The sequence below is a fragment of the Peromyscus eremicus genome, chromosome 2 (genome assembly GCF_949786415.1).
Source record: "Peromyscus eremicus chromosome 2, PerEre_H2_v1, whole genome shotgun sequence".
Taxonomy (NCBI): domain Eukaryota; kingdom Metazoa; phylum Chordata; class Mammalia; order Rodentia; family Cricetidae; genus Peromyscus; species Peromyscus eremicus.
In genome coordinates this window covers 82,571,524-83,724,956 of record NC_081417.1, presented here as the reverse complement: position 1 = coordinate 83,724,956, position 1,153,433 = coordinate 82,571,524, and the positions used below count along the sequence as shown (strand labels likewise).

Here is a 1,153,433-nt window from a genome sequence, read left to right as displayed (position 1 = left end):
AAAATTTTGGTATTTGACTGCTACGTGATGTTTTGATTCATTTTCTTCTTTCTTTATCTAGTAACATTAAAATTTGAACTTTATTTTACAAACACAATACTTGAATCTTCATTTTCTATATAATAATCAGTCCTAAAGTGGTATTTCTTCATGTAAGCTCTGCTCATGGAAGTCATATTCACAACCAAATGTCATCTGGCTTGAGCTTTACAATAGAAATTGAATATTAATATGGAAAGTGTGCTTCTATTTCACAGGTTAGGCAACTGAGATTCCAAACAGATAGTCAACCAAAAATCTATAACTATTAAAGTGCAGTAGCAACATTTAGGGCCTTTAACCATGTTCTCTTCTGTGTAATGTTCTAACACTATAGTCCTGCGAGAACCATGATTCACAGAAAATCAAGAATAGAATATAGAAGTAGTAAATAAAGTGTTGGTATATTCCCACCAAGGAGTAAATGGTACATAAAATTCACAAATGTTGGCTAGAGTGAGATATCACTTTAGTGTTTTTTATTGTCTTTCTATCTCTGATTCCTTAACCACCAAAACAAAATTGGGAATTAATATATTCATACTATAGGGATGAGGCAGTAGAAATGGTACCCTTTCTTCCATCCATTCTGGTTTAAGATACTAGAATTCCCTTCTGGAGCTGAGATCATCCATATTTAATCTTCAAGTTTAGGGATGTAATGCTTCCTCCAGAACAGTGAAGCTAGTCTTAGCAGAAATAGCCAGAAATAGAAGCAGAAGCAGTGCTGCCACCCGTACACATTGTTTAATGTCTATAATGATAGGTTTCTAATCAAAGCAAAATCACTTCTCAGAGCAATATGTATTCTAAGCTGCACAGGCTGGATGAAATATGTCCAAGGAATGCTATTCACAGAGTACAAAGGTGTAGTGGGTAACTGTTCCATCTTTGCCCTGGAAGTACTAACCCCATTGAGGTTTCTGGTAACTGTCACACCTGTCAGGCAGGGCCAAGAGAGGAACCCTTAAGACCCAAGATCCGGATGTGCCGGCTCTCTTGGTTCCTGGATCCTGGACACTGGAGGTAGATCGAGCAGAGTTCTATAGAGAACACCGCTGGACTGCACTTCACCTTTCCCGGACCCTGTAACCTATCCCTTTACTTGTAAGTTATCCCACAAAATAAACCTCCCTTTTAACTACGTGGAGTTGTCTTAATACTTCCACCAATACAAAGAGTTATGCAAATATTGATTTTTGTTTCATCCATATTGAATTTCCCTACAAGGCATGCATTTTATTGTAAAGAATGGGTTAACTTGTTGAGCTTCCAAACTTCAAGCACATATCATAGTAGTAACAGCAAATTAAAAACAATTTGATCTTGACCTTATAGCAACTGTTTAACTTTTCTGTGTTGCTGTATTCCTCATAGAACAGTCAAATAACATCTTGAGATAGCAAGATTGAATACAATTAGGACTATCTAATTACACATTTACAAGGTGTGTTCAGACACACATACATATTTTCACTTTGTAAGTGAAATGCAAGTTCCTTGAAGTAAGGAATCACATTTCTTCTGTCTGTAGCTTTCACAGAATTACAGATTGAAAAAAATAATTACTGTTAGATCAGGAAAGCTTTGGTGTCCTTTAGAATAACCCCCCTAATTTTACAGGTAATGAAATAGGAATCTAGTATCTTAGCAATGGAGGACTTGCCTAAACTTAGATGGAAACTGTTCTTTGATGTCCACTCCATTATACTTTGTAGAAGGTATTGGACATACAATTTTCCAATAAATGAGGAACAATCAAAAGGAATTTTCTCTTTGTCAGTGGTCCCCTTTTTTCCTTTGGGACTGCATTTTCCCCTCATTTCATTAATATAATTTCAAATAAAAATATTCCCACTGATATCAGCCTGGCCCTGTAGCAGGAGTTAAGAGTTTTATCTGTGTGTGCCATACCCAAGCTGTAGCCCCCTGTCTCCTCACTAAGATTTTCTCCTTGGAGACCCTACTCTGCAGCTAAAGCTGGTCTCCCACTGCTCTCCACCATTTTCATTTGTCCCCTACTCTCTAGACACAGTCCTTAAATATTCCAAATTATGTTCCCATTTCCTGGTTTTTCTACTTATTTCTTCTGCCCTGGAAGTGCCTTTCCTTTAGAGATTTGCTGAGCTAATCAGCATGTGTTGACCTTCTGACTTCTTTACAGAAACAAAGCCTCAATAGACATAGTCTTTCCATAAGGACAAAAATATTTTGACATATTCACCTTAATTTCTCCTCAGAGTGTAGCCTAGCTCATATTCATTAATTCATACGTTGACTAGAAATCTCCATGCTCATAAAACCTCTCAAGGTAGACAGTGTTGCTTTCCTTTTATAGTGGGAAAATCATAGACTTCAAGGGTGTAGTCATGCAGGTATGGAAGAAAGAAAATACTGGTCATCTCCAACAGTGTCAGAATGGTTTTTCTAGAATCCATCCTCTAAACACTCACTGACTTCATACTTCTGTTTGTATAGGAACCAAGGGGAGGGAGACCTCAGAGGAGATATTTGGGCAAAAGAGTGAAAGATCTGAACAGAAGCCAAATTCCAATCAAGGTATTTAGACTGTGTTGGCAGCACAAAGGAATGCAACCATACAACCCAAAAGGCTTTTATCCTTTGTCTGTGCCTAGGCGTCATTCTGCAGCAGTCCCTGCTCTCAAGTCTGGGCCTGGAATATCCTGGAAGGCCTTAGATATTGCTCCTCTTCAGCTGCCAACCTCTAGCACAGATAACTGCTTTCTTGTCAGCAGGCTTGGATATGCATCAATAATAAAGGGAAATGGATGGAAGCCTCTGGTACTCCCTGCTTTCATGTTGAGCAACAATGGGTCTTGCTTTACTAGTGAAATATACTTTTTACACATCCTCAAAAGGAAGCCAACAGATGGCAGAGCAAGAGTGACCACTGCACATGCTTCTTCCTGTGGGGATTTGGAATACAATTCTCTGTGTTTGATTTTCCACAAAGTTGGACCTCAATGAAATTGGCAGAGGGAATTATTTCTGCTTTGACATAGCCAAATCAGAAAAAAAAAGCTGAGTTCTCTCCCATTCTTCATGTTGAATAAAAACCTAAACAGAGACTTGGAGTAGAATAAATTCAAAGTCAACAGAGAGTAGGATATTACTAATCATCTAGAATGTTTTAGTTAATGTCTGATACTCAACACATTTAATGTTTATAGCAATCTTGCAAAATTAACTTTGTTAATTTAAAGAAAGTTGGAAGCAAAAGAAGTTAAATGACTCATTCAAGATCCCACAGCTAGAAAAATAACACTGAACTTCAGACTGGGATCCCTAGGTTATATCTATGTCCCTACCTAGGTCAAGTTAATTGGTCATGGCTTTTGGAGGAAGTATCACTTGAGATCTTTCCTCTTTGCTACAGGGTCACATTTGAGTGCTCCTTTTACAGGCTTTTGTCACTGTCACCACCCAGTAACAGGGCTGCACAAAGGTTCCTGCATCTCCATGGCAACTGCCACCTCTGTTCTCATTCCCAGTTTCACTTTCCTAATCTCAAAGCAGTTTTGTAGACAGGTGTGATTCCAGGTTACAGACAGGGTGACACAGATGGTGGAAACAAGGTAGCCACAGATCTCAGGTCTCAAATGTGTGGCTGCCCTCCCAATACACAGGAGCAAGAGCCAGCACAGTTTATGACTCAGAGCAAACAGCCAGAAAAATGGAAGTTTCCCCAACAGCCCTTCTCTTCAAGACAAGTAATTGGCCTGGAAGTCTCCTAACCCGAGTACCCTGTGACCCCCCCCCCCCAAGTAAATACTTTATTCTCTTCAAGTCTTGGCTTCTCCTCTATAGAATGGTAACAATGGCAATAATAAATGAGAAGATCAAGTACAACAATGCTTATAAATACCCAAGGTGATATCTGACATTTACTCAACAAACTCTAATTTTTTAGTCTCTCTCTCTCTCTCTCTCTCTCTCTCTCTCTCTCTCTCTCTCTCTCTCTCTCTCTCTCTCTCTTTCCTCTTTCTGATTTTATAAGCCTGCTACTTAGAATGACATAGAATGACACTTCCAGTATTTGTTTTCATTGTTCTGGCCAAATGTTTGCGCTTTGTTTCTCTGAGAAGTTCACACTGTCTGCTTATAACTTCTTAAGAAATAGCACAAAACCACGGGGCTCTGCTATTTCTAACACCCGTAAGACCAGCCCTGGCCTAGTGCAAGTTTCTAGGCTTCACCTGAATATGCCAAACCCAGAGACCAAAGTCAGCAGGTCTCGCAGGACTTAATTAATACCCAAGACATCTCTTTTCCAAAAATACTTGTTGTATTGATTTCGGTACATCAGAGATTAGCTCAAGCGTAAGAGAAACAGAGCACTCATATGAGTTGTTGAATTTCTGTGCAAGGCCATATCTTTTTATAAAGTCCTTGATGGCAGTAACAACAACAGTGCAGCAATTGAACAATAAGCATGGTGAGACATTTCACGTACATCATCTGCGAGAGTACTCAAAGCAAATCCATTGTAGAAGCTGGAGAACTGACCTCAAGAGTGGACCACAGTAACAGAGCCAAGATTGACCTTGGACTATCAGATGTCAGAGAACTCCTTCAAAGATCATTTCTCAGTTTTCACTCAGGGCCATTCTCCTATTGTTTCCAATCCAGCTAGCAGAAAGTCAGCACCTCCAGTTGCGGGGAGCTTGCTACTGCACAAGGCAAGAAGGGCTTGCCTCACTTAGTGCTGACTTGGTGGAAAGTTCTTCCTTTGGCTGTGCCTGATCATCATAGTCTAGCTTTTGTCCTCCTCAGCTCTGGCTCTGCCCTCCAGAAGAAATAGAAACAAGCTTTCTTGCCTTTCCCATCTGCTAGCCGTATGCCAGAAATAAACCAGTTCCCCTGCTGACTCCACTTGGGAAGGAACATTCAAAGCAGAGAAGGTGAGCATGTATTAACAACAAGAATTGCTTAACAAAATATGCACAGACTTGATAATGCCTAACACGTGATCAAGTGTTTATTTTTTTTAAGTGTGATTCTCCAAATAGCTAGGTATCTACCTGCCAGATCCCTAAGAAAATTCTTCCATTACCAGATCCCTAGAAAATTCTTCCATTACTATTGAAAGAGTCATCTCTTTTATTATTGGAGACCTAGGGTCTTTGGCATAGCAAGCAACAGAAGTGCGATGCAGCAGAATATACAAAGAACAAAGAAGGGCTTTAATCAGACTTTAGCTCCTGAGCAGAGAAAAGCCAGTAGTGACCAAACAGATCAGAATCCTCTAGCAACAAAGAAAAAGGCCAGCTTTTAATGATTTACTGGGATGGACTGGTGGGGTGATCAAATGCCTGAAGAATTTCAGATGCCTGGGAGCACAAGGCTGGGATAGAAGATGGAGAAGTCCAGGTGTAAACATCTGCTGCAGTTGCTGAAATTGCAGGAGAACGGAGGAAAAGCTCCACCAAGCACTCCACATGTTAGCAAGTCAGGCTGAATGGAATTTGACTCACAAATGAAGGCCATATAAAAGGAAAAGGTATCCATCCCATTCTAATCACAGACCTAGTCTCTGCAGGCCAAGTGAAGCTAGAAGTTTTATTTAGGTTTCCCCTCAATAGCAATTTTACCTGTGAGTCACAATTCCTACTGCTTTTTACCTCTTAGTCAACCATGCGTGTGTATTCCATGAAGTTAAGCAGATTGGGTACAGTTTAGTGGATTGGAGTTACTTAGCTTTGGTTTCTTTTCCCTTAAACTTTTCCATGCAAGAGTGGATAAAAAAAAAAAAAAAGAATCTTTGTATTAAAAATAGGATCTGACAAACTGGTAAGGACGTGCTCATGGGAAAATCAGAATGACTAGTTAATAAGCCTTTCTGGAAATTGACTCTAAACTTCCTTTTAATCGAGGACTGATGATGGTGCTAAGTGAGAAAACAGTAAGAATAAGGGGGATGATTCAGAAATTGCCTCAGTGACAGTGGCATATGAGCGTATACTATGACGCTCCTCCCATATCCCCTTGGCTCATGCCAGAGGTTACCAGACACTTCCTTTCCAACATGCTTGCATTTACCCACAAGTTCTCTGAAACAACAGGAATGGTATCACCTTCATTGCTGGGTTGGGGTGGGAAGAAAATGGAAGAATCAAAGGGTTAATAGCTCAGAAACAAATTTAACAAGCAACAGATGGGAATTGAAAGCCCAAGTACTTCAGCTTTCTTGAACTTCAGTGGGATAGTAAGATATGTGTTCTGCATTTTCCAAAAGTGTCCTATGAAAGATTGGCAATCAATTCCCTTTTCAACAGCACATCTATATTCACTCCACCTCCCCTTCCTAGATGTCTAGTGTAGTCCCTCACCTTGTTTTCTAGGATGGTCTTGGAGATAAACTGTTTGCAATCTAAAGCTTGTCCAGTGTCCGCCTGCAAAGAAACCTCACTACATGGTCCCTTTAATATTAAAATGGTGGCTGTAGCCTTTCTGTTTAGGATGGACATGAAACAGTATTTGCCATAGTTTGGCAAAGCATGGACCATGACTTCTATTTAGTCTCTCCTTTATCTTCTGCTGGCTTCCTTCCTTTCTCATCACTTCAGGTGACCGAAATTTAATCTGAAGGGGAGAGGCAATTAGTTACTGTGCAGAATGCTCAATGAGCATTCAAGATAAACCAGTGGATACAAAAATAGGTCTGGAATAGGAACACATATTCATAACTTTAAGATAAGAGGCTGTCATGTCACCTTCACTAGGCACCTACTGGACTGCATATAAATTTAACTGAGGAATTCCTGAAATGATAAATATCCCTCTGCTCTGTAAGCCACATAGTCTATAGAAATTATCAAAGAAACATTGTTCAAGAGGGCAGAAATATAAAAAAAAAATTCTTTTTGATATCAGATTTAGGGGACTTGGGAAAGGGTTAGTAGACTATAGTCGGTCATCTGTTCTTATATATAAAGTTTTATTGGGACACAGCCATCATCACTTGTTCTTATGCTGCATATGACTATTTCTGCATTACAAAGAAAAGGAGGTGTAAATATTTGATATCTGGTTCTTTGAAGAATAACTTTCTTAAATCCTAGTCAAGGACACCACTTTCATTAAAAAAATATGTACACAGTAGAAGACAGAATAAATATGAATATATGCGGGTTCAGGTGATGGCCTAGCCAGTCATCTACCTGCCACGCAAACATGAAGACTTGAATTGGGATTCCCAGCACCCATGTCAAAAGCTGAAGGGAGTGGTGTGTGCCTCTAATACTAATACCAATGAAGCGAGGGCCGTGATTAGGAGATACCTGGAGCCTAAATGAACTGTGGCCTCAGGTTCAGTGAGAGACACTGTCTCAAAATACAAAGCAAGGAGAGATAAAAGACACACAAAAATAAAATAAGTATATTATAAAAATGTGCATATGTATGTACCCCTTCAATGTATATATTCCTTATATATACATATTCCTTACATATGTGAATAGTTGTTTTTTTTATAATTACACACTGTGAATTGTGCATGATGTTCCAGTTTCCCAGTTGCATTTTTCTTTACTTTTCTTTTTGTTCCAAAGAACAATTTAGTGGGCAATAGAACAACCATTTAAAAACAAAAACAGAACTGGTTTTGCCTTTTTTAATTATAAAAGAGACATAAAGATTCACACTGGAAATGACAAGATGTGACAAGGCAATATTGTTGAGCAATGGCTAGCCACTACACCCCCATCTCCTTGCTAATGGGCAAATAAAATCTATTCCAAGCGATGCTCAGGCCTTAGCAGTTCTATATATAACAAACACGATCCTTTTAAAAACAACCAAATTATACATAATACATGCTCATATTCTTAAACTGATCTGTTAAAGATGCTAAAAAAAGATTGCATATATTTCCATTTTCCCAAAATGTCTCATTCTCCAACACTATTTTTTCTCCATATAGAGCTCCCAAAAAGTCTGGAGATGTTTTCCTTAAAAAAACATGCAAACCAGGTCTGAACATGTTATTCCACTGTGTGAAAAACTCCAACGATTACATCTGTGGCCAGGATTACTTTAAAATATTTTGGTTCCCCAGGTCTGCTGAATGTGTCAATCTTTTATCCTGATGGTGACATGTCCATACTATTCTACCCTGAATACACAACGTCACTCTTTCCTTCTGTTCCCTCAATTGTATCCTCTTGTTTTAGTTCACATTGCTCTTTTTATCCACAACATACCACTTTCTCTCATCTTAGTCTTTTTTTTTCCTTTTTTATTTTTGAGATTATAGTATAATTATAACATTCCCCCCTCCCTTTCCTTCCTTAAAACCCTCTTACATATTCTTCCTTGATCTCTTTCAAATTCATGGCCTCTATTTCTTTTCATTCTTGCTACATACATATATGTATAAGTACATACAATATATTCCTAAACACATTCATCTCAGTCTGAATAATGCCTAATCTCAAGACTGACCATTTGGTATTGGATAAAAATTGTTGTGCTCTCCCTTGGACAGGAGAAGCTACAACCACTTTCCTAAACCAGCACAGTCCCTAATGGCATTCTAGATGTTTGTCCATACACCCACAGGTACGGGTAGTTCTCCCTCTGCAACCAGGAATTTCCTGTTTCCCTCTGAGTGTTTTTGAATGTCCTCCTTCCTAACTTCTGTCCAGATATTACCTACCTCAGGGGACTTGCTGAATTCTGTTGTTCAAAATTAATTTCTACTCCATCCCTCTCTACTTTGGTTTCAGTTCTTTCACTTACCCAGTTGTTTAAACCTGAACTTAAACTCATTCATAACATTCCTCTCTATTATTTTTTGTTTCCAATTAGTCTCCCAGCTCTGTCCACCTACTATAAACTGTTATGTGACTGTTGGGGAGCATGTTATCTTTCCACTACATTCTCACTTTCTTCTAGTCTCTGTCCACTTCTGTTGATTAACCTTTCATAAAATACAGATCTGACTACTTCAGTCCTCTTTTTTCAGCTTTCTTATGGTCTCACTTTATATTTGGAATGAAATTCCTATTTCTTAACAAAGCCTTCAAGGTAATGCCTGACAACGAACTCTTCTGATACACTTTGCTCTTATGGTAAAGGTCAGTCAACAAATCTGAGATTCTTAATTCAATACCCAGAATAGTCTTTCCTTCATTCTTTATATTCTTATCCTAAGTTTTACTCATAACAAACAAAATGTCAAGTTTTTTGAGACATATTCCTCAACTCCTGAAACCAAATCAGAAACACCTCCATAACCATGATGCTCTTCATTCACAGAATCATTACAACATTTCATCACGTGTTTACCTATATGGTATTTGTTTGTCCTACCTTTCTGTAAGCACTATACTTAAATATAGTATTGTCTTCTTCAACAGTCTTTATTCAATGCTTCAGTGTTTCATATTCAATAGGCCCTTATGAAATATCTGCTCCAAGAAGTGATTGAATAATTAAGGGAACAAGTTATAGCATTCACATACCTTGATGAACTCAATTTATTGCACTTATACTAGGTTACAGAGATTCAGATATCTTTAAATGCAGTTACCTGTTCCCCTTCTTAAATGCCATGTGTAAATAGTATCAGTTACTAAGTGTACTGTCTCTCATGAGTCCTAGAAGTTGGATCATAAATACATAACCAATAGGAAACATATGCCTTATTTATTCAGCCATCATGTAATCTCCTAGAATATAAGCATAATATATATAGTTTTTATATTTACTTTTTGAATTTCACAGATGAGTACTGTATTTATATCACTTCCATCCTCCTCTCCCCATTCAAATTTCTCCAATTTCCCTACTCCTTTCAAATAATTAACCATATATGTATATATATATATATATATATATATATATATAGCTTTTAATCTTCAGTATCTGATACATACTATAGCTTAAATAATTACTTGATTAAGGGTCACATGTAACTTTCAGAATGTTGACAAGTTAGCCTTCTGCCAATGACCTCAGAAATTCAGAAACAAGGAATTTGACCTCTTTCTTATCACTATTCTGGGTCATTTTGTTTGAGATTTAGGACATTAAGCATGAAAGTTGCTGATACGAAGCACTTTGCTAGTCATAAAGGACATAACACAGTAGGATCTTCTGAAAATGGAGAGGGATACATGAATGAATGCCAAAGATAATTTGGAGTAGGAGATTGTTTGGAGCCTTACCCAGATGCTGTCTATAGTATGGAGTGCAACCAGATTCTAGGTTTTATGAATGTTGACTGTTGTTTTGAGTTCATGACTTCCTGTATTCTCTTCATAGGAGAACTACAGTTGTCTGTCCAGATCCACCATCTCTACTACAGGAATACCTCAACCAATTGGATGCTGAGATAGCAAAGACAGCCAAGTTGCTCCAAGGAACACAACCTTGGAAGAGTTTTAGCTCTGGTAGCCTGTCTCTTTGGACCATGCCAAAGCTAAACTATGACTCAGACTATACCTGTGCTTCATTACTTACCCTTTCTTATACTTCCTCACTACATCTCTTAGAGGGTTTTTACTGAAGTTTTGTGAATACCTCTGAAGCCATCATGTCATAGATATTTTCATGGGATACATGCTCTGCCATCACATGGATGAGGTTTCAAGTATGGCTTAGAGGTCAAAAGCCTAAGACTTCCACTAAGGTGAGTGGTATTCTGTGTTCATCTTGTTCATAGGGATGTATTTGAAGTGTATAATGAATTCTGGTTGGCAGAAAAAACAATATAAGGAAACATATTTTCCAACTGCACTATTTGTATTTTTCACAGAAGCTTCCACACTCAAAAAGAATTAGTGAAGGCTGGGTGTCAATGGCGCATGCCTTTAATTTCAGCACTTGGGAAGCAGAGTCAGGCAGATCTCTGTGAGTTCGAGGCCAGGGTAGTCTGCACAGAGCGATCCAGGACAGGCACCAAAACTGCACAGAGAAATCCTGTCTCAAAAAAAAAAAGAATTAGTGAAGGGGATGGAACAATGGCTTAATGCTTAAAAACACTTGCTGCTCTAGCAGAAAACCAAGGCTCGGTTCCCAGAACCCAAATAGTGGTTTATAATCATCTATAACTCAAGTTCCAGGGAATCCAGTGCCCTCTCCTGGCCTCTGTATGCACAAGACCATGTGGTGAACATGCAAGTATGAAAAAAAGGTCACATAAATAAATAATATTATTAAATAAACAATATTTTAAAACTATTTTAAAGACATTAAAATTACCAATTCAGTATAGAAGTTTTATGTGGCCACTTTTAGTTCTAAATTCCTCTATCTTAAAATGATGTCTTTTACTTGTGACATGACAATTGTATTCCTTTATTAAAATACCCACAATGTATAGCACAATTGAATGTTCTATAAAAAGTACATATATATTTTTTATAGAATAAGTAATTACCACATATAAGCCTTGCCAGTTTTCTCCTTTAGCCTGATTACTATGTTCTATGACCTACCCATGTAAATTCACATGAGTCTAGACATGCATTTTGATCAGAAGATAGCATTCCATCAAGGTTTCTTGTCTTGGTTTCATCTTCCCTCTCTTCTTACCATGTACTAGATTTACAATGTTATTCTTCCTAAGTTGAAAATTATGCATTAAACTTAGATTTAGAAAATATTCTTCAATTTGAACATGCATTCTATGTTTAATAAGGCTTGGAATTAATCAACACTTCTGCTTCCTGTGTGGCATATAGGACTATAACTATGAAATTCCTTTGGCTAGCTTCCATGTAATTGACAAGTACTTTACTTCTGGATCTTTGTAACCTCTTTTTAGTGCACATGCCTATGTATAGATAGCCTGTGAATATGCGCATATTTGAAGCTTATACTAATTTACAGAGAGCTAGTTATTTTAATATTATTTTTCAGAATCGAATCTCATATTCCATACTTTTAATTTTTGTTCAGTTTCAGTTTTTTCCCCAGTTCCTCCCTTAATATCCCCTTTTTAAAGGCCAATGAGTAAACATCTTAAATTCTTGTTTTTCTGTCTGTATGAAGAGGCTATCATTTTAATTTTACTTCCAAATGATACATAAATGTGGGCTGACCACTGTGAGGCAAATGATCATCTCTTGCTGGTGATCTCTCTGCCCTTTTGTTTCTGCTTTAAAGATTTTTTTCTTTGATATTCTATCATATTGATCTAAAATTTCTTATGCATGGGTTTGTTTTTACTTATCTTGACCAAGACTATGTATGTTGTTTCATACATTTTTTAGAACTAGAAAAGTTATCCTGTTTCTGTTTGAATAACACTATGCCCTGTATTCACATTCTTAGTATCAAGATATATGCAAGCTATCCTTGGTCTTTCTTACAGGTATATTTTTAAATAATTCTTTTGTTAGCCTCATAGCTATATTTCAGTTCACTAACTCTTTTCTTTTAGTCAGCTATACCATTCATTTTTAACATTTACTATCTATACTAATTAATTTCTAGACAATTGGTTGCTGTTAACTTGTGTACTTATTTTCTTATTTTTTCAGTACTCTAGATTGAGCATAGGGTCTCTAACATGTTAGAATATATTCTACTGAGTACATTACCAGCCCCCCTCATACTTAGTTTATAGAATTTTCTTTCATTTTGGAGAGGTTTATCTTGCACTCACTTTGTAGGCCAGGCTGTCTTTGAATTTATAATCCTCTTTCCTCACTTAACCTCACAAATAACAGAAATTATAGGCATATACCACCAAGCATTATTCTTTTTAATTCTTTTCTTCTTACCTTACCTTCTTTTCTTCTTAACTTACGTAGCTTTAAATGCAATGAAATAAAATCACAACCCTCTCTGACAAGATATGCTCACTGGAAAATAATGACATGGATGTCATGGGAGTAACCATATAACATTCAGATTGGATTTAGGCTCATTCCAACAGTTGGAACCAATACCTTGCATGGTTATCAAGGCTAAGAACCTATGACCCTATAAGCAAGTCTTGAAGGGAGAAGCTAAAATTATAATTCTTCAAAATGGGGATGGTATTAAAACAAAACCTAATAATATGTTTCTACACCCATACATAAGTGCTTTGCTCATCATAGAAGCTTCTTTTTGCAGTAGATAACAATTAATATAAAGACCCACAACTGGTTATAGTACAGAGAATATGAGATTTAGGAATTCTCATCCTTAAATGTACCATTTATATCATATGCCTCCTTAGGCATTGGGATCATTGAGGTAGAGGATAATGGAAAGATTCTAAGAGCCAGCGGTGTTGGATGACTAGGAGGAAATTGTTTTCCACACATAGCAGGGCAACCACACATATGAACTCACAGCAGTTGAGGCTGCATGCATAAGACCTGCATAAGCTCAAGCCAGATAAAACCCAGCAGAGCAGTGGAAGGCTGAACAGGAAGTCCTATGCATAGCTGAGGAGCTATTGGCAATTGTTAGCAGCTGAAAAATGGAATGCCAGTTTTCTTTAAGATTATGCAAATAAAGAAATGGGAAAGTTTGTTCCAGTTTTTAAAATTGAACTAAAATGGGTATGACATATGATTCACCCTTATAACCATTTTAAATGTACCATCTAGTGGCTTGCCACAATTTCACCATCCCATAAAATTACAAACATAATATAATCCCAGGATATCAGCATCACTCAAGATATACCTGTACCAATTAAACAGTAGTTCCCGTCTGCTGTGGGATGTTCTGTATGTCACATGTGTTGCTAATTAGTCAATAAATAAATCACTGATTGGCCATTGGCTAGGCAGGAAGTGTAGGCGGGACAAGGAGGAGAATAAAGCTGGGAACTGGAAGGCTGAGTCAGAGAGACACTGCCAGCTGCCATGATGACAAACAGCATATGAAGATGCTGGTAAGCCACGAGCCATGTGGCAAGGTATAAATTAATGGAAATGGATTAATTTAAGCTGTAAGAACAGTTAGCAAGAAGCCTGCCACGGCCATACAGTTTGTAAGCAATATAAGTCTCTGTGTTTACTTGGTTGGGTCTGAGCGCCTGTGGGACTGGCAGGTGAGAGAGATTTGTCCTGACTGTGGGCCAGGCAGGAAAATTCAAGCTACACCCGTCCTGCCTCCAGTCTCCCAGTGATATGGGGTGGTGATATTTTATTTGTATTAAAATGTTATTTGTATGTTAATAAATAAAGTTGCCCGGGGGTCAGAGCTATTAGCAAGCCATAGGAAAGCAGGGCAGTGGTGGCGTATACTTGTAATCACAGCACTTGGTATGCAGAGCTGGGTAAGTCTCTGTGTGTTCAGGGATACAGCCATTATTGGACACACATGCCTTTAATCTCAATACCAAGCAAGGAAAACCTGGAGGCCTATACAGACAGGCCATGACGAGGCGGTCATGTGGTTGGGTTTACAACCAATGAGAAGGCAGAACAGGAACACTATATAAAGACATTAACACAGGGGTAGTGAGTTCGGAAAGGTAGGACCACTGCAGGAGGAAGGGTAAGGTTTTAGCTCTTAGCTCTGACCTCTTGGCTTTCTTCTTTGCATTGGTTCTGTGTTTCTTATTTAATAAGAAGGTTGGTTACATCTACAAATGGCATCCAACGTGGTGGCAAGAGTTTCCACCTAAAAACTGAGAAAAAAGATTCTAAAACGGAGCTAAAAACAGCTTCCTAATTGTCTCTCTCAAATGAGCAGCAGCTGCTGGTTTCAGCTACTGGTGGGTTCCTGGCATGCATGCTCAACCTGCAGTATGGCGGGAATCAGGCCTCTGCAAGTGGCATATTAAGCTGCGTGGTGGATTTAGCCTTTGCTAGCACAAAACAAGAAGAGAGGTTTCTGGGCTACACGCTGCTTGGATAAAAGCATAGACCCACGATAGCTCCCAGAGCTGGCGGTAAACGTAGCCATGTTGGGAAGCTGAGGTGGGCGGAGCCAGTAGCCACAGCTGCTGCAGTTTAAGGCAAGAGATTCACAATAAGACAGATTCAGATGAAATAGTTTACAATGTGTGTAAAAGATACGTAGGCTTGAAAGAGACAAAAAAGGTGATATATAGAGTTATAGAAACAAATACATAGTTTTAAAAAATAAAGTCATTAAAGAGACAGTAAAGGTAGTATAAAAAATAAGCCACGTAAAAATGGATATTACACAGAGAATCTGGATTGTGTTGTCTTTGGGATTTTTAACTGCAGAAAAACATTTGATTGTAAAAGCTGTTGAGTTATGCCAAAATGTATATTTTAAAGGTACCTTGACTTCAAAATTTGGATGTAAGGATATGTTACTTTGGAAAGGAGTCTCTGCTTTTCTTTCCACAGAAAGTCAAAGGCTATGGAATTGTTCCAGATTAAGGTACATCAGGTTTGACCAGCCAAGACCCCCTGAAGGTCTCCAATGACACCATGGCCCAGATGATCCAACATCCAGAATGGTTTGAAGGCATCTGGTTCAGACGATACAGCCTCATGGACTATTCCATAATTCTAAAATTTTCTTTGTTTCCCCATAAGATACAGCGCCCCCTTCCAGCAGGAAGTAGTAAGAGAAGCTACGCCCAAATTCCCAAATTATATGTAATTTTACTTTGTTAAGGTTAAAACCTTCCTTTTTGAAAAAAAAAAAAAAAAGGGGGAAGTGCTGTGGGATGTATGGCAAATGTGTTGCTGATTAATCAATAAAACACTGATTGGCCGTTGGCTAGGCAGGAAATATAGGCGGGGCAAGGAGGAGAATAAAACTGGGAAGTGGAAGGCTGAGTTAGAGAGACACTGCCAGCCGCCATGATGACAAACAGCATGTGAAGATGCCAGTAAGCCACGAGCCATGTGGCAAGGTATAGATTAATGGAAATGGATTAATTTAAGCTGTAAGAACAGTTAGCAAGAAGCCTGCCATGGCCATACAGTTTGTAACCAATATAAGTCTCTGTGTTTACTTGGTCGGGTCTGAGTGGCTGTGGGACTGGCAGGTGAGAGAGATTTGTCCTGACTGTGGGCCAGGCAGGAAAACTCTAGCTACAATGGGGATTCCAAATAAATGAGACAGTGTAATACATAGCTTATGATGACTGCAACATCCAACTGGCAAAATGTCTTCAAGATTCATACATATTTTGGCATGTCTTAGCACTTCATCTATTTCCATTGCTAAATATTATCTCTTTGTATGGTTACTCTGCATTTTGTTTATTTATTCCTTGGTTCTTGGATATTTAAGTTGCTTCTATTTTTATCTGATATATATATATATATATATATATATATATATATATATTCTTTTTTTCAATATAAATTTGTGCAGAATATTTTGTCTGAACATGTTTCAGTTTTCTTGAGTTTAAAGAAACTTATGGAACACTATTCCCCAGCCCTACTTTTTATCTACCTTGTACTCAAAATGTTACTTCACCCCACTGCCATAGAAAATCATAGTATAATTAATATTGCATTTTATTTATTTAAATTGTAGTTCAAATAGTTTTTCTTAAGTAAAAACATGAATTGGAATATCTGGGGTGCTTTTGATATTGTTCTAATGGTCACAGAACTTTGGTTAAAGTAAAAACATGCATAAACTGTTTGAAGAAAATTCATGTAACAATTGGAAGAAAAAGAAAATGATGATTTTTGCATATTAAATATAGGCAACACACACTTCACTGATTCTCAGATATACTTGTTTTAGCACCTTTGAAACCAGGATTCATTTTGTAACCAATGCAGGACAACAGTTTAATTTGAAGTGATTTTTTTTTCTTAATGAAAAATTAAAATAGTAATGTGTTAGAATAAAATACTTTGGTCTTCACAGATTGTGATATGGTGGAGCACCATCTACAATTCACGAGACATATTAAGATTTTAAAATGGAGACATGAAAGCTCTTCCTGATTGGCCTGGGCATTTGTGAGTTCCCCTGCCCCTGTGCTATGAGATCCTGAGATACAAGGGAGCAAGCTGCTTGGCACAACAGGGAGCCCCAAAGCCCAGTGTAAATTATTTTTCATGGCCCACTCTGTCTCTGACTGTGTGGCCACCATCACCATAGAAACCCTCAAAGCTCCCATCATAATAGTTCAGTACTGGATAATCTCTCATTTCTTATGGTCCCTCATGGTATCTTAGACATTTAATTTTTTTCATTCATGTACCCAATACTCTGTTTTACATTTCCGTGCATCCATAGCACTGGATGCTTGGCATGTCTTCACCACACCCATACCCTCCTCTGTCCCTCCTTCTCTTTTGTTCATTCTTTCCCTCCTCTTCAATAGTCTCACTTTACACAGATGGAGCCATGGGAAAGGAAAAGAAAACAAAACAAAGATTTACAAATAGTGTGCGAATTGTGAGGTTTTTAATGACTGTGTTTCTCCTACTAGGATACATAAAAGGAAAAAGAAAGACCCCAATTTTAACAGAAGCTAACAAATAATGATCATTAGGAAGTCTTGGCAGATACTCTAACCTAGTCTGGGGTCAGCTGTGCTATTCGTTTTTTTTTTTTTTCCCTTTCCCACAAAGCAAGAGAGCTGGCTTCATGATTTCTTGGATCCCTCCACTCCTAACTTCCTACAGCTAGGCTCTTTCAAAACAGTTCTGGCCCAAACAATATGCCTGTATCTTTTGTCCATAAAACAGTTCAGAAATCATTTGACAGACTGGAAAAGTGAACTCCCTTGCCAAAAACCTTAGAAGAAAAAATAAAAAAACAAGTTTTATGTTTAAACTCAACAAAATTAGCTGTCCATTTTCAAAGTGTTTCACTCACTGAAAGACGATCAGTTCACAGATAAGGTGTAAGTTTGCATAGTTTCCTAAAAGGCCAATCATCTTGGCTACACCCATTCAGTTAGTGCTTTGTTGTTGTTGCTGCTTTTTGGTTTTCCAAAGTCATCCCTCGAAAGAAGTAATTTCAAAACTGATGAACAAATTCATAAGTCTAATAAAAACAACTACAGAAACTTAACATGAATTATAAACCAGAGTATTCAATATCCCAGTGTCTTCTCTCAAGTAAGATGAAGGAAACCACAGTGGCTCACCCATCCCGTTAAGTGTTTCTCCATCTTTTGACTTAAGTTTCCAATAAAAGAATGAAGTCATGTTTTCAAAAACAAATGACTTTTGACATCAGGGCTTGCATCTTATCTTCTAAGAGAAGCACAGTTATTCTAGGAAGAAAGGAACACTTTACCTTTCATTCTGGTTGGCTAGCAACTAAAAGAAAGACATACATGGGTTGAGGCAAGCTTTCTAAATTTCTATTTCAATTCTGAGTGAATTTTAAGCTGTCTATAGAAAAGGTTGAAAGACTGGATTATTTAAATGAAGACTACTCATGATGTGAGTGATAGGACTACAAAGAAAACCATCTGTAAATACTCAAAACACAGTAAGTGAAAGAAAGATTTGACTCATTCTGCAACCTGAAGGAAAAAGCTATTGGTACAACACGAAATGGACTGTCTGCAAATGTCTGCTAGTCAACTTTGCCTGGGAAATTATAGTGTACTTTAGAGAGAAATTGTCAACTTAAAATTGCCCACTGTCAATCAGTCTAGCTCCTTAATTGAATTTTAATAGTCAAATGACCACACTTCTTGACATTTAACACCCCTTTAAATCTGAGGTCTTAATGACTCTCAAGCTATGACAAGCATGCTGATTCTTCGCTGCCTCCGATAAAGAAGAACAGAGGCTTTCTCAGCATCCAGGGGCCTCTGATCCAAATTGCAGAACCACTAAACAAATCAAATCCTTTGAAACCAAGGAAGCAATGGTCAGCCTCCCTTTCTCCAATAACCTTACAGTTGCAACTCATAGACCACTCCTTTTCAGTGGCTTTACAGCTCCCTCCTGAATCCTAGCCCTCCCTGCAATTGATAGCTAGCCACTGAAACACCTGCACAGCTCCCACATCCTATTTGGAGGTATATTACTGGCCATGGCATGGCACCTACAGGGTTCAGACAAGCTGAGTTCTTTCCTAGTGCTGCAACTCCAGTAAAAAATAAATAAATAAAATGTTCTCTTTCAAGATTGATGGCCCTTTTGCCAGCAATTACTTAGATGGAGTGTTCATTCCTATACTCTGGGCTACTTACCAGCTCTGAAATTGTGCAGGTAATTTCTACCTACCAATCTGCTGCTTGCCTACCTCACACCAGCTCCCATTCTGTCCTTCCCAAGATAGATGTAACATTATAAACACCACTTTAGGATTTCTAACACAGAAGGTGAAGTTAGAGACCTTCAACACCATATTAATAGGAGTTCTAATGAAGAACTCAAATAACCTACCTGTCACAGGAGTTGTGTCTCCCCCAGGGAAAATTAAAGTGGCAAGGCACTCTATTTATGGTCTATTTTTATTTTTTTCCCTTCGTTCTTCTGCCTGATCTCATTCTTTTCTTCCTTATGTAGTATTAGTTCTTGCAGGATGATTTCTGCAGATCTCAGTTGGGGTTGCAAAATTGCCCATCCATTTGTGTGTCATTGGTGAGATGTGCACTGAGCCACTAAACTGAAGAGCTGAATAGGAGTTCCCAGCATCCTCTGTAGCTCTCTGTCCAGCAGGAACCTGTCATTTTAATAATCTACCCTGAGCTAAGATTAAATGATACTGTTATAAAGATAGAAGATGCAAATTCTCATCAGAATGACCCAATGTCTGTGATGTTGACTGCTGCAGATTCAGTATTGAAGACCAAGCTTCTTGACCTAAAATATTTTGTTTAGTGCAAGTGTCAGCAAACATTTTCTGAAAAGAGACAGGTAGTAAATAATCGAGGCATTACAGGCCATAGATTCTATGATGCAGCCATTTAATTCTACCATTATATCCCAAGGATAGCCATATACAATATTTTGGCATGTATCCATTGTGGTGGTTCACTAAAGCTTCAATCAGGCTGTAGGTGTAGCTCAGTGTAGAGGAGCACTGGTTTTGCAAGGGTAAATCCCTAGATTCAATACTTAGTCGTGCCATAAAATGAAAACAATAAAAAGCTTTTCACAAAAATATGTACTTGGTTGCATTTGACCTTCAAGATATTATTTTACAAGTCCCCAAGATAATGACTTGCAGTAGTTTGAATAAGACACACTCCCAATAAGTCTTAGGCATTTAAATACTTGGTCAACACTTGGTGGACATTTGGGACGGATTAGAATGTGTGATCTTGTTAGAAGAAGTGTCACTGAAGGTACATTTAAGGATTTTAAAGCCTCCCTTATCCACAATGCATCCTCTGCTTCCTCTTTGTGGATCAGAAGGTGAGCTCTCAGCTGCTGCTCCAGTGCCAAGCCTGCCTGCCTGCTGCCATGCTTCCACCATGATCGTGATGAACTTCTAGCTCTCTGGAATTGCAAGACCCAAATAAACTCTTCCTTCCATAAACTGTCTTTGTCATAGTGTTTTATTGAAGCAATAGAAAACTAACTGGTACATGACTCAACTGTTGAAATTGTGAAGTTCTCAGAAAAAGAAAAGCCATAGGGGATTGATTGATTTGAACTTCTGTGTTTTGTGAGAACGGAATGTTGTATGCCCAGAGCCAAATTATCTTGGGCTATCTTAACCCACCAAATAGCTATGTGTTGCCAACCCCTATGTGTGACCTAACATCCTGTGATAGATAGGTAAAACATTTGGAATATACAAACAAACACATCCCTAGTTTCTACCAACGTAAAACCAAGAATATGATCAGGTATCTTTTGAAGCCTTTACCAGAGCTTCTCTGGCTCTTCTGTAAACCACCTGCCTGATGTTTCCATCAATGCATGTTTAAAATTATCTTGATTTATTTTTTTAATTCCATGACTATGAGGAAACTTCATGTAACAGTTACCACAGGAGAACACAGTATTAGGTATAACTAGCATCTGTTCACAGCGTATGCTCACTCACATTTGACTTCATAAGAAACTATCTTTCATTTCCTTGGAGGTGAAAGCTGTGTTTTTAACATTGACTCAATGGTCAACAATGGATAATAGAATAGAAGGAAAATTGTAGAAACCATTAAGGAAAACTTCTGTTCAACTAATGCACAGGTACTGGATTGAAAGGTATAAAACACTCTCCTGACACTGTCCAAAGATGGAAAGCCTACTCTACTCCAAACTACTACTGAGTAGAAATTTATCTGTGACAGAGAGTTCTTAGAGATTGCTAGTTCTTAGTACAAATGCTAGAGTAAGGAGACACCCAGAAGCATGCTCTCCTGTTCAGTAGGTGTGTGAGCTTAGACAAGTCACAAATCATTCCCAAATTTCAGCATCTTCTTCTGTTAAAAAAGAAAAAAAAAACATTAAAAATGGGAGATTTATCTGTGGGAAATCACTTACATTGCAAACCTGGAGATCTCAGTTTTATCTCCCAGAAGCCATATAAAAAGTTAGTCTCTGTGCCATACACCTGATTCCAAGTACTGGAAAAGTGGAGAGCAGTGGATCCTTGGGGCTTGTAAGCTAGCCAGTCTTGCTCCAGGTTCAGTGAGACACACTGACTAAAAATTAAGGTATAATATGATAGAGGAAGACACCTTGATTCCACACTCACAGGCACACATGTGTACACCCCTCATTCACATCTGCACACCCACATGCACACTCATCCCCAGTCATGCAGGGAATAATTATAGTATACCCTGTAGCATATTGTAAGGTTTGATTCCACTATTTTGAGTGGTTTTAGCATAGAGTAAAAGATCCTTATATGCTTGCTGTTATTAACATGACAAAACCAAGTCTAGTTCCTCCATAACAACCGTGTACTTCCATGGTGGAAGGGGCCAAGAGAAACTGCTGGTACATGTTAAAAATCATTTGAAAATTCTAACCAACTTCTTCACTCCAGCCTTATTTGTTTGTTGTTTTAATCTCTCTGCCCTCGGCTGCTGCAGGAGGAGAGGAGTTGATTGACAGCTTAGCTGTTTAAAATCAATATGAGAAGCACTTGAAGATTAAAGCAATTTGAGCAAGGTACTTGCTACAGTTGGGAGCTAAAACTGCTCTTGAAGGAAGCAACAAAGTAGATGAAGAAAGTGGGTCAGAAACAGCGTAAAACTGTGTGAGTGGAGGTGAGATTACAACAATAGAGCAGTGAGACTTTGCCTTCAAAGACTTTCTTTTTATAAAAAAAAATAAAATAAAATAGAATCCAAAGACCTAATCTCAAAATTGCCCCTGCCTAGTCCTCACTTGCACTAATTTAAACACACCTGTCTCTAACCTCTCCTTACAGCCATGCCCCTGCCCACACATGTACTCACTCATCACACCTTACCCCACCCCGTCTTTCATCTCTACAGGAACTGCCTGTTCTCCATTGCCTGTTAGCAATGGAGAAATTAGTATAGATCACCTTTGGAGTTCATGCTATATAAGACTGAATTCCATGGGAACTGAGCCATGGAAACTAGGAGGAAATGAAACAAAAGAATGGTGGATCACCCCTGCAACCATGCCTAACTCAATAGACGTTTAACATTAACCTAGTCTGATTCCCATAGTTAGGGACACCATTAAAGGAAGGTAATTCTGTGCTTCATTCAAAGATTTTAAAGAAGCAAGAAAGTCTCACTGTCTCACTTTCCTACCTATCTCTGATATCCATTGAAACTTCATTTCTTGCTCATTCCCCTCTGCATCCTCTCATGTAGTCCAGGCTCACACAATCAAACTTTATTGACTTGATAATGTTTGAGGTAGTTCTTTACCTACAACCATGCCAACCTAGCCTCCTAATATTTCTTGCCATATTTGTATGCCAAAGGGGTTCCCTATCAAGTTCCACTCATCCTGTAAAATGAATCCTGTACACACTTCACAAAGCTGTTTTCTGTTTTGATTATATAGATGACATAAACTCCTCAAGCAGCTTTGGTGGGGTGTACTTATGACCAGAAAGGTAGAAAGAAGAGAGCATCTGCGGCACTGATCAACCAAAAGCTCTTGGAAACTTTAGACCACACAAAATACCAATCATTAAGGAAAGAAACCAGCCACATATAGAGTATTTTGAGCAGAATGTAATCAACACTATGGGCTTCATGATTATGTACTTTGGGCTCTTATTTTTTTAATATCATAAAATATGCATGTACACACCTGAAATAGGAATTGTTTTTTACAAAAGAAAACCAGTCAATATATATCATGTAACTAAGAAGAAATAATAAAAATAGAAAACTTCCTTTGTTAAACATCAAAGAATTGATTTGCTTAGCAAAAAGTCTATAGAAGTATACACTGTTGTGTAAAAGTTATTGACAAGCAGTATGCTCATTCAAGACTATCACCCTACATGTTGTTTAATTGCTGGACAAAAGTAATCCCTTTCATTGTAGATGTCCAGCAGCTACCAATATAGCCAACTGATCAAATATAGCAATAGCAATGGTGGGATGAACTGACATTCTGAACCTGCAGGTATGACTCAATGTCAATTACAGAACATCTTGTCTTAAACCTTTAACATGACTCTTGTCATAATTCTTCATGACAAAACCCCACAAAACCCAACAATTTTGAGAACACTCTTAAGGGCATTTCCCTAATTAGTCCAGACTCTCAAAAATTTCCACTGACAAGACAATAAATACAGTATTGATAGATATATACAAACATAGATTGCACTTCTTACTTTTCTGTTGCAGTGATAAAATACAATGACTAAAACCAACTTATGGAAGAATTTGTTTGCCTTACATTTCCAGAGGAATGAGAGTACATCATGACAGGGATGTATGGAAGCACCAGGCATGGTGGTTGGAACAGGAACAACTCAACCATGAACATGGAGCAGAAAGCAAACAGGAAACAGAGTGTTCCTATCTAATCCCAAAGCCCTCCTCTAATGATGTACTTCCTGCAAGAAGCCCACACCTCCTACACCTTTACAAATGGAACACTAACTGGAAACCAAGTGTTCAAATACCTGAGCTTATAGGGGACTTTTCCCATTCAAACCACCACCTAGGTAAATAACCTGTATGCATGACTAGAGTAGATGACTGTTACATATTAAAAGAGAATAAAGAACTGAATAAAAAGAAAGTGCAATAAGAGTTATATTTCTATTTAGTTGTATTTTGGGATTAATCCATGGAGTCTATTTAATGAGCAAAGGATTTTATTTGGGGGTGAACTCACGAGACAGAATAAAGGAATTTGTCACAGGATCCTGGAAGGGTGAGGCACAGTCCAATGCAGTTCTCTGGCGAGCTCTGCCCTGGTCTGTACCAGCATCCAAAACCATGAGGTAGCAAAGAGAGGAGAGCAATCATAAGTGCATTCTAGGTCTTAAGGGTCCCCCAGGGGCCATGCCCCACGGGCATGTACTTCAAGGTCATAAGCAGGTGTAACAGCTACCTGCTTCCTCACTAGGGGCATTGCTTTAGGGCATGGCTCAAATAGCCACCCACCACAGTTGTGTCCTTGTTTTTTTAAATCACTGTGAAGGACATTTGAAGAATAATACTTGTGGAATTTTGTAGTTGTAAGGATCCTCCAATCCCACCCAGCCCCACAGTCCCACAGCTGCTTATCAAATAATCACTCAGGGGCTTAAATTATATTATATTATATTAAACTGTATGGCCTATGGCAGGCCTCTTGCTAGCTAGCTCTTATATTTTAAATTAACCCATTCTATTAATCTATGTTTTGGCATGAGTTCCGTGGCTTTACTGGTCTGATGGTATGTTGCTCTTTGGGCAGCAGGTTGGTATCTCCCTCGACTCTGTCTTTCTGTTTCCTATCTCTCTCCACGGATTTCCAACCTGCTTCTAAGCTGCCTTGTTATAGGCCAAAGTAGCTTATTTATTAACCAATAGTAACAACATATATTCACACCGTACAGAAAGATATCCCCCAGCAGGATTTGAATATGAGGTTATATATTAGACAGTTACTATCTCTGTGTAATTTCCTGGATGTGATAATGAGAGCATATTCATGAAAGACAAGGTCCTCCTGCTCTGCAAATACATCTTAAGGTATTTAAGGTTGAAATGTTATGTTATCTACTAGTCATTTTCCAATGGCTCACAAAGAAATTTTCCTCTGTGTCAGGGTGTGTACATGCATGTCCATGAGCTGTGAATCTAGGTGAAGGATAGAAATGCTTGCCATAGTTTATTTTCAGCATATCTGAGGGCTGGACATATCTGATAAAAGTTTAGAAAGATAAGAATACCACCACCTCTTCCTCACAGGTATAGTGTCTTGAACTCTGAGACAAAAACCAAATAAAACCACAACAAAAAAACAAACAAACAACAACACAACTCCTCTGAAATTCCTGTGTCTTGCTCCTTCCTTTCCCAATTATTAACAAATGTTTAGACTTTGTACCAGATTTTCTCCATTTTCTACACTGTTATATCTTACTATGTGCGAGATCAGTGATAGGTGTTGTACAGCTGATGCTGAATAAGAGAGAGAGGAGGTCAAAGTATATAGGATGAGGCCACAGAAGAACAAGACAGAAGACAAAGATCATGGCTTGTAGTAATGGGTTAGAAATCATTAGGGAGGAAGGAGGGGGATACCAAACATCTACCTCAAGGTTGCCATCTCATCTGCCTGTTACAGATGCTTTCCTCTCCCTTTCCACTACCTTTCTCTCTTCTTCACCCTTCCCCCAAATCTACTCTTATTGCCATATTGGCCAGATGTTGTTCATTGCATGCACTGTACCTGAATGAAGCTGGGTGTATGGACACCAGCTTGTGTATCTTCAGATGTGATTATAGATAAAGTCTGACTGTTTAAAGCCCTTCTTCTGATCCTACCCTCCATAAATTATAGTTTGCTCCATCTTAAGCTGCAGTAGACAGGCATTCTTCCTGATTGGCCTGTTTCAGAGGCAGGAGACCCCAAAAGTATGGAGCTGCCATCTCTCTCTCTCTCTCTCTCTCTCTCTCTCTCTCTCTCTCTCTCTCTCTCTCTCACACACACACACACACACACACACACACACACACACACACACACTGTCCATTTAAGTGACAGCTCACATGGTCTTAGCTCTACTTGCCTGGGTTTTAAAAGTCTCCCTGAACGTTGTGTCATAGAGAACAAGCAAGGTCTCGGCACTTTTCTGCTTCTGTTGCTGTTGCTATTGTTTTGGCCTTTAATTAAATCTGACAACTCGGCAAGCATGTTTGAGCTGGAGGCAAAGCAAGGCCAAGCAGAATGAGGGCAGGGTGTTCCCCTGCTTGAGAGCTGGAACCGCAGAACAAAGCAAGGAGAAATCAATAGTCCTCAGCCAACCCCATTCATAATTGTGAGTGGGGTTTACGATGAGTAAGGAGGCGTGTGCTAAAAAGTTTTTCTCAAATTGTATTTGTCACATTCATAGCTGTTGTTTTATTGTTTTTGCTGATCAGTCCAATTCACCATTAATGTGAAATTTAGAGCTGAATATTGACCAGCTCAGAAAAATGACATATATTTAGGATATCTCCTCCTGTTGCATCATTCATCAAGTAATTATTGATATCTTCTGAGTCATGTAGCAGCATGGTGGGCTTATTCTCATCTGAAGGGAAATTGTTTATAGAAGGTCATTTCAAGTGCATAGTTACTTACACAAATGGGTGTAAACCACTAAAGGTGTCCCAAGAAAAGTAGCAGTCTACATGGAACAGGGACAGAAAATGCATGGGTGAGGAGATGATAATAGACTGAAATGTACAAAATAACAGCTCTGAGCTAGGCATGGTATGTCTGTATGTGTGTGTTCTCTTGTCAGGTATGTTCAGGGTGTGGTAAAGACTGTGGCTGGGAAGTAACCAGTGGAATATGCAGACACAGCACCTACCCACGTAGAAGGGAGGAGAAAGGGTAGATGGTGTATTAGCAGATTCACTCTACTGAGAGGAGCTGTGAGAGCTGAGAGATGGTATGCATGTGTGACTAAGTGATGGTGGCCTGAGGTTATCAAGAAAGGCCTTTATACCCCAGAAGTATCTTCATTGTCCAGTATCAGCTGGACCTTAAATTCTACCACTAACCTATATCACCTTTAAATTATTATTGTTATTTATTTTATAGTGCAAAAAATAAGCCATTTATTCATTAATACTTCTTCCAGCCAATATGCATGAAGTGCCTTCAATGGGCCAGGAAAAACTAATAGTATGAGTAGAGGTTTTGGTAATGACCTTGACATGAATATTACCTTCCTATATGGAATTTAAAGTTGGTCTTCCCACTTTGTAATGTCCCTATTGCTTGAAACTGTTTGTAAGGGAGCAAGAAGGTAGGATAATCTCTTTCTCATGTTCTAGTTTTTCCATTTAATCCAGTGGTTAAATTGATTAAGAATAGGCAATGTGCTATCTGGGCCATGATGAAAAGAGAGATTAATTCCTCTGAATTAAGAGGACTTTGATTTTATCAGACCAATTCCAGAAAAGAAATGATGGGCACACTATATCAGTTGAATAAAAGGTGGTACTGTGTGGTATGTGTGTTTTCCTGGTGTGTATGCATACATACATTGTCATGGATTGGATATTAGTCCAGAAATGACATTAAGAATTTCATGCCATAGGGGTGGGTATCCAATGAGAAAATGCAGGTTTTATCATGGCCAAGGGCTTTAATTGAATAATATGTTAAATTTACATAGAATTCGTATTATAGATTGAGAAAGATGTAATTCCTGTCTTCCACAGAGAACAAAGCACAAGACAGAATAGTGAAAGTTAACGACACCCCATCAAAATACTTTACTACCTTCCAATTTAGTTTATTTTAGTTAGCTTTTCTCTACTGTGACAAAACACTTGATATATATCGGCTTAAAGGACAAAAGGTTTATCTGGTTCACAATTTAAAGGTTTCAGCCCTTTGGTAGTTAACTCAATTGCTTTCAATTCTGAGGCAAAAGAGTCCTTATGGCAGGAGGACAAGGTAGAAAACCTGTGCTCAAGTCATGTTGGGCAAAAAGTAAAGGAATCTATGAGGGTATCCATAGCTAAGATTCCTAGTAATGGTGAGATGAGCCAGAAGCAGCCATATCTTGTAACCAGGCAAGACTTCCAATGGAAGGATTGGAACACCAACTCAGCCACAAAAACCTTAGACCTACATTTTTTTTTATGCCTGCAAGATATGCTGGGGTAAAGGTAGCACAGATATTGCAGGAATGGCCAACGAATGACTGGCACAGACTGAGACCCATGCCACAGGTTGAAGCCTACCCCTGACACTGCCTGGAGGGCCAGGACCCAGAGGCTGGATAGCCCAGAGATCTAGGATAGAACCAAACTCACCCAGCAAAGAAGAAGAAGAAGAGGAAGAAGAAGAAGAAGAAGAAGAAGAAGAAGAAGAAGAAGAAGAAGAAGAAGAAGAAGAAGAAGAAGAAATGAAATGAAATGAAATGATTCCTGGTAATATTCTGTTATATTCATAGACAGGAGCTTAACATAATCATCACCAGAGATGCTGCATCCAGCAAATGATGGAGACAGGTACAGAGACACACAGCCAAACATTAGGTAGAACTTGTTGAATTGTACGGCAGGAGGGAAGAATTGTAGGAGCCCAAGGGTTGAAGGACACCACAACAAAACCACAGAATCAATTAACTAGGGCTCATGGGAGCTCACAGAGACTAAATCCCCAATCAGGAGGCCTGCATGAATCTGACCTAGACCCTCTGGATATATGTTATGTTTGTGTAGCTTGATGTTTTTGTGGGATTCCTAACAGTTGGAGGTGGAGGTGTCCCCAGCATGCCCTTCCATAGCATGATCTCCAGTGGTCTGACTTCCTTCAAATGATGTCATATGCTAAAGCATCCACCAGTAGTCCACTAAGCTACAAATACATAAATGTGGGTTCATGAAGTGAATAACTCATTTTTTATGAGGTCAAAGATCCCATGACCCAGTCACTTCCCAAAGTCCACTCCCTTGAAAACTGCTATATCAGACACAAAACCTGCAAAATCCCACATTCGAAAAGATGTTTAAAATACAGAGCAGAGTAGTTGACCATGATATGATTGAACTCTGTGAGAATGGTGTATTTCTTCAAGTGAGACAGATGTGTGAGGCCGATGATCTCATGAGAGGAAGAAAGAGAACTTCTTAAGCAGTATGATAAAATAATGTTATTTACATGCACGTAGTTAAAGGAAGATGTGAAAGGAACAGTGTTGTAATCCCAGGGGCCTAATCATATTTTATGGTTCACCAAAGACACATTTGCTTTTGTTCTAGGGTTGAAAATGAACATGGTAGAATTCTAAGAGACACTTGAAAGGAAAAAAATAGCTTCTTGAATATAATATGAATATATGTAAGTTTCTTCATATCAACATCTCTGACAGTATTAGCTGTTTATTCATTTCCACTTCCAATAAGCCGCTTTGTCAGACATATTTCCTTCTCTGTCTCCCGGAAATACTACTGAGTATATGGAGTTTTGCCTACTAAATAATAGGAAAAAAACAAAGTGGCAAGCATGCAAAATATCATGGCAATTCCAGAGAGGAAAAGATTACAGAATAGCTCAATGATTTTCCTCCATATTTACTGTAACTTATAGAAATTATCTCTGGAGACCTAAATGTCATAAACCTTGTGGTCTGTGTTGTCCAGGTGAAAATACATCCTGTTGATTCAGCCACGGGGAAAGCAATGCTTGTAACCATGGAATGAAGTCCTCAGGAGGATTTTCTAAGACATATTTTACTACTTAAAATTTTCTTACTAATTGGGAGAAAAAGGTGAAAGAAGTAGTCTTCAACTCTCAGAGATACTGATACCCATGTATTTGGCAAGAACTAAAGTTTAATTCAAGAAAATTGGTGTTTCTTAGCGGCATAGGGACACTAAACTGATGATTAACCCAGCAGCATCCACATAGCCAAATATAGGAGGGGAGAATGTATCTCAGAAGCATAAATATATGCTCACTAACAGGGTTTCAATCATTTGTTAATTTCTCACATATATATAAAACAGAGGTATATAAATATATGTGTGTATAGCAATGTTTCATATATATTTGTTTATATATAAGCAAATGTATCTTTGTAATACATATGTGTACACAAATACCTAATGTATATGCGGTTCATATAATAGGTAGTGAGCATCTGCGTTTTATGTAAAATGACTACAAATGAAGCAATTTCTAGTTGAACTTAGGGTGTTCCGTTCTAAATAACACTTTTTAGCCTGGGGAGATGGTTCAGTGTGTGAGAATATTTGCTGCACTAGCACCAAAACCTGAGTTTAGATCTCTGGCACCCAATGAACCACTGAGTATGACCAAATGCGTATATAATCCCATCTGTGCTGCAGGTCAGGAGTGTGAAGACAGGAGAATGGCTGAAACTTGCTGGCGACTAATCTTGGCAAAATAAAAAACTGAGCTTCAAATTCAATGTGGGGTTGTCTCAGAAGCAGAGAAGGAAAGAAGAGGATATCTGATGTCTTCCTTTAGCATCTCAGTATATATGTGTACACATGCACACATACATGTACATACATACTACTCATAAACTAATGATAATAAAATAATAATAGAACTCCTTGACATGACACTATGTAGTGGGTAGCCACTCCAGCTTTGATCTGGAAGTTCCAACCCCCATTGAGGCTTTGGTAACTGTCAAGCCTACAAGGCGGGGCCAAGGGAGGACCCTGAAGACTCGAGATCCGGATGTGCTGGCTCTCTTGGTTCCTGGACCCTGGATGCTGGAGGTAGACTGAGCAGAGTTCTCCAGAGAACACCACCGGACTGCGCCACACCTTTTCCATACCTTGTAAACTATCCCTTCACTTGTAAGTTACCTCACAAAATAAACCTCCCTTTTAACTACGTGGAGTGGCCTAAATAATTTTACCATTAACACTATCTACTTTAAAACTTTGATATAAGTACTGTAGACTGTCTAAGACAGGCCACTTACCTTTAGATAGTATGATGGAGCTAGCAAAAACCTCATTACCTTGAATATAGATCCTTCTCAGGAGCATTGGTATTGCATGTATTACCTTATTTGGGTTTCACTGAGTTTCAGACCCAAATACTAGAGTCACCTTATATTTCCTTAACATTAGAGCCATGGTCATCGATAGCACTCACTCTTCCTTAACCACAACCAGATTGTTTCATATAAGCCCATATGATTGGGTGTCTGGGACTCTAAGGTCAGCTGGGGAAATAGAACCTGACATCTGCCAGTGCACACTCAGACTATGTGTGTGTTTGGAATAGCTACAAATTTAGAAATTGCATGGAGGGACAAAAGTAAAATAATATACCTGGAGGTCATGTGTAGACTACCTTGTTTCCCAGCCAGAAGTTTACTTTTTATACCAAGTACAGATCATTGTAAATAAAATCATACCCAAGATATAAGAGAACAGTTTTTATCTAGCTCTCTTATTAACTCCCTAGCTGTTACAAATTTTTCTTCTTGTGCAGACCTACAAATTGTATGGTATGACTCATTTTGAAACAATGCTTCCTATTTTTCTAAGCCTATAAAACAGTTTTATTATCCCTCTGGTTATTTCGCCCAATTCACAAGTTCTGTACTTTGAACACTGATGTCTTATTGGCGAATGTAGCCCATTATATAGCACCTAAACACTACCTGGCTTGTGTAGTGTGAGCCTGGGTACAATTTCCCATAGCAGTGCCCCTGCCAACCATGACCTCCAGAGCAGAGCTGTTTTCCACACTCAGGATTTCAGTGCATCTACATGGTGACTTATTTCAGTTTAACACTGTCCTTTCTTACATAGAGTTTTTAATAGCTGGATGGCTTTGAGGTAATTTGGTATGATTTTATCTACCCTGAAGCCATGTAGATCCAGGCAGAGATTCAAAGGCTCCATCCTTCTGCCACACAATTCTGTTCTCCAACGGGGTCAGAAGGTTGTGCTCTTTGCTGTGTGGGATTCCAATTATCTTGGCAGGTTCATTACCCCAGACCAAGTTGCACAGAGTGATTTCTTGAAGGCTTCCACTGCTTAGAGTTCTAGTGAACACTCTGCTTAACATTCTCTCATGTTAAGAAGTACTGCCCTTAAATGCATGTATCACTAGCAATACTCCAGGATACTCTTTATAAGTTCAGTTTGCACATCCATAAGCTAATGATTGTCCTGTTGGTTCAGCACAGGAATTATCATTCACCCATGGACAGCCCACTTATCACCTTCTCCACTTAAGAAAAGGGACAAAATAACATGACTGAGGTTTCTGTGTATGTACACATCTTTTTCTATCCCCAAGCACACAGATATTACCATTCTTCCTATTGCCTTCTAGTGAGCCAGGATCATGTGTTTAGCGATGACGAATGGAATGTGAAAGGGGATGGTGCCATTTCTGAATAAAACTTACTTCTGAGACTCTCTATATTCCTTACCCTGTTGACTATGGAAGCCATGCTTGTTCAGTAATACACCCATGTTACCATCAGGAGACCAGTAACTTTAGCTGGCCACTTGGAATTTAATGACTGAGTTATATCTGAATTTTGCTAAACTACTGAGATTTTGAGATTGCTTATATTTGCAGCATGATTTGTCTTTTATTGAGAAATGAAGATTTTTCTCACAGTTGGAGATCATCTCATATGGCCTTCCCTCCACAGCAGTTTGCTTTAGGGTTTTAACAGCATGTAGCTGTAAGTTTTATACTGCTGAGTAGTACTCCATTGTGTATATGTGCCACATTTTCTTTATCCATTCTTCAGTTGAGGGGCATCTAGGTTGTTTCCAAGTTCTTGCTATTAAGAATAATGCTGCTATGAACATAGTTGAGCATGTGTCCTTGTGCTAAGACTGAGCAGTCCTTGGGTATATGCCTAAGAGTGGTATAGCTGGGTCGTGAGGAAGACTTATTCTAAGGGGAACACTCCTCCACTGTTGGGAAAACAAAAGTCTTTTTTATTTAAAATTATTTTTAAATTATGTTTCCCAGAGTACTATGGAACTACATGTTCAGTATTTCTTAGCTCTAATTTCTTTGCTTGTATTTACTTACTAAACCTTTTTTGTTATTTATTTATTTATTTACTTGTTTATTTGTTTGTTTGGCCTTGATCACTTAGGAGGTAATCTTTAGCTTGCCTCCTAATTTAACAAAGAATATTTTCACATCATTTTCTATTTATTTTTAAATATGTATTTACTGATATGTATGGATTTTTGTCTACATTTCTTCTGTGCACCAAGTGCCTGCCTAGTGCCCTGGAAGGCCAACAGAGCCACCTGGAGCCTAGGGACTGCAGGAAGAGTTATGAGCTGCCATGTGAATGTTGGGACTTGAACCTGGGTCCCCTGGAAGAGCAGCCAGGGCTCTTCATTGTTGAGCCATTTTTTTCTGTCCTGACTTAATTACTTTTTATTAGTAGAAAACTGGCAAATAACTCCTGATTTATTCAGTTTATTATCATAGTATTGCTCCCTGAGTTGTATAAACAAAGATACATATTATATTTTTTCCAAATTTACTACTGTTTATACTATTGTTTTCATCTATATACCAGCTAATTACAAAAGTTATTTCAACTTCTCTTCCAGTTGTGATTTTACAAAGAGAAATTTAAGATTACTTTTTGGGTTTTCATTAGCAAGATCCCTAGGACCCTCTCCTAATGAATGGCCATCTGAACACTTACCTTCTTTGGATATAGAAGCAGAAAGCAAATCTGCTGCTTGGAAAACTTGATGAAATGGCTAATTAGAAAATTCATGGTCTTAGAACCCTAAGCACCTTGCTAAAATCTCAGGTTGGATGTTTTGAAGTGAACAGACCTTACTGTGACCTCTGCATGGCTCCTCCAGGCTGCTATTTGTTAGTACTGCCCAAGGTAGAAGAAACTATTGACATTCAGAATGGAGCCAGTTCTTTGTGTGTGAGTGCTGGGAAATGATTCCTCTCACCTTATTTCCAAATATATTTAGGAAACACCTGTGTGTTAGGCTCTGCTGTGAATTACGATGACAGAGAAACAGACAAATTCCTAGCCACTATGGAACTAAGATTTTTAATAAGATACTAAAGAAACAATATATATATACATATATATATGTATGTGTGTATTATATATGTGTATGTATGTGTTTCTTAATATCATATATATATATATATATATATATATATATATATATATATATAGAGAGAGAGAGAGAGAGAGAGAGAGAGAGAGAGAGAGAGAGAGAGAGAATCTCACTATGTAACCCTGACTGGCCTTGAATTCACAAAGATCCACCTGCTTTTGCCTCTTGATTGCTAAGATCACAGGCATAGGACACCATTCCCAGCTGTGAATATACATTTTTAATCATTGTCTTGAGTCCTCATGCATTTACTAGAAAAGCAGTCTAAGGAAAATAATAAAAAGTGTCTTCCTTTTGTATATTAATTTTAATCTCAGCTGAGTGTGATCCCAGCAGCCTGAAGTATTTTAAGACTCTAAGAAGGTTGTTGCTGAAGATATAAAAATGGTAACAGTGTTGTGCTTTGTTTCCCAAGTACTGCTGATTGTAACAGTGCACATCCCTGGGGTTTTCCTCTAGAGGTATTGATTCTCATGCTTTTTGTGTGCCCTGGAATGATGATAATTTACCAGAGGTGGAATGGTGATATTTATGAGCTCCCCAATTTGAGAAACACGACTACAGAGAAATCAAGCCATGGGCCCAGGCTCTGAGACTCATTTTCTTTAACCATCCAACCTTTTTTCCAGACAGTAAGTCAAAGTCTCCAACCTGTCCCCCAGAACCATACACTTCCAGCATACCACACTCTTTATTTGCTCATTATTCATTCATTCACTCTAACAGTTCATTAAAGAAATGTTTATTGATTCTTAGTCCTGGGGATATGATATGTGAAAAGATGAATGAAAATGTTAAGAAATTTAAGGAACTCAATGTCTACAAGGTACTCACATTTGATTCAAATTCTTAAGGCATGCCATAGTAACACAAAGGAGATGAAGGACCAGCCACAGCTTGAGAGAACCTTCCTAGAAAAGGTAACATTTCAGAATGTGGAGAGTTGGGGCTAGATTGCCTAGCATTATATGTAGTAAGAATAGCATGTAAAAAAGACCAGAGATTAGAAAACACAAATTACAGAGAATTTCATAACTAAAGAAGGGAGATTTACACACAGCCATACACTAGTTTGCAGGTTTAGCTTTCTGTTGGGCATTGTCTACTGAAGCTAAGGCAGCACTCACACTTGTACTGTTTGCTTGAGCTCCCTCCCTGATGAGGGTAAGAAGTAGAGTAATGGCAACAGGAGAACTTAGAAGACAGGTGGGGTAAGCACCTGCTGGTTCCTTACCCCAGGGGAGAATGACAAGGGTGACTGATGGTTCTTAGTCTGTTGTGAGCTGCTTAAGTAAGGCCCTACCTCTGTGGGTCAGTACAGCCAAGATACAGACACATCCGTAGATAAGTTCGCTCCTGCTTTGGGATGTATTGTCTGTTAATCCCTTCAGGCAGGTTGTTCCACAGACAGGAAGTGAGAACATGGACAGGTATGGGAAGTTTGGGAATGTGAACTTAACTGAACATTTTCTGACCAGGTAAACTTAATTGATGACTATGGAGTGAACCTGTCCATTATCACCTTGGGGCCTCTGCAGTAGCTTAAATGTTAGCTCACTTCAGCCAGCCAGGAAGGCAGAAATGGTTTTCGGTGAAGGGATGAGATCTACAGCTTTCTAAGATTGCTTTAGCATTCTTTGAATCTAGTGATAAATGCTCACACGGAGCAGAGGGAAGATAGGGAGGCTGAGAAAGACTACGTAAAGGAGATAGGGAGAAAGAAAACTGCAAAGAGAGAAAATTTCAACAAATATCTATTGGGCCTGTTTTATTTGCAGAGAACCCTTCCTAGTGGTCAGACTATAGCCAGACAGGTTTTGTGTTTTCCCTTTTGTTCCGTTCCAGGGCTATTTTGTTTATTTTTTTTCTGTTTAGTAGATCATCAGCACTATAGAAATTATTTGTCACAATAAAAAAATACACATACATGAAATCCCCAGGTGAGTTAAGCCACAAGCAGGTAGAAGTTCCATATCAGAAGCAGCCAGTTGTGTTCACCTAAACGTGCTTGAGGCTGATTTTCATACTAAGAACTAAGTAGAGGGATGGTGTTTTACTTCTGGGAAGTTGGGGCTATGACAAGAACATGAGTTTTAGTGCCAAGTTCATGGCAAAAAGCTGTACCTCCTCATGCTCTGCAGACGTCATAGGGCTTCCTATTTTGTAGAAGAGGCAATTGAATTGTCTCCTTTATTATGTAATATAATTTAAGTGAGGAGTGGAATTCACTGCAGTATTGTTCTTGATAGTCAAATTGTGGAGCCAGTTAATGTATCTATCAACACAAAAACAGACAAAGACAACATTATAATTATACTCTATGGGATTTTTTCTGTCACAGAGAAGAATATAATTATATCACTTTAAGGAGATGGGATAGAGCTGCAGATCATCATGTTAAATGAAATCTGTCCGACTCAGAAAGGTAAATATGTCTTCTCTCATACATTCATCCTAGACACACACACACACACACACACACACACACACACACACATATATATATTTATATATATATATATAAACACATGTATACATGCCTTATTTATCATATATTCACACATACGTATATTATTTATATGTGTTATGTGTGGCACATATATATGCTGTTTATATATGTTATATATGTATATATATGTGTGTGTATGTATGTGATACATACACACATGCACACACACACACAGAGCAAGATGACTATTTGACACAGGAAGGGAATTACTAGAAGGAAAGCCAAGAGTAGGGGTTGTTGGTTATGGTCAGAGTACATGAAGCGATACTCTTCAGTGGAAAAAAAAAGTCTTTATGAAACCCATTACTTTGTACCAAGTACACATGTTAAAAGAGTTAAGAAGTCACATTTTAAGACACACAGTAGGCATTTTGTACATAAGACCTCATTATTCCTTTCTAGCTTTCTTAACAACATTGCTTAAATCATTAGCTCTTCTGACTATTTCTGTTCAGTCTGGAGATTAGAAAATGGAATGAATTCAGGTCTCCCAACCTCTAAGTGAAAGCTAATGAAAAATAGATGTTCTCTTATTTCCTTATTTGGCTGCCTGCAAATTATGTTTCCTACTGCATACTGGCTCTGCTGCTATTCCATGACTTCAGACACTGAACTTTGAATCTTTGTCACATCAGCAGTGCCGAGTAATTCCATACAGAAGTCTGACATTTCCAGTTGAAAAAAATAAATTGATTAAAATTCAACAGGCATGTAGTGTTCGGCATTTAAAGGTCGAGGAATCTAGAGAACTATCAACTGTAAGATAATTCAACATTTAAGGTGGGTGGGGGCAACAGGCATGTGTTTCTTTCCTTCGCAGCCCTAACATTTGACTGCTGGGAACATAATTGTGGCAAATTTAATTACAGCCCCAGACAGGCTATCCATCTTTGGCGTAGGGGTGTCCTTGGTGGCTATGCTTCTCAAGAGATGAGTAAGATCGATTTAAATTTCCATAGACTATGGCTTCACCTTGTAGAGAAACAAAGATTTTCCTCACCTAAGCTTGATGGATCTAACCTTTTCATCCTGGAATTCCTGGGGTGATTGCAATCCAGCTGGTCATTTGCTTAAGGAGAAAGAGGAAATAGACATCCTATAGAGCACCAGTTCTATTCTGGTTCTTTAACTTCATGCTTAACATGGTATGGGCAGGAGAGAGTCCTGTTCCTGGTTATGGAGCAGATGTGTAGCACCATAGTGGCATATCATATTAGGTAAGGCTACAATAAATACTAATGAAATTAATTAAAAGGCTAAGTTGAAATCTAAGCTTTTTTGGATGTTGTTATGTCTTACACAAGTTACCTACACCAGGCCTCAAATTCCACCTTAGTAAAATAGAAACAATAATACTCATTTCAGTTTTGATGTCCATATACTGGCTTTTAGCTTTGTATTCCTCTCAACCAGTCAGTGAGTTGCTATAATAATGGGACTGGGCATGTAGGTTAAGGAAGCTTTCCACTCCCTACAGTGCTCACCACAGTATCAGGAAAAGGGTAAGGGTTCAATCAATACAACATGAATTATAATACACATCACAAAGCAGCAAAATACTGACATGGAAGTCTGAAAATATAAGGTTTAAATCTTCATTATGTCACCAACGTATCACAAGACCTCTAGGTTCCAGTGAATATTGATATGCTTTAATTCCCATTTCTGTTTTGTGGGGGGTTTATTCATTAAATAAAATTTATTGATTCTTAACAGAGATTTCAAATTACAGCAAATAGAAGAGTTGTTTTGTGAAAAGGTGAGATAACTAAGAGATGACATAACTATTCTCTGCTAATATCTAAAGAGTCTTCCTGACAGGGCTGCTGATGGCTTGCTCTCATTTTTACTAAGAGGTGTGGGCTTTGGTTATTCCAGGCAAGGATGCAATTAAATAGAAGGAGAGATTTCTTGATTACTTCAGGGACGTCTACATTCAAACTTCTCTACAGGTGAAAGCTGGAGTCCCCAATGAATTAATCAATGAATCAACAAATATTTGCTAAGCCTGCTTGCTGCTCATTTCACTCCGTATGACATTTTACCCCAAGTATGGATCATGAACCACCTGCATCTGAATCACCTGGAGCTCATGTTCAAAATGTAAATTCTTATCCTCGCTCCTGCTGAATCTGACTCTCGGGGCTAATGTCTAGAATCTGTATTTTAATAAGCTGCCCAAGTTAGATAAACACCATCCTTGAGTTCAAGAGTTCTCAGTAATGTTTTCTCCCAACCACAGGCTATTAAATTAATAATAATGACAGACACCACTGTCTTATAAGTGCATGTATAACATTTAAATCTGCCCTAAAGTAGGCATTATGTCCACCTGAGAAACAGACAAATTGACACCAAATGACAAAGTGACACCATCAAAAATCTTCAACATCAGGAGTTGAACCCAGCTCTCTCCATTCTCAGCCTGCTCCTCCATAGCAGCCTTCCTGACATAATGACATGAAGGCATCTGGTGAGCACTATATTCTGTAGGCATGACCTTATTTGGGACTGAAAAAAAGAGATGAGTTTGAAGAAGGTCACAGAGGCAAGCTCACCCATATTCACTTTGGTCTGTTAACTTTGACTTTCATGGAGGTGACTGATTAAGAACCTGATGGCAAACTCCCCCTGTATACCTCCTAGGATAAGTTGCCTTAAAATGAAGGTTTCCCCCATTTCTATCAAGGAATAAAAGGGTTTGGTGTGAGGCCTTACTGTGACCTCTACATGTTATTCAAAACAGAATAATGAGACCTTGGGGCCCAAGGAGGACTCCAGAGAGTGACTGTCAAATGGCCCCATTTGTACTATTCATTATAAATGCAAAGCAAGGACTCCCTCTAGACACTGTGTCTGCAGATCAGCAAAGGACATGAAGGGCTATCCCATCCTTGTGTTAATCAAGGAAGTTTAACAGATTATTAGCTAGCAAAACTGACATCATTTACAGTAAAACTACCAAGTAATGATTTACATCATCGTCAGAGATTACTTGTATGTATATTGGCAGTGAAAAACAAGTTTCACCCAAATAAAACAGGTCATATTCAAATGCAGGTGGTTTTAGAAGGCACCTCCTCATTCTTTGTTCAGCATCACTGAGGTATTTAGTAGACAGACACAGAGCATCAGCGTGTTTCCAGTCTGAGTTTTTTTTTTTTCATTTTTAACCTAGAGCTACTGTTTGTTTGTTTGTTTTTTGTTTGTTTTATTTTTAATTCATAATTTTATTTTTCTTTATTTTATTTTACAATACAATTCAGTTCTACATATCAGCCACGGATTCCCTTGTTCTCCCCCCTCCAGCCTCTCTCCCCTTCCCCCCAGCCCACCCTCCATTCCCACCTCCTCCAGGGCAAAGCCTCCCCCCGAGGACTGAGATCAACCTGGTAGACTCAGTCCAGGCAGGTCCAGTCCCCTCCTCCCAGGCCGAGACAAGCGACCCTGCATAAGCCCCAGGTTTCAAACAGCCAACTCATGAAATGAGCACAGAACCGGTCCCACTGCCTGGGTGCCTCCCGAACAGATCAAGCCAATCAACTGTCTCACCCATTCAGAGGGCCTGATCCAGTTGGGGGCCCCTCAGCCTTTGGTTCATAGTTCATGTGTTTCCATTTGTATGTCTATTTGTCCTTGTGCTTTATCCAACCTTGGTTTCAACAGTTCTCGCTCATATAAACCCTCCTCTTTCTCGCTAATTAGACTCCCGGAGCTGCACCCGGGAGGAACTCAAGAAATTAGACATCAAAATGCCCAACAGTCCAGTTAAGAAATAGGCTATAGAACTAAACAGAGAATTCTCAACAGAGGAAACTGAAAGACATTTAAGGAATTGCTCAACATCCATAATTATCAGGGAAATGCAAATCAAAACAACTCTGAGATACCACCTTATGCCTGTCAGAATGGCTAAGATCAAAAACACTGAAGACACCTTATGCTGGAGAGGATGTGGAGCTAGTGGAACTCTCCTCCACTGCTGGTGAGAATGCAAGCTTGTACAACCACTTTGGAAATCAATATGGCGCTTTCTTAGAAAATTGGGAATCCATCTCCCCCAAGATCCAGCTATACCACTCTTGGGCATATACCCAAGGAACGCCCAATCATACCACAAGAGCACTTGCTCAGCTACATTCATATCAGCATTGTTTGTAACGGCCAAAACCTGGAAACCTACTAGATGCCCTTCAACTGAAGAATGGATAAATAAAATGTGGTACATATACACATTGGAATACTACTCAGCAGAGAAAAACAATGACATCATGAGGTTTGCAGGCAAATGGATGGATCTAGAAAAAATCATCCTGAGTGAGGTAACCCGGACTCAGAAAGACAAACATGGTATGTACTCACTCATAGCAGGATACTAGATGTGGAACAAGGATGACTGGACTGCTACTCACATCACCAGGGAGGCTACCTGAAAAACAGGACCCCAAGAAAGACATGGGGATTGCCCAGTGACGGAGAAATGGATGAGATCTACATGAACAGCCTGGACATGAGTGGGGGTAATGAAGGGTGAGGGTTGAAGGAAAGAGAGCTTGGGGGAGCGGGAGATCCCAGCTGGATCAAGAACAGAGAGGGAGAACAAGAAATAGGAGACCATGGTAAATGAAGACCACATGAGAATAGGAAGAAGCAAAGTGCTAGAGAGGCCCACAGAAATCCACAAAGATACTCCCACAACAGACTGCTGGCAATGGTCAAAAGACAGCCCGAACTGACCTACTCTGTTGATGCGATGGCCAAACACCCTAATTGTCGTGCTAGAAACCCCATCCAATGACTGAGGGATCTGGATGCAGAGATCCAGTCTGAGTTTTTAAAAGCCAAGATACCATCTAGAGACTATAGGCAACTCATGAGAGAAATACGATGGGTAAAATATCATTCCTCTGTGTAGTTCTTTCATTCAACTCCCCTTCTTGTAGGCAAAGTGTCAGTGGAATTCAGGGGTTGCTTCATAAAATTCTCATTCTGATCTGGGGTCTTCCTTGTGGATTCCTTGAAATTTCCCTAGCACCATGTTTCTCTTTTAGCCCATAATGTCTCCCTCCATCAAGATGACTCTTTCATTGCTCTCCCACTCCATCCCTCCCCCATCTTGGCCATCCTACTCCTTCATGTTCTCATCCTCCATCTCCTCTCCTCTATTCCCCCCTCCCTCATCTCCAGTTTACTCTTGGAGATCTCATCTGTTTCCCCTTCCCAAGGTGATCTATGCATCCCTCTTTGGGTCCTCCTTGTTACTGAGCTTCTCTGGAGCTGTGAGTTTCAGTCTGGTTTTCTTTGCTTTACATGCAGTATCCACTTATGAGTGAGTACATTTTTGTCTTTCTGAGTCTGGGTTACCTCACCCAGGATGATATTTTCTAGTTCCACCCATTTGTCTGCAAATTTCATGATGACACTTTTTTTTTTTAACAGCTGAGTGATACTCCTGGTGTATATGTATCACATTTTCTTAGACTACTAGCAATAGACGAGAGGGTGCCTGAACTAGCCTACCTAGTAATCAGATTGGTGAATATCCTAATTGTCATCATAGAGCCTTCATTCAGTAACTGATGGAAGCAGATGCAGAGATACACAGTCAAGCACCAGGCCAAGCTCTGGGAGTCCAGTTGAAGACAGAGAATAGGGATTCTATGAGCAAGGGGCATCAAGATCATAATGGGAAAATCTACAGAGACAACTGAACCAAGCTAATAGGAACTCATGAACTTTAGACCAACAGCTGTGGAACCTGCATGGGACTGGACTAGGCTCTCTGCAGACAGGAGACAGTTCTATAGCTTGGTCTATTTGAGGGACCCCTGGTAGTGAGATCAGGATCTATCCCTGGTACGTGAGCTAGCTTTCTCGAACCCATTACCTATGGTTGGATGCCTTGCTCAATGGGGGGTGTAGGGAGAGGATAGGTCCTGCCTCAACTGAGTGTACCAGGCTTTGCTGACTCCCCATGGGAGGCCTTACCCTTTTGGAGGAGGGGAAGATGGGTGGGTCCCTGGGGGAGGAGGCTGGGGGGAAGTGGGAGGAGGGATGACAGGGAGATCTGTGGTTGGTATGTAAAATGAATTTTTTAAAAAATTAATTAAAAATAAAACAATTCTCATCCTGGAAGCACTCATGGTTTTGTGAGGAAAAAAAAGAAGTAACTTATACAAGAGGAACTTTCAATATTAGAAATGATAGCAGAGCAGGATTATCACAAGAATAAAGGGTGAAATAAAGGTTATGAAGAATGGACAAAGAGCAGGCCTCTCAAGTAGCCAGAGAACCTTTGGGTGAGTTGTTTCACCTCCATGGACTCTGGCTGTGTTACCTCAAATGGAAAGGAATCATACGAGGTGATTTCACTTATCTTTTCATGCTTTAATAGTGCATGATCTTGTTTCTATTTTTATAACATAAATGCTACTGTAGTTAGATGTATGATTTGTACAAAAGATTAAAAAAATAAAGAATTAAAAATGGCCAATCTGAGTATCTTTATGAAATTCTTCCTCCAAAGAATGAAAACAGGGACTGGGAATATAGTTTAGTGATAGACTACTTAACTAGCCTACTACAAAACCACTAAAATCCATTTCTCCACTCTCCAGAAAAATTGATACCTGCTTTATTATCCAAGACTCCTTATTGAGTAATTGCACTAATCACACACATTTAAATATGAGTATACTGAAGTTTGGAGTGAGAAAATAGCATGCCCAAGGTCATATGCAAATTAGCTATTGGCACTCTAGGAAGGCTGACTTCTCAGTTCTCAGTCAGAAGGAAGTTGACCAAATGCATCTCCACCCCCATCTTGGTAAGTTTATGCTAAGTCCTTGTGCATTTTAAATATTTTGTTTTAACTGGGCTTTGTGATCCCAGATTCTGAGGAGGCAAAAGAAGGAGAATCTCAAATTCGAGGTCCGCAAGTATACTTAGGATACAGAGTAAATTCATACCTCACTAGGCATCTTAGTGAGACCCTGTCCCAAAGAGTAGAAATACAGACAAGGGAATATAATTCAGTGGTATATTGCTTAACTAGGCTAGAATAAAATCATTAGTTTCAGAACATAAAATGCTTAACACAACATAGCCAGGATTCCATTGTGAACCAACATGTTTACTGATATAAAGGTGAAGGAAAAGAGGTTTTGTTTTGTTTTGAATACTTAATTTTTTCCATATAGTATGTTTTGACCACATTTCTTCCTCTCCATCAAGGGCTCCAAAACCTTACCCACCTCCTTAGCACCCCAGTTTCATGGTCTTTCTCCTCCCATTTGATCATTTAAGGACAGCTGTTGAGAGACTAAAGGCAGAAAGATAGAGAGGCTTGGTCTGACCTTAGGCAAGACCATATTTGTTCACTGTGAGGGGCCATCTTTGTCACCGATGTGTATGAATGGCCAAAATGTCTTCAGAGGAAGATGGGATGAGGCAACTTATAGGGGCATATATATATATATATATATATATATATATATATATATATATATATATATATATATATTATAGTCACAAGTGAAGGAGCAAAGTGTAGTATTTCTGCAGGAAAGTATCATTCCTAACTCTAAAAGGATATTTTTTAAAATGCAGGACAGAGGTGTTATAACTGTTTGCTGCTGAGGAAGATTTTCAGAGGGTAGTTCTGGGTCTTCTGGTCATGTACCAGTGGAGAGTCTCAACTTAATCAGCTGTGATGAATCAGGCAATTGCTATCCTATATTCTTGAAGAAACTTGGGAAATCATTAGTAGAAGGCTGTAAGCGGATGATTTGGTAGTGGAGTAAAGGGGCCAAGGTAAAATTTAACATTTGGCAAAGATCCAGAGTATAAGTCCAGGGTAATAACTGTATATCTTTGTGGGGAACATTAAGAAATAAAGTTACATGAGGTAAAATTTTGCATCGAGATTAACATGTTTAAATGCAATTGTAGAACTGCCTGGACCATGTACCAGTGTTCTGTAGAAGGATAAAGTAATTATAATTCGCTGTTTGTTACATATCAGTCTCTTGCATAAGAGATAAGCACCTGGAAGCTTTGTGAAAGAAGTCAGTCAATGTCTGTGTCTAATGAATGAATCTGAACAGAAATTATCTAACATATTCCCTGTGTTTACATATGATAAATTTTATGTATTTGTTTTAAATATTAACAATACCAGCTATTATTTAATGAACAAAATCACAGTATCTCAAGTAAAACATAATTTTGATTAAAAGCAATTTGATAAGGTAAAATTTTTAAATTTGGGGCTTTTATATTAAATGACTGTATCTAGTATTTGAAAAGATGAAAATACATATTTTTTGTTAACATCAAATTGTTAACAATATAATTTTAATTTATATTAAAAAACTATTTTGAATTTTCAATTTAAAAATACTCCCAGAGATAATAGCTGCCTTGCTTTCATTTTGATGTGTGCTTCTCTAGAACATTCTAGAACATTAAAAGTTACTACCTGAGTCAGTGACTCATGTCAGTAAAATATTGATTTTACCAAGTTTACAATGAACAACCAAAATGTTTTAATTTTCCCTATTAATATAATCTTTTAAAAAATCCTCCATAACATTTTTCTTCCATACACTCAACCAACAGATGAAAGAAGAAATCAGTCAGTCATGTCAAATCTGTAATAAAGTCATGTCAAATCTGTAATAAATGATTTATATGTAACCGACTGTGTTGGCAAAGAAATCTAAAGCCAACTCTTTAGTCCTTTTGTCAATGGGCACATCTCTAGGTCACCATATCCTGACAGCATTAATCATATATTTAACATTATTTTATTTAAAAGTAGATTGGTTGTTTAAGGGCATAATTTGTCCAGCGAGATAACCAAATTAAGTGAGCTTTAACAATTATTGGCTTTTGGAATATTTTTTTTACAAAACAATGGCAAGCACAGCTCAGCTCTTGGGAAAGAGTGATGTCTCCTTTTCATTCACGCATTTTATTTCACTGACAAAGCCTGTATACACTTTGTAGGCTTCAAGGGAAGAGTGTCAGCACTGGCCCTCAAGTTCTCTATCTGAGTAGGGACTGGATTTTATTTTCGAAGCACAAGTGAGCCTAGGTTGGGGACAATCTCCTTCATCTAAGTCCTTTCCTCCTGAAGAATCTAGGGGCTTGGGATATCACTTAAGAGAATTGTTAGTTACTCTACAAATACAAAACCAGCTGTCAAAGACACTGCTTGACTACTCTGAATAACTTGCTAAAGCTGTGCATTTGATGACAGAATGTCTGGCATCCTCCTTAATCAGGGAATATGGAATTAGCTTTTACTAGGAGAAAGAGTTGAACACCAGTGTAAAGGATACCAGTAGTTAAACTAGCATGCAGGCTTAGGCACAAGGTTCCCCTATTCACAGCACCCTCCTATTTACATTCAGGAACAAGTGAGGACAGAGTAATTGATGTTTTCCTCTTCGCTGTTTGAGACATTTAGGATGTGGGTTCAGATTCTGATGTCCTCCACTGGACAAGGAAATACATTCCGCTGCCATGTGAGATATAAGGAGTAATTCATCTTTTCTGTAGATAAAGAGGGATTTTTTTTTTCTGATTTGGTCCACATGGCCAGAGATGGTCAGGCCTACATAGCTGGAGCTGGTCAGCCCTACCCAGTCAAAGGCAGTAGCAGCAGAATTCTGGCATATCTGCTTTGCTGTGCATCATTGTCCTGTAATGAGGCTGGCATGAAACTTACTCTGATGGGATTGTGCTCCATCAAAGGGAGTTTGTACTCCATCCAAGGGAATAACTATTTGAAACTGGAGGGTTTTCTTCTATTGAAGAGTATTGTAAATTTAACCCATTTTATTTAAGCATTCAATTTTTTATAACCATTTTTTTTTTCGAGACAGGGTTTCTCTGTGTAGCTTTGTGCCTTTTCCTGGAACTCACTTGGTAGCCCAGGCTGGCCTCAAACTCACAGAGATCCGCCTGGCTCTGCTTCCCGAGTGCTGGGATTAAAGCGTGCGCCACCAACGCCTGGCAATAACCATTTTTGTATACCTGATTCTGAATATTAAACAAACTTTAAGCTCACCTTAAAATTTTTGCTTTCATGTTAATTTTTACAATAGATGCATAATAGTATATGATGGGGGACAAAAGAAGACTATGTGATGAAAGATAAAAATTGGTCTCTCCCTCCAAGTTTGTCTCTGTAAATAAGTTACATCTGTATTTAGCATGACTGATTATAAACCTGTGAGTCTTAATTATCTTTAACACTTTGCAATTCATAAGTAGATTTTTATAAGATTGGGATTTTACAATTTTGTCCCGGTTAGGTTTGAGCCTTAAAGACTATAATTCTTGAATTAAAATCTTTTAGTATCAAAATAAACTTTAAAACAAAAATAGAGTCCAAAGAGGGACTTGTGATGATATATTGTGTACCCCAATAAAGCTTGCCTGGGGATCAGAGGACAAAGCCAGCCACTATATCAACATAGAAGTCAGGCAGTGGTAGTACACACCTTTAATCCTCACATTGGGGAGGCAGAGATCCATCTGGATCTCTGTGAGTTCAAGCCCACACTGGGAACAGAGCCAGGCATGGCAGCACATGCCTTTAATCCCAGCACTAGGAAGGAAGGAAGATGGCAGGGCACAGAAAAGTATATAAGGCGTGAGGAAACAGGAAGTCTCTTACTTGAGGCTGAGAATTTCGTAGAGGTAAGAACGTGACTGACTTGTTCTGTTTCTCTGATCTTTCAACTTTCACCCCAATATCTGACTCTGGGTTTGTTTTTTTTTTAATTAATGAAACCATTTAGCAATTTGTGTTACAGAGACTGACCTTTTTTAGTGTACTTTTACAAAATGCTATTTTTTTATATGACTCAGTTTCTCCAAACAGCTAAAGCATAATAAAGTTTGCAAAAATTTCACAGTTTTTATATGATTCAGTTTCACCAAATAGGTAAAGTTTAACTAATGATAGCAAAATATCACAGTTTTTTGTATGGTCCAGTTTAAAAAAAAAGAAAGAAAACGAAATCTTGGAAGCCTAGTGTTGCCTCCTGAGTCTAAAAACAGGAAATGTAATGGCGAGTAGAGGGACATCATGTGATCACATTAAGTAAGATGACAATAAAGTCTTGTGGCATGCTTCCCTTCTGATGAGGTCACCAGACAAGACAGAGGAAAGCCCCCCTGATTGTTAGTTACTCCAAGGTGAGCCCATCAGGCACACATCCTTTTCCTAAACAAGAGTTGAAGTCAGGTTGCAAACATGGTATGTTAGAAAGTATCGGGTACCTCCTACGAAGCAGGTATTAAGGCAGACAAAAGGAAGCTCCAGTGGGCTCCCAGACCTAACAAAGGCACAGCTGAGTTAGGTCCACAGGTACATTTTGCTATGTTACATTTGAGTTCTGGTCAAATACAGAATGACCTCCCACCTAGCTCAGACTGTGTCAGAGAAAGACAGGAAGGTGAGAGAGAAAGGGCAGATATAGTGAGTGAAAATAAAAAGATGCCTGAGAAAAACTAGTGACACCACTGGGCCTTAAGGTCCTGGAGCAAAAGCCTTTGCTTAGAGCTTTCAGTTAGGGGTGGAGAGTGGGAGGATGCTCCACACATCTTCCATTATACTAGATTATTTAAGGACAGCTGTAGACAGTTGGAAGGCAGAAAGAAAGGCTTAGTGTGACCTTAGGTGGGATCATGTTTATTCACCAACCTGTGCCTGTGAACAAGATGCCTGCAGAGGATGATGAGATGTGGCATTTTATAGCAGCAGAAATGACTTCTGTAGTCTGAAATGGAAGCTGGGAAATGTAGTCTTTTACGAGGAAACTATTATAGTCTATGTGTCTGTCTGTATACTCTCTGTCTGTGTCTGCCTGCCTCTCTCTCTCTCTCTCTCTCTCTCTCTCTCTCTCTCTCTCTCTCTCCCTCCCTCCTTCCCTTCCCTCCCTTTTCCTCTCCCTCTTTTTCTCTCCCTCTTTTTTCTGTCTGTCTCTCCAAAAAAAGCCAAACATACAAAAAAAAAAAAACACGAAACATGAAAAGCACACTCAAAAATAAGTAAATAAAAATAAAAGTAAAACACATGAAGTAAAAACACGAACATCAAGAAAAGGAACAGCTCAGTTTAAAAATGGGGTATAAAACTAAAGAGAGAATTCTCAGAAGATAAAACACAAAGGCTGAAAAAGACAAAGAAACACATTTTTAAGTTTGTTCAACATCCTCAGCCATCAGGGAAATGCAAATTAAAACTACTTTGAGAATTTGTCTTTACCCAGGTCAGAATGGCCAATGCTGGTGAAGATGAAGGAAAAGAGAACACTTGTCACTTCTGGTAGGAATATAAACTTGAACATCCAGTATGGAAATTAGTGTGGCAGCTCCCCGGGAAGCTGAGAATTGATGTACCTCAATATCCGGCTATACCATCTTAGACATACACCCAAAGGACTCTGAACCATACTACAATGATAATTGCTCATCCCTGTCCATTGATGCTATAGTTATAATAGCTAGAAATTGGAAAAAGGGGCATTTCAAAAGGCAAAAATATTAATAAAAAGCAAATATTTTCTCCACATAAGCCTTTACTTCTTTCCTTCACAATTTGTTCTTTCAAGGACTTTGAGAAATAAGGCTGTGGATATTGCAAAGATAAGCTTAAAAATGATAGCAGTTAAGGAATAATGATATCAATACTGGTAATGTTAGCAAAGTTTCTCAATTTGACTATACAAATTTCATATTTTAAAAATGTCAGGCTCAGAAAATAAAGGCATTCATTGCATCAAATACATAAAATGTGGACAGATATACGGATAAGCTTCAGGTTAGGATAGTTCTATTAGAACTCCTAAGTCACCAAGGAAAATGGCTGTGTGATTCTGTTTCCTCTTTCTACATCAACATAGGTTTTATGTTAAGGTTGATTATGTTTATGATCTTTAATCTGGGGTACATACCCAATTCTATTATTCTGTTAAAGAAGACCATTTCCAATTTTGATTGTCCTATAAAATTCTAATTCTGCTCCCATTCACTAACTTGAATCACTTAATCCATCTCTGAACCAGTAACTACATAATTACTATTGTTATGTTTATTGAAATACTGAAATACCTGCCTTGTTTTTTTTTGTTTGTTTGTATGTGTGCTTGTTTGTTTCTTTTGTGAGAAATGTAGTGAATTGTCCAATTCTGTGGGTTCTATAAAATGGATAGGAGGAAAAATAGAGGCCAGAGAGATCATGTCACAATGCCAAAGATAAAGGCTGTAGGTGCCATGGTATGGATAATAAAGGTGCTTATGATGAAAGAGACAGTAAAACCACTGAAATGATAAAGATGATGATGATAATAATGATGATAAAATTGAAGTTGATGGGAGTGGCAAGATTAGCAAGAAAAACTACGTCAGTGAGCAATGAAGGTCAGTAAATTTACATGTCTGGCCTTTGCACACATCTTAAAATGTGTCCATTTTATTCCTTTGTATAATGTTTATATAAAAAATAGTATTTTACCACAATTAATAATCAATTGTCTTTAAAATGGACAATTCAGGAAGACTAAGTCATTATTTGGGCTATACTAAATGAATATAAATGAATAAGTCATTCCTATCAAGAATTTTTTAGTATGATACAACTTACAGATAAATTTGAAGAAATGGCATGTTTGAGGTGATAATGCCAATGTGTTTTGTTATTATAGATCATACTGTTTGTTCCATTTCTCTGTTTCTTTGTTCACCATTGGCATGCTCCCTCACCTGTTGACTTGGGATGCTGCCATGTGGAAACCCATTGGAATTCAAAAAGTTAAGCTGCTAAGGTCCCCTGAACTTCTTTCTTCTGCTTCAATCTGCTTGTGGCTTGTCTGGGTCTTTATACTCTAGGCCAGTCTATGAGAGAAGAATGTTCCAAGTACTGGCTTCTCTTTGAGCCTGGATTCAAGAATAGGAAGGCAGATAGAGCCCAGCTGAATATAACAAATGTTTGGTTGACAACATCCTGAACAAACCTGAGTGAGAATTAAATGAATGTGGATGCAATTTTGAAGTGATTTGTTATACAGCATACCATATATAAACCTGACTGATACACTGCTGTGGATATCGCTCTATATAAATAAAGCACTGATTGGTCAGTGACCAGGCAGGAAGTATAGGCAGGACAAGGAGAGAGGAGAATTGAGGAAGGAGGAAGGAAAGGGGGACCAGCTGGAGCCACCGCCAAGACAAGGAAGATATAAAGTACAGGTAAGCCATGAGCCACGTGGCAAAATAAAGATTAATAGAAATGGGCTGAATATAAGAGTGAGAGCTAGACAATGATAGGCCTGAGCTAATGGCCAAGCAGTTTAAATAATGTAAGATTCTGTGTGTTTATTTTATAAGTGGGCTCCGGGACTGGTGGGACTTGGCGGTGGGAGCTGGAGAAAAATTCTCCAGCTACAAATGGCGCCCAACGGCTTGAGTTTCCACCTTAAACCTAACAATATTTAATAACCAATTCTAAACAGAGCCAAAACCAGGTTCCTGCTTCATGTCTCATATGGGCAGCTAGACGCCTCAAAACGCGGGTTTGAGCTCCTGGCGGGTTCCTGGCTTGTGCACTTGACCTGCAGTATGGCAGGAATGAGACCTGTGCCAGTGGCACAGGACACTGTGTGGTAGATTTAGTCTTTACTAGTATTTAAAAAAAAAAAGAGAAAGAGAGGTTTCTGGGCTACATGCTGCTTTGATAAAAGCGTAAACCCACTATTTCTGAGACTTGATGGCTCCCAGAGCTGGCGGAACCGCCATGTTGGGAAGCTAAAGTGGGCGGAGCCAGCAGCCACAGCACCATTTCAGGCTTAGAAGGCTGCAGTTTAAAGCAATAGGTTCACAATAAGACTGATTCAGATGAAATAGTTACCAATGTATGTAAAAATGTACGTAGGCTTCAAAAAGAGATAAAAAGAAATATATGCAGTTATATAAACAAATAGTTTTTAAAAGTAAAGTCTTTAAAGAAACAATAAAGGTAATAAGCCACGTAAAGATGGCTATCACACAGAGAATCTGGATTATGTTGTCTTTGATATTCGTAACTGGAGAAAAACATTTGATTGTAAAAGCTGTTCAGTTATGCCAAAATGTAAATTTTAAAAATTTTGACTTCAAAATTTGGATATAAGGATATGTTACTTTGGAAAAGAGGTTCTGCTTTTGTTTCCACAGAAAGCCAGAGGCTATGGATTTGTTCAAGATTAAGATACATCAGGTTTGACCAGCCAAGACCCCCTGAGAGGTCTCCAATGACACCATGGCCCAGATGATCCAACATCCGGAATGGTTTCAGGCAACTGGCTCAGATGATACACCCTCATGGACTACTCCATAATTCTAAAATTTTCTTTGTGTCCCCATAAGATACAGTGCCCCCCTCCAGCAGGAAATAGTAAGAAAAGCTATGCCCAAATTCCCAAATATACCAAGCTGGCTTTAGAGATGGAATTGGCTCACTCCCCCTCTAAACCCAGACATATTGCTTTAAAAAAAAAATGGTTAAGAGATTCTTGTGTCCCAAATCAGAAGAGCCCTCTCGTGTAGGACAGAGAAAAAACAATATTTTTATTTAAAACAGGTTGATTATAAATACAATCTCCTTCTAAAGGAAAAAAGGAGATAGTTTAGATATGATAGGATGAAAGGGTAGATTAATGAACCTACTTATAAAGAGCAACAACTTGTTTAAAATGTTTTACATTGCTATAGATTTTAGTTTATTGATACAAGTTTAAACTTAATTTTGTTATACTGTATATATATTTCTATTCTTGTTTGAGGTATTATGTTTATGTAACTCATTTAAAATTGTAATGGATAATTAAAAAATAGATTAATAATTAGTCATCTATGATAATCATATTTGTAGCCATGTTAGTTAAGTCTTCTAGGTATACATAGATATATTTCAGATAGATAGGTAGTCTTCAAACACTTCAAAGACCTACAGAATATGGCATTTAAAATGTTTTAAAAATTTGGACTTTCTGGACAGTGAGACATGTCTGTTCCTGACAGCACCAATTTACTTCAAAGAAGAGTATGGGCATCAAAGACACTCCATATGGAGTTTATCTTCACCTTGACGAAAATAGCCATTTGGACAAGAAACTGTTCTTGCCTGGACTTCTTGATCAACTTGACATACAGGACCCATAGAAAAGTAACCACTGAACTTTGCTTGACAAAATGGTCCTTCAGGTTCCTGATTTGCAGAGAAAACTGCAAGACATTCTACAGGACACAGCAAAAAGTAAATGAGAGACTCTAGGCCTGCAAGCTGAAGACTGATGCCCCAACTTTACAAGAGAACTTTGAATGACTGTCCAGTCAGCTGTCTCTGTCTACTCTACAAGACTCCCGAAAGTTTCTTGCATCCTTCTCCCATTCTCAGGTAGTATTATATCCTTCTGAGGTCTTTGATGTGGTTAAAGACTAGATACTTATAATTTTCCTTAATTGTGATAAAAGATAAGTTAGATATAAAACCTTAAACTCACAAATATAAGATAGATATCTTCTTTTATATTGTAACTATAATTCTTACTCGATAATTATTTTGTTATATGTAATATTACTATGTTGAAGTTAAAACCTTCCTTTTTGAAAAAGAAAAAAAAGGGGAAGTGATGTGGATCGCCCTATATAAATAAAGCACTGATTGGCCAGTGACCAGGCAGGAAGTATAGGCGGGACAAGGAGAGAGGAGAATTGAGGAAGGAGGAAGGAAAGGGCGACCAGCTGGAGCCACTGCCTAGACAAGGAAGATGTAAAGTACTGGTAAGCCACGAGCCACGTGGCAAAATAAAGATTAATAGAAATGGGCTGAATATAAGAGTGAGAGCTAGACAATGATAGGCCTGAGCTAATGGTCAAGCAGTTTAAATAATGTAAGATTCTGTGTTATAAGTGGGCTCCGGGACTGGCGGGACTTGGCGGTGGGAGCTGGAGAAAAATTCTCCAACTACAATACACTAATGGGTTGGAACTGTAATATTTTATGGAAAAACACATGCAAAGAACAGTTATGAGATAATGGAGAATCTCTAGGAACTTGAAGGAAGTTGTTCTGCAAAACAATTAGGAAAGTTTAATTTCTTTCCCAAGAAAACTGGAGGAATAAAATTGTGCAAAATACATATAGTAGCAGGTAAGATAGCTCTAGTCTTCAAACATAGCTGGACTTTCCTTCCTTCTTGGGCAATGTGAGAAGATTCATTTCCACACTGAACTAAGGAGCTTCCATAGTAAAAGAAAGCTGACTGCTCACTGATGTCTTTCTCTTTCAGGGTAAGCCAAAGAATAAGGCATCTCACCCCAGTGTACTCAACTGCTTTCCCTTACCAGTCATAATGTATTCTATAAATCAACATTGATTGAACCACATTTAATATTTCATAAATCAAATATCCTTTAGTCTGGGTCCAGTTTTGCAACACAAAATTGTCTTCTGATTCATTTATAGATGTTGGTAAAACACAAGCATTCGGTTAATAGCTGCATTTTCTCCAAGAGAGAACTTCCAAAGATAAGTTTCTATACACAATCAGAAGCCTTCCCTCATTTTTTGAAAAGATCACATAAATACTAGATAATCTCCAGCAGAAATTTCAAAGATTACTCTAGACTCTCAATTTCACCTGTAGAAAAAAAGGAATAAGAATGCTTGTCTTGAGTATCCTGCGCCTAGAAAGTTTTCAAGTGCCTGTCAAATATTAAGTATTTCATAAACAAAAACTGTTACTAAAATTGAGAGAAACTATAAAGTGGGAGAGATACAAGAAAAAAAAGAAATGGGATAAATTTTGGAATTGAATAAAAAAAATACAGAGATCTACTTGGGAGCTGTTTAGTGGAAAGGAAATGACAAGTTATGCAAACAGCAAACCTGTCCAATGCTAAAAGGAAAGAAGCTCAGAATGGATCCCATCTGTTCTCTGCTTGCACCTGCTATTTATTTACTTTTAGTTTCATCAGTAGAGGACACATTGTTGTTATTCTAAAACCATAAAACATAAGGAGGGAAGAGTTTAGGGGAAAGGAGAGCAAGTAGGGAGAGAAGAGGAATAAGGCAATTGTGGCTAATACTTGCTGAGCTTATACTATGTGCCTGGTACCTGTAAATGCTTTACATGAATTACCACCCTTACTAACCACAAATACAGGAGCAGGTTACTCTTGTCCCTATTCTTTAGAGAAGAACTGGCATAGAGATACAAATGTTTTTCATAAAATTTAGTAGCTGGGAAGCAGGAGAATTCACATTTATCCTTAACAATCTCATTCCAATGAATGTTTAAAATTCAGTATCAGGATGAGAGGAATGGCTAAGCATATAAAAATGCTTGCCACCAGGTCTGAGGATCTTGAGTTCAATCTCTGGAAAACACGTGATGAAAAGAGAGAACTGACCCCCCCACCCCCCACCCCCCGCAAACTGTCCTCTGATCTTTGCAGACTTGTACATACACACCCAAACACAAGCCAATAGATAAATAGAAAAATAGAGAGATGGGAGATACAGACAGACAGAGAAATAGACTGACAGATGTAAAAGAATTTAAAGCACCCACGTCACAGAATGAGCTAGTATGGCATCAGATATTGTGTTCAGAGAAAAAAGACAAAGGAAAGGAATATTGTATATCAATTATCTGTGGTTAGGCAGATTTTTTTTTTTTGTGCGTAGGAAAAAAAGAAATTTGATCTAAAAGCAATATAGTTTGCAGGTTAGAGTCCATTCTAGGTGCATTTCTCTACAGGTGACATTTAGTCAGTCACACTTGGGGGTTCAAACACCTTTGAACCTCAGTTTCCTAGTTGCTAAAATCTGTAATATTCTAGTTGAACTTTGGATAACATATAACAGTAACACAACATTTTTGCAAATACAGAAAAAAATAAATCATATATTGTAAATAAGGAAATTAGTGCTCAGATGCTACTCAATAAATGGTTACTATTGTGATAATTATATGTTATTGTTAAATTAGTTGAGTAGAAATAACAAAAAGGCTCACCACTTCACAGGTTCTTGTGGGTGGAGAAAATATTTTCTAAATGCAAATAAGGGATTGCATGTTCTAGAGGGGAGTAATGAGCATGAGGACACCTACAATCAAAGTTCCAAATTTCTTAGTTTAAAAATTAGAAAAGTATGTGAAATGCAATAGTCTAAAACAATTTAAAGAAGTGCTGAGTAGTAAGGCTGACTGTAGTAGTCAAGATTAGTCGAAGGAACAGTAGCAATACTATGAAGTTACATTCTGAAGAGTTTTTATTAGATTGGCTTACTCACTGAAGGCTAGGTAGTCCAATAATAAATGTCCATACACTGGCAATGCAGAAAACCCTGTAGCTGCTCAGCCCATGAGGCTAGATGCTTCAGCAGTAGCACTTTAGTACTAATGGCCCAGAGGATTCCTGAAAAACCTCTGGTCTTCAGTCCATGCCAGAAGGCCAAAGAAGCTGGCTTCCAACATAGACAAAGGATGGCAGCAGTGGGATAGATGTACCCACCAGCAAGGAGTGCAGGTAGGCCAGCCAAAGAAGCAATGATTAATATTTAGAATAACACCGGAAAGAGCTGCCCACTTTATAGGGTCTTTCCATCAGTAGTCCTTCCTGGGAAGACACTCAAGCTTAGAGGCTTGTCTCTTAGTAGAATCCAGGTTAAATCACACCAACAGTTAATACTAAGTATCACACAAACGTTCAGTTATTTACTGACTTCCATTAAATAAAGGAAGAATTGGGAAGGGGCATGTTTAGGGGAATCTTGAAGCTAGAGGGTTTTATCATAACAAGAAAAAAGAGATCCAATACATATTTCTGCAGCAATGTAAAAGTCTTTCCACTTAAGTGTCTGTTCCCTCAGAAATATTTTGACTTCTCTATTTACTTTCCACTGGCTTTATGGAGATCCTCTGGAAAAAAAATAGGTAAGATGCAAGTTCTAAGAAGTTGTGTTTAAATCAGGATCACATATAATTGAATTTATTTAGATCCACCCATTTTTGTATCACACTTACAGGGAAAAATGCCCTTGATAGGAACAAGCAGAATTGGCCTTCAGTGAGAAGCAGCATGCAAGGATGAGCTAGAGACCATAAAACCACACAGGACAACCCTGCTTCAAAGGATGAGAAACTGATGTCACAATTCTGGATGTTGCTTCACCCTCCTCAACTTAAAGACAGGTGATGTTTTCAATGGACATGGAGTCCAAACTGTGAGAGCAGCTCCCTGGTTTACCCTGGCTTTTTCTTCTCTTCCGTTCAGGACTTAGCCAGCTGCCTCCAAACTCCAGTCCCTCATGTGCTCACCCTGCTTTGTACAAACAGTCTTTGTTCAGCTCTCAGTACACTTCTTAACCAACTTATTGCCTTCAGGCAATTGAAGGCTTGGGTATCTTTAAAAACAGGAGAATCTTTGCTTCTTTTTTTTTCCGTATTAATGATATATTGCTGATATAACCCCCTCAAAAGCCTTGTGGACTTCTAAATATCAGATTACAGTTCAAACATTTGACAAATCCCATATCTACCAACTTTTTAGCATTGCCTTCTTTATGGTAGCCATGTTTTGTGTGTTATGCTATTGTGGAAAAGATACCTCCAGACATTAAAAAACCCTATCTCTGAGAAGATTAAATATTCCAATGCCCTACACTCTTGTTTATATAAAGTTCTTACAAGTTTTGTAAAACATAATTTTGGCTCCAAATTTGTCACTTATGGTCATTTGAGTGCAGCATAGGTGTGACAGAACACATTTTACACATCTTTAAGCCCTTTGGTCTATACATCACTGTTACAGCTCTATACAGCTTTTGAAAAAGTCTCAATCCAGTATTCCCACAAATAATGTCAGGTTATAATGCCCTATTAATCATATTTTATTCCCTGACTTAGCTTCACAATTACACTCCTAAAATAGGATTTTAATTTCAATTTCACAGCTAGAAAAAGAAAAAGAATTGCTTTGAGCAATTAATGGACATTCCAAACTCACACTGCTATCAGTGTAACTAGTATTTAAACTCCCATTTGTCTGTCTTCAGAGCTGGGAATTGACCACTTTGCTCTGCTCTATTTCACCTTCTTAAACTCCTCCTCTGGCATTATACTTTACCATTTACCAAGGATAATCTCATTTGACCTTATTGAATCCAAGCCTAAGATGAGAAAGGGAGTTCTCCATCATGGACAGATAGACAACTATTGTAGAGTATAAAATGCCCTGTTCTTTTGCCCTCATTTAAAACAAAATAATGTTGTGGTAGAATATTTTAAGGAGTGCTACTTTTGTTTATATGGCATTTGTTTAACTCTGTGAAGCTCTGTTACTGTGCCTGTGTAAAACACCTGATGATTTAATAAAGACCTGACCAATAGCAAGGCAAGAGAAAGGATAGGCGGGGCCAGCAAGCAGATAGTATGTATAGAAGGAGAAAGCTGGGGAGAGAGATATAGGAGCCAGAGAAGGGAGAGGACTCCTTGGGCCAGCCATCCAGCTACACAGCCAGCTACAGAGTTAAAAACAAAGAAAGGTATTTAGGAATAGAAAGGGAAAAGCCCAGAGGCAAAAGGTAATTTCAAGGATAATTTAAAGTTAAGAAAAGCTTGGCTAGAAACTAAGCCACGCTAAGGCTGGGCATTCATAATTAAGAATAAGCTTCCATGTGTGATTTATTTGGGAGTTGGGTGGCAAGGCCCTATAAAAGAGTAAAATACCAACAACGTAATGTACCTCTAAGCAACTTCCCTGGTGTTCCAGAAAAGTTATTTTACCTAATCATATCAACCATCTCAATGTCATTCCCAGGAGGGAATACCTGATAGAAACAACACTAGGGAAGAAGACTTTATTTTAGTTCAGAATTTAGTCATCAAGGCTGTATTTATCCTGGGTCTGTGGAGAGGCAGAACATTCATTATAAGGCAGAAGCAGGCAGGAGAGGAGACTGCTTACTTCCTGGCTGACAGGAAGCAGAGTGTAAGGAAAGACGCATGAAGTAGAAGAAATGTAACCCTGAAACAGTGGGACACTCTTCCTGCACAGATGTGAACAAACGTCTACTCTCTTCCCACAGGGAACCAATGACAAACCAAAGTACAGGTACCACCAATGTCCAAATCAGTGAACCAGTTGGCTTTCTTGGAGGTGCTGACAGGAATAGAAATGATTCAAGGACAGCTGCACCACCAAAGCCCATTCCAGCCAGGGTACAGTTTACAGAAGTTAAAACCTGGAACTCACTGCACAACATGCAGGCAGCTCAAACGGTTAGTGAGTATCATTTCTCAGTGGCTTAGTTGGTCTGAGCCTCTTCTAGGGAGCTAAACTGTTCTCTGCCTCTTCCAGGTGGCCTAGCTTGTGCCTGTTTCTATTTTTCCAGTAAACATGGCTGGACTGAACCTCTTCTTTATTTTATAAAACATTCTATTTTTTTATATAACTGTCTATATTCCTCTTCCTATCTCTTCCAAGCCTATGTATATTTTTTACACACACTGTAAACTGTTTAAGGTTTATCCCATCTGAATCTGTCTTATTGAGAATCTATAATCTTTCTCTGACCAGAAGAGATTTTAAACTGCTAAACTGCATGTTTAGGACTGAAGTAGCAGCCTTGGCTGCTGACTCTGCCCACCTCAGCTTCCCAATATGGAAGAGGTATTTCATCAGCTCTGGGAACCATGCTCTCTGCTGACTCTGGGAGGCAGTGGGTCCATGCCTCCATCTAGTAGCGTGTAGCCCAGAAACTTCTTTTTTCCCTGGTACTAGCAAAAGCTATATCCACCAGGTACCATGCTGCACAGCTTTCAAACACCACTGTGTACAGTGGCATGTATCTGCCATGCTGCACTCAAGCCTATATACCATGAACCCGCCATACTGTAGCTCAAGTCCACATGCCATGGCATCTCTATACCTTGGAGTCTCTATATCTTGACATGCATGAGATATGAAATAGAAAGCTGTTTTTGCCTCTGTTACCATGTGTTTATAAGCCCCCTTTAAACTCTTTGAGGCATTATGGAAATTCGAGAGCCCCACATTGGAATGCCAAATGTAGCTGGATGCTTTCCTGTGTACAATCCGGCCCGCGGTCTGGACAAATCTCTCCCACTCACATCCCCCAAGTAAACACACAGAGGCTTATATTAATTATAACTTCTTGGCTGTTAGCTCATCTTATTACTGACTAGTTCTTATGCTTAAACTAACCCATAATTTTTATTTATGTTTAGGCACGTGGCTTGGTACCTTTTCTCAGCTCTACCTTGTCATCTTGCTTCCTCTGTGTCTGCCTAGTGACTCCTGACTCTCCCTTCCTCTTCCCAGGATTCTCCTCATCTGCTTACCATGCCTATCCTTCCTGCCTGGCTACTGGCCAATCAGCATTCTATTTATCAACCAATTAGAGCAATACATAGTCACAGTATACAGAACTACATCCCACAGCACTTCTTGCTAGCTCATCTAGTCTGAGGGTGTTTCTTAGTAGTCCTTAAAGCTTATTTGTTTAGAGAGGAAGGGACCTAATGAATCTGGTCAGTTTCAGGGACTCACAAAGCCATTGAGTTGTTCATTTCCTGCGCTTAAAGACCTTTCCTGTCAGGTGGAATGTTCCATCTCCCTTTAGAAAATCCTATTGTATCACCTCCCTTTTAATATACAGTGTCTTGACTAACTTCCCACAACAAAGGATGATTTTAGCTCAGAGGAAATTGTTACACAACAGTGTCCTATTTCCTCCAGAGACCTCACCTTTTTTAGGTTTCCACAACCTCCTGAAAAGAAGATATCTGGCTGCTCTGAGACATTTCACATCTAAAATATAACATATAGGGAAAATATCACTCACATAACTACTATGGTAGTCTGCTAGAAGGCTGCTGTAGTTCACCACAATTTATTTTATTATAGCCAGGATGGAGTCATTTGAAGTTTACAAACACAAGGGCTAAGAGGGAGGTGGAAATGATTACCCTGGTTTGTTTAGTGTGCAATCTATATGTCTATCAATTAATCACACTGTACTTACAAATGTGACCCATTATTAGGTACCATGTTTTTTGAAGAATGGGTACTCTATGTGATGCTAAGGACTCATATATACCCAGATTTAAAAATCAATATCAGCAATCTTCAAATATTTATTTAATGTTGTTTGACATATGAAAAACTGAATACAGAACTCTGTATATTTGCTGATCAGTCAACATTTAGACCTACCACTTAGGGGCACTGCCTGTCAGCAAAGGCTCTCAGTAGGCAGCTCTCCCATGATCTCTACACATCAGGCTTTGTTTGCCCAAGTGATTGCCTTTATTATTGAATTTTGACCCTTGCATTCTGTATTTGTGAATGGAGAGTGGAAAATGCAAGATCTACAGCTTGCAGTGAAGGCAACGATATAATAAGCTTAATATACCCAAGAAAAAGGTGGAAATCACTTCAGCATAACACATGTCAGTAATCACACAGATTGTGAATAGAAGCTCTACTTTGGATTTATATGCCATCAATTTGAAGCTTGATAATCCTAGCAAATTATGTTTCCTTATGCTATAAAATGGCAACTATAATCCCTGTATGTTTCATGAGGATTAAACTGTATAATTGTGAACAGTGTTGGTAACACTTAGCAGCAGTATCAGTGTATTCTGAGAACTTTTCTGAAATGTGATTTCTCAACCTCCACTCCAGAATTCCCAAGACAGATACTTTGAGGATAGCTACTTCAGACCCAGCCTTCTGGGTGACCTCAGGGCTTCCCAAAGTTAGAACAGTGCTGCAGAATGTAGAGTCCAGGTGGTCTAGGCTTAAGTCACTCTGCTTTTTACTACAAGTAGATTCAAAATGAATTATGTCAACGTTATTGCCTCAGTTTTCTCATCTGCCAATTACAATGATATGCTTCTCTAGGTCTGTAATGAGAGAAGAGCTGGAGAGAGGTGGGGAGAGGAGAGAGAGAGAGAGAGAGACAGACAGACAGACAGACAGACAGACAAAGAGACAGAGTCAGAGAGATCACAGTAAGACCTGAATAAATGGTAGCTGGTTATTTTATCATTCTCATTCTTTCATTCTTTCTGATTTTAATTTCACTTAACCCAATTAGTATCCTGATAAATTGTGAAAGAAAATAAAAATGAAAATGTGCTTATGGAGTATTGAAAGTATATTATGAAAGGAACTTTTCTAACAATAGAAGCAATTAAATTTTGTTAGTCTTTCTGATTATCCAGGGATGGACCCTCCCCTACAGCATGATAGCCTGTGGTTTTAATGTTTCTATTTTGACCATCATATGATTTGGGGAACATATCATGCCAAAATGTACTGTGCTAGTAACACATTGCAGGCCGGGGGCTACGGTATCTCACCAAGGATTTACTGCTCTACCAAAAAGGAGAGAAAATATGGGCAGAGGTAGAGGGAGAGTGGCCAAGTTTTGTCAATCAGAGCCCTGAAGGCCAGGCCCTCCTGCAGTGTACTTGCTTGGCTAGAGACTATTCCAAGAAATACCACTGGGACAGGAAACTCTGTATCCTGCCTCTCAGGTACAACCTGAGCAGGTGTGACCGGCAGGTGGTCAGATGACCAGTGCACCTGGGCCCAGCAGGGAAATATCACTAGGGGTCCAAAAACAGAGGATACTGGAGTGAGAAGGCAGCTGCAAGCCAAATCTCAGGGAGGGATGGAGATGGGTCAGAGAGCAGAGTACAATGCCCTCTTTGGGGAGGGAATTCCACAGAGGATGAGCTCCAAGAACCCAGTCCTATATCTGCTACACAGTTCTTGTCAGGCTTTGGACAAATGATTGATACCTGCAAGTTCTTACACCTGAAAACTAAAGGAATTGCTGCTGTGAATACTCATGATTTTAACTATTTATATCTAAGCATAAACACTATCCAGAGTGGATATATTTTCTAAGAAATGCCCTTAACTGTGATATTACCTTCTGTAGCTCAAATAACCACCTCCATCGTCAGTGTTGGTCCATATCACCACAGGTATCATTGCTGTTGTCATGGAAACCCTCGCATCTCTACATGCCTGGCTACAGGTCTTCTATCTACATGATGGTGTCCTAGGACTGCAGTGTTATATTGTCCCCAAAGTCTGGCCCATCAACAGCCATTGTCATATATCCCAAGATATACCTTTGCCCAAAGGTTTAATGATAACTCTTTATAATATTTTCTAACTCTTAAATTTCCAGAAGGGTTTCCTTCTTGATTTCTCTAAGTCTTTTCTTTCTGTCTTCTCTTTGCTTCCTTTCACTCACATTTACTCTAAGCCTGGATTTTGAAGAGACTGATTACAGTTATGAATCATAGCTAAACTTCATAAAGTCATATAACTACAATCCTCAACTTGCCTGTCTATAAAACCAGTAGAATTACGTGTATTCCTTGCAACCTCTAGGAAGAGTAAATACATAAATAAGCACAGTATACTTAATACTGGGCCTGTTTGCTAACCATCACTCAAAAATAAGCAAGCATTAATCCCACCATATTCATCTTCAGTGTCATCATAGACTTACCTACACACACACACACACACACACACACAAACATGCACATGCACACACACACACACACACACACACACACACACACACACACACACACACCCCTTTGACTGGTTCTGCCTTTTAACATGAACGCTATTAAACTTACTTCTGGTTCAAGAACCAAAGGGAACAATTTACATACCTATTCTCATGGAACATGATGTAAGTGTGTGTGTGGGGTGTGTGTGTGTGTGTGTGTGTGTGTGTGTGTGTGTGTGTGTGTGTTTGCATGCATGTGTGTAGTTGTGTTTGAAACACAATTTCATATAATCCAGGCTGGTTTTGAACTCTTCACTTGTCCAAGACTGGCATAAGCTACAACCTGATCTTCCTGTTTCTATCTCCCAAGAGCTGGGTTATGCCTGAATGCTTGGCTCCAGGCGGACTCTTTTTTTTTATTTTTTAATTAAGAAATTTTCTACTCACCCCAAATACCACCCACAGATGCCATCTCCTCCCTCCTCCCACCCCCAGCCCTCCCTCCCAAGCCACCCCACATCCCCTAAATCAAGGTCTCCCATGAGGAGTCAGCAGAGCCCAGCACACTGAGCCGAGGCAAGTCCAAACCCCTCCTCATCACACCAAGGCTGCACAAGATGCCACACCGCAGCCACTGGGTTCCCAAAAGCCTGCCCATGTACCAGGGATGGATCCTGATTACCTGCCCCTCTGTCCCCCAAACAGTGCAGGCTAAACAATTGTCTCCCATATCCAGAGGGCCTAGTCCAGTCCACCACAGCCACTAGTCCACAGTTCATGGGTCTTCACCAGTGTGGCCAGTCATTTCTGTACATCTTCCCATCACGATCTTGAAGTCTCCCACCTGCAGAATCCCTCCTCTCTCCCATCAACTATATTCCTGGAGCTTAGCTCCAGGCAGACTCTTAAAGTATAATGTGAGCATGCAGGTAGGTTTGCGTGTGTGTGTGTGTGTGTGTGTGTGTGTGTGTGTGTGTGTGTGTGTGTAAGTACCTGTATATTGTGTGTCTGTGTTTTTGAGCCCTGGAGAGGCTGCTTTTATCCTTTCCTGCATATGTAGCTCAAACTCACTGTATAGTGCAATCAGTTGGAATGGCTCTGTGGGAATGCATTAATGCCACTCTGATTTTGTGCCTTCCCAAATCATCTGCTTTGTCTATCTCCTTGCCTAGGAAGTACCTCATGGCAACTGGGAACACTGATTGCATGTGCTTACAAAGTAATGTGAAAGGTTATGGCTAACAACATGAATCTAATAAATAGCCAGCTTATCTATACTTAATGCTTTATAGAAGGAAGAGAAAAATAAAAAGAACTTAGGACCACTTATGTGATATTTAAAATCCCAAAACACAATGCTTTAAAAAATAATTAGGCATGTCTTCAAAATATGCTAGGGTATTGGTGGCACAGAACTCATGTGAGTAGCCAACCAAAGTCTGATTTGATTTGAAGTCTCACTCCATGAGGTGTAACCCGTACCTGAAATTGTTTGAGTGAGCAAGAGTCAGAGACTTGATAGCCTAGGACCTAGGGTAAAACCAAACACTACTGGTTTAAAGACAAACAAATAAAAAGTAACAATAAAATGATTCCTAATGATATTCTGTTATGCTCATAGAATGATTCCTTATTCAATCATCATCAGAGAGGCTGTCTCTTATAGCAGATGGGAACAGATACAGAGACCCAGTTAAATTTTGCAGAGAGAAAAACACACACACACACACACACACACACACACACACACAGAGAGAGAGAGAGAGAGAGAGAGAGAGAGAGAGAGAGAGAGAGAGAGAGAGAGAGAGAGAGAGAGAAATTAAGACCAACAAATAGACAAACAGATCTTGGAATGCATAGCTCTAAGTGAGATATCTACATAAAATAGCTCCCCACAGATCTCAAGGAACCATACAGAACAGGAGATAGAAAGAGTGTAAGAGTCAGAGGGGATGGAGGATACCAGGAAAACAAAGCCCTCTGAATCAAATAAGCAAAGTTCATATGAACTCAGAAACTAAAACAGAAAGCACAAGGCCTATAAAGGTCTGCACCTCGTAGGAGACCTACAAAGTTCCTCTGTGTACATATTATAGCTTTTAGCTTAGTATTTTTGTGGGACTTCAGTGTGTGAATGAGTGGGTCTCTGATTCTTGTTCCTGGACTTGGGGTTCTTTCCCTTCTCTTGGGTTGCCATGTCAAGCCACAATGTGATGGTTTTTATTGTATATTATAATATTTTATTTTGTCTTGTTTGGTTGTTATCCCCTAGAATCCTGTTCTTTTCTAATGAGAGTCAAAAAGGAGTGGATCTGTAGGGGAGGAGAGGTGATGAAAGAATGGGGGGAGTAGAAGGAGAAACTGTGATATAGTGTATGAGAAAGTAATCTATTTTCATTAAATGAAAATTTTTCAAAAAGTTTATGCATGTAACCCTGCTCATTTTGCTTCAGCCATATTGTTGATGCGTTAACAAATGTGTCTGAGAATCTCATGTGTGTCAACATGGTATTAAGTATTGTTGTTATGAAGAAAAGTAATATGCCATTGGTGATAGAAATGATGATTTTTATGCACACACACACATACACACACACACACACACACACACAATTACAATAAAATATAGTGAAAGTGACAATGAAGAAAGCCCAGAAGACTAAAGAGCAACCATTTCACTGAAAAAGTCAGGAATTCTTTTCAAAACAGAGTAATACCTCAGCTACATTTCTTGGGAGAGTCTGAGTCACAGGTCATGAGAGCATGACATTAGCTGAGAATTTCAATTAGCTCAATATGAATGCTAGCAATGATTATAATGGTAATAGTAATTGAAGTGTACTAACTACTATGTGTATGTGTCAGGTCTGTTTTGAGTATTTTGAATATATTAACTCATGGCAGGCTAGATAGAAGTAGAACACTGGGGCTTGGAATAAGCTGGTAGAGGCAAGGCTTCAGAAATAGAGATGGGCCATAGCTTGATATCCTCTGAATAGAGCAGGCATGAGGCTTAGAGTTTGATTATTTGATTATAGATGTTGAAAATCATAGATGGGTATGAGTTGATCTTGGCCAATTTCCTATTCTCCAGTAATCACTGTTAATATGTGTGTGGTGGTCATGAGGGTCAGATGGATAGTGGTCAGACTGGAAGTTCAGAGGGCAGCAAGCAGAGTTCTGAAATTATTCTCTTAAGAAAGTTCAACATCTGAATTAGGAAGCTGGTCAGGAAAAAAAAAGGAAATAACAGAATCTGACCTTTCATATATTAACTACAGAGAAAACACACACACACTCAGAGAGAAAGAGAGTTGGCTATAGAGCATGAATGAGGATTCTCATTTACACAGGCATCTTACCAGTTGCTACACCACTGAGGAAAATGTCCCTTCTTCCCCCCATCAAGCACTATCTTCATATAACTTTTCACAGATGTGTGGAAGCCCAGAAACCTCTTCTTTTTTTATGTCAATGAGGGTTAAGAAGTCTAATATTACACAGATCTTGTATAGATAATTACAGGTGCTGAGTTCAAGTGTGCAACCGCCTGACAGTCAGCATTCTGCACAGTTCCTCCTCTTACATCTTTCCAACCCTTCTTCCATGACTTTTTCTCTGAGCATTAGAGGAAAATTTATGAATGTTCCATTTATAACTGGGCAGAAAATTTTCTTTTAGTCCTTGATTACCCCACTGAAATGTGAGTTCAGTAGCCTATTCTTTGCACATATTTGTAGTCCTTCTAGAAGATTGAATCTTAGCAGATGATTGCTGATAGCAGGTTTAAAAACCTGAACTCCCCAATATCCAAGTGTATGGAAAGAATTTTACATACACATACCCTTATGTTCAAACTTGTAGGCCAGAGCGTTTCAGTTTTTGTCTTACTTAATTATTCGGAGCAGAAGTTGCCAGCCAGGGGAAATGACTGCTTGAAACATGTAATTTGCCTTCCAAAGAAGCTCATTTGGGCTTTGACATTTGACAGAGAAAGGTCTAGGGAGAAGGGCTGTTCAGAAAGTGTGTCTCTGCAATCTGACACTGCTTGAACTTTGGTGGGTTGATTTTTATAATCGCCAGATCATCAAAGGTTAAACTCATTTAAATTCTTACTTTACTAACAAAGAAAGAAAACAAAATGCCACAAGCTGCCTTAACCTACTGTCCTCAGCTACACATACTCTCTGGAGACTCTCAGAACATTTTGAATGTCTGCAAAAGGTGTAATGAAGTTGGCCAAGTTAATCTACCATCATCTAATGGCGTTCACTTTCTGCATGATTTCTTCTCTTAAAAGATCCAGAGACCAAAATCAGCTTTGCATAAAGTTTTCTTCTCTTCCAGTAGCAAGCAATCCACTCTTACCTTTCCCTCTAGGACTATCTATTGCACTATTTGATGCCAGGCATGGAGCTGGGCACTAGATACAAACCACTGAATATATGTTTGTTTATCTGGCTACTTTCCAAGCTCTCTCTGATGAAGATATAATAATCTTCTAATTTTCCTCTCCCACTGACTCTAGTCATTCCCTCACAGCACCCTGGAATACCCTAATAAAGCACTTGTGTAACATCTTCCCACTATTGGTTGGGAATATTTTTGGTTGCGAGTAACTCCAGGAATAGTTTAAATAAGCTAAGGCTAACTATTCTCAGTTAGGCATTTCATGTAGTTGACAGGTGGTATTTTTCTGGCTTAGTAATTAAAAGACCTGGTGGTCACTCTTCAGTGAAGAATAAAAGGTGGGGGGGGGGATGGATTTTGGGTCTGTTTCAAAAGAAAAATACCTCCACTATTTTATTGGCCATTTCTTTAATATAAGCCATCCTTAACTGTAAGGGAGGCTGGAAAAAATCAAAAGTGTATATGACTTGATTGTCTTAGATATATCATGCCTGTCATCTCAGGCTTGGTGCTGGGATTCTGTTCAAAGAAATAAGAACAGATAGCTATTATATATAAAGCAAATACTTGATACCTTAAACTGGTAAATGAAGCCCTGTTGACTATAATAAATAAAATGTGTGTGCAACACTAGAGATATTACAAAACCAGGATAAGTAGCTCTAGAAGTGACAAGATGTAAAATGTAATGAAAGTAGTTCTTGCCTCAAAGTCCTCATGAGCTGTTTGAAGATAGAGAAAGTTGAGGATGAATGACAGTAGGAGTAGGAGCTCAGTGACAAGGAGAGGGACTTCTTTGTGAAATGAAAAAATGCTACCAATCTGACTGTCTACTTGGTAGTCTATGGATTAGAGAGATGTAGAAAATCAAGAGAACAGTAAGGATGTTCTATGGGGTGTCTTTGTGACTGTTCGTAGAGAATTTGAGCTATAGAAAGGTTCTGGTAGGTAAGGAAGAGATTCTGTATTGAACTCCTGTCTTAACTGTGGAAATCTCTATAGATTTTAGAAGAAGTGCATATCCAAAAAGGTATGTTGCAATGATGTTGGTATTGGAGGATAAAGCTGCCCTTAATGGTTCCACCTTCCTTTGTGATTACTATACATGAAATCCCAGGAAGGAGCCACTTTCTTCAAATGATTCTTTTTAGACCACACATTCATGCTTGGACTGCATCCCCAGATGTTCTCAAGCTTAGAGGAAAAACAAAGTATTCTATTCAACTTTCTTTCTATTGTGAATGTAAGAATAGATAATAGTTTCTTACTTTAGGAAAATGAGTGTGCCTTTCTGCCAAGAAATGTGGATGAAGTAGAAGCTTATCAAAATCCATTTCCATTCAGATCTTGTATTACTCAGCTTTGTGTTACTACAACAAAACACTGGAGGCAGCCAACATATAATGAGAAAATATTTATTTAGGTCACAGTTTGGCATGTCCAAAGGCTAAGATCCTATTGGTTTGGTCTGTACTATGGTTAGCAGGACATCATAGCAGAAATCGGTGCAAGAGCAAAAGATCACATCTTAAATTGGAACAAAGGAAAAAGAGACCACAGTTTCACAGTTCTTTTCAAGACAACTCTCTCAATAATTTAATAGCCTCCTTCTCAGATCCACTTCTTAAAGGTACACAACACTTCCCTGTAGTAGAAAAGATTTCTGTGTCCTGCCTGGCCCATGGTCAGGACAAATCTCTCACCCACAGTCCTGCAGCCTTTTATAAAATAATCACACAGAGGCTTAATATTAATTATAACTGCCTGGCCATTGGCTCAGGCTTATTTCTGACTAGTTCTTATACATAAATTAATCCATAATTCTTATCTATGTTTATCCATGTGGCTCAGTACCTTTTTTTCAGTTCTGCCTTCACATCTTGCTTCCTCAGTGTCTGGCTGGCAACTCCTGACACTGCTCTTCCTCTTCCCAGCATTCTCCTTTAGTCTGCTAGCCCCACCTATACTTCCTGCCTGGCTACTGGCCTATCAGTGTTTTATTAAACCAGTGTATAACAGCATTATCCCATAGTACTTCCCTAAACTACAACACTAGAAAACAAACCTTTAATCCATGGGCACTTAGATGACCTAAACTATTGAGCTTTACCTATGCCATACCAGCTCCTGACTCAGGGCTCATGTGTAGTTATAATTCCATTTCATTTTTCTATAATTCTAGATACAATAACGTCTACTATCACTTGAACTGTCCCAGTAAATTCTTATTATCTCAAGAGACAAGTTACATAATTGTCATCATTTTTTTTTTTTTTTTGCATGAAGGAGCAAAAACAGAGATTGGGCATGTCTAACTGAAGTGGCTAAAGTTAGCCACTGTAGGACAAGAGCTTATGATTTTCACTGGTATATTACTGATTTCAGTAAGTTCACTATAGTACAATTACTCCCATACGGAATTTTTACCTCATACCTACTTGAAATTTACATTTCATTGACTTATCTAAAGCCAAAGCAATTATAATAGATTCATAGATGCATCCCACCCATCATGTGAACAAAAGCCACCAGTTGAGCCACACAAAAACCTGAATAATTTTAGTTGTCTCCTCTCTTTCCCCCATGTGCTTCTGACTTCCCATTCTGTTGCTAACTCAATTTCTCTTCCTTGGCCTTTATCTCTTACTTGTGCTTAGTCCTCAAGTTATGCTAAATTTGGTTTCTGGGATTTGAATCCATTATGTTTTTATAAGGGATATCTGACATTCTGTCCTCAGATCAGGTCTCTTGAACACTTTGGCAAATTGATGGAATCAAGTTAAGCTCCTGCAGCCTCAATTTTAATGTCAACCTAAGTCTGCTGCAGACCCTCAGAAAAGATACGCTTTGTCTTCCAGATAGGTTTTAGTCATTCTTACTGTTTATTTTTGCAGATAATATTTTTTGAGCTCTTGCTCTGAATCAAGTACTTAATCTGTCTTTTCTAGGCTCATCTATCAACACTCTGAACCTATAGATAGGATTGGTTTCATTGTGCAGAAAAATGATTGAGTCAAGTGTGGTTTGGTTCACTCGTATAAGGTCAGAAGGTTCTGTGGTTAGATAGAAAACAAACTCACTTTTATCTCTTTAAGACCAAATTTATCCAAGTGGAGTTTCATAGAACAAGCTTAAATCCTCTTTGGCAGATAATACTTCCTGATAATTCTTGCGTTTCCAGGAAGCTCCCCTGGGACGCATCAAGTGCAGGTCTTATATTTACATGATTTTACTTTCATCTCTTCATTCTGTGTTCTTTTGCATTAGGTTGTTTTTAGATTTTTGTGTAGACTTTCTCTCACTTCTCCATGTGTGTTCTGATTATCACAGCATGTACAGTTGGCTAACATTTCTTTCTTATATCCTTTATGGTCTTTTCTAGGCAACAAGGCCATATATAATTCTTGTAGCCCCTAAGGCCTCCATCATCAGAAATGATAGCAGGAGAAAATCACTGCTGAATTTGTCTACTATTAACTATGAAATTGGACAAAGTATATGGAAGTTGAAAATATGTCAGGAGAAATTGTACTTAGAATGAAGTGTACCTAAGGAAACTTGCAATGGAAACAGAAGTTTTAACAAGTGTGCCTGTCTCTTATGCAAGATACTGTTCCACACACAGATGTCAATGATTCAGCTCTTCTCTGAAAATTTACATGATGGTAAAGCTACCCCAGGACCATCTCCTGTTCTTACCTTTGTGTTAGACTTAGCAGTTAGTGTTTTGAATGCTGGGCTCTCTTGGTCCTTGTGATCTGTGACATAATGGAATCAAATTAAAGGCCCATTTACCAGCTTTATTGCTGATTATTTATAATGCTGGTGGTTCCAAAGTGCTTCTTTATAGAGTGCTTAAGCTGCCATCTCTGGAAAGAGCTTGCCATAAATGCCTCCACATGTACTGAATGTTATGCCCCACAGTCACAGTAAGAAGGCAAAAAGATTATTCTCAATTACTTCATATAGTCTACTTTATTGTTTTATTGTAATAAATTGTCACACCTTATGCTACTTTAAAATCAATAGTTTGCATTAAAAATAATGAAACAGGACTATTAATCTTGCTTAGCATTTCTATTACTTTTTGATAGTGAATACATAATATAGAAAAGATAATAATTATTCACTTCCAATCAATCAGTAGGAACATTTTCACATACTTTTCTGTGTCCCACTGTTATTGTACTTGTGAGAGCTGATGACAATGGGGGAATATATTTAAGAGCTCTTCGTTGGCATGAAATTCTTCATGCTATCCAAGCACCTGTCTTCATAATTCCTGGCATACCAAATATCATTTTAAAGTTTCTTAAGACAATACAATTACATGGATAAATGGATGGATTTTAGAGTCACTATTTTGGCTTAACTTCAACTTCAACTTGTCACCAGTATGATTTCAAAGATGCTGGGAATGTGTGGTGATTAATCTTAATTGTCAACTTGATGGGATCTAGAATCACTATGGATAGAAACCTCTAGACCTATTTATGAGGGAGTTTTTAGATTAGATTGACTGATGTGGAAAATCCCACATTAAAGGTGGACAGTACCACCTCTGTGGGTTCCAGACTGAGTAATAAGAAGAAAGCAAGCTTGAGTAGCAGTATTCATCTCTATCTGCCTCATATTATTCTAAATGCAATGTGACCAGCTGCCTCCCACTCCTGCTGTCTTGCCTTCCTGCCCTGATGGACTGAACACTCAAACACTATGTAAAAATAAACTTTTACTTCCTGTGGTTGCTTTCGTTAGGTAATTAGTGAAGAATGGCTGTTATTCAGTGCCTCAGAATATATTTCTACAGAGAGATGATAAGGTCTACATTGCAAAATTATTGCAAACATTGTTTATAGAACTTTTTTGGATATATCTAAACTGCCAGCACTCTGCTCCTGGGTGAAATTTTTGCAGAGAACACTGGGATGAATATGTAAGTTTGCCAATAAACTCTAGTCACATAAGAGGAGAGCAGAAACTGGGAAATGAGTACGCCATAATTGATGGTTGGACTTTATTTATTTATTTTTTTAATGATTCTATCTATCTATCTCAATTTACCAGTTACTTATTGAGCAGCTAAAGTATGCCAGGAGAAAGTCTGAAAGACAAATAAGATATAATATTTACTGCTTAATTATCTTAACATTGAGCCAAATAAACACATGTCACCAAAGTAATTTGAGTCCAAAGTTCAGAAAGACTGTTTTCTGGCTTGAAAAGGTTATTTTAAGTAAAGCATTAAACAGCACATAGACCTTCAATAAGTAAAAGTGAAGGAAGAAAATATTATGGGGAAAGAGAACATCAAAGGCAAATATCAAAAGGTTGGCAAAGATACGCCTTAATATCAGCACAAATTCCTCCCAGAGTCTTCATTGTAAAAAGTCCATCTCATGGGCTCTGTAATCTCTCTTCCTAAGCTTCTACTCTGTGTACTATTCTTTTAACCCACACTATATTCCATAATAAATTTTCACTTAAAAAGAAAGTATGTAACCTGTTTGTGCTTCTGTAAGTTTTCACTTATTGTCAATTTAACTAGAGTTGATGTGTTCAACTGAAAATCTATTCTCCTGGAAGACCCAGTTCATACTTCATATCACCTAAGAAGTCTTCCTTGACAGTCTCTGGTAGCAGCTCATTGTAGTGAAAACTGTTCTATGTCAGATTCTGTTTCTTGGCTCTATAAACATATAAATTAATGAATAAATGAGCAGAAGTATGAAATCATGTATAGTATATTGAGAAAAGATCAAGTGAAAGAGAATTGAGACACCATCTATACAATGAACAGGGATTGATGATTATCCAAAAAGCTCCTACATTTTTTCATCTTTTTGGATAGAACCATTGGAGACCTTAGCTGAAGTTACTTAGAATTGTTCTACATGAGAATAAATCTAACCATGTTGTGCAGAACATCTTGTCATCGAATAAACTAGAAGCAATATAAACAGTTCAGTTAATGAGATAATGAAATGAAATACTTAATAACTGCAATGAAAAGAAGATGACAGTGGAGAATGTTTTACTGGAAGAACATAGAAGTTGGATTGATTAGAAGATGGAAGAAATGTAAAAGGAGATGAATCTTCTTTTACAGTCCCTCTTTGAACTGAAAACATTATTGGGACAGGTTGTTCTCAAACCACTATCAATTTTACTGCACCTTAGAAAGTGGGTTGCTAATTGCATCAAAGCAGACAAATAGCGTACAGATTTTTTAATGTATCCCTGTATTAGGGTCACTTGAGTATTAATAGTTTATGCCTGAAAATGTGATGGTCCTATATATTCTTGCCTTTCACTCAGTCTAATCTGTAAGCTAATTTCTTTATCTCTCTTCATCAGCATCTCTAGGGCACTGATCCTGAAAGCATAATTTGTAAGGTGGCAGCATCAGAAGTTCCAAGGAGCTTGTAGAAAGCAGAATCTTAAGTCCCAACTCAAAGCCATTATGTCAGAGTCCCCATTTTAACAAATCCCAAATAATTCTTATGCACATTATGGACCGATAAGTACTACTTCAGAAATTTAGCACTTTGATACCATAAAAGTAGCTGGAAAGAATGAAAACAATTACTGGCATACACTAGAATCATTTGGAGAAAAAATTTAAGCACTTTTATTATTATATTAGTATTTATTAATTATATAAAATAATGGTTTGTTAAGACATTTTCATACATGTATATAATATACTTAAACCATATTAACATTTTATAGCTTGTCCCCACTTCCTCTGACCCTCTTGATTTTTCCAAATAGTCTCCCTTCTGTTTTCAAGATTGTGCTCTAGAATAGTTGTAGTTGGAAGTTTTCCTGTGTCCTACCCAGCTGGTGGTTGGGACAAATCTCTCCCACTTGTATCTACCAAGTAAGCACACAGAGGCTTAATATTATTTATAACTGCTCAGCCATTAGCTTGGGATTATTACTGACTAGCTCTTACACTTAAATTAACCCATAATTTTTATCTATGTTTAGCCATGTGGCTTGGTACCTTTTCTCAGTTCTGCCTTGTCATCTTGCTTCCTTTGTGTCTGGCTGGTGACTCCTGACTCAGCTCTTCCTCTTCCCAGAATTCTCCTCATCTGCTTACCCCGCCTATACTTCCTACCTGGCTACTGGCCAGTCAGCGTTTTATTTATCAACCAATCAGAGCAACACATATTCACAGCATACAGAACGACATCCCACAGCAAACAGTTAAATCCAAATCTTTTGAGGTGAATAGCAGAGAATATATCCTTAATGATTGTCATATGATTCCAGTATCCAACCAAGGTTAAATGTCACTTACCTAAAAGTAAAATTTGGATATGGTCATAAAGGAAGAAGCTGTCTTCTTTTCTTCTTCCTCCACCTAGCTTTCATCCCAAGCTATGGGCTCTAGCATAGTTTAGCAATTACATCATTTGGTTTCAGAAATAGGCCCTGAAAAAGGTAATGTGAAACTTTTGATTTCATATTTGCTGTTATGATTTGTGGCTTTTATCCTCAGAGTTCTTACAGGCAGGAAGAATAGGTGATGTCAGACAAGATTCAAGGATTGCCATGTATCTCCTAGGACATATTAATGGCAGTCCAACAGCCAACCATTGCTAATGTGAAATGTGAACACTTGTCGTTTGAATATGAAGTATCATTTAAAGACCCATGTGTCAAAGACTCAGTTCCTAAAGACTTGTTCAGAGGTGGGAAATTTGGAAAGTGGTCAGATTATAAGAACTTGGACTTATCAGTGATTTATAACTTGGTAGCATTGGACATGGTGGAATCCAGACAATAGAGTCTGGTTGGAAGATCACCAGAGGCATGCCTCGGAAGGGTATGTCTTATACCCAATGCTCAAGTTTACATCTCCGCTCTCTTCTTCTTCCCCCTCCCTATCTTCTTCCTTCCTTCTTTCCCCACTCCTGCCCTCCTCCCCTTCTTCCTGTCTGCCACAAGATAAGCAGCTTTCCTCTTTCTTCCTTGTGTTGATTCTAAAAGCAATGGAGCCATCTCATAAGAAACTGAAATCTGTAAAACCATGAACCCAAATAAATCCTGGTTCAAGTCATTTTGCTCAGACATTTTGTCATAGAAATGTGATGAACACAGATTTTCATGCTCATGAAAATAGATATTCCATGGCAAACAAGGGAAAGAGAATAGCTTACTTAAAATGAAGCCTCAAATGCAGCATGTTCTTCATTCCTTTCTTTCAGATAAACCAACACAATTCAGAAGATATATACCGGTATTCCATACTAAATTTCACCTGTTGAACTCAGCTGATTAAGTTCTCTCCCACCCTTCAATATTGTAGATAAAACCTTCTGACCAGAGGTCCAAGTTAATCCATACTTCATACAATGTATTGTCAATTTTTAAAAAGAGAACATTAATTCTGGGATGTTATTATCAAAAATGGAAGGAAAATTCATTGGAAGGAAAATTAAAGGAAAGTTGGTTTCACTGTAATAATAAAAGACAATCTTTTATCCAAGTCAGGCTCTATAGCTGATTGTTCTAAACCACTGTGCTAACAAAGAACAAATTGAATTATCTTCACCCATGATTAAAGAACAGATAAGGGTTTTTAATTACCCAAACCTTGTTTTGCTTTTTCATAAGTGGTTTGGGTTAAGCTAGCTAGCTGAATGGTGAAGGAATGTGAAGACTTTTCTATAAATTAACCAAGTAAGAAAGAAATTCATGGATGGCCAAATGTATGTGTAGATGGATGGAAAGTTATACGGTTACAGAAATAAGTTTCAGAACCTATGGCGACAGAATCTTTCAAATACCTTCAAAGGATATGACAGGACTCCTTTTGGCTAAAAATATGTTTCCAACATAAATAATAACAACATGTATCCAAGATAAATCACAACAATAACTGTCAGTCATCATTTTCTGAACATCATTTCTGTGCCAGGCACTGAACAGATCTGCAGGGTAGGTATCATTTTTTAAAAGTAGTTTAAGGCATAAAAAAATCATAATTTGTTTAAGAAACTCGTGGAGTTAGGATTTAAATGGATGTTTATCTTACTTTTAAAACACGGAGTTCCCTTTTTTTTTTTTCCGACATCTTAGGGAGGCTGCAGTGGTCATTGCCACTCTCCGAGCTACATCATGCCGCCCAAGGATGACAAGAAGAAGAAAGATGCCGGAAAGTCGGCCAAAAAAGACAAAGACCCAGTAAATAAGTCTGGTGGCAAGGCCAAAAAGAAGAAGTGGTCCAAAGGCAAAGTTCGGGACAAGCTCAACAATCTGGTCCTGTTTGACACAGCTACATACAACAAACTCTGTAAGGAGGTTCCCAACTACAAGCTCATCACTCCAGCTGTGGTCTCCGAGAGACTGAAGTTTCAAGGTTCTTTGGCCAGGGCAGCCCTTCAGGAGCTACTTAGTAAAGGACTCATCAAGCTGTTTTCAAAGCACAAAGCCCAAGTAATTTACACCAGAAACACAAAGGGTGGAGATGCCCCAGCTGCTGGCGAAGATGCTTGAACAGGTTCAATCAGCTGTACATTTGGAAAAATAAAACTTTATTAAATCAAAAAAAAAAAAAAAACACGGAGTTCCTTTCATTGTACACTATTCCATTCGATTAGCATTAATGTTTTTCACTGTTGGGATGGAGGACAAGAAGACAGTCTCACACATCCCTGTGTGTATATATTTATCTCCCTGAAAAAAATCATTTCTACCAATATGCACCATTTATAAAATTTTATAGTTTTCTGACCTCTAAATTCAAATGAAAGTCCACACTAAGAAACATTTTGACAAAGACTAAAAGCAAAGCAGTAAGTAGAAGTAGAAAAAGAGAAAAGCAGACAAAAAAATGCGAGATCATTTACAAAGAATGTCTAAAACATACTCTGTTTAGAACAAATATATTTTTGGAATTCTGTTCTCTTAAAATTCTCTTTTAAATTATCATATTATATGCATATATTTGCATAATTGAAAATTAATGTTTAAACACTCCTATCAGCCAAAATATATCTGAAGCAAGGAGAGAATTTGCACCTTGCCAATTTGACTTTTGTAATGTCATAGTCATTGTTCAATTCCAGACCATGTTGTGCATGAAAAATGGTGTCTGGGTCACATCTATATCAACCACCAGTCTTTTTCTGCTCATGAGATTATGCTGTCATCAGTCTCCACTGTAGTCAAGCATGCTTTATTAGAGTGGAATAATTTTTTAAGGAATGCATTCTTGAAATGCTGCTTTGTAAATAGACTACTGTCTACTGCCCTACACTTTCTCTTGGCTGTTTTGAAGCAATGCCATGTCATATATATAAAAACATTCTACAACATCTCCCAAAAGCCACAGCACCAGAGCAATGACTTTCCCTACTCTTGAATGTATTTTGTACCATACATGTGATATTCTGTGGCTTCTCTTATGTATAGGCATGTGGATGCTGGTGCCTGTGCGTTCATGTATATATGGAGTCCAGAGGTCAACAGCAGATCTCTTCCTTTGATTGCTGGCTTGATTGCTTTCCATCTCATTTTTGGGAAAGGGTCTCTCATGAGATCTGGATCCTTCTGTCTCCACATCCCAAGCACTAAGATTATAGGTGAAAGCCAGCTTAGGCAACTTTTTACATAGGTTTTAAGGAATGGAACTCAGGTCCTGATGCTTGCACAAATACTGAGCCATCGCATAGCCCACGACTTGTCTTATTTGCATTCAATTCTGCTTAACTCATTCTATCTCCTTCTCTTCAAGGATGACTTCCATTTATCTCTCAAGCTGAAGCTATCTAGATTAATTCAACTTATATTTGAAAACATTTTGATTAGACATGACCTCCTCAGCTCTTATAGATAGTGATAGAGTTGAGAAAACCATTAGTGACTTTTAGACATATATGCCATGATAAATAATGTAGACAATGGAATGAGGAAAAGTTCATCTGAAATTTTGGAATTACAGTTTGTACTATTGGAAGATGCTGTGATTAATGGCACTTCTTTGATTTGATTTTTATATTATCAAAAGACAATTTTGGGATTCCGAGAAAATCATGGGGTAGGAAGCACCAGGAGTCTGTCTCCATATCTAGACAACTGCACAGGCAGAATCTGTTCACTAAAGATAGATGTTTGAGAATTCTGAGTTGATTGAAAGCTTGTAACTTCTAGGAGAAGGAAGGCTGGATGGAAAATTATGGTTAATTTTGGTCAATTTTAGCTCTTTTCATAGTAGCCACTGCCTGTGTCTGCCAGCTATGCACTTACTCCTTGCAGGAGCCAGGAAACAAAAAGCATTCTTTCTTCCAAATATCAGCAATTTATGCACTGATCACTAATTTCTGCTTCTGGCCACAGTGGTGCAGTTGGGGAGGTCAGTATTCAATGTTGTTACCTAGCCTTCCACTGTTGCAAGCCCCTCTTCTAGCTGAAGTGACTACTAGACAATGGGAAGAATCAGTGTACTTTTTAAAGTTTTTAATTAAAATAAAAATGACATCACTTTCTCCCTCCCTTTCATCCTCCAGCTCCTCCCAGATAACTTTCCTTGAGACTATTCCATGCTCCCTACTCTCAAACTGATTTCCTCTTTTAATTTGATTTTTTATTGTTCCCTGTGTATGTGTGTGTGTGTGTGGGGGGGTGAATGGATGTATATAAACACAACCTTGTGAGTCTGCTTTTGGTTTTTGTGCGTAAGTGGTTTCAAGCCTGATAACTCTGCATTGGCTCAGGGAACATCAAGGAAGATGGTGTAAGATCCAGAATACCTGGAAGTTTGCTATCAAACAGTCTCTTTAACAACGGCTGCACTGTTCCAAACCTGGAGCAATGACAATATCCACAGACATTTCAACGTTGAAGAAAGAAACATTTTCAGGGTCCCACCCCTAGACAAAGGACTACAGGCAACTAAAGACTGCTAGGAGAAGGAGAGTTAGCCTTTCCCCGCGATGAACCCTGCCTTACTGGGGTTTTTTATTTGTAATGGCCTTCATCTCTTTATTGTTCCTCTTTCTTCCTTTGAGATGCAGATAATCCAAGACCAGAACACTCAGAAGCAATTCCATACATAGATTTATTTCTAAAGGACCACATATGCCCAGGAAAAGAAGGCGGCATAGAAAAGGCCTGGGATGGCCTTAAGATTACAGCACAGGCTAATGCTACAACAGCCTCAAAAGAAGAAAACTCTGAAACAGCCAACTCTGGGGAGTGAAAGAATCGGACTTCCAGACATACTGTATAACTCTATTCAAAAGGTCCTGTTTCCAACAAGTAGAACAAAAAGCATACAAGGAAAGAGGGAGGCATGGCTCACTCCAAAAGAAACAAGAAAAGCACAGCTGTCAGCAAATTGTCTCCCTGGAAAGGGCCTTCTACCAACTCCATTGTACAAAGGCTTTAAAACAACTTCTTAACAAATACTTTCTTTTTAGAGGAAAAAAAAAAAAACAGAAAATTTGTTATACACTTAGGTTATGTTTATGTTTTTCTATTTTTTGTTTTGTTTTGTTTTGAGACAGGGTTTCTCTGTGTAGTTTTGGTGCTTGTCCTAGATCTTGTCCTGGCCTCAAACTCACAGAGATCTGCCTGGCTTTTCCTCCCGAGTGCTGGGATTAAAGACATACACTACTGCCGCCCACCCAGCTGTTTTTCTATTTTATTGTTTGACACTTTCATACACGTATATAATGTAATCTGATCTCACTTGTGCCTCTATCTTCTCTTATGACCCCTGCCACCAAGTCACCATCCATTTTTGTGTCATTTGCTTTGTTTACCATTTTGCTTTGAGTCCCACTGAGGTTAATCTGGGTTAGTCCTATGGGCATAGGTGTGAAGCCGCGTCTACTAGAACATGAGTAATTTACCAAGGCTCCGTCACAGAAGACAGTGACTTCCACTCCTTTGGTAGCTTCCGACTGTCACTGGCTCCCCTGAGCAGAGATCCTTAAGCCCTTCATTAAATTGTGACTGAAAGGTGGCAATTCCAGTCTTGTACAGGCCTATGAAGGCTATTGCAGAAGTTGTGAGTTTATGAGGGCCATCCTCCTCTGCCTCTGACATTCTCCCTGCCCTCTCTTCCAGAATGTTTATTGAGCCTTAGAGTGAGCAATATGGCCAATCACTCAACCATCACTTGTTCTCAAACCTTCCCTGACTATAAGTCTCTGCATTAATAATCATTTACTGCAAAAAAAAAAAAAAATAGCTTCTTTGATCAAAGCTGAAAACAGCACTAGTCTATGGGTGCAAACATAAATAGGAGGGAGTTTGACAACATTTCCAATGAGCAGAATGAAAGTAGTTAATTGCATCCCTCGTGCTTATGACCTCTCTAGTCATGGGACCTTGACCCGGTTCCACAATACCAGGCATGAACTCTCTCAATTGCTGCAGTAAATACCTCTTGCCTGGCAACCTAAAACAACAATTAACTAAACAAAGATGAGGATAAAGGTAAGAAAACTGTGTGAATATCAATGAAGATCTAAAAAAACTTAAAAGGAAGAAAAAAATGTCTGGAGCTGAAATTCAGAGTAAGTGAAGGGGAAAACTCGATGGAGTGATTCACAGACTAGAGCAAAAGAGCCAAGAAACTTGAAGATGGAGTATGGAGAAGGAACTCACTGACGCATTGGGCAGAATTGCTCACATCTGCTCAGATTCAAAGCCTGTCAATAAACTTCAGTACAAGAAGTGAGGGTAAGTCCTGGGGACTGCAGCTCCAATAAGCACAACTGGTCAATAAACGCCAAGTATCTTGTGGCCTCAGGACCTTGGGCTAAAGCTGTCCAACCCAGTAGGAAAGATATATGTGGACACTCAATTGGTAGACCCTTGGAAGCTCCCAAATCCAAACTAGCCCTCTCTTCTTGCTGTGACCACATTGAGTGATCCTGGTTTCTAGGAAAAGAGAATTGTGGGGGAGGGTCCAGGGCAATGCAATATGCATGCTATTTTTCTAATTTCAATGCTGACATAAAAAACATTAAATGTTAAAATGTGGATTCTCATTCTGGTCTTAGTTGGCCTAAAACACATATTTTTTTAGATGCTTGCAGAATTCCAGGTAATGTTGCTCAGTAGGTTCATGAATTACATTATGAATAGCAAAAATACAATGGAAAAGGTCTAGCCTCACAGGGCCAAGTGATTTAATTATGATCAGCCTACTTTCTGTATGGGAGAATGGTACAGCTATTAGGATTATGTGAAGATTAAACAGAATAAGAGATAATACTTGCTTACAAAGTATAACAACATAATAAAATAAAGACAGAAAAGTCTAACATGCTTCTTATGCTTCTACTTCTGCCAGTTCCTTGGGAACCAATCAGATGAGCTATTATAAACAGGACATTGAACTGGTCATGTCCACTGGATTACAAGGTTGACGGTGTTCCCATCTGGGTATATTTTGCCTTCTTAAAGACAAACCAAGTCTGTACCTGTAAATACACTTCATTTCACTTCTATCTATAGCTGAGTATCTCACAGTAAGATGCCTCTAATTTATAGGGGAACATTATCATATTGTCTTAGATGTCTAAGCCTCATTCATTAAATTAGCTTTTTTTTTCAACAGTACATTGCTCAAGTGCCAGTTTGACTATCAGTCAAGACAAGTTTTGTTTCCCATATTAAGATTTTTTTCTTATGTTCATAATCCCTTAGGCTGAAATCAAGCAGCGTGTGTGATCAGGTAATGGCAGGCTACATTGAACCATCTTAATAGTGACTTCTGTCTTTCTGCAAACAGCTCCATCATTTTCCCAGTCATCACCATCACCATCTTCATCATCAAGACACTGCAGTTCTGCCCTTGGTTTACTGGTGGGTGGACCAAACCATTTGAACAATCTAAGGGGGTTTGACAACTAGGCACTGGGATATACCAGCAAACTCATTTTTTTTTTTTAAATTTAGAAAATGTTTTCATTCATTTTACACACCAATCAGCAAAGAAAAACAATGACATCATGAAATTTGCAGGTACAAGATCCCCCTCTTCCCTCCTCCTCCCCCTCCCAAACCCCTCCCCTCCCCTCCCCTCCATGCCTCCACTTCTCCCCACAAGAAGGAAAGCTAGTAGAGGCAAGTCCAAACCTCTACCCCTGCCTCAAGGCTGCATGAGGTGCCCCATCATAGGTAGTGCACTCTAAAAAGCCTGCTCATGCACCAGGGATGGATTCTGATCCTACTGCCAGGGGACCCCCCAAGCAGATCAGGCTACACAACTGTCTTGTCATGAAGAAGACCTATCCCAGTCCCATGCAGACTCCACAACCATTGATCCAACTTTCATGAGTTCCCACTCTACAGGTTTCCCCATCATGAACTTGGTGTGCTTGCTCATAAAATCCCTCTTGTCTCTCTTTGACTGGACTCCTGGAGCTCTGCCTGGTGTTTGGCTGTAGACCTCTGCATCTGCTTCTGTCAGTCACTGGAGAAAAGTTCTGTGATGACAGTTAGGGTATTCACTGATCTGGTCACTGTGGTAAGCCAGTTCAGTTCAGGCACCCTCTCCACCTTTTCTAGTAGTCCAAGCTGGGGTCATCCTTGGGGATTCCTGACAACTTCCCTAACACCCAGTTTCTTTCTATCCCCATAATGTCTCCCTCTATTATGGCACCTCTTTCATTGCTTTCCTACTCCAACCCTGTTCTAGCTCATTACAGCTTGACCATTCCATCTCCTTATGTTCTCATCCCCTATTCCATACCCTTCATTGCCCTCCTCTCATCCCCAGTTTATCCATGGACAGTTTATCTATTTCCTCTTCCCAGGGCAATCCATGCATCCCTCTTTGGGTCTTCCTTGTTAGTTAGCTTCTCTGGAGTTGTAGGCTGTATTCTGGTTATCCTTTGCATTACATCTAGTATCCACTTATGAGTGAGTCCATACCGTGTTTGGCCTTCTGAGTCTGGATTACCTCACTCAGGACGATATTTTCTAGTTCCATCCATTTGCCTGCAAATTTCATGATGTCATTGTTTGTCTCTGCTGAGTAGTACTCCATTGTGTATATGTACCACATTTTCTTAATTCATTCTTCAGTTGAGGGGCATCTAGGTTGTTTGCAGTTTCTGACTATTATGAATAATGCTGCTATGAATGTAGTTGAGCATGTGTCCTTGTGGTATGATTGAGCATTCCTTGGGTATATGCCCAAGAGTGGTATAGCTGGGTCTTGAGGAAGATTGATTCCCAATGTTCTGAGAAACCACCATATTGATTTCCAAAGTGGCTGTATAAGTTTGCACTCCCACCAACCATGGAGGAATGTTCCCCTTGCTCCACATACTCTTCTTCATAAGCTGTCATCAGTGTTTTTGATCTTAGCCATTCTGACTGTTGTAAGATGGTATCTCAGAGTCATGTTGATTTGCATTTCCCTGATGACTAAGGATGTTGAGCAATTCCTTAAATGTCTTTCCACCATTTGAGATTCTTGATTTGAGAATTCTCAGTTTAGCTCTGTAGCCCATTTTTTAATTGGATTGTTCATTATTTTGATTTCTAGTTTCTTGACTTCTTTATATATTTTGGAGATCAGCCACTCTTAATCTTAAGGATAAAGGAGATCATAAGCAGCAGTTTAACTCAGTTACTGGACCTAATACAGCTCTCAGAGGGATGGTTTCCATTAAGAAACATAAAGCATGGAGGAATGAGAGATAAAAGCTCTAATTTCTCCCCATCTTACAAGATAAGATTGGGTTAGGAAGGAAAGGGAATGTTGACCATGAGCAACCAGGGTGCCTGCTCCCACTTGCTACTGGATTCTTATCAAGCTTGGACATTATCTGAAATTAAAATCATACCTGACATATGAGGCCCTAGAAGAAACACACTGCCTTCCTGCCTGAGATCTTATGCAGTAAGAAGGCTGACAGAGAAAGCTCAACTTCCTTTTTTTATTTCTGGCAGGTAAGTGGTCTTCCTCATGTCATGGCTTTTAGAGAAAAATCTTCTGACGACAGCTCTCTTGGCCAGAAAGTTATGCACAGGGACTTTTGTTAGGAAGAACTCATGTGTCTAGACCAGAATAAATGTCACCACCCACCCTTGTCTCTAAGTCTCTCTTAGAATTAGCATGATGCCTAATGATTATTCTTTGTGGCACCAGGCCATTTACTACTACATTTCTCACTCAAGCTTTCGGAAACCTACAATAACCATTAATGACTAATTTAATGTTACAAATGAGTTATGGATTTCAAATGACACATACATTTTTTTTTAAATGAACAAACTTTAAATTAAAACTCAAGTCCTTTTACTGAAGCTCAATATTTTTTTTCTTTATAAAATGGAGTTGATAAACTTATATTTAAAAGATCATATAATAACTATTTGAGAATTTCGGCTGGAGATATATCTTAGTAGAGTGCTTGCTAGCATGCACAAAGCCCTGGAGTCAATCCTCAACTTGCATAAAACCATGCTTGCTTGGTGAGGTAAACCTGTCATTTTAGCGTCCAGGAAACAGAGGCAGGATAAGAAGTTTAAGACAATCCTCCACTACAGAGCAAGTTAAAGGTCACTCTGGAATACAAGAGATCTGGTCTCAAAAAATAAAATAAAATAAATAAAAGCCTAATAACAAAAAGATAGTTGAGGCTTGGTGGGCCACAGGGTCACATCAGCAATTGTTCAACTCTCCAATTGCAGTTGGGAATCACCATAGATAACAAATAAAAGAAGGGATGTTACTATGGTCCTATTATGTATTATTTTGTTATTTATAATAGAAGTACTCATCTCATTCTATACTAGAATGTTTTTTGGAATCTTAACTCTTGTAGGGGTAACATATGAGGAAAAAACAAATGAATATTAGTCGCCTCTTTATGACAAATAATACCTTGTTATCCAGGCCTGATTTAAAAATCTTCATTTTCACACTCATAATCCATGCATCAGACATGCCTCACATCAATTATCGACCCTATCGTATTTTTCCATTTAGACACAGACATAAATATAGAAGATGGATCATATGCTCTTTGGATTCTTGGTATGGCCTATTAGTTAACTTGAGGACTTGTATCACATAAATAAAGAATTTGAGGACCATTGAGTTAAACAGGAGATTCAAACTTGCTTTAACCTTTTCAGAAACAAATTAATGCAGATGTGGTTTTTTTTGTTTGTTTTGTTTTGTTTTTCTACTGGGAGGTTTTTCTATCAACCTTCTTTAAAGGCAAGGAGCAAAGTATTAACTTGTAACTCAAAAAAAAGTGTGCCATGGACCGAAGAGTATTTCCTTACTAGCAGAGACTGGAGATAAATGGCTAGTTCCATGTCTATTAGACTTTACCAAAAAACAGATACTGTGAGTGAGCCTCTGAGAAGTTCTGGCTCTCATTTGATTAAAAATCAAATCCTCTAATAAGGGCTGAGATCACAGATAATTTCATTGTGAATCAAGGTAAAACTCACAGAATTTGGCTACTCTGTCATACAGGTAGAGAAATGCCAATATTCTACAAACACTTAAGAGTGTATCATTCACTTCCTACCTAGTGAAATGGCAGCTGGAATGGTACAAACATCATGGAAAGCCTTGATTTGAGATGTCAAACACCATCCTCAGTGTGTAGTGTTGAATACCAAAATCAAGGAAAAAAAGCATGTGTATGAAATGGAAGCACAGTAGGGATATGGAAGAAGATGACTTGAGAAGTCCCATACCATTATTGACGTACTTTGTTCCCAGTTTCAATGTTTTAGTGCAAAAACAGACCAGCCTCACCTGAAGGGCCAATATAGAAGGACAATGTATTTGTTGGATATAACCATTAATATTCAAGGTTATCTTTTTATTATTTTTATTTTATGGTTGAAAATATTTTATTCATGTGTATGTCTTTACCACATGCATACACTGCCCACAGAGGCCATAAAATGGCATTGAGTCCCCTGGAACTGGAGTTACAAACAGTTATGAGCTGCTATGTACATTCTGGGAATTAAATCCAGGTCCTCTGGAAGAGCAGCCAGTGCTCTTGGCCACTGAGCCATCTCTCCAGCTCTATATTCAAGGTTCTTAACAAGTAAAATCATTAAATACTAGAAATTTGGTGGTAATCTAGTTCCCTTGCAGTATACAGCAATACCTTAGTCAGCTTCTCACTGAGAAACATTTTCAAGAATCAGAAATCCAAGTATTTTGGTCATTCATTCACAGATTCATATATGTGTTTTTATTCATTTATGCATACAAGCATTCATCTATTCCTGGGTTAATTTGCATAGTGGCCTCCCAAGATCTATTTGAATGCGTAAGTATAGGAATTCATTTATTCATCCATGCACAAAGTTATTTATTCATGCATCCATGAAACTTTGATTCACTCCTTCAATCATAGATTCTTAAAAGTACTCATTAATTTGTGCAGAAAATTGCCTTTTAAAACTTGCTGTACAAAAAGCATTGGATTAATCTGTGTGTAGAATGAAGATTATTCCCTGTACTAGCAGACTGGAAGGAAGGAAGGATAGATAAAATATGACTTTCAAAATGCTAAATATTATACCAATACAAAACATGTGTTGCATGTAAAGTTTGCAAGAAGTTCACAAGCCAAGAAGGTTTATGTCCATTTGAAGCAGATGGGTGAAGACACATCACTCAAGAGAACATAGTCCTCAAACTGATACATAGTAAGTAAATATAAGTTGGGAGCCAGGATTGTGCTGGCAAATTTTATGTCAGCTTGACAGAAGTTTTAGTCCTTTGGGAAGAGAAAAATATAATTGAGAAAATGCTGCCACCAGACTGGCCTATGGGCAAGCCTGTGCTGCATTTTGTTGATTGATGATTGATGTGTGGGAAGTGCCCCCCCTGGGCTTGTGATACTGGGTACTATAAGAAAGCAAACTGCACAAGCCATGGGGACAAGTCAGTAAGCAGCACTCTTCATGGCCCCTGTATCAGCTCTCGCCTCCAGATTACCGACCTGCTTGAGTTCCTGTCCTGACTTCCCTTAGTGAGAGACTGTTCCCTGGAGATATGAGAAGAAATAAGCTTGCTTTTCTCTGGTTGCTTTGAATTGTGGCATTTTATCACACCAATAGAAATGCTAATTGAGATCATGAATATGTTCAAAGAGATAAGAAAGCATAGAGACATGGAGGAGAGTATGTTGAGTAATTACTGGGTTATTGTGTGATTGGAAAACAGGGATTAGTCATTGAGGCTAACAGAAGTTTGGAAGGCAGATGGAAGCCCTTTCATGAAGGATATTGGACACTAAATTAAACTGGAAAAGCTAGCCTTGTAGGTACAAACAAGCTTTGGGAAAACTTTCAAGAGAAACTGTTCTGTCAAGAATGAGTTGAAGGGGGGCCTTGAAGAGATGTCTCAGTGGTTAGAACAGTTGCTGCTTCTGAAAAAGACCTAGATTCAGTTTCCAGCACCCACAGAATAGTTCACCACAATTTGCCCTTTGTTCCCAGGGGATTCAATGCCATCTTCTGATCTCCAAAAGCACCTGGCATCCATGTAATATACATTCATACATGTAGGCAAAACACTCACATACATAAAATAAAATAACTAAAAATGATAATGAGCTGGAGGGATTTTATTTAGGTGGTCATAGGTATGAGAATTAGAAGGAACTACTGTGACGAGAGGGAAGACAGAGAAAAAAGAAAGGGAGAGGTAAGAGGGAGGAGGTGGAGGGGAGGGGAGAAAGAATTGAAAGATGGCCAGAAAGAGAGAAGAACCTTCTTACTCTTCGAGGTCTCTAATCTTATACGTCTATAAATGGGATGCCATTTGAATATAATGAGGATGAGGGGAAGAGGTACTGGGCTGGAAAGAAGAAATGAAGCTTAGCTTGATATTCCACGATGTCCTTGAAAGCAGGGATGAATGACATGAGCCAGTCCATGATCTTCTTCTTCCTGTGGATCCTTGAGCTGCACCCTCAGCTTCAATCTCTCTCACTTCCTTGTAAGAACCAGGCCACTGGCAGCCTGAGAGGGAGAACAGGGCAGGATGGGGCAGTAGGGAGAGAAAATGTACCCCAAAGTGACTTCTGAAGCTTGCCTGTTTCCAGCACCTCATTTCCTGCCGCTTCTCAGCCTTGGCCTGAGCTAATGAACCTCAGAGAACAAAGCTGTCTTTTGTTTGTTTGTCATTTTGAAGTTTTCTGGTTGATTACGCTCTGGGCCAGCAGGAGGACATAAAATCCCCAGCAATTCTTAGCTGAGGATCACAGGGCGTTTTCATCCCCTCTGATAAAATGCTGAACTTCATATAAAAATGCTGTCCTCGCCACTTTAGATGAGAGACACTGGTAAAAGGATTTTCCTCTATATGCGTTTTTCTTTTCATCTGAATTGTTATTTCCCCCTCCTCTTATCATTTTCTGCTTTGTTTCACACCCCCTATAAATCAGGTGCCTTTTTAAAAAGAGCAAAAATTGAATTCCTACTTACAGGCAAAAACTACAAATGAATCTCACTCTGCATGAGCCCAAAGGAAACAACAACACAAATCTGCTACCCGGTGACACTTTGAGGTTGGTTTGACCTCATCAAACCATGGTGGTCTCTCTTTCCCACAGACCATTTTGCTTCTCTCTCTCTCTCTCTCTCTCTCTCTCTCTCTCTCTCTCTCTCTCACACACACACACACACACACACACACACACACACACACACACACACCTAACTTCCATCTTCTAGACTTCTCACTTTTCGTGGAAAAGGAATTCTGCCTTAGCAGCTTTAGACTTCTGGGGGAATATAATTATCTAAACTGGCATGGATCCAGAACTCAGCTCCCCCATGAAAATGATTCCTTATTAAAGATTAAGTGGTAACAAGTATGTCAACAGCACTCCCAGCTCCAGAATAATTCTGAGCAAAGAAGAAAATGGCAACAGTTCTTGTTTTCAGTCTGGAAACCCTCCCTGGGCCTCCTTGTACCCCAGGGGGCACAGACTTCTCCAATTTGTTCAGGTGTGGTATCGTGGGAGCCAGTAGACTGGTGATTGGGACAGCAAATTTATCCATGGTGAGGATGCAGAGGATGGAAGTCAGGAAGCCGCTGGTTTTGAGGCAGGCTTGTGAAGCTTGACTGTTTTCAGGGATGTCAAGCCAGGCCACTAGGCCTGCTCAACCCAGGCCTCCTTCCTGTTTCCTGCAGCCTCTGCCTTGGCTGACATGGCAACACTGCCCTCTGCTGGGACATCACAGTCATCACATGCCATCAGAGTTCCCATGGCCAAGGACAATGGCTGGCAGCATGATGGGGAGCAGAAAGGTTCCACAATTAAGAAACTTCTAGGGTCAATTCTTGTGTGGCTAGAATGTCAAGTCCCCACATGTGACATCTACCGCAATCCAAGCTTTTAGAATCAGACAGACAGATTTGCCATGTATTTGTTATGTGACCCTGTGCATGCTTTACCTTTCTAAGAATCAGATGAAAGAGAAAGTCACCTACAGTGTGTGTCTATTGTTCATAAAAATCGAGGGTTCACTTTTTAGACAGGGTGATCATACCCCAAGGTTTCCTCAAGATTTTCTAAGTGTATACTGGTTATCCTAATGTAATTATTAACAACACCTTTTTTTTGTTTGTTTGTTTGTTCTCAAATGACTCCACACAAATGACAAATTATATAATAAGACTGTCCAAAGCACAGGACACTCTTGCCTGAAATAATGGTCAATTGGTGGATCTAAGTTTTTTTCTTCTTAATTCCAGTGCTGTTGTTATTATGGATATGTCTGTTTGTCCTACCACTATCTCTCTCTAAGTAGCTCAGGCTAGCCTAGGACTCTCTATGTAGCCAAATATGACCTCGGAATCTTTGACCCTCCTACCTCTACCTTCTCTGTAGTGGTATGACAAGCATCACACCTGATTTGTGCTGTGCTGGAGATCAAACCAATGCTCTATGCATGCTAGGCCCTCATGCTACCAATTAAGCTACATCCACAATTCAAGTGTCCATTTTGCAAAAGGACAGGTGTAGGGATGGATAGACAGCACAGTGGTTAAGAGCACTGGCTATGTTTCCAGTAGACACAGGTTTCATTCCTAGTACCCACATGGTGGCTCATAACTGTGTGTCGTTTCTGTCCCAAGGGGTTTGATGCTTCCTTCTGACCTCCAGAGGCACCAGAGATGCAGTGCAAACACAGGCACACATGGAGGCAAAGCATCCACACCTATAAAATCAAAATAAAGGAAAACTTAAAAAGATAGACATTTTATTTCCTTTTCTTTCTGTGAGTCAAACTGGTTTTGACCTGCATCTAATGAAGAAAGCACATGACACCATTAGGAAAAATCAGTGGTAAAAAGGCTGAGGAAGGCACAAAAAAAAAAAAAAGAAAAAAGCTTCAGTGGGAGCCTGAGCAAACCCCTTCATTCTCGCATTGTAGGGGGAATGCTATCCTTCACATGGCCCCACTGCAGGATTGCAGCAAGGCCCAAAACAAAGAGTATGAAAAGGCAAATTGGATAGCAGCAAGGTATCAGGGTCTCCTTCTAAATGAGTTATCAACTACCTACAGCTGAAAACCTGAGAAAGAAGATAGGACATTAAACATGTATAGGCACAAACTATGTGAATGTATTTATTGCTTCCAAGTCTGATAAATGTAGAGAGTTAAAGAAATGTCTACTAATTTGGTAGTTCAAATCAGTGACAATGGCCAAATTTTGTTACATTGACATCCCTGAGGGGAAGTTGGCACCAAATGCCAGGGTAGCAGCTGATCTGTATGTGTATTTACATAAATTTGCATTGGCCTGGTGTTAAAATATAAATGCTGATATTAAGGAAAGTCATTTTCTCCCAGATTAAGGCATCTCAATATAGCACAACCACAAAGATGCACACTGGTCTTTTACCTTGTATTTGCATGACCTTGAATGAGTGATGACCTCATAGTGCTGTTTCCTTATCCAGAAGTGGGAATTATAATAGAACTCATCAAAGAAGGTTGGTGCTAGAATTAAAGGAGCTAATGTGACTGAAGTATTTAGAGCATGGTGTGACTTATTAAGCGCTCAGATATTAGCTACTATTATTATCCCAGAACCTGCCCATTGCCCTTCACTATCAACCCCAGTTACACAGCCTCTGCCTTTTCCTTTCTGAAAAATCAGGAAAACTGGACATTTCAAGCTAGGAGCAATCTCAGAACATGTAATCTGTCACTTTCAAACTTTTATTTTATTTCTTTTAAAATAACCATGGAACACTTTTGGAAAATGAAAGCTTACATGTAAACCCAGCATGAAGAGCTGCGGAGCATTGTGGTTAAGGAAATGGGCTCTGCAGACAGACAGGCCTGATTTCCAGCCCTGACAAAGCTGCTTATTAGCCTTCTGACTTGGGGCAAGTGATTTACCTTGGCTTTAAGCCTCTGTTTCATAAAGTGTAACATGGCAATAGTCGCTGTAAATATTTCATAACTTTGCTGTAGAGCTCAATGACTTCACAATTATTGAGTGTTTAGTGCTATTCCTGGCACATTATAAGGGCCCAATAATTACACTAACTCTTGAGATTTTAATCAGTGAAGTATATGCAAGCAGAAGCACTCCCATGTAAGTAGGCAAGAAAGCAACAAGTACACAGGGGGGCTCCATGGCTCCCTATGACTGTGCTAAACCTAGTATAAAAGCTTCTGATAGAAGCCAACATTTAGAAACCAAGATTTAGGATGTTCTTGCCCCTACTCACATAGTACATTGATTGATACTTTCACCTGCTTCTTGCCAGGGTTCTAACTATAATTGGCATTTGCTGGCTATAGTTTCTTTTCCTTTTGAATCCAATCTCTTTGAGTTAACCATCTTTTCCAGGGCAGATTAAGCTGAATATTGTATGACATCTCCTGCAGTTGGTTCCCAATGGTGTAAAAGTGTCCTGAACTTGTACTTTTTACATCCCCTGCTCTCTTCCTCTGCTTTTCACAGCTCACAACCAGAGGGAGGATGAGTCACTTTGTTAAAAATAAAACCACTACCATCTTCTCTCTTTGTTCATGATCACTGCAGGCTGGCACTGATACACATCCCAAGCAGCCAAGGACAGGCAGGGGGCAGCCCGTAAAGCTGGCCTATCATAGCATTGTTATTACCTTTGTTCAGCTAAAACATAGGGATCAAGCCATGCTCACTTTGGTTAAGATCTAGGAACATGAGAATCTGGCTTGTATTAGCACACTCATTGTAGTAGCCAAGTTCCAGAAGAAAAGGAATGTGATAAGCCCAGAGTATCTTGGAAGTTATAGGATTTGGGGTATAGCCCATCAGAAGATAATCTATAATAATCATGTAGCCAAGACCAAGAGTAGTATAGTAACTTCTCAAAGGTGACATGGTTGTGAGTAAAATAAAGCAAGATACAGATCCAGGGCTCCTGTCTGCCATAATTATAACTACTGAAAACACTACTGTTCTTGTTCCTACTTGCTATTCCCACTATCTAAGGTTTTATATTAATTTTATCATTTAATCATCAGCACAGTTCTATGTAGTAGGCATTGTTACTTTCCCCCTATTGGAGAAGAAACAACTGAAATGTACAGAGAGGTTATTTGCATATACTCCAGTAGAAGGTACATGGTGAAAGTTACATGAAATAAGTTCACTTGAATGCAGACAAAGCACAGTCTCAAGCTCTAAATCATCAATGTTTGAGACACAAAGAGTGTTTATTCCCAGATGTTTGTGGTAACAGAGCAGGACCATGCTTTAGTTGCTGAATCCTCAGATCTTGGTACATGATTAGAACTATGCACCATCAGAATCTGTGCAGTTCATATGTGATGGTGCGTCTCCCAAGGTCAAGCCATTCCTTCAGATGTAAAGAACTGGTGATTGCCATGTAACTGTGGTCAGGACTGCTCCTTCTGGCTATTGTGGAGTGGCATTTTTTCATACTCTATCAGATACTGTCTATACACCCGATTTATGTAGAAGCTAGTGACAGGGAATCACTGGTAGGGCTTAACTGAATATCAGTGGACTCATGACACAAGACTTACTTCTGCTGTAGGGCTTTGGAAAACTTCCCCGTATTCGTTGACTTCATTTAACTAGCGTAAGGAAGCCAAATTATTTTCAAGATCCACTAAGAGTTTGATTTCACAATGACATGAAACAGAGTTTCTCAACACAAGACGTCTTTCCGATGGGGAATCCTTCATTGTCAGAACCTATCCTGTACCTTGAATGAATCCGCAGCATCTTCAACTTCAGCCTAATAGATGCCAGTAGCTATTCTCCTGTGACAAGTGAAAGTATCTCCAAACATTGTCAGTATCTCCAGGAACCAGAATAAAAAGCTCTAGCATGAACCACCCAGGTTCTGCCCTAGCTCTGACATTATCTTGCTCAGTGTTTCCACTGAGTTAGGTTCCTCACTTCCTCTGGGCTCTCGCCTGTAAAAGGAGGGAGGCTGCTCTATTTAGCCAGGATGACTGAGCCACTAAAGCTTCAGCTGTGATCTTTTGCTGCCTGTGTGTGTGGGTAGAGGTAATGATTAGTCAAGAGAATTGGTGCTGGGTGCTTTGATGCAGGTATACACCTGTCAGATTATATTGCTTGAATCAAGGGCAGTGTGGAGGTGTGGAGGGAATTATTATGTTCACTGTAATGATAAAACCTCACAAGCCATGTTTGTAACAAAAGGAAAATTGGATAAGCCTCATTTCAAACCAAGGGTGTGCACTCCAAGCTCTTTACCTTCATTTTCATGATATGAACCCTGGTTAACTTTGTGATAGATGCTAGATGGACAGATAGATAGACAGACAGACATAATAGGCAGATGAGATAGATAAATAGACAATGGATGTGCATATGGATGTTTAAGCAGAGATCTGTAAATATCTAGATTTAGATTTATCCACTAAGAACTAGATGATGGATGGATGGGTAGTTGGATAGATGACAGACAGATAGACAGACAGATGATAAATAGATTTTCATTTGTCTTTCTTTGGCTAATGCAAACTGTCATCATCACCAACAATATTATTACATTATTAAGTCAATTAAATGTAAATATCAGAAACTATCCTAGTAGTAGTCATGATTTCTCTGATGAGAACAGAGAATTTTGGTTCTATATGTCTCAGTCACATGACATGGACTTCCCTTTTGGACATGTTTATAACATGCTTTCTAACTACATCTCAGATTCTGATTAAGCTCTCTATAGGTGAGAAGTGGAGCAGAGGTCTATGTGCTTAGACCTCATTCTTGCTTGGAAATGATGTTTTTCATGGGAAAATCTTAATACCTATAGATTGTATGCATCCTTGCCTAAGTTGTATACTTTGCCCATGCTTTAAGTTCCTAGTCCTTATCTGAGTTCTATTTGGTACATAAACGAAATATCCTACATTCTTAGTGACCATCTTGAAATACCAAGGCAGCACCTACCCATGCTCACACTGAATATACAGATGTACAGCATTCATACAAGAAAACCAAAGCAAGTCCAAAGTAGGAGAGTGCTTTTTCAGTTTCTCTTGAGTAACTGTTCTCAGATTTTCTTTGAGAAGCAGAGCACTGTCCAAATGGAAGCTTATCAGGCGTGCACTGCAGAACGTTCAAGCACCTAAGGCCAAGGAAACATGGTGGAAGGCAGGTAGAAAGATTGTAAGAGCCAGAATGCCCAAATTTGATCTGAACAGTGATGACACCAATGAACATGCCAAACTAGACAAAGAAAAGCCCATGAGACCTGAACCCTGCACAAAGAATTGCAGGCAGCTGAGAAAGTCAGGACTAGAGAGCTGGCTTCCCCATGCAAAAAGCAAAACAATCTGCCAAATGGTCAGCGCTGAAAAATATACATACAGACAGGAATATATGGACTAGATAGGTTATATTTAGCAATACATACGTATATACATGTATGCATGCAATAACAAGTAATGATAAAGAAGCCATGAATTTGAAGGAGAGTGGGGAGAGGGTTTGGAGGGAAGAAAGGGCACAGAGAAATTTTGTAGTTAAGTTATAAGATCAAAACTTTTAAAATAAAGTTAAATTTTAAAAAGTGCACACTGAATAAGAGCTGGAGACACAGATCAGTGCAAGTGCAGTTACCTAGCCTGTGAAGAGTCCTGGGTTCAATCCCTAGAACTTGAAAGACTATATAAGACACTACACAAAATAGGAGCTATTTTTGGTTGAAGCATGTGTGTGGTGGTACAGGAGATAAAATTAGATCCAAAGAATCCCATCCCACCCACTCTGTCCCTTCTTATACTTTCTCAACTTTTTATTTTCTCTCTCCTACCCCAACACCACTTTCGGCTTTTATTTAAATCTTGAGTCACTGAAAAAAAATATAATTAAAGAGAAGGGAAAAGAGATAACAAGATGGCTTACCAGGTAGAGATATGTGCCATCCAATGACTGATATGTAATTTCTAGAATCTATATTATGGAAAAACAGAACGGACTCAGACTCTAGAAAGTTGTCTTTTGACCTACACATACACACACACACACACACACACACACACACACACACACACACACACGCACAGACTAAATAAATATAATCTGTTTAATGAGAGCTGGAGAGATGGCTCAGTAGTGACGAGTACTTGCTGGTCCTGCAGGGGACTCAAGTGTGTTTCCTACACACAATCAACTCACAATCAGCCGTGACTCTAGCTTAGAGATCTGACACCACCCTCTTCATGCTTTTAGGGGAAATTGCATATACACACAGAAATAGGTGTACTGTACACATGAATAAAAAAATGAATATTTACAATTTTTAAAAGGAAAATATTAGCTACACAAAACACCTAAGGAAGGAAGGAAAAAGAGAGGAAGAGAAGGAAGGAGGCAGGGAGGGAGGGAGGGAGGGAGAAAGGAGGCAGGGAGAAAGGAGGCAGGGAGGAAGGGAAGGAAGGAGGCAGGGAGGGAATGAGGGGATGAAAGAGGGATGGAGGGGGAAAGGGAGAGAGGGGAGGGTGGACAGGAGACACGTAGGAAGAAGAGGCAGTTGGTGACATTGACAATGAAGTGATAGAGGGGAGTGGGGGGTAAATATCATCACAATGCATTGTATACAACTATATTTTCAAGTTTTTAACTAAACAATAAAACGCTGGAAGAAATCCTGAAAAAAACTTTAAAACTCTCAAAAAATTAGCCATAAATGTTTGAAGAGTCAAAAGAACATTCTGAACAGAATTCAGCCTAGCCGGTGTCTGCCTTTGGCTCTCTGTGAGACCTCTGTCTAGGTATTTCCCTTTTTGTGCCTCACTTTTCCTTATCTAATGCAGGGCGGTCAGAATAATACTTGGTAGTTCAAACAGTGAAACTGCTCATGTAAGCACCTGCAAATTTTGTAATATTCTCTTTTCTCTTTCCCTGCTGCTTCATCTCTTCCTCCTGAAGAAATCTAGGGCCAAGGGGAGCCCAGTGTCATAGTGTCACATGACAGAACACAAACAGCCATCACAGCATGACTTCCTGTGGTTTCTGTGGCAATGCAGGTCCCAAACAATGCAATCAGATATCCACATGCAATGATCAAAAATGATGAGCAGGACAACAAAAGACCCAAAGTTGAGATGGGGTCTGGAACTCTACGTCTGGCTCCGGCAGATGGAAACACAATACTGGGGCTATGTTCCAGGCAATTAAAGAAAATATCAGTGTCTATTTGCCAACTAATTGCAAAACACCATTCAAATATCATTCAACCAGAACCTGCTGCTGGCCCTCACAAGACCTTGATGGGTTTGGTTATCCTTTGAGTCTTTACATTACTCAGTTAATATTAGATGAGCATCTTGGAACTACTCTTGGCAGCATCAGCATGGCTGTGACTGGGACCTGCTTTCTCCAGAACTCTCTTATCCTACATTTATATGCACATTTTGTCTGTGCGGCTGTTCAATCCCAAGACTTCCAACTTCTTGCATTTTTATGCGTCTGACAACTAAACCCATCCTTGAAATCTCTGGATGATGTTAGATAACTTTTCTGAGCCTTGGATTTCACAGTTACTATTGACGTCTTGGTCAGGTTCCTAAGTTTGTGAGATAATCAAATTATATTGTGCATTTTAAAGTACATTACAAATTACAGAACTATCATTCAAATGTTAGTGGGTTTTGTGGTCTAAACAGCTATTTACATTTCCAAAGCCCTTTCATCTCTGCAATCATTTCCCAAATTGGGTGCCAGGGAAATCTATTCCCATGAAATTATAATGAGAGTGCTTGCGGGGGGGAGGGGGGGATGTTTTAAAAGATTCAATAAAATTGAATTTTCAATTATGCAAATATGTTTATGCAGACCTTCTCAGTACCTTTAAGCTAGTAATGGCATCTACCCACCGAAACTTGGGGTTTTTACTTGTTTCTCTCAGATATTACATATTTCAATTTCCTGGAACAAATTTTGCAGGAAATAAATTTTGAGAACTATTGATCAATAGCAATGTCTATTAAAGGAAGCACATTATAATGCATTATAATGGCCAGTTTATAACTAGAAATATTACAATCAGGAGAGCAAAAAGGGTAAGGCATATGGAAATTAAGTAACCTCGTTTCTTCTAGGTGGTGTTTATGGTTGGTTCTCTCTCTCTGTGTGTGTGTGTGTGTGTGTGTGTGTGTGTTTCTTTTACAGAATTACCTGGGAACTTGCCAGAAATTCAAACTCTTACTCTCCCCTAAAACTGAAGCAAACAGAAATACAGGGCACAGAAATTTTTGTTTTCAGAAGTAAGCTAAAGTAATTTTTTTTGTTATACATTTTTGATTGTCTGATTCTGAACCACAGATTTAGTTATTTATTATTACTAACTTTTGAAAATTATTTAAGTCCACATTTGGATAGTCAATTGGAGGGTTACACCCCATATTAACTATGGCAACTAAAATATCTTGCTAAATACTCCATTTCATTTGGTAGATATTAGCTGCGCAAGCACACACACACTCACATACACAGACACACATGCCTGGACTCAAAGGTCTTCCTTCTCTGTAATGTGCTGACCTCCAGACAAATGAGACTAAAAAAGAACCAATGTCTTCACTGAAGAGTCTCCTCACAAGAAATCATCATCAGTATTTAAGGACAATTAAATAGCAAACGATAATCTTGGTACCTGCTATCCAAGCAGAACTCATAAACAATACTTACATTTCCAGTTTTATAAGTACCTTCTCTATGGTATAACCCATGGTGAGTTGGAGGCATTAAAATGTCAAGAAGACAGCCTGAGCCCATCTCCCAGGACTCGGAATCTAGCTGATGAGAGTGGCCACAAATGATCATGATACAGAGTGACATATTTGGCTGGAAAAATTACAGTTGCACAGCACCTCAGAGGACAGGCAACAGCGGGATATGGGGAGCTAGGAAGGCTGTAGGCACCAACAATGACATATGGGGGAAAAGAGAACATGAGAGCAAGAGCGGGTATCACGAATCTGAGGAAATGGGAAGTGCCTCAGGTTGACAAAAGCTAACTGTTATGTTTGGGATGAAATGAGGAATGAGAAGAGATGAGCCTGAAGACATTGGTGAAGGCTTGATCATCAGAAGCAAAATAATTTTGAGGGCAGCAAGGAACCATGAGAGGATTCTCAATAGATGAGTGGTATGTTTAGATTAGTATTCTATAGCTTGTTCTGGCTGTTGTACAGCTGTGGCAATAACTGAGCTAGGAGCAGTCATGGAGATAATACTTCCTTAGGTGAGGTTAGTGGGGGGGGGGCATGAAGTAAGGTCTCTGTAACCTCATTTACTGAATCTTGCTTCACACACTTGGAATGAGTATTTACTTAAAGTCTTTTGTTTTGTAAAACGCAATAGTTTCACAGTAGTTTGAATACTTTGACCTTGTCATTGAGATCTCCTCGCTTGGTTTAAGTCTCTGATGGATGTCATATGTGCTGTTACCTAAGGATCTATATTACATCCTTGCTAATAATTCATTTTTGCTTCTCATTTGATCCACAGCATAAATCGATGAGTAAGGGCAGGTAAATTTGGAGATGGATGCCCTGAGAGAGTGGACCCTGATGATGCAGATAGAAGGATACTCACTGCTCTTTGTTGGTTAGTTTGTTTGTCTGGGTTCCATGCATTCACTGCAGCACCGTGCTGCTGTCTCCCAAGTGTTACTGTGTTGAGGAAACTCTGAATGAGCTCCACTTTGACCGACAGAGGCCTACATGAAGGTTTGAAGTGAGCTGCTATATTTTTCCCCAATATCTGCATTCTACTTGGGCTTAGAAAGAGAGAGGTTAAGCAAGGACATAAATGGAGAATGGAGAAAGTGGGAAAAGGGACAGGTGCTGGTGCTGCCACATACTAACACCACAGGGCAGTCAGTGTCAGAAGGCTCATTACAATAGATACACAGCTCTAAGTGGGATGACAGTCACCAAAACATGCCCGAACTCTTTATATAAGAGAGCTAGGAGCACATTAGCAAGAGGACTCAGCTGAGCCTAATTCTGCGATTAACCAGCTAGACAACCTCACCCTGTCTGAGCATCAGTTGTCCTGTATGTAAATGAAGACAATAATATCTACTCAAGATCTTAGCCAAGACTGTTGGACACACTCAGTGAAACAGCAACTGCAATGCTCCTCCCCTCATTGGCTACCTTTCCTCAGATGTCTCCTCTTCACAAGTCTATTATTCTTTTTTTTTTATTGAAAATAGATTTTTTTCATACAATATATTCTCATTGCAGTTTCCCCTCCCTCAACTCCTCCCAGGTCCTCCCCACTTCCCTCACAGACCTAATACAGGGCTAATCTTGTCCATTGCATTCAGTGGTAACAGTAGCATAGAGATTTAGCTCAGTGTAGAAGCCCTTGGTTCACTCTCACTTCAAAGAAGAAAAAAATTGCAAGATAGTTCTCATTTTTTCTTTCTATTACCCTTCTAACTCACACACACACACACACACACACACACACACAGAGGCAGGTATGCACATGTGCCCCTGAGATACAGATTTTTTTTTCTCTTCCTCTATCTATAGTGTCTCATCCTTTCACATAAAATCAAGGATAGGTTGTATGCTTTGATCTTGGCTAAATCCCCAGTTCCTAGTACAGTTCCCAGAACAAACTATGCAACAGACAGTGACTGAAGAACACTCATTTTTTTTTTTTTTGCATTTTCAGAGCTATTCGTTTTCTTGTTGGAATTGGTGCTTTTTAAATATACAAATGGGGCCATGTGAAATCTATTAACCTACATGTTCTGTTTCCAGACCAAACATGTAATAGTTCACCTTGACATTTAGGTTTAGAATCTTCTCTTTCCACAATCACTTTAGAATACTGTAGAACAGTGGTTCTCAACCTTCCTAATGCTTCAACCCTTTAATATAGTTCCTCATGTTGTGATGACTTCCAACCTTGAAATTATTTTGGTAGCTAGTTCATTATGAGTCAAAATGTAAATATCTGATATGTAGGATATCTGATATGCGACCCCTACGAAAGGGTCATTCAACCCCCAAAGGGTTCATGAGCCACAGATTGAGAACCACTGCTGTAGAAGATTCATTCAACCTAAACCACCTTACAGTTTTATAAGTCTATTCTTAGACCCCTTTTACCAGGGGATGAATTGAGAGAATAGCTGTATCTTTACTATTCCTAAGTGTCCTCTGCAGTGTCGTCCTCATTCCTCCACTGTCTACAGCCTTCTACTATCAGGTTTCAATCATCTCCTTTATTCTGAAATAGGGTGAAAACCTCCTTTTTAAATTCCTGTATTGATCCCAAATTTTTATAGGTGCCATATCTTGATTCCTTGCTCCTTTGCATCAAGGAACAGATAACCTTCTTCTAAATAGGAATGTCGGAATGTGGAAAAATAATGACTTCAAACAGTCTTTTGAATCAGCAGATACCTAGAGGATCATAGTGACTCACACTTTTAATCTCATCATGGAGGACACAGAGACAGAAAGGCTCTTAAGTTCAAGACCATCCTGGGCTACATAGCAACGCCCTTTCTCAAAACTCCAAGGGCTGAGAATGTAGCCAGTAGTAGAATGCTTCTCAAGCACACCCTGTCTTAGTTCACCCATTGTGACAAAATACCCAAACAAAAGTAATGTGGGGAGAATTGGTTTGTTTTAGTCTACAGGAGCTGGTTACAAAGTATCATGGCCAGGAAACCAAGGCATCAAGTTCTTTGAGCAGCAGGCGACAGTGTGTCTACAGTCAGCAGAAGAGGACAATGAATGCATGCATACATGCTAGTTAGTGTTCAGCTCACATGTTCCACTTTAATCAAAACAGGTTCCCTTGCCCAGGGAATGGTACTGCCCAGAGTGCACAGGCCTTCCTATCTCAACTAATATAAGGAAGGTAACTCCCCACAGGTTTCCAAGGAAGCTACAAGAGAAAGCTGTTCTGACTACATTGGGAATGTACAAATGGTTGGTGCTTTCCTACAAATCTTTCTACCTCTCTGAACCTTCCAGTTTTTCACAAGTTAAGTGATATTATCTCTCACCTCAGCACATCACTTGTCTAGCATCTAATATTACAAAGAATTTGACATAAACTTAATGAGTGTTAATCCTCACACTAGAAGAGTGATTCACAATTTACATGGAGTGCAGAGAAGAGAGTTTTTTCCTTAACATATAACACTGCAGAGGTCGACCCTAGTAGCTGAACACATCTAGCAAAAATTCCTAAACTCTCTTCTCACTCCCTGGCAAGAAGAGTCTAAAAGGTGGAATGCCAGTCTGTGAACTTGTCTCAATATTTCAAAAATGCTAACGGGAATCATATATTACTTCAATAAAAATCAGACTTTAATTGCTTTTGGTGGGAATTATATCAACTAAAATCAGTACTTATTGGAAAACTAATTATATTTTAATGCAAGCAGCTTAATATACATACCTCTTGAGATGTCAGCTATGAAGAAGCATGTCACAAGAGGAGGACTTAATAGAACAAAGATGGGGGATCTTGGGCCTAGGAATATGAAGACTTAGCACATGAGAAAAGTAGAGTCCAGAAGTGACTTATAACCTGACTTTCCGGGCTTGCTTCCTCACCATGCCATCCCTAGACAAGACTTCTCTTATCCTCTGTCAGGTGTGTGCATTCAAGTCCCATCTGGGTTTACTCTGCCCCACACACTCCAAGCTACCCTTCAAACTTCAACCAGAACGGACTTTTGACATATAACCCTACATGCACATATACTCAGATAGTGTAACATTCTTGGATGACTTCTCCATTGGTAGTTCTGTGGAGGAAAGGCTATTATTAAGAAACTAAACAATGAAGCCAGTTCCCATGAAGGTATTTTAAAAGTAGGGTTCAGGTACCCCAAACTGCTAACCTGGAGTGACTGCTGCCAAGGAGCCCTATGCCTTGACCTTTGACCAGGACTGGACTTTGATCAACCAAGACTGTTGTTTACATGACCATGATTTACATGGCTCTTATTTGAATGGCAAAGACTACAAAACTAAAAATCACATGAATAATCGCCCATACTCACTGCTATAAACTAAACACAGACCAATCTAGACTCTACTCTTATGCATGTATTCCATTCTCAGTAACTGTACACAGAGAAACTCACACTACCTAGAGAAGTAGTTCTCCCAAGTGAGACAACCCTCCCTCCCCAACAATGTGTGTACATTGCTCTGTGCTGAAGGCAGTATTTTCCAACCTGATGTAATTTCCTTTCACAGGATGTCTAATAAACGTATCTTCTTATTCAACCTAGAAGGGTAAATTTACTTATGGCTTGCACATAACATGGGCATATTATTCTTCTTGGAATACAGTATTTTCATGGTCTTACCTGATTTATCACTGAATACTATTGGTTTATTTCCATTCTATTCGTGTCTCAGCTCATGGTTCCTTGTTCTCTATGCAAAAGGCCTTTCTCTTATTAATTTACTTCTTAACATTGATTCATCTTTCCAGTCTCAGCTTTGTCACCCCTCCCCCAGGAAGTTTTCACTGCTAGCACTACTTTACTGCAGGAGAGACTGAGGGCCCACTCTGAGCTTTCCACATACTCCCTGCTTCCCTGTGACATGCACTTCTCATACTGAATTTCCATCTTCTCAGGAAGCATGGATTTCTGAATGAATATGACAATTTCAGGCAGAAACAAAAGTTAACCGCTGGGCCTCTGACTCCTGGCTGAAGGACATTTCGTGCCATCAAACATCACATGTGCTTTGAAAACCTCAAGCACCTGGCTTTTCCAGCCGAACAGGGAGAAATGATCTAACATTGAATTGATTTAGTAACAATTTTAGAACTAACAGGGAGGGTAAAAGACATACTTTCAGAGACACTAGCAGACAAATTCTGTCTTCTAAAATGGAAACACAAGGAGTGAGCTTAAGGGCAGAAGCCTAAAGTGGAAGAACCTTCTAAGCAGAGGTGCTTAAAGCACTTTCACTACAAATATTGTTCAGATGCAAACTGGGCAGTTATTTGGATGGCAAAGATTGCACAAAGGAAAATCATATGCTCATCCTAACTGCTAAGAAGTCAACACAGGACAGTCTAGACTTCACTCCTTTGAGTGGTATGTATTCAATGCCAAGAAACTATAAGCACAGCAACTCACAAGAACCAAAGAAGTCATTCTCCCGAGTGAGATCCCCAAAGCACGCTCCTCTGTGCTGAAAGAAGCACTTGTTATTTTCCAACCTTATGTCATTTCCTCTGCTGGCAGAAATGAACTGAGCCAACAAGGTCCAGCACTGAGTCCCAGATAGTGAGTAGGGTAGCCTAGTTTCATAATGCCAAGATCAGTTAACGGACATTTTCTATGATGCCCCTGCTTTCCAGAATCCATCTAGCAACGTGTTCTCACTCCTATTTATAGGTGCTTATGCTGTGGATAATTGATTGATAAATAAAATGCTGATTGGTCAGTAGCCAGACAAGAAGTATAGGCGGGACAAAGAGGGAGGAGAATTCTGGGAAATGGAAGGCTGAGGCAGAGAGACGTGGCCAGCCACTGTGAGGAGAAGTATGATGTAAGACACTGGTAAGCCAAGAGCCACATGGCAAGGTACAGATTTATAGGAATGAGTTAATTTAAGATATAAGAACAGATAACAAGAAGCCCGCCATGGCCATACAGTTTATAAGTAACATAAGTCTCTGTGTGTTTACTTGGGGGACGCTAGTGGGGGAGATTTGCCCCGACTGCCAGCAGGCTGGGACACAGGAAAACTTCAGCTACATGCTTGTCTATGATCCATTGTGTTCCCACATGTTTATTCTGCCTCAGCCTCACATCCTCTAGGACGTGGCCACTAACTGCTATTTCCAGAGATAAGAAAATTAGTATCAAGTAGAAATTCACCTCCAGCTTAAAATGAGGGCAACTGGAGACTTGGGAAATCTGGAGTCTGTGGTATCTGGGAGGAACATTATTCCCATTTTAGGGTAGTCCCCTTTAAACTCATTAATATATGTACATACATCTTTTTATATAAGATATATGTGTTTATCTTAGGAAGCTTCTACAGAAGTAAGTCTCCATATGGATTTATCTACTGTCATTATTGTTAGTTATCCCCACTCTCAATACTCCCTCTTCTACCTTGTCCTGCCATTCCCACCTCAGTTAAGCCTTTGTGTTCCAAAATTGGATTTAAGGCTTGTGCCACAAGATGGAACCATTAAATGGGTCAAAATCCCATGGCTGGTTGTCACAGGGGAGAATGCAATATTATTAGTCTTATAAATGATCACAGTAATAAACTGGACCCTAAGTACTGTACCTTTGTACTCATAAATTAGGGCATCTCTCAACCTTCATCAGACAAGTTGCTCATTGCAATATATGGTGCCCAATACAGAGACAATGAATCTCTGTATATGGTGATGAATACAGAGACATCAAGACTCGATTCATCATCTTACATTGCAACAAGAAACTTCTCTGATGAAGCACTCTGTGGAGTGTTCACCTCTAAATGGGACATCTGTGTCACATTCCCTCCCTGCAAGGATCATGGATTATGGAGAAACATGAGGTGGAATTATTATAAGAGCTGGAAGCAATGGACATGTGCAGCAAAATGGTATTTTCTGGGCATGACAAGGCTGTTGAATACATGAGCTTACAGTGGCAGTGGCTCCATGCACAATATCTGGACAAGATCAAACTGGCCCAAATCCCAGCATGGATAGGGAAAGGGTTGTAAAGCCAAATCCCTAGCTGAGAAGCCACTGACAATCAATGACTGCTTGAAGGAGCATGAGTCAATTTTCTCCAAGGGTGTGGTCCCAGAGAGGCCACACATGTTCGAGTAGATGGTCCTTATACACATACATATTCATGCAGCACTAGAAGGACTCAGTGGGCTTTAAAAACAAAGAACATGGAATTGAGAGGAAAGGGAGAGGAATTATAACAGAAATATTAGGGAATAGATTTCACTAAAACTTACTATATGTATGTATGAAATTCTCAAACAATAAAAAATGTAGTTAAAAATATGTAGGGCCTATGTACTTCACATACTAAGCACTTTTTTTGCATTGTTGAGATCTCTAATAATCCCACTCTAGTGGCAGGCTAGGGAAACTTTTTTTTTTTTTTTTTTGGTTTTTCGAGACAGGGTTTCTCTGTGTAGCTTTGCACCTTTTCCTGGAACTCACTTGGTAGCCCAGGCTGGCCTCGAACTCACAGAGATCCGCTGGCTCTGCCTCCCGAGTGTTGGGATTAAAGGCGTGCGCCACCACTGCCCTGCCTGGGAAACTTTTAATACTACCTGCTTTTGTCAAATAAGGAAACAAGAACTAAAAGGAGGTTGAATTTTCTGAGATCTGATTCAAGCAGAGACGTTCTGAATGTATTCACAGGACATCAACAATAATTAAAAGTTAAAGTTTGCTTCTGCTTTTCTAGAAAACATGAAGCAAGTTACTAAAACTCTCTTCTCTTCTGTTTCTTCATCTGAAAAAGATGAGAGGACTTCTCCTAGTCTTCTTGGAGAATCTTAAACCCCATTCTTTCAGGTATGTCTTAACTTCTCAGCCTCTTCCAAAGTCATTGGAAGTACAATGAGACAATGCAACTAGCAGAGTGTAAGATATGTACTGAATATCTTACATATGGTCTTTGCATAGGACCCCAGGCTTGAACTTTTAATATCTCCTTTTCTTTTCTTTTTTTTATTCATTTTACATACCAACCACAGATTCCCCTCTCATTTCTCCTCCCACTTCCTCCCTCCTACCCCCTAATTCTTTATCCCCTCATCCAACAGGGTAAGTTCTCCATGGGGGGGGGGGCAGCTAAGCCTGGTACATTCAGTTGAGGCAAGACCAAGACCCTACCCAGTTTATCAGGAGTGAGCAAGGTGTTGGACCATAGACAATGGGATACAGAAAGCTGGCTCATGCACCAGGGATAGATCCTGATCTCACTGCCAGGGCCCCCTCAAACAGATCCAACTACATAACTGTCTCCCATATGCAGAAGGTCTAGTCCAGTCCCATGCAGGTTCCACAGCTATCAGTCTAAAATTCATGAGTTCCTTTGAGCTTGGTTCAGTCTAACATCTCCTTTTCATGACCATCTTGGCACAAAATGTTCTGAGATTATGGGTGAAGGACTTTACCTACTGAGTGCAAGTCTTCCATCACTAAAGGAGGTCTTGTCACTTTACACAGTCTCTTTCATCCCCTTTAACTTGGAAGGAAAAAACTTTCTCTCTGACAAGATTATTCTCATAGATAAAGATAATGCTTTGCAAGGGCTTAAATAAATGCTTGGACTCATCCAAGCCTAAACATAAATTATCTACCATCTTTGTGGTTGTTATTTGCATCACTGGTTTCTTCTACCATAAAAGAGGATGTATACCCTCTCACTCAGTGAGGTTATCAGACTCCAGTTCCATTTGGATAAAAAAAAGAGAGATGTGTTTCCAGTAATTATACTACCAACTGTCCCTCACATTTTTTGTTTTCTTCAATTGACAAAAAAATCATGGTCTCTCTCAGATCTAAAAAAAAACAAACAAAAAAACAAAAAAAATTTCAGTTGTGTCTTAGTTAGTGTTCTATTGTTGAAAAGAGATATTATGACCACAGCAACTCTTATAGAGGAAAGCATTTAATTGGGGCTGGCTTACAGTTTCAGATGTTTAGTCCATTATCAGCATGGTTGGAAGTATGGCAGCATGCAAGCAGACTTGGTTCTGGAGAAGTAGCTTGAGAGTTCTGCCTCTGGATCAGCAGGCAACAGGAAGAGAGAGAGCCTCTAGGCCAAACTTGGGCTTCTGAAACCTCAAAGCCCATCCCTAGTAACAAGTTTCCTTCAGCAGGGCCACACCCACCCCAACAGAGTCACACTTCCTAATCTTTTCAAATAGTGCCACTCCCTAAACTTTCAAATTATGCGTCTGTGAGGGCCATTCTTATTCAAACCACCACAAGTGGCATCCACCTAATATTCACTAGTATATGCATCCTCTCTCTGATGTTTCTGATGACCCTTAGACTTATATTTTAATACCATTCGTTATGGGGGATCTTATCAACATTTAAGTCAGCCCAAAATCTACATTTCTATATGCCAAGCTTCCTAACATTCAGTTCATCTACAATACACATTATGCTGGCTTCTTCCTTTCTCCCACATCTCCTCTTTACCTCAACCTAGATCCACAAAAGTCACAAAGAATTTACAGAGCCGACCTTCTGCAGCATTTTTCTCTGGACTCTAACAAACTTCATTCCTATTTGTTACTCATTTTTCTCCCTCTCTTCTTCTGAAAAACATCTTAAGCACATTTTGCCATTGGAAAGATTTTTTTTCTTACCCTTCTGCTGGTTCCCACTGGGATGAAAAGCAATAAAAAGTCAGAAAGAAGTATAGGTTTGCCTTCTGGCTTTGTCACTTAGACAAATAACACTGTAAAAAACAGTGAATGCTATCGGTTAAAGTGAACTCCTTCCTCAGTCCCGTACATTTCACTGGATTCTGATGCAGAGGCTTTGGACAGGGAAATCTTTTCTGGAGATGGATTAAGTTGGTGAGTTAAAGATTTTGCATTAAAAACAGATTCTGGTTATAATATCCTCTCCAAGGTTGCATTTGGTCCCTTGGTATTGAGAGTCATGTAAATAAATCTCAGGGGTTATGGGGGGATATCTCAGAACATCTTGAACTCTCTGCCAATCAGGACATAATAAATGGCATCAGCTCTCAGCCAGCCCATGCAAGATATCAGAAGGTCTGTATGCATTCTTTCTCCCTTCCCATCCTTCCAGTATGGGATTTTCTTTATTTATGTGATGCCTTTTGTGTTTTAATCAGTTTCCTGGATCTACTACTGACTTCAGGAAGTCACATGAATACACATCATGAGAGGATCTTGTAATATTTCACCTTCCAATGGAAGCTAAGTTGGCTGGGAATGTTAATATTTAATAACAGATAAAGTATCTGAAAAGTTGTGAGAGAATTTTCCATTAAGATACAGAGATACTTGGAAAGAATTCTCACTTTGTTAGGAACCCTTATCAGGCAAGTAGGCAGCCTAAGGTGTTAGGAGAAGATTCTAGCAGAACTCTATATCTTCCCCTGTTGAAGGTTAATTGTGAATTTCAAGTTCAGAGCAAATGCAAAACAGAGAAAAGACTTGATTCCTCCTCTTCTGAGTAAGATTGGGAGCAGAAACATGGACACTGAAATGTTGAAGTAGTGGGAAAGGTAGATGAGGGATTGACTTTATCAATTGTCAGACTTGAATTTAAACTTTTTCCCTGGAGAATGTAGCCTCATTGGCACAGTGATACACCGATACACTGTAAGCAGAGATTCAATTTGTATCACAACATGTAATTTACTATATCTTCTTTCTGTTACATCATAGGAGACTCCATTTGGGGTTATTGATAAGAATCCCCATCTTTTTTCATCCAGGAGGGTGCCAAAGCTCAGAGGCATGAAGTTATGAGCTAAAAGTCACAGGCTGTATATAGTTTTGGGTTGAGTAAGAGCTCTCTGACTTCAAGCACCTTACTTCATCTCTTTTGTGTCTGTTTTCTTGCAGCAAATAAAAGAGACTGCAGTCTGCTTATGAGGGAAAAGGACGGAGAGAGTGAAAATGGAGTTGATGTCTGAAATGGTTCTGGCAACACCTTACATTATATTCAGGTTTTGAATACCACAAAGTGCCAAGTACCATATTAGAAATCTCTCATTTCACTCTTACAACAACCATAAAATAAACTTACTCTGATTATCTTTTAATATTATAGCTAATCAAAGTGTTAATCAAAGACATTTAGCATCTTTCTCAAAGCTATAAAGGATATAACCAGTTTTGAATAAATTTATTGTTTTGACTACCCCCCCTCCACTCACAAATGTATGGGGCGGGTATAACTGTTAATTTCATCTGCCAATAACTGAGCTAAGAGTTTCCAGATAGCTGGTACATTAATTATTTCTAGTTCTATCAATGATGGGGTTTCCAGAAGAGAAGCCTTTTAGTATTTAGACTGAGTCACCATTGTGAGCAGGCATCCTGTATGTTTTAACTGCAACAGCCACCTTCTGATGGTTTTGGAAATCATCTCTCCTGATTTGGACTGGAATCATCTCATTGGCTGTCCTTGGGCATGTGAAATTCAGAGGTTGACAAGGAAAAACAATGTTAGTACTTAATCTATTCAGGGTTTTGTTTGGTTGAGGATACTCGAAAGAAGCTAGCAACTAACAAGGCTTGGAAAGGATGTAGGATATAGACCAATAGAGACAATTAGTCCCCAAGCAATATACAAAACAGCAAGTCAGATGTGGATTTCTGAAAAACACTACATTTTAAAATAAAATCATTTACTAGCCTGGATATGTATCATACCTGCAGAGGCAAGGGGCTAGATTTGTTGAATAGCAGTCATAAGGCTAAGTGAGAAAAGTCAGGCAACAGCAAAGCAAAGTTTGTAGTTAAAAAAAGTGGGGGCACTGTAGTAGAAAAATAACTTAAAGGTAAGGTAAGACTTGATGATTTTCATGGGTTAGAGAAGAAAACAGTAGACAGGACAAGATTGGAGTTGTAGGAGAAAATGACTAATTAATGGGAGAGTGAAGTCTACATGGGAAGAATGCAACTTAAGAAAGACAGTCACCCCCTTCTGGGGATTCAGGTACATTCAATGAATTCTGTCAGATTTTTGCAGAGAGACATCAGAGCATGAGCAAGGGAAGTCTACACTCAAACCCTGATTGTGTCACTGTCTAACTCTCTGAGCTTGCACAAGTCAATAGAACTCAGTCTCTCCATTTGTGAGAGAGGTGAGAAGTATATATGACATCACCCACCTCCCAAAACCAAAACATAGATTCCCAGGCTTTCTTGAATCACAGCATTACATTAGCGTGTCCATAGTTCCCTTAGCCTAAAGCAAAATCAAGCAGTTTCATTGATTAAGCAGGCCAGAACAATTTAATAATAATGTATATTTTATCATTTAACACACATAATTGAGGAAAAACTAACATTATTATCTCATTCTTAATGCAACTGCTGATGGGTTGAATGAACTGTGAAGATGGTAAAGTTTCTCAAAGGTTAGTATTAGACTGGTATTACCTATCTCCTCTCTTTCTTTAATTAACATTTTCATCATTAAAATATGATCATGTAATCTGATGTTAAGACCATGAGTTATCTTTTAACTGTGAATGCCATAGTAGCAGTATAGTGTCAGTAGGTTATTTGGGCTGGTTATTTTGTCAATTTGGCACAAGCTAGAGTCATCTAAAAAGAGGGATCAATTAAAGAATTATATGAATCAGATTTGTTAAGCTAATTAAAAAAATAAGTTAGATCTATATATATATTGACCAAAAGAGATACTAGTGAAATAAAGACAACGTGCAGAGGAAATAGGGACAGTGCAGAATTTTTATATATAAAAAAGAAGCAGGCTGGGACATGATTTAGTTGATAAGGGGCTTTGCTGTGCAAGCATGAAGATCTAAGTTCAAATCCTCCACACCTATGTAAAGACTGGGCACAGCTTACACATCTGTAACCTCTGAACTGAGTAAATGGATACAGGCAGATCTCAGGGGCTGGCTGGATATCCAGTCTAGCTCAAACAGTGAGCTGCAGGTACAGTAAGTGACCTTGTCTCAAAAAACAGGGTAGAACACCTGGTATCAGCCTCTGGCCTCTATAGATTCACATGTAAACACATGTCCCCACATACTCATATGCAAGCACATATTGATGTGCAAAAATATATCAAAGAAAAGAAAACAACATCAGGCTTGCAAAAGCAACAGGGAAACTAAACAGTATAAAAGCTATATTTGATTGATGATATTTATTAAAATATGTGAAGGTGGCAAGATAGTGAAGATGCTTCCCACCAAGGCCAACAACCTAGTTTTGATCCTTAAGACTCACTGTCAACTGCAGTAAGCTGTATCTGATCTCCACACATGTGCCATAGCACTGTGCATGAATTTATGCATGCATGCATGTGTGTATCACAAAAAATAGATAAGGAGAGAAAGAGAGAGAGAGGGAGAGGGAGGGAGGGAGGGAGAGAGAGAGAGAGAGAGAGAGAGAGAGAGAGAGAGAGAGAGAGAGAGAGAGAGAGAAAATCCAACAAAAAATTATGTGGCTGGAAGCAGGCAGATGCATATGAAGAGAGAAAAGGGAAATTGCTGACTTAATGTGTTTATATAGAAGTTGTTTTGCAGGTGGCAAGCAGCCTTTATGACCCTAAGCAATTCAAACAGTAAATCCAGTGATGTGCTTGTGTGCTTCTCCCTTTGTAGGTGCACCAGACACACCTACAGCACTGTGTCTGGCAACTACCAGGACTAAGTGATTTATGTGGTCTCTGTTTTCCTCCCTGCACACTCCCATTACATAGCTGTATTTCTCTGTATGCTTACATCTCCTTTCCGTTCATCTCCCATCTTCTTCCTTTCTACCCCTGGGGTTTTATGCCAAACGATGGAAACACCCACAGAGAATTAAACAGGGCACCTGCCCTTAAGGGGTTTGCAATCTGCCAGGCCTAAGCTGAGCACATTTTCAGATAAAGAGGAAGGTAGTCAAGGGGGATTGTGCCAGATGGATGTAATTTTAATGAAGGACAGGGTAAGTCATCTACTTAGGAAGGGAGGGAGTTGAGGACTTATAGGGAATAAAAGTGGCTTATATTGCAATATGGAGTCAACGGGAGATGAATAAAGGGATTGTCATTCTGTGATCCTCTCCGGGTGGTTTTGAAATTTATCTTTCTAAATGTAGGAGTCTTGGCTCTGGTGCTTCTGAAAGCCTCTGTGGAGTCTGATTGCTCCCTTCTTTAGGTCTATATCTGAGACACATGAGCAGAGGCTGAGCAGGGGTCCTTCCACTGACTAAAGCTCCATTTATCAGTTAGGTGTACCAAGAGAGCACCCACCCACTCCTGCTCATGTTCCACACTCACTCCTGCTTTACACAAGCACAGAAACTCAGATTTCAGCCACCTGCACCACACACAGCCTGATTCCCTCCACTCACCCTTCCCTCTCAGCCTATTCACTGACCTCTTTTTAGCCCCAAGTCGACTAGTGTTCCTGGCCTGTTCCACCTGCCTCCTTGGACAATGGTTCTGGCAGAAACACAAGAAAGGTCAGATAGCAGGACCGCTGGGCTGGGTTCTCACAAGCTGTGTCCTAGTTTTTAAAACTAAGCTGTCAGGGGTTATCTCTTATGGTCACTCCCCTTCCCTTTCCCAAATCCCTTTTCTGAGCCTGAAGAAACAGTTTTGCCAGCCCTAGGAGAAGCCTTCTGCCCCAGGCAAACCAGGCCTAAGGAGCTGCCATTGGTCCCCATTGTCTGTGTCCTGGGACCACTGCCAAGGCCTGTGCCTCTTGGCTGGGGATGCAAGAGGGCCCTGTTCAATCCCATCTGTTCAGAGGTGGAGAGAGAAGCCAGATCTCCTCCTTCTCCCCCTCCCCTCTCCCCTCAAACCCCAAGCTCCATGGATGAGTGGCTTTTCAGAGAAGAAAAACTGGAGCCCTGTCAGACAAGTCTTCTTGCTTGACAAAGATAGGATCTAAATATAGTAAGGTACAGCTTAACTCCACAGCAGAGCAAGCAACCCAAACTAGCTCCCGGCTTCTGGAGTTTCCTCCCTTTGTGGCACTTAGCCAAGATCCAGTATGGGCTGGGACTAAGGAGGAGTCAACAAACATGCCAAATTGACCTACCTACATTCTGCCTAGTAACCCTCCTCCCACATAATGTAAATATCTATTAGGGTCAAATATCTATTAGGGTCTACTAAGGCATTCTGGAACCCCCTCCCTTCAATCCCCTAATACCCTTGGACTCGCTTCACTTACAAGCATTATAACAAAGAAATCATCAACTTTTAAGGGGCCATCTCTAAGATGATGTTGAGGGTCTACCATACCACACATATGTAGCTTTCCCTTACAGAAGACACTAAACATGCATGACATTGTTCAATCTTCACCATTACCAGGATATAATGACTCCTGTTTTAAAGATATGAACACTAAGGCTAAGCAGTTACTGATTCATCAAAGCCCACCTTTTTGGGAACTGTTCATCCCTTGCTCTGGAAAAGCTCAAGTAGATAGTGGAACTTGCTTTGATGGTTCCTTTTATAATTTACTTGAGGGAATATTTCTTTAATTTCATTCTTAAATTATCTTTTTTTTTTTTTTTTTTTTTTTTTGGAGACAGAATTTCACGTAGCCCAAGCTAGCCTCAAATTTAATATAGCTAAGATTGTTACTATACTCGATTCTTCTGTCTCAGCACCCTGGGTGCTAAGATTAAATATGTGTGCCAGAGGATTTGGTCCACTATGGCAGAAAGTGTGTGGTGGAGGGGAACCCACATCATGACCATGATGGGCCAAGATGTAGAGAAGGGGGAGTGCATACACTACACTGGTTCTCTCCTCCTCTTTTATTCTGTCTAAAGTTTCCACCCCAAAGAATGGTGCCAACCACACTCAGGGTGGGCTAAGTGAGTACACTAAGCACAATAGAAATTAATAATAATAATTAATAGTAAAATAAATATAACAACATATTGTAGTAAAAAGTATGTGGATGTGGTCTCCTTTTCAGAATAGCTTACTGTACTGTATTCACTGTTCTTATGGTACTATGACATGTCACAAACAACAATGTAATGAGATGAAGTGAGGCAAATGGCAACGTCACTATGACTCATTGTTAGGCCACCACATAAAATTCCTTTGAGCAAAAATACTGTCAGTCTAATAAGCTATATGGTTATGATCCAATAAATGAATTGTATATACAAAGTAGATACTCTAGTATACAAAGGATTAACCCATCTAGAACAGGACAGAATGAGAGAATACTAGATTTCATCATAATATTCAGAAGGGTAAAAAAATTCAAAATATTTATTGGGCTAATAAGTCTCCATTGTCAACTTGACTTGATTAAGAATCAAAATGTAAACATACCTCTGGGTGTAGCTATCATGATGTTTGCAGGAAAGTTTAACTGAGGAGGAAAGGCTGCTTTTGAATATTAGTGGCACTATCCGATGGGCTGAGGCACCAGACTTAATAAAAACAGCCTTCATCTCTCTCTACTTCCTGACTGTAGTGGCAATGTGACCTGACACCTCAAGCTCCTACTACCATGGCTTCCCTTCCATAAAGGACTGTGTTTTTGAACTGGAAGCCAGAACAACCTCTTCCTTCCTCAAGCTACTGTTGTCAAGTACTGTGCCACAGTCATAAGAGAAGTAAGCAATGCACTTGTGAGCTGTTTAGTTCTAGGATCTTTCCATTCAATCTTTTTAAGCTGGAGTTGAACATGGGTCAATGAGATGGAAGAAAATAAATATGGGGGGCATAGTTTGACCCAAAATAGAAAATACGAAATGGTAACTAGGAGGGTGAACTATAATTCATGACCTGCTGCTTGATCATTATTTATAGTAGTATATCTCTTAGCCTCTCTGAAATCAATATCCACACAGCAAATATAAGCATAATAGTGCACATTTAATAGGCTAATTGGAAGGAATCACCAAGATAATCCATACAGGGCACTCAGCACACTGCCTGGTATGTAAGTGTGTGTCATATTCACTCTTCTATTGCTGTGAAGAGACTCTATGACTGAGGCAACTTTTTGTAAAGGGAAAGCATTTAATTGGAGGTTTGCTTACATTTTCAGAAGCTTAGTTCATTATCAGTATGGTAGGGAGCAAGCAATATCTGAGAGCTACATCTTCACCCACAGGCATGGGGGTGGAAAAAGAGACTGACTGAGCCTGGCATGGGCTTTAAAGCCTCAAAGCCCACCCCAGTAACATATTTCCCCCTACAAATCCATACCTCCTAATCCTTCTAATCCCTTCAAAGTATTATACTCCATGGTTACTAAGCATTCAAATATATGAGCCTATGGGGGCCATTCTTATTCAAACCACCACAAGGTACAAAGGAGCTTCTCTCCCTACAGGCTGCTAGTTATGGCCACAGACTCACAAGTCCACTGCTAGGGTGATCAGATATGGAGACGTTTCTTCATCCCTAAAAGCTTCCATGTTATCATTATAAAATAGGACTAAGAATTGTATCTATCTTCATGAATCATAGATATGTAAGAGGATTTTGAAAGTTTCCAGTAGTTGTAGCTTTTATGATACTAATGTTTCCCATTTGAAGCCATATGATGAACTGTTTAGTTGTAATATGCTCATCCATCTGATGAAGACAGGCAGGGATTCTGGAAAAGAATGACCAGAGCAGACCTCTGTAGGCCAGTATGAAATAAACCTTTTCTGTTAAGGGAAGGAGCTACAGGCCTGAAGTTCCGGAGGTAACCTTGTTTGTGATTGGTTGTAGTCAAGGAGGCTTTCTCTATATTTCTCTGTATTTGGTGAAGTCACAGGGTCACAGGAATGTGTAATTGCTTCTAGGATGATCATATACAGAGACAGACACGAAGACAAACACCCAATATACACATAGGTCTCCAGCTGCCAGATGAAGGTGACCTAGGAGCTCAGGGTAGAGGATAGCTGGGAGCTGGGGGTGGAGAAGCAGCATGAAACTCATTAGTAACTGACTACTCTGGTGGAACAGTCCTCTCTCGGGAATCATAACTCTGTCTCCGGAAGAGAGAAGGATGAGTGGGAAGTGGAAGAGACTGTGGCAGCACATAGCTGAGCCAGGCTGGGAGAGCAGAGCCGAGTCCCTGCTTCTCTACCCCACACACTCACCAAAAGAAAAGAGCTGCATCATGAAAAAAAAGAAGGTGGGGATGGATTGAAAGAAATCTGGAAACTGGGCCACCCTTCTTTATTTAAGTAAGCAGCCATCTGGAATGGCACCTGAACAATCAAGATTACTTCCCAGGCATGAAGAGAGAGTGTGGTGCAAGGGAACATCAAGGATGTTGCAGCTCAGTTCCTCTGGATCCTGTTGAGTCTCCACAGTTCTGGGTGTTTTTAGACAGCTCAGTTTTTAAATCCTCCATGATTACATCATATCTGTACAATGGAAATATTGTAGAGTGTTTCAGAGTTGTCATAATAATTAAATGATTTGACTTAAATTCATTCTTACCAGCCCATCAAATTCAGATTAGCTTTCCCCTTGGCCAGGATACCTTCCTAATGAGGTTTGTTTGGGTCTCTTTGATCAATGCCCTGCCAAGTCTTTATATCTCTCTCTGCCAGAACATTAACACTTGTCATCCAATTAAAATTCTATGTTTACTGCTCTGCCTTCTCAGACATGAGACTGAGAGGTCACAGGGGACAGAGGGTATCTTACCTTTAACATTAGTGCTATCCAGAATAACTCCTGGAATAAACTGGGTGAGTAAGTCAATGAATTTGTCTTAAGTCGCTTTGGAAAGGTTTGTGGGCTTTTTGTATTACATTTATATATTTTTGTGGGGGGGGATGCATATTTGCTACAGGAAATATGTGGAGTCAGAAGTAAACTTATAGTACTTGTTCCTGTCCTTCCACCAAGATCCTGGTGATCAGCCAAGGTCATCAGGCTCGTCAGTAAGTGCCTTTATCCACCTGAGCTATCTTGCTGGCTAAAGGTATTTTAGGCAGTTGTTATAATCACAGCAGGCAGAAAGCACCATGGAGGGATATACTCACTGATAAATGTTTCTCCCTTTCTTAGGGAGACTTTAAGAGAGACTCAGTAAGGAAAGGATAGGTTCATTAGAAGTTCTAAAAAAAATGAAAAATGCTACTGTGTATTAAGTACCCACCTCTGAAATTTACGTGAACAATTCAAGCATTTCCTATCCCCCTGTCACCATCCTTGATATACTCAGGAAGAAACAGAGGCTGAGAATGATGCACTAAACTTACTAAGATCCCAAAGTCATTGAGTGGCAGAACTGTCGATTGTACCCTCATATGCTCAGCTAACAGCTTGGGTGTTTTGTTTTTTTTTTTCATACATAAAAATTGAAGTTTCCAATTGATAACTGGAGTTATATGTGGCATTCAATATAGATTAAAAATTGTTGGTGGGATTGTATTTAGACATACAAACATAGTCACATGATTGCAATATACGTGTGCTTATCTTTATAAGTGGGTGATAAAACCACATGGCAAACAGCAGTACAGGTGGTTTTTATTTCTTCTTTTAAATAATTAGGATTTTTCCAATGTTCTGTAATGAATGCCTTTGGTTTTTGAAAAGTGGAAAAATAATTAACACTTCTTTAGAACATGCATAACAAACATTCCAGCCACAAATCTCCTTTGATTGCATTAGTAAAAAGACCAGTTTACATGCACACAAAAGGGAGAAAAGAAATGTTATGTCTGCAGAGAAATCTGACTAAATAATTGGCATCTGCTCAGGGAAAGAAGAGTGTCTGCTTTGTGTCTCCCCAAGAGTGGATGTGTTTGAATGACAGCAGGATGGATTTGGGTTGAATACAAGGAAGGATGATGTGGATGCAATAGTTATCACCGCCCAGTGCAGACATATCTCCTGTGGATGCTGGTGATCCACACAGACAGTAAAAGGAAGGCCAGGTTTGTCCAAGTAACAGGAACAATGTCAGTCATTGGGTGCAGCTTTTCTTATGAACTCCAACTGTCATTGGTCCAAGATAGCCACATAAAGATGAAGAAAACAGATCAATTAAATGTGTAGCATCACATTTCTAAAAAATTGCAGAGGTAGACTTTGATCTCAGGTCTTCCAAGCTTCCAGCCATCTACACATGATGCTGACCTTGGTTTGTTTGTTTGGCCTGAAAGTATTCTCACCAAAGCTTGCTGTGGTGCCAATTATTACTTCAAAAATTGCTTTAAATTCTAGAATACACCGTGATTTATACAAAATCATGACAACAGTACCGAGTTCCCTTAAGTCTATATTCAAATTACTTTAACTATGCACATTGCACACTGAGGATCACAGTTAATGAATTCATACTGACATGATATTACTTGTTAGTATTTAAGTGTTGTTTAGATTCTGTTAGTTAGTGCTGTGGATAGCTGTATGCTGTGAATGTGTTGCTCTGATTGATTGATAAATAAAATGCTGATTGGCCAATAGCCAAGCAGGAAATATAGTATAGGTGGGCTAACGAGAGAGGAGAATTCTGGGAAGTGGAAGGCTGAGTCAGGAGACACTGCCAGTTGCCACCATCAGTAGCAACATATAAGATACCGGTAAGACACAAGCCACATGGCAAGGTATAGATTTATAGAAATGGGTTAATTTAAGATGTAAAAAGTAGATAGCAAGAAGCCTGAGCCATTAGGCCAAACAGTTTAAATAATATAAGTGTCTGTGTGTTTATTTGGATCTGAGGGACTGTGAGCCCAGGCAGAACTGGAGATAACTCCAGCTACAAGTTAGTCTTGGCACTTTTTTGTCTCAGTGTCCTGTGGTACATTTATTTATCAGATCTCCTTAGGTTTGTTCTCACTGAAGCATTTTCTCAGGCTTCGTTGTTTTTTATTATGAAATCAACAAGATATCACTGAAAATATCGAACTAGCTTACATGGCCACAATGGTATTTCTTTAGTTTCTCTACTACAATTTTACTCTGTTTTTATGTGGTTTTTTTTGATACTAAAATAGATTAAAAGGAAGCCATTATTTGCAGCTACCATTTAAGGAATGAAAGAAGCTGTACTCATCCTTGCTGAAGATAAAACCTATACACAAATTATTTAGAAAGCTACATGGGATATATCTATATCCTCCTCTTTACTTAACTACCTCTTCATTGATTAAATCCACACAGATTCATGGCTATTTATCTTATGCTTTGGATTTAGCTCAATACAATATAAACTTCTTGTATTTCCCAAATTGTTCCATGCTGGGCCATTGGGAGCTCTCACTATTGGCTCTTGTGTCTCTCTGACATGCCTCTATTACTGTGTGTGCTTGCTTAAGGGAGCATCCTATTTTCTGGCATTATGAGATGCTGGGGGTTTGCCTTGTATAGTTTATGCACTACCCTTAAATCAGACATTTCTCCAAGAAGCTCTGGTTTCTTTCATTAGTATGGTGTTAGTAAACGAGATACAGATATTAGGCACACTTGTCACTGTTGTGTCGCAGGAGTACCACTGTTTCTAAAGCCCCTTAGCCAATAAAATAAGAAGCTATGTTCTATGCTGACCTACGTGTGCATACACATGCACACACATTAATTCTTTTAAAACTTTGCATTTGTTTATTTTGGGGGGGGAGAGGGTACATGTCACAGTCAGAGGACAACTTTGGAAAGTTGGTTCTTTTCCTTTCAACACATGGGTCAAGAGTTCAGAACTCAGGCTGTTACACTTAGGGACAAGTGACACTAATAGCTGAGCTATCCTGCTAGCCCAAATATGTGTATATGTTATCATCTTTACCTATTTTCTGCAAAGCAAGACTTTATATGCTGATGTCTCCCAGTGTGACCCATCACCATTTTTAACTTAGTAATTCAGTTCCAAAAGAGATAGAAGATACACACAGACAGTCAGAGAGACGTGTAATAGTTTACCATTGTTAGCCTATTTCTCCTTGAGAAACAACTTTTTCAGCTAGCATCAGATTATTATTCACAGGGTGTTTGGACCTGTAGTCTCAGAGACTCCAGTCGTTTGCAAAATAACCTGTCTCCCCGCACTCCCCCACACTTTTCAGTGCCATCATTTTTTGTATTTGTAACATAGTTAGATCCCTTTGTCACTTAATGCATTCATCCTAGGATTCTTTGAACCTCTAAATTATTTTTTTAATGTGCATATATCACGGTTCAATCTGTGTGGTGAAACAGTTTCACCAAATGTGTATTTTAATGAGGCTGTGTCTTACGTGTCTTACTGCTATAACTTTCACACATTCCTTCCCAGTTCTGTAACTTTAGAAACTATGTTTAATTGACACACGATACTGTGCATCTCTCTGGGGTAAAGTGTGACAGTGCTTTGTGACAAGACTTTTCCTGGGGAGACACAAAGCACATGTCTACTTACCCCAGATAGGGAGCTAGGACCAACTAGAGTACAGATACCAACAAAGCCTTACTTACAGGACTGTGGTGAGGGGTCACATATAGGACTATAGTGAGGGGTCAGTTACAGGACTGTGGTGAGGGGTCAGTTACAGGACTGTGGTGAGGGGTCAGTTACAGGACTGTGGTGAGGGGTCAGTTACAGGACTGTGGTAAGGGGTCACTTACAGGACTGTGGTGAGGGGTCACTTACAGGCTGAGGTGAGGGGTTACATACAGGACTGTGGTGAGGGGTCAGTTACCGGACTGTGGTGAGGGGTCACTTGTAGGACTGTGGTAAAGAGTCACTTACAGGACTGTGGTGAGGGGTTACATACAGGACTGTGGTGAGGGCTCACTTACAAGACTGTAGTGAGGGGTCAGTTATAGGACTATAGTGAGGGGTCAGTTATAGGACTGTGGTGAGGGGTCAGTTACAGGACTGTGGTGAGGGGTCACTTACAGGACTGTGGTGAGGGCACACTTACAAGACTGTAGTGAGGGGTTACTTACAGGAACAGAAGTGACTGAGACAGCTGCATCAACAAAGCCCCCACCACAGCATGGGTGACAGCTCATAAAAGCTGGAAACTTGGTGTATACCACCCAGCCTGCAGACAGCTTAACAGGTTGGCAAGTGTCTTTTGCCAGTGACTCGGTTGATCTAAACATCTTCCAGGTAGCTCTGCTCATTTTGCTTCTTCAGGACAGCCAGTCTGGTCTCAACAGTCTTCTTAGCTGCTTGGCTTGTCTAAGAGGAGTGGCTCTCAATACTTCATTGTTTACTCTTGGGAGGGAGGAGCTAGCGAATCTGGTCAGTTACAGGGACTTTCTGAAGCTCTTTTGTTGTATTGGGTTTTGGTTTGTTTGTTTGTTTTGAGTTGTTTATCTTCTTTCTTAAAAAGCTTCCCTGCAGGATGGAATGTTTCATTCTTTGAGGAAACTGCTACACAATAGGTGTTTCCACTTACTGTTTATTCTCTTCCTAATCAAATTTTGCTTGAATCCCAGACCCCACAATTGACTATGTTCTCCAATGCCCTACTTAGGTAAGATATGAATATTAGGGGACAGGACTAATATGAGTGACCTTCTCCCAGTTAGGTAAAGACCTGGTAAACTTTACAGCCTATCTTATCTTGCTTTTAGTGCTATAATATAAACCATGACCCAAAGCAACATGAGGAGGAAAGGATTTATTTAATCTTAAAATTCCAATGTCGTAGTCCCACACTGACTGAGTAAAGTCAGATCAGGAACTCAAACAGGAACCTGGAGGCAGGAACTGGTACAGAAGCCAGAAGCCGTGCAGGAATGCCATTTACTAGCTTGTTCCCCATAGCTTGCTCAGCTTACTTTTTAATTAACTCAGGAACATCTATCCATGTGGGGTACCACCCACAATGAGCCTGACCCTTCACCATCAATCAATAATCAAGGAAGTGCTCCACATTCGTGTCTACAGGCTGATCTTATGGAAGCATTTTTTTTTTTTTCTACTGAGGTTCTCTCTTCTAAGATAGCCCTAGCTTGTGTCAGGGTGAAGGAAAATCTAACCAAGACATTACCTATAGCACTAGCTCTTGCTATGGATAGGTGCTAGGAAATTTTATTTTTAAAAAAATGGCTTGTGCTTTCAACTACCTTACTAAGATACTAGGGTCCTTAAAATTTCTAACAGGAAAATCTAGTGCAATTCTTGGATGTAAAAGTACATGGACCCTTCAAAAATTGAGGGACCTCCATTATATCTAACCCTCACACTGGGCTATGTTAGGGTCTATGAAGAACTACCACTCATGTATGCAAAAGCAAGAACATTTATTTCTCGAGAGAAAATTCTGCATGCAGGCAGGGTTCAGCCACACAACAAAATGGCAGCAACCCTAAAAGAAGGTCTCAGGCTCCTTTTATATATCACTAGGGGAATTCCAGGGACAGTTAGGTCATCTCCAGAAAACATAATTGGCTAACAAAGCAACAGATACATTAGTTTAAACTTAACTGGCTGTGTGAAGGCAGGCCCAGAGCTGTATCAAAAAGAAACGGGGGGGGGGGGGGGGGAGTGGGGTGGGGAGGGTGGTTTGCAGGATCTCCCTGGGAGGAGACTGTGGTCCAGGCCTCACTGGTGAATGTCAAAATGGCAAACCAGAAGTAGGGAGGTGGGGGCCCATGCCAAAGGCTAGGGAAAGACAAGCAGGAGAAGAGACTGGGGTCAGGCCTCTTGCTCCAGAGCCCATACTCACCTAGAGTACCCTGCCTCACCACGGCTTGGTGCCGGCTCCACACTGCTTCCTCGCTGTTGTTCGTACTGCTGCTGGGTGCCATCTCTTTCCCCCCTTGAGTAGTGGGTCATCTTAAATCTCAGAGATGATTCTTCCAGGTCTATAGGCTTATACTGTTGTCTTAAATCCATCAGCTGGCTTGTAGAAATGCATTCCTTAACAGACTTGACAAACACATTAATAATGCAAGGTCCACAAGTTAAGACCAATAGTAAAAGGACTAGGGGAGCAGCCAAGGATGATTGGAGGGTAGTCAACCATGGTGACCAGCTAAATATGGACTCATACTGTCCTTCATTTGTTTGTTCTTCTATCTGCCTAGCATGTAGTCGTTTTCTAAGTAGCACCACGGAGTCCTTTATAACTCCTGAGTGGTTAGCATAAAAGCAACATTGTTCCTTAAAGCTAGGCATAGCCCTCCTTGCTGTAGAAACAACAGGTCAAGCCCCTTTTGTTCTGAAGGACCACTTCAGCTAGGCAGCAGAATGATTTCTTCTAAATAGGTGATAAATTTTTCTAGGGTGGCTATATCTGCATCTATAGCCATGCTCAGAGTCTTAAAATTTTGGTCTTGGAGAATGAACGCTGAGGTCCCAGCACCTTTGGCTCCAGCTAAACCAAGGCTTAGAAGGAAAGACAGCAGTACGGCTGTGAAAACATACTGTTTGGCCTGTTCTGGCAGTTACAGATGATTGAGAATTTCTTTTTCAGGGTAATAAGCTATTTTAGTGACCAATTGTACTAAAACAGAGAAACCCTGAGCGTTATTGAAAACTTGAGCATGTACACAGGGGGTCAAAACTGTAGTGCAAGCCCATCACGCATCATCTGGAGAAATTAAATACTCTGTCCCTGTTGGACTCTGAGTCTCATTGCAGAGATTGGTGTGATTTAGTGGGGACTAGCCCATGTAGAGGCCATTTCCTGTCATTGACTACAAGGTGAGCCTCCCTTTGCCTGCTTGTTGCCATCTGCATGACTGGGTGCCAGAGGAATAGATATAGTTTCCCATTATTGCAATCCCCTCATACTGCGGGGTAGGGAGGGGGGTATGTCAAGGCAAAGCCAGCACATTTTAGTAAGACTGGGCTTTGGGTTTAAGGGTCTTGGATTGGGGAGTAGGTCCACAGGGGCAGTTTTGTCTGTAAATGGCAATATTTTAATTTTTGTAGGCCTTGGGGTGGGGGCAGGCATGGGTCTGATTGGGCTTATTACCTTGTTGGGGTGCAGGGGCTGCTGTACTTGTAGGGGCCGGACATCTAATTGTAGGGTGAATAATGCTCCCACATCTGCAGGTGCCTTTCTGGCCTTGTCATATAGCCTTAAACCCCAGGTTTTTCCTGATGTCCAGTAAGAGGCCTTTTTACCAGCATCAGTGAATTGAATCAATACTGGGTTACATGCCCCCTTTCCACCACACCCAGGGTGATAGGCAAATTCATATGCCCTTTTTTCCTCTGATAAGGTCCCTGGTGTTTGGAGCCTTCTACCAGGTGTGACCCATGAAGACACAACTCCATGAGACACAGAAATAGTCACTGGCTCCCCCACAGCCCTTTTCCTGGGCCTTAATTATATCATGTACAAGGCAAACATAGAAATGGAGATAATGTTTTTGAATAAATGAGTCAGTATAGATGCACCCATGCAACACTCATTTCATCATTTCTTTGAAAAATGTCCCCAAGTCAAAGTACAGATCAGGAAATCAGGTCTCTAAGGGAGCAGAATGAGAGGTCTGATTAAGGACCTCCACCATGTCTGTATTGATGACCTTCCAAGTGAGGTTAAAGGGCTAATGGGGGTTTGGGCCTGGTTAGAACACCCCAGCAGATGTGAACCAAGGAAACTAAGAAAGCATAGGAACAAGCCCATATTATTTAGCAGGGTTGGTGACATTCTGGAGTCTCATTAGAGGGTCTTCTGGATGTGCAACTGCCTTCCAAAGTCCAGGGTTGGCTTACTCTGAAGCATAGTGCTCAGGGCCGGTGTGTAGGTCCATCCAGGTGGGGACCCTGCTGACTTTGACAGCTGTGGGTGTCGTTAGGTTAGGGTCACTTCCAGCCAGATTCCAAGGTTTCTTTTTAGTGTCTTTCAATGATCATCAAGTCCACTGGCCAGAATCTGTGAGGCACAAGAGGTGCCATCTCATAGACTGAACATAGCTGAGGCCAGAGCTGTTTCTACCCCTGAAACAAGACTTGCAAACAAAAAAGAAAGGAACCTCTGGTCATCAACTAACAGTTCTGCCATAAGGTTGGGTAATAAGGGTGGGGGGTCTGGCATACATAACTTTGAACAGGGTTAAGCTCAGAGTGTAAGGAGAATTGTGAACCTGAAAAAGAGCAAAGGGAAGGAGAGATACCTTGTCACCACCAGTCTCAAGTATTAATTTAGTTAAGGTCTCCTTTAGGGTCCAATTCATTCTTTCTATCCAGCCTGAACTTTGGGGAAGATAGGCACAATGAAGTTTCCAATTAGTCTCCACAGCCTTAACTAGCTTCTGTGTTACCTGAGAGATGAATGCAAACCCAAGAGCACTGGAAGGTCATAACTCAGGATGATTTCTTTTAGTACTTTCTTGACCACTATCACAGCCATCTTGTACTTAACTGGAAAAGCCTCAATCCATTTTGAAAAGGTATCTATAAAGACTAACACATATTTTTAGCCATACAGTCCTGGTTTTACCTCCGTGAAGTCAATTTCCTGGTTGACTTCAGGTTGTGTTCCTCTTTTCTCTGCTCATTCTGACACTCCTGTGCCTGATTTGGTATTCACCAAGCAACATGTTCGATAGTGGGACATGGCTTCTTCTGTTTTTAGTTTCAGGTCAAACACTTTGAGGTATGCTCTTCTTAGTAAGTCTTGCATTTTTCTGTCTCCAGAAGGGGTACTTGGATGTATCTAATGGGTTAATTGGCTGGCAAAGTCTGAAGGGTGGATAGTCCACTAATCAGGAGTCCTATACATCTGTCTTCTTTGTAAGCATTGATGCAAGTTCGAATCCTCTGAAGTTCCTCTTTGGTATAGGTGGGGTTTTCAGGCAAGGTTGGGGCTGCTAGTTTATGCAGGTTGACTATCAGAGTGGCTGCCACCTGGAGGACTCCTTCTTGAGTAGCTACATCTGCCCTTCTGTTTCCTGTAGAGACAGAGTCCTCTCCATTTTGATATCCCAGGTAGTGCATAATGACTACTTTCTGGAGCAGTCATATGGCATTCAGAAGATTAAGGAACTCTTGCTTGTTTTTAATAGTCTTTCCTTCTGCCATAAGGTGGCCCCTTCGATTTGCTCAGTCCATGTTAGTGGAGTCCCTCCCCCACTTTGGTTGCTTTGTACAGTGGTTGGGCAAACTTGGCAAACCTGGGGATCCAGAACCTGTAGATTCCAACAGACCCTAAGAACTCTCTTACCTCCTGGAGATTGATGGCCCAGTGGATCCTTAGAATAATCTCTTTCTTGATTCTGACAGCTGTCTTCTTCCCCCCTTGAAAATGTATCCCAGAAAGGTTACCTCAATTTGGCAGAGTTGAACTTTTTTTTGCTGATACACAATACCCCAATTCTCCCAGGGTTTGGAGCAGTTCCTTGGTATCTGTCCTGCAAGCCTCCAGAGTGCCCACTGTGATCAGGAGGTCATACATATACTGCAAAAAACTGATGTTTGGGTGGGCCTGTCTGTACTCATCCAAGTCCTCATGCAGGGCTTCATCAAATATGGTGGAGGAGTTCTTGAATTTCTGGGGGAGCCATGTCTAGGTGAATTGTCCATTTCATTCCTTATCTGGGTCCTGCCATTCAAAGGCAGGATGGGGCCAGGAACAGGCTGAAGAAGGCATCCTTTAGATCCAGAATGGTGTAATATAGTTGCTTGGGGGAAAGTGTGCTGAGGAGAGAGTAAAGGTTGGGGATCATAGGATCAATATCCTCTACCCACTTGTTTACCTCCCTTAGGTCCTGCACAAGCCAATAGTCATTGGATTAGGCTTCTTGACTGGCATCAGGAGTGTATTCTCAGCTGACTAGCCGAGATAAAGATGCCTAGGTCCCTCTGGCATCTAATGTAGGGGGGTAATCACTTGCTTAGTATCTCTGGGCACTGGGTACTGTCTGATGTGGGCTGGCATTGAATTGGCCTTCAGTTGTGCCACCACAGGGGGTCCAGTGTTTGTCCAGTCCTGACCCTCCAATCTCCATCCAGGCTTGAGGAATTTCCTGGAGCCATTGTTGTAGCAGGCTCCCTGCCTACCCATTTCTTTCCCACCCTGGGACTACAGCCTCTCTCAAGGTAAGCGAGCCCCATCCGGCAGGAGTGACCTGCTCTGTCCCACCTCAATGGGGACCCAGTCCCCCTCTGGCTAGTCCAAATCATCTCTCCACCCACCTGGCATGGGTGCCAATAGCATGTCCACCTGACTCACCTGGGCCTTGAGGATCAGCTGGAGCCTTTAAGAGTAAGAGTTAGAAAGACAAAGACAGAGGACTGACATAGACACACAGCAGATGATGGGTGATGCCGTTCTATATGCTGTGAATATGTGTTGCTCTGATTGGTTGATAAGTAAAGCTGTTTGGCCAATGGTGATACAGAATAAGGTTAGGTGGTACATTCCAACTAGAGAGAGAGAAATGAGAAAGATAGAGCAGAGGCAAACATGGAGAAGCAAGATGTAAAGTACCCGTAAGCCACAAGCCAAGAGGCAAAGTATAGATTTATAGAAATTGGTTAATTTAAGATGTAAAATCTAGCTAGAAAAAAGCCTGCCATGGGGGGGGGGGGGCGGGAGCCAGGCAGGGCCTGGAAAACTTTCAGCTATACACAGGACTCACTTACCAGCCCGTATTCTAAACAGTCGATTTCCAGCCAATGGACCAATGTTAGGGTCTGCCGGTCACTCCACAAAGACCACGACTCACACAGGTGATCCATAAGAGCACTTACTTCTCAAGAGCAAATTCCAGCATGCCGTGGCCAGACACACAACCAAGCAGCAGTGACCCTGAGAGAAACTCTCATTCTCCTTTTATACACTGCTGAAGGAATTCCAGAGACAATTAGATTATCTCCAGCTAACATGACTGGCTAAGCTAGCAACAGTTACACTAGTTTAAATTTGATTGGCTGCGGCACCTTTGGCTACATCATGGCAAGCCTGGACATGTATCAAAAAAAGGGGGGGGGGTGCAGCTTCTGTCTTTTTCTGATTGGTGGGCCCTAGCCTGCCAGGCTGGTAAGTGAGTCCTGTGTATAGCTGAAAGTTTTCCGGGCCCTGCCTGGCTCCCGCCCGTCCCCCCCCCCCCATGCTGTGTGGCTCAGCAGCTGGTAGGAATAGGCCACAGTGCTGGACTCAACCAAGAATGACAAAGTGACAAACTGAAGCAGATCTGGGGGGTCAATGTCAAGGACATGGCCAAAGCAAGTGGGAGCAGGATGCCAGAGTTGAGCTTCCAGCTCCATGTCCATACTCACCTAAGGTACCCTGTTTCACTGCAGCTTGACACTACCTCTGTCATAAAACCCCTACTCCATCACTGATGCAGCTCTCCATCCTGCCTTCACTGACATATCTTCCCAGGACCTAGCAACATGATGGACCTAGCAACTCATACAATGCAGAACACACGTGCACATGCATGCGCGCGCGCGCACACACACACACACACACACACACACACAAAAAAAAAGACGAAAGAAATAAATGTGTTTTGGTTCAGGTTTTAATTCGATCACTTCATGGCTTCCTGCATATAACTTTATAAGTAGGCAAGATATTTTCTGCACTGAACAACAAAACTAGTTATATATTTATTTTATCATTGTTTTCATTCAATATATTTTGATCATACTTATTCCTTTATCTCAACTCTTCCAAGATACTTCCACCTCACCACTACCCATCCAACCTCATGTGTGCACCATCTCTCTCAAACAAAATCACAAAAATAAAAAAGAAAATTAAAACAAACACAAAGCTCATCAGACAAAAATATTAAATTTATTTTTAAAGATTTATTTGAATTTTGTGTGTATGAGTGTTTCCCCTTCATGTAAATGCATCATGGGAATGTAGTGTCCAAGAGAGGGTGTCAAGATATTCTGAAACTGGAATTTCAAATGGTTGTAAACTACCATGTAGGTGCTGGGAACTTAATCTGGGTCCTTTACATAACAGCTAAGCCATCTCTCCAAACCTGTCACTACATATTTTCTTTAATTTGGATCTGCATTATCTTTCAAGGCCTGTGTGTTAAAATATTGGCCTCTAGAATAGTGTTATTTGAAAGTAATGGAATCTTTGGGAAACATGTAGGATGCCCATGCATTATTGAGAACATCACACTCAAAGAACTGTATGGCCTATCTTGTCCTCTTTCTCCTTCACCCCTAGCTCATGATATAAGTAGTTTTGCTCTTTTATGTGCCCTTATGATGATACAAAGTTTCACCACGAGTTTTAGCAGTGGGTCTGATGGATCATTGGACAACTCCAAAATTTTCACTCACAGTCAAGCCTTTCTTGATTTACCCTAAAAACATATCATACCACAAGTAAACATTCTTTTGCAAACTAATACACTTAAAAATTAAACAAACTTGATTACTGGTTAACTCATGCTAGATTATTTTGAGTTTACTTCAAGTTAGGTAGCCCATCCCCTTTTATTATATTTTTCATTCACAAAAATTACAAGAAGAAATGGTAGACTTGATAATTTTCACAGCATATGTATGTAACTTAGTAATTGCTGCCTAGCCACTCCAAACATAGTGACCTCTAGTGGCATTCATAATTATTATTCTTGACTTTGTATATATCCAAATAATGGATCTTGTCTTGGTTTGCCTACAATACCTGCCTGCAGTACACCTGCAGTCAGCTGTGTACCGGTTAGTCAACTCCAGTTCCAGTAAATTGCTCTTTGACAACCACAATTGTGTTTTCCTCTATAAAGTAACTGATCTCACATCAGAATAGACATGAAGTTAGATAGAACAATAGCTTAACTCCCAAGAGCGTGAACAGAAGGTACCCTACAATGCCTAGACTCTGTCTTTTTGCATTTCTACTTCCACTTTATGCTCTTAGCAAATGTAAGTCAATGGCTGCACTTAAAGAACAAGGACTCCATCATTTATAAAAGAGAAAGTCAATTTGTTTGTTTTGCAAAGTGTATGTCCTGGGGGAAAATGGCATATTTTGGCTATGTTTACATTTGCTCTACACTTTTATAAAATTGTAACTATTTATCTTAAATGTGCAAAATGTGAGTTAGTGTTACATTATATGTATTCTGAGTTAAAAGTATCAAATCAGGGCCACTTTTCTGGTGAACTTATATCAAAGAAATTTATTCAATAGCAAACTCCACTAAGAAAGTTATCATGCTTTGTATCTTAGTTACTTTTTCTGTTGTTATATACTACTCTGAGAAAACAACTTAAGGGAGGAAGTTTCAAGATCATAGTCTACCATGCTAGAAAAACCAGAGTGGCAGGAGCTTTAAGCAGCTGGACATACTGCACCCACAGTCAGGAAGCAGAAAGCAGTAAGAGTATTTGCTCAGCTCACTTTCTCCTTTTGATAGAAATCATGATTCTAGAAAGGGGATTGGTGTCATTCATAGTAGGCACATCTTTCTACTTCAATTAACCTAATCAAGATAATCCTATATAGTCATTCACAGAAGTCTGTCTCCTAGACTGTTCTAGATCTCATCAAGTTAACAATTGATGTTCATCATTAAATTTTCTCAATCTCTGGCACACTGATATGGTGTAACATGATGTCTGATGAGCTGCTTATGCATCTAAGATAGATGGAAAATACAAGCCCTAGGTACTCTGTGGCTGAATGGTCTTATTTTCAGGCAAGTGAAGCATCATTCTGCAATAACAAGTTGCAAATTTCAGATCCAGATTATTTCTTTGATTTTGCAACTCACTAATTATGAATATTTTAATAAGGTATATGATTTATATGCATATTCATGATTCAAATTGTTTTGTCTTTTGGACCACCATTGAAAACTGAGCTAAAGATCATCAGAAATTTTATAAAGATCCCATAAGTCTTGAAAATATCTTTGTGACTTCTCTTTCTGTATGCTGTGAGTACGTGTTGCTCTGATTGGTTGATAAATAAAGCTGATTGGCCTATGTCAAGGCAACTTAGAGGCAGGTGGGAAATCCAGGATGGAGACAGAAGGAAGAAAGGCAGGCACATGAAACACCATCTCACCACCCAGAGAGCCGCATGTAATGGTACACGCAGGCTGCAGCTGGTCTGAGAGAAACACTAGGAAGCTGTTTTTAGCTCTGTTTTACAATCTTTTTTTTTTAAGCTTTCTCAGGTTTTGGGTGGATTCTTACTATCATATAGGGGTGCCAAATGTAGTCAGAAGTTTTCTCCAGTCCCATCCGGCCCCCTGCTCCTGCAAATATTTACAAAATAATCACTCAGAGGATTAATATTATGTACAAACTGTATGGTCTGTAGCAGGCCTCTTGTTAGGTAGCTCTTATTTCTTAAATTAACCCATTTCTATTAATCTGTATGTCACCATGTGTTCCATGGCTGTAACAGATTTTCTTATGTTCTTGGATTTGGTTTGCAAGTATTATACTTGCATATTCAAGTATTTTTGCATCAATGTTCATGAAGGATATTGGTCTGTAATTCTCTTTCTTTATTGAGTCGTGTGGTTTGGGTGTCAGGGTGGCCGTGGCCTTGTAAAATGAATTTGGCATTGATGCAAAAATACTCAGTATAATACTTGCAAACCAAATCCAAGAACACATCAAAAATATCATCCACCATGATCAAGCAGGCTTCATTCCAGAGATGCAGGGATGGTTCAACATAAGAAAATCGGTCAGTGTAATCCACCATATAAATAAACTGAAAGAAAGAAAAACACATGATTATCTCATCAGGTGTTGAAAAAGGCTCTGTCAAGATCCAGCACACTTTCATGTTAAAAGTCTTAAAGAGATCAGAGATACAAGAGACATATGTAAAAGTAATAAAGGCAATATACAGCAAGCCTGTAACCAATATCAAATTAAATGGAGAGAAGCTCAAAGCAATCCCACTAAAATCAGGAACAAGACCCTCTCCATATCAATTCAATGTAGTACTTGAAGTTTTAACTAGGACAATAAGACAATTGAAAGAGATCAAGGAGAAACAAATTGGAAATGAAGAAGCCAAAGTACTGTTATTTGCAAATGATACCAAAATTCTTCCAGGAAACTCCTACAGCTGATAAACACCTCCATCAAAGTGGTTGGATTCAAGATTAACAAAAAAAAAAAAATCAATAGCCCTCCTATATACAAAGGAAATTTGGGCTGAGAAAGAAATCAGGGAAACAACCCCACTCACAATTGCCATAAATAATATAAAATATCTTGGTATAACTCTAACCAAGCAAATGAAAGGCCTGTATGCCAAGAACTTCAAGTCTTTAAAGAAAAGAATTGGAGAAGGTATCAGAAGATGGAAAGATTTCCCATGCTCATGAATTGGTAGGATTTACATAGTAAATATGGTCATCTTACCAAAAGCAATCTACGTATTCAATGCAAACCCCATCAAAATCCCAGCACAATTCTTTACAGACCTTGAAAGAAAATATTCAACTTCATATGGAAAAACAAAAACCCAAGATAGCTAAAACAATCCTGTACAATAAAAGAACTTCCAGAAGTATCACCATCCCTGGTTTCTAGCACTACTACAAAGCCAAAGTAATAAAAACCACATAGTATTGGCATAAAAACAGACAGATGGTTCAATGGAATAGAATCAAAGACCCAGATGTAAATTCACACACCTATGGACAACTGATTTTCAACAAAGAAGCCAAAATTATACAATGGAAAAAAATCTTACAAAGTTGTGCTTGTCTGTCTGGATGTTGGCATGTATAATTTGCAAATAGATCCATATCTCTCAGCCTGCTCAAACTCAAGTCCAATTGGATCAAAGATCTCAGCATAAATCCAGATACACTAAACCTGATAGAAGAGAAAGTGGGAAATACCCTTGAACATATAGACATGGGACACAACTTCTTGAACAGAACACCAATAGCTCAGGCACTAAATTCTAAAATTAATATATGGTACCCCATGAAACTGAAAGGACACTGTCACTAAGACAAAATGGCAGCCTACAGAATGGGAAAAGATCTTCATCAACCCCATATCTGACAGAGGGATGATCTCCAAAATATATAAAGAAGTCAAGAAACTAGACCAAACTAATTAACCAGACCCAAAACCAATTAATCCAATTTAAAAATGGGATGCAGCTCTAAACAGAATTCTCAACAGAAGAATCTCAAATGGGCAAGAAACACCTAGAGAAATGTTCAAATCTTTAGCCATCAGAGAAATACAAGTCAAAATGACTATACGATTCCATTTTCCATCTGTCAGAATGACTAAGATAAAAAAAAAAAGCACAAGTGATTGCTCATGATGGAGAGGATGTAGAGCAAGAGGAAGACTCCTCTATTGCTGGTGGGAGTACAAACTTGTACAGCCACTTTGGAAACTATTACAGTGGTTTCTCAGAAAATTGGAATCAATGTACCTCAAGACCCAGGTATACCATTCTTGGGCATATACCAAAAGGCTGCTCTATCATACCACAATACATTTGCTCAACTATGTTCATAGCAGCATTACTCATAATATCCAGAACATGAAGACAATGTAGATGTCTCTCAACCAAAGAATAGATAAAGAAAATGTGATGCATTTACACAATGGACTATTTATTATTCAGCTGTTAAAAACAATGACATCATTTAACTTTCAGGCAAATGGATGGTACTATAAAACAATCATTCTGAGTGAGGTTATTCAGACTCAAAAAGACAAATATGGTATGTACTCACTTATAAGTGGATATTAGCTGTAAAGTAAAAGATAACCATGCTACAATCCACAAACACAGTGAAGCTAAGTAAAAAGAAGTCTCAAGCGGGTGGGGTTGCTTGGATCTCCCTGAGAAGGGGAAATAGAATAGATTTTTGTAGGTGGACTTGGGCAGGTAGAGATGAGAACAGGATAGATCAGGTGAAAGGGATATAGGAGGAGAGTACTGAAAGAGATGACTGGAAAGGGTGGGTTCATTTCGGAGTGAGATAGAAACCTAGTGCAATGAAGACTTCCAGGAATCTACAAGAATGATTCCAGCTAAGACTCCTAGCAATGGGGAATATGTATCCCAAATTGACTAGCTCCTGAAATCAGGCAAAAATTAGTGGAGGCATTGGGACACCAGCCCAGCCACATAACTTTCAATCTACAATTTGTCCTGCCTGCAAGGTATGCTGGGATAAGAGTGGCACAGAAATTGTAAGAGTGGCCAACCAATGACGGGTCCAGGTTGAGAGCCATTCCATAGGAGGTAGCCCACCCATGACACTGTCTGGAAGGTCAGGAACCAGAGGCTGGATATCCCAGAAACCTAGGATAGAAAGAATAGAACCAAATTTACACAGGAAAAAAATAAATGAAATGATTCCTAAATATATTCTGCTATACTCATATACAGGAGCCCAGCACAATCATCATCAGAGAGGCTCCATCCAGCAACTGATGGAAATAGATGCAGAGACCCAGAGCCAAATATTAGGCTGAGCTTATTGAACCCTGTAGAAGAGGGGAGAAAGGATTGTAGGGGCCAGAGGGGGTCAAGGACACCAGGAGAAAATCTACTCAGTCAACTAACCCTGTCTCACAGGGCCTCACAGACACTGAACTGACAACCAGGGAGCCTGCATGGGACTGACCTAGGCTCTCTGCATATAAGTTACAGTTGTGTAGCTTGGTCTTCTTATGAGACTCCTAACAGTAGGAGCAGGGCTGTCTCTGATTCTTTTGCTGGCTTTTGAGACCTTTTCTTCATACTGGATTGCCTTGCCCATCCTTAATATGAGGGGAGGTGCCTATTCTTACTGCAATTTGATATGCCATGTTTGGTTGATTTCCATGGGAGATCTGCCCTTTTCTGAATAGAAACAGAGGAGAAGTGGATGGAGAGACAGAAAAAGTGGAGGAGGGAATGAGAAGAATGGAAGGAAGGGAAACTACAGTTGGGATGTAAAATAATAGTAATAGTAATAATAATAATAATAATAATAATAATAATAATAATAATAATAACAATAACAATAACAATATAAATGATTCTTAAAAAGATAAAAATTTTTGTGAGCTGAGCTAAGTGACTCATAGCATGGCCATATGTGGAGCTGGAACTCTCTGAAATTTCCTCATCCCTGGGCTCCCAATTTTAGAAGGTATCTTTCTGACAATCATCTTTTTCTGAATTTCACAAAATAACCAACATTTGCCAATGTCTTAAAAACTACATGTTGCAGCCACTACCATTATGGGCTTTAAAATGAATTTTTGCATACTGACTCATTTATTTCATTATCCTACGCAGGCCTTTGGGAATATTAGGAGAAAGATAAAGGAACACCAAAACAGGCAACAAGTCCAAATCCAGTTACATTTGGTTTAAAGAAAATATTTAAGTTTCCTCTCTACTTTCCCTGTAAAGATTTGAAGAGGTGAAGAACTTTCATTAACCCTATTTCTTATCCTTATTTATTATCAATAATAATAATCAGATCTGGTGGGTCAATAGATCATGGATTGAGTTATGAACTCAATAAGGATGATGTTATTATTCTTCATAATTATGATGGCATGATTAGATGCTACTCTTCCATGTTCACCCCCCTTTCTGAACCTGCACTGATTAATTCTCACAGCCCATCCTATTTAATTATCTCTGTTCTTATTTTGCACATGGTAAATTAAGGAATACAGAGGTTAAATGCCTTTTTCACTTCCACTGAAGGAGGCTGTTTCTAGATGCTGGTGTCTGAGCTCTGTACCCTAGGTAACCTGGAGAAAAAGAAACAGCGATGAATTTACAGTTAGAATAAACAGCATTTGCAGCCTGTCTCTACTCTATGGTGTTGAGCAAGAGGCAGATGGTGTGAGCCTCAGTTTCCTTTAGGTGACTTGGCAGGATTATTATACAGAACTTCTAAGGAAGGAGTATCCTGTGGATATTGCTGGCTCTGTATGCTGTGAATGTGTTGCTCTGATTAGTTAATAAATAAAGTGCTCATTGGCCAGTAGCCAGACAGGAAGTATAGGCGGGACAAGAGAGAGGAGAAATCTGGGAACAGGAAGGCTGAATCAGGAATCACCAGCCAGACACAGAGGAAGCAAGATGTGAGGGCAGAACTGAGAAATGGTACCAAGACACGTGGCTGAACATAAGTAAGAATTATGGGTTAGTTTAATGTAAGAGCTAGTCAGTGGTAGGCCTTAGCTAACGGCTGAGCAGTTTTTATTAATATGAGCTTCTGTGTATTTACTTGGGTCCAAGTGGCTGCAGGACTGGCTGGTGAGAGAGATTTGTCCTGACCATGGGCCAGGTGGGACACAGAAAAACTTCAGCTACAGGAGTAGGAGACACTCTATAAGATTCTACTACTTCCCTTCAAGTTTGCTTCCACAAATTCTTGAGATACAGAGATTTTAAAACAAACAAAAATTTTTCCAAGGGATATATACCTAGAAATTGCAAACATTTTTTTGTGTTTTACTCATGTTAATTCAGAACTCATTACATTTATTTTGTGTATAAGATAATTCTCAAAGCCACCAAAAAAGTGTTCTTAGTTTTGTTTGGTGTGTTGCTCTGTTTTTAATGCAAGGTCACTTGTAGCTCAGGTTAGCCTGAAACTTACTCTATCTCTGGCTTGTCCTAAATTCCTGGTCTACCTACCTCCACTTCTACAAGGTTGGGATTACAATAATGCACCACCATTCCCAATACTAATAAAAGCCGTTCCCTAAATATAGTCTTCAGATATATTTTAGAATCATCTGAGATAATTGCTATGAATCCAGTCCCACATGCCATCAGGAGTCTACTGCATCAGAGTTTCTGTAAGTCAAGACTAGAAATCTGTATTTTAGCAAGAGTACAGAACTAAAATTTATGTGTATCTTTAGAATTTCAACTTATTATTAAGAAACTTACTTTTCCAGAGTCTTAAAGGGGAGTGAACCATATGTAAAAATTAATATAAGACAGTGCATATCAGTTAAACACTCTAAATATTGTTAGAGAGTTTGGAATAAGAGTGATCACTTACTTCCAAGAGCAATAAATGAATTCTCTCAGCAAAAGATGATATAACATTTTCTTTAAGGTGTGACTATAACCAAAATTATTAAGTTTGTTTAAAGCCAGTTTTATCCAAAATCACAAATTATTGTGTTTACTCTATTATGACCTTTAACATCACAGCAGTGAGAAATGAATCATTTACTTACCTCTCAGGCATATTGGGGACACTTATATTTAATGTCTAGAATTGTGAAATTCAAAATTTAATCATTTTAAACTGCTGTTGAATTATGGGCTCCAAAATCTGACTCTGAAAATTAAAGGCTAAGAAGTGAGTAATTGTTTGTTCACATTCTCTTAGAATGATGTTTCCTAAGAGTATGGAAGTAGAATTCCCCATTCCTGGCCTAAAGAAAAGTTACAACATGTAAAACAAAGCCAGATAAGAAACATTAAAAGTCCCAAATACTACCCATTACAAAGAACAGTATAGAACAACTCCTTTCCACAAATTTAGTCAAGATAATGTGTGGTGGTATTGTGTTCCCCAAAATATTGTGCACCCTAATAAACTTATCTGGGGTCAGAGACAGAACAGCCACATTATTAAACATAAAGGTTAGGCAGTGGTAGCACACGCCTTTAATCCTAGCATTCCAGAAGCAGAAATCCATCTGTTTAAGGATACAGCCAAACATGGTGACTCATGCCTTTAATCTCAGAAAGTGAGCCTTTAATCCCAGGGAGTGGTGGTAGAAAGCAGAAAGATATATAAGGCATGAGGACCAGAAACTAGAAGCATTTGGTATGGTTAAGCATTCAGGCTTTTGAGCAGCAATTCAGCTGAAACCCATTCTGCATGAGGACTCAGAGGCCTCCAGTCTGAGGAAATAAGACCAGCTGAGGATCTGGCGAGGTGAGGTAGCTGTGGCTTGTTCTGGTTCTTTGATCTTCCAATTCACCCCAATACCTGGCTCAGGTTTGATTTTATTAATAAGAATTCTTAAGATTCCTGCTACAATAATGCATTATGCACATCCATTAAGAATTCTGTGATCATTTAATAATAAATATATCCATTCACTTCTTACCCTGTAATATGTTCTTCTGCAAGCACACAAATATATTAACTGACTCAATTAATTAATTTGAGCAATGGGTCTAGGAGGAGTAAAATCAAGAGGAATTCTCATCCTCTACAGAGACATTTGTACTTAGCATTCTCATCCAGACATTTTCCTGGGAACAAATAGTTCTGTTTAGTGGATATGATAGGCAGTAGCAAGCAAGAAGCTGAAAATATTTTTCTTCTAAATTCTGATGATAAAAAAATGAAAAAGATAAATATTAAATAAAGTTGATCTTTCTCAAATCCCTGCCAGTAATGCATGGATGCTGTTATTGCAGCTCTACCTTTAAATGTGTATTTCCTTACTCTTTTTGAAACAAAAGAAGCCAGGTACAATTCACAAAACTGAAAATGTGGGAAGAAAGAGTGTTGAAAAGAAAAGATTAATTTAAATGGACTAAGACATCATCTTGCAACAACATCCATTCCATCATCTACCTTTATTAGATTTTACTGTGTGTTTTAGACAATAAAATCTTTATTCTACATAGAAAACTTACAAGAGAAGCACGGTTTCTATTGTTGTATCAATGAAGAGTCAAATACTCAAGGAGTCTGTTACTTCATTAGAGAAATGAAAATCAAAAGCAAAACCATCATGACACATTATTTCACCTAGTAGAATGGCTAAATATGAATGAATGAAAGAAAGAAAGAAAGAAAGAAAGAAAGAAAGAAAGAAAGAAAGAAAGAAAGAAAGAAAGAAGAAAGGAGGAAGAAAGAAAGGAGGAAGAAAGAAAAGAAAGAAGGGAAAATAAGTGTTGGCAAGAATGTAAGGAAATGACAGCTATTGTATATTGCTTGTAGAGATGTATAAAAATGGTGCAGTTGTTGTGTAAACAGATCCATGGTTCCTCATGAATGTAAATATAGAATAATCACAGCATTCAGTGAAAGTAAGCATAGAATGACCATATTACTTAGGAATCCTATTCCTAGGCATATGCCCCAAATAAATGAAAATGTGCCACAGACTTATACACTAGAGTTTACCACACATTACTCATCATTACTGAAAGGTGAGAGCAATCTGTAATCACTAACAGATGAATCTAAATGCAAAATGTGGCATGCACATCAAAAAGAGATGTATCTTAATAAAAAAATTCTTACATATGCTACCACATGAATGATCTTTAAAGGGATTACCTTAAGTGAAATAAAGGCAGAGCAGAATGACAAAGAACTTCCTCTTTCTACAGAAAGAGAATTACACAGACAGAAGGAGATGAGAGCTTATCAGAGCCTGGGGTCTGAGAAATGGAAGTTATTATTTAATGAATAGGGGGTTTCTGTTTGAGACGATGGAAATACTTTTAAAATAAATAGTGATGGTGGTTTTTCAATATTAAGAATACTAGTGAGTTTCTATGCATTCATGTCTACAACATGGATTGGAGATATTTGTCAGTAGGTCAAAGTGCATGATCCTCTAAGGTGAGAGGCTGATGGTTTGAATCCCCAGCCTCCATGTAAAAGCTGGGCAAGTCTGTCCCAGTCTTTACCACTAGTGTTAAGAAAGAGGTCAGAAAAGGTCGACCTTAGAGACTCAATAGCTAACAAGCATAGAGAAAACAGAGAGCTCCATGTTCAGTTTTCACTATCAAAAACATAACAATTTCACTGTCAAAAAAAAAAAAAAAACAGGTGGAGAATGATAATTGTGAACAAGGGCCTCCAAGATATTTAGTCACCACCTTCATCAAATCAGCTGTGCCTGTTTACAAAAGACCATTAAGAAGAGGCATGTGAACTATTAACATTCTCTCAGAGAATGAGGAGTGAGAGAATGTCACTGGACCCTCACCTGATATTTCATTCACTCCTCCGAGCTATTTGTAAGCAATTCTGTCTTAAATGCATATGGCCCCAGGGTCTCCAGAGATGCTAGAGTGTAGAGACTATGGCAGATTAACTGACAGGATTCCATCTACCCAGCTATAAGGAAGCAATCATCTATGTAAGGGGAAGGCTTTCCAGTGAGAGGATGATTTGGGGTTCCCCACAGCCATGCTCCCCTCACTCATGCTCTCTAAGCAACTCTACTAAAACTTGGTTCTAGAAGAGCCTCATCACATGGAAGAAGGTGGCTTGACCAACTTAGCTGCCACCTGGTCCCAGATCCAGCTCTACAAGTCAGTCAACCCAACACCTATTCCATTTATGAGTTGCTGGAGGAGCTAGTGCTGCATAACCAGATCCAGGAACATGACATTGCCACTGATGATAAAAACCCGAACAATGGCTGTGATCAAAGACCATGGCAGCAATTGTCCAGTATTTATGGTGCTTCAGAGACCAGAGACCTTGAGCCTGACCAATGACTTGTGGCAATGAGCATTTGCACAAAGAACCATGTGAGAAAAAAAATACTGAGTGAGGTGCTGCAATTTCCAATGGCACTGTCATGGATGATTTTGTGATGGGGTGGGAAGGATGTAGGAACAGAGTGGTGGGTACACTGTGGAGAGGAGGCTGAATCATGTCAAATCTGAGAACTGAGCAGCTGCTGGAGGCCATGTTGATATGCATAGCTTATAGTACCATCTGAGGTCATATTGATGCCCATGGGCCAGGGTGCCACTGGGGGCCATGTCTGGGTCAATGGTCCTGCTGCAGTGTATGTAGCCCTATGGCCGGTGTTACCACTGAAGGCCATGTGGATGGCTGTGGTCTTTGCTGCTACCTGAAGCCATGTTGATGTCTTGAACTGTGCTGCCACTGGGAGCCATGTCGATATCTGTGGTCCATACTGCCAATGAGGACCATGTTGGGGTTCGTGGTATTGCTGTAGCTAGGGCCAAGTTGATATCCATCCCATGTTACCACTGAAAGCCATGGGGATGTTGTGGTCTGTGCTGCTGCCTGAAGCTATATTGATGTCTGTGGGATGGGCTGCCACCAGAGTCTATGCAGAGGTCCTTGGTATGTGCTGAACACCAGAGGCCAGGCAGATGTTCACAGTAAGTGCTATTGCCAGATACCATGTGGAAAATCATGAGCTGTGCTCCTGCTAACTGTAAAGGACAAGGAAGATTCTCCTGCAATGGTGTCTATGACTGTAGACTCATAGTTGAGAGAGAGAGAGACATAGAAGTCTTCTGTGACAACCTCCACCCCACCCCCACCTCACCACCCAAAAAAGTAGCAACCTAGACAGGAAGTCATCTAAGATAACTCTTAAAAATTGTGATAAGGATGCTGAAGTACAGCTCTCCACAATAGAGGACTACAGGTGGGGGTGGAGGTGGAGGTGGGGAAGGACTTGCTTTTCTTTAAAGGGCTGCCCATGAGGAATTTGACCATGCTCCAGTTGCTGTGGGATAATACTCTTGTACACTGTAAAGATTTGATACTCAAATTAGTTTAATAAAACACTGATTGGCCAGTAGCCAGGCAGGAAGTATAGGCAATATGACCAAACTAGGAGAATTCTGGGAAGAGAGAGGGGCAGAGTCAAGAGTTGCCAGCCAGACGCAGAGAAAGCAAGATGAGAACGTTGCACTGAGAGAAGGTCCCAAGCCACATGGCTGAACATAGATAAGAATTATGGGTTAATTTAAGTGTAAGAGCTAGTTAGAAATAAGTCTGAGTGACTGGCCAAGCATTTATAAGTAATATTAAGCATCTGAGTCAATCATTTTTTTAAATTATTTTAAAGAAATCTTTTTATTCATTTTATATATCAACCACAGATCCCCTACTTATCCCTCCTTCCACTGCTCATAGCCTCCACCCCCCTCACCAACCCATGCCCCATCCCTTCCTCCAGAAGGGTAAGGCCTCTCATGGGGAATCAACAAAGCCTGGTACATTCAGTTGAGGTAGGACCAAGCCCCTCTCCACTGCATCAAGGCTGAGCAAGGCATCCCACCATTGGTAATGGGCTCCAGAAAGCCAGCTCATGCATCAGGGATGGACCCTGATCCCACTACCAGGAGCTCCTCAAACAGACCAAGCTACACAACTGTCCCCTGTACGCAGAGGACCTAGTCCAGTCCCATGTAGTCAATTATTTAAGAAGCAACTACCGAGTATTTGGGAACTGGTGGGCAGGAGAGAACCATCTGTCTACATCCAGTCACTATATTGACAATATAAATTGGACTTGTATTTCTTTTATCTTTTTTGGGAGGGGGGCACAAGATGGGGTGTAGACCTGGGAGGGCTGGGAAGTAAGGGTCATCAAGCGAATTATGTGAAATTCTCAAATAATCAATAAACATATTGTGTTAAATTAAAAAAAATAATAATTGTGTGTTTCCCCTATGGTGAACTTTATTGTCCTCAAGCTTTGGTTTGTCTTTAGGACCATATGAGGAGTGCTAGACATTGTTTACAGCTCCCAAGGGAAGGAATTCTCACTACAATAAATGGAGATTTACTTTTCTAAATCATGCAGTGAAAAAGAGGTGGAGATGAGAAGGAAAGCCCGAGTGTCTCAGGCAGCTCTCTGTAACAGCACACCGCTCTCTCTCTTTACACACTCTGAAGGAGAGACAAATCACACATCGCAGTGGAAATGCACACCCATATTAACTCTTTTATCTTGTGTGGGAAGTATCCAGTTACTTACTTGTCATCAGAACCTACCAATTTGAAACAAATGGTTACTTTCTGTCACCTTAGATCCCAGGGTCCATGAACTTAGCTCCTCTCCTCCATCATCCCTAGAGCTGAGAACACCAAAAGCTGAAGAATTTTTTGTTATTCTTGTTGTACAGCTTTGCTTGAGGAAAGATATTGTGCTGGTTATGAACTTCCTAGTTCTAACATTTGCCCCTTAATAAAGGATGAATCAGTAACTAGTCTGTGGTAGGAAAGGCCATACTGTACAACACACCAGATTAAAATACTGTGGTCTGTCCTGGAGTTCAAGAAACCACAGCGTTTTTATTTTGTTGTTCTTTGAATTGTTTATAGATAAAAATAATAAATGAAACAGATTTTTTTATATAGTTCCCACTTAATGTAGGATTTAGTGTATAAATAATAGCTATGGGACAGGCTAGTTTTCAGCTTATTCTAACACTGACCAACTTGGAAACATGACTGAAACATAATCAATACTGAATAAAATAATAGTTATTATGACTCTTAAACCCTGAGAGATGCTATAGTCACTATATCAATAAGCTAACATAGTGTGATATGAGAAGCCCAAAGGTCCCATTCTACCCATATTTTCTAGAATTCTAATATTTTTATGAGTAAAATTAGGAGAAAATCAATGCCCAGATCTATATCTTTCAATCCCTCTCTGCTCTTGCTGGGGAAACTATTTTCCTTACTTCTAAAGGTTGTTGTTGTTGTTAACCGCAACTTATTGTTTCCACACTTGGGCTGGTTTTTCTTCCCAGGTCCCATTATCCCTCAGGTGAAATTGACACTTTCATGGCCTGGTGAGTGGAGTGTGAAATAATTAAATGTGACAAGCCTATTGCCTTCAAATTGAGTCCAACTCCCAAATAGTGGGATAGATTTTCCTCCAACTTATGACAAGACATGGGTCTGACGTGTTACCACCAAAAAAAAGGTATTTTTTTTTGTTTTTGTTTTTAGAGAATTACAAGCAGGCATTGGGCTTAGTGTGAAAGCTGTCCATCATGTATCGATTTTGCTTGCATAAGCCAAGGCTAGAGACATTTACATTGAGTCAGACCATGATTTGTACTAAGTAAGAGAAGGTGAGAATACGTATTAATAGTCTATGTATTGGAATTAAATTGAAGTCCCCATTGAGCCCTAATAATGGAAATAGAAGAGCATTCATTGGTAGCTAGAACACTATATGCTAGTTGTAGCACAGTGCTCAAAAATCATGCTCATTAAAACTCTAATTGTACACTGGGAAGTCCACCAGGATCCACTGGACAATACCCAGGATCATTCAGTGATCTGCTTAAACTCGGTGCATCAAAAAACAAAGCAAAATGTTGAGACCCTGGGAAAGGGACCCACATGTAGGAGGCAGGGATAACTGGGGTGAGAGAGAGACAAGAGACAGTAGGAGTGAGAATAGCCATAACTTCTATACATGTATGAACTTGTCAAAGAATAAATTCAAATAAGAGAAAATACATCAGAATGCTATAATTTTTCTGCATACTCGTCTACATAGCTTTAACTTGCTGAGCAACCTTAACAGACATTGCAAACAAAGATCTTCATATGCTGTGAGTCAGGACCCTGAAATGATTGCTTTTAATTAGACTCACCTATTCTCAGCTTTTCCAGTTTTAATTTGGAGAAACTTCTCCTAGCATAATAGTCCAAGTTTTCCAAATTTCCATCCAGAAGTTTCATATCTGATCAGTGAAATTCACCCTAAAATGGAAGTACCAATGCATTCCTAATTTTGGTTTGTGTGTTTGTCGTATATTGGTTGGTTTCTGTGTTTGTCAAGTGTTTGTTTATTTCAGGTGTGCCTGATGGGAGATGAGTCCATTCTGGCCTTTTATTGTATGTTTAAAGTTAACTGGCCAGAGCCTATCACAGACAGTAGAGGCCTGCAGTTGTTCACTGTACCAGCATGCAAGCAGGTGAGCTTAATATGTTCAGAGACTAAGTGTCATCGATTTCACTTGGGCAACAGACTCCAGTCCCATCTGAGGTCCATAACAGTAAGAGAAATGATAGCCTGAATTTTTCTTCTCATTCCTTCTAAATGCATGCAGAATAAAATAAAATGTTATTTATTGGAACAAGCATTATATGCTCTACTGGTATCCAGGACAGAAGACTAAAATTAGCTCACTGGGTCTCTTTGTGACCTGGAAAGAGTAGACCTCTGGATTTCACACATTAGTGCAAAGGTCACAACACTTGGAGATTGAAAAACACAAACTGAAGTAGTGTTTCTAACTAAGATGGGAGCTGCCCTGAATTCTGTGGTTAAGCTTCCTCTACCCACCAAGTTTCTCTAGCTTCAGGTCCATTGTATGACTTTTCTGTAACGTTCTTTCCTCTGTAAATGACAGAGTGTGATGCCTACTAAAGGAGATGGCACTAGAGAGTAGATGTGATGGTTAGTGAAGAATCTGGCCTGTTGTTAGCATATTGTAATTGTTACCGTAACTAATATTCCTATAAGCCCTATTTGTGATTTGCTTTTGCAGGCTCAGGATAAAAATGTGGTGCATGTGAATTTCTGTTTTTATGTAATTGTGCGATTTATTTGGTGCCTCTGGGGTTTATGTCCTTGCCTCACAAATTGTTGTCTCCTTGCTAAATCACCAAAATTTTATCATTACTGAAAAGCACCAACAGAGGGCATCAGGATTTAATTCTGGGTGAGTTGCTACTGGAGGCAAAGGTTCTTGTTGTCTGACAGGTCGCTAAGCAAAGCTATTTCCCAACAGGAACACTAACAATTTCACCCTCCTAGCACTCCAGTAAACTCTGATTCCAGGGTGGAAGCTTAGGTTTCTGTTTCTGCGGTTGCTGTTCTAGCCCTTTCTGCCTTTGCCTGCGGGACAGTGGTGATGGCACATTAGGAAAACAGAGCCATGATTAAGGATATCTGAGCACTGCTGAGTACTGAACTGAGACATGAGGGTTACAGAACTGATCTAACCAAGGGCTGCTGTCTGGTCTGATGCTAGGGACTCTTTCAGCAAGTGTACAGAGTGGGACAGCTGATGCAGAGGAGGAAGTGAACAGGAAAACTGTGTCTTCACCCATTGCACTCATAGTCCTGTCAGACATGTGGCAAGTGGCTGGACTGTTTCACGATTCCTCACTTTAATCTCTTACTAGAAGCTCAGTTTCACCTTATATGGAAAACAATTCAACATTGCACTAAGGAAAAGAACTACATTGGAATCAGAATTTTATATTGGGAAGTGTGTTGTTACAAAATCAATAAACTCCTGGAGACTCGTTTTGTTAATCTGAACAATGGGAATGATTTCATCAGAACTTCCTATGACAGGAGGTTGAGAACAATGGGAAAATTTATAAGAAAAGTCACAAGTGCCTACATGAAGGAAATCAGTACCCTCAGTCCTTGTAGATTGTGATGGTATCGGCAGGACCATTAGTAGTGTGTATTGGGCTATAGTTAGACTCAGCCATGCTGAACCTGGCAATTATTACGAGTACCAGCAGGGTAAGTCATATAACCTCTCACATTCTTCCTTACCGCACATTTTGAAGCCTGCAAAATGAGATTCATAATAGTACTATCCATCTGTTTGGTAAGAACCATGTCAGAGACTATATGTCAAGCACTTAGTGCAGGTTGTGAAGTTGAGTAGTGATTTTTACTTGGTAGTTATTATTAGTACAATAACTAGTATTTCTTCCCAAGAAGAGGCATGCTTGAGGAACTTCCTAACACTTCCCATCCAGAAACTGACTGTGCTTATTAAAGGGCCCTCTGCTCCCTGCACTATTCCCACAACATTCAAATTAAACCTCTGGCCAAAATTGTAACATTAGAAATATCCTTATCTAACCTACTTCTTCCATCTGACAGATAGGGATACTGCAGACCAAAAAAAAAAAAAAAAAAGCATTTCTAGTCCACAATTATCATGTGATTTGGATAAAATATGAAGTCAATTTGGTTTATTTTTTTCTTCTCTCTGCACTACACTAGTCTTTAGAAGATAATGAATTCATTAGTGAACTCTAGCAGGTCTTCAATTTTCAGAAGCAAACCCAGACCTACCTTCAACATTTTCCTTTCTGATCATCCCAGACACCAACACAGACACAGGTAATTGTGAAGACAAGTCACTATATGCCTGATGAAAGATACATGGTGTAAGGGTTAGATTTGGCATAAAATGAAGAAAAGAGATTGAGAAGGAGGGGAGAAAAGAGAGAAGGAAAAAGTGAGGAGAAAATGGAAAAAGAGGTCTAGACAAGAAGGGAGGGAGGAGGAAGCAAATTTCCCAGTGACAGGCACTGTGCTCAGCACATAACATACATGTTAATTATTTAATCTGCATCACAGTCTTGAGCTATGACACCTACGGTTTATTAACAACAGCAACAACAACAACAAGAAATGCTGCTTAGAAAGGCAAATAAGCTTTCACTGAGATTCCCAACCAAGCCTGTCTAACTACAAAATCGGCAGAGCTTCCAGCATTATGCCATCTCAAAGGAAAGAACAAGCATTTCCAGGAACACAGATTTGTCAGCCCTTGACTTTGGATTTCGAGATATTTCCCTCAGCTTCCATTTGAGACACTTGTGTTTATTTGTTTGTCACGTACTCATTCACTCTATCATCTATTTATCCATTCATTTAATAGACATGTGCTGCACACTTACTGCCACAGACGATGTATAAGACTTGGTGCCTTTTGCCTACCTATGCTGAGTGTGTGCATTTGTCTGTTCTGTGACTGTAGATGCATGCATGCACAAGTACCCACACATATCATATCACCCATATTCATACAGACAAACCTATGAAGCCAGAGCACTCATAATGACCAGGTGACTGCATTTGGTCGCTACAGGAAAGGGCTCGGAGAATATGAACTAGGAATAACTAGAGCCAGGCTGTGGATCAGACACACTCTGTGATTCACCATGCCTGTGCCCCTGGGACCTGAATTGAGGACTGGCCAGTGTCCAGAGTGGCTTTGATGAAAGGCCAGAGATGGTGTTTGCTTAAGTCATGACAGGATGACCTGAAGAGGACAATCAAAGAAAGAAAATATCCTAGCCAGGTAATTCATCTGCTTACAATAATGATAATTGTGATTGGTAGTTTGATTAATAAGTTAAATTTAAAAAAAAGAGTATTTTGAAACAATTCCTTATATTCTTTTTATGTAAGAAAATTAGGTGCAATGCAAGCATATGAGAGAGTCAAGGGTTTTAAATATTTTGTTCACTTGGGTCAAGGTCTCACAGTCCTGACTCTCTGGAAAGTCACTATAAAGTAGGAGATATTTTTTGAACTCTTGCTTCCTGCTTTCCACCTCCCAAGTTCTGGCAGCCTGTCTTTAACCACTCTGTGTGTGCTTGTGGGAGAGCGTGCGCGCGTGTGCGTGTGCGTGTGTGTGTGTGTGTGTGTGTGTGTGTGTGTGTGTGTGTGTGATGCATACAATCATGCCATGAGTGCATGTAGAGACCAGGCAAGTTTTGTGAGTTGGCTCTTCCTTCCAACCTGCTGCAACAGTCCTCCTCTCTTGTTTCTGATGCTATGCTGTGTACTCCAGACTAGCTCCCCCTGACTTTACAGGCATTTCTCCTGTCTCTGCTCCCATCTTGCATTAGGAGTGCTGGGCTTCCATATGAATGCCCAATACCTGGGTTTTGGTTTTGTTGCTGTTCTATCTTGGTTTCTAGAGACTGAACTCAGGTTGTCAGGCTTGAACAGCTGACATTGTCTGTGACCCAGTGAGCCACCTCTCTGACCCTTGACTACCGTTGTGTGCTGCTTTGCCTCTCTTGTTTCTGTGCTGCCATTTTGCCATCTGTGAAATGTAAGTAACTTTCTATTGGATTCACTTGAGCGTCCCCCACCTGGATGATCATCAGCCACCACCCAAATGTTATTACAGAGACCACTCCAGCGTCTCTGGACTCTTCAGTGGGAATCAGTGCATGCTTTATATGGTGCTCCCGATAATCAGGAGAAGCAATTACAACTGGAAAATCCATTGGCATGATCCAAAGGAACAAAAGTCCTGAGATTTCAAACTTCTACCGTCCTTTTACCTGTCAACTGGGAAGTCAGAGAGTAAGGGCTGGGCCCCATTGGAGCCCTTGAAACTGAGCCTAAAGCTATTCTCAGCTCTCCTCCCAGCAGCCTGCCCATAAATCTCAGCAATTTGGGAACAGAGCCAACTCAGATCAGAGGTATTTTTCCCTTGAAGCATCTAATGTCTGGATATGTCAGGTAAGTGAGCCAGCAAGACTGTACAGGCATCACTGGTTTTCCATGGCAGCTCATCCAGACTCATAGGACATTAATTAACACTGTGTAGACTCTCTGTGCAGAAGACAGTCTCCCTGAATGCTGGTATCTGGCCTAGCTAGAGAGGAGAGCCAGCTGCCACTGTCTCCTGCTTTCCATGTCCAACACAGTCTATCCCAATCAGCCTTAACTTTCTAGACTGTCATCCCAAGGTAAGATGATCTCTCTCGCATGGGCCAAGAGAGCTAGGTTCTGTTTCCATATGTGCCCAAAGTCCTGTTGGTGTCACTCAAACAAGTCACTGCTCCCACTTCACTCCTATATCTTCACTTGGTTTTTTGAGCGTTGGTAAGAATAATAAAAACAAGAGCTGGTTTATGCAGCTAAAATGAGGCCATACGTCATCATAACCAAGTGTTTAAGAGACTTCTGAATCATGCATACCTGAATTTGTGCCTCTTTTCGGCTGCTTCCCAGCTGTTTAACCTCAGGCTAGTCACTTTACCTTTCTGGGCTTCCCATTCATCACCTGAAATGTCAGAATCATAATGCTACCATAGTACGGAGGCACTGAACACATTAACTCATTATGTAAAGTTCTCTTTTTGTCTGTGGCAAAAATCTAACTACTTCTGAATCGTTGGTTTGCCGTCAGTCCCAGCTGGTGGAAGTTGCATGGTGGCTTTCTAGTTTTAAGAGCCGCCATAGAAACAATCCCAAGTAGAATATGCCCTCCATGCCTGAGGCTATGGACCCCACTGCCTTGAACCTCACCAACTTTCTCGTCATGCTTGTCATAGGCTCATAAACATGCTTCAGGGCCTTTGTACATCACCTTTCTTTGCACAAGCCCTAGTGTACAATGAGAAAAGTTGCTTATTCATCCTTCTTCCACCTGGCACTACCCTCTGGAGACTTGTTTCTATCCTTAGCTCCTGCCCCTGTCTTCTCTGTTACCTCTCCTGGGACTTGAATTCATCTCTTCAATAGAACAGAAACCCCTGGCACCCAACTTCCCTAGTAATGAGTTTGTCTTCCTTCTTTAGGTACAAAATTCTCTGCTTTACTTCTTTCTCTTCTGGGTATCTGGACCCCTAATCTGATTTAAACCAGCTCTTCCAGGAAGCCTGGTACTCACAGACACATGCTCTGAGCTTAAATTATTCTGAGTGAAGGGTCCTCATGATCAGAGAACCGTAAAAGGCACTTAGAAAAATCTTCATTTGTATATTTATTTAATCAGGAAATATTTATTGAACAAAGCCATGCAATAGAAGCTGGGATATTATCTGAAGAATGCATACTTGCTCCCAGGCCTCAGGAAATTGATGCTACAAAGAGGAGGATGATCAGATAGAAGAGTTCACAACGGGGAATGAAAGAGAGATAGAAGACTGCCGGCACAGAGGAGGGAGTGCTTCCTCAGTGGATGTTCCTAGCTGAAAACAACCTTTGCAGGTTATTTAAACAGAAAATTAATGAAAGGAATGTGTTAAACATTTCTCACAGAAAGCCAGTCATGTACACCATGGAAACCCACATCATAGTGTGCAGTGTGCCAACAAGATCATACTGCTGTGTGGTGATTTGAGTCATAGGTACCCCTTGTAAGTTCACATGTTTAAACATTTGCTCCCAGTCTAGTAGTGCTCTTTGGGGAGGTTATGGGACCTTTAGGAGATGGAGTCTTGAGGGGGAGGTAAATCATCACTGAAAGCAGGGTTTGAGAATCCGTAGCCTCACTGGACTTCCCATTCACTTTCTCTGCTTCATGTTTGTGGTTAAATACGTGATCTCTCAGCTTTTTTCCCTAGCTAACTGCTGTGATGACTCCCTAGTCATTGTGATTTCTCCCTCTGGAACCGTAAGTCAAAATATGCTATGCCACACATTGCTTTTGATCATAATATTTTATCATAACAACAAGAAGCAACTAACATTCTCTGGCCCCAGTCAGAGATGAGCCACCTCCCTGGATGACAGACACCACTGTAGCTATGGTTTTCCTACCTGGCCCACAGTCAGGACAAATCTCTTTCACCTGCCAGTCCCATAGCCCCTTAGACCCAACCAAGTAAACACAGAGACTTATATTGCTTACAAACTGTATGGCTGTGGCAGGCTTCTTGCTAACTGTTCTTACAGCTTAAATTAATCCATTTCCATTAATCTATACCTTGCCATGTGGCTCGTGGCTTATCGGCATCTTCACATGCTGTTTCTCATCGTGGAGGCTGGCAGTGTCTCTCTCTACCTTCCACTTCCCACCTTTATTCTCCTCCTCGTCCTGCCTATACTTCCTGCCTAGCCAATGGCCAATCAGTGTTTTATTTATTGACCAATCAGAGCAACACATTTGCCATACAGAACATCCCACAGCACACCACAGTTTTCACCTTCTCTCACTTGAATGTTGTACTCTCTATCATTCTGGACAGGAAAGCCATTTTGTGGATCTCTCTTTCCTCGTATTATTGACTAGGTCACTGACAAAGAAAAACTCAGTCAAATTAAGAATAAGTCTGGGCATTGCCCAATAAAAGAAAAACAGAATGTGTTTTCAAGCTGCTGAATATTCAGAAAGCAAGTATCTACTGGGGAATTTAGAGGCAGTAAGAGTGGAAGGGAATATTAGAGGCTTCTGGAAGTTACTGCAATCTCCATTAAGCCTTGAAGAAAGAAAAAAAATATTTTAACCAGTTAAAGACTGGCCTGAGGAAATACGCAAGGTAGATGTAATTCCAGATGCATGAACTTGGACTTGTGTTTAAGAGAGCTATATTAAGGGAACTGCAGCAGTTTTCTATGACTAGAACATGGATTTGGAAAGGGATTGGAGTTGAGGCTGAAATGGTGAACAGAATGGCCTCCAAACCTTAACTCCTCCAGGTTAAGAAAAAAGACTACAAAACAAAGGAGCCAACATTCTCCAGAGACTCATGGCAGTTACAAAATCCAAGACCATTTTTAAGCATCTTTGTTGTTTCATTTCTTCTTTTATTGAAGACATATCATTGCAACTCATTTAAAACCTTCATGTAAGTAGAAATCCCTCACCATTATGGAGAATTTCTCCCATAAAATCGTACAGGCGTAGGCTGTTTATGGAAGTAGGAAGCATTCCTTGCAGAAAGCATTGTTTCATATCCTCAGTGAGAAAAATATCATCAGGCTCCCTTTGAAAATCAACCCAGGGGCTACGCTCTTCCACCTCTCTGGTCATCATGACTACCTCAGAACTATCTTCTGCCTGTGCAAAGTGTGTAACTATCTGCATACCCACTTCTACAGCATTATTTCTTTTTTTTTAATTTTTATTTTGCAATACAATTCAGTTCTACATATCTGCCACGGATTCCCTTGTTCTTCCCCCTCCCGCCCCCCTCACCTTCCCCCCAGCCCACCCCCCATTCCCATCTCCTCCAGAGCAAAGCCTTCCCCGCAGACTGACATCAACCTGGTAGACTCAGTCCAGGTAGGTCCAGTCCCCTCTTCCCAGGCCGAGCCAAGCGACCCTGCATAGGCCCCAGGTTTCAAACAGCCGACTCATGCAATGAGCACAGGACCCGGTGCCACTGCCTGGATGCCTCCCAAACAGATCAAGCCAATCAACTGTCTCACCCATTCAGAGGGCCTGATCCAGTTGGTGACCCCTCAGCCATTGGTTCACAGTTCATGTGTTTCCGTTCGTTTGGCTATTTGTCCCTGTGCTTTATCCAACCTTGGTCTCAACAATTCTCACTCATATAAACCCTCCTCATTCTCACTAATTGGACTCCCAGAGATCTACCCGGGGCCTAGTCATGGATCTCTGCATCCAGATCCCTCAGTAGTTGGATGAAGTTTCTAGCACGACAATTAGGGTGTTTGGCCATCCCATCACCAGAGTAGGTCAGTTCGGGCTGTCTTTTGACCATTGCCAGCAGTCTGTTGTGGGGGTATCTTTGTGGATTTCTGTGGGCCTCTCTAGCACTTTGCTTATTCTTCCTATTCTCATGTGGTCTTCATTTACCATGGTCCCCTATTCCTTGTTCTCCCTCTCTGTTGTTGATCCTGCTGGGATCTCCCACTCCCCCAAGCTCTCTTTCCCTCGACCCTCGCCCTTCACTACCCCCACTCATGTCCAGGCTGTTCATGTAGATCTCATTCCATTTCTAACCCATCTTTCCCTAATCTTACTTCATCTGACCCTGAGAACCTCACATATCTCTTTCTTTCAAGTACATATGAATAATAATCTCTTATTATGCACTTTCTCAATGAAAAACAGAGAGTTCTTGCCACTCTGTGTAGATTCCTTTTTGTGAGATCTTTCCAAGGCAAGATGCTCAAACCTAATATGTTTACTTGTCATTACTGTTTGATGTGAACTTAAGGCTACTGAAAAGAGATTCTGTGCTCCTACAGAATTTAGCCTCAATGCCAAATTACACTGAGAGCAAATTCAAGGTGACCCACAGATATGTCCTGTCCCCCAAGATAGAATTACATCAATAAAATCACAGGGATGTGCCCACTGTTTTGAAACCTACTGCTCCAACCATCCATCATTGCAAATATTGGGGTTCAATGGGTAACATCATGGTCCCCAAGCTGTATGACTCTTTCTCTTTCATAACATTTAGTAGATTTGAATGAGCATCTGCCTGGAGAAGTCAGTTGCCTCATTTATGCTCCTATTTGTTTCTTGGGAGAAATATTTTCTCTATGAGACACAATGGGGCCATGTGCAAGCCACTTTCTCTAAGTCATTCTATGGCTGTAAAACAGAGATGGCAAAAAGGTGTATTATAGACACCATGAAACACTTTCTCTTTGAGTCAAGTCCAAAACCCTGCCTCCAGGTAAGTATCCAAACATCTGGATTTACAAACGATTTTTGAAGTGGATCTTGAACTCAGGATCCTTTACAACTTAGAATCATTTAAATCAAGGAATCTGGAATTTCTTGAAGACCAAGCAGTTTGAGCTGGCACAAGATAATCTTGAGGAGTTACTGAGATCCTTCTGATCCCTTTGACTTTCCTTTTCTCTCTTATCCCTAGATAAACAATTTTCTCATCAATACCAGGACTAATAGCCTTTTGCGTTCCCTGGGTTGTAGGGCCTAACCCAACCTCAAACTTTTTCTTTCTTATTTAGCAGCTTCCACCTGAAATTGACTCCATCTTTCAGTAACACAAACGCAAATCCCTGAAAGACCTGGGCGGAGCTCTCCCATAGTGTCTATATCCAACTGCTTGTCCCAGCCTGCTGTTTCATTTCAAAGTGCTCGCAGATGTGTTTTTCATCATGAGTCCTACTCTTACCATCTCGAACTAAGGATGGGGCTGAGCACATTTTAAGATGTATTAGCTACTTGTTGCATGTCAATTGGCTGGGAACATAGATATTTATACTCATAACCCAGAGTCAGAACTAAAACATTGGTAGCATCTTAAGTGCATTATTGTAGCCCCAAATTTTCCATTCAGCTGGTGTCAAGATGTCAATCATTTAAAGAGGCTGGATGAAGGGTTTGGATAAATCTACACTGATTATGGATCCTCAGACTCTTAAAAGCTGATATTCACTATTGCCAGAAGGAGTCAGCATCTCTCCATTCTAGTCTATTAATGGGCTAGTCTCAGTGAGTGATATTGTGATATGGCTTCTGGTTTTCCCCCTGAGTAAGCAACCAAAGACAGACTATAGCAGAGGCTATAATATAATTAAGAACCAAGTCATAGAAGTCACAACTTGTTGTTTCTGCAATATCCTATTGCTTGTATGAGTCATCCCTGTTCTTGGTGAGCTGGCACTATGCAATGGCATGGATACTAGAAGTGAAGGATGACTGTGGGGTATTGTATAGGCTGGTTAATAAAGAACTAGCCACTGAAGAGGTTTCCAGGACAAATATGCAATATTCCCTTGGAGTGGCTTCTGCCACTCTTTTTTCTTCAAGTGATCAAGAAGTTATCTTTGACATTCAGTCTGGATCCTTGTTGTTTGAAATGCAGAGTTGAAACCAATTGTTTGTGCCTATGTGTGTGGTAAGATGTGCAGCTGACTAATTACATAATAATGATTTGTTGGACATTATTCACTGAATAAATCTGTTCTAATTTCTCAAGAAATGTGTTATAGTAACCTCTGCAGAGAACAGTGCCTAGTTCAGTGTGAAATTCAACTCAGGATGCCTACATGTGTTCATTGATGGCAGTGATTGATTGATCATTGGCAAGCAGATACTCTTAAAAAAAGTAGAGAGGGAACAAAGAATTTCAGACCTCTACATAGTGACTGTGAACACTCAAAGCTTTGACATCTCCAACACTGGACACTTTTCCAGAATCCAGAATTGGCAGAGAAAGCAAGAAGCTCAGGTGGAAAATAATAAAAGATAATTGTATGTGCTCAGTGCCGAAGAAGAATGATTGTAGGGAAAGTGTTAAAATCAGAAGCTTGTACTGACAAAATAATGTATACTTTAGACTCTCTGGATGAACAGAGAAAGGTTTTGTATAAGATGAGAAATCAGGAGATCTGACTTTTTATCTTCACTCAGGTATATTGTCCTTGGTTGATTTGCTTGTGCAAAGAGACATTGACTAAGAGTTCTGCTAAGTGCTGGTCATGTAAAGTTAAGCAAGGAGTAGCTTTGTAAGCCTATTGTATATTCAAATGAATAACAGCCCCATACTCACCTTGCCTGCTTCTCAATACTGTTAAACATGCCAGATTCTGTACTTACACAGCTGTAGGAAGTCCATGGGAGATCCTCATTGGTTCAATAAGCTTTAGAGACCCATGCAACCCTAATACCTTGAAAAATAGTGGCTCTTACCCATGAGTGCTAGAGTGCAAATGGACCATTTCAAGTACCAGACACATAAATCAATATTGCTTGCCACCACAAGGGCCTGAGAAATGACAGTCACCATCATTATCGTCATTATGGCCATCATCAGTATTATATTTATACTTTGGGCCCTCTAGAAATAATAGAAACAAATGTTGGTATCATTTTATAGTGTGAAGAATAAAGCTAAGAATCTCTGGGCTTTTGCTCCAGGGACTTGGAAAGCAAAACTTTGCACAATAAGGAAAATGGGGTGAAAAAAAATGAGAGCTTTGAGAGACACCCAATTTCCATTGTTTCTGAAGTCTAGATGCATAGCTGACCTTGGGTTTCTCAAAAGACTTCATTTCTCAATGAATTTAAAATATTTCCTCTTCTTGTATAAGTTAAGTGTGTGTTTGATTTCTGTTGTTCTGAATCAAAATAGCTTTAAACTATGCCATTCTTATCATAGAAGTCTATTTTTGAATTTATGATTCCAATGAAATTGATTTTTTTACTTTCTCACAGCAAGACTCTCTATTGCATTATTGAGAAACAGGGGAGCACAATGATTGGGAGTTTAGACTTAGGACCCCAAATATCTAAACTTAAGCTCCCTAACTACTCCATGACCCATCTTCTTCATCTAAAAAATGATGGTAATAACATTCCAACATTCAGGGCTGTTCTGAGGATGAAAAAAGCGGTGACTTGATCAAAATCATTTACAGTTGATGCAAATGATGGAATGAAAATTTCTGAGTTCCCAGCTTTGGCTCCATTCTGAACTTTTCAAAGGCTAATTTATCATGTATACATTCAAGGGAAAAGAATACCTTTTGAAGGTTGAAAAGAGTCATTGTTCCCTGTGATAGTGGGATGACTTCAAAGTAATCAAAATTTCATTTTAAGATGTTTACCACTGTCATTTGGAAAGCAGCTGAGACCCCAGCCTTCCAATAAGAACCCCCAAGTGAAAATTCATGTTCGTGTTCAAAACCCCTGAAAATAGAGGTTGATAATTGAGATTCTAGTGGAAGCAGGATGAACAAAGATGCTATAATTAAATTCTGCATATGAGCTAATTAACCCATTTATGTGTTTTCTTCCTTTGTTCGATAAAGAAATCACATTACCTGCATCTATATATTTGCAACTAATCAATATCTTATGTGTGATTACACACACACACACACACACACACACACACACACACACACACACACACCTAGAATCATGTGGGAAGGAGGGGATACACTCTGTGGGATCTCCCAGACATCCTTCATCTGTCCAAGGCTTTCGCTTCAATTTGATGTTTAGCTCTGGAAAGCTGGTACATGCTTTGCTTTTCGTGCAGAGCACAGAAGTCATCCTGCTTGGCTGTGACCACTAATCAGATCTGTCTCCTGACACAGGGTACTTCAGATAATGCTGTGGCAGGTAAACAGAGTCACCTTGAAGAAACAGCCTTGGAGCCTCTGTCCAGCATGGACAGCCCTTCTAACTACTGCTCAATATGCAAAAGCTCGCCTTGTTTCTCTGCTACATGATTGGCAGTCAGGGTGAGTATTGTAGGAGGAAGAGTCCTCTCGCCCACTCTAGCCATGTGGCAAAGGTATTTGCTTCCTTGGGAAGGAAGTGATTTATCAGTGTAAGAACAATGTCTCAGCAAAGTTTGCGTAGGAACAGCCTCTGTGTCTGCAAGCTTGTGTGTGTGTGTGTGTGTGTGTGTGTGTGTGTGTGTGTGCGTGCAAGGCAGCAGGAGTGGAAGGAAGATAAAGAACAGGCACTTCTTTATACAAATGCTGGAAAATATACAAAGCTGGGAGATTTCTGACCCTGTAAATGAATTGATATCTAGTTCAAACCATTCAACACACTCTCATTTCTTTAGAATTAGAGAGTCTGAGTTAGCAGAGTCTATTATGTAAACCACCACAGAGATGGAAAAGGTCTTATAGAGAAATAGGTGGGAGAAGAAGAAAAGGGAATTAAAAAATGATTGGTGGGGATAGAACAAAAGGAAAGCAAGTACGGACATCTTTGCCAACCTTCAGGTGACAGCATTTTGAAGAATCTGCTGGTTGTCATGCCTCTTGCTGGTAGGACATATTGAAGACATGAAGAAATGAGGTGGGAGGGAGGATCAGGAGTTCAAGGCCATCCTTGGCAACACATTTGTTCAGTGTGGTGGTAAATGCTTTTAATTGTAGCACTTAGAAAGCAGAGATAGGCAGATCTCCATGAGTTCTAGACCAGCCTGAGCTACACAGTGAAATCCTGAAATCCTGTCTCAAACACAAACAAACAAACAACATACATACACACAGACACACAGATACACACACACACACACACACACACACACACACACACACACACACAAAGACATACCCTAGTGCATCTAGTTAAGGATGGGCATGACTGACTTTTACCAAACTGGTGTACAAATTTAAGGAAGAAATACCTTCCTTGGAGAATTTTCTTTTTGAACTGGAGATTCACTTTAGCAGATTTCAAGGTTAATCTACATATGTAAATAACTGTTTTTTTTTTTTCAATTAAGTTCATGTCATGGCCATTCACTTGTTTGTATAACTCATTCTTAACATGATTCTAAACTATAAGAGTCTTGGCTTTTATCTGATGAAACTAACAACTCAGGAGGTTAGTTAAGAAGATAAAATATCTGAGTAAATACGATTTGAGTATGAAACAGTCACATTTTTAGACTCTACTCAACATTGCACAGAATATTGCTGTTCTAGATTGAGACTTTACACCAGCAACTGCTGTCCTCAATATACAAGAATGTATCTTTTTCAGTGGGTGGAGTTTATATTCAATGGGCTAGAAGATATGAACTAATTAGCAACCAAGAGGTCTGGAAACATCTCTGGGGGGCTGACAATGGTCGTGTTTTAGGAAAGTGGTGTCTCTCTATATACAGTGACTTTCTCATTTGTAATATGAGCATAACATTGTATTCTTTACTTAGTTGGGATGATTGCTATGCAGAAGAAATGAAATATTAAGGTTTCTTAGATTTATTATTTTTATTTATGTTTATGAGTGTGTTTTACATGCATTATATATTATTTACCTGCACCACATGCGTGTCTCTTACCCACAGAAGTCAGAAGAGATTGTCTGATAACTTTAAAAGTCCATAACTTCAAACTAGCTTTATGGATGGTTATGAACCCCAATGTAGATGCTGGGAACCGAACTCAGGTCACTCACAAAAGCAACAAGTGTCCTTAACCATTGATCCATTTCTCCCACCCCAGAAATAGATTATAGTTGTGCAACCTCTTTAAGAAATTTAGCCTGGAACAAAATGGAAGTTTTAATAAATCCACACAAACATCTAGTATTCATTCATGAATACATAATGGTCACCACACTGAATATGCTGCAGGAGGTATTTTGTGCTTTGAGTGTGTTTGCCTGGAGAACCCAGCTTGTAACAGCACATAATAGGTGTCCTCTGTGGAATGTAACCTAGGTGACACTCTGCTCGTTAAGCTGCTCCTGAGCTCTAGCAGAACGTAGTGTGCAGAGAGCAGTAAGGCATTCAACATTATGACAGGCTGAGAGAACAGCATCACTGGAACCTGTCTGCCCATCAAGAGCAAGCTAAAATGATACCTTCTTCACATGCTTTTCAAGCTCCTGTTATCCAAGGAAATTCCTTCTGCCCATGCCTATGTAGTTACGTTATTTTATTAGTTTATTATTCCTTGCCTTCCTATCCTCTTAGCTCACAGTTGAAGAATTCTGACCATAAGCCATATCTCTGATCAGATTCCTCCCTGCTCTGTTTGTGTTCTCCTGTCTTCCAGTACCATGTCACATTAATACTTGATCTCTTCTACCTATGACTTCTTGTCTATACTGTTCCTTTCGTTCACCCTGGTCTGCTCCTCTACTTGTGTTAATTCATAAGATTGCATCTTATGTACCATTTCCAAGGGGAAGTTTCTCTGACACTAGATGACTTCCTTTTGCCACAACAGGGCACTTATTTTGCTTCATTGAAATTGCTTGTTCAAACATTTGTCTCTCCCCCTGCGAGTATCTCAGCATCATTACTGTTGACATTTCAGAGCTTATAATTCTTTTTTTTTTAATTTTTATTTTGCAATACAATTCAGTTCTACATATCAGCCATGGATTCCCTTGTTCTCCCCCCTCCTGCCCCCCTCACCTTTCCCCCAGCCCACCCCCCATTCCCACCTCCTCCAGGGCAAAGCCTTCCCCGAGGACTGAGATCAACCTGGTAGACTCAGTCCAGGTAGGTCCAGTCCCCTCCTCCCAGGTCGAGCCAAGCGACCCTGCATAAGGCCCAGGTTTCAAACAGCTGACTCATGCAATGAGCACAGGACCTGGTCCCACTGCCTGGATGCCTCCCAAACAGATCAAGCCAATCAACTGTCTCACCCATTCAGAGGGCCTGATCCAGTTGGTGACCCCTCAGCCATTGGTTCATAGTTCATGTGTTTCCATTCATTTGGCTATTTGTCCCTGTGCTTTATCCAACCTTGGTCTCAACAATTCTCGCTCATATAAACCCTCCTCATTCTCACTAATTGGACTCCCAGAGATCTACCCGGGGCCTAGCCATGGATCTCTGCAAATAAGTCCAAGTGGATCAAGGACCTCAACATCAGAGCTTATAATTCTTTCTGTGGGTTCTACCCTATACATGGAAGCATGTTTAACAGTGTCCCTGGCCTCTACCTACATGAACATAGTGTCATTTTTCCCCAGTCATGACAAGCAAGAATGTGTCATGAAAAATCCCTAACTGGACCACTGTGTCAGATTATTCAAAAGGCAAAAACATTGTCTACTTCATTACTATGTCCCCCCATTTCCCTCAGCCTGACAAATATTAGAAGGCTACTAGCACGTGCTGTATGAGTGAACAGAAATTCCTATAAGCTCCTTGGAGAAGATGGATATAGGTAAGAAGGTTGTATAGCAGGCTTTGGTAGTTCTGAGCTTGTGACTAAGTGGATCGTACAAACAGGGTGCTCCTCTTTTGGTAACTGACTGTTTGTCTGTCCTGACAGATAAACCAACCAACCTGTCCGGACTCTTTCAAATATACCTATCTGGGATGCTTTTTCCACCTGTTTTCCCTCTACAGAACAGGAAAAAAAAAAAAGGTGCTAGCTCTTGGAGTTTCCTGCTTCAAAGGCATTTAAGCTTTTAATGCATATCCTGATTAATTAACAAGGGCACAGGACTTACATGCATTTCAAGCTGCTTTTATCTCTGGGAGAATAGAAGGCTTTTTGGCGGATATTTTCCGTTCACTATCTAGTTCCAGCATTTCAAAGGGCAGACTTTGATGGGCTGAGCAGGTTACCTTTGTGTGTGTGTGTGTGTGTGTGTGTGTGTGTGTGTGTGTGTGTGTGTGTGAAGTGCAATGACTAGTAATTAAGGGACAGGCCCCTGTATCTCAGCTCAAAGGGAAAAATTCAAATTGAATCTCAATTTCATCCACAACTTTAGTGTCTGAACTGAAGGACTCTGCTTGGTGTTGAAAAGCAGAAGCCAGAGAGAAATAAGTGTGGAGCAAGAGAAAGCTAAACTCCTTCAAGCTCATTCTCATAGACAACATAACTAAATTTTACAAAAAGTGAGTTTAGGAGATGTTAAGTATATATAAATATATATATATATATATACTTATAAGTTATAAGTATGTATACATATCATATGTATGATAATATGATATACATACATATATATATATATATATATATATGATAAGCACTGAGGCATAACCTGATATATGGGGTCATCTCACTTATTCTTTCCTACAGTTCTTCATTCCCTCAGTACACAGGCATTGTCCATCATTCATGTGTGCCTATCAGGGTAGAACAATTAAAATCAACGTTCTTTCCACCAGGCATCTGGTCAATGTCTCATCCACTTGGAGTTTCTAACACCCTTTACTCACACTAGCATCGATCTTATCACAAATTTTTGGCAAGTAATATTTTACTCTTCTTCTCAAGTCAAGTATTATGTCTTAGCAATTGGAAACTTTACCTTTCTTGTTGAGATATATATCTTTAGTGTTTCATATAGAAAATATCACCACATAAACTCTAATAATTTCTTGCTAAATTTGTTACTTACTTAAGATGTAGTGTGGTGAAATCACTGGTTATTTCAACAATAGATACCCTAATTACCCCCCTTTTCTTTAATAACATAATCTTCCATTTTTAACTTCAAGGCTTAACTCATAACTAAATGGTTAAAAAGCCTCCTCTAGATTTTCTGACATCAATAACAAATATTTATCTATATCTGGTCCATGGAAGATAAGCAGGGGTATGCTATTGTATTTTTGTGATTCCATCTTTTATTTTGTTCCACTGAACAGCTGATGCCTGTGATGTCTGCAACTCGCAGTCACTTTGAACTATGAAGACCAGACCCACATCTTGGGGCTGATGCAGAGCTATAGAAATGATTCACATCCATGAAGACTATGGAATTGATGGGACAGTTCTTTCCTATCTGTCCCTATGCTTGCTTTATGTGACAGACAAATGGATTTCTGTCTTATGCTGAGGCTTGTGAGGCTCGGTGACACGGATGTCTCATGCTTGTGTTAACCTCACAGTTTGACAGAACAACAAATAGTGCCATGTCTCTGAGATCAATTGACACCTTGTCTTCCATTCATAATTTTTACTCAGTCTTCAAATAGCCATAACTGCAAGAAAAGAGAAGAGAAAAGTGTGCATCCGAATCTGAATCACAAGACACACAGAGAATTGTCTTACAGGAAAGGTCTATGATGATGGTCTTAAACACTGACTAGACTTGGGATCTACAGAAAACAAATGAGGTTGGAATGAGGTCAAATGTTTCAGGATCAAAACCTGAAGGAGACACTTAGAAGAAAGCTAGAGACCTCCTTTCACAGACTACAAGAAGAAAGCTAGCTGTATAATACTCATCAGCATGAGTCTGGAGGTAGACTGCCTGGTTTTGACCCCTAACTGTATTGCTTGCTAGCTTTGTGACTTTGGCTGTGGACTAACTTCTTTGAGCTCCGGTTTTCTCTGTGAATAATGAGGATGGTAGCTTTTACTTTCATGGATTATTGTCAGTATTAAGGAGTCTCCCTGTGTCAACATTTGCCATATTATTGTGCCTTCTCTCCTGTTCCATGTCATCAGCAGCATGACCCAGGGGCCTTTCCCTCCCAGGACACCTCAGCCCTTGGCTATTTCCACAGGCTCCTCCCTGTCTCCACAACTCTCCACCTGATGACTGACTTGGGCCAACTTGGCTGCTTTGCAGGGCCCTGGGGAAGGAAGCCCTGGGCTCACAACCCATGGCTCTCATTCTTCCCTTGGGATTTGTTGAAGTATGTGATTCCTTCCTGCTCTCCCTGTCTTGGCAGACTGATGTTACCAGCGCTGACATTCTGACTCAGTCCTGACATACAGGCCACTGATTGGGTCAAGCTGGGAAATTTGAACTTTTCTTTCCTTGATGACAACGGGAAGCATATGATGTTCCTAAGAGAAAGGCAACTGCACGGTAAGCTGTAAACAAGATTCACATGTGAAAATCAGCCAGAAGACCTCAATCTAGGAGACAGGGCCCTTGAGTGGGTAGGGGGATTAAAGTCCAATGTGATCAACATGATCGTGGAGATGAACTCTAATCTGGGCTACTGTAGCTTTATGAGAAGAAGTTTCTCTCTCTCTCTCTCTCTCTCTCTCTCTCTCTCTCTCTCTCTCTCTCTCTCTCTCAAACACACACACACACACACACACACACACACACCCTGTTTCCCTCTTCCCCTCCCCAGCACATGTAACATACATGTAACATGCACCAAAGAAAAGCCAAAGGAGAACAGTCAGAAAGCACGCAGCCACCCAGCTAACTCTTGGACATGATTTTCAGCCTCCAAGAAAGCGAACATATAATTTATTTTGTCTAAATAACCTACCTTGTGATACAGCATGGGGTCACCCTGAAAAAGGCTAGCACCATGCGCATACAGCTGCAGTGAATGGTAATGTCTGCTACTGCACGTACCTAACTTCCAGGCATAGGAGCGAAGGGAGGGCTACCTGAGGCAACAAATCCTCTGTTGATTACCCAACAATAACCTCCTAGTCTCCTAAGCCAGTTGATAAAAAATGTGTTAGATTCTGTGGTACACTGCCTTGGCTGCCAAGTTCAAGGTCAAAGAGGTAGTCCACCTGTGACCATTTAGCAGCTTTGAAGAGCTGCTTCCGCTCCCACCCACCCACCCCCATACACATGCACCTCTTTGCCAACTTAACATTGTCTTGATATTTTAAGCATCTTCTACTTAAGCGTAAGGTATCTGTATATGTACACCCAGTGAGACATAAATCACAGCTATAGAAAAAAAATATTACAAGACATTCTCAAGAAGGTGCTAGCCCTTATACAGGTAAAATAGGAAGGGGGAAAGGAAATGCTCCCTCCCCACCCCCAGCAAATCACATGGTGGTGTTTCACTCAATTTTTGTTCTTTAGAAAGTTAACATAGGAATGAATATTCATGGTGGGAAATGTGAGGCTCTGGCCTTAGAAGCATAATTATTGTTGTTATTTCGAATTTCATTAGCGCTTTATAATTGTAAAGCCCACTTTAGTGTGTAATTTTTTTTCCTTCCTTCCTTGCCATTCTGATTCTGCTCCATGTTCCCACCCCTCTAAAATCTCCATCCTTTTCCAGGAGCTAACTCAGAGCCTCTCATTTTAACAGAAATGAAAAATCTGGAGCAAAGAGGAGAACTGTGTGTGGCATGGAAATAACCAACCATAGCCATGGAAATCATCAGTCTGTGAAAACCTGCCCTGGGCTGTTAGGATAGGCAATGTGCTGAGGTAGAGCTCAGTGCTTTGTATGCCCACCTCCAGCAGGGAGCTAAACTGGAAGCATTAACAAATGCTATCCCTGAGTGCACTTCCCCTACCTTTGTGTAGGTGATTTTTAACATGATTTCATCATTTCAAATTGGGAAGACGTGAGTCTTTTCTCATTGAAGAAAAGCACCTTTATCAACAGGTGCTGTGTGACAAAGACTAGAGATGTGAATAGTTATTCTCTGTTCCAGTTGTATGTTTTTGCATCACACATTACCTAAAACACAGTGGCTTGAAACAGTTATTTATGATTATAGAAAAAAAAAAAACATCAGTGGGTTGGTTGGAGATTGACTGAGCTGGGCTGGGGTTATGAATGGTTCTGTAAGCTCCCCAGAGATTAGCTTTAGAATGGGATTCATTACGACTGTGACACCCAAAGTAAGAAATCTTGGCTCTATGCATCCTCATCCTCTGGGACTGGTAAGCTAACACTTGCAGGCATACTACAAGACAGTGTCTTCTGGATATGTCAGGGATGCTGCACTTGTAAACTCTCAACAATATAGTTGCCTGCAGAAGACCACAGTAGCTGACACACTGACATGGATAGGGAAAAGTTCATAAAGTCCAATACTTAAATGAAGGGCTAGACTTTCAGTGGCTTTCAAAAGAGAGATAAACAAGTTTCTTTATAGATGAGCCCACTGATATATTGTCCAATCCTAAGTTATCATTCCTAAACACATGCACACACAGGCAACTAAGTGGACTCAGAAAGTTGTGTGTATGTATTCAATCATCCACAGCACACACACACACACACACACACACACACACACACACACACATATATATATACACACATATGTAAAAGAGATCCTGAATTTGAGTGGGTGGGAGGGGCATGGGAAGAGTTGGAGGGTGGAAGAGGGATGGAAATGATATAGATAAAGTGTACCCATGAATGAAATTATCAAAAATTAAAAATAAAAACTGACCACATGGTATATAATTTCCTCTTTAGTTATTGTGACAAGAGTAATCTCCAAGAGCAAACTAATGGCAGAAGGACTTACTTTACAAACAATCTGAGAGGGTACAGTCTAACATGGTTGAAGAAAGTGTGAAGGACTTTATGGCAGCAGAGATTGTGCCACTGGCAACCTCATATCTTGATAGACAAGAAAATAGAGAGCTCAAGTCTGAAGTGGAGCTGGCCTACCTGGAGGCCCCTTCCTCCCAACATTTCCACCATCCCCAAAATAGCACTTGTAGCTGAGGACCCAGTGTTCAGACACAGGAGCCTATAGATGTCATTTCACATTCTAATTGTATCCCGTGGTATTTTAACCAAACATTTTTTGTTGTTATAACGAAATACATGACATAAATGATTTAAGGATAAAGTGGGGAGGGGTCATGGTTTCTGAGGTTTCTCTTTGTAGTTCTTGGCTTTCTTAATTCTGGGCAAACAGTGAGGAAGACTTTTATGGACAACTGGTACAGGAAGATGCAGAGATAAGATACACTCCTACTGGCTCTTGAGAACTTAGTTTTCATGTTGGATTGCCTTGCCCAGCCTCAGTCCAGGGGGAGGTGCTCAGTCTCATGGCAGCTTGATATGCCATGCTTTGCTGAAGCTCATGGGAGGTCTGCCCCTTTCTGAGCAATTATAGAGAATGGATGAATTGAGGAAGGGTGGAAGGGAAGAGGGGGAAGGGAGTGGGAGGGGAGGAGGGAAGGGAGGCTGAAGTCTGGATATAAAATAATAATAATAATAATAATAATAATAATAATAATAAAAGATAGAGTCCTACTGTACACATGCTTAGTGAGCTATTTCCTTTTGCTTGGCCCCACTACCTTACAGATTCAAGGTCATTCCAAAACAACACTACTGGTAAGGGGACCAACCTTTAAATACCTGGGCCTTTGTGCCTTTTGTGAGGAAAGCATTACTTAGTCAAACCACAACACACAGACAACCTCTGGCTAAAGACATGGTGCAATAGTCTCTACTACTTTTTAAGAAGAGTCTCTTAAAGTTTTAATTTATGTGTATGAATGTTTTGCCTGCATATATGTGTATGTGGTTTGTGCCCACATGGGACAAAAGAAGATTTTGAATTCCCTAGAACTGTTGTGAGAGACAATTGTCCTCTGCAAGAGTGGCAAGTGCTTTCAAAGGCTAAGCTAACTCTCAAGCCCCTCCCCTCTTCTTCCTTAGGAAGATAAATGCAAAGTCACATAGCAGAGGTCACAGATGAAGGGAAAGGTGACATTAAAAACAACAGACTAGCAGTACAAAACAATGCATAGGTATATTTGCAGTACATATTTTATACTTTCTGTAGGTAAGGGGTGCCTTCGTTGTACCACCTTTTAGCTTACAGAAATTTATTTGAAATTCTGAAAAGAAAGTGTATTAAAACTGTTTAGCATACATCAGACCTTGGGTTCAAGCCAAAAGACCATCCCAAAACGAAACAGGCTTGAAATGACATTGGCATTTGAAGTATGGATAGACACACATGATGGTTAATTTGTTTAACAAATGAATAGTAAAAGTCTGTTTAGTAAAATAATAAAGTAGATCTTAGTTTGATTCATTTAATTAAAGATGAAAGATTATCCAGGCATGAGCTCAGCATTGAGACAGAAGGATCTCAAGTTCAAAGCCAGACTGGAGTACAGAGTGTGACCCTGTTCATAAAAAACAAAAAAAACAAACAAACAAAAAACCCCACAAAATGAAAGGGAGATAGTTCAGTGGTTAAGGCCTTTGTCCCCTAAGCCTTGACACTGAACTTTAATCCCAGGACACATACAATGGAAAAAAAAAAAAAAGAAAACTGACTTCCAGAAGTTGTCCTCCGACCTCCGCCAACCACACACACCATAAATAAATGTAACAAAAATTATGAAAATTGTTTTTTCATGTTTTTGTCAACATATTTTTATGTGAAATCTTAATTTTAACATTACAAGTTTTGTACAAGTTTTAAAGTTGCCAGTTTTTCACTAAGTTTATTAAAGATGAGGATATATGCTGAATTAAAGTAATTTTACTAAGGAAAAAAAGAACACAACAGACTTGCTTGCATTATACGTGTGTGTGTGTGTGTGTGTGTGTGTGTGTGTGTGTGTGTGTGTGTGTAGGTCAGCATGTGTTGCAACAAACATGTGAAAGTCAGAGGACTGTTTGTAAGAATCGGTTCTAGCTTTCCACTATGTATGTACCAAGTATCAAACTCAGATCATCAGATTTGGCAACAAGAGTCTTTACCCACTGAGCTATATGACTGGCCTCCCAGAAGGCCCTATTTTAAGGGAATTCTTTGCCTGCCACCAGGTGGGTGAGGCAAAAAAACAGAGGCTTTTAAAGTCTAGAAACATTGTTTTCCTTTTAGCCAACTTTTATAGTTTGGCCCTAAAGGCCACATGTAAACTCACATCCTGGCATTTTAACCAAAATTTTCCCTTAGTAATACTAGTCAAGACAACCATGCTCATTAACATTTCTTGCTGTGCTTCCTAACCATTTTTGATTATGGTTTTAGGTTTTATAAAGTGGTCATCCTGTTGATGGTGCTGATAGTGACAGGGTATTAACTTCATCTCAACCGTGAGAATAAGGACTTAAAGCCAACAGCTGCAGTAAGACTACACAAGACTAAATCCTAGGTGTTCCTTCAAACAAAGACTTTCCCTTTTCTTAATTTTAGGTTCCTTGTGTATAAAATAGCAGTGCAGAGTTCTAGTTTTTAGCATTATTGAAAGGGCTAATTAAGATGGGATTTCTACAGTGTTTTGCACACTGGCTGCCATGTTAGGACCCAGTAAATGTCACTATCATTACTGTTGTTGCTAACATGCTAAATGGTGTGCACAACATACACCTTCTCATCTTTAAGTTGGACAGTGATTAGAAAATAGATACCTGTGATATTTGTCTTCTCCACCGAAAAGTATATTTCTTTACAGCCACTTTCCTCATTAGGATCTGTTCGAACTTCAAGGCAGTAGTTATTAAAACTTGGCAATATGCCCCAATTTATTTTTTCAAGCTGAAAGGTGCTAGGATAAAGCCATGTGTTCTTTTTGGAGTATCATCTGAGCCCTGTGAAAGTTGTCTTTTCTAATCGTCCCTTTGTCTTAACCACCTGCTTCTTCAAACACACACACAAATAAACAAGAATTTCATTTAATAGTTAAGCACATGCCACATGCTGAATGGGAAAGTTTTACCGCCCAGTGGCTGCTGTCCAGGGCAATGGAGGCTGGATGTATGCCTGGGCTCTTTTGATGCTTTCCATGTCCTAAGAATTTCAGCCTACGGCCCTGGCTCCTGGGGTTATTCTTGTTCAAATGAAAGGCATCAGCCACATGCTACCTTAACTGTATCTCTGGAGTGGGTGATGACAGATGCAGGAAAGTGTGACCCAAATGCCTAGTCATCTGGAAAAGCTTCCAGAAAAGGACACAAGGTGATTTCTGTCTGAGTTCAGAAATAGTCCCTGGTGGACACTAAGGTCATTGTCACATCTGGATGTCACAGATCCAGGTGTTTTTTTGTTTTTTTTTTTTTAACCTACATCTGATGATACACTTAGATTCAGGAAGCTGAAAGCCTCTTTGTAACTGTAGAAAGGGACAGAGGTAGCATGCAGCAATCAGAAGATGACCAACCAAAGCTTCTTCCGGTGGCTTGTGGTGTTACCACTCGGGCAGCTTCTACTAACTCATTTTCTTCAAATGAATGCAAATGCTTCTCTGGGATTTGCTCTTAACCTGAGATAATGGGAATCAGCAGCAAGAAAGGGATCCTCGTGCTCTGTTCTATCCATTATCACTTCTCTGATTACTTTGGTGCCCTAGCATATGATTCAAGGATAATCAGCATTTGCACATTGACTGCATTATGAATCCTTGCTTCTGACATTCAGATCACCAACTCACATCTGCAAGCCAAATCTAGTGTGTTCTCACTCAATACCCTACTAGTAATACAGCATAGAACTACTATTCAATAAATTCTTACTTGACTAGTAATTACCTTCTTCTCCATGGATCTTGACTCGTTCTCTAGGATTCTTTCACCATTTGCACCAGGAATGTGCCCTGGAAGGTCACATGAGTAAAATGTGGTGAATCAGAATGTAGCTTCAAGAAACTCAACAATATAAGATGGGAGTTATGACTCTGGATCCGGCACAAAGATGTTGTGCAATAAAATTACCCTAAAACTCCTGGCTGAATAACAATCAAATGTTTTTCACTCACATCTCTGCAGGAGGTCTGGGACAATCTGTGTTTAATACTGGCTGAGTTAGGCTTGTCTTCAGTTTTAGGTTAGGTCCAGGTGCATTCTCACACATATCACCCTATATGGACCAGCAGGCTAGTCAGTGCATGCATGTCTCATGCATTTTACATCACATCAAGTGCATGTCACACAGTCATGCCCATCACGAGTGGGCACTGGAGAGTAAGAACAAGAAGGAAGTAAAAACATGCTAAATAAATAAATAAATAAATAAATAAATAAATTAGAAATCATCACAGTCTTAATTATGAACAGCATGTGTAACAGAAAATATTAAATGTGGGAAAATACATATGTTAAAGTCAAAAATAGTATGTGAAAAATGTAAGAACTGGAAGTGATCCTGAGGGATTTCTGCCCTTCTTTTCTGCACATGCATCAGAGAAAAATAACCTACACAGAACTAAAAAGGAATATTGAGTGTTTAAAGAACAGTAAAAGCATTTATAAATTTACATTTATTTGTGAGCATGTGTGTTTGTGTGTGTGCATGCGTGCACTATAGGGCATGTGTGGAGACCAGAGGAAGACTTGTAAGTGTCACTTTTCTCATTCTGCATAGGTTTCCCAGGATGGAACTCGGGTTATAAGGCTGGGCAGCAAGCCTTTTACCCACTGAGCCATCTTACTAGTCTATATTTTTGAGAGCATGGCCTCTTAGCAGAAAAGTAGTGAGAGAACAGACCAGAATGGGTCACATAAGATGCAGAGCAACAAAATTAATTAAGGAACAACAGTTGAGGATTAAATCTAACAACAACAACGAAAAAGCGTAGTGCCTTGGCAGGGTAGGTGTTGGACAATATATTAGTTCCTAAGAATCTCCATAGTTGTCAGGCAGAATGAACTACCAGTAGGCTAAGGTGATAAATACCAGACATTATACTTTTTTCAAGTATTATTTTTTCTCAGTGAATCTTTGTGGGCATCTCAAACCTCAGACTTAATGCCACAGCTGCAGTATATCTCCTCCTTCTGCAGCTCCCTCCCCCTTTCCTGTCCTGTCACCTTGAGGGAGAGTTTCTCTTGCCTTGCAAGGGGAAGGAATCTCTGCAGCTGCAAGGGGAGGGCACCACCTCTGCAGCTTCTGGCCAGTTGCTTAGTTAGAAGTGCTTGTTACTGAGGGTCTAAGAAATACTTGACTCACATTTTTTAAATGGCATTGATAAGTTGGAGTTGTAGCTCAGTGGGAAAGTACTTTGCTAAGTATATATAAGGCTCTAAGTTCAAGCCACCACAAAAATTAACACAAACTTCTAGCTTATGCAGGAATGTAATAATGTTTGATTTAGGGGTTTGAGAGATGGTTCAGAGGTTAAGAGGGTATACTGCTTATATATATGTCCCATATATATACATTCCAATGCCCCCAGTCAGGAGGTTCACAGTCTCCTGTAACTCCAGCTCCAAGGGATCTATCTGACACCCTCTTTTGGCCCTTACAGGTATCTATGACACACACACACACACACACACACACACACACACACACACACACAGAGAGAGAGAGAGAGAGAGAGAGAGAGAGAGAGAGAGAGAGAGAGAGATGAATAAAATTTTAAATAATATACGATTTGAACTAGATCATTGTTTTTAAATTGCAAATTACACACAATAGTTAACAAATAATGTGTATTTATTCATTTATTTAACAAATACTTATTGTGTTAGGGCAATCCTAAGTGCTGAGTACACAATAGTGAATAGGACAGGCAAAACTCTTTCTTTTAAAGCTTGCTTACATTTGGATGATGGAAATCTGTCTACAGATCTGTGAATCAGCTCTGATGGGGAAAATATGATGTCAGAAATCATGGAAAATGGGTGAGTCTTTTGTTATGGGAGTTATGGGAGTGCCCTCTTAGGACATCTCTGTAAGGCTGGACAAAAAGGAACAAGTGAGCACCCCTCTATTCTGGCATGATAAGCTGAGGCACGGAGCTCAATGTGCCCTAAGCTTGTTTCTTAGTCAGTATGATGGAGGATGAGTGCATTCCTCCCATACAGGGTCCATGTGAAGATGGAATATGGTATTGTTTGCCAAGTGCTTAGCAGAAGGCTGCCACATCCAGAAACTTTTTTCTGAAGAAGAGACAAAGGAGTCAATATCATTAATACAGTGTGGTCTGTGTCCTACCCCAAGTATGAATGCTAAAAGCAAAATGAAGAGTGTCTGTTGCAGCCTTCAACATGAGAGAGGCCTCTCAGGGGAAGGATGCAAAATCAAAGCAGAAAGAAGGGAGATGAATACGTATTAAACACTGCATTTGTTTATTTATTCATTCATTTGTTCGTTGAGAATTTATTTATGAATATAATGTGTTTTGATCTCATCCATCCCTGCGCCCTCCCTTCTCACTTTTCCCATACTACCACCGCCACCACCCCCCCCCCCACCACCACCACCACTTTCCCTTCCAACTTCATGTGCTCTCCTTTGAACCCACTGACCCCATTCAGTTCTGTCCGTATGTGCATGGATGTAAGCCCATCCACAGGATCAGGGAAGCATGGAAGCTCCCGAGGGGCCGCATATGAAGGAAACTGATAACCTCCCCTGGTAGCCATCATTCTCAATAACTTCTCAGCTTAGAAGTGAAACTTGCTAAGCCCCTTCTCCATCTGTGCTGGAATTTTGTCTGATCTTTCTCAGGTCTTGCACATGCTGTCACAGCCATTGTGAGTTCTTGTGTGTAATGTCCCTGTCTTGACCAGAAAGCACTCTTTCACAGAAGTTATCCCCTGACTCTGACTCTTACAGTATTTCCACTTCCTCTTCTACAATTGAGCCTTGAGGAGAAGGAGTTCCGTTTAGATGTCCCATTTATGACTAAACATTCCACATATCTTATTCTCTGTAGTTTGACCACTTGTACAAATAGATGGAGCTGGAAATAATCATTCTGAATGTTCTCTCGTATGTAGATCCCACCTTGGAATTTTTATATATGTGTGTTTAAATTGCAGTACACAGTCTTATGGTTAGTTAATTTCTCCTATTATTTCTGGAATTTACTTTTGCAACAACTTTAAGGTCTTTGGCATGATTATTCCTGTGTTATAGAGAACCAGGTCCCCAATGAAACACTATACCGTGACATTAGGGCAACATTAATACTTCCAAGACAAGACACCAAACCACCCTATACCAAACACACAGCAACTTCCAATTCATTCACTAGTCTCCTGACCAAGAAGTTGAAGTATGATAGTAACAGTAAATACTTGTAGATAGTAAATTTACTGATTATTGATGTGCACTAGACACTGTTTCAAGCTTGTACTCTGTAAACTCATGCTATCTTTATCAGAGTCCACGAAGGGTGCACTCTTTTTATTCTCAAGTCAAAAATCACAGCCCAGAGATAGAAAATAGTTTTCCTAAGTTTAGACAGGAAGATTGTTACAGTGAATGTCTGAACTTAGAGAATAAGCCTTATAGCAGAACCTATGAGCTTATTATGTGTCCATGGTCCCCTTGACTCTAGGGTAGAAGAAGCTGGATAAATGGAAACTGATGCTAATCAGTTTTGTTTGTCTATTTCTGTGTGGTTTTGTGTTTGCCTTTATTTTAATACCAGAGAACGGTGAGGGAGCAAACAGGGCCAGTCATTCTTTGATAAAGAGGCAAAGATAAAAGACCTTCAGACACATGGAGGATCGTCATGAAAGTTGTTCTATGTAGCTTCCTTAGAATACAAAATTTGAATCAATAAGTAGTAGTTTCAACAAGGAAGATATAAATCAGTACATAGTATTGGTCAGAGCAAGCAGGGTAGAAGCAATTTTCAGTGGAGATAATACCTTGCATTCTGTCTGTAAGCTAGCTTGGGGGCCTCCATGGTGGGGGAAGACTTCATTGAGCAAGGCTATATTCTGCAAAGAGTAGTACCTGAGCAGTTTAGACTGGGTCTGTGTTAGGCACCTCTATCTACTCTCTCTCTCTCTCTCTCTCTCTCTCTCTCTCTCTCTCTCTCTCTCTCTCTCTGTGTGTGTGTGTGTGTGTGTGTGTGTGTGTGTGTGTGAGAGAGAGAGAGAGAGAGAGAGAGAGAGAGAGAGAGAATTGTTTTTGTGTGGGTGTATATGTATGTGTTGTATGTATGTGTGTTTATGTTGTATGAACACACACGTGTTTGGGGGGCATACCAATTGTGCACATATATGGAGGATAGAGAAAGATATACGATGTCCTTCCTGCTCTTTTAAACTTTACCTTATTGCCTTGAGACAGGATCTGCCACTGAGTCTAACCCTTCCTACATATCCCAGGTTGGTCCCAGGGAGCATCCTGCCCCTGCCTTTCAAGCACTGGGGTTACAAGTGGACATGTCCATGCTTGACTTTTTTAGGCAGATTCTGTGGGTCAAACTCATGTCTTCATATTTACATCTAAGCTCTTTACCAACACAACTATCTCTCCATCATTCCAACTGATCTTAACTCATGCAAAGCCATTGTCTCCAAAAGACAAAAGAGCATTTTAAAAATGTACATCAGACCATGCCATCTCTTCTCTTAAAAATCACCATGACCTTTTACATAAATTAGAATTAAATCCAGATGCCTCATCAAGGCCTACATGGGCCTGAATAATTAAAGCCACATTCATTTCTGGGTATTATTTCAGTCTCTGCTTGTCTTCCTTCTTAATTCTTTACCCATACCGGCGTTAAAAGTATGGCCCCAAGACTTCTCATGTTTCTCTCAGGGTTCCTGTTCATTGCTCCTGCTGCCTTAAATCCCTACTTCTTTGCCCTAAGTACTGCTCATCCTTCATGTCTTCTAACTAATGTCACTTTTTGGCAAATTATTTCTGCACTTAGCATGCTGTTTCATAGAATCACGTTCTTGTTTAGCACAACACATTTAGAAACTTCCAATTATGTGTTCTCTTTGTTGTCATTGGTCCCCCCTCTCTCTTTCTCTCTCTTTCTCTCTCTCTCTCTCTCTCTCTCTCTCTCTCTCTCTCTCTCTCTCTCTCTCTCTCTCACACACACACACACACACACACACACACACACACACACACACTATAGCCTAGGCTGGAATTCATAGCAATCCTTTCTCTTCAGTCTACCAACCTATATTTATTTTTTATTACTGTGTTTGCTCTTGATTCTACTAAGAGCTAAATGAGGAGAGGGAACACTTTAGATCCTTTCTTGGAATAGTATTTCACAGTGTGCCCCATGCCTAGAAATAGTGTTTCCTGGTGTTCCATGACATAGAGGAGAGGAAGAGAAGCAGGGAAGGAAGAAGAGAAGAGAGTAATCTTGAATTTATTTTTCTTTTTGCCTTTGCAGACCAGAGCCTAAGTTTAAAAACAAAATGCATCCCAGATCCAGACTTTCCATAATTTCTTTTGAATTTCACCACCAGCCTCTTAGAAGAGGATGGAGTGAAGCTTCCCATTCAGGGGACACAGAGAACATGCAGAATCTCAGCTTTGCTGAGTCTGCAGATTCTCACACAATAGTCATCAAATATAGCTTGCTAAGTGGGTCAGCAGCAGGAGTGGCCTCTGCCTCCCTGAGAAACATGCAGACATGGTCCTGGGAGTCAAGTCTATGTAAAGTTCCAGAAGATACCTGGAAAAAGGTGAAGGGTGTCTTTAGATTTGAAGGTCAGGGCAATGAGATTCCTGGTGTGATAGAATGGAAAGAGGCTTTAAAATCAGACCATTTTGGAGTTCCACCTCAGGCCACCAGTTAATTAACATCTACCATCAAAAAAAAACAGAATCATCGAGTTCTTTAGATGAAGTAAAGATGTTTGCAGAGACAGAATACTTGTCTAAGGCCTCAAGGCTACCAATTGGAAGGGCTGCAGTTTAAATCCTGGTTCGCTTGCTACTGACAACTATTACATATTACATGAAAATTGAAAAGAACATGCATACAACAGTACACACCACTGCTGGGTTCTCAACCTTTAATAAGTCATACATACATCATATTGTAGAAAATAATCAGAGAATGCCGAGAACCAGGCATGGGGGAAGGGAGTAGGTGAGCAGCTATGAAACACTACCTTCTGGATATATGCCATGGCCATAGTAATCATGACCACACAGCAGTTGTGAGGAGCTATAGTAGACATGTACAAAAATTCACATAAAAATGGAAGGGGGACTAGTTGGAAAGCAGTAGTGTGGAGGTAATGGACAGGGAAGATAATCAAACTACATTATATACACATCTGAAATTGACAAAAATAAAAGTAAAACAACAACATTGATATGTACAGGATTTTAGAAGCTATCTTCTCTCTCCCTACTACATTGAAGTGCACTGTAGTAAATGGTACAGTGGAAATACAAATTCAGTTTGCTCTTATGTAAGAAATCGTGTTTCGAACCTGTAGGCATGCATTCATTGATCTATTCAACAATCATCATTGATAGACTCAGATATATGAGGCAGCTGGTGGCAAGAGTGATAGGACTATTACAATTACGGAAACTATAATTTACAGAGAGGACAAATATTAAATGACACACCTGTGAAGGACTCCTGACCATCTCTGCTATAAAAGTATGACACTCTTAGCTTGTGCACTCAACTCTCTCTGTATGCCCCGAAGTTGGAAAGGCTTTAATTCATTTAAATTGCTGCACATCTTTCAAAGCCTGTATTTTGAGTGTTCTCAAATGCTTCACATGTAAAACAAGGTTTTTAAATCCCCATTTATAGTCTTTCAAGAATTCTATGTGAAAAAAAAATATGGTGCCTGCCTAACACATAGTAGGCACCCAGTCAATGTTGTGGAAACAATGACCGTATGCTGATGTTCTTTTCTGTTCAAAATATAACAATCAAAATAATGTGCTGCAGGCAGGGAAATGGCCTAGTGAAGAGAACATAGCAGAGAATAAAGCTTACTCTCTTCATCAGCAGCATGCCTTTGAATGTACCAGGTTAGCAGTTCAGCTTGAATAAATACAAAGAAAGCACTGCATCCCCCTCCCCCAAATCAAACAGCATCTCAGAAAAGACTCCAGAAAGAAGTCTGTGGGACTCAGAAGAAGGACTGTGAAAATGCGCCAGGATTAAGATTTGTAAGAAGAGGTCCAAACAAGCATCACCCACTAATGTGTGTTAATGATGAAAGATTCCAGGAGTAAGAGAGGAGGAACGTGGATAGGTTAAATGATTAAAGAGGCAAAGAGGTACAGAGATTTGGGTACAAGCAAATGAATGATGGTAATGAATTAAAGATGAGTGGGCTAGAAAAGGGAAATGCAAAAGAATGAATGAGGACAGAGAGACTCTCACGGAGTACTGTGAGCATTTTGACTGTAAGAAAGATGTGAAAAAATTGCTGTAAATCACGGAAGAAGAAGGGGGTGATTTAGAGGAGCCAAGACAGGGAAAGAAGGAGGTGGTGAGAGGTAGGAGTTGAAGGAAAAAAATAAAGATAATAAATTTGAGAATTGTTAAGGGAAAGAGTAAGAGAAGTACTGAGCTGAAGCAGAAATCAGTCAAACAGCTGTAAGTGGAAATGAAGAATGACATCAGTGATTAAAATATCCTTTGATTTCTCACGGAGAAGTTGGAGACAATGGTAAAAGTTTGTTCTAAAAGAGACCTATCAGGAATGGTCTGAAAATGGAAGTGAGAAATGGAGAGAGAAAAGTAATGAGACAGAGGTCACAGGAGGACCAAATAAATTGCTATATACAGGTGGAAACAAGCTAATACTACTATTACGGATGACTGACTGTGTGTCGAACAATAGTGTGGGTACTTCCATTTGTACCCATTCCCTCATTCTATCTCCTCATTACCTTCTCCTGTAGGTAAAGAATGAAGCCTGGACAGAGTTAGGAGTCTTGACAAAGAATTTAGCCAGCTAGTGAATAGTAGAGAGAATAATTTGAACTTATATCACCAGGAGAGACCTCTGTCTGTACCAAAGAAATAGATAGCAGCAACAGATATATTTATAGTGATCTATTTTAGATCCAGCAACAATAAATGGACAAGCTTCAAGATTGACAGTAATATTGTCATTGATCCTAAACCTGCTGATGGGGCTGGGCTCAGCACAGGTCCCGATGGCCAGGGATTGGCAGAACTGAGGGAAGGAGAGGAAACAGGCTATGCTCACTGATGGATGGAGACAACGTGCTGAGGAGAGCAAAGCAGGATTAAAAGGAGGAGGTGAGTTACCTAGAAGGCAGTGATTGAAACCAGAGAAAACAAACGGTGGAGATCCTGAGCACAAAGAGGATTGATGGAAGACTGAGCTCAGACAGAGCAGAGATGGAAGCTAAGATAGTATTTCTTTGTCCTGAACTGGAGTTTATTTGCGGCCCACTGATCATCTTGAGGCTTAAGAAAGAAGGGCTATTTTTATAAATTACTTGAATCATAGAAAACAGGGAGAGAGTGAGGAAAAGAGATAGTGGGACATGCAGACAGACAGAGGGATTTGTTTTTGTTATAGAATTTTTAAGAACGATGGTCTGTTTTAGTCTTTGTAGAAGTATAGTTAATGGCTATTTCAAAGACGTCTCACAGTAAAATTTCAATAAATCGCCCATCATTTCTGGCACAATACTTTGTGTGTCTACTCTCTGGTGATGACTGCACTGGCTCAGGTGTACACAGAGTGGCAACTAATATAGCTTTCATATATTTGTGTGTGTTAGTCTTCCTGTTTAAGCATGTGTGAATAAATGTATGTGGGTGGGCACACGTGCACATGTGTATAGGTACATGCAGAGACCAGAGAACACACTTAGGGATTCATTCTCCAGATACCACTTACCCCACCCCCACACACTTTTTTTTTTTTCAGATACAGTCCTTTAGCTTACTCAGTAGACTAGGCTAACTGGCTGGTAAGTCCTGTAGATCCTCTTGTGTTTGCCTTCCCAGCACTGGTATTACAAGGACATGCCACCGTGATTTGTTTTTTTATCTTTCCTGGGAAGCGAACACAGGTCCTTATATTTGCAAGGCAGCAGTTTACTGACTTATCTGTCCACTCTCTGCAAGTCCACATGCTTGGTATATTAAGGTTCACTGTTCTAGTGGGAAAATATATACAGAAACAACACTAGTGAATTGACTCATTAAAATATTGAATAAGCACACACACACAAAAAAAACAAAAAACAAAAAACAAAAACAAACAAACCAAAAAAAAAAAAAACTGTGCTAAACCATAAAAGGATGTGGTGATGGAAAACAGAGAGTAGCAGAGAGTAGGTAACAGGCTGTTGCCCACTGGGGATGTCATATTAAAGAACACACTTTATTAATTGGCAAATAGAGAGTGGGATTTGTTAGGTGAAGGAGAGAGAGATCTATGTAGGCAGAGAGGGGAGTGGTTGGAGGTATTGGGTCCAGGAGCTTGAAATACTTGGATAAGAGAAAAGAGATCTCTATAAAGGGGGCCAAATGGTTGTGGTGAAGACTCTCTGACAAGAGGCTGGAGGAGAAAACAGCAGGTAAGATGCATAAGATGATTGGATTTACTTGTAACACTAACAAGAGCTTCATAGGTGCGGGACAGTTTCCTACGCATGGTCTCATTTAATTCCTATAATGACCCTGAGACATGGGGAGTACCTTGCCTGTCTCACAAATGAGAAATCAAAGGTCCAGTAGGTGCCTTTAAATGGCCTAACCTAGTAGATAAACAGCAAGACTTATGTATAAGCAAAAGTTCCCTTCCCAGCCCCTGGTTTGCCAACCACTCCAGGTAGTGTAAACAGAGAAAATAGGTGAGGTTATGAAAAATAATGAGAAAAAGAAAGGAAAGAGAAAGAACCCTGAAAATTTGACCTCTATAGGCAAATGTGAAATACGAGAGATTAAGTGACAGGAAATCTCATGGGGGAAGAAAGGAAGGAGTTGAAGTCAAATGGTATTTTAGAGTAGTGGAGTCAGAAATGGAGATCTAGGGGACTGTAGACAAGGAGAAGTTAAATCAACAATGAAATGAAACTAATTAAACCAATAATGAAGTGAATAGAGGACAGGAGGAAAGAGAGATACTGTATGGGAACGGAGCAGTGTCCATCAAACACAAGGACAGGGATTGCAAGAAGGAGGAGGGGACTGCCTATAAGGTGTGGGTGGGGCTGTCTAAAGCAGATAGAATTAACGTTGAAGAGTCAGAATCTTCTGTTTTCTGCCTCTTGGAAAGTGTGAGATTAAAATCAAGTTTCCCAGTTTTTTTATTTTTTATTTATTTATTTTTTTTTTAGCCTCAGAGCTCACATCTGTGAGTGAATTGTAGACTAACATGTCTTATTCCAGATGTTTCTATGGTCATGTAGCAAAATAATAATTAGAATTTATTGAGCGCCCACCAAGTGTAAGACAGAAATTATGATCATCCACTGATATACATTTATGGTAGTTCCTGGGGTCAGAGGTCATGTGTGCTGAAACCCTAGTTCTTTTCCTGTGGTCACTCATGATTTGACACTAAAGTTGCTTCTGTGCTCTGTGGCAGACTTTTCTGTATTGCCCCCTTCTTTCTCTCTATTTCCTCTTCCTTGTTGGACTGCCTCCATCTCCCATCACAATCTTTACTCTTTCTGCCCTCTCTTTCTACATTCCTGGGTTCTCAGACAGATAGATGTCTGGATGGCAAGCAATAGAAACTAATTCTGAATAATTTAAGTAAAAAGAGAATCCAAAATTCTGTGAGATTAGATCACACAGAATCACCAAATGAGTCCAGGGTTTGGTCTAAGAATCCCTGATGTCCAGAGCACAGATAAAAATCACAACGTAGAACCAGCCTGGTGGAGATATGATTGCAACAGCTACCATGTTATGTACCAGCCAGAGAAATTCACCAAGGATTTCCATTGGTTTATACCAAAAACACCAAGCTCCAAACAGTGAAACCTATTCTACAAGCAATGAAATCTGGATGTAGTTGCCCCCAAGGTTGGCACTTTAGCCCTTGATGGATTCTGTGTGATGCCACTTTTCCTCCCAGAATCTTGAGAAGCTCAGTCTGATCAGGAAACTCTGCATCATGTGCTCAAGCCTTAACTGCAGTGGAGCTGATACAGTATCTAGAAATATTTAGATTCTTCTTGATCTGTACCTCTGATGATGAAACACTTTCTGATTCAGGGAAAAGATCCATTTGGAGACTAAACAGTTGCAATTGGAGATTTAACCTACAACACCTACCAGGTGCTGCCAGCCTTTATGGCTTAACTCCAGTGCTTGGCACCACCTCTAGGAAGCTTTCTCTGATTTTTCCAAATTGTAATCACAAGACACCTCACAGAGTCTACCTTCCAGCCTGTCTGCCTGTGGTACCTGAGATATTTCTGCATAGGTGCCTTCTCTAGACCTCCCCTATCCATCATTTCTTAGCTCTCTAAAGGCAGTAGTTGTGTTTATCCATCGCCACATGCCCATATAGTGCTTGGTAGGACATTTGTTGGTGAATGAATGAATGGAAGTGTTCGTCTCATTTGACAGGCCTTTGTATCAGAGGTCCATGAAGGACTTGCACAGACTCTGCCTTACATAAGGGAGCCCTTTTTTTTTCCTAGTGTGCACTTCTATAAATGGACTATGTCAGCATATTTGAAGAAAGGGACATAGAGAATCAGAAAGCCCCATGGCAGAGGATAGTGGCGGATTGTAAGGGTACAAAGGAGAGACTGAGGGAGGCAGGGCAACATATCTGGAGAAGTAAATGAACTGGAGCAGGCATCAGAGAGGCAGGAGACCATTTAGAATCAGGACTTGAAAGGCTGGATGCCACTCTCCGCCCCTTTGCTTCGCAGATAAGTAAATGAGGACAGGAGAGGAATCCTCACGCATCTCAAAGCAGAAACAGACTCAACTTTCAAGGTCACTGAGGACAATCCAATTTCATAAAAACAGCCTTGGTTTAGAGGTTGAGAGTTTGAATCTAGGTTCTTAGCCAAGCTACCTTGAAAAGTATCTTCACTTCTCTGACTCCCTGATCTCAGTTTTCTCATCCAGAAATTGGAAATAATGACACCCACCTCACTAGACTATGATTATGTAGGAAGCTTATGTATGCATATGTCTCAGATCTGGAGAAGGAGCACAGACCTGTATTTTCCCTGTGTTTTTAGTTATCTGCCTTTATCCAAAGGCTTAGAAACAGATTTTAAAAATAGTGAAGGGAGATGGAAAGAGCAATCCACATGAAAGCTAACAGGGAAGAGTCAGGAAGAGAAAAGTTAGGGGGAAAAAAATCCTCCGATGCTAAGACTGCAGAAAGTACAGGTGGCCAAGCTAGACAGAGGAGGGAAATGGCTCATAAATTATAGGGAGGAAGCGTTTATAAGATTAAAGTCAACGCGAGGAAGGAGGAAATGGGTGCAGAGATGAAAGAGAACAGAAAGAGGCAAAAAGATGAAGAAAAGCCTGAGTCGTCAAAGGAGAGTATGCAGGCTCAACTCTTGAAGAGGGGATGGCTCCCTTTGGGGGCAGGTCTGAAGTATCTAGGTTAGAAAGTGGAATCAGCCCAAGGCCACAGGGTGTGATATTCGAAGACCCAGATTTATAATTAAACTTGAATCTCCAGGGGAGAGAGAGAGAGTGAGAGAGAGAGAGTGAGAGAGAGAGAGAGAGAGAGAGAGAGAGAGAGAGAGAGAGAGAGAGAGAGAGAGAGAGAGAGCCATGAGCAAAGTTGGTGAGTGAACAGCTCTTTCCTATGGGAACTGGGAAAGGACCCAGAAGCTTAGGGAGCCAGGATAGGTCCCTACCTAGCACCCTTTTCAGGAATTTCTCACTGAGAGAAGAAGCAGCCAAGTAGAGCTGCTCCAAGCTTAGAGCAGGGATCCAAAGTAAAAGTGCCTGAGTGGGCTGCCTGGCATGGAGGCAGCTAGGTGCCAAAGCTGCCTAGCTGGAGTCAGCTGGTGGGGAGGGTATTAGAGAATGAAGTTCAAAGCTTATATGTTCACTAACATTTAATGCAACAACCCAGACCTGGATGGAGGAGTTAGGTGGTGCCCTGATAGTGAGATTGGAGATAAGTGGTTGGGGAGGGGCTCCTGATGCCCACCAGAACTTATTTCAGACGCTACAACTGGGTAGAAGATTGAAGAGACTTGTTTTTGAGATTGGTGTGGGGAAGAGAAAGTTATCTTGGCTATCCAGGGGCGCGCTTAACCTCCAGGAAGGCAGGGCCCTGGTCAAGGCTAGGTTAAGGTGCACCCCAGTTGCAGCCTGGGGTTTGAGCCAAGGGAGAGTTGAGTTGACCTAGGAGGGATTGGAGGAGACACAAGAGGGCCCTTAAGTGTTAAGAATTTTAGAGAGGGGTGTTGGAGCTGAAGAACCTTGAGCAGGAGGCATAGGGGGGATCCTGGGAAAGGGGAGGGAGCTACTGGGACCCGCACGAGGCCGGGCGGAGCCTCCAAAACGCTCGGGGTCCGCCTGGGGAGCAGGTGAAGGGGGGCCGGCGGCGGGGCGCGGGGAGGCGGCGCGGGGGGGCGGTCCAGGGCCGATCGGGAGGCGGAGCCCAGAGCTGGGGGCTGCTGGCTAGTGGCTCTCTAGGCTCCTTAGCTCGGGCGTCCTGGTTCGCTTCAGTGTCCGCCGTCTCCACCGCTGCTTCTTCTTCCTTCTTCGCCACCGCCGCCACCGCCCGCAGCACCGCAGCCCCTCCCGCCATGGCCGCCGCCGGAGCCCGGCGGAGCCCCGGCCCCAGCTTGGGGCTTCGGGGGCGGCCGAGGCTTGGCTTCCACCCGGGGCCGCCGCCGCCGCCGCCGCCGCCGCTGCTTTTGCTGTTTCTGCTTCTGCTGCCGCCGCCGCCGCTGCTGGCCGGCGCCACCGCCGCCGCCGCCTCGCGGGAGCCCGACAGCCCCTGCCGGCTCAAGACCGTCACGGTGTCCACGCTGCCCGCCCTGCGGGAAAGCGACATTGGCTGGAGCGGTGCCCGCGCCGGGGCCGCGGCCGGGACCGGGGCCGCGGCCGGGGCCGGAGCCGCCGCTGCCGCGGCTGCCGCGTCCCCCGGCTCCGCGGGCTCAGCCGGCGGCACAGCCGCGGAGTCTCGTCTCCTTCTCTTTGTGCGTAACGAGCTCCCCGGACGCATCGCCGTGCAAGATGACCTGGACAACACCGAGCTGCCCTTCTTCACCCTGGGTAAGGGTAGGCGCCACACACGCGGAGTCCCAAGGAACCCAGAACCCCTAAGTGATGCCAGACGGGTGGGGGCGCCCTGGGGATCCCCGCTCCAGGCTGCCCCATCTAGGATGTCAAAGGGCAGCCGAGGGGCCCGCAGGGCGCACAGGTGGTTGGAAAGGAGTGTGGGGCAGGAGGTCCTGGAGTGAGCGCTCTGGGAGCCCGGGGGCGTGCCAAGGATCCCGCAGTGGGGACCTGGCCCTCCGCTTTGCAATCTATTCTCTGAGCTCCGCCCCTTGCATCCCGGACTTAGGAGACCCCAGGTCTCTCAGTGTGTTTTGACTAGGACCTGGGCAAGGAAGCCCCTTGTCCTAAAGCCAGTTCATAGTCAAGCTGCGCACTGCTCCTCTGGACAGCTCCACTTCTCTACCCCCCTCTCTCTGGCCTCGGAGTTGTAGATTGTGCCTTTTCAGACCGGTTTTCTCAGGATTATAGCAGAGTAGCTACGCGTACAAGGAAAGCTCCAGTACGCAAAAGCTCTGCTTCTATATGGGCTTGGTGACCTTGGCTAAGTCGCTTCCCCTCTGAGCTTCGGTTTTGGTCTTCTGTGAAATTGGGCTAGAATCGATTGAGTAATGTTTGAGGCACTAGGTTTCTGAGCCCAAGCTCTCCACTTTGGTGTTCTCCCTCCAGCCGCGTTATCCGTATCACCGTCTCCCTTCTCCATTCCTCCTAGTCGCGAGCAGGCTTGTCCTTGCTGTTCACTTACTGGGCTAATAATAAGAAAAGCAAGGAAAAGGACAGGAGAAGAAACTGGTGGGGGTAGGGGGGCTCAAATAGAAAAGTTAATCAGAAAGTTCGCCAGCAGCTTGCCGCCTGCTGATTCCCGGCGCGAATCCCGGAGGAGTCGGCCCTTCCGTGGAGCCGTGGGAAGCGCGGCTGATTTCCCACCCGGGTAATTGATAGCTTAATTATCTCAGAGAGCGTTTACAAAAATGTTGTTCCCCTTAGCTCTCCCGCGCTCGCTCCTCGCTCGCTCTCTCCTCCCCTCTTGGGGGCGCGGGGCCCGATTGGTTGTCGGAGTCAGGCCAACAACAGTGCGGGAGAGGTGCCAAAGGCTCCCATGGAGAAGCTTCTGCAAGACCCCTGTTTTCTGGGGATCTAGATCTGGTTCCAGTGTCGTGAAGTGGCGGGCTTTAGTGGTTGGCATTCTTAGGAGCCCTTCCAGAACCTCCTGGGTTAACTCTTTGCTTTCCGGAGAAGATCTATAGAGTAATGGACTAGATAGACTTCACTCCCCTAGGAGCCCTGATGTTTTCAAATGTATTTTGCAATACCCTCCTTCCTCTCCTTTTCATTTTGGCTCCCTTTTACGCGTTTGAGCCAGCAACCAGTCTGGCCACCAGGTTTGGGGACCCTGTGCCTTTCCAAGTAGCTGTTACTTGATATATGGAGCTTTCTGGAGGAGGGCAAAACAGGAGAACGCCTGGCAGGTTCCCAGGGGACTTCCTATGGCAGTGCATCTGGAACGACATGTGACACACAAGCACACACACAATCTCTCTCTCTCTCTCTCTCTCTCTCTCTCTCTCTCTCTCTCTCTCTCTCTCCCATGCAACATAAGCACTCATAGACACACGCATACAAACTCGCAGTATCCTTTCCTATGTGCACCCATGGGCTGCTCACATCCAAGGAAGGGGGTGCATAAGGGTCTAGGTGGAGTTCTTGAGGGCACTGAGCACCCTCAGGCTCAATATTAGCTTCTGTTACTTGGTGTGTAGGTGTGTTTTCTCCAAATACACAAAAGCTATCCTTACCACTTTCAATCACGCCCCTTTTTCTCCATCCTGACAAACCTCTCTACCGGATAACGCATAGCGTGAGATGCCCGGAATGGAGGTTCTCCTGCATGGCCATCCAAGTGAGGGAGAGAGGGAGAAAGAATGCTGGCCCTGGCCCCCGAGTAGTGCCTGAGTTGGCAGGCAGAACTCCAGAGCATTCCAGTTCATCAAAGACGTGGGAATCAAGTCCAGCTAGCTTTAGAATTCCCTCAAAATTCCTGGAGCTAGCAGTCCTTGCCATTTTTAACTTTGGCTTTCAGGAGGATGGGTACCTCAGTAAGAGTCAAGCAAAACCCTGAGCCGGAAGTCTTGAGCCCCTCAGAATAAGCTTGAGAGTCCCTGGTACACTCCTTTTGGAGCCTTTTACTGATACACAGGCAGGAGCTGGGTGACTGGCGACCTTCTGCCCCCTGGAATGGCCAGATACTTGCCTCTTGGGCTGCACTAAGCTTTTTGGGCCCACACTGGGAATTGGGTTCCCAGCTCCACCCCCTCCCCACCCCAGAGTCCTGCATTGGCAGCTCAAGAGCTCCCGACAGGGATTTGGCTAGCAAGGTACTCAGCAGATGGCAGGGTATAGCAGGAGCTGTGTAGGGAGACGTGGGCTTTTTATTTGTGTTGGTCTTCGACTGTTTGCGTGTAAACACGGAGTGCACAATGAGCTCTTAGAGGGCCAGGCTGGCTGGCAATGAGGGCTGGTGGCAGCACCAGGAGGGGGTGGGCAGTGTGAATTATTTATGGTCACTTCTTTCCCAATGTCCTAAGGCAGCTCTATTGCACCTCTGAACCTTTATTCACGCTCTCTCTCTAGTATTTGCTTCTGACCAGTTAGGCTAGATTTTCACCACAACTTGTTCTTTTAGGGAGGGGTCATAGCTGTGTGTACAAAATTGAGGCTCAAATCCTGCCACTAGTGGGGAGTGTGGAGCCACCACTAGGGTATGGTGGTGTTCGGTGCTTGGCAAAGCCCTCCCTGCCATGATTTGGGTCCTGGGCTCAGAGATGTTGACTGGATGCATTAAATGTTGCAAAAATTTAAAAAAACCTAGGTGAGGACCTTAAGATACTTCTCTGTATACATTGTCTATCATCCTTATTCATTAAAGTCATCTTCCCTCATTCCATTCTGTCTTTTAATGGAGTTATTGGTAATTCCTGAGAATTTTTTCCCTCTTTGGATTCATTCCTTTTTATAGCTCTACATTCTCCCATGAAATCAAACCTGCTATATGGGAGTTCGTATTTAGATGTGAAAGATGCCCCGAGTTTTCATGCTTGGGCCTCTTATTTTGCATTTGATTATGTCAATGGCATTGATAAAGTAAATTTTCCCTAAAAGTGATTAAGGAATAGCAAGTAGTTATTGAATCTTTAATGTCATGCTGAGAGTTTTACTCTTGCCATGTATTATTAATTCATGCCAAATAATATGGAGTATGAACTACTGTTATTCCCATTTGATAGATGAGGAAGCATTCTTAGATATTCCAGTACCAATGACACTGTAAGTAAGCAGTAGAACTGGAACCAGGATCCTAATCTATTGGCTGCTTATAATCTCGGCAGTTGTCAAGCTGGTATTCTGAAGGAAGCATACTATGTATACAAGACAAGTCCTGGGTAGAGAGACATTCAATGCATCAACAAGAAAAGAAAGCATTTTAGTGGGAATCTCCACTATGTCAGTGAGCTGAGTAGGAGGGTTTGAAAGTAATGTTTAAATTAAATGATCAAGTGCTAGAATTTAGGGCTGTCTAGTAGGGCTGATGAGTGTGGAGATGATGTGACGTCAGGGAAGAAAGGCATCTCTACTGACTTGAGGAAATTTAGGGACACTTTCTGTACCAGAAAAAAAAAAAAAGACTTGAGATAGTGTGCACTGAGGATTGTAAAAGGAAATTTGAAGACAATCTGAGTGCTAAAATGTAGCAGGGGAGCTTATTTAGTGCTAGGTTCTAGTAATCTCTGACAGGGCTCCCTGTGACCTTGAATAGGTCACTTATCCCTCCAGAGATTCAGTTCTTTGTGCTATAATATGAGTGGGTAGATGAGCCCTAAAATAATCCTTTAGTGTAAAAGCTTCTATGAACTTGAAGTGCCCTGACCTACTCTGTCACTTTGACTAGCTCCTTGTGCTTCTCACTTCTGTTTGCCTTTCCTGGTAACATGGGGGTGTTGGTAGGGATAGATTGAAAAGAACGGGTTTGAATAGGAGCAAGTGCTAGTGCAGGGCTTCTGAGGTGAATCTGCACGTCACACGGTCCTTGTCCACCCCCTGGCAGCCCTGAAGTCTGCTGCTGGATTTAACTTCAATGCCCATGGATAGGGAGATGTAATCCTTTTGTTCTGTTCATGATATTTGTGTGGCCAGACTGTTTACCACCTGCTCTGATTCAGCCAAAGGAGAAAAAAAGTGCTAATACTGAGTAATCACCATTGTCAACATTTCTGAGTCATTTGATTTGCTGTGTAAACCTGACAGGAGAGCAATGTAATGTATAGTCAGTAGGGATGTAAAGAAACAACAATCTTTCACTATGTCTTTAAATACACCTTCATGAGTAAGTCTGGCCAAATCCTGATGGTTAGTCCTTGAAACGATGCTCTACACAAGAAAGTGACCAGGTTGGGTGGAGAAAAAAACATATAATATGAAATGCCAACATGATCTGTCCAATGGTCAGTTCAGTGAAGGTTTCTTGAAGTCTTCATAGAAATTGATACTCAAAGGTTGGGTAAGGGACTAGGCACCTAACTGAGGGTGGGTGAGAGCAGAGAATTTAATCAGAGAACAGTCTGCAGAGGGCTGAAGAGGTCTCCTTCAAATGTCACCAGTGTACAATGAGGAATCTGTGCTTTTGTGGGGAGTCTTTTTTAAAGAACATCCAAAAGGCTAAGATAGAAAGTAGGTTGAGGCTGGGGGAGCTGTCCAGCAGCCTTTGGGCTGACCCCAAGGTTATAGTACAAACGTTCTGAGAGAGGATGAGATCACTGCTCACCAAAAAACCAGCAGCTTTTGGTTAAGTATTTGAAAGGGGGACACAGGGCCTTAGAGACTATGTATCTGTTTGGGTTTCTGCTTTGATTTTAAAGAACCATACCCTTCATTTGAAAGGAGGAACAATGGCTATGAGTGAGCTCTATCTCCTAAGGAGATTTCTGCCTCCCAGAATATTTGTTAACATCAATTCCATTGTTCAGTTGTGAGAGATTCTGAGATGGAAAAGAGGGAGACTCTATCTCAAAATAGTGCTATGTTTCCAGCAATGTTTGTACTCCACCAGCCACCAGGTTGGTTGTCATTAAATGGGTATATTTGGGTAAGAGTCAAATTTCAGTATCGGTACAGGGATGGGGGTAATTGTAAACAGTGCCTTAGGCTGCAGCGAGACAGGCCTGTGTTATGTGAGCTCTTGACCTGCATGTTTTTCCCATTTCCTCTTCCTTCTGTCACTCCCCATCCTACTTCTTTCCCGTTCAAATCTAATGAAACCTACGTAACACTCAAGGCAGAGAGAAAGGCACCGTTTGCTCTCAGAGAGCACCGTGATAGAGAAAAAGGAATGGAGTCATCAGTAGGGAAGGCCCCTTTCCTCTTCAATCCAAGTCAGCCAGATTTGGTGTCTGAGGTGCTGCATGTATGAGTGTTGGGGGTGGTGTATACAGTAATGAGATAGCAGGCCTGTGCTAGCTTGTGTGACCCAGAGCTTGACTGTGGTAGGAGGTGTGACCAGGCTTCTTGCAGATAAATCTGCTTGTTTCTCATCCCTTTGTTTGTTGTACCTTGGGTTTTATCTGATGTCAGAGGACATGAACATGTGTTGTGAGAGAAGGAGGGCTGGAAACTGACAGTGACCTCTTAGGTGATGTCCTGAAACTAATAGCATATTGTCTTCTTTGATTACAAACTGTCAGAAAGCATTGAATGCACTCTTTCCATGTCATATCATACAGCAACACCAGAGCCGGACGAAGGAAAAAGCCCCCCCCCACCCTCATACACAATTCACACTTAAACCTAGGGATCCTCTTACATAAAGAACTAGCTTTGATGCATCTCAATGCACACAGTGTTGTTGAGCATCATAAAGTACACCAGTCTTTTCTCCTCCCCTCTCATAAAAAATAAACAAATAAATACCTTAAGAGGAAAAAAATCTCCTTAGGGAAATTGAATTTGTTTCCTACCCAAGTATCCAGCTGGTTGGCTTCAGTCTCACCAAAAGAGCCCTGTCAGGTGATGTATTTTTGTCCTCGAGGAGAGGACCCTCTCCTTAGAGGGTGGACAGGAAAAGTCTGCTCTTCTCTAGAAAAAAAAAAGGAATGGTCATATTTCACCTTGGGGTGGAGTAGAATCAGAGGCATGCTTGGCTTCCTGTGCTGATACTTTGCCTAGTTCTCTTACTGACCAGCTAGTGGCAACAGAAGATTAACTATAGCTGTTTTTCCCTTCCCTGTAGCAGAGCAAACAGCTCTCTGCCCCACTAGGAGTCAGAGAGCAAGCAGTGCTTAGCAGGGCTTGCTCTGTTTGTTACTACTTACTGTCTGCTTTCAGCTGCCTTTTTCTACTGTCTGCAGGTATTTTTGGACAACAGCCTCCAGAAAGACTTCTCTTTAGAACGGAAAAGGTGGACACTGTCCACAGAAATGTTAAGTGCAAGACTGACATAGCTGTAGTTGCATTTACTGGCATGCTAGAATATAGATGGAGCCAAATCTGTAAGCTGAAGTCTGAGAAGGGCATCATATGTTACAAACGTAAGGTTTTAACCATGAGAGGGAAGTACTCCCTCCTTTGTATTGCTGCAGCTGATGGGCTCAGCAACACTTCTCTGTGCTACTACAGTTTCAGTAGTCCACCCATGTGTTTTCTGCTAGAAGTCTCTTTTCTAGTCAGTTTATCCTGTCCACTTGATTTTAACAAAACAAAACAAAAAACAAATATCATAATGGGAATTTTCACTTGGCATTTCCTTCTTGCTCCTAGACCATAGTTCTATACTATACTAGTGCAAGTCCCATGATCACATTATATCAGGTTGTCCCACAAGGAGATTTCCCCTCTAATCTCTAAGTGCCCCAGTCCCTACCCTTAGCAAATTCCTATTTACCATCTAAGACTGAGTTCAAGTGCCAATTTACCACTGAAGTCTATCCTGAACTTTTTGCATCAGCAATGAACACTCACCATCAGCAGAAAAACCATCATGGTAGCTATCAGTCCCTGGAGAGCTACAAAGCACCTATGATGTGCCTGACTGCTCTGGTATCATGGGATATGTAAGATCATCAATTACAATGTCTACTGCATTCAGGATTTTTCTCTGTCATCTGCATGTGTGCATACGTGTATGTACCCATGTTACTGTTCAAGGACAAAAAAATAAACATGATAAGTAAATTCTGAAGTATATGAAAGATGGTAAGTTCTGTAAAAGTAAACAAATAAAAGAAGGAAAGGGAATTCAGAGTTCTGAGATGACGGACTTAGTTTTAATATAAAATACCATAGACAGAGGAGTTTATTGAAAATGTGAGATTGGAACAAAGGCTTAGGAGAAATGAATTATTGTCCAAGAAAATCTAAGAAGGAATATCCTAAGTAGAGAGCTATCTCAGAAATACCCGAATCAGGAGCACACCCTGGTTATCCAAGGCACAGCATAGGATGGTGAATGGAGTTGGAGTGGAATGGGCAAGCTGGCAGGCAGGAACCAAATCACATATGGCCCTGCAGAAAACTTTCAGGATTTCAGATTTGATTCCCTGTGCCATGGGATGTGCATGATTTGAGCAAAAGAAAGCCAAGCTCTGGCTTTCATTTCAAAAACATTATACACTTCTCTCTAAAAAGAAGGACCTCAGGATGATGGCTTGGAGTAGAACAAGAACAGAGCTTATAGCACATATTTCCTTGTCTGCCTTGTGCTACTTTGCTGTGCAATCTCCAAGCAGCCAACAGACCTCTTTCTTTTTGTACTACAGTGACTCACTTTGGTTTTGGCATGGCATAGTGTACAGAAGATCATAGATAATGATAACTTCATGTTTGCTACATCCCATTCCCAAATCCATATCTGAAAAAACTGGAGAGGCATTTCAATCACACTTTTCCTTTTACAGATGAAATTGGACAGCACCTCTTCTTACATGGAGCCTTCTTTCTGCTGAGCTCCAAGAACCATTTCCAACATTGTTTCCAGGTTCCTCATCTGCGTTATGTGTATATTACATAAGAGATAACATGATTAGTGGGAATAGTGCTGGATTTGTGGAAAGGCCTTACTTTAAGAGTTTGGAAACCAGGTAAAGCATTAGAACTGGGTATTATGGCAAATAGAAAGAAATTGGACATTTGGGAAGATAATGTGTTCTGGAGTTATCAAGTATCAGACATAGAAAGTCAAGATGTCCTTAGCAAGTCAATGGTGGGGCAGACGTCAAATCTTATATGTACTGACTTGCTAATCTGCTGTGTCATCCTTCTGCTTTAGGGAAAGGCAACCACCAGGCAACCAGGGATGGGAGGAGGGCAAATCCAGTGATGTCAAGTAACCATCATTATCCTAGAAATAGTGACCACATACTGACGACGATTATGCTCCATGTAACACCTGCTCCTGCTGCCTTTTTTTTTTTTATGTGTTCTGCACAGTGTTGAATGGCAAATGTTTTTTGTGTGTCACAAGCAAGCATATACCTTAAAGGAGTTGAAAAACATATTCAAAACTGCACAGCTCTTATGAAGCTAAGCTTGGTCCAAACCCAAATCAGTTCTGCCTGGTTCTTCTGGTTCTGCATTTTCTCTGACTTTCATGCTGCACGGATTTAGGGGAACTGTCAAACGTTGGTCTCTTGGTCCACCCCATTTTACTTCTTGCCACTTCTCATTAGCAAGAAGTTTCAGCCATTTCTCATATAGGAACTAGGGTGTGACTGTCTTACAGGCACAAGGGAGCCAAGCACCTTGTTTTTGTGCTACATGGGGCTGACTCAGCATCTTTTCAGTAACCCCCCCACACACACACACACACATACACACACACTCACACAGCTCAGTGCTGCCTTGCTATGAGCACTGGGCCTTGGTTCATATACTGTGGATGTTCCTGTCACCCATAAACTTGCTTGGGAAGCAAATTCCATTTCTTCTGTACATTCTAGGGTGCCTCCCTGCCCCTGTTGTCTCTTTTCTCTTCCTATCTTTCCTTTGCCCTTATCTTCCCTGCTCTTCCTTTCTCCCATTCCTTAGGGATTCCCCACCTTCATGCTGTGTAGCCTTACAGAAGACTTGTGACCTTGTCCTTTCAGGAATGTGTAGAAGTTTGATGTTCTCTTTCTAGCAATGACCAGGTCATCTGGTATCTGTGATACACAGTTCCTATTTGACTGGGTGCACTTTCTTGTCACACCTCTAGACCCCATAGGTAACCAGTGCAAGAGGAACACTAGATAAGGTTTTCTGATAGAGAGGAAGTAATCTGAAGTGAAGCATGTGCCAGCTTTGAGCATCCAGAACATGATACAGACTCTCCAAGGCACTCATGTCTGAGCTAGGACTTACATATGCCATCTCTGTAAGTCAGCCTCTGATTGCTTATCAATAAGGAGAATGGAACAGTGCAATGATGTGTGTGGTTTTCTGCACTGTTTTTCTTTGGTAAACTCTCCATAAGCTAAACATTAGTCAGGACCCAGCACTGTGCACAATTTTTACTTACAGTAAGCCTTGTGATCCTCATGAAGGTGCCGAGTGCCCAGCCTAGCCCAGCATGTTCGGTGCCTCTGACACCTGGACTCTTTGTTGTTTTGTTTGGGTGGGGGGTAGAGGTATGAATAAATAATGAATGTGGATTCCACTTATTCCCTCCTCTTCTTTCAATATCTGGATTCATGGCCTATGCCTCTCCTCTCCCTCCCTCTTCCTCTCTCAGTAAGGCACAAAAGCATGAAACTGGCCATTGATCTCTGCCAGCTATGGGGAGGTGGGGGCAAGAGAGAATTCTGGGGTTGTCTGAGGACAGTTTAGGCAGAGAAGCACTGAGACACTGAGTTTAAGGCTGGTGAGTGTTGGCGTAGCAGGTGGGGGATATTCCTCTCCCTTCTGGTGGTGGCTGGCTGACAGAGCCTTACTCTCAGGCACGCAGGGAAGTCACGAGTGGCTTTGCAAGCAGCTGAAAAGGAAAGGAACATTTCCATTAGCAGAATCAGCAGTAAAGAGATTTCCAGTCACAGTAATAGCTGCATTTGGGGGAATCATTTCAGTGGTGGCTGTGGGCGGAGGAAGGAAGGATGTGGGATGGCAAGGAGAGGCACAGAAGATGTCTGCTTTACTTGATGGCTATGTGAGAGCCAGGTGTCAAAGGAAAAGTACCTGTTCAGTAGGACTCATCCTGTGACCAGCATTCAGGATCTTCTGATGCCTTCCATATGGACAGTACTCCAACTAAGGGGTCCCTATGAGAGGATTCCTGCCTACTGTGTGTTGTCTTTGTTCTAATTACTTGGGTTCCTCCTTTCAAGATTATCAGTCAGCAGCAGCCTCCTGGGCTCCTGAGATTTGTACATGGAAAAGGATTATTTAACTCAAATTTTTCTGAAGTTAGCATCTCATATGGGACACAATCTAACTCAGGGCCTCAAAAGAAGAACTTCTGGGGCAAGTGGGTCAACAAGGCTTGGGAACCTGCATTTACACAAGGTGCTGACTTGGGCATGTCTCTGGAGGATTTCTGAGATGTCCTGGCCCATGCATGACTCCAAATGACCTTTTGATGTTCAGTGCCTTATCTAAGGCCGTAGCCTCACTGAGGATGTGCACATGGCTGAATTCCTGACCTTAGGGTGGGAGTACTACTCCCTTTCCCCCTAGATTACACCTTAGCTCTGAGTCACCTGGAGAACTCCTAGGCTTGACCTCAGTATTGCTTCTTCCAAGATGCCTTGCTTCCTTCCCTTCCAGTACACTTAGATCTTCCCACTGGATACTTACACCTCCCTGGTAGGATTGCTACATGTAGCAATGGTAATTCAAAATGCCTAACTGAGCTTTTAGATGAAGGACGAATACGCATTTCACATAAACATGTCACATGCAGTATTTGGGACACAGCTATGGTACTGTTATCTCAGTAGTTACCTAAAATCTATATGTGAATGAGCAACTTGTATCTTACTTGGGAACCTTAAGGCCCAGTGTGTTTTCATTCCTGTTGGTGAACACACTGTTATTTGATTTGATCCCTAAACCCACTAAACCTGTAGCTCCCCATCTCAAGAGATCAGTTATCTAAGCTAATGAATTACCTCCTATCCTTCCCCTTACCTCATGTTGTTTTAATTACCTAGTCCTCTAGGAGAATCCACTCGTAAGTCACTTTTTAAAGTCCCCTTCTCCTAGTTTCCACCACTGTCATCTAGGTCCAGACCGTGGTCCCTTCTAACATAGGCCCCCGGTCTTCTGATATTTTCTTCTTTGTTGTTTGTTGTAGCCCATGGCTCATGGGCCAAATATATTGCTGTGCTTGATTTCATATGACTCGTAAGCTGATTAACTCATCAAAAATAAGAAAAACAACATGTTCTGATACATGACAGTGACATGGGACTGTGATTCCTCTGACCATAAAAAAATAAATTGCTAGGACACAGTCACACTCATTTGTTTCTGGGCTGCTTAGAACCACTGTTGCTCTTTGGTGGCACAGTCTGGTAGCCACAGAGAGTGTCTGGCCTGTGAAGCTGAAAATATTTACTAATTGCTCTTTATGGAAAAAGCTGGCCAACCCCTACTGCACAGAGTAGTCAGAGTAATCTTTTCCAGGAAGCAAATTGCTTTTTGCTACTTCCTTGTTTAAAGTCTTCAATTACTCTTAAGATAAAATCCTAATTCCGCTTCAAGGTCCACAAAATCTTAAATAATTTGCCTTCTTCCCAGTTCATCTTCTACCATTTTCTCCTTGCCTCACAAAACTCAGTTATTACCTCCTTTAAGATGTCCTCCCTATCCAAAAGCAGCACCTGTAGTCACTTCCTTCCCTGCACTTTCTGTACCATTTGTTTCTAAATGCCTTGACCCAGCAGCTTCTGGAAGGTAGGGAGGATTCTGTTTGTCAATTTTCTCTGTAAGACCTGAAGTTTAGGACACTGTACGTAATGTGTTCTGATTAAAATGTACAGGGATGTAGGAATGTTTGTTCACACCAGGAAGCCCTCTGGGTAAAGGCCTCAGCAGGCAGGTGGAATGGTCATATACAGTCGGGGTTCCTGAGTTGGTACCCACTCTGCTTGGCGTTAAAGTTGAGCCCCTCTTCTTTTCTGGCCTGTCTCTGTCTCGAATGTGGTGTGATTAAACTAAGTCATCTGTGAAGCTCTTCTCAGCTATAGGCTTCTGCAGCAGCCCTGGAGGGTGAGGGGTCTGTCTGAGAGCTGCCGAGGCTGGAACCTCAGCCTGCCTGCAGCCTTCCTCCTTTCCCACTTCGCTTCCTTTATGGGGCTTCTAAGATCAAACCCTCAGCTCTGAGCCCAGGTGTGACGGAAGTTTCAAGTCCAGTCTCACTAATTTGTGAGAGAACCTTCTTCAATTCCATCCTTTTTAGCTTCCTCCAGGGAGGGAGAGTGCAGAAGCTGACCACTCAAAGTAACCAATTACCTGACTGCCAATAGTGGGCCTCCTACTGTCCCTACCCCCTCCTTTTCTTTCTCCTCTTTGTTCTCTTGCCTCTTTAAAACATCTCTCCAAACTCCAGAGGCCTCTGGAGAGTTGCTCCCCATTCACCTCCCTCCTTGCTTCCAGACAGAGAACTGAAGGTGTCTCCTGCCCTCAGAAGGACAGCACGTGGGAACGCAGGAGGCCGGGGGAGTGGGGAGGATGAGAGTGGTCTGGGGAGTAGTGCAGGGGCTGTGGTTCTGCAATGGCTGCAGCGAGGATTAAAAAGCAGAACAGGTTTGCTGGTCCCAGAAGCATGCAGCTCCACTCAGTTTAGAGACAATGCAAGTCTGGTTCTGCTTCTGCCTCTGCATTTGCTCTGTGATTTCAGATGAACGGCAGTCCCTCTTTGAGTCCCAGCCAGGATTAAGCAAACTTCAAGAGGCTGCCCTTCTTCAGGGAGCCGGGGAAGATTGGGTCACATGGGCTATTCTGTCAGGAGAAATCATGCAGGCTGCTCGGCTGCTGGAATCTCAGGTGCCTGGAATGATGCCCAATGTGCAGTCGTCGACAGTTAATAAATGTTTGCTGAGAGAAAGAATGAATGAATGATGAATGGAAAATACGTGTGGTCGTACTGTCACTCTCCACTTCTGAATCCATGAGATACATTGCTAATCAATCACTTAATCATGGCTCCAGATTCCATCCTGATGCAAGAACTCATCAGTCACTACCAGTCAATGGAGGTTAGCATGGGTAATGACTTTAATTCACATTCCCTCAACTAAACCAGTTTACCCAAGGACCCTCGCCTCTTTGCCTGATGCTTACTCCTTCAGGCATTCATCAGCTCAGACTGTGCTGTAGCCAAGGTTTCTGTTGCTATAATGAAACACCATGACCAAAGCAACCTGGGAGGAAAGGGCTTATTTGGCTTACTTTTCCACATCATCAAAGGAAATCAGTACAGGAACCCAGACAGTGCAGGTACCTGGAGTCAGGAGATGATACAGAGGCCATGGAGAAGTACTGCTTACTGTTTTGCTCTCCATGGCTTGCTCATCTTACCTTCTTAAAGAAGTCAGCACAACCAGCTAAGAGGTGGCCCGCCCCACATACGATGATCTGGCCCTCAATCAGAAATTTAAAAAAAAAAATGCTCCATAGGCTTGCTGATAGCCCAGTCTTATGGAAGAAGTTTCACAACTGGAGTTGCCTCCTCTCAGCCTATGTCAAGCTGACATAAAATTAGCCAGCACAGACCTGTGCCAGGGTCCCTGGAACCTGGAAAATGCATGGAGCTCTCAGTCTATTGGGATAATCACATTTGTATGTTTTGATCTGCAAAACACTTTTTCATGAGTATTTTTAGCATCCCCACATTATAAATGAAGAAATAGCCATTCAGAGAGATCAAGTCCATTACCCAGGGCCACACAATAAATAGTATTAACTGCATTTACTTTGAAAAGGAAACTTTGTATCACTGCCATGAATGGAACTCCAAAATAATGATATAGATAGAAGATAGCATTTAAAAGTAATTATATAAGAATTAGTGACTGTTGAGTACTCAGACCTAAATGGGGCATCTATACCATATTCAAGGCTCTAGAAACATTGTGGAGGAGAGGGTGGAAAGAACCACAGGATAGGAAGGGATGCTTGGAAGTGTTTTCTGGAGATGGCACAGCTATTATACTCATGAAATCACAGAACCTGTGGTTACCTAAATAAGACCTTCTTGAGGCGCTATTGGCAATTAATGCTTACTGAGGAAGAAGAATCATTTTCTCCAGTGGTGGATCCACTTTTAGGGTGCCCATGCCCCAGTAAATAGTAACTCCTGTTCATGCTCATGGGAGCAACCTCAATTCAACACAGCTATTTGCCAAAATAATATCAAGACCAAACTGACTTAACCATAGGAGAGGGGCTTGATGGAAGGAAGGGAAAGTTCAGTGAGAGTTCCCAGGGTGATCAGAGGGGGTAATTAAGGGTGAGATGGCCAAAGCACTTTGTATAAATAAATGCAACTATCAAATAGTAAATTAATTTATTAAATTAAAAAAGGGTATAACTATTGCCACAAAAATGCAGTCAATGCCACCTAAAGTTTTATCTCATGCATCAAGAAATAATGACCAGACCCAACATGAAGACATGGATGTTCTTCTAAAATTCACATTTGTCCACTTCTAAGATTTCTTCTACCACATATAGTATATACACAATACATGTTTTGTTTAAAAGATTCATACTTCATACTACTACCCCCTTTAAAGATCCAACCTGGATTTCATGTCCCCGGTTCAAATATTGTTTTCTTTTTGCTTCTCTAAGAAACAGCTCCTGAATATATTGTATATCCCTTCAGTACAGACACCCTCGTTTTCAAGGTGTGCTCTTCAGTTTTTTCATCAACTTGACATAAGCTAGAATCATCTGAGAAGAGGGAACATCAACCAAGCAATTACTACCATCAGACTGGCCTGTAGGCAAGTCTGTGGGGACATTTCTTCATTAATGATTGATGTGGGAGGGCCCACACTGTGAGTGATGTTATACCTAGGAAAGTGTTCCTGGGTTATGGAGGAAAGGTAGTTGAGCAAGTCATGGTCAGCAAGCCAAAAGCAGCACTTCTTGGTGGATTTTGCTTCAGTTCCTGCCTCCAGGTTCCTGACTTGGGCTCCTTCCCTGACTTTTCTCAGATATAGAGTGTGATGTGAAAGGGTAAGCCAAAAAATTATTTTCTCCCTGGGTTGCTTTTGGTCTTGGTGTTTAATCACAGCAATAGAAAGTTAACTATGACACAAAGGGAAGATATTTGTCTCTCTTGCTAGTCTATAAGCTACCACAATTCAACATCATTTTTCTTTAGTAATTGTAACTGTAGTAAGCTAGTGTTTGTTGCATTTCTATCCTTAATTTTTAATTTTAACACAAGGAATACAAACTTGTTGTAGCCTTTATATAATTCAGGAATACTATGAGAAGTGTATATGTTTCCTTCAAGTTCATCCCAAGAGGTAGCTTGCTGGGATCCATTTGCAGAAGTTTGCCTGAAAAACCATTTCTGATGCATCAGCAAAGGAGAAGAGACTCATGTCAGTTCACTCTGCACAGCTCTTGCAGGCAGTTCCTGAATGTGGAAAGACTGTCGTTAGTAAGAACCTGGCTTTTTAACTGGGTTCCATCCTAAGTCAGAGAAGCGTATTCAGTTCTGCAGCTCCATGAAAGAAACGCTCTCCTTTTATCTGTCTTTATCATTGGGATTCAAATTTCATTTGCACAAAAGTTTCCATAGCTTAGCAATCTACTTTGCAAGCACATCACTTTCCCTCAACCACTGCATTGATACCCACTCTCCACATGGCAGATGAACACTAGAAAGATGGCAGCTGATGTTTCTGCTGGGTTTTTAAAAGGTTGCATGACTAGAGAAAGTTCACTGACAATCTTATATTTAATTGAATTTATAATCTAACTTTAAATTGTATTACAAGGAATACAGTCTTGTGGTAGAGTTCATACACTAGAAAAGAAATACTGAGAATACCAGAAACAGTACATCTTTCCTCCGAGCTCGTTCCTGACAGGTGGTTGTGCTGGGAGCATTGCTAAGACCTTTTTGGAGAAGATATCTGCCTAAAGAGCCATTAGATGCGACAATAAAGGAGAAGCAACCCATCCAACTTCACTGCACTTAGCTAATTATACAAGACTTTCATGAAAATGTACTTATTGTACACACACACACACACACACACACACATGCACACACGCACACATGCACACACACACAGGTACCTTAAAGTCACGTATATATACATTTATATTCTGCATCAGTTAGCTTATTGTTACAACCAAATATATGCGAGAAGCAACTTAAGGGAGGAGACTTGACTTGGCTCCTGGTTAAGAGGATATATCCATCATGGCAGAGAAGACATGGTGGCTGAAGTGGCTTGGTCTGTGCTAATGGGAACTTGTGATACAGCTGGTTCACATCATGATGGAAAAGAAAGCAGAGAACATTCAGAAAAGAACCAGGGTTGATCTATAACTCATAAGGCCTGACTCCATGACTAGCTTCCTCCAGCTATCCCCACCTGTTAAAGGTCCCATGATTTTCCAAAACAGTACCACCATCTGAGGACCAAGTACGCTAACACTTGAATCTGTATAGGACATACATATATGTCTATATACAAATCATACATATATGTACAAATGAGATAGGGGGATGCTCTGAGAATATGATGATTCTTCTGTCTGGAGAATTAAAAGAAGAAACTGAACGTTTTGGGGAAAAAAATCCTGACAGAAAGGGAATGATTGTCAGGAGTTCCTAGAAGAGTATTTGAGTATTTGATTTATGATTGATAAAACCCTTCTTTTATTTCCTTAAACTTTTTACTTGAGTGGGAAGGTAGACTATTTTGGGAGGAGCTGTCTGGTTTAAGACTGAACCCTTGTTTCTGAGACCATTTGTATTTGCACTTAGAAAATCTATTAAAGCAGTGCACCATAAAAAAATAATAGATGCACATTAAAGATTTCATTTTAATGTGAAATACATAAGTGAGCATACATTTGCCAAGTTTGGGATGCAGGCATCAGGTCTCGTTCGGAGTCTGGGTCATCTGGTTGTAGTTCCTTGCCATCTTTCATGCATAAACCATGCTCATAATGCACCAAAGATGATCTCCAATGTTGGTTTCATTAAAATAGACTAAGGACTTAGGTGCTTGCCAAGTCATTCTTTTAGAGTTTTATGATTCCTTCCTAAGTCTTTATGGTTGTCATGCCTGACCTAACTCACGAGCAGTATTTAAGTGACTTTGGCTTTTTTTTTTAATACAGTAAAATCATCTTAGCCTCATAGAAACCACTTTCTTTGGATGCTCATAAATTTTTAATTTAGATTCTATTTCATGAAAATTTAAAATTGTAAGAAACACAATGAGCATAAATAGGTTTGGGAAACAAACTGATTCCCCATGGAGTGTGTGTGTGTGGGGGGGAATAAAACTCAACCTGTGCTAAAGTCCTTAGCATACTAGAGAGAAAATGCCTCACCAGTCTGCCCCATCATGGTCTATAAACCTGGGATGTGCTACCTGTAGATATAACCTTTGATCTTGCAACATGATGTTGTCAGCTAGAAAGTTTATGCTTGAAAATTACACAATTGAGTTAAAGAAGAGCAAAAAAAAGGAAAAAAGAAATCTTGTAGTGTTTTATGTAAGTTTACAATTTTGTGTTGGGCTGCATTTATAGCTAACCCTGAGTGCAAGTAGCTGGACACACCTGCCAGGGATGATGTGACACAGAGGCTAAGCTGACAGTGGGTGAGGCAATGCCAGATGAAAGCTTTGTAAGTATATTTGGTTCTTAGAACTACAGTATAGCAGTCTGAGCCCCTAGATACTGTTTTTTGTTTTTGTTTTGTTTTGTTTTGTTTTGTTTTTTTTCTCCAAATCGTGATGTTAAGAAGAGGAAATAACACCTCAGAGATGAGTCAGAAATTTAATCTCTGGCATCTTAAGATTCATGACCCCCACCCACCCACACACACACAGACACAGTTGGGATTCCACTACAGTTGCTCTCTCCTCTGGAGTTTGAGTGGTCTTTGGAGCGAAGCATCCTAATGCTTTCTCTGTCTTTTGAATTACAGAACTGTGATATAACCACAGAGGTGATCCAAATCCATAGCTGTCAGGGCTCTCAGAGATCTTCCATACCAGTCTTCTGGCTTTGCAGAGTGAGGCCAAGGCCCAGAGAAGGCTATCACCTTCCTGGAAGCCAGGGGCTGGACTGAGGATGCTTCTTATTGCAGATGTGAAACAACAGACCTAACTTCTTTCACATCCACCACATTTTCCTGGATGGGAGAGGTGGACACATGATGCAGGAACAGTGTATGTGTGTGGGGAGGGCTGCTAAGAGTTTTCCTGTTTTATGAGGTGCAAAGTATAATTCAAAACTCATTTTGGGGATGTCTCACCCCATAAAATCTCTTCAAGTAGATACGGCTCAGAATTTGTTTTGACTTCCCCAGCACGTGTTTTTTAAATACCTCTTCTCTTCACCTCTTTTTTCTTCTCCTTTCCTTCTTTCTGGTCTCTCACCAGTTTCTCAAGGCATCTGCCCTGGGGTTTTCTGAGGGGACTTGGCTAGTGCAGGTGGCCTTGAAAAAAAGGTTCCTGCAGTTTAAGTTAATGGGCTGGCAAATGGTTGTGAAGATTCTTGCCTTTCTTGGATGCTTCCTGGGCAAGGATATTGGATCAGGAAATGACTTCAGTGATCTGCTTTCTGCAGCAATAGTTATACTTTTAGAAGGCATTCGTGTTTGGAGCAAAATAAAACTCTTTTATGACCTACTACATTGCATCCTTAGAGCAGCTACTCCTTCATTTTCCCTGCCTCTTTGTGGTGTTCCCAGTCTCTAACACTACTCCAATGCCTTCTTTAAGAGTCATCCCCACATGTTTCCTCGCCCTTGACTTGAATCTCCAATGGAGATTATAAAATCTGGTTATAAAATCAAGGGCACATTCTGTGGCATCTGAGACCTCCACATAAGAACCACCTCAGTAACTGTTCTTTCTTATAAGTTTCTGCCTATACTTCAGCCAAATTGGACATTTAACTGTTCTGGGAAAATACACTATCTTTCTCCATGTCTATTATGATGTCCTTACCCACCCATGTTAGGATGTCCTCACCCATATGTATTTCTGCTGTTGGAAATCTGTTGGTGGAAACTTCCATTGCTGGTTCCTTCCTCCCTCAATTAATCTTTTTCACACTCTGTTTTCATGAAACTTTATTCTAAATCTCTTTAAGCCCCGTCTTCTCTGTTAAAACATTTGTGCTCATTGTTTCTTTACCCCTCTACTTGTCACAGTGCAGCATTGTATACCTATGGTGACTGAAACAAACTCTGCAGAAATAGCCACGTGTGGTCAGTGACTTCCCCACCGAACCACAGAGCAGAAAGTTCAGTTGTGCGGCCATGTTCATGAGATTCTGAAAGGAGTGGAAGGAGTCTTGGGTTTTTGATTCTGTTACCTCAAACAAGATCTTTTACTGTAAATGTTGGTAGAACTGATTTTTGTGACAAATGACTATGTAAACTCATAACTACCAAAAGATCTGGTTTTAAGTGCAAAGCAATTAATTTTTCAAACATACCAAGGTTTGCTAATAAAAATGCTACATCACGAGATTTCATTTGCAAAGTCTAAGATGTTTTCTAATCTGGGATATCTTATATTAATCCATTAATCACACTCACCAGTAGGAATTCTAGGCCCCTGGTGGGTCATTTCTCAGGACTCCTTTGCTTTCTCCTCTCCTTCTCCCCTGCATCACAGCTCTGCTCACTGAAGCATCTGGACCTTCCAGGGGATACATAGCTAAGGGGCCCTGGGGCCTTTTAGTCCCTGCAAGAGGAGTGCAGATGGATCTGTCTAACCTGAACACACAGGTTTGAACGTCCATCGACGTTTTATGGAAGATTTATGAGCATTTCTTTGAGAGAGAACTCCTAAAGCCTCTCCCTGTGAGTGACGGCATGCAGCCTGAATACACCCGCTCTTCTCCTCTCTCACCTCACTTCCCTTCTTCCTCAGCTTCTTCTTCATCCACACTTTCTGCATTCCTTCTCCTGTTTTCATTAGACTCCTTTTCTCCCTCTTTCATTTTGCTCTTTAAAAAGTCTTTTCTTCTCTCTTTACTTCCTTTCCTACTCTTTGACGTGTGTCCTTTTGGGCACCAGTATTTCTCCTCATTAGTTCACGTTATTCAGTGTCTTTATGTCCTGTGCCCATCATCTAGAGCATAGCTCCTCCCATCTCCTCACCTTGTCCAAGAGAGCTCATTGTTGATCAGTTTGCATTTCTGCAAGCTGAAATGCATACATACAGTTTAGAGCCAGTGAACCCTTCCAGGGTGGTAGAGAAGATGGATGGACCTGGGTTGAGGGTGGCAGTGACTTGCAGGGGCAGCCCACATTCCTTCTGATTAGATGTCCTCCTAACTTCTAAGCTACCTCTACTGTCAAACATGGTTCCAAATGTGCTGAGTGACCTTAGGGTCCTCCATGACCACTGGAAATGTCACCCACAAAATTCACCTACCTTTCAAATGTGAATTTTTTTTTTTGAAAGCTGCTGCTGGTAGAAAGGACCCGGGGGTTTTATTCCTGTTCCACTAAATATTCAAGGTTCTTTTTCTGTGATTCCGATGGCTCCTCTCTTCGCCCCCTCCGCTGTTCTTGCACTATTTATCACCAGCTCTTTTTAAAAGCTGTTGTCCTCAGGCCATGAAAACATCTACTGGAAAATTTCAGAAGAAAACTTGCAAGACTCATAAGTCCTTTTAAGAAAGCATGGCTTCTGATGGGTGGTGACACAGGCCTTTATCCCAATACAGTGTCGGGCAGGTCTCTATGATTTCTAGGCCAGTCTGGTTTACATAGAAAATTCCAGACAAGTCAGTAGGAGTGAGAGACAGATAAACTGAGAGAGAGAGAGAGAGAGAGAGAGAGAGAGAGAGAGAGAGAGAGAGAGAGAGAGAATATGAATGAAAATGAATGATTTTAAAATTTCAAGCCTTGAAATAGCCAAAAACTCTAGGAATGAGCTGAGACAAGCTAATATATAAAATATCATGTATTTTTTTTTATTCTGGGCAGAGGAATCTGATTTTGACCTTAAAGGCCAATGCCCAATTGGGGTGCAGTCTAGTGGTCCTTTAAAGTAGCAATTGTAATGAGCCTAGAAAGTCTTTTCAACACTGAACAAGCAAACAGAAGCACAAATGAAGTGTGAGGCGAAGGAAAAGAAGACGGTGCAGACAAAAGCAAGTGAGTTACCTCCCATGCCTTCTAGAGTGGACTTAAATTTACCTTTCTAGCAGAACTGGGGGTACTTGCTGTAATTCTTTAATTTTTTCCTGTGTTTTGTTCCATTTTGATGTGTAACACCATCGACTCTACTGATTTTCCTCCCATTAGTCTATCCTGGTACGCGCTACTTTTGTGTGGGACCTGTAATTCAATAGTCTCCTATTTGCGCTCTCACTCTCTTGTTCTTCCTTTCTGTATAGTCTTATGAGTCCCATCCTTCCATGCTGCCAGAGGCTTTAGAAACATATGCTTCAGGGACTTGGAACATCATTCAATCAGTAAGATACTTACCTCGCAGTCATGAGGACCTGACCTCAGAACCCATGTGAGAAAGAATTGAGATGGTGTGCTTCTAATCCCAAGGCTTCAAGGGTGGAGGCAGAATGAGACTTGGGGCTTACTGGCAAGCTAGCCTAGACTAATTGGTGAGCTCTAGGCAAATGAGAAACTCTGTCTCTGTCTCAAAGGAAGTAAAGGGCACTTTTGTGGATGACAACTAAGGTTGTTTTGGACCTCCATAAATGTGTACACACAAATACACACATACACACACACACACATTTTAAGCATTCATGTGTGCACATATGCATTCATAGTTTTGATAATGTGTTTAATTATGCCTCTGGCTACATTCATTGTGGCTTCCCACTGTGCTTATAATAAAATACATTACCTTTTATCAAGGCACAAAAATATTTAACCTCAGCTGTACATTAGAATAATTGGGATCTGCCCTGAGATAATTAAATTAATTAACTAATTAATTAATTAGGACTAGGCAGCTTGGCAGTTTCATATGAAATATTGTCTTACCATACGATCCAATTATTGTAGTTCTTGGTATTTATTCAAATGAATTGAAAGCTTATGTCCACATAGCAATCTGCATGCCTGTTTATAACAGCTTACTTGTAAGAATCAAAATCTGGATAGAAACAATATGTCCACCAATAGGTGAATAGATAAACCGTGGTACATGTGAACAGTGGGGTATTTTCAGTAATAAAACATAGAGAATAAAACATAGAGGAAATAACATTGAGGAACCTTCAAAGCATTTTACTAGCTGAAAGAAACCAATCTGAGAAGGCCATACACTATGAATTCAACTTTGTGACATTCTGGAAAAGGTATAGCTATTGAGATAAGGAAAAGATCAGTTCATGTCAGGCTTGAGGAGGAGGGAGCTGGGAGAATGTCCTGACAGAGCCATTGAGGACTTCCAGAGCAGTGGAACCTTCTGTACGTCATGGAAATATTGGATGTGTGTGTTTCCACACCCATTCAAAGCTGGAGAGTGCGTATGTACCAGAAAGAGGGAGCTGTAGTGTGAGCTACGGACTTTCATTCCTGACAGAGTGCAGATGTGGCTCCGTGGTTGCAACCAATTCATCACAGAAAATGCAAATGATGTGAAAAATGGTTGAGGTCAGGAAGGACAAAACCTGGAAACCTGGTGTATTTACATCCAATCCTATGTAAATCTAAAACTCTAAAAACATGCAAAATGCAGCACACACACACACACACACACACACACACACACACACACACACACAAAAGGAGGAAACAAAATTCCCTAAAATACGTTGAGATTTGGGCCAGTCAAATCAGAATAAAGGAAAACTGGGCCAAAGAATTATTCTGTTTATTTTGTTTGTGATATTTCCAGTGATTTGTGTGATGCAAAAGTCCAGTTAGTTAGAAAGTCAGTGTCCACCCACACCTTGTCAGCCTTGACCTGCACCTGGGTTACTTTCCTCTTCCTGCTGGATCCGATTCCTGAGCCCTTTGTCCATCTGATCTTAATCCATGGCCACACAGACTCTTCTTTCACTATATTCAGGAATTTGAATTGTGTTACAGTACATGCATGTTTGCGTGTAAGTCTAGAGACATTACTAGTTTTCTTCAACATACTATACCTCCTCTATCTCACGGGGGATGGTTCACAGTCAGCAAATATTTACAAAACAAATGATTGAGTGGACCATTAGGTTCAACCTGCTTTCTCTCTCTTGTGGCAGGATAGGTCAGAGCAGGTCCCCAGGGGAAAGTGGTGGATGGCAGGAGTTAGGAAAGACAGGAGTACCTCTACGAGAATCTTCCGTTCCCTGAAGGGGATTGTAGAACATGGAAGTAATTTCCTTCAGGACTCAGGAACATTTCCCTCAACTTCTTATTCCCTGCAGTTGGTGACCAGAGTCCTGCAAGTAAGTAAGGGGAGTGATGAGCTAAATATGTCTCTGTCATTTTTATTTTCTTTCTCTGTAATAAAGTTAGTGATTGGTCAAACTGCTGTATAATACGATTAAGCTTGTGTGTTCCCATTTCCTTCAAGGACCTTGGGGAGGGGCTTGTGCTACTGTTGGAAGCAGCTTTGTAGTCAGCAACCAAGCTTAAAGAAAACAAACAAACACCCAAAGTCCCCCCACCCCCATCCCCACCCCCACCAGTCTTCAGTCTCTTTTGCTTTACTTTTTATATAGGAAATTAAATTGCTTTTAGATTGTGAGCCAAGGAAAGAGTGATGTAGAAATTGGAGACTCACATGTGCTTTCTGAAGCAGGATAGATTGCAAAAGATTCCTTTAATCTCTACCTGGGTGGAAGAGAGAGGAATGAATATGCCATGGAGCAGCATGGTAGGATGCAGTTAAGAATTTATCTTGTTATTATTTGGCTTGAATTGCAACTCCAGCATAATATCTATGCTTGCTTCTCTGCACACTCAATACATTCTTTTATGGGCAATGAGGGGTAACTGATCTGAGATATATGAGCAATGACCAGAGGGCAGGATAGCCTGTGAGTCTGTTGTAGGATACATGGGAAGAAATGCAGTTATACTTTTAGTCTGTGTGTGTGTTGTAGAAAAAGGCTGGGAATATAGGACAGAACACTCAGGATTAAGGGTCCAATTAATATGCGGCTACAAACAGTTTCCCTGAAGCCATAGGCTGTGGTAGAGGACTGTGGTTTCTCTTTTTGGTAGTACTTCCTACTGAATGCACTGAGTAATCCTTCCCACATTCTAGCATTCTAAGCTAGCAGTCTGCTTTCAACTCCATTTACTTTCATTATTTTTAAGCAAAGGAAACCTTCTGGAAAGATTTAGGACCATGCTGCAAAGGTAGGTAAAAGTAGAGCTTCTCTGCCTAAGACCTTTCCCTGATCCAAAGTCTTCCCTTCCTTTTCCTGAAGTGGTTCTGGAGCTCCAGGAAGAACAGGGAGACACTGCAAGGCTGTAAAATCCTGTCTGGACTAGCATTTGCAGGAAAACAAGGACTGATCTAGAGGATGGAGTAGTTCTGTTCCACAGGGATAATACTGGTCCACAGGGATGATACTCCACAGGGATTTCTGGCCACCTTTGTGTGTGTGTGTGTGTGTGTGTGTGTGTGTGTGTGTGTGTGTGTGTGTGTGTACACAAGGGGTGGGGGCCAGTGTACACATGCGTGTGTGTGCGTGTGTGTGTGTGTGTGTGTGTGTGTGTGTGTGTAGGTCAATGTTATTTCTTAGAGAAAAGGTCTTTCACTGAATCTGGAGATCGTGGATGGAGCTACAGTGGCTGGGCAGCGAGTCCCAGAGATTCTCAGCCAGCACAGAGAGTGCAGGTGTGTATCAATGCACCTGCCTTTTTTATCTGGCTTCTGAGGAATCAACCTTGGGTCTTTATGCTTGTGGAAGAAGTACTTTAGTCACTGAGCCATCCCCCCTGCCCTACTGATAATCTTTTGATGCCTCTAGTGTAGCACATCTGTGTCTGCCTTGGGGCCTTGTACAAGGTGGCCTTGAAAGGTCTATTTTTTTTTTTTTAATGCTGGATGACTTGTGGTGATTTTTCAGATTGAAGTTGATGTCAACCTCTCAGAGAAGCTTCTTTTAATACCTCACGTTAGAGAGCTGTTCTTCCTGCTTTAGGTACAAGCTTCTGTGACGGGTGGCACCTCAATGGATGCTTCAATCGTAAGTTTATCTCATTTGATTTTTTTTTGCACTAACCACTTAGAAACTCAGTGAAGATAAAAATAATATTTTGTTATATGATGGATACTTGCGGAATGAAGAAATGAATTAATATTATGACCAAATTATAGATAGCACTTCAGCTCTGTGAACGTTTATAGAGATCCTGCTGTGTACTAGGTCCTCTGGTAGAGGCCTAAGAAGGATTACTGAATGGGTCACAAATCTAAGCTTAGAAGTTACTCACTTCCTTAAACTGGATAAATCGTCCAATTCAGCCTATATGCAATCCTAGGAAGTCAATAGAGTAAAGACTATGAGACCCTGAGAGTACAAAATCTCTGCTTCCCCACAGTTAGTTGGTGTCAAGGTAGGATTCAATGCAAAAGTGATTTTACACTTTTCTCACCAATTAATGGACTTTATATAAAAGGACTATCTTGTACACAGCCCAAAGTTTCACCCTGCTTCCTCTTGGGAGAAAGGAGATTTGATTAGGCCAGGATGAGTTGTATGGTGCAGGAAGAAGAAAGGAGGGCATGCACTGCAGTGGATGTAGAATGTGCTGACCATGAAGTGTCTAGTGTGGTTCAGTGGTACCCAAGGCAGTTGAGGGACTGAGAGTCAGCATCCACAGCAGCATGGTGAGAGGAATGTCAGTCACCTCTGTGGTAAGAGAAAAGCATTCATCTGAAGTCTTCAGTTGTTTGTACTCACTAAACCTTTTACTTCCTCCTTTTTGCCCCCTATCTGTTCTCTCTACTTCATATCTCTTTCTCTATATTCAAATGCTGAAGAACAGTCCCAAGATAATACATGATCCTTTGTGGTCTTAGAGTACAGTATGGATAAATGCATCAGCTTGTCTTAACTTCCGCTGTTTGAAATGGGCATCCCTTTATGGGATAATGAGGTTTACAGGAGGAATTTGCAACAGAATGTGTGCACAGTCTCTCCCTCCTGACTTACCTATCTTACAGCCCGATTAACCTTATGAAAGATGTCTGCAGCTCCCTGCTAACTGGGAATAACTGTGGGTTCCCAGCAATCTCCAAGTTAGTGACATAATACAGTCCTGCTACAGACAACATAATCTTTGACTGTAGGCAGAGTGTCTATGAATGTGTGACCCGGTTTATAATTTTCTTCTTGTCTAAGAGTATGAAATGTCTGCTTTCACTTTTTCTTCCCTCTTGATCTTTGTCAAAGAGTGACAGCTTCTCTAATTAGGCAGTTGACAAGGTAACCTTAGCAACTTAGAGCTGGCAGTGAAGGGAAAGACAGGGTTCCAGGTGTCCCCTTTGCCTCAGCACTGAGCACTCTGGGCTAGGCACTGTTGCCCCTGTCTCGCTTTATCAGCTTCCAGTGTTCTCCAGCTAGGGCTGCTTCTTCCTGCTAGCCTTCGGGCATCCAGTCATTGTCTTCTCTGGTCTAGGAACCAGAACTCCCTTGGGCTCCCAGATTTTCCCACACATGTCTGTCTTTTGACTCTACTGAACCCTTCTTTCTCTTCACAACTTCCTCAACTATTGTTTTATGTCTGCATTTCCCTTTAACTTCCTTTAATCTCAACTCAGAAAGACAGAGGGCTAGAGTTGTGTGCATGCTTCTTTGATCTGAATAGCCTACAACTATCAATGACTCTCCTTGGTCTGAGTTAAGCAATGCTCACTGCCCCTGTCTCCCACCTTCCATCTCCTGGCAGTCTGGTTCTTGACCATCTTTGAAATTTATTTTCTGATCAATATCTTTCATGTCCCCAATTTTTACAGATTCATTCAATTATTATTGTTTTAACCATATACTTTAGAGATCCTTTTAAAAAGTTATTTTTTAACACTATATAGTTTCTTGAGTGTGTCTGATACTTTCCAATAGGTCAAAGGGACCATAAAGCCCCTTAAGTTCCTTTCACAGGTAGAAAATTAATAGGCATGATGCTTGCCTGCAATTCGGAAACTTATTCTAAAACACGAGGAGTGTGATGGTCTATTTTCTGAAGGTAAGGCCCCAGAAAGCTTCAGAAACCCTGCAAACTTATACATGGGGTTTATCCTAGTGAGTTCTCTATATCCTGGAATTAAACGGTGAAAAGGCAAAGAGTTCTGGTGGATGGTCATGCTCTCACATTTCTGTTGTCTAATATTTTGCCAGGTCATTTTACTCATTTTTATATCTGTCATTCTATCACCGATCAGTCCATCAGTCCTTTACCCAACCTTGCTTTCCCTCTCCCTTCCATTACCCTTCTTTTTGCTAATAATTAAGATATAAATGGAAGAATGATTTGTATTCTACTATACCCCAAGGTGCAATATGGCCAATGCAATGAGATAAATATTCTGCATCTTCTTTGCAGACGAGAGTAGGGAGTCCCAAATCTAGGAAGACCTTTAGAAATAGTTTTGTTCACCCCTTAGACCACAGTCCAGATGAAATAACTTACTCAAAGCTCATTAAACTATTGCGTCAAAAGAACTTTCAAGGGCTTGAGAGGACATTCAGTAGTTAAGAGCATTTCTCTTCTAGAGGACCTGGGTTCATTTCCCATAATCTACATGATATCTCACAACTGCCTGTAATTCCAGTTTGGGGGATACTGCACACATGTGGTCCACAGAGATTCAAGCAAACACAGACACAGACACACACACACACACACACACACACACACACACACACAGACACACACATCTTAAAATATAGCTTTAGCACCAGAATGTATTGCTCAGTCTATCCCCATCTCACTTTCCTAAAATGGTAGAGCAAGGATCAGAGGCAAGAAGGAGCTCATATTCTCTCAATTCATTTACTTGGTAATAAGACCAACATTTAAGCTGAGATTTCCCAACTTGGTTAGACTCATGTCCTATGCTGAAAAGAATCAGGGAGTCACTCAGGAGGAGCTTGCCTTTGTGTGGTGCTTTGAATAATAATGGCTCCCATGGGCTGATTATTTGAATGTTTAGTCACCAGGGAATATAACTCTTGAAAGAAGAATTAGGAAGTATGGCCTTGTTGGAGTAGATATGACCTTGTCAGAGGAAATGTGTCACTGGGCACAGGCTTTAGGTTTCAAAAGCTCATGCCATGCCTAGGTCCCCCCCCCTCTCTCTCTCTCTTTCTCTCTCTCTCCCCACCCATGCAATGGAGCAGGATGTAGCTCCCAGCTACTGCTCCAGAGCCTGACTGTACGCCACTATATCCCCCAACATGATGATAATGGAGAGAACCTCTGAGACTGTAAGCAAGCCCCCAAAGAAATGCTTTCCTTCATAAGAGTTGCCTTAGTCACAGTACCTCTTCACAGCAATGGAACAGTGACTAAGACCAAAGTTAGTACCAGGCACCAGGTTATTGTGACAGGCCTCTGCTCATACTGCTTGTTGCGAAATGTGGACTTTGGTTTAGGAAACCAGTTGAAGACCTTAAATGTGGATGAATGGGTCATACTAGTAAAACATGGAAGACAGTGGTGCTGAGAGCTATGCAAATTATGGTTGCCCAGCACAAGAAGTTTCAGAGGTGAAGAATATTAGTAAATGGCCTAAAGACCATTGTGATATTGTGGCAAAGAATGTCACTGTTGTTTGTCCTTGTTCTGAAAATTTGCCTGAAGCTAAATTGAAGAGTTTTAGATTAATGGCATTGGCAAAGGAGATTTCACGACAGCCTATTATTGACTATTTCAAGCAGTTATTAGTGATTGTTCTCCTGCAGATCTATAATGAAAAGGGGAAAGGAGACAAAGAAAAATAAAAATGTACAGTGTGAGGAGAAAAGTAGTGCCAGGAAATGTGTTGTTAGAGTCAAGTCCAGTCCTCCAGAAGAGGAAAAGTTTAAAGAAAAGCCCAATGCTAAATAAAACGAAGGGAGTGGTGGCCTCAAGGCAAGACCCTGCCCAGCTAAGCTCCCCACTTGTAAAAAGGAATTGAAAAGTTTAAGCAGTGGAGGAAACCATCAACAACAGAAAGCTGAGGCAAATGTAATTGAAAGAGGCTGTGTTCCAGGCCCAGCAAGCAGCAGAATTTTGCATATTTGACCATGTGGTTCTGGCTTTATAGTCAAGGATACAAGAAAGTGGTTATGGAATTTCCTTTCACACTAAGGAAAGCCACTGAGGTCAGGCATGTGTCAGAGGTGTCCCTGCATGGAGGCCCAGAGAAGCCATTGTGTGAAGCTGTGAAGGGAAAGCCTGGATTGTTTTGGAGCCCCCAAGAGGTTGGAGATGACAGTTGTAGGATACCTGTTAAGGAAAACTGAAGACTAGGTATAGAACCACCCTAAGAGAAAGAAATGTGTTTCAGTCAATGAAGCTGAAAGGAATTGGAGATCTGAAGATTGCTTTGACATTAAACATGGACATGCAGCATCTGAAATTTGCCCTGCTGGTTTTCCATCTTGCTTTGGTTCAGTATTTCCTCATTATGCTCCTTTTCCTCTGTTTTGGAATGGTAATGTATATTCTGTGCCACTGTATGGTTGGAGCATGTGATTTTTTTTTTAAACTGGGGTTTACAGTTTAAAGAATGCTCGAGTCTCAAAAGAGACTGAACTTTAAACTTTTACAATGTTGAGACAGTGATAGACTATGGAGACTTCTGAAGTTGAACTAAATGCATTTCTGTTTTATGATATGGCTACAAGACTACGGGAGCCAGGGAGTGGAATGTGGTGGTTTGAATAATAACGGTTTTCATAGGCTCATACATTTGAATTATTAGTCCAGGGAGTGGAACTCTTTGAAAGGATTTGAATTAGGATATGTAGCCTTGTTGGAGGCAGTGTCACTTGGGTGGGCTTTGAGATTTTAAAAGTTCTTTCCAGGCCTAAGCTCCCCTCACCTCCACCAGTGAGTCAGGACTTAGCTCTCAGCTACTGCTCCAGCACCTGCCTGCATGCCATCATGCTCCCCACAGTGATGATAATGGACTGAATCTCTGAAACTGTAAGCAAGCCCCCAATATAATGCTTTCTTTCCTAAGAGTTGCTTTAGTGATGGTGTCTCTTCACAACACTAGAATAGTGACTAAGACACCTGTCTAGAACTTTTATCTTTGAATCAAAAGCCTCGTCCACTATCCACAGGCCACCCTACCCCTAGACTTTCAAGGTACCTCATGCTCTGTACAAAACCAAACTCTTCATGCATCCATTTGCTTTGCAATCTAGCCTATCCTCTGTGGCCATGCTGTCTTTGCACTTTGTCAGAACCACCTTTTTCCCAAGCCTAGCCTCGCCCACCAACCCTATACCTCTGGATACTCTTAGGTTGCCTTGAAGCTAGCTGCCAAAGCCAGATTGCAGGCGCAGAGGGAATGAATTGTTGGACGGTGCAGAGAGATAAGTGGAGACGTAAAGGGTGATTTTCTGGCCTGTAAGCCCCTGTTCGTGGATTTCATCTTTTAATGGAAGTGCAGTAAATAAAAGCAGTTTTTACAATATGCCAGGCAACAGGTCAGGAATATCTGAGCCTGTGGAATTGATAGAAGGGAACTGAGCGTAACAAATCTCCCCAAATTGCACTGGGCTCCTCTTGTGCCAGCTCCCAGAGTGTATCTCCCAATTATTGTGCAGAGCAATTATTTCTGAGCTAGAGTCTTTGCAGAATAAGGCATGTTGGTGAGGATATACTTCCATGGCTTCTTGAGAAATAGAATTTTCATCCTATTTTTGTGATTACTGTTCATTATTGAGCTTTGATTGAATTTTGCCCCTACTTTCGAAGCATCCACATTTTTCTTCCATGCCTTGGAGGCCTTAGTCCTTCTTCAAGGATCATCAGATGATGCCTCATCCAGGAAGTGATGTCCCTGCTCCCATGTGGTTTCTATACAAAACTATACTTTGCAGTTGAGATTAGGTTCATACACAGTGCAATGCAAGCCACTAAATATTTATGTCAATAAGTTTTGACAAATCTGTTCATCTGTGTAAAGGAGAACATGTCCACACACCACCAAAAATCTCTGCACCCTTCAGTTTAGTTTTATCCACCCAAAGACCAACACGGGAAACCTCACCCAGTCCAGACATGGACAGGATTGACAGATTGATAGCTCTTTCTCTACATTAATCTGATATCTATAACTGTCCCTTTTTAAAAAACATTTAGATTTTATTTTATGTGTATGGATGTCTTGCCCACATAGATGTCTATGTACCATTTGAATGCTTGGTGTCCCTGTTGGCCAGAAGAGGGCATTGTCTTGAACTGGAGTTCAAAGCTTGTGAGCTGTCATGCAGATGCTGGGAATTCAACCAATGTCCTCTGGAAGAGCAGCCAGTGCTCTTCGCCATGGAGACACTTCTCCAGCCCCTCTAACTGTCCTCTTTATAAATGAATACACATGGGGCAAGGTCAGCGAGCTGTTGCTTGTTAAAGGAGTGCTGCCCATTGCCTCTTTCCTATGACTTGCACATAAAGAGTAGCTTTTACATTTAAATGGCTGGATAGAAAATGCAAGGAAAGATATTTCATACACAAATTTATGGTGCTCTTATTTGGATGTTTATAAATAGATTCCTTGGCACACTGCCAAGCTCATTTGTTTACAGACTGTCATGGCTGCTCTCATACCATTTTGGCAGAATTATGTAGTTGTGACAGAGAGTGTCTGTCTCCCAAAGCCTAACATATTCAGTCTCTGGCCCTTTAGACAACAAGTTTCCTGGCTTTCTATGGAGTAGACACTCTGCTGTTTCTGATGTCTTTGCTCAACATCACGTTCCTGAGATTCACCGATGGCTGTGCGTGCCATTGGTTCACAGGCAGCCATTTGTGATGCTCTCAGCCAGATGTTCCCTCTTCCTCCTCTGAGCTCCCTGGCAGGAATAGCAGAGATGCACTTCCCCACCACCACCACCTCTCTGTGCCCATGGCATGCATTACTGATCAATCATGGTCTCTTTTCCTGCTGGGACTGGGCTTGAGCTCAGAATTTGTCTCAACTCAGTGCTTCAGGCAGCCACTACTAAGAGACTGGAGTCGGATCTATATAGAGAATTATTTGTTGTCTCTAGCTTTCAAGTTGCAGTGCAAGGCAGTAATGTAAAGAACAGTGGCATCAGACACCTGGATTTTATCCCTCTGTTACTACTTGGCTCTATTGGGAGGTTGCTTAGCTTCTCTAAACCTCTGTTTCTCTCTCTCTCAAGCAGTAGGGATAATAAAAATGAGCTTATTGTTTTTGTATGAGCATTAAAAGACGTATGGATATAAAATGCCTTATTCTGCTTCTGGCACACAGTAGGTAGTAAGTGAATGATGCTGCAGATCAGACTTCTCCTAGTTAGTGAACTCTGAACTCTGCTAGTCATCCATTTCCCAATCTCAGTCATCATCCATTCTCTCCATGTATCCACCCCAGCCCCATTTCCTCTTGATCTTCCATCTTCTCTTGCTTGGCTCCATGCCAGCTGGTCAGCTCTTCTTGACTCTTTTTATTTTATGCTGCCCAACACAGGCAAAGAATATAATTATGTTATTTTCCTATATAACACTTTCTATCTGCATTACATTAGTGTGGGACAAAGACCAAGCCTAAAGGATATACATGATCTGCCCCTGTATTTCTGCCCTTATGCACTGTTACTCTCCTTTGTTTCCACACACTTCAGCCACGTTGACCTTGACCTCGACACTCTCTATCAATTACATTTCTTCTCCCATAATCATGTATACTTTCTATCCCCTCTGGATGGAACGATATTTTTATTTCACCCTCTTTACCCTATTGCTATTTAAAACATACTGAGAAATATTTCATGTGGGCTAACAGTCACTCTTTTAAATAAAGTATACAGTCCAGTGGGTTGCAGTGAAATTGTAAATGCATGCAACTTTCACTACTGTATATGTCTGGGACAGTTCATTGCTTTAAAAGAAATACTAATCACTTCCTTTCCCCCTTCGTAGCGACTAGATTTTGTGTTTTTATAGTTTTGCCTATTTTGAATTGTTTTATCTTTAACAAAAAAAATTTATTTTATTTTTCATTATGTATATGCATATGTGTCTCTGTGGGGTATGCACATATACACACAGTACCCACAGATTCCAGATTTATGATTTGGCAGTGCCTGTAGTCTATTCTTTAATATTATGGACGAATCTTCCATTGCTTGGATACATCTGGTTTTCTTTATTCATGCCTGTGCTGCTGGACATTGCGTTACTTCTAACCACCTTGTGGTATTATAGCTGATGTGTCTGTGAACACTTGTGTAAGTCTTACATAAATATATACTTTCGTTTTCCTTCAGTATATATCTATGGGAGATTTTCTTGGTGGTATGATAATTTCATGCTTAACTTTTTGAGTAACTGTCAAAATGTTTTTTCATTTTCAAAGTAACTGCACCATTTTAACTTCACACCAGTGGAGCACGAGACTTCTAGTTTCTCCAACACTGATTGTTGCCTGTCTTTTTGACTGTAGCCATCTCAGTTGGATGAAATGGTGTCTCGTTTGCTTACTTCATTTAATTCATCCATTGCTGGGATGAAATCCGGAGCATTATGAAAGCTAACCATACACTCTACCACTGAGTCACACCCTCAGCCCCGGGTCTTTCATTCTAATTTATTCTTTAGGCTTTACTCCCTCAAGGAACACATCTTAATGCCCCTTTCCAGAAGACCTCAGTATTCTCCCTTAGTGTGCAATGATACTTTTCTCTAAAGTACTTATTATGCTTTCTGACTTATATATTTACTTTTATGAGCTTGGTGTACTCCCACACTCAACTTTAAGCTCACTGTGGGTAGAAGACGTTCCAGTGCATGTATTGTGCTTTAGTCTCTTCTGAGCTCACCTTCTCTTCTGGCCTGTACTCACAAACTTGTTTCTTTGCTCTTATTTCTTGCTCTCTAAATCCTTTCCTGTTCTTCATATTTCTCCCTGGCAGTTACCCCTGCTTTTTCTTAAACATTTGGATTGATCTTTCTAAAATTCCCCTTTTTTTCAGAATCATGCCATTCCTTTTGTTTGTGTAGAAAACACATATAGCTGCCTGTGACATTTCAGGCAAAGAACACAGATGCCACCTCTTTCAATAGAAGGTGAGGCTGTAATCTGGCTTTTGATAAAATATACAGAAAAGGAAGAATTAAAGAGCTACCGCCCCACTCTGTCATGGGTTTGACTGAGCTGTCTTGTTTAAGGTTACTTGGAACACATCCTCCTTCCTACTCCTTGTGAGCTATAAGCTCCTGGAGGACTGGGAAGTGTCTTGTCCATCTTCACATGCCTTACTATGCCTCACAAGTGCCTGTTTTGAAACTACTGTCAGTAAATGTTTGTTCACTTGAATTGAGTTTTATTATTTCTCCCCAGAGAAACATTTATATGCTAACAGAGGCCTTCAAAGGCTTAACTGGAAGGATTAATGGTGGAATTTGGGGCTTTTAAAGCAGGTTGTTTGGGGAGATGTTCTAAAGCTAGCCAGTCACCATTGTCTTACCTTGTCAAAACCTGTCCTAAACACAGACTTAGGGAAAGTTGGGGACAGCTAGATGATACATGCCTCAAAATGAATAGTTCAAATTTCTAATGCCCTTCACTCATATGGTAGGGTTTGGGAAACTGAAAACATTTTCCACATTTTAAGCTTATTAACTTTATTGAATTCCTTAGATTCTTCCTACTTATGAAGAAGAAAAACAAATATGTCTTTGGGTAAAAATATGTCATCTGAGCCAAAGAGTCCAATGAATTCCTAGTCACTGTAGGGAGGGAATCAGCAGAGAAAGGAAAGTATGAGGCAAAAGAACTGCCTGGAGGAGAAAGAGACTTGATATCTAAAGTAGGCAAGGAGATGCACTAGACTGCTTATAGACAGAGCAAGAACCAGCCCCAAGATCATGGACAGTACTGTCTTGTCCTTATCCATTGTCTCTGTCTGGGACATGAAGGTCATCAATCACCTGCCAAACCTCTCCCTGCTCTCATGTATTGAGATACATCTCATTGTTTCAGTTCTTTTGGAACTATAGACAACTGCCACCAGCCCCAAAGGTAAACTTATTGTTCAAAAGTATGAAAACAACCAAATCACATGGTACAAAAGGGACAGTCTTCTGTCAGCTCTTGCCATCTCAATTCTCTATTCAGACATCATTGTTAACTATTTTTTGTGTTATCTTCTCCATTTTTTATATCCATAACTGTGTGTGAAGCCCAAATGCATCGGTCTTTCCTGCTACATTGAGTATCATTGCTTTATTATTCTGAAACTTGTGTGTATTTTTTTTATTTAAAATGACAGAAAATCTATTAATATCAGAACATTTAGATTTACCTCATTATTTTTAATGACCTTATGCTATTATATTGATTACTATAATTTGTATTTCTATTGATATTTCCCATCATGGGCATTTATGTCAGTTTCTAAACTTTTATTGCTATGCATGCTCTAGAGTACAATCATGTGTGTGTACATATGTGTGTATGTACATATAAATCTGTTAATATTTCTGGGGTATTTGCTTTTGACTGCTAGATATCAAAAGGTGATATTACTAGGTCAAAGAATATGGACATTTTCAATTTGCATAAATGTTGTCCTCCAAAGAACTGTATCAATTTGTCCTTAAAGAGAGGCAAAGAGGAATTTTAGATTGTGTGGCAAAGGATAGAGATTTTTGTGAGTCTGGAACACTGTCCATCACCCCTTAAACTACCCTCTGCAAGCTGTTAGTAATTTTGTTTACAGGTGATTCAGGTCCTGCCCCATACACATTCTGGGCCTGGCTTCCTACAGTTGAGTGCTTGCATGGCTTCCAAAGCAGAGTTTAGAAAAGGTTTTCCCAGAATGGGGATGTGGCTTGATTAACCTCCTGCCCTATTCAGAGCCCTATGTTTCCTGAAAAGTTCCCAGTGGATTGTCAATGGCTGGCAAACAGCTGTCTAATAGGGGCTATGGCATCTGGCCTTGCTCGGAAACCAGCCAAGTCCTGAGGAGTTCAAAGACCTCCGGTTCCCTTGTCCATTCCTAGCAGAGGCCTACCACTGAACTCCCTGAATAATGCATTGCATTCATCCTCTGCATCTGATGGATGGCTGCATTTTCCCTTCCCCGGCCTGCTTTCGCTCCTTTGTCTGCTTCGTGACTTTAAGCCTGTGGCTAAGCTTTCAGCACAGGCAAGAGGAAGGACCAGTGGGTTTCTGAAAGATTGGTTGCACAACCATTGGTCCTTTTTCAAATGAAGCCCCGATGTCTTTGCTTCTTTCTCTTGTGCCAGCGCAAAGGATAAGAAATAATAAGGCCCACCTTTTATTGAGATCCCACTTGTGCTAGAGGCAATGCTATGTAACCCACAGGTTCCAGTTCAGTCATCCCTCCTAAGATTGCAGCCTGACTTCAAATTCAGACATTGATTTCAAAGAAATATCATTATGTTTTTATGACTAGCACTAGAAGAGCTGGTATGTGATCTTATAAGAAGCCCTGGCTTTATTTACCCTTTCTGTGTCTGGTTGCTGAGAAGGACACATTTACCTTTAGTCAAATTCATCAGCGTTCAGCTAAATCTTTGTGTGTGTGTGTGTGTGTGTGTGTGTGTGTGTGTGTGTGTGTGTGTGTATTTTTTGGTACATCAAAGATACAACCTGGCAGATCATCTACCCTCACGTCCTGTCAACACAAATGACCACCTATTCTGTTTTAAACTGCCCCCAATGACAGCTTCACTCATTTTGATTTGCTATTTGAGTGAAATATTTTATCTGTGCATGACATTCCCCCAGAAGCTGCATGTTGTAATAAGGTCAAGAGGGGGTGGACTTAGATGATATACAATGTTATGTTCAGATTCCAGATTCAAATCTCACCACTTTAAGCTCTTAAAAATTGTTTATTTTATGTTTGAATGCTTTGCTTGAGTGTGTGTATGTGTGCACCACAGTGAGCCTGGAGCCTATGGAGATCAGAAAATGGTGTTGAATGCCCTGAAACTGGAGTTACAGATGGTTGTGGGTACCCATGCAGAAAATGGGAACCAAACATGGGTCCTATGGAAGAACAACAATTGCTCTTAACCACTGAGCCATCTTCCTTGTACCCACCCTTACCATTTGGATTCCTTTCCCCATACACTCTCTATATTACTGATGTGAAACTCAGTATTTACTTTAGGAAAATGTGTATTAGTTTTCTCTTATAATATTCCCCATCTCTTTTTTTTTTTTTTTTTTTTTTTTTTTTGGTTTTTCGAGACAGGGTTTCTCTGTGTAGCTTTGCGCCTCTCCTGGAACTCACTTGGTAGCCCAGGCTGGCCTTGAACTCACAGAGATCCACCTGGCTCTGCCTCCCGAGTGCTGGGATTAAAGGCGTGCGCCACCACCGCCCAGCTTCTCCATCTCTTATTAGGCTGAAAAATGCCATCCTTAACATGTTCACAATTTAATCCATTAACCTGTAAACATGCTGTGGAACATAGGAGCATGACATATAGGGTTAAATCAAAGATCTTGGCACAGAAAAATTATCCTGGGTCACAGGTACCTCAGTGCTTCCAAAAGAATCCTTATCAGATTCAGATAGTTAGCATAAGAATCAAAGAGGGTCATGTGAAGACGGCAATGAAGGGACTTGAAGATTCTGTGCTGTGTGTTTTGATGCTGGACGAAAGCACAAAGATATAAATGGTGAAACTCTACAAGTTAGAAAAGGCCAAGAAACAGATCCCCTCTCATGCATCCAGAAAGGAATATGACCCTCCTGACACCTTGATTTGGACCCAGTAAAAGCCATTTTAGATTTCTGACCTCCATAACTGTAATGACTACATGTTATTTTATGACTCTAAGTTTCTGGAAATGTATTATAGCAGACTGAGAAACTAAAACACAAAACTACACTGTGGGCATCCTATACTGTAGAATTGTGCTTGAATGTCTTGCTTCTCCAAAAAAGACTGTGTGGGACCTTTTGCCTCCTTGAGCCTTCATTTCCTGGAGTTTGGTATGGGGCTAATGATAATTCTTTAGCATAATTGATGAAGAGCATATGAGATCATGTGTTAAAGAGAATGCCTTGCATACAATTGGCATATAACCTTGAAAGTGATTGGCTTTTTTGGCCTATGGTTGTGAATTAGTAATATAAACATCACTTGTGGAGGCTCTGGTGAGTGTGCATAGTTGAGTGGGAAAAAAAACCATGAATTGTTGTGCAAGAAGTTACAGTATTGAAATACCTGTTCTGATGTTTGCTTACTCTGAACTTTAGATAATACATGTAAATCTCTATGACAGATGATGCCTTCTGACCCTAAATTTAAGCAATGTTAAACAAATGTACCATGTAAACTATGGTAAACACCCCCAATTTGAATCTGGAGAGCTGGGCAAGGACTTTTTGTAGATCTATGTCTTAAGGACCCAGTCCAGAATATGCCACATTCTTCTTCCAGGGGGTGTTGGTTGTAGTATCTGATTCATGATAGGAGAGAGTTACAGCTAGTGGTATCATAATGCACTGTAAAACTCAGATGGCAGTCTAGGCAAGGTGATGGAGAAGAATAGGACTGGCCTTAAAGATGACCCATTAAATTTGACAATGAGAAAGGAAAGAATAGGGACTGGAGAGGATAGGTGGGACCTGATATAAGGGTTTTGAATTCTGTGTTGTTGGTATTTGGGTAGTTCATGTAGTCAGGCAACACACTTTTCTTTAGTGCCTTGCATATAGCTCCTCTTTACCTATAGTAGGTTCTCATGGTGAGAAAACAAACTAGATTTTGTTCAGCAAGATTCTGCTTATCTAGTACCTTTGTCCAGTCCTGTTTAGGCAGTGCCTGTTAATCAGAAGTACTGATAAAAATCATACAGTGAGATCTTTGAGCTCTAGTGGACTTGAGGTTTTGTCTTGCATTTGAATTCTTTCCCACCTCAATTCCTGCTTCTTGCCTTTCAGTTAACTCCCAACCCTTGCAGCCACTCAGCCTCTCCCAGTCCATTTGAATTAATTTTGCACGAAACGTTTTTGAGTTATTGTGGTCCAGCTTAAGTCATCTTGTAATCTTTTCATCTGTTGTCTTTGTAATTCTACTGACAGCTATAATGTTTGTAGGCTATGATCTGTGACTTTTTTGTTTATAACCCCAGCCTGATGCAGTCTCACTTCTTTTTTTTTTTCCCCTGGGTTGTATCCAATTTGTTAATCCTTCTCGTAGAAGACCAATTTAGAAAAAAAAGCAAAGCAAAGCAAAGCAAGGGAAGACATGGGCTCTGCCAACATGAAACATCGGCCCGAGTTGAATCCCAGCTTAAGTAATTGTCCTAGTTAGGGTTTCGTGACGAAACACTATGAGCAAAAAACAAGTTGGGGAGAAAAGGGTTTATTTGGCTTACACTTCAGCATTGCTGTTCATCACTGAAGGAAGTCAGGAAGGACTCAAATAGGGCAGGATCCTGGAGGCAGGAGCTGATGCAGAGGCCATGGAGGGGAGCTACTTACTGGCTTGCTTCCCATAACTTTCTCAGCCTCTTTTCTTATGGAACCCAGGACCAGTAGCTGCAGGCTGGTACCACCCACTATGGCTGGGCCCTCCCCCATTGATCACTAAATGAGAAAATGCCTTACAGCTGGATCCCATGTAGACATTTCCTCAACTGAGACTCCCTCCTCTGATGACTCTAGCTGTGTCAAGTTGAAACACAAAACCAGCCAGTACAGCAATGATCAGTGGCTCTCCTCTGACAGTGACCTTCCTATCTAGAGACCTGCTTCCTAGCCTGGAAACCATGAAGAATACATAGGGATTGTATGGTATGGTGTATTTGAAAATGTCTATCACATGCCCATTGGAAGTACTTTGCCCTTCTCTACACTCTTAAAGCTATTTCGTGTATTTTTTTCCTCTGTCTAAAAGATCAATATGACATTCAATGTTTTTAGAAATGTTAAGTGTATTTTTTTTCTCCTGTGTTCTTCTGTGACTTTTCAGAAATAATTGTAAGTGCTTCAGTAACTGTATTAGCTCTCGCCTGGAACACCTCAGGATGCATGCTGTCCAACCCGCTGATTTGTGTTTTCCCCCAATCGCTAAGTATTCCCTTAACTGCATTCTGTCATCGTTGCTTCTGTGAGATCTTAATTACTTCCTAATTGTCCACATTTCTTCTCTTTCTTTCTCTTTTCCTCTGGCTGGCAAACGACAGATTATCAAAGATGAGTTCAGGATCTTTGCCACCTTGGAGTCATCATTAATTTCCTCTTCCCTCGTTATGAAGGCAGGGATATGTTCCAGTTTGCTATCTGATTTCCCACCTGGATTACTTCTTAGAACTCTTGAAAATCTAAGCATCTCTATAATCACATTTCCATTCAAAATAAGCCATGCTGAATGACTGCTTCTAACACCACAAGACGGTTCTATCCCTGAGTTTGACCTGAATATTTTTCACTGCAGTGAATGACAATGCCTTTCTCTTTATTACACACAAGTCATACAAAATATGAGGGATGCCCAAGTAAAGAATCCTGTTCCTGTTCTGAGCATCTCACATGGAGAGATACACACTCAACTAAACAATAACTTGATCAAGATCTCATTAGCAACCTGGAAATACAAATGAAACAAGCATTAAGTTCATGAAGTTTGAGCAAGGGGTATCGCATTGAAAGCAATAAATATTCTATTTTACTCAACGTATTTTTTGTTTCAGTTTTTCAATTGTTTAGCACAATAGAACATGCCTGTGAGCTAGCTGTCAGCTATATCCATCTTCTTCACTGTGCTGCCTGCCATTGGGATTGCTCTTACCATGGTGGCTTTGTAGTTCTTAGAGGAAATACCATGAGCCAGCTCAGAACAGCAAGATTTAGTGCACATCAAGAGCACTTCCAGTTCTTGGGACCATTCAGAAGTGACTGGGTAGCAGAACATGCTTTGTTTTCTCATTTCTCTAATAGCCAATGTTGTGCATTGGGATCTGGTCCTTGCATCTTTTCTTCACTTTTCTGTCCAGACCTCTACATTACACTTAATTTTGAAATATTGCTTTGACCAGTGATGGATGAGATTTTTTTGTCCTCTTTTCAACAATATTGGGTTTCACTAGAGGTCTGAAGGAAGTCATGATGCCTAGTGGAAATGGTAGCCATCTTGCAGGCAGAGGAAGGAGGAGAAAGTCTTAGCCAGTTTTTTTTTTTTTTAAGTCCTAACTTATGCGTTTGTAAAATGGAATTGTTAACACTAACTTTTCAGTTTGAGTATAAAGTTATGTAAAATTTAAATGCACAGCTTATATTTAGTTCAATAATCACAAATTTTTCTGGACTAATAAGTACAATATTGATCACAATGACAGAAGCAAAATAGTTGTACTTCTTTCCCCGTATTTACATTCAGGAGGAAGTTTAGGGAGTATATGTCCAATGTAGAGACGAGGAAACATAAGTCTCAGATAAGTTCAGTGCCTTTTCAGGCATAATATCACCACTGACATGTTCTGGGGAAATCAAGTAGAAATATTTTAGTTCCAAATTCCAGCCTTTGTTTTCTGCCTCTTTATTTAAATGTGCTTGCAGATAGGAACTTGCTTAGTGAATTTGCAAAGGATTCTTTCCACAGAAAACACTAGCTAAGGGGAGCAGAGAAATATGGAAACCAGATGATTTCAGAATTACTTAGTCAGATGCTATTTTAAAAATGGTTTTTAATTTATGAATAATATGTTAAATTAATATAGTAGCATTTAACACCACTGTGTGTGTACCACACGTTATGCTGTATGTCTTGTATTTATAATTTTATATGATATTGCAATCATTTGAGTTATGTACTTGCCAGAGCTATCTATAACTGTCAAGTTAACACAAACTTAGAGTCATTTGAGAAGGGAGAACCTCAGTTGAGGTTGCCTATATCAGATTGACTGTGGCCATGTCTGTGAGTCATTTACTTAATTGCTGATTGATATGAAAGGACCCAGCTTAATAATGGCAGTGCAATACCTCTGCAGTTAGGACTGGGCAACATAAGAAAGGTAACTGAGCATGCCAGGGAAGCAAGCTAGTAAACAGTCCTGTGTTCTTTCTACTTCAAGTTTCTGCCTCAAACTCCTGCTCTGAATTCTCCTAATGATGGATACTGGATAAGTAAATCCTTTCCTCCTCATGATGCTTTAGGTCAGTGTTTCGTCACATTAACAAAGAAGCAAACTAAGATAGCCCTGCTTTTCCCAATTTATGAAAGCTAAGTTGGGATGATGAAACTGAAGTCCAACAAGAAATGGGTTGCCTAAAGATTACTGCTAATAAGTGGCAATACTAGGATTGGAACCATAAAGTCTAATATCCCAGATTGTACAGTGGAAACATCCTTCTGCTCTTAAATGTCTATATGAAGGGGGCATTGTGTGTGAGGCTTTGGTAGATGTTTGATGCAAGCACTTAGTAAGGACTCAATGAGCCACAAAATGACCACTGGATATCTGAAAGAGAAAAGCACAAAAACTAAAGCTAATCCACCAGGGACATAATCAACACTTGAGTCATTGCGTTGGCTGGACATTAATGAGCCTACAATGGCCCTGGGGATTGCAGTCTGGCCGTGTGCTGCTTATCGTTTGAAGATATTCAAGAAGAAACCAGAAGCACAGTGACTACTATGCCAAATAGTATTAGGGAACTCCTCAAAACCTGTTCAAACAATACCAGCGTAGGACTTCTCACAAACAAAAGATGGGAAATTGTGACTAGATTACCAGTCCTTGGATAAAGCCAGATTTTGAAAGAGGTATGCAAAAGCAGCAGTAGACACTGGAATAGGCAAAGGAGACTCATCCCAGGCTCAGAGTGGACTAAGAAAGTTTGCTCCAGGTCAGGGATAGGGGCACACTCCTCTTTCAGAGCCTCAGTAACTCCCTTTATCAAAAAGAAAGTTAAGATTTGTGACTCTAGAAGGGACTCCCCGACTTAGAATCCTAATCCACTGATGTGCCATCAGATCTTTGGAGGATATCACAATGGCAATGACAAAAATATTGTGAAACATTTCCAACTCCCGGGACTAAGAGCTTTGGGTATTAGCCCATGAATCCTCATACTGACTCTGAGATAGGTAAAACTGCTCTCTTCATTCTACAGGTCCAGAAATGGGACCAGAGGAGGTTTTTATATTTGCTGAAGGTCACACAACTACTATAAGGGAAGCTAGAATTCAAACTCCGTTTGTCCAGTTCCTAAGTACACAATAAAATAAGGATATTTCTATTTATTAATATATGTGTATGAATGTTTGCCTGCATGTATGTATGTGCAGCACATGAATGGCTGGTGCCTCTGGATACCAGAAGAGGAAATTTGATTCCCTGGAACTGAAGTTACAGGTAGGTGATTGTGAGCCAGCATGTGGGTTCTGGGAACCAAACCTGGGTCTTCTGCAAGAACAAGTGCTTTTAACTATGGAACTATCTCTTCAGCCCTCAAGTGTACATTTTTAAGTTACCTGGGAACTTTCCTTCAAAATTTGCTCCCCAAAGGGTTGCTGGCAGGTGAGAGGACATGTCTACAAGAATAGCACCAAAGGAATTTAAGGAAGTCTATTTTTGCTCAACTGTTGCTTGGATGAAAAAGACACCACAAGTAATGATGTTGCCTTATTAAAAATATTTGTAACATTTTGCTTCCCCAAATTGGGCTAAGCATGAATCAGAATGGAAATCACTCCCATTTGTGTGGAGCAGCATTCAGGTGGGTTTAGTCTTGGGATCTTTGGGAGGGAAGTTCTACATTTTCAACCCTGGTTTCACTGATAGGTTTTATGTGACCTTGCACAAGTCGAGAAGCCTCCCTCTGGACCTGTAGAGTGAGGATAGCATTAGCCTGTGGTATTTAAAAGGACCTAGGTTCAAATTCTGGCAAACCCATACATTAGCTGTATGTGTTTGAGTATATGACTCAGTTATTCCAATCCAAATTCTCATTTATCGGGTAGGAAATATAATGACATCTACTCTGAAAGACTTTTATATTAAAGGTCTCAGTGTAGATGGGATGCTTTCTAAACTGCAATTTCCTTCAGATATTCAAAGATGACCAGAATGCAGACAGCCTTCTTAAGTCAGCTCATTCTTGTCTTGATTCCTTGCTTTCTCTGTCTGTCAGGCCTACCATAAAGGCACGAAAACAGTTTGGACACCTTGTGCTTTGGTGCTCGCTCAGCCATTGCTGGGCCCCAGAGAACGAGTGTGATTGATGTGCTTGCATTGACTGCGCAAGATGAAAAGTTGTTTTTGTGCCTCCCTTCCTTCTTTGAGTCCTGGGAATTATAGTTTTCTTAGAGTTGTTAATGGAAAGCACTGAACCAAATTCCCTCAAATTGAATTTGGCTGCCTGCATTGTCAGCTCTCCATCTCCTACCCTCTGTCTTCTACCCTCAAGCAGTAGTCTCCATGTTTATTTGTACAGTGATTCATGGGCTCCCAGGCTGAGCTGACAAAGGGTGGGGTACGGAGGAGAGCACGCAAGGTACCTGGAGTAAGGATCTGCCTGCAATTCTCGATCTTGGCTTGTCAACCAAGGTGGTGGGAAACCACACATCAAAAATGCACATGCCTCTGATACAGTAAGGAGACAAGTAGGCCCTTAGATGGCCAATGAGGCTAGAAGTCAGGACCAGGATCATTATCTCTACTACTTAACATGCCTGCCTTCGGGGGAGTTGCTTTTTTCCCTAGAGCCTCCACATCTCTACATATCAGTAGAGAACATACCAAGCCATTTCCTTACCTTGGAAATGTACTCACTTAATCTCTGTTCATTTGCTCTGTTAGAGATATTTAAGCGCCTATAGCACTGTGCTCAGAAAAGAGGTTTCAACTTGGAGCAGGACCTACTTTTCTGCTTTCTGAATCATGAGTCGAAAAGGAAGACAGGTCATGGGTAGTAAAGTAGAAAAAGTTTAGGGTCATTGGAAATGCTAGACAAATAGTGAAAATAACCTGGATCTTGTGGTCATGAAAACAATAATTGTGTGGGGTATGTGATTTCCAGGGGCCTTAAGTTCCTACCTGGTATAACCTTCTTGCTAGTTTGTTATGAAGATCACTGAACAGTGCCCAGACCCTGAAAAGCATACAGCAAATGGTAGCTATTATTAATAATGATGATGGTGTTAATAATGGATGAGAAAGTGCTTTCTAAGCTACAAAACCCTACACAAATATAATGAATCATTATAATCATGTTACATAGAGACTCTTTTCCCAAAAGGTTCTAAGAGCAATCAACATCACAAGGGGCTAGAAAAATACAATAATATTATTATCCAGAAGTAGGACTTCATGTGTGAATAGCACTCCTCCAGTTTTAACATATAGGCCTGGCATGGAGGAGCACTTAGAGACTTATTAATCCAGGCTGGCCTGTACGTTGGTTGGCAAGCATTATCTTCCATTTGTTGTTAAGATTTTCTGTCTTCATTAGTAGCACTTTAGTTTCCCTTAAGTAAACGATGATTTATATAAAATTGCCCCATTTTACTTGACCTAAGTTCAAGCAAAACTGTTCTGTGCTGACACCTGCAATCAGGTTCAGGGTATTTCTTAAGCCGACAAATGACTATTCTTCCTGCTGTGGTAAATGCACAGTAATCCTTTGTCAATGGGGACTTGGCCAACTGTGGATTTGTGATAATGGGATTTGTATTTATAAACCAACATGTTAAAATGTGTGTTATTTTTATATATGGGTTTTTAGATCCAGTCTCTTTAACGGTGTTCTATTCTGGTACTTTGGATACCATGGCATTCTACAGAACAGTATAGAAAAAGAGATTGTTCATTTCCACATTTTGATATAGGGCTAAAATATTGTCTCTCACATTCTGCACCCTCACCATAGCACTACTTTGTTTATCTATTTATTTAGATTTATGTTTTATTTTATGCAGATGAATGTTTGCCTGCATGCATGCATGTGTACCATGTATGTGCCTGATGCCCCTCGAGGCCTGAAGAGACTGTCAAATCTCCTGTATTAGGAGTTAGGGGTGGTTGTGAGTCACCATGTGGGTATGGGGCCTGAACCTAGGAGTTCTGTAAGAGGAGCAAATGCACCTAACTGTTGCACCTCTGTAGTCTCTACAACAGTATTTTAGAAACTTAACTTATCCATGGGCTGGGGAAAAGGTTCAGTTGATAAAGTCCTCACTTTGCAAGTAGGAGGGCCTGAGTTAGATCCACAGAGTACTCATGTTAAAATAAAAATGCACATGCATAGTATTGCACACCTATAGTCCTGGCACTGGAAAGACAGAAACAGAAAGATCCCTGGAGCTTGCTTGATATCTGCTCTGGATGAACTAGTGTCTTCCAGGTTCAGTATGAGACCCTGTATCAACAAAGCTTAGAACAATTAAGGGAAACACCCAATATCAAGTTCTAGCTTCTAAATGTATGGGCACATGTGTTTACATACCCATGCACACACATACACAGAGTCAGTTAAACACACACACACACACACACACACACACACACACACACACACACACATGCCTGAAACAAACAACTTATCCATTATTAACACTGGGAAAACTAAGAAGCAAAACAGAACACGAAATCTTATGTTTACCTCCCTGAGCATAGGTTTATTAGTTTATTCTCCAAATTTCAGAAAGAAGTGCAGGCCCCATAGTAGAAAACAAGTGTTCAAAAATCTCTTTGTCAGTTCTTAACTTCACAGCAGTTTCTTGGATACCCTTTTGTTTTGCTTTGTTTAGATGGTGCCTCCCTTAGCATTGAGCCTAAGATTCAACTGTGAATGTATTTGGTTATGAGTGCATACAAGTATAATACTTACATTTCAAGGAATGCATATTTTGATAAAAAATTTTAGATCTCTCAAAGCTTTTCTTCTTGAATATTGTACTTCTCCAAGGTCGATGAATTGCTACATAAACATTACATGAGTTTTGTTCTTCTTTTATTCTTAGCAGTGGCTTGTGCCCACTTGCAAATTGTTGACTATATTAATGTCATTTTCTATTCACCCTCACTTTTCTTATGGTCCAGTTGTGACATTGGAATTGAAATTCTATTCATAAACAAAACATTGAAGAAATATAAATTGAGATTGTGCATTAAAAGAGCATACATTGTATGGTTTGGAGAAAACTATACAGAGATCAGCCTATGAAAACAAGACAGGTCATTGCAGAGGTTCCTGTTGTAGATGCATGGAGTGTGACCTAAAGGTTTCTGAGATTCTAACTGAGGCTAAAAATAATGCTAGGTACACTCTATATGCCAGGGCAACAGAAGCCTTTGTGACCTTATAAACCAAGTGTTTCCATGAGCTCCATTAAGTTGCATGATAGTTCCATTAGTTTATAAAACATCAAGAAGAACTAGGGAAGTGTATGTATTTTGCTTTGTGGGGCTTGGATGACCTTGGAGTGAACACAGCATCTCAGATCTTGGAATCTCCTCTTTGAGGGAAGGTACATATATGGGAAGGACATAATGCACTTTTTTTTTTTTTTTTTTTTTTTTTTTTTTTTTTTGTTTTGTTTTTCGAGACAGGGTTTCTCTGTGTAGATTTGCGCCTTTCCTGGAACTCACTTGGTAGCCCAGGCTGGCCTCGAACTCACAGAGATCCGCCTGGCTCTGCCTCCCAAGTGCTGGGATTAATAATGCACTTTTTGATGGCTTATCATGATCAGAGATTTTCATAAGAGTTTCATAAACACTCATGAATTGCTACAATAATACTAAAATTTTTATGTATATGTCCATAGGTTACAAGAAACAAATATGAAGCATAGATGTTGGTGAGTAGCAAAAGTCTGCAGAGCTCGTGTGTGATAGAACCAGTGTGACCACCTAAAGCTATCTTTCTTTCATGATGGATGGTTTCCCAAAGTGCTAGATTGCTTTTTCTATTGATTAATCATGATAAACTTCTCACTCCTCATCTGTGAAATGGGTGACCTTGCTTTTCCAGGAAATTGATGAGAGCAGCTGCGCAGTAGCATGCCAGATTTTTATGGTCCTTCACTAGTGTTTATTATGGTTGCCAAGAAACAGCATAAAATAATGAATCTGTAAGACAGCTTTCATTCTGCTTAGAAACCTCCTTGCTTATCACAAAACTCATGGAGGAGGAAGATGTTGCTGTTTGTGTTTCAGAGCAGTTGATATCAAAAATTGTTCTTGCAGATATGGGATACTCACCAAGAATAACATCACTGACATTGCTTGGGAGTTGAACAGGAAGAATGAAGGGATATTTTGGGTCCACACATTACAATAAAGGCCTGTTTTTATATTCCAAGGGTAGTAGAAGAGAATTCTTACCTTCCTTCCACCATGGACTTCTGCTGTTTTAATTAATTAAATTTGTTCATTTATTTCACATCTCAACTGAAGTTTTCTCTCCTTCCTCTCCTCCCATTCCCTCCCCCATGTCCACCACCTTCCCACAATTTACTCCTTCTCTATTTGTATTCAGAAAGGGGCAGGCTTGCTGTGGGTGTCAACAAAGCATGGTGTATCAAGTTGAGGTAGGACTAAGCTCCTTCCCTTGTATTAAGGCTGAGCATCGCAATCCAGTAAGAGGAATAGGTTTAGGGATAGGTCTTGCTTCCACCACTAGGAGTCCCACAAGTAGATCAAGTTCCCCAATTGTCACACATATGGAGCAGGCTTAGGTTGGTCCCATGCAGGTTCCCTAGCTGTCAGTCCAGAGTCCTTGAGCTCCTATGAGCCCAGGTTAGTTGTTTCTGTGGATTTTCTTGTGATGACCTTGATCCTTCTGGCTCATACAATCCTGCCTCCCTCTCTTCAACAGAATTCCCTGAGCTCTGCCCAGTGCTTGGCTGTGGATCTCTGCATATATTTCCATCAGTCACTGGATGAAGGCTTTCTGATGACAACTGGATAGTTACCAGTTTGATTGCAGGAGATGGCTAGTTCAGGCTACCTATCCACTTTTGCTAGGAGTCTTAGCTGGAGTCACCCTTGTAGATTAGTGGGAGTTTCTCTTGTACCAGGTTTCCACCTGACCCCAAAATGCACTCCCCATGAAGATGCTTCTGTCATTACTCTCCCCCTTGATCTACCTCCCCCAACCCAATTCCTCATGTTCCCATCCCTGCTGGTCTTCAGTCTGACAAGGAGATCTCTGAAGAAGAGAATTCTTATGGGACGATCATAGTAAAGGTATGGAAAGCCTTATATTTTTATCCCAGCTGTCTGTTGACTGACTGTTTGACCATGAGGAGAAGCCCACTAGAATCTTAGTTCCTTTCTATAAAGTAGATATTGCAATCTCAGCTTGCGTTCTGCAAGAGTTTATGGAAACCTCAAAAGAGCAACCAGAGGAAAGAGGTCTGTCTGTACATTGGAAGGTGCCCCATATGTATTATATTTATTATTAACAATTTTTGCTCATCATTGACACTGTCAGAGTCATCACTGTTCATTCTAATTAAGACATCTACTGAGCTGGCTGAGCTGACTGCTGGAAGTCACTAGTTTCATGAAATTTAATCTGATCATTTATTAAATAAACATGCAGTGGGTGTCTCCAGTCTAAGGAGCTGTGCTAGGTTTTGCAAGATGAGTAAGACAAGGCCTGTGGCCTCCAGGAGTTTACAAGGGGAAATGAGCAGAGGCCTTGGATAACAACTGAACAGAGCTCGGTTGTGTAATGTGTCAGGAGCACAGAGCAAGCAGAATGCTCCGTTAACTTGTCACATTCTAAAAAGGTAAATCTTCTGCTTGGGAAAAATGCTGTGAATGTACTCACAGAGCATCACCTATACACAGCTAGCAAGAGGTGGAAATATCTGCCAAACAGAGCTGGAGGCTCATAGCCCAGAGCCTCCCTGCTCAGGAATACAAGTAGTCTTCTCTCTTGACAGAGATCAAACGCTTGTTTGGCCACCCTGTGTCATCAGAGAGTGCCAGATACTCCTGGGAGGTTCTGTTAGCCAAACTCTCAGAAACATTTTCTTCAATATATGTGATTTCTACTTTTTCTAAGCACAAATGAAGGCTGAACTCTATCTTATTTAGGGTTTCTATTGCTGTGAAGAGACACTGTGGCCACAGCAACTCTTATAAAGGAAAACACTTGGGGTTGGCTTACAGTTCAGAGGTTTAGTCTGCTGTCATCCATATAGGCAGACAAGGCCCTAGAGAAGGAGCTGAGAGTTCTACAACCAGATTGGCAGGAAGCAGGAAGAGAATGCCACACTGGGTATGCCTTAAGCATCTGAGACCTCAAAGCCTGCCCCTAGTGACACTTCATTCAGCAAAGCCACACCTACTCCAACAAGGCCACAACCCCAATAGTGCCACTCCCTATGAGCCTATGGGGGCCATTTTCCTTCAAACCACCACAAACTCCCAACATTTTCTTCACTGGATGACTTATATATAGGTTAGAAGTAGAAATGGTAAATGACAATTGTGGGCCATAGCATCATCAAGAACAACTCTCCAGAGTTCCCCTTTTCCCCTTCCTGTGTGACCTGGCCACATTTTGGATGGTCACTGTCCCATCTGCCTGCATTATGGAAAAACTGTAATGAGTTGAGGCCCATGCAACCTTGAGAAGTGGATTGGTTATTAATAAAACAGAAGGTATTTTTGTTTAAGCCCCTGAAGATTTGTGTTGTCTCTGAAGCTGGCTGTAACTAATGTTAACTGATGCAGAAACAAAGCTGAGGCAGAGGTGGGGAGATTGCAGTTACTAAGGTCTGAATGTTTCCATACCCCTAGTTTATCTGTTGTAACCTAATCCCCAGTGTGGTTGTGTTAAGAGATCTACCCTTTGGGAAATGCAAATAATGAATGTATAAATTATTAAGCACTCAGGAATGGGATAAATGCCCAATAAAAGTGCATCACATTGAGGGAGGTTGTTTGCTCTGCCCTTGCTATCACATGGAGATGCAGCAAGAAGGAAGGCACTACCTATGACATGCTGTGTCCTGACCAGACACAAAATTAGTACCTTAATCTTAAACATATCTTCTGGAACTGTGAATAGCAATTCTACATTATTTATAAATTATACAGTCTAAGGCATTTTGTCACAGTGACCTAAATGAACTAATACAACACTTGAAATTAAAGTGAAGATTTGTTTTATTCTTATTTATGGGTACATGTGTGTGGTGTGTGTCCATGTGGGTGTATGCTGTTATAGACAAAGGCCAGGAAAGGGCATCATATCTGTTCGAGCTGAAGTTATGGTGGTGAAGTTCAACAACCCACCTAATATGTGTACCGGAAATTGGACTTGGGCCATCTGGAAGAGAAGAAAACACTCTAAATTGCTAAGCCACCCTTCCAGTTCCTAATACTTTATTCAGTATTTATGGTACCATTTTGTTGTCATTTAAAATGAATTTTTAACTGGCCTTGACTTATTTTGTGGTCCAGACTGGCCTCAATCTTGTGATGGTCATCTCAGCTTCCTGAGCACATTTTTTTTTTTTCAGATATAGACTGTAGACTGCCTCACCTAGTTTCTTGCAGAGGCCTTAGTGATGCTGTATGGTGGTAGTGGGGATGGGGGGCTCAGAGTTCCTGGCATACTTGTTCACTCCTCCCCAAGGCTAACTTGTCACACATCCAGGATAGTTTCCCCAGGCTTGCCCGACTAGCATCTTTTCATTTTTGAAACTGTCAGACCTTTGTTTCCTGAAGCTTAACAGCCTCCCATTTGGCAACCACATCTCTAACCCCCTCCCAAAGTTGTTTATCTTCAGCTGTATGCTTTTTATAAAATACCTCATCAACAGTGTTTGGAAAAACTCAGTAAATCTTGCCTACATTTTATGATGTACTTGATTAAACTTGTCAGAGAATTCAGGCAGGTTCCAAAGGCTCATTTTTGTCTTTGCTCACAGATAGAAAGAGCCACCTGGCCTATCCCTTGTTTTACTCTTACATTTCTGCTGATGAGTCAGTTATCCTATGCCTTGCAATACCTGGAAAACAAGCCCTAAGGATGGGTCTGTATTAGAGTGATGTTCTGAAGGAGCCATTAATCTTCTTGAGTTAGACCTTGAACAAGTCATTAACTTCTTGGTATTTGATTGCCTAAGTTATCATAGGGAGAAGATGGGCTGCAATTTACTTTTCTGAAAATATATATTTGGTTGCTATCCTATAGTGAGTGCTATGGATATTTAAAGAGGCAAAATATGATGACCAGAAGGTCTTCATGGTAGCAGTATGTGATATGGTACTCTCTTGAGATACTGGGTAATGTCAGCAAGCTGCAACTCTCAGTCCCTACATCAAGAGGATGAGCAGACCATGATCTGTTGTTGATTTGTAACATTTGGCAGGTCAGGTGAATTAATGCATTTTGATGAATGCTTTTCACCTGATGATGTGTTTACCTGGATATTGCTCTATTGTAAAAGGAGAAGCATTTATATATTGGCCTGTATTCAGTCATGTGGCTTGAAGACTAGTGGAGGCAGGTAAGTAAGAAAATACATCAGTTATTGTGCATCAGTGTCAGAAATTACTATCAGGATCCATTCCCAATTGTCATGCCACAAATAGGTTTAGTCCGTATTTAGTAGGTGGATATGGAAGAAATCGTCCACCTCTTATAGATGATGAGAGTGAGGTCCCATAAAGACCTGATATCTGTGACTACAAAGATCTAGTGTGTTAGGAGTAAAAGTATATTCATGACCGTGGATGAAGCATGTCTGTTTCAAAGGGGCTAATGGTTAGTGATATGCAAGGTCTCTAATGCCAAGACTCAGCCTGTCTGTCCCACATCTCTGTGATATATCCTCAGCATTGATGACAAACCATCTTTATGTATTTCTGTCCCCTTTCCATGCTTCTCCCTGTGTTTGCCTTCAAATACTTTCCATTCTTACATTCTTAGTATGTGTATACTTCTTGCTCTCAGGACTTCAGCTAAAACCAAGTTTATCCATTGCTCTTTTGTCACATGTTCTATGCATGTTTTACACAGGGTCAATGCCATGTTCCAATGACTGTTATCTTTCTTCACAAGGAGACATCACAGGAGAGTAGAGTTACCTGGATTCTTGTCTCCGTTTTTCCATAAAAAATTTGTATTACTGTGAATATTTTTTTCTTATTCCATCTGTACTTTGGCTTGCTTGTAGGATGGGATAATGATGACAGTTCTGCAAGGCTTCTGAGAGAAAGAAATAAGAGGATATTTGTAAAGTTCTTGTTTTATTTATCATACTGCACGTAAGCTAACTTATCTGCTCTTTAGTATTCATCTTCTCTTAATTAACAAATATTTGAAAAGTGAACAAGAATTTGGGCCTCCTTCACTGTTCTTGCATGAACAGTAGAGGATGTAAAGTATATGTGGACAACACTAGGGGAACCAATCAAAGGTAAAATACATTTCAGGCCAGCAGCAGGATGATTCAGTCACCTATAAAAGCATGAGGGAACATAAACATACATTTGATTTAGGTGTTGAGAGTGATGATACTATACCTACCTATGTATATGCACGCTTGTATATACATACATGCATACATGCATACATACATACATACATACATACATACATACGTACATAAGGATGTTCCAGGACTTACTGCTTGCAGAAATGAAAACTTTGGAGAGAATAAGGTGGCCCTAAAATCTGCTCAAGGTGCAGACAAGAAAATATTAACTTGGGCAGAGTTGTTCACACTTTTAATTTCAATCTCAGGAGGCAGAAGCAGGCAAATCTTCCAGCCTGGTCTAAATAGCAAGTTCCAGGCGGGCCAGGATAGTGAAACTCTATCTTTAAAAACAATATAGGAAACAAAACCAAACTACAATTGCTTGACACTTGAGAGTACTGTTATTTCAGAGGTTTCCCAGTTTCATTTACAAAACACATGTTGAGTGACTTATAAACTGCCTGTAAGTACACACACACACAAGAGGGAGAGGGTGAGGCAAGGGTTTGCATGGTTTGGATCAACAGCCAATGCTAAAAGGATAATGTACCTAACTTGTAGGGAACATGGTGCAGAGAAAGATGAGACCTCAAAGCTGTCTGCAGCCTAACTCCATGAAAAAGTCAGACTTCTTCCCTAATCCAAAGTGATGCTCAGAGTGGTTCAGGGAAGAAAAGAATGATGCTCCCCAAGCAGGAGACTCCTTCTAGGTGCTGACAGGAAGGCATTCCTCTCCACTGTTGAGAGCACAAGTCAAAAGAGATGGAGTAAGAGTTGTAAATACTCCCCAACACATTCGAACTGCAGTGCACTGGTCTCATTAGCATCTTTCCTCACAGAAACCCAAGAGAAGAAGAAGGCAAGAAAAGCTGAATGACTTGTACATTCTATGGAGGTCACCATCCTAAGGAAGGAACACATAGCACATAGCGTGGTGATAATTCAGGAGTAAATATATGCTGACAAGATGGCATGCAAAACACAGAAACCAATAAGATCATGCATCTTAATCTTTCAGTTTATGTGATAAATGCTCCCAAGTTCCTATCTTTGAATATTGGCTCACAATGAAGCAGTGTTCAGAGGATCTTTGGGAAGGGAATGGATTATGAGGATTTTGACCACATGAGTAGATTCTATATATGATTTCATAGTTTAATGGACTATTAGGTAGAAGATGGAACCTATTTGGAGGATATAGGTCTTTGGACATGTCCTTGAATACTCTCATCTGCATCTTCTATCCAGGATTTTTACCACTGTGATACAAACACTTTTTTTCCACCTCAGACTTCTTATTATGCTGCTTTGTGTCTGATAGTCCTACCATCACTGAGGCAAGCTGACTGCAACCAAATCATCTGAACCCATGCGGCAAAATATGCTTGCTCCTCTAAACTGATTTTCCCAGATATTTTGTCTTAGAGCCTTGGCTAACATTAATTAGGCCTGTCTGATTATGTACTTGTGTGCCAGGTGTCCCATTAAGCACTTTGTAGACATTTTATTTATTTATTTATTTATTTATTTATTTATTTATTTATTTGTAATATTCTTGAGTAGGCTTTCCATTTCACACATGAGGGTTGGAGGGGTCAGAAATGTATTAAACATGGGTGAAGCTAAAATTTATCCTAAGCATGTAGATCCAATACTCCCACATTTTATTCTGTGCTTTGTGGTCCTTTTCATGTTTAACCATTGTTCTCAACTTGTGGGTCAAGACCCCTTGGTGTTAAATGACCCTTTCACAGGGATCCTGTATCAGATATCCTGTATATCAGATATTGATGTTTTGATTCATAACAGTAACAAAATACAGTCATGAAGTAGCAACGAAAATAATTTTATGGCTAGGGATAACTATAGCATGAGGAACTGTATTAAAGGATGTAGCTTAGAAGGTTGAGAAGCTCTGTTGTATAGGGCCTGGGAAGTACCACATGTGAAGTCTCTGGCATTTCCTGCCAGCCTTCTGCAGAGGCCTAACCTGGTTAGCTTCATCTACTCTTCATTAAATATTGTACGTGTCCTGAGACTTTGATGGGTTTTTCTACATATTAAGATTTTCTTTTTATGTTTACAGCAGCTTCCTGAAGAGGAAATGGTATCTGAACTTTAGATCCAGAGAAACTAAGTCACAGAGAGAATGAAATGACCACTCAAGTCACACATGACAGTGGGGCAGAAATAGATGTCTAAATAAGCCCTCAGACTGCTCACATGGGAGTGATCTCTAACACTTGGCTTCCTCCCACTGATGCCCAAGTTATCTTTCACAAATACTACTCAAAGCATAATGTTAAATGTTCTGCACTTGCTGGGAGTCTTTGAGATAAAAGCAGGGTGAAATGGCTTTTGCTGTCTTTTTAGAAATGCCTAAATTTTCTGCCTTTCTCTACCTTTCTCTTTTTCCTCTTCTTTCTTTTCTTCTTTCCTTTCTCTTTCATTCATTCTTTTCCTTTTATTATTATTATTTTTCAGCTGTTATCCTTCCCCAGCAGTCTGACTTGGTACATTTTCCTTGGGTAAAGTGTTGGAGCCAAATCCCTGATGGAGGTCACAGAAGTGGCAGCCTCCATTTATCTTCATACTCCTGGGATTGAAAATTTATTTGTGATGTCAGGTCTGGGCAAGATTTAGAATAATTCAGGGATTTAAGTCCTGAGGATATGAAAAATAAATGTCAGCCATTCCATGTAAGAGGGAATAATGCAAAAAGCAGAAGAGAAGTGTGTTTCTACTAGAAATGCAGAGAGAGAGAGAGTTCTGGAAAACACTATGTCATTCTAAAGCAGAGAATTTTCACAGAAATGTATGCATGATTATTTGATACAACCTTATCAACTTGGCAGATGGAAATCTCCAGGCAGAGTGGGAAAGGTGGCCCTGGTCACAGAGAGAGACACCAATACAGCAAGTCTTAAAATCAGACTGATTGCTTATTCCAGAGCCTTCCTTGGACCATTCCATGCACTGTGGTGTCAGAGAAAGAGACGCCAGTCAGCTGTTATTTATAAAGCTGATAAACATTATATTGGAATGATTATTTGCTCATCAGTCCTCTATTAAACTGAAGTTCCGTGAGGAATGAAGCCACATGCTTTCCTCTTCCCCTTCACTCTGCCAGGCCATCTTCCACTCATCTTTACATCCCCACATTCCATAGTGTTAAAATGAGAGCTCCCTGCAGCTTCTGGCTAGGTTAGACTCCCATAGTTCTGTACATGCATATTCTCTGGACTCTTCCTTGACTTCCATATTACATTTCATGCTTACCCTCAGTGAATTTTCTGTCTTACCCACTGAGTCAACTATAATAAACTCCATGAAGGTAGGGTTACATTCTTTACTCTTTTTCTTGCTAGCCTCCTCTAACAGGAGGTGGTGGGCACATGCCTTTAATTCCAGAACTAAGGAGGCAAAGGTAGGCAGATTTCTGAGTTTGAAGCCAGCCTGGTCTATCTCAAAACAAAAGAGAAAGAAAAGAAAAGAAAAGAAAAAGAATGACAGACAGACAGAAAGAAAGAAAGGAAGAAAGCAAGCTTTCTTCTGACACAAAGCCAATGTTTGACAGATACAAGAAGAAGTCATGATAGTCCCAAATCAAGAAGGTAGTATAATTCAATGGTCTCTATATACTACATAGTTATCCACAATCCCAAAGATTGAGAGATTAAGAAACCTATTTATTTCTATTACTTTACATTTAATAGCTAGCACATGCCAGTGGGTTCTCATCTACTTTCCTTATTCCTTGGTTTATTCCCAATGATTAAAGCTGCCATCCTTTAGTATTTGACTTTGTAAACCTGAGTGCTATATGTTGTTCTTTCGCCAAGTTTATACCATGTTTATATAGTTGTTCCTCCTTCCTGACATCCAGAGGAACTGAAGCTCAGAGTAGAGGCTGACAGGGGCTTGGTTGTTAAGTCATAGCTGCATATACCATCCCCCACTCCATCCCTACCCTGTGCATCTGACAGTTTATGATCGAAGTGCCTGTACTCTTTCATCAATTCACTGTGTCGTCATTAGAGAATTCAGACTAAATATGAGGATCAGCATTCCTGTTCAATGCCCTTGGATGACACACTGTAATCTACAAGCCAAATAAGCCCCTTATCTCTCCCAGTTGCTTTTGGTCAGAGTAGTTTAGCACATCAACAGAAAGCTAACTAAGACAGAGATTGTTAGAACAGAGTGGTATGTTGCTGGGATGGATCTGAACATGTTGTTTTGGGGGGAATATTGTAGAAATGTTTGGAGTTTTGGACTGGAAGTGCTCAGCTTAATGAGCTGAAGTTGTGGGAGCTTAGAAAATAATGCAGATGGCAATATTGCCAATGGAGGCTCGGTTTGAGAAGCTTCAGAGGGGAGATTTAGAGTTCCTTAAAGACTGTCAGGGCCATTTTTTTTGTGTTATTTTGAATAAAGAATTTGCCTTTGCTTTACTGGGACAATTGATACTGGTTAGCTGAGGCTAAAAAAATCAGCTGTTATTAATAACAGATCAGTTAAGTTAATTTTTTTCTGGGAAGGATTTCCTCAGGTCAACACACAAAAGCCCTAGTCCAGAGGGAGCCAAGCCTACATCTCAAGCTGGCAGCCAAGGTTGGTTATGTGTAAGAGCCTCCCATGTGGTACCAGTTTTGGCAGCATAAGTTCTACAGGACTGAAGGGGCTGTAGAGAACAGCTAAGGCATGGCACTGTGAAAATCCGGAGATGCCCGTGGTAGAGCTACAGCATTTGTTGCATGGGGACCCTAGGACTGGAGAGGTTATTGAGAGAAGCAGAGTCTTGGCACCAGGTGTTAAGGTCAGAATCCCTGAAGAAATCATTGTTGAGAGTGAAACCCTAAGTAGTTTCAGTGACGACCCCAGGATAATGAAGATATCTGAACTGTGGAACAGCCACAAGTATGGAGTTGAGCAGGTCTGAGTCTGTTAGACATACTGTGTGTGTTGAGGATGACAGAGCCACAGAAATGGAGCCACTCTTGTTCTTTGGAGGCAAGAAGATTGCAAATGGCTTCTACAGTATCAGACATTGAGTTACACCTTTGGACTTTGGCTTTGCTTAAGCATGGTTAGTTGTTGTGAGCTTGTTTTTTCTGGTTTGGAGTAAGAAAGTGATTAACTTATTTATTTTACAAGAGTCTATAATTAAGTGAATACTTTAATGAGACATTGAACTTTTAAATAATTAGAATTTTTAAAGACAGAATTTTAAAGTTATACTCAATTATATATTAAGACCTTAATATGAGATTGTGGGGACAAATAAGAAAGGAAAGTGTATAGCTTAAAGTGATGTGTTCATGTGCCAAGTTGACAAAATGTGGACTTGTGATGGCTAATTTTGGTTGTCAGTTTGACATACCCGAGCTGAGAAACTGATTCTACTATGGGCATGTCTATGGGTCATATCTTGTTTGCTGACTGATGCAGAAGATGTGAAATGTAACAGATGGTGTTGGCTTGTATAAGGAAACTGCTAGCTGGCAGAAGCAGGGAGCAAGCAAGTAAGCAGTATTCCTCTTCTTTGGCCCCTGCTTTGATCTTTTACCTCAGCATTTCTCCACGATGGACTGTAACCTGTAAGCCAAAAATAAGTCCTTTTCTCTCCCATGATGCTTTTGGTCAGTGTTTATATAACAGCAAAAAAGAGGGAAGGGAAATAATATATAAGGCTATATCCCTTTTTCCCATTTGATTATCACAGCCACCCAATAAGTTTAAGCACTTTCTTACCATTTCACAAATGAACAACTGAATGCTCAGTGATATGAAAAAAGTTACTTAGAAGCAGAGCATTTTGAAGGTAGAGTTAGAATGAGAAATAGAATAAGATTGTCCACAGCACATGTTTGAGCCTCTTTTTCAATGAGTTTGGCTGATTCTTTACCAGTGTTGCAGAGAAAGGGGTCAGATAGACTTGAGAATTACATCAGAATTTATTTATATGTCATTATATTTAGTTCTAATCCAACCCATGTTTACCTCACCTCAAATTCAGACATGGGGGATTCAGCATCCAAGGAAAGTTATAATGGGTGGGGCAAGTAAGTTGGGCTGGACAGGCTCTGACAGCAAGGTGGAATTTATGAAGGAATGTTTAGAAGGATGAGTAGATATTCAAGCAGAAGGTATGGGTGTACCCAAGACAGTATGAGGGATGTGGAGGAAAGAGATGGAGTGAGCTTTTGAAGGGAGTATACTAGGCAGTTGATGATCCTGGAGATGACATTTCTGTATCCACTCCATGGGATATTTTTTTATTTCTTTATTTCTTTATTTCTCTGCTCTTGAGACTGCTGGAGAACAGATGTTGAGAAAGTTACTTTCAGACATGGCTTGCCATAAATTATATGATAATTTCCCCACTACGTATAGGTACCACAAGAGGCTGGTGGTCTGCTAGTTTGTGATTAGAAGTGATACCCAGAGTGATGTAAAGACAATTACCCCCGGTTTAATGTTGACCATTTCTCATTCAAATGATTGAAAAAAAAATGAGATTTATTTTGCTGTCATGTTCTGAAGCAGAGTTTGTAACACTGAAACTGAAATATCTGTAATATGATAACTCATGCAAGAGATGTAGCCCCACCCTTGATCCACTTTATCCCCAGAACTTGAGCCTGGCATTACTCCCATTAACACTGCAGCCTTGGGTACGTGTATGGATATACATGAACATGTGCATTACAATATGAACTTGTTGGGGTGAGGGTACTGCATAGTACATATCTTGTTTGACTCTTACTGTTGTTCACTCTGAACATTGTTACTAAGGGTGTAGCTTGTTCAGAATCTTATAGGTATATTTTCCTGGCTTTTGAGAAAACCAGAAAAAGATTTCCTAAGTGCATAAGTGAAATGACAGATCTTTACTGCAATATTTATTTTATCATAAGGAAGTCTGTTGTAGGACTGTCCAAAGTACAGCATGAGCTGAGCATTAAAAGAACTTGCTGGGGATGCAGAGATGGACCAGCAGTTAAGAAAAATTTAAGCTCTTGCAGAAGACAGATGTTGAGTTCCCATCTCCCACCTAGTGGCTCACATCTGTAGCTGCAGTATCAAGGAATCCTTCTCTTGGCCTCTTCAGATACCACATGCACTTGGCGCATACACACGCACTGAGGCAAACATACTTGCACATAAAATATAAATAAACAAACAAACAATTAAATGATATTCAGGACCTGAAAATGATGCCTGATTGTGTATAAGCCTTGCCAGCATGTGGCTCATATCCTCTTATCTTTATCAGGAAGATATTGAGCGGGATCTACTATTCTTTTTATGTTTTTTTTTTTTCTCATTTGTACTTTAAACATCCCTGAGGGAACTGCTTTTGATCTTCTCCATGTTTGTTTTTATATTTTAAGTGATAATATTTTATGCAGAAGTCCATTGAAATGAGTTCAATTCAACAGCAGTGCTACCATGTTGTAGTTAGCCACAGCACATTGCTTCAGGGAAAATAAGGAAGCTGCTTTTCTGCTTGACTTTTGCTTCTTGGGCTCTCTGAGTGGAGTCTGCAGGAGCTGATCTGATTTTAACTGGCAACTCCGTCATCTATTGTAAAAAAAAAAAAAATTCCCATTTGCTTTGCTGCTTCAGTTCATCATACCAAACACAGGAGAATCATCATACTAGGGTATGAGTAATGTCCCTAACTTGCCCACACTATGCACCTAAGAAACTAAATCTATATTGATCTCTCAGGGTAACTGTAGCTCCTCCTTCTATTTTGACATCTTTATTTAGTGTTAGGAACTCTTTAGCTTACACAGAATAGCAGGGGCACAGTTGGATTTTCATCCTGGCTCTTTCTACTTCAGCAAGACATTTCCTCTCTGACAGCCTAGGTAAGTGAATACAACACGGTTGTAATAATGACTTTGATGTGACTTGGGAGAGGGTCTGATTGATAATCTATGTTATAGTTACTTAAAGCCTTCTCTACACCTCCAATTGTAAGGAGTTACTCCCATTTTCCCCTGTCTCTTACCCTCAGCATAGGGTACTTCCTTGCTTTCAGTTCTAAGTAAGAAGTAGTTTTCATTAGAGGTGCTGTGGATGGACAAATGAGCCATCTACCACTTTGACTATAGCCTAAAGCTGAGTGAACCCTTGTCCCCCAGCGTCTTCTCCAGCTGCAAGCTAGCTTCTGCCTCCAGTTTTCCAATTCTGGCTGCTCAAAGGTAGCCAGAGGGTGTTTGATTGCTGACAGACTCTGGCATCACAGCAGAATCCAATCAACTCTCTTTCATAAGAAGAATCTCCTTTAGATTGTAATCAGGGTCCATTCTGCCTCTCCCCATTGGTCCTGGCCTATAGAAATCATGAGCACTTGTTTTGCTTCTCTGACTTGGCATCCCCCACTCCCACTCTACGCCTGAGCTTAGGGGCCAAGCTGCCAGCATCTGGCTGGTCACTTGCTCACTGTGGTACTTGTGTATGTGGGCCACATATACTCTCAAAACCCCAGTGGCCACTTCTAAAAGCTTTTTTGTTTTACTCAACATGTAGATTAACAAAAACAAGGTGATCTAAGTGTGCTTCAAAAGCATTTGATGAATGAGAAGAATCATTCTTATCATACTCATAAGCATTGTTATTGTTTCCATTTGCAGCAGCCTCTTGAGTCTAAAACTAAATAAGACCTAAATAGTTTCTGCTGTAAAAGGGCCAGAGACTATGCAGAGCTTTGTGATAAAGATTTCCAAACTTTTCCTTACATTTTTATGCAACAAATACTAAATTTGCTGTCAACTCATTGTGAATTAGGGAGTGTCCTAGGTTCTGGACAGAAAAGATAGATAGTAATTTTGTAAGTACTTATTAAGTATCTACTTGGTCTATGGTAGATAGAAAACTTATTTCATTTTTCAACGAATACATATTAATAACTTCATATTTGGCAGTAACTGTAGCAAAAACTATAAGGCAGGGTCAGAGACAGGACAAGAAGCTTAAATTCAAAAGGAGAAAATAAAGATAAACTGGAAATTTTCATAATTATTTAGTCACATTCTTAGTAAGTGCCTTAGAGGAAAAAGCATTCAGTATTTTGGGAACTTATAAACAGGGCATTTATTCTAGGCTAGTAATTTAGAGACTTCCCTAGGAGGTGGGGTTTGAGCTGAAGATCTGAATTCCCTTTGGACTAGCTGCTCTCGGGGGAATAGACTGTGGTGGTGTTGCCGTTGAGAGTTGTTCTGTGAATGTGGCCTCCAAGACAGTGAAGAGTCTGTTGAAAGTGGATAAAGGGAAGGAGGATTAGGGCCCAAAGAACAATGTCAGGGCCAGATCCTGGGAAGTATGGGTGATACTGATAAAATCTACCCAGAGAATGTATGAACAGATTAGTAATAAAACAATGAGAGCCATGATACTTATTCAAGAGCATAAATACCAAAAGTATGAAATAGTTAATTCTACTTTCATAGTTAAAAGATTTATTGTTTGTTTGTTTGTTTTTGTTTCTGTTTTGGGGAATGAATGGGGAGGGGAATTCTGGTCTTGGAAGAAATGATACCTTCCAGGCTGCTTTAGAAGAAAGGTAAGGAACATTAAGTACATTTGGAAGGACTAGCCTCTTTGTTGAGGAAGAGCTGGGTGATTTAGGGAGTTGGTCCATGGGGACTGGGGGATATGGAATTGGGGGCAGCGAGAAAAGAAATCAGAAGGGAGAGACAGCTGATTCAGGATTACCTTGGCCACAGAACCATAAGTTTCAATATCTTTTAGAAATAAGCTTTATTGTTAGAGCAATTTTAAGGTCATAGAAACCTTGAGCAGAGTACAAAAATTTCGTGTCTGTCCATGTGAACCCCAATCCTCTGATAACCTTCCTCATTCTCAACATTCTTGCTCTATGGTGCTAATTTGTTGCTATCAACAAACCTATATTGATTAAGGCTACAGTTTACACTGGTTCATTCTTTGTGTTGAACAGTCTACAGGGTTTGACAAATGCATAATAACCTGTATCTACCATGATCCATCAGTATTGAGAACACTTTCCCTGCCTGCCAAATCTTCTGTTCTCTTTCTATTCATTCCTTCTTCACCAATAGCCAATGGCAACTTCTGATCTTTTCACTTTCTTCATAATTTTGCCTTTTCCACAATGTCATTTTTCAGTCTGACTGAACATGTATCCTTTAGATATTGGCCTCTCTTTCTGCTAGGATGCACCTAAGGTCTTACTTAGTGGGATTCTAAGAAAGCAGATATCGTTATTAGGTTTGTTATTATCAAGATTGCTCTGAGTGATAGGTGGACTAGAGAGAAAGAAGAAGCAGAGACAAGGAAATAGGCTGAAGGATATGTGAATAAAATTCAGAGATTTTGGTATACATTTTAAATTATGAAGTGTTAACTTGAAAGATTTGAATTTTTTCAGTTGCCAAGATGTCATCTTTTTTGCAAAAACATTACCTTAGATTTCTATGTGTCAACCCTTCAACTGCCCAACATGTAGCTATTATTTCAATTAGATAAAATTAAATTTTAAGTCACTCAGGCACTTTTGCCGTATTTAAAATCCTCAATAGTCATATATAGCTGCAGGATACAGCATTGGGAAGGACAGATAGAGAGCATTTTCATTGTTGCACAAAGTTCTGTTGGATAGCATTAAAATTATGCTTTTGTGAACCTTTTATAGTTTTCTAGACAGATTATTAGTTTTGGAGTGAAAGAAGGGTCTGTAATTGCTGTCAAAACATTTATTATTGATGTAACCTTTTATTATATAAAATATATGATACATACTTTGTCCTTTTAATCACTTTCTAGTATACAACATAGTTGTACTAATTACCATCACTACCATTTACTTCTAAAACATTTTTCTGTCACTAAAAGCAGAAATTCTATAAACATTAAGACTCCCCAAGATCAAGCTAGTTAAAAGTCCAGCATAGATAGGGGAAGAGATTCAAAGGCCTCAGTCTTATTTGAGTTATTGGCAATTGGTAAATGCTAGGAAAGATTCACTTTTCTATGTAGGTGTGTGGATGGAGTTTTTTTGTTGGGACTACTGGCTCCCAAATAACCACCACACTTATTAATTTTAAATGTTTGGCCAATAGCTTAGGCTTGTTTTTAGCTCTAGCATCTTAAATTAACCCATATTTCTTAACTATGCTCTCCCATGGGGAAGCATGCCTTTTTCAGTATGGCATGTTCATCTTGCTTCTGTCTGCATCTCCTTGCAGCTCCACCCTTCTTCATCCTCGTGTTCTTTTTCCCTGTTCACAATTCCTGCCTAACCTCTTCCTCCTTAGCTATTGGCCATTAGTTCTTTATTAAACCAATGATAGCAATACATTGTCACAGTGTACAGAAAGACTGTTCTATAACATGGGTGTGGCCAGTGATGTGTTACTCATGCTTCAGTGTTTGGCCCCCATACCTATGATGCATGTAGGTATGACTAATTGGACTCAGTGGGTTACATAAAAAAGGAAGAAAAGATATGAAATTTTGACAGCAACGTGATGGGGCAGGGTGTAGCAGGCTTTCTTTTGGACCACCAATGAGCTCCCAAATCATGACAGGGAGACTTACTATTAGTTATGAATGCTTGGCCTTACTTTATACTTGTTCCACTAGCTCGTGTAAATTTAAAAAAAAAAAAAAACCTGTTCCTGGAACTCACTTGGTAGTCCAGGATGGCCTCGTTAACCTTTTTTTTTATTTTGTATGTCATATTTCATGTTGAGCTGGCTGGTGGCTGCCTGGCTAGCTGGCCATGGGAGTCTCCCTCTCTTTGTTTCTTGTTCTCTCTCATCTCCTGAACCTAGATTCCTCCTCCTACTTATTCTGTCTGCCTGCCAGCCCCACATATCCCTGTACTGTCTCACTATTGGCCATTCAGCTTTGTATTAGGCCAATCAGATGCCTTAGACAGGCAAGGTAAAACAGCAACACGTATTTCCATAACTAAACAAATGCAACATAAACAAATTAACGCATCTTTACACACATCTTTAAGGTAATATTCTATAACAGTGGGGGGACCAGGAGTTAGAATAGTACATGCATGCACATATGAAATATTTCAAGAGTAAATAAAAATTTTATTTAAAAATGACTTCCTACTCCTACACACATTGAAATTCTGGTAAACTCCAATCATCTTTCTATCTCAATGAAATTTACTGTACTAGAGATTCCAAGTGGGATCATTCAATCTGTAATTTTATCATTTTATTTTACACCTGTCATTTTGTGAAAGCATCATCCTTGTTGAGTGACATATGCATTAGAACTTAGTTTCTGTTTATAGCTAAATGACATTCCATTGCAGGTACCACTCTGCTTATCCATCCATTTGCTGATGGGCACAGGCACTTTCAAACCTTATTTTACTGATGCTATTTGAGCAATTAACTTAATTGTTCTGTTCCATGTCAACAAAATGGGATCTTAACCATTAAATACTAGAAACGTCATCAGAACTATAAGAAACAGCTAAGCTTAAGTCCTACGATAACACTTCCCAGTTTACATCAGTATTTCTCTTATCCCCATAGAACACATTTTCTAAAACCTCTGTATGTATGTCTGAAAATTAGGATTTTTCCCTATCCAGACTCTTTTATATTAACCATTATTAAATAAAACATGTTGTAATTGAAGATAAGCACTACAATACCACAACATAGATTTGATAACTCTGATGGCTACAAAATGATTAACATGTGAATGGTGTATATGGTATGGATATAGTAGGCATCCTATCTCTGATGACACAAAATAGTGCAACATATCATTATTCTATTAAGAATAGTGTATCATTCAATATTTATGAATAGTTTATTTCTGAAATTTTTCATTTGGTATTTTTTTTTTATTCTGGTTGACTACAGATAACTGAAAGCAGAATCATGTATAAAGGGAAATCATTATAGTGACCATCTTCCGGTTCCTCTTTCACCACTTCTATTTATCATACCCTTAGGGCCTGGATCATTGTGTGTTAGAAGTTCCTTAGTTGTTTATGAATTACTGAATCTCCATGGGCCCATTAGCTTAGTTCTGAGTACTGAACTGTAAAATGTGAAAGGGAGATTATATTTGGCCTCTGAGTGTTTATGTGTGAGAGGTTCCAGGTTGGTGAAAATAATACTTCCACATGTCACATGTCCTGAGATGCAGATGAGAGCCCGTATTTCTCATTAAACTAATAATTTCTCTCAGGGGAAATGCTATGAAAATCAGTACTTGGCATTTAAAGGTAGTTGAAATCATAAGGAGATGATATCTTGGCCCTGCATAGCTTCCCTTGCGCCAGACTGGATTTCACATGGGAGAGTAATTGCTTTTGGGGGTCAGACCTATGCTCTCTTTATTCCAGGGCAAGAAAAAGGCATGGGCTATGATTCTAAGGAACAGTTGCTGGCTGGTGATGGTACATTGAAAAGGCTTTGATGTTAGAAAAACTTACACATTTAACTCATTTAGAAAGGTCTTAAGTAGTATCTTCCATAACTACTACAGTCTTTACTCCAGGAAATTAGACAATAAGAACATTCTATTATTTCATGTGACCCAAAACTTAGATATATAGCTCAAGAGGGTGTCTTTGGTCTCCTCAGAGTTTCCCAGAGGAGGTTGGCCCACAAGCCCCCAGCATTAACAGAACATCAGAAATAGCCATAGGTGAAAGTACAAGCAGAAAACAGAGGAGACAACAGAGATCTCCCTGTGAGCTTTCTGTTTTTTAGAGCAGGTGTTTTTTTAGAAGTTCTTCCAAAGATGACTTTGGAACTCTGTCAAAAGTGACTCACACAATCACCTTTATATGCAGAGGAGACTAGGAAAGTAAACTATTTTTCTTTATAGAGAAAATCCAGAAACACATAAAAATTGGCAGAAGGAACAGCTTGTAGTACCTGTGTAGTTAGGGAAGAATTCATGACAATGAGGAAATGTACACAAAACATTATTGAAAAATGGTGTAATACTTGGTTCCAAGAAAAGGCAGATCAGCCTCCAAGCACAGCTTATGAATAGGTACAGGACTGGGAACTCAAATTTATCTTATTTCAGTTCATTTTTTTAAAAAGGATGTAAGACTGGGATACCAGTGGTGAAATTCTACATGGGGAGCAGAATATAAAAATGATTGACGTATGTAATCATTGATATTGAGTGGGAGTTTGCACTTGACTTTGAGATTTTCTGGGTAGATATGAAGGGTTGTGAGTGGGAGTTCCCTGATCCAATATGCAAATTCTATTTTCTCATATTTAGTAATAGATTTTCTGTCAGACTTAACCTTAATTTTTTTTGTTACTCTATCTCATTGTTATGTGTACTTGCCTGTGTCTTTACCCAAAATGGTCTTCTTTGTTTCTAATAAGACCAATAATAAGAACAAGCAGGCTTCCACCTTTACATTTTCAAGTCAGTTCCTATAAAGAACTTCTGTTTTTTTCTCTCCACCGACCAACATTGGGTGTCATGTCAGATCAGGGTACCCAGGGAAGGTTAAACTGGTATGTAACTTGCAAATTCCCCTCATTCCTTCTTTACAGCTGGACACAAACAACTCTCTGCTGTTTGTGCGAACTCATCTGACTAGATATTTGCTTCCGATGTGACAGACTTTCTTTGTTTGAAATCCTTCATCGCCATGCTAATGTTCTTAGTAGTGCCCTTAAGAGTCCCTGTACTGGCATCTGTTTCCAAGCCTTATTTACCACCTGCCCAGCATGCTCTTACACCATACTAAATGCACAAGGGCTCAGAACACTCAGTTCTCTATCGTCCTGAGCATATGTTCCCCCTGACAACAGTGTCTTTGTTTGGTCTGCCTTTTCTCCTCCAGACTGTCTTACAGGAATAATTAATCCCTCTAAACTCTTCTAAGCCACCTTGTGTTTTTTTTTTAAATGACTTGTAATTTTGTAATTCTTATAAACTTATAACAAGTGAGCACAGATGAAATAGTGTTACAGTTTAAATATGCTTAGTCTGCCCCCTCCCAATTCCTGTAGTTTAACCCTTAAAGTCATAGGTTAGTGGCAATAAGATAATAGAAAGTTATGTGATGTGTTTAGATGTCCCTCAGGAGTAGTTGGATGACTGTATTGGATTAGGTTTTAAGGTATAACCCACACGATTTAATCTTGGTGGTTTTATAGGGAGAAGGGATAAGTAGAGAGACTAAACAAAGATACAAATATATTCTTGCCATGAGGTCAAAAGTCAAGGGGCTCCTAACCAGAGTCCTAAACATTATATATGGACTTTCAAGCCTCCAACAGGTGAGCTAAAGAAACCTCTGTTCTTTGTATAGTATCTTACCTTGAATATCTCATCATAGAGATGAACAGGTAAATATAAATATCCTTTACTCAGAATGCTTTAGTGTTAGCATGATACATGATCATGCAGCACATTCAAGCTAAGAAATCAGCATTTGTCACCACACTATTCATTAAACTACAGTTTGTATTCAGATTCCACTTGTTTTTCCCAGTGTCCTTCTTCTCCCCTGTCAATTGATCCAATCAATGTTGATTTTAGTCTTCATGTCGCTTGCTTTCTTCTTGATATGTTTCATTTTCTCACCTTTTCCTTTAAATAAATTACACTGTGAAATTTGGAGGTCAAGTGTTTTTCTCTTGTCATTGGGTTTGTCTGTGGTTTTCTCACAATTAGAATGAGAATATGTATTTTTGAGAAAGCCTAGCACTGAGCTGAAGTACCCTTTTCAACATGCCTATCAGGGTATGTATGATGTCACTTGACTTATCATTGCTGAGACTAACCTTTATTGCTTGGTGTTTTTTTTTTTTTTTTTTTTTTTTTTTCTCCATGGAAAGACTAATTTGTCTCTATTCATTTACTCTGCCCATTAAAAATGAGTCAGCAAGAGCAGTTTACATTGAAGGGAAGAATTAAGTTGTGTACTCCTGAGATTGGCATTGCAAAATAGCTTTTCTGTTAGAGCTTCACTTACTTCTGACTGATAAGCTATTGCCTTTTGTGTGACTTGGATATACTTATCTCCATGGAGAGCATTGCTTAGCACTTTACCATTAAACTGTGGACTCTTAAAGTCAAAGATCACACATAATGTCAAATCCCCATAAGTTTGTCCACAAGAGAGTGAGTCTCAGCAACAAGTTTGATTCAAACTGTTTCTCCTAAATTGGGACACAAGCTGTGTATGTTGCTCAGCCCTTGTTTTCCTCACATTCAGTAAGTGTGCTGTTGAAACTCAATGGCCTGTGAGCTAGACAGAGGTAATCATGGTTTTCTATCTAACTTTGACCTTGAAGATCTTTCCTTGGGCAAGGAAGTACTAAAGTAGAAGGGTTGCTGATTCTGTCTCCAGCTCCCTTCTGCAGAATATGTGCATGACTTTACCATTTGGGTTTGAGGACAGAAGATAAAATCTGTTTTGACCCAGGTGCCTGATGATCAATGAGCTTCCTGACATGTTCCATAGTCCTTGCGGAGCTTGGGCTGTGGCACTAGTTGCCACTTGATAAATCCATATGAAGATAACTAAATTGTTCTGACTGCCCACAGTGATATCTTTTTTCCAGTTAATATGGTAGCTGGAAGAAAGCCCCAAGACCTGAAGCTGTGTACATGTTCTTTGTGGACAAAGACAGATACTTTGGTGTGCTGACAGGATCATAAAATGTGAATTAGGGGATCGTTAGTAATGAAATATCCCAACTTAATATTATATCAAGGAGGTCCTGGCTTTGTGTAGTTTTGTCATTTACAAAATAAAAGCTTAGGCACAATTCTTTACTTTCCTTTTTTCCTACAGTAAATATAAACCAGAATTTTCCACACCCTAGTCTAGAATGAAGCATGGTATACAGTGACCTATACTGAAATAAATGTGCTACATATTGGATGAACAGAGAAAAATGAGAATATCAAGTAAATTAGCTTTGAGCAGCTTTACAGCAAAAAGACTCATTGCTCTTTGCTTATCTCAGTGTTTCCAAAATTTATTTATAACCCTAGAATACCTTCCTTTCATTAATAGCCTATCAAAAAAGGGTTTGCTAAAACGCATTTAAGCAAGGAGCTTTTACCAGCCCTTGCTAAGTACCTCATGGCTACCTGGGTTAGAGAATAGAAAGTTGAAATCTGTATTGTGGAATTTGAAGGGAAATAGAGCTAGTGTCTGATATTTCGCTTTTGTCTTCATGTGTCTCTTGTCTTTCAGAGAGAGTAATAATTCTACACCAAGCTTCTCGGGAAAATTGCCTTGAATCTCTGCTTCATTTTTCTCTTGGCCAAATTGCTTAATCTCCCCTACCCTGGGAGCAGTGTTGACCTGAACTCCAGATCGCAGACTGAGCAGGCCTACCCAATTACCCACCTACGTTCTTATAAATAGATTATGTTCCTCTCTGATTTTAAGCTCAGCGCTGTGTTGGTTGAAAACATTAAAAATAATGAGAATGTAAGTTAAATGTAATCTTCTGATCTGGTGAAAGACTCTGATTAGATATTTTTCATTTCCTCTAGATTCTACCTATGCAGCCTGCACAGAGCTGTGGAATGTAATATGCCATTCTCAGCCTCACAAAGCTGTGCACACTACACCTAGGTCCCTGAGCCTTCTTTGCCCTTTAGCACATGTACCGTTGCCATCCAGGACTGAAGACTCAGCACAGCAAGAGGTGTGAGGGCAGATGCACCTTTTGTTCCTCTTAACAATTCACACCCCCTCTGCACCTCAGAATCTGTGTCTGTATTTATGTAGCTACACCCTCCATGTTCTTACTTTTTAGTTATTTTTATTTCTGATTTCCAGAAGAAATGCTTGCTTTATATTTACCTCTGTTGATATTCAAAGAACAAAGACTTGAGTGTAATTAGAGAGGAGAATTTCCTTAAATAAAGTGCAAGACTTTTTTATCAGCTAGCTGTGTGATGCAGGCAAAATTCCTAACTTCTCGGAATCATGCCTCTTTCATTTCTAAAATGAAGGTAATGGTAGGATCTACACACAGAGTTGCTATGACAATGTGAGAAGGCTGAAAAGAATGCCTGGCAAGTCATATACTCAAAGGAGAGCCATGTCTTAAATAATTGGGTACCCCCCACCCTGCCCAGGTGGTGGCGTGGACAAATGAGATCCTGAGCCAGGGAGCATGGGGAGCTATCTATGTGTGAGCAATCAGCACAATGTATTTATGAAGCAATTTCTGAAGCATCTCACTGCAAAAATTCACCTTTCCACAAGCTTGCTGTTTCACATGGAGAGTGCTTCTCAACTGCCAGACCCTTAGTGATATTGGAGAAATATGGCCATGTACATTTTTTCTCTTGACCTTGCCTCTATTATGTTTCCTGAAGTTTCTACTCAAAGCCCCTCCTCCACTGCTTGCATGTCCTTGGGTGCAAGACATAGCAGTCATACTATCTCAAGTCACACACACACACACACACACACACACACACACACACACACACACACACTGCTGAAGCAGCAGGGTGCCCTTTAGATGTTGGGTAGAGTACTGAGTCCCTCCCAATTTAATAATAATTAACTGCAGCTGTCACTCTTGGTCAGTTACCTTACGTTTCATTTTCCCCTAGAGTCAGAGGGAATATACACATATTGAGCACAGATGGCTAAGTGTTAAAGTCAGTTCTTCATGTGTATTCCCATTTAATCCTTTCAAGCTATTCTAAACAAGCAAGTGTTGGAACTCTCACTTCACAGACAATGAACTGAAGTTCAGACAAACTAAGGAAATTAGTCAAGGTCAAAACCAAGATTTATAGGCTTTGACCAAAGTCTACGTGATGTTGATACCAAAGTAATATATATGTCTGTTCCCTTGAGAGAACAGAAATGGTCCAGGTCAGATTCATCCATAGCTCTAGCAGAAGTAGATGGAGAAGAACATCTTCAGGAATGTATGCCAATACAGCATGAAAGGACTCTGGTGTTTCTTCTGTTTTCCTAATTGTGTTCCAGGAAGCCTAAATTCTATCCTGTCAACTTTTGTGCCTACACAGTGAAAGGATTAGGTGATCTGTGTTAGAATAACATGGTAAGTCTGGAGAAAATAGACACAGTTAGGAGTTGGTTGGGTAGTGTGTTAGTTGCTCTCCTAATCACTGTAGCAAAGACCTGACATGAGCAGCTTAACAGAGAACGGTTTATTTTGGATTGATGGTAACAGATGGAGTTGAATCAGTGTTGGTAGGAAAGGCGTGGTGGCAAGATCTCAGTCCCTGGTGACAAGTACAAGGATTAGCCATTCACAAGGGATGGATTGGGAGCCAAAATTCTAGACAGGAACCATGGGCAACCTAACTTCAGAGGCCTTCCCTTGCTGACCTTCTCTCTGAGAAGGCATTCCACCTCCTAAAGGCTTTTCAGGCTCCAAAGTTGGGGACCCTGAGCCTGTGGGAACATTTCAAATTCAAATCACAACAGTTGGAAAAGTACTTTCTACACAGGTAGATTAGCTCAGGGTTCAGAAGAATACAGTGGCATGAATTCTGTTAGAGAAACCCGCCAATGTTACACAGGTCTCCATATGTTTCCTTGCTTCCTATGCCGTGCTTTCACTAGAGATCCATAAATCATTTTACAAAAATAAATGAAACCCTAGTATAGCAGTATGGCATATTGGACAAGGAGGTGGTACAAAAGAGTTTAACTGTAATCCTCCCCCATCCCCCGATCATGTAGTTTAGGGAAAGTTTACTAGAACTCCCAAGCCTTCACAGCTGCTAAGCATTGAAACACTTGAAAAGTACCTAGAGTAATCTCTGTTCTTTTTTCTTCTACTTTATTGTTGCTTAACTGCAAAATGAAGACTAAAGTGGAGGTCATGAGGAGATGGCATGGTTGGTAATGTGCTTGTTGTATAAGCATGAGGACCTGAGATCCAATTTCAGTACTCAGCTAAAACGCTGGGTGTGGCAGCCTGCCTTTAACATAGCATTAATTAGCAGAGCTAGGGGTATTCCAATGGCTTACTGGACAGTTAATCTAGCTAAATGGGGAAGCTCTACGTTCAGTGAGAGACCCTATCTCAAAAATTAAGTTGGAGAGTGACAGGAGAAGATACATGGTGTTAGCCTCTGTGTTCCACATATACACATGTTCTCTCTCTCTCTCTCTCTCTCTCTCTCTCTCTCTCTCTCTCTCTCTCTCTTTCTCTCTCAAACACACACACACACACACACACACACACACACACACACACACACACACACACAGGCAATTACATGGATATCATAATGGGAGTCACCAGAGAATGTGAGTAATTGAGGCAGAAAACTAACTAGAATAAAGAAAGGAATACAGAAATTCAAACCTTCAGAATTGAGAGTTCTGGGGGTAAAGGTAAGGAAAAAGGTAAGGTAGGGAAAAAAAGTTAAGGCATAAGAGAAAATGTACAAAGGAAGTATGCATATCTATCAAAATATTGTTTTCTGTTGGTTTTACTTCTTTTGGATTCTTTTCACTTCTGATTTAGATGTTACCACCTCCAAGAAGCTTTACTGCCTTGCTCAAAGAAGCCCTCTGCTTTAGTCCCTCTTGGTTATTGAATTCTATTCATATTATATGTGGTGATTGTTGCCTTGTATTTGTTTTTGCATAATTTCATTGTGGACTTGGAATACTGGCCAGGATGTCTGTGTGTGAATACAGTTTGAATAAGGGCCGGCTCTGCCATCTTATAGCTGTGTGACCTTGGGCATGTTCATCATCTCTCTGAGTGTCAGTTTTCTTGTGTGTCATCTGGAGATTATCATAGGGTCTTTGTGAAGATGAAATGATTTACTCTATGTGAAGCACACAGACTCATACCAGGCACCCTGAGAACCCTCACAGAGCAGCTATGTGTCTGATTTGTACATGTTGATGGCTGTTGCTTATTTTAAATCAAGGAAGATAAGGATTCTGTCTTTTTATTCTCCTCCTAATCAGTCAAGAACCATGTCTGACATATATTAGGTACTAATTGTATATGTGTTGAATGGATAAAAAATAATAGCATGATGAAGAAGGACTAAGAGCAAGTATTATGGGCTGGAAGATATCTTGGACCATGGATTTGGCTCCAGGTTGTTACCACCCAAGTTCCCCTATCCTGTTAAAAAATATGGCTTCAATAAAAAACAGCTTCTTTTGCCTCTATACCTGTCTGTCTCTACCCTGACTCCTAAGGATGTCAAATTTCTTCATTTAACCACAACTCTTTCATCCCCAGAGGGAAGACTGTTCTCTCTCTCTCTCTCTCTCTCTCTCTCTCTCTCTCTCTCTCTCTCTCTCTCTTTGCATAATGCATACACCAATGCCTATATCTATATTCTGGAGAAAATACTAAATTAATTTATGGTTGGTTGAAAATGCATCAGGGTCTTTAGGAAGAATGAGAAGAAGGAAGTAACTGTTGAGCATTAGTATTGCATACAATACCTCCACCCAGCCTGTTCCCTCCCCTGCTTTCCTCTTGGCTCACCCTTTTCATTACTCTTCCGTCTGGAGTTGAAAGCATGTTCATTCTTTTCTCTTTTCTTAGCTTTAGGTTCAGGGATGAAGAAATGAAAACATAATCAATCATCAAGGAGTAGAAAGGTGGCCTGCATAAAGGAAACAGAGCTTTCCATAAGGGAGCTATGTCTTCCACTGTGGAGTATGTGTGCATGGATTACATATGCATACATCTAGACACAGCTGCCCTGTTGTTTTCCAGAAGCCAAGGCTATTCCCGCACTGTTTTTTGGTGCTGAGAGTTAATGGCAGCCCCTTTCTGTTAGGTTTCCTATGGTACAGGATGAATGCAGTTGAGGAAGAGTGAAGAGTGGGGGCTGTGAGTTACTTTGGCTCTTGATTTTCCGTGTTGCCTGCTCTTTCATGAGCCTTTGTGCATGACATTCTTCTCTTGTTCAAACCTGCCTTCAGGATTCATTTCCATCTGAAGAAGGCTTTGCAGTTTTGTTAACTGAGTTGTGCTAATTTTCTCTCATTAATGTCTTTGGGAATAGTTTACTTTTAGCTTCTCTCTGTTTGTATGTCTCTGTGTATCTCTCTGTGCCTTTGTGTGTGTCTCCCTCTCTGTTCTCTCTCTCTCTCTCTCTCTCTCTCTCTCTCTCTCTCTCTCTCTCTCTCTCTCTCTCTCTCTCTGCTGAAATGGATGATCGAGCCATGCTGGGAGGTGACTTTTCCCAGGAGTTTCTGTAGTGGTATCGGAGAGGGAAATGCATCTCCTGTCATTTCAGCTCCTCCCTCCTTTCATTTTCTCTCCCTCTCTTCTCTGCTTCCCTATACTGTCTCTGCCTTCCTTAGTCTCTTCCTTCTTCACTTTATCTCAACTTCTTGCTCACTTAGTTATTAATTTATCCATGAAGATTATGCCAGGTGAAAGGGTACAAAAATGGAAAATATTCAATCTCCAAAAAATCTATATTTCAGTAAGAAGTATGAAGATGGCATAGGACTAATTAATGTGTGAGTAGGAAGGGAGAGGATATATGATGTATTGGTAACTGGGATCCTCCAACAACATCTGTGTGTATGTTTGGATACAAAGCTTTTTCCACTCTTTTGTACCTAACCATTGTTGGTTAGTGACCCAACATCTCTATGCCTTAGTGTACCTTTCTGTTGATGGGGTTGAAAACAATAATGTTGTCGTCCCCCTATTGAACTGATGTTTTCTGCAAGCCTATCCCAGGAAAAATTTAACTCAGAAACCGCAGCAACTGAGAAAACTTCTTGGATTAATAATTTTCAAATTGTTTCTTTGGGATGAATAGGTATTTATGGAAATGGGATAGAAAGAGCATAGTTCCAATAAGGAAGATCATTGAGAAAAACATAGCAATCTTAGAGAGCCATCAGCATGTCTGTAGTGTCCTGACAGTGAAACATCAGGTGCATCTGGCTGCATCCTTAAAGGTGATGCTGTGACTCTGAACGAGGAACAGCAGTGGGCTGAATGACACCAAAGGAACCTGAATATTGTTACTTTACATATGGAAACCATGTTTGCAGATCTACATAGGCTAATATTGAGATAAGGGGATCATCTGTATTATCTGGGTGGTTCAAACCCTTAAATAATAACAGCAGCCACTGATAGCCATTAAACGTCAGAGAGACTATTAATAATAACTTCAGGCATATGGGGCAGTGTCAGTATATTCAGAGATGCAGAGATATTCAGGATGCAGTTACAAGCTGAGAAATTTCAGCTATTACCAAAACCAGGAAGGACAGGGAACCCTCTACCCTCCTGGAGAACACCCAGAGGGAATGTGAACCTGCCAGAACTTTGATTTTTGGCTCAGTTGAAATGATGGACTACTGACTCCAGAATCAGTAGAGAATAATGTTCTGTTCTCTCAAGTCCCCAAGCAAATAATAAATTCTTTATAATCACCCAAAGCAAACACGTTCAAACAGTAATGATGTGTGCATGTATTTCCACCAACGCAGGGTGGTCTTTTAGTAGATACACTGCCCATGTGTGGCAATGAAATGACCCCAGAAAGGACTCCTGCTTGCTGCTTGTTGTTTCTTGAAGAACCGCTTATTTCTTCAGCATTGCCGCCTTCCTATGGAACTGAAGTGGAGTAAGGAGGAACCCTTGTTGGCCAGATCCCCCACCCCAGCTTTATGAATCAAAGAGGAAGGAGCTATCCAGCACAGCAAACTCCTGAAATCCCCATGTGTTTCTGATCTGTCGTGTTGACTAATGTCACTGGATGGTGTCTCAGTGTCCTTGAGATACTGCTTCCCCACCAACTTCACTATATTCTATAATGCCCTGGGTTTCTTATAGGAGATGCCATTAAGAATGGTAAGGAACACAGACTGAAAGGATGCTTCTGGCTCCATGACCACTTTATACCTGCTCGCTCGCTCTCTCTCTCTCTCTCTCTCTCTCTCTCTCTCTCTCTCTCTCTCTGAAAGTTTAATTTTTCTATATATTTTTAAAAGTAACTCTCATGGCTGGCGGCATGTCTCAGGTGGTGAAAGTACTTTTCTTGCAAGCCTAAGGATCTGAGTTTGATCCCCAGAACACATGTAAAAAGGCCAGGCATGGTGGTACATGCTTGCAATCACAGTACTGGAGAAGTAGAGACATGGCTATCTCTGGGGCTTACTGGCCTGTGAGTATAGCCTATCTAGCAAGTCCCAGGTCTATGAGACACCATGCCTAAATGAACATTGACTGCATTGCTGAGGATAATGCCTGAGGTTGTCTTCTGTTCTCCACATGTGTATGCATGCAGCATACGCAAACATGTAAACACATAAAATTGTTTAATAATTTCTGAAAATACAGTTTTAAAGTTCTAGATTGGATAGTAAATCTATTTTCTGTTATTTGCTATGTGAAGAAGAGGACCTCATGCAGAGGAGACAAATGACTAATGTTTTTTTAGCAAATTAGGGCAAATACTAGAAGTGAAACTGGACATGCCCCAGATGAACCGTACCCACAAAATCACAGAGAGCAACGTGAGCAACAGTAGGATGCACTTTTGTAACTCCAAATTAAAATTTATTAATTTTTATGATTTCCAAATATATTTTCACTATCTTTGTTATATAAATTATTGCAGCAAAGACAAAACAATTTTGTTGATTTTTCAGCTAGTAATACATGGGTTCACTGAGTATAAGTGTCTTGCCAACAGTAAAGCAGCCAGAAGTGGCAGAATAGGGCTTTCAAGCTTTTTGTGTGTGTTCTCTAGCCTCTGAATTGAATTGTCTTGATCAGAAAGTAGGAATAGCTTTGGCTGGAGTGCACCCTTCAAGCACTATATTCAGCTAACGTCAGTTAATGAATACCCATATTCTGCTTGTGATATATGGTGTGAGATGGAGACACAGAATTCTATTTCCTTTCCCATAGCGAAAGGTGATACTGACCAGGTTTCCACTAGCCATTCATGGCTATCCCTGCAAACTTGGGTCCATACTTCAGCTTGAGTCAAACATCTCATATATTCTTGTTCCTCTAAATGAAGGATGCACTCAAGCAATTGGAAACAACTTCTGGGACAATCTTGTTCCATTACGTTAAATGGAATTGAGTGTATGTGGCACAAAATGTGTGCTGATATTTTGCAGAAGTGAGGTGGGATTTTCCCATTACACTGTGGATGGATAAGACATGAAACTAAGTCCCCAGAGACCTCTTGCCTTGTCACAATACAGCAAGTGAATCATAGTAGAAGATTTAGGAAACAAAATGCATTTTCGACCATCTTTACCTGCCAATGCACTCTCTACCTTCTTTTTCATGAATTTCTCTCTCTGCTAATAAATTTGGTGGCACTAAGCCAATGTAAAAAGACCCCTGTGACAGAATTTGTCTGGCTATTTAAGGAAATGCCACTGCTGTTTGGAATGAAAAGAACCTGCTTTGAATGTGGTGTTGTCTCTGTGTGAGTATTTGCTATTTTCCTTTTTTCATCTTAACCTCCCGCCTCATGAAGAATAGAAAAGTTTTCCTTTCAGCTCGGAAGCTGTGTCTGCCTCTGTCTCTCACCATCTGTCTGTGTATCTCTGTCTCTTGTGAGGAAAAAAATGTTTTGGCAGATCATTCCTATCTCAGAGAATAAAGTAACCACGACAGAATGAAACACAGTGACCAAAAAAAAAATCATCTGTTTGATGCCTGAACATCTACCTCCTCTGGAGTCCGTTTCTACCTGGCCATTGCTTCTTTCTCTCCACCCTCACCTTGATTAAGTTGTTTTCTTCTGAGCATGACATGAGATTTCTTCTCTCAAGGAATTTAAGAAACACAAAAATCTAAGAATAGTATTTCTGAGAGTCCAACAAATACTGTGTGTCTCCACTCTGATCTAATAACCAAGATGACTCAGGTCCCCAGAGAAGCCAGCACCTTGTTGGAGCCACTCAGCAACCGGGTTTCTCCTGAAATCTCATTAGTGTGTGGACACATCCACACAGGCCATGGAGGGCTTTCTAGTAGGGTTCTAACCTGACCGTGTTCTTGGGAGGACTCTGAAGTGAGCTTACTGGAGCATGTCTTTCATGGTCACTTAGTGACCCACTGGCAGAGCTGGGAGTGCAGCTTGTTCTCATTCGTTCTTTGTGTATCACACAGACTTTGAGACAGCTTACATAAATGATAACAGTGTGCCTTCTAAGGTACTTGGCAGTTTATATTAAGAGCTCTCTCCCCATGACATCATTTGAGCCTGGTGGTGATTCTGTAAGACTTTCTAAGGATACTGTTAGCATCACCATTTTACAGAGTCATGAGGTAAAGTACCCTGTCCAAGGTCATCACACAAGGAAGAGGCAGAGGCCAACACTTATATTCTATTCACTCCTTCTGTCTGTGCGTGGCTTCATTTTCCCATGTGGTCTAGGATAGCTGAAAGCAGTAGCCATCACCTTCTCCTTCAGCAAGGCAGGATGAACTTAGCAGGAGATGCAGAGGATTTTTCTGTACAGACACTATCCCACTAGGTTAAGTATCCTCTGCCTTCCTTCCTACAACCCCTTCTCTTGGTGTGGAGTTGAAGCCATGGGAATGTAACAGCAGGCATTTGTACTGTACTTGCAGGGAACAAAGAACGTGCTCTGAACTGCACCTTTCCTGTGTGACTGCAGTTCTCATCTAAATAAAAGTCTACAGCATCAGGTAGCCTCTTTAATTTTTTTTGTAAAAGAGAATATTTCCTGACTTAACAGATTGGTGCATTAAAATCCATAAATATTTGATCAGCATGTGGTCCTCAGAGAGGCTCCTGTCAGAATAGCTGAGTAGTATGTGTGCCTCTCTTCCCCTTCCTCTGACTCCCTTCACCTTCCTCCTCCCTTTACCCCAAACATTTGGGTAATCTATTTACTAATGAACTCAATATTAATGTATCCATTTTTCTCAGTTAGTGTCAGGTTTCATTAGGAAACACGGGAGGCCTGACATTAATCGCATGAAAAATGGGTCTCCGGGAAGCTGTTGGGTTCTTGCTTTTTAACAGGAAAGTTTCCCCAGGAAAAGTCATGGAGAAGCAATTAACTTGCAAAATTTCCAGTGTGATGTTGGTATATCCTGGGTCCATACAGGAGAACAACCTTCTGCCCTAATGTTTGCCCTGACTCTCCTTCTATTTTACTGAACTTTCACAAAGACAGGGCTTAATATTTATCATTATAATATATTTATCATTTCTCTCTAAATCCTAGAGTATGCTGTATAATCTATTCTTTTCTATTAGCCACTGAGCCCCTTAGGGAAATAACGTGTGCTTAGTACAAGGTCGGCCATCTATGAATGTTTTTGAAAGATTTGAAGATGTGACGATGAGTGAATAGATGGACGGATAAGAACAATAGGGTGAAGAGTTCTTTTATGCTAAAAGAAATGAGTTTGGGAATTTATATCAAAGAGGGAACAGAGTTAAGTGTATTGATAATTTAGAAGTTCAATCTACCCAGGTCATCTCAAGTATGGGATTGGGTTAGGACAACTGGTCTTCAAACTATGGTAATTTGAATTTAAAACTAATAATTACAAGGTAGCTTATAATTGCATATGCGATGGGCAGCCTTACCTCCCATTTTTAAAATGACATTCGTTCCATATCTACTTCCTCTATCCTGGTAGTCTCTAAGGACAAGGAGATGACGAGGAAGTATTAAATGTGATGAGGGCACAGATAGGATTTATTTATTTTGTAATATAGTAACTAAGTTGGAACCAGATAGATTCATACGATATAGATTTCAGTAGCAATTTTAATATGATAAAATTCATAGTGTATAGGTTTCAGAAATATTTCTTATATGTCAAAGCTTGATAACATTTGTTACAGTATTTAGCTATATGAGGAAAGATGAGAGAACTTATTGTTCATGTTACACTGACTTTCCCAAGGTCATGAGCAACCCTCTTCATCCATTGTCCCACATATCCTGGGCCTCGGATATGAGGTTGGCAGTATAATCTCTTGTGTTTCCCTTTGACCATAATCGTATTCAATGTGCCCTACAAAGTAGCTCAAAATGCTGTCTATTTGTTGGCATTTGAAGAGAACTTTCCTACTGTTTCTTCTCATGAGGCCTTATGACCTGACATCTGCACCATGGAAAGTGAAGATCAAGAGTAGAAACATACAAATGTGTAGAAGGTACTTGAGGGCTGTTCCACCTCTAGAAAGCCATCTTTCTCTTTAATCCTCAATATATTTCTCAGAAGAATGGGTTTGCTGTTTCTAGGAATTTCCATGAGATTTTAGAAGATTTTAAACAATAATTCTTCTTTTACTCCCAGGCATGGTCATTTACATGACCTCTTAGAATATGTGGTAGATAATAAAGGAAAATCACGGCTCTTTTTTTCTTTCTATTCTAACATTCCAAAGGTTATTCAGACATGTCTTTTTGGTCTACACTTTTTATGCCTAAAACCCAGAAATTACAATTTGCTCCTCTGTGAACAATAAAATCATTTTAATTCCTTGCAGACATCATCCAATATCTGGCCATCTCCATTGGCCTGTGGCCTCCTTGTTAAGTAGGTGCTCTTATTGCTTAGTATTTTTTTTTGCATTGCTCTAGAAGTGCCTTAGAATATATGTGGTTCCTTAGGTTCTTCCCTTTAACTGTGATTTGCATATATTATGTATTTTTAAAACCTGTCTTAATTCAGCATTAGCATTATTTACAATTATTTGTATATGTTGCTTTGCTTTCCAAAAATAATGTCAGATTTCTTATTTGTTCATACTTGACTATGACACAAAACTGATATACAGCTAAGTAGAAAAGTGGAAGACTCATGCTTTTGAGCATGTTACTAGGGTTATTTTAATTCTTTTCACATTCAATCTCTATGAAAGAATTTTTCATGATGACTGAAGCGTCTAATCCTGGGAGAGTGGTGTGATATGGCCCCCCCAAAGGCACAGACTCTTCTGTACCGGGGGGTTTAGAGGAAAAAATGAGGGATGGAGCCATCTGAGAAAGGGGTGAAGCAACAGGATAGTCCTTTGCACCAGATACTCCTTGACTGGAAAGCAGGGAGTCAAATATCCTATATCACGGGCAGTGTATAAAACTTAATCTTTCCAGAACTGCAATAGCATTGGGTTGTTGGGAATTGTCATGGTACTTGCAAATCACTCAATACCAAACAGCTACAGAGTAAAAATGAGATGGCATTATTAGTTCCCAGAATCTGGAAACTAAGATGGGTTTCTTCACACACAGAGAAGACTACAGGAGCATAGATGAGCTTCTCCTTTGTGCTGGGACAGAAACATTGGAACAAAGGCCAATTACTCAGGGTCCTGGGTCCCAGAAGCCCTGTTTTCCCCTTTTCACCTCCTGAAGAACTCACTTTGATTCTTCTTAGCTCTCCCAGGCTAGATGTCAAGGAAACAAAGAACAAATTAATCCCAGCAAGAGGGGGTTGGAGGTTAATTTGTATAAAGGATGAATGACAATTTACAAATGGATTATTCCTCACACAATCTCTTGGGAGCTGTGCTCCAGCAAGTGTGTGTGCATGTGTGTGCACTCAGACACACACACGCACACACACACACACACACACACACACACACACACACACACACTGTGTATACAGCTCCTTCAGAATGTCACTGTACCCCAGCACCTCCTGTCTGAGCCCCTGCTTTCAGACAGACTTAAAAAAGAGCAGAATGGAAACATTTTTTGCATGCCTGGTGGTCTTCTTCTTTTTTTTTTTTTTTTCTCATTCCAGACCTCCTGCCTCCTTAAGCTGCCTACATTTGCTGCCAATTTGTTCAATGAAGCTGTCGTGTGTTGTTAATATTGTCAGGATTTATGAACATCACTAAATGTGTGCCTAGAATAATTTCATTTCCTTTACTTTCTGTCTTGTTTTTCTCCAAAGAGCAACATGAAGGGAGAAGGTCAGATTTCATCCTTGGGTGTATATAGACATTGGCTCCAGTAATAATCTTGACTACTTAAATGCTCCATGATCTTGAGAAAACCTTTTTTTCCTTCTTGCTCTTTTTTTTTTTCATCAATTGAGGGAGGGGTAAGTTTGAAGATGATTATGGTGCCACTAATGTTTTACCTGACTGATTCAAGAAATTAATCATTCATTGAAGAACAAGACTATGAAAAGGTGCATTCTCTTCCTTTTTGTAGATCTCAGTTTCTCCATTAGCAGAGTGCTTAAGAAAGGATTAAGCTAAAAAACATTCACAGGTTTAATTTACTATAGATGATAATGAAATGTCTTTTCAACAATTTGGATGCAATGCCAGTTCTTGGAAACCAATGTCAGTAGAGATACAGTTAGTTTGGGATATATGGTTTTCATGCTCCAGGTTAAGTTTGCACATAACTGGGGCATCATTACCAGACTGACCTTCTTAACACGGGGGTGCTTATACTGTGTTAAAACCAAATATTTCCTAATCACAGAGCTTAGATAGAGTCTATAATCCATGAAATTGTAGCAAATTGGGGGGGGGGTCCATCATTCCTTTTGTTTTTGTCTTTCAACAAGTATTTATTGAATGCCTACTATGTTCTGGGAACAATTTTACATGCTATTCCACCAGAGAGTTTCAATAAGATCCCTTTCTAACCCAGAAAGAAACAAATAATACATCTTAAATAATAAGTGAGGAGATTTGAGCTAGCAAGAGGTCTATGAGGAAACATCAGTATGCTCACTGAAGAAAGTGCCTGAAGATGAGAAGTAGGAGTCTTTAACAAAAAAACAAACAAACCAAGACAAAACAAAGCAAAACCCAGAAAACGAAATCTAGGAAAGTGAAAGCATGAACTGCAGGGAGGTATAAAGAAATGCATGCCAATGTAAGAGAGTGATGGGCATAAAGCCAGCCAGGCTTGAGAGACCTTGATGTGCAAAATAAATTGAGCAAGGAAGATACCCTCACAGAGCCCTAGAGGCAAGGTTATGGGAGTTGAAGGGTTGAAGATCATGAGTGGGTTTAGCTTTACTCATGATTATTTCTGTCCCTTCCATCAAAGGACACACTGGCATATCATTTCTCATATAACCCTTATAATCTCTAGGATGTATACTATTGTTTGTGTGTTGAACATAAAGTCTCAAAGAAGTGAGTAATGTATGCTGCTGTAGTAAATCAGTGGGGGCCTGCCTCCCAAAGCATACTTATCTGAATTCACATCACTCCACATCCCATGGGTACTAAGAAGGGACCATATCCCATCTTTTTTTAGGTCCAGTTAGTAAATGATCTTTTTGGAGAGAACAGCGGCAAACTGACTACAGGCCAAATCTGCCCCCTCCCTGTTTTATTGGAATGCAGTCCTTCTCCCTTTCTGTGTATTGGGTACTTTCTGGCTACTTTTCTCACTTCAATGGCCAAGTAAATCACTACAGAGCCCATATGGCCTGCAAAGATCAAAGTATTTACCATCTGCTCCTCACCAGGAAAAGTTTGCTGACCTCTGGTATTGAACATGGATGGAAGCAAGAACTGATAGGAAAGTCCAGTTGCCCAGCCTGGTCTTGCACGAAGCAGGTTATTAATATGGACTAAGAAAAATATGTGATATGGGAGTTTCAGAATATGGGCCTCATGCCCAGTGCTATCTTTAACTCACCATACAATTCCAAGAGACCTTATTCTAATCCCATTTTGCTTATCTCATATTTAAAACAGGTAAAGTAGACAAGATCAGTAGCTTTGAACCTTCCAAATTATCTTAATAGTATTTCTATTGAATTTTATGTAGAAGCTCCATATCTAAAATAGAATTTAAAAACTACCCCAAGTGAACTTCTCCCATCTTCCTGCAGTAACGCCCAGCGTCTTTATGACCACCAAACAATCATGGCATTTTGGGGGCAATTTGAAAATCACTAGACTGTTTTAGGACTTCTTGTGGCTCTTGCTTTCTCTGCTTATAGTGAACCAGGGTATGTTCCTCGTATATGGAGATGCTGAGAAAATCAGTTTTCTTCTCTGTAAATTAAATTTCCCTTTGGCAAGAGAACACATTATCTTTCCTCTATGGCCCTAAATTTCCAAGTTTATGAAATGAGAATAGTCGTCCACACCTCATGGAGTCATCCTTAGAATTCATTGAGGTGGTGCATGCCAAGGGCCAGGTGATGAGGTGGAATAAATGGCAGTTGGGAGCCTTCCAGGTACCAGGTCTCTCTCTCTCTCTCTCTCTCTCTCTCTCTCTCTCTCTCTCTCTCTCTCTCTCTCTCTCTCCCTCTCTTTCCTTCCTCCCTCTCATACATACCCTTCTCTCTCCTCCTCTCTCCTTTTATTCCACTCCAGCTTTGTTGAGATAAAATTCACATACTATATAATACATAATCAATTCGGAGTGCACAATTCAATAGATTTTAGTATAATTCACAGATATATGTACTCAGTACCAGTGAATTCTAGAACATTCTCTTCACCTAAACAACTTACTTTTACATGCTTCATCAGTGTCTTCTCTATTTCTAGACTTAGCTTAAACAACCACTACATACTTTCTGGACATTCATATATGTGGAATCATACAATACAGAGTTCTCTAATTGACTTCTTTTGTCTAGCATAATTTTCAAAGTTAATCCCTGATATAATTTCTATCAATGCTTTATTTTTTAAATCTTATTTTTATGTGTATGAGGATTTTGCCTGCATGTATGTCTGTGTGCTGTGTGTGGGCCTGGTGTCCATGGAAGCCATAGGGTGCCACATCCTCTGGAATTGAAGTTATGGGCTGCCCTGTTGATGCTAGTAATCAAACCCAGGTCCTCTGGAAAAGAGGTCAATGGTCTTGACCACTGAGCCATCTTCAGCTCTAGCTTCGTTGTTCTTAAGGTCCAGTAATAGCCTATTGTATGATTCTATCACGCCTGGTTGTAGAATGTTCATCAAATGATGGATACTTAGTGTATTATTTACTTTTCCTGTTTCTCTGATAAAAATCCCTTGACAAAAACAACTTAAGGGAGAAGTGGCTTATTTGGGTTCCAATCCATCACATCAAGGAACTCACGAAGGTGGGAGTACAGAAAGAAGCTAGTCACATTGCATCAGCCATCAAGAAACAGAAAGAGAGAGATGAATGTTCACCCTCAACTATTCTCTCCTGTTTATGTAGGCCAGGACTCCAGCCTATGGAGTGACACCACCCACATTTAGGGTGAGTCTTCCCACTTCAATTAACCAAATCAAGAAAATCTCTCAATGGCATACCCAGAAGCTTATCTCATAGCTGATTCTAGATATGGTCAAGTTGACAATTAATACAAACATCACATATGGCATGTCTCCTTTTGATTATAGGGAGTAGTAAACATCTGTGTACACACATTAACAGACATCAGCTACTTGTTTAGAGTAGTATCTTAAGCCCTCTAAAACCCCATCTTCTAGTTCTATATACTCTGTATGTTTGCTTAAAGGTAAGTACACAATGACAACATATTCATACAGCTGTCAAAATGGAGATCCGAATTAATAGCTCCTTACCATTGTTATGAAGCAAAGTAGGATTTAAAAACATTAACAACAATAAAAAGACAAAATGTTTCATCCCTATTTTCTTTTCTTTCCTTCTATGTTAATCTCAGAGCTCTGGAGCTTAAGGATGCTCATCCCTAAAACCCTACAACCCTACAATGAGACTTACTGTTTTTAGCTTTTGGGGCTCTGTGCCCTTGAGACAGAAGCTGAGGAGTCTGCTCAGTGAAGTCTGAAAGAAAATTAGCATCCTAGAATATGTGTGAAAATTAAATGGGGCATGAATGGATGGTTGTTGAAGAGGACTGGAAACACTGACAAAGAAGAAGCTAATCGTCTTTCCACCTTCCACATTTAGTAAAAGGAGAACTTTACTCTGCAATGCTTTTAGAGTGGAACACAAAAATTAAATTCACAGACTTCCTGTAAGAATCCTAGATAGGCTTTTGATTCATCTTTGAAATCTCCCATCAGAGCCAAACATTCCAAAGAGGAAGGCACATCAAGGCTATTCATAATTAATGTTTCAACAACACTGACAATAGACTGTGTGCTCAGTGTACACTACATTTTTAGCCATCTATTCTTTACCTGGGATTTACTATTACTTATCATTGTCATGACTTGTTACTAGCATTGCTAGAGAGAAAAGTCAGTGATCTACAAAATAATCCTTTCTACATGAGGGTGTGGCTGATCTGATTTAATGCTCAGAGCCCCATCTAGTGGATGAGATCACTGAGGCTCTGCACATTCATTCTGCATATCTACTGGAATTCCTATCTTACTTCAAAGCCCTTCTTTTTGTCATGCTATATTGTTTGGAGGTAGCCATAAGAGAAAAAAGTGGAACTCTTGCAAACAAGGTACTTCCAGTCTCCACTGTTTAATTTTCTTTGTGTTAGGACTGATAGTATTATGAGTGTGATAGAGTCCCACATTCCAAAGGCATATGGATCATGAACGTTTGTTTCTAAGTATTCTGTGCTATATAGTAATTGTACTTGGACCATGCCTTTTATTTTGATACTCCTTCGCCCATGGCATGTATTCCCAGTTCACAAGATTCTCTGTCCATTGTGTTACAGATTGTGGTGATAGAAAGGAGAAAAAGTTTCATCAGAAGGATCTGGTTCCTTAATTTTTGGGATTTTCTGCAAGTTAGACCAACTTCCATTTACCCCCCTTTCTGATGACCAAAATGTCCAAGGAAAGGTAGAAATTGTCCAATAGGTTTTGAAGATTCTATTACTGCTGGAAGTAGAAGATGTATTCTCAGTTCTGGAGGGACAATGAGTGACCTATATTATATTTCCTTAAGAATCCATGGAGTTCAACACAGATGGGGTGAGTGGTGAGCATAAGGAAAAAAAAAGGTTATTTGGACTGGAGGCAGCATTCAATAGCAGTGGTTAAGCTGAAGTGTTGAAGTAAGGATAGGAAATGTGAACTTCTGGCTCTTCTCATGGGAGTGAGGGGGGAAGAATTTCATATTTGTCCTTTCCCCTTCTTCTGTTTGGATTCTGGTTACTATACAATGCTGGGAACTTCCTTCAATATAACCCAAAGGGCACTTGAACACCAAGTCAGTGTGGAAATTCTGCTCTGTTTTCCTATTCATCATCTGACTCTCATCTGTTTCACTACATCACAGTTAGGCTAATTGTGTACTATCTCAATTGGATTTCTTAAAAGTCTTCAGAGGAAGTGTGTAAAAAGGAGCAGGGATTACTTTCCAAGTACGGTATAGTCATTCCCTTTTGAAGTTGCTTAGAGCAACATGATAGGAAGGTGTAACTGGGAAAGCCAGAGTGAGCTATGTACTCTTTCCTGCAGATGCTCTGACCACTTGAATTAATGCTTTGATAGTGGGAAACTATACCACAAAAAATCAAGTCCTCAAATGAGTACATAAGCAATAAAGAAGAAGGGCCCTGTATGTTCATACACCTGAGCTTCAGTTCACATTGTACCCATTATTCATGACCTTGACTAAAGTAGTTAACTACTCTGAGTTGTTACAGTTTCTTCTTCTGGAAATGAGAGTGGTAACTCTTGGCTTCATAGGGCAGAGTGTCAGTCACTTTTTCATCATTCCCAAATATCTAGGATAAATATTTGAGGAGGAAAGATTTATTTTGGCTCATAGTTTTAGCCCATGATCACCTGGCTCTGTTGCTTCTGGGATATGGGTAGACAGAACATCATGGTGGGGCACATGTGATAAAACAAGGAGGTCTCCTCATGGCATTAGAAAAACAGAAAATAATACAGGATATACTAAAACAAAGTGTATCCTTCCAGGATGTGGAATGTGGCCTAGAAAGTGGCCTAGTGGCTGATTTCCTCCAAAAAGCTCTACTTCTCACAGTACCACCACCTCCTGAATCATTGATTCAAATCTTGAACATATCAATGAATTAAACCATTTATTAGTTCAGAGTCATCATGATCTAATCCTCCAAAGAAGCATCTTCACAGACACACCCAGAATTGTGCCTTACTAATCTTATAGACATCTCTCAATCTAATCAAGCTGACAGTTAATATTAGCCATCACAGACACTATGAGAATGATAAGAGATAATGCATGAGAAATGCCAAGTGCAAGCTCTGAGGACAGTGTGTGCTTACATATAGTCATATCCATTATCATTTCAGTGTTGAGCCCAGTTCCCGGAACATAGTAAACAATAAATGGTAGCTGTTATCATTACAATCTCGTGGCTTTTTTGTTGCCTTAGTTTCTGACCTCAGTATCAAGAAAGTGTGGTTGTGGCATATTAGAGTATTGAGAGCCCAATGCTCTTACCAAGAGATCTGGGAGGGGGAAATATTGATGAGTCCCACTCTCATCTTCTTGTAGATTTCTTCTACTGTGTAGGTTAGTTGATTAAAAAGCTCATTTTCACCATACCTGATGGTGCATGCCTGCAATCTCAGCAGCTTGGGTAGGCTCATGTAGGAAGATCTCAAGTTCAAGGCCTGCTTGGGCACTTTAGTAAGACCTTGTCTCAAAATAAAAAAGTAAAAAGTAGGATTGAGGATACAGCTTTGCAGTACAATGCTTGCCTTGTATGCAAGAGGTCACCGTGGGCTCAATGCACAGTACCAAAAATCAAAATGGAAGAAGGTTTTCCTCTCCTCAATTCTGTAGGCCCTTCTGCTTTGTCCTCCCTTCCAAAACCCAATTTCCTTTCATTCTCACTCACCATTGACAGGGACTTTAACTGCTTGCCTTTAAAATGCCCTTGGTCTCCTCTTTCAAAGGAGGGAACATGCCCTCTGCTCCAACTCTTTCACCTCCTGCTGACTCCCAGGTGAGTAGCTGTGCTTTCTTGTATCAGTGCGTGAAGAATGCTGAACACTCCCTGCTGCTTAGCTATCAGTGGCCAAGACTGGATTCGCGCACACGTACAGAGTGGATCATAAGTGACAAGGACTGGTCTACGTCTTTATAAATTCTGTTTCAGTCATTTGAAGAGCCAGCAAATGCGTGTGACAAAACCTCAAATAAATGAATGTAGATTAGAAGCAGTGAGTTGGACAAATTAACTGCTGTGCCTGAAGAATGTAGAGCAGCTGCCTCTTGCTTTTAGTTGGAGTAGCAACTTAATCTATCGGCTTTTTCATTTAAAACTTGAAGACTTTTTTTTTGCTAGAATGCTAAAATATCTTCTTTTCCTAGAAGTCATCCCTGATGTCTGGAAGAAGGTCACCCTTCTGTGACCCTGAGACTGCACACTGACCCCCCTATGACCTTCTAGTTAGAAGTCACCTTTCTCTTTCACAGAAAATCATCTTCCCTTTGTCTGATCTGAGAGGAAGTTTAGGTTTCTCCTATAAATTTCTGACTCCCTGGGATGCCTTTCATGCCTTCATTTCTTCTTCCGTCCCCTTTCACACCCTCAGGGCATTCTTATTCTTATTCTTTTTTCTCCTCTCCATGAGATTGTGTTTGATGACTACCTCTGGAATAGACTTGCCATTACTTGATTCTTGCCCTGACCTGTTGCTCAGCCAATTCACACCTATGCTTCTCGGCTGGTTCACCAGGGGGCAGGTGATAAATGGCTGCAGAAAGTTCCCACAGGCCAGTATTGAATTAGCTTCATACTGGCTGAGTGGCCTTGTCAACCTTCAACCCTTTTCCATGCCCATTTCCCAGGGATGAAAGATGAGTCACTCCACAGACCTTGGCAGACACAGAGGTGGTGTGAAATTCATTAACAGTCATCATGAAAGTGCTTTCCCACAGTGTATAGAATGCCTAGAGAACAGCCATGCATTCCCTAATTATAGTAATGAAAGTGGTGGGAAAAGGTGGCCATTCAGCCTGAGGTCTTCCAAGGGTGAGGTCACGGCAGAGAAATGACACTGCAAGCTGGCACATACTCAGTTCACCATCTGAGGTTCTCCAGTCTGGCTTCCTTCCCTTTCTTCTTTGTGACACTCTGTATTTCCAGCCCCAAATATTGTGTTCATTCTTTCTTTCCAACCTATTCCATTGTTTGCTTGTTTTTATTTTTTTGCATGACTTTCCTGTACATAACTAACCCACATTTCTCAAATTTGAAGATTCAGAAACTGACCCCAGCCTGGAGAAGAGGAATTGCTTAGGGTTATAAAACCATTATTGAGATGTGCAACTGAAACCCAGAACCCTAATGTAAGAATAGTACCATTTATGACTCTGGGTCCTACTAGAATCCTCCAGTCCTAAAACTTTATTTATGAATATTCGTTTAGATGCAGCAAACAGTTATTGTATGCTTGTTACACGTCAACCTCTGTACTTGACTTTGCAATGAATGAGACCCAAACTCTGCTCATGAAAGGTTGTTGGCACATACTAGGTGTGCAATAAGTGTTGATTGATTGCTACATTCATCACTAAGTCTCTCTCTGGCTGCTAGGAAAAAAAATGCCTGGAACATGATACTTGTTCAACAAGTATTTGCTAGGAGATGATAAGAGAGCTCTTAGCAGCTTCCCAAGGGATTCCTGCATCAGGTCTTTCATCTTAAAATTCACTGTATAAGCAGTGCCAGGTGAATCTTCCCCAGACACAACACTGATAATCATGCCACCATCTCTATGTCATGTTCAGGCTGTCTTCTTTGCTGGGTGTCCTTGGCCTTCTCACATGTGGGCTCCACTCCCCCACTCCATTCTTCCTACCTGTGGCTACGTTTATGAACACAAAATCTATCAAATACTATTGATTCCTGCTGTGTAATTTCCATGTATTTCTATCTCAGGGCCATTGCTTAACTGTTGCTGCCCCCGAAACCTGTCTCTTATAGGTCCTGCTATATATCCTTATGGTGACTGATAGCGTTCCCAGTCTTCAGTCTTCTCATCTAAACCTTTTCATTCAAATGGAGCAAGTAATTATTGAGTACTTACTATACATTCAAACCGTGTGTTTGGCTCTGAAATTAATGGGACCAAAATCAAAGGAATAATGAGGATGATCTCAAATGCCCCAGTCTTCTGTGTCCCTCAGAGTTTGTTGCTCTGTCCACTAGTAAATATTACTATGTGTATTCTATCTCAAACATAATATTGTCTTTGAAGCTTTTCCAATCACTGCCACATTCATATGAATTTGACAGTGTCTTTCTGTGGCCCACCCTAGTTTTTGGATGATTTTTTCTCTTGACACTTAGTATAATTACTTCTTAAATTCTTTTATGAGTCTGCTTCCTTCTATTTCTATCTACCTTCTGCTTGGAAGGGCATGGGGCATGACTATATCCAGAATTTCATTCTAATTCCCAACTATAAAGGTGAGTGTTCCAGGAGTTTTATATGAATGTGATACAAGTTTCAGTACTTTCTGTACGCAGCCCAATCTCTTCCTGCCTCCCTCCCTGACTAAGCCTCTGGCTTACTTCATTTCTGCTATATAGTTTGCTTACAGTAGTTTGAGATCTCCATAGCACACATCACTATTATTTGTATGACTCTTTTATTTCTAGAACTGGTGATCAGCTTCACGTGTTAATTATTGTAAAAGATGAGAGGATAGAAAGTAAAAGTTTATTTAAATCTTGTCTCCATGATTCACTTGCTCTGTGATTTTGGATAAGACTCTCTCAACTTCCACATACTTATGAGTTCACTCTTCTTTCTAAAAGGCATTAGAATAAAATTAGAGCTCTCCAGTCTGCTGCCCACAAGCTAAGTTTCTCAATCAGATATCATTTTATGTAGCTCTTAATATACTTAAAAAAAAAAAACTCAGGTAGGTTTCCAAAATCAAGGTGGGGGTAGAAAGAAATTTCACACAGCAACTGGATTTCCAGCTTCTCAACAAATGAGAAAAGCAGCCAGATACAGGCTTCCCTTAAAAATGGCAGAGCCAGCAGGGGTCTAAGTTCTGTTGCTTCTGAAGGGGGATTTGGGTGTCCTTCCCCTCCCCTGCAGGACACATGTCATTTGGCTTGGATCTGAAAGTTTTAAGCTTGAGACTCCTGAACTAGAAGACTATGAAGAGCCTATCAGAAATGTAAACCTTTATTCCCTATATCCACCTCTGTTACATCCATCCTTTTCCAGCCATTGCATCTCTAAACTATCCTAGGATCCTGCTGTAGTCATTTGTTAGGAGCCATGGGGAAATGGCATTATCTTGACAATGGAACATTTCTCCCTTCTGTAATCCCTGCATGTCCATCCTAATTACTTCCTTATCAGTCGCCATGAGAACACACAGCAAGTAATTAGTGTGGGAATTGATGAGATGCTTCAACACAAGAAGCACCATGGAAAGGGAACAGGGGAAAGAGAACTGAATCCAAGAAGAATAGGACCCAGGCCCATATGCTTAGCTCCTTTGTAATATGGTCAGGTTTGCTCTGGCCTGCTTTGACTTAGCAATAGGTAATGGCCTTCTCTGTGGAACACAAGAAAGGGTGCTTAGAGAGGCTGTGGCAACATAGGAGGCAGAGAAATTCAGTGCTGTCAATCTCCATGCTTAGGGCCAAAAAGTAAGAGGTGAGACCCTACTGTCTGTCCTATCCATGTGGATATTTCAGAACAATCCTGTGTCTTGAAAGGGAATCCAGGCATAACGCTGGACCAGCGTTCTGGCCTACCATTGGCCTCTCCCTCAGGGACAACAGCCAAAAGCAAGCTCTTCAGATGGCGTCTCTTGTCTGCCTGTCTGCTCGCTTTATTAATAAATTAGTTATATGGACGTTTCCACAGTCTCCAGCCAACCAGCTATTCCAGCAGTATCTAACTCTCCTCTCAAATTCAGTGCTCCTGAAGCATAACACACAGTGTCCTTAGCCTTTTGTTCTGTAGGCTCCCTGCCCACTCCTCCTCTCGATCTCCAGCTTCAGGTGCCCCTGACCAGTCCAGCTTCCCTTGTTTCCTGCTCTTTCACTTTGCTGTCTCCAGAGTCTGTCTTCTTTATTTTATTTTATTTTATTTTATTTTATTTATTTATTTATTTATTTATTTATTTATTTGTTTGTTTGTTTATTTATTTATTTATTTTTAAGGAAAAAAGACAGAGGGCTAGTTTCTTCCTAGGTTGTCTGAATATCTGCAACTGAGATTCCAGATCCTAAGCACTGCCTAGGAGGTCTGCAATGAGTCTTCTCTCACCCTGTTTTCTGCCTCATCATTCAGTACATCTTGTCCCTGCATCCCAAGTCTATGTTTTGGAGGATTTGTAATTAAATTTATTGTTTCCCAAGTGTTTGTCAGTACTCATTGGTAGAAGCCCTTTTTTCTTCCTTTCACTTGAGAAATCCCTACTCATAAGTGTTTCGACTCTCAACGCAGATGTCACATCTACCTGAGACACTTGTCTGACAGTGTGTGGGGTGGTTATTCCTCTCTGGCTCCCACAGCTGCCCATGTTCATTTCATCATTGTTTCTCCTATGGTACCAGGTGCTGTAATGGCTGACTAACACAGCTTTGTCCTCATTTTGGAGGGCACATGAGCACATCTGTCTTGTACCTCTTTGTATTGCCAGAGTCTGAGCATTGTATTAATCAAATCAGCCCTCGGCAAATACCTATAGATTGATTAAATATATTGAACTAAATAGATACATATTGAATTTGGCTTTATACTAAGATTTTTATTTATTCATCAGTAAAATGGGTATGTCCTAATAGGCAGCGCAGCTAGCACACAGACTAAAAAGCAAGAATGTATGAAAATACAGAAAATGATTTAGAATGTTTGCAGTATTCTTCCATATAAGTAATAACTTATATTAGAGACAGGTTCAATACTGGATACATTTTCCATGGGAACATTGATGACTTCTAATATTGAAGGTTTCTTTTGAATCATTAAATCCTCTTGCAACTATCCTTCAACATCTTTTCGTGAATCGAGTGATGTAATTCAAGGTAGGGCCAAGAGACAGGATCACACTCTGCATAGCAAGGGCTAGAATGTCACGTTGATAGGGAAATTTCGATTGTGCCTGGTGTGCCTGTTTGCATTTGAAAATTAGGCTTCAGGTGGTCAAAGATGATGCAGACAAAGGGTCCAGATCAGTTTGATGTGGCTGGTTTTGGAAAATAAACTATTTGTTTCAAGGGAGGGTTCTGTGTGTACGTTTGTTTGTTTGTGTGTGTGTGTGTGTGTGTGTGTGTGTGTGTGTGTGTGTGTGTGTGTAAAAGATCCTCTATCCCTGCATCAGACCACTCATGGGAATGGATACCCTTCAGTCTCCAGAACTGTCAATCTAATATCAGTGCTGAAACTAAATTAAAAAGCAATCTTCAGAGAGGAGGAATTGGAATACTTTACTATCTTTTTATAACATTTATTAAATTCTGAAACCCACTCCAGGAGAGTAGAAGGGAAAGTCGTTGTTCTTACTCCAGCCCCCAAAGGTCCCCATTACTAGGTAGGCTGAAGGGGGATAATAACACCACTAGAGACGGGAGGGAAGAGTATTGAGTATGCTCATGGTCCTCTGCTTTGATTCTTGCTGCTGTGAGGGGATCTTTTCATTGTCCTGTGTCTTTGGTTGCTTGACTGGAATGTCACTTGTGTCTGCTGGGGGCCTGGAGCATGTCTGTTCACACTACTCATGCCCTCTTGCCTGTTTTGTCACTGTCTAGAAAAGAAAGTCCTGAAGTCTGGAGGAGCAGCAGCAGCAGCAGCAACAGCAGAAGCAGAGTAACCCCTGGGGCCCCAGGGGTGCAGCAAGGGACTCTGTAGTCAGCACTGTAGGGAGCAAGACAGACCAGCATGCAAAACAGACAATGGAAGATCAGACTAGCAGAGTGAGAATGCATACACAAGATCATATGTTCCATTGTACTATTTGCTGTGTGTTTCACCTTGGATGAATTATCTCTACTCTCTGGGAGCCAATGACTCTCTGGATATCTGAATGACTCTCTGGATATTATAGGCTGGTAATAACCTATAAGGAGGTCTTCATTTGAATACATGCTGCTGATATCAGAATTGTGGTAGGAATGAAACATAGTAAGTGATCATTAAATGTTAGTATTCTGTGCATTTGTGTGTGTACATTTGCATGTGTGTGTGTGTGTGTGTGTGTGTGTGTGTGTGTGTGTCCACATGCAGAGATCAAAAATTGATGTTGGGTGTCTTCCTCGATGGCTTTTCACCTTATTTTATGAGTTAGAGTCTTTCACTGAACCTGGAACTTATCAATTAGGCTTTGCCAATGGGAACTACCTTCTGGCCTCACTAGTCCTGGAGTCACAGACACATGGTACTACACTCTAAGTGGGTTCTAGGGAGCCAAACTTGATCTTCTTGCTTGTACTTGACTGAGCCATCTCTTAACTTATTATCATTCTCTTACTGAATTTATTTATTCTAGGTATGCATAAATCAGAATTCAGCCTTTACAGAGTATAAGGTTAAGTGTAATAATACCAACATGATCACAGTGTTAGGATAAGAGGATTCAACTTGTGGCTGAACAGAAGAAGGGTCTCCAGGCCCATTTTGGGAACTACTGAAAAGCTTTACAGAAGATAGAGCATGTGACCTAGAGTTGAGGAGCAATGTAGACTTGACAAGTGGTAATCTAAGAAGGGGCAGAAGAGCCGGGTGGTGGTGGCACACGCCTTTAATCCCAGCACTTGGGAGGCAGAGCCAGGCAGATCTCTGTGAGTTCGAGGCCAGCCTGGACTACCAAGTGAATTCCAGGAAAGGCACAAAGCTACACAGAGAAATCCTGTCTTGAAAAAACAAAAAACAAAAAAAACAAAAAAAGAAGAAGAAGGGGCAGAAGAGAAAATTCCAGGTAGAGGGAGTAGAGTGTGTAGGCTGATGTGTGTAGGTGCCATGTTTACTAAAGAACTGGAGATCTGTGCATTTTTATGATTTTCATTCCATAGCTATGGAGGAGGAAATGATGTTGACTCTCAGGAGACATTTCATGAAATTAGGAAGCATTTTTGGTTGTCACTAGTAATGGAGTAATGGAGTAGATGCTGCATGCATCCAATTGGTAGAGGCCAGAGGTGCTGCTTAACATCTTAAAACATACAGTTCAATACCCACAATAGAGACAAATTCTGCTCAAAATGTTAACAGTTCTCAAGTTAAGAAAGCCTGTTCTAGAATTCCAGAAGAAGCATGCCTGTCAGTGAAGGTAGTTCCTTAATTGATTGACATGAATCAGACTCTTACTGTAGTCCCAGTTACCCTTGGCCACTGCTGACCATTCCTTTCTTGGAAGTAAGGATTCATGATACTCAGTGAGATGCCAATGTTGCCAGGGACCTAGCCTCATCCTTCTGAATTATTTACTAGCAACCTATTACACTTTAGCCTGAATCAATTCTTCTGATTTTCCAGTTGTTAAGCAAGGACTACAAGAGTGGGGCACAGTCTTGGCTAAACAGCTGAAGACTTCTGTAACTTGTCTTGTTTAGAAGGCTAGGAAAACCATAGAGGAGCTTGTAGTCTGGGCATGATCCCTGTAGTCACAGTTATTTATTGCTTTCCAAGAGATAAAAATAACTTGTTGAGCCAACATTGATCTAAGCATGCCACTGCATGATTTCCAAAGAGTTTTATGAATGTTTCTATTCTGCAAAATTTGTTCCATTGACTACTCACTATATGCCATACACTATTCAAAATGTTGGACCTCATAGTTTGGCTTTTAACATCTCATTTCACACATTAGGAGACCCAGAGAGGGGCTGCTATTTCCATAACCCTCAGAACCTGCATAATATCCAGGGTACCTGATAACTAGGCCAGGTACCTTTCTATGGATGGAGGTGACTGTGTATCTTTCAGTACCACTTCTAGTGCTTGGGTTTTAGTCTGTATCTGAGAACTGGAAATGAATGAAAGTGATAGTGAATAATGCATGTCTTTGATTGACAGAGTGGTGGAAGATACATGCAATTTTAGACACTCATAATGAGAAAGAGCAAATAGTGACCATCAAGCTACCCATCAGCCAAGGGTGCTTCTGTAAGATTCACATTTTAATTCCAAGGCTTCGTTTGATACCTGAAGTACCAAGAAGGGCAGCAAAATGAATAGGGGACTTTGCCTTCCAATGGGCCATATAATCAGATAAAACTTGCAGAGCATTTTTGGTGCCTAAGGATAGAGGAGGCATTTCTGACTTCTTGGCTAAGAAAGTGAAAGAGCTGAGGAAGGGGAATGAGGAAATCTGCACATCTGAAGACTGATCCAGTGTTGGAAATCTCGAAAATGCTCCCAAGAATGTTGTCAAGGGAGGCTGTGGGTAGTGGTTTTAGTCACTAAGGAAGGAACAGAGAAACATAGTAGTAACATTATGGAGTGAGTATCAACTGTACAGTTAGGAAATCAGCTTCCAATCTCTGTGCTTTTGATCTCTTTACTTAACCTCCCTGAGTTTGTTTTCTTTGTTGGATGAGGGAACACAATTATCTTCACCCTTTACTTTGGTAGTTAGAAGGAACTCAAATATTTTCTTCTTTACTCTGAGAATCATGCAAGATCATTGTGTCTGATAATTTCCCAACTTGACTATGATATAAACCCACCCTAGTAGAAGCTAATTAATATGCAGATTCCTAGGATTCTGCTATACTATTTTGGGGACAAATGCAGTTCTGGCAATTTGTGTTTCAACAAAAAGCATGGCGGCCTTGCTACTTCTAAGCCTCATTTTCCTCAGCAGTTACATAGGGGCAAATCCTCCATGTTCTCTCAAGTCAATGAAGGTTCACTTGTTAACAGTGACTTCCACTTGTGCTGATTTTGAATGAGTAAAATCTAATGTTGACTTAACTTGATTCTATTGTGAAGTAGAAAAAGTACAATGTTGAGAGTTGGAAAGCCTACATGTCTCCCTAACTGTCCTAATGGATTTTTATACATACTACTTCCGTTTTCAGATACCTTGGCCTCAGTTTCCAGATGTGTGAAATGGGGACTCACAGGCAAGAATGAACACAACCACCTCATTAACTCTTGATAATGCCTTGCAAGTTTATTGGAATGAAACTATCACTCCTATTTTATGAGATGGTAAAGTTATTCCTGTGAGATAATACAAGCTACAAGGTGGTAGAATCATGACTTATTTGGCTGTACTAAATGTCTCACTATACCACTGGGAGGAAGGACTGGACCAAAATATAGGTAACCTCACTGACTATTAGACCAAATATATAGAAGATGCAACTCCAGTCCTGCATAAAACCCCTCATTATTGGACCTTGCTGCCTATTTAATAAAAAGCATATCCAGCAAGGAGCAGAGCCCTTAATGATTACTTCGATCTTATCAGAATAAATGGTTTTTTGGAGCAAATGGCAAGGGGAGGGATTTATCCCTGGAGTCTCTGGAAGAAGCAATTTTCTAAGTGGTGCCCAGGATAAAACAAATATGCCACAATTTTCCTCCCACAGTGACTCTCAAGCCTTCCTGCTCCCATTCCCCAGCTGAGAAGAACAGTGGAGACAGCACTGGATTCAATCCATCTGAAGCATTTTATTTTTCACAAAGTGGTTTATAACAGTGAGGTCTCAGAAACTCTGTGACATCAGGACCTTTGCAAAGCAGCAGTACCACTGTGTGAGTGGAACAACCATAGATGGCTCAGACACAGGGATTATGCTGTCCCCTAACCTATGTTCCTGCTTGTGAGACCTCAGCTTTTCTACCAAGAACTGAAGACATTGCATATATTCATTCTGTAGCCCCTCCAATATCATCTTTAGTGGCCTTGTTAGCACACCTATACCAAAAGCCTAATTGGGAGAGTCTCATGTTGGACAAACAAAGATGGTGTGACTCGGGTCTCAACATGTAACATGAAAAAATTAGCCTTGACATTTTTTTTTTTTTTTTAGCTTCCCTTGTATTAGAGATTCTTTAGCACCTGGTGATTCTTATGAGTGTATTCTTCTTCCAGATAGAATGGAGGATTTGCAGTTTATAAATTGTAAGGTTGATAAGGCTACTTTGGATTCTTATGCACATTTAATAACAATGGTTATCATGTACAGAGTAGGAAATTCTTTACAAGGCAAAGTTGTAAGTGCTATTGTGCTTGATAATGCATTGGATCCTCATTTAACCCAATGGTACTAGCATTATTAACGTCACTGTTTTAAACATGGGTTATTTGAGTTATGGAGGATATGGCCACTTTGCAAAGGAGCACCAGTTAGTGAGAATCAGGGAAGAGATTTGAACCTAGTCAGTCCATCTCTTAGACCATGCCTTTGTCGTTTTGATTCCCTGCCTCCTGTTGGGTATGATAGAGCTTGACAATACTGTTCCATTCTGCCTGTGTATCAGTGGTTCCAACAGGAGTTTAAAGAAAAGATGAAAGACCAAAGAGAAAAAAAAAAGATGACCCTTTTACACAACTTTGTGAATCTAGCTCTCTTCCTTGGGTTAAAACCTATCTCTGGAATAGGCAGATAGTTTTGGCAATAAGCCTACTTCATAATGAATCTGGGGCCTGCCAATGCTGTGTCTGGCAAAGCTTGTATTTTCTTGCATGGAGGTCTGGGATTTTATTATCCAGTCTCTGCTGTGGTTTCAATGGTTGGCAATGAATAGAATTGCTATGCCTAACAGGAGAATGTGCAGTCTCACTGGGACACTTTCAGTGCCCTTAAAAAAAAAGTCAAAGGAACAAACAAACAAACAAACAAAACAAAGAAAACAAAACAACAACAAAAATCAGGCCTCCGGTCTTTACAATACTGATGGGGGATTGGCCAAAGAGATAAACTACAAGAGATGAGATTAAAATCTCGGTTCTCCTTTTAATTTACCATACATTCCTGGGAAGGAGACTTAACTGTCTTGGATTCCTGGTTTTCCCACCTATAAATTGAGGTCAAGGAATTATACTCATTCATTGACTAAGTCATCATCTTGGTACCTGGTTCTTGCTGTTTCCCAACAGTGAAGAATATCTGCTTTCCTATCATTCTGGTCTTTAAGAGGTCTGTGGACGGGCATATGGTGGATAGATGGAAAGTATAAGCAGAGGCACAAGTAAGGAATATTTCTGAGGCCCTGGACTCCCTTCTGGGGATGCTAGGTGATTTCAATAGCATAAAGCTCTAAATATCTCATTTCTTCATCTTGAGGAAGATGGTTTGTAGTGAGGTGGGGTGGGGAAGAAGGAAAAGAAGACAGCATAAGTAGAATATAAGAGATAAGAGCAGGGGAGAATTACACAGAGCCAGTATTATCTTACACATGTGGGGCCCAGATGAAACCAGAGTACCTTCCTGTTTTTATGCAGACACTTTCCATCATCCTTTAATTCATCATCTGCATTTTGATAGTTACCAAGCCCCTCTCCCATCTCTTTGTGGTAAAGAACCCTCAGGCTTCTCTCTACATCAGTGAGGTATCCACATGCTGTCTGGATGTTAAGGAGCTGCTCATTCTTCATCATAGTTTATTCTTCTCCCCAAAATATCCACAGGGATGCCTAAAGGCAGTAGGCCCAACAGTGTTCTGCTTTTAGTTTGTCAGACGGTTCTAGCTATTTTGCAGAGGCAAGAGAATAATTATGAGCAACGATGTCCTCTTCCAAGGTCATATTATCAGATACAACATCACCCACATGACTCTGGGGGCCTTCATGTTTATTATAGTGCTATGGTACAGACACTATGGTCCAGTAACTATAAAATGCAAGGGTAAGAGTAAAATCTGTTATTTAGTGCAGAGTAGTTACCTTTCTCCCCCTCCTTTCTTTTATTCCTCTTTCTTCTTTCTCTTTGTCTCTTTTTTAAATTCTAGCTTTCTCTTTTTGGAGTCTCAAAACTTTCTTGCAAGTTTGATTTAATTATTCTCATTTTAGGGATGAGATATGCAGATACTAGTTAAAAGCTGGCTTTCCAGAACATCAAGTGATGTGTTTGAGTTTTCACCTATAATGCCTCTGTCTAATTCCAAACACAGAGACCTTAGATTGTGTGTGTGCGCGTGTGTGTGTGTGTGTGTGTGTGTGTGTGTGTGTGTGTGTGTGTGTGGTGAATTGCATAGGTTGGAAAGCCAGAGTGGAGAACTCAAGCCAAAGCTGTACACATGTTGTCAGGTGGAGCACATCAGTGTCTTTCACTGCAGAGGTGGATGTGGTATCGGAACCTATGCCCTGGCTCTACAGAGGTTACACATATTCATGTTTTATATTTGTGACTCAGAGTGATCACTGTCTGTAATTGCCATCTGCTCCCAGTGTCTTTAGTCAGGGAAGCCTAGAGATCACGCCCATGGATTTACTCTCTTAAGTCTTGCTGTGTTCAAATAATCAATATAGGGTTTTCTTTCACTTCTTGTTGAGAAATGCCCCTCTCTTAAAATTAAGATCTGTGGATGAAGATGAATCCAATGAGACAGACTTGGGGAGAATTGAAACCACTCTATGATGACCTGAATGCGAGGAAAGGAAACTTTAATACACTGAAAGTTCCATTCATGGGTCCAAACACCGCTTTCAGGACAGAGAAAGGACATAAGCTTTTACTGAACATTAGTCTGTGTCAGAGATCATGGTGGCCCAAAGGAGATGTTACTCTTCTTTTATAGATGAGGTGACTGAGCCTTAGACATTTGAGTGGCAAATCCATATGCCCATGGTTCCAGCTGAGACTGTACCACAGCCTGTCTCCCAACCACATTCTCTGCACATGCTCACAGCAGACGTAAGCTGTCAGTCAGCAGAGCTGACAAAGCAGGGAGCCCTCACTGTCTCAACACTCACAAGTTCATAGACAGTGCCTCTGGGATGTGACTCTTAAAGGAACCCAGAAAGGAGGTGTCAGCTTTGCACTGCTGAGGATTGTGTAAGAATTTACTTATCTCTTGAAAAAGAAACAGGAAGAAAAATGGCCTTCTATAGTTTTGAAGGGCATTAGGTCATTAGTTTTGAAAGCTCAGCTAAGGTTCCACTAAAGCTAGAGGTTTCAGATTTAAAAGGTTTTGCTAGAAAACATCAAGGCATATTTCAGTAAGTATTTAGTACTGGTTTCATAAATATGTTTTGAAGGAACTAAGTGTTATATAACTCTGTTTTGATTAGATTTGAGCAAAGAGAGCAAGCCTAGGACTATATACATCCTTGATTAAAGTTTTTGTAAATTTAGGACTGGGTTTTAAATGTTGCAGTAAGGATGTGTATGAGTTTTAGAAGATAGAAGTGTTGGAATGCTTCAAGTTTTGTTACTAATTCTAACTCTAGGAACCTACATCATCAATTCTAATGAAAACTCTAGTTTGTCCAGAATGAGCTAGGCTTCTTATGAGCATGTCATTCTACTTATACATTCACAATGGGGCTGGTCAGTTAACTCTGTGTATTTACCTCTGAGTAAGGTATACATATTGTTAGCAGTGTTTTATGAAAACAACCAAATACAAACCACAGTAACTACGTGTGCCTCTCTCTTTTCAGTGAGATGTCCCTGGAGAGTCAAGCCTTAAGGAGTTGAGTTGTCTAGCAGTGCATAAGAAATCTGCTAAAAGCCTCCCTCCATTCATTAGGGAACTGAGGTATCATGATTTTGTTTTCTTCCTAAAAAGGATAGGGCTGTTAGCAACAGAGGGGTAAGAAATAGAGCTCAGGAGACAGAGATATGTGTCAAAGCACAGAGTAAAAAACAAATTCAGGAAATATATATCAGGCTAAAGAAAGATATTGTTGGGTCTGGTGTTAAAGGATGTCTACATCCTTTCTCAGACTGCCTTCAGATGGTAAAATTTGGTCCTTGGTTCACATCAGTGACTATGTTCTAATAGTTCATGGAAGGATTATGTATCTCCCCATGAATCCTTCCTCAATGTATAACATGTCAAGAATAAATAGTGGGGACCCATGGTTTTTAGAAGTTGGATGACTTCTCTAGGTCAGCAGAGAGATATGGTCTCTATTTGTGAATCAGTAGTATCCAAATAACTTGTTTTTCCTCAACCCCTGCTCAGAAAACACTTACTCACCTCCACCTAGCAAACACCTTTCTATTCTTCATGACTTCACACAGACATCATCTTCTAGGAAACTTCCCAGGGTTGCTTCTTGAGGAAATATCATCCATCCTCTTCTCTGTTCTCCCTCTGTCAAGTGCATACATTTGAGGTTTCATTTCTCATGTTGCATTATAGTACATTTGTTTAAGTGAATGTCTACCCTACCACTCATAGGTAGAGGAGACCTAATTTGATTATTTTCTGTCAATGACCTTCCTACTTCACAGAATGCTTTTAAGCTATAGCTCCATCAATATGAGAATATAGCAATATGGGTATTAAGTCAGAGAGCCCAGGGGTGCTTAACTGTGACTCTCCCATAACCATGCACATGCCCTCATCCAAACTCCACCAAAGTGCTGTACAAGGACTCAAGTGTAGAGAGTAAGGAAGGGGAACTGCATTTGCCCCCCAGAGTTGGGTATGATCACTCTGTTTGATATAATGTGTGAAGTTTCTAAACATGGGTTCTTCATTACTTTTATTAGAGTTAGGCTGCGTAAGAGGAAGAGGGTGAAACCTTGTTAATAAAGACATGGGTGCCAACAAGCCTCCAGAGTGTGCAAATTTTAACTTGGAGTGAGATATCTTAAAGACAGACAGAGGTAACCCCATGGGTGGAATACACTATGTGTTTGTTATGAGGTTTTATTGGCATCTTTAAAGTATTCAACATGTTTCAAGCCTGGCGAAGAATTGGTTTTCTGATCCATCCACTTTAGTGATAGAAGGACTCAGGATCCAGGGAGAGTAATGGGCTTGTTCAAAGTCACAGAACACAGGGGAATGACAGGGCTGGTATAAAGCCTCAGGTCCTGAATCTTTATTTCAAGGATTAAACTAATGTGTCCCAAACCTCAGTTATTTCAGGTTTTCCTTATTATTTTGCCTATATCTACCTTTTCTTTTTTTGTTTGAGTTTCTCCCTCCAAGGCAGTGTGTATATTATCAACAAAGACTTTAATATCATAAGAATAAATAGAAAAATGGTATCACATACTAACATTGAAAGGACACTATAAACACAAGCACAATGAAAGCCAAGCAGTGACATTGCATTCCTGCCAGCTGATGCTAACAGCCCACCTGGGATTTGAGCTTGCGGTCTGCTCTCTTTGGATTGGCAAATACATTGGAGGATCCAACAATATGTCCTCCTTGTCATTAAAAGGGCCTGAAAGGAAGTAGAAACATCAAATTTCCTTATTTTGTGCTTTTCTATTAACTAATCTGATGAAAAAAGCCTGTGTGCATTCATCCCCTCTACCAGCATTACCAAAAAAATTTCCTCATACATTAACAATGAGAGAGAAGTCTTATGCAGGTAAGGACTTTTTCTTTTTGATTAACAATGGTTGATAAACACTGATTGCTTTCCCTATGATTTGACTCTTCCTTTACCTTAATAGTCAGCTACCATACGTAGAGATCAGAAGGCAGAAGAATGGTAACTGGCCCAAGTCCTTATAGGGATTAACCAATGGAGTGTGAATTACTGCTAGTGATGTTGGTGTGATGTAGTGATGTGGCCCTCAACTCCTCTCCTAATTGTACTTTCTGGTCTTAAAGGGGGTGGAATTTCAGGCCCTTTGGAAGTGTTACCTTCTCACAGAGGCCAGAAAGAGCTCTAAATAGGATTTACCACGAATGTGTTAAAGAGAAAATTTATTAACTTAATAAAACTTTGTTTCTGAGCATTTTCTATGTGACAAGCACCATTTTAAGCTACAGGGAGACTTTGTATCAGATAACACCGATAAAAACTTTTGTACCTGCATAGTTTGTGATCTAATGTGCATCTATGCATGGGAAGAGATATTAACAAATAATAACAGTGCATAAATCTGTAAATAATGAATTTGGTCAAGGGCTAGTAGCAGTCTATCTGAGCTCTTCTGCACTTGCCCTTCCATACTTGGTGACTTGGGGTATACCTCAGCCTCCCATTTCTGTGTTTGCAAAGGCAAGGTGTGGGTGAGATGTCTGGTGCTAGGGTTGTGATTCTGGATGTGTTTGTGTACCCTTGTGGCTGCAAAGGCTGATATAGCAACGGAGGACAATTTTATTAGCTGTCATTTTGAACTAGGTCCCAGGAGCCAGGGTGATAGATAATCTAGGTTTGGTGGGAACAGGAGCCTGGATGCCATTCTTCACTGGCCATGAGCAGCATCTGTGGGAATAATTTCATCTGGAGGATAAATTTAGAAGTCAGTTATAAGAATTAACATTATTCTCACATCTCCTTACAAAGCAGCTTTATTGGGTATTCATACCATACCTTGAAAGTTTCGTTCTATGTCTGAAGTTGTATTAACACTCTACATGCAGCTCTGTGTTTTCTAGAGGCAGATCTTGGGACCAGGAGATGAGTACAAGTAATTTATCTAACAGGTAGTCTCATACGGGCCTCAAACAGAAAGAGGGGTGGTTGGTATATGGAGCCAGTGAAAGCTGTGTAAGTGAGCAGGGCTTTCTGTGAGCAGGGATTTCTGTGAGCAGTGAGGACTTCCACAATGGAGACAATAACTGACATAACCTTATTTTTCCCTGTCATTGCCCAAATTTCTTAACTGTTCCTGGTTAAGAAAAGACATGGAAGATATGATAGATAAAGTATATTAAAACCCACTGATATTATTGGCCTGTGAACACGAGGACTAGAAAAACAGTTGTGCAAACATTGTAGGGACCTACAGGAGCAAGTTCTTGTAGCCTACAAAGTAGTCCCTTGGAATCTACTGGACATTGGTTCTCAAAATCTTCTCTTCCAACAAAATGTAAGGATATTCAAGTAGCTTCCATAAATTGATGTATTTGTATATAACCTACATCTATTTTCTTATATACTTTAAATAATTTCTAGATTGTATGTAATATTAAAAAAATGAAAAAGGTATATGCTATTATTGAGTCTTGTAGAGAAAATAACAAGCAAAAAAGTGGATACATGTTTAGCACAGATGCAATTTCTTGTCCAAATGCTTTCAATCTGTTGTTGGTGGGAGTCTGTAGAATCTGTGAATATATGTAGGGTAGAATATACTAGATGGATGAGTGCCAGAGAAGATGTGGGCAAAGTTAAGATTGTGTTGGCTAGACCTCCTGTCAAACCACAGTACTATTTCTCTTTTCATTTAAAGTTGAAAAAACTAGGAGCTCAGCAAAGGACATTGCCAAGACTGGGGCTAGACTCATGTGGTAAAAGGAGAGAACCAATTATTTCAGCATGTTGTCCTCTGACAGCCACATACTTTCCATCACACACACACACATACACACACACACACACACACACACACACATGCACACACAGAGACACACATACACACACACCACACACACTAAATAAACAGATAAATACTTATAAAATACTGGAGCCATTCACAAAGAGATAATATGGGGTCCCTTATCAATAATTCGAAGATAGTGAAAATAGTCCAGAATTAAGTGTGGGTACTTTCTGAGATCTTAGCTGTGACTCTCGTATCCTGTATCCACAAAGCCCTGGTTCAAAATTCGTTCACTATGAAGTAATACTATGGGAACCTGCTATGTTTTCCCTCCTACTCTTGTCTCTTTAACCTCTATATACAGTTGCTTCTTTGCACTGCTCAGAGTGGATAAAACGGAAAAAGATCCTAGGTTTCATTTGAGAGAGCTTGCTTATGTAGGCAAATCCCTTTTTCTCCCTGGGCCTCAGTTGACTCCTCTGTCAAATAGGGTTTTGATCTTGTACCACCAAGGCTGGAAGGATCACTCTTTCCAGCATTTGAGGAGAGCTTCCGGGCATCTGCCTTCCTGGACTGTGGATCAGCAGACTTGGGGTGAGGACTTCTCATTACTGAAAATGCATGCCTTGCCACAAAGCACTCTCTGAAATGCTGACCCTAGTGTTGGAAGGCCAGACCCCAGTCATGGTCCAGTCACCAGCTAAGACATTTCAACTCTTTTGATCTCAATTGTTCTATTACTAGATGATCTTCCAAGCTCCATCCATTTTTGCTGTCTTATGCCAAGGAGCCATCTTGTGGGCATTAGCCAGCTATTATAGGTAGCAGTTGTGGCCATGGGCAGAAGTAGCAGTAAGTACAATGTGTATGTTAAGGAACCAGAACTTTGGCGGAAAATGTACGAATTCTGCTTCCTTCACTGAAATCTTGTGATCTTTGTTTAGTGTTTTCATTCTTCTGATCTAAATATGTTTATGTGGGATACATATACTCATATGTGTATGTGAGCTCATACATTCATGAATAAATAATGGATACAAAAGCTGTATGTAGGTAGGAAGATCGTGTGGGATAATATATGTAAATAGCTTGATAGATAACTAAGGACCATTGTTGGGAACCTGCTTACTTCAAAGCATGACAGTTGGAAGTCATTTTATATCATTCTTCTCTCACTGATTTGAAAAACAAGCCAATATATTTTATCATTTTATTACCTCTAATTTTTTGAGCTTATAAAGCAATTACATCATTTCTACCTTCCCCCCTCTGGACTCTCCCTTACACTCCTCCTTTCTTTCCTTCAAATTCATGATCTCTTTTGTCATAATTTTTGTTATGTGCCTAAATACAACCTGTCTAGTCTGTGCAATGTTATTGGTATGTACATTTTCAGAGACAAACCAATTTATATTGGATAAACGTATTTTAAATCATCCAATCAAGCTTTAGCATCCTCTATAACATATCCATGAATCCTAGTAGTCTGTTAGTTCCATAGATAAGGTGCCCTGTATTGCCCACTCAGTACTGCCAGGATTTCATACAATATCTGGCAGAGAGAAGGGCCTCAGTGCTTCAGCATGGTCTTAAGGAAAAAGGAGGAATTATATTGCCTACTACTGCCCCATTTGCTCTCCTTTCCTATTCCTTTTCTCCCCTAAACCATCTTTCCTTTTCACTACCTTGTTCAATTCTGGATTTTTTTTTTAACCAGGATGAACTGGTCTAGGGACTTCTAGGTATGAAATTCCTACAAAAGCACCTGAAATGAGGCAGATTGAGGCTAGATAGCTTTGTGCCTAGACAGCCTCTCTGTAGATTAGTGGTTCTCAACTTATGGGTCCTAACTCCTGTGGGGTCAAACAACCCTTTCACAGGGGTTGTGTATGAGATATCTTGCATATCAGATATTGACATTACTATTCATAACAGTAGCAAAATGGCAGTTATGAAGTAGCAACAAAAACAATTTTATGGTTGAGGGTCACCACAATAGGAGGAACTGTATTAAAGGATGGCAGCATTAGGGATGTTGAGAACCATTGGTCTGGACCCTGCTGAGCATTGAAGATGCTACAAGACATGTAAAGCTGAGTTTACACTATACTCATGCTCCCTGGTTAACTACAACCAGTGCCTTCAAATAATGCCTTTGCCTGGAGAAGCCTGTTTTTCTCCCTCTCTGTAAAATGGGCTTGTTTATAGTTCCTTTCACATTATGAGTATTAAAGGAATTGAAGTATGCAGCAGTGTCCAAGCATCACTCCTGCCTATACACGTATTGTAAGGAGTATTAATGCTTTACTAATGTTTTCGTTTATCTTTCTCTGACACCCAAGAGACTTGATTCAGCCTCCTGGCTAGGCTTCCTGCACAGTGTGAAAGCCAGCATCCCATGGGAATGTCACCAGGCTGCCTGGGGCTCAGCATCAGTGGGCCTCTTTCTGCCTCATGACAACCTGTCTGTTTCAAGGACACCAGGCTGAGGGGATGAAATAGCAAGTTGGTAGCAATATTTTCCCCAGAAAAAAAAATCAGAAAAGATTAGGTGGATGGACAGCTCAGGAACACAGAGAGCACTGCTCTTCTTTGCTCCACAGTAGTATGTCAGTCATTCTAGAAAACAGGATATAGGTTTCCAGAGGAAATCAGGAGAGGATTTAGATTATTTCCTTGAGTGCAAAGGAAGGACAAATCCATGGTAGATCCTCCAGGAGTCAGAAATATTGTTCAATGTCAGTGTATGTGAGAGCACAGATGTTGGAATTGGGTCTGCTCTTAGGTTAAAATGTACCCTGATCAGTGGGGATGTGCATGTGCATGTCTGCTCATGACAGAACTGAATGCAGACATGTGTAAAATGCTTTTGTGCACTTGTTAGTGTAGAAATTCGTGATGGAACATGCATGACAGAATATATATGAAGATGAACCAGTGAACATATATGTGAGTGTACATATAAGTTATAATGATTTGCCTATGGATGCTGGGTTGTCAGAATGCATGAACATGTACATATGAACACATGTTCATGGTGCCAACACAAGAAATGAGCAGTTTTGCAGAATGTATGCATGGATGTCTAAGACCTCAACCTCTGTGGTACTGGTGTCTATATTTGTATACACACGCATATCAACCTGTGTTTGTGTGCATCCATGTGTGTGAGGTTTCAGTCACATATGAGCATGTAGTCTGTGTCTTAGGCAATGCAATTAAATGGTTTTCTGTAAGTATATAAAAGCATACTTCATGAAATACATGCATTTATGAATGCAGTTGTGCTTTGAGAGAAAATATATACACATGAGAGCTCCACTGATGGGTCACCTTTATTTATAAACTGTGCAAAAATGATTTCTGATGTACCTGTAACTTACCTGACCTGATTATCCTTGCATACTCTCTGTAAATAACTTCTCAAAGTTAGTCTTCACCTCCAACATGAGTAAGCAGTCTACTCTCCTTTGTTACAGTGACATTAGCTCATCATAAAGACATTGCTTTGGCTTTTAGCAACCTAATTCCTTTTAGTATGTTGCATACCACCTATATGGATAAGAACAATGGTAAAACAATGGTAGAAACTATATTATTATGTAAGGCCAACATTCAGAAAATGCCAACTGACTATAATAGAGTCCTGTGGGGTGAGCGAAATCAGGTGGATGAACCTATTTCCCAGTTCCTATTGTAATTCTCAGAAACACAATGCAAGTGAGATACGTATTGGATTTATCATGTGAATTGTGGAGTCTGTTATGTGATTTTCTCTGTAGTATGACCCAATGTGACATTATAGCATGACACAGTATCCATCAAGACACAGACTTTTTTAAAGAGTGTGTTCCCCACTAACCAGTTACCTGTCATTTCTCTACCTAGCCTTTGAAGACACTCGTCTTCTCTAATTTCCAAGGAGAGAACAGTGAGAGTTGGGAGAGAAGAACCTTTACAGGTGACTCAGCTGATCGGTAGTTAACCAGGGAGACAACACAAAACACGGTGGAATAGTGGATCTTTATTCTAGAGGCTAGGCTTCTTAGCTCCTTCAGACTTACCGGGACTTCCCAGTAAGGTTCAACTTTGCTGCTTCTAAATGAAAATCGGAGACTCACAGAAAAGATGCCCAAAAGCTCTCAGCCAAGGGCGGCAGGCTGCAGAGGCTATTTAGAAACATTTGCTGAGTTGGCATAGTCTAAGTTTAGTTTCTGAGGCTCTGGAAATGGAGGAAATAAGATGGGATAGGGCTGAGGGGAGATGTGATAACTCAGACTCGTGATTCCTAATCTGACACGCTGAAGATGCTCCAGATTGTAACCGTAGTTTCCTGCAGAGGACATCCGACAGATGTGATTCTTATTCTCGAGGAATTTACAATCAAAGACAAGCTTGGGTGCTTCAGAGCAAGCGATCCTAAATGTCTGTATTAACTAGAGTAAAGAGCAATTTATTTGTATAGCACAGGAGAAATGGTAGTTGGAGCAGCATTCACTGCTGCAAACCTTACTGAGCACAGACTGGTGCTGATCCCTGAGCTGACTCTGGTCTCAACACTGTGCATGTCTGCATTGATTGTTATCCACAATTAAGGGGGATGTGGGGAAAAGAAATGGGCAAATATGCACACAGCCAGGAACACTATAAATACTAAGCCATTGTAAGTCATTCTATTAATTTTAGGTTGAGTAGTTGTATTCTACCCAGCACTGTTCTAGGCCTTAGGAGGCAAGAATCAGTAAGAATCTAGTCCCTGCCTACCTGAGTCTCACTGCAGACAGTGAGACTTAAGTTTTCCTCTTGAGTTTACATGATGAAAGTGAGGCATGGAGAAGTCAGTTTTTTCACCGGGTAAAGTAGCAAAGATTTCTACTGGGCTGGCCAGTGACAGCGACTGAGCTCAGGCCCTCTGTTAGAATGGGGAAATGAGTGGTTCACAAGTCAGATGGAATTTCAGTCTTTCCCAGTGAGACATTATTAATAGATATCTTCTGTGATATTATTGGTATTAGACATGATCTTGACTTTTGCTTAGAGAATATGGCATTCAGAACTTCTTCTCATACGTGTATCATTGGCACTTTCCAGGGGTCTAGGGAAGGGGTCCAGGAGAACATTCATTACCCCCATTTAGCAGCTGTGAAGACTATTGTCCAGAGATATGAATGACTTAAGGCTAGAGAGTGACAAGAGTAGAATTTCACTTTTCCCATGGCTAATCGTACAGTATAGAAATACCCTTTGATCACATCACCTAGAGACAGGTGCCTGGCATTTAAACTAAATAAACTCAGAATGGTCAGAGCAACATTGCCTATGCTTAGCCCTGCTGGAGAAAGTGTCGTTTACTACTTTTAGGTACTGACTGCCCTGCTCCACAAGGATGCTAGGTTTCCTGATCTGGATTTTTCCTCCTCTGACTCAGTGAGAAATTCAAGAGGGACTATTCTTCCTCCCCAGGATGAGCCTGCCATACTCAAATCGTTCCTTCCTCGCCACTGGGCACCATCTGTGACTGGTCTAAATTGGACTGAATGGTGTGGAATTGCAAGTCAAAAGGGTCCTATAATCATTGCACTGACGCCCCGGGCTGTGCTCCAGTACCATGTTATAAATAAGGGTAATGGAGTAGATGCTGAATTACAATCAAGCCTGCTATGAACACACGGAACAGGCATGGAGCTTATTTAAGGAATATAGAGGTAGATTATGCTCCTCAAGCAGTGCAAGTTGGAACCAATCAATACCCACTCAGTCCTTCAAATCAGGGCCAGGGAGACTTTGATTGGGAAGAGGAGGGGGCTGAAGGAAACAGGGTAGAATGTTGCTTAGGGAAAATCTTCCATTTCTGTGTGTTTTGTGCTACGAATGCCTGTGGAACATTGGCTCCAAGCTGGGCATTGAGGAAGTATCAGGCATCCAGGGAGATGTCTTTAGTTTGAAGAGGCTCTGAGACTCAGGGAGCAGAAGTAGGCGAGGTGTGAAATAACGAAAGAAATGAGTATCTTGTAGTGTGAGAAACATAGCAGTGTGAGGACGTATAGAGCAGGGATATCCAAGCCAACCCTGAAGGAAGCAGAGCTTCACAAAGAGTACATACCTGACTCATTCTTCTCAGTAGCTGTTCCTGTGTAAAACTTGGGGCAGTTAGCTGGGCAGTGGTGGCGCACGCCTTTAATCCCAGCACTACGAAGGCAGAGGCAGTTGGATCTCTGTGAGGTCAAGGCCAGCCTGGGCTACAGAGTGAGTTTCAGGAAAGGCTCTGAAGCTACACAGAGAAACTCTGTCTCAACCCTCCCATCACACCCCAACCAAAAAAAAAAAAAATCTTGAGGCAATTTTTAGCTTCTATTTAAAGAGACTGGTAATTTAGATGAAACTTAATGGATGGTTCTTCTGATGGTCTTTGTTTACCTTTGTAGTCTTGCTCCTGTGTCTCTGGTCAGCTGTAAAGTTTATCAGTAGCTTTTCTCACGGAACTTGTGATTAATGGTGGGCTTTGTCTGGGAAAACCTAGAGAAATGGGCTCTGACACTCTCATCCTCTAGTAAGCTAGCCTTAGCTTCAAAAATCTCTCAAGAACAGTGAGAGAGGTGAGTTTTCAGACATGCTGGTAAGCCTCTTTCTCTCTTTCGTGAGTGTGTGTGTGTGTGTGTGTGTGTGTGTGTGTGTGTGTGTGTGTGAGTGAGTAGTACTCTTAGCATTGGTTCACTGGTCAGAAATGTCATATTGTCTGCTTTGTTCTGGGCAAGAGAAACAATCCTACCTCTTGAGAGGAGAGTCTATACCTGCACATTATTTTTGTTTCTATGTAAGCAGAGATATTCTGTCTGCACAGTCAGCTTAAATAGTTAAGTTCTAAAGATTGAATTAGGCAGGGAAAAGAAAGAGTGAGAACAACCTAGATAGGGAGAACAATATGGACACAGATCTTGGAGCTATGAGAATAAAGGCAAGGTAGCATGGAGGGCAGAGAGAAAGGGAGGACAAAAGGGAGGGGGAAGGAGGGAGGGAGGAAAAGAGGAAGGGAGACAGGTATAGAGAGTGTACAGGAGTACACATGGCTGGCTTTCCTCAAGTGCCTTGATCCAGATTAATGCTGTTTGGATAGAGGCAAGGTTAGGTGGAGAACCGTAAAGTGCAAAGATAATGCAGCAGACAGATAGAAGGACCCTGTGTTCCTGTAGGGAGCTCTTTGGTGCCTCCTACTTCTAGTATCCAATCTGTATCCTTCATTTTTGCTCTCTGTGCCTCAGTTTTCCAATACATGAAATTGTGACCACGTGTCTCCCATGCTTTTCACTCCACCGATGCTTTAATTTTAATCTTGGATGCTCCTGCATTCAATAAGTTCTGGCTGTAGCACAAAGCACTAAGCTGCTGATGGCGAGACAGTGGAGATAACAGTGATTCATGGCCCTGGTGAATCTTATGACTTAGCAGTGGTGATGAGAATTAAGGATGAACAAGGTTAGTGAATCAGTATAGAGATTGGAAGCCTGACAGCTCAGAGGAACGATACTACCTTGAGGGTTGGGCTCTCCAGAGTGCTAGGGTCAGCTGAGTTTTGAAGAGTGATAACACATGTGAAGGCAGAAGGAGAGATGGGGACAGGTGATGAATTATGAACAAACTTGGAAGCCAGGAACTTGCTTGAGTGTGGTTATGTGGCATCCATATGCAATGGATCCTGGTCAGAGTCTGACACTGGGGTAGATTTATCACAGAAAGGTGTTCCTCCAAGTCTTCCTTTCTGCAAATAGCTGGTGGTATTGGCTGCCAGTATGACCATCTTGTGGATTCTGGCTACTTACTTTGCTTCTGCAGCTCTCACCCTCCTCACATGTACTGGGTGATTTTAGGCTCCCCTGACTCATCACAGTTTATTGCCTGTCAGCTCTGAATCCATGCACTGACATTCACATGTTCAGCCTCTTGGGTAGGAGATCAACCCGTCTGTCATAGGAGCAGGGGCATAAAGAGCCTTGTGCAACATCTTTAGGAGAGGCTTTGGATGCCAAGATACAAAATTCCTACGTAAAGTCATGGAGATTTCTTCCTCTATCCTCTGATCTGGTCTTTTTGTAAATCTTTATCTATACACTGTGACAAGAGTGTTCGATTGTGGGGCTATGTGACTTAAGGCAAGTTCTACCCATCTCTGGTCCTTACTATCTGGGTTGGTAAAATGTTTGGGTCAATTTTCCATCTCTTCGTACTCTCTAATGTAATTCCATAATACTGTACATCATTGCTTTAGGGTTAATAAAGGGGCGTGGAGCACTTGGGATGAGTTAGAAGACACTTGGATAGTATCCACAAAAGTATGCAGCTTTATATCTATGTTCCTTCCTTTTTCTTTATTTTGATACTTTCACACACATCCCCATTGCACTCCAAACAGTCTGACTCTTATTTCCTTGACAGAGGTGAGATGGAAAAGAGTGACAAGAAGACAGAAGATTGGCAGGGAATATCCACAGGCTAAATGCTTAGTCCTTCACACATTACATTCTCTAGATTCTCACAACAATCATAAGAGATTTTTTTTTTTATGATTCCCACACTTTTTTCCCTCTGAGACAAGTAAGGCTCAGAGAGGTGAGCCTATTAAAGGTCAACTCAGTGAAGTGTATAAAAAGGAACAGAGTGACCACAGAATCTCTCCGTAGCATGATAATTTCTGTACCTCTTGGGGGCGTGATATTTGGATGTTAAAAACAGAGGGGAGCATATATAACACCAACATGGGACTTTCAAAATGGTGAAACATATAGCCAGAACATCAGGGGACCAAGAGGATGACTGTCCTCGTACTTCTCATATCATGTCCCAAAGTGGATTTGAACTCACTGTCTCTCTTTTTTTTAACTTATTGAACCCTTTCCTCATCCCAGGCAGGAGCGTAGAGAAAAACACTCAGTTTGGGATCAAGAAACAAGGGCTCGAATCCTCTGCCACTTATTAGGTGGAAGTGCATAAAGCATCAGAACTCTCAGCTATAAAATTAATATAGCACTCTCTACCATGCGTACCCATGGCTCTGGTCAGACTAAATAAGGCAATGAACAAAAACTCCTAGCCTGACACTTCAGTAGGTATTGTAAGTTTTCCTTTCTATTCCTCTGCTTTTAGCTACTTCTCTGCATCATTTGGGGGGGACTGGAACCTGTAAAACCCACTGCTATGGTAGACTCAAAGAAGAACAGAAGAATCTTCAAGCACATGGAGAAAACAAGAGTACAGTGAAGCTAAATGATAAAGAAAGACTCCCTGAAAAAAAGAAGCAAAGAGAAGGGGAGATGGTTATGGAGAGAATAGCTAGGAGTAATGAGAATCAGTTCCATCAACCTTCCATCTATTTTCAAATCTAATCTGAAATGATATGCTTTTCTCCCTTGCCAATAACTCTTAATTCTTCTCTTCCCCTCCTCTTTAAACCCAAGCATAACTGTCTTATTTATCTCTACCAAGTGGCTTAGAAAAATAGTTTTATATAAAAGATGCAGTTCCCAAAGGATGCAGAAATGGGCAGATTGGAGACAGAGGCAGAGATGAGTGCTGACAGATGATGGTGGGAGGGGGACTGAGGTACTCCTGGGATGCTCCTCTGCAACTACTGCTTCAGGGCCTCAGCTCTGTCTCACCCTCACCACCTCCTCACCTTCTGTCCCCTCAGGCGACCTTTCAAACCCAGCACACCATTGGTATCATCCTGAAGGCATGTAACCTGCCTGACATCAGGATCTCTTAGAATCATAAGCCACCCAGATCATAAATTCTGCAAAGCCTTGCCCAAATCCCAGATCCACAAGGACCAATGGCTGGCTTCACACATATTTCCTGTAGTATGCTATGCATCTTGTTTTGTGGCAACTACCATACCGTCATCACTTTGGTTATTTTTTCTTTTCTTTCTCTTCTAGATTATGATTTTCTTGAAAACAAGGAATTTAATGAATTCACAGGGAATGGTGCATTTATTTAACAAATATTTATTTTGCACCTACCACATGCTGGGGACAGCAGTGATTAAAGGGGTAGACAAGTAAGCAAGCTGAAGTATTATGGGGGAAGCTGCTGCTGCTTTTTGTTGTTGTTTTGTTTTTGTTTGTTTGTTTGCGTGTTTAAACAAGAACAGAGGAAGGAGAAAATCGAGGCAAGACGAGAAAGTCTGTGAGGGTAGCAATCAAATGTATTTCTCCCTTTAGTCTATTCTCTGGACCAAGCTCTGTGCATGACACATTTTAAATAGCTAATGATTTGTGAGAGGCACGCTGTTGGAGGACCATGGTAATGATGTTGTGCACTTTGGGACTAACTGCAGAACCCTGCAGATTTGTGAAAATGTTGCTATGTTTGGCCTTATTTTTACTCAATTCTATATTAGACATAATGTAAGTAGGGCAGACAGTGACCCCCATTTTTCAAATATGAAAAATCATAAACTCTATGATTTGTCCTCATGTAAACTGGTCAGCTAATATAAGGGAAAATATCATCCTAAGTTTCTTACTCAAAATTCAGTGTTCTTTTCACTATTCCAGGCTGTTTGAGTAGGTCAAAGCAACTGAGATACATCCATCATCCATCCAGATATCAGCTCATCTGTCCTGTTGTTTTTTGTTTTTGTTTTTTTTAAAATGTTATGTGGAGAGCTTCAAAAACCCCTTAACCAGGGCTGACTCTGACTGAATGAAGGAGGCCTAAATGGGACATATATTTACTGTTCTGAACTAAGCTGTTCCATCCATAGGAGGTGGCTGCCCCCTTTCAATGTTTTGCTCTCTATGCAATGGATACAGCAGTCTCTGAGCTTCCATTACAGTGAGGAAGCTTTGTGGTCTCTTCTGGCTTCTTCTCAGTGCATCTCTTCACATGCCTGCTACCCTCTTTCCTCATCACCTTTGTACCTTTACTCCATCTGAAGGTCTTTCTATCTGCTGGGTATTTTTTAAAAATCTAGCTCATCCTTTGGACTCACTCCTCTATGAAGACATTAGATCCAAGCAGAAACCATCTCCTCTCCTCCAAGCTTCTCACTTTGATTTGAACTATCTATAGCATACCTTTGTTCTCAGTCCCTTGGACTGGGCTTCTGAGGACAGAGTATCTCACTGCCAGATCTTAGAAAAGCTTGATTCAATACATAAATCTTTAAAATGAATGTGCATGTATTTGCCTTTACTACAGAGGTGATTTACAGTCAATACAGAGAAAATGTATCTGCACATGATTAAAATCACCTCTGATCCCACCATTTTTTTATTATTTATTATTTTATTATTTATTACTATTTTAGTGTATCTCTTCCCAACTCTATATACATAGGCTCATCTCCAGACAAAATCCTAAGATTGCCTGTTTTCCATATAAACATCCTTTCTCACACTCCGTGACAATGTAATATTTTGAAAGTTAAATTATTTTCCTCTTAATTTGCATTCTCCAGAGAGCCTGCACTTGAACAAGATGATAGTAACATTTCTGTGAAGTTTCTCTATGGAATTCAAGCCATCACTGATGCCCCGAGTTGCTGTTCTTTCCCTCAAAGACTGGGGACGCTTAATGCAAATTATGAAATGTTTGTGGAGCCCCTACTTTGTGTTCATTCACAATATGGGCTACAGATTAAACTAATAATTTCAGAATAGTATACAATGTGTCTTACCACATGCAATGAGAATGAGATATGTATATCAATAACTACAAGAAGTAGTCAACATTTTATTTCAGAATAGGTGGTGTGTGAGAGGATTTTGCTCCACTGTAAGCTAATGAAATCTTCTGAACAGACTTAAGGCTGGTTACACTAAGCTCTGATAAGTTAGGTATGCAAAGTTCACTTCATATACACTATGTGCAGCTTATAAAATATTTATAAGTTTATACAGTCTCATTATAGATTTGGGGAGCATCTGTACATAACCTAATTATAATACTATGTAGTGTGAAGTACTTACAATGTACTTACTGTGTGCTTACTATGTGAGTACAAGCATAAGAGTGAAAAGAAATGAGTAGAGAGGAAGTTATAGTTGGCTCATAAATGGACTTGTGTGTCAGGTTCCTCTAAATATATTCACAAGGAAAATTAGGCACCACAGAAGAGTGTTGAACAAAACAACAACAAGATCAGATTACAAGTTATAAATTTCTTCCTCTTGGCTAATTTGATGATAAGTTAGAAAGACAGAACCTGACAGGTGGTAGTGGTACCAATTAAGGGGTCTGTTGAGTTGTCTCCATTTGTCCTTTGAGATCCATTTTCTATCCATTTCTGGTCTTCTGTGAAACTAAGAAGGCTGACCTATATGATTTGTTGGACTTAAGCCCCCTTGGATGTTCAGTTGAGGTTGACCTGTATGAGACACTTGCAAGGTAGAAAGAGAACTGTGCAGGGTCTGGATTCTAATGCCAGCTCCCACTCTGGGCCATGCACTGCCAGTGTCTGGGCCATTCTATCAAAGGCTAAAGATACTGTCTGTAGCGTATTTGTACACATGTGGCTCTTTCAAAGTTTCAGGATAACAGTTCCTTCTCCACCCCCATGTGATAGTTCCTTCCTGAAACTAACTTTGAGGTGCTTCACTCACTATTATTGGTTTGTTTTAATCCTATCCAAGCCTCTGTAAATGGCCCCTTTTATGAAACAATTTTCAATGACCTTAGTGAATGTGTGTTTTCTGATGAGACCCTGACTGGCACAGACCCAGTTGCAATAGCCCATGAGAGTGATGATAAAGGTTTGCACTAATTAAATATTACAGAGATTAAAAACAGGGTGTGTTTTTGCAAATACTTTCTAGACCTACTCAGAGGGTGCGTGATGATCAGATGTGAAGCTATGGGTGTGAAGCTGGTGGCAAGGGTGATTGGAATTAACATCACTACCTTCCCCAACTCTTCCTGCCTGAGCAGTGAGTTCTTACAGGCAATTGCATATAATGTCTTCTTCCTCCTCAGTGAGGCCAAACCATTTACAAACTCATCAGAAGCTCTCTCTGGATTTCTGCAAATAATCTACTGGAGGGTCAGCTGGTGCTGTGGAAGCAGAAGGCTGGTTAGTTAGCCACTTGGGAGATGTTACCAGGATGGCTGGAGATCAGAAGCACTGCTTATTTTCATAATGACCTTCAGGAATTAAATAAAAATACAATGAGTGCCATAGATTAGGAAGAACAAGCCAATTAAAAGCATAACATGCCTTGGGGATTTTTATTTCTTTTCCAGAAGGCTGAAAGGCACCAGTAGCCTCTGAGGCATGATGGCAGGCTACCCAGAATTACTGATGAAGGCTGATCCTCTTGCTTGGCTTTGTGGGATGGTTGAGGGGATATGAGGCTATTGAATATTTCACAAGTTACTGCCCATAGGGGGAGAACTGAGAAAGGTGAAAAGGCAATCTCTGTGTTTCTTTATGATTCCAATATAAAACCAAGCTACACAGGGTGGGAGGGAGTCAGGCGCTGGAATCAGCCTACCACCGGAAGGCATGGTGCACCAATTCTCCCACTTTAATATCTGCTATTTCATTTTATATTCATCATGTCAGCATAATCTGCCTTTATGGGAATCGTCTTGGTTCCCGACCAAATGCGTTTAGTCCCCCTTTGCTTTAAGTTTGATTGTAATATGACTTGAAGACTTCAATGAAATGTTTATATGGAGGGACCAGGGGAAGAAAAAAGGGAAAATGCAATTGGAAAATCAATCAGCAGGGAATTTCAAGAGCTGGCTTTGGTCGTGCTATAATTTCTTTGACCTGTTTTTTAAATGGACACAGGACTGGCTCTCTGATCAAGCTTGCTCTGCCAGTTCCTTACTGCATGCCAAATAAAGTAGATGCTTTAACACAAGTACTGAAATCCTTACCTCTGTTGGAGTTGTGCTCTATTTTCTGGATTGCCCAGCTGTTCTTGATGTCTTATCACCTCTGAAGATCATCAATGTCTGTCCTCAAGTGTGCCCATGCTACTCTGTTTGTGAGTAGTTCTTGGTCTCCAAGCTTCAAGGGTCCCTTCTTGATATTGAGTTCCCAACAGATATTTTTCTTTTTTTCTTAATCCTCTGATAAGACTTAGCATCCTGGTTTATATTTTTTACTAAGTCTACCATCTTATTATTCATTTGCATAAGTATCTGCATGCATATACACATATGTAAATATACATTTACTTATACTCCAAAGATTCAGTAACTGTTTACTGAAAACTTATGATATGCTAAGTACTTTTCAAAATGCTTGAGAAACTGCAGGACATAAGGCATACAAGGTCTCTTCTCTCATGGAGAGACAGAGAACAAATGCATACTCAAGTAAATATGTTTGATAAATTTCTAATAGTAACAAGTGCTATTAGAAGTTTTTGTGAAGGGAGCATAATAGAGATTGGATATACTGAAAGAGGAGTCCTTCAGCTTAAGTGCTCAGGCACAGCTTCCCAAAGCAGGTGTCATTTGGAGTGGGGGATTAATACTGAGAAGAAACCAATTTTTTAAGCTCTGGGAGGAGAATTTCAGGAAGATACTTATTCCCTGATACAAGAGGGAGCTCGCACGTTTAACAGATATATTAAGGACTATAGGGCTGTAGCTTATGATGAAGGAGATTCAGTAGGGAAGGGATAAGTCTGATAATTCAGAATCTCAGAGATCATGACAGGGGGCTAGGTGACAGCAGACTACATAGAACTTTTGTTGCTAACAGACTCCTTACAGGCAATTCATTTATGTCAACACTCTGAGCTGCTAAGTAGCCTGAAACAGTTAAGGACCATGATAAGCTACATTGAATGAATGGGTGAATGAATGAATGCATGAGTGAGTGAATGAATACCAACCACAGCTTTCTGCTTCCACTAAAGTAGTTTTCATTTTGCAGTCTCCTGCTGCCTCTCCTATTGCCCCAACAACAGTCTCTTTGTAATAGTGTAAGTCCAGAGCTATCCTCTGTGATTCAATATTTACTGTGTTTCACACACTGTTATTATCATTTAACGTTTACTGTCTGCTGACTGTGCACTCATCGCTGTAGCAAACAAAGAGCTCAATCTAGTTTTGTTCATGGGCTAATTTAGTCAAGGAAAAGGAGATGCTGCAAGTGCAATTGGCATTGTAGAAATTGCGTTGACTGGAAATCCACCAAGTCCAGCTGAGAACAGATTCACCAGTGGCCTTAAATGAGTCACTAACCATCTGTAACCCTCTGTTGCCTAATGGAAACATGAGTGAGGAAAGCCTCATGCATGGTGGGATTTCACAGCTTCAGGAGACTGGAGTTCAGATTCCCACCAGTATCCCTGGGCTTGTTCTGCCGGTCTAAACCAGGCTGTATCAGCTAGATGTTTCTTGCTTTGGTGGTATCCTATAGACTTAGACTCCTTGGTGCTGGGTTAGTTCCAACTACTCAAGGGCCAAACATTAGCCTGAGTTCCCTGAATTTCTAGTTCCAAACTTGGATGCACTTAGCAAAACAAGTGAAATGCTAAGCAAGACCATTGATTCTAACGCCTCCATCTTACTGTGTCACAGCTGGCTGCGGCCAGAGAAGACTGCCAGTGTCCCAAGTGTTGATATTGGGAGGTGGGTTGGTGGCAGAACAGACCACTCCACTTCAGAGGAGGGAAGGTGCTGAGAGAGACACAGCCAGGGTCTTCTATTGAAGCACCACAAAAGCTCTCAAGGCCCTTTGGGGTTTATGCCTAAGAGCTGACCAACTTCGGTGATTACCTTCATCTCTGCTTCATCTCTGGCTAATCCTTCAAGCGGTCCAAGACTGTGCACTTGGAGTAATAATTCATCATTTTCTGGTCACTTTGTCTTTTATTTGGAATGAGGGAGGAAGCCCTGTAAGGGTTTAGAATCAGATCTTCAGTAGTATGAGACGACATGTGTTTTAGTTTGTGGTTGAGAATAAACAGGAAGGCAAAGGGGTGGAGGCAATGAAGATAAGAAGCATTTGTAGGAAGCCATAAAATAGGAGGATAATGCCTCAATCTAGGTGGCTGGAGAGAGGGACTGAGAAAGCTGGAATGTTGGCTATCTTTTGAACGTTACTCAATAGACTGGAATGCCAAACAGAACAACATCAAGGATATTTCCAGCCTTGTTTCATAGCAAATGAAAACTGAACTAAATTCTATCCATATTAATAATTATAATGATTATAAATCAGTAACTTATTAAAAAAATTCATAACTAACTTTCTTCTTAGCCCTTACTAAGTGCCAGGCATTACTTTCCTAAGGATTTTTGATTGTTAACCTCAGGAAATTAAAGTCTTTGGGGATTGGAGTATATGAGGAAAATTTAATGGGATTTGGTTGAGCCAAGGAGATTCTTCAGTGTCACCAGATGAAATGAAGGCTGCAAATTTGCCTTGAGAAGAGATGATTGGATAAGAAAAGCTTGAATTTGGCTTGTCACATCAGTCCTTCTCTCTGTGTGAGGGTGTATATAGGATCTTTGGGTATTGTTGGGATGATATCCAAATGTCACTTCTGTGACCACAGTGGACTAAATTTCTAAGGCTCAGTTACTACTAAGACTTAATGTTTTATATGGGCACTACCATGGCTATCTGGCTTCCAAAGTAATTCTTACTTGAGTGCAGACCTGGTAATTCTCCCAGAATCCCATCTCCTTTCTCCTTTATTCATAAGATGCACTCATAGGCTTTGTCTTTTTGAGATATTTCTAGTGATGCCTTGCTTCAGTAGAAAATACTAAGGAAATAATTTATAACATCCAAGCAAAATCATTTTTTAAACCTCTTCCATCACCCTTGTTACCTAATAAGAGACTATGGTCATTAATTATAATATTTAATAAAAGTACTATTCATATGGTAATTTTAAAAAGTATTTACAAAAAGATAAAAGCACAGAGACTTAGAATCTTCAAATTAGGAGATTTGATTTAATAATTTACTAGAAAGGCTTAATTTCTTTCCAGTTACACAATATCAATGAAGTTGCATAATGGCTGATGTGTGTGTGTGTGTGTGTGTGTGTGTGTGTGTGTGTGTGTATGTCTCTGTTATAAATGTATACTTACTCAGGTAAGTGTGTGGGCATTTATGCACATACCTACTTATGTAAGTGGATACCAGAAGTCAAAATTCGGTGTCTTCCTCAACCAATCTTCAGCTTACATTTTTTAGAAATACTCTCTCTCTGAATCTGGAACTCACTGACATGGCTTTTCTGTCTGAGTAGTGAGCTTCAGAGATCTAACTCTCTCTACTTCCAGGCTCTGGAGTTAAATAAGCATGCTACTACACTTTAAAAATTTAAGAGGGGGTTCAGGAGGATCAAGAGCCAGGTCCTCATGCTTGCATGACAATCACTTAACCGACAGAGGCATCACCATTCCCTTTCAATTACTTTTAAACAGTGCAGGCATCTGTCTCAAAGCTCTCTTGATTTGGAGCACAGAACATACATTTCCCCAAATGGAGTTGTGCTCATCACACTTGAGAAAGGCTTACAACAGCACAAATGTCCATCCCCTTCCCCAAACAGGCTTGACCCTACTTACCAAAGCTGAGCCGTATACTCTTTGGGGTCTTTTCAGCTCTGAGCTTCTACCCTGAAGACTTCCAGGTTAGTGTCTGTGAAATTCATACACGAACTTAAGGATGTTTCTCCCTTCATTTTTCTGCTAATTGTGCAACCTCAGAAAATTGGAGCACTATTATTCATTTGCTTAGGATCACTATACTCTGGGAGAAGAATTACCTTTTCAAACATGAGGTCTTGGAAAAAGTGCCCCAGACACACCAAGATCAAGCAGTACCTCTGTTCCTGTGTTACTTGAGGAATATCTTGGCCATGCTTTGCCATCTATAAATAGAAATGGTGACTCCTGGATCATAGGTGGAATAAGGAAAAATATCTTGACACAGTAATTGGCTTCTGAGTTCATGACTGTGTGAAGCAGCTTTGCTCCCTAAGCACAGAAGCCTGGCATGTATCTCACCCAGCTCTTTCGGTCTTGTCTTACAGAGATGTCTGGCACAGCAGCGGACATTTCTCTGGTGCACTGGAGACAGCAGTGGCTGGAGAACGGCACACTGTACTTCCATGTCTCCATGAGCAGCTCAGGGCAGCTGGCCCAGGCCACAGCTCCCACGCTCCAGGAGCCTTCTGAGATCGTTGAGGAACAGATGCATATTCTCCACATTTCTGTAATGGTGAGTGGCTGGGCATGGGATGAGGGTGGGGGACAAAAAGAAGCATGGGATTGGCCACAGATGGAAGAATAGGAGTATGCCAGTAAGAGGGCAGTGTGATGCTCAAAAGGTCAGGTGAATTCTCTGGTGTCGCCTGGAATGACACAATCACATCCGTCATCTGTCAGCTGTGACAAACTAATTGTGCTTCAGAGGAGAAAATAAAGGTTATCTAACTCTTTGGCCTTTTGGCTGACATGTCTGGGAACAGCTGTTTAACATCTGTCACGCACTTGCCTTGTTTGGATGAGGGCTGGGGTCCTGTGCTTCTAAATATAATTGGTCTCTCTAAGAATTACTAAACAAACGAGGTTGGAGCTGTACTGGCACAGGGGGATGTCCTTTCCCAAGTGCCTTGATACTGCAGGTGCTTTAAGGCTCACCTCTACCACCAGGTAGAACCAAGAGAAGGGCCAGATGTAGCCAGTGCAGCACTTAGGATGGTGCCTCTATTTCTTTCAAATTCTAGTTGTTGAGTATTCTAGAAGAGGGGAGAAAACAAAAATCACACCCAGTGTACCATAGCCTGCAAGCAATACTATTGCTCTTGAGTACTCAAGCCAGCACTGAATCCTGTAGGCTCTGTTGTCTCTCAATTGGAGACTTTCTTGTTTATCTCTCATTTGTCCAGCACAGTGCTGTACACATTTCTGAAAATTACCTCACTGTAGTAAACCAAGAATGCATAAAGCATAGCATATCACCTGCATATTGGAAATGAAATTAGGAGCACAGAGAGGCAAAGGCATCTTCTAGGTCTGCTGAATGACATAACTCTGTGAATCTATTTCTCCTCTGAGGAGGCTGCTGGAGTCAACTGAGCAGTCTTCTATTGGTAGTGTTATTTTTTTTAAGTTAGAATTCATGGTGTGCGTGTGTGCATGTGTGTGTGTGTGTGTGTGTGTGTGTGTGTGTGTGTGTGTGCATGTGCGTGTGTGTGTGTGTGTGTGTGTGTGTGTGTGTGTGTATCCCTCTATGTACATGTGTAGGAATCAGAAGTTAGCACCTACTCTATCTCTCTCCACTTTATTTCTTGAGCCACAGTGTCTCACTGGACCTGGAACTTCCTGGTTTGTGAGACTAGCTGACCAGCAACCTCTGGAATTCTTCTATCACTGGTTCCTGGTGCGGGGGCTACAGGCACATGTTACCACACCTGCCTTTTTAATATGGATTCTGGGAAAACAAACTCAGGTTTTGTGCTTCTAAAGCAAGCACTCTACCAACTGTATCTTATCTTCAGCCCTACAATTTGTGTTTTTGCCTTGTAACCAGAAAAGTAGCAACAGACACATCCAGGATACAGAAAGAACATCCAGTGATCTTGGGGTGACATCTGATGACCACAAGGCCAGTTGTCCCCTAATATTATACTCTTTGAAGCTGACCCTAAGTTATTTCTTCAACTTAACTTTTAGAAAGGATGTGAAAAATAAGTAAAAACAGGAAAGTGATGTCCCTAACATATATAAAGAGAAAAGCAGAGCTCAGAAAGATGAGTGATCTGCATAAATGCCCTTTTTACCACTTTAGTTAGTTCTTCCTTCCATCAAGAGTCACTATTTACTGAGATTATACAGTGGAACAGAACCGTGGTTTATTTTCTCCTCAACCAACAAAACTGCGATGGATGTTCTGATTAGGGCTGAGTGAGATCGTGGAATTTTTCTCTTTTTGGAAAAACATGCGCACACCCCAGCCAGATAGAAATGTTAATTTTGGACCTAACGAGTGCTCATCACATGGAGGAACAAATCAAGGCCTTTGTGTTATTCATGGAATGTGTGTGGTAGACTTTTTCCATATATATATATTTAGCAAATGATGCAGCCACATGCCAACCCAAGTGGGTGCCTGCACGCTAATTTTGGGGTGCAAATTTGTAAACACCATTTCAATGTGCTTGCTCAGTTCCCCATGGGCTTTGAAGTACCATTTGATGTTAAGAGGGTGGAAGGTGTGACTGCTCTTCTGCCTTTAATGTTTGGGCATGAGACTCAGCTTTGATTAATATTTATTAGATACTTTCCAACTTATGCCATAACGTTTAGTTACATACATTTTCCCTGTAACCCAGTAACCTATATCAGATTATCTCAATTATAAATGAGCCCTGAATGTATCTTTTCTGACTCCAGGCCTAGTGTTGGTTCCAGTAAATCAGACAGTCTCCCCAGGATCATATCCCTTACCATTTTTTTTCCTTTGCTCAGCAAATTCAGCTTAAAAAGGATAACTCAACATAAACCAGATGTCACTGAAATTCCCTGCAGGATTTACCAGCAAAGGAGGGAATGGAGATGCTGAGATACCCTATACTCTATGCAACACACACACACACACACACACACACACACACACACACACACACTTTTTACTTGTGGTCTGCTAATCAGTAATCTAGATAGATTATTATTGTCTCCCTCTTACCCCCAAGGGCTACTTGGACCAAAAGATGGCTTTTGGTGGAAGGTTGCTTCTGAAACATGGAGCCACACTCTGTGGATATAGCCAGCCCCAGATCCAGCACATGATGTTTGCTTTTCCCACTATCCTCTCTGGGTGTACTTGTACAGTGTTTAATTCATCTGTCCTTGTTTTGTCATGTATGGAACAGAAGCTGTACTGATATGTACAACTACACCAAGCTCTTGAATCAGAAAAGCTTGCATCAGAGCCATATAAGGGCATTCACTTTTGTTACTGGGGGCAGTTCAGTTGAAAAGGTAGAGATGTTCTAATTTAGTATACTCTCCCACTTTATGAATGGAAAAATGGAAGTCCACATTAGACTCATCATTGTCTGTAGTACCCTGAACAGCTGGGGATTTAAGTCATGGTCTCTGTCCTTGTTCTCATGGCTACATAGAGTTCAGCAAGAACACAGAGAGAAACATTTGCTTTTGTGACCATTGAGAATGGATTTCAGGATGACTGGAACCTGTCTTCTCATCTCTAAGATGAGAAATCTGAGAATCAGCAAATTGACTTGCTCATGACAGTGTGGTGTGGAGGCAGTCCCAGGACCATGCTTCGCCTAACTCCAAGCTCATGCCACATGGTTAGCGCATGAGCCATGGTTTTCATTTTTGGTAAATGTTAAAGATGATTTGTGAGAAGACCAAGTCATGCAGGGAAATCTCAAAGAAGGATATGTGGAGGTGAGAATCCACAGTTTGTGTCTCCTTCTCTCATGAAGGAAAATCACTACCTTCTACAGTTCATGGCTATGTAGGTGGAGCCATATGCTCCTTGGGCTTCTTATATCTGGAAATGAGCAGCTCCCTAATCCTCAAATTGCCACCATCTGATTATCAGTATCCCAACGGATGGTACAACAAAGATGTTCTCAGTGAACGTGGTCCAGAGAGAGGCAGTGGACTGTCATCTCGTTCTCCTACACTAGCCTTAGCTGCTGTCAGCCTCAGCCATGCAGGAAGTTAAATGCCCAGAAGAAAGCAGAGGTTTGGAATTAAGCTGAGCTGGCTCTGAATTTAACTTCCCTTCCTCTGCCCTCCTGCCTCTTCTTCTTGCTTTTACCTTGACTGAGTCCTTTAACATTGCTCAGACTTAGTTTTCTTATCTACAAAACCATACTGATTATATCAGTCTCAAAGACTGAAGAGAATATATAAATAGTACTTAACATTAGTATGCATGATACATAGTGAGTCCACAGAGACGATGGCTATTAATATTACCATTGCATCAGTGAGTGTTTGAACAAGTATGAAGACACTGGTCTTGTCTTATTTGTGCTGCTCTGCTGCTATGTGATATAGAGGAAATTGTCATAACATCAGACATTTCTTTTGAGTATTTACTATTTGCTGGGCTATTCTGCAAATTATTTTTATATGTGCATCATAACGCATAGTTTTTGCTAGATCTCAAAGTGCATGATACTTAAAAATCCCACAAATGCTAATGAAAATAGTTATGTTAGACTTTGAGGACTCTAAGGTTAAAGGTTAAAACTAATACTTTATTAAAGCTTCATTTCTGTTTCTCACCTAAGTAATATATTGATTATCATGTCTCTTCTTTGTTCTTTGCTGAAATTCTATGATACCATGATTGAATTCTTAAAATTACTGCCTCTTCTGTGGAATTTATAGGCAGATTAATGGAGTTTACGGCTGAGGAGTCAATTCCAAATTTGAATACTATCTCTGTCATTAGCTTTATATCTTTGGCCAAATCACCTATGTCACTCATAAAATTGGTGTGATATTCCCCACTTCTTAAGAATTTTTCCTAAGTGTCAATTGAGTTCACACTCACAACTGCCCTGTAATATGAGCAGTAATGACCACTGGCATGGGGAACTTTCTCAGCCTGGCAGTCTAAAGGGAACACTTGTATCATTCTGCTTAATTGCCTCAAAGCCTCTAAAAGAAGATGCTGTGGTTTACCCTGTTTGCAGATGAGGAACCTGGCAATGTGTGAGATTTTGAAGCCTGTTCATGCACATCACCAATAAATGCTGAAGCTGAGATTCTGACTCCAGTCTGTACAAATTGAGAGTCTGTGTTCTTGGGCACGATTCTACATGGCATAGTGCCTGACTGTCAGTAAGTGCTCAAAAAGCAAAAGCTGTTATTAAAATGTTAGCTGTAATAAGGGTCTATCATGCCTGATATTTATGGAGTATTCACTCTGGGTGCTCAAAACACTTGATAGAACTTGGAACCTTGTCAGTTTGGGAGAGAGGTGTTGCTCATGCCAGCAGTTTATCGATGGGAGAAAAGAAAGGCAGAGGAAGCTGAGCAATTCACCTTCAGGTACAGAGTCAGAGCAAGCTCTTGGCTTGAATCCTGTAAGGACTTTTTGCATTCTTAGTCAGCACCGACTCTCAGTGTCAGTCACTCTGTCCACTTTGTTTGACTTCTGGATATGCAGATGAATAACGAAAGAAGGTGTTTTATGATTTATTTTCTAGATTATAATATAGTCACATCATTTCTCCTTCCCTTTCCTCCCTCTAAACTCTCCCATAAACTGTTCCTTGCTCTCTTTCAAATCCATGGCCTTTTTTTCATTAATTGTTGATTCATGAATATGCATGTATCTACATATGTATTTCTATATATAACCTGCTCAATCTGTATAATGTTACTTGCATGTATGTTTTCAAGGATGACCATTTGGTACTAATAACCAACTTGTGTGCTCTTCCCTGGATAATAATTATTTCCCCTGCTCTCAACATTCCTTACTTGCCTGGAGTTCTTTGTGGAAGTTTTCTTATTTGGAATGGAAGAGTTCATCTGCCCCAGGTGGCCTTAGGTTAGATGCAAAATCACCTAGCAGACATTATCAGAATTTCTTCTTGTTTCTTTGTATTAATGTATCTATTGTTTGTTTGTTTGTTTTTACATTTTGCTGTTGCTACTGTTATTATTTTGACATTTCAGAATAGGTTTAGTTTTGCAATTATCAGATTCTTATAGCAAAATAGTTACCAGTTGTCATTCACAGGGTTGGACATATAACTCTACTCTATGCCTCCTTTAAACAATGACATCATTTCATTTTGATGTGGCATGTCTTGTCTTAAAGATGTCCACAGAAGTTATTAAAGAAACTACTTGAGATCAATACCTTTTATCACGGACTTTTCTTTAAAAATCTTTGGTCTTTTTTGTGACAAATATTTTTAGAAGAGTGATGAAAAGAAATGTAGTTTGATGTAGAAGAAAGGACTTTTGAAAGCACGTTTCTCTTAGAAAGAGCTCCCCACAGAAAATGCTACAGATGTGTTCTGTTGGACCCCCATGAGATAACACTAGAAGAGACCAAAATTCCAATCCATGGTGGCACAGACCTTCTCTAGATGCTCTGAAACTCCCGAGCAGTGAATGGCTCAGTTATGGTTCAGCACAACCCTTGTCTGCATGGCTGTATCAGCCAAGGTTGGAAGCCCAAACAGTAGGATTCTGAGAGGAATAATAGATGAAATGACTATTGCACTTCCTTCAAATTTAGATGATCTATGATTCTCTGATATCATAATATATGAGAAATACATGAGGACTATAACATGCCCCATAAATCTAAGAGACTATTATTACCATTCTTAATCAGTAGCTTTATTTGAAGGATCTGTGTTATATTGGAATAGACTGGAATAGAACTTATTAAAGCTTTCTCTGCAATATGGCTTTATATCATTGTTCTAAAAAGTACATTCATTCATTCACAGCATATCACTAATTCCTTCAGCCATTGATTTTAACAGTCATGTAATGATAAATAGGTGTATCCATGCAATCTAACAATGAAAATCTTACCTGTTAGGAAGAAAAAAACAAATGAATAAAGCAGCTTTAAAAAGACTCTCTGTCTCTCTGTCTCTCTGTCTCTCTCTGTCTCTCTCTCTCTCTCTCTCTCTCTGTGTGTGTGTGTGTGTGTGTGTGTGTGTGTGTGTGTGTGTGTGTGTGTATGGGTGTGTGAAGATGCATAAATTTGTGTGGATACACATGCACCTAAGTGCACCTGGATGTGGAACCCAGAAGACTACCTTTATTGTCATCCACAGGAGATCCGACACAGAGATTTCGGAGTCTACAAGCCTGGCTTTAAGTTCAGACTCAGCTAGATACCAGCTATGGAGAGATACACAAGTCATCTTACCACCCTGAGGTTCTGTAGTGTTAAGACTTTCCACACAGCAATCGAACTATAAAAGCTCACCGCAACACTGAAGCTGGAAGAACCTTAGCCTTCACAGTACCTGACACTTCCAGATCGTCTAGTTATTTGTTCCCCCAGATACTCTCCTTTCAGTCTCAGGGACTGGCTGTTTTATTTCTCATTCATATTAAGTGTGGGCAGCTATAGGGGCTGTGTCTTAACCCTACATGCCCTGTTACTCTGGAACTTTGGCTGAAGCAGAGACATTTGGTTTAAATGGCAGAGAGAATCAGCAAGACAGCTGGTGGGATTCTAGGAAAATACAGAAATGTATCTGATGCTCAGATGTTGGTTCTTTCACATTCTGTGGACCAAAACACATCACATGACCAATCACAGAGCCAATGGTGCAGGAAGCAGTTCTCTACAGGGGATGTGTGCACACGCCATGGCAACACAGGAGCTGAATGGCGCCATCCTCATTTACTGGCCAGAAAGTGAGTGTTCTGCTTCTAGATGAAGAACTACAGGTGGTCAGTGCCTGTTCAGAGAGGGAAAAATCAGTCTCCTCTCGAAACAAGCTCCCATACAGTTTGACCCATCTCCAGTCAAGCCTGGTATACATGCACATATGAACAAATGTAAATTGGCTCAGAAAGGTGTGTGTGTGTGTGTGTGTGTGTGTGTGTGTGTGTGTGTATGTGTACATGTAACAGTAATAAACAAGGGGTCATGAATTTAGGAGGGTGCATAAAAGGAGCTGGGAAAAAAAGTGGAGGCAGGAGTGACGTAGAAGCAGTGTTTATGTATGAATTTCTTAAAAAAAATAATTAAGCAACAACAAAAAATAAGTCCTTAAAATGAAGAAAGGAAGGAAGGAAGGAAGGAAGGAAGGAAGGAAGGAAGGAAGGAAGGAAGGAAAGAAAGACAAATAGAAAATAAGGAGGAGGTTATCATGACTGTTCAGTAAAGCCCTGTTGGAAAAAGATAACAAAGGCATCCTGGAGACTGAAGAAGTCAGCTTGAGAAAGGGTCCTGCAGACAGTTCCTCTGAGGCTTCTGGAGGATGAAGAGAATGTGTGTAGCAATCAATTCTGTATTATAGAGGCATAAGGGGCAGAGAAAAATCTAGACAGGAAAGGTAGACAACTGTTGGTATTTACTGAGGAAATAGTGTCTACTAGGTGAGTGGAAACTACCAGAGGAAGAGAATGGCAAGGAGAAACCAAACTGAGAGAAAGTGGAGCCAAGAACAGTGAGAGGGATGCAGGAAAATAGGGGACACTGGAGGAACAGACCAATCTTTTAACCACAGGTTTAACAGAGAAGCAATGACAAAGGGAGGCACAGACAGCAAGAAGCAGGGAAGAGTAGTGGGGGGTGGACCGTGCAGGGCAGGGCTGGGATGAGTGGGGGCTCACATGTCAGAGGGAGACAGAAGAATCATTCTGTGGGATGAAGAAGGTGTGTGACTGGGCCTTGTAGACTAGGGATGAGAAGAGGAAACATTGGAGAAGGTGGCTTTGCAGGCAGAGCAGTTGCGGGGAGAAAGGGGAATAGGCAATGCATTCAAATGAGTGAAGTCTGGGAGGGGACAGTGTCAGGAGGCTCAAGGGGACTTGGTGACTCCTCAGGCCAGTTTTACCCTAACCTCTCCTTCTGTAACTTCTTCTCCTTCAAGTACCCAGTGCTATTGTGCGGTATTCCTAGAACACTATAGATTCTCCCTCCCCCCTCCCTCCCTTCTCCACTGTGTGACACTGTTTATTCTTTTACCCATATGATTTGAGTTCGTCCACATTAAACATGGGTGCTGAGCTCAGTTTTGTGGTACTTTTGCAGATTCTGTCTTCCCTTTCTCCCTTCTTTCCTGTGCTCAACAGGCAGCCTAGCTTGGTATAGTGGGAAATAATGTGGCCTTAGAGACAGACAGCTGTGTGTTCAGTTCGTGTCTTCCCTTATTGCTGTTTGTCATTAGGTGTGGTTCTAAATCTCTCTAATGCTCACTCCCGCCTCTGTTGTAAATGAGACCACAGAGACCACATTCTTTCTTGGGCTGAGGGCAGAATAAGTTAATAAAATGCTCTTAGAGCATCTTAGCGTGGAGCTCAGTGAATCCTTTTTTTTTTCTTTAGCCTTTAAATTTCCGTTTCTTTAAATATCTTCTGAGTTAAGTTGGGCTGGAGTTATTAAGAATATCGACTTGGAAATGCTGCTAGAAGTAATCAACTAGCAAAACAAATGGGGCAGATGGGACAGTTCTTCCTTACAGTAGAGCTTCCAATTAATAAATGCAGAAGGAAACAGGGAAACAGAAAACCACTATTAGGCAGTTGCCACTGTAATAATTACTACTGACAAGATCCGCCATGTGTACTAAAATAAATGGGGGAACTTTGAGAACAGCGTATTCACAGTTTCAAAGTACAATTACCCTGGATATTTATGAATTACTAGAAGAAAATAGTGACTTTTCTATGGTCAAATGTGACTGATACTAATTCTATTCATTTCTTGAGGCTGCCCTAACAAATTGTCACAAACTGAAGGGCTAAAACAATATAATTGTGTTCTAAACTGTTGTAGGTACCAGGAATCTGAAACCATGGTGTAATCAGGACAGTGCTTCTTCCAGGGGCTTGAAGGGGGATTCTGTCCTTGCTTCCAGCTTACTACCATGGATCCTGGTGTTCTTGTGCTGGAGGCTGCTCAAATCCAATTTCTTCGCTATCCTAACTTTCTCACCCCTTCTGGTTCCTCTCATTTCTGTGCCTCTCACAAGCATACATACCACTGGGTTGAGGGCATGCCTTGATGCTCTCCTCTTTGAAAAGTCCTTAACCAAATCTTCATTGATTTTGTTTGTTTGTTTGCTTGTTTACTTCTTTTTCCAAATAAGGTAGCACCTGTAATTTCCAGGGATGGGGACGAAGACAGTATCTTCCTGGGCTCCTCTATTCAACCCACCACATTACCTTATTCAAGTAGTCAAGTTTGTCCCAATCAGTAACAAGGTATGGCAGTGGCATAGGCTCCCTGGAATAATGCATTAAAAAGGGTGTCCTAGTCCAAACTTTAAGTACTCCAATCGCAAGAAAATGTCAGACAAGGCCTGTGAGAGATAGTCTCCTAATCAATAACTAGCACTATTCCAAAGTGTCCAGGACATAAAAGGTGAGAAAGACTGAGGAATCATCACAGATTAAAATTTCTGCAGGAGCCAGGACAGTTAAATGCTGCACAGAGTCCTGAATTATACCCTGGAGTCCCTCCCTACACACAGAGTATAGGCAGGAAATTTGGTTAATCCTTGTGTTTTATGTAGTAGTACTGTGTCATTGTTGATTTCCTCCATTATTTTATTATGTAAGGTTTCTTTTACACTGCAGAAGCTTGGTATACACTATATATGTACACTATAATTCTCTTCACCATGATGATTTTTGTAGTCATCTAGTCTATGCTTTGCATTTCAGAGTGAATGTAAACACAAAAGCAGTGTTTCTAGTGATGGAGAGATGCCTCAGTGGGTAAAGTACTTGCTGTGGAATTGTGAGGACCTGAGCTCTTATGCCTAGAACCCATGTAAAAGTAGTACACGGAATACACACATCTGTAATCTCAGGACTCCTTCTGTAACATAGGAGGTAGAAATAGGAGAATTGCAGAGATAGAGACCCCGCCAGGCCATCTAGCCAAGCATATGCTTCTGAGAACAAGAGTCTATCAGAGGACAGCTGAGGTTATCCTCTGACCTGGACACACATACTGTGACATGTATGCATCCCACAATCACATGCACATACACATACCCACCCCTGGCCACACACACAAAGCAATGTTTCTAGTTTTACAAGAGTAGTTACAGTGTTAAGGGGCAGGTTGGTGGCACTTAGGTTTTCAACTGGGTTGGTTTGCAGTGTGTGCATGTGTGTGTAGTTCCTACTATTTCTCACTCTCTGCCCTCCTGTGCTGTAAACTATTATCAGCAGAAAATCTGTTACTGTGGAGAGAGGGAACCTTAGCTAGTGGATGTTCCATGCAACTATATTTCACTTTACCCCTTCACTGGGGCAGTCATCCTGTCTGCACCTCCAGTGATACAGTCAAACAATTACCCAATTCAAGCTTCTGCTCATGTTCCCCAGCTCAAGGGCGTCTTTAATAGCAAAATAATACTTGTTTTTTCTTCCTTCCCTCTCTGTTTTTTTCCTAATCTCTCCCCAATGAGACATAACATTAATTACAGCAGTTAACTGAAATTCTGTCTCTATTACTTCTTGTCACCTTCTTCATCTCGCCTGCCGCCTCCCCGATTTCCCTCTTGAATGAAGGAGGGGGGTGAGCCATGGCAGATGTGCAGTTGTGTTTACCATTTTTCTGCCTGCCTCCTTGGTGCTGAATTTTAAATCACACTGAATCTGTGTTTTCGTGCGCGCGCGCGTGCGCGCACGTGTGTGTATGTGTGTGTGTGTGTGTGTGTGTGTGTGTGTGTGTGTGTGTGTGTGTGTGTGCTGGTTCTGTGATTCTGCTTCATAGTCTCACTGTCGTTTTGAGCTAATTGTGTTGTTTCCTCTTGTGTGGAAGGAAATCTTATCTGTTTTGGATTAAAATTCAATGAAGGTCATAGCGGCTGGAAAACTTACCAGACTGCTGCAATTAATGTTCATTTGGCTTTGATAAATTGGACCGTTCCTTTCAATAGGACTGGAGTGGATTGCTGAGGCAATAATTCTTCTATTAACTCAATGATTCTGCCTGTGAGGAAGGACCTTGCCCTGCTTTTGTTTGTCATCTGTCACTTGAAGGATGTGGGCATATGTCAGAGATGATTTATCCTGATTGCAGTGTCTGGTTGTATCAAAAACACTTAAAGCCACTAATTATTTTGCTCCCTGTAAATTGCTTGATTAAACAAATGAGAGGTTGGAGTTGAGGCGGAGAAATATTTTGGGGCCCTGACTTTCCACCTGTGATTTTGACACTCGTGGAGGTATTAGAAGTTCTTTCCAAGAGCTGTTAGAAAATGAGTTTATCAAAGGAATATGTGCATTATACGCATTACTTAATCCTTACAGCAATTCTTCATGGTAGTTTGTCCACATCACCTTGGAGGAAATTGAAGTCCAGAATGGTAAATGTTTCATCCAATATTAGCAACATAGTATTTATTACAAGCCACATATTTTGATACTAAATGTCCCTGTGTGGTCCATCCTGGTCTGGTTTTAGTCACTGCACATTATGATTTTTAAAATGGTCTAATATTATTAAATTTTACTATTTATTGTTAGTGTGTCATAATGTATGGAGTAAAATATACATCCTACATTAGAACCATATTGGGTGGGGCTGTTTGATATATTTGCTCATTTTCAATTTTCCTTGAGACATATTATTCTTTGCCATGATGATTATGCCAACCTGTAACACTTTCTACTAACAGTGTACCAGGGTTACTTTTCATTGAGGTAATGAATAATAAACTTGTACCCTTTATGCCAGGCACAGTAGAACACAGAACATTGAGACACTGAAGCAGGAGGATCACAAACTATGTAGTTCAAGGCTATTCTGAACTACAAATAGAGATCATTTTGTCTCAAAAACAAAATGAACCACTCAGGCCTGGTAGCATATGCCTATAATACCTGCCACTTGGAAGTCTGGTGTAAGAGGTTCATGAGCTCAAGGCTTTCTCAGGCCTGATGAGTAACTTAGCAAAATTCTGTAGATGGGTGTCTTGTGAAAAGACACCATGACCACAGAAACTCTTATAAAGAAAAACATTTAACTGAGGTGACAGCTTACAGTTTCAGAGGTTTAGTCCATTGTCTTCATGGTGGGGAACATGGAAGTGTACAGACAGACATGGTGCTGAAGAAGGAGCTGTGGGAAGTAGACTGAGTGTCACACTGAGCAAAGCAAAGGAGACCTTAAAGCCCACCCCCACAGTGACACACTTCCTCCAACAAAGCCACATCTCCTAATAGTGCCACTCTCTTTGGGGAGCCATTTTCTTTCAAACCATCACAATAGGCAATGCAAGGTTCTGCTTGGAGTGTGAGCTCATCTATTTAAGGTTCTGAACAGCAGATGTTATAGACTGAATTGTAAAGTAAACTCATAGACTGAAGCCTTTAGCCTCAGTGTGACTATATTTTAAGACAGAGCCCTTAAGGAGGTCATTTGGGTTAGAGGAAGTCATAAGCATGGGATCTGTCTTAGTTGGTGTTTCTATTGCTGTGAAGAAACACCATGACCACAGCAACTCTTATGAAAGAAAAACATTTAATTGGGGTGGCTTACATTTTCAGAAGTTTAGTCTATTATTGTCATGGAGCACCATGGTGGTGTGCAGGCAGACATGGTGCTGGAGAGGTAAGCAAGTGTCCCACATCTTGACTTGCAGGCAGTAAGAGTGACCTGTCTCACTGTGTGTGACTTGAACATATATGAGACCTCAAGGCCTGCCTCCAAAGTGACACACTTTCTCTAACAAGATCACACTTATTCCAATAAGGCCACACCTCCTAATAATGCTGCTCTGTTTTGGGAACAAATTCTTTCAAACCACCACAGGGTCTTATGGTATCTTTATGAGGAGAGAGAATGCAATGAATATATACAGAAGAGAGGCTATCTGAATGTACAGGAAGTAGATGATTCTTCACCTGAAATCTACCTCACTAGAACTTTGATCTTGGCCATGAAACCCAAAGGGTCATAAAGAAACCAGTCCATATTGTCTAAGCCATCTCCTTTACTTTTGTTTTGTGACAATATCTCATCTGGCTAATATAGCAGGGAACTGTGGGTGATGTGCCTCCATCCCCAGTGGCTGCATTGAGAGGGTGATGTGCCTCCATCTCCCATGGCTGCAGTGAGAGGGTGATGTGCCTCCATCGCCAGTGGCTGCAGTGAGAGGGTGATGTGCCTCCATCCCCAGTGGCTGCAGCGAGAGTGTGATGTGCCTCCATCCCCAGTGGCTGCAGTGACATTGAGACTTGGAAGAAAGGAGGAGAGAAGCCAAAAAAGTTTATGGATGCCAGGCTAACTAAGTGTCTGGTATATAACTGGATAGATTGGAAGGGAGGTGACTGATCCTGCCATATACCACCTTGTGACCTTTTCTCAGTTTACAGCACTGAATATAGATTCAGAGCATTCAAGGAGCTAAGCAGATAATGCCTCTCTATGTGGTCCCTGTAGCAAGTTTTAGAGTGTTTAGTATATTACAGCATGGTCTTTGTTATATCTTAGCTACTTCCTTAAGTTTTATGAAACTGCTAGTTAGTGATGAGTAAGAGAGCAGATATGAAAGAATATGTCTGTTTTATGAATGAATGAAGTGAGGAAGACTAAGGCCACTTATAGCCCCCTTCCTGAGACTGACATTCAGCATTGATCTTCCTTCCTTCCTTTTGTTCTTTCTTTTTTTCTTTCTTTGTGCCCCCCTCCTTTAAGACAATGTTTTACTATGAAGCTGGCCTGAAACTTCCTATGTAGACCAGATTGCTCTTGAACCACAGAGATCTTCCTGCTTCACCCTTGCCTCCCCCACAATCCTGAGTATGGGGATTACAAGCCTGTCTGGTCCACTCCTAGCTTGATTCTACATCTTGAGCTCATGTTTTCCCAATAGCATATTGACTGATATCCGTGAGAATGCAAGCATGCTACCTCAGTGGAAGGGCCAGATGTTCTTCAGTCTGGTTTTTTACCTGCTAGAGCCTTATGACGGATCCCAACCTCTTTGAGGCCACTTGAGTCAAGTGGTTGGTACCTCACCTTTAGGAAGTGTTGCACAAATGGGAAGCTGAAAAGTTGTGAATCTCTTCTAAGTGCTGATGCCCTGTTTCTTTTTCTTTCTTTTAAATAATAGTTTTATTATAAACTTTAATGCATGTGATCAATGTACCTTCATGATATCTATTCCCAGATGCCCCTCTTCCTCTCTCTGATGTCTCCCTAAAGTGCTTCCTCCTCCCATCTTCATGCCCCCTTTTTTAAGTTACATACTGAGTCCAGTTTGTAAAACTGCATGCACATGGCTGTGGGGCCATCCTCCAGAGACTAGGCAACCTAATTGTAATCACACCCCTATAAAATGATACCCCCTTCCCCTTGCTGCCTACAGTTCCTCAGCTACGGATGGAGCCTAATGATGAAGTCTTAACTAGCTTTTTTTGTGCAAATCTTACACAGGTAGCCACAGCTGACGTGAGTTCAAAATATACTGTTTATTAGGTTTTACATTAGGAGAGTATCTCAACTCTTAAAAGATGACTTTGGATAAAATGAAATCGCCCAAGTATAATGTCCAGCATGCTGCCTAGCACTTGGTAGGTACTCCAGTTCACTGTAGCTGTGACTATTATTACTCACAGCCACCCAGACACTCCATTGATTGGAGATTCTGAAGTCAGGGAAACTCTCCTATCAATGGAAGACCAAGCTTGTATTTTTCTCGCCAGCTCTATCCCAGGCTGCTGTTATTAGTCTCCTGACTTCCAGGAGGTCAGCAGCCATGGGTAGTGACAGTAGGGAGTCTCAGAACCACCCCAGGGAACCATCTGCTCTGGGGGAGGTGGAAACATGTTAGGCTTAAAGTGAAAAATGGGGTGTTGAAGCCGCGGCATCTGTGTCATCTTTTCTACACCAGGAGGTCAACCGGCGTCGCAAAGCATGCTGCTGCCAGAGCGGTCTTTGTTTAGGAATTAATTAGGAGTGGCAAAGAACTGCTGCCCGAGCACATTTGGGTCTCTGGAAGTTATAAAAAGCAGATGGATTTTACGCAAATGCATTTTTTCACCCTTTAACGCTTTATGAAAGGGGACACATTAGAGCAGGAAACACAGGGGGAGCAGGCGTTGGAGAGGGACACCTGAGCCCTCTCCTCGTCCCACTTTTATATGCTCACATGCATGGCTCCCTCCCTTTGGTTACTGCTGTTTGTGCAGTGTAGAATACTGGTATTAATAGCATGGTATGAAGGCTTTTCTGTGTGGTGTACATTTACCTTATTTAATTGCTGCAACAGCCTAGGGAGGAGGCTATTTTCAACTGCCTATTACACATGAAAGGGGGAAATTATTCTGCCAGAAGTAATATGTCTCAGACTTGAACTCAGGGTGTGGAACCCCTAGGTCTATGTCTTTAGCCAGGGCACCATTTCTGCACATTCATCATAAAGTGTTGTTGCTGGACCAGTTGAAAATGTCTCTTGAATGCTGAGTGAGGAACATGGAAATAGGATCCTGCACAACAGGGGTTTTCATGCATAGGCCAATGAAGAACATGGGCTGTAATGAATGTACCCTACGTTGGCAGAATTTAATCACTGTCAAATACTTAATTTGTTTGTCATTAATAATAATACTGTATTAATAAAACTAACATATCTGTATGGTGCTTTGGCAATTTCAATACAATTCTCTCACATCAGTGATGGCTGGATTAGGATGTCAGATTGACTGGGTTAAGAAATATCTACCACTGGTAAAACACATCTGGGGGGGTGGGGCAGCGGATATCCAGATAGGATTGATGTTTAGGACAGTGACTGGGAGAGAAATGCCTGCACTCAACATGAGTGTCACTTACCTTTCAATGAGTGGCCCAGATCAGCAAAAAGCCCAAGCAAGGTAAATTCAGTGAGCCTGCACTTGCTGAGAGGGTGTACATCTCACTGCTGTAATGATCTTCTATTAACATCACACTTTAGCTTCTTCGGCCTTTCAGTGTGAACTTAATATCCGTGACTCTCCAGAGAGTTTCTAGACTTTCATCCTAGAATGCTGAGTGTCCTGGATGAGGTAGTGACTACGTTTTCTGCCTCTCCAGCATACAAATGGCTATTGCCAGATCACCTAGCCACTATAAGTATTGAGAAACCCAATCTGATGAGTCCTGTTTATACATAAAGAACTGTTTGCTGAAGTACAGTGGAAAAGGTTTGTTTTGTTTTTTTTTTAATGTGAGGTGTTGAGGTTTTTGAATACTGTGAGCAGAGATTAACAAGCAGTTCATAATGCTGTTGGAGGATACAGACAATGAATATTGGACTCATGAGGTTTCAGATGGGAGTGAGTACTTTATTTGGAATAGAGGCCATTCATGTTATATTCTGACAAATATTTTTTCTACTTTTTTTGTCTGTGTCCAGAAACTTTGTGAGAGGATATTTAAAGGTGGTAGGCTAATGAATTTGGTTATTCTAAGACAATATGGCATTCAGACAGTAGAATAGTTATTGTTAGCTGTTTTTAGAAAGTTGTTATTGAGAATCAGAAGGAAAAATGAGAACATAAATATTTGAAAAGCATGCAATATGACTAGAAAAGGATACAGTTAAAAGTTGTGAGCAAAGAGGGTATGGTGTTTAATGGGATCAGTTACTTTAAAATAAGTGAAGTCTTTTGCAATGAGATAATGAGAAACTGGACAGACTCTGTCCATTGTAGGCGCTATGGTATAAAATTCTAAACTCACTTGACAGACTTCCTCCTTAGCAGTGAGGAGTGCTTTGACACTGTGCACCTGCACACCAGGCTTTGTTTGGTTGTTTCCAGGGCATGAAGAGGTTGCTAACCAGTGGTCCAAAGGGGCTCAGATGCTGCTTGAGCTGATGGCAGACCTTGGAATTATCCATGTGGTGCTGCCCTGGCAAGAATGCAAGAGTTCTGTGGTGATGGTGATTCTATCCAGACTTTTAATAAAGGGTTGGGAGGCTAGGTTGCATGTAGAAGGGACAAATTCCCTGCAAGGAGCTACTATAAAGTTGATGCATGAAGAGAACATGGAAATGCTAAATCTATAATGAAAAACAACCAGGATGCTAATTATGCATCCACGTGGAATAGCTGTGGAGGAAAAGAGCAGACAACAGTGCAGCCAGCACAAAAGAGGGGCTATGGAGGCTACAAAGGCCAAGGCCAGAGGACTGGAGCAGCCAGAGCCTGATGGATCGCACATCAGGACACCATGTGTTTTAGATGTTGATCTTGCTTTGATCCCAGCCCTGTCTCCGCCCTTGCTCCTCCTTTGCAAAATAGGAATATTTACTCCATGTCATTTGGCATTGAAGTATACAAACAGTTGTTCGTTTGATTCTTAAAGGGGTTCACGTGTGTTTCCCTTAAGGTCTCAAAGGAGACTTTAAACTTGCCCTTTTAAGTAACATTGGATCTACAACCTCTCAGGATTCTTGAAGTTGGATACAATGTTTTATATGATATGATAGAGCATTTGGGGGATTATAGGTACAATGTTACCATTTTAAAGACAATGTGTTTTGATGTCCAATGGAAAAGGGATGGTTTGTGGTTGTTCTTCTTTGTCATCTTCATTGGGTTTAGAATCTCTTAGGAGATTGGTAAGGCATACCTGTGGGTATGACTTGAGGGTATGTCCAAAAGAGAATTAACTGAGTGTAGAAGACCTATCCTGAATGTGAGCAGTATCATTCCACAGGCTGGGTACCCAGATGTAACAAAAGAAGAAAGAATAGAAAACAAACCCTCCTCTCTCCTTCTTAGCCCATAGAAACTATGAACTGTTACGTTCTATGGTTTTTTTTTTTCTGCCATGATGGACCCTTTGAAAAACTATGAACTCAAATAAATCTTTCATCTCTTAAATTGTTCCTTTCAGAAATTTGATCAAAACATCAAGAAAAGTAACTAATAACCATCCTTGACTATTTAGGCAAAGACATATTCATTTTTTACTATCAGTATTGGTACTGTTTTATAGATAAAAATAGGAGGTGGAGAGATGGTTACTATGGCCAGGATCACAAAAGCACTCGATAGAAAGTCAAATCAGTACCTGGATATCACAGTGAGAACTGGCAGTCTAAAAAGAATGTGTGGGTGCCAATGAGGAATAGCTAATGACATGAATGTTGTAATCTCATGGTATGTGAGATGCAGGGAAGTGCTCCAATGTTTCCATTTGAGAGTTTCTATGACCCTATTGTCACAGAAAGACAATCACTTCTGAATTATACCCATTCTCAAATGTATAAAATGGTCAAATGTATATAACCAAGAAGCTGTGCTTTTGCCAATGACTAGAGTCATGAGAAGTTAACAAGAGGAGTAACTTCTGGACCTCCTTAGAACTCATGTTTACTCTTACAGTCATGGATTATACACCTGAAAACTTAAGAGAGTAGATTTTAAGATCCTATGTTAGTGTCCTTACCATAAAATAGTATTTATTTTTATGACAAAAAACAATAACTTGAGAGTTGGAAATTTCCATCTTTAAATCTCTCTCTCTCTCTCTCTCTCTCTCTCTCTCTCTCTCTCTCTCTCTTTCTCTCACACCCCCCCCACACACACACAAATACACAAACACACGCATATACATGCACACAAAAGGTAATGTAACATTAAGGATAAATAATGGGTGAATTTAGATTTAAATATATTGCTCCTATTTATGACTTTAATACATTTGAACTTTGACTTCCTTCTGTGTATAGTAGGAAGAAAAACAACACTATTAAATGGGCATGAGAATTCAGAGTTCAGTAGATAGGAAGTCAAGAGCCTGAGCATGTGGTGTAGGACATGTGCCTAGAAAGTGAAATGAAAAGCCAAGACCTTGAAGGTGGCAGATAGTCTTGAGTTCAGCTTTAAGCTCCTGTGTTTTTAGGCACCTAGCCATAGGAAAGTGACTCATACCTAATTTCCTCCTCTACAATTTAGAATCATGGTTTTATTTAGTCCACGCTGTTCCTGATTGCATTAAAAAATAGTCTATGACAAGCTGAGCCTAGTACCCTGACCACAGCTAACTTGACCTCTATTGTCCTATATTTTATTGTATGCTTCCTATTTCTTCCTTTTCTTTCTAAGATAGATTCTATTTAAGCAAATGAACAAAGCCCATAGTTCTTTTCCTAAGGCAACATTATTGATATTTTTTCTCTGCACCCTAGAGCTGAGACATGGTTGTGGATTTCAGCCATTTCTATAAAAAACCTTCCTGAATTTGTGAGGTGAGTTGCCCCCACCCTGAAACATAGAACTAGAGGCAGTTAAAGCATGAAGTATAATTAAATATGCACTCACTCTTGAAGTTGGGGAATGCATTGGAGGGATTTGTCTTTAAATTTGTCATTCTCTTAGCAAAGACACCTGTTATGCTAATGGTGCTCCTTCAGTATCTCCACTGGGGGCCTAGATGTTTTCTTAGCAGAGCTACTGTGAATACATTACACCCCTTGCTGTACTTTCTGCTCTAGCATCTTTTTGCTTTTTCTCAAATGTAAGCACCTTGGATTCTTAATTTGGCCTCCTTAATGAAGCACATGGCTGGGAGAAGTGCTTAAGTTGGAGCCCTCACTGGAGAGAATACCTAATGGGAAAAGATTAGAGGAGAAACAAACATTTATTGAGCCACTGCCAAGCACCAGGCTTCCTACTGAATGCTTGTCTGTGTTCTACTATTTAATTCACAGCCATCATGCAGACTAGGTATTTGTATTGTTATTTACCAGATGAAACCAAAATTCAGAGAGGATACCTTTTACTAAATTTTTCAGCTAACATTTCTTAAACAAGCCCCACCTCCTGGCCCGTGTGTCAAGTACCACGCTAACAAACTATGCTTATTGTCTGTCCTAAAAAGTTTAACAGTAATATTAACTATAGTGGCCAATGTGAGATTGAGGTCCCAGAGACATTGTGTCTCCTTTGAGGTCATGCCATAGGTAGTGTCAGAGCTAGAATCCATGTGAATATATGATCTAGGGTTGGTTTGAGTCTTTTGAGACAAGAACACCAGGAGCTTGCCCATTCTCTTCCTTATCTTTCAGGGTCCATCTCATTTGCACAAAAGACTCCATTAAACACTTCATCTTCATGCACTATAAAGGGTTTCATGTCTTTGCCTAGGGCACTGAAACATGAATTCAGCAAAGGCCTGGAGGTGCTGCCAGAGATACTGACCAGTGAGATCACAACAGAAAAAGAAGTTGGTTCCTGCTTGTGAGATCAAAGAAAGCTCCCTGGAGGAGGGGGGTCATTGATTATTGCTTTCAGTGTAGCAGTTGGTTTGGAGCTACATTCTCTGTCATGATGATTTTATAATAGATAATATTGACAAGATCCTATTCAGAGTATTTTATTGAAATAAATATTTCTTTTCCTAAAAAAAAAAAATTGAAAAGATCCTATGGCCAGAGATATATCTCACACTGACTCCCAGCAGCCTACACAAACTGATTTACCTGTTTAGTGAAAGTTTCTTAGGTGCATGTGAGTGTGTGTGCATGTGCACATGTGTTTGCATGTCTATGGAGGCCAGAGGCCAATGATTGTCTTCTTCAACCATTCCCCACCTTACTTTTGGAGGCAGGATCTCTTACTGAACATGAAGCTTGCTGATTCATCTATACTGGCTTGTTAGCAAGCCATAGGGATCTCTCTCTCTTTTCTGTTTCCCCAGTGCTTGGTGTCTGCTGCCCATAACTTTCCCAGTTCATTTCAGGTCCTCATGCTGAAGTGGCTGGTTCTTTCCTGACTGAACCATGTCCTAAGCCTCATAGTCACATGATATTGACCACTCAGTTATGCCATGCAGCCTGAGGATTGATCAATACAGGTCTGCTGCCTGTGAAATCTCTAAGACCAGAGGAGGAGGAAAAGAAGAGAGGATTTATTACACTTGGATAGATCAGAGACTTTTTGTGAGGGAGTGGTAGTGAAGCTAAATTTATAAAGTATCCCTACAAACAATTGAACACAGGACTTCTCGGCATTTTACAGCAGGAAGTTTTCATCAAATGAAACATTTTGTGGACTTCAAATGTATAAGAGATCAAGGAAGATCTGTCCCTCTGTGGAAGTTTGGAGAAGCTGGGGAAAGAAGATCTGGGTTTCTCCTACTTCTCCCTGCACATCAGCAAGATGTACTGTAGAGAACATAACTAAAACGAAGCCGCTCCCTGCATTGCGAAATTGACGGAGGAACTATGAGCAATGGTACCTCCAGTGGGGTTGAAGTCTTATCTCAGGGATAAGCTGTGTCTTATCTCAGGGAAGGCTACAACATCACTCATAGGAGGAATTTTTGTTCATGTTTGTTATATGCTTTATTTTTAATTTGAAATTATTTTCAAAGAGAATATAGAAAATTCCTGATTTTCCCTAGCCCATTTTCTCATAATACTAATATCTTCCATAACCTTGGAACACTGATAAACACTAAGAAATTAACATCTGTGAGCTCCTGTTAACTATGGATTTTTTCAATTTCTAAGATTTATTCATTTGTTTATTTTATGTGTGTGTCTTTTGTCTACCTGTGTGCAGTGCCCACAGTCTAGAAGGGAGGCTCATATCCCCAGGAACTGGAGTTAGACAGCATTGTGAGCTTCCATGTGGGTGGTGACAACTGATCCTTGGTCTTCGGCCAGAGTAGTGAGTGTTATTAACCACTGAGCCGTCTCTGCAGCCCTTATTTCCATAGTTTGTATTCTGATGCCCTCTTACATGCCCAATATCTGACCCAGGACACCAGGTTGCATTTACTACTCATGTCTCCTTAATCTCCTCCTTCTTGGTCTTCCATTGTTTAGTAGACAGATAATGGGATGCCCTTTATTTTGATTTTTACTGATGTTTGCTCATAATAGGACTGAGATTATGGATTTGGAGGAGGAATACCACAAAGTGAAGGGCCTTTACTTATCCAGAAGTAAATGTTATCCAGGATGTTAAATGTGGTCAGTTTTATTTGAGATGGTGTGTTCCAGGTGTTTGGACCTTCAGGTTACTGATTATATATTTTATTCTTTATTGTTTAGAAACAAGTCTCTGAGTGAATATGCATTCAAAGAGAAGGAAATCAAGTTCTACTTATTGTAGGGAAGAAGTTCAAGAAATTTTTGGACATTTTTAAAAACCACTGCAGTCATTAAAAAATATTTGGGTAATAGACGCTGAGATCCTGAAAAAAAAAACTATTATTCCATAAACTTCTCTCCATTAACCTTCATTAATTGACCTTCACTGTAGCTGTTTATCACACGAGTAAAGAAAAGGCATTGTTAGTTGAAAATAAAAACAGAAAAGAAGGCAATGCACCCTTACTGAAGACTGGGTTTGTCAGCTGGGATTAGGATGAATGTCCAGGGGAAGAGGAATGCACTGTCCTCATCAGTCTTGCTGGTCTTGTCCCAACACAGGGATATTCTAACCAACATGACATTGTTACTAACTATCACATTCTCATGCCACAGGTAGGTCTTTACCTTGCAAGATAAAGTCAGTATAAATCAATAAAGTAATACCTCACTTGCCTATTTCTTCCAGTTTTCACCACAAAATAAGTATAGCTGTTTATATATATATATATATATATATATATATATATATATATATATATATATATATATAACATAATATTATATACATATGTGGTGATACTGTGTCCCTCAATATATTGTGCATCATAATAAACTTATCTGGGGTCAGAGAACAGAACAGCCACTAGATAGACATAGAGGCCAGAAAATGGTGAAACACACACCTTTAATCCTTGCATTCTGGAGGCAGAGATCCATTTGGATCTCTGTGAGTTCAAAGCCACACTGGGAATAACCAGGCATGGTGACACATGCCTTTAATCCCAGGAAGTGATGGCAGGAAGCAGAAAAGTATATAAGGAGTGAGGACCAGGAACTAGAAGCCTTTTTATGCTTTTAACTTTTAGCAGCAGTTCAGCTGAGATCCAGTTGAGTGAGAACACAGAGGCTTTCAGTCTGAGGAAACAAGAGCAGCTGAGGAATTGGCGAGGTGAGGTTGGATGTGGCCGGTTCTGTTTCTCTAATCTTTTAGCATTCACCCCAATACCTGACTCCTCATTTGCTTTTATTAATAAGAACTTTTAAGATTCATCTCACATACATATAGTGTGTATGTGGGTATGTGTCTTTCTGTGGCAATATGTAGGCATGTGCTTGTGTGACATGTTTCTGTTTTGCTTTGATGAATATTCGTAGTTGGCCTCATAGTGCTTAGGGAGGAAATGGATCATATATCTTTCTGTTGGATATGCCCTTATCTTTGAGTAGTCATTTAGAAGAGTTTACATCTTTGGATTCTTGGTGAATTTCCGTAAAATCATGATGGTATAGCAGAGTTGACTGGAAAACTCAAGGAGGGGGATGAGCAGGCATGTCTATCAGCCCCCCACCCCAACTGGGAAACCTAGGGTGGGTTACTGGGAGATAAGCATATCATATTAGTTCATTCAATTATTAGAGCAAATCACATGTCAGAGGTAGCCTCTGAGACCATCTTTGAAAACTGATTTTGACTGAAAGAATTCCAGGTAGTTAGCATGCAATATCTGGGTGTAGAGATGGCAAAATTTTGGAAGGAGGGGAACAATCAGGGGACATAGGTCATTGTAGGCTGGGGACGGTGGCTGTGGTTGTATCTTGTCCTGGCCTCTCCTATTGGTGCTTCCTTCAGATTCCTTCCTACCACAATATGAACTACATTGTCATGCTCCCCACTTCCATCACCCCATCCACAATGGATGGAGACCTCTGAAGTCATGAACAAATCAAATCTTTCTTCCACAAATGGTTTCTATCAGACATATTGTCTTAGCAAAGGTAAAACAGACTAAAGAACCTTGGCTCTCAGGGTGCCCCTAAACAGATTTGATGGTTCAACACACATACATAGAGCCATCTTTGACTCTGTGAGCCTGTGTTTCTTATTCATAAAGTGGGATGTTGTTAAATCCCTTATTAAAGGTTTGTTTCTGAGATACCAGTGTGTAAGTACCTGCTCAATTGTGTTTATGATTTCTAGAAACTTATCTAACTTGCCTTAAGTTTCTTTCCCCCGTTTGAAACAGGATCTTACAATATAGCCCCAGGATAGCTTCAAACTTGATGCAACTTTCCTGTCTCAGCCTCCCAAGTGCTGTGATTACAGGCATTGATCATCATGCCCAGCTTTTGGCTGATGGCATTTTCTTTCAGTGCTTCCTACCTACCATCCCCTCTTTATGAAGCTCCACACAGTGTTAGAACTAAGAAAGTCTGTGTATTCTGTTCTCTAAGAGGATATAAACAAACTATGGAAAAGGCTGGTCATGTTTTCGTCTTCTTCATCTTTTTCTTTATCCATCTCTGTGCACTAGATTTTCTTCTTGTACAGGTAGAAGAGGGCTGCATGACATGGAAATCTCTGAGCCCCCCACTCCCTTAAACATTTCTGAATGCAATACTAGGAACCCTATTTTCAGAGCTTGCTATATGCCAGGATTTATGGCAAGCAGTTTCTATGCATAACCTTATATATTTCTACAACAGTGGAATAAAAAAGGTTCCATTATCACAAGAAAACTGAGATTTGGGGAGATAATGCTGTTGTCTAAGGCCATGCAACCATGAAGGACAAAGCTAGGATTTGAATCCAGACTTGTTGGCATCACAATTTTAATGCTTTTCTGCAAGATAATATGTAGTAGGTACAGTGCTAGAGATGTTAACGCATTTCAAAATGTAATTGCTAAGCACTGGGTAAAGATAGAGGCAGGACCTGAGAAACAACTAGTATACACATTGGAAAAGACAGGATCTCTGGACAGTGAGCGAGCTAAGAGAAGGAGCAGTTTATTTGGATACACAAAGCCTTTTTTTTTTTTTTTTTTTTTTTTCAATTTAGATTTCATCAATATATCCACCATTGAGAACAAGGGTATTCTGATCTGGTTAGTCATTTCTTGGAATACTGTGTGTTCAGTTGTGGTGTTATCTTTATAAAAACATTATCAGAATCAACCATGTCCAGAGAAGATTAGCCACAGAATAGTGAAACTGTTCAAAAGCATATTACCAGGATTCTGAAAATAACCTGGAGGATTTAGCCTATAGAAGAGAAGACTTGGAGATGTTGTGGGGAGGATTACTACTTCAGAACCAGAGTTTCTCTGGAGGGAGGCAAGATTTACACCTGACTGGTATGGCTTTGGGACAGAGGGATAAATGGGTAGAAGCCACATGGTAGCTGAGTCTAGCTCTGGTTTCTAAAAGAACAGTAGGAAGTAAGCAGAATTTAAATAGCATATTTCAAGGGTATTTCTTATTCCACCATGCCTGTATTTGTCAGGATTTTGTTTTCTTTGTAAGCTCTATGGATCTAACAGACCATAGGATAAACAACGAATTAAATTCCTCAAAGAACTAAGGTAACTGAAACTTCTCTGAGTCTTAGGAAAGGAGAGATTAAAAACATCCATAGGCACTCCTCAGGAATCTGAATTTCTTCTTTCCTGCTTTATTCAGTGTGGATTTCCTTCTTGGGCACACGTTGCTTGCCTGGTCATACTTTGACTTCTTGTTTTCATATCTGTGGAATGAGGTGGAGAATATTCTTTGTTTGAATACAAAGCAACTGGGAAAACTGTCATTTGTTCATGTGTCCATTATTTATTTTATTTTACTTTTGTTGCTTTAATAAATTGCTACCAACAACACACATTTATTATCTAACAGTTCTAATTGAAAAATTAAAAGAGAATATGTCTTATTGTGTTAAATGTGTGGACAAGATTGTTCTCTCCAGGGCTTTAAGAGATAATGCATTTCCTTTCCTTTTGCAGCTTCAAGGCCACTGGCATTCCTCTGGTGTAGCTTTTCCTCTACTCACAAAGCTAACAGGAGCAAGCTGAGAACTCCCCATGCACTACTGTCTTTCATTTTTGTCTCTCTTCCATTTTTAAGGACCTTTGTGTTCCTTTTATTTTATATACCGACCAGTTTCCCTTCCCTTCTTCCCGTCCCCACCTCTCCACCCCCACCCTCCACCCCCGCTAACCCATTTCCATTTCTGAATGGAAATTTTTGTTTTTCTAAGGGAACCATTCAGACAACGCAGGGTAATTCCCCATGATGATGTCAGATGGGTAGTGACTTTAAGTTCACCTACAACCTTGACTGTCTTTTGTCATATAACTTGACATATTTGTATGTTCTCCTAATGTGGAAGTAGACATCTTTGGGAGTGCTTCTTCAGTGTACTCCAAACGTGAAACAAACTGTTGCAGTATTTTCATAGGTAAAACCAGATTCTAGTCACCATCCTTGAACTTAGACTCTGGCTGGCCAGATCTAAACAAGATAAATTAAGAATATTGGAGGAGATGCCACCTTATTATCAAATGCAACCAGGTCCTTATTACAGGAGAAGAGGGATGCTTAAACAGAGGGATGTCAGTTAGTATATGGTAAAGAGGTTCATTATTAGGTAAGAAATAAAATTAGCAAATGCAGTTTTTCTCATAGTCTCATGTTTGAATACCGTATCCTGCAGTTCTGTCCACCCATGGGGAAAACTAATTACTGATTACTGATACAAATTCTATTCTCTTCCTGGGTGAATCCGTGAGAATTCCTATGTTCAAATTTATTATCTTCTTTACATGGTTTTTTCATTCCTAGATGCCAGAGTCTGCTTGGACAGTATTGTTCCCCTCTAAAAAGAAAGTAAATAAAGGCTACAATAACTACCTTCAAAATAAAGGCTGCTTCCTTACCTGAGAAAAATACATTTAAGGACAATCCTGAAAGTACCCTATAGTAGACTTTGGTAAAATAATTGGAAGGCCAAAGTTGCATAGGGGAATGAAAACAATGAAAATTCTCTTTACCAAAAACTGTTGCTTCTAGGAAAGCAAAAAACATAGCGTTTTCCATAACTGAGCACTTTGCCCTTTCTGCCTGCTGCTAGCTGAAATTGAATGGGACCATGAAATTCTAACCAATTTCATCCCGCCACAGGTGCCTTGAGTGATACATTTCCAGTCAAATGCACAGTTTAGGGCTACAGATGGTAGAAGACTTGGAAAGCAGAGGTAAGAACAAGCAGAGGTCATCATAGACACTTTATAAAAGGGGACATGATGTTAATATTTCTGACTTAGATTCCCAAGGATTCAAGCAGAAAGCTTGGCTAGGAAGTTGGGGGAGATCTTTGGCTGATAAAATGCAACTCTAGAATGATGCCGGCATAGCCATGAAAGCAGAATCAGACTCTGCATACAAACCTTGAGATCACTATAGATACATGATGCTCTTTAAGGTGAGGCCAAGTAGAAAACAGCTGCCTAAGCAATACCTGTAAAGGGACAGCATGTGATCTGAATGGGTGTAAGGCAACATTTTTGCTTGACCTGGTTTCCATCAAAGAGCAGTCTCAGCTTGCTTTAGTCTCTGTGATTGAAAACATACATATGCTTAGGATCCTAGACTAGGGGAAATTGTGGGTTCCTTTTTGTCTCCCCTCTAATATGACTTTATTATCACTGTTATATAATCTTAATGAGAGCAGGGTGTGACTATGTTCATTCATTTTTCTGTAGTATCAGGAATAACATCCTTTATGTATTAGACTTTCAGTATATTTGTGTCAGAAGCATTTATTAATCACATTGTACTCATTTCCCACTCACTTACTGGAATAATAGTTAAAGGTAGCTGGGTGGCAGTGGCGCTTGCCTTTAATCCCAGCACTCAGAAGACAGAGCCAGGTGGATCTCTGTGAGTTCGAGGCCAGCTCAGTCTAGAGAGCGAGATTCAGGACAGGCACCAAAACTACACAGAGAAACCCTGTCTTGAAAAACCAAAAAAAAAAAAAAAAAAAAAAAAACCTTAAATGTGTATTGTACACATGTACATACAAAAGATCTACAGAAAATTGTTATAGCAACGTCTGCAACATATGAAGTGCCAATGAAGTGTCTACTTTCCAATTCAATATTTCCTGTTAAGACTTTATATTCTTTGTCGCTTTATCTGTACTTAGTTTCAGCCCTGGTAAGGATAAGTCAGGTTCCCAGTTGTTTATTTGTTTGTTTTTTATTTGTTCTGTTTGTTTATTTGAACTGAACTTAGCTAATTTCTCATAAGGGATCAATGAATTTCCCAGAGAATTCAGTGACCCAAGCTAAACAATCCATAGTCAACATTGTCAGCTAAAGGTGTTCTCGGGACCTTTCAAATCCTCCTCCTTGGTGACTCAATTACAAGATCCCCTGAAGAAATCACCATTGCTGACCCTTCTGGATGACACCTCTCTTTCCCTGGCACTTGGTAGGATGTGGATTCTTATTATATGTGGCTTATGATATGTTTGGGATGAGATATTTATATTTGTGCTAAAGGTTTTATTTCGAAGATGCAAAGATTGGAATGGAAACCACATTGCTGACTTCACCCAGTCTTAGCATTTACTTACTGAGACATAGAGACAAATGATGGTTTTTCAGGAAAGTATTCAGGATTCCCAAATGCTTTAATTAGTAATGACCCCTCACCTTCTTCTCACATGTAGACTGCTCAAAGGAACTCAGTGCTCAGTACAAGCAGTTAGTGAGTGTCAAATCACTGCCGCTCATGGCTCTATTGGTGGGTTTTCAAGCTGAGTCGGAGTCCTTGAGGTCAAGGCTGGGCTGTGCCAAGAGCTCATGGGAAATCCTGAACTGTACTGTTTGGGAAAAGGAAGATGGATAGTGCTGTAAGGGAGGGAGGAAAGAAGTGATAAGAAGAGGGCAAGGAAAGAAAGAAGAAAGAGGAGGGAGGAGGAAGGGAAGAACGAAATGTAGAATGGAATATGAGATAACAAGGAAAACTCCTATGGAGTAGGTACTCTCCCTCATCCCAGGAAAGTTGTCTTTGAACTCATCATCTCAGTAATTTGGATCTAACATACATACTGAAAGCAGGCATGAGCAAACACACGCTGTTAATCCTTGCAGCCCTCTGGGATTCAGAATGCACCACTCTGCTTACATGAGAAACTGACCTACAAGAAGGAAAGGGTAGGGCTTGAAAGGGCATGCCCACAAACTGATAACTTTACCAAAGAAGGTTGTAACTGGAAAAGGGACATTTAAAAACAAAGAAAGCTGGATGGTGGTGGCACATGCCTTTAATACCAGCACTTGGGAGGCAGAGCCAGTCGGATTTCTGTGAGTTCAGGCCAGCGTGGTCTACAGAGAGAGATCCAGGACAGGCACCAAAACTACACAGAGAAACCCTGTCTCGAAAAACCAAAAAAAAAAAGTGTAAAAAAATGTAAAAACAGAAAATCATCCTTCGTGAGTAGCAACAATGGGATATGTGGAAGAACTAGTCTTTTTTCCCCCCTCTCTTTTCTCATTTTTATGCTGAAGAAAACAGAGGGTCAGAAACTTGAAATGTCTTGTCCATTTGTCTTACTTTTATATCCACTCTGGGCAAAGATTGAAATAGGCAGCCCCAGTGCCTCATTGTTGTACAATTTGCTGTTTTGTTTTTTTTTTTTTCTTCTGGAATGACATTGGCCTCTGCCTTAAGGGATGATAGTTATATGTTAAATGGATAGATGGGCAGATGTTCCCAGCAGAGATAGAACACATGCACACTGAGAAACTTCAAGGTGCAAAGGACAGCATCTATGCAAGAGTGGAAGTGATGTGTTGAGGATGAGGCATAGGATTTATAGGCAAAGCATAACAGGTGGTAGGATGAAAGATGAAGGATGATAATGATGGCTGGAATTTTATCTTGCAGGCTATGTAGGTTCAACATGCCTTAATGTGTGAACAAAGCACAGGCTTTAGCAACTCGAATAGATAGTGATGGAACATGGTTTGGTGAGAAGGCTCAGTGGGTAGAGGTGCAATCTGCCAAACTTGACTACCTGAGTTCAATTCCTGAGACTGATATGGTGGGAGATGAGAGTGGATCATTACAAGTGGCCTTTCACCTATCAGGCATGCTATGGCATACAAGCATGCTCGCACCTCCAATCCCACCCTTCCTTGCCCCCACACACCTCCACATACGAATGATTAAATGAATGAATGAATGAATGAATGAATGAATGAATGTGGGATAAAAACAAAAGAGGGGAGCAGAGTTACCTACTGCCTTATATGACCCTGCATGAATCCTTACCACTGCTCTGTCCTCTTTTCTTTCCTGACACTGTTAACACTGACAATGACCAGGCAGGTGCTTCCAAATGAGCAAGAAAAGGGACTAGAAGCTGAGTTGTGCGCAGAGAGGCTGAGCAGCGTGAAGACAATTTGCAACATTAAATTGAAATGGGCTCTGATTGGCTAGAAAGCACTTGGCCTACATTAATGCCTGCAGAGACACTCTGGGTCTGATTAAGCTGCAGATTTTGCCAGGCCCTCTCCTGGTGATCCATCATTATTCATGTCAGCGTCAGGCCTGCCAACCTCCCTCCTACACCAAAATTAATGAATTGAACTTCCTGACCCATGTGTTTGATGGGATAAGGCTCTCTAAGTCAGCACATGACCATGGGGATGGGCCAGCCTTGCTTCGTCCTTCTCTGTGCAGAAGAGAATAAGCCATCTCTCATTCTTCCTTTCATTTGCTCCAGCTGCTTGGCTGGTGACATGAAGACTCAGGAGTAAAGCAACAGGTTATATCTAGAGCTTGAAAACTTGGAGACACGGTCACCTGTATCCTCCTTCTGTGGCTGGAGAAAAATTGGCTGGCCCTATGGATGTCCCACAATGCAACAACTGTGTGGGAGACAGAACAAATCTCTCCTGTTCTGTGATATATCATTTAGACCTTGATTCTCCTTTTGTTCTCTCTCCCTCTCCCTCTCCCTCTCCCTCTCCCTCTCCCTCTCCCTCTCCTCTCTCTCTCTCTCTCTCTCTCTCTCTCTCTCTCTCTCTCTCTCTGTGTGTGTGTGTGTGTGTGTGTATGTGTGCGTGCTTGCTCTTGTGTGTATGTGTGGACATTAATGCACATTTGTATGCTGGTTTATTAAGGTGAGAAGTCGATATTGGGTGTCTTTCTCCATTGCTGTCCACATTGTTTTTTTTTTTTTTTTTTAAACAGGGTCTCTCACCAAACCTGGAACTTATCAGTTTGGCTAGGTGGACTGCAAGCATTTGTCCAAGGGTCATTTTGGCTTTTTATCTGCAGGATTAGAATTAGAGGTACAATCCACTGGACCCAGATTTCCACATGGATGCTGAGGACTGGGACTTGGGTTCTCATTGCTGCTCAGCAGACATTTTTCTGACTTAGCCATCCTCCAGACCCTGATTCTCTTGCTATTTTACTTACCTCTCCTGCTTTCTGATACTAGAGAGGTGCATGTATTTCCCTGGTTTACCATCTAACCAGAATTTAGCATCACTGTTTTTCTCCTGTGTCTTCTGTCTTCTGATTCTAACATTAAAACCAGAATTTCCTGTGGTGGCTGCTGTCACATAGAAAAAGACATTTTTTTTTTCTGTATTTCTGGCCTACAAAGAAACTTCAAGGTCACCTTCATTCTATCTGCTGCATCCCTGACAGGAGATCCTCAGGCTTGTCCTTGCATGGCTCCAGTTCTGGTGACCTCATTCCTTCCCTAGGCAGTCTTCCTATTCTGGGATCATTTTTGCATATTGAGAAAGACCTCTTCACATTGACCTACAATTGGTGTTCACAGTTTCCATTGTGTGGCTGCAGTTCTGCCGTCTCTGCACATTGTAGCCCTCTGGAGCCTTTAGACTTACTTTCATGCTGCTCTGAAGACAGTAATATTCTCCCTAAACAATCCAGTCTTTGGCCCATTAGTAAGCTATTAAATCCATTTCATAAATCAGCAGCAGCATTTCTGCACTGAAATGGAATGGAGTAAGACAGAGTATCAGAGGAGGTTACAGAGAAGAATAACAAACCAGTTCCGAGTCTGTTGATGGAAGTAGCACAATGCAGGCTTCCCAAGGAAGACTGTGGAAGGTCTTCTGGGTTTCACCTAAGCATCTTTAAGGATGGATCCATTTCAGTTTGGTGACACACGTGTGTCTTCAAAAGTAACTTACCTTCTCTGAATTTCTGTTTCCCTATTTTGTAAAGGTATATGAAGGCATTCATCTTCTGTCCTTCACAACCTTCCTGTGGGGATCAAACATGCTGCTGAATGTGAAACTCACAACGTGAGAGGATTTGAGTTACTGCTATTACCATCCTGGTAGAAGAGTTCTAGTGGTCATGAGAAAAAGGACGACTCTTATTTCTCTTGTTTTCCTTGTATTTCTTCTTCCCTTACTTCTATACTGCCCCTGCATTTTCATGCTTTATAAATACAGTCATTTTTTAAAAAAAATATTATTAGTTCTTACATGAAGGGGCATCACATACACTATCATGATATCAATGCCATGGGCAATGCCAATAGGCAGCACTAAGCTCATGCCTAGTATCTTTTATTCATTGGTTTTCTTTTATCTTTCTTTTTTTCCTGAGATAGGAATCCTTGTAGCTTAGTCAACTACTCAAGACCCTTCGTCTCAGTGTACTACATACTGATCTTACCAGTGTGCGTCATCACAACCATCTTTACTCATTAATATTGACAAACATTTTAACCTTCAGTTGTTTTATCTTTAAGGAAGAGGATCTTGTTGTTCAACTAGCAACAAATTTTGTAATTGAAGTATTTAACATGTGCAGTACATGGGTACCAGGCCCCTCCACCCTTGCTGTCATATTTTTGAGCATTGTTCCAGCTGAGGATGCTCCATGATTCCTGGAATCACTGTGCAGTTCTGGCTCAGTTTTACTACACTCTGCACAAGTACATTAGAACAGGTTCCCTGATGAGCATGGAGAGGTAGAAGCCAAGGCTGCAACATGAGTCCTGACAGTAGTACATCAGGCCTTGGTCCGGTAGCTTCCTGACACTTCCTGTACCCACTGCCCCATTATAAACAGAGAAGATGTTCACATCTGCCATGCCTGTCCTTGGGGACTGGTGTGAGCATATAATGAAACTGAAAATGAAGTAGCATTTTATTAGAGAACGAAATGGAATGATTTCATTTTTCAGGAAATGATTTTTGTTCAGGCAAATTTTCATTCCTTGGATAGATGTCTATATCTAGGTGTATACTTCCAAGCACAGCAATATTTTTTTTTGCCATGAATTCTGCCCTTTTCAAACTGACACTTAAGCTTCATTTTTGCCTGAGGCCTGCTTGAGCCACCCTTTGGAGAAAGGTATGCCCTGCTGCTCCAGGGGGAACTGGGTCTCTTCTCACTAGTCTTCTCTATGGACTGTGTTGCTCCCAGGGCCTTAGCAAATCCTCCTCTTCTGTATTATGTTTCATCAGATCACAGCTCCTCATGTTTCTCCAACGTGCACTATGGCTCAGCCTTTTTTCTGAGTTTTATTGACACCACTGGCCTTTTTCCAACAGGAGGAAGACCTTGCCATAGCCCTACCATTATGTTTGTTTCAGGAAAAACTTCCTCTGTGTACATTTATCACATTATTCTACCTGTAATATATCCAGAGTATCCAGGGCTTACAGAACTTTAGTTTAAATTCTACCCCTAACATTTATCAACAGTTGACATTAGCCTACTTCTGAGCCTCTATCGGTGAAATAAATAGATCATGTCTCTCAAGGGGTCAAGAACAGATCAGCTTTAGAACACGGTGGATGATCAATGTAACCTCAGAGAAGAGAATATTCCTTGTTTCCTGCTATGTGGTAGCTCTACCCTTGGTATGACACACGGTTGGTATCTCAGATTTATACATAAGTAAATTAAATATGCTGAAAATTTAAATAACTCTCCATCCTTTCTGTGGATCATCGTCTCCCTTGAAACATAGATTTACAATTAATATCAGCCCCCAAAGTGTTCTTACATTTTACAGATGAGTGAAGAATACAAACTCTCTCCTCACCCAGAGTAACTTCCATTACTTATTACATTTATTTACTTGGGGAGGGGGCAAGTAACATGGCTTGTGTGTGAAGGTCAAGAGGACAGCCCGCAGAAGTCAGTTCTCTGCTTTCACAATGTAGATCCCAGGAATTGAACACTGGCCGTCAGGCTTAGGGGCAGACAGCTTTCCTCACTGAGCCATCTCACTTGCTTGTAACTTTTATTACTTGTCTTTAAGATACTGGAAGTCCCAAGCTGTAAATAACCCATGACAGCTTCTTTTTATCAGTAGTTTTTGAGGGTTGGATCCAAACTGTTTAATTGGCCATGAAATATTTAGTAGCTCACAGCAAATATTTTTAAGAGAAATAGAAGAGGACATAAAGAGTGGTGTGTAATGGAATATAAACTAAAATAACAGGATGGGAGGTAAAGGACAAAATAGACTAGAAAAGAATAAATTATGACAGAACAGAAAGTCATATGGAATGGGAAAGGGTGGACCTGGACCTAAGTATAATCAGAAGAGAATGATATAGGCCAGAACAGAACATTTTAACATATGGTCATTAAATTATTCACAAATAATTTGTGTGTGCCTTTGGAAAATCTTTAGGTAGATTATACTTATGTGTATACAACTCTATGCAGTTATTCTTGTGGCTTCAGTGGTCCCTGATATAATATTGCTCAACATTATTACTATTGTTATTATTATTATTAGTTCTTTGAGAGTTTTGTAAAATGTGTGTTGACCATATTCACTCCTCTCTCAACTGTTCCCAGACCCACTCACCCTTCCCTATCCACCTAACTTTCATCCTTTTTTTTTTTAAACCTCCTCAAGACATTTGTTTTGCCAAAATATTCTTGGTTGTGTGGCCTTCCAGAGGAGCACTGTCAACTTCTCAGGGGCAGCACTCTTAATGAAAACCAACTATCCCTCTCCCAGCACCTAACAATTGCTGCTCATTCTTCAGGTAAAGGTGGTACTTTGTGGCCAACTGCCCTCTTCATTCTGAGATTTATTCTGGCTTAAGCTTGTTGGGGCTTCTCCATGCTGTCACAACTACTGTGATTTCATATGTGCAACTGCCCTGCTGTGTCCAGAAATCTTGGGGTTTGGGTTGTTTTGTTGTTGTTGTTGTTCAGTTGGTTGTGTTCATTTGTTCGTTCGTTCATTCATTCGTTCCTTCCTTCCTTCCTTCCTTCCTTCCTTCCTTTCTTTCTTTCTTTCTGTAGTTATACACTAACTCTAGCTCTTACACTCTTTCCACCTGTTCTTTCACAATGACCACTGAACCTTGGGCTGAGGAAAGGTGATATATATACATATATACATATCATGTATATATGTAGATAGATATACATATATATACATATTATGTATATATGTGTATATATAAGGTTATATATATTATATTGTATTATTGCATATATTTTATATATATATATATATATATATATATATATATATATATATATATTACTTCAGTTTTTTTATTCTCTGCACTTTGGCCAGTGGTGCTTCTCTGTGTTAATCTCTGACTAGGGTTGTTAGATCCATTGATCTGGGAGTATAAGGATAAGTCATTAGCAATTGTCTTAATACTTTCTCTATTTAGCATAATAATAGTTGTAAGTTCTCCCCTAGAGATTATGATCTGTCTAGCCACAGATTCTTGGCCATGTAATGGTGTCAGGTATGGGTTTCATCTTGTGGAGTGGGAATGAAATCTATTCAGAAAGTGGTTGGTTACTCCTTTACTATTTGTACATATCTTCCAGGTCAGCCTTTACTGTAGCTTATGGGTTCACAGCTAGGGTAATATTGATGAATACTTTTTTTTCTCTAGTAGATTGCACAGCACCTACCATCACTGTGAAAGCTATCTACTGAGGAAAAGCTTCCAGGTCAATACCAGCTTGATTTCCTGATGCTCTGAGACTCAAGTATATGGTATCAGCAATAACTCTCATTCTCAATTCTTGGGGGTAACAAAGAGCATTGATAATAGCCCTTAACACTTGGAGGGTTCTATGGGACCTCAGTGGCCAATAGTTCCAAAAGAAGTAACCCATTCCTGGCACTGATCTTTTTATTTGTTAGCTGTTGGTAATGGGACAGCAATAACAGTGCCCTTGTTTTATTGTTTACATTGATACTACACTCCCAAATTAAGGCATCTGAGCTGAATCCCTGGAATCTGGATCCTTCCATCCTCTTGCCTTGAGTACACTATTCCTGGATTCTCCAGACATAAGTCAAATCAAATACTAGGGACACATTCGTCATTCTTGCCCTCTTCCTTAATTACTACCACTTACTAAATACTTAGGATGTGATTTAAGGCATCCTCTCATGTATTACCTATACCATACTTGGAATGTTACTATTAGTGCTACCCTTCTCACAGATGAGAACGTTTGAGGCTCAAAGAGATGGAGTCACTTGCCCAAATAAGGGAATCTCAATAGAAGAAGAGCTAGCTATAAAACTTATATGCCCTGGATAACCTAACTGTTCCACCTCTCTGATTATGGAAGAAGGCTGCTAGGGTCTGCTAGGGTAATCTGTCCATAGATATTCAGACTCAGAAAGGCTCTGAATACTTTCCACTGAAAAAGCAAAATTCTAGATGTTTGGATGAACAGAGAAGGTGCCAGAAGGTAGGTGTACTAGTCAAGCCAGTTGTACTTAACTGATCTTAACTTCATTCTGGCCTGGAGGTACTCAGACCTCACATATCCTGTTATGCCTTGCCTCCCCTTTCATGGCTGCTGTGATACCAAATTTGATAGTACAGTGATGCCTAGAAGTTGCCTAGTCAGAAGGACAGAGACAGCCCAGAACTGTAGTTGAAATTCTCTTATTTCCATTTCCTTGCTCTTAGATGGAGCTGATAGTCACTGTCTCTGGTAGAGAGTTGACAAGTATAAACAGGGAACATTGGAAGAGGAGCCTAGGATAATAAGAGATCATCTGTTTTCTTTTTGTGGCCAGCTTGGCCAGGATTGCTCGACTTCTGCCCTGCCAGTTACTTCTCTAGCCCCAAGGAACATTTTAGCATAAAGCAGACAACTTTGAAGGCAAACATAGTTTCTGGGAAGGGTCCCTAACCTGAAGTCCTGTTTGCCACAGGGTATCCTTAGGGCATTGCTATTCCTGGTCTGCTGACCCAGCACTTTTTCGATTCTTTCCCTCCCTTCTTCTTGCTGTAGAAAAACGAGTCATGGCGGATGAGTCCTGGGAGATTGCCATGACCCTCTGATCAAAAAGAGAAAAAAACCCAACAGGAATAAAGAGGAAGAAAATCTCATTAAGGAGTTTCTCCTGTGGCCCAGGCCAGGGTTACCCTCCAAACTGGTAGGATGGATGATTAGGGTCTCTGATACTCATGCCAGTGAGTGTTTATGGTACTAAGCTGCAATCTGGACACAGTCTTTGTAATTTCCATAAAAATTCTTCAATGCATTTATGTTGTCAGTTCACAGAGGAGAACACTGTGACTCAGTTTTGAAGTCAGACACCCAATCAAAATAATGAAAACAGCAACAATGGATCAACTCACCTAACTTAGGATCATACCAGGATTCAGTGCAGAGTGCTCCAGCTGCAGACCCTGATTTCTCCAAAGGTGGGAGGCTTTGAAAGATGAAGCACGGGGTTTGGGCAAAATCCTGACACAAATGCAACCCATGTTTCATAACTCAGGCAGCATTAGCTCTGCAAATTCCTAAACCTTGCTGAGCTTCGGCTTCCTTATTTGACGGAAGAGCCTGATGATAACAGCCACATGGAGTTGATGATTAAATGACACAAGATATGTCTAGTGTCTGGCAAATATAAAATTCTCTAACAACATAATGATGGCTCATTTTGTGAAGATCTTGTGCAAAGAACATAGTTGGGAAACACTGGGCCATTCTCACCACGTGCACCTAGATGATATTTGTCCTGTCCTTTGTTCTAGCCTTGCTAGGAGTGCTGTGTCTGGTACTTTGAACATACCCAGAAATAGCAGTTCAATTCTGTTCTAGTGCATTGATTAACTAAATAAATGAGTGAGCAAGTGAATGAAGGTAAAGCTCGTATTTTCTAGATCTTCTTAATTTCTTTCTGTCTAAGCTTCGTAGTGATGAATATCATCATCTTCAGTTCTATCTTTTCTGTTCTCAACACAGATGGACCTGGCTGAAATTAGTGTCTAGGCAGTAGCCTCCTGCCTCTTCGGTACCATGCCCTACCCCTTTGAAAAATAATGTGGATCTAACTTTCAAGTTAAGCCTGCCTTTGACTTCCATATTATTTAGATATATTAAACCCCATTATCATTAGACAGTCTTAAAATCTTCATTATCTTTTTTCAAAAATACTTCTCCTCTTACATCAAGAGAATGTAATTTTATCAGAGGATATTGTGAGGAAATTTAATATGAGAGACTATTCAAGCCATTTGTGTGTATAATATTCAGAAATGACACAGGGTCTGCCTTTCTAGAGATGATACTTTCCATTAGTGGGCAACCAGGTCCTGGGGTGATAGTCTCTGGGGGCTTCATATCTTTTGGAGTACTTCTCTGACTACCAATCTAACTACTGCATGGTCTAGAACATCATCAATCTGGCAAAACTAGTGCTGCTACTATGACATTGTTTTCCTGGCTTCAAGATATCCTCTTTGTGATTCAGTCCTCATACTACAACAAACATAGACTTCCTAAAGTTCAATCTTACTAGGGCAATCTCTTTCTAAAGGAACTCAGAGGCCATCACTGAAGGGTATATAATGTGCCATCATCAAAGCAAGTACTTTAGATGAATTGAATCATTTTCTCATGCATGTACTCAGCCTTTACTGAGTGTTGTCCATTTGCCAAGTGCTGTAATAATTTCCACGTGTACAGCATGAATCAACCAAATATTATCCTGTCTGGTTAATATTTTTATCAGCAAGGATGATGATGTTACAATACGGACTGCCAAATTTATAGCAGCTGTCCTGAGGGCAAATGAAGTAGACTCATGGATATGGAATGGCAGGTAAGGTTTAGTGTTTTAAGAGATGCCTGCAGGACATTTCTTAGAGAAATCAGCACTTGTTTGGAATCATGCATGAAGGATGGGGTAGAGGAAGCCATTAAAGTATCTGGAGAAGTAGCGTTTCAGCAGAGAACAGAAGTCTAGGTTGATTCCAGCATTCACTGTCTTCATATTGACCTTTGTGATCTTCCATTTCTCCTCTGTTAGATGAAGATGCTGAGATAGTTTTGAATTCCTAGCTTCACTCCCAGAAGCATTCATGTTTCCACCCACTTGATTAATCTTGACTCAGCTTCATTTCTGACCACCTTTTGTTTGCTCCATCCCCATGGAGTCACTTATAGCCTCTTCCCACTTACTCATCTCTCCACTTAAATGAATCAGTATTTATTTTTATGTTTTTCTGTTTTTTTCTTTTCTTTTTTGCCCATTGTAACTACAAATTCAGACGTTAACTACGATATCCCTTCATCTACGAAGAAGCCTTTGGTGACCCTCCCACTGCAGTGCTGTGGTATATGTCCAACTCTCTGCTTTCCTCAATTTTGTCTGCTGTTCATGGATGTGACTGTAGCTGAGCCACTCATGAGACTATGGAATTGTAAAGCCATTTGAGCCAATGTTGGACACGTGGCCAGTACTATGTGAGAGTTTGTGGAAAAAATGCGTTTATAAATGACTGATTTGACTTGACAACAGGATCAAATAACAATTAAGGTATCTCTTTAAAAAGCATTAATAAATTAATAGATGAATGGAATTACTTGTTAAGTATTAACCAGTGAAATTGTCCTGTGCATGGGTAAATGATGAAATATTTACCAAATAAAATCACTCCTTACACATGTGAGGTACTTTATAGCCATTCTGTCTCTCTTCACTCATTTCATCTTTATAAGCTGAGAGACATCAAAAAGCAAAGAAAACTGTGTCAAAGAATATCAGCTATTTTAAAAAGCGTAGGATCAACATTCATACCTCCTAGTCCATTGTGCATTCTGCCTGTCTGAGTGCCTATAGCACTAAAGACTAGGCATATGGATAAATATATATGTGTATGTGCACACTTCTGTGTGTATGTATGCATGTACATGTGGTGAATTAGGCACGAAGTTCACAGGAAGCCTTCTGTTGCCACCTGGACTCAAATGTCCCTGCGGGGGCAGTGTGTGATATAACTCATACATCCGCTTCCAAAAAGCAGGGTTGGAAATGAGTGTGGGTGGTTAGTTAGTTGATTTCTAAAGAAAGGGAGAGAGAAGTGAGGAGGAGGTGATGCTCACTGGGGAGAATACCACCTTGAGGGCCCTTGAAACTGAGGTCTCAACAGGCTGGGGCAAAACAGGAAAGAACCCAGGGGATGCGGCTGCAGCTCTGGGACCTGGATTCCAGCTTTAGCTTCCTTGTTTTCCTGCAGTACCGCTTAAGCCAGCACCCTCCTCCCTCTGGGGAGTGGGAAGGAAGAGGGTAGATCTCTGGTTTGTCAGTCATGATCCCTGGGACTCTAGGGACCTGTAGCTGTGCTTTGTGGCCAAGGGTGGGAATGGTAAAGAGAAATGAAATGCCTGCTGTTTTGTCCTCAATCTTGGGAAAACTATTCCTTTACATGTTTTGTGGGGGCGCCTTGTGTGTAAAATTTCATGTGTATGAAGTTTTTCTGTAAAATAAAGTTTGATCATCTCTTGGCAAAATGATCTTAATGGCTTTCCCGACTGTGAAAGGACAATCAGAGTGAAAACAACGTTTTCAATTTTAGACACTCCATTTTCAGGGGATGGAGAACAGGTTATAGGTGGCAGAGGTGAGACAAACAGAGAGGACAGAATGAAGCCATCAACCTTCCCTGGTACTTTGGCATTTAAATCTGCAAAGAACAGACTCCCAAGGATGTTTTCTCTCGCTCTTTTTTGACTTTTTGCTTTATTGGTTTGTTTCTTTTTTCCCCCTCTCTTCTCTGAGCAGCTCAGGAAGAGCCTGTGAGGATTTGAGCAGCTCTGAACTATCAAAGCAAAGCTGTGTATGATCCTTCTCTTAACATATGTGACTTCCAGAAGTAAGTTATGAGAACAGATATTCTAAATAATCATTGAAAGGTTGGTTGGAAACATCCTTCATACTCCGGAAGTAAATGCAATGTAAGAGAGATCCTGGCTCAATCATGGCATTAAATAGACAGGGAAACTGAGTCCATTAACAGAGGACTGAGCAGTGCATCTAGCTCCAGTGAATTCTGTAGTGTAGCAAACAGAGTACAGGAGCCACTGATCTTGACCTCTAGCAAAAAATCTGGCACTCTTTGGTATCCTTTACTTTCTCTGCATCCAACTGTCTAAGGTTGGCCCTTCTATCTTTGTGCTTTTGGTTAGAGAGTGATGAGAGATTCTAAAGTCTGCAGAAACTCCAGGCTCTGCTACTGTGTTTAGAAAGGTATACTCTTACTACACCTGCTCTTGCAAGTGCTTAATAGCATCAGACAAGGACACAAAGCCAGTCTCCACTAAACATCTTTGCTGGGAATGGCCCTCTGGCTACCTAGTCTTTAGGGACTAACCTTGCTCTGTGCCCTCACTTCTGAAGCTCTAAATGAGCTTCAGAACCACGCAACTCTACTGTCTCCTGCCACCCACAACTTCTCATTATAAGGGTAAAATAGACACTGTAAACCTTATAGTATTCACAGTGCTCCAAGGTGTTTAACAAGGACTGAACGGCTCTCTCTTGAAAACCTGCAGCCCTGTCTTGAGTGTGTACTGTGCCTTTCCTGCATGCCATTTTTTTTTTCTCTTTCCCATGGTACATTTGCTTAAGTCCACATTAAAACGATTTCTTAATAAGTTCTAATTCTGTGCCATACTGGTGGAATTTTCTACAGTTGGGGAAGCCCAGGTTCCCGGAGTGGAGCCTGCTGAAAAGAAGTCTTCAGGTTGCTCTAGGCAGTGCCATGGAGCTGTGTCTCCTGTTCCCTCCCAGCTACTATCTTCTCAGGTGTTCCTTTAGGATGGTTCTGAAGCACTGGCTTTCACTAACTGATGATCTCAGAATCTTCTCTACTTAGAGTGATGACCTCTCTTTATGTTGGTTCTACCTAAACCGAAGTATCTACTGTTAAATATTTGGAGCTTCAACTCAAATGTCAGTTTCTCCATTATTGTGTCATGGATTCTGTCCGCCACATTTGAGTCACATGACCTCCCTAAGTATGGATTCTTCATTCTCACTTCACTTCCGTATTTGTACTTATACCTTATCATCATGTTAATTTCCTGTCTGCTAAACTGTAGACAGGAGCTGTTTTGTGACAAGTCCATGCATCTTACTCTTCTGCCAGAGCTGGATGCTCTACCTAACACGTAACAGTGGCAAGAAAGAAGGCCTTCACTAGATGACATTGGTGGATAGACCAGTGTTCCCGTGGGCCTCCTTCCTTGTCTGTTGGGTATAGAGATTTAAAGGCCATGGGGCAGGGGTCTCCAAGCAGTACAAAGGAGACATAGTGTATAAAACCATATACCTCACTGGAATAAAAATTTTACTTAATTTAATATTTATTTATTTACTTCCTTGAGGCAAGGTCTCATGTTCTTTGCTAGTTGTAAGTGCCCTGTATCACTTAGGCTAAGCTCCAGATTGATCCTCCAGTTCTAGCTCCAGAGCACTGGAATTACATGTTTACACCCCACTCTTGGCTTCATGAGTTGCTGGATATTGAACCCAGGGCCTGGTACATACCAGTAAAACAAGCCAAGAAACTCTTGCACAGGAGTTGTTTATATTACTCACACAGAGTTTGTGCCTCCTGTCTATGCTACAGACCCATCTTTAAGATGCCTCATACTTCTCAAAGGGGGAGATAATGCAGATGTCTTCCTCTTCTTCACATTTAGAAGTGGAGCTTTTTATTTATTTACTCAGCTGTGTCTTAGGACCCACCATCTGAGGGGTGGACTGTTATCTTACCACTGCACTGCAGCTTCAAGTTTGAGGAAATTTCTACAGAGCCCTAGATGACAGCATTTGTCCTTTCATTCTAAATACATCAGTATCCTGGATTTGCATAAAGTCTGTCTAGCACCAATTAACCATCAATCACCAAGATCTTCATAACCACGATACAGTTACTGAGCCCTTAACACTAGGAAAATCATAGCTAATCACAATGGCTTCTTTTTCTGGAGGATACAAGAATGCATGGGCCAGATTCCATATCTGGGGAGGGAGTGATACAGAAAGATTGATCAATGGGTGCTAAGTTATACTATAAGAAAAAAATCAGTTCTGGTATGCTATTATATGGTAGGATGACTAAAGATAACAATAACACACTGAATATTTCAAACTGTTAGAGGAAAGGATAGAGAATATTTTTTGCTACATGAGCAGTAACTGAGAAGACAGATACATTTAGTCTAGTTTGAACATTACATGGATCGTTCGTGTGGAGAATCATTGCCAGGTACCCCTGGGTGATGTGCAATTTGCATCCCAATTTTTTAAAATAAATAATTTCAAAGAAAAATTCTAAAGGAAGCCTTTTTCCTTCTGCCTCTTGGGCCTTATCCATGACAGTCACTTGTGGACAGGCTGCTATCCAGGATCCAGGAGGGCAGCCTCAGTGATGCGCAATGCAGCAAGGATTTAGAAACTTCAAGATAAGAAGGCAAGCCATTTATCTTGACTTTCCCTCTCTTTATCTTTACAAGCTTCTTATGAGACATTCTCCCCACCTTTTCAAAGAATACCCCTGCCTGACTCCTTCTTACTCTTCTCTTCCACTTTGGTTAAAATTTTTCCTTTCCTAAACTTTTCTTCAAAATGCCTGGTAGACAGCTGTAACTTCTGGCCATGATATCACTTCAAGGGCTTCTGTCTTCTTGCCTCTTTCCAAAGTGTTCTTTTGGCTGGTGGATCTGGCCTTATATTTTCCTTAAAAAATTGCTCACAAACCAGAATCCATGCCAAGACCTGGTGATGAAAACTTGTGACCCCAGCTCTCCTGGGGTTGAAGCAGGAGAATTATGAGTTCAAGGCTTGCTTGGGCTAGAGTGAGTTCAAGACCAGCCTGGATAACTTATCAGGACTATGTCTCAAAAAAAAAATTAAATGTCTGTAGCTATAACAGTGCTAAAGTACATGTTGAGAAACATGAGCGCCACATAAGCACACTCATACACTCAGGTGGAATGAAAGAGATATAAAGTGTCTATGTACTTCACCCACTGTAGAAGTTTCTTCAGGATTCTCTTGGAATGATTATTATGTAGCAAGTATTCACTATCCATCCAATCAACCCAGTCCCTCACAAATCTGTTAGGATCCCTTGCCTGTGATAAGCATCCATTCATCTGCCTCCTCCGTTCACTTCTTTAATCAATGGAGTCCACTGTGTTAGCAAATGTTAGCTGCCTAGTAAATACTTAATGAATTAGGTGAAACAGTGCGTTGGGTAGATTCTCCGCACTCTCTTCTACCCTTCCTTGCCTTTTCTAGAATTGAGAATTCTAAGAGTAAGGTTTCAATACGACTATCTGTTCCGAAACTGTGCCAGCAGGAAGCTATTGAACTGACACTTCCATAGCATTTTACAGATTACGAACCATTTTACACACATTAGCTCTGTTTGATTCTCACAACAACCTGTGGGTAGTGTTGGATCATTCTGCCGCACTGAAGAAGTCAGCAAAGCTCCAGGGAAATGTGCCACTGGTGTTTGGCCACACAACTAGTATGCATAGTGCCATGATTTGCACCCTGAGTGGTTTTTGTTGCCCTCGGCTGAGGTTTCTCCTATAGCAAAAACACTGCATCTTAATTACATTAAATGGGGAAAGGAAAAGTCATGCTAATTATTGATGACACATTGAAAAACTAACTGTGAGTCTCTTGAAAGAACAGAAATGCTTGTTCCTGTATCTTCAAGGACTTTCCAATTATTTGTAATTTCTCACATTTGTATGTCAATTTAAAGGTTTGAAAAGTGAATTTTTCTAAAACCTCAGTTTCCATTTGCTTCTTGGTCAGCTCAGTGGAATGGGCAGAATAAGATCATAGCAAGCATTCTTATTTTGTCTTCTCTGCACTATGAATTAAGCTAGGCACCAAGCATATAAAGGTGAGCCATTTGACATGGTCCTTGTCAATGTGGAGCTTAGGGTGGGAGGGTAGGCTGTAATCATTTTGCACTATTGGTCAGAATAAGGAAAGCAAACATTCAATACAACCTCGAGTCTTAAGCAACGAGTGACCTAATGTTACCCAGAAAGCAGCAGAGACCTGAAGAGTAGGAAGAAACTAAGTGGGCAAAGGACGGTGGGAGGAAATAGGAGAGAAGCAGAGAGGATATGTGCAAACACCTGGAGACAAAAGAAAGTCTGTTTCAAGGTTGCTGCTAGTTGTACAAACAAGGGAATTGACTGTCATGGAGAGGAAGGGATGAGTTGGATCACCACTGTGTTCAAGTTAGAACCCGAAACCGTAATGGAGACCTCCCGCCTTCCAGCTCTGCATCCTGGATCCTTGCTTGCAGTGTTTATCTCTGCCTCTCTGGAAGCAGACAGGCACTTTAGAGGGAGCGTTTTGGCTGCTTATGTCCAAACACAAAGGCCAGGGACCAGAGGAACCAGGCTCCCATCTGCTGAGCCCCTGGAGCCCCTGAACCTTGTCCCTTTGCCACTGTGAAAACTGGGCCTCCCGCCACTGGAAGATTAGTCACAGATGCTGTAAATGCATCTGCAATATTGTGTCAAAAAAGATGTGCGGCAGCATTCTGATAGCAGGCTTATTAGCCTGTTATTATCCATTCACCCAAATATTCCGGCTAATCAGCCTTCAGATGGGCAGGATTAATTGGTTACAATCCTAGCACTGGGCACATCTAATTGAAATGGATGTATTTGCCTTTCATAATGGACAGCTTATCCATTGCCATTACACAGGGAGCACGCCCCAGCCCGTGGATTTTGCTGTCAGGGCCATTACAGTGGAGGCCACAGAAGGATGAATGGGGCTCTTTGCTCACTTTTGCTCAGGAGTATAACCACCTTCTGCTTGTATCATGATTATGTTTGTCACATATCTGTCTTCCTAAAAGGACTGTGAGTTGTTCGAAGGTGGCTCTGTATTCTTTAGTATTTTGTCTGCCTGTGTGTATAAAAACCAAAGGAGGGGCTGGAGAGGTGGTCAGTTAGGAAAGTGTTTGCCATGCAAGCATGAGGACCTGAGTTCATTTCCCAGCATTCACATGAAGTGTTGAGTGTGAGATCCTGTGTCTCTAACCCCAGTAGTGTGGGGAGGTGTGGTTAGGCACATCCCAGGAGCTCAGTCATTGGCCAGCCTTTTCAAACTGGTGAGCCCTAAGTCCTAGTGAGAGACTCTGTCTCACAAATCAAGGTAAATAGGTCCTGAGGAACACCACCCAAGAGTTTCCTCTGGCCTCCACATATTCACATACTTGTGCATATGTACCTCCACACACATTGCATCCCTAAACATGTGTGTACTTTCACACACCCAAACACACACACACACACACACACACACACACACACACACACACACACACAAAAGCAAAAGTACTAATAACTTTTGAAAAGATGGAATTTGACAGGCATAGTGAAACATGCCTTTAATCCCAGGATTTGGGAGACATTGGCAGGTGGATCTCGGCGAATTCAAGGCCAGCCTGGTTTATATACGAAGTTAAAACCAGCCAGGCTACATAGTAAAAGCTTGTCTCAAACACAACAACCAAACAAACACAGCCATTTGAAACCTAAAATCTTTTTAAAGAGAGAGGGTTAGGGATATGATGCAATAGTTAAGAATGTTTATCGTAAACTGGCTCTTGAAACTGCAGTCCCTCTGAGCACTAGTCCCAGGACATTGGATGACCTTGTCTGACCTCTGTGGACACTGACTACTTATGATGCAAAGACATATATACAGGCCAAAAACGCATAAACACAAAATATACTTTGAAAAAAAATGCTTCTTGCTCTTCTCATGGACTTCAATTTGGTTCTTAGCACCCATGTTGATTCACAATTATCCATATGTCCAGCTTCAGGGGATCTGACATCCTTGCCCTGGCCTCCACAGATAACTACATGCATAACATACAATCACACAAACACATGCATATACACATTAATTAAAAAAAATCTTTCTTACACTGAGAGCCAAGTCGAGTCTGACTCAGCAACTCTGTAGTATGTGGGCAGGAAATTCAGTAATCACATTTGAGTCCCAGACAGTGGGAAGGATCAAAGAGGAAAAAGGGACAAAGTAGAAGCCAGTCACATATTTCAGAGGAATCGGCTCTTCTTTGAAGGAATTTCCTGAAATACCCCTCTGAAGACATATGTACATATGTAGACTAGAATATAGTCAGTTAACTAAGATGCATTTGTTGGATAGAATATACCAATCAGAAAAAATAAGAAAGAAAGGGAGCACATGTATTGGGAGACACCTGGAAATATTTGACAACAGGTCTGAGGTTATCAGTGTCATTGTATTTCATGCATTTTGTGCATACCATAAGGAGGGTTCAGAATTTGAGATAGAAATATAGGTAAGACAAACTCTGATATCTACCTATCTGTATATATATATATATATATATATATATATATATATATATATATATATATATATATATATATATATACAGATAGAGATAGAGACATAGAGAAATAGATATATGCTCTGCTTTTTACAGTCTCTGCCTTGGGCAAGCTCTGTTTAATTTTTTGAGTCCTGTTTCTTGGTTATGGTAATAGTCACACTGACTTTGTAGAATGGCAGCGGAAATGAAATGAGTGAATTCTAATGATCTTCTTAGCAAGGCTTCTGGCATACGTGAGACATCAATAATTGATAACTTTGAGGATTATTAATGAGTGTCATGATCACTGAAGAAGTCATAGACATGGATAATGTACTACTTTAAGTAATTCTGGCCTTGAAGTGAGAAAATCCTTGTTTGAGATCTGCGTAATTGTTGTCTGGCCTCTGGCATGCTGATTAACCTGGCTGAGCCTCAGTTTTCCTTGTGTAAAATGGGACCATTTGATCTGTTCTTGGTTATGAGAATCCAAGAATAACTTCTTGATGTATAACACAGTGTTACACAATCATTTGGCCATTACATATGGTGAGAAAAACTGGGAGCCAAGGAGCTAGAGAACCTGGGTTCACACCCCATCCCTGCTCTCTCTTCCACAAGCAAAAACAAGTTTGGCTACAGTGCGTTATCAGTTTGTTGAACCATGAGTGGGAAAAGGAACCAGTAATACTTTCCTGGAAGATTTCATATGAGAATTATAGGACAATATCTGTGTAAGTACAAGGGACCTGAAAAAAATGAAAGCTCTAGAGACATGTTCCTGGTGCTGGTGGTGGCAGCGGCGGTGGTGGTGGTGGTGATGATGATAATCACTCAAAATTTATAGAATTAATTAATTCATGGAAGAATTTGCATCAGCAATAAACCAGAAGTCTGTGGTTATTGTCTTCTCCCTACAGATGGGACACAAAGGACACACACAGAACTAAGTTTCCTATGGTATGCTGAAAGTGACTTTGGCAAGTCACAGTCCAAGTAATACTTGGATGGTATTACTGGTTCTACACACCAACCCAAACCACAAACTATCAAACTATTAATTGAGGAGGTTCCCTCTTGAACTCTTCTGATCATGTTCCTGGGAGAACATCTTTTTCAAACAAACGTGTGTGTGTGTGTGTATATATATATATATATATATATATATATATATATATATATATATATATATATATATATATTGGCTTGTTGTCTTCTCTATAGGTCTCCAAGGCTGCCTATGTATAAGGTGCTGCTCGAGGTACCACAAAACATTTATTTCTCAGAGTGTGAGATAATAACATTACTTAGGCTTTTCTCTTATAACAAGAGACAAGGCAACTTTCATCATACCTCCAGCAGGTATATCCTTGTTCCATTTCCATGTTAGTCTAAGTTTTTCAACATCCTCCCAACTTTGCTCCATTAAGTATATCAAGTGCTAAAGACTTGGAGCTCATTCAGTGCATGCAGAAAGTCAATTATATCCACCAGTAGAGTGTAAAAGGCATGGAAGCTTGAGATGTATTTATAGGTTACAGCCTTTAGGTGGAAGCTTGCCAATTTTCAGTCCAGCAATCTATAGGAATGCTTAGCAGGATGTCGGCTAAGTCCAGGGGAGCCATTCCAAATGGGAAGCACGCTTTAAGTGGATTTATAGTGATGTGAATGTCAAAGTTAGCTCCAAGTTAAATGAAACTAATTGGACCCTGTAGAACAGAGGTTGTAAACTGGGATCTCAGGACCATATCTAGGGCACAGATGGGTCTCATTTTGTCCATAATTGGGCCACCCAGTTCTAAAGAAGAATTAATAGCTCAAAACTTGAAAACTTGAAAGTCAATTTTATATGAACATGTAAGACTCTCTCTCTCTCCTCTCTCTCTCTCTCTTAATATGTGGATATGTGTGAAATTTGCATGTTCTATCTATGTCATTCCATAATAGTCAGGACTACTTGTGGTGACAGTTGTCTAAGTTTCAGTAGCTGATAGTCCTTTAGGAAGATCATATGTTCTATGGTTTACCACCATCCACACCAATCCTTATTATATATTCTTTTATTATAACTTGATCATGTGCCCATTTAATGCTCTGTGTAAGTATTTGTACTTGGTTCTCCCACAGAATTCTCATTGCTTATAGTGATATATGTGTCAAAATAACCTCCTGCTTGAATGAAATCAGATAGATCCTTTAGAAGGTACTCCTGGATCCTAGAAGTTTAGTTGCCAATGTTTCTTCCCACTGGAAAATGTACTCAGGCAATAGAAGAAGCTCATGAATGCTGCAGACTGAAGAGCTACTGTGTCAGCTCTGAAAAGCATCAAAAGAACATGTTCACCTCTGTGGAGTTTTGTTTATCTATCTCAGTACTTGTCAGAGCAGGTGGTCCCACTAGCTTTGAATGGCCTTAGGCTTAGAAAGAGCAGATGGCATGGACAGAATTGACCTTTTATCCCTCTCATATTGAGTGGCTTTTTAAACGTAGACAAAAAGGATTCCCAGAAAGACTCAGGTAGAAAGAATTGTAGCCAGAACTCAGTAAGTCAGTGAGAGAGTGGGAGCCTTACACTAAAGCCTCATGACCTGCAGAAAATGTCTGAGAAGCAAAGAAAGGGAGTGCTTAAAAGCATGTCATACCCAGGGAAGCAAAAGCTGTAACAGGTCCTAGTTCCAGTCCAAAGTCCACCACGAGTTCTGATATATTCCTTTTCAATTGGGTGGCAGACCCTCATTTGAAAATGTAGATTAGGTTAATGAAGTGCTCAGCCATAAATGGGACATTTATATAATTCCCATCCTATTTCATTCACCCTAAAGGCTTAGGAACCACAGAAGAAGAGGGGATAGAAAGATTATGAGAGGTAGAGGTTGGGTAGGAGTGAACTGAAAAAAATGACTTCTGTAGATCACAGGGCTGCTTTACTCATTTGCTCCAAGCAGGTGTGGTTGTCTGCATAAGACCTACACAAGACCAATCTCATTCAACATCCTAGCATGGAGGAATGCGATGCTCATGAGTTCTTACCTCTAACTGAAGAGCTATGAATATCTGATATCTTCTAGAGGAGGGACAGCCAGTTTGCTTTAGAAGTGTAGTCCCTGATATGTCCACCACAGTGCAGGACATGGCCCTATACTCATCAGTATGGCAGCACAAATTGGACTGGGTAGACTGTTAAATAAAAAACTTAGGCTGGAAAGATGGCCCGGTGCTTAAGAACACTTGTTGCTCTTTGAGAGGACCAAGTTCAGTTCCCAGCACCCAAAGGACAGCTCACAACCATAAAAACTCCAGGTCTTGAGGATACAATGCCCTCTTCTGTCCTTCATGAAGATGAAGCATGCATAATAGTGTATGTACATACATTCAGGCAAAACACACATACACTTAAAGAAGTAAAAATGTAAATATTTAAAAATATTTAAAAACAAAAATAAAAAAGAAGATATGAAGTTGGGAGGAATGGGGGCACAGAAGGAAGGATGTGGAAGAAATTAAAGGGAGAAGTGGGGGGCATATTACAATCACAATGCACACTATGAACAAATTACAAAAGAATTAAGAAGTGTATTTAAAGAAGAAAGTAGAGACTAGACCTTGATAATCTCTCGAAACTCTCTGGCAGATCCTCATCAAAGCAGAGGATAGCTAAAGACAGTTATTTCCTTAAGGGCGGGCCCCAAATGTGTGCTTAACGGTATCCACAGTGTCTGTTTTGGATCTATAACAATTGCACTTAATTCTTCTACAGTCTGGCCTTTGCTATGGCTATAATATGTTCTGATCTACTGACTCTTTCCTCCTTGTCTCACTTAGCTCCAGCTCTGTTCTGGGAATTTGCCAAGCAAATTTCACTGAGGACATTGCTTCACCCTGTAATGACCTTTTCTTTATTCTGGAAGGATCCTATCCAAGGCTCTGTCTGAGTCTGTCCCCGTTCCTTTATATCATCACACTCCCCTGCATATGGTCATTACCAAAGTTGCCTGATTTAGTGGTTGAAGTCCTGGCTCTGTCATGTACTGAGAGTCACACAGTGTTCAAGGAGGAATATAGTACAAGAGTCCTGTTGTTTTCTGTTCTTCCCAAGTCAGTTATCCACCTACATCAAGAAAATTTTATCTTATTCCCAGGTGTGAGCATTGCAGAGCACTTAACTTCTGAGTCCATATAAAGAAGATAAAAATAATGCTTATCTCAGAATGTTACAAACTATGTTAAATATCACCAGCGTACCATGATTCTAGGCCCAGAACCCGATATGCATACAATGAGTTCTTTCTTCCAATCTGAAGAAGGGGCTGCATTCATTTTTATACTTGAAGTTGATGTCTAAGCCTTGCACATGCAAGGAGAGTCAGTCCAGGGGTCATGTGTTTTTATGCCTGGCCTTTGGCATCCTATGAGTGCCATGTTTTAAAGTAGGAACTGTCACTTCTGTGAGAAATGAAAATGGTTCTACTTGGCTTTCAGAGAGCGTATGTCTGTGTTGCTTTGGCTAATAAATTAGGGTGGGATAGAATGGAGATGTTTCTGGAAACATCAGAAAGCACTATGCAAATGTTAGCTCTTCATTATTCTTCCTAACACCAACAGCTTCTTTTCTCCAGTGGCAGCCCAGAGCCACTTGCTGCCCTGATAACAGTGGCCCAGATGTTGTCGACATCTGTCTGTTTCTCTGGGCCTTTTACAGAGAGCTAGTGAACAAAGGAGAGAGGAAATATCTTATTACAGAATCATTGGAACATGTTTTACCACCTCCTTTTCTTGCCCATCCCCAACAGACTCTCCCTCCAACTCCCAGAGGAGGAATAATTCTCATTCATCTTTATGCTTAGGGTGTTGTGTTCAACGTCTGGATTTTGAAGATGCTTAGGAAACATTGGATGTATTAGGTTCAAAGGATCGTGAGTTTTTGCTCAGGGAGCAGAACTGTCAGCCAAGTAGGGCAGATTCTAATTACACAGGTGGATATAAGAGTAGTTTGGGATTTTGGAATTGAGTCTATGACTCTTTTGCTGATAGATCCTGATCAAGACAAATTAAACCTCTGTGCCTGTTTTCATTTCAACAAAATGATGCATCTAACTTTTATGAAGAATTCTTTGCTTGATTCATCTTTATGTGTTATCAAGTATCTTACAGCTGGGAAGGACTGAAGAAAGTTTAAAATTTGCATATAAATTAGGCATCATTTATTTCCTGTTTGTTTGTGTATTTCTACTTGAGAGGTGGTAGCATGGAGAATAATTATTAGTGTCTTTGAATTTCTATTTTGTACCAGGAATTCTATATATCCATTGGTAATCCCATCTGAACATTCTAACAGTTCTTACATGTAGGCACCAATATTCCTGTTCCTCTGTTAGTTAAGAATCAAAGAAAGGCAACTTTCTCAAGTTCTAAGTATTGTCTTAAATATTGTATACAACATTTTGCTGTTTCTTTGTTTGTTTTATAAAGGCATTGTTTCTCAGAGATTAATTGTCCTAATGTTGTTAGGGGAAAGTCTAGTCAATAAACCCAACAGTCCTGAAAGTGGTGTTCTGCCCTGTTATGTTCGGTGTCCTACTCTAAAGATGACTCTTTCCTAAGTGAAAAATCAGTGGAAGAGGAACCCACAGCTCTTCTTGAGTTTTTCTACCCCAAAAAACCAATGAGGTTCTCATGTATCTCTGAACATTCTCAGTTAAAGTCAACAGGGCCAAGTGAGACATGTGTGGCACCTGTAATAGTGACTTAGAATTTATCAGCTCATAATACTTTTATAAGCTGTTCAGCACTAGGATGACCCTTGGAGATCTTCCATTCTAACTACATTCTTTATAGATGGGGAAACTTAGGCTTTGAGACAAAAAAATAAGGACTTGATTACTGCAATTTATCGGCACCAGCATCAAACTCACTTCTGTGTCTTATATCTCTGGTATTGTACTGTTCCTCTCTGTAAATGCTTTCAGAGGGAATGCAACCTTTCATGATCATTCCCTTATTTCAGCCATGCCGTCTCAGATTCTGAGGGGACAGCTCGGAGTCTGGAAAATCACTGATCTGAGCCTAGGGGAGGCTGAGTCTCCATGAATGTACTTCCTTCTTTCTTCGACCGAACCAGGAATAGGGTATCATTATCCTAACACTCTCTTCTCTCTTCCCTGGAGTTATAAGAGATAATAGAAACTTTACTGTGTGGTGACAGTTATACCATTATTTCACAGCATCACAGGCCCTGATCCAGGCTTTTGGGGAAACGAAATTGTGAGTCTTCTGGGAGATGGGCTAGCCTAAGATGAGTAGTCACTATAGGGGCTGTGGAGAGGAGATTCCTGAAGCAGCAAATGTTTGGTGACTTCTTCTTTCCAGATAATGTAAGAACTCATATAAAGTTATGTTGATGTAGGACACATCATAGCATAATGCAACACAGTACAACACAGTACAGCATAACATATGGATGGAGGTCAGTGTTCACAGCTGCTAGTAACTCGACTTTTCCCTAGTGCCCTGTTTTTCCCTTGAGAAAATCAGTGTGTCTGAGACCCAATGTCTTTACACGTAAAACTAATCATAAATGAATATAGATACTAGAACCTAACTTATGAAATGTTTTAAATAATTAATTAACACATGGAAAGGCATGGTGGTTCATGCAAGTAGTTCCATCACTCTGGAGGCCATCATTTGGATTTCCAATTCACAGGTAGCCTGGATTCTAAATATTGAGACATTGTCTCAAAAGAAACTAAACAAAAAAAGAATTAATGAAAACAATGCATGCAAGTTGTTTAAACATGGTCTTCCATAGTTCTGATATTGTTTTATCATCCAAATCCAAAAATTTGGTATCAACTGTCAGACCCATAACACCTATTTTGTTTGCATTTCTAGAAAATCTTTATTGCTGCCTTAATAACACCTTATACTTATGCAGCACTTACTAGATGTCAGACACTCTAACCAAACAACATCTATTAACTTATCATACCCACATAACATTCCTACGAGGTATATGGTGTAATTGTATTCATTTCAGAAGTGAGGCAACAAAGGAAAGAGACAGTCCTTTATATAGTATCAGGAATAGACCTGGGAGTCTGATTTAAGAATTGGGTCTTGCCCTGCCCTGTTGAATCTTGAAGTCCATCTTTCTATCAAAGAGGTGCCAGAGATAAGACATAGTGACCAGAGTTGATATCACCTCTATGCTCAAGCAGAGTAGAAAACAGTGAAGAATGAGAGTCACTGTGAGGGCCATCCCCCAGGATAATAAAAGCTACCCTCAATCGCTCTTTTTTTCATGACAGGTTTTGGACACGTTTCTAACAAACAGTGTGGTTTTCCACCAACTGCCAACTTCTCTGCATTTCTTTCTCAGGTCTGAAGCTTTGTGCTCAGCAGTAGTAACCACAAATCCCAGTTCACACTGCTGCAAGAAGGTGGTTCCATGGCTTTCTGTGTATTATTATTAAGAAGAGAATACTCCTTGAATTTGGAGAATGATAGAAGGTAGTATGGAAAATGGGTCCCCTGAGCACTGAGGTTGGTCTCCAGCTTTGCCTGGCTTCTTGTTTGGTGTCTATGCCTTGGTTTTTCAGTTTGTAATGGGATTTTAGCTTTATTCCAGCACTGCTATGCCCTTACCACTCACAGCTAGATTAAAACATACTTACCCTCTTTGGGGGTAGGTCTGAAAGCCTAGACTCTAGTTTCCTGACAATGGAACCTAATGTCTCTAAGATTCACTTTGCAAATCTGGCACAAACGTTCATTTCTCCTTGTGAACTGAAGGAATGGGGCTGGGGTACAGTGGTAAGTACCACAATCACTTCAGACACAGAACTTACGGGATTGCCCTGAAATTCGGGGGTATATGCATTTTGAATTTTAACAGCTTTACACTAACAGCCTGTCTTTCTTGATTGATGCATTCATTAGAATCCTCTGAAATGCTGCATGCAAGAAAAATATCTGCTACTCTCCTCTTCATCCCAGATATGGTGCTAAAGGAGGGAGAAGCCTCATCCATGCTGGACAGATGCCACTACTATGTGGTCATGATGGTTTTGTTTGTTTTTAAGTTTTCTTAGCCACTAGTTAACAGTAATGCACTTGAAGATGGGAAGAGATTGCCTTGGAGGCCAAGAGAAATTGTATCCCTCTCTCTCTCTCTCTCTCTCTCTCTCTCTCTCTCTCTCTCTCTCTCTCTCTCTCTCTCTCTCTCCTGTTTGAGAGGTCTCTGTTCTAACGTTGACTCAGCTACACATTAATATTTTGACCTGGAGCAGATTGCTTAGCCTGCTTTTTTATCTGCAGAATGGATGTGTTAACATCAACCTCACAAATTTTCAGTGAGGACTGCTTTAGTCATTTAAGGTACTTAATTTATAATTGCCAGTGATTGTCATGTAATAGGGGCTAAGGAAATGGGGCCCAGCTTTTTTCTCTTTATAATACCCTGTAAAGCAGTGAGTACCAATAGTCAACACCAAATCCTTGAAATCATATCATATGTCCATTTCTAGTTTTCTGCTTCTTCTCTTACTGAAACAAGCCTGGAATTGACCAGGAAGCATCCAGACTCGAATCCTGCCTCTACCACAGGCCACAGTTGACTTAGAAAATGTTTTAATGCTCTTGTCCTCACTCAGCCTTGATATTCTCCTTTACAAAATGAAAGAAGAGCTTTTCTTCTAGTCTGTTCTATGGAGCCCTGAAATTGGAGCACCCCAATTTCTACCTAAATTGCAGCAACTCATTTGGTATGATTTTATTCAGAAATAGATTCCCAATAAAACATTTTTCAAAGGTTCAAAATGTGCAAAGGTTCAAAAACTGCAATACACCCAACCATGTCCTCTAACCTTAAGAGCATTCAGGTCCCATGGCTTGTGACATTTGGAAAGTGGGATTTGAGCTGAGCAAAACTAGTCTGTGTCTGGCTTTGCTGGCTTTCCCTCCAGCCACCTTTAAACATCTGTTTAGCATGGTATGGGGCACACGGCCTGTGCAGGAGGGTTTCACTGGCACTGGACGAAGAGACGGGTGACAGGACAAGGTGCTCTGGATTCCAAACACATCTGTGCTGTCTCTGCTGAGTTATTAGTAGTTCCCTCCAAACCAAACACAATCTGTGCCTGCCTCAGGCTCCCCTCTCAGACTAGTGGCAGGCAGCTGGGTACCTCTATAGACTTCTCTGGTCTGTGGAACTGAGGGATTGGCATAAGCCTTTTGCTTTCTGCCAACTCATCCATCTACTCCCCAGCCTTTTGCATACACCACGCTCCAAAGATACTCTCCTGTTACAGAGAGATAAGATACATTAACATTTTTAGCCCAGAGTCGCTGGTCCAAATAGGATATTCCAGGTATCTCCTATTTATAAGACAGATAGAAACAACCATTTATAATGGAGAAGGTCTATCAAGCCTGCATTTAATTAGCATGACTTAACCAATATATATTTTATCAGTAGCACGAAATACAGAAACAATAATATCAGAAGTTAGGTCTGGACCAGTATCCTCACAGTTACCTTCAAAGCGCCTCCATAGTGCAGAGTGAAAAGAAATGTTAAACCCAAAAATGTTACTTTCTTTGGTCACTCTTGTTGCCTACTGTTTATGGTAGATGTCATTGTACTCTGAGTGACATTTTTTGTTAGAACATTTCTTTTTATTTTTTAAAATAATCATGGTGATTATTTCAGACTCTTAGGTAAGTAAGCAAAAACAAAACATTTCAACTAGATGATGGAGGTTGAACTGACATTTCTACAGCATCCTTCATGTTGCTTCAACACAATGTTTGAAAGAACTGAAGGAAGGGAGCACTATTTGCGCTCTTCGATTCAGAGGATTTAGTTAATCATTACTTGGCCCTATTGCTATAGACTTGTACTGAAGCAGAACACGATAGAAGGGAACATGTGGAAGAACAAACCTTGCTTCAGGGCATCTGGAAAGCAGAAAGAAACAGTGAGAGGAAGAGTTCTGCGGTGAGACATAACTTTAGAAACACAACCCAGACTCAACATCCTACAGTCAGGCTCCACTTTCCATCGTTTCCACCCCTACACTGTAGCACATTTGATTATGGATCTGTCAGTGTGTTAATGCACTGATGGAATCCTTATTCTTCAATCGCTTTCTGAATACCCCACTATTGAACATTGCATTGAGGACCAAGCCTTCAACTCTTGCGACACTCCTCCTACCCAGATAACAGTAGGAGACTTAGTTTTTTCTCTGTAATGTAATGTCTTAGTTAGGGCTACTATTGCTTCAATGAAACAAGATTAAAGCAAGCTGGAAAGGAAAGTGTTTATTCAGCTAATGCTTCCACAGTTCATCATTAAAGAAATCAGGACCCAAACTCAAGCAGGGAACGAACCTGGAGGCAGGAACTCAGGCAGAGGCCACAGAGGAGTGCTACTTATCAGTTTGCTCCCCATGGCTTTCTCAGCCTGCTTGCTTGTAGAACCAAGGACTACCAGTCCAAGGGTGACCCTACCCACAATGGGCTGGGCCCTGTCTCATCAATTCCTAATTATGAAAATACCCTACAGGCTTGCCCAAAGTGTGATCTTATGTAGGCATTTTCTCAATTAAGGCTCCCTCCTCTCTGATGATTCTAGCTTGTATCAAGTTGACATATAAAACTGGCCAGTACAAATAGTGATAGTTTTGAGAGTATGTTGTGGTTGTGTTTAGACGCACACTCATATGTACATAACACTTGGTAATTTTCCAATATTTTCCTTTGCATCATCCAATCTGATTCTCCCATTCACCCTAGGAGTCAGGTGAGGTTAGCTAGTGTTGATAGTTGATTGGTGATGAATGTAGGCTATGAGAAGCTGAGTCACTCTCCCAGTGTCTCATTTGAAGGATTTAATTCCCAGTTCTAGCTTCCCTGAGGTTCAGTAGTTTTCTATGATATTTTGCTTTCCACGGGAACTGGAAACAGTTCCTCCTCTCTGTTACCAGATGCTCCTGAGGCTCCCAGCTTTCTCTGCCTCACAGAAGGACAGACAGCCCCATCAGTTTTCCTGGTGACAGTAAAAAAGTTCCCCCAAACCAATCATAGACACCGAAGTGGGCAAGAGAATGGCAGGATTCCTCCATGAATTAGGGACAGAAGCCACACATAGAAAAGGACAACCTCTTTCCAAACACAATGAATGAAAAACGGGGCGGTGGGGGGGGGGGGGGAGGATCTGCACCTGTTTGCATTGTAGTGAAATTCTGAAAGTATATTGATTAAAAAAGGGAAAACAATGTAGATGCTTTTGGAGACAGAGGAAGGGGGAGCTTCCCTAGGAAGGTTTTTGTATGAGTATAATAATAATAACAGCAATTTACTGAGAACATTCTATTGATGCAGTTAATGGATATTGGGTTTTTAGAATTCCTGTATCCTCCTCACCAAAATTCAAAACAGCTTGAAAGATGAGAACAGGAATGAAACAGATAGAGACTAACATTTTGTTTCTATATACTTGAAAAGCTCCATTAAGGAATATGATAAAGACAGGTTCTTCCTTAGTCAAACTAAGTACCAAGTGTTTGATACCCTATCATCTGGACATCGTTCTCTACAAAACTGAAGTATTAGAGCCCTTCCTGCTGTAAAGGAGAAGTGAAGAGAGTCCCAAATCCTCATTCCATATGCTCTCTGTTGCTTTGTGCTCCCTGACCTCTAGCCTCACTGGGAAGCCTCAGAACATGGATAGAGAATAAGGAAGAATTTGTGACCAAGATAAAATAATTCTCCTGGACATACCTGGCCAAGGAATTGTGACTGAACCAAGAGGATGGACATCTTTCTTTCTACTTTCTGCTCACCCCCATTTTCACTCACTCTATCTCTCCTCTTTCAAAGTATCCCCAAATCTCCAATGTTAAGGAGTGTTTTATCCTTCCCATGTCCTGCAAACCTTCCTTTCCGTTTGGGTTCTTCAATCACTGGAGATGAATATTCATCCACTTCATTTGGATAACCTCATGAAGGAGATCACTAACCTTACCCGACTCCCTGGGTGAATTGGAGAATCAGATTGGATGACGGATGTACTTTCACAGACAGGAGAATAAGATTCAGAGAAGTAATCAGCCTACCTATGAGCACTAGCTCAAAAGGTGTAATAGGTGATATTTGAACTCTCCTGCTCCTCACCTGCCATGGTTTTCAGTCCTAAGTTTGCATTGTCAGGCACACCTGATGACCATGCTTCCAATTCTGCAGTTTAGATACTGAACAGGAAGTTCTCTGTACTAGGCCAGTTTGGGGATACCTAGTTCTCTCAGGGAGATTGAAGGGATGGTATTCAAATTGTGGATTTTTCTACACAAAGTATTTTTGCTTATTTTGTTTTATTTGAGTCCTTCTCCTGGATCCTAATGTCCTCTTCCTACAATGCATGTACCATTTGATCTTCTGCTCAGCATGGACACCAGTAATTTGAGAGAGAGAGAGAGAGAGAGAGAGAGAGAGAGAGAGAGAGAGAGAGAGAGAGAGAGAGGGAGAGAAACCTTATTACTATCTCTCTTCACCATTTCATTTTTGGTTGAATTTCTTTAGTTTCCATACTATGGATTTCTTCAGAGAGTGCTGGATTTGAATAATGGACCCAGTAGTCTTTCCTTAGCGTAACAAATTGAATAGTACACTGCCAGGACTTCATGTCCATCCAACCCTCAGGATTGAAAATGAACATTTTCAGATGTCATTGGTAAGGACATTGATTTGAAATTCACTTGAATCCATGACTACTATCATTTTAAAAAGAGAGATGCGAAGAGACAGAGGACAAATGGTGGAGTTAAGATGAACACAGAGATTGGATGCTGCTGCCATAAACCAGGGGTTTTGATTTAGATGGTGATCAGTATAACAGTTAGTAGATCCCCTGAATCAGTAGAAAGAGCACAGTCCACTGGCTATCCTGAAGGACTGATCTCTATGGTCAAGATGAAGTGTGACTTGAGGTTGTGAAATTATTAGCAGTAGTAAAATAAGGGCTTTTTATAACAAGCTTGCAGTGTGAGTATTATTACCTAAATTCAGATCCCCAGCACTCAGTCACAAAGTTGGGAATGATGGTGCTGAGGGCCAGAGACTGGGAGAGCCCTGGGCCTCTCTAGCCATTCTACTCTAACCAATCACTAAACTGCATGTTCACTTGGAGAACCTGCCTCAAAATATGAAGTTCAGATTAATAAAGATACTTGGTGTTGACCTCTGATCTCCGTAGATGTAGGCACATGCAGCTGTACACACCTATGTACACACACACCACCCACACAAAATTAAACTAGTAGGTAGGTAGACAATTCTCTTTGCTAACATTAGGTTCTCAGTATTGTAATCTCTGTTTAGTTTTTTTTTATTTGTTTGTTTGTTTTGTTTAAAAATAGATGACCAAAGCAGAAAGGTGGAAAGGAAAGGGTAAAGCATCCCTACCCTCCCATGAGGAACAGGGGCAAATTTTGCCCCCCTGCTCCTGTCAATGTACACACTGGCCTCCTATTGCGTCTGTTGTCTTTCCCCTTACTATTCCTGAGCATCTCATGCTTGACTCTCTGCCCCTGATAACTAACTGTCCTAGGGATTTCCTGATCAATCTCAGTGGGGGAGATCCTCAGGCCTTCAAGACAATTGTCAGTTCCATCACCAATGGCCAAAAAAATGGCAGCAAAAATGCACCCCTAAAAAGACTCCTATTGTGTGACTGGTAATAGGTTTTGAAGAAGCTTGATGGATAGATGATGGAAGCATCAGAAGCAGTGGAAATCCTCAGGATATGTGGCATTGCTTTTGGTGGTTGCAGTTATCTCTGCCGGAGTTAGTGGTGCTGTTTAGATTCCTCTCTCTTTGGTGACACTTTCTGTACTAAGCATTGTATATAAATCGCTCTGCAGCATACAGTTATTTTATAAGCAAGATCAGAGACAGGGTATTCCTTGCCTGAAGAGACCTGTCATCATGATTACTTTTAAACTATAAAATCAAGGCGACAGGGCTGGAGGGAAGGTTCAATAAGCACAGCCCTTGAGGACTGGAGTTTAGTTTCCTATCATTCACCTAAAAGCCAGATGGGCATGGAAGCACACACCTAATCTCAATACCCAGAAGTCAGAGACAGGGCATCCCTAGAGCAAGTGGGCCATCTCAGTTTGCTGAATTAGCGAGTTCTGGGTTCAGGTGACTCTGCCTCTTTACATAAGATGATTCTGAGTGTCACCCTCTAACATCCACCTGCACATATGAATATGCATGCATACCACCCCCCACCCACACACATACACACAACTAGGGAGGAAAAGAAAGTGGCAACAGTAAGGCTTAAAATAAAGAGGTTGGCCCAGAGCTTTGTAGCCGATCAGCTTGGATTTAGACTCAAGTCAGTGCCTTTGAGCTACATCTTGGCAGTCTTCTTTCATAGAAAGCTTCAGCACTTCTATACTAATGCATATGCAGAAGCTGCAGCAGTTTATAAAGTTTGGAGTTTGGACCAAGTTTTGTTTTGTTTTGTTTTGTTTTGTTTTCCTCAAATATCAGAGACTAGTTAGCCATGTAAATATGATTGCCTCCTAAAAATTCCTATAGCATGCATGTCTTCCCCAGAAAGGAGGATTAAAAACATTAATTTCTTCATTTTTTAAATATGGTCTGGTCTCTGGCTGAGCATACGATTCTGAAATAATTCAGAAACATCCCTTGGACCACTTGGAGAACCATTCACTCATCTATCCTTCCTATTCACTAGTCTATCCTTCCTTCTAACCATACAAAAATATTTGTTAAAAGCCAGGAGTGTATTAAGAGGAGGTATTTTTCATGCTTAAGAAGAAAATAAATTATTGCCATTTATTAATAATCAAAATTCCATTCCTATTGGGGCACGAAACATTGAACTTATTAGCATGTAAGATAATAAAGTTCAGGGAAAATTAGTGCTGTAATGGAAGTTAAGTGAAGACAGGGGAGGGAGGTCTTGGTATTGAGCAAAGGGGAAGGGCACTATTAGAATGGGCTACAAGGAGAAGAATAGGCTCATGAACAGTCCCAGTAGCAGATATCTCCCCTGCCCTGGAGCCATACCAAACCTCCTTTTCTCTGTTATGATTTCTAAAGAGGCCAGCATCAGTCCTGACTACCTCTTTGCCCATAGGAAACATACTTTGCATGCCTTGCCCTTGAGTTGTAGCCTAATTCCTACTCCAGAAATCTCTATAGTTGGCATAGAGCTGATGGTTGGCATAGGGATAAAAATATCTTTGTGGATTTGGGAGCCTAAATTGAGATACTGAGTGAATGATGAAGGCTGTTCTCATCTTCCCCTTCTCACCATCTCCTCTCTGACAGTGACAATTTCAGGATAGTTGCATTACAGGGATTTGGACCCTAAAATCAAATGTGTTCTCTGCCACTACCCAACCTTACAACCTCAGGCAGAGTGCCCTGTTGGAGGCTTAGTATCCTCAATTGCCAAATGAAGTTAAGGATGCCTAGCTTATTTGGCTGCTGCAGCAGACATGTTTATATATTTTAAATAACCATGAAGGTGAGATGCAGATTCTTTGTTGGCTTCTTTCATTTATAAGGGACAAGGGGCACATTAGGTTCTGGAATTCCTTCCTCAGTGCATTTTTCCTGAGCCAGAATTCATGGCACCATCATTCTATGAGCACTGGTGTGTTAGATCCTTTTTTGTGCAGTTGTGCATTTAATCCTCACAATGCTGTTCAGTTGAGACTATTGTCTTTCACTTTCAAATCAAAGACCAGAGACTCCAGAAAAAACATTGACCCACCTAGGGCTTTCCAACTGGTAAATGACAGTGCGGACACTACAACTCTTACCTACTGTGCTCCTCAGCGGGCTCTAGTAATTCAGTCCTATTTTGGGTGTGAATACACTTGATTGAAGGGGTAGACCTCCTCCGTTTTAATTTGTCTTTAAGTGGAGTTACAGGGAAGTGTATTTTATTCCTTCTCCCTCTATGATTTGCACTGGATGCTGTGAGAAACTCTTTGCTCCTCACTGTTTCCCTCTGGCATAGATTTTATCCAACTGTGCATGGTTGTAATTATCTTCTTGCATATCTATCCCCCCAAACAAATGCAACTTTTTCAAGGGCGTATCTAGGCATTTCTAAATCCAGGTAAACAGTTTGGCATGTGGTCAGACTAAGTCCTTGAACAGGAGGATTTTGAGTTTGAGGCTAGCATGGATAACAAACAGTGAGTTCCAGGTCAGAGTCAGGCAACGTTGTGCAATCTTATCTCAAAATAGAAAACATTGTGCCATTCAATCTACTCTCTACCACAACTCATTTAGGTGAGTGTTACTATTCTCATGTTAGAGCTGGGAAAACTGAGCATCCTAGACTTTTCTAAGGTCACAACACTGGAAGGTGACAGAGTGAAAAATTCTGAGCTTGACTCTGTCTGTTTCTATAGGTGTTCTTAAAGCAGTTCAGTGAATGAATAGATCAAAAAATATGGGTATAGCCCCTCCCTGACTGCAGAGCCCATCTGTTTATCTCAATGACTAAAAGAATAGGAAGAAAATCAGTCCTGTTCAGTCTCCTATCCTCTTCATTATTCATCCTTCAGAGTGGGATCTGAGACAGAACTTGAGAGGCCACCTAAGGATATGGAGTGGGGTACTGATTTGTGTTAAATGGCTTGTGTGAATTATCCTCTACTCTCTGTTACTTACAGATGGAGAATTGTCAGACAGCTGTAGGTGTATTTCAACCATCTAGCCTTGGAGAGAGGCTTTCATAATGGACTCATTCATTCATTCTTTCAACAATTAATTGAAGATCTACTAGGTGCCATGTACCATTCACATTCATCCTGAAAGAAATAAAACCTGGCCCTTCCATTCCCTGATTCTCAGTATAGAAATAGAGTAGGTGCATAATGACACCTACTCACTGTCAGACCCCAGAATATATCCTGAGAAATACACAGGTGATTAAGGGTACACTCAAGGGAGCAAGTAGTATTCAAGTTGCCCTACAAATTCCTATGTTCCCTAAGAGAAAAGCATGAGTCAGTGGGACTAGCAAGTGGGCACTTGACCCAGTCAGGGAAAGCATATTTTAGGGAAGCCAGGACTCTGGAGTTAAGGCATAAAGGACTAAATAAAGATGTTAGGTGGGGGCATTTCAGTCAGAGGAACAGTGTGTTCAAAAATACGGAAGCAGGTTATTCAGCTGACGTAGCACCTTCGTCCAGAGTTGCAGTGCCAGGCAAAGTGGCAAAAGCATAGCGATTTTTCCATCTGTCCTAAAGTCTTCAGGGCCAGCTTTGGCTTTCCAATCTTCTAGACTATTAGAGCAAGGATGACTGTTGTCAGCCATTTGGGCTGGTCTTGGTGGCACACACCTATAATCCCAATTCTCGACAAGCAGAGGTAGGAAGATCTCAGGTTCAAAGCCTACTTGGGCTAAGAAGCTAGTTCCAGAGCAGCCTGTGTGACTCTATCTGAAAATATATTAATTAATAAAGAGGTAGTGAAAAGATTTTTAAAAGAACACAGTTTTACCTTCTCACTCCAAAGAAGGGACATGGCCATGCCTCACAGCCTGGAAGCAGTGTGGGATGCAGTCACACTATCAAGACTATCTCATACCATTGTGTATGGGAAAATTTGACTTTATCAATACCTCATATTTAAATTTTTAGGGGAAATAAAGTCTGTCCTCAACAATAAGGGTGTTACCTCTCCTTAGAACTGCTAAATGCAACTCATTATGTTAAATGTGGTATTGTATGACATGATCTCATTGAATTCTCCCCATCTCTTCTTAGTTACATGTTAATAACCCTGTTTGCAGATGAAAAAGGAGGAAACATAAGTGGCTTAGTCACAGTCTACAGCTAAAATGTAGTAGAGCTGAGATCCCATCCATGTCTGACTGGCTTATGGTCAGGACTTTGTGCCTAAGTGTTTATTAGCTGTCCTTTGGATACATTCAAATTGTGGGAAGGTTTAGGTCCTTTCTTGATGTAGCTTAAAGATGATTAAGGATATTTAAACTGGAAAGGCAGTAGGTGGAGGATGAACGCATTCCAAAGAAACACAATGTGTTTCCAATTTTTCCCCCAGTGGCATTGTCTTGGGAGATAAAATATGCATCTAAGACATACGTGATAAATTGGTGACTTGTTTAAAAGAAAATACTTTTTATTTTCTTTAATGAGGCCTTCTTAAACAGGTCAGCCAATGTCTCCCTAGAGGCAAAGAAATAAATGTAGATAAATATAACTAATTATACACATACAGAAGGGTGTGGGTATAAAGTTACAGATGTGAATTTGTATAAGCATTTTATGCAACACCTTATCTTTTAATGTTCATTTATCTTCTTTTAGCTAATTGATTATTTTTGCATGCATATATCTTTCATTCCACTATGGGCTGAGATCTTGCATAACCTAGGGTATTACTCAGGAAATCATTAATACTTAGATAGGTCCCTCTGTGATGCAATGACAGAATCCAGACCTCATTGTCATCATTGTTACTTCCTTCCTCCCCTTTTCCTATCAATCAATCTTCCGATTCTGTTGTATATGTCCTATATCAATGCCAGTAGCTAAGAACTTGACTGCCCACCTCCACTGCCTTAGTTTCAGTTTTCATAATCTTTCTTAAACCTAGAGCTCTCAGTTGCTGGTATCAGTGACTCATGCACTTTGAACCAGTTGATTTTTTACGTGACTTTCCTGTACTTTTAGTTCATTTTCCTAGCCTCTACTCACTACTCACATGATAATAGCAACTCTCTACTATCACTAACTGTGACAACCACAATTGCCCCATTTCCACATAGCTCTAGGGGTGCAAATTTATCCCATATAAGAACCACTGTTTGAACTTGTCATCAGAAACCTCAGTGGCCTCCCTGATTTCTGTCTCCCTACCATACACAGTGTGATCTTTCTACAGTTCACAGCATGTTTTATACTAGCCTATGCCAAAAATAAAATCCACTGAGTCCTCATGAGTATCTCAAAAGTATACATTGGAGACTAGGTTACTCACAAAGATGGAGACCTGTGTGACAAGGACTTGAACTTCATACCACAAGACTCCCAACTGAGTCAATGGGAGATGAACTAGATCTGTTTATAGCTCAGCTTTTATTGTGGTAGAAAAATGGGTTGAGAGTTACAGAAGAAGGGAGATAAAGCCAAGCCCATTCAGTATTAATTAAAAAGATCACAATGAAAGATATTGCAAACTGGGACAGGAGAGAAATGCAAGGTCGTAGAACCTCTTTCATTAAGCAAATTTTCTTGATTGACAAGTTTATTAGCAGCTTCGGTAGGCACTGACGATAAACTGTGTCTCTAAAACCTTTGTAGGACATTCTGTGATCCTGGCCAAATCACTCTCATTTTCTCAGTGACAGAAACAGTTTCCTTATCTGCACCACGAAGGGATTGGACCATTTTCTTACAATCTTCACAGCTTGTGCATACACTGAACCCCCAGAGGGACTTCTCAGACAACCTGGAGGCCTGTCTCACGCTACCATACTAACTCTGCCACTAGGCATTTGGCCAAATAGAACATCCAATAAGTCACCTGCCCAAAGCTATCATGGGGCTGGCCGCCAGGGACCAGAAACAAGTGGCAAGAAGGAAAGGACATTACTTGGGAGAATATGCATGTTCACAGCTCTGAGGATTAAAGGCCCGTGTTCTTATCATTGCTGAACAGAGTATTATAAATCCAGTCTTAGAATACAAAATCCCCTTGCGGCTTGGCCATTGTCAGGGAATATTAAAAAGGCTGGAGACAGAAATAATCAGTTTCCGAATGACACATTGTCAAATAAAGCATTTTCCACATTATCCTCGTCTTTCTTTTCTCTTGCTTCTTCTCCCATGCCTGGATATTTTAACGTGAAAAGTAGATGGAAATGAGGCCAGGCTGAATGACATCCTAACTCTGACTTCTCTGAAGGCTCTTTTGGTAGGGTGTCTTGGGGGTGTTGCTTTTTGACTCGGTAATTTATGAGATTTACTACTGTTAGTGTAAGCAAACTAGGTGAAGGTGCCCAGAGAAAAGGCAAAGCAGCAGTGTGATCAGGAGCTCCCTGGCTGCTGTGGTTAGAGCTAATGACAGGGTCTTATCCTTGCATTTTTCCGACATGTCTAGTGAGGATTTTAGGCACCTAGGTGTTTCTTACAATTTCTATATTAAGTAATACACCCAAGCCTGGCAAATATCAGTTCAGGACCTGGACTGGAAAGCTGTCCAGACAGATGATCGGATGACAGCTGTGTAGTCAGACAACTGATAGCCCTGAAAGACTTTGAGAAAAAAGAAGAGGCAAAGGATCCTGTGATGGTTGATGTCAATTACGGACTTGATTGAACTGAGAATGTGTAAGGCACACCTCAGTTTGTATCTGTGAGGGTATTTCTGAATTCAGTGGGAAAAGACTCATCTCAAATGTTGCAGCACTATCCCTTAAGCTAGAGGGAATAAAGGTGTGTGTGGGGGGAGACTTGAGATCCTGTATCCTCTCTGTCTTCTCCTCACTGCCATATTATGAGTCACTTTGCTTTTGCTATGACGGACTGAAACTATAGCAAAATAAATCTTTCTTCTTCCATTCCTTGCTTTCTCAAGTGTTTATTCATTGCGATGTAAAGGCAATGGAGATGTCTTCAGAAGACATAATCTCCAAGCTGAAAAGCAGGGGTCTCATAATGAGCAGGTCAGCTCCCTGGGGCTCCTACAACCAGCTATCATAAGCTAGTGGCTTAAAACAAAATGAAGTTATTCTCTCATAGCTCAAGGTCAGAAACCTGCCCCCCCTCCTCAAAATGCCAGCAAGGTCACTAATTCTGGAAGCTCTGTTGAAGAAGCTGCCCCAGCTTGGGAAGGAAGGCCCATGGACCAGAAATATTCTATGGTCTGTAGCTGACTCACTCTAATCCCTCTTTCTGCCTTCACCTTACCTTCTTTCTAAGTATCCATGCCTCTGTGTTCTCTCCTCTTAACAGGACAGCAGCCATTTTGTTTAGGGTCCTTTCTAATCCTGTGTGCTCTCATCTTAACTAATCACATCTACAAAGTTCCAATTTCCAAATGAGGTCATCTCTTGAAGTCCCATGAGGGCATGTTCCTCGGGGTACATTATTCGGTGCATTTTGGAGAGTGAAAGGTTTCTTTAGGTGAAGGGGTCAATGAGTTGACATAAGGGACCATCACATTTTGGGGACAGGCTAACCAGTCAGTTTGGCTCTAGGGTGAGATACCCTAGGCAGAACAGGTGAGGCTCGCAGAGAACGGATTTTATGAGAAGGAAGCAGGGGCCCAGTCATGATGGATATTGAGTGCCAGGCTCGTAAGTCTGGGTGTTATTCTGTGACTGGTTAGAATACAGGAACAGAGAAACTAAAGAAAGGAGGCTTCTATTTGTGAACTTTCTGTGGTGGGATGTAGCTAGCGTTTTCCTGCCTGGCCCACAGTCAGGACAAATCTCTGTTACCCACCAGTCCCACAGCCACTTAGACCCAACCAAGTAAACACAGAGACTTATATTGCTTACAAACTGTATGGCCATGGCAGGTTTCTTGCTAACTGTTCTTATATCTTAAATTAATCCATTTCTATAAATCTATACCTTGCCACATGGCTCATGGCTCATCTTCACATGTTGCTTGTCATGGTGGTGGCTGGCAATGTCTCCTTTCGCCTTCCTGTTCTTTCTTTTCTCCTCTCTGTTAGTCCCGCCTATACTTCCTGCCTAGCCAATGGCCAATCAGTGTTTTATTTATTGACCAATCAGAGTAATTTGACATACAGATCATTCCACAGCAGTGGGAACCTTTTACTCAGATCATGTGTTGTCTTTTTAAATTCTTCGCATAATTCTTCATAGTGAGAATAATCATTTCCAAAGGAGTCTATTGGAGCCCAAGGAGGTAAACTATTGCAGTACACACGTCGCAGCCATAAGCATGCAGGGAAACAGAGCATCATGTGTCCTGGACACAGGCTTTTCCTGTCACACTCCTCTATGCACTCATCCTTGCCTTCCTCTGCTGGGGAATCTGTGGCCCATTATCAGTCATGGAATAGGGAAAGTAGAATACTATTGTAGAGCGATACCTGAGGAAGGAAGATTCCAGAAGAGGGGGAGATATACTTCTTTTTTAATCTCTTCCCTCCTCTCACCCTGAGAACACAGTGAAATTATCAGACACATAAAGAAGTAAATTGAATACTTTTGTACACACTTATGCACTTACACACTCATGCAAGCCAACTGCTAACTAACAGACTGCTATTTTTTTCTGGGATTTTCAGCCCTTCACCCATCCTTGTTTTCTTTGAAAAGGACCCAAGATGTTCCCCCTCCAAATGGATTTGGCATCAGGTTGAACCTGAGACCCAACGGCCTCAGTGTACCAGCCCTGAGCCTTGGCTTCTTCTTGACTTGCTTTATGAAATTTCACAATCCTTGACCCCTCAACCTTCCCTCCCTCCATGACTCCTGTTTTACCCTGCAAGATTTTTCAGTCACGAGGGTCTGGGTTTGCTCTTGCTGTGTGCTCAGGGTCTGGATGCCCCAGATCTACTGACACATCAATTGCTCTTCCTTTTTCTTTCCTTGTCCCTGGTGGAAGAAGCTGGAGTAGGAATGTGGCTCCGTGGAGTGGGCCTGTATAGCAGCATTCTTAGCCACTGCTGGTGACTCAACATGCTATTATCACTGCTGAGTTGCTCATCTTCCTTTCATGAGTAGATTGTCCAAACGAGACAACGGTATAGCAGCTCTCTCAAGGCCACTATGCTTATGTACAGCCCTCCAGGTTGTAGTGACCATATTCCTGCTTTTTATTTCTTTGGACACAACTACCCTTTAGGTGCCATGACTGAGAACATTTGTATCCCATGCTTACTGTCTTCCAGTTTTCTGATAAGTTCTCCATATCCATCAGCTCTCATCTCACTTTGCAAAGAAACTTTTGGCTCATACATTTCACATATATCTGAAAAATTATACATATGCATATCTACATAAAAACATGTAATGGGGATCTGTTTAATTTGTGTTATTGGTTTCTAAGTTCTGATATCTAGGGAAATATTCCTTGAGACTTTAATGCAGATCACTGCCAACGTCAAGGCAGGATGTCAGCTGTGTTCAATGCTCCTACCCCAACCTTATACCCAACCATCCTGTGCCCCACCTCCTTCAGGAGGAGAGAGGGTGCATATTTTACTGTAGTGAGATTTTGGTTCTTGGATAACAGAAAATTGTAGTGTTCATTGTGTGGGTAGTCAGAAGAATGTCAGAACCAAGTTAGTGAAAAGAGAGAAGATATCTAAATAATATCCACTGTAGTCACCCTCTCTCAAGAGACTGTGTTCAAGGCCAATTTCTGGCTTCTTTGTGACATGCTGTAGTGACCAGGACTTGGTTGTATCTGCAATAAGATTATAATCTAACTACTTGGGTGACATAGAAAGAATATAAGCTTTAGAATTAAGAAACAAAAACACACTAAATAAAATAATAAATATAAGGTTCCAATCCGATTTTCACACCATGCCCACATAACTGAGGTGACCCCATCTTGTATGGGAACCGCACCACAGAACTGAACAAAGTGGCACCCAGTGTCCAAAAGTGGAATATGATACAAAGTGAAGAAAGAGATAACTGCAACACAGGTTTTTCTGTCATTGTGGATATTAGGGAGAACAGAAGAGTGTAAGACTCATGCTGTCTGCCTTTGGCAGGGACCTGGGAGATAAATGAATATTTGGAAACTAGTTTCCCATTAGAAACTCAAAGACCATATTATTTCATGAATTTTACATGTCAGTTTAGATATACTTGTAGAAATACTGCCTTCATATTTCTCACTCTTGTATATTATGCAGAGGTGGGATGGGTTAAAGATGAATTAGCATCAGTTTACTATAAGTATCTGATTAAAGGAGCCTTATAAAGTGTTGCTTTTATTCACCTGTTCATTCATTCATTCTACAAATATTTTAAGCACCTATTTTGTCCTAGCCCTCTTTTTGAAAAATCAAAGATTAAAGGATTGAAAATGAATAAAATACAAATGGTAGAAACGTTTGGATTTGATAATGCAATCTAATACTCTCTCATAGTTTGTAATGGGTGGTATGGAATGATACTATCACTTAAGCCCTCGGGGAACTCATTTTGTAGATAATAAAAGAAGGCTGAGAGAGCTTGATGGATTGTCCTGGGGCCGGTTAGCTGGTGGGGAGAACAGGAAAGCAACAGCCCGCATTTAACAAGCTAGGTTGTTCTAACATGGCTGTTAGCAACAGCCTTTGCTCTTCAGATCAAACTTGTAAAGAAGGAAGAGTGAGACTCTTACCTATTCTTGAAGGCTAGGGAACTACGGCATAAAGAAGTCAGTTTCCTCAGAGTGTCACAGTTTATTAATGAAAATGCTAGGCTGGGAAGTAGTGTCTCTCTACAACAAATCCATGACTGTTGGAACCCATAGAGCCCAGGTGAAGTGAGACAGATAGGAAAGCAGCCTGGCCCTACAATCCACAAATCAGTGGCCCATACCTTTGCTCTTCTTTCTTCCTACTCCAGGGAGGACTCATTGCACTGCTACTCCTGTTGCTGGTGTTCACAGTGGCACTGTATGCCCAGCGGCGCTGGCAGAAGCGCCGGCGCATCCCCCAGAAGAGCGCAAGCACCGAAGCCACTCACGAGATTCACTACATCCCATCAGTGCTGCTGGGCCCTCAGGCCAGGGAGAGCTTCCGCTCCTCCAGGCTTCAGGCACACAACTCAGTCATTGGTGTACCCATCCGGGAGACACCCATCCTGGATGACTATGATTATGAAGAGGAGGAGGACCCACCCAGGCGGACCAACCATGTCTCCCGTGAGGATGAGTTTGGTAGCCAGATGACCCATGCCCTGGACAGCTTGGGACGGCCAGGAGAAGACAAAGTGGACTTTGAGAAGAAAGGTGAGCCCTTTCAACGTTCTGTCTTTCCTGGGGAAATCCGGAGCATGGAGAGAAGTGCAGGTGTTGGGAACAGAGGCAGGATCTTTCCAGATCAGTCATTGGGAATCTTACACCTATTACTCTGCTCTGTTATCAGACTCTATCTCTCTTGGTTCTTCACTCATGGCAGAACTAACGAATCAGTAACTGGAGTTTTGAGGGCATTAGAGAGTTCACAGTCCAACACCTCTGAATGTTCTTAACTGCCTCCCTTGACAGTCCTCTCACTGTCAAGAATATGGCCCATTTCTACACATTCTTATAAAAAGTTTTTTTTTTTTTTCCTCTGTAGTGCTTGAAAACTGTCTTTGTCCCTCTTGTCCACAAGAAAGTGAGTCTGATCTTCTTTCTCCGAGAAATATGTTGGGAATTCTGTCAAGAGAAAAATAGAAAGTGCCCATTTACTTCTGTAAATCAGCCTCCCCAGCCTTCTCAAGTGAAATACGTTTCAGGCATTTCGTCATCCTGGAACTGTCTTCGGGATGGAGATTCTCATTTTTCACATCTTAGAGTGTCACACCTTGGCTGACACCCTTCCTTGTCCAGCTGAGCATGTTCCAGTGTTGAGCAAAATAGAATTTTCACCTTGCTCTGCCTTAATGACATAGCCCATACCCCTAACATACTCTCTCCATCAAGCTTCAGACGGAAAACGGAAAACATCTTAAAGGGGGAAGAAGCAGGTTTAATGGTCTCGTTTGCTTTCTTCTTCTCACTCCATCCTTCCATGCCCCTCCTGTCCCCTCTCCTGCTCTCCCTAGTATGGAGATAGTACATTGTAATGGAGTCTGCACCGACAACATAGCATTTATCGATAGGGATGACAGTAGAAACAGAGTTGACACAGCATTGCCACTTCTGTGAACCTAGGCAAGTTACACATCCATCTCCCAGCAGATGGTATGGCTGCAAGTGTTCCGCTTTGCAGAGGGGTTGGGAGGTTTCAGTGAGTTACAGCACGTGAAATCTAGGATTTGCCGTCAATGCCCTCCTGCTGCCTGCTTGCTATTGAAGTTACTCATTTCGTATCTCTTCAAATTGGTTCCAATGGGCCAGGTACGGTATTAGACCTACAATAGAAATGGGGAGGACAGAACCTCCATCCCGCCCTCAGATAGCATGGTGGGAATCTTCCTGGAGATAAGTCACAGGGGAATGGTTAAGAAACAAAACCCAAAGCTTGAATAGAGCCACAGGTCTCTCCATGCTGCACAGCTAGGATGTTACAGGGCTGAGAGCAGAAATACAGGCCCCAAATGCTGTAGGAAAACAAAAACAAAACAAAACAAAAAAACTCATCCTTTTCTGTAGACTGTTATCTTCTTGTCTACCATACATGACCAGGGTGGACTGTAGCTCATCTAGCTGATGGTCCATTTCCCTGAGGGATTGGTTTTTCCCTTGAAGTGGATAAAGTTTGTTCATTCCAGATTTCCCACAATTTAGCTACTGAAAGAGAGAAAGAGAGATTGACTATTAGGACTGTCACTGAAAAGACAGAATATTGCTGGATTGAGGTGGAAGGAGGGTTCTAGTCCTCTTGCTTACTGAGATGGCCTAGTACCTGAACTTTTCGGGCCTCCCACCCCTTAACAACTTAGAGTGACTCTTCCTCTAGTGTTTTTTGTTTTGCAAACAGAGCTCTTTCAGACAAAAGGCTATTCTCAGATTCTCTGAAATCTAAACATCAGTGTTGAAAATGCCAGTTGACTGTCTGAAGAAAATGAGTGCATGACTCCTGAAAAGTAGGCAGTATAGTAGAGTGCAGGGGGCAGAACTGTGAGTTCCACTCCTCAGTTCACTGGCCAGATGTCTTAAACAAAGAAACAAATAACAAAAAAAGTGTTATACATTATTTGTCTCCACATCTTTAATGCCCCTGTTTTCAGCTTTTGCCCAAATAATTATTAGTCAAGTTCGTGAGACTCGGGTACAAGAAGAGAAGTGGAGAGTAAAAGCTGGCAAGAAGGGAACAGAACATATTCCTTTTGAGTCCCAACATCACAAAGAGTTCCATCTGTCCTTGAGGAGGCAAATGCTAGAACCTGTCCCTCACCAATATGGTCCTGAGTTCACAGTCCTCCTCCATGTGCCAGGACAAATCCATAGAGATCTAGCTATATCAGTGCAGTTCAAGTCTGTTGTCTCTGGTGACATACAGAGATAACCATGGAAGTCTGTTCTTTAGAAGGTACAATGTATGAGCAATATGTAGAGATGGGAAATCCATGGGCACTTGTATCAGAATGCAGTTAAGGAGTAGGAATAGGCTCCAGTGTTCTAAGGATCATGAGGGGATTACAACTTAGAAGCATTCATTAAGCATTTACAAAGAACCAGTAGAGAAGTGTTTCAAGGTTCCAAACTCAAAAGATAATCCTCAAGGACAAAGAAATACAAATTATTCTTTTTTATCATTGTACATTATGTACTTGTATGCAATCATCGTACTATCCCCCATAAGTATGTATAATTATAAAAACAACACTTAAGGATGCAAAAGTGACCCCACAGTCTTTGGAAATTGTATAGCCAGAGGTAATCCTATATGCACATTTCATTCTTGGAACTTGCCTTGGGCATGAAATTGTCTCAGCCCAGTTGAGTTGTACCAACCTCCTTTTGAGCTCAAATATGCAGCTTTGCAAGAAGCAGTATGGAAACTGAAGGGAGACAGTTTTAAAGTGATACCTCTTTTGGGTTGCATGGCTCAAGGATATTGAGAAGGGCTGATGTTCAAATGGGATGCGCTAATATGACTATATCCACCATTAGATATGGAAAAGCTCTTCTGATGCTAGTGGTATCCAACCTGTGTGCCCAGCCAGCATATAGTACTCTCCTATCTTCCTATTGCCAAGTAATGGCTTTGTGCTTCAGTATAATGCTTGAGTGGTTTTTGGCTAGTTAGAGTCTGTAACATGGATGTTTTATGAAGTTTTTAATGTCTACCACTATTGGGTACACACAGTGGGATATTTGTATACTGTGTGAAGATGTATTGCTGTGATTGGTGTAATAAAAAAAAAGCTGAATGACCAATAGCTAGGCAGGACATATAGGTGGGACTTCCAGGTAGAGGGGAATGCTGAGAAAAGAAAGGTGGAGTCACTAGCAAGACATTGAGAGGAAACAGGAGGTACAAGATGGAAGAGAGGTAACACCACATGGCAGAATGAAGATTAATGTAAATGGGTTAGTTGAAGTTATAAGAGCTAGTGGGACCAGCCTAAGCTAATGCCCAAGCTTTTATAATTAATAAGGAGTCTCCGTGTCATTAATTGTGAGCTTACAGCCAACAAAAAAGCATGTTACATACCACCCTTGACATCAAGTGAGCCAGTTTCTGAATATTTATTTATGCCAATAAAAGAATATTCATCATTATGCTTAATGCAAAAGGAAACTCAGTACACATCAATTCTGATTTTTTTCCTTTCTATAAAGACCTTTCCTTCTTATAAAGATTATGCATGGAATTATAAGGAGGTCAGAATAACAAATGTGTCAGTTTATTGAAGAATAGTGTAAAAGGTAATGAATGCACATTGAGATTTTTAATTGTGTTTTATGATGAAAGAAACATGTGCTGCTTATAATAGAAGAAAAGAGAGATGGGAAAGAAGGAAGGGAAGGTAGAAGGGAAGAGATAAAGACAGAATACTGGAATAAGACTAGAAGAAGAAAGGGGGAAGGAAGGAATTAGGAACAAAGGGATTGGAATTGCATAAAGCAAGAGCTGAATTCTACTTTTGACCAGCTGCTTCCATTCATAGGACTGAAAAATAGACACTTTATAATAGCTTGGTTCATATTATCTTAGCATTTACAACCATATAGGTGTGTGTGTGTGTGTGTGTGTGTGTGTGTGTGTGTGTGTGTGTGTGTGTGTGTATCTAATACCAATGGGGTTCTGTCCCATTATTCTGAAGACGGGGTAGGTCTGCATTGGGTGAGGAGGAGGAAATAGAGATGAATATCATCAAAACTCATTGTCTGAAATTCTCAATGAAAATCTCAATGTATCAAAATTATCTTTCCTTGTCAGTTATACATTCCTACCTTACTCTATAGATGTCATTATGTGGATATGCTTAGTATTCTGAAACTCACTTTATTATTTGCTGTGTTAGCCATCATTTTAAATTTTTGCACTAACAGGGAGATAGCAGGCATCACAGTATGTATCCTTACCTATGTAGTGAGCTAGGCAGATATTCCTGCAGCCTGTCAGACCATTTCTGTAAGGCAGACATGTTCCTAAGTGCTGAATTGCTGCATCAAAGGATATCCACTTTGATCATATTAGAACCAGGCATATGTACTCATTTTCACAATGTATTTTGTATTCTCAAGGGAGTGTACGAAATACTGTCTACCCAGGCAGATTCTAGCCCATCCCATTGAGTGCTCTTGTAGAATCACATCTTTATTCACATGGTTGCCTACATTTTTATGTGAATTTTTCTTTCAATATCTTCTGCCCCTCATTAGCATTGGTACTAATTTCTTTCTTTGTTGATGAATGGTCCTCTTACTTCTCCTATTGTAATGATTCCTTGAATGAAGGAATATTTCAGAAAAGCTTCCCTCTGCTCTCCTACATTTTCTCGGGACCCAAGGTAGAGAAATCAAAAACATTAATAGCATTATTAAATTAAATATATTAATAATAGCATTAGATACAAGTAGTAGCCCCACAGGGATGGATGCAGAGGCATCACAGAGTCCATCAGACACACATCCAGCAGTTTGAACTTTGCTGTGACTCAAGAAGATAGTCTAGTAATTTTCAGGGTCTGTAGGATACTTGCTGGGAGGGTGGGGAATATTAGACTTTTATTGAGTACCTGTAATGCTCCTGATGTTGCCCTGTGCATTCTTTCATTAAGCCACTGTCATTATCATGAATGGGAGATGTATGGAAGTGGTGAATAGAGAATTATTGCTGCTGCTGTTATCAGCTATTACTAGCTGACTTTTACTACTCTTACGGAATTTTCAATGGAATATACCATTTGAACTAAACAACAACCCTATAGGGTGTATGTACTAACATTGTCCCCACACCTCACAGGAAAGAAAGTGAGGGTATATAATGTGTTCAAGGTCACATAGCTTTAAAATGGTTCAAACTTGAACATGAGAGCTTCTCTGGTACCCACGGGGCTGTGACTAAGTGCAGCACTCTGAGAGTTGGGGAGCCACTGAGTTCTTAATTCTAGGGATTTCCAGAACACACAGCAAGGGTTTGCATCACTGACAAGTCTGGACATTAATAATCTTAGTTGTCAGCATATAATCTCTGAGGCAGGAAGCAGTTCCATAGCAACTCTTAACTTCTAAGTAGGTGATCACACTGCTTAGAGTGGTACCCAAGGTATGGCAAACTCATGTCTAATGTCAGTACAGCACACCAACACGTCAGATATGTGTCTCTTGAGACACCCTTCAGTGAAAGTCAGGTAAATACCATCTTTGGATGGCTTTCATGTTTCCTCATAGGTCTTTCATAGCCAAAACCCCCCAAAATGCCATTTTTTTTCCATTCATGCATTTTCCGCAGGTTCTCTGGCTTGTATCTCTAGATCTCCAAACTTAAGCTCAATCATCCCTCTCCACACTACATTTCTCTTGCTGGTGTCCCACAAACACCTCAGCCTCACACTCTTCCCTTCTGGCCCTCCGTCTTCTGTGGTGACTCTCTTCTTGTCCATTATTCACAGAAGCTGCCACTCTGCAGTGATTACTTTTCTCCACAATCAAATCAGTTCCAGAGATCGCACCTGACGGCCATCCTCCACACGCTTACCAAAGTGACATTTTTCTTGGCTCTTTAAAAATGCTACTCTTCTCTAACAGTAGATTGCAGAGCTTCATGTCTTTTATCATCGTCATCATCATCATCATCATCATCATCATCATTATTATTATTCTGTCTGGTCAGTTTGCTTTGCCTTTCACTCAATCCTAAGTCTCAATATCTTGAAACAGATCAATCTGTCCACCCAAGGGACCATTTGCACAAACTTTTATCTTATTATCCTAGGACTCTCTATCTTTAGCCTCCCAAACTCCATCACTTCTAGCTCTCTTCATGAAAAAACACCACCCAACAGAAACCATATCCATCTTTCTAACTTCCTGAGAAGGTAACAGAAAGGAAAACTCTTCCTGACTGCTGTCCATCTAGAAAATGCATGAAGGATCTGTCAAGACTATGCTGGGATAACTGAGGGCAGAGTATGCAGACGTGCATTAATTATAGTAGGGCTATGTTGCATATACTCAGTAAGCTAGTTCAGAAAGATTCTCCAGCCTAAAAAGAAAAGTTTGGAATGGAAATTCTAAAACAATGTTTTGGGTTAGCATACAAAGAAATGGGTCTCACTGTGACGTTTTCATCCATATATAGCATTATGTTTTATGCTTATCCTCCTCCACTCTCTTCCCACATTCCCCCTTTTTCCTTCTTGCTAGGAAGGAAAACAAGAGAGGGTAATGGAATACATGCATCATGAAAACAGAAGGGGGAACCTCTTTGGAGAAAGGAAGAAAAAGAATTTTCTTAACACCAATCTGTCCTGACTTCACTACATTCAATAGACTTCCTGTCCTGTCTTTTAAAGTACCTTTTCAATTCAACATTTTAAAGTGCCCCTTGGACTTAAGATGCACCCCGCGTCATCCCGACTCCTCCATGAGCCACCTGCACAGGCATGGTCAGCCAGACAGGGAGATGAGCTTAGAGCACCTGTATCTTCTCTTTGAGCACATCTCCCCCTCCTAACTCAGGCATTCATTCACCTTAATCCGTGTTGATGGTCACCTGTGTGTAACTGTAGAACAACAAACAACATAGAAAGGGGCCTTCCCCTAGGCACTTAGAAAGGTGGAAGACAGAATAGTTGCTATCTTTTATTGACAGTTTCATATATTTATATAATGGATCCTCATCACTTTCGCCCCACTTCCATCTCTCATCACCCTCTGCCTCTCTCTGAAACCCACCTTTCCCACAAGCCCCCCTACCTTCTTTGTGTGTGTGAACTGCTTAGTTCAATTAGAGGTCTTGGCCTGAGCTCTTTCATATTTTATAGACTAGCTTCATAAATTTGAGTGGTTTGATAAACTCTGTTATTGACATTTTTGAGACACAATTTTACTCCTGCTCGAAGAAAGTAAGTCACTCACCTGTGACATAGCATTTTGATGATGAAGTTTTCTTTGTGGTCACATCACTAAAGTTCATGGTCAGTACTCTCGGTATCCCTGCAGTCTCCTGACTATCATCTGGCAAAATGCTTATCATACCTACATTGCCCTCCCTTGAGTCTTAATTATTATGATCTCATCTATGGATGCATTTAAACAAAAACATGTGCCCACTGGTCCTCAGGGATGGCAAAATTGGGTCTGGGGATTAAACATCGTTTAAGTCATCCTTTCTAATCTGAGCCTGCAAAATTGTAGCTTAATCTGCTGTCATTCTGTTTCCTTTGTTGAGCTGCTAGGGAACCAGAGGGGGGAAAGACCTGTACTTCAAAATGCATTTCTTAGACCTAACCAAGCTGGAAAGTATTCACAGTGCTGTTTTGTACCCCCTGTTATTGCTCCCCAATTGGTAAGAAGAGTAGATGATAGGGATATATTGACAGCAGCTCATTTTCTCCTCGGTTAATCATCACAAGGAATGGATTGGTTAAGTTGGTCATCTTAGAGCAAGTCCTGGATAGTGGCTTTATGGCTTCATGCTCATTAGGTTCTTGTCCCCAGTGTGCAAATGGCTAGACTGGGCAGAAGCAGAGAAGTGGAGTCTAACAGAGAGGAACTTAGTCTTCCAGGCAGATGGCCTCAGCTGTCTCCACACTCGCTAAAATAAGATATAGACAGAGATTTGTCATGGAATCACAAATAGGAATGTCACCAAAGCTGTCACCAGCACCCCTTAAAATGTCACTTTCCAGCATTAATTGCTGTGATAGCAAAACAAACGGATGCTCTCAGAGCCCGTGCTCTTCCTTCCTCCTCCCTCAGGATCCTCTTCCCCTGGCTTTGTCTCCCTCTCTGCACACTCCCTTTGCATCCCTTAGCTCTCTGTCTCTGGGGACCCTCCGGGCATGCTGACTTGATTAGAGTGTGCCTGACTAGGCAGCCCTACCGCACAGTGACAGATGAGGGTGAAGGAGGTTTGATAAATGTCAGGGGCTTCAAGACAGTTCCGTGATTGATCAGGGCTAGAGCAATTTCCCAGCAACCGGGGACTTGTACCCTCCTGTCCTGGCCCACCCTGCAGTAGCTGGAAATGGCCCTGTGGGGGCTGCCTGTCACCAAAGTCCAGGAACGCTAAGCCCCAGCCCCCTACAGGGGCCAACTGACCTCTTGTACCAGCCTCCCCTGCATCCTCTGCTTTGGGAATGTGGAAGACCACTCCACTGCCCACAAATATGTCCTTATCTGTCCTGATATTTGCTAATCATAAAAGCTCTCCACATACTCATTGTAGAATCCCTAAAAATAAAAGAACACATCCTTTAGGAATTTATCACATTACTTTTTGAGACCAATTTTGTATATTTTTCACACATTATTTTATTTCTTTTACTTCAATCTTAGATCATAAACATTGAAAATATTTGTATTTCCATCTCATCATTGCTTCATCTTTTATTAATGATTAGTTATTTGCTTTATTGTTTGTTTGTTCGATATTTTTCAGTCAACAGAAACAACCATGTTTGGGCTTAAACTTACTTTCCTCTGGGTATATTCCCAGGGGTAGAATTACTGGGTCCAATGACTGAATGTTTTAAAGTTCTTGATATGCAATTAGATCATATTTCCATGCACACTTGATAAATAAGAAAATATTTGTTCATTTCTTTCTATATCCACAATTCTAATTAAACACCTACCATGTGTCAAGAAGTATTTAGGCCATTGACAATAAAACAGTGAGGAAAACAGCTTCAAGTCTCTCTCTAGTATGTTTTCTACGGTGAAAAGACTATACATAAATGATAGTTTGGATGGGAGGCAATTAAGGAGAGGACTAGGGTCCTCACTTTACTGGTGATGTGGTATTTGAAGGCAGGGCTATAATGTTTGAAGAAATAAGACCTTTGGGACTATGAAGAAAGACCATTTTAAGGAGTAGAAATAGCAGAAGCAAAAGCCTGTGGCATCAGTGTGCTGGAAGACTTAAGTGATATGAAGGAGAAGCATGGTGAAGAAAGCCCTGGAATCAGTTGTGTCATATTAACACTGGAGCAAAGGTCTTAAAAGCCTGAGAAATTAGCTTATCCACTGTCACATTGGGGACCAATCGAAAAAGAAAGCACCAATTTCTTACTAAAGTGATAAGAAATTGAAGCCAAAATGAAGAAGGAAGATTAGTTAAGAGTGTGTTTAATCTTGAGAGGGGAGGCTTTGATTGAACTGGGGTTACCAGAGGACAGCGACTTCACCCTAGAATCTCACAGATAGAACTCAACCTCCACATATTCAATTTGTTCTTATTCTTGTTTACATACAGGCTGTATTTAATTTTTATCTTTTTCCATTTTGTTTTTGTGTGTGTGTGCTTGTGTGTGTGTGTGTGTGTGTGTCTGTGTGTGTGCACATCTGCCTGTATGCATGCATGTGCATCTCTAAGATTGACATAGGGAGTCATCCTCACTCAATCTTCTACCTCATTCGTTGAGGAAGGATCTCGCAGTCAAACCTAGAGCTCATAGTTATGACTGGTGTTGCTAGCCAGCTTGCCATGCGGATCCCCTTTCTCTGTCTTCTGAGGCTGGAGATATAGGCAGGCTGCCATGTCTACCTGGCATTTGTATTGTTTCTAGGAAACTGAACTCTGGTTCTCATGCTTGTTTAGTAAGTGCTATAACTACTGAGCCATTCTTCCTGTCATATATTTAAATTTTTTGAAACAAGGTGTCTAGTGGGTGAGTACAGGATTTGTCAAATATCTTCAGTGCAAAGGATGCATTGGCCAACTCCATCCCCAAGCAAAGAATTTCTTGGAAGAAAATGTGTATTCAGCTAAGACTGAGAAAAACAGTCCCCAAACCTAAGCATCAAAGCCACAACAGGGGATGTGGATTTCAGAAGAATGCAGATACCATACACAGTTAGGGTAAATGCTTATGTAGTCTGTAATGTACCATGCAGACAAAAGATGGCAAGATTCATGTAGCACTGTTATTCTGCTGCCAGCATCAGTGGGAGTTTGTTTGGAGGTGCTCCTTCCTGTTCTTTGTGTTAGCCATTCTGGCTTTCCCCAGGAGTCTTTATGGTTTATGCCTCCAGTCCTTCCTTTATTTGTCACCTTGTCATCGAATCCATCTCTCAGTACTTTGCCAAAATAAAACAGTACCCAAGATCATGCACATACATACGTAACAACTCCTAAGCTCTTTTAACCTTGTCCTAGTTAATCTTAATTGTCAACTTAAGAGAGCCTGGAGTCAGCTGAGAGGAGCAGCCTCAACTGAGGAATTCCTTGGCTCAGATTGTTCTGTGGCCATGTCTGTAGGAGATTCTCTTGATTATTAGATATAGGAGGATGTGGCCCCTGTGGTTGGTCCTATCACTCAGCAGGTGGTGTCAGGCTGTATAAGAAAGTTAACTTAAGCATAAGCCTGAAAAAAGAGTCAGCAAGCAGTGTTCTTCAGTGGTTGCTACTTCAAGCTCATGCTTGAGTTCCTATCCTGACTTCCTTCAATGACAGAATGTAGCCTGGCACTGTAAGCCAAATAAACTCTTCCCTTCCCTAAGTCGCCTTTTGCCAGAGTGCAGTCCCGCTTTCTTTTTCTTCATTGACTTTGCCACCATTCGGCACACTCTCCGTATTTGTCTGTATGTGGTCTCTAGCCTTAGGAATTCTATGGATTTTTTTCTTCAGTGCTAGATACTTATTGTTTAGAACCTGGACTGTGACAAGATAGATCACAAGTAGATAGTGAAGTGAGTGGATGGACTGAACAAGTGAATCTACAAATGATTGCTCTGATATGTTTTAATTCAGCTTCTTCAAGGGTTGAAAGAACCCAATTCTTTAGTTTAGATAATGGAGGTTATGGTCAGTTGCAGGAGGGATATTAGGCACTGTGGATAGACTAAGACTGTTGTCAATGCTAAATACTTATGAAGTGCTCAAAAGAAATGATGTAGTCAGTAACTCTAATATCCCCATATTCAGAGAGGAAACTGAAGCAGAAAGAGCTCTGATGTCCTCCCCGGGAGCGGGAGGGGGTTAGAGGCAGGATTCCTACCTAGGTGTATACGACTTTGAAGTCATTTTTACCAACAGCCGGCCATCTTTACTGTGGAAAAACACAGCGAACAGGCCTGATATAAAAAATAACCTCAGCCTTCTAAGAGAAAGAGCCATTGCTTGGATATGACAAAAATTTATATACTATTTCTGCTCTGATGAATTCTGAGTTTGTGTGCGTGTATGCGTGTGTGCATGTGCGCGCGCGCGTGTGTGTGTGTGTGTGTGTGTGTGTGTGTGTGTGTGTTTCTCTGTTCTTCTCTTTGGTGGATCTGGAAATAACCTGTCTCTGCCTGCCCACCTGTGTACACAGTTTTTATCCCCTACCTCTGTTCTTGGATCTCCCACACCCCTGCCTGTATCAAGAAAGAATTTATCATGTCCAGTACAGAATACTGTGATGGACAGAGCCTCACACCAGGCTGCATCACCATGTACAAGCTAATGGGAAGCTATGTGACTTCGCTCAAATCACATCAGTGTTACTGGGATTGTAGTGTCTTGGGGCACACAGCAAGGTGTCCTGTAGGCTATGAGGCACCTGTAGCTGCCTTCACTAAAGCAGGCACCTGTGGCTATAGCAGACCCTTAAAGCGTCAGATCCTGTCCAGAACAGCAAGGAGTCCATCTGCTCAGAGAAGGGCTGGTGTGCCCTGCCTCAGAAAAATCTGGTTTGTGAAAGGCTCAGCTTAGCAAATAGATAAATCGGGTACTGACATATTATTTTTCTAAACAGTTCTTTATTTTACAAAAGCATTCTCCACAGGTCTCCTTTCAATATGTCGCACTTCACTGGTGCATGGAAAAGACAAGGGGATTTAACTGACTTTTAGCTTGCTTGGATGTTTAAAGACTCTAGTTTAAAAACCAAAGCACAAACATAGTACAGGGCTTTCTGAGACTGGCCAGTAGTAGGATTTAAAAAGGACTTGGTACAGGGCAGGTGCAGGCATGAATGCTGTCCTCACAGAGTGCCTTGTTCTAGGGATAAGTTGACTGGCTTCTTTTGGTCTCCAATTTTTATCTATGAAACTGGTTCAACAAGAATGCAGACTGATCCAGTTGGTGACCCCTCAGCCATTGGTTCATATTTCATGTGTTTCCGTTTGTTTGGCTATTTGTCTCTGTGCTTTATCCGACCTTGGTCTCAACAATTCTCTCTCATATAAACCCTCCTCATTCTCGCTAATTGGACTCCCAGAGATCCACCTGGGGCCTAGTCATGGATCTCTGCATCCAGATCCCTCAGTAGTTGGATGAGGTTTCTAGCACGACAATTAGGGTGTCTGGCCCTCTGAGTGGGTGAGACAGTTGATTGGCCTGATCTGTTTGGGAGGCATCCAGGCAGTGGCACCGGGTCCTGTGCTCATTGCATGAGTTGGCTGTTTGAAACCTGGGGCCTATGCAGGGTCCCTTGGCTCGGCCTGGGAGGAGGGGACTGGACCTACCTGGACTGAGTCCACCAGGTTGATCTCAGTCTGTGGGGAAGGCTTTGCCCTGGAGGAGATTGGAATGGGGGGCGGGCTGGGGGGAAGGTGAGGGGGGGGAGGGGGGAGAACAAGGGAATCTGTGGCTGATATGTAGAACTGAATTGTATTGCAAAATAAAAATTAAAAAAAAAAAAGAAACTACAAAAAAAAAAAAGAAAAAAAAAAAAAAAGAACGCAGACTGTCTAGGCTTTGTTTTCAGGATCCTGCGCAGTAACGTTTGGAGAATCTGGTATAGTCCTGGAAAAAACATATCCCTTTCCTGAGCCTTACTCCTCCTATATCTTTGATGAGCAGCTTGGATCCCTCCAGGTCTAAACCTGCAGTTTTCTGTTTCCTTCTCTTTTGGTAGAATACATGAGGCATGGACCAGAAGTTCAGCCTCATGTGACTGGCAGGCATGACTAATGGAGTATGTTTGGGAATAGATATTCTTAGGAAACCCTGGCTGTAAGAGGAGACTTTCTTTCATGCAAACTCTTATCTACTCACAGTTCCCTACACAGAAATGATGTAAAGGGGAAGAAGAGCATCTTAACTAGCAATCTGAGCCTTTTAATAAGTGGCAGAATCCAGTCCCCAGCCTGTGTCAACAGCCTCCTGGCTCCAAGCTGTTTTGTAAGTGTCCCACAAGGAGGTCAGCAGAGAGAGAGAGATATCACTTCCTCCTCATTTCCCTGGTGAATGAAGCCTTCAGAGACCAGATGCATCCACTTCATTATAATTATGTTAAGTGCCGCCTGATTGGCGCTGTTCATCACTTTGGGGAAGCAGCCTCAGAGAGTGGACAGACAGGCTGCCTGCTTTGGCTCCCTGCGGCTCCAGCTGTGTCCTTGGCAGTTAAGGCCATGGTTCTCCTTGAAGACCACAGCTCTCTCTCAGGGAGGAGAAGTCAATGCCTGGGGTGGGGGTAGGGCACTATAGTGCGCTGTGCTCTCAGCATGCACATGACTTGATGGCCCTTCCCTCTGTTGCCATGCACTCTACCAGATCTTAACTTGGAGGTTTCTCAGAAAAGGGAAGGTAGACATCCTAAGAGGGAAGGCACACCTGTGTATTTGTTCGGCTTACACCTGAAGTCTACAGTCCTCCTGTATAACATGGAGAAAAAGCTGTTTCCGTATTGTTTTCTCCCATCACCAGGAAATGAAGTCCCCATTTGTAGGAGGGCCAGACAGTGACAGTCTTCTTGCAACAAGGACTTCATTTTTACCACCCCACTTCTTCTTGCATGACATTTGGTACAAGGCTGCGAGTTTTTTGGTTTTTTGTACAAGTAAAAAGGAAAGGGTGATAAATTAGGAAAGATCTCATGAGGTGGGCAGGCTTAAACCAGAGAACTTGAGGTTGCAGAAGATCCAAGCATGAAGAACCAAAATATGACTGCAGAATGTTGGTCAGGAGTGCGGTTCTGACGCAAGGCTGCCCAAGCCAACTCTTGAAGTCTACTGATATTTAATACCAAGGGGGGCGGATTTGAAAATGTCTATGCTTCTCACTGCCCTCATTTCTATATAGGGAAACTAAAAAACATGCATCCCCAAGCTGTCGTAAGACAAAATGAGTTAATGTGTGTCACTAGGCTTTGAGGAGCGCTTATTGAAAAAAAAAGAAAGGTTCAATTACTGTTCCTTTTTTTAGACTGAGTCCTCTGCAAATAAATCAGGCACTCTGTTGCTTCATTTAGCTCTCACAAATATTCAGCAATTTGTTCATTCATTCATTCATTCATTCACACACTTCACAAATAGTCATTAGGACTCAGAGAAATGGAATGATCACTGCTGGTATGGCCTTTGTCCTTGGAGACATTATCCTCTAATAGGGACATCAGACTGGAGTCTTGAGACCTTAACCAGCACATCATGCACTTACTGATTCCATTAACACAGAGCATCCAGGAAGGAACCTTGCTGAGTGATCTTAGTGAGGACAGCGAGTGCTTGCTCTGGGATTTGCCTGTTCAAGAAGGTTTTTCTGAAGGAGGAAGATTTAAGATGGAGTCAGAAGGATATATGGTACCCAACTAAACCAGGGGAAGTGGCTCTAACAGAGAATCAGCTCACCTGATGGCCCAGCAGACAAGTGTGTCTGGGGCGCACACAGGGAGTGTGGGTCAGAGAGTTCTGTTGTATACAGAGGGGAACTGAGGCAGGGCGGCTTTGCAGAGGTGTGACGTAACTGGCATGGAAAGGCTGGACTCGCCTGGGGTGAAAGCCTTTTTTAAAATAATATTTTTATATTTTACACACCAACCACAGATTCCCCCTTTCATTCCCCCCTCCTGCTCCCTGCCAGTTTCCCTCCACTGACTCACCCTACATCCCCTTCTCCAAAGGGGTAAGGCCTCTCATGGGGAGTCAGCAAAGCCTGGTACCTTCGGTTGAGACAGGATCATGAGTAAACTGGGGAGGAGGCAGGCAAGAACAAGCTACTCTTGCAGCCCTCTCGAGAGGCTGCCATGGTAAGTGAGTCCTCTACTTTTACAGGGAGAAGAAGACAGCAATGGACTTGCAGGAGGGTGTTGGCGAAAGTAGTTAGTAACTTAGAGAAGGGGAAGCAGGCTGGCAGAGCCCAGCTAAATTTGCACCTATCTCTTCCAATTCCCCTGGGGTTACAGGGTGAAACTGGATTAATTTCAAAATAACCCTGTTCGTGCTCCGGGGTTTAATATCTCCCATGTCTCCTGGGTCATCATGGCACAAGGAAGCCCTGTTCTGATCAGTGGTATATAAAGTGTTTTCAGTTTTTCATTATTCTGTAAGTATGAGTGTGTGTGGTTCCCTCCACCCCTGAAGCATGCTGAGCTCACTGAGGAAAATGCATGGGACCTGGGTGAAATCTTATTTATTCTTTGGAAGGCATGCAGTACAAAATCATTTCTCTCTTTCTCTCTGCATAAATATGCATGATCCTGGCCTAGTCCTCCCTCCTCAGGAAGCCTGGGAAGAAGGGAGAAAACCTCATGTGGCTGATGTCACAACCCTGCCCCTGGCTGCTGGCACCCCATTAATCAGGGGGAAACAGCATCCTTGTGAACTGTGAAATTAGCAGCCCCCTGACAGCCCTGGGGCCTAGTAGAGCAGGGACTCCATTTCACAGCTGGAAGGTACCAGCATGGAGTGGGTAGGAAGGGAACCAGGCCCAGCAGGGCTAGAGCAGTCATGCTCACCTCTCAGTACTCACAGACCTCAAGTAAGCCTTGCAGAGAAGTTGCCTCTTGATTAAGGTAAGAGTGAGCAAGAAAGCAACTCACAAGCAAAGGAGCATTCAGAATAGTAATGATCTCTGTAACAGGTACCATGTGTCTGCCATCTATCCATCCATTCACCAATCATGTACCCGTCTTTGGAGTCCCTGGCATCATGTTATGCACTCATTGTGGATTTCTTTATTCAATTATCATGTTTGTATCATTCTGAGCCCATTTCACAGGTCTGTATAAACAAGACCTCAGGGAAATACACCGTCTCAAGCACTAAGATATAGTAGAGAAGTGAAGGAACTCTGTCTGCCCCCAGAGCATCTGTCCTGTATCTACTACACAACCTACTCTGCAGGATGATAGGATGTGGAAACAAAAATAGAGGAGAGTTGCACATTCAATGGTCATTTACAAAATGTCTATCTACCCCATCCGTAGAATAATTTCACTATATTAAGTGAGGAGGCTTACAGAGTAATTAATACTTGAGAAGTTCCAGGCAGGGTGTAAGAAATCTGGGACATGGGGGTTGGGGAGATAGCTTAACGATAAAAACTGCATACTGTTCTTACAGAGGACTGAAGTTAAGTTCCAAATGTCCACTTACGTTGCTCACAGCTCCCCATCACCCCAGATCCAGAGGAGCCATCACCCCCTTAACACACATGCACAGTCTGCGCACACATAATTAAAAGTAAGAATAAAATCTTAAAAAGAAAACTGGGTAAACAATCATAGTGGTAACACATCTTTTTAACGGTGTGGGCAAGGTACAATCTTCCCTCTCACATCAGCTTGAAGATTTGAGGTAAGTTGTCTGACCTGTCTGCACCTTAGGTTCCCCATCTCCTAAACATTCACGTAAGCACATCTGCTTTGAAATTGCTGCAATGATTACATGAGACTGTTTCATAAGATCTTTTGAACAGTGATCAGTATGGAGTAAACCATCAGTTATTGATTGCTATCAGAGTGCTGGCATATGGCTATGAAAGGCCATTCCACCCTCACTCAGGAAATAACATTGAAATGTGCTGAGGATGCCAGAGAGGACTTCCCCCAGGAAAGGGCATGTGACCTGAATCTTGAAGATACATTCATCGGTTTATCCAGGGATAGGAATGGGGGATGGGCAAAGATTTCTTTTGGCAACAGAAGGGGAATGACAAATTTAAGATCTATAGGAAGAGGAAATTGGGAGGAATAAGGGGAATAGCAGAGGCAGAGAGGAAGATGGAACCTTGGATTTTGTCAGGAAGGTATGAGGGAGCCACTGGAAAATAAAAACTACAGAGTTCTACACTTAGATATTTTTCTTCTTAGAACATTTAGGCCAGAGTAAGGATAGAGAGAAAAAGATTGATGAAAGACCATTGCTAAGATGCAAATGAGAACTATGGAGCTTGCAAGCCTGCACAGAAGGCACCACAGTATTGACCTCCCATTGGACCACCTCGTATATTATTTAAAGCTCTGTTGCAGATCAGCCACTTGAATTTCACCCTGCCCTGGACCTAGATGTCTGTTAAGGGAGACTCAGTGTTCTCTGAGGGACCATCCACTTCCTACATGCTATGGCTTTCAAGTGAAAGGGCAAAATAGAAGGAAATGTATGAGGGAAGGAGATAACACAACAAAGGGACAGGAGTCCAACCCAGTGAATTCTTAAATGCAGATGGTCAACAGATCAAGGGTGGACACACCAGGGTGTAAAGAGAAACCTGGGGATGGGATTTGAGTGTGAGGCAGCAAAGTACCAGTTCTATTCCCTAGCTCAGAAATTGATTGTGGCAGACAGAGAAGCCCTGATGTCCTCATGATAAATTTTTGTTTGTGGAGGGAAGGATAGGAAGGATAAGGAAGAGCACTCAAAATGGAAAGAAGAGAGCCCTCTCAGGAGCATGAGAATGGCACTGATCCCTTCCTAACTACAAATGGCAGGCATCAATTTGTAGGACATTGTACTCGAACATAGAAGGATATTGCTTTATCCTTCCTGTTTACTACATGGCAGATGGAAATGGCAATGAACTGGGTCACTTTTCTCTATATTATTTTATGTATTGATTTTATGTACATAGTTTTGGAAAATACATAGAGACATATCACCACATATGCACACATGTATGTATATGTATGTGTATATACATATAGTCTTACACATCCTGTAATAGAAATAGAGCTGCCCAAGAACCAGAAGTTTAGATGTGTTTATATATGTACTGTGCCTAGCCATATGACTATTTCTTTGCATATAGCAACTCTTAGTGCATATTGGTTGGATACGTTAAGAAATGCACTAATTATGTATGATGTTAGCTACAAAGCATTGTGTACAATTAACAATTATTTTGATTACAATTCTGAAGGTGTGTCTGCTGCATCTACCACTATACATAAAAAGAAGGAAAAAATAGGAGTGTATTAGGCTAGAGGCATCCTGCTCTAAATCCAAAGCTAACATTGTGGATGTGTGATGGGCTGAAGAACTCTGTCTTAAGTATTTGTGTGTGTGTGCCTGATGACATAACAAGGTCTGTACTGCTCTGTGTGAGCGAGATAGGGCCTGATACTTTGACTCCCATCTTCCTTCTTGGTGCCCTTGTTGATTAGATTGTAATGGTGAGGACTGTAGATCTTGGATGGGTGGGTGGGATAGGTTCTCCCATTCTTTTTCTGATACCAGAGACATAGATCTTTGTCCAAGCATTCTGTTCCACGTAGAATGTACTTGTCTTACTGGATTATGCCAAGGAGTTAATGAGGAGCCTTGGGTAACTTGTTTCTGATCTTTTCAATGTTGGTCCCTTGTACTAGACACAAACCATTGGTCCTCATGACTTCAAGACAGAAAACCATGAGGACATTGAGTTTCAGAATATGGACATTGCTACAACAATATCCAAATACTACATTTGTAAAAACTAAGTGGTCTTTCTGTCTGTCTTCTATCTTGTTTTATTCTGCACAATCACAGACCCTGAATACTGACTCTCTCTCAGACACAATCCAGATGGTGAGGACCAAAGAGAGATCAAAATGGAAAAGATCTTACCTTCACGGAGCTTTCATTCTCCTAGATATCATTGTTCATTAAGCACATGAACCCAATCATAGACACCAGGATGCAGGGTGGGGTTGTCGTGGTGGGAGGTAAAGAATGAGGAGAACTGAGGATCTAGACATGTGTGTCTGAGACAATCTCACAAAGTATAACTTCCATGGTTGAAACAGGTCCTATAGCAAGCAAGCTGTAGCATGGGAATGGAGAGGAGAAAGAAAAAGGGAGAAATATAGATGCTGAGATAGGAAATCTCACTGAAGGCCAGAATGCAACAGTCCACAGTGGTCATCTTGATATCCCGAAGTCTTGCTCCAGTTGTGAAGTGAAACCACTGTAGAGAATAGAGCATATGAGTGACAGGTTGAGATTCATGTCCTGAAAGATATCTGTTACTGCTCAGGTGTGTGTAGAGGATTCAGAGAATGAGCATGGAAGCTGGCAGGACAGCTAGGGGATTTTGCATGTGACAGTGACAGTCCTCATGAGTATAAACACAAGCGGTTATAGTGTCCTGTCTACCAATGGTATTGGCAATCTTCCCAGATAAAGGGTGCCCAATGGTGAAAATGTAGATTCCAGGATTGGCTTCTGAAAATAGGCTATTTGTTCACTCCTCTCTAGAGTAAGATATTTTAAAATATAGAGATCAAGTTTCGGGTTTTGCCTTGAAATATTTGAAAAATATGTGGTATCTTCAGTTCCCTGGGGAGAATATCTATGGTTCTCACATTCAGTCTAGCTGGAGGTCCATACAGGAATAGTGAGCACTGTTTCAAGCAATGAGCTGTTCTACACATGTAACTGATGGAGAAGTCAGACCTAGGCATCTTCACCTGGAGAGCGTCAAGCTGCTTTCATGCTCCTAGTTTTATAGCACGGTAATGGGAAGCCAGGCTGCTCCAGATCTCTTCATGATATTTCCACTTCAGCATTGCAGCATCAAGATGATGTATTTAACGGCTTGGTTCCCAGCTTCTTTAGAGATGAAGTAGGGATACTGAGACACAAATAGCTTATAAAGACTGCACTGCCTACTTACATATAAACTATTTTCTTCTTTTTTTTTTTTTTGCAAATAAACCTAAGAAGCAAGCTAATATAGTAATTTTTATTATTTTTTTTCATTTTACATACCAATCAAAGATTCCCCCTCTTCTCTCCTCTTCCCCCTCCAGCTTCCCCCTCCCAACCCACCCCCATTCCCTCCTACAAGAAGGTAGGGCCTCCCATGGGGAGGTGAATATAGTAGAGGCTAGTCCAAGCTGCTCCCCCTGCCTCAAGGCTGTGTGAGGTGTCCCAACATAGATCCTGGGCTCCAAAAAGCCTTCTCATGCACCAGGGATGGATTCTGATCCTACTGTTGGGGGTGGGGGCCGGGGGAGCACTTTAGCAGATCAAGCTACACAACTATCTCACTATGCAGAGGGCCTACTAGTACAGTCCTATGCAGGCTCCACAGCTGCTGATGCTGGTTGTGGTGGTGTACACCAGTAGGATTTGCTGAAGGAGGCAGAGGCAAGAGGATCATGAGTTCGAGGCCAGCCTGGGCTACACATTTAATGGGCTGGAGGGATAACTCAGCTGTTAAAGGCTAGGCTCATATATGCTATTTTCAATACTAACTCTGCAGCAATTCACTCTTATTACATAGAATATGTAATGGAAGCACAAATGATGCCTCTTATAAGACACAAAGTAGGAACATTGTCCCAGGTCAATGTTTCAGGAGCCAGCTGTCTTCTCTGAGTAGTTAATTTAGTCTTTGGGGCATTTAATGATTATAACCACTGTGTGTGTATTTGTGTGTGTGTGTGTGTGTGTGTGTGTGTGTGTGTGTGTGTGTTGTGTGTGTAATTTTCTGGGATGCTCTGAATCTGCTTGGAAGTTCTACAAAGTATGCCAAGACTTCTAAGTATCATTCTGAGTGCAGCTCATTATTGTAACTTTACTTTTATATTGTCTATCTGCTGCCTTTTTGTAATTGTGCATTTAAACATTTATTATATGACTAAGTAGTTAAGAACATTTGTCTTCCAGAGGTCCTAGGTTCAATTCCCCACACCCACACGGCAGCTCGCAAAAGCCTATAATTCAAGTTCCAGGGCATGTAATGCCCTCCTCTGGCCTCTGTGGGCATCAGGCCTGCATATGGCTCAAATACATACATGCAGTCAAAACACATGTACACATAAAATAAAATAAATTAGTCTAAAAGTCATTAAAAACAAAAAAAAATCCATTCTCAGTGTTGGTTCATTTTCAATTATGAATTGCTATAACCATGTAATAAACTTAATATAATAATACATAGTCTTATTGTTCTATCCTAACCATAGCAAAAACAATTATTGTGGTATATATGTCATTTTTTACAAATGCAATATTAAATAACATAGCTAGTCATTTATGCTGATTTTATTACTCATGATAAAAATATTGTTTTCTACCTATTTGAATATTTTGCTTCATATTCATGCTAGCATCTAGAATTGTCCTGTGATTTTTAAACTTTATTACTTACTTATGTCTACCAGCTTGGATAAAACTTTCTCTTTCTTACATTCTTGATAACACGTATGAGACAATTTATATTTTGCCAATCGTTAGCATGTGAAATTATAACTTTAATGCAGATTTAATTTGCATGTCAGAGATTTCTAATGAGCTTAAACATTTTTCTTACATTAAAATTTCTTTTTCTTGTCACTTTTCTGATGTATAGCTTTCACACATTTTTTTTCTGATAGATTGCTTTTCCTGTTTCTTTCTTTAGCTGATTGGCAAAGATTCTCTATAATTAATGACAATTATAAAAAATTTTAAGGTGAATAGGTCTTTGTCATCTGAAAATACTTTCTAGTCTACACCTTTTAATTTTTGTGATGAGAATAATTTCTAATTTCAGTATTTTCATTTGATGGCTGCATTTTTCTACCTTATGCTTCTTGTGAAATTGCTGATGGTGTCTTCCACTACCCTGATGTGTTAATGATTCTGTTCTGTTTTCTTCTACATTTTTTAAGCCTTTGCCTGTCATTCTTGGTCTTTAACCATGAGATAAGTAGTGTGTCCTCACGAGGGTAGCTAACTGCATCTGTCTCCTTCCGAGAGTTCATCTCTGCCCCACTGCCTCCTAAAAGCCCTGTTGTGAGGCAAGCCTCCTTGTATGAAGAGCTAAATCTCTAAGCCCTTGCTTTCTTTCCCGTGACTGTTCATCAACCTCCCTTCTAGTAACCCACTGCTTTTAGTTGTTATAGCTGTATAATGTATTGATATCACACAGGGCAAGACCTGTACATTGTTGTTTTTATATAACTATATCAGTTGTTCCTTTTCCTTTCCTCTCCTATGGGAATTTTCAGATAAATTTGTATTTCGTGAAATGGCTTGCTGTGATCAGGTTTGGCATTATATTGAATTTACAGTTTAATTTATAAAATTCACAAAATTTCTCATCCATGACATAATATACTTCCTTATCTGGGCTTTCTTTTATGTCTGTGAATAGAGTTTTACATGCTATTTATATACATACCATCATGCTTTTATTGTATCTAATTTCTGCACACATCACTGCATTTGTTACTATTATAAATGATATTTTTCACTTTTATTGCATTTCTTAATTATTGTTTTCTGGCCTATTCCAATGCCATCTTTTCATTGATTTTTGTATCTAGGAGATGCAATTCATTATTTTGCTTCTTTATGCCTGGGTGTTTTAATTTCCATGTGAAAAAAGCATGTAATTTGCTATTAATAGTTGTTTTGAAAGTCTGTATATATTGAATTTGAATTTTGTTTTTATCTTATATTGCATTTACAGGATGCATCTTCTTTCAATTTAGAGTAAAAATTGTGACAGGGCATGTCTTGTACCTGACTTTAAAAAACAACACTCCCCAGTTGTAGTAAATAAATTTCCCTTCTGTTTCTAATGTCCCTAAATACTAAAGAAATTGTGGCCAGGCGGTGGTGGTGCATGCCTTTAATCTCAATACTCGAGAGGCAGAAGCAGGCGGATCTCTATGAGTTTGAGGCCAGCCTGGTCTACAGAGTGAGATCCAGGACAGGCACCAAAACTACACAGAGAAACCCTGTCTCAAAAAACCACAAAAAAAAAAAAAGAAAAAATTTGTGATACAGGGACTAAGTTTATTAATTACTTTTCTTCAACCATCTAAGATGATGAATTTTCTTTTTCAGCCTGATTGCAATACACGGCTGTTAGGTCTATCCATTTGTCTATCAGCTTTACATTTTCTAGCAGGGTTATCTGGTTTTAACATTGACATCATCCTAGCTTCACAAACTGAGGCTTGCACAGTCTTCCCTCTTAGGCTACACTCCTATCACATTTGTCTAGGCAACCGTTTAACCAAATGGATGCTACTTAGCGAAGTTTGCAGCATTTGACTTCAGTATGCAGAGACCCAGTTTCCTAGTCTATTCATCAAATGGGATCATTTGACAACAGGTTCAGTGATTATGTATCTGTTTCATTTCTCAAATTCTTCAGTCAATCTTAGTAATAGTTATTTTTCCTGAGATTCATGGTGATGTGTATTCATGGGCATAATGCTTTGTAGTTTTACTGTTATTTGTTAAATATTTAGCAGATAGTACTACATAAGTAGTGTGTACCTATGTGTGTGATGACTAAATGTGTGCATGATGCATGATGACAGCACATAAGTGTATGTCTGTGTGCATCTCTGACATACCTGTGTTCCTTCATTTTAATTTCAAATGAGAACTCAAAATTTTGATTGGGCCTTATCTCTGACTATTGTTGCTTTTATGTGTGTTTCCTGCTGCTTTTAAAATTAGTTCATCATTTGTGAGTACTTTTCTTGTCATTGACTATGAGGTTTCTATATCCTTCAAAACTCACCTGACTTTTTCATCTAACAAGTTCAATGCCCAGCTCACTCATTTTCTCTCTTCCTTCCTCCCTCCCTCCGTCGCTCCCTCCCTCCCTTCCTTTCTTCCTTCCTTACACCATGTGAGTTGCTCTAACTTTTGTTAAGTCTTCCTTTGTCTTTAGTGGCTAAGTGTGGCTACACTGTGTTAATATTTTTGTTTAATTTTTAAACCTTTTTCAAATTTCTTTGTTCTCTTTGAGCAGTTGATTATCTGAAACACTTTTACTTAACATTCCTAAGCTTTAAAAGCCCAAGTCATTGGCATCCATTCTATTGGATCCTAACAATCATTTGTTAATTGTGAGGTTCATTTTTCACTCTGGGTGTGGAGCTGGACTTTATAACTGTGCCTTAGAAACAGCATGTGTTTCCTAACTATTCAACATGCTATTTCATGAAGAATCATTGATACTACCTGCTAATTTTGCAAAATAAATTTCTAAACCTAATATTTTTTTCTTCTCGGTTTCTCATGATTGCTACAGTTGGTCAGAAGACTCGTGTGAAAAAAAAAATCTGAATCGAAACTAGACAAGTCAATTTAATCTATTTCTATCAAGTTTTCCTTTGCTCTTACCCCCATAACAGATTTATGGAAGTTTTAGATAGCTACTCATTGCATGGTGTTACCTTTCATTGTGGAACAGTGAGGATGTTTTGGTCACAATGCTCCCTGTTTGCTTTTAGTTGCAATGTTTCTGGAATATTTTCTTTCATTTTTTTTTTTGCCTCATTCATGAAAGAGCAAAGTCTGCAAGAACAAGTGTTCAGAGATCTCCAAGAAGAAGCAGGATTCTAACTTTGGGCAACACAATGCTCTACGGTAATGGAAAATGTGTAATGGAATCTTATTAAACATGGTTTGTCCCCCAGCCAAGTCATTACAGGTAGTGGATGCTGAAGAGGTGGCCAGAGTATAATAGGAGCAAAGATTCCCAATTGTTCCATGGACTCCAAAACTTTCTCACCATCCAGAAGGCTGTTTTAGTACATCGTTTATCACCTAGCAGGTGTACTCAGTGATTGAATTACTGAGTGAGATCATTGCACTGGGTCACTTTCATTACCTTATTCCCACTTCTCAGAAGTACTTGGACAGACTCTCAACCCACTATTGCATTCACACCTGTGTGACTCTTTCCATATCCTCTTTGCAGCTTCAAGGGACACTAATGCAGATGTGATAAACAATCTCTTCCCCACACTGTCATGGGTTTCTGAGGAACCAATCAGGAAATGCCTGTAAATTATCACTGTCCTCCTAATTTTGAAGAGTAACCCGTATAGTAAAATTATCTAAATCACACACAGTGTAAATATATTTTCATGAGTTTTTATGCTGACAGATGCACCTGTTCCTCCCAAGATAGCAGCCATTGGCCATGTGTGACTATTTACATTTAAATGCACTAAAGTTCATTAAACTTAAAAATCAAATCCCTTCATCCCATGAGGTATATTTGAGGGGCTTAGGAACTACATGTGCCTCCTGTATTATTGAGTGCCTATTGTAAACCATCAATCTCAACTGATGTACGATTTCACAGTCACAGATTTCTCCTACAAAGCTATATGGTAGAGCACTCTCAGTTCTCCAGTTTCCCTCTGGGCCCTCCTAGATAGTCTCCACCCCTTAGCAGTATGCATCCCAACTTATCTCACCATCAGTTGATTCTGTCTCTGTGTGTGTTCCTGTGGATGTGTCCTGTTTTTTACTGGCTTCTTTTCACTCAGTATATTAACTACTGAATTAGGTATGGATAATATACTTGATCTGATTGCTGAGTATTATTGTTATATAATATATCTTTGCAAAAATATTAATATTCTTCCTTCCAAACACTACCTAACCTTTATGACAGTTTACTGTAAGTTAGGTACGAGGCTACTCTTTTACCCAGGTTTGGTCATTTACTCCAAACCTTGGCCTTTGGTACATTCTTACATTCCCTTTAATAGATATAGAAGTCTATGCACAGGGAAATTAACAACCCTTTATTGAAGCATGCATTTGGGCTAAGAACTCAGGCAGGAGGATTTTCTCTGGAGCCTTGGTTCTAGACGTAACAGTGATCTCATTTCTCCTCTGTCAGACATTTCACACCTGTGAGCATTTCATTTGATTGTACTAAAGAGATTGAGTCTGTACTCTCCCTTTTTATAGTTTTGCTTTTGTTTCTGCCCTCATTTAGTTTAAACTTCTCCTGCAAAAACCTCAACATAATCATACATCATTCCAGCATCTGAGCTCTTGGATCTTGCTCCGAGCTCCATCTTTGAACAGCTCAGGGCCACAGGATGGTTCGTGAGCCTGACTCAGACTGCTCTGGCCTCCTGTGAAGCAGAGGTGGAGTGCAGCTGGGCTCCTGTCTCTTCCTGAAGGCATGGCAGAGTCTGATGTGGACACTAGACACAGCACCCTCCGAGAGTGCTTTTTTTTCCTATGTGGAAAGAACAGGGATGTTCCTGCCTTCCTTCCAGAGGCCAGTGTGGAAGATGGGCTGAGGCTGAGCATGGTCCTGCCCTGAAGCTTTTCACCTGCTCTTCACTCTACAGGGATCTTCTTTCTCTCCAAATTCACCTGAAATTAGTAATCTGTTTGGGCCTCCGCGAGATGTCACTTTATTCATAGCAGCCCACGCCCCCCCCCCAATCTCCCTGTTTTAAATAGCCACTACCTTCCCTAGGAAATTGTACCTTTTTGCAGCCTTATCTTTCTCATTAGTGCTTAGCTTCATGTGACATAGTTTGTTTCTAACTTATTGCTCCCTTTTCCTCACTAGAAGGCCAGCTTCCTTCAGGTAGGGATTTATCTTTCTTCTTCATTGGATGCCAAGTGCCAACACATGTGCCATCACATAGTAGAAACTCCACCAAAACTATTGAATGAATACATAATGCATACATTATGATGCAGATTGACCCTGGGGCCGTCTTAAGGGAAGAGATGTTAGTACTATATACACACTGTGGTTAGAGGGGTTAGAAGACAGGTGTAATTTGGAATGCAAGCAAAGAAAAGGTGGCATAGGAGTTTTTATCATCTACTGTGATGTCTGCGTGCCTTGGATTTCACATGAGTTTCCATACTTAGGAAGTGAGTTTTGCCTGTGAATTTTTAGCACACCTGTGCCACAAATGACATGACTCGTGTGCCCAAGATTCCTGAATCAATGCAGGCTGTGGCAGGACTTCAAACGTGAAACAGCCTAATTCCTAGGCTGTTCCCCTTCTTCACACTAAGATGGCTTTTAAGAGGGATTCTGTGTGCCCTATTCTCCAAGAACTTTGTTCTTTAGTTTGCTGGTAAATCCTTCCTCTGTCCATCACATAGGAGTAGAGTCCCTTGTTTAGGAGAAGAATTTGCTATAGCCTCCAAATTACCACTGGCCTTTGCCCTTGCCATGTCTGGCACAACTACTACACATAGCACATAGGGGTGGGGGTGTTGCCAGGAATTCTGCCAATGACTAGTTTTGGGTGAAAATGTCTGTTGGCAACTCAGGCCTTCTGTCTAGTGGTTTCTTTCTGCTGCATCATCCTGTTGGTGGCGGAAATAGTGTAAGCTATATTTTTTCAGTTCCTGGTTTTAATAATTAATACTTTTTACTTAGAAGTTCATTTGAGAGCAATCATAAGCAAATGAAAGCTAAGCTGTGAAATTTTGGCTGAAGTAGAAAAAGCAGGGAGACTACTTTAAATAAACTCTGTACACACATGACTCTCCCCCACCTCCTGACTCACACACAACTATAAATGTTTGATAAAGCATTTTACTTATTTATAACCCTGTCATAGCAAACAGAAGCATTTGAACTATGTTCTCCTCCCCAGAGCAAGCAGCCATGCTTGGTAGACAGAAAGACCCCCTGGGTAGAAAATGAATGAGTTTTGTTCCCCCTTCTTTATCCTTTGTATTTCCCCTCAGGCAAGAAGGCTTTAGCTATGCTCTAATCCCCCCCACTAGCAACCACTATGTATAGAAGTTACCTTTAATTGAACACCTATTTTCTGCCTAGTAGCTTTTGTAGTTGGTGACTTCCCACAATATTACCTTAATTTTCTGAATTTCCAAGAAGTCAGTGTTAGTCCCCCCTTATAGCTGACAATACAAAGGGTCAGACAGGATGTTTGTTGTACAAATTCATACCAGCAATGGATGGACAGAGGCAAAACTAAAAGCTACATTAGTTACTCTTTAAACATGAATTTCCTAATTATAGGTTAGGTTCAGTTTGTGAATCATAGCTAACATTCTAAATCAAGAAAAAACAAACTGCAATAAAATAAAGTTGGCAACAATTAAGTAGGTGAGAATAAAAGGTAGTTCTTTGTATTTCATTAGCATAATGGGTGAAAGTAAAATTTACTATGGTATATTGCATTAGTATTACTTCATGCAACTTTAGTTCAGTTGGGCAATAATATAAAATGTATATCATCTTAAAAAAATTAATTTACTTTATTTTATGAGTGTTTTGCCCCCATGTATGTTTGTGTAACATGTATATATGCCTGTTCTCTCAGAGGCCAAAAGAGGTCATTGAATCACCTGGAACTAGAGTCATGGACTGTTATAAGCAGCCATGTTGATGCTGGGAATTAAACCCAGGTACTCTAGAAGAACAGCCAGTGAATAGCAAGTTACAGTATCAAGTTACTACTGTAGTGACTGAAGGTTACTAGTCTTCCTGGAGTTCTTAAGGTGGGGTCCATGGATGGGTTTCTGAACTATATGAGGATTGTGCACAGAGTTGTGCTCAAAGTATTAGCATTTCTTTCTTTCTTCCTTCCTTCCTTCCTTCCTTCCTTCCTTCCTTCCTTCCTTTCTTTCCTTCCTTCCTCCCTTCCTTCCACTCCTAGTTTCCTTCCTTCCTTCCGATCTCTCTCTCTCTCTCTCTCTCTCTCTCTCTCTCTCTCTCTCTCTCTCTCTCTCACACACACACACACACACACACACACACACACACACACACACTTTTTGGTTTTGGTTTTTCTCAAGACATGGTTTCTTTATGTAGCCTTGACTACTGTCATCATAGAACTAGTTCTGTAGACCAGACTGGTCTTGAAGGCACAGATATACGCCTGTCTCTGCCTCCTGAGTGCTGGGGAAAAAGGCATGCATCACCACTGCCCAGCTTGATTATTTCCTTAAAAAAAAAAAAAAAGAAAGGTCTACATTTTGACTGGCTTGATGGGGGAGGGTCTCAGGAAGTCCCACCCCACCTCTAGCTAGGGAGCTATAGGCATTTCAGAGCTGCTAGGTGTGGAGGAGTCAGTTTTCTCCAGAGATATGGCCCTTGGTAATATGTTATGCTCTTCAGTAGATGACCCTATAGCTGTGCATGCATAGGCAGTACTAATTGGGTACAGACTCACAGGGTTATAAAAGAGGACCTAAAGTTAGAGGAAGGACATAGAGGTTTGAGAGGGGGTGAAAGGGGGCATGGAGGGTGGAATTATTAAAATATACTGTGTACATGTATAAAATTCTCAAGTAATAAAAAGTAATAATAACAACAAAGCAGTAAAAAGTATTCCATTTTATTAAGTACCAAGGATGCAGAATTCTTGCCCTCAAGTATAAGTTAGCAGCACTCACATTTCATCTAGTTGCTCTTCAGGTGGTCTGACCATAAGGCACCTCATCATATGGACTTGTGGACTTGAAGGTATAGATAAAGCTTTTACTCTCTTTAATTTCATGTTCTGCTGTGTTTCCATGAGATTTCTATCATTCTTTCAAATGTTCTCATTCTTCTTGTAGTCCTTTCTATGATCCTCTTAACTATTCCACCTTCTCAGTCTTATCTATCATCCTCTAGCTCTTCTATCTAGTCTGTGAGCACCTCCCAGCAATACTGTAGCACAGAAACTAAGAAGAAGAAACACTATGAGACCAATGTTGAGGTGAAGACATCAAGTCTAGCAGGAGCTGATTGACTACTGATCAGTATCAGTGGTCCCAACACTGACCAGTGTCTTGAGTTCCTTTCTCCTTTGAGCCAATTCATACATTTTTCTGAGATGTAAGTCATTTCATTCTCTCCTTTAAAAAAGTAAAAAGAAAAAAGGTAGCTCCTATATCAGACCAAAATAGATATTAATCCAACTGTTCCTTCTTCAGAAGAAAGCATAGGCTGATCACCAGATCTATTAATTACCCTTGTTACACTCTTACTCTGTGTTTTCTATCTGTTACAGTATTTAACATGAAGTCCATCCCTTTCTAGAGCATAAGTCCATTAAAAATAAGGTTAATTTTCTAAAGCGATGTGGTCCGTGATGGGTTGGTCATTTTCCAGTGGATAACACTACATCCATGTATATATTGTCATCACTTGTTGTACGAAGTGGATTATAAAAGGAATTACAAAAGAAGATGACATAAAATTGGAAGGGAATTCAGAAAAGTGGAAGAAAGGAGGGGGGAGATATGACCACCCTATATTGTTTTCATGAATGAAGTTACCAAAGAGTATATAATTAGATAGTAAGAATATAATGTTAATGTCTTCTGTGTTCAGAGCTTGGTATATAGCAGATGCTTAACATTAACTACATGTACCATTCACCCACCCCTGGGGAATTCACAGTTGATTTGCCCTACACATTCAGATTCTAAAGAGAAAGTAATATTTTCAGCCAAATTTTCAAACTCTTGGGCAGTTGTTTCTTGGTTTCTGAATTAATGCACCCACAATATTTTTAGTCTTTGGTGTTATTTGATTGAATTCCTTTTTTTTTTCTTTTTCCAGTGTGCCATTGTGTTAGAGAAAGGTAGTTACAGTAATGGAACAAAAAGACAAGTGATTTCAGGGAATTTATTCAAATCACTCTAAAATATCCTGCCCATTAAGTATAATTGCTAAATAATGTTTTAATGATTCAACCATAGATGACTCAGAATTTTATGTATTTCATTTCTCTTCAGTCCATAAGAATTTAGCAATTAAGGAAAGGTGTTTGGAGGAAAATGTTAAGTGTAGTCAATACTAGATGGTAATGAAGAGATTATAGGTAGGTAGATAAGAATGTAAATAGAGCCGGGCGGTGGAGGCGCACGCCTTTAATCCCACACTCTGGAGACAGAGGCAGGTGGATCTCTGTGAGTTCCAGGCCAGCTTGGTCTACAAAGCGAGTTCCAGGAAAGGCGCAAAGCTACACAGGGAAACCCTGTCTCGAAAAACCAAAAAAAAAAAAAAAAAGAATGTAAATAGATAAATAGATGATAGGTTATGGATAAATGATAGAAAGAGAAAAATATAGATATATAAATAGAGAATGCCACTTGCAAGAGTTTGAGATTTTCTTTCCTAGTTCAAATAACGATACATTTTTCTCAATTGTTTTCCCTTGATTGCCTAGTTATGTTATCTTTTGAAACATAAAACACCTATCATTGCTATTTGTGCAGCAATTAGTACTACAAAATATACTTATACATCCTTTTATGTCTACTCCAATCCTATGTGGCAGGGAGACTTAATGTTGTAAGCATCCCTTTGCCTTTGAGGACACTGTAGCTAGGAGAAGGAAGACTACAAATATCATACATTGTTCTTGGTCCCATGATGGGTTCTTAACCATCTTCGTTGATTCTCCAGCTATTTGCCATTGGCAGGAAAGAAGATATTGAATGAGTCTGTGTTATAAAAGGAGATTCAGCTGCTATGGGTCATTTAACAGGATCAACCAGTCCAGAGGGTTAGCTGGAACTTCTCTGACTAAGCAGAAGGCTGATTTGAGATCTGAAAGACATAAAGAATATTTGGTGAAGGGGAAGTGGATGGTTTGAAGTGGAAGAGAGGATGGGAACTCTCCTGAGGAATGGTTAGGGTGGTTGTAGACCTAGCCATGAAAAAAAATGCATTTCTTGTGAGCCATGGGGAAGTACTTGGTTTGTCTAAAGATCAGTGGACAGTATCTGGTTGGTCAAACTGGCAATCTAACAATGCTGTCCATGGGTAAGAAATAAGGAGAAGAGAGAGAGATAGTGGTATCAAGCCAGAGAATTTATAGAGAGAGACTCTTTCCCCCAGAGCCTGCATTTCCTTTATGACCCTTTAGACACCACACTTGCATCTATAATTTTGCTTCCTCTCCTCTCATTCTTTTCCAGTGTACCTAAATGAACACATTCCAAAGTTGTAGTATGCTGTGTAGATACCTGACAATATCATCATAATTGCCATTATTAATTTATTGATAAGAGTCAGTGTCTGTATATTGAAAAACCAGTTAACTGTGTAAGTTAGCTGTGGATAAGTGCTAATAGGCAGATTTGTTTCTCCTTATTTCATCATAGATTTGTTTTGCCATGATAATATTTTAGAGATTTAGAAACTTCAGATCATCGATATGTTCCTTCAAGTGCAGATGCTCCTATGATAATAACATTTTTATTTTATTTGACTGGACACATAGTTCATTTTATATATTATACTACTTTCTCATTTCATCTTACAACCAATTTTATGGGGAGCTGATCTTATCCTATTCTGATAAACATGGTAAGTAGAATTCAAGCAGCGTGAAGTGACTTCCTTAGCAACTTCTAGCTGAAAGTGTGAAGAAAGCAATGGTGTTTTGCCATTGGAAATTCAAATATCTGTAGTGTACAAGGCACAAGCTTGTGGGAAGTATAGACAGAACGCAGATGGTCTTTATTCTTAGGAACACGAAGTCTCAGAGCACAAGAAATTATTCATGAATGTGATTTGACTCTTGACCCAGCATGGTGTGTGGTGCTATGTTCCATCACGAAGCCAGGAATGGCAAAGAGTGTCAGTTGAGGGGTCAAGCAAGGCTACAGCAAAAAACTCTGGAAGGAGCCTTGCACTCGGACTCTCTGCTTTATGCCTTGCTGACCAGGTGACCTCCAGGAAGTTATGCTGTTTCTTGGAGTCCCTATTGCTGTCCCTACTTTGTAAAGACTGAAGGAAGGAACGGAGCATTGTGTGAGAAAACCATAAAGCACTTATAACTGTTCAGGAGGTTATTTGTACACTTTATGAGTGCAAACTCATGATGTCAGAGAGGTAAGAAATAGGCAGAGCAGATATAGTTGACATTTAGAGATGAGCAATGGTGCCCCCAAAACTACTATGTCCCCAACACAAGAGCTTCTGATTTCTAAAGCTTAGTGATGGTCAAGTGACTGTGTCTCTCCTTCTGTTATCTGCCTATGCCATTCATGACACCCAAAGTGAGCAAGCCTGTGGCAATGTATTTTCTTCATCTGTTAAAGAACTACGTTGTTGGGTTATTGTCCACCATGAAAAATAATTGTGTATATTCTCAGCTCACTGCTGACTTATTGAAAGCACTTAATTAACATTGGTCGCCACCTTTTGTCCTTCTGTTTTTCATTTACACCCTATGACAATCTTACCATGTGATGGCCTGTAATGTGAATCTATAAAAAAAACAATCATTTACATGGCGTGATAGGATTGTTCAGCCTACTGAGTGCAACAGAGAGAACATAACAGGAATCCTTGTGCTTTTTTTTTTTTTTAATCACTTGACCATAATACCTGACAGGAATAATGGAGACAAGATTTATTTATTTCTGTTCATAGTTTCAAAGGGTTTAGTCCATATTTTTTTGGTCCTGTGGCCTTTGTTAGAACATTATAGCTATGTGAGCATGTGACAAGGAGAGCTATTTACATCCTGTTGGACCATGAAATACAGGCAGAAGCTAAGGGCTGGGTATGACCTTCAAAGGCCCACTGCTACTGACCTACTTCTCCCAGTTAGGTCTCACTTCCTCACAGTTCCACAGCCTCCTAAAACAGTCACTGGCCAGGAAACAAATTCACAAGGTGGGCTAAGGGGAAATGTTTCAAATAGAAAGCTTATTACCCTGTTCCTGTGCTCAGAGACAAGGGGAAAAGTTTCAAATAGAAAACTTAGTGCCCTGTGCCTGTGCTCAGAGACAAGGGGAGACACTTCAGATAGACAGTACAGTACCCTGTGCCTGTGCTCCAAGCTCCAGCTCAGGCTCATACTGCATAAAGATGTTTCATTAGCAGCCTCCAATACTGCTGCGAATAACACACTTCAGGGGCTACTGGCTGCCTGGAGGGGATGGGTAGCACGGGTCTAGTGAAACCAAGACGATGAAGATCTGTTTTGATTTGAAGATTATTGATCTTTCCTCAAACTTCATGCAACATTAGGCTGGGATTCTCCTGCCTGTTCATTAATGCCAGAGTGGAAGCTTCCTCCAGGCTTCTCTTCACTTTTCATTTACACCCAATGTCAGTCTCACCAGGCAATTCCCTGTAGTGTGAATCTGTAAAAACAATCGTTACACAGGACTACAGGGTTGTTTGGTCAGCTGAGTGCAGCAGAAAGAGCACTAAACTTAAAGGTGGATGTCTGCCAGATTTTTCCAACTACGTTTTGTACCCACTCTCTGGGTACAACATACTCAGTTTCTCCAAGGATAAACCAGTTCTTGCAAAATTTCAGCTACCCACGAAGAGCCAGAGCTCTGCAAGTGATTTTAAAAATGTCATGGAGAAAATGTTTTCACTGTTAATATATTTTAATACAGACATTTATTATAGCAATTGTGTATTGATAAAAACAAAACAAAACACAAACAAAAAATACTTAACACTAAAATTAGTGCTTGGAAACTTATTCAGTAAAAGCAATTGTAAGGGTTTTGTGGCAAAAGTGTATCCTGGTGATCAGAGGGCCCAGAAATGCAGCAAAAAACCTTACCACACAACAGACCTCACACAGGAGATTTTCTGGGGGAGGGGGAGGGGTAAACAGTGACCTCTGAGCAGGGATAAGAGAGAGACTGAGAGCAGGCCATGATGGCATGGGAAGTTATAGGGGAGGTTATTGAGCATGTGCATAGGGAAAATATGTGACAGTGGTTTCATGGAAATGTGTCACCTTGGCCTTTAGTTATGATAATGACTGAAGGTGGAAATGGGGATGGGCGAGCACCTGGTTTGTAATGTGGGTTGTTCTAACAATCCCTCCTTTTGTTTATTATAAAAGGTAAGCAAATAGGAAGGTGTGACTGATGAGGTAGGATTGAGGTCCATGCACTTTAGACTGCTTCCTGTTCTGTGAGGGGCATAGACATCTTTGGGGACCCCAATAAGCTAGGATGCTGGCCAAGTCTAGGAAGAGCAGGCTGTTTCTGTTACATTCCAGGCTCTGTGAGATCATCTCTGCTTAGGGAAGTGCAGGGCTGCACTGGAGCAGTTTGCAGTCTTTAATTGATGGGAAATCTGCTGTAACAGATATACTAGAGGCAGAAAGTAAAGTTAAGAAGTTTAGGGAAATTTTTTTCTTAGGTGTACATTTCAAACTCTTAGGCCCGTGGTCCTGGTAGTTGGGGGAGTGAAGTCCAAAGACCAGGAAAAGGGAATGGAAATCTCACCCTCAGGAATAGGCAGTAAGCAGAAAAACTTAGGCAGCTGATTGGCAGGGGTATTTGACCTGGATGGATGGATCCAAGTAGATTCCCTGAAGCTTACAAGGTTTTTTTTTTTTAATTTACAAAAAGAGATAAAAAGTTTTAGATATATTAGCATTACCACTGTTTGTAATCTTTACTGAAATCCACATTGTAGAAAAGGCAGTAGACTCAAGACTTTGAGTCATAGTAAAAGCTTGGAGACCTAAAAATGATTCTGAGTTAAAAGAATTAATGCTCTTTCATGAGGCCTGAATACATAGATTGGACAGATTTGTTTTTTGTACAATGAGAAGCACTTTTAAGTCTATACATAGAAAACAACTAAAATCTCGAACTTGTGACTATGATAATAGTCACTGCTTACAAGAGCTAGATTAATAGCTTATCAGATTTCCATTGATCATTGTTAAAACTCTAAACTTATGAAGTCTTAATATAACAGTATCAAAGAGAGAGAAAGAAATCTGAAATATTTCTTCATTTTTATATCTACACATCTTAAAACATTTTCTTAGATCAACCAACTTATTTAAGCTTTCATATCCTCAGACCTTTACAGATTGTATTTATATATCTTAGAGTACTTTCCTAAACCCTCAGAAGTTATATAAACTTTAAACTTTTTTTCTGTTCAATTATTTACCATGAGACACAGGTGATTGATTACTGAGAGTAATCATTGTAAAGCAAGTCCCTTTAAATAAAAGAATAATAAAAGATTACTTTGAAACCTGTTTTGTGAGTTTTTCTCTGTTCAGAGTGGTAGCAAGGTCTTGACTGAAGGTCTAGTAGCTCTCCAGTGAGGCTTGATTTTTACATATGAAGAGAAGGCAGCTGTAGCTCTGGGAAAGGAGCTGGTATATATACTTGCTGCTATCAAAGCTACTGTTAGTCAATATCATCAGAGATCTGAGAAGAATAAATTACAGCTGGAAGGATAGTCCAAATGGCCTATCCTATGTATCAATTAAAATGACAGAGGCTTTTCCATTACCTGGAGGGGTTACTCTAGGCTCCTGTGGTCTCCACAGCTTCTTTGGTGACAATGGTCAGTCTTCAGCTGCCATACAGGGCAGCACATAATCTTCAGAAGGCATGAAGAGCACCACTGCCTTTGGCTGTGAGACCCAGGTCTGTGAGACTTTTTCCTGTAAAGGAACTTGGGAAAATTGGCCTAACTTTGACCTGACAGAGTAGGGCAATCCACTCAAAAGTGTCCACAATTTGAGCAGAGCCTTGGCAGCAAGTGACACATGAAGCAGTTTTACCGAGTGGTTAATGTTACCACAATTCAGGTGAAGTTATTGTGCCCTATCCATTTTCTTTGGAGATCTTTAAGGGGTCCTTTTAGAAGGGGGAATTTCTGTTTATTAGGGGAAACTTTTTCTTAAGCATTTTAAATGCCATATTCAGCTTATCTCTGAAGAGTTTGAGGACCATCTAACTATTAATATGTATGATTTTAGGCTTAACCTTGAAAATATATGCAGAAGGCTAAAAAGAAAAGCTTATTCCTGTAATTAACTAGATTATACTTAGTATGACCACAATTATAGTTCTGAACACATTAAAGAATTAGATCACTTATAAGGTGACTATTAACTTGCATGTCCTAATTATCTTTAATAGTTTACAATAAGTTTGTAGTTTTTTTTAAGATTAAGATTTTACAGCTTGGGGCTGGAGAGATGGCTCAGCAGTTAGGAGCACTGGCTGCTATTCCAGAGGTCCTGAGTTCAATTCCCAGCAACCACATGGTGGCTCACAACCATCTATAGTGGGATCCGATAACCTTTTCTGGCATAAGAGGGCATCATGTAGATAGAGCACTCATACACATTATAAACAAATTTAAAAAAAAAAAAAGAAAAAATTTTACAGCTTTATCCCTGTTTGAGCCTTACAATTTTGAGTTGGATATTTAATTGAAGTTCCTTTAGCATCAAAACAAGCCATTAATGCAGTAAACTTTAAAACTTTAAACAATAAATGTAGTCCATAGAGAGGCTGGGAACTCTTTTGATCATTTTATAGTGTATCATTACAGAGTATCATAGTATTTCTGTTGTTTTTGTTTGGTTGGTTTGGTTTTTTCAATACAGGCTTTCTCTGTGTAACTGCCCTAGCTGCCCTAGAACTCACTTTTTAGATTGGGCTAGACTTGAACTCATGGGAACACATCTGCCTCTGCCTCCCAAGTGCTGAGATTAAAGGTGTGTGTCAACACACTCAGTTTAGAATTTCACACACAGTTTAGAATTACTATAAGCTCTCTGAGGGATCTGAGTGAGCAGAAGCTGCTGCTGGATGGCAGACAGGACCAGAGAGATGAGAATCTAATGGTTAGAAAGCAGGTAGAATAAAGCAGCAGCAGCCAGAGACTTGGACTATCAAATTAGGAATCAAATTTGGCTGGTGGCAGAAGTCAGCAGAAACAAATGGTCTGCACAGACCTTAGAAGAGTCGGATCAGCAGCTTGGTTCAGAGTGGACACTGCAGGAAGAAGCAGAGAGATGTACCAGGCAGCCATGGGTGCATGCTGAGTGCCTACTCCTTTGATTTCTCCAGGTCCTGCTAGGTCTGGCTGCAGGCTCCTGCTTTTACAATAAATAACATAACTGAAAGTCAAGACATTTACAGTGTGTCGGGGGTGGGAGAGGATAGAGCAGATGTAGGGGGAGCAAACAAAAACAAACAAGGCTTGGAGCAGAGAAAATAGAGAATGAGGAATGGGGAACCTTTTTCCATTCCCCCTCATTGCTTGCAGGATTTATAAATGTACCAAATAATATTGGAACTTTGTGTACTGCTGGTTGGCCACATTTGGATTGATTATCTAAGGGTTATTGATATTAGAGTCCTTGAGAAGTCCCACAAAAGACCACCATTCACACATGCAATCAACAAGAGTGATTATTATTCCAGCATGCTGGGCCACCTATCCTACACAAAGGCAAAATGACCATGACCCTGGGAGAAGCTCACAGTCTCCTTTTAAGCACAGCCAAGGGGAGTTGCTAGGGCAAATAGGTCATCTCAGATATCATTGGCTTAAGCAGGTGACAATCATATTAGTATGTTCTAATTGGCTAGGGTTAGTCAGAGGTTGGCTAAGTCTACAGTTTTTCCATTTTGGGGCAAGCCTGAATGAACCCCAGGCTGTCCTTATTTGGTTATTACCTTGAGCTGTGGTGGGAACTGGCTCAGGCCTGGTACAGGCCATCTCTTACTTCCCTGCTGTAAGGGGTGTGGAAGATTGATTGTCCTTTGTTCATGGCTTCCTCAGAAACTGTCCAGTTCTTAAATGAATTAATAGGGGCCTGCCATATTTTTTTGAGGCCAAGTCTTTTTGCAAAAGTGAATAAAATTGGGGCCTTCAGATTGGGTGTCAGGTGGAGAGGCTGGAGGTTTTCTAAGAAGCATCCCCAGGGGAAGCCAGAAGGTATGGACTATGCCACTCTTGTGAGTGATAAAAGAATGGTCCTAAGCCTGTAGTCCAAGGTATCCCCAGGACCCAGGGAGGACCTAATGAGGAAGACACAATCTATTCAATGGGTCATAACTGTACTCAACAGGAGGGTGGGTGCTAGCAGCCCAAGGAGACTTAGAGCCTGGTACCAGGGCTTTCAAGTAAAGCTAAAAGGTTAAAAACCAAGCTCATAAATGAAGCCTCATGCAAGGGAAAGGGTGCAGAGTAGGGTGAGTACCTCTACCTCCAAGAGTACCAGAGACTCAGGGAAATGTTACACCAACAAAAAGGGAAAAAGACCTATTGCTTCTGGTGGATGGGGGGCGGGGCGTGGAGCAGAGCAATTGGTGAGCTGGAAGGTTAGTCTGTTGTGGGTGGACTGGAGATAAGGGATACGGTCCCAGTGCAGCTCATACCCGAAAGGGAAGCTCAGGCACCAGGAAACCCTATCCTAGTCATGACTAGGGTTTTGTGACAAAAGATTATCCTGGCCAAAAAACTGCCGCAAAAGTCACAACACACAGAAAGCCTCACACAAGAGATTTATTGGTGGGTGGGAGCATAAAAGGCTGCCTCTGAGTGGAGATAAGAGTGTAGAAAAGAGGGCAGGCTGTAATGATGCAGAATTCATGGGGGTGGGGGTGGGGAGCATGATATGGAGCATGTGTGAAGGGAAAATAGCAACTGTGGTGATGTGGAAATGGATCACATTGGCCTTTAGTAATGAGGACGATTGAAGCAGGATGGGGGATAGGAGAGCACCTGGTTCTGGAGTGTGGTCAGTTCTAACAGTAATGATTGATGTATTAGACACTGAGTGAGTACTTACTCTGTGCTAGGCACTGCACTGGTCACTGGAGAAATAGCACTAAATTCTACTAGTATGGCCTTTGTCTTTACAGAGCCCATCTATGATTGTAAGAATTAAATACCATTGCAGATATGAAGTGTTATCAGGGGCAAGAGTCCATGGTAAGACAGGAACAAATTGCAGAAATGTGAAATCTGATGGGAAAAAAAGAAGACTCATGAGTAGTCAATCAAGTTTTAACTAAAGGAAATGACATCATTGTTTAGTTCCATAAATTATATATATTGTCTCATGGTGTGAAAAATGGTTCATGAGTCAGATGTGAAGTCATATTGTATCACATCCTGCCAAATAACTTTATTCAGATATGTTGTGATGACTCCATCAAAGCTTAAAAAGTCTAGCTGAAATGAGAAAAGCTAAATGTCAATCCAATAAAGTAATGAATGTTACAAAAACAGTATTAGAAAGGTATAGCCCAGTATCCTTCCCAAGAAGAGTTCTTGGGATGTCTTTACCAAGCATCTTCATTGTCCTCTCCTGATGTTCTCTGTGTTTGTTTAGCAACAACAGTCTCAGCTTCTCTTCAGCTCCCTGTATTAAAACTTGGCATTCTTTTGACTTAAAGCCTCAGGTAATGCAAAGGCCAGCATCTCCTTACTGCAGCACAAAACAGTCTTGACTCAGAGAGGTCCAGTGACACTTAATAACCAGTCGTACTCCCTCCATCTGAAACCAGACGCTCTACTGCTCCTCAAACTGCGGCTGTCACTGTCTTGGGAGCTGAAGAAAATACAGGAACCATTGTGGGGTTTGTTCTTGATTTTGGGTTTGTTTTTGCCTCACTTTTTTTTCTGTACATTTTGGCTCTTGTTCCTAATCTCTTTGGTTACATGAGATGAAAAGGTTTGAAAGGTAACAAAAGCAGTAATCCAGTCCTCTTTGATTGGCATTGTTAAAACACAGTTTAAACTTCCGTGATCCTAGTAGATGTCATAGCTGGCTTTGTCTAAGTACACTTTCACGTCTTCTCAGAGACTAGCTCCCATTCTTAAAACCATTATTCTTCTTCTGAGGCCTTCCCAATGTAATTTGATACGTGCCTGTTTCCATGTGTTCATTCAGTCTTTCTCTGAATTTAGTCTTTTCTCTGGCTCCTCTTGTGAGCTGTTTTCTTCCCAGTAGATAGCCTTAATCTATAGAATAAAACACAGCCGGGCGGTGGTGGCGCACGCCTTTAATCCCAGCACTCGGGAGGCAGAGGCAGGCAGATCTCTGTGAGTTCGAGGCCAGCCTGGTCTCCAAAGCAAGTTCCAGGAAAGGCGCAAAGCTACACAGAGAAACCCTGTCTCAAAAAACAAACAAAAAAAAAGAATAAAACACAGCCCTGGTAACTCAAACTTGGTTGCACAAAAATGTGCTATGTACTTTACCTAGACTTATTTAATCCCCACAACTCTCTGTGAGTACAAACATTATCCCTATTTTATAGATAAGAAATCTGAGCTCAAGAAAGCTTAAGTTCCTCCTCTGAGCCCCCACAGCTGGAATGTGGAGGAAGGAGCAGGTGAGAGCCCATGGAATGCGGCATAGAATTCAGGCTTTTAACAGCTCTCTGTCTTTCAAATTCATACTGGTTTTCTCTGGGCTTTGTAGATGACTCTGGGAGTACAGGCTCATCTTCTTATGGCTGCTTCTGCTTTCCTATAACTTTAGCAGCTAGCCAGCCCATTTTATCCTTTATAATTTTCTCTGTCGTTATTCTCATTTTGTGATACAAGTTCTCACTGTGTAGCTCTGGCTGTCCTAGAATTCACTATGTAGACCAGGCTGACTTCAAACTCACGGAGCTCCACCTTCCTCTGTCTCCCAGTGCTGGATTAAAGGTGTGCACCCCTGTACCCTGCTTTTTAGAATGTTCTGATTGTACTGACCATAGAATAGGAGCACTGTGTGAAGGTCTCTGAGCCTTGTTGTGAAAGCCCTTGTCACTGCTCTCCCCACAAGAGTAGGCTTCTTCCCCTTCTTCTCCAAGAGGCAGGCAGTAGAGCATCAGAAGGCCTTCTACTGAGAGATCCTCTACATCCTTCCTTCACAAGCCATGTGACATTCTTCTTGCGGGACTGAAAAGTTTAATAGTTCATTATCAAGTAGTTCTCCTTGCTTTTGACATGATTTTCTAACTGATCTTTTCCAACTCATTTTGATGTCTGCCATGTCACTTTGGAGTCTCAGCTGAAATTTCCATTTTCTTTTTTCAGTGAGCTACAAAGATGAATCTCTGCCTTTGAATCTGTTTCCTCATTTGAAATAGTACTGGCAACTTTTTATTTACCACCTGCCTCCAGGTTGGTATAAGGATCAAGTAGCACTAAGGCTGTTCATGCTTAATGTAAAAGATACTATGAAAATAGGGTGGCAATTGTTCAGACAGTTGTGAATATTACTGTTTTCTCCCTGTATACATTTTCTTTCTTTCTCTTCCCCTCCCAACCCCCTATTGTGCCTGTTAAGATACTTAAGTCTACCTGCTTTGATAAGACTGATTTTTCAGTATGTCTCCCTCCAAAACCCATAAGAATGTTAGTGTCTTTATCGCTAAAACCAGTGGCACCACCATTAGCATCATTCTGGTACTAGTTATTTTGGGGTAGAGACTTTCACAGATTCTCTCGGGAACTTGATGTATTGGGGCAGTGTTAGACTTAAGCCAGTTGTAAGGACAAAATTCCTGAAAACTGCAGAGATAAAAAAGACCTGACCCAGTTGCTCAGCTGGAAAGACTTTAGTACCCTTTGTTCTGCCTGGTATCTTTGGTGTTTTAGTTAAAAAATGAATTTTTAATTAATTAATGTTAACTAATCTGTTTGTGTGTGCTGCTAAAGGAGTAGATGAACATGTGTGTAAGAGTGTGGATGTGGAGGCCAGAAATAGGAGTGAAATCTCTTGAAGTGGAGTTACAGGGTTTTGCAAGAAGCCCAGCTTGTTACTTTACTGCTGACATGCAAACTCTGGTCCTTATGATTGTGCAGCATGAAATGCCAACGGCTGAGTCATTTCTGCAGCCCCACTAGGGTCTTTTAAATGCATACATACTCTATCATTTTCATCATCATTAACACTAACATCAAGCCACGCCTATTTTTGTTATCATCATCGCCATTATCATCCTATCTAAAACTGTGGTCCCCACGTAGCCACTGAGACAGCAGGCAATTTGGTGTAGCTTGTGTTATATGTGTAGTATGTTTACAATTTGGGGTTTTCCATTCCTTGCATTTAATTTATTTAAAAAAGAAAAACATTTTGTGAGCCTGCTACATTCAGGAATTTCTTCAGCACCAGCAATATAACAGTTAATGAAACAGATATTTTCTTTATTCATTGAGTTTACATTTGGACAAATTGAGGGGGAAAAGAATTAAAATAGATGAAGAAAAATCATCATAAAATGAGACAATGAAGCATGAGCATCACAAGAAGCAGTTTACTTTTCAGAACTCTTACAACATTTTAGTCACTCTTTTAACAAGCTTAGGGAAGCTGGTCCAGCATTTTGTTTTTTGTGTTTTTTTTTTTTTTAAATCCAATAAAGAGGATGTAATATCCAGAATATACAATTTAGTACTGCTTTGTGACACAGCAACTACATTTGACCTAAACACCCCTCGCACAGTCTAGCAAAGGGACCCTAGATAGCGTGATTTTCATGGAGAATATATTGAATGGCATGATAACTTAGGTAATTGTTCAGCAATATTCACTCCCAGTGGGCAGATCATACTTTCTTATTCCTTTGATGGTGACTCTAACTCTGTGACTGATTTTAACAAATGATATGGTAACAGGTATAACACATGCAAAGACTCGCAATGGCTTATGCAGTCATTTTTCCTTCTGGCACTTTATATTATCTATTATCTATGTGAAGATATGACTTGCATGATCCATTGGCCCAGAGAGAAAGGGAGAGAGACAGAGACAGAGGCAGACAGACAAACAGACACACACACACACACATACACACACACACACTCACACAGAGAGACAGAGAAAGAGAGAGAGAGAGAGACAGAGACAGAGACAGAGAGAGAGAGAGAGACAGAGAGACAGAGAGAGCTCAGTTTGTAACTCAGAACTGAGCTGCATTTAGTTGAAGAATGTTGTCTCCACTTAATAGCAGGGCAAGATTGAAAGCAATCTTGAACATGTGAAGAGGTTTTTTTAAGTAGAGGAAAGAAGCTCCTATTAGAATTACATATTAAACCTAACCTTTTCCTTTCTGGGTTATTTCTGTAAACTTCCTAACTTTTTGAACTTTCAGTGCTTTCCTCTTTAAAATAGGGTAAAAAAACAAATTACCAACAAAGTGCAATGAGGTGGATCTGGAGCATCAGCTATTCGAGGGGCTGAGACAGGAGGATTGCTTGTGTCTATGAGTTCTGCAAAAGGCTGGGCAACAGTGGGATTTGATGGAAAAGGGGGATGTATCTGTCAAAGGTAGAAGTGGACTGGGAAGATGATTCATTTCAGTAAAGTGCTTGCCACACAAGCCCTAGGAACTAAGGCAAGGCTCAGTGTGTCTATAATCATAGCACTGGAGAGATTGGGGAAGTCAAGAGAATTCCTGCATATCATTGTCCAGCCAGCCTAGCCGTATCAGTGAGTGGCAGTTTGACTGAGAGACTGTGTCTCATAAATATGATGGACAGTGATTGAGGAAGGTGTGTGCACATGAACCTACATGCACATATGTATATATCAATGAACATATACATACACAGACACACACACACACACACACACACACACCCCAAAATGCCAATAATTAGCAAATTTCCTTGATAAGGAAATTAAGTTGTTTATATAAAGCACCTGATACACAATTAATAGTCAGTAATTTTTAAAAATCAGTTGCCCAAATCTCTGAACACGATTTCTGGTTGCTCCCTGGAAAACCAAGCAAGCTTGTCTCCCCAGGCACACACTCTCCCCAGGTTTTCTGGCCTGTTCTGCTCAAACCTTTGACGACCTCGCCAGTTTTCATTTTTTTCCCATAATAATGCTTCCAATAATTTCCTCTTTTTGCTTCATAAATCGCACTAAGCACACACTACTCACTGGATAGTTTGTGCTGGTTTGAGCTTCCAATGTGTGTTTATAATTATTCTGCATTATCTTAATTACAATGATACCAAGAAGGGCATGGAGGAGAGTTAAAAAATGGTTCAAAGGAAAAAAAATGTGCCATGAAAAATAACTCACAGTTAGACGACGACAAGGCTGTGGTTTGGGTTGTAATTGGAAATAACACTATTAATACGATAGTCATTCATTCTATATAATGAAAAAAATTGAAGCCCTTTTTGCAATTACCCCATTCCAAATGAAATTAACATTCCATGGCATTTTCCATAAATGGTTCGTTTGCATACATTGGTGGAGACAATTAGCCTGGAGATGACTGAAGGCTGTGACTGAAGATAGGATGAAGTAGGAAGCATCAGACACAGCTCAGAGGAGAAAAGTGCAAAAACAAACTCAGCCTTTGCTGCAGGAGAACAGGGAGGATCAGAATGTGCAAAATTCCTGGTGTCTAGGAAAAGTGGTGAGACTTTCACAATTAGACTTACCTATGGGTGGGAACCATAGAAATTTTCAGAGGCCAGGCGGCGGTGGTGCACACCTTTAATCCCAGAACTCCAGAGGCAGAGCCAGGCAGATCTCGGTGAGCTCGAGGCCAGCCTGGTCTACAGAGCAAGATCCAGGATAGGCACCAAAACTACATGGAGAAACCCAGTCTAGAAAAACCAAAAACAAGAAAAAAAGAAGAAAAATTCAGAGTACATTTATTGAACAGGGAAGTGAAAATATTTGCTTAAATTGTGTTTACTTGTATTGAGTGCAATCTACTTCAAGCCCCCAGACAATTGAACTGGTACCCTTTTTGGTGATCTGCATGAATCCTCCAGTCCTTCCCAATCTCCAGGCCTGGGTCTAAATTGCTCAGTGACCTCTGCTCTGTTTCTGTCCATCCTCCGAGATTGGTAATGGATGCTGAAATTGCACCATGCTTTTTTTTTTTTTTTTTCCTGCAGTCAATGTTAGACTTTAGTTCTATAGACAAGTTTTCATAGTAAGGAAAATATCCCTGAGAAGCCTTTCTGTAATTTAATAAGTGATCATTAAGGCAATTTCTGGCTACAGAGGCATACTTTTAAAGCTCACAGCATACACTGTGCCATCTTCTGGAGCATAGCTAGGATGTGTTCTTGGTATTCTCGACGTCTTTTCTCCTTCAGTTTGTATCTGATGCCTGTCTGCTTTCCCCATTGTAACTTCTAAATAGATTCATTTCCCCCTAATACACATCTTGGTTTTATTTCCTCGGACACTGTTGTTGTTAAGATCACTGTCTCTGAACTCATAGCAGCAGTGGTTACCTGCATAAGACTGGACCCATCTCCATTCCATCATTGGTGGGGGAGGGGTTAATGAAGCCTTACTCCTCTCCAAGGAACTATGGGCAGGACAGTGGTTGCTTGCATAGAGAGAGTCCCATTCCTCAGTTGCACAGCCATTGCTAAATTCCTCAGGTAAATAACCTCTAGCTTGTTTTTCTGGGAAGTAACCCTAATGAAGTGCAGTGGGACACACACACACAAATAAGACATGAAAACAGAAGGTGATACTTACTGAAAAACAGGTTTGATAGGAGTGGTAGGTAAATGAGGAAGGACAATGAGGGATGGATATGTTCAAAATGTATTTAACATGTATCAAATATGTACACATGTAAATAGAGTTGAAAATAATATTTGTATTTTATTAGATTAGGATATAACTATCCTCCTTAAATAAGTCCATACTCATTAGAATGGGAAATGGGTTAGACTGGATTAGCATATTGACTCCATTAATAATTGAGACCATGACTACACTTTGAATTCTAGGTGTAATTTCTTGTACAATGAGCAAATTACTTGAGGGGTTTACTACTTTCAAGTCATTGTGATTGCTAAATTGGGGCATAGGGGTGCTAGAGAGATAGCTGAGCCATTAAGAGCACTGACTGCTTTTCCAGAAGACCTGGGTTCAATTCCCAGCATCTACATAGTGGGTCACAACAATTTACTACTCAAATCGTTGGGAGGGGGCCCACTGCCCTCTTCTGGTCTCTGAGGGGACTACACACACATGGTACACATACATATACAGAGACAAAAATACCCATACTCATAAAATAAAAAATAAACTGAAGAAGCATTAAAAATTGAAGCACGGGTGAAAAGCTTAGAACAATTCCTAGCACATGCAACTAGCTGCTATCTTCATTATTGCCACCTAATTTTTCCCCTAAATGCCCTCTAGTGATACTTGATACCTTGATGTTTATAGATACATCTTTGACAGAGTCACTTTTCTTATCAAAACTGTCTCTTATAACCATCTCATATGTTACAGAAATTGAAATTTCAAAGCTTAGATAGAACTGAGTTCTCTTGGTGATATGGTCTACCTTCCTCCCTCCTCATCTGCAACAGCATCCTCCCAGGAGTGCTGGGCCCATGCTATACAAAGTGACTCTTCAGCTTTTAGATTGAAGACTGCTCTGTAGTGCTATATCTTTATTGGTGCCACTCATGTAAACCTTCAGCCTTCTTAGATATGATATGTTTCCCTCCACATCCAAAGTTAGCAGCTATCACTGTGTTTAACAAATGCTTAAGTCCCCCAGCAGTTCCCATCTAGCTTTCTGGAATAAAATACCTTAGCTTCCTCTTATCATTATTTTTCAGCTATTTGATGAATTCTCTTTGATGTCTATCCCAATTCAGCTAAGCTTTAATTTCACCCCAACTGGATCTAATTTCTCTTATCATTGGGCCTTTTGGGGACTGAGTCTGAAACTACCTGGAAGATTGGCTTCCAATGTGTTTCCATTCCAGTCTCTAATTGCTTTCAGTGTGTACATCATCTCTTTGCTTTCCTCCTCTGAGTTCAGATATAGTTCAGAAGGTAGATGCTCTGAATGTGAAAAGAGGCAGGCAGAAGGCTATGGGCATCCTCCCATCAACACCTTCCATTTTCAGACATCATTAACTTACTAGAAACTTGCCAATTGGCCACTCAACTAAAGTCCTGTTACTGCTTTCTTCTGCTTAAATTTCCTCTTGGGTTGCTTGGTTTTGAGCCCAGGGGTGTAGGGCAGAGACATGTTTCTGTTCCTGTGGAGAAATGAGAAGAGTGGTGAGAATGTATCTTACCATTTTCAGACTTGGTAAAGCTAGTAAATGTCTTCCGATTTCTGCTGTGATGTAATTTCAGATAAAGTATTTTCTTCCGTTATGATTACTGAACCACAGTTACTGAAATATATTTAAAGTATACATAAGAACCATTGTATTTCAGTTTGCAGATGATAAACATTAAGTGTCACCATGGTCTGAGTTACCTTTCAGTCCACCTTTTAACAAGTTTTATTCTTTTATAATCACCTATTCTATCATTCTGAAAAATGAAGGCAATATGGATGTTCTGTCCCTTCCAAAAACAAAATTTAATCATTTTGTTGGATTTCACTCTTAGCAGACTCACTTAGCATTCTAAAAAGAAAATATCTTTCACTGTGGAAATATTTTTCCCTAATTTTTCTTTCAGTTCAGTATTAGTTCTCTCCCACCTCTTCTGAAACTCCATTAATTAAATCTATTAAAAAGAAACAAATAAAACACATTTTATCAAATTAACTCACACAAAAAAATATCAAACAGCTATTTTTAAGGAAGCCTCTCAAACACATGCCCAGCCTCAAGCTCTATGAATCTCAGTGAACTTCCATAGCAGTAAAACAACTACTCTGAAGCCAAGGTGCTTCACTTAAGATTTGGAACTTTCACCATCAGTTACGTTTTTATATACTTATCCACCACACAAGAAAGAAAAAACAATGATGATTGAGTTGGAACTATAAAAGTAACTGGCTTTATGTCCTCTTTCATACTTCATTCTTCACCGGATACTACACTCTCTTGTTCTCCTTTTTAGCTTTTCTGTTGGGACCTAGAGAGATGGCTCAGTGGTTAAGAACACCGACTACTTGACTACTCTTTCAGAGGACCTGGGGTTCAATTCCCAGCTCCCACATGGTAGCTCATAACCATCTTCTACTCTAGTGCCAGGGAATTCAACAGTCTCCAGCTTCTGATGGAACCTCCACCCAGGTGGTACACAAAAACTCACACAGCCTCACACATACATTTAAATGAAATCAAGTAAGATAAAAAATGCCTATTGTCACACTACTCCAAATATGTGCGATCTCATCTACATTTTATAGCATATTCGCTCTTGCACCTGTTTTCATACATATACAAAAAAATTATAGGCTAGTATTCAAATATGAGAGAATATGTGGGTATTTTTAGTGTGTGTCTGAGTTTGGGTCACTTCAACTAGTATTATACTTTTCATTTCCATCTGTTTTCCTGCAACTTTCATTTTTCTTTCCTTCTGGATAATGTTTCATTTCATTTATGTGCCACAGTTCGTTATCCATTCACCCACTGATAGACGTCTAGATTGTTTCCATTTCCTTGCTGTCATAGAAACTGTAACAATAAATAAGGATATGCAAAAATCTCTATGGGAAGACATAAAGCCCTTTGGGTACGTACTTCCCCATACTTTTATTTCATTTATTAAATCCTTTCTAGATTTTTTTGCAACTTAATACCTCTGCTAATTCCTAGATTCAGAAGACTTAATAATTTCACAGTTCTTCTGTTGAGAGAAAGCTCCACTAGATAGTGAGATCAAAACAATAGTCATTACTAATACTATATATATTCTTTAGATAACTGGCTCTATGTCAGCCATCTCTGAGTCTGCATCTCAAACTTCCTAACTACCATACAGGCCACCTTCATCCACAGGTTCTCAATCTAGGGAGATATTTTGCTGTTAAGGGTCATATGGAAACATCTGGAGACACTTCTAGTGATCACTCCTTGAGGAGTCTACATGTGATAAAACAGGGCCATGTGTATGGATAAACATCCTGTGATCTCCAGATGAATCTCTACAATCAGTATTTGTCCAGTTCTAGATGTCAATACTGTTAAGATTGAGAAGTCATACTTTTTGCCAAGGACCTTAACTCTCAGGATCTTCTCCAATCTCTAACGTGAGAAATAATGTATTCTTCGCAATACATTGGGAATGACATGGAATTATATCTTTAAAGTCCTTTTAAAATGCCTAGCCCAGTATAGCGACTCTTCTAATTACAAGATACAAAGGCTGAACATCCCTAATCTAAAACTCTGAATTCCTTAATGCTTTGATACTTGAAAGTTTTTGAGTTCTCACATGAGGTTTTAAAATTTTTGCATTTTAGAAAATTGTAGGTTTTCAGATTTGGAGTGACCAAACAGTAAGTATCTATGTAATTATTCTTAAATTTAAAAATCTCCAAAACATGAAACACATCTGGTCTCAAGAATTTTGAGTAAGATTTAGTCCATGTTAAAAATGCATGCACTGGGGCCATCTAGAGCAACACAAATTCAAACATTGTTGTTAGAAGTGGTAGTGATATGACAGCGTTTCAGATAACTGACTGTCGAGTCCTACTGTCCCTCATGATACTATTTCAAGGGTCTGTGACAGGATTAGTCGCCCATTTCTGGACTAATACTGCTTTGCTAATCATAATTTTATGTGACATTTTCCCATCAGAATTCCTGAGAATGATCTGGGCCATGGAGAGGGAGACTGTCCTATTCTTAGTCTAGAATTATGTTTCTATTAACATAGCCTTAGAACAGGTCAGAGATCACCTAACAACTCATAGTAATTCTCTCTCCCTCTCTATCTTGAAATATTGAATGAAAAATCAAAGGGGAAACACACAAGTGAATGTATTTTGTAAAACCTTCTATATTGGTGGAGAGTCTTCTCTCAAATCTGCCTGGATACCTATCTATAACCCAGATATACAAGGTCCAACATTTCCAGTCTTAACTCAGAAGGTGACCAATGATAAAAAAAAAAAAAAAGGGAGGACAAGGAGAAGCAGACTGGCAAAGGTGAGAACTGGCAGGTAGTGTCTCTGGCCCTGGGATCCCCATGCTCAGGAAAGAGGCTGGGGCATGGACTGCTTCACAGGTTATCAGAACTCCAGTGCTGTGAGGAGACAGCCCAGCCCTGAGAGTCTATCACAGCTGCCATCTCCCCTTCTCTTTTTCTCTGTCTTTTATCACACTGTTGCCCCTCATTGTGCACATCGGGCAAAATGAGAGCATTCCTCAAGATCCATGAGCCCGTGCCTGCTGCCTTTCTGTGCAAATGGCTCCCTACGATGGATCTCTATTATTTCACCAAAAACATCACAGAAGGAATTTGTTCTGCACCACTGAAGATATGATTTCCATTTTCTCTGCTGCCTTAGCTCAGTGTTTTGCCTGTTCACTGGGAAAGGAATAGAGAAGAAAGAAAGTATCTGTAATACCTACCTGAGCCAGTTTTCACCAGGGATAAATAAGATTCAGAATTATTTAGCCATCGGATAAAAACAATTTCCCAAATGCCTGTTGAATCCACATCCATACGCTAAACCCCCATAGGGATGTAATGTGGCCCCAACACTCCAGGGGCTGATCCCAAAGAAATGGAATCAGCCTCCTTCATACCTTCTTTCTCCTTATTCCACTTGCATTAGTTTTATTGTAAAGGTGACATAAGTCACTCAACATTGGCTTAGGATCTGCCTCTGTCCTGTGATGATGATGCTAGTCCACCCACTTGTAAGGAATTACAGTGCTAAGCATAGAGTTAACACTCAACCAATGGGAGTGAGTGGAATCATCACTGGCCTTATTTAGTTCCTCTTGCATTCATCCTCATCTCCAGTAAGAAAAGTCAGGACACCTGAGGCTCACAGAATCACCGTCTTTGTATTTGTACTTTGATGTCCATGACAATAAAATAATTTTACACTCTTTTTAATTATTGTTATTTGATTACACACTCTTATATGTTCGTCATCTATTAAAGGATGTGAGAAGCATAATCCTGAAGTCCAGTTTTTTATTAGCAATAGCCAAGTGTCAGTATCACTAGCTTCTACAGTGATTCAGATTATAAATGCTTTAATCTATATCTAACAGAAATATTTTATTGTTTGAGGTTCAGAGAGGTTAGTGAGGTATTCAGAGACACACAGCACCTGACCTAGAACTTGAATCTTAATTTCCTTCCTCTAGATCTGCTGAGTTTCTACTTTAAACCCCCAGTTTCACTCCTTGGATTTAAACTTGTGATTTTATATGTAGTGGCATGGCCAGTGTTTGCTGTCACAGAGAAATGAAAAATTGTAATTATAAGTCATTCGATAGAAAATTCCAAGCCTCACAGAAATGGCAATTCAGTGTCAATTTATCACTGACTATATGTTTAGTTGGTCTATTTTAAAGGGCTTAATATTGAGAAATAGGATATATTTATATTTTGGCTGAAGAACCACTGCTTTTTGCTGTGATTGGCTTAGATGTGTTTAAATTTGTAACTATCATTTGCACTGGGGAGATTTGCCTTATTTTAAAGGAACATTGGTGAGAAATATGCCTATAAAAGTACTGAGAATTCTACCAGTTCTGTGTTCTGCTCTTGGTATCTGTCTAACAAGACTTTATGCCAGAGAAAAAGGACATCTCACTTTCAGTTTTAGGTGGCTGTGGTTTCTGGGATCATCTTCACAATTTTCCTTTTATTAAAGACACATTCTTTTCTTTTTTTCTTTTTATCTTTTTTTTTTTTGAGACAGGGTTTTTCTGTGTAGCTTTGGCTGTCCTACAAGTCACTCTGTAGACCAGGCTGGGCTTGAACTCACAGAGATCCATCTTCCTCTCCCTCATGAGTGCTGGGATTAAAGGCATTTGCCACCACAACCCGGCTTAAAGATGTATTCTTATTGTTTCATTATGTGTATGTGGTAAGTATACACACATGAGTGATTGCAGAGGCCAGGTGAGGTATTGAATTCCCTGAACCTGGTATTACAGATAGTTGTGAGATGCTTAGTATGGGTGTTGGAAACCAAACTTAAGTACTCAGGATTTCTAACAAGAACAGCAAACTCTCTTAAGCAATAAGCCATCTTTCAACAGATTTTTAAAAATATTATCTAAAGGAAAGTTGCCTGAAAGTAAAATGTTTGTTTTGTTTTCTCCCCTATGGAAGCTATTTATTAAGCCCAGATTACTGGATTTACTGTAAAACTAGAAATAAAATTATATTTGAAGGTACCAGCGATGCTTTGCTCTTTAGAGATTTTGTATGACCTTTGATAACTTACCTCCTATGTGACATACCCACTTGTGAGCTTTTTGGAAAACTTCTCTATCTATCTCTGCCTAAACAATGCTTCATAATAAACTTCTACAAAATCTCAGTAGTTCTGGATGATCAATACTGAGGAGTTGTGTGCCTGAATACTACAAGGAGTATTATCTCACATGGGTTTTCCCATTGTTTTCAGTTTGGCAAGAGTTCTAGGCTATAGGATACCTGGTCCATGCTGCTGGGCAATGAGTCTATGGTGATTCATCTTCTTTTGCTAGCAGATTAGCTGTGAAAGCTTTCCTCTTGATAGCAGCAGATGTACATGAAAGAGTAAAAATTTATGATGTATCTTGAAGAACAGACTCTTAGCACATACTAACTTCTACGCATATGATATTCATCACAGTAAGTCATAAGGCCATGCCCAAATGAAGAGTTCGTCTGCAGTGGGGCTGTAGCAAGGATGTGCATTCATGAAGGGCTTAAAAAATGAGGCTTAATAGTCTATGTATTGTAGTTATTATGAAGTTTAAATTAAATGACTGTATTTCCTTTAAAATATTACCTGCCATATAGCAAGTACTCTGTAATTGGTAAATGTCATTATTATTGTTATTATAATTATCTGGCTAATGAAATGCTCTTGACAAACTGAAATTGTACGATGGGGAGAATCTTGGTAATAGATCAACTAGAGAAGTCCAATGTAACTCTATAGGGGAAAAAGTGAACCTAGAATGATGCTAAATGTCTGGAGAGGAATGGTATTGGTGTTAAGAGAGTGGTGTTTTCCTTTCTCTGCTGTTCAACTACTGGGAAAACAACTTCCCCTCACACACTATTGTTTGATAAGCCTTAGCAAGAGCTTTAGAGTTTCCTCATCTCTTGGGATAATGTACCTAAGCTTCAGGACCTAGAAGAATCATGCAGGTCTTAGCACTTGTACAATGACAGTGACAGTGCATTGTGAACAGAGCTGTATGTCCTTAGGCTACAGCCATATCCTGGTTCTGGGTAGCCACATGCTTCAGGCTATGGCCATGGTGGGGACTGACTGATGCTGAGTGGAGACAGGGACTGACTGACACTGGGTGGCAGTGGAAACACTGGTGAGGGTTCCCAGGACCCTGAATGATGATCCAATTTGAACATTGAATAAGACTACAATGCTTACCCAAACACTAATGAGTTATTGAAACAAGATGTGGAAAACCTACTGTTTACTGGGCAAGCCTTTCTAACCACAAGGGCAGCTAGGGGATTCCTGGTCAGTGTTACCATTACACAGGAATTCAGTACACTCTTTTCTACTGTCTTTATGTTTTCTTTCACTACACCACTGATGTGTTTTAGAAAAGGGTGATATTCAGTTCATCTCGGTGTCTATAGTTCCCATACCTGAATATGGCCCCCACCCAGAAATACCTTTGGAGGTAGAATTCCACAATGTATATAGCCTTCCAGTCTAAAGGAGCACAGAAACACATGGTGTGACTATCCTGGAAAGTCTTAGGAGAGATGAATTTTCTAAGGAGGGGCAATTTTGCTAGAGACTGAATCCCATCAGGCTGTGCGACATAGGTTGCACAGCGCTTTTGGACTTTTTTTTTTTTATGACTGATGAGGAAAGAAAGATCTTTGAAGCAGTACTATTAAGTCTCAGTTTTAAATAACTGTATCATAAACTGTCATAGGCACTTTAACATTTCACTTAGTCAAAAACAGTTTGTTGGAGTTGGGTCATGCCTCATTTGAACACTGGGGAAGGAGATACCACAGGGTTTAAATAAATGTCACTCTTAGAGCCAGTGAGAAGTGTAAGAAATAAAACTGGTTAATTTCAGAGCCTTCCAGAGTCACACCTCACTGAAAGTTGCTAATGAAGTGAGTTTTGATATAGCCTGTCTACTTATTGATAATTTGGGGCCCTTTCTTCACGAACAGAACTCAGTGGTGGTTGAATGACAACTCTGCCCAGCCTTTGCAATCAACTGTCAATTCTGGGGCCTCTGCAAAAAGAGAGTTCAGTTGATCTAGATAGGGATAGCTGTAAAAATAATGTGCTGACATGGACAGAGAAGGGGAGCCCAGAAGACCTCAACCCTATAAAAAGAACTACATGCAACTTAGGAAGGCTAAAAGTGGGAGAAATAGCCTGGACCAGGAAAAAACACACCAACTGGTTATCCAATAGCAAATGGTCAGCCCCCAAAACATGCATACAAGTAGCCATATATATATATATATATATATACATATACACACACATACATATACATGTATGTAACAACAGTTAATGAAAAAAGAGGCCAGGAATTTGAAAAGGAATAAGGATGAGTATACAGAGGATTAGAAGGGCAAAGGGAAGGGGCAAATGATGTAATAATCTCAAAAATAAAAGAAATACTTTTTAAGTACTTTGCAAACAGGAGAGCAGCTCCCGTGGTAACTACATTCATTTTCACAAAAGCACATTCGTTTACATTTAGAACTACAAGATGTTGGAGCCGGAAGGAATCTTAGAGACCATCTGTGCTCTGGCTAGGGAACATGAAACCAGCTCCAGTGAACCTGGACAGCATTGTGCTTTGATCAGAAGAGAGGAAAATATCACAAATTTGATTCTGTCTTCCAAACTTGATGTAGTTTTCCCAATTGAAATCATGACCACCCCATAAGCCTTCAAGTTAACTGACAGATCCAAGATCCTGTGTATAAGAAAGGGGTGTTCCATGGCTTTTCAATTTATATTTGCTGTTATTCACTCATTTGTCTTGTCTGCAGGCACTTGCTTGAAGATAAACTGGACCAAGCACCAAAGGTTTAAGAAAATATATGAGAGAAAAAAAACTAAAGAGCAAGAAAATTCCATCAATCATTTTTTTTCAATCCCTGAGAGTTGGGAAGAGGTGGCCATTTTTAAAAATGTGAACTTGGGTTTTAATTTTTCCTAGTCATGAAGCATTTACATCTAGCTAAGAACAGTGGCTGTTTTCTTATTGATTTTTTTTTTCATGAAAAGACTCCTTTAAACATTAGATGTTGCTTTCTATGGCTGGACTTGGACAAACTGAGAACTGGATAGTTCTTGTTTTTATTCTAGGTCTTTCTAGTTGAGGTGTACCAAGAGACTAAAGCATTTTCATTTACCACCTTGTCCTTAATCATGGAGTCTGAATGTGTCCAGTCAAAAGCCTAAAATTACAAATTGAGATAAGTATTAGTGTATATACACATATGGACATTATTGGCTACTTGCATTCTGGATCTGGATCTCTACCCATCAATACATTTGTATAAGATATTGGCTTATGTTGCTGAGGAGGGTAGCAAGCCAACTAGAGACCACGAGGACAGTCTACTCTAGCTCAAATACGCAGACAGCCTATTTTTTCTTCAGGTAGATCAGTCTTTCTTCTATCAAGGTCTTCAACTGATTGCAGGAGACACGTATACAATGTGGAAGCAATGAATTTTACCCAGTGTCCTAGTCTAATGTTAATATCTAAAAATACCACCACAGATACATTCAGAGTAATGTTTGTTCAAGTATTTAAATATGACATCTTCCTCAAGACAACGCTGTAGGTTAACCAGTATCACAACTGAGGTTAAATTACCCAAAATCTTGAAGGAGGGGAGTGGAGAAATGAAAATAGCAGTTGTCAGCACAGTGCTGGATGTTGAAGATAAGCTGTATTGGATACCAAAGATTTAAGAAAATGTATAAGACCATGGAGATGGTTCAGGTGGCCAAGTGCCTACTGTGAAAGCATAGGGACCTGGGTTTGGATTTCTAACACCCATGTCAACATTGGGTATGTTGGCGCATATTTATAAGCCATGGAAGCTGTATTTCTGGAGCTTCCTGCATGATTCAGAGATAGCTAAGCAGATAGAGAGACTCCTCTTCCCAACAATCACTTACTACATTTATAACTACATTAAGAGGAGTCCTTATGAATCTTGTAAGTTTCAGGACCTTGTCAAGACTTAATAAGACTGTGCCAATTTGGAGGAAATAACATTTCAATGTAGATGAAATAGCTTCAGGACAGTAGGTGTTAAGCTTTAGCTGTAAAATGTTATCAGCAAGTTCATGTGTTTGAACACTTGGTCCCTAGTTGGTGGTGCTTGTTTTGAAAGGTTGAATAACCTTTAAGAGGCAGGAAATAGGTCATGGGGGGCAAGAGAACCTTGAAGTTATAGTTTTCACTGCTTCCAACACCAGTCCCTGGTTGTTGTTAAGTGCCATATAGAAAGCAGCTGCAGCAATCTCCCACAGCCATAGGGAGAGACTCCAGTCACCATACATTCTCCATCAACATTGACGTATCCTAGTAAACTGTGAACCAAAGTGAGTCCTTCCTCCTTTAGGTTGTTTCTGCCTGGAGTTTCCCAATAGGGACCAGAAAATTGACTAATCCAGTGAGTTTTCCCATCTTTATGATTCATTGGTTACACTGCTGCAATATAACCAATGAACATGCACGGGTTACCTTGTCTTCTTTTGTGTAGATCTATAGTGAAGAGAGCAATGCCAGGAGGAGATGAGAGCAGAGCCTGGACCTCCAGGAAGTCTTGAGATGGGCCCAGTCAGGTCTAGGTGGCTGGGGACTCCCTGCCTACATAACCTGAAGAAGGGCTGCCATCAGAGCACCTATTTAAGACTGAAGAAATGTCATCCAAACTGGAAGCTTGATTTACCCATCTCTACACAGCAAGCTGGCTAGAGGCTATGCCTTTAAGGGTGGTGCAATGGATGGAGCTGGAATATCAGTCATTATTATGTGAGTTCAAACCCCGCTTTGTGGCTTTGGAAGATCATCTAAATTCTCTGAGTCCATGTCTACATGTGTCTAAACAGGAGTTGATGATAGTTGCTTTTCAAATCTGTTAGGAGAAGGAAATGAGAAAATACAAAGAAATGCGAAGATCCTTTCCAGGCAAATTGTTGGTGCTTGGGAACTGTGATTTTTTTTTCTAACACAGATTGGAAGTGTTTAAAATATTTAAAGAGAACGAGGGATGTGCTATTGAAATTTGAACCCAAATCTATGCACATTTCAGTGGAAGAGCCTTCAGATATCACTGTGTAGAAAAAGCAGTGGATGGTAAATTGATTGCACAGTTTAGAGTTGAGTCTCTGTCTGTCTGGGTATCTTCTGCAGGCAACATGACCTAACTTGCCTTGCATCTGGAAACTGGCATGCCTCTGTGCCTCTGTACCTCTGTAGAGTGACTTGGGGTTTGCTCTCTCTCTCTCTCTCTCTCTCTCTCTCTCTCTCTCTCTCTCTCTCTCTCTCCTTCTCTCTCTCTCTCTCCCTCTCTCTCCTACTCTTTGCTTTTCTGCTGTGCTCTGCCTCTCCATTACCTTCCTATTTACAACTCTTTTCTATCATACTTTCCTCTATCACTGAATGTGATCACCGACACACACCTATATTCACCTCCCCTTCCTCTTCTTCCCACCTCTTTTCTTCTCAGGGTTTAGGTCTCTTCTCCTCAGACATTAATAGTTATCCCCATTAAGCTGACAATCTCTCATGTGTTAGTCAGAAGGAGGTGGCAGCCCCCCTCCTCTCTCTGCGTTCTGGGCCTGCGAGATGCTCAGATCAGGCACCATCTGTTGCATTCATCCAGGCGATGGGTGAATATTTTGCTACTCCAGGGAGGCAGAGCTTTGCGGGTACCAGAAAGTAATGTGGCTTGTTTGGATAATTTGATATATTGATATTGAGAGAGCTGTTGAATGGGGTCAGGAGGGGTGGAGATGTGGAGCATAGTGCAGGATGACATCAGCCATGAAGAGCTTTCCATGAGCACTGCCGCCCTAAGCTTGTCTGGGCTCTTGGCACTGTCGCCAAGCCAAAAGCAGCCAAACAGATGGATGGGATTTTGCTACATTGGGATCAGAAGCCCTTGCAGTTCACAGGAGCAAACATCCCCCCCTCCGTGTGTTGTCCTCTGACACAATTAGTTAAAGCGATATCAGCTTAGGAAAAAAATCAAACAGAAATAAGAGGAGAGGAGTTGACCGTCAGGAATTGAAGAATGTCAGAGACATGAAAGAGGTGTGGTTAGTACCCCAGGAAAGGCTTCTGCCAGATAAAGAAGGATGCTGGAATGGAGCTGGTAGGAGAATGCAATGAGGGGGCTTGTTGTGGAAGTATAGGCACAGTGAAGGGTATCAGGATAAAAATATTAATATACCTGGGCAGGAAATATCAGAGAGCCATCATAGACTCGAAACAAAGATGTAGAGATGGGAAAATGGCTTTATTGATCCCCATAAGAATTGGAACTGTGAAAGAGGGGACCCTGACAGAATCTATAATTATCTAGAATTCTAGTCTTTATCAGAAATATGCTACATAAACAAGGAGAGAAGAAAGAACTACTCTTATATTTCCTTTCCAGTTTCCTACCAGAGCACCCTACTGGCCTAGCCCAGCTAGAAGCCAGATGACAAGAAGCCAGATGATGATCCTGCAGGGTCTCAGTAGGGCATATTGAACCTGGTGGAGAGGCAGAGAACTGGTGATATAAGTAGAGAGCAGTTGGCATAGGTCAGGAGTATATACACCCTGTATCACTCCATGCACAGGGGAATTAAGAGTGGTTGAGCCCACTCTTGTTCAGAGTTAAAGTCTTCACAACCTCTCTTAATTCCCCTGTGCATGGAGTACCCACAGAGTATGCTTTCTCATGCAAGTTCATGATTGCATGTCTTTCTCTCCATTCAGATGTATCTAAAAGGCCACTATATTTCTTAATCAAAAACTATACTCATGTTTATTTCTGTCAAATGTAGTCTTTATCTCACCTAGGCACCACCATTTCACAGTCCTTCAAAGCCAGAAAAAGAGGAGCCAAATTCATTGCTTCCCTTTCTTTTGCTATCTTTATAACCGTCACATTCTGTGGGTGTTTTACATCCAATATAACCCTCAACTTTGATGACACCTCGATATACATTATTTCAGCATTCCACCATTCTCTCCATTGTTTTCTCTACTTCTGGATCTCCACCATTGCTACCCTATTCCAGGCTACCATCAGCTCTTCCTGGACTATATTCTATGCTATGATTCTAGGTGATCTTTTAACTTTCATTCTTCTTTTCCTCCCCCCTCTCCCCTTTTTCCTCTGTATGAGTATGTATGTGCACATATGTGTGTAAAGACTGGAGGGGGACTTAGGGTCCTGTTCAATTTACTCTCCAACTTAACCTCCAGGGGTTAAGGCCAAGGTTAAGGTTAGGCTTCTGATTTCATTTCCTATACTATCTCACATGGCTTGCTATCACTTTATTGTCTTAGATTCATTGATACTAGTTTTCTGCTACAACCCCTTGTATCATCATTTACCATTCAATTACAGTACATTCTTGTTATACAACTCACACTCATTTGCCAAATATTAAATCATATTCATCATCCTTTCAGTATGATAAACATCACAATGGAATTTTGTTTGCTTCTTCCAAAGGGCTGCCATAATAAAATACCACAAATAAAGATTTTTTAATGGATATTGAGGCTGAAAATCCAACATCAAAATGGAGGTTCCCTTAGTGAGATTTGCCTTCCCAGCCTGTAGATACTGCCTTTTCTCTTCCCTGAAGTTTCTCTCTCCTTCTCCCCACCCCTTTCTTTCTTCTTCTCTATGTTTGAGAATTTCAGACCATTGCCTGCTCTGAACATCTGAGCACAGCCTAGCATCCTCTTATGATCCTGGTGAAATCACTCATTTCTATGTAAACTGACTTAAACTTGACATGACACGGCTTCTCAGAATCATACTGTAACCTCTGGTTAGAACAGGGAGCCTGTAAGTGGAATCTCCTTGGATCACCTTCATAGACCTGACTTGAGATATCTGGGGAGAAGACAGCAAAAGATGTCGGTGAGGAATCTAGAATGCCACCATATGGTTCATTTGCATTGTCAATTGTGTTTCTTAGCAATCTGATTCTTCCTGTGTCCCTGAAGATGGGGCTTCCCACAGAACCTAATATCCAAATCCACCCTCTGGTTTTGACTTACCTTGCAGACGCATCTGTCTAAGTTGATAGGTTTTTTTTTTCCTGAGAAAACAAGAAGTGGGTGTTGAGAGTTGGGGGGGGGGTGTCGTTCTTTGTCTAATCTAGAGAAATCCACGCAAAGAAAAATGAATCTCTAGTGCACGCCATCTCGTGGCATCAAGTGGTAGGGAGCTCCACCTGAGAAGAAATTCCCCAGCCTCTGCTGAGTGGGTGGAAAGAGACTGAGTTTGAAGATTTCAAAGTCAGGGCTGTCTTTGGGCATTTCTCAGAACGAAGGCACTGAGGCCATTTGGCTGTGTCCTGTTTTCTTCCGCTGCTCTCCTCCCCTGCCTTTGATAGTCTCTCACATCTCTTCCAACCCTTCCTAGTTTTTCTTTTATGCTCTACAGTTTCTCTTTGTACTTCTGATCTCATTTTCTCTATTCCCTGGGATTTTCTACTGGTCTCAATTTGGAAACTGGAAATGTGGCCATGGAGAAGTCACCAGCGGGTTGTTCCACCTGGATTGGCACATTTTCAGCCTTGGCTAGCACTTGTTAGCATGGAGAAACATCATATGACTTGTTTGGAGGCCTTGTTTTTTCCTTGGTAAGGGGTATGGACTTACATGACCTGCATCCCACAATACTGCAGTTTTACCACTAAGCTATTATGTGACCTTCACTGTCACTGTCCCAATTCACGCTACCATTACCCATGGGTGGCTTATGCAGAAATCTTAGTCCCTGTCTCCTTTCCCATTTCCATGTTTATTTCCCTTATTTTCATCAGTCCTATAGTTAGCAAAGAGACCTAACTTACATATGTCAGTTTCTCCTTTAAAGCCATTCAATGATAATCTTTGCCATTTAGATGAAATCTAAATTAAATATTGTGTCCTCACCCTCCTGCTTCATTTTGTAATACCTTCTGTGTGCACCCACACTGTACTCCTTTCTCTTGTTGAGAGAGCCTCATCCCTGTGTCCTCAGATTATCACACTTGCTTCTCCTTTGCTTAGGACAGTCTCATCCCAAATGTCCTCTCACTCCTATCCTGCTCTGCTTTCTTTGCTGCTTTCCACTCATCATTATGACCTCCGTTATAATAGTGCCTTTTCCAAGAAGGCTGCCTTGACTTTCTGGATGGCTAAAGTACCTTGTTGTTATATTCTGTATTCAGAATTGTGGCCTGATATTGGAAGTTTCCAGATATGTATATCCTACTGTATTAGGAATTATTTGAATCATGGATTGTACCTAAACTTTCACCATCATATCCCAAGGGCTTATTCCGGTGCCTAACATCTAGTAGGTGATAGATAATGACAATTGTATCTGTCCTTAGGCTAGTGACTTGATTTGTAGTTTCTTATCATTAGTGGGTTAAAGATAGAGTTTCAGAGACTCAAGGTGGCCAATCCCAGTCCCCCAGGGACTAAGAGTCGGCCAAGCCTTAACCTCAGCCCCATTGCCACCCTGTAGCAGCAGCTGAGGCGACACAGGAGACAGTGGAGTCCCTGATGCAGAAGTTCAAGGAGAGTTTCCGCGCTAACACGCCAGTGGAGATCGGTCAGCTGCAGCCAGCCTTGCGCAGTGCCTCTGCAGGGAGGAGGAAGCGGAGGAGCAAGTCTCGAGGTAGGAATTCCGGCATCGAGCCAGAAGACAGAAGTATGTCCTGTGTTTCTAGATCCTGGGAACCTTCTCCCTCACCTCCCTCTTCCCCCTATCACTTCTGGCACTTCCCCTCTGTTAAGCCCCCTTGAAGATAATGGGGTGTACCCCTGGGGTTAGAAATAACCTCTCTGAGACCCATGCTGCCTCATCTGAGGATGACAATGAACACTCCAAATTTTTAAGTGGTTATGAGGATGAGAGGAGATATATGGAAAGCTCCTCTTACAGGAACCTCAAGAAGCAGGTACTCTTCTCAAGAACATCCCCACAAAGAGTGCAAGAAAAGCAGAGCATCCTTGTGGAAGGCATGAGAACCATTGGTTGGAAGTCAGATGCAAGGGCCCCTAGGAACACTGTTGGGGAAGCACATTTTAGGACCTTGAAGAATACAGGATGAGTTGGCATCATAGATTAGATGGAACTGATTCTTATTTTCTATTTTGTCACTATGTCTAAGGTACACCTATCTCACTGCAATGTCTCCCCTCCCCCTTCTGTTTTTTCACTCCATCGCTTACATCATCATTTCCTCTGACCACCTGTGTGACTTTATATATGGGAAGACCCCACTTGTCATTGTCTGATTTCTGAACCTACTCTTCAGTTTTTCCCAGATTGCTCAGTGATCTTTGGTTCATTGCTCTCCTTCGTACCTCTCAATCTTCCATCTGTGATAACTTCATTCTGGGCTTACCATTTGTATGTTCAAGCTAAGAATATGGCCTTCAAAACTATATGACATTCATATCTTTACTGTTTCTAGTGACTCTGTGTGCTCTAACCTCCACCCTCCTTCTTTTGCCATTCTCTCTGTGTGTCATAAACAAATAAACTGACCCCTATAAATTATCCTTTCCCATTTATTAACACCTAACTTATTCCAGGCAGCAGGCTAAATGATATATACAGCTTATTCATCAGAGTTCTTTTTTAGCAGGTATAATAATTCGAGGATCCCCTAGAGCAGTGCTTCTCAATCTTCCTAACACTGAGGCCCTTTAATATGGTTCTTCATGCTGTGGTGACCCCCAACCATAACATTATTTTGTTGCTACTTCATAACTGTAATTTTACTACTGTTATGAATCATAATGGACATATCTGGTACACAGGCTATCTGATATTCAACCCTGTGAAAGAGTCACGACCCACAGATTGAGAACCACTGCCATAAAAAACAAAACAAAACCAAAAAACGGTAGAGCTAGAAAATCTCAGCCAAAGTCCCAAACCTGGTAGCTTATCTATCATGTCCTGTACTTTCGAAATCCTAAGCATTTTTCCAAACACTTAAATGGCACACTTCCGTAAAGGCGTCATTAATTGTGGCAGTCACAACTCACTATGAAGTCTTCGGGATTTTCTTTAAATATGTTAGTACTGGTTACCTGTGTATATGATAATTTGCTTTTGTCTGGCTCCTTCCTTAGCTGCATAGAGATCTTGGGGTGGTTTTGCTAGTTGAATGATATTTACAGCTAGAACCAAATCAGTGTTTGAAAACATGGCAGGATGGTGGTTGGTGTTTGTTTCGGTGATGTCTGGGTCCTAAATCTGTGAACTTTGACTAAGGATGGTAGAAAGGCAGACAAGATCTTCATGTCTAGCATAGGCCATGCATGGAAGCAGAGGGAATTATAGAATTAATTTTTGAAATTCATGTAATACATAGCAATTTCCCTGAAATCAGCAATGGTGATATACTGATGCCAACCCAGTCACTTTCAACTTCTACAGCTTTGGAATAATCGTCACTTTCTCTGAGTCTAGGTTTTCCAATTTAATAAAATGAGACTCATTAAACTATAAGAATGCTATAACAGTCTAGTAAAATGGTGAGAATGTCAGACAGCATGCATTGGAAGTACATAAATGCTGTCCTGTGTCTTTTCCTGGGCTGTACATTCAGATCACTTAAAAATCTTGCCCAGCTTTCCCTATGCATCTTTATTTTTTCAAGTTTACCAAAAGTGCTCTTCTGCCTTCTTATGTTTCACACCCCATGAACCTATTTGACTTCAAGTAAATCATTTCTCTCTTTTTGAAGACCAATCTGACTTTATTTCTTTATTTATCTTAAACATCTTTATGTCACCTAACCCTTCAAAACTATCTATTTTATGCTTCACAATTTTTATAAGCAGACTTCTACTGTAAGACAAGTGGGCAGTTTTTCATATTACATCAATATTTTAAAAAATGGCATATAGAGTTCTTTTGTTTCTTTTTTTCTGAAAATTTGACCTTCTCTTTGTAAGCTCTCTATTCGCTATCAGATCAGAATTTTGAGATGAGATTGTTAATGAGCACACAGCACTTGATCTTGACTGGGAATGGATACTAAATGGTCATCACTTGCTAGTTAGAAGGAGTCTCAGCATTCTGATGAATAAATCCAAGTGTAGTTCCTCAATGTACATAAAAATTGTTCTGCCTTTCTTTGTCACACCATGACTACTGTCATTTCTTGCTTCCTCTTTGTAACTATACCCTGCTTGTGATTCAGTCTCCCTAGACAGAACAGCTAGATTGCTTCTTTCAGAATCCTAGAGCAGTTAAGATTTGCTTATGACCTTCGGCAATTTCCCATCTCCCTGGAATAGAATCTGAACTCTAAACTCTGAAATGCAGACACTGTATGATGAGGATCTGGTTTCTACTGTCTTTCCCAATACTGTCTGCTCTGATTTTTGTTGCACTCTAGCCAAACTGGCTGCTACTGTCCTGTTTCATGAACACAACTAGCACATCCTTTCTTCAGAGCCCGGGAACTCACTAATGCTTCTGGTACATTGTTCTTTCTGCATCTTCCCTTACCAACAGCTACTGTCCTACCTGATTCCTTCTCACCTTTCATCTCTCAGCTCAGATATCAGCACTTTCTCCCATGTTCATCAGTCATGACTTTTTTCTCCTTATGAATTGGCAACCAACTGTTCTATCAACATGCATATATATATGGAATATAGCCAAAGATTATTTTTCTTTTCTTGTTTGCTATCTTCCTCTTCCAAATAGATGCTTCATATTTATAAATCTAAAGCATACAAAGTATTGAACAAATGCTTCGTGAATATATGAGCATCTGAAATTACTTCTAGTTTTATTTCATTGGAACTGATGGTGTGAAAAAAGTGCTTGCTGAACAAAAGCAGCCTGATCTTCCAAAAATGCTTCCCCATCACAGACAGACAGACTGACAAGTAATAATGAAACCAATGTCATTAAAACATTTCATAAATAGTTCACAAACAAGGTGATGGTGTTTCTGTTGCCACCCCTAGATCTGGATGCTGCTGGAGAAGAGGAAGGAGCATATTATACATCCACACCTGTTTACCAGAAGCTGTTGAGATGTCATTGGCCTTGGGAGATGACTCAGTAGGCAAAGTACTTGCTTGCAATCATGAAGACCATAGCTCCGATCCCCCATATCCATGTAAAAATCAGTGTGTTGTTGTGCATACCTGTTATCCAAGTGCTGGGCAGGCAGAGGCAGAAGTGTCCCTGGAACTTATTGAGCAGCTACTTTTGCTGAATCACTGAACTGCAGTTTCAGGGAGAGAGTTTGTCTCCTGAAATAAGGTGGAAATTGATAGAGAGCACTGGTTGGTGCTCTCTTATCTCCACATATATGTGTGTGTCCACCTGCATATACCTAAGAAAACATACACATTCATCATACACACACACACACACACACACACACACACACACACACACACACACATGAATGCACATTTTCTTGGAGAGTAGCATTTCACAATCAAAACTCTGTACACACCCAATTCTTGGAGATTATTGCACTGTTTTTAATTCTGTTAAGGCTCTAGGAAGCCTGCTGTATGAAAAGCAAGGCTGCTTTGTTGAATTCACTGTCTGTGATACCATCTTGCCTGCAGACTCTATTTTTACTCTGGAACATTTATTAACATCTCGTCCAACAGAAGCATCCTCAGAAACCCAACTTAGAAATGCCCCATTACCCCTCACAAGCCATCAGAAAGCTTAAATATGATGGTCTGGCTCCCCAGTCTTCCATCGTGTCATCCCTCCCCATGCCGCTGAGGTGGCTGTGGGCCTTCTGGCCCAGAATGAGAGCACCTGGCCTCTCTCTGCTTCATTAGGCTCCACGCCCAATGTGTGGTGCCCAGTAGTTCCCAGCAGATGGAATGGGTAGCTGAGAACCAGTATCATGGAATTGAGCACATGGCTGAAAGCAGCTCCAATGTGTTTCTGTAGCTCAGGTTTCCTCCTAAGAGGCCTGGTGGATGCTAAGCTGTAGCATACCTCATCTGACAAGGAAGGCTATTGGAGGGCTTAATTGCTGTCTTCATGTCTGTGACATGGTTTTATGAGACAGCTGTTAAGTAGCCACTCCCCAGTGTCCTGAAGGCTGTGAAAAGGAGGGGTCACACTCAAATAAAGCAGAGGAGGGCTTTCAAATGTGAGGAAGGGCTTCTTGAGGCTCCTGCAGTTTAGGCGATGGTTCTTAACAGCATTTGAAAATTAATTCTGCAATTGTCTATCAGGGTGGTCTTTATAAAGTAAGTAAAAGAGGTGCATAGCCTCTGTTTCCCATTCTGTGAGTTGTGTTAATAATGCTAGCCTAATAGCCTCACATGCAGGTGAGAAATGACATCCAAGAGAAGATTGCCCTCCTCCCCCCCTGGGGGGGGGCTGGGCACACTGTCAACCTTTATAAAGAATTGTCAGGCTGGGTGGCAGTGGCACACACCTTTAATCCCAGCACTCGGGAGGCAGAACCAGGCAAATCTCTGTGAGTTTGAGGCCAGCCTGGTCTACAGAATGAGATCCAGGACAGGCACCAAAACTGCACAGAGAAACCCTGTCTCAAAAAACCAAAAAAAAAAAAAAAATAGTCAGGATATTCACTGCCATCAAGACCCTATACCCTTGGCCTCTAGAGGCTCAGAGATATACTCTTTATTTCTGGACCATAATCTATATCTTGTTTGGCACATACTTACACCTAACTGGGATTCCTGAAGCAACCTTTTCATTTAACTTTGTCACACACAAATCAAAATCCATCTTCTACCATGATAGCTACCATGGTCTTTTGAGATCACACTGAATCTGGCAATATCACTCCCTGCCAAGAACATTTTCCTTATACTCTGTCACCTGCAACAAGGGCTTATTTAGATCTTTGTACGGCTTCTTAAGGCAGGTGATCATGAACCAAAAGGTCAGCCTTTGTACTCAAATGACCTAGATTATAAAGTCTAAATTTCTGATTCCATCTTTTAAAAACATTCTACTGATACCCTGTAAAGTCTTTTGCCACTAAGTCTGACAACCTGTGTCCCATTATTGGAACCCATGAGTTGTCCTCTAACATCCATATGTACACTGTGGCTGCCATTACATTTGTATACACACACACACCAGTCATTCTGTTTCACAGTTGATTTGGGTTTGTTATACCATTTATTAGCTAATGATTTAACAGTTTTTCAAATCTTCAGATAATATTGTATCCCAAGGAGAAGAACCATTCAGGGAGGGTAATAGTACCCTTCCAAGTATTTTTGTACAATCATATCAGGTAAAGCACTTAGCACAATAGCGCAGAGCAAAGCACAAGATGCACAATGGATAGGTGCTCGATCATTTCGTCATTTGTTACTTCTTGTGTTCCTGTTGATATTATTGTATTTTAGTCTTATTGTAGTCAGTGTTATTGCCCCACAGGAATATATTTACCTAGGTTCAAAATCAAGAACATAGGGGGTGAAGGACACAATGTTTAATAGATTTAAAATCTAGCAATGACTAGCTGCACAGGTTTCTTTAGAGCCAAGACTCCACTCTTTCTCGGACTCTTAGCCTTAGGTTACTGTTCTATATAGCCAATGCTAGCCCTTGACCCCATTATTATATTAGTACTAAATGTGATCTGCTAGAAAGACCTGCCCCTCTTCACCTTCAAACTTTAACTTTGGAGTACTCTCTGTGAAGCATGTCCTCATCTCATGCCCCTCCTGAAGGAGTCACTGTTGTCTCTAATCCCTTCCAGTCATGGAACTCCTCTTTATCATTCCTTTATTCTTATTGTCCATTCTAAAGACAGGTTGGAACATCTGTCATGTTCTTCAACTTCTGTGGTTCTGTGAAGAAAAGCACAGTCTTGTATGCTCTCTGTAGCCTATTTGTGTAACAAAGAATTTGCCTAGGATACTATTTCACTGCATGTGAGGATGAATGAATAGAAAGAGATGGATAGGTAGATGATTGGGAGAAAAAAATAAAAGAATTAGTGAGAAGACTCATGGAATACAAAGATTACAAAGAATCTATTTGGAATTTAATATATTCTAGACATAGTCCCATCATATATTATCTCATTTAAAGGCTTCCAAAAAGCCTATGTGTGTTATCCCGTTTAATAAAGCAAGAAACCAAAGTTCACACTTTTTAAGCGACTTGTCAGAGATTACCCAACCAATAAACTATGGGGCTGTGAATTCATAGCCCACATTTAAATTACAAGATGACTTGAGTTCTGCTCTTAGCTACCCTGGCGATATTCTTTGAGCTGTGAAATTATGTCAACTTTGTCTAGTAACTACAAGGAAGTATATGTAGTTTCTCTTGCATTGGCACATTTTTCTGTGTCATCATTGCTGCTGTGAGAGTGTTAGGAGCTACAGTCTTCTGTAAGGAGAGACATATCCTTTTCTGAGAGAGCATAGAGCCAGGGCTCCCTCAGTCAGGCTTTTTATGACTCTAGAGAGTTCAGAAGTTAGGATATTAGTCCTGCTTTGTGCATTTTTAAGGTATTTACTCAACCTTTTCAGGATGCTATACATATATAAGATGTGTGTATCACTTGTATCTCTGTCCATCAACAGTAATCATTTATTATCATTTATTAAAGGAAGAACAGAAAAATCAGACACACACAGCCACAGTGAGGCATTGAAGGTTGATGTCAAATACTTGCCAACATGGAATAATAATTAAGGAAGGCTTCACAGAGGATGAAATCCTCAGAAGATGTCTTGATATTAACCAGGGAGTAGGTTGGGAAGACATTTCTAGAAGGAAAAAATGAATGGGTCTTTTCTCTTGGGAAACTGTCCCTAGGAGCAGGCATATGTTAAGACACATATATTCTTCCTTTTTATTAGTAAGTGGCTATAAATTATTCACTTAGTTTGAATAAAGTAGCCAGAAACATTAGTGACTTTAGATTAGTTGTCTTAATGGGTTGTTGCTCTGCTTATAAATATTGGACAAGCAGGCCCAGGGTCTGTCTTTGTTTCTTTGGTCACCATCATAGTTATGCTGATCTTTTAGACACTGTGGCAATCTCCCCTTCCTGCCAAGGACTCATCTGTGCATTTCTAGGGAGACCACACAGATACTGTCAAAGTTTGGAACGAGTATACATGACATTGATATGACAAAATTTGAAAGGGTTTTATTGAGAAGCTGTCCTTTCTGACAAAGGTACTTAGTCACCGCATCATCAAAATCGAGTTGGTTTAAAATAGTAGATGGTAACAGCTCAGTTAGGAGGTCTAGATAAACCACAGGTACCTGAAGTCCATGCTAAAATAATCTCTCATTTCGTTACCTTTGTGCCATTTCTGCAGCTCTGTTTTCTACCCCTCCTCAATTGCCAGCATACAAAGCTTGCTTTTGTATCAAATTGGGGGGGGTATCTAAAGCCACTTTTGTCTTATGAGGTCTTTTCAACTTTTTTTTTCCCAGAATGAAAGTCATGAACTCTTCCTCCAACTTTTTATATCCCCTTTCCTGATTTTCTTGAGCTATTTATCATGTATTGCCTTTTATTAGAATAATTTATAGCCACTTCATATCTTCTTCTGCCTTAATGAATCTGCTCAAGTGCAGCAGTGGTTTCCAGGCAGTGCGTGAGTTCCCACTGACTCGCCTCCTTCCTGACAAACAGCAGATGCTCAATTAATGTTTGATAAATTATCGGGTGATTAATCAGTGTGACTGCATAATCTGAGATAAGAGCTCCCATTCTCCATGCTATAGTGTTCCCATTTCCGAGGCTCTAGGATTCTGAAGTTTCTCCTTCAGGAGAGATACAGCCTTTGTCCCAGCTTCACCACTGACTTGCATAACTTCGAAAATAAATTATGTCTCCATTATCTAATGTGCAAATCATACAATCATATGATTACTCTTATAAGAAGGCTGGGAAGACAAGACTTAATGTATGTAAAGTATTCAGCAAGCCACACTGAACATAGTGAGTATGTAATAAATCTGTGTTGTTAATTTAGAAAGCAAAGGTGATAGGCTAGGTAATTTGTACCAATCTTTTCCAACTTAAATTGCCTTTGATTGTAAATGTGATTGAGAAGTGCTGTTATTGACCAAACTTAGGAGTTGAAATAAACTTCTTGTTTGAACACTAACCCTGCCTTGAGTGTAGTGGGTATATAGCAGAGTTGTTGACTATCCTCAGGATTCCATCTCCAGCATCTGCAAATGTGATATACTTGTTGTTCTCCTTTAACTGATGCTGTGAATTAGCTGCATCCTGGATCAGAATCTTAGAACATTCAAAGAAAGGGAATGCTTTGCATCTTTGTTGAGGAAACTTTTCCACCCAGTCCCTGGCTTTTCCTCAATTGGCCACAGATGTCATTCTAGGTGTACAGCCAGCAACAATACTACTACCATCCAGGTTATCCTCAATTGTGTCTGTATCAGGTGTGAGAGAGTTAATCAGAAGTCACAGCACATAGCAACCTCCATAAATCTTCTCTGGTGTGCTTTTCAAAGAAGTTTGCTTTCTAGAAAGTGTATGTCACCTCCAGGCAATTTCCCTTGTCCATCTGAAATGTGTCAGGGAGCTCTCAGTCAATTCCACCAGGTCTGCCTATTGAAAGGCAACTACAAGGGGTTTAGCAGGAGACTCTAGACCAGGCTTTGGTGATAGCTAAAGACAGCACTCGAGGGCACTTCCTTCATCAAAATAGGATGTTATTATGTCACTTAGTTTTTCAAATAATAAAATACCCTGAAACACATTGTCTTTATACAGAAGTACTTACTTCAAGTCAAGCATTTGCAGTTGGCAAAGCTGGACAGTCCAGGTCTCAGTGGGGCAGGACCCAGACCTGAGTGCATCTGTTCACCTTAGTAACTGTTCATCAAGCTCTGCAGGCTCATTCATATGCTATAGGGTTTCATAAATGTGTCTCAAGGTTTTCTTAGCCAGCTTTCTTTTAAGTGTAGAAATTTCAGGAAAAGATTCTTATCTCTGTCAGAAATGAGCAGATTTAAGAATGGATTCAAGTCCCTATTCAAGAACCTACAAATTAAACAGCCTCTTTTCATGGCGTTTGAGCATGTAAAAACATTTAGGCCACCTGCCCCACACTAGTGTTGGCTGTTGGAAAATTTTGATAAAGCACATAGATAGATGTTAGTAGCTATTGCTTGTTTCAGATTCAACTGTAATCAAATGGGTAAATAGGTGAGACCATTACAGAGAGTGATTTTGCATTCTCCTATGTTTAAAGTAGACATGGTTAAACATATTGAGGCAATGTCATGGAGTGCCTGAGACATTAGCTATTTTCAAGCTGTGCTCCAAATAGGCACTCGGAGCAAGGCATGAGGACTCGTTGCTGAGTGTGTGTGGCTGTTCTATCAGGGTCTTACTATACTATATTTATACATTAGGCATCACTATTTTTTTTTGGAAAACTCTTAGTCTTAAATGTATATGAATATATATTCGATATGTACTATTTGTATAACATTGCATTGAATGGTTATGAACTGTCTTCCATGGGCTCAAGGGTTTGAACATTTGGTACCCCACAGGTGGCACTGTTTATGGAAGAAAGGAGGCCTAGCTGGGGGAAGTAGATGTCTGCAGATTGGGAGGGGGGTCAAACCGTGAGGGTTATAGCCTATGATTGCCACTAGCTTCAGCCTTTCTTGCTGTCCTGACTCACACAGTTGTGAGCAAGCAGCCTCATAGCCTGCTGCCATGCATTCCTTGCTATCATGAACTGACAAAAATAAATACTTCTCCCATTAAATTGCTTCTGATTTATTATTTTGGCTACAGTGGTAAGTAACTAACATAGAAAACTGTTTTGAAAAGTCGAATCAATGTCATTGCTATAGGAAACCTGACCAAGTGATTCTTAGGCCTTTGGAGTAATTATGAGAAAAGTACAGAGTTTAGAGATGCATTCTAAAGAAGTCCTAGAATGCAGCATGTTCAGCTTAATCAGCCATTCTATTGCAAATGTAGAAGACCAGAGTATTGACTTAAACAAAGACAGTAAGGGGTCAACACTTAAAAGATTTCAGAGGGGACCAAGGATTCTTACTGCTATAAGCTATCCATGTTAAAGTCTGCCAAAGACTCTGACTGTGTTCTGCTGATAGGACAAAATTTCCCATTCCTGTACAGAATAAAAAGTAGGAAAATGCATAATAAACTTTTCAAAAGCTTATTAGAGTAAAAACTGCCTTTTCCTATTTCATATACACATGTGCACATTTATACAAGGGCTAGAAAATCTGTAACTTAAAGAAAACAACACAAATTCATCTCAAAATGAAGGAAAAGGCCCATAAGCTATAAGGAATGAGATTACAAACAAACTGTGAGTTTAGAAGTTGGTAAAGTAGTGACTCCAGCTGATGATGGAATGGAAGAGAAAGTAAGAGGTCCCATAAACAAAAAGAAATAAAAGACAATTAGATAAGAAGAATACTAATAGCCCAGGAAACACACAATATGTACAGTTTATATTATTAAAATTCAGAGACAGATTGTGCTAAACAAAATCCAGCTATCTTCTTTTCTCCAAAGATCCATTTAAAGCATAAAGATACAAAGTCTGACAGTGAAGGCATCTTAGTGAGGGTTACTATTGCTATGATGAAACACCGTGACCAAACCAACTTGAGGAGGACAAGGTTTATTTGGCTTGTACTTCCATAGCACTGTTTATCATTAAAGGAAGTCAGGACAGGAACTGAAAGAGGGCAAGAATCTGGGGGCAGACAGTAACTGATGCAGAGGCCATGGAGGTGTGCATCTTACTGGCTTGCTTTTTTATAGAAACCTGCGCCACCATCACAGGGATGGCACCACCTACAAGTTACTGCCCTCCCCCCATCTACTGCTAATTAAGAAAATGCCTTATTGCCTGCAGCTCAATCTCAAATGACTCTAGTTTATGTCAATTTTACATAAAACTAGCCAGCAAAGAAGAGGATAGCAGGGTGGACATCATACATTATTAACCAAAGAAGACATTCAGAGAAATGCATGTGTATGATAGAATGCACTTTTCAATGACTATGACTAAAAAAAATGATTTTTTAGGAATAAAGAGAATCATAAATTTATCACATAAGCAACTATTTGCCACTGTGAAATGTAAGTTTATAGGTATATGCAAGAACAGCAGTTTTAAATGTGTAAAAATGATAGAAATATTTAAATTGTTAGTATATAATAAAAGTTGAAGAGTATTATATAGTAATCATTCCATTAAATCAAATGCACAAAATAATAATAGCAACAAGAAAAATGTTATTGAAAAGATGAGCAAATGAGCTTATATAAAATTCTGCCCTGAAAAAAATGTTAATGAATTTTTAAAATTAATGGTAAATTTTTTTAGGGTCTTGATATCTATCATATGATGAAATTTTCTGACTTTGTCCTAATTTCCTTTAATTCTATTTCCTTTTGAATGATGACTCTTATGACTAAATCTTTTGTCTTTTAAAGACATTTATTCCAATCCAGATTTCAATCTGGGGGGAGTCATCTATATTTGCTGGTTTAATTTTTTGTTGTTGTTTTATGTATTTTGTTTTGTAAGGATAATGAAGTTAATAAGTCTTCACAGGAAACAATCACTATGAAAGGAAGGTGGCTGTGTGTTGTTTCAATCCATATTTATCATATTTATTCTACAATTCATGGAAGCCATCATTTTGTCAAGATACCATTCTGTCTTATGTACAGAAGAACCCTCCCCCATTATGGTGGTTTGTCTTGTCAATTTCATGAGATCTAGAGTCAGTTGGGAGTTTGGCATCTGAGCATGACTAGGGAAGTTCATGTTTATGAGGTTAGTTAAGGTAGAAATATCAGCTCTGTCAGTGACACTATTCTCTGGACTTGGTTTCTGGATTCCATGAAAAGGGGGAAGTCTGAAGACCAAATGCATTCTTTGCTCTTGGCTTCAATTGTCAGTGCAGTGTGACTTGCTGGTTTTAACTCCTGTCACCTTGCCCTACCCATCACAATGAACTATACTTGAGTTATGATATAGAATAACCCCCATTTTCCTTAGGTTTATTTTGTCAGGGTGGTTTATTATAGTGACCGGACAAGTAGCTAACACACCCAGATTTCCTGTACAGGATCTAGTTTTGAATACTTGCAGAGAACAGCTGTAATACCTGATCTCTTCCACACATGCCAGTCTTTGTAACTTCCAAAAAGAACTGTCTGAGAAGGGTTGGTGTGCTGTATAGCCATACAGTCCTGAATGAAGTGATACAATACTGAATGTGACAAATTTAATTTTATCAAAAAGGCTAAGCAAGGGTGTGCCTTGGATGACAGAAGAGTTGGTGTGATCCTCTTTTATGGAATGTTACATATCAGTAGAAATCATCATAGATTCTGAGATAGGGATGTTTCCAGTAATTCATTTTTGTTTTTAATTCATATTGGTTTTCAAGTAGATTGTTTAGAAATAGCTGTAGAGTCTTGTCACCTGTGACATTGTGAATAGAACTGGAGTATTCTGTTAAATGAAGTAAGCCAGACAGAAAAAGACAAACACTGTGTGGTCCCACAAAAGCTGAGAGTAGAATGGCTATTGTAAAGGCTAAAGGAAGAATAAGGAGAAGAAAGGATAGGGAAAGGGTGATCAATGGGAACCAAATTCCATTTAGTCAGGAGCCAGAAGCTTTCCTAGTAGGGTGATTATCCACAATAATCATGTAATACACATTTCAAAAAGCCAGAGAAAAGGACTTCAAAAGTTTTAATCATAACTATTTACACTTTATGTAAAGACAGATTGAATAACACAATGTGTAGGTATCAAAGCATTACATATTGCCCCCTTAGTATGTGTAATTCTATTTTATATATCCATTAAGAAAGAAAAAAGGAATGAAATAAAATAATTTCTTTTGATCCTGAAAGTACAGGCTGTGTAGATAGAGATTACAATATCTCAGAGTCACAAGAGTCATTATAACCTCAGACCTCATTTGTGTGATGCTCTGTTCCTCTGTTCTCAGCACACCCATCAAGTCAGAGTCTGACAATTGAGTCTGCCATGGGAGAAGCCTCCTTGGCTGCTACAGCCGATTCTGGTTTCAAGCTTGCAGCTCCTCCTCTCTAAGCTGATGTCTGGAGGGACTACCTCCATCAGACCTTGGAGCTTGCCACTCCTATCAAGGTCAGGGTATAGAGTAACAATGAAGCAGTCAGTAACTTCAGCATTCAAGTACAGTGACTATTCTTTATTGTTAGCACATCACAGGATATATGACCTTGGCATTGACTATTGCAGCTGTCAATCAAATCTGCCATGACACCAGTTGGGCTTCCTTCCTGCCCCTTTTTCCTATGGCTGAAAGCCATCACTCCCTCACATTTCTCCAGCAAAGGTGAACTTGTGGGAAGCAGCAGTTTTAAGGCCAGCACTGTGGGGGTGGCTTTGTTGGTTTGTTTATTCTTGGGGAGTATGTAGCTGAGGGGAAACAACAGCTATGGGTCTCTGGTTTTGTTCACCTAACTTTTCTGGATTCTTTCATATGTTACTGTAGCTGATCAGAGACATGAAGCAGGTTTTCCAAGCTCACACAGTGAGTCATGAGCAGGACCCAGATTGAACTTCATCTATCTATGTCCCATGCTGCTGCCCCTTCTTGCACACTTTGCCCATCTGCATTCAGTGCCCCCTCCAAGATTGGTGTTTACATCATCTCTGTGGTGTGTCTGCATGTTCACAGGCCTCATAGCTTGGGGTGAAATTCAGCAAACATGAATGCAGCAACCTTAAAAAGACCCCTTTCTGAAAATCCTAATTACTCTGTTGGGATTTTTATTCATTTTCTTGCCTAATTATTATTAAGAATATGCCATCTGTGTAAATTAGATTTTAGGATTTCGCCATAAACTTTTGTGCAATTTAACTTAGAAAAAAGTAGCCTTTAATCTCATTTCATGATGGAAAATGTTGGTCTGATATGAGGGGCCTAATTGTCTCTACCACGTGTTAAAATCCAAATGCAGCTAAACATTAAGGTTAAATGATGATATTACTACTTCTTTGGTTTGTATTTTACATCCAATTGAAAACACAAACCTCTTGCCTCATTAATCCTTTGCAATCCAATTTTTACCCCCCTAAATGAAATGATCCTTTTGGGACACATTTATATCCTTTTAACAGCCGCCTGACAGTTCTGCTGATGGAGTTTGTATCCAACTTTGTTACTGGATAGTGACAACTTGCCCTGACGGATATGTGTACGTAATTATTCTCTCACAGTTAGATTTAATTAATGCTTATCCTCATCACGATCTTGCAGCTAGCAGGCTTTCTCTACAGGAGCAGTTAATGGTAAAAGGATTTCCTTTTTAGCCAACAGAGACTCCAAAAGGCTTTGTAAAACTTTTTTTAAACACTTGGAAGAAAAAAAAGTGCATCCAACCATGATTAATTTCTCCCCTCTTCATGTTAATGCCAAATATAAACTAATTGGGGCTACATGTAGGGTTGAGATTTTTAAACCTGATTTCATACCACAGATATTGTTAACTTGCAGAGTTCTAACAAATCCATAAAGAAAATCTGTATTTTATTTAACACCAGGGCCTATAAACAAAGCACACTGTCTTCATGTTGCATTTGTGTTTATTCATAATATGCACATGTCCATTTTTCTAACCTTCTCCCCAAATGCTGTTCAGAGTTTGATAATAAATTGTTGCTTCAGAGTGAGATATTTAGGAGAAATGATGGGGAATATTGCACTTGAACAGAGATGATTAGGCAATTCATAAGAAGAATGACAGCGTATTTATAAAACCCTATTATATGTGAATACTTAAAAAATTATCTGCCCAATCCACACTTGTAAAATATTAATGTCTCATTTGCTTTTTATTACAGTAATAGCCGTGCCTTGTGTTTGTAGAGAGCTTAACAGTTTACAATAAATTGCCATAGCTATTGTTTGTAGTGATCCTTGCAATAACCCTGTGAGGCAAGCAGAGAAACTGGAGACTATAGTACTTGAGCTGCTTGTCCACAGTTGCATGGCTGGAAAGTAAAGGAACGTGGAACGGAAGCTAGAGTATCTCAAGCCAAGCCCATATTGTCTTCATTACCTTGCATACAGGGAAGATTGTGTGAGGACTTAAGTGGCAGTCCCTTTTGGTTTTCATTTGTCTTGCTAAAGCATCCGTATAATCTCAGCTAAAAAAAAAAAATCTATCTGAGATGGATATCATGTGATGCTACTTACTTTAATGACCACATGCATGCAATATTAATGATCATTATTGCTGTGAGTTGTTATGGAAGATTTCATCTAGCAAGATTCCAGAGTCCTCTAGGAAAATGTGGCCACTTTTGGATGGAAGGAAACACGTCTGTTCTCCTATTACACAACACAATGCTGAAGAGCCTTGACCTTGAAGGGCAAAAATCCTAAAATGAAATGTCAGTTATATTATAATTATGAATGGGAAGTGGGTGTGTATAAACCATCCTATAATACAGGTGAAAAAACAAACACAAAGAAGTAAAGCAGTTGCTTTTCAACCATGGGGTTAGTGGCAGATCATATAGACTCTGGGCTCATCTCTGTCCTCTCTATTGTAGCTATGGCCTTACACTGGGGAAAGCCTGAGAAATTGCCTTGTATGTGAGTGAGAAATTGACCAGGAATGGCTAATCCAAGGTCATGTATTGACCACAGGCAGAAATAGACCCAGAACTCTGTTTAATTTCTATAAATTTAGTATGATTCCACAAATGTTGGTTGAATATATATTGTTGTAGTGCTTGGTGTAGTGACATGTGACAATATGGCTTCTTTTGTTTGTATTGTGAATAAGAAATGTATGAAATTAATTACTAGTGAACTTAATGTGCACAATTAAGTGAGTAAATTTTGGAGTAAAGGCTAAGGCATCAGTACGAAGCAGATTTGGCTTATAGTTTCAAACCATAAGCTGTCTGTATGTGGCTGTTTTCTTTTTTTTTTTTTTTTTAATTTTTATTTTGCAATACAATTCAGTTCTACATATCAGCCACAGATTCCCTTGTTCTCACCCTCCCGCCCCCCTCACCTTCCCCCCAGCCCGCCCCCCATTCCAATCTCCTCCAGGGCAAAGCCTTCCCCACAGACTGAGATCAACCTGGTGGACTCAGTCCAGGTAGGTCCAGTCCCCTCCTCCCATGCCGAGCCAAGGGACCCTGCATAGGCCCCAGGTTTCAAACAGCCAACTCATGCAATGAGCACAGGACCCGTTCCCACTGCCTGGATGCCTCCCAAACAGATCAGGCCAATCAACTGTCTCACCCACTCAGAGGGCCTGATCCAGTTGGTGACCCCTCCGCCATTGGTTCATATTTCATGTGTTTCTGTTTGTTTGGCTATTTGTCTCTGTGCTTTATCCGACCTTGGTCTCAACAATTCTCTCTCATATAAACCCTCCTCATTCTCGCTAATTGGACTCCCAGAGATCCACCTGGGGCCTAGTCATGGATCTCTGCATCCAGATCCATCAGTAGTTGGATGAGGTTTCTAGCACGACAATTAGGGTGTTTGGCCATCCCATCACCAGAGTAGGTCAGTTCGGACTGTCTCTCGACCATTGCCAGCAGTCTGTTGTGGGGGTATCTTTGAGGATTTCTGTGGGCCTCTCTAGCACTTTGTTTCTTCCTATTCTCATGTGGTCTTCATTTACCATGGTCTCCTATTCCTTGTTCTCCCTCTCTGTTTTTGATCCAGCTGGGATCTCCCACTCACCCAAGCTCTCTTTCCCTCGACCCTCGCCCTTCACTACCCCCACTCATGTCCAGGCTGTTCATGTAGATCTCATTCCATTTCTCTGTCGTTGGGCGATCCCTGTGTCTTTCTTGGGGTCCTGTTTTCCAGGTAGCCTGCCTGGTGATGTGAGTAGCAGTCCAGTCATCCTTGTTCCACATCTAGTATCCTGTTATGAGTGAGTACATACCATGTTTGTTTTTCTGAGTCTGGGATACCTCACTCAGGATGATTTTTTCTAGATCCATCCATTTGTCTGCAAACCTCATGATGTCATTGTTTTTCTCTGCTGAGTAGTATTCCATTGTGTATATGTACCACATTTTGTTTATCCATTCTTCAGTTGAAGGGCATCTAGGTTGTTTCCATGTTCTGGCTATTACAAACAACGCTGATATGAACATAGCTGAACAAGTGCTCTTGTGGTGTGGTTGAGCATTCCTTGGGTATATGCCCAAGAGTGGTATAGCTGGATCTTGGGGGAGATGGATTCCCAATTTTCTAAGAAATCGCCATATTGATTTCCAAAGTGGTTGTACAAGCTTGCATTCCCACCAGCAGTGGAGGAGAGTTCCCCTAGCTCCACATCCTCTCCAGCATAAGGTGTCTTCAGTGTTTTTGATCTTAGCCATTCTGACAGGCGTAAGGTGGTATCTCAGAGTTGTTTTGATTTGCATTTCCCTGATGATTAGGGATGTTGAGCAATTCCTTAAATGTCTTTCAGCCATTTGAGTTTCCTCTGTTGAGAATTCTCTGTTTAGTTCTAGAGCCCATTTCTTAATTGGACTGTTGGGCATTTTGATGTCTAATTTCTTGAGTTCCTTATATATTCTGGATATCAGTCCTCTGTCAGATGTGGGATTGGTGAAGATCTTTTCCCATTCTGTAGGCTGTCGCTTTGCTTTGTTGACCGTATCCTTTGCCCTACAAAAGCTTCTCAGTTTCAAGAGGTCCCATTGATTGATTGTTTCTCTCAGTGTCTGTGCTACTGGTGTTCTATAGAAAGTGGTCTCCTATGCCAATGTGTTCAAGACTACTTCCTACTTTCTCTTCTAGCAGGTTCAGAGTAGCTGGATTTATGTTGAGGTTCTTGATCCACTTCGACTTAAGTTTTGTGCACGGTGATAGATATGGATCTATTTGCAGCCTTCTACATGTTGATATCCAGTTTTGCCAGCACCATTTGTTGAAGATGCTTTCTTTTTTCCATTGTGCACTTTTGGCTTCTTTGTCAAAAATTATTTGTTCATAGGTGTGCGGATTAATATCAGGGTCTTCAATTCGATTCCATTGGTCCACATGTCGGTTTTTATGCCAGTACCAAGCTGTTTTTATTACTGTAGCTCTATAGTACAGCTTGAAGTCAGGGATCGTGATGCCTCCAGAGGTTGTTTTATTGTACAGGATTCTTTTGGCTATCCTGGGTTTTTTGTTTTTCCATATGAAGTTGAGTATTATTCTTTCCAGGTCTGTGAAGAATTGTGTTGGTATTTTGATGGGGATTGCATTGAATCTGTAGATTGCTTTTGGTAAGATTGCCATTTTTACTATGTTAGTTCTGCCTATCCATGAGCATGGGAGATCTTTCCATTTTCTGACATCTTCTTCAATTTCTTTTTTCAGGGACTTAAAGTTCTTGTCATATAGGTCCTTCACTTGCTTGGTTAGTATTACCCCAAGGTATTTTATGTCATTTGTGGCTATAGTAAAGGGTGATGTATCTCTGATTTCCTTCTCCGCTTTTTTGTCTATTGTATATAGGAGGGCTACTGATTTTTTGGAGTTGATCTTGTATCCTGCTATGTTGCTGAAGGTGTTTATAAGCTGTATCAGTTCCTTGGTGGAATCTTTGGGGTTGCTCAAGTATACTATCATGTCATCTGCAAATAGGGAAAGCTTGACTTCTTCCTTTCCAATTTGTATCCCCTTAATCTCCTTATGTTGTCTTATTGCTCTGGCTAGAACTTCAAGTACTATATTGAATAAGTATGGGGAGAGCGGACAGCCTTGCCTCGTTCCAGATTTTAGTGGAATTGCTTTGAGTTTCTCTCCATTTAATTTGATGTTGGCTGTTGGCTTGCTGTAAATTGCCTTTATTATGTTTAGGTATGTTCCCTGTATTCCTGATCGCTCCAAGACCTTTATCATGAAGGGGTGTTGGATTTTGTCAAATGCCTTTTCAGCATCTAGTGAGATGATCATGTGGTTTTTTTCTTTGAGTTTGTTTATATGGTGTATCACATTGACAGACTTTCGTATGTTGAACCATCCTTGCATCCCTGGAATGAATCCTACTTGATCATGGTGGATAATTGTTTTGATGTGTTCTTGGAGTCTGTTTGCCAGTATTTTATTGAGTATTTTTGCATCAATGTTCATGAGGGAGATCGGTCTGTAGTTCTCTTTCTTTGTTGTATCCTTGTTTGGTTTGGGAATCAGGGTAATTGTAGCCTCATAGAAGGAGTTTGGTAATGTTCCTTCTGTTTCTATTGTATGGAACAATTTAGAGAGTATTGGTATTAACTCTTCTTTGAAGATCTGGTAGAATTCTGCACTGAAACCATCTGGTCCTGGGCTTTTTTTGGTTGGGAGACTTTTAATGACTGTTTCTATTTCGTTAGGGGTTATTGGACTATTTAAATAGTTTATCTGGTCTTGATTTAATTTAGGTATGTGGTACCTATCCAGAAAATTATCCATTTCTTTTAGGTTTTCCAGTTTTGTGGAATAGAGGTTTTTGAAGTATGACCTGATGATTCTCTGGATTTCCTCAATGTCTGTTGTTATGTCCCCCTTTTCATTTCTGATTTTGTTGATTTGGATGCTCTCTCTCTGTCTTTTGGTTAGTTTGGATAAGGGCTTGTCTATCTTGTTGATTTTCTCAAAGAACCAACTCTTTGTTTCATTAATTTTTTGTATTGTTCTCTTTGTTTCTATTTTATTGATTTCAGCTCTCACTTTGATAATTTCCTGGCATCTATTTTTCCTGGGAGACTTTGCTTCTTCCTGTTCTAGAACTTTCAGGTGTGCTGTTAAGTCACTAGTGTGAGATTTCTCCAGCTTATTTATGTGGGCGTTTAGTGCTATGAATTTCCCTCTTAGTACTGCTTTCATAGTGTCCCATAGGTTTGGATATGTGGTGTCTTCATTTTCGTTGATCTCTAGGAAGTCTTTAATTTCTTTCTTTATTTCTTCCTTAACCCATTGGTGATTCAGGTGGGTATTGTTCAGTTTCCATGAGATTGTAGGTTTTCTGTAGTTTTTGTTGTTGTTGAAATCCAACTTTAGACCATGGTGGTCTGATAGAACACAGGAGGTTATTCTAATTGTTTTGTATCTGTTTAGATTTGCTTTGTGACCAAGTATGTGGTCGATTTTAGAGAAGGTTCCATGGGGTGCTGAGAAGAAGGTATATTCTTTTTTGTTAGAATGGAATGTTCTGTAGATGTCGATTAAGTCCATTTGAGTCATGACATCAGTTAAGTCCTTTATTTCTCTGTTAAGTTTCGATTTGGGGGATCTGTCCAGTGGTGAAAGTGGGGTGTTGAGGTCTCCCACTATTAATGTGTGGGGTTTTATATGTGATTTGAGCTTTAATAATGTTTCTTTTACATATGTGGGTGCCCTTGTGTTTGGGGCATAAATGTTCAGAATTGAGACTTCATCTTGGTGGATCTTTCCTGTGATGAGTATGTAATGCCCTTCTTGATCTCTTTTGATTGATTTTAGTTTGAAGTCTATTTTGCTGGATATCAGGATGGCTACACCCGCTTGTTTCTTAAGACCGTTTGATTGGAAAGTCTTTTCCCAGCCTTTTATTTTTAGGTAGTGTCTATCTTTGAATTTGAGATGTGTTTCTTGTATGCAGCAGAAAGATGGGTCCTGCTTTCGTATCCATTCTGTAAGCCTATGTCTTTTTATAGGTGAATTAAGTCCATTGATATTGAGAGATATTAATGTCCAGTGATTGTTCATTCCTGTTATTTTTTGGTGGTGATGTGTGTGTACTTTTCTTCGTTAGGGTCTACTGCTGTGGCTTTATCTATTGCCTGTGTTTTCGAGGTTGTATCTGACTTCCTTAGGTTGGAATTTTCCTTCTAGTGCTTTCTGTAGGCCTGGGTTTGTGGATAAATATTGTTTAAATCTGGCTTTGTCATGGAATGTCTTGTTCACTCCATCTATGACGATTGAAAGTTTTGCTGGGTATATTAGTCTAGGCTGACATCCATGGTCTCTTAATGTCTGCATTACATCTGTCCAGGACCTTCTGGCTTTCAAAGTCTCCATTGAGAAATCGGGTGTTATTCTGATAGGTTTGCCTTTATATGTCACTTGGCCTTTTTCCTTTGCTGCTCTTAATATTCTTTCTTTATTCTGTACGTTTAATTGTTTAATTATTATGTGGCGAGGGGACTTTTTTTGGGGGTCTAGTCTGTTTGGTGTTCTATAGGCTTCCTGTACCTTCATAGGCATTTCCTTCTTTAAGTTGGGAAAGTTTTCTTCTATGATCTTGTTGAATATATTTTCTGTGCCCTTGAGTTGGTATTCTTCTCCTTCTTCAACCCCTATTATTCGTAGGTTTGGTCTTTTCATGGTGTCCCAAATTTTTGGTTCATGACTTTGTTGACTTTAGTGTTTTCTTTGACTGATGAATCTATTTCTTCTATTGTATCTTCAACGCTAGAGATCCTCTCTTCCATCTCTTGCATTCTGTTGATTATACTTGCATCTGAAGTTCCCAATCGTTTTCTCAGATTTTCTATTTCCAGCATTCCCTCTGTTTGTGTCTTCTTCATTTTTTCTATTTCCCTTTTCAGGTCTTGGACTGTTTCCTTCATTTGTTTCATTGATTTTTCTTGATTTTCTTTCAGTATTTTATTGTTCTCTTCCAGGACTTTTTTGATTTCTTCTAATTTGTTTGCCCTTTCCTCTAGTTGTTTACAGCGTTCTTCACATTTTTTTGTCTTTTCCTCTACACGAGCCTCTAGCTTCTTCATGATGACATTCATAAGGCTATTTTCTTCTGCTTCTTCCAATTTCTGATGTTCAGGTCTAGGTGTTGGAGGAGGGCTAGGGCCTGGTGATGGTGTATTACTATTCATTTTGTTGTATGTGTTTCTGCCTTGACGTCTGCCCATCTCCTTGTGGTTCATTCCTGGCCTTATGCGCACACTTGGTTCAGACAGAGCTGACAGATTCAGGAAGTCTCTCTCTCTTGTCCAGATGGGAGCTCTCTTGTCCAAATTGGAAGTGCGGGGCAGGATGGGAGCTCTTGTTCAGAAGGGAAGTCCGGGGGAGGATGGGTGCTCTCCTCTCTCTCTCTCTCTCTCTCTCTCTCTCTCTCTCTCTCTCTCTCTCATTCTCTCCTCCAGATGGGAAATCCACGGCAAGATGGGAGCTGGGGGCCAGCCTCTAAGTCTCAAGAAGAGGCTTGGGGCTCAGGCAGATGGGCGTGGGGGCAGGGCGTGGAGACTGCAGGGTCTGCCAGGGGTCTTGGAGAAGGAGATCCTTCCCGGTGGGGCTAGAAGGGCACCTGCCCGGGGACCAGAACCTGGGGCCAAGTTGGGCAGGTCTTCCCCGGAGTGGCTGGTGCCCAGGGATGGGGTCCGGGGCAAGCTAGGGCACTCACCTGTGCTTCAGAAGGGAAGTCCTGGGCAAGATGGGAGCTGGGGGGCCCGGCCTCTAAGTCTCAGGAAGAGGCTTGGGGCTCAGGCAGATGGGCGTGGGGGCAGGGCGTGGAGACTGCAGGGTCTGCCAGGGGTCTTGGAGAAGGGGATCCTTCGCAGTGGGGCTAGAAGGGCACCTGCCCGGGGAGCAGAACCTGTGCTTCAGAAGGGAAGTCCTGGGCAAGATGGGAGCTGGGGGCCGGCCTCTAAGTCTCAGGAAGAGGCTTGGGGCTCAGGCAGATGGGCGTGGGGGCAGGGCGTGGAGACTGCAGGGTCTGCCAAGGGTCTTGGAGAAGGGGATCCTTCCCGGTTGGGGTAGAAGGGCACCTGCCCGGGGACCAGAACCTGGGGCCAAGTTGGGCAGGTCTTCCCCGGAGTGGCTGGTGCCCAGGGATGGGGTCGGGGGCAAGCTAGGGCACTCACCTGTGCTTCAGAAGGGAAGTCCTGGGCAAGATGGGAGCTGGGGGCCGGCCTCTAAGTCTCAGGAAGAGGCTTGGGGCTCAGGCAGATGGGCGTGGGGGCAGGGCGTGGAGACTGCAGGGTCTGCCAAGGGTCTTGGAGAAGGGGATCCTTCCCGGTTGGGGTAGAAGGGCACCTGCCCGGGGACCAGAACCTGGGCCCAAGTTGGGCAGGTCTTGTGGCTGTTTTCTTGCATCCTAATACTTTTACTTTTCTGAACCCCAGAAAATGAATTTTTATATGAAGAATAAGGGCTAAAAAAAACTGTAGAAATACAATTACGTTTGTGTACAAATTATACGTATAAAATACTAAGGGTTTGTCCTGTATCCTGCACAATGTTGCTTTATTCAATATCTTATTAGATTAAGCTCTTGTGCTAGCCATGTGAGATAGATATTTGTGGTGGTTGAAATGAAAATGGTTCCCATGGGTGCATATATTTGAATACTCAGTCTTTAGTTGGTGGAACCATTTGAGAGGGATTAGGGAGTATGTCCTTGTTGGAGGAGGTTCATTACTGTGAGTGGGTTTTGAGGTTTCAAAAGGCCAAGACATTCCCATTTAGCTTTCTCTCTGCCTCATGCTTGTGGGTTAAAATGTATATTCTCAGGTACTGCTTGATCATCATGCCTCCCTGACTGTTGCCATGCTCCCAGCCATGACAGTCAAGAACTCTAGCCCTCTGCAACCGTGAGCCTCAAAGTAAATGTTTACTTTTATAAGATGCATTGGTCATGGTGTTTTGTCATAACAATAGAAAAGTAGCCAATATAATGTTATTGTCTTTAATATATCCATTTTGCAAGTGAAAACAATAAGGCTCACAGACAAGGTCACTTGTCAAAAGCCAGATGGCTAGTCAGTGACTGTGGTGATTAGTGTTAAGTTTCAACTAGACAGAATTGAGAATCACAGACCGGTGGGGGATTATTTTCTTGATTGTAGTTGATGTGGGACTACCTATCTTGAGTATGGGAGGAACTACTTTCTTAGCAGGGAATGCTGGACAGTTTAAAATGCACAAAATGAGCTGAACACTTAGGAACATTTGCTGAGTTCTATTCTGAAAACTTGGAAGGAATAAAACAAGCTGCTTCAAGATCCTAATACCTTGACTTTCCCACTATGATGGACTGTACCTTGACTTGTAACATAGAATAAATCTTTTTTCTTTTAGGTTGCTTTTGTCAGAGGATTTTATCATAGCAACAGGAGAAGAGGCTAAGACAGTGAGAAAGCTTGGACTTAAACCCTAGTTAGTTGAATTGTAAAGGCAGGCTCTTGACTGCAGCATATACAGCCTTTCTCAGGAAAGCTTGTGCTAGAGCAGTGGGTGGTGACACATGATACCCAGAAGGTCATCATTGAGTTCTTGTTGCTATGGCCACAGTATTCGTCTCTCCTGAGAACCTGGCAGAAAAGGGAGCCTCAGACTGCTACTCTAGGATGAAGCCTGCCTGGCTCCCTGAGCATTACCAGCTTTTTAGGTGATTGTGATCATGAAGTGGGAAAGACATTGTAGTCCAGAAATAGCACTGTCTTTGGTTTCCTTTTTCTTGAAATTTCAAGACTTTGGAGGCCCTGCAGGTCAACAGTTTCTTCCTCTTTTGGGTCTTTGTGTTATTCGCCCTGTCTCTGATTTTTAGGTGTGCATTGTTCTCTTATGTGGCTGATCAAAGCCAGCATGAGAGGGGTTCAGGGCTGTCAGCTTTGTGAGGAGGTAGGCTCCAGGGAACTTAGACATGATATGTGTTGTACAGTGAGTTGTGACATATGTTTGGTAAAATATAGGGGGAATTTCCAGAGAATTCTCTGCCTCCTCCTCTGTAAAACTACCACCAGTATAAAACACAGCCAAGACTACTTTATTGAGTTACTTTATTTTCTCATATTTTCATTAGATTTTTCAGAATTTAGAAGTGTCTTTTTATTATACTCCCCATGTACCACTTAGGCCTTGGTAAAGGGAAATTTCTACCCATCTCTCTACAAAGGAACTGACAAGCCAATCATACCACGTATCTACATATATACTACTCTTGGATCTCTTCTCACCACCATTTCAAAGTTGTGTCCCTAATACAGTAGTGTCCATTTCTAGTTTGTGTCTTTGTATCCACTGGTGGTGCTCCCAAATACTGTATGTCTGGTCTCTTCCAGCCCTGATACCAGACGGTCATAGGAACACATTGCATAAAAGACACCAGTCTAGCATGGCCAATGGCATAATATCTGGGAATTCTATACAGTTCACATGTGCACTCTTTCCTTGTTTGCACCTAATCCTGAATATGCTATTTCCATTTTATAAGGACACTCAGGATGGGAGCATAAGTTGAAATCATTGAGTCTCTTTGGGCTATCTGTGATGTGCTATATTATGGCTATAGTCTGTTGAAATATTAGCAGTGTCTCAGGGACTTTTACCCCCTTACTACCCTAAATGAAATTTATAGGTTGCCAAAAGCCTGCAGAAGGATTTTTATTACATGCCTCCTAATGGACACTTGCCATGACTACACATTACCTATGAACAACAATAATACACCACAGGCTTCATTGGGTCACAGGGTGCATGTGGCAGTTATGTATATCACAACCCAATTACTAGTGCAGAATCCTTACCTACTCTGAGGTCCACTCAGAGCTGGCAGCATTCCATGTCATGTGGCCAGGGCAGTATTCCCAAACATATAATTTGTTGCCTTCAAATTCAGGATAGTTACACCTGACATCGGGCTTCCTTCTGAAGGACAAGGAAGAAAAGGAAGCCATTGCTTCTTGATTTTGGTTCTGTGGCATGACAGGGTTTACTGAATTTTTCACACTTCACTGAAAAAGTGAACCCTCAATTCTTCATAAGATTTATCTCTGACCTTCTAACATGTATATTTATCAAACCCATAGTTTCCCTTTTGTGGTCATCTGTTGTATGTATAGATTTCTGTGTTATTCTTTAACTTGTACACATGGCATTTGTCCTTCCAGACTACTATAACAGGATGTATACAGTTAGCATAGCCATGGGACAAGACTAAAAATATGTAGTAGTGACTACTTCATGTGAACTAAAACTACTTCTGTTCTTCTTCCTGGAAGGAGTTTAAAAATGTGTTCTACAATCGCTGTATGCAAATAGTATATGCCAACATTGTGTTAATTGCCTATAGCACGGGCAACACACATAGTAGCTGGAGTTGTTGGAGTTTATGCTACTTTATTGTGCAAACTTGAAACTATGTTCAAAAGTTTGGTAAGGTAAATGCTCCAGAAGGTGTGAAGTAAATCCTATGTAGAGCCATGTTCACATCAGTGATGGTTTTACATTTCAGTACCGTTTAACATGCCATTGCATCCCTTGCAGAATAAAGAAAAGCCTTTTATTTTGCATGGAAAAGACTGATGAATTAAATACTACTATGATGGAGCCCTCTATTCCTTTTTTTTTTTTAAAAAAAGTCTTTAAGATGATCACCTATCGGGCTGGAGAGATGGCTCAGAGGTTAAGAACACTGGCTGTTCTTCCAGAGGTCCTGAGTTCAATTCCCAGCAACCACATGGTGGCTCACAAACATTTGTAATGAGATCTGGTGCCCTCTCCTGGCATGCAGGCATACATGGAGGCAGAATGTTGTACACATAATAAATAAATAAATCTTTTAAAAAAAAAAAAGATGATCACCTATCACTTTATTTACCTTCAGGATGAAATATCATTCTTGGTGAAGTCTTTTGGTTGGTGGTGGGAATGGCTCTACTTGGTCTCTCTCCACTTGATGTTTCTAATCACAGAATTGAGGGAAACCATGAAAAGGGTGTTCTGCAAACTATTAAGTCTGTCATTGTCAATATGTACTTAGGGACTAGGTAAATGATCACCCCTGTGACTAGATCAGAACTCCATGCTTTTGGTTAGTACTCTCTTGGTTCTATGGGTCTCAATGTCAACATATAGTAAACTGCCTTTGAAATGTCTGATAGTCTTACCTGTGTATGGTTAACCTGATAAATGGCCATAACTCCTCATGAGAAAGTTCTCCTAATATGCTTTGTGTGTGTGCATATGAGCGTGTGTGTGTGTGTGTGTGTGTGTGTGTGTGTGTGTGTGTGTGTGTGTGTGTTCTGGATCCCTTCTTCATGGATACCCAGGCTGTCTCTAAATCATTGGTTTAGGTCTGAGAATTATTTCAGGCCCATAAACTGGGCATGTGATTGATATTTCGTTAGTGCTTACCAACATGACACACTTACTCATTTGGAAGGAAGACCTGGAATGTGTGTGGGAAGGCAGGGTTTTCAGTTATCCTCAAGAGGCATGCTAAGAGCTTTGTATCTCTCCCATGCTGAACAAGAGCCAAAATATTTTGTACCTTTTCAGCATTTCATAATTACATAATGTATAAATATATACAATTTCTTTTCCTTTACAGCTCTGAAAGTATATATCATTTCCTTTAATATAAAATAATAGCTATTCAGCATAACAGAATCATTTTTCATGTTCTAGTGCCATTATCGTTCACTGCTCGTTCTCTCTCTCTCTCTCTCTCTCTCTCTCTCTCTCTCTTTCTCTCTCTCTCTCTTTCTCAAGTCTGCTCACATAAAAGCTTCTAAAGTCAGAACTCAAAAACCTTCCTGTAAAATATAGGGTAATATTCAGTGCTATTGCAGAACTCCTGATTTTTATCAGTTGTGTCCCTATATTTTATCGGTATGTGTTTATTAGTAACATTGCTTTTTATGTTAATGCATTTTAAAATAAATTTTACTTTGAAGTAGATCAGAAACATAATTGTCCAAAACCAGGCATTAAGAAGAAGCTGAGCTCAAATTGTGTACTCAAGCATGGGTTCTTTCTAGTGCTCATACATGTTGGCTCCACTTTGAACTATGGAGGGAGTAAATCTGCAACCAGTTTTTGTGCCCGTGCAGTGAGGGGTGTGTTATATGGTGCAGAGATCTCTAGAGAACACTCTCCTCATTTCCTTTACTGTCCTTAATAGGGGCCTTGCTGCCTTGATCATCATAGTCCTTGGTACTTACATTCCTTAAGCCAGAAATCAATTCCTGGGAACTGAGAACAGTTTGGGAAATAACATACCTTGTCTAATAAAATCAATTTCAGTACTTTCATTTCCCTAGTGAATTTTCCCACTTAAACAAATAGTTGAGTTCCTGAAAAGTGTATGTCTGTGCAAGAGATTTACCAACTTCCATGTGGATCGTATCTGGGAAGGAAACTGAATTTATAATTTCCCTTCACCTGCTCTCCTTAGGATTTTTTTCTCATTGTTTTGAGCCATATCTCTTCATGCATTCAACAGTACTTATTGAGCACATTGTGTGTCTAGGAGGGGGTGTGTGTGTGTGTTTGTGTGGTGTGTGTGTGTGTGTGTGTGGGCATGTGTGCACGCGCGCATACGTGTGTTTGTCACAGGAGCAACTAAGACTGTGGTAATAGAACAGAGAGATGCTGATACCCCTAAGCCTGTACTCTCATGTAAGAGAGGGGCAATGAATGGAACTGCAATGTCTTTCAGAAAGTAGTAAATGCTACAGAGAAAATAATGTAGAGGAAGGAGATAGAATGATGAGGTATCAGAAGAGGGGGTCTCAGATAGAGGATTCAGGGAAGGGTTCTATATGAAGGTATCTTGAGTACAGACACCCGGATGAAGTGAATTCAAAGCATTGTAAGCAGGGAAAGACAACGTGATGACCCTGATGTCAGAGGTAAGTTAATATATTTGAAGGCCCAGGTTTGGAGGCACGGAGCACTGTGCAGAGAGAAGCAAGGCTAGAGAAGCAGAATGTGGATCCATGACTTAAAACAGTTGTTGGTTTTAGAGTCCCATCCTAGATTAATGAGCAGTCATTAGAGACTCATAAACAGGGATTGTAAGTGGCTTGATTTTCATTTATAATATTTTGTATGGAAGTGACATTGGAGACATGGAAACCTGGAGACTGGCAGGGAATACTAAACATGGCTAAATAGAGAACATGGAAGTTTATCCTGAGATTACAGCTGTGGAAATGGCAATACATGACTAAGCCTCTGGATTTTAAGGAGAAACAATGAGGCTTAGGTATGGTTTAGGTCTTCTCTAGGAGAGAGATAAAAAGGTTCACCATGACTATCATGTTTACCATGTTCTCTTCCAAGTTAAAGCTGGTGATATTCTTTTTGGGATGGAAGAGACCAGCCAAAGAACCTGATTAGGAGCCATTTCCAAGAATGCTAACTATCCAATCATGGTCTCTCACTAAACTGAGTATGGTTTACAATCTGTCTAGTAAATAGAAAATTGCCTTTCTTTTTTAAGAAGAGAAAATAGAGGAGTTTAAAATGTTATATGGTATGCCTAAAGCCATATGGCAACTTGAATAGAGCCACAGTGCAGCCGCTGAGATCCTGAGACTTAGCTAGTAATAATTTTCATGCCACTTGGTTTTGAATCCCTTCAAACAGTCATAACATTAGTTTGTGCCTTGCCCTTGTGGGTGTGGAACAAGAACAGAAGTTACAGGTTCTTTTTACATTACGATGATTTAAAAAATATGCGTATTGGTATTTTCCCTGCATGCATGTTTGTGCATCACATGTGTGCCTAGTGCCTGTGGAGGCTACAAGAGGGCATCAGCTCCCCCGAGGCTGGAGTCATATACAGCTATAAGTTGTCATGTAGGTGCAGGAAATCAAACCTATGTCCTCTGGAAAAGTAGCTGGTGCTCTTAACCATTGAGTCATCTCTCCAGGCCATAGAACAATGATCTGTCTCTATTGTCCTGAGATACCATACTGGTGGTGGTGGCAGTCAGGAGGAGGCATTCAGGGCATATGAAATTTACCCCAGGATTCATGACTAGGTCTGAAGAAGGAGTGTAAGGTCTGCTCTGACAAGATGCTGCTTTTCTAGTGGGACAGAAATGGAACAGGGCAGAGGGGCAGGTTGGTTGCTCAAGGAAGGGAAAATTCAGTCTCAGCACATGTAAAATATTTCACATTGGGATCAACAGGCTAATAACTTGGCAAATAGTATTAAAATGAGAACATCCTTTCAGAGTGTCTGCAGCTCCATGGAGGTTGTCCTGTGAACTCTTCTTGCTTTGTTCCTTTTGGCCAATATTCTCTCATACTTAGCACTTGCTAGGTGCCAAACCAAAAACATAGGAGGGCAAAACCCATACTGGAGACATTGGGGGTGGTCAGGAGAACTCTTCCTACCCACAAACACCCCCCTGCTACTCTTTCATAAAGCAGTTGTATTGAAACAACTCTAGATAATTAGATTCATGTTGTTGGGTTATTTAGTTTTTTAAAAAATATTTCCCTACCCTCTTTTCCAAAAGCCACTTAAAACTCTAAATTTGTTCAAGAAAGAAAAAGAAAAGTGCAAATAGCCAATTGAATTTAGTCCATTCCATTTGGATCTCAGCTAATTAAAGTTAGAATTTGTCCAGAAGGCTTTATATTGTCTGGCTCAGAGAAAATGGACCTTCCCAGTTTAGGGGAAATGGAGGTTCTTCATGTCCAATGGATGCTCTCCCCTGTAGCTAGAGTTTTCCTGCCTGGCCCACAGTCAGGACAAATCTTTCTCACCTGCCAGTCCCACAGCCTCTCAGACCCAACCAAGTAAACACAGAGACTCATATTGGTTACAAACTGTATGGCCATGGCAGGCCTCTTGCTAACTGTTCCTACAGCTTAAATTTGAAACCATTCTGGATGTTGGATCATCTGGGCCATGGTGTCATCAGAGACCTTTCAGGTGGTCTTGGCTGGTCAAACCTGATGTATCTTAATCTGGAACAAATCCATAGCCTTTGGCTTTCTGTGGGAACAAAAGCAGAGTCTCCTTTCCAAAGCAACACATCCTTACATCCAAATTTTGAAGTCAAGGTATCTTTAAAACATACATATTGGCATAACTCAACAGCTTTTACAATCAAATGTTTTTCTGCAGTTAAAAATCCCAAAGACAACATAATCCAGATTCTCTGTGAAATATCCATTTTTATGTGGCTTATTTTTTATACTACCTTTACTGTCTCTTTAAAGACTTTATTTTTAAAAACTTTATTTTTATAAAAACTTTATTTTTATATAACTGTATATATTCCTTTTTCTTTCTCTTTCAAGCCTATGTACATTTTTACACACATTGTAAACTATTACACCTGAATCTGTCTTATTGTGAATCTATTGCTTTAAACTGCACCAGCTGTGGCTGCTGGCTCCGCCCACCTCAGCTTCCCAACATGGCAGTGGTAGTTTACCACCAGCTCTGGGAGCTATCTTGGGTCTGTGCTTTTATCCAAGCAGCGTGTAGCCCAGAAACTTCTTTTTTTGTTTTGTACTAGCAAAGTCTAAATCCACCATGCAGCTTAATGTGCATCTTGCAGAGGCCTCATTCCCACCATAAGACGTATGCTAGGAACCCACAAGTAGCTCAAACCTGCAGCTGCCACTCATTTGAGAGAGACAATTAGGAACTGTTTTTAGCTCTGTTTTAGAATCTTTTTCCTCAGTTTTTAGGTGGAAACTCTTGCCACCATGTTGGACGCCATTTGTAGATGTAACCAACCTTCTTATTAAATAAGAAACACAGAACCAATGCAAAGAAGAAAGCCAAGAGGTCAGAGCTAAGAGCTAAAACCTTACCCTTCCTCCTGCAGTGGTCGTACCTCTCTGAACTAACTACCCCTGTGTTAAAGTCTTTATATAGTGTTCTTGTTCTGCCTTCTCATTGGTTGTAAACCCAACCACATGACCGCCTCATCACGGCCTGTCTGTATAGGCCTCCAGGTTTTCCTTGCTTGGTATTGAGATTAAAGGCATGTGTGTCCAATAATGGCTGTATCCCTGAACACACAGAGACTTACCCAGCTCTGCCTACCAAGTGCTGGGATTACAAGTGTACGCCACCACTGCCCTGCTTTCCTATGGCTTGCTAATAGCTCTGACCCCTGGGCAACTTTATTTATTAACATACAAATAACATTTTAATACAAATAAAATATCACCATATTTCCCCTTTTCAGTTTAGGGGAAATGGAGGTTCTTCATCTCCAATGGATGCTCTCCCCTCACCCCATTGAGCATGAACTGCTCTGAAAACTTCCCAGTTGCCACCATCAGCTTCTGTTCTACACAATGTTGCCATACCATATGGAGAGCTGAGGACAGCACTGGGTATGGAGACCCTGTCAGGTCACTTCTGTCATCTCCTCAACATGTGAGTGAAGGCACACTCCACTCATGTCATGAAGTTGGTAGTGGACCTAATTAGATGACACATGGGAAAACACTCCTTTCATGAGGACCCCACAACCCCTCACCACACGTTCTCTAAGATATTCATGGATACACTCTTCTAAGCAATTCTGCTAGCCATGTAACAGCATCAGTCCAAGGCAGGCGCATTCCCGATTAGACTGACTTGCTTGGAAAGATGGGCTTCATAAAGAATTTAGAACCAAACTCATATGATGGCCTTCCAGAATGAGCATTTTCTTGAACTATGTTTAGTGAGAGTCAGATAATGGAAGGGATTATATATTACCAATATATTTTCATCCTAACTTCATAGGTTTATTATATACAATGCACTCAACTAATGGCTTAATTATACAAAAATTGGTAGTAGAATAAAACTCCAGTATTTCCTTAGTCATCCAAAGTTTGCTGCATCCTTTGAATGCACCCTCTAATTAAAGTTTCACAATAGCCTTGAAGAGTATACATTGTCTTAGAGATGTGGAAAACAATGTTTAAAGAGGTTAAGCCACCCAACTAAGGAAATGTTATAGGTGATTACTACTACATAACAAATTGTCACAAAGTTTTGTGGTTAAGAATCATAGCTATTATTACCAGTATCATTATCATTATTTTTATTATTATTACTATTAATACATTTATATTTGCTCACAGTTCTTTGTATTTGGAATTTTGGAAGGTATAAACTAGTAGTGCTTACTTGGGGTGTTAATGTGGTCGAGCCCAATGACAGGTATAGCTGTAGGTATCTGAGGTTGTAGGAAGCTATCTGTATGCTGGCTCATGCAAATTGTTGATTTCTGCTGGTGCTATAACCTGTTTGCCTCAAAGAGGCCTCTTGAGAGTTTCTGAGGAGTCAGATTCTATACATCAAGTCTGGCTTCTGTCAGTGTAGCCCTCCTAGGAAAAACTAGATGAAGCTGCATGTCCCCTTCTGACCTTGTTTTGGGAGGCCCATGGCTCCATTTCTGCTGTTCCTTTCATTCAAAGCAGTAAGAAGCTCACAGAGATGCACAAATCAGAGACTACCTCAACTCAAGAGGACATGTGCAAAAGAATGGAAAAGCTGTTTAAAGCCACCACAGAATTCAAGAAGTGAGATTCATTTGCATGTTTTCAACCCAAATATGGTCTTTTTTCCTAGCCTATGTTGGATATATATGATGGATTTTCAGTACAGAAAACAATTCCAAGCTAATGTGGGATATAGCAAAATTTTCCTAGTTGCTGGGGAAAAGGATTATTCTGCTGAAATCAGGCTATCTGATAATTCATTGAATTGTCTCTCCTCCAATTTCATGCCTGAAATGCAGAAGAGAAGTGAGGACTATTGTCCCTCTGGGATTACCTCTCTGCCCTTAAATGAGAACACCAAGAAGAAGGTGATTGGGAACAAGTTGTCTTAGATTATATATTCCTTATATGTGTAACCAATAACTCAGTGCACTTCTCAGTCTGATAAATGGCAGAGATAATGGTTCAGTTCACTGAAGAAATTTTGTGGGACTGCTGAGGCTCCGTGGTAGACTACTTCTCTTGTAGATTCAAGGATTGCATTACATCCCCAGTACCATTAAAAAATAAGTAAAATTTGTAAAGTTCCCCAAAGAATAGACAGAAAAATTAAAAACAAATTGGATCACCCAGCCATCCAAACAGCACCTATAGTTAAATTTTAATCTGATTTTTTTCTCAATTCACTAGTATTTTTCTATATTCAATTCTAAATCAAATTTACCAAGTGTAAGTTATATAAACTGTACTAATTTATAGTTTTCAGTTCTGCAAGTTTTAGAAAATATAGTCATTAGAAAACATTTCATATCCCCCCCCCTAAAGAATTCTCTTGGCACAAGCTTCCTTCCCCCACAGTAGTCAACCACCAATCTGCTTTCTGTAACCATGGTAGACGTGTCGTTTGTAGTGTGTCACATAAGTGACGGAAAATAGTATATTCTCCTCTGTGTCTGACATCTTAGCTTCAGCACAGGGATTTTGACATTCATCTGCACTACTGTACATAGCTCTAGGTCATTTTCAATGCTGAATGGCTTTGTTATCTAGATATATATTTCTATTTCATCTGCGTACCCATTGATGGACACTTGAATTCATTCCAAGGTTGTGCGACTCAGAGTAGAGCTGCTATGAATGTATACAGTAGTTTATGTGTGCGTATGCTTGTGTTTCTCTTGAGTAAATAACTGTGTCAAATGTCAGCTGTGTATATTGCTGAGTTTTCTGTCTGGCTTTTTGTTTGGTTGGTTGGTTGGTTTTTGTTATTTTTTTTTTTTATCTGTTGCCTATTCTTTAGTGATACCAATGCTGCCTTGGTTTTGTGGCCTTATGGTTTTTGTTATTTTTTTTATCTGTTGCCTATTCTTTAGTGATACCAATGCTGCCTTGGTTTTGTGGCCTTATGGTAAACCTTGAAACCCTAGAGTGCAAACCCCTCAAGGTCGCGTACTTTGCAGCTGCTTTGGCATGGCAGGTTGTTTGTGCTCCTCTATACACTTTGGAATCATGTCAATGATTTTTGTGTGAAAATGACTGATAAAATGACAACTAGGATTCCATGCAATATTTATATAAATTTGGGGTGGGATCTTAAAATGCTATGTATTCAATCCACGTGCATAGCATTTTTGTTCACTTGTTTAGCTGTTTAAAATTTCTTTTGGTGGCACTTTGTAGTTTTTGTAGAAGTCAAGTGTGCTTTCTACCAAACATTTCATTAACTATTTAGACTACACTTTGCACTAGTGCAAGAGGAAGTGCTTTGGAACATCATTTCCACTTGTCCTCTGTCAGTCTGTGTAACTACAACTGACTTCTTGAATGTTTACCTCACGTTTTTCAGCCCCACTAAAGATCACTTATTTAAACAGTTATTTTACAGATTCCTTATAGGTATTGTATGTATAAATAGTCATGTCGACTGCGAGGAGCTGCAGCTTTACTCCTTCCTTTCAAATTCTGGTCCTTTCCTCGCTTTGATGTATTGAAAAGGATAGAACAAGAATCTCTGTGCTTCATTTCAGCAGTGACACTATGATGTTCATGGACCCCTCGTGCCCTCTGTGTTCATGTTGCCTAGTTTTCCCTAGGATCGCATCTTATACTAAATTCTGTGAATGTCATTCTTTATTCATTTTGTCCCCCTTCATTTCATTATTGACAATGTCTAGGTGTCCATCTTTAGGCTTTTTAGTATTGTCTCATGGATACCGTGATCATTGTGGAAAATTGTTAAACCTTCTTCTGTTTCTTCTTTGGCCATGAAATTGCTGCTATTCTATCTTCAAAGTCATTAATTATGTTTCCTATCCAATCAAGGCATCCAGTAGTTCCTATTTATTCTGATTTATCTTTTTCTTTTAATTTTTACTATTCTTTCAAAATGTCACAGTATATACAATGTATCTTGATCATACCCACCGCTCACTCCTCACTCCAATTATCCCCTGGGACCCCTATCTAATCTTCCTCCCAACTTCATGTCCTGCTTCTATATCCATTTGTTTGTTTGTTTAACCCACTGAGTCCAATTAGTGATGCCATTACATGTGTCAGTGTGGAGTCATCCAATGGGGAATGAGGGATCCTATCAGTGGCCACACTCCTAAAGAAAAGTAGTTCTCTCTCCACTTGCAGCCATCAACTTGCCAATAGCTCCTTAGATAGGGGCTGGGGCCTCAGGAGACACTCTCTAGTTCTTTTAACCGGCTTGATTTTGTTCAGGTATTGGTTAGTAATCACAGCCACTCTGAGTTCATGTATATAATAGCCATGTACGTCCAGACCACAACACTTCACAGGATTCCTCTCCATTTTCTCAAGTATCACTTTCTTTCTGTCCCATCTTCTGCGTTGTTCACTATATATCTACATCTATACCTACATATCTAAAATAGACACACTCCTATAGAAAAACGATTCTCCCTCTCCAACAGTCATCCACTTGCCAGCAGATATTAATATATTCTTCCTGTAATAATTTTTACATTTTTATTCATTGTGAGCCTAATTGATTTCAGGTATAGTGACACCTATCTGATAATTCTGACATCTATATCCTCTTAGGGAAAATTTACGATTGTCTTTTCTCTTGAAAATAGGCAAGGTTTCCTGCTTCTCTGTATACTGAGTGACTTTAAATTGATTTAGGGAATATATTGACTTATTGTGATGAGAGCCCTTGGATTTTGTTGTATTTCATCACAGGCTACTGATGCTTTGTTTTATAACACTGTTATCTTGCCTACTTCCAGTTTTTCCTGGAATGGCATGCAGTAGCTCAAATTCCAGAATTCTGTTACCAGTAGTTGAGCTTGTTGGGACCTGCCTCATACCTTTGTGGCCCAGAGGGCAGCCAGTATGTAAGCAAAAATTATATAGTCTGTGGACTTCCTTTTTTGGTTTCTGTCTTTCTTTCTTTAGCTTATCTGAAATGCATCCACCAGATCTTCAATTCATTAAAAGAAAACTTGTTGATGTACCTGTAGCCTGGTTAGCATGTGTGGTTTACCTTTCTAGGAGTAAATATACATGCTATTATTTTCTTTCCAGAACCCCCATGTAGTGTTTTATCTTTTGATAAATTGTATCATTGTTATGCATAAGATGGTGGGGGTATCAATATCTTATTCACATGTAACACCCAGAATCTCCATGTTTAGTGCTAATAATTTGTTAATATGGAGTTTATGTTTTCTGTCTCCTTTTTTTAAAAAATGGCTGTGGGGAGCATACTTGTTTCCTATAGTATTTATCAACACAAATCCTATATCATATTGCAACACCATTCACTATTCCCTTCAAGTTGGACATAAAAAGTATTATCTATTTAATAATATGCTCAAATAGCATTAACACATGTATCATGGTGCATAAACCCCTTCTTATGTATAGGGTAGTCTCTTTAGGGTGAATTCCCAGAAGTGTATCAAAAGAGATGGATATTTTTAACATATTTCTTTTTCATATTGCCAAATTGCTTCCCAAAAGGGTTGTAGAAATTTGCACTGCTCACAGCAATTTAGGAAAATGATCATTTCATAAAATCCTTGCCAGCACTGGATATTAGTAAAATAAGAACATTTCAATTTTAAAAGATGAAAATTTATAACCAAAAATTTAGGAACATACACATCCACATCATAATTTAATAGCAGAGGAGAGAACCTGCTGGTTCTTTGGCCAGAGATTCTGAAATGAAATGAATTTTTGCACAGAACATTATGAAAAAAAAAAACTGAAGTGCTTAACAAATAACTAAAGATAGCTGCAAAGAGAAATGACGTGGGGATCATAAAGGGAAGAGATATGTTAGTATAGAAAACTAAAAGATGGGAAGGAAGGTCAAAATCCCTAACCGTTTATCCTAAACTTCCAAGACTACTTCCAGGAAGGCTACAACTTCATATTTGTCAATGCATTACGGGTGAAACTGAAGGAAAACCAACAAAAATAATTCAAGGTTTTCAATTGCTTTTGGAACAATGAGAACAAGAAAATGATTGCCCCATTGCATCAAATAACCGAAACCTTATTACTAGATGAAAGTATAGAACTAAATTCATCCTGAAACTGTCAGATGTGTCACTTATATCAAGAAAAAGTCTGAAAGCTAGAAGAGGGAACATAAAGATGTTTCATACGGAATGGAATTTTAACATGCATAGAAGTAGTAAGTATTTACTTTGAAGTCCCTGTCTCCAGGTACAAGCAAATTACTTTTAAGGTGCTAAAATGATTTGAGATATGGTTTCAGAACCGCAGGGTTGATTATAATCTTGGAGAAATCAAGACAGGCTGAAAAGCTTGTAAAAATCTGTGGAAAGGTGCTAGAGAAATTGTTCAGTGTATAAGAGTGCTATACAGTCATAACTACCTAGGTTTGTTTCCTTAGCATGCATCCAAATGGTGGGAATGGATATGTGCCTATGACTCTCATTGGGAGAGAGTAGTGGAGATAGGCATATTGTCTGGACTTGCTGGCCAGTTAGCCTAGTTGAAAAATGGCAAGCTCCAAGTTCTGGAACAGACCCTGTCTCGAAGGGATGAGGTAGAGAGTGATAGTGTAAAACAGTCTATATCTTCCTCTAACTGTGCACACAGTTATAATATCTACCTATCCATCTTCTATATCTATCTACTTATCTGTCTGTCTATCATCTATCTATCTATATATCTATCATCTGTCTCTGAGACAGGTCTCAATATATACCTATAGCCCTCACTGGCCTGGAAATTGCTGTATAGACCAAGCTGACCTTGAACTCAAAGATATATACCTGTCTTTGTTGCCAGAATGCTGGGATTAAATACATGTGCCACTGTATCTGGCTTGATTCTGTAGTTTTGTTCAAACCAAATACTCCTTTCAAACATTGTTTTCCTGATAAGTAATTCAGGGATAACCAAATCAACATAGTAACACTCTTTTATATACTAAATGAGTTTTCAACAAATATAAACCTCTAGTCCTGCTGCCTGACATTTGGCAGATACCTAGTAACTATTAGTTCTTTCTCCTCGTGTTTATCCAATCCATATAGGAAATAAAGTCAGAGAATAATGAAAAGGAGAGATCGAACAGTTAGGACAAAAGTATCTTAAGAGACTAGAAGAAAGGGCTGAATCATACAGATATAATTTGGCAGTACAAAATATTCCTTACTTTGGTATAGAAAAATCAATTCTACAGATAGGAAAAAGACCTGTTTTGTTTGCAGTTCATGTGAACAAAGAACTGAGTGCATATTGAATATAAGTCAGCTGTCAGCACAACTGCAGAACTCCTGGTAGTGTGATTATGTCTCATACACAGGGCCAGCAACTGGTAACTCGTTTCTGCTCAGTGCAGGTCAGATCACTCCTGAGCTGTCATGACTGATTCTAGACATCAAAATTCACAAAGTACTTGAGCAGACTTACTTTATGTTTTTTGTAAAAAGGCGACAAAATTATTTCAAAAAATGAAAATCATATCAAAATCACTAAGATCCTGAAATAATAATGCAATACCCAGTACTATGGGAGATGACGGAGGACACAGTGGGTTGGCCATTCTTACACACAGCAGATCAGGATTATGTACGTACATCTTTGCCAGAGATCATCTTGACAATATGGATCTGAGGCATGAATTGAGTCAATCTTGTTTTGTATAGCAACTCCTCTTTATGTAGGCTTCACATCACTATTTAGAAAAATAAGCAAACAAACATTTCTGATCAGTTTTCTCCAATGGGGGGGTCACTGGGTTCATCATCCACCCTCCAGGACAGACTTCCTTCTCAGAGTAGTTTGCCAACACAAAACGAACTCCATGGTTGTTTTTTTTTTTTTGTTAGTTGTTTTATGTTATCATTAGTTGTGTGTGTGTGTGTGTGTGTGTGTGTGTGTGTGTGTGTGTGTGTGTGTATGTGTGTGCGTGTGTGTGTGTCTGTGTGTCTGTGTGTCTGTGTCTGTGTGTTTGGGCATTTTTTTAAAATCTTACTGGTGTTTTGTTTGTCTTGATTTTCAGTTCAGGAGGGGTTTTTTTGTCTTTAGAGAGAAAGAAAGGATATGAAATTGGGTGGGGAGGGAGGTAAAGAGGATCTAGGAGGAGTTCCATGAGAGGAACACATGATCAAAATATATTATATGGAACAATGTTTTAAAGAAAAAGTTTTCTAAGGCTAGAAGTTTATTTCAGTGGTAAAGTGCACATAGCTTGTTAGAGGTCCTGAATTCAATCTTCAGCAACATTAAAAAAAAATGAAAATCTTAGACACTAGGGGATTGGTTAAATAATGAGGCAGATATTAAATTATGTTAGAGATGAATATTAACACAAATGTTAATGTTTACAACACATTAATCCTTATTTTAATTTCACAAATGAGCTATGTTTATTTCCTCCAAAGAGGTGAAAAGGTGATCAAATAGAAGAAAATTTTTATTTAGAGGAAATTATTCTTAATGTTTTGTTGGATATACATGATTATATTGAAGATATTAATCTGTAGATCTAGGTATGTTCACATGTAAAAATACACATGCATAGTATAGATAAAATTATGAAGGAGAAAGATGCTATGCATATAATTAGAACCCAATACACAGTTCAAGAACACGGAAATATGTACTCAGTTTTTACAAAACTCACAGAGTATCCTCATAATAACAGTACACACTGTAAAATATATGCATTTTAAATGCATGGTTAAATATACAAATAAGAAAAAAATAATAGTATTTGATTTGGTTGCTATGTTCTTTTTGTATTATAATTTTTCTAAAATAAATTATAATCCCCAAAGTCCTATTTTAAAAGTAAGTGAGAAATAGCTGAAAAGATTATTAATAATATTTATTTTTGGATGGGAAAATTGCAAGTAGATTCACTAGCTGTCCTGTGAAATGCTATCATATGGAATAAAGGAGCAACCTGACCTTGTCATTCCCAATGGATAAATAGAATCTGGATGATGCAAATTACAGGAGATTTGATTCTCAGCCAACAGCAGAGACTCAAATATTCCCTTTTATCCAATTGCCCCGCCCCAGAACTCCCTTTGTATCCTATTTCCATTTTGCCATCAGTGAGCTACATGACCTTGAGCAAGCCATTTATAGCATCTCTGACCCTCATTTTCTTATCTTTCAAATGGAATAGCATTGCCAATCTCATCCAATCATCGTGAGGGACAAATATGTCCTTATCGTAAGGAAGGAATTAAAATTGTTAAGTGGTATGCAATATTTGCTGGATGCTAATATCTTTTTCATTTATCATCTTAGTAACAGGACAGATGTAGACCCTACATCTCTGGAAACTGAGTTCATCTTTCCATTGCACAGGGCTGGCACATGATAATGGCTTAAAAAGACACTAATAGGACTAGATATTGTAGGTTTCTTATTATCTACTTCTGCAAAATATACCATCCCAGACTTAGTTCCTTAAAATTATAATCTTTTTCTCACAGATTCCAGAAGTCAAAAGTTCATCAAAGATAAAGGAAGCATGTATTGTCTCAGCTCCACAATAATCAGGCTCTGTCTGGGAAAACTCCTATTGGAGATGGGTTAGAATCAATTAGAAGCTGCTTCCCCTACATTTTGCCAGCAGGGATGGCTGAGGTATTTTGAAAATTCATCTCCTCTGGGTTGTTGATGACCCCTTCATATGGCTGAGCATCTCACAGTGCAACGGCAGATTTCCAAAGAGACAACATACAGAGTGCCTGTATTATAACAGAACCAGAGAGGCTGCAGTCTTTTAGATGAGCACTGGACATCTCTCTGTCATTCCTTCACACTAAGTGGATTGCAGGATGATCCCTAATGTCAGAGCAGAGTAAGAACTGAAACAAGAGATTCTACCTCTGATGTGAGCCAGAACTAATAAAAGCCAAAAGGCAAAAAAAAAAAAAACAAATTAGAATGGAAGATTTTGTAAAAGACCACTTTGGAAAATACATTCTTCCCTTGTCTAACACCGGGATGTTTTAGAAGACAGTGCTTTATTTTAGTTAAACAATGGGTTAAATTGGATTAAAGAGTTTATGTAGGGTATGGAGCCAAAATTTGACAATAAATTGGGATGTTCATTCTTGAAAGATGGGACATCTCTTTCTGGGATGCTCATGTTACAGTAGAGGTCAAATGACTACTTGGCCTAAATTGATGCAAAAATAAGAAACCTTTTTCCAAAAATGTATGTCAGTTCTACTATTTTTTATTGCCAAGAATTGAAATATATTGGACAAAAATTATAAATTGGAGGAAAATTATAAAATGCATATCAGTAAAAATGAGAAAAGAAATGTAAATACCTCGAAATTTTTAACTGAAAGGATCCAACCACCAGTAGCATTTCAATATATTTCCTCAAATATCAATGTATGCATATTCATGCTTAGAGAATATAGTTCAAAAATAGAATTGCCTTGTACTTTTGTAGACTTTATACTTTAGTTTATAACCTTATAAACATCTAATAATGAATTTTTACTTCATCTGATTGATCTATTGATTTATTAATTGATTGCTTTAGAGAAGATTTTATTATTCAGCAAGGCTGATCTTACATTTTTTGACCCTCTTACTTAATTCCCAAAAGCACTGTGATAAAAAAGAGTGCATCACTAGCTTTTTATTTTTGATTTAAAATATACTCATTTTCAGGGCTGGACATTGTGTTTAGTAACAGATAATTTACCTAACATGCTTGAGGCCCTGGGTCATGGCTCTATTATCATAAGATATATAACTATGTATTTGTTTTTACTCTATACATAGTAGAATTGATATCAAGTATCAGCAAGTATGTAAAATTCCTCTTTGTATTTTCCCTGTACACTTTTGTGCTCAACAATGTATCATGGAGAATTGTGCCTGTCAGTAAATATAGATTTATGTCATAGCATTTTAATGATCTCATGAAACTCTACTTTAGAGATAAGTCATAATTTTTAATGTCTTCTATAAATGTATGTACATCCATTTTTGTGAAATTATAAAAACCATGTTTAATTGTACTTTTATTATGAATATATTTCACCATAAAAGCAAATTTCAAAATTCAGCATGAACCCTAGAGATGCTGCAGAATCTCCTAGGAATTCAGATAATCCAGGTTCTGAATCCAGATCTCATTGCTTACCTTTGTGATTCCCTAACTATGGCAAGGAAACACAGATACTCTTGCTTGTCAACATTTGAGAACTAAGCACATGTTTCATTGTCTCTGCACAGTGTGCCAGTCACTACCCATGCCAGGCAGATAGTAGTTATTGTCAAAATGACTCTAAGAATAAGCTAGATGTGTGGTTAATTCAGAAAAGCACTTGCCTTGCAAGCAAAAGGGCCCAAATTTGATCTCCAAAACCTACATAAAAAATGCTACATGTGATGACACACGATGAGGCTTACTGGCTTGCCAATCAATTGGTGATCTCCAGACCAGTAAGAAATCTTATCTCAATGTAGACAGGTAAAATTCCTGTAGACAATATCCAAGATTGCCCTTCCTCTTCCGCATGCACACATAAGTGTACACTATCTTGGTTAGTTTTTATTGTCAACTTGACACAACCTATAGTCACTTGGAAAGGAGAAACCTCAATTAAAGAAGTCACAAAATGAGATTGCTCATATCGGTAAGAGATAGCCTTGACTGGGGAATGACATGGGAGGGTCCAGTCCACTGTGATGGTTGTCATCATTGTAGATAAGTGGGCTTTGTCTGTATAAGAACGCTAGCTGAGCATAAACCAGTGATTGAGCCAGTAAATAGCATTCTCCATGTATCTGCTTTAGCTTCTAGCCTTGAGTTTCTGCCCTGACTTCTCTCAAAAACAGACTACAATCTAAAAGAGTCAGATGAAATAAATCTTCTCTTTCCATAAATTGCTTTTGGACAGAGTGTTTTCTAATAACAACAACAAAAACTAGAACATGATCACACACACACACACACACACACACACACACACACACACACACACACACCATGCATAAAAATATCTCTAAGAGGTGAATGCATATGAATATCTGTGATTTAGTTCCATACTGGGAGCAGTTGCTACTTGTGTGGTTCAAAGGATATGGAAAGTTGTATTGGTTTCTGTCCTCCACCCATGGCTGGCACCATTTGCATTCCCTGGATGGTTAGGGGTCAGATGGGTTTTTGTATTCCTTAGACACATACTTCTCTATCTGGTGCAGTTTGGGACAATCTGAAAATGCAATATTGCTGTCACCAGCTTGAGGAAAACACGGAGCCTGAATAATTTAACATGTCACCACTATCCATCATGATAGCAAGAACAGGAGATGGAATGTGGAGAGGCTAGAGGCAGGCCTACCAGAAGCTAACAGAACAAGACTGTAGACATGGCAGCCCAAGCAGAGAAGGTGGATTTGCAAAGAAGAGCAACATACTACCTCTCATATACCCAGCAAAGACTGTGTGTTCCTTGCCATAGCTTTCTTCATAATATGTTAGACTTATTTTGATGTACTACTTTGTCCCAGAACAAAATTGAGATCAGGTGCCCTGTTTGCAACCAGCTATCTATATATCATAATAAGCTTCTAAATACTCTGCATATCTCCACTTATTTATTTGCAAAATTCACACAAGACTTTATACACAGAGTCTCTTGCTAAACCCAAGAATGTTATGCCCACAATATCTCAAATGCTTCCCCAGAAAGTGACTTGAAAAATTCAGGGGTGCTTGTCTGTTTTGTTTGCAGCATTAGAAGGCTGTTTGGTAGTGTGATCACTTAGTAGACATCTTTTAGATTAATTAGTAAATGAATGAGTTATGTTGCTAGCAATATTTGAAGTGAAATCAAGGTCTAGGAGAGCCAAATGGTTACCCTCTTCATCCTGAGCACTAGGCTGGTATCCAGGAAGTCTGAGAGCTTGGCTGAGAGCTGGGATCAAAGAAGTTGTGTACCACCTCCTCTCTTTGTCCCAGATGTCTCTCATTTCCTTCCCTACATTCCTTATGCTGCATGTCTCTCATCTATCTAGTGATGTTAGGAAGCAAACAAGGGGCTTCTTTTATTTTTTCACATTCTTTTGAACTAAAATTTACATAATATAAAATGAACTATTAATCATTTTAATGTGCACAATTCAGTGACATTTCACACATCTGCAGGGTTGTGTAACTATCATCTCTATCTAGTTCTAAGCACATTCATCACTAACAGAAACCAGTACTCGTTAGTAGTCATTCCCTCTTCTTAGATCCCTCGTCCCAACACTGGCAACCCCTGGTCTATCTATTTCCTATCTTTTTGGATGACTCTTCTCTGGGTGCTTTATATAGCATACATCTTACTATTTATGACCTTTTATATCCCAGCTTCTTTCACTTCACAAAATGTTTGTGAGATCTAGCTGCATAGGTCCACATGTCAGCATTTATCACATGTCAATAATATTCCATAAGCTATATTTTGTTCATCCATTGACCAGTTGACAGACATTTATTCTTACTACCTTTGAGCTTTATAGAGAGTACAGCTATGAATACCCCAACTATTTGTTTAACCTTTTCTGTGCTTAGTGCCATATGCCTTAGAGTGGAATTCTTGAATTATGTAGTAAATGTGTTTAACAGTTTAAGAAACTTTCAAAATACTTTCCCATAACAGCTGTGCCATTTTCATTCCCATTGCCCTGGAATGCAGTTCATGGTTTTCAGTTTCTTCACTAACACTGGTTTTATTGCATTATTTTCCGAAGACCAAACTAGCATTCTAACCTGATATCAATGGTTTTGATTTACATTTCCTCAATAACTAATAAAATTGAGCAAAATTTTCATGAGAACAGGAGTGTTGAATCGAACCACATCCAAGTTCAAAGCTGAGTTCTGCTCTCTATAATCTGTTGTGCAGATCTGAATGTTGATTTGTCTGTCACTAAAATTGGAAATTACCCTTACCTGTCAGACCTTTTGAGGTGCAGATGCATTTTCACATGTAAAGTGCCTTGCACAGCACTAGTTGTCCTGTGGTAACTGCCTAGGCTAACATCTTGGTGGCTCCATCACAGACCACCCAGAACAGAGAATTGGGAGCTTAAAGAGTAAAGTCAGAAGCCACTGGTTTTGGCAGACAGATGGCCTCTTCTGTTCTTTTTCCAGTCTCTAAGTGGAAATCCTAGAGCAGTCCTGAGTAATTAATGGCTCCACCTTAGAGCACTAAATCATCAATTTTATATCAAAACAGCAGCAATGGGAGCCCTTTACCACCCATGTGAGTCACCCCAAGTCAGTCTACAATTGGCATCTCACCTCTTCAGATTATATGGATACTCAGTGGCTATGGACCTTGGATAGCTGCCACCTTTCTGGGATGTCACAGTGGAAGAGTGGCTACCTGGCATCAGCTTTTCCTTTCCTTCTAATGCAGCCAAGTAAATATTAAGAAAGTGAGGTGCCCCCATTCTCAAGCTTTTGGTCTCAGTGCTAATTGTTCACGTGCAATGTAATACTTTGCCAAAGATGACCATCTGAGCTGGCAGTCAAACATGAATTCAGAGGAGTTAAGAACCTTGCCCAAGTTCACACAGCAAATGAGTGAGACATAGTCTTATAACTCATATCTGATGCCAATAACTTAATTTCCTTCTACTGATATATACAACCTCTCAAGGCTCCTGAATTAAACCAATGTGAAACCAGCTAGAACCAAGAGCATTAAGAGCAAGGGCTGTGGTTAATGTTGTGTAATGGACTCTCATCTTCATCTTCCTTTATGTAATTCACATACAAAAATTGCAACTTATGAGGCATGTGGCTTATTCATCTTTCTCCTGTGTCCAGTTCTTGGCCCAAATTATTCTCTGCCATAGTATTTGCTGTACAAGTGCCTCAAGAATTGTGCTTTCCAGTGTGGTGGGTACATGAAATATGTGTTCTTTATTTGGAAACATGCTGCAAACATGACATACAGACTCAGTTTTAAAGACTTATTATAAACAAATAAATAAAATATTTTGGTGTTAAGTTGCACTTGATTACATGTGGACATAATATGTTCATGTTTGTTGAAATGGATCATGAAAAATTAAGTCAATCCAATTATTTTTAACATTTTAGATTGTATTTACTTTTATTTTATACATATTCATGTTTGCTGAATGTAGGTCTGTGCACCATGAGTGTGCAGTTCCCACAGAGACCAGAAAAGGGCATTTGATCCCCTAGGAATGGAGTCACAGATGGTTGTGAGCCACATTGTGGGTGCTGGGAATTGAACCACATTCTTCTGGAAGAACAGCCAGTGCTCACAACCACTGAACCATCTCTCCAGCCCTTATTTTTACGTTTTAAATGTGCTTATTAGAATGCTTAGGTATATGTGGCTTACATTATACTTCTACCAGACAGACTGAAAAGCAAGCAACCATGCTGAACCTCAATTTCCACTCTGAAATTAAATCCCTTAATACTTACAGAAAGGGAAAAGTCAGAGGAAGTTTGAGGATGAATAGCAACTATCCTTCTTGGAAGTTCACAAGGCATGGTCTCTGTGTTCTGAGGCATATGGAAGGATGGATAAGTACAAATATCTTCCTAAGCTGATTAGACTTGTTAGGGGAGTTACTATTGCAAACCCCAGAGAAGAAGCTGGGAGATGTGGAAAACATCTTCTCATGCTAGGATGAAGGAAAAGACCTGCTAATCCACAGTGCTTAGCTTTTGGATTCCTTGCTCTCACACAGAAATCCACAAAATTAGCATGCACATATGCACATGCACACACATACACACTCCCAAACACACACCTTCTCCGTGGTATTCTAGTTATCACCCTGACTTTGGAGGGAGACAGATTCAACTGCAGCCCCAATTACCCACTTACTACCTTGCTTCACACTATTTATATAAAAAGGTTTTCTGATGCTGTCATTAGAATGGATGTGGCCATTAAATGAGGTATTTGTTTATATCTTATTGCAGACCAGCACAGAGCCTAATAGAATAGACTTTAGAACCACTTTTGAGACTGGAATTGTGGTTCTATTACTTATAAACTGTATGATCCTGTACATATCACATCACTTAATAGTCCTGTGCCTTCAAGTTCTCATCCATGTCAATGAGAATGAAAACAGTGTGTTGCCTCTTATGGCTCTCCTGGGGATAACATGAGCATGTGTTAAAGGCTTTGCCCAAAGTCCTGTAGATAAATAGCACTATGCTGGTGTAGTTTTTCTTATTACCATAGAATTGTCTAGTAACTTTTCTGTCACCCTCACTAGCATATCCCAGTAGGGAGGCAATTCTGTCTGAATAGTGTATACCATATAAATTCACTACAGTGAGAGCAGAGCAGATCATTTTTTTGCCAAAGGAAGAAATGTAAAATCAGGTAGGAAGGGAGGTAGAGTCATGGGTAGGAAGTGCAAGGAATAAGAGTTTCACTGGGTTGGCTAAAAATTAGGGCATGGTTCTAAGGGACAGGAGAGGGCCTGATACAGTCCTATAGCCCTGCGATACTCCCTTTTACTCTGCTGCCCATAATATGCCAGATAGTAGGAAGATGCTCCCCCTGGTCCTTGAAGTTGCTTTGTCAAATATCTTCATTTCTCTCTGGCTGAGAAATAAGTAGATGAAGAAAAGCCCTCCTTCTCTCCCACATACTTCTTCCTTTTTTTTGTTTCATCTTAATGACAATGGAGTATTTTGATGGTAACTTTTAAAGTCCTACTGGTCTTGTTGCTGTTCAGCTACTTCCAGAACTCCAAAGGATCCCTAGCAGCTCTTTCTCAAAACCTTTCTGTCTTTGGAAGGAGGTAAGGAATACTCATCACACAAGACCTGGCACCTTGATACTAAACTGTTTTCAAAGGTTCCCTCTGGAGATGTTTCAATGAGGCTATTTGTTAGAGTTACTATTGCTTCGATAAAACTCCATGACCACAAAGAAAGTTGGGGAGGAAAGGGTTTATTGGGCTTACACTTCCACACTGTAGTCCATCACTGAAGGAAGCCAGGACACAAACTCAAACAGGGCAGCAATCTGGAGGCAAGGGCTGATGCAGAAGCCATAAAGGAGTGTTGCTTACTGGCTTGCTCCTCATGGTTTGCTCAGCCTGTTTTCTTACAGAACCTAGGACCAGGGATGACATCACCCACAATGGGTTGGGCCCTCCCCTATCAATCAATAAGTAAGAAAACACCCTACAGGCTTGACTACAGCTCAGTCTTATGGAGTCTTACAGAGTTATTTTCCTAATTGAGGTTCCCTCCTCTCAAATGACATTAGCATGCATTATACAGATGTAAAACTATCCAGCACGGAGGCCAATTTGAATACTAGAGACCCCATATTCAGGACAAGAAGGCTAAGCACTGAAGACTCATTCTCTTAATTTTCAGCTACATCCCTAATTTAGGCAAGTAGCTTTGCCCCAGCATGTTCTTATGTCTTTGCTTTATTATAGTCTTCCTTAGGATTAACTGTCAACTTGACATAGCCTAGAATTACCTGAAAGGATCTTCTCAATTTTGTAATTGTCTTCCTCAGATTTGTTGTCTCTGGGTATGTGTGTACATGATTGTCTTTTGATTAACTGCTACTGGAGGGCTCAGCCCACTGTGCGTGGCACCATTCTCTAAGAAGATGGTCACAGACTGTATGAAGAATCTACCTGAGCCTGACCAAGACAGCAAGTGAGCCAGCAATTTGTAATTTCTCCATGGTTTCTGCTTCAAATTCCTTTTGGGGTTCCTGGCCCAACTTTCCTCAGTGATAGATTGTAACCTGTAAGGTGAAATAAATCCTTTCCTTCTCTGAATTGTCAAATTGTTTGATCACAGACTCGGAAATCAAGTTAGAATAATTATCTAGATTTTTAATTAAATTATCCCTCTTTAATGAGTATATCCCCCTGAGGATTTCATGCTGTCGTGTATACAAATCTGCCAGCAACATTGCTGGAATGAGTAAAAGTACAGCACCATGATGTGGGCATCGTGTCTGCAAGTGTAATGTCAGTGGAGTGAAAGCCATTGCAAATCCCTGCCCAAGGAAATTACAGAGGAAATCCTTTTGTGAATCGAATAACATTTTCCTGTAATCTATGCTTTTCTTTTCCTCAGGTGGAACTTTTGAGTGGGTAATGGGCTGCATGGTGTTTGATTCAAAAGATACAAAAGATTTATAAGGTAGAGTAGCCTCCCTCTTTCCTCATTCTGCAGTCACTTAATTTTCTAACCAGGAAAACTTCTTTTACCAGATTCTTCAGTCTCCCTGGAGGTAGTCTATTATTTTTACAACTGATGTACTATTTCTTAAAAACCCCTCTTTCCCCTGTCCACATCCCTGTCCTCACTATACTCTGGATCTCTGACCTCCTTGATTCCCCTCTAGGTATAAAATTTCTCAGTCGCTTAATCCACATCTTTCACTGTCTTATCTTTAAAAAAATTCTTAAAAATAGTACCAGGCATGACTCCTCATGCCTGTAATCCCAGCATTTGGGAGGCAGAGGAGGTGGATCAAACTTTAAGGCCAGAATGAGCTACATAGAAAGATATCATCTTAAAAACCTGACTCAACTCATTAACCCACTCACTCCTTAGCTCACTAACAAATAAAAACAAATAAGTAAGCAAATACAAAACTCAAAATCATAAAGATTAAGAATAATAACTCCTGAACTCCTCCATTCAGAGTCAAAGATTTTTCAGTATCTGGGTACTGTTCTTGCTAGTTCTTTTTCATTATTCTTTTCATAATCAATTATTTATGGCCTATTAATCATTGTCCTTCTCTCCTGCATGTTCCCCTGAATAGATCTCTGCAGTCTTTCTTACAGTAATCCCCCTTTCCCATCCACTCTGTACATGTTCCCATTTCATCTTGTACCTGTTCTTTCTTTTGGTCACAGCAATGCCTTCTACCTGCTCACTCAGCCTGGCACACATTCCAATACCTGGGTGCCCAGAGTATCCTTTCTGGTTCACACATATAATTAATTCATTTTCTTGCTCTGGGACCTTCTGTGACAGTTAAAGAAAAGGCCCCACCACACCACCCCCACCCACCTTGGTGGAACACTCAAGCCTCTCATAGTGTGGTATGAGCCCCTCATTTTTAGTCAGTCCTGGGTTTGATGTTGCCTGTATCTGCCCAACTCCCTGTCCTCAGGGATGCTTCGCAAGGCGGCTCCTGGAAACACCTTTTTCTAGTGCCAAAGCCCCATCTATCCTTCAAACCATGACTTAAATCTTCAATCCTCCATAAAGCTTTCCTGGGTCCTCCAAATTAAAATGAATTGCTCTTTCCCATATTCCTAGCATCTCGTTGTGTGGAAAACATAAGCCATGAATTAAGTTTAAGGCTCCTAAGGATCCCATTTGTCCCCCTGACTAGCATATGATACCCTGGCTGGTAAGGGCCGAATGGCATTTATCTTTGTGTCTCTGTGTCAGGCTTTGAGCCTGGAATATCCTAAGTCCTTGTTTGAAACATATGTAAAATTAAGCTGTCTGGAGAATTTTTCTAAGAGTTAAGATCATCATATATATAAATAGTAATTTGCCATTATTTAGTACACACTGTGGACCTCTTTTGTTACCTGTCATATTTCTTTCTCATCTTCAAAGCAAATCCGTTAAGAGGTTAAGAGTTACTTCTCTTGTTTTAGAAATAGCTCAGAGCTCAGAAAGGTGAGATGGTACCTCAAGGTCATATACCTTGGAAGCTGCTGAACCATGATTAGAACCCAGATCTTCCTCACTGCCGATTAATCATGCCAACTCCTGGATCACCAAGGATCAGCAGTGAGAAGCCTGAGGATGGTGCTGTAGGTCTTCAGGATGACTGAGGGTTTAACAAGCTTCTGGAGTCCTCCAGAGCTTACTGATTGATGGTGCTTCTCTGCAGGGGGAATCAGCTTTGGGAGAACCAAGGGGACATCGGGCTCAGAAGCGGATGATGAAACACAGCTGACATTCTACACAGAGCAGTACCGCAGTCGCCGCCGCAGCAAAGGTAATCGAGGCCTTGGGAAGGTTCCAGAACCGCCATGTGTATTTACAAAGTTCAGGGAACAGATTTCATGATAAATTCGAAATGTAAATCTGTTTCAACACATTGTGCACTGAACTCAGCGTCCCCAGGCCTGATCACACTGTTGACCTTCAATCCTGCCTTTTCTTTTCCATTTCTCATTTATTCCCTGTCCTACATCGTTCCCCAAAATAATTAGAGACAATTTCCCCTAAATGTATGCATATTGAAATTTAAATATATAAAAAAATACAATCACGTTGAAAGGAAATTGGTGCTAAAAATAAATCATATTTATGTGAGGATGTGTGGAGGGTAATCCATACTATGGATATCGGGGCAGTTCTTAGCATGAACTATCAATTTAATTTCCAAATTCTTAGCAGCAAAAGTGTAAAGGGAGTATTCTCAAGTGTAAATATATAGGTTCTATGGGATAGAATTTAACATTTGTCCATGATAGCTTGTTTCCCTAGATCTGAAAGTTCTGTGGTTGGCCCCTGTCAACAAGGCATTCATTGTGTGACCTACTAAAGAGTGTCTTCAACATTTATTCATCACAATGACAAACGATATAAGGGATATGAAAATGCTGGAACAAGAATCATTACAGGCCTGCACCTGCAGCTGAAGTCCATAGTTCTCTCATGATTCAGTGGTGTATATAAGAAAACAGCATATTTCAGGAGGACATATATAAAAGCAATTCCTCATCTCTGAGTATTACCCAAGGCTAGAAAATTAGCAAATGTGAAGTAGTTTTTGGAGAAGAGATCCTGCAGTGTAATCATGTATTAAACACCAAGGATTGGTACAGATTGACAGGCTTTGATCACTTAATGAAAGGAGAGTCCTATATTACAGGCGAAGGCATGCCTGTCACCTTGTATTGACTGTCATTATGAGAACTATAGTTAATCACAAATATTGGTGGGTTATAGATACACGTCAGAATTTCTACCATCCACCACGTTTGTACAGAAAGAAGCTGAAGAGTTGCCTGGGGCATGAACATGTGTTCACGATGGACATTTCATAGTAATGGCATGAATCACATACCTTTGGGCACATTTTGCCCTTAGGCAAGATATTTACATTCCTTCATCTGTAGAATGGGCCTTGTAATGGCTGCAGCTGCCATTTGGAGATGGCTATTGATTTTTAGCACATTATATAAAAAGTCATCACAGTGCAAGGGGAAAATCGAGGTAGACATTATTAATGTGACTTCAATTCTCATTTCTTCGATCCTAGTCTTCCTACCCTTGGTACCAGCCATGAAAAAGGGCTCCATATGGGAAGTACTTTCATTGACACTTCCCCTAGGGTAAATTTTCAGCCTCTACAACCCTTAAAATAATAGATCCTGCTTCTCAGTCCATCCCACATTGTAGCACTGCGATGCTATTGCACTGAAGATTTAGAAGTTGGTGATCAATGATTCTTAACTTGTCTTCTCCCTCCTCCAATCCCATAGACAAAATTAGAACCAGGGAATGGTGGGTCTCCTCAGAAGGACTGGGCTATTTACAGCTAATTGGAAAAACATCCATCACTGAGCATGCACCCTATAAATTGGAGTTAAACTTAAAAAAGAAAAGCAAAGGCAAGCAACAGGACTTGAGATGAATGATTTGGCTCAGTGCCCCCAGATACTCCAGAAGGCCTGATTGTGTTCTCAGGATAGTGAGGGTAACAGGGCTGTAGCATCTTCTTCCTCCTTCCCTAGCCCTGCTTGCTAAACCAGTGCCAAAGCCACTGGCTTCATCTCTCCTACTTATCTCCCATTAATATTAATCTTCTTCCTCCACTTCTAGGTCCTGGAACATATTTCTCTTCCTTTGCAAGATCCCATATTTACTCGATTATCTTCGCATTTCTTTTATCTCTTTTTTCTCTTATTCCTCTGTCCCTTCCATCTTTTATTTTATTCTCTTCTCATCTTCCCTTCTTTCCCCCTCTTCTTCCTTTTCTACTCATTATTCAGGCATTTCCTAGTGAATCTTTCCTTCTCTTCTCCCCTCCTTGCTACATACCACAAACAGTTCTACAAGCCGCAACCACATGGGGACAAAACCAAGTGCAAGTTTCAAAATCCTTGTCCATGTGGAGGTTGTACTATATAATAACATGAAGCTATTCACTGATGAAAATCAGCAAGGAAAAAAGACATAGTGAGAAACAGAATCAAATGAGGCAAGAAATTCATATTAGACCCCAGAGCATACTTCCCTCCCTTTGTGCTGGATCACCAGCCAGTGACACTGGTCTTGACATTGCATTTTTGATAATGCACTTGACTTTGTTGAGGCTGTCAGTCTTCCTGCTATTCCTGAGGCTGCTACTACTAATCTTTCATTGAAGACATAATGTTGGCCAGGGCATGGCAAAGCCTCTGTTCCAACCCAGAGAGCTTAGCATCAAATGTCCAGTTCTTCAGATGCGACTGTTATGCATGCAAGGGCTGTGGCCCCTCTTTGCTCTTCATATACTAAGTAAAGGAGGTGATGAGTCTTCAGCACTCAACACATTATAGTGGAAAATACATGCTGTAAAAGTGAACCAAGCAAGTTCCAAGAGTCCTCAGGGCTGCCAGAACAACAGAATACGGTATTAAGAATATGGATTCTGATACTAGGCTACCTGAGTTCAAATTCTATCCCTGATACTTACTAGTATCATATTAAACTTGTAACTTGGACATCACTGTGCATTAATTCCCTGAACTACACAATGAGGTTATAAGAGAGTACTATAGATTAGAATTGATTAATAATCTGTAAAGAATTTAGGCAGATACAAGGGTGGATTAAAGACATTGAAACAGAGCTAGACAACTGAGGAAGGACCTCTGGATTGAGTGTGTCTAGGGAGAAGGGAATCTCACTTCTCTTCCAGGTTAAGTCATTATTTGACATTAGTTAAGATCCAGTTCCCCAGGCTTCTATTCTCTGAAACATGGAACCCTAGCAGGGAGAGCAGGACCTGGGCAAATCCAGGGTTGGAGCTCCCTTCTCTCTTTTCTATGCATTGGTGCGAATCCCTCTTCACTGAATGTGCTTGCTTTAGGCTCTGTCATTGTGAATCTTTGGCCCAAGGCCTTTCTATTCATTGTTTCTCAAGGGTGTGTGCCACAGACACAGGGATGGCTTCAGCCATCTGGGCGGACTATGCTTCTAACCTTCCTCTTCCCCACCATCCCCGCACTCCCTCCATCTCTGTGGCTGTGATCCAAGCTCCTCCTCAGCAAATGCAGTGAGTCAGAAGTTCCCTGTGGTCTTCCCAGCATGTGTGAGCCAGTCAGGCTTGGAAGCAAAAGCTGCAGTATAAGGAAGTCAAGGAGAAACAGATAAAAATACCAGGAAAGGCAAATCCCTGTGCTGTAAGAAACAGCTCTCTCGTAGCATTTGGGATTCCATATTAACTCACTGTGCCCTCTTCATATTCATCTAAAAATAAGATATGTGCTCTTTTCCCGAATCAAGAAGCACGTGGCACTCGACTACTGCCATCTTTGAAGTGCCCAGGAAGAAAAAATGTGAGATTTCTGGGGCTATTTGAGGACAACAGGACCAGTGGGGTTCAACGGTTGCCACTGCTTTCCTGTGTGACCTTGAACGAGTTGTTTCCCATATTTGAGCCTCATTTCCTCAGGCACTAAGAGGAGGTTTACCAGGACTATTTAAGCACTCAGTCTACACTGGTTTACACTGGCTAAGTTCTTCCAAGGGGCCTAGCACTGGGCTGTCGTGCTATTGACAAAGATGATGGAAGATGAGAAAGCAAAGTGTAGCCAGTCTGAACATTTTTGTTATCCTAACTTTGAATGAAGAATGAGATGGAAAAAGGGTAGGGGCTTCCGTTTTTAATGTTCAGGCTGAAAAGTTACCTAGACATCAGACATGTCTTTACCTCTTCTCATCTGCTGACTATGAGCCTACACTATCAACATTCTCATCTCTGAAATGAGAGAATAATCTGACAATTAGCCTCATAAGTTAAGTGAGATAATGGTGATGTCTTTTACATTCTCCATTCTCTTCTCTTCTGTTGTGGTCTGGTATGGTGATATTTTATTTGTATTAAAATGTTATTTGTATGTTAGTAAATAAAGTTGCCCCGGGGGTCAGAGCTATTAGCAAGCCATAGGAAAGCAGGGCAGTGATGGCGTACGCTTGTGATCTCAGCACTTGGTAGGCAGAGCTAGGTAAGTCTCTGTGTGTTCAGGGATGCAGCCAGTATTAGATACACATGCCTTTAATTTCAATACCAATCATAGAAAACCTGGAGGCCTGTACAGACAGGCCCTGACGAGGCGGTCATGTGGTTGGGTTTACAAACAATGAGAAGGCAGAACAGGAACTCTATATAAAGACTTTAACAGAGGAGTAGCTCTGGTTCAGAGAGGTAGGACCACCACAGGAGGAAGGGTAAGGTTTTAACTCTTAGCTCTGACCTCTTGGCTTTCTTCTTTGCATTGCTTCTGTGTTTCTTATTTAATAAGAAGGTTGGTTACATCTACAGTCTGGGATACCTGCCTCCTCTCATCCTCTGGTCTTGACCCCAGAGTGGTCACATATCAAATATCCTGCGTATCAGATATTTACATTATGATTCATAACAGTAGCACAATTACAGTTGTGAAGTAGCAGTGAAACAATTTTATGGTGGTGGGGGGTCACCACAACATGAGGAACTGTATTAAAGGGCCACAGCATTAGGAAGGTTGTGAACTAGTGGTTTAGAATCTGCCAAAAGCTTCCCCGTGAAGGTCTTTCTCCATACAGTGCAACCCATCCCCTATCCTGTATCCAGAGTAATCATTCTAAAAATGTAAATGAGAAGTGTGTTGCTTATTTGGAAGATGCCAAAGCTTTCCTGTTGCATTTAGGACTTTACACAATAGGTTACTAACCCATCTCCAAACCAAAGCAGTGGTTTTGGTATTGTTTCCACAGCGTTCCAAGGGCTTCTTGCTCTATTGTCCTAGGAAATATCTTCCTAGCATTCCTGCCTCTGGCTTGCTTTCATGTGCAGACACAGACAGAGACAGAGACAGACAGGCAGACAGACAGACAGACAGACACACACACACACACACACACACACACACACACACACACACGCTCTCCTGTAATGCTCTCTTCTGCTCTGCTCTGACTGGTGTCACTCACTCTGATATCTGCACTTAAATGACATCTTCTACATAGCTCTTCTACACCACAGAGAATTTCCATGTTTTACTCTTTAGCAGATCTTGTCAACTTCCCACTTTATAGACTCTATACCATAGTATTTGGACATTTATTTAGGAATTTCAAGGTAAGTTTATGTTCTCCATAGAACTGGAGACTTCATGATGATAAGAAGACCATGTCCAATTGCCTCCCCCAGAACCAAATGCAGGCATGGGTCACAGTAGATACTGATGGCAATTTTGAATAAATGAGTAATGAGAAAAAAAATGAATGAAAGAAATGACACAGTGATAGGAGTGATTATGAAGGCACAAGGTGGCTGCTACTTTCTTGTATGCCTCTCTTCATTATACTCCATTCCTATTTCTGACAAGTGGGTATCCTCTTCCCTTTCCTTCTCCTTCCTGCTCCTGGTGAGTGAAAATGAGGCCCTGGCCCTTTATATTTCTCTACTTCAGTTCACCAGAGAAAGTCATGCCTAAGATTGGTGGGAGCACCAAGTATTAATGTGGAAAGATGGACTCTTTAAACTTGTGTTCTTCGTACAAGGTTAGAATATGAGCCATTCTTGGTGGATGTACTGAGACCTGAGACCTTGCATTAGAACATTATACACCTGAGGCTGATGTCTGAGGGAGGAACAAGGAATGAGAGAAGAGGGAATATTTACAACACTTCTGACAGGTACACAGTTCTCTCTGTTAACATTTCTCATTAGAGACATAGAATTGGTGTTCAATTCTGCCAGACCTGACTATAAGCTTGGATATCAAGTCATCTCTCTGGTCTGGGTGAGACTAACTTCTGGACACTTCCCTTTGTATAAAGTCAAGCTATTAAGATGTCCTTCACACATCAAGCAAGTCCATGAAGAGAAAGCATCCAAAGGTGCTTAATGATGTATTTTTCTTTCTGTGTTTTTCCATTCACTTAAATCATCATTCTCTGTTCCAAACTAAATCAACAACTACAACAACAACAACAACAACAACAACAACAACAACAACATCTCACTTTTACCAATTGCATCTATGGAAAAAAGAGATTTGTGGGATGCAATCCAAGCTATTTGTAAGACTGTTGTGGAAGGACAAATTATTGTCCCAGTAGACTTCATTACAAGATAGGAAAGTGTAGCTATCACATGGTAGATGAAGAAATGCCAAGAGTAACAGAGGTGTGTGTGTGTGTGTGTGTGTGTGTGTGTGTGTGTGTGTTAGCATTTCCTAAATATATGATCAGCAATACTTTTTTTGGTAAATGGCCAGTAAGTAAGCATGTTCAGCACTGCAGGCTCTACATTCTGTTAGAACTACTCAACTTCACCGTCATTCTATGAAGAGACTCATGGACAGCATATAAATGAACATGTGTAAATAAATGTGTTTCAGTAAAGCTTTATTTTCCATAGTATGCTGATCCAAATTTATCCATAGGCCATAGTTAGTTGACTTCTGCCCTAAACCTACATCTAACAAGTAGCCTGACCTGAACATCTAGTCCAGAAAGCAGTTTGGAAATTTCTCAGTGCTTGGTGAAATGAATCGACCTCATATTATATGACTATGCTGTCTAAAGAGTCTGTTTGACAAGCAAACAATGCCATGTTTTGTCAAATAAATATCCATCTGAGATAACAGTTGTTTGAGGCTTGCCATTGTCATGGTAGTCCACAGAATTAGCTAATGATGGCGTTGAAATGATAGGCTGATACTGGACAGGATTTTATCTTATTAGCTGGAAATACTTCTGCATGCAGCATGGAATGCTGGACTTGGAGTCAGATGTGCACCGAAGTCTGTACCTCACCAGTACCAGTTTAGTGACTTGTAGGAAGCCTATATCCTTGCAAGGCCTCCATTTTCCTGTTAATCATTCAGGGATATTGATACCATGCCATCAAGTCTGAATCTCATGCTCAATCTAGTAACATTGGTTACTCACAAATGCAGGTGAAACATGGAGCTGGGCCATCTGGGAAACGGAGCCTGAGCCCCACCGTCAGAGTTGGTATAACCTCCAGGGAACTGAGTTGCAGCTCACACAGGAAGTGATGCTGATCAGAATAAGCTAGCATATAATTGAAGGTCCAAATGAAAAGTGCAGATGGCGAGTCCAGCCCCAGGCACAGTGCTGATCAGGAGACACAATGGTTCTGTCTGAGCTGCTGAATTGTTTCAGCTATGGAAGTACCCAAAATGGGACTCCCAGTTCACCTCTCCGCTGTGGCTGAGTGGTCTTAAGTCGATCCCTCTCCTTCCTTGGACCATGCTCATATGCTAGTTGTTCAGTTACTTCTAGGGATCTGGTCTTTCTGATTCGCCATCTGATGCCCATTACTAAGTGCTGCTGATGAGTTTAGCAGAGAGAACCAGAGCATAAATGAGTCAGTTTGGCTTTATTTTTTTCTTACTTTTAGTTGCTTGTTTTAATTTGGTAACTTTAAAAAAAAACATTTATTTGTTTTATTTTTATGTATGAATATTTGCCTGCATGTATGTACGTATGTACACTACATGAGTGGCTGGTGCCTGCATAGGTCAAAAGAGGATATCAGATCCCTTAAAACTGGAGTTAAAGGTGGTTGTGAACCACTATATGAATGCTAGGGACTGAACCCAGGTCCTCTGCAAGAACAACAAATGTTCCTAACTAATGAGCTGTATCCCCAGCCCCAGAATCTGGAGATTCTTAAACTGGGATTTTCTCTTGCTAAGAACTTTTGAATTGTAAGCAAAGCCTTATGTGGTGATGAATGGCCTTATGTGATGATGAATGGCCTTATGTGATGATGAATGGATATATGAATTTTCCTTATGATCCCGTACAGCAAACACTTCAATGTACATGTCCATGAACACAAACACACACATATGTGCACAATTCATGAAAGTATTTCATTGTACACAAACAAGGACTAAAGTTTAGAGGAGGAAAGCGTTTCCCGGAGGTTAAAAATACCAATCTTAAATGACAAAAGCAAATGAGATGAAATGCTAATAGGTAGAGCTCGGCAATGACATATGGATGCTCTTAACTTTTCTAATCCTTGCAACAGTCTGTAAGTTTGAAATTATTTCTAGACAAAACACTCATTTGCTTTTAGGATGTGCCTAGACTTCAGAATTAGCAGGTGCAGGATTCAATTTTTGCTCTGCCAGATTGGAGCTGCGTTGCCCTTTCCTTCTGTGATCGGAGCCATTCACGGTTAAAGGAGAGCAAGTCCAGTAGCTGTGTTTCTGATCTCCCTTAGGCTCTTGTGAGGATTCAATGTGCAAAGGGGGTTCTCCTCAAGTGAGGCCGTTGTATGCCCAGTTCAGCAACAGGTAGCTCAGCATGCCATGTCAGTACTTGAGCCTCGTGCCACTCATGGTCACTTTCCAGTGCCCTGGCCCAGAAATTGAGCTTGTTTCTAGAAGAGAAAAAAGCAGACATTTTCAGTGTGATGATGAATTCGGTTGTCCTGGCCTCCTAGGAACATTGTAGCACTGCTTTAACTTTCACTGTCCTCTGCCTTTTGTCTAAAGATAGCTTTTCCTACAAACACAGCCCTCTGCACGCTGGCAGCTGCACTCACAGGACCTGCTACTCAGGAAAAGTAAACACTGCAGACACATTGATCCGTACTTAATCAGCCTCAGAAGAATTTGTAGCCAGAATGACCTGAGAAGGATGGCAAGGCTTTATAGGGCAGGCATAATGTCAGCGGGGTGGGACCTCTGAGCCTGCACAGCAGATCCACACTGAGAAAAACATGACCTGGAGGCTCTAGACAGTCAGCTGGGGTTCCACAGGTGAAGGCAACAGCATCTTCATGGGGTGCCTGTATCTAACTCTCCTAGAGCGTAGAGGCAATTACAGGGAAGCACACACTGTCAGCACTAGGTGAGAACTGGTGTTAGAGTGAGGCTCCCAGGAAGGAAGGGAGATAGGGAGGGTATAGCCAACTGAGATATGACGTGGTTTCTGGAAGTCCTAAGCCTTGTCTGCTCCTCCTGGATATCATTTCATTTAGTTACTCAAGTCACAGCCTCAGTTTCCCATCCATCAAACACCCAAATAGAACTTGATGCTCCCAAAGTCTGCAGGTGTGCTGTTCTGAGAGTTCATGGCAGAAATGGGAAAGAAGGAAGGAAGAACAAGGAAAGGAACAGATGAAACCGTACTGGATTTATTGAGATTTCCTTGTGTCAGTCTATTTCTTTTTAATAAATTGTCTCATGTACGTCACAGTAATGTCATTTTACAGGAGAGAAAATAGAATCTTAAGAAAGTTCATGTATGTGATATTGCCATGAGGTAAGGGGAACATGATGGTGAACAAGTATGGCCAGGCCATTCCATAGATGAATGAAATAAGTCAAGTAAAGTGCATAGCACACTGTCGGGGATATAGGTCAGTTAGTAGACTGCTTGCCTAGCATGCAGGAGGCCCTGCATTCTATTCTCAGCAGCATATAAACCGGCTATAGTAGCACACACCTCTCTCTAATCTTGGGATTTAGGGGTTGGAGGTTTGAAAAGCAGAACTTTTCTTTTTAATTTAAAACGTACGTTCATTTTTTTTTAGCATTTCATCTAAAAGTACTATATTTACATCATTTGTACTCTTTCCTTTTCCCCAAAACTTTTCCTGTGTTTATATACTCGTCTCAAATTTGTGATCTCTTCTTCAATTGCTATCACACATGCAAGTGTGTGTGTGTGTGTGTGTGTGTGTGTGTGTGTGTGTGTGTGTACGTGCACCCTATGAGTCCATTTAATGGTGTTTGTAAGTACATGTTTATAGGTACTAGGAACTGGATAAACTATCAAGTAGCTTGTGTCTGGAGAAAATTGTTTCTTCCTCTTCCTATTGATTGCATATGTCTGGGACCTTGCGAAATTAAGCTCATCCACACTGCCGTGTCAACTGAAATTGCAATTATGAAGGCCTGTTTCATCAGCTGCACTGTTGAGATGTCATGTTTGTAGCTTCCCCGACCTATCTGGAGCACACTGTCTTTATTCCCCAGCTCTTACAACCTGTTTGCTCCCCTTCTGCCATGGCCCTAGAGCCTTAGATGTGAGACTTATGTTTGTAGACATATTAATAGGAACCAGGCACCCAGGGTCTTCAAGATCATCCTCAGCTAAATGTCATGTCAGTCTCAAATAAAACTGTCTCAAAATAAAATACCTATTAAAGTGCCCGGCCCAGGTCTATGCCCTCAGGAAAGGAGAAGAGGATCTGCACGTTTATGCTGCTGCAGGAAACTCACAAAATCTGACATTATTACTGATGCCATTGAGAATTTCCTACTGCCATCTCTGTAACCCCTTTGATAGTGAGGTAACCCCAACAGGGGACAGGAACCAGGAATAAGCAGCATAAAATCCAGATCCAGCTAGCATTAAGAAGTAAGTGTGGTGGTATTGTGTTCCCCAAAATATTGTGTACCTTAATAAACTTATCTGGGGTCAGAGAACAGAAAAGCCACAAGATACTTAGGCTAGAAAATGTTAGCACACGCCTTTAATCCTAGCATTCCAGAGACAGAAATCCCTCTGGATCTCTGTGAGTTCAAGGCCGCATTGGAAACAGCCAGGCATGGTGACTCACGCCTTTAATCGCAGAAAGCAGCCTTTAATCCCAGAGAGTGGTGGTAGAAGGCAGAAAGGTTTATAAGGCATGAGGACCAGAAACTGGAAGCATTTGGCTGGTTAAGCAGTCAGGCTTCTAGCAGCAGTTCAGCTGAGAGCCATTGGGATGAGGACGCAGAAGCTTCCAGTCTGAGGAAACAAGATCAGCTGAGAAGTTGGCCAGGTGAGGTTAGCTGTGGCTTGTTCTATCTCTCTGACCTTCCAGCATTCACCCCAATAACTGGCCTCAGGTTTGATTTTATTAATAAGAACTTTTAAGATTCATGCTACAGGTAAGTTTCCTATGAATGACGAACACAGCATAGTTGGACCAAATCCTCAGGGCACAGCCAACAGTGTGGGTCCTTGTCCATGATCTGGTAGGAAAAAGCATGTCAAGAGGAACTTCTCATGCTATGCCAGAGGCAGCTGAGCCCAGTCTCTGGGAGACGAATGTATGTATTTACATCAGAGAAAGTGTTAATTTTTCATTTCTGAACAACTTTTACAATAAGATGAAATAAAAACCTGTGGTGGTTTGAATGAGAACCCACCCCCCTATAGGCTCATATATTTGAATACTTGTTTCCCAGTTGATGGAACTGTTTAGGAAGGATTTGGAGGCATGACCTTGTTGGTAGAGGTATGTCACTGAGTTTCAAAAGCTCAAACCATTCCCATTTGTCTTTATCTTCCTCATACCTGTGTACCAATATTTAAGCTCTCATTTAATGCTCCAGAACCATGGCTAGTTGCCTGCTGCCATGCTCCCCACCATGGTGGTCACAGACTAACACTCCAAAACTCTAAACCCCCAAAATAAAGAATTTCTTCTCTAAGTTGCTTTGATCATGGTATCTTATCACAGCAATAGAAAAGTATTGAAAACAAAACTTACTTATAAATACTTGTTATCAGGTATACCCTTGAAATAAGGAGCTTTCTTGCTAAGGGGTTTGTAGAAATTATGCTAGAGTTCATCAAGTGAATCTTTTTCCTTCCTATTTACTTGCAGAGAAATCACTTCAGGATGGAGAGGGGTAAAAGTACAGCACTTTATCCCATATAACCTTGTATTTTAGTAGCAGCCTTTGCCTAGAATGTCTTTTTTACTTCTTATTGCATACTATGTTTTTTTTTTCTTCATTTTCTTCCCTCCCCACTTTCACATTTGCCTCAGTCATGCTGCTAGGCATGTAGCAATTGAAGACGGCAGAAAAGATCTTTCAAATTACAACTCAATCAGCAGCATCTACCCCCAACCCCTGGTCAGTTGATAAACAGGCTATTAGACAGAGTACCACACAAGCTCTGGAGTCTTAGATGTCAGACAGAGTGGCACTTCCCAGACACAGACAGAAGGCCAGCTGAAGAAGCTGGATGGTTGGAACTTGGTTAACAAGTTGGACATACGCTGCTCACTGCAGTTCTAGAACCTGCCCCAGGTTAGAGGCAAGTAACTGGGGAGGTGCTCTTGGTTGTGTAAGGGCCTTTCCACATAGTGTAGTCCCCTAACCTCAGTGAGCCTCAGGGTCAGTTAGAAAGTTTTAAAGAACTACCAGGTTCATAGATCTACCTAAGATCCATGGCAAGGGCACACCTGAGTAAGAAGTCTCCGCATTGGTATAAAAGCCATCCTAGATTCTAATTTCCAACCAAGGTTAAAAGCTACCACTCCATAGCTTTTGCAACTCAGTCCGCAGCGCTCTTTTGTTCTTTCTCTGGCCTTTGGCCTCCTTGTCAACGATATCTTCTTCTTCCCAAGCCAAAAACTTGAGCAATTAAAAGAGGAGCACTGAAGCAGCCATTTATTGAGTGTCACTATGGTTCAGAGCCACTGCATAGCCACTTAACTTCCTAGGTCATCAACAGTATTCCTTGTCTCCATATTTAGAGGAACAAAACTACACCCAGACAGAGTAACCTCATGAAGGTCACAAAATCAATGATTGCAGGACCCAGACTTGAATTACATTCATTTTATTTAGCTAAAATAAAATAAAATAAGATACAATCATTGCCTATAGCACCTCAGATTGTTCCCCATGAGAATGCTGTAGACGGCAGTTCCCTCCCTCCTACCATAAGTCCTGTTGAGAGGTGATGTTTTCCTGATGCACAGTACATTGATACCTTACTTTAAGCAGCTGCCACAGCCTTTCTAGAAAGATTTTCATTTCCTTTTTGGGAGAGGAGTCTAGGAATTTGGACTCCTTTTACTGAAAGAAAGAACAATAACATAGAAAACCTAGCTTTGGTCTACTCCTGGAGTTGGCCCTATTTAACAAGACAAAGGATGGAAAATTACAGATTCAGAAATTATTATGGGCTTAGAAAGAGCCCCTCTGATGTCTTTCTTTTCTCCATTCCCTCAAGCCTAAGAGGAAATAAGCATTGGCTTTCTATCGTTTAAAGGTTCCTTGCAGATTTCCTCTGCACATACCTGCAGAAAAATCATGCAGTCTAGGCAAATGAGAGTTCCTTGAAAGCAGGCAGAGAGGCGGCCAACTTCAAACACTCCCTTCCAGGGCCTGCAGGTCTGTGAAATAGTGTTTAACTGTTCTCCTTTCTCTGGCTCCTTTGTGATGCCAACCAGCACAGTACCTGACAGCCCTGCATGCAAGGGAGGGAGATGGCTGTCAGGAATCAAATGGGAGACCAAAGGCGATAAAGCAAACATGTCGTTTTTAGTTGCTTACACTAGCAGGAAGGAATAATCAGTCTCTCTCTCTCTCTCTCACGTCCTTGTTTTTCAACTAAACTCAGCAGGGTTTTCCCTCCCTTTCCTTAGAATGAGAGACCATGATACTCTACTTCCAGTTCTAAGGGAGCACAGTCGGCCATCCTTGTTCTTCTCCCCTGTCCTACATGATAGACGGGATTCCCTTACCCCTATAAAATTCTCCAGATGAAGAAGCCAGCTGTAGGCTTGGAGCACCCACTGTGTGAGCAGAGCTACAAGTGATGCTTGTTTACATGTGCTGACTCTTAATTTGGGTGATTTTCTTTTCCAGGCCTTAATTCACTCCTCTCCATAATGAAGTAGTGGGTGCTGGAAGATGGCTGTTGGTACATGCTTGCCATGCAGCATGGATAGAGGAGAGATGCCCCATTACCCATCAATGCCTGAGGCAGGTGGAAGAGCTGGCCCTGAGATCATAAGAGCAAGAGACCTAGCCCTGCCCCTCATCTGCTGCAGCACTCAGGAGAGTGGCCCCTATGCGACACCTGGGCAACACAGTAGAGCTGGCCAGCACAGGTCCTGAAGGTATAGATGTGGGAGATCTGACCCTGAGGACATGAAAGGAGAACTGGCCCCTCTGCTTGCTCATCACTCCAAAGGGTAAACTCTCCAAGGCAATGCAGGAGAGCTCACCCTGGTTGGGGAGGACTAGGGAGAGCTGCCATGCTTACCAACTCTGCAACTAACCAGGCCCAGAACCAGGGTTATGGGTTGGTGCACCCCAATATCCACCCCATCTATGATCTGCTGGAGCACATGAAGGGACTGCTCCTGCAGACCCAAAGCTTCTGGATTTCCACAACACAGGGCAACAGCAGGATAACCAAGAGGAGTTCCAGTGAGGACCCAGCATCAATAGTGTAGCAGAAACTAGAGGCTTTGAACAAGACCAATGGCTCTTTGTAATGAACACTTAGAAGTAAGGATATATAGACAAAAGTGTTTGTTGTGTGACTCACTATGTTACACTACAGATTCTATGATGTGATTCTCCCCCTACTTTTTTTCTTTTCTGTTTTTTTTCTCTTAAATTTTATCTGGGGAGGGGGGCACTTCAAGGGCAGAGGGCAGATACACAGGGACAGGAAATGAATGGGATCAAGATGCATGATGTGAAAGATACAATAAATAAAAAGAAAGTTTAAAAAATGCTTGCCATGTAAACATGAGGTTCTGAGTTTTATCCCTGGCACCAAGTAAAATGAAGGATACAGTGGGGTTTACTTGTAATTCCAACACTGGGGGCATGGGACAGAGGCTGGGAAATTCCTGGGTCTTGTTGGCCTGCCAATGTTGCTGAATCTGAGCACCCCAGATTCAATATGATACCCCATCTCAGAAATAAGGTGGAGGGTGTTGGTGGAAGACACCCCATGTTAATCCCTGACCATCACATGACATATGAGTATGCTTCTGCACACACACATGCAAACACACATATAAATAGAGGTGATAATTCCATCATACCATGAATGTTATGGCAATTAAATGTTATCAGGAGTTATTAAAGGTATGGGAAGCAAGACAGTAAGAAAAAGGCAAGTGAAGGTAAATTGAGCTGGAATCAGAAAATACTTGCATGACAAATTCAATCATTCATTCAGTTAGCTAATGTGATCTCTGAATCTACTTCTATTAAGACCTCAAGTACTGATAGTGGGAAATTGACCAACAATATGGTTGTCTTAGGACCGTTTGTAGTCATGCCAAGACAAAAGGAGAAGAGAGAGAAAGAGTATTTTACAAGTAAATACACAAATGGGTATTTAATTCTAAGCCATGAGAAATGCCTTTGACAAAAAAAGTAAAATTAGCATAATCAAGAGAAAGCCAGGAACTATATCATTGAAGAACCAATATTACTGATACATACACCCAAAGAAGGACTGGAAAGTGACCCACTATTAGACAGATCCATGTCCATGTCAGTAAGAAAGGCCTGGGACTTTAGCCACTATTCAGTGGGGATTCTGGGGAACAATGAAGCTGAGGAATCCATTATCTTGTTTCTATTTTACAAGGTCAAAATTTCTATAGTAGAAGAAGACCTAGAGGGGAGAGAAAAGAGATTGGGGGCAGGGAGACCAGGTGGAAGGAGAAATTCTGAGTGAGCTTGGAATGGACAAAGATAAGGAGTATGCTGAATCTATAAGGAGCAGGACCAGTGACCATTGAGGTTTAATGATCATTAGCCCTAATTTCTGGCAAAGGAGCAGAGAGAAAGACCCACCATGGAAGGGAGGAAGAGGAAGTTCTCTGGAGAGAAAAAAATGAACTGAATAGTGGGGCTACTGCCTTTGAGGCATCTATAGAGATATTTGGCAAGCAAATCTGAGCTCAGGTGTGAGCTGAGGGGAAAAGGATGCTATGGTCTCAATGGTAGTATGCTAGCATTCCATTCTAAATGACCAGTTCCCACAACCTTAGCATTTGCAAACAATGTATACTTACAATTTAGACGTTCTATAAGTAGGAAATACATTGACAGCACAGCTGGGCTCTCTACTCTGGCCTTCACAAAGCTATGGTTGTTAATGGATGTTGCAGCCTCATTTGAGACACAGAGAACTCTTCCAGGCCAATGGAGTTATTGGCAGAATGCATGTCCTTGTGTCTGTAGGAGCTGTGTGCCTGCTTCCCTGCTAGTTGAGGGCAGGGACCACTGTGAAAACTTGAGGCCATACACATGGCTTTGCCACCTGGCCTTCTTCATAGACAGTTCACTATGTACTTCTTCAAGGTCAGCAGGAAAATATTTCAAATTCATAACCTTCCTTAAGATCCTAGGTTTTTTTTCAAGGATCACCTGAATTGGCCAGTCCTATCCAGGATAAACTCCTTTTTGATGAATACAGAGTCAACTGATAAAGGACCACTGTCATATCTTAGAAATCTCTGCACCCCTGTCATATAATATAACCTAATTATGGAATATCATATTCACAGCCCCATCCATATTTAAAGACAGGGGCATAGTGTATATGTGAGGGCTGGAAATGTTAGAGACTATTTTAGACACTACTGGATTTTAAACAATAGTATAAGAGTAAGATATAATTCTAGGAAATGACAGAACTAGAAGTAGAAAAGGCTAGGATATACCCTGCAGTGATAGACTCAGGACTGAATCAAACCAGAGAATGTTCTTTGTATACCACAGCTCAGGGAAACTTGTCATGAGAACACTTTAGGGGTGCAGGACATGCAGATCCTGAGGACATGTGTTACAGCACCATCACTCAGTCAGACCTATTATGTGTTAGAATGACACAGACCTTTCCTTTATGACTCTCAGTGAGCCAAATTGATAACCATGAACCTCTTCTAAGTAGAGAGAACTTAAGACAATTCAGGGTCAGCTCGGCTTGAACTGTAAAACACTTAAAAATCTTGAGCAAGAAGCTTTGCCTCTATCTACTCAACAGGCTGTGCTGCTTGAATAAATTACATCTGAGGCCTCTCGATTCTTTTCACTTGCCATTTAGTATGCACTGCAAATTCTAGGAACAGTATGGTTTTCTGGAATGTCAAGGTCAATAAGACATGGCTCCAGACTGTCAGATGTTCCTCCCTCGGTTTCCACCCACGTTCTGCCCACCCTTAAGACATCTGTACAGCGGAGGTGTTTGAGAATTAGTGAGGATGCTGTGTTCACTGCTTTTACCTCTTCTCCACCACTGTAAAATAATGTAATGATGCTCCTTAAACAAACAGAATACACGGAGACAAACAATCCACATGTAGGCCAGTGAATTCATGTCATACCTTCTCTGTCCATATTCCCGTGTGTCCTCTTTCCCAGTACTGTGGCTGTGATAGACTCCCACATTTGTTCCCTGTTTTGGCACCATATTTTTCTATGACAATATGAATTTGTCATGAAGCTGTAAACCTGAATGTAGCCAATGTAGTATAATCTCTAATACTGAAAGATTAGCATGAGCCCAAATGTCCAACAAGAGGGGAATGGCTGAGTAAATGATGATTCATCAGCTTGTGAGAATTCTGTACAGCCAGATAGTTGCAAAGTCATGCAGAGTTTATAAACCACAATGATTGCTTCTGAGGCCAAATGGAACAATTCATTTAAAAAGAAATATGTGGGTGAATCACAATATGTTGTGCATGGTTGTATTTATTTATCCTTCTGTTATTTATACCCTGCCTAGTTCCAAAAGGGACTTGCGGTAGGTGGATTTGATGGAAGTAGCCCAGGCTCCAGTATTTAATTCATGATCTTTGGAGCTAAACACCTAGTGGTGAGTCCTGGCACTGTGAATGTGGGGAGATAATCACTCACATTCACCTGCCTTTACTTTCCTCAGTTCTGATTTCCTTATACTAGTTTGTTCTAACAGAGGTTTCAAGGTTGAAATGAAATCATCTGAGTCCATGACTTAGCACAATTTCTGGACAGATGCAAATGATAAACAAATAGAATGGACCCCTTTACATCACGATTAAGGAGCCTATCTCAGCAGCAGGGTCCTACCATCTCAAAGGTCTGTTATACCTTTAAATTGATTTCAAATTTGAGAAGTGTTGTTTGTACTTGTTTTATTATTCATTTAAATCTCTGCATGCCTGGTGTTGACATCCCCAGAGGCATGAACATATTTTATCTTCACCTAATGGTGAAAACAGAGGGGAAAAAAAGGGGTGGGGAGAAGAATCAAAAGTAAATATTAACATCTTAGTTGGAAGAGTCCTGTCCCATGAGATTGATCTTGTATTCATTCTATCTGTGAAGCATGAGTTTGAGGAAAGGGCAGTTTTCTCCCTTAGCATGGTTCCCAGAACTATGCACATAGAAAATATGCTGGAATTCTCTTTTTTAAAAAAAAATCTATTAATTTTGGAACTTTGAAACAGAATTTAACAGACTGGAGCAGAACCAGGGCATTTTTCGCCTATTTTTGTGACCTTTCTCTAGTTGTGACTGTGGCTGGGAATCATTGCCTTAAGGCACTACACTGAAAGTGAGAAGGACTGGTAGCCTCTGCTCTTGAGATATTGTTGAGGTGTAGAGGGTGCTAGAATGCGGGACATCACTTCCCTCTAGTTCTGCAGCCACAATTTCTTTCTAGCAATGCACACCATGATTCTATAATGTCCTTGCTGGGTCTCCAATTCTGCTTCTGGTTTCAAGGTACCTTTTCCTTTTAAATGAAAGCAAAGGTAATCTGGTATGAGCCACATACTTATAACGAAAGAGGTCTAGAGGGAAGGGGTTAGCATACATAGGGTCTGTCAGTCAAGAATGTCTCTCTAAGGAAGAATAATGTTGCAACAGATGTCTAAAGAAATAGCAGTGGAAAACTTGAAACAAAGAGACGACAAGCTCCTCCAGGCCACTGAATTGAGCTCAAGCAGGTGACTAGCTTTTTTTTTTGTCTTTATTAAGGAATTTTTTATTCATTTTACATACCAACCACACACCTCCCCTTTGTTTCCTCCTCCTGCCCCAGCCTTCCCCTCCCCAACCCACCCCCATTCCCTCCTCCAAAAAGGTAAGGCCTCCCATGGGGTGTCATTTAGTAAAGCCTGGTACATTCAGTTGAGGCAGGTCCAAGCCCCTCCCCCTGCATCAAGGCTGTGCGAGGTGTCCCATTGTAAGTAATGGCCTCCAAAAAGCCACCTCACACACAGGGATAGATCCTGATCCTACTGCCAAGGGCCCCTCATACAGACCTAGCTACACAACTGTCTTGCTTATGCAGAGGACCTAGTTCAGTCCCGTGCAGGTTTCACAGCTGTTGGTCTGAAGTTCATGAATTCCTTCTTGTTTGGTTCGGTTGTCTCTATAGGTTTCCACATCATGATCATGACCCCCTTTGATCATAGAATCCCTCTTCCCTCTCTTCGACTGGAATCCTGGAGCTCAGCCTGGTGCTTGGCTGTGGATCTCTGCATCTGCTTCCATCTGAATGAAGGCTCTGTGATGACAGTTAGGGTGACTAGCTTTTAAGGCTAAGGGAATTTCAGTTCCTGAGACTCTCAGCAAAAAAACATTCTATAGACCCGGGAATCCAGAGAGAACTGAAGCATGGCTTCACTTGGTCTCACCATTTGATGAGGAGAGCACAGTCCCAGGAGCAGTTCCACGGAGAATGGAAAAGAGCTGTGGGAAAAGGTGGAGGCTTTCACACACGCTAACATAAAGGAAGAATACCTGAGGTGGGAGACAGCTGAACTGAGCCTTAAAACAAGATGGCTTCACCCAGGAGAAGACAGAGTAAGGATATTCTAGAAGGAACTGAGTGAGATAGAGGAAAATGTCTGACACACTGTAGATGCTCAAAATAAATCCTTCTGATTCAAAGGAGGGAAAAAAGATGGGGATCATGTCTTGCCTAATTCATTGTAATATAAAGCCTGGGAGATGAGAGCTTGGACACTGGTTGGATTCACTATAGTGATAAGAGACCATCCAAGACTTTCACTAGTGAAGTGATGACTTCAGATCTATGTGACTGAAAGGTCACCGTACCTTTGCCCAAAGCTGTACAGAGTGGAACAAGAGTAGAATGAGGGAAACCAAGTAGAAGAGGGTAGGTAGTCATAATTTGGGTAGAAATGGACACCATCTGGCCCAAGGCAAAAGCCATGGAGATAGAACAAGAGCACGTTCTTTGTTGTCAGGAGCCACACCCATGTAGCTGCCTCATGTGGCCCAGCCTGATAACCATAGCAACCGCCTCTTTAACATCCCTGGCCAGAAAGAATGATAACAAACTCTTACATCTGTTCCTGGAGGTCCTGCCTCTATTTTTTTCCTTTTTTCCCCCCTCCCTTTGATTGTATCTGATCCAGCCTCACTGGGTAATTGAGTGTTTGAGAGTGAAAAATTATCTCAGCAGCTTGGCCCTTATCTTGACAGGGAAGCAGCACTTTTAATTTAATTTTGCTCAGAGACGCAAGGGTAACAAATTTCACTAATCGCTTGGCTGTCGCCCTCCGCATGGTAAGGAGCCGTTTGTTCCCAGGCAGCCCAGCATAAATACATGTGGGGGAGCAAACAGGGAAGAAAGACAGGGGCTGAGGAGGAAGGAGGGGACAGCTGCAATCAATTTGGGCCCGACTTGGGCTCTGTTATCAGTGTGAAACTGGAGATGGGAGGCAGTCTGTAGAGCATAGAAAGGGAATTGGGGTGTAGACCCACCTGAGCTCTTGCCCCTGCTTTGCCTCCTCTTGAGCCAATGACTGGCAACTCTGCTCTTTGGCTTTTTATCTGTAACACTGAGATGTTACCCCATCCCCACCTCTCTGGTTGTTGTGAGAGTTCATTTGGAAGCCACACTTCGGCACACATTGCTGTTGGATGTTAAAGGAAAAACCCTGCTATGCTGCTGGTTAGTTTTCGTCAACTGGACACAAACTAGAATCACCTGAGGAATTGCCTCCATCAGATTGGCCTGTAGGCGTGTTTGTGTGGGAGTTTCTTGATGAATGTTTGTAGTTGGAGGGCCTACCCCGCTATGGATAATCCCATCCCTGGATAGGGATCCAGAAGTATCTAAGAAAGCAAGTTGAACAAGCCTTGAAAAGCAAGTCATGGAGTGTCCCCCCATGGGCTCTGCTTCAGTTTCTGCCTCCAGTTCCTACTTGAGTTCCTGACTTGGCTTCCCTCACTGGTGTGACGAAGAAGTATAAGACAAATAATCCCGTTCCAGGTGTTTTGGGTCAGAGTGTTTTATCACAGCAACAGAGACGAAACTATAACACCTGCCAAGCCCTTCATCCAGTTGTTTCTTTCAGGAAATCACTCTAAATGACTATCCATGATTTGGCTCGCACTCCTCCAGTGATGGAAAGCCTAATAACTACTGAAGCAGCTGATAGCTCTGACTCCTGGAGAATTATAATTCTTAAAATGCTCATACCTTTACACTCTCAAGTTAGTCTCACTCTGCCTTCTGGACCCTGCACCCTTCTTCCAAAGTGAATTCTACTATGGCTTTTGATATTAAAATAATATTGTTTCTTTCAGTACCTAGCAAAAACTAGCCTATAGCAATGCCAGGTTAGAAAAGCCTTTCTCATAAGTCATATGGCACTTGGAAACAGATATTTAAAGTTATCTAACTGCAGTGCTTGCAAGCATTTTTTTGCATTTTTGCCAGTAAGTTGTGCAACAGCACAGGGTTGCAAGCTAGAAATGCAGTGTTCCAATGCCTGGCCACATACATGCACACCAGAAAAAGGCCTATCCTGAAAATCCGTTCCTAAAAAGCAGTTCAGATTCTCGTTACAGTACACCCATTATACCATCAGGGCTGGGAAGCAGGGAACACCATGAAAAAGAGAAAAAAAAGTCAATCAATTACTCCCTCTCCCCACTTCCCTTATAACCCTATCCACTTCCCACTCTTGCCAGATTCCAGTCAGTGGGCCTGTGGTTCTAGATTTATGAGCCTTCTTGGGGTTTCTCTTTCTTCCATCTGAGAGGTCTTGACTCTTCCTTCTCTCAGCTAATTAAAAACCCCCCGTCCTGGGCAGGCAGCCTTGCATCCCAGGCTAGTGGACAGAAACATGGATACTGTGTTGATAAATCACTCCCTGCGGTGGGGTGGGGAGACTGGAGTTCTTGTGGAGGGGAGCATGTTCATCCTATGCACCTCTGAACAATTGATAAAAATAAACCATGTCCGCCCTACCAACACTAAAAGTAACTTCATTAGAAGCAGGAAGGTTGTTAGGGTTGGAATGGCACTTGAACTGGCTGCTGAACACGTGTGCTATGTGGTCTGATTGCCTGAAATACCTATGATGAGTTACAGATAAATCCTGGACTTCTCAGCCTAACGCTGGATAAGATGCAGCCTAGCATTTAAAAACATTGCCATCAGAAACACACAGACTGCTGCATAGCCCCAGTTTTGCTTATTGCCTGAGATATATTACTTAATCCCATGTTCCATAGTTTTCGCTTATGAAATAAAATGAAACTATATATCTGACATTGACAGATACATGCATACATATGTGATATATTATTGTATATGTGGATGTATATATCTATGTGCTTTAGGATCCACTTACATACATAATCATTAGCATATTCCTTAGCAGCCCATACATACCAGTAGCTGCTACTACAACCCCTACAACAGTAGCCATTCTGACTGCTACTGTTCCTGTTTTACTGTTGGGGTGTGCTAGTGTTTCGTTGATATCAACACCTAGATCTCAAACCTTAAATGCCATTCTCTGTGTTGATACTAACAGAAAACATGCCCAGCCATATCCACATGCTAATGTCTTCTGGGCTAATTTGTCAGCCCAAGGCACTATGTTTACACAGCTTTGTGAAGTAAAATATAAATTCCTTTTAGAAATGTTTGGAATGAATTTTCTAAAACTTCCCAACGTTTCCAGATAAAATGTCAACATGGTGGCATGTGCCTTGTTTCTCTTTTATCATGGGGTCCCTGTCTCATTCTTAAAGCATGATTAGTGCTGAGTGATTTGACATACCCCTTTACAGAATCAGAGATAACAGCAGTGACTCTCTCAGACTTGAATTTCTGGTTCTTGGTATCATGTTTAACACAGGATAGAGGAAATAAAAGTCAGCAAATAGAATTTTAGAGAGTGTCAACCCTCTATAATTAAGGTTCTTCTCAAATCCTGCTAGATCTTTATTACTTAGTCATCCTTAAATTCCCTCAAGGTGAAGGCCAGTGCTAATAATGGCCATCCCTGGGCTTGCATAAACGGAGTGAACTCTTGCCCGATGGTGGCAGGTCAGTTTCCCAGACCACAGAGCAAACCGGTTCTTTCAGTCTTTAATCCTGTAGGACAGGCTTTGTTTCATTCTCTGCTTCATCTGCTGAAGTCTGAAAGGATCTCTGCAATTCAGGGTTATTTGCACCTTCTCTGTTTTGCAGATGCCCAGGTAGAAGAGAAAAAAAAAAATTACTCAATTTGTTCCCCCATAGCCCAGACAAAAGAACTACCTGGGAGTGCCCCCATGTGGTGATGCACACAAGTTTTTCCTCCTTTGGGGGAAGGATACCTTGTCCAATTATTCATTCATTAGTCATGCATCTATCAGACATGCATTGAGGGTATATTCTAGTCTTTACCCTGTGGTAGGTGCTGGAGATAGAAGATAAATCAAACCCAGTTCCTGGCCCTGGGAAATTTATACACAGGAAATTTATTTTCTGTTGGGGAAAGAAGGGTGACATGAACATAGAGATTTACAACCCCTTGCAATAAATAATATCAAGCATCCTGTGCATGCCATGGTAACACAGAAGAGGGTCTTCCTCTCCTGCCTGGAATAAGGAGTGGGTGTTAGGAAGAGTGGATGGAGGGGGCATTTGTTGAAACAGATGAGGTCTCAAAGGAATAGACTGAGTCAAACAATATCTGAAAATACAGTGTGGGAGGGCTGTGTAGTCAGAAAGTTGGGCTGAGTGAAGGGAGGGAACATTCAGCCAGGCCTGGTCCTGTGGGGGTTGAAGACCCAAATCAAGATCTCGGACTCCATTGCCACAGGCATCAGGAATGCAAGGGAACATTCGTCCAGTTACCTAAATCCATACTTGTATTGCTGCAGATCCTGGCTTTTGTCTCCTGTGGATTTTTGCTGTGTTATTTTTGCGTTGACTTTCCTTTTTTCTCACTCTTTCTCTGTTCCTATCTTCATGTTCGTTGCCCTTCCTTGTCCCCATTATAGATGTCCTTTTTGTCTCATTTCATCTCTTTAGTCTTTGTTTTTCTCTTTTTACCATGTCAAGGTTAGCTCTGTTTTCCCTTACCTGCAAAACTCTCCTTTTCATCACAACCCCACCTTTTAAAACTTAGGATACCCAACCCTAGAATGCTGCAAAACACTGAACCCAAACTGCAGGTTCTTTGTTTAGCCATTCACTTGCTGAGACTCATTAGTGACAGCATCTAATTTCAATGCGCAACTGGCTTTGATTTATCTACTATCCCCAGCACCTACCACAGGGTAAAGAAGAGAATGCACACCACTGTGTGACTGATGAATTCATGTACCTTCCTTTCGTCAGTACTACATTTTGCATTAAATTCCCTTCTCTTATCCATAACTCTAGAAACCACCACTCAGTGCCTTAGGTGCTGATCCATAGGACCATAGAGTCAGAAACTCTAGGATTATGCTTTAATGAAGAGACTGGAACTTGATATGCTGTGTCTATTCTATTTGATGATTCCATTGTATTTTTCTTTCCCCTATCTCTGTCTCAATCTTCCCTCATATTCCCATGTCCTCTCTCCTAGTGCCTTCTCCCTCTGGTGCACCTACTCCTAGGCAGCAAAAATATTTGTATCTAAATGAAAGTGCTAGCAAATGGAGAGAGTGATCTGTAATTGAAAGATGATGGTTTAGGCAGAAGACATTTGTTTTCATACTCCCAGCACTGGGATTCACAGTGTCTCAAACCAGCTGAGACTTGAGGAGTCTGTATTAGATGTGGATTTAGAGGCTGCCCAAGGAGCCGGAAAACCGAACAAGACAAATTCAAAGGTATGCGCCACTCTGAAAAGGTTTCATTCTTAAAAACAGTAAAATTATTTTTCTGTCACTCAGTAAATGGTTTTGGGGAGATCTTGCTGGTGCAGCAGGGAGACATGGGAAAGAGGATGAGGAATTGGTGTGCACATTCTTGAAAATACCTCCATCCAAAGCTGAGCATTGTTAATGCCACTCTCAACAATTCTCTTCCCTTCATTTCAAGCTCTTTATTTGTAAAATAGGAATGATGGCATTGCAAAAAAAGGCATGTTGTGCCAAATATGCATATTGACTTAATCACTTTTGTAACCTTTACTTTTACTGATTTTATTTATTTATATGAGCATCTCTCTATGTGGATATCTGCTATATGTGAGTAGACAGACGCCTGCTGACATTGGCATGGAGCATCTGAAACTGGAGCTACAGGTGGCTATATGCCACCCTATGTGGATGCTGAGGACTGAGCTCAAGTCCTCTGGAACCAGCAGCAAGTGCCCTTAACTACTGAGCAATCTCTGCAGACCCAAATTAGATCTTTTAAATCACATGGAAAAGAAGAGGACATTAAGGTTCAGAAATACTTAATCACTTACTATACAGTGAGAGGATTAGAGCATTTACCTATGTGTGTTTGACCCCCATGTCAATGCTTTAGTCTCCAGCATTATACTGCCTTATAGCTGGGCCTAGACATGGGATTTGGAGCTTATCCTAAATCCAGGATGATCTTAGCTTCTGATAGTGAACTTACATTCATCTATAAAATCCCTTTTCCCAAATACAACCTCAATTCATAGTTCGGTGTGGACATCTTTTGGAGGGCTCAGTTCAACCCATGACAAGTAGACAGTAGAGGTAAAGTTAGAAGAAAGTAGACAGCAGCTATACACCAGAAAGTGGACATTCTGGTTAGCACCCCAAGTACCTTATACTTCTTAATCTGGGTGATGCAAGGTCAAACTTTCCCTCTAGGAGTTTCTCCACTTGAAATATCAGAAATAACCTGAAATTACACTTAATACCTTCCTAATGGGGATTTTCTGGAACTCCAATGTTTGGACAAAGCCTCTTAACTCCAGCCCATCCCCACAAAGCAAACTGGATGTGAGCTACATGAAGGCATCTCAGAGGAAACCCCCACCATCCCAGAGGCCCCTGCTGGACCATGCTAACAGCTCTCTAACACCAGTGTTAATCTTTAATTGCTATTTGATTTGATTTAACATGATCTTCTGCTTGTAAAACACCTTGAGATGTTTCAGCGTTGTGAGCGTGTCCTGGAAACGCCACTTTATTGTATTAACAAGTCTCGGCCTGAACATAAAGAGAGATAATTAGAAATAGCAAACTCCCCTGACATGCTCAGGGCAGCCAAAAAGCTCCCGGGAAAACAATCCTTTCAGCTGCTTTCATGTTTCCAAAAGAGAAAGCTGGAGAGGCCGCAATGGGTAGGAAGCTTGTTAGGGTGACTTGGCATGCTATTTATGGCTCTCAGCTGGCTCTGCTTGTGCCCAGCTCGTATAGTTCTGTGGATCCCCAGATCCCTAGTAAGTTTGTCCTACAACCCCTAGGGCCCCAACCCAGGAGCACACTGTGTTGCCAGCAATTTATCTGTAAGAGCTTTTGGCATACATAGCTTGCGTTCTCACAAAAACAAGCATAGATTATACATAGGGGGGTAAAGTTCCCCGGCTAGCCTATAAAAATTGATTTGTCTTACAGTGTATCCCAAAGTGCCACAATATTATTCTTAGATATCAGATACCCAGATGAGACCAATGTGATTTTGTGAACTGAAGAAGAGTACCTTAAGGGTGAAAAAAAATTTGTCTCTAAGAATAGTTCTAGCTAATGCTTTACTATGTGATCTATTTGAATTAGAGTTATACTTGACATAGTAAGTTCATAATGAAAATATACATAAATTAATTTGGTTCTGTTCTAAAGCTGTTCCATAAAGCTTATACTCAACCTCAAAATAAAAGAGTATAGCATGGTTGGCTCGCTTCTGAGACCGCTATCAGACATGTAGTGGGTAGCCATTCCAACCTTGATCTGGAAGTTCCAACCCCCATTGAGGCTTCGGTAACTGTCACGCCTACAAGGCGGGGCCAAGAGAGGACCCTGAAGACCCAAGATCTGGATGCGCCATCTCTCTTGGTTCCTGGACCCTGGACGCTGGAGGTAGATTGAGCAAAGTTCTGCGCTACGTCTTTCCTAGACCCTGCAACCTACCTATCCCTTCATTTATCCCATCAAGTTACGCCACTAAATAAACCTCCCTTTTAACTACGTGAAGTGGCCTTAATAATTACGCCAGTACAGACAGCCTCATTAACCCCCACCTTGGTGAGCCTGAGGCGTGGCAATAGTAAAAGTGATGGTTTAGAGGCTAGCTTAACCCCTCCTTTTTCTGCATCTATTGCCTTCCTGACAAGTGATAAGGGTGTGACTACAGATTAAATTTCTAGTTTTATCCATAAGCCTAATTAACCTGTTATGTGTAAGAAATATGAATACTACTACCTTCATTGTGTTGATTTTAAGAAATTTTAAAGAACATACTTTGCTGTTGGTCTAGAGTCTGTGAGCTCCCACAAGCTTGGGTCAGCTGTCTCTATGGGTTTCCCAACATGATCTTGAACCCCCTGGCTCATACAATTCTTCCTCCCTCTCTTCAACAGGACTCCCTGCACTCAGCCCAGTACTTGGCTGTGGATCTCTGCATCTGCTTCCATCAGTTACTAGATGAAGGTTCTATGACAATTAGGGTAGTCACCAATCTGATTACAGAAGGCCAGTTCAGGCACAGTCTCTACTACTGCAAGGAGTCTTAGCTCCAGTCATCCTTGTGGGTTCCTGGGTATTTCCCTGGCACCAGGTTTCTCCCTAACCCTGAAATGGCCCCCTCTCTCAAGATATCTCTTTCATTGCTCTCCCTTTTTGTCCCTCCCCAGCTCGGCCATCTTGATCCCTCATGTTCCTATCCCACACCCCCTCCCCCATACTCCTCCCACCTGCCCCCAGTTCACCCAGGAGATCTCATCTATTTCTACTTCCCAGGGTGATCCATATGTCCCTCTTAGGATCCTCCTTGTCAACCTAGTTTCTCTAGGGCTGTAGATTATAGCTTGGTTATCCTTTGCTTTACATCTACTATGCACTTATGACTGAGTACATACTATGTTTCCCTTTCTGTGTTTGGGTTAACTTACTCAGGATGATTTTTTTCTAGACTGACAACTAAGGAGCCTGCAAGGGACTGACCTAGACCCTCTGCATGTGGGTGACAGTTGTGTACCTTGGTCTGCTTGTGAGGCCCCTAGCAGTGGGACCAAGATCTGTCCCTGTCACATGAGCTGACTTTTCAGAACCTATTCCCTATGGTGGGATGCCTCACTCAGCCTTGATGCAGTGGGGAGGAGCTTGGTCCTGCCTCAGCTTTACATGCCATGTGTTGTTGACCCATGGTAGGCCTTAACCTTTCTGAAGAGTGGATGTAGTGGGAATAGAAAGGAAGTGGGGGAGGGAATGGGAGGAGAGGAGGAAGGGGAAACTGCGGTTGGTATGTAAAATAAATTTTAAAAAAATTTAATAAAAAAGAATATACTTCACATATGGCTAGAGTCTTAAGCAAAAATTTCAGTGGATAAATAGAATAGCTTGCACACTATGTTTTTATTTGTGGGAGATATACGTGTGTGTGTGTGTGTGTGTGTGTGTGTGTGTGTGTGTGTGTGTGTATGTGAAGGGCATCTTCCTGTGCATGAAGATGCCAAAAATTGTTGTCCAGTATCTTCCTGTATACCTCTCCATGTTGTTTATTGAATCACAGTCTCAATGCATCCTAAGCTAACCAGTTGGCTAGACTGGCTGGCCAGTAGGCCTCCTTGTTCCATCTGTCTTCCTCATCAGGAACTGAGGTTAAGGAGTGTACTGCAGGGTCTGGCTTCATTTTTAAAATATGGATGCTGGAAATCCAAACTCAGGTCCTCGTGCTTGTGCAACGAGCAACCTGTTGACCAATCTCCTCTGTCCCAACTCCGACTTTTTCTTTTATTATTTTCCACACATATAATGCATCCTGCTAACTCTCATCCCACCCCTTCTTTTTTCCCCCATACCTGTGTCATTCCCCCTGCCTTTCCTACAAGCCCCCTTCCCACATCCATGCATTTCTCCTTTGTTTTGTGACTTATTGATTTTAAACATAGTCTTCTGTGTATCCATGAGTTTAGAACTATCTGTTGGAGCCTGATGGGCTCTCCTTTGGATGCACGACTGAACATCATGACTGTCCCTCTACTAGGATACATCAGTAGACAACAGTTCAATGTGTTGAGGTAGGGCATAATGATTCTCTCACTGATCCATGATAGACTGTTGATAGACCCAGTCTTATACAGACCAAGTATGGGCAAACTTGATTACTATGAGAGCATGTTTGCAATGGATAGTGTCATGCCCTTAAAATAGCATTTGCGGTTCTTCCCTCTGTGTCCTGTCTCATACATTTATTGTCCGCTTCTTCCATAATGTTCTCTGAGTTTAGCCTTAGAAAGTATAGTGTAAATATTCTATTTAGGTGAGCACTCAACCATCATTTATTCTCATACTTTGAGTCACTTTGGTTTTAATAGACCTTTCTCTGATTCTCCATCTAAAGGAGCAGCTGTTAATAATTCTGGGGTAAAAGAAACTTTGCTTTTAAATCATTCTTCTTGAGCCTACCTTATATTCCTTATTTGATAAATTATAGGTAAGGTTAGAAGCATTCTTTTTTTGATGAGCTCCATAGAAGATTCTGAGCCAGAGAGCAATACAAAGTGTTACCTACTCAATGAGATTAACATTCCATAGGAAGACAACTCCCTTTATTTTTATTTTTATTTTTTATTTTTTGGTTTTTTTTCGAGACAGGGTTTCTCTGTGTAGCTTTGAGCCTTTCCTGGAACTCACTTGGTAGCCCAGGCTGGCCTCGAACTCACAGAGATCCGCCTGGCTCTGCCTCCCGAGTGCTGGGATTAAAGGCGTGCGCCACCACCGCCCGGCTGACAACTCCCTTTAAACTTATGTGTATGGTTAAAAGATATGGTCTAGAAGGAATGGTATTAGTATTCTAGTGTGAGGGAAAAAGATGATCTAATGCCATCTAGATCAAAGCAGAGGACACTTTGGTAAATCTAAAGAATCACACTGAGCATAAGTGAGTCAACTGGCAAATACAAGTTAGGGGGAGCCCTGCAGGAATTGTGTCCAAGTGAAGCAATGCTCCTCATTGTATTGCAAATTTCAAGCAAACCCAATCTTAACCCAAGCTTCACCTCCTACAATCTTGGTGGTCTTGGACAAGTGATGCTGTTTTCCCTGAGTTCCTTGTCTTTCTCACTAGGAAAATAAACTGTGCTGTAAAGAGGCTTAATGAAAACCACACGGGTAAAGAAATTACTCTATGACACATATTAGGTCTCCAAATATTACTTCCTTCCAATTCTTTCCTCAAATACTGCACCTTCTTTTTTTTCTGTGTGCACATTGGTAAGAAAGTCTTTAGTGAACTATAAATTTGGGGCTTTTTCTCCCTTTTCATTCACCCACTGAAAGATCAGCATTGAATGGATGACAGTATTTATTTCCTTGTTCAGAGAATGTAAACAAGCCACAGCCTGAACTGCCATTAACAATTTATACAACAAGTCACATAATGTGCATTTGTAATACAAGATTTATAGCCTCCCACTAACTCCAAAATCTATCCACTTGACTCCCTCCTGCATGTCAAGGGCTCAAGCTGGATGCTTCAGAAAAATCTACATCATCCATGTGCAAACAGAACACCTAGAAACAGAGAAGTCTTCTCCTTGGTGATCCAATTCAGATGTGTGAAATCATAAAAACTAATTGGTATGGGGGCAAAGCCGGTCTGGAATGAGGCTATATTTCCATAAAGAGAATGTTAGATATAGAACAAAAAATTAACTGAATTTTAGGTGCAGTTCATGTTTTGCTATGTAGAGGATGTCATAAAGAAAGATAGTAATTCTTTTTAAGAAATGTCAGTTTATATACCACACCCTACTAGAGAGCCAGTTTCTCTGAGGACTGCATAGAAGTCACATTTATGATTTTCAAGTTAGAGCACTTACTTTGAACACTCACTGTCTTAGAGTTACTATTGCTTTGAGGAAACAACATGACTAAAAGCAAGGTGGTGGGGGCTTATTTGACTTACATTCCCATATATACTCAAACATACATACTCAAACATGTCAGGGACCTGGCAGCAGGAGCCAATGCAGAGACCATGGAGGAGAGCTGCTTACTGGCTTGTTTCTTCTGGCTTGTTCTGCATGCTTTCTTACAGAACCCAGGACCACCAGCTCAGGGATGGCACCACCCACAATGGGCTGAGTCCTCCCTCATCAATCCCTAATTAAGAAAATTTCTTACAGGTCTGCATACAACCTGATCTTGTGGAAGAATTTTCTTAATTTAGGTGATCTCCTCTCGGATGACTTTAGTTTATATCAAGTTGACATAAAACTATCCAGCACACTCACTATGCATGAGACCCCTTTTTCAAACTTGCATGCTATTTTGTGAATTCCCACAGCCATCCATCTGATAGCTGTAGTACTTAATTTCTAGCTGAAGAATCAGGTAAAAGAAATTCTAATGGTGAGTTGCAGTGACTGGGCTTTGGACTTTGGTAAGGCACATAGGCAAGAACAGGAATGGGTGCTTCTTTTAGGCAGATGGCTTGGAGTCTCAAGCTTGAACATCCTCCATTTGAAGATAGCATGTGCTACTGGTGTACTTTGACGTAGATGGACTACTGTGTTAAGTCTTGTTTCTTCGTCATATCTTTAAAAAGTTGTGTGTGTGTGTGTGTGTGTGTGTGTGTGTGTGTGCACATGTGTGTGGTGGCATGAAGCTTGAGCATCAGTCTTTGCCTTCTACCTTGTTTCAGACAGGTAAAGCGATTCTTGTCTTCCACTGCCAGGCTAGCTGGCCCATTAGCATCCAGGGATTCTCTTGTCCCTACCTCCCATCTCATCAGCACTGTTATTACAGACACATGCTGCTATATCAGGCCACTGAATGGGTTCTAGGGATTCAAACTCAGATTCTCATATTTTTCCAGGAGATATTGTACCCACTGATCAATCTCTCCATCCCTATTGCTCATATTTTTTTGTCCCCTGTACTTTGTTACCACAGGCATGATAGACTGTTCCAAGGCAATGTTGCACTTTTTTGTATCATACAGCATTTGTAGTTCATATTTTAGGATGATATCCTAAGCACAAAGTATATATAAATTACTTTAATATTTGACTAGAACCAATCACGTATAAATACATAAATGAGAATACTAAGACAAAGAAAATGTGCACTGCCTGAATATGCCTATTGAATGTAGAGTTAAAATACTAACCTTGGTCTTTGGTATCCAGACCAATGCTTTTCTTCAAGGCTGTCAGCAGGGTAGGCATAATTTAAGGTGTATTATTAAGTTTTTTAAGGGCTTAATGGACATGTAGCAAATACCATGCACATTAGCAAATAAATAAAGACAGTTGTAGAAACATATGCTTTCTGCCCATTATTAAAGATCTTCTGATAGCCAGAGCTCACTGCTGGGATGACCTATTGCTCTGAGACTTGAGAAATCCTTGTTCTAAGGCAAAATGTCATGAAAGTTCAGTGCAACTAAGGATATTTAAGAGTAAATGAGGAGAAAGGATAGAATAAAGGAAGAACAATAATAACTCCAGATGGCATTAAATGTTTATTGAGTGTCTTACCTCTGAGAAGTACTATTATATATATTGTATATGAATGGATGCCCATCTAGTTGGGCACTTGTCTAATCTGCATCATCAAAGAGTGTTATCAACAGGATTCAGCTCAGGTCTGCTGAGCTCAAATTTAGCAATCTATCCAACTACTTGAACATCTTTCTGTCTCACTACCAGGACTGAGCTTAGGCACACCCTTTAAACAAACAAATAAAAACAGTTTGCTTATAATACCTTGTTTGTCTTGGCCTTCATCAGACTACAAATGATGCTTAATGTCTAGAGACTCCCACCCCTATCAGACTGGAAACTTCCTGAAGGTGCTGAATACTAATCTTTATTTAACTTCCCCATGTCTGGGAATATTTGTTTCAACCTCTGCCTTGTCTGAAGGTTTTCTGTCACGATTCAAAAAACTATCACATGGAATGTAGTTTGCCAGAATGTTTCAGAGGCTGTGCCCTAAGATCAGGCATTGTACGTTCAAATTTTTATGAGTTTTGTGATCTTACAAACAAAATTTCATTTATATTGACTTAATTTAATCTTCCATAGAGTAACTACAGTATCCTTAATGCAGAGTAAGTACTTAAGTGTGATAACTCCTTTTTAACATTGTGAGACAAAGTGATATCTCTACGGAAATTCTTGTCAACCTTTTTCTCTGCAACAAGGCATCAAGACTGGACTTCATTCCTCTGTGAAGTCTGTTCTCTCCGGCAATGACAGGTTTGGGGCTGTGTCCATTCACTCATTCCTTCACTCACCTATTTATTCATTAACCTAGTATTAAAGTAGCTGATACCCAATGCTTGGTGCAGTATCAGAGAAAATATAACATGGAGTCACCTGGTAGGAGGGCATCCTTACAGGATTTCACTAAATTAATTTTCCAGATGCCTAATAGTCTATAAAAAGCAATGCATTTTGAGATATTATGTCCTTTATGTTTAACAGTGGGAAGAAAACAGTCAAGGGACAAAAGGATGTCTATCTTCCACAGTTAGATTGATTATGCTGTTTTATCATCTCAGATAACTGATGCTACAAAGTCAGAAACGACAAGTCCAAGGTAATGCCGCCAGAAAGTTGTGAAGCTGGGAATAGAAGTCCTTCTGAGTTTTGCAAGCACATTTTCCACTCTTTGAGCTGCTGAGTACAGAAAACCCAAGAAGGCAGTAGAATTCATAATGATGCTGGCCTTGGTGCTGGTTGATGATTGAAATGGAAGAAGAAACATGTAGTTATGTTTCCCTGGGCTATTGTTACTCCACTGTAAGCATACCTATATCCTGATTTCAATTCTAATACATCCATACATATAGTCACATCTTCACATATATACATAGATTCCTATAAAATTTAGTGAGGCTTCTATTTTAGCTCTTTAGGCTGTTCAGGTGTGGGCATTTTATAAATAAATATGTGGTAATGCTGTTACTATTATTGCTTTCCCGTAACTTTAACTGCACATGCAGGAAGCTCCAGGTGTGTGTAGCACCTGAATTATAGTTACTTAGGGAAACACCATTGCCTTGTTGTTGGCATATCTACCTTAATGATGCCCCTGCACAGCTCCCTGCAGGAGCAATCGGCTGTGCCCCTCTACCCCTGCACAAGAAACTGAGGGCCCCTGGGGGTGAGTGAGGGATATTTTTATAACTGTATAAAGGTGTGACTTGAATGAATCACTGCTGTATACTCCCTCATTTAGAAAAAAAACTGAATTCACAGGGTCTAGGGCCTATGCTCAAAGCAATGGATATTATCTGCCAATAACCGTAAGTAGACGATAAGTACAACATAATGGTAAGTAATACTAATAAATAAAGTCCCTATCAGTCACTGCATTATATGCATATACCGAACATGTACTGAAGGCTTCCTGTACAGAAAGGTGTGAAGTTATGTTTGAGGGTTATTAGCTGACCGTTACCAAGCTTTTATTATCACAAGCCATTGTCCTAGAAAGCTTCTTGATTTAACTCAAGCTATCTTGCAAAGTAGATATTTTAATTATTTCTGTTTTACAAATGAGAACAGTGAAGCTTTACAAGATAAGACTACTTGTACCAGCGTCCTCAACTAGTAATGAACAGTGCCCGTGCTTGATCCCAGCCCTGCGGGACTCTCAGGGCCATGTTCTCTGTTCTTCTTCTTTATTGACTCCCTAAGTTCACAGGGTTAAGAAATTATTGAGCTGAACTTCAAACATAATTTCCTTGATTACAGAACGTACAGTCCTCCTGTTTCACTAGCTTCACTTCTGAGACTGCAGTGAATGGTGGGCCTTTCCTCAGAGAGATGGAAAAGTCTTTGTAGAGATGAAAGGAAGCAGCTAACTCATTTCTTCCTCTGCAAAGTGGGTCTTGGTTTTGTTAAGCAAATTCCAGTGGCTGCTTCCTCTTAACTCTTACAAGTGTAAAATCGTCTAACAGTGTTAGCCAAGTCTCACAGTCTTGTGACTTACCCAAGATTTGACACAGAGCATGTACTTGGGAATAGTCTTTTTCAATATCTCTTCTAAATGTGAACACCCGTGAGCTTCCAGCTAGAGATAGGAACTTTTTAGGCCCTTTCACTTATGTAAATCTTGATATTAGTTATCTGCTGCTGTGGAAGAAGTATCCTGAAAATTATCAGCTCAGAACAATGAATATTTACTAATACCTCACAGTGTTCTTTTTCTTTATTCTTGGGAATTTCATACATGTAGTCAATGAAATATGACCATATACCCTCCACACCAACCCCCACTTTCCCTGTGTTTCCTCCCATCATATGCCCCAACCAATAACTCCAAAAGTACAGGTAGTGGTGCCCATATGTGCATGGGTGTGACGTCATCCACTGGAGCATGGCAATCCTATCAGCGGTCACATCATCAAAGGAGAATTATTCTCGGCCAAGAAACTACTCATTGCCAACAGCACTTCAGTAAAGAGCAGAGCTGGAGGTTTCCTACTCCATCCATGCTGAGATTTTGATTTTGTGCAGAACTTATGCAATTAACCACAGCTGCTATGAGTTTATGACTATGATACTCATGTCCTATCCAGAAATATCATTTCCCAGCAATTCTCTCTACCCTCTGGCTCTTAAATTCTTTCTGCCTTCTCTTCTGCAACATTCTCTGAGCCTTCCTTGGTCAAGGGTTGGAGTGTCACTGGTCCATTTGTTAAAGACTTCTTCTCATTGGATTTCTATGAAGTTTTGAAGTCAGGCTGTCATCATCCCAGTGCTAACTGAGGGAGGATCTGCTTCCCCGCTTACTCATGAATTTATGAGCAGGATACCATTTCTTGAGAGGTCGTATTCAAAGGCCACACTCAGCACCTTGGCATGTGGACCTCTCCATAGTAGAGTGCCATGATCATGTCTGACTTGACCAGAGGAAGAAAGTGAGAAGATCCAGAAATAATGAGAGCAAATTGGAGATGGGTCTTTTGTAGTCTAATATAGCATATAATATCCTGAAACTCCTGCTGAGTTTCATTCAAGAGAAGCAAGTCACTAGAGATTCAGAGTACAGACAGACTTGGAAAGCAGTGTGACAAAGTCAATGGAACCTTTTATAACTCACTTATCTCAATCCTTGTTCTCTCTTTCTTTTTTTCTCCAAATCAAGTCTGATTTAATTTTGAGTGACATATGCTTATCCATGTCTACATGTTTGAACAATGGCTTAGTTTAGCCTTGTGTGCTATAAATCTATCCAGGACATTCTCTAGACTTATCCAATGTAAATGTCCTTCAGTATGCTCATAGTCTGTTCTTACAACTAAGCCTCCCCCCTCTCTCTCAAGTGCTTTGCCTCATGCCCCCTTAAGAGGTGTATTTCAATCTCTTTTCCACAAGGTCCTCAGGTCCTGACAGCTTTGAGATTACTAAGTCCCTGCTGTGTCCTCAGCACTCATCATAATACTTAACTACATTTTTGCTGACAATGTGATTGAGTGAGGATATTTCAAGATTGTAAAGTGCTGAGAAAGCTGTCTCCTAAAAGGTCTGCAGATACCATCTATGATAAAGCCTTATCTCCTGGTAAGAGACCACAGCTCCCTTCATGATCTTCCTACCTCTCTGTCTCCCCTTGTCTGCCTACACTACATTACATATATTCACTATTCCCACCATTCCACTTTATGGGCAATGACATTCTGCCTCATCATCTCCTAAACCACACACCACCTGTTCTCTACTCAATAAGCTTATGTGTGCATGACCAGCCTCAGCGCTTGGTAATCATCATATGATCCTCAAATAAGGATGAAGGGTTTCTCTTCTGAGCTAACTTTTGACTCTGTTCAGAGGCCTGCTACCCTGCAGGACATTATGGTGCCTGATGAATCTTCTTTCCACATTCCCATCCTCACATCATGGTGTTCAGAGCTGTGTATTTGTTGAATGAATGCATTTTTATCCTGATAAGGATGAGGAGGCAGGATTTCCACAAAGAAAAGGTTGTCCTGTCAGTAATGGTAGCATCTGCTTTCCAATTTGGGTTCTGGAATCCCAGACAATTTGGTATTTCTTTTTTTTTTTTTTCCATAGTCCTTAGTCACTACCGTGGCACTAGCAAACAGTGTAGAAAGTGAATGTCTAGAGTACCCTTTGCACTAACACTTCTATTGAATATTTGGAGGTGGTATATTTAAGAGGTAGACAGAAGTGTCAACCTGAAATGAATAGAAACATTATGTGAGGGTGCCTTTGGGCAGAAACAGTTTACAGAGTATTTTTCCTATATTGTTTTTTTTCTCCCCATCTTTTAAAGTTTTCAGATTTCTTTTATAGTTCCCTGGCTAAAGTCTAAAGGCATAGCTGCTTACCTCCAGATGGCTGTTTAAACACAATGCCAATGTGCTTTTGTGGAAACATTAGCGGTCTAAAGAATGAGGAATAGGTTAGAGAACCAGAAAAAATGCTGTTTACCTTAAAAGAGCAAGGGATGAGAATGTTCATCTTAATAACGTCTCCATTTACTTGTAGCTGATATCCCTGACCTCCCGAAAGGACATCATCATCTATGCCCTGCAGAGGCTTAGATGCTTCCCTTTGCCAGAGAATGAGAGCACAAATGCTAAAACAACCCCAGGAGCCCTTCCTGCCTCAGGCCCTGTTCCTTATAGTTCTTTGCCCCTCCAAGTGGCTGTGATAGTAAACAAGCCTGCAGAGAACCAAGTAGAACAAGAATGTTGCTGCTGCCTTCCATGTGTGGACTCAATCAAAGGCGGGCAGGAAACTAATTCTACAATATGAATCTCAGTGCCTGCAATTGCCTTGAAACTTAGAACAAATATCTGATCTCCCCAAGCTTCATTTTCCAGCTTTGTGAAATTGGAGTAATGGTATTCCTCTCTGTAACCTGCTTTAAGGCACAAGTGAAACAATGCGTGTCAAGCATTTAGGCCTGCTGGTTTGGTTCATAATGGGTATGTGTGTAAAATACCTGCTTCCTTTCCCTTTTCTCTGTTTGACTATCTTCTGTGGTCTCTATCCTGAAACCTTTTGGCTGGATATTTCTTATTTCAAAGCTAGATATTCTAAAGAACTTCATTGAAAGTCTGATCCTCCTAAGATCTGTAGCTCAGTCCTCCTTAGTCACCCTGGAACATGGGCTGCATGTCTCTCTCCTCAGAGTTTCACACAGATCTGAGCTACATGACCAACTCTGCAGCTGATGAGGTATGTGACCTTGAATAGACAGATCTTTTCTATTCCCTGTGCTTAGGCTTCCTGACTTACAGAGTAGGAACTTAAGGATCAGTGTGACAAACATATTAAACAGGTTAAACAGGGGATGCAAAGGACCCTGCAGAGGCCTACCATGTGGTACTCAGAGCATGTAGTAGAAACTCTTCTCCCAAACACATCTCCTTTCTTATATTTCTGATCCATCTAAAATTTTGTAGGTGTCCTCTTGGGAACAGGGATGACATTTATTGGTTCTAAATTTGATGATGATTATAGTGGTGGTAGTGATAACGCTGATGATAACTAGTATTCATTGAGCTTCTATCTAATGGGTATCACATAATTGAGTCTTCCTGATGACCCTATGGAATAGATGTTATTCATGTTTTATAATTGAATAAAATGAGGCTTATTTAAAACAAACCAGAAAATGACAGAGCTGGCATTTGCACCTAAGTTTTTTTCTTGAACTCTAAAGTCCATCATATTTCCATTACTATAAGCTATGCACCAACCTCCAACCTCTTAAGATCATTTTGTGGAAATATTTAGATGTGGCTCTTCTTGAGAAAGTATTGACATTGACCAAAATTCCTGATTCGATCCACCTAGCACATAGGCATCTGCTGAATACTATAGCCACCCAGAGCCACAGAAAAAATGGAAAGATGATTGATAGACTTTTTATTAATGCCACTGTTGGTTGAGGTAGGAAAAGATGACAGCTAACTCTTGAGATGATGAATCAGAGAACATTGTAGTTAGAACTGAATTGATAGGATCTAACTGTGGCTCTGGGACGTTCTCCATATTCCAAACCTGTAGAATAGTAGGTTAGAATATCCCAGGTCTGCTTTTCCTGGATGCATGTAAGAAACAACTGACAATATCTATGTTTAAAACAAAAGGATGGGGACTGCATATTCCAATTTTAGATCCAAAAATACAATCTTGGAGGGCAGTAGGGACAATTCTGTGGGATTTTGAAGCCGTCAGTGTGTTCTGCTGGCTGTTTCTGTAGGACTAGATTCTCACTCATCATCAATAAGAATCTAAGCATGGAAGGAGATTACGTGATCACACTCTTAAAGCTGGCGAGAATCCTGGCTTTTCTTTCAGTAGTTACTCTTCCACTCTGCCCCTAGGCATCACTTGGCCTTCAGCTCTTCTTTGCCACTCTCCATTCCAACACCAGGTTGGGCTGAATATGGTGATGCATGTAAATGAGGCTAAACTTAGTTTCTTTGAGTGAACAGCAAGGGCACACTTATAAATGATCAAATAATGTAAAACCTATAAAAATACTTAGCATAATTTATTACAGATATCAAGTACCTTTAAAAAATGCCACTTCTACTATTTTTGCTATTAACATTGTTAGTTGAACGTGTTGTGAGTTAACAATTTCCAACTTCCGGTGGTGTTCAAATGTGCTGAATAGCACTAGGGAAGCATTGACAGGAATCACCAGCACTGTGTGACATGTTCAGGCCAGAGCCTTTAGATTTTCCTGTCATTGTGAGATCCTCTGAGTCAAATTAGAACAAATGATGTATGAGAGTGCACACAGGAGGAAAAGTGGGTCCCTGCCGTGGTAAAGGCAAATTCTTGAAGACAAGAATTCTCCTTGATCTTCAATCAATATTCTACTTTAGACATACTGAAAAAAGTATAAAAATTGATCTGGGGGGCAGATATAGGCAGACAGTCACAAGAAAAAGGACAGACAGACAGGTCTGCAATAGAAAAAAATATCCAATAGAAGGTTTGTGGAACATCAGACAGCACCCAGTTTGCATTATTATTATATATTGTGTGTCAAAAAAAGATGAAATGCAAAAGCATTATAGAAACTAAGGGTAGTTCTGTATTTTTAAAAGCAGAGTGGCTGCCCACAGTCACTGTGCACCCACAGGATCAAGGCAGGTTGAGGAAGTTTGGCTTACACATTGAGTCTCGAGGTCAATAGATCTGCCTGTCTCTTACTAGTCATTAGTCTATGAGCAAGTCATTTAAATCCTTTGGGTTTCTACTTTCTCTGATGTATTACCTAAAACATACAGTGGATATATTGCATACAATAGATTCTGCAGGTAAAGGACACATAACAGAAATCGTATGTACTAAATGGATAGCAGATATTATTTCACTGCTCCTGTTTTCATAAACCTTAGGCCAACGTTTGTGGACGTAATCTAGTAGCATTCTACACTGTCATTTCTACATGCTCTGTGAACAATGGAGTGACAAATGTGCCTTTAACAGAAACGAGTGATGACTATTCCTCACCTTCTATGGTAAAAAGGGACTTGGTGGCTATTCTTTTGGTGTGTCCTTTAGCACTACTGTCCCTTAGCTCGGCTTTGTCCTCCTCCATCCATCACTGGTGTGGGTCCAATACGAGAATGCATCTACTCAGCCTATAATCTAGGGCTAACCTAAGAAACAACCACAAGCATTTTAAAACATAATTTTTTGTTAGTGTCAGCTAATGATTACCTATGAAATGAAACCTGATTTCTCTTTTTCCTTCCTCACTTCTCATTTAAATCTGAACCCTTCTAGAGTGTTCAGCCTTTTAAGCCATGTTCTTTGCTACTTCTCATCTGCACACAGTAATTTCATCTATTCAGTGCAGCATCTTTTTTAAAATCTCCTAAACTGGCCTTTTTGTGCCTGTTTCTTTTCTCCTTTGTATGCCCTTTCCCATGAATTTAAAACTATTTTGTTTTGACACCTGGAACACAGATTAGTAAAAATTAGGACTGGACAAAACTAATCAGGAGACCTTCCTCCAAGCTTGCCCTATTACCTATTAAGTCTTTATTTTTCCCACTTTCAATGGAGATAGCAACCCACACATTGCCAGAACATTCAGTAGTTCAATTAGAGGCTTGATGGGTGGTTCCCACCTGTAACCAGTGATCCTTGGGAAGAGACTGAGACAGGAAGATCATGAAGTGAGCTCATGGGTATCTTGGGCTATGTGGCAATACACTGACTAAAACTTACCAGAAAAATGTAAAGATTTCAAATATAATAATGCTCATATACCTTTAAGACAGTGTCTGGCTTAGGGACAATATTCCATTATTGGAATCTGTGGATATTACTAACAACTACCTTGTTACAAGTAATTAAACTAATTCAGTATTTCCCTTCTTTGTTCCGTACAGTGATGGCTCTGTGTGAAAACAGAAGGTTAAATTATGTAGAATTTAATACAGTCCTTTCTAGGGATTTTTAATACCAAACACCATTTTGGCACTTTAAGGGAGAACCACACAATGTAGCATATTCTAGAGTATTTGAATATGGGAAAAGAACCTGTAGGCATCATCTTGCATGAGAAACATTTCACTGGTTCCCTAGGTTTAGATGCATTAGAGAGTGGTGGAGACAGGATCAAAGAGCACAGATTTTAATCCTGTCTTCACATCCAGCAAGCAACACCTGAGTTAGGCCCTCACAGCATAGTATTACAGAAAGAGTGCTTGCCACAAGTCAGGAAATACAGCTTCAAAACCTAATTTATGCTTGGTGATGGACCAACAGTTCACTATGGACTCTCTGATTCTTCATTTGTATGGTAGAGATGGCAACAGTTCCTATTTTATTGCATTTTGGTGACAAGTTAATGAAATCTTTGAGAATAATTAATAAAATGATAATGTACCGTTATGTGTGTCTTCATCACGAGTATCCCCGTTAAGACATCAGTTTTCAACACTTTGAAGTTGCCTTTAAATTATACACATAGCTGCCTGAGATTGACCTAGACAAAGTCAGATAGCTTTTTGTAGTTCCTCTCAGTATCTCCTGCTGGTGGCTCTGTCTTCAATAGGGCACCATGACTCAATCCATGAGTTATAGAACCTCTCAAGCATAGAGGAAAAGTACCAATGCCTATCTCACAGTGGCCTCACAGATAATGATTAGGCTCCTAAGAGCACAGTGAGGGTGTAATATTTTTAATTATAATTTTTGAGATTATAATAAAATTACATCATTTTCTCCTTACTTTTTTTGGTTGTAACTCTTCCCTGTACCCTCTCCACTCTTGCAAGTTCATAGCCTCTTTTTTAAATTGTTAATATATGTATTATTGAATACGTAAATACAAGTTGCTCAATCCATATAATGGTGTGTATGTGTGTGTGTATGTGTGTGTATGTGTGTGTGTATGTGTGTGTGTATGTGTATGTGTGTGTGTGTGTGTGTGTGTGTATGTGTGTGTGTGTGTGTGTGTGTGTGTGTGTGTGTGTGTGTGTTCAGGGCTGACCATCTTGTATTGGATAATCAATTAGTTTGCTCTTCCCTGGGAAAGACTATCTCTCCTGCTCTCAGTATTCTTTAGTTGCCTATAGCTCTTCGTATAGCGTTGCAGCCTCATGAATTCTCCCTTTCCAGGTTTGCATGCCTGTTGGTGCATCTTGGTTCATCTTGTTAGTGAAACTTCATGGCTGTAACTCCTGTATCTAAGGTTCTAAGATCATTGGAGAAGAATGGTAGAAAGATTGTAAGAGCTAGAAGAATGGGAAGTTTGCTGTGTGATTATATCCCCAAGGCTGTACTATGTTTTAGTGCTGTAGATAAATATGGAAACAGCCTTCTAGCTTGCCTTTCTCTCACTGTCTCATCCTTTGGATGTTCCCTTCTGGTGATATGAAAAGGTGCGTGGAAGACCTGTCATTAGTACAAGGTAGAACAATAAGGACACGGCTGCAACTAATCAGTACAGTTAATATCTTGCAGGGAGACAGGGTACTTGCTATGAGCCTGAACTTGGAAATCAAATCATTTTCTGATTTAGTTTTGTTGCTTTTGAACAGCACAGCCTTTAGCAGTTGTAGCCAAAGTGGTACTCTCCTCATGTGCAACATGTGAGTGACGAGAGGGGTCATCTTATGAAGTTTCTATGATGATTAAATGAGACACTGCATAGAAGCATTTAGTCATAATGTCTGATATGTAAGTGTATAAATGTTGGTGATGGTAATAGTCATGAGGTGATCATAACAGTGGTAATATTCTTTACTAAGAACGGCTTCATAAGAAAAGTCAATCTTTACAAAGTATTATAAAGGGAATCAAAATATGACTTTAGTGAAATAAAATAAAACTAACAATGTTTATTTTGAAGAAAAGAACACTCAAGGCAATGTTATCACATCTTTAATGAACTGCTCCCAAAAGGTGTTAGTAAATGCATCTTAGTTAGCTTGGACAGGAGACATTGGTTCATAGAATAAGATCCTAGGACCCTTCAGATGTTAAACTTCTTGAAAGTATACTTGCTGCTTGATAAGTGTTGACTTTGCTATCTCAGAAAAGACCAGATAAATGTTCATGCAGACCTTATGAAGACAAACCTATGGAAGAGGAGAGATTTTGGAAATCACATGTAACCCAAAAGAGATCTTAGATTTGGGAGGATGAAAGTAAGAGAGCACAGAGAATTAGTTCAAGATTAGAACAGAGGGAACAGTGAAGGAGATGCATAGATTGAAATGGATGATATTAAGGAAGAGATGCCCATGTTGAGGAATGACACTGTAATTCACCAAGAATCCAGTTATTAAAAGGAATGAAGAATATTGCCACTCACTCCAGAGTTTCTGAGAAAGCTCTAATTTCATGTTTTTCTTCCTGCCTCTTGCCTGACACTTGGAATTGTCAGACAGTGTGTCCCAATTTCAGTTTCCAGAAATATAGCAGATTGACATAGAATCTCAGGAGCTCAGGTGCTACAGGAATCCCGTGGGGAACACTGTGAGGTTAATGAGGTCCTCCCATGATCTGCACTAGTCACCCCTGATCTGCAGGCAGATTGGAGCCTCAACACAGGCTTTTGGAATGATTTCTGACCAGATAGAACCCAGCACTTACCAGAGATACTAAGTGATTACATTTGGCTAGGATAAATGCAACAATACTCTGATGCTGACATCTCTTGGTTGTAGAGGAAACAGCATTTAAACATTCGTTTGTGCTCAAATGTCCTATTTAGTAGACATTTATCGAGCACCTACTATGTTCAAGCTTGTTATAGGCACAGGAAAACTTAAAAGGGTATGCAGTTTGAGGCATAGCACAAACTAGATGCACATTAAGTAACTATTTAATGGGGCTAGCTATATGGGTAAATTGCTTGCCTTGCTAGCCTGAGGACCTTAGTTCAGTCCCTAGAGTACATGTTAAAAAGCTGGGGAGAGGGACTAGTTGTCAAAGCAACATAGCTGAATTAGCAATCCCAGGATGGTAAGAGACCCTGTCTTTAACAAGAGGGTGGAGCTGGGTGGTGGTGGCACATGCCTTTAATCTCAACACTTGAGAGGCAGGGAAAAGAGGATCTGAGTTTGAGGCCAGTCTGATCTACAGAGAAAGTTCCAGGACAGCCAGGGCTACACAGTGAAACCAAACCAATAATAATAATAATAATAATAATAATAATAATAATAATAATAAAAATAAAAATAGACAGCTCCTGAAGTATAGACGAATTTCTAAACAGTCTTATTAAATAAGAAACACAGAGCCAAATACAGAGGTAATAGCCGAAGAAATCAGAGCAATAGCCATGACTAGCCTTAGCTTACCACCAGCAGTAGCTTCCACAGAGAGAGAGTTTCTTCCTGTCTCAACTGAGCTTTTATTACCCTCCTGTTCTGCCTTCACTTTGGCTCTAAGCCCAGCCACATGACTTCCTTGTCACTGCCTGTTTATACAGACCTCCAGGTCTCTATGGTTGGTACTGGGATTAAAGGCTCATGTCACCATGCTTGGTCGTGTCCTTGACCACACAGAGACTCTGTCTGCCACGTGATTGGGATTAAGGGCGTGGGCTTCTACCGCCTGACTTCTATTTATGGCTCGCTGACCTCTGATCTACAGGCAAACATTTTTTATTAACATACAAGTAAAATATCACATTTCAGCATAAATAAAGTATCACCACACTGAAGTTCCACCCTAAGTTTGTCTTACCACCATATATATGTACATGCACATGTATGTACACATACACAATAATAATAATAACTGCTTACTAAATTAATGAATTCTCAAGTAAAGACATCACATCTCATATGATAAGATTTGTTCACAGAGATCAGAAGCCAAGCACAAAACCAAGAATTGCAACATAGGCCAAAGGACCACTTATCCTGTTGATGCCCCTGAGATAAAGGGAAAGCCAATGAGAGCTTACAGAGCCCAAGGTGTTTGCCAGGCATTGTACTTGGTATTGTCAGTGTGCTGTCCCATTTAATTCCCATAGCTTCTCTCCCAGTTAGAGATTTTACTAACATTTTCCACACAGAATGGGAGAAGATCTTCACCAACCCCACATCTGACAGAGGGCTGATATCCAGAATATATGAAGAACTCAATAAATTAGACATCAAAATGCCCAACAGTCCAATTAAGAAATGGGATATAGAGCTAAACAGAGATTTCTCAACAGAGAAAGCTCAAATGGTTGAAAGACATTTAAGGAATTGCTCAACATCCCTAATCATCAGGGAAATGCAAATCAAAACGACTCTGAGATACCACTTTATACCCGTCAGAATGGCTAAGATCAAAAATACTGAAGACAGCTTATGCTAGAGAGGATGTGGAGCAAGGGGAACTCTCCTCCACTGTTGGTGGGATTGCAAGCTTGTACAGCCAATTTGGAAATCAATATGATGCTTTCTTAGAAAATTGGGAATCAATCTCCCCCAAGACCCAGGTATACCACTCTTGGGCATATACCCAAGGAATGCTCAATCATACCACAAGGGCACATGCTCAGCTATGTTCATAGCAGCATTATTTGTAATAACCAGAACCTGGAAACAACCTAGATGCCCTTCAACTGAAGAATGGATAAATAAAATGTGGTATATATACACAATGGAGTACTACTCAGCAGAGAAAAACAATGACATCATGAGGTTTGCAGGCAAATGGATAGATCTAGAAAAAATCATCCTGAGTGAGGTAACCCAGACTCAGAAAGACAAACATGGTATGTACTCACTCATAGGAGGGTACTAGATGTGGAACAAGAATGACTAGACTGCTACTCACATCACCAGGGAGGCTACCTAGAAAACAGGACCCTAAGAAAGACACAGGGATCATCCAATGACAGAGAAATGGATAAGATCTACATGAGCAAACTAAATGTGAAGTGGGGGTGCTAATGAAGGGCAAGGGTCGAGGGAAAGAGAGCTTAGGGGAATGGGATATCCCAGCTGGATCAAGAACAGAGAGGGAGAACAAGGAAAAAGAGACCATGATAAATGAAGACCCCATGGGAATAGGAAGAAGCAAAGTGCTAGAGAGGTCCCCAGAAATCCACAAAGATACCTCCACGATAGACTACTGGCAATGGTCGAGAGAAAGCCTGAACTGACCTACTCTGGTGATAGGATGGCCAAACACCCTAACTATTGTGCTAGAAATCTCATCCAATGACTGATGGAAACGGATGCAGAGATCCACAGCCAGGTCCCAGGTGAGTCCAATCAGTGAGAAAGAGGAGGGATTGTATGAGTGAGAATTGTTGAGACCAAGATTGGAAAAAGCACAGGGACAAATAGCCAAACTAGTGGAAACACATGAACTATGAACCAATAGCTGAGGAGCCCCCAACTGGATCAGGCCCTCTGGATAAGTGAGACAGTTGATTAGCTTGAACCATTTGGGAGGCACCCAGGCAGTGGAATCGGGACCTGTCCTTAGTGCATGAGCTGGCTGTTTGGAACCTGGGGCCTATGCAGGGACGTTTTGCTCAGCCTGGGAGAAGGGGAATGGACCTGCCTGGACTGAATCTACCAGGTTGAGCTGAATCCCCAGGGAAGTCCTTGCCCTGGAGGAGAATGGAATGGGGGGTGGGCTGGGGGGAGGGCGGGTGGGGGGGGCGTGAGGAGGGAGGACAGAGGAATCCCTGGCTGATATGTAAAATTAAAACAAATTATAAAATAAAATTTAAAAAGTGAGGAACTTAGAATTTTGTGTGGCTGGAGACACAGCTACGTGCTTAAGAGCACTTACTTTGCTTCCAAAGAACCTAAGTTGGCTTCCTGCCATCCATATCAGGTGACTCATGCATCAGGGGAGTCCAGAACCCTCTCCTGGCCTCTGGGGACACCTACATGGTTACACTGACACAGACACAAACACATGCATAAAAAGAAAAAGGAAAAAAAGTTATATACCTTGTCAAAAGTCAATTATTACATTTGAAAGTTTGAATTTAAACTTTCATGTTTACAATGAAATGCCAATTTCTTTCTTGTCATCTTCATGATATTTCTAATTCCAAGACTCCTCCATCTAATGCCCTTCATTTTTAATACTCCTGTCCTTCCCCCCAGTGTAATATGCCATTTGCCACTTAAATAAATTGACCCCCTACATTTGACCTAAGCATCCATCTTTCAGGGATATGAGGAAGAAGGAACCAATGAGAATAAAGCAACTTTAAGTATTCCATGCACAGAGGTCTGATAAGGTAACATCTATTTTCTCCATTGTAAAATGTGATTGATTTAATTCCGAATTTAACTTAAATTTGATTTTCTTCTTTCAACTTGGCATTTCCAAACTAAGAATCAATCAAACCCCCAACTATAGGCAGTGTGTGAATCAACAATGCCAAGGTATTTCTGGTTGAATTTCTCAAGCAATGCATTTATTCCACTCTCATCAGCCATGAGAGAGGGTTGGCGGTACTAGGGAGGAGAAATGAAAGGGAAATTGGATTACTTGCTTTCTGCTGCAACAGTCAATATGCCCCAGTGGAATCCCATTCCTGTCACTTAGCACCTTCCCCTGCTGATGATCAGTAAGGTGACTGCAAATGGTGATATGAGCCAAAAACTATGGTATTAGACATCCACAGGTACTCATAATAGGGCTTGGAAGTATCATTCATTGAAGTTTGGTTCTAGTTACATTTATGTTATTTTGGCCTCATGTTGGTTGTGAAAGATGATCACTGTCCCCATGTCTCCATTTGTGAGATGCAAAGTTGTTGTTTTTTTTAACTTGCTGTGGTTGAATCAGTTACAAGTGTCACACAGAGATTTTTGTGGTTAGGACAAGACTTAAACATGTAAATGTCCATCTCCCAAAGCCATGCATGTTTCCAGTAACTTCCTGATCCATTTTATTACATGAGGTAATGATCTTCATGCCATGTTGGAGTGGGAGATAAGAGCCTTTTTTCCAACAGTAGTGGTTCTGTCTAGTCTTCAACCCAGGAACTGAGTGATCTTGAGCAAGTATATAATATTTCTGTGCACCTCACAGGAAATTAGAGATGGTAGCAACAATCTGCTTTGAGAATTAAATGAGGTAATTCTTCCTCTTACATGTAAACTTCAACAACATTGGTTGTTTTGTTCACTGTCAGCTACTTCATGTCTTGAATAGTACTTGAGGTTCAATATAACTACATTAGATAGATGGATGAATGAGCAAATGGATAGATGGATGGATAAACAAATGGATGGATGGATGGATGGTTGGATGGATGGACAAATGGAAGGATTGATGGAATGTACATGGATAAAAAAAGTTGTTACAGTGTTCAGGTTATAGTAATCACTCAAGAACTGGAGATTTTTAGATCCTACCTCTGTTTCTTGCTGGAGCAATGTAATAGCTTGCATGGGGACTACTGTGAGATAGATATTTTTTAGCTTGCTGCTTTCTAAACAACTTACCCTAATGTGTTTATTATCAGTTCCTTTGGCCAAAAAAACTTAAGAAGTCACCTTTACTTCTGTCCTACTGTGAAGTTTTCTGTTTCCATGGCAACCCCCCAAGCCCTAGTGGCTGCTTCATGGTCATCTGGCCATAGTGCAACTTGACCTATCTATGTCCTTCCTTCCTCTTGATCTTTAGGGACAACTATGGTGATTCACACATTTTTCTTAGTAAATGGTTGCCCAAGGATGCTGTTCAATCACATTCTTCCTACTACTTTGTCCTTCATTGTATAAATCTCCCTTCAATGTCTATTCCTTGTCTTCTGTTTCTGCAAAGAACCAAACAATTCTTAATATATTCTGAGAATGTGTTGGACACAGAGGTAAATAAGTATAGAAACCATGGCAGACAAATGTATGCATCTGACTCAGAAATTGTTGTTTTGTTAAGTGCCTACTGTGCATCACAGTAAGTGTAAATCATTTTATTATAGCTGCTGCATTAGTTCTCTCAACACTCTTAATGTATAGGCCATTTTATTACTGTTTCTTAGAAAAAGCCAGCTAATAAACTAATGCAATTCCTCTTTCCATAATGAGCCCTAAAGACCTTGGAATATAGTGAAGGATTCCATGACCTGAGGGATAAGATTAGTTCAATGATGGCTCATTGAAAGAGTGTTAGGAATCTCTGTCTTGGACCTTGGGCATCTTCCTCACCTTGGAGTCAGCTTTGTGTGCCCAGGTAGAATTCCTGATAGTGAAAAACAAATCCTTTGTCCCATCCATATCTACTGCTGCATGAACTAGTAAAATAATGCTTTCTCAGAGGTCAAGGTTTTGTTTACATGACTCACAGGATGGGATGTCATCTTAGTTTCTTTTCTATTGCTATTATAAAATATTGTGACCAAAGCAACTTACCTTTGAAAACCACTTAAATTGAGGGTTTATATTTTCAGAAGATTAGAATCCATGGCCATCATGCCTGTAAGCAGGCAGGCAGAGATGACACTGGAATAGTAGCTCACATCTTAAGGGACAAACATAAGGGAAAGTGAGCTAACTGGGAATGGCACAAGTCTTTTGAAACTCCATCCCTCAGTCCACACCTCCACTGACAAGACCACATCTCCTAATCCTTCCCAAACAGTTCTACAAAGACCAAGTATAGAAACATATGAGCCTATAGGGGCCATTTGCATTCAGACCCCCACTGACATTCTCTCCCAAGACATCAGCTCCAAACACTGCTTGCATCCCATCATCAGACTCTATTCATCTAAGAACTTTTTCATACTAGACTTTTCCTTCCATGCCTCTCATCCAACAATAGATTCCATAGACTCTTGAATAGAAACTATCACCACTGTTCTGTGTGAAATACTGAAAGATAGATGTTATAGTAGCTATTTAAGGTGAGCTCCATCTACAACTCTAGCCCTTCATGTACCTTCTCTCTCTTAGAGAACATTGGTGTTAGCTTATACATGCTGTAGAGTTACTAAAATAAGTGCTTTAAACATTTGGAACACTCAGATAAGAAATAAAATTTGTTCTTTCTTTTTACCCTGTGGTAATTTTAAGTTTTAGGAATATCCCATCTCTTGACACCAGAACCAACTATAATTTAATTTATTATTTCACTTACTTTTTGTTCTACAATTGTAACAACTAAAAATCTCTGAATACCTCCTTCTGTGTGACACATTGTCTTAGGAGTTGGAAGAAAGACAAGGATCCTTTTCTTAACCAAAGCAACTTCTAAATCCCAGGCATGAGCTGTGAATGAAAGACACACAGATGCAGGATACGTGATTTCTCCCTTAAGAAACTCACTGTATATTAATAGAAAATAGATATCCATAAAATCCCAAAGTGGGATGTCATGAGGGCCCTTGTTATGCTGGACCCCCACTGGGATGGCTATGCTAGTTGACATCCTCTTTGATTGGTCAGTGCCCTTATTATGCTGGTTGACAATATTACTTTGCTTTTGGAAGTGATTATGTATGTATTGAAATGCTACCATGTTTCAGACACTGTGTTAGGCACTTGGATGATGTTGAAGGAGTTTGTTGTGTGTATACTAGACTCTGGTCCATTGTACACTTATTATGGAAGCCTTAAAGCCTACCCCAATGACACACCTCCCCCAAAAAGGCCAAACATCCTAATCTTTTCCAAACAGTTTACCAACTGAGGACCAAGTATTCAAAAATGTGAGCCTTTTAACAAGTTATTGGGGGAAGCATTGAGTGTGCTTATCTGAGGAGAATATAAGAAAATCCCATTTACTGTGAATCTGAAAACAAGGATGTGAAGGGATAAGGATAAGGGAACAAGTGGAATAATATCTGAAGAAAACAGCACACAACATGGAAACCATGATGATGTTGCTTACAGTGAGAGTTTTTCAGCAATTCAGCACCATTAGCACCTGGGCCAGGTAGCAGAAAGCACATAAAATCTGAATGTGGGGGTCTTTGAAATGCTGTGGATGCCATGTTGATGAATGTGAACCACATATGGTGAGCAGATGCTATAAAATAGCTCCAGGGGTTTCAGCAAGGAGTGAGCTGGCATATATGCCAACACCTTTCTCATCCTACAAGCAGGCAGCAGAAGGAATGAGGAGGGAAGATGGCTGAAAATACCAACTTCATAGAAAAAATGGGCTGCTGATTTTCCTCAGTTATGGACTATGATCAGGAATCATAAGCTAGATTAAACCCTTGCCTATCAAAAATTGACTTTGTTTAATGTTTTGTCTCAGCAACAGAAAACCAGACTATAAGAATTGCCCCTCATTATGAATTCATTTAAACTAGTTTCCTACATTTAAACTTAAAACATTAATTCCAGGGAAAGTCACATTTGAGATTATTTTTCCATATATGAATTTTCAGGACACAGTCCAGTCCATGGTGTCATCCTTGTCCAATCCATTAAAGCATTCCCTTGAAATAAATTTAGCCTAATAGGACTTTGGATCTTTCCCCAATGTATTTCTCTGATCAATAAGACTAATATGTGAAACTGTATTAAAATCTGTGTCATTATACAGTTGTAAATAACTTATTGAAGTATTTCCCAACTTTAAAATCAGTGAAGGCTACATGACTGTTATGTTTCTGTAAAGAGAGAAGATAAAGCCCAAAAGATGACATTTAAGCATCTAATCATTTAAATGGTAATACTTTCAATATTGAAACAGTCTAGAACAGGAGGGGATTTTGGGAAAAATTGTTGATTTTAATGGGTTGTATTTGGCATTCTTGTGGATGGTCTCAGGCATCTGTGCAATCTCCCAAATGAAGAGGTAAAGAAAATCTGAAAAATATAGTGTGTTAAAGTCAATGATCTAAACCTTGAAAGTAGATACAAAGAAAAAAGCTCAAGGAATAGGGATCAGAGGGGTCTTGAGTTTCTGTTTACTGGCCTCAGAGCACTCCCGGCCATGCAGATATAATCTACATATTCTACAGTTTCCACAAAATTACTCTAATTTACCCATGCAGACTCCTCCTTCACATGCTCTGCCCTCCTGTCTAGGGTCTAACACAGTTTTCCTAGGAATATAATGAGGGGAGGACAAGTCTTGAGTTTTTCTCCTAACCTGTAAGTAAACTCTTGAGGAGTAATGGATAATCTAGGATGAGGATTCTAAGTACATGTTCCTATGTGTACAGGTGACTTGTCTCTGGATGCACATATACTCGTATATTCATACATATGAAGGCCAGAAGTCAACCACAGTTGTTTCTCAGGGGCTGTCAACCTTGATTTTGGAGATATGGTCTCTCATTGTTCTAGAATCTAGAACTTGCCTTGTAAACTAAGCTTGCTGACCAGTGAGCCCCAGGAATCTGCTTCTCTTGTTCTTCCCAGTCCTGAGATCACAATTGTAAACCACCATGCTAGCTTTTAAAAACTGTTCTGGAGATTAAATTCAGATCTTTGTGCTCAAAGCAGGCAATTTCCTGTCTGGGCCATATCCAAAATCATAGGCAGGAGCTATTCTTATTCTGTGACATTCGAGTTTCACAAATTAAGTGTTCAGTCCATGCCGGTGAAATTGACTTATGATAAACAGTTTCTGGCGATTAAATATTTCTATGTGGCAGGTATTATATATGCATCATAATGTAATCATCATGGCAATCCTGTGAGGTATTTAATATTAGCCTCAGCATGTATGACCATTATTCTAGTTACTTTCTGTTGGTGTGATAAAACCATGACCAAAACAACTTGGGGAGGAAACAGTTTATTTCAGTTTATAAGCTATAGTCCATCATTAAGGGAAGTCAGGGGAAGAAGAACTCAAGGCATGAATCTGGAGGCTGGAACTGAAACCAAGAACACAGAGGGATACTGTTTACTGGCTTGCTTCCTCCAGCTTGCTTACCTGTTTTCTTCATAGTCTCAGACTACGATTACCTGCCCATATGTGGCACTGCTCACAATGAGCTAGACCTTTCTCCATTAAAAAACAACCAAGAAAATGTCTCTATAGAATGCTTAAGCAATGATCTGATGGAGAAAATTTTTCAACTGAGTGTCCCTTTTACCAAGTCTAGATTGTGGTAAGTTGACAAAAACTATCCAGGACCCTAGTGAATAGAGGTTTAGAGAATGAAACAATTCACACAGCCAGTGGGGGATATATTAATCAACTTTACATCAGTCTGGAAAAATACACAAGACAATACACTTAAAGGATGGAGGTTTGGTTGATATTCCTCTGGCTCCATTGTTTATGGATCTCATTGTGGCTGAGAATCAAAAAGAGAACAGTATAGTGGGGAAGAAAGGATCACAGACAAGAAAAACCCTTACAGGACATGTCCCAACTCGTGATCTACTTCCTCTACCTAGGTTCTCACCTCCACCCTGGCATTTCCTCCAACCATGAACTCATGAACGAATACATTTACTAATTGATGAGAATAAATTCCTTATAATCCCATCATTCTTTAGAAGTCCCAGTTTAGAACCTGGGTGTACTGCGAAATAAAGCTTCCAGTACATAGGCCTTCAGGTAACATTCAAAATCCAAGACATAAGAAGGAATAAGCCTTGACTTTGAATCCAGAATAGTCTTACCTCAAATAACACACTTGTATTGTAACCTATCAGTAAATGCAACCACAAAATGTCTTTTCATTTACTTTCTAAAGGGAGTTTAATACTATACCATTATTATCAAGAATGTCCATCTAAATTGGAATGGTAGGATTGCCAAATTTTAGGAGCTGGTTTCTTTATTTTTTACTAAAAGAAACAGCAAGCCTATTTTCAAATATTTAAATCAAAATCCAATGAGAGGTTGGAAAATATGGTTTGTCTACAGCCCTCTGCCATAAATGTAATTTTACATTTTATTTATTAATTTCTCTTTGATTTTGAGAATTTAGTGCATTTGTACAAATGTCCACCCCCAATTCTTCCCTCCAAATCTTCTCAAATACTCCACAACATAGCCACACCCCAATTTCATGTCTCTTTTCTTTCTTGTTCTCTCATCCCCTCCTTCCCTTCACCCTTCCTTTACTTCTTCACTCCCTCCCTTTTCCTTTTGGTTAATATCCACACTAGAGAACTATAGGATCCCCTACCTCCACACCATCCCCATATCCTCACCCAATGGAGTTATAACTTTGTGTATTTGTTTTCCAGGTTTATTGAAAAGCCCAGTGAACAAGACAGCCTTGACACTGATTGCTGTGAGTTCTTGTGTCTTGGCCATGGTGTGTGGCAACCAGATGTCCTGTCCACTTACTGTGAAGGTGACTTTGCATGTGCCTGAGCACTTCATTGCAGATGGTAAGAACCCAACATCAAAAATAATCCATAACTACTTGTCACTTTATACCCCAGTGGTTAATATCACCATGCATGGCACGACTTTGCAATTCTTTAATACACAGCACAGGAACAAAGGGGCATCCCATAGCTCTAGAAGAAGCACTTACTTTAAATGCCTGATTATAGGAATTAAATTACAGAGTTCCTTTACTATATGTATAAGGATAAGTTTTGTTAGCTAAAGGAATATTTCAAAAATGAGTGAAGAAGGAATGGGCTCCTTCAGAAAATTCTAACAGTTTGATCAAGCTTCTCAATCCTGTTTCAAATTAAAAATGCCCCCCAAAGGGTATTAGGTAATTAAAAGCATATGACAAAAAATGTATGAGTTTTACTACAATTTTTAGATGGTCTGGGGAATATTCATATCTTGTTCCCTATTACTGTGCTTTACAAGTATCTTGCAAAATTCTATCACTTATTCTTCACCCAATTAAATTGAATTAATGAGACACTGTAGTCACCATGGTCATTAGCAAAATGTTTCCAAGGAACTGATTAAGATGCTTAATGTCTATTGCTAAAGTGTCCTCTAAAATTGCCCATGAAGTTTGTTTTTTCCAGTGGGGTGTGCCGGCAGGCACCTGCTCCCCAAACCTTTCTCTTCACCTTACTATCACAGCTGCGCTAAAGCTTAGCATGGTTACTTTTAAGAAGGTGTTCATGAGTATGTAACTTAATTTGCATTTTAGTCCTTAATAGTTAAAATATGTTCTTTGATGCCTTCATACACATCTAAGATGTATCCTATTTCACTTCCCACCCCTGACAGCCCCCATTCTCCCTTCAGGTTCTTCTCTCACAGTCATGTCTTTTTGTTTTGTGACCCACTGAGTTCAACCAAGGACATTTTTGTGACCATGGGCTTATAATTATCAACTATGCACTGGAGCTTGGTGGGCTCATCACTGTATATACAATTGAAGACATTGTTTCTCTTTGTCTAGAGTCATTCGTAGCTAATAATTATGCAGGACATGGAGTGTGCCCCATTAACTCTCCCCTATCTGTAAATCAACCTAATATTTCATCCTTTTACCATACATACAATTAAATTATTTTAAAGGTAGTATAAACCTGTGACTGTAACTGTACATGTTTTGAGTGTCAGGATTTTTTATCCCTAATGAATCATATGTACATATAAGACAGTGTGTGTGTGTGTGTCTGTGTGTCTGTGTGTATATGTCTGTATGTATGTGTGTGTGTGTGTGTGTGTGTGTGTGTGTGTGTGTGTGTATGAGAGAGAGAGGAGGAGAGACAGACAGACAGCTGGACAGAGAGGGGAAGATAGAAGAAACAGAATTTATAAGAAAATATGAGCAATTTGGTCATGGAGCTCATGGCTAGATGAATTGCCAGAGTCCATGTGTGGCTACAAAATTAAGATGGGAGGATAGTGATGACAAACATGAACTGCATCACAGCCACAATGAAATTTCATACCACTGTGAATGGCCTGTCCACCCTCCCAACACACACTTATTATCACTCACCAGTCACTAGTCACTAGCTGTTATATTTTAAGAGATAGAGATACCCAAGCTGTAGTTATTTATTTGTACACATGTAGAAATGTTGATCACTGGAAGCTAACTTGCTCAACACTGGGGTAAAACAGTTCAATGGCTAAGAACACAGGGCTAGAAGAGATGCAAGCCTTAATTCAAATTTTTGTTATCTTCTCTACTTCTACGTTCTTTGACTGGGTCTTTGTATGTACAAAATTGGGGTGATAGTTCTATCTGACTCATAGGTATACTGTAAGAATGATGCCTATTTCTTCTAAATGGTTAGCAAATTTTCAGACAGCATGTACCTGGAGAATAGAAAAATAATAGGGGCACCTGCAAGACGAATCTTAAATGGCCTTATTAATAAAAAAAAATCTCGGGAGCCAGGTATTGGGGTGAATGCTGGAAGATCAGAGACACAGAACAAACCACAGCTAACTTCACCTTGCCAACTTCTCAGCCAATCCTGTTTCCTCAAACTGGAAGCCTCTGAGTCCTCATCCAAATGGATCTCAGCTGAACTGCTGCTAAAAGCCTGAAAGTGTAAAAAGTCTAAAAAGCCTCTAGTTCTTGGTCCTCATGCCTTATATACCTTTCTGCTTCCTGCCATCACTTCCTGGGTTTAAATGCATGTGTCTTTCCTAAGCAAGACAGGAGATCTCAAGTGCTGGAATTAAAGTTATGTGTCACCATGCCTGACTGCTTTCAATGTGGCCTTGAACTCACAGAGATCGGGATAGATCTCAGCCTCCAGAATGCTAGGATTAAAGGCATGTTCTACCACTGCCTAACCTCTATGTTTAATATAGTGACTGTTCTGTTTTCTGATCCCCAGATAAGTTTTTGGGGTGCACAATATATTAACCACATTTCCCTTTTTTGTTTAAAATAAAAAATTATAACTAGTGTAAGAGAAAGTATATACAATAAGTATATACAATATATACAGTCAAGAATTACATTAACAATCTCTAGTCCATTAACATGTGACAGATTCAGACAAAAAACTCCATTATATATATTAACAACGTCCAGTCCATTAACATTTGACAAATTCAGACCAAAAAATAATTTTATTATTTATCCTATTTTGGTGAGTCCAGTACAAAGTTGTATACAATATACCAAAATCCAATCCTATGTAAAACAAATAGTTGCCTTTCAAAGGTAGATATTCTACCTTTTTAACTTATTATTTCTGTATCTTTTTTTCAGATTAGATTCAATAATCTACCTTTTATCTTATCATTTCTTTTTTTTTTTTTTTTTTTTTTTTTAATTTTTATTTTGCAATACAATTCAGTTCTACATATCAGCCACAGATTCCCTTGTTCTCCCCCCTCCCGCCCCCCTCACCTTCCCCCCAGCCCGCCCCCCATTCCAATCTCCTCCAGGGCAAAGCCTTCCCCACAGACTGAGATCAACCTGGTGGACTCAGTCCAGGTAGGTCCAGTCCCCTCCTCCCATGCTGAGCCAAGGGACCCTGTATAGGCCCCAGGTTTCAAACAGCCAACTCATGCAATGAGCACAGGACCTGGTCCCACTGCCTGGATGCCTCCCAAACAGATCAGGCCAATCAACTGTCTCACCCACTCAGAGGGCCTGATCCAGTTGGTGACCCCTCAGCCATTGGTTCATATTTCATGTGTTTCCGTTTGTTTGGCTATTTGTCTCTGTGCTTTATCCGACCTTGGTCTCAACAATTCTCTCTCATATAAACCCTCCTCATTCTCGCTAATTGGACTCCCAGAGATCCACCTGGGGCCTAGTCATGGATCTCTGCCTCCAGGTCCATCAGTAGTTGGATGAGGTTTCTAGCACGACAATTAGGGTGTTTGGCCATCCCATCACCAGAGTAGGTCAGTTCGGATTGTCGCTCGACCATTGCCAGCAGTCTGTTGTGGGGGTATCTTTGTGGATTTCTGTGGGCCTCTCTAGCACTTTGTTTCTTCCTATTCTCATGTGGTCTTCATTTACCATGGTCTCCTATTCCTTGTTCTCCCTCTCTGTTTTTGATCCAGCTGGGATCTCCCACTCACCCAAGCTCTCTTTCCCTCGACCCTCGCCCTTCACTACCCCCACTCCTGTCCAGGCTGTTCATGTAGATCTCATTCCATTTCTCTGTCGTTGGGCGATCCCTGTGTCTTTCTTGGGGTCCTGTTTTCCAGGTAGCCTGCCTGGTGATGTGAGTAGCAGTCCAGTCATCCTTGTTCCACATCTAGTATCCTGTTATGAGTGAGTACATACCATGTTTGTCTTTCTGAGTCTGGGATACCTCACTCAGGATGATTTTTTCTAGATCCATCCATTTGTCTGCAAACCTCATGATGTCATTGTTTTTCTCTGCTGAGTAGTATTCCATTGTGTATATGTACCACATTTTGTTTATCCATTCTTCAGTTGAAGGGCATCTAGGTTGTTTCCATGTTCTGGCTATTACAAACAACGCTGATATGAACATAGCTGAACAAGTGCTCTTGTGGTGTGGTTGAGCATTCCTTGGGTATATGCCCAAGAGTGGTATAGCTGGATCTTGGGGGAGATGGATTCCCAATTTTCTAAGAAATCGCCATATTGATTTCCAAAGTGGTTGTACAAGCTTGCATTCCCACCAGCAGTGGAGGAGAGTTCCCCTAGCTCCACATCCTCTCCAGCATAAGGTGTCTTCAGTGTTTTTGATCTTAGCCATTCTGACAGGCGTAAGGTGGTATCTCAGAGTTGTTTTGATTTGCATTTCCCTGATGATTAGGGATGTTGAGCAATTCCTTAAATGTCTTTCAGCCATTTGAGTTTCCTCTGTTGAGAATTCTCTGTTTAGTTCTATAGCCCATTTCTTAATTGGACTGTTGGGCATTTTGATGTCTAATTTCTTGAGTTCCTTATATATTCTGGATATCAGTCCTCTGTCAGATGTGGGATTGGTGAAGATCTTTTCCCATTCTGTAGGCTGTCGCTTTGCTTTGTTGACCGTTTCCTTTGCCCTACAAAAGCTTCTCAGTTTCAAGAGGTCCCACTGATTGATTGTTTCTCTCAGTGTCTGTGCTACTGGTGTTCTATTTAGAAAGTGGTCTCCTATGCCAATGTGTTCAAGACTACTTCCTACTTTCTCTTCTAGCAGGTTCAGAGTAGCTGGATTTATGTTGAGGTCCTTGATCCACTTGGACTTAAGTTTTGTGCACGGTGATAGATATGGATCTATTTGCAGCCTTCTACATGTTGATATCCAGTTTTGCCAGCACCATTTGTTGAAGATGCTTTCTTTTTTCCATTGTGCACTTTTGGCTTCTTTGTCAAAAATTATTTGTTCATAGGTGTGCGGATTAATATCAGGGTCTTCAATTCGATTCCATTGGTCCACATGTCGGTTTTTATGCCAGTACCAAGCTGTTTTTATTACTGTAGCTCTATAGTACAGCTTGAAGTCAGGGATCGTGATGCCTCCAGAGGTTGTTTTATTGTACAGGATTCTTTTAGCTATCCTGGGTTTTTTGTTTTTCCATATGAAGTTGAGTATTATTCTTTCCAGGTCTGTGAAGAATTGTGTTGGTATTTTGATGGGGATTGCATTGAATCTGTAGATTGCTTTTGGTAAGATTGCCATTTTTACTATGTTAGTTCTGCCTATCCATGAGCATGGGAGATCTTTCCATTTTCTGACATCTTCTTCAATTTCTTTTTTCAGGGACTTAAAGTTCTTGTCATATAGGTCCTTCACTTGCTTGGTTAGTATTACCCCAAGGTATTTTATGTCATTTGTGGCTATAGTAAAGGGTGATGTATCTCTGATTTCCTTCTCCGCTTTTTTGTCCATTGTATATAGGAGGGCTACTGATTTTTTGGAGTTGATCTTGTATCCTGCTATGTTGCTGAAGGTGTTTATAAGCTGTATCAGTTCCTTGGTGGAATCTTTGGGGTTGCTCAAGTATACTATCATGTCATCTGCAAATAGGGAAAGCTTGACTTCTTCCTTTCCAATTTGTATCCCCTTAATCTCCTTATGTTGTCTTATTGCTCTGGCTAGAACTTCAAGTACTATATTGAATAAGTATGGGGAGAGCGGACAGCCTTGCCTCGTTCCTGATTTTAGTGGAATTGCTTTGAGTTTCTCTCCATTTAATTTGATGTTGGCTGTTGGCTTGCTGTAAATTGCCTTTATTATGTTTAGGTATGTTCCCTGTATTCCTGATCGCTCCAAGACCTTTATCATGAAGGGGTGTTGGATTTTGTCAAATGCCTTTTCAGCATCTAGTGAGATGATCATGTGGTTTTTTTCTTTGAGTTTGTTTATATGGTGTATCACATTGACAGACTTTCGTATGTTGAACCATCCTTGCATCCCTGGAATGAATCCTACTTGATCATGGTGGATAATTGTTTTGATGTGGTCTTGGAGTCTGTTTGCCAGTATTTTATTGAGTATTTTTGCATCAATGTTCATGAGGGAGATCGGTCTGTAGTTCTCTTTCTTTGTTGTATCCTTGTTTGGTTTGGGAATCAGGGTAATTGTAGCCTCATAGAAGAAGTTTGGTAATGTTCCTTCTGTTTCTATTGTATGGAACAATTTAGAAAGTATTGGTATTAACTCTTCTTTGAAGATCTGGTAGAATTCTGCACTGAAACCATCTGGTCCTGGGCTTTTTTTGGTTGGGAGACTTTTAATGACTGTTTCTATTTCGTTAGGGGTTATTGGACTATTTAAATAGTTTATCTGGTCTTGATTTAATTTAGGTATGTGGTACCTATCCAGAAAATTATCCATTTCTTTTAGGTTTTCCAGTTTTGTGGAATAGAGGTTTTTGAAGTATGACCTGATGATTCTCTGGATTTCCTCAATGTCTGTTGTTATGTCCCCCTTTTCATTTCTGATTTTGTTGATTTGGATGCTCTCTCTCTGTCTTTTGGTTAGTTTGGATAAGGGCTTGTCTATCTTGTTGATTTTCTCAAAGAACCAACTCTTTGTTTCATTAATTTTTTGTATTGTTCTCTTTGTTTCTATTTTATTGATTTCAGCTCTCACTTTGATAATTTCCTGGCATCTATTTTTCCTGGGAGACTTTGCTTCTTCCTGTTCTAGAACTTTCAGGTGTGCTGTTAAGTCACTAGTGTGAGATTTCTCCAGCTTATTTATGTGGGCGTTTAGTGCTATGAATTTCCCTCTTAGTACTGCTTTCATAGTGTCCCATAGGTTTGGATATGTGGTGTCTTCATTTTCGTTGATCTCTAGGAAGTCTTTAATTTCTTTCTTTATTTCTTCCTTAACCCATTGGTGATTCAGGTGGGTATTGTTCAGTTTCCATGAGATTGTAGGTTTTCTGTAGTTTTTGTTGTTGTTGAAATCCAACTTTAGACCATGGTGGTCTGATAGAACACAGGAGGTTATTCTAATTGTTTTGTATCTGTTTAGATTTGCTTTGTGACCAAGTATGTGGTCAATTTTAGAGAGGGTTCCATGGGGTGCTGAGAAGAAGGTATATTCTTTTTTGTTAGGATGGAATGTTCTGTAGATGTCGATTAAGTCCATTTGAGTCATGACATCAATTAAGTCCTTTATTTCTCTGTTAAGTTTCGATTTGGGGGATCTGTCCAGTGGTGAAAGTGGGGTGTTGAGGTCTCCCACTATTAATGTGTGGGGTTTTATATGTGATTTAAGCTTTAATAATGTTTCTTTTACATATGTGGGTGCCCTTGTGTTTGGGGCATAAATGTTCAGAATTGAGACTTCATCTTGGTGGATCTTTCCAGTGATGAGTATGTAATGCCCTTCTTGATCTCTTTTGATTGATTTTAGTTTGAAGTCTATTTTGCTGGATATCAGGATGGCTACACCCGCTTGTTTCTTAAGACCGTTTGATTGGAAAGTCTTTTCCCAGCCTTTTATTTTTAGGTAGTGTCTATCTTTGAATTTGAGATGTGTTTCTTGTATGCAGCAGAAAGATGGGTCCTGCTTTCGTATCCATTCTGTAAGCCTATGTCTTTTTATAGGTGAATTAAGTCCATTGATATTGAGGGATATTAATGTCCAGTGATTGTTCATTCCTGTTATTTTTTGGTGGTGATGTGTGTGTACTTTTCTTCGTTGGGGTCTACTGCTGTGGCTTTATCTATTGCCTGTGTTTTCGAGGTTGTATCTGACTTCCTTAGGTTGGAATTTTCCTTCTAGTGCTTTCTGTAGGGCTGGGTTTGTGGATAAATATTGTTTAAATCTGGCTTTGTCATGGAATGTCTTGTTCACTCCATCTATGACGATTGAAAGTTTTGCTGGGTATATTAGTCTAGGCTGACATCCATGGTCTCTTAATGTCTGCATTACATCTGTCCAGGACCTTCTGGCTTTCAAAGTCTCCATTGAGAAATCGGGTGTTATTCTGATAGGTTTGCCTTTATATGTCACTTGGCCTTTTTCCTTTGCTGCTCTTAATATTCTTTCTTTATTCTGTACGTTTAATTGTTTAATTATTATGTGGCGAGGGGACTTTTTCTGGGGGTCTAGTCTGTTTGGTGTTCTATAGGCTTCCTGTATCTTCATAGGCATTTCCTTCTTTAAGTTGGGAAAGTTTTCTTCTATGATCTTGTTGAATATATTTTCTGTGCCCTTGAGTTGGTATTCTTCTCCTTCTTCTACCCCTATTATTCGTAGGTTTGGTCTTTTCATGGTGTCCCAAATTTCTTGGACATTTTGGTTCATGACTTTGTTGACTTTAGTGTTTTCTTTGACTGATGAATCTATTTCTTCTATTGTATCTTCAACGCTAGAGATCCTCTCTTCCATCTCTTGCATTCTGTTGATTATACTTGCATCTGAAGTTCCCAATCGTTTTCTCAGATTTTCTATTTCCAGCATTCCCTCTGTTTGTGTCTTCTTCATTTTTTCTATTTCCTTTTTCAGGTCTTGGACTGTTTCCTTCATTTGTTTCATTGATTTTTCTTGATTTTCTTTCAGTATTTTATTGTTCTCTTCCAGGACTTTATTGATTTCTTCTAATTTGTTTGCCCTTTCCTCTAGTTGTTTACAGCGTTCTTCACATTTTTTTGTCTTTTCCTCTACACGAGCCTCTAGCTTCTTCATGATGACATTCATAAGGCTATTTTCTTCTGCTTCTTCCAATTTCTGATGTTCAGGTCTAGGTGTTGGAGGAGGGCTAGGGCCTGGTGATGGTGTATTACTATTCATTTTGTTGTATGTGTTTCTGCCTTGACGTCTGCCCATCTCCTTGTGGTTCGTTCCTGGCCTTATCCGCACACTTGGTTCAGAGCTGACAGATTCAGGAAGTCTCTCTCTCTTGTCCAGATGGGAGCTCTCTTGTCCAAATTGGAAGTCCGGGGCAGGATGGAAGCTCTTGTTCAGAAGGGAAGTCCGGGGGAGGATGGGTGCTCTCCTCTCTCTCTCTCTCTCTCTCTCTCTCTCTCTCTCTCTCTCTCTCTCTCCTCCAGATGGGAAATCCACTGCAAGATGGGAGCTGGGGGCCAGCCTCTAAGTCTCAAGAAGAGGCTTGGGGCTCAGGCGGATGGGCGTGGGGGCAGGGCGTGGAGACTGCAGGGTCTGCCAGGGGTCTTGGAGAAGGAGATCCTTCCCGGTGGGGCTAGAAGGGCACCTGCCCGGGGAGCAGAACCTGGGGCCAAGTTGGGCAGGTCTTCCCCGGAGTGGCTGGTGCCCAGGGATGGGGTAGGGGGCAAGCTAGGGCACTCACCTGTGCTTCAGAAGGGAAGTCCTGGGCAAGATGGGAGCTGGGGGGCCTGGCCTCTAAGTCTCAGGCAGAGGCTTGGGGCTCAGGCTGATGGGCGTGGGGGCAGGGCGTGGAGACTGCAGGGTCTGCCAGGGGTCTTGGAGAGGGGGATCCTTCCCAGTGGGGCTAGAAGGGCACCTGCCCGGGGAGCAGAACCTGGGCCCAAGTTGGGCAGGTCTTCCCCGGAGTGGCTGGTGCCCAGGGATGGGGTCGGGGGCAAGCTAGGGGACTCACCTGTGCTTCAGAAGGGAAGTCCTGGGCAAGATGGGAGCTGGGGGCCGGCCTCTAAGTCTCAGGAAGAGGCTTGGGGCTCAGGCAGATGGGCGTGGGGGCAGGGCGTGGAGACTGCAGGGTCTGCCAGGGGTCTTGGAGAAGGGGATCCTTCCCGGTTGGGGTAGAAGGGCACCTGCCCGGGGTCCAGAACCTGGGCCCAAGTTGGGCAGGTCTTCCCCGGAGTGGCTGGTGCCCAGGGATGGGGTCGGGGGCAAGCTAGGGCACTCACCTGTGCTTCAGAAGGGAAGTCCTGGGCAAGATGGGAGCTGGGGGCCGGCCTCTAAGTCTCAGGAAGAGGCTTGGGGCTCAGGCAGATGGGCGTGGGGGCAGGGCGTGGAGACTGCAGGGTCTGCCAAGGGTCTTGGAGAAGGGGATCCTTCCCGGTTGGGGTAGAAGGGCACCTGCCGGGGGTCCAGAACCTGGGCCCAAGTTGGGCAGGTCTTCCCCGGAGTGGCTGGTGCCCAGGGATGGGGTCGGGGGCAAGCTAGGGCACTCACCTGTGCTTCAGAAGGGAAGTCCTGGGCAAGATGGGAGCTGGGGGCCGGCCTCTAAGTCTCAGGAAGAGGCTTGGGGCTCAGGCAGATGGGCGTGGGGGCAGGGTGTGGAGACTGCAGGGTCTGCCAGGGGTCTTGGAGAAGGGGATCCTTCCCGGTTGGGGTAGAAGGGCACCTGCCCGGGGTCCAGAACCTGGGCCCAAGTTGGGCAGGTCTTCCCCGGAGTGGCTGGTGCCCAGGGATGGGGTCGGGGGCAAGCTAGGGCACTCACCTGTGCTTCAGAAGGGAAGTCCTGGGCAAGATGGGAGCTGGGGGCTGGCCTCTAAGTCTCAGGAAGAGGCTTGGGGCTCAGGCAGATGGGCGTGGGGGCAGGGCGTGGAGACTGCAGGGTCTGCCAGGGGTCTTGGAGAAGGGGATCCTTCCCGGTTGGGGTAGAAGGGCACCTGCCCGGGGTCCAGAACCTGGGCCCAAGTTGGGCAGGTCTTCCCCGGAGTGGCTGGTGCCCAGGGATGGGGTCGGGGGCAAGCTAGGGCACTCACCTGTGCTTCAGAAGGGAAGTCCTGGGCAAGATGGGAGCTGGGGGCCGGCCTCTAAGTCTCAGGAAGAGGCTTGGGGCTCAGGCAGATGGGCGTGGGGGCAGGGCGTGGAGACTGCAGGGTCTGCCAGGGGTCTTGGAGAAGGGGATCCTTCCCGGTTGGGGTAGAAGGGCACCTGCCCGGGGTCCAGAACCTGGGCCCAAGTTGGGCAGGTCTTCCCCGGAGTGGCTGGTGCCCAGGGGTGGGGTCGGGGGCAAGCTAGGGCACTCACCTGTGCTTCAGAAGGGAGGTCCGGGGGAAGATGGGAGCTGGGGGCTGGCCTCTAAGTCTCAGGAAGAGGCTTGGGGCTCAGGCAGATGGGCGTGGGGGCAGGGCATGGAGACTGCAGGGTCTGCCAGGGGTCTTGGAGAAGGGGATCCTTCCCGGTTGGGGTAGAAGGGCACCTGCCCGGGGTCCAGAACCTGGGCCCAAGTTGGGCAGGTCTTCCCCGGAGTGGCTGGTGCCCAGGGATGGGGTCGGGGGCAAGCTAGGGCACTCACCTGTGCTTCAGAAGGGAAGTCCTGGGCAAGATGGGAGCTGGGGGCCGGCCTCTAAGTCTCAGGAAGAGGCTTGGGGCTCAGGCAGATGGGCGTGGGGGCAGGGCGTGGAGACTGCAGGGTCTGCCAGGGGTCTTGGAGAAGGGGATCCTTCCCGGTTGGGGTAGAAGGGCACCTGCCCGGGGTCCAGAACCTGGGCCCAAGTTGGGCAGGTCTTCCCCGGAGTGGCTGGTGCCCAGGGGTGGGGTCGGGGGCAAGCTAGGGTACTCACCTGTGCTTCAGAAGGGAAGTCCTGGGCAAGATGGGAGCTGGGGGGCTCTATCTTATCATTTCTATAGGCACCTAAAAAGATGTAGAGAATTTTGGGGGTCAAAATACAACATTGCCTCCCATAGAAAAAATTCAAGATAATTCAGAAACTAGGATATAACCCCCCATCAGATGGAAGTGACTTTCCCAATTCAAGAAAGAAACACACATGGTCATCTATCTTCCTTAAGTCCATGGGAATACTATGTTCAGATAGTACTTGATGTCAAGAGATTGGCTGTGTGTCCAGTTCCCCAGTTTAGATCCAAGTCCTCCTACCTCAGAAACTCTGCATGTATTGTTCATCTTATCCCTTCGATAGTAGTCAACACGGTCCTTAATATCCACAACTGAAACAGAAGGAAGAGGAACTCATTGATAAAGCCAGTCTTCTGTGGAGTAGAGGAGAATTTAGAAAAGATCACATTTATTCGATAGTGGGCAGGGCCCTGGCTCTAGTTCCTAGAGAAAGCAGGCTGTTACATAGCAGAAGGATGTAAGAAACAATGGTAGTGCCTATTTTCATGGACCACTGTCATCGTTTTGCACTGACAACCATAAATGAATGATGATCTATCTTAACTACATAAGTGCAGACTGAGGGTGAACAGTTCAATGGTATTTTACATGTATTTATACAATTAGATTATATGTAGTTTCCTTAAAGTGACTGGATAGGTTGGTGGAAAAATCACAATGAGGCTTGTCAGGAGAGCAGCTCATGTCAGTTCTAAGGAACTCCAGTTAAAATCAGATCTCCTAAGGACCATATTGCTATAGCAGCTTTCATCCTTTTTCACTGTCCCCCAGGACTCCAAACTGCCAAGGTGTTGGCCCTTTCTCAGTAGGGAAAGCTCTCAGCCCATCTTATGCATTGAGCTGTCCATAGGACTGAAATATTAGATGGGGCTGAGTAATGTGTCCTGTCTTCAGAAGAAAATGAATTCTGACCTTGTGTTACTTTATAGTTATACTTGATGCTTACTGCCTATTATGGGGAAAAGGTCAAAACGACACAGCACTTGTCCAGAGCCCAGCTGGCAAGAGCAATCGATAGTGACACAGTTGCTATCCAAGCCTTTGACAACTTTTACCCTTTCCTCCCCCTCCTCCTGGACTCCATCAAGGCCACAAGTGGCTTTTGTCGGCTAAGCACACACTGAAGCAATGTAACAAATCTGCACATAAGCTTACCGAATTTAGCATTTTTTCTCTAGCTGCTATTTATGTCATCTGCACATGTCTTATATACCCCAGAGCCTAGTATTAGTATTTGTGAGGACTAAGTAGTTCCTCGATGGAACTTGAGAGATATGCTATATATTAGTTTTCCATGATCATAACCAATGCCTCAGGTAAACAACTTTAAAGAATCAAAGATCCTGTTATGGCTCATAGTTTCAGAATTTCCATTCATGAACACCTATCTTTATTGCTTCTTGCCTCTAGCAAAACTATAACATCATGGAAAAAAGCCATGATAGGCCAAACTGCTCATCTTGGGTCAACTGGGAAGCAAACAGAGTAGAAGGGATAATATGCATCCTTGGAAGATGCACTCTCTACCTAGTGACCTATTTCCTCCAACTATACCTGACCTCCCAATAATGCCATTAAGATATATTGCAGTTATGCATCATTTGATTCCATGAGAACTTTCATTATCCACTTTCCTCTTAATGATTACGTGTACCATTTGGGACTAGATGTGCAACACATGAGTCTTTGGGGGAGACTTGCTTTCCAAATCATACTATATGCCAGGATCTCTATAAGTCTGAATTTCTTTCCATGCAACACATTTAGTCACCCTTTGTGGTCCCTTGGAGTCTTCATGAAGCTATTTGGTTTGCCCTATACTTATTAGTGTCCCATGGATGGATCTGTCTGATATCATACCTCCAGTGGTTTCTCACAGCACTGAAGACAATGAGTGGTTTTTTGTTTGTTTGTTTGTTTGTTTTTACCACTAAGGTGATTGATGTATTTTCCTTAATAACAGAGGTTTAGGCTTCATCAGTACTGCTAAGCATACTTGACAAATAGTTATCAGCCAACATTAAAAGCCGATCTTAGCTGAGATGTTAGTTTATACATCCCTAGAAACATCCTTTGTAGGACAGGCTATCTTCACATCTCAATATGGAAAGCAAGTAAAAGAGACTACATGTGAATGAATAATCTATTTAATAATCTATTTAAATTAACTATGTGAGGTAGTTCCAGTCTAGCATAGGTTCCCTGGTCCAGGATTTGCTGTGTCTTAAAAGAAAAACAAAAACTATTGAGCATATCTGTTATATATCTCATTGTATACAATTTGGTTACTTAGATGTCTTCATTTAATTTGTAGACTAAAATTGTGAGGCAGAATTTATCATCTCCATTTAGCATACCTGAAAAAGTAAGGGTTAGAGTGAAGAAAACCCATATGGAAGGGGAGAAAATATGAAAGCTTAATTCTGCTTTTACCACAGTTCCACATCCTACCATTCACCAAGTTTTCAGCAAAGAAACCTCTGCAATGATGAACTGTGTTGCTTGGAGACCTCGGAATGTAAAACTAGAACTCTGAGTGTGGAAGGTGCAGCCTTGGTTTGGAAATGTCCTCCTTTGCTGTTGACTGTGTGACTTTGTGCCCACTTCCTAAGCTTCAGTTTCATTATCTATAAATTGGGGATAATAGCATACTTATCGCGTGGAATTACTGTGCAGAATAAATGAAATAATTCTCATAAATCTGTTAGCTCTGTACCTAAGACCTAATGGCTCAATAAGTCATATAAATGCTAGTAGTTGTGACAGTATTTTCTTAATATTAGAAGGGGGTCATTGCAAGGTAATGAGTCCCCATCACAGAGATCCTGGGAGGACAGATGACCCCCATTCTGTGAAGTCACAGAAGTGAGAAGGCATGAGTTGGGTTAAGCATACATTCAGTTTCATTGGGAACCATTTTTATCAGAATCTAAATTATCAAACAACTTCATTTTTGAAGGTTTTTACAATATGTTTGTTTCATCTTTAATATTCCATCCATGATTGTCATGCATTCTTTAATGAGGCTCAGAAATAATGTAAAACTGAAGTTTTGGGGCCGGGGAAACAGAGTATCCCAATAGTCTTCTAACCTAAGTCATGAATGTAGCTCCTATGCACACACACACACACACACACACACACACACACACACACACACACACAGAATATATATCAATAAAGCTACATTCCATATAAATACAATTATTATAGAAATATGTTTCTGTTAAAACATGTTTTTTTATTCAGGTCAATTTAAACTATTAACCTCATCTTGTTGGTTGAAGTAAGAGGGTTGTCAAACCTCCTCTGTTCCTTATGACTGAGTCATTTAAATTCTGATGGTTCTTTCTGAGCCTGGAAAATCAAGTATAAATGCCCCATATCAGGATGCCCTAGTTTATTAATATGCCACACTGTGGATGTTTTGAACACATATTTGTTTACAATGAATCCTGTCTGCATTTATCTGCTTCCCACGCCTACTTCTTGTCTTTCAACCCGAGAGAGTAAGCTAATGCAGGGCTTTGTGCCTTTAATGAAGAATGAGGTTCATAAGTGGCTGCAGAGCTAGTTTGCAGTGATTTGAACACATGGGAGGAGTGTTTTCAGTCCTTAGAAGGGAAAATTACACCACACTGAAAGTGACTGCTTAGCCACGAGCTGCCAAGCAATGTATTTTAGAAAGTAGTTCCGCAGGCACGCTGCTCTCTGGACTCATCCCAGGCTTTGTTTTAAAATGTGCAGCGTTAATCACACATGTTCAAAGGAACATCATGAAGCAGGTTAATTGGTGGAAGTGATACACAATGTGGCCCCTGCTTTTTGCATTCTTAACTCATCTGCACAGACTTAATGTTGTTAAGACAAGTGGACTGTTTCGTTTCTGCCTGCTGCTCTCCAGACCCTGGCCTGTTCATTATTCTATGTGAGAAGCAACCCTCCTCACTTCAATGATTTGAACTCCTCCCATGTCTAAGCCTGAATGACTTCTCTTCTTTCTCAATAACACTTTCATTACATACCCCCAAGATACTCTTACCATCTTTGGGTATTTCATGCACCTGTATTTTGCCTTTCAAAAGACTTCACAGTCTCTCTCCGAACTGCTGCTTGTGTTTCACTGAAATGGCTGCATTACCCTAAGAATTTTTTCCTCTGGCATTAAAACAAGAGTCTACACTCCAGTTTTTGAAACTTAAAATTATTATATTTTAAGAAAAATATCTCAATATGTTATATTTTTCCATAAAACCATTCAGTGACTCTCACTGTACTTCATTATCAAGACTGAACATGCCCTTTCTGACCCTTTGAGGCCAAATCCTCAAATACTCCCTGTTGTCTGTCTTAGGGCCTTTGCATATGTTGCCCTCTCTACTTCTCCCCGGTTTCTTACCTTTATTCCACTGTGATTAACTTCCCCTTCCCTACGCAATCTTATATAGATCCTTTGCTAACTGCTCTCTTTCAACTTCACTTTTTTCCTTTATTAAAGGTATTTTTAGTTGTAATTGCACAACTATTTGATTAATGTCAATCTGTCTTTCTTGGTCGCAAATGATATATTTTTTCATACATTGTGTTTAGCACTTAGGACATTACCTAGAACAGTTGTCTCTTTCCCTGAAACATTTTCTCAGTGGGAAAAAAAAATTGAAGTGGTTATAATGGAGAGAGTTAAATTTTCCCCAGGGCAAGGGATTCAGGGTATTCATATCCCCAATCTATTAGGATGCCTAATGGACACTCTGACATGGTAAATATTGTAATAAACCAAGTCTTTCAAAGAATGAAGGAAGCAATGGGTGGCAAGTAGATCCAGATGCCCTGAGAAGATACAGCATCAAGAATAATAGTGCCAGAACCTGAAGGCTGCCTCCTGTGATTGACTTCCCTCCTCACAGTTTCTGCACTCATCCCCAAAGATAAGCAACTCCCATCAAACTCACACCCAAACCCTGACACCAAAATGAAACAAGCTTTATCTCAGAGCCCAGAAAGAGGGGAAAATATAAATTGAGCTGAGATTCAGAATGCCCATGGGGGAGGAGGCAATGAAATACCAATAAACCATATTAATATGCTGAAACCAGGAAGAAGAAGTTGAACTCCAACCCAGACTTAATAACTATACGTGAGCAAGTGCAGGCAGAAGGGAAGGCTAGGTTTCAGTCAGAATTAAAATGAGATCTGTAATGAAACTGGTAATATAATTATAAACTGTGAAAGCATTTTTTTCCCTCTGTCTTATTCTTATATTTAATGGGCAACTTGCTTAGCAATGGCTTGGCACCGATGCTGGGAGCTGTGGATGCCCCCTAGAGTGGACTCATTTTTTTCCAAATCTCTTCATTAAGAAAGTCTAAATTCAGAAAACTGTAGAAGGAAAAAATATGCTTCAAGCTGTTTCTTTCTTAAATAGTAACCAAGCCCCAGGTTAAACGTGACAAGGGGCCTAGGGAAGAACAAATCTAGGGAAACCATTCTAAGCCACAGAACATGTTCAAGCCTTTATAGCTATCACAACAGCCAGTGGGATTGAGAGTTTTAATGACACTCTACGCTAAGATATTAGCTTGGCTTCCAACCAGAATGAATTGTTCCTAATTTGCTTCCTCGCAAAGGAGAAAACTGTGTTTGACGTCCACAATTAGAGACTAATTTTTGTGTTTTGATCACAGACTGAGTTCAAAACTATGTTCCCAGGAACTGGGGGACAGAGGGTGGTTACAAAGGATAGTAAAATTCCATTTTATCTCATTAGTCATTCTATCCTGTTGTTTTAAACACAGGCTTCATTTCCTTTTGACTGCAAGGACAGAAAGCAGGTTGGGAGCTCCCATGAGACGGAGCTCAAGTCTCCATAGGTTCAGATTGTACCATTGGCAGCTTGGTGCTTACAAATGATGTGAGAGTGGGCTACTGAATTAGAATGTGGACAAAACACATAACGAGTGCAAGTAGTTACATAACACATGGAAAGGTTAGATCTGGACCCTTCTGCCTCCTTTGTTTGAGACCTCCAATATATTATACCACCATCACAAGCTCCAGTTGCCTCTTGTAAACACAATGTTAGGCCCCTCTGCTTAGAGAAAGCAACAGTTCTCTCATGCTTTTGAATCCTCTTTGCCAACTCTAAGAGTGAATATGACAATGAGAGGGTAGTGCCTCTTCTTATTACTTGTTTATCCTTTTCCTATTTATAAAGACAACACAGGGCTTGGAATAGAGTTTTCATGCATAAAACTACAGAAGTAAAGGAACCAATGACATAGAGCTTACTTTCTCTCAACTAGAAAGAATAAACTAAGTACTTAAATTCTTGAAGAACACTTACTTTATTCTTACAGTCTATTGCACAGTGTTTTTCCTTTCTCTTCTTCCTTCTTCTCCTCCTCTTTCTCCTAGTTTCCCTCTAGTCAATGTATTTTGGGATATTATCTTCTCTGTGATATGCTCACATCCTAGGGATGTAGAGATAGATAAAATGAAACTGGCATCTCCCAGTTTAGTGGCAAGTACAAGATGAAATACAGTGTGGACGTCCTATAATAGTGTCTTACTGGATGCTGTGAAGAAGCAGATGAGGGATAGCTAAGAACTCTAAGCTGTGAATGATTCATGTTGCTGAGGAAAGGTGCTTAGAATATGTTACCCAAGCTAAGTCCTAAAGCTACTGACAGTTCCCTAGTGGATTACGGTTGATGGCATACTTCACAGTAAGGGAACAGGACACTTTTCTCTGCATTTATGTAGACCTTATGTGGAAGTGTTCTCATATTGCAATAACAATAGCAACTAATAATGAGACTCATTTACAGAGCTGTTGTTAAGTGCCCTCCCCTTTGCTAAATGCTTTGCAAAGTATTGCCTCTTTTAATTATATTGCCTTATGAACTATGTCCGCTCCTTGTAATGTAAGGACTATGTGAACATACATAGGTCATGTAAGAACAAGCATCCTTGTTCTTTGTCATTTAACTCCCTCAGTGTCACATATGTAGAAAGAATCATTTCACATTAACATGGATAGAATTTGCTAAAAAGATCACTCAGTGACTAAAATAAGGTCAAGTCTGGTCCTCCACTAGTATTTCATGACTCTGGGTGAATCTCTACTTCTTTAGACCCCAGTTTCTTCATTGGAGAAACTCAAGAATCTACTATCTGTTGATCATTTTGAAAGTGGGAAAAATACTAGTGATTAAAACTGGCAGAATGTTACGGCTTGTAAAACAGGTCAGGCACAAAAAGACAAACACACTTGTCCCCACCCATATAGAAACTAAAATATGTTGATCTCACTGAGGGAGAGAGCATAATACTGGGCACTAGAATCTTGAGAGAGAGGACAGGAGAATAGAAAAGGATTGTTCATTGGATATAAAAGTACCATTAAAGAGGAGGATTATGCACTGGTATCCTATAACATACTGTGGTGACATGGTTAACAATAATTTATTCCATTTTCAGAATGATTAAAGAAGACATTAACTATTTGCAAATCAAAAGAAATGATAAATAGTTTTGGTGAGGGATGTGCTGTAATATCATCCCTGAATTAATAAATATATAGTGCTTACATGTGCTAAAGTATTGCACTGTACCCCCTAAACATTTATGTTTCTGGGTCAACTTAAAAATATCCATTGATGCTATGAGAGATGAGATCTCCTATTAGCATCATGTCCGTGTCCTAAGTCTTGTCTCTTCAAGCTGCTTCCACCCAATCTGTGTAGTGAGACCGTCCCTGGGTATAGATGCTGAGAGCAGAGGCAGCTGAGCAAACTTTCCACAGCCTACAAGTTGCCATTTGAAGAAAGCTTAGAAGGATCACTGCCAAGTTTCTCTGGGGAATGCAAGCTCCCAAGGCTGTCTGCATGAAAAAGAACGTGGTGGGAAGTGGCTGTGGTGGGGCAGCTCTATCCCCAACTCTAGCTCTCAGCTCCAGATGCCAAGGGATCTTCAGCATCTTCAGTGCTGGTGAGACTATGGGAGGAAGAAGAATGTAGTGTTTTCAGAAGGAAGATTATGAGATGAGAGGAGTAATTACAACCTGTGCATCCCCCGCCCAGCTCTCAATACCCAGCAAAGCTTTGCTATTTTGCTTTCTTCCTCAGGGGGCCCCTCTGGGTACCTAAAGCAAATATGTCTGCAGCTGCTCAGCCTTGCGGTTCACTGAAACTCTTGGTAACTTCTGGAATCTCTGCTAATGCCCTGAGCATCTGATCATCAGCTGGACTTGTTTCTGTCATCAACTACCTGTGATGCCCTGTTTATACCTTCCTTTGTTTAAAATGCTTCACATTTGAACTTTATCAGTGAATCCACACTTTCAGATGTGAAGCTGACATTTGCTGAGCCAGGATCAAGAATCAAATTCGTAGAGAAGCTCAAATGTGGCCAGGATTAAAGATGGATGGGTAATGAAGAAAACATGAGATATAGAATAAAAGTCCATCCATAGGGTTCAAATCTATACTCTCCCACTTACTAAATATGTATCTTGAATGAGTGTTAACACTTCTCCTAGCCACCACTCTCATTGTCTGTGAAAGGAAAGCCATGGATTCCTACCTTACAGGGAAGTGGTGAGGATAAATTAGAGAACTGCCTGAAAATTTTCAAATGACTTGGTCAGTAAGTGCTAATCATGCCCTTAATGCCATCATCCCTTCGCTGAATATTAAGACAGGTATATTGAAAGACTTTAATAGTTGATTAACCTGAAGCCAGGGAACACAAAACCAGAGTCAGCAAGTTTTCCAAGGAAGACTGAGTATTTCTCACTGGATAGATGTAGATGAACCTTAAAAAGAGTGACGGGTCTTTCACCTTTACAGGACATAGGATCGGTAGGGATTTAGAGTGAACATATGTATTTCTTTTAAGGATGATATGGGAAGGATAAGGACAAGAAAGATGGTCTTCCAGCTAAAAGGAGTGACGCAAAGGAAGGAGTGGACAGATCAGGTGGAAATGCTGGGGCTTGATGTGGGTATGAACGGGAACTCAGGGGAGTGCCAGCCTGAAGAAGCCCCCTTTTCATAGTTCTGTGACTCAGATCTACAGCCTTTCACATGCTAATCATGAGCTTGTCCACTAGATGTAATGTACAACCCATGTCCAACTTTTATCCTAAAATATGACTGTGATACAGCCAGTGTTTCTTTGTTTTTGTTTGTTTGTTTGTTTGTTCCTTTGAATGAATGACTGCAGGGGACGAGGGAAAAGGAGGGCAATACAAAAAAGATTATGTATAGGTATGAAAATGTTACAATGAAACACATTATTATATATAGTTAATGTATGATAAAAACATGTTTAAAAAGGAGGGATTAGGAAGATGTTGGCTCAGTGGATAAAGTGACTGCCATGGAACCATGAGAACCTGAGTTTGGATCCCTAAACTAAGAAGCCCAAGTGAAGGCTGGGAATACAGCGTGGTGGCAATATGCTTGCCTAGCATGCATGAGGCCTTGGACTCCGTCCCCAGCACTGTAAATGTGTGTCCGAGGGAAAAGGAAGGCAAGTTGAATAATTCCCTTGTGTGGGCTGTAAGTTATGGTAGGCGAAAGGTAGAGTACAAATGCCAGAGTCTGTGGATTCAAATCCTAACTCCAGCCTCACCCTCAGGAAAATGAGGATTCAGATGCACCAAAATTCAGCATGTCATTGTCAAGAATGGATGGTCACTAGCTGCAAGGGCCAGGCCTGTGATCGACACAGTTGAACGTCAGCTATTATAGATTCCACTCATGCACCATCTTCCTGACATGAGATCATGAATCAGATGCCAAGCCCCTGACCACATTTGAAGGATATGAGTGAAAGCAAGACAAGGAAAAAATGTAAGCCACTATGAAGAACACATAGTAGTAGGACCTTCAAAACCCTGTCTGGGTGAAAATTATTAGTAAAAGATGTCACTGTACTGTGTAAGCAAAATTAATTTGTCAGCTATCAGAAGGCTGCTCTGATGAATGTTTGATTGGGTAGAGTATTATCTTACCACAGTATTGGGGCCAAGCAGTATTGGGGCCAAGGTGGAGGATGGAGAGAATGTCAGCCCCCAGCACCTACACAGGTGCTGACCTGACCCAAGAATATGAAGCTTCCAGAGATGGATATTTCCTGAAAAGACTTAAATGCAGCATTAACGGGCTGGATACTGGGCTTGCCTTAGAAAAAGAAGCCTAAAAGGAGGCCTAGGGACCTGATGTCATATTTGAAATATGGAATCAATTAAAAATGGCAGCTTCTACCACCTTAAAAGGGAGCAGATGGGCACAGGGGTGAGGGCACATGGTGGGCACACTGCCAAGAAACTAGCTTGGCAATTTTCTAAATTATAGGCTATTAGAGCAGGAAGCTATCTTCACTCTCATATTTGATTATTCCCCACATTAAGGCTTCACACACTCCAACTATATACACTAGATGTTTCCTGATGGCTCAGGTTCTCTTTTTGTCTCTTGCAAGTAGTACTTTTCTCCTGCATCAGTCTTCTAGCCCCTGCACTCCACCTACACATCGTCTTCCACATGCAGCTCATGTGTGGCTTCTGTAGACAATGTTCTGGGACTTTGCAGAGAAAGTGGACATCCTTGCTTTGGGACCCCAAAGCTTCCTATGTATTTAAATCCCAAGGCTGATGATATTCTCTTATAAACTGTTATCATACTCCAAATACACTACTTTCAAGCAAGGATTCTTTCTTCCCCTTTTATAACCACCATATTCTCTCATAGTATGCAGCATGGAATAGTAGTTGTATATTTAGATCCTTTCCCCATTCAAGATAATAAATAAAACCCATAAGGTCTGAAATATTCAGTAGCACTACTGTAATTACAGTCACTATTGGAACTTTATTTTTAAACCCCAAACACTAATAAGCCAAGTAAACAAAAGCTTCATACTTTCAGAGCTCTATAAGGACTAATACAGAAGACAGATAATGATGTTTTCACTGAGGTTGTCCTGGAAAGCTTCTTAGACAACATAGAATGTGAAGTAAACACTACAGTTTTGTAAGACAAGTTGCTAAACGATCTTATTAATTTACAAAAACCTGGAGCCAGATATTGGGGTGAAAAGCTGAGAGATCAGAGGAATAGGACAATCCACAGCCAATTTCACCTCACCAACTCCTCAGCTTCCAAAGAAACCTACTTCCTGTATACAAATGCCCCTTTGCCTTTCCATTCTTGCCATCTCACTTCCTCTCTCTGCCTAGCTGCATCACTTCCTCTTCTTGCCCAGCTCTGTCACTTCCTGTCTGTCTGTACAGACCTCCAGACCTTTATGGTCAACGGGTATTGGAATTAAAGGTGTGTGCCACCATGCTTGGCTCTGTTCGCAGTGTGGCCTTGAACTCACAGAGATCTGGATGGATCTCTGCCTCCCGAATGCTAGGATTAATGGCGTGTGCTACCATTGCCTGACATCTATGTATAATATAGTGGCTGGCTTTTTCCTCTGATTCTCAGATAAGCTTTATTAGGGTGCACAATATATTGGGGAACACAATATATCACTACATAGCTTCTCTCTAAAGGAACGTGTTTGAGGATGAGATGAGAATGGTTTGAGCAAAAGAGAATTACCTCCAGCCTCTCCTCAACTATCCTGTTGCCTCCACCCTCAGGACCATATGGTTTTCTCATGCCCCATGCTTACATCCATGTAGGCAACAGAAACATACTGAGGAATAGTGCTTGTTTCAGAGTCAATGAAGTACGCCAAGTTTGCATTTGGAAGCCTCTGGCCTCATTTTCAATCTCTGAACTTCTAACTTGCCCCCACAGAGAGCCCCTCCTACTAGGAATCTAAGTAAACTTATTGCCCAATATTCATAAAAATAACTAATATGTTATAGCTGAGTAGCTTGGTGTCCTTGTGGGATTCTTAACAGTGGGAGTGGGGTGGTCACTGACACTTTTGAATACCTATGGGACCCTTTCCTCATACTGGGTTGCCTTGTCCAGCCTTGATGTGATGATATGTACCTGGCCTTATTGTAGCATATTATGCTGTATTTGGTTGCTCTGCCTGGGAGGCTGCTCTTTTCTGAACGGAGATGGGGGACATGTATCTGGGGGAGAGTGGAAATTGAGAGAAGACTGGAGGAAGGGAGGGAGGGAAACTGTGATCAGGTTGTAATATATAAAACAACAACAACAACAATAATAGAATAACTGGTAAAACTCATGATGTGCTACTGACATGTCTGGCAGTATGGTAGGCATTTTACCCCTAATACTTTATTTAATCATTCAGAACGTGCTCACATATTAAATATTCCATGTGTGCTGTAGGGTAATAAAAATGTTCTTCTGCAGAAGGCATAACAGGTTCTACTTCCATGATTCTTTCCTTCTCAATGAGGAAAGATTGAATCAGATTTTCAAAGTGGCAAAGTAAACAGTGGTAGCATGTTAAGCAGCTGTGGATGTAATTGAATCAAGGAGGAAGAAGAGAGTTTGAACTTGCTGTTTATCATGGGCTGATCTCTGAAGAGGTGGCATTTAAACAGATGTGAAGGGGTGAAAAGGGAAATGTGCACAGGCAGAGGAAGCAGCAGGCCTGAAACTGTCTGAATGGCTGCAGGGATGGAACAAGGTCAACATGCTTGGTGTAAATGCAGTGAAATGGATTGTAGAAATGACCAAGGGAGCAGGCACTCTTCCAGAAGGGAGGCATCTTTGTTGCCATTTTATGCCCAAGAGAACTGAGACTGTGAGATATAGAGAGCTGAGAGCATTCTCTGGGACATTTGCCATCTGTTCTGATTATATGCATTTAAGTTGGGCTGCCCCACTTTGGGGTCCCATCTAACCCGTCAAATAGTCCTGAATAGGGGAGTGAGAATTGAGAAATAACAGACAGGAAAAATAGAGACATAGATGTAAAAGAAAAAGACAGAGACACGGGATAGGTTCGGGAGGGGTCTGAGTCAATACTGCAGCAGCCTTGAGTTTATTTCTCACAGCCTTTTTACACCCAAAGCAAGGGGGGGGGTAAAAGACCACCCCCTTGCAAGGACACTATGGTTCAAGGTACAAACAAGTATAAACACCTCCTTAATTCTCAAGACATCTGGCAACCACGCCTTTGGCAAAACATCCTGTTATCCAACCTTGAAGAGTAAGACATCTGGTAACCATGCCTTTGGTGAAACAACCTGTTATCTAGCCTAAAGGGGCAAAGACAAGCTTGAACTCTCTGACTTTGAGTCAAGATGGAATCAAGCCACAAACTGGAGTCACTGTGGGCCCCCACAACCACTCCACTCTGTAAGCTAATGCTCATGTGAAGCTTAACCAGCCCAGTTCTGGTCACGTGCACCTCATTTCTCCCCACCACTCTTACTGCCTCAGACCATTTCATGTGTCTTCCTTCCTGCTGGCATAGGTGTACTAATTCTCCAGTTATCTCCATTCTTCCCTCAGAGTCAGGAAGCTCATAGACTTGCTTCTAAATACCATGTCTCGAAATCAGACCAAATATGCATATAATACATATATATGTACACACACAAACACACACATATCTACCCATATAATTCCCATAACCAGTTTATTTAACCTTTCTAGTGCCCATCATCCAGCTGACATTGGTCTTTATTAGGTCCCTTCCTTGAAGAAAACTGATTATACTAAGCAACATGAATATCTAGATTTTCAAAGGTTGAATAAATTAGTCAGGTAAAATTTTAGACAGCATGTGCCAAATACTCTTTAAAGGAATTCATCCCATCTCTAACATGTTCAATTCCTGTCTTTCTGTGTTGCCACAGAGGATGCTACTTGGGAAACTCAGTGCCCTTTCCCATAATGGAAATAATGATATCCAAGAGAAACACATCAGCAAATAATGGTCCTTTTTACCCTGGGATAGTGTTTGTGATTATTTCTCAGAAGTGATTTTTAATTGTTTCATCTAAAAGGTATGCATCTTCTCTGCTCCCTCTGCCTCTTTGTAGAGGCTTGTGAATTGGATCCAGCTATTAGTAGCACTTACTAATTTCCTCTGAGTCTTGCTGGCTGAAGCGCCAGGCTTGGAACAACTTTTAATTTTGTTTTTAATTAAATTTCAGTTGTTTCAAATCACTCACTTTTAATGCCATTTCTTTGCGGTCCTTAGAGGTGGCAAGGGCTGTGCACTCTTGTTTACGCACACTCATGAGCTGATGTGAATGTATCCATGGCAAGGCTAAAGACTGACTCCTGGCTGAGGTCCAGAACAGGAACAGGCAATTAGCAAAGCAGAAATGAGTCACAAAATGGGCTTTTGTTTGTGCTGTATTACCTTGAGCTAATATGTTGCTTAAGCAGGAGGCTTGGTTATTGTATTTGTTTGTGCCAAACTATATTTGAACAAAGCTACATTCTCTTTTATTTCATGATAAGATTATCAAATATACAAAGGTAGTAATGGTACTGAGAACACTAACATTTATTAAGCACTTATTATGTGTCAGCTAGTGTTTTAAGCACTTTACATATATTGCCTCATTTACATTAAATGTGAGTAATTTGAAACACAGAAATTTAATTTACATATATTACCTCCCACATTCCTATAAGATCATTATCCACATTTTTATAGCTGAGTAACCAAAGCCCATTTAACTGGATAGTTATCATTTGGTTAGCTAGTGACAGGGCTAGAACATGAACACTGGTTGCCTCATTCCCTGTTTCTGCTCTTCAGTACTGCCCTGGATTTTTTTCTCTCACTCTAAAAACACAGTAGGGCTTCATCATCTCAATGAATTTAACAGTGAGAAAGAGCACTCATCCACCGGTTCTTTACAAAAGTGAAATTGACTGAACTTTATTCATCCTTTCATGTGGCTTCCATCGTGCCCATTCCTGGTGGGTAGATTGTGTATGCACTGTAGGGTTTGATGTAGAGACACAAAATCATGGCCTGGCTACTGAACTGTGCATTCATCTAGACTCTTAACACCCAAGAATGGACAATTAAACTTGAAAGAAAAAACCATAAATATATACAAGCATCCTGGGAATCTCCTCGTTTAGTTAAAATCATTTGCTAGACGGTTAGCTGGATGAAAACAGCTCCAGCTCCGTCTACTTTCTATTTCAGAAGCTTTGCTACTTTGTGGTCTTTGCAGGGGACATGATTTTACTAAGACAATCTGCTCTCTTCCTTTTCTACTACTAAACATACATATATTCACACTTACATTTATACACATATACAGAGGTATACACTCACATATATACACATACACATACACACAAATAAACATATACAGACATGCACATTTGCATATACACACACATACTTTGCTTGATACCCACAGCAGCTTCTTTCTTCCTCCAGAACACTTGTCCACAGTTGTGATCGTGTGTGTTGGTTATACCACTTGTGTCATGCCCATCTACCTAACATTATATGTTCTCTGTAGACAAATGCCCTGTCTTGTTACTTGCTGAACACTAGGCAGGACTGACATGTAAGTGGTGCTCCCTAAATTTGTTAATTATTGAAATAAGCACACTCATTAGTTAAACACAATGCTGTAAAGAAGTAAAGTCACAGGAGATGAAGTAGAGAATCTGGAGTGTGCAGCTCACAATTCTACTTTCAAAACTATGCACCCTGAACAAGGCAGAAAAAGGCACTTGTTTGTTATCTTTAGCTTATTCATCTATGGTATGGAAGTGAAAAATATGCATATATGAGGGCATAGTATAATCGAGTGCCCACTACTCTTAGAAACATTTTCCACCCATTAACATACTTCTTGATAACACTCCTAGAAAAAGGAAGCATTCATTTCCTCATTATTTTCAGATGAGTATGTGGAAACACAAAGTGGACAATATACTTGTCTAAGGCTACAGAGATATGAAAGAGCTCTAGGTGACTTCAGCACCTTGAGTAACTCTTTCTGGAAAGCAAAGTTTGGTGTTGGGTATTAAGGTGCAGGAATGTGGGGTGGGAACTATGAAGTTCCCTTTGCCGCCATTTGATAACATTTAAGGCAGTGCTTTTCAGACAGTGGACAGGGAGTACAATTTGTCATTCATACATCCATTCAAAATGTTTTAATGATTGTCTTCTAAGGGCTAACCATCATGATAAAAGATGTCCATCCAGCATGTGTTGGTTATGGTTTCCTTCAGAAACTTCATTTTCTTCTTATGGAAGAAGCCCCAGAACACCCACATCTTGTCTCATGAGGGAAACTCAGTGAGTATGTGCTGAATTCAGATTCTTTGGAAATGACACCACAGTAATGAAAAAGATGCTTATGCTGGGCCATCAGGGAAGGGACCAGATTTATGTGATTGCTGTGACAGAAGCGATTTAAGGAAAGGAGGGTTTATTTACACTCACTGAGGATATGTTCCATCATAGCAGAGAAGGCATGGAGACAGATGTATAAGGCAGCCGGTCACATTGTACTTGGTGTTGGGAACCAGAAAGATGAATGCTCACACTCAGATGGCTTTTGTTCAGTCCAGGACCTCAGTCCATGGGTGCATCTCCCCACCCTAATTAACTTAACCTAGAAACTGTTCCACAGACATGCTCAGAGGTTCGTCTGCTAGGGGATTCTGCCAAATAGGCAATCAAAATTAGCCATCATACTGAGTCACTCGTAGGTTAAAGGAAGACAGACATGTTTCATGTCCCTGCATATTCCAGAATGTGTGGACAAAGACAAGGAGGTGAGAATCTGAAAATTACCCATAGGTGCTGTGGGTGGAAGGAAATGTACCATTAGTCCCTGAGGCCTGGCTGGGCTCCTTTCTTTTTATTATGCCAGCAGACTGGGACTATATTTCTGGCAACAACAACAAAACAAACAAACAAACAAAAAAAAACACCAATACCAATGTGCCTGACTCAATACTACAACTTTATATCAACTCTAATCTTTATTTCTTCTCAACTATCCAAACAGGACAATGTTACTCATTATCAGGATTGTTACAAAACAGTGATATAAACATTAACAAGAGATGCAATATCAAAGATTCTTCATTCTCATTTCCATTCTCTCTCTGCTGAGTTGATGACCTTTTGATGTTTATCTTCTGAATTTTCACCACATACCTGTATATACATTCTAAATTACTGTTTTATCCGTGATTGTTTCAGCACTGAGGTAAGATCCTAGGTACCATTGGGCTAACTTACCTTTCTCACAAATAACAATCATCACAATATGAAGTCTTGCACAGAAGTATGTGCTACCTGCCACTGTCCTATTTCTCAGAAGAGGAGCCCAAGGCTCACCAAGTCAGGCAGGAGACATAAAGGTGATCAAATGGCAAATGACGGGGCTTGAGTTCCATCAGTCCTGCTGGCTGCAGAGCTGGACTCTTTCAAGTCTTCCTGAGAACAGAAAGAATGATTTCATTCTTCATGTATTGTATACTTGAAATAAGCATCTCAGCCACCCAAATCCCATCTTGAGCCCTAGAGTCTTCGGTTTGATCCACAGATAAAACTTTATCCTTTCTCTTTTTTAAGCTTCTAGAATTCATTGCAGTATTAAGCAGGTGAACGGCTAATTGCTGAGGATGCTACAGTGTGGGTAAGCTGCAGATCTGCTTTCTTATGCCACCCCGAGTACCAATATTACATCTTTCGGCAGCTGTTCTCATCTGTGCCAGACAGTAAAAGCTGTTCCATCAAATGAGTCTGACTTTTGGATGCTTTGCCTCCTGTAATCTTTTGTAGTATCATAAAACAATTAGATTAAGTCTCAACATTAATTTGAATTGTTGTCCAGTTTCCAGAAAATAGCTCTTGGAAATATTACATGTCTTTGGAGATATAAGTATCAAAGTACAATGTTATGTAATACAATAACTCTCTACTCACTCTAACATAGTATGATTTATGTTTCAGTCATCATCTTTGGAAGTACAGTAGTTAGGGAATGAACTAGATGTGAATATTGACATATTCAAAGTAAATTAAAACAAATAATTCCTTGTAGTGTGGACGGATTTTCTGCGAAGTAAGAATAGGAGACAGCCTAATAGCATTATAGAGAGTGTTCTAATCTCCAGTTGTCCACAATGTAACTGTGTGTTTCAGGGTATATACATATGAAGTCCTGAAGCCTCAATTTCTTTGCTTTTCCTATAGAATGGGAGTACAAATAATACTTCATCTTTGGGGATAGTTCTAAGGCCGTTTAAAGAATAGCATCAATAGCAGTACAAATTTCCATCTGATAAATGCAGAGTGTCAGACACTCACAGTCCAGGAACATGCATGCAAGTGCTACATGGTAAATGCCCTTCACTGTCTTTTAGAGGAAGAGCCTGAGAAAGGAATTAAGAAACATGTTCCAGAGCCAAGCAAATGGTGAGATGATGGGACTTCAAATCCATTTGGATCCAGGTCTGCCGATTTCAAGGCCTGTGCTTTTTTATCTGAAACTCTTCCCAGATGAAAGAAGAATGTAGAAGGCAAGAATTCCAGAGACAAAACAGCAACACACACACACACACACACACACACACACACACACACACACACACACACACGCACACAAATGAAGTGCGAGACAGAAAGGCAGGAAGGTGCCTGGGTCTAATTTGGTTGGTTGGCTTGAACCAATGGTGTAGTAATGAAACAGATTCAGGGAGGAATTGCTAATATGGTTATTCTTAGTGCTCACAGTTGTGAGCTACCTTTGCCAACAGCCTTTGACATGTGTGCAGGCTCCTTGGGAGGAGCAGAGAGAAGCGCAGCATCTCATAGATGAGGTCAGAAACAAAGAGGGGAAGAACAGGGAGCATTGTTAGCTAGGCAGATGCAGAGCAGTTCAAGGGTATGCGCTTAGTTCTTATTTGCATCATGATTCACACTGTGGTCCCACATTTGGGGGATGTTTTCCTTCCAAATGTGCTGATCCTGATTTTTACCAGGCATCCTTCTTGGGATCTGTCACTCCTGCAGCATGCCTACACTCCCCTCCTGGCTAAGTCACCTTAGATAAGATTGTGAAAGTAAGAGGAAGAGATGCTGAGATGTGGTGTAAGGTAGCCTAGGGGAAATGAATAAATGGGTGAGAGCAAGGGGATGTTAAAAAGTGAAATTACAGGCAGGACTACCCTATTGCACAAATTCAGGAGGCATTGTCTACAAAAAATACAATTACTAATAGAATTGTGTGGACACATAAATATGCAAATATTCCAGGACACATTGTCAGTTGTGTACACACACACACACACACACACACACACACACACACACACACACACATATATATATATATATCATATGCATTATATGTGTGGGTAAGAGATTTAATTGTATTCAGAAATACATTGCTTACTGTGAGGATTTTCCAAAAATTGCACACTGTAAATCTCTAACCAGAGCAATATTCATGGGTAATTCACATGAATTTTACTTAATGACATTGGAAGCTCTGTGAATTGTATTCCCAAAATGCAGACAAGGAAATGAGTGAGGCTTCCAGGATCGAATCTTCCTACAGTGACCCAGAAACAAGGGCCTAGACCAGGCTTAGAACTGGCCTCTTTGCTTCTGACAAAGCTCTTATCCAAGCTCCATTTTTACATTCATGTCTTACTTGGTCAGCAATAGAAAGGGAAAAATAATTTCCCTGTTATAGAAGTCAAAACAAAGAACTTATGTGATTGGGAGCAAATGTCTACTATGTTCCTCCAAAGCCACTAATCTAGGCCCATGGGATGGCTCAGTGGGTAAACACTCTTGCCACCAAGGCTGTGAACCCAAGTATGATCCTGGCAACTACAGTTTGGAAGGAGAGAACCACTCTGGAAAGTTTCCTCAGCCTTATATTTGCATACATTAGTGTGTATACTCCCCCACAATAAATGAATAATTTTAATTAAAAACTAAGAACCACTAATTTTATGTCTAAGTAAAGCTGATATTTAGATTGGATCTGACCCATAAATCCCCAGTGAAATATTGAAGGAAATCTAAAAAAAGAAAAAAACTAAGAGTAAATAAAGAGAAAGTAGCTACTTTCTACCTTGCACCAAAATTATTTCCTTAGAAATTTAAATGAGTTAAAAAACACAAGAAAGCATTTTCTGGCTTTGTTCTTTTTCCATTACCTAGCTTGGTACCAAATTGTCATGTTCCTTTGGGGAAAATGTTCTTTTGAAATAGTGAAACTTCAAACAGCTTTTTTCCAGATCCCAAACATCCCTAACTCAACTTGAAGCAAGACCGAGGGCATATAAAAGCATGTAGAATTCTGTGACAATCTGTTTTTAGCCAGACTTTGATCACAGTTTGAGATAGGGAATATAGAAAATGTTATTTAAAAAAAAAAAAAACTAGTCAATGCCCACAGGAAATTCCACATGGCATTAAAAAAAAAAAACTTTCATTTTAGTGAGTTTTGGGAAAGTAATAAAACTATTTATTTAGAAACAACTATTTTTTTTTCTTATGTAGAACACTACATTTCCCATTGGCCTTCCCATGCCCATGTTGATTTTTCTCTGGTACCTAGTCATGAGCTCTTAGGTGATTTTCCTGCGATGTGATCCTCTCCTTTTCAAAAGAAGGGTGTTGTGAGCTGTAGCTTTGTGATGGGTCATTCAGCTACATAGGATCTGCTTTTGCTGGTCAGTGTGTATTACTTTAACCAACTGTGATCTTAGGATCTGTTCTAGCCCTGACATGTTCACATAGTGTGGCCTTTAAAAAGCCAGTTATACACAAAATTCTAGAGGTAGTTCTGGCCATGCATTTCTTAATAATGGGGATACATGCTATGCCACTTTGCAAGTATCATAATGTGTGCTTGTACAAGCTAGGTGGCAGCTCTTCCTACATACTTGGGCTGCATATATGGTATATATTGCAATATATATGATATATATTGCTCATATTGTCATGGTAAACAAAGTACCATAAGATTTAATTAAGCATATGAGAAAACAATATAATCAAGGGATGTGAAAAAATGAGATGTATGTGCAGACTACTGATATGTAACCCAATACAACATTTTATAGGAAACTGCCTTCTTAAAATCCTATAGATGATATATATTCTAAAACTGATAAAAAATTATAGGATACTAAATATGTAATGCAGTGACATTTGTATTTAGTAGCCTTGTTAAATATTATGTATCACACATATCGTTGTATATACTATACTTTACATGACCACCATGAGGAACTCAAACCCATGAGTCATGCATCTCTTGTGGTGGTGGTGGCGCACGCCTGTAATCCCAGCACTCAGGAGGCAAAGGCAGGCAGATCTCTGTGAGTTCGAGGCCGGCCTGGGCTATAGAGTGAGTTTCAGGACAGGCTCCAAAGCTACACAGAGAAACCCTGTCTCGAAAAACAAAACAAAAAACAAACAAAAAAAAACAACAACAAAAAACCACTACTATAATGTCAAGAGGCAATAGTAATTCTCAGCTCCATGATAATTTTAGGGGACCACTGCTTAATACAAGGTTTCTAGTTGCTCTTTCTATAACACATGATGGTACTTGGCCAATCCTCATGGGATCTTGAGCATATCCTTCCCTGCCTTTTGTTCTAGGTTTGATTGTCTATTAAAGAAGAGAGTTTGACTATAGTGTGCATCTTCAGTGAGTATTATCACATCCACAAAGAGGTGAAAAATGGGTTTGAGGGTAATAAAATACTCCCCCTGTGCACTGTAAAAGTAAACCATAAATAAAGTGCAATATACAATGTATTTCTGGCATTAAAATGTCACTAGTAAGAGAGAATTTGGGGGTGGAAATCAGTAAACTTTCCTTGGTGAAAAATAAAGAAAAGTGTTTGGAAACTTCTTTTAGATGTCATGTATGATTCTCATAACATCATAAAGTTCTCATCTATTATATGATTTCCAAGAAGATTATTCCATTTTTAAACAAGTTTCTATTTTTGGAAGAGCCCAACAATACAGTGTTTTCCATAAAATGACCTTCTTTAAAATAGCCATTGGGCATTTTCAGTTTCTTCTTAGCTTCCATCTTCTTAACATTTGTATCTTACTCACATGATATATATTATAACCTACATACCACTTCCTCTGTCTGTCCAATGATGTTGCAGTATTTAGAGCCAGATTGGATTTCTGGGGAATCAATGGAAAGGGCTTAGTTCAAACTAAGGTTTATATTTAGAACTCTATGCATCTCCAGGAAGTACATGCATAGAACTGAATTTCAATTATTGGCTTTGTCATTTTACATTTATTATTGTATATGTTTTGAACAAACTTTATTCTGAGAAGTGATCTCTAGGGTTCCTTCATAATAAATAAAGGCTAATAATCATAACACACATAAGAGATATTTGCTCAATATGATAGAAGTAGTGTATTAGTTTACTAATGTTGCTATAATAAAGTACCAGTGTCAGAGTGCCTAAAATGTTAGGGGTGGTTTTCTCATAGTTACGGAGTCAGCAGTCAAAGTTCATGGTGTCAGCAAGATTGATTTCTTCTGCTATCTCTGTCTCTGGCTGGTAGGTGGCTGTTTTTTCTCATCTTCATATAATCCCTCCTCCTTATACATGTGTGGTTAATTTCTTCTTATAAGTACATGGGTAATATTGAATAAAGGCTCCAATCAATACCCCCTTTAACTCTGCCTTTTTAAAGACCATGCCTTCACATGCAGTCACATTCTGAATCAATGCATGCTAGGCCTGCACCAAGTGAACTTGAAGAGGACACAATCCATCCCATAACAGATAGAGGGCATGTAGGTGATGGTGAGAAGGTTGAACTTGATCCAATGTAAAGAGAGATTTAGTGGCAGAAGATGAGATAAAAGGAAAAGATGGAGATAGGGGAAAAGACACACAGATAAGTGGCTGAGAGCCTTGTTTGAAAACAGGCCCACAATAAGGATACTGTTCTCGGAGACCAATTGCTCCCAACCACCTAGGTTGGCTTTGCTTCCACTTACAAAACCCTCACATTTTTGTTTGATCACCCACTTCATGTATCCACTTTTCAACAGATAGTAGGTGGTAGAATGTAGCCAATACTGACTTATGGCTTTGTAAACTGGGGCAGGAGCCGGAGTCGACATGTGCTTCACATACCTGCTGGGCTGATAATAGAAGTGGTCCTCATTTCTGCTTCTGAATTTGTACATCATCATACTTCCAGGAAAGACATTTCTCATAGGTCTGAGACCCCAACAGAGATAGGCTCTGTGATGGTGTGACTGAAGAGAGAGTGCTTCTCATCATTTAGCATCCAAAGGGAGAAAACAAAGAGGACTGAATACTTGGGACCAAAATCCTTCCTGCACTTCATTTGTGGAGAGCATCTGCTGGCCGTTCACCAGTGTGACCAGAGCCTTGTTTTGAAGTCTTTTACCCATGGCTTTCATTGGTCTGGCTCATGGTGCACAGTGTAATGAAAGGAATTTGCAGCTGCCGCCTGCCTCACCAGGCAATTTTTGTCTGGTGATACCTACTTCCGTGGTATTTTTAGTTCTCATCTGTAGCTTTCTGTTTCTTTTTGCTGGATGTTGTGCGTCTGGCTTTTTGGAGAACATTATGGAGTGGCCTGAGCTTCCCAGCTTACCTCTGATCTATTCTGCACAATTACAGAAGCAGGCTTATAATCAATGTAATTGAAGATCAGAGTTAATGAGGACCTCAGTGCCCGTGCAGTCCCCTGAGCAACACTGGGCTTCAGATTCTAGATAAGGAAATGATTGGGCTGAACTGAAAATCCATTTGGCTAATTAGATGATGTATATTCCCACAAGGCAGTGGGAGAAAAATGAATATATATATATGCATATATACATTTAAAAATAAGGAAACATGACATTTTGAAGTTGAGATTTTGGCAGAGATTCATTTAAGAGTCATTGCTCTCTGGGAGGATCTAAATGAGTATCTCAGAGAGGAATCTTACATTGCCCAATACGAGAGGGAAGGCTTTTAATCTAAAGCCAAGAAAATAAGACAGGCATACAGAGGAAAATAAGGGAAACATGAGACACAAGAAATAACACATTTTTGTTTCCTCGCGATGCAGTTTTCTTTCCCATAGAAATGTGACAATTTATTCAGAGAGCTGTTTGACACTCATTTAACTTACTAGTGCATCCTCCCTTCTAACTCCACCTTGTATTTTTTTTCTCAGATTCTCTGACCATATCCAAATGTCCTCTGAACCTCCATCACACACTAAGAACTATGGTGATCAAGAGTTAAACAAAGCATGGTCTTTGCCTTCGAGAAATGAAGACTCTAGACAGAACACAAAGTAAAGGGGAAAGAAGCGTAGGCACACAGGCTTTGCCTCAGAATTGCATGTCTGATATCCACCCCTGCTACTATCACACACTGTATTTTATTCAACTAGAATCTGGTACAGGGCTTGCTAACTACTTTATATCCAAAGGCACAGATGAGTGAATTGATTGCATGGTATATGAAAGTTCACACTGGATGAAATTTTGTCATAAGTATGGCAAGGACTGAGAAATGTGAGGCAAGTAAGGCTTTCATCTCTACTGGGTAAGTTTGCTGTGTACTACCCAAGCACCTAGCTGTTTATGGTTTGCCCCTTTAACCTCTTTTGAGTGGTCTTTGCCCATAGGCTTAAGTTAAAGGCCAATTCGCAAGGCCTGCTTTCTGAACTTCCCTGATTTTTTCCAAAGGAAAAACCCAGCTTTTCAAATAATCCTCACCACACTCTGGTTTGTATGGTACATAGTTTGGCATGCATTTGCTCTACATTATTTACCTCATAATATTCTCAATGGCTCTAAATTATTTTTCTGTCTCTATGAAAACTGTTTTACATGTGGGAAGGCTTTACTAAGCGCTGGACAAATGAACACAATAGACTTAGCACAGAAGTCTTTCTTCCACCATCTTTCAGGTACAACATGATCTTTGCATCTCCTTGCTCCTTCACACAGGACCCCTTTACTCAAGTCTGTATTTTACTCATCCACATCTCAAGCCCATGAAAGTGAGTCACTTCCCTCGAGAGCTATGAAAGGGAAGCTCAGTTTTTTAGTTTGAACCTGTTGAGATTATTAAAATGCTAATCTTATTGTCTAGGTTTTATGTAGTGCAAATAAAATTAGCCTGGACCAATATGATGGCCTTTCTACTTTCTGATCCCAGGAATAAGTGAGCTGAAGTTCTCGGTAGTCAGACATGGAACTTGATTTCATTAATTCACTTTAACATTTGCTAAATCTCTACATTGTGATGAGTATTTTGCTAAGAGATGGATTGATAAGGACTAATGACTCCCTACATGCTCCTTGTAAGAAGTCATAGTCTATCAAAGGAGGAGAAGTACCTCTAGCAATATATATATGCTACAGTCACCAAAGTAAGTGTCCAGCCCTCTGGAGGAAGAGCAAAAGGACCACAACTCTACCAAAGTTCCTGTTTCTCAAAACAGCCTGAAATACTGGAAAGTCATAGCTTTAGAGAATGAAAACCTTTCTCTCAGTTTCCACTCTTGCCCCTGAGTAATTATGCAAATTGGTCAGATCAATTTTTCTCTGTACCTCATGCATTCTTCTGTGAAAGAAGAAAATGACTATTCCACCAGACTGTTGTGAGCAGAATATGTAACATATTTATATCAGGAATGAATAAGCATAACACTCAAAGGATAGTAGTTTCCCTCTGCCATCAAAATGTCTGTACATCTCTGCAAAATACCATTTCAAAGATGTTAAAGACAACCTACTGAATTAGTCCATTTATGATGCTTAAACAAAATACCAGAGTGCTGGTGCCTTATAAACAGTACAAGTGTGTATCTGAAAGTTCTGGAATCTGGAGAGTCCAAGATCAAGATGTTGTCATGGTTGGTGTTAGGTAATCGTGAGCCTCCTGGTTCATTGTGGGCTATCCTTCCTCAGAGTTCAAAACAGATTTCCAAAGTCTATAATAAGGGCACTAATCCCAATTGTAAGAACTCCATCTTCATGATCCAGTTAGCTCTAAAAGGCTCAGCCTTCAAATATAAGTAACCTATTATATGTGTTTCTAGTCCAATCATATTTCTCATATTTGAACTCTGTTGATATCATGTGTAGAGCTTTGAACTTCATAAGAAAACCAAATAATCAGAATTGCTCTCATGAGTCAATTTCGTAAGGCACCCAGGAATTTATCTGCTTTAGTGGATTTGCCATGCTGTATTCCCATCTCCATTAAGTGTTGCAGCACTCATTCTCCCAGTTGCAAGGAATGTTAGTGGCTGGCTCCTCTCAGCTGAGTATTTCTTGGATAAGCATCCTCCATTTTGAAAGACTATTTCACCCAAGATTATGTCAGCTTCCCAGAAATAGCCTATAGTCCCTTATTGAGCCATGTGAGGGTACAAAAACTTGCCTTGATTTGAAACCAGTATGAAGGACTATCCACTGGCAGTGTCCTGTGCAGTCTCTGAAGGGCTTTTGTCTGCATCCCCATAGCAATTTAACATCTCCCTCCATGCCATTCACTTTGTCTACACCCTTTCAAGACCATACTAGAAAACTATCCCCATGCCGGTCACTGCCTTTGAGTCTTCTTGCAGGTAATGCTGACCTAGAGCAGATGCATTGTCTTACAAAACCTTAATATCAGCATCTGGGGGGGTTGTCTAATCCATGCTATTAATGTGTAGTAACTGGGGTTTGGGGTTGTTTTCTTGCTCAAGGTTATACATCCAGGAAGTAATATTATGAGAATCTGAACTTACTTCTTGCTGGCTGTTCTCTTTATCACAGCACTATGTAGCTTTTCTGAAGCAGCAGGACTAACCAAACTCAGCCCTGGGACACAATTCAATATCCATCCCTCAGTCTTTAGTGAGAATAAATACAAGAATTATCCATTTAAACAGCATGACTGTGCTTTTTAAAAGAAAAATCTGCAGTTGATACTGATGTGTAGTGCCTTGATCAAGGACCCATGTGACATGTTTCTGTTCGGGCTTTGTTCCAGTGGGGGAAATGTGGCTTTGCAGTTAGATTTGCATAGATTTCCTTGCCAAAAGTTTGAAATATGAAATCCAACAGACTCATTCCTATTTTTTCTTCTTTCCTTTAGCTGCCAAGGACTTTAGGGCCAACTTCAAAAGTGGTCATTTCCTTATCTCAGCTTGATGTCACTCATCTACTCCTGCTGTCTCACATGGATGCTTCTGGCATTCACACTGAAAATCGTGTTGCCTCCTGTGCCTTTACATAGGAACTCCTTCTATAGAATGATAAACATTCTGTGTCTGTGTGAGTTAAAGAATGTAGGCATTAGCCCTTGGTCTCAGATACTTAGAAAACCAGGCATGGTTTGATGTGACCTCACCTCTCTGACAAGTTTACACTGGGCTACAGCAGATGATCTGATCCAAGATTAGCCCAATGGTAGGTCAAGAACAGTGTCTAATATGATCTGACAGAAGTCCCTGTTAGATGCAAAGGATGCTGAAAAACTGAGATGCTCTTTAAAAAACTTGAATTTCCTCCCTGGAAAAACAACTTGATTTTGTTCTTGTTGTTATTTCCTGGTGTGATAAAGAGAAGCAAACAGGGTAGAAAGACTTGGGTATATTAATTTTAGGACAAAGTTTTCTGTTCCCTGTGATGCAGGTTGACAGATATACCACAAGTCCAGAACTGTTCTTCAAATTTATTTAGTCCTATTCAAACTCATATTTTTCACTCTGTGAAGCTTAACCTCTGCTTTGCATGATTGCTTCATACATATATTCATCATTTACAGTATTATTGTAGTCAATCTGAAGGATCTTCTTGCCTCCTCCAACTGGGTGTACTTATGAGCATGTGTGATTTTGTATGGAACATATATATATGTGTGTGTGTCTGTGTGTGTGTGTGTGTGTGTGTATGTGTGTGTAAACATTGTAAATTATACAGTAATTACATTGAAATGGATAATGTATCACATGTGCATGTGTATGTATATATATATGATATATCTTATGAATTAAAGAGTAATATTTCAATTCATAGATTACATAGCTAGAGGCTTTTTTGACCTACATAAGTTTTTAGGAACATCTTAAGATCTTCATTGGAAAATGGATTGATTATAATATAAACTTATATTTCAGCCTCTTCTGGCTTTTAGGCCCATGTGTAAAGATCTAACTGGAAGTGATTCATAGCTGCCATTCTGGTGGGGCGTGACATGGCCCTTTGATCCCAGCCCCCACATACTTCTCTTCCTGTACTCTCCAAACATAAAGCATCTCATTTGTTTGCTTGCTTGCTTTTTAAGACATGGTCTCCCTCTGCATCTCTGGTTGACCTGAAATTCATTGTGTAGATCTTAGTGGCTTGGAATTCACTACCTCCATGTTGTGAGTACTAAGATTATAGGTATGTGCCTCCAAGCTCAGTATCAGTGTGTGTGTGTGTGTGTGTGTGTGTGTGTGTGTGTGTGTGTGTGTACAAGCATGTGTGGTATCTTTCCTTAAAGGTTCTAGGAATTTCCTTGAAAATACCTCTATGTCTTTGTCTACCACTATCTATATTTTAATCTCATATCTCCCTTAGAATAAAATAAATTGGGTTGAGAGTACAGCTCCATGGTAGAGCACTCACCAAGTATATGTGTGAGTCTCTCATTTTGAATCCCAGCACTACAAAAGTCATGACAGAAAATACAGCACACACTCGGGGAAAAGGCTTTGATTCCATGTTTCTTATCTTGCATGTAGTTATCACCCACTCAGCTATGGTGAGCATTAGTGCACTCTTTTCCGAAGGGATGCCTGGGTGACAAGGACAGTCACTTTTCCTTTTGAAATTTAACATTTAATCATTTTTCACTAGCACCTGACAGGCACTGTCTACACACCTTACATCAATCTATTGCATTCTCGCAGTTGAGGTGGCTCTCATTAATATTTCCATTTACAGATGAAGCAGCCAAGGCCAGAGTAACTAAGCAACTTTCAGAAAGTCAGTGTTCTATAAGGGCAATGTCTGGATCTGAACACAGTCCTCAGGACACACTCTTACCCATTAGGCTGAACTAGTTCATGTTGACTTTTGACACCATAATGACACAGGGTAAAGGTTCTTCAAATGTTCTTAGGTAAGTGAATTGTAACAATTGGGGGTGGATTATTTGCTCATTTGTTCCTCTAGCACAAGTAATGACTCTGAAATTGGAGAGAAAGTAGCTGTTGCTTTCTCTTCACCCACAGGGAGCAGCTTCGTGGTGAGTGAAGGAAGCTACTTGGATATCTCTGACTGGCTAAACCCTGCCAAGTTGTCCTTGTACTACCAGATCAATGCCACGTCTCCATGGGTGAGAGATCTCTGTGGACAGAGGACAACAGATGCCTGTGAACAGCTCTGTGACCCAGAAACTGGTAAGTCACGAGGTGTGGGACTTGAGATAAAGGTGGTGTGGGTTGAAGAAGAGTCTGTATTCTTTCCATTTAAGTAATCAGAGATTGCTGAGCCATTGACAAAGGACTTGATGTAAGGTTGGTTGGCCCAATCAATTGTTTAAACCATATGCTGCCATTTCCTGGTAAAGGAGGAAATTCTTAGAAAACCACATAAGCTCAGAATTGGAAAAAAAAAAAAAAACACACACAGGGCATCTAGGTCAACTTCAGCAAGGCTGAACATCTGAATGCCATCAGACACTGCTGAGTTCATGTCCTATTTGTTTTTAAATCCATATTCTTCAGCAAGATACTATTGTATCTTTAACTATTAGCAAAATATAAGAGTACCCAACACACATGCTTTCTGTTAAGCTTAAACAAATAAATAAGAAATAATAGATGATCGTATGGCAAGAAAGAGGAAGGGGGAAGTAGATGAGGTGAGGGAAGAAAGAGAACCAGTAAAAGTGGACATAAAGGATGAAGAAAAACAAAGTAGAGTGATATATGAAAACACCAAAATAAAACTCAAGTCTTTGTATGATCATTTATAAAATAAAAGCTAAAATTTAAAATAGAATGATAATAAACAGAATTTCTCCATGTATTCATTTGTACTTGTAGTCAACAGAAATTTCTTGTAACCAGGCATATTTTTTAGGGAAATTCTCTGCCTGGTGTAATAATACTCATATGTAATCTACATATGAGTGTCTATGGAAAGGAACATCAAATCTGCACAGTCTCATATGGTAACCAAAACCCATATATGCCTATTTATCTTAAATTAATTGAAATGAAATAACATTAAATATTCATATTTTCAGTCACATTAGCCAAATTTCAAGTACTCCATGACTCTGTATGACTAATGACTACTTTCTTAAGTAATCAAGTGAAGAACATTTAGAAAGTTCTATTGGAAAATACTATAATAAACAAACATTGACATACATTACATATAGGTAGATAGATAGATAGATAGATAGATAGATAGATAGATAGATAGATGATAGATAGATAGATAGACAGACAGATGATAGACAGACAGATAGATAGTAAGTAGATAATAGACAGCAGAGGTCAAAGTCTATGCATTGATAATCTTGGAGTAGGGGACAAGAAGGTGTTATTTGAACGGGTACCACATGATGTTAGCAGTTAAAACCATGTCATTCTGGTAGACAGTTTTCTTTATTTTTTTAATTTAACATTTTTTTTTCATTTTACATACCAACTACTGTTCCCCCTCCTCTTTCTCTCATTCCCCCCGACCTCCACTCAATCAACCCCCCCCATTCACTCCTCCTAAGGGATAAGGCCTCCCTTGGGTAGTAGTCAACAAAGTCTAATACACCAAGTTGGGCAGGACTAAGTCCCTCCCCACTACATCAAGACTGAGTAAGGCAACCCACCATAGGTAATAGGCTCTAAAAAGCCAGTTTATGTACCAGGGGTCCTGGTCCCATTGCCAGGGGCCTCATAAACAGATCAAGCCACACATTTGTCACCCACATTCAGAGGGCCTAGTTCAGTCCCATGCAAGCTCACCAGCTGTCAGACCCCACTAGCTCAGGTCAGCTGTCTCTGGTTTTTCCCATCATGATCTTGACACCCACCCCCTTGCCTCTATAATTCTGCCTCCTGGTACAGAGTTTTCTAAATATAAGGCCCAGCATGTATCAGTTCTTTGCAACAGGAACTCATAAATGGGTCATGGAATGATTGGACTTCCCAGATGCCTACAGAGGAAGGAAGGGGTACAAAGTACAAGCTAAAGTGCATATTTAGGGGCCAAAGGTAGTTCAGAACTTGTATTAGAAAGATGTGAACTTTTAGTCAAATGGACAGTCATTGGATATTTCTAAGCAAAGGAGCATGGGAGCATGAGTTCTCACCAATATTTTAACTGGTGCACTCTGGCTGCTGTATGAGGAATTGATTCTGAAATGTCAAAACATACTATTACTATAATCTAGGCAAGAGTCGGTAATGGCTTAGGCCATGAGATGAAGGGAAGAAAATGGTGAGATTTTTAACAGAGACTGGATGACTTTAGTATAGGCTTGACAGCATTTGTTATTAGATATGGGATGTGAGAAATGGAGTGCAGTCAAAGATGATTGCAAATTTTCCAGTCTGAATGGTGAGACAAATCAAGTCATCATTTCCTGAGTCAGGCATGCCATGGGAAGGTCAGGGTTGGGTGAGAGGTATAAAGAGCAGAGTTGTGATATTAGTTCAAGAAAACTACTGCATATCATACAGAAGTGCAGAATGCACATTTGACTTGATCTCCTGACTGTGTAGGTGTTCTAAGACAACAGCACCCAGCAGTCCTACCCCACTGAGAAAAGAAATGGATGTGGATAGCTCCTTTGCAGTATGCCTTCCCCACTTTATTTAATGGATAGAATGATGTTGAACTATCCCATACAAGAAACTTATTCATACTGACAGATGCCCCGCTCCCACTTCGTGGCTCTTGTCTGATCCACGTCTAGTTCATTCCCACCTGACCACTGCTCTCAACCTTGTGCTTTCCTACAACCTTAAGGAAAACATAGCTTGGAGTTGCTCCAGGTTCTTCAGGCCAAAGGCACAAATTCTTTATGCCCTCCAAACAGGAAATGAATTCGAACACTTACTGCATAGAAATTATGAGTAAGAAGGATATAATGTGTCAGGAGGGTAGTCCTCCTCTCTTCCTTCATTACAAATGGAATGTGGAGACGTTAGGGTAGGGCAATTAGCAGTGTGTATTTAGAAATAGTGTTTGGTTACTTCAAATTCATCATTAAATATTTAAATTGTTTAAAGCAACTGGCCAGAAGACAGGCAGAGAAGTCAGTCTGCTAGTGGGGAAGATGCTCTGAGTTCTCTTTTTTTTTTCCACTTTTTTTAATTAAGAAATTTTTTATTCGTTTTACATACCAATGTCAGATCCCCCTCTCATCTCTCTTCCTGCTTCCCCTAAGCCTTCCCTCCCAGTCCAACCCCCATTCAATCATCTGAAAAGCTAAGGCCTCCCAAAGGGAGTCAGCAAAGCCTGGTACATTCAGTTGAGGCAGGCCCAAGACCCTCCCCATCATGAAGGCTGTGCAAGGTGTCCTACCATAGGTAATGGGCTCCAAAAAGCTAGTTCATGCACAAGAGATAGATCCTATTACCAATGCCAGGGGTCCATTAAACAGACCAAGCTACACAACTGTCTCGCTTATGCAGAGGGCCTAGTCCAGTTCCCTGCAGGCTCTACAGCTGTTGGTCTAAAGTTCATGAGTTCCCACTAGCTCAGGATGGGGAAACTTACAGATACAGCCAAACCATGCTCCAAGTTCTTATCTCTGCTCACTGTCTTGAACCATGTGGGTGCAGCATGCTGTCAAATACCCAAGCAGTCACATTTGCTAGATCATCCCTGGCATCCCTGATAGCTGTGTATTTGTCAGATATCTGAATCAATCATACTGTGGAAGTAGGAAACGAACAGTTACAAACTGTATCAAAGTGAGTAAACCTTGCTTCATGTATAAAAAGCAAAAACAAGGAAAAGGTGTACTAATATTCAAAAAGGAAGGCAAAATAAGAGAATAAGAATTCAATACAGGTCTATGATTCAAAGAGGAAGTCTTGGACAGAGATAGACATTTTCATTCAATAGCATCCTGTAGTTGGAAGTTTTCCTGTGCTCACCCAGCACCAAGGTCCCACAGCCATTTATAAAATTCCTGTGTCCCACCTGGTTTTGCAACCACTCAGACCCAAGTAAGCAAACAGATGCTTATATTTTTTTAAACTATGGCCATGGCAAGCTTTTTGCTAGCTAGCTCTTACATCTTAAATTAATCCATTTCTATAAATCTATACTTTGCCACATGGCTTGTGGCATACCTGTACTTTTACATCTTGCTTCTCCTGGCGGCGGCTAGTAGTGTCTCCCTGATCTGTCTTTCTCCTTTCTCTCTCTCTAGTTAGAATGTCCCCCCTAACCTTATTCTGCTTCACAATTGGCCAAACAGCTATATTTATCAACCAATCAGAGCAACACATATTCACAGCATACAGAATGATGTCACCCATCAGCATTTAGATGGTATCCTAACCTAAAAGATGCTGTCTTACTAAAAATGAATACTTCATACACAGACAATACCAATACATTGTTTATAGATGGTGTTCAGCACATGGTAGTTCCTGTCATCCACAAATAGGAAAACAGGAAGCAGACAGAGGAATAGACTTGCCACAGTTACAAGAAAGACTCTAGAAACAGCTATAACTCAGGTCTCTTCTCTCTCATGATGTGTCTTAGCCCCTTTTCTTTGAAAGTTTATCCTTCTGTCCTTAAGAGCCTGGCAAGACTTCATGGCAAACTCTTTATACAGATGGCATGCTGCCTACTGTTGTGCAGAAGACAGAGGCCTCTATGCTCTGTGTAGTAACCACAGTCTGGAGTGGCTTCAGTCCTCCACTTCTCTAAAAGGGCAAAGCTAGGGAGTAAGGAGATTTTTTTTAGGCTAACTATTGAATCTCTTCAGAGTAGGACCAGGATCTGAAGATAAATCCTTATCCTTTAGTCTAGTCAAGAGACTGTTGATACTCCTTTTCACAGCCTTTTCATGGTTCTACCAGGGACACTCCTTGGAATATCAGGGCAATTCTAACACCATCTCTTCAGCCAGTTGAAACTGGAGGGAGAGTCCATTTTCTTTGGCTGTAACTCCTGATAGAGGCTGCTAATGCTCCAGCAGATGGCCTACACTCATGCACATCCTGGTAAGGCTAAGTGGACTTGGTGAGTTTATAAGAGAGCACAAGAATTTTGAAAGTGGTAGGGAATACCACAAGAGTTAAAGGGAGGGGGTGGGGTTGGAATTAACAAAGACTTTTTATATGTGCACATAAAATTTTCAAATAATAAATGTTTAAATGTTTAAAATAGCATAATAATAAGAATGATGATGATGATGATATTGATGATAATAATAAGTTATAAGTTACTACCATGCAAATGAGTTTTTCTCTCCTCTTTCCCCTTGAAACACACACACACACACACACACACACACACACACACACACACACACATCTCAGCTTTATGGCCATGAGTACTGATGCGAGAGAAGATGAATGACAAACCCAAGACAGAACTGAGATTTATTCCCAGAGTCCTGTGCCCTAATCTAGTTATTCTCAAGCTCTTGTAGACCACAGAAATGGAGCCTCGGATTCTGCATTTTAAGCCCATGACTGACTGTTGCTGATGCTTCTGAAGCACGGTCTACCCTGATGTGGCAAGGTTACAATAATGACTCACCCTAGATAGTCTTCTCGTATTCAGTCTACTCAGTGACAGTCTCAGCTGCCATATTCACTGATAGGGTGATTTTGACAGAATCATATACACTTCTATCTCCTCATCTTCATGCAGTTTGTTGAAGATGCCAGACCCTCACTTTCTTCCATTCCTTTCTCAAGGCTTTTTTTTTTTTTGATCATTTTAAACAGCTTTCTCCTTTTAGTGGGACACTAAGGGCACCATTTCCCACACAATTCACATTTAGTCAAAACACATTTCTTCTACCTGATTGTGGCCCAATGAAATACTTCTGTTTTCTGTGGTTATAAACTTTGATACTTTCACATGTCATTATTACTGTTGCTCTGCTAAGTCATTGTTCATATTTTTTTGGCCAGATCTATCACCAGGCTGCTAACTTTGTGAGAGGATAAGAATAGTAGTCATGATGTGTATTCCCTTAATCTGTCATTAAAGTTTGATATGATGCCTGATACTCAATAAGAGGAAAAAGGAAGTACTTCCTTCCTCCTGCTTCTAGAAACACTTACCTATAACTATTACAATCTTTCCTCCATACCTGCATACGCCAGAATTCAGAATAAATACTTTCAAGGTTTTGAAAATTAGCTCAACAGGAACTATTAAGTAACTAGTCACATTAACCAGAATTATCTCCTCTCATCTTGCCATATCACTATATCCCTGAGAGCCTCTCTGTATATTGTCCTCATTACACATGCTCACTCACAGTTTTTCCTCCTACATCCCTTACAATGTCTCCTGTTGTGACAAAAGTTCCTCTTTCCAGCTGAGGTGTCTTCCACTCTTTAATGACCAACCTTCCTAAACCCTATTCACTTAATTACTCTCATTTTCTCTCAGTAGAATGAATGACTGCTATAATTCGTTAAAATTCTTTGATTAAAATAAGGTTAAAATTCAGAGTTATTGTTTAAAAATTTCTGCCACCTCTTACAACTTGAGTTCAAAGGTCCAGAGCCTGAATCTAATTTATCCCTCCTACCCTAATGGCCAGGAAAACATCTCTCTTATATACCACTCAAGGTATAACTAGATGGGAATATCTGTAAGTGAGAAGTCACAAGTGAGATCTAAATATACTTTCATGAGGTTTGACTCAAACCCACTTTTGAAAATTTAGTTCAATTCGTTAGAATCAATTCAAGCAAGATTTCCTTAATTCCTCAATTCATAAGTCTCTGTGTTAGGAGCTATGAAAAATCACAGATATATTGGATAGTGTTCTTTTCTTTGTGGATTTTACATTCTTACAGGGATAAAAAAAGAATCTGATAATATAGCTATTATAAAAAAAACATAGTGTGCCATAAATCAAGAAGAATGCATTAACCAAGTGCTTCCTTCCTGGAGAACAGTGAGGAATGTATTGAAGATGGGATTTCAGGGAGGAGAGGTGTTGAGAGGAAGATGACCTCTCAGCTCAGCCTGGGAGAACCAATGGGGAGTGGGTATAGGAAGAGTGCTTAGCAGAGAATTTAACATGAAAATAGGAAGAAGAAGGTGTATAACGATGCAGAGAGCACAGAATAGTAGAGTTGAACTGGCATCTAGAAATATTCTGAATGTAAGTGGAGACAAGGGAATAAAGAAGTAGCAGGGGACAGATTGGGAAAATAAAATGAAGCAGGCTCACAAAATACTTATCCTGGCTGGATATGTAGCTCAGTGGTAGAACATATGACTAGGATGCATGAAGCCCTGAGTACTATGACTAGCACCCCAAATTTGATTGATAATTTATTATATTCTTAAAGTACCTAATGATTTTGAGAATAAACACCATATTTTAGTAAGGCTATTGTACACAGAAACAGAAGAAATTACCTCCACATTTAACTTTAACCATTCAGGGACATCTAACTTTGCAAAACAACGTCTGGATCTACTCCTCAATTAACTGAATTCCATCGAGAATGATAATTTGGGGGCAACAATGGAAGAATTAAACCACTCCCCAATCCCTGTGTACATTTTACATTTAGATCTGGAAGAAGTGGCCTGGCTTCTTTTACAGAAGCTATGCATGCACAGGCAGTGTGAAGTGGACTCAGCAGGTTTGAGAAAGAGAGCAGAAGAAGTTGGGAGGAGTAAGTGTGGAAAGGAACAGACAAGGAATTGGAAAGAAGGAATGGGGGTGGATTCAGTCAAAGCACCTCATGTACATGTATGAAATTCTCAATAAAAAATAATGATATAGACATAATTTGGAAACAAAAGAAGCCCTCCCTTCTGTGGATAAATCATGAATATGAGCAAAGTCATGGAGGCAAGCTTTGGTCATTATGCCTCAGAGTATATATCCAAGTCTTAATAAGAAGGCTTATTTCTTCCAAGTGACAGAGAAATAGAAGTATTGAGAAAGATGCTATACATGGAGAATGATTAAGGGCCATGATACAGAGAATATATTTTCCTAGCTGTGTTCCATTGCCAAGATCAACTTTATTCATCCAAAGATTTCAACTGTTGGTATCACCTATAGGAATGACTGTGGAGTGGGATCCTTGTCGTACTAGAAACAGCTCACGTTGACTCATGGGAGTTCATTGTTAATGGCTAAGCCCAAGTATTTGTTCAGTGATATCACATGACTGGCCTGGAAGTTTAATAGTCTGATTATATTTCAACCAAGAAAGTTGGTAAACACCACAAGCTAAAGGTTTATTTTCTTAAAACAGCCAGTCAGTAAGCATTTACTCCCATAACACTGGGTGGGATGCAAACAGTCTAAACAAAGATTGAGAAAAGAAATGATTAGTCTAGACCTGAGCATGTTAGAAAAGCATGGCATTATACTCCTTTCCATAACAGACAGTTCTTACTCTTCATCTTTCTGATAACAGAAGGCAACCCAAGGCCACAGATAAAAGTTGAAATGTTCAGGCTTCAACACACAAGAACATTAGAATTGGTAATGGTTTGTGGTAAACCAACCTTATTAAAGTTTTGGACCTAGGTGAAATGTTGAATTTTATATATAAAAGATATTAAAACTACCTAATGGATGGATTTAGTAATTGCAAAGCACAAATTATTTAGTCATATATTCGTTCTTCTCTTCTCATCTGGTTAGCCATTTGTTTAAGCATTTACAAACCAGAGTAGAACTGTATTTTATGCTTGAGTCAGGATTATAGATCTTGACTTCTTTGTCTATTAGTAGGGTTGTGGCTCAGCCACTTATCATGTAAGAGCTTCCTTCCATTGTAACTAAAATACGACAACAATCCCTAATGTTTATCATGCATTAAGATAAGAAGGAAAATAAAACTTGGTATTGAAGTAGCGAAGTGCCTGACAAATGAGAGCACTCATTATATGTTAATCTTATTTTTGCAATGAGTTCTTTAGTTATAGTATCTTTATGAAATATTTAGTTTAGCAATATGAAATAGTATTAGATTATAAAGAAAAAACAAGAGAGTCTCTTTACATTTTTGAGTTAGCAACTATTATAGTAGGGAGACTTAAACTAGATATCCTTTTGTGTTGGCCTTTTATTTAATTCTTGTGTGGTTTTTAATCATACACATTGAAAAATATCACAGATTCCAACTCATAGTGCCCGACTTGACTCCAATGTGTGACTTGCCCTTGAATATGTTATACACTATGGACTTCTGAGTCTTTTCCTTAAGCAAAGTGTTGAGTGAGAATGTATTTTAATGCAATAATGGTCCCTAGACATCATGTCATCTGATCTAATGAGGAGAATCAGGGACACAAAGGCTCAGCAAGTTTGCCAGTGTCACTCAGTAAATTAGTGGCATGATACAATTTACAATACTAAATAATTCCTAAGATACTTTCCAGCTTGGCATTCATGTTTCTATGACCTTCTAAGCACTAATAACTTAGAGCATAAGTATGATAGAAACAATTTATAAATGGCATTTATGGCAAATGGAATTTCCTTTGCACAATTGAGATGAACTTCACTCATATTCAACCATAATATCTAGTTTATTTTCATGTCTCCAACAGTGACTTTCCATTTGAAATAGTATATTAAATGAAAATATAGTGTGTGTGTAATTATATCATACAGTGGTCTTAGGTTGTACAGAACATTTCTAGTGTTATAAATTATTTTGTTGTTTCAATGTTTGAGTGTTTCAATTATTTTGTTGAGTTCTGTGTTAATAAAGTACAAAGGTCAAAAAAGGACTTTATAAAACTGTAAAGTCCAAGACGTCTCAATGATAGAGAATGTTCCTGATTTAAGGGGGATGATAACATTGAGATTTGTAGGTCTTGTAGAAAATATATTGATGTGGGATAATGTGTATGTGACATGCACAGTTAAATAGCTAAGATACAATTATAGGTAGTAACTTTGACACAGACTAGGAAAGAGAGACTATAATAGCATGTGTTTTAGAAATACTTGGCTTTTATTCTTCTTATTAATTGCTTTATCAAAATGAAACAGTTCCTGGCTATGTATTTTTTGTCTTGAATGTATGAACAAATTATCTAATGAATGAATGAAACAGATGGATGGATATATTAGTGGTTGGATGGGTGGGTGGAAATCAAGTTTCAATTGCTAAGGGGTCATGCTGTCTTGGTCAAAGAGATGATAAATTAGGTGTCAGCACCATGGATAGCACTTGGTGGGACGTGGCTGAAGATATTGTGACTAAAGAATGTCTGCCATTACTAAATAGAGACATATCAAGCTAAATTTCTTCTGAAAATCATCTGACATGAGCTGGACACAGGCAGTTTTCTCCAAAACTCAAATAAAGCCAGTTTTGTACTTGAGTTCAGAATTAGTCCAGTGGCTAATCCTCCATGAAGCATCACTGTGAGCCTCAGACTATCTATACTCTCCAACTCACCAGTCTTTGTCCCTGAGCTTCAGTAGATCCTTGATAAAACATAATTTTTTGAAAGTACAAATTCTTAACTTCTTATTTAGGCATGCAAGATAGTGGAAACAAGCTTTTAAAAACTATTTCCAATAAAAAAAAGCATTGAAAAAAAACAGCCATAATCATTCTGTTTACATTTTATGAAGTGAATTGGTTATAAAGGCCTTTTTATCACTTCAGACCAATCCATTTGATGCAGGTTCATTATCTGTATATGGCAGATGGGGATGGTAGACAATGGCCAAATACATGGTTAAGAGAAGTAATGGTAAGTCTTGGTGAGACATCATGAGATATACAAATACTAAAGTGACAGTGGTACAATTTGTAATTTATTATGTATATATTGTCAATAGAGTATCATTGTGAGACTTCATATAATTATTTTGGTCTTCATAACCATACTTTTATATAGTTATTATTTCCATTTTTCCATATACAAAGCTTATGTTAAAATAGTTTATTTGCTTATTTGCTAAATATCACTATTGGAATTTGAACCAAGACTGAATGACAAACTACCTTTTTTTTTTTTTTTTTGGTTTTTTCGAGACAGGGTTTCTCTGTGTAGCTTTGCACCTCTCCTGGAACTCACTTGGTAGCCCAGGCTGGCCTCGAACTCACAGAGATCCGCCTGGCTCTGCCTCCCGAGTGCTGGGATTAAAGGCGTGCGCTACCACCGCCTGGCCAAACTACTATTTTTGATAGGCTATTGTGCAACAGAATTTATTTAACACTGAAAAAAAGGAGACATTATATCATTTTCATTTTAGGAGGTATTTGCAGAGAATTCTAAGAGGTAGACATGAATGAATCCTTTGGACAAAACATGTACAGAATAAGTTGACTTGAAACAATCAAAGGACCAAATTGGATTAAGGACAAGTGAGGAATGTTGAGACATAACAAAGAGACAGTCTCTTGAAGCACTGGTGAACTGTAGAGAATTTGTTTTATATCTCTGCCTGTTTCTCTTACTATATTTGAGTTGAACGTATTGCGAAATATTGTGTTGTGCAAGAGGAATGTGGTCTTTTAAAAAGGGGTGATCTGAGTCAAGGATGAGGTCATGAAATTTTGGAGAGACTACAACAGCACACAAGCTTGGCTGTTCAGAAATTGAGGACAAGAAGGTTAGAGTGTTTTACAAAAGGAACTGTGGAAACTTTTCCTTAAAGAGAACTTTGCAGTGTCAATGACAGTCAAGACAATGTTGCCTCAGAACTTGAAAGATGTTGTGAAAATGCTAAATTTTACATTGCAAGGTAGCAAATAAAAAGGTGGTTTCTAGTATCTCTAACAGCCATTTTGGAATAATTAAAAGAAGGATCATACATATACAATCCTTTAACATTTAAATTAAATAGTATTTAATTTTATCCAAGCATATCAAAAATTTTATTCAGCCGCTGAAAATTGTTTATGTTCCGATATTTAAAATAGTAAAATCTAAATATATTGGTAGAACTTTATAATCATGGGTTTATTAACAGAGGTTTTGAAATAGGTGACAGTGATTAATTCCTACTTGAGATAGACAATGACCAGGATACATGGCTATGCTGCAAAGTGTCCATACCTGCTAATGCTGAGTCACTTCTGCTTATTAATATGATGGGGGCTGTTTGGGTGCTACTCTCTCTGCACTGAATTGTCTGCCTTTCACCAACTTCACTTTTTGTGTGTGCTCTTCTTTAGTTGCTTCATTACCATTATCCTTTGCATTTCAGGTTCAATGTCCCATCCTCAAAGAAGCACCCTTCTAGACTAGATTATTCCTCCTTGGTACTTTAGTACTCTGTTTTTCTTTCATAGTAAGCAGAATGAACAGTGCACATTGAGGTAGAGGAAACTATGCATATTAGCCTCTTCTAAGTCCTTTATAGAAATCTCATTTAATATGTTAATTACCATATCATGTAGATACAATCATATTGTAGTCAAACCAAAACTATACATATATCCATTAAGAAAATGTTGCCAATAATCACCAAAGTATACTAGAAACTATTAGCTAAGGCTTCATGTCAGTAATATTAGATGTGAAAATGTGTTTATTTGGATTGATGTAAGGACATATTGTTAACATAACTTCACAGCTGAAGACGTTAAACCATAAGTAATTAATTTTTTTTCCTGAAGTCATCTGTGAAGTGGTAGAGTCTAGTTTTTGTTCCAAAGTCTGGCATCAGAGATTATTCTCTGAACCACAATCCCATGTTATCAAATGCAATTGCAACCTATAATTGTACGTTTATTTGTATCATTACATATTTAATTACTAATTGTCTGAAGGACTGCATGATGTATAAATGTCATGAGTCTTCATTGTTCACTGCTTTATCCCCAAATCCATGTCACTATGTATCTTATCCTTAATGTTTAATAATGAATACTGGAATTGATGCACATAAGATGATACACTGGATTTAGACACCAATCTCATGAAATTCACTCATATATTTGCAAATTCCTCATGGTATATCCTTGAACATGTCAGTTCTTCCCTCCAGGACTCTACTTACATTAAAATTCTTGTGGAAAGCAAATGCTACGATAATCTCTGACTTTAGAGGTTATAGAACAAAGATGATTAGGGACTTCTGATCTTGGAGAATACATAGCTCAGATACCTAGGAAACTGTGTCCAACACAGGTTTCTCTATTTAATAAATGTGTGTATGTCAGTCTAGAATGTGCGCTGTGAGTCTACAGGCCCAGGAGTCAAACCCTAACCCCCTTTACTGTCATCTGCAGTATTTGGATGCTTTGGGACCCTTCCTGAGCTCGTGTTTCTCCTGCCAAAGAAACAAAAGTAATACGATAAACAGCCCTTGGAGGTTATTATGAGGATTAAACCAGATAAATTGCATTAAGCACTTAGCACAGGAGCCTTGAATGTAAACCAAAGCAAACTTTATTATTACAGCTGTGATAGAAACATGAACTGAGTGGAATAAACATTATGGGATCCTGAAGAAAAGTACAGTTACCATGAGTTCTGAGTATCACAAAAAGACCTTTAGAGTAGTGAGAGAGAATGACAAAGACGGATCATGAAACAGAAAAATGATTATGATAGAGTTCCACTGTGTGATGGTAGCTAGTAGACATAAATGACATTTAAATTAAAATGCAAATTCATTGCAATGAAATAAAAATTAAAGATTCAGCCCATTGGCTGTGTTTCCATGTCTGAAATGCTACATAGCCACATGTGACCAGTGACTGTCATTCTGGAGAACTCAGATATACAACATGGTTGCTGCTGCAGCAATTTTAGTTAGTGCTGTCAAAGAATAAATATCACAACTTTATTTTTGTATACATTTCCTTTCATTGAAAATGTTTTTTCAGTAACAATTCCCTGAGAGGCAGTGTATTGTTTAATGGAATTCACCATGAAACAAGTATAGACCAACTGCCTGGCATGGCAGAGTCTGTAAAGTATATTCCACTAGCTAAATAATATTTAGTTTAAATAAAGTTTTATTGAAACATGGCCATGCTGATTAATTCCCACATTAAGCTGTGAATTCTCACGTTAAGCTGTGAAAACAGAGTTAGAGAGTCACAACCCTATTGCTTATGTACCCTAAGACATTTTCTATGTTCTTATCTTTAGAGGGAAAAAAAGATGGCATATTATCTCTCTAAGGAATTTGATTCAGTGAATAACACTTTGAGTATATTTTCTTCAGTCATATGTGTGTTTATTTAATCAGTGGATAATTATGAAGAATCTTAATGGCAGCAGGATAGAGGCATTAATGGAATGAGCAAAATGTAAATTTTCTTCCATCATGGAACTCATAGTCCATGGTGGCAAGAGGAAGACACGAGTTACAAGATAGTAAATAGTAAATACAGTGCATCATGTGCTAGAAGGAGATGGTGATGATGGTGATGGCTCTCTCTCTCTCTCTCTCTCTCTCTCTCTCTCTCTCTCTCTCTCTGTGTGTGTGTGTGTGTGTGTGTGTGTGTGTGTGTGTGTGTGTATACACACGCTCTGTGAAGAGGTTTGCATATTTTCACTCAAAGTGAGTGTCATTGAATATGTGAGAGTGGAAAGTTCTCTTTGCAAATATCCAGGGAAACCATCATTCATGTAAAAGTATGAGCAAGTACAGAGGCTTTGAGTGGAGACTGAGCCTCACATTTGCAAGGAAAATGGTCAAAAGTGGACTGTTCTGCACTGGAAGCTAAGGAATGTTAAAAGATGGGATGAAGGCATATCCAAGAACTTTGTATCCATCAGCTCACTTGATCTCACCCTGAGTGCAGTCGGGAACCACTGGAGCATGCTGAGCAGAGAGATGGATATTCCCTAGCTTATATTTTAAGATGATTGTTAAAGGACAAACTACTGAACAAAAACCTCTAAGGATAGAGGCAGGAGTAAGGAGACCAGTGGGAAGCCCAGCATGAGGATATAGGCCACAGATAATGGTGGTTTCTGTTAGGTATTAACAGGGTTGGTGGGAGGAAGTGGTCAGAATCTAAATGCTGCACTTGGTTCACTGCTTTTGTTTAGTGAGCACCAATTATATGCCAGGCAGTGTGCTTAGGATTGGAAAATGAGCTAAAGTAACTAAAGAGCCCCATAGAGTTTCCAGCAAACTGATTTCATGATTTGACATCAAAATTGGGGAATCTATTTGCTATGACATGTGAAGCTCCAGTCTCAGTTTTCATGCTGTGTTTGAAGAAAAAACCAAGGAGAAGATGACACCAAAGACATACAACAAGAGGAAAGAGAAATTCTGAAATAAATAAGTAAAAGGTAAGGGGCTAAACAGAGCTTTGCTGGCCACAGTTAGATAGGAATGGAATCAGAGTATAGTAAATAAGGAGTGTTGGAGACAAGGTATAATGAGGGTCTTATTCTTAGCTGATGGCCTTGGATTTACACAATCACTTGTGTCTTCTTAAAGTTGGACAGGTAAAACTATCCATTCATGATCATTACCACTATTGCATCAATAACTATTTCCACTATTGTATCATTGGGCACATCTTGCCTGCCAAGTAAATAGTGTAGCACTCTAGGTCTATGGCTGAATAAGACTGTTGAGGACAATTCTCTCCTATCAGCCTGTATAAAACTTTAGGTATGCTGAAGGCTAGCCAGCAGGAGGAAGCTTCTGGCTCAGCTTGATTTCTCTATGACAGGTGACCAAACAATGTGGTGTCTTAGAGAAATGGAAAAAATGAAGGCATGTGGGTAGGGTTAACTAAAAATAATAAATATGAACCAAAAAAGGCTGTAATAAAACCTGATGCACAGTATGCCCATTGTGGGGAAAGACTGAAAGCAGTGGATAAAGCTAGTCTCAGAAGGCATAGGCTATTCCGTGAGAATCCGTGCCAAGTGTAGGCTAAGTTATTACAAGATGTTGGTCAGTGGGGCCCATGAAGCACTCACATCAACACGGGCATTTTTCATGTCTTTTCTGCCACTGGAAGGTGGTGTTGACTTCTATCAATGCTTTAGAGGACTTGTCTTGCAGGGATGTGTTCAACAATACTCCTTCCCAATAATCTTTTCAGTGAAGAATATGTGAGGCATATTGTCTTCTCCAAGCTTCAGGAATGTCTTTATTTCACAAACATTGAGTCCAAAATGAATTCAGTCACCAAGGAGGGGTCATAAATGAGACTACTGAAAAATCTAGATGGGTAAATGGTGTGCTGACTTGGTTTTGGACAGGCAGTAGTGACAAGACAGGAAGAGTCTGGGCATTGAAATCAGACAGAACTGGATCAAAATCTTGGTACTGCCATTGATTATAAATAGATTTTCAAGCAAATCAATATTCCTAAGCCTCAATTGCCTGTTCTTTTAATAAGGAAAATCTGTTCACCTTTACTGTATTATTGCGATGATTATAATCAGTGCAAAGTACTTGATGCATTCTATGGTGAGTACACATGGTAAGCAAATAGAAGTTATTAAATTAGGGGCAAAAAGGACTCCCCAGAGTTGGCAATGATGAACCCACAAAAGACTTAATCATGATGGAGTGGAAAACACAATGACAGATTTCTGAGCATAAGGGAACTCCTGGAAGCTGTTTAAAACACAGCACTTAGCAATAGCATGAGCCTTTTCTCAGGATTTGATTCCATTGCTCCACACCATCCTCTTTCCTCTCCTTTCACCACAGGCTGCTTTGGTACAGTGTGATTAAGAAGTGTGTGTGTGTGTGTGTGTGTGTGTGTGTGTGTGTGTGCGTGTGCGTGTGTGTGTTGTGTATGTGTGTTTAGCAGCCTATTAGTTATGTTGTTGAATTTCTTCTTAAAAAAAACACTTCACTAAATGCGTTTGTGTTTAAAACAGACAGGACAGGACAAGGTGTGGATTTATGTGGCCATACAAGGAGTCTCCCTCAGAACATAGTAATCAGTAATATAAGATACAACTAACCAGTCAGGCAGCCCAAGTGGTTTTGCTCTGTGTAGTATGAACAGCCTGAGGCAACCTCTCATATATGGGTAGAACAGAAAAACCAGATTCTAGTGAAGTTAAGTGTGGGGCACTTGGACACACACTACTTAATTTTAATTATTCATGATTGTCCATCGTATACAAGGAAATGTACCATAAAATATTTTGTTGAAGAGTGTGTACTTCAGTAACATGAACTGTAGCATTTCACAATTAGATTATTGAAGGAATTGAATGGGTTAGAAACTGTGTTCATGGTTTGTGGGGGGTGGGGGGTGCAAAGCAAGTGGGATAGGTAGAAAGGAAGAGGAGGTGAAGGTTGAGGCACTGAGAACGGAGGAAGGGAGTGAGGGAGGAAGGGAGGGAAGGAGAGAGGGAAGAAGGTCAAGATATGACAGAAAGAAGGTATGGGATTAACATGATGTGGCTGTGCTTTTTCATTAAAGGCAGTTTTAAATGCAGTGTATTATTTAATCTTTACTTCATCCCCCAAAGTAAACTACTTTTAATAATGTATTAGTAGATAAGCAAACTAAGGTAGCTCTGAATGTTTAATATGAGCTTCTCTGACTCTAGCCTCAAGTTTCTCTCACTGAAAGGTGCTATGAAAGACAGTCATAGAGGAAAATAGACAATGCAGAATATATAGATACACAAATAGGAAGACAGTGACAGAGAAGCATATACCAGAGGGGAAACTGAGGCAGTTACAGAAACTGAGAGAATGAAAGCTGAAAGGAGAGTTGGGGAGCAGAGTTTTCACAAGAAAGAAAGGGAGAGCACTGGGTCAAACACTGATAAAGTCAGCACTGAGATTAGCAATGTAAGAATTAATTGAGTTCAGCAGAGTGCACATATTATGTCAAATAACACAATATTCCAGATGGAGAGGACTGGCTGTGACAGTTCTCTGGTGTCTTTGGGAAGTCAGCTATGCTCTGTTCATCTGCCTACAATGGAGTTGGAGGTCAGTTGGAGATTTTCCTGCACTAGAGTACAGACATAGCATAGCTGCCTGAAGCTTCTCCATGTCCCCATGTGATAGCTAGACAATGGCAGAGGTCCTGTTCTACTTAGATCCCCTTGGGTATCATTCTTCTCAAATCACTTTAGGTCTGTGGACTCTCATGGCATGGGCTTGATATGTAGGGATGATCCTTTGCATCCAAAATATTCTTTTAAAACTCAGTAGTCTTTTAGCTTTGGTTGTATAAATGCAATGTGATTTTACAGTCCCTATGATAACTCATACTTTTGGGGGAAATACATTAATAAGTCTGTCTGTTGTTCTCTATTTTTCTTCTCTCTCTCTCTCTCTCTCTCTCTCTCTCTCTCTCTCTCTCTCTCTCTCTCTTCCTCTTTTGAGTGAATAAACCTTTTGCAAAGTGAATAATTATCCTTAACTTAATTTATTTTGTATATTTCACTTTGCTGTTTCAGGTTTTGTTCATGTAGGCAACAACTGCATTATTAATTATCATATGTTCTGACTAGCCTTAGTATGTATTTTATTCCCACAGCAATCTCATGGATAGGAGAGGACAGAGCTTATGTTTACCATCTTTTAGAGGAGAATGATGACTCTCGGAGGGGTAAAGTCGCTTGAGGGAGGACAACAAGCAGTTTGCAAGAAAGCTGCCCAGGGGTCTCATGTCTTTGATGATCACATTGCCTCATTTGCAGCCTTTAAAATCCTGTAAAAGTACAGTGAATGAGCAAGTCAGGTCATCAAGTTCATTTGCATGAGACTCAAGGTGATGTTAAGCCCTTTCATCTTTTATATTGTGAGGACATGTTCTGGTTCTATAGCCATGTGAATTGGCCTTGAAATCCTAACCATGTTTGTTCTTACTATGGAAACTGGGGCCAAATTAAGTACCCAAGGGATTCCATTTCATACCTCTTCTGTAAACTCTGGGCAGCATTAGCTCTTGCCATAATACATTTCTTCAAGTTAAAAGTGAGGAGGCTTGGTGATCTCAATAAGAGTCCTATAACCTTCTCTTTTTCAAGTTATAATGAAGGGGATCAAACTTAAATCCATGGTCAGGAAGGGACATTTGTTCTTTTGTTTGTTCATTTTTTGTTCAGTTTTTGTTTTATTAACTATTTTTTTTCATTTATTTCACATTCCAACTGCAGGTTCCCCTCCCTCCTCTCCTTCCATTCTCCACCCTACCTCCTTTATGCCCCCCCCATTCATTCCTCCTCTGTTTCTGTTCAGAAAGGGGCAGCCATCCGATGGGTGTCAACAAAGCATGGCACATCAAGTTGAGACATGACTAAGCTCTTCCCTTTTGTATAATCAGTGTCTCTCATAATCATCATAGCTATTGCAGGCAATATTTATGGTGCATTGATTGATTATTATTCTCGTTGGTGAATGAATAGGGCAGGGATATTAACATGGAAATTAAGGATCTGAATTGGGTCAGAGACAGGTAATTTTACAAAATCACAAAGCCATGGAGTTCAAATTCCACTCCGATACCTGTGACTGTCTTTGTGAAACTGCCTTTCTCTGCTCACTTTTCCTAGATTCAGCACTTGAAAGTGACTGTTTTTGAAGAGACAAATTCCCAAGCTCCGGTTCCCTGTATTACCAAAAACAAGCCAAGATGCCTAAGTACACATTGAGTCTTGCACCACTGCTTCCCACTGATTTAAGAAAGCAAAGTGACCCTGTTAGTATCTATTCTGTGGCCTGCCTTTGCTCTGTTCCCCTTGGTCTGGAAATCCCATGATTCCTATGGGAAGGGAGGAAGGATGAACTGGGATTACAACACAGGCTCTGAAGCCAGGCTTGCTGGAATCTAATGGTGCCTCCTGGTATTGCAACATGTTGGCCTTGAGCAAGGTAGCTACTCAACTTATTCTAGACTCAAAAAAGAAAGAAGGAAAGAAAGGAAAACCATAAAGAAATGGAGTGGTCAATCTAGACATGTAAGAGATAAAGATTCAGGCTCAGAGCACCTTGGCTCTCAGGCCAGTGCTCTTCTACCTTTCCAAGGTGAGTCTTCTGGCTCTCCATCCCTTCCAGATTATGTGGGAAACATGGAGGAAGCAAGACAAGAGTCAAGGAGGTAATTTTGGAGGCAGTAACCACAGTTCCGTGTACCTGTTTGATGTCTTGTATATGTCAATTAACTCAACTCCTCCCTAGAGGTCAGTTTGTTTACTCTGCATCCTTTCCAGACTATTGGTCAGATATCCCCACCTCCTCATTTTGTCTGCATCCTCAATCAACAACAACTTTGAGGGAAACTTCTTTTCCATCCTTGACATTAATATGCTGATAATCATTTGTATTGTTCATTCAAAAGTGGATGAGGCTAGAAAATAGGCAATGAAGCCAGTGATGAGAGGTTGCCTTGGCTGAGCCATGGGGAAGGGGACTTTGTGTGACCCAGTGGTTGATGTCTTCTCAGAAGCCCAGATCACTGGACATGGGTCTACCACAGTGACAGAGCCAATGTCAGTTAGACCTTATTAACTCATGCAAGTGGAATCTTTCAACCTGTAGTTAAAATTTCCTCAGAGAACTGCTGATGAATGACAGTGGAGAAGCAGCACCTGAAAAGCAGATTTAGATCTTGGTCTTCAGTGCTTTTGAAATGAACAAGGCTGGAATCTTGTTGACTTTGTAAAGAAAGAACAGATAGTAAAGGTACCTGTTAAAAACTGATGAACTGTCCATAGGATGTTACACTGTATTGATAGAAAAATGGAATCCCAGTGAAGTAAGGGACCTTCCCCAAGTGCAACAGCCACTTGACTGAGCAACAACTAAAAAAAAAAAAATTTCCGTGTACAGAGTTCTTAATGGTACTTTCTTTTTATTTCATGCCAGCCACGTTTCTCAGTGAACCACCTCCAGCCCATATTCCCCAAAAACCCTAGTTATCCCAATCATCCATTGACAGGACAGACACTGACTTTAAGAGTCAAAACCAGATTGTAAAAGAGGACCAGAATTTGACCATGTTTTCAAGGGTGTTTGGGGGAGTCTGTAAATTCTGCCTTCTCACTTTACAGATGGGAAGACCAAAGCAGGGAGAGGTAAAGTAATTTGCAAAGGGAACAGTGCTTTGAAATGTAATCCTCGATGGCATTTGTTATATTCAAAACTGCTGGAATTATCTCATTTCTTTTAAATAATCACATTCCCACTTATGTTTCTTTTCTTCTTAAACTCTCTCTTGACCTCTCATTTCTTTTCTTCTGGTCTCATCTTTCCATTACCCAGGTTATGTTTTTCTCAAGGAGTGGGATTAAGGCAGACATTCAGGGGCTGTTGAAATGACTCAGGGATTAAGAGCCTTTACTGTGCAGTCATGAAGACTATAGTCCAGATTGCAGTACCAATACAACAAGCCACACATCCCATTCATATCTGTAACACCACCTCCAAAGGAGCAGAGACTGGGACTTGCGGGCTTCCAGCATACATGAGGCTCATGATAAGGAAGAGACCCTGCATCCTAGTAATAGGTAAGTGATAGAGGAGAACATCTAACACCCTCTTCTAGCTTCTACATGTGCATGCTCCTACACATACACATAAACAGATACTCACATGCATCCATACACACATACATACACCTTTTGTGTAACATCCCTAGAGTAAGAAGCTTCCTGGAGTCTGCAAAAACATCTCAAATGATCCTCTTCAAGTATCTGTGGAGGGCTCCTTCATAAATGGGACATCTATGTTACTCTCCCTCCCTTGATGGCTCAGGCAACATTGCAGAACAAAGAAGCTTACAATGACATGTGTCAGCTATATTCCATTGCACTATGAAACAATCTGGCCCTCAGTAATGCCGTTCCTGCCCTATCCTTCTTTCCTGTACCTGACTCTGGGATAGGTTACAGAGGCATGGTGGCCCGTTGCAGTCATAAGAGAAAAGCATGTCATGATCAATTCTCTGAGAGACCAGGGAGTTGTCTTTCCAAGCAACGGGGACATAAAGCGTAAATAGGAAAGTGAACAGCATGCAGCATCCCTGGCCTGTGATGATAAGTGATGACTGAGCTGGGAGCAAGTGAAAATGGAATCATAAGAGGATGACAGGGAGGGAGTATGGGAGCCAGAATGCTAGGCTGAGCAAAGAGACTGTATATATCCAGTGTCATCCTTAAGGCTGCAGATCACCCTTCTGCCTATGCCCTGCATCTGAGTGTATCTCCTTCAACAGGAGATGCCATAGACAGAGAAGATGATAGGTACCAGGGCTTCTGGAAAGATGCAGAAGAGTCATGGAGACTGTCTCTTTTGACATGGCCAACCCTTATAGATTAAAAACAAAACAGAAATCCACAATGTCTTTGACTTTTAAAAGCCATACTTTGTTCTTAATACCCTTTTCTTCTACCAAAACAAGATGCCAAATGGGCCTCTTCCATCCAGGAGCAGTAACAACTCAAGGGTATATAACAGTTTCACCAGCAATAAGAAGTGTGCCAAAGATAGCACTAAGGACTTTTAAAGTATATCTCTTGAAATTTCCAGCAGATACTTGATCTCAGTCTCATTATATGTAAGGAAAGGGACCCAGAGAGAGAAGCAACTTGACCTGTTTATAGCACTTCTAGTATCAGATGCAGAATTTGAATCAAGAACAAGGAGTTTGCAAGCCCCACTACTTCTCCAGTCCATTGGCCGTCTGTAATTAACAGAAGAGGGCTGTTTACTTTGAAGTGCTTTGGATAAGGATAAGTCTGATTTGCTCATGAGGAACAAGCTTCTGTTGTTTCTGAATAAGAGTTTATGAAGAGAGAATGCATACAACATAAAAAGTGAGAACTGGATAAATAGGACTTAAGAGATAAGAAGAGTAAATATTTTAAGGCCAACAAAGCTCATCTGTAGCCAACGATACCAAGTTTTAGTAACTAACATGATGGAAATTTGCTTAATTGAATTCCCTTATGGGAACCACTTTAATGAAGAGATTAAACATTTTTTTAGGTCTGCGTTATTAACTACATACAAATGTGTGTTTTTAATGTGCTTAAGGATATTTTGAATTCATTTTACCTTTTTTATAATACTTGCTTGGAAATGTAATATCCTCATTATAGGAAAGTCAGAAATGTCAGAGGAGTAAAAAGGTTAAAAGTAAAAGTAAAAAGTAAAAGTTCCCTTAAAATGGCTTCAATGTGCACTAAAGAATTATACCACCAAAGCCGCCTGAAGAGTTCCAATGGTTCTGGTAGCCATGAGCCATTGGCTCTAACCTTGGCTACCCCAGAGACTAGCCTGGAGATTTGACAAAATCTCTTTAGTTTCTGAATATTAGCTTCCTCTTCTGAAAAATGAAGGTTGGAAGATCTGAACTCCAGGATCTTTAGGGGGCTTTTCTGCTCAGATGTGCAGTAGAATTCTGTTGTGGACATTTCCCCAGCTCATGTTCACAATGACTGCTCTGCTGGCAAACACCTGACACGAGCGGAGGCTTTTTCCATCATTATTCAAAAATGAGCTTGAATTCATGCATATTATATTTATATGTCCCTTAGTCTGTCCTTCCTTCCTTCCTTCCTTCCTTCCTTCCTTCCTTCCTTCCTTCCTTCCTTCCTTCTGTCCATTAATTCAGTAAGCCAGTTACCCACCCTACATCAGTTACTAGTCCATTTATTGTGATCCAAGGTGACTGATAAAAACTCCCTGCAGTAAGGAAGAAACACAGAAAGAAAGAAAAAACTTAGGTTAGTGTGGGCAATAGACAAATAAGAAACTGACTATCCCACTTGTGAGTTATGTCTCTTCACTCTTTAGCACTTATTTCCCAAATGCTTCCATGGGTGAGGCAGTGCATTAGGTGCTGGGATGCAGCCCTAACAAGAGAGGTGGACTACGTCTGTATGGAATGTTCACAGTGATGATAGAGTTCAGGTATTCACAATCAGCATAATAACATGCTAACCTGTGTCCCAGCAGAGCTATTCTTGACAGCCTAGGCAAGCCGAGGCAGAGTGTGGAAAGTACTTACCCTGGGAAGGGGTTAATAACCCTTACTTCTAGAGGCCAGAAGCTTTTCATCTGACAAGAAGGAAACGCTTAGTTGCAAATAGAGGAGAATTTGCTGAATCAGTAAAATAGGAAAGAGGAGTCAATAAAGCCAATAGCCATGGCATTGATGGAGATGTTGCCGGAGACACCCAGCCCACCACTAAGAGTGATCATAGCCACGGCTAAAACAAATTGTCCAGAGAGCAGAGGTTAGGGATTCAGAAAGGCAAGGCAAATAAATGGCTAAATGTTGGTGTTGAGAATTGATGGATATTTAATCCAACCCTCAGCTTTGTAGCTGGAGAAAGTAATGTCCATGCAAGAAAATACATGTGTCCCTAGAGAATATACGGGCACTACCAGGGACCATGTTAGCATTAAAGCTAAAGAGGAGGAAAGTAACAGACTGACCATCAACTCCTCTTGGCCAAAGCTGCAGCCTCTACTCTTTACTACTTCATTTGCTCTGTGAGATAGTTACATCAATGTCATTTCGTTTCCAGTGTATAGATGAGAAAACTGAGACCAAAGAGTTAAAGCAGATTCTCCCCAGACCTGCTTCTCTAGTCACACAACTAGACAGGAAGAGAGTGAATACTGAAATCTGGTCTGCCTGCCTGATCCCAGCCCTGTGGGCTTTGCCTTCTGTCTACTTCCTATACTCTAGCAGCCCTATGGGGGCCACTAGGGTGGATACTTCTCATTTGCAAAATACATATTTGTTGTTTCATGAGTGACAGTAATTAATGACTTATCTGAGTCAAGGAAAACTTGTTCAGTAAGCACACAAGGAAGAAAGAGAAAAACATAGCAGTGCCCTTTCAGAGAACAGAACAGACTTCTCACTGTCACAGATATTCCCAAACAGACATGGGAGGGGTGAATGAACATGCTCTTTCCTGGAGAATCACTGGTAGCCTAGACAGAAACCAAAGGAGCCTTCTTTTTACTCATTATAGCCTGACTTCCTTTGCTAGGAGTAACCATTTTACCTCTCCCTTTATGAATCATGAGGTCTGTGTCTTTTGGCAGATCATAAATCAGTTCTGGGAGTCTCGAGGACAAATCCCAGGACTTTTAATCTTTAATATTAGGCGTGTTTAAAGTGGTGAATATTTCATGAAGGGGTTGTTGCATTTTAACACATCATTAGCAAGTCCTCCCCTCCCCCATTGGCAAATTACTGCAATCCAAATTCAAGGCTCTCAGTCTTTTGAGTCAATTTCCCTTTCCTCCTGCAAGAACCAGTTCATTAGATCACACATACAGCACTCCCACTCAGTGGACCACCCCAGGCATGGTGGTGGAAGAAGGCTTACAGGAAGCATTACTGGCTGCAAGAAGGCACCCTGATGATTTACCACATGCTCAGGGAGAGGAAAGTAGATTTCTCTATTCTGTTTCTCCTCTGTCTTCCAACAATCTTTTGAATATTTCAGATTTTACCCCTGACCCATTCATTCTCTGACTCCATATTCCTTCTTACTCCCATTTCATTTTGACCAGTATTTATGAAACCCAGGCTATTTGTCATACACTTGCAAAGTGCTGGCCATACAAAGATTAATACACTTTCTAATACATAGATTGAATTAAAAGTTTGTCTGTTTCTCTCAGAATGCTTTATGGAAGGTCAAATGTATAACTCTCCTGGTTCCTTGTTGACAAGAGGAGGCTTACTGGGTAAATATAAACATCTTGAAACAAGTCGTTGTGAGTATAATTTCACTCAACCTGCTCCTTACTGGCCTTGCTTATATGGTCTTTGCTTTGTTTACACAAAGCTGAGAAAGCATTAATTCATAAGATGTATAGAAGGTATAGATGATTACCTCAACCATGATGACCAGATTTCAATACCTCAAGCCCTCGTAGTAGAGCAAAAGAACTGGTTGATTCTTACAATTTTTTCTGTGACCTCCACTTTTGTGCCATGGCATACTTGAAGCTCCCATATGTGTGTGCATGCACACCCACAATAAATAAATCGATGTCAAAAATTAAGTACTTAATTCACAATTCCTATTTCAAATAGCTTGAGCTTATTAGCATATTGACTCAGAGACTCATAACCTTCTTCACTGAAGCAAGGATGACAGGAGGCCTTATTTTTCTTGAGGTCAGCTTGAAATAAATCTAGCTGGAGTTGATATGTGGACTCTTGCCAGGGTCCTCAACTCTAGAACGTGATTTCTGAGTGTCTGTCGTGTTCTTTTTTAATTTTTAAAGAGATTCAAAATGAAATACAAGAAAAATTAAAGGATAAAATTGAGAAGTCCTTAAATCTTCCACGTTGAATAATACATATCCCTCACTATGTTGTGAAAAGTTTCAGTCAGGCCAACTAGAATTGTTCTGATTCACCAAAAGATGGGAATGAAGGCACTTGGCCTTCATTAATAATAACCAGGAAGTTTATCCAACATAGCTGATGCTTAGTTGTTCACTGGGCCTCATATCATTGAGTGCTGGGGCTGACTCTCTTCTAGGCATCCAGCTAAGTCGAGTGGTTTCTAAAAAAGTTGCCCAGGAGTATTTCACAGAATGATGATTCCACACATTGTCAGACCACCAAAATTGTCCCAATACTTTTTCAGAGTAAGTACTGGTGATAGAACTTCAAGCAAGTGCCCTACCACTGAGCTCAAACCCCAGCCCTGCAAGTTTCTCAAAGTAAAGTTTGAGGGAAGTTGTGTGTATCATCCCCATGGAGAATCACTCCACGGAGAGCACTGTATCCCCCAAATTTATTTTTTAGAGAATCTATTTTTAGAGCAGCATCTGTCAACATTTCACAAGTATACCTTTGGTGGAAAATAGCTAATTTAACTTTAAAACTTCACACCTTCTGAAATACACTGAGCAGTTATCATAGGGAACTTTCTGAAAACTGTTACAGAAGTCTGAACTTTGGAAATGGAGAGACAAGGCATGCTGAAATGAACTCGGCCAGCACAAGGAGATACTTACACAGTGTGGACTGCTAGGAGGCACTCATGCAGCTGCCAACAGACAAGGCCAGTGAAGAAAACAAATGGGCAGAGTAAAGGGTAGATAGATAGAAGGAAGGAAGCACACAAGACATAAGGAACAAGACAGGAGCAGAGAAAGAGACTGAAAAGGAGATCACAGTGGAGAGGTGAAGACAGGTAAACTGGAGTCAAAACACCTTTCCAAAAGAGGAAATCAAAAATTTCTTGAAGGAGTTGTCATTTGACCGAGGCTTATGTGTTGATGGACAAGGCTGGCTTATCCCACTGGAAAATATTTAATTTTCTGATTATGCTTGTAAAATACATATTCACTATCATAATATATAAACATTTATTTATATATACTGTTTATTTATTTATTTATTTATTTATTTATTTATTTATTTATTTATTTATTAGAAAATAGGCCCTCTGTCACTATCTAGCTACTTTCTATTTCCTTATCAAATTGGGAGCCCCATAATCACTGAGTTACAACTTTTGCCTTTGTGTCTCTAGTGTAGAGCTGAGAGCTTGGTTAAATATAGACGAATTTCTAAACAGTCTTATTAAATAAGAAACACAGAGCCAAATACAGAGGTAATAGCCAAAGAGATCAGAGAACTAGCGAAGAGCCATGACTACCTTATCTTATCACCTTGCTGCCGTCGCTTCCCCAGAGAGAGTTTCTTCCCATCTAACTTGTGTTTTTATTGCCTTCCTGTTCTGCCTTCTCATTGACTCTAAGCCCAGCCACATGACTTCCTCATCACTGCCTGTCTATACAGACCTCCAGGTCTCTATAGTTGGTATTGGGATTAAATGCTCATGTCACCACACTTGGCTGTGATTTTGACCACACAGAGACTCTGCCTGCCATGTGATTGGATTAAGGGCATGTGCTACCACTGCCTGACTATTGTTTATGGCTATGTAACATCGCTATATGACCTCTCATCTCCAGGCAAACTTTATTTATTAACATACAAATAAAATCACATTTCAGCACAATTAAAATATCACCACAGTTAAATGTGTCCAAAATGTATTGGATGGAAGATAAGTAGCTGAGGAGACAAATGAACAAATGCATAAACCCTGTGTTACCCACAACAGTCAGTGGGTGCAGCACCCTTTTTTTCACGAGACCTTTCTAAACCTCTCAGGAAAACAAGGGAACCAAGAAACAGCATATATGCAGAGGCAATGTATCACAACATTTGTTTCCTTTTGATTACAGGGGAGTGCAGTTGTCATGAAGGCTACGCCCCTGACCCAGTTCACAGACATCTGTGTGTTCGCAGTGACTGGGGGCAAAGCGAAGGGTGAGTGACACAGGATCTCAAGGCTGGGAAGTAGTGCACCCATTCCCTTACCTCCTGCTCTAGAATCTGCAGAAAATAAGAGACTGCAGAGTGCTCAACCCTAAATGGAACATCTGTACCAAACCTCTCCCAAAGGCTTCAGAAGAGGGGCTAGGAAGATTGTAAGAAGCAGAGGTACTGGACAAGTAGAAGGTGTTCTTCAGACACAAGGGAACAGATGCACATATGAACTCACAGGGATTATGACAGCTTGCACAAGCCCTGAGCATGCTCAAGCAAGACAAAACCCCAGCAGAGAGTGGGGAGAAGTGGGTGTGAAGTCCCACCCATAACTAAGGAGATAACAGCATTTTGATAGTTTCTAGTAATTGTCTTAAAAGGGGTGACCCTTGGTAGATCAATCACTCTCTAGGGAAGGCCTTATAGCCAAGAGTATTTGGTCAACACAAATTGAACTTGATGGGTTTGAAAAGGCGAAACAGAAAGAGAACATGAAGTTGGGTGGGTGGGGAGGTAGGAGTGCAGATTAGATGAGTTGAATATTATCAAAATACATTGTAAGAGATTCTCCAATGATAAAATGTTATTTTAAATATAAATCAAAACCACACTGCACACACACACACACACACACACACACACACACACACACACACAGCCCAGTGAAAAGTGAAAGCCATTTCACACACACTTCAGTACTGGAGGTACATGATTGATGAAAATTCCAGAGAACAAGCACTGGCACTTCATTCATACACCCAAGCAGGAAATAATAAAGTATGCTGAGGAGGAATTGGGTTTTCCGATATGAACTCAGGAATGGACAAGTGAGCTTAACAAAAGTGTTCAAACCTTCTGTGATGTGAAGAAATTCCTTTAAAATGTAGAAAATCACATCCAGTTATTACTTCTATGGAATGTGACTTCTGTTGAACAGTGTGGCTCCCCCTTGCTTTGGACTAATACCATGTCTTGTCTTCTTGTCTTCCATTTGCTCCATTATCTCCTCAGACCTTGGCCTTACACAACACTGGAGAGGGGCTATGATCTGGTGACAGGAGAGCAGGCCCCTGAAAAGATTCTCAGGTGAGTTGACAGTCTTATTGGGGTATGATGCTCGGGAAAGGAGAGAGGTTAGACAGTGTGTGTGTTTGTGCAGTCTTAAGAGTGTTGATCCTGAGTAGAAAAGAACTCTTATTGGCACTGTGCAGCATCATGGCCTGGGTTGCTATGGGAATCTGGTTCCTGTTTGTCTGGCTTCTAGCCTTATAGACTCAGGTCCTTGGACTAGAAGAGGCATTGCTGATTATTCAGTCTACCCTCTTAAAAAAAATATTCTATAACCTCGGACTCTTCCCATTACCTCTGCTACCTCTATGAAATTGTGTGGAAAACTTCAATATTTAAGCAGATAAAGGCACACAGTGAATTAAGTAGCAGACCAGGGAATAAGATGTTGATTTGAATTGATTTAGAGTCTGTGCTCTCACCCTCTGTGCCAGACTGCTCCTTCTGACTTTTTATGGAACTCCTGCTGGGCATCAGGACCGGTGGAAAGCAGAGCTACAATAGTCCCTGTCTTCACAGTGTCCACTCATTACTCATGCAAAGATAACAAGCAACACAAAGCAATGCAACGGCCAAATGATGAATAAACTTAAGAGACAAGCGTCTCAATTTGAGTAAATCTAGATAACACTGTGCTTTGGGGACTAGAGAGTACTCAGGTGGGTGGAAAAATGAGAAAATGCCCTATAAGGGAGGGGGAGAGGCCCCCCTTTTTCTTTTTACTCTTTGCTTCCCGGGGAGTTCCCCAATGGAAACTCTTACATTGCAGGTCTACTTTCAGCTTGGGCCAAGGCCTCTGGCTTCCGGTCAGCAAAAGCTTTGTGGTTCCACCGGTGGAGCTGTCCATCAACCCCCTGGCCTCCTGCAAGACTGATGTGCTCGTCACAGAAGACCCTGCAGATGTCAGGTAGGGAAGTCATCTTTAAGACCCTGTGTAGAGGACTGACTGCAGTCATGGACGTCATTCTGCTTCAGCGTCACAGGCATCCTTGTAAAGGGAAGAGTTCAGTAATGTTGATAGAGGCCTAGTACATGTAAAGAATGTTGTCAAATCCATCTGCTCTTAAGTCTTACATATACCGTCTGTTGCTGTGCTACACTGGCTTACACTTTACCATCATTGCTCTCCTTCTGAGATTTTAATTTAAAAAAAAAAAACTATCAGAGGCTGATATAGCACCTCACTCACTGTGAGATTTATTATGGATGAGCTTATCATACGATCATCCTTAATTAGCTGTACGTTGGAGAGTCATGCAAGTTTGAAGGATGGGCTGTTTTCTATTGTGAGAATGACTTTTAGGAAATCCACAAGTGTCAAGTCCCCTTGATCTTCACTCATGAAATAAATGTGACTGCATCTCTTCTTCCATGTTTTGATCCTCACAACCAATTTCCTTGTAGACTTGTTCTGCTTTCTTCTAATTAATGGCTTATATATTATGCTGTCCTATTATGTGGTACACTTCTCAAGGTCAAAGAAAATAACTTACTTAGCTCTGTAATCCCCAGTTCCTAGTGCATATTGGACATCTACTAAACGTTTATTGATTTCATTAAGTCAAGGGCCTTAGATCTGATCCTAGTACAAGTCTGGATTTTTCTAGTAGAGACTTACTTCCCTGTCTCTAATATAATTAAAGAAAACATTCTAGAAATTATGATGTCACCATAACTGAATTCTAGAATTAATTATGAAAGCAGCTTGCACACCACTTACTGATGTGGAAACCAAAATTAAAACTTGACACTGATGACTACCTGTGACTATAGTCCTACCACTCAACAATTGTCACAGGTTCGTTATGAATGGAAATGTTGTCGACGTGTGTATGTTGTCTTCTGAGAACTCACTGAGAAGCAGCTCTCAGCATCTGCTACATTTCATATGGAAGAATGAGACTAACTGCTTTTCTGGGCCATTAATATTTTTCACAACAATCGTCTTTCCAAAAATGATATAATATTGGTGCTGAAGTGATGACTCAGCAGTTAAGAATGTTTGTTGATCTTCCAGAGGGCCCATTTTCAGTTCTAAGCATCCACATTAGGTGGTTCACAACTAGCTATCTGTAACTACAGACTCAGAATATCCAACATCCTCTATGGACTCCAGAGGCACCTGTACTCATGTACATATGCCAACACATATGCACACATAATTGAAAATTTTAAAGAAATTAAAAAATTAATTTAGACAGTAAATGTATAGCATTTGTAAAATGCAGTGACAAATAATGAAAAACTAAAGAACAAACATATTTTTGTACATACAAACTGATTCATCAAGATTTCCATCATTGCGATGTTTTTATATAAGAATTGAAGTAGATGAAACTTAAGGGAAGCTTGTTAAAGTCTCTGGGTGTTCCATACTGCAAAGGTAGAACAAGCTACATCTAATAGAACTACTCTCAAGGCGCTCTAATGACCTCAGCTAAAATCCCTTGAAAGGCACTCTGCTAGCTTTCCACAGAGCTAGTTGCAATTTGGGATTTTAGTGAAGATGTATGTGTCAGATGCTAATGACCACTTGCTGTGGAGTTGCAAGGGCTGAATGAGAACTCCATTTCCACCATGTGGAAGCAATATGATACAGCCAAGTCTAACTTTGTAAGTTTCCATTTCTTTGTCTGTAAAATGAAGACAGCAGGCCTTCCTCATCAAGTATAAGAATAATAGCTCAAACCCAGTGATGTGATAGTACCCTATGTACTAGATTCTTTACTGATGCGATTGCATTTTATCTTTGTACCATCATCCCATGTAGCTATGCAGCTATTTTCACTTCATTTATAAACATTAAACAAGCGGGGGAAAAAAAAAAAAAAGGAACTTAAAGCCCAGATTGTGTTCTTACTAGATAGCAATGAAGCTAAGTTTGGGCCTTTACTCAGCAAGGGTGCATAAAGATTATAGTCTTCCATGTGAAGTGATTTGTACTAAGTTGGTGGAGTTTTCTAAGCTACATTAATAAACCTTGTTTGACATGGCATTGCCCAGGCAAGCAAATCATGAGTATTTAAAGAATTAATAAGTTCCCGTCAGGTTCAAGTAATATGTTAGAAATTAATAAATAATAGATCATAATTACAGATAACCAATATTGCTGACATAGAATCACAGCAAAGCGATTAGAATGAAGACTGTGGCAATTGAAGCCAAAGGGAGGCAGAGGTGCACATTACAGTGAGATTGCAGGAGTGGCTAGAAGGTGCACTGCAAGTTTGGACTGGGAATCCAAGTATGGGGTAAATTTGGGCAGAAGTATGGACCCTCTCACAATCAGTCAGAAGAGCTGTGACCCATGTGGTAGCTAAATTTAATACAACTAGTATTAACAAAATATGGCCATCCTAAGAAACAATTTAAAGTTTTTATGTACTTATCACAGGAGTGCAAATTAGTGTGGTGGTTTGAAAGAAAATGGCCCCCATAGGGAGTGGCCCTATTAGGAGGTGTGGCTTTGTTGGAGTAGGTATGGACTTGGAGGAAATGTTGACACATTTCTTTGTTCGAGGAAGTAGAGACAGGTTTTGAGGTTTCCTATGCTTCAGCTACACCCAGTGTAGCACAAAGACTCTTCCTGTTGCCTGCAGATCAAGATGTAGAACTCTAAGCTCCTTCTCCAGCACCATGTCTGCCTGCATGCCACCATGTCCCATCATGGTGATAATGCACTAAACCTCTGAAACTTGAAGCTAGTCCAATTAAATATGTTTTCTTTTATAGGAGCTGCTGTGGTCAAGGTGTCTCTTCACAGCAATAGAAACTCTAACTAAAACAATTAGCATGACCACTGTGGTAATCAGTCAAGCAGTGTCTACTCATGTTAGATGTACAGACACACTAAGTATATGTGTAACAAAAACTTATGTGTATAATAGTATTGAGCCACAGAATCCAGACACAAAAGAGTATACATGCTCTTAAAATGATTTATACTATGAAATTTACTAGTTTGTAAAAGCTTTGGTATTACTTTGGGTGATAGAGGGTTAAGGACTAAGGGAAGGTTGGAGGGCTTATGTGGTGCTGATGAAGTTTGGTATTTTCATCTTAGCTATGCCTTTCTAAACATTTTTTTCTGAATATTCATGAAATTACACAATTTCTGTGAGAATCTTTAATTTTGATTAAAGTGTTTAAAGTTACAAAGCTCGGAGCTCAGCTGAACCACCCCAGTTCACACCTTCCCTCATCAAATACTTGCATGTGAGGTTTTTTTTGTATTTATGTTTATGCTTGAGGACATTGGAGATAGATTTTTGTTTTGTTTTGTTTTTTTGTTGTGGTTTCTGTTGTGTTGTGTTTTTATATTGCACAATAAAGGAGAGAAGATTAAATGGTCTAATAATACAAGTAAAGCGCTGAACTTGACAATGGTTAGTCCTCTAAAGACATCGATTATCATGCTTACGATGATAGCACAATGGATTTTCTCCTCTTGCTTTTCTTAGTTTTTTTCTCTTTCCCCTGTAAAAAGGATGGCTCTAATTGAGGATGCATCTTTAAATCAACAGTGTCTTGGTGCTGAGAGTTTATGCTAATCTTTGTGTCACAGAATTTAAATGAATATGGGCAGTCTCCTGTGGTTTGCCAGGCCTGTGGCTTTATGGACATGAGTCTCTTTATTGAATAAATGAAGAGTCACATGTGGGTAGTCAGAGGATGCTTTGAGAGGTGGAAAGGAAAGAATAAGTTGTTTTCAGAAGATAGAAAGAACATTGGCCATTAAATATAATGGTGGAAGAAAAAAACTTTCAAGTCAGAGGGGTAAAGGGGCAAAAGAAGAGAACTCTTCCCTGGAGGCCTCCTATTCTCTAGCCTGCCTCAGCACGAAGCTGCTGGGAATGAGTTTCAATACTGGAGACACTAATCATACCAGCTACAAAGGTGGGGGAGCTAAATTTCATATGAATTCCTTTCAGTTCTTTAGAAGGATACAAACTGCCTTTACCTGGTGCCTCTTGTGTGCCAGGCACAGTGCCAGCACCCTAGGGTTACAGACATGAATAAGGCTTACTTCTGCTTTCAGGAGTCTCATGGCTTAGCAAGGAACATGGAACAAGAGACTGACTTGAAAAAGGAAATAAAAGTTCCTTGTGGAGAGGGAAGCATGGCAAACAGCACTTCTTGCTGCACACTGGGCCTTCTTCACAATTTCTCTTAGAGCTGGATCTTCTTATAAGAGAAATGTGAGAATAGCTATTGTAGTTAGAATAATAATCATCCACAAAGCCCAGCATTTGGAGCTCCTTGGTGATTTTTCTATGATCTCAATCAATGAAAATGAAATAGTGAAGTGCTGTTAATTCCTGAACAATGTTGAAAGAATAATGGGATAGCGGAATGCAAGCTAACATTGCACACTTGGTGATCGCTTTCACACTGAATTCTTTCTGAATAGAATTAAGAATTTCTTCTTGTTCTTTTGCCCTTTCAATTCCAAGCCCTGAGAATTTATTGAACACATATTATGTGGAGGGCTGTGTAGTAGAGATACAACATATAAGACAAGAATCTCAATGTACTAGATGAGACAGAAGCCACACAACACACACACACACACACACACACACACACACACACACACAAAAAAAAAAAAAAAAAAAAAAGGAAAAAAAAAACCAAGTACTTTGTGGTATTCAAAAAAGAGGGAAATTTCCAGGCAGAAAGAAAATACAAAGCTAAATGTGGTCAGATACATCTAGGGTTAAAAGGTGGTTTTCATAGACGTGAATCTCTAAGACAAGTATGCAGGATGTCACTCTGTCACCCATTGGTCCAAACTTACCAGGAAACCTGTTAGAAATGCAGATTCTCACACTGTATCTATGACAGATTGACAATGACACCCAAACATATGAGGTCCTAATGCTTAATCATCGTAAATATTATTTGTTTTTATAAAAACCTTTTTTAAATGTTATTAAGACTCTAACATAGTCTGGTTTTCCTGGTTTATGGGTAGGAGTTGAGAACACCACAGCTAATGCTTTTGTAAGAGAGAAGCAGAGTATATTTGATACACATGGAAGAGACAATGTGAAGGAGTATGATGTTGATGTGTTACAGTCATGAGCCAAGGAAAGCCAATAGCCAACAGAAGCTAGGGAACATTAAAGCAAGATTTTACACACACACACACACACACACACACACACACACACACACACACACACATGCACACAACACCTCCATAAGAAGGATGACCTTGATTTCAGCCCAAGGATACTGATTCAAGGCTTCTGGTTATATTTCTAGCCACCCAGTTTGTGTGATTATCTATAAGGAACACAGGAAACAGCACCTACTGAATCAGATATTCTGGAGATTAGCCCAGCAATTTAATGGAACAGGCTCTTGGATGATTCACTCTCTGAAGTTTGAGTCCAAGTGTACTAGGAAATGAAACAAAAAAGAAAATTACCCTGCTTATCTAGAAAATAAAATGTAGAAGGGCTTGGACACTCTAGGGTGCCCTTACCTCCTGGCATGGTGGGCTAATATATTTGCAAATGTTACTGTGGTGCATTACTCCTATCTCTTTTTATCCTTCCTTTCCATTTTTCTTCTGGATTGACTTCTTTCTTGTGCACACAGTTGTGGTCAAACCTAGTCTTATAACCTGAGACTGACTCATTGCCAGAGTAAAGTGATATCTACCTCTCAATACTCCAGTATGCCTGTCACTCTGCAGCACTAACAACAGCACATGTAGCTCAGATAATTCACGTCAGTTGCCCAAGGCCACAGCCAGTAAATGTCAAATCAGAATTTGAATCCTGGAACCAGGCCCTTTTGAGCCCGTGCTTCCCATCTGTAGGCTCTGATGCCTCTGTTCGTCTAATCGTGGGATATTAGCCAGTGTTTCAGATCAATGCTTGAAGGGGCAGACTGCTCTATTTACCTTGTCCTGAATCACAAACTCAATCTCTAAACCAAAGTGTTAAAGGACTTAACTACATACATTGTGATTACAAGTAGTATAGTCCCCAGGGAAAACTCAGAATACGCAGTATAGATGTGGGACAAAAAAAAAATAAAACAAAACAAAACAACAACAAAAAAAAACCCCACAGGTTTCAAACCCATGAACAAAGTATGTTGCCTGAGGCTGGGGCTTTCACTTTGGTCTGACTGCAGTGGAGCAGAAAAGGATGCATGACTCTGGGAGAATACTACAGATAGAACATCTATGCTATTTTCTCCCTTCTCTCTTTACCAAGCGTGGACCACATGGACTAGAGGCAGTGCTAGTCAGGCAGTATGTTCTGCAAATGTGAGCCATGTAGGCTAAGGTGAAATCTTCAACATACACATGCTGGGTGGTAAAAAGCATGCTAAGCTCAAAAACTGTAAAGACTAGCAAGGAAAGTGGGGAAGGCATAAACTGTGACCTCAAAGAGAGCAGAATGTGAGTTCTCACTCCACAACTTAGATCAAGTCAGTTCTCTGTTCTGAACTTGCAAGTGAAAATCCAGAAAGAAGAAGCTAATTTGCTCCATTCATTTGATGATTGTTAGGGTACATGATGTGTGTAGAGGGGCTTGCATGTCACAGTATGTGCAGTTGGTGTTCAGTGAGTGAAAGGAATATTTATCTGTGTATATATGTATGCATGTATCTATGTATGTATGCATCTATCATCTATCTATCCTTTTGGTGGAAGAAGTGTGGAAGGGTCTGGGAGCAAATATGAGCAAGGTACCGTGATACATACATATGAAAATACCATCCTGAAACCCATTTCTTTGTACCCAACTAAAATAGTTGGTAATACTAAATATGTTATCAAGAAAAAAGCATAGGAGGTCAAGACATTGAGGAGTGTCATAGGTCAGAACATGACCCTGCAAATTTGGAGGGATCCAGTCAATATGTTCTTATGGGACAGCTCTTGACACAGGGCTGATATCATTTGATAGTCAAGAAACCTCTCTTTTAGTGGAAATGAATTGGTAGCCGACTTTCATTCTTTTCCTTGATATTAGTATTTTATTCTTTGAAGGTTTCATATATTTCGCAATGCACTTTGACTATATCCACCCCACTACTTTCCTCCAGTTCCCTCTAGGACCCCCTAACACAGTAGCTCCCAAACTCTGGGTCTTGACCTCTCTGGGTTGAATGATCCTTACAGGGGTCACCTAAGACCATCTGCATATTAGATATTTATATTACGATTCATAACAATAGCAAAAGTACAGGTACTAAGTAGCAACAAAAATAATTTTATGATTGGGGTCACCACAACATGAGGAACTGTATTAAAGGACTACAGCATTAGGAAGGTTGAGAACCACTGCCCTAGCATGACTCCTTCTAAACTTCATGTCTTCCTTTAACATAATTAATAGCACATTGTGTCCAATTAGGGCTGCCAATAGCAGCCTATGAAAGACCACACCCCAAATAAAAGTGAGTTTTCCTCCTTCAGCATCCATCAACTGCCAATAATGCCTCAGCTATGGGTGGAGTCTCAGAACACACCCCTCCATCCATTCTGGAGAATTGACTGGCAGGAGCTTGTGCAAGGCTTGTGCAGGTAGCCACAAATGTTCTGAGTATATCATTTCATTGGCTTTTCTCCTCAATCTCTGGTTCTTACACTCATTCTCCCTCTCTTCCATGTTTCTTGAAACTTGGTTGGGAGAAGTTCATATAGATGACCCATCAATGACCGAGCCTTTAAAGTCACTTACTCTCAGCACTTTGCACACTTATGAATCTTGTGTCAATCAGTACACAGTGCAAAAAAAGGAGTTTCTCCAACCAAGGTAAAGAGCAGCAGCACAACTCTATGGGTATAAACATAAATATGGAGAAGTCAGTTTCACAGAATGGCCATTTAGCAAAACAATGACAGTAGGTGCCTCCACCCCCCAGAGTTCAGGACTTCCCAGACATGGGCATTTGACCAGGTTTGCATTATGTTACATGAAATCCCTCCTCTGGACTATGTCTCAAATCCAATCAGAAAGTAGTTGGTTACCCTGTAACCACCATGCTTTTATTGCATCAATGGGTACAGCTTACCTAGCAGGTTGGTAGTGTAGCATTCAGGGTCCATCAATGGTTCAGACTATTCATGTCTTCTCTCTCCTGTGAGTTGAACAGCACCTTATGACACTGGAAAGCTAGTCAGCAGATAGAAAATTTCCTGATCAGCTTGAGATGGATTTCTCTCTTTCACTGAAAGTGAAATGTGCTGTTTTTGATGCTTCTGGACCTCCCTGACTCTCACTCATAGGGAGGGATCCCATACCTGACACCGAGATTTTCATTTGCAGCCCCTTGACCTCATCAGACTTTATTAGAGAAAGTATGTTTATAAGCATGTGTTGGTAGACAAGTTAGAAGTGCATTTCTGTTTCCACACATAACAGTAAGAGGCTTTTGTAGGGGAGCCGGGTTTTGACCTCTGAAACACAATCTCAAACTGTCAGACTCCTCCCACCCCTTACTCTTTCCTTACCAGTTCTAAAAACATGCTTTCCCCAAAGGGCAAGAGATCTTTAATAAGCAGTGAAATCATGAGTTTAAAACCCCAAGATTAGAGTATATAGAACAATCCCTGGTGACAAACTGTTTAGATTCAAATTCCAGCTCTACCTCTTGCTAGCTAACCTCCACCAAGTTATGCAAACCTTCTTAACCTCGGTTTCTTAATCTGTAAATGGGAATGATAATCACAGTTCTGTCTTTGGACGTTCCTGAGATGTGAACAACATGTTTAAATTCTTAGTTGCATACTTGTAAAGGATAATGACCAGCTCTGTCTCTGGAACTGTCTAGATTCCCTTTTTTTTTTTTTTTTTTTTTTTTTTTTTTTTTTTTTTTGGTTTTTCAAGACAGGGTTTCTCTGTGTAGTTTTGCGCCTTTCCTGGAACTCGCTTTGGAGACCAGGCTGGCCTCGAACTCACAGAGATCCGCCTGGCTCTGCCTCCCGAGTGCTGGGATTAAAGGCGTGCGCCACCACCGCCCGGCAAGATCCCTTTTTATAAGTACAAATTTTGACTCCTTCCAACTAATGATGTAGTTACTGTTTATTTTTCAGTGGGGAAACCAATGATTTAAGTTGGTTTCTCTACACAATATAACTTGAGTAGTAAGTCAGTATTTGAACCTAGACTGTGAGGTACTTCATGCTGGTTGCTGTGGATGCATAGGAAAGTCTCAGTAAGACAGAGGGAGGGGGTTACTGGCTTACCCCCTCTGTCTTTACTTACCATTTATTTGGTCACTGAGGGAAAGTGATCTTTCTTAATTTATATTTTTTAAATTTTGTGTATATGTGTAGGCATACATGTTTGTGTATGCAGGTACACATGTGTGTGGAGATGTAAATGTACGTGTATGTGCATGGCTGTGGAGGCTAGAGAATGATGTAGAGTGCCGTTCCTCAGAAACCATATCTTGTTTTTAAGACAAAGTCTCTCAGTAGCCTACTTCTTGCTGAGTAGGTTAAACTTGCTGGACAGTGGGCCCCATATATCTGCACTCATCACTATACCTGGTGTTTTAGTTTTTGGTTGGGGGTTGTTATTTGTTTGGGATTTGTTTGTTTGTTTGTTTGTTTGAATACTGCAGGGCCAAACTCAATTCCTCGTGCTATCTCTCTAACTGAAGGCATGCACCATTTCTGCAAATATAAAATAAGATATAAATGAGAAAAGAGATTGTAAGTAAATTAAGAGTCCCTTTGACAGTTAGCTTGGTTCATGGAATTTGGCATCAGGATTTGCCTGGTATCACCACATTCCTCCTATGTTTTGGAAGATAAAGCCCTTTTGACAAGCATTAGTGTATTGACTGCCACACTTGCTACCACATGGATCAACTCTCTCCTCTGTCCTCCTCCTTTTCCGCTTCCTGTCATTCAGCCAGTGAGCCTGGAGACATATATATTTTTCCCATTTTAGTTTAGCGATCATAATAAAAGTGAAGTCTATTAGGATGAGTTTCTGCCCAGGCTCTGTAAATCTCTTCAAATACTGCGCAGCATGGGATTTCTGTTAGTCTTTGCCACAGGGGAAGCTGTACCATGCACCAACGGGCAGCCCAGGTGGAGGGCTCAAGACACAGCCTCTGCTAAATGAAACTCAAATGGAGACTTTAGAATATAAATATTGAAGTGACCTAGGTTGGATAAAGGGGAACCAGTTAGCTAAGCGTCTATCTTACATACAGGAAATGCTAAATTATTAAAATTTTAATAAATGTAATAATAAATATTTGATGTTGAATTATAGACGGCTTTGCAGCTACAGTGAAACTGAGAAATGACTTGTTATATCTGCATTAGAAGTTAAATACTTTTCAAATGGGACTTGTGAGGCTGCTGCAAGTCTCCACACCTTCAAATTAAAAAGAGAGACAGACATGAAAGTATTTGTGGCAAGTACACTGAGCTGGTGGTGAGAAGAAGATCCCTGAGTTTGAGGTACGCTTACAGCCATTGCCTAATGCCAAGCCGATCTCTTTATTGTCTGTGAATGCACAAGGGGAGAAAAGAGGCCAATGTCAGATGTCTTCCTTAGTCACTCTCCATCTTATTTTTGGGGAAAATGGTATCTTATTGAATGTGTAGCTCACTGAGTCAGCCAGTCTGGTGGATGAATGAGCCTCAGGGATCCTCTTGTCTCTTTTTCCCTGGCACTGGGATTACAAGAATGGGCTGCTGCACCTGGTTGTTAGTGTGTTTCTTTGATGTGGGTGCTAGGTATCTAACTCGGGTCATCTTGGGTCATCTTGCGTGCATGATAAGCACTTTCTTGACTGAGCCTTCTCCCCAGGCTGCAAGCCTAGTGTTAATCTCCTGTTTCACAGATAGGGAAGTTAACATTCTAGGGCTCAAGCAGGGCAGTTGGTGAGGGAAAGCACTGGAGCTGAAGTGAAGACTTCGGACTTAAGATCTGTGTTCCCTCCATCATGCTAGAGGACCTCTCTCCCTGCAGAGCATTTTTCTGCTTGGTGTAAATAAGGATGACTTTAGTCTCAGGGAAAAACAACCTGGATTGAATGACTTCAGTGAGACTTATATTGGAATGCTGTCCTGGGAAAGATGAGAGAACAGCTCACAACAGAGATGAGATGGAGATTAGAACATACTAAGATTCTGTCTTTCCTTCTTCATTTTTCTATTATGATAGCTTCATTTTCTCAGACTATGTAACTCATGCCTTTCTAATCCCTGCTCCCTTCCATCTTGCAGGGGAGTGGTGGTGATTCTCATGTATCATTAAAGATATATGCTTCTTGACACCAAGGAATAATGCTTTGTTTCCAAGATTTGGATTTTGTAGAATTCCGGGGAAGGAATATTATTGGTCTGAGTGCCCTTGGCTTAGTCACCCATCATTAAGTGACAGGACCACCAAGTACAGACATGGGCAAAGAAAGAATCAAGGAGACAACCATTTCATCTCACATCTCCCAAATTCTTCCTAGTATCTTGTTATTAGTCTATCCTATAGGTTGTACTAAATCAGAGATGATTGATATGAGACTTCCAACATGCCAACTCAAATAAATAGGTAAGCACTACCTCAAATCTTATGTTGAGAAGATTTAAAGACTTAAAGTGGGTCCTTCTAATTTTCTGTCTCATGACTTTATGATGCTGTTCCTCTGTCAAATGAAGAAAGATTATTGGTTTCTGAGACACAAAGAAAAGACAGCCATATAGATGGAGATGTTAAAGATGAATTAACAGTAGAATTGTCTTATCCAGTGTTTTTTATTGATCTGTGATCTTAGAGGACATATTTGGCAAAATCTCATCTTGGTGCTAATATATTCCCTGAGATAAATTTCTGGCTTGTAGCAGAGTCGAGGCTTCCTGTGTAAGTGCTTCCTTGCAACACACAAACACACACACACACACACACACACACACACACACACACACATGCACACACACACAGAGACAGAGACAAAGACAGAGAGAAACAGAGAGAAGAGAGAAAATGGGGGTGGGGGAAGGAGGGACAGAGAGGAATGGAGGTATAGAGAGACACAGACAGACAGACAGACAGCTAGAACACATCACACCATTTGGCCAGAAGGATCCAAGCATTTCAATGAATAGACTTGACTTATTTTCTTTCACCAACAGAAGAAAACAATATCAAAGAGAAACATAGCAGCAGACAGATTGTGTTATCAAATTGGAAGCATGTTTTCCCAGAGTTTGAGGAAAGTTCTAAAGAACCAACAAAGGAAATATAATCTGGTGTGATTAAGTCTGTTACTGAGTCAGCCACAGGTAGTAATGGGCCAAAGTAGAGCAATGGTACTAGAACATAGCAATGGTACAGTCAGTAAGGGACACAAACAACTCACTGCAACCTTGCATGAAAAGTGCTGAGAAATCCCCCCCCCCACTCAAGGGGAGAAGTAAACCCAGTGGAAAACCAGATGAAGAAGTCGATGAGGTGGTCCAGCACTGTGAGGTCCAGGTCAGGGGAAGGCTGAGCTGAGGGTGAGTCTGTCAGGGCACACAGAAGAGATCCATCTGTATTCCTGTACTCCAAATATCTGTACTCCTCTATCTTCACTGACATCCTTGGCTTACAGTTTCTTAAATAGCATCCTTGTCTTCAATCCCTCCTCTCTCCATCAACAAGTCATACACAACCTCTGTACAGTTTGAACCATTCTTGTTCTGTCCTTAGAATCGCCTTGACATCCCTCAATTCCAAATGCTTCAAAATAAATGTCCAAACAATATATGACAGTAACTCTCAGCCTGTGGGTTGTGACCCCTTTGGGGGTCGAATGATCCTTTCACAGGGGTCACTTAAAACCATCTGCATGTCAGATAGTTATATTTCATAACCATAGCAAATTAGAGTTATGAAGTACCAATGGAAATAATTTTATGTCTGGGGGTCCTCACAACACGAGGAACTGTACTAAGGGGTTGCAGTATTAGGAAGTTTGAGAACCACTGATGTAAGATGACACACATTTCAATCCAAAGCCTGGATGCCACCTCTACATGCCAAGCACTCCCCTATATCCTCACATTCTCCAGTCGCTGCCCCTTGGCAAGACAGTCACATTGCCCCCTTTGTCCTCATCCACTAGGCTTGCAGCACGGTCACTGTTTCAGACCAGCTTTTGTGAATTTGTCACCTGGCATCTACTGAAGTCATAGCCCATGGTTGTTTCATTAATCTTGTCAGAGTATTTCTTCCTAAATTAGGGAACAGTGCACTGATTGCACTTAACTATAGACAAGGACACTTCTCTATTTCCACCTGGTAGTCTGTGTGTTACTAAAGGTCATAGGTTGAATCTTAACCATTCAAAACACCATAAGCAGCTCAGAGAAAGGGTCCAAAGCATTTGATGACTCTAGTTAGATGAAGTAATTTCAATACTGTGGGGAAGATGTTCTTATATTATCAACAGATATTGTTCTGAAGATACTCTTGTATTACATCCAATTATCACCTGATCCCTCTGTATACAAATAATCTGCTTCACAGTGTTTACTGTAGCACAGTAGGCTACATTTGCTCAGGGGATTCCATATAACAGCAGCACTTTGGGGCAAATGGTAAAATCAAAAGGAGAAATAATCCTTAATTTGAAAAATCCTATTGCTATAATTGAAGTAGTTATGCCCATGTTTCAGACAGAAGCTTTCCCATAGGTATTGATGTGTTAATGGACATCAAGAATCCTTGGAAGTAAATCCCACATGCTGTACCCTCCCTGCCATTGATCCACTAGGAACAGGTTAGGTGTCTGCATTCCTTGAGACATACTTCAAGCAATGCCACAACAATCCTTCAAGGTTTAGGGTCTATGCAAGTTAAACCAATTATCAGAAAAGTGGGATCAAATTTCTGGGGCCTCTTTCAAGGTACACACATAACTAGAGGAAAGTAAAAGTGGGAGCTGGACTTTCTTCACTTAGCCAGCTGCTGAACTCCACATTTTATGCACCCAAGTTTTCACAATTCTCCATGTCCTTATGGGCATCCAGAATTATTTGCATAGAACACCCTGCTTGGGTATTCCAGTGCTGATCTCATACCAATTGAACACATCTCCAGTATCATCTACAAAGGGCAAAGGAGGATAAGGAAGGACCAAAAAGGATATGTAGTAATAAAAGAAAGGATATGGCAATCCAGCTTTTCCTTGAATGCTGTGAATAATGAACAGAAGTATTCCTGTATGTCTATGGTTGTTGACTCAGGTCACCCCTAGTCTAGACTAGCACTGCAATCTAGCCATTTCAGTCTATACCCAGACATAGCTCACCCTTTAACATCTACCATGCTGGTGCCCAAGCTCTGCCACACACTATCTAGACAACAGTGAATGTATTTCCTTTATCTTTCTGCCTCAGTTTCCACACTTTCAAAATGGAGATGACTGTAGGATTCTAGTTGAGCATCAAGTGAGATGATGGACAATGTTTTGCATGAACCATTGGTCATTATTATTACTGTTTTGTAACTGTTTGGCCTAAATAAGATTCTGCATCAGAGCCCTTGTTAGGTTTTTCCTGGACCCTTTTAGTGGGAATTTTAACGCATATTCTTTGTGTTCTCCCAAGTTTTTATGTGCATTGTACGTGATAACTGACAAGTTGAAGTACAACTCAAAAGTCCTTCAGAAAGGAATGTAAGATTCATGGCAATGTTATTTGCAATAGTTAAATATGGAAGCATCTCAAGTGTCTGTCAGCATATACATAGGTAATTAAAAATGTGTTATAAAAATATAATGGAATATTATTTGCCCTGAAAATGGAAAATGGAAGGACATTATGACATGTGCTGTAATATGAATGGCCTAAGGACATTATATTAAGTAAAATAAGCAATTATAAAAGTGTAACTGTTGAATATTCCACTTCTATGAAGAATTCAGAGAAGCAAAGTCTCAGAAACAAATAATGGTGGTTGCTAAGGGCTGTAGAGCGAGGAGAATGGAGAGTTGTTTGTGTTCTGTGTACGGCACAGAAAAAAGTTTCATTTTGTGAGATAAAAAGCCTTCTAGTAAAAGATGGCAGTGCTAGTTGCACAATGCATACTTGATACCCCTGAACTTTACATTTAATAATTAAGATAGGGAAATTTTATATCATATGTATTTGCTATACCTTTAAAGAGGACCAAGAGAAAAGAGAAGATAATGGTTTGGGTGAGACTATGAAGCACCTTTCCAGCCAGATCTATTGCACCGTGCCACTCATCTCAATTAAGTCCTGGCTTCAATGTTTCTGTAGCAGAATCCATGGCCCCATAGTATACATCCTGCTCACTATACCTCTTTAGGGTGTCTTCACAACCCTGCTATCATGTCCTAGGTATAGCAAGATGGTGTTCATTGCATTGAGATGGAGCTGCCTGGGAAGGTCTATGCCCTGAATCTGCATTCATACTGAGATTCTGGTGCTGGGATGCTTGGCTGACTCACCAATGATAGTGTCCATCCAGCAGGGTGAACTCAATACCTATAAAACATAATAGGAAACACCTTGGGAGATGAATGACCCCACATATTACACAAAGACATAGTCTTGGGCAAATATATTTTTAACACTTTTATAGATTCATTTATTGTAGTGTATTGTATGTGTATGAATGTTTTGCCTGCATGTATGTATGTGCACCATGTGCATGTCTATTGCTTACATAGATCAGAAGACTCTGGATCTCTTGGAACTAGACATACAAATAGTAGTGGATCACCATATAGGTACTGGGAATTGAGCCCCGATCCTCTGCAAGAACAACAAGTGCTCTTAACAGTTGAACCATCACTCCAGCCCTTTGGGGGAGTGCTGTGGGATGTTCTGTATGGCAAATGTGTTGCTAATTAGTCAATAAATAAAACACTGATTGGCCATTGGCTAGGCAGGAAGTGTAGGCGGGACAAGGAGGAGAATAAAGCTGGGAAGTGGAAGGCTGAGTCAGAGAGACACTGCCAGCCACCATAATGAGAAACAGCATGTGAAGATGCCGGTAAGCCACGAGCCATGTGGCAAGGTATAGATTAATGGAAAAGGATTAATTTAAGCTATAAGAACAGTTAGCAAGAAGCCTGCCACGGCCATACAGTTTGTAACCAATATAAGTCTCTGTGTTTACTTGGTTGGGTCTGACGGCTGTGGGACTGGCAGGTGACAGAGATTTGCCCTGACTGTGGGCCAGGCAGGAAAACTCAAGCTACAGGGGAAATATCTTAATGCCCATAAAAGCTGAAAATATCATATGTCAAAAAGAGAAGCCTCTCACCTGTAAGAGTTTAGAAGGGATAGTTTGGACACACCCCTAGGGAAATTTGGTAGCCTCTGGAAGCATTTCTTTTGTTCACAACTTACAGGGTGCTATTGGCACCCAGTGGATATAAGATGGGCATACTTCTAGACATCCCACAGGACAAAGGAAATCCATACTCTAAAAACAAGTAACCTAACTTCAAATGTCAAAGATTCCAATGTTGAAAAGCCCTGCCTTAGAAGAAAGTATACTGTCCCCCTTAGACAGATGAAAAATTGAGATGTCCTTTAAAATACAAGCTCTTTTTTCTTTTGAGTCTTTTCCATTAAACCTAGAGTTGATTGCTAGCCACAAATATAAGCATAAGGAAAACAGTGCTTGAAGGCAACTTAGAGAGAGGACAAAGGGTTGTTCTGGGGAAAGCAGCAGCAGCCTAGCTTTAGGGTTGAGCATCGGCCCCAGGTGTTTCAAAGTCCTACGGCTGCCGTGTCAGAAAAAAGCTCTGCAGATGTAGGCTCCATTGTTCTATGTGGAAACATCACTGGCAGAGAGAAAATCAAGGTCTAACAACAACCTCACCCCCTTTAAAATGAGTCTAAGACTCTCTACCCTCCTTTACTATGACGGATTTTGAACATTAAAAAAAAGTTTACAATCCCAGCTGGGCTGGCATAAATCACAACGCCTCTGTACAGCAGCAGCAGACATGACTTATGGCCCCATCACTATGGCAACAAGAGCACAGCCTGCAGAAGCACAAAAGCGCCACTCCCGCATGACAGGCCGTGGCTGGGCCCTGATGGAGAGGCAAGTGTTCCAGAGAAAGGATGCATTCTCCAGAACTCGCTGCCCATTTGTCTTCATTCAGCTGAGGAGCAAGCCCCCTGCTCCATCTCTTCTGTTCTAGTCCTCAGCCTTCAGGTCCTTTTTCTTGCCCTCTTCTAAGTGGGATGATCTTTTCTCCTTTTAACCTTTCCCACTGAAGGTTTACAAGAGAAGGACCCCCCAGTCAGAGCTTGCAAAATTCACAGTGGGTATGCTTGGCCATGCGTGCTGCTAAGCTCTGAGTTATGGTGACAGTTTCTACATGCTAACCATCAATACATATGTACCCTTCATAGATGATTTCCTCCATGGTGTTGCAAGTTGGTCTCTTAAAACTTCTTCTTTCTGCCAGGTCAGCCTCTTGTGCAGCCAGCATGGATTCATCTCAATTGAAAGACATCTTCAGTCCCAGCCACTGCTCCCCTTGCCTGCTACATGCATTTCTCAGGTCAATCACATCCTAGATGTGCTGGCTGTGAGTTCTTCTGGGTTTTCAGGCCTATTCTGCCCACAATACACATACTTCTTCTACCAACTGCCTTCTCGTCATTTATCAAGGTTCTACACATAACACCACCTTTAGAAAGCCTTTTCTGACACCCCTACTACCATCCAGTGTAGACACCTCTCTTCACGCACAGTGTCTGACCTCCTTTCCTCTCACTGCTATGCTCATTCTCCAGAATCAGTGTTAACGTGCCTCAGCCTAGGCACTTTTCCCTCTCTTGGTCACTGTTACCTATAGCTCCTACCTGCCACCTGCATTCCCCCTTCCTGTGTCTCACCTTCCGTCTGGTGCCCCATGGTAGTCAAGGACTGGGTTCTTTCCAGTCTTCAAAACTGATCATCATTTCTATAATTGAATTGATCTCAGGAATTCTTTTTGCTTTTGTGGAAGTCCAAACTCCATACATGTTCCTGAGGTACCTCTTGCCTGTAGCCCTGCATTTGCATTCTCTGTTGGCCAGCTGGACTCAGTTAATTTCTAGGGAGCTCGTATGTCTTCAGGCCATTGCATTCCCAGTGTAACTGTTAGTCCATTCTTACCAACTTCCCATGAAGAAGCCTTTTTTCCACTTGTCCTTTAGACTTTAGTTTAAATGCCTCGCCCTCAAGAAAGACCACATTTACCAAACCAGTTTACTCACATGGTTCCCAACCCTGGATATATTTCTAAAAGTTGGAGACTTCTTAAAAATCTCAAGTGCATATTAGAGCTGTAAGAAAATTTAGTCATAGAACATCCAAGTAGCCCTAGAATAACTTGTCATGAGTAACTGGTAGCTAAGAAGAGCAAGATTATATCTTAGATTGAGACAGCAATACCATCTTTACCATTGACCAAGTCAGTAACAAGGCTCTGTGTGCCTCTTGATAGGATGCTCTGAGAAAACAGCATCCATTCTGGAGTGTGCCTACCTAAAGTATAAATCCTGAATCTAATCATAGGGAAGCACGCAACTGCACCCACTTGAAGTCTATGAAGCAACTAATGAACATCTTTAAAAATATGAAGGTCATGGACACAATAGAGACAGAAGAACTCTCCAAATCTAAAGGACCCCAAGCAATGATGACAACTGATTTCAGCTCGTGAGCCACAGCTTTCTTTGCTTGGAGGACATGAGCAGCTGGGGAAATTGTTCAATGGGTGTGGCACTAACCATATTTGGATCCCCAGAACCCACATAAAATGCCAGTGTGCACTGCAGTCCACCTGTAGTCTCAATGCATGGGAGGCAGAGACAGAGAATCCCATTTGCAAGCTGGCTAGCCAGACTAGCCAGACATTGAGCTGCAGGTTCAACAATAGATTTTGCCTCAGTGAATAAGATGGAGAATGACTAAGGAAGATGCTTGACATCTACTTTGTTTCTCCACAAGTGCATGATCACCTGTGCTCATAGGCACGTGAACACACACACACACACACACACACACACACACACACACACACACCACTCTCAAAAATGTAAAACAAAGAACAAAAACAATAACAAACCCATAGCATGAGTAGAATACTTAAATGACTATGGAATAGTACCAAGGCAGTGGTAACCTTCTGATATAGATAATTATAGTAATGGAAGACGATGTTCTTATTTTCAGAAAACTCACACTAAAGTATTTCAAGAAAAGATGCTTTGTGTCTTTTAACTGATTCTTAAATACTTAAGGCTGAAAATGCATGTGTGTGTGAATCCAGCAAGTGCAGATGGGATGAGAGAGGAAGCAGAAGGAAAACTGTCCTTACGAGTTCTCCAGTGTTGATCTTCGTTCTTCTCCAATATTGTTTGGATCATTCCGGGCTCCTTATATTTCCATTTGAATTTTTTGTTAACGTCTGCTCACAACATGCAGCTGGGAATGCAGCAGGGACTGCATCCAGTCTGTAGATCTATCTATATCAGTAGGATGTCTTCCTATACATTTAAATCTTCTCGTATTTTCAGCATTGTTTTTGTAGTTTCCAGAGTACCAATCTTGCACTGAATTTTATAAGTTTATTTCAGAATAGTTCATCTTTTTATGCTACTGTAATGGTATTGCTTTCCTAATTTTTTCTCAGAATGTTCACTACTTAATAAGTAGAAATACAATTTACTCTTGTACATTGACTACATATCTTGCATCCTGATGAGGCCAATAATTAGTTATGTATGTGTGTGTGTGTGTGTGTGTGTGTGTGTGTGTGTGTGTGTGTGTGTTAGCATTTTCTGTATACAAAATCAACTCATCTGCAAAATAGAAATAATTTTCTTTCTTTTGCAATCTGGATTTCTTTTATTTATTTGTCCTTCAGATATGCCTGACTACGAGCTCCAGCAAAATACTAAACAGAAGCAACAACAGTTTATATTTAATTTTACAACTGTTCCATAACCCTCATATTACATTAATATAAAAATGCTAAAAATATATGCCCAAAGCCTAGTCTTAGGAATACTGATTCGGATGGTCTAGGGTAGTACTAAAGGTGGTGGCAGTTTTACAAAACTTTCATTTGCTGTGCAGAAGTTTTATAGATACATAAAATCAAATGCACACAATGGTGTGAAACTGTCTTGGGAAACAAAGGGAACTGATGAGAAGGGAAAGGACCTGAAAGGGGAAGACAGTACGGCATAAGGAAAATGTTCCAAGTATTTTGTATGTTTGCATAAAAATAAACTTACAGAACACTGCTTGATAAGAAAAAATACAAATAAATTTAAAGGTAGCAAAAGTGGCCAAAGTATGTAGACTACTCAAAGAACCAAAAAAAAAAAAAAAAAAAGAAAGAAAGAAAGATAAAAGAAAAAAGAAAACTAACAACAAAAGACCTGAAATCTTTCAGTTTGTTCTAATGTCTAGCCAGGGTTGATCATTCAGCTCTCTGGAAAGAGGCCCTTGTTGTTCCCAATCATAGCATGTGTCCGAGTTGACTTAGATGACTTGCTCTGTTTTCCAACAAACTGAAAATCCTGCCAGAGCTGAAGTGTTAGGTTGTTGTTGTTTGTTTGTTTGTCTGCTTGCTTGCTTTCTTCTTCCATCATTTTATCCAAAGCAATAGTGTTTACTACTGAGGAGACTGAAAAAAAAAAAAAGAAAACCTTAATGTCAAAATCTGTAAGTCTCACAGCATCATGAGGTGTGTAACAGGGACCCTCATTTGCCAATAAGAAAAATGATGCTCTTTTTGAAACAACTGGCTAAGAACACACGGTTAGATGATGGAACTGTAGGAGGTGGAAAGCCAGACCTATATAGATTCGAAGGTAAAGTTTTCCATCTCTAACAGGATCCCTGCCTTACAGTACGTTTTCTAGTCTCCATCCAGCTCATAAGTTTCAAGTGAGCATTTGTATTTGTTAGCATGTCCACAGAGTAGAATGGAGTACAGTCACACTTGTTTGGGTTATTTTTCTCACATTTGCACTTACCCATCTCTCTGTACCTCATATTCACAAACTTCCAGTTTCCTGGCCATGTATCTACCAGTCTCTACCATAATGATGGCAATGTCCTCCCCTTCATGAACTCTTCCTATGAACTAAGGGCTTAACAGATGCTTTGTGAGTATCACCTGACTTCAGTCACTCCTAAAGCTTCCTGACCCTTTGAAACTTTTATGTTGTTTCAAATGAAAAAAAAAAAAAACTGGTTCAGAAAACCTGTTTGTCCTTGGCTACAAAGTTAATCAAAGAGCCAGTGTTTGACATAGCCATAACCAACACGACAGCTTAAGTTATTTACCCTGTCATGTGTTGCCTTCTCATTTTGCTAAAAGTTCAAGAGCATTGTCCACATTTCACCTGTCAGCACTACTTCCAGTTTGTAATAGAGCATAAATAACAATCTCACAGAAGACTTAATAAGTCATGCATTTCTAGGCTCACTCATAGATTCTCTGATCAGTAAGTCTGGTGTGAAGTCTTTATATTTGCATATCTCCTAGGTTATCACATGTTACATGTGCTGCTGGTCATCGAACCTCACTTTGAGAATTTTCCATGACACTGCTTAGGGTTGTATCAAATTTCTGTTAATAGGACAAAATGCTAGAGTTAAGAAAGCTAGAGAGACTGAGGCTATAACAATGTTAGTAAAGTGCTTACCATGCAAGCATGAGGATATGAGTTCAGATCCCCTGCATCCATGTAAAAAACCTGAGTATGATGGTGGTGTGCCTCTATAATCCATGCAGAGGAAAAAGAGACTGGGGGATAACTAGAACTCATTGGCTGGCTAGTCAACTTAGTGGTCAGTGTGCTTCAAGATCAGCAAGAGATCCTCTCAAATAAATAAATAAGTATAAATATGAGAGGAAAAAGAAACCAACAACAATCTCTCTACACATGCATTGTACATACACCCACATGCACAGTTATACACTCCCCCACAAAAACATGCATAGGTATATCTATGCTTGTGTGTGCATGAGACACAAAAACTACAAATAAAAGATGTAAAGGTTGTAAGGGAGTATATTAGGATGGTGGCACATAACAAAGGTGACTCTTTCACTTTGTGATACCTGCAAAGTGAGAAAGAGAAACAATACCTATATGCTGTTCAAGGCCATACTCCCAACAACCTGGCTTCCGTAAGTTTCTCCTGCTAGTAGTGCCATAGGATGAAAACTAAGACCACAACACATAAGCCTTTGTCTTTTGAAAATGTAAAACACCTAAACCACAGTAAGTGTGGAAGCAGGAAAGAAAAATAAGTGGACCCTATGGAAGCCCATTGATCTAGAAACCTAGTTGCAACTGTTGGCAAATTATTGCTGAAGCAATTCAGCCCATCATCTGTTACATATAAAATTTTATTAGAGCATAGCCTCTTTCATTTTTTAGCAGATTATCAGTAGCTAATTTATTGCTACAGTGGTGAAAGTGACTAGCTGCAACAAATATCCTATGGTCCACTAAACCTAAAGTATCTACCATCTGGTCTATGGCTGAAAAAGTTTGATACATAGTGACTCAAAGTGTGGTCCCTAGACTAATGGAATTGTGATCTCTGTGAAACAAAGAATCCTGGTTCCCAAATCTAGACAAGTTAAATTGCAATGTACAATTTTACCAGAGTCCAGGGTAATTTATCATCATAGTGAATATTAAGAAATAGTGCTTCTAAATAACAGAGTATCTGAGAGACTGTATTTTAAAGTCAAGTAATTAAAACTCTGCTAGTCACTAACTTTATGCCAGGGGTGGATTATTCCCACTCTAGCCTCACACATCTAAACACAAGTCCAATTGTATTTATTACATCATTATATTAAGGACTGGAATGAAGTTAAGCATTCAAAGTCCTGGTCTTTAATAATAGTTGAATAAGAGCTAGTTGTCGCTATGTTTATTTTTCTTAGTTTGCAAATGAGACTCCAATTTGTGCCTGGGAACAAATGTGACATTCAGAGTCACAAGGGCACAGGTTCTCTGGGTTTAACTAGATGTGGCTTGTTTTATTCCCCTGGTTTTGATGAGCAGATAATGAATAAACCCATCTGTGATAAAACTCTGTCAGTCCTTAACTAAGCAAAATGATGTTGGGCAAATATTTTCTTCTAGTCTTTTTACGCCCACAAATGCAAACAACTAACCTCATCAGGCTGTTATTTGACTGAGCTTGTCAAAGGTCAGGTAGAACTGAAGATCTAGTCCAGGGCCTGGTATGTTGGAGATGGTCAATACAGGACACCAAAATTTGGAGGGGTTAAAAATAAGGAAAGAAACCTATGATGTCATCTTGGGTTGTTCTGGAGAAACCCAGTCTCCTTCTGAATAGGCACAGTTTTAGCAACAACTGAATCCTCCAGGATGATCAAGAAGCCATCATGGTTCGAGGCCCTAATGATCTGCTCCATTATCCAAAACAATCTCCCAAAGGTTTGGGAGTAAGGCAGATGTAGATTCAATTCTTTTGCTATCCAAAATTCTCTTTGCAGCTTTGGGAGCTTCATATAACTTTATTCCTTAATTTGGTCATCGGTAAGCTGTGCTAACTCACCTTTCATTCAGTTGTGAAAATCAATGAGCTGATTCATGGCTAGCAAACAATTTCATTAACAGATGTTGTTGTTTGCCTTGATGGATAAAATCCACTTGGAAGGAGTAAAAATCCAAACTGCCAACGGCATCACAGATAAGTGTGGGTGACCACTGGAGTTAGAGATAGAAAGGAGGTCTGAGAGAACATGAGATAGCCTTCTGTATTGTGTCTTTTGAGAATGGAGAAGCTGAGACATGACATAGTCCCAAGGCCACACCATAGAAAAGTGGAACAGACCACTTGGGTCCCCTTCAGGGGGTCCTTCATATTTTATTAAGCTATATCTCAACAGCCTTGGTCTTTACAAATATTTCTTGTCTTCACAGTCACCAGTGACTGAGCAGGAATTGGGCTTTTCATCAGAGATTGCAATCAAGGCAGCCTTGAGCCTTAGAGAGGTATCTCTAAAGGCTGTTGTTCAGCAGGCTGAGGCAGAGGCTTGAGGCCAACGTCAGCAGCCCTGGGCTCCTGGCAGCAGGTGTGGATGATGAATGGGCAGCTTAACGTGATGGAGCAAATTGATCATTGCATCACCGACCACAACTTATTCATTTCTGCAAGGAGGGCAATTCATTACCCTGCATGTCACGCTGCCCATGTCAGTGCCAGAGATAAAAGCCTGAGGCCTCACAGCCTGTGCCTCTCATCACATTTTCCCTCTTCTTAATAGGAGAAAGAGGATGCTGAAATAGAGTGCCAGATGCTCAAGGCTGTTCCAGGGTCCTCAGTCTTGCCAGATCCTGGAGGCAGTTTCTTCTTTACTAAGAAATCAACTGAGATAACCCCCTAGGGCTTTTAAGCTAATCAACAACAACAAATAAGTTGCATCTTTCAGGCTAGTCTTATACACTCAAGGGCAGTAATGTTGAAAAGAGTTTCAAGGCTTCATGCAAGCACAAGAAGAATGAAGTCAAGCATTCATTAGTAGGATCTATATGGGTTTACAATAAGTACACTTATGCCATGTATTACAATACAAAAGTAAACTGTTTTACACAATTCCCTATTGCTATCGTGTGTTCACCAGCATTAAAAACGGAGGCAAAAAAATTAAGTATGCACTTGTAGACAGTTAATGAAAAACTAACATCTTATTGTTATTATAGGGGTAGCTATCAACTTCAGTCTAACACTTATGTGTTTATCTAGATAAATTTGAGGCATACTAATAATAATGAAATTACTTAAGTTTGAATATATTTTCTCCTACAAGGCTCTCTCGTACTCTGGATTACATTCTTGAGTGAAAAAGAAAAAGGTGAGATCATGAGGAATTAGGTGGTGGTTTCACCCTCCTGAATTCCTACCACTTCAGCTGAGGTATATTCCATAATTCCTGGCACCAAATACACAACAGAGCTTTATTGACACTACCCTTCTCTCAGTAATGTCCATGCTATGATCCTTTTACAGCCTATGGCAAATTGCTTCGCCTGAACTGTGGTCTCCTGCATGCCAGCCTGCTGAAAGGCCTTATTATATTGATTATGTTCCCTCTCTCCTTTGTCTTTGTAATAGAAGCCAGACCCCTTTCCTTGCCCTGTGAAAATGCACCCTACATAACTTAAGTGTGAATGGTAGGCATTGCAGTTCCCATCAATGTGATTCAGATGGTCTCTCCCATGGCAATATCCAGAGCAAGAGAAGTCAGTGCTCATCACTCACTCTTTTTTCTCAGTTTATGTCTCTGTTGGCTACATTTTTCCACATGCTCCATAATGTGCAGGGCTTGAATACCAGGTGCTCTGGAGACCAATCTTAAGGGTAGAATTTGAACACACAGAAAAGAAGCTTCTATCTTTCTCTGTGTTGCACAGAATTCCACAGAAGGGTTTGTATTGGTGCTGTGAGGTATATATGCCTTTTGCTATGACACAGATAAAGGGAATCAAGCACCAAGATGGCCAAGTCTGCCGTACAGAAGTCAGGGGAGGATTCTTACACATTTATATTCCCCACTCCAGAGCCATGAGGAGCAAGAAGTGGTAACCCTGTAAAGGGGGATTAAAAAAGAAAAGGAAAACAGAGTGGTGCTACCAGGATAAGGTTGCAAAGAGGCTTTCCAAATTGTAACTCTCCATGGCTGTCTTTACTGGGTTCCATATGGACTCTTCCATTTCAGTATTTAAACATGTTCGACCATGTCTCATTTTAAATGTGATTATCATTTAGACTGATAATAGTGATTTTTTTCTCAATCCTCACATCCTTCTAGCTATTACTAAGCCCCTCATCCCTGAAGCTAATTTATTGAATGAATGCTGTATGTTTGTCACTTCTGTTAACTCACTTCTCATTCATGTTTTATCTCACTAGAAAAACCATTTCCTATCTCATAATGATTCTTACTCAGGAATAGCTTTGCCCCTCTCCTTACTAGAAATACCTTTCCCAGTCAGTCTAAAAGAAGTACTGATGCTAATCTTTGGAAGTTGCTTCCAGTGCCTAGGAAGAGGCCAAGTATGTGTTGCTGGCTATGCTAACAGGTCAAACAGCACAACAATGAATTATTCAGCCCAGAATGTAAATAGTTGACAGAACAGAAGACCTTGGCATCTTCTAGAGCTAGCTCTTTCGTCTTGTATGAAAGAGCTTGCACATTGTTCCATATGTGTCTCTGAAGAGATGCCAACAAATTAATCACACACACACACACACACACACACACACACACACACATCAAAACAGAAAACTGAAAAACCATTGATAATACTTAAATAATTGCCACATCCCAGGCAATGAGTTGAGAAAATTCCCTGAAGTTTCCGTAGCTCATCCTCACCAAGCATAAGATATTCTAGTTGTATCTAACATTATACAGCTTCTCACAGGTTACCCCAAATCCAAACTCAAATCTACTTGGTTCCAAAACTGAATCTTATTACGAACAAATAAAGGCAGCATGTTCTCTGGGACCCTCACTACACACCATGAAGCCTCAACTTCACTTGGACTACTTGGTCAGTCACACATTTTTGAAATGGGCACAATTTGACCCTGTATTTCTCAAATCTACAACCAACATTTCTCACTCCTCCAACCTTCAAAGACTCATTCAGACCACAGCAGCATCTTCATATGAGCTACCTCTAGGTCTCTGCCACATGGAGTATCGCAACAGCCTCTCATCACCTTCTTTTCTTCATGTCCCAGAAGAAATGGCAACCTTATTGTTTCTGAAGCTGAGTATGTGGGGGTTGAGGTACATATGTATATACACTCACGTGTGTCAATGTGTATAAAAGAGAGCAGTGGAGAATATCAATATTTCTCTAGCATTTTCAAACAGTGATTATATTTTGTAGAAAGCTAAATTATATGTACATAAATATGTATGTATAACAGTTTATATCACTCAGAAGTGGCAAGCCATTTTAGAATTAGGACTGATTTATCATGAGTATGACAGCCAAGTGCAGGAGTATTGTCAAGCCTCAGGGAAGTCCAGTACTTGGTAGCCAAAAGTCTCTTTCCTTCAAAGAGTATTTATTAACAAGACACTGAGATGTGTTTTGGAAAATGATATTTTAGTAATAATCCTACATTATACAAAGAAACCCAAGTCCTTTTCTCCCATTTCACTAGCACAGGTCCTCCTCCTCCTCCTATTACACAGACACACACACACACACACACACACACACACACACACATACACACACGAGCTACAGTCTGCCTACTTACAGTGCTACAAGCAGCAATTATCTGTCCTCCAGTCCTTCCATCATCATTAGTAATGAACAAACGTAGTCCCCACATTTTAGCTTCTACATGCCACTTCTACTGAAAGGATTCAGAGCTCCTTAGAGAAATGATTAATTCTAGAGTTGGGCCAAAGAAAGTAAAAGGTGAGCCCATCATATCTTACGCAGAGAAGGAAACCCAAAATATCAATATATGTTAAAGGACACAGGATTCATCTTGGAAAAGCTTACACTGGCCAAATATGATATAGGTTAAACATCAGAATAAATAATTATGGTAATATAACCCAGTAAATGAACAAGAAATTACCACTCAATACACTTTTTCATTAATAAATGGATACATTGAATATTTGATAAGGAATGAAATAATCTAATTTCAAATTAAGTCTACACAAATTGGTAAATTGTTACTTTACAGTAAAGAAGACATACAACATCTTGATGAAATGAATAAGTGAAGGTCATCTAAATAAAACAAGACCATGTGCCATCTGACCTAAACCTAATCTTGAAGAAATATCACACAGATAAGGAATTTTCACATGAATCAAGATTATGAAAGACAAGGAAGAGCAGAGGATTGATTGTAAATAGAATACATTACATATAAAGGCAATTCTCAGTTTCAACCTGGGCACTTTCCACTAAAGAATACTGTTGAGATAGTTGACAATATTTAATTGGACCAGAGGAATGATAGTAATGATGTATTAATGACAATAGTTACACTGACATTATACTTAAAACTGTTTATTTTTGTAAAAAAAATACCAATAAAGTACTCTGAGTGATGGTTCATCTGGTTGGGAATTGACTCTCTAGTGGAGAAAAAGTCTTCATTCTGAATAGGACAATGAAAATAGTGCATGTGAATGTCTGCAATGAGAATGAGGCTGTTCTCTCATGTCCAAATTCATGTTAAAGTAATAGCTCTCTGAATATCCTCATGGGTAACATCTTGTGGATATCTTCTGCTCCTTTCTGCCTTTGGGAGAGAGTATAGATACAATGGGAGCAGAGAGAAAGTTGTGATGGAAAATCAAAGAGATTGGCAATTCAGTTTTTCTGGGAAATTGGGGATTATCTTCCTAGAAGAAATAGCAAGCTTTTACACCTAACTCAGATGTCTTGATGAGCCTTCCACATCCATTATCCTCATATTCCTTAGAACAGCTCATGGGGCAAAATGAAAAAGAATGTGAGTCCCATTTCACACCATCAGAAGCAAAGACACAGGGCCAGGGTTCTTCCTCAGTGTCAGTGTGCTTATATTAGTATGTGCATGGTATGGGTTTTCATCCTGAACACTCCAGAAAGAAGCAGGGAGATGGAGAAGAAGGAGAGTTGAGTGGCTTCCCGACATCAGACATTTGGGTTGTGATGATTCAGGGAGTAAGATGCAGAACTAGCTAATTCCAGCACTGCAGAGAATCCATGTACTGCCTTCCAAGATACATACCAATAAAACATTCCTCAAGAAAAATGTCAATGCTTAATTTATATCTATTGACATCATTACTCTTTCACCTTTATCTTCTGCATCAGATTCATACAATACACTCTGGGAAACTTTGGTCTGTTTTCTTTCACCTTGAAATTTACAAACAACATCATCCTTTAGGAGAATCCCTCAAACTTACTGAGACCTGTGGTCCAAATGAAAGGTATGGATGTTTACACTGTATTTAGGAAAATCTTTCCAAATAAAGGTGGTACACTGGTCTTTTGCCATGAGGAAATCCTGGGTTACACAGAACTTCATTTATTCTGTGTATAGCCTTCCCACCTCAAGATCTGGAGATCAGGCCCAAATCATTGTCCTTATACATACATACATACACACACACACACACACACACACACACACACACACACACACACACATTGATCTCCTTCCCTGGTTTCTATTTTATTGTTTTCATCCTTCATCCTAGCACTAACACTTGAAGATCATTATTATATTTCAGGAAAGTTGTGCAGCTGAGGAATTTATTAATTTTGCCCTCTGGCTACAGAAAACCAATAATCATCTTCAGAAAACATATCTAAAATACTGAAAAGGAGAAGAGGGGTTAAGTCAGAGGAGGTAGAAATAGATAAACAGTCTGATTCTAAGATGCGTTTAATGTCCACAGTATCTCCTATAGGACAAGTTCTTATTCTTGCACACAGTTCTTAAATAAGCAAGCCGTCTCAGATACGACAAAACTCTTGGTATTGGGGACTATCAGTTGGGACTGGCATCTTCAAAAATGATTTCAATAGGATTTAAGGTGAGGTGAGTTAAAAAAAAAATTATACTTATTTGCACACCTGCAGATTCTAGGGGGAAAATAACCAGAGTGTGTGGTGCTCAGAGCAGTAGCTCCAGCACTAGGAGTGATATTGACCAAATTAAACCAGAGAAGACTTGGCACATCTGTATTTTACAGCATGACAAAGAAATGGGGATAGAAGGAGAAGTGAGGTAGAAAGGGAAGAGAAGGAGAGGGGCAGGTAGAAGGGAAAGATGGAGGTAAACTGAAAAGGATGGGGTAATAAGGCAGTGGAAGATATGAGAAGGAAGGCAATGGGAAGAGAAAGGAGTAGAGGTAGCTGCCTGTTAGAGTGGTGAAGAAAAGAGAAGGATGAATACAGTGTAATCTAATGTGTCTTTGCCAGGCTTTCCCTAGACATCTGCCACTATTGCTTTCATAAAGGAGGCTTGGGATCCCTCTCAGAAGCATCAGCTACTCTCCTGACCCACCCCCATCTTCTTTCTCATAGAACACAGAATTGCTACAAACAGCTGCCACTTAAACAAGTGGTTCATAGAATGGAAGGTCCAATTCCTGCTCAAAGTGAAGTCATGATTGGTCTGATCCTCTGTGGTCGGTTCCTCTTCCTGGTGATTGCTGATCCTCATTTCCAGTTAGTGAGATTCAAGGGCAATATAGAGACTTCTGGAAAACTTCTCCTTGATCTGAAGAATCAGACACCATAGCAGTAGCTTCTTTCTTGGGAGGTCACGTATCACTGAGCATTTCTTGTCCTTGATGATACCCTTGAATAGGCAAATTATACAACTCTGAAGTTCTGCTGTGGTATGTTTTTCATAATAAATGATTGAGATACATCAATTTATAAAGTGCAAAGGTTTATTTGGTCTCATAGCTTTAATTAATCAATAATCTGTTGGCCCTATAGTATAACACAAACTCATGGTACAGTATTGAAAACACTTATCTCATGGCCCACCTACAAAAAAAAGAAAAGAAAGAAAAAAGGGAAGAGGAATATGACTGGAGCCAGTTAGCCATAAGTTTCCAGTACCACTAATAGGAGAACTAAGTTTTGGATCTCATTTAGGGTCCATGACCCTAAATATAGCATCACTCCATCTCTGTATTTTCTAATAAAAGCAGCTGCTTTTGTGTTTCTAATGTGAGTCAATTCCCATCATGCTTTATTTCTGTCAGGCAAAGATATCCTTACTGACATAGCACTTCCATCTCATGTAATCCACTCTCTTTCAAATCTAGGGCCCCATCTCTAACTATCAATGCCCTCCCTCTCATCACATAGTTTATGGTCCACATCAAGTTGTTTGGGGTTCTCAAAAATATAAAATATTGCATGCCTGTTTTCACCTGCATTTCATTGGATTTCATGTCTCACAGTTTTGTTGGCATATGTCATCTCTTTCTCTCTCCAAAGAAAAACAGAGATGTCACCTTCTCAGGGGACATTTCTATCAGTGCTGGGTATGCTCATCTCATGCAGGTTAAGTATGAACCTTGGGACCAAGATACTTGGATGTGAATTCTTGCTCTGCCACTTACTGTTTGCTTAATCATTTTCTGATTCAGTCTCCTCATTTGTAAGGCAGGAATAACAGTACTTCCTATATAGGGTGCTTAAAAATGATGGGAGCTGGGGGTCAGCCTCTAAGTCTCAGGAAGAGGCTGGGGTCTCGGGCAGATGGGCGTGGGGGCAGGGCGTGGAGATTGCAGGGTCTTCCGGGGGTCTTGGAGAAGGGGATCCTTCCCGGTGGGGCTAGAAGGGAACCTGCCTGGTGGCCAGAACCTGGGGGCAAGTTGGGCAGGTCTTCCCTGGAGTGGCTGGTGCCCAGGGATGGGGTCCGGGCTGAGCCAGGACACTCACCTGTGGTCCAGAAGGGAAGTCTGGGGCAAGATGGGAGCTGGGGGCTGGTCTCTAAGTCTCAGGAAGTGTCCGGGAAGTGGCTGGGGGCTCAAGCAGATGGGCGTGGGGGCAGGGCGTGGAGATTGCAGGGTCTTCCGGGGGTCTTGGAGAAGGGGATCTTTCCCGGTGGGGCTAGAAGGGAACCTGCCCGGTGGCCAGAACCTGGGGCCAAGTTGGGCAGGTCTTCCCCAGAGTGGCTGGTGCCACATGAACTATGAACCAATGGCTGAAGGGTCACCAACTGGATCAGGCCCTCTGAATGGGTGAGACAGTTGATTGGCTTGATCTATTTGGGAGGCACCCAAGCAGTGGGTCTGGGTCCTGTGCTCATTGCATGAGTTGGCTGTTTGAAACCTGGGGCCTATGCAAGGTCGCTTGGCTCTGCCTGGGAGGAGGGGACTGGACCTGCCTGGACTGAGTCTATCAGGTTGATCTCAGTCCTCGGGGGAGGCTTTGCCCTGGAGGAGGTGGGAATGGGGGGTGGGCTGGGGGAAGGTGAAGGGGGCCGGAGAGCGGAGAACAAGGGAATCCGTGGCTGATATGTAGAACTGAATTGTACTGCAAAATAAAAATTAAAAAAAAAAAGAGTTTATTGTTTGTGAACTTTGGGGCTTCTGTCCTTTCTAAGTTTTTCCCATATCAATAAAGGATATCTTTGTAAAAAAAAAAAAATGAGATGAGCCCACACACACACACATATGTGTGTGTGTGTGTGTGTGTGTGTGTGTATGTGTGTGTGTATTTGTATATATGCACATATGTGTGTATACATGTGTATATGCACTGAGAGAAATCCATAGCATATAGTAAGCATGACATTAGTATTAAGATTGCGATCATCTTTTCAACTGTCTTCCTAATAAAGAGATCAGTCTGAACTCTTAGAAGCCTAAACTTTGTTTTTTCTTATCATTATTTGTATTACTCGTCAAAAAGCCAAGAAATGCTGAAGTATATTCTTTTAAAGCAATGTTTGAATTAATTCTTTGAGAATTCTATACAATATATTTTGAATATTCTTATAACCACCCTCTCCACACTCCCATTCCTCCATGTCCAACTGAGATTTCTTCTTCTTGCTCCCCATCAAGTCATTTATGTTGTCTAACTAGACTTTGGAATGGGGTCTACCCTAGCATGTGGTCACCTACCATGGGTCACATAATTAAAGTAAACTGGCTTTCCCTCTTCCAGTAGCTATCAAATGCCAAAAGCTCCTCCCCAAGTGCTGGGATTGTATGCCCAGTTTCCCTTTTCTGTGTTGGGATTATGTGTGACTGGAGTTTATGCATTTTGTCATAATTGCTGTTCATTCATATGTGCATCTGCTCAAAACACTGTCTCTTTGATGTGGTTGACAATCTCTGGCTCTTAATAATCTTTTTGTCCCCTCTTTCACAAAGATCCATAAGCCTTGGGAGTAGAGATTTGATATGTATGTCCCATTTAGAGCAGAACACAACACTAAAGTATGTTTTAAAAACAAAAAAACCCACAATATTATAGAATGGAATAACATGGGATGGAAATAAATGTAATACATTCCTATAGAATAGAAAGTATAAGCTACGTAGGAGATAAGAGCATTAACAACAAAAACCCTCCACAAAGTTAATACTTCCCAACAAGACAATAAAATTAATTTTGTCTTGAAGAAATTTGAGAAGTATTCATGATCTTGGTCTTCAGTCCTGCATAGTCTCAAATCTATCCAGAATATGGAGCTGACATTTTAGGGATATTTTGAGATATACTACATACATAATAACTTTCACCCACTTTAAATGTGTATTTCAATGGCTTTGGTAAGTTTCTAATGTTGTGTAGCCACCAAACCAGATTCAAGTTTAGAACTTTTGTGTCTGTCTTTTTTAGATGAGTAGAGCTGTAGCTACTCTATTATAACCGCTTGAGTGAAGTTCAGTCCTTTAGGTTAGTCCAGAAAAGAAAATGGCAGCTTCAAGAATGAATATCTGTCCATCTTTGTCCCACACATGAGCTCTCTGAGCTCTTCCTTATAATCACAAGTTCACCATAGATGCTTGTCCTTTTATCTTTCCTATTCCCTCCTCAGAGCCAGCATTTATGTACAGTTTGCTACATGTATTTCTTATGCTCCTTTCTGTCTAATCTGTGAGCTCCTTGGTGTCAACAATCATATTTAGTTCATCTTTCCACCCACATTCAATGAATGGCTGTAGCAGGACCAGGGCATAGTATGTACACTTTCAAGATGGTTAAGGCACTCAAATACATTGTCAGTTCTAACTCTACTATGGAAAGAGTATTCATTCCTCATTCCTGTAGGATGTAACCAACTATCAGAGTCTAAAATGGGAAAGGTAAGAGGGAAGTTACAAAAATGAAGGCTAATACTACCTATTTGGCAATTACAGGTCAACAGCATTGGCTATATACTCATCTGTCATTGATGTCCTTGTACTAAACCAACTAAAACACTGCTAGATGTCCCTTGAAGCTCTTACTTTATAGTGAGTTGAACTTAGCCCCTATTTTTTTCAACCTTCCTCACTCTGAATGGCATCTAAAATGTTTTCTAAATGTCATACCCCTCAACTGCCTGGTTTTTTAAGTGCTGACAGAACACCTGCTCAGGGAAGCTCCCACAAACTGTTCTTGCTGGACTGGACTTTGTGCATGCTCCTCTGATTTTTGCACAGTAAATCAATGCCTCAGCCTGTTCAAGAAAGCCAGTGCTTTTATTGTAGCCACCTATTTCCTCAGAAAGCCATGATGGGATAATAAAATTGAAAAGGAGGCAAGGCAGAGCCAGTACTTTAGACCAGAAGGAGGAAACTAGGTCTAGCAGAGAAGCTTTTAGGAATGGAGCAGTCATGAAAGCAAGCACATCAATACAAGGTCCAGGGCAAAAAAAAATTGGAGATGACTTCAGGGAAAGTGTGAAGTAAGCTGAGGCAGCTAGCCATTAAATGTGGCTTGGAGAAGGTCAAGGTTTAGACAGAGCCCATCAGCACTAAAGATGGATCAGCAAGATGCTAGGAGCAACCTAATTCCACTGAAAGGGATAAGACCTTCTTTGGGACCACAGTACCATAAAGGGTTCTGAGTTCTCTCTCTCCCTCCCTCTCTCTCTCTCTCTCTCTCTCTCTCTGTGTGTGTGTGTGTGTATATGTGTGTGTGTGTGTGTGTATATGTGTGTGTGTGTGTGTGTGTGTGTGTGTGTGTGTGTGTGTGTGTTGGTATTCTGTGTGTCCTGTCTTATTCTTAAATGTCTTAAATGTCTGGGATTTTTCTAGCATGAAGGCACTCTGGGTTATCTACTCCAATTTTATTTTTTTTTTAAATGAAGAGTAAGAACATTGGTATCATTTCATAAGGTCCTAAAATAAAACCTTTTAGTGCCCAAACTCATATTTGAGTCCAAGTGCTTAGCTGACTGAATCAGTATTCTATTTCTCAGTTAGTGTTCGGGGCTAAATTTCTGGATTTGCTGTGTTAATGTGCATCCAAGAGTCACAAAGTGAATGAATACTCAATACTGATTTTATCCAATCTACATAAAGCTTATTTTAATGAAAAGACAATTGGAACACAAAGTCTGAAATGTGTTAAGGTTAGTATGTGTTAAATGTTGGTTCAATGTAAATTGTCCGGTTTTGGAAACAGTGCTATGGTGTGATGACTAATTTTATGTTGCCAGTGGAACGAGTGCCCAGATATTTATCCAAACATACTTCTTGGTGTTACAGTGACTACATTTTAAATGAGACTAACATGCAGACTGAATAAAGGTGATTGCTCTCTCTAATGTGGGCAGTTCTCAACCAGTCACTTGAAGGTCTAAACAGAATAAAAGGCTGGCTTTCTCCAATTGAGAGGAAACTCTCTTGCCTGATTTCATTTAAATTTAGGAAGGTCTCATTCTTCATGATCCTATAACAACATTCTGAACTCAAATCACAATGTTGCTATGTAGAATTTGCCAGCTTCCTTAATCCTATAAGAGTTCTTTATAACTTAATCTCTCTTTCTCTCTCTCTCTCTCTCTCTCTCTCTCTCTCTCTCTCTCTCTCTCTCTGTCTCTCTCTCTCTGTCTCTCTCTCTGTCTCTTCTCTCTCTCTCTCTCTCTCTCTCTCTCTCTCTCTCTCTCTCTCTCTCTCTCTCTCTGTATGTGTGTGTGTGTGTGTGTGTGTGTGTGTGTGTGTGTGTGAGAGAGAGAGAGAGAGAGAGAATATGTGTTAAATTGTTCTAGAATAAAAGGCTTCAAGGAAAGATGAATCCAGAGTCACTAATTCTAGATTAGAATACTTCCCACTGAAGTGGCTTCAAGGTCCCAACAGGATCAACAGAGCTGAGTTCAGTGGTAAACTATGTGCAATAACCAATCCTGGATCCCAGGTGGTAGCCTCAACCTTTGTCTCTGGGTTAACTGTTTTTCTAGCAGAATCATTGTGAAATTTGACTGTTCTTTTGTTAGTTCTTCCTTCCTGCAGGCACCTGGAATCTATAACATGAGCGCAGAGGAGGTATTATATATATATAAAACAATGGAAGTTTAGGGAAATGGTTCGGTTGATGCTTGCCAGGAAAGCCTGGGGACCTGTGTTCAACCCCTGAAACTCATGTTAAGGTGGAAATAGAGAGCCAGTTCCATGAAGCTGCCCTCTGACTTCTGCACTTACCCTGTGGCACACACATGACCTTTTACACACTGTGGCACACACATGACCTTTTACACACATTCACAGTAAAGAAAAATGGAATTCAGGTAGGTGTATGTGATGTCTAGATGCTGGAGGCTGGGGAAGAACTAGTTGAGCCAAGAGTTCAAGGTCAGACTTCACAACATAGTGAGATACTCTCTCAAACAGATATAAGGGAACGAATAAACTGGACCTATATATAATAGGTTTTCACAAAAGATTGCTAATGTTATCAATTGGAATAAAAATTGCAGAAGATTGTGACGTATGGCTTGATTTCTGTCTATAAATGAGTCTGTATAAAGATTGTCTAGATTAATTTTGAGACTCTAATGTGTTAGGAACTCTTTGGTAAATATGAACAATGAGAGTCAACAGGGAAAATGCCACATAGTACACCTCCCCCAAAGATAACAGTCATGTGGGGGCTCCTGAGAACAAAATAAAAAAGTTTAAAACTATTTAAATTAAAAATTCAATGATTCTTATTCATTATTGAGTATATGGTAAATGTTATATTACATCCCTCTTTTTTGACTACCACTAGTAGCTGACTATTACATTATCCTCAACTAAGATCACAATGTTGGTACTTCCACCGCCATCTTTATCATTCTACATTAGAATATTGGAACACTATGAGATTAGAGTTGCTGATCCAAGGATGTAGTGCTAGTGAGCACCAGAACTGGGGTTTGTACCCATGGCTGGTCAACCAGAAAACATGGCTACTGTGCCGTGTGTCTTTCTGAAGTCATATCCTGGTTCAAACATGTCTTTTTTCCTGTTAGTTGAGTTTTTAATTTGCATATAAAGTAACAGGTTTCCCATGACATTTTTATGTATATATTGTTTCAGTTTTTCCTTCTCCCCAATTATTCTTCTCCATCAAGCCCCAAGTCACATGCTTGTATGTTTATGCCCCTTTATAATAGGACCAAGACGCTGTGAGGAAGGGTTGTCTTTGTTCCTTCAAATTTTTACTAGATGCTCGGCACAAACTAAGCAAAGTAAATGCTTATTGAATTGAACTAAAGAAATAGAACCTGGGAACACCAGGAAGACAGACAGAATCCCTTCTTAGGAATATTCAATTAGTGGGTCTTTTTAATAGGAAGAAATCTATCAGAGAGATGACCAGTTCTCTGGAATTATCCCCCTGTGTACTTAAAGTAATGAATTGTCAACGGCCTAAAGAAAACAATATTGAGATAATATATGGTGGCCCAGATAATGTGCTTTCATTTTGGTCAATGTGCTGTCCTTAGAGCTGAGAGAAGGTCATGCTCTCTGGGCCCTTTGGGATAGTAGTGAACAGGGGAACAATGGATGAAGTCTCAGTATAAGCACTGCTTTGAGACAAGGGGACTGGAAAGTACCCATGGGGCCTGTGAAATGGCCACTTCCAAACTGAGAACAGGGCCATCCCCTGCCCTGGGAGAGAAGGTCACTTTTTTTTCTGTTTTTTGAGACAGGGTTTCTCTGTGTAACAGCTCTGGCTGTCCTGGAACTCGTTTTGTAGACTGGGCTTGGTCAATGCTTCTTATGCAGAAAAGAAGGTACCTATTAGAGGTTAATGGAACATGATATTTTATAATACATCTCTAACGTGATCAGGAATAGAATTTAATATTAAGAAATCATAATTCTCTTCTTATTTGCAAGCATATGTGACATAATCTCTAATGACCTCAATTGCCCTACCCCATGAACATAAGATTTTAATAATTTTCTCGTCTATATCAATGATAGACATTTATAAGCATGAAGTGAGGTATGGTGAATACAAATGTTCACAGCCAGACAAAATCCCATAACACTGTCCTAGTAGCAAAGCAGAATGCAATTTAAAGAAGTAGAAAGACCCTGAGCATTAAGGAGTTAGTATTTGTATCTCTATTCTGTTTGTTTAGATCAAAAAATTATATGCTTAAACCTCCCTGCACTTTAGTCTTATCCATGAAAGTGGGATAGATGCCTATTGTTAGGTTGCCACAAAAATTAATTTTTCAAGTAAAAATGGCTTTGCACTTCACATGTTCTAAAATATCAGAGATATATTTTTTGTTCTTGGTTTTGAGTTTGGATCCCACCATGCACTGGTGAGTTTACTAGAGCATAAGAGATGTTATATTTTCTCTTCAGGTAAGCACAGCACACTGTCTTTGGGAACTGAGGAAATCCTAATAAGCATTTATAAAGTAGGAGGATACCAAGATCAACTGGGAATCAGAGAAGAATTGTTATTGTTCATTTTTAATTCTATTTGTAATTTTATCTTGTCTTATAATTTAAATGGATTCCTTTCTACCTACCTCCCAAGGTAGGTATAAGGTAATCCATGAGCCTTGGAATGCTCAGTGTGTGTGTGTGTATGTAAATACACAGGGGGTGTTGTGCATGTAAATGTGCATGTGAGGATGTTAACATTGGTATCATTTCTCAGCATTGTTCTATTGATACTGGGCCTGTCTTTATCCTGGAACTTGCCAATTCTGCTATTCTGGCTCACCAGCAAGTCTCGGTGACATCACTATCTCTGCCTACCCAGTGCTAGAATTGTAAGTACCTGAACTCAGTTCCTCATGCTTGCATAGCAAACACTCAGTTGAGCCAACCTAAATGCTCATGCTTTTATCCATCCAATCAATAAATACTTAGGAATGGCCCAGTTATAATGTACTGTGGCTAGTTAAAAAAAAACAAACTATCTTCTCTGCCCTTGGTGACGTGACAACAGGTAAGGCTAGATGATGAGAGTTTGGGAAGGGGCAGACTTTAACTGTACAGTCTGGCTTCCTACCCAAAGGAAAAACAATAACTATCACATTCCAGGACACATAGATTGGCCTATGTGATGGACAGTTTTATGTCAACTGACACAAGTTACCATCATCTGAGAAAATGCCTCCATAAGATGGGGTTGTAGGCAAACCTGTAAGGCATTTTTGTCATAAATTATTTAAGGCAGAAGGGCCCAGCCCATTTTGGAGGGTGCCATCCCTGGCCTGGTGGACCTGTGTTCCCTAAGAAAGCAGACTGAGCAAGCCATGAGGAGCAAGCCAGTAAGCAGCACCCCTCCATGGCTTCTGCATCAGCTCCTGGCTCCAGTTTCCTGCCCTGTTTGAGTTCCTGTCCTGACTTCCTTTGATGATGAACAGTGATGTGCAAGTGTAAGTCAAATAAACCCTTTTCTCAACAACTTGAACTTTGGTCATGGTGTATCATCACAGAAATAGAACCCTAACTAAGATAACCTGGAAGACTGGAGTCAAGATTGGTAGCAAGAAAGTAAGAAACAAAGGAAAGGGGAGTATCTGGTGCCAGAACCAAGTGTGAACAGTTTAGCAGAATAGGTAAGGAATCATGCCTTTCTCTTGGGGCAACTTGAAACCAGGAAAGAATGCTAAGCATAAAGAAATGCTAGATTTCCACTCTAGAAACATGATTCTGGCTTATTGTTGGGCGACACATGGAAAGGCAAGTCAAGATTGCTGTTTTAGAATTGACTGGGCCCTAGATGCTTTTGTTTAATACCCATCCTGTGTTTGTGAAGTAAACTAGATTAAAAATCACCATATAAAATCCAATGGTGAGACATTTAGACTTCTTATACTTGAGGCTCCCAAATTCTAATATTTCTTGTCATTTTGTTGTAACATCTACAACTTTGTCAAGCCCCTTAAACTGTAGACAAGATTCTGCTACCCAGCTTAGCTGATCATCCTTCTTTTCCAAAGACATAAACAAGGTGACAAGCCTTTGGCAGAGCTGTTCTAATGAGGATAAAGCAGAGATATATATATGTGTCCCTTTGTTATCTGAAGCAACTGGAATCATCCTTCAATTTGGACAAGGGGAAGAGATTGATACAAAAATTTCCAAATGTTGTCAGAAAACTAAACCTTTACATCTTACGGATTCCTGGAAGAGGGAAATAACTATGAGGAGCAGTCAGCAATGTGCCTAATAACATGTGGGCGCTTTTATGATTCTTAAAATCTGATAAAATGCCTTAGAACACGGGTTTGAAAGCCAGTTACTTAAGTCAAATGCAAACATTATCCCTGTCTCATTGAATGAGCTTGAACAAGTCAGTTAACTCACCCAGAGGGTTGTTATAACAACAATATGAAGCCATGCATGGAAAGTGCTTACTGCCTCATATCTACACGCTTGTGCCTGTAGCTGTTTGAGGTGGTGCCTGTGTTCAAAGTTGTGGTCTGAAATGAAAATATGGTTGTAATTCTGGGTAGCAGGTTGAAATATTTGGTTTATAAAAGTTGTAGTAGAGGGTGATGATTGTGGTAGTAAATATTATGGGAATGCTGAGTGCTGGAACTATACATGGTAGAACTTGGAATGTCGATGACAATAATGATGATGGTGACTGTGGAAATGATTATATTATTTGGCCCAGACCTTGGTAATAATGGACACCAACAACAAAGTCAAAAATACATTTGTGTCAAATTCCAGATCTGACATTCACTAATCATGTGACCTTGCAAAGCTATATGGCATCTTTTTCTCAATATGTCTTCTGTAAAACGTGAATATTGTGGTTACCTCCAAAGGTTGATAGGAGCAAATGTGACAGTTAAAATATGAGCACAGTACCTGGCATATGATGAGAATGTTCATATGAAATGCAGATGTCTATAACTTTCAAAACAAAGCAGAGAACATATACACACAGAAAGCATCATTTCCTTATATTGTAAATTAAGAAACTGACACAGAAAATGTTATGGCCTAAGTCTTAATTGTTCCCTAGAAGACCATGTGTGAACAGTAGCTGGTAGCACTACAGGAAGTAGGGGAAACTTTTAATGAGGCAGGGCCTACTTGAAGTAAGTAGGTTACCAGGAGCATGCCCATGGGAGTGTGCTTGGATGCTGCCCTCTTGCTCTTTCTCTTTTAGGTTTCTGGAAGCTGTTTGGGGAGCAGTTGTGTGCCACCGTAATCATTGTCATTGTGGTCAGTCTCCTAAGCCCAAAGCAATGGCACCAAGCAGCCATAGAATAAAACATGAGTCAAGATAAATCTTTCCTCCTCTTCAGTTGTTTGCCTTATGTCTTTCTGTCATAGTAATAGAAATCTAATATGGCAAGTGTCTCAGAATTTCTATTGCTGTGAAGAGGCATCATGACCACAGAAAGTCTTATAAAGGAAAATGTTTCATTGTGGTGGCTCACTTGTTAACAGATCAGTGTTAGTCCATTATTAGTCATGGCTGAAAATAATTAGCCCATTATTTTCATGGCTGAAAGCAAGGCAGCCTGAAGGCAGACATGGTGCTAGAGAAGGAGATGAGAGTTCTTACATCTTAACTCACAGACAACAAGAAGTGGTCTATCTCACTGGGCATGGCTTGAGCACATATGAGACCTCAAAGCCCACCTCCACAGTGATGCATTTTCTCCAAGACCACACCTACACCAACAAGGCCACACCTCCTAATAGTGCCACTCCCACTAGAGGCCATTTTCTTTCAAACCACCACAGTAAGTAAAGAGAAGAAAGGGGATGTAATCCCTTGTCAGTTCTGAATAGGGTAGTGCTAGTACTCTGGACAATGGACAATGTGACAGGAAGGCTCTTTTTCTTGTGGGCCATCCAAAATTCAAATTGAACCTGCAGCATAACATGCTTCTGGAATCATGGGAATCTTTTTAAAATCACACATGTACTCGATTCCTTCTATTTACTCAGGCCATACATTACTTCATTCTTTCAATTGTCCCTTGAAGAAGACAGCATTGTTTTTATGTTAAAGGTGAAGACTACAAGGCTCAGAGAAGTGTAGTTTCTTGCCCAAACCTACAAACTCAAGAACAAGGCTCACATCCTTCCATATATATTCGAAAGGCCAGCATTAAACATTGACTCTATGTGTCCTAAATTCCCACCATATTGAATAGTGGGACACTGTTCTTGGAATTCAGTTCAATATCTGTGTCATTTAAAATGTAAGACCAACAAGTGTCTGCTCAACCAGCCCCGGCATGAAGACTGCTAAGGGAAGTATTCCTGAATTGGCACACTTTGTAATTACTCTTAAGAACAGCCCAGCAGGGCAAACAGTACTCCCCTTTCCTCTTTGCAAGAAAAATACTGGCTCAGAGAATTCAAGGAACTACCATACATTTGCACAGATAGAGTTGAAAAGAACTGGGCTATGCATGCCAAGAGCTCCACTCTAGAAAACTAAGCCTGGTTCCCCAGCAGCCACAGCATAGGGATAGAAGTGAGAATAAATGTCAACCTAAAAGAATGAAACAGCCATTATTTGTCTGCAGTCTACAGGGCTACATGATTCAAAAGCGGTATTTTTTAACAAGGCCATCACTTAGGTATTTACTAGCTTGACTAACTTCATTACACTCCCAAGCTTACTTGGGGACATGGCTCTCCTCATAAGATTCTTGTAATGGCCCACTCTGCTCTGTTAATTGGAAAGTGTTTTGCGTGCACTTGCTGCAGCTGCTGTTGCTCCCAGTAGGTACTCTGGGGCCCTATTGAGGACTTGGAAGAAAACTTGCAGAGTGTTGGTGCATCTGAGGCTGAAGGAAGGAAACTGGGCTTCTCTGATTCAAGGTATCAAGGCACCTGTTTAGTGCAATTGCTTTCATTTGTGGAAGTCTGGCCAGTATTCAGAAAGAATGCAGTAGGATACTGTGTGGTTATTAAATACTGTAGTGCCCTTGGACTGGTATTTCAGTGATTGCTGCTTCACCCTTATGTGCCTCTGACCACCATAATAACTATTTTGATAGATATTTTCTGGGTTTCCCATTTATTCCCTTGTACAAGGACTGATCTGTGATGCATGAGAAGGCTATAGGTGTAGTAGGACAGGCAGGCCCACAGTGTCGAGGAAATTGACTCAAACCAGTTGCCAAGGCCTGCACATAATGTACTTCCTTATAAGTCAACCTGAAGTCTTCCTGAGGGCCTAGCAACAGGTGCTGTCAGAGTTCCTGATTGTGCCCAGCCAATGAAGGATGACCAGGCAATGCCACCAGATTGGGACACAGCTTAGGTGCTGAGTACAGGGTATATAAGGTCTTCCCCATTATTGAAAAAACAAGTCTGATGTTTGCCTTCAACTGACTCCCAGTGTCTGTGCTGTTGATACAGCGCCTTTGCACCCCACCCCTGAGGGAGCCGTTAAGATCCAGCAACATATAGGGCCATATACTGTGTCCATATTTGCTGCTAAATAGTACACCCCATGTACTTATTGTTATATATTTTGACTGTCACCTATACCTGAAGATAGTATTTAGTCAAAGGACAAGGCCTCTATCACAATTAGACTATGTATATTTTGCCTTCAGTGTTGTTTTCTGTCTTATCTTTCATTAGCATGCAGATGCAATTAACACAGTCTGGCTATTGTGCTAGATATTGAGAGTTAGTTCATGCTAAACTCCAGTGTGTGTGTGTGTGTGTGTGTGTGTGTGTGTGTGTGTGTGTGTGTGATAAATGCCAGAAGAGGGCATCTGATCCCTTGGTTCTAGAGTTACAGTGGATTGTGAGTTTTCTGATTGCAGATGCTAACAGTCAAATTCTGGTCCTATCGAACAATAAGTGTGTTTAACTGCTGAGCCACCTCTCCAGCCCTGATGCAGAATCTTCTTGAACTCTTTTATTTCCTCTTCTCTTTTTCTTTTCCTGTTGCTCTCTCCTATTCTTCCTTCTTAATGACATTCAAGAACAGACTTTGACAGTAAGGAGTAGCTTCAGAGGGGCTGCCATCTCCATTTTCGAAAGTTCAGTTTTCCTCTCTGACCCCCTACGCCCAGCTTGTGAAATAAATACTCTGATTTAATTGCTTGAGTGTTCTTGTTTCCAAATGAAACGTGTTTAGACTTGCCTGACTTATAAGCATGGGACAAGATTTCTAGCCTTCTCTTAGGAAGGAATCACCTGCGGCTCACCTTCACAATGGCTTCTGTTCTGTCTGCTTGACTTGCTATATAAGGGAGACAAGCGAGGGGACAGAAGACTATCCTCAAGTTTCAAAGAGATATGGCCATATCCGTGTCTGCAACACCGAGCTAGGACATAGAGAGTTATAAGAAGAAATGAGGAAGAAAGCTCTATTCAAAAAAAAGAAATTGTGCTGGGCATGTGGATCTTTGTGAGTTTGAGGCCAGCCTGGTCTACAGAGTGAGTTCCAGGATAGGCTCCAAAGCTACCCAAAGAAACCCTGTCTTGAAAAACCATAAAAAAAGAAATTGTACTTTCTCTCTCTTTATGTAAATAATCCTCCAATACATCATTAGCACAATGAACCCATAGGATGCAGTTGGTCTACCATAACAAAATAGAACCTGATACTATAAGGGATGTATTTGTAGAAATGTATTTATATTTATATCTTAGCTAACACTTCAGAAGGAGCAGTCTAGGGCTAAAATTACAACTCTTTGAAGTGCTCAAAATCCAAACTGCCATATGCTTTGCATTCCTTCATCCTTAAAGCCCATCTCTCACTCACAATGGCCATATATGGTCTGAGCAGTAGAATGGAGGCAGGGGGAGGAACCACCTGTGTAAAAGCATCTGTGACCCCAAAGGGAGACCTGGAGCTGCTATATACCTATCTTTGAAGTTAGAAAGTAAGCTGATAGCCACATCTGGCTTCAGGGATAGATAAGAAATATATTGTTCATTTTGAGTTACCAGAAGCTGGACCAACATAGCTCTGCCTAGTACAGAAGGACAGCAGTCACTGAGACTTACCATCAGTTTGCTTGTCCTTTTATTATATCAATCCCCACCATCAGAATGAATCTCAATAAGGTATTGACTTTACCTATTCAACCATTAGAAAAACATGATGGTAATTTATATAAAGCACATGCATTTTTGTCGTTATACCAATTAAAGCCACAGAGCTTCTGTTTATCTTTGGAATGGAACGTAAGCAGATTTCTGGGACATAGCTCACTGGGAGGCTCACCAACCAACACCCCCAGCAAACTACCCTATGAAGCCCTGTCTGTTCACAGCCATACTTTCCTATACTGTGTTCAAATAGAGACATACATATCCAATGTGCATACTTCAGCCATAGTGGCATTGTTTCTGTTCTCACAACTTTCCAAACTATTCTTGTTGGAACCTTCTTGTTTACTGTTATCTTGAGTGAATGCTCCACCACCACTTTCCATACTTAATAGATGATTCATCTTCACTGAGTTCTCTGCAATAATCTACCTTTTACTATTTCCTTGATATCACCAAGCCAAACATACGGATTCCCCAACAGCCTTCCCATGTCTTGCTGTCCCATAAGAAATGTGTCTTCTTCAATATAAAACCAGTTACACTGAACCTGATACATTGGCACAGAAGACTACTTCCTAAATATAACACCAGTATCACAGACACTGAGAGCAACAATTAATAAATGGGACCTCCTGAAACTGAGAAGCTTCTGTAAGGCAAAGGGCATAGTCAATAAGACAAAATGACAGCCTACAGAATGGGAAAAGATCTTCACTAACCCCACATCTGACCAAGGACTGATTTCCAAAATATATAAAGAATTCAAGAAACTAGACATCAAAATACCAAACAATCCAATTTTAAAAAATGGGCTACAGAGATAAACAGAGAATTCTCAACAGGAGAACCTCAAATGGCTGAAAGACATCTAAGGAATTGCTCAACATTCTTAGTCATCAGGAAAATGCAAATCAAAATGACTCAGAGATACCATCGTTTTTATTAAGAATTTTTTATTGATTTTATATATCAATCATAGATCCTCCTCCCACCCCTCAAGCCTTCCTCCACCAACCCCTTATTCCCTCCCAAAAGAAGGTATGGTCTTCCATAGGGAGTCAGCAGAGCCTGGTACATTCAGTAGAGGCAGGTCCAAGTCCCTCCCCCTGCCTCAAGGCTGTGTGAGGTCTCCCACCATAGGTGGGATGAACCAGGGATGGATCCTGATCCTACTGCCAGGGGGCCTCTTAAGCAGATCAAGCTACACAACTGTCTCACTTATACAGAGGGCCTAATCCAGTCTCCTGGATATGCTTAAGCTGAAATACCATCTTACACCTGTCAGAATGACTAAGATCAAAAACACTGATAACAGTTTATGTTGGAGAGGATGTGGAACAAGAACATTCCTCTACTGTTGGTGGGAGTACAAACTTGTACAGTCACTTTGGAAATCAGTATGGCAGTTTCTCAGAAAATTGGAAATCAATCTACCTCAAGACCTAGCTATACCACTCTTGGACATATACCCAAAGAACGCTCAATCATACCACAAGGACACTTGCTCAACTATGTTCTTAGCAGCATCATTCATAATAGCCAGAACCTTGAAACAACCTAGATGCCCCTCAACTGAAGAATGAATAAAGAAAATGTGGCACATATACACAATGGAATACTACTCAACAGAGAAAAACAATGACAGCATGAAATTTGCAGGCAAATGGATGGAACTAGAAAATATCATCCTGAGTGAGGTAACCCAAACTCAGAAGGATAAACATGATATGTACTCACTCATAAGTGGATACTAGATGTAAAGCAAAGGATAACTAGACTACAATCCACAGCTCCAGAGAAGCTAGTTAACAAGGAGGACCCAAAGAGGGATGAATGGATCACCCTGTGAAGGGGAAATATGTGAGATCTCCATGAGCAAATTGGGGAATGCGGGGGCAATGGACGGTAGGGGATGGGAACATAAGGGATTGGGATGGTCGAGCTAGAACAGGGATGGAGTGGAAGAGCAATGAAAGAGATACCAAGATAGAGGGAGACATCATGGGGATATGGAGAAACCAGGTGCTAGGGAAGTTCCCAGGAATCCCCAAGGATGACCCCAGCTTAGACTACTAGCAATAGTGGTGAGGGTGTCTGAACTGACTTACCCCAGTAATTAGATCAGTAAATACCTTAACTGTCATCATAGAGCCTTCATCCAGTAACTGATGGAAGCAGATGCAGAGATCCACAACCAAGCACCAGGCTGAGTACCAGGAGTCCAGTCGAAGAGAAAGAAGAGGGATTCTATGAGCAAGTGGCATCAAGACCATGATGGGGAAACCTACAGAGACAACTGAACCAAACTAGTGGGAACTCATGAAATTTAGACAACACCTGTGGAGCCTCCACAGGAGTGGACTAGGCCCTCTGCATAAGGGAGACTGTTGTGTAGCTTGATCTGCTTAAGGGGCCCCTGGTAGTAGGATCAGGATCCATCCCTGGTTCATGAGCAGGCTTTCTGGAGCCTACTACCTATGGTGGAAGGACTCACACAGCCTTGAGGCAGGGGGAAGAACTTGGACCTGCCTCTACTGAATGTACCAAGCTCTGCTGACTCCCCATGGGAGGCCATACCTTCTTGTAAGAGAGAATAGGGAGGGGGAGGCTTAAGGGGTGGGAGGAGGGAAGAGGGGGATCTGTGATTGGTATGTAAAATGAATTAAAAATTTTCTTAATTAAAAAAATATGTCTTCATATCCTTTTTCAATATAAATACAAGTTTCCTTTATAATTATTTATTTACTTGTTCATTGGTTGACATTTTGATCTTTCAAATTAAAATAAAATCCCTTGTGGGCAAAGATTCTATCTGTTTTGTCACCTAGTGCATCATGCCAAATAGTGTTTAATATCTAGCAATCTGACAGTTACCAAAGTGATAAAGATGATATCTTCAAAAGTAAAATTCCATTTTATATTACCCCACAACATTGGAAAGTAAAACCTAGGAGTCAGTCTTAACATCCTCAAGATAGTCACAGATTTGACTCTGCCCTTCTCATGTAAAGAGTGCTCTCACACCATCTCCCATGCCAGGGAAGAAAAAGTCTCCACTTGGAAATCTATTGCCAGGATATTGAAGTTTTCCCAGTCTAAACTTTCACTCACATCCTATATCTACACAATAATAATGTGCATAGGATACAAGGGATGGGCAGGCAGCAAGGAGGATGGGAGATTCCTTGGAAGGATGATGCTTCACAATAATATCTCAATGACGTGTTGAACAGCACCCAGCCAACTCCATCTCAGCAGCTAACTGTCCTCTTTCAAAGATGGCGAAATGAAAGTTCAGAAGGGAGGGAATGAGCATGCTTAACTATTTTAAGACCAAATTGAGAAAAGCGAGACAATGCAATCAGTAGGAGATGAGGCCAAAGAGGTCACTAGTGACAGGACAAGTGGGTAGGGGAGTGGTGGTTGGGGGATGAGAGGATTTAATAAAAATAAGATTGATGATAGTGACCTAGAAAGTTATGGAAAAGCCAAGGACTAGGAAATGAGAAGTAAGAATAGAGAAGAGAATCTATTCCTGAAGCCCTGGTGGAGGATGATCTGTAAGCCTTCAGACTCAATGTAATTGAGGGGAGGGAGGAATGGGCCGTTGTGGAAAAAAAAAAAGTAAAGGTCAACGATGATTCCCAAATATCGTCTGCCTTGGGAGTTTGCTCAGGGAATTTAAGTCTTTATCATGCATACAAAGTGCTTAGGAAATATCTATTGAGTTAAATCGGATTTTTTTCTTTCTCTATCCCTCTGCTGAGCTTCTGCTTTGTCCCAGACTAAATACAGAGTTTTTGGTGCTGGCTCTTACATGGCTCTTATTACTTCCAGTTCTTCAGAATAAAACTAACACCTCTCATTTCATGCCAATGAATGACCGATCCTGAAAGAAAGACTAAATCTCAAGATATTACCTGGAATTGGAGCCTAGGACCATGTCACTATGAGCAGAGGTGAGCAGTTTAGGGAAGTATACTGTCTCCAGACTACTCAACAGGCCTTTCCTTATGTGTGTCATTTACCAAAAAAAAAAAAAAAAAAAAAAAAAAAACCACATAGCCTCATCATTAGCAGTAATAAATATTTAAAATACACCAAGTAGGCTATCCCAGGAGTAACAATCATGCCATGAAGCCCCGTCTGTCTTGACCTCTGTTCCATTTATCATTCCTTTCCATACCTATCACAGGTTCCCATTAACTTTAGCAATGTGAAGTCACTGACTTTCATGTACATCCCAGGACCTGGGTGCCCTGGATCTCCACTGAACCTCCTTCCCAGTTTGTCCCATCAGCTTCCATTAATATCTTTGGACTGACAACTGAGATTGACTGCCTCATTAGCAGGCATCGTGTGGAACTCTGACAATAATTAACAACTCAACAGTCTCATTTGCTGGCCTATCAGAGAAGTATTCAATCAAAAATGTAATTTGCCCGATGCTTCCATTTAGCATGGGAAGACTATTCCTTCAAAGTTTTAAATAGTCTAATTAAGAGGGAAGAAATAGAAGGGTAGAAATTATTAACAGTATAGGTTTAATGTGAAATTGCTGAAGCAAATTAATAATGCAATAACCATTTTTAGCAGCTGTCTATCAGTTGGTGGCCAAGAGTAATTCAATTAGTCAGCAAAGGGTTGTTCAGATTAGGTAGTGAGGAATAAGTGCCATTTTATCTCCCAAAGGCACCATGGACTTTATTTCCCTGGATTTGGGAGAAATAAACACAAAGCATTTTTAGGAGTCTGCACAGAGGCAAAGCTTGAAGCTAAGGTGCTAGATCCAGTGAACGTGCTATCATACAGAAATAAGCTTGCGCCTCTCCTCTGGGGTGACTTCTGCATAATTAACTTCCCTTGATTCAGAGCAAGGAGTCAAACAAAGTAAAGTACTGAACGTAGGCCTAATTTTGAACTAAGTCTACTTCAGCTTACAACTGTGAACACACTAATGGATGGGTTTCATCTTTTCCTCTTGCATGTGCTACATTTATCTCTGCTCATGAAGACCTTTCATTGGAAAATGCTTTTAGTATCCCCTTCTCTTCTCCAATGAGATCCCATTACCTCTTCTTAACTTGTAAATGGAGATAATATTGCCAGTCTAGCCAGAAGGTGATGAGATTTCCCTGAGGAATGCCAGAAATGTGTCTCTCAGAAAGATCACCAGTGGACCCATGCAGGCACAGATTCTGATGTTCACTCTGCCACTTGCTGGCAGTATACATGCACTTGTTTCTCCACCTCTCATAAGAATTCTGGTTCCATTGCACTCTTGTCAAGATGCTGGTGGATAAGGTGTGGAAAACCCAGAGAACATCATAGATGCTTCAAATTGACACTGTTGATATTGGTATTAACATACATAAAACCATGTGGGGATTCCAGCATCTGTTTACTAAATGTTAGTTTCTTAACCCTCCTTGACACATACCTCTGTGCATTCGCTTGCAATTGTCTAAGAGAATTCTAACAGTCGGGATTTTTGTTATTCCCCTCCCCCACCTCCACTGCTCCATTCTTCAGTAAACTCATAAACAGTACAATTTAGTTCACACACAACTTTGCACTCAAGCAATGCTCAGCAGTCTTGTAGGACAGAGCACTCACTGCAGAAACTAGAAGTACTCGTGTAGTCACAGGAGGGAAAACTGTTGCCATAAAGTGTTGTAAGTAAATGAGTCCTGGGGCATATGACTGCCCATTAACATTAAAATTTAGTTAAATAATTTTGTTTGAATATTGGCAAGAACTAATGACCAGTATTTCTACTTGCAAGTATGTTGTAGTGTAATGATCAAAATGCTGGACATCAATGCCAGCCACAGCTGGATCTGCACCTCAGTTATTTTTCTTAGGCTTGTGAAGTCTCCCTAAGGTTGTTTCTCATTTTTAAAAGGACTATAATATGTATTATATTATATTATATATAATGATATATGAAAAGAATGTAATATCTATTTGGGGATGGTTATGAAGATTCAGTGAATTTTTTCATAAATTTCCTGCCTGATAATAAATTCTGCATAATGGCTATAGCCATTGTTGTTGTCTTACCAGTCACTGGAAAAGAGGCAGGTAGGAGACCAGCATATTGGCAGAAAAGGCAGTTCAGTTGGCTGTGCAATGTTATGAGAAATGAAAAACCCTACCAAGACTAAGTAAAGGAGGTATGATGTGTTCTTGTGTATACATGAAAACATATGCACAGGCCTGCCTGTGTCCCACTGCCTGGGCAGGAGAGAAAACAGCCATAGACCTGATAGGTGTCTTGTGACCTGGTCAGACAGGCACTGTATGATGAACATGTATGTAGTGGAGAAATAGGAGAGAAAAAGTGTTTCATGTGAAATGTGGAGAGAAGTGAAAAGACGCCAAGGTGGAGAGAAACAGGCTGATATGTGTGGCCTATGCTGCCACCTGGGGCAATGTGATGCCTGGGCCTGTGCTGCCACTGAGGGCTGTGTCTGGGCCCATGGCCCTACCAAAGCTGGAATGTGTGTTGATGTCTAAGGCCCATTACCACTGAAGACCACATGGATGCCCATAGTCTAGACTGCCACCTGAGGCCATGTTGATGTCTGGGCCTGAGCTGCAGCCAAGGGCCAAATCTGGGTCCATGGCTCTACCACAGCCAATGTCCCAGTTGATGTCTGTGGCCTGTGTTACCACTGAAAACCATGTGGATGCCCAGGATCTAGCTACAACCACCTGAGGCCATGTTGGTGTCCAAGGACCATGCTGCCACTGTGAGTGGCATACTAATCTGAGTGTCTTGCACAGTCATCCATAGCCATAGTGACATCCAGGCCTGAGCTATGTCAGATGGCCATGTCTGGGTCTTGGTCCTACTGCAGCAGGGATCTGTGTTGATGTCTCTGGCCTGTGTTACTATATCCTGCCCCTCACTGGCTGCCTCAGCCAGAAGGCTGCCCCTTCTTCCCAGGAGAAATGACCCCCAGTAGCATGGGTACAGGAGAGCTGGCCCTGACTTTTAACATCCCTGAGTGAAGTGCTTCCCACCCTTGCTGGCCACACCAACTATATAACTGGCCCTGCATGCATGCTGGAGAACTGGCCTGTATGGTGTAGACATGGGATGGATCGCCTAAGTGGGGGCATTTCCGGTGGAAGCCCAGCTGGATAAACTCAGCTACAACCCAGGCCAACATCCAGGGCTTTCATTTGGTCCACCCAATATCTACTCCATTTATGACCTGCTAGAATGGATAAAGGGACCAGTAATTCGGAACCATGACTCAGGGCAACAGCAGGATATCTGAGAGTTTTGGTGAGGGTCCAGTATTGACGATGTACCAGAAGCCAGAGACCTTGAACCAGACCAACAACTCATTGCAATGAACATTTTCGAGTAAAACTATTAGGGCAAAAGGGTATACAGAGTGACACACCGAAGCTCCCAAGGCCGCTACAAAAGAACATGTGATGGCCAGGTGGGAAAAACAGAGGAGCAAAATACATTTTCCTGTTTAGTCATTTTGTTTTCTTTGGTGGGGGAGGCTACAAGGATGGAGGGCCTTGGGAAATGGAAGGACTGGGAAATGAGTGGAATTGGGGTGCATTATTTTTTAAAAAAGCATGTGCAAAGAGAACTAGACCAAAGCTCTACTGATGCAATTTCCTTGAAAGAGAAAACCCCAAAGAGAGCTGTTAGCACTGACCACTAGCTCCATATAGGAAGAGGGAAATGAAGTTTCTAATTACCTACCTTTCTAAGAGCACATGCCAAGCATCTGCTGCAAACATGACAGTTTTTTTGTGATACGTAGCAAACAAGGGAACATCAGAAAGATTCCCCCACCTATCATGAGCTGCTTATGTCTAGAAGAGAGCTAACTACTTGGGCACTGAAGGTTAGAGCCTAGTTGTGCCCTAGTACCATTCCTTGGGCTCCTGCATGTAAGGAAGACTCTGCTGCAAACTGTCTTCATAACCACAGTCCACTCAAGATGCCCCAGACAATTTTAATAGATGCTGGCAATCAATCCAAAGCTGGGAGCCCTGCAAACACTCATGAGTGGATTGTTACACAGATGAGTTACTGGAACTAGCTAAAGGTAGAACAGACTGTAAACAGCAGTGAAGGCCAGGAAAGCAAAATCCACCAGCTTCCAGTTAATAAAGTATAAACACAAGAAAGCTATTACTGCAAGCTGTACAGTATCTCTGCATTTACCACACTGATGCCTGTGTGACTGGTTCCTGTGTTCAGGGTACCATGTGCATTATCTCTTTTAAAGGCAGTAACTAGCCTCTGTGGAAATAGTAAGGCATGTTTGCACACTACAAAGAGGTTCTGAAGTGTGCAGTAGTGGAGACCATCAATCCCAGAAAAGGCAGAGGTGCAGAAGAGAAATGCTCCCCACCAACATTCCTCAGCTAAATGCTCAGCAGAGGCAACATAATGGAATTTCTTTGGTACTCCCATTCAGTCTGCTTGACAATAGCTAGCCCAGGCTGACCTCGTCCCTGTATTCTATCTAATTAGTTTACCTAAAGCTTGTAAACCATGATTTGCTGCTCTCAGGTTGTCTACTCAATTATTCTTGCTTCTCTCTGGTTTATAAATCTTGTTTGTGCTTTTATTTCTAAATAATAGCTTCTCTCATATGTAGTAAACTGCATGTAACTAATTAAATGTCAATGGGTTATTCTCTGATAAGCTGTCAAGAGTTTGGATTTGGGAATCAGCCCCTCCTGGGATTCAACTTGTGGCTCTGTTCTTCTGAGTGACTTGAGTAAATTTTTTTCAAGTATCAGTTTTCTCATCCATAAAATAGAATTTTGTCAAAAGGCTTCCACTCACAACTTTATGAAAACTTAAAACCATGCATGGAAAGAACACCCTTAGGGCAATGCCTAGTAGATTGGTAATCACATGTCCTATTTAATTTATTAATAGCATGAATGATCAAGCTTAATTGTGTAAAAATTTGTCAAAATGAAAATAAAAATGGAAAAATTACCTGCACTGTCTTTGTGAAGGTCAGAGGATTGAAGAGGGGCCCGATGACATGATGTTAGGAAATATAAAAGAAGAAGAAAGCCCAAAGATTCTTAAAAAAAATAGATAAAGGTGCCAAGGCTGCAGAAAATATCAATGCACTATCAAGAAAACTCTGATTTACTGTTGGATAACTAGTTGGGGCACTCTTCCCTGGGGAAGACTCTTTCTCCCATTCTCAGCATTCTTTAGTTCCCTGTAGCTCTTCGTGTAGTGTGGAGGCCTCCTAGGCATTCCTCCATCCTCATTAGTATGTCTGCTGTTGTCCATGGCTCATGTTTAGGCAGCCACGTTGGTGAGACTTTCTGAATGTAGCTGCTGATACTTGTTGCATACAGGATCTCACAGCAAACTCCCTGATCCTCTGGCTCATACGCTCTTTCTGCTCCCTCTCTACAATGCTCCCTGAGCCTTAGGTACAAGACTTGTATTGTAGATGTATCTGTTGAGCTCCATGACTCTGCATTTGAATTGGTTGTAGTTTTGTAATGATCTCCGTCCATTGCAAAGAGAAGTTTTCTTCATAAGGAATATACACTGAGCAGGTTGTGTTTATGTATTTAGGAAAGTGTGTGTGTGTGTGTGTGTGTGTGTGTGTGTGTGTGTGTGTAAAACAATTAATGAAAAAGAGGCTGTGAATTTTTAAGAGAGCAAGGTGAATAGGGAAAGTTTGGAGGGAGGGAAAAGAAGAGTGAAAATGATATAATTACATCATAATCTCAAAAATGTATATATAAGAGAAATTTTAAAAAGAAAACTGAATTGGAGGAACAGATGACAAGTAGGGGATCTGTATCCATTTGTGGGATCATTTTGGGGGATATATATCTTAGGACTTTGAAGATGGTCTTAGTTCTAATAAGAGAAAGGTCATTTATGGCAGGAGTCCTGGAGTCATCATTGACAACATCTTAGACACCATAGTACTTTTAAATAGACTTGAATCATAGCACAGAGAATGGCATCCTGAGTAAGGGCTGAGTCTCAGAAAAAGAAACATATGTATGAAAGAGTTCGACATGCACATCATGCAACCATGGAGGAAGCCTGGAGGAGACTAGAGAAAGGAAATTCTACAGGAAAGCATGTATTTAAATCATAAATGTTGTTTGTTTTCAGACTAGGTATTTAAGTTTTATGCTATCAACTATTAGTAACACTGAACACTTCTTTCAATGTCTGCTTATATGACTGTGTGCTCTTCTCATGTGCTCTCATTCTCTCTCTCTCTCTCTCTCTCTCTCTCTCTCTCTCTCTCTCTGTGTGTGTGTGTGTGTGTGTGTGTGTGTGTGTGTGTGTCCTTGTATATAAAAAGTAAAAATATGCTGTCTGGTTACCATTAAATTGGTCTTATTTCACCCAGTGTATATAAAGAAAGGGCAGAAAGAAGGAAGGAGGGAAGAAAGGAGGAAAAAAGGAAGGAAGAGAGGGAGGGAGGGAAGGAAGGAAGGAAGGAAGCAGGCAGGAGCAGGGCCTGATGATTTGGGTTTGTTTGAAAATCTGACAAAGTACTCAGCACCTGCAGGTAATTTCTAACCAGGAAGCAATTCACTAAGTGTGCATCCTCTTCCTTTAATATATCTGTGTCAGAGGGAATCTGGATGGTATATGTGTGGTCTCTTTCACTGTGACGAGAGCAACTCAACTTTTCTACTGCATAGCGTGCTGATTAGTTTTGTTCAGCCCGAAACAAACTAGAGTTACCTGGGGAGATGAGGTATCAATTGAGGAATTAAGTCCATCAGATGGGCCTGTGAGCATGTCTATGGGACATTTTCATGACTGATAATATAGGAGCTCCTAGGCTAGTGTGGACAGTGCCACACCTGGACAGTGAGTGGTCTTGAGTTATATATGAAAGCAAACTTAGCAAGCCAGTTAGCAGATTCACTGTGATGGAGATGTGCGAGCCAAATATAACCCTTTCTTCCACAAGTTGCTTTTGGTCTAATCTTTATCACAGAAAGAGAAAATACACTGAAACACACTTGAGTCTCGAATTCCAAGATGCTGAGATTCTTTGGGGAAATAACATGTGTCTTCTGCAGCATTAAAAAGCTGTTTCAAGACTATCACTCCCCCAAGGTTCTCAAGAGGTTATCTTTTTTGTTTGTTTGTTTGTTTGTTTGTTTGTTTTGTTTTTCGAGACAGGGTTTCTCTGTGTAGCTTTGCGCCTTTCCTGGAACTCACTTGGTAGTCCAGGCTGGCCTCGAACTCACAGAGATCCGCCTGGCTCTGCCTCCAGAGTGCTGGGATTAAAGGCGTGCGCCACCACCGCCCGGCCTCAAGAGGTTATCTTTAAATACAAAACACCAAAGAAGGCCTGGCACATAGTTGGCAATCAGTAATAATCTTCATTGTTTGGTGATAGTGGTGGTGGTATGGGGATTGGAGGCTGTAGTTCCCAGCACACTAGACTTGGGCATAGATTTGAGGGCAATGAGTCTTGGATATTAACAAAATATCTGCTCTCTGGTCCTCATGTATCATGTCTCTGAAATGGGAGATTGTGGCTAATGATATGCTAGCTCATACTTGCATACCTGCTGCTTGGTACTTGCTTAGTCAGTACTGTTCTGTTGCTGTGAAGAGACACCATGATCATGGCAACTTTTAGTAAAATATTTAATTGAGGCTTGCTTACAGTTTCAGAGGTTTAGTTCATTTTCCTCATGGGAAGGAGCATGGTGGCACTCAGGCTGATGTGATGCTGGAGAAGTAGCTGAGAGTTCTACATCTGGATTCACAGGCAGCAGAAAGATAAAGTGTTACTGGGCCGGGAATGGGCTTTTGAGATGTGAAAGCCCAACCCCAGTGACATACTTCCTTCAACAAGGCCACGCCTCCTAATCCTTCTCAAGTAATGACACTCCCGGATGACTAAGAATTCATATCTATGAGCCTATGGGATTATTCTTTGTCAGACCACCATGGGAACTTTGGGTGGAGCTATGTAGTGAACAGCGGAGACACTCCAGGGCTTTCCTACAGAGTTCCTATAGAATTTCCTACAGTGTTCAGTGCTACGGACAGAACCCAATGTCTCAGTTATATAAATACATACTTTGTTACTAAGTTACACAAGTCCTAGAAATCTCATTTTTAAAAACAGTTTTGAAATGAAAATGCAGAAATCCCCTCACATATCATTCTTGAAGCCTATCTTAAAGATCCCTCCACTTACAAATTTGATATGCCTTTCAGAAAAGTTGACATTACAATTACATAAGTAAATTTTAACTCCATGGAATAATACGCCATATATTTTTTGTTGAATTTGAATTTCCTACTTCTTTAAACCATTAAAGATATCTCTGTGTCAGATCATATAATCTGCAGTATCCATTGTCATAACTCTTTAATACTCTGCAATACAAATTTATCATCCATACTAAGCCACCAGTGAGCACTAGTCATTACAAATTCTATTTTAACTAATATAAATAATGCAATGATTACCACATGTATTTTATTACCATGGTCAAGATCCCTTACATTGAGTCATATTAAAGTGGAAACTTTTTTTTTTTTGTTTTTCAAGACAGAGTTTCTCTGTGTAGCTTTGGAGCCTATCCTGTATCTCGCTCCGTAGACCAAGCTGGCCTCGAACTCATAGAGATCTGCCTGGCTCTGCCTCCTGAGTGCTGGGACTAAAGGCATGCACCACCACCACCCGACTTAAAGTGGAAATTATTTTAAGTGTTGATAATCACTCTTAATTCCTAACCTCCCAAATTCATTATTTCAAGAAACAAGCTAGTCATTATTGAATAAATTTTTATGAAAAACAAATTATGATTTGGGTATTTTGGCAATACATGAAATTAATTGGACATAGGGCTGTTCTTGAGAGGTTTATAATTTGTTATGAATACATATTTTGTAAACAATAATAATTCAATGTGTAAAGTGTTGAGACACAGCTTGGGGTGGGTGATAAGCAGCCTTCCCAGGGAGAAAAAGCTAAGAAGGCTGTGAGTATCATCAGTATTGATGAAGCTATAGTATTCTTTGCTATAACTAATTTATACTCCACAGTAATATCATGTGTCATGAGCTGTTTAACACCAGCCAACAGTGGGCCTCTAACTAATAATTAATTAATTAATCAATTTGATTAAGAAGTTATTTTTTTTTCCTGAGACAGGTTCTCATTCATAGCCAAGCCTAGCCTGAAATCACTATGTAACCCATGCTAGCATCTAACATATGACAATCTTCTTATCTCAGTCTCTTGAATGCTGGGATGACAGACATGTGCTACTATGCATAGTCCTAGGTTATTATAATTTTACTATTATAAATGATAGCACAGTGATATGGGACAATTAGATGTAGTTTTCCTCTGTTTCAGAGAATTCATCAAGGAGGACTTTCTGAAGAAAGAGTCTCTGTAGAAGAGATCCTCCTCTTTAAGGAGATGGGGGTCAATGGGAGACAGACAGGGATGGGAATTATTTAAGGGCAACTAGTGTGAAATAAGGTGCACTTTGAAGTCTAATAGACCTGAATCCAAGATCAGCTTCTACATGGCTAAGATGACCTTGACCAATCAATTAATCTCTAGGAACTCAATTGTACTTATCTGTAAAATAGAATGCAGATTTCAGTGTGTTTAAGAAAGCATGTATCATTTCACTGACTACTTGATGAATGCATCAAGAAAGCAGACATGTAGCGTTTACAGGCCAGCCATTATCCCTTTATTCTCATGAAACTGACCTTATAAAAGAGAGCAAAATGAGGTTATATATGTCAAGAGGTTGGCCATAACCTCCCCAATTTGCTTTTGGTCATGATGTTTCATCACAGCTATAGAAACCCTAACAAGGACACCCAGTGCTGGGAAGTCAGAAAAAGGCAGATCCATGGGGCTTTCTAGCCAGGCAGCCTAACCTACCTGGAAAGCTCCAGGTCCATTAGAGATTCTATCTGAAAAATCAAGGTGGATGCCCCCTGAGGTTCTCCTCTTACCTGTACCTTCACATGCACATGCATGCACATACACCTGCACTTACATTTGTACCCATATACACATGCGAAGGTGAATAAATAACTTAAATGGATGTCTGTTTTTAATCTAGGGACAGTGCTGGACAGTATTGCCCAAACTGTCCTCAAATTTTTAGGCTGAAGCAGTCTTCCTATCTGAGCATCCAAAGTAGTTATATGTAGTTATTTACCACTGTACTGGCAGAAGTGATATAAAAATTACACAACCTAAAATCTATGGACTCTCCTGAGGCCATCAGAGGAGGATGGGCCTCATAGCTTTAGGAAATGGGGACAAGATATTCTGGTCTTGAAAACAATGGATCTTTAATTATCCATAGGTCAGCAAACCTCATAGGGTAAAGTAACATTTGAAAGACCCTACTGTGTTTGTCCAATGTAATACCTACTATTGCTAAAGTATTCGCAGTTTGTATTCCAGGGTCAGGGGTTGAGAGCTTGTCTTTCAGATACGGAACAGGAAGATCTGTTGACACTGGAGACTGAATTCCTCTTCTGCCTTTGATAGGTGAAAGCTAGAGATGAGAAGGAATTGCCAGGGTCATGCAGCTGATTAGGAGCAAACTTGGTTCCAAAGTCAAGGTGTCCAGAATGATGCCCTCAACTCCTGTCTCTTCCACATCAAGTTCATCCTGTTGTTTGATGCAATCTATACAGAACAAGTAAGATAAGAGTGGTACATCCACTCCGTAACTGCTAGGGGCTCAGCTCTTAATCTCAGGCCTGGTCCCATGCCAAACACCTTGATGGACACAATCTCAAAACAAGCTGGGTGGGAAGCATTGCTCTAATCTTAGCTTAAAAATGAGAAAAGCAAGGCTGGGTAAAGTGACACACACCCTTCAAATGACACAGTGAAGAAGCAGCAACAGTTTAAATGTGTAGCATTTCCTGGTTTCTCCACCTACTAAAAGAATGAAAATTTAAATGAATGTTTTCCAAAGGCCCAATACAAACATGAACATTATTTGCTACACCTCCAAGTTTGTTTTTAAATATTGTAACTACACAGAATCATTCTTATAAGATTGTCATCATATGTTCCTGTAACTTTGTACTCGGCTTCTTAAATGTGTTCCAGGTTATTAAACCATCTTTGTAGTCATCTTTTCTAATAGATGTGTGAGCATCTGATAAAGGATGTGCCAGAGGGAGGCTGAGAAGGGAATCAATCAACTTGGAAAAAAACACAGTGTGTGGACAAGAAGAAAGTGGAAGATTGACGTTTGGAAGCTGGATGAGAAAAGAGAGAAGGAGGCTGAGAGAAACCTGTGGGACTCAGGTGTTATCTCATCTCAGGGTGTTGTAGTTAGATTTTTTTCAGGAGGATGGCACAATACAGGAGAGACCTGAAGTGAAAAATGTCTGAAGATGTTTAAGTATCCCAGATCATGGAGACAATCTCCTGATGCCTTCCTCATCTCCAAGTCCAATAACATCTGACAATGAACTCCAGTGCCCTTGAGGCTGCCCCTGTACTTTCTTCTGAAAGTCAACAACAGTTATGATCAGTGAGCAGCCTCTTGCCCTACCCCTTAATGTAGCTTTGTGGCTCTGAGTAATTTAAGGCACTATGTTACAGCTATGTTAAAGAATCACTTAATTGACTAACCAACATGGGCTTCCTCCTATCTTTTTCACCTTTTTTGTTTCTACAGTCCTTATTAGTCATTAATGTGCACGGGAATTATCTGGGACCATGTTAAGAAGCAGAGTATTATTTAGGTTCCTTAGACTGCAGCCTGGTATTCTACATTTCCTAACAAGCACTGAAAATAAGGTTGTGGCACCTTAAAAAACAAATTAGAAAATCTTCACATATCCAGGTCAAGGTTAGAATTCTGTACTTTTATGCATTCATTCAGTCACCTGTTCATTCAATAAACACTGATTAAGGATCTACTGTACATGGAACTGGGAACTCAGTTTTCATCCTAGTAAATGTGGTCTTCGCCCACTCAGAGTTTATGGTCAGGAAGATGAGGTCAGCATTAATCCAACCATGTCCCAAGCAATCAGTGTTTACAAATGGAGCCTTGAGCCAAGCAGTAAAGTAGGGCAATACTGAGATTTAATTGAGACCAGAGAACCTAAGCAGGGGTCAAACAGGTTCTGTGAGCAACTGAACATGGACCTGAGAGCTACAGGAAGCATGAGATTTAATGGTAAAGGTGGCAGGAAGAGTGAGAGTAGCAGGAACATGGTCAGTGTGACCACGGTTTCTGTAATCTATATAAGACCATAAGACTCCCTTGCCACTTAAACCACATGGTGGCTAGAGAAAACATCTCCACAGAGGAGCCAGCATCATGCTTTCTTTATATTGCAACCTAGTATTTCCTAAACAAACTGTAAAGTCTTGGACCTCTGTGAGAGGGGGATGCAGGCAAGGCATAGAGGCCCAAGTCTACTTTCTCCTAGTAGAGGAGAAAATACACTGTTGGGTATCAGGGGTCCAAGCTTGAAGAGGTCACACAGACAGAAGACCTGGATTCAGATCTTCACTATATCACTTACCCTTTACTTTGGCTGGTGATTTAAACCTTTCTGAGTCTATAAGGTAAGAGTGATGATAAAAAAAAAGTGGTGGCAGGTTTGTGAACTCATTTACACACAGAGAACTCATTTCCCTTCCTCCCTTTCATCTTTTCTGTGTCGGAGACACTGAGTTCAGACATGTAAGATAGGCTTTCACCTTCATGGCTCAGGACTTTGTACTGATGAGGGGCCCTCACCCCTAGGAAGGGGCAGTAGCCACCATCCCATCATGGAGAAATGGCATTACTTTCTAAGGAAAAACATAGCTTTAAATTCACAGTACTTTGAACACAAGTGTGGCTTTCTTTACTCCCCAACCAATTCTTAAAGTCTTTCAACACTCCTTGGGTGAACTATAATTTAATTCAGATCTGACACTCTCTAACTGGCGTTGTTAAAGTTTAAGGGTTCAGTCCTAGAACACTGACTTCGCTTCAGAAAATGGTCACAAAAATCTGTTTCCCATACCTCTGCTTGACAAGGCCACAAATTCAGGGATTCGAGTCAAGTTCAATAACTTTCCATAACAGCTGACAAAACCCAGGGAAACATTGACTTGCATTTAGTGGTTATTACAGAGGATCTGATAAAAGATGCAGGTGAAAAGACAGTTGGGGAAGAACAAAGAGAGATGTCCAGAGGTTTGACACACTCCTGGCACAGAAATGTGTTCACTGATCTACAAACTCCAAACCATGCAGTGCAGGCATTTTCATGATGGCGTCATCAAGAAGACATGATTGATGCTTAGCTCTGTAGCTCCTCTCCCATTTCTGTGTGGAGGACAGACCTGAAACTTTTAAGCTCCTCATGGTTTGGTTTTTCTAATGACCATTCTTTCCAAAGCCACCCAGCATCCGACCAAAGACCACCTCATTAGAAACAAAGACCTTCCTATCACTTGGAAATGACAAAGGATTTAGAATCTCTGCTCTAGGGAACAGAAGAAAAAACTGTGTGTGTGTGTGTGTGTGTGTGTGTGTGTGTGTGTGTGTGTGTGTGTGCTTTATTATGACATACTTTTCAATGAGTAAATGATCGGAAAAAAATCAGTATCTAGACAAATGCAAATGTGTTGCTTGGCTAGCCAAAAGTATTTTTTACCAATAAGTCAGGTCACAACCAGGGGAATTTATTGGCCTTCTAGCAAGTCTATGAGTTGTTGATACAGGCTGGGAAATATAGTGTCCCAAGTATGTCCCTTGTGACCATGGCATTGATGTGTCTGAAGGGATGATGATGCCTTCCAGGGAAGGTGAGAACAATCTAGAAATGTGGCAAGTTGAGGCATCTCTGAGCAGAGAACTTGTTAAGAGCATCCAACACTTCAGGGAAGAAATTGTGGAGCCCACCCAGTCTTGGGCCCATCAGTGGATGTGTCGTTTGGAATAGCCCAAAACAGGAGATGGAGGTTTGCTGCCAGGGAGAGTTGAGGCTAAAGCCCAGCTATCGATGTGTGGGTTTTACGGGTGTGGGGAGGTGATTTCCTTCTGCCCAATTTTCACTTAGTCATGTGTCCACCCTGACCTTCTGTGGCAAAGATTATTTCATCCAGTGTCTTCCCTAGGAGGTGCCATTACTGCTATGAGTACGGCTAGAGAGAGTAGCTGCCAACAAAGGCAGATATGACTCTTGGGGCTGCCACCCACACAGTGCTGGGTGACACAGGCACAATTCCCAGCTCTCTGAGCCTCAGGCTTGAAGAGAACTGACAGACAACACGTGACTGTTAGCCAAAAAGGGGAAGAGCATGAGTCCGTATGTAACTCTGCCTTCTATGATTCTCCTATCATCCTTCAAGCCATGGAGGTTTTCCTTGAATGGTTTATCCTGTTCCCATTTTACAGTGAATAACTAAGTCCAAGAAGTGGATGTGTCTTTATCATGTTGAAAGAATAGCTCCTACCTCTCTGATCTGGACCTGTATGGAGCCTGAAGCTCTTTCTAGCATGCCATTCCGTTCCATTTCTTTCTTAGAATTTTAGAGTCTCATCACCCAGCTTCTCTTTCCAGCTGTGTCTTTCCTCCTCTCTGGATGAGAATGTGTCTCCATCGTGGCTGCTTTACACACTGCCAGGGGAAAACAACCTCTTTTTCTGCCCTCCCTACCTTCACCCCGACTGTTCTTAATCCAGCAGTCCTACGGTTCCTTTTTTCTTCTTTGCACCCCTGGTCCTGTAGACTCACCCATAGAAGGGCTCTATGAAGGAATGTGGATTTCCAGACACCCTAAGGCATGTGCTCTTAATCCCCATGAGGAACAGATAGGAACTCAGTCCACGTGGCATCACTCACCTTCTTGCACAACGCTTGAGAGTTATGAGCAGTGTAGATTATTTTAATGATAGTATTACTTCCAACTGCACTTCTCCCATCTGTTCATTCCCAATTACAAATGCAGAAACTCAGCATGTGTCTCCATTCTGGCAGTAGAGAATGAAATATAAGTGTTATAAAAGGATGTATATTCTTCGAACAATACAGTAGGCACCTATGAAGCTTGCCTTGTGTTTCAGATCTTCCTGTGTCTTTGAAAGGGAGTCAGAGCCTCCTTGAAGAAAGTGGCACAACATGCCCAAACCATCCTTAACCTTGCCACTAACTCAGGGGTACCAAGGAATGACAAAGCCAGTGGATTTTCACAAGGTCCAAGAAAGAGCCAAGGGTTCCTGTGGAAATTACCTGAAACCAAGGCAGAAAAGAAAACAAAATAAAGAGTGGTCCATTTGTACATCAAATACACAAAATAGGAGGTTGAGGCTGATAAAGAATAACGAAAAAATGGTTCTGTGTAACATGAATCTTAAAAGGTCTTATTAATAAAAACAAACCTGGAGGTTAGTTATTGGGGTGAATGCTGGAACATCAGAGAAGCAGAACAAGCCACAGCCACCTCACCTCGCCAATTTCTCAGCTGATCCTGTTTCCTCAGACTGGAAGCTTCTGAGTCCTCATCCAAACGGATCTCAGCTGAACTGTGCTACTCAAAGCCTAAAAGCTTAACCAGCTCTAGTTCCGGGTCCTCACACCTTAAATACCTTTCTGCTTTTTGCCATCACTTCCTGGGATTAAATGCGTGAGTCACTATGTTTGGCTGTTTCCAGTGTGGCTTTGAACTTACAGAGATCTGGATGGATCTCTACCTTTGGAATGCCAGGATTAAAGGCATGTGCTACCACTCCCTAACCTCTATGTTTAATATCGTGGCTGTTCTGTTTTCTGACCCCAGATAAGTTTATTAGGGTGGACAATATTTTGGGGAACACAATATCACCACAGTTCTGTGGTTGAGAGAAGAATAGCAAGGCTCAGAACCAGTTCCAGCAAATAAAACAGCAAGAGCTACAGTCACTTTAGGTGGTCAGCCAACAGCTTAGAAATGACACCTGTCTGAAGTTCTCACTACATGGAAATGACGTAAGTGAGGTCAAGCCTTGCTCTAACATGGAAGTTGGTACATTCAACCAGAAGCACTGCCCTCTAAAGTGGGTGAGCCTCCCAAGCCCCAGCCACCTGGGAACTCACATATAGCCTGCATGCCTTGACCAAACAGAACCCAAGGTTGTATTTCACAACTCTGTCTCTGCCATGGCCACAGCCACAGATTGGATTCAAAGCAGAAAAGAAAATAAAGGGTATCCAAGTCCTAGATTTCAGAAAACAAATCATTCTCTGGGCAAAATACACTTTGGTAGGGAAAAGAAATCCCTAAATGTTTTATTAAAGGAATTCAACAAGTACAAATATTAACAGCAAGGCTGTGAATTATTTAAAATGTGACTACCTAAACCAGGCTGTAAATTAAATATGAAAGACTCTTGCAGAAAAGAAAGAGGCTGGGTGAGCTCCCAGCGCTTAGCTTTTAAGAGGAAAGAAAGCAGACCTCATGGTTAATGAGCACCTACTGTGTGCCAAGTACTCTAATTCTCTCAGTTGCCACTTACCTTCTAGCTCCAAGCCCAGGAAAAGGAGAAATTATTGGTTACATTTTGACATATGCAGGGAAGTAGAGAGGGATTCTGCTACAGCCACGTCTGGGTAACAGGGATGCTGAGTATCAGTCACTGCTTGCTGATTTTCAAAGTTGTCTCTTTCCACTGGACCAAGCTGCCTCTCTGCTGGAGAACATATGGAGCTGCAAAAGCAGAAAGCAGAGGCCTTAGATACAGCAACATTGGACACAGGATAATGATCTGTACAGATGTCAACATCACAAAGAGGCAAAGCATCCTACAGATAAAATGCCAAAGAGTTAATCACAGCACTGTCTCCCACAATAGGTGTTTTCAAGCAAGTTTTTATTGTAAACTAATATATTAGATCCACACAGTTGCAGAGGTAAGAGGGTGTCCACATTTGCCTCACCTATTTTCGTGTGATGCTAACACCTGACCATGGAACATCTGTCACAACTAACGAAGCAGCTCTTTCATGATACCATTCGCTGGAGTCCAGACTGCTTTTTAATTCCGCCAGCCTGCCCATTCCTGTCTCAGACTCCAATTGCAGCTAGTAATAGTTGTGTTTAGCTATCCTCCTGTCTCCTGAGCTTGCCCTGGTGTGAGGCAGTTCATTCATCCAGTGTGTCATAACATTGAGTGCTGTGGAGAAAACTGGTCATGCGTTTTGTAGAATGTTTTTTGGTCATACAACTTTTACCAACTCTGTGGCCAAGAAAATGTTACTGAACTTATTAAATTGTTAATGGAATATTAAGTGAGACAAACAGAGGTTCCTCTTACCCACCACACATAAAAACGATTACAGTCTGACTCCCCCATAGTCTCATGTTTCAAATGTTGTACCCCAGCTGGTATCACTATTTTAAGTGTTTCTGGAAACTGGGAGAAGTAGCACTGATCTGGAGGAAGCAGGCCATTGAGAGTGGGTATTTGGAGTATTTGGGTGTATCTATCACTGGCCGCTTCCATGTTGTGTTCTTCTTCCTGGTCTGCCAGAACGTGAGCTGTCCTGTCTACCCTCATTGCTATGAAGGAAACCTAAAACCATGAGCTGAAGTAAATCCCTTCCCCTTTTAACTCTTCTGTAAGATATATTGTCACACTGGTACAAATCTAACCCACAGGGTAAATAATTTCAGACACTACAATGGCTTGCTGGGACTCCTTATCACCTCTCACATAGTGGTCAGTCTTTCCTGCTAGAAATAATTTCTTTCTTTTGCATCTAAGGCAATATCGTCTCCCGTGTTCTGCCTATCTACTGAGTAGGTCTCGTTCATTCTCCCTGCTGGATCCTTCCCACTTCCTAACCTCTAAATGTTAAAGGACACCAGGACATAATGCTCAGGCCTCTCACTCCATTGGCAATTTCCTATAACACTCTGGTTTTAAAACCTTGAGTTCTGGCCCCCATCTCTAATATGTCTCCATTCAGATAGCTAAGAGACATTTCAAAAATACCTGGTCTGAAAATGAACTTGTTATTTTCAGCCTGGTCCTCCCACAGTCGGCCCCATGCTGAACATGGCACCACTATGTGTCCTAACACTCAGGCAAAAACATTTGGAGTTATTCTTGATCGGTATTCACACCCAAGCTAAAGCTGACCTTCTATCTTGAGAATGTATCCATTACTTAATATTACCTAGCTGCCTTCCAAGTTCAAACCATCATCACCCCTGACCAGGAAGTGTGTGTCCTCACTGGCCTGTACTTGTAGCTGGAGAATTTTTCTTCAGCTCCCACTGCCAAGTCCCGCCAGTCCCGTAGCCCATTTATAAAATAAACACACAGACTCTTACATTATTTAAACTGCTTGGCCATTAGCTCAGGCCTATCATTGTCTAGCTCTCACTCTTATATTCAGCCCATTTCTATTAATCTTTACTTTGCCACGTGGCTCGTGGCTTACCGGTACTTTACATCTTCCATGTCTTGGCCGTGGCTCCAGCCGGTCTCCCTTTCCTTCCTCCTTCCTCAATTCTCCTCTCTCCTTGTCTCGCCTATACTTCTTGCCTGGTCACTGGCCAATCAGTGCTTTATTTACATAGAGCGATACCCACAGCATGTACTAGTACTCTTGCCTATCTCTACAGAATTCAATCTCCACTGTTTCACAATAGTGGGCTTGCCATGCTAAGATAAAGAGTTTATCACGAATCTTTGGTTGGTATGTAAAATGAATAGAAAATCTCTTAACAATAAAAAAAAGGGGGAAAAAAGAGTTTATCACCTCCTGCCCAGATGCTCCCTGCCCTTGACTTTTCAAGAACACTTAGAATGAATTTCTTGTCATCTCTACTGTCCTTAAGTCCCTTTCTGCTCTGACCCCTCTCTACCTCTATCATTTCTTGCACATCCCAGACTCACTCCTCCCTAGTTCCTTAGCCTGTTTGCTGATCAATACTTTAGGCTCACATCTGCTTCAGGACCTTGGCCAATAGTATTTGCTCTTAGGAAATGCATGTCTCTCAGACAGTAAACTTATCATCCCACCCATGTGCCTTGAACCCAATCCCCACGTACCCGTGTTGTATTGTAGTTCAGAGTATACATGCTCATATGACTTAATATTGTACGATGCATATTTATTGTATTCAATACACATATCCAGATAAGAAATAACAGACTATGAGAAGAGCTGTGACACATCTGGGTTTGAAGCTAGCAAGTAACAGAGCTGACACCCCCCCCCCCGCACCCTAATCTTTTTCGACTTTAAGTCTGTCTTCACCTTATATTACTCAGTTCTTTAATCATTTTCTGCCTCTCTGGAAATACTGGCTCAGCATTAATTATGTACAGGTCATGGGAACATATTGGAATCTGCCTAGGCAGACCTATGGACTCTGTCCACCACCCCGACTCCAGGCAGAGGGGCAGCTTGTCCCAGCCTTCTCTTCAGGGGATGATCAGTCTCTCTATCAATTTTCTTCACCTTCCTTCCCCTCCCATTTTCCACCACTTAGGCCACATTTTGTGTTTTAGTTCAAACAGCAATGATCTAGCTCTTACAATGCCCCGTTCTGCCAAATAGATCCTTGCACACAGTACAGGTGTTGGTAATGGATATTATCTGCCATCTGTCTTTCTTAATCACACGCCCTTCCTGAGAAGCTTCCAGGGTGAAATATGGCCCCCATTTAGCCATGCTTAAGACTAACGGGAGAGTGCATGGAGGCAGGCCTACTTTTCTCAGCAAAAGTAGAGCATGCCACCAAACAAAGGTGGGCAGATTTCCCGTGGCCTGAACCTGAGACTCACCATGGGAGAGCTGGACTGAAGAATGAGGTACCATAGCCCCTAAGAAGTACCCGAGGCACAGATAACCTAAAACTCCATACTTTTAGCCTCCAGTAAAAGAAAAACTACTCTTTGTCAGTTTTGGGTTGCTTATGGCATAGTAACAGAGACCAAAAAGAATCACAGATAAGGCTAATTTTGACTTGCTCTTCTGCTGCAGGGTTGGCAGGTTACACCCTAAACTTTATTAGATTTCTTACTGGCAGAATCCAGAGGAATGCTAGAGCCCTAGCCAAACTGGCTTTTTATTGCAGCCCCACTTTCAAAATACCCCATTTATCCACTAGTTGCAAGAATGAATTATCGTATCAGTAAAGACAGTCTTAATCATCTCTTCAAGGTGACATTTACTCCCATCTTTTACTATCTCATAAGGAGGATTAAATTTCAGCGTGAATTTGAAGTAGTCATATCATTTTTAGACCTTAGGAAATGCATTGCCCAGCACTGTAACTACAAGTCAAAAGACAAAGTCATTAGTCCTCTGAGTCCCGACAGCATCACCTTCTCATGAAGTGTTCCATACATGAGTAGTTCAGGTTCTAAGCTGCACCTACTACTGTAGAGCTGGGAGCTCTTGGGCAAGTCCTTTAACTTCTCTCACCCATAGAAAGGAAATCGTGTGACTGTCCGGAAGATTTGTTCTCATAGTAAAAAATGCATGCAATGCTCTTTGTAAAGATGACGTGGCAGCTGCTCAATAAATATTGGGAGTTGTTATTTGAAACCACATAAGGAATTAGTGGTCAAATGCTAGAGAGAAAACTGCTAGAAAACTAGGCAAAGGATATAATGTTGCAGTGTCAACATGACCCTAAAAATAAGTGATAGTAAGAGAAGTGTGTTACTTCATTAGTATTCATTCTTTCCAATCCTTTCCCGACCCTTTCCCATGATTTCTTTCCCACCGATACACACATTTCTTTTCTTCTCTAAAAAGGATCTCAAACATCCATTAACAGCTGACATCTCTCATTTACTCCATTTTAAAGTTTCTTTGGGTGAGTGGAGATGGTGTGTACGTATATGATGTATGTAGTGCGGATGTGAACATACAGGTGTGTGAGGTTCAGGAGCCTAAGATCAATGACAAGTGTCCTTCCTCAGTTATTCTTTATCTTTATTGCCTTCACACTTCCTCCAACTCAGTGCTGGGGTTTCAAGAGCATGGTTGCCACCCCTTGCTTTTTAGGTATCCAAAAAGTGTAGCTTTACTGGGTATCCAAACTCCAGTCCCTGTGCTTGTGTAGTAGGCAGTTTACCCAGTGGGCCATCTCTTCAGCCCCTCCTTCAACCCATTTTAACCCAAACTTCCTGACAGCCACCTTGTGCAAGCTGCAGTGGCACAAAAGGAAACAGATCCCAGCCACACTTCCCAGAAGCTACCAATCCACAGGGGCAAACGATTCAACCAAACATTTTTCCAGTATGTAAAATGTGGAGTGTCAGTGTTAAAAGTGTGGGGCCCAGATCACCAGGCATTGCCTTGGGGATGAAGATGGGAGGTGGAGTCTGCACTGTTGGAGTCTCCATGCCCTGCCCCCAGCTAGTCTGTACCCAGAATAGCCAAAGATGCTCTCCACAGTGTTCTTTGACCATATTTGCCAGAAAGGAATGTTTGCTTACAAGTTTCTCCTGCCTTTTTAATTTTTTCCCATAACATTGACCAAAGATTTCTTTTGGCCTCTTTTAAGACTGCCATACAGAATTTACTCCTTAGGTGTACCTGTCTTGCACACATCTACTCTTCTTGATTGTGTTATGTGGCAGTCCCTGGGAGTCTGGGTATCTTCCATTCTCCTTGGAATTCTCAAGGAGCAACAAGACAGGATTATGTAACCTTTCCTGATTTTCTGCAGCCCCAGCACAGATCTTGGTGTAAACACACACACACACACACACACACACACACACACACACACACACACACACCTCACACAGACCCTCCTTAGAAGTTGGCTGATAATCTGAGGCTTAGGTGTTCTGTGGAATTCAGGGACCCACTGCTTCTGCTGGTCATGGGAGGCAGGAGTAAAGAGATGAAAAAAAAAAAAGACCAAAAGCTACAGAGATTCAAGCTCACACTCAGAGGACAGAGCATTTCCCACTGCCCTGTTTGAAAATGTGGGCTTCCTAAGCTCTTAGAGCCAAAACAGAAAAAGGGAATCACTTTGAGAGCTGTGACTTTAGGGAGGGACACCCCTAGGCCACCTGCCTGCTGAAGGAATTCCAAGTGGGCTCATTTGAGCCTCACAGTTGCAGGTTGCTTTGAAGGTATATTTAGGGAGATAAAACACATTTATTGACTCGTTACTTGAATGTATAGCTTTCAATGTTTAGTCGAATTGTAGGTCGGTTTCTGTTTGTTTTTTTGCCCTCAGCATCTTGAATATTGGAGGAGGGCTATCTGTTTAATGGGACAGAGGCAAATGCAGGAGTGGGAGGCACAGAAGGAGAGGTGTACCTGGCCTTTCCTACCCGCATTCAAAGTCTTCGTTCCGCTCGCCACAGAGAAGCAGTGGCGTCTTTGAGAATCTAAAGATTGCAGGTCGGGTACAGTGATTGCCTTCCTATATTCAGGGCACGTTGCTTTCCTGGCAGATTCGTCGGGCCCTTCCTTTCTTTTTGTATCCTGTGCATGTCTTGGTAAAGTGCTAAGTGTTTTGTGCCATTACAAATGCCCCTTTTGTATCACACCAACCCCTGCTGGTGGCTCCTCGCCGCTTACAATAGGTTGTACATTTATTTCCGCTAGGACATTTCAAAAGGAGCACACGGTCTTCTGTACAGGAAAATCTGCCTCCCCCACCTCCTTTCCAGCCCTCCCAGAAGTGAAGCCCAAGATTAGCTCCCTAGGCTGTCTTTTAGAGTTTCCTGAAATAGCCAAGACTGTAAGAAAGGAGGTGGTGGGAAGCCTCCAAGGCAGAGGCCAGAGAAGATTTCAGAAAACTGGTCATCATTCTCATTCTCTACAAAACATGGTACCCTGGAGAGCATTAAAAGGACTTAAAGGGGGCATTTGCTCCGTTTTATGATCACAAAGAGCCAAAACAAGGAGCTTGACTTTTCCACCAATTGTAAAGGATCAGTCACACAGAAAAACATTACAGGATTGAAACCCACAACCTTAATCTTGGGTTTATTTCTGTAATCCTGTTTCTTATCGGAAGTTTTAAAGAAACTCTCATGGTTTGATGTGCTTGAACCCACAGGTCTATACATTTGAACACTTGGCTCCCAGCTGGTGATGCTGTGGGGGGAAGCTGAGGGAGCTTTGGGTCATGAGGCCTATAGGGGGAGGGGAGAGTACCAGAAAGTTGTCTATCATTCACCACCAACTCCAGCCCAGCCTTCTGCCTCCTGATCTGCTGAGGTGTGAACCAGCAACCTCATGCTCCTACTTCTGTGCACAGAAGCTGGTCCCACAGACATGCTTCCCTTGCCTTGCTGAACTGCATCTGCCCTGAATATGCTGCGCCAGAAACTATAATGGAACAGGCTTATGTCTTTCCACTATGTCAGAATGTACTGTATTACAATAAACTCATAAAGTTAAGGAGTCTTCAAAGGCATCGGTTTGCCTGATAGTTACATTTTTCTTGGTAATCTGGCCCAGACAAATGCAGCTTCTTTTATTTCAGTCTCAGTTACTAATATTAGCTCTCATTTCTCACAATAAACAGAAAATGCATCCATGTATCTGTGTGTGTGCATGTGCACATGTCATAGAAACAGATGCAGAAGGACAAAGAGGCCATAGCAGAGTTCAAAGGTTTCAGCAGTGGGTTAACAGAAATGTAAATGGTGTATGGATAAGACAAAGAACCCAAACATCTGCAGAGTCAGATGACTGAGGAGTTAGGGCTGAGAGCAAAAACGTAGAATTAAAACTAGCTTCGAGGTAAACTGGCAGGACCAAGTCCAGTGCTAAAACAAGTAGACAGAAGGACAAATGGTCAAGGCAGAGACAGAAGAGATCTGGTGGCAGTAGCTGAATAGGCAACATCAATATCAACATCAATTCTAGCTGAAGCCCTAGGGTTGTTACGAGTACTCAGCTTGCCTGTCTTTGACACACACACTACATGACAGACAGGTCAGTGGGGGCTGTTGTCATCACAGTGCTCAGTGTTCATCTCTTTATGAGATCCATGGGAAGTCGGTACACTCTTTCCTTAGTCTGCTATGTCTGATAAATTCTTGCCTGTGTTTTCTCTAGGATAATTTTACTATGCCTGTATATCCCTACAGTCCAAATTCATCCTGATGATTTTATAGGATGCTACTCTTATTTCTACTGTAGGAAATAGATCAGTTATAAGTCTGTGCATCATGGATAGTACCAGACAGACATGCTTCTTCCAGATCCACTCAGGTGCAGACCTCCATCCTCCAGACACTCAGGTGCAGTCCTCCATTTTCCAAACCCTCTGGTGCAGTCTTCCTCCATCCTGAAAATGGAACCAAAAGCTGCTTGTAAAATTGACTTTCTCAAGGCAATGCACGACCTGATAAACCATGTTTTACACAATATGGACAATGCAACCTGCTCTCAGCAGTGTCTCTGAGCTATGATCCAGAATAAATTCTTCCACTATTGAGTTGTTTCTGTCAAATATTCTGTCATGATGAAAAAAGAAACTACCAAAACAATGTTACTGGAAAGTAGAATTATTGTGGTCCTAAGTCCAACCCTGTGGTTCATAGGGCTTTGGAATTTGTCAGACAAATAAGGAAGAGTTTACTGATTCGGCCCAGAGAAGCCATACAGTGTTGTACTCAGGGCCTGTGGGTGATTCTGAGGAAAATGTGGAAGACCCAAACACAGACAGAAGTGTGGACAGTAAAGGCTGTCCTCAGGATGCTTCAGAGGGGAACAATGACTTTATCAGGAATTGGACTTGAAGCTTTTCAGGCTGCATTCTGGCAGAGTCTAGACCATGTTCTGCTCTGTCCTGAAATCTTGAGTGATAGATGCTGAATTCGAAGGTAATGGGTTAATTTGTTTGGCAGAGGAAATTTTAAGATAGTATAATGTTCAGACTGACAAAATTACCTTTCACTTCTCTTAGCTAGATTTACGGTGGGAGAAAGAAGAAGGTAGAGCAGAAAAGATGGGGGGAAATGTGTAGTTCTGTGAGAGAAAAAAAGCAGTGAGCAGAGAAAGCTGAAGACTGAGAAAAGGGGTTAGGAAAGAGAAACTGTCTCTGGAACAATAAGAATGATGCTGTCTGTCAGGGCCAAGATGCCACCCACATTAGCTTAAGGGTAAGAAAATGCAAATTTATTTGAAAGCAGAGTGAGTGAAAAGAGTGCTAAAGACTAAAACCTCTAGGAGGTCGTCCTGATAAACATGGTAAGGGGGTCACCTAAGGAAGGTTTTCCCAGAGTCATCTACAATAATGGCTACTATGGTTGTAGCCCAAGGGGCTAAGCTATTATCCTGATCTGCCAGCTGAACTTGATGTCTTCCATGTGGTTGTTGCAAAAGAGTTTCAAGGTCATGGAGACTTGTATCAAGGTCCCCAAATGCCACCAAAGACAGGCAATGGGTAGCAAGATTGGAATACCAACACAGAGCTCGTTAGTGGGCTGTGAAGGCAAATAATGCCTAAATTGTGGTGGAGATCCCAGGATATTGGAGATGCCAGAAAGATGACACATCCACTGAGCAAGACTGCAAGCACCATGTGGAGCCAACCCAGGTGAGAGGCCCCATGTGCCACAGCTGCAGAAGTGTGGAGGTGCAGAGCCACACAAGACTACTGGAGCAATGTGATGCCACTATTAAGCACATGGAGCAAACTCTGCAGAGTTTCAGTCTTGCTTTGCTCCAGTCGTTCCTTGGTCTGCCCCATTCCTCCCTTTTGGAATGGAAATGTTTGTTTTGTGGGGTAGGTTGGAAGCATGTGGCTTGTGTTCTGATTTTACAGTGATCCATAGTTAAGATGCTTAGAGGAGACTTCAGACTTAGTGGGAACTCGAAGTCTGTGACAGTTTTGGAAGCTGGGCTGAATGCATTTGGCATGATGAGATGGCTATCATCCAGTGGGTACTAGGGGCCCAATGTAATGGTTTAAATATAAAATGCCCCCTACAGGGTTATGTGCTTAAACATTTGGTCGCCAACAGATAGAATTGTTCTTAGAAGTTGTGGGATTTGGACATGGAGCCTTGTTGGCAGATATAGACTGTAGCAGCAATGTTTGTGGGTTATATCTTAGCCTTGCCCCAGGATAAGCTCTTAGAGTCCTGATTCCTTGTGATAAGGCCTAAAGGGTTCATATTCCTTTCATTTCAGTATAACTTTCATGTCATACTGGACTGTACCCTCTCAAACCATCAGCATAATAAATCCTTGCTGCCTTAAGTTGCTCAGCTAAGGACCTGTTACAGCAACGAGAGAAGTGACTAGCTAACACAGACATGTCCTTGACCTTTGTACTGTAGGAAATAGGCTCAGGGAGAAAAATAGTTGCTGATATTTCTACCACACTCAAACTACACCAAACTATGGCTATCTGCCTGCTACCTCTTTGCATTTTTAAACTTCTGAAATGGGTTTACTTCATAATTACCTCTTCATGGATGAGAAAATGAGGCTCACATGCTGTAAGTTGTCTGTGACCCCACAGTTAGTAAGTAAGGTAGGAAAGGTTGTAGAGTGGTCCATATGAATCCCACGATGATTACCGGATCAACTCATGGTCTGGCCTTTTCAGTTGGATCAGTCTGACTAGTTTGAATGCTGACTTGAAAGCCTTCTGCATGCTCAAAGTTCTATATAGATACTGCATCCCCAAAGAAGCCGTGCTGCAGTTTATGAAAGTGTCTGCCCTAAATATATGACAATCTCACACTGACTGACCATGGGGGCTTTTGTCCTATAGGAATGTGGCCTAGCACAGTTCTGAGAGCTATTCAATTTTACCTTATGGAACTTTGGTGAGCAACCACAGAGCTGTAGCAGAAGCAAGGGAGCCCCTCCTTACCCGTATGAAGTACAATTAAAGGTACCAACAATCTACATAGTCTACTGTGACTCCAGCCAGGATGGCAAAGGGACAAGTGCCCTGGAGCACACAACAAAATTCATCAATGATGAAAGAACACTTTAATGTGCAAATAAGCAGGCATTTGTGAAGCCAACAGCCGAAAGAGATAGGGTGGAAAATGGTGCTAGCTGGCACCTGGAAGCAAGTGAGATCAGGTCCTTGTTGGATCAACAGCTGGGCCAGCCTGCTCTCATTGCCCACTGCCAGCTCAGTGGGGATCCAAGTCTGCCAGCACATCCAGTATTTTACATGAGAGCTAGAGGTCTGAACTCATGCTTGCATGGCAGAGTGATCTCCCAAGACTTGGATTATGTACTCTTTCAGTGAATACCACTGGTTACGTGAAACCAGATGGAAGGTCTCATCATCTCCTATGTCACAGAAAACCCATGAGATGCTCTGGGACTGATTTCTGTGTTCATTCAAATGGGAATTCCTGACAATTCCTGAAGTAAAAGAGCTTGTTTATCCTTGATGGACACAGCATCTCTCACATATTTTTGATCCTAGACAACTTTCATAGCATACGTCCTCTGAATAACCTGATGAAGTATGGTCATGTCTCATGACCTGCAGGAGAAGATAATCCAAGTATTCATGTGTCTGTTACCCCTGTAGCTTTAAAGTCTCTTGTTCCTTCCCATCTGGGGTTCTATTCAGTTTCTCTGACATCCTGCAGACAGTCTCTTCCTCTAATGTCTCAGTGTGATTGATGTATATAAACACAGTCAAATATGGTGAGGTAGACTAAAATCTGCCATTAACTTGGAACGGCTTGAGCATACACACACACACACACACACACACACACACACACACACACACACACACTACACACTACACACACTTCATATTTGTGATTTATAATAAGAATTTATGTTTAAAACACTGCAGTCACATCCACTCATGCTAAGATGAACTGTGGATGGATTGCTCCATTTTTATTTATTATCATTAGATCTTGAAAAAGAAGTAAAGGAAGGGATGGAGAGAGAAGATGGGGTGAAGAAAGGAAGGGATGAAGGGAGGGAGGGAGGAAGGAAGGAAGGAAGGAAGGAAGGAAGGAAGAAAGAAAGGAAGGAAGGAAGGAGAAATTCATTATTGTGTGGTAAATGAATTTGCCTCTTTGAAAGCCTGAAGAAAACCACAACAGAAAGAAAGGACAAACAGATTAGCATCCTAGTGGTCTAGAAAAAGCAAGTTATTGTGGCTTCATATTTACTTCCTGTGGAGCCTGATAACTAAAAAGAGATTGAGGTGGAAGAAAGGGGAGAAGAAAAAAGAAAGGATTAAAGAGAAGGGGGATGAGAAAGGAAGGAGCAACTTGGCTTTCCTCTTCCCTCTTGGAAGATTAGTTGATAAAACTGGCAGTCCTTCTGCTTTGCCTACATTAAGTCTACTACTGGAGGAATATTCTTACTTATTATTTAGATACCTATTTTTTCTTTGACATGCACTTTAACTTTAAATCTTTCTGAGAGCTAAGCCTAGGAATGTAACTCTCTATAACAAAAATCTTTGACAATGATTTCTCTCTATATAATCCTATCTCACACAAACCAGGGACTGTGGGAAGCCATAACTATGGGAAGGAGTGGGTGGAGGTCATCAAATACAGAGCCTGGGAAAACAGTGTATCTTCTCTAGCTCATGCTGCTCCACTCTCCAAGCCTTGGTTTCTTCTCATATAAAACAGGATGCTTAGTTTTTAGGATTGTTGTAAAGGTTGGAGGAAGATGTCACATATTGGTGGCTGGAAAGTGATGTTGCTTTCTGCAACTGGTAGCTCTTATTATTATTACGCCCATTACCATCTTGTGGGATACAGTGGGCTTTATCTACAAAATTATCCTGAAAACAACAACATGAAGAGAAGATTGCTTTCTTTAACTGATCATGTTGGGAGACAGACATCTTCTGATAGTCATTTCCAAGTAGTTCTGACTTTAAAAGGTAGCTGGTCTCTTTCATTTTCAGTGATTGGGGTCTGGGCTGCTGTTTCCAGATTCTTGGTGTCTTGTTCAAGAATAAAATAAGAAAACAGCATATCAAGATCAAACCAGTCAACAATCAAGCATGGAGTGGAGAGGGTCTCACAACCCTGCCATTGCTTCAGGAGTTATGTCAGTCGATGGTTTCTGGAAGAGGGTTAGTTGGATACCAAAGTGTGTGTCCCCTTGTAAGTTCACCATGGTCTAGTGTATGGTGCCTGATCATAAATATATAAACCTAAGAAATCTGAATAGGTGGATTTAAAAAAAAACAAAGCAGAAACAAGAAGACATGAAGTTGGGAGAGCATGAGGAATGGAGAGATACATTTGGGGGAGTTAGGGCAGAGGATTAGGGGTGAATATAGTCAAAATATGTTACATGAATTATGGAATTCTCAAAGAATGAAACAATGATGTATATATATTACAAAGTAGCACCAAAACTTCATTCAAAGCAAAATGATAACCCAGGGAAGATAATATGTTATCAAGAGTAACAGTGGACCATGTGAGTGAGAAAGTGTCCAGGGTTGTGATTATTGTTTGGGACTTCCTTCTATGGCAATCAAGAGAAGGTGGAGTTTGGTTGCTAAGTGGCATTTCAAAAATAGTTATCTGCTCTGATTGGCAGAGTTATATAACCATTTCTCTACTGTGTTTGTCCTTTCCCATAATTCTTCTGGTTTTAATCATATGCGTGTCTGGTTATGCATAGGCATAAGATGATAAATGGGGATTCTCCCTGAAAGTTCACTTTAAGGACACAATTTGTCTTATTGTGCATGTACCCAGAACTGGAACAGTGTAGACCAGATGGGCCTCCCTTATTTCCTACCTGTATATAACTAAAATATGCTTGAATAGAATTTGTTCAAGTTAAGGGAAGGAAAAAGTGATTCCCTTTGTTCAGTTAGGAGTACATTTACAGATCCATGTAGCTGGTAGTTATAGGTTGCTATCTGTGTTATTATTATAGTACTTGCAAGTAAGGTTCTCGGGCTTCCATGTACTTTGTTAGAAGAGTGGGGATACAGTCCAAACCAAGTGGAGTTCCAGGTTGCCAAGCTAGTCCCTGTACTTTCCTGCCTCACTTTAACTTTGATACCAGCCCTCAGGATTATCATCATGGAATGTGTCCTCCTTTGTCATTGCTCCCCACAACCTCAAGCAAAATGTCATATCCATGTTCAGATGCAACACTGCTCAGTGCTGATGTGTTTTGACAATTAAGAAAACATCAAAACCTTTGCACGATTGAGCCAGTACAATCAGACTCCTGATTCCCTGTGGTTTAGGCAGCAATCTCAACTTCCAACTTATTAAATGAATAATTACTCTAATCAAATAAAAGAAATAGCTAGAATATGCATGTCTTGCTTTGAAAAGAGCAGAGAGTAGTTAGAATATGCAAATATATGTCCAGAAAGAAGAAATTTGAGCTCATTCCTCTGACATTCTGCTTGGCAAAACTGCATGTCCATTTTGCAACTGTGAGGCAGAGAAATACAGGTCCTTGCAGAGAAGCCTCTTGACAACATCACTAGGTCTTTCTGATTCTGTTTCCCAAACTCTTTCCCTATGATTCTGTGATGTCAAACTGTATACCAGACAGTCACCTCTCTTTTGAACTTTTCTGAAAACGGTTGGGTCACTTGTACTTTCATGTGGTAGAACCATGTCACCGAAGCTGAGATCGCTGTACTCCACCTACACCATTGCTAACTCTGTACTTCCCCCTGCTTTCCTCTGCCCAAAAGTAGCCACTCAGATGAATGTGTTTTTTAATTTTCTAGGTCATTCCAAAATAGCGTTCCATGACTTTGGTGTTGTCATTTCAATCCTTTAAATACACTGTTCTATATCTGTAACCTTCTCATAGGAAAACTCTACTGTGTGTATTCTTAAATGGTGTCATGCTATATTTAAAACATCTGCATTGTGTGCTTTTTTCTGCTCAGCAATATTTTTATGAGCTTTGTCCATGTTGATACATATAACTTCAATTCATTCCTTTTCACTGCAGGCGAACAGTCCAGCATATGAATACTCTAATTTTATTCAGGCAGGCCTTAATTGAAGGGTATTTAGGTTGATTTTGAATTCTGCTTCTCCAAACAATGCCTCAGTGCCCACTGTGTACTTACTTACTTTTGTGTGTGCATTCAAGTGCTTGCACAGGCCATACTTTGAGGTGTTTCCTAAAGGGCCTCTAATTCTGGTTCTGTGTGACCAACTAGTTTTCACAGTTGCTGACACCCAGTCTTAGAGACAATGTAAAGATTCAAACTGTACTTTGTAGAGTTACATACTGATGCCCAGAAAGACATGTTGCCTTGATTGTTGCTCTGTATGGAGCTCACGCATGCCATCCTTTACCCATTAGTGCTGTATGGTCCTTGTCACCTTCATCTTCAATGGTTTGTACCTGAATCTCTCTCCAGGAGGCTGGAAGAGAGGGGTGCAGATTGAATAATGATCCTTTTTGAGAACTCAGTCTGAGAATCAGCCTGTCTAGGGGCACTGTGATGGATATGTCAGGGCCATATGAATGGCATGTTGTTTGCACATAGCAGAACACTTAAAGTCCCATCTCTCCTTACCTCAAGGCACTGCTCGTTGTGCTCAATACGTCTGTGCATTTATTTTATTTTTGACACTAGGTTTCGCTGTGTAGCCCCAGCTGGCCTAGAATTAGCCATATAGATAAGGCTGGCCTTCAACTTATAATAATGCCGCTGCCTCTGCTTCCAGGGAGGTGGGATTAAAGGCATGTATCACAATACAAGGCCGTGCCTGTGCATTTTAGTTTAAAGACATTATTTTGTAATTCAACCAGTCTTCTCAGCAATTCATCTGACTAAATGAAGTTTTATTGTACCTAATAACTTAATTCCACTCTTGGATTTTTTTTCTGTAAAGACTTGAGTAAAATATTAATCCTGAAACACAGATTTTAACTAAAAACCAAGATGCTGTATTGGCATCTCCATTTTTCTGATCTATGTGTTTCTCTTTCCTCTGCCCTTAGTAAACGTTGATGTTGCATTCACCCCAATCGGTACTTAGTGCTTCTGGTCAATTTATCTCATTTATTGATCTAAGCAGAAAATCAATATCGTCTTCATTTGCTGTCCTGTCTAATATAGAAAAATCTGATTCCATAGGAACAATATACCCTTGTTATACCCAAAGTCCCTTTTAGAACCAAGTCCTAATTCCATGACTTTCATGCTCTTAAGAATGGAGTTCATACAGTATCCTAGCCAAAGCTTGCTCCCCGGTGCTTACTAAGTACAAATAGATGTATTAAGTTTGGTTTCAGAATATGTTAGCACCAGGGGATGCTTTCTAAATGCTTACTTTCACAGGACTACTTAAATCAATGCATAGCAAGGTCAGATGTTTATGGGAAGCATGCATAGCATGACCTAGAACACTGCCGAATAGCCATTTGCTTCTCCACACCCTAAACATTGCTGCAGATTCAAGACTGTGCTTATTACACGGCTATGAGTACTAGACAGACCTTGGATTCTAATGTTAGTTCCTCTCTGATTGACTGGGACCGGAGGCAAGCTGTCTACCCTTTCCTGAAAGTCTGTTTACTCACCTATAAACTACGAATGACAATATTGCATCCATCCTGGGGTTTGTTGGCAGAATCACAGGGAACATTGGGGAAGCTCTCAGCAGGATTCCTGGGCTCCTGTTGTGATGTGATTGCTACCATTTGGCCCTTTCTTTTGTTTTCTTTTCTTTTGTAATTGTAATGCGGTGTCACTGTCTTTTTAAGAAGAGGTATTTACAATTGTTTCTCTCACTATCAAGTGCCAATTAGCACTCATGCGTCTCTGCCACTTACCCACCCCCCATACACGCTCACTTTTTTTTGTTTCTTTTTGTAAAGGATTGTCATGAAGAACAAGAATAACTCTGGACTGCATGCTGGGTCCAGAGAAAGGAGAATCGAGTGTTTCCTGTCCAGAAACTGGCAGGCAAATGTCTAGGCTCCAAGCAGTGCCTGCAGGGTCAGAGAAGCTGGGCTTGCTTTCCTGCAGGTGTGTAGACTTAACAGCGCTGGCGAGCACCCGGGCAACACTGTAGGCTGGCGTCCAGTGAGATGTGGATATCCAGAGCAGTTGCTGGGACAACAGGGTTTCCACAGCACTTCAAGGAAAGATCCCTCCAGGTGTCATCAAATCAGAAAGAGTTCACCTAGGGGAGGGTTTTAGGGAGAGAAAGATTACAGGCCTAAGAAGGAAGTTGTGGAGGCTTGACGGCGAATGGGTTTGTCCCATGGGATAAATTGAAACAATTACTAAAATGACCAAAGAAGAGAAATATGATCAGGGATAGGAAAGGTACTATGCAATGATAGCACCTGCTGGGAATGCCAGTACTGTTACCCCCACATTTTACAGGTACATGGACTGAAGCCAGAGGAGACAGTGACTTCCTTGTGGTTCTTAAGTTTAAGTTCAATCCTGGACAAAAGACTAAGGTGCCTATTTAATATCTCCAGCCGGGCAGTGGTGGCGCATGCCTTTAATCCCAGCACCCAGAAGGCAGAGGCAGGCGGATCTCTGTGAGTTCAAGGCCAGCCTGGGCTACAGAGTGAGTTCCAGGAAAGGCACAAAGCTACACAGAGAAACCCTGTCTCGGAAAAAAAAGAAAGAAAGAAAGAAAGAAAGAAAGAAAGAAAGAAAGAAAGAAAGAAAGAAAGAAAGAAAGAAGGAAGAAAGAAAAAGAAAGAAAGAAAGAAAGAAAGAAAGAAGAAAGAAGAAATATATATATATTCAAGCAGACCTGGCCTCCAGGTTCTCCCAGCATCCTTCAGTCTTTGCATGTTACAGGGTATGGCTTGCATACCCTGCCCTCTACCCTGAATGCTCTAGCCTGTCCTTCCCCCGAGGCTCTTCCCTAGATATTTTGCACCTTTGGCTTCCTGGCTGCTGCACCTGGTTCTCTTTCTCCCCTCTCTACTCCCCTCCCTCTCTCCCCACGTGGTCCAGCTCAGCCTTGTCATGACCGCTCTATGTTCTTACACATGTCCCTGTCCATGTCTCTACGACTATGTCTCTACCCACATTCTCCCTTTTATCTACAATAAACTTTCTCCTCCACCATACGTATTAGTAGCAGTCATGTTCTTTCCTTTCCTTCTAATTTCTTTTTTTCATTTAAGGGTCACTGAGAGTAGAACCAGAATTATGCTTAGATCCCTCTTACTTTGGGGTGGACAAAATCCTGAGCACAAACAAGCAATCCCTCCAAACACTCCATCTGAATTCAACTGTACTTCCAAAAATGGAAGACATTTTTAATAAATGATTTAATTGATAACTCTGAAGGATACCATAAAGTATTCACAGAATTCCTGTGTTTGAAGAGGGGTGTGTGTCTTGAAATATCTTTGGAATACTTTTAGGAAGAACAAATACATAAAAATACATGTAATTTGCTGTGAGTGTTCATGTATATGAGCATGGGTATGGGGCATGTACTCTTAAGAAACTTTGCAAATACTTCAATGGGTAAAACAGAAAATGTATACCTTTGAACAGTTTATATTCTAATTGGAAAATACAGAAAATAAGTAATAATTATAATAAATTAGTTATATTAGTTATTACATAATGACTTATACATAAAGCTTGTAAAGAAGACTTGGATAGTGAAGGGATGATGAATGATTGGTTGCCAGATAAAATACTGAGGGCCCAGATAAATTCAAAATTCAGACAAGCAACAAATCGCCACGTTTGAGACACATCTATACAAAATAGAGTGATTATTTATGTGATACCTAAGATCCATGTTGAATTGGGTGCATTGTATTTTTGTCTGGTTAATCTGACATCTTTGATATTTGGTCATCATCCACTGAAATTGCAGAGGGGCTCTGCAGCCATGAGGCTGTCAGAGGAAAGAGCATTCATGCTTGGATCAATGAGAGCAAAGGGTGATTGAAGGTCTCTCTGGGAGGTGGGATCAATGGATTTGTTTTCCATTTTACTTTTTGGTGTAGTCTAAATACTCTCAACAGCAATGTATTACTTTTATTAAAAAATAGATTAAAACTCAGTGAGTTGGATACTCTGTATTGTGGACTGATGGAGACAGACATAGTCATACCTGATTTCTATCCATTGTACTTCCTCATTCATTCTTCAACCTTCTGGCAAATTCTCTGACTTCAGCTGCTACCCATCAGCATACATGTGAATGTGCATGCATACACACATATAAATATATATGTATAAGGTGAGCATGTATGTATACATATATGCATGTGTCCACACGTGTGTATATCTTATATTATGTAAGTTTTACAATGTCCCTTGACTTTCAGTAGAGTTACATCCCAGTAACCCATTGTTAGTTAAAATCATTGTTAAGTGGTAACGTTGAAAGCACCCAGCCTTCTTAATGAACACCCCCACCGTGTTCTGTAACACTGTCTTTGTCTCTCCATTTATGGTCTTGGGGATAAGTAAGAGCTTTAGTTCATTTACTGCCTAGCATCTAAATAGATTATTGTACTATATGCCACAAATTAAGTGAGACTGAAAGTTGGAAGTGCAGTTTTTACTGGATGCATAGAATTTTTTTCACAACATCAAACGGGTGGAAGCTGTAAGCCAGACAGTTTGTGAGGTGGACTGTGTTCACAGTACATTGCCATGTGCACATTCATTACCCAGCTAAATCTCCTACCTCCTCATTTCAGGCCCCAGGGCCCATTGGACTTCAGTGTCTTCTTGCATGCAAATTGAAGTCCTCGAGGCACTTGCTTGCTATGGGACCTTGCAAGCTCACAGTGGCTTGCTATGCTACTATTTCTTCATCTATAAACCAAGAAGAGTGTAGCTGTTCCCTTACACCACTGTGGCAAAAATGTGCATGGCCAGTGCCCATCTCACTCTTTGAAGCCTAGTAAGCACTCAGTAGACATTGCTGTCAAGTTACTGTCTTCTTCTCCACTCTAATAGGAGCAGCAAACCAGATGCAGTGACCAAATACCATCAAAACAATGGACAGGCATTCGGTAAAAATCTGTTAAATGGCACAAAGTAAGCTATCTTAGCATCAAAGCTCCAACACCCAGCTGTTTATTCCCTGGCCAGAGTTCATAGATCACACCACTCAAAATTTTCAAACTATCATCAGCCTTTAAGAGAAATTGTACATTGATGTGAATGTCAAGGCACCTCCAGCTACTTTTAGCAAAACACACTGAACAATGGGCATCTTAGTACATCAGTGCCAGACATTGGCATTCTAATGACTTAGCTTTGCTGTCTCCAAGAGGTCTTCTGAGTTATGTCTAGGTGAAGTGCTGGGAAATCTAGCTGGGAGCCAAATTCTTTCTGTGCAAACCTCCAGGTCACTGCTACCAAGAAGAACTGGAGGCCAAGGATAGAAGCCAAACCACAAATAAAATGGACAATGCATTTTCCTTACTGGAGCCGCTAGCACAATGGGTCACATCTTATCCCTGTGCTCATCACCCTGAAGGAAGTCACACTCACTTCTTGATGTCACTGCTTCCATGTGTGCAGAAATCACAGTGTTCTTACGACACGTGAGATCACATGGCACGGTGGAAGTTTCTCTGTCTTCCCCTTGTTAACTCCTGTCCGTCACCTCTTTCACCAGCAATGTCATTGCTATCTTCCCATTTTTCAGATAAGAAGACTGAAGCCCAGAGGGATTAAGTGACTTACTTGCTCACAATCACACTACTTTATCAGGGACTTAATTTCACGTTTGGCGTGCCAATGAGCCGTTTTGTAGTTGTATGCTTGGATGTCATTTATTAAAATATGAAGAGAGCAATCAGTGATATCCTGTTGGGCTCTGTGCATGGAGTTCAGATGCACACAATGCTAGAGAAAGTGGGTTCTCTTGATTATATTATATAACCACCAGAAGATTTTCTTTAACTACCATGTTGAGCTATCGCTAGCAATTTGAAATGTTTATGTGGGTCCCTGGTGGCCAATCATCTGGGTGGCAGGTGCAGTTAGAAGCAGGGAATAAGAAGGGAGTTTATTTATAAAAGGCCAGATGAACATGTCAGTCAACTCAAGAAATGTAACTGTGAAGGAACAGGAAATTAAGGATTGTCCCCCTTGGCATAGACAGGCACTCCAATACCGGGGGTATGATTTGCTGGCTGTCAGCACATTCTCCACTCCCCACTGCCTGCTTGCCAGTTATTTCTGTCAATAGAAACACAGTTCAATGTCTCAGAAATGTTGATCAATACCTGCAGTGCTTGGTGGTTGAAATGAGTTTCAGCATTGTCTGGAAAGGGAGGAAGAACTAGACTCCTTTACCTCTTCCCTTCCTCTTCTTCTCTTCCTTTTTTCTTCTCCAAATGTTTATTCCATCAACCACAGATCAGACACTGTGCATCCCTGAGGATGCACAAATAATTGAGAAGAATGAGCCTTGTGATCCAACAACATCCTCCTGTGTAGTAGGACGTGCCTGAGTAGGAATGTATCAGGAGATCAGGGAGGTAGACAGGCTGGCCATGGTTCAGTCTGAGTGGATGGGTGAAGGGGGGGCTTCTGGCTTCATGAAGGAGATAATAATTGAGATTGGCCCTGGAATGTGTAGAGCAGTACAGAAGTTTCCCAAATAGACATATACAGGAGCTCGCTCTCTCTCTCTCTCTCTCTCTCTCTCTCTCTCTCTCTCTCTCTCTCTCTCTCTCTCTCTCCTCTCTCTCTCCTCTCTCTCTCTCTCTCTCTCTCTCATACACACACACACACACACACACACACACACACACACACACACACAGACACACACACACAGAGGAGAGAGGGAGAGGAGAGAAAGAAGAACTGGTCCCTCCTCTATTGTCTCCTCATTTTTTTTTTTTTTTTGCTTTTCTTTTCTTTCTTTTCTTCCTCAGGAAAGAACAGTTGATTTTTAATATTTTAGTAGATTTATTTAGTAGATTTTTAATATTTTTAGCATGCATGTACTCGTGTGTGTGTGTGCGTGTATGTGTGTGTGTGTGTGTGTGTGTGTGTGTGTGCGTGTGTGTGTACATGCATGCACACACCACTACATGCATGTAGAAGTCAGAAGACAACTTTCAGGAATCCGTCGTGTTCTCTCCTTCCACCACGTGAACTTCAGGACTCACACTCAGGTCTTGGCAGCAAGTTCCTTTCTCTGCTGAGTCATCTGTGGGCGCTGCAGTAGAATTTTAAAGAAACACTTTTATTACATTGTATTTCTTTATTTTATATATATATGTGTATGAGGGTGAGCATTGCATGCTGCACATGGAGAGGTTAGAAGACAACTTGGGGAGTTGGTTTTCTCCTCCTGCTACCATTAGAGTTCTAGGGATACAACTCACGTTGTCAGGCTTGGCAGCAGGCACCACTGAGCCGTCTATTAGCCAGCCAATACATTTTAGTACTGTTACTTTTGGAGCAGTGCAGAGAGAAACATGAACAATATATTATGGCAAATCATCCCTTATCAAATGGGAACCATTTTCTGGGCATCTCCCTTGTGCCAACAGTATCACCAGGTAGTCCGAGCACCAATGCTGTCTCCGCCTCTATCTCTAGTGCTCTATCTAATATAGCTATACCTTGCAGGCACTGAATCCATACATTTGTTTTATATTGATGGTCAGACATTTTATGTATGCTCCTGATAATCACCTCATGCTAAATGGTAAACAATGTCATTACTTTTTCACATCAATGATTTGACATATCTGTCATCTGTACTTGGAAGTCAGAATTATTATCTTTTACACACACACACACACACACACACACACACACATATCAGTTCATTTTATCCCTTGCTCAAAACTTTCCAGTGCCTTTGCTTTCTGCCTATAATCAAACTCAGAGTCCTTACTGTCACCTCTGAGACCCTCTGGATTTGACTCCTGCTTCCCTTTCATGGGTCAACCCCACTCCTGCCCCTGGGCCTTTGCACCTGCTTTTCTCTCTGCCTATTAACAAGCTTTTTACCAGCCTGGTTGTTTACAGCATTTCCATGCTGCCTCTGCTTAGAAGCCATCTCCTCAGGGGTCCTTCTCTGCCATCCAGAACACGGTACCTAGTTGGCACTCAATAGTCATTGAATTTGTCATGCGAGTTTATTTATATGCTTTTCCAAATTTAATCTATTCAGCAACCTTATGAATTAGACATAATGTCCCCATATTCAGGCAAGGAATTTAGAACATAATTAACAATAACAACATCAACAGCAGCAATTTTCTGAGCACTTGCTCTGTGCCAAATGCTACAGTAATCACTCCATGATCATTACGCCATTTGATTATCTCCATGGCCCTACACCTTGATGACTTATCGAGGAGGCTTTCCCCAGACCACCTTAGAAAGACAGCACACCCTGCCCCAGCTGTCCTTAACCCCATCTGTCACAGTAATTATTTGACACCTAAGGGATATAACTCCTTAATCTTTGTTCACTGCTTGTGGAGGGGTGGCATTTGCTTACTGCTGTCTTCACTACACCCAGAACCATGCCAGACAGGAAAGAGATCCAGGTTAAATCATTTTTTAAAAACTATTCTCCAAATTCTTCCTTACTAAGGGGACAGGGAGGGAGGAAGGAAAATAATTGTGCAGTGCTTGGCAGGTGGAGGCAAAGGTATTGGGAGTTGAAGGCCAGCTTGTTTACAGAGCAAGTTCAAGACCAGCCTGGACTAATGAGGCCTTATTTCAAAATTTAACAAAAAAAATGTAATTGCAGTAGGTGTCAGTTCTCAAGTCATTTGTGCACGGCTGTATTTAAACTACTTCCTCTGGCATCACTGTGTCCACTGTGTCCTCCCTTACTTATTTCCTCTCATGGACCCACAGGAAAAAAAAAAAAAGCCTTATTTAGAACAAGACCAGCAGATCATTTCTAGGGCAAATTATTGTATGGATCCTGGTCCTGTAGATCTCTCTGACAATGCATCTGGCCATGACTAGCCTTTCCACTGCTCTATAGTCTATGATCTCATAGACCCAAGAACTGAGAAGCTCACTATCCCTCTGATATTTAAAAACATCTGATGTTCATTATATTCTCATACAAACTTGGAACTAGTGGTAGCACCTCGATGGTAACAGTGCACACTGAAGAGATATCTGGAGTGAATGAATGAATGAACAAATGAGTCAGTAAATAGACATGCTCTGCTAGGAATGAGTAGCAGTAAGCCTTGTTGAAAATAGAAAATTTGAGAGTCAGAAGATGGATGTTTATTGACTTGATTGTGTTCTGTCTCGGTTGACATTGGAGTCCTCACCGTTAGTACATCGGTGTTTGGCTGAACTGGGAGATGGAACTAAGAGCTAATTAAAGTTAAATGAGGCCATTGGCGTGGGGCCTGATCTGACCTGACTAGAGTAATTATGAAAGGGGAAATTCAGAGGCAAGCATGCACACAGATGGACCACAGTATCATGAAGACAATGATCAGAGTATTTCTTTTTTTTTTAATTTTTATTTTGCAATACAATTAAATTCTACATACAGGCACAGATTCCCTTGTTCTCCCCCCTCCCGCCCCCCTCACCTTCCCCCCAGCCCGCCCCCCATTCCAATCTCCTCCAGGGCAAAGCCTTCCCCACAGACTGAGATCAACCTGGTGGACTCAGTCCAGGTAGGTCCAGTCCCCTCCTCCCAGGGCGAGCCAAGCGACCCTGCATAGGCCCCAGGTTTCAAACAGCCGACTCATGCAATGAGCACAGGACCCAGTGCCACTGCCTGGATGCCTCCCAAACAGATCAGGCCAATCAACTGTCTCACCCACTCAGAGGGCCTGATCCAAATGGTGCTGGCAAAACTGGATATCAACATGTAGAAGGCTGCAAATAGATCCATATCTATCACCGTGCACAAAACTTAAGTCCAAGTGGATCAAGGACCTCAACATAAACCCAGCTACTCTGAACCTGCTAGAAGAGAAAGTAGGAAGTAGTCTTGAACGCATTGGCATAGGAGACCACTTTCTAAATAGAACACCAGTAGCACAGACACTGAGAGAAACAATCAATCAATGGGACCTCTTGAAACTGAGAAGCTTTTGTAGGGCAAAGGATATGGTCAACAAAGCAAAGCGACAGCCTACAGAATGGGAAAAGATATTCACCAATCCCACATCTGACAGAGGACTGATATCCAGAATATATAAGGAACTCAAGAAATTAGATATCAAAATGCCCAACAGTCCAATTAAGAAATGGGCTATAGAACTAAACAGAGAATTCTCAACAGAGTATTTCTTATGAGCCAGGGAATGCCAAAGATCACTGGGCAACCACCAGAACGAGTGAGGACTGCTGTCCTATGAAGAAGAGGTTAGAGGCCAGTGTAAATATCTGTAGGTGGAGAGAGGACTTAGCATTAAATCAACCTGTTTATGCCTTGATCTTGAAATCTATGTCCTCGGAGAATGTAACACTTGACTGTCTAAGCCTATTCTACAATGCTCTAGCAACTATCCAAGGTCGCTCATGGCTGAAGCTGAGAAAAGCCTAAATCTGCCTCTCTGAGATTCCAGGTTCAATGCTTCTTCTTGTATTCTGCGGCCTCCTGAGCAGCCCAGCTTCCCTGACCTTCAGGAGGATAAAGCTTGGGTTTCCCCTCTACTTTCTCCATGTCATCTGAGATCACGTTAGGGCCAGGCTTCTTCCCACTACATCTGCTCACTGCTTGTCTCCCTCAGGTGGCAGAAGACAGGCACCAGCCTTTGTCTGACCACCTAAACCTCAGTGTCCTTTCTTTGTACCATGTGCCCAGAAGCCCAGGAATTTTGGATCATTTGGTGGCAACACTCGGGCTATGGCTGCATCAGGTCCAAACACCCTGAAGTGTTTCTTTAGTGGTTTATAGATGGTCCTGTTAGTGCTATCCTTCCATCTAGACACCTCCAATAAGTGGTTTGTGACGGTAGTTAGCAAACCAAAGTTTGAGCACACAGATTCGTATGCCAAGGACTGAATTGTAGTTGATGTGCTTACTGTAAGCAAAATGAAGATAAGACCATTAACTGACAATTTTATACAGAGGTGGGAATTTTCATAAATCCAATGTGGTATGATGGTCCTATAAGAGATAATGTATGAATTAACACAAGAGCTGCACAATGGTCATACTCTTGTCTGCATATATCAATCTCAGTTACATACTCTCTCTTTCTTAGACTGTATTTGGCACTACATGTGTCTGTATGTTCATGCTTATGTAACTTTCTCTTGCTTTTTCTAAAATTGACGTTGTAGCATAAAACTTTTCATGTTATCAGCTAGATGTGGAAAGGATAATTTTAAAATTTCATGTGGCATCCTATTGTATGAATAATACATAATATCTCTAATCATTTCTTCACTGTTGGGTATATGAGTCACTCCCATTTTAGGCAGCTGTGTGCTTTTACATGCATTGTGAAAATCTAAACTCAGGCCTCTGTGCTTGCTATCCACTGAGCCATCTTCCCAATTCAGATGGTTTCTGTTTTTAAACGCATTATAGACAACACTGTGATGAACATCTAGGTATTAATCTTCACCTGCATTGCTCATTTTTCCTATAGAATTTATGACTATAATCACTTGGACAAAACATAAGAACAAACTTCGGGAGTCTTGATGCATTAGGCAAGATTGTTTCCCATAAATTTTGGCAAGTTATTACCCCACAAGTAGAATGGGAATACAGCGTTTCACTATACACCATCAGCGCTGAGAATTATCATGTGACAAAAATATTTTCCCACTTGATTGATGGCAACCAATAGTATCTTGTCAAAGAGATGCAGACTAAGACTTCGGCAAGCTTTTAGAGATCAATTTACCACAAGGTTCTCATTTCCCCAATGCTATTTTCTTTACAATCCAGTCTTGGGTGCCATTCATTACACTACCTTGAATTGAATGGCTGCTTTTAGTCCTTGATCCTCTGTGCTTTCCCTACTTCTCTGCTTCAACTCTTTTTCTTTTCTCCTCCTTCCCTCAGAGTTATCACAGACTTTTTGAAGCAACTGTCTTTCAGTTTAAGTAAATGCATGCATGCATACAGTTTAAATTTCAATCATAAAGTTTCTGACACCTTCTTAATCCATGTATCCCCACCATCATCCTTTTCTGAGCCTTGGTGAATATTCTCTGACATTTTCCCCCATATTTTTCCTACTTTGAAAGACCAGTGGCTTTGCTGTATCCAGAGACCACAGTGTTATGCACATCTATATCTCTGGTACTTCATGGGATACGGCAAAGCACAGTAGGTACTTAATAAGTAATATTTTATAATGATATATGGAATGGTGGGTGGATAGATGAATGATCAGGTAGATGGATGGAAATTTAGATAATTATTCTGTCTAAATAAATTAGCAATTATCATTTAAGGTTTTGAATACATTACAGTCTTATTATTGATGATCAGAGGACAATTACCTGGTGATTTCCACCACATTAAAAAAAAATCAAGTCATGTACAGATAACCCTGATGCTTTGGTGTAGCCAGAACACTTATTTAGCAAACAAATGAACTAACTGGTGTCTAATTACCATATCTTACTATCTAGTATTTTATTTTTCAAGCAGCTGATAGGCTGGGCACAGCCTTTCCCTGCCTGTGATTTCTATTTGATGGAACAAAGTAATTCCTGCAGGTGGAGGTGACATGTATTTCACATAAGCTGGGTCTTTTGAGACACTAGGCTTTCTCATAACCTGTCAACACCATGCAGACAGCTGCCACCCTGCTGGGAACTGAGAAGAGCAGTAAAAGGGAATTTGCACTGGCCAGACATTCGATCTGAGCCTGGCAGGTAATGCATGTGGTACTTTTAGCCCCTTCTCTCATTTGTGTTTTCATTCCAGTCCTGTAGGTGGGAGCTCGAATCTCCTTTGATAAATAAGGAAATCAGGATCAGTGGAACCGAGGGGCACAGCAAAGTCCAAATCAGATTTCTTTCCTTGGGATGCTCAGTGCTTTCAAGCACTATGAGCTGTTCGTTTTGCACATGCCTTTCTTTCATTTGTTCCAAGGACACTTGGAATGCTATCCCTTCCTCTCCTTAATGTGCTTTTTAAGTCAATCCTTTGCACTTGTGTGGCAGAAAGTTTTTCTGCACCATAGGTCTAGCATCCCACAATGCACTTATGTGTCTTTCAGCCTGAGTTTAGACCACTTTTCTCTAGGTCCAGCTTCTGCCCACCACCATCAGTCACTGCAAGATGTGGGCAATGCCCCCAAAACCCCAGGCTCTGATTTAAGGGAGCCATTTTCTCTCTGGTGGACTCCATTACTCTTCTCTTGGGTGTATAGAGTAGGACGAGGTATGACTCTGACAACCCAATAAGATGATGCATGTGACAACCGTTAGAAAATGATACAAACCTGCACACATGTACAGGGTTATTAAAACAGTGAACACTGTGCTTCCAGGTGCTAATTTAACAGTTCCTCTCAAATAGGTCTGCCGTTGGTTCATTTCTATGTATCTGTAGCAATGCCTTTCCATCTGAATACAAGCTATGTGAAGGCATAATACATCTTTCCACACCTGCACAGGCTTAGAGCTCGGCCTGGTATTGAGAAGATACTCCACAAAGGTGAATTGAATGAAGAGTGAGTGTAGAGACGGGCCATAATAACATAAGTCAAGGAAACTTTCCCTCCAGGACACACTCTTTGAAACTTTCTATTTCCTCACTCTGGGAGCCAGAGTCTTCTAACAACCCATAAAATTACAACACTTCCTCTAGGCTTTACCAAGAACAGGACAACTGATCAAAACAACCTGGTATCTGCCTTCCCAAGGGAGACCAAGTGGCATCCTAAGCAGCAATCTAAAGGAACATTAAATCAAACCTTCTTTTCACACATGGGGAAACTGAGTCCCAGAGAACAGAAGGTGCTTATTCATAATCATCATAATTGGGGAATAGAATTCAAGTCTCTGAATATTAAATCCAATTTTTTTGACTATTCCAACTATCAATCAGCCTGCTCAAAAAGCATTTAGAGCCTAAAACTGGTTGCACAGTTTCAAGGTTATCCATGTTTCTCTCCATCTCATAGAGGCTTTAGCCACCTCCCTTCCTGGGTCTTTGCAGAATTTCTCATCACCACAATCAAGATAAAAAGCATATAAATCAACCCATGATTTCTAAGTGTACTTTTGTCTTTTCTATGATTTTGTTTCATAGTAAGAATACTTAGTGTGAGATCTACCCTGATTAAAAAAAAAATACTTAGCCCAGGCAGTGGTGGCACATGCCTTTAATCCCAGCACTCAGGGAAGCAAGGCAGGTAGGTGAATCTCTGTGAGTTCAAGGCCACCCTGGTCTACAGAGTAAGCTCCAGGACAGCCACAGCTTCACAGACAAACCCTGTCTTGAAAAACCAAAAAAAAAAAAAAAAAAAAGGAAAAAAAAGAAATACTTAATACACATTATTAACCATGTTCTCTCTTTGGTATGGCAGGTCTCCAGAACCCAGTCATACCTGCGCACAAACAGCTCTTCACTTCACCAGGTCATAAAGAGCAGAGGGTTCAACATGAATCTTCACTTTTATCTTGTATCCCACACAAACTACATTACTGTCATCTTCACAAGGGGAGGTATCAAAGTGAGAGAAGGCTTCAGTTCTATGAAGCTTTCTGGTATTATTTAAAGCAAAATCTAAAGGAAATTTGGGAGGCAGCACTCTCATTAATTAACTCCTTGGTGATTTCTTTCATTGTTTGTTTACCCACCCATCCATTTACTTACTATTTCCAGAAATATTTACTGTCTCATAATGAGTGTCACTGAGCTGAATCCCATAGAGAGATTTTTTTTTTGCATTGTCAAACCTAAAACCTAGAGGGAAAAAGAATTTATAGTATCTCCCCAGCACACTTCCATTCTGGATCCAACTACCTCTTCTTGTTTTCCTCTTCTTGTTCCAACTATGCCTTCTGCAGGCTGGATTGTCTACACTGGAGTTGAAGTGTGAACATTTAACCTCCTAGAATGAGTTAAACATGATTACAAGATGGCATGGAAGTAATGCCCTCATCTCACACAGAACACTCTTCCTTATCCCTTCTTCTATCCTCTTTCTTTTGAAATAAGGTGTTGTGGAACAGTTTTTGTACACTGTAAATATATATTACTCTCATTGTTAATAAAAAGCTGATTGGCCAATGGCTAGGTAGGATTTGGGGGACAGAGGGAATGCTGAGAAGAAGGAGGGTAGAGTCAGAGGAGTCACCATCAGATGGAAAGAAAGCAGGACATGCAGGAGTAAAAGCCATGAGCCTTGGGGCAGCACATAGATTAATGAAAATGGATTAATTTAAGTTGGAAGAGATAGTTAGTAGTAAGTAGCACGAATTGTTAGAAGGTCTTGTTAATAGAAACAAACCTGGAGCCAGGTATTGGGGTGAATGCTGGAAGACCAGAGAAGCAGAACAAGCCACAGCCACCTCACCTTGCCAATTCCTCAACTGATCCTGTTTCCTCAGACTGGAAGCCTCTGAGTCCTCATCCAAATGGACTCAGCTGAACTGCTGTTCTAAAGCCTAAAGGCTTAACCAGCTCTAGTTCCTGATTTTCACGCCTTATATACCTCTCTGCTTTCTGCCATCACTTCCTGGGATTAAAGGCATGAATCACAATGCCTGGCTGTTTCCAGTGTGGCTTTAAACTCACAGAGATCCAGATGGATCTCTGCCTCTCAAGTGATAGGATTAAAGGTGTGTGTGTGCCACCATTTTCTGGCCTCTATGTCTATCTAGTGGCTGTTCTGTTCTCTGACCCCAGATAAATTTATTAGGGTGCACGATATATATGGGAACACAATATTACCACACCTGACCTATTGGCCAAACATTTATAATTAATAACTCTCTGAGTGGTTATTTGGGAAGTTGCTGACCACGATCCTGACAACAAGCTCTGTCCAAAAATAGGGTCTTACTATGAGATCAAGACTGGCCTAGGACTCACTATGTAGCTCAAGCTGCTCCCAGACTTTTGGTCTTTTCTGCCTTAGTTTTCCAAGTTCTGGGGCTACTTATATATGATTCTTCCAGGGCTTTAGACCTCAACATTGTCTCTGTGACTTGCAGCAGCTCTCTCTTTTCCCCCTTTAGCCTTGGGTTTTACATCTGTACAGTGGTTGCATGAACTTATTTAACAAGGCTGCCATAAGTACTGCATGAAATAACATGGGTAGAGAACTCAGTGTCTTGGCTGTCCCATGGTCAGCAGTGATACCATATACTCAGTGGTCAGTAAGGCCCTAGAGAACGAGAGTAAATGGAGCTCAAATGCATGAAAGAAATAAGTTGGAAAAGGATTCAACATCCTTTACCATCATGGAAATGCAAATTATACTGCTTAGAGATTCCCTCTTACCTCAGTCAGAATGGCTATCAAGAAAATAAATGACAGGAAATGCTGTTGAGGACGGGGGAGCAAAAGAACAATGATTCACTGCACTGGGTGTATAAGCTGGGGCACCAGTATGGAAACATGAAGTTTTCTCAAAGCAAACAAAGAATAAAAAGCAATCTGAAAGATAGAACTAACCTGTGATCCAGCTATGGCACTCCTGGGTATACGCCTAAAGGACTCATAAGTCCTACCACAGAGATGGTGCTCTGCACACAATAGCAAGGAAATGGAATTCACGTCGATGCCCAAGAACAGATGGAGGGATAATAAAAACGCAGTACATAGACTCAATGAGATTTTATTAATCCATAAAAAATGAAGTTATGGAATTTTCAGAGAAATAAATGCAGCCAGGTAGTGGTGGCACATTATGCCTTTAATCCTAACACTTTGGAGGCAGAGACAGGCAGATCTCTAAGTTTGAGGCCAGCCTAGTCTACAGAATAAGTTCCAGGGCAGCCACAGCTACACAGAGAAACTCTGTCTTGAGAAAGGAAAAAGAACAAAAAGAAAGAAGAAGAAAAAGAAAAAGACAAATAGATGCAACTAACTGCGAACCATTATGTTATGAGAAATAAGCCAGACCCAGAAAGGCCAAAAGAAAAATGTTTTTTTTTTTTTTTATTATATACAGAAACTAAATTGTGTGTGTGTGTGTGTGTGTGTGTGTGTGTGTGTGTGTGTGTGTGTGCATACATACATATGTGTGCATATAATGAGACTATAAACAGGACCATGAAAGGGTGGAAAGAAATTTTAAAGGCGTTAGAATGGAGAAGATAATGGAATGCTTATAACAGGAAAGCAGAGGTGGGCTACTGAGGACAAGGAAGGGATATAAAAGGAGTTGGGAATGAAGCAAGAGGCTAGAGACACAGTTGCATAAGAATAATGTATGATGAAAAGCAATAATCTGTATGCTAGACTTAAAAACTAAGGAGAGAGAGAGAAAGGGAGAGAGAGGAGAGAGAGAGAGAGAGAGAGACAGAGAGAGAGAGAGAGAGAGAGGGAGAGGGAGGAGAGAGAGGGAGGGAGGGAGGGAGGGAGGGAGGGAGGGAGGGAGGGAGGGAGGGAAGGAGGGAGGGAGGGAGGGAGGGGGAGAAAAGAGAGAGAAAAAAAGAAGAGAAGAATAAAGAAGAGAAGAACCAGACAATGAAAAGCAATGAGAATTTGTTAGCAGAGTAAATATGACTGACCCGGCTAAGGAAAAACTGGTTTTGGAGAGCTCAGAGCCCTTTACACCCATTCTTCTAACCACCCAGCACTTCTCATAAGGTCTCCCCATGGCTCAGCAAGAGCCAGATTTTCTTGGGCTCTATCCTCCACTGTGTGTCATTGGCAGTCCCTTAGGAGAAAGGCTAGAGCTGGTTACTCACTCCTGTGCTGATCTTGAATACTGCCTGCCAGAATGTGGCAGAGGCCAGGCTGGTTGGAACAGAAGCCAAGGCAGAGTCTCCTGGCAGGCACAAGTGAAGCAAGAGAGAGACAAAGCTTGGGACCCAGCTGGATCTGCCTATTGGTTCACTGCTCGCTGGAGAGCTACTGTGATCAGCACACTCTTTGGTGCTTGCTTTCTCCAAGGCTCCCAATAGGCTCAGAGAAGAGGGAATGTGCAAAGGAAGCAGAATAGGGCTATTGTAATGTGGGAAGGGGACAGAACTCTAACTGATAAAGTCCAACTCTAAGGCATTGGTTTCTGAGTCTGATGGTGGGACTTCAGAGGACCTAGTCTTCTGCAAATGACATGCATTTCTTAAAGGTTTCAGGATACAGTAGGATTGCAGCTATGGCTCTATGGAGCCTTCAAATAGAGCCTGTCCTCAGGACAGCTCCTCTTAACCTTGCTGGAGCTTGGAGCAAGTGATTTCTGCCTTAGTGTACAGAATAAAATAAAATACAGTTACCCCAGGGTCCCCAGAGTTCTCCACTTGGAGCATCGCTGTTCTCACCTATAAGTTTGTCTAATCACCACTACCTTTCAGGGTTAAGGTAGAAAATATTCCTGTTTTCAATTGCCCACTGTCTGCTTGACTCGTGGGCTTGCTGCCTGTTTCTGCAACCCTCCTGCCCCCTCTGCTCCTCAATCTGTGCCTCTCTGTATGCTGGTATTTAATACCAGGTCTTTCCTTCCCTTCCCATCCCGCTTCTCTTCTGTTTATTCCTTCCCATTCTTTATCTCTACTTCTTTATCATCATTATCCTCCGATTTCTTGAGGCCCATTGCATCCTTCCTACTCTGGGAAGGCTTCTCCACTCAGACCAGAAGAAATCACGGCTTCTTTGTGAGGATACCCTGACCTGATTTCACACATCTCTATGTGTTCTCTTGGCCTGTGTCAAAGGCTTTGCTTGCTCTCTCCACCCTGGCCTGTGTGCTTCCTGAGGACAAGACCTTGTCTCAGCACCTCCATAATGTGAGACACGTCTAGCATGGGGCATGACACCCAGAAAAATGCTCAAAAAATTAAAACTGCATCTCCACCATGTTCTTACTCAGGACTAACTGTGGTGGCTGTAATAAAGTACCTCCATTAGAGCCCCCTCGCCCCCCCCCAAAAAAAAAAACAGAGGTAAGGGAGACAAGGACAAGGAGCTGCATCCTGTACAGAGGTACAGTGTCTTACAGCCAGATCCACAGCCAAGCTTTTAGGAAACACTGCAGTGACATTTGCAGATGAGGAGATGGAAGTCAGGGAAGGGAGGTGACTTCTGCAATAAAAAGACCCTTGGGAATTTTATATTTTTCTTTCACCATATCCTATGGGGCTCCCCAGGATGTAATTATATTGCTGTGATCATAGCTGAGTTTTTTTAATTTCCTGTCATTTCTTATCTGGACCCAAGCATAGGATCATTTTCACAAAGTGACATGCATTCGGGGAAGAACTTTATACAGCCAGGTTGTTGGCCTAGGCTGTAGTCCTGAACCTGGAGTGCAGGATAGAGATCCAAGAAATGACTCAGGAAAATAATGTGCCCTGAGTTCTGCCAGATCTCACTGAAATTTAACATTTCCTCCCTCACAAACAGCAGCAACAAACATGGTCTATTAGGAGCATCTGTGGCTTTGTTGCCAATGGAAATTACACAGAGCTTGATATCATATTTCATTTGTTGCAGATGCCTTAAAATATAGCTTATGCTCATAGCTACTTTGAATTTATGGTTATTATTGCATCTGGTACTGGATCTTTTAATTTGATGTGTCACTGAAGAAGCATATATATTATTTTTTACAAGTGGCGTTTTTAAAAAAGATTTTGATAAATGATTTCTTTTAGAATGCTTTTGTATTTGGTTCTACGCATGCAAAACAGGATTATAAGATGTGGGGGGCCTCGGGCTTCACTAGACTGACAAAGAATTCTGGATATTAATGCAAAAACAGGAGCAAGAAAATTCTCTGGATTTGAGTGATTTTCAGGCTGGATGGAAAGCCTGCCGTGGTTGATAGTGGCATTTCCTACATTGAAGTGAGTGTCGTGACCTCTGTTTCAGGTCTAGAGCTTTGCAGAGTGTTTTCATGTGCCTATCTATTTACGCATTCACTATTCTGATGCAACTATTCATGCTGATTTGTGACCTCCGTTTTAGGTCTAAAGCTTTGCAGAGTGTTTTCATGTGCCTATCTATTGATGTGTTCATTTATTCTGATTCAACTATTCATTCTGATTATAAATCATTCTGATTTTAAGATGCTGTTTATGACATTGGTCAGTGAGGAGTATGACACAGCTCCTCCCTCCTTGTAATTGTCGTTATCTCTGGATCTGCCTGGCAACTTCAGAATTAGACATTGTTGTCAACTGTTTATATCGGAAGAAGTGATGCTCAGAGAGTTCATAAGTGGCAAGGCTATGTTTTGAGCCCTCATCGATGTTCTTCCTAGTGATATGCTGATATTTATTTCATATTTCACTGCTGATTGCTATAAGCCCCTTTATTTCCTTGGGTGTGTTCATTCCTCTCCATTCTTTTTTTAAAATTTTATAATTTAATTTAATTTTACTATCAGCCACGGACTCTCTTGTCCTCCCTCCTCCCCCCCCATTCTCCTCCACAATCCGCCCCTCCACTCCCATCTCCTCCACGCAAGGGGAGTCCTTATCCCTCTCCATTCTTACACTTGTACTTTATCTTTGAAATTGACAGTGGACAACTGAAAGCGGCTGACAGCCTTTCTGGGAAGCCATAAAATATTCTTGACAGTTGAACCTGGAAAGACTCTTGAGATCACCCCATCATTGTTCTAGTGTGGAATGAGAGACCCAAAGATAGTTAGAGGATGCACAGGAAAGGGAGACAGGGCTGGACTCAGATTCTGCTCCTGTCATCCTAGGCTGGTGCTTTCTCTTCTGGGTGACGTCAGCTCATCTACTGTCTAATGGTGGGCTCTGCTGGCAGACAGCAGACCCTCGGCCACCACAAGCTCGACAAAATCTCCCAGCTCCCAACAGCCTGGAGCACTCCCAGCTGGGGGAAGAAGCTGGCTTTCTAAGACAGCCCTCCAGAAAAATGAGACCTCCCACCACTGATGCCTGTCATAATGGGCTTCTCTCTGAGGTGTGAGTCCTGTGGAGCAATCTGTGACTCCATGTGGGTATTTAATGAATAAATAATCCCCAAGATTCAGAATTTGTCATTGAACCTTATTTGTTGTTGTTTCTTTTTTAAAATTATGATGGGACTTTCAAAGAGAGGTAGGAAGGGGGAGGGAGAGAATTCCCATTACTGAACAGTCAGATCAAGTATAGGGAAGAAAAACGATGACCTTGGAGATGAGGAGGACACCATTGTCGCTGTGAATGGTAAAGGTGGGACACATATCGTAGGACACCTCTGAGGAAGCCCTTGTGGTTTATCCTCATCAGGTCACAAGCTGAACTAGCCAAGGGTGTCACACTCTCCAGGGAACTTTCCCCTAGCTCCACCCTCTTCACCCTACATGAGATCTGTCTCTTTGCCACATGGTTTTCTGGTGTGCAGTGTTTCAGAGCTTCCATCACAGCTCATAATTACATCCTTAGATACAGACAGAGACAGAGGCATGGAGAGAAACACACAGACACAGATGCAGAAATTGCCTAAACATAAGCCGCTTAGAAACAGACGCATCTACCACTACAGGGACAGGTGCCTGTCCAGTGTCTGTTCTATTTACCAAACCTCAACCCACATCTGCCCTACTCACACTTAACCTCCAGCCCACATGGTGAATGTGGGTAAATATTTATCCAGGGAACAAATACATCCTGAAACATGCTGGCTCCCTGTGAAGAACCCCATTTGAGCCTGGTTATGATCAGGGGTTTTGATAGCTTTTAATTCATTGAGTTCTGACCCACAGCCCTGTGAGTTGAATGCCATTGTCTGTTTCACAGATGAACAATGGGCATCACAATTATTTTCCCTTTGTTCCCAAGGCCACATAGCTAATCAGCCTTGCCCATCCTCTCCTCTGATCCTTTTGCCCTGTCCTTATTCAGAGAGCAGCTGCAGCGTGCTCAGTGCACCAGGAGACATGAGCAAGGAGTCTTTTAGTATGCAGGAAGTTACAAGCTACTCAAAGACACAAGATGCTCACAGGAAGCTAGGAGACCACTCTGCTCAGCAATCCATTCTCTCCACCTAAATTAGTGCAAACTGTAATTGCTAGAGGAAGGGGAATATGAAGTGTCAGCTTTAGCACCACTCCCAGAATCACTGGATAGGAAAGAATCATAAAGAGGAAGCCAGGCCACCAAGGACACTGGAGTTAGACACTCCCGTGATGAGCCTAGCTCCTAGCTCCATTGTCTGGGTTCTGTGCTGGTCTCCTCAGATCTGTAAAAGGCAAGTACTATGTATGTGGACATATATTTTTAAAGTAAAATGTGATAATAAGAGCACTCTATGAGACTAAGGCAAGAATTAAATAAGGTAATGCATGTGAAATCAAAGTGCTCCTAGCTTTCTAAAAGATGTCAGACTTGTTGCTACATTACATGCTGTGGTACATTCTACCCCCACAAGCATGATTTACCTCCACAGCTGTCCCAGCCAATTCCTGTCTGTCTTAGTTACTTGTTCCATTGCTATAAAGAGACACTATGACCAAGGCAACTCATAAAAGAAACCATTTAATTGAGGCTTGCTTACAGTTTCAGGGGGTCAGCAGGCAGAGAGAAGAGGCGGGGGGAGGGAGGGAGAGGTGTGGAGGGGGCTTGCATGGGCTTTTGTAACCTCACCACCTCCCAGTCCTCTGACATACCTCCTTACACCTCCTAATCCTTCCTCAAAACAGTTCCACCAACTAGGAACCAAGCATTCAAATAGATGAGCCTGTGAGGACCATTCTTATTCAAACTATCCCTCCTCAGACTGTGTGTATCATCTTGGTTGCTTTTCCAACTAGCTAATTCTCAAGAGGATGCCTCAGTTTCTTTTGTAAAATGGGGTGATTTATGATTTGAATCACTGTGTTTGGGAAAGAATTAAGTGGGTGGACACTCATAGTGCTGAAATTATTGTGTGGCCCATTATGGATGTTGCTATAATTGTTTTTTTTTCCACAAACTATTTACCCTCATTATTAGTCTGAATAAAACTTAGAGCTGCTGCTAGAATCCTCTGGTGAAGCCCATAGCTCCTCTGATAAAGGCCAGGATTCATCAGGGCCTGACACAAAGAGCCCTCTCTAGCTTGCCTGCTGCCCCTGCCTTCTTGATATTCTATCCCTCCTGAATCTCAGGAAGGTCCCCCAATCAGGCTATGCACGCTCTTCTACTCTGGAAGATGGATTGCTACCCATCTTTGGTGTCTCAGGTTCAATAATGATTCACGTTTTTTGTGGGTCATTTAGACCCACTAATAATGTTATGTTTTCTGTTTTCCTGTCTCTAGCACATGTTATATCACATCCAGGAAATACACATGTTATATCACATCCAGGAAATAGCCCAGTGCCCAGAATAAAGCAGATACCCATGGAAAACTACATGAGCGAATGGACCACCTGTGACTACAGGCCTTCTTTATTGCATGGACTCCTCATATTTTTAAGGCACAGTTTTTACAACATTTATCATACTATGCCTTATTAACTGTTCAAGCTTACCCTATACTTGGTATTACTGGGTATTTCAGACTCATTACTGAATTTCTTTTTTATGCAAATGCAATAATCTGGATATTAGTAACCCCATTTTTAAGTATTTTTATTAGAAAATTTTCTGTTCATTTTACATACCAACCAAGGATCCCCTCCCCTCCTTCTTCCTACCTCCCAGACTTCCCCCACATCCCAATCCCTATTCCCACCTCCTCCAAGGCAGGGCCTCCCTTGGGGAGTCAGTAGAGCCTGATACACTCAGTTGAGGCAGGTCCAAGTCCCTCCCCCTGTGCCAAGGCTGTATATGTTGTCCCACCATAGGCAGTGCGCTCCAAAAAGCTTGTTCATGTCCTAGGGATGGATTCTGATTCCACTGCCAGGGGGCCCCTTAAGCAGATCAAGCTATATAACTGTCTCACCTATGCAGAAGGCCTAGTCCAGTCCCATGGAAGCTCCACAGCTATTTGTCCACAGTTCATGAGTTACCACTAGTTTGGTTTGGTTGTCTCTGTATGTTTCCCCATCATGATCTTGATGCCCCTTGCATGTAGAATCCCTCTTCCCTCTCTTGACTAGACTCCCAGAGCTCGGCCTGGTGCTTGGCTGTGGATCTCTGCATCTGCTTTCATCATTTACTGGATGAAGGTTCTGTGATGACAGTTAAGGTATTCAGTAATCTGATTAACCAGGGTAGGCTAGTTCAGGCACCCTCTCCGATATAGCTAGTAATCTAAGGTGAGGTCATCCTTGTGGATTTCTGGGAAATTCCCTAGCACCCAGTTTCCCCCTATCCCCATTGTGTCTTCCTATATCATGGTATCTTTTTCACTGCTCTTCCATTCTGTCCCTGTTTCAGCTTGTCCATCCCGATCCCTTATGTTCTCACCCCCCATCCCCTACCCTCCATTGACCCCCTCACCCCAGTCTACTCATGGAGATCTCATCCATTTCCCCTTCCCAGGGCAATCCATGCGTCACTCTTGGGGGCTCTTCTTCTTTGCTATAGCCTCTCTGGAGCTGTGGGTTGTAGTCTGAGTAACCCCATTTTTAATAATGAAGTTAAGAGACTTGTTCAAAAAACTCACAGTCTGTGTAGCTGATACTCTGCTGCAGGGCAGTCTGATTCCAGAGGAACCTTTTTACATGCAGCCTGTGAGTTCTGCAAGGGGTACTGCGAAACTAAGTGGGAGGAAAATCTGACTCCTATCAAGCAGCTGTTGCATCTTTCTCCTCCACTGTAGCTCAGAAAACAAAGTTTCAGGTTGTTACCAGAGGATGATTAGTGTGCATCAGTGGGGGGCTTGTCACTGCCTGGGCTCTGAGTCATACATTCACACCTCTCTCTGAGTGGCGCAGACCTTTCCTAGTGTCTATTAACAGCAAGCCATGTCAGCATCTGTTCCCAGCTGCCCTGCCTAATGCTCACTCTGTGTGGGGCAGGGGCTGACAAGGCTAAACGGCACCCAGATGATACATTTGCCCCTGACCAGTCAGGTGGTGGGGGCTGCAGTCTCACCCAGCCTGCTGGGGCCTGGCTGACTCCATTTTGAAGTCTGAATTTTCCAGTTGGGGAAAGGAGCAAAATTAGGGTATGAGAGCTGGAAACACACTTGAAAGTATTTAGATAATGCCTGGTCTTTTGCAAAGAGATCAAGCTACAGAGAAGTTAAATAAAATCTAGACTCATCCTTAACCTAGTACCTGCTATGCTGTGAGTACTCAAATATTTATTGAATGAATGATCAGTGAGTATATTTTCAAGTTTGGAGAACACATTTGAGATAAGAAAATAGAGGTTCAGAAAGGCCTTCACATAGGAGAAAAAAAAATGTGATCTTTGGAAGTTGGCAAACTGAGTTCAGCCTCAGTTTTTGTGGCCTCAAATTAAAGAGATGGTTGGCTTAGCTCCTTGTGCTGCTGTAACAAAATGTATAGGCTGGTTACTTTATAAAGAACAGAAAAATATTTCTCATAATCCCAGAGCTAGGAGGTCCATGATCAAAGTACCAGCAGGGTCATGGTCTGGGGAGAGCCTGGTCTTTGCTCCTAAGATGACATCTTGAAGACTGTGTCCTCTGAAAGGATGGAAAGTTACAACTTATATAACACATGGAAGGGTCAGTCAGAGGACATGCATCCTCCCTTTAGGGCATCTGAGTCTGTCTGCATGGTCTCGACTCTCATATCACCATCACTTCCTGAAGGCCCTCTGTGTAAATTATGTTGCCTGTGTGATTGAGTTTCAGCATGAATTTTGGACATATTACAAACTTTCACATTTTAGAAGTTAGCAATGTACTTTAAAGGAGAGGGAAGTACACACAGACACAGGGAAGAAAGCCTTGAAATTCTCCTGTTAGAAGATATTAGCAAATATCGGATCATGAAGTTCCAAGCCGTAAAAAGAAGGAAAGCTAAGAATGGCCAGGAGCCCTCAGGCATTATGAAGAAGCAAAGAAGGATTAGCCCCATATGGTGCTGAGGAACCATGGCTCTGTCAATACCTCAATCTCCTGTGACTTGAAATCTCCACACTTGGAATAGAATTTACCCAGTTTACCTAGTGTATGCATCTCCAGTGAAGAAGCACAGAACTTGAACCTTTTATTTTTGTGTTGGTTGATAGTATTGTGGATCACATGCACTGAGGGGCCAGAAATCAGTGTGGCCAATGCATAAAGAACAAAGAGCCTTTTTCCATCCATCTTCCTCTAAGTCACAGAGGAACTGGACACTGATGTTTACCACTTGAACTGCTATGGGGGCTCTTATCTGCCATCAACAACAATTTGTTGATGCTTAACTGTGGCATGGAAAAACTCAAGTGCATCCGTGCATCCGTGTGCATAGTCTTCCTTTGCCTGAGTGATCAGGGAAAGTGACAAACCTCCCCTAAATCTACTCCCTGCAGTTGCCCAGTGGAAGGAAAAAAAGCTGTAGCTGACAGGACTGTTAGAAAATCAGCGGGAATTACACAGGAAGAGAAGCTACACAGAATATGCCTGAAATCATTAATTGGGAAGATGGTGTTGATGATGGTGGTGAATTTTTGTCAAGGACTAGTTTCTCATCCAGGTCTCCTGGTGCCCTTATCCTACACCTATCAATCCAACTTGCCTCTGCCTCTGGGGTGCCCACTGAACCCTTTATTCACCCCTCCCCATGTTACTGGGGCAGCTCAAAAGACAACAGACCCCCAAACCTAGACTCAGGCCAGAATGATGGACTGAGTCCTCAAACTTTAAGGAGAAAATACATGTGGTATCTTCCCTGAACTCCTTTCTCTCTACACTTAGCTGCTTCATTTCTTGTCTGGATGTAATCACTCCCCTTGGTTTAGCAAGAGCCCTGTGTCAGGCCTTCGTGCTATAAGTAGTACTCTCCATGTGTAACTGAAGTTTATGCAGAATTGATCTTTTTAAAAGCTAGCAGTCTGCTCATCTGTAGTCTCTAGATCCCACAGAAAGGTGGCATCTTTTGTGTATTTTCCCTTCTCTTTCTTCTCTGTTACTCTTTTATTTTCTACTCTGTCTTTCACTTACCTCTTCTGTCTTTCTGAATCTTTCTCATCTTCTCTATGTATTTTCTTTTCTTGTATTTCTCTTTTTTTTAACCCTGCCTCCATTTTTATCTCTGTTTTCATATACTAATTCTTCTGTTCCCGTTTGACTGTCATTCAATCTCTGAGGAACTCCTCTCTCTGTGTGTATCTCTCTCCCTGCTGGGATGTCTGCCCATCTGTCTGTCTTCCTATTTATTTTCTACTTCTTTTTGCTCATCTTGCTCTGAGTGACTATGTGCCTGTGCCTCGGTTTCTTTCTTTGCTTAGCCATTTCTCTATGCTTTTTTCCTTTCTTGTTCTCATTTTTCTCAGACACCCTTTCCTCCTGTTTATATCTCCTACTTTCCCTTGCTTTTTCTAATAACTCTGATTGTGCTGACGCTTTAAAACTGTGTCTTCTTAACATCTTCACCTCTTTCCACCCCTCAAACAGGACCAGTTTCCTAAGAACTTCAATTTATAACTGTTAACTCCTCCCTCCATATATGTCATCACACTCTACCCTAAGTTAGGGACAATCGCACAAGTCTGCTTATATAATCTCCATTATCTCTTTCTATGGAACCAACGTGAGGGACCTGGAATGGGAACACAGAATCAGAACAGGGGGCAGTATGTGCTACTTGGTTAGAATCTTTATAAAATACAGGTGTTGTGGACCATGCGTCTATGCTTTCTGAAGTTTTCTTTGTTTCGTTTGAAAGCACTTACCTAGCCCATAATCCTCCAGGCTCTGTTTTTGGGAACTATATAGACATGAACAAATCCTAAACCCTTTCCTCCAAAAGCCTTCAATCTCTCTAGTAGACAATAGAACTTTCTACTAAGTAATGACAATCAGTTATGTCATAGATTTAAGCAATGTCCTCACAAGATAAAGGAATTCAATCTAGTGGGAAGAGGAGGCTCTATAAATGGAATAACAATGAGGTGTAGTGATAAGGATTTGTCCAGTGTCACTGCTGTATCCCAGGACGTAGAACAGGGTCTATGTACATATTAACTAGCCAATTAATAAACATGTAAAATATATGCACACATGTATGAATGAATGAATGAATTTAATCAGTTTTCAAGGTATCTTGGGACTTCATCAAGAAAAGAATGCAGAACTGAGTATCTTAGAAAGGAAAATGTGATTAAGCATTTTGAGAGGTGGATGAGGATACAGGTTGTAAGACAATACTCAAATTTGCAGGTTTCATAGCATTTTAAAATTCATACTTTTGAATCAGGGGTGTTGAATAATAATGTATGCCATCTATGCAATCTACACTTCTCCCCACCCCTGTAACTCCTAATAGGAGACACTTCTTGTCCCAAACATTTTGGGTAACTTCAGCCACAGGGAACTGCTTCACCCAATAATACCCACTTGTAGTCTTTGCAATGGCCAGAGGATGTGGGAATGCAAAGGCCCAAATCCCTTATCATCATCTGGGGTGTTAATAAAGGTCTTCCCCAACCCATGAACTCCCCATGGGATCAACTGAGGCTTTACTGTGGGTCTTTTTCTGAATCCTGACTAGGTCTCTTTGTACACATGCATCTCCCAAGAGGACTCCTCAATCATCCCCCTGTGTATAACTGCATTCCAGATTCTGTTTTTATGACAACTGGCTTAAAATTCAGTTTTCAAAGAATGAGAAGCAGGAGACCAAGTAGTAGAAAATATAAGGATAGGGTAAATATGGTTGAATATTGTATTAGTTTGGGTTCTCTAGAGGAAAAGAAATGATAGAATGAATATATGAATAATATATTTATATTATATAATATATATTCCATAAAATAAGAACAGAAACTTTTGTCTGTTTTGACAAATATATCCTGATATTCATATATACATATATATGCATATATATATATATATATATATATATATAAAAACATCTTCAGCCTGTGGTCCAGGTTGTCCAACAATGGCTGTCTACAAAGGGAATGCCCAAGAATGCAGTAGTTATTCAATCCATGATGCTGGATGTCTCAGGTGATCTTCAGTATACACTAGAATCCTGAAGAAGTAGTTTCTAGTATCAGCGAAGGTGTGGGCTTGCCTGAGAGAGCTAGAGAAGGCAAAGAGAACACGCTTCCTTCTTCCTTGTCCTTTGTATAGGCTTCCAGAAGAAGGTGTGGCCTAGATTAAAAGTTGGTATTCCCTCTTCAAATAATTTAATTGAGAAAAAAATCACTCACAGGTGTACCAAGCTGCTTGGGTATTAGATAAGTCCAGATGTAGTCAAGGAGATAACTAAAAAGAGTCATCATGAATAGGTATCCAGGAAAGAGATTATGAAGATCCATGAGAGCAGAAAATGACTCTAGGTACCTTCTAGAAGTACTGAGGAGTTACTGAACAGAGGAATATCTAATTAGAGTGAGGACTTACCAAGTTCACTGCAAATCACTATAAAAATTCAGACTGAAGGAATTAAGACTAGAAAAAGAAAATGAGTTTGGAAATCCAACCTGGGAACTCCAGGCTTGAATGGAGAAGGAATGGGAAACATCATTGCTAGAATCTATCACCAGCTCTTTCTGTTCTTATGATTCCTTTTTTGCCATTCTGGGATCTCTGAGTCAAATTTCAGGGGAGAAGACACTGCCTTTTCCCACTGCCAGTGAGGCATCCTTAGTAATCACTGCATGTGTGGGAATCATTGTAGTAGTACTTTCTCATAGGAACTACCAGCCCACAAATAATGACATGGAGACTTATAATTAATTATGAAAGCTCAGCCTTAGCTTATACTTGTTCCTGTCTAGTTCTTATAACTTAAATTAGCCCAGGTTTTTTTTTTTTTTTTTTTGGTTTTTCGAGACAGGGTTTCTCTGTGTAGCTTTGCGCCTTTCCTGGAACTCACTTGGTAGCCCAGGCTGGCCTCGAACTCACAGAGATCCACCTGGCTCTGCCTCCCGAGTGCTGGGATTAAAGGCGTGCGCCACCACTGCCCGGCTAGCCCAGGTTTTTTAATCTATGTTTTTTCAAGTAGCTTGTTACCTCCATCTCTGTACTGCCCATCCTGCTTCCTCCACATCTGGCTGGCGACTCTGACTTTCTTCTTCCTAGAGTTCTCTCTCTTCCTGGAAGTACTTCCTATACTCTCCTGCCTAGCTGTTGGCTGTTCAGCTTTCTGTTACACCAATGACAGCAATGTATCTTCACACAGTATGCATGAGTTCCACAACCTTTCCCCCTTTTTTTCTAAATAAAAAGGGAAGATTTTAGCTCTAAGATAGAAAAACTTTGTACAATAAGAACAATTATCAGGTATGAATTGCATTCACAATGTCCAGTCCATTTGTATTTGGCATATTTGGAGAAAATACTCTATTATCTATCCTATCTTGAGGAATATAAAATTTTATACCTAAACCACTTATATCATAACTTATATTACCATCCTAAAAACATCTTTTTAGACCTCAAAACATTTTCTTAGATAAACAACTTAAGCTTCTATGCCTCTCAACCTTTATAAGATTTACATCTCTTTTGTGAGTTTCTTTTTTAATTTGGTAACAAAGAAAACAGTATTAAGTTAGTTATCTATCTAGTCTTCAACACCCATCAGAGACCCAAAAAGGATAAAATATTATCTGAGTAAACAGGAAGTGCAGAGCAAACTACTTCCAAAACTATAGAAAAGACAGAGACATCTGGCTGTCTATACAGTCACACAAGGTTCCTCTGCAACACTGGAATATCCATCTTTGACTTACAGGCCTAGAATATCTGACAGATCTTTCTGTGAAGCAGGAATTTTGAAGGACTCTCCAATCTTGTCTTAGCCAAATTTGGCAGTCCCTGTTTGTGTTCTGGTTCTCCAATTTGGACAACATATTGTCAGCACTTGAGGCAAAGGCAGTTTCTTGCCCAGTGGCTAACTTTGCAACAATGAAAGCAAACTCCATGTGGAGGTTCTTCAATGCCTCTCATCTCTTTTTGAAGTAAATTGGTGCTGCCAGGAGCAGACATGTCTCACTGTTTTGAAAAGCCTTATGTTATTAAAACATCTTAAATGTTGTATTCTGTAGGTCTCTGAAGTGTTTGAACACCATATGTCTATCTAAAATATATCTCTGTTTGACCTTGAAAACATACCTAACATGGCCACAAATTTGATTGTTAGATGACTAACTACTGACCTGTATTTCTTTTTTTTTTTAATTTTTATTTTGCAATACAATTCAGTTCTACATATCAGCCACAGATTCCCTTGTTCTCCCCCCTCCCGCCCCCCTCACCTTCCCCCCAGCCCGCCCCCCATTCCAATCTCCTCCATGACCTGTATTTCTTAATTATCCTAAATAGGTTGTAATAATACTTTCAAAGAGTAGAAATTTATATTACATTTTCAAATGAGCTGTATAGATACAACACCTTAAACAAGAAAGAAACATATATAGAGTATAACAAAAATAACCTACAATTTGTATCAATATTAAAAAATCCATACTTAGGTAAAATATTTGATATTAGTAGTTGCTTTTTTAGTTGGAAAGGAGATTCAATAATCTACCCTTTTATCCTCTCATTTTTTATGCTGTAGCTGGAAGTTTTCCTGGTCTCATCCCATACCAAGGTCCCACAGCCACTTATAAAATTCCTGTGCCTGCCTGATCCTGCAACCGCTCAAACCCAAGTAAACACACAAAGGCTTATATCAATTACAAATTGCATGGGCATGGCCTATGGCTCAAGCTTCTTGCTAGCTATCTCTTATATCTTAAATTAATCCATTTCTATTAACCTATAAGTTGCCATGGCTTACTGGACTGCTGGCATGTTCCTTCAGTGGCAGCTGACATCTCTCTCTGCCTTCTTCCTGTCTCTATATTTGGATTTCCCACCTACCTCTAAGCTGTCTTTCCATAGACCAAATGGCTTTATTTATCAACCAATCAGAGCAACACATGTTCACAGTGTACAGAAAGGCATCCCCCATCAATATGCCCCATTTTTTTTTTCAGAGTGAGATCCCTGAATCTAATCTCCTTTTCTTAGTTTCCTTCCTGACCATGACAAATAACAACTTGCAACCAATCCCTCCAAAACAATGCTAAACATCCACCAAATGACCAGAAATCACCCATTGCACCTCTTGGAAATATGAGTGTTGTGTTCTCTAGACTGTTTCTTATTGTCTGTAGGTGATGGGATCATTAGGGGACCTAAAAAAATTGGGATAATGGTCACATTCTGGGGGGGGGGGGCTAGCTGTATTATTTTTTGTTTAGTCTCTGTGTGATGGTAAAATGTAGAGCTTTTCTGAAGTCCTGGCTGGAGTAGTCTGTGAGGCTAGACCTTGGCAGCTAGCAGCTTTGAAGTTGTTCTAGATGCAGAATTTTGAAGAAACTGCAACAGAGGCATTCTAAGAGTCTGGATCATCTGTGTTACTTGTCTTTATTGGTGTTTGTTTCTTTTTCTTCTTGAAAACACACAAACTTTCAAAGGTAATGTATATATCTACACTAACACAAGTATGGTATGTGTGATGTGTACAAGTCAGTTAAGAATGATTTTTTTGTCCTATGTTTGAGCAGGTAAAAAGCATCTGTCATCTTTATAAGTCTGGATGGATTGCATAATCAAGCTGTAATATAAATCTCTATCCATGCCATATGAAAGGATGACATACAATAATAAGTCATGAGGACTCTGTAGCCAACAAGATTTATCATGTCTCACCCAGTCTCAGAGCTGTTCCCACATCAAAGTATCAACACATATGTCACTTGTTTTGGGGTCTTTCTTGGCTTTTCCCCTCATGTCTGTAGTGCCAGATCCTTAGGAGGTCTCCCCTGGTCACATCTGCTCTTGATTAACTTTGAAAGAATCCATAACTTTTTGTTTCCTATATAAACAAAAGCACAACCTCTCTCCAAATGCAACACATTTCCTGACTTCCATTCTAAAGCCAAGACATCCCTAAGGTATATAGTCTGCTTTACTTCAGCAGTCCCTTCCACAATCCAACGTCTCTTAGCAACTGTCATTCTCTGTTCATTAGCATTCAACAAATTCAAAATTAAGGTCCACATTCCCTATGTTATAATGTTTCCCATCCTTAGTGGCTTATTTTTTTTACACTAGTTTATTTTTTTTTTAAAAAAAGAATTTACTATTATTTTTGAACTATTTTATGATCTGTATCCATATTTTTCTTTCTTCAGCATCTAAGCACCTCTTTAAGCATATTGTACATTTTTGGAGGTTTTCTGTGTCTGTACCTGGATTTCTGCATGTTTTCAGCATTCTCTGACAGTGTGAGCCAGCCGTAAAGGGCCAGTCCATATGCTGCACTCTTCCACTTAGCACATGGCACTTGTGGTTGGCTCAAGCTCCCACACAGAAGCTGAAAGATACACCTTTGTGTGCTGTGAGCATCAGCCGGTCTAAAAGACTGTGGAACTAGGAAGCCATGTCTAGCTCCTTGTCCAGAATTTTCTAGGCTTTCTTGGGCCCTATATTTTGATGTTCGAGTCCCACATTGGCCACTATATGCAATAGTACTTTCTCATCAGGACTGCCAGCCTGAAAACAATGACATGGATACATTATTAATTATGAAAGCTGGGCCTTAGCTTAGACATGTTCCTAACTAGTTCATATAACTTAAATTAACCCATATTTTTTAATCTATGTTCTTCCATGTAACTCATTATGTCATCTCCATGTTGCCCATTCTGTTTCTCTGCATCTGACTGGCCACTCTGGCTTTCTTCTTCACAAAGTTCTCTCTCTGCCTAGAAGTCCCACCTATATTCTTCTGCCTAGCTATTGGATGTTCAGCTTTTTATTACACCAACCACAGTAATATATCTTCACGTAGTATACAAATATCCTACAACAAATCATGTCTACCCCAGTGTAAGCATATCACTTCAGAGGAGCTCTTTATCCATAAAATAACAACCAAAACTTTTATCTTTATTGCCCATATTATAGAATCCATCTTATGGAATCCAATCATATTTGTGGCAGGTCTATAAAGAAAAGTGTCTTTGAGGAAACTCATTTGGTGAGAATCTCACGAACTTCCCAGCAATAGTTATTGACAGTTAACAATGTGAGCTGAACGCAATGGTTTGAAAGCAATATTCTGGTGTCCAAGGGCCAGAATCTTGGGTTTCTGCTAGACTCTCTTATTCATAGCCTGTGCAACTTGGAGATAAGTCCTATAACCTTTTGTAGCCTCAATTTTATAAATTGAGTAGGTCAGAATAATGACATTTGAATCATAGAGTTGCTATGCACAGATTTCTAGAACTTGTACAAACATATGGATGCAATATTCTTTTGGGGGATGTGGGATTCAAGTAGAACTTGATACAAACTTTGGTTCTGTTACACTGTAAAATGGGTGGTCCTTAAGAAAGAAATTTCACATTTCTAACACACAGCTCCTCTATTTGTAAAATGGAAATCTCATAGGCAACCGCCTTACACAATTATGAGGATAAATGAAATAATATATGAAGAAGATGTAAATCTCTTTTTCTTTATCACAGCAGGGTGTAAGCACTATGCTCTTCACTGTTCTCACCTTTAACCTTTTATTGGTATTATTTTCCTAATTATAAATAAAATAATGTTTTCAAGTTTGTTGAATTTATGTTAGTTTTTTATTAAAAAATAAAAGCAATGATGAGGCTTTCTCTGAGGTTTAACCATGCCCTTTTTTTCCAAGGGAAGAAGCAATGCTGTCCACCTACTTTGAAACCATCAATGACCTGCTGTCCTCCTTTGGTCCAGTCCGGGACTGCTCAAGGAACAATGGAGGCTGCACCCGCAACTTCAAGTGTGTGTCTGACCGCCAGGTGGACTCCTCAGGATGTGTGGTGAGTGCTCATTGGCACAGGAGCTTTTCTTATACCGGGGTCCCTCTCTGCAAGAGGATATGGGTAAAAGAGGATCACACTGCTTAAATCTAGTGCCCCTGTGTCCCGCTGAATACCAGGCTTCTGGAGTTTCCTCTTCTGTGAAGTGGGATGATTAAACCTACCTCTCAGGAATTTTAGAAAAATAAAATGAGGCCGTGTAACTTAAGTGTCCTTCTCGATAGGTTTTGCATTCTAGAAGCTTGTAGTACTTCTGACATTAAAACACAACCGTCTTGGCACTGTGAACACAGTGCAGGCAGGGGAGTGTCACTAAGTTGAAAACAGTACCCAGTATAGATTCTTTGGTGTGGTTTAGAAGATGTGCCAGCTGAGACCCAAGGTTGGTAACAGGCTTCCTTGGGAAGTTGGTATTAGAAGTGACTTTGAAAGCATGGATCAATTTGGTATTAAAAAAAAATGGTGCAGATGGCCAAAAAGGGAAGAGGCCTACTCATTGGATGCTAACATCTAGTGTGAAATAATAACACAGGAGAAGATATGTGAAGACCTCTGTTGCCTGTGAAAAAGCACCCTGAAATTGATGGTTTGGTTTTTAAGAATGGCCTAGGGTACTTGTCCAAACATGAAGTTCCAGAGCTATAACTATAGCAGGGGTTATGTCTCATGAACTTGAAATTGTAACAAGTAAATACGTGTGCGTGTATGCATATGTGTATGTGTGTGTTGAAGTGGGGGAAGTCCAGCTATGTGCTTGGAAAGCATTGCAATGGCCAGACAGGCTCAGCCTGGCATATAGTGCTCTTCGTTTGGCTCTTACCCAAGCCCTCCTTGCACATCGCTCATCACTTAACTTCATTCTACGCTAGAGCCAAATGGACCTGATTAGATGCTATTCTTTGAACATGCTGCTTGATTAGTGCCTCTTGCCCTTCACTTACAGTCAATTTCTCTGCCAGCCTGTAGAACAAATAAGTGGACGTGCTTTCAGATCTTTGTTCTTTCTGAAGATATCCCCTTCCCACTCGGCAAGTGGTAGTGATCTTGCTATTGTTTGTACCTACCTTTTTTTTTTTTTTAAATCACCTGAAATATTTTATAGTGCAGACTCCTGTGGGTTTGTCTCAACCAATAAGCTGAGTGAGAACTCAGGAAATCTGCTGACCGAACTCAGGGTCCCAGCATTATTCTTCTTAGTAGGAACAGGAAGCAGAAAGAGGCAGGGTCAGTAATGGGAGTCACTTTTCCAGACTAAGTTCTCCAAATGAGACCAAAGAAAGATGGAATGTACAGTTGACACATCCCTATAGCAGAGGAGAAATAGCCAAAGCTTAAGAAACCAGTAAAAGAATCTTCTAGCATATGAGAGGATGCACTGAAACTGTATTTTAGATTCAGAAATCAACAGGACTTTCTTAAAAGGTGGGTGGAGAGTTTAGTGACTTAAGTTTTCAGGATTATAAGTGACAGAAAGTTGACACAGAGTAGTTCAGGCAAAAAGCAAAAACTCATTGCCATAGGTAACGATCAGGCACACTTGGCTTAAGAGGCTCAAACAACTGGATTAGAATTACTTTCCATTTCCTTTCTTTCTTTAATATCATGCCATTCTCTGACCAGCTACAGCTTCTCTATTCTGAGTCCTTTGTGACAAGAACACCTCTTTCTTACTCACTCCAATGACATACACTGAAGTATCTCATTGGGCAAACTTGATTCTCACCCCTAGCCCTTCAGCCTTCAATCCTGGGCTCAAGGGGATGGGACAGACACATCTCCAAGTGAGTCACAGGGAGTATTTCAGCAAGAGGCAGCTGAATTTGAAATATGTAGCTCAGCTAGATACAGGCATAGACTCCCAAGGAAATGTAAGTCTCAGAAACTAGAAGAGTAGTTGTGGGTGCTGTGCTGGCCTCTGTGGTAGCAGTCTGATTCAGGACACTGTAGTCAACCCTTCAGACTTCATACTGGAGAAGTGAGACCCAGTGAGGAAGAGGAAAATTTGCTCACCTTGTAGAGCCGATCCAAGGACAAATAATTCCAATGAATTTTCCAAATTTGTGTCTCCAAAGCATGATAGTAGCTTTTATGAAGAGTTTACCATCATTTCTCTTTCCTCAAGTACTTAACTTTCTTCTTCATAAGGATTGATGTCCCTGAGGAATAAAACTCAAGATATAGAAATGGGGAAGGACCTCCATGAGTATAGTGTGGTGTGGTGTGTATGTCTGGGAGTAGAGTATCTCTCTTTCCTGTTCATTAACATTAACTGGAAAAATAAGAGGAGAGAAAGACATTTTATGTAGGTTAAGAGAAAATTCAATAATCTGATAAGTTTTCAGAGACTTTCCCTCTACAGCGAGAGGATAAGGTTAAAACTCTCCCTCTCCGGTGAGAGGCTAACAATGAATTCTAGGCAAACTCTGCTGCATAGAATAGATAGGACAGTAACCCCTTTACACTGATGCTTAAAATATGTTTTATTTCACATGCTTCCTCTCCTAAGAAACTTCATCTTGTATAAAAAATAATCACACCTTGTATTTTTGTGTGTGTTCATATGTGCGGAGGTGCATATGTGTGTGCTTGCATGAAATGCGAGAGGATAACCTCTAGTGTCCTTCCTCAGGATTACCCACCTCATTTTCTTTTGAGATAGGATCTCTTACTGGCCTGAGCCTAGTAGACAAGGCTGATTGGCCAGCAAACCCCAGGTATCTGCCTGTCTTTGACTCTACCACATTGGGATCACAAGCACATGCCAACAATACATCCCCCTCCCCAACCCCTTTTTAATGTGGCTTCTGGGGATCAAACTCAGTTCTTCATATTTGCAACATAAGCACTTCGACAACTGGGCTGTCTCTCCAGCCCCATTGTACTTTGCATTAAAACAAACAAACGAACAAGTAACCCCTCACAACTAATGTGCAACATGGGGTCCCTCATGGATAAATAAATGAGTCTATAGGGGATAGAGTGACCTCCTGAGGTCTTACCACCAGGTGGCAGGATAGAGGACCAAGACCACACCTTTAACATCACTCCTAGAGTCAATACCATTTGGAGTTGTTTTCCTGCCAAGGTGAGAGGAGTGGGATGGGTTGATGTGAATGAGATGGATTTCCATCATAATTTGATCATTGGCTAGCTGTGAAATCAACACGGGCCTCTCAGTTTCTTGATATTTCCAAACGAACAACAGTTCTCACATGCGCAGATTTTCTGCAGGATGGAAGAACACAGCAGAGGGTTGAGGGATGGCTCCCGCAGCTGAAGCACTTGCTATGCAAGCAAGAGGACCAGAAGTTTGGTCCCCAGGAGCCACATTAATGCTGGGTGGATATGGCAGCCTACCAGTACTTACAGCATCAGAAGGCAGACACATGAGATCCCGGGAGCAAGCTCACTATCAGGACTAGCTGTATCAGTAAGCTCTGAGTTGATGAACAAACCCTGCCTCCAAGAGCAAGGTTTAAAAAAAAGAACAATAGAAAAAGACTCCTGATATGAACCTTGGTGCCCCACGTGCACATGGCCACATATGCACATGCACCTGCACACACATGTACTCACACATATGCAAACATGCATACATACATGCACACATACTATATACTCAAATACATGTTTAAAAAAAGAGAAAATAAATAATTTAATGGACAATGTTTTGGATTTGCAAAATGTCATTTCTTTATAAGACAAGACTATATTATTAATGCTTTACATAGAGTGTATGATATTGGGGCTACACAAATTTATGAGCACCTGAATTGAGGGGAACCCTCTATGATGTTTCTGAAAATGAGTATTATTTTTTGACCTGCTATATCTATTGCTCCCACCTGATTGACAGGCATGTGATCTATATTGGTATCAGCTGTTTGGTATTCTTCATCTCACTGTGGGGTCATAGAAGACCTGATGGGTCTATCCATACAATAGCTTTCTCTACCTCACTAGTGCATAAGAAATAGTCATGCATCCACCAGCTTTTATACACCATCTTTATATGAGCAAGGCTGTCCAAAGCCCTCTTCTTCTACATTTGCCATGAAGGCATTTGTAGTCAGCAGTTTTCATAAAAGTGAGTACAATGGACCATTCCGCCAAGAGAAAGATTCACACCTACCACTACCAGAAAGGCAAGCAAAGCCTTCCTTTGCCTTCAGAGCCCTCAGACTCACCTGATGTGTGTGTCTGCTAAGTGAGTGCTCCACCATTGAGGGATAATCCCCAAACACAGCACTTGATTTTCTAACAGTCCTTTATTCCCTTTATCTACTTATGTGTTTAGCCTGATAGGAACAAAGCATCAAGTCCTAGTTGTTCAGAAAAATTGCTAGCAATTACAAGGTTCTCTTATTGACTTTCAACACTCTTTCCCAGTTCACATGATCACACTTCTTCATAGTGAGTGGGAGGAAATCTAAGTCTATAATACAACACAGCTCCTTTTCTTGCTTTCTTGTTTTGTTTGGCTTGATGATGATGATGATGATGATGATGATGATGATGATTGATATATTTGTATCTCACTAATACAAAATAACCTTGAATTATGACTTGTAGTCATCAGCAGCAGTGCAGAAAAATATATCCTTCTAACAATGAATACACCATAATTCTTAAAATCAATGAGCATAGTATATTATCTTACAACAAAAAAAGGAGTTTGTGTATGGAATTAACATTAGTGATTGACTGACCTTCAAAGGTGGCTTTTATCATGGAGTCTCAGGGCACACCCAGAACTATGGCAGAAAAACCCAGAATTGAGGACGAGGAAAGCAAGTGCATGGGAGGGACAGAGTGGTGCTAGCTATAAACATGGAAAAGAGGGTTGAGAGTTAAGGAATGCACCTAGGAGAAGTCATCTATAGAAACTATAGAATCTAGAAGATTCACACCTCTCACCACCAGAAAGAAGTACTTCCCGGCTATCTCTGTGATTGCAGTATAGTGAGGCCCCCTTTGGTCCTCTAGCCTACAAAACAGTGATATAATTAATTTGTCTTGTTTCAAGTGATCAAGTTTCAGTACTAAGTCATGATAGAAATATGCTGTTAAGGTAGTATAAAAATAATATGGGGATTAATGGAGTAGATAAGATAGAAAGAAAGTTTGTGTCTTTTTTATTTTCTAACATTTCTGGAGTATCCTTACCTCTTGACCAGGCATGGAGGAAGTAATAGTGAATGAGGAAGGGAGCACAATGCAGAAAAGTCCCAAATCTGTTAAGCATGCTGTCAGCTTGGCATAGTTTCACATGCAAGCTGTGGGTCTATGTATTGTGTGGCAGCATATAAAATTTAATCAAGACAGAAAACTAAAACAAAGAGAGCACTTAATCATGGTATGGTGGCCAAGCCTTCCATCACCACATCAGAGTGACCATTGCTCCTGAAACGTTCATGTATTCTGTGTCTTTGAGTTGTTCCAGTTTACTCATCATAGGGAGGACACCTTGGGACTGACCCAATACCAGGCAATCAAAGTCCATCCTCCTCCTGTCATGAACTACTAACTGGGGTCACTTGGCTCTATTTAGATAAAAATCATGAATAGGTAAGGGAAAACTTTTTCAGTGTTGACATCTCTGAGCTCTTGAATTCAAGGGCTTTCAAATCTCTGGGGCTATAAGTCTAAGACCAGAGAAATAGAAATTTATGACTCCAAGTGTTCAAAGCTCAAGACTTACAGCTATAAACACTTGGGGCATAGAAAGCTCTGAATAGTCAATGCCAGCAGCTGGTGCTGCAGCCCTTCGATTTTGGGATTTGGAACCTTGACATTTTACATGGGCTAGTGGTATAGCTCCTAAGCTTGAATGAAAGGACCCTCACTCAGGTCTCAGTCCTTCTCAGCTCTCTGGAACTCTCCCAGTTACCTGGTATTATTGTTTCCATTTTATTTTTTTTCTAATTAGTATTTTAAGTTAACATGCAAAGTAATGAATTCACTGTGTCTTTATAACATTTGCCTTCATAGTGCTTTAACTGTCCTTCATAGATTCCTCAGCCTCTGCTACCAATCACTCCTTGACTCTTCAGTTGCTTTATAGCTGCCAAGTAAGCTTAAGGCTTATAGCACAGAGAGTCCCAGAGTTTTATAGCCAACTCTCAGGTGCCTTCCAACTTCTGTTGCTGCCAGGAGCCTCATTCAAGAAGTCCAGGACTTTGTCTGTTCTTAACATTACAAATTCAGCCTGTACTCAACCCATGATAAAGGCCACAAGTAAGTGAGTGAAAATGAGGACATGGCCACTCTTAGGTATGGTTGAGGAGAAGGGTTTTATTATAGATATGAGGGAGAGAAGAGCCAGAGGCATCTGGAAGGGTCCAGGCTGCACATGGACAGCAGAATAGACTGGGTCATGAGAGGAGAGGGAGAGATGGGAAGTAGCAAGAAAGGAAGAAAAGAGAGACTGGCAAGACGGAACCAGGAGCCAAGAACAAAGGCACCAAGAAAAGAGAAGAACCAAGAGGTCAAGATAGTATATAGGAACCAAGAGAGTATGTAGACAAAATGGCTGATGTAAACAGAAGCTGGGGGAACGGAAGCAAAGCCCAGGCCTTGGGCTGGAAAGGTTTAGGGTAGGGGACAGAATGCAAAATGCTGAGAGGAGCCACAGGTACTGAGTGAGATTTGTCCCAGGTTTCTTTGGAACCTTACAGTAACTGATGAAGACCATCCAGAATAGGGTTTCTTTTTAAGACATTGTTTTAATTTATGTGTACCTGGGGGATGGGGTTGAAAATATGTATGTGTACACATACATGCAGGTGCCCATGGAGGCCAGAAGAGGGCATCTGGGACTGGAGCTGCAGGTTGTGTGACTTGTCTTATGTGAGTGCTAGGAATAGAACCGGGGCTCCTGGCATAAGCTTTGATTGGACCCGTGTGTGTGTGTGTGTGTGTGTGTGTGTGTGTGTGTGTGTGTGTGTCTGTATGTGTGTGTGTGTATAGACAGAGACAGAGAAAAAAACTGGGAACCATTATACTAGAGAAAAGCCTCCTTAGACTAGCCTGCAAACAGTTAAACAAAATCTGCTCATATAGACAAAACGGAATGTGACCTGCTTCTACATAACTTTTAGTACATGAGAGAATCACAGTCTTGTTTGTGCACAGCTTCTATTTTTATCTATCAAATGCCTCAGATAAGTACCTGCTTCAAGCTTTTTACAGAGTAAGCAAGAAGGTGTTCCTCCTCTTATCCTGTATGAAAAATCTACAGGATCCTTGGTGTCATGTATAGATCGCCTATAGAGGTTTAGTACGGCCAACAGAAGGCTCCTGGAGCTTGTATAAGTTGTATAAGCAAAGCCTCCTGAAGCAGAAGTTACAGCTATAGTGTTCCTCAGAATAATTATGAATTATTTGAAGCAACCAGGCTACAATGAGGACATTTTGGTGGACTGTAGAGGGGAATAGATTTACAGCTAGAAAAATGACTCAGATGTTAAGCACTTTCTATGCAGTCTTGAAGACCAGAGTTTGGACCCCTGTCTTAGTGTTCTATTGCTTTGAAGAGATACCATGACCACAGCCACTCTTATTTTTAAAAAAATTTAATTGGGGCTTGCTTATAGTTCAGAGGTTTAGTCTGTCACCATCCTAGCAGGAAGCATGGTGGCATGCAGGCAGGCAGACATAGTACTGAAGACATAGCTGAGAGTTCTATATATAGATCAGCAGGCAGCTGGAAGAGAGAGACACTGGGCCTGGCTTGAACATTTAAAACCCCCAAACCCATGCCTCATGACACACTTCCTCCAATAAGGCCACACCTACTCCAACAAGGCTACACTCCTAATCCCTCTCAAGTAGTGCCACTCTTTAATGACCAAGCATTCAGATATGTGAGCCTATGTGGACCATTCCTACTTAAACCACCACAATCCCCAGCACCCACATAATAAGCCAGTTATCTTAGTTATTTTATTGCTGTAAATTGACACCATGACCAAGTCAATTTATATAGAAGAAAGCATTCAATTGGGGGCTTGCTTACAGTTTCAGAAGTTAGCCCATCGTCATGGAAGGGAATGTGATAGCACACAGGCAGACATAGTGCTGGAAAAGTAGCTGAGAGCCTTACATTCTGATCCACAGGTAGCAGGCAGAGGTGGAGAGACTGGATTCTAAGTGGGCTTTTGAAACAATAGAGCCAGCCTCCAGTGTAACACCTTCTCCTAGGCCACACTTACTAATCCTTTTCAAGTAGTTCTACTAACTGGAGAACAAGCACTCAAATTGTGTGTCTATGGAGGCCCTTCTCATTTAAATCGTAACATAAAGCTTTATGCAAATGGCTGTAACTCTATCTTGGAGGGACCTGGTGCCCACTTCTGGCTTCCATGCATGCTCGCTCTCTCTCTCTCTCTCTCTCTCTCTCTCTCTCTCTCTCTCTCTCTCTCTCTCTCTTTCTCACACACACACACACACACACACACACACACACACACACACATACACATCTGCACATGCATTCACAAAGACACATGAATATAAATAAATCCTTTTTTTTTTTAAAAAGAACAGCTTCATTTAGTTAAAAGGAAAGAAAACACTAAAAAGTTCTTATAATAAAGGCTGGCTGTAACCTTGATATTCTCAACAGTTTTTAACCATGTGTAACATCTAGACAAATAACTGTAAAGACCATTGAATTCCTCTGACTGTGTCTCACTCAGACCCTCTAAACTGCCAATTCACATGTCAACTTCATCATTCCAAGCATCTTTTACTATATAAAAAGGTACCTCAAAAAACATAATGATTTAAAATGTCTATTTTGTTTGTTTACAATCCCACATATCAGGAATGTATGACAGGTACAGGTAGTCTGTCCCTGACAGTAGATGTAATGTCTGGGCTGGAGGGCTGATTTTTAAATAGATCCCTTCATCATCTTGCTTGATCTAAGAGCTAGTGAAACAGGCAGGCAACACTGTTTATTTCAATTTCATCTATGGAAGATTACTAAACTTCAAATGGTCTATACATGTGGGTTGACTTCCTTACACAACATAGGCTGGACTTGCATGGAGATCATTCCAAGATCAAATATTCCAAGAACTCAGGTGGAAGCTACAAGGCTTCTTAATCATCAGCCTCAGTAGACCCAAAATATCATTTCCACCTCATACTATTGGTCAAGTAGGTCACTGAAGTCATCCCAGTAGAAGATAACCAGATTTAAGAATACTAGACTTTGTGACCATTTTAACTGTTGATATACAACATTGCATTGCAGACAAGAGCTCCTGGCAGGGGAAAGAGGGAACTACAGAGTTGTTCTAAACCAAGCCACCATCAATATCAAACATAGAAACAGAAAAACAAAGACCAAGAATGATGCAAAAGTTATTCAACTTAATGGATAGAGGCAAAGACGGAGTTTATATGGAATTTCAAGACTCCTTCCACCCAATTGCACCTTCCTACAGTAATGCCCTGTATTCATCAGACATGTGTATTGCTGTAACCAAGTACCCAGTAAGATCAGTTTAAAGAAGAAAGATTAATTTGCCTGAAAAACTCAGAAGATTCAGTTCATCAAGGTAGGGAGGGCATGGCAGAACAGAGGAGTTCATATCACATCAGCCAAGAAACAAAGCAAAAAAAATGACATAGGAAGAAGCCATGGCAATATATACTACACACAGACAGATACCTCCTGTCTTTACCCACCTCTCAATAATGCTATCATTTTTAATCAATTGATTACATGAGAGTCCTCTTGATCCAGTTGTCTCTGGAAATGATCTCACAGACAAGTACTCTTCACTAATCTCCTAAGCGTTTATTAATCCAGTCAAGTTGACAGTTGAGATTAAATAGTGCAAGTCTGCCTCTCATCAGCTTGACACTTATGCATATTATCCCCTTAAACCTTAGTGTTCCACCTCTGGCCTCCCAAAAGGCTAATCTCAATCTCATAATACAATAAGCACTCCATCTCCTGGGTCTCAGTAGTCTTCACAGTTTCAATAGATTTCAAAAATCCCCAACCCAAACCTCCTGTAAGACATAAGGCAAATTTTAACCATAAGTCTCTATAGAAATCAAAAAGAAAATTACATACCTTCAATGTACAATGGCACAGAGTAAATATCCCTTTCCCAAAATGAAGAAGGAGGGCATGAAAAAAAAAAAAGATGTGAGACGAAAGCAAACCTAAAATGCAGCAGGGCAAACAACACATGCTGTAGCTCTGTGTCTTGAGTCTGGTGTGATTTGTATTGTGATATGAGCTCTGACAAGTGCTGGATGCCCGGCTCCTGTGGATTTGCCATTTGCAGAACACACAGCCTCTCTTTTGGTATGCTTTCACCTGTTGCCTCCAGCTCTTCTGGAGAGACTTTCTATTTTCACAGCAGTTCTAACTTTCAGGATTCTCCCCTTCAACTTCACAGCCTTACACAGAGGGCACTCAGTTCAGGGACACCCACATAATATACAAGACTTGACACCATAGACCTTCCTTGGACATCTTTAGCGAAGGCTCTATGACATTGTAATCATGGTATTCTGAAGGCCAGCAAAACCAGCAGCATCTAAGTAATGCCAAGATCTACTGTTACCTCTGGTGAGCTCTGAGCTCCTGGATGACTGAATTTGCGAAACCACTTTTCTAGTTGGCTATCCACTAGGCTCTTTTCTTACGGGAAAGTCTTTCAAATAAGATGATAGTTTTGAACCCTGGAGTCTACAGTGGGTATGGTTGACTACTTCCAGACTTGCCTTCAGTACATGATTCTTCTTGATTCAATGCTGTAAATCTGGCTAACAACAGACATGCCACAGACTGAATGCTATGTTATCCTCATCTTTCCTTTGTGAAATTAATCAGTCCATCACATTTAAGCTTAGCCTCATACAGTGTTTCAAGACAGAGACAAAATGTGGACAGATCCTTTACCTAAATGTAACAAAGATGGTCTGTATTCCAGTTCCTAATAGTGTCCTTACCCCTCTTTGTAACCTCATAAGCACAGTATGTATTGTTCACACTTTTTCAACATTCTAGTTATTTGAGCTCCCTACAGCAAGTTTTTATTACAATATTATAGGACTTCTTACACCCGAATTTCTAAACTTTTAAAAATTCTTCTCACAAACCAGTTCTAAAGCTGTAAGGACCACATAATTGGGTTTATACACTGTAGTGACCCTGCTTCTGGTACTCATTTTCTGAATTAGTTAGTTTTCTCTTTTCTTTGACATGTTTAACATAAACAATCTGAAAAAGAAAGAAAAAAAGGAAGGATGACTTATTTTGGGTTCATTATTTCAGAAGATTCAATTCATGCCAGAAGGTCTGGCAGAGCAGAGAAACTCACACCATGGCAGTCAGTCTGGAATCAGGGAAAGGCAGACACAGAAAAGGGATGGAGCAGGAGTAAGACAAGAACACAACTCTAGAGACCTACTTCCTCTAACCAGGCCTGACCTTTCGCTTCTTCCCAGTAAGTCATTATCTTATGAACATATCAAGAAACAATCAATTGATTAGGTCAGATCTCTTATTATTTATTTTCTGCGAAAGTATACTCACAGACATAACAGGAGATGTGATTTACTAATCCCTTAGGCATTATTGAAATGATTCATTTACTTTATTTTATCTGTATTAGTATTTTGCCTGCTTGTATATCTGTGCACCATGTCTGTGGGAGTGCCTGTGGAGGCAAGAAGAGGGTGTCACTTGCCCTGGAGCTGGAGTTATAGACACTTGCAAGCTACCATGCAGATGCTGTGAGTCAAACCTGGGTCCTCTGGAAAAGCAGTCATCTCTACAGCCCTTTCTGAGCATTTCTTAACACATTCAAGTGTGCAACCATAATTAACTGTCATATCTTCCTGTTGCCACTGTATCAGATGAAATATTTACCCCACAGTATACCTGTATCTAGCACTGTAAATAGAAGAGGAGACACAAAACCAAGAGTCTCCTTTATCTAAGATATTCTGGGAGGCAGTGTAGAGTTCAATAGGCAACAATGCTGCCTTCATCAAATCTTTTTATTTCTTGATGTAAGACTACAAGGGTTAGTGTCAATGTTGAGGACAAGGAGACAGTGGATGGGGGGAAATGATGTGTATTCAGCACCTACTCAATGCTAGCTCATTTGTGTTCATGGCAGTCAGTTGTTTAAGATTGTCGTCCTAGGTTGACACCACTTTTCAGAAAGAGAAATACAAGTGATATGCAAGCAACCATCCACGCAGAGGCTGCATTCAACTGAGGTTCTAAGTGCTTTACTTGGCCTAACCAGTTTCATGCTCACAGCCATCTTGTGAGCGAATTATTATTCACACCTCCACTTCCCAGACCAGGTAAAGGAAATTACCTTTTAGGAAACTTGTCTGTGAAGAGAAGCAGAGTAGGAGAGGAAGATGAAAGGGGGACCGATGCTGTGTAGATTTGTGTACTTGTAGGATCCTGTGAGTGATGGTATCTTCTGGAGGTGTCTTCGCTATCATTTCTCAGCCCTGGCTCTGAGTGCCAGCCCTGTTTCAAGCTAGTTCTACACTCCCCATCCCTTAGAAAGCACCACTCACATTTTCACCATCTTTTTCTGTTTCTGTTTTGACCTAAAATGCCGTCTGGCCCCCCAAATAGCAGGAAGGACAAGAGGAGCCATGATTACCCACAGATGTTGAAAAGACAACAAGAAGTCTTTTTAAAGGCAAGATGAGTAAGAAGAATGTTCATTTATTATATGCTAGACATCTTGTGATACTGATCAGAAGGAGGCAAGAACTGGAATCTTGTTCAATAAGGCAGCGAAAGTAGCTCTTTTTCCATTACTCATTATTCTCCACTTTTAATGATGCAATTGGGCTGTAATTAAAGAGCAAAACTTAAGAGGGCAAGAAAGACAAGCAGGAGGAAGCAGCAAAGTGAGGAACTGCTTTGGAGCACAGCCCAGGCACGGGGCTGAGCTTCAGTGGGAGTTAGCCCCTGGACAGTGGTTTCTCCTTCCCAGAGGTGGACTCAGGTTTAGTTCATCCACATACAGCTTTCCAACAAGACCGTAATGAATTCAGAGCACAGCCAGGAGGGCCTTGCCAACATCTAAAATGGGAAGAATGATGCTTGCCACATTTTTCCTTTTTGAAAATTGTTAGAAAGATGCAAAGTCAGGAGGAAGGCATCTTTATGGGAATTATTTCAGACTTCTAGTCAGACTGTCCTCATCAGACTGCTCTCTCATCTAATGAGTCCATAAGTAGGAGATTCTTTTTTTTTGGGGGGGGGGGGTTTCGAGACAAGGTTTCTCTGTGTAGCTTTGTGCCTCTCCTGGAACTCACTTGGTAGCCCAGGCTGGCCTCGAACTCACAGAGATCCGCCTGGCTCTGCCTCCCGAGTGCTGAGATTAAAGGCATGCGCCACCACCACCCGGCAGGAGATTCTTTATGTGTACCTTTACCAGGAAAACTGGGGCTGATATTGTTAGTGCCATTAATAAATAAATGAATGAATGCTGTGGATAATGTCAGTTCTAGGTTGCTGTTGGTCCCCACAGAAGATGTCTAAGTGATGATTCCATGCCAGGATCTGGGATAAGTGTTTGTAATGATGTGCCACACTGAACTTTCACCATGATCTTATTCAACTCAAGTGCTATGATTTCTCACAAGATATGCATAAGAAAGAGACTCAGAAAGCATGCCATGCTTGCCCAAATCCAACCAGCATGGTAAACACAGAGCCAAAGTTCAAATTCAAGTCTTTCAGATTCTAAAGCGATATCTCTTAATGCAAGAAAGAGCAACGTCCATTGCCTGAGGATTGGTCCCCAGAGAAACAGTAAATGTCTTTCATGTCAGAGAGCATCTCTTTCATTCTCCAGGTCCATGATGCAGCCTTCTCTCTCTATAGTAAAGGGAGGTAAGTGTTTTGGAACAGTGAGTCTGTATGGAAAAGGAGACTGCCCTGACTTTGGTGCTTCAGTACAAGGCTCAAACTTTGAAATTGCTCTCCCATCAGGATTTATGCATTTGAATAAGTCCTTTGTAAGTTTCCAACTGATCCAGCCCTCTTCTTTTCAAGCTATGCAGGGAGAGGATGGGGCAGAGTGGCATTCCCAAGATTATAATATGTGGCATTCTCATAAAACCTATGCACCCTTTTATGACATTAAATACTTTATTCTTCCTGTGACATTTGAAGGCTTGTCTGTTTTTTTTTTTCCTCTTCATTTTATTTCCCTGGGATCTGTTCTTTCCTGTGTCTGATGGTATTTCTGGAAAGCTAGGTTTATTGTGTGGAAATCATTATCCCTTAAAATCAGAGAGTTGAGCCTGCCCTTCCAACGTGATGGGTTTTACCCTTTGATTCCTGGAAGAAAGGTCTGGGGAAAGACACCTGATTAAAGGCACAAATTGGAAAATGTAGGCATGATTCTGCACCTGTTGATAGTAAGCATTACATAATTGCTTTAAGAAGGTGGTAGCATTGTATTGAAAGACCCCCTGAAGGCAGTCTTCCCTCAGGAGAGACCCTTGCCCAAGGAACACACCGAAACCACGAATCAGATGCAAACAGCAAGAGGCTTTATTCCGGAACACGGGTACCCGGGGCGACACAGTCTCTCAAGAAGCTCAAGGGACTGGCGCGCCCACGGGCTGGAGCAGAGGGTTTTTATAGGGTCGGGCAGCCGAAGCTCGGGCAAGAAGCCTGGTTACAGGGTTTTGATTGGATGATGCAAATGAGGCCAGTTCTGATTGGATGATTCAAATGAGGCCAGGTTCAAACCCAGGTCAGCTCGTGGTTTCTCCCCGAGCTAGCCACGCCTAGCTTCTGTCTAGGGTACAGGGTGTTTTCCCGACCTTTAACTGAACTCCTCAGTACCTCTCAGGCTTTATTCAAAAACAGCTGAGCTAAGCTATGTTAGGCGGGGAGGCTGGGGGTCTTTCATTCCCCCATTTTCTTATCTCAGGAATGGAATCCTCCATTCATGGGGAAGATTGGTGACGTGACTCGAGTTCCATCTGGTTGAGCCTTTGGTATTGCTGGGTTAATACCAAAGTCTGAACAATGGAGACGCGTCCCCTGATAAATTGGACAAGTCTACTTAGGATACAGGGCCCAAACGTCAGGAGGAGTAATAGAATCAGAAGGGGTCCCAGAAGGGTGGAAATGAGGGTGGTGAGCCAGGGGGACCTTCTGAACCATCCTTCAAACCATCCCAGTATGATCCGCATAGAAGCAACATTCCTCTTTAAGGGCGGCACATAATCCTCCCTCCTGTAAGAATAGAATGTCGAGTCCCCTTCTGTTCTGGAGCACTACTTCAGAGAGGGAGGTCAGGGATTTTTCTAAGGCGCTTAGGTCCCGAATGTCCTGATTCGTGACCGCAGGGGGTGAGCCCAGTATTACATGCCCAATAGGTACCATTAGGGCCGGTGACATAACCAGAGACAGCGCTTATGGATAGGGTGCGGTTACACAGGTGTTGGTGGGTGCGGGGGACGCTCCCTAGACATAGTCCTTGTCCTGACACCTCTGAGATTGTGAGCTTATGTTGGGCTGTCCCTAGACATTGGCTCGGAGGGGGACTGTGAGTGTTAATTACCCTGGGTTGCTATCCCCTCGTAGTAGGGAGGTTGGGAAACCAGACATAGCCAACAGCCTTCCTGAAACCTCTATTGGTCTGGATCAGGTCCCAGCTGGAGCTAGGACTCCAGTATGCTGCGCCAGTGGTCTCGCAGCCCCCTTGGGCGCAGAAGAAATCTCCTCCCCCCCCCCCCGCATTTCTTGGCGAGGGCCCAGCCCCTCCCATCCCCCGGACAGACATAAAAGTCTGACTGGGCGAATCCACATCTCGCTTGAGGGTGACGGCATCCCGGATCCGGCCAATGCACCCCCCCCCCGGGTGGGTGGAGGAGTTTAAGGCATCTGCCAGACCGTTTCCCCAGTTTGTGAGATGACCTTATGTTCCTGCTGGGTCGGTCTCCCCGGCAGCCTTCACATGAGAGGCATGGATCCATGCAGCAATCAACCTTGAGTGCAGTGGGGGTGGTCAGCAAGACAGTGTAGGGCCCCTTCCACCGTGACTCTAGATTCTTAGTCTGGTGGCGCCGGCCCCAAACGGAGTCCCCAATCTGGAAAGGATGGGGGACCACCGGCTTGTCCAGCTGCTCTCGGTAGGCTCCAGCCAAGGGTTTCCAGATCTCCTTCTGCACCAGCTGGAGGGCCTGTAGATGTGCCTCTAAAGTGGGGCTGGTGGCAAAAGATGAGATATCAGGATGGGGAAATTTCATGACTGGAGGTGGGGCTCCATATAGAATTTCAAAAGGGGTTAGGCCGTGCGGCCCAGGAGTATTCCGGGCTCGGTAAAGAGCCAAGGGAAGTAGGAGCACCCAATCTCTAGTGCCAGTTGCAAGCGTTAATTTGGTTAAAGTCTCCTTAATTGTCCTATTAGCTCGCTCTACCTGTCCTGAACTCTGGGGGCGGTGTGCGCCACGGAGTTTCCAATTAACCCCCAATAATTTGGCCATTTTCTGACTTACCAGAGAGACGAAGGCAGGCCTGTTGTCCGACCCCAATATATGAGGCATCCCATACCTGGGGAAGATCTCTTCCAACAGTTTCTTTGTTACCGCGTTAGCCGTTTCATTCTTGGTTGGAAATGCCTCAATCCATCCTGAAAAGGTGTCCACGAAGACCAGGAGGTACCGGTACCCATAGAGTCCGGGTTTAATTTCTGTGAAGTCTATTTCCCAATGTACACCTGGGCGATGCCCTCGTTGACGAGCCCCTTTGTTTAGATGAATTTTTCCTGCGTTGACCTGGGCACAGGCTGGGCAGGTGGAAGATACCTGCTGAAGCACCCGGTCCTGGTTTAATAGCACAGTCCCAGTATTTTCATTGTCCAGTAGGGTCTTCATTTTATTCTTGCTCAAATGGGTCAGCGCATGAAGGAACCTCAGCATATATCGGGTATGGGAGGTTGGCATGACCACCCGATCCCCTAATATATAGGCTTGCCTCCGTTGTTCCCAGCCCGCCCCCATTTTCTTTGCTAGCTCATGGTCTTCTGGGCTATAGGGCATATGGGGTTTGATTCCCTCATGAGCTTCCCGTGACATTGGGTATTGTCTGATTGAAACGGGAGTTGCGGAGGCCTTTAATGAGATCATCAGCGGTGGCTGATCGTGTGCCAACCCCAGGCCCCCAGTCTCTGCCCAGGCGCGAGGAAACTCTCTCAACCAGTTCTGTAGCTCCTCAGGTGATTTCTCCGGGGGTTCTGACTCAAACAAACGGTATTCTTCCTCTAAATTGAGGACAAGGATTTGTAGAGGGTCTCCTTTAGGACCCGTGACCCTCGGTCCTTTCTCATCAAAATAGATTTGCGCTTTTAATTTGGTGAGTAGGTCCCGTCCTAACAGCGGATGGGGGCATTCAGGTATGTGCAGAAAGGAGTGAGTTACTTGCCCTGAAGCCAGTTGGACTTTTCTCTCGATAGTCCAATAATCGGCACCAGTATCAACCAGGAAGGTCACGGGCTGCCCCCCGATCTTGAGGGTTATCCTAGGCTCAGGGGGGGGCTCCTGGCCTCGACCCCCCTAGTCCTCCAGACTAAGGAGGTCCACGGTCTTGGGCTTGGGCCGGCAGGGTCCTTGTGACTTCTTGGGGCATTCTCGGGCCCAGTGTCCCTTCTCCTTGCAGTAAGCACATTGATCTTTATCTAGGGGTGGCCTCCTTCGTTCTCCCGACCTGTCTCCCTCTCTCTGCTGTCCCTGAGATACAATGGTGGCCAGAACTTTCTTTATCTCCCTATGCTGTTTCCTATCCCTTTCCTCTTGTTTCTGCCATCTCTTTTCCTCACGCTCTTCAGGAGTTTCTCTCTTATTGAATACTTTCTCTGCTTCCTTCACTGGGTCTGGCAACCCTAACGCCTATAAACCCTCCAACCGCTGCAATTTGGCTCTGATGTCTGAACTAGACTGATAGATAAATGATAGGATAATACCTGGAGCCTGACCTGGATCTTCCGGATCATACGGAGTATATATCCTATAAGCTTCCTTTAATCTTTCTAGAAATGCAGCGGGTGTCTCTTCCTTTCCCTGCATCACATCCCTTACCTGAGCCAAATTGGTAGGCCTTCTAGCGGCCGCTCGGAGACCCGCTAAGAGCAACTGGCGATAGAGACGTAGATGCTCCCTACCTTCAGGCGTATTGAAATCCCAGTTAGGGCGAGTCAAGGGAAAAGCCGCATCGATGACATTCGGGAGTTGTTGGTTCGGCCCTCCTCTGAGTGGGAAAGCTTGGGACTCAGTAGGGGGTCCCTCCCGGCCGGCCGCGGAGGCGGCCGGCAATGGGGGACAACATCTCATCTTCCTTGTCTTCATCTGAGGTCCTGCTGGTTGAGGAAACCTTAGCATCTGCCAACGGCCGGATCGCGGCCGCTAATGCCGCCGCCGCCGCGGCGGGAGCCGCCCCCGCTCCGCTGGGTCGCCGAGCGGGTCCAACCTGATAGGGAGGGGGCTCCTCTACCAGGAGATCTATGAGAGGGGAGTTAGGGTCCGGGGGGAGGACAGGGGGCTTAGGAGTCTCCTTGTGAGGGAGCACAGGGTAAAGGGAGGAGTCCGGGTTGAGGGGTGCAGAGGGCCCAGAGACTGGAGGGGGCTGTGGAAGGAAGGGCTTGACCCATGGAAATGGATTTTCGACCAGAGATCTCCAGATGGCGATGTATGGGACCTGGTCGGGGTGTCCATAAGGATTAGGGGCAAAAACCTTGCCCTCCACCTGTAAAATAAGAGAGAGGTTAAAGGATCCTTCTCGCGGCCAGCCAACATTCATCATGACCCATTCGGCCTCACAGAGGGTGATCCATTTTTTCTTTTTGACAATGACACCTTCATTGTTTCCTCGGGCCTTAACATCGGACCAGTGGTCCATGGTTAGGCTCAGTGGGGTGGTGATGGTCTGCCCCATGGTGGTCTCTAGATAAAGAAATGTTAGACAAGTAACGATAAACAAAAAGACAAGACAGACGACAGAAATTCGCGCTGCGCGGCTTCGGCGTAAAACCAAAAGCAGAAACTCAGACGGGGAGGTGGAGGAACCGCGATCTCCATCCCCTGCCAATCCGAAAAACCGTGCCCCAGTGGGGACTTCCGTGACCCGTGGAACGTCTTCCAGGGGACTTCCGTGACCCATGGAACGTCTTCCAGGGTTTCGGTGGGCGAAGTCCGAGCTCGTCAGCTCCTTCAGCCCCCACCGACTCAGACCTGAACCTGAATTAGGGCGCCCGACGAAAACAGAAGACAAGTAGACAGACTGGGACAAGACAGACAGTGGCCGGCCAACTCACCTCCTGACAGTGGGTCGGTGGTCCCGAGGCAGGGGGTCTCAAATCCCGGACGAGCCCCCAAATGAAAGACCCCCTGAAGGCAATCTTCCCTCAGGAGAGACCCTTGCCCAAGGAACACACCGAAACCACGAATCAGATGCAAACAGCAAGAGGCTTTATTCTGGAACACGGGTACCCGGGGCGACACAGTCTCTCAAGAAGCTCAAGGGACTGGCGTGCCCACAGGCTGGAGCAGAGGGTTTTTATAGGGTCGGGCAGCCGAAGCTCGGGCAAGAAGCCTGGTTACAGGGTTTTGATTGGATGATGCAAATGAGGCCAGTTCTGATTGGATGATTCAAATGAGGCCAGGTTCAAACCCAGGTCAGCTCGTGGTTTCTCCCCGAGCTAGCCACGCCTAGCTTCTGTCTAGGATACAGGGTGTTTTCCCGACCTTTAACTGAACTCCTCAGTACCTCTCAGGCTTTATTCAAAAACAGCTGAGCTAAGCTATGTTAGGCGGGGAGGCTGGGGGTCTTTCAGTATATGTGGCACCTCAGAGACCAACCAGGGAAGATGGCCAACGTATTGCTAAGGTTTCTCTTGGCTTCAGAGCCCATGACATTATGATAAATGTCATCAGGGTGCAGTGGTTCTGGTGCAGAAAGGGCCTGAGAAAAAAGGACAGGACAGGATAGGGAGTGAAGCTTCACTCATGGGATGGAGAGAAAACTTCAGGCAGGAAAAGCCCCATCATTTTATTTCCCTTTTATAGGTATCTTTAGACTAGCCACTCAGGTTCTAACTGAGTGTTTTATGCACCTACCTCAATCATCTGGAAAGACACCCTATAGACTGTATGAATGCCTACTGTCACTCCCTACCTTCAGTTAGTCAGTCTAGTGTTGAAAAGTACAGGCTCTACCTTCTGAGAAATTGGGCCAAAATCTTGCTCTGTTGCTGTGGATATCGCTCTGTGTGCTGTGAATGTATTGCTCTGATTGGTTAATAAATAAAGTACTGATTGGCCAGTAGCCAGGCAGGAAGTATTGGTGGGACAAAGAGAGAGGAGAATTCTGGGAACAGGAAGGCTGAGTCAAGAGTTGCCAGCCAGACACAGAGAAAGCAAGATGTAAAAGTACCAAAAAGTCACAACCCATGTGGCAACTTATAGATTAATAGAAATGGGTTAATTTAAGATATAAGAACTAGATAGCAAGAAGCCTACCATAGCCACACAGTTTATAAGTAATATAAGTCTCTGTGTGTTTACTTGGGTCTGAGCAGTTGCAGGAGCCAGGTGGACACAGAAAAACTCCAGCTACACTCTGTCACTCTCTAGTCATATGATCTTGGAGTAAATTACTTAAGCCCTCTGAATCTCAGTTTCATGTTGAGTAAAATAGGGATCATAATACTTACCTAAGTAAGTTAGTCTTAGAACTGATAGAGATAATGCATTCATATAGCCAACACCTGGCTCTAAGCATTCAGGAAACACAGTGGCTATTATCGTGATCTGTCTCCTGCAGGGATGATGGTGGTGGTGGGGATGATGATGATAACTAAAATTGTTTAAGTACTTGCTATGCTCCAGTCACCTAAGGCAATACAAGAAAGTTGACCTTGCTAAAGTCTACACAGCTACTAGAATGTAGAGCATGGGAATTTACAAAAAGCAGCCTAATACGAGAACTTGTCATTAACCAGGGAAATTTTTTTATAAATATCATTCAAAATGGTTGTCTAATATTTCATGGAAGGAAATATATCATTGATTGCACTGTGTTCTTAGGCACTTTGCTTCCAAATTAGAAACCACATCATTCTCACCAACTTTGACAGCGAGCTATGCCTGTGCGTTGAATCATGTCTTTAGAACAGAATCTCACTCATGTTTTAAGAACAATTTTCTATTCCTTCATGATTTCTGTGACAGTGTCCCATAGGTTTTTTGTTTTGTTTTGCTTTGTTTCCAAAAGCAGCAGTGCTACATTGCAGCTGGTGTTCATCCCTTCTGGTTTAGGATCTTCCTCCTTTACTGCCTTCATGTTCAAAGGCATGCTAGGGTGTTTGGCCAAATAGTCTCGTAAGCAGGAAATGATAATCAAAAAGTGGCACTTTAGGGAATGAAGCTCAGTGGAGTATGCAAGATACCCATGAAGAGAGACCAAATGCAGGGGTGTACAGTGTCAACGAGGCAGTGGGCCTTCTGATTCTGGAAATTGTGAGGATGTCACAAGCCATGTATACACAGCTCGGTAGATGCACTGAGCACCAGTGAAGCCCGCCACCTCTCAGTCCAGACACACTGGATGCTGGTATTTGGATGGATGCCTTTTGCTTGGCTCTGAAGTAAGAAAAAAAAACTAGAATAACTGCATTCATCTTAATTGCAATAATAGAATTTTTATATTTGTAGAGTATTTTTCCCATCTGGTCCTCAGTTTTCTTGTATTTAAGGTTTTTTATTTTCTTTTGCACATTGTAAAATTAAATGATTTCAAACATGAATTAGATTTACAAAGAAAAACACAGGGTCTTTTTTTTCCCACAACTCTCCCACTTAAGAGATAGCTGTGCCACAGTCACTCTATATAGAGACTTCCTATACTTGTCTACGATGTGCATATGCAAATATAAATAAGATTTTATATATGTAAGTTTAAGAATGGAAGCAGAGGACTAGTGCAATGGATGCCTCAATGATTAACAGCACTGGCTAAACTTCCAGAGGACTGGGGTTCAACTCACAGAGCCCATATAGCATCATTGCACCCTCTGTAAACACTCATTCCAGGGGATCTGATGTGTTCTTCTGGCCTCTGCAGATACCAGGCATGCACGTGGTATACAGACATGCATATAGGCCACATATATACAAAATAATTTTTTAAAAACATACATCTGTTTATAATGGAAGCATAAGTAAATTCAGGTGTGTTTGTTTGGAATTATTTTCCATTTCAGGACTACATATCTCTATCTATATTTTAAAGAGCATTCCCTCCCCCTTGCTCCTTTAAGAACAGCAAAATACACAGCTTGATAACCATGTGTAACCATGTATTTTCCTTGTTCAGAAATAAAGATGAGCTGGGAGGTGGTGGCGCATGTCTTTAATCCCCACACTCAGGAGGCAGAGGCAGGCAGATCTCTATGAGTTCGAGGCCAGCCTGGTCTACAGAGTGAGTTCCAGGACAGGCACCAAAGCTACACAGAGAAACCCTGTCTTGGAAAAAAAGAAAGAGAGAGAAAGAGAGAGAGACAGAGAGACAGAGAGACAGAGAGACAGAGAGACAGAGAGACAGAGAGAGACAGAGAAGAGGAGAAGAGGGAAGGAGGGAGGGAGGGAGGAAGGAAGGAAGGAAGAAGCAAAGAAAGAAAAACAAGTGGCTAGAGGTGTTGCTCAGTTGTAGTGCATTCCAGAAACATGCTGGAAACCCTTAGCCTAGTATTGAGAGCTGAGAACAAAATAAACAGTAAATAACTAAAATTGAGCACAAAGAATACAACAGCTATAGTTACATGTAACTGATAGGTCCTAAGTTTCAGTCTGAGACTCTCCTCCACCTGAACAGCACTCTTCTTTTATGCTTCTCATAAATTCCTTTATCTTTTATCATACATTCAAGAGATAAGTATATGAGAACTGAGAAGTATATGAGAAATGATACCACAACCACTACCATTATTATTACTTTCAGTGTTAATTACATAAAGACTTCAAATTATTATGCCTTATGCTCTCCAGCTTCTCCTTGACTTACCTTTAAAACTTTACCATGATACAGACTTGGAGTCATGTATCACCTCTGTCATTGGGAAACTGTGGTGTGAGGCAAACTGATAAAGTGTCTTATCAGTCTTATCTATAAACTGGTCATGGTCACTACAGTTCATGATGTTGTTGGCAGGGTCCAGCGTGAACAGCAGGCAGGCTCTCCCTTCCCAAAGTAGAATAATTACATTCATCTTAATTTCCCTTTTGGAAGGGAGGAACATGATAAAGATGGTCACCTGGTAACCTTTCTGGCTTTCCTTGATCTTCAAAACTGTCCACAAACCAGGTATGGTGATGCATACCTTTAACAACTTGCTTAGATACAAGATCTTACTACGTAGCCCAGGCTGGGCTTGAACTCATGTTGAAACTGATCCAAACTTACCATTCTCCTATCTCTTGGTCTCCAGAGTGCTGAGATTACAGGTGTGTGTTATCATACCTTGTTTACTAAAAATATATCTTTTTAAGAATAACAAAGCTATGGTAGGCACATGGAAGAATATTTAGAATGTTTGGAGAGGAAAGAACAGTATACCATTTGTTATGCCCTCTGACAATTATCTTTAAGAATTAAATGTTTCCCCTCAGTTTTTCTAATATGTGTTTATATATTTTATTATGAGATGTACAAGCTGTAGAAAAATATGGGTAAGCATCATTTACATTTTTACCAATACTAATTAAGGAATATGCTCAAACCACCACACAAGTCAAGAAGGATGATATTGCCTGCATTGAGAACCCCAGGCCCCTATTTCACTTCCTGTTTTTACCCCTTCTTCTTGTCTATAAGCAAGGGTACATTTAACTTTTATACTAGCTGTGATCCTTTATTTTGTTCAGAATTTCCCCATCTAGAACACATTAGCACAACACTTTAATTTTATTTTTGGCTTGTGGTGGTAGAATATCCAGCATACAGCACATCTCACCCAGCAAAGTTAAAAAAAAAAAAAAAATCTTTACCTTTAGCCCGAGTAAAATAGGTGATCATCTATCTGCTCTTCAGTTTCATTCGAATTTTAAAACTCTCTAGCCAGATCATAGCACCTAAGTATTTCCTATGTGTTGGATGCATTTCCAGGCTGTTCTGTTACAGGAATGTGCTCTGACCTGCAAAGAGCTCACATCCATTAACGTGGTCAACAAGCGCCGCTTTGAGTCCTATGCTGGACTCATATCTGGATACTTACATATACTAGCATGAGCACCCCTCTTTCAAAGAATCCACTCTGGTGCAGGCTGTCCCTTGGGCTGCTGCTTCCATCCATCTTTGGCACATACATGCGCATATTCCTCCCCCAAGCTGGTCTCAAACCTTCCAGGCCTTTTCTGAGACTCCGTTTTTAAAATACTACATCTTGAATCTATCCTTGGTGTAGGGAAGACCTTTTAGGCAGGAAATAAAGGAGGGAGAAAGAAAGAGTGTCTTTAGCCATTTTAAAGCATGACCCTAGATGCTTGACTCTTGTCAGCATACCAGCAAAATGGTGTTGCTGTCTTCCTGTAGAATGTGAACTAAGGAACATAAGCAACTTGCTTATCTTAGGTAAGAATGGGGGTTGTGGTTTTCAATTCAAGGACTGTAGTGGCTGCTACTGAAGGCTGCTGTGGACTTCGATTCTTCTGATCTGAGACTTTGGTCCCAACCTACATATTACTGCTGCAGTAGCTGTAGCCGATAACATCAGACGATGGTATATTGGCATTCTCACTACTCAGTCTGGGTTGCTAGAAGTGCTGAGTGGAGCACCAGGCCTGTATTTATGTTCATCCAATAGTACCTAGAAGACAGAATTAGGCAGGTTGGTAGGCAAGCCTTAGAATAAAGATCTCAGGACCTGGCTGGGAGCCAACTTGGCAGGTGCCTTCTCAAGGACATCAGAGTTAACACCTGATTCTCACTGCTTGTGAGTCACCCTCCACTCACCTCAGTTCCTGAAATGCTGGACTGGTGAGCCTCATCTTTATCAATTAATTACCTGAGAGTCCAACACACACACACACACACACACACACACACACACACACACACACGTTAAATATATGTCTGTAAGGCATCTGTCTCCATTTAGTGATGAGATTTTTTCTTCCATTCTTTTAAAAATTTCTCTCTGCGACAAAAAAAAGATAAAATATGCAAAGCATCCAAAATTACACTCAACATAAGCTGAATAAATATATATCCACAGAAGCATATGTTCAATGGCTGCCGCTCTATGCTTTTCAAAGCCAACTAGCTTATAAAATCGTTTCTCACTCAGAGTCTGGGTGATCAATGAGAAGGTACAGTGTGAGGACACAGCCTTGAGCTGCAAATTGAGTTTTTAGTTACAAAAGATGGAGTAGGGAAATGAGCCAGTAAAACCCAGCAGGCCTGAAATGGTCCATCTTTGCAGCTCTAATGAGGGCCTGGTCTGACCTGTGAATAAGCAGCTCATAGCTAGACACCATGGTGAGAGGGAGTTCTTTGAAGTCAAACTGCACGGGTTCAAATCTTGCCTCTACTACTCGACTTTGCAATATTGGAGAAGTTACTTTCAACTTCCTTCTCTAACTCCACTGTGTACAATAGAAAGCCTGTGAGTATCTCCTGGTGACACTGTCTACTGATACAGTACCTATCTACTGTCTTCTAGTCCTCAAGGTATTTCTCCTTTCATTTGTCTTTTTGTGAGTTCATTTGCTTACTTGAGACAGGTTCTCATATAGCCCAGATTGCCTGCTATCTAGCCAGGGGTGACTTTGAACTTCTATCCCTCCTGCTATAACTACCAAGTGCTGAGAGTACAGATACATACCATCATGCATGATTTATACGGTATGAGGAATCAAATCCATGACCTTGTGCAAGCTAGATAAACATTCTACTGAATAGCTCCATCTGCATCCCTGCCCCCAAGTGCTTTTCTTTGAGACAGGATTTTGCTCTTTGTCACCAGAATGACCTTGAAATCACCATCCTGTTGCCTTAGTATTCCAAGCAGTAGAATCATAAGTGTGTGCTACTATACCTGGCCAAAGTGTCTTTGGCAAGGTAGGTAAGTTGACAAGTAGTTCATAGCATCTCAGTAGGCTCGGGGTGAGGACTGAGTAGAGGAAAGATCTAGTTAGGATTACAGGAGTTGGACTTTTATCCTCACCTCCCAGCCTCCACACAGGGCAGAGGGACTGAAAGCCAGTTTGATCTCCAATGATCAGGGACTTAACTATGATTACATAACGGCATTTCCATAAGCACTCCCAGGAGTTTCTAAAAAAAAGTAGAGGTTCCTGTAAACTGAGGTAGCCTGAGAAGGCCTGGAAGCTCTATATGCCCTCTGACATACCTTTCCCTGTATGTCTCTTCTGGTGTCCTGTAAATACATCCTGTGTTATAAACTAGTAACTATGGTTCCTCTGAGTTCCTCCAGTTGACAACTCAAACCTGAGAAAGGGATTATGAAAATCTCCACTTACAGCCAGCTTGTGATAAACATGGGTGGAGTCATCATGAGTTGACATTTGAAGAGAGGCTAACTTTGTATTGCCAAACCTTCAACCTGTCAGGTCCAATGCAATTCCTAGCAAAGTATGGCAGAATTGGATGGAATTAGAGGACATATCACTGGTCATCCTTCAAGAAGCCACTGCAGAATCAGTTGCTGATAGAAAGAAATCCAGTGATACACGATTGCTGGGGAGTTCTGTCCTTGGTGTGTTTTGGGAATCAATAGTAGGAGAAGCTATGCTTGTTTTCTTATCTTTCACGGGAGTTGTTTGAGAGAAAATAACTAAAATGGTTCTGAGGCAATGAATTCCAGCAAAACCACCTACTGGCTTTGTGACCATCTCTGTGTTTCAGATTCCCAGTCTGTGAGGTAGGCATGATCATCGTGTTTATAAAGAAAAACTACTGTGAAGACGAAAGGGTTAACAGTAAATCCTCAAAATAGGAGTAGTCACCCAATGCCACTCGAAGTCATTTTTTCCAGTTGACCCCTTGTATATAGGTCGGTAGCATGTACACCTTGTCAGAATGCCATTATTCCCTTGGTTTTGTGTTACAGTAAAAACCAGGGCTTTTGTGAACTAAATGAACATGAGTGGACTTAATGTAGCTTGAGTCCAGAGGAAGTTTTCTCTTCTGCCCCTGCCTCATTTTCCCATCTTTGAAGATGAGAAATATTAATAGACCTTTTCCTGACAATTGAAAAGATGGTGTGTATTAGTTACTCATCTCATTGCTGTGAAAAACTATCTGACAAGAGCAACTTAAGGCACAAAGAGTCTGTTTTCACTTCCATTTTCAGGGGAAACAGTTCATCATGACAGGGAAGGTGTGGGAGCAGGAGAAGAGGTATCAGTCACCTTGCATCCACAGTCAAGAAACAGAAAGAGATGAATGTGTGCATTCCTCTTATTTTCTCCTTTAACTCAGGCTGTGGGGTGGTACCTACCTCAATTAGGATAGGTATTCCCATCTCAATTAACTTCATTTACATAATCTCTCACAGCCATGCCCACAGAATTGTTTCCATGGTGATTATAAATTCTTTCGAGTTAATAATATTAACCCTTACATGGGGTAACAAGATCCAGTTTAGCACTGTTTTGGCAGTTGGGAAAAGCAGGGTAGATGCTGTTTCCCTCCCAACATTTTAAATCTAAAACGTGCCTGAACCTGGGAGGAAGATGTTCAGAGCTTATTCCAGGCAAGAGATATGGCTTCTTCTCTGAGCTTTGCCATCAACCCAAGGGTCCTATATTTAGAGTGATACTGACGACCAAGTTCAGCCTCAGTTCCATGGTACTCATCATGGGATCTGAGGTGACCTTCACATCTGTGTCTTCAAGATCATTCCCTTCCATTGGGAATGTGGATCTTCATCATGCAATCACATGAAACTGGAGCAATATGGTGGTTCCAGAAGTCAAATACTTTAAAAATATCAGCATATTGCTAAGAGAAGCATGGCCTCATACTCTGCCCATACCCCTGACTTACCCTGTGATTTTTGCACAAGTTACAAATCTGTCAGTGCCTCAGTTTACTTCTCTGAAAAATGTGTAGGATAATATTATCAGGCTGTTCTTCATGTTATGAGTTAATGTTCCAAGCACATTTAAACAGCGCCTGGCACACAGTAAGCACTATAAACTGTTAGCTATTATTATTATTAATGAGCTATACAAAGGCTGTTTATTACCATGACCAGACAGTTATTGAATAGACATTTTTCAAGATTCCTGGCAGGTTTTCTCAGAAAGTGTTCCCTGGCCTCCATTCCCTCAGCCCTTGGCTCTTATTTCTACCACATAAAACCTCAAAGACTCTAAGAATGTGCTTATGTACCCCTCCACCCCATCAGAATAGTGCTTTTTGAGAACTCAGCTGGGGCTTCATAAGACCTGGGAGACCAGAGGCTCTGATTAGGCATTTGCTGAATGAAACACCTGCTCAGTCACAGCCTAAGGGAGCTCCAGATGGAGATAATCAGAAGGGTGATCAGCCTTTTGAGGGGTGAGCTGTGGGCCTGAGCCCAAAGCAGCCTCACTGGAGCAAACCCTTTCTGCAGTTCCCTGGCTCAGGAGCTGAACATGTCACCCAACCTCTCTTGAGATTCTCCTGAGTTTCTTGCAAATAACCATAGGAGGGAGAGTCATATTGAAAAATCAGAGAACAGCTTGCATATTTATCACTATACAATTAGAAAGACTGAGGGACCAGCAAATGGAAGGGCTCTTCTGAGAACAAAGATGGCTGTCTGTGCCTCCTAATTCCTGGATCACCTCAAAAACAAGAGTCACCTGGTCATATGCTCCATTAATCAGCCATGATCAATGACAGAGTGACAGACACATGGAGAGAGACAGACACACACAGAGAGCATGTAGGCCTGCCATGCAGTGACATCTTGCTTTCCTAACATGGATGCTGAATCACAAGCCATCTTCAACATAGATTTACTCTCCCTCTGTGTCCACCCAGTCCTCCAGGTGGTCTAGAGTCTTCTTAGTATCTGTAGTAATCACCATACCTTCTACCTTAATTTTTTTTAATGTTTTGATTCTGGTTACACATAAGATAGAATTTCCCATTCCATTACTTTTCCTGGTGCTGTGATAAATATCCCAACAAAGCAACTCAAGGGTAAAAAGATTTACTTTCTGGCTCACAGAAAGGAGAGTCCATCATGGTCAAGAAGTCATAGTGGCAGGGGCTCTAGGCAGCTGGTCACAGTGCATCTGTAGTCAGGAAGCAGAAAGTGATGAAAGCCCATGTTCATCTGGCTGGCTTTTTTTAATAGTCTAAGAACCCCAGACCATAGAATGGGTATGTCCATACTCAGGGTGGACATTAACCTAATCTAGATAACCCTACATGGACCATATGATTCTAGATCCTGTCGAGCTGACAATCAATATTAACCATCATATCATCTTAACCATTCTTATGTGTATGGTAGAGTAGCATTAACTGCATTTGTGCCATTGTCCACCAATGCCCACAACCCTTCTTATCTAACAAAACAGAACTATGTACTCAAAGACAGCAACTCATTCTCTTTCCCCCCAATTCATGGGAACCTCTATTTCATTTTCCATCTTCTCTCAGTACCTCATGGAAGTGAAGCAGAGTGTTGGTTTTTTTGTGGTTTATTTCACTCAGACTGTCTTCAGGGCTCATCCATAGTATCACATGCATCAGAGTTTCCACTTTGTGGAAGAATAATATTCCACTGTATGCGTGGACCCCATCTTTTTTGAGCCATTGGTTCATCAGTAATTCCACCTTATAGCAACTGTAAATAATGACAAACAAGATCATACAAGTATCTCTCCAAGAACCTTGCTCTTGCTTATGTGGGATTGATGCATCAATGTGGGACTGCTGGACCACATTATCGTTTTATTTTTCATTTTTTTTTTTTTGGAAACCTATATCTTGTAAGCAGCCATACTGTCTTACAATCCCATCATCTAATTTTTACAAATCTTCATTACTATGTGTTATTATTATTTTTTGATTGGGTAATAGTTACCCTAATGAGAAAATGTAGAAATCATTGTGGTTTTGATTTGAAATTCCCCAATGATTAATGACATTGATATGATTGTTTTTATAGAATTTTTTTGTCCCTTCATATTTCTGCTTTAGAGAAATGTCTATTTGGTTCTTTCATTCCTTTTCTTGCTTTTGATTCAGGATTTGTCCTTTGTTCTTTGGCACAAGGCTACAGCTTTAGCCACAAGTGCATTTGGTCTAGGTGTTGACCTGTTCCTCCAGTCAGTGCAGCTTCTGTCTGAGGTCAAGAGCGGTACACTTGAACTCACCTACTATTCCTCATCCAAAGCTATACACTAAGGGAAAGGGTGTGGCCTCAAAGTCTGTTTCCTCTTTACAAAACTTGTGCTATTCCCAGAAAGGTCACCGAACTTCATCAGAGTCATTCGAGGACAGCACCATGCACAGTGCCTGGCCCACAGGATGGCCTGAAAACATTTCAACTTCCTTTGTCGTGCCTGTACTGAGCATGTTCGAATGCTGCACAGATGGCTGGCATGTGGAGAGACTGGCCTGTTGGTATTTCACTGGAAAACAAGCCAAAAAGAAGCAGTACAACTAGACTTACATTACATTTCAAAAATATTTACCAGGCATCAAATATTAAAAGTGATAACTATAATCATATTAACGAATTTCATAACATTCGGAATTTTGCCACATGTCAGGCACCCAAGTGGGGCATTGAACGATTGAATTTTACTTTTTCTATAACAATTTTAAGTTGGTATAAACTAGGCTCATTTTACATTGAGAAAATTAAGGCCTAAAGTGTTAATGAAGGGACTAGATAGCATCCTGTGACTTACATGTGGCTACACCAGGAGACGCACAGGCCCAGCCCCGCCTAACCAGAAAGGCCATACTTGCCTTACATGTCATTTGGAGGTGAAAACAAGACGATTTGTGACAGTCCTTCTCTTCAATAGCCAGGAGTCCTGGGAGACAGACTGCATAGCAAGAATTATCTCAGCATGGTATGGGAGAGAAGGAAGACTTTTTTTTTCTGACCATTGCAAAATTGGAAGGGAGGAGAGAGGCATGAAGCACAGCAGCAAAGCAGTTGCCTGGCATGAGTGAGACCCTGAGTTCCATCCTCAGCAGCACTAAATATAACAACAAAGAATCACCAGAGGGAGGCTGAACACAAGTATTTATTACCCGTGATGGTACTATGTATTACCCACAACCCAGAGGGCCATTATTTGTCAACTAGTCCACTTTAAATCCAACAGAGGAGAGATGTCATGAGTTGTCTGATGTCACACAGTTAGGAAGCTCAGCTTTCGTACAAGACTTTATTGCTTTTTGTTTTTTTTGTTTTTTTTTTTCCTCCTGAATGCTCTAATATCAAATATCAGGAAGAGACACACAGGACAATACCACAGGAGCCATAATATATGGCATGGAGGTTTCCTTAGCGACAGGGACAACCAGAACAGGGACACATGCCCAGAGCTTGGATCCTGTAGAGAATAGAAACTGTTTGGGGAGTGCCTGTGTGGGATGGGGTTGGAGCACTCTCTGCCTTCTCCACCCTGAGGAGTTGGAGCACTCTCCCAGGAGCTGGAGCACTCTCTGCCTTCTCCACCCTGAGGCCAGAGGACCCCAATGGGGACGACAGCTGCTGTTCCACAGTCCAGGACTATTGATCCCTTTAATTCTTACTGCAGTCTAGTCCTTCCCTTCCTGTCAGCACGGAGACCTAGTACAAACTGAATGGCATCTGAAATGGCATGAGTTGATTAAAACTCCCAGTAATTACAGGCTCCTGACTGGCCTGTTTGTCCAAATCAATGTCAGTATTAGTTTCTGGACTAGCTGGCCTTGTTGACAGATTGAGCCTGAGAGGTGGGGAGGGCTAGGACCACGGGGCCAGCTTGGCCTTCCCCACTCATATTTATTCCAGGCAGCATTCAACAGGCTCCCTGGGACCAAGGAAGCCGAGTCTGAGCCCCCTCATTCTATTATCAAACAACAGTTGTGTTGAAAAATTCAGCAGCCATTTCTTAGCTTGTATGATTTTCCGTAACTTGTCTGTAAAATGGGTGTATCTCCGAGGAATCTCTGGGCTTTGTGAAAACTCAGAGACATTAGATGGCAAAGTATGAAACACACAGTAGGTGCTCAATAAACATCTGTTGTATGCCCTTCCTTATTTTCTGATTCCTTTTTCTTGTTCCCAAGATGCTGTGTCTCAGCTGCATATCCAAGCCTGTTACAAAGACCCTCTCTGTTCTTAAAGCTCCCCAGGCTGCTTGTGACCGGGCAGAGAGCTCCTCTCAGAAGGTTCCCAGAATCCCTTGGGGATCTCATCAATCTGAACCACTTAGGTAGTCCAGCTTCCATAAGGATCAGGGGAACAGATACACATTTATAGTCAGGGACTCTTCAGTGATAGTTCACACTGCTACACACTGTCTGTGTGACCTCAGGCAAGTCACCGTGTCTCTCTGAGCTCCAGTTCTCTCATCAAAGTGCCCAGGAGCATACTGTTTCAACTTTAGCATCGCCAATAAGAACAAGGGTCATTTTGCCCATGTCTGCTGACTTTTCTTTTTTTTTTTTTTCATTTTTTTGTTTTGTTTTTTGTTTTTATTTCTTTTTTATTTTTCTTCATTAAGAAATTTTCTACTCCACATAACACCCACAGATCTCCCCTCCTCCCTCCTCCCACCCCCCAGCCCTCTCTCCCAAGCCACCCTGCATCCTCATATCCCCCAAATCAAGGTCTCCCATGGGGAGCTGCTGACTTTTCTTAGATGGTCTTCTTGAGTTCTCACTGAAAGTTTCATGTCTGGACAAATTAGCCAAGTGCCCACTTTCATGTGTACCTGTTTTGTGTCAGAGTGCATGATCTCACTTGGTTCTCTCAAAAGACAACGTCTCATTTCCTTTTTTCACGACATAAATGTGGAAACGAAGGCTCAGAGAAGCAGAACATAAACCCAGGACATGGCTAAGGAAGACTTCACTGTAGTTCTGTGCATTCTTTGCGATTGACAGCATGCTCTGCTGGAGCCTCATGGTCTAAAACCTCATCACCGCCTTCGAGTGTGGCTAAGTTTTGACCATGATCATAGAGCTGTGCTTAAGATAACAGGAACATTGTAATTAGGGGTAGTCCTGTTATTATAGCTGCTCTGATGAAGAGATCTAGGGACGAGGACTACTTGCAGGTCCCCTGGAGGATAGTACGGTTTGATCATAGTTAAGCAAAGCCACCGGCATCCTTACCAAGGCTCTGATGTTCAGTCGGTTCCTCTCAAATGCTTTCAAGATGGTCTCTCCTTTACACAATACTTTGAAAAAAAAAAAAAACTAGACACTGAGCAGCTTCTCCAACTTCCACTGCCCAGTGCCTTCATTTTATAGTGGAGGAAATAGTCTTTTATGCTGTACTGAAGCCACCTAACCAGTTAGAGGCCAAGCTAGGGCCAAATGAAACTCCAGTTTCTAAGAAACTGTTTTCCCCAGCCTGTGGGACTTGGCTCTCTTGTCCTCTGGCTAAGAACTGAGGTCAGAGAAATCCACCAACCAGTTCAGGGTACACATGCAGTAAGAGGCCAGGCCCCTGTTGGAAAAATGGATAAATGTGGCACACACCAAAGTCTCTCAGGATCCAGGAGAGACAGGCCCTCTTTGGGTGCCACCGAGAAAGCCTTCAGCTTTATTTACCTTACAGTACACTCAGGCCCCAGGAGAAGGTGTTTTATTGTGTTGTCTTGTAAGCCGATTGTTTTTCCTTCTGCTGAGAACAGCTGGCCCACCTTCTAGACGTGGGGGCGGGGTGGCAGAACAGCTCATTACAAATTTTGCACTCGGAGCAATTTGCATTCCACAATTAATGAACATTAAAATGCATAATTACAAACAGAAACAAATGCCTTGGTGGTGATGAAAAATCGGGCCGGGAAGCATCGAGAGCAGGTACAGGGAACAGAAGAAGAGGCTGGGGGAGGGGAATTTGGAGAGGACCAGCTGAGGGTGGAACAGCTGGGAATTTCCTAGGCAGCCTTGGTGTCTTCCTCTAGAACTGAGATGGATTAAGGCCCACGGACGCTGGTCCTGAATCGTTTTATAGATCCTCCTCGGAAACGGAGCAGAATGGGAGCTGTGAACTTACATGTCCCAGCCGACCTGAGTTAGACTCCATCTCTCTCACCTACCTACGCTACAGCACTGGGCAGAGGGGCACCCCCTGAGGGATGGCTCACTGCTGCATGAACTTGCCCTCCTCGCCATGCCCAGTCCCACTCTCCTAGAGCCTGCTTCCCAGGGCTCCTTTTGTGAGCTCAAAGAAAATGCTTAGAGATAATTGAATTCACTAACTTGGGTAATCTCTTCAAAGTAGCAAATCGAATCACTCTGTTCCTCTGCTGACAACCCTCCCCAAACCCTCCAGGTATACTTAGAACAAACCATGGATGTCTTTCAGGGTTGAAGTCATGGGTCAGCAGCTAACTTTTTCTTTTTTTAAGTGTAAAGTACTACACAGTAAATATTTTAGATTTGGCAAGTCACATGTGGTCTTTTATTTTTATCTCTTGTTCTCTCTTTTCTAAAAAAAAAAAAAAAATGAAAAAATGTTAAAGTCCTTCTTAGCTGCAGGGCTCTGCACAACAGCCTGCGGGGGAATAGACGGATTTGCTCTATTTTTCTCTTGTTAACTACAGCTAACACCTCTAGACAATATATACAACACACATGCCGCCCCCCGTCTGTCTCAGAGGCAGAGAGAAAGCTATCACTTGTGGACATGGGTACTCAGGAAAAGGGAAAGAAAAGGGAGTGTCCAGTCCAGAATTTTCTCTTTGCCAAAGTAGATAGCAGCTCAGAAATGCCAATAGGCACATTTGAGCAAAAGAAAATCGAATTCCTAAGGAATCCACAACATGCTAACTCTAGTCAGTTTTTAGGAGAGTGGTGACTAGGCAAGGCTGAAAATTGTTAAATAATATTGGCTTTACTCCAAAAACCACAGGGAGAAAATGTGGACTTGCCCTGTTTCCAAGCTAGCAAATGTCACGTAACGTGTCAAACTTTAATTTCCATCGTCAGGTAATGAGCACCCTATTCCTGTCCTACTGACTGTCAACAGGGTTGACATTGTCAACAAGAGTCCATGAAGAGTCTGAATTTCCACTGCTAACACACAGCCCTGAAGCAATCCTTCACGGATTGATGTCACAGGAAGACTAGGAGAAAGTCGGGATGTCCATCAATGACCAGCACTAATGAGGCCCAGCCTACTAGTGTGGAATCAGAGAGGCCAAGTAAGGAGCATATCTAGACTTAATCCTTCCCATCTTGGAAAGAACAATGTAACTGAAGTACTATGTGAAGTCAGATTCCCATCTCCCACCTCTTAGATGTCAAAAGAGGCCAAGTGGAGAAGATGCATTTCTCTCTACTTTTATCACAAATAGTCTTCCCCTACTGAAGCAGTATCAAAAGAAACATATAAAACAGAAGGTTATTGGGATGACAAATAGCACCCAGGGGAGGCCTGGGCATTTCAGCATTAAGTTACGATGTTTTGAGTTTAGGCATTGTTCACACCTCCTGTTTTCTAGCTGAACAGGGCCCAATTTTTAGAAAACTTATAGATTAAAAAAGCTAAGCAAGTGCTAAGCAGGGTAAACGCAAAGGAGTTAACATGAAAACATATCAGATTTTTTTATATTTTAAAAAGTCTGGTGAATGGAAAATAAAATTTGACCTTATTTATGAAAGTAACATATTTTTAATGACAATAGAGTTTTCCTGAGAAGCCATAAGGGAAAAGACACATTTTGTGTGTGTATGTGTGTGTGTGTGTGGTTTTTTTTAGGACAAGGTTTTTTTTGGTATCCCTGACTGACCTGGAACTCACTATGTAGATCAGGCTAGCCCAGAACTCCCAAGTGCTTGCCTCTGCCTCCCAAGTGCTGATACTAAAGCAGTCACCACCATAACCTCCAAGTGCCATTCTTTTAATTACTGAATGATGAAAAATCCAATGTCCAATGAACACATCCCCTATGAATTAAAGAGAAATCAAAACTTTCTCAGCTACAGGAAAAAGAGAGATAGTGTCCTGCAAACTGTCGAAGAAAGAATGGCTGAGGCCGTTGTCTAAACAGAAAGGAAAAGAGAAACAAGTAGATGCAGGGAGCGTGCCTGAAATTCCAGCACTCTGATGTTGAAGCTGAGAGGCCAGCCTAGGCTACATGAGACCTTGTCTTTAAAAAAAAAAGAAAAGAAAAGAAAAGAAATCCATCCATTAATCAGTCAAAGAAAGAAAAAAAATGATCACACCACACGAGGAATTTTGAACACTGAGAAGGAAAGAAGAAGAAGAAAAAATACAGGGAGACACAATAGACATTCTTTCTCTTTCTTTAAAATGTTGTGTTTGATGATTGAAACAAAAATTTACAGCACTGTCTGATTGGTTCCAGATGTATTTAAAGTAATAATGAAGAAATTTCATTACATTGGGGAAGAGCAATGGACATAAAACATAATGAGAAATAAAGTTAATAAACATTACTTCACCTGGGGGGAAAAAAAAATGATGATGCTGGTCAGCTCTGCCAACTTATGTAAACCTAAATCAGACAAACTCTAAAATTACACAAGGAAATATACGCAAGAATAGATAAATTCAAGTGGAACTCCTAACTACAACCCACAGGGAAGAGAGGAAAAAGAAGAAGAAATCAAAGTACACAGAAAGCAGACCATCACGTGGTAGTACTGTATCAACTGACATATTAAATCTGAGATGTCTGAGTCCACAAACACTTTTCAGTTATATGCTGCCTCTCCAAAATTCATTCCACATCTCCAGGTGGAAGCTTAGAAAAAGAGACCTGAATCATGTACATAAAACAAGAGTGCAAGGGGCTGTGTTGATAGCTGATAAAATACTACTTATTAGAAATAGGCCAGAGGAGAACATCATATACAAATAATGGAATCATTCACAGAGAAGACATAATCACCATCAGTGTTTATACACCAGACAATAGGGGAAAATGAACAAGACAAAAACTGAGAGAATGACAAGGAAAAAGACAAACCCACCATTATGGCTGATTCCTTCAGTATTCCTCCTTCAGCATCCGGCAGAACCACACACAGTTAGCAGGATTCTGTGAAGAACCAAGCAGCACTGTTGCTCAGAGAATATAGACTACTTTGATAGTGCCACAAACAGAAACTTAAATATGTTCCGGTGGCTACAATATACATGGTAAGATAGAACATATATTCTTGGCCAGAAAAAAAGTTCTTAGTAGATTTAAAGAACTTATATATGCAAATTAATATTTTCCAGACATAATTTCCAAGCTAGAAATAAATAACTTTTCAAGTCAGACTGCTGTAACAAAGTACCACAGACTGGGTGGTTTAACTACCAGACATTTATACCTGGCAGTTCTTTTTCTTTCTTTCTTTCTTTTTTTTTCAACTTTTATTTATTTATTTTTTTTCTCTGCTGAATGCCGTTTCTTTGAAGGAGGGACGAGGTCTTAAATACAGACTTATAGCACAATGGGAGAACCCCAGAGGGCAGAAGTTCAATACCAATGTTTTACAATCTTGCATCTAAGCTGTTAATGCCCATTATGCAGGATACACAGACAAGGAACTTCCCTTAACCATTCAGGAGGGTGGAACCCGGCAGGGAATTAGCACAAGGAGAATATCAAGGTCAAGGTCAGCAAACAAGGCAACAAGTTACCCAATATGGGGGCCAGGGCTGACTATGGGTAGGTTAGGACTTCTGTTGGTCTTTTCTGTGTGGAACACACAGATTGCAAGCCCAGGGCCATTTTGAGATCTTTGGCAGCAGTTAATTCTGCAGCTCGCACATGATTGAGCCTGTATGATAATGAGTATTCAGAGATGGGTAATACCTGGGGGAGCACTCACCAACCTAAGACAGAGCGCCTGTGTGGCCTGGGCAGGCGTCTCCATGATGGGTAAGGTGACCTGCTGATGTCCCACGCAACCTAAGTCAGAAGCTCATTTTCTAGTAAAAGGGGGACCTGTAGGGCCCTGGCCCCCATTTTTTTTTTTTTCGAGACAGGGTTTCTTTGTGTAGTTTTGGTGCCTGTCCTGAATCTCGCTCTGTAGACCAGGCTGGCCTCGAACTCACAGAGATCTGCCTGCCTCTGCCTCCTGAGTGCTAGGATTAAAGGCGTGCACCACCGCCACCCGGCTACCTGGCAGTTCTGAAGACCAGAATTCTGAAACCAATGCTGACTTGATTCACTTACTAGGAAAAGGACAGTCTCCTGACTTGCTTTATTCCATATCTTCATGTTTGAAAGAAAGAGAACTGTGATTTTCTGTCCTTATCAGGACACAAATACCACACATGAGAGCTCTGTCCCCATGATCTAATGACCACACAGAGAAATAAATTAAACAAATACCAAAATAAGAGTTAAGATTTCAACAGATGAATTATGTGGGGATGTGCACCTTGAGTCCACTGTAAAGGTGACTCAAACATCACTACATACTCAGAAGCAACATATTTTAGTGTCTTGTGGACCAAAGACGAAGTCTTAGGTGTTTCGTGGCATGAATTTGATGTCTCCCAAAGGCACATTTGCTGACATTTGGTTCCTAGCTCTGGTGCTGTTTGGGGGATGGGGACAAGGGTGGCGAGGTAGAACCTTTGTGGGGAGGTCTAGCTTGAGGAAGTAGGTCACAAGAGGGTGTGAGTGTAAAGTTTCAACCTGGTTCCCAGTCTTTTCTTCATTTTCTGTTTCCTGCCTGTCCTGATGAGCAGTCTCCTCTTCCCCAATCTCCCCATGACCAGAAACACTGACCAAAAGAAATCTTTCTTTATGTTGTTTCTCTTAGATGTTTTAGTCACAGAGATACAAAAGGAACTAAACCAGAAAATCAATGTCTCAGAAGTGGAGCTGTTGCTACAATTGAACCTCACCTAGTTCTTAAGTCTTTGAACTGATTCCCAGGCAGATGGAGATGATGAAGACAGAGCTGAATAGGTGATTCTGGTACTAAGGGATTCAGAAGACCCAAGTGTCAATAGTAAACACTGTGCATGAAGTTTTAGATGAGACTGTGACTCCAGTGGGAATTGGATGCTGTACTCTGTCAAAAAAAAAATGTGTTTACATTTTGTCTATGTCTTGAGATTTTTATGGTAGGCTAAAGTGACAGGCTAGTAATTTGGCAGAGTAAATGCCAAGAAAGTCCAAAGCTATGGTGTAAATTTTGCATACTTATTTTACCCACATTTATAGTGAGTATAAAAATCAGGTTTAGCAGAAAGAACCGAAAATCTTTAGTTTGGTCAGTAAAGCCCAGGTACAGTTTGGTTTCAGGAAGAAATGCTTTCTGAAGATATTTGCAATATTGAAAAGCAGCCATTGGCATGAAATCACCAGGCCACTGTGGCAACCTGTTTTCTCTGAAGCATCATAAGGACTACTGTCTGTTATTCAACACAGTGCTGGATAACCCAGCCATCAAGACCAGAAAATAGAAAACTCAATCAGAAAAGTGACAGAAGGCTGGAGTGCTTTTATTTATAAGTCACACATTTATTTACTGGCCAGATGATGAAAAGTTTTTTTTTGTTTGTTTGTTTTTTAAATTCTAAGCATGAATAAGATTCTATTTTTTAAAAGTGTGTGGTGGCAGCAGGGGGTGTGGGGGGGTGCACAAATGAATGAGTGCAAATGGATGCCAGAAAAAAGGCAATGAATCCCCTGGAGCTGGAGCTGGAGTCACAGGCGATTGTGAACCACCTACTTTTCTGGCCACTCTGGTCGTCTGCAAGGGCAACACCAAGCTCCCTTAACTGCTAAGCTGCCAGTCTCTCCCCTCAGCTGTCCTCTTTTATTATTACTTATATATTGCAATGAACTTAGAAACAATGAAATAAAAATGTCACCTACAATTCCTAAAACATAATGAAATATGTAAACAATAATTTGGCAAAATATGTATAGGACGTGTATATTAAAATTTGAATACTAATGAAAGGAAAAGAAGAAAATCGAAAGAAGTGGAAAATTATGGTATAGCCATGAATTGGAAAACATGCACAGTAAAGCTGCTATGTTCAAACTGATATGAAACTTTCAGATAAATAGCCACTTTTCAACAGAAAGTCTGTTTTCTATGTATGTTGTTAATTCATGTTTCCTTCACCCCATCCTTATTAAACCTTTATCACATTATACTGCTTTTAAAGATGTAAATGACTCTCTAATACAATCATTTTGCTTATTTAGTTGTTGTTTGCCCTTGCTCTAGAATTTAAACACTATGAACGCAGGAGTATTTTACGTATTACTTGCATATTACTTTGTAACTAGCACCTAAAACACTTGCTCAGCTTTGAGTCAATATTATTTGGCCAATAAGTATCTGTTAAGTGATCCAGTGAAGGATTTGACCAATAAGAAAGGGAAAGAAAGTCAACCATGAGTTCTAGTTCAGTTTTCTGTAGGGATAGAAGGTCTATGTATTTATCATTTTATAATTTATGTAGCCATATCTTTTTTACATACTGAGTGCTTATTATATGTCAGACCCAAAGCCAGACACAGACAACCTGGTGTGTTTTCTCACAGTGTACAGAAATGCCATCAAGAGAGGCCTGATCATTTCTATTTATAGGTGAGTCCCCTGAGGCACAGTGAGATGCAGCAGACTTCTTATATGGCCAAAATGGAGTGTGTCAGCAGAGAGCCCACAGCTGAGGCTAGAGAGACCTGATGCCTTTGCTGAGCATCTGTCTGGGATGCTCATCCTCAGAACCTCAGTTGTAAAGTAAGGTGGTTAGACCAGCTGAGGCCCAGTCTTGCTCTATCGAATATGTCCCTCAGCTTTTCATTATTGAGACAAATACCCCCGAGAAATAACTTAAAAAAGGAAATGTTTATTGTGGGTCATGGCATCAGAGGAGTCAGTCCATGATCAGCTGGCTCCATTGCTTCCAGGTTGTGGTCCTGCAGAACGTTATGGAAGAAGGGCAAAGTGGAGCAAAGCTGCTCACCATACAGCAGCCAGAGAGCAGGGAGAGTAAGGAAAGGGGCAGGATCAAGACACAACCTTCAAAGGCATGCCTCAGTAATCTGCTTCGTCCGATTAAGTCCTGTCTTCTACAGCTTCCCTGCTTCTAAATACAATACTCAAATTTAGAATGCATCAGTGGATTAAACCAATGACTTGATCAGTGCAATCATGATCAAATCCGTTTTTTAGAAATATCCTCATAGACAACCCAGGGCTTCGCTAATCTCTAATGCATATCTCAATCTAATTAAGTTTGCAATCAAGATTAGTTACCACACACAAAATTCAGTTAAGAGCTCCAGAGTTGACAAACTATGGAAGTCCTGCCTTTCCCAACACTGATTGTGTAACCTCTTCACTTTCTTCATCTGTAAATGGAAATAGTGACAGGATCCAGCTGTTTCCTCTGGCTACTGTAGGTAATTACACACTGAGTGACTGAAAACAACACCAAGGCATTCTCTAACTGTTCTGTAAGCCAGAAATCTCAGCTGGAGGTACTGATTGGTAAGTGCTGCTCCCACTAGAGGCCCTGAAGGAGAATTTATGCATCTCTTCTTCTAGCTCCTGGTGACTGCTTCAATTCTGATTCATGGCCACACTGCCCTCATCTCTTTCTTCGCCTGCACTTGATTACTCTGTGGATTTTTTTTTTATTTTTTCATAATTTCATACATATATACAATGTATCTTGGTCAAATACAACCCTAATTTCCTTCCCATTTCCTCAGAACCTCCCAACATGACTCCTCCCACCTCATGCCCTCTTCTGTATTTTTTTTTGATAACCTTCTGAGACCATTTAATGCTTCCTGCATATATATGGGTAGCCTACTAGCAGCCACACCCCTAAAGAAAAATGAAAATTCCTTTCCAAACAACCACCAATTACCAATAGCTTCTCAGCTAGCAGTGAAACCTCATAAGCTCCTTGCCCATCAGTACTGGAATGCTGGCTGATCTTAAGCCAGGTTGTATGCAGATAATCACAGCTATGGTGAGTATATAAATCCATGTCATATCTAGAAGACAGCATTTCACAGCATTCCTCCACATCCTCCACTTATATTCTTTCTATTGCCTCTTCTGTGATATTCCTTGAGTCTTGGGGATCAGGGCAGGGGTGATATAGCTGTCCACTTAGGGCCAAGTACTCAACAGGCGCTTATTCTCAGCCCTTTGATTAAGTTACAAGTCTCTGCATTGACTACTGCTGTGGGTGTAATTTCTTCATGCATCTGTCTTTTAAGGACATTTGTGTCGACATTTAGATTACCCTGTAAAATCCAAAAAAGTCTCCAGAGCTTTTCCTTAATCACACCTGCAAAGTCTTTACCATGGATGGTAACATCACAGTTTCTCATTCACAGTTTCTGGGGCTTCTGTAGATGCATATAGTCAGGGGCCATTGCCCCTTACCTGTTTGTTATAATGAATAAAATAGCAAGAAAGAGTGGCTTGGTGGAACACACACACACACACACACACACACACACACACAAAACCTGGAGCATCCATTGAAAGAACAAAAGCAATTGGAGCCAGGAAGGAGTGGAAAGAACTTTGACAAGTACCTTCTGCCAGGTATCTCATGTGATTTGGTGAGAAAGCCCAAGACTTGTTTCTGAGTATTTCAAGGTGGACAGAACCCAGCCCCCAGTATAGCAACAGGCTCTAATTAACCACATGATCAGTGTCCTTCTGCCTGACAGTTGATGTTCAGAAACAGGCAAGGCCTCTCCTGAGCTTGTATTAATATGTACAACACTTCACTCACATGCAAAATTGATTTTTCTTTTTAAGCACAAAATGTAGCAGTTTTATAGCCTTTCTGCAGCTTGACAAAAGGCCATTTATAACCTAGTTTCTCCATCACCCTTGCTGGCACCATTCTCAAATGTCTCGAAGAACTCTCTTGTGCATTTGTAATTACAAATCATACTCAGGCAAAATTTAATTTCCAAGAGAGCTGACCTCCTTTTTTTATTGCTGTGGTTTATGGAAATTAATGTGGATGTGTGTGTTGTTGTTCCTATAATTTTAGGATCATGGGGAGGAGACTGTAGAGCTGTCAGGGGAGGTAAGGAGAGGGTATTTTAATCAGTGATGTCTATTGATGGATGCAGAGGGCTGAGCTCTGGGTGTTATCTTAGTGGAAATGACAGCAAGGTGACTGAAATTAAAACCTGGTTCTTTGTTCAGAAGGCAAGGGCATTGGAATTGCTTCTCCATCAGCAGATCTACAGATGAGCTTAGCACACCCAGTGATGGGAATTAATAGACAGGTGAACTTCAACACAAGATTTTCCATTCCCAGAGATTCAGAGTGACAAGACACAGAAAATGTGTCACAGCTGAGGTCCTAGAAGGTGTGGACCTCTGGGGTTTGCTTAGGGCTGAGAGTTCCATGCATGGCTGACAGAGGAATTGCAAACAGTCTGTAGAGGACTTCTATCACCAGCTTAAGGAAAATTCAAGCATTTGCAGACTCACTTATTTACAGATGCTGAGGCATGGTGCTATACAGGAATATCATTTCAGTGGCTATATAGAAGACAATGTAGAGAAGCCAGACTAGTTAGGAGTCTCCCCACACTGCAGTGAGTAGGTGAGTATAAAAGCTGATCACTTAGGGTTCCAGGGACAAGGGTGGGAAAGAGATCAAGTTAACATAGAAAGGTAATACACATTTTTGGGGTACCAATTATGTGACCGATGTTGGTGAAATTATTTAGGCCACTCCACGTAGTTAAAAGGAGATTTATTTAATGGCGTAACTTACAAATTAAGGGATAGGTAGGTCGCGGGGTCTGGGGAAGGTGTATCACAGTCCAGCGGTGTTCTCTGGAGCTCTCCTCTGTCTACCTCCACCATCCAGCGTCCTGGAACCAAGAGAGCGTTCGCCGATCCGGATCTCGGGTCCCCAGGCGCCTCCCTTGGCCCCGCCTTGTAGGCGTGACAGTTGCCGAAGTCTCAATGGGGGTTGGAACTTCCAGAACAAAGCTGGAATGGCTACCCACTACATCTCCCCCTTTTTGTCTAAATAAGAAGGTTCTAACCTAATACAAGACTATATACAAAGGAATGGTTATCAAATATTGTCCAGGAATAATGAGGGATAATGACCTAGATAAGATGGAACTACAACCAATGCAAACAATATCAAGCAAGAAACACATATTAAAATCCAGAGAAGTATAGAGCATAGATAAATGGCATGTTACAAAGATCATTCCAAAAGGTGTCCTACCCTAAAGAACCTGAATCTAATACTTAATATGTTCTATCTACTAAGTTGTAACTATAACTGCTAGTCTTCAATCCCATCAAAGACCTGAGAAGGAATATAATGGTACCTGAGAAATGGTAGATGGATGCAAGCAACTTTCGGGAATCTTGCGAGAGTAGACCGAGACAGCTGGCAGCCTGGACAATCACCTAATGTTTCTCAGCATTGTTGGTGCATTCAAATTGGCTACAGGCCTAAAGTATCTGACAGACCATTTTCAGAAGCAGGAATTCTGAAAGACCATCTTACCCTGTCTTGGCAGAGTACAGTGGTCGCTTTCCTTGTGTCCCGCTTGTCCAGAAAGGATAGCATTGCATTTGTACTGTCAGCTGTCGAGGCAAGGGCAGTTCTTTGCCCAGTAGGCCATTTTGTGCCAAGAAGACAAACTTCCAAATGGAAATGTCTAGAAGCCCAACATTCTCTCGGGATCAAATTGGTGCAGCCAGGAGCAATTGTGTCTCGCATCAACAGAATTCTAAGTTATTTAAATGCCATATTCTCTAGGTCTATGAAGTGTTTGAAGATTACCTGTCCATCTGACCTATGTATCTGTAAATCTGTATAACCTGACTAACGTAACTATAGAGATGACAAGCATAGGTGACTATAAATCTACAAGTCTTATCTACTGAAATAACCTAAGGACTAAGGCTTCACGTAAACAAGGTAGACAGTCTATAAGCAAGTGTATGGTAAAGAACGATGACTTCAAAGTTGTGACAATACACAAGATGTTATAACAGAGGTAGGAGTGTATAGTGTGATATACAATATGACAATAATCTTAAATATATATCAATATTTATAACAGAGGTAGGAGTATGTAGTGGGATATGCAATATGACAATAATCTTAAATATATATCAATATACCGAATATCCTAAACAGAAGTAGAACATACATAAAGTATGACAGATATAAATTTACATTTGTATCAATATACAAACATTTCAAATAAGAGTAGAAATATATGTACATTATACCAAGTATAGTTCTGTATTTGTATCAATATACAAATTATCTTAAACAGGAATATAAAAATAGTTTACATTTGTATCAACATATAAGAATCCATAACAGTGCAAATTACAGTGCAAATTATTTAAGGCTGCTATTTTACTAAATTTGTTTACTAGTATACACAATAATCTACCATAATGTCTTATACGTATCCATTCCATTTCTTCTTTTCCTTTTTTTTTTTTTTTTGGGAGTACTGAGTTTAATATTTCCTTCCACCCCCAACCCTGTAACCATCATCCATAACCCTGAGAATTATGAAACCTAAGGGAGAAGGGGCGTCGTTTTCTTAGAATTGCTTCCTGCTGTTTAGGGGGTGATGTTATCTCTGTTGGGTACTGTGAGAAAGCGCAGATAGTTAAATTTCAGTTAGACTAACTGTAGGTTCTGCAGCAAGTCTTAGAGTAATGGGTAAGATTGTCTGAAATTCTGGTAAGAAGTGTAGTATGATGATGATTACCATGGCATCATTCTGGATTGGGTAGAGTTGTTGTTGGGGCCCCATCTTCCTTCTGGAGACTTCTGAGATTGCTATTAGAAAAACTTATTTGTTATCAAAATGGAAGATTTGGATTTAAAGAGGACATAGCATGTAAGAAAGGATTCTGAGAAATTAAGAGTAAGCATGGAGAGAATTAGAATCTAGAAGACAATGGTCCCTTTTTATTGGTTTCCTTCTGTCCCACACCAGAGGGCTCTTCTGATATGGTACTGAAGAATCTCTCAAACTTTTCTTTTAGCAATGTGCTTGGGTTTAGAGAAGGAGTGAGCCAATTCCATCTCCAAAGCCAGCTTGGCTTATAATTGAATTGGGACCACAACTTTTCTATATTAATAGAGAGATAGATGTTAGACAGTGAGATTTTACCGTGTGTAGATTGGTACCAATAGATTCTTTCTTTCTGCTGTAAACATCCGGATATCCAAGGCCTTATGATTTTTGGAAGACGGGTATTTCCATTATCCTGGAAAGACAAAAACAGAACCCTACCCCAACCTTGATTGTTAAATTTTTCTTACAACTTGTAGAGATGTCACATTGGTGGATGATCTTTTACTTCACCTCATCAAGGGGTTTTTCCTGTTCAAATCGAATTTTTATTAATTTTGTTGGTATCCATAGCTTTTCTTCTCCTGCAGAAACAAAGGCAAAACCCCTTCCCCAACGTAGAACATATCCAGGTTTCCATTCTGAGGTCAGCACATCCTTGAAATAAACCGGTTGGTTTAGCTCGGGAGTTTTGTCTGTCGTCCAATGTCTCTCTGCAGCTGTTGTTCCTTTCTCATCAGCATTGAGAAAATTCAAGGTTAATAAAGCACTATGCAATCTATTTCTAGGAGTCATTGTTACCTGTTGCTGTTTATTTAGCATATCCTTTAAAGTTCGATTGGATCTTTCTATGACTGCTTGGCCTGTGGGATTGTGTGGTATACCTGTAACATGCTTTATATTGTAATAAGCAAAGAATTGTCTCATTTTATTGGAGACATATGCTGGAGCATTGTCTGTCTTAATTTGTACAGGTATCCCCATGATGGCCATAACTTCTAATAGGTGTGTAATCACAGAATCAGCCTTTTCAGAACTCATAGGAGTTGCCCATTGAAATCCTGAATAGGTGTCAATGGTATGATGTACATACTTTAATCTTCCAAATTCTGCAAAATGAAACACATCCATCTGCCAAATTTTATTTCTTTGTATACCTTTTGGATTGCTCCCTGCAGGTAATGGAAGTTGGTTATAGATGGAACAAGTAGGACATTTTTTCACAATATCCTTAGCCTGTTGCCAAGTGATGGAGAAATCCTTCTTCAAACCTTTGCTATTTGTGTGGTATTTCTTATGAAATTCTGAAGCTTCTAGCACATTACCTATTAGTAACTGATCAATCTCATCATTACCTTGTGCTAGAGGTCCTGGCAGACCTGTATGGGATCTGATATGTGTTATATATATAGGATGTTCCCTTTTTCTGATGATTTCCTGCAATTGTATGAATAATGAAGTTAATTCTGTATTATCAGGAATAAATTCAGCAGTTTCAATATGTAAAACAACTCTCTCTGCATATTGAGAGTCAGTGACTATATTGAGGGGTTCTGTGAAGTCCATCAGTATCATAAGAATGGCATACAGTTCTGCCTTTTGTACAGAGCTGTATGGACTTTGTACCACTTTACTTAAGTCTCCTGATTTATATCCTGCTTTCCCTGATTTATTTGCATCAGTATAGAATGTGAGGACTCCAGAAATTGGCTTTTGTCGTACAATGTGAGGAAGGACCCATTCGGTTTTCTTTATAAATTCTATTCTCTTGCTTTTGGGATAGTGGTTGTTAATCTCTCCCAAAAAGTTACTGCAGGCTCTCTGCCAGTATTCATTATCTTTCCATAGTGATGAAATTTCTTCATTAGTTAAAGGTACTACAATTTCTGCTGGGTCCATTCCTGTCAACTGGCGAAGTCTTAGTTTACCTTTTTGAATCAAATCAGAGATCTTTTCTATATAAGTCTTTAATTTCTTATTTGGTTTACGTGGTAGGAATATCCATTCCAATATAATATCTTCCCTCTGCATCAAAATACCTGTTGGGGAATGTCTGGAGGGGAATATGACAAGAATGCATTTAAGTTCTGGATCCACACGATCCACATGTGCTTCTCGAATTGTCTTTTCTACTAGAGCCAATTCCTTCTCAGCTTCGGCTGATAATTCTCTTGGACTATTTAATTCTTTGTCCCCTTCTAGAGTATTAGCCAAATTTTGTAGTCCATCTTTGGGTATTCCCATGATACCCAGTAAGTTGGAAATGCTTCCTAATAACTTTTGAAAATCATTAAGAGTCTTCAATCGATCTCTCCTTAGCTGTACCTTTTGGGGTCTAATTTTTTGTAGCTCTATCTTATATCCTAAGTAGTTAATAGAATCTCCTCTTTGTATTTTTTCAGGAGCAAGTTGCAGTCCCCAGTGAGGCAAAACTTTTTTTACTTCTTCAAACATGCTTTCTAATGTATCTAACTTTGGATCAGCTAATAGGATATCATCCATATAGTGATAAATTATGGATTGTGGAAACTTTACACGAATTATCTCCAATGGTTTCTGCACAAAGTATTGGCACAAAGTAGGGCTGTTTAACATTCCCTGTGGGAGGACCTTCCATTGATATCTCTTGACTGGCTGAGAATTGTTATAATTAGGTACTGTGAAGGCAAATTTTTCTCTATCATTTTCTTGTAAGGGTATGGTAAAGAAACAGTCTTTTAAGTCAATAACTATTATAGGCCATTCTTTAGGTAGCAGAGAGGGCAAGGGCATCCCAGTCTGTAGGGAGCCCATTGGCTGAATTACTTTATTAATAGCTCTCAGATCTGTCAGCATTCTCCAATTACCAGACTTTTTTTTAATAACAAATACAGGAGAATTCCAAGGGCTGGTAGATTCTTCAATGTGTTGAGCATTTAACTGCTCTTGAACCAGCTGTTCTAAAGCTTGTAGCTTCTCTTTTGTCAAAGGCCATTGTCCAACCCAGACAGGTTTATTAGTTAGCCATTTTAAAGGTAAGGCAGTTGGTACTTCTGAGAGTTCAACAGCAGTTGTGCTCTGTTTGTGAACAGCCTGAATGGTTGGTGCCTGATTTTTATAGCATGCGATGATATTATTCCTAGAAACATGCATTGGTCTGTATTCTTTTTCTGAAAGTGTAGGAATTTTAATCTGGGTATTCCACTGTTGTAACAGATCTCGGCCCCAAAGATTTACTGCTACATTTGCTACATATGGCTTCAGTCTTCCTCTCTGTCCTTCTGGCCCTATGCATTCAACCCATCTCGAACTCTGTTTTATCTGAGATAGGGTGCCAATCCCTAAAAGTTGGACATCTACCTCTTGAAGAGGCCAATTCGGATGCCATGATTTTGGTGTAATTATAGTCACATCTGCACCTGTGTCTACCAGTCCCTCCATAACCAGGCCATTAATTCGAATTCTAAGCTTTGGTCTTTGACCATTTATGGAAGTCTGCCAAAATATTTGTTTTATAGTGTTCTTTGTAAACTGTGATCCATCCATCAGAGCTGTTTTATCATCCATTGCAGTATCGGTTTTTACATTAGGCAGTGGTTTATTCAGTTGTCCTGGAGAGGAATTTCTTCCACAGTGGCTGGGAATGTTCGTACTACATTTGATTTGGGGGCCTGCAAGAGGCCCCCTGAGGCGTTTCCCGCCAGTAAAGGGTTACCTCGTATATCTATTTTTGATCTGCACTCACTGGTCCAATGTCGGCCTTTGCCACACCTTCTACATAATCCGGGAGGTGGTTGGGGTCTCCTGTTTAGGCTATTCCTAAAAGGAGTATTACTCCTAGGAATACCCCATGTACAGTTTTTACTTATATGACCTGGTGTACCACATTTAAAACATTTGGTAACACGGGGCCTTCTTTCACCTCTGGGATTTGTCTCTCCTATCCAAGCCTCATTACTGTAGTTACGAGACTCAACACCATTAGTATACTGAATCCATTCTTCCAAAGGAGCTGATCTGATTTTTAATGGTGTAAGTATTCTTCTGCATTCTGCATTAGCATTGTCGAATGCCAAGGACTCAGTTAATACTTTTCTTAATTCTTTATCTGATACAGCTCTTGTTATAGCTGTGTTCAGTCTTTGTAAAAAATCAGTGAAGGGTTCGTGCGGTCCCTGAAATATCTTTGTGTATACCTCAGTTGGTTTTCCAGGTTCTGGAATTTTTTTCCCAAGCATTTAGAGCTGCTGTACGGCATAGGGATATGCCCCTCTAAACCCAGACATATTGCTCAAAAAAAAAAATGGTTAAGAGATTCTTGTGTCCCAAATCAGAAGAGCCCTCTGGTGTGGGACAGAGAAAAACCAATATTTTTATTTAAATCAGGTTGATTATAAATACAATCTCTTTCTAAAACAAAAAGGGGGATAGTTTAGATATGATAGGATGAAAGGGTAGATTAATGAACCTACTTTTAAAGAGTAACAACTTGTTTAAAATGTTTTACATTGCTATAGATTTTAGTTTATTGATACAAATTTAAACTTAATTTTGTTATACTGTATATATTTCTATTCTTGTTTGAGGTATTATGTTTATGTAACTCATTTAAAATTGTAATGGATAATTAAAAAATAGATTAATAGTTAGTCATCTATGATAATCATATTTGTAGCCATGTTAGTTAAGTCTTCTAGGTATACATAGATATATTTCAGATAGATAAGTAGTCTTCAAACACTTCAAAGACCTACAGAATATGGCATTTAAAATCTTTTAAAAAAATTTAGACTTTCTGGACAATGAGACATGTCTGCTCCTGACATCACCGATTTACTTCAGAGAGGAGTATGGGCATCGAAGACACTCCATATGGAGTTTATCTTCACCTTGACAAAAATAGCCATTTGGGCAAGAAACTGTTCTTGCCTGGACTGCTTGATCAACTGGACATGCAGGACCCATAAGAAGGTGACCACTGAACTTTGCTTGACAAAATGGTCCTTCAGGTTCCTGCTTTGCAGAGAAAACTGCCAGACATTCTACAAGACACAGAGAAAAGTAAATAAGAGACTCTAGGCCTGTGGGCTGAAGACAGATGCCCCAACTTTACAAGAGAACTTTGAATGACTGTCCAGGCTGCCAGCTGTCTCTGTCTACCCTACAAGACTCCTAAAAGTTGCTTATATCCTTCTCCATTTCTCAGGTAGTAGTATATCCTTCTGAGGTCTTTGATGTGGTTAAAGACTAGATACTTACAATTTTCCTTAGTTATAATAAAAGATAAGTTAGATATAAAACCTTAAACTTACAAATATAAGATAGATAGGATCTCTTCTTTAATATTGTAACTGTAATTCTTGCTTGATAATTGTTTTGTTATATGTAATTTTACTATGTTAAAGTTAAAACCTTCCTTTTTAAGAAAAGAAAAGGGGAAGTGCTGTGGGATGGTCTGTATGTCAAGTGTGTTGCTGATTGGTCAGTAAATAAATCACTGATTGGCCATTGGCTAGGCAGGAAGTATAGGCGGGACAAGGAAAAGAATTCTGGGAGTGGAAGGCGGAGTGAGAGGGAGCCGCCATCAGGACAAGGAAGATGTAAGGTACCAGTAAGCCATGAGCCATGTGGCAAAGTAAAGATTAATAGAAATGGGCTAAATATAAGAGTAAGAGCTAGACAATAACAGGCCTGAGCTAATGGCCAAGCAGTTTAAATAATGTAAGAGTCTATGTGTTTATTTTATAAGTGGGCTCTGGGACTGGCGGGACTTGGTGGCGGGAGCTGGAGAAAAATTCTCCAGCTACAGACCGATTCCGAGAGGTATGCATTTGCGCTTATGCTTCATATTTAAGTTTCACAGCTATTCTATAGTTACACTATGTCCACTTTATAGACAACAACACTGAAACTCAGAGAGGGTAGTAATTTGCCTAAGGCCACACAGTGAGAGCAGCTAGAGTTTAAACTCATATTATTAGACTTTGGTTTGTTGTTGTTTTAATACACCTAGAAGCCTTTCTAGGTGACTATTATAGCAGGAGCCCTGGTTTGGATAATAATCATAAAAACAGTGAAGATGACCCTAGCACTGTCGCCATGAATGACATTTACAACATGTTTCTATGAAGTCTGTGTTCTAAGCATTTTAACAACAGTATGCCCCTTCAGTTTCGTAATTCAGCGAAGACGATGACCACAAACATCCTATCTACTGTGAGGTATGTTGAGGTTAGAGAAGTAAAGAATGTTATCCCAGGCCCTACTGTTCAAATAAGACTCTGGTCACCATCTGTGGGTGAGGAGAGGGATGAAACCTGCCACCTCCTGCATTATAACCACCCTGTTGTCTTCTCTCTAAACAGTGTCCTGAGGAACTGAAGCCCATGAAGGATGGCTCAGGCTGCTATGATCACTCCAAGGGCATCGACTGCTCTGATGGCTTTAATGGAGGGTGTGAGCAGCTTTGCCTGCAACAGACACTGCCTCTGCCCTACGATGCCACCTCCAGCACCATCTTCATGTTCTGTGGGTGAGTCTCCATCTCTGAGGTCCAGAAACTCCCACATAGCTGCAGGGATTCCGTGGACAAATGCTCACGAAATACTACCTGACCAGGCTAGGGCTGACTGGCAGGGGCATGGCCTTTTACTCCTTTTGATTCATACCCTTTTGGGTGTGCAAAAAAAGAATGGATAAAAAAACAAACAGTGAATGAGGACCACATGCACTTGTCTCTAAGCCTCTTCCTAAGGTATAGATTAGATATTGTCCCATTCTGGTCCGTGTCCCTGACCTTTCTCTGTCTTTCTTGCATCCCCATCAACGTATGTACAGATTCAGGGATGTGAAGGTGTATATATAAGTACACACACTGGCTCTGCTAGGTTGCAAACTAGACCCTGTGGGAACTCAGTAGTTTAGCTTTACTGTTTGGCCTCTCTGAGTCCCATGTCCATCTAGGTCAGGACAACTAGCTGGGGAGTGGTATATTTAAACCAATCACACAGGTAGAGTTTCTAGACAGAAACTCCTGCCGAGTTCAAGCCCAGGTGTTTTTGTTACTATTTTTATTTTTATTTTTCCTTTTTTATTGGTTGGAGAAGGCTTGGGATTGAGCCCAGGGCCTTTCACATGCCAGGCAAGTGCTACTTGCCTGAGCTGTATCCCCAGCCAAACAAAACAAGTTTAGAAATCAGTGTGAGAAATGAAGAGGAGAATATATTCAGATCAGTTCCCCATGGCCTCTGTTCTCTCTCTCTGGGATTCAGCTTACCAACCTGTGAAAGATGCTTATTCTCACACACAGGGGCAGATGATGTTTCTTCCAAGTGACCCTGTAGATGATACTTGTACCACCTCAGTGCCTAGAGTGGTGTTTGGTCCTCAGTAAGCTCTCAAGAAAATAACATTTTTTGTTTTACTTCTCCTACTTATTCTGTCTCTGATTTGCTCATCTTTGGCTGTCACTCAAAAGAGTCCTGTGATCCCTGTGAGAAGTGTACCAGACTTTCTCATTTCTAAGCAAAGCAGAAAAAGAGACTTAGCAACCTTTACAGTCCTATGCATCCCCTACTCCCCCCCCCCCAAAAAATGGTGGGAGCAAGCATGAATTTAGTCCCAGTTTACCAGAAAATCAATTTAACTTTCATAGTTCTAGTACAGAGTGAAGTACTTATTTCAGGGTCTCTTTTCCTGACCCTTTCAAACTCGGGGCTGCCAGTGCCTTCAAGCAGGTGTTGAAGCAGCTCGCTGGAGGCCTTAGATATGTATCGATAAAATAAATAAGAAATAAATTAGCGTATGCAGACCTGAATTTATGGCAGTCTCTCCTCAGCTTAAGTGACTGCAGGGCAGTGTTGAGTAAATTATGCATGGATTCAGATCTGCAGGCTTGCATACGGAATCAGCTGTGTTCTTATCATCGTTATTTTCCTCGCTATGCACTTTGTGGGAGGGAGGGTGTTCTGCAGAAAATAACAACAGACACAGCAGCAGCCACAGGAGTAATGGATTTTGACATCAGAAACTATCAATGCCTTCTACCCAGTGTGCACTGCAGGGCACCTTAGATTCAATAGACAGCTTCTAGTCCCAGGACTACCTCTGTCCCTTAGGCAGTAGGCTCCCAGGACTCCTGACCTTCTGTGTCTGTAAAATGCTGATAATACCTGTCTCAACCTAAAGATGGTTGTGGAGAGTACAAAGTACTGTCTGTTTTACTGTCCTGTTAAGTAACACATTCAAGGCAATAGCACTGGTAATGTAGCTTGTGGCCTCCTTACTGGGTGACTTTTGGCATTTGACTTGACATTGCTTAACTCTGAGCCTCAGTTTCCTCCTCTGTAGCACAGGCATAATATGTGAAGGGATATTATAGGGAATGATGCTTTGCCTACACCACATTTGTGTGAGTACCAAAAGAGCTTTGGAGCTACATACCGAGCAGAGCAATGAACCACACGATGTGGCCTGGTGACAGATGCTCGCCCCTTCCTGATGACATGATGCCCTCCACTTTGCTTTGCTGGTCTGTGAAACTGGACTTGCTGACCTTTTGTACCATGAAATTTCTGTGAAAGTGTTAAACAAGATTGGATTAGAGCGTGGGTGAGCTGTTAGAGCCCCTTCACTGTTGGTAAACAGAACAGAAAAGGAAATGGAATGCAGGCTTCCTAAAGCCAACTGTAGCTTCCACATGTTTGGGAAATTGTCTATTAAAGATGCAAATGAGAAGTTACCCACACTTGTTAGGAGCACTGTAAACAATGAAGGCTATTAGCAGGTGCTTGTGAGAGAGTTGGCTGAGAGAGAAGTAAGGTGCCTTTGAATTAAGCAGGGTAAACAAAACAGACCCTCCCTTGCTCAACTCCTCATAAAGCTCTATGACCTGTCTAAGGTCAGATGGGAGGAGGCTGAATAAATCTGTTTGCAGCCAGGTTAATGACAGAAGCTAATGATTCATTAAGTACTTCTTACGTGTCATGACTGCTCTAAGTGACTGCCCTGTTAATGTTCACGACAACTCTGTAAGAAAGGGGCAGTTATGATGTCTACTTTACTGATTAGAAAACCAAGCACTGAGTGCTCAGGCTCAGTGGCTTGCCCAAGGTCACGTAGCTGGTAATTGGTGGGCATAGGAATTCCAGCCCAGGCTGTGTGACTTCAGTTTTAGGCCAGACAGACCTGCTAATAGTTACCAGCCTCTGAATATAGCCAGTCACGGGATCTTGGTGAAATGACTCAGTCTCTCTAAGCCTTTGCTCTTTCATGTAAGATCAGAAGTAACTGTACACAATTGTGGGGATTAAGTGTGATTATGCAGGCAGGGAGACTGGCATGTGGAATGAAGCATTCAGTAAGCTGTATAATTATTAGTTTAATAGGTAGAAAGCCATAGCATTTAAGTGTTCAGTTATTGAATTTTTGTTTGTTTGTTTTGGGGACCAATAATCACCAGCTGCTGAGGGACCAAAAAATCAGGCTTCTGAAGTCTCTTGATACCAGTTCTGCAGGCAGAGCAATAAAGTTGCCCTACGTGTGCCACTCCTGACAGAAGCCCCTTTTTCAATAACTGAATTTTATATTGTGCTTCCTACTCTGTATCCAGTACCCAGAACAGAACCTAGCACATAGGAGGTGCTCAACTTGTAATGATTTTTAAAATGTCTTCACTTAATGTAAGTCAATGTAAGGCATTGCTTGTCTGGAGTAATTCAGTTAATATCTGCAACTCCTCTTCTCCCTGTCCCCAACTCATCCCATTTGTCTTCCTGGTCCTTTAGCCTGGACACCTCTTTGTCACCTTCTAGTCTGCTTGTTTGTTGAGAGAGAGGGGGTTTCTCTGTGTAACCCTAGCTGTCCTGAAACTCATTCTGTAGATCAGGCTCATCTTGAACTCAGAGATCCACCTGTCTCTGCCTCCTGAGTGTTAGGATTAAAGGCATGTGCTACCATCACCTACATTCTATTCTTAAGGCAAACATCTTTTTCAGCAAGTTCTTCTGAACATCATGGGAGTCTTGTGAATGAGTTGTATTATTACCTCAGTGCTGGGTAATAATATTAAGGCTTTCAAATAAAGACTGCTTAAATTATGGCTCAATATTTACTAAGTGGGATTAGAGGACATATAGAAAGGATTTTTTTCTCTTTGTCATTCTTACTTTTATGTGTCTAATATATTATATCCATATGTATAATTATGGGGAATGATATACTGAATGAAACATTCAATAAGCTATATAGTTAATAATCTATTTTTTTTTCATTTCTACCCATCCTCTGATTAAGGAGAGAATACTTACATGTGCCTGTAATCCGTTTTTAGGAGTAGGGGAGGGGGTTGAGGCAGGATCTCATGGAACTCAAGCTGGCTTTGGACTGACTGTGTAGCCAGAGATAACCTTAAACTCCTGATCTTCCTTGCTTCCACCTCCCAAGCATTGATTGCCAGCATGCACCACCATATCTACCGTTTGTGGCTAATCTAATTTTACTCATGATATCTGGATGAATCTTACATACTGGCTCTCTGGTTAACTACCCATATTGCCAGTCTCTTGCCAGATGACACATCCTGCCACATTTTTTTCTACCTATGGGAACTCCACTGAATTCCTGACTTCCATGTTTTACTTGTAATACCACGTATCCTTTAAGAAAAGAAGCTATTTCTTAGCCCCCTAGGTGTCTGTCTTAGTCACTGTTCTATTGCTGTGAAGAGACAACAAGACCAAGGCAACTCTTATGAAATAAAGCCTTTAACTGGAGACTTCTGTACAGTTTCAGAGAATTAGTCCAGTATCATCATGGCAGGGAGCATGGCAGCAGACGGGCTTGGTACTGGAGAAGTAGCTGAGAGCTGCATCCTGATCCGTAAGCAGAGAGAGATTGGATCTGGCATGGGCTTAAAGCCTATGCCCATTTCCTCCCACAAGGCCACACCTACACCAGCAAGGGCACACCTACTAGAGGAAGGTTACACCTCCTAATCCTTCTCAAGTAGTGCAGCTCTGATGACTAGACATTCAAATATATAAACCTGTGGGAGACATTCTAATTCAAACATCCACGGTGTTTGTGCTACCATTTTCTACTGCTTGACCCCAAGGGCTTCTTCAGAGTGTTAACACCTGAATGAAAGAATTTGCTTACCTTGAGTTTGTTGCATCCTCTCTATGTTTGGGATTTTATGAGATGCTAAAAATGTAGTGAAGCACTGATCACAGGTTCTTGTCCACCAAGGACAAAGAGTATATTGAGAGCAGGTTGCTGAGCCTTCCCTCCGTCCTGATGGATGGGAGCAGAGGCCAGGTAACCAGTGTGGCTGACAGAAGCTTTGGGGTAGGTTGTGAAGTCACTGGACACTAAGCTGAATCATTTAGATTGAATTTTATAGATGGGGAGGCACTGCCTTCTGTGAAGACCCCAGCAAGTTGCCTAGCAACCGAATTTATCTTCTGTGTTTGTGTGGGTGTGTTTACAATGTCTACCACACACATTTCCAAGAGAACTTAATTTTATCCACATAAATCTGATGCATTTTTGTAAGTTGCTAATATAAAGATAGGGTTAGGCAGCAGTATGTATAAGAAAGAAAGGGGAAAAGAGAAAATAGTGTTGGGAGTCTGAAATAAGAAAGTCACTCAACAGAATAAATTTAGCTTTGTGATTCTTGGCAATGAAAGTAAACAGTTATGAAAACAATCCAGTAGATTATGTAGTTGTCTTTACTTGAGAAAAAGATTCTGTTGTTTGTTTTTTAATGTGTTTTGGGAGGTGTGTAGTTTCTTGGTGTTATTAACTAAGACATTTACCCACTTGTTCCCACGTAAACAATGGTGAAAATTTCATCAACAGTTTTGGAATTTCCTTATTTCTCAGAGTGATTAGAAAGAAAACCAAGGCTCACAGTCACCTCAACTACTCTTTGGAGGAAAAGTCAGGAGTTTGAACCTTCCCAGGTATTTCTCAGCTCCAGCTCCAATGAAGATGTAGTCACAAGATGGCAAGATAGCTCAGCAATTAAGAGCACTTGTTGCTCCTCTAGAGGATCCAGGTTCAGTTCCCAGTACCCACATGGTATCTTACAGCCATTTATAACTCCAGTTCCAGGGGATCTGATGTTTTTGTCTGACCTTCATTCACATCAGTCACACGTGTATTTTAAGGTCATACATGCAGAAAAACACTCAGACATATAAGATAAATATATCTTAAAAATTGTTTTAAAAGAAAGTGTATTTACACACATGGGCTCAGAAACATGCCATCCTCGAATCATCCTAATTGTCCCTTGGGTTGAATGTTCTGATTAGATGATTTGGGGAGAGAGATGAGACAAATGCACTTGACTACTATCTGTAGCTAATGGGAATTCCTGATTCTCGTTCCCTAAACTAATGTCTGCTCTAGATTTAGACAATACTGAACTAGGGAGTAGAGACACCGGATATGATTTTAAGCATTAATAAACTGTGGGTAGAGACATCCCCTCAAGCACTTGTTTTGTGGCACTTTCTGCCTGAGGGGCTAGAACCAGACCTCTCTCCCTTTGCATCTGAGCTGAAGGATGTCGACTCTACCTCTAGCAGTGTTAGATACTCTTCTTAGTGCTCTGACAAAGTACCAGATAAGAAGCAACTGCAGAGAGGAAGGGTTTATTATGACTCTAACTTTAAGGGATACAGTCCATCCTTGATGAGAAGCCTTGGTGGCAGGAGCTGGAGGCAGCTAGTCACATTGTATCCACAGACAGGAAGCAGATAATGAGCAGGAATGGGGGTGGGGGTGGGGGGCAGGCTATTGAAGGTTCCAGAGCCTTCCCAAACAGCACCTCCAGCTAGAGACCAAATGTTCAAATACATGAGCCCATAGGGGACATTTCACATTAGACTCACACTACTGACATTAACCTGGAATATTCTGTGGAAACTGTCATCCTTCCCTTCCTCCTTCCCCTCTTCCCCTCAGTACTCTTCCAACTCCCTTCTTTCCCCGTCCCTGGCTCCCCTCTTCTCCTTTTCCTTCTCTTTCCTTGGCTATCTTTCATTTTTTTCCCAAAAGGACTTCAGTACATTACTTCCAAAATATTTTTTGTTCAAACTTCCTTTCTTCTTGAAGTAAAACCTTTGGATCCAAACTATACGGAGAAGAACTTTACAGGTCTTCCTTTTGATTAACATTGGATCAACTCTGAGACTCCCAGTAAGAGAGGCTCCTGTAACACTAACTAGTGAGAATAGGACTGTTGAGGTCTGAGGCTACTGGCCGTGCAGAGTCAGCTAAAAGGAGCCTGCTCCTATGTTGCCATCATCATCAGATTCTAAGTTCATTCCCATATTGGTCCAAGTCTCTGGTGTGCATTTCCTTCAGTTCCATTTAGCCTTAACTTTTCTTTATTTTCCATCTTTCTGTAAGGATTTGGTTCCCTTCTTCATTTTAAGAAATACTTTCTAGTTTATGTATTTCAATAAATAATTTTATTGGCCCCATAAACCACTGAGGAATGATGGAATAAGCAATCCAGAAATCACAAAAATACAATTTTAAAAGTATGCGCTTTGAGAATTTGACTGTTTTCTATAGGTTCTTATCTTTTTTGCTTTAAAAAATCAAGATGATTAGAGAGGGTAATTTATGCTAATGTGGAAAGAACATTTCATTTGGAGTGAGATGACCAGTGTTGAGGTCCTAGTTTTTCCAAGTACTCATGTGACCTTGGTCAAAGAAGTCAGCTATCCCAAGCCTCAGATTTTCAATGGCAATGCAAGAATGAAAGGGCCCATATCTCTACATTACTATGAAGGTTAAATAAACAAACATGCTGTTGACCAGACACAGAGAAAGTTTTATGGGGCTCTTTACAAATCCCCGTGCAGCTCTACAATCCCTCCAATGTGATGAGCATATTAAAGGAAGCACAGTCATTTCTTTCAGCTAAAATGCCCGCTCTGTGTCTCTACCTACTTTATGTTTTGCATTTGGCATATGTATAAATATATAATTTCATGCAGATCTTGGCTGTTTTCCTGTGAGCCTACGCTCTTTCAAATTTCTGTAAGAAAAACCTCCCCGACAACAGAATGTTCTAAAGAAGCCGTATAATTATGTGGCATCATACAGAAATAAAATTTAAAAAGAAAGCAACAGCTAAACAGACCTTCACATAAATCTTTCTGTGGGCTAAGGTGCCCTGAGGGAGAGAATTGTTCACATTTCAAAACTCAGAGGATCATTTGCCTTCATGAATCTGTTTTTTTGCCCTGTGTCTATAAGGGTCTTACAGAGCTTACCCCAGGCTGTTTTGTTTTCTCCCTCTCTTCTTCCTTTCTTGCTGAACCATAATCCTTTTCCACCCCGAAGCAAAAGAGAAGTCCCTGGAATCTGTAGTTTTGATGTCCAAATCGTGCACATCGACTAACATCCACATACAATCAGACAGAGCTTGAGGTCTGACACCCTGGGTCCACCTGCTAACACCATGATTGAGTAGCCCCTTCTTGTCTCTGATGCTTGTTTTGCTCATTTGACAATGGAAGCAGGGTGGTAACCATGTATGAGGATGAAGCTCCTGCTGTTGGTTTTGTAGTGAATCCCCACAAACTCAGTGACTAAGAACAACACAAGCTTGCTACCCTACAGCTCCAACTGTCAGAATTCCTCAAATCTAGGCACTGGCCATGAGGGTTATGTTCTGGAGACTTTAGTAGTCTTCATCCAGCTGCTGGGGGCTAATATTCTCCTTGGTTCTCTTGTAGCTGTCTCCTAAAGGCTTATTTGACTACAATATGGCTTATTTGAACTCCTGATCTTAGAAGTTTCAGTCTGTGAATGCTAGGCCCTGTTGCTTTGGGCATGACACACACAGCACAGTACATGATTGGCAGGTGAGTGTGACAGAGAAGGAAGGCTGTTTACTTCATAGTAGTAGGGAAGCAAAAGAAAGAAGGGCTAAGATCTCAATATCTCACTTAAAAGCATTCCACCTCTAGTGGCATAACTTGATTTCCACTAGTCACTACCTCACAGTGGTTCTACAACCCATAGCAGAGTCACTGACTGGTCAATCACACATTTAATACATCTATTATAGGTTATAAGTAGCAAATCAGGTAGTCTATAGAACGTGCATCTGTGTTGTTGTGGATACAGAATTGAGCTTCACACATACAGATGAATATAAATGTAGTGCACTTATTTTGCTTATATATTATACATGTTAGTTACATATATAAAAATATAAAATGTTCATATCATTCATTCCTAATGACCATCCCATAAGAAGTTCCTATTTTTTTAATTTAATTTGATTTAAAAATTTGTAATTTAAGAAATTTTCCCACTCATTCTATATATCAACCACAGATCCCCCTCCCATCACTCCTCCCACTCCCACTCCCAGCATTGCCCCAAACCCACCCTCCATCTCCTCCTCCAAAAGGGTAAGGGCTATCATGGTGAGTCACCAAAGCCTGGTACATACAGTTGACAAAGGACCAAGCCTCTTCCCCCTGCATCAAGGCTGAGCAACGTGTTCAACCATAAGTAATGAGCTCCAGAAAGCCATCTCATGCACAAGGCATAGATCCTGATCCCACTGCCAGGGGCCTCTCAAACAGACTAAGCTACACAACTGTCTCCCATATGCAGAGGGCCTAGTCTGGTCCCATGCAGGTTCCACAGCTGTTGGTCTAAAGTTCATGAGTTCCTACTTGGTTCAGTTGTCTCTGTAGATTTCCCCATCATGATCTTGATTTCCATTGCTCATACTATGCCTCTTCCCTCTTTTTCACTGGACTCCTGGAGCTGAGCCAGGTGGTTGGCTGTGGATCTCTGCATCTGCTTCCATCAGTTACTGGATGAAGGCTTTTTGATGACAGTTAGGGAATTCACCAATCTGATTACCATTAGGCCATTTCAGGTACCCTCTCCATTATTGCTAATAGTCTAAGCTAGGGTCATCCTTGTGGATTGCTGGGAATTTCCCTAGCACTGGGTTTCCCTAACTGCATAATGTTTCCCTCTATCAAGATATCTCTTTTATTGCTCTCCCACTCTGTCCTTCCCGCAGATCGACCATCCTGTTCCCTCATGTTCTCATTGCCCATCCTCTCTCCTCTATTGCCTCCCTCACCCCCAGTTTACTCATGGAGATCTCATCTATTTTACCTTCCCAGTGCAATCTTAGGGTCCTCCTTGTTAGCTAGCTTCTCTGGAGCTATGGATTGTAGTCTGATTATCCTTTGATTTATATCTAGTATCCACTTATGAGTGAGTACATAGCATTTTTGTCTTTTGGAGTCTGGGTTACCTCACTCAGGATGATATTTTCTAATTCCATCCACTTGCCTTCAAATTTCATGATGTCATTGTTTCTGACAGCTGAGTAGTACTCCATTGTGTGTATGTACCACATTTTCTTTATCCATTCTTCAGTTGAGGGCATCTAGGTTGTTTCCAGGTTCTGGCTATTATGAATAATGCTGCTATGAACATAGTTGAACAAGTGTCCTTGTGGTATGATTGAGCATCCCTTGGGTATATGCCCAAGAGTGGTATCATTGGGTCTTAAGGTAGATAAATTCCCAATTTTCTGAGAAGTCACCATACTAATTTCCAAAGTGACTGTAGAAGTTTGCACTCCCACCAACAGTAGAGGAGTGTTCCCCTTGCTCCATATCCTCTCCAACATAAACTATTATCAGTGTTTTTTAGTGTTTTTTATAGTCGCCACTCTGATAGGTGTGAGGAGGTATATCAGAATCATTTTGATTTGCATTTCCCTGATGACTAAGGATATTGAAGAATTCCTTAAATGGCTTTTGGCCATTTAAGACTCTTCTATTGAGATTTCTCTGTTTAGATCTGTAGCCATTTTTAATTGGATTGTTTGGTATTTTAATGTCTAGTTTCTTGAATTCTTTATATATTTTGGAGATTAGCTCTCTGTCAGATGTGGGGTTGGTAAAGATCTTTTCCCATTCTTTAGGCTGTCACTTTATCTTATTTATCATATTCTTTGCTTAACAAGCTTCTCAGTTTCAGGAGGTCCCATTTATTAATTGTTGCTCTCAGTATCTGTGCTACTGGTATTATATTTAAGTAGTAGTCTCCTGTGCCAATGTGTTCAAGGCTACTTGTTACTTTTTCTTCTATGAGGTTCAGTGTGGCTGGATTTATGTTGAGGTCTTTGATTCGCTTGGACTTGAATTTTGTGCATGGTGATCGATATGGATCTATTTGCAATCTTCTATATGTTGACATCCAGTTATGCCATCCAGTTACACACACACACACACACACACACACACACACACACACACACAGTACATATCATTCATTCCTAATGAACAGCACATACTAAGTTCTTAAATTTATATTTTGACAAGAAAAAAATGAAAAAGGAAAGAAGAGTCAATTACAACTTTAGGAAATCTGGATCTAGAGAGAAGCTAGGGGTCAGGATTTAAACTCCATGGAAAATATAACTGACCTACTATAGGCAAATGACAATACTCATAACGAGTGTAATGGGTAACACACGGATTTGCTACTATATGAAAAATGCCATATTATACTGTCTCTAAGTAATCTCTAATTCTCACATCAGCCTCTTGATGAGGGCTGCAATTATCCTCATTTAATAAACTATGACACTGAACCTAGGAAAGTTAATAGACTTGATTAGGTCATATAGATGGTGATAGCACAGCCTCGATGTGAACTCAAGAGTAATTAGCTCCAAAATCTGAATTTGATATCTGTTTCTCCCTTAGGTAAGGCAGTGTGAAATCTCAATGAACCTTCCAAAGCAGATTATACATGCTCCCCTCTCAGACTGGGATCCTATACTATTATGAATTAACAATGAAAAGGAAACAGATCTATTTGGGAATTTAAGAAAAACAACAAAACAAAAACACCCCCTCTTTTGGGCTGTGGAGATGTTTCAGTGGAGGGTCTGAGTTTAAAATTCCAGAACCTACATAAAGCCTGGCACAGAAGAGAATCTCAGAAGTTCACGGGCTAGCTAGCCTGGTATACACAATGTCCAATAATATGAGACATTCTCTCATGTATGATAAGGGGTGCAGATCAATGCCTGAGGTTGTTGTTCTCTCTCTCTCTCTCTCTCTCTCTCTCTCTCTCTCTCTCTCTCTCTCTGTGTGTGTGTGTGTGTGTGTGTGTATGTGTGTGTGTGTGTGTGTGTGTATGTGTGTGTGTGTATGTGTGTGTGTGTATGTGTGTGTGTGTGTGTGTGTGTGTGTGTGTGTGTGTGTGTGAAGGGAGGAAGGGGGAGGGAGGAAAGGGGACAGCAGAGGGGGAACAGAGGAGGGGGAGAGAATCAGTACATACCTTCTAAGAACCACCCAGATATGAAAAGCAAGTCAAGCTGAAATGACCCTCCTTAGAATAAAGAGGGTGGCATGGAGGCAGAGCTGCAGTCAGGAGCTCCATGGAGTTTGCTAAGGAGCCAGAAAGACTGAAAATAAACAAACAAAGCATCTGACTCAAGGATTCAGGAAAGAAAGCAGCAGATTTGATTTGATTTGATACAAATAAAAGGGTAAGTAAATGAAATAGAACAAGGAAAAGATGCATCAATAACATGCAGAACACTTGTTCAAGGGGGGGAGGTATCACAAATAAATACATTAGAAACAAACAAACAAGGAACAAAGGAGAGCACTGTAGTCACACAAAAGGTAAAAAGATTTAATGAGAATATGGTGCACAATGTTATAGCAACACACATGGAAATCTTGATAAAATGTACTATATCCTTAGAAAACATAAATTCCAAGTTGGAGTCATGAATATGTAGAAAATCCAAGTAGGCAGAAAATGTAGAAATAAGAGAGCTAAATATGTATAACTAAAGAAACTAAAAGGACAGTTCTCCAGCTTTTGCTAAAACCCTGACACTCAAACATGTGACCACACACCTAGGAAATTCTGGTGGACATATTAGAACTAATAAGTTTGAATGAGCCACAATCAAGTCACAAAAATTAGTAATAGCTTTTCTCCAATCACAGACAACTAACAAGAAAATGTAAGTGAAAAGTGACCACATTCTTTGTTCTAGTCAGCTGTTTTATCAATTTGACAAAGGCTGGAATCATCTGGTAAGAGGGCCCTTCTGTTAAGAAAATGGCTACATCAGATTGGCCTGTGACCAAGTCCATCGGGCATTTTCTTGTTTTTTGTTTGATGAGGAAGGGCCTATTCCATTGTAGATGATGCCATCTCTGGGCAAGTGGTCCTGTAGAGTATATGAACAAAAACTGAGCAAGCCATGGTGAGCAAGCCAGTAAGCGGTATCTTTCCTTCCATGGCACCTGCTTCAGTTCTTGCCTCTAAGGTTCTGCTTTGAGTTTATTCCCTGACTTCCCTTGGTGATGGAGTATGACCTAAGTTGAAAGCTGAATTAAACCCTTTCTTCCCCAAGTTATTTTGGTCATAGTGTTCTGTCATGGTACTAGAAAATGGAACTATGGGATTCCTGAAATGGAGAAGATTAGGATAATAGAAACTATAACTCTTTTCACATATAAGCACAAGACGTTTCCTCAGTGCAGTGGCTCTGTAAGTCAGGGACTTCATTATAGATAAGCAAAAGTGGTACAGAGAGGGTAGGCAGTTTGTGCAAGGTTACACAGCTCCTGAGAGGAAGAATCGGGATTGAAACTTTGTTGGCCTGGATCCAAAAGTATGCAAGTTATATAAGTATAAACTTGAAAGTATAGTATCTCCCATAAAGTCTGTGAATATTCCTATAACAAAAAGAAACTTATGATGAAAACAATTTGAAAGTTCAGTGAAAGTTTTAAAAAAAAATACTTGATGAATAGGCATTCAAACTCTGTTTCTAAATTGGAAGATTCTAAATCATGATGTTACTGCAATAGGCAGGATGAGATAAGCTTTCTTGCTGTAACAAATTAACCCTCCACCAAACCAGAAACATGCATAAACATGTAATCTCTTATTCAGCAGCTCTCATCCATTATACAGTATTTATCACTAACATATGGTCTCCGAATAATTCATAGCAAGGGAGAGGGAACCTAAAAACACACAGGATACTTTGAATAGGTTAAATCTGGCAATGACTCTATCTGTTCCATGCAGATACACTGTACAGAATACAATGGCATTGTTCCTCCATTCAGCTATAAGGGAAGCTTCTAGTTATGCTGTAGAGCATGCCCAAGAAGAGACATACTGTAGAGGGTGAAAGATGTTTTCTTCTGACACAGTAAAAGCAATCTCCAGCACAAAACTGTCTTATCAGGGGCTGGAGAGATGGTCAGTGGTTAAAAGATACTCCTGCAGAGGATGTGAGTTTGATTCAAAGTACACATGTTGGATGGTTCATTTTATTAATATAGAGATATTAAATAGAAAATAAACTCAACTGTGCATGCCTTCTGTACATTCATACTTAGTATATAATAAAAATGACATTTCAAATCACATGGTTAATGGATGGACCCTTTTGGTGATTGTCTAGCCGGTTTTTACGTTGTTGATTTCAAAGAACTAATTTTGGAGGGGTAGATTAGAAACCAGCACATCGTATATATGTTTGGAATTCTTAAAATATAAAAAAAAAAAAGTGAAGTAGTTACTCCTACTACACACAATATAAATTCCATACATATGAGGTAATGAAAGATGGGAAAATGTTAAAAATGCTAAATTAATATGCAAAAAGACAATTGTATTATCCTGTGGCTTCCTAAACATTACAAAAAAAACCCCTCAGTTCACAGAGGTTTTGTGATATCAAAATCAAGATTAAAACACAAGCCTAGAGTAGAAGAAAGTCTGAAAATGTATGGACAGTAAAGAGTTACCATCCAGAAAATACACAGTCCATGTATATACCAATGAGGTAGGGACAGATATCACATCAGGAAAATGGTCAAAGCACAAATATGATCCATTGAAAGAGACATAGAAAGGGCTGTTTCATCAGGGAAATGTAAAACCGAAGAGGAATGAGTTATTTTTCCCATGCCAGAGTGACAATAATGAACATGGATGATATAGAAAAATCAAGTCCCTCATTTATCAGTGATGGGATTGTAAACTGGTAGAGTCTTTACAGATGGCCATTTAGTAGATCTATCAAAATTTTAAAATTCATAAACCATTGACCCAGCAATCCCTCTTCTAAGAATCTGTCTTACAGAATACATACATGTGCACAGTGATATATCTACAAAGATCTTCATTCTGGCAGTATTTGCAATAACAAATAGCTACAAATGGCCAAAGTGCCCATCAATAAAAATTAGTTAAAAGCATTATGGTACATTTGTACTGTGCAGTGCCAAATAACCATTTTAAAGACAGATCCATAAGTCACTGGCTTGAAAAAAACATCTCTAGCAACAGTAAGTAGAAGTGCATATCTTATGAAAATGTATTGTAAATTTTTATGTATATAATTATATGTTTGTGTTTGCATATCTATGTATATTGTATATGATATTCATATAGAAATGTGTATTTAAAGAGTTGGAAACATTTTAATGGGATATGTAGCAGATAATAGTGATGGCAGTAGTACAGCAAGTATGGAGTAGGAAAACAAGTTCCACATTTTACTTTACACATTTTGATTCTGTTTACACATTTGCCACAAGCACATATTTAATCACAGTTTGCACAGCCATTTGTGTATATGAATAGGTAAAGAAAGATATAGAGAATAAATCTCACCTGGTTTACTAAGTAAACCATTTCTTCAAATTGGGAGCCTTTTGGGATAATGGACACAATTAGACTTTATGGAGCACGTGCTATATGCTCTGCACTCTGGTGTCCATTCAGTTCACCTCTGTTGAAACTGTGTTGAGGAGGATTTACTTATACCTAACAGATGTGGAAAAGATGGTAGGCGGGGAATTGACTTCAGCAAGAATCCTGGATGAGGCCTCTTTCTGGAAACTCTCTGCTGCATTTTGGTGAGGAAATTGTGACATTTAGACAGGTCACCAAAGCTTCAACACAATACACAGGACAACTACAGGGAAATCACCAAAGAGTGACAGCTTGCTTCATGCATGAGAATATCCTGGCTTTTCACTAGAGTGATCTTGAGTCAATTTGTCAACGCAACCTGTGCATTTTCTGCCTTCAGCTACCTTCCAGAAACATAGCTACATTTTCCAGCATCCATCAGCTACAAGTTCCAGCACCATAGCTGCATTTTTCCATCCAAACAACTCCACAGAGACTAACTTGCTCCTTTGAGTGCCTGAGTCATCTTACAGCCAAATTTAAGTAATCTCCACTGTCTTTGGAAGGAAATAAAAATGAGAGAGTGCATGCTTCAAATGTAACATTTTAATCAGGCTCAAGTGTAAATAGAAAATACAAGATTTGGGGAATACTAGACTTGCAGAAGATGCTTGGTTACTAAACAGACCTTGAACTTGAATGCCAACTTTGTCCCTTATTATAATATGCTTCATCTTTGAAACTTTCTTTTGCTAATATGTTCAATAGGGGGTTGATACTAATTTTACTCATTGTGTTAAAATGAATATATGAATTTCCCAGTGGATAAGACAGACTTAATACATAGAAATATCCCCATGATTGCTACTACTGTAATGAACTTGATAGCTTCATTGAAGTCTCAGTTTTATAGTTGACATATCATGTGACTTAATAGTATTCTAATGAATTATGGTCAAATGGGAGGGCCTAGCTGGGGACTAAAGAAGTTAAGTGATTTCCTCATGCTCATAGGCCCCCAAGCAGCAAACAACACATTTGCCTGAGTCTCTCCAATTATGCAGCTTATTCTCTTGCCTGATTGTTAATTTATGCACAGGTACTCTGTGTATATAATTACAAAAGAACCAAGAAAGGACATATATTCAAATATTGCTAGTTTCTGTGTTAATCTTCAGATATGGAGACCTCCATTCTCTTCCCTCTACCTCTCCTCCACCTCATTGCTCCATCATTGTGTAAGAAAACCCTTTTCTACTACAAACATCTTCGAATTGGAAATCTTATTTCCACTCTCCATTCAGATGTCTGTTTGGTCCACAAAGGAGCCCATCCCTGCTTCAAAGACATGTCAAGGGCTCATCTGGCTGTCAGACACTGAGTGACCAGGGGAGACTACTAACACTGATAATTGAGCAGGGGTTGTTTCTGTAACTATGTGTACTGTCCGTGATCCTGATGGGTCACCTTTGTTACAAGGGCAATGTAAACTTTAACTTTCCTACAGTATTCAACCTTGGTTGACAGATACACTGGGAATAGATTCTTATTTGAGAAACTAGTTGATAATTCCCTGTGAATTGGTGTGTCGTGCTTTTTAAGTCTGTGTGTTCATGGAAAATTGCTTTTAAATCTACTTTATGTATGGATGTGCATGCCAGTCTCCCCCTTGACTCCTTTAAAATGTCACAGATGACTTTCCTTGAATTTGTCTGTTTTCAGGATTAGTGTGCTTCTCTCTAGACACCTGTGCCCTAGAAAGATTTCAGCCAAAATAGCTCTCTCCATGCTTAAACTATGACCTGTTTTTAGGCAAAGGAAGCCCTGGTTTGAGGTCATTTCCAGTGGGGGCATCTGGCATGTAGTGTTAACTCTTGTCTGTTTTGTCATGCAGTTGTGTGGAAGAATACAAGCTGGCTCCCGATGGGAAATCCTGTCTAATGCTCTCAGATGTCTGCGAGGGACCCAAGTGCCACAAACCTGACTCCAAATTCAATGACACCCTCTTTGGAGAGATGCTACATGGTTACAACAACAGGACCCAACATGTAAACCAAGGCCAGGTCTTCCAAATGACCTTCAGGTATGGGGTAGATGCTTGTTTGAACAATGACAGTCACCAGGGCAGAGTCTGGGCTGAAGGAGGAAAGTATGGGCAGGGTGGAACAGAAACCTGTTATGTTGGCTAATACCCTCCAAGAAGAGTTAGAAATCATCAAAATATATTCTGTCGGATACCTTTCCACTGACTTAAAACTTATTTTACCCTTCCATTCTTCAAAGGCTATGCACATATGTTAATTTCAACCTTAAATCATCCTCTTAGTACACCTAATGGAATTTTTTTAATTCAATTAATCTTCCAGTGTATTTAAAGCTAAGTGTCCTATAGGTGCTATTCTAAAATTTCAAAAATAAAGACATGTAGTGAATTAAAAAATAAAAATGGTATCACCTAGAAACATTCTGCATTAACATTTTCCCAAACACTCCTAAAACCCCTGTCTCCCTCACTGTCCACCTTCGCCCTCTCTATTTATCTGTCTACACATGCACACATATGCTCCTAATATCTCAATAGAGCCACTTAGAAAGTGCTTTTTTACCCAAGTAACATGATAAAGTCTTTTTCCTATGTCAGTGATTCAGTAGTATGTGGGAAATTAAAAGAAATGCTCATTCAATGAGAAAGAAGAAAACAAGAGCTTGGTTTGCCTGGGTTATACAAAGACTCACCATTTGGGATTGATGTGAAGGGGTTCCTTGGACAACTGAAGAAACCAAGGCCATTCATGGAGGATGAACTGGGATAGAATTTATTTACACTTTCTTAAAGACCTCTAAGAGGGTAGAGTGAGAAGATTTGATCCACATGTAAAAGTAGATTTCCTTAAAACAGCAAAATGCCCCATAATTTTAGACAGATATTCTTGAAAAGGAGTATGAGCTATTATTATAAAGCATAGTCCCCCTTATCACTGTAGAGATCATAAGAATCAGTCACAATCCATCATCACCCCACTCATCATCTTATTAATATGAACAGTCTTTGTCATAGGAATGCCAGTGTGGCCATCTTTCATTAAGAATTAGCCTATGTTAAACTCATCCCCACTGTTTTGGGTACCACAGATACCATTACTTCTCACTATCACTTGGCTGATCTTTTCACCACTATTATAGTTAATAGCAATGATAATTGCCATTAACATTAATTCAGAACATGCCTCAAGTATTTCAGCACTCCGTCATCTATTAATGTGTGTAACCCTGTTATTTCCTTTCCATAAATGGGAAACAAACATTTAAAACAACTTTAAATAAACCCCCTTTCTAGAAAATTGGAGATCACAGACACTGCCACTTTGGTAAATTAGAACATTTTTTGAGTGACTTCACTCTCCCTTTTATTATTCAAAAGTTAGTGCCAAAAGAAAATGAGTGACTGGAGTCACGGACAGGTAGGGTTCAGAATCAGGTGTAAGTCTGACTCCAAATCCTTAATCTTGTCTTTTAATTCATTGTACCTCCTCATTTCCCATTTTAGAGAATGAGAATGGAAATGTGAATTCTTTGGAAGCATTTATCTTTATTGTCATTATGTGGTCTCTGGGTACATCCCTTTTCTCAGGTACTGTCTTAGTCAAAGTTCTATTGCTGTGAAGAGACATCAGGACCACTGCAACTCTTATGAAGGAAAACATTTAATTGGGGATGTCTTTTTTTAATTTAATTTAATTTTATTTTACAATATAATTTAATTCTACATATCAGCCATGGATTCCCTTGTTCTCTTCCCTCCCGCCCCCCTACCCTTCCCCCAGCCCACCCCCCATTCCCATCTCCTCCAGGGCAAAGACTCCCCCCGAGGATTGAGATCAACCTGGCAGACTCAGTCCAGGCAGGTCCAGTCCCCTCCTCCCAGGCTGAGCCAAGCGTCCCTGCATAAGCCCCTGGTTTCAAACAGCCAACTCATGCACTGAGGACAGGCCCCAGTCCCACTGCCTGGATGCCTCAATTGGGCATGTCTTATAGGTTTAAAGGTTTAAACCTATATTATTATCAATAATAATCCATTATTGTCATGGCAGGAATCATGGTGGTGCTCAGGCAAACATGGTGCTGGAAAAGGAGCCAAGAGTTCTACATCTGGATCAGCAGGCAGCAAGGAGAGAGAGAGAGACAGAGAGAGGGGGCGGGGAGGGGGAGAGAGAGAGAGAGACTATGAGTCTGGCATGAGCATATGAAACCCAAAGCCCACCCTCAGCAACACATTCCTTCCAAAAAGACCACACCTATTCCAACAAGGGCACATCTTCTAATAGTGCCACTCCCTGGTGACCAAGCATTTAAATCTACGAGTATATGCGAGAAGGGGCATTCCTATTCAAACCACCACAAGTACCATGCTTCTTATTAAGGATATGGTGCAAAATGAGACACCATGACATCAGATACCTTAGCACTTAGATAGAGCTGACACAAGGACCTTATGTGTTTAAACAGTTAACAATGGAATCTATTGTGGTTTGAGCAGAGTTTTAAATGCACCTCTGTTGGGTTAGATAGTAATAGTATGGCTTAGAGTCCACTGCTGATATGAAGTATCACTTAACTAATACTTGGAAGAAAATAGAGATGTTAGCACTGGACATGGTTTCAATGGAAGATACTTATTCTAAGAAGGTAACAAGGTTGCTTGTTTCAGGACATGAGAGTGTTGTTGAGAACAGTCTAGAAATGATGATAGGCAATGAATCTGAGGCCCAGCCTGAGGGTATGTCAGCCAAGTCTGTTTTCTAACAAGCATGAGGGTACTCTTAAATCATGCAAGGAGGGGAGTATGCAATGAATAAATTACGTTTTTCAACCTCAATGGAGGGTGTGTGGAAAGTAGAGTATGTGGAAGAGTGTGAAAACAGAGGTGTCAATCAGGTGTCTGTTGTGGAAGCTATATGATGAGTGTGTTGGAGGCGTCAACTAAAGATGACAGAAATTATATCAGAGAGAAAAGGGAATTGAAAAGAAAATTGAGGTCCAGTGAATACTTGCAAGGAAAGGGAAGAGTTGAAAGAGAATTCAAGAGTGAAAGAAGTGATTGACAGCCTCAGTATAAGCTTTACCAGTCTTAGCCTCCAATTCTCAGTCTTTTCACTGCTCAGGTGTTCAAACCAAAGCTCAATGCAACTTCACTGGAGAGTCTGTGAAAGAAATTGAAGAACTGTCTAGATGAACTATTTCTTAAAGCTGAGATAGTACAAAACTAGCTTTCCATAATTTTAACATTTTGCAAAAATGTCTTGGATATCATGATGGACAGAATAATACTACTTGTAATCCAAATGGGGGAAAAAACAAATAAATTATCCCTTCCCTTTGAGGAAGGAAATTATAAGTGTAGGGGATGACATGCACAATTGAAGAATAAAAGTAAAATTTAATTCATAAAGCAGCATCCTGAGAAAGGCTTGTGTTTTCCAAAGAGTAGTTACACACAGGCTTTTGAGAGGAACTAGAAGGAAGAATAAAGAACATTATTGAGGACAAGGCATGGGAAGTGGAGTTTGAAGAAATAGCAAGGAACAGTGCATCCTCAGGGACAGCTACAAGGGCATTTTCTGGTCAAAAAAAGTGTCCACAAAAGTCCAGACATGTAGATGGATGGGAAGAGAGTCAGGGAATGGACCCCAGATATACTTGCCTACATGTCTCAACCCTATGACAAGAATAATTCTTCTGCCTCTTTGTTAATGGGGGCATTTTGTCAGGTGCCAGTTAATGGTGATAAGCACCTTGCATGTTGGATGCTGGTTGATTGATTTCTCATGGTAACTACTTGAGTGTCTGACACATGAGAAATGATCAAATAAGCTAGTTTCTATTCTATTTTATGAGGATTAACTTAATTCAAATAGAACATCCAAATGGGTACAAAGCTACTAAATCCTGAAGAGAGAAGAGGCAGGGGCTACTGTGTCTGCCCAGATCCAGAAGCCTTTAAGTTTTTCACCATCAAAGGCAGTTGTCATTTCTCACCTCCTCCTCCCTCCTCCCCTTCTTCTCCCAAGTAATCTCTAGTCCAGCCTAGAGAGTAGCCAGCAGGCACTTCCACCAGCCGTCCTGCCATATGTTTCCTTTCCTGACAACAGCCTAGCCTGAGATATCCATATCTGGACTGGCTATAACATGTCCACGTGACAGCAGAGCTCTGCTTTTTTTTCCTCCTTGTTCCTCTCTATGTGAGCACATCTGACAGCTGCTGATGGAAGGTTTTTTATTGCCTCCCTTGAAAAACTCCTAAAAGTACAACCTGGATTGCTTTGCAAAATGCTTTAAAGTGAATTCTGAGTCAGACAAGTGCACCAAGACAGACTCTTTGAGGCCTAACCTTTAGTTGCACAGACGGAGATGTTTGTTTGTTAGTGTTCACCATGATTTGAAACTTCTCTGGAACTGAAATTTAGATTCCTAACTCTGAGACCACAGATCTCTTTTATTTCAAGTTCTGGGGGAAAAAAAGAGTATGCCACTTTCCTCATGTCCTGCGCTATCATTTGATGGGGGCAGTCATGTGTTCCACCCCCTCTCTCAGTGCACAGTCAGAAGCCAAATGCCATGGGAGAATGCCAGGTTCACTGCTGAAGGGGTATCTTGGGCAAAGGCCACCAGCAGGAGGCTCCATCTTTCAAGCTGCTGTATGTAGGCTGCAGTCTGTCCCTGAAGGATATATTTATATATATGTAGAAATGTTTAGAATCCCTGCCAGGACTAGGTTGTGTACAACATGTGAGTTGTAATCACAGTGTATGCCTGCACTGTGGGATGAAAGGATCAGAGGCAGGGAAATGCGTGCAGAAAAGAGGTCAGACTCACAAAGCAGAGCCATGGAAGGAGAAACAAAGATGGAGAAAATACAGGCAAAACCAGAGGCTGCTAAAGAAATTGACAACTTTGTAAAAGGGCTGGAGAAATGATGAAGTAGACAAAAAAGCAGTGAGGGAGTAGGGACAGTCTGAAGGCTGGAAAGGCTGAATAAAAAAAAAAGGAAGAAGAAGAAATGACAGAGAAAGAAGGACACTGTGCTCATATGGAAGTAGAAACATGGTTTCTTCCAAGAGACCATGAGAGGCTCACTTTAAGAGACTGCATGTTTCTGAGAGAGAGGAAGAATCTGGTTCAAATGGACAGGAATGGACATAAAAGCTTTTGGTAAAAATGTCAAGTGCTGTGAAAATGTGAAGAGCTGATGATCTCACATCAGAATTGCTCCTAAACCCAGCCAGTGGTCCGACTTTCTTTCTAATCCCTTTTGCTGCAGTATTGGTCTTAATGACCCAGGCAGAGATGCTATCAGCTTCCTGCTTCCCTTAGCTCTTGATCAGTGTGGGAATCAGCAGACCTGTGGGAGTGAGATAAACTCATAAAGCTGATGGCATTTCACGGGTTTTTATTTGTTTGTTGTTTTTACTCCAAACCTCTTCTATCCAACCTATTTCACTGCAATAAGGAAGAAAGGTCAACTTGGGTCATAGCTTGTGGAGATTTAGGTAAACATCAGTCAGGAACTATTATTGAGCCTGGAGACTTAGAAATGGCAGAGGACAGGTTGCTTAAGAACAGGCCTGAGCATATTACAATGGTAGAGTCTGCAAAAGTCTCACAAAAAATAAGGTGGCCCCGTTGGAACAAGACATTTAGTCACAGACTTCCAATAATGACCTGTGAAGAACATGGTTTCATGAGAGATTTACTAGAAAGGCAGTTTCCAATCTGGTCTGATTATCATATGTACTTACGGCAAAAGAAGAGAGTTTTGGATAAGAGGTGGGATTTCAGAATTCTGCACCCACCCACCCACGCTGTGTGAGACAGAAGGGCTCTCTTTAAGGATTTGAGGAAAGCTGGTCCTTCCTCGTTAGCAGTGCTGACTCGCTCCATGTATGGGGAGACTGAGTTGGATCAGATGGAGTGGCCTCCAAAGCTGTTCTGAACTGTTTGATTTTTTCTCCCTCACAATTTCCTGAGAGATGGTTAATTATATATTCTATCTCTGGATCTTTTTCTTTATGCTCTTTCCTTTTTTCCCTCTTTAAATATGTGTGTAGCTTTTATATGTCTTGTCCTATATGGCATAGTATATTGCTTGATTTTTTTTCAGTACCTATTACGAAGTGGCCATCAATTTGACTTCACAGAAGGAAATGAATGTGTGTCAAAATGCACTAGTTTGTGCCTGAGAAACAATCAATTTCAAAACCTCAGAGATGGGTAGGACAGGGTTTCTGTGTCAATTATATTACATTTCTCACAGAATGACAGGGATAATAGTCATTCTGGTATTTGGGAATCTGGTCTGACAGAAGAATCATTATGTACTTCTGTGAACCCTGTTGTAGGGATGGCAGGTATGGGAGCATCCAACACCTGGAAATAGCACTGAGTTCATGCAGAATCTTATATGAGAGGTGGCATTTGCCTAAGATTTCTACTTAATTATGGATTTGCCAGCCCCCTGTAGTACCTGGGCTATGAAATAGGTACCACTATCATTTAATTATCACAACAAAAGAAAGCAGACATTAGGATTGTAAGTATTTCTTAGATTTGGAAGGGAGCTTGACTCTCACAACTTCTTACTACAGTAGTAAAATGACTTAGGTCAAAAAGTTGACTTTCTTTCTTTCATATATATATATATATATATATATATATATATATATATATATATATGTCAAAATGCACTAGTTTGTGCCTTGGGAAAAATTTTAAAACCTCAGTGATGGTTAGGAAAGCATCTCTCTCTCTCTCTCTCTCTCTCTCTCTCTCTCTCTCTCTCTCTCTCTCTCTCCTCTCCCCTCTCCCCTCTCCCTCTCTCTTGTGTGTATACATAAGTGTATATATATATGTGTGTGTGTGTGTGTGTGTGTGTGTACATATATATGAAGTACAAATATTGAATGTACATGATTCAGTTTGGAGGTAAGTTCTTGAGCTAGAGTCATCCTCTCAACTCTCACCCACCCAAAATATGTATTTAATGAATTGAGACACAAATATGAAGGAATGTACATATATTAATGGATGCACACATATGTCACTGAGTGCACACACATTAATGAATGCATATGCATATTAGGCAATGTTAAGTGAAATTGTCGAGGTAGAAGCAGAACCACTGCCTTTTGTGCTGTGTGCCTCTGTGGGAGGTAAACCTGTGTGCTTGCTAGTGGGTTAGTCGGAAAGAACAGAAGTTCAGTGCTTCCTCCTGGAGTGCTGAAGACAGCCTTGTTTGGGAAAAATAAATCTCTTAAATGTGTTATTTCATCTGTGACCCTTTTGTTTTTGTGTGAATGTCCTGCAGTGAAAAACATCTCATCAGGAATGTGGGACTCAGATGGAATATATATGATGAAGTTTGATGTTGGATAGTGGTGGGTTACTCCCTTCCCTCCAGAATGATATTGAAAATATTAGATGATGAGTCTAGCCATGGCATAGGTCACCACAAAGGGAGGTCCATGGAAACAGTGAGGCTGGCTGGGCTGCACATCAGTCATGCTCACTTCCTGCTTCCCTTCCACTGTTATTGACTTATCATACTCTCAGATCCATTTTAATGTTCTTGTTCATAACTGATATGGTAAAAACATGCTTTTCTCCTCTTTTCAATGTCTCTCTGCAAGTAACATAGGTAGATATTTCCCCCATGACATGTAGAAAGAATAATGTAACCATTATATTATTTTCTTCTTCTACATATTTTGGTCCTAGGGTCTCAGGGTCCTTTGAATGCTGAGCAAGTACTACACCACTGAGCAACCCACCTCAGCTGTTTGTTATACTTTCTGATATGAGTAGACAAGCTGAGAGGGGATAATACATGGCACACTATCAAATATCACAGTCTATAAGCTGTGGAACCAGGTTCTGACCCCCCACTCTTCTTTTTTCTTTCATTTTTCTTTATTAAGAAATTTTCTACTCACTCCACATACTATCCACAGATCCCCCCTCCTCCCTCCTCCCACCTCCTCAGCCTTCTTTCCCAAGTCACCCCGCATCCCCACATCCCCCAAATTGAGGTCTCCCATGGGGAGTCAGCAGAGCCCAGCACACTGAGCCTAGGCAGGTCCAAGTCCCTTCCCACTGCACCAAGGCTGTGCAAAGTGTCACACTATAGGTACCAGGTTCCAGAAGCCTGCCCATGCACCAGGGACAGATCCCGATCCCCCTGCCTGGGTGCCCCCCTAAATAGTTTGAGCCAAACAACCGTCTTCCGTATTCAGAGGGCCTAGTCCAGTCCCATGGGGGCTCCACAGCCACCAGTCCACAGTTCATGGGTTTCCACTAGTGTTACCGGTCATCTCTGCACGTCCTCCCATCATGATCTTGACATCCCTTGCCTGCAGTATCTCTTCTCTCTGATCAATTGGATTCCCGGAGCTCAGCCTGGTGCCTGGCCATGGATCTCTGTATCTGCCTCCATCAGTCACTGGACAAAGGCTCTATGATGACAGCTAGGTTATTTGCTGCGCTGGTCACCAGAGTAGACTGGTCCAGGCACCCTCTGGACCACTACCAGCAGTCCAAGGTGGAGTCAACCTTGTGGATTCCTGAGAGCCTCCCCAGCACCCTGCCTCTTTCTATTCCCATGATGTCCTCATCTATCATGGTATCTTCCTCCCTGCCCTCCCACTCTGTCCCTGTTCCAGCTTGACCCTCCCATTTCCCTATGTTCTCATCCCCCACTCCTCGCCCTCTGCCACCCCCCACACCCAGTCCACTCATGTAGATCTCATCCACTTCTCCTTCACAGCTGACCCCCACTCTTAACCAGTCTACAGTCTTCAGATGTGTGCATGTATGTATATGATCTGATGTATATATGTTTATCTATGACCTCAAGCCATACGCATCTCTGAAATCAATAAAGCATATAATACCCGCCATCAATACTGGATTGTCCCCTTAGAACTTGTCCCCTTAGAATTCAGAATATACAAATTGGTACCAGTGCTTCTAAAACTTTTATTTGCATATTAGCCACTAAAGGGAAAGTCCTAAAATTCAAGCTCTACTTGAGTGGGTTATAGATGGGGCATGAAAACTAAAATTTACAATGAGCTCCTCAATCTGTGACCCCACTTTCAATAGCAAGATGTTAGACCACAATTTCATTCTCAGTGGAGAGCATAGCTGCTTAGATAGTGCCTGAAGATGAAGGATTCTTGTTCTTGCATTTGACTATCTGGAATTAGGCTCCACATGTCAAGGTCCATGGCACCAGAGAACAATGGAGTCCTACAGAAGCTCTTTCTCAGAACTCCTTCCCCATTAACCAACTACAGAGAACATTTTTCAGTTTTCAGCCCCAGGGCAAGTAGTTTTCCCCTTCTACCTGATAGGCCCTCAGATCATAATACAGTGAAGTTTGTCTGGTGTCCATCCACCCTGTTCACACTGATAGGCACAGGGATACTCAGAGATCAACTCCGATGAGGGAGTCATATATATGAAGGAAGCTCCTGCTTTGTGTAGGAGAACCATAGCTAAGACCCAGACCCATGCCACTTTTACGTGCTCAGGCTGAGATTTCAGCCATTACTGGATGCAACCGAAAGCTACTTAACAGAAAAGGCTTGGATTGTAGCCTGCTTTAAGTCAGAGAGAGAAGAATTCCAACTCCTGAAAAGTAGATAGAAACCTGTCTAGATGGGCATTGGCTAACGTACAAACTAGATCTTTTTCAAATACTGAGACAAGATCTTTATACCACCAACACTATTAGTTTAATTGGGGAAAATATAAAATTTAAAGCTGGTGAAGATACTTTGTGTGTATGTGTGCAGGAGAAAGAGGAGGAGGCAAGGAATTGCAATCCATTTAAAAATGAGCCCCTCTAATCTTTCCCCTATATGTACTGAAGGAAGAAAGAGATCTAATTTAATTTCATTTCAAGCTTTCTTCTTAATGCATGCATCTCCCACTATACTGAACATGGTTGTTTCCAAACTGTACATTGTTCATTTCAGTGTTCTCCAGCTAACCAAAAACTGCATTGCCAGTCTGTATAAGGTACTAAAACAACAAAACCAACATTTTTTTTTTTTACATCAGCACACAGTTCCCATCCCCTCATGTAGCTTCGTTTTAGATGTTCTCCCTTCAAAATCCCTGACTACATACTTTTTCTAGGAGGGGGAAGCCTCTCAGAATCATTGAGACATCTGAAGCAGAGACAATTTTTGAAGAAGTGCAATTTCATTACACTTGAATGAAGGCAGTAACTCAGGCTGGTCTAAGCACTCAGAAGTAAAAGTCCATAGGGAACCTACAGAACAGATAAGGATAGATTGTAATTAGCACAGTAATTGTAATTAGCAGAGCAATTGTAATTAGCACAGTGATTGTTTGTTCATAATGGGTGCTTCCAAAGTGACTCCAGGCAGTTTGTTCTCCTAAGTATCTTCTGCCATTCCCCCTATGATCTTGTTTACACTGCTAATGCACTAATGTGCTTAGCCATCTCTTTTATAAATAAACACTTCAAAGGTATGAGCCAGCCCACCCCCTGGCCAGGCATTATGCATCCGTAGTTAATGGTGTCCATTGCATTGAAATTTTTACAGTATTTGCTTTATGCTAAGGCAACATTGGTACCTAACTCTCAGAAGAGCTCATGCTTCAGAAGTCATTTGTTATTGTTTTATTAATTGTAAAGTGGAATGGGATGACACAAAGTAATGCATTTGGGCTCCAAGGTTCCAGCTGGCTTTTCCACTTATTCCCATTTGTTAAATTTCTCTTGAATACCTGTAACATATTGGGCTACATTTAGCACTTGGAATTACAAGATGAAAGTGATAATTAAAGGTTTTATTCTCACATACATGGAGCACTCACTGCCCAAGCTCACTTTGCCCAAGCCCACTTTGCATTGTCCTATGGGTCATGATGGAAGGATGTCTGGAGGCTGAGGAATCATTCTGTAAGCCCATCAAACCCCATCTTGGCTATGGGAGAGCATCAGGGAAGACTTTCTAGAAAGGTATTTTGAGCAAGAACTGGAGGATTCAGTAATTTTTAGCTATGCAGAAGAATGTTCCAGGGATATAATAGAACAGGGTATGTATGGATAAGAACATCAAGCAAGTAGGTTAAGAAGAAAGATGGGACAGGGCTAAGAACATAGCTTAACAGCACAGTGAGTGTTCAACATGAACAAGGCCCTGGATCAGTCTCCAGTATGAGAAGGATGATGATGTTGATGATGATTATGATGGCAGGAAGATGTTATTGTACACCTAGACAGAGAATAGGCAGTCAATCAAAAAGTTTTGTGAGTACTAGTGTAAGGGTGCTATTGCTAGCTATAAGGCTGTATGTGGTCTGACAACATTTCTCAGTCTTAATTTGTTTACCATTAAATCAGAGGACATAACAGTACCTACCCTATAGGAGAATAATGGGGAGGTGATCAGAAAAATGAGGATAAAATGTTCCATAAAGATGTGCAAATGTGAGCAACATTTCCCTAACAGGAATTCAAGGGTCTTTTAGGTCCAGCTTATTCAAAAATGTTGTGCTGTAGTGAGCATTCTGTCATATTTGAGATTATGTGAGATGTGAATTTATTGATATTACTTTCTTTGTGTTCTTTCAGAAGAGATGAGAAAGTCTATTCTAAGCCCACATTAATAAGCCTACACACGCATATTGGAAAAATTAATTTTTAGGGAAATATTTCCATTTCAGGGAGACACTCTGAATAGAAATGTATTTAGTAACAATTCAGTGAAAGATAGGATCACACTGCATTGGATGTAAATTAATACAAAAAACTCCAAGGGCACTGGCTGTGGTTTTATGTATGAATAGTTAACTATTAATGATAATCTTGTGGAATGCCTCAAAGGTGGATTTTAGGAGTCCAATATGAACATTCATTTTTATGTCACATGAGATTCCCAATGGTGTCAACGTGGGCAGTTAATTAGCAGGTATAAGAAAAGAGCCAAAGTTGTAGGCTTTGGAATTGTCCAGGGCTGGTGCATTCAGATCTTACTTGTGGTTGAGTCAGCCAGCCACTGTTCCATCTGTCAAGAGGTCTGTGTGACCTTGGAGCTTCTTGAACTGTATTCAGTTGTTTTCTGGAGTAGGAGGAAAGGAAGGGAAAGAAAGCAAAAGAATTGGTCCTGCTTGCCTTATCCTAGCTAAGAGAATAGTCCTTCAAATGATACACTTATAAGTCTCTACTAATTCCCTAACTATATTAGTAATTTTCTGTAGACACAGCCATTGGAAACTGTAAGCCCAGAGGCCTTTCTGCATTTCTATTTGCAAAGGAGTAGGTATATAGCCTGAAAATTAAGCAAAATTGCTTTAAATTCTCCTTCAACTTTGCAATTCAACACATAAATATTCGTTGCATGCTTATTATGTTCCATGTTTTAGAGATTCAAGTTGAACAAGACTAAGAGTGTAAAAAGGGAAAATGATATATTCTTTTCATATGTTTTCCAAGTTTACATCCCTTAACATTTTGTCCCCCATCATTACTCTGTACCCATTGAGCAGCATTAAAATAAGATTGCATTCTCCCCAGTGAAGGACTTTAGTACTAAGAGATAGTGTCTTGTTGGATACAGTTGAACATTAAAGGGCCACAGTCCATCTAATGTCCAAGACGTCTTTGCACATTGAAAAATAATTTCTGCTACTGTTGAAGAAGTGATACAAGTACATTTACTAATATCAGTTCACAAATGACAAAATTCAGACTCAGTGAGGTCTGATGACTTACCTGTAGTTCATGGTGGCTAGTATCACAGCCTTGCATTGTTGGTTCTTTCTAAGGCTTAGATGGCCTCTATACCATAGTTTATGCCTTTTCCATACCTAGAGAGGAGATATGTCTGTTCTACATGTTTAATAACTTTGTTTTTAATTGATACATAATAACTGTGTATGTTTACTGAGCATATTATGATGCTTTAATATAGGTATCTATATGCATATAAAGAATGATACAACCAAGCTAATTAACATATTCATCACCCCACATGTTTAGCATCTTACTTGTATTGAGAGCACTTACAAGAGCCTTTGTGGCCCTGGAAAAATGACTTGCTTGGTAAAGAGCTTGAATCCCCAACACCCATGCAAAAAAATGGGCAAAAAGAGTCCCTAATGCTAGCACTGGAAAGCCAGAGACAGGAGGACTCTGGGAAGCTGCTAGCCAGCTGCTCTAGCTGAAATGGGGAGCTCCAGATTCAGTGAGAGCCCCTTTCTCAGAACAATAAGATAGAGAGAAATAAAAAATATCACCCAGTGTCATCTTTTGTCCTCCACAAACATCCTCACCAAAACACATATGCTCCTCACACCAGACACACTAAAGATACTTCTTAAACTGATTCAAAATATATGATTCAGTTTGAGCACCATGTTATAATTGAGATTTTGTGCCCCCTTGACCAACTCCTTCCTTCTCCTGTCTTTGCTTACACCACTCTGTTTTCCTCCAGGGGTTCGATTTTTAAGACTGTGTGTAAGAAAATGCAGTTTTATCTTTCTGTGTCTGGTTTATTACACTAGATGACAATTTCTATAGCTTCAGATAAGGTTATATTTTAAATATTCATACTTTTTTTAAACAGTCTTGGATTGATAGGCAAGTCACAATAGGAAGAAGAATTCTCATACATACTCTGCCCAATTTTCCCTGATATATTTGCATAGTATAATTATTACCATTAATAAACTAATATTGATTCCTTATTCAAATTTTCTCAGGCTTTACAAAATAGCCTGTTTTTGAGCTACTACTCAACTGTCAAAGCAGACATTTCCCTGGACAATATTAAGTAGGAAAAGAATTTATTCAAGGCTATGGCAAGGTCTGATCAAGTTCTGTTGGGACAAAGGGTAGAAGGGTTTTAAACACTGAGAGAGAGCAAATAGGAAAGTGCTGGAAGAAAAGAAAAGATTGAATGAGACATGCCCAGCATATCCCAGTGAATTGTGTCCATCTTTACAAATGTATTCTCTCTGATTAGACCATCTGTCTTAGCTAATTGGCAGCCATGGAAGTTAGACTTTCATCTTCCCACAGAGCCTGGGCAATGGAGCATTTGCTTCCTTGATGAATACATTTTAAAGGGATTGTTCTCACATCCTGGAGAAACGCAGTCTCTCAGGTTATAAAGCTAGCCAGAAACTTTTTAAGAGATTTACTTCTTAAATGGACAGCAAAGAATTTACAAGCATTTCTAAAAAGGATTACAAGCATAGGTTAGTCCAGGGACCCCTAGTCTGGAAGCAGGTAGTCTGAAATACAGAAGGAATTTGAGAGGCATCTTTTTGCATCTAGCAGTGTGCCTCCCTAGCCTATTCTTTGTTGTAAGAGTTAAGTGACATCTTAAACATTGCATTCCCTGTGACTTTTAATGTCTAACAAAATTGTATCTGTGTCTGTGCAGATCTCCCACTCTGCTTCCCAATTCAATTGCTTGTTTATATTTTTACTAATTATTTGAGAATTTCACACAGTGTATTTTGATCAGATTCACTTCTTATGTCTTCTTCGTCCACCACCACATCCCTTACCTGATAAACTTCTTGTCCTCTGGTTTTGTTGTTGTTGTTGTTGTTGTTGTCATTTTATAGTAACCCACTGAGTCCAATTTATGCTGCCTATGTACTCCTAGGAGTGAGGACAGCTATTAGAATGTGGTTGATCTACCAGGAACCATACCCTTAAAGAAGACCTGCTTTCCTCCAGAAGCCATGAACTGACATTAGTTCCTCAGCTTGCCTTTAGAGGCACATGAACCACTTTCCACTCCATGCTAGAACATTGACTGGCTTGATTGTGTACAGATCTTGTGCAGGCAACCACCTGCTTCCTGATTCTATTAGTTATTTGGATATCTTTCTGGAGTTTCACTGTGTAAATATAAGCAAATCAGAATAAATATGTCTCCCTTTCACAAAAGGAATATCAGAATCATTGTTTTTCCAATATTTCCTATGTAATAATAGACCTTAAAGGTCTTTCCACAGGTAATGAGTTTTATTACTGTAACAGATACCATCCTACACAGGGATGTAGGACCCCATTGGTGAATACCATGATGCCATGTAATCTGGGCTTCCAGAAGGCAGAGGGACATGGGTTTCAGGAGCAAGAAATTCCATTTCTTTGGATTCTCACAGGGGCAATTTCAACTTTCTCAGCCTTAGTCCTTGGGTGAAGAAAATTCCATAGTATTGTGAGGTAGCTGAGATAAGTTCTTTGGAACCTAGTCCTGGATAGACCATTACTGTAACAATGATAGTAAGAATACCTTGTACACACACACACACACACACACACACACACACACACACACACACACTGGTGTAACTTCATTCAACCAAAAATATTTTGAAATACCTATAATATGACACTTGCTGCTTTGTAAAAACTTGAAATGTAACATATAAAACCCTTTTTTCAAGAGTATTCATTGGCATGCCCGGACAACTGTATGAATTTAATAGGCATCATCTTCTCTTCTAGTAAAATTGTTCTCATTAAGGTAGTTAGAGCCAAGGGTGAATTGAAATGTGATTCAAATATGCATAAGTTTAATCAATGTATAGTTTTAAAATTATGCTGTGATTAATGGACCATTGAAAAAATGACTTTTTCTTAATTGTTGAGATTTCATGTGTCCCTTATCTATTTTGTATAATCCCCATTTGTTTCTTATGGGGAAAAAAAACTTTTAATTTTTTTCTTCTTTTTGTCACAATGAAGTGTACTCAATCCTTTGTACTTAACAAAATAGTTACATCCATGGGGAGAAAGACAATCGATAACTAAGTAAATACTCTGCCATGAAATAAAACCCTAAGAGAAAAGGAGGTTAAGTAAAGAGACTGGCATGTACTAGACAGGGAAATCTACTTTTTATAGTTGGACACAGATGAATTCTTTGATAGGATGACATTGGTGGTAAGATCTTAACCAGGGAGGCAGTGAGCTGTGCATGTATCTAGGGACTAGTTTCCAAGTAGAGAGTACAGCAAGAACAAAAATCCTTAACATATTCTGTAAGCAAAATGGATCCCAAATGCATAGAACCAAATAGAAGTACTAAGCATGAAGCTCGATAGATTGCTCAGTGGTTAAAGCACTTCCACAAAATAACAAGGACCTGGTATTCTGATCCCCAGAACCCTGTAAATGTGGCATGGACATGTCCACCCACTTAAAATTCCAACCTTAGAAGGTTTATCCAGGAACCCCAGATGAAGCTAGCCAGTGAGACAAGCCATATCTGTGAGATCTAGGTTTGACTGAGAACTTCTGCCTCAATGAATAAGGTAGTAGAGCCATAGAAATGGTTCACAACACCAATCTTAGGCCTTCACATGTACACATACACACATGTGCATGCACAAAAATATTTACCTACGCACGCGCGCGCACACACACACACACACTCACACTCAAATGGAAAAAAGAAAAGCTAAGAAGCCATAGGCAGAAAAGTTGAAATAAAGAGGAAATGATATTATACAAAGGAGCAGGGCAACTGTGGAAATATACAGTGAGTCAAAAAGTAGAGTACTATAGATTTTACTTTGAGCAAGAAGAGGAATAATCCAGTGCTTTGTTTGAGTGACAGAGGGATGTGATTTGACAGATGTCTTAAAACAACTGTTTCAGCTAGGGTCTGTAGACTGGACCTACAAAATCTGGGTTGAAACAGAAAGCAGCTCCTAGGCTTTTGCCAAGGTCTAAGTGAGAGACTCTTGATGTAAAGCCTGTTGATAAGCATCAACATGGTATGGTGTTGCCAGAATTTGGGTGGATCCTGAAAGTGAAGCAACCAAATTTCCTGATGATGGAGAGAAATCCAGGAGTCAGGTTTGGTTCTGATTTTGAAGTGAGATGTTGAAAAAACAAAATGCCATTGAGGATGTGAAGAAATATTGTAAGAAGACTGGGCAAGAAGAATGGGAGTAGAAAAAAAATGCTTTTGAAAAAAATGCTTTTGATCATGTTTTAAAAGTAATCTTTTTCTGGAAAATTTCAGTCACTTGTAAAAGTAAGCAGTAGCATAATGAATCCCTAAGTGTGCATCATCCTGCTTCAGTAACCACCTCTGGTCATGTCTAATAGACTTCCTCGTGGAGATGGCAGGAAATCAGTAGGACATAGCAGTCTAAAAGAGAAGCCTGACTTGAAGCACAGAGTTCATATTATTAAATATACAAAAAATACAAAAAAGAGAGAGGAGATAAATAATTGCCTGAGACTTTAGTCCTGTTCTCAAGCAATCGAAGAGATTAGGAAACACTAGTACAGGAGACAAAAGATGAACTCCCATGACATTAAATTTTTTTTTTTTTTTTTTTTTTGGTTTTTCGAGACAGGGTTTCTTTGTGTAGCTTTGCGCCTTTCCTGGAACTCGCTTTGGAGACCAGGCTGGCCTCGAACTCACAGAGAACCGCCTGGCTCTGCCTCCCGAGTGCTGGGATTAAAGGCGTGTGCCACCACTGCCCGGCAATATATTCAATTCTTAAAACCTGAAACATGGTCTAAGGATCTAAGACACTGTTATCCCTCTGACATTCATGTACTCTTTTCTTCCCTTCCCTTCCCTTCCCTTCCCTTCCCTTCCCTTCCCTTCCCTTCCCTTCCCTTATCTTATCTTATCTTCCCTTCCCTTGTCTTTTCTTATCTTATCTGCTCTTCTCTCTTTCTCTCCCTTCCCCCTCTCTCTTTATTGAGATGATATCTCACTATGTAGCCTAGCCTCAAACTCGCAATCTTCCTGCCTCAGCTTCTTAACTGATTGGAATACAAATCTGCTTCACGATGTCTGCCATCTATATGCATTTATTTTTACCAGATGATGACATTTAGGTGCTAAGAGATTAAATACTTCTCTCAACGCCATCTGTCTTATAAATAGTACTGCCATGATTGGAATCCAGGCAGTCCAGCTCCAAACACATCCTCAAACATCTCCCTATTCTTAAACTGCTTGGTTGGTCACACATTCTGCCTTTGTCACTATGCTAGCCTGAGGGACCCAAGAGCAATGATAAAGGGATGGGGAAATGCTTTAAAAAACACTACCATGTCAAAGAAACCACTGGATACTGTATGCAAAGGAACTTTGTCAATAATTCAATAGTGCCAAATAATAATAACGATGATGATAATAATTCCTATTTTGTGAGCATATACCTATGGGACTGCCTTTCTGCCAAGTGGCTCAAATGCTGTAATTTTTGATCCTCGTGCAGGCTTATGGGGAGGAGCCAATGTTGTGTCTATTCTGAGTATGAAGATGGAGAGTAAAAGAGCATAGAGAGGTGAGACCTTTGTTGTGCTCCCTAGTGACTTATGGTTACATTATCCCAAAAGAAAAAGAGGAAGGGGGAACAACAGGGCCTTTGAGTTAAAGCACCTATGGGCTCAAATTCAAGTTCAGCACAGTGGGAACTGAGACCTTGGAGGCTTTTTGTCTCCTCATTCTTATGATATTCCAAGATGTAGCCAAGCATCCACCAACCAAGTTGTCAGCAAATTGGAGCTGTATGTTAAAGGCTAGTTTTTGTTATAAAACTTGTAGATTAAAAGAGTATTTTCACATTGACTATAAATTACTTCATTTATGTACAGGGAATGAAATTTTGGTGTATCAGAGAAACATCTATTCCCATCTCATACTGGTAGCTACCATTACTCGTAGCTCATCATGTTATTTCCTGTTTTGCATTTTAGTTTTCCACTATAGAGTTGAAGTGATAGCTTAATTTGGTAAGGAGTCTTTAGTTTGGGACTCAGGCAGACCTAAAATTTAATTCAAAAAATTTTCCTATATTACATATATGGTCTTGGTCAAGTCACCTGTCTCAGATTCTCCTGTCTTTTCCTTGTAATTTCCTCATTTGGTACTTGGTTAAATAACACATTGCTTAAATCAATTGGAACATAGTAGGTGACCAGTACATGCTGATGACAACTTCTTTAATTCTCAAGGCTGAATCCATATATATTTACATGTCTTCTGACAAAAAAATAAACATACCTTGGGCCAGGAGATGTCTTTCGTGCTGGGATGCTTCCTAGCACATACAAGGTCCTGAATTCAAATTTTCCCTGTGTTTTGGTCTACCCTTTACTACTACTATTACTACTACTGCTACTACTACTACTACTCTTCCTCCTCTTCCTCTTCTTCTTCCTCTTCCCCTTCCTCTCCCTCTCCTTCTTCCTCTTCCTTTTCTCTTTCTCCTTCTCCTTCCTTCTCTTTATCCTTCTTTTTTTGGTTTTTTTTTTTTTTGACAAGATTTCTCTGTGTAGCCCTAGCTATCCTGGAACTCACTCTGTAGACTGGACTAGCCTCTAACTCACAGAGATCAACCTGCTTCTGCCCCCAAGTGCTGGGAGTAAAGGTATGTGCCACTACTGCCCAGCTTGGTCTACACTTTCTTTATCAATGTTGATTCAGTTTATTATAGCCACTCTCTGTATCACTAGACTTCCAGAAATTAACTGGTCCCACCAGAGTCTTGGTAAGAAGCACTGCTCAGCTGACCTGGCATCCCTTTCTTAGTCAAAACATAACTCTGGATAAAGTGTGAATCTATTTTCCAGCATATGTGCTGCTCATTCTACTGATATTAATTTCTCAACTATTCTCTGTGCTAAGTATTGGTATTTAAAATAAAGAAAGCTTAATGTGTAGAAGTTGATTAACAAGTTGGAAGGTAAGAAATAAGAAATAGGGAGGGAAGAAGGGAAAGTGGGAGTGAAGACAGAAGGAAGTCAAGCCCAGACATTTCCATGAGTTTGCTTGTATGACTTGTTGTGAGAAAAGTAGCCATTTCAATTTATTAATTCACTATGAATGTATCTACACACTTATTCAACATTGTACACTAAAATTTAACTTCTGTATAAGGTATCAAAGATACAAAATGGGAATTGAGAGTGGCAGTACATGATCACATGCATGTGCATGGATTCATATGCATGTCCAGATGGCTATGCAGTCATGTATATATGTAGGTCGAGGTTAGAAGTCAACAGAGGTGTCTCTTCAATCACTCTCTGCCATAATTTCTTAATATTTATTCTTGTATAATTTTATACATATATAAATAAAATATGATCATATCCACACCCCATTTTCCATCTAATTCTCCCTAGGTCCCCCTAATGCAGTGGTTCTCAACATGTGGGTGTCAAGTGACCCTTTCACAGGGGATGCCAAATACCAAAAGAAAACACAAATATTTGTATTACAATTCATAACAGTAGCAAAATTACAGATATGAAGTAGCAACAAAAGTAATTTTATGGTTGGAGGTCACCACAACATGTGGAACTATATTAAATGTTCACAGCATTAGGAAGGTTGAGAACCACTGCCCTAACATATTCCCCTACCAACCTCATGTCATCCCTCTCTCTTTTTTTAAATAACCCAGTAAGCCCAATTAGTACTGTCCATATGCGCAGGTATATGGGTCCATCCAATGGAGCATGGGCAGCCTACCAGTGATAACACAGCAATAAAGATGATTCCCTCTCCTCCAGTAGCTTTCAACTGACAACAGCCTCTCAGAGGTGGGACCTCATGAGCTCCTTCCCCATCCATGCTGGAATTTCATCTGACTTGATCTTTTACAGGTCTAGTGAAGGTAACCTCAGCATATGAGTTCATGAGTGCAATCTGCATGTCATTTAAAGAAAATACTATTTCAGAGCATTCCTCTCATCCTCTGGTTCATACTTTTTTTTTGCCTCCTCTTTTATGTTCTTGAGTGTTGGACAGGAGATTGATAAAGATGTACCAATTAGGGGGTGAGTACTCACAGACACTTGTTATCAGCATTTTGAACAGTTATGATTCTCTACACTGACTGATGCCCAATACAAAGAAGAAGAAGGAGAAGGAGGGGAGGCAGCTGCTGCAGCCCTGATCTATAAGTATACATATGGATATTTAGGAGGCAACATGATCATATAGCAAAATAACAATAGTCATTCTGCCATATGCCATACGCTTTCTCAAGAAATAAGCTTTTGATCAGGTGTACAGTAATAGACATGAATTCCCTTCTGTGGATCAGGCATCACATCCAATTATAAAGTATTTGGTTACTCAATAACAGTCATGCCACTATATACAAATGGGAACATCTTGCCTGTCAGGTCAGTACTGTAACATGCAGTGTCCAGCACTATGTAAGAACATTAATGTGTTTCCTCCCCCAGAAGCCTGCATGGCACCTTCTGACATTATGAAAGCTTGCCAGCAAGGTCCCTTATTGGGCCAGGAGCTTACTTATTCAGCTAGAGTGTGTAGCTGCACAGTCCTAGGGATCTTCCTGTCTTTAACTCCCCAGCACTGGGATTAAAGGCAGGGTCATCCATGCCCGAGTTTTGTTTAAAATTTGTGTGCTGAGGAATGAAATGAACTCCTTACATTTGTGAACCAAGTACTTTACCAACTGAGCCATTTCCTGACATCTTTATGCTCATATTTGGAGGATGATCATATATCCCATTTTAACTAGAATAGTTCTAATTTATGACTCTTCTTCTAGAGACCTTTTCAGTGCACCATTTATCCTAGACAGAAGTAGCCTGGATTAGATGACAAATTATATAGTTATTCAACTTACTGAAGTCATAACTGACAAAAGAAAGATGCTCATTCAGTGAAATTCAATAAAATTGCCAATGCAGTATGATTTGTGGAAATCAGAGGGCTATATGGGCTAATCTGCATGAATTTGAAGGCTATGTGTAAATACCCCTTAGAAATTAATTTTCAGAGCTAAGAGGTGAAGGGTAAGAGGTTGTCAAGTGAAGGAAAAGAGGGGTGCAGATTGCTGAGCAAATAAGAATTGGGGTTGGCTGCTGTGAATCTCTATGGAAGACATAAAAAAACAAAAAGGACTTCAAATCAGTGTGCTGAAAGGAGCCTGTTTGAGGAGTATTTTCCTGGCCTTCATTCACTCCATGGATCCTTAAGAAGAGAAGTGCCTCTCTGGCTGACTTAAGCATCCTACGTGGGTGACAGTCTCTAGGGAGGTGGAAGGATAATGGAGGTTTATGAAACTTGCACTCTTAGGTTGGCCCAAAGGGACCTGTCATTGAAGTGCCAAAAAAAGGCAGAGAGACTCCCTCTCTCCCCAAAATTAGCTTCACTCAAAAAGACAGAGGGGAAGCTTTCGTTCAGACAAAGTTATGTTAATATTGTCAAGTTGGTGCACTGGGTCGCTGAACTGGTACTTGGGGACTGTCATAATATTGATGGGGAGTTTGGCAAGTTAATTTTAAATCTGTCACTTCACTCTTCTACGACTCTTGCTCCTTAATAAAACTCCACAGTGATTGTGGGCTTAGCTGACAGCTCAGGAGTGATCTTTGAGTCTGAAACCAGCTTGAAGTGATTCCTTCTCCTTCATCTTGTCTTTGTTCTTTTACTAATTCTTTGTTCTCCCTCAAGCCTAGGCTACCAACATGTACCAAGAAATCCCTGTCCTACTGAGACCCATGGTTGGGAGCTAGCATAGGGTCCTAGAATATTAGGCTATCTGGGTTGGAATGACAATACCACTGTGAACTAGCTGTCTAACCTTGTGAAATCTACTGGAAGTTTCTGATCCTTGGGCTCTTCCCATTGTTGTGATATAAAATTAATGTATGCCAAAGCCTCTCTATAGTTCACCAACTGCCAAAACCTTTTCCCCCTTTCAGCAATGTGTAGGGTATGGACTGCAGGTATCTACCCATGGCCAAAATGACAAGTGAAAACTATATTTCCCTAAATACTTTTCATAGATCAAATGCTCATATTTGCATCAAGAAAACCATGGAGGAATCAAATAGACTGTAATTATTTTTAAAGTATCCAAAATGTTGAGAGTCCCAATGAGTGTCAGATGACCTTCTTATATAGCAGAATATAATAATTCTGATACAACTCATACCACAAAGCTAAAACCTTCATTTTCTCCTTCATTGTAATATTGTTTTTGCTGTTGAAGATCTTGGACCAAAAGACATTTCCAGGAAATTGTGGAAACATCTGAATGATATGGCCATATAACACTTGTCCTGTGGATCTGAGTCTGCCATGGACAATTTTCTGTCTGCTCTAAGACAATCCTACTCATATCCTCAACTTTGATCCTGTTCTCCACCAACGCTTGACTTGAAGTTTTCCCAGTGTCTCTTCTATACTTGATGGATGCTGACTTAGTTTATTTTAGTCACTGTCTGTATCACTAGTCTTCCAGAAACCAACTGGTTCTATATAGCATGAATCTTAAAAGTTCTTATTAATAAAAACAAACCCGGAGCCAGGTATTGGGGTGAATTCTGGAAGATCAGAGAAGCAGAACAAGTCACAGCCACCTCACCTTGCCAATTCCTCAGCTGATCCCGTTTCCTCAGACTGGAAGCCTCTGAGTCCTCATCCAAATGGATCTCAGCTGAACTGTGCTGCTCAAAGCCTAAAAGCTTAAACAGCTCTAGTTCCTAGTTTTCATGCCTTATATATCTTTCTGCTTTCTGCCATCACTTCCTGGGATTAAAGGCTCACTTCTTGGGATTAAAGGCATGAGTCACCATGCCTGGCTATTTCCAGTGTGGCCTTAAACTCACAGAGATCCAGATGGATCCCTGCCTCCCAAGTGATAGGATTAAAGGCATGTGTGCCACCATTTTCTGGCTTCTATATCTAGTGGCTGTTCTGTTCTCTGACCCCAGATAAGTTTATTAGGGTCACACAATATTTTTGGGAACACAATACCACCACAGTTCTATGAGCTGTTTAGTAGAAAGTCCTACTTAGCTGAACTACACATTTTTTCCTTTTGCAAAATGTAACTCTGGGTAATGTGTGGATCCATTTTGAGCACACATAATGTTCATTCTACTGGTATTAACTTCCCACCTTCCCTCTGCTAGGTTCTGTGCTAAGTACTTGTATCCATGAAAGTAAATAGAACCATTCACAGTCATAGTTGGAAAAATAGAAATGAAGACAGGTAAGGTAGCTACACAAATGAAAGGAAATAAGGTAAAAGACAGGAATAAACTTATAATAGATATTTGTCCATGCTCAAGAGATACTTCTGACACTTTGTTTTGTTTTGCTTTTGTTTGTTTGTTTTTGTTTGTTTGTTTGTTTGAATGGAGTTTCTCTATATAATTTTGGCTGTCCTGGAACTCACTCTATAGGCCAGGCTAGCCTCAAACTCACAGAAATCCACCTGCCTTCGCCTCCCAGAGTGCTGGAATTAAAGGTGTATGCCACTGCTGGCCAGCAACTTCTGACACTTTCTTGGGAACTCATTTATAAGTTCTTTTTCAGTTACAATATTCTCTTCACCCAAGAAAGACCTAAATGCTCAACAGAAATGTATTGTTTCTTCACTTTTAATTACAACTCACACCTTTCTACCTTCACTCCCCCCATATCATTCCTCACAAATGCTAGTCTAAGCTCAGACATCTCAGTGAAATTCAGTTACCAAAGAGTGGTTAAGAGATTAGAGAACAGAATGAGAAAGCGTGGCCTCAAATCCTAACCAAGTATATTCAATAAGCAAACTTGATGTCATTGTTATTAAAGGGATGGGGATGTTTGAATTAGATAACACAGGCAAAGCACTGAGCATATACAATTATGACCTACTCTTTCCAACCTTGCATCCTTCCCTGCTCTACCTCCACTCTCCACATTCATTTCTTTTCTTCACTGGTTTGTGAGTTTCTCAAGAATATTTGAACACATATTCTAAACTCTGTCTGAGACAGAGCACCCTGTGAGCACTGCTGTTCAATGTGATGCATGAATGAGCATGTAAATGAGAGTTGATATATGAGTGAAAACCAGAATCAGCTATTCATTGGATGAATATGTACACATGAATATATGATAAATATGTAAATAACAAATGCATGAAGGAATGGTCCCAGGAATGGATTAATAAAGTACAACTGAGTTAAAAGGCAAATGAATGAATAAATCATTAGCCCAGAAGGAAATAGGAAGACCCTGGATGCGATCTTGGCTACATGGAGCCATAAATGATATATATTATAGGGATTTTTTTGTGACTGTAACAAAGCTGTTGAAAAAAAACCTAGTTATGACTTTGCTATAATTTGAGAAACATTAAGAAATATGTTAATATTTAGAATCGTCTATTGTGTGGGACACTAGGGAAGAGAAGCACACAAGGTAAAATAAGGTTGAAAACATGAATAGAGAGGTGTTCCTTTGTGATGCTATGACAAAAATAACAGAAACTTGATAATTTGCCAAGAACATTCCTATGTTTACCATAGTTCTACAATCTAACATCTAGACATGGATAGACTGTGTCCATGGAAGGGATTGATCTCTCCCTGGGGTACTAGAGCAATTTCTGCATCATATGAAAGAAAAGAAAGCTGTGTCCCCACACAGATGAAGAAACATGAAGAAGAAAAGGAACAAACATGTTCCTGCTGATATCTTCTCTTACAGTACTGATCCATTCATAGGAACAGAACATCATGATCTGAACATCTCTCAGAGGCATCACCTCCACACATTGCTTTGCTAGGGCTTGAGTTTCCATCACATGAAACTTAGGGGCACATCAGAACACAGCAAGACTATGGGGAGAACAGGAGAAACTTACAGAGACTGGGAAACTATCTGGGGTAGAATTCCATAGTTCCATGTGTTACGGGATCCTCAAATATAAAATCTAAAGCAATATTCTGTTTTAGTGTACAGAAGTAATCACAACAGCAATTCACCATTTAACTCTGACTGCATCTAACAATATATATTAATCTCTTTACTTTCTCACTTTTGAGTTTGCACAATGCTCCAAGATGAGACAGATCAAGGTCAGGGTTCCACCCTTAGTCAAAGAACTACACGCAACTCATAACTACTGAGAGAGAGAATTAGCTTCTCCCATGGATAATCCCTTTCATGAATTATCCAATACAGAGTGATCTGCCCTGAAATCATATGCATACAAGCCATACTAAATGGACTCAGCAGGTCATAGGTATATATTTATGCATATGTACGTCATAATAACAATCAAAAAAAGAGGCCATCAATTTGAGAGGGAGTGAGGGGCCATGAGAGGAGGAGTGGGAGGAGCTGGAAGGAAAGGCGTGGGAGAGGATGGAGGGAGGAAAGGAAGGAAGGAAAGAAAAGGGAGTGACATAATTATATTTTAATCTAATTTTAATGTACAAACGGTCATCAAGTGGGAGAGACTAGTTAACACTACATACCGAGAACAATTTTGTCCTTGACTTTTCATTCAAAGAATGCTGTCAGTATTATAGCTATGTCTTCAGCAGTCATTTCTAACAAATCTTAAGAGTATTTTCCCTATGGAACTTTAAAAAAAAACAAATAATAATCATACAGTTAACGAAAGAAGTTAAAAGGATTTCCCCCAAACATAAAGCTAATAATAGAAAGACATGCCCAAACACTGAAATTAAATCTCCCAAATTATGTTCCTTTTATACCTTCTCTCTGTCTCTCTCTCTGTCTCTCTCTCTCTGTCTCTCTCTCTGTCTCTCTCTGTCTCTCTCCCTGTGTGTGTGTGTGTGTGTGTGTGTGTGTGTGTGTGTGTGTGTGTGTGTTTTCCAAGGTCTGTTTCCTATATATATCCCAGAGTCAAGAGGATAATCCAGACTGGCTTTGAGTGCTTTTTATAGCTGAGAATGTCCTTGGACTCTTGAACCTCCTGCCTCCGCATCCCAAGCACTGGGGTTAGAGGCATGTGCCACCACTGCCAGCTTGCATCCAAAGTAAATTCTTGAATTATAATGCTGTCTTCTTAGATTTTCCATGTTTTAATATCATAACATAGCTGTTTGCTACTCAAGGTGTGATTTCATTTCTCAGCATGGACATCATCTGAGAGCTGAGAAAAAAATGCAATAACCCCCCCTCACATTTCCCCAGAAAATATACCAAATCAGAATCTGTTTTAATGAGATCTCCAGGTGCTCTTATGCAAATGAGTTTATGAGCAGAGCTGGAAGAGTGTGGGTTTCTCAGAATGTGGCTGCTGGGCTATCAACACCAGCAGAGACTGGAAATTGGAGAAATGCACACTCTCAGGCCCTGTTCCCTTCAGACCCTCTGAGTCAGAGACCTTAGAGGTGGGACACAGTGACACGAACCCTCAGCAAGCCCTCTATTCCCCCATCTGTACACTCATCTGTGATTATAGTGCATGTCCAACTTGAGAATTCTTGTTGTAGAGGAAAGTACTTCAGCTATTAGAATCAGACACTTCACGGTTAGAGCTCACAGGGGCTTCTGTTTCCCAAGTGTGGGAAGCCTCCTTGACACTCCATTGCTTATAAATTTACTTATGGGGTTAGTGATGAAGAGGAGAGAAGGACAACACCCACACCATGGCAAAATGGTGATAGCTAAATCCTTGTAAAAGTTCCCTCTCCTCTGCTACCATAGTATCTTCTCTACTTTATACAAATCCATTTCTTGCTTCAAGTCCCAGAGGTCTGATATCCACTTTTAGACTATCCATGGGGGCCAGACATCATAGGCTCTGACCGCTAGAACGATATCATATGTCAGCCACTGATGACTCTATTCTACAACTATCTTCCATGACACTAATCCATAGGGTGCAGCTTGAATCAGAGACAATTTGAATTGTGTTAGAAACTTGGACATCACGTGCAACATTTTTCAACATTCTGCAGGAGCTCAAATCCATAACCTTTACTAAATCTCCTACATTCACTAATTCTGTAATTTTGTCATTTTGTCAGGAAAAACTATCAAGTTGTCCAGGGTGATTTGTTCTGCATGAAACACCAGTGTTCCTTATAGCTCAGTATTCCATTATCGCAGGTTTTGCTCTGGGCACAGTCATCCAATTATTTTACTAAATATTGACACCAGGCTTACTGGACAGTGATTTTCAGGATTACCTCTCATTAACCTTCTTGAGAGATGAGTTCTGCACTGGGCCTGTTGCTGCACTGCCACAGTCTGACTGCCTGTATCCTCCTGCACAGGTTTTTTAACTCCTACCAGGCAATGGTCTGTGCTGCTTGACTTGGAGAACACCTCCGCTCTTCCCACAATGCAAGAGTAAAGGAGACCTTTTAGACACAGAAGCATAGAAAACTAAAAGTAGAGACAGCATAAATGAGGAGGGATGCAATGAGGGCAGGATGCAGAAATTTTGAGAGCCTGAGTATGCTGGGGTTTTAGTCTAAGCTTCTCCATGCAAGTGTTTATGTCACCTGGAGCAGGTAACTACATGTCTTTAAGCTTTTGTCTATGAAATGTGAATAATTAAACCTTAAGGGGCAAATACTTTACATCCCCAGTCCTGTGCTTGGTGGGAAATTCTTGCCCTTCTAATGATTGGCCCCTTATTTTGCCCCTTATATCTGACTCAACACCATCTACGTACTAAAAGAGACTCTCTTTAGAGAGGAGATGTATAAAAGGCCGAACAGAATGTAAATCCCATGAAACGCAGGTTTTTGATTGCCTGTCCAGTACGATATGTTATGTCACTTGTGACCCCTTCCTGTTAATTATACAGAAGTGGGTGCAATTCAGTGCTGCCACTGGTTGTCCATTAAGAACAGGGATCGGGTTTCAATGCATACTTAGTTGTCCTCAGGAACTCTCACATACACATCACATGGACAATGACATGTAGCACCAGGGTCTTCAGCTGTGTCATACAAGATAAGCTATGAAAGCGCTAGCCCTGGATTCCTCTGGTCTCTCCTCCTCTAAGATTGTAGAGACAGACATGCCTAAAGGCCTGGCTCCCCTTCCACTTCTTTTTCTCATCCTTTGTTCTTTGTTCTTGTGGGTGAAGATATCTGGAGGAGGAAAGATGTGAATGCCTGTAGGGGTATCTCATCCAACTCCTGTAGAAAAACAAACATAAAGAATGGGTCCACATTAAATTAATTTCATTGATTTTTTTCCCCCTGACTTTGCTTTGAAACCTCACAGTATGCAGGTTATAATTAGGCTGTTTATAATCCTCTGCTGAGGGACTCTGTGGAGCTGCCATCTCGGGGGGCCTGGGGCTTCTTGTTTACGTATCACCCTTCAGGACTGGATAACAGATAGCCCCCTTTCCCCGAGTCCCATTCCATTGCATTTTATTATGTGTCCCTGCGATTCTATTACCTGTTCACGGTCTCAGTGACTCAACCCCAGTGGCTGCAGTAATGATGGCTTTCAGAGCTCAGCTAATGACGCAGGCACTGAGGTGTCTCCAGACCCAGCAGCCAGCGGAATCTCAATTTAGCAAGATTTGAGACTGCCACGTCATGCATTATGCATGAGCGCATGCCTGCATGTGATGTGTGTATGGGTGCGTGCAGGTTCGTTGGAGGGAGGGTGGGGGTTTGCACATTTATACTCAAGACCTTGCATATTGGCGGTCACAGTGAGGAAAATGAGATGTCTGATCGTGCAAAGCGTTTGCTGGGAGATTGGCAGGAAGGGAGGGAAGGACATGTTGGTAAATTTGAATGAGCTCCTAGCCTTCACCGGATTATTCCCACTCTTTAGAGGACAGTATAGCAGACTGGCAAAGAGCTAGGCTCTGAAACAAGATGGCTAGGCATGGTACTAAAGCTGTCTACCAGATGGGTTACTGAATGCTCAGGAATTAAGACACACCATCCTGACCTGCCTAAGGAGACCCTAATCTGATGATTTCCTTAAATGGAGCAATGTAAACAGAGATTTTAACATTTTGCTTAGCTTTGTACCAAGTACTTAGTAAATATTAAACACTGTTAGTATTAATATTTATTGTTCTTTTGCCAGAAGAGCAACTTCCAGACGACTTGCCTGCATAGATCAAGATATGCCTTCTCTTCATGGTGCATATGGCTTGATCATGGTGTGAAACAGAGAACATAAGATAAAGATTCTTATCTCTGTTCTGCCTCAAGGTCACTGGGTAACCTTGAGCAAATCCTTTCTTGGCCCTGGTCTTGAGCTTTCTCACCCACAAATGAGGATCCAGAAAAATTCAAACTGTATATCTTAGCGGGCCATGGGTTATTCAGAAGATCACAGAATCCCCTAAAGAGATGCAGCCAAGGATTACAAAGTGGCTACAATGTCTGTTTCATATATAAGAATTGAAAACATGGATTCCTCTATTAATGAAGCAAAGATATCTGCAAAACACTCAGCTATGGGCTTTGAATTTCTAATTAGTACATCAGTACAGATTACTAATGTACTTACAGTCAGGATATCCTATGATTCTACAACTTGTTACAAAGGAGCCAAATAAGAATAGTGACCTCTGGAACAATGAAAGATAAGTGTTCTCAGATATAGGGCTAATCAGGGACAGCACATGCCTTAGAATAATGGGGACATCTTAGGTCTATGGAGGCCAGAGATCTGGTTCTAAAGGTGAGAGGAAGGCTTTACACTTAAATGGAGCTGATTCAGTTCCATGTTTAACTCTTTACATACTTGGTGATAATGAAACTCAGACTTCTCCAAGTCTGAGAATTATCATGATTAAAACAGAAGATAATGGCTCCTACTGCAGAGGAAGGGGGAGACATGGAAATGATTGAGCACTATTAGGTGGATATGTGACCTCCCATCGCTTGCTTTGAGGATTACCCTAGTATGTTTTCTCTTTCCTTCTTCCTCACCTCCATCCTTGGTTCTTTACTGAAAGTATTCAAAGCCAGTCACTCTTGGCCCCACCTGCTTAGCTGCCATTAAGTTGTTCTTTTTGGTAGTCCTAACTTCACCCCCATTCCCCACCCCATCTGACTCTCCCACCACCACTGCCAATCAAATAGAGCATTGCCTCCTTATAAGCCATAGGCCCCTAGGGTAAGGCTTTGGTAGAAATTTAACCTGGTAAATGGAAACTTCAAGAAAAGGAAAATCTTTTTGGTATCAGATTGGGAATTCTAACACAGCAACCCACCTCCCCTCGAGATGTAAAGGGTAAATGTTAGATCAGATTTTGAACTGGAATTGGCAGGAATCAAGTAAGCTCTACTAACCAAAGGCCAGAATATAAGACTAAAATGTATAGTCCTATCACTTATGATGAGAGCATCATGACAAAGCTTACAAGGTAGGCTAAGACAGATGTCTAGGAAACTAAATAGAAATCCAATATTCCCAACTAGTTACTAGAGAGGAACTAAAACTGGAAGCCATCTTTATTCCTTCATCTTTGACTCCTTCACTTTTCCTTCTTGCTTTTTATTTTGAATCTTCTAGGAAATTTTTGCACTAGCAAAGATAGACTCATCTGTAAATAAATAATGACTATACTGTTTGTTTTGTACTTAATAATCATGAGTACCAAGTTCTAACCTGAAGCTAAGTTTTTTAAAGCTCTAAACTAGGAAGGTCATAAATATTCTATGACTGGAATAAGGTCCTAGAGAGTAACGTCAAGGTGAAGTACTGGCTGAGGGACATGGGTCTAGTGTAAGGTAAGAGAATTGAAGACATGTAGCTGAGAGGGATGAGGCTCCTGGGAAAGGGGATGGTCATTTCAACCAACGCTAAACCTCTGGCTGAGAGCATCATATAAGAAGTAGTGAATATGAGAGCACTTATATGTCTAAGCCATTGACTTATCTGATTGGATGGCCTTTACCTGACCTGAACTTGGCCTCTTTCTAGCTTAGAACCACTTGATGTATAGTTTGAGGATTTGCAATCTGCTCATCCTGTTTCTCACCATCCTTCTTACCCTTGCTGGCAACCTAGGACTCTGCTGTTTCGGATGGTAAATACTGAATGTGTTTCTGTGTTTCATGAATATGATTTCATGCTGCCAAGCAGTCTGAATGAACCCCAAAACTATCACATAGATCGTTAGTCATAAACAAAAAGGAAGTTTGGATGCAGTGGTATCTGTGGAGGGTTAGTGCTGATGCTGATTTCTCAGTTGCTTCTTCTTAACATTTTGTCTTTATTTGTCTGTACTTTTGACTGCCTGGCCTCTTGACCTCAATATCTCTATACAGAGAAAACCAAATTTCATCTGTGCAAGGTGGATACCACTGTCCATGGTCCTGTATGGAACTTGGAAGTTGATCCATGAATCTGTCCATCACCTATTCAGTCCTTGAAGAAGCCTCTGAGTCATCAAATGAAGATGGTATACCCTGAGAGGACTTATTTTTTAGTTTATTTATTTTTATTTTATGTGCACTGATGTCTGCCATGGGTGTTGGGTCCTCTGGAACTTGAATTACAGATAGATGTGAGCTGCTATGTGGGTGCTGAGAATTGAACCCAGGTCCTCTGGAAGAGCAGTCAAGTGTTCTTAGTCACTGAGCCATCTCTCCAGCCCTGAGAGAACTTACTTTTGTTCATTCATTTATAAATAAACCCTTACTGAGTGCTAGACTCTGCATGACTTGATGATAAGGGAACTAGTTCAAATTCCATCCCTACTCTCTTGGTGTTGTTGAGCCAGTGTGGAAGATGCAACCATAAACAAAATATGGTCATCTGGGAAGTATTGCAGGACTGACCACCATGGGTTGTGTGGTAAGCATCAAGTAATGTGGACCAATGTATTTGTTTTTCTGAAACAGCCCTGTGATTCACTATTCACTATGTCCCTTCTACAGCTGGGAAAATAGGGCCATGACAAGAAGAAATGATATATTTGGAATGTCCTTTGTGCCAAGCCCTATCTATTATAACCAGCACCCATCCCCATGAATCTGTTCTCTTGGTCCTGTGCCCTCATAGTCCTATAATGTGACAGAAGAGGCATGAACTGGAAAGAGCACTTGATATAGCCAGATTACCCAGGGAGGTTTCTAAGAAGTGATACCAGGTTTGAATTTGGAAGAGTAAACAGTTGTTAGAGGCGTAGAGATTTTAGCAGAGAGATCTGCAGGTGAACAAATTACATGGTACAGAAATGACAAACACAAGATGGCAAGTGACTTGGCTTCAGGCTGTGACGGTCTAGGAAAAACAGATAAGGGAGGGGGGCAGCATTCCATTGAGTGCTGCCCTTGAATCCTAGAAGGATGTCTCACTTGGAAAATTGGTTTAAGGAGAAAACTAGATTGAAGTGTGTTGAGATGTCCTTAGAGAAAACTTTCCACTGTGTCCTCAAGAAGTTTTTTGGTTTTTTTTTTTTTTTTTTTTTTTTTTTTAACGAAAGAGTCTTGGCTTTTCCATAGGGAACTCATTACCACCTTGAAAAAAGTTCATGCATGTTCAAAAACAGGAAACAGAGAACCTGGAGGGTGAGGCAGGAGAGTAAGAAGACTAGAAAGAAGATTACACAAGAAGTACTCAAAGACTGGAGTTTCTGATGCCATATAAATGAATACTCAGAGGGAAAACAAGCTGACGTCAAATCTCAAAGGTTGTGACAAGGTGTTGAGTAAGCAAAAGAGCCAGGGAATTGGGGACAGAGAAGCTTGTGAGGCCTTGGGTAAATTACATCACCTCTCTGGGATACGGGTTCCTCAGGGTAAAAGACAGAAACTAACCCGAGAATTAAAGACGCTACATGTGAGGTAGCTAGTACATAACCAAGCACCCAACATGTGGTAGCTGGTGCTACACACGTCATTACACTGTAGACATACAGAGGTGAGGGAAGGACTCACCTTGTTTACATCCTCAGACCTGAAGTGACAAATTTAGTGCCGTTATCCCAACCTGAAGACAATCACATGTAGTTTGCATAATCCATACCACAGAAAGCTGACAATTATCCCACCCATGGGCTCCAGCAACAGTGCTCATCACTGGCAGCTAGTTCTCTTCTTCTTATCCTTTTTCCTTTCCAGAAGTGAATGTTCTCGAAACTTTCTTAGCCCTGGTTTAAATCCCTAGTACTGTCTCATCTTTCCTTTATTCCCAGCCCTTTTAAAGAGAAAAATTTGAGACCATTAGGCAAGAGAGGACATAACTTCCAAACTTACCATACCCTCTCATATGTATTCCTACCATAGAAAAGAAATATCTGTCTATTCCTAGTACTTTTCTCACCCTTCTAATCATAAGTAACCTGATATCACCAGGAATCAGCCCCTTTGGTCTTACGTACCTTCCTTTACCTGAATCTTCTCATCGGACCACAGATCTCTCCAGTCTCACCCCCTCCTCGAACTTTCAGTTGCTTTCAGCTACCACCTTATGTCTTCCATTCACAGCCAGACTTCTAGAAAGAGGCGTCTATGCAAATGGTCTCCATTTCTTCACTTCCCACTTTCTCCTCCACCCACCACAGTCTGGCTTTTATACCCGTCACTCTCACACACTACGTCTTCCGAGGCCAACAGTGCACATGTTCACGGCTCTATACACTTCAATCCAGCTCTATATTCAGTAATGCTGTTTACTCTCAAACACATCGCTGACTTCTCTGGATAGCACATTCCTGGTTTTCTTGCCATCTTTTTAGAAACTTCCACCTCCTTGTGGACTGAGGCTCAGCATTCTTGTCTTCTCTGTCAACACATTTTTCTTGGGCTGTAGAGTCGCAGAACATTCCATGAATACCATCTACCAAATTTGTACCCCAGGACTGAGTCTTTCCTCAGAGCTAAGGACAGAGTTATGCACCTGGCCACAATAAACCTATATGATTAGAAAATTGGTTTGCTGATCGAATCTCAAACTCAGTCATTTGATAGTATCAGAATATGGATGAATTTTTAAATAATCATTTCAGATGAGAGTGTCATCTTATTCCAGGAGGACTGGTGAACACAATGCTATAAACTGGGTAGTTACAAAGAACAACTATTTTTTTTATTAGGGAACTGAGACCTGGGAAATCCAAGAGCAGGGCAGATTCTGTGCATTGAGGACACTCTTTAAAGCTCATGGAGGACAGCTTCTAACCATATCATCACATGGTAGAACAGTGGGTCTGTTTTTTGAAACAGAAGCCTTTTATGAAAGTATCGATTCCATTCATGAAGGTATTTGCAGGCTTCCAGGGACCCCATGTCCGAATACAGTTACTTCACTTGAGTTACAATTTCAACCTGTTGAATTCAGGAAGACATAACATTCTGAGCACAGCAGATGTCTTGGGAGAGTACAGGTGGCAAAAGGAACCAAGGCAGATTCTTTGTGAAAGGGGCAGCTAAGGATCCAGCCAAGATGATGGAGGAACACGCAGGGACAGGGGTGGGATGCCATGGAGTCTCCGGAAGAATGTGCTTTGGAGGAAGGCTTGGTCAAGGAACAGGACTATGGGAGCTAGTAGACAAGGCAAATTGTGTCCTCAGCAGTGATAAAGGGGGATGTTTGGGGGGAATGCTATAAAATGCTAATTAGAATTCATTGAGACACAAGAAATTTGAGGCGGCGAACTAACTCTTTTTCAAGGAAGGATTTCTCCAGAAAGTGGAGGGAAAGCATGGGATGTGGGGAGTTTACAGTATATTCTAATCATGTTGTCTAACTCTTCTGCTAAACGGCTAAGTGTTTGAAGACAGGCTCTTTGTCTGCCTGCTTTGTTTTCTTTCATTTTGATCTTCAATGCATGAGGTTTGGCATAAGGTGGGTGTATAGTAACTTTTGTCTTGAAAAAAAAATGTAGCAGTATCAACAATTGCACAGGTTGTTTTCTGAGAGAATGCATCCCTTTTCATTGTAGATAAGGGATTAGGAAATGGATGGTTTCCCTCCTCCTGTTCCTCCCTCCCTCCTGTTTTCTTGCTTTTCCTCTTCTCCCTGTGTTTCTCTCCCTCTCCCTTACCTACTTTTACTTTCAGAGATATTTAGTGACTCCATTGTGCTGTTCTATCATTATAACCCCAGGGCATTCTCTGTGAGACAGGAGCCCTACTATATGGTGTGTGTGTGTGTGTGTGTGTGTGTGTGTGTGTGTGTGTGTGTGTGTGTGTGTTTTCTGAGTACTCCTCAGGGGTGTCTATCCTTTTTTTGTGATGAGAGGGGACAGCATGCACTGGAATCAAAGTCATGCCTTTGAAGCTCATGGCCTCTTCTTTGGAGCTGCTCAGCTCACAAGCACACATTTTATTAGTGTCTCCTTGTTACTGTGCTATTAGAAGCTGTCAGCTCCCTCCCTTCCTAATGCTCTCCTCTGCTTTGAAATGTTTTGTCAGGTTTGCATATGCCTAGAGAACAGGGGTTCCGGGTTCAGCAGAATGTGTCTTCCAGTGCGTCCTCTAAGCCTGTCTCTGGGCGCCATGCTTAATTAGACTGGAACAATCACTCTCTCCTCTCCCAAGCCACCCCTCCCTCTCCTTGCTTGGAGACAAGCTCCTGAAGCTAGCAAAGAGCTACCGAAATCTGCAGAAGCGACTTGGAGCATGAATAGGTTGATGGGTAAAGCGGGGCGGCTTCCTGCTGGGTCAGTTCTGCAAGCTTGTTCTCTCCTTTTCTTTACCCCATGTTCCACTATGTGTGTTTGTACATCCATTTGTATACATATGTGCATTCACATGTTTGTGTATGTGTCTGGGTATGCCTGACCCTGTATGGGTATGGATGTTTACTTGGATGCAATGTAGCTCTGACTGCCTATGTTTGGGTAAGAGTATGTGAATGTGGAAGCAAATGTGTTAATGTGTGTGTGTGTGTGTGTGTGTGTGTGTGTGTGTGTATGTGTGTGTGTGTGTGTGTGTGTGTGTGTGTCTATATGTTTAAGGGCTTGTGAGTGTGTTTATGTGCATATAAATGAGAATATGTTCGTGCAGTGAGGATGTATGCTTATGCATGTGTGTGGGCATTCTTGTTGAGTCATTCTTGTCAGAATGAAGTATGTACCAGACTGACTCTCACCTCTTTGTTAGAGCTCTACTCTGTTTGTTGGAGAACAGCCCCCATCCCTGTATCTTTAGGATAACTGCAGCCACTGATATTTGACAGTAGTCTGTTCTGTCTTGAGCTGTGATTTAAGCACCTTAAATATTAACCATCTTTTCATAAAAAATTGAAAGAGAAATCATTTTCCTAAGTCCTCAGAGACTTTGTCCTTCGTGCACTGTCACCCTAGAGTTAACATTTATTCCTATAGGAAATTCAGCAATACTTTTTAAAAAATAAGAAGTCAGCAACAACCTGAAGTTTCATTTGCTGATGTCTGCTTTCAAGTTTTAGTGAATTTTCATCCAAATGTACCTCAGTGCTTGAATTACATATTATATATAGAAAAACTTACAAATGAAAACACAGCATATGTTTATCATTTTTTAATTCCCAGTATCCCTTAGAGCTCATTCCCTCTAATTTATAAAGATCAGCTGTATGTTTTAAGGTCTATTATCTAGATATAATTTGTTTAATCAATGCCCCACTGATAGGCATTCAGATTATTTCCAGCCTTAGACTATGTTGGACTAAGCAACCTTGTAAATACAGCTGTGAACATCTGACTGCTTAGGATAATTTCAAGAAGCAAAACCATTGGGGGCAAGAGGTGTACATATGTAAATGTGGATGTGAAATGCCTCAGAGCCTTAAGAAAGGTCAAAACAGTTTATATGTCAAGTCCCTGATGTGGTAGTGGCTTAACAAGTTCCTGAGCTAGCCAGAGAAAGGGCAGCTGGTGTTATCTGGGTTCTCATGTAACTCCAAACACTGTTTAGAGAGCAAACTTTTGATAGCAGTGGCCCTTTAGCTAGCTGATCCAGGTTTGGAGCCTGGCGCTGTTGGTTAGATCAGCTGCAGGGTGCCAGATAGACTAATGGCAGAGAACGGAAGAAGAAAGGGGCTTTCTCTGTATAGGAAGGCTCATTACACTGCTCTGCCACTTCAGAGGATGCTCACAGGTAGAACTTGGCCTCAGCTCAGGAGGGACCCTCTTGGGCTGAATTACCCTAATTCCGACCCATGCTGTCTCAGTCCTCAAATTTGTCATTAGCAGGCACATTGTAGAGGCATCCAAATTTCACACAGCGGCTCTCAAAGATAAAGAGGACTGAGACAGAATTAAATGAGGAGGAAAAAAGAGGAGACAAAGGCAAGAGTAGTGGGGCTGAGTGCACGGGCATACTGGGAAGAATTGAGAATCAGAATGCAGCCTGGATTAGACCATTAGTGTTTTAAAATTCCAATTAAAATAGCAGAAGCCATTAAAAAAACAGCACTCACCAAAGGGTAGGAGGACAGCTGCAGCAAAAACAACAAAATATTCGAAGAAGTGAATTAATGAATGACTTTCGTTAGTCCCAAATGTATCCACAGAAAAACATTCAAATGGAGAAGGAAGCAGAGGCAGATCAAATGTCAGCTTCCTTGTGGCTGTCCTGGCAAGCTGTGCTTGCTCCAAAAGCTGAATATTCATTAGTAAGGGTTTGGGGGTTAATGCGATGCCACAGAAGGCAAGATGCTGAAGCAGGTTGGCCAAGGAACTGAGCTGCCTTACAGCTTCAGCCACAGCTTCCACTGACCCCTTGGGTGACTCTGGAAAGAAGTCCTTCAGTGTTGACTGTAGTTGGACTCTATTTCCATGCCTTTCACTCCCTTTGACCTTCACACACACAGTGAGCAGTTAAGTGTATGGGCTGTTTGCTGAGAAACCATACCCTTAGAGGGAAACAGCTAAAGGCTGCAGGCTAAAAACACCCAGAGAATCTTGGTAGTATCTTCCTGGTCAGAAGAACAATCTGGACAGGGTATCACCGTTTGTGCCACACTGCCGTGTGACCTTGGTCAGCTAATAGAATTTCTCTGACGGGCTAGCTTTCTTATGTGTGAACTAAAGTGAATACAGCCAGAATGCTGGAAAGATTCAGGAGTGCCATCCTTGATGTGCTCTGCCTGACATTCAGCCCCTCGGGAGCGTCAGTAATCACTGCATGCTGGTCTCCCTCTGGGCTTCACAGTTTTATTACCCTGCTGCTGCTCTTGTTGTCTGAGGGTTTCTAACCCTCGCCCTGATATTGCTCTCGCACCAAGGGGCCTAATTCTAGAATAATGCCTTGCACGTGGTGGGAAAGTAACAGCTATTAGGCTCACTTAGTATTTACTACAGGGTAGATGCAGACAGTCACTTTCTCTAAACATTATCTTTTGCAGTCCTGTCCATCACCTCCACAGCTAGGTCCCGCTAAACTCAGAGGGGAGAAGAATCTCCCTGTAGGCCACACAGCGAAATCGTGTAAGAGGTGCAACAGCAGTTCAGGTCTCTACTCTAGTGTTCCAAGCACACACAGGCTGCATCTGTCACTCCACTCTTTGGTTTTTGCCTGTTTTCAGGAAGTATGAAAGACGAGTTTGCCCGGAAACGACCCCCTCCCCCCTTTTTTTAGGGTGCAAGATAATTATTTAATTTCATTAATCCGATACCCGCTTCTCCTTTCAGTCATACCAGGACACATATTTATTGGATTTATCCCATGGTGTATGTAACAAATAAACAGCAATAATACCAGTACTACCCCAGCAGTGAGTTCAGTGAAAGCTGTTGAGTTTGCTGTGGTGGCTCCTGCCCTTGGTACAGAACTCTCTCAGAGTGTATAACTACTGCGTTTGGAGTCACTTAGAATCGGCCCGTGGCAAGCAGTGCTCTAGCTAGAAATGGCATTACACAAATGTGTTTTCTTTCACTTTGAAATTTCTGGTCTTTTGTTTGTCACAGATGGGATCTCTCCATATTGTAGACTGGCCCAGGACACGGCATATAGCATATGCTGGCTTCAAACTCAGCATCTTCTTGCCTCCACTTCCTGGATGCTAGGGTTACGGATACCTGTCACCATGACTGGCTTAAATTCTGGGCTTTTTGCAGAGACCCACAGCCAAACATTAGGCAGAGCTTGGGGAATTTTGCCAAAGAGGGGGCCAGAGGGGACAAGGACACCACAGGAAAAGCCACAGAATCAACTCACCTGGGCCCATAGGGGTTCACAGAGACTGAAGGACAATCAAGGAGCCTGCATGGGTCTGACCTGAGCCCTCTGCATTCATGTTATGGTTGTGTAGTTTGATCTTCTTACGGGACCCCTAACAGTGGGAGTGGGGGCCTGTCTCTGACAATATTGCCTTCTTTGGGGACCCTTTCCTCTGGGTCACCTCGTCCAGCCTAGTAGGGTAGGTGCCTAGTTTACAGCAACTTGATACGCCATGTTTGGTTAATATCACTGGGAAGCCTACCCTTTTTCTTAAAGGGAATGGAGGAGGAGTGGATGGGGGGAGGTGGGAGAGACTGGGAGAAGGGGGGAACTGTGGTCTGAATGTAATATATAAGAGGAAAAAAATGATCTTTAGAGCCCCCCACCCCCGCGAGAAGCTGTGTGAATAGAATAGGTATCAAAGTCTCCAAAATGCTGCACTTGGAGACACTTACACACATCTCCAAAACAGTAAAAGGAGAAAGAAAGAATACATTACAAATGCGTGGCTGGCCAGCTAGGGGATTTGTGAAAGAGCAGAATTGTTACCCACAGCCATGCATATCCCTACAGAGCAATGCTACACCCTACAGAGGTAGGTAAGTGCAGTAGTCTCTTTCTCCCTTCAAAGAGTATACAGTCACTGAACTCGTCATTATTAGAGTCTTCAGAAAGGGAAGAAAGAGGGTCTGATGGATGGTACACAAGCATGAGGACTCAGCTTAGATGCCCAGATCCCATGCAGAGGCAGATATGGAAGCACACATCTGTCATCTCTGTGCTACCACAGTGAGATGGCAGATAGATATAGGAGAATTACTTAAAGCTTTCCAGGCAGCTAACCTGGTATATGCAGTGGCGAATAGCAAGAGACCTTGCTTTAGACAGGGTGGAAAGTGAGGAACAGCATCTGAGGTTATATTCTGACCTCCACATGTATACTGTAGCATAGGAACACCCACACTCATACACACAAATGCACATGCGCATACACCCTACAGAGACAGAGAGACAGAGAGAGAGAGAGAGAGAGAGAGAGAGAGAGAGAGAGAGAGAGAGAGAGAGAGAGAAAACCCCTTTTCAGGGTTTCAGGGTAAGAAGAAAAGACAAAGGGTTCTGAATGAAGGCAGTCATGTAACTGGAGTATATTCTGTCCAGAATCTCTTTGAGCAAGTCATCCAATTTTTCTGAACTTTGGTTTCATCATCTGTAGAACAGGGGCATAAGGACCAATTTCAAAGGACTGCAATGAGCAGATACATCACTATATTTCAAGTAGGGGTTAAAAAACTTGTTTCTGCAGAGAGCTATTTTGAGCTATGCAGCCATATGATCTTTATTGTACAATAAATAAAATAATCAATTCTGCTTCTGTAGTAGCAAAGCAGCCATGTATAATGTATAAATGCAGCCATCCCTCCACCCATCCACTTAAGTGTGTCAGCGTTGTATTCCTATAAAACTTTATTTATAGACATTAAGTTTTGAATATCTATAATTTTCACTTGTCACAAAATATTATTCATCTTCTGTATTTTTTAAATAACCACTTAGGAATTACAAAAACACTCTCAGCTCATAGTCTGTGCAAAAACAGGCAGAGGGCTGGATCTGGCCTACAAATGGAAGTTTGGCAACTCCTAGTCTAGAATATGGAGCTCACAGAAGCTGACTAAAGGATTGGAGTTCATCTCTGTTTTCCTTCCAATATACTAAAGATTTGTGGTTTTCAGAGCATAGCACATAGACTTTTATGGCCAGCCAATCAGACTAGCCCTCCTGGTGGTCCTACTAAATAGAGTAAAAGGAGGGCAATGCCTCCCCTTCATTGCAGAGATACAAAACTGAAGCCGACTCAGGGAACTTTCCAAAGCCAAGGCCTCAAGGCTCCAATTTACCACCAATATCTATTTCTGGATATCAGCTACAAGAATGAAGGACTGTGGGACATCATGATCAGGCCAGTATCACTGCGGTTATTAAATTGCTAATTAGTGATGTGTCCCCAGCACCTTTAACCTTTTTGACACTTATTACTTTATTGTTCCTCGTTGAACTCCATGAGGGGGAGATTATTCACCACTCTCTCCCCCACAACTCTTAGGACACTGGACTGACTGCCCTAGGAAGTCACCGAGTGCTGTAAATAGCCAAGCTGGACGTCCATTTCTGCATATCTCTGCCAGGACCCTTCCCTCCAAGCTTTTCTAAAGGTTGTATAATGGCCAGGCTACCTTGAACTGGAATCTAAAGATATTCTCTTAATCAACGTTCACTTCTAACCCATTCTAATCTACTCTCCAAGCAGCAACCAGAACCATTTTCTAAAGCACGGGTCTACCCTGGTTATTCCTTGCTCAGAACTCCTCAATGGCTCCCCATTTCAGCCAGAATCAAGGACAAACTCTGTAAGGTGGTGGACAGCTCTCCTTAGAACTGAACTCAAGCCCATTTCCCAAGCCTGTCCCATCACTGCCCCAGCCCTTTCTTTGCCTGCTGGCACACATGTCTACCCAGACACCGGCAGTACTGAGACTTCCACCGGCTTTTTCCTGTTTCTGGTCTTTGCAGCTGCCGTTTTGTCTACCTGGAATACTCCTCCAATTTGACTTCCAAAAACACTGATTCCTCCTTGATTGCTTGCAGGAGTCTGTCACCTCCTCGGGGAGGCTTCTTTAAACATCTTTTCCAAAGTCTAGGTGCCTGTGCTCCTTTGCCTTTCTCTATCAGTGCCCCTATCAATATCAGACACGGTTATGTGCATGTCTCCTTAAGAATACTATGGTATATGTCTTATTAAAAATATGTCATGAGCAGATATTAAATAATCAAATATATGAATGAGTGAGCTTCTTAGAGACAAACCAAAATAACAAACAAAACAAAAGCCAAAAGATACCCATGTGCTCCTACACCTACAGCCTTGATCCAGGCATGGTCCACTACAGGATTCTGCAATTGTTTCCTGAATTGATGAGTGGATGGATGAGGGATGGATATGAAAACAGATGGATAGACTGGTAAGTGGCTCACATAACGCACTAGGACTATAGCATTACACCAACCATGTGTGACCTGGTCAGCACAGGGCAAGTTGAGGATTACTAGTTCCCCAATGTGTCACAGGCAGGAGGCTCCAGCCTCAGCTTCCTCCCAGCCTCTGCCAGGCTCCAAGCATAGCTCCTCTCCCTTAAAACTGCTGAGACGTGATGCTTCCCCACCTCCACATCCTCCTTCCTCCCCCACCCCGAGAGTAGGTTTGGTGTTCCTACAGATGTTTGTATTCTCTGCAGCTGATGAAAATATTCATTATCTTGTTAGCTGTGCTGGAGAAGGAAGTGCCGATTTGCATTTTCCCAGCTAATCAGAGTGGCACAAGTAGTGCCTGTCAGCCGGGCCTGTTCCCCACCACCCCCACCACTTCAGCATGTGGTAGAAGGATTCCCCACCTTGCAGACACTGCCTCTCTCTCCCCTCCTCATTTCCAAGGCACAGTCTAGAAGGAGAGCAGTGGAGGCCCAGCCTGTCTGCACACGCTGCAGACTCGCTTCTCAGAAAGGATTTCTGCTCATGCGCCTTGCTTACAATCCTCTTATAGCTCTCAACTCTCAGTCAGGTCTGAGCCACTCAGCCTGACTTTCATCTGTTTAGGTTAAGGTTGTGCCTATGACTGACTCTTGACATTTCCCAAAATGCCTTGAACGCCTTTAATTCTAGTGGCGCCTTGAATGCTTGACTTTAGCCCCACTCACACACAATGCGACCCAGCCAGCAGGGGCTGCTGTGGGAAAAGCTTCCTGTCCTCCCTGAGTAAAAGCAGTCACAGCTGATTTGTCTTAGTGAGAGCTGTGGTCTTGTTTGGGGGAAGTTCAGGGCTTTATGATGAGGCTGTGCCTTCCAGCCTTGGCAAGGTTGGAGGCCTCCGGCCATAGCCTGCATTTTTATGCCTGGAAAGAGTGAACGATCTGGGCCCATGAAGTACATGCATATGCATTGAACCACGGTTCAGTTTTGGGTGAGTTCTTAAACCATCCCAATGCGTTTCGCATGTATTCTGGGAAACCTCAGGTCTGACAGCCTGTATCTCTTCTGCCTTAAGAATAAACTTGTCCAAGAGATGATCGGATGGCAGACAGATGTTTAAACTTCTGACCCACGGTGGCTGGCTCAGCTATCATCTCAATCCTTCCATAAACACATGTTGAACATTTGCATGTATCAGGTGCCCTGGTGGCTTACAAGACAGATAGCGTCCTTGCCCTTCTAGCTTACCTTCCGGGAAGAGATGGAGATGTGGACAAGACCAAGAGAAATCAAAGCATGTCTCTGATAGTGAGTGAAATGAAGCAAATAAGCAGACTAAGGAACAGGACACGTCTGCACTTCTCCAGGTGGTCAATGAATACTTCTCGGAAGGGAGGACAACTAAGCAGAGGACTGAATGGAATGCAGGGCTGGACCACACACAAGCAGAGGGAGCTATCGTGGGCCGAGAGACATGTTACCCTGATGGTTATCTGTCCAAGTCAGTGACCCACCTAGTGGAGAAGGGCACTGCAAAGAGTATTGAAGGCAGTGGATGGAACCAAAGCAGAACCAAACCAACCAAACAAAAGCACTTCTGAAATAGGCATGCTTCTCAGGAGCTGCTAGATCAAAGCAATTGCCCCTCCCCCACTGGTCAAGCATAAGAGCCTGGCCCCGTCTGTAAATTACAAACAATTTGCTAGGTCTCTGAATGAAGTTTAAAGGAGCAGTGTCACACCTACAGCTTTTAATACTGTATCTGGAACAGAACCATTCCTTGATACATCAGCTGCTTCTCCTTTTGTGTAATTCTCTTCCACCTCCCTCAGTTCTGTGTCCATCAAGCATTTACACAGCGTGCCTTGAGTCCATACCACATTATAGCTTGAGACACACACACACACACACACACTATATATATATATATATATATATATATATATATATATATATATATATATGGAGAGAGAGAGAGAGAGAGTATAATGTGGGCCTGACAAAATGGTTCAGCAGGTAACAGCGCTTGTTCCCATGCCTGACAGCCTGAGTCTAATCTCCAGATCCACATGGTAGAAGAAGAGAACTGACTCCCTCTGGTTCTCTTCTGACTTCCGCACACACTTGCTGTGGCATACACCAGGGGTCTACACATACATGTACACTATCAAAATAAATCAATAAAATGCAAAAAAGAGACTGTAATAGGAGCTAGACCTGGTGGTACAAGCCTGTTAAGGCCAGCACTGAGGCAGGAGGATTGAATATTCCTGGCCAGCCTGGGCTATATAGGGAGACCCTGTCTCAAACAACTGCCATTGCCACCAGAAATAAAAAGGGCCATTTGTGATGGCTGGCTTGAGTGCCCACTGTGGACGGGTACTGGATCTGACACTGGGTTCACAGAGGTGAGTAAGATACTGATTCTGGTCTTGTGACTCACCTGACAAGTGTTCCAGGGCTTCATATACTCATGCCCTCGGCTGCCAATGCAGCACCCATGCATGACTTGAAAGATTTACTCCCCCATGAACACAGAGCTGTGTAGAGTCTTCAGAGTCTCCTAATGGGCAAAACACTTTTGTGGGCATCTCAAGAAGCATCCCAGGACACTATTTCTCAGCATCATTCTTTCCCAAATGTGAGATGGATTCTCAGTCAGACAGCAACTCCTGAAACCTGGCCATCCCCTTGCAACTCTGAACATGACTCCATCTCCATTCTGCTCAGAAAGCATTAATGTGTGGGTAGGAATATCCCTGACTTATAATAGAGAACACATCTCAGATGCTATTCTTTGCATCCTGTCCTCTTGCTTGACAACACCAAGTTTTCCCATTTCATTCTTGGGCATAGTAAGGGATGCTCATTCCATTCCAGACAGTCTTCTAAATTTTTACCTGTTATTTCTTTTAATCATCGAGGTGCTAATAAGGGAAATGGTCTTATTATCCTCATTATCCAGGTGAGGAACTGGGGCCCAGTGGGAGCACTGGGCTACATTTTGATCTCTCAGATTTCTTCAGGTGGTAATTCTGCTATAGATCCATTCATGCATTTGTCCATTTTCCAATTAACCAATGTGTGCTGAGCACTCTCTACTGTGTCAAGGGCTGTCTGCTATGTATGTACACTTTATCTCATTTAATCCCTAACTACATGGTAGGATGCAACTTGCTTCTGTTTTTTCTTTTCACAATTTATTTCATTCTTCTGCCATACGTTATATCCTAACCGCCGTTTTCCCTTTCTCCTCCCTCCCGGCTCTCCCCTCCTCCATCCAATCTTGCATGCAACTTTCTTAATCTCTGTTCTACAGGTGTAGAAATAAAAGTTCAGGGGGAGTGTTTATGCAGTGTGTGTTGTAGGTTCCTGTGTGTTGGGGAGACATTATTCAGGGGAATTAAGGATAGAATTTGAAGGGGGCCAGGGATGATCTGAAGATGAACCCTACATTCTGTCATGCATGGAGGTTGGCCTCTGTTTAAGGCTATGTATCATCATCAACAGATGGAGGTTCTGGTGACATTGTGTCCCACATACAATAACACAAAAAGCATAAAAACTCTACCCTCTGCTAGTCAAGTAGCCCCCTCTCCCCTCCATTCCTCATCCATATAATTCCACTGCCTGAACCATGGGCATGCTTTGTGACCTCCTATGCCTCTCGGGCTCCCAGACGGCCAGGAGCTTCCCATAGTTTCGGTAATTAGCCTCACACATGCCAGAGAGAGAAATAGCATCACAGATGTGGTCACGAATCTTAGCTAATTAACCATATGGTACGGGTTGCTGGTGGAGCAGGAAGGCACTCTGTGGGTGTTCGTTTCCTGGTATCCTAGGGGATGGGACATTAGGTGTGGTGCCTCATTCTCCAAGATGAGGGCACAGGGACTTGAGTCCTTCTGGCAGCTGTGTGGACTTGTTCCCTCTGTATCCCCAGCAAAGCTGCCTTCAGAAAAGGAGTGCCCTAAAGGGAGGAGACAGGAGTATTATCCTTAAGAACAACAGGAACACCTTAACCCATTTTGGCAGGAGACCCTGCAGGTGGGAAGCTCTGTTGTTGACAAGAGAACTTGGATAGACAGTCCAGCAGGTGACTTGTCAGCTAGTATAATGGACAACACAATAAGGGAGTTTGTCATTTAGCTGTACCACCTTAGGCAGGTTGCTTAGCTTCTCTGAAGTCGCACTACTCCATTGCTCTTAAGTGCAGAAGAACAGGCCTGAAGTCCATGAATACAAAGGAAGTGGCCATTATGAATTCACGGGACTGGTACCAGAGCTCAGCTCCTGACCAGGATTTCTAAGTTCCTCAGTAGCGCTGGGAGACGGAAATCGGTTACATCTGGGATGATGGCACGGCATGAAACCAGTAGTGATAACGGGCATCACTATTACTCACTAAAGCTAACACCAACACACTTTACTCCAGATAATATATGCTTTAACTTACTTATTTAATGTCCTCATAACAAACATTACTTGATGTCCGTTTTCTGATCAGAAGACTGAGGCTGAACTAGAGTAAGCAGTATGTTAAGATCACTCCTGTGTTCTCAAGCAGTGACTCAACATTTGTCTAGGTTGATGCTGAAGGTTGTACTTTATGGCAGTGGAGTATTCCACTCTCCCTAGCTAAGGGCATTGATTAAGTGAATGACTGAATCCTATCTGAGAGTTGATGGCTCCAGGGATGATCTGGAGACCACCCCTCAAATGGTGTCTAACTGACAAGGAGTTAGAGTCTGCTGCTGTAACAAATTGTGATCACATCAGTGGCAGCTGAAACAACAAATTTATCCTCACAGTGGGGAGGCTTTAACATGAGGTGTTAGGGCAGTTTCCTTCCGGGGGACCCTCAGGAATAATCTGATGGTAGTCTGTTTCTACAGCATTCTTTGGCTTGTGGCCATATTACTCTAGTCCCATGTTACTTCTACCCCTTCTGTACTCAAATAGCCATCTGTTTCCCTCTTATAGGGACATAAAATGTGATGGCACTTAGGACCCATGCAAATAATGCAGGATAGCCTTCCTACTTGAAGAATATAAATTTAGAACGTGCAGAGAAATTGGAGTAGAAGATTATTCTGCAACTAAATCCCTTTGGCAATATATACTGGGTTAGTCAGCTTGGGCTGTCATATAAGATGCCACCAACTAAGTGACTGGAACAAAGTAAGTTTATTTTCTCACAGTTCTGTAGGCTAGACGTTGAATATCAAGGAGTCAGCAGGGTTGGAGTTTTATGAAACCCTTCTCCTTGGTGTGTAGATATAGCCATCTTCTCCCAGTATGACACATGGTCATTTCTCCATGCATTCACCTTCCTGGGCTCTATATGTCCAAGTATCTTCCTTGGTTAAAACGATCAGTCACATTGGATGAGCACCCATGTTAATAGCATTGTTTTAATTCAGTAACCCTTCAGAAACCAGTTTCTAAGACTGGCTGGTGCTGTGAGGAGGACATGAACGTACAAGACGTGTTTTGTGGTTGTTGTTGGCTGATGTATTTTTTTTAAGGGGAGGGTGAGTGTTGCAGCACAACTCAGTCCATAATATTGACAGCTTCTAGGAATTAAGACCCCAATATACTGGATGACTGTGATTTAGTGTTGCATGGCACTTTTGATTAAAATGGAGTGTAGGAGCAAGAGCAGCAGCGGGGAGACTTGGATCTAGCATTGAAATTCTAACTCAGGAGCAGGTTGAGGAAGGGTAAGGTCAGAAGCAGGGAGACACTGGGTCAAGGAAAGCAGTTTCGAAAGAGAGCTGTAAGTGATGAATGAACACCCAAGTGACACACTGACATCTTATTTCTAAACCAGAAAGAAGCAGAGGATGTAAGAGAAGGCATTTCCTCATATCATGATTAATGTGAGAGATCATTACCAGCTGGGGTAGTGAGGCCGGGACACTGCTCCTCCTAGGATAATGCGATTGCAAAGATTCTGGCATTTCTTGGTAATTGAACTAAACAATTCTACAACAGGAGTCAGCCAACAGTTTCCATGAGACTCCACATAGTAAACATATTCAGCTTCGTAGGCCATGTGGGCTCCATCACAGCTGCTCATGTCTGCCAGGAAATACCAAAGCAGCAAACTAATAATACAATCTTATAAAAATGCATGAGTATGGCTATGATCCATGACACAGCTGATAAAAATAGATAGAAGCCAGATTGACTAGAGGGCTATGTAGTTTGTCAACTCCTACTCGGAAACAATATGAGTTGATAAAACAACCAACTAAACCATGCCTATAATTATTATTTTAATTACTAGCCTTTGGTTTTTAAATCTGTTTAATGTTTATAGTGAAATTGAGAAGATAGAGTCAGCATATCCCTCCCCATTTTCTTCTGTCATTATTGCATGAACATGGCATATTTGTTAAAATCAATGAGTCAATATCTATATATTGTTATTAATGAGAGTTCACAGTTTAATGCTATGCTCTACATTTCAATGAATTTTGAAAGAAGCATTATGTCAGGTATCTGTCATTATAGTGTCACACAGCATGCTTTCCATGCCCCAAATACTCCCCTCTCTGTGCCCCACTTATTCTTCCCTCACTTTCTCTGAGCTGTTGGCAATGAGATCCTTGCACAGGCTTTATAGCTTCACTTTTTCAGAATGTTGGTAGTTGGAGTTGCATGGTCTGAAGCCTTTCCAGACATGACCTTTTCACTTAGCAAGAGGGCTTTCGGTTCCTGTGTGTCTTTTCATGCCTAGAGAACACAGTTCCTCTTCTTGATGAACACTACCCAATGGGTGTGTGTGATTTGCTTATTCAGTCATCTAAGAACATGTTGATTGCTTCCAAAATCTGGTGAGAGTGGATACGGTCCTATGCACACTGTGTGCAGGGTTTTATGTAGACGTGTTTCCCATGTATCTGAGAAATACACAGGCACATGATTACTGAACTGTGTGGTGAGAGTGCTTAGCTTAGGAAGAAACTACAGTCAGCCTTCACAAAGTGGCTCCATCATTTTTATATTCTGATCAGCAATAAACTCTATTTCTTCACTTCTTTGCCGATATTTGGTACTTGTGTCTTTATCCGAAGTGCTGGAGATTAAACATAAAGCTTCATATCTGCAATCACTAACTTACATCCCCAGTCTCATGTTTTGAATTTCATAGTTATAATAGCTATGTAGAGGTGTTTCATTGTTGTTTAATTTGTAATTCCAGAATCATGTGTGATTCAGTTGCTATTTTTTTTTATTTTTGTGTTTTCATTGTCATTTTGGTTAAGAATCCTTTACTAGATATATGCTGGCAAATGCTCCCAGTCTCTGGCATGACTTTTGTCAATGGTGCTTTCCACAGAACTGGAGTTTTTTTTGTTTGTTTGTATTTTGTTTTTTTAAATTTCAGTTAAGTTTAATTTGTCAGTCTTCTCTTACATGAATCTTGTGCAAAATACACACCCATCAAACCCAATATTACCAAGATTTTTTTCTATAATATTTTATAGGAGATGAATAGGTTTGATTTTTTTTCATCTAGGCCTATGATATATTTAATGAAATTTTGTGGAAAGTGTAAGGTTTTTGTGTAGATTCTTCCTTTTCTGTTGTTTTCTTCTTAGTTTTTGGTTTCTTTCGGTTTTGCACACGAATGTGTAGCTGTTCCTGCGGTATTTCTCGAGACGACTGTCCTTTGTGCCTTCTTTTGAACTGCCTTTGCAATGTTGTCAAGCTTTCAGGGGAGCAAACCTGTGTGGGTCTGTTTGGAGCTTCTGTTCCACAAGTCCATGTCTAGTATTTTACCCACAACGCACGGTCTGGACTACTCTAGTTTTAGAAAGTCTTCAAACTGAGTAGTTCCACCCTCTGACTTCATGTTCTTCCTGGAACTGTGCTAGATAGTCTGGGTCTTTCACATCTTTCTTAGAATGAATTTGTTACTTCTAGAAAATAGCTTGAGGTTTTGACTTGGATCACACTGAGCCTCTATAGGTCAATTTGAAAAGAACTGACATTTCAATAATATTGACTATCAGTCTATAATCCCTTTTTGTTTTGTTTTTTTTAAATCACTAATTTTATCAACACTTTATAGTTTTGCTTATATATATCTTGTTTGAACTTTGTTAGATTTACAACTAAGATTTTGTGGGGGTTTTTTTTGGTTTTACTAAAATGGTGTTGTATTTTTAATTTCAAATCCCGGTTGTTCATTGTTGACATACAGGACAGCAACTGGCTTTTGTATGTGACCTTTATGTTGTAACCTTGCTGTAATCACTAAGCACAGGAGACTTTCATTTCAGTTTTTTGATATTTTATTCTCATTCTTATTTTATTCTAGTTGGCAGGTGTTGGTGGTTATGCTGTATAAGCATGTATTCATTCATGTTCAAATGTGTTTGGGTACAGGAGTGCACACAGAACTGTGCACCTGCATGTGGAGATCTAAAGTTGATGTGTAGAATCTTTCTTGATTGTTTTCTACCTAATCCATGGAGGCAAGGTCTCTCAACTGAACTCAAAGCTCACTAACATGACTAAAGCTTGTTCCAGGGATCCTAGTCTTTGCCTTTAGAGTGCTGGAATTACAAGCAGACCACCCTGTGTACCTGGCATTTACATGGTGGTAGAGATCTGAATTCAGGTCCTCATACTTGCATAGCAAGCATATTACCTCCCCAGCCCTTATATTTTCATTGCCTATTGTTTTTAAAACCTAAGACACATTCCTATTAATAAGAATAAAAGTTAATTTTTATGAATCACATAATTTATAGGGTGTTATTCCGAATGTATCATCTCGCTGCTTCCAACACTGATATTATTTTGTCTCTTTTACAAGTGAAGAAATGAAGTTTAGTAAAGTGTGATAACTTGTTTGAAGTTGTAAGAAGCTGAGGTATCCTCTTATCATTAAAGGAGTAATTATAGTAATAAATCATAGTAACAGTAACCAACAACTAACCAAACATAGATGTCAACCATTTATATCTATTGTCCATGGGAGGCACTCTGTGAGTATGTGGTGTAGGAGTGTGTGTGTGTGTGTGTGTGTGTGTGTGTGTGTATTGGTGGAAGTATTAAGGCAACTCCATATAGTTAAAAGGGAGGTTTATTTTGTGGGGTAACTTATAAGTAAAGGGATAGGTTACAGGGTCCGAGAGAGGTGAAGTGCAGTCCAGCAGTGTTCTCTCGAAAACTCTTCTCCATCTACCTCCAGTGTCCAGGATCCAGGAATCAAGAGAGCCGGCACATCCGGATCTCAGATGTTAAGGGCTCCTGCCTCGGTCCTGCCTCATAGGCATGACAGTTGCCAGAAGCTTCATTGGAGGTAGTACTTCCAGGTCAAAGCTGGAACAGCTACCCACTACGTGTGTGTGTGTGTGTGTGTGTGTGTGTGTGTGTGTGTGTGTGTGTGACATTTTTATTTATTTTTACTTTCCTAGGATTGATTCTCACTATGGGTTCAGGCCCTAGATTTCACTGTGTATCTCAGGCTGGCCTCTAACTCACAGAATGCCTTCTGTCTCAGCCTCTCAAGCACAAGGACTGCAAGAGTGGACTACCATGCCTAGCTTCATTATCACTTTGGCTCTTTGTAACTGAGGTTATAAAAACAGGTGCTTTTTGGAACTAGAGAGATAGCTCAGCATTTTGGAGCACTGGCCACTCTTCCAGAGGACCTGGGTTTGATTCCTAGTGCCCATAAGGCAACTTACAACCATCTGTAGCTCCAATTCCAGGGGATTTGATGCCCTTGTCTGGCCTCTGTGAACACCAGGCATGCATGTGGTGTATAGACATCTATATAGGCAAAACATCAATACATATAAAATAATAATAATAAATTAAAAACTTGTGCTTTTATGATCCAGCTTCGGAAATGAAATAGCTGAGGATCCTGCAATTAAGAACTTCAACAGGACCCTACACATAGGAAGAAGTACAGCTTAAGATCCCATCCCACATGTAGAGTTATTACAAACTGATGGCCAGTGTGTATGTGATTGTATACAACAGGATCCCCAGTAGTTAACAGGGTGGGAAGCTAGAAAGAGGGACTCCAAAACTGGATTCAATTACATTGTGATGCCAAATTTAAAAGGAAAAAATTTGTGTTCATTAATTGGATGTTTGTTTTCTTGGGCTCTCTGTGAATGTCTTGACATCCCTTGGTTTTAAGGAGCACTTAAAAACAATCTCCAGCTGTCCTATAATGACATGCACACTTCACCTTAGTTATAAAACAGACTGGCTAAGGTGCATGTGAGCTGGGTTCCGGATTTGGCTGCAACTGATGTCTGTTCTACAACAAGGGCGATGAGACATGGTGGGATCCTCATTAGCACAGTGCTGCAAAAAACACAAGCAAATCATGCTGCTTTTCCTCTGCCTTTGGGTGTTTTCTTCCTCTCTTGCTAATGACTAATAAGAGAGGGAGAAAGAGAAGAGAGTGTGTGTGAACAAGAAAGTGACTGCTATTAGATTTCCTTCTACTACAGTGGGTTTCTCATTTTGCTAACTCATTAGAGGTGACAGTATGGAAAGAGCCCCAAAGTGCCCCAGGGAGAATGGGAAAGACAAAAAGGGAAATGAAACTTTCAGAGCTTTGACCCCAGCCACAGATTCACACCAGAACCACCTGCCTTTACATCATTTGTTCAGATTCCAAAGTTCCACCTCTTGTTTGATTTTAAATGTTATATAAAAGAAAAATCATGTATTTTTCCAGTTATTTCTAAGAGTAGCATTATGAATGAATGGATGGATACAACATGGTTAAAATTATGGCCTTGACTTTCCTCCTGTTTATCTGTTGCTTTAAGTCAAGAGTTTTGAAACATCTCTTACATTTAATTTGCAGTTTAGTCTGCAAGAAGTTCGATAGTACAAACTACAAACTTTTTTGAATATTTTCTATGAATTGAATGTTTTTCCAGGAGTTGGATAAGCAGGAGAAGGGTGCTTTCTCCTTGTAAAGTCAGGGAAATGGCAACACAGGCAGTGATTTCAGTGCCAGATGCTGAGGGGGAGAGGTGTTGTGGCACTATGAGTGTTGTCTTGGCATTCAAGGCTCTTCCAGAGGTTATAGGCAAGGTATACGGTTTGGGAAGAATCATATGTATTAGAAAAAGAGGAAAGAACCTCTAATCCATAGCTGCATGTCCTGCATTCTTATTATCATTCTATTATGTTATGGGTCTATGCTGTGTGGGCTGGAGTGGAAGAGAAGGGGGTAGAGATCCACTCTAGCTCTAAAATTTTGTTCTTCTTATTCCTAATCACAAGCCTTTGGAGTATGCTAAATTAAAATCTGGAGTAGTACATTCTGAGCAGCAATAACCACCATTTATTGAGAGCCTACTCTTCTCAGCCCTTATGCTATGCTGCCTGTTTTATGGGCTTTTTTCATCGTTACAGCAAGTATGTGAGACTGGAATGATTAGTATCCTCTTTTTTTTTTGCTGATGAGGAAACAGAAACCCAGGTTAAAAGTTCAATGTTCTGTCTAGCCAAAGCCACATCGGAGATGTGAGGCAGAAGCAGGATGCAAAGACAGTATCTGACTACAAATAGTGTTTTTAAAAGTGAGAGATACTTTATAGGGGTAGTTTCTGACATTACTAAGAGACACGATCTCACAGCAAACTCCCTGATCTTATGGTTCTTTCATTCCTTCTGCCTTTGCTTCCACAATTTTCCCTGAGCCTTGGGTGCAGGAGTGTTTTATAGATATATCTATACTTCTATAAAAATGATCTATAAATCTATAAAAATCTATATTAGGTCTGCCTAAACATGAGCTGAACAGGGATGACACTAGACCAATAGACATGCCAGAGGGGATAGGTAAAGCTCACAAGACCTCAACCCCACACAAAGAACTACAAACAACTAAGAAATGCTGAGAATGAGAGAAATGGTCTTCTTCAAGGAAGAGCACACCAATTACTTATCCAATGCCAAAGGTCAGTTCTGAGAGCATATATACAAGTAATATTATGCAGATGGAGTAGACTATATTTAAGAACATAAATATATGCAAACATGCTTATAACAGCAATTAACGAACAGCCAGGCCATGAATTTGAGAAAGAGCAAAGAGAAGTATATGGGAGGAAAGAAAAGAGAGAAATGATTTAATTATATTATAATCTCAAAAATGAAATAAAAAATGTGAGAGAGTACTGGGTATGTAGCACAGTTGATGGGGGCTTGCCTGGGTTAGATCCTCAGCACAGCATAAAAGTCATGATGATCATATATGCTTGTAATCCAGATGTGGAGCAGGAAAACCATAAGTTCGAGATCATCCTTGGCTAACAAGAGATTCAAGTTCACTCTGAGCTATTAAAAAAAATAGTGTAAGAAAAGTGCCCATGAGAACACGGCTCCCTACCGCAAATTTGTGGGAACCTTCTCTTTGCCTTCTGTGTTAGAACTGTTTGAGGACACTTGTGTTAGTCAGAAATGTCTTTAATGCCTAAAATACCCCAGAGGTGGGAATTTTGTTGCTTAAGACTATAGAGTCCCTGTGTGGCAAAGCCTCCCAGAGCTGGTATAAGTAGGATGACTGACCAGAGCAGGACTGAGGACAATGAGAAACACTGATGACATGGAAAAGGAGCAGAAGTCTGATGCCTTGGCCCTGGGTTTTAATTGGCATCAAAGGCTTCATTGATAATGTATGAGTTTTTATGCTATAGTCCATGTAGCAATATGAATGGAGTCCAGGCCTTGCCCTTGAGGAGAAAATAGTGAAATGGTGGGGTAGAAGGTTGCTGGGAAAAGAAAACTCCATGAGCAGCAGAACATGAAGATCCTAACTGGACTTGATATAGTTTTGATAGGTACATAGGCATTAGTTTCATTGACTATGATACAAATTAGTAGCTAGAATCATGGTGGATTTGGGGAGATAATGCAATACTGGCCAGGAGCCAGTAAGCTCTACTAGAGGCACCTTTCCATCAGAAGGGTTGGCAGCCTCCTTAGACCAGGGAATCCTTCCTTCAGAGCCTGCACATATGTGGAAGGAGGCAACTTTAGTGCTAAATCTGTTTAGCTGCATCAGGCCTATCATCAGGACAAGGCTAATTTTCTGCTGTGATTCTTATTTACAGCATTCTAATAAATACAGATAATGGGAGCACTTTGTCAGAAAAGTGCAGAGACTGGGGCTAGCAATGTTGAACTCTCCTCACCTTCAACTCTAGAGTTGCATGTCAAGGTATAAGGGTCTTTGATTCCTTCCTGAGAACTAGAAAAAAGAGTCTGAGAAGATGATCCAGGGGCTACAATGAGAGTGTGTTCCCAGTGTTAGGACAGGACACATTTGGAACCCCCGTGCTGACACACACAGGCAAAGAGATGGAGGTCGAAGTGGCTGAGGAGAAGATAATGTTTCTCTAGCCTGCAATTTCTTTCAATTTTAGGGATCGCAATTACCAGGGCAAGAGTTAGGAGTGGCCATGCTTGGAATGCATAAGTGAGTTTGATGCCACAGGTTCTTTTGCATTTAGAAAGCAGAGGCACAGGCAATATTTAACCTGGCTTAACTCTGCATGGGTGTGTACAATTGTATATGAGAGAAAGCAGAACTGGAGACAGGAAGAAAAGTAGATGTGATGAGTAGGTAGTGGAGTAGAATGAATGGCCTTGATTCCATCCTAGGCGACACTAGGAGGGTAACTTCACCTCTCAGAGACCCGGTCTCCTCACCACCACCTTGGAGATAATAGCACTTATTGCACAAGAGAGTCTAGCATGTCGGGAACAGAGCTTGCAGATCACCTAACACATGGTATGCATTCAATAAAGGGCATTCCCGTTATTGATGTCAGCATCCATATGGGATATTCAACCAGCACTGGTATTTTCAACCAGCCAACCTTTACTTTTCATTTATGAGCAAAATTAAATATTCACCAGCATATTTTTGCATAGTTCTTAAGAACACAGAGTTACACTGTTCAAATGCTAGTTTTTTTAAGCTTATGGTTTTTAACCTCATTATGTCTCTGCATGCTCTCATTCTTCTCTCTCTCCACAACATACCACTCAGTTATTGTACATGAAAAATAAAACAATGTGTGCACAACCCTTAGAATAATGGACTAGCATATTGTAAATAATCAATATATACTAGTGTTTTAAAATGAGCTTTGGGAGCCAGCAAGCTGGCTCGGCTAGTTAAGACACCTGAAGCCAAGCCCGCGGACCTGAATTCTATGCCAAGATCTACATGAGGGAAAGAGAGATCTGACTTCTACAAGTGATTCTCTGATGACTTGCAAATGCATCACATCAATAAATATATCAATGTAAAGAATTTTAAAATGAGACTTGCTATTGTGTTAGATATTTCCTAGCTATCAAGGAGAAAGAAACAAAGAAAAGGGGAAGGAGAAAAGGAGGGAGGGAAGTAGAGGGGGTGAAATAGATAGAGACAAAGATTAATAAGGCAATAACTCAGTCCATTGGAGGGAGACTGATATACCACAGCTGAATAATTTATTCATTCATTGAGTAAGTACTTACCAAGCCCCCATGCATGCATCGGCGACTACTTTAGTTTTCGATGCTTAGCATTTCATAAGCAGACATACATGGCTCTTGCCCTCAGTCACTCATGGTCCAGTGAGGGACACAGGAAATGACCAGGAACAATAGTATAGTGTAAAAATGCTAGCACTGTTCTCAAATTAGGACTGTGAATAGACAGAGAATTCAGAGAGGAGACATGGCAACCATGTCTTCGTGGATGATGGGGTGGGAAGAAATCTTTGAATTCTTTCCAGGATGTTCATTTCCTTATCCTCGGAAACTATGGTTATCTTACATGGCAAAATGGGCAGTAAGCAGATGAGCAGATTTAGAGAGATTATTCACACGATCCCATGGGGCCCAGTGAAATCAGAAAAGTCCTTAAAATAGAAGAAAGCCAAGAATAAAATCAGAGTTTGGAAGTGAGGAGGGCTACATTTGAAGATGGAGAAGAAAGCCAGGGAATGTGGGTAGCTCTGAGGAGCTGGAGATGGCAAGGTAATTGTCTTGTTGATATCTTGTTTTTAGATAAATGCATGCCACAGTTATACCTACAGATCTCTAAGACAGTAAGTTTGTTCTGTTGTAAGATGGTCAGTTTAAGGTGATTTGTCACGGTGGGGCCGGAACATGAGTACATAAATACATGCATCCAAAGATATTTGTGAGTTAGAATCATTTTTAATACTTTTACATTTGTGTGTGTGTGTGTGTGTGTGTGTGTGTGTGTGTGTGCATGTGAGTGTGTGCATGAGGGAGAAATTGGAGGACTAGTTGTGAGTTGTTTTTTCTTTTTCCTTTCAACTACATGTTTCCCAGGGGTCAAACTCAGGTCATCAGACTTAGTGGTCAGCACCTTTACCGGCTGAACTATATCACTGGCTCCAGTAGGATAATCATGGTAGAAAAATCACTCTGGCTGCTTGATAGTTAACAAATTGGAAGGGACATGGCTGGATGCAGATAGCATCATTAACAAGCTGTTCCTGTAGTCCTATGAGATAGGATGGTGGCCTCAATCAGAGCATATGGTTATGAAATGCTGGCTCTGTATCAGACCCTGAAGTCAGCCTGATGGAAAAGGGATTCAAGAGGAACCAACCAAATCCGTGGTCTGAGCCAGGAGACAGACACGTAGAGAACACTTGCAGCTGGTGAAGTGTAAGGGCTTTGACATAGGAACCAGAACCACGTGTTATAAAAACGCAAGGACACTACTTCCAAAGAAGGGCCTTATGACAGTGTCCTGGAGGAAAAGCCACTTGGGAGTTGTATCTGAGAAGCTCTCAGGAAGACTCAATAGAGGTCTCTACGTGCTGCCAGCCTCTTTGGTCTACTCTCAGCCTCCTCCAGCATCCTTGCCTCCATGGGAGCCAGAAATCTTGACAGCTTTATCTGATTTCCCCTCTGGGTCAGAATTCAGGAAAAGGTGTCATCTAGTTTGGGCTCTCATGAAAGTACTTGTTGTCTTACTGAATGAAGGGGCTTATAAACCCCATACAATATGCCCTGACTCTGGAGAAGGAAACCTTATGAGCATTGTTTGCCAAAAATGTTCACCAACTTTCTGTTTGCATTTTAGATATTTTGAGTATTATCTTTGTTCTTCGGGTGCATGTGTGGAACGCTTCATTTCTAAAAGGCCAAATGAGGGTCTCTGGGACATACCCAATTGAACTCAGACCTCTTGGTCTTCCTCTCCAGCAGTTTCTTGAAGCACTAGTGGCAGAAAAAGGGGGGGGTATTTCCTTTTCCTGTCTGGTGAAACTCCCCTGAGGTCATTACCTGCCCAGTCTATACGTTAAAATAAAACACAATGATGTGAGCTGCCCAGGCCTGGTTTTTGATATAAAAAGGAGTGCTTACTCTTGGAGCTGAATGGCTTGAAACACTGCAAAGCCTGCTTTAAGATGCAAAGTTGAGCAAAGACTCCCTCCTTTTCTGGGTGGTATCTGTTCCTTTACCAAAAGGATGGATGACATTGACTTAGTTTGTGTTATGCCAGAGAAATATGGTCTCCAGTGAAGGAAAAAGGCTTTGTTTTAACATTTAAAAAACATTAACTTATAAACACACACATACATATATAGGAAGCACTTTTCACATGTTTCCTCATGGCTGCAAGTAAAGGGTACAGAATGGCTTTTTTGTATCCCCAGTGCCTCACATATTGAAATAGAGCTCAATGGGTGAACTAATGAAAGGTTGAATGAAAGAATTTAGATTGAGGGCTTGACCTAAAGCTTGACCTAAAGCTTGAGCTAATATCCAGTATTAAAGAGTGACATCATACGGAAGTTAAATGTGATGGCATACACCTGTAATTCCACTGCATGAGCAGCTAGATTCCAAGTTCAATGCTAACTTGAGCTGTATAGACAATACTTCATAGTGAGACCTATCATCCTGACCCCTCAACTACTGGAGCATGAGAGAACCATTTCTAACTCTTCCCTGGATGTGGTGGAGCTTCAGGATAAAAGTGACTAACCCAGTGTTAATAACCATTTAATCACCAGATTTATAGACCCTTGATGGAAATGTTACAGTTTGCTTCAGCCCCACCCTGAATCCTCTCAGTTCCAAAGAAGGGGTGGTTTCTTCAAATCCCACAGCCAGGCTATGGCTGAGCCAAGAAAGGAACACATGTGGTTGCTTAACATTAACTGAGGGCCCCGCATCTCAGCCAAAGCACTCCCTCTTTCTTGGCAGAAAGATGAGGGACAGGGCACACTTTCAGAGGTGGGTAGATGTTCTCATCAGCATTAGGAAGTTTGATGGGACCCTTCCGGAAGGCTCTGAGCAGCCTAGGAATAGCCAGAAAAGCAGCGAGTCCCGTCCCTGAAACTGAAAAATCTCAGACCAGCTTTCTCCTAGCCTTCTCCAAGTAAAAACGCTGCAGACAGCCCTGTCTGACTCTAAGGGTGATTCACTTCCTCAAATACCTCTATTTAAATGCTAATTTCCACAGAACTGAGAGGTGATGGTTCTGGCATGCTGGTCCCTGTGTATTACTGTATCCAAAATACTCACACATACTACAAAGGAGGAAGTAGGCAGGATGGGAAGCAAGGCATGTGGAAGGGTAGGGAGAATTTATGTAGGAGGCCAGTTACCAGTGCTTGTCCTTGTTAGCATGGCTGATCAAGTGGAAGTGAGACAACTGCAGCAGCTTTGGAGAATTTGTGTCACCTAGATGTGATGTTCAGGTGACAATGGAGGATAAGGAGGCCTTCCTCACCTCTATACAGGGGTCATCAGCTGCTCTGTTGTGTATAACATAAACTAGGCCGTGGCCAAACTGTGTCTGAAATCCCTTGATGAGATTCAGATTCTAATGTTGGATTTGAGAAAAACAGACAGACAGACAGACAGAATTAGCACGCATTGAAGATAACACCTTCTCCCTTACCCACATTTTGCTAAGACTTATGGAACTCACGTGAACCCTCCTAGACAGAATTTGATCCGTGGCTATATGACTTCTATGGCTCTGCACATTCCACAGTCAAATACCAAGTACTTCAGGAATCTAGTCACGAACAAGATAGATACATGAGAGGAAGGGATGGGAAGGATTTATTTTAACTTGGAGACATTAGACTACTGTCATGAAAAGCTGACTCCTCCTTAGGTGTCTCCTCAACAACCCTCTGTATGAGTGCATGCTCGAGGCCTAAGGCACCCTGTTTAGAGAAGTCGTGTTTTCCCATCTGGCTCCCTCAGTTCAGCAGTCCTCAGCCCCTTCTGTTTAATCCCCTTGGAAGCCACAGCATCTGCACTGTTGATTCAGAATAATTCCTGTAGACGGAAATTTCTCCGGTCCTGCCTTGCCCAGCGGTCCGGACGAATCTCTCCCACCCTCGGTCCCATAGCCACTTATAAAATAATTACTCAGAGGCTTATATTAAGTACAAACTGTATGATCTATGGTTTCAGCTTCTTGCTAGCTAGCTCTTTCATCTTAAATTAACCCATTCCTATTAATCTATATTAATCTGTAAGCTTTCTTGCCATAGGCCAAAACAGCTTTATTTATTATCCAATGGGAGCCACACATATTCACAGCATACAGAAAGACATCCCACAGCAACTTCTTACTTCTAAGGTAATAAGAGATAAATTATTCCTAAGTCAAATAGGAGTGATCATGGCCTGAGAACATGAATTTAGGGTACCCTGAATAACATATTCCAACATAGAGATAATTTTATGAGGTTTTTATAGTTCTGAAACAGAAGAACATCATAAATAGAGGCATTTATTCAAGTGCATTAGTGGAAATATGCAGGCAGGCTACAATAACATACAGGAAATCTCTGCTGTGGGACTCAGATGCTATCTGATGAAGGGCTTAGCTTTTGGATTGGTGGAAACTAATCGCCATTTAAGTTAAAGTGTTCCAGCAGCTTTGAACTGGTAGTCACCAAAACACTAGGTAAGACAGAAGTGGCCAATGAATTGTTCTTGAGGTAAATAAAGAGAGCCCAACACAATTGAGTTCTGCCTTTTAACATCCAAACTCTCTGCAAATTACGAAGTTCTAGTAAGTCAATCAGCCTAATGAAATGTTTGGAATAATCTTATAGAAAAACTAGACTCGGGCTGGAGGGATAGCTCAGCCGTTAAAGGCTAGGCTCACAACCAAAAATATAAGAAAAACTAGACTCAACTTTAATGCTGTCTGGTGAGGATCCATTCTGGAGTTACAGCAAAGCAGGGGAAGAGCTGGCAAAGGCTAGCGGCTGCGCACATGCTGCCATCTTTTGTTTGTTTTCGTTATGCTACCCGGAAATACTCACTGAGCATCCATACTTTACTCAGCTGTACTCAGTCTCACAGTTTGGCCCTCAGGGTGCCTCGGTGCATTGTTTGGGGCCACAAGGTATCTGCAGTACAGTGAGAAACACAGGTCTTCCATGAGTGGATCTATGGTTATAAGCTGTAAAACCTTTCTCGGAAGAAAAGAGCAAGATCTGAAGGGTGGGTGACAGATTTCATCTGAGGCACTTTCCTCAGTGCAGTGACCTGTTGTGTGGTCTGAGTGGTGAACAGGAGTGGCCCAGGTGCAGAGAAAAAGAACACCCTCCCAAAGAGAGGACACATTCCAGCTGGGGACTGTAGATTGGGAGCCTGTCCCAGGAGAGGACAGTGAGTGCAGCCTGGGAACAGCAGTCCTGAGAAGCAGGAGTCAGCAGGGGCTGGATTGTGTGGGATTCTCTAGACTGTAATACAGCAGCATCCTTATTCTTTCTTGGTCTTCACCAGTGAAGGAACATCCTGTGCTCACCTCTGCTGTCGCCCTGGCTCAAACCATGCTCTGAACTCATGCAGATTTGCAGAGTGAATGCTACCCACTCAATGTCAGAGTTCCCAAGATGCACTTTAAAAATTTGTTGAGTTATCTCCATATAGTATCAGTTCAGATTTAAGTTTCACGTGGATGCATTTTGAAGACATTTGTCTAAACAGTGACTCTGTTGCTAATTTTGCAATAACAATATTCACTTACATGACATACACACATAGACACACACTGCCCAACCCAAACCCCTATGCATGAAAGCATGTTCTCCAGTGGATGTGCTCATTCATGAGTGCTTCCTGCTCCCCTCTCCGAAAGTATGTGATTTAGTCCATGATCCTGGCTCCATTCGCTGAATGTGAGTACTCAGTTGAACACAAACTTGCTGAGCACAGGCACCAAGCTATAAGCCAGAGGGGTTAGCTGAGCTGTAGCTATGGACCTCAGTCAGACAAGTTTCTTAACTTTTCTGAGTGCCTGTTTCATCATCTATAAAATGAGCCTAGTGGTGCCTGTCAGCATTTTTATAAAGCTAACACCACGCGCACGCGCACGCACACACACACACACACACACACACACACACACACACACACACACACGGGAGGGGGGGGAGGGCAGAGAAGATCAGTAGACCTAAGGAGCAGAGTTGGTTTCTGTTGTCCTAAGCTGAGCCAGCACTTGCCACCTCCACGTCTTTTCCTCGGCCTGCGACTTTCAAGTTCTCTCCTCTTTCACCTGGGGTTTCTTCTGCCTAGCAGAACTTTCCCAGGGCTGTCCCGCCTGCACCTCCCTCTCCCCAAGTTTGTGTTTTGCCTCTTTCAAGAGCAGATTGATGTGAAGGCCCTGGGCGCCCTCTGCTGGCGGAGGCCGTGCAGGACTGTGGGCATTGCCCAGACTGCCAGGAATGGCTTTATTACTTGGGAAAGACACAGTGCTGTCCTGTCATTCAATGCTTCATCCTTGCCTGTGTGCGCCCCTCTCAGCTCTCTATGACAACTGAATCCTCCTCCCTCCCATCTTCTCCTTCCTCATGAGCTTCGTCAGGTTACTCTGGAAATCCTTTTCTGGAAGCTCAAAGGGAACTATTTATGCAAGAAGAGACACCTTAAGTCATGTTTCCTGCCACTTGGGGTTACCCATGTATGTCTTTCAGTTGTCCATTGATGTCAGATGTCGCTAAAATTCTAAGACTGGCTAGGCCAGAAAGCACAGGAGTTGGAGGAGCAGAGTGAGGGGTACTAGTGGGTGTAACTTCCCTCTCCTGCAGTTTAAGATGTATATACAAAAGTTGATGAATATAGAGAGAACCTCTCCTCCTAAGGTAGGAAAGGCAATTTCCCTCCGAGGCCTCATTACCAAATGTGCTCAGACTGTAAATCACTGGGAGCACTTCACATCTGGTAGAGCCACCTTCTCCACGTTACTTAAGTGGAATAATGTGATCGCGCCCACCTCATGGTGAGGACTGCTGAGGTCCCAGTGAGAACGGAGCCTCTGTGCAGTCAGGTTGTAGGATGCCACAGCTCCTTCTCTCGGCTTGTGGCCTGCTTGGGTTCTGGGAACTCGTGGGGACTGAGGCCTTTATGAGAAGACTTCAGTCTGTGCATCTTGGGGCAAGACTTTCAACTCTTACATTTACTGAGATGAGAATTATGGACTCTGGGACCAGACTACCCAAGACCTCACACTATCAATTACGTGGCCTTGACTTGTAAAGTTTCTTTTAAATTAAAGTATTTATCTCTACACTGGGGATTTTAACATCACCTACTTCATGCAGTTGCGTAAAGTGCTTACCAAGGTACCTGACACACAGTAGGTGCTAAATAAGGTCATTTCCACTCTTCCACTATAGCAGGCTGGGAAACTTCTATCATCCTCATTTTATAGATGAGATAATTGAGATTTATGAGCTTTGTCCCGATTACTCAGGTAGAACATCAAATGGGGAGACCTGGCGCCCAGTGTTCAAAGCCATCAATAACTCATCAAAAAGTAGCTATGGATGCTCCAAATGCTTTTTGGTCACATGATGAAGGGGTTCTTCCAATCCAACTGGAATGCCTGACAATGAGATCACTGGCTGCACTGCATGGCCAATGTTTCTCTCTCACACCCGGTTGGGAAGACCTGGGAAACCAAGGACAAAGCCAGTCTTTCTGTCCATAGTACTCAGTCCAGGGTTCTGTAACCAGCATCTGGTAGTTGCTGACTAGAGCCTGGGAGAGCCTTCCATTTTACTGCACACTTGGGGAAAGATCTGTAGTCCAGCAACCACCTCACTGTTCTTACGGTGTGTGTAGTGTTTCCGTTGCCTGGAATACCGTCTTCTCTCTTTTTGGGCCCCCAGATTTGTAGACTACATGGCTCCACAGATTGACATTCAACACAAACAAAACACTATGCTACACAGCAAGAGTAGCTTGGAAACTCACCATAGTGCACATGTATCCCCTGAACAAAGGCCCAAACTTTGCTAGACCTGGCTTTAAATTCTGTTCTCATAAACTTAGAATCTCGTTGTTACTTATCTGTGATTTCCACATAATACTAGCTCAAGAGCCACAGTGAAAATTACGTATTCAGGTATAAGTAAAGCACTTTGCAAAGTCTAGCAAACTAAGGATGCAGTGAATAACAGAGATGGCAGTGAGAGTGATGGGGAAGATGATGGTGATACTGGAGATGTTGAGGGTGGTGATAACATCACCTTCTCTGGACCCAGCCCTAGAGGACATTTTCACTAGACAAATGGATTGGTGGCAGACTTTGAAAGTGTCTAGGAACTGGTATGGGCATCTGCAATGAAGACAAGAAGGTAACCCAAATTACGGTTTCTCAGCTGCTTCTGAACTGCCTGGAGCCCAAGCTTCAAGAGTCTTGGTTTGCCATCACGTATTTTTGTTTTTGTCTCTGATTTTCATTTCAAGGTTGCCCATGGCAGGGGACAAAATGAAGGGATAAGCATCCTCTTGCTTTTGTTATTTCCTTCCCTCCCCTCCTGCCTGTCCAGATTGTAACTACTGTTGCTAACTCTGACCATAAAGTGACCACACAAGTCAGAATAGATAGGAAAATGCCCCTGGTACCCTGCTCACTGACGGACTTCCCCATTTCCTGCTCGCACACTCCTCGTATCAACAAGCTTCCCATCTCCCGTGGCTGGCTGTTCCATTTTTAGGTCAGTCTATTGTCTAGAATAATGAGGTCTGGGTCCTTTTTCTGCAGTCTCTGCCACCGCTGTCCTCTTAAACCACATCTATCCAGGACTCCGCATTCTAGGGTCACATAGGGCTTTGTCTTGTGATCCGTTGCAGGCAGGCCTCCCTGAAGTTAGAGTACTAGTCTGGGAGTAAAGAGACCTGAGTTTGTGTCCAGTCTACCGGTTGTGGTTAGGCAAGGCCTTCCATTTCTCCAGGCCTCTGTTTTCCCCATCCGTCTGAACCAAAGTACCTTTAGTGTTCCTTCTACCTTAACACACATGCAGTTTCCAAGCCTCCCTTCCTTCCTTCAGCTTAGCCTTGCTGCTGCCTCAAACACGTGGCGCTCCTCTCAGTCCCTAGCACCCAGGTTTACCCACGTCATTGCTTAGGCAAAGGGATAGTTCACAGCCAAATATATAGTTTGTGGAGCCTCAGAGGATGTCTTAAACAATGGGCAGCTTGATCCCATTAAGTGTTTACAGCAGCCCTGAGATCAAAGCCTCATTTGTAGAAATTGAAACTTGGTTGCAAGAGAAACAGTAAGTAGCTATGGCTATCGATGCTCCGGGATTTACTGCTCAGCCTGCCAGAGCTGGGATTCAGGAGGCTTCACGGCAAAGCCATCCAGCCTGTTCCAACAATAAGCTTCAGGCCTCCTTGCCCCGCCATTGCCCAGGTCCTTTCCTCTGCCCTGTAATCTCTTTGCTCTGCCCCACAGGGAGAACAACTTCATCAAGGACTTTCCCCAGCTGGCGGACGGGCTGTTGGTGATCCCGCTGCCTGTGGAAGAGCAATGTCGGGGGGTCCTCTCCGAGCCCCTCCCAGACCTTCAGCTGCTCACTGGTAAGACACACCCTTCAGCCTCTGCACACTCACTGGCCATAGCTGTATCTGTTGTGTGAACTACAAGAACATATCAAGATGCTCCAGTCCAGCTAGACTCCCAGGCCTCTGCCTTGTCTTGGGCTTCTGCTAGGAACCATGTAAAAGGAGGGGCTTAAGGAGACCCCACCTTCTTGGCTAGGGCCTACTTCATGAGAGGCACCTCCCCGAGAACAAGAAACAATTTTCCAGCCTTTCCCAGTGAGGTTTTGCCTGTGTCCAAGTATCAAACCACTTTCCATTCAAGTGACATTTTTTCTGATATTTCAATACTTCCAGAATTTTGTTTTCTTTGTTCATTTAAAAATTATTCTAGAGTTAAATCAGTGGACTCTTGAGTCAAGACTTTCTCCACATGGATACATTTGAGTCACGTGGTTTATTATTTGCATGTGGTCACTGAGCCATTTGCTGGGTGAGTTTTATTTATCCAAATTTGAGAGTAAGGCATCTAGGTTCCAATAAGCCCAATGGCATCCAAGACATTCACTAGGACTAGACCCTGGTGAATAGTGTTGCATTTTTTTATCCTTTCAGTCCCACCCTGTTATTCTCACCATCCCAAACCTTCAGGCTCTCCTGAAGTGCCAGAATTTTCTGTCTAGTTCCAAGGTATGTTTCTTCTCTTCTTTATCTTCTGCCAACTTTTTTGCTACCCTTTTTGGAGAGTGGGGTTGATTTTTCTAAGACAAGTGGACCTAGACTCTATTTTTGGTGATATAATAGTGGAGTGATATCCACTACCCAGATTGGCCACCCTCAAGCACAATTGAATCCTCTCACTTAGAAAACGATTGTCCCACAGGAATTAACCTGCAATGTGACAGACACCCCATCACTTGCAAGCTCTGAGTGGCCAGAAGCAAAAAATCTGCATAGACAGAGGAGACCCCACATGGGTTAAAGGTGACCTTGCGAAGCAAAGCTACTTCTATTTTTCATCCCACGTGATCCTGCATGAGTGTTGCTATTCTGATTTCAGATTAAGGTGCCGTATACTCCTCCAAAGTCACACGGCTAGTGTGTAAATTATCATCAAGTATTAAACCTAATTAATCTGGACTCCAAAGTGGATGCCTTATCCATTATCTTACACCACCTCCCAGACTTGTCCCACTTCAAAGAAGATGCAGATCACATGGACCCGTAGATGGCATATCTCTGCAAAGTGTTTTAAAGACTCCTATGCCTTCCTTAATTTCCCCTTCCTACGATCATAGAAATTCTAAGTGACATGGAGTATTCTAGTTGAATTCTCTCTGCTGACTGGACATCAGGTTTAAGAGAGGCATGCCTCTTTGGAAAACCCCAGTAAGGGCAGCTCAGCATCCACAAGAGCTCACATTTCTTTACAGTGTCTGGTAGGAGAGTTCTTTAAAGACCCAACACATCATTGAGTGTGTTTCCTTGGACAGCTTCCATCTTTGCAGATGGACGTAACAGTCACTTTTTTAAAAACATGGTAAGGAATGAAGGTCATGTGTATAAGAAGTTTGGTTTACTATGGTTCTCTAGTAATTTTGCAGGTTGTTTTAACTATATGTCTTAACTCAGGGACATTTGAAAGGTTCCTAATAAGGGAACTGCTAAAATTCAAGAGATTTTTTTTTTTTTTGTTTAAATTACCAGAGGCTGGAGTAGTGGCGTAGAAGTTAAAAGCACTGGCTGCTCTTGCAGATGACCTGGGTTTGCTCTCCAGCACCCTACATGGTAGTTCACAACTATCTGTAGCTCTAGTTTCAGGGGATCCAACATCCTCTTCCAGCATTCACAGCCACTGCACACACATGGTGCATGGACATACATGCAGACAAAATATCCACATGTATAAAATAAAAATAAATCTTTAAAAGTAGAATTACCGAAACAAATTAATCTTTTCTCCCAGAGCTTCTTTCTATCTCCTTTCCCTAGGAGGAATTGTACAAAGAGTATGGTGAGTGGGGTGAGAATCAGGGGTAGTTTCAAGATTAAGAATGAAGAGAAAACCATTCCAGTTGGGAAATTGTAAATATCCAATTGAATTCCAGGATCCATTCTGGACTCTGTAGGAGAACTGCAAATAATACAGCATGGCCTTTACGTCAAGAACCTGACATAATACAGAAGCCTATATTCCAGGTGTGAATCCCAGCTAAGGCAGGGACCACAGTAAATGAAGGATAGAATAGCAGCCACTTAGGAGGGAGGTCCAGGGATAGAATGAGGGGCAGGAAAGATGGTTTTATAAATTGCTTGATAAGCAGAATGTACCTCCTCCCTTTGAATACCACACCATGGAAGGAAAGGATCCTTTAACAGCCCACACCAGGATGTTCAGCTTTCTTCTGTCAGAGGTGGGGCTCAGTTGTTGATTACTCCTTCCCCACAAACAATGTCTGTGAACATGGCTAGGCAGTAGTAGATGGGACAGGGGACAGAGTCTACCTGAATTTTGGTGTCTAGAACTCCTTGAATAGACTAATTTCTCAGCCCTGGGTCAGGAGCCTGGTCTCTTTCCCTTTTCCATCCCCTCTCTCTTTCCTTCCCAGCATCACATAGAGAGCATAGGCAAGACAGAGCAGATAAACAGAGACGACATATTTATAACTAAACATTCTCACTCCAATGGACATATCTTAGGGGATCATGAATATTTTACTTGAAAATGAAAGCCTCTAAAATTATATTATTCCTGAAAAGGCTAAAGAGGGAGAAAAAAAAAAAACAGTTGACAGTAATGGACAACTTTAATACTACAGAAATGTCCAGGAAGAAATCATTTGTTCCAATGAGATTCTCATTTTAATATCCGTATCAAATATCTCTTTAAGTGCCTCCTCACCAGGGGACGAGAGAAAGGGATAGGAAATGTGCCTGCTATTTGCAGAGGTGCAAGAAAGCACAGCTACATAACAACAATAATAACTGCTAACGTGGCTAGCATTTCTTTTTAATGCATTTGTTCATGATTATAAAGAGGAGAGAATGCAAGGCTTTGGGTGGAAATTTTAGAAAATGGAGATAGATACAAATCAGGGGGCAGGATTTTTTTTTACATGTATCTGGTATCCAGTGTTAACTGCTTGCCAACATTTTTGTTGTGTTTCTTCTTTGTTTGTATTTTATCTTGACAGTACCTGTGATTTCTGAAATGCATTCCGTGGAACATGCATTCTTAATGATCCCTCTATATAAAAGAAGTTCCATGAGCAGCAGCACCTTCAAGGAGACTTATTGTGTATTTTAATTATTGTAATATGCTCAAAATTAAAAAGTTCAGTTTGTTTAGCCAGTATTTCTCATTTATTTGAATTAAGAAAATATATGTAGGTATACAGGTTTACCACATAGTGATTATAAACATCCATGTTAACATCCAATGGTTTATACCAGGGTCAGCAAACATAAAGGGATGGCTAATACATACACAGGGATTTTTCAAGTGGCCTCTGCTATTTAGTACAAAACCAACTGCAAAGACTATGAAATAAATGGGCTGAGAAAAATATACCCCTGACCCTGGTCCTACAGGCAGAGACTTTCTAGTCTCTGAAAGGGCTTTCACTTCTGTTACCATATTCAAGTCTCACATTATACCTGCAATGTCAGATGGGAAATCTGAGACAATGAGATGTCTAATGTCCATGACACGTTACAGATGGACTTAGGTAGGTGGGGTATAAATTTGACTTTTTACATGTGAGGCAGAGGGACATTGAAAGCCCAAAAAAAAAACATACAGTTGTGTCTAAAGAGCACAGCGGTGGAGAACAGTGGTTGGTTCTAACAGTGCAGCAGTCAGGACCCAGACCAAGCTTCTTCTCACTTTGAAGAGGTGAACAGAACCCAGAACTGCAGAGTGTGCATTGTGGTGAGTATTATGAACGCCAAGCTCACATGCTATCTTATTTCCTCCTCTAGGAGACATCAGGTATGACGAGGCCATGGGTTACCCCATGGTGCAGCAGTGGCGTGTCCGGAGCAACCTCTACCATGTGAAGCTGAGCACCATCACTCTCTCAGCAGGTGAGGACCACTGTCCAGCTAGCAACCAAAGGACATGTGGTCACTTTGCACATGGTCTCAAGAGCTTAGGATGTCCCAAGCCCTGGCTGGTGCTGATGATGCTGAAAGAATGGAAGAGCATCTAGGTAGGACAGCACAGCAGGCAGTGGCATGAACACCCTGCAGTAAGGACAGCACAACAATGGGACAGTGGGACACAGAAGGAGCTTCCTAGAAGAAAAATTGCTGAGTAGGGTGAAGAGGTATGATAACAGGAAGAGAGGAAATAGTAACCTAGGCAATGTTCTGGAAGTGTTTCTGGCTTGTGATTGAATCTTCTCTCCTCAGTTCTCTTACTTCTTTCGTTGTCCATCTCTACACAGCAATAGCATGTGGCCCCACTCTTCACCACCATACACACATGTGTCACCCATTCTTTATCCATGCGAGCCCTGAGCTCCAGCAGGGAGGGTTTTTGGTAGTTTTTGAGATGGAACATGTTTGTTCCTAACTTTGCATTTGCTGTAACCATCTGCCTAGCTCTCCTTGCCTGGGGTATGCACACTAAACTCTTTGGTGCCTCCTCCACTGTCCATTCTTCAATAAACAATGCAAGGAATTCCAGATAATGGAATACTTCCAGCAAAGTACTAACAAGTACTTGATTCGTGTCTGAATCATGTCTATCTACCCCTCTGACTGGAGAACTGGGGCTAAGTCATGGAATCTGTTTATTCCAATATCTCCAGAAACTAACAGAGAATCAGCACATTGTTGGTGTCCGTGTTTGATAGAAGAATAAGATAAATAAATGAAAACTGGAGAATAAGGTATTGAATAAAGCTTCCTGGGAAGAAGAGACCTAGTCTGAGGTTTTGTACTCTGGTTCTGACAACACCATCACCGGCTTTTTGTCTGTGTGTCCCCTAATTATCTCTTGAGTTCTCACTTTCATTCATTTTTATTTCAGTACTTCTTTGTTCATAAGCAAAATGGAGCTCTTTCAACCTGGGTCTGGGAGGACTTTACCCTCTGGGCCGTACAAACAGTGATTGTTGCTGACATCTGTCAAGCATGTTATAATGTTTCAGGTCTTGTGCCTTGCAGCAGTCCTACAAGGAAAGTAGTAATTTAGCTTATCTGTCATCATACAAAGGAACTGAAGGTCGAAGAGGTCAAGTAAGCAACCCAAGGTCACATGGCTAGCAAGCACCAGAAGAGAAAACAGAACATGGATTTGTATTGCATTTTTGTCTGCCTGGCTGAAGAGCCACAGGGCATCTCCAAGGCATTGACGTTTTACTTAACAGAAACCATCTCATTATTAACCCTGCTGCATTAATTGCCCAGTTGCATGAGTTAACAGGTTGATGGAGAGAGAGTGCTCTAATCAAGCACCCTCTCTTTGAGTCCTATTTCTGTTTCCCCACCACCCCCTCACCCTGCGCTTGTGAATATAACTGTGATGTTCCTGTTAGAACTACAAAGGTGTACCTGCTTTAATTAATCAGTAATGATGTTCCTGGAAGCTCCTTGCAAATCAAATGTTGGCAAATTGGAGCTCATTTTCAGTGTTGGAGAGGGGCTTGCCCTTTGATGTGCCATTGCCTGTTCTTATAATAACAATGGCTGGTTGTTTGCTGTGTTTCAGGAGCTGGTGGTGTGCCTGGCCCTGGTGGGTATCGGAAAGATGCATTTGTGGATTTAGAGACAGATAAAGAGAGCTTCTATCTGTAAAGGTGGCAATTCTTTGGAGTGTGGGGAGAGAGAGTGGGTGCTCTGCACAGGAATAGGTGAGAAAGGCTTCTAAGAAAGGGGTGACTTCATGAGATCTGGAAGCATAGGTGTGTCTTGGGAGGCAGTAAGTTCATGTATGGAGACAGTGCTGAATACATAAAGGAAGGATGAGAGAAATCCCAGGTTCCAGTAACTGCAAATAAGGAAACAAGAGATAACTCAGGCATTCCTCTAGGCCCAGATATGGTCAAGGAACTTTATCCAGTGGCAGGCAGGATTACAAGAGGGCCTTTAAGGATTTGGGACATAGGAAATTTCAGAGGAGAATAAATTATATTCAGGAGAATGAACAGTGACAACAGCCTGGGACATTTGTCTGGACTTCATTTTTAGTGTTGACTCAAGTCTACCTACAGCATGCTTCAGACTCCCCCAGTTGATGATGTATGGGGAGAGAGTTCACAACAACTGCATGTATTCTGGAGGATTCAGCCTTTAAGGTAGATGGGGAACTCAGAGAGCACTTCCCTACATTTGCTGTTCTCTGAATACCCTAAGTTTGAAAATCAGAGCAGTGTGTTTTGGGGTGGCATTACTCAGTTCGAAACTCCCCTAGGAGTTTCCCATACTAAAGCTGAGTTGGTGACTGTGGAGAGAATTGTGTCCGAGGCTGAATGGTGAGGGAACTAGTCTCCCATTGTGGGAAGGCCCTGGAAGAACAGGAAGAAGAGTGAAGTGGAAATAGCAGCTCCTGAGACACGGCTCTGTAGGCCTTGTGCTAGGTATGGCAGTCTTAGCAGAGTACCGGGACAGTACAGCAGGCAGCAAGAAAACTCCACTGTCTCAGAACATGAGGGCAAAGGTGGAAAAGAAGGCGATGTAGCAAGAAGCTAGAGCAGGTATGCAATCTGCACTGAGCTGGGACAAATGTAATGCCGGGACTCCAGCCATCTTACTTGACCTTAAAAACAAAGGAGTGTTTGAGTCCAGCTCTTTTAGATAGAGAGCCAAGATGTGTTATTTACAGTCTTTCAGCTTTGGCTTCTCATTAGGTTAATGGGGGTGTGGTGGCAACATTGCAGTGTTTGAACTAAGAGAGTAAAAACATCTAGTGGTCTACCTATACGCATCAGCTGTTCAGTAAGTAAGCATCAGCTCCAACTTTCTGATGGTGACCTTAAAGTCATCATCATGTAGGTTGGCAAGTCTTCCTCGTCTGCAGAGTTCTACTATGTCACAGTACCCAGCACTGAGAGTAAGCCTTTGCTGTACACATGTAACGCTAGAGCTGCCAGCCTGCTGCCACGGTGATGAGGATGAAGGCCATGAATTCTGGCTAGGAGGAGCCCTTACTAGGATATAATTTTTCGGCCACCAACTTCTGAAGTCTAACCACTCACACATGCTCCTCTCCCTCCAGGCTTCACCAATGTCCTAAAGATCCTGACCAAAGAGAGCAGTCGGGATGAGCTGCTGTCCTTCATCCAGCACTACGGCTCCCACTACATCGCAGAGGCCCTGTACGGTTCCGAGCTCACCTGCATCATCCACTTCCCCAGTAAGAAGGTCCAGCAGCAGCTATGGCTCCAGTATCAAAAAGGTAAGCCTGGGGGCGGGGTTGTTGGAGGTGGTGGCCAGGTGTGGCACAGAGGGAAAGCAACTGAGGAAACAACGGAGCCTCGACAGATCTAAACCCTGTTTCTCCTATCTGAAAATTGCGTAGGCCTTGGCAATCCCCGGGCCTTCTCTGAGCTCACTTTGCCATGGTCAGGGTGAGGAAACATGCTGTCTTAAGATTCTTTCATTCAGGTGTTTTAACTCTTTTCTTATGCTATAGGCTTCTTTTTTAAAAACCATGCTTTCCCCTTGAAACAGCTGCCAGAGATAAAGGCAGAGGATGGGCATGATTTCTCCATGATGCCTTCTCTTTAGGCTTCTTGGCAGAAGGCAGGAAAAACTCTCACTTGCTCTTCAAGTCCAGGGGACAGTTTCAAGTGTCATCCACAGAGGGGCTGTTATCCTCACGGAAGGTCACCACATCTTAAATCCCTCTTCTTCTCAGCTGTCAACAGATTTCTAACTCCTTCCATCTAAGGTGGCCTAGTGCAGAAGACTGCTCTCTGCCATTGGCCTTGGAAAAGTCATTCCCGTGCATGCTCTGTGTTCCCTTCCTGTGAAATGTGTACTGCCATAATTATTCCTATCTACCTACCGCACGGAAAGGGGGAGGTGACTCACACACGAGCATTTTACAAAGTTGGAAATACCACATGTATGTAAAGATGTCTTCTACTTTTTCACGTGTATGTGTGTGCGGTACATGTGTGTTCACACGAGTGTTGATGTGTGCATCTGTATGTGTAAAAGTGTATCCAGGTGGGAAGGCTGGGGGCTGACATCAGGAGTTTTCCTCGATCACTCCCCACCTTACCCATCGAGGCAGCATCTCTCATTGGAACCCATTCACTTAGCCATCTAATCTAGCTAGCCGACTTCCTTGGGCACCTCCTGTTTTCTGCCCTCCAGCTGCTGGATATGAGCAGCCTGCTGTGCTGACCATATGGGTGCTAGAGATCCAAACCCTGGTCTTCATGCTTTCTCGTTGTACAGCAAGCCCTTTAACCACTAAGATATCTCCCAAGTAGAATGCATTATATATTAATATGTCACTGTACTTGAGAAATGGGGTCTCACACTTGAGAAACCCAGTCTCAGACACGTGGAGGCAAGTGCCCACAGAGATACAGCTGAGGAATAGCAGGGCCCATGTTGGAACTCATAGTTGGAACTGGCAGGCTACAAAAACTGTTTTCTTTTAGCTTTCTTTTTTTTCTTCCTCCCTTCCTTCCTTCCTCGCTCCCCCTCATCTACCTATTGATTTATTTATCTACCTATCTATTTATTTATTCATTCATTCATTCATTCATTCATTCATTTTCTAGCTATATCAAAGTGTTTTCTGTTATAGTTAATATCATTAATTGCTAGAAAGGGTGAGGATTGATGATACCAACCTGCTTGCACCTTCTCCACAGGACTCAAACACCCTAGCTCCAGGAGCCCCCATAAGTCATAACTACAAACCCCAGAACACTGTGGCCCTTGGAAGCCTCATTGAACTCAGCTCTCCAGCTTGCCTTGGGGAAATTAAAACTCAGTGGGAGAAGGAAGTCTGGGCTGAGTCACACAGCTCCACGTGTCAGGGCCAAGGCAAAGCGAAGCTGCATCATGCCATCTTTCAGTGCTTGTCAGCTGCTGACTGTGCCTGGTGAGACGGAACCCCCAGTGTACCTTGGCTGTATCTGCAGCCTTTGGTTCTGCCTCTGGGCTTTTGGCATGCCCGGCTGTGTTTGCACCCCTGCCTGCCTCCTGTGTGCAACTGAGTGGGGCATGGGTGGTTTATAGGCTCACAGGACATAATTGAGTTGTCAGGGAATAGCTCGGTTTTATGGCTGTGACAATGACAGTCTTTAAGGAAGTGCATTAAATCAATAGAAGTCTCATTGCGCCACCCTATAAATAATGTGACACATCATTAAACAGGGCAATAAGCTTCAGGACTTTGAAGTAATACAATTAGGTTATGTTTATAAAAACTCTCTCTCTCGCTGTGGCCACTGAACTAATTTGCTTCATGCCACATTCAGGGTCTGGGACACCACTGTGATGCTAAATGTCATCCCATCTCCATCCTTGGTTGCTTTCAGGGCCTAGACTTCCTTGTTGAAGAACATCGCATTCTTTGTAATAGACATGGAATCTGGTACAAGAAAGAGAGGAGAAGGAAGAGGGTAGAAAAAAGCTGACACAGCAACTGGAGACCCCCACCCCACTTCAGGGACTGAATGACTTTGGTGTTGTAGTTTTCCATCTCTGGGGCTTCCATTCTGCAGAGACTTTTATCCCTTCATGGTCTGTATTAGTTCCGAGGAGAACATACAGACACTTGGAAACCAAGATAAATTTTTTCTGTGTTTCTTTCTCTATCTCTACCTGCTACGGCATATCGGAAGTCTTGATTTATCTTATTTTTGATAATGGGGCATAATACAAGGGACTGGGAGGTTAAAAAAAAAGGAAAAAAAAAACACTGGGAGCCCATCATATTCAGAGACAATTGAAATAATTTCTCTTCCAGGCCATCAGTCATGTAACCTCAACATCTTCTAAAGGCCGGGGCCCAGGCCAGTTAAGTCTGGGCTTTGTGGCAGAGAACTGGGAACAAAGCTTGTGGGACGAGGAGCTGGGGCAGCAGTGAAGTGGGCCACATTTGGACTCCTTCCTCTTCTTATATACCCATTGCCTAGTAGCTTCCAAGTTTTCCCATTCCTCATGCTAAATGAGAGATAGTAATTCCCTTTCACAACTTTCAGGTGAGTGAGATAAAATAATGCAGGGAAAAGTTCCAAAACACAGTGGGTCCATGAAAAACAGTAGCATGAAATAAAATGAATATTTTAAACCTCAGCTAAAGATTCTAGACATTCCCTGTAGTCAGTATCTCCAGACATCGGAAATAAATGCCCCAGCTCTTTCCAGGCCTATAGATTTATTTGCGAGTTCCACCCATTTGAAGAGTAGCCGCTGGGAGAAAGAGTTCAGCTTAGTTAGCACTGTCTCCTGTAGAAACAAAAAGGGGCCCAAGAATTTTCTTTTCTGTAATAGGAGAAAAGTAAAAACCAGAATAATACCCCTTTGGGCATGCCAATGATGAGTGGAAAGATCCAGCCAGATAGATAGTTATATTTCACCAGATGAGGACTTTGGCTTCTGCCAGTCTGAAGGAGCCTGGAGGACCAGGCTGGTCAGTAGAGCGGGATCTGAACCAACCCTAATCCAGGAAAAGGTGGGCCTTAAAGGCAAGTGAATATATGAAGTCATCTCTGGAAGCTAGGAATCCTAAGCAAGGTTAGCATGTTCAGCCTGTCAGGTTCCTATAACCATCACCTGTGCCCACATGCCTTTCTCCAAGCCCATGTGACGGTCTGAGTGTCCTATCTCAGAATTATGATTGCAAAACATGTTGCGGTCTCCCTCCCCTCCCCTGAATGGGGCTTTATTTCATCGCCTGCCTTCATATCTGCATTCTCCACTTATCTGTGACCTTGATACAGAGTCTTCAGTTATGATTGCATGTTTATAAATTCATTCATGAATAACATCTTTCATTTGGGAATAAAACAAAGTTTCATAGTCAGCTGGGCCCTCATTAAAATCACAGGCGTGCATTTGGGCACTTGTGTGATCATAGGCAAATTGATTCACTCTCTGAGACAGTCTCCATATTTGTAAGCAGGGTGGTTGTGTAGTCTGTATAAGGAAATAAATCAGTGGATAGATGTGTCTAGTACTGAGCTGGAGCATTATTATCCTCCTCCAGCTGTCCCCTCCACCCATTTAGATCACGGTGTTCCCAGGTGAGTATTCAGAGGTGTGAACTGGGGTATGGAGGAGCTGTAACGGAGACTTTACTAACATGGCTTGGCAGTTGATACAGGATCGGGAATGTTTCGGATTGGTCTAGGGTAGGGAGTGACCCAGTGAGCTCAGCTACAGTAGTAGACCCAGAGGAGACTATAGAGGTAGACCAGAGAGAAATCAACCAGGGTCTGTGACACCTCCTACTGTGTACTAGACTGTGGTGGATACATAAATTACCAGTCTCACAGGTTATGGTTGTCTTTTATTCTGCGGAGAAAGTTATATTATAGTGGATGGAGGTAAATATGTGAAATAATTGTTCAACCTCTGTGAAGGAACAAAGAGAAAGAAAAGGAGGAAGAAGAAAAAAGGAGAGACAAGGGTAAACCCAAGTCCAAAGAAGTAGAGAAAGTCTGGAATCATGAGCAGACCTCTTCTGAGCATAAGGCCTCCCAGGCCTTTGTCCCCTCGGGAAGGACAATCTCTTCACATACCCAGTTTTTGAATTCTCTTGCATTTGTGGTTTAGAGAGATGTCCCCACAGATAAACACCCCTTTTAAAGGTTTCTTATCTCTACTATAATGTTCCAGGCCAATTCTAGGGAATGCACTTCCATCTGAATTACCATGCACTTCTGAATGTCAACTGGAATATTCCTGGGCTACTTTTTGGAAAAGTCTTTGGCTATTTGAAAGGCAGAGCCAAGCATCAGGCTGTTAGGAAGAGAATACCAAGATGTAGTCAAATGTCACTTCCTCTTGTGCTGACAGGTGTGGCCCACGGCTGTTGTGAACTAGAGAACTCTCCAGAGCTCTCTAGTTCCTGAGGGAACTTGCTTCAAAGACGTAAGGAGACATGAAAGGGCTTGTTCTTGGGATCTGAGACCTCCAGGGTGCCAGATGACTTCCCCAGTGATTTCATAACCTGGGGCCGTTTTTTCTTCTCATCTTGCCTGACCTTTCAGTAGCATTTGACAGTCTGCTGCCTCCAGCTTGGTGCGTTTGTGTGCTTGCTTCTGTGAAACCAGATCTTCCTGCGCTCTCTCCTCCCTCCTCTTCATCTTTCTTTGCAGGCTTATCATCCTCTGCCAAACCAGTAAAGCTGGACAGGAGCCATGTCCTTCTGGCCGCTCTTTCCCGGCTCTCTCTCTGTCAATCTCTTATACTCTTTGTTGTTGTCTCTACACCTTGGCCTTACCCTATACCTCACTTATACCTCCTGCTCCAAGTCTTCCTCTGAGGTTTGCTGTCCTGCTTGTTCTCCTGCAGCACGAACTCAACTCCACACAACCCAGTGCTTTTCTAGAATTCTAGTGAACGGTGCCATTACCCATTTAGAGGCAGAGTCGGGCCCTAGGAAACCTCGGCACCTCCTTTTCTCTTACTCCTCTACCCCATTTCCAAACCATGTCAAGTCCCGTCATAGCTCCTGGATGCCCTCACTGTTTCCGCTTTCCTGTTGCCTTTGTGCCCGAAGCGGCCACCACGGCTTGTCTGAGTTTCAGTGGCAGTCTCCTACCTGAAGCTACTCTTGCCCCACATTCGCCCACACTACACAACAGTCCTAATGATGTACATGATATCCAGGGTTCTCCAGAGGAACAGTACCAGCAGAATGAAAACACACACACACACACACACACACACACACACACACACACACACGAGTAATGAAAGATATAGCCATAGATACATTTCATGAACTAGTTCACACAGTTACAGAGACTAAGGTGTTCCAACACCTAAAGTTAGCAGGTTGGACACCCAGGTAAACTGATGATTTATTTCTAGGCTGCTGGTATTAGCTGTAGTCTGGAGGTTGGCAGCTTAACCCTAAGGAAGAACCAGTATTTACATGTGGGTCTGAAAGCAGAAAAGACCAGCATCAAGCTGATGGCAGCCCAATAAGAGGCATTCTTCCAGCTCAGTTGTCAGCCTGACTATTCTGCTGAGGCCTTCAATGGCTTAGATGAGGCCAACTCACATTAGAGAGGCCACTCTGCTTCACACAGTCCAATGGTTTAAATAGGACCCTCATTCAGAGTCGCTGTCCCACATATCCCCAGGATGTTTGACCAGACATCTAAGCTCCAATGACTCCATCAATTTGATGCATAAATGTAACCATCACAGATCAAACAGGGAGGTCTTATTATGTTGTTCATTGGATTCAAACTCCTGGAGGTCTTATCATTGCACTGAGGATAACTTCTAAACACATTCCCATGGCCTCAAGGCCCTATAGGTGCCATCTGTCTCCATCCAACCTCTTCAGCACCATATGTCCCTGTGTTCTCTACCCTTCAGTCTTATTACCCTCCTTCAGATTCTAGAAAAATCTGTCATTCTTCTGAAACTAAGCCTTCTTCTGGGTTTTGACCTTTATAGTCTAAATCACTCAATTCAAAAGCCATTTTTGCAAGAGATCTTACAAGAAGAATGGGGCTAGGTTAAGCATCTTTGTTACATTCTCATTGAAGGATGGTACATATAACTAACCTCAGTATGTAACTTTATACTCATAGTTTGTGTTTATCTCTGTTACCTCACTGGAAACTCCATGAAGGCAGAAACTATTTTGCTTCGTAAACATTTGTAGCATCATGCTTAACCATTGATTGACATATAGATACCATTCAGCAATATTTGTTGAAGAATGAATGAATAAATAAGCCTGGGAGAGTCACATAGATCTTAACATCTTAGTCTAAGTGTTCTTTTTGTATTTTATTGGGGAAGAAAGTAAACATAGCCTTCTTTCAGTACCAAAGAGAATCTGCTTCAGGAAGATTGAAGGCTACTGCTGTGCAGAAGCACTTTGTGGAAGATCTCAGAGCGCTGATTTGGACTCAGATAAACCTGGCTCCTTCCTTACCAAGGTGCATGAATTCAGGACCTACCTCATTTTCCTCAACTGTAGCATGGGTTAAAATGCTCAGCCTGGAACACATTCCTCTTTACTTGGGACCAGCACCGGACTGGGAGTTGGCCAAATATCCCTTTCCCTGTGCCTTGTGTCCTGACTTCTGTGCAGATGATTGTGGGGTCAGTATAGCAATGAGGGAGTGTTATTTCTTATAGCAAGTAGGGAGAGACTGGGGGAGGTTAAATATAAGCTGGACACCTACTTTGCAGCATACCAGAGGAGAGAGCCAACTTATTTCTTCTCAGAACCATGCAAAAAGACGATACAGGATGTGGTTCATTAAACGCAAATAGGCCCATGAGATTGCTGTTTCCACAAGATGAAATTACCAAAAAAAGCATTTGTTCCCCGTTTTAGATTGAGTCCATCTGGAACGGAACGCCCTAGTCTTTTTTCCTATGGGTGTATACTGAGAATAATAATCCTTTCCAGGCACTCAGCACAGTGTATCTTACAAGGCACTTTCACATACATTACTTCATCCAATGTACGCTTTGTAACACATCTGTAAGGTAGACATTGTTATCTCCATTTCCCACTTGAGGAAACCAGGGTTCCAAAGGGTGAGGTGCCTTGTCAAGGGTTCGCAACAGGGAGCTTGGTGGAGCACAGATTTGAACCCAGGCTGCTTTAATCACAAAATTGGTGTCCATCCAACTATATCACAGCTGCCTCAGAGAGCTCTTTAGTTGTTAGCATCTAAAGGGAACAATTTGTTCTCCTGCTCTGTTTCTCTTATGTCAGTAGAAAGAAGGGAAGAATGCTAAGACTCGGAGTTTAGCTCCCAGCCTGGACAGAAGTAGAAATACTCTTTACTCACCAATTCTCCTCAGTACAACTTGCTTCCAAATCTTAGTTTAGGGGCAGCATTACAAGGTAAAGCAAAACAAAAACAAAACCTTAAAACGTCAGAGTGAGAAGAGACACTAGAAATAATCAAGCCTGGTCTGCATTCTCTTAGGACCATTACAACTGGGTGGTAATGGATGCTTGGAGTACTGTGTTGAAAGAGATTCTGGGCTAGGACCCATCTCAGTCGTGAAGAATACAGAGATCTCTTAGCAATGTCTGCCAGGGGCTGAGACGAGGAAATAATGACTTGTGTAAGAGATGATTTCCTTTTTTGTGTATGTTAATTACCCATTCCCATGCTTTGTATGGAAAAGTTAAGTTCAATTTATTCATCACTAGTACCCACAGCCACAAAGGGGAAAACAATGAACTAGAAGTATTTTTTGTCTTAACTATTCTAAAACTTTAGAATAAATTCAAACGTCTGTTGCTAAAACCTCATACATATTCATTAATGACAGTTGTTTGTTGGCAGACTGTTTATAGTCTTATATAATATAGTGCACGTGTGTGTGTGTGTGTGTGTGTGTGTGTGTGTACGAGTGTGTATGTGTACAAGAGCAAACAGACTATACTATACCTGAAACTCTGAGGACTTATGGGGACTCACTTAAGGGAACAGTCTTGGTAGAAATAATAAGATATTGACACAATGGTAAGCTAGTTGTCATGATTATTTAAACTGGAGCCAACTCACATTGATTTTGTCATAGAATCAGGCATGGGATGCAGAGACAAAGGGGACAGTGTTGTTAGAAAGGACATCTTTCTGTCAGCAGTATTGTACCAGGAATATGAAGTTTCCCTGGACACAATGAATGGGGCTTTTGTTCTATATTCTTCACTTTCTCAGTCAGAACAAACAGTCTGGATAGAGGACACACCCACTGAAGCTTCTTTCTTCGGGCCAAGGGCATCCTGAGAGGATCCCTGCCCACAGTTCTCAGGGATGCCGCAAACCCACTTTCATTTTCCTCTCTGCCCCATGTGGTAGTTTTTCTCCATCCTCCTTACTTCCCCAGCATGCTGTAGTAGTGCTTTGACTTCCTAACATGCACACATGCTCTGTGCGACACCTAAGAATAAGAAGATGGGTCGGATGCAGCTGGTTCTCTCAAGAGGCTCGCAGTAAACAGGGAAAGGTAACATACAGGATGTCCAAATGTCCCTATTTTTAATTTTATTTTTTAACCTTAAAATTTGTGGAGATGATTACAACATTACAATATTCCCTTCCTTTACCCTCTGAAACCCTCCCATATGTCCTTCCTTGCTCTCCTTTAATAACTGCTCTGACAGAGGAGGCTGGGGAGCAGAGGTAGAAGCCTGAGAGATGGACCCCTGACACTCCAAAGGAGTTTGGGGAGTTTCTTTGCACGCCTAGCAGAGCACTGGGGGTGGGGTGAGTGAGTGGGACTTTGCCATTAAGAAACTGCAGAGGACGGAGAGTCTGCGCAAAGCTGCATGTGGAGAAAGGCCTGAAACATCAGAGTACTGTTTAAACACCCTGGGACAACTGAGCCTAGCAGGCCCTGGCTCTCCTTATAGAACTTGGGATGTTGCTATTCCTCAAGTTGCATAGTGCTTAGAGAAGCTTTCATACCTCCTTGCTGAGGAACTTCACAAACAGAAGGATTGAATCACCAGATGCAAATGAAGTACAAACAGCGGGCCAGTGGGGAAGCACCAAGAAATGGCTGTGAAAGCATCTCATCCAACACGGAGGTTCTAAAGATGCAAGAGAGCCGGTGAGGACCAATTGGTCCACAGCAGGAACTCAGCATGAGTCTGAATGAATAACACACACACACACACACACACACACACATACACACACACACACACACACACATCAGGCACACACATCAGGCTATGTGTAAGACATGTGTCCCATTGTCCAATGTGTGACTTGGATCAAGGCATTTTTGTACTCTGAGCCTCAGTTTCCATGATCTTCAGAGTCAGCCCAGTAACACTTGCATTGCATTGTTGTTATGAGAATGACGATTAAACAAAACAATGTTTATAAAATGACTACCATTGCACCTGACATATAATAAATGCTAGGGAATGCTAGCTATTATTATTCTTGTTTACTATCGAGCTATAATGAATCCAGTGATGATCACTCATATTATTAGTTTCCCCAAGCAAAAAGTATAATGATGTAGCTCTTTCTATTCCCAACTACAGTAGTAAAGATATATTCCCTCTTTTTACAATGTGATGATGAGCACATCCCAACAAGAAATGTAGAATCTGCTCATCGTCACATTGCTGATAATAGGCAGAAGCAGAATAGCAGTCTAAGATTCTAAGGTTCTTTGAGTTCAAATTCTACATGACCCATGACATTCCTATCACAACAGGGACCATGTACTAGAACTCACTATTCAGGAGGTATATTGAAAAATTTACATCAGTTTAATTGAATTTTTATAGCTTCAGAAGTTGGTAAGTTTATGAGTAGGAAACTAAGATGTAGGAAGGGCATAGGAATAAAATAAGTTATGAAAAGCAACAGAGATGGCAAATGGGAACGTCTCTTCCTTTCCCTATGTTTTCCTGCTTCAATACCCTCATCAATTACATTTTGCTATCATTTAGTCATAGGGAGTGATTCCAAAACTGTTCGTTCTGAGAAGCATTTCTCTCTGCAATAAATCAAAGTACTTAGTCAAGGAGAGTGAAGAAAGAGGCATAGAGACCTGTGTGATTTCAATCTGGCTCAGCTCTGGGACAGAGGGCAAATTCTAAGCTAGGTCTTAGAAACTGGCATGACCACTGAGCCACTGAGTTGACGCTGATCTTAGTATTGACCAGACATGCCAGGCCTGGCCTCAAGCTTTCCTCCTCAGAATCCTTGTTCTCAAAGTCCTAATTCCCTCCCTCTCCATGGATGCCCTGGAATACGGAAGCTGGTTCCTTTGGAGATCACAAAAGTCCCTATGGTCTGGTGCATAAAAATAATTAATGTTAAAAAAGGAAAGATCCTTTATAATGTAATACAGTTATCAGTAGAGAAAGTAACATGCTCTAGAGAACAGCTAATTTTATCAAAGGAAGCCATAAATTAGGAGGAGGATCTAGACACAGATGATAGGTAACTCCCTTTCCTCTCTAGGATGAGAGGAAATTCAAGAGGCCATGTATCTAATTGTATCTCTTTGGTCTGCAACAGCTTTAGTAATACAGCTTACAGACCACACTATTGAAAATGCATTCTTGAGCATCCTTTTCTTCCTGTGTGACTTTGCATCAAGACAAAGAATGGGTGAATCCAGAAGGAAGATGACTTCTACTTACTTCATAGTTAGATGATCCTCCAAAGGGAAACAAATCAGAGAGACCCATTCCTCCCACTTTGAACCACAGGCCATCAGGTGTTGTGGTTGGACTTTGAATTCAGGGAGACAGCTGGCGGCAGGGACAGGAGGTAACAAAGTCAGTTGATATCAATTGTGACCCAGAGTCTTCATATAAACCTTAATATAGGCACTTACCTGACCCCTCTACCCTTCTATTATTCAGAAACAACTTTACTACGAGCTGTGTTTTGGGCACTGTACTAGATGTAGCAGTGAATTAAATGTTGCTCTGCATCTCATGACATTCGTTGTGGATGTGAAGAAGGGTAATAGGAGGGGCACACTGTTACATGTAATTGTTAGTGGGGGAAATAAGAAGTGAGTTGTGCACACCTCACACAAACAGTAACAGTAACGCGGGGTCAATAAAGCATTCTAGGATGCCCAGAGGAGATAGGCCATAAGCCAATGATGTCAATAAAAAGAAAGATGTTTCCAAAAGTAAGATTCATGCGCAAAAATATGTCTGGGGTAAGCAAATAAAACAAACAAAAGAAAACCAACAACAACAAAAACAATTTAGATGAGTAGATGGAGCTGGAAAGAGCAGAGTAGTGGGGAGACAAATATAAAAGGATAGAAAGGAACCAAACCCCACTGGTATTTAAAGGTCTTAAGAAATATGTACATTACCAGGAGCAAGGAAAGGCCATTTAAAGGTTCTGCACATTACTTATTAGCACTTTCAGTTTAGAATTTCCCTCTAGTGTGAGGTCGAGGCTTGTCTTGGGGTGGGAAGAGATATGTGTGGGATGCTAGAATAGAAACCAGAAAATCTAACCTAGGAAGCTACAGTAGTGTTCTGAGGAATAAAACAATAGCTGCTGACCGTTCAGTTTTCCTGGGGATAAAGAAAAGAGTAAATGGTGTGAAAAAAAATCCAGTTGCTAGTTTAATGTATAATGATGAATTAGCTTTGTATTATAAAAATATGCAACCTAAGCTACATATGAAGACATTTATTTAACTCACAGTTTGGAATTTCAAAGTCCTCAAGTCAGTCAGAAACCATTGGGTGTTTGGAAAGGTATGAATAACAGTGGTAGATGCTTACATGGGGCAAGAAGTTACATCATGAGTCAGAAGTCAGAAGACCAGATGAGGCCAGATAAAGGCCTTTTTTTTTAAATAAAATAATCCCCAGAAAATCAATATGGCACCTCATTAACTACTGCCTTCTGAGGGCATTCATCCAGTAACTAAGGATGTTCTACCTAGCTTCACTCCCTAAAGGTTTCACTGCTTCCCACCCCTAAAAACTAAGCCAGCAATCAGAATGGGCACTTGGTGTGGGAGGGACTAAACTATGTGCAAGCTTTAGCAAATGGGGGTCTTATGATTGAGTCATGGAAGGTGGAAGGTAAGAAGTACTGAATGATTAGAGAAGGCTCCAAGCTTCCAGGCTCAGCAGCCTAAATGGCTGCTAATACTCCATCAGTGGAGTCAGGAGTGAGCATCAGATGTGGCGGAGCTGAAATCATCATTGAGCACACCCAGTCTGAGGCTCCCAAGGCTATAAAATTGGCAAAATAAAAAGGCAGTTGGATATACACCAATCCAGTGAGAAAAAGGTTAAGACATGAAAAATACAAATTTGGGACCCGGTTGCAAATGATGTTGGACTCACAGAAGACAGTATCTCCTAGAATAAAAGTTAAGTTCCTCTTTGCAATTTGTTTCTCTGGGGAGTTACTCCCCCATCAAACTCTGTATTGCTTCTGACTTTTTATTTATATAGTCTTTATTGCATTCAGACAGGCTGCCTATGCTGTTCAGTTTGGGTTCAGTTTTATTTGTGCAAAACATTATAGGATATTTAAGAATAGTCCTCATACATACTAAGTGGTTGGAATTCATTGATGAGATAAAAATGTATCCATGGCTATTGTCACCAGCGTAAAATGGTTTTGCTTGATTTTTTTTTTCACCTTCATTTCACTAACAATTACTGTCTCTGAATGGCCCAGGTACATCCATTCCTCATTCTATGACCTTTCTTCAAATGTATCAATTAGTGCAAGTTTGTTCTCCTGGATCCAGCCTCTAAGTCCTGGATCAGGTGAAATGATATGTGTACCCTACCCATCTGTATCCCTTGAGCCATGTTATTTAACTTTATTCTTAATGTCTTTACAGAATCATTAAGTATGTCAAACAACTTTCACATCCCGAGGCTTAAGAGATTTATAGATTTAGTATTTTTAAGTTTTAATATTGGACGCCATTCCATGTGGCTGCTCTAAAATTAAACTTACCACATTCTCATATATCAGATTATGAAGTCATTTTCAATATTCAACTCTAAAGCTTTGTTATCACTCTGAAGCAGGGAGGTACACCCCCACACCAATAATATTGAGGCTGGTGGCAAAATATACACATTACAGGATATGAAACCATGTATTGCTTATATAATGAAACTTTTCAGAAGGACCAGAGGGGGCTCCCAATAGCTTGAGAGGACAGGAAAGAAGAGTAGCTCAACTTTTATGTTTATTTTTGTGCTTGTACTTTAATTACAACGTCCCTCTCTTCAGACCCTTTCTCTCTCCAATCCCTCCTGAATATCCCTCCTTGTTCTCCTTCAAATTCATGGCCTCTTTTTCCACCAAGTGTTATTGCAAGCATGTATGTATCCTGCTCCCCAGCTTACTTACTTACTGTACTTCCTTGTGTAGAGTTGAGGCCTCATGGCCTCAATCCATCCAGTTTAGCATGGCCCTTGGTGTCCTCCTCGTTCAGCTGGCTTGGCTTTTACACAGTGGTGGTAATGGGGAGTGTAGAGTGGGACTAGACTTGGTCCCATATATTGTATGGGGCTTGTATAGTCTTCTCTGGCATCCAAGATGGAAGGAAGTTAGCTTTCTTAGCAGTTTGCCCAGATGTGAATCTGAAGAGGATAAGAGGGGCACAGGGCTTATAAGCTTTCTGCAATTAATATCCAAGGTGGATTTAGGACCTTTATTGTAATCCACTCCTGACATTGGATAGCTGGAACATGAACTGTTTTGTTAAATGGAATTTGAACTTGCTTAAGTAACATTCATGGCTGTCTATGAGGTCTGAAGCATGTATCTGGGAGGAAGTCAAAGTTCTAGTAAGTCCTTGTCCAAGAGGTGAACTGAGAGGGGAAACAAGTGCATGCTCACTAGTCGTCATGTCTGGAATGCTGGACAGAGTGAGGAACACATTTGCATAGATTTAGTATGTGTGTGGCTAATGCTGATTTATATTATGGAAAGCAACTCAGCGTTATTTCACCGAAGAGGCAGTCTTGGGTAGGGACCTATGTTTGCTGCCATTGGTAGGGACAGATAAGCAGGTCGCTGGCTATGGTCCAGGAGTATAATGGTTCTGGGCAAATGGGGCTGATTGTAGGCAAGGGTATGCAGTGCTTAAAAGACCACATGAAGTTTGGCTACTTGTGCCTACTCCTGGGTCCTGCCCCATTATCAGGGACAGCCCAGCTCAGGCCTACACACTGACAGTTTTCTAACAAGCTTCTTTGCCTATCATGGTGGTACACCATTTGTGAAGTGTATAAACACACTTCGTTGTTAATCAGTTGACCCTAAGAGCTAGTCCATTTATCCAAGTATCTGTAAATGCAGCAACTTTCACCAGTACCGAAGTATCAGCAAGGACTAGGGGAAACCTTCTACAACAGATGGACTGCGCCCTATGGCTCTATGGTATAGTAAAGGGCCCTCACTAAGTTTTCATGATGCTGTTTCCATGACCCAAAGTTTAACAGGCAGCTAAATGTGGAGAGTCTCAGGCTCAAATCCCATGACATCCAACCTACTTCTAAAATAGCTGAGTATGTAGCCAGTAATTGTATCCTAATGTCAGATAGCAGGAGCTAAAGAGACATCGGATGTAAAGAGGTAACTTACAGCTATCCAATCTGGTCCATAGACTTCAGGAGGCATGAGAGACTTCCAAAGCATTGCCATATAAGACTGTATTACAATTATAGAGCCTTCTGTTGCACAGAAGCCCAGTTAAGGTGGGCACATTTGTGAGTCACTAAATAGAAGGGCTTCAGTAAAACTCAAAGTGAGAAATATTTTGTCTTCAGAAGTTAGACATTCTAGAAATTAACCAATGTGTCAAGAATTTTTACCATGTGATTCAATGATCCATCTTCCTTGATGAGATTTTTTTTTGCTGAAGATTTATTTGTATGTCCTTATTGGAGGTGTCACATGGATTATTTGGAGAGGGATCAGTGATATCATCACTGTGCTCCTGAAGATGGATGTGCTTAAGATCTGTATACAAAGACTGAGTGAGGGCACAGCCATTGAGGTGCCCTCCCAACAGGTAGCCCAATAAAAGGGTGCGGTGTCCAGTGAAGGCAAAGGCCAACTGGCCCAGCCTGTTAAAACAGGCACAGAAACTTAACCCTTTTTTCCGATCTGCAACTGCAAAATATTTAGCAGTTGTTGGTCAGGCAGAGTTAATAATTTCAGCAATAATTAGCATGGTAGCCTCAATAGGTGTGCCCCCAGCATTAAAATTACAACAATGCACTGTGAGGAGCCATTTGTTATGTGTGTGTTTAGGAACAGTCTAAATTGAGCTATTAGTTGGTGAAGCTTTGGGGATAATAACTCTTCTCTAAGTAGGTCTGCTATATGGGTTTCAAACCTCAAAGGCCTTCTTTTCATTTAAACTGGGCCTTATTAACCATTTTACTTAACAGGATGGGGAAGTCCATGCAGTCCCATTTTGGCAAGGCAGCTGCTTAGAATCCAAGACTTAATTCATCTTTATTACTCATTTGGTCAACATGTCCATGCCCACTGTGGGACAGGCAGGGTAATGGGTAATCTGGGTGATGGGGAATTTAGCCAAGGCTGTATGTTTGTTGACTAAAATGAGACATGCATAGTTGTCTTCCTTACATCTCGTGAAACGTTCTCAGTAGAGCTGCCTTAAGATTACAGGGCACCCTATTTAAATTCAGGAGAATTCTCAGATAAAGCTATAATTTGAGCCCCACTATTAAGAACACAGAGTTTTGCCAATTTCAGCAAATGTTAAAAGTTAATTTACAAGGCAGGTTGTAGAGATGTAAAAGGCAATTTACAACTTTCTATCTTGTTTTGTTGTGGCAATATAAATCACTTTAATAAAGTTTGGAGTTCCGAGTTTTGGAGTTTGGTAAAGTTTGGGTCAAACCGTGGACCTGTTTCTTCATTGCTGTTGTCTGTCCTCCTGTTTGGTCAGTTATTAGATGTAACTGGGATGGGGAGTCCTAGCTAACCTGCTTGTTTCCTCCTCTAGTCCCAGACCTGCTATCAGCAGGACCAGGATCTCCTCTGGCTACAATAGCTACTTTTAAAGGGTTTAAGATACTGGGCTTAGGTTATGTTTGAATTCATCCCTTGGCCACAGTGTGCAGGTACTATGGGTGCTTTAGGGATAACTTTTCTCTAAGTAGGTCTGATATACGGGTTTCGAACTTCAGCTCTAAGTCTGAGGATCAAACCTATTTTGACCAAGTGGCACATTCTATTCAGTCAGCTGGACCCATCTGCTTTTAGGGCATTGGCTTTCATAATCCACAAAGCTTTCCTCCACATGGGTAAGCTATAGGCCCCCACAGTGCACAGGCTATTACCATTTCCTGTGAGTACTGTACAGAATGGGGGTAATGTCTGGTAGGGACAAGGGGCCAAAGGTACAGGCTGAGTCATTCGTCTGAATCATTTCAGTCACAGCTTGCGCTAAGTATTCAAACTTTTCAGAGACCTCAGGTCTGGGCTGATACATTATGAGCAGGATTAGTGCTTTGTTCTGAAGTGGCCATCAAAAATTCCAACCTAGCTGCATGTATCTGTAATAATTGGTAGGGCTCAGAAAATGTAGCCAGTCAGCACAGCCCAGGTGACAAAAGCATGTTAGCAAGCTAAACCAAACCCTGAGAGCCCTCTAATGGTGGTGATTACCTAGACCCCCAGCCTGCTGTGTCAACTACTGTAGTCATCCCCATAAAGCAGAACCTTTTTACCAAAAACTTGTTTCCAATATTGAAATCAACACTACTCTCACTAAACAGACATGAACATGTTTATTACCCACACAGGAGGCTTTCCGGAAGAAATGCTGTACTCCTAAGAAGGTCCAAGGATTACTTGAGCAGCAAATCAGATCAGCTTGGTTTTAATAGCCTGGAAGTAGGGAGGACAAGGGATCTTCCCGTTCACAGGCTGTGGCCTGTGAGATTTAAACGCAGTGCAGGTACTAAAGACAGAAGCACTTAAGCTTTCTTACCAGTATGTCTGGTTATGAGGCAAAAGCAGCAATGGTAAATTGTAGAAATTTCCAGCAAAAAAAATAAATAAATAAAAATAAAAAATGGGTGAAACTCTACTACAAAGTAACAATACAAGACTCATTTGGTTTATGCTTTTGAGAAGTGGTTTCACATTATCTTATGATCTTAAAAACAGAGAAATAATTTAGGGGACAATACCAAACCAGTGATTGCAACTAACGCTGTCTTTGCCTTCTATCACCAAGACTCCTAGATTCTGATCACAAGGGAAGCCTCACTGAGTCTCAAAGTCAATGACAGGAATGGGGAGGCTCATTAATAAAGAACCCTTAATACTTCCAAGGCAAGTGGACTTCTTTAGATCTTTGGGGCCCTCACTCTGCTTTTAACTTGCTGGCACATTCCTATCCTTCCCTTTAACACTATTCTTTGTAATGTTTCTCTTATTTTGAAGGCGCTTCAGCAACCAGAGTCCCTCAGCCAGCTTCTTCTTCTTCTTCTTTTTTTTTTAATCCTGCAACACTTGGCATACTTTGTCTTATACCATTTATCTTATCCTTCGGTGTATTTGTTTGGTTTACATTATTTTATTTTGGCAGCCAGACTACAAGCTATCTGACTGTGTGGGTCATGATTGATCTGTCTTTGCTCTCATTACTCATCCAACTATTGCTGATAATACAGTAGATGTCTCGTGTGTTTAATGAGCAGTTGAATGAATGAATGGGATCTCAGGCCCTATTATTTTTGAAAATATGCAATGTTGTTATAAATCACTAGAGGAAACTTCTGATTTCAATTGTATAGAAAACAAAAGCCCATGCATTCGACAGGTACCAACTGTTAATGTCTTTCAGTCAGGATTTCTGTGAGTTACTAAATAATTTTCCTTTGGCGTTGGGGCCGATAGTTTCCCCACCAATTCCTATCCTCACGTGATACAAATGAGAGCAGCTTTCAGGTCCATTACCTAGTTCACATGTGGTTTCAGAGTGCCTTGTAGTCTGCTACTTTACACCCACCATTTCTTCATCACTGTGCAGGAAAGTGGGAACCAGAAGCATATGGTGCAGAGGAAGAACTGACTGCAAGGCCCTGTGGCTGGTCATAGAGCTAGTAAGCAGGGAAGCAGGACCAAGAGTAGCACCTCCTGCTTCTAAAGTCCAGGTTATAACCATATGTCTCAACACCTCTTCCTCGGAATGTGATTTGTGGCTCTTATTTCATATGATTCAATGAATACTGGATTGAAGGAAAACTCATTTTATGCTAGCTGAATAGGAAACATGCATGATTCCAAGTTAAAAGTTTTCCTCCATGCCCTCACTTTAAATCCCGACTCCCTGAATCCATCTGCCTCTCAGAGTCAAGATGTCACCTTACTTGCTTTACTGAAATTAGACTAGGATCTCTGCAGCTTTCCTAGTGGGTGGGCTCTGCCTGCACCACTCCAGCAGTCTCACTCTTGGCCCAATCGGCCTTTTCATTAAGAAGCCAGGCCATGTTGGACAAACTGTTGCTTCACCAATATAGACCTAGAATTTCCAGCATTTACATTAAAAAAAAAAAAACATGGATCATCTACCCACAAAAAGCAAGTCTTTGCCTTCTACAAAAACAGTCATTTCCTTAATTGGGCAGTTTTACATATACCATGGCATTATTATCTTTTAATTCTCGTAACCTTCACCCTTTGAGATGTAAACTGTCACTTCCTTTTACTAGATAACTATAGTTTAGCAGGGTTACAACTGGCTAATAACTGAGACAAAGTTACAACTGCTGGAGAAGAGAAACAACTGGACTGAGCTGAGGCACATCCCAAAGTGCTGGGGTTTTCTGTGCCTTCTGCTTTCCATGAACACACAATAAAACTACAGCAAATAACATGCAAAGACATTGGAGGAGAAGTGAACCACAATTTATGGTAGGGAAAACTTAGGATCATACCCAAAAGTGGTTTTACTGGTTTCTCCCAATGCCCTGTGTATGGGACCTGAGGTTGTGAGGTCACCTGCAGCACTACAGATACTTACATAGGAGACGGAGCCTCAATCAGACACAAGCCTGACTCACTCCAGTGATCTGCCCACTTGAAAACACTGCCAGTCCCGGGACAGCCTCAACAAGCTTGCATTTAGATGGGGTCCCATCAGCATTACTATTGACAGGATAAAGCCACAGTCTGCAGTCTGCTGCTTTTTATCTCACCACCATCCTGTTTGCTAAATTCACCCAAGCATCCTTTGTTTCATGACTGTGATTTCTTGTGCAATCTCTTGAGCGGCTGTACATCATCATTTGTAAACCAACCTCCTGCTCGGATGCAGAGGAAGACCTGAGTGTCACATTAGGCCTGTCTCCCAAGCTCTCCTATGGGGCTGGGTAGTGCTTCTCTTAAGAGGCCATCAATTAGGACTACACAAACCACATGACCACTTCAGCATTACTTGCCTTGCCGCAGAAACACTACACAATTCAAGCTAAGTTCACTGTGATTAACAGTGGAGTGGTCCTCTGTATTCTCAAAGAATGAACTGCACTCTTGATTATCATTCATTGTATACATGGCCTGCAAAGAAATACACAGTGGCAGAACAGAGAGTTTAAATACTACGGACAAGCAAGATGCTGGGATAATTACAAAAAGTTAACTAATTAATAGTCTCATTTTTTTTAAACACTTGACAGAGTACCTAACCTCTAGTACTTAACAAAAGCAGACAGAATGAATCTCTGTATTTTAAATTCTCCAAGAATGACATGGGAGCAAGGGTCAGACCAACCAATTGCTTTTCTTATACATCTTTCAAAGGGCTTGCCTGGGAATCTCTTTATCCAGTGTAGGGGAACTGCACTACGAGATCTTAACACCAGGTAGAAAACTGAATAATGAAGTGAGAACGTACTTTAAATGAGGCACAGTGCCGTGTACAGGCCTCAGTAAAGCTCAGACACACAAAGAGTGGCATGGGGATTTCAACATTAACTAGCACCTAGAAAGGAGCACAGACTTATAAGGACACTTGTGCCTCGGGGAGGAAACATCTGAGGAAGGTTCCATTGTCAAATATAAGCCTAGAAAGCATGAAGGTTGGTGGGGGGAAAAACAAAACAAAACAAAACAAAAAAACAGTTCAACATGGATGGACCATAACAGCTTACAACACCAGGCACTTTTGCAACTAAAGATATGGTTAGTATTTATGAGGACTCTGGGACTGGGAAAACACTCTGGGAACAGGGCCAAGTGTTTTCACATCCATATTTTCTTACCTTTCCTAGACACAGAGGGCACTTTTTTGTTTGTTTTTGTTTTCTTCGTTAAGCAAACTATCCAGTCTCCATGACTGATATGATGGAACTAGAAGATTACCATGCTGGAGCTTGACGACTTTCAGAAAGTGTTCTACAGGCTTGCGGTGGTGGCATAGGAGTTGTGGTGAGGAGAGCCCCCCACCTGCAACTGGAGCCATTGCTCTTAGTTGATTTCACAGGACAGATTTGTACGTCAGACGTCATTTGGTTAGAGGGCTGCCACTGTGAAGGACAATAACTGAACTCCTTGATTAAATGTTTCTTGGAGCCGCATTCTGTTTATTTAATCAGCATGGTAGGGAGCCGCAAACTCACTGTATTCAGCACGGCCTGAAATATCAGAAGGGAAAATCAGCCAGATCACACCATCAGACACCTACCTACTGTTTGAAAGCCAAGGCACGACTGTGCTGCAGAGATGGGAGAAATGAAAATGCCAAATAGAAAGGTAGCTAGAGGGTTCCTGGTCCTGCTTATCTCAAGCTGACCTAGAGCCCTGCATTCATTCTCCCACTGTACATCGTATGACAAAGGCTTCAGTCACTGTTACTGCCTACACAAATGGCCCACCTACAGCTAAGACAGTCTGCTTCTAGGAGCCACTAGACAGAATGGCACTAAGGGCCGTTGTGATGCACTTTTTTTTAATTGGATCGACTTCTTCTCAGTTCTATTATTATGGAATATCAGATACAATTTCATCATCAAGATATGGAGCTTTCTCAGCCGGGTGGTCGTGGCACATGCCTTTAATCCCAGTGCTTGGGAAGCAGAGGCAGGCAGATCTCTGTGAGTTGGAGGCCAGCCTGGTCCACAGAGTGAGATCCAGGACAGGCACCAAAACTACACAGAGAAACCCTATCTCGAAAAACAATTTAAAAAAAAAAAAAAAAAAAGACATGGAGCTTTCTCTAATTGAAAGCAAGGAAAGTTAGTTCACACTATTTCTTTACTCACCCTCTGACAGTGCCACCAATAAACAATTTGGGGTCACTCAGTTTAGCAAGCCTGTTTCTAGGAAAGCAGAAGTGTGGCTCTTTGGCTTGTAATCACTCCTGAACTAAGATCGAGGCATGTTGCTTAGCAGATGTGGAAGCCTGTGAAATATCATCACACATTCTCACTTCTAGTCTGAAACACGCATGCCTAGCTTTACATACTACAATTTTTACAACAGGCATATGGGGGAGGCTTAGTTTTGAACAGGGTGCTGGAGATGCTAGGCTGATTCTGTTCAAATCCACGTGGGAGTGGGGATCTGTTTATCCTTACATAATGGTATTTTGGGCTGCATTTTGAACTAAGTAAGATGCTATGCTGTCAAAGAACACAATGGCATAATACAACCCTCTGCCTTCCCCAACCCCGTAGTTAATTAAGAAATGAACACCAGTGATGAAGAAAGCTATCAATTAGTTTAATGTTTACTAGCACAGAGATAAATCGCAAACAGTCAAACAGTACGCACTCACTTGAAGAAAATACAGTGTTACCCAATAGTTTGTTCATTAGTAACGAAAATGGATGCATCAACCTTCCCACTTTGGTGGTCGAAGCCCACGTTACACAATTCTTCTGTTAACTCTTAGCACAGGTCAGTGGAAAGAGTATGAAATGTTTTGAGACGTAGGAAAAAAAAATCCCAAATTTGCTGGATATGTTAGCATCTGTTTGTATGTTCCCATCTGCCTTGGCTATGGCATAGTTCTAACCTATGAACTCCTTTATAAGGCAAGCGATTTCTAGACTGAAGTTTTCAACACCATCTAACTAGGGTCAAACCATCTTCTGGCACATCTGCAATAAAAAGACAATCCATGGTGGCAGAAATCCCCCAGCCAAGAGGTCCTGCTTCTCAAAGGGGCCGTGTGTCACCTTTGGTGGCACTTAATGATTCAGTCTCACACTGGTAAAGGTGATCAAAAGAGACACCATGCTACAGAGATATAATATCACTGAAGGGTGGAGCAGATCCCACTGGAGCATGCACACAGAATGCAGCCAGAGTTGAAGTATCACAAATGAAACACATTATAATAGGAAGGAAACGGTAGATTAGGGAGATCAGAGTCCAAAGGAGAAAGATCAATGATGATTCAATACCAATACAAAGTTCAAACACAAGGGCAAAGAGCTAAAGTGGCTCTGTCTACTAAAGCCTTGGAAGGGTCTAACTTCTAAGCAACTTCTGCTAACAGCATCATCTATCCTATTTGGGATAAGGTACCTGTTAAAGGTCTAAATTTAGGAGAGAGGGAAAGGGGGAGTGGGGAGAGGGGAATAACAGATAAAAAGCACTGAAAACTAGAGCTACGATTCTAGAGCAATCTGGCTAGAATCAGGACATAGGCCACGTCTACTCTACAGTACCACCAACAACCAGGGACGGGAAGGGAAGGAAACTCGTTTGGGGCAAAGAAGAAATTGGTGTTGCTCATCTTTAAGGGGTGGAGTATCTTCTCAGATGGTAGCTGTAGATCTTGACGCAGTGATCCCAACAGTCCAAGACCAGCAGCTGCCCCTTAGGTGTGAGGGCGATGCCCACCGGACAGGTAAGACCCTCTCGAATAAGGACGCTGTAGCCCCCACCCTTGGGAAAATGGAGAATTTCCTTGCGGCTGCTATCAGCCACAATGAGGTCACCCCGGGCATCCACACACATGCCAGCGATGCAGCGGAAATCCTCATTTTCGGAGAAGAAGTGGCTGATCTGCCGGCCCAGCTGCCCGTCGGGGCCCACAGAGCCGATGGAGAAGCCTCCTTCCAGGTGGTGTTCATTCTGTCGGTTTTCCACATTGAGACCCAAGCCTTGGGTGAAATAGACTGTGCCTTCAGCATCACAGGTGACAAATTTGGGCCTCACGGCACTGCAGAGGCAGCTGTATTTGACTACTCCTGCTCCTCGGTCCACAGTGAAACACCAAAGCTTCCCACCTTCCACGTCAGTAACCACAAACTGGCCAGATGGTAAGGCTGTGATGCCCCATGGTTTGCTCAGCTGGCTCCTGTGACAGGCCACACAGTGGCCATCCAAGGTATAGACTTTAAGGGAGTTGTCATAGCTGTCAGTCACACCAATCAGTCCATGGCAGTTCATGGCTACTGAAAGAGGAGTGAGATTGGGCAAATCAGCTCCGAGGAAGCTGAGCACGAAGCTGTCAATGCCACTGGGGCTGCGGCGGATCTCCTTCAAAAAGCCTTTGCGGTTGAACACTTGGATACGATAGTTGCCACGGTCAGCAACCAGTACCTCACTCTGACTGGTCACGTAGAGACTGACTGGAAGATTGAACATACCTGGCGTGCTGCCTTTTGCTCCCATCTTCTTGAGAAAGAGACACTGCTGGATACTGGAGGTTGCCTCAGAACTCCGCTGTTTCGCAGGTGAAGCCCTGGGGCTGGGAACCACTTCCTCGGGGCTCATGTCCATTTCTCTAAAGGTAACAGAGGCTGAGGCGGCAGAGGCTGCTGCCTCCTCCGCTGCCCAGGAATCATCCATGTTAACTGTCCGGGGCTTCTTCACAGCCTGCCCGATTTGAAGAGGACCAACGTGCCCTACTTTAAGGAGCTCCACATCTTGCAGGGTAAGCTCCCGGGGTAGGCTGGCAGTGAGCTCTGGCTCCTCCTCATCTGCTGTCTCCTCCAGTAGTGCTACATCAGCTTGCTTGATCTTGGCTAGAAAGTAGTCACAACGAGACACGGCCTGCACCTCTGCAATGTTGAGTAGGTAGCTCTGTTCCTCTACCACTTGACTGTTGGACTTCTCAACCTCAGCCAAAGAACCTGTGAAGAACTTCCGGGAGCGGGCTAGCTCTTCCTGGACCCTGCGCTCTTCGTGGCCATACTCTTGAAGAACAGCCTTATATCTTGCCTGAAGGTCCCTGGAGACACCCTCCAAGGCCACCTTCCGCCTCTGCAGCTCTCCCATAAGTTCCCTTAGGCGCGTCAACTTCTCCCCGAAGTCCCTCCGCCGTTCCTCAGCTGCCTCCTTGACAGGGAGTGTACAGTGGCCAGGAGGTTGGTGATCTGCCTCCCGGCAGGGTTCACACAGCACCAAACCACAGCTTCTGCAGAACTGTCGAGGCAGCCGCCGGCCACAAGCTCGGCACATGAGCAGCCCTACGGCCTCACTGAGGCCAGCCGTGTCGATGATCTTCAGCACGGTCAGGTTGTCTGTCAGCTGGGTCAGGCTGGTGATGCGAGTAATCTTGCTGCAAAAGGGACAGCGGACACCATTGATGCTACTGGCCAGGAGCTTCTCCAGACACTGGCGGCAGATAGTGTGGCCACAGTGCAGCAGCTTGGGCCGCAGCTGCTCTTCAGTGAAGGACTCCATGCAGATGGGGCATTCCAGCACTTCCCGGAGGGCGTCCAGGTTCAGGTGAGAAGCTGCAGCAGCGGCAGCCATTGCTCTTCCTGCAAAGGTTCCTGCTAACACAGCCCGGAGCTCAGCAGCTTAATATTCATGCCCCAGTGTCAAATTCCTGCTAAAGAGAAAAAGAAACCATTATTCATTTGTCCACTGCCCATATAAGTTAATCCTATCTAGAAACAACTAGCCTAGAGCCATAATCATCCACTTCATCATTTACTTATTTAACAAATGTTTTATTGCGGTCATTATGTCTCAGGCAATGGTGACACACAGGGGAAAAAACAGATGAAACCTTATGTATGGGTGAATTCAGGGAGGAGCCAAAACCCCCAAAAGGTCAGTTTCCCTATCTACAAAACAGAAACGACAGCATCTATCTTATATGGTTACTGAAAGGGTTAAATAATATGACATACAGCAGAAAAGCAGAGAGCAACCCTGGCCCGCAGAGAAAGTCACGTGAAGGTCCACACCACTTCAGGGGGATACAGTGGGCAGTGACGGAAGCCGTCAACTGAGGGAGGTTGCAAGGTTGCTCCCAAGTGCTGCTACTTGTAAGAGTAAGTCTTGAAAGCTACGAGGCAAGGAGACGACGGAAAGGTATTTAAGGAAAGAACACTGTGTGAGTTTCGTGTGGAAGCCTTTTTATTCTGTCATGGAGTTTATGGTGTGTAATGTTTGGGGGCCAATGAGTCAATCAGAGAAATAGAAAATTTTGATGACTAACCCTAACAACTGATCTGCAAAACATCAGATAAGGATGCCACATCTTTTTCATTTGTTTATCTTCCCACCTAGCCACCCACTGCAGCCTAGGCATCATATACTATACAAGACACTGAGTTTCAGTATACACATCCTGCCCTACTTTAGAGAGACAAGATATGTAAGTTAGGAATCAAGGCAGACTCAATCTGACAGATGCTGCAGGAGACTCATTCTTACTTAAAGGAAAATTGAGTTTTAGAGAGGCTATAGCACGTATCTGGGCCCGGAAGAACAGAGAAATGAGATGGGAGAACAAAGCAGCAGGCAGAGGGCATAGCCTTGACCAAGCCGACAAAGCAGATGGCAAACACTAACTTCTGAAGATTGGGATGAGAACAGAGACCACTTGATCTCTCTCTATTTCATTTTCTGCACCTGTAGAATGGAAGCAGCACATCCTTTACTGGGTTCACGGAAGGATCCGATGAAACAACACACTACCGTGAGTGCCAATATTTACCTCTGCACCAGGAAGGCCCTATGTGAACTCTGGTTATCTCTTAGCCTTATGTTAAAACTGTAGGAGAATATATGGGGCACCGTGAAAACGCATGGAGGGGTAATTTCAGGATGATTAGAGATATTCAGGCTTCAAAGTGGCTTTCTTGTGAAAGGAAAACAGGAAATTCATTGGGAAGGGTATGCTGGGCCAAGTGCTTTGCAGCGAGGAACTGATATGTTTAAAATTGAAAAGGACTGTGTGTATTGGGGTGGTGGTGGTGATCAAAGAAACCAGTTTAGAAGCTATAAAGAGGTAAGTGAACTAGGGGGCAGGTAGAAATGCAGACACAGTTGAGCAATACTGCAGAGGTATAATCAGTAAGATGTGAAAACTAATGGGTTTATGGTGGGAAGTAGCAAAGAGCAAAAGATAGCCAAGCACTCGAGCCCAGATGATTTAAAAAGCAGTGGCTCCTTAGCAAAACAGCTCATTTCTGACTTGAGTACCATCCATGTCACCCCTACTCTTCTGCAGACATAATGCTTGTGAAGTAGACTCTGCAGCCTTATGCCATTGTTGACTTATACCTAAAATCAGAATGAATATATCCAGCAAGGTAAGGCACATGGATAAATAAGTCTTTCTTAGGTGCAAATCTTATGTGTAGTCTTATGACAGGCAGTCAGCCATTAAGGAGGAGGAGGCAGTATGGGGTTAGCTTGGTTTCCCAGACAAGCAGCTAGGTAAGGAAAGCCCCATCCATATCATCAACTTTCTCCAGGTATATGGGAAGGAGCAGTTAACGGAAACATACCCATTAAAGTAAATATTTTACAGCAGATGCAACATTTACCTAACGTCAAGTTTACCTCTGGGAAGTCCCTCTCTATCTTGGTAATTGCTCTGGTATCCTAGGACCTACTACATGCTACACAGTGTTGTCCATGCTTATTCTCACTTAATCCTCATTGTGGCAATGTAATGTGGGGGTAAGATTTTTAATGTTCTGCTTTACCAATGAGAAAACTGAAGTTTAGAAAAACTGGCTCAAACGTCTGAGCTGAAACATGGTAGGACTTTCTAGAACAGATACCTTTACTTATTTTTTAACCCAACATTACTTCTAAGCTTTAAAAAAAAAAGTCATTCAATACTTATTAATGAATGCTCTTGCTTGTACTCGAGGATCCACTGCCTTTAAAACATATACTTTACTCCTTGAAAAAGGAACAATCATCTGGCTGTGAGATTCAGCCAACACAGGGCAGGTTAAATCAATTTATTAGCTGAGGCACCCAGTCCCACAATCTTGCTTTGCAACCCATTACAACTAAATCTATGCCCTGACAAAAGAACAAACTATGGGTAGCATGAACTTTAAATGGTCTCCTGTGGACAGCACCAACTGTGACTGCTGAATCCTCAAATGCCGTGGGCCTGGGGCAGTACCACAGAGACACCAACAGAAGCCCTGACTCAGGATCCATGCAAGCCTCTCAATCCTAAGCAGTAGCTTTTTTCTGTCTCCTGTCATCTGGGACAACAGACTGAGGGCAACATTTGGTGTTTGGATCCCAAGTGTGTTACCTTACATTGTGCAGGGACATCTGTTCTTCCTGGAGCTGGTACTGCAGACCAGCTTGCTAAACAAGTCTGCCAATTTGTAAAAATACCAGCAAATTCTTTCCCCAGATTTCTGGAATATTATACTACCTCTTTTGATTCAAAAGCTTCCTGCCCGTGTAAGCTATCAGCTTTATGAAGTGAACTGACGATGCTCACATCCAACCACAAACTATTTCTCCAGTCCACAGCATCTCCAGGTTCTCCAAAAAGATGTCAAAAATCCATGCCCTGAAGCTTCTGGATCTGGAGAAGCTTAAATGTCAAAAATGCCAGAACCACTACTTCTATTCCCACCATCACAGAACACAGCTTTCACTGAGCCCGCAGCAGGACCAGAAGCCAGGCAGACCCAGCCTCTCCCCCAGAAGGGCATGTCTGACCACTAGTAATACCAAGAATGAATCACATGAAAGCTCAATTTGACTTCAGCTTCCCTGAAAAGACTATTCAAGTGAAAGGAACTGCCTCATTAGGCCCAGCCTTTAGGTGTGCTGCCCAACTCCAGCCAGCCATAAAAATCTGTAAAGTCAATACACTATTTACAATCTTGGCTGCCTCCACAACCCCTTGAACACACTTCCCATTGTTCACTCTGTACCCCCAAGTCATGCCCTTCCACTTTATGCAACCTCAATTTACCTTTTCCCCTTACCCCCTCAGCATAATGATTTACACTGTACATCCCATACTGATCCCAGCACATCTCGTTGACTCTAGATAATGTATCTTGTAAAGTTGTATTGTTCTCCCAGATCTAAGACAGCCTTATCCTCTCTTGACACTCCTGAGTTTTGCCTGTCCATGAACTAGGTAGCCAGGCAGTAGAAAGAACAAAGAGGAAACAGATAACATAAACCTTGAAGTCAAACAGAACTAGACAGAATTTTAACACCATCACTTACAGAATGTGGGGCAAATGGCTAACCTCTTCAAGCCTGGCAAGTTACTTAATTTCTCCATGCCTGGCAAGTTATTCAGTCATTCTGGTCTAACAAATTCTTTAACCTTATTTCTTTATATATATACACCATGAGGACTAGGGATAATACATATAGATACTTTTCTGGTAATTGATAGGCAAGCAATGACTCTTTAATAACTGATGACAATAACTATTTAACATAATTGTGTTAGCAACCAAGAACATTAAGAATCATACCCAGTGCTTGTATTAACAAATAATTCAGTTTATAATCTATATTCTGAAGGGAATGAAGAACTGCCCATTTCACGGAGTGCAAAGGCATATAAAGATTAATAAAAGGACTGGTCAGTTTGGAAAGGATTTGATTGAGAATGTAGTCACCCAGGCTAGGAACTAATGAGTAAAGGAAATCACAACTTCTGATCAAATATATACTGCTGGAGCCCCTTTCCACACATAGCAGAGTGAGTAGTGATCTCAGAGCAATACAAATAAGGAAACTGAGACCAAGAGAGGGAAATTAACTATTCACACATCACAGGGAAGAACTAGGAAAAAGGGGCATGGGCAGGAAGTGAACAGTGCTATACAGATTAAGAAAGTGCATGCAGGACTTGGGCATTCTGGCTCTGCCACCTACAGTGGAGATTTAGACAAGTTACCCAACTTCTCACTTGTCTATGAAATGGCCTTTCACAGTGATACCTTCTCACAGGGTAAGGTTTAAATGAGACCGAGCATAAACCACTTAGGACAGCACCAAGCTAGGCACAGAATTCACTGTGCAGAATAGCATTTATTATTATTAGCAGGAGCAGTAACAGCAGTAGCTACTGCCTGCCGTAGTCACTACCCAGCTTGTATACGAAATAAATAGGCACCTTTCATAAGGCATCAGACATACCTTTGAATCACTCAAACTCAGTCTGCTGGGAGATTGCTACCTGATCTCAGAAGAGAAACTTAAGAGCAGAGCCAAGGTATGAAATCTTCAGTCAGTGCTTGAGTCTCTATCCAATGGTATGCTTTAGGTACCTTTATTCCCCACAGCCCACTTTTTTCCTTAGGAGTTTATGAGTTCCATGAGCTAAAATGAAGAACCTTAAGCAATTAATGAAGTAGATCTTTACTGAGCAATTACTACTAGTCTAGCCTTGTGGGTGGGGCCAGAGACATAATTTTTAGAAATAGATGTGAAATTTTTACCTAAAAACTAGACACAAAGGACATTCCATGGTTAATACACTCATGTAGTTTGTGGGTTTTTTGTTTTGTTTTGTTTTGTTTTTTAGGCTTACCACTTCCTTTCAGGACAGCATTCAAGCTGTATTTACTCCTTATGCACTTTAACCCAGTTCTAACTAAATGTGAAACTGCTTCAATGCCACAAAGGCCATTCACTAACAAAGCAGATTTCCAGCACGTGAGGTTACCACCTGCTACTCCCCTAGCTCTGGCGGTGGAGACAAGCCTGTGAACTTTAGATTGAGGGTGTGTGCTTAAGATGCCTGCAGATAGCTAAGATCGTGCCTAACTTTTAGCAAACAAGGAGTAACAAGTGGCAGGCACTTTTTGCACATCACATGTATTCTCTTAAACGAAGGACGGGTTATTTCACGTCCTAAGTAACACTCAGAACAAAGTAACCTGTCTAGGTTCTCCCATGGAGCTATGCAGTAGAGCAGCATCTCGAATGCCCACATGTGAACACTCTGGCACAAAAAAAAACTACATTCACTCAAAACATGTTCTACTTCCATAGATGACCACACTATTATTCCCTCCAGGCAAAATCAGGCTAAGTAAGAGGTTTGGAAATGCATCCAGGAATGACTTTTAAATTGTGCTGTTCTATCAGAAAGGCACAGTGGAAGGAGTCTCTCAAAGGTAACACACCTGTACACACAAGAGAGGGCACTTCAGCAGCCTTGCCCACTGTGACTTCTGGACACAGGGACAGGGCTCTTCACAGTCAGAAGATCTCTCAAACTAGTATCATGGAAGTCAGGAGTCAAACACAACTGAGTTTACATGCCAGATTAACCATTTGCTCTGTGATTTAGGAATTGGCACTTAACTTTTTAACTTTCTGACTACAGAAGAAGGAATAACATTTGGACTGTCAACAAGACAACTAGGAAGCTTTACTGAGAGAATGTACTTTAATCGGCACTCAATATAGCTGACTGTGTTTTTAGACAGAGGTTGACACATGCTGGACCACCAACAAGCAAACAGTAAAATAGCTGATTCCAAGGCTAACTCAATCCCTACCAGGTATTTTCCTAAGCAATGTGCGCTGACATTCCAGCTAAGTCTTTGGCCCTCAACTCCAGTCTAATTTTGTTTTTAAAGCTGACTTCAGTAATGTTGTAGCTAGGTTTGGAGTTGATAAAGGCAATGCTACTCTTCTGTTCCAGAGACAAGACACACAAAAGAGGCCATTCAGAGCAGGAGCTACTCTCCCAGTCTAGGACTGCCCTCAGCCTGAGGCCCCACTGAGGGATTCCGTCAAGCTAGTAGTGGCCTCCTTCTCTCAGCTTGGAGCTCCTTATACCTCATCCGCCTAACCTCAAGCTCTTTCTATTCTCTTTCCACTGGTTCTGGTCTAACAGCAAACCAAGAACAAAGTCCAGGGCTTCTGATCAAGAATCACTCTGCTTTAGATTACTGGGCAATCCTCCTTTTCATTAGAAATGGCTGAAAAGGGAAGACAAAGCAGGCTGTAACAAAGAAGCAAGGAAGAGGGAACATACAGTGGTGGCTATCTACATGTGTTTACTTCCGCCATTCTTAGTTACGTGGCCTTGGACAAGTGACCTCCTAAGCCTTAGTTTCATGTGTAACACTGGACATAGAAAAGCATATTTAGACGACTATATAGAGAAGAAAGTACATACAGAATTTCCTACCGCAGTAAATCCTGAGTACTTACTGGGCACCAGACAGTATGCACCCTGCTTTATTCACTGAGCCCTCACAACAATCTTAGGATGGAGGTCCCTGAAGAGCTAGTGCACTAAGAGGTCAAGTAACTCTTTAAAAAGATTACAAAGCAGGAAGAGAAAGCCAGGATTTGAACCCAGAATATCTGACACTGAAGTCACGTTCCCTCCATTTTGGCAAGATTTGCATTTTGGGCTAGACACGTTTTACTGGTGGGGTTGTTATCTAGAAACCAATAGCTCCCACACCCCCTCAACTGTGACAACTGACGGTGTCTCCGTCTAGTCCCTGTCAAATGTTTCCTGGCAGAACAAAATCACCCCTGGCTGAGAACCATGGCTTTGGACTGTGTGTGACACAGGCTAAATACTCAGCACATGTGGGGCTCTCCCTTGCTCCCCTACCATTGTTTTGTTTCTCTCCCAGCCCTAATAGCACTTCATTCACAGAAGCACTGCCTCTGAGCTATAACTGAGCTTCTATAAGAGAAAGTCAGGTTTAAGATCATTTGGCTCAATACGTTGGAGGGCTTAAGCATCTCTCTCACAGCTTGGGGGTACAGTGAAAGGGACAGGTAGCAGAAGAACTTGGGGGGGTTCCTGCTTCACTGCCCCCACTCCCTCTCTTCTTCCCCCAGGCTTAAAATGTTGGGTCTGCAGGGGGTAGGTTGAGCTGGTCAGAGAGAGTTAGTGAGAGGGTTATGCCTGTCTCAGGCTAAAAGGGCCTTTAGTTAGTTAAGAGGAAGACTGCCCTTCGGAGAATGTCAAACTCTCCTTCAGGATCTCTCAGGACTCGTGACTTTATTCCCAAAGCCCTGCATTCTCCTAAATTCCATCCATTCATACACGGTTCATTTATATATTATTTTCAGGTCCCTGGGTCTCCAGAACACCCTCTTGGTTCAATTATGCAGAGACCAAAAACAAATGAACAAACAAAGAAACAAATATTCCTTTAGGAGCCAGAGAACCAATTCACAAACTACAATCTAGTTACAACATTCATTCCCCCACCATTCAATCCTCAATAAACCCCATTCCCAACCCTAAATCCCAAATCTAGAATTCAACCTTCTAGACTGTATGTTGCAACCTTGCAACTCGCCAATTACTTTTGTGTCCCACATCGCTCGGATATATTCTTTATTCAATCTATTTTCAAATTTCCACATCCATTACTCCTGTATGCCAGCTCCAAACTCCAACCCTATACCTCAGATTTCTGCCCTCCCTCAATCTGAGCCCTCATCTGCATTTCCCCATCTTGCACTGTGCAACACCCCCCACCCCCACCCCCGCCCTGCCTCACGTGTTGCCTTCAAGCCTTTGCTGCGATTTGCTAACTGGATACTGATTCCCCTGGGAACTCACCCCTCAATCTCTCCCAGATTCTACTACAGAAATCCCTTTCTCTTCAGCAATCAGGATTTTCCAAGACCCTGGCTGTTCTGATCTCAGATTTTGCTCCCATTCCACCGATCTCCTCAGAGCCCCTGAGATTCTGCCCACCAACCCCCAACCTACCTCATCCATGCCTCCCAAATTCCTTTCTATTTCTGATATTCTGCACCCAGATCCCTCCAGGGACTTCAGATCCCCCCATCTCCCACATGCTTCACACCGTCTCTCCGCACGGCCCCCACATTACCTCATACCTCCCGAGATGCTGCAACTGCAAATCTCCTCAGCCCCTTTGCTCCCCTCCCCCAGCTGCATCTCAGCCCCGCCGAACCGCTCCCGAGCCCGTCCCTCCCCCACCAGTCCCGCCACTCCGATCCAGTCCCCAAATCCTGCCATCCAGTCTTGGAGCCCCGCGACCCACCACAGTCCCTGTTCGCAGACCCTCCTTCCCTCCCCCTACCTGACCGCCCGCGGCTCCGACGCCAGTCCACCGCTGCCAGCCCACCCGCCCGCCGCCCTTTGCGCATGCGCCAGCGCGCACTTCCCACGTCGGCCGCCAATTCGCAGGACGGCCTGTCCGTCACCGTGCCCCGCCTTCCCGGGGCATGCTGGGGTTTGTAGGCCCGCAGGCCCAGTGCTCGGGGCCCAGCTGAAGCGATAGGGGTGACTCTGGAAACCTAGGCCACCTCAGCGTGTGAGCCAGTTTTCTGCCCTGTGTCGGAGTGTAAACCCCGTCAGTCAATGCTGATCTCCCAGTAGCAGCCTACAGAAAGTCCAGGCGCCTTGCAGAAACGCCCCTTTGTACCTCAGCTTGGGAAGACAAACAAGCTCCTTTCAAAGAGCTGGTCCTGGGGCTAGGTGTTTCTGCCTGTGACACATCCCTCTTCCTAGTCACTGAACACACTACGTTTAAGAAGGAGGTTTTCTTTGCCAAGGAGCGTGATGGTGGACAGCAGAGGTAGAAATGGGCAAAGCCCTGCATTGAACCTTGTCAGGTGAGAGGTTTTTGTGGTCCACTGACGAGCCAGGACCTCTTGGGTCCTGAAGATAATCTGGGGACAGGTAATACCTGTTCCTGAATGTGAACACACATTACTAGTTAGGAATCTGAAGAAATCGGAAATATTATGTTTTCAAATTTAAAATTCCACCCAGCTGTGTGCCCCCTGCACGGTGATAAGACAATAAACAAAAACAGTAATATCCCTGAGCACTTTCTGACTAACTACAGCTAAGAACTTTACCGGTTCAGCCCAATCCTCGGAACAACTCTCTGAGATAAGGAAAGTGAGGCCTAAGGGTTAAATGCCAAAGCAACCTTTCAGAACCTGAATTTCAATCCAGCCTTCGGAAGCATACTTACCCTTGTTTTATCTTTTTATCTGTTTCTTTATCTCAAAGTAAAGTCAAGGGTTGTTGTGATGATTGAGTGAGGTTATGAATAATTCACACTTTATGAACAGTAGCTTTTTAAAAAAAAAAAAATTAGAATAAACTGGGCATAGTGCCCCATACTTGACATCCTAGCACTTGGGAGAATGAGCAAGGAAAGCTGACAGTTTAAAGGCAGCCTGTACTGTTCTAGCTTGCTACCTACTGCTGTGATAACGACCATGGCCAAAAGCAACTTAGAGAGGACAGGGTTTATTTGGTTTACACATCCTGATCCCAGTCCATCATTGAAGGAAGTCAAGGCAGAAACTCAAGGAGGCCGGGGACTTGGAGGCAGGAACTGAGGCAGGGATAAAAAGAAGGCTGTTCACTGGCTTATTCACCAAGCTTCTAGTTAGCTACCTTTCTTATATCCCAGGACCACCTGTCTAGGGGTGCCACAGCTCATATCAACCATCAGTCAAGAAAATGCCCACTTGTCCACAGGCCAATCTGATGGAAGTCTTTTCTCTGTTGAGGTTCCCTCATCTTGGATGTGTCTAGATTTGTGTCAAGTTGACAAAAAACTTACAGATACATAGTGAGCTACAGACCAACCTAGGTCCCACCACAATCCCTGTCTCAAATAAACAAAACAGGAAAGAAGTTGTAAATAGCTCTGACAACCTGTCATACAGCTAGTTCTGTTGTCCCAGGTCTCTGCATGTCAGATATCAGGAGAGGAAAGATGATTGGATATTGTATTTCTCTATTGTTTTTGCTCCCAAAAGAATTGAGTCAAATGTGAATAACTATGCTCTGCAAACACAGATTCCTGTTGTCCAAAATAACACACCCCACTGTGCAAGGGGCCTATGTACATTTATATTCACAGAACAAAAGAGTCCTAAGTCAACACACTTACCAAATGCATTGTGCGGGATATCAGATAGACAAGCTGCAGCATGCTAGGGAAACTCTTTTATGTTTTCCAGATGTTATAACATTCTTTTAGAATTAGTGGAAACTAGTGGTCTGCTAAGTTTAATAATACATTCCAATAGTTTTACTTCATAGTCACAAGGATTTTAGGTCAGATTCAGAGGTTGGTAATAAATGGCTATTAAGAGGACCAAAGATTGGACTTTAGTTATCCATTTGCCTATGTTTCTGTCACCTTCACCAGTGAGCTGCAAAATCCCTGAAGGACATTGTCTGCTTACAACCACATCTGTTAGCACAGTGTCTAGCATATAAGATTTTCAGAATAAATGAGCCAGACTCAGACATGTGACTTTAGGAAAATTACGTCCTTGTCTGACCCGGGGCTATTGTAGCTGCAAAAGGACCCAGTGGGATAAAACTAGTAAGAGTTGGACATTTTCTGAGCACTTCATAGACACTCATGTATCATAACTGAGCTTTTCAATGATACGGTAGGTATATACAAGAACTATATAGCATGTTAAATTTACCTCCTGGAAGCATAGAGCTAGAGACCAAAACTAGGTCACTCAGGTCCATGAAATGCTCTAAACCACCCTCCATAAACAACCTCCATTTTATAAAAGGAGCTATCTTTCTATTTTTTCTATTTTGTTAAGTAAACAAATACTCAAAAGAGCTGATGAGAAGTTATAGTGCTAAATCAAGGAATATGCCACAGAATTGACTATGATCACATGGGGATTGCTTTCCTCTATCTGGAGCCATTCTGAGCAGCAGCACCAGCAAAGAACATGATTTCCCTTTGTTCTGTATTTCTGTCACATCAGAGGCTTGCTGTGGTGTCTTCCTCTAGACAGGTAGGGAAGCCTTCTGAAAAGGGTCCTAGGGTACTTCGACTCACTGTATTGTAGGTAGAGCACATGGGAGAACTACTGTCAAATGGTTTCTGAATTAAATTCAATTCTAGAACAAGGGGGTAAGAATTAGTATTCTGTTTTCTAAAAACTACAATCAACAGCTGTAGAGGTTTAAATAGGTATGACCACCATAGACTCATTTGTTAGAAAGCTTGACCCATAGGGTGTGGCATTATTAGAAGGTATGGCCTTGTTGGAGTAGGTGTGACCCTGTTGGAGGAAGTGTGTCACTGTGGGGCCAGGTTTTGAGATCTCATATGCTCAAGCTACACCCAGTGTGGTACATAGTCTCCTGTTGCTGCCTGCATATCAAAATATAGAATGTTTAACTATCTCTCCAGGACCATGTCTGTCTGCATGCTGCTATGTTTCCAGCTATAATGATAATGGACTAAACCTTTGATCTGTAAGCCAGGCCCAATTAAATATTTTCCTTTATAAGAGTCACCATGATCATGTGTCTATTCACAGTAATAGAAACCATAAGACAAGTTAGTACCAGGTACTGGAGTGATAGGCCTGACCATGTTTTTGTTTGTAGGAATATGGACTTTGGGAGTTTGGATGAGTAAAGCTTTAAGTGGGGCTTGTAGCTGAAGTTTATCTGTGCCCCACCCAGTCCACAGCCACTCAGACCCAAGTAAACACACAGAGGCTTATATTAATTAAAACTGCTTGGCCATTAGCTTAGGCTGACTACTGACTATCTCTTACACTTAAACTCAGCCCATTTCTGTTAATCTATATGTTGCTATGTGTTCCATGGCTTTACCTGTGTGCCATTACATGCTGCTACCTGCAAAGTGGGCTGGCATCTCCTGACTCAGCCTTCCTCTTCAAAGAATTCCCTTGTCTGCTTATCCTGCCTATACATCCTGCCTGGCTACTGGCCAATCAGTGTTTTATTAAACCAGTGTACAAGAGCATTATTCCACAGCAGGGGCTTAATTGGCCATACTAGTAGGAGCATGGAAGACAATGGTACTGTACTGTGGAATAAATCTTCTTGTACACAGTAAAGAGTTGTCAGTTGAACTGGTTAAATAAAATGTTGATTGGCCAGTATCCAGGCAGGAAATATAGGCTGGGCAACCAAAATAAGAATGCTGGAAAGAAGAAGTGATATTCAAATCTTAAATGGTGTTTTTAATTTAAAAAAAAAAAAACCCTTGGAGTCTGATATTGGGTGAAAACTGAAAGATCAGAGAAGCAGAGCAAGCCACAGCCAATTTCACCTGGTCACCTCCTCAGCCAATCCTGTTTCCAAAAATTCTCAGACTGAAAACCTCTGAGTCCTCACCCAAAAGGGTCTCAGCTGAACTGCCTTTTTCCTATCTTTTTGTGCCTTATATACTTTTCTCTGTCCAGCCATGTCACTTACTGGGGTTAAAAGTGTGTATGTTTCCTAGCACTGGGATTAAAGGTGTGTGCCACCACTGCCTGACCTCTATGTCTAATCTAGTGGCTGGCTCTGTCCTCTGATCCCCCAGGCAAGCTTTATTAGGGTACACAATATATCACCATATTTCTCCTTTTCTGTCTAAAATAATAAAAGAAGGTTATAACTAATATAAGAAAAACTATGTACAATAAGTATATACAATATATACAGTCAAGAATTACATTAACAATGTCTAATCCATTAACATTTGACAGAGTCAGAGAAAATGCTCCATTATTTATTCTATTTTGGTGAGTCCAAAAAGTTGTACCTGACTTACTTTCTATCCTATTATCAATACAAAACTTTCTTTTGATGTCTTCCAAACTTACATACTTTACACCTCTTTAGTGAGTTTCTTTTCTGAATTTGTTAACAAGGAAAACTATAACTATCTAATTTTCAACTCCCTCAGAGACCAGAGAAGGAAATAATATTACCTAAGTAAGCAAGAAGTGCAAACAAATGACTTTCAAAAAATGTGAGAAATGACAGAAACAGTTGGCTGCCTGGACAGCCACCCAAGCCTTCTCTGCAACATTGGCACATCCATCTTCAGCCTACAGGCCTAGCATATCTAACAGAGTCATCTGTGAAGCAAGATATTCTGAAGGACCTTCCTACCTTGTCTTGGCAAGATTCAGCTGTCCTTTTTTCCCCCTGCTTGTCCATTTTGGACAGCATACTGTCAGCAATTGAGGCAAGGTCATTTTCTTGCCCAGTGGCTAACTTGCCACAAAGAAAGTAAACTCCATATGGAGTTTCTTCAATGCCCATCATCTTCTCTGAAGTAGATTAATGCTGCCAGGAGCAGACATGTCTCATAGTCATTAAAAAAAGTAAACAATCTATGTCATTAAAACATCTAAATGCCATATTCTGTAGATCTCTGAAGTGTTTGAAGATGACCTGTATATCTAAAATATATCTCTGTTTGACCTTAAAAACATACCTAACAAGTTCGATTGTAATAGGTGACTAACTATTAACTTGCATTTCTTTATATCCTAATTAGTTGGTAATAACTTTCAAGGACTAGAAATTTGCATAACATTGTTAAATGAACTGTATAGGTACAATACTGTGAACAAGATTAGAAAAGTATGTACAGTGTTTTCTAACAAAATTAATCTCAAATTTTTATCAATATACAAAATTTGTATACAATATACAAAAATCCAATCCAATGCAAATATTTAAAACTAGTAGTTGCTTTCTAAAACAAAATTTAATAATCTACCTTTTTATCTGATCATACCTATATTCTTTCTTTTTTCTTTTCATAATAGAGTCAATAATCTACCCTTTATCGATCATTTTTAAATTTTTTTTCAGAGTAGATTCAATTATATACCTTTATCTTATCATATCTATATCCTCTTTTTTTTTCTTTTTAGAGTAGATTCAATAATCTATCCTTTATCCTCTTTTTTTCTTTTTCCCTTTTTTCAAACAAGAACCATAAATCTAATCTCCTTTGTTTAACCTTCCTCTCTCTCTCTCTTGACCATTATCAATTAACAACTTCCAACCAACCATCCTAAACAATGACAGTTATCCATAACCCACTGAATAACCAAAAACCACCCACCCCACCTCTTGGGAATGTGGGCATCATGTTCTTAAAATTACTTCCTGCTGTCTGGGGATGAAGGCATATTTAGGGAACCTTGAAAAGAAAATTTTTAGGTTAATTGTCAAGTCCTGGGAGAGTTGGCTGTATCATTTGTCCAGTCTCTGCATAATGGGAAAGTGCAGGGCTTATCTCAAGTCCTTGTTCAAGTAGTCTGTGAGGTTGGATCCTCTCAGCTAGCCATCTCAAAATTGTCCTGAGCAGTTTGTATTCCAAAGCCGATCTTTAGGTGGTATTTGTCAGCTTAGTGATAGTATCATTGTCCTGATGGAATCATTGTCATGGTGTCCCATCATCTTTTTGGAGACTTCAAAGATTGTATTAGGTCAGATTATTCCTTTTCTTGGTAATTTTTTTCCAGGTAGTTCTCCCTTCTTCTTTGGATGCTTGTTTGTCCAAAAGTCTTTAAATTCCTCAAGATAGTTGTTTGCATTTTCTTAAAAAGACAAAAACAAAACCCTTCCCCAACCCTAACTTTGGGGAGTTTCCAAATTTGATTTATGGTTTTTCCTTAAATTTTTGTTTTATCTTCTAAAGGTGTTCTATCATCCAGAGCAGTATGGTTTCTTACAATAGTCATTAGGTTCTTTAATTTCTCTGGGAATGAGTTTCTTCCACAATGACAGGAAAGGCCTGAACCAAATTTGTCATGGGGGCCTGCAAGAGGCCCCTCAGGGAGTTTTCCAATGGCAAAGGCAAAGGGTTACCTTGTCTGTTCCTTGTTGATCTATATTCATTAGTCCAGTGTTTGCCTTTGCCACACCTTCTGCATAAACCAGAAAGGAGTTGTGTCCTGTTGGGATTATTCCTTGAAAACACATTGTTTCTAGGAACTCCCTCTTTACAGTCCCTTTTTAGGGACTGTACCTCATTTGAAACATCTGACATTACTATTTTTCTTCAAACCTCTGGAAATCACCTCTCCTATCCAAGTATCATCATGGCCATGAGATTCAATATTCATTGTATCTCAGATTCATTCCTCCAAAGATCCTGATCTTGCCTTTAAAGGCCTAATTACTCTTTTGCATTGTGCATTAGCATTTTCAAAAGCCAGAGATTCAATTATTATCTGTCTAGCTTCTGAATTTTGTATCATTCCATTTACTGCTGAAGACAGCCTTTGTAAGAAATAAGTGAAGGTTTCTTTTGGGCCCTGTGTAACTTTTATAAATGACTCAATTTTCTTTCCTACTTCTTCAATTCTGTCCCAAGCATTCAAGACTGCCATTCGGGATAAAGCTAGGGTGTGGTCATCATATAGAGATTGTCTTTCTACATTAGCATAATCTCCCTCTCCAAGAAGTTGATCTTGGGAGATTTCCATAACTCTAGCTCTACTTCATTGTTCAACGGTTTTGGCCTTATCTTGCCACCAGATCCTCCATTGTAATTGGGGACCAGCTTCTAAAACAGCTGTAACTAAACTCTCCAGTCTTTAGGGATAATTCTATTATGCGTTGATCGTGAGTTTAACATCTGCTTCACAAACAGGCAACGCATACCATATGACACTATGGCTCCTTTGAATCGCCTCAAACCTAACATTTGTACAGGAGTCCAGTCAACTCTTACACAGCCTTGAGCATTTAGCAGTTCCTGTAAGATTACTGGATAGATTAAGGTTGGCTATTTGAAAGCCTTAGGCTGTTTCTCTATAACCATATAATGCAATGCTGAGATTGATTCTTCTGTCTGGGTCTGAATATCTCTATAATCTGTTTTAACAAGTTTTTCTAAAACTTTTATCTTGGCACTCATATTAACCAACTTTTTTAAGGATAAAACAAAAATGATCAAACAAATAATATTTATAATTAACATTACATCTATCTCATCAACATTAATTATCCTCTCATTTAATTATTCTATTTTCAGAACGTCAATCGTACTATCAAACAGAGACCAAACACTCTCCATTGTAAAAATGTTTCCTGTTTTTTAATGTGGGGGAAAAAACTTTCTTTTAACTAATTTCTCCCTTTAAGAAATCTTAATTGACTCACCAAATCTGCTGATAATGATGATTCAGATGATGGTGTGGTAGCAGCCCAAGGAGGGGGCCCAGGGAAAGCCAGAACCCACCAGGAGAAGAAAGAAGCCAAAAAGCCAGCTTTCTGCATGGGGGAACATGCAAGAGCAGCGGATTCTGGGGGTGTTTGGAGCTTGAGCCTAAGGAGTTTGCTGCAGAGGGGCTGCAACAGAAACTTAGTGGGGTGAAGACTCTGGCCATGTGCAGCTCAGGCTTAAGCTGGGGCCCAAAAGACAACAGGCAAGTGGCTTTTTCATGAATTTGTGCCCCACAAGTTGGACACCAGATGTTGTTCAAATGTTAAATGTTCTTATAATAAAAATGTCTTACTGTATGCTGTGAATATACGTTGCTGTGACTGGTTAATAAAGAAGCTGCTCTGACCTATGGTGAGTCAGGTTATAGCCAAGCAGGAAATCCAAGAGAGAGAGAGGACGAAGAAAGGCAGAGGCAGAGGAGCCAGCTAGCCACCACCCAAGGAGCAGCAAGATGCCAGCAGACCAGTAATGCCACGGCCACATGGCAATACATAGATTAATAAAAATGGATTAATTTAAGATGAAAGAGCTAGTTAGCAAGAATTCTTAGCCATAGGCCATATAGTTTGTAATTAGTACTAAGCCTCTGAGTGATTATTTTATAAGTGACTGTGGGGTAGGACGGGACCAGAGAAATTTACCACTACAAGGAAGGGCAGGGTCAGGAGTTGTCACTAGGCAGATGCAAGGGAAGCAAGATGAGAATGTTGTATTAAGAAAAGGTACCAAGTCAAGTGGCTAAACATAGATAAAAATTATGGATTAATTTAAGTGTAAGAGCTAGTTATAATAAGCCTGAGCTACAGGCCAAGAATTTGTAATTTATATTACTACTCGTCAATTATTTGAGAAGTGGCTACTATGTATTTGGGAGCTGCTGTTGGGACAGAAACTTCTACCTATAGTACTGAGGGTGATTTGAACTGTGGGGGCCTGGCTCAAGAGGTTTCAGAGGAGAAGAATTTTAGTATGTTGCCTAGAGACTGTTCTTGTGATATTTTGGCAAAGAATGTGGCTGCTTTTTGCCCTTGCCTGAAAAGTTTGCCTGAGGCAAAATTGAGGAGTATTGGATCAATTCCTTTGGCAGAGGAAATTTCAGAAATAGCCTAGTAGTGACTCTGTCATGTGGTTACTAGTGTTCATTCTTACTGAGATTTATAACAAAAAGGAGCAAACTGAGCAGGTAAAAATACACAATGTACAGAATGAGGAGAAAAGGGGCACTAGGAAGTGGAATGGAGGTAAGTGCTATATTCAAAGATACAAACAGATTAAAGAAAAGTTGGATGTTAAATGGAATAAAGGGAATGGTTATAGGGTAAAAGGGCCAGTCAAAGAAACCCACCCTGGCCCTGAAACTAGACCCAGTGAAAGAAACCCACCATGGCCCTGAAACCAGAGCCAAAGAAACACACTTTGGCCCTAGAACCAAATTCAGTGAAAGAAACACACCCTGGCCCTGAAACTAGAACCAAAAGGCTGAAAAGACCAATGAAAGAAACACACTTTGGCTCAGAAACCAGAGCCAAATCTGCTCCTGACTAGGAGAGCACAAAACCAATCAATCCCTGAGCAGGAAAACCTACCAATCCTTGAGCAGAAACCAACCAATCTAGCCAAACAGCTTGTCTAAACTCAAGGGGATTGAAATATAACCAATTTCCACCCTGAAAAATCTTCTCCCTGGAAAAACTCCGCCCCAAGAATCCCTATGTAAAACCTGAGCCCCATCAGTTTGCTGCTGCCTTTTTCTACCCTGGCAGAGGCAGCCACCCTCCTGGATTCTTCCCTTCTAATAAATCTCTTGAATGAGGTTTGGGTGAGACCTTCTTTCTTTGGAATGGAGTGGAGCAGAGAAGTAAGTCTCTTGCTGGATCAGAGTGCAGCAGAACTGTAACAACTGTAGGTCAGATCAGAACTGTATGTAACAACTTCTCTGGGGAAGCCCTCCCCTGCTGGAGCAAAGTTGTTGCACTGGAGAAACCTTTCCTTGGAGCAGGGATGTAGCTGCAGTGCTTAAGAGTTACTTTGTGGTTCTCCTTGGCTCCTGACTGCCAGGATCTCTTTCCATCCATGCTTACAGTGGTGACCTAGGGACAGACCACACCCAGCACAGATTTCATCTTGTGAAAAGGAATTAAGGAAAACCTTAGGTCCAGTCTTGGTAGTACAGGCCTTTTAATCTAACACTAAATTAGTTTCAATCTAACACTAAAGACACAGAGTCATGCAGATCTCTGAGTTCAAGGCCAGCCTGGTCTACAGAGCAAATTCCAGGGCAGCCAAGCTTAGGCAGTGAAGGAAACCATGGAAATCAGAAAGCTGGTAAAAATTTAGCAACAGCAACCAGCAACCAGCAGAACTTGGCAGCTTCAGTCATGTGGTTCTGGCTTTACAGAGTCAAGGACACAAGAAAGGGGTCATGGAATCCCCATCTCTGACTAAGGAAAGCTGCTGAGGCTAGGTTTGTGGCAGGGGTGTCCCTGCATGGAAGCCTAGGAAAGCCATTGCATGAAGCTGTGGAGGTGAAACCTGGATTGCCTTGGAGACTCCAAGATGTTGGAGATGCTAGAGTTATGGAATAGGGGCCAAGAAGGGCTGCTGACTGGGAGTGGAACCAGCCCAAGAGAAAGAAGTGTGTTGCAGTCAACAAAGCTGAAAGGAGTTAGAGATTCCAGGACTGTTTTGACATCAGACATAGAGATGCAGAGTTTGGTGTTTGCCCAGCTGGTTTTTGGTCTTGTTTTGGTCCAATATTATTTCATTGTGCTCACTTTCCTCCCTTTTGGAATGGTAATGTATATCCTATGCCATTATGTGTTCAAAGTATGCAATCTGGTTTTATATTTGATTTTATAGGGTATTATCATATCATTTCTATATCCCCACTTTTCTTTTTAGAATAAGATCTCTAAATCTAATCTCCTTTTAGTGCTTTTTTAAAATATTACCAATAAAAACTTATAACTAATTCCCCTTAAATGATAATAAATGTCCATAACTTATTTTTTGGGAATGTGGGCATAGTTTTTTAGACTATTTCCTGTTGATAAAGGGCACTGGTAATCTTTGAAGGAAACTTGAGAAAGTCAGGATAATTGTTAAGTCGTGGCTGTAGTATTTTGTGAGGCTAGATCATCTCAGTGAGCAGCCTGGAAGCTGTTCTGGATGCTGGATCACTTTGACCATCTGTTTTCATTGGTGTCTAGTCCTCTGGCTCTGAAAATACATAAACTTTTAAAAGTAACATACATATCTACATTAATACAACTATAGACTATTATTCATAAGTTAGCCAAAGATGATTTTTTTTATGTATGAGCAGGTAAAATATGTTATGTGTCTTGTAGTTCTTTTAGGTTTATTTTTTTATGTTTGTAGCCAGGATTTTCAGGGTGTCTTCCTGGATCAAAGCTGATCATCTTTAACCTGGAATGAATCCACAGCCTCTCATTTCCTGTGGAAATAAAAGCATAACCTCTCTCCCAGAGTAACATTATCATTTGGCTTAAATTTTGAAGTCAACTTATTTTAAAATCTATGGGTTGGTTGAATCTAGAAGGTTTTATAATCCAGTGTCTCTAAGCAGCCAAAAATTTCAAAGACAACAAAATGATACACAGGATCCAGATTCTCTGTGTATTCCCCATCTTTATGTGACTTGCTTCTTTTAAGAAATTTATTACTTTAAGCCGGGCGGTGGTGGCGCACGCCTTTAATCCCAGCACTCGGGAGGCAGAGCCAGGCGGATCTCTGTGAGTTCGAGGCCAGCCTGGACTACCAAGTGAGTTCCAGGAAAGGCGCAAAGCTACACAGAGAAACCCTGTCTCGAAAAACCAAAAAAAAAAAAAAAAATTAGCCGGGCGGTGGTGGCGCACGCCTTTAATCCCAGCACTCGGGAGGCAGAGCCAGGCGGATCTCTGTGAGTTCGAGGCCAGCCTGGACTACCAAGTGAGTTCCAGGAAAGGCGCAAAGCTACACAGAGAAACCCTGTCTTGAAAAACCAAAAAAAAAAAAAAAAAAAAAAAAAAAAAAAGAAATTTATTACTTTAAAACTATATTTTTTATGACTGTCTATCCCTTCTCTTTCTCTCCTAAGCCTGTATATATTTTAAACACATTGTAAGCCTTTTAAAGGTTTTTTTTTTCTTTTGAATCTGTCTTACTGCAGATCTCTATCTTTTTCTGACTACATGACTCTTTAAACTGCTAAATGATGTGGCTAGGACTTCCACCTCTGCCCTGGGTGCTGGCTCTGTCCTGCCTGGTTCCCTAGGAGCCCAGCTTCATGGTGGAGGCACTGATGAAAGCCATGTTCACAGCCCCAATTCTGGGGAGCTTCTGGGTCCATGCTGCCATTGAGTAGCACACTGCTGCCTGCTGCTTACAAACCCCATCCAAGTGTTCAGTAACAGGGCCTCTCAAAAGAGCCATGACACTTTTGCTGCTTGCACTGAGCCAGGAAGCTGTCTCTTAAAGGAGGTGTGCCTCTGCTTGCCGCCAGCAAGCAGCCTACCCGAGAGAAGATGCTTACCAAGAAACAATGCTTTTCTCTGTTCTTTTGTTTGTTTAGAGTCCAAAAAAACAAAAACAAAAACAAATGAACAAAAAAAAAACTTTCTCAGGTTTTATGTAGAAATTCTTGATTAATGTTTGGGTGTCATATGTAGGTGGAGTTTTCCCATCCTGGCAGCTGCTTCCAAATTATCATACAGAGGCTTATATTAATTGTAAATGCTCAGTTGATAGCTTAGGCTTGTTACTAGCTAATTCTTACATTTAATTTAATGCATCTCTAATAATCTATGTATTTCCATGTGGCTTATGGCTTGTTACCTCATTTTGTACATGCCCTGCTCCTTGTGTGTCTGGCTGGTGATTCCTCTAACTCCACCCTCCTCCTTGCGATCATTCTCAGTTTGGCTTTACCACCTAACTTCCTGCCCAGCTACCAGCCTGACAGCTTTTTATTAATCAATGAGAGTAATACATAGTCACAGTGTACAGAAGAATTATTTTACAGCAGGCTCTGTAGACCACACTGGCCTCAAACTCAGAGATTCCCCTGACTTTGCCTCCTGAGTACTGGATTAAATGAATTAAAGGCATGCACCACCATGACCCAGCTAATGTTGGATATTATTATCATTGCTAATCTCAACAAAAGAATCTCTTTCCTTTCCTCATTACCAAATTAATTATGATAGGAAAGAAGAGTGAGTGTCTTGCTTGCAAAATATAGAGAATAAAAGAATAAGAAACTTATATTCTAATGTTTCATGAGCAAATTTGTCTGAGAATACCTATTTATAATTTTAATAAAAGAATTTTCATGAAATAATATAAATTCATATATTTCAGTCTATCTCCATTGTTTGTCTACCTGTACAATAAGTGACCTACCCTGTAATACTTGAAGTCACATACATGTATTATCTCAAAGTTTCTATGATTTAAGGAATCCAACTACAGATTTTCTGGCCCCCATGTTTCATAGCATCAAGGTTGAGGTCAAGTTCTTGGCTAGGTTGGGAGTCTCAGATGAAGGTTGGAATTGATGAAGTATCCATTTCCAAGACCATTTTAATAGCTGTCGGTAGATTCAGTTCCACTGGACAGAGACAGTCTCTAGTGTTCGATCCTATCACCTTTATTCCTCATATGTTTTTTACATCATTGTATATTGAATATTCTATGTTTTGAAAGTGAGAACAGGTCATAACTATTATAAAATTTAAAATATAATACTGAGAAATAATAAACTGCTCTTATTAAAGAATTCTAGCCTTAGATAGCATGAAGATAGTAAGTAGGGTTGCCATGGCATGGGGAAAATATTACAAAAGAAATATCTGGTAGAGGATTTTAGGAAATTTAAAAAAAAATCTTAAAATGCAGCTATAAGAAAATAGGCAGGGCCTTGGGAGATGGCTCAGTGGGCAAAGCACTGAAGCATGAGGACCTGAATTTAGAAGCGCTGAGAATGGTGCTGTAGCACACCTCTAATCCTAGTACTAGGAGGTGGAGACAGGAGGATCTTGTGGACTCACTGGTCAGCCAGTCTAGCCAATTAATTTCAGTGATAGATCATGTTTCAAAAAATAAAGTGTGGGACTATAGCCAAAGATAGCCAACATCAACTCCTGGTCTCCATGTGCATGCACACGGATGTGTACACCCCCTCTCCCCACGTATAATGTGTGTGCATGTGCATGTACGCACACACACACACACACACAGAGACAGAGACAGACAGACAGACAGACACAGACAGAAAGATAGAGAGACAGAGACAGAGACAGAGTGACAAAAACAGACAGAGACAGAGAGAGTCAGAGATACAAATGAAAAGATACAGGAAAAAGCAAACATCTTGATTTATAAGATGGATCAAAACCTTAATAGATAGCTCACCAAAGAAGATACACAGATGGCAAAAGTATACTTCATATCACCAAGGAAAAAAACATAACTATAACAAGACACCTCCACATGACTATTACAACACCCAAACCCAGAACACTGACAACACCAAAGGCAGCTGTTGACAGGAACTGCACCACTAGGGAACCTCATTCATTGCTGGGGGTGGGGTGGGGGGGACAAATGACATAGCCATTTTAAAAGACAGATTGGAAGCTTTCCACAAAGCAAACTATACTCCCATCATGAGACTCAGCAGCCATGTTCTCTAGTATTCATCTGAAGAAAGTGAAAACATATCTGCACAGAGCTTGCCCATGGATCTCTTTAGAAGCTTTATTTGTAATAAAACTTGGGCACGTCAAGTGTTGTTTGCTACATAAACAGAGAAACTGTGGAATATCTTCTGGTCCACATGCCTCAATGAATGTAAAAAAAAAATAGTTCCTAAGTCACGAAAATACATGCAGGAAATGTAAGCCAAAGAAAATAATCTAAAGGGATAATTTTAAATAGTTCCAACTACATGCCATTGTGGACAAATCAAAACTGTAGAGACCCCAAAATATCAGTGGTTGTCATGGGTTGAGCAGGAGTGAGAAAGCAATAAGTAGAACATTGATAATATTTTAAGGCAGTGAAAATACCCTGTATGACACACTCATCATGGGTACATGTCATTATATATTTATCCAAACCTGTAGAACAGCATCAGGAATCCCTCCTAATATAAACTGTGATCAATGGGTGATTATAATATATCTGTGAAGGCTTATAATTTGTATTATATCACACTTGTGGGAGTTGTGATAATGGAGGACAGTTATGCTTAGATTAGGATGGGAGCATAAGGAAATTCCTGTACCTTCCTCTTAATTTTGCCATGAACCAAAAATGCTCTAAAATTGTTTTTAAAACAATACAAGTGAGCATACTTGTAAAAGAAAGGTAATGGTACTGTGGTGGTTTGAATGAAAATAACCCCCATAGACTCATGGGGAGTGGCATTATTAGAAGATGTAGCTTTATCAGAGGAAGTGTGTCACTTGGGGTGGGCTTTGAGGTTTCAGATGCACAAACCAGGCCCAGTGTCAACCTTTCTGCTGCCTCAGGATACAGATGTAAAACTCTTAGCTACTTCTCTAACACCATATCTGCCTTCATGCTGCCATGCTTCCAGCCATGATGGTGATGGACTAAACCTCTCAGAAGTTGGTACCAGAGACTGAGGTATTGTTATGACAGGCTAGACTATGCTTTTGTTTGGAGGAATATGGAACAGTTTGGGACTTTGGTCTAGAGAAGCTATTGAAAATTTTAAGTTGTACTTAATGGGCCATATTAGCAGGATCATGGAAGACAGTGGTGCTGAGGGTTATTTGAACTATGGGGGCATGGCTCAAGAGGTTTCAGAGGAGAAGAATGTTAATATGTGGCCTAGAGATTGATCTTGAGGTCTTTTGATGAAGAATGTGACTGTTTCTGCCCTAGCCCCTCAAAAAACCTCCCTGAGACTAAATTGGATGGTTTTGGATTTATTGCATTTTCAGAGGAGATTTAAAAAACATCCCAGTCATGTGGTTATTAGTGGCTAGTCTTAGGCGGATCTGTAATGAAAAGGTGCAAGCTGATCAAGGAAAATACAAAATGTACAATTTGAGGAGAAAATGGCCACCAGAGAGTGTAAACAAGTTAAGTCCTGTGTTCAAGGAGACAAATAGAATAAAGAAAAGCCTGAAGCTAAGGGGAATAATGGAAGTTGTGACCTAAGGGTGAGACCCCACCCTGCTAAGCTTCCATTGTATGAAAAGGAATTAAAGAACAGTTTAGAGCCAGGTGTGGTGATGAATGCCTTTAATCCCAGCACTAGGGAGGCAGAGGGTGATGAATTTGTGAGTTCAAGGCCAGCCTGGTCTACAGAGCAAGTTCTAGGACAGCCAAGCTTAGGCAGTGAAGGAAACCATTGAAAACAGAAAGCTAGTGAAAATATATTTGAATGAGGGGGCCATATTCCAGCCCCAGCAAGCAGCAGTCTTTGGCCACATGGTTCTTGCTTTAGAATCAAGGATATAACAGATGGGTTATGGAATCTCCATCCACAACTAAGGAAAGCTGCTGAGGCCAGGTGTGTGGAAGGGATGTCCTTGTGCAGAGGCCTGAGAGGCCATTGCATGAAGCTATGAAGGCTAAGCCTGGATTGCTGATAGAGACCCTAAGATGTTGGAGATGCTAGAGTTGTGGAATACCTGCTGAGGAGAGCTGCTAACTGGGGGTGGAACTAGCCCAAGAGAAAGAAATGTGTTGCAGTCAGCAAAGTTAGAAAGAGTTGGAGATCTGAAAGGCACTTTGACATCAGACATGGAGATGCAGTGTTTGATGTTTGCCCAGCTAGTTTTGGGTCTAATTTTGTTCCAGTATTTCCTCACTATGTTCCCTTTCCTCCCTTTTGGAATGATAATGTATACCCTGTGTCATTATATCTTAGAAGTATGTGATATGCTTTTTGATTTTGATTTTATAGGGGATTACAGTTAAGAGATTGCCATGAGTTTCAGAACAGACTTTGGACTTTTAAACATTGTTTAGACTGTGGGGACTTTTGAAGTTGGACTAGATGCATTTTGCATTCTGATATGGCTATAAGCCTATGGGGCCAGGGAGTGCAATGTTGTTGTTTGGATGATAATTGCCACCATAGATTCAGAGGGAGTGGTACTATTAGGAGGTATGGCCTATTGCAGAAAGTGTGTCACTAAGGGTGGGTTTTGAGGTTTCAGATGCTCAAGCCAGGCCCAGTATCACTCTTTCTTCCTGCTGCCTGCCAATCCAGAGGTAGAACTACTTCTCCAGCACCATGTCTGCCTGTGTGCTGCCATGCTTACTGCTATAATGATAATGGATTAAACCTCTGAACTGTAAGGCAGCACCAATGAAATGTTTTTCTTTCTTCTTTTTCTTTAATAATATAATTCTCTTTCTTTCTTTCTTTCTTTCTTTCTTTCTTTCTTTCTTTCTTTCTTTCTTCTTTTGGTAGGGGTTGAGACAGGGCTACTTTGTGTAATAGCCCTGGCCTTTGTAGATTAGGCTGACCTTAATCTCACAGAGATCCACCTGACTCTGCTTATTGAGTGTTGGGATTAAAGGCATTCACAACCACTCCTCACCCTTGCAGCGTTCCCCCTAAAGAAACCCCCCAAATAAATTAAAAACAAACAAAGAAACCACTTCTCTCCTCCATCTTTCCCATCTCTCCAACACCTCTTCATCCAGCTTAGTGGCGTTGGGAGCTGTGGTGTGTCACACAGTATACCCTTTATTTCAATCAGTCCCACCTGCAACTGTGCATTGTAATGAGACATTGGTTTGGTTCAAGGTCTCTGGCACACCATGATAACTGGACCCTCATTGAAACCCCTCTTGGATATCCTACTGTTGTCCTGAGTTATAGAGATTCTGTGGCTATTGTTCCATGGGACCAGCAAGTTATAAATGGGGTAAATGTTAGGGTGGGCCAAGCCAAGGCCCAGGATGTAGATCTCAGTGGTAGTAGCTGATCTGGATCTGGTCAGTCCAGGCCACTGGGACTGTCCCCCTCTGGTGAGGGGTGGAGGCTCTCCTATGAGGGACAGGACCAGCTCTCCTGCTACAGTGTCCAGTGAGTTGCAGGGCCAGCCATCCCAGATCCAGTGAAGGGTGGGGCTCTTCATCACAGCCCTCGGGTTTCAACTTGCATGGTTCACATGATCCTCTATGGTAACATGAGTGGGCCATGAACATCAACACAGATCCTGGTTGCACCAGGAACATGGACCCAAACATGTCCCTCGGCAGCAGCTCAGGCCCAGACATCACCATGGCCCCTGAGACAGCACAGGTCACCCAGGTCACTATTGCCCCAGTGGCAGCAAGGCCCCTGGACACCAACATGTGGTTGACCAGACCTCAGTCATCTGCACAGCCCTGGTGGCAACAGGAGCCATGGACATCAACTCAGACCCTGGCTGCTTTAGGGCCACAGACCCAGATATGGTCTTTGGGAGCAGCCTGGGCTCAGATGACAACATGGCCCAGTGTGGCAGCACAGGCCACTCAGATCAGCATGGCCCAGGCAGCAGGATGGCTGTCAAACACCAACTTGGACTCAGGTGACTGACTGGACCCTAGGCATCCTTGTGGCCTTTGGTGGTAACATGGGTCATGTATGTCAACACAGACACATCAGCCTATTACTCACAGCCTTCGCTTCTTCAGTTCTGCCTCTCTCCACAGCACATGAACTGTTCTGCCTCTTTTTCTCTCCCATTCCTCCACCACATATTTGCTTATCTTAATGGCACCTTCAGCCAGTCCAGAATGTAAGGACCCAGGCTGGCCTGTGGGTATCTTTCATTCACCTGAGACAAATCAAAATGTTTTCCTCTTTAAGAGTTGCTGTGGCCGAAATCCACAAAGATACCCCCACAACAGACTGCTGGCAATGGTCGAGAGACAGCCTGAACTGACCTACTCTGGCGATGGGATGGCCAAACACCCTAATTGTCGTGCTAGAAACCTCATCCAACTACTGAGGGATCTGGATGCAGAGATCCATGACTAGGCCCCGGGTAGATCTCTGGGAGTCCAATTAGCGAGAATGAGGAGGGTTTATATGAGCGAGAATTGTTGAGACCAAGGTTGGATAAAGCACAGGGACAAATAGCCAAACGAACGGAAACACATGAAATATGAACCAATGGCTGAGGGGTCACCAACTGGATCAGGCCCTCTGAGTGGGTGAGACAGTTGATTGGCCTGATCTGTTTGGGAGGCATCCAGGCAGTGGCACTGGGTCCTGTGCTCATTGCATGAGTCGGCTGTTTGAAACCTGGGGCCTATGCAGTGTCGCTTGGCTTGGCCTGGGAGGAGGGGACTGGACCTACCTGGACTGAGTCTACCAGGTTGATCTCAGTCTGCGGGGAAGGCTTTGCCCTGGAGGAGATGGGAATGGGGGGCTGGCTGGGGGGGGGGAAGGTGAGGGGGGTGGGAGGGGGGAGAACAAGAGAATCCATGGCTGATATGTAGAACTGAATTGTATTGCAAAATAAAAATTAAAAAAAAAAAAAGAGTTGCTGTGGCCATGGTGTGTCTTCAGAACAAGAAAACCCAAACTAAGAAAAATACATAGCATAGAATAGGAAAACTCCCCATTATTCACTCCCTGCAGGGATTGCCTTTCCAGCTTTATGCAGTCTGCTGACAGGTGTCAGAAGGTTTTGTTAAGGAGTGTGTTAAGTACACACACTGGCAGGGGAAATGGCATGGAGAATCTCTGTGTGCCCATTACCTAGCTATGATTGCTGCCAATATTCTTTCCAGCATGGTTTCTGCTTTTCCTCATCCCCAATTTGTTTCAGTTGACTGACAAGTTTTAAATCAAATTCCAGATACTGTATTCCTCATCCTGTAAAAACCCCAGTATGTATCTTCAAAGCTATTTTAAACATAATTTTGACATAGCTGCTCAGTTTTTAAAATACATTTTAATTGTTTGTATGTTTGAATAGTGATCAAAATGTCTACATGTTGTGCTAGTCTTTTCTGCTGTATGGTGGCTACAGTCTCTATTGTTGTCTATGCTGTTATTTGTCAAAGACCTTGCTTGGGTCATTTGAACCTTTAACAGTCTCTTTCCTCCTGGGCTTAACTTATGCCTCTTTCTCAGGGAGTCAACACTTTTGTTTGTTTCCTAGATTGCCTTTCTAGAATATTGAGTTCTTTCTCTTAATATGATTGTAACTGCATAAACTAAAATACATATATGGACCGTAAAGAAAGAAAGGATGTCAAGATAGAGTTACTCAAAATATTTTAACATGTAAACAACGTGTTCATTTGGTAAGGATATGATCCAGTAGAGTACAATGGCTCTCATGATTTCTAAGTAACACTGAGCATAAATAATTTGAGGCAATTGGAACTTTGGTTGTGTGATGCAAGTATATGCAAACTGAATTATGTCAAAATCATAGAGAATGTTTTAAATCTTTCTGGTATGTTACTTGCATATATAATGTAAAGAAATGCTAAAATCCCATTCTAGGACCCTAAAAAAGGTATATTGTTTCTCCTACATATTCGCAAACCTTGAATAGACAGACAGACCTACACACTTACTACAGCATTGTATCAGGACTTACTGTGCACATGAGTGACATTTAGTAGGTTTTGTTGTTGGCAGTTTAATCTAGCCATGAGAAATTTTCACAGCAACCTTTCTCCTAATAGTTTTAGGATACATTGATGATAGCTATCTAGACAAATTCTTTAATTAGACATTGAAAACACAGCACTTTTATGATTATCTCATTCTTCTTTCTTTCATTTTATCATATATATATATATGATATATATGAATGTTTTATTCAAGTGTCTGTGCACCATGCATGTGCCTGATTGTAGCAGAGGCCAGAAGAGGTATCTAATCCCCTGAAACTTGAGCTAAAGATAGTGAACTGCCATGTGGATGCTGAGTATCAAACACAAGTCTTCTGGAAGAGCAGAAAGTGCTTTTCACTCCTGAACCATCTTGCCAGGCCCCCTCTCTGACTTTATTACTTGTGATACAATATTTCCATAAACAAAAGTATGAGTACACCCAAATACAGTTCATGTGATAAAAATATGACTAACATGTGGTTCCTTTATTTGTTTTCAGAGCAGTATGCCGGTCTCTTAGCAGTCTCCTATAGTGGACCAAAAAAGTAGGGTTTATGGATATAGCTCAGTTGGTAAAGTACTTGCTGCCTCAGTGTGAGGACCTGAATCCAGATCTCCAGAATATACACAAAAGGCCTGGTGGGTGACATGAACCTATAAACCCAGCACAGGCATCTGGAGACATACAGAGTCCTGAAGAACATTGTCCCAGCTTTATAATCAAGGAGAGAGCTTCAAGTGATAGGCTCTGTCTCAAAATTAAATGTGGAAAGACACCTAATGTTGATATTTGGCCTCAATATGCACACACACACACACACACACACACACACACACACACACACACAGAAAGAGAGAGAGAGAGAGAGAGAGAGAGAGAGAGAGAGAGAGAGAGAGAGAGAGAGAGAGAGAGAAACAGACAGACAGAAACAGAGACAGACAGGAATGAGCAGTGAGCTGTGTTTGTTGACTATTTTATTTGCTCATTTATTTATTTCTTCTTTTATTTTGAGGAATAATATGAGTTCAAATAGAAATTTCTTTTTGGATAAATCTCCATCAGTTGTGATTATTCTACTTCATGTTTAGATTGTTTGACTTTAACTCTTTACAATGGCTCCCATGTCCCTTTGAAACGACCCATTGTTCTTGGCCTTTTGGTGCAGAAAATGTCCTCTGCTTAGCTTGTTCTACACCTGGTCTAATTTTGAAATCAGAATTGTTTAAGAGTCCTCAGTTGCTCTTGTTTGGGAGCCCAAGTCTGAGTGGGAGGGCTATTTGTTTCCAACAGGTGGTCATAATTTCCAGGCTCTTTCAGTATATTCAGCTATGGAATTTTGATTTTTAATCAAAATGGTAGCATACAGAATTTTTCTTAACGTCTTTGTCTCTGTATCTAGACTACTTTTATTATGCTGAAAATTGTAATTCCTAATGCCAATATAATGATGGCTTGTTTGCTGTAGCCTGCAATATATATGCAATAGTTTCAAAATAACAGTCCCAGTATCTCAACTGGGAGGCCCCTTAAATCTACCTTATTATTTGCTCCTAGATTACTTTCTATTTGGAATAGTATCACTAAGCTTATAATACACAAAGACTGTGTTTAAAGACACTAGACATTACTCTTCTCGTCTAGTTATTTTTATATTTGCTTTTATTTTATGCGTATTCCTGTTTTTGCCTACATGTATGTCAATGCACCATGTGCATGAAGTACCATGGAGGCCAGAAGAGGGTTTCAGATTCCCTGGAACTGGAGTTACAGACATTTATTACCTGTCATGTAGGTGCAGGAAATCAAACCAGGGTCCTCTGCAAGAGCAACAAGTGTTCTTAACTACCAAGCCATGTTTCCAGCTCCTCTATTTAGTTTTTTTTTAATACTTGGATGTGCAGTAGATATCTTTCAGTTTGTATATAATATGAAGATATATGTATTTCTTCTCTTTTAATAATAATATAAAAACGGTCTAGAACTTCTATAAAGTTTAATCTTATAAAACAAGATATAAAATATTATTGGCTTTGTTTCTCTGCTATCCCTGTAGGTAACCATTTTATTAGTTTGATTAGGCCTGTCAGTATTTCTTAGGGAAAAACAATATAGATATTCTATATGTGTCCTGAATATGCATCTTTGTACTCCTTCCCTTTATTCACAAAGAAGAACTATAAATACTGCTGTGCACATTCTTTTTTTCCATTTGATAAAATATGCTTCTGATTTCTGCATCTCATACATAACAAAAATTATTCTAACTCCAAGTTCCTGGTAGTGATCCTATTATTTTAGATGCACCATGGTTTTCCAATCAATTTTCTGTTGATTGTCTATATACTTCTTATAGATTTTTAACTCCTTCCTTTAATCCATGTGTATTCATGTGTATCTGTGTGTCAGTATGCCCATGGAGGTCAGAAGAGGACATTGGATTCCTGGAGCTCCTGGAGATGGAATTTCAGACAGTTGTGAGCAGCATGATGATCATGCTGGGAACTGAACTCAGGTCCTCTGCTAGAGGAGCAAGCCTTTTTGAACACTGAGCCATCTTGCCAGCCCCTCCTGCATTTTTTGAGACAGGGTCTCCTATATCCCAGGGTTGCCTTGAACTCACTATGTAGCAAAGGATGACCTTGAACTCCTGAGCCTCCTGCCTCTGCCTTCCATGTGCTAGGATTACTGTAGTGCACCATCATACCTGGTTTGTTGCAGTGCTGTGAATTGAATCCAGGGCTCTGTGAATGCTAGGCAAGCAAGTCCTCTAACAATGGAGCTGCATATTATTTTAAGAATGATTTTGCTAATGACTATGATATCATGAACAGCAAAAACAGAAATTGTATATTCCAGTTCTGGAATGTATAACTATCCAAACCTGAATCTTTAGTACCACCACAGAGGGGAAGGTAGCTTAATAGAGTGGAAAAGTACTTAGAAATAAGACCAGAAAATATCAATCCAGATTTTCATAAACCCAGTAATACTTTTTGTAGACTAGACTCAAACCTGGACATACCTAAAAAGAGGGAGTCTTACTTGAGGGATTGCCGACATCAGATTGGAGTATGGGTTTGTCTGTGGGGGCATTTTCTTGCTTGCTGCTTGATAAGCATAGGCCTAGCCTCCTGGGCATGGTACCAGGCCTGGGCAGGTTTGTGCTGCATAAGGAAGGTGGGTACCTGAGCAAGCCAGAGGAAGCAAGGTAGTAAGTAGTGTTCCTTCATGGTCTCTGCTTCAGTTCTGACCTTCACAAATTAACACTTTTCCTCCAAGTTGGTTTCAGTGTTTTGTCACAGCAACAAAAAGAAAAACAGAACAGACCCCAACTTTACACCTATAATTGGCCTCCTGTTTAAAAAGCAATGCTGATACCTACTTCTCATGGCTATCAGGATTCAGAGGGACCAAATGTGACCATGTATGCAAACTAAGCACATAAATTATGGCCTGGTATGCGCATCTGTAAATTTGAAGTAGTTACTATTCATTTTACTCATTGTCGCAACTTTAAGAAAGGGAACTCATGATGGATTGCAGCCCTTTAGTTTAATTTTATTTTATGTCGGATGATCTGATCAGTCCTCTGATGCCAGATGGTGTGCAGTTACCAAGAAGAGCACAAAGAACAAAGGAATCAATGCACTCTGGAAAATTTTATAAAATGCTCTTGAATGTGTCTGAATACGTCCTTTGTAACATGGGTAGAGCTGAGATTTGGTAAAACAGAGAAATGTGAAAGAGAGGCTATGGTTCTTCTCTAAAAATGAAATGGCAGTTGGTTTGCCATGGTTCCTCCAACCAAAGTCTTTAGCTGATTCCTACAACAGGGGTGGGTAGGTTTGAACCTGCCTTCCTCTTCTTGAGCTGAGGGTGGCTGGTGTGCCTTGTGACCTGCTCTCCACCTCCAAGCTTCGTCATAGCAGGATGATACAGAAGTTTCCATCCAAGGCTGAACGCTAGCGTCTTCAAGATATGTTTACCCTTAATCCTATCTAAGACTTATCCCCCTGGTCTCCCAACCATCTAAAACTGGAATGAGGGAGAGGGAACTGTGGAAAGACTAGTCTTAGAGTCCTGGGGATTGAGTTTTAGCAGGACATGAAAGGGCAGTACGTGAACTGGATCCCAGGGAGGAGAACTCGGTACTAGTAAAGCTGTGATAAATAACACACCATCATGCACCTAACAAAACCTGGACGGTTGAGAAATGTTGCTTTTCTTCTTTCTTCCCTTTTCACTTCATCCAGCTGCATATTAGAAAGGTGACAACACTTTTATTGTGGGTGTAATAATGAGGCTAGAGAGCTGCCTCAGATGCCAGGAGTACTTGCTACTCTTGCAGTGGACTCAGTTCAGTCCTCAGGACATCGTAGAGTTTACCACTCCCTGTAACACTAGTTTCAGGGGATCTGACATCTTCTTCTGGTCTCCACAGGTGCCTACAAAGATGTGGTGCACATATATACACTCAGGCACATACACACACAAATAGTAAGACCTGTGGAAATTCATTATATTAAAATTTAATAGCTGTATTGTCATTCACCTTACCCTTATTTTACACATTAAAAAATACATATATTGGTTTACCTAACTGTGGTCACATAGAAGCCTGTAGATAGCCTGTAAGTCATTTTTATATGGAGTAGGCAAAGATGGTCCTCTTCTTGAATTCAATAGCATGGACAGTAGCCTGGCCGGCAGAGATCAGACTAAATGAAGTCTTGATCACATGGCTTTGTTTGGAGCAGTCTGAAAACAGCTTTTTACCATTTCCTTTCCCCTGCCATCTGGAAGTTTATCTTCCCTGTTATCTTTGACTTCTTCTGTATCTCTAATCTCTTCCCATCTCTGTTATTTCCATCCCAGCATATATCCTCAAATGTCTATACTTGAGGCCCACAAGCCCTGAACAGATTGTTATTCCTATACTCACCCCATGGTGCCTACCTCCAAACATGGTACTGTGTGGGTCTCCTAAGCAAATGCCATTCTGAACTGTTAGTTATTACAGTAGCTTTGACTCTGTAGCCCCGCATCTTGTAATCATAATCTTTCTCTGGGAAAAAAGCAGTAGTTCCTAGGAGCAACCATCTTAGGCAGACACTAGAGGGCAGCAGGAGATCACATATAGACTAGCTTTCAGTCTTCTTTGACTAGTCACAACCTGGTCTCAAGAGGCAGAAATGAATACTATAAGCACATGCTGACTGCTTCCTGCCTCTGGCCAAAGCATTAGCCACCAGCGAGCTTCCACTTCCTCCTAAAGACAGGTGCTCTCTTCTAGGTCATGCTTGATTACTCTAAGCCTAGAGTAGATGACAACAAGATGCGACTTTCGTTGGATGATAGGGTCATAGGAGGTCATAGGCATGAACTTCTCTCATTTGGCTTTCAGAACACTTGCATGGGAATTAAAGTCACCAATTTACTAAAGTTGGAGAAGTGAAATGATGTGCCTGTGATTTGAAATGAAGCAGTCGGACTCAATGGCTGTGGAATTATGCTCAGTCCTTGCCTGATCTACTCAATAGTTAGAAAGAAAGCAGTTTAAGAGGAATTTCTCATTGTTAAAGCACCAAGCAGGTGTCAAGAGAAGACTTATAGATTCACGTTTGCTCCAGAACTGAAAAATGGTGTGATGGAGCAAGAAGGGCCAGATTAAATGAATTTTGATAATGCTTTTGACTTCATTGTCGTGGACAGTCTTCCTTGAGTTCTGTTTTCCATTAATCCCTCAAACAATAATAAAAAAGAACTATTAAGACATTTCAAAGCTGAGAAAATAGTTTATTATAGAGGTAAATAACTAATCTAAGTTGCCAAACTGAAAAACACAGGAGCTGAAATTCAAATTCAGGCAAGATGTTCTGTTGTAGCTGTCCTACTGCCTGTATGTTTAGTGGAAAAGCCACCAAGTTAGCTTAGATCGGAAGATCATTAGATCATCTGTGTGTCTGCTTATAACTCACCTTCTTCTTGTTTGGGGACTCCGCGTTCTTGCCTCTCTTTTTCCCAAATGAGCACATACACATAGCATAAAACACAGACACATATTTTATGAGAACTCACTCCACAGTGCTCTACAGTCTCTGTGGTGTGAATTTCATCCATCTAGCTAGTTTGCTAGATTTAGCATGTTAAGCAGGAGGCAAGTTTAGATACTGCAAGGCACCCAAATTGCATAAATTCTGGGTTTAAGTCTGATGTTTAGCATGAGAATGGCCCCAGTTCGAATGCTAGCCTTCGTTTAACAGTACTTACCCATGAAAAACCCAGGAAACCGAGAAAGTTTCATGCCATTAAAAATGTCTAAGAAGTAATTGGAGGGTGATTTCATAGTAAATAAAAGATTGGGTAGTATTTCGGACTATGTGACTTTTAAAAGTCCTTCTATCCATGAAAACATACTAGCTCATGAAAGTGATGGGAAAGGCCAGGTGTATTACCTGGGAGTGACAAGAACAGAAAAGAGACACATGTGTGAAACAGAGGGAACTCAAGCAGGACTCATGTAGTATGGAAATTGGCACCAAGAATTTTTACAAGAGGAAATACATATGAGAAAAAGAGAGTATTACGGTCTAGAAATAGCTAGCCTCTTTACCAGTTATATGGCCGTGTGCAATTACTTCACCTTTGTTAGTGGGCATTGGTAAAACACAGTTGAGACGTGCTGCCTTTGGCCTGCTTGGTAAGCTGAAATTGGTTTAGACTCTAACATATCGTCATACAGTTAGGAGCATTAAAGTAAAGGGAGTCATAAGTACACATTCATTCATTCATTTATTCATTCATTCAGATATTTCTCTCCAGACTGTGACAATGATACAAATAATACTTTTGTGTGTGCTGAGAATACAAAATTTCATTAGAACTGGCCATGGTCCTTGTTGTGTGGTTGGCGTGACAGATATTTATTTAATTAGCACATTAGCTAAAGTTACAAATGTGGCAAGTACTGTCACAATTACCATTTCCATTGAGGTGTGTGTGTGTGTGTGTGTGTGTGTGTGTGTGTGTGTGTGTGTGTGTGTTGGTTCCCATATTTCTTTTAATTCATTCATTAGGACAATGTTCCTTCACTTTAGACACAAATCACATAAGATCACATCTGCTTGGTTATCACTTGTAAAATAGTGCAATAGACATTTTTCACTGTTAACATGCTTTCAAGCATGGTAATCCAGTTGAAGATATTATCTTTAAATAAATCCCCTTGGCCTACTCAGTGGTGGCATGGAGAGGGTATGAGTGGTCTTTGCTGGAATTGTTGTGCTTCTTATTCTTCTACCTCTATTATCAAAGCCAAGAAGAGAATGTTAAAGATAGTGATGGCTAGACTTTGTCTGACTCTACCCTTCTCAATTCCAACAGACTTTTAAAGCTGCCCTTTTCTCTAGGGTAAATGCCTATGCTACGATGCCCATTGTTAGAGATTTCTCCCAAGACCAGGAACATTGTGATTTCTCTTTTGCTGGTTAATGCAGATCTGCCTTACTTATTGTTTTTTTGATAATTCACTTCATGAACACTAACTATTAGGAATCCTTGGGGGAAGACTCAGAAAGCTTCCATGCCATCTCATCCTTTGGTCCATGGAAAAAATGATCAGTTCTTTCCCAGCATCCTCTGGATGTCTTGGAATCCCCTTGCAGTCCTTTCTGCTCTTCTAACACAGGCCATTAGAGTTTCTTTGAAGGTAAACCCTGACCTACTGTCTTTCCCAGTTTCTAACAAATTCTCGAAGTAGCACTAGCAAAGGTCCTTTCAAAAAAGTTGGGATCAGTAGATAAAATTCTCTGTATGTCCCTCCTAAGATGCTGGAGACTCCAAACATTGTAAAAGTTCTCTCAAAGAAGATATCCCTGTATCTTTCCTTTATACTCTCTGGGCTCTTTTTGTTTGTTTGTTAGTTCTTGTTTTTGTTTGTTTGTTTGTTTTTGTTCTTTTGCTCTACCTGACGTTTCCAGAGTTATGAAACTAGTTAAAATCCATTTCATTTTTAAGTTCTGTGTCTATGGGCTTGATGTTGGGATCTCACTTCTATTATGTCTCGGTGTATCAACAGAAATTTCAATTTTAACGTCCTGTTACAACAGCGACAAGGTAATTATAGCCACCGCAGCACCAACAAACAGCAGCAGCACACAGGGGTTGAGTGTGTAGCCTGTGCCAGGCACCTCATTTAATCCTCATGTGGACTTTTAGTTGTATACTGTCATGTGTAAAGGACACACTGTGGACCAGGGGCTGAGTTAGGCTGGTAGGTTCACATCGAACAACAAAGCAACATAGAACTCGCTGACCACATTTCAGGTGGGTTTTCTCCCTTTGTTTCAGATTTCTGTGTGGGTCAGGCCTTGGATTAAACTGCTTTCCTCCATCAGGGCATGATAGCTCCTCCTAAGAAAGGATTCCATTTCAGTAATTCCTGGGAAGCCGCTGCTGAAGAAAGGCCACTCTTTATGATGTAAACGTCTCACTCTTTCCCCTCCTCCCTTCGTGTTTCTAATTTGAGCTCCTGTCATCCCTGTGGAGCCTTTAAATGCTTCAAGTAGGAGCCCATTGCTAAAGCAAAGTTTGTCTAACTAGGGAGGCAATATCCTGCACCATTGCCGAATGAATACTGAACAAACACCCTCGCAGCTCTGACTCTCCCAGAAGCCTTTAGTCTGATGCCTTTGTTTTGTTTTCTGGATGAGGGCAAATGGTGCCATCACCTCCTGCTGAAAAGCTCTGGCTGCTCTCCCAACAAGGAGTTGTCACTTCAACTGAGGCTTTTTTTTTTTTTTTTTTTTTTTTTTTTTTTTTTTTTTTTTTTGGTGGCAACAAAATAATGCCCAGCAGGAATTTGGGAGCAGAAAAAAGAGAGTTCATTTGGCGGGTTCTCAAATGAATGGGTTGTAGTGTCATGGGGACTGAACTGGGCTTGAAACCAGACATGATCCTATTTTGGAAGCATTGTTCAGTGGGATGGGAAATGTGAACAGAGGGTAAGTCTCTTCAAAATGTTCTTTATCTTTTTTCCCGTTGAAGACAGACAGCCTGTTTTAACTCAACTCTCCCATCCTCTCGATGCAAAGGACCACGTGTAAACCCTGAGGTCAAGATACGGGAAGTTAACCAACTGCCTTATCTGTTGGCTTTCCTTTGAAAATATGCATCTTACTCTGAGAAGTGCTTCCATCTCCCTTGTGATTCTTGATTACTTGTCATGTTTCTGACCCCAAATCTTGACCCGTGTGTTCAAGGGTGCTCTGAAAGTCGAGGACAGTGGCCAGGGCACACAAGCACGCTAGGTTTGCAACAAACATTTTTGAAATACTGTTGAAGCCAGGCCTAGTGGTGAGGTCCTGTGATCCTAAGTACTTGGAAGTCTAAGGTAGTTGGATTGCAGTTCTCAGGACTTCCTGGATTACAAAGTAAATTCAAGGCCAATTTGTGTAACTTGTGAGACCCAAACTCAAGACAAAATTTAAAAAGAGTTCAGTGGGAGAGTGCTTGCTTAGCATAAGGGGGGGCCTTTGGATTAATCCCTAGACGGTTAAAAAAAAAAAAAAAAACCTTTTAAAATCCTGTCATGGCTCACGAAGTGTGTGAGGTAGATCTGGACATCAGCAAAAAAACAATACTGCTTTTTCTTTCATGGACTTTATACTTTTGAAACATAAGATATAAAAATCAGGGTGCTATGAGGATCTGTAATAAGAAATTTTAACATACTTTTTTTTTTTTTTTTTTGGTTTTTCGAGACAGGGTTTCTCTGTGTAGCTTTGCGCCTTTCCTGGAACTCACTTGGTAGTCCAGGCTGGCCTCAAACTCACAGAGATCCGCCTGGCTCTGCCTCCCGAGTGCTGGGATTAAAGGCGTGTGCCACCACCGCCCGGCAATTTTAACATACTTTAATGATATAGGAAGTCCAGGGAAATTTTTTTTTTCTGAAGTAACAATATTTGAATAAAGATTTGTGTCGTGAATAGAAGTCAGCCAGGAGAAATCAAGGGCCCAGGATAAGATGGAAGGAAGACTTTTGTAGGAAGAGGAGCACAGATGCAGGTTGTATGCGATGAATTTAGAGGTCAATGCAGCTGTTAAAAGGACAGAGGTGGAGCAGTATGTATGAGAGATCAAACTGGAGAACAGTGTGTTGTCTAGATCTCATACTGTATGCCTACCCTAAGAGTCTACTCTATATCTTAAGAGCAGGGAAGTATCGCAGATGCCTTTGAAGCAGGAGACAGCTACATGGTTTGCTATTTGGAAAGATGACTTTAGCCACAGGGTGGGGCTGGATCAGAAACTTAGCTTTCACAATTGTAATGTCTACAGAGAAGTAATTAATTGAATGGCTAATGGTCTTCCCTGCTGTAACTGTCATCTAGATCATAAGTTAGGCATGACACAACCTTTGAGAAAAAAAACATTGTTAAGAATTATGGGTGGGACCTAAAGGTGAGTCTCTTTTCCTATTTTGTTTTCCATTTCCTTACCTGTTAAAAAAAATAATATTGGACCAAATGACTGCCACTCACCCTCCTTTTGTAAAGCCAGCTCTTTGGGTCATCTGTTAATTCTACACTGCTGCTGTACTACTGTTTTAAGCCTAAGTTGTTACCTTTTAACCCCACTTACAGAGGATGATGAATGGAAAAAGCTAAAGATTTATTGATCAAAGTAAAGTACCAAAGACTATCGATTATTTGATTAGTAAATGGATAGTTATATCTTTAACAAGACACCTAGATATGTTTGTTTGATGAGGGATTTTTTAAAACTCTCAGCACCGAGTAACATTTCTTTCAAAATAAATTATGTGCATATGGCATGGTGTCACTGGGGAGATGCCTTCTATAATTTAATATTTAAGATATTTAGCCAAGAGTGGTGGTACATGAGGACTAACCCCAGCACTCGAGAATCAGAGGAGGAGGAGCATGAGTTCAAAGCCAGCCTGAGAAATAGGAGACCTCCTACCTGAAAAGCAAGCAAACAGATAAACTTACCTGGAACACTGATAGTCCTGGGCTTAGTCCTCCAACTTGTAAGAACTAGACAAATAAATAGAAAAGAACAGAAATTCATGTGGTTAATTGGTCACCAATTTTGTTGTTTAATCTCCGAAGGTCATTTTCCTTCATGAGACACCTGTCCTAGTTTATAACAGGAGGGTTATATTCTATAAGAGTTTCTAATGAGTATCCTTTAGTTTGTTGTGTCTTGATTTTGAAAGATGCCCCACTACATTTTCACTCTTTGGAGAGTAATGGTCCAAATGTATTGATTGTTTGTTTGCTTGTAATGTTTTACATTTTTACCTAATCCATCATACTTCCGTGCTTACTAGAGGTAAACTCCATGAATCTGAAACTCAGTGTTCTATTCTGGGTGCTAGAAGTATACCTAGGAGTTGCTGAAGATTTCCTGTTAAGAGACTTAAAGCACATGGTTTTAGCCTTTGTGGATGTAGAGTCCCTAGTGTTCAATTCTACTGGTATGGTCATATATAATATATAAATGAATGGACATTCTATTTTCCAATAAAACTTTATTTACAAGAAGTGGAATGGTTTTGCCTCATGCACCATGCTTTTGTAACTTCCAGGGCAGAGTATGGACTGATTTGTAATATGCTTACTGTTTGGATTTCTTCCTGTTCATCTCTCCAAATGGTTGTTCTCTTCCATGCTCTCCTCCTGTCTGTACACAAGACTCTCTCAGTCTCCCAGCTGCTGGGATGCCTTTTTCACAGCCTTGTTTTGTTTATCTTAGTAACCACCCATTTTTAATCCCTCTGAAGCAATGCTTAGCTGGAATTCTCCTAGTCTTCCTCCCCCAGAGCCTTTGATCTGAGGCTCATATGCATTTGCTGACAGCCAGACAGAAAAGGTGGAGCCCGGATCCCAGACCTGAGGGCAGAAAGAGTAATGAATGAAGTCTGAGTTTATTTGTATTTCTACTTGGCAAGCCCATTTCCAGATCAGCTGCATGTCACTGCAAGCCAGAGCAAGAGCAGGAGAAATCTCTTACTTTTCCTTCTGACCTTACTGCCTAAGGCCTGCATGGCCACTGAGGTAGGGATTTACCTTCATTTCTCCAGGATTGGTAGAAGCTGCCATCTGGAGGACCATACTCCATCCCTTAGTGTAGGGTCCCTCTGTTTCGACACTTAGATTGTGCCTTGCACATATTCGAAGTCACTATCCACATAACACATACTGTCACCCTCTGGGTCATACAAACTGCTGTGTATCGTGGAACTTTTGGTATAGCATCAAGCCCCCATTTTTTAAATATAAAATCTTATATAGAAAGCCATTCTACTAAGGAAATAAAAGCAGATCTGCTGTATTTGAAGCTGAGAAGTGGGTAGGCATTAGCTCCTATCTATTTAACTCTTGTCCTGTGGAAGCAGTTTGTTGAAGCACTCCCTAGCATTTTATTATCTGTCTGTCTGTCTTTCTGTCTGTCTATCTATCTATTTAATTTTAAAGTCTATGAGTGTTGGTCTGCAAGTATGTATATGTACCAGACATGTGGCTGGTACCCAGAAAGGCCAGAAGAGGACTTGTGATCCAGTGAAACTGGAGTCACAGATGGTTATGAGCCACTGTGTGGGTACTAGGAACTGAATCTGGGTCTCCTCCATGAGCAGCAAGTGCCCTTAACTGCTGATCCATCTCTACAGCCCCTACTGTTTTCATCAGGTGTAGTGTCTTTGTATGTGCATGATATGGGTATGGAGGCAGGAGGACAATGTTGTGGACTTTGTTCTTCCCTTCCACCGTTATGTGGATTCCTGGAATGGAACTTAGGATGTCAGATTTGTGTGGCAAGTGCTATTTATTATGCACTGAGGCATCTTGCTGGCCTACTTCTTATGATTTTTTAAGGGATTATTCAAAAATCTCTGAACTGGATCATCAATGTATTTTCCTCCATTCATAATTTTCCAAGCTCCCTTTATGAGTATCAAACATATCCCAGCATCATGTTAGATACCAAAAATAGACAGGTGACAAAGGCCTACGTCATCCAAAGTTGATAATATAATTTAAGAAGTCAGAGAAAATGAAAGGAAAAAAAAATTTAAGGTAAGATCCCCCTCGCAAAGAAAGAGATGTATTTATTTAGATTTGATCAGCTGGGACAATAAAGAAACTATTCTTGAGGTAGATTAGAGCATTAATGGATATAAAAGATTTGCAGAGGCAGAAGAGAAAGTCAGGACACGGTGAGCAAAGCCAAAGAGACAGGAACTACAGACCACAATGTAAAAGCACAGTAACTGAGTGTGCCCAGACTACATCCCGGGAGCTCATGACAAAATGGGCAGGATACTAAGTTTCCCAATGGAACAGGTAAGCATTGGAAGAGGAAATAATGCCCATTCCAGACAATTCCATCCATCTCCTTCTGTATCATTTGCTACTTATAACTGATTTCATTGGTTTATTAATCCCATCTCAAACAACTAGTGATCCAAATGCCCGGACATTAAGAGTTTTTTGGTTTTTTTTTTTTCCCAAAGCTGCAGAAGTTTCAGCAAGCAGAACTGTTATTTAAATCAAAATTGGCTTGACCCAATGCTCATGCTTCTCTCATTATATTGTTTTATGGAAAATATAAAACTAGAGCACAAACTTAAAAGAAGGGTATAATTTGTGTAAGTTGATGATAGAAGAGAATGTCTGGTTGGGAAAAATATCTTTGAGTATTTACATCTTGCTTGTAGAATCATTTCGTGTGACCTACAAATTTAACATGTGGAAAGTAAGGGCTACACAAAACAACAGACTATCTAGTATAAGTAGTACGGCAAGACATCATACTGTCCCCTTAACCATTAGGCCAGTGGTCTTTCCAAAGAAATCACTTTATTATCTCTGTTCTTTTCTGACCAGCTCCTCAGTAAATGCTCTTTATGGGCCCAGGAATTTAGTCATTTAAAGAATATTGGATTGACCTATGCTACTGCTTATTTTTTATAACCTTCTAGAGACCACGGAGCTGGGCAGCAAAAAGGAACTGAAGTCCATGCCCTTCATCACCTACCTCTCCGGTCTACTGACAGCCCAGATGCTTTCAGATGACCAGCTCATTTCAGGTGTGGAGATTCGATGTGAGGAGAAGGGTCGCTGTCCATCTACCTGTCACCTTTGCCGCCGGCCAGGCAAAGAACAGCTGAGCCCCACACCAGTGCTTCTGGAGATTAACCGTGTGGTACCACTTTACACCCTCATCCAAGACAATGGCACGAAGGAGGTGAGCTTCCCTGGCCCAGATGACAAGTAAAACCTGACCCACCCTCCTAGCTCCTGACTTTATGGACCTTTTGTCCATGAGGATTATCTTCCTTATCAACAATGACAACATGGTGATTCTGCCACTTATTTACTCATCATTCTATCCTATATAGAAGGTACCTATATAATACCTATACAATATCAAGTACCTGTATAGTACTCCATGGCACTAACTGCAATAACTAATAAATCCACAAATCTTAGTGTCCCAACACAGTATTACTTTATTTGTGCAAAATCCCAAGTTGATGCTTTTGGTTAATAGGTGGCTTTGCTCTGAGAGGTGGTTTGGGGCCATAGCCTGGTACACTTTCGTACCATTAACCTGACATTGCTAAGGTCACTGTTGAAGAATATAGAATTTGGGGGGTCATATGTCAAAGCTTTCAAAGGCTTTGAAGGCAGCAAATGTCAATTCCAGTCCCTTGAATTATAGCAACTCAGTCATTCTCTATATCTGTCTACAACAGAGACAGAGAAATGCATTTTACCTGAGGAACCTACTGGAAGAATTCATGGTAAAATTGGTAAAAACCTAACAATGCTTGCCTCATTACTTTCAAGTCTACAATATACTTAAAATTATTGATCCATATGAAATTGCTCATGTTTGACCAATTTTTTGTTACATGATGACAGTTCTAAATGATTGATCCTGAAGAGAAAACCTCACAGATGTTGTATTTTTCTCAGATTCGCTCCCCTGTAGAACTTACATGCTTAACAATGAAATGACACTACCTCTGTGTCTCTTACTTCTTAATTACAGCATACCAGTACTTGGAAGAGGCCATATGACCTATTTGGTTCACTGATCTACACACTTATTTTCATAGAACACCTTTTTTTGACACTTACAATTTAATTGGAGTTTAAAACTGGGCTGGCAAGATTCATATCTCAGCAGGTACCCAGAAGAAGAGAATGAAAAAGCAGGGGAAAGAGCATGCCATTTGAGTTGAGCCACCATAGAGGTCATACACATGATGGCAGCTATATGGTGGGGAGGGGAGATTCAGAGAAAGAGCAAATCCCAAAGCATTAGGGAAATCATGCTTAGGGAAAAAAAGAGAAATACTTAGGAGAAGACATGCTTTTCTGAATAATTCAGGAAAACAGGCAGAATTACAAAGCTTGAGTAGCCATGGCTCTGGAAGCTACAGTGTTAGGGGAGGGAATTTGAGGAAGTGAAAGTACATCATCTCAGTAAAGGGAATGTTCCCTTTACTAGTATAAGATAAACCCACCTTCCTAGAGAAAACCTAACCTTCCTGAGGGGTGGTCCCCTGGCCACATGATTGGCTAGACCATCTGGAATGTTAGTTCGTGAATTGAACAGTTTTTTTTTAAACACAGCATTTCAGAAACCACAGTCCCATAAATCAGGAATAGTGACAGTATTATACTTCGATGAGGAAGATGAAAGTCGATAAAGCATACTCCAGTTAATCCCCATTCTTCTCTCTGTGGTGACTCCTAGGCCACTGAAGAAGTCAATTGGTAGACCAAAAGAACTCCATGGTGTATGTTTGTCTTCCACAGCACAGTACCAGTACCACCTTGGTAGAAGGTGGCATAGATGCATAGAGGGCTTTTTAGAGGGCAGAAAAGGGATGCAAGTAAGAATGTGAGTAGAATATCAGGTTGACGACCTGAAAAAGCCTGAGCTCTACATAGATTTAGAAAGCATTTCTCATGGTTAAGGCCAAGCGATAGAGGGAGATCCAGGTGAGTCCAAAGGGGTTGAAAGGAGTGTGATCATTTGGGATGATGCAAGGTTGGAATTCATGGACTAATTTTAGAGCAATGAGGTATTAGAAATACATGATTAGCAGGAAGTTGGTAGGATTGGATTTGTGTCACAGATTGATCCCTGTGTAAACAGCCCATATTACCGTCAATGGTAGAGCTATCATGTAATGTAACGAAGTAGACACTTAAAGAGCTCCAAATTAATCAACTACAGTGACGTTTTTCAATGTGATATGAATGAACATTGCATGAAGTAAGGAAAATATATTCCAAAGATAGATCTCTATATAGCACATACCCTTTCTCCTTTTGTAAGTTAAAGCAAACATACACCTCATCAGTTCAAATGTACTTCCTTTTGTGATTAAATATAGCATGGTATGACTGTATTCAAAATCAAACAAAGAAATAGCAAATATAAGCATGATGAAAATCTTGGGTTGGCAAAGTTATGAAATGGTATGAGGAAACAAATGTATGTTCTTAGACAAGTTTATAACTTGCATTTTTGTTGGTAGATTTATTGGAGTTTTTGATGACATTAAAACTGACTTGTGTCTTAAATAACTGAATAAGTAAATGTATCCTTACATGACATTGTAATGATCTTGAGTTTATAACCAAGCATCATATATCATGTGTAGTCTAATTCCATAAGTGCACTGAAGACCATCAAACTAACTGTGGTTGTGTGAATGAGTAGTCCCCCACTAGTTTTAGGCATTTGACTGCTTGGTTCTCAGATAATGACTGTCTGGGAAAGATTAGTATCGGTGGCCTTGCTGGAGGAAGTACATCAGGGGAGAGGTACCAGACTTTGAAGTGTCAATTGACTGGTGCCATTTCCGGAATGCTCTTTTCCTTCCACTCTTAGTTCTGGCTGCTACCATGTCTTTGCTATGATAGCATGGACTCTAACCCTCTGAAACCATAGGTCCAATGAAATATTTTCTTTTTTAAGTTGCCTTGGCCATGGTGTTTTGTTATGGCAATAGAAAAGCAACTAACATACTACCAAAGACCAACAATCAAACAACATAGGTGTTTTTGTACACCTCTGCCTATATATAACCTACAGTAATCTGGTTTCAGATCAAGGGACTATAAAACTGGAAACAGGGATGCCTGTGAAGAAACCCTTGCACTTTCTGATGAGCAACACAGGTGGTCTAATGGGTGTTGTGTCAGCATACTGGTACCTATGCAGGATTGTCTCTCTGGGACTTCATGAGTGAAGCTGTGAATATCTCGTTTACTGCTCTGTGAATATTTCCCAATGGATGCCTCTGTAGGTCAAACTTTCTTCATCTGCATTGTGGTACAATACAAGCTAAGCTGTGCAGCCTTTACAGCACGTACTTAGTATATGTGTGCAGTTGAGATGTTTTGGGTTTCTTTTTTTGGCTTAAGATCAAGAATCCCCTGTGTCTGGATTTTATGCCTGCTTTGCTTAGCGGTGTTGAAATGCTCAATGTTTTGTATTTCTAAGTTTCTAATGTAAAGTATTGCTAAAATCAATTCATGGTACACCAGAGAATCTCAAGTTTGGGAAAGTGGTCACTAGATGTCACTGTGCTCCTTGTAAGAGACCCGATAAGCTGCAAGGACTAGTTATTCATTTATTAGTTCAGTAAATACTTTTTAGTGCACTCTTTATTTCTAGTACCATGAGAAATGAAGAGTAGGACAAATGGATGTGGTCTCCACATGCCCCAATTCTGGGAATCTAATCCAGCTCCTTATGTATAATCTGTAAGAACTGTAACACTGAACAACACCCATTTTCGCTATATGGTCTTTAAGTTCATGGGATCTGTAGACTTGTGGAGAAGACAGATATTCATGAAGCAGTCTCATATAGTGAAGCCAGACTGTACAATGTGCCAGAGACAAGTCTCAGCTGGTGGGTTGAAAATGCATGCCAAGGAACTTTCTGGGATCTGAGAAGGCTTCTCTGAGGAAATGACATTTAAACCAAGTCCTTGTCATTAGCTACATAAACTGAATATGGAGAACTGGGCTTGTTGGAGGAGACAGAGCACAAGGACATTCCAGATTGGAGATCCAGGTCTAGGGAAGACTTGATGGCAAATACACATTTTTTTAGGAACTGAATGAGAACCAGTGTGGCTGGTGTCAAAACTGAAAGGTTTCTGTGTCAGTGCTGTGAAGAGTTCAGGCAGAGTTGTGACAACTATAGAGAGGAAGAATTTGCTTCCAAAGTAGCAATGAACCTTCGAGAGTTGAGGCTAGAGAGGCAGGCATGGCTGCTGTCTCCTTGGCACCATGATTTTTCTTCTTAGAGATTCCTGCAGGAAAGGTTACTACACCTAAGTTCCTCTAAGCCTCCAGTTCTTCCTGCCTCTCCCTGAATCAAATGACAGGCTTTTCTTAAGTGTCATGGCAGCCCAAGGACTGAGATGCATCAGATATTTTCAAGAGATGCAGACTGTAGTCAGAATATGTGGAAGAACCCCCCTGCCTATCCTCAAATGATCCTGACCAAGGGAAACATGGCCATCCAAGAAGGCTGATGTGTTAGTATTCACTTGGCATTTGCTTTCCCATTTCTAACTTAATCCTCTATCATCCTTCTTCTATGGCTTCTCCCTCTCTTCACCATTTCTGATGTTGAGGAGGGACTGTGTAGATAAAACACTAAAAGGCCTAAATTCCATGTTGGGTGTCATGACTGTATCACCTCATCTGATTCCCTTAGAAGTAGGTATTATAACATCACATCTCACAGATGTATAAACTGAAGTTTGCAAATATCACTGAGAATTACACAGTAACTAGGGGTAGAGGCAAGATTCCAAGTCAAGCAAGAATAGAACAGAGCCTACACTATTTGCTTTTATGAAGACAAAGTTTCCTGTGGGAAACTCAGAACAACATTATTTTTATCTCATTCAATCTGTCTTCTTTTTCTGGTAGGAAAAGTAAATCCCTACAGGGCAAAGGACTTGCCAGGACCTTGCTATGATTCAGAACCCAAGTCCCCTTGCTCTAGTCTTGACCTTCTAGTATTTTATCTATGAGATTCAGAACAGTGTGACCATTTCCTGTGCTTGCTTTAATACCTCCTCTTCTAGCTAATACCTGATAATTTTGTTGATGCCTAAACTGAACGTTGTGTTCAAGTCAGAGTCACAATTTGTCTGAGACATCTCATTGGTTGACTGAATTATAGGTGGAGTGTGACTTATCTGAGAGTGTCCTGATAGCCATAATAAGATCTGGATGTTAAGATCTGGCTGTTTTTTTTTGGGGGGGGGGTCTGTTGGATACTACCTCTTCTGGTGACTGGGGGTCTCTTAGGATCAATTCCAATGAACATGTTAGAAAAGATGATACCAAGAAGCAAATCTTCTTTTTCCCCCTTTTCATTTTCCTTTTTTTTTTTTTTTTTTTTGAGACAGGGTTTCTCTTTGTAGTCTTGGCTGTCCTGGAACTATCTCTGTATACCAGGCTAGCCTCAATCTAAGAGATCTGCCTGTCTCTGCCTCCAAAGTGCTGGGAGTAAAGGTCTGTGCTGCCACTACTTGGCAAAAAAAAAAAAGAATATTTATATTTCGTGCTATGATTTTTGAACAAGTAAAATGTTTTAAAAAAGCTTTTTGCAATGGAGAATTTGATTAATGCATAATTCTCCTCCCTCTACCTGCTAAATGGCCCATACAAAGCCCAAAGTCACGGATCTTGGCTTGGAACAACTGCTACTTAAGTGTACTAGACTTGGTGTGGTTGCTAATTTAGCCTTTGGGTGAAGTAGAGTCTCCAAGTGGGGAAGACAGGAGTGTCACAGTGAAAAGCCAGACAGCTGGATTTGAGTCCCACATCTAGCATTTCCTGTCTATGTGACCTTTCTTTTACTCATTTGTAGAGTTACAATTATAATATCCATTTCAGGGCTGGATGTTTTGTTTGGGTGAAGTAGACAGTTGAAACACTAGGGGTCTAAGTTAAGCATTCTCTTTCATTGTTATATGCCATCACACGGACTTCCATTGTCTAGATCTGGTCTCTGTTTATATGAATGAGAAGAAACACAAGCTAATTTTTTTCCAAAGTCCCCTTTTGGATTATGATAAAGTCAGGCCTTGTTCCTTCCCCTCCTCCTTCTCCTTCTCCTCCTCCTCCTCCTCCTCCTCCTCCTCCTCCTCTTCTTCTTCTTCTTCTTTTTCATTTTTTTTATTTTTCAAGGCAAGATTTCTCTGTGTAGTCCTAGCTGGCCTATAGACCAAGCTGGCCTTGAACGCACAGATCTGCCTGCCTCTGCCTCCCAAATGCTGGGATTAAAGGCATGCGCCACCACTGCCTGGCTTAATTTCTTCTTTTTAAAACTTGTTTATTCAGTGTTGTTTGGTTAAGTTTGTTTTATGTATTTCAAATGTGTGTGTTTGTATACATGTAATCCACATTCAGCACACCTCTCCTTATATATCATCAATCTCAATAGTGAAAATACCGTGGTTTTTTTTCCCCTCATAATCAATTAGAGCATATCAAGATCATGGTCTCCTCTAAGAAGTTATAGGAGAGTAGCTTCTGTTATCTATTGCTATGTAACCAATATTGTGAACATTTTTATAATTCAAAATAAAAAGCACAGATATAAGATTTTGAATAACCAAAATTTTAAAAAGCAAAAATATTTTAATATATAACTATCCCAAGAAGACTGATAAGTAATAACAGAAACTGAACACCATCAATCATTAGGGAAATGAAAATCAGAACCAAAGTGAAATGCTCCCTTACCCTCAGTAGAATGACAAATGACAGTTAGACATTTTGAAGCAACAGAGAAATTTGGAGGCAACACACACTAACTATGAAACCAAATATAAAGGAAATCTAATCACCTATAACTTACTTCCCCCACAGAGGCAGTGCTGATTTTACTTCCCATATTTAGTAATGAGAAGAAAAAGATGTGATTATCTTATACCCCATCCCAATGGAAATCCATTTACTTGATGAGATGTATTAAAATCTTATTCTGTCCATCTTACAGGCTAACCTCTTCATTTTACAACTAGTAAAACTAAGGCCTAGACATGAAGAGTAACCTTACTTGGGCTGTATCTCAAAGATATCTTTGTTTCTCTGAGGAAACTCAGTCTCCTCATCTGCAAAGTGGGTGCAGATAACTTTACCCTCAGAGGTCTCATGTAGAATAATTAAGAGACCATGTGATAGGATTTTGAAGGCTGTGAAATACTTAAGATTTGATGATTCGCTTCCAGTCCTGTAAGCATTTTTGTTTTCGTCTTGCCGTAGGAAAAAAATCACATGTAATTTTGGTCTTGTTGTGGTTGTTTGACCTTCCTGCAGATCTTTATTCTCTGCCAAGAACACTTATTTGCTTGATTCCATTTCTTGGCTCAAACTGAGAAGAAAACTATGATTAACTTTTAAAAAGAAATTAATGAAGTCTCTTCTACCTCAGCTATTACCACCACATGGATGATGTACCACAACTACCACCATCACTACAAAAATGACAGCTGCTGTTATCACCACCATCACTTTGCCACCACCACCAAAGATACCACAGCCACCATTACCACACGAGTGACCACAATCATTACATCACTAACTACCACCCTTACCATCATCAAAGCACAGCAATCATTACTGTTATCACCACCACCATTACCATCACCACAACAATGATCACACATAACTTCACTACCACTATCACCACAACAACGATTACAACAATAACTTGACCACAATTACCACCGTAACACTTACCACCACCAATCATGGATATTGTCATCACCATCAATATCACTACCACAGCCATCACCACCTTAAATAATGACCGCCACCGCTCATGGTATCACTAGCATTAGTGTGCCATTAGCACCACTACAACTACTTCTACCACCGTCCCTATCATCACTGCCCTTAGCACAGGTACCAGCACCACCATCACTGTACAACTACCACCATCACTATTATTATCAATGGCCATTGCCATCAGCCTATCACAGTCACTGTGCCATCATCACGACAGCCTTGCCTCAATCGTGTTCTTGTGTACCGTACTTACTATGTGCCAGATACTGTGCTAGGAAATGTGACACGGTAAGCATTAGGATGGAGACTGTGACTTCAAGGATCTCACAGTCTAGTGGATAAAGCAGCTATAATCACTTGCATATGCTATATTAAGGCATGACTTATTTTTAAATAATGAAATAAGCATTCCAAATGCATTAGAAGACAGTGAGATGCTTTGGCTGGGTGGATCAGGAAAATATTCCAGGAAACTGATGGTACATAGAGGCGAGTAGTAAATATATCAAATAGCTTGGGGTAGGTTTATTGATGATGAAGTTAATAATGTCATACATACATACATACATACATACATACACACACATATATATATAAAATATTATACATACATAGATACACATATGTATATATATACTCACACATATATATAGTGTCACACCTTTACATTGATCCAATGTTTTAAATGGCTCCAGATATCTTACACAGACCCTACATTCCTCAATGTAACACTCCAAGTTACCCTCAACTCAGTACCTCATTTCTAGGTACTGGGCTTCAACTTATCAGGGAAATTACTATTATTACTCCGATTTGACAGATAAGAATATTGAAGTCCAGAGAAATGTACACTAACGTGTGTATTTTGCCAAACCTAGAGGCAGTGGAAGATGATGCCCCTGCCAAGTGCCAATCCAGCCTGTTTTCTATTTTTGCAAACAATGTTTTTGTTAATATACTCGTATCTGTTGTTGATTTCCTGCTAAAGAGGCAGGGTTAAGTCATAACCACAGAAAACACTATGGTTTTTTGATAATTCCCAAACTGTTTTTGATAATTAGTAACTATGATAATTCCCAAACACCCCGTCTAGGACTTAACATAAAATATTTATAAAACCATTATCTGTACTAAAAAAGATATTGGAAGGAAGGTGAGAGGAGTATATCAATGAATCAGTGAGTAGAGGCACTTGTCGTTAAGGCCAATGACCCAAGTTTAATGCCTGGGACCCACATGATGGAAGGAGAGAGCTGACTCTGGCAAGTTGTCCTCTGACCTCCATACATGTGGTATTGTGAATGTGTGCCCAGCCACACACACACAAACAAATGTAATAAAATAGTATGTGACAAACATACAGAGTAGAAAAGCAATATTGATAATAATTAGCACCAAATGTGTGTCTAATACTTTAAAATTATGTTATGTGTATTAACATTCTTCCTTACTCTTTTTCCCCCACAGCACGTTTAAAGAATGCACTATTATGCTAATTTCAAAAATGGAAAAATTAAAAACCCTGAGGTTTAGAGCTAAATGAATTCTCTGTGATCATACAGCTATTGAATTGAAGAGTGAGAACTGGAACCCAAGATGGCTAATTGAAAGTTAAGGATTTGGGCTGGACAGATAGAGCAACAGTTTAGTGTATACTGCTCTTACAGGAGACCTGAGTTTGCTCCCTAGCATCTGCATTGAGAGCCTTACAGTTGCCTATAATTCCAGATCCACAGCATCTGAACTCTTCATAAAGACTCCACGGGAACCAGAACCCCCATGCACATACCCACACAAAGACACACACAACTACCCAAAATTTACTAAAATAATAAAAATTAAAAAGGAACTTAAGAATTTAAAGCCAAGATTCTTGAGTCTAATATTTACATATTTAATAAGTCACTATTTGAATAGTTGTAAAAGACTCAGTAAAGAGTAAGGGTACTTGTTGATAAGAAGGGTTCCAGTGGCAGAGGAAATGGAGGCGAATATGACTAAACCTTAATATATATATATATATATATATATATATATATATATATATATATATGGAAAACTGTCCATTGAAAACAGGAAAACAGTAAAAGGATTGTGTAGAAGGCTGAGTTGTGGGTAAATTTGAATGCTGTGTTAAGGAATCCAGGGTCTGAAAGCTGTATGGAGTACTTTAAGATTTGGGTCAATTGAAAGGTGTGACTAGTGTGGTGATACTTTATTTGTGCTGAAATGTGATATTTTATTTGTATGTTAATAAATAAAGTTGCCTGGAGATCAGAGGTCAAATAGCCATAAACAGAAGTCAGGCAGTGGTAGCCCACACCTGATCCGATCACATGACAGGCAGAGTCTCTGTGTGGTCAAGGACACAGCCAAGCGTGGTGACACGAGCCTTTAATCCTAGTACCAACCATAGAGACCTGGAGGTCTGTATAGACAGGCAGCAATGAGAAAGTCATGTGGCTGGGCTTACAACCATTGAGAAGGCAGAATAGGAAGGCAATAAAAACACAGGTTACACAGGAAGAATCTTGCTGTGGAAGCTACTGCTGGTGGTAAGCTAAGGCTAGTCGTGGCTATTGCTCTGATCTCTTCAGCTGTTACCTCTGTATTTGGCTCTGTGTTTCTTATTTAATAAGACTGTTTAGAAATTTGTCTACAGACTAGATGTGAAAGTTAGGCTAAATACTACAGCAATACCAGACATAAATTTCAAAGGCCTGACCTACTTTTAGAGCAGTGCTATTAATTTGATATTTCTGTATCTTTGACTGTAAAAGGTTTTTGGATCATCACAAAATGCATGTGTGTGTGTGTGTGTGTGTGTGTGTGTGTGTGTGTGTGTGTGTGTGTTTTCATGTGTGTGGGGCTGTAAGTATCTATGGAGGCATGTGTGCATGAATGTGTGTATGTCCTTGTAGAGGTCAGAAAATAACCTTGAGTGTCGTTCCTCAACACTGCCTACCTTTTAGCTTTTCTCACTAGTCTAGAACTTCACAGGTAGGGTAGGCTGGCTGTCTAGCAAGCCCCAGGAATCCATCTGTTTCTGCTTTCTCAGATCTGGAATTATAAGCACATTACCGTGCCTGGATTTTGTTTTAAACATGGATTCTAGGGATCAAACTCATGTCTTCCTGCTTGCAAGGCAAGCACTTTACCAGCTGAGCCATCTCCCTAGCCCAGAATTATGCATTTTTATTCTTTTTTTTCCTAGGAAAGAGATCCATGGCATCAGCAACTTCCCTGACTGTTCTTCTCTCAAAAGTTAGAACATTCAAATAAGTAGATCAATTAGTTGGGAGAACCACAACAGATGTCTGCTTTTGTGATGTTTGGGGAGAGTGGAAATCCAGTTCAATTCATTTTAGTAAATATTGACCAAGGATCTCTTAGGTGTCAGGTACTGTTCCAAGCACTTGGGATACATCAGAGAGCAAAGTGGATATATATCTCCATCATCTGGAAGCTTTATTTCTACTAGAATATATACAAGAGGAAATAAGCAATTTAATAAATAATATGAAAAGGTAGTTAAAAAGAGTATGAATAAGAGATATGTATAAGTGTAGTCAAGGACAGAGTTCTGGATCTTGGGTATCTCAAAGAGGATCACAATCACTGGAATGATATGGAATAAAAATGCGGATTCATGTCCTCCTTAATCAATTATGTTTCTCTAAGAGCTGAGAACCTGCCTTTCTCTGTGTTTCCCAGGTTCCTTCTAACACTATACTTGATATTCTTGGATCAAAATTTGGCTTCATATATCTTTGCCATTTTGAAACTCATACAAAGAATTCTTTGTTTTACAGATTAAGTAAGTCAAATGCTTCTTACAATCTAGCTTAAATCTTCCCTGCTATTATGGGCCACTTCTTCTCCATCTCAGATTCTGAGAAGGAGGTTAGTTGGCTAAGAGTCAGCCTGTCAGGCAATCCCTGGCAGCAGGAAAGATCAAAGAAAAGGAGGGGAGTAATCACATATTACTCAACACACACACACGGTCAATTACAAAAGAGGAACTTAGTGCTTGGCTTGCCTACTTACAAAACTGGAAAAGGAAGCTCTTTCATGGTGCGAGAAGACTACCAAGTTCAAAAAAAAAAAAACATGCGGGACACAAAGTATTAGCAAATGCAAATGTAGGACAACTAGATGGGGCATTGGATTTCATTATTAAAAGTAATAAGTAGAACAACGAGCTATCTCTTATCTGCACTTTAACAATAACAGGTATTTACTAGCAGTACCATGGGGCCAGGAGCCCAGGTAAAACACTGGATGCACTTAGCTCATTGAGCCCTTCCATCAACTTTATATACACATATCATCATTATCTTTCTTTTCCCAATGTGAAAAACAGAAGCAGTGAGAAGTTTAATCACTCGATCCTAGCTGGTAGGATTTGTCCTCAGCACCTGGTTGCTTCTTATTTTGCCTGATTTTTCCTTCCAGATGTTACAATAAAGTGTAATAAATGGTTGCCTAACATGTACTAAAAACATTATCACTTCATTCTGTTTACCATTTTCAGCTACCATCTCTTCTTTACTTATTGGCCAGATTCTGGAAAAGTGAACCACATCCGTCTGCATTGATTCATCTTCATTGACTCTGGCTCATTGCAGTTACTCAGCTTCTCCCATTTGTATCCCTGGCAGACTTCTGTGCTTCATCTGCCATGAGAGGCCTCATCTGTCTTCTCATTGTGCTTTCCATCTCAGTTTTCATTATCCTAAAGCCAAGGGAACATCCACCATTCATGTTGTTCCTTTCTAGCTTCTGTATCCCTCCCTACCCCCAACCCATTAACAGATCCTGTAGATTTGGCTTCTTCTTAAGGACTTCCCAAATGTGTTCATTTGATCCAGCCTGAACCAAGTCTTTCCTGTGCTATTGCCTCCTACTAACTAACTCTGATTCTGTCTCTTCAAATACACCCCTTAGCATGTAGTCAAATTGATATTTTCAAACTAGGTTTCTCACACAGTTTTCCTGGTTAGATTCCTTACTGATTTTCAGTTGCTTTTAGGATCCAGACCAAAGTCATCATCATGACGCATGAGGGGCTATGGAGCTGGACATTCCTACACTTACCCCTTCCTTGTTGCCTTGTACTGTCCTTCAGTTACAGTGATCTTCCATTTCCTGAAAACACTTTGATTCATTAGTACAAAGAGATACTGCATGTGCTGTTCCTTTGAAGATATGTATGCCTGTCCTCCCAACTCATACTCTTCTTAGTTGTGCTCACTCATCAGTTGACCAAAACTTTATGTTTGCTGAATCCACCCTCTTGCTTGTTCACTTATTTTCTTGTCTCGGTCTTGTTCTTCTATAGCAGTTATCACAGTTAGTAGTTCTGGCTTTATTTATTTGTTTGTAATTGTTTCACTGCTATCTCCATTTCTTCCTCTACATTGTATTATTTATAATTATGACAGTGCTTGTGGGAAAGAAAGAAAAAAGAAAGAAAGAAAGAAAGAAAGAAAGAAAGAAAGAAAGAAAGAAGAAAAAAAGGAAGGAAGGAAGGAAGGAAGGAAGAAAGGAAGGAAGGAAGAAAAAAGAAAGGAAGAAAAGAAAGAAAGAAGGAAAGAAAGGAAAGAAGAAAGAAAGAAGGAAGGAAAGGAAAGAAGAAAGAAAGAAGGAGGGAAAGGAAAGAAGAAAGGAAGGAAGGAAGAAAAAGGAAAGAAAGAAAGAAAGAAAGAAAGAAAGTAAGGAAGAAAAGAAAGAAAGAAAAAGAAAGAAAGGAGAGAAAGAGCAGGTGACTTCAGGAGCAGAAAGGATTATATAGGCATTTAGTTTTCTCTCTCTCCCTCTCAAAATATGTATACAGGTGCATACACACATGTGCATGACATGAACAGAGGAGGATGTTCAGTGTCCAGTGATTTCCTCTATCATTTTCCTTTATTGAGACAAATTATCCATGTGACCTGAAGCCTACCATTTTCATTAGGTTGGCTGGCCACCAACTTCTGGGATTTGCTTGCCTGGCTCTTCCCTGGGTCCTGGAGATTTGAACTCAGGTCTTTACTTTCCCAGAAAGCACTGTTATTCACTCAGCCATCTCCCTATCCCTAAGTATGTTTGTGTCTGTTAATGTTGTTGTTTGATACAATCTCAATAGGGTGATCCCAGCTGGCCTGTAACTTCCTATGTAGACTAGGCTGGTTTAGAACTCATGGAGATTCAGCTGCTTCTGCCTCCCAGGTGCTGGGATTAAAGGCAAATGCCGCTACATCTAGCATCTCTATATTTTTTCATTTTTTTTCTACCACATACTGTTAAAGGCATGGAGCTTATGATTGACCATTCTCAGTTTTTAAATGTTTTTTCCAGTACTCTCTGAGAATTCTCTTTCTCTCCATGAAAGAACACTGTTCCTGCCATTTAGTTAAAATATTTTCCTATACATTCAGGAGATGACTTCACAGTGTACTTTCACTACATGAACGACACCAATTATCTCAATAGTGTTATACATTTATTTCCATTTTATAGAAAAAGATAATTAGGCTAAAAGCATGCAGACAACCATTCCTTGAGGTCCATCAAATGCCAGAGCGATAATAAGAATCCCCTTTTTAGCTATTCTACAGCAACACGTTCATCACAGAGCCATCATTTATCTGAGGGTATCTTGCAAAGGCTGCCCCAGTCAGAGAAGTGGGAACTTCCAGAAACAGAGCAAAATGCAGGCCCCATCCCTGGTGGAGTTTAGTCCTCTTCATCAGGGGGCTCTTGTGGGTCATTAGACAACTTGAGTCAGTGGTGATGCCCAGGACCCAAAGATAATTTAAAAAAGAACAAACCAACACCCTCTTTAGATTTATCTCTAATCTAAGAGGAAGAAGAAAAAAATTCTATTCAGATGAGCCTCACAATTTGTCAGGCATGTGCACTTGAAGGCATCAGTTATACAAATGGCCATTCTATAGAGGGTCTTCTGGTCAACAATCATGTACTCCATGGCATCTCTGAGCAAAAGGGTTTTAGGGTATAAAATTATAACCTGAGCTGATGTGGAAGGACATGAGGAACATAGCTTTTCCTTGCACCATGAGGTGTTGTTCTTGTTCAGTTTCGTCTGTACATTATACCATTTTTGGGGAACACTGTCAAATTCCAGAATCTTCTGTCACCTTAAAGTTAATTTTGTTTAGAAAATCATAATGGATATAAACACAATATCACAGTGGGTTTCCATGTACCTGTCACCGGATTTCATCAATGAACAGCTGTCACTGGATTTCATCAATGAACAGCTCATCCCAAGCTTGTCTCTCCAGGCCTTTCACCTGTTTTGAAAAAAAAAAAAAAACCCTCAACATTAGGTAATGTTTTGTACAAATGTTAAAGTCCACGTCTCTAAGTGATAAACATAAAACCAACTCAATATCACTACCAAACTTCCCCAATTAACAGCAATTTTTTCATATCACCAGATTCAGGTGTTGTCCAGGGTTAACAGATTGTCTTATGTTTTTGTTTCCAAATTATTGGTTCAAATTGAGACCTAAATGAAATCAAAATCAAATGTTCTGGTTGGCTTTCATGAAGGTTTTTTTTCTAATCTCTCTCTCTCTCTCTCTCTCTCTCTCTCTCTGTCTCTCTCTATATTTTATGATAAAACTCAATTATTTGTCCTTTAGATATCTCTATAACCTGGATTAGTTAGATTTCCATCCTATTGTGCTATTTAACATGTTCTCCTGACCTTGTGTTGTTTTTTTTTTTTTTTTGGTTTTTCGAGACAGGGTTTCTCTGTGTAGCTTTGTGCCTCTCCTGGAACTCACTTGGTAGCCCAGGCTGGCCTCAAACTCACAGAGATCCGCCTGGCTCTGCCTCCCGAGTGCTGGGATTAAAGGTGTGCGCCACCACCGCCCGGCGACCTTGTGTTTCTAGTAATTCTATCGTAGGTCTAGAGAGTTGACCACACTTGTACTTGTTTTTACTTTCACTGTTCATTTAATTTTGGTGGTCCAGCAAACCAGTATTAGTCCACATCTAGATCTATTTGACCTAACAGAAGAACTTGAGCTTTGTGTGTAATTAATGGTCTATCTTTGACCAGAATGAACATATCCTCAAGCTGTGTTGTTCCCTCTCTCCTGTGTGACTTTTGGGAAGGCACTCGGAGTTCTACTTCTCTCACATATGATGCAAGCTTCATACTGATTGCTAATTTATTGCATTAAGTGAGTTGAATAATAACATGTTGAGCCTTGGGCATCACATGTAATAAATGCTAAGTAAGAACAAGCTGTTACTAGTCTTGCACTTTATCCTTTCTTTTTTCCCTCTTGGTCCTTTCCATCTCTGCATTTCATATATTTCTATGACCACAAAAGTGTCCATGATAAAAAAAAATAGTTACCCAGGCATCCAGAACAATCTATCTCTATTGCTTACTCTTTATTGGCCTGCCTTGCAGGAAGTTATGACCAACTATCACCAGTAATGGCTTGTTCAGTGATGACCAAGTAGCCTTTCCCTTACTCACTACCAAAGTCACCACCTTGTGTTGATTTAAAAAAAAATCATTCCTATACATTTACTGTCCTTAGCATGGGGTAGTGCACATGCCTTTAATCTTAGCTCTTGGGAGGCAAAGGCAGGTGGATCTCTGTGAGTTTGAGGCGAGTCTGGTCTAATGAGACAGTTCCTGGACAGCCAGAGCTACATAGTGTCTTAGAAAACAAAAACAAAACCCAAACCAAAACATTTACTGTCCTTGCTGTTTCTTATTCCACCCATCAATACTCTCCCTAACACACGTTAGCTATTTACTTAATAGAGCTTGTGTGTTTGAATAAGGAAAATGAGAGCTCAAATATAAGCTTTGCCACAAAATATCTATGTGTCTGCATATTTAGATGTATACATTTTAAGCTTTTGTTTCATTATAGTAAAATGGGTTTAGTAATACCTGCTTTTTAGAATTGTCTTGCAGAGTAGCTAATAATCTATGGACAGTGCTTAGTAGCAACACTTGACATGTAGAAGAAGATCAATGACTTAGTCATCTCTCTTACTTCTAACGGATAATGTTTCAGATGTGTGACCCCATTTTAGGTCTCTGCTGGACTTTCTTTTTGGCTGGCATTCATTCGTGGTCCTTGAGCAGATTTTTAATTACACAAACCCAAGTCTTCCTTTGGACACACCTTAGTCTACTTGTGCTGCTAGACTAAATTACTTGAGACTAGATACTTTACTGAGAACAGAAATTCATGTCTGAGGTTCTGGAGGTCAGGACATCCACGAACAATCTGCCAGAAGGATTCCTGTCTACAAAGGGCTACTGTCTGCTTCCAAGATGATAGCCTTGCTGTTTACCCTCTAGAAGAGATGAACATGGAGTCATCCTGGTAGCTGGATCTGAAGAAAACACTTCCTTCCACCTCAAGCTCTAAGAGAAAGAACCCCATTCATAATGGCGGTGGCTTTATATTTTAATTACCTACCAAAGACCATGCCCCTTTTTTGCCACAAAGACATGATTTCACTATGTAACCCAGGCTGACTTCAAACTCATGATCCTCCTACCTCAGCCTCCTCAGTACTGGATTTAACAGGTATGATCCACCTAGCCAAGTAGAGTATATCTCTTAACACTGCTCTATTGGGGATTTTCAACATTAATTTGGGAGCCATTATTGAAACTACAGCAAACATAATTTTCTGCCAGTCATCCATATTAGTCCCTAAAAGAAATTAATCAGCTTCTAAGTCCTTAATGATGTATTACTAAGAAGAGATTAGTTAAGACACAAAGAGACTGTGCCACTGCCCTTCAGCATTAAAGATAAATCTTTTGTTTGTTTTTCTGTTTTTACATCCAGACTGCAATTTCCCTTCCTCTTCTCCTATCAGTCACTCCCACCCACACTCATCCACTCTTCCTCCTCTGTTTCTCTTCAGAAAAAGATAGACTTCTGATGGATATCAGCCAGCCTTTATATATCAAATTGCAGTGAGACTATGCACCTCCTTTCCTATTAAGGCTGGACTAGGCAATCCAGTAGGAAGAAAGAGTCCCAAAAGCAGGTAACAGAGTCAGAGACAGCCCCTGCTCCCACTGTTAGGAATCCCACAAGAAGACCAAGTTACACAGCTGTAACACATATGCAGAGGGCCTAGTTCAGTCCCATGCAAGCTCCTTGGTTGTCAGTTCAGTCTCTATGAGCCTCTATGAGACAGGATTAGTTGATTCTGTGGATTTTCTTGTGGTGTCCTTGACCCCACTAGCTCCTACAATCCTTCCTTTCCCTCTTCCACAGGATTACCCAAGATAAGTCAGTCTTTTAGATTTTGGGTTTGTCCAGAGTCGTAATAACTATAATTTTTATGACCAAAAGCCTAGTAAATATTTAAAATATAACTTTTAAGTAAGTAAAGAAAAACTGAAGCTCAGGAGGAAAAATCATATACTTCAAAGCCTATTAGCATGTAACCTCCTGCTTTTGTGTGTATCTTTGACTAGACCTATAACTTCAAGGACCACTGTCCTTCCTGGGTCCTTTTTGTATACCTTGGCATGGACAACCCTCTTTACCATCATATGCTTTTTAGCAGATACAAGAATCCCTTCTGTCACTGTCATCTTCTTGACCTTTCCTTTATTCTCATGTCTTAGTTACCTCTCAGCCTATTAGAAGACTAGGTCAGTCCCACCATCCAAATGACACTTTTTTTTGCCATTTTATTTAAATAACTTTTTTCATTTATTTTACATACCAACCATTGTTTCCACTCTCTCCTCTCCTCCCTGCACCCCCTGCTCCCTTCTACCTCCCTCCCCTTCCACTCTTCTGTCTCCATTCAGAATGACACTTTTATCAAAAAAACTCAGCAGGTACCTCTGATTCTTCAACCCCAATTATTCTTCCTCACTCTTTTCAGAGGGCATCCATCTATTTATAGCATAGATTTGACTTGCTGCTTCAGCCTTTGCTTACTATAATCCGACTTCTTTCTCTTAACAACAAAAGGAATTATTGGTTCTCTTAAAAAAAAATCAGATAACAGGCCAGTAATGGAAACTTCTTCTAATCTGAATCTTTTTCCTTTTTTTCATAATTTGATCTCTTAAAAAGTTAGATGGGACACCAATGGTAGAAACACAGTTGATAATATTGTTGCACTGGGGAATTCATGTTAGTAAAGATGCTCACCCCAGGGCTTCCCTGGTCACTGTTTCTCAAATGCACATGTAACTAGTTTGAATGGAACTGCAACTAGATGTATATTGGTATAGAGACAACAGTGTAAATGTAGACAGGATCATCATTTTCTTATTTTTAATATATCCAATGTGGTGTTAGGTATATCTAAGACAGACACACTTATCAACGGCATGTTGGGAGTTTTAGGGGGGTTAGTAACACAGCATCTTGGTTTTGGGGTCAGATAGATCTAAGTTTCAATTCTGACTTCTCACTTCTATGTTAGATTACATTTCCTATGTGTCAGTGTGTTAAAGCTCCATGTCTCATCTCTTCTGTGAGATGAAGATAATAAAGTTACCCTTCTTCATAGGGCTCCTACATAGTATAGTGAGCATGAAGAAAAGGCAGTACACAAGTCAGATCTAGGTTAGAGGTCTGTTTCACCACATACTGTGGGGATATAATTTCATTCCTCAGAATCTGAACAGGAATGCTATGATAATGGTATTTAGCTCACAGAGTTGGTAGACTAAATAAGATTATGTTGGGAGGCATTTAGCAAATTCCTTGTCCATTAAATACTTGATGTAAACCAGTTGCAGCTTTGTTCCTCTCTTTACATTCTTCATAGCCCCCTCTTAGTATCTGTTTTCGCCCTCTTGTCATCTGCAGCTCTGGCCTCTGATTAAAGCATCTAGTGCAGAGTACATACAACACACAGCAATTGCTTCACCTTCACAACATTCACTTAGTTTAACAAACAAATGAGCAGTCAGCTCAGAGAGACAAGAAAGCCATTCTTTCCGAAAGGCAAAGGCAGTATCTCTGAAAGTTGTTCCCATTGACATGTTTTCCAATTGAAAATAAATATAATTAAAGTATTAAAATACTAAGATAATTCTAGGTGAATATAGATGTGTCTAGAATTGCTTATATCTGTAAACCAATGTGCCTAGCTGCTTTTTATTGTTCCATTCACTAATATACTTTGATCTGTAGACTGCTACTACTCAAGACTTAGGCAGTAGTTTTTATTTTATCAGAATGTGTCTATGTGAAGCAAAGTGTATAAGTCTGGCATTATTTTAAGGCATTTTTATGAATGATACAATGGTACTTACAGAATTAGAGATTAATATACACATTTCAATGTGCAGAAAGCCAAGTACTTCAACATGCAAGGAGTTGAAGTTACTTGTATCAGTATTTGAAACAAGAGTCTTGTTCCAATCACCATGCTCTTGACTTCTCTATTCTGCTGTCCACCAAGCCTGTATAACATTTTACTCACTCTAGGTTAAGTGACTTGGACTTTTCCGATTGCCTTGTTTGAAACATGCTTATAATGAATCTGATAAGAGTCTTTCTCACTAAAAGCCTGGAGTTGTATCTCAGTGGTAGATCCTTTGCCTCCTATGCATGACACCCTGGTGTTAAGCCCAAGTATTACCTAAGAAATAACGATAAAAAAAGAATTTCCCCATTCATAACTTTTCTGTCAGATTCACACATCTTCCTTTCAGATGCCAAAGTAGGCTCAGTATGGGTCTAGACCTTCCTATTTCTGCAATCCTTTAATATAGTTTCTCATATTGTGGTGACCCCCAACCATAAAATTATTTTTGTTGCTACTTTATAACTGCAATTTTGCTACTGTTATAAATTGTAATTAAATATCTGATATACAGGATGGTTGATATGCAACCCCTTGAAAGGGTCATTTTGCACCAGAGGGGTCATGACCCACAGATTGAGAACCACTGGTTTAGATTAAGCATGCCCTTTCTTGTGCTCTGAATTTTCTCTTTCTACCTCCTCCCTTACTTATAGTCTTAACTATGGAATATCCACCAACAAAGGAAGCTTCTTCTCTTGGATGCTTCCTACAGGATCATCATAAAAGTACTGGAAAATGAGGTCACTAGTGGCCACAGAAGAAAAAATTGTCATTAACTTCAGCTAACATTTAGCCACGTAATCTCTGCAGTATTAGACAAATCATCCCCTTGAAGCCTTCCCACCCGCCTCTCATCCCCAGATGTTCTTACCACAAGGGAGAGACATTACTATCTGTCAGAGGATAGAAAGCTTTAGAAGACAGGTCTTGTCTGTTGGGTGGGGCAGAGATCCTTGGTTAGTGACTTCCCTTAGGAAAAATATGTGTGTTCCATCCCATGTTCCCTTTCCAGGACTCAGTGGGCCAGGAACAATGCCTTGTAGAAGACAGTCTGAGAATAGGAACTTAGATCTGTCCAAAACTATGAAGCCTTTGGCAGTTCAAGGTCACAGGGCAAGATGCCTTGGGAAGATGACTCACAGTTAGATGGATGAGGCTACTGATATGGCTATGTCTTCTCCCTGGAGTTATAACTGATGTTTCCTATTGTTTATAATTGGTCTGCTATTCATCACTTTCACAATTGCTATCAGCTCAGCGACAGGAAGGACAAATGGTCTGGAGATAGTTTAGAACAATGTCAGCGCAAGCTGTTGTTCTGACGACAGGAATTTTACTTAGGATCACACATCTAGCCATGCAAGGAGCTTCTAGCCCACAGACTTTGCTACACACCCCTTCAATACCTGTTCATACACTGAACACTTAAACAGTTCTTGGTAAAAATAAAGAACTCAGACCCAGTGGAAGGGGAATACAAATCAGTAATTCAATAGAATGGTAAATTCAACAGATGTGCAAGATGTACAGTAGGGGCTTTTAGTTCTGAAAAGCAAGAGAATGATTTTCAGAGAAAATTCCAGTTGTTGTGAGTCTTTTAAGTTTGACTTGATCAAAAGTAGAATGAGAAGATTGTAATGTCGTATATTATGGCACAGGGACATAAAAGTGTCCCACCTTCCAGGATCCTTACTAGTGATTAGGTTAGTTGATGTGTGGGGTGGGGAGAGACCAGGGTAGTAGGATAGGAGAAGAGTGTGGTTGTTTGGTATCATTTTATGCAGGGTCCTATTCAAGTCAAGAAGAATATTTATACTGGTCTCAGTCCAAGTACTTTAAATGACACAAAATAGGAGACAGTTGAAACTTTCTAAGCATAAAAGGAGATGTTGCAATATTTTAGTTGTTTTTTTTGTGTAATTAAAAGATGGAGCATGGATGAGCCACGACAATCCACATTTCAATTCAGCAGCTATCCTGGTGTCTGTTGCTGTTTCCCTAATCATTTAAGCTTATTCTTATTTTATAATCCCACTTCTCCAAACCACTTGTGCATCTAATACAAATTAAAACACCTAATGGTCCACATCTTTAATCCCAGCACTTAGGAGGCAGAGGCAGGTGGACCTCTGTGAGTTTGAGGCCAGCCTGGTCTACAAAGCAAGTTCCAGAACAGTCAGGACTGTTACACAGAGAACCCCTGTCTTGCAAAAAACAAACAAACAAAACGAAACCACCCAGCAAAACTCAAATCCAAATTCCTAAGAAAAATCCCTACTGCTTCAGTGTGTATTAACCAACTCTAGTCCTATTAGCCTTGGTTAAAATAGTAGGTTTATTTAGTTCAAGTTTTGACAGCAAAATTTCATATTTTATGTGATAACTAGTTTTTAAAATTTCAAAGTGAGGTGCTCAAATCCGAGTTGATATACTATGAACTGCCAGCATATATCCAAAGCCAATGATTAAAAAGATAAGATTCTTGAATTTCATCGCTCATAAGCATACCCAGGGAGTTTAGAAAAGTGCAATGTTCGGAGCCCTCTGAGTCCTTCTGCAAAGAATGTCAGTGGGTCTGAGGTCAGCCTAGGATTCTAAATTGCAGCAGCTTGTTTTGGTCATTAATGATACAAGTTGCAGGGGGTCACTATGTGAGGATTATTTGGAGTAAGAAAACCCAATTATAACCCAGTCCATATGAACCAGATAGGTGACATATTCCTGATATCTCAGTATTTCACAGTCTGAAGCAGGATAGTCATGAGTTCAAAGCCAGTTTTGGATACCTAGTGAGACCGAATCATAAGCAAATGAAGAAACATCAAGGGCTGGGGATATAGCTCAGTGTTAGAACTCTTGCTTAATATACAAGAAGCTGGGGCCTTAATGCCCAGCCTTGAAGAAATAAATAAATAAACAAAAAATCCAAAGAACAACTAATCCATCTTTTGCAGATTATATAATTTATATAACTTTTCCAGACATAAAAGACTTCATTTGTTCCTACTATTATTTGTGGTACTGTACACAAAATTTTAAAGAGCCTCCCATATTTCTTGGAGGGTGTGGAAAGTTTCCAAGTAGAAGGTATTGGCTCTTTGAAGTCCTGGGCTTTTTGCAGAACTGAAGGCAGCATTGAGTAGAAATATGGCAAAGATTAAGAGCACAGAATTATCCTGAGACTGGGCAAGGGGGAAATGTGCTAAGCTAAGGCAGAGAGATAGGAAGACTTTTTTCAGTGGGCAGCAGTAACTGGAGAAACACACAACTAGTCAAAGTTCTGAGAATAAGGAACTGTTGAATACTCGACCCTAAATGATATTATTTTTAACACCCCCTCCCAGACCCAAGACTCAGAGAATGTTGGGGAAGTGGTGGCATAAAGAATCTAAGAGCCAGAGAAAGGATCAGGATGAAGCATTGTATTTGGAGCATTCTTTATCAGACAGCAGTTATGATTATCATCACATGACCTACACAAGATAAAACTGTCAATATCCTGCATGGGAACTCCTAGAAACTTTGACAGATAATGATAACTAAAGGCCAGGGAATGTCAGGCATCTCTGAGTCTCTATAGTAAGTTAATGGTCTCTGGGAGATGGAGATGCATTTTTTCCATGGTACAAACACTGGTAAGGTGCCCATCTTATATATAAAACCTCTTACCCATGACTTTTAAGGAAACCTTAATATAATGGAACACACAAAAATAATAATATCACAATTTAGAAGGTAGAAACAAAAAGACTGTTTGGAAAGTCAGTGGGGATGGGAAGGGTACAAGAGAGGGTAGTGGGGGTGCATAAGCTAAAAATACACATGTGAAAATGTTACAATAAGCACACCATTATAGATAAATAATATGTACTGATAGGTAGAAAAATGATAAGGGAGAAATATAATAGGACCATGATTCCTGATATTAACTATGATGAACTAATTGATTAATCAATTAGTCAAACACAAAAGACTAAATAGTAGGCCAAACAGACAGGGTCCCCAAAGTCAACATGTGCACAGTATATTGGGAAAGACAAGTTATCAATTAAATAGTCAATAATGTATAATGCAATAAAGAACAGTTTAGTATAGGAAAAGTTAGGAGAAGATGCATTACAAAGGAAAGACTCTGTTCCTGATTCAGAGGATCAATCCTGGTGGTGAGCTGAAGAAATATTGAAAGAAAATTATTATTTTGAAAAAAGTGTATCAAAAAGAAGAAATGATGTATTAGGGCAAGAAGGGCTGATAAAGTGTGATTGGAGCATAAAATACTAAATAGTGTTTAGTGGCAAGAAGGATGCTGGAGGTAGAAGCAAAGGCCAGAGATTTGATGAGCTTGTTATTAGCACAGAGGAATCCAAATGGTGTATACTAATTGAACAGCCAGAGTCATGCTAGGTTCTATCTATAAGACACATAAGCTGGAGGTCTACTCAGGAAGTGCCTTGGACTCATGGTAACACCAGAAGATCCAGTCCTCAGAAATAAGAATATCTGAACCCATTATTGTACAGGAAAGATAGTCAAGGCCCAAAGATTCACCTATGCATGGACAGTTACTTGTGGATTTGGGATAGGCTTTCTTTACTGGGCACCTATTGAATAGTGGAAGGCTTTGTGTTCAGCCTAGAATCTAGATTGGTACAACTTGAACAAGAGTTCCATATCCCCAGATTTCATCTAGAAAACAAAGTTGTATGGATGCATGATGTTGGTAAATGCTAAATTTTTATGACTTTTGGGGGGCTTCTTAAAAAATAGCATCTTAACAGCTTCAAAAGTCTTTTACAGAGAAATGTATTTGGTTGTGTTTGATCTTTTCCAGATTCACTTGTTTGCTTTTGTGTTTGTTCACATGGGGTGCGTGTATGTGCATGTGCATGCAAAGACCAGAGGTTGGAATTGATTAAGTCTTTCTCGGTCACTTCACCAACTAATTTTTTAAAATAGAGTTTTTAACTGAACCTAGAACTTACACATTTTATCTAACTAGACAACCAGTATCATCTGTCTCTGCATCCACAATACTGGGGTTACAGATGCCTGGTACCAGACCTGGCTTTCTTTTTAATTATTCTTTTTTTATCTTTTAAGATTATCTTATAATCATTTCCTCTTTCTCTTTTATCTCTCCAATCCCTTCCATGTACTCCCATTTATCTCTTTGAAATTCATGGCTTCCTTTTCTTTAACGTTGTACACGTATGTGTATATGTATTCCTAAATATATAAATGCAACCTGCTCTGTCCTTATAAATATTACTAGTATGAACACAGAACTGGCTTCTGTGTTCATGCTAAAGATAAAACTCAGGTCTTCATTACCACAAACAAGCATACAGCCATCCTCTTTATGGCTCCAGATTTTTTTGGCCATAGAAATGACCTTCATTTCCCCATCCCAAGTTTTTTGAACTTGGTCAATACAAGTGTGTGTTGGAAGATGATGCTGGCCAATGTATACTCAGGTTTCACCAAAACAGTTAAATTGCATCTTCCAGAAAGTAAGTAGTGCACCCCCACTATCACCCATCCTTAACATTTAGGAAATATGATTAAGGCAGAGAAGATGTGTAAGTGTTTGGGTGTTTGAAATACACACATGTTTGTGTCCTAATATTAAGTCATTCTGATTTGTGATATGAACTGTCATCAAACCACAGATGCCACAAATTATTAAAAATGTCAACGTTTTAAGGGTGTAGTGGGGACAATGCAACTTAAAACATAAGTTTGATATATTAAGTTAGCTCACAATAGTTAAGCATTTGGGCTTAAGAAATATGTGTATGAGTTTTGCTCTGCTAAATATGGGCTATGTGAGTAAGGAAAAGAATTCGAAGTTCTAGTGGCCTCAGCCTCATCCTCTGCATAGTGGAACTCAATTCATGGTGTGACTGTGACAATATGATTTCTTGCATGCCGCATACTGAATATTGTGTCATTCATATAAAATTGTTCAAAAATGCTTGCTATTATTTTTAATGAATTTCTAGTACTTCAGCCCCTGAAAGATGGATGGGAGCTGAAATATGAGAGTAATTGTCAAGAAAAATAACTCCTTGTCAGAGGATCACATAACCCTGTCATCTTGCCTCTGTATCTCTTAGAGAACATAGAGTTGACAGACCCCCATATGGATGGATATATATATATATATATATATATATATATATATATATATATATATATGTGTGTGTGTGTGTGTGTGTGTGTGTGTGTGTGTGTGTGTGTATGTGTGTGTGTGTAATTTTTTTTCATTAACCACACTGACTGTGGCAAGGCAGTTGCAGCTAGCTCTAAATGCCTTCCCCATGTCACCTAGATTAAGGAGCAGTTCTGTTGGGCTCTCATCATTTAGGGGAGAATAGTTTCAAAAGCACTGTGTCCTGACAGGGGAGATTGGGTGTTGTTCTCATGATTTATAGAGCCATAGGTTGAGTTGTGTGATTTCTCACGTTGGAGATGAGTCCTTACAAATTGGTATTTCATTACAGAGTGGAGGGATCTGAGGCTAGAAATAGATGATTGGAAGAAGTTGGGAGTAATTGTGGGGTTTAGAGCTTATCTTAGTTTGCTTTCTTTTGCTATGATAAACATCATGACCAAAAGCAATCTGGAGATATAAGAGTTTGTTTGGGTTACACATTTTGATGGAAGGCAGTCATTGAAGGAAGATAGGATGGGTACCCAAGCAGGATCAGAGGCAGAAACCATGGGGGAATGCTGCTTCCTGATTTGCTCCCTATGGTTGTCTGTTTTCTTATATAGTCAATGACTACCTGCCCAAAGGGCAACCTCTGCAATGAGTTGGGCCCTCCCACGTGAATCATTAATGGAGAAAATTCTCCACAGACTTGTCCATAGCCCCCAATCAGATAGAAGCAATTCATCAATTGAAATTGCTTCTTCCCAGATAACTAATTTGTGTGAAATCGACACAAACTAATTAGCATGGAGCTTAGTATTAAAAGTAGACTTTTGTGCTATTGGGTTTAATCCAGGTGATTCTGAAACTGTACTTTTCTGATACTTGACTTGCTTATCTGCTTAAAATTACTAGAGATAGGAAGGACTGTTATATCCACAGATTGTTGGGAGGCTCATACAAGTTGACAAGCAGAAGGTGTAGTGACAGGCTTTGAGTAAGGTGAGAATCAGTAGGCACCTGTCTCCTTTCCCGCATTTCTCTCTTGGTCAAATTTTCAATAGTATGTAGGGTAGGTGCTACCTGGCTAGATATCAAGTTGAACATTTTGTAGGTTCCTGGTAAAACTGGCAGACCGCACAGGGAATATCTGTACATTCCCTACCTACATACTCCCACTTCTCAGCTCCCAACCATTTCACATTAATGTAGTACAATTTATTATAAGTGATGAATATGCACTTACATTATCATTGTCACTCAAATGCCATTGTTAATACGTTTTAGAAGTATATATTTTTTGAATTTTGACAAATGCATATTGTATGTATACATGATTATAGCACCATGAAGAAATCAGTGGCAATGAAACGTCTAGACACCCTTCAGAGCTTTACTTAAGTTTGTATGTAGTTGAAGGTTCCCACTTTCCTTTGCTCATCTGTTATTTATTTATACCTCCTTAAAACAGTCTTTGAGATGAACCATCACACAAACCTTCTTGCTCTGTTTGGGAATACAAATACTGATAACTAGCACTACCCACTTCTCTCCCTACATGTGTTCTCACACATGCTACTTAATTATGCAACCACTGATTCTTTAACAAGGTGACTAGAAAATCTCCCTTTCTTTGTCAGACTGCATGGGCATGATTTATTTCATCCTATCTCTTGAAGCTCACTTATTTCATCCCAGATCACTTAAAGCTACTAGAGGTGTGAATACCTGGAATTCTTTCTAGCCAATGGAGGTGGTCTGCTGATGAATGCATCTCAGCACATGGACCAGTAATGGTTTACCCCTGAAATCTAATGTGGCTAGAATCCTCTATTAATTGTGCTGAGCTTACACTGCTCTTTTGCCTTCTTTACCCCTTCAGTAGACCTCTTCAGTCCTAACCAATTAGACATGTGGTGAGCATGGGCTCAGCAATTGGTCTCCATACAGATCTAGGATGCCAGCCACTGTCCCTTCCTCACATCTCTAGTATCTTCCAAGGTAACTAGAACTTCTTTTTATATTTTCAATCACTTTTCTCCAAACGGTAATTACAACTATCTCCAGAAAAGATTCTAACTTTATAACTTGTATATCATATAAACCTACTTTAAATAGCTTTAAAAATTAGTCCTTTCATTAGTTAGATTAATTAGACTCTATTAGTTACTTCCCCCATTGCTGTGCCAGAATATCTAACATAAGCAGCTTGAAGATGAAGGTATTTATTTGGTTCATATTTGGTAGGGATAAGGTCCATTATGGTGGAGAAGTTGTGTCTTCACCTGAGGCTCTTAATGGTATCATCTGGGCACCAACAACTTAGGGTATCCCATATACCAGTTCTGCCACTGGCAGCACATATACACAGCTTTTCTCTTGGGTCTGATCCTCTCCATGCTTGCGGCTTTCTTTTGTGAACATCACCACCATCATGTGGACTCCACTGTCACTTAAGACCATTTTCCACATTACTCTCAGAATTTTGTTCTCCCAGCCTCCTATCACAATGGTCCATTAAGCTTTGTTTATATCATTTTAGGGCTTCTGTTAGACAACAGGCCAAAACAATTCAAATTTTCTCTACAAACCAACTCTAAAGACTTAAAAATCAAATGCGAAATTTGCCACAGCAGTGACCCTTGGTACCAGTTTTCTATATTAATTAGTTTTCTTATTGTTGTGACAAAAATACTCAACAAAAGCAGCTTAAAGCAGGAAGGGTTTATTTTGGCTGACAGTTTCAAGAGATACAGTTCATCATGGTTGACAGGCATAGTGGTGAAACAAGACACAGCTTGTCACATGGCATCCTCAGTGAGGAAGCAGAAAGAAGTGAATGCAAGTACTCAGCTACTTGTATTTTTCTTCAGTTTGGGGACCCAATTCATGTGGTGGTACTACCCACATTCAAAATGGTTCTTCCCTTATCTGTTTAGTTCTTGACAGAGAGTGTTATTCTTATTCTATATCATTTATTATCTATCTTGGAGCCCTTTGTATACTTAGGTTTTTTATAGATAGAGACACATATATTACCCATATTTATGACTTTGATTAGAAGATTTCATTATCTGGTAGGTAAGAAGGATAGTAGATGTTCAAATTGCAACAAAGTATGAAATTTATAAATTTTGAATGAGAGAAAATGAAAGAAAGAAAATGTGTCAAAATATGTTCAGTTGAACAAAGGGATCTTCCTTTAGTTCAACAGAGAAAAAGATGTATGGAATGGGCATTTACAACCAAAGAGTATGCTTGTGGATACAACATAATGCAGTTCCCTGAGAAGTGGGATGATCTGAATCATAGAGTGTGAGCAGTAGAAAATGCACAAAAGAAGAGACACAGTTTATGATAAGGGATGACGAATCTCAACTTCCTGAGTAGAGGCTTTAACTGGAAAATAGTGGGAATTTTGAGATGTTCAAGCAAGAAGACAGAAGAATTAGTGATGTTTCAGAAAGCTCTGAGAGAATGTGAAGCAGTATCTGAATTTGTAGCTTGGATTCTACTCCAGAAGCTGTGACAATTACCTACTGAAGAGGCATGGCTACCCTCTTAGGGGATATAGCTGGGGACCAAGGGAAGGAGATTGGTTTTGAGACAGAGAAAGAAGCTCAGATTGACTCTCAGCTTTTGGATGTAGACACCAAATTGACATGCATGATATAGTTGTTCTTGGGAAGAAGAGGGTCACAAACCTATTTTCTTTTCTTTCTCTGTTTATGAATTGGTTTGTTTCCTCCAACATTCCACATAAGATTTTAAATCAATTCAACAAGCACCTACTGATTATCGCATGTTAGTTGCTGCATTAGGCAGTAAAATGGAGACAGAAGATAGGAAGATAATAGACTATTTTGTCTTTAGACAACTTTCCCCTTGCTTATTTGGCAAGAACTGGGCAACCACAGGACCAAACATTAGTACTGTACAGATAACAAAATGCATGAAGCATAGACTGAGGGCTTCAGGGTCTCATTCTGGAGTCTTACATAACCCTCTCAACATCAAAAATAACTCATTTGTTGTCAACAACAAATACCAATTTTTAGTGTAAAAATGCAGTCATAAAAATACAGGCACGAGAAGTACCAAAAACAGAATTTAATTCATGGGCTTAATGGCATTCTGTGTACATTGTACTAAATATCTTAATGAAATGCAGGTTGTTTACTTAGAGTTTAAGATTCCTAAGGCATTGTTATAATTTTAGAGTTGGAAAGGCCCCTTTCTTTGTCTTCCCACAGCCTCCTGTGTATATGAATTCACAACATTTGAACCATAGTAATTTTAATTCTTTGTGTGTTGTCTTTACCATTAAACCATGAGTCTTTGAAGTTAGCCCCTGGGTCTTGTTCATCTCTTTCTTAAATTTTAGCCAGTAAGTGGTAAGGAGTAAGAAGTTCAGTGACTATTTACTAAGCTTAATTCAACCGCCAATAATGTATCATTGTTCTCTTCGTTTTGCACACGGGGAAATTGAGACTTAACAAGAGGAATCACTTATGCAGTTCAAATAAGAAAGTCACAATAGTGTTAGGAATAAATCCTAGTTTATTTTGATTGCTTAACATTTCTGTGGCTGCTTTTCTCCTCCTGCTCAACTTGGTTTACTAATTAGCTTGAACTTGGAAGCATTTATGAGTTCTGGAAATGCAAACCTTCTTTGTTCTGAAAACCAATGACCATGCTAAAGTTGATCCCCTCAAATGCTACGAGTCAGATTGCCTCCAGTACACATATTCATTTATTTCTGAGAACACATACACACACACACACACACACACACACACACACACACACACACACAGTACAAGCACAATGCCCCCCCCCCAAAAAAAACTCATATGATCCAAAGCAGAGAAACTAAAATTAGATTTTTGGATGAAATCCTGACATTTATTTTTCTGAATGACCTAGGATGATCAATGGCACAGAATTCCAATGGACTTCAATTCTTCATGCTCCTTCCTTCTTCATGTTCTTCTGTATACAGGGATAGAAAACCCATTTCAGAGGGTAATTTTGAGCATTAATTGAAGGAAGAGAATCACTGAGAATATCTGTCACCTTGGGGTAACCAGCTAGGCTTTCTGGGTCACTGTATCTGCATCTGTAAATGGATTAGATTAGATGATTTACAGACCCAGTCCTGTGAAGCTGGAACATTCCATGATTTCCTTCCCCTGGGATCTAGCTGGACTATGGATGCAGTGTTGCAAGGACTGAAGACGTAAGGAAGAGTGATTCACGCTGACACCGTGCTGGCTTCTGATGCCTTGCAAGAGCTCCCTGTTTGATGTCAGTCTTTTATCAGCCTGTGTTTGTGCTCTCTCCAGGGCTTGCCTGGCCATTGCACCAGTCCCCATTCTGTTCCCCAGCATTCTGGGAATCAGCCAGTGGATGTGGAGACTCACAGACAGGATTTCTTCCCAACAACTGCCTAGATGGTGAAACTCACCAAGTCCAGGGAGATTTCCTGTTTTGTTTTCCACAAGTTCAGTTTCCTATTGATGACAGAAACCACACATGCATTCACATGTGCATGTACACACACACACACACACACACACACACACACACACAGAGAGAGAGAGAGAGAGAGGGGAGAGAGAGAGAGGGGAGAGAGAGAGAGAGAGAGAGAGAGAGAGAGAGAGAGAGAGAGAGAGAGAGAGAGAGAGAGAGATATTCACACACACACACACACACACACACACACACACACACGCACACACAAAACAGGATGTTCTCTCTCCACTCTGGACTACAACACAGTCTTACCATCTGTGTCACTTTCCTCCATGGCCCTGGATTTCACTACTAAGGTAATTAAGCTTTTAGCTCTGTCTGGAGATGTTGCAGAATCTTTATTTATGAGCAGTTAGCTGTGCACACTGATTGCACTGAAGAAGAACTTGCAAATGAGGGAGAACAGGTCTGACAGTCCGTATAAACTCACACTTTCCTATCTGGATCCTGTATTTACAAATGTACCTCCTTTTCTCATTCTATTAGAAGGAACATTGGCCCCCAACATAGATTCTGGGATATAGTAGGAACAATGCTCATACTCTGGAGTCAATTCTGGCCCAAGTACTTTACAGCAAATATTCTTACATTAAAATGTCTGAAGTTTAAATTTAACTAAGCATGTTCTGTTTTAATTCACTGAATCTGGAAGTTAATCCCACTGATCTTCATGTCTGAACCAAAAAGACCTGCCCTTTTGTAAGTGATGGAAGTATAGACTTGCATTCTGCTTGCATCATTTTCTTGCTGTGTGGTCTTGGAAAAATTGATTCATGCCCAGATTCCTAGTCTTTTTATCTGTAAATGTAGGTTGTATTATATAGCTTTCAGAACTGTTATGGAGATCACATTTTTTAAAATATTTTTTTTAGTTTTTTGAAATTACAATATAATTACATCATTTTCCCTTTTTCCTTTCCTCCCTCCATTTCCTCTCATGTGCCTCTCCCCTTGCTCTTTCTCTAATTCAGGGTCTTCTTTTCTTTAATTGCTGCTTTACACACACACACACACACACACACACACACACACACATCTAAATACATCAATGCACCCTTCTTGGCCTACATTATGTTACATTAGGGCTAACCTTTTGGTATTAGATAACCAATTTGAGGAGGTTCTTCCTTGGGGAAGAGCATTTCTTCCAGCCTCAGCATTCCCTACTTGCCAGTAGTTCTTTGTCTAGGCTTGAGAGCCTGTAAGCTTTCTCCCGTCCTTGGTAGTAAGTGTAGTGATGTCATCTTTGTTCAGGTCTTATATAGGCAGCCATATTGATGAGACTTCATTGGTGTATAGCCTCTTTCATGCTTCTAGGAGACACAATCCCATAACAAAGTTCCCATTCCTCTTGCTCTTAAAATCTTTCCACCCACTTTTCTTCATTGATCCTTGAGCCTTAGGGGTAGGAATTGTGTTATAGATGTATCCGTTGGGACTGGGCACCAAATAGTCTTTTGTTCTTCTGCATTTTGATTGATTGTGGTTTTCTGTAGTAATCTCTGTCTGTTGTAAAAAGGAGTTTCTCTGATGAGAGGTGATAACTACACTTATCTGTGGGTTTAAGGATGAATATGCCAGATGTAGTTATAAATTAGGCTGGTATGGTAAAATGGTAGTTACAGGTTTTCCTCCAAGCATGACTTCACTAGCCCCAGGTAATTGGCTAGGTTTTGAGTACCAGGCAGGGTTTCCCTCTTGTTGAGCTGACCTTAAGCTCAATTACAGAGCTGTTAGTTAGCACCAAGATGTGCACGCCACTATTGCACTTGAACGGTTATGGTGCCATGCTGGTCACTGATGTGATTCATGGATGTCATAACTGGGTAGGACTACTGATTGCTTTCCTCTTTTGGGAACTTCATTGTGCCTTCTCGTATCATGAGACCTAGTTCTCAAAGAGGAATCTTTCAGGTCACATCCAGTTTAGGTCCTCTGCATCCTGTGTCTAAATTGTATGGCATTTTTAGCAGTAGGGACCTCCATTTCATACCTAGGAGACAACTAAGGGCAGCAGCAATAGCCTACAGTGATTGGGGAGTCTCCTGTACAACCCTGACCAACAACTCAAAAGGGGTGTTCTCATGACTCTTTTTTTTTTAATAGTCTATGGCTCTCAGGAGAGCATTGTCAGCACAGATGGAAAAATTCCATTTATACTGTATATGTATATGAATACACAGGCTTATGTGGATTAGACGTAATTGTAATTAGATAATGATTCATCATGACTTTTTCAGACATTCTTACTGTTGTTTCACCTTCCTTTCACTTACTTATTTTTCTCCCTGGTGCCTAATTAGATTCAGCCTCATATTTTCCCAATTTCCCTCTTCAGTTACTTCCACCTTATTATTTCCATCTATTGCTCCTCCCTCAAAATAAACCCATTTTTGCTTTTCTGGTTTTTGTAGTTACTCCAGGTTGTATACTTACATCTGAAAACATGAGGTTAAGATCCTCATATGAAAGAAAACCTCTGCTGTTTGTCTTTCTGGGTCTGCATTATCTCACTCAATATGATCTTTTCTACTTCTATATATTTACATTCAAATATCATGATCTCATTTTTCTTTACTGCTGAATAATATTCTCTTGCATACATGTACCACACTTTGGTAATCCATCCACCAGTTGAAGGACATTCAAGTTGTTTTTGTCTCCTAGATACTGTCAATAGAGTGGCAGTGAATATGGCTGAGCAAATAAATATGGTATAAGATATCAAATCCTTTGGGCATAGGCCAAAGAATGGTGTAGCTGGGTCATAAGGCAGATTTAATTTAGTTTTCGAGTGTTTTCCTCACTGATTTCCAGAGTGGCTGGACCAATTTGCAATTCCACCAACAGTGTGATTGAAGGTTCCCTTCCCCTCATCCTCTCCAGTATTTGTTATCAGCTGTTTTGTTCATCTTTGTTATTATGACTGGAGTAGGATAAAATCGTGAAATTCTTTTGATTTGTATTTCCCTAATTGCTAGGGATGATGAACACTTTTTTTGTCATTGTAAATGTTTTATTGAGTGGATTAGACAATAAACATATTTATGGAAGTTCTCAAATATTGTATGGTCTCCTTACATTCTTTTTTTTCATTTTTTTATTAAGAATTTTTTTTCATTTTACACACTAATCAGAAATCCCCCTCTTTCTTCTCCCACTCTCCCCAGCCTTCCCCCTCAACTGACCCCCCATTCTTCCCCACAAGAAGGCAAGGACTCCCAGGTGGAGGCACATCCAGTAGAGGCAAGTCCAAGCCCTTGCTCCTGCCTCAAGGCTGCATGAGGTGTCCTTCTAAAAATATTTCTTAGCCACTGTTTTTGTTTGAGAATTTCCTGTTTAGATCCAAGCCAATTTTTGAATGGATAATTTGTTTTCTTTGTTTGGTTACTTTGTTTTTCAGCTCTTTGTTGTTGTTGTTTACACATCCTGGATATCAATCCTCCATCAGATGTATAGGTGATAAATATTCTTTCCCATCCTGTGGGCTTCACTCAGTTGATTGTTTTTTTTTTTTTTAAATGTACAGAAGATTTTAGTTTATAAGGTTACACTTGTCAACTGTTGGCCTCAGTTCCTGGATAAATGGATTCCTCCTATTCAGAAAGTTCTTTCCTACATCTGTACCCTGTAGAGTGTTGCCTGTATTTTTTTTTTCTAGCAGTTTCAGGCTTCACATGTAGGTCTTTGATCCATTTGGAGTTTCTAATGCAAGGCAATAGATGCAGGTCTAATTTCATTCTTTTCCATGTGGACATCCAGTTTCCCCAGCACCATTTATTGAAGATGCTATCTTTTCTCCAGTATATGTTTCATCATTCTTTGTCAAACTAGATGACTGAAGTTACACATACTCATGTTTGGGCTTTCAATTTTTTTGTTTTTATGCAAATAACATAGTTTTTATTGCTATGCCTCTGTAATATAAATTGAAATATGTAATGGCAGTTTTCCAACATTGCTGTTTTTGCTCAGGATTTGTGCTTGAAGTACTTTGAAATGTGAAGTTGGGCACTTCATGAACATTAGCTTTTATTATAGTTCATGTTTGTGTCCTTAGATATATACTTGACTCAAGAGAAATTGATTAATTCATTCATCTCTAGCAGAAGATATTGGTGAGAACACAAAGGACGACTCATTGGAGGTTTCCTGTTTGTGCCTCTGGGAAAAGTAGGATGTACATTTACACACAACATTCTTGATACATACCTTCTCCTTCTAGATCAGTGATTCTCAACCTGTGGGTCACAGTCCTTTTGACAAACCTCTCTCTCCAAAAATATTTACATTATGATTCATAACAGTAGCAAAATTACAATTATGGATCAGCAACGAAAGTAATTTTGTGATTGGGGGGGTCACCACAACAAGAGGAACTGTGTTAAAGTGTTGCAGCATTAGGAAGGCTGAGAACTACTAACCTAGATTTATGTGCCTGTGAGGAGGTGAGGATGGAGAACCCATACTTGCTATATTTAAATATTCTGTTCCTCAGTATTTTGAACAATTGCAGAATATAAAAAAGTGACATCAGAGTAATCAGGTATACTTGGTGATAGGTAATATACAAAGTCCATTTGTAAAGCACAGAAAAAGTAAAGTAACATAAAAGGAAAGAAAACACTCGTGGCTGGCCCAGCATATACTGGCAAAGGAGCAAAAGATCAACATTTTCTGGAGTCCCTAAGTTTTAAAGAGCTGGATCCCCCATCCTCAATCCCCAAAGCTATGGAATGTCAGCACAAAGGAAGTGACTTAACCAGGGCATTTTCTCAAATGAGAAATGTAGAAATAACAATACAAGAAATACTTGAGCCTGTCATCCACTGGGTGCAGGAAACTCCTTTCAAGTTACCTTTTCCACCTGATATTAATGATTAGTTTTTAAGTGACTGTTCATTTGTTCACTAAATACTAACTGAATCACAATGGGTCCTGTGAGAACACTCCTAGGAAGACAGTCTATCTTTTGCCCCTGGTAGCAATTAGGATTAGAATATCATGGGTAAGACAGATACAGAGATGTGATGGTAGAGTGACCTAGTGTCACAGTGTCCAAAAGAGCATGATCGGTCTCAGGCTTAAGGGAAAGCCTTATTTAAGATCAAACACACTGAGTTGGAATTCAATGAAAATGGAGAATTCCAAGCTTAAAAGTGGATATTTTTTAAAAGAAACTGAGAAACATTAGAATTAAATAGACCAGTGACCATCATTTAAAACAAGATTAGCAAAGCAAGGCCATCAAACCCAATCTACCCCACTGACTAACATTGCCAATTAAATCCTTTTTTTATAACATACTATTCACTTAAAGTATTGTTGACATTGTTAGCATAGTACAAAGGCAGTATTAAGTAATTATAACAGAAACCACCTGACCACAATGTTAAAAATGCTTACTTCATGGCCCTAAGAAGAGACAGTTTGTTGCCTCCTAATTTAGTAGACAGGAATTGACTACTGGGGGAAATTATTAGTGCTTCCATGAAAGTAGATAATAATGTATATTGAAGGTCCTAAGACTTGTGTAAGAGGAGTTGAGAGAGGAGGCCAGGAACTTAAATAAGGAGTTTAGATTTAATCCTGAAGATTGTGGGAAGCTTCATATTTTTAAGTAGGGCAGTGAGATAATCAGATGTAGTATCTCTAGTAGAACAGGCTCTGGGACCAGGAAGCAGATGAGACTGGGTTTCTTTAAGATAGTATCCATAGATTGGAGCCAGGGATTCAATCCAAGCTCTGTTACTTCCTACCTGTGAACCTTAGTTACTTTCTATGTGCTTCAGTTTTCCATACATAAAATGAGAAATATCAGTAATATTCATCATGTGGGATTATTGTGAAGAGGATCTATGTTAGTAGGTAGAGTGCCAGGGTCAAGAGAAGTTCCCAACATGCTGTTAGCATTAGGTTTCAGTGATAATTCTGGACACTGGGAAATGAGTATCTCAGGATGGGAGAACCTGGATGATAAGGCCACAAATGTGTAAGCAGGAAGGTTGCTACAACTGTTGTGGTGTAACTTTGTGACCATCAATACACCTTTATTGCTAGTCCCTATCATCGTCGTCCCTTCTGCCATTCTCTCTTTCAGGCCTTCAAGAGTGCACTGATGAGTTCCTACTGGTGTTCTGGAAAAGGAGACGTGATTGATGACTGGTGCAGGTGTGACCTCAGTGCCTTTGATGCCAGTGGGCTTCCCAATTGTAGCCCACTTCCACAGCCGGTGTAAGTATGTACGGCCCCTCTTCCTTTGCCTACCCCTTTCCATTGGCTCACACTCTTGTATTATCAGACAAAGCTATGATTTTTGTTGTGTTCTCAGGTTGCCTCCCCAGATCATTAAAATCTCTGGTGCTTCTCTTCTCCTTTGGGAAAGACGAAATTCTTGGAAACAGAAATTGGGGCATACACAGTTTGCAGTGTATAGTGTTTTAAAATGATGTCTTGTGATCCATTTCTTCTTCCTGTGCTTACCCACTAAGCACTGTTCTCCTGGGCAACCAACTTGCTTTGCCAATGCCTACTTTGACTACTGCAGCTACTGAGATAAAGAAACTATAGAATCTACCCTATTTTATTCAGTTCTCTGACAATAATTCCAGCCAGCTTCTGTGTGTCGGTCACTGGGTTAGAAAATACCTATGATCAGGATAGAGACAAGCCACACAGATGTAGGAAGCTGATAATGAGATAGGAGAGATAGATTGCTAAAAGTAAATAAGACATGGTTTCATGTTAAATTAAAAACTAAAGAAAAATAAAGATGGTCATGAGGAGACTCATGGGAATGTTTTAGGTAGAAGCAAGGGTTAATAAAGAAAATATCTCTGAAAGGACCTGAATTACAACAGGAACAGTGAGCTAGGAAACAAGTGCTAAGAATTTTTAGGCAGATGGAACAGCCTATTAGAAGTACCTGACACCAGAAATTTATTAGAGGAAGCAAAAAAGGTCATCTTTTTTGGAGAAGTGTGTTAAGAAGAGGTGGTGTGAGAAGGAATAGTCAGGAGTCAGTATCGGCAGCCAGAGTCCCATAAAACACCTGTGTAGGAAGAGAGAATCCATAAGATGGTCCTTGTAGAGGTAGTATAGCATAGCGGGTATAAAGAAAGAATCTAGACCTAGAGTAGGCAAGGTTACCATAATGATCTTGTCTGTGTCTTGTCATATGACTTTGTGCACACTGTTTCCCTTTGGGGATCTTACTTTCCCTACTTAGTGAAATGAGGGAATGGCAAACCATTGTCTCCAAAGACCAGTCCAGTAACAATGTTCAACAATTCTCTTTCTTCCTGCTTTGTAGAAGTATTTATTCTAAAGCCCCTTTCTCTTATTGAGAGAGTATTAAGTACCAATTGGAGAGACTTGAGAATATTAAAAGTTGACTGATGCATTCAGGAACTCAAGGGACTGGCAGGAAGAATGAAAGCATCTGTGCTTAGTCCTTGCTGATTTATTTCTGTGAAATGAAACACCATTGAAAATGTAGTTTAAATAAATCAAACACTAACCAGTTTTCATTGAACACATACTGTGAGCATAGACTAATTTCTGGAATATTGTATTGCTTTTAAAAGAAGCTTTTTATATCTCTGATTTGTGGATGAAGAAACAGAAGCCTTGAAAACTGAAGTGGTTTGTTTAAGGCCATGCAAAGTTGTGGTAGCTGACAGAATCATGATTTGAACCTTGGATGAAGCTTTTGCAAGTGTTTAGGGACCCAGATTACACAAAATGGCAAATGAGCAATCTTTTTGTCACCTCACCCCCATTAGGTTACGACTTTCTCCAACAGTGGAGCCTTCCAGCACTGTAGTTTCCCTAGAATGGATAGATGTTCAGCCAGCCATTGGAACCAAAGTCTCTGACTATATACTGCAGCACAAGAAAGTGGATGAATACACAGACACTGACCTGTACACGGGTAAGTACTTCTCTCTTTGTGGGGTGGGGGTGGGGGAATAGTATGACAGAGGATGTAACCAGATTCTCTCATGTCTTTGTGGACTTGGTGTCACCTGTCTTGAGAAGGCACTGAGAAGTTTTGGTGTGATTTTGAGTAAACAACAGCAACAAGTTACAGATGCAAAGAGTTCCTCTGACTTGGACAGTCACTATCTTGTGTGATTTGAAGATTACTCTATGTGAAGGGGACTTGACCTTTCTACATATGAGAAAGCCTACACATCTTGGGTTTGAAAGCATTTGTACATAACTATACTAGCCTGGGACTGAGAATATTCAAGCAATTGCCTGTCCTGGTGAGATGTAATGGGAGTAGTCTTTTTGAACTGGTGTTAGGGTAAAAGAGAGCTAGAAATGATGCAAGCATGCAAGAGCTTTGAGGAATGTGGATTTTGAGAGAACTCCATTTGGCTGTCACTGAGAACATTAACTCTGCATTCTCCTACAGTCCTGACATTGCAAAGAAGATTTGAACTGTACTATGAATCCATGCTCTATACTCTGTTGAGACTTCCAGGCAGTCATTATGCTTTTCCAGTCAGAAATTGATTAAGCATTTGTTTTCTGTGCTACACACTAACCTGCCTACACTATTCAGCTTCTCCCTGAACTGCTCCAAGTTTAAAGGGATTGCTGTACTGTGCTTGTCTCACAGACCATGAAACTGAGGCCAACCCAAGGATATCCATCTGGTGACATCTCCACAAGACCATAGAACAAAGACACAATTGAAAGATTATAATCTTAAAAAGTGTAAATTCTTGCTTATTCAGATACATTAAAAACAAAACATAAGAAGGAATGTGTCGCATGAATCCTAAATTGTCTTATAATAAAAACCCAGAGCCAGATATCAGGGTGAAAGCTGAAAGATCAGAGAAGCAGAGCAAGCCACAGCCACCACCTCTTACCTCACCAACTCCTCAGCCTGAAAGAGCCAGAGTTCCTGTCTCCTCCCACTTTATATTCCTTTCTTTTCCCAGCCATATCACTTCCTGTCCCAACTTTCCTAGTGCTGGGAATAAAGGTGTGTGATCCCAAGTGCTGGAATTAAAGGTGTGTGTCACCACTGCCTAGCTCTGTTTCTCTTTTAGACTGGATTAATCTCATGTATCCCAGTGTGGCCTTGAACTCAAAAAATCCAGATGGATATCTGCCTCTGCATCCCGAGTGCTAGGATTAAAGGTGTGTGCCACCACTACCTGACCTCTATGGCTAACTATGTGGCTTGCTCTGTCCTCTGATCTTCAGGCAAGCTTTATTACAAGCAATACTTCACCACAGGAATGATTTAAATTTCTTAAATCAATAAGAGTTCTCAACATCTACCATAAAGAATGACATTCAATATTTGTGGGATGAATAGATAAAAGTAAACACTAAATTGTTTTTGTTTTGTTCCTTCTCTCTGAGGTTTTTTTTTTTTTATCTCCCCAACTTTCCTTTCTGAGCTACTTTTGCTTTGATTTCAAGCAAGGCAGAATATGATATATATAGTGAGACTTGGGTTATAGATGACAGAAGAAAACTCATTGGCTGGAACTTAATATTTTTATTTTTATAAGTTGTCTACTGGATGTGCTTAGGAACTTTGTATCTGGGTTCCTAATGGAATTTGAGGTGCATGTGTCTTTTCATATGCTTTGTTCTTTTCTCCCAAAGTGCTATCAGCTTTTACTTTATGCGTGCCAAACTTGGTTGTTCAGACCACTTACATTTAATGTGAAATGGGTATGGCTAGGTTTTAGTTTATCATCTTGTTAATTGTTTTCTTGAATCTTACTGATTATTTTAGGTTTTACCTCTTCTTATCTATCTTTTTTTAAATAGTTTTTATGGTCTCAGAGTATCTTCTTTGTTGATTTACTAAATGAGACTCTTCCATTGTTTTGGGTCTTGTCTTAAGTTATAGCATCTTTCTTTACATCTTAATAGCTATTTTATTAGTAGTTTTTGAGAATTTCATACATGAGTACTGTGTTTACATCATTTCTACTTTATACTCTATCCCTTCCAATTTCTGCTCTGTCATCCCCACTCCCTCTTAACTTTATGACTATGACTTCTTACTCTTTAATTATTATTCTCAATCTCTCTCTCTCTCTCTCTCTCTCTCTCTCTCTCTCTCTCTCTCTCTCTCTCTCTCTCTCTCACACACACACACACACACACACACACACACACACCCTACTGATTCCTACTACTATATTTATATGCATATGCATTTAGGGATTCATACTTGAGATTAGATATCCTATCAGGTAGCTTAGCAGCCTTTAATTGGCTGTAGTTATAGCTGTTGGCTATGTGGACAGAGATTCCCTCCATCCACATAGGAACATCAAATGGTGTTGCCATTGTTTAGGAGACAATTTTGTTAAGATTTCATGACTGTAGCTCCCTGTCGTTTATAGGACATCATTATTTTATACTGAGTATCATGGTCCTCTGACTCTTCTAATCTTTTCACCTTCTCTTTTATGATGTTCCGTGAACCTTAGGTGTAGGGAGAGTGCTATAGATATATCTTTTGCAGCTGAGAACCCTTAGTCAGTTTTTTTCTGAATTTTTACTACCAGTGGATTTCTGTGATGGTCTCCATCTGCTGGGGAAAAAAAGAAGCTTCTCTGAGGCATGCAGACAGTTACATTTAGCTGTGGCTATAAGGAAAAGTATTTAAAATGCAAAGAATTATACTGGCTTATGAAAGTGGCAGTAGTAGGCTTACCTCTAGGGTCCATGACTTCACCAAGCATAGGCAGTTGGCTAGATTTGCAGTATTGGGTGTGTGTTCCCTCCTATTGAATGGGCCTTAAGTTCAATTAGATGACTGTTGGTTATTCCTGAGATATAGATCCCATTATTGCACTCTTGGATCTATTTTGCTGTACTGATTGGTATGGTTTATAACCTCTACATTGGGGTAGGAGTTTAATTCCTTTTCCCCTTAGAACATTGCCTAACACCTTTGGATACTACAAGAGCTCATCTTCAGAGAGGAGGCTTCCAGGTCAGTTCAAGCTCTAGTCTTCCACGTCCTGTGTCTGAAGTGTGCAATGTTTTCACCAGTAGGGTCATACCATCAAGTTCTGGGGTGGGGCAACCAAGGACACTGGCAATAACCTCTAATGTTTCAGGAGTCCCTTAGACTTCTCTGAGCATCTACACAAATGCAGGCATGCCTGGTACTGGAATGATGCTAAATAGTCTGTGGCCTTGGGGAAAAGCATTATCATCCAAAGGAGTGTAACTTCTTTTAAATAATTTCATATATACTTGTATATTATATATATATATACACTTGTATATTATATTTATATTTAAGTGAACATGAAATAATTTGTTTCCTTTTGGCATTTTAAACTCACCTTAGTGTTATTTACCTCTCCTTCTTCCCTTAATCTCTGTCTGGCCCTCCCTGCCACTTACTCAGATAAATCCCACACCTTGTTTTTCCCACTTTTCTCCTTCATAGCACCTGTGCCAGGTTATCATTTCTCTGAAGTCCCCTCCCACGGTTCCCATTTTACTTTCCTGCTTTCTGTAGTTCCTCCATGTTCTATGCATACATATAAAGATTCTGAATTAGTATCCAGAAATGAGAACATTGTCTCTCAAGGCCTGGGTTACCTCTCTTGGTATAATATGGTGTAATTCCATTGTTTTACCTGCAAGTTTCCCGATTTCATTTGTTTTTGTAGCTGAACTATATTGAATTGTGTATATGCAGCACATTTTCATTATCCATTCATCTGTTGAAGGACACAGTGGTTGTTTCCATTTCCTGTCTATTGTCAATGGAGCTGCAATGAAAAGGGCTGAACAAATTATCTGTGGAGTCGGATACTGTTGTCCTTTGGTCACATGCCAAGGAGTTGTAGAGTTGGGTCATGTAGTAAACCTACTTTTAGCTTTGTAAGAATTCTCCACACTGATTTCCAGGGTGGCTGGATGAGTTTACAACTCCATGGACTAGTTTGAAATCCCATTCTTCCCAGCATTTGTTGTCAGTTTTTTTTTTTTATCCTAGTCATTCTATGATGAAATCTCAAAGTATCTTTAATATTCATTTCTATAGCTGCTGAAGATGTTGAACACTTTTTACCATTTTCATACAGTTCACATCAGTCAGTGAGGCACCCTTTCTGGCTTAGCTCTAGAATATAACATGGCTGGATATGGACTTCAGTGTTGACCAATTTGTTTTTCCCTAATTGAAAGATGCTATCCATTTCTCTTCTTTGCCTTATTCCATGTGAGAACTAAATCATAACTCTTAGCCCGGTTTCTCTGTATATGCAGACTAATTTTCTCTGGCAGCCACTAAAATTCTCTTTATTACTCATTTTGAACAATTTCAGTGTTTCTCCTGTCTGGCATTTATTGACCTTTCCTAGATCTGTGGGTTTATAATTTCATCACTTTGGGGAAACACTTTGGCCATTATTTTGTCAAATAGGTTTCTTCTCTCCTCATTTTTCTTCTTCAGTAACTTCAATTACATGTGTATGTAGCCACTTGAAGGTATTACTCATCAGTGATGTTGGCTTTATTATTTTTTTTTATTTTTCTTTCCATGCTTCATTTGAATAATTTCTCATATTGCCTCTAGTACCTCCTCTAAAATATAATCTGTTTTTAATTTTGTCCAGTGAATTTTTGTCTTAGTTGCCATTTTATTTCTTGAAAGTTATGTCTGGATATATTCACTATCTTTCTTGTTGGCTTATTTTATTTTGTTGAGACAGACACTCCCTATGAAGTCATACCTGGCCTTGAAACTTTGGTCATTTTGCTCATCCTCCTGAGATGATGTTATAGGCATATTTTTCCCTGAATGGACTATTGTTTAATGGTTTTACACTTGATTATTTATTTGGGGGGTATGTGCATACTATTTGGGAGTATATATATGGAGGTCAGAGGACAATTTGTTGTAGTTAGTTATCTCCTTTCACCATGTGAGTTCTGGGCATCAAACTAAGGTCATCAGGCTTGGTGGAAAGTGCCTTTACCCACTGAGCCATATTACCAGCACAATATTTTTCACATGGAATTTAATTTTAAATTTCCTTTTTGCTAATTCTAACATCTGTATCAGTTCTGGGTTGGATTACTGATTCATTTTTGTACTTCATTACAGATTTCATTTTTCTTGCTCCCATTTGTGTACTTGATTTTTTTTCCTGTGTGTGTGTGTGTGTGTGTGTGTGTGTGTGTGTGTGTGTATGTTTGTGTGCACAGTATTCATGTGTTCATAATACGGAGATTAGAAAACACTTTTGGGAGGCAGTTCTTTCCTTTCATTGTGGGTTCTGGGAATAAAAGTCAGATCATTGTATTTGTGTGGCAAGTACTCGTACACTCTGACCCATCTTGTTGACCTCATACTTGGTAATTTTTTTATCGGATGCCAAACACCGTGATTTTTACCCTGTTAGTTACTGGATATGCTCAAATTCCTAATAATAATTTGAATTCTATTTTAGGAGACAGTAAAGCTATTGAGCAGTTTTGTGTGTGTGTGCCTGTTTGTGTGTGTGTGTGTGAATAACACACACAGTTATTCTTGTGGTAAAATCAGAGGCTGACACCATGACATCATCTTCAAATGCTTCTCCACTTTATTTTTTGTGGCGGTGTCTCTCACTGAACCTGGAACTCAGTATTTCAGGTAGAGGGGCTGGCCAACAAGCCAGTAGGAACCTTCTTTTTTCACACTGTCGTTACATGGATATTGATAATCTTAACTGGGGGCATCATGCTTGGGCAGCGAGCACCTCTACCATGGATCCAGCTCTCTAGCCCCATGGAGCAGTTTCTTTGGCTCAGCAGGTAAAAGCACTTCCAGCCTCATGACATAAGCTCACCTCTTGACAGCCATGTGTTAGTTATTATGCTGCTATGAAAAAAATACCCAGAAAAAAAGACTGAAAAGAAAAGAAAAAACAGAACTTGAGAGGAAGAAAGATTTATTTTGTCTCACAATTTCAGAGGTTTCAGTTTCATCAGCTGGCTCCACTTCCTTGGGCCTGACTGGAGTGAAGCAGGAGAAGTGTGCATGAGAGGAGTTTGCTTACCTCTTGGTATCCAGGAAAGAGTGGGGAAGAAAGTGTGGGGGGAGTGATGAGGAAATAAGGACAAGATTTTTCAAGGACACAACTCCTGACACCTGCCTTCTCCAACCATCCTCACCTAGATTTCACTGACTTCTAATAATTCCTCAGATGATGATAATATATCAGTGAATTAATATATGTATTAAGGCAGAACTCCCAGGGTCCATTCACCTCTCCATGACTGGATCCTGTAGCTGAGGACCATGTCTTTAACATAGAAGCCTTTAGTTCAGCTGTTTTTAACCTGTGGTCATGACCCCTTTGAGGGGTTGATTGAGCCTTTCACAATGGTTGCCTAAGACCATTGGAAAACACAGGTCTTTATATTAAAATCATGACAGTAGAAAAATTACAGTTATGAAGTACCAAAGAAAATAATTTCATGGTTGGGGGTCACCACAACACGAGGAGCTATATTAAAGGGTCGCAGCATTAGGGAGGTTAAGAACCACCACTTTAGTTGGTGGCACTTCAAATCTGAACCGTAATACCTCCGAAAGATTAACTTGGCCCGAATTTGAATCCGTCAGCTTAATTGCATGAATTTTACACTGAAGAACATAAATCCAATGAAGGAATAGGAATTTGGAAAAGATGGCTTTGGGCTACAATTTTAGCTTCTTCTCCCTGAGAGATCTAGTATGTGTCAACGTGTTTGCTAGGTCTCAGTTTCCTCATCTAGGGAATGGGTAGGCTATTTTGAAGATCAACTATAAAACAGTTCTTGGGGGCATAGTAGATACTTAAAGATTAGTTTCCTCTTTCTTATTTCCATGATTAGAGCAGGGAGAGAAATCAGAACGGGGAAGGGAGGGGAAGAGAAATGTGAAGAAAAAAAAAACAAAGAAAATATAGTTAAGACTTGTTTCAGAAAGAGAATTCAGCATAGTTGGTCAGGTGCTGCCAGAATAGGGAATCCTGGGTGCTAGCCTTTGATCTTTGGGTTTTTACAGCATCCAAGTTCAGTGCTGCGATTATTTATTCAGAAGCACATGCAGACATAGGAGCATACACAAATCTTTCTCTCTCTTGCTCCTGTGTGCTCATGCAAACACGTACTGTTTATGGTTGCCATCTGCGGCACACTCCTGCGAGCTATTGAAACGCTCTCCCTTTCTTCTGTCCCCTACTCCTGCTCCTGCCCCCGCCCCAGGTTTGGTGCCCCCCTTTGTTTCCTTCAGACAAGGCATTTCTCTGTGAGTCCCAGGAGTCTGTTAAGAACGCCAAGCGTAAGCCTCCTGTTCCAGTTCTTTTGAGCAGAAACGGGGCTTGTTTTGTGGGGTGGCTAAATTCCCCGCACGCTAATCTGTCATCAGTATTAAAAACAGACGTCTGGTTCTCCCATGTGGCCTCATCAGAGCAACTGGCATGAGCTTCAGCCTCTCATGCAGGGTAGACATGTGTGGAGTGGGGGAGTGAGAAGTGGAGCTGAAGCACAAGCCAACTTAATGAGTCCAAGGCTCCTCTTTGACCTACAGACTCAGAGGAGAGGGACTTGGGGGTGGGGGTGGGGGATCATGAACATCAGGAGTTAGTGGTAGACCCACAGCCAGACCTAGGGTTTGGGTTTCTTTTCTTGACCACCTCTACCCAGAGTCCAAGAGCCCATGTTGTATCTGTATAGTTTTCTGTAATTGAGGAAAATCCTGGAGGCAGATGTAAATAAGAGATATTTGTATAGCTGGGCGGAGTTGAAACTACCCACCATCTAGTCATTGGTGGTGGTGGTGGTGGGGTTTCTGATCTTTAAGTGGCAGGTCCCATCAGGATTGTTACTTCTTTGTCATGTGTTTATCAGATGCTGAGAATCTCATGAGTTTGGGGTAGAATGAATGACCTTAAGCATGGAGTCCTCCTCAGTATAAGGATTAAGAAAGTGAGACTAGAAGGGAACAGGTTCATCCTCGATTACAGTCTCCCACTTCCCAGTATGGCAATATCCCTACCACATATTTTCTTCAGGTATCTCCTGCTCATTTGATGGATTTTTTTATCATAAAAAAATAATAGAAGCTTCTGTCTTTCTTCATTGAATTTCAAGCTTCAGCTCATTTAGCTCAGGGCTGGAAGGCCAGCTGAATATTGGCTCTTGAAGAGGCAGCAGGCCCTTTCTCTCTGCTCCCTCCCCTCCTCAAAAAAGGCAACAACATCTGGAGCTGGTCAGTGCCCACTTTCTGTCCTGGCATCTGGGAGTCTGATGGGCCTCTCCCGAGCAGATTGGTAGCAGGCATTAGGTTTATCTCTTGCCAACTCTCAAGTCTTCTGAGTCTCCCTTTCTCCATCCTTTACTTTCCTTTCTTTGTTTCTCCTTTCCCTTCTTTTTTTGTTGAGTGTCTCTCATGATATCTGCCTCTTCTCTTCAAGTCTCTATGTTTCTTTCTTTCTTTGTTTCTCCAAGCATGTTCATCTAGACTCATATTTGGGTCAAGAAGAAGTTTTAAACTGTGAGAAGTCATTCTTTCTACTCTCAGCCCTTCCTACATCTTCACTCCCTCATGCCATTAAGCCTCATCTTCAATTGAGAAGACTCTGTCCTCCACACTTTTACCCAGTATACACTCACCAACCCATCTTGGATCTTAGAGTAAAGATTTTTTGAAGAGAGAAGAGCATTTAGGAAAATGCTACTCCAGTGGCAGAGTGGTGTTGTGTGGCAGATACACTGAAGGTATTTATGACATTCTCTGGAAACAACCTAGAGCTCCTCAAATCATATGGGTTATGTCTCAGCTATTCTTGTTGTTGAGGAATCTAAAGGGGCTATCAGCAGATTGACATCTGCTTGCCCTGAGCTAGCTTGAGGGAAACAATGTCCCTAGAGTCAGAACTCCACCCCTTCAACTAAAATGGAACAGGGGTAGGCGTGGTGAGGGTGGCAAGTAAAATATGTTCTGCAGGGTGAGGTACAAAATGACATGACTACAAACATCTGGAACTAATACTAGGGCCTCAGTAATGTTTCTGTCACTCCATCTGCTTTTTGAATGAGATATTTCTAAAGCCAAGAGCCTCCCAAAAGAAAAGGTATTTATATCTTAGAGAGTATTAATTCTGTCCATTTCCCCATGCTACCAAGTCTACCTTCTTATCACACTTCTTTACAAGTCTCAAAAAGCTACTTATTCATCCATTAACATGATAGAACTTTTTCTAGTACAGGTACTCCAATAGAAAAGAACATGGGGGCAATAAAGAGTGATTGCTCTCCCCGGTGAACTTGTCTACTAGGAGAAAGAAATAATTTTGTGAGAAATGTCTGTAATTGCAAGATGGATGATGAGATAACTCATATGGTATAAGATACAGAAAAGGGGTTTCAAACTCAATACAGTGGGATTTGTGAAAGGTACCCAGAGAAAGTGAGACAATTGAGATTCCTGTTCCAGTAATTAGTCATCAGGATCAAGTCACTGTACTCAAGATTTCCAGCCCCATGGGAATCACCCACAGTTTTTTCAGGTCTTCCTTCATAGTGCCATCTGTTGCCATTCTTGTCCTTAATGCCATCTGCCCATTGCAGAGAACAAGAGAATAAAACCTATATTTCTCTGTGTCCTCACCAATATATCCTTCCATAACAAGTATGAATAATGCCTGGAGGACACCCACCTTTCATACAAAAGACTTTTTCAAGGCTAAATCCATCTTCTCTTATGTCTTATATGTTCAGATATCCTCTCAAAGGGAAAGACATGCAGATTCCCAACTCTACCTTCCTGCTTCAACTAAAATTTGTTCTAAAACACTTAAGGTCTTGGTTTGGAACTTTCATGTTCATGTCATTCTAAGAGATGAATTTATCGTACTTGTAGATGACCTTTTTTAAACAACCAAGTTCTTGACCCATTCTTCTGCAGTGAACTTTCATTTATTCTTTCTCAGCCAACCACTCCTAAGTCACACTGAAGTCTCTGTCCCCACAGGATATTGTTCCATCAAAATCATTAGTTTCCACACCCAACTCTTTGATCATAGTAATTTTTTATTTTTTTTTTTTGTAGTTCTCCCACTCCTATCATGCTGCCTGTTGACTCATCAGCACTTGTCATATAATTATTTTGTCCATATATTAGTTCCAACTTTTAAAAGTCATTTCCCTAACCATTGTAAGGTCCACGGTTTATGTTTTAACTACTCTTCTCAACAAGCACATGCTTTCTGTCATCATTCTATCTTTGACTGCATTATAGGTGTCGTTCCTCCCTGATAGTCAAAGAGCTTGTGCAAAGTTCAGAGTCTGGGACTGGGTGCTTATCTATCATTACTCACCAATATCAGCTAACCGCTCTGTGCTCCTGGTCAGTTTTCCACATTTCTCCTGTGGAATTTCACTTACTTTATTACCCTGAAGTGTATGACAGTCACCCTTCAATCACTTACCTCCATAACAATTTAAATTTATTGGGACTATGGTGTATGCTCTTCTTTCTCTTTCTTCATGTAATATAGGTGGCACCCTTTCAGTTTAATTATTCTTCTAATAGCTTCCTTATATCTTCTTAGATTCTTAGCTGACATATTTTTCTCCCTACAGCCTACATTTCCTTTCAATTTTTAGCATAATATTTTCACCGGCATGTAAAGGTACTTATAAGCCATTTATATTAAAACAAAGAAAGAATACTCTACATTCCACCAAATAAAATCCATTTCCTCTTCCTCTTAGACTCACACTTAGTGTCATATTTTGTGGTAACTGACTCTATTTATCTTCAATTTCTACTAATTCATCAACCCAGTCTATTCTGCCTTCTCTTACCATGAGGCTACTGAATCATTTTACTCTGTGAATATTTCTGATCTTCCTGTCATTGAATCCAAAATTTTAGTTTAAGTTTTGTGCATCTTTTTATAATTTCATATATGAATACTATGTTATATATAATTTCCACCCCTCCCCCTTCCTATGTCTGAGTTCGTTTATGTCAATGTATGTTTCTAGTGTGTACATGTGCTTTAGACTGACCATATGGGACAAGATAACCTTTCAGGGGGTTTCATCCTTGGAGAAGACTGACTCACTCTCTTTCAGAAGCAATTATTTGCCTGTAGTTCTTCATCTAGCGGTGGAACATTGTGAAGTTGCCTTTATCCACATTGGCCAATAACTTTTTAAAAATATATATTTTTAATTAAAATATTGCATCATTTCCCTTCCTGGCTCCAGCCCCTCTCATGACACTGCCCTGTTCTCTATCTTTCAAACTTAATGCCTCTTTTTCTTTATGTACTATTGCCACATAATATATGTACATATTATGTATCTTTATTTTGTTACAAAATACACATACCCATATATATGTGTATATATCCATATATATAAAGAAATTACTTAGTATTAGATAACTAGGGGAAGACTAATTCTTCCTCTCTTTGAAGTTATTAATTGTTAATGGATCTTTATCTAGGGGTATAGCCATGTGAGATTTCTCCCATTCATGCTGGAATGTCAACTGGTACTGAAATTGTCCTGGTCTGTTAAGTAGCCATATTGTTGAGATTTCATAGGTGTACCTCCCCTGGCATATCTAGAAGATTTTTAAATTTTTCATAAATTTATCTGATAGTTTTTCACATTCTATAAGATTGACTGTCTTCTGAAATGTTTTATTTCCCTGGTTCTTTGCTAATATGCTACCTTAGTTTTCTACTCACATCTTTGACTTACCCTCAGTCTTCCTTGATGGATCTTATTATCTTCTATTTAAATCATCAAGGTCCTATGGCTTGGTTTTGTAAATTCTTTGCTTGATTTGAGCTATCTTTTGTATACTTACCATATCTCTAGCAAAAGTCTGTATAGTCATTGCTCTTTGTTTTTGTTTATTGCCATATGCCATATATTTATTGCACAAAATAATGAATCTCATAACATTTTCATATATGTATACCATGTATTTAGCTCATATTCATCCTTCCATTACTGTATATTTCCCCTTCTTCTAGTCCTGTTTCTCCCTCCCAAATAGTCTTCTTCTGCTTTCAGGTTCCATGTTGTCATCCTGTGTGTGTGTGTGTGTGTGTGTGTGTTGGGGGGGGGGGGTTATTTTGCTTGACATAATTGATTCTTTCTTTTGGCTGAACAAAACTCCACCATATGATTATTTTTGACATTTTTCATTATCCATTATTGCCTTATTGTCTGTGCCTTATCCTTGGCCAATATATAGCTGACTTCTACACACATCTGCAATTTATTGTCCCATGAACAATTCAAAATCAAACATCTTAAACTGAACATCACCTCCCTGCAAGCTTGCTGCTCTCTGAGTGTATTTACAGTGTATTTACTGCCTTAAGAAACTGGTACAGTTGTAAAGCCAGGGTCTTAAAACCTCAGGGACTTCTTTCTCTTGCTTATTTATTATTCAGCTCATAATTAAACTATTTTGCTCCAGTCACCATTATATCAGCAATCTATTTTTATCTATCTCTACTGCCTAATCGAGACTATGGGTTATCATTTTATTCACTTTCTAATTAATCTTCAAACTACCCATCTTTTCTCTATTTCAGTTCTTAATTCCAAAAGGCACAATTGCCCTACACAGTATACATGTGATATTAGCCAGTGCTAAGCACACTTCTTGAAACACCAGGACCTCAGTAAATATTAAAATAGGTATATGATTTACAAATAAGATTTTCCCTCTCTTAAGCCTTTTTAGATATTTCTATTGCTTTATAACGGAAAGAAAATTTTCGTGACAAGTCCTAAAAGGTCCTAATAATGCCTTTACCTAATTCTCTGCTGTTTGTTCTTGTCACCGCTGATTTTTCCCTCTGATCTCAGCTTTAGTACCACTTATCTGAATCATTTCGTTAAACTTACTCCTTTCTTGACCTTGTGACCTTTCAGTACTTTTTTCTCCTCTAGGCATAGTAATGCACTTTACAGTACTGAATATATTTTGATTTGATACAGAGGTCAAAGATTAACCTTTGAATTTCTCACTAGACTCATTATTATTTTATTTCATTTTTATTTTTTTTTATTCATTTAACATACCAACCATAAGATTCCACAGCATAACCAATCAACATATGATTCCCCCTCTCATCCTCCTCCTGGTTCCCCCCCAGCCGTCCCCCCAACTTACCCCCCATCCTCTCCTCCAAAAGGATAAAGCCTTCCCTGCGGGGATAGCAAAGCCTGATACATTCAGTTGAGGCAAGAACAAGCCCCCTTCCCCCCATCAAGGATGAGTAAGGTGTCCCACCATAGGTAATGGGGTTCAGAAAGCCAGCTCTTGCACCAGGGATAGATCCTGATCCCATTTCCAGGGGCTCCCCAACCAGACCAAGCTACATACCTGTCTCCCTTATGCAGAGGGCCTAGTCTGATCCCATGAAGGTTCCGCAGCTGTAGGTCTAAAGTTCATGAGTTCCTATGAGCTTGGTTCAGTTGTCTCTAGATTTTCCCATCATGATCTTGACCTTCCCCCACCTTGCTCATATAATCCCTCTTCCCTCTCTTTGACTGGACTCCTGGAGCATGGCCTGGTGCTTGGTTGTGTTTCTCTGCATCTGCTTCCGTCGGCTACTGGATGAAGGCTCTATGATGACAGTCAGGATATTCACCAATGTATTTACCAGCGTAGGTCAGTTCAGGTACTCTCTCCATTACTGCTAGTAGTCTAATCTGAGATCATCCTTATGGATTCCTGAGAATTTCCCTAGCACCAGGTTTCTCCCTTACCCCATAATCTCTCCCTTTATCAAGATATCACTTTCATTGTTCTCCCACTCCGTCCTTCCCCCAGATCGATGATCCCATTCACTCATGTTCTCATCCTCCATCCCCTCCCCTCTATTGCCCCCCATCCCCAATTTACTTATGGAGATATCCTCTGTTTGCCCTTCCCAAGGCAATCATTGCATCCCTCTTAGGGTCTTCCTTTTTTCCTAGCTTCTCTGGAACTGTGGGTTGTAGTCTGATTATCCTTTATTTTACATCTGGTATCCACTTATGAGTGAGTATATACCATGTTTATCTTTCTGAGTCTGGGTTACCTCACTCGGGATGATATTTTCTAGTTCCATCCATTTACCTGCAGATTTCATGATGTCATTGTTTTTTCACAGCTGAGTAATACTCCATTGTGTAAATGTACCACATTTTCTTTATCCATTCTTTGGTTGAGGTGCATCTAGGTTGTTTCTAGATTCTGGCTATCACAAATAATGAGGCTATGAATGAAGTTGAGCAAGTGTCCTTCTGGTATGATTGAGCAACCTTTGGGTGTATTCCCAAGAGTAGTATCATTGGATCTTGAGGTAGATTGATTCCCAATTTTCTGAGAAGTCGCCACACTGTTTTGCAGAGTGATTGTAGAAGTTTGCACTCTCCTCAACAGTGGAAGAGTGTTCCCCTTGCTCCACATCCTCTCCATCATAAGCTGCCATCAGTGTTCTTGATCCTAGCCATTCTGACAGGTGTAAGATGGTATCTCAGAGTCATTTTGATTTGCATTTCTCTGGTGCCTAAGGATGTTGAGCAACTCCTTAAATGTCTTTGAGCCATTTGAAATTCTTCTTTTGAAAATTCTTTGTTTAGATCGGTAACTCATTTTTTAATTGGATTGTTTGGTATTTTGCTGTCTAGTTTCTTGAGTTCTTTATGTATTTTGGAGATCAGCCCTCTGTCATATGTGGGGTTGGTGAAGATCTTAGAAGAGAAATTAGGAAGTAGCCTAGAATGCATTAGCACAGGAGACTACTTCCTAAATATAACACCAGTAGCACAGACACTGAAAGCAACGATTAATAAATGGAACCTCCTGAAAGTGAGAAGCTTCTGTAAAGCAAAGGACACAGTAAATAAGACAAAACGACAGTCTCACTAGACTCTTAACATCCCCACTATTAATTATTTTCACCCCTCTATCTCCTATTCTTCATACAATATCTGACCTATGTTAAGAATTGAAAAAGGCCTAAGGAACTAATGAGATAAAGTAAAGGCTAAGTGGTGAATAATGGTGCCTGAATTATACATTTTTAAGTTGTGGAATTATTAGAGAAGTAAATATCAGATTATGGAGAGCTAAGGTGTGGTAAAGTCTAGAAACCTTAGTACTGTGGCTGTTCTATGAAGGATCGATTGAAACCCTTAAATCCATGATCTCATTTAATCCATAAATTAATCTTTCCAAGTAGATGCAAAATATTCCCTTTCGCAAATAAGAGAATTGAAGATTGAGCTTGTGAAGGTTAAACTTCTAATAAAAATGTAAGACTAAGAATTTGTCTTATGTTTCCTGACTATTTAACCTACATTTATTTCCATCACTCACTGCTGGCATGATGCCAGCCAGAATCAAGAAGCCCCTAGTTCTTGGGAACAGAAACATTTGAGTGGTTTTTAAAGAACTGAATCACTCTGAAAAATCATTCTGTGTATCAGCAAAGCATGGGTGAGTTCATCCTGACTCTAGCTGAGGGTTCAGGTTTTTTTGTTTGTTTGTTTGTTTGGTTGGTTGGTTGGTTGGTTGGTTGTTTTATCATCCCTGGAGGGGAAGCTGTGACTAAGTAGAGATAACTCAAGGATTATGAGAGAAAATAGGAGAATGGCTATGTCTATGATGTAATCCCTCATTCTACACAACAGAAAACAATTGAGAATTCCTCTCTAAGATACTTTACAATTGACTTTTAAAGCTGCAGGTATAGCTAAGTGATATAGCCCTTGCTCACTACCCTCAGCTTGATCCCAAGTAATTTGCAATATAAGCAAATAAATAAACAATGTCTTACTCCATTTTATCTCAACTCTGACCTTATTATCTTTCTCATAAAAGCCACATTAGGTAGAAGTACCTAGAACTACCATTACTTTCTTGAAGGGTTTTCCTTCCTCTAGTCCAGTCCCTGTTTTCAGTCTTTCCATGTCATCATAACCCTATGGATCTATAGTATTTCCCCAACAGAAGAAAGTTCAGAATTAAACACCAGTAATTCTCACCACTGCTGTAAGCATCCATCAGAATGATATGTGATGTATGTGAGATGCTGTCAAGAAATCTCATTCAATAATCATCTCTTGCTTTTTTCTTTTCTTGACTCCTTAAAAATATATACAATGCTTTTAATTTCCTTGAAGATATGCCTTAAATCAGAGATAGAAACCCAGTGGCTACCTATACATTAAAGTATTTTTAATAAGTTGACATCATTGGAAATATGGATGATTTTTATATGGAAATCTGGATTCAAAAATTCTGTTGAAAAATTGTAGATTCTGGAAGCCTTGGGCTTATAATCCCATATGACAGGAGTAGGCAGGACACTTGAGTAGCAAGTGCTCACTTTAGAGAATATATGTAAATTCTAGTTTTCCATACCCCTCTTTTTTTTCCCCAGATTTTCTAACATTGTCTAATCTAGTATGTTCATTTACATAGTCTGCTCTGCTGTGTGGCACTTCACTGTAGTATCTCTCACTTCTACCAGGACATAGAATCTCTTCTGAGATCTTGCTCTTGTCTTGTAATATGTCTACTTGTTGTTGGGCCATAACATAGCATTGGACTTTGACTAATTTGATTTGATTGAATTTGAGTTATTATATTCAATAATGGCAAAACAGTGTCCATAAAAGTGCTTTCATTTTGGAGTATGTGCTATGAGCCATAGCTCACACTATATATTTCCATATCTGTGAGCTTAATTCTAGTTCTTCACTATCAAATTATTTATCTTCTAGGACAGAGCCTGATCTATCTCAAAAGCTTAGTAAATGAGTACATGGAACAAAATAAAGACGCTGTGTTAAATTGCATCCTCACAATAACTCTGTGTTGGAGTTTTGCTGTTGTTATCTTTGTTTTCATAAAGCAGAAACTGAAGTTTAGAAGCTGACTACTCCATCCCATGCTTCCAGAATCCTAAACTATTCTGTTTACAAGGTACTTACAAACTAGTTACAATAGTCCCTTCATTTCACAACTTAGGAATCCAAGTCTGAACATCAAGGAATTTTCTCTTCAGTTTCCTTATGAGCAACTTTTGACCAGCAAATAGCCAGTGTCGCTTGTGTCTTAGGCCACTGTGGGCTTCCAATCCCAACTGCCTCTGGGACTATCAAAGTTTAGATTTCTCTACCAATCCCATTCTAGTGTTCATAAACTTCCTGAATTTATGATCCCTTTACTTGAATCATGATGTTGTGCCTCCCAAGAAAGGGACTGAGGGCATCTCTGGAGCCTCATTAACTGGGTATTTCTGACTTCTGGACCATCAACATCAATGGGGGAGGCTGAGTTCTAAGGAGAATTACTTCAGGGTTAGACTATACTATTTCTAAAAACAAACACAGATGGAAGCCATATATTCTACGAGACACAAAAATTGATCCCTTTATTAAGTATTGCAAGTGATATTTTCTTCATATTTGGAAAACGAGAGCAATATAAAACAACTCATTTACTTACTTGAGTTGGCTTTCAGGAAGGCAGTGACTAACTTAGCATGTGAGGGTGGTAAAAACATTATCTGCCTCCTGTCCTCAGACACACCAAGCTTGTTACATCACATCTACTTCTCTATGTTTAGAATTCTCCAGCTTTCTTTGGGTATTTACCCAGAAGCTGTGTAGCTGGGTCATATGGTAGTTCTACTTTTAGTTTTCAGAGAAGCCTCTACACTGATTTCTACAGTGGCTTCACTAGTTTACACTCCCACCTGTGGTTAATAAGGGTTTCTTTTTTCTCACATTGTTGCCAGAAAAGGGACCATGGGAGGGGAAGAAGCGATCTTAAAAGGGAAGGTGACTAACAGAAGACATGTGACATGGAAGTAGAAGGAGGACTGTTGGGTGAGAAGGGGGCCAACAGGAGGGTGGGGGCAGTAATGGAGAGGAGTAGGGGAGGGAGACAAAGAAGAGCAGAGTATGTATGGAAATTCCATAATGAAACCTATTGCTTTGTATGCTAATTAAAACAATTAAAAAAGAATTCTGCACCTCTCCGACTCCATTTGCTTGTCCTGTTGATTTTCATTGATTGTGAGCTGATCCCACTCTTGTCCTCATCGAAAGGCTTTCTGGGCCACCTGGATATAAGGTTACTTCTCTATGTTTTATGTCACAGCCCCCTTTATTATTGCTGGTATGTCACCTAGATTTTAATTTATTTATTTATCTGCTTATCTTACATTTTCTTTTCTTTTTAGAAATAACTTTATTGAGAGTATAATTGACATACATAAAATTGCATTTAATACGCATGTTGTTGTTGTTGAATGTGTGCATACACATGGGATGGCACCACCACAAATATGACTACATACCCATCTCCACACAGGTTTCCTTTTGTTCATTTGTGTGGCCATGAGTGTGTAGGTGTAAGAACACTTATCATGCCATCCATCCTTGTAACACATTTTAAAGCATGCAATACCAGAATGCTAGCTGTAGGTGCTATGTTTGGTAGCAGATCTCTGAAACCATCTCATCGTGCAGAACAGAAAGTTTATATCCCATTGAAAAACAATTCTTCATTTCTGCATCACCCCAGCTGGTGGAAAGTACTATCCTATTCTGTGTCTCTTTGAGTTTTGCTATTTTAGATACTTTATGTAATTGGAATTATACAGCTTTTATTCTTCTGTGGCTGACTTCTTTGATGTACTTCAGGCTCATCCATCTTCCTGCAACTGACAACGTCCTTCTTTTTTTTAAGGCCAAACGTATTTCATTGTATCTTTATATCACCTTCCTTTTCTTTCTTTCCTTTTTTAAAAAATATATGTTTTAATTACATGTATATGGATGTCTCCATATAAGGGTCTGTGCACATGAGTACAGTTGCACACAGAGGCCAAAAAGAGTCACTGAATACTCTAGAGCTGGAGTTACAGGCTGTTGTGAGCTGACCAACACGGTTTTGGGAATTGAACTTGGCTGCTCTGCAAGAACATATACTCCTTAACCACTGAGACATCTTACCAGATCCCCTTTTCTTCCCTTTATTTAAAAAAAATCTATTTTGAAACAATCTTACAAAATAACCTAGACATGACCCCAAAATCATGATCCTCCTGCCTCAGCTTTCTGTGCATCAGGGTTATCTATTTATTAGATGCCTTCGTACTGCAGAGTTTGTGATGGGATCGAAGGTGTGTGCTCACAGGACACCTAACTATATCACATTTTAAAAATCATTTTCCATTAGTGGAAAGTTGTGTTTTTCCTTATCTTGGTTTTTGAGAATAATATTGATTATGAGAGTATACGTCTGTGTTTTTAATAGGTGATGGCTATTCTTGGCTGCCAACCTGACTATGTATAATTAACTAAAACTCAAGGGTACAGTTGTGAAGGGTTTTTCTCTTTATTAAATCATTTGAAGTATGAAGACCCATTCTAATAATAAGTACAATGTTGCAACCAGGAACAGAACATAAAGGTTCCCTTACTCTTGACTCTATCCTCAGTGTGAATGAGGATCTTGCCTGTCTTGTTGCACTCTGCTTTCCTAGTATCAAAACGTGAATTATAGTATTTTCAGAAGTCATGAATGTAGGTAGTTACACCACCAGCTAAGGAGCAGAATGGCATCCAATATGAGTGAAGCACAACAAGAGGAGCAATACTTAGTAAGCAACTACTCAATCCCAGGAACTCTATAGCCATGGTGAGAAATGTGGAGCTTCTAGAGGGAAAGAGGAGTCAAGTAACTGAGCCATTACTAACTACATGCTGTTGTTCAGCCATCAGAATTATTTAGAAAAATGGTTACTAATATCATCTCACAGATAGGAAGAGAGGTTCAGAAGGGTGCAGGACTTGTTTAAGGGCATATAGATGCTAAATAATAGAGTTAGGGGTTAAAACCTTAATCTTCTCATTCAGAAGCACATGCTCTTCATCCTTTCTCTTGATACCTTCCATGGAATCCTTGTAAGTGGAAAGATTGTGTTTTGTGTGGTAATATTTTAATTATACTGAAATGTGATTTTATTTGTATGTTAATAAATAAAGTTTGCCTGGAGATCAGAGGTCATTAGCAAGCGAGCCAGGAACAGAATTCAGGTGGTGGTAGCCCATGCCCTTAATCCGATCACATGGCAGGCAGAGTTTCTGTGTGGTCAAGGACACAGCCAAGCATGGTGACCTTTGAGTATTTAATCCCAGTACCAACCATAGAGACCAGGTCTGTATAGACAGGCAGTGACGAGGAAGTCATGTGGCTGGGCTTAGAGCCAATGAGAAGGCAGAACAGGAAAGCAATAAAACTGAAGACACACAGGAAGAAGTTTTCTCTCTCAGGGGAAGGACAACAGTGAGTGGTAAGCTAAAAGAAGTCTTGGCTCTTGCTCTGATCTCTTAGGCTTTAACTATGTATTTGGCTCTGTGTTTCTTATTTAATAAGACCATTTAGAATTTCATCTACAGTTTTTGAATTAAAGAAAGGAGAGAAGGATGTAGGAAAATATAAAACATTTGGGTTGTATTTTTGGTTGAAATGATGCAGGGAATGGCGGCCTTGGGAGCTGCTTTCATGTGAGCTGTGAGCCACTTTGGTCAAATTTGGGCCAGGGTATGTAGTTCACTATATTTCATGCATTGGGTACAAATGTTCTATCATGGAGCACATGATAAATCTTTCCTTAGGAAGATCAGATGTGGTTGTCCTAGAGCACTACACTTCTTGGGGAATTTCTGGTCCTATAGAATATGGAGCAAAGGGTGATTTAAAAAAATGATATCCAAGGAGTACAGTCAATTAACTGAACCTACAGTGACAGATCAAAATCAAATGTCAGCAGGATGTACATTGCTAACATTTCTCACCTAAGACTTGCTTCATAGATGGTTGTCTTAATTATGTCCTTTCTACACTAGATTAAATGACATTAATAGACCTTATTGTCTAGTTTATTTCTAGTTGATAAGTGGCTATTGACAATTGATCCTTGGTACTAGACCAGAGATAGACATAAATGTAATTTAAAGGAGAAGACACATATTCATTTTGTTTTGCTTCCACTTTGATAACCCTTCAGACAGAGTCTAAGCAAGGGTGGCACAGATAGTTTATTTGTTAGATATGCATAAGGGGTAGCTGTGATGAATCACCATGGGACTGAGGAATAGAACAATACAGTGTAGTTACTGAGAAGCTTAATCTCTTGTTACCTGAAGAATGGAGAGGCAGCGAGTGTGGGCTATACCCCACTAACCTTATCATTTGAAAATTTAGTTTTCTTTTACTTCTAGGCTGTGCTGGTCTACATGCACTGAGGGAGCTCCCAAGGCTTCAGAGAAAGCCTTTAGGCAGAAAATACAAAGACTTAACTAGTAATATACCCGAGGCAGAGGGTATCAGAGCATCACAAAATGATTCTAGATGCATACCAAAAGGACTGCAACTGGGGCTGAAATCTGAGTATTCTGAAATTGGAATACTCATTCAGAAAATGTTGATACCATGTAACTGTACATTTCAGACACATTGCTGTGCTCTCAGAAAAGCAATGCAGGATGTAATATACAGCATTTCTTTCCTCTTGGAACACTGGAATAGAAGAGAAAGATATGAAAAAACAGGGCAACTCTAAGACAGTCTGATAAAAATGAAAGTAGATTTAAATAGTACAAAGAGTTACAATGGAAGAAATGTCACTTTGGTGGAGATCCTGGTAGTCAGGGACATCTTTATGGAGAAATAGTCTTTGAGCTCAATCTGGAAAGATTTCAATAATAGAGGGGGGGAATTCAGTTAAAGGGAAGGACATAGGGCAGAATGGAAGGTACCTAGAGGAGCACCGTGTGGAGAAATTGGAGTTTGTGATCAAGTAAAAGACATAAAGGCTGGGTTAAGATACCTGGACTCTCTTCTTTGGGCAGAATAGGGTGATGGGAGGTTCTTAGGGGTTTAAGTTGTGATGAGAACAGTTTCTCACTCTTAGTCAAGAATGGCTAGAGGCAGGTGAAAATCATGGGTGGTTGTAGGATGGAATATGCCCTGCCAGCCTTGGCTTACTTAGGCCATTGGCAAAAGAATAGAGGATCTAATTTGGACATGTAGAGTCAACGTAAAGATAGAAAGCGGGTTGCACCCTCCAGACATTCTCTGTTTTCAACACTTGCATAGAGAATGGCATAGCATTCTACTCTACCATTTAGGACAGGTTAATATTTTTTATTAATGTGTGGCCTGGTGCGTTCGCTCAGCCTTCATCTATCAACCTCTGCATTGTGCCTTCAACAGCAGCCCACACCCAGTGCCTCAGAAGCCCATGCATCATGCCTTGAGGCAGAGAAGCAGATTCCTTTTTATCTTCCTTGCAAAAGCACAGATGTTCAGAATGTCAGTAAATGCACCCAGACTTCTCTGGGATTCAGGCACAGCATCTCCCTGGATGACCTCCTTGGAATCTTCATTCCCATTGCATTCCAGACAGATAAACTTTCCTTTTGTTCCTTCACTCAGAACTGCCTCCACCCCACTGTTTCAACCCATGTGTCATGGACAGCACATTTGTGTAGCCATTTCGGCCTTCTCCAGCTGTTGAGGCCATTTGTGAGGCAGATATTGCATTAATCATCATCTGAAAATGTGTATGCCATGACATTCTGAGATGCACGGCTCATTTTTAGATTTCAACCACATCTCCCCTTCATCATCTAATTAGGAAGGCAGCATCATGAAGAGCAAAGGACCATGAGCTGAGTGTTGCACAAGACCTGGTTATGATACTGAATCCTTGTGTGGTCTTGGTATTTCTATCTATGTGTTTGGTTCACTTTGTCTGTGAACTGAGGTGGTTGAATCAATCAACTCTGAGTCTTTCATATTTTTAAAGTTTAATGATCCAAAGCTTCTAGGGTTATTAAACACATAAACACTACCTCTGTTTGTTTCATACATTCGTGACAATATGCCTTCACTTACTTTTTGAAGTTTTGGTAGAAATATAATACTTATATAGAAAATTGCATTAATCATGAATGTAAACTTTGCACATTTTCTTGAAGTGAATATAGCCATGTGCCTATATCCAGGTAAAGAAAGAAAACATTATGAACCACACAAAGCCTCTCCACCACAGCCCCTTTCTTAAGGGTAAACACTGTCTTGACTTTTAACATTAGACATAGGTTAATTTTGTCTTTTTTAAAACTTTAGACTTTCAACAAAAAAAAAGTGTTTATGTATTCAATTTTATTTGACTTCTGTTGTTCACTGTGCTATGAGATTCACCCATATTGCTAAAGTTGTAATTTATTTATCTTTCCTTATTACCCTCCTCGTGCCCCTGCTTTCTCCTTTTCTTTCTTTCTCTTGTTCTCAGGTAAAGCTTTTATTTAAAAAAAATCTAGTAGCGATCTTAACTATAAGGATTGATAGCCTGTAACAGAACCTTTTCTCATTAAAAATCTCTTGGAAATGGCTTCTCTTAGTTATATAAAAACCAAACCAACAAACAAATTAAACCAGTAGATTTTAGCGGGTATGGTAAGGCAAGAAAGAAAGCTGTCCCTTCATGGTATGTTTAACCCAAAAGCCACTGGAGAATAGTTCAGAAAATTCTATCCAGAATTCTGGAGCTGCTAGGGATGGGAAGACAGACAATCCTTACCTCTTTCTTTTGTGAACTTTAGAACTTCTCAGGTTGCTTGAGTTTAATCCCAACATCTATGGATCTTCAAAGCAGAAAACAAGAACATTTGATTCAAGAATCATACTTTGTATACATACCTTGGCACATGACCCAACAATGAAACACAGAACATAAACTAATGAATTGGATACTTAAGCTTGGCCTTGAGGCTGTAGGATTACTGTGGTCTGTATACTGATTCTTTCTAACGCCTCTCTTTGTACTATAGCAGCCCAGGGCAGTATGGACACTTGTTCTCAACTGTCACATCATGTGATAGTGTAGGGATTACTGCCAAAGACCTTCCAGAAACATTAGGTGCAGTGTGCTTTCCTTTCTCCCCATAGAACCTCTGGAACTCATATTCTGTAGGGAGAGCAACTACCTCCGAGGAATACAGGCACTTCTCATTTTTGTGCATATATGAGACTAAGAGAGCAATTAATCTAAGTTTTAAAAGAATTGTTTGTACTCCAAGTGGATGAAGTTGTTACCATTCATTTATTCAGAATTTATTCATTGCATTTCATTTAATCATATAGTCAACTATCTAGACACTTTTAGAAGTAGCACATCTTCAACTAGAATCTGCTCTTCCCTTCAATACTCTCTAGTCCAGTTATTTGTCTTAAGTACCCAGAAGCTCCATGGGTTTGATTGGTGATGACTTCACTTGGTAGAGTTGTCTTCATAGGACATTATATGTACTAAATAGACACTTGCTCATTATTGAGATCATTTTTACAAGTGTAAAAGTGCATGGCCTTCTCTTCTATTTACTTCCCAAGTCATTTTCTGGAATTAAGTTTTCTTATTTTAAAGTGAAAACAGTGTAAGTTCTTTTATAAGTCTGCATCTGCACTACCTCTGGGGCTGTACCCATCTGGATGGCCTTGGTCAACACCTGCGGCCATGGTGACAGCCAGGCCTAGGCTGCTGCTAAGGACCATGGGTCCATGGTCTTATTGCTGCTGAGGTCTATGTTGTTGTCCATGTCCCATGGTGCCACCAAAGCCCACATGAAGCCTGGAGTTTAGGCCACAGCCTGATCTGAGTGGCCAGAGATACCACTTGGAGCTAGGGTGTCCACTAGGCAGAGCTGCTGCCTGAGACCATGTCTGGGTCTGTGACCCAGCTGTATCTGGAGTCTGTGTTGAAGTCTGTTGCCCAGGTTGCCCCTAGGGCCCATACAGAGGCCCAGGATCTGGGCCAGAGCCTGAGGCTTGGTTGGAGTCTGGGGGCCATACCACAGTAGGGGCCATGCAGATGTGGGTGGACTGACCAGCTCGGCTACCACCTGGTCCCACAGCTAGACCTTTCATTGATCCAGCCTTGCATCTACCCCATGTAGGACCTGATGGAGATCATGAAGGGGTTGGTCCTATGGAACAATGCCCAAAAGATCTCCAAGACTCAGGGAAGCCCCAGGATATCCCAGAGGAGTTCTAGTGAGGATCCAGTGAGAATGATATACCAGGAACCAGAGACCTTGAACCAGACCAGTGACTCATTGCAACGAGCATTTGCCAGTAAAGCTGATGGGACAAAGGGGTATACTATGTGGCACACCGAAGCCTCCAATGCCACCAGGACGAATGAAGAGGTGATGGAGAGGCAGGAAAGAAGGAGAAGCAAAGAGATTTTTTTTTGTTGTTATGGATTTTGGTTTGTTTTGGTTTTTGTTTTGTTTTGTTTGTTTGTTTTTGCTTTGTTTGCTTGCTTGCTACTCTGTTTTGTTTTCCTTGGTGGGTGGGTACAGCAGGGATGAGGGGAGGATACGGGGGACTGGGAGGTGAGCCTAATTGGAATGCATGATATGAAACTCCCAAAGGGTCAATAAAGAAGTTAAATAAAAAAAATAAATCTGTGTCTGTTAGGTCTCTGAGGAATCGTTATCTTTTCCTTTACTTATCTTGCCTATGACTCTATGACATGAGTCAGCCACTCATAAAAGTGAATAACCCAGACATTTTTTGAAAACATGGAGATGGGAACCCAACACTTAAGATTTGTACACTGCACTGATGTTCTTCCATTTAAAAAAAAATGAGCATAGATACGTGTCTGGGAAGAAAGCAACCATGTATTGAGCTTTCTGGCATAATTATATTCAGTAGCCATAGGAAGTCATGTCCATTTTACTGAAGCAGACACTTGTTCTGGGAGATTAGCACATCAAAGGTCAAGTGATATGCAGTCCTATCCTATCATATTGTCAAAACCTACTGCAATTTTAACCGTATCTGCATTTATGTTAAAAAACATTTGAGTTCTTCATACCTGAGTATTGGATCTGTATCATTCTCATACCTCTCCTATAATTCCACCCTGTCCCACTGTGAGAAGTTTTCCCAATTCCTACCTCAGGACCTGTTAAGACTCCAGGGGCTGAGATGTCTTTCATTCTGAATTTCTGATACAATTACCACTTCTCTGCCTGTACTTTGTGGATAAATGGTCTTTTTGTCTCCAAGACTATCAAGTTGTACTTGTCATTTAATTAATTTATTCATTTGTTAATTATTTTGGTAGTAGTGATTGAACTCATGTCTTTATTCATGGTATGCTTGTCCTTTACCCCTGAGTTACATACCCAGTCCTGCTCTAAATTATATGTCTTTAACTAACTGCTAAAGTGGTTACAGGCAAACAAAAGCAAACCTTTGAATAGGTGACAATCTGGGAAGGCTTTAATATTAATATGGGCATAAAATTAAATCTCAAGCAGAACTGTACTTTCCTGTTGGGTGTGAAGAGAGGTTTTCAGTAAGAAGTTTTCAGTTTTCATTTGGGATCCCAAAAAGCAGAGAATATATATATATATACATATATATATATATATATATGTATATATATATGTATATATATATATTCTTGGCATGGTTCATGACCAGTGTCTTATTCTTCAGTTGACCTGGACTTCTGGGTGGATAATGATGATGATGACCTTTTCACAGGGTAGAAATGAATAGAACCTTTGAACTCTTGTTCACAAGTTCATCACTGGAAGACTAGAAAAATAAAAGAAAGATTTTTGTTATAGAAATAAGCATCTTAGACAAGAGAAATGGCTCGGAAGATAAAGGCACTTTCTACCAAGACTTCTAACCTGAGTTTGGTCAGTGGAGCATGTATGATGGAAGGAGAAAACAGCTACCATATGACTTCTGTGTGCATATTAAGGCACACACACACACACACACACACACACACACACACACACACACGGGGCGGGGAGAGAGAGAGAGAGAGAGAGAGAGAGAGAGAGAGAGTAAAAATGAGCCTTTCTTGCCTCTCAGTAGTATCTTCAACTGTAAAGATGCTTGTTGTACCTTCTCTCATCAAATGCTTGCAGGAGTCTTAGAATGTGAGGTATCCTTGGACTCAGCTTCTAGACCTATGGAAAGTGAATTAGCCAAAGACATATGGCTAATAAGAGGCACAGCTGGTACCAACACTGCTCTTATTGCAGCTAGCCACTGTGCAGGAATTTTAGGTAATCAGTCCATCATTTCATCAAGTCCTAGAAACTTGTATTGTCATCCCTAGCATATAAATGAGGAAACTTAAATTGGGGGTTAAGGGGCTAATGAATATGCGAGAACAATATTATTTGTATGGCTCAGTTACCAGGCGAAGTGACCACAGGATATCTAACCCCGAGTCTATACCAAGGCCCCCGACAGTAAAGTTTCACATGGAACTAGGAGCTTCTTTGACATCTTGGTGTTCTGAAACAGTGTTTGTTTTCTATTCCACGTGGCCCATTACAGAGAGCAGCTTCCTCCAGCTGTTAGTCGGTGGCCCCTGGTAGACATCTAGTTGCTGATGCGTTTGAAGAGTCTCTCACTTGAGAGCACAGCTTCTTCCTAAACTCAACATGTCTATCAAGATTTTATTCAAAAAGGTTGCATTCTTGAATAATTATCCAAAGCCCCAAGAGCTTCTTGGAGTAATCACTACCATTTAGTTCATACATCTGTGTGCCAGACACTGGGCAAATGGTACTGCATATGCTTTCTCAAATCTGTAAGGTGATTTTTGTGAACTACACATGTTTAAGTTCACCAGATTTAAGAAAAGAAAAAAAAAACTGGTGCTGTTGGGGGAAATCATTCACCTAAGATAGAGTGGATCTTGAGGCCATTTCTATCAGAACCCCTGACTTTCCAGTTTCCTGACATTCTCCAGCTGGGCCAGGGACCATAGGTGTTGGAAGAGACTTTGCATGTCACTGTAGCTAGGTTCCTTTCAGCTCCTGCTTTAGGAAGGTAGAGATGACAGCCCCAAGGAGGTAAGGGACTTGTTCATAAGGAAGGAGTTTTCCCACACCCCGAATTAGCCTAATTTCCAAGGCTGGCATTTCCCTCTTGAGTTTTCTGGACTGTAGTTTAACGTTCATCATTGATACCAGGCCTCTTAAAGTCATGGCCTTGCCTCCAGCATTTTTTTTTTCTTGGTTCGGGAACACTGAGATCCAGCATACACACCCCTCAAATTCCCTGGAAAATCTCCTGTAAAGAGTGATCCACCCATTCTTGCCTAGCTTCTTTGCTTCTTTCTGAGTGAGATATAATCCTAGTGACTGAATTACGTCACATTTCACTCTGGAGAGGATCAGGTTTTACCTCCTCTTAATTGAGTGACTGAGTCTCTTTGAGCTCACAGATTTAATCTCGAGATTCGGGTGGTTTAGATTTGGCTATTGAGACATAATAGGAAGTGATATTTTGGAAAGTTTGGGCTAGAAAGAGTGGTGAGGGTTTCTCTCAGTCAGAGGCCTTGTTTGGGGGCAGTTAAGGGTTCCTCCCATTAAGATGGAAACTTCTGATTGGGAAAGTCCTACTTTTGAGTCTCTCTGGGGTAAATTCACCACCAGAAAAGGTTGGGAATTGTGTCTGCCTTAAATTATATTCTTTCTTTTTCTTTCAACATTTGCTTAGTGTGTGTGTGTGTGTGTGTGTGTGTGTATGTGTGTGTGTGTGTGTGTTGTGTATGTATGTAGGCATGTGAGTGCCACAGTGTATGTGTGGAGGTCAAAGGACAACTTCAGAAGTCAGACTTCTCCTACCATATGTGTCCTGGAGATTGAACTCAGATTGTCAGGCTTAGAACCCTTAAAGCCCTGATCTGTCTTTTTTGAGGACCTATAGGGTTCTTTAAGACTCAGGGATTGTGATTTGGGTATGGAATAGCAGAGCACTAGATACCAGGTTCTTCATAGTGACTTCAATTAGATAAGTTTCTAATTGGTGTTTGGAAAGACCTCTCATATTCTGTTTCTCCATCTTAAACAAAAAAAGGAAGAGGTTGAGGCTTGGTAGGAATATGTCTACCATGGTCTCATTTTGAATTAGGTTTTCTGTAGTTAAGAATTATTTGATCCAAATAATTAGTCTACCAAATGTCTATAGTTTGCTAAATAAAATAGTGCTGGAATTGCATTGTTGAACAATATTAAGCAAAATTCTGTGCCTTTGAAATTTGGAGATAAATGAGCGACATGGACAACAAATAGTTACTGTGAAGCTCAGTGACTTCTATAGAGGGAGCATGGGGCTTCATGGTAATATAGAATATATTTTAACATATTGATAGAAATCTATTTTGAAATATAATAATTATTTTAATTATTTAAAAATAACCAAATCAATTGTGTTCTTTATTCACAAGTAGATATTTCTGCTTGATTAAAAGGATACAACATTGTTGGATGACTATGTCATGAGTCCAAAGAAAACTATGTCACTGTATATGTCCTGAGTATGTGCTATTATCAGTGACCTTATATCTATTGTAACTGAACCACAATAGTTTTAAAGTAATGCCTAATCTTGTATCAATACGTTGATTTGATTAAAATGTGTGAGCTCCAGGAGAACAGAGACTAAGTCTGTACCACTCAGCATCTCTAGATTTGTATAGCATCTGTGTATGATTAGCAGTTAACAAATGTTCAGTGAGTTGGGAGAACAGGATACAAGACAAGGGCCAGATCACAGAGGGTTGAGAAAACAGGCTTCAGTATTGTGTTTTATCATGTAGGCAAAGGGCAGACTTTAAAGCCCTTTGAAGAGGATCATAAACCTAGTCACAGTGTCACTTTGGAAAAAAAGATAACCTTTCTAAGCCTGCTGATCAAACTCTGAATTTCCTCGTGTATCACTGTGTATGCTTGCTTATGTTAATAAAGTTTTATTCAGACAAAGTGGCTTGTGGCATGAATTGATGGATGAGTAAACAAACAAATGCACAATAATAACTGGCTGATAGGTAGAGAGAATGGTGTATGTCACAGTCTTAGAATCAGCCTGAGACTTGAAATTTTTTGTGTCATTTATTAGCTATATGGCATTGGTATGATCTCTTTTTCTTCTTTTTTGATGGTGTGGTCTTGGTTTGATTTTTAGCTATGAATGTTAGTGTGTGCTTCATAATAAGGACTCAATATGTATCAGCTATTGTTACTTGTTATATTGGAGAATCCTTGAACTTTCCTGCCATTCTCTATATGGAGTATAGTAAAGTCTTGCAAACTTCAATGCTGCCAGAATCCATGTAACACATGTACTTCAACCCCTTTATTATATAATGAGAAAAGAAGGTGCAAGCCTGGGATATAGGAAGGAACTGATCCTAGATATTGCACTCAGTTAGAGGTAAGTCTGAGGTCTCTAGAGGCAGAGTGTAGCCCCCTTAACCTTACAAAATTGAACAAAATGTTCTATGGGAGCTTGACATACAGTCTTTAACAAGGTAGGTAGGTAGGGAGAGAGAGAGAGAGAGAGAGAGAGAGAGAGAGAGAGAGAGAGAGAGAGAGAGAGAGAGAGAGAGTCATTTATAAATTAGGTAGAATGAGGATGCAGCTATTCCATTCCTTTTGCCCTAAAAGAAATTTCGGGATCCTTGTCCCATCTTCCCAAGGAAAAATAGAAGGTGGGATTAGTAGTAAAGATAAGAACTCCTCTAAGACGGTTTTATTCTTTGTCTGGGATTCTCTCGTAAACTTAAACTTCCCAAAGAACTCCTGGGACTGATGTGTGGAGGGATCCACAATTTTCTGTGAACTGTGAGCCAGGGAAGAGACTAGCAAGTGAAATAAAATGATCATAATTGCATAATCATATAGGGTCAGAGCAGTGGCAGGTCCAGAGGACATATTCTTCAGCTTTCCCACTTTGTACAGAAGTGGGGGTAAAGTTGGCACAGGTCATCTGCTAGACCAGTGCAAAGATTAACTCAATTGAGCCTGGCGTTGGGTCAATGTAAAAGCTGAAGGATAATGGGAGTCAAAGATGGCATCGTCTCAGCTTGGCATACTTCTTCACTGAAAACACTTAGAATGAAGACTTAAAGTATTATATCTTGAGTTCAGTTTTTGATGTGGTGAATCCAAGGGCACCCGGAAACATACAACTAAAGATGGAGTCTAATAGTGAGGCAAAGCAAGAGAAACCTGGTAGGTCTACTGTAAAAGTAGGGAATAGAGCAAACAGGGAAAGAAAACTCCCATCTTGAAGAAAGTGGCCAACAGATCGATTGAAGACTTGGGATTCTCAAAGTCATTCTAATGGGGGGAAAAATGGCAGAGGTAAAATTTGAAACCATGTCTGAGATTCCAGAGGCCAGGCCACTGCTAAAATGCTGTGCTTCCACTTAGGTAGGAAGCAAGCTTAGAGGCCATGTGTCCATGTTTCCAAGCAGAGCTATCTTTCCTCCCTGCTTGTCTTCCTCCCTAGACCTCAGATGCCCCCAGAAAGGACTGGGGCTTAAAGGAAGGTCATTCAGACTTGGAACTCTGAGAACACTAAACCTCCTTTCTGCCAAACTTCTTCCCCACCCCCATCCCAAGGGAAGAGAGTCCAACAAGACTCTGGTTCACATGTAATTGCTCCACTCCCAGAATTAGAAAGACTTTTTTTTTTTTCTGTTGTTGGTCTCCTTCTAGCATCCTCAACTGATCCTTTTACAAAATTGTTATTTTAGGGCTGTTTGGACTTGTTTTCTACACAGCTCTTGTTTTCTATTCTTTCTTTCTTTTTTCCAGGGTTCAGACTAATTAAAGGAAGTGTAAATCACACCTCGTTTGCACAAAATACCTTTCATGAGGCCTGGAAGCAATTTGGCTCCTGTTTGCCAAGGATCTTTAGGAAAAAAAAAATCTCTTTGGTTTAAAAAAGATTAATTTCTCAGTGCCAAAGAAACCCATTAAGTGCAACTCCCATTTCTGGGACCTTTTATGGTTTCCACGTGAAAATGGCAGCCAGGGAAGGAGAGTGGAGGACGACTAAGCCGATTCTGCTGTTATGTCTGGCTGTCCTATGCTAACAACAACTCAGCTGCCTTACAGCAAAGAGAAGCTTGGAAAACACAGGCTGTCCCAGCATTTGGAACAACTTGTCACCGGTTCTCTTCTGATCCCTTTTGTACCCCAGTTTGGAACCAACCCCTAGGCGATGTTTCTCTAGGGCTGAGAGTCCTTGATTAAGGAATTTCTGGACAAGAGGACAGAACTGTCACCTTGGGCTGTCTCCTGTGCTTTCCATTAGAGATCTCTTCTTTCAGGTTTCTTTGCTCTTTCTATTCCCACTCCAAACCTCTGCCTCTTTTGTCCTGTATATATTCAATTTTGTGGTAATAATTTAGCTACCTACATTTCCCCCTGATGTGGGCACATCCTGGAATGTGAAACCTGAGGCATCCCTGGCTATCTTCTTCTAAGTTTTCATATTTAAAGATGGTTAGACTGAGAGCCCTTGAGGGGTATGGTGCAGCCTTACATTCACATATGCTATGTCTAGACCCAAGGACCAGTCTCAATTCATCATTCTTCTCACATTTTCATCATGATGACTTTATAACAGTAAGATTTTAGATGACAAGATGGTGGAAGGAAAATAAGACCCTGGTGACCGCTCTATCTACTATCTTTTCACAAACTCAGCTTTAGGAAATGAAAGGGAAGTGGAGTGTCTCAGTTAGGATTACAATAGGTGTGATGAAAAACCACGACCAAAAGGAAAGTTGGGGAGGAAAGTGTTTATTGGGCTTACACTTCAACATCACTGTTCATCATTGGAGGAAGTCAGGACAAGAACTCAAGCAGGGCAGGAACCTGGAGGCAGGAGCTGATCCACAGGTCATGGAGGGGTGCTTCTTATTGGTTGTTCCTCCTGGTTTGTTCAGCCTGATTTTTATAAAACCCAGAACCATCAGCCCAGGGGGTAGTAACACAAACAATAGGCTGGACCCTCCACCATAGATCACCAATTATGAAATACCCTACATAAGCCTGTCTGCAGCCCAATCCTCTGGAGGCATTTTCTCAATTAAGGCTTACTCCTCTCTGATGACTCTAGCTTGTGTCAACTTAACACAAAACGAGCCAGCACAGCTGACCAATTCTCAACTTGACACACAAACACATCAGTGTTAAGCAGTAACCTTTCCTTGTTCATCCTCAAGATCACACATTAATATTGACATCACAATATAAAACATTCATTTTGCAAACTTAAAAAGTTCCACAGTCTTATAAATCCAAATAGTTTAAAAGTTTTAAAATATCCAGTCTCTTTTAAAATCCAAAGTCTCTGTAAAACTCCAAAACCTATTTTTTAAAAGTTTAAAGTCTCTCACCTGTGGGCTCCTATAAAGTTAAAAAAAAAATTAATTAAGTACTTTCTTACTTCTAGGGGCAAGAACCAGAACATACTCACAATAAATCGTTAGAAAACAAAACTCTGAGTAAATAACTCAGTGTTCAAAGTCTGGGATAGACCCATGATCTTCCGAGCTCCTCCAAGAGCCTGGATCAGTTCTCTGGCTCTGGTCTCTATAGCACACACAGATTGCCTCTACATGGGTCATCCCATCATACTGGGATCTCCAGAATCTTCTAGTGTTTCTTATCTAACTGGGCTGCATCTCCTGGGCCCTCTTCAGAGACTCCAGCCTTGCCAACAGTGCCAAGATTCAATGACTTCAAAACCAGTACCACCTGGATAATTCTTACACTACCAAGTTTAGTAGACCACATAAGGCACAATCTTGGCTGTCTCTGGAACATAGCTTCTGTGCTATAACACTCAGGAAACACTTCCCAGAAGATTTCACCTCAGTGATGCTGGTCTCTTCTTAATCACAGATGAGTCTTTAGCCCCAGCTGACCAGTACACATTGTCCCAGCAAAGCAAGGTTTTACCTTAGTAGATCTGGTCTCTTGTTACCACAACTGAATCTTCAGCCCCAGCTAACCAGACACCATAGATTCCTGACACAAATGGTCCAGTAGCATCTTTGCTTCCCTCTGAAACTTCGTAAGCCAGGTCTCCACTGTCTGCACCGCTCTCAACCTTCTTATTTTCCAAGCTCCTACAGAACAACCCACTGAGCTCTCAATACTCAATGACTTTTCTAGTCCAAAGTTCCAAAGTCCTTCCTCAATCCTCCCCAAACATGGTCAGGTCCACCACAACAATATTCCACCATTTTAATACCATTTTTTTGTCTTAGGGTTACTATCACTGTGATGAAACACCACGACCCCAAGAAAACTGGGGAGGAAAGCGTTTATTTTGCTTACACTTCCACATCATTGGAAGAAATCAGGGCAGTAACTCAAGCAGGGTAGAAACCTAGAGGCAGGTGTTGATGCAGAGACCATGGAAGAATGCTGTTTACTGGCTTGCTCCTCATGGGTTGCTCAGCCTACTTTCTTATATATAGCTCCCAGTACCACGAGCTCAGAGATGGTCCCACCCACAATGCGCTGGGCCCTCCACCATAGATCACCAATTAAGAGAATTCCCTATAGGCTTGCCTACAGCAGTATCCTACAGATGCATTTTCTCAGTTGGGACTCCTTCTTCTCCATGACTCTAGTTTGTATCTACTTGACATAAAACCAGCCAGCACAGGGAGGATGTAGTAAATGCAGTAGAAAGAGAAAACCTTTTTTTTGTTGCTGTTGGTTTTTTTTTTGTTTGTTTGTTTTGTTTTGTTTTGTTTTTCGAGACAGGATTTCTCTGTGTAGCTTTGGAGCCTGTCCTCAAACTCACTCTGTAGCCTAGGCTGTCCTTGAACTCACAGAGATATGCCTGGCTCTGCCTCCTGAGTGCTGGGATTAAAGGTGTGTGCCACCACTGCCTTGCCAAGAGAAAACTTTTATTGGATAAATCATGTGTGAATGTTTTCAGAATCCAGAGCACTGACCATTGCATCCTGGATGTATGGCCCATCTATTTTGACCTGGGTGTTATTGAGAAAGGTCTTTCAGCCTTGTAGGCACTAGTTCCGTAATTGTAAGGTACAGACAAAAACTCTACCCTCCTAGGATTGCTGGGGCAACTAAATCAGCATGTGTACAGTTGACCATAGTAATGAAGGCTATTGGTTTTTCAGGTGACTGACTTCTTGTCAGTGAATAAAGAGCTGTGAATGTGGCCACTCCCTGGCCCCCCTTCCCTCTGAGTGGAGAATTCACTTCCTAAGAAAATAAGTAAATAATAATACCAAAATATTTGGAACTTATTAAAGCATGAAATTTCCAGGCTGCTTTTCTGCTACTCTGAATCTTCTGTAATTCTTCCAAAGAGAAGAAACACTGGACAAAAATAACCTTATCCAAGAACGTATTACATACTATGTTTCCGCAGTCAGTACTTTTTTCCATTTGAAAACCCAATTTTTAAAAATAAAATGTGCTGAAGCTTGGGCAGGGGGCAGGGCATGGGGTGGAAGAACCACGGGTATTGTTTCAGGGCCTGGCATGGTAAAGTAAGAAGAACAGAGGCTTTGGAGCCAGACAGTCCGGGTTCAAATCCTGGTTCTGTAACTTGCTGTTAACATGACCTGAGACATTTTTGTCTGTTTGTTTTACTTTTGGCTCTGTTGCTGATGTTATAATTTCAAAATGATGTTTAGAAATTGAATCTAGTGATTACTATAAGCACATTAAATATGTGCTTAAAGATACAGGAGCATGTGTAGTTTAAGGTAAGAGTTCAGACTAGTTAAGAATGAGCATAAGAGAGATTCTTAGAAGAAAGGGTGTAAGTAGCACCCAGAATCAGAGACCATAGTTTGTGTCCCAGGTCTAACAATGAGTTGTTTTGTTTTTTGTTTTTTGTTTTTTTTTTTGAGACTCAGTTTCCCCATTGTTAAATGGAATGAAACTTGTCCTGTCATTCCGAGCACACCACCCTTTCACCTTGAACCTTAGTTCCTTTGCCTATCATTGCTCTCCTGTGACATTTTCAAACTAGTTTTCCTGCACCCTGTGATATCTTTGATTCACTATTTACTTTGAAATTCAAAGGGAGGATCTTAAAGCCCACCATAATTTCCTTTGTCTTTAGAATAAAATCCTCATTTTAGTAGGATTACTTTTATTACTGCAGATTAATTTTTCTAAGTGGTTCTCTTATATTTTCACACATTCCTATAATTAACTTGGGTCGTAAACTTCCCCTCTAGGACTTCTTCTTACCCATCCTACATCCTCCCTTTTCTCCTTCCCCTTCTACTTTCCAAGTGTTTGGTTTGCCCTAACTTCTACACAATAAGATAAAACATATTTATCATCTTTACTTAGTATACTGATTTCCAGTTCTGCCCAGTTTTCTACAAATGACATCATTTCATTTTCCTTTGAGCTGCTGGGCAACTAGGTTGCCTCTATAATTTGATTATTACACACAATCCCTCTACAAACCTGGTTGGGCAAATACCACTGCAGTGGCCTGTCCACACCCATCATGATAGCATTCATGGCTTGTTTTCTTGATGATGACCGTTACATTTAAATAGTTTTGATGTTCACTTCCCTGTGGGCTAAAGACTTTTGAACATTATTTCTTTTCAGAAATATCTATTGGCCATTTGTAATTCTTCATTTGAAGAATATCTGTTCCAGTTCTATTGTTGATTGGATTATTTGCCATTTGCATTGATAATGTGGTTTGTTGGGCTCACACCTCGGGCCTCTCGCAGGTAGGCAAGCATTCTATCACCGAGTCACATCCCCAGCCATTGTTTGATTTCATGACTCATATGACTGGTCACTCTCTGACCACTCTCAGTTAGTTCTCATCACAGCAAATGGTAAATCATCTACTAAAATGCCCTGACGTGTCTACCTAAGAGCCTCTACCTCAACTTTCAACTCTCTTGGGAATTTTGCTTTCAAGCCTTCAAATAATTAAATTTACATGTGACTCCTCATCTGCTGATGTGTCTAAATTGCTCCTCTATAGAATGGACCTACTGATTCCCTTTCATAGAGTAAAAGAGTGAAATAAATGAGATGGTCAACATAATATATTCAGCACACAACAGGAATGAAAATGCTTTCCCATGATTATTGTTCTTTCTTTATGTTCCCTTTAACTCAGACTCTTATATTGTCACAGGAAGAGTGTTCACCACATTGAATCACACCAACACATCCACTGCTGTCTTTATTATAAAATGTATTGTGTGTATGTGTTTGTGCTTCTGTGTGGGTACGTAGGGAAGCATGTGTATGGAGGTCAGAAGAAAACACTGATAGCCATTTCTAAGGAGGTTTAGACCTGTTTCTTGAGACAGGGTCTCTCACTGTCCCAAAGCTTTACAAGTAGGCTAGGCTGTCCAGCAAGCTCTGGGACCTGCCTGTCTCTGCATCCCCAATTTAGAACTATAAGCACCAACCTCCTGACTTTTTAATGAGGGATCTGGAGTTCAAACTCAGGTCCTCATTCTTGGGAGATAAGTACTTTTCTGACTCAGTCATATCCCCAGCTCAATGTCTTTCTTTTTTACTGGACCTTGACAGGTTTTATGGCTCTATCTTGGATTCTCATGTCAAATTCCAGCTCCTGACTTACTGTTTGTATCTTTAGGACAATTGCTCTGAGTCTTGAAGGGTTTCAGCTGTAAAACATGAATAAGGATGGCATCTTTTCTCAGAAATTGTTGTTACAGTAAGTAAGAAAATGCACAGAAAATAGTTTGCAGAGCTCCTGACGATGCCCAGCCCACTATGCACATGTGTTATTATTGTTGATGTTATTTTTGATGTATCCCTATGCCCAGCCCAGAGATAAAAGGATGAAAACAGTTTATAATCATGTAGAGTACAAGATGAGCTTTCTGATAGTTTTCAAAAGAGAGCTGGGAACAGATACAAGGTGAGACTTGCTTTATGCGATTATAGGATCAAGCCAGGGCACTCTTGATCCCCTGAGCCCTATTCTCTCTCCCTTTTGTTTGGGCCTTCAGAAGGGGGAGAGAAGTGAAGAATGCCCAAAATGTTCATCATGGGGCAGGCATGGGCATAGGCACACAGCAAAGCAACAATTCATGAGCTGATAGGGCTGTCCTTGCCAGTGTGCAGTAATCCTATCCCGAAGCACTTCCTGCCTGCCTGCTTGCCTCAGCCTGGCAGCCTCTCATGCCCTCCCTAAGGCCCTACCTTAGGGAGGAATCACCTAAGTGGAATCACCCTCTTTTAGTGTACTGCCCTATGGGGCTACATCAATTGTCTTGTCTTTGCTTGGCCTTATCAGTTCTATTTTATTTTATCTTTTGACTGAAACACCGTGCACTATGACGTAGAACATCCTGAACTTGAATTCGAGCTTCACTAGTTAACAGATTTGTAATTAGGTCGAATGACTCAATATCTTGGAGCCCAAGTTTCCTTGCCTGTGAAATAGGGATGTTAATCTCCACTCACAAGGTTGTCACGTGGCTTACGTGAAACACCACAGGCAGCATGCCGAGTCAGGGCCTGACGTATGGTAAGTGCTTCTTAGAGGATTAGTCTCCTTCCTCTTGCCATGGTTTGCACTTGCATCTGGACCCTATTCCACAGTGATTTCCTGGACATAGGATGAGTTCTCACAATGGAGAATGTTCAAAGTGAGGCCAAGTGATGCTCGAATGCAGTTGGAAGGGTAAGGCTCAATGGCCCTCTCAGTTCATTGGAATTTATAATTCTGCTACTCTGTAAATTGCTCCCCAGTTGAGAAGGTCAACGTGAGGATGAGGGGGTACTTGCAGGTTTTCCTCCTCCCCTTTTTTCTCTCTCTTTCCAGTGCCCCAAGCTTTCCTCCTCCTAGTCTGAGATGTACGTAAATGGACAACTCTCAAGCATGTATTCCTCAAATTACCATCATCAACTCACTGTGGAAAAATCCACTCACAGTCTTTTGCCTAGCTTTGATACATGGGCCAACATATGGGGCCACTCAGTTACTGTTTTGGATGGGAAATGATTAAGGTCCCATTCATGGGACCTTCTGTAGGATACAACCCAGCTGAAATTTTTGCTACATAGCCACACACATCCCTTTCCTAAAGGAGCAGAGTTAGAGAATCCAGGCAGGGCTAATTTCTCAGCATAAGACTCCATAACCAGCTCTACATTAATGTAAAAGATATTTATGAGTTGACTACTGTGGGTCAAGCTAAGCACTTAGTTGGGATATGTCGTATATAGCTTTTACTCTGACAATATATAAATCAAGACATCATGAAAACCACAAAATTTAGGGTGCTCTGGACCCTGCCAGGTCTCCATCCTCATTGTTCATCAGTCTTCTTTCAGGGACCATTTTCTTAGCTGTAACAAAGCCACTGAATTCCCTTTAAGGCTATATCATCTTCTCCGTTTCACCCTCCTGAATTTTTCTCAGGGTTTATTCTAGAGTGCTTGAATCTTCAACTACTGTTTGCGTTTTTGTAACTGTTGAAATGTTCATTTCATTTTGGAATATAAAAGACAAGAGCAGCTAAGGAAAGTGGTGTCACCAAGAAGTACTGTACCTGGTTTGGAGAACTTGAAATTTAAGAATGGGGTGTCTTTACAAGACAAAGAGAAGAAGAGCAGAGCTTTAGAGTAGGATTTGGATGAAAGGAAGACATGAAGGTATTGGAAGTGTAAGTCCAAAGGTCTGAAAGTCAGATGAGACTTGTAAATAATGGAGAAAACCCCAAGATATGAGACAAGGGTGGGGTAAATTAGACTGAGAGACAATGGACAGTACTTTGAATACTAGGCAGTGGTGCTTGATTTGGATCTTTCCAAGTGGACATTACTAAAGTTTAATGAACAAAGATGTAACAATATGGGGCCTAAGTAAGAGACCAAAGAACAAAGATGCTTTTCCAGTACATTTTATGGGATGAGTCAGGGACTTCTGAAAAACTGGCATGAATAACTCTCAATGGGCAGGTGGTCTACTGAGTGTGTAGAAAAGGCAAGTGTTTTAGCCTTGGCCTTGAATGCTTGAGAGATAAAAAGGTGGTGGGAGGTGGAAGTGGTAAGGGCGGGGACCAGACAGAGGGGTGTGTGGATCCAATCATTTTGTTCAGTGGGAAACTAAATATTTTTTTCTGTCTTTCCTACAGACTAACTTTAGGCACAGTTTACAAGCACCTTCCATTGGGATGGGTGATCTATTATTCAGCTTATCTCAAATGCAGGCAGTGTTCTCTTGGCCTGGCTGCAGTAAACTTACCCCCAGGGCTTAGAATACAATGGAAAGGGTTTGAAGTGGAGTTGGAAAATGAACAGGGACAGTTAATGTCAGGCTTTGTGGCCTTCTCTTGAGTGTGTTGCCCCCCCCCCCAGTTCCATAAAATGGGTCCTCTTGGCCCAGAAAGTCTTCACTCACCTCTGCCCTCCTTCAAACTCAAGAACTGGCCAGTTACAGCCCATGCCTTGTTTGTAGATAAAGTCTTATTGGAACCTAGCCATTTCCTTTTATTTACATATTATCTGCTGCTGCTTTCAAGCTACTAAGCCAGTACTGAATGCTTTCACCACAGATTACACAGCTCACAAACAGAATATTTACTATCTGGTGCTTTACATTAAAAAAGTTGCTGGCCCTTGATCTAAGGAAGCTATCTCCATCTTCAAAGCATAGCTCAACTGTAGCTCCTCTGGAGAGCTTAACCTGACTGTCCCAGTTCCTGTCCAGTTCTTTGACCTCAGATGTACAATGCTACTTACTAACTAGTAATGTTTTTAGACAGTCTTATATAGATGTGGCTGGCCTAGAATCCATGATGAAGTCAAGGCTGACCTTGAACTTTTGATAATCCTACTCCTTCAGCCTCCTGAATCTGGGGATTATAGGTATGCTCTACCCCTCCTGGTTTATATTCTATTTCACAGTAGCTTGTTTCCCTCTCTTTTTGTTTTCTGTTCCCCTTCTTCTCCCTTCCCTTCCCTTGCTTTCTCTTTCCTTTCTCCCTCCCTCCCTCCTTCCCTCTCTCCCTCCCTCCCTCCCTTCATCCCTTCCTCCCTCCATCCCTCCCTCCCTTCCTTTGTTTTCTTTTTTCTTTTCTTCTTTTTTTTTTTTTTTTTTTTTTTGGTTTTTCGAGACAAGGTTTCTGTGTAGTTTTGGTGCCTGTCCTGGATCTCCGCTCTATAGACCAGGCTGGCCTCGAACTCACAAAGATTGGCCAGGTTCTGCCTCCCGAGTGCTGGGATTGAAGGCGTGCACTACTGCCACCCCTCAGTGGTTCCTTTGTTTTCTGAGACTGAATCTTGCTAAGAAGCATGGTCTGGTCTTGCATTGACTTGATACAATGCAGGCTGGCCGCACACTTGCAGTGGTCTCTTGCTCTAGCCTCCTGAGAGCCAGGATTATAGGCATGTGTGCCAATACATGTGTCTCTTTTCTCCTTTTACATGCATGTCCTTAAGCGTCTCTCTTAGAACACTGTGTAGTTTCTGGGGACATATTCATATTTAAACTTTCTGAAGCTGGGCAGTGTGGCGTACGCCTTTAATCCCAGCACTAAGAGGCATAGCCAGGCAGATCTCTGAGTTCGAGGCCAGCCTGGTCTACAGAGTGAGATCCAGGATAGGACCAAAACTACACGGAGAAACCCTGTCTCGGAAAAGCCAAAAAACAAAAACAAAAACCAAACAAACAAAAAAACCTTTCTGGAGACAGCTATGCTCAACACTATACCCTCAGCACAGCCGTAAATTCTGCCTAACACTGTCTGTTAACAGAGGAGCTCATGTGTTTTAGAGAGAGGATCCTGGTTTCCTTTTGCTCTGTCACTGCCCACTGCTGTGACCTGAGACAAGTCAGCATCACCTCTTTGAGTCTTTTCCTATTTGTAGTTTAACATGGTAACTTGATGCCTGTTTGTGGATGTCAGTACAAGGTCTATAGAGGTAAACAAAAACACATGTATAAAAGGAAGAAGAAAAGGACAATTCTTAATGTGACAGAATGTATTTCCATACGATTCTGGGGTGGGGAGGAGAAATACCTCCATATCTGTCTTTTATCAAAGAGTGGGTACAGTTCCCTCCTTCCTCTTCTGGAAATCCATGATATGTTATCATTTTTAATGTTCTGAGACACCCATTGAGAGAGAGAAGTCTGCTTAACTTTATTTACCCTTGTAGTAGTCAAATTTATATGAAATAACTATCAGTGTCTCATAGAAGATAAAATTCTGTATGACACTCTTTGAACCAAATGGACTAAGTAAGTGGTCCTTTGGTCTACCTACAACTGTCATCCTGAGTTTATAGAAACAGGCCCTCTAAGCTGAGCCCCTTCTTTAGTCATCAGCAAAAAGAACAGAATGAAACCCATTTTCACACCTGAAATGTCCTGTGTCTTCTTCTGCCTCTTCTGTGACTCAAAAAGTAGTAAGTGGTGCTTGTCCTCGAGTGAAATCATTGATCTCACTGGCTGATGAGCATCTGCCTCCTGATGCATTTGTGTGTATGAGTGTGTGCATGTCTTCACAAGTGTATTTGTGTATATGAGTATGTGCATGTGTTCGCAAGTGGGTTTGTGTGTATGAGTATGTGCATGTGTTCACAAGTGGATTTGTGTGTATGAGTATATGCATGTGTTCACAAGTGGGTTTGTGTGTATGAGTATATGCATGTGTTCACAAGTGGGTGCACAGATAAGGCTACAAGACACACCTTGGCTAAGTCCTGGCACTCCCTTGACCATTCCTGTTCTTACAAGGGTGTCTTTGACCTGCTTGTGTTAAACGCCCTGGGAACTTCTTGCACAGCTGTCCTCTTCCACTCTCTGTACCTGGAGTCCCTCCTCATCATCCTTGGGTCTCTGTTGCATAGGGAAAACTGAAGCCTTGGGAAATCCATGCTGCTAGGAGAGCATGAGGTCACCAGAAAGTATGGATTTGAGATTCTCACTGAAATATAAGTGGGTATCAGTGGGCTCCTTCACTGGTTAGTGCTAACACATATTTTGAGGGACATTTCCAAGGGGCTATGACTTGGATAAGGGTCTAGGAAATCTTTTTTCTGAACTGTTGGTTCTGCATACATCAGTGTCTGTGTATGTTTAACAGCGCTGTCATTATTAAAAGTGTCTGGCTCCAAGTAATAACTTATGTGGACCCATTCCTCTCGCAGGCTATTAATTAGTAAAGATGGAACTCTCAGAGACTATCAAGAAAGGGAAGCCTAAACTGATTTCTAGGGCCATTTGTGAATATCACAGCCAATAGAGGGCGCTCCCACACCACAACACTGTGTGGAAGGCTCTAGGCAGCCACAGGGCTAAGGCAGCCAGCTGACCTTTCTCCAGGCTGTTCTTGGGTTGCCAGAGCAGCCAAGGTGTCAGCTGAGAGCAGTCACAGCCTAGTGAGGAGGAGGGAGGGAGGGAGCCTGGGGCACCCGAAAGGGAGGAAGAGCTGGCCAGGAAAACACTCAAACACACATCTCATTGAGACAGAGGCCTAGGGAAAGCACAGAACATGAGCGTGTACCTAGAAACTACAAATATAACCTACCCTACTCGGACACAGCTTGCAAACAAGGAGATCTTGGACACAGCTTGCAAACAAGGAGATCTTGTTTGTGAATAACATGTCACGCAAGACCACAATGTGAATGCAACCCATCACACACAGATGCACACAATATAGTCTTCTCACCCAGCTAAGCAGCAAGGACAATATATGGATGTACATAAACACTTGTAAGTACCTCACCCCTTAGGGATATTCAGAATATGTACAATATAGAAAGGGGAGACAGACAATAAAGACATACAGTCACAAACACACACAACTTGCACACAAACACACACTCTCAGAGAAACAGAACACACATTCAGTGGATTACAGTACATACAGACATCCAAAATATGTTAAAAGCACAGCCCACACAGACAGTGTGGATCTCTTACTCCCTACACGGCAGATCCCCCAGGAGTCATATCCTGGATAAACAACAGAGATGCATAAGCCGAGCCATCTCCCCACAGGCATACTGTAAAGGGTATGTGCCAAACGCCCTGTCAGTTCACCAAGCACACACAGGCATGGATAAGACATCAAAAGACATCTATCCACACAGCACACATTGTGTGCGACACTCACACATACTGTGCAGACATGAGGCCACATACATTAAAAACTCTTAGAATGCAATACGTGTTTTGGTAAAAAGAACCAGTCATGGGGAAGAGCAGGGGAAGTGGGTGTGTGAAGGTGAAAGATGGGATGATAGATAAAAGTAGCATTTTGACGAGATATAGGGAAGGAAGAGCAGTATCAGCTATAACATTCGGCTTCTCTCCCCTCTGTCTAGCAGACAATAGCAATGATCCAGCTGATTTTAGGTGGTGTTATTGCAGAGGCTAGACAGAGTGGCTATGGCAGGAGTTAAGAGTGTCCTAGGAAGAATGAGGCTTGGGCTCAAAGCCAAGGCTGGGGCCTCAATCTCGGATATGACAATGGCACCGAATCACTTCTCCATGTCCCTCCCTGCATGTCCCTGTGTCTGCCAGCTCATCTCATCTCCACAGATGTCTGCTTCAACTCCACCCATCTCAGTTATCCTCATCAATGAGTTATAAGCCATCTACATCTCACCCCACCCCCACCCCGCATCAAGTGTTATACAGAAACCATTTCCCAAACTTTCAGCAGACGTACTTCCTACTGCCTTTGAAAAGCATAGCAAAGAAAAAGAAATGAGTGATCCCAAGAAGGCTTGTTCTGCCAAAGAAGACAGGATAGGTCAGGATGGTACAGAACTCAAGCAAATCTTGCTTATTATGTAACTAACCAAATAAAAGTCAGTTCTTGGAATCTCAGAATTTTCTGTGAAATAGATTCAGATCAGCAAACTTTCTCAAGCAGCCAAGCTAGGCCAGAGTATTGTGGAATGCTAGGATACAAAATTAAGAAACCAAAGTCTACCTTCCAAAGGAAGACAGGAGAAGACAGACCTATGTAGGAGAAGACAGACCTATATAATATAAACATTATACGATGGGGATTGAGAAATAGGGAACTGCAGAGAATATGGCTCTTTTCATACTGATGAAGGAGGAGGACATTCGTTGAAAAGCTGGTACATGTACTTCTTTGTGGGCAGTATATACCCAGTATCTGAGTCAATATTCATAAAATAAATGAAAAAGGATTACCAATACCATATTACAGATGAAGAAGCCAAGACTACAGACATAAAGTCATCTGTTCCAGATGGCAGAGTCAGAAAGCCAGATTTCAACATCCCTTTGCATTTCTGCAAGATGGGCATAATTAATTATTTCCATTAGCTTTGTAAATCTTGAGTAAGAACCCACAGAAATGGCGTTCTCAAAGTAAAGAGACACCAAGGTAGGTGCCACCAGGGAGCACTTCAGACTCTCCCACCTGGAGGAGAAATCTTATAAAACCAGGCTGAGCTGTAGACTTCCCAAGAACCTCAGGCACTGGGGTCTAGGTCTGGCATCAGGATTGCACATCAGTGCTGACATGCAGATTTCTTGTTATTTGTCAGGGGCCCTCTATCCCTGAATGGTGCAGCTTTTCAGCTGTCATTCTGATGTCTCCAGTGTAAGTAGGGTGTCAGGGATATCCCTCTGGCTTCTTGACTGTCTCCAGCCATCTCTAGGCAGGAAAAGGAAGTTATGACAGTAAAATCAGTGAACAGAGCAGAGAAGTTACAGTGGATAAGGTACCTGCCATGTAAACTCGACTTTACTTTAGATCCCCAGACCCTACCTAAAAATAGGACATGGCAGTGTCTGTGCCTGTGAGTCCAGCCTTGAGTGGCATAGGGCAGCAGAGACAGGCAGATTCCTGAAGCTCATTGGTCAGCTGGCTTAGCTGTATCTGTGAGCTTCAGGGTCATCATCAGACCTTGTCCCCAAAAATGAAGAGGGAGAGCATTTAGGAAGGACACCTATATTGTTCAATGCTTCCACATACATGTGCACAATCCACAAACAAACAAAATTTCACACACAGACATACATACACATCTTGGTAAATACAGATATGATTGGGTGCATAGTATAGACAGACATTGGTCTCTGGTTATACACCTGTTCTTTTTCTATATTACTATATTTCTGTTGTGTATTTTCAGGTAACAACTGAGTTGGAAGGAAACTCTGAGGTTATTTAATTGTATTAGAGTGGGAATGTGGAAGCCCAATGCCGTGTCCTCATTTATTACTTCTGTGTTTGATTGTTAGTAACAATAGCAAACATTCATTAAACAGTATTGTGCAAGGAATTATGTTATGGCTAGCTTATTAAGTTCACTACTGAGTTAGTAAATGTCTTTGTTGGGCAGGCACTGTGTTTGCGACGTTAATGTGAGCATACCACGGCTCAGAGACATTCAGTGACATGTCATGAGTTGCACAGCCAGGAGTAGCACTGATGTTCAAACCAGGCCTATGTGGCTCTAACATTACATTCTTAATACCATGTTTGTGTTAGATTACTTTCTTTATCACCATGGAGAAGAGAGCAGGCCTCTCATCTCTGAGCTACAATGAAGAAATCATTGGCCTAGAGAAGAGCGTCTTAATCAAAGTCAGTGAGCCAATAACACCCCCAGCTCTGAGCATCTCATCTGCTTCTCTCTTCTCACTTGCTGAACTAGGTTTGGTCCTGTCACTTATTTTCAGTCTGATATCATTCAAGAAAATCTTCTCTTTGCCAACAAAGTAACTTTGTGAGATACTACAATGTCCCCTTTCTCTGTCCTGGGCCTCGTTTTCTTTTTAATGGGTCATCTAGCTGTTATTCCTTATGGGCTCCTTTGGGAAGGTGGGAATCCTGTCCCTCAGCTCCCTAAGTCTTGCTTAAATCAATAGTGGAAGGTCCTGCTCCATCTAGAGAGTTTAAGCTTCCCTCCATTTGGGGCTAAGCGAGTTTCTACTTTGGGATTAGAGAGGAGCTAGGCTGGGGTTGTTAAGGTTGGTGTTGCCCGAGTCTACCCACCTAAGTGGTTAAGGGTGAAGACCTAGCTGGTATATCTAGGAAGCTACAACACTCAAATATTACTGTTTGCTCTGTCTCTTATTCAGTAGGGGGATTTATGCTGGCATTATCCAGCTGTCTGCTGAGATTTGGCTCCATTTTCAAATTCCCAGGATGGGAAGGTTAATGGCTGCCTTTGTTCTCAAATACATTAAATTTTCTCCTTCGCTTTTCTTGGTCTTTAGTGAACGTCTCCAGCATTCCTTCCATGTGATGAGTTTACTCAAGGTTGGTCTGCTAGAATAAGATTGCCCTGAAATGCTCAGCGTTCTTGTCCGATCTGGGCGAATACACTGGGGTTTCCATCCTTGAAATAGAACAGATGCCCTTCTTTCCTCATGGCACATTTCTTCATCACTGGCCAGATCTAGAAAGGAGACATGAAAGAACATATAGCTCATGCTTAGGAGCTTAATCAAAACTCTTAGTGGCACGTAGAACAAGATACTTAGAGCTTGATCATGAACAGTAAGTCTTTGAAATCCTGTCTCAGCTCCATCATGTTTGCTTAATCACATCATTAAAGTGGCTACAAAGTCCTACAAAGTCCCCGTGCATGTAAAGTTGCTATTTTTGAGACCTCTGTCATTACTAAAGGAGCCATCTCTCTGAAGCTTGCTTCTACATCTGCAGTGCTGGACTAATAGTTCTCACCTTGGCAATAGGGTAAAGGGAATTGGAAATGAGAAAATGGTAGGCGCAGAGCTTGCTTGGCAGGTGATCTTCCATAACTAGGGACTATGGTCCCTCTTTCCTGCCATCTCTCCCTTCCCTTCTTCTTCCTCCTTTCCTTCCTTGATTTCCTACAGTTCTTATACCATAGTCTTCATCCCGATTTTATGTTTCTTTTTTAAACTACCTCTTTGTAGTGTTTCTGACATCTGCTTCCCTTTCAATCTTGTTTTTCATGACCTACCCATAAAGGTATTCAAAGGTCATTTTTATATCTAGGCCTTCTGATATTGTATGCCACCTAGAAGAATATATATTTATAGGAGCTGGATAACCCCTGTCTACCCCTCGAGCCAATGGAGCAATGCCTACATTGTACAAGGTTTCCAACAGACCAACAGGGCACAGGGCATCTTCTCAGCAGAGCACTCTCAAGTAAAACAGAGCTGGGAGGACTATCAAAGATGCCAGCAGAGGCAACAGCCACATGCAGATGTACTACTGCCAGCTTGTTTGGCTCCTAAGGACAACTGTGCACTACCCTCGCCACTCCATGTTCAGGAAGTCACTTTGGTAGTATGAAATTGCCCAGGATGGAGGTAATTACACCCTGGAAGTCAACCAGTACTACAAATCAGCACCTTTTCTTCCCCCAGAGAGCCAGCTGTTAAACATTGCCAGTACTCAACTGAACCTGAGTCTCACCAGCTGTTTATTAGTCACATGACTACGCTAGGCCTCAGTTCCTTCAAACATACATTGAGATTATAGTGTTAGTTTAGGTCCTCCAGGAAAGAGATCAAGAGACAAAGTAAAACATGCCAGGATTGTTGTGGGGAAAGACTTATGTGGGAGAAGAGGTGTCTCATCTATCCTGAATAGTGCACTGTGTCCTGGAGATAGAGAAATGTTCAAATACACACTTCTTAAGTGTATAGTCACCCTACAAAGGAGATAGTCATGAGCCATATGGGCATACACAGAACAGCACACAGGAGAAGTAGGTGGCTAGGAGGTACTGCTTTGAAAAATAAGCCATTGAATCAATCCTTGAATGAGCCCAGTATTAAGTGAAATTGAAATTCTAGCTTGAAAAAGCATTAAAAGTCTGGAGACATGAAGAATGGAAAGTTCTAGGCCTTACAAGTGACTATACATTGATTCAGAATAAGACTCAAGAGTAAAATTAGAAATAGCCCTGGAGGAGGAATCAAGGCCTGTCAAGGCTAAGAAATTGATACATCTAGTTATTTTGTACATTGTAAACAAGTGAGGGGTATTACAGAATTCCTGGAAATTTATATATTAGAAGATCTATGACTCCAGTTTAGAGACTATACTAGGAGCAGGAAGTCAGAGAGATAGTTTAGTCTACTTTGGAAGAAAGAAGCCTGTCCAATGGTCCAGAGAATGGCAGGAAGTAATATCAATCAGGAGAAAAGTAGTAAATTAGGAGATGCAGCCTACATCAGTACATGAATATTGGAATTTGAACATGGTAAGAGTTGGAGTTTAAATTGCTCTCTAAGTATTGAGCTTATAACCTTGCTTATAACCAAGCATATGTCTGTAGACCCTTCTAGATCAATTTCAGGCAGTTTTCAAGCTTCCAGTCATAACTTAGTAACTGGCTATGAAATCAGTTTGCTGGGGCATGATCTGCATTTTTAAACAGTGTAATAGATTGTGTTGTGTATATAGCAAGGGTAAGGACTATTTCAGAAGGCGTTGCACTTATATCATATGCATATGCATTTGTACAACTATCAAATTCAGATGGAAAACCAAAGTTTTCTAGTTTGTGACCTCCACCAGGGTAGGGCTATGTCTTGTGTTTCTTGAGCTCCTGTTCTTACATGTTGAAAGGGGCCTTTAATTGTAACAGACACCGGAAGCTGGTGATGTCAGCTTTCTACCTTCTGCATTTTCTATTTTAAATCTGATTGGAGAAGTGACTTTAGTATGATCCAATAACTCTCTAAACATCCCTGCCTACACCAAGGATATTTAAGAAAGTGAGTGAATCTGTGTTTGCATCTAGGAATGAGTACAGAGTAGACATTAATATAATTGAGTGAAAGAATGAATAAACGTCTAGATGGATGTACAGCTATGAAAATGTGGTCATGAAGTAACAAAGGAAGGAAAGAAGTTTGGGAGGGACAGAGAGAGAGAGAAGACTACAGACTGTGAGTCTCTAGCCTCCCAGCCAAGCAGTGAAGGATTTCTGAATGACCCCAGACTGGGGATCACAGCCAATTGGAATTAATCATGTGGCCAAACTTGAAGTAATGATGGCCTTGCAATAGACTTTGTTATGCACCCTTTTATTGGGTAATCTATTAACTGGTCTGGTATGGGGGTAGCAAGATGCCTGACATAGAGAATGAGTAAGGTGTTGTGTGTGTGTAGCTGAGTAAGGTGTTGTGTGTGTGTAGCGGGGAAACAGGTTCTGTTCCTCAGCTTTAGTCTTCTGAGTCATGCTGTATTATCTACCATGCTGTTATCCATCAGTCTCATGAGTAGGAGCCATTCAGTTCCCTGTACTATGGCCACCTCAGGAGCTGCATGGTCTGTTGAAGAAGGGCACTCACTCACTGGCAGTGAAGAAGCAGTCAAATTGATCACTAAAGCTTAACAAGGACCAAGTAATTTCAACAGCTGGAGTCATAGCTGTGCTTGAATCTGGACTTCTCTGTGTATTTTGGGCTGACACCACATTAAGCCACTTAAACTGAGTTTTACTTTACCCATCTACAAAATGTCTTTGAACTCAATCTTGCCTTTTTTGTTTGTTTGTTTGTTTGTTTTTGTTTTTGTTTTTAGAGACAGGGTTTCTCTGTGTAGCTTTGCGCCTTTCCTGGAACTCACTTGGTAGTCCAGGCTGGCCTCAAACTCACAGAGATCCGCCTGGCTCTGCCTCCCAACTGCTGGGATTAAAGGCGTGTGCCACCACCGCCTGGCTTCAATCTTGTTTTTTTATAAGCCCATGTGATTTGTGAAGAGTTTATGATGTAAATCTTTTTCTTCTCTGTTTATTCTTTGTCCTTAAATTTTCCCACTCTCTTCTTTCATTCATTAATTCATTAAATATCTACATAAAGAAATATTGGATTCCTGGTGTGTATCAGGCTAGTATACAGGAGAGAATCAAAAAGAAAGCTTCTTTCCTCTATTGAGCAAACAGTAGGGAGAATTATGTTCACTGTGGCACAACTCTGGGGCACCATTTCCTCAGTGTTGGGGGGAAGAATATTATTTCTCATATATGACAAGCGATATCACAAGTAAACTCAAAGAAAATCGGCAAAAGAAGGAAGAGAGAGGCTGCCTGATTTTAAATATTGTAGTTAGAACAGGGCAACTGTGGAGCAAAGAGGAGCAAGAAGAGCATCCAAAGCAAGGAGAAGAGTCCGTGCAAAGGCCCTGGGATGGCAGCATGTGTAGTGTTTTTGAAGGAGAGTAGGGGTATCAGGGTATACATGTCCCCCTCTCTCTTTTGATTGGGAAATTTTTAAATTAACTTTCAGGCTCCATATACTTTTCTTCTGGGCAGAAGTATCACTCATGAGTATTTGTTTACATCTCTTTTTCTTCTTAGAATACAAATGCCATAAAGAATGTGTTCTTTTTTTTTTTTTTTTTTTTTTGGTTTTTGGAGACAGGGTTTCTCTGTGTAGCTTTGCGCCTCTCCTGGAACTCACTTGGTAGCCCAGGCTGGCCTCGAACTCACAGAGATCCGCCTGGCTCTGCCTCCCGAGTGCTGGGATTAAAGGCGTGCGCCACCACCGCCCGGCGAGAATATGTTCTTACTTCTCTTGGTCCTCTGTGTATTTTAACACCAAGGATGTGTGGCTCAGACTAAGCATCTTGTAGATCTTTACTGAGTGCAGTATTAAGTGGACATATGAGACTTCTGAACCTTCCCTCTCTCTTCTGCCTAATCCATGCCTCCTCGTCATCCATTCATCCTGAAGGGTCACACAAAAGCTTTTAATCTTCCATTCTTTAGCTTTTGTAGATTCTACTCAACATTCTTGAGTTCATCTGCAGAGCTTGTAAAAAAGAATACTAGTTTTATGAAAGACCAATACATGTGTCATAGTACATACATAAAAGCTCTCAGATGAATCAGTTTAAACAATTGTTCAGCAAGTGTAACCAGGATTCACCATGCATTGACTTCAGAAATCTTTTTTTTTTTCTTTTGGTTTTTCAAGGCAGGGTTTCTCTGTGTAGCTTTGCGCCTTTTCCTGGAACTCACTTGGTAGCCCAGGCTGGCCTCGAACTCACAGAGATCCGCCTGGCTCTGCCTCCCGAGTGCTGGGATTAAAGGCGTGCACCACCACTGCCTGGCTGACTTCAGAAATCTTATGTTGAGTACTGTGAATCTCAAACAGAGGGATATTTGACTGAGGTACATTTTATCTTAGGGAGAAGTGTGCAAGAAATCAGTTTTAAAGACTAAGTTGAATGTTTTTGGTGATTCCCCTTTTGTCCAGAGTGTTCTTTGGTTTACCCTCAGCCAACCCCTGCCACTCTAACTTTACAATCCAAGGCAGCCATCTTGGTTTGTTTCTAACTCCTGCTTCCCTCTCAAGGAGAAATGATCTCAGACTTTAAAGTTTTCCTGGACAGCAGGGAACCCCTAAGGAAATATAATGAGCCATGGTTATGAGAACTGGGAGGAAGTCAAGGGAGAAAAGAGGAGACACCTCTGACCCCAGCCTGTGGATGACAAGGGCATGGCTCTTTGCTTTGTACCCTCCTCTCAAGTAGTCTCAACAATAAAATCTTGGCAGGTCAGTTCATGTGGTATAAATTAAATTAGCGATGGTATGTAATAAATGCAGCTTGATACCCATAAGGATGGGATCTTTATCTCTCCTCCCCAGGGCTGATGGGAGGTGCCAACAGGCCTCTTCCAGGTTTCCACAAAGGATATTTGTTTCACTCAGTCTTTTCATCTGTCTTTCTGAAAGTCATTCTCTATGTCTGATTTTTCTCTTTGGTGGTCTCCTTTGTCTCATAACTTTGGATTGACTTTTTCCAACCGGAAACATGATGATCTAGATAAAGAAGCATGAAGACGATGAAACCTGGGCGCTTAGAGAGAAAAACACAACAGGCTTCACCTTAATGTAGAAACAAATATAGACACACATGCACATACACATACACACACACAGATATACACACAAATGCATACACATACATATACATATCTCATACATATATATACTTACACCCATACACACATCCATACACACATCCATACATGAATATACATTCAACTACCCAAACATAAACACAAATATACACACATATACACACATAAACATAAATATACACTCATACTTACATATATACACATTTATACACACGTACATACACATGTTGCACAAATACACATACACACATGTAGCCAGAAGTTTCTCCGGTCCTGCCCAGACCCGTGGTTGGGATGAATCTCTCCCACCCGTGTCCCACAGCTGCTTGGTCTCAAGTAAACAGAGTCTTATATTAATTACAAACTGAATGGCCTGTGGGTCAGGATTCTTGGTAGCTAACTCTTACAACTTTACTCAACCCATTTCTATTAATCTACGTGTTGCCACATGGCTGTGGCATTACCAGTCTCCTGGCATCTTTTGTTCCTTGGGTGGCGGGCTGGTGTCTCCCCTGACTCCACCCTTTTTTGTCTCATCTTCAATTTGAATGTCCTGCCTAACCTCATCCTGCCCTGCCATAGGCCAATGCAGCTTTATATATCAACCAGTCAGAGCAACACATATTCACAGCATACAGAAAGACATCGCACAGCACACACATGCACACTTATACTGACATGTCCATATAGACATGTACACACATACATGCATATACATGCACATACACATGTATGCACACATATACACATATACATGCACATACACACATCTACACATACGCATATATATTACACCTACAAACACACATATGCGCACATATACACCCATGTACATATATACACACTGAGTGCATACACACATGTACACATATACTTACACACACATACACACATGCATACATGCATATACAAACATACACACATATGCATGTATATATACATATAATTTTACTTCAGTGTTTTTCCTTTCAGTAGGCATCTCTTGAGATTATACCAGGATCCCCATCACACACATTGAGGGGACAATTATGAATCATTTCTAGACATTGTTCTAGCATAGTAAGGTATCTAGAGTGACCAAAGGTACCATGATGCATTCTCTGTTGGGAGATTCGGGCAGATTTATGATGATGAGGCGAACTTGAAACATAGCATTTGTTTTTACAAAGGGTGCTGGTTTTCAACATACATCACTGCTTCAGATTTATTGTCCCACAGACTCTTCTCAACTTCATTTACCAACCGCCCTCAGTTCAGGTAGTCAGCCGCATGCTCACTCCACAACACAGCAACATGCACACTCGATCCCTGTTTCCCTGATGTCTGTCCCTGCTCCTTTGACTGTCATCCACAGGTCATGATGCTGCAGTTCAAGCTCCTCACTTTCACAACCTCTGAGAAGCTTTCTACCTTTCCTCTCTACCCCCTTCCAGATTTGAATACTAATCCTTGAATTATATCCCCCAAATTCTATTTACCACTTTGAAGATTTGGGGAGTATACATAGGATGCCTCCTGGGCATACAGATGTTCTGCTAGAGGTTAGATGTACATCCTTTAAGAAGAAAAGATGTATCTCTGGCTGCCAAATGCTTACAGTCCAGTGTGTGAAACAAACCATCATTTGAATTAGAAAACTAAGAAAATTTTATGATAGACAATCCTGAAAATAAGAACACTCGTGCCCTGAGAACTTGAGGCTGGACTGCCTAGAAAGAGCACTGCTGGGTGAACTTCTGAAGACTACTGAACTTAGAGAAACTGTGAGGAGGAAGGGACCCAGATCTCTGGGTCTCCTGGAGGCCTTTGGGGTTTCCTTTAAATTTGGAAGGATTGTGTTTACTCATCATTTTCTTCCTGGTGATGGTGGAGGGGGGAGGAGTGGGTGTCTGCCATAAAGTACTCAATAAACATTTATGGAAAGATTTAGTGTATGTGGTGAAATATTGTTTTACAAATATCAGTGGTCTGACTATACGGAATCAATCAAGGAGATGTATATATGACATAGAAATGTGCAAGTCATGAGTTATTACAGTGTATTTTGGTCCTCGGTAGGCTATGGCAGTATCGCACCATGGCTATAATTTAAACCATTAGAGCCTGTCACTTCTGATGCCTCAATCCTGTCATGGGGACTTTGGGTAGCATGCAGAGCTTTGGTTTCTTTTTTTTTTTAGATTCATTTTAATTTTATTAGCATGCCTGTGTGTATGTGCGTGGCAGTGTGTGGATAATCATGGACTTGGAAGAGGAAGTCAGATTGCTTAGAGCTGGAGTTACAGCCAGTTGTGAGTCACCTGACATAGGAACTTAGGTCTTCTGGATGACCAGAAAGTACTCTTAACTACTGAGCCATCTCTCCAGTTCAAGCAGTTGTTTCTTGATCAATAAAACAGAAAGGATAAAGGTAGCTCCTCCTATTGGTGTGGAATAATAAAGAAGAATAAAGTGCTCAGTGCATGGTCATAATTCAGGGAGAAAGAAGGTAGAATTATAAAGATGTGAAGTACTCAGGGTCTTGAAGCAGATTGCTCAGGTTCAAATCTGGATTCTGTTACATTATCTATAAATCCCTTAGGTGGTATAGCTTAGGACTCCAAATTTCTTTTTTTTTTTTTTTGGTTTTTCGAGACAGGGTTTCTCTGTGTAGCTTTGTGCCTTTCCTGGAACTCGCTTTGGAGACCAGGCTGGCCTCGAACTCACAGAGATCCGCCTGGCTCTGCCTCCCGAGTGCTGGGATTAAAGGCATGCACCACCACTGCCCGGCTTAGGACTCCAAATTTCATTTGGGGTTTTTATAGAGGTTCAATCATATAATTTTTTCTGTAGTATTTTCATTGCACTTGCAGACAAAACCTGTATAATCAAACTTATAACTCCTCTAACTAGATACACACATTTGCAAATGCATACAGTAAATGGGATCAAAGAGGGAAATCCCCACACAAACCAGAAGCACTTCTGTAGCCAGAATGTTTCTCAGTCCTGCCCAGCCCTGCAGTCGGGACAAATCTCCCCCACCCGAGGTCCTGCCACATAGCCATGGCATTACAGGTCTACAGGCATCTCATTGCTCCTTGGTGGTGGCTCATGTCTTTCTGGACTCCACCCTTCCTCTCTCTGTATCTCTGCTTGGATTTCCCACCTGGCTGTAAGCTTTCTTGCCATAGGCCCAAACAGATTTATTTATTATCCAATGGGTACCACACATATTCACAGCACACAAAAAGACATCCCACAGCACAATTCAGATTGGGATTTGCTGCCACATAAATTGTGAAGGGACCCAGATAAATGGCTCGTGTTATTTCTCAGCACCAGCAACGTGGCCGAGGCAACGGTGGGGCTATATTCACTATGTGTTCTTCAAATTTCCTCTCCCAGATGACTCCCTTGTCCATCTGCCCTGAGGAGACATCCAAACTCTCAGCCATCTGAATTGGCCTGTGGGATGGAATAAGGATGGGGCACAGGACTTACAGTGTGGAAAAGGGTCCCAGAGAAGACTTCACAATGCTCCACTGCCTGAAACGTTTAGCACTTGAAAGAAGAGGAGGGCCAGTCTCCTACAGCCATGCAGGACTTGTGCCTCACACAGAAGGCAAGCTCCTTTGTCACTGACTGACAATAGAGGATGTAAAACAGGATGGGGTGTGGCTACCATCCTCTACACCCAAATCATCACCACCAAAGGGCAACTTCTTGAGTACTTGACTAGCACCTTCCAAACTGCAGCAAGAGTGACCAGCAAATGAGAAACAGTACTTATCAAATTAATTGTAATAATCATTTATTAAACACTTACTTAGCCTTGATGTCAGGCAGTTTCATATGCTCTCACTGATCCTCAGATTCATCTTATATAATAGTTAGTGTTACCATCTTTTTACATATGGAGAAACTGTGGCTCAGACAAGCTCAAGCCATCAGGATCTATATCTTGTCTTTAAGCCCCAGTTCTTCTCTGTGTCCCAACACATCAGGTGCCTCATAGAAGACAGACTGGCCTGGGATCTGTCATGTGTCTTCTGTCATCCCTGGCAGAGCAGGACAGAGTGATGTAGAACAAGTCTGATAGACCAGCTAAACTGGGTGGTCTGAGAGAGGTTCAACAAAACAAATGTGGAAGTCTTTAAGGAAAGACAAGACTTTCTCAGCCCTAATGCCCCCTGGACTGCTTGGGTCATCTTCCTAAATTGAACTTACTGGGCCCAACCAAAACCATGTCACTGTCCTGTAACCATGTGGGTCTGATACAAAGGCATGTACTTCCTTCTGTTTTCATGGAGCACAGAGGAGGAGGTAATTCTAATTCCACTACTCACTGGTCTCATGACCTTAAATGGTTACATTTTATCCCTTTTGGTGCAATGTAAAAGTTAGCAATGTTTAGTTTGAAGACATGTAGAGTGAACCAGAGACAGTCAATGAATGTAAAAATATCACAGTCTTGATTAGTAAGCTGGAAGCTACTAACATTACCAGTGTCTTCACTGAGATTTTATCTGAAGGACACAAGTTGGTCGACTGCATCATCAGCTAAGTGTGGAGTTCAGTATGACAGCTGGCTATGTGCTGCTGGCAGTGTGAGTGTATCATGAGGAAGGACAAGGACTCTGCCCTTCCTCTCACTGTTCATGACCCATAATGGGCTCCCCATACCTCATTTGTTGAACGAAAATCTGATGTGCAGGTTGAACACAGTTGTTAGGTTTCTAAGCCTGTAACTTTGTGATAAGACTTCTTCTGCAAAAGCAAAACTTTTTAAGAAAATATATTGATGCCTATATGCTTAGAAGATGGTCAGGTTTGAGGTACTAGTACAGAGAGAGCTGCTATGGGCCTGAATCACATAAGGAGAGGTGTGTCCTTATACTGACGTATTTGTTTGTATTGTTGCTAAGATTGTTTCATCCTAGGGTTTATAGTTGCTTGAAGACACAGAACTCATTATATTTTGGAAATAGTATGGATAATGCTCAGCAAAATGTCAGTCATGCTTTCAAGTGGGGTGACTGCAGGAAGTTACATAACTTTCTTCTATTTATCTATTTATTCTTGGTATGGTTTCAGTACAGTACCACGCTTTACTTAGGTAATTTGTTTAGAAACATAAAACAACAACAACAAAGAGCCACAGCTTACAATAGTTTCACTTCTGTATACTTGTCCAGATGTCAGTGTCCCTATCTCAACTGAGAGCAAGAAGGTGACATAGAGAAAATGGCACAAGCCCTGCCTCCATGCTTAAGAAGGAACACAAGACAGAAGGAGGAACACAGCACTTACCCACTTGAACTGGTGTAATACCACGCTGAATGCTCTAACCGAATACCTACAGCTAACCACAAATGTCTAAAAGTGACTCACTTCTCCACTATTTCATAGGCAAGATGGAGATAGTCAGTGACATCCTGCAAATGACTTATCTTGGAAGTCATAATAAATTAGACTCAGAAATACTACACTTTTAGTATGTCGCTGAATTTAGTAGCATGAAGTTAACATCAGTCATGGATGTGTCTCTATATCTACATCTTTCTGTGTACACATACATTCTACATACACTGTAGATACAGTGTGTACATGTATATAGGTGCTAATAGCATCAACTTTGCAGATACAGAAAAACAAACGGCTCAAAGTGGGCAGAAGATGTTAGGTACAGTGATGGGGATACATGTCTGTGATTCTAGCATGCAGGAGACTGTCAGGGAGATTGTGAGTTTGAGATCAGCCTGACTTATATGGTGAGATCCTGCTTCAAATAAAGCATACAGCAACAGAAGCAAAAAAAAAAGGTGGGAGGGTAGGGGGGAGGAAAAAACTTGGGTAAAAACTGCTTCAACTTGTGGGTATGGTCTGAGACAGGTTTGGCTATGACGCAGTTACTGAGTAAGAGACATTTTTGTATCAAGTACTAGGACACCCATATTGTGTTCTAGAAAGCCAAGTTGAAAGAATATAATATTTGTGATCATTTAGTTGAGTTATTGTCAACCTTCTCCCTCTTCTTTTTATATCATCAGAGTCCTTTGTACATTAGAAAAGTCCAATGTACTACTAATAACAACAGTAACAGTAATAAAAATAGCAATTTACTTTAAAGGGTATGGTTGAAGCCATTATCTCAGTGACCTCTGAGTACTTCTTAAGGGTCTTTGGACATAAAAATCATAGATCTGTCACCCTATTCTCTAACCCCCAACATACTTTGATCACCTTCGAGAAAGACAGGGAGGAATATGGAGACTTGACTCTAAGTCCATCAGAAACTTTTAAACATGGTGATGTGGGAAAATATCTATGATATTCTCCCCTGTAGCCTCAGTACCTAGCACAGAGCTCCGTGCACATAGCAGGAATAGAAGACAGGGATACTGCACAGATGGTTAAAAGTGTGTGCACAGATCCTTTGGGCCCAGTCTGGTTCTGTCATCTGAGTTTATGGAACATACAAATGATGAGTTGTGATACTCACACATAAGTATCTCAGAACGAGCAGCACATGAATTTAGATGTTAATTATCTCAAATATTAACTCATCTTTCCCATGCCCCTGTACCCTAAGGCCTCTCCTCTTTCCATGGCCACAGCATGGAAAGGGACCCCTTTCCTTTTGTTCTCTTTTTAAATCATCTGACTCCATTTATTGCTCAATGAGTGCTAAATACATAGAGAAACCCACAATCCTTTCTTCCTCTTCCATACATAGAGGTACTCCTCCTCCTCCTCTTCTTCTTCCTCTCTCAGCCCTCCTTTCTGACTTTAGAGCACTCTCTAATAGCTTTTTCCCAAATCAGCTGCAGGCTAGGTCTCCTGTGAGCTGTGATGTCCTGGGGGAAACTGAATGGGCTGGGGATAAGGGTAAAGTGCTTTGGGTAGGACAGGCACATCCCAATCTGACTTAAACCCATTTTCTGCGGTCTGTGTTTGTCCTGGTTTCACCCTCATCCTTTGCTATATTTCACTGAGAATGGGGGCAGTACAAGAGAAGGGGCCCACATCTGGGTCCCTGACTCACACTGGCTCAGCCATCCCAGCCCTGCACTAGAAGGCCTGTCTGTGCAGCTGGCCTCGCCTTTCTTCTTGGCCAGCGCGCAGAGAGGCTCCAACTGGGGGAGCTCAGAACAATCTCAGGGCCTCTTGCTGGGGTGGCTCTGGGCAGCTGTGGGCTGTTTTCTCTGGCCTTTGCAGTTTAAAGCACTTGACTCTTTCCAGAGCATCTGCAGGCCCTGCTATTTTCCCCTTATGGACACAAGATGAGGAGCATAGTTGCTCCTCAGTGGCCGGGTATCACTTTAGTCAAATTTGTTTTTCCAGAAACAAAGTTCACAGGACCCCCATTGGGATGTTTGGGGTGTCAGTTTTGGGGTTCAAAGAGTCCAGCTCATCTGTTTCCCTCCTTGAAGGATCCTGAGAACCATCAGATGTGATTTTTTTTTTGCCATCTTTCTAGCATCTCCTTCACATCTTTACTATACCTGGGATATTAACTTTATGTGTTCTTAAAACTGACTCATTACTTTATTCCTCTATTTTTTATTTTCGGTTAAAATCAATCATTTCAAAATGGAAATTTATATCACTACCGGTAAGTGGGAAACCAGGATTACTTGCCATAAATAGAAAATAACTCTAAAAATCAATATAGTGTAAACAAAACAATTTTATAACATTCTCTGCAGACATTGTTACCTCTGGAAGCTTTCAAGCCAGAGCCTTGCTTACTTTCATTTTTTTCCACCTAAGACACAAGAACATAGTCATACATATTAGTGAGGTATAATGTAATATTTGGATACAAGTATATGTTGTATAGTATTCGAATCAAGGCAAAAGTATCTAAATCTTATCATGTATCAAAAAAACTCAAAGTGGTAGCTAAAACACTGACATTAATACCATAGAGACAGTGTTTTGTTTTTTTTTAACCCCTTGACAAAACACTTATCTATGAGAGCTCACTTCATCCTACAAAGAGGCAACTTGGTGTGGTGTAGGGAGAGTTGTGAGGATCTGCTCTGGGGTCCAGTGTCCAGTGCAACAACTTTTGGCCTGCCATATACTTCGTTAAGTCTCTCCATTGAAACAGAGACCCTTCTAAATACCTTGCCCATGTCACCTTAGCCTGAGCCAAGGCCAGAGCAAATCATTGCCTTGGGCTCAGCTAAAAACTTTCTGACTCCAAAGCATCATTCTCTTCCCCAGTGCATTTCCAAACTATATGATTAAGAAGAGCATTCTGAGTATGATGTGCTTTTCTTACATGTTTTCTACTTCATTACATAGTTTGGACATATGACTGCTGCATATAAAATATAGAATAAGGATAATGGTTGGAAGCTGAGAACCAAAGGGAAAGGGGGAAGAAAAGAACTCCTGGCCACAGTTTCAGCACTCCCTAGACTCCATCCTTCACCCAGAGCCACTTTGAGGTGAATCCTATAAGCATGTATAAAGTTGTGCCTTTTTATTTCTTTTTAATTTTGGAACTAAAATGAAGTGAGGTCAGACTGGTTATTGATCAGTCTTGTTTTAGAGTCACAGGTAGACTTTCTGGCCTCTTTGTTGGCATACTTGCAGATCACACAGAATATCCCTTAAGCCAGAGAGAGAGAGAGAGAGAGAGAGAGAGAGAGAGAGAGAGAGAGAGAGAGAGAGAGAGTATTCTTTAAGGTTCCATAAAAGATATGCTTTTACTTGAACCTGGCTTAGACATCTCCTAAGACACTCAGCAGAACAAGCCTTTGGCTCTGTCTGTCCTACTTGACCCTATTCTTTGATACCAGATGTTGCTGAATCTTCTCTTTGGTAAGTTCTATTGGCCTACTATCTTAATTAGGGTTCCTTTTGCTGTGAAAAGGCACCATGACCACAGCAACTCTTATAAAGGAAAACATTTAATTTGGGTGGCAGCTTACAGTTTCAGAGGTTTAGTCCATTATCACCATGGCGGGACATGTCGACATGCAGTCAGACATGGTGCTGGAGAAGGAGCTGAGGGTTCTACATCTTGATCCACAGGCAACACCAAGTGAACTGTGTTACTTGTCATAGCTTGAGCATGAGAAACCTCAAAACCCATCCTCACAGTGACCCACTTCCTCCAACAAGGCCATACCTACTCCAACAAAGCCATACTTCCTAATAGCACCACCCCCAATGGGTGCCATTTTCTTTCAAACCACCACACCCACACTGGTGGCCTTTGTCATTTTCTTCATGATGATAATAATTTCATAGATTTGACAAGGAGGCTGTGAGATTCCACCATACACTCAGTGGCCATACTCATGGAAGTTTAGATGGGAGTGACTGGCCCCAAACCTGATCCCAGGGAACACCTAATTCCAGGATACCAGACCTTGAAATCTTCATTTTTCCCTTGGCTCCTGAGCTGGGTTTGGTATCAGTACATATGAGAGAGTCACCTTGATGGAGGAACAGGAATGAGAACCAGGGAACAAGGGATCAAACCCAGCTCTTCAGTGGCTTGATCTGCAACCCTAGCAAGTCTCCCTTTCTGTTTCTCACAGTGATAAACCAGACTGGGCTGGTTTTTCAGAGCTATGCTGTTAAATGCTGAGATACTCTGGGGTGCAATAGGAGTCACACAAAAGGCAAATTCATTTCACAGTACTTGTGCCCCTTCTTGCTACAGCCAAGCCTTTTACCTATATTTACTGGACTCTCTTGTAAGGTCTTGTTAGGAGTAAATGATTTCTGACTAAATAAAATGGTTTGGAAAACAGTCATTGCCTTCACACATAGGCATACCAGCTTCCCAAAAGAAAATAAAAACAAAATATCATTTTCCTGGTAAAAATGACAACTGTAGATGATGGCTCTGAAGCAAGTGGCTAGGAAACCAAGAAAATAATTGTCTTCTGCATTTACATGATTACATATCCCTTGCTGAAAGAATCTTAGAATCTTTGGTTCCAAGAGAGTACAGTGTGTCAACTTGGGCTTCTGTGAGCTACTAGGAAAAGGAAGGAAAGTCTAAATGGATGCTTTTTTGTTTCTTTGCAATTACAATCATAATATATATGTATATGGGGATGTGGGGTGGCTTGGGAGGGAGGGCTGGGAGGTGGGAGGAGGGAGGAAATGGGATCTGTGGGTGATATGTAGAGTGAGTAGAAAATTTCTTAATAAAGAAAAATGAAAAAATATATATGTATATACATAAAATCATATTTTATCTGTAGTGTCTCTTAATTCTCTCTATAAATGCATATATATTATATGCTTGAGCCATATGTATGCATATACATTCATATATATGGCATGCAGATAGATATGTAGTCATGCACATACATGATGGACTATTTGAGAATCAGTTGACCACATCTTTATGGACAGAGAAACAAACTTAATTAGAATATCATCTTACTTTCCTCTGCCTCCTTCTAATTTGTAACAGCTCTTTCCATTTTCTTAGACTCTGAGATGAGAAATTCATGGCCCTCACCTACTAGGCTAATTTCTTTCATTCTCATTTTCTGATTTCCTGCCCCAATAGACTCCAGCCCTCTAGGGAGAAATGAGGACTAAAGTGGATTGGCCATAGTGGGAATGAGGGAAGTGATGAGAAGTAGAATCCTTAGGACTTCATTGCTGAGTGTGTACACATGTAGAGGCTGTAGCAGGAGAAACCAGAACGGACAAAGGGAGAAACATGGATTCTTGGACAGTCCCCAGAATGCAGAAAGGGTGAACCATGGATTCTAGGATAGTCCCCAAAATGACAAAGGGTGAACCAGGGATTCTTGGACAGTCCCCAAATGGAAAAGAGTATAGAGAAAACAATTCCAGAGGCAGAGAGATAGCATGGCTGAAAGAACTAAGGCCCCCAAGAGTCACAAACAGTGAAGACTTCAGAGAAATGGAGCTCATAGGCAAGGCCCAGTCTTATGGAAAGCAAAATCCATCCTTTCCTAATCAAAGACCTACATGAAACATCAAGTGGAAAGTATGAGTGGTGGCAGAGGAAAGGGGACCGATGTACGTATTTTTTATCCTATGTTTTCAGTAAAAGATGAGTTTAAGGGGGAATATACTAGGTTGGGATGAGAGAAAGCTGATTTAGGTCAAACAAGGTACCAAAGTGTTCTGCAGTGTGTGGTCCATTTAGACTGCGTCATCATGGAGAGCATGTTAATAATGCAGATGACTATGCTGACCCCAAAATTACTGGGGATAGCCCTAGGTGGTTTATTCTCTCTCTCTCTCTCTCTCTCTCTCTCTCTCTCTCTCTCTCTCTCTCTCTCTCTCTCTCTCTCTCTCTCTCTCTCCATCTCACTCTCCCTTTGTATCTTTCCCTCTCTATCTCTGTGTTATACGCACACACACACACACACACACACACACACACACACACACACACACTTTTTTTCATCTCAGGCTTACATGGTACTTACTTTGTAGCTCAGATTGGCTTCAAACTAGCAGTCCTCCCGTATCAGACTGGCAAACAGGTAGGATTTAAAGCATGTACCACTATACCTGGCCCCAGGGTGATTCTTAGGTATAATAGCATTGCAATTCTTCCTGGAGTGAAATTCTCCTTAACACAATGAAACAAAATAAATGTTTTCTTAAAGGATCCCTCAGGCTTTTGAGTGCCCACTCTTCCTGGCTCCACAATCCTACGCTGTATCATGTGAAGAGCAGGAAGGCTGTTTCACTGGCTTTCTTGAATCACAGTCAGTACCCTCCCTCCCCATTGTACCGTAAGAGTTTCATCTTTCATATGGAGTCTGATGCTGCTTCTTTTCCTGGCAAGCAGCAGAGCCTTGGAGGCCCGGACAGCCTGAGTTCCTGCCTGCTTTACCTTCCGTTTGGGTAGGAACTTTGTTAAGGACAAGAATTCCTGACTAGCTCTTAGAACTGTTAGGTGGAGGGAATAAGGTCATAAGAATGAAAGTTACTTCAGGTCTACCCGGCTTCATCTCATCAATAAAAGGTCAGCCAGCATCTTTGCATTCCAGCATTTCAGGATTCATTCTTGTCCTTTTCTCTGTCTCCTCCTCATCCATGCCATCACCACTTTTAGAGAGTGAATGAGCTTTCATTGAGCACTATAAGACATAGTCTTGAAGACCACTGCAGGCCAAAAGCCAAACAGGTCTTTGTTTTAAAGCTGTGGAAGGTAGAGAATGAAGACTACACACTTCCTATACTCCTAACAAATTGCTCTTTATGAATTATGTTTGTTGAAAACCATGACTACCATAAGAAACAAAAAGTTGACATCTTTGTCTTGTGGATGAGGGTGCCTCAGTGCAGATGAATTCTAAGTGGTGGGACCTGGGCTGAAATCTTGGTCTGAGCCATTATCTGGTCCCTTATCAACCTTCTAATTTTGTGATTTCAGTAGCAAGTATCTCAGAGGACACAGTGAGGATTAGAGGAGGAAGAGGGGGAGCAGAGGAGGAAGATGAGGCAGAAGTGGAGAGGAGGGAATATTCAGCCTTCTGTGGTCTGAGGAAGCTAATAAGAAAGAATGAAATTCCATGTGAAGTGTGTGTGTGTGTGTGTGTGTGTGTGTGTGTGTGTGTGTGTGTGTGTGCATGTGTGTGTGAAAGATGCCTATCAGTCCATTTGCATAGGGTAATTAGCCACACTGTAAGCAAAGGCAGGAGGTAGGGAGCCTCTACTCACATTTGGGCAAGAACATGGTCTTATAGGTGGTGTAAAAAAATAATGTAAATAATTACAACAGAGATAGCATGGACAAGCCTTGAATGTCATGTTAGGAAAGTTGTCCTGTGGAGGAGACTTCAATGGAAGTGGGCTTCAAACAAAGGCCTGGAGACACTCAAGGATGGACAGGCTTCTTTATGAACTGCTCAGCTATTTGCCATGGCAGGATTATGGGGTCCCCTGACCTTCTTTCTACTCTGAACCAGACTCCTTTGGAAAGGTTACAGGGCCCTCACTGCAGGAGTCATCTTGAAAAAGGGCATCCCTCCCTCCTGCTGCCTGGATTGAGCAAGAAGCTGGACACAGGGTGAGGCAGCAGCAGCTGTGAGTCAGACTGCCCCCACACAGGCGCAGGCGCAGACTCCAGCCCTAAGCTTGGGGCCCCAGTTGGGATAGTTCTCTCTTGCTTTCATTTGCTAAAAACGGCCTGTACAGCCAACTGTGGCTCAGTGCTACCCTGTCTCAGTGGAAATGATCTGAGCTGTTCATGTTCCTGTCTTGCCTTCTGTTCCTCTTCGTCCTCCTGTACCCCCATCCTCCCTCCCCTTACCTCCCATTTTCTTTTGCTTTCTTCTGCTTTGTCCCCGTTGGTTTATTCTCCTCTCCTTTTCCTTTTTTTCCTACACCACCTTCTTCTTAATATGCTTTCTTATTTGTGGTGTGATTCAGGAGACCCAGGTCTATGCTGTACCACCACCAGTGGCTCTTTATGAGCTTTCAGACTCATTTCCTTCAAATCCTCATTGAAATAGTGTGATTAGAAGGTGTTTTAAAGACAAAGGCCCATCAGCATTTCTCCCAGAATCATCTGTTTCAACTGTACATTTTTACATGGATTCTTTAAATGAGATAGCTCACAGGGATCTCAGCATTTAGCTGCCTACAAAAAATCCTCTAAAAATGTTATATTGTCTGCCCCCACCCCCACCCCATATGAGACTAATTGGATGAGAACTTATCAGAGAGTATCCCAAGCTGTAGTTTTTAAAGCTCCCTCAGCTGATTATACTGGGCCATCAGGGTAAAAAACCATCACTTTAGAGACAGCTGCCTTTTGTTCAGAGGCAAAATGACAAGGGCACTGTGGCCCCAATCTGGTAACGGGACATATCCAGAGTGAGTCAGTGTGGACAGAACTAGAACCATTCCTCTGGCCATCTCTGTCCCCTTGGCCCCAAGCTTGAATCACCTTAAACAAGTGCCAGGGCCTCCAGTGGAGCCAGGCAGGAGAGCAGCCTCCTGACTCTGCCAGGTCCTGGCGTAGAGGCAAGGCCCAAACACAGCCCCATTAAGGCAGGCAGTGCCTTACGGGAATCACTGCTGGCTCTGGCTTAGAAAACAAACAGAGTTCTTTGGCTTTTGTTGGCTGCATCCCGGAGTAGGGGAGCTCAGAGGGGAGCACCTAAGGACGCAGGTTTGCTGTTCCTCTCGAGGCAAAGTGGGGCTGCCAGGGGCAAGACCAGAGACAGGTGGGCAGAGCTCATGGTGGGGGGGGGGTGAGTCAGGAGTGCATGCCTCCCACAGCTGCTGCCAATAGGCCTCCTGAGAATGCACCCCACACAGAGGCCAATGCCTACAGGGGAGAGAATCCAGTGCCAGATCTCAGCCTGGGTGGCAGCTCAGGAAACGTTTGCACCCTGACCTGCCTCCATACAGACCCTCTCAGGTGTATCCAAGCTCCAAGCCTTCTTCCCAGAGCTATTTGCCACAGTGGAAAGATACCACAGTTGGGATCTTACTTGTAGCTGTATTTGTGGAGAGCTCTCTATGTCTTAAGCACTGTTGTAAGTTCTTCATACAAAATATATGTGTGGATTCCTCACAGACTACTATGGAGGGAATATTAGCGTTATTAGTGCACAGAAGGGGGGAAAGAAATCACAGAGATGAAGTCCTCTGCCCTAGGCATACAGCCATTAAGGTACCTTGTATAAACACTACAGCATTCAAACTCGAGCCAGCCTAATACCAAAACTCAGCCTCAACCACTGCAGGACACTATTTTCATATGAATGAATCCGCTGACCTGGGTTGGACTCTCCACTGGTTCATGCCATGCCATGTGACTTAACATATTAGGTGACTTCTCTGAACATCACGTTTTTCCTCTGTAAATTGATGCTTTCTCTGCCTATTTTATATGACAGGTGTGGGGATCAAACGAAAGCTGGACATGAAAGAGATTAGTAAATAGCAAAGGGATATACAAATGCAAAAGATTACTGCTGTTATCACCAAACACAGCTGTGTCCACATGTGGGGAACTACCACCCCTGATACACCTGTCCACATTTGTGACCTTGACTGTTCTTGGCAAACTGTTTGGTTCCCAAGGACTAGAATGGAGGAGAGGACAGGGAGAGATAAAATAATAAGAACATGTTTATAAAATACTTTACATCTCCAAGATGAAAGTTTCTAGATAAATATCATACCACATAACTACAGCAGATTAAATACTATATTCCTACCATCTCCAGTTGCATGCTTATAGACACTGTCATAGAACCTGTGGGCCACTAGGTCAAGTGCAGAGAATAGGAGGTTTGGAATTTGTGACAAGAATTCAACTCTTATTCTTTCTATGTGTTGAATGACCCAGGGGCTAATAACTCAGGCTTTCTTGACTTTGTTTTTCTTATCAGAGTTGGTGTGTGTGTGTGTGTGTGTGTGTGTGTGTAAGACAGGAGGTGGGGAGAGGAGACCGATGGTTGTAATATTAACTAAACAAGTTTCTATACATATCTCTGGTATAGAACCCACCATTCTACATGATGTTTATTTATTTACATGTCTATCTTCCTCATTCTAATATAAATTCCAAACTACAACAGCTATGTTTTATCTTGAAATTATGATTCAAATGCCACTTTGGGGACTAAGAACATGGCTTAGTTGGTAAAATTCTTGCTATACAAGTATGAAAAACCTAAGCTTAGATACCCATCACCCGTGTAGAAAGCCAGACGCCAGAGCCCCTATCTGCAATCTCAGTGCTGCTAAAGCAAAGGCGGTTGGAGCCCTGGAGCTCATTGGCAATACAGGCTTGTTGAATCAATGAGTTACAAGTTCAGTGAGAGATTCTGTCTTAAGAAATAAGGTGCATGGCCCAGAAAGATGGCTCAGTGGCTCTTCCCAAGTACCGGGGTTCAATTCCTAACACCATATGTTGGCTCACAACCATCAGTAACTCCAATCCTATGGGATCAAACACTCTCTTCTAGCCTCTGTGGGCAGACATACAGCAGGTAAATCATTCGTACGTATTTTAAAATTCATAAGGTGCAGAGAGATCAAGGAAGGCATTTAGTGTTCATGTGTGATGTCCACATGCAAATAATCATATGAATGTATCAATACAATACCCAACAACATCAACACACCTAGTAATGACTTTAAAATATTATATTTATTTCTTCTCTAGCTTTCTTTATACTCCTAGGCCAGAATGCTGACACATTCTGTTCTGTAACTCAATGTAAATCCAACATGCAAAACTCAAGATCAAGAGCCCTTACTGAGATGTCTTAGTCCTGCTATTCATCATTTACCTGATTTTAGGCAGCTGAGCTCATGTATCTGGGGCATATAAAGCTGGACATACAGTTCATGGGCAGTCACCTACCTGACATATTCAAGGCCCTGGGTTCACTCCACATCACCTCCAGAAAAAAAAAAAAAAGGAGGAGATACAGATTTAATCTGACTTAGTTTCTCCATTTCTGAGATGGGAATGATTTCTTTACTGCTCTTTCTTGATCTTTCTAGGAAGATCGGGTTTGCTCCCAGTAGTCTGCTGACAGTAAGCATTTAGGAGGCAGAATGAAATGTTCTTTATAATAGAAACCTGTTGTACATTAAATAGTGTATTTCATTTTAGTGTCATTTCTGCTAGATTCTGACTTTCAATTTTTAGAACCTTTTTACACCATCATGTAAACTCCACCAACTTTAGTCTCTACTGATGCACGAGAAGTCTCAGGCCTTACCATGATCTCTGTTCTTTCCAAGTCACTGCTGTGGTTGTCTCTTTGTTGAATCCCCTCATACCCGTTCATTCAGGGAAACACTGCTCTAGAGTAAGTAAGCAGATTGGAAGTGGGGGCAGCATCTCAAGTCCACTGTCCACTCTGGAGCTCAGTTTATTTTAGTGTAAAATAAAGAGGTATGAACTTGAAAATAACTTGATCTCACAAGCTTATATGCTTTGTTTTATAAAGTTACAAATCAACAGATACTTAGATAATTACAAATGGTTTCCCCAAGTTCACTGAGTAAGGTCTGTGTTACTGCCTGAACTGTGGCTTCTCTGTATCTTCATTTCTCATGCCTAGGAAGTGCTAAGCTTATGCTCTGTAGTCAGAAAATGCTTACATTTCTAACAGCAATTGTGGGCAGAATTGCTTAAATATTTTTCCTGCCAAAAAAGTCATCATTTGAAAACTAGACTTAGGAAAGATTGGATTTGTTTCTAAAACTCCTTAAATCACAATTTTCAAGTGAGTTTCTTTGAGAAGTTAAGAGATCTATGGATAGACTCAGAAGATGACGAAGTTCACAATGGAATTGATGATGGGTAGGTGTGAAGGCTTCAAATTGACAGCCTTCTACTCACCTACATTCATGGGCAATGCATGTATAAACTTCTTTACAAGATGGATTTTATTGCATTGAGAGTGTTTCAAAAATGGCTACTTTGAAGGCCAAAGGAAGGAATTGATATATTCCCCCAAAGAGATGCTGAATGTAGAATAGTGGGTACATATAAAGTCTTCAGTCCATTTTCAATTTTGTGAGCAACACTTTCTATATAAATCTTTGTAGAATTTGCACCACTTAAGAACCCAGTATAATTATAGAAACTCACTGGCTACTTCTCAGCTAGTTCTATGACTCCAGGCTCTCTCAAACTGTTTTCTTGAGGATAGCCCATGGCCTCAGGCAGATGCCCGCCCCCCCCCCCCCACATGCCAGGTCTGGCATCCCTAGCTATGAGTTGGCCCATTAGGCACTTGGCCTAAGTTAGAGCCAGGAGCTGCTGGTGCAGTCCAAGAACATTGCTGTGAAGCTGGAAGGAACTGTCCTATGGGCTGTGGGGGAGCAGAACCCATCTATGCTTTCTATGGTAGATGGGGGAACAGGTAGCTGGACCAGGAGCCAGCCATGGGCATTCTCACCCAGGGTCTTCTGATGCAGAATCCAAAACACATGAGGCAGAATGTTTCTACAGCTGGGAGAATGAGGGAATCCCTCTGAGGCTTTTTTATGCTTCATGACTTTTTATATCCTTAAAGCAGCTGCAAAAATGTCTCTTACATTCATCTTCTTTGCCATATTTCCCACTGATTTGGCTCCTGGAAAATTGCTCTTGTATTTGCTGCTGAAAGCCTGGCCCCCAGCACATAATCCAAATTGTGACCAAGTTGTGTCAGAAATAGGAGGTCTGTATGACCCTGTTGTGTTCCAGTGCAAACTTCTGATATCCCTAAGAACCAGTCTACCAAACAGTGCATGAACAAAAATGTGTAACTGTCAGAAATGTGATCAAACTGTTAAAATCACATGAATTCCATGTAAATAGGGGAGTAAGATCACTCTTCTTTTTCTGGCATGTGTAAAAATAGGAAATAACCTATAAAAAGATGGAAGAAAAATGAGGTAAACCATTTCAGATAAAGGCCTACCATTAATTGTGTAATTTGTCAGTGAGATTTTTTGATACCCAAATTCTTTGGGAAGCAGTGGAGAAGGGTGCTCTCACAGGGTGAGTTACTTAATTATATGTAGAGGACTTCTGGCTTCTTCTGATCTCCTCCTCCCAAATATCCAGGGACACTCCATTTTTCATTCAGATATCTCACTTCTTGCCAAACACAGTTTGTTCCTTACTATGATTGTTTCATTGTGAATTTCCAGGTTGATTCATCAATCAGAGCATACAAAATACCAGAGACAGAGTGCCTCCTTAGTCTTAAAAAAAAAAGTCTCTTCCCAAGAGCCTCTGCAGGAGGCTTGAACGTTGCTGACTCATCCCCTTTCTCTCTGTTAGGACTTGATTATGTCATGTTTTAACCTGGAAACATTTGAAGGCTTTATTCATCTTCCATCACTCATGTTGGCTTTGTGAGGGCCAGTGACAAGGTCTGACCACTTCATCCTCATCAATGAAGAAGACACCAAGAGAAACTTCTTAGGCATCTCTAATGTTACAGATAACTCTGAGACCAGCAGATTTATCATCAGAGCCCAACAAAGAGCTGAGAAACTTCTATCAGCTCCAAATTCACATGATAGGAAATCAAATTCCATCATAATATTAACCGTCTGTGGATGATAACACTTTTGCCAGAGGGGACACCAGAAAGTGGGATAAGGAAAAGAGAAAGTATTGTCTTAAGGAAATATAATCTAAAGGCACCAATTAGCAGCATAGGCTCTGGTATATCAACAGTCATCCTACCTTGTAGAACTCCTGACCTTTCAACCAGTTTTGAGTTATTTTTATTTTTATTTTTTTAGTGACAATTTGTTTGAAAACTATGATAATCAGTGAGTATGCCTGGCTACCTTTATGATTGAATCCCCAAACTTAGGAGTATGAAGGCCTCTCTCATTTCTTTTCCATAATTTCTGCCATCAAAAGAAAAAAATCCTTTATATATGTCTTAGAATATTATTTTATTGAATCTTTGAGAATTTCATACAAAATACTTTTATTATATTCACCCATCCTACAACTCCTTCCAGATCCAGCTCACCTTCCTATCCACCCAACTTAATGTTCTCTCTCTGTCTGTCTTTCTGTCTGTCTCTGTCTCTGTCTCTCTCTCTGTGTCACACACATGCGCACACACACACACACACACACACACACACACACACACACACACACAAAACACAACACACACCATGTTCTTGTCCATATCCAATTTCCATTGCCCAAATATTCTAAGGTGTGGTGTCTGGCATGGAATATAGTGATTCTACCATGGGTCATACACACAAAAGTTACCCTCTCCTATCTCACTCCTGACAGTTATCAGTTGCCAATAGCTCCTTGGGTATGGGTGGAAGTTAGTGCCCACACCCACCCTTTTCCATCTTTGTATTTTATCTGGCTTGGCTTTGCGCAGATCATGTGTACAAGGTCACAGTCTCTGTAAATTCCTATGTGAAAAGTGCCCTGTTGTGTCCAGCCAACATTGCTTCCCTTTTGTCGTCCACCACTGTGTCTCTTACAGTCCTTCTGCCCTCTCTTCCACCAAGATTCCTGAGCCTATCGTGAGGGGTGTGATATAGATGTCCCATGTAGGGTTGAGTAGTCCACAGTCTTTTGTTATCTGAACATTAACTAGCTATGGGTCTATGTAATAGTAGCCATTCACTGCAAGAAGAAGTTTCTCTGACAAGGGTTGAGAGATGCTCTAATTTATGGGCATAGCATTAAGTCATTGTGAGTCTATTTAGTTAGGGCTTCTATTGCTGTGATAAAACACAATTACCCAAAACATCTTGAGGTAGGAAGGGTTTATTTCATCTTATAGCTTGCATTCAGTTCATCAACCTGGGAATTCAGGGCATGAACTCAATCAAAGCAGGAACCTGGAGGCTGGAGCTCATGCAGAGGCCATGGAGGGGTGCTGCTTACTAGCTTGCTCTACATGGCTTGCACAGCCTGCTTTCTTACAGCACCCAAGACCACCAGCCCAGAGGTGGCACTACTCACAGAGATCTGGACCCTCCCACATCAATCATCACTCAAGAAAATGTACTACAGACTTGTCTTAACATGTATCTTTTGGAGACATTTTCTCAATTGAGAATCCCTCTTCCAAATTACTTAAGCTTGTGTCAAAAAAAAACAAAAACAAAAACAAAATAACAACAAAATACTTGACCAGCATAGAGTCAGTTTAATGTTATATCCACTTTGCAGAATAACAGCAGTAGTTTCTCCCCTAGGGCCTTTGACTTGTCTAGCCACAGGTTCTTGGCCCTGATGATTATACTAAGCATGGGTTCTATCTTGTGGAGTAGGTCTTGCATCAAATCCAATCAGAAAGTGCTTAATTACTCTTATAACATTCATGCCACTAGTCACACCAGTTACAAGCGTATCTTGCCAGGATAGCCATCACTGTAGTTTACAGGGTTTATATCTGGGTAAGACTGATGATTACTTTTCTCCTCCAGTGTTGGACATAGCACCTTCTAGCACTGTGGAAACTACGATGCAGGTCAGAACCTGCTTGATTTCTCCATGTTTTATAATTCCAGCATGCAGTGTCTTCTGCAAAAGAGTTCTGCAAACATTACAGGCTATTGCCATTGCTTTTGGTTACTGTGCAGAACTTGACAATAGGCCCATTACAGATTTTCTTCACAGTGGTTCTCTAGAGGAGTGAATTTTCCATTTAAAATTTATACAAAATGCTAATTTTAGTCCAATACACATACTATATGAAGATTTTTGTCTTGGGAGAGGTTCTTCTTTTTGGACCAGATGAGTAAAAAAAGATAAATATCAGTTATTCCAAAAGTAATGGTCTTAAAACAACACATTGATGAATATGACTCTTGATATTAAAATATTCAAAAGTGCTATATATGGCTCCCAGAACTTATAACTTGGCTTTGTTATATTTTTCAAAGCAGTTTTTACAATTACTATTAGTATATGTTGATTGCATATTTGAATGGGTTTCACTGTGATATGTCTACACATGCAGACATTGTCTTTTGTTCTTATCTACTCCCTAAATTACTCTCTCTAGCCCTCCCTTCTTTCCCCTCTCTCTCCCAGGAGGGTATGTGTTACTTTCAGGCTGTCTATATTTTTGTTTGTTATAAATTTCACATATGGGAGAAAATGTGTGACACCTCATCTCTGTGTCTAGTGTATTTCACTTAACATGATGACTTCTAGTGGCATTTATTTTTATGAAAATGGTGTTTCATTTTTCTGTTGTTGAATACTTCAGTATGTGAGAGAGGTTGTATTTGTCCTTCTTTCTTCTGTTGATTAGCAGCTGGTTCTACAGCTCACTAATATGAATAGTGCAGCAATAAGTATGGGCATGAGATGATTCTCATGGGGCTGGAGTGATGGCTACCTTGGTAAAGGCATCTGGCTCCAAGGCTCATGGGCCCAAATTTAGTTCCTGAGATCCACACAGTGCAAGGAGGGTACTATGCCATATACTTTGACTAAATTCCCTTCATATGCTTTTCCTTCTCCCTGCACATCCTCCCATTTTTCCTTCCATAACATCTAGGACTCACAAATAGAAAACATGATGTTTGTCTTTCTGAATCTGTCTCATTCATTAGATGCAATAATCAAAAATTATATTCATTTTCAAACAAATGATACAATTTCATTCTTATTTATGGCTTAATTAAACATTGCACATACTTATTTACCATGCTTTTTTAAACCTATTGATAGACACCAAGGTAGATTATATAACATGGCTATTATGAATAGAGCTGCAATTAACATGGATATGCAAGTACCTCTCTGGTATGTTGACTTAGAGTTCTTGAATAAATACCTAGAAGGGATATTATTGGTTAGTATAGTAGTTCTAGTTTTCAGTTTTAGAGGAATACCCATCCTGATTTCATTAATGGCTGTATCAATTTATATTCCTATCAAGAGTGTGTAAGAGTTCCCTCCCCCTCACGTTCTCTTAACATTTCTTGTTGTTCTTCACATTTGTTCGCTTGTTTGTATAATAAGGGTTTTGTCGGCATATATGTCTGTGTACCACATGCATGCCTGGTGCCCTTGGAGGACAGATGAGGGTGTTGGAGCTCTTGGGACTGGAGTTATGGGTGGCTGTGAGCTCCCATGTAGATACTCTAAATCAAACCAGGTTTTCTGGAAGAGCAACCAGTGCTCTGAACCAGTGAGCCATCTTTCTAGTCCTGTTACTTTTTTTTTTTTATGATAGCCATCCTGACTAATGTAAGACAGAACCTTAATTTAGTTTTAATTGTCATTTACCAGTGGATAAAGAAGTTGAAGAGTTTTTCATGTTTATTGGCCATCTGTACTTTATCTTTGGACTGTCCGTTTCATTAACATATTTATTGATTAGAGTTTGATGTATTTATAAGTTTATATATATATATATATATCTTAGACATGAACCTCATCAAATATTTACTAACAAAGTTTGTTTTCTATTCCCATGGACTGTTTCTTCAAACAACTGTTTTTTGTGCTGTGTAGAAGCTTTTCATTTTCATAGAATGTTATTTGTCAGTTCTTAAGATCATTTCTTGAGCTATTGGTGTCCTTTTCATACTCTCTTCCTATCCTTATATTTATTGAAAATTTCATATATGTATACAGTGAAATATGATTGTATCTATACCTGTTTCCCTCTCCAATTTCCCCCATATCCACCAACACACTCAACATCTCTTTCATTTTTTTTTGGGGGGGGGGGTTCGAGACAGGGTTTCTCTGTGTAGCTTTGGAGCCTGTCCTGGAATTCTGTAGCCCAGGCTGGCCTCGAACTCACAGAGATCTGCCTGCCTCTGCCTCCCAAGCGCTGGGATTAAAGGCATGCGCCACTACTGCCTGGCTTCATTGTTTCTTTCTTCTTTTCTTATTTTTTTTCCTCTTCCTTCCTTTCCTCCTCCTCCTCCTTGTCTTTTTTTCTTTTCACAGTTCACTATGTCTGGTCACACCCTGTGTACATGGTGTTGCCACTGGAGCACAAGAGCCCTATCAGTGACTACACCTTGGTAAAAAAAATAATTCTCCCATCTTAGGAGGAGCTATTGGCGATTGCTAGACAGTAGGTTAGAGAGATTCATTCTGTGGCTTCATTGATATGTTTATTTCTTTCTTTGATTTACAGAATCCCTTCTAGTATCGTCTGTTGTACCACATTAGTGGTCATAAAATCTTTTAGTTAGTGTTTATCATGAAAAAGTGTTTTTCCCTTCCATTTTTCTGGGCATAGTAGTCTTTGTTGGCAGTTACTGCCTTTCAGATTTTGAAACACATAGTACGTTTCCTTCTGGTCCTTAGTTTTTCTGTTTAGAAGTCTTCTGCTGGTCTCCTGGGTTTCTGTTGATGTGCAATTTAATGTTTGTCTCTCACAGCTTTGAATATTTTTTCTTTGCTTTGTACACATAGTGATTTAATGATATTGGGACTCTGGGAGATATATTTCTGGTTTTATGTGTTTGGCATTCTGAATGCCTCCTGTATCTGAACGGCCATTTCTTTCCCATGAGTTAATTGTTACTATTTTATTGCATGTATTTTGTATGACTTCACCTTAAACTTCTTCCTTTTCTATGCTTATGATTCATATATTTGAACATATGGTGCAATAGGTCTCATATATTCTGTTCATACCCTTACAACTGCCTGAGTGTTCTGCATTATCTGAGTGCCACTATATTCTATCTCCCATTTAATCCACTTTAGTAAACGTTTTGCTGTTTTTATTTGACTTTTGAGTACATGGTTTACAAAATTTCAATTTGATTTTTTTCAATGTTTATTGAATCCTCCTTTTGTATTCTGTTTTAAATATCTCACTTCATGAATAAGCTCGTGTTTTCTTTGGATTTATTCAGGAGTTCATTCCTGTCCCTTTTTATATTTTCTTGGCCATTCTTATAATCATTCTGTTGAATTCTTTATCTGGGATTTTATCTACATACTTTTAGTGTGAGTGTAATTCAGAAGGTAGAAATTGTGGGTTCAGATGGGGAGTGGGGGATGTCAAACTGTAGTTTCAGTACGTTATAATTTTAAGAGGAGGTAGGGGCAAGAAGAGGAGAAGAAGGGAAGGAAAGAATGAGGAAGGGAGGAGAGAGGGTGGGAAGATGCACACACAGACACAGAAGGAGAGAGAGAGAGAGAGAGAGAGAGAGAGAGAGAGAGAGATCCTCTTTTCTTAGCAATGACAAGTGACCATTTAGAAATGATTCCTGCTGAGCCAGAAGTACCTAACCATAGAGGCATAGGTCCCTCCTTCCTTCATGGTTCACTCTGAGAACCCAGAACAAATGTCATAGATGTGAGATCTGACCTGAAGAACACCTTTAGGTACAAAATTAAAACTCTGAATCAAAACTGTTCAGAACACAATGTTCCCTGGTATGGGCACGTGTGCCAAGCCTGACTCTATGTGCTTGATTCCAGTATGTGGCTCACACCAGATTCTCACCTTGTGGAACACTGTGTAGTTCTGATTCAGAGCTTTTTTATGACACTTGCTTTGAGTTCTCAGAGTGAACATTGGGAGGAGAACACACCCCAAATGAGGCTGAACCCTCCAAAATAGACTCTGAGCTCTCTCTCTCTCTCTCTCTCTCTCTCTCTCTCTCTCTCTCTCTCTCTTTCTCTCTCCTGTTGTTTTCTCATGGGTCCTTTCTTTGCTACTGAAATAAAGCTTGTAGGGTGGTTTCTCTCCAGTTGTCTCAGATTTGTTGCCAAAAATTCAAGTTCTCCTCTCTCTCCTTCTGTACTAGTATTGAAACCTCCTCCTCCTCCTTCTGTCAAAGAACCTCATTAAATTTCTCAGGCTGGTCTTGAAATTAGTCTTCCTTGTCTCAGCCTCCAGAGTACCCGGGTTGATAGGCTTGGGCTACCCAGGCCAGGCTCCTTGCTGTCCTTAGATTTGTGTGATAGTTTCAGAATTCTCTCATCGGCACTGTTTGATAGTGCATGCTCTTTCTAAGGCCTGGCACACAATTTGAAAACTTTCTCTAAGGAACTCTCTTTGGTTTTCTAGCTTTAGAAACTCAAAGGTTGCCAACTAGCTCTAAAGTTCAGTGCTGCATCTCCCAGGGGTTTGCGGTGTGCATGGACTTCCCAGTGTCCCAACGACTCACTACACATCATGATACATGCCACTTGACCTCAGTTCCTAGGTGCAGAGAAAACTTGTCAGAAGTTTTAAAGATATGTCAAATGAAAATGAAGCTATCAATATCATTTGTGAGACCAAAATCAGAATTCTGTTTATAGTATTAATATGTTAACACAAATAAATGTGGGTGAGCAATAAGATTTCAAAGGAAAACAGCAAATGTTATGAGCTCCAGCAAACAGAAGGATTTACATGTCAAATAGTGCTTTACAATTTCAGTTCTGTCTGTCATTCTCTTTTGGTGCCCATGGGTCTGTACTTAGTACATAAACACAAATAAAAGGTGATTCTGATGTGGAGATCACAATTCATAAGCTGACAAACACAGACACAAATAAACTTAGCTCTAGTGAGAAGTGTTTCCATGGTGGCAGAGTAGAAGAGGCAAGGGGAATACAGAGTGTGCCCATCACCCAGAGGCACAGGGCATTAATAGTTATTAAATAAACTTTACCTTTCACCTTTACAAAATTAAAAAAAAATGTTCAACCAATGAGTATATTTTTAGTGCCTTTCATGCTCTGTCCTAGGTGCTGTGTGTGTGTGTGTGTGTGTGTGTGTGTGTGTGTGTGTGTATCAACATATGTGTTCACAGGCAAGTGGTGATCAGATGTCAATCTTAGACATTATTCCTCAGGAGCCATCCATTCTCTTTGTTGAGACATGGTCTCACACTGGCCTGGAGCACACCAATTGGGCAAGGTTGGCTGACTGGGGAGCCCAAGGGATCCGCTTGGCTCCATCCGGCACAGGGATTACAAGCATTTTATGTGTGATTTCTACTTGTCGGGCAAGCACTTTACTGACTGAGTTGTCTCCCCAGCCTGGTGCTGAGTGTTCAGTGAACAAAAGGGAAATGGTCTCCATCATCAGGGGTTGTCCAGTGCAGCTGACAGATATCATCCCACAGACACACACAGGGAACTCACACTATGGGAAGTGGTATAAAGAGAAGGGTTAGATGTCACTGCCGTGACTAGCAGGAAAACTCTAGTGGAGTGTTCTCATATTAGAGGAGTCTCCTTTCCTATTTCCTGACTCTTTACCAACTGGTGCAATTTTTTTATTCACTCATTTACCCACTCAGCAATTCATCAAACATTTTGTTTTTATTTATTTCAGTTGACAAAAACTACATATGTATATATGTATCTATGGCACCCATCACATTCTGGTATGTGTAAACATTATGGAATAGCTCAGTTGGACTATTTGGCATTTTCATAGCCCCACATACTTACCTATGTTTGAGTGTGAGTGTATGAGAACACTTTACATCTCTTAATGATTTTCAGGTATATAATGTATTTTTTAGTAACTATAGTCACCACGATGTATAATAGATTTCTGGGACTTATTTCCTAGAAATAAATTTTTGTGAAATGATGATAATGGTGTGTCATTCTAACAACTCTTCATTTCTCTTCACCTTGCTCTTGCCTCCAGTAACTACTATTTTACTCTGCTCTATTGAGTATTGCCTGTCTGTTTATGTTCTGCTTCACTTAACATAGGGTGCTCTAGGCTGGTCCATGTTGTTCAAGTAATGTTTTCTGTTTCCTCTTGAAGCTTCCTAAGCTTTGTGTGTGCATATTACATTGTGTGTGCATATTACATTGTGTGTGCATATTACACTTTCTTTGTCCATTCACTAGGTGATGAACACTTGGGTTGATTCCATATATTGTCCATTGTGACTTTCGTAACCACTGGATTTGTACCCAATCAGGGAATTGGTAGAGCATATGGCACTGTATTTTCCATAATGGCTATGCTAGTTTATATTTTCACAAGCTGTGTACTCACACTAACATTGTCCCATGACTTGTTCTCTTATGTGATTTTTTTCATCATAGCCATTATAACATTGTAAGGAAACACATCATTGTGGTTTTCATATTAACTTTCCTGATGATTAGTGATTCTGAGAATTTTCTATGTACCTTTTTAAAAATAGTACTTTAATTTTTTTTTTTTATTTTATGTGTATGGGTGTTTTTCCTGCGTATATGTCTGTGCACCATGTGAATGCCTTATCTACAAAGGCTGGAAGAGGGAGATGGATCTCTTGGGCCTGGAGTTAGAGATGGTTATGAGCTGCCATGAAGGTGCTAGTAATTGAACCCAGGTCCTCTGGAAGAGCAGCCAATGTTCTTAACCACTGAGCCATTACTCCAGACCACTTGTTAGCTATTTTTATATCACTTTGAAAAATGTCTATAGATACTTTGCCCACTTTAAATTAGGTTATTTTTTCTATTTTTGGGTTCTTTATATGTTCTAGATAGGAACCACTTATCAGATGGATGGTTTAAAAATATATCCTTCCATTCTTTGGGTTGTGCACTAACTATTTGAGTTTGCCCTTAACTGCACAGAATCATCTATATTGATGCAGCTCCTTTTATCTGGGTTTACTTTTATCACCTGTATTTCAGTGTTACACGTGAGCCATTAGACCAATGTAACAAAACTTTCTCTATGTTTTTCAATGGTTTTCATTTCAGATGTTTTTAATCCATTATAGGACAATCTTTCTGCATGATGTGAAACATAGCTCTAATTTCAAAGTTTTAAATGTGACTCCCATAGTTCTGAGCATCTTTTATTGAAGACATTATTATCTTTTCCCCATTGTGGAATAGTTTGGTTAAAATCATTTTTTTGTTAACTATGAAAGATTATTCTGAGGCATTCTGTGGGATTCCATTGATCTCACCTGTCATTTTTTACCCACATTCTCTGAGCCAGATTTAAGACAAAATATTTAGATACATGTACCAAGAAATTAAGAATAAAGACCTTCCTAAAGGTCACAGGATCAACTGATCATGTTTCTAAAGTTAGAATTTGCTTCATCTTCCATTACTTTTCTGCTCACACTGATGCAGCAGAATAAGTTTTATAATTATCCTCATCTTAAGATAAGCAGAGGCGAGAGGGATATACTCCAAGCTGAATCTTATGGTTTGTTGTAAATGAACTCATAGAGGACAGCTACAGTGAATTATAGGAAAAGGGACAAATATGGCCATGGGGACAGTATAAATAAGAGAGTCCCAATAACCTGGAATTTAAATCAAAAGGCAATTCTAGGGTCAGGAAAATGGACAAAGTATATTGATCTACAAGGTTTTGGTAGAAGCCAAAAAAAGAAAAAAATCAAAATAAAACAGAGTGTGAGCTGCTGAGTTTTGTTTGGGACTGTGCCTGGGAATGTGGTGGTCACTTATGGACAGAGCCTGTCTAGGACAGTCACGGAGCTATTCTGTGTAGAGCTACTCTGAAGGGCTTTGAACCTTTTCTGAGACTGGCATGTTGGGGACTTACTGAGAATACTTCCAAATTTTACAGGTCATTTCAAAGGCTTCAAAGTTCCTCTGCTGATGTCACCTTCCTTTCAGCCCACAATAGCCCAAGGACACAAGGACTTTCTTGACTGGTCAATAGACACAAAAGCTGAGACTTGGAGAATTGAAGGGTCCCTTGACAGGCCAAACAGGAAAGGGGTATTGGAACTCATGTCGTCATGCTCTAAATATAGAGCTCTTTCCCAGACACCATGCTGTGTCCCAGAGATCAGTGAAAGCCTGCAAGGCAAAGGTGTGTCTGGCACCAACATGCAGAAGGGAACGCTTGACTCCACTTTCCCATGGAAACATTTTCACCCTTGCTGGTTCCAGTCTATGGCTCAGACAGAAAAGTGCTGTGTTGGAGCAATTTACTCACCTTCCAGCCAATCTAGTTAGTTACACTCCACATAGCTCATTTTTATAGGTGATGCTATAACAAAGTAGAAAATGACTTGTGGGAGACACAAACATATGCCAAAGCTGCTCAGAAATGGGATCTCCTTATTATTTCTTTTTTAAAAAAATTTGTATTTTATTCATTTTATATACCAACCACAGATTCCCCTCTCATCCCTCCTCCCTCTAACCCTTGTCCTCTCCTCCCTCCTTCCATCCTCCAAAAGGGTAAGTTCTCCCATGGGGGCACAGCTAAGCCTGGTACATTCAGTTGAGGCAGGACCAAGCCCTTCCTTGCTTTATCCAGGCTGAGCAAGGTGTCTGACCATAGATAATTGGATCTAGGAAGCCAGCTCATGAACCAGGGATAGATCCTGATCACACAGCCAGGGCCCCTCAAACAGACCCAGCTACACAACTGTCTCCTGTATGCAGAGGGTCTAGTCTGGTCTCATGCAGGTTCCACAGCTGTTGGTCTAAAGTTTGTGAGTTCCTTTGAGCTTGGTTCAGTTATCTCTGTAAATTTCCCCATCATGATCTTGACCCCCCTTGCTCATGTAATCCCTTTTCCCTCTCTTTGACTGGACTCTCAGAGCTTGGCCTGGTACGTGGTTGTGGATCTCTGCATCTGCTTCCATCAGTTACTGGATGAAGGCTCTATGATGATAGTTAGGGTATTCACTTAATCTGATTACCAGGGTAGGCCAGTTCAGGCACCCTCACCACTGTTGCTAGTAGTCTACATGTCTGATAGAGGTTTGATCTCCAAAATATTTAAAGAATTCAAGAAACTAGACAGCAAAAAAACCAAACAATCCAATTTAAAAAATGGGCTACAGATCTAAACAGAGAATTCTCAACAGAAGAATCCCAAGTGGCCTAAAGACATTTAAGGAATTGCTCAACATCCTTAGTCATCAGAGAAATGCATATCAAAATGACTCTGAGATACCATCTTACACCTGTCAGAATGGCTAAGATCAAAAGTACTGATAACTTATGTTGGAGAGGATGTGGAACAAGGGGAACACTCCTCCACTGTTGTTGGGAGTGCAAACTTGTATAACCACTTTGGAAATCAGTATGGCGGTTTCTCAGAATACTGGAAATCAATCTACCTCAAGACCCAGTTATACCACTTTTGGATATATACCCAAGGAATTTTCAATCATACCACAAGGACACTTGCTCAACTATGTTCATAGCAACATTATTCATAATAGCCAGAACCTGGAAACAACCTAGATGCCCCTCAACTGAAGAATGGATAATGAAAATGTGGCAGATATACACAAAGGAGTATTACTTGGCAGTAAGAAAACAATGACATCATGAAATATACAGGAAAATGGATAGAACTAGAAAATATCATCCTGAGTGAGGTAACCCAGACTCAGAAAGACAAATACGGTATGTGCTCACTCATAAGTGGATATTAGATGTAAAGCAAAAGACTATCAGATGACAACCAACAGCTCCAGAGAGGCTAGGAAACACGGAAGACCCTAAGAGAGAGTATGGATCAACTTGGAAAGAGAGGAGATCCCAGTGAATGTTTCTTATACAATGAATCAGTTTTCTCTTTCATTCACCAGTCAGAGAGTCCAACTCATGTTAGAAATGTTCTGTTAAAGAAGTGGGGAAACAACATCCATGGTAGAGTTTTACAACAAAACAAATGTCTGCCCAATTCTAAGTGTTTAAGCTTTGCCACTGTGTGATACTTCATTTTAACATTTTGGCTATCCTTTTTAGCTAAAACTCCAGCCAGGAGAGAACATTAAATAGACTCCATGCATCCTAGACTCAGGGAGGATATTCTCATGAAATTCACCTCTGATTCTTTGTCTGCCTGGAGAAGTGTTAATTCTCATTAGAGGAGGCTTCTGAATCAACAAAGCAATAGTTTGTGAAGGTCCAGGGACTGCTGAGCATATTGTAACTTGAGAAAATAACTCTTGAAGCTGATGGCAAAACCTGGTTAACCAGAAAGTGCCCTCTCTATCCAAGCCAAGCTGGGTAGGCAGCCACTCCTTTTGATTCAACCTTCCTTTTTTTCCCCCACAAACATGCTCGTCACTATCAAAATTACAAGACTGCTCCGTTCTTTGATCCTTACTTTGGGTTAGGTAGTACTAAGCCTTGAAATTCTGCAAAGACAATAATAGAAACTTCTACATTGAAACACAGAACAAAGAATCTCCGAGAGCCTCATTGATTCACCTCATATCACTATGCTCTTTTCTACACTCTGACATGCAGGGAGGCTGAGTTAGCTCTCCTGGTGACCTCATGCTTTGGGGTTATTTAAAGAAATGGGCTTATTCTTCTCTTTCCTTTTGTTCTACAGCTCCCAGTTAGAGTATTTAAATATTTTCAAATTTGATTTTAAATTCCTATAAGTGCTTTTAAAAGTCTCTCTAACTCTTCTTTACAGTCACACAAAGTTAAAGGTAACATATCCCCAGGCCTCATCTTAAATGATAAGTTAGTAACCCTCAGGTGAGGCATGGAACAGTCTCCTAGAGCCTCGAGATGATGTTTCTGACTTGTTGCAGGGCATGTGCATGTGAGTGTGGGTGTGTGCGCATGTGCGTGTATGTAATGTGTGCATCTGTGGGTGTGGGAGTGTGTGTATGTTTGTGGGTGTGGGTATATGTGGGGGTGTATTCTGTAAATGAATATGTCTTGTTAGTTATTATGTAACAAGAAGTATACTAAAAGATGAGAAATCCATAGAATCCCTAAATTTTCTTCTTCTTATCCATAGCTAACACCTGTGTTGATTCACTGAAAACATATGAGTCATTTAAAATAATTACATAATTTAATGTCAGATAGGCAAGACTTTGAGAATGAGCCCAGGAATCGTTGCTATGTGACAGGGTCAGCTCAGTTAGTTTCAGTTTCCACACCTGTATGATGAAAATCCTTTCCACTTTGCTTCTGCCTTCTCTCCTCTCTCCCAGCCCCAGCTGCCTCCCCATCCTATGTACCACCGTAGTGATCTTCCTCATGTGCATATCAAGTGAGATGATAGACGCAGGAAGTCAATTATAAATTCTAGAGGATGACAAATGCACACTGATGACATCAGTTAGTTACTTTTTGATCTCAGATGCATGTTGCTCGCTCACTCTAGACAGAATATGAAAACAGAAGACTCGGACCATTATCTTTCCATCATTGGGTCTGCTCTCCTGAATTGTCTGAGTCTAAAACAACCAGCATCTGGAGACTTAAACTTATCCTTTACTTATTCATTACACACATGAAGTGACATAGTCCATGTGGAACAAACTCCCCTAGAACTTCCCAGGTTCATGGTTATAACTATAAGCTACATTGGTTTGTCTTCTTTTTTTTTCCGGCACGTAAAAGCAAAGAGTCTTTATTTCAAGCTCCAGAGCTTGGTCCCTCTGTCTGTCCAACACAGCAGTGAGAGCAGAGAGCCCTGAGCTCAGGTGGGGCAGAGTTTTTATCATAGCAGAGGTTGGGGTGAGGGGATTTCCAGGGTCCAGGACCCTGATTGGTTGACAATTGTGTAGGGGGGTTTACCTTCTTTTATCTTGTTCACTAAGTCATATTTATATGTATGTGATTATGAAGGGAATTATTACATGGTTGTGTAAATCTGCTATTCTCAAAATGTGATGTTCTACCATGCCTCACCAATATGACCTGAGAACTTGTTCAAAATTTAAACTCTTTAACACTCACCCCCATCCTGCCCTTGTTTCTCTTCCCCAAATGTGTATTATTTTCTTCCTTAGACTTCCTGCAAAATAGATTCCTGACACCAACCACCAAATGACTTGTAAAGCTCTCTTATGCTTTATATACAGATATGTTCAAAAGCAGAGATATGCTTTCTTCTATCTTAAGAGAGGGAGAAATCCCTTCTTGGAATCCCTTCAACACATTCTTCCTCATATGTATGTCAGATGCACCCCACTCTACACTAATTCATTTTCAGACAATGATCAGCTTATGATTTGGGCTTTGCTGTTTCCTAAGATGTAAACGCCTGAACACAATTAGAGTAAAATGATAATAAATAAGAACAAAAATCAAGATTCCTATTGGTATCCAAATACGGTTTAAAACTTCAGCTGAGAAACATGTTTAAGGACTCAGAGGTAGACAGAAAGTATATGATGGAAATTAAGCTACAGAGACTTAGCACCACACTCCTGTCACCACTAGAAATAGTCCCTGTGTGGATCTTCTGGAGGCATGGCTTCTTTACTGAAAATTCTGACATTTGCCTCTCAAGAACCTCTTTGATGGAATCATTTCTTTCTTGACATGCCCATCATCACATTATCTGGTATATGTGGCTGACTTTGACAGGGAGTTAGAGCTGAGTCGAGGTATTAGAGTTGTTTTCACAACAATAATAGTCTCTTTTCCACATCATCTGCCTTTCTAATACTCAACTTTACCCCTCTAAAACTATAAATCTGCTCTGGAACATTGTTATGAGGGTGGAAATACAGAAAGAAAAATTAAATGCCTTTGAAGCTATAAAGTGTTATGAATGTTAACAAGGGTTCTGGTGAGTCTTCAGAAACCAAGGTTGCCCAAATTGTGGGTCTTCATGTGCGTGCATGTGGGGACACACACACACACACACACACACACACACACACTCACAGCCTCTTGACTAGTAGTATTGAAAGAACTTGTTCAGTAGGAAGTAAAGTTCTATGAGCTTGAGTAGAACACACTGAAATTCCTTCAGGCTGTAGAACTGAGTTAACTAATACAGAGGGTGGTCACTGTCAGCTCCACTCAGGGACTGTGTGGTCTTTACATCCTTGAATTCACGTGACATCACAAGTCTTACAGATGCTCTCTGAAGACTCTTGGGGTAGTTCCCTATGGCATAGGTGAAAGAATAAACACTTAGAAAAGTTCTCATACTTGCCCAAATTTGTAGGATGAAGGATGGGAGAACTGAAATAGAAAGATAAGGTAGTGGGAATGGGGGTGAGTCTTAAAGCTGGAACCTGAAAGCTGAGCTTTGATACTGAAGAATGGAAAGAATGTGTCAGACAAGGAAGAAAATGTGAACAAAAGTGCCAGTGTGGGGAGGTTCCAAGAATAGTAGGGAGACAAGTGTGAATCTGGCCCAGGAACCCATTTATACATTCATTAATTATATAAATGGCCTACAGTATTTCAAAATATTTTGTATACATAGTAGTTGTTGGTATTGGGTAATAGGACTATTAATACCATAGTCAAGAGGAAGGCTTGGAAAGGCACTTTCTGTAGGCATTTTTGCACACCATATCAGTAGGAACCCCACCTTCCTGACTGGAAAATATTGAAGGCATGTAGAACATTAGAATATGGGTTCTCTTTCTAGTTTAGTTAAGAAATTTGATTTGATTCTAATTAGATTTTGCTTTTATTTCTTTGCATGGCTTAGGCATTCACTTTCCTTTCTGTGCTCATGTTTGTCTGTTTTGCCTGGAAAAGAGGTGATTCAGTCCTTTGGTCTCTGTAGGAACTCATCTGACCCCAAAGTCTGTCAAGAGGCAAGACAACCACTTTGAGGTAGATAAATACTTGCAAGATTTGATACCTCTGAGTTCTAATCTCAGATCAGTTGTTCACTGTCTATGGAGTTTGGAGATGTTATTAGTGTGAAAATGAGCATGAAGATGCCAACTTTGCAGAGTGACTCTGAGGATTAGAAAAGCCCTCTGTGCAGAACACAATGAATTAGAGTCCGGAGTATAGCAAAGAAGTACTTTATCTTTGGCTCATGCAGAAGTACATGCCTTTCTCCATCTCTTCCAATCCAATCCCCAGAACGCATCTAAACCTGAGTCTTTAAATAGAAGAGAGAACCAAAATCCAGTAAGGGAAGGTGAGTCACAGAGTAAAAAGAAGGTAGATCACAGCCCAAATTCACGCCTGACTTCCTTTCCTCTCCAGAGATCTGAGAGGCACTAAGCTGCTCCTTCCCCTGCAGGACTTGGCCATGGTCAATAGGCAAATGGAAATGTAGGGGCAATAAAGCCATCACCTCTTTATGGAGTGAAAAATAACACTGAAAGGGCAACTGAACACATCCCTGACTCCTTGGAGCCTTGGGTGTGGCTGGAGAAATTCTTGCCCTGTCTTCTTCTTTCATTCTCCCAATTGGAGATAGTTCCTTTCCTTATTTTTGGCTGCTAGTGGTTGGTCTGTCACAACTGGCTCTGCTACCTATTCTCAACCAGGAGTCTTGTTTCCTCCCGTGTGTCTAGGTAGGAAATACACTGGGAAGTCTCTCCTCGTTTCACCATTTCCTGTGACTTCTCATTTAATTCTCAATATAGACTTGGAAGTGAGGGCAAAAATAAGAAGAAACACAAATCAGTAGAGGGGGGGAAGACCCTGGATTTGAGTTTGACAGCTTAGTTCAGTGGTGTCAACTATGTTGCCCTTTAAATGAAGGGCTTTGAACCATTCCGTAACCAACCTGAGCACTTAAATTATTCAGAAGCCACATACTGAGTAGCTACTATGTGGTAGACACTATCCTATAAAGTAAGGATAAGATACAAACAAGTATCTACCATGGAATGTCTTGTGGTGATATATTGTGTACCCTAATAAAATTTGCCTGAAGATCAAAGAACTAGATTAAACTAGAGCCGCTAGATTAAACATAGTGTCCAGGCAGTGGTGACACATACCTTTAATCCTAGGACTCTGGAGGCAGAGACCCATATGGATCTCTGTGAGTTCAAAGCCACCCTGGACTACATGAGATTGACTCAGTCTAGGAGAGGAAACAAAGCCAGGCAGTGGTGGCACACGCCTTTAATCCCAGTACTGGGAAGCACATGGCCATTAATCCCAGGAAGTCATGGCTGGGTGGAAAAAGGTATATAAGGCATGAGGAGACAGAAACTAAAGACTTTTCCACAGAAGCATCCCTTTCAGTTAGAAGCCCTTTGGCTAAAGCTTTTTTAGGCTGAAGAGTCCTAGAGGTAAGAAGTGTCTGTGGTTTGTTCCTTTGTCTCTCTGATCTTTCAGAATTTACCCCAATATCTGTTTTTTTTTAATTAAAGTGACCATTTTAGAATTCGTTTTACAATGTATATTCCAGGTGTGGGTAAAGATAATGATAAAAGCATAGCTGCACAAAATAATTCATGCATAATGAGTGTTTCATAAAACAAGGAGGATTCTGGGAGAGAGGTTGGTAATTCCCTTTGTCATGGTGGTCAGAGAATACCTCCCTGAGAAGGTGATGTTTGAATAAAAGCCTAAAGATGTGAAAGAGTGAACATATGGTTGTCTGAATGAGCCTTCAGCAGACTGAGAACAGAGCAATAGCAAAAGCCCTGAAGTGTGTGCAAAGAGCCCCCAAGAGGACACAGTAGAGTGAGCAGAGAGAGAGAGAAGAGAGAAACTACTGGAGCAGAAGTAAGCTCTTGAGTTTCCTGAGTCAGACATGATGATGAGGACTTGATACAGATGAAATGGCCATAAACACTGTAAAGTACTAGTCCAATCTGAGTGTCCCGAAGCAGATCCACGTCTTGTCTTAGGAATGTATTTCATTCATCAAGGATAAGTATTAGTCTATACACTTCTTAAGATTTTAAGTGTGTATGTGTTTGCACATGTGCACACACACATTTGCTTGTACATGTGTTTGTGTTTGATGTCAAGGCATGCTTAGAATTCAAAGGACAACTTATAGGACTCAACTGTCTCCTCCCACCATGTGGATCTTGGGGAGTGACCTCAAGTTTTTAGACTTGGTGTCAACCACCTTTATCTGCTGAGCCATCTCACTGGCTCTGGCCTAAGGATTTTATATTGCACCAAATCTTTAAAACAGATCACTGAAATGGATGTACTTCTTCTTTCTACTTTACAAAAGAAAAACCCACTTGAGTGGAGTCAAAAGACAGCCCTTTGTCCATTATAATACACTACTAGGTTGTGTTTAGATTGGTTTACTCCTAAGTTAAAAATACCTGATTTCTCACCCTACATCTACATTCATTGAGCTCTTAGTGAAGGAGAGGGGAAATAGGGAAGCAAGATGGGCATCAGAGAGAAGTTAGATGAGAGTAGAGCCTGTGTCCCCAGAGGAAAGACTCCATGAATATGTGTCTGGGAGGTCCCTCTCATCTACAACCTGAGTGTGATTTAATGAGATGAAGAAACTATCAGAGACTGGGAAACACAGAGACTGAGTCAGAGATCTGCTGTTGTTTCTTTTTTTGGGCTCAGCATGAGGTGATCACAGGAATTCATGCCCCTGCCTGGATGTCAGTGCTCCTCCATATGACAGTAGGTACCTCTGATGTGCAAGGATGGCAAATATTTACTGAGATCGTGAAATACGTTATTCGGCTTTAGAGCACATGAAAATATCTCTAGTCTTTTCTAATAAAGCTCAAATCTTGGCTCTGCAATTTGCCCTGTGATTTGGGCAGATACTTCAACTCTGAATTGTGGTCATTTCCTCTGCAGATATGTGTAAGTAGCTAACTCATAGGGTTGCTTTGAAGCTGAGATGAGATGGAATATGTGAACTACTAGGAATGGGATATAACACTGTGAGCACATAGATTATAGTAACTATCACTGTCATTAATAATAATAAGATCAGCTGAGAATGCAAGATGGGAAAAAAAGTAACAATTACTATTTGTCCCGCTGACACGTGTACCACATGCACCAAAAATAAATATGTGCTTAATAAACATTAATTTTTTTTTTTAAAGATTTATTTATTTATTATGTATACAATGTTCTGCCTGCATATATGTCTGCAGGCCAGAAGAGGGCGCCAGATCTCATTACAGATGGTTGTGAGCCACCATGTGGTTGCTGGGAATTGAACTCAGGACCTCTGGAAGAGCAGTCAGTGCTCTTAACCTCTGAGCCATCTCTCCAGCCCAATAAACATTAATTTTTGTTATCTCTTTTTCTTAAGTAAAATGTACTGCCTTCTCCAACTTTTAAAATACAGGTCATTTCCAGTTGTGGCCACCTCCCCTCTCCCATCTCTTTTGTACACACATACACTGTTCGGTTTGCCCAGTGCTTGACTGAGCACTGCTCCTAAGAATGTCAAATGTGGGAAAATGGGTTTCACAAGTTTTGATGCTGATGTCTGCCATTCCAATAAAATCCCAGTAGCCAAAAACTCTGATCATAGGTTTTGTTTTAGGAAATCGGTGTGCTAAGAACAATTTACAGCTATGTTGAAAGAAAGTATCTCAAGGAACAGATGCTACTTTTTAAAAATATTTTTAGAGTTTCTTTTGAGACAGGGTCCTGCTTCTATACCTAGTTGGCCTGGAACTCACTATTACTGGCTCTCTTTAACATTGCAGTCTGTAGACTTAAGACATAGGGGTTGTATAGAAGATGCATTAATTGGAGCTGAGCACCCCACAGACAGTTGTTCTCTGAATTTGAGAATTATTGAGGGACATGGGAATGGTTGGAGAGTGAGAGGGTAGAATAGAAATCAAGTAAATACAGTACCAATGTATGAAACTTTTAGAAAGAAAATGAGTTTTAAAAATGAAGCCTTAAAAGTTATGACACTTCTGGCTTCCCTTGGCTCTAGTCCTTGAAGATCCAGAAGTTGGTGTGGACCATTTGACCTCATGAAATTTGTATGTGGAATTGTGGAGAGAGGAAGCTGTACCAGGAACTAAGACCCATTAGAGAGATTTGGGTCCCCAGAATCTTTACCTCAACCACAGGTACTTGCAAACCAAGGGTGATCATCTTACCTACTATCTCTAGGATGACTGTAAGGATCAAATGTAGAAAGACTGATATTGAAAGTCTGATGAATTGTCCAAAGTTAGGTTAATAAGCATTCACAAATGTACTTGCACACTCATTTTTGTATGTATGTTTTTGTTCACGTATAGTATATAAGGGTTTGTGTAAATGTGTCTTTGTTTTATGCATGTATATATATAGTATTTATAAACATAAATATCTATATATGTGTGTATGCATTTTATATGTGTGTATATATATATACACACACATATAGATTGATAGATGATAGATAATCAATGAAAGATACATAGACATATAGATACATAGACAGATGTAAAAGCACAAGGTTGGGTATGAGTTAGAAACTTATAAAACCTGTTTACTCATTCAGTATAACCCAAGCCTTGTATTTAACAGTAGGAAAAACTCATCTGCCAACTTTTCCAATCTTAGTAAGCCTTTTATAGCTTTCATTGTAGACTGAAGAGAAAGCTTGTTTGGTCCCTCTTTTCTATTTAAAGGAAGTACTCAGTGTAAGAAGACCACAAGGGAGTCATTTTAATAGAGAACGAAAGCAACATATATGTGGGAGACACAGATGGAGGAAGTTGAGTGGGAATGGTAGTCCATCACCTACGTACTGCTTCCTTTGGTATCTGGCCCACTTACTCAGGGTGAGATGGGAACAGCGGTCACCAACATTGCTTTCCTCAACTGTTGTGGAACATTTATCTCTAGTGGATATTCTCTAGCTCACTTCTTCTTTCCTGTCTTCCTTTCTTCCTCCCTTTTCTAGTGTTTCCACCTCTCTCCCCCTCCTTCCTCTCCCTCTATCCTTGTTGCTCCTCTCTTTCCCCACTCCTGTCTAGATCTGTTTGTATCTTTAAGTATCTGACTCTCTTAGTTTCTCTGTGATTACTTTTCTACATTTTCACCCTGTCCCATACATACACACACTTGGAAATCTACCCTTTTTTGCCACCTTCCAGATTCCATCTCTTATTAATGATTCATCTCAGCCTGGTGAAATGGTGTTAGTTGCATGAGCAGAAAACTTGACTCATCTTTGCCCAGGGTGTCTTTCCACACTTCTGGAATGGATGAAGAGCAGGAGGTACATTTGTCTCTGTGTGTGTGTGTGTGTGTGTGTGTGTGTGTGTGTGTGTGTGTGTATGTGCTTTCATGTACATGAATGGTGAGGAAATGAGTTGAGGTAAAGAAATGGGCCCAGGTTCTAATTTAACCACCTAGTTCATTGCTGGGGACCCAGAGGTTGCTTTTGAAGGGTCCTGGTCAAATGTTCATTTGAAAAAAGAATTTTTTTCCACTCTGAAGGAGAATGAGAAAACAGAGTCTTGTTTATACGCTGCAGATGCCCCGGCTATCTCTTACCCCTGGCTTTGAAGTTTATATTTAGAAAAGAAAGAGAAACTTTGGGCATTCAGCAGTTTCTAATCTCTGGGCACCTAGTTTACACTGTTCTGGTTTAGGAGGATGAAATGTGCTAAATACATGAGGATAACTCACTTTTCCCAGATTTGCTGGGCTTTCGTTTTACTTATCTCATAGGAAATGTCTCATGAATTGATGTTTTTCATAACAATAATGATGCCAGTGAAGCTCCCACTCATGGAGTGTTGGCTGTATGCAAGGCAACATGCCAAGTGCTCTCTGTACACTTTAAATTAGTCCGTGATATGATTCGCCTGACTTTGGTGAAGTAGATGTGTTCACATCCATTTTGCAAGTGTAGAAAATGAGAGTCTAAGCACCAGTGTAGCTGAGTGAAGAGTCAAACCCAGCCTTAGGAGAGTGTTGTATTTCATGATGCTTTTCTCCCCGAAAGGGGCATAGTTGTTGGTATCTTAGTCAGTATTCCTGTCTAATTCAGTGCTGATGTGTAGAGGTCTCAGGAAAATAAGTTGTGGATAGATACTGTAGGGTGGCTTTATTGCTGTGTTTGTCATGTGTCAGCTCATAGCCCAAATGAGGAGATAGGATCACAAGGAACTCCTGGTAAAGATGAGAATTGGCAGTTAGTAAATGATCTGGTACCTGTACATATTTAGATGGATGCACTCCTTTTCTGTGTTTCATTCTTCTCTTCTGTGCAATGGGAATTTTCACACTTATCTTGTACTCAACTCAGCTTGACCTTTTGAAGCTTAAATATGACAGGAGAGTGGGTGCCCATGGCAAATGGTCAAGAGCTTTACTAAAAGAGAGAGCTGTAAAAAGATACAGTAGATCCTTGTTATCAAAAAGGAAAGGGTCACGATATTAACGGGCCAGTATGGATGACAGGAAGCTTGTCTGGGTAGAATTGCTAGGGTTGGGCAAATATCACCGAATAATAACATTAAGCAAGGCTTAGTGGCACAGACTGCTAAACCTAGCTATTTAAGAAGTTGAGACAGAGGCCGGGCGGTGGTGGCGCACGCCTTTAATACCAGCACTTGGGAGGCAGAGCCAGGTGGATCTCTGTGAGTTCGAGGCCAGCCTGGGCTACCAAGTTAGTTCCAGGAAAGGCGCAAAGCTACACAGAGAAACCCTGTCTCGAAAAACCAAAAAAAAAAAAAAAAAAAAGTTGAGACAGGAGGATGACAAATTCAGTAGCTGCCTGGACTATAAGGAGAGGCAGTCGAGGCAATTTGGTGAGATTTTGTCTTAAAATTCAAAGAGGAATGGGAGTAGCTCAGTGGTGAAGTATTTAGTTTTCAATATTAAGGGGGAACAGAAAGAAATAATGTTATTAGGAAATTTCCTATGGTAAGGAATATTTAGCTAGACAGAGCAGCCCAGGGAAATGGGGAAATATATGCATATATTGAAAAGATAAAATGTTGGATATACCTATAAAATCAAATCATGTAAAAGCTGAGAGATAACCTGGTGAACATTTCTTCTTTTTCAGTCATTTCATTAGGCAGAAGGGGGTAAGATAATCTGTGTAGACTCTCACAAGGAGGCGGAAGCACAGGCCAATCTTCTGAGTCCCTACTCGGTTATTTTTTTCATATGTAAAAAATTCAGTGACCTTGTGGGATGACTCTTTCCAACACCATTCAAACTTTGATGCACAAGGAAACCCTAAAATTTCCCAGTGCTTATTCGTCCTGAACACTTGTTTCCAAATGAGGAAGAAAACCATGCTTGTTTATTGATCCACTCATCCTGAATAAGTTCAAAAATAGGGTTTATATCATAAATAAGACAGGATAAGGTCATTTACATAAATTATATCAGTCCATGGGGTCAGGGGGAAAATGCTCAAAAATGAGTTAAGGACCACAATAAGCGGGGTACAGTTGAACTGTACGAAATCCTACAGTTCCATCCAAAACCCTAGAGGATGTCAAGAGGTGTGGACTGATGAGCAAAATCTTAAAGGATGAACATGAGTTTTCCTAGCATGTTTGCAAAGTCTTTGTTGAATCTTTAGTTTGCTCCCTAGCCTCATTTCCTTCATTTATTCAGCATATCTTAATGAGTAATTACTACATTATCCATAATCTCCTAGACACAGGGAGATCATGACCAAGATAGACAAGGATTCTGAACTCATGGGACTAGCATTTTAATAACGAAACAAGGAAGAGGCAATAAACTAATAGCAACTCCAAGTTGTCCTAGTGATGAAAGAATCAAGTTCTAAGATGGAAAAACACTGTTAAGTGATGTAGTATGGGTTTGAACTAGATGGGATGGTACAGGGAGAATATCACTTGTGCAGAGAAAGAATGGAAGCTGAACTGAAGGAAGATAATGGGAGAATTCTCAAAGCCCCAGTTAACTCTAGAATTTTAGAGTATCTTCATTCTCCCACTCCTTTCTGTATGTGGAGTTTATGAGCTCATTGGCTCTGGAATTCCTCCCTATACTGTGGATATGTTTCCAGGTTTGTAAAGGTCCTTCACTCCCACATTTCTTGTCCCCTGCTATATCCTTGGGGCTGAAAAATTGATATTCCAGAATTACACATGACAGGTAAAATAGGTGGTAGTGTATATGTTTCTCTTAGTACAACCTCTTATATATGCGTCACACTTTGAAGACTGCAAAGTACTTCTGTAGACTTAATTTACTCTTTATAAACACAGCTTAGATGCTGCTATCTTCATTTTAGAAACAAGATGACTTGAGGGTCATAGGACTGGGCAGTTAAAAAGTGTGTGGTGTTGAAAATAAAAACACAGACAGCTTCGAAGGTTTGGAAGGCGGAGACTAGAGCATCAAATCTAAGTTTGCTGTGCCGGAAGTAGTTGTGTGATCGGGCAGCTCACCCCAACTCTCTGAACCATTCTTTCCTTCCTCACAAATTGAGAATGATAACTCCTTCTTTGCCAGTTCAACCCGGCTTGTGCTATTTCATCACATTCTGAGCTGGCCACCAGTAACTTCATGGGTTTTACCTTTTTAGACAGAAAGGAAGATGTTATCTGAAGTGTTTGATGCAGAGCAAGTTGGAAGTTTGAGGAGAGCTGAGCACCCAAAGAGAAGCATGCTCTGAATGGTGCTCTGTATGGTCGGTCCTTCCCTCTTCAAAAACAGTGTAACATTTGGGAATTGGACTTAGAAAAAGGAAAGAAAGAAAGCAGCCCATGAATGAGTGCATCACAGGAAGTGAACACACACTGTGGTCCTTAAGAGCAATTGGGATGGGGTGGGGATGTTTGGCTTCCTCATCTTTCCCAGTCTGGTTCCCAAATCAGCTCTCTTCACACATGGTAGCAATAGCCACTGAAGCCAAATACATTAGCATCGCTTGTCCACCAGACTGTGGGGATGACGAGGGCTTTTATGGCCATAATTAATCCAACTGTAGAAAAGAAATGGCTTGATTAGCCAAGTGCATATTAATGCTGCAGTTATTACTATTAGATTCTATATTAATAATAAGTTGCAGGACTCCTCAATGGGTCTCACACAATAGCAACTCTCTCAATTCTCCCTTGCTAAGCTGTGAACACCACAGGGAGGGCTTTGTTCATGTGGCTCAGAGCTAAGTCTGCAGTTGTAATCCTTTCCTTTACACCTAGTGGGTGTCCAGCAACTGTTTGTGAACAGTTACAACAGTGAGTCTAACAAATTAGACCTAGATCTCAGTAAGCAGGGCACATCAATTGTTCTTTTTTTCAAACTCCTTAAAAGCAGAGAATAGATCATTGTAGACAGTGTGTTTGAGGTTCTGTTATACTCTCTTTTCTCAGAGCTATTTCAACCATACCGGGGATGAGCAGTTCTGTGTTCACCCAGGGTCACCTTGAGCTGCCAGTGATCTCAGACCCACTTTTGGCATTATGTATCAGAGCCTAATATAAGACTGAGGGCACCCCCCAGGTCCATGAAGATCACAGTTTATCACTTCAGGTGAGAGGGCTCAACTAACAAGAATCAGCATCTGGAGGGGGGGCACTCCAGCTTCTTGAATTCCAGCAGGACAACTCTAAGATATTCCATTCACTTTGTCAAATGTCCCTGAAGAAACAAGTCTCTGCTACTCACACCAGCAACCTAATTGACCTTATAGTAACGTTTCTCCTTTCTTACCTCCCCCTTTGATTTCTACCTTTCTGCTTTCTGGAATCACCTCCCAAATAAGCTATATGCATCCAAGCTATTGTCATAGAATGTGCGTTGGAGAGAATGCAAATAAGAAGTTCTTCTTTATGTTTGTGCTTCTGGACATCAGCTTAAATTACAGTATGCAGTCCATCTATTTACTCACTAGACAAATACTTACAGAGAACCTGTTGTGCACTGACATCATTCTAAATGAGCTTCCTTGTGGCACCCACAGAGCATAGACGCAAACAGTACAATAACTCATGGATTTATGAGAGGCATCAATTCAAGTAAAAGCCATCTCTTAGAATGGCAAATGGCACAATATGTTTCCAAAGAGATGGGGTATGAAGGGGTAAGAGGAAGGGCTGAGTGTGTTCTGCAGATGTGTAATCACAAGGGTAAATGTTGTACATGTCCCATGGCAGCATCATGCTTGCCATGTTACAGGACGAGGAATGCCAGCATGACTGGAATGAGTGGGGAAGAAAGGAAGAACACAGACAATAAGGAAGTCAGGTAGGGGACAAGGAAAGTAGGTCTTTGGAGATAGTCAGTGGATTGTTGTCGAGGAGGAGAATCTGTTCCCTTCATCCTACACAGTGTTTGATGGTAGGGAACTTCTGGGGTTTGGAGTCTGAGAGAATTAAGTTTAGAAAGAGTAAGACTTTGGGCAAATGGTTTTATAGTTTTGAACTTTTCCCTTTTACTTGTACAATGGCAGTCATGAAAATAGCCTCAGTGATGCAGGTCTGTGGGACTGCTGGTTGCAAGTAACGTAAAACAAATGGAAACTATCTTTGGCAGAAAAGGAAAAGTACTGGCTTTATCCGGATAGCCAAGGATAGATCAAGATTCCCAGGCCATTGGATCCTAGGCTTAAATGATGTCATCATCACTTGGTCTTTATCCCAGGAGCTAACCCAACTGAGAAGGTCAGGGCCACTTTACTTTTTAAAATTATTTATGTATATGGGTGTTTTGCCTGCATGTATGTCTCTGCAACACATCATATGTGCTTGGTGCTCTTGGAGACCCAAAAATGGAGTCAAATTCCCTGGAGCTGAAGTTTCTGACTGTGGAAAGCTGCCATGTAGGTCCTGGGAATATAATTGAGGTCCTCTGGAAGAAGAGCTAGTGCTCCTAACTTCTGAGCCACATCTCTAGCCCCTGGGCCATTTATTCTATTCTGTTATTTTGTCTCTGAGATGGGATGTATGGCCTTTGAGCATGCATCAGTTTCAGAATAATAGAAGAGCCCTTAACTCTACCTAAAGGATATTAATGATGATTGTAGGAGAAACACTTCTCCAATGGAATTACAAAAAGAGGAGCATGACTTTGAGCAGGTAAGAACAAAAGATGTCCACTAGGGTGGATGCGCAGATGAATCAAAAGTCCCTTTGCCACAATGTCTGGTTCATAGGAGTTGTGGACACACACATGCTAGCCCACCACTGGATCTTTTGGAAGACTTATTTCCTACTAGTCTCCATGATGCCACGTGAGTCTTATTTACTACTGAAAGGTCACAACCCAGAAAGCAGCATGGGCCTCCCAAGAGAGACTTCTTTTAATGCCTGCTGCTGGGGTTGAGACAATGAGATCCAGGATCCAACTACAGAAGTTAATTTCACAGAATTCTGTAAACAGCTGCATGGCCAGCTTTCACTAAGGGCTGGTGACACAGCAGTGATCCAAACACAGTTCTTTCTGGAAGCATCTCCTGGTCTGCAAGCCAATGTGTAGCAGACAACATGAAGACTTTGGGCCCCTGATGTCTAACCTTTACTTGACCATTCCTTAGCAAGTTATTGAACCTTCCTGAAGCCCATTCTCTACCCCATAAAAGCACAATAAACCAAATCCATTCAGTTGCATTTAATTTCTATAAGGATGGGGGAACTTAGAGTATTTAATTTGACAATTTAAGTAAAGGTGCCTGCCATCATTGTTGTTGTGAAAAAGAGATAAATATTTCCTTTGATTCTTTCCTTTCAAGTTCTTCTTTTACAAAAGTATTTGCGTTTGCAAAATTACTAGGGAGTTAGATATTATGTGATGCAGCAAAAAGCAAATGAATTTTAATACCATGAGTCTGGCCACCAAATAGGTTAGGGAGACCTGCTGGGGGTCAGGTAGCAGAAATGAGGCACCATCAATATACACAAAGCATCCAGATATCCAATGCATGGTATGTGCCATTATCTCATTTTCTCCTTGCCTGATTCTCTGAAGCACACGGGCTCATCTTTTCTGCTGATGAAGATGGAGCTTCTTAGAGTGCAGTCATCCATTCCTGGATGAACTCAGTAATTCCTAAGTGGTGAGCCTGGCTTCAAAACCAGACCTCGTTTGTTCCTCAACCCACTCTATTTTCTGTACTCCATGCTGCTATCACAATAAAAGAAAGGATCGCTATTATCACCCATTCCTCCGATTTAAAACAACATCACATTTTAGAAGAAACAAACCAACTGTTGCTGATAGCTGTGAGGCCCCAAAGCCTATTTTCTTACTGATAAGTTCTCAGAATGCATGTCTGCATTTTCCAAGTAAAAAGGCAGGCAAGTGTGGGGAGGGATGAAGGGAGAGCTGTTTAGTGTGTCCTGGAAGAGCGTGTTTGCAGGTTATAGAGAGGTCAGCCCTGGAGTGGCCAGAAGTTCCCCTGATATTTTCAGAAAAGCATGGAGTCCAGACATGGAGACCTTTCTCCCCACCTGAGCTCCCCTTCCATTTGGAATTGTCTGTTGCTTTTTCTACCAGCCTGTTTTCAATTTGTTCATGTGGCCTGCTTCGACTGTGACCTGAACCCAATCAGAAAGGAGAGGGTGAGGTGGGCGAGAGGGAAATCAAGCAGAAGAAGGTTTGAGGGGAGTGCTGAAAGGAGAGGAAGGGAGAGAATTGAAGCTCCGGAGGGGAGGCGGGGCGGGGAGGGGGGGTTTCAGAAAAATCGCTCTGTGCTTTGTTGATTCATGCCGAAGCTGCAGCAGAATCACTATTAAACTTCTCTGTGGAACGTGAGGAGAGTGTGAGTGGATAAAGAAATGTGTGGGGGTCTGGTCCCAGCCCACTCGGGTTTCAGCCCCAGAAGAGCTGTAATGGGGAACAGGCACATTCTTTTACAACAACTCCCAACTCCCTATCTGTTTTCAAGGAAAGAAAAACAATAACAACCATATATATATATATATATATATATATATATATATATATATATATATATATATATATGTATGAAGGCTTGGACAGAGTTGGGTGAAGCAGCAGCAGCAGCCACCTGGGGTCTCAAAGGTCTCTACTAGGCCACAGGACATATATCAGGAAGGAGAGGACAGGGGTGTCCAAACAGGGTGGCCAAATGGAAGATCATTGAGGCTCAAATGCAAAAGAGCTAATTTGGTTCCGGACTCTGGTCCCAGAGTATTCCCAAGCAACTGTCTTTCAGTGACAGGGTGCGACACTTTGGAGATTCTAACTTGTTAAACAATAAAACTTTTAAGCCAGGTTAGGCAAGATGGCCCCATGGGTAAAGACACGTGCCACACAAGCCCGATGATCTGAACTGGATCCCTGAAACCCACAAAGGTAGAATAAAGAATGACACCACATGTGACGCCTTACACAGCCTTGGTGGCTGTGGGGAGGGGCTTGGACCTGCCTAGGCTCAGTGTGCAGGCTCTGTTGACTCCCCATGGGAGACCTTAACTTAGGGGATGTGGGGATGTGGGGTGGCTAGGGAGGGAGGGCTGCAGGGTAGGAGGAGGGAGGAGTGGGGATCTGTGGGTGGTATGTAAAGTGAGTAGAAAAGTTCTTAATAAAGAAAAATGAAAAAAAAAATGACACCACAAAGTTGTTCTTGGTCTTTGATGTGTGGAATATGGCAATAATACCACACACCCATGCACACACAGATTCTTTTTTTCTGTTTCTAAAAATAGAAATAAACCTTTTAAACCAAGCTTGTATAAACGTTTTTTGCATTTTTAAAGTAAAACTAAATGGGGCTGAAGGGATTGCCCAGTGGTTAAGAGCACATACTACTCCTCTGGAGGACTTTTTGGAGGTAAGTGCCCATATGAAGATTGCTCACCACCACCTGAAACTAGCCCCAGGGAGATCCAATGCCCTTGGCCTCAGCAGACACATGCACTCATGTATATAAAGCCACACACACAATTCAAAATAAGATAAATATCAAATAAAGAGAAAAACTAAATAAAACATAGATCGCTCATACGGTTGAATATGGATGTAGAGGAGGCCAATGGTAGCTCCCCGTGGTGTTCAGCCCTCACCCTGGGTTCCATCCATTGTAATTTGCAAACCACTGTTAGAATATATTACACTGGAGACCAATTCAAACTCTTCTGTTTGTGGTGTACTTTATATCTTTCTCTTAAATTGCCCATTTTAGGATGACGGCAGGGTGGGATCCGACACCTAACATGGAGACTAATACATGCTAAATGCCCAGGAAATCTGTGCAGTGTTCACGTCGAATGGAGAAGTCAGAAATTGAAGAGGAAGGTGTCCAGTGACAACTTGAAAAGTTCTTAACTTCTGTGTGTCTGTCTGAGAAAAGTGTTATATGCTAAAGGGGTGAAGAGAGCAAAGCTCCGTTTCAACTCCCATGTCTGTGTATAGTAATGGAAACATCACTTCTCCAGTCATCATGTACGAGTGGAGAAGCAGGGACAAAATCATCTCTAAGAATCCCCTTCTCTACACTGTTGTGGTGGCAACAACAAATACAGCCAAACAATAATAGCAGCTTTTTTTTAAGTTCTTCCTGTGTGCTAGACATTTTGCTGATTAATTTGTATGTGGTATTTTGCATATTTACAATGCTACATTTTATATACAATGTATGCACATTTATATACATTTTATAGACAATGCTACTATTATTATTTATCCAGATTGAAAAAGGAAATAGATGCACAGAGGTAAGGGTCTTATGAAGAGCAGGCAGTACGTGAGAGTATACAAAGGTTTTGTCCTCTGTAGAGTAAATGCAGAGCCTAGGCTCTTACCTACTGTATTACACTAGTACTTAGTAAATTGCAGCACTGCAAGACTCAGAGTACAGTAGGTAGCAGAAGCAAAATACACATGGATGAACTGCTCTGATCTGCATTTGTGCACGGACAAGTCTGCTGAGGTCTTTCTTAGGCCCCTGACCACTAGGTAAGGAAGGACACTGAAGGGTCATTCATTCACCTGTCTCCACATATGTTACATTGCAATGTGAAGTAGAAAGCCAAGAAAAGCAAACTTTATGGGTCTGTTCTTGTATTTAACAAGCCTTCCTGTTGTCAGATTACAAGCTGTAGATGGTCAGGGACCATTTCTTTTATTGTTGCATTCCACAAGCCCATAGCACTAAAAGGGTGACATGAACTTAATAATAAATTGAACAACTCCGAGAAAACCAGCTTTTGATCAGTATCCCCCTAAAATCTTCTCCAGGAGGCAGTACAGTATAAAAGATGAGGCTTCAGCACTGGAAGATTAGAGGTTCAGGTCTTAAGCCCTTCTTTTGCAATTTTAACCTCCACTTTACTGTAGAATGATGACTTCAAACTTTTTAGTTGCTTTAATGATTAATTGAAAAAGGTGATGTACATACTAGAGTATCGGTTCCCTTCCTATTAAGTTTCTTCAGTCATTATTTGCACATAATCCCAATGAGAGCTGGACACTATGTATTTCTATGGTGCCCTCCTTATGAGTTGTTATACTCCAGGTCATCTGGGTTTTTCACTTGAACTATAGTCACAATACTTGGAGCTACATAGAAGTTAGAACTGTGCCGACTGACCTAACATGCTTATAAAGCTTTAATCCATGGTCCAAATGATTCTGAGGTTTTTGGAAATATCTGGAAAGCTGTGTCCATTTGAAAATGAATGCCAGCCATCTTTTGGCTTCCAGAGAGCTAATTAATATTAGTTACAGGCATACTAACTTCCCTCATGAAGAGCCAATTTCTTCAATGGATCTCTGGAAATAAATTGAAAAGCAGACATGGAACCAAGCTGTATGAAAACAAATACAAACAGCCAGACTTGCAATCCTGAGACTAAGTGAAACAATACCTTTACTCCATCCAATTTTCTCCTTTCTTTTGAAAATGTTGGTCCCATATACTATTCTACTTTGATATCTACTAGAATGAAAATGTTTGGTGATATATGATTATGCTATCAAAAAGGTCAGTGTAAGAGGCCTACAGTAGATAAGGCTACAGCAGATAAAAGCTTCATTTACATCTCAATGATCAGCATGCTTCTGCTTCTAGAAATCTTTGTTTCTTTCTAGACTCAGGTTTACTTTCTAGCTGATGTTTGAGCAGTCACATGGGTAAGACTCTACAGGTATAAGTAGATATTACTATGAGATAGTCTCACAGCAAACTCCCTGATCCTCTGGCTCTTAAAATCTTTCTGCTCCCTCTTCCTCAGTGTTCCCTGAGCTGTAGATTACGTTGTTTTGTAGATGTATCCACTGGGACTGGGCCCACAATTCTGCATTTTCATTGATTGTGGTTTTCTTTAATGGTCTTTTGTAAAGAAGTTTCCTTGATAGGGGATGAGGACTGCACTTATCTGTGGGTATAAGGATAAATATTTAGAGTATAGTTAGGGATTATGCTAGTATAGTAAAGGGGTGGCTATAAATTCTCCTCTAAGATCCATGACTCCAGTAGCCCTGGGTAGTTGGCTAGGTTTCCAGTACCATTCTACTTCCCTCTTGTTGAGTTGTCTTAATGCCAATTATAGAGTTGTTGGTTGCTGCTAAGGTATACATGATGTGCCACTACTATACTCTCAGGGTTATTGAGCTGGTTATTGTTGTAGTTCATAGGCATCAGAGCTGGGTGGGACACTCAAAATATAGTTTTATTAATTTTTTAGTATTTCATATATACATGCAATATATTTCGATCATATTCACTCCACTCCTCCCCCTAACTTCTAAGATCCTCCCCAGATACATTTTCTCCTCTTTCTCAATTTCTAACCCACCTAATTCAGTTTGTGCTACCTACATAATCAGGGATTTAGAATCATCCACTGGAATATGACTGACCTACCAAAGACCATACTTTTAAAGAAAACTGATTCTCCCTCCCCAAGAAGACATCAACTATCAAATAGCTCCTCAGTTAGGTATGGGTGTTCCTGAGCCATCTGTGGGCATTCCAGCCCCTATCTCAGCTCGAACATTGACTGGCTTGATCTTTTATAGATATTGTGTAGGCAAGCACAGGCTACTGTGAATTCACAAGTGCAGCAGTCCTGCCATGTTCAGAAGACATCACCTTGCTCCAATCATTTCTGACTTCTGGCTCTTACATATTTCTTCCCCCACTTTCAGGATGGTCTTGAATGGGGTGGGGTATGCTAAAGATATTTCATTTGTGGCTGAGTACTCTACTGATATTTATTCTGTGTACTTTGGCCAGTGGTGGATTTGTACATTAACTACCATACATTACATAAAGAAACTTTTCCAATAAGATCTGAAAGCTGTTCCAGTCTTTGAGTATAGAAATAAGAATTTAGAGGGCAGTTTGATGCTATGCTCATTTAGTAAAATAATAATAGCACGTTCATTCCTGGGGCATTTGGTCTCCTGAACCTTTGATTCTTGGTCAGGTTTACAATACTAGGCATATCTTTTCTTCTGTGAAGTGGGCTTTAAATTCAACCAGAAAGCAGTTGGTTACCCCCACAATGTTTATACCACTATTGCACCCATGAACTTATATTGCCCTGTAATTATTATTGTAGTTCACAGCTTGGTTGTTGATGACCTTGTCTACCAAGCATCCTGCACAGCAACTTCTGATACTATGAAAGCTACCCAGTAGGGGGGAAGCTTCCTGGTCAATTACCAACTTGATTTTTTTCATGGCTTGAGACCAAAATGTGTCTTGTCTGCAACAATAGGGTCTTATCACAAAGTTCTGGTAGGTGATCAAGAATCTTGACAATATCCTGTATTGTTTTGGAGAATTTCTGAGACACATATGACCAACAACCTGAGGGGTGATATCCTACACCTGATAATAAGCTGTTTATTTTGTCACCTGTGGCTTCTGGGAAGAACATTATCCCCACTGGAGGGTAACTATTTAACTCTTTTATATGAATGTATGTAAGGAAGCAATGGATGGAGGACTCATAGCACTTCATACTATGTGGTATAAAATATCTCCTCACATGCAGTTTTGCTTCAAAATTATCCAATTTTTAAAATTAGAAAGGAACTAAGAGGCTGTTTAGGCTCATTTACTTTATCTATTTTCAGTAATTTTTATTAATTTTTATTTTTACAAAAGCTGTATGTTTTTATTGAAGATAATTTTAAAATTAGGGATAAGCAAAAATAAGACAGAAAAGTATTCATTGTTTCACTTCAAAAACACTACTAAGCATTTGCTATATTTTTGTTTCTCCTGTTTTAAAATCATTGTGTGTGTGTGTGTAAAATTTTCACAAAATTATATTCTATAATTGTCCTATTTTAGTTTAAAATATGTCATAAATATTCTTTTACATACCTTTATATTTTCCCAGAAGTTATTTTTAAAGTCTATACAGTATTCCTCTGTATCATTGAGCTACAACTGCCAAATTGATAGTCATTTCTATATTGCTAAAGATTTAGTTATCTCTAAATCTGTGCCAAGATGAAATAGTAGGACACTGTCTCTCTTTTCATATTTTTGCACATCTATATTATTTTTTCAAGAATTATTGCAGTATAGCCGGGTGGGAGTAGTACATGCCTTTAATTCTGGCACTCGGGAGGCAGAGCCAGGTGGAGCTCTGCGAGTCTGAGGCCAGCCTGGTTTACAGAGTGAGATCCAGGACAGGCACCAAAACTACACAGAAAAACCCTATCTCGAAAAAAAAAACATATTGTATACTTTCACCTTACATAGAAGAAAACTAAGGTACAGAAATGATAATTCCACTGTCTGAACCAATGCAATGAACTCCTGTCAGAGCTAACTCTAGATTATTAAATTCTAAAAGTTTAGTTATCTTCCCAGCTTTTACTTCCTAGTCTCTCTCATGGAGTTCTTTTTTCTAGTTAACTTCAACTGTTTCCTTAAATCCAATGGCTGAATTAGGTTTCAGGAACCATTGAGTTTGGGGACTTACACTTACTTAACATGGCTTCTGTTGTCATCTCCTGTGCTCATGGCCTTCATCACTCATCAATCATAAAATTCTTTTCCTATAACTCATCTAGATCTATTTCCACCTCAGAATAACACTCTATGAATCCAGCATGAGCACCTAAGAGTGGCCACGTAATATGAAAACTCTTCTATCCTAAATTCAACTCCTTCGATACATAAGGAAGAATCTGCAGCTTTAAGGAAAGTCTTTAAATATGGAGTCAGAAGAAAATGGCAGTGACAGTATTGAAACAGTTACTCTACACCAAAAAAAAGAGTAATTCCTTTGTCTTTACATACATTTTGTTATAGAATAATTTACTTCATTTTAGCTTTGCCATATCTTCCAAAGTTCTGTATTGGTATTCTTTTATTGCACAGGTAGTGAATCTCAGGCATAAATATGAACAGTCATCATGTGCCTGGCATGGTGGCTTACAGCTATAATTCCTACAAATGGGTGGTGAACTGAAGAAAGTGATTAACAAGTTCAAAGCCAACCTTGGTACATGGCAAGAAGCCATCTTAAAAAACAAACAAACAAACAAAAATCATATAGAGACTAGACACCGAAGATGACAATTTGTGACGTTTTCAGATCTGCCCTTTTCCCTGGGAATGTTTTTTCACCAAGGCATGCACTGGAGAGCTCATCTGTTTTTATCTCCTTCCAGGAGAATTCCTGAGTTTTGCTGATGACTTACTCTCTGGCCTGGGCACATCTTGTGTAGCAGCTGGTCGAAGCCATGGAGAGGTCCCTGAAGTCAGTATCTACTCAGTGATCTTCAAGTGCTTGGAACCGGATGGTCTTTACAAGTAAGAAGCAATGGGTTTGTAGGGAGTATGAAGCAGTGAATGTGGGTTTAAGCCTTGGAGGGATAATTGGAGTAATTCTTTTCAGAGCAGCCTAATGTTTCTTAGCTTGTCTCTATGTGACCTTGGGAGTCAAAGACTTAGAAGTTTCTGTTTAGAATGTAGACCACAGAGAGGCATGCAAGGTGAGTACCATAGGGCCCATAGAGGCTAGATACTAAGTTCTATTATATTATTTCTACTGATGAATAATCTGCAACCAAGAAAAAGACAATAGTTTACTCTGGGTCACAGAACAGCTTATTAAGGAGAGCTGGCTGGCAATCCCTGCCTACTGCTCTTTTCTGATTTTCATAGTATCTCTGAGATAAGTATATGTGTATATATGCATATATTAAGTTATACTGATATATACAGCTCAAATATACATCTTCTTTAATGTATATATGTGTGTGTGTGTGTGTTTATGCCTGTGTATGTAAATGTATACAGACATATATATTAGGATTTAGTGGACTCATTATATCTAAACTCCTAGAAGTCACTGTCAGATTGATTTGATAATGTCAGAGGAGACAGGAGGCTTGGTTTTGTTTCCAACCACAATGAGTATTGCCACATCTGGAGGTAGCCATCATAAATAACACTAAAGAGCTCTAGAGGACAGCTCATCATATTCCTAATGATGAAATCACAGGTCACCTCCTTTATTACCTTAGAAAGCTGTAACTGGTGAGATGTTAAATGTATTAACAGTTACTCAACTAATTCTTTTATTTGCATCATCATTATTTATTTATTCCTCTTTTATTTATCTGCTTAACCATTCATCTATCCTCCACTTATCTCTCCTTCTGCATCTTCTTCCACTCATCTATCCATATAATTTATCCATCTATTTATATAATCTCATGTAGAATTTTCATTTCATGCCCACATTTTCTAAGGATTTTTTTTGTGTCTTCCTACTGTACTAAGGTATTCTTGGGCATGCATGTGGCTGACACCAAGGGCCCTATCCTCCGATGACTTAAAACATGACAGTGATATGAAAGGATACACACATATGGGTTTGGAACATTAGTTGTATAACCTTAATTAAGTTGCCCTACAAATACATCGATAGACCAAACTTAAGAATGCTACTGTGAGCTGGACCTTGTAACCCAGACTCTATGACCTCGCAGTTGTTATGATTCAAACTTTCTCTTCAATCATGTGGGATCAGGAAATGACAGAAAAGGGGGTCTGCCGTGCACAGAGCTAGTCGGCAAGCCAACCAGAGAAGTACGATGTACTCTGTGCCTTACGGAACGTTCACAGACTTGATGGTGAACACTGGGACTGGATCTAGGCTTTGAGAGCACAACTCCCCAGTCTGGGAATCAGTAAGTACTGGGTGTCTGGGCTCTGGAGTCACTGCACCTGTGACTCCAGACAGCAAGCACACAGCTAAAGTCAAAGCTGTAAGATCTTGTCTGACACTAAAAACTATGGTGCTATCAAGGAAGGGGAGTTTTAGAATATTTCCTGATGACTGGCTCCTGAGATCTATACCCTTCCTTAAGGGTATACACTAGAGGCAGATAGATCTCAGATCAAACCCATGCCTTTCTCTTCATTGGTGTTCATTCTCTGAGCCTCCAGTTCTTTCTCTACGAGAATGTGTGTGTCTCCCTGAGACTTTCCTTTTATCTTCTTGTCCATCTTTCCATCTATCTACCCATTCTCATATCAATCTACCCTTCTAGGCTCCTTGGTGTGAGCCCCTAGTTAGAGTATAGTAAGTATCAACTGTTATCTCTGTTGCAGTTGCTACCTAATTGTGGCAGTTATGAATTTCCCCATTGCCCTGTTTATTCTCCAATTGATGGGTCAGATGAGTAAGCAGTGAGAAATAAGTCAGAGCCTTACCTGGTGGTTCTCATCCATTGGGTCAGAAGGAGTAGCCCTGTCTTTGGGTGGCACTGTAGCAATGTGGTGTTAGCGTAGCTAATGTCTACAGAAAGCAATGAGATGTGTTTATAAATTCCTCCAAAGCAACTGACACTGAGAGTTGATGAATCGGCTACTATTCTTTAAATATGATAAATATTTCCCTTCGTTTCTTCTTTTTCCAATGATCTGGCACCATCTCTGCTTCCCAATTCTTGGGGTAGGGTCTCCTTCCTTCCTCTGCTTTGGGAATGTGTTTGTCATGACTTTGTCTTCCCTATCTCTGGACACCTCTTTGTTTTATTTATTTTCTTTTTAAATAGGTTTTATTAGTGGCCCTGGGATCTGGGCTGCTCTGACAGAGAGCCAGGGTGTTGTTTGGAACCGTCTCCCATCCCACTGGCGGCTCTCCTCCCGTGAAGTCTGACCGACTTGGTCTTGAGTTTTAAAATAGCTCCCGTGTCTGTTCTTGGGGTTTCTCATTTTCTGCTTGCTCATTCCTCAGCAAAATTTCTTTTCTTCCTTCTGTGCCAAGAATACTACATGTGGTAGTAGAAAGAACACAGGCTTTGGGGACAGGCTACCCTGAGTGTGAATCCTGATTCTGCCCCCCCCCCCCGTGTGCTCAGAAAGTGACCCCAGACAAGTGATTGTTCACTATTCTAAGTGACAAATTTTTCCTCTAGAAAAAGGGTTGGTAGTCACTCATGCCTTACAAGGTTCTAGAACAGAGAACTTTGTTAAGAGTAATAAAAACTAGGAAAAGCACAATTTGCCAGAATTCTGGTGCATAGGAGGCCAGCAGGAAGGTTTAACTGTTTTCTCCATTTTGATCTCTGACTTAACCCCTCATTATCAGGGTCCTTTTCTTTCAAGGACAACTCTGGAGGAGTTGGTTTCCATGAAGAAAGACTGGGTCCTACCAGCCCTGAGAAGTGTCTCCTGGGATGGCTAGAAAAGAGGAGGGGGCAGATTCAGAGGAGGAAAGACTCAGAAAAAACAGAGTTTTCATGACAAGCACAGTCAGACACTAAGCTCCCCAAATGATTCAACTGGCAGGGGAGAACAGGACCACATAAGTGTCTACCAAAGAGCCTGGGCTCCCGCCCTGTCCCCCCATTCCGCTGTGCTCAAACTCCATCTGCCCTGCCTGGTCTGAAGCGGCAGCAACTTTGAAATGATGATGCACTAGAGTCACTACAGCTTGAGAGTTCTGGGTATCATAGTTCCGCCATGGAATCTATTCTCAACCCCTGTCCCAGGACTCCTGCCCTTCCCAGTTATCTGCTTCTGCCACTTTCCTTTTGCCCCTGTAGGGCTTCTCTGGTCCCTAATTAGCATCCCTTTATCTTGTAAACTTTGTAAACTTGTAAACTTTCTCTGGTTCTTTTTCCATATGGATTCCCGGCTGGGTCTGGGTCTGGGTCTGGCCTTCCCATGTGTTACTCTCTTAAGGTTTTATTTATCGGAGTGCATCTCAGTTTCTCTGCTCTATTTCTCATTTGAATTTTTGCCTCTGCCCACCGCTCCCTCCCCCCTCGCTTCCCCCCTCCCCGCCCCCCCGCTCTTGTACAAACTCCCTTTCTTTGCCCTACCTTGGAAGGCAAATTGCTTTTGCAGCCCCTCCATCCAGAAATTTTACACAGTGCTTCAGGGTGAGACCAATGGGAGGAGCGAAGGTCAAGGCTGATTTTCTGTCCTGAGCTCACCCCCGTGTAACCGTCCAGAAACATCAGCAACCGTGGTGCCCCCATTTAAATTGAATTTCCTTGTTTGTTTCATTTGTTTTGCTTTGAATGAAAACAAATAAGAGCAGAAAAAGGAGAGGGTCCCCCCAAAAGCCCAACAGTGGGGCCAGCTTCTGATCCCCTGGGGAGTTGGAGTCCAAGGGTGATCTTCAGTGGGAGTGTCTGCTGGGTCAATGGCTGAAGCGCAGCTAGGCTGTTGTCCCTTCCTTACCTGGCTAGGGGCCTAGACACTCTTCTTGTAACTGCTTTCCAATTTCCTATTACTCAAGGTAATTAGCCTCCGTCTTGTCTTGGCTGCCTTGCCTCCTCTAACAATGGCTGGCTGCCAAGGGGTCCTCAGTGCACATGCCAGGAGCAGCCAGGCTTGATTCCTAGGGTGGGGGGCTCATTCCCACACATTCAGAGGCTTGCCTCAGGCCCACCTTCACCTCTCTGGCTTCTGCTCTATGAAAGGAATGCTGAAGGAGCCTGGGTACTGCATCCAAGTGCCAGCATCCATGATGGGAACAGAGTCTCAGGGGGAAAGACTTCGCAGGGGTGGGTGGGGCTGGATGAGTAGAAGAAAAACCAAGGCCCTGGAGGAAGAAGCAAATTGCATAAAACAAAGTTCTGAGGTCAGAAGGCAGACAGGCATTCTCCATTCTAGACGCTCAATACCACCTTGGGCCAATTCCTCCTCCTCTTTCTCCTCCAGGAATGAAATTCTGCCTGCATAAAGAAAAGTTAGACTCAGTGGTCCTGAGAGTTATGCACTAGGTAGACATTCAGAATCCAAACTGAATTCTGGTTCTCACAATGCTACACCTTCACTTTCTGGATAATGGTAAGAAGCAACACTCTCACATGAAGAAGTCACTGTGCCAGGAACCATGCAAGGCATACACATGGTCTCATGTAATTCTCACCATAGCCCTATGATGTGGTAGCTGTGTTCTTATCATCTCCCATATCATGTATATGGAAACTAGGGTTTAAGAAGCAGTGATTTTGCATAGTCACATAACAAAGAAGGACTAGAGCTGAGTTCACATCCCAGGTGATAACAATGCACCTACCATGTTCTACTCATGGTCTTGCCCACACATGTGGGTGGAGTTGTAGGAAGAAGCAGAGGGGGACTTTCTAGTAGTAAGCAACACTAATTACAATGGGAGGAATGCCAGGCTTGGGCACTAGAAGACTTAGATCACAGCGTTTTATATTAGACAGTACTTCAGGCCTCTTCTGTCCCATCTATATAATAGAGATAATTAATCCCCTCTGTAAACTAGGAAATAACAAACTGTACTTCCAGAGGCTGTTCTAAATATCACATGAGATATTAGGTGAAATGATAGTTTGATATTTCCTTAGATTGTGGGCATATGTGAAGGGTTATCAAAGAAAAGTAATAGGAAAGACAAAGAAGCTTGTGAATCCACATACCCAGTAAACCCCCACCTCTCTCTCTCTCTCTCTCTCTCTCTCTCTCTCTCTCTCTCTCTCTCTCTCTCTCTCTCTCTCTCTCACACACACACACACACACACACACACACACACACACACACACACCCCAATCAGGCCTCTGTAGTAGACAGAGGTAGGTTTTATCTTGGCTGCAAACCTTTGATTTAACCACAATATGGCCTTGGACAAGTTTGTCCACCTCTCTGTTTCACATGTAAGGTAGAATTATGATAGGACCTACCTCAGAGGTGAACTGATACATGAAAAGGACAAAAAACACCACCTTACTCATTCTTGGTACTTGAGGAAAAGCAAGAAGAATAATAAGCACTGTTACTCTTTGTGATGCCGTATTTTACCTCAAAAACAATGCCTTCCATGGTCTCTGTTAGCAGCCTGAAGCTCACCACATTCCGGTGGGAGAGTATGTTGTATCCATCCCTGACTCTGGCTACTTCCCTTATCACTGTCCAGGAATACCTGTTTCTTTGAGGTACTTACCACCAATGCCCACTTTCCCTTGACTCTCTCCACAGTGGTCCCTTTCTTTCCTTCACATTCTTCTTTGACCCTACAATGGATCCCAGTTGCCTCATGCACAGTTTTTTTTTTTTTTGTTTTTTTTTTTTTTTTTTTTTTTTTTTTTTTTTTTTTTGGTTTTTCGAGACAGGGTTTCTCTGTGTAGCTTTGCGCCTCTCCTGGAACTCACTTGGTAGCCCAGGCTGGCCTCGAACTCATAGAGATCTGCCTGGCTCTGTCTCCCGAGTGCTGGGATTAAAGGCGTGCGCCACCACCGCCCGGCTCTCATGCACAGTTTTAAAAACCATAATGTAGCTAGAGTTTTCCCCAGTCCTGATTGGCTCGGAAAACTTTAGCTACACCATAATGATTTAATGTGTTTGTTTCTCATCTGTCCTTTCATACTGGAAGTCCATAAGAACAAAATCTATGCTTTTCATGCCATGCCCACTCTGTATTTATGATGCCTAAAACTGTATGATACCAGGTAAAAAGCCAATTAATATTTGTTAAATGTTGAATAAATTTCTATTTTAGAGCAGAAATCTAGCTCACACCCACTTCTCTTCAGTCACTCACAACTCTCTCCTCCTTCCCTTACGAGTCAAGAAATTCCCACTATATACTAGAGTGACTTTTCTGCTGCCATCCCCCAACACCTCCTCTGTCTCTGTGTCCTGCTTCTTCATCTTCTCTATCTTTCTTTCTCTTTTGAAAACCCTGTTTGAATCAATCTTTTAAAGGTTTCTGCATCCAGGTAGAGTAACTAAGACACAGAGGGTCTTGACAACATGACCATAAGTCCAGTTCCTGAGCTCAAAATTACCCTCACTAGAAGAATAAGACAATAATCTAATGAAGGAAGGCATGGTATATGTCATGGTGTGGAAAGGGGACTTTTTGCACAAAGATCCTTGCACAGATAGGTTGGGAACAATATATGAAACAAGTTTTCAGCTTTCCCATTCAATCCTACACAACCTACTCTAGAACTTCTAGTTTTGTTATGCCCTGTAGTCTCACAGCACCATAAAACAGTAAACCCTGAGTGTCTGTGTTGCCCACTCTGCCTAGGAACAGACTCCCACCCATTTTAGGTGGTTTCACCACCAGCTTTCATGTGATGAGCTGGTCCCTAGTCTCTAGGCTCCCATGTTTCTGTGAAAAAGCTTTGGCAACTAGCCAAGGGATGCCTTTCCAAACACTCAGGGGTCCTAGAGCCTTGGTCAGAGTGTGTGGCCTTTCTACCACCCTCACACTACCCTTCATTCCTGTACCGTCCAGAAAGCCCATTGCAAAAGCAGTTAAGGGCACTATCATGGATCCTAAATTATGTATTAGATGACATTTAAACGCTTTTTAAAATTTACATTCCTACCCTACCCTCTTCACTTCCTCTCCACATGCCAAGAATCAGCACAGAATTTACTGGAAACAGAACGAAAGTCATCAAGAGTCTTCTAGGGCTAGCTTTCAAAAGTACTTGCCCAGTTGATGAGAGGCCAGAGAACCAAGGGTCACACTGTCTCTTATCCTTAGTGGCCATGAGGTCTTGGCCAAATGATTTACAATGGGGATGTCTCAGCTTATCCATTTGTAGAGGCGTGAAGAGGCCACCTCCAAAGACACTGTCAAAATTGAGAGCTTGTACATCTCCAGAGATTGGAAGAAGTGAGGAGATATAACAAGACTCTAGCCAGCATTAGTCCACGCAAGAGACTTTCATTCAGGGTACAACTGAAATCTCTTCCTTTCCCTTGACTTCTGAGCCAAGTCCCAGACATGACCCAGACAACATCTGAGGGACTCCCAGCTCCTAGGAGAGCCTGTGCTGGGAGGAAGTCTCCCTGGCTGGGCATGTTGCAGGGTCTGAACCAGCATGAGATGAAGCTATGGCCAAAGTGGGTCGAGGACACACCAGGCAAAGAAGCTAGAGGGGCCTGGATGTGGTTCCTGCCCTGCTCTTCTCTGATTTTTTCTTTAGCACTGCAAACTTTTCTGGTTTTTGGGTTTTTTTGGTTTTTTTTTCTCCTTTCACCTCTCTGCCCTTTATTTTTTCCTCTTTCCTTCATTGCGCCCGTTCTTCCTTTCCATCCTTTCTTCCCTCTGTCACCCCCAGACCCTCCCGTTCTTAATCTCCTCTTTGCTCTTACTTCTTTATTGCTTCTGTTTGTTTCCATCCCCTCTCTCACTTCCATTGTTCTTCTCTTAGTCATGGTGATGACCTCCCACTCTGTGTCACTCTGCCCACCTGCCTGTTTTCTGGTTTCATCATGGAGCTCTCTTTGACTTGCTGTCTCCGTGTCTGTATCTTTGTTCCTTCTCTTCCATTCTCTTCGCTTATCATTTCTCAGTGTCTGCCTTGTGAAATCTCAGGATCTTTCTTTTTCCACCATTCTGTACATTTTTTCCACTCTCCTCCCCTCATGTCACACCCCTACCTATGCACCAGGATCAGCCTCTTATCAGGCTCTGCATTAAGCAGCTAGCTGAACATGGCCAACCATACCTGATGTCACCAGGGGCCAGAGACTCTGGGGTCTCCTCAGTCATGAAGAGTGTGAATTTTCCTTGGCTATGGTGCCCAGCTTTATTGGTCAGACAATGAGGGTAAGTGGGGCAGCTTAGTGACTTAATTCTCTTCAACATCAGGTCACACTGACCTCTTCAAAATGCACATTTGGGGCCCCAGAGAGGGGAAGAGCTCTCTTCAAGCCAGAAGCAAACATAGCCATGTATCCCTAGCCAAGAGAGACTCACAGAGGAAAAATAATGCTGTTTTTCAGCCGACAGACAGCGAGGCTCCTAAAACCTGCTGGGGACTCTAAGGCAGGCTGTTTCTTTCCTCAGACTGCATCAGGATTTCATCCAGAAATGGGATACCAGCCAGGATTCCAGAAGGACAGGGCACAGACAGCTCATATGAACTTGTGGAGGGTGGAAGTGGGTGGAAACTGACTCTGAACTACAAAGATAGTCCTTGAATGACAAGCAGAGGAGCTGGACTTCCTTCTGCAGGTAATGGGGAGTCATCAAAGTCTTTTGAAGGGATATAGAATGGATTTTAACCTGTGCTTTGAGGTAATGATCTTAACTATAGTGTGGAACATAGACTAGGTTGGATTGAGGGTCAGGTAAATCTTTGGATGCAGGTAGAAAGAGAAAGATTGGGCTTTATAGTTTGGGACTCTGTGAAAAATGTGCTGGGCCAAAATGGAGCAGCATGGCTTAGCTCATTTCCAAAATATCTGGAGACAGCTCCTTCTTTACTTCATAAATGACTGGCAGTGGAAAAGCTGTAGGAAAGGTTGTATTTGTTGGTTTTGTACAAGTTGCCTCGAACTAAGCAAGGCACACTTGTGATAATTTTTTAGGGCAGCCATAGGAAACTAATACAGAGATTAAGACAACACCTGGCAGAATATAGAGTATGAGAATTAGACAACAGGAGACATCATGGTGCAGAGCAGAATACAGCTGAACTATGAAGGGCCATGATGGGAGAGATCATGTAACACAGAAGACAAGAACCTCATTACCAGTGCTATAACTTCATGAACAACAGGAAGAAGCTCCATGGTAGAGACGCTGTGCTCTCTGAGCTCCCTGGCAGCAAGGAAGAGGTGAATTCCAGCCAGCTTACAACTGGTCACTCAAGCAATGTATCTGCAGGTCATAACTCAAGGAATTTAAGGTCACTTTCTGTGTGTACAGATGAAAGAATCAAGATCCTAAGAGACCAGTATGTTCCATAGGCAGACAGAAACAAGATTAACATATAAAAACTCTGAACCCATGGCTCTTTAAAGGATATTGTTACTATCACTGTCTATGCTAGCATCACTTTTAGGGACAAGCACAGAGACAGCTCAGAATGGGAACAGATTTCTCCCCTGTAGGATGACAATCCTCACCTAGGCCAATCATCTTAGGAGCATGGACGAAGAGCCATGTCTGTCTAAACTTCCTATTCCTTGCCAGTACCACAAGCAGGCTAGTCTGAGAGTCCCCTCCTGCTCTGACTGAGACTCCAGGAAAGAAGCCAGGTCAAAGGCCAGGTCTCCTAACCTTTCCTCTCACCTTGGCTACAGGCATAGGCCCTGCACAGAGGCCTCCCTTTCCCCCAGTTTCCTCTCACTTCCATCTGTGAAGGAGGAGGCTTTGAATAGACTTACACTGTGAAGGTGTTAGCAGACTGTAAGGAAACAGCATTAACAGTGTGTAGAGAGGCAGAGGCCAGACAAAATCCAGACTTCTGATACTTTTCCTTTCTGCTGTGCTCTCTTTTCTCCTGAGGACAGACCCTTCCATCTACCAATAACCCCAATCCGTGTTTATATTTGAAGTACAAAAGAACAGTGCCTGGGAGTACAGACATCAGTGACCCAAACATCCCCACAGCCTATCCTATGTCACTCAAAGTCAGAGTGGATTGGATCAGGGCTCCTAAATCTACACTAATCCACATATTGCTTTCTTATCCTATATCCTTGCTTCCATGTACCCCAAATCATCTGAGGCTGAGGTCATATAATTGAGACAGACTGCCCTAGATCATTCTAAACCTCACATTGTTTTCTGACTGTATAAGATATTTATTTTTTGGAGGGATGTTGTAATTTCCATATCTGTGTAAAATAGAGATATTGCCATTGCTTGCTATAGAGGATCCTAGTTTTGTTTCTGTTTTTATTATAATCGAATCTCATTCTGAAGCTCAGGTTGACCTGGAACTTGCTCTGCCTGCCTAGCTGGCCTTAAACTTGGGATCTCCCTGCCTCCACTTCCTGAGTGCTAGAATTGCAGGTGTGAACCACCTAGCTCATGTGAGTTTTGTTGTGAAACAAAAACAGGATTATTCACCCATACAGAACTCCCAGGCATAGTATAACCAATAGAATATCCAACATATCAAATCCATGTAAGATCCTTCTTTAAACGTAAGTGTTTCAAGACAGGAAACAAGACCCCCCTAGTCACTCTTTCAACATGAAATGTGGCCAAGTTGGGGTCATTTTCCCATAACACATGATAAAAGAAGAGATATTTTATGCCTCCTTCTAATTATCCTTTACAAGTTCCTTGAACCTGTCTCTAATATATTTCTTTGCTGTGGATATGGTTCTGTATAAATAAAACACTGATTGGCCAGTGGCCAGGCAGGAAATATAGGTGGGACAAGGAGGAGAATAAAGCTGGGAAGTGGAAGGCTGAGTGGGGGAGACACTGCCAGCCACCACCATGACAAGCAGCATGTAAAGATGCCGGTAAGCCATGAGCCATGTGGCAAGGTATAGATTTATAGAAATGGGTTAATATAAGATGTAAGAACTAGATAGCTAGAAGCCTGAGCCATTAGGCCAAACAGTTTAAATAATACAAGCGTCTGTGTGTTTATTTTATAAGTGGGCTGTCAAACTGCTGGGGTTTGATGGGACCCGGAGAGAAAAAACTCCAGCTACATTTCTTGTCTTCAGATTCACAGAGAATCTGCCACTGACCAACAGTAGGGCAGACTTCAGAAATTATGTGTTACATGTCTGCAAACTCATAACAACCAAATGGCCTGGCATTTGGTTGATACCTAATTCAGCAAATACCAAGCATCAGTGATAAGCATCACTCCATGACAGGACTGAGTTAGTGTTTGATATAAACAGCTATAGCTATTAGCCACCAACAAAGCAGTGACAGGTACCTGCCTACCATTAACATCATTGTTAACCATTTGTCAGGCTTGACAGCCACATGCCAGCATTGTGCTAAGGTCTTTAGGTCAACTAACACTTGGAAGCTTAGCAATGTTGCTGAGTACCTCTATGGTAGGACTATAATTCCCTAACCCCCTATTTTGTAGATAAAGAAAACAAAACTTAAGCATGTCTTACCAAGGTCACTTAACTGATAAACGGCAGAACCTTGATTCAAACCGAAGCTTTCTAACTCCAAAGTCAACAGTATCCCCATGCCTCCCTTACCCAGAGATTGAGTTGGACTTCGAAGGTCTATGGCTCATGCTGAATGAGCTTTTCCTGGTGTTGGAGTCAAATTTGTAACAAGCAGATTACCTAAGGGTAGATTGGGATTGGCCACACAATGAAAGCATGGGAGTTATAAGGAAGCTATCATCTGTTATAGCCAGTGCTCCTAGGAGGAGGTGTCTTTGAGCTTGGTTTGGGTAGCACTGAATGGAGAGAACAGGGAAGTTTATATCCTAAGGAGAAGAAATGGTTGAAACAAGAAGGAGATGATATATTGAAAGACCCCCACGTGGAGGATGATAGAAAGTTGAAGATAGTTGAAGCACACAGTAAACAGGGCCGGAGAGGCAGGAGTGCTCAAGCCCTATGATGCATGCTAGGCAGGCATTGATGGATTCTGAGCAACAACGAGAAGGGAGATTCAGATTTAAGAAATGTGTCTGTGGCATATGACTTAGCAGAGGAGACTGCGGCTGGGAGAATAGTTGGATGTGTTTATAACAGTTCCGATAAGAGGCTCAGGACTTAGATCTGTGTCAGGGGATGGAGGGCAAGCGATAGATGATGAAAGTTGCAGGATGTGGACCAGTGGTATTCGGAGTTTCCTTTGGAAGTCTGACAAAGGACAACTAATCATGTAGCCTCTCACAGACGATAAGGGTCAAGAGTTGAAAATTTTCAATTTCAAGCTTTAAATCTGGATTCAAATCCTGACTCCACCAGTCGGTCATGGATTAACCTCTGAAAAATTACTGAAGGCCAAGTCAAGAAGATTACTACAAGTCTGAGGCCAGTCTGGATTACACAGTGAGTTCCAGGACTTACTGGGCTAAGAATTACACCCTGTCACAAACAGATAGACAATGCTTAGCCCTGCCCCCACCCAAAGCATTATTTTGCCTTTAAAAAGCAGGAAGAATAATATATTGTCCATTTAAAATACACATGTACAATTTAAATGAAAGGTTTCAAATATCCGTTCCCGACACCCAGTAGGCCCTTTATACCTGCGAACTCCTTCCCAAGTTCTTCACTCCTACTACCGTATACATTCATAATAATCCCAGCTCCCTTTCTCTCTCCACCAAGTTCGTTCTTTCACTGCCCAGCTCCCCTCCGTCAGCCCTCTTTCCCCAGGATGCCAGAAATGAAATAACATTCTTGGCGTGTTTGTTCCCCAGTGCCTGGCAGCCTTCCCACAGACCCCTGGCTGGGTCAGGACTGATTTGCATTAGCATGTGCAGGCCAGTGCGAAGGGGAGGGAGAGGCCCTGTTTACAGGGAGTTTCATCAGGTTCTCTTGCCAGAAAAAGGAGAACTGAGTATTTCTTTCTGGGAAACGTTCACAGATTAGGCCCAGCAAAGAAGGCTCCAGGAGGTGCCCCACTTGTGGAGGGGTTGTGGGTGAGTGGGTTGCCGATCTGACCCGGGGGCTGTGTCTGATTTCTCTCACCCTTATCGCAGGCCAGGAACTTAATACGGTGAAATTGTTCTTTCTGAATTGGATCTGAGTTCTGCAACAGGTTGAAGAGGCATTGCTCAGAGCAAGGAAGACACTCAGAAGCCACAGGAGAAATAAACAGCCATTTTTCTGGGTTCTTGGTGGATATGAAATCCACAAAAACATCCTTGAGGGAAAAAGACGGAGGTGGCCCCACAGATGTGTTTTTGTTTGTCCTAGCTTTAATCCTGTGAAGTTTTGCATATTATCCATTTTAGCATCATAACTTTCTTCCAGGAATCTCAATATCCTTATGCAGATCTAGATAGCCAGTGGCAGGCCAAGAGACAAGTCCCTGGAGGTGTCTCCGGAGTAACATCGCTAGTGTGAAGTGTCTGCTCCTGAAGGCAAGAGTTATACTATTTGGAGACAGACAAACTGAGTTTCTTGCTTTTTACTGAATAATCCTTGCCTGTGTGCGTGTGTGCGACTTATTTAATTACTGTACTGAGTATTGAACCCAGGGCCTTATTCATGCCAGAGAAGCACTCCACCATTAAGCCGGATCTCTAGCCTCTTTTTTATTTATTTGTTTTTGTTTCGTTTTGTTTTGTTTTGTTTTGTTTTCCAAAACAGGGTGTCACTGTGTAGCTCTGGCTGTCCTGGAACTCACTGTGTAGACCAGGCTGGCCTTGAACACTCAGAGATCTACCCCCTCTGTCTCCAAAGTGCTGGGATTAAAGACTACTTGGCCGTCTTTTTTGTTTTTGTTTTTGTTTTGTTTTGTTTTTTTTTCCCAGAGAGAGGATTTCCTTAAGTAGTCTAGACAGACTAACCCTGAACACAGTCTATAGCCAACCTTTTGAACTTGCCATCCCCCTGCCTCAGATTCTGAGTATAGGCCTACACCACCAGGTTTAACTTCACCAATTTCCTCTTGACCTCTAGAATATGTTTTCTCTAACTAAGACCTTCTACTTCTATTTCACATTAGTGTTTTCATGGAGTTCCAAGAAAATAATCAACAATTTGAATTGTGAGTCCTTAAAAACATGCTTTTTAAATACCAGACACCATTCCAAATGCTTTCCAGAAGTAAGCTCACCTAGACCTCTCAATGAGGACAGTATTCTATCATTGCCAGTTCACAGATGAGACAATCAAATCCCAGAGATGTAAATATATTTAACAAAGGTCAATATCAGAGCCAGGATGTGAACGCACAAAGACTGGCTCCCGGGGGCAAATTCCCCATCACTAACTAATTGGGAATCCACATTAGCATCTAATGAGCGCCTTGGACAGCAAAGCCTATGTTCTCACCCACCACAGGGCCTTGGCACATGCCACATGTCTTCTTTGGATTAATTTTGTTCATCTATTAGTTGTTTCCTAGAATGGCACCCTCTGACTTATCATCTGAATTATCTACCCAAATAGCCTTTCATGTGCTACAATTATCACGTTTGATTATATATATGTATATGTATGTATATATATATATATATATACATATACATATATATATATATATATATGGCTTCTGTTAGACCAAGAAGTTTGTGGGGTAAAGAGGGTATTTATTTTGTTTTTCTGTATATACTTAGCTGCACATACAAAGGAAGGCAATAAATATTTATTTTTTGTGATATATAATTTATTATATAAGTAAATGTGTTGTATAATGCACCTCTAGTCATAACTATAAGAATGAAGTAGCAGCTTTTTCTCTTCACTTAATGGATAAGCAAGTAAAGGGTCCTGGTAGCTTAATAAACTAGCTAATGTCCCAGAGAGTGAGAGAATAAACATCTGAAAGACCTCCAACCTCTAAGCTCAAGGTCTTTGCTCTGACTCTCTGCACTGTCCTGTCTTTTACTAGACCACATAAGGGACACATGGAGAAATTAAATATAGTACTAGCCCTAACAGGTTTCCCATTCTTCAGGGAGGAGTCAAATGTGCACGGACCACTATGTCATAAGTAAATTAATCGGTAGCTGGCTTCGTAACATACAGATTATGAGCTACGGGAAAGAGTGGTTGAGACAACGAAGAAGGTTCTGTTTGTTTTGTTTTGCCAGGAAATAAGGCCCCCTCTTACTTTTCTTTACCCAGCCACCAGTCTCTAAGCATTTGCTCAAATGTAACATCCTCCCTGTTAGCATTGGTGTTTGTTTATCCCACTGGTTTGGGTCGACTTCTTTGTAGCATTCTGTACTGCATTCTTGGAACTCGAAGATGAACCAGACATTGCCTCTGCTTCCATGGAACTCATAATGTGCGGTCAGTGATGTGAGCCCTCAGAGGAGCAGGGCCTCTCTGCCCAGGGGGTGGGAAAGAGTGACAGGACATTGGTATTGAACTTTAGAAGGTGATTAGGATTGGTAAGATAGGGAGAGAAAAGCAAATGGTTTCCCAGGGACAGGAAGTCTCATGTGGAAAGTTATTGAGTACGACAACCTGTCAGAGTTACAGACCACATCAGGTCATTCTGGTACAATGCAGCTGTGCATGAATGTGCCAAGCCTAAGGACATTGGTGGGCCTCAAATCATGAAGGGACTTTAGGCCAAGCTAAGGAGTATGAATTCTAACTTGAGAGTCAAGGCAAGCATTAGGGATCTTGAGCTGGCTGCTCAATAGACATTGTCAGACTTTCTCTACCCTTATTTTGACCAATATACTAGTAATAGTGTCATGGTAAGGCAGAGCTGTGGAAGCAAATGAGGAAGTGAGACTCGGGTGGCCTTGCTTGAGTAATGTCACGCTCCTGCACTGGGAGGTCAGGACATGATATGAGTCAGGGTGCTCAAACTCCATTCAAAGTGGGAGAGACAGTTCTTCAGTATATAGTGAGCTACCTAAAAAAAAAGGATCACTTGGCAAGAGGAACAAATGAAGTTCAAAGACTTCTAACCCCAACAGAAGCCCATGAAGCTAAAGACTAAAGAGAGTCTTTTCAAAGCCAATGCCATGGATCCTTACCACATTGCTCCACTCAACAGATACTGTAGCTTCCGTCTGAGGTGGGAGGGGGAAGCATAAGGCCCTACTGAGGTGAAACAGCCAAATTTATGAAAAGAGAGTAGGCCACACAGCGAATGGGTCCATATGAAATGTGAAGCACACTACCTGGAAGTCATAGCATTGTGTCTAGGCTTCCAGAAATAGTTGCTGAGCCAATAATGGCAAGGCTCATTGCTGCTTGATGGAGTGAGGCGAAGTTGAGTGGCCAAGAAGCTGGAGTTCATTAGTACCCCATGCTGTCTCAGTCCTTGGACTCATCAAAACCCTATAGAGATTTATTTTCCTTCAAGAGGGGAACAGTTGTGTCTTCAAAGTCAAGGTGAATGCAGCACAGGGATCTCTAGGTCAGCCTTTGACTAAGTGCCAGCTCTATCACTCTCCAGCTATGTGTCCTTGGTTTAAAAGCCCCCTTGCCATCCTCCTCACAAACAACATATTCTCCGAATGCAAAATGTGGCCAATAAACCCTGCTTTGTCTTGCTCTCAAGGTTATTTGTACAATAAGCTTTGAAACGTGTAAATTGATAGGTGTCAGGGATGCGTTTGTTTCTGTTAATCCCGAGAACCAAAACTAAAAGCAGAAAGTATTAGGGAAGTACGATAATCTTCCACATGCTGCCCCTGCATGTCAATACTGTGTCACATTGGCTTCAGGCTCCAAAGAAATCCAAATTAAAGAAGCACTTAAAGGCTGTGTTGCCCACCCCTGTCAGTTTTATTTTACCCCTCCCTCTGAAAACACCACCGCCATCCTGAATCTGTGTTCGTCTAACCCAAGAGCAAAGCAGCCTTATACTTCCTTGTTTACTCTTTAATTTACACTGTCGTTCCTGGTTTCTTATGTTCACAAGTTGAAACTCCGGCTGCTTCCAGCAGACACGTGCAGCCTGCCTTGCTTTTGTGTTTTGTTAATATTAATTTGATTTCTGGAATAACCACATGTTTAGAGCTATGGCATAGAAAGGCCCACAGGGTCTTATCTATCTCCTGGGAACCTCCCCCACTCCCTTTTTTATGTCAATTCCTGCAAGAAAATAAATATTTGAATAATGTATTCTTCTAATCTTGTGCTTACGCAAAGCCTTACGTCTCTGTGAGCTTGGCCAGCCATGTCAAGGTCTTATCAGCACTGGATGCCTCAACCGTGCCTGGCCAGCCCATTGCCCCCATTCTGGTAACTCAAGGTTTCAACAGCTGATGTGTCCAATCGACCAGGGAGGCTTATCTTCATGGGGCAAAGGAAGCCGGATGGTGGTTGAGGCCCAGAGATATTAGATGAAGGCTGTACGAGGCTGTGTGAGTTCAAAACAGCAATTCAGTTTGCTGTCTAAGATGAAGAGAAGCATCATTGTGAGGAACACACAGCTGTTGTAGGGGACATTGACAGATTATCGGTTTGATGCTACATTCCATATATCCGAAACATATGTCCTTATGTAGTGACTGCACCACTCTTCTGAGCCTGTTTCCATATTGGGAGGCTCGCCTCACTGTAAGATTCTTGTGACTATAGGGAATAGGCAGAGCCCACTGTGCCTTTAACACCATGCTTGTGGCTGCATACTACATGCATGACTCGTGGGAAGAAGTGGTAAGTGGATCCATATTACAAACAATGGCCAGAGCAATGTGCCAGCTGTTCTGGTAAGCCTCAACATCCACACATTGCAATTTGTAAGAGTTAGCCTACGTGATATGTGTCCAAATCTCATAATTGACCAATAGTAGATGTATAATTCTTACAAACACTGAATTCCAAAACTAAATGCTTAAACATGGCCTCCACCACCACCTCCCTTTCACTAAAACTACACTTGTCCACCCTTATACACATTAGCACCAGACTTAAGAATATGCAACCTTGCAGTATCTGTAAGACAGTATGCAGATAACTGGATTCAATGACAAATATATATTTAGTCATTACTTCATGTACGAGGTAAGCAAATATTGAATGACCCTCTTATGTGTATCATATTCTGCCCCTACAAATAGTATCAAGATGCTGCCCCAGCCATCAAGGAGATAGATACAAGGTATTGTAAGACAGAGAGTAGAAAGCATAGCTCGGGGTGCAGTAAAGTTCTGTGACCAGCATTGAAGAAAGCATAGACACACAAGTTGTCTTTCTCTTCATCTCAAACACCATGTTTCTTGCTTCTACAGAATAAGTTGGTGAACATTTCTTAGAATAAGGAAATTCGAAGTAGGAGTAGACTATTCCTCGTAGTGAAGACAACAGTGACCATTAATGGCAAAAAGAGCATCCTATAGGAGTACAGCAAAAGTCTCTTAGCCTGAGGGACAATAGCATGTCTAATAACAAACACATGAGACAAGGTGTTAGTGTTTGACTGATATTAGCGAAATGTATAACCAAAAGTGGAAATTTGGAGGAAGCTGGACAAGAGTTGTGTGTGTTGTGCTGGCTTGTTGTAAGTCAACTTGACATAAGCTACAGTTGCTGGAAATGAGGGAGCCCCCAGTGAGAAAATGTCTCTATAAGATCGGGCTGTTGGCAAGAGTGGGGGCATTTTCTTAATTATTGAACAGTGTGGGAGGGTCCGGCCCATTGCTAGTGGGGCCATCCCTGGGGAGATAATCCTGATTTCTATAAGAAAGTAGGCTGATCTAGCCATGGGGAAAAGCCAGTAAGCAACACCCCTCTATGGCCTCTGCATCAGCTCTTGACTTCAGGTTCCAGCCCTGTTTGAGTTCCTGTCCTGACTTTCTTCAATAATGAACAGTGATGTGGAAGTATAAAGCAAAGAAACCTTTTCTTCCTAAGTTGCTTTGGTCATAGTGTTTCATCACAGCAATAGAAACTTTAACCAATACAAAGGTATAGGTGTATTTCCAAAGGTCTTTTCGGCTGAGCTTGAAGAAGCTCCATTCCACATTATAGGTGGTGGGAGGAGATCAAAAGATTTTTGGAAAGAGGTATGATATTAATTGGTCACCACTTCAGTAATATATCCTGGAGAAAGATTCAAAGTAAACTAGAAAGATGTCTATATGGATGGGGAGGGGGTGAAAGAATGCTTAGGAGATGGCTACAGTTGTCTAGGTGGGAAATGCTTGCAGATTTTTAACAACCCTGTACTGGAGGGGGACAATGGATAAATGGAAAAAATGATGAGAATTCAGATTCAACTTGGAAACTTCTTGTATGAGGAATGAGGTAGAAGGATGAGAATGAGAATGGAGAAATCACTGAGTGGTTGGATAGATGTTGCTGTCATTCTAAATGAATAGCATAAGTAGATGAGTCATTTGGAAAGTTGGGGTATGAAAAATGTGGAGGCAGGGGTTTGATTTGTCAATGGATATCATAATGGAGCTGTTCAGTGGGTCATCGGGTTACAATAACTACAAAGAAAAATTTATGTAGGAAGGTGTACACAGATATGTGTGTACACAAAGACATGTGCATGAGTGCCCTCAAGCACATACATACATACATACATACATACACACATACACACACACACACATACACACACACACACACACACATACACACACACACACACACACAGATGACAAATACGTTGACAGGAAAAACCTAAAACCTCCCCCCTATTTTCCCCCTAGAGCAATATAGGGAATATTATCTTACTGTTTCTATATTATAGTTAAACAAACTAATCCTCAGAAAAAAGAATTCATTTGTTAAAGCTACTGAGAAGTCGGTAATAAATTTAGCACAAAACATTGGGCTTTCATTTTATGCATTTCACTTACACTTAAAATGACACACACATGCCGGGCAGTGGTGGCGCATGCCTTTAATCTCAGCATTAGGGAGGCAGAGGCAGGTGGATCTTTGTGAGTTCGAGACCAGCCTGGTCTACAGAGCAAGATCCAGAAAAGGCGCAAAGCTACACAGAGAAACCCTGTCTCAAAAAAACCAAAAAAAAAAAAAAAAAAATCTCACACACACACACACACACACACACATGCACACATGCACATACACAATTCTGTCTGTTTCCCAACATCGACCACCCCCAAGACAAGAGTGTGCCTTCTTTGTGTCCTCTTTGGAAAGAATATAGAATAACCCTCAAGTGAAGTGGGCTAGGAATTCATTGAGCACTGAGACATGGCGTGATAGAAGGTCTAAAGGCCAGAGTTTTGAAACCAGGCTGTTGAGCAGTGCATCCTAGCTCTGCCATTTTCTGGAGAAGTTGCCTAAACGCCCTGTCCTCTCACTCTGTTACAAAGTAAGGATTATCAAATAGAACAGATGAGACAGTACTGTGGTTTGATGGGCCTGCTAGTACGTTGCAGGTGTTTGCTCCGTGGGAAGGGAGTACATTTGGAGTGGAGTACTTAGCAGTGTCCCACGGGGGCATCACATTGTAGCAGAAAGAGAATGGCATTTGAAAGCTGACAAACTTGGGTTCAGAAACTGGCTTGCTGGTTCCTTGTGGAATGAACTTGGACTAATAATAATATCAGTTCCCAGCTCATTTTCTTCAGTTATAAAACAGTGAGGATACTTGGCAACAGAAAGGGAAGGTCAGATAGAGGTCAAACCTTTCCAGCAGATGACCTGAACTACACATGTTACATGATCTACCTTCTTCCTTTAAGTCTTTGAAAATTTGAAATAGGAATAAAATTTCTTTTTTTTATTTTATAATTTAATTTAATTTTACATATCAGCCACGGATTCCCCTGTCCTCCTCCTGCCCCCCCCCCCAGCCCAACCCCCATTCCCATCTCCTCCAGGGCAAGGACTCCCCTGGGGATTCAGCTCAGCCTGGTAGATTCAGTCCAGGCAGGTCCAGTCCTCTCCTCCCTTCACCCAGGCTGAGCAAAGTGTCCCTGCATAGGCCCCAGGTTCCAAACAGCCAGCTCATGCAATAAGGACAGGTCCCGGTCCCACTGCCTGGGAGCCCCCAACTGGATCAGGGCCTCTGGAATAAAATTTCTTTAAATAGATCATATCCACTTCCCACCACTCCCTTCCACTCTACTCCTCCTGGACCCTCCTATTCTTCCTTCATATCTTCCTCCTCCTCCTCTTCCTCCTCCTCCTCCTCCTCCTCCTCATCATCATCATCTTTCTGTTCTCCACCTTTATAAGCCAAAGTCCAATTAGTGTTGATCATATACAGACAAGTGTACGGACATTCATTGGAGCATATGCACATGTTTAATAAATATCTACTGAGGGCTTACCTTGTAATCTGACAAAGGTTTTGGCACATAAAGCAGCAGATGAAACCCTGTCCTAATTCTTATGAACGTAATATCTTAGTGGTAAGGGCAGTTGTATTAACATAATAAACAGGTGAATATTCAGCATATTTTGATTTCATGAATACTTTAAGGAAAAGATTAGATTTGAGTCAGTGATATCAGCAGTTTGACATAGTTGAAATTTTAAAAGGGAACCTCATTGAAACAAAGTATTAACCACAAGAATTTGAGGGAGATGAGGGAGGAACTAGAGTGAGAACATTCTAAGGAGAATAAGAAGCCAGTACAGGCTTCTACAGCATGCCTGGGATTCAAGGTGCAGCCCTACTAGATAAAAGTTATTGACTTATTTCTGTTTAGTAGAGAGCCAGGAGATCTAGAACAGGACCTTAAGATTAGAAATTCTAAATCCATTGTCTTTTGTTAAGAATTAGGCAAAGAATATCTTACTAACTCCATAGAATCCTCCAAATAACCCCTTGAGTTAGGTGGAACTTCATGCATTTTCTTAGCGTGAAAACTAAGATTTACAGAGACTAAATGCTCACCAGTGTCATAGCCTAAAGTACAGAGATGTTTCTTTAATCTAGAATGTTCTCTACTTTCATGTTCATGCACCTAGGCTCTAAAGCAGTGGTTCTCAACCTTCTTAATGCTCCAAGCCTTTAATACAGTTCCTCTTGTTGTGGTGACCCCCCCAACCATAAAATTATTTGTTTGCTACTTCGTAACTGTAATTTTGCTACTGTTATGAATTATAATATAAATATCTGATATGCAGATGGTCTTAGGTGATCTCTGTGAAGGGGTCATTCGACCTCCCAAATGGGTTGTGACCCACAGATTGAGTACTACTGCTCTATACCAACCTAAGGATTTGAACAGTTCTATGCAGTTCTTACACTCCCACATTTACAAATAAGCCAAAGATATGGCTGTTCACTTAGGATTTGCTGAAGGTTTTCAGTTTTCTGTTTAACTAAACTTTTTGGTTACATGAAGAAATTTGAGATAGGGTTGGAGCAAGAAGGAGAAAGCAGAACCAGCTCCCAAACCTCCACCAAGGCCACTGTTGTCCAGGCAGACTTCTGACTTCCTTGTCTGTTTACTGCTAATGTTACTGAGATTGAGCTCTTGGCTATGCTCATACTAAGCACACTCTACCACTGAGCCATACAGCAGCTCTGCCATTTTCCACACAGATTTCTTTTCGATATAATTCACATACTGTTTTAGACTTCAAATACTTATAAAGTTGAACAAACATCACAGCAAATTCCAGAACATTTCCCTCACGTGTAAAGAAACAGGAATTCACCCCCTCTGTCCAGCTCCTGGCAGCCACTAATCTGCTGTTTGTCATTAGGAATTTTTCTATTCCATACATTTTACATGAATGGAATCATACAACTTTTGATCTTGTACATCTGATTTTTTTTTTCACATAACAATTTTGTCAAGGTTCAGTGAAACTGTAGCTTGAGTAAGAACTACATTTCTTTTCATGGCTGAATAATGTTCAATTATATGGTTGTACCAGACTTTGTTTATCCATCAATTGATGAATAATAGGGTCATTTTACACTTTTTTCTGGCTATTAGGAATAATGCTTCTATGAAATTCCCCACGCAAGTTTTCCTATGGATATGTCTACAGTTCTTTTTAGTCTGTGCATAGGATTGCTGAGTCATATAGAAACTCTAGTTTGATTTTGACAAGAGCTACTAGAACGAGCTACAAGAGCTGTTCCAGAAAGTTCTGGGTTCCAATAAGAGACTATGCCTCAGTATATAAGGTGGAGAATGATTGAGGATGATACTCACAGCAACCTCAGGCCTCCACATGCATGCATATACATGTGATTGTATACCTGTGTGCATACACATGCACCCAGACACATTAGAGAATGCATGTACACACGTTCGTTCACACAAACACAAATGCATGAGTGATGATGTGGTAGCTTGGCATACATGACTTATGATGAAGTTTGAAATTACTTAGATTATTTTAGAATTGCTGAAATGCCATACATATTTCTTAAAGTCATAGAAAAATGCAATTAGAAAGGACCTTCCAGCCAACCAAATCAATAGTTTCAAGTATTTTCTTTGTTTTTGAGACAGAGTTTCATGTAGTCCAGGTTGACACTGAACTCTGTATGTGGCCAAAGATGACCTTGAATTCTTGATCCTTATTTATATGGTACTGGGGATGAAACCTAGGGCCTCAGGCATGCTATGCAAACAGTCTACCAACTGAGCTGTTGCCAATCAGTTAAAAAATTTCCTTTTTAAGTGGTCTACAAAAAAAAAAAGTGAAAAAGATTGAAATCTTACCTAGATGATGGTAGTTGTGTGCTTGGAACACAAGTTTTTCCATAGTTGATTCTTAAGCTCCCCAAGTCATCATTTACACTTTAGAAAATGTGTTTTGTTTTGTTTTGTTTTTTAGGGGAAGAACACAGGTGTGTCAATATGATATATCACATTCTGAACCTGCTGTGTTTTTGGTATACAGATAATACTAAATAATCACATTTAACAAGTTGAGAAGGGGTGCATGTTTTGCTCTACTGAATTATCTAAGCACCCCGGTCAAACAATAATTGATAGTACATATATGGTTTAGTTCTGTGTTCTCCGGTTTTATTCCATTGGTCTGTGTATAAGCTCATACTACAATCAGACATACTAGGCAAGTGCTCCACCACTGAGCTACATCTCCAGCCTACACTGTAGTCTTTTTTTTAAGAGTTATTTATTTATTATGTATATAGTATTCTTCCTGCATGTATGCCTGCATGCCAGAAGAAGGCATCAGATTTCATTATAGATGGTTGTGAGCCATCATGTGGTTGCTAGGAATTGAACTCAGGACCTTTGGAAGAGCAGCCAGTACTCTTAACCTCTGAGCCATCTCTCCAGCCCCCATGCTATAGTCTTTAGGATAGTCTCAGTTTGGCTGACATTTTATTGTTTCTACATTTATAAATTGTTCGACTACATATATGCAGTTTTTTTTCTTGTGCTATCAAAGTAATTTTAGTCTCATTGAATTAAGTGCTAGTATCCCCTCTCAGTTATTTATGTAAAGGGTTTTTGGAAGATTCATGATCATTTCATGTAATTCCATCAATGACATCTGATAGCCCATTCTATTTTTTTTAATTGCTATACAGAACTTTTATTTTTTTTATTAAGAGATTTTCTATTCGTTTTACACACCTACCACAGATTCTCCTGTCCTCCCTCCTCCCACCCCCCAACCTTCCCCCCCAACCCACCCCCCATTCCCACCTCCTCCAAGGCAAGGTCTCCCATGGGGAGTCAGCAGAGCCTGGTACATTCAGTTGAGGCGGGTCGAAGCCCCTCCTCCCTGAACCAAACGATGGAGAAATGGATGAGATCTACATGAGCAAACTGGGGATGGGGGGGGTGGTAATGGAGGGCAAGGGACAGGGAATGAGAGCTTAGGGGAGCGGGAGGTTTGAGCTGGAACTGATAGCCCATTCTTACCAAGAAAAGAAGACAAGCAATTAGAAAAAAAATCATTACCCAAGATCACTATGTTGACAGGAGGCTGAGTCAGGGTTTACCTACAGGCAACCTGCAGTTTACCCCTCACTCAACCAGTCCCTACCATGTTACTGCTCATGCTCTGGCATGCTGTGGCTCACCTATCCAGTCAGTGGCCAAGCTGGACTCCATCAGAATCTGATAGATTCCGTTGCTCCTGTAGCTTTTACCAGCCTCCAGGACCACTGCCTGAGCATGGAGTTGATGGGCTCTGATTTGTAAGATGCACCAGTTGCATTTTTTCTCCTTTGAGCTTCCAAAGTGAGTGAAAGCAGCTCTGTAACATTCAGTGCACCAGACACTGTTCTGGCTGCATCCCAGGTTCTTTCCTTCACATCACAGTCTTGTAAGACAGATATTTCTGAGCCCATCTTATGGAGAGGGAAACTGAGGCTCTCAGGGATGCTATAAACAGGAAACAGACAAGCTGTGATGCCATTTAGTCTCTCAGTCTCCCTGTGCAGGGCCCCATCACTCTCCTACTCCCACCCCAAAATGTGGGAAAGCACAGCTCACAAATGAGGTGGGGTTGATCTCAGCTTAAAGCAGATAAGAACTATCCTATGTATGGCCTTTTCCATCTACAGCATTTTCCAGCTCAGTGTTTAAGGATAAATCCACATCAGTAGCCTGTGCTTGGCCTTTCTTTCTCTGAGCTTTAACAAAATTTGATGGCCAAAGGTACCATGGGAATAATGGCTTTAGGTTGAGTGTGGAGAAAAGAATGATATCAGCATTAAAAGTGGAAAAGATCTATTATCTGTGAAAATGTGGCAATGTGAATTCCATCCTTCTAATAAAAGATAACCCCTCTGAATTGTGACTCGAGACTCAGTGGTAACCAAAGAATGCCTAATGATTCTGTCTGTTTGGAAAAAACCACTGGTTTTTGAGTAATTAAGCCTGTGCTGGACCCCACTCACTTCCTACCCTTGACTTTGCAGCTTTGAGAAACTCAATTCAAATTTGCATGGCTTGCATGCCTTCTCAGAAATGGTTTTAATCCTGCACACACCTCTGGCAATTCCAAGGAAAGTGAAAGACAGCTGTGTAAGCACTCTCAACACCTACGCAGGGTAGGCACCTAGGAAATGTGTGTGCAGTCTCAAAGGAACTTTCATATCCACAATAACCGTGTGTTTCTTTTATAATACTCCTGTGGGATTATCAGCAGTACTTGAGGCACAGAGAATGCAAGAAATTTGATGAAAGCTGTGGTGCAAATAGCTAGTTAATGATGAGACAACCCAGAATCCATGTCCAAGACTTCTCTGCTCCTCAGCTACTCCTGTCTGCAAAACCTTTTTTCTAGCTGCAGCTGTTTAACCATTGTCCAAATCTTGGTTTTCAAGATGCTGTCCAGTACAAAATGAGGCTTAAAAAAGATCCCACAGTTTGTTTTAGAGGTTTCAGAATACAAGTTGGAGAAGAATAAATGGACATTCTGTGCTTAATTCATGCTTTGTCTTGGGACCGCATTGTTAGACTCTTTTTTACCATTAAGTAACCTAGTAAACCAAGATAAGTTTCCAATAAAGAGGAGTAGTTAGTCTAACTCTGTGTTCTGTAGTTCATGCCCCTGAGAGGGAATAAGAAATGCAGGCAAACAAGAAGGAGAAGAAAGGGATGGACAGGGATTTAAGACTCTTGTTCAAGCCATGCCAAGTGCCAGTCTGAACTTCTGGTTTAGGTTATTTGAAGAATGCATGAATGAACTAAAATGGCCATTTGCATAGTGTTTCCATATTTAGTCACTAAGCATTTTGTTTTTCTTGCTTGGTTGGTTGGTTAGCTGGTTAATTGACTGATTAGTTGTAGGCTGTGTTTACTATACAAATAATTTTCAGGTAGGAAGGACAGGAATTGTTACCACTTTCCCATGGAAGCAAACACAACCCTGTGGGTGACTGACAGTCCTGTCATGCAACTGAGAGTCCATCTAGTTCAAGGTCCTCTTTGAGTACAGACATAAAGCTTGGGCTACTGTTTTGAAAGAAGGAAGATCCCAGAAGCAAACATGAGGCCCAAAATTCATTTTTGCTGAAGGACTCTTTACATTGCATGTCATTTCTTGCAAGCCTGATCCTCTTCAGAATCTTCTACAAGCTCCATGAAAGCCACACTCTTCTTTTCCTTTCTCATGGGTAACTGTCCTCATGTAATGGCATGTTTGGAACTTAGTAGTAATTTCACTGGTGACCAGGTCCACACAGTATGATGTTACTGTGATAATCACTCACTTGTCAGTCAAGTATTGGAGACATACTTGACACGTTTTGCTTGAAATCAATTTGTAATTACTTAATTTTAGGTGTTTGTTTCAGAGCTCCAAGGTTCTTGGCAAGGTGATTTTTAGTGTATGTGCACCTGTCGGGGAGACTGGAAAGTCATGGCAGACAGGAGTAATCACCATACTGACGCTGGAGGTGGTTACCTTGACCTGAGTCCAGCACCGACGATGTTGGCTTTCAAAGTCAGCCTTCCTCTAGGATTCTTCCTGCTGGCTCTCTCACTACTTCCCTGACTCCTTGCTTGTTTGCTTATGCTGCTGGAGTGATGTAAGGGAATAAACATCTGGGGAGTTGGCATTAAGAATTCAACCGCAGGAGCTAAAAAGATAACTTAGAGGCTAAGAGTGAGTCCTGCTCATCCAAAGGACTTGAGTTCAGTTTGGAGCATCCATACATGGCAACTGAAAACCACCTGTCACTCCAAATTCAGGGACTCTCATGACTTCTTCTTTCCTCTGTGGGCACCCTCACTCATGTGTACATACTCTGCCCCTCACAGACACATAATTAAATAAATCTTCAAAATGTTATGGAATTTAATCATGTACTACTTCACATTTGTTCCAGCCCAAGGTTCACAGTCACTACCCAGATTGGATTGTTTTAAAGGTTGAAATATAGCAAGAGTCTTTACTACTAGGCTACTCAGACAGGGTCTCTGTGTCAGTCACTAAAACTCAAATTTATAGTGGGCTATTAGCCCAACCTGGAAAATGGGAAGGTTGGGTTCTGGTGCCAGGGGTAAGAGGGATGCATGAGACAGAAGATGGGTCCATAGCAGCCTTTTATTACACATTCTGTCATTTCACTTTAATATTCCAGAACTAAAGGAGAACAAAGATATTTTGCCTATCAGTGAGTGCTCAGCTTCGGGAAACTTGGTACATCTGAAAATCCGGCACCCACTCCAGACCTTTTACACAACAGTCTTCACATTCGAAGCTTGCCCAAATCTATGCTACTCATTCAGAATCAGTCCTAAAAGTGAAGTTTAGGTCTTGAGCCAGCAGATGTGGTGTTAGAAGCTAGAAAAGCTATGGCCTCAGACCAGTGGCCTGAATACTCGGAGCCTGTGTGTACCATGGGAATGATTTTTAACTCTGGGATCGAATGAAGGAATGTAAGCAAAGCTATTTCCTTAAATACTACTGGAATTCTCCATCAAGGTCTATAAATGTTCCCCTTGCATCTAGGACCCAGAAGCACGGACTCTAGGATCTATGATTGCTGTCAGCTACTCTTGTTTGTCCTTCTAGTATGAAAGCAGCCACAGAAAACACTTTTTCTTTTTAAAGAAACTGTTTTCTATTAAAGCTTTATTTTAAAAAGTGGACATCAAGCCAAGTTTAGCTTCAAATCGTGCTCTCCATGCACGATTGCATACATACAGGTTGTCACAGTTACTATTGATGGTTTAACAAATGACCCCTGAACTTAGAAGCTTCATATAGCTATTTTGTTCTGCACATGAAATCTGGAACTCAGAACTTCAGTCCACACACAAGTTGGGCTCTTCGTCTTTTATAAAATGTGACACTTCAGGTACTAAGAATTCAGCTTATGGTGACTCAAGTCCTCAGGCTGAAATGATCTAAGTTTCCCAGTCCCCAAGATGACTAAGATTCACACATGCAACCTCTTCGTGTAGCTTGACTTTCTTTCTATTCTAGGGGCAGCATTTAGATTTCTTATTGGAGGCTCAGGATTCTAAGGGAGATGTTTTAGTGAGCAGGAGGAAGGTTCGTTGCTTTGTACAACCAGACACAGGAGTCACACAACATCTCCACCATTTTGCCCTTCTGACCAAAGCACTCTTAAACCAACTTCAAATCCTAGGTGAAACTTCAATTACTGGATAGAACTTATTCCATCCTTGAAAATATTAATAATTTAAGTACACACTTCATGCATGTTTAGTACATACCATATGCCAGGCCCTGCTTCAAGTATAGTTTTCCTCTGATGTGAATGTCATCGTTCACATTTTGATGAACAGAGAGGATACTATACATGCCTAATGTCTTAAATATGATAGTTTATAGAACCAACATTTGAACCCAGGGAGTCAGGTTCCAGAGGCCCTTCCATCCCCTGTACACCCTGTTTCACTGCCATCATGAGAGTGAGATGCTCCTCTTACAGCATCTGACTGCAAACGTTACTCCTCACATACTCCAGACGACGTGGGCACTACTAAAGGGGGCAAAGGAGAAAAGGCATGAGACAGCATTCTTTTCATAAGTATTCTAAACTGTGGTTCAGGAGATTGAATTCTAGCTTCCCTTTCATAGTTCGTAAGGTTTAACTTTGGTTCTCATCTTATAGACACAGAAATCAAAGTGTATTGGTAAAGTTGCTACTTGTCCAAGTAACTGGTGCAGCCCAGACTGAAAACCTGAATAATCTAATTTGCAAGCCCATGCTTTTTGCAGGAGACTCCCATGAAGGACAATCTGGAAGGGATAACAACAACTCTATCTGAGAAGAAAATCTTCTGAATCTTGAATGTCAGATCTAACCCGTCTTCTGAGGTTATATTGCCTCCATCCCTGACTGCAGAGCCTTGAGGCTGAGACTCAAAGAAGGGTAGTTAGGAGTGCCTGGAATCCAGCTGCTCAGACCAGAACTGTCCTTGGAACTCTTGCGTTTCCCCCACCACCCCATTGTGCTGGGAAGGGAAGGGAGTAAAGCCATGGCAATGGGGGTGGGGAGATAGAGGGCTGGGGGTGGAGAGGTGAAGGGGTGGGTGTGAGCTAATGGGAAGTTGTTTGCCAAAGCCTTGTCTGGGGAAGGAACATTTTATAAGACCAGGGCCTCTGGCCTGGAAACATCTGTTTCCCTTCAAATCAGCAAAGAGACTTTTGCCTCCCCAGAATGCCTAAATCATGCGGTGGCTGGGGAAGAGCAGGCGTTGGCTTTGAGACTTCAAACACATTCTCATGTACTCTAGGGGATGTGAGCCTGACATAGGCCTCTGGGACTCCCTCCCTGCTCTTACCCCCTGTCAGATTCGTGAGAAGCTCTCACCGCCAATTAACTTCTCAGTTTCATTCTCTCACCCCTGCTGCTAGGAGGTCTGGGGGTTCTGAATGGGACCTGCAACAGCTCCTTTTTCCACCCACCCACCTACCTCTGATCTCCAGGAGGGCTACTTCCCCCAGGTAGGGTTGAAATCAGAGCCTTGGGCAGAAGCAAAATAGTATCAGTGATAATAATACCAAAGGCTATTATTCATTGATTGCTTAGCAGATGCTGCTTGTCAGGCCAGTATGCTCTCTGCCATTTTTGGTTGTAAACCAATTCCACTCCATGGCATGTTTTAATGTTATGATTTCTGTTTTATAGGTGAGAAAGTTGTGATAAATCTTCACACATCCCATAAATGAGGAACTGTATATGAAAACCAAATGACCAACTTCCTTATGCTATTCCCTAGAACCTTGCCAACTAATCATCTTTTGTTCACTTCACAGATAGAAAAATTCATTTCCAGACAAGGGCTGTGGCTTTAGTAGTATAGATGGATGTCACTCACTCTGGCTAGTATTTGTTGATTGGTGAGGTACCAAGTGTAAGTATTTACATAGAGCAGCTGTGTCTGAAACACACAAACTCGTGGATAGAGAAATGTGCAGACCCTGCATCTTTTTGGAAGGATAAGAAACAGGTTTCCTGCAAGCGATGAAGTTTGAAGAATGTTTCATGGACAAAGGAGAAGAGTGACTCAGCCAGAAGACTCAACAGCTACGAAGACAAAAAGGTGGCACCCATCTCCTGGATCAGCCAGCTGTTGGATCCACCCTAACTGGGAGACAGTAGGAAGCTAAGATCAGCAAATAAGACTGGATGGACCTTCTAGCCAGGTTTTTCCTTGTATTCAGAGACAGGGTGCAGTTGAGTAAATAAATGAACATCAGAGATCCATAGCTGAGAATGATAAATTGTTCTGGAAATGATGGTAGGCTCAGGAGGGTGACACTCTCCTGACAATGAAGAACAGAATAGTCCTTGGCATGTGAATAGTCAACTCAACAAATCCCTATGTTTTTCTTTGTTTCATGGTGGATTCTCAGGGTAGAGGACCACTTTACTCTAAGGTGCTTAAGATCCCACAGCACAGTCTAGAAGTGTTGTACTCAAACTCTAACTTTCACCCATGTAGAGGGATGATTTTCCTTTGAAACGAGTCCAGCACTTGGAGGAGCAATGGTTTGAGCCTTGAGCTTCCGGTTCCTATGAAATCTACATCAACCGTCCCTCTTAGATCCACTTCTATTAACCATGAAAACTTTTCCAAACATATGCAGATCTAAGTTGGCCACTTGTTCACAACACTTCAGGACACTGGAGGAGGAGGACCAAGAGGGTCTTTATCTGAATGTAGTGACTGTGGACACTGGAGGAGGACCCAGAGGGGCTGGGGTCTTTACCTGAATTTAGTGACTGTAGACACTGGAGGAGGACCCAGGGGGTCTTTATCTGAATTTAGTGACTATGGACACTGGTGCAATTCATTTCTCATCTCAGCCCTGTTTTTGCCATCTATGAAGTGAGGATTCAAAGCTACAGGATGGAGCTCCAGGGTTTCCATCTGCTGTATGATTGGGCTTCACTCTGCTTCACAGGGAGCATAGGAGAACCAATCAGAGGGTTGTGGATACCTCACTAATCCCTGAGAAACAAAAGTCTGACTATGTGCCTGGATATCATCCCCCTTCGTATCAGGTTCCACCACTTTCCCCCTCTCACAAAGACTGCCCCAGCCCCTGCCTGATTTTCTAACAGATTTCAGATGTGTCTGTGGGGCAGTTTTCCAATTACAGCCGATACAAGCAGAAAGCTCGTGGCCTTATGACTTTTGACCCAGACCTGTGAGGTTGATACCTTCCTTTTTCTCTCCCATTCCCTGCCTCACCACTCTGACACACACATCAAACAGGGTGGCCTAAGGCCTCCTCTATTTGGTACTTTTTCTGACATATTTAGTTACTGTGATTGCAAAAGCCAAAACTATACTTTAAGGACCAAAGATTAAACCATGCTTATTATGACATCTCATTCAGTCTTGATCCTCAACCTGTGTCACCATATTTCACAAGTGAAAGAGCTGAGAGTCAGGGATGGTAATACAGCTTCCTAAAGAATTCTCCGCATGCAAATGGAAAATGTAAGGTTTGTACCCACCTTTTGCTCTTCAGGACAGATTTGGGGGAGGGTGGTCTAGCACTGACCTATCATATGCAAGACCTGGCTTCAATTGCCAGCACTGCAAAAAGGCACAACAACCCTAAGACTGTGGTGATATATTGTGTACCCTAATAAAGCTTGCCTGAGGATCAGAGGCCAGAGCCAGCCACTAGATTAGACACAGAGGTCAGGCAGTGGTGGCACACACTTTTAATCCCAGCACTTAAGATCTCATGCTTTTGCTTGGGGAGCATACATTCCTTTAATCCCAGGAAGTAATATGGTAGGGTAGAGAAAGGTATATAAGCCATGAGGAAACAGGAATTCACTCTCTTTAGGCTGAGGATTTCGAAGAAGTAAGAACTAGTGGCTGGCTGTTCTGCTTCTCTGATCTTTCAGCTTTCACCCTGATATCTAGCTCTGGGTTTTTTATTAAAAGATGATCTAAGATTTAAACAATATAAGATTACTTCCCCAGTATGGTATTATTAATGCTGCTTGAAGAAGCAGAGAAAACAGAAGCATCATGGAAACATAAATGGCCAATGAGAAAGAAGTCTTAAACATCTTCTGAATCCTTCTGTCTTGAGGCTTCTAGTGTATTCCAAGCACTCCCTACAACTTTCTATTTGTTCTTCAGTTGCAATATATCTTCTATTCATGTTCAAATAAAATACTTTTCAAAAAAATATGTTTTCTAGCACAAATAAGTATTGTAGCCATGGTCTTTATAAAAATCTGCAACTGCAAGCCATTCTTCATGCCTCATTCCCTATAACCCTGGAGATAACCATATGCTATAAAATTTTCTCCATTCTGTGGATGGGGAAACTGCAAGTGAGGAATGAGATGCAGCTTTTTCATGTTCACTGATTTATTCCAACATTGAGTGACTTGTGCTGTGTTAAATGATGCAAACAGCCATGCTGAAGTGAGCACTTGCTGGAGCTCCAGGCTGACTGGAGTCCTACCTTCAGCAGCTTCCAGACGAGCTGCTGTGCAGATGGAAGGACTTACCTGGTGTTTTCCAATACAGCACTTTCCTTTTGACTTTGCCAATTGCCTACTCTCACTGTCCTCAATTTCTTTCTTCTTTTCTCTTTCTTCCTTTTGTGAAGAAGGTTTTCTTTTGTTGTCGTTATTACTGTTTTTTTTTGGGGGGGGAATTGTTTATTTGTTTTAGGGTTGTTGTTTTGTTTTTTGTTTTTACAACAGTTTTGCTATACAACTGAGGATAGCCTCAGTGTCACAATCTAGACCAGGTTAGCTTTGAACCCCAAATCTTCCTGCCTCAGCCTCTAAAGTATTATAATTATGTTTGTATGTCAGCATATCTAGCTTCAGAGTTTCTTCTTTATCTTATCCTTGCCCCTCTACATGGCTTTCCAGAGAACACTGAACCTGAGGGACAAGTGAGTCTACCTGTCATTGACACTTGGTACACAGAGATAAAGTAGGCTCTGATAGGAATTCCAACCATGCCTCCATGGTCATACATGCCCGGTGGGACACTTATTCATGTCTGCCTAGTCATCTCTGGGTCATACGTCCTGCGTAACCCATGCCCCATGGCTGCGTGGTCACGTAATTGTGTGGATGTGACCACGTGTTCTATGCGCATGTGTAGAATAGCCATGTGGGCTTGTGTGTGTAGGTGGGTTCTAGCCTTTAAAAGGCAGGCCCCATGTTCCGCCCCCCTCCCACCTCTTTCTGACAGTCCTTCCACAGGCCTGATCACATCTATCCCTTTCTCCTTGTCTTGATAAAACTCTTGTTAGTGGATTCAGTTGTGTTTTGTGACTTTTCCTTGGGGGTAAGAGCGCCGCTAAAAAACCATCAGGCTCAAAGACATAAAGTGATTTGCCCAAAGACACAGTGCAAGGGACAGAACTAGAATAAAAACACACCTGATCATCTCTAACACCAGGCTCCTTTCTCTGTCTTCACCTTTCTTTATACTGAGAAGCTCCTACTCCCTGACCCTTGAATGCAAACAGCCTTGAGACTTGAGGTCATGGAGTGTCAAAGCCGGGAGGGCCTAGGTAGATTATCAAATCCAGACTGGTTTAGCCAGTGAATGTTGGAACTGGAGGCGAACAGAGTCACTCAGAGCAAGGAGGTCTAGACTACAAGAGACCACAGGCTTGCCTCTTTCACTCTCAAAGCCTGTGGCTCTGTACAGATTGCTTATTATTTTACCTTAGATCTCCTCTCCTGAAAGGGGGTAATTATAAGGATGATTATTTGAGAATGGTTTCATAAGATTAGAAAAACACCTGAGATGGCACCGTCTCAGCATAGCTGGGGTTCCACAAGTCTAGCGAGTTGGAATTTTATCTGTATATGGTTGATACCTGAAGTGAGAACCCTCGAGAGTCTGGTCAATACCATTGGGCTGAACGGATCGAATTCTCACAACAGATATCCACAGATCTGCGTCCAAAAGACAGGAGTTGGCAGCAATTTCATTCATGGACTTTGGAGTCAAACAAATCTAGGTTTGAATTGTCAGTCCCAGTAATCACTGTGTGATTCTGGGCAAGGTGCCTTTCCTTTCTGAGTCTCAAGTATACAATAAAGAGGATAATTGTATGTCTCTTTTAGAATTGCTTGGTGAGTTAAACTCTTTAGCTCAGTGATTGAAGCATATCAAGGTCTTAGTTTATGATAATAAATTTGTGCAAGGAATGTATATTTATTAAGTGTCCAGTATGCACAGTCAATTGGGACTGATTGTTCTGCAGCTTCATAGTCATGGAACTAAGTCTATTTTATAACTTGAGCTCAGTTGGGGTGCTGAGTAAGTGAGAATGGCAATAGAGGAAGTAGAACTCAGGCTTTTCTACTTAACCTGGAGAACCCTCTATTCACTTCATACATCTGCCTGTGCTCCTGGTAGAGAAGGGTGCTTTGACAGCCCTTATCTTCTTGCTATCCCTGGCCTCTATGCTTTACCTTCTCGGGAGAGTATTGTCTTCTCCTTCCTTAGACTTTGTGTAAGCTACAGTGCTCAGAGACCTGAAGAAAGTAAGGGCTATAGGACCTCCTCAATGTTCACAGATGCTTCTCTCAAAGGACCTCTGTTCTCTGAATCCACCAGGTCTGATGTCACCAGTCTCTCTAGTTAAGCCCACAGGCTGAGTTGAATCCCACCTAGGTAGTATAGAGCTTCAGATGACAAAATGAGAAGGTGGGGACATGCCTTGTAGCTAGAATAATTTCCAAATTTCTTGTCATAGCTCCCAATATCCTCCCCTCTCAGTTGGCTTCGCCTTGGCCATACCAGCAGCCACTTCCTCTGTCTGTTCTTTCTCTCCTCAGGGCCTTTGCATGTACAGGGATTCCTTTACAGTTCTTGTGCATTTACCAAGCTTGCAATGTTTTTCTCCTAATGTTCCACCCATGCATTGCTTCTTTCTCAATGGCCAGGTCTTAGCTAACACTTTCTTACTTAGAAAGACATCCAGGGACTATCATCTCCCAAACGTTCATGCATCCTACATTGCCACTTGTTCTTTTCCATGGAATCCTGCTGCATTTTTCATCACATTTGCTATCATTTGGTTGTTCTCTTGTGGATTTTGCTGTTTTAGCTTTTGATTAATGTTATGCATGATCTCTTGTTCCAGAAGTTAGCTTCTAAAATAATTTCTAGGAAACAGTTAGTGCTCAGTAAGTAATTTTAAAATGAATAAACAAGTGAATGAATGAGTGAACACGTAAATGAGGATATTCATCCAGCAGTCTATCATTGAGGTTCACTTCTTATACCCTAGACTCAGACTGCTTGGATCCAGACCTCTATTGTGCTTTCAATAACAATGAATCCAAGAAAAGATATACATTCTAAGGTTTAGCATCCTTTTTGTGAAAGATGGTTCATGGTATGTCTTTGCCTTTTGGGTTTGCCTAACTGCAAATTAGGAGACTAACTGCAAAGTACCCTGCGGGTATTTAACGCCTGATATGTGCTTTGTAATTTTATAATTATCATTATGTTAAAAATAATTTTCCAGCAGCTTAGGCACCCTTGAGTTCTTTGGAACATTCCTTGTGGCCATGTTTTTTTGTTTTTCCTTTCAACTCCCAGACCCTTCTGGAAGGTCTCACTCTGGTGTTGTCTTGTGCTACAGGTTCACTCTGTATGCTGTGGACACTCGAGGGAGGCACTCAGAGCTCAGCACAGTGACTCTGAGGACAGCTTGTCCGCTGGTGGATGACAATAAAGCAGAAGGTAAGTCATTCATCTCTGCCTTCATCAGGGAAGTTCTGCCTTTTCCCTATCTACATTCTGTACCCAGTTACTAACCGCCACCGAGAGAGGAGGGGCGGGGCAGTGAGAACTAAGGAGCAGGAATAACAGAAAATTAAATTAATCCTAATAATGAAGGAACAAATTCAGATGGACTACCAATATCTTCGCTGGTGGTCAGACTTGCTCAACCATAGGCAAGAAATGGTAAAGATAAGGGCCTGTATTCTAGCCATAGGAGCTTACCAATTTCTTTTACTTAAGTCAGAGCTGGCAAGTCAGTGACACCTTGAAGACTAATCTTTTTGCACCCCTGGTGACATTATTTTGTCATAGCACACTGTCCCATTCTACACAATAGGAAGTAGCCTCTGAACCTTCAACCCTGGACGACCACTGGTGTCTGTCAGTCAGATTTAACATACAAAATTAAACTTGTTTTTGTTTTGTTTTTAGCCTCCCCTGATCTATGAAAGTGAAAACATTAGATAAGCACATCTGAAACTAATACAGTAGTCAATCAAACTGATCACATACTTAGACAGCATGTAGATACAGCTTCTAGATCTACACTGTCAAAAAATGATGGTAGCACAGGTCCTAGTGCCTTACATTGTGTAGACATTTCCCCAGTGACCTGGTCCAATCAATGTAGTAGAGGCAAGTTTGTACCCTTTGGAAGTTCTCATTGCTGATGGAGAGACACACGCTTTCACTGACTTAGCAAAGAGCTTAGTAATATGTTTTATGTGCTACTAGATAAGAGGAGCCAATGAGCTCCTGAGCCTCAAGACAAAGGGATTTGTGATGTTTTCTGGATAGTTCCAATATCATTTTAAAACAATGGAAACGCTGTTGAAAAATTGGAGTAGAAAATAGTACAAATTAGGTGCCTTTTTCATTCTAACTCCAAGTACCTTAGATTCTCTTGAGGTCAGCTAATGCTAATAATGAAGTGAGGACACATACAGACTTTGAACAGAGCCTTCAGAGCTGAGGGGATGTACCGTCTACTCATGATTCATTTAAGTCACATTGGTTAGTGGAGTCTGGGGGAGTGAGAATGGCCCTGAATGATAAGATGAAGCATCTGGACTTCCCTCATAAGGTTGTTGAACACAGATCTATCTGACCTGACTGCAGAAACACATTGGGAACACTTGAAATGTGAGCAGAAGGAAGAAATTGAGAGAAGGCGAGAATTTATTGGAGCCTTCACATTTCTTTGGAGTTTTTGTTAAATCCTTAGCACAGCACTATTACCTCTAATAAAGCTTAGACTTTGAGTGCTAACTTTCTGCCAGGCCCTACGTTGACCACTTTGCACTTATTTCCTAACTTAGTTCTTCCAGTACACCCTTAGAGGAGTCATCCTTATCTTTAGTTACACATAGGAAAACTGGACTCAACTAGTTGATGACATATTTTAGATGGAATGGAGATTCTTCTATCCCCAGGCACCGCTCAAGTGAACCCCCATCCAGTTATGACTTGCTTTTTGTGAAGCAGGTGTTCATCACCCCTTTTTCCTTTACCGTCAGTGATGTGCTCTTGCTTCTCCCCCCTCAGAGATAGCAGACAAGATCTACAATCTATACAATGGTTATACCAGCGGCAAGGAACAGCAGACTGCTTACAACACACTGATGGAGGTCTCTGCCTCCATGCTCTTCCGAGTCCAGCACCACTACAACTCCCACTACGAAAAGTTTGGTGACTTTGTCTGGAGAAGTGAGGACGAGCTAGGACCCAGGTATGGATTTAGGAGTGTGGGTGGTGGACCAAATGCTTTTTGCCTCTCATTGATTTTCCTAGACCTTCTCTCCCTGCCCTGACAGGGGCTGTGTCAAATAAAGGTGGGTGGTGATGAACACAGTCATGTCAGGATAAAGGTTGGGAAGCAGGAAGAGATGGCTGCTTACTGGAAATGGGTTTCACTAGAATAACACTGTATCTTCTTGTAAGAGAAAACCAGTGCTAGCCGCCCCTAACAGAAAAGTTACCCTAATCACTAATAAAATAACTCAAGATACTAGAACAACAAAAATGGAACAGAAGAAGCATATTGTTCAATTCTAGAAGAGCATGAAACTGGCCTGTGAAAATATTTTCAAAAGAAGTGTCAAGGACAGAACAGGAAGTTGGGTGGGTAAGGAAGTAGAAAGAATCTAGGGAGAGTTGGGGAGGAGGAAGAATTTGATCAAAATACGTTGTATAAAAATTAATTTTAAAAAAGGCACAGCATCTTTCAACCAAGATCACTTTTAAAAGCAATTTTTTAAAGTAAATTTTAAATTTGAGGGAGGGAAGGGAATGAAGGAGATCTAAGCACTTTTTCAAATGTGGTTCACTGCTGTTCAACACGAAATCTGGGATCTTCCTGAGTACCAATCTAAATCCTTTCCACTGCCCCACCGGAATTCTTTCTAAACCTTTGGGGAGCACAATGTTGGGAGGCACTAAAGGATTTCTGAGCATTTGGGGCAAAAGGCTTAACAGCAGGAAAGGAGAGACCAGCAGGGGCCAAATCTCGAATGTCCTTGAAGTAGGCTCAAGGAGTTCAGATTAGCTCCTTGAGGTAATCTGCAGCTTTTCAAGTGTTTTTACACTGGGGTGTAAGGGCAGCTCTCACAGGGAGAAGAATACCTCAGACTGCAGTCAGAAGCAAGGAGCACAGGAGATGAGGCCACCAGGAAGCTGTGAGGCCTTCTACAAGCTGCTGAGGTAGCAGCCCCGGGGTGCCCGTGCAGTATTCTCAGAAAGGCATCAGGTAGCATTGGAGGGAAATGTGTGACTTTCTGAAATACTTAGTGGGTAGCAGTCCGTGCTTTGAAAAGCTTCAAAATGTCCCCCACAGGATAGTTGTTCTCACGTCTCAGTGGTCAAGAAGTGGAGATCCCACGTGGTTTAAGTGAACTTCCTAGAGTTACACAGAGCTGCACATGGTGGCTAAAGCTGCCTGGAACTCTCATGCTGAGATGAATTTGAAGCCATTCTGGAATGCTAGGAGAGTTGATGAACACTTGTTCAAAGGATAAAACAAAGAGATCTCTCCCTGCAGTGGGTCTTATCAGTTCTGTTGGGCCCCTGAGTGCAACTTTCTTCCTTTCACATGAAAGGAAGTTTCTTTAGATAAAAGCTAAAGGAAGATTGGTCGGCAACAGTCCAGAGCCTCGGATGAAAACCATGTGAATCACCTCAGTGCCATCTTACCCGTGGACATAGCAAAAGACATTCAGCTTTATTGGGCTTTCCCACAGGACTCAGAGAGTTTGGGTAGAAACAAAACCAGAGGCCCACGCCTCTCTTTATAACCTGCTAGCATCCTTTATGACCCTCTAAGACATAGATTTTCCAGGAAGGCCTTCTAGCTGCCCATAGAGGAAGACTACTTATTTGGTAATGGGCAGTGATAATCAGCTAACCTTCAGACACCCGGTCCCCAGCCACTGTCTGCTAGCCCCTACACATGTCTCCCAGCTTCCTGAAACTGCTCTAGTGACCCACACTGGCATGTCAGGAAGAGTCAAAGGGGGCCTGCCTTGTTCTGTCCTTTAGCTAGCTTGTTTATAAGATGATCAGGGTAAACTAAGACAGTAGCATTCTCAATTCTCTCTCTGTCATATGTCGGTGGACTTATTTTCCTAAATGAGTATCCTGCTGTACCCCAGGTCTTAACTAGAATGGCACTCCCACAGATATTCTAATATCCCCATCCCTTTACTGCATGCCAACCTCGTGTTTTAATTCTCTATGTTGCACTCACTAGTTGCAGCATCTTATTGGTTTCTGTGCTTGCTAATGTATCACCTCTCCTCTCTACTACAAAGAAAGTGATGCATGGTTAGTGATCTTTTGTGCCTTATTCACTTTTGAAAGTAGATGCTAAAATTATTAGCCACTGGTTAATTGGATAGTGGAACGAGTCCGTGAGTATATGCACAGATGATTTTGGATTCATTCTGATACATACAGCCCATCCTCCAAATGTCTGCTGTGTACTTCCACACCCATTAAACCTCAAGTGTCCCTTAATTCTCTCTATGCTCTCAAGGATGTATACACTCCATTTGGAAATGACGGCATCCAGAACTCTAGGGTCAAAAGAATGAAGGGACCTTCTAGATATTAAAGGACTTGAGACTTCACTTCATTAACTGATGTACAGATACATTTTATGTGATAACTTCTCAGGCCCTTTGCTGGGGGCTGGAAATGAGTGAATAAAAGCTGCTCAGGCTCTGTACATAGTTTAGCATCTAGAGAAGAAAATACAGTCAGCAGACAATTATAGCGGAGCATACTACAAGAAGCATTCTGTGAAGGAGAATGAAAGGATGCGCACAGCAGAGGGTCCCAAATGTTAATGTGTATCATGTTAAAATTCCTGTCTACTCAGTGGGCTGGGAGCAACCTCAGAGTCTGCATTTTGAACACACTATCAGGTGATGCCAGTTTTGCTGGTTTAAAAATGCCTGAGAGTGACAAGGTTTTAGGTCTAGGCAGATAGAGCAGAGAATGCAGACCCAAACCCCAAGGAGAATTCCTGCCACAGAAAGAGAAGCTAATGGTTAAAAATCAGAGAATGAACAGCCTGCCAGGTGCAAGGGGGATGGGGTGTTTTCATCAGGAGAAACCCAGTGCAAAAAACGAGAGTAGTGATGAGGTAAGAGATATATACTGTAGTCAGGAACTATAAATATCACTGAGACAGAGAGTTCAAGGTGAGAGAGTGGGGGGGGGGGTGAAAAAAACAAGGATGGAGAGTTTAACTGGGGTCAGATCTTGATGGCTTTTGTGAAGTCCTACTCAGAAGTTTGTTCTTTACCCCAGAAGTTACATAAAGGCTTTTAAAAGAGCAATTTGAATAAATTTGTTCTGCCTCTCCAGGGTTAGCAAGTGTGCAGAACCAACCTGTAAAGGAGAGGGGGCAAGACACTTGTCTGGGCCAGGAGCCCAGGGTTCATGTCCTACTTTGCCACCTATTTACTGTAAGACCTGGAATCAGTTCTACCTCCATTCTGGACCTCATTTGTAATGCAAAAGGGCTTAACTCTAAAGTCTCCTCCAGCTGGCGCCAAGGAACCAGAAAGCCCTGAAGGTCACAGAAACCAGAAAATGAAGACAACATGAATGTCATTTCACCTCCAGCCTGACATCCTGTTTCTGGAGACCCAGGATGACTGGGGAGAAAGAGAGCTTTTCCCAAGAGTTGACACAAGATGAACCCTGTTAGAATTCTCTTGGCCTATATAATCTCCAACCCCAAATGTTTTCAACTCCTTCCTCGGTCTGGGTTTGCATGCCCCCATAAAATTTAGTGACAAAAGGACATCTCTTACCTTGGCCTAATAAATCTATCAGGCTCCTTTTCCCCAGAGCCTGGTTCTCATGACAACTATAGGTTACTGCTAACAGCTGCTCAAAGAAGACCCGCTGACACCCAGCTGTCCCACCATAAGGTTCCTATTAGGAGACTTGAAAAGCTGAGCTCATAGGTGGCCAGGGACCAGAATTTTCTCTGCTTAGAGCATCCTTGACCACTCTTGAGCTTCACAGTTACTTTCAGTTATGTTTGGTCAAATGAAAGGGTAATGGGAGGTGAGGAAACTGAAAAGATCTGGTTTCAGAGAAATTGGTCTATCTGAGCTAGAAATGATTGATTTATTTTGTCAGCCATGTTAACTTCTATGGAAGACATTGCTAACAGATCACAGAGTTATCACAGGCTTGGCTCAACCTGAGATCTTTCTCAACCTTAAAAGACAAAGGTACTTGCCTCATCTGAGAAGAGCTGGCACAACCATCACTGGACCTTAGGGAGATTAAGTGAACCTAGAATCATACACTAGAGTCTTCCAAGATCATACTGACTCTTTCAAGAAATGAACTCTTTGCCAAGTCTCATGGGCCAGGCCTCGTAGTGCATCCTTGTAATACCAGTACCCAGGAAGCTGAGACAGGGAGATTTCAAGTCCGTGTCCATCGTGGCCAACAAAACATAAAGTATTGTGGTTTAAATTGGAAGTGCCCTCTGTGGCTTATACATTTGAACACTTGGTTTCTAAGCTGGTGGTGTTGGAGCAGGCTGTGGAACCATTCAGAGGTACAGCCTCGCTGGAGGGAGTAGTCTCTGGAAGCAGCAGGCTTTGAAAGTTAATAGCCTCTTCCCTACTTCCTGCTCACTCTTCCTCTGCTTCCTCTGTGTGAAAGAGATGTGAACTCTTAGCTTCCTGCTCCGACTCCAATGCTTTCCCACCATTATGGACTCCAAGCCTCTGGAACTGTAAGCCATATAAACTGTTCCTTAAGTTGCTTTTGGCAATGGTAATTTTATCACAGCAACAGAAAACAACTGATATACATAGAGAGGCCCCATGTTGAAGAAAAAAGAAATGAAGAAAACAGATCCCATGCTTTCTTATGAGGAAACACAGAGGCGAACCAAGCAATGTAAACATTCTTTTAACACGTTTTCTCTAATTATTAACACGTTGAGAATGTACATCTACGGAAAATGCTGACTTTCTTTTGGGGCAAGAGGTTGAGGCTAAATTTTGACTGAGGGTTTTTGAAAATATTTCTCATGAACTATTAAGAAGCCATTTCAGCATGATTTTATTACTCCAGTTGACCACACAAGCTCAATATATGTTAGTGCATTCATGTTTTCCAAGTAGAAATACTATTATTTTATTTCAATGTAAGTATAACGTATTTAACAGCATACAAATCGTACAGAGGTATACAAAATACAAAGTAGAAATTTTGTAAGTATGAATACTCTCATCCCAGCCCGACTTCAGAAGTAAAATTATTGACTACATATAACTTTCAATAGACAGATGTGAATATAGACACAGATATTTCTGGGAAAGGGGAATAGACATGGGTTTCATGATATCTACTTTTACAACCATGTCTTCATATGCTGTGTTTACCAAACATGCATGCCATCATCTGCTTACTTATACTTTAGCAATACACTGGCTGAGTGTCTTCCCATTGACACATATCTACATGTGTTTTTAGGTGAAGTTCTATGATCAGGGAGCTGTAAGAATGTATACCACAGTATTCCAGTTCCCTATTATATACCAACTAGCTATCTTTGCTATTACAGATGAATTTGCACAAACCACCTGCCCATTTGTCTAACTCCTGCCTTAGGTCCACATGATGTACTTGTGCTATTTCATTGCCTTTACTGCCCCTTGCCAGAAAATTGAGATGTTTTGAGAACTGAGGACTGAAAATTTCCTCCATTTGTGTCAATTTGTATGTATTAATCCATTCTTCTTGCAATAGGGAAATGTTAGCTGAGCAACTATTATGGACCTGGCTATTTACATATCACTCACTTTCTGAACAGTAGATTGGTAATTAAGCAACACAGAAGCCTTCTGGATATGTAAATTGTTCAAGGTCACATAACTAATGAGTCAAAGCCCAAATTCAAAATACAGTCTTGCAATGTCAAACTGGCATCCTGTTCTGTGTGACACATTGTATTCCAAAATGTGCACACAACTGGGAGGGGATATACTATGCTTCTGAACAGAGAAGTAGAATGTGTCAGTAACAAAGGGAAAGCCTGGCAGAGGTAGCTGGGAAGCTTTGGAAGACGTCCAGAAGATGGAATTTCATCATGACCTTGAGGTATGAACAGAGCCTCAAAGAATGTGGTCCTCTCCTCTCTGGAGTGCAGTGTCTCAGTAAGGGTGTCACACTAGGTTCCCTCGTGAACTGCTTCTCATAGGCACATTGGCTGGCATTTCCCTGTAAATCAAGGCACCTTCCTTTCACTGAAACCACACAAGTAAGGACTTGGGATGATAACTCAGTACCTAGGATACTTGCTGCACAAGAAGAAAGTAGGAGGACAAGTTTGGAGTTTGGATCCTAACAGGGACTATGGGGGTCCAGCCCCTCAATAGCCCTCTTCCAGGGTCCAGGAAGAATCTACAACCAGCTGATAATCTAATATTTGATGATATTAAGTGAATCTATGTACATGAAACTCTTTAGTTCATATGCTTCATTTTTCTGAGTCAGTTTTCTCTGTACACAGCTTCTTTTCTGTTCTTATACTTAGCTCCTCTCTGTCCCTTCTCCTCCTGTCCTCTCATAACTCTAACTCTTTTCCATCTCCATCCTCATCTTCATCCCCATTCTTCTCCATTGTAGTTCCTTCCCCTCTCTCTCCTGGAGCCTGTCTCTATCTTACCAGAAGCCAGATCCTTACCATACCAAGCAAAGCTCCCAAGCTCCCTACCAGAGCCGTGATAGCCAGCTTCATTTGCAATCCAAATGGTGAGGAAATAGAGGAGGTCGGGTCAGATAAGGCCTAGAATAAGTCAGAAAGGGAATTTATGTGCTCAAAATATATTCTTATAAGTGGCTAGGTGAAACATTACTGGTCTATCATACATGTACTCAAATACAATCTTACAGGTGGTTAGGTAAAGGAGTCTATAAGTCACTGAAATAAAATTGACTCTATTTTCCTATGCTGCCATATACTGGCAGGGTGGAGTAATTCTGCTTGGAGCTAGGAAGCCTGCCTTGTAGCTACATTGCACCTGGTATGCAAAAAGCCCTTTTATTCTGAGTCAATTGCTCTGGAATGCCATTTGGGCTGTGAGAGAAAGGAGGGTCTAAGCTTCATTTGCACAACAAATAAAGCTATGCACCTATCTGTCCCCTAGGTGGTGTCTCCAGAAGGGTGTTTACCTTAAGTCAGGAGACTGTTTGCTGCTATGGCCTAGAATGCATGAGAAGTATATTGGATAAATACATTGTTAGGAGTTTTTGGAAGCATACATAGCATACAAGAAAATCATTGCAGGAAATAGCTAATATATATGCAAAAGCTAAATTATCACCAAGACTTCTTAAGCCATGGCTTGACCTTCAGAAAAATCCTTGACCTTTCTAAGTAGTAGCTTTTGTGATAGTAGCTAGATTCCATTACATTTTCCTGTGGCTTGCAGCAGGATCCCAGCACTTATGTAAATACTGGGTAAGTGAGATGGCATGCATATAATTCTGTCATTCCTAAGGCAAGGACAAAGGATCCCCAGAGTAAACTGGCTAGACATGCTAGCTATGTCATGTGAGCTCTGGGGTTAAACCAAGAGATTCTACCTCAATGAATATGGTCGAGAGTGACTGAGGAAGACTTTCCCTGTAAACCTTGAGCTTACACACAAATATATACACACACACACACACACACACACACACACACACACATATACATGCATGTACACACAAAGATATACATGGAACACCCACACCCACATCTGTACACATGTAGCTACACATATGTGCACCACACATATATGCATGAAATACACATACATACCTGTATACATATAGTTACACATACTTGTTCCACATACATATACATGGAAAACATACACACACACACATACCACATACACACACACAAAAAAAAAATCACAAGAAATACCCACTCTAATTCTGGCTATAGGCAGGCACTTTTGTAAATTAAAATAATGTGGTCACCTGCAGTGAGGGGGAGCCCATGACCGTATTGAAAAAATCACATTACACTTATAAAACTCTAGTTCTAAGGATGTTTTAAAAATAACTGTTACAGTGACATTATTAGGATGATGTTTTCTTTGTAACACTTAGTGCCTTGCAGCAGAGACATGAGACAAATCATGTATTTGTCACTGGCTCATTTTTACCACCCATAGAATGGGAGTTGAACATAGACTCTGCATTGTGATGAGTGTTGATATTAGATGGTCCTGCATAGGTACTGTTTCTGACATATAGTGGCTACTCAACGATAGTCATCTCCATCCCTGCACTCAGCTCTTTGCCCACTTGCCTGCAGTTGCTAAAACAGCACAGCTTCCTGATTGCCTCTCCTCCCCTCTCCTCCTGCCCTGAGTTCAGCAGGATATTCCTTTTACCAGAACAAGTCTGTTTTCTCCAGCTGTGGCCTGGCCAGGGCAAAGTGAATGGAGACTTTATCTACTTTAATCTGCCCTCTTCAATTCTGAAGAATTTCTTTCAGCCTTGACGTGCATGCCCTTGACTCTCATTAACTTAGTATTACCTAACCCGGAGACATTTAAGATCAACTTGAGAGGTAGGGAGGAAAAAGAGGGGCCTGGATCAATAACTAATTGGGTAGTAGTGTTGGAAATAGAATATCCATCAAAGGTTCTGCAATTCCCAGAGAGCTGGTAGCTAGGTCTAACTCCTGACTCCTTCGTTAGTCACCTTTCCCAATTCTTTCTGCTAATACATGAGAAATTAATCTTCTTCCTTCTTCTCTTGCCTCCTATCTCAGCAGACATCTGTCCCAACTCCAGCGAGGGATACTTCATTTCTTGTCCTTGCAAAACATGGTCCCTCTGACCTAGGATTCTCCTCCTGGGAATGCTTGAAGCATACCTGATCTTTGATTTATGGTTCTCCATAGCCTAAATCTTGTTACCTAGACCTCTGGCCTTTGGTGTCTTTTGTTCATCCTTGTCTTTGGGCACCTCCAACCCATCTGTACCTGCTCTATTCCCAGTATCCTCTTTTGTCTAAATGCCAAGTGTGGTTTGGTGGCTGCTACATGCTTGCTTGTGCTGGGTTCCTGTGGTAATCATTTCGTCTCAATCCAACAACATCCCTGCAGATTCAGTATCCTGAATGCTGCTTTTCTAGTGGTGAAACTGAGGATAAAAGAACCATAATGGGTTCTAAGGCCAAGCTTTTCTCCTATCAATAACACTCTAACCTGTGTCTAACATTTACTTAGAGCCAAGCAAGCACCTGTACTGTCTCATCTGCCACTATCACTATTCTTATTTCTACTTGACAGCTGTGGAAAGTAGTGAGTCTTGTTGAAGAATTTGCTTATAATCCACATAGCTGTTAAATAGTCGACCTAGAACTTGAATTGGGGATGCTAGAACTAACGACTTTGCATCAACTCCATACCATCAGGAGTACTGTTCTGGATTTATTCACTATTAACAGAAGTCATTCCTTTAATATAACTTCCTCATACCAAAGCTCCATTTTCCCATCTTTACAGAGGGAGGCTTTGAATAATGGAATTCTACAATTCTTTCTGAGGAAATGGCCAGGCTTTGGGAGGCAAAGCATTTAGGCATGCTGGGAAAAAATATCCTTTCCAGACTCATTTTGCCATTTGTTGTTTATGTTTATGACTACCTGGGCCAGCCAATGCCTCTCCATTGCCCAGAGAATAAAATAAAAATCCATGAGTATGGCATAGGAAAATCTAGATGATCTTGTCTCGGCTGTGGTCTCCCACACATTCTTTTCACCATCTATTTTAATCAATAGCTAGTTTATGTCTCTCATTTTTCTGAAGCCATTCCATCATTGACCACACAGCTTTGCCATTACACTCTTTGAGAAGACCTCTTTGAGCTTCTTCCCCAGTTGATGATTACGTACTCATCTTACATATTCACATAGTATATATCCTCATGTTTTCCAGTTCATCACTACTGCTCCTCAGTGAGAAACTACTAATATCTCTGTCAGCCTCCTGCAATATTGACACTTAGAGTTCAGCCAGATCAAACCTATCCCCACTGCCTGCTTGACAAACAATATCTAATAACACCATAATGATGGTGTTAGCTATGATGGTGTTGGCAGTGATGGGGGCAGTGGTGGTAGCAATGATAGCCATGGCTGTGCTGGTAGTCACAGTGAAGACATTTTCTAACATATACCACATGCTTTCCATCCTAAGCCTATTGTGTTACAGCTTTCAGGGGTTTACATGTGTTAATTAATTTAAGATCTACTATAATCCTATGACGTGAGCCATCTGATGTTCCTTTTTTTGTAGTTGAGAAATCAGAGCAGGTAGCTTTTTACCACCTCAGAGAAAATTCAGACCAATGTCCCTAAGTACAATGATGGGAAAGAGCTAATGCCCAGATGCGCTCCTGGCCTGGCTTCTGGGTGTCAATCTCACCTTCCACTACTCGATTTCCAAAGCTGCCAAAAACATTTTTAAATAAACCAGATCCCAATCAATTACTTTCTCAGTTTAAAGTTTAGAGAGGCTGAGTACAGATATGAATGGGACCTGATACAGAATTGTTCATGTAAAACATTTCATGACTTTTTGTGATTTTTTTTTTCCATTGTAACTCCATTGGAGGTTCTTGCTTGTGAACTGTACGAATGATAATATATCCCGTTAAAACACTGATTTATCTACTTAATCTGACAAGGGAAATTGAGGGTGAATATGATCAAAATACATTGTATACATGTTTGAAATTCTCAAAGAATAAATTTAAAATAAATATTTTTAATGTTTGATTTAAACTCCTCACTTACCTGCAAAACAGCTCTATAACCAGAAGTAGCATGTGTGGAAAGTTTAACATAGATTCATGATTCCTTTTCCATTATATTTATTTGTTTATTTGGTTTTTGAGACAGAATCACATGTGTTTGATCTGACCTCAAATTCACTGTGTAGCCAAGGCATGGCCTTGGGTGCCTGATCCTCCTGCTTCTGCTTTCAGGATGCTAGGATTCGAGGCCCATGCCACTCTGCTGGCCATGTGCATTGCTGAGGACTGAACCCAGGAATTCATGCACGCTGCACACACATTCTGCCAACTGAGCTACATCCATTGACTTCCATGTTTTAAATTTTTGAAACAATATGTTGTATAGAGAGTTATTCACACTGCATAGATAAGACAAGGAAACTGAGGTACAGTGGTGAACCAACTTGCTGACTGTCACCTAGTTAACATGTGGCTGAGCTGGGATTTAAACCACTATTACTGGAAACATTGGCTATAACGCTGGGACATGGATAGTAAGCCAACAGCCTCTTTCCTTCCTACTACTTCAGGGTTGTTGACCCGCCCCCAGAACTCCATGAGTAAGCACTGTGTTGCAGCTACAAATCCCCAGGACTTTTACACATTCCTCTATCTCTATCATTGCCACTGCTGCCTGCCAAGCTTTCTCTTCTGCGTCCAACAGTCAACAAAAGCTCCTCTTCCACTAGGAAGCTTTCTTAAGCAACCCTAGCCCTACTCTGCTGTACGCTGTATAGTCCCACTAGACTTCCATGTGCTCCTACAGTGCTGTGACTTACTTTATAACTCCTCGCCCTTGGCTCCTCTGTCACCATCTCCCCCTGTCTGGCTTTTCTCATAGAATCTACTGAATGAAAGCTTGGCTAGAAAATATTCTCAACTAACAAGCATGAGTTTACTTTATTTCCTTTAACTTCCCATACCCCCTTTTCTTTCGATGAAAGCAGGTTTAGAGACGACAGGTAAATTTCTCAAGAATGTAGAACTATTAAAAAACAGAACAAGAGGATTAGAGACAGATGGCTTAGTGGATATAAACGCCACACAAAGCCTGGTATTCTGAGTTCAGATACCTGCAACTCATATAAAAACCAAAAAGAGAGGTGAGTGTTTGTAGTCCCAGAATGCTAACAGCAAAATGGGAGCAAACTAGAGAATCTTCTAGAAGCTCTCTGGGCATCTAGACTGGTATATGCAGCACAGCAGGGAAATAAGAGAGACTGTAGCTCAAAAAAAGTGGAAAGTAAGGACCAGTTTCCAAGGTTGTCCTCAGACTTCCATACCCTGGTGTGTGCTCACCTCATACATAAACATGTACACACAGAAATATTGTAAACACATGCACACATGTAAATAAATACTTTTAAAAAGGTAAGAGCAGAGGTACAAGAGAAAAAGCTCAGGGATTAAGAGCACATGTTGCTCTTTCAAAGGATCTGGGTTCCATTTCCAGAACATACATAGTGACTCAAAACCATCTCTAGTACCAGCTATAGGAGATTCATGTTCTCTTCTGACATCTTCAGGAACCAAGCATGTATGTGGTACCATGCATACATACATGCAGGCAAAGAACTCATGCACATAAAATAAAGTACATAAATCTGAAAAGTAAACAATAAAAAATAAGACTAGAGTAGGACTTCAAACAAGGAAGGATGAGAAATACACTCCTCAGGCTCGTCATAGGGGTGGGAGGAGAAGAGGGAAGCCTGTGGATAGAGTGTGATCATAAAATAGTGAATTCTTGGCTTCTCACAAAATATTCCACACAAGTGGTGAACTATACAAAGAGGACTCTTTGAAAAGCACCTCATAAATCATGCCCACAAAATGTAATACACAAGTCCAGTTCTTTTTCAACCACCACACAGGTGCCTAGCATAGCCTCCAATTTGTGGGGTCTGTGTTATAAAACGCCTTCTCTCCCAGGGTCTCAAGGGGTCATAGAAAGAGGGAGAGACAGAGACAGAGTCGTAGAGACACAGAGACAGACTTTCCTCAGCCCCCAGTACCTCTGGGTATCTTAAAGATGCCAGATGCAGATAAATAAAAGTTTCGTGTGTAGCATGATCTGGGAAAGAGGTCTTTCTTTTCTCCTCTAAGCTGTTTCTACGTCCTTGATGAGAATAGGACAGGCTAGATAAGTCTGTGGTCCTTAAGAGGTCCCTTGAAAGAATATTTGGAAATGTCAGGAACCAATTTCATTGTCCTGACAGATGTGTGGTGCTATTTCTGCCTCACGGGCTGAAGCCCCAGGATGGTGACCAGCATCCGACATGACTGTCCCTATAAGAAAGAATGACTAGTAGTACTGTTAAGAAATCTTGGACTAGGGGATCTCAAAGATCTCCCCTAGCTCAGACTACGCAGCCAGCAATCTCTACTGCTGAAAGAAGATCCCAGGTAGGTTCTGAATGGGGATTACCACTCAGAATGACTCTTGCTTTGATCAATATTCAGTTTAACCTTGGTCCTGACACATCATAATAACAATGTATTGGAAGCATACTCTTTGCCAGACACTGGGCCTGTCTCATCTGCACTCTCAGAAGCAACTTATGAGGGCAAGGCAGTTGGCCCTAGTCAAGAGATAGGGTGGAGGACTAAAGAGAAGTTTTCATTTGCGGACATTCATATTTAGGCTCTGAAAGAGAAAGCACAGGGGACGTGATCGCCAAACATCATGACAGGGAACAAGTGCATGGGACTGACTGAAACAAAAAGCAGACAGTTGGAGAAGGGCTGGATTTGAGAGATCAACTGAATATTTGACCTTAGTCAAATTATTTTATTTTTCTGAGTATGGTTTCCTCACTTCTTAACTGGGAGTAAAACAAACAAACAAATAAACAAAAACAACAGTCAGGAGTAATATGAATATTTGATAAAAATGTAGAAGTTTTTAAACATATGTGAGGTACATATTCAAAGAACATGCAGCACATGGTGTCAAATTCCAATCATTAGTTTTTGTGAATATTTTTGTTATTACTATAATAATGTCTGTTGGTCAGAGCTCCAAGGCTGGTATTATGCTACAAATCACAATGCAAGTCAATGCAATTGAAAAAGATAAATCCTAAGATCATCCTTCTGAGAAAGGAGGGAGACTTCAGTACTCAGCTAGAGTCTTGAATGTAAAAGAGAACACTCATCACAGTCCCAGGTAACTCTTGAGTAGCTAAAGTTTGTTGGAAGTGGGTAAGAAAATATAGCTTGGGTAAGACATCATCCAACATCTGTTGACCCCACTTAAGACCCCTTCTGATTCCCCCCGTTTCTGTCTCTTTGTGCCCTGTAGGAAGGCACACCTGATCCTGCGGCGGTTGGAGAGGGTCAGCAGCCATTGTTCTAGTCTCTTGCGAAGCGCCTACATTCAGAGCCGTGTGGATACCATACCCTATCTCTTCTGCCGCAGTGAGGAGGTCCGGCCCGCAGGAATGGTGTGGTACAGCATCCTCAAGGACACCAAAATCACATGCGAGGAGAAGATGGTGTCCATGGCCCGAAACACGTACGGGGAGACCAAAGGCCGGTGAGGGAGGGTACAACCCTCCTTGAGCACAGAGACGCTCTTAGGGGGAGCACTGCTTTCATGGATCCTGGGGCCTGGGTGGGCTGGGGGACAGCTGAAGGGCCTGGCACACGACACTTGCCAGCAAGGCCAAAGCAAACTGTTTCTCCGTGGACAGACAGCAGACAACTTTGTAACCAATGGAATTATTCATTTTTTTCTCTTTTATTTTTTCTAAGATATTATTTGACTCTATCAAATGTCTCTCCTTTTTAAATCTTTTCTTATGGATGGAAGTCGTTGTGGAAGCAACTGCTTTCAGGCGGAGACCAAGTAGTCTTTCCTCTTCTTCCTCCCTCTTGCTATGGACCCCTGGAAGGAGACCTGTGGAGAGACAATTTGACTACTTCAGCGTTAGCACGGATGCCCTAGAACTGTTGCAGCAAGGAAGCTTGGGTCTTTAAGGCCTCCTCCCTCCCTCCTTTTCCTCCTCATCTTTCTTCCTTCTCTCCTCCCTCCCCCTCCTTCTCTCTCTCTCTCTCTCTCTCTCTCTCTCTCTCTCTCTCTCTCTCTCTCTCTCTCTCTCTCTCTCCTCTCTCTCTCTCTTTCCTGGACACTATTGAGTTTGCTGGCCCACTGCTTCTTTCTGCTCCCTGTGGGTCTCTACAGGACTTTCTGTGCATTAAAATTCCTATTGTCTCTCTTTTTGCTTGGGTGATGTTTCTTACCAATGAAGTATTATTGGTGGAAGTATTAGGGCAACTCCATATAGTTAAAAGGGAGGTTTATTTTGTGGGGTAACATACAAGTAAAGGGATAGGTTACAGGGTCCGGGAATGGTGAAGTGCAGTCCAGTGGTGTTCTCTGGAGAACTCTGCTCTGCTCAGTCTACCTCCAGCATCCAGGATCCCGGAACCAAGAGAGCCGGCACATCCGGGATTTCAGGTCTTAAGCACTCCTGTCTTGGCCCCACCTCGTAGGTGTGACAGTTACTGAAGCCTCAATGGGGGTGGTACTTCCAGGTCAAAGCTGGAACAGCTTCCCACTACAAAGTATGTTTAAGGAACCTCTGTCTATTCATTAAACAAACATTGATTTATGAGATACTGTATGGAAGGCACAGGATGAACAAAAACGAGAAGCTCTCCGTCCTGTAGGAACCTGTAGTCTAGTGGTTACTGTAAAGCAATCTAGTATAGTGTCAGGCTGGGCTGGGAATGAGTGAATGCTTTCTATAGACATGTCTGGGTCATAAGACATGCTGGAGGAGTTAGAAAGTGCTTGCTTGAAAATGCACTAGCTTATCCCAAAGAGTGGGGAGGGAAAGGGAAGACAAAAGTGAGAAAGGAAGGATCTGCTCCAGGGAGAGGCAAGGCCATGGCAAGGTGGGGGAAAGTAAAATCTAGCTTGTGAAGGGGCCAAACAAGATTTTATTGAGTGTAGACAATACTGAATTTAGCATGAGCACAAGGAGAGCATTGTTTACTGGATCACAAATAACTTATCAGTGGCCACACTATTGAAGAAAATAATAGCCTCTCCCCTGG

At 40.9% G+C, this 1,153,433-nt stretch overlaps 3 protein-coding genes and 1 non-coding gene across 6 annotated transcripts; 2 read left to right on the top strand and 2 right to left on the bottom strand.

Moving 5' to 3' along the window:
* Positions 1-76,757: 76,757 nt before the first annotated feature.
* On the top strand, positions 76,758-77,250 carry LOC131904960 (small ribosomal subunit protein eS25-like). Its single transcript, XM_059255938.1, has one exon. The coding sequence runs from the start codon at positions 76,816-76,818 to the stop codon at positions 77,191-77,193; it is 378 nt and encodes a 125-aa protein (XP_059111921.1). The 5' UTR covers positions 76,758-76,815; the 3' UTR covers positions 77,194-77,250.
* Positions 77,251-184,415: 107,165 nt separating this feature from the next.
* Astn2 (astrotactin 2) lies at positions 184,416-1,152,438 on the top strand. Of its 2 annotated transcripts, none has more exons than XM_059254463.1 (23): positions 184,416-184,887; positions 310,911-311,098; positions 383,788-384,172; positions 446,767-446,919; positions 498,867-498,974; positions 553,940-554,086; positions 594,771-594,938; positions 622,859-622,943; positions 623,955-624,029; positions 624,793-624,918; positions 739,717-739,867; positions 792,277-792,443; positions 809,565-809,753; positions 876,385-876,509; positions 880,452-880,556; positions 883,693-883,872; positions 951,930-952,195; positions 989,940-990,073; positions 991,624-991,772; positions 1,099,251-1,099,392; positions 1,135,889-1,135,989; positions 1,137,577-1,137,760; positions 1,151,674-1,152,438. In XM_059254463.1, the coding sequence occupies exons 1-23, from the start codon at positions 184,416-184,418 to the stop codon at positions 1,151,909-1,151,911; spliced, it is 4,038 nt and encodes a 1,345-aa protein (XP_059110446.1). In that variant the 3' UTR covers positions 1,151,912-1,152,438. The 2 variants fall into 2 exon arrangements, with proteins under 2 accessions (XP_059110446.1, XP_059110445.1); XM_059254462.1 differs by having other exon boundaries at positions 624,781-624,918.
* Positions 795,367-795,478, bottom strand: LOC131905436 (U11 spliceosomal RNA). Its single transcript, XR_009377948.1, has one exon. It is a non-coding gene; the product is annotated as a U11 spliceosomal RNA (small nuclear RNA).
* Positions 905,840-917,453, bottom strand: Trim32 (tripartite motif containing 32). 2 transcript variants are annotated; one of them, XM_059254464.1, is made up of 2 exons: positions 917,386-917,453; positions 905,840-908,930 (listed from the first exon to the last, which is right to left on the bottom strand). In XM_059254464.1, the coding sequence occupies exon 2, from the start codon at positions 908,849-908,851 to the stop codon at positions 906,884-906,886; it is 1,968 nt and encodes a 655-aa protein (XP_059110447.1). In that variant the 5' UTR covers positions 908,852-908,930; positions 917,386-917,453; the 3' UTR covers positions 905,840-906,883. The 2 variants fall into 2 exon arrangements, with proteins under 2 accessions (XP_059110447.1, XP_059110449.1); XM_059254466.1 differs by having other exon boundaries at positions 905,840-908,927; positions 917,386-917,437.
* Positions 1,152,439-1,153,433: the final 995 nt, after the last annotated feature.

Coding starts and splice junctions, on each gene's coding strand:
- LOC131904960 (XM_059255938.1), top strand. CDS start 76,816: ATGCCGCCCAAGGATGACAAGAAGAAGAAAGATGCCGGAAAGTCGGCC.
- Astn2 (XM_059254462.1), top strand. CDS start 184,416: ATGGCCGCCGCCGGAGCCCGGCGGAGCCCCGGCCCCAGCTTGGGGCTT. Junction 792,444..809,564: donor ACCATCTTCATGTTCTGTGG/GTGAGTCTCCAT, acceptor TTTGTCATGCAG/TTGTGTGGAAGAATACAAGC. Junction 883,873..951,929: donor ATGGCTCCAGTATCAAAAAG/GTAAGCCTGGGG, acceptor ATAACCTTCTAG/AGACCACGGAGCTGGGCAGC.
- Trim32 (XM_059254464.1), bottom strand. CDS start 908,851: ATGGCTGCCGCTGCTGCAGCTTCTCACCTGAACCTGGACGCCCTCCGG.